General features: G+C 35.4%; 99 protein-coding genes and 6 long non-coding RNA genes across 157 annotated transcripts; 37 read left to right on the top strand and 68 right to left on the bottom strand.

Annotated features, from left to right (window-relative positions):
* Positions 1 to 784: 784 nt before the first annotated feature.
* On the top strand, positions 785 to 3,274 carry LOC149738732 (uncharacterized). Its single transcript, XM_089874426.1, has 5 exons — positions 785 to 976; positions 1,524 to 1,691; positions 2,096 to 2,118; positions 2,659 to 2,857; positions 3,122 to 3,274. Exons 1-5 carry the CDS (start codon positions 931 to 933, stop codon positions 3,199 to 3,201), a joined length of 516 nt encoding a protein of 171 aa, XP_089730552.1. The 5' UTR covers positions 785 to 930; the 3' UTR covers positions 3,202 to 3,274.
* A 132-nt stretch (positions 3,275 to 3,406) lies between these two features.
* On the top strand, positions 3,407 to 24,395 carry LOC149738730 (FACT complex subunit SSRP1). Its single transcript, XM_089874353.1, has 16 exons — positions 3,407 to 3,563; positions 3,975 to 4,160; positions 4,524 to 4,629; positions 5,059 to 5,249; positions 5,750 to 5,844; positions 6,375 to 6,510; positions 6,878 to 6,981; positions 7,355 to 7,483; positions 7,746 to 7,970; positions 8,074 to 8,140; positions 12,857 to 13,030; positions 13,273 to 13,431; positions 14,471 to 14,641; positions 15,137 to 15,237; positions 15,831 to 15,969; positions 24,005 to 24,395. Exons 1-16 carry the CDS (start codon positions 3,501 to 3,503, stop codon positions 24,074 to 24,076), a joined length of 2,118 nt encoding a protein of 705 aa, XP_089730479.1. The 5' UTR covers positions 3,407 to 3,500; the 3' UTR covers positions 24,077 to 24,395.
* Positions 11,453 to 12,198, bottom strand: LOC149738731 (uncharacterized). The gene has a single exon (XM_089874416.1). It carries the CDS (start codon positions 12,107 to 12,109, stop codon positions 11,468 to 11,470), a length of 642 nt encoding a protein of 213 aa, XP_089730542.1. The 5' UTR covers positions 12,110 to 12,198; the 3' UTR covers positions 11,453 to 11,467.
* Positions 24,396 to 24,820: 425 nt separating the features above from the next.
* On the bottom strand, positions 24,821 to 43,447 carry LOC149738728 (testis-expressed protein 11-like). Of its 2 annotated transcripts, XM_089874327.1 has the most exons (22): positions 43,054 to 43,447; positions 42,666 to 42,847; positions 42,233 to 42,415; positions 41,632 to 41,749; positions 40,585 to 40,658; positions 39,803 to 40,036; positions 39,334 to 39,461; positions 35,287 to 35,421; positions 34,464 to 34,615; positions 33,445 to 33,534; positions 32,902 to 33,065; positions 32,106 to 32,208; positions 31,445 to 31,622; positions 30,712 to 30,916; positions 30,074 to 30,218; positions 29,698 to 29,768; positions 29,186 to 29,302; positions 28,775 to 29,033; positions 27,733 to 27,868; positions 26,885 to 27,011; positions 25,255 to 25,413; positions 24,821 to 24,986 (listed from the first exon to the last, which is right to left on the bottom strand). In XM_089874327.1, the coding sequence occupies exons 1-22, from the start codon at positions 43,100 to 43,102 to the stop codon at positions 24,909 to 24,911; spliced, it is 3,087 nt and encodes a 1,028-aa protein (XP_089730453.1). In that variant the 5' UTR covers positions 43,103 to 43,447; the 3' UTR covers positions 24,821 to 24,908. The 2 variants fall into 2 exon arrangements, with proteins under 2 accessions (XP_089730453.1, XP_089730454.1); XM_089874328.1 differs by having other exon boundaries at positions 42,666 to 43,447.
* LOC149738729 (uncharacterized) lies at positions 35,899 to 39,303 on the bottom strand. The gene is made up of 2 exons (XM_089874409.1): positions 36,958 to 39,303; positions 35,899 to 36,836 (listed from the first exon to the last, which is right to left on the bottom strand). The coding sequence occupies exons 1-2, from the start codon at positions 37,045 to 37,047 to the stop codon at positions 36,117 to 36,119; spliced, it is 810 nt and encodes a 269-aa protein (XP_089730535.1). The 5' UTR covers positions 37,048 to 39,303; the 3' UTR covers positions 35,899 to 36,116.
* Positions 43,448 to 43,957: 510 nt separating the features above from the next.
* LOC149738727 (mitochondrial thiamine pyrophosphate carrier-like) lies at positions 43,958 to 47,343 on the bottom strand. The gene is made up of 7 exons (XM_089874397.1): positions 47,322 to 47,343; positions 46,501 to 46,635; positions 45,901 to 46,047; positions 45,415 to 45,597; positions 44,858 to 45,029; positions 44,550 to 44,641; positions 43,958 to 44,479 (listed from the first exon to the last, which is right to left on the bottom strand). Exons 2-7 carry the CDS (start codon positions 46,621 to 46,623, stop codon positions 44,285 to 44,287), a joined length of 912 nt encoding a protein of 303 aa, XP_089730523.1. The 5' UTR covers positions 46,624 to 46,635; positions 47,322 to 47,343; the 3' UTR covers positions 43,958 to 44,284.
* A 512-nt stretch (positions 47,344 to 47,855) lies between these two features.
* LOC149738726 (putative uncharacterized protein C7orf78) lies at positions 47,856 to 52,094 on the bottom strand. The gene is made up of 5 exons (XM_089874396.1): positions 50,420 to 52,094; positions 49,904 to 50,174; positions 49,396 to 49,492; positions 48,842 to 48,984; positions 47,856 to 48,373 (listed from the first exon to the last, which is right to left on the bottom strand). The coding sequence occupies exons 1-5, from the start codon at positions 50,656 to 50,658 to the stop codon at positions 48,200 to 48,202; spliced, it is 924 nt and encodes a 307-aa protein (XP_089730522.1). The 5' UTR covers positions 50,659 to 52,094; the 3' UTR covers positions 47,856 to 48,199.
* A 173-nt stretch (positions 52,095 to 52,267) lies between these two features.
* On the bottom strand, positions 52,268 to 65,847 carry LOC149738725 (protein VAC14 homolog). The gene is made up of 17 exons (XM_089874350.1): positions 65,706 to 65,847; positions 64,979 to 65,132; positions 64,267 to 64,434; positions 63,877 to 63,939; positions 63,151 to 63,368; positions 62,649 to 62,755; positions 60,981 to 61,118; positions 60,168 to 60,252; positions 59,205 to 59,334; positions 57,912 to 57,977; positions 56,914 to 57,010; positions 56,251 to 56,383; positions 55,762 to 55,954; positions 55,125 to 55,243; positions 53,859 to 53,938; positions 53,318 to 53,474; positions 52,268 to 52,656 (listed from the first exon to the last, which is right to left on the bottom strand). Exons 1-17 carry the CDS (start codon positions 65,795 to 65,797, stop codon positions 52,530 to 52,532), a joined length of 2,127 nt encoding a protein of 708 aa, XP_089730476.1. The 5' UTR covers positions 65,798 to 65,847; the 3' UTR covers positions 52,268 to 52,529.
* On the bottom strand, positions 65,848 to 70,592 carry LOC149738724 (katanin-interacting protein-like). The gene has a single exon (XM_089874332.1). The coding sequence runs from the start codon at positions 69,881 to 69,883 to the stop codon at positions 66,932 to 66,934; it is 2,952 nt and encodes a 983-aa protein (XP_089730458.1). The 5' UTR covers positions 69,884 to 70,592; the 3' UTR covers positions 65,848 to 66,931.
* Positions 70,593 to 70,738: 146 nt separating this feature from the next.
* On the bottom strand, positions 70,739 to 82,090 carry LOC149738723 (uncharacterized). 2 transcript variants are annotated; one of them, XM_089874374.1, is made up of 10 exons: positions 81,952 to 82,090; positions 78,080 to 78,307; positions 75,468 to 75,740; positions 74,140 to 74,356; positions 73,487 to 73,592; positions 72,800 to 72,956; positions 71,914 to 72,057; positions 71,761 to 71,861; positions 71,243 to 71,367; positions 70,739 to 71,130 (listed from the first exon to the last, which is right to left on the bottom strand). In XM_089874374.1, the coding sequence occupies exons 2-10, from the start codon at positions 78,216 to 78,218 to the stop codon at positions 71,052 to 71,054; spliced, it is 1,341 nt and encodes a 446-aa protein (XP_089730500.1). In that variant the 5' UTR covers positions 78,219 to 78,307; positions 81,952 to 82,090; the 3' UTR covers positions 70,739 to 71,051. The 2 variants fall into 2 exon arrangements, with proteins under 2 accessions (XP_089730500.1, XP_089730499.1); XM_089874373.1 differs by lacking the exon at positions 81,952 to 82,090 and adding an exon at positions 79,098 to 79,280.
* Positions 82,044 to 115,546, bottom strand: LOC149738722 (gonadotropin-releasing hormone receptor-like). 2 transcript variants are annotated; one of them, XM_089874379.1, is made up of 9 exons: positions 100,693 to 115,546; positions 98,489 to 98,681; positions 95,156 to 95,262; positions 88,902 to 89,024; positions 88,001 to 88,214; positions 87,222 to 87,385; positions 86,537 to 86,664; positions 84,246 to 84,420; positions 83,605 to 83,811 (listed from the first exon to the last, which is right to left on the bottom strand). In XM_089874379.1, the coding sequence occupies exons 1-9, from the start codon at positions 100,858 to 100,860 to the stop codon at positions 83,785 to 83,787; spliced, it is 1,299 nt and encodes a 432-aa protein (XP_089730505.1). In that variant the 5' UTR covers positions 100,861 to 115,546; the 3' UTR covers positions 83,605 to 83,784. The 2 variants fall into 2 exon arrangements, with proteins under 2 accessions (XP_089730504.1, XP_089730505.1); XM_089874378.1 differs by lacking the exon at positions 84,246 to 84,420 and having other exon boundaries at positions 82,044 to 83,811; positions 100,693 to 115,545.
* Positions 115,547 to 122,561: 7,015 nt separating this feature from the next.
* On the top strand, positions 122,562 to 133,638 carry LOC149738721 (gonadotropin-releasing hormone II receptor-like). 2 transcript variants are annotated; one of them, XM_089874388.1, is made up of 9 exons: positions 122,562 to 122,751; positions 122,838 to 123,021; positions 123,548 to 123,654; positions 126,652 to 126,774; positions 127,723 to 127,933; positions 128,341 to 128,513; positions 128,748 to 128,881; positions 129,439 to 131,752; positions 133,342 to 133,638. In XM_089874388.1, exons 1-8 carry the CDS (start codon positions 122,647 to 122,649, stop codon positions 129,458 to 129,460), a joined length of 1,059 nt encoding a protein of 352 aa, XP_089730514.1. In that variant the 5' UTR covers positions 122,562 to 122,646; the 3' UTR covers positions 129,461 to 131,752; positions 133,342 to 133,638. The 2 variants fall into 2 exon arrangements, with proteins under 2 accessions (XP_089730514.1, XP_089730513.1); XM_089874387.1 differs by having other exon boundaries at positions 122,563 to 122,751; positions 129,453 to 131,752.
* On the bottom strand, positions 133,545 to 145,119 carry LOC149738720 (uncharacterized). Its single transcript, XR_016384590.1, has 3 exons — positions 144,987 to 145,119; positions 134,647 to 138,708; positions 133,545 to 134,378 (listed from the first exon to the last, which is right to left on the bottom strand). It is a non-coding gene; the product is annotated as an uncharacterized LOC149738720 (long non-coding RNA).
* On the top strand, positions 138,739 to 148,104 carry LOC149738719 (gonadotropin-releasing hormone receptor-like). 2 transcript variants are annotated; one of them, XM_089874382.1, is made up of 8 exons: positions 138,739 to 139,952; positions 140,126 to 140,309; positions 140,444 to 140,550; positions 144,287 to 144,409; positions 145,004 to 145,214; positions 145,418 to 145,593; positions 146,979 to 147,115; positions 147,283 to 148,104. In XM_089874382.1, exons 1-8 carry the CDS (start codon positions 139,818 to 139,820, stop codon positions 147,494 to 147,496), a joined length of 1,287 nt encoding a protein of 428 aa, XP_089730508.1. In that variant the 5' UTR covers positions 138,739 to 139,817; the 3' UTR covers positions 147,497 to 148,104. The 2 variants fall into 2 exon arrangements, with proteins under 2 accessions (XP_089730508.1, XP_089730507.1); XM_089874381.1 differs by having other exon boundaries at positions 138,742 to 139,952; positions 147,217 to 148,104.
* A 770-nt stretch (positions 148,105 to 148,874) lies between these two features.
* LOC149738718 (serine/threonine-protein kinase Nek11-like) lies at positions 148,875 to 156,352 on the bottom strand. Its single transcript, XM_089874362.1, has 10 exons — positions 156,150 to 156,352; positions 155,582 to 155,747; positions 154,924 to 155,042; positions 154,054 to 154,245; positions 153,167 to 153,316; positions 152,715 to 152,804; positions 151,878 to 151,958; positions 151,215 to 151,308; positions 150,573 to 150,711; positions 148,875 to 150,382 (listed from the first exon to the last, which is right to left on the bottom strand). The coding sequence occupies exons 1-10, from the start codon at positions 156,320 to 156,322 to the stop codon at positions 149,661 to 149,663; spliced, it is 1,926 nt and encodes a 641-aa protein (XP_089730488.1). The 5' UTR covers positions 156,323 to 156,352; the 3' UTR covers positions 148,875 to 149,660.
* Positions 156,353 to 156,366: 14 nt separating this feature from the next.
* LOC149738717 (PMS1 protein homolog 1-like) lies at positions 156,367 to 159,758 on the bottom strand. Its single transcript, XM_089874333.1, has 2 exons — positions 158,750 to 159,758; positions 156,367 to 158,483 (listed from the first exon to the last, which is right to left on the bottom strand). The coding sequence occupies exons 1-2, from the start codon at positions 159,609 to 159,611 to the stop codon at positions 156,535 to 156,537; spliced, it is 2,811 nt and encodes a 936-aa protein (XP_089730459.1). The 5' UTR covers positions 159,612 to 159,758; the 3' UTR covers positions 156,367 to 156,534.
* A 129-nt stretch (positions 159,759 to 159,887) lies between these two features.
* Positions 159,888 to 168,702, bottom strand: LOC149738716 (calcitonin gene-related peptide type 1 receptor-like). Of its 7 annotated transcripts, none has more exons than XR_016384588.1 (12): positions 167,736 to 168,702; positions 167,277 to 167,411; positions 166,848 to 166,954; positions 165,933 to 166,024; positions 165,106 to 165,220; positions 164,529 to 164,682; positions 163,700 to 163,760; positions 162,849 to 162,915; positions 162,366 to 162,448; positions 161,264 to 161,472; positions 160,838 to 160,975; positions 159,888 to 160,385 (listed from the first exon to the last, which is right to left on the bottom strand). XR_016384588.1 is itself a non-coding variant. In XM_089874386.1 (12 exons), exons 1-11 carry the CDS (start codon positions 167,803 to 167,805, stop codon positions 160,849 to 160,851), a joined length of 1,206 nt encoding a protein of 401 aa, XP_089730512.1. In that variant the 5' UTR covers positions 167,806 to 168,702; the 3' UTR covers positions 159,888 to 160,385; positions 160,838 to 160,848. The 7 variants fall into 7 exon arrangements, 4 of the variants coding, with proteins under 4 accessions (XP_089730512.1, XP_089730509.1, XP_089730511.1 ...); XR_016384589.1 differs by having other exon boundaries at positions 161,278 to 161,472; XR_016384587.1 differs by having other exon boundaries at positions 160,764 to 160,975; positions 161,264 to 161,458.
* A 137-nt stretch (positions 168,703 to 168,839) lies between these two features.
* Positions 168,840 to 179,192, bottom strand: LOC149738715 (ATP-binding cassette sub-family F member 2-like). 2 transcript variants are annotated; one of them, XM_089874359.1, is made up of 17 exons: positions 178,948 to 179,191; positions 178,568 to 178,743; positions 177,942 to 178,014; positions 177,274 to 177,456; positions 176,738 to 176,909; positions 175,895 to 175,990; positions 175,408 to 175,510; positions 174,885 to 174,980; positions 174,320 to 174,410; positions 173,396 to 173,514; positions 172,617 to 172,727; positions 172,333 to 172,395; positions 171,552 to 171,680; positions 170,892 to 171,095; positions 170,217 to 170,335; positions 169,755 to 169,781; positions 168,840 to 169,452 (listed from the first exon to the last, which is right to left on the bottom strand). In XM_089874359.1, exons 1-17 carry the CDS (start codon positions 179,054 to 179,056, stop codon positions 169,329 to 169,331), a joined length of 1,995 nt encoding a protein of 664 aa, XP_089730485.1. In that variant the 5' UTR covers positions 179,057 to 179,191; the 3' UTR covers positions 168,840 to 169,328. The 2 variants fall into 2 exon arrangements, with proteins under 2 accessions (XP_089730485.1, XP_089730487.1); XM_089874361.1 differs by lacking the exons at positions 168,840 to 169,452; positions 169,755 to 169,781; positions 170,217 to 170,335 and having other exon boundaries at positions 170,787 to 171,095; positions 178,948 to 179,192.
* Positions 179,193 to 179,696: 504 nt separating this feature from the next.
* On the bottom strand, positions 179,697 to 188,864 carry LOC149738714 (eukaryotic translation initiation factor 3 subunit B-like). The gene is made up of 18 exons (XM_089874354.1): positions 188,611 to 188,864; positions 188,341 to 188,533; positions 187,684 to 187,803; positions 187,426 to 187,483; positions 186,903 to 187,031; positions 186,377 to 186,534; positions 185,883 to 186,029; positions 185,430 to 185,496; positions 185,299 to 185,345; positions 184,833 to 185,043; positions 184,432 to 184,509; positions 184,251 to 184,365; positions 183,873 to 183,951; positions 183,194 to 183,329; positions 182,374 to 182,499; positions 181,763 to 181,949; positions 180,723 to 180,836; positions 179,697 to 180,298 (listed from the first exon to the last, which is right to left on the bottom strand). The coding sequence occupies exons 1-17, from the start codon at positions 188,750 to 188,752 to the stop codon at positions 180,733 to 180,735; spliced, it is 2,097 nt and encodes a 698-aa protein (XP_089730480.1). The 5' UTR covers positions 188,753 to 188,864; the 3' UTR covers positions 179,697 to 180,298; positions 180,723 to 180,732.
* Positions 188,865 to 188,947: 83 nt separating this feature from the next.
* On the top strand, positions 188,948 to 190,902 carry LOC149738713 (uncharacterized). Its single transcript, XM_089874403.1, has one exon. The coding sequence runs from the start codon at positions 189,342 to 189,344 to the stop codon at positions 190,224 to 190,226; it is 885 nt and encodes a 294-aa protein (XP_089730529.1). The 5' UTR covers positions 188,948 to 189,341; the 3' UTR covers positions 190,227 to 190,902.
* LOC149738712 (uncharacterized) lies at positions 190,209 to 195,317 on the bottom strand. The gene is made up of 11 exons (XM_089874367.1): positions 194,811 to 195,317; positions 194,503 to 194,664; positions 194,109 to 194,268; positions 193,657 to 193,755; positions 193,363 to 193,490; positions 192,461 to 192,574; positions 191,926 to 192,110; positions 191,527 to 191,702; positions 191,287 to 191,439; positions 190,976 to 191,215; positions 190,209 to 190,790 (listed from the first exon to the last, which is right to left on the bottom strand). Exons 1-11 carry the CDS (start codon positions 194,920 to 194,922, stop codon positions 190,550 to 190,552), a joined length of 1,770 nt encoding a protein of 589 aa, XP_089730493.1. The 5' UTR covers positions 194,923 to 195,317; the 3' UTR covers positions 190,209 to 190,549.
* A 460-nt stretch (positions 195,318 to 195,777) lies between these two features.
* On the top strand, positions 195,778 to 212,577 carry LOC149738711 (uncharacterized). The gene is made up of 13 exons (XM_089874326.1): positions 195,778 to 195,913; positions 204,186 to 204,486; positions 204,751 to 204,956; positions 205,523 to 205,623; positions 205,795 to 205,950; positions 206,198 to 206,342; positions 206,896 to 207,011; positions 207,333 to 207,552; positions 208,130 to 209,581; positions 209,651 to 209,817; positions 210,995 to 211,169; positions 211,227 to 211,335; positions 211,729 to 212,577. The coding sequence occupies exons 1-13, from the start codon at positions 195,874 to 195,876 to the stop codon at positions 211,877 to 211,879; spliced, it is 3,339 nt and encodes a 1,112-aa protein (XP_089730452.1). The 5' UTR covers positions 195,778 to 195,873; the 3' UTR covers positions 211,880 to 212,577.
* On the bottom strand, positions 212,536 to 215,620 carry LOC149738710 (stAR-related lipid transfer protein 6-like). Its single transcript, XM_089874410.1, has 7 exons — positions 214,762 to 215,620; positions 214,639 to 214,688; positions 214,443 to 214,578; positions 214,034 to 214,148; positions 213,534 to 213,560; positions 213,376 to 213,469; positions 212,536 to 212,748 (listed from the first exon to the last, which is right to left on the bottom strand). Exons 1-7 carry the CDS (start codon positions 214,867 to 214,869, stop codon positions 212,601 to 212,603), a joined length of 678 nt encoding a protein of 225 aa, XP_089730536.1. The 5' UTR covers positions 214,870 to 215,620; the 3' UTR covers positions 212,536 to 212,600.
* Positions 215,621 to 215,774: 154 nt separating this feature from the next.
* On the bottom strand, positions 215,775 to 230,751 carry LOC149738709 (pre-mRNA-splicing factor ATP-dependent RNA helicase PRP16-like). The gene is made up of 25 exons (XM_089874324.1): positions 230,459 to 230,751; positions 229,903 to 229,982; positions 229,708 to 229,841; positions 229,044 to 229,160; positions 228,711 to 228,855; positions 228,278 to 228,369; positions 227,966 to 228,032; positions 227,195 to 227,333; positions 226,626 to 226,814; positions 225,920 to 226,081; positions 225,165 to 225,317; positions 224,744 to 224,824; positions 223,881 to 224,042; positions 223,255 to 223,500; positions 222,848 to 222,959; positions 222,313 to 222,375; positions 221,922 to 222,077; positions 221,515 to 221,662; positions 220,844 to 221,006; positions 218,755 to 218,919; positions 218,200 to 218,348; positions 217,501 to 217,690; positions 216,684 to 216,905; positions 216,321 to 216,442; positions 215,775 to 216,043 (listed from the first exon to the last, which is right to left on the bottom strand). Exons 1-25 carry the CDS (start codon positions 230,624 to 230,626, stop codon positions 215,962 to 215,964), a joined length of 3,507 nt encoding a protein of 1,168 aa, XP_089730450.1. The 5' UTR covers positions 230,627 to 230,751; the 3' UTR covers positions 215,775 to 215,961.
* Positions 230,752 to 230,841: 90 nt separating this feature from the next.
* Positions 230,842 to 237,324, bottom strand: LOC149738708 (uncharacterized). The gene is made up of 14 exons (XM_089874368.1): positions 237,158 to 237,324; positions 236,961 to 237,067; positions 236,327 to 236,472; positions 235,667 to 235,707; positions 235,310 to 235,453; positions 234,625 to 234,690; positions 234,084 to 234,190; positions 233,864 to 234,031; positions 233,368 to 233,455; positions 232,926 to 233,063; positions 232,497 to 232,646; positions 232,051 to 232,176; positions 231,755 to 231,861; positions 230,842 to 231,345 (listed from the first exon to the last, which is right to left on the bottom strand). The coding sequence occupies exons 1-14, from the start codon at positions 237,240 to 237,242 to the stop codon at positions 231,238 to 231,240; spliced, it is 1,581 nt and encodes a 526-aa protein (XP_089730494.1). The 5' UTR covers positions 237,243 to 237,324; the 3' UTR covers positions 230,842 to 231,237.
* A 369-nt stretch (positions 237,325 to 237,693) lies between these two features.
* On the top strand, positions 237,694 to 245,694 carry LOC149738707 (anoctamin-10-like). Of its 3 annotated transcripts, none has more exons than XM_089874357.1 (14): positions 237,694 to 238,000; positions 238,234 to 238,352; positions 238,845 to 238,973; positions 239,450 to 239,572; positions 240,155 to 240,411; positions 241,261 to 241,436; positions 241,851 to 241,999; positions 242,273 to 242,328; positions 242,711 to 242,785; positions 243,223 to 243,432; positions 244,010 to 244,201; positions 244,438 to 244,552; positions 244,794 to 244,910; positions 245,179 to 245,694. In XM_089874357.1, exons 1-13 carry the CDS (start codon positions 237,819 to 237,821, stop codon positions 244,862 to 244,864), a joined length of 1,854 nt encoding a protein of 617 aa, XP_089730483.1. In that variant the 5' UTR covers positions 237,694 to 237,818; the 3' UTR covers positions 244,865 to 244,910; positions 245,179 to 245,694. The 3 variants fall into 3 exon arrangements, with proteins under 3 accessions (XP_089730483.1, XP_089730482.1, XP_089730481.1); XM_089874355.1 differs by having other exon boundaries at positions 237,696 to 238,000; positions 244,438 to 244,581; XM_089874356.1 differs by lacking the exon at positions 244,794 to 244,910 and having other exon boundaries at positions 244,438 to 244,581.
* LOC149738706 (peroxisomal membrane protein 11C-like) lies at positions 245,615 to 247,561 on the bottom strand. Its single transcript, XM_089874413.1, has 4 exons — positions 247,266 to 247,561; positions 246,860 to 247,038; positions 246,229 to 246,276; positions 245,615 to 246,096 (listed from the first exon to the last, which is right to left on the bottom strand). Exons 1-4 carry the CDS (start codon positions 247,497 to 247,499, stop codon positions 245,895 to 245,897), a joined length of 663 nt encoding a protein of 220 aa, XP_089730539.1. The 5' UTR covers positions 247,500 to 247,561; the 3' UTR covers positions 245,615 to 245,894.
* A 1,025-nt stretch (positions 247,562 to 248,586) lies between these two features.
* LOC149738705 (NXPE family member 2-like) lies at positions 248,587 to 252,812 on the top strand. The gene is made up of 3 exons (XM_089874366.1): positions 248,587 to 250,665; positions 251,123 to 251,389; positions 251,688 to 252,812. The coding sequence occupies exons 1-3, from the start codon at positions 250,097 to 250,099 to the stop codon at positions 252,694 to 252,696; spliced, it is 1,845 nt and encodes a 614-aa protein (XP_089730492.1). The 5' UTR covers positions 248,587 to 250,096; the 3' UTR covers positions 252,697 to 252,812.
* Positions 252,813 to 252,875: 63 nt separating this feature from the next.
* Positions 252,876 to 264,629, top strand: LOC149738704 (putative leucine--tRNA ligase, mitochondrial). 3 transcript variants are annotated; one of them, XM_089874341.1, is made up of 23 exons: positions 252,876 to 253,031; positions 253,330 to 253,434; positions 253,796 to 253,921; positions 254,299 to 254,390; positions 254,727 to 254,787; positions 254,915 to 255,004; positions 255,448 to 255,498; positions 255,775 to 255,867; positions 256,227 to 256,334; positions 256,837 to 256,965; positions 257,338 to 257,383; positions 257,978 to 258,088; positions 258,207 to 258,277; positions 258,551 to 258,792; positions 260,139 to 260,237; positions 260,704 to 260,841; positions 261,189 to 261,292; positions 261,652 to 261,834; positions 262,192 to 262,361; positions 262,554 to 262,631; positions 262,970 to 263,081; positions 263,299 to 263,417; positions 263,735 to 264,629. In XM_089874341.1, exons 1-23 carry the CDS (start codon positions 252,936 to 252,938, stop codon positions 263,936 to 263,938), a joined length of 2,628 nt encoding a protein of 875 aa, XP_089730467.1. In that variant the 5' UTR covers positions 252,876 to 252,935; the 3' UTR covers positions 263,939 to 264,629. The 3 variants fall into 3 exon arrangements, with proteins under 3 accessions (XP_089730467.1, XP_089730469.1, XP_089730468.1); XM_089874343.1 differs by lacking the exon at positions 252,876 to 253,031 and having other exon boundaries at positions 253,780 to 253,921; XM_089874342.1 differs by lacking the exon at positions 252,876 to 253,031 and having other exon boundaries at positions 253,763 to 253,921.
* Positions 264,194 to 267,809, bottom strand: LOC149738703 (major facilitator superfamily domain-containing protein 6-like). Its single transcript, XM_089874369.1, has 5 exons — positions 267,291 to 267,809; positions 265,725 to 266,800; positions 265,159 to 265,339; positions 264,708 to 264,875; positions 264,194 to 264,336 (listed from the first exon to the last, which is right to left on the bottom strand). The coding sequence occupies exons 1-5, from the start codon at positions 267,355 to 267,357 to the stop codon at positions 264,260 to 264,262; spliced, it is 1,569 nt and encodes a 522-aa protein (XP_089730495.1). The 5' UTR covers positions 267,358 to 267,809; the 3' UTR covers positions 264,194 to 264,259.
* A 136-nt stretch (positions 267,810 to 267,945) lies between these two features.
* Positions 267,946 to 276,124, bottom strand: LOC149738702 (F-box only protein 41-like). Of its 2 annotated transcripts, none has more exons than XM_089874346.1 (17): positions 275,899 to 276,124; positions 275,652 to 275,746; positions 275,239 to 275,394; positions 274,698 to 274,901; positions 273,971 to 274,097; positions 273,642 to 273,712; positions 273,522 to 273,579; positions 273,104 to 273,216; positions 272,676 to 272,853; positions 272,264 to 272,443; positions 271,723 to 271,825; positions 271,252 to 271,378; positions 270,830 to 270,949; positions 270,319 to 270,437; positions 269,603 to 269,698; positions 269,154 to 269,335; positions 267,946 to 268,838 (listed from the first exon to the last, which is right to left on the bottom strand). In XM_089874346.1, exons 1-17 carry the CDS (start codon positions 276,121 to 276,123, stop codon positions 268,785 to 268,787), a joined length of 2,208 nt encoding a protein of 735 aa, XP_089730472.1. In that variant the 5' UTR covers position 276,124; the 3' UTR covers positions 267,946 to 268,784. The 2 variants fall into 2 exon arrangements, with proteins under 2 accessions (XP_089730472.1, XP_089730473.1); XM_089874347.1 differs by having other exon boundaries at positions 275,902 to 276,124.
* A 36-nt stretch (positions 276,125 to 276,160) lies between these two features.
* Positions 276,161 to 278,473, bottom strand: LOC149738701 (DNA-directed RNA polymerase III subunit RPC9-like). The gene has a single exon (XM_089874429.1). It carries the CDS (start codon positions 278,305 to 278,307, stop codon positions 277,894 to 277,896), a length of 414 nt encoding a protein of 137 aa, XP_089730555.1. The 5' UTR covers positions 278,308 to 278,473; the 3' UTR covers positions 276,161 to 277,893.
* A 241-nt stretch (positions 278,474 to 278,714) lies between these two features.
* LOC149738700 (receptor-interacting serine/threonine-protein kinase 2-like) lies at positions 278,715 to 283,299 on the bottom strand. The gene is made up of 10 exons (XM_089874376.1): positions 283,133 to 283,299; positions 282,737 to 282,902; positions 282,039 to 282,188; positions 281,392 to 281,546; positions 281,174 to 281,223; positions 280,647 to 280,799; positions 280,459 to 280,544; positions 280,029 to 280,205; positions 279,269 to 279,410; positions 278,715 to 279,173 (listed from the first exon to the last, which is right to left on the bottom strand). The coding sequence occupies exons 1-10, from the start codon at positions 283,282 to 283,284 to the stop codon at positions 279,004 to 279,006; spliced, it is 1,401 nt and encodes a 466-aa protein (XP_089730502.1). The 5' UTR covers positions 283,285 to 283,299; the 3' UTR covers positions 278,715 to 279,003.
* Positions 283,300 to 283,336: 37 nt separating this feature from the next.
* LOC149738699 (WD repeat-containing protein 54-like) lies at positions 283,337 to 284,559 on the bottom strand. Its single transcript, XM_089874394.1, has one exon. The coding sequence runs from the start codon at positions 284,557 to 284,559 to the stop codon at positions 283,558 to 283,560; it is 1,002 nt and encodes a 333-aa protein (XP_089730520.1). The 3' UTR covers positions 283,337 to 283,557.
* LOC149738698 (cytochrome c oxidase assembly factor 6 homolog) lies at positions 284,327 to 284,815 on the bottom strand. Its single transcript, XM_089874431.1, has one exon. It carries the CDS (start codon positions 284,813 to 284,815, stop codon positions 284,561 to 284,563), a length of 255 nt encoding a protein of 84 aa, XP_089730557.1. The 3' UTR covers positions 284,327 to 284,560.
* Positions 284,816 to 285,277: 462 nt separating this feature from the next.
* Positions 285,278 to 288,940, top strand: LOC149738697 (anamorsin homolog). The gene is made up of 7 exons (XM_089874408.1): positions 285,278 to 285,561; positions 285,982 to 286,122; positions 286,654 to 286,706; positions 287,381 to 287,560; positions 287,921 to 288,039; positions 288,453 to 288,528; positions 288,755 to 288,940. The coding sequence occupies exons 1-7, from the start codon at positions 285,411 to 285,413 to the stop codon at positions 288,866 to 288,868; spliced, it is 834 nt and encodes a 277-aa protein (XP_089730534.1). The 5' UTR covers positions 285,278 to 285,410; the 3' UTR covers positions 288,869 to 288,940.
* A 1,078-nt stretch (positions 288,941 to 290,018) lies between these two features.
* LOC149738696 (uncharacterized) lies at positions 290,019 to 305,898 on the top strand. Of its 2 annotated transcripts, XM_089874365.1 has the most exons (17): positions 290,019 to 291,371; positions 291,762 to 291,888; positions 292,380 to 292,464; positions 292,966 to 293,128; positions 293,673 to 293,818; positions 294,098 to 294,230; positions 294,460 to 294,522; positions 294,762 to 294,915; positions 295,914 to 296,059; positions 296,413 to 296,451; positions 297,172 to 297,324; positions 298,127 to 298,163; positions 298,383 to 298,434; positions 298,506 to 301,250; positions 301,687 to 301,811; positions 302,937 to 303,056; positions 303,221 to 305,898. In XM_089874365.1, exons 1-14 carry the CDS (start codon positions 291,320 to 291,322, stop codon positions 299,007 to 299,009), a joined length of 1,854 nt encoding a protein of 617 aa, XP_089730491.1. In that variant the 5' UTR covers positions 290,019 to 291,319; the 3' UTR covers positions 299,010 to 301,250; positions 301,687 to 301,811; positions 302,937 to 303,056; positions 303,221 to 305,898. The 2 variants fall into 2 exon arrangements, with proteins under 2 accessions (XP_089730491.1, XP_089730490.1); XM_089874364.1 differs by having other exon boundaries at positions 302,937 to 305,898.
* On the bottom strand, positions 300,908 to 326,284 carry LOC149738694 (uncharacterized). 2 transcript variants are annotated; one of them, XM_089874311.1, is made up of 46 exons: positions 326,128 to 326,284; positions 323,972 to 324,136; positions 323,192 to 323,371; positions 322,868 to 323,032; positions 321,787 to 321,966; positions 321,463 to 321,627; positions 320,383 to 320,562; positions 320,059 to 320,223; positions 319,729 to 319,908; positions 318,883 to 319,059; positions 318,307 to 318,426; positions 317,967 to 318,153; positions 317,593 to 317,714; positions 316,936 to 317,061; positions 316,553 to 316,774; positions 316,250 to 316,361; positions 315,727 to 315,816; positions 315,125 to 315,311; positions 314,483 to 314,644; positions 314,042 to 314,240; positions 313,585 to 313,782; positions 313,152 to 313,298; positions 312,716 to 312,847; positions 312,196 to 312,401; positions 311,970 to 312,045; positions 311,469 to 311,642; positions 311,144 to 311,263; positions 310,302 to 310,562; positions 309,911 to 310,087; positions 309,422 to 309,609; positions 308,956 to 309,109; positions 308,382 to 308,613; positions 307,882 to 308,034; positions 307,302 to 307,424; positions 306,657 to 306,820; positions 306,056 to 306,236; positions 305,774 to 305,898; positions 305,408 to 305,528; positions 304,683 to 304,866; positions 304,281 to 304,435; positions 303,768 to 303,951; positions 303,393 to 303,463; positions 302,852 to 303,023; positions 302,277 to 302,378; positions 301,696 to 301,801; positions 300,908 to 301,184 (listed from the first exon to the last, which is right to left on the bottom strand). In XM_089874311.1, exons 1-46 carry the CDS (start codon positions 326,198 to 326,200, stop codon positions 301,048 to 301,050), a joined length of 7,200 nt encoding a protein of 2,399 aa, XP_089730437.1. In that variant the 5' UTR covers positions 326,201 to 326,284; the 3' UTR covers positions 300,908 to 301,047. The 2 variants fall into 2 exon arrangements, with proteins under 2 accessions (XP_089730437.1, XP_089730438.1); XM_089874312.1 differs by lacking the exons at positions 323,192 to 323,371; positions 323,972 to 324,136 and having other exon boundaries at positions 326,128 to 326,280.
* Positions 310,518 to 313,764, top strand: LOC149738695 (uncharacterized). Its single transcript, XR_016384591.1, has 4 exons — positions 310,518 to 310,575; positions 311,726 to 311,813; positions 311,879 to 313,332; positions 313,588 to 313,764. It is a non-coding gene; the product is annotated as an uncharacterized LOC149738695 (long non-coding RNA).
* A 976-nt stretch (positions 326,285 to 327,260) lies between the features above and the next one.
* LOC149738693 (uncharacterized) lies at positions 327,261 to 353,377 on the top strand. 3 transcript variants are annotated; one of them, XM_089874309.1, is made up of 55 exons: positions 327,261 to 327,400; positions 329,685 to 329,866; positions 330,249 to 330,396; positions 330,479 to 330,672; positions 330,750 to 330,891; positions 331,248 to 331,432; positions 331,490 to 331,631; positions 331,723 to 331,922; positions 331,982 to 332,120; positions 332,408 to 332,592; positions 332,657 to 332,798; positions 332,902 to 333,098; positions 333,156 to 333,294; positions 333,437 to 333,547; positions 333,764 to 333,937; positions 334,874 to 335,053; positions 335,320 to 335,427; positions 335,865 to 336,035; positions 336,118 to 336,231; positions 336,487 to 336,615; positions 336,887 to 337,066; positions 337,489 to 337,617; positions 337,967 to 338,092; positions 338,289 to 338,510; positions 338,712 to 338,823; positions 339,276 to 339,374; positions 339,433 to 339,625; positions 340,541 to 340,702; positions 340,852 to 341,047; positions 341,619 to 341,822; positions 341,950 to 342,102; positions 342,611 to 342,742; positions 343,089 to 343,294; positions 343,644 to 343,716; positions 344,158 to 344,331; positions 344,494 to 344,613; positions 345,071 to 345,331; positions 345,478 to 345,654; positions 346,044 to 346,231; positions 346,438 to 346,591; positions 346,726 to 346,957; positions 347,068 to 347,220; positions 347,473 to 347,595; positions 347,771 to 347,934; positions 348,240 to 348,420; positions 348,919 to 349,049; positions 349,329 to 349,446; positions 349,659 to 349,842; positions 350,202 to 350,359; positions 350,695 to 350,878; positions 351,273 to 351,343; positions 351,720 to 351,891; positions 352,136 to 352,237; positions 352,459 to 352,564; positions 353,113 to 353,377. In XM_089874309.1, the coding sequence occupies exons 1-55, from the start codon at positions 327,328 to 327,330 to the stop codon at positions 353,238 to 353,240; spliced, it is 8,523 nt and encodes a 2,840-aa protein (XP_089730435.1). In that variant the 5' UTR covers positions 327,261 to 327,327; the 3' UTR covers positions 353,241 to 353,377. The 3 variants fall into 3 exon arrangements, with proteins under 3 accessions (XP_089730435.1, XP_089730434.1, XP_089730436.1); XM_089874308.1 differs by having other exon boundaries at positions 335,862 to 336,035; XM_089874310.1 differs by lacking the exon at positions 327,261 to 327,400 and adding an exon at positions 328,510 to 329,494 and having other exon boundaries at positions 335,862 to 336,035.
* A 996-nt stretch (positions 353,378 to 354,373) lies between these two features.
* On the bottom strand, positions 354,374 to 394,475 carry LOC149738692 (uncharacterized). Its single transcript, XM_089874307.1, has 82 exons — positions 391,900 to 394,475; positions 391,681 to 391,822; positions 391,178 to 391,362; positions 390,979 to 391,120; positions 390,688 to 390,887; positions 390,489 to 390,627; positions 390,021 to 390,205; positions 389,816 to 389,957; positions 389,385 to 389,581; positions 389,189 to 389,327; positions 388,946 to 389,056; positions 388,556 to 388,729; positions 387,206 to 387,385; positions 386,863 to 386,970; positions 386,255 to 386,428; positions 386,058 to 386,171; positions 385,680 to 385,808; positions 385,227 to 385,406; positions 384,841 to 384,939; positions 384,197 to 384,373; positions 383,967 to 384,086; positions 383,509 to 383,673; positions 383,026 to 383,082; positions 382,774 to 382,833; positions 382,221 to 382,391; positions 381,859 to 381,973; positions 381,468 to 381,579; positions 380,914 to 381,173; positions 380,334 to 380,518; positions 379,944 to 380,057; positions 379,604 to 379,774; positions 379,006 to 379,137; positions 378,555 to 378,746; positions 377,746 to 378,054; positions 377,304 to 377,417; positions 376,657 to 376,833; positions 376,113 to 376,230; positions 375,525 to 375,718; positions 375,169 to 375,315; positions 374,483 to 374,782; positions 374,236 to 374,427; positions 373,838 to 373,952; positions 373,457 to 373,568; positions 373,067 to 373,145; positions 372,503 to 372,707; positions 372,075 to 372,262; positions 371,631 to 371,747; positions 371,095 to 371,283; positions 370,724 to 370,852; positions 370,260 to 370,385; positions 369,874 to 370,095; positions 369,541 to 369,652; positions 369,055 to 369,153; positions 368,804 to 368,996; positions 367,505 to 367,666; positions 367,154 to 367,352; positions 366,375 to 366,578; positions 366,093 to 366,245; positions 365,324 to 365,455; positions 364,779 to 364,984; positions 364,309 to 364,381; positions 363,871 to 364,044; positions 363,599 to 363,718; positions 362,828 to 363,088; positions 362,463 to 362,639; positions 361,861 to 362,048; positions 361,372 to 361,525; positions 361,011 to 361,242; positions 360,748 to 360,900; positions 360,344 to 360,466; positions 360,002 to 360,165; positions 359,517 to 359,697; positions 358,887 to 359,017; positions 358,493 to 358,610; positions 357,892 to 358,075; positions 357,387 to 357,544; positions 356,891 to 357,074; positions 356,392 to 356,462; positions 355,842 to 356,013; positions 355,469 to 355,570; positions 355,148 to 355,253; positions 354,374 to 354,778 (listed from the first exon to the last, which is right to left on the bottom strand). The coding sequence occupies exons 1-82, from the start codon at positions 392,206 to 392,208 to the stop codon at positions 354,651 to 354,653; spliced, it is 12,927 nt and encodes a 4,308-aa protein (XP_089730433.1). The 5' UTR covers positions 392,209 to 394,475; the 3' UTR covers positions 354,374 to 354,650.
* Positions 394,476 to 394,658: 183 nt separating this feature from the next.
* On the bottom strand, positions 394,659 to 409,842 carry LOC149738691 (rho GTPase-activating protein 17-like). The gene is made up of 16 exons (XM_089874358.1): positions 409,679 to 409,842; positions 408,542 to 408,581; positions 408,370 to 408,474; positions 407,960 to 408,048; positions 407,386 to 407,497; positions 405,573 to 405,770; positions 404,906 to 404,974; positions 404,173 to 404,254; positions 403,387 to 403,514; positions 402,188 to 402,387; positions 401,585 to 401,665; positions 400,424 to 400,543; positions 398,938 to 399,017; positions 397,984 to 398,149; positions 396,724 to 396,801; positions 394,659 to 396,332 (listed from the first exon to the last, which is right to left on the bottom strand). The coding sequence occupies exons 1-16, from the start codon at positions 409,729 to 409,731 to the stop codon at positions 395,918 to 395,920; spliced, it is 2,016 nt and encodes a 671-aa protein (XP_089730484.1). The 5' UTR covers positions 409,732 to 409,842; the 3' UTR covers positions 394,659 to 395,917.
* Positions 409,843 to 409,851: 9 nt separating this feature from the next.
* LOC149738690 (lupus La protein homolog) lies at positions 409,852 to 411,520 on the bottom strand. The gene has a single exon (XM_089874389.1). The coding sequence runs from the start codon at positions 411,518 to 411,520 to the stop codon at positions 410,390 to 410,392; it is 1,131 nt and encodes a 376-aa protein (XP_089730515.1). The 3' UTR covers positions 409,852 to 410,389.
* A 38-nt stretch (positions 411,521 to 411,558) lies between these two features.
* LOC149738689 (biogenesis of lysosome-related organelles complex 1 subunit 6-like) lies at positions 411,559 to 412,847 on the bottom strand. The gene is made up of 2 exons (XM_089874423.1): positions 412,423 to 412,847; positions 411,559 to 412,222 (listed from the first exon to the last, which is right to left on the bottom strand). Exons 1-2 carry the CDS (start codon positions 412,845 to 412,847, stop codon positions 412,093 to 412,095), a joined length of 555 nt encoding a protein of 184 aa, XP_089730549.1. The 3' UTR covers positions 411,559 to 412,092.
* Positions 412,848 to 412,856: 9 nt separating this feature from the next.
* On the bottom strand, positions 412,857 to 415,350 carry LOC149738688 (solute carrier family 75 member 1-like). Its single transcript, XM_089874377.1, has one exon. It carries the CDS (start codon positions 415,282 to 415,284, stop codon positions 413,908 to 413,910), a length of 1,377 nt encoding a protein of 458 aa, XP_089730503.1. The 5' UTR covers positions 415,285 to 415,350; the 3' UTR covers positions 412,857 to 413,907.
* A 1,607-nt stretch (positions 415,351 to 416,957) lies between these two features.
* On the bottom strand, positions 416,958 to 417,941 carry LOC149738687 (uncharacterized; the record flags this gene model as incomplete). Its single annotated transcript, XM_089873696.1, has 3 exons — positions 416,958 to 417,099; positions 417,224 to 417,407; positions 417,779 to 417,941. Coding segments are annotated over 3 exons (489 nt in total), but the record flags the coding sequence as incomplete, so codon positions are not given.
* Positions 417,942 to 417,965: 24 nt separating this feature from the next.
* LOC149738686 (uncharacterized) lies at positions 417,966 to 420,125 on the bottom strand. Of its 2 annotated transcripts, XM_089874399.1 has the most exons (8): positions 419,358 to 420,123; positions 419,181 to 419,303; positions 418,952 to 419,074; positions 418,823 to 418,891; positions 418,632 to 418,711; positions 418,440 to 418,563; positions 418,129 to 418,243; positions 417,966 to 418,065 (listed from the first exon to the last, which is right to left on the bottom strand). In XM_089874399.1, the coding sequence occupies exons 1-8, from the start codon at positions 419,469 to 419,471 to the stop codon at positions 417,995 to 417,997; spliced, it is 819 nt and encodes a 272-aa protein (XP_089730525.1). In that variant the 5' UTR covers positions 419,472 to 420,123; the 3' UTR covers positions 417,966 to 417,994. The 2 variants fall into 2 exon arrangements, with proteins under 2 accessions (XP_089730525.1, XP_089730527.1); XM_089874401.1 differs by lacking the exon at positions 418,129 to 418,243 and having other exon boundaries at positions 418,004 to 418,065; positions 419,358 to 420,125.
* On the bottom strand, positions 419,471 to 426,830 carry LOC149738685 (uncharacterized). The gene is made up of 16 exons (XM_089873695.1): positions 426,088 to 426,830; positions 424,974 to 425,055; positions 424,769 to 424,903; positions 424,042 to 424,104; positions 423,015 to 423,738; positions 422,703 to 422,917; positions 422,456 to 422,595; positions 422,129 to 422,327; positions 421,924 to 422,025; positions 421,647 to 421,852; positions 421,437 to 421,581; positions 421,184 to 421,329; positions 420,803 to 421,086; positions 420,556 to 420,716; positions 420,105 to 420,487; positions 419,471 to 419,515 (listed from the first exon to the last, which is right to left on the bottom strand). The coding sequence occupies exons 1-16, from the start codon at positions 426,109 to 426,111 to the stop codon at positions 419,471 to 419,473; spliced, it is 3,054 nt and encodes a 1,017-aa protein (XP_089729821.1). The 5' UTR covers positions 426,112 to 426,830.
* A 2,387-nt stretch (positions 426,831 to 429,217) lies between these two features.
* LOC149738684 (uncharacterized) lies at positions 429,218 to 432,800 on the bottom strand. Its single transcript, XM_089875333.1, has 4 exons — positions 432,450 to 432,800; positions 432,166 to 432,212; positions 430,401 to 430,496; positions 429,218 to 430,263 (listed from the first exon to the last, which is right to left on the bottom strand). The coding sequence occupies exons 1-3, from the start codon at positions 432,699 to 432,701 to the stop codon at positions 430,481 to 430,483; spliced, it is 315 nt and encodes a 104-aa protein (XP_089731459.1). The 5' UTR covers positions 432,702 to 432,800; the 3' UTR covers positions 429,218 to 430,263; positions 430,401 to 430,480.
* A 40-nt stretch (positions 432,801 to 432,840) lies between these two features.
* On the top strand, positions 432,841 to 444,032 carry LOC149738683 (uncharacterized). Of its 3 annotated transcripts, XM_089875318.1 has the most exons (27): positions 432,841 to 433,007; positions 433,571 to 434,130; positions 434,208 to 434,299; positions 434,367 to 435,096; positions 435,515 to 435,678; positions 435,891 to 435,932; positions 436,227 to 436,271; positions 436,331 to 436,394; positions 436,802 to 436,903; positions 437,449 to 437,528; positions 437,919 to 438,005; positions 438,224 to 438,363; positions 438,603 to 438,735; positions 439,396 to 439,508; positions 439,798 to 439,974; positions 440,241 to 440,306; positions 440,360 to 440,436; positions 440,866 to 440,998; positions 441,275 to 441,331; positions 441,589 to 441,683; positions 442,282 to 442,430; positions 442,592 to 442,686; positions 442,775 to 442,893; positions 443,034 to 443,114; positions 443,279 to 443,379; positions 443,452 to 443,486; positions 443,791 to 444,032. In XM_089875318.1, the coding sequence occupies exons 3-27, from the start codon at positions 434,246 to 434,248 to the stop codon at positions 443,930 to 443,932; spliced, it is 3,081 nt and encodes a 1,026-aa protein (XP_089731444.1). In that variant the 5' UTR covers positions 432,841 to 433,007; positions 433,571 to 434,130; positions 434,208 to 434,245; the 3' UTR covers positions 443,933 to 444,032. The 3 variants fall into 3 exon arrangements, with proteins under 3 accessions (XP_089731444.1, XP_089731445.1, XP_089731443.1); XM_089875319.1 differs by lacking the exon at positions 433,571 to 434,130; XM_089875317.1 differs by having other exon boundaries at positions 433,571 to 434,299.
* Positions 444,033 to 444,333: 301 nt separating this feature from the next.
* LOC149738682 (cytochrome b-c1 complex subunit Rieske, mitochondrial-like) lies at positions 444,334 to 447,001 on the bottom strand. The gene is made up of 5 exons (XM_089875328.1): positions 446,833 to 447,001; positions 446,395 to 446,533; positions 445,798 to 445,953; positions 445,206 to 445,380; positions 444,334 to 444,758 (listed from the first exon to the last, which is right to left on the bottom strand). The coding sequence occupies exons 1-5, from the start codon at positions 446,884 to 446,886 to the stop codon at positions 444,464 to 444,466; spliced, it is 819 nt and encodes a 272-aa protein (XP_089731454.1). The 5' UTR covers positions 446,887 to 447,001; the 3' UTR covers positions 444,334 to 444,463.
* Positions 447,002 to 447,265: 264 nt separating this feature from the next.
* On the bottom strand, positions 447,266 to 451,769 carry LOC149738681 (uncharacterized). 2 transcript variants are annotated; one of them, XM_089875324.1, is made up of 9 exons: positions 451,596 to 451,767; positions 451,077 to 451,221; positions 450,624 to 450,796; positions 450,297 to 450,404; positions 449,653 to 449,770; positions 449,232 to 449,308; positions 448,776 to 448,880; positions 448,456 to 448,698; positions 447,266 to 448,094 (listed from the first exon to the last, which is right to left on the bottom strand). In XM_089875324.1, exons 1-9 carry the CDS (start codon positions 451,687 to 451,689, stop codon positions 447,505 to 447,507), a joined length of 1,653 nt encoding a protein of 550 aa, XP_089731450.1. In that variant the 5' UTR covers positions 451,690 to 451,767; the 3' UTR covers positions 447,266 to 447,504. The 2 variants fall into 2 exon arrangements, with proteins under 2 accessions (XP_089731450.1, XP_089731451.1); XM_089875325.1 differs by lacking the exon at positions 448,776 to 448,880 and having other exon boundaries at positions 451,596 to 451,769.
* Positions 451,125 to 452,043, top strand: LOC149738680 (uncharacterized). Its single transcript, XR_016384683.1, has 2 exons — positions 451,125 to 451,259; positions 451,577 to 452,043. It is a non-coding gene; the product is annotated as an uncharacterized LOC149738680 (long non-coding RNA).
* Positions 451,989 to 461,834, bottom strand: LOC149738679 (E3 ubiquitin-protein ligase TRIM36-like). Of its 2 annotated transcripts, none has more exons than XM_089875320.1 (15): positions 461,494 to 461,834; positions 459,964 to 460,234; positions 459,379 to 459,530; positions 458,789 to 459,067; positions 458,213 to 458,313; positions 457,360 to 457,483; positions 457,019 to 457,120; positions 456,619 to 456,758; positions 455,828 to 455,933; positions 454,876 to 455,011; positions 454,662 to 454,779; positions 454,220 to 454,341; positions 453,503 to 453,814; positions 453,038 to 453,305; positions 451,989 to 452,709 (listed from the first exon to the last, which is right to left on the bottom strand). In XM_089875320.1, exons 1-15 carry the CDS (start codon positions 461,641 to 461,643, stop codon positions 452,406 to 452,408), a joined length of 2,685 nt encoding a protein of 894 aa, XP_089731446.1. In that variant the 5' UTR covers positions 461,644 to 461,834; the 3' UTR covers positions 451,989 to 452,405. The 2 variants fall into 2 exon arrangements, with proteins under 2 accessions (XP_089731446.1, XP_089731447.1); XM_089875321.1 differs by lacking the exon at positions 461,494 to 461,834 and adding an exon at positions 461,082 to 461,470.
* Positions 461,835 to 462,401: 567 nt separating this feature from the next.
* On the bottom strand, positions 462,402 to 464,414 carry LOC149738678 (uncharacterized). The gene is made up of 4 exons (XM_089875332.1): positions 463,851 to 464,414; positions 463,498 to 463,645; positions 463,136 to 463,242; positions 462,402 to 462,892 (listed from the first exon to the last, which is right to left on the bottom strand). Exons 1-4 carry the CDS (start codon positions 464,100 to 464,102, stop codon positions 462,653 to 462,655), a joined length of 747 nt encoding a protein of 248 aa, XP_089731458.1. The 5' UTR covers positions 464,103 to 464,414; the 3' UTR covers positions 462,402 to 462,652.
* A 127-nt stretch (positions 464,415 to 464,541) lies between these two features.
* LOC149738677 (uncharacterized) lies at positions 464,542 to 467,178 on the bottom strand. The gene is made up of 4 exons (XM_089875331.1): positions 466,768 to 467,178; positions 466,495 to 466,642; positions 465,897 to 466,003; positions 464,542 to 465,332 (listed from the first exon to the last, which is right to left on the bottom strand). Exons 1-4 carry the CDS (start codon positions 467,017 to 467,019, stop codon positions 465,093 to 465,095), a joined length of 747 nt encoding a protein of 248 aa, XP_089731457.1. The 5' UTR covers positions 467,020 to 467,178; the 3' UTR covers positions 464,542 to 465,092.
* Positions 467,179 to 467,447: 269 nt separating this feature from the next.
* Positions 467,448 to 469,402, bottom strand: LOC149738676 (uncharacterized). Its single transcript, XM_089875334.1, has 4 exons — positions 469,022 to 469,402; positions 468,792 to 468,939; positions 468,464 to 468,567; positions 467,448 to 468,129 (listed from the first exon to the last, which is right to left on the bottom strand). The coding sequence occupies exons 1-4, from the start codon at positions 469,271 to 469,273 to the stop codon at positions 467,890 to 467,892; spliced, it is 744 nt and encodes a 247-aa protein (XP_089731460.1). The 5' UTR covers positions 469,274 to 469,402; the 3' UTR covers positions 467,448 to 467,889.
* Positions 469,403 to 469,732: 330 nt separating this feature from the next.
* LOC149738675 (uncharacterized) lies at positions 469,733 to 471,928 on the bottom strand. The gene is made up of 4 exons (XM_089875329.1): positions 471,526 to 471,928; positions 470,976 to 471,123; positions 470,716 to 470,822; positions 469,733 to 470,240 (listed from the first exon to the last, which is right to left on the bottom strand). The coding sequence occupies exons 1-4, from the start codon at positions 471,775 to 471,777 to the stop codon at positions 469,989 to 469,991; spliced, it is 759 nt and encodes a 252-aa protein (XP_089731455.1). The 5' UTR covers positions 471,778 to 471,928; the 3' UTR covers positions 469,733 to 469,988.
* A 92-nt stretch (positions 471,929 to 472,020) lies between these two features.
* On the bottom strand, positions 472,021 to 474,333 carry LOC149738674 (uncharacterized). The gene is made up of 4 exons (XM_089875330.1): positions 473,866 to 474,333; positions 473,269 to 473,416; positions 472,938 to 473,044; positions 472,021 to 472,636 (listed from the first exon to the last, which is right to left on the bottom strand). Exons 1-4 carry the CDS (start codon positions 474,115 to 474,117, stop codon positions 472,397 to 472,399), a joined length of 747 nt encoding a protein of 248 aa, XP_089731456.1. The 5' UTR covers positions 474,118 to 474,333; the 3' UTR covers positions 472,021 to 472,396.
* A 3,327-nt stretch (positions 474,334 to 477,660) lies between these two features.
* LOC149738673 (uncharacterized) lies at positions 477,661 to 482,189 on the top strand. 2 transcript variants are annotated; one of them, XM_089875322.1, is made up of 10 exons: positions 477,661 to 477,800; positions 478,281 to 478,394; positions 478,864 to 479,094; positions 479,368 to 479,490; positions 479,921 to 480,118; positions 480,399 to 480,539; positions 480,788 to 481,076; positions 481,313 to 481,434; positions 481,497 to 481,556; positions 481,674 to 482,189. In XM_089875322.1, exons 1-10 carry the CDS (start codon positions 477,782 to 477,784, stop codon positions 482,051 to 482,053), a joined length of 1,677 nt encoding a protein of 558 aa, XP_089731448.1. In that variant the 5' UTR covers positions 477,661 to 477,781; the 3' UTR covers positions 482,054 to 482,189. The 2 variants fall into 2 exon arrangements, with proteins under 2 accessions (XP_089731448.1, XP_089731449.1); XM_089875323.1 differs by lacking the exons at positions 477,661 to 477,800; positions 478,281 to 478,394 and having other exon boundaries at positions 478,953 to 479,094; positions 479,360 to 479,490.
* A 1,931-nt stretch (positions 482,190 to 484,120) lies between these two features.
* On the bottom strand, positions 484,121 to 489,530 carry LOC149738672 (uncharacterized). Its single transcript, XM_089875327.1, has 10 exons — positions 489,317 to 489,530; positions 488,713 to 488,825; positions 488,527 to 488,636; positions 487,942 to 488,060; positions 487,133 to 487,306; positions 486,578 to 486,691; positions 485,986 to 486,099; positions 485,775 to 485,888; positions 485,393 to 485,719; positions 484,121 to 484,994 (listed from the first exon to the last, which is right to left on the bottom strand). The coding sequence occupies exons 1-10, from the start codon at positions 489,390 to 489,392 to the stop codon at positions 484,798 to 484,800; spliced, it is 1,458 nt and encodes a 485-aa protein (XP_089731453.1). The 5' UTR covers positions 489,393 to 489,530; the 3' UTR covers positions 484,121 to 484,797.
* Positions 489,531 to 489,768: 238 nt separating this feature from the next.
* LOC149738671 (uncharacterized) lies at positions 489,769 to 492,875 on the top strand. Its single transcript, XM_089874718.1, has 5 exons — positions 489,769 to 489,883; positions 490,305 to 490,389; positions 490,651 to 491,337; positions 491,594 to 491,797; positions 492,377 to 492,875. Exons 1-5 carry the CDS (start codon positions 489,772 to 489,774, stop codon positions 492,873 to 492,875), a joined length of 1,587 nt encoding a protein of 528 aa, XP_089730844.1. The 5' UTR covers positions 489,769 to 489,771.
* LOC149738670 (dihydroorotate dehydrogenase (quinone), mitochondrial-like) lies at positions 492,849 to 497,658 on the bottom strand. Its single transcript, XM_089874717.1, has 8 exons — positions 497,491 to 497,658; positions 496,768 to 496,974; positions 496,182 to 496,381; positions 495,767 to 495,828; positions 495,382 to 495,569; positions 495,009 to 495,116; positions 494,401 to 494,554; positions 492,849 to 493,604 (listed from the first exon to the last, which is right to left on the bottom strand). Exons 1-8 carry the CDS (start codon positions 497,497 to 497,499, stop codon positions 493,393 to 493,395), a joined length of 1,140 nt encoding a protein of 379 aa, XP_089730843.1. The 5' UTR covers positions 497,500 to 497,658; the 3' UTR covers positions 492,849 to 493,392.
* A 4,313-nt stretch (positions 497,659 to 501,971) lies between these two features.
* Positions 501,972 to 508,492, bottom strand: LOC149738669 (sperm-associated antigen 1-like). The gene is made up of 8 exons (XM_089874685.1): positions 508,191 to 508,492; positions 507,796 to 507,938; positions 507,342 to 507,478; positions 506,686 to 506,834; positions 505,721 to 505,820; positions 505,162 to 505,295; positions 504,988 to 505,101; positions 501,972 to 504,686 (listed from the first exon to the last, which is right to left on the bottom strand). Exons 1-8 carry the CDS (start codon positions 508,287 to 508,289, stop codon positions 502,323 to 502,325), a joined length of 3,240 nt encoding a protein of 1,079 aa, XP_089730811.1. The 5' UTR covers positions 508,290 to 508,492; the 3' UTR covers positions 501,972 to 502,322.
* A 905-nt stretch (positions 508,493 to 509,397) lies between these two features.
* Positions 509,398 to 521,580, top strand: LOC149738668 (uncharacterized). Of its 6 annotated transcripts, none has more exons than XM_089874681.1 (21): positions 509,398 to 510,756; positions 510,933 to 511,018; positions 511,152 to 511,209; positions 511,387 to 511,541; positions 511,792 to 512,094; positions 512,611 to 512,668; positions 512,742 to 512,779; positions 512,952 to 513,051; positions 513,388 to 513,511; positions 514,158 to 514,228; positions 514,593 to 514,736; positions 515,567 to 515,657; positions 515,727 to 515,816; positions 516,209 to 516,342; positions 516,674 to 516,780; positions 517,117 to 517,314; positions 518,893 to 519,140; positions 519,621 to 519,744; positions 520,040 to 520,180; positions 520,354 to 520,563; positions 520,946 to 521,580. In XM_089874681.1, the coding sequence occupies exons 1-21, from the start codon at positions 510,492 to 510,494 to the stop codon at positions 521,453 to 521,455; spliced, it is 3,255 nt and encodes a 1,084-aa protein (XP_089730807.1). In that variant the 5' UTR covers positions 509,398 to 510,491; the 3' UTR covers positions 521,456 to 521,580. The 6 variants fall into 6 exon arrangements, with proteins under 6 accessions (XP_089730807.1, XP_089730806.1, XP_089730809.1 ...); XM_089874680.1 differs by having other exon boundaries at positions 509,415 to 510,756; positions 511,390 to 511,541; positions 520,943 to 521,580; XM_089874683.1 differs by having other exon boundaries at positions 509,420 to 510,756; positions 515,745 to 515,816; positions 520,943 to 521,580.
* A 477-nt stretch (positions 521,581 to 522,057) lies between these two features.
* Positions 522,058 to 528,977, top strand: LOC149738667 (uncharacterized). The gene is made up of 6 exons (XM_089874716.1): positions 522,058 to 523,785; positions 525,283 to 525,478; positions 525,873 to 525,973; positions 526,291 to 526,476; positions 526,861 to 527,335; positions 527,551 to 528,977. The coding sequence occupies exons 1-6, from the start codon at positions 523,468 to 523,470 to the stop codon at positions 528,204 to 528,206; spliced, it is 1,932 nt and encodes a 643-aa protein (XP_089730842.1). The 5' UTR covers positions 522,058 to 523,467; the 3' UTR covers positions 528,207 to 528,977.
* A 130-nt stretch (positions 528,978 to 529,107) lies between these two features.
* LOC149738666 (PITH domain-containing protein 1-like) lies at positions 529,108 to 531,942 on the top strand. Its single transcript, XM_089874714.1, has 6 exons — positions 529,108 to 529,431; positions 529,693 to 529,818; positions 530,085 to 530,267; positions 530,578 to 530,686; positions 531,013 to 531,142; positions 531,654 to 531,942. The coding sequence occupies exons 1-5, from the start codon at positions 529,322 to 529,324 to the stop codon at positions 531,112 to 531,114; spliced, it is 630 nt and encodes a 209-aa protein (XP_089730840.1). The 5' UTR covers positions 529,108 to 529,321; the 3' UTR covers positions 531,115 to 531,142; positions 531,654 to 531,942.
* On the bottom strand, positions 530,949 to 532,495 carry LOC149738665 (uncharacterized). 2 transcript variants are annotated; one of them, XM_089874713.1, is made up of 3 exons: positions 532,078 to 532,495; positions 531,837 to 531,943; positions 530,949 to 531,754 (listed from the first exon to the last, which is right to left on the bottom strand). In XM_089874713.1, exons 1-3 carry the CDS (start codon positions 532,493 to 532,495, stop codon positions 531,515 to 531,517), a joined length of 765 nt encoding a protein of 254 aa, XP_089730839.1. In that variant the 3' UTR covers positions 530,949 to 531,514. The 2 variants fall into 2 exon arrangements, with proteins under 2 accessions (XP_089730839.1, XP_089730838.1); XM_089874712.1 differs by having other exon boundaries at positions 531,507 to 531,754; positions 531,807 to 531,943.
* Positions 532,496 to 532,550: 55 nt separating this feature from the next.
* LOC149738664 (splicing factor 3B subunit 6-like) lies at positions 532,551 to 535,755 on the bottom strand. The gene is made up of 4 exons (XM_089874715.1): positions 535,597 to 535,755; positions 534,486 to 534,604; positions 533,964 to 534,102; positions 532,551 to 532,919 (listed from the first exon to the last, which is right to left on the bottom strand). The coding sequence occupies exons 1-4, from the start codon at positions 535,624 to 535,626 to the stop codon at positions 532,833 to 532,835; spliced, it is 375 nt and encodes a 124-aa protein (XP_089730841.1). The 5' UTR covers positions 535,627 to 535,755; the 3' UTR covers positions 532,551 to 532,832.
* Positions 535,756 to 539,101: 3,346 nt separating this feature from the next.
* Positions 539,102 to 542,573, top strand: LOC149738663 (UMP-CMP kinase 2, mitochondrial-like). Its single transcript, XM_089874710.1, has 8 exons — positions 539,102 to 539,806; positions 539,968 to 540,069; positions 540,132 to 540,249; positions 540,516 to 540,606; positions 540,749 to 540,859; positions 540,956 to 541,076; positions 541,308 to 541,423; positions 541,729 to 542,573. The coding sequence occupies exons 1-8, from the start codon at positions 539,330 to 539,332 to the stop codon at positions 541,853 to 541,855; spliced, it is 1,263 nt and encodes a 420-aa protein (XP_089730836.1). The 5' UTR covers positions 539,102 to 539,329; the 3' UTR covers positions 541,856 to 542,573.
* Positions 542,574 to 542,867: 294 nt separating this feature from the next.
* LOC149738662 (membrane-bound acylglycerophosphatidylinositol O-acyltransferase MBOAT7-like) lies at positions 542,868 to 548,551 on the bottom strand. The gene is made up of 8 exons (XM_089874706.1): positions 548,281 to 548,551; positions 547,687 to 547,816; positions 546,779 to 546,986; positions 545,966 to 546,155; positions 545,532 to 545,693; positions 544,674 to 544,853; positions 544,061 to 544,222; positions 542,868 to 543,322 (listed from the first exon to the last, which is right to left on the bottom strand). Exons 1-8 carry the CDS (start codon positions 548,496 to 548,498, stop codon positions 543,124 to 543,126), a joined length of 1,449 nt encoding a protein of 482 aa, XP_089730832.1. The 5' UTR covers positions 548,499 to 548,551; the 3' UTR covers positions 542,868 to 543,123.
* An 11,699-nt stretch (positions 548,552 to 560,250) lies between these two features.
* Positions 560,251 to 569,082, top strand: LOC149738661 (uncharacterized). The gene is made up of 2 exons (XM_089874689.1): positions 560,251 to 563,016; positions 568,646 to 569,082. Exons 1-2 carry the CDS (start codon positions 561,441 to 561,443, stop codon positions 568,795 to 568,797), a joined length of 1,728 nt encoding a protein of 575 aa, XP_089730815.1. The 5' UTR covers positions 560,251 to 561,440; the 3' UTR covers positions 568,798 to 569,082.
* Positions 569,083 to 574,902: 5,820 nt separating this feature from the next.
* On the bottom strand, positions 574,903 to 578,128 carry LOC149738660 (glutathione synthetase-like). Its single transcript, XM_089874707.1, has 9 exons — positions 577,850 to 578,128; positions 577,539 to 577,684; positions 577,374 to 577,449; positions 576,878 to 577,308; positions 576,688 to 576,757; positions 576,125 to 576,316; positions 575,979 to 576,060; positions 575,729 to 575,915; positions 574,903 to 575,531 (listed from the first exon to the last, which is right to left on the bottom strand). Exons 1-9 carry the CDS (start codon positions 577,970 to 577,972, stop codon positions 575,408 to 575,410), a joined length of 1,431 nt encoding a protein of 476 aa, XP_089730833.1. The 5' UTR covers positions 577,973 to 578,128; the 3' UTR covers positions 574,903 to 575,407.
* Positions 578,129 to 578,237: 109 nt separating this feature from the next.
* LOC149738659 (uncharacterized) lies at positions 578,238 to 578,743 on the top strand. Its single transcript, XR_016384610.1, has 2 exons — positions 578,238 to 578,363; positions 578,458 to 578,743. It is a non-coding gene; the product is annotated as an uncharacterized LOC149738659 (long non-coding RNA).
* Positions 578,744 to 579,937: 1,194 nt separating this feature from the next.
* Positions 579,938 to 588,663, bottom strand: LOC149738658 (glutathione synthetase-like). 12 transcript variants are annotated; one of them, XM_089874701.1, is made up of 12 exons: positions 587,998 to 588,663; positions 587,199 to 587,344; positions 586,476 to 586,551; positions 585,715 to 586,160; positions 585,296 to 585,365; positions 585,045 to 585,236; positions 584,563 to 584,644; positions 584,238 to 584,430; positions 582,407 to 583,297; positions 582,112 to 582,173; positions 580,237 to 580,279; positions 579,938 to 580,181 (listed from the first exon to the last, which is right to left on the bottom strand). In XM_089874701.1, the coding sequence occupies exons 1-9, from the start codon at positions 588,121 to 588,123 to the stop codon at positions 583,174 to 583,176; spliced, it is 1,455 nt and encodes a 484-aa protein (XP_089730827.1). In that variant the 5' UTR covers positions 588,124 to 588,663; the 3' UTR covers positions 579,938 to 580,181; positions 580,237 to 580,279; positions 582,112 to 582,173; positions 582,407 to 583,173. The 12 variants fall into 12 exon arrangements, with proteins under 12 accessions (XP_089730827.1, XP_089730826.1, XP_089730830.1 ...); XM_089874700.1 differs by having other exon boundaries at positions 582,116 to 582,173; XM_089874704.1 differs by having other exon boundaries at positions 582,112 to 582,165.
* On the bottom strand, positions 588,592 to 595,651 carry LOC149738657 (glutathione synthetase-like). The gene is made up of 9 exons (XM_089874705.1): positions 595,284 to 595,651; positions 594,480 to 594,625; positions 594,015 to 594,090; positions 593,255 to 593,700; positions 592,812 to 592,881; positions 592,563 to 592,754; positions 592,136 to 592,217; positions 591,835 to 592,027; positions 588,592 to 590,595 (listed from the first exon to the last, which is right to left on the bottom strand). The coding sequence occupies exons 1-9, from the start codon at positions 595,407 to 595,409 to the stop codon at positions 590,472 to 590,474; spliced, it is 1,455 nt and encodes a 484-aa protein (XP_089730831.1). The 5' UTR covers positions 595,410 to 595,651; the 3' UTR covers positions 588,592 to 590,471.
* A 452-nt stretch (positions 595,652 to 596,103) lies between these two features.
* Positions 596,104 to 600,455, bottom strand: LOC149738656 (uncharacterized). Of its 2 annotated transcripts, none has more exons than XM_089874709.1 (10): positions 600,300 to 600,455; positions 599,882 to 600,028; positions 599,383 to 599,504; positions 598,874 to 599,031; positions 598,291 to 598,496; positions 597,947 to 598,030; positions 597,813 to 597,868; positions 597,284 to 597,464; positions 596,585 to 596,763; positions 596,104 to 596,322 (listed from the first exon to the last, which is right to left on the bottom strand). In XM_089874709.1, the coding sequence occupies exons 1-10, from the start codon at positions 600,373 to 600,375 to the stop codon at positions 596,164 to 596,166; spliced, it is 1,368 nt and encodes a 455-aa protein (XP_089730835.1). In that variant the 5' UTR covers positions 600,376 to 600,455; the 3' UTR covers positions 596,104 to 596,163. The 2 variants fall into 2 exon arrangements, with proteins under 2 accessions (XP_089730835.1, XP_089730834.1); XM_089874708.1 differs by having other exon boundaries at positions 599,882 to 600,031; positions 600,300 to 600,454.
* Positions 600,456 to 600,501: 46 nt separating this feature from the next.
* Positions 600,502 to 608,543, top strand: LOC149738655 (BBSome complex member BBS4-like). The gene is made up of 14 exons (XM_089874690.1): positions 600,502 to 601,265; positions 601,461 to 601,540; positions 601,853 to 601,915; positions 602,297 to 602,409; positions 602,737 to 602,863; positions 603,346 to 603,466; positions 603,731 to 603,861; positions 604,388 to 604,540; positions 604,956 to 605,127; positions 605,676 to 605,745; positions 606,462 to 606,591; positions 607,034 to 607,136; positions 607,199 to 607,301; positions 607,755 to 608,543. The coding sequence occupies exons 1-14, from the start codon at positions 601,193 to 601,195 to the stop codon at positions 607,927 to 607,929; spliced, it is 1,614 nt and encodes a 537-aa protein (XP_089730816.1). The 5' UTR covers positions 600,502 to 601,192; the 3' UTR covers positions 607,930 to 608,543.
* A 62-nt stretch (positions 608,544 to 608,605) lies between these two features.
* On the bottom strand, positions 608,606 to 614,816 carry LOC149738654 (sodium-dependent neutral amino acid transporter B(0)AT1-like). Its single transcript, XM_089874688.1, has 11 exons — positions 614,665 to 614,816; positions 614,183 to 614,317; positions 613,463 to 613,560; positions 612,809 to 613,036; positions 612,638 to 612,748; positions 612,131 to 612,372; positions 611,393 to 611,549; positions 610,797 to 610,998; positions 610,194 to 610,353; positions 609,708 to 609,891; positions 608,606 to 609,097 (listed from the first exon to the last, which is right to left on the bottom strand). Exons 1-11 carry the CDS (start codon positions 614,792 to 614,794, stop codon positions 608,840 to 608,842), a joined length of 1,905 nt encoding a protein of 634 aa, XP_089730814.1. The 5' UTR covers positions 614,795 to 614,816; the 3' UTR covers positions 608,606 to 608,839.
* Positions 614,817 to 615,491: 675 nt separating this feature from the next.
* On the bottom strand, positions 615,492 to 625,178 carry LOC149738653 (sodium- and chloride-dependent transporter XTRP3-like). Its single transcript, XM_089874686.1, has 10 exons — positions 624,800 to 625,178; positions 624,157 to 624,389; positions 623,421 to 623,648; positions 622,550 to 622,660; positions 619,252 to 619,493; positions 618,663 to 618,834; positions 617,998 to 618,193; positions 617,202 to 617,361; positions 616,536 to 616,716; positions 615,492 to 616,094 (listed from the first exon to the last, which is right to left on the bottom strand). The coding sequence occupies exons 1-10, from the start codon at positions 625,080 to 625,082 to the stop codon at positions 615,867 to 615,869; spliced, it is 2,034 nt and encodes a 677-aa protein (XP_089730812.1). The 5' UTR covers positions 625,083 to 625,178; the 3' UTR covers positions 615,492 to 615,866.
* Positions 625,179 to 626,787: 1,609 nt separating this feature from the next.
* LOC149738652 (uncharacterized) lies at positions 626,788 to 627,961 on the top strand. The gene is made up of 2 exons (XM_089874733.1): positions 626,788 to 626,858; positions 627,308 to 627,961. Exons 1-2 carry the CDS (start codon positions 626,838 to 626,840, stop codon positions 627,878 to 627,880), a joined length of 594 nt encoding a protein of 197 aa, XP_089730859.1. The 5' UTR covers positions 626,788 to 626,837; the 3' UTR covers positions 627,881 to 627,961.
* A 495-nt stretch (positions 627,962 to 628,456) lies between these two features.
* Positions 628,457 to 631,553, top strand: LOC149738651 (uncharacterized). Its single transcript, XM_089874729.1, has 5 exons — positions 628,457 to 628,659; positions 628,910 to 628,995; positions 629,703 to 629,844; positions 630,344 to 630,527; positions 631,010 to 631,553. The coding sequence occupies exons 1-5, from the start codon at positions 628,543 to 628,545 to the stop codon at positions 631,123 to 631,125; spliced, it is 645 nt and encodes a 214-aa protein (XP_089730855.1). The 5' UTR covers positions 628,457 to 628,542; the 3' UTR covers positions 631,126 to 631,553.
* A 3,710-nt stretch (positions 631,554 to 635,263) lies between these two features.
* On the top strand, positions 635,264 to 644,152 carry LOC149738650 (sodium/hydrogen exchanger 9B2-like). Of its 2 annotated transcripts, none has more exons than XR_016384611.1 (14): positions 635,264 to 635,484; positions 635,714 to 635,891; positions 636,629 to 636,752; positions 638,353 to 638,499; positions 639,262 to 639,432; positions 639,930 to 640,072; positions 640,649 to 640,776; positions 641,234 to 641,409; positions 641,818 to 641,924; positions 642,421 to 642,554; positions 643,032 to 643,156; positions 643,347 to 643,497; positions 643,566 to 643,643; positions 643,789 to 644,152. XR_016384611.1 is itself a non-coding variant. In XM_089874725.1 (14 exons), the coding sequence occupies exons 2-14, from the start codon at positions 635,757 to 635,759 to the stop codon at positions 643,927 to 643,929; spliced, it is 1,746 nt and encodes a 581-aa protein (XP_089730851.1). In that variant the 5' UTR covers positions 635,269 to 635,484; positions 635,714 to 635,756; the 3' UTR covers positions 643,930 to 644,152. The 2 variants fall into 2 exon arrangements, 1 of the variants encoding a protein (XP_089730851.1); XM_089874725.1 differs by having other exon boundaries at positions 635,269 to 635,484; positions 643,347 to 643,483.
* Positions 644,153 to 644,390: 238 nt separating this feature from the next.
* Positions 644,391 to 661,960, top strand: LOC149738649 (kinesin-like protein KIF15-B). The gene is made up of 28 exons (XM_089874722.1): positions 644,391 to 644,690; positions 644,892 to 644,968; positions 645,546 to 645,687; positions 646,089 to 646,271; positions 646,790 to 646,901; positions 647,280 to 647,503; positions 648,214 to 648,381; positions 649,129 to 649,198; positions 649,492 to 649,642; positions 650,636 to 650,750; positions 651,065 to 651,169; positions 651,912 to 651,987; positions 652,529 to 652,640; positions 653,335 to 653,509; positions 653,932 to 654,040; positions 654,280 to 654,473; positions 654,926 to 655,031; positions 655,381 to 655,487; positions 656,065 to 656,283; positions 656,902 to 657,111; positions 657,594 to 657,722; positions 658,046 to 658,144; positions 658,708 to 658,917; positions 659,260 to 659,400; positions 659,600 to 659,718; positions 660,317 to 660,389; positions 661,406 to 661,537; positions 661,690 to 661,960. The coding sequence occupies exons 1-28, from the start codon at positions 644,493 to 644,495 to the stop codon at positions 661,810 to 661,812; spliced, it is 3,879 nt and encodes a 1,292-aa protein (XP_089730848.1). The 5' UTR covers positions 644,391 to 644,492; the 3' UTR covers positions 661,813 to 661,960.
* A 1,420-nt stretch (positions 661,961 to 663,380) lies between these two features.
* On the top strand, positions 663,381 to 669,697 carry LOC149738648 (cysteine dioxygenase type 1-like). The gene is made up of 5 exons (XM_089874728.1): positions 663,381 to 663,755; positions 665,490 to 665,567; positions 666,025 to 666,179; positions 666,566 to 666,732; positions 669,099 to 669,697. The coding sequence occupies exons 1-5, from the start codon at positions 663,535 to 663,537 to the stop codon at positions 669,123 to 669,125; spliced, it is 648 nt and encodes a 215-aa protein (XP_089730854.1). The 5' UTR covers positions 663,381 to 663,534; the 3' UTR covers positions 669,126 to 669,697.
* Positions 669,698 to 670,417: 720 nt separating this feature from the next.
* Positions 670,418 to 723,495, top strand: LOC149738647 (transformation/transcription domain-associated protein-like). The gene is made up of 76 exons (XM_089874719.1): positions 670,418 to 670,877; positions 671,008 to 671,057; positions 671,538 to 671,648; positions 672,283 to 672,387; positions 672,814 to 672,897; positions 673,296 to 673,352; positions 673,555 to 673,686; positions 674,168 to 674,242; positions 674,831 to 675,016; positions 675,303 to 675,441; positions 675,801 to 675,946; positions 676,496 to 676,633; positions 676,973 to 677,146; positions 677,417 to 677,540; positions 678,654 to 678,889; positions 679,399 to 679,593; positions 680,403 to 680,540; positions 680,807 to 681,026; positions 681,426 to 681,592; positions 682,373 to 682,438; positions 682,823 to 683,038; positions 683,746 to 683,844; positions 684,581 to 684,746; positions 685,234 to 685,374; positions 686,558 to 686,701; positions 687,051 to 687,193; positions 687,509 to 687,631; positions 688,089 to 688,235; positions 688,706 to 688,930; positions 689,272 to 689,415; positions 689,654 to 689,838; positions 690,270 to 690,528; positions 691,184 to 691,354; positions 691,780 to 691,935; positions 693,181 to 693,295; positions 694,244 to 694,449; positions 695,790 to 695,983; positions 696,480 to 696,771; positions 697,038 to 697,223; positions 697,780 to 697,874; positions 698,325 to 698,401; positions 698,991 to 699,127; positions 699,987 to 700,139; positions 700,689 to 700,826; positions 701,211 to 701,427; positions 701,881 to 702,042; positions 702,765 to 702,937; positions 703,438 to 703,586; positions 704,148 to 704,361; positions 704,666 to 704,842; positions 705,351 to 705,484; positions 706,398 to 706,554; positions 706,873 to 707,027; positions 707,320 to 707,455; positions 708,265 to 708,405; positions 708,920 to 709,048; positions 709,383 to 709,482; positions 709,914 to 710,065; positions 710,650 to 710,742; positions 711,050 to 711,205; positions 711,399 to 711,671; positions 712,186 to 712,392; positions 712,842 to 713,015; positions 713,578 to 713,682; positions 714,471 to 714,614; positions 714,847 to 714,892; positions 715,416 to 715,612; positions 716,323 to 716,532; positions 717,119 to 717,262; positions 717,619 to 717,846; positions 718,498 to 718,709; positions 720,017 to 720,101; positions 720,633 to 720,880; positions 721,249 to 721,411; positions 722,374 to 722,507; positions 722,963 to 723,495. The coding sequence occupies exons 1-76, from the start codon at positions 670,790 to 670,792 to the stop codon at positions 723,129 to 723,131; spliced, it is 11,727 nt and encodes a 3,908-aa protein (XP_089730845.1). The 5' UTR covers positions 670,418 to 670,789; the 3' UTR covers positions 723,132 to 723,495.
* A 393-nt stretch (positions 723,496 to 723,888) lies between these two features.
* On the bottom strand, positions 723,889 to 738,777 carry LOC149738646 (uncharacterized). Its single transcript, XM_089874720.1, has 11 exons — positions 738,071 to 738,777; positions 737,259 to 737,507; positions 735,822 to 735,971; positions 734,730 to 734,835; positions 733,488 to 733,516; positions 733,073 to 733,210; positions 731,759 to 731,877; positions 729,382 to 729,479; positions 728,627 to 728,814; positions 728,311 to 728,454; positions 723,889 to 727,745 (listed from the first exon to the last, which is right to left on the bottom strand). Exons 1-11 carry the CDS (start codon positions 738,152 to 738,154, stop codon positions 724,032 to 724,034), a joined length of 5,019 nt encoding a protein of 1,672 aa, XP_089730846.1. The 5' UTR covers positions 738,155 to 738,777; the 3' UTR covers positions 723,889 to 724,031.
* Positions 738,778 to 739,273: 496 nt separating this feature from the next.
* LOC149738645 (coiled-coil domain-containing protein 148-like) lies at positions 739,274 to 751,806 on the bottom strand. Its single transcript, XM_089874723.1, has 14 exons — positions 751,576 to 751,806; positions 750,926 to 750,994; positions 750,795 to 750,860; positions 749,819 to 749,949; positions 749,001 to 749,090; positions 748,536 to 748,710; positions 747,927 to 748,045; positions 747,331 to 747,588; positions 746,768 to 746,948; positions 746,229 to 746,351; positions 745,601 to 745,731; positions 744,719 to 744,836; positions 740,338 to 740,478; positions 739,274 to 739,864 (listed from the first exon to the last, which is right to left on the bottom strand). The coding sequence occupies exons 1-14, from the start codon at positions 751,696 to 751,698 to the stop codon at positions 739,694 to 739,696; spliced, it is 1,896 nt and encodes a 631-aa protein (XP_089730849.1). The 5' UTR covers positions 751,699 to 751,806; the 3' UTR covers positions 739,274 to 739,693.
* An 857-nt stretch (positions 751,807 to 752,663) lies between these two features.
* LOC149738644 (ras-related protein O-RAL-like) lies at positions 752,664 to 758,982 on the top strand. 2 transcript variants are annotated; one of them, XM_089874731.1, is made up of 5 exons: positions 752,664 to 752,929; positions 753,983 to 754,191; positions 755,248 to 755,347; positions 756,083 to 756,172; positions 758,372 to 758,982. In XM_089874731.1, the coding sequence occupies exons 1-5, from the start codon at positions 752,816 to 752,818 to the stop codon at positions 758,477 to 758,479; spliced, it is 621 nt and encodes a 206-aa protein (XP_089730857.1). In that variant the 5' UTR covers positions 752,664 to 752,815; the 3' UTR covers positions 758,480 to 758,982. The 2 variants fall into 2 exon arrangements, with proteins under 2 accessions (XP_089730857.1, XP_089730856.1); XM_089874730.1 differs by lacking the exon at positions 758,372 to 758,982 and adding an exon at positions 756,636 to 757,781.
* Positions 758,983 to 764,854: 5,872 nt separating this feature from the next.
* Positions 764,855 to 771,355, bottom strand: LOC149738643 (alpha-(1,6)-fucosyltransferase-like). The gene is made up of 9 exons (XM_089874726.1): positions 771,059 to 771,355; positions 770,182 to 770,264; positions 769,518 to 769,686; positions 768,712 to 768,820; positions 768,154 to 768,391; positions 767,508 to 767,751; positions 766,847 to 767,047; positions 766,501 to 766,654; positions 764,855 to 766,103 (listed from the first exon to the last, which is right to left on the bottom strand). The coding sequence occupies exons 1-9, from the start codon at positions 771,217 to 771,219 to the stop codon at positions 765,720 to 765,722; spliced, it is 1,743 nt and encodes a 580-aa protein (XP_089730852.1). The 5' UTR covers positions 771,220 to 771,355; the 3' UTR covers positions 764,855 to 765,719.
* A 51-nt stretch (positions 771,356 to 771,406) lies between these two features.
* On the top strand, positions 771,407 to 779,468 carry LOC149738642 (alpha-(1,6)-fucosyltransferase-like). Its single transcript, XM_089873693.1, has 7 exons — positions 771,407 to 772,076; positions 772,672 to 772,754; positions 773,214 to 773,386; positions 775,202 to 775,542; positions 776,205 to 776,405; positions 777,167 to 777,320; positions 777,520 to 779,468. Exons 1-7 carry the CDS (start codon positions 771,943 to 771,945, stop codon positions 777,901 to 777,903), a joined length of 1,470 nt encoding a protein of 489 aa, XP_089729819.1. The 5' UTR covers positions 771,407 to 771,942; the 3' UTR covers positions 777,904 to 779,468.
* A 49-nt stretch (positions 779,469 to 779,517) lies between these two features.
* Positions 779,518 to 785,606, bottom strand: LOC149738641 (alpha-(1,6)-fucosyltransferase-like). Its single transcript, XM_089874727.1, has 9 exons — positions 785,283 to 785,606; positions 784,078 to 784,172; positions 783,281 to 783,455; positions 782,912 to 783,020; positions 782,120 to 782,357; positions 781,429 to 781,672; positions 781,016 to 781,216; positions 780,261 to 780,414; positions 779,518 to 780,057 (listed from the first exon to the last, which is right to left on the bottom strand). Exons 1-9 carry the CDS (start codon positions 785,408 to 785,410, stop codon positions 779,683 to 779,685), a joined length of 1,719 nt encoding a protein of 572 aa, XP_089730853.1. The 5' UTR covers positions 785,411 to 785,606; the 3' UTR covers positions 779,518 to 779,682.
* A 646-nt stretch (positions 785,607 to 786,252) lies between these two features.
* Positions 786,253 to 793,554, bottom strand: LOC149738640 (glutathione hydrolase 1 proenzyme-like). The gene is made up of 12 exons (XM_089874724.1): positions 793,347 to 793,554; positions 792,871 to 793,130; positions 792,046 to 792,185; positions 791,418 to 791,613; positions 790,915 to 791,118; positions 790,632 to 790,741; positions 790,250 to 790,386; positions 789,875 to 790,062; positions 789,140 to 789,231; positions 788,479 to 788,630; positions 787,407 to 787,520; positions 786,253 to 786,904 (listed from the first exon to the last, which is right to left on the bottom strand). The coding sequence occupies exons 1-12, from the start codon at positions 793,419 to 793,421 to the stop codon at positions 786,758 to 786,760; spliced, it is 1,815 nt and encodes a 604-aa protein (XP_089730850.1). The 5' UTR covers positions 793,422 to 793,554; the 3' UTR covers positions 786,253 to 786,757.
* A 2,382-nt stretch (positions 793,555 to 795,936) lies between these two features.
* On the top strand, positions 795,937 to 804,850 carry LOC149738639 (glutathione hydrolase 1 proenzyme-like). Of its 3 annotated transcripts, none has more exons than XM_089875175.1 (12): positions 795,937 to 796,076; positions 798,234 to 798,538; positions 799,418 to 799,557; positions 799,931 to 800,126; positions 800,728 to 800,931; positions 801,294 to 801,403; positions 801,738 to 801,877; positions 802,137 to 802,324; positions 802,784 to 802,875; positions 803,476 to 803,633; positions 803,937 to 804,050; positions 804,257 to 804,850. In XM_089875175.1, exons 1-12 carry the CDS (start codon positions 796,029 to 796,031, stop codon positions 804,404 to 804,406), a joined length of 1,845 nt encoding a protein of 614 aa, XP_089731301.1. In that variant the 5' UTR covers positions 795,937 to 796,028; the 3' UTR covers positions 804,407 to 804,850. The 3 variants fall into 3 exon arrangements, with proteins under 3 accessions (XP_089731301.1, XP_089731302.1, XP_089731300.1); XM_089875176.1 differs by lacking the exon at positions 795,937 to 796,076 and adding an exon at positions 797,706 to 797,870 and having other exon boundaries at positions 803,937 to 804,063; positions 804,257 to 804,451; XM_089875174.1 differs by lacking the exon at positions 795,937 to 796,076 and adding an exon at positions 797,707 to 797,870.
* On the bottom strand, positions 804,800 to 808,595 carry LOC149738638 (ran-specific GTPase-activating protein-like). Of its 2 annotated transcripts, none has more exons than XM_089875184.1 (6): positions 808,439 to 808,595; positions 807,952 to 808,076; positions 806,721 to 806,878; positions 806,233 to 806,361; positions 805,835 to 805,891; positions 804,800 to 805,576 (listed from the first exon to the last, which is right to left on the bottom strand). In XM_089875184.1, exons 1-6 carry the CDS (start codon positions 808,445 to 808,447, stop codon positions 805,362 to 805,364), a joined length of 693 nt encoding a protein of 230 aa, XP_089731310.1. In that variant the 5' UTR covers positions 808,448 to 808,595; the 3' UTR covers positions 804,800 to 805,361. The 2 variants fall into 2 exon arrangements, with proteins under 2 accessions (XP_089731310.1, XP_089731309.1); XM_089875183.1 differs by having other exon boundaries at positions 804,800 to 805,618; positions 808,439 to 808,586.
* Positions 808,592 to 809,363, top strand: LOC149738637 (uncharacterized). The gene is made up of 2 exons (XR_016384660.1): positions 808,592 to 808,718; positions 809,259 to 809,363. It is a non-coding gene; the product is annotated as an uncharacterized LOC149738637 (long non-coding RNA).
* Positions 809,364 to 811,239: 1,876 nt separating this feature from the next.
* Positions 811,240 to 824,532, top strand: LOC149738636 (calcium-activated chloride channel regulator 3A-1-like). Its single transcript, XM_089875172.1, has 20 exons — positions 811,240 to 811,473; positions 812,163 to 812,297; positions 812,932 to 813,082; positions 813,484 to 813,598; positions 814,017 to 814,197; positions 814,470 to 814,721; positions 815,051 to 815,272; positions 815,816 to 815,926; positions 816,237 to 816,416; positions 817,179 to 817,302; positions 817,884 to 818,023; positions 819,022 to 819,171; positions 819,605 to 819,707; positions 820,058 to 820,140; positions 820,399 to 820,492; positions 820,782 to 820,899; positions 821,342 to 821,484; positions 822,279 to 822,465; positions 822,879 to 823,024; positions 824,091 to 824,532. The coding sequence occupies exons 1-20, from the start codon at positions 811,312 to 811,314 to the stop codon at positions 824,396 to 824,398; spliced, it is 3,105 nt and encodes a 1,034-aa protein (XP_089731298.1). The 5' UTR covers positions 811,240 to 811,311; the 3' UTR covers positions 824,399 to 824,532.
* Positions 824,533 to 824,983: 451 nt separating this feature from the next.
* Positions 824,984 to 831,892, bottom strand: LOC149738635 (uncharacterized). Of its 3 annotated transcripts, none has more exons than XM_089875179.1 (14): positions 831,757 to 831,892; positions 830,970 to 831,093; positions 830,312 to 830,431; positions 829,736 to 829,896; positions 829,520 to 829,678; positions 829,025 to 829,193; positions 828,664 to 828,747; positions 828,151 to 828,332; positions 827,279 to 827,402; positions 826,507 to 826,768; positions 826,250 to 826,316; positions 826,055 to 826,186; positions 825,489 to 825,576; positions 824,984 to 825,099 (listed from the first exon to the last, which is right to left on the bottom strand). In XM_089875179.1, exons 2-14 carry the CDS (start codon positions 831,082 to 831,084, stop codon positions 825,056 to 825,058), a joined length of 1,707 nt encoding a protein of 568 aa, XP_089731305.1. In that variant the 5' UTR covers positions 831,085 to 831,093; positions 831,757 to 831,892; the 3' UTR covers positions 824,984 to 825,055. The 3 variants fall into 3 exon arrangements, with proteins under 3 accessions (XP_089731305.1, XP_089731306.1, XP_089731307.1); XM_089875180.1 differs by having other exon boundaries at positions 830,312 to 830,413; XM_089875181.1 differs by lacking the exon at positions 825,489 to 825,576.
* A 2,232-nt stretch (positions 831,893 to 834,124) lies between these two features.
* On the bottom strand, positions 834,125 to 834,946 carry LOC149738634 (uncharacterized). The gene is made up of 4 exons (XR_016384659.1): positions 834,804 to 834,946; positions 834,614 to 834,732; positions 834,422 to 834,524; positions 834,125 to 834,349 (listed from the first exon to the last, which is right to left on the bottom strand). It is a non-coding gene; the product is annotated as an uncharacterized LOC149738634 (long non-coding RNA).
* A 91-nt stretch (positions 834,947 to 835,037) lies between these two features.
* On the bottom strand, positions 835,038 to 835,858 carry LOC149738633 (uncharacterized). Its single transcript, XM_089875186.1, has 2 exons — positions 835,409 to 835,858; positions 835,038 to 835,356 (listed from the first exon to the last, which is right to left on the bottom strand). Exons 1-2 carry the CDS (start codon positions 835,761 to 835,763, stop codon positions 835,181 to 835,183), a joined length of 531 nt encoding a protein of 176 aa, XP_089731312.1. The 5' UTR covers positions 835,764 to 835,858; the 3' UTR covers positions 835,038 to 835,180.
* Positions 835,859 to 836,594: 736 nt separating this feature from the next.
* Positions 836,595 to 853,131, top strand: LOC149738632 (serine/threonine-protein kinase/endoribonuclease IRE1-like). The gene is made up of 26 exons (XM_089875171.1): positions 836,595 to 836,925; positions 837,056 to 837,204; positions 837,828 to 837,897; positions 838,163 to 838,235; positions 838,549 to 838,677; positions 839,661 to 839,765; positions 840,187 to 840,246; positions 841,238 to 841,442; positions 841,783 to 841,861; positions 842,329 to 842,434; positions 842,798 to 842,916; positions 843,157 to 843,260; positions 845,166 to 845,310; positions 845,648 to 845,772; positions 846,149 to 846,278; positions 846,816 to 846,875; positions 846,927 to 847,029; positions 847,607 to 847,803; positions 848,188 to 848,329; positions 848,715 to 848,842; positions 848,966 to 849,162; positions 849,831 to 850,007; positions 850,503 to 850,604; positions 851,119 to 851,424; positions 851,757 to 852,040; positions 852,731 to 853,131. The coding sequence occupies exons 1-26, from the start codon at positions 836,806 to 836,808 to the stop codon at positions 852,985 to 852,987; spliced, it is 3,672 nt and encodes a 1,223-aa protein (XP_089731297.1). The 5' UTR covers positions 836,595 to 836,805; the 3' UTR covers positions 852,988 to 853,131.
* A 1,598-nt stretch (positions 853,132 to 854,729) lies between these two features.
* LOC149738631 (delta(14)-sterol reductase TM7SF2-like) lies at positions 854,730 to 861,904 on the top strand. Its single transcript, XM_089875177.1, has 12 exons — positions 854,730 to 854,940; positions 855,545 to 855,644; positions 856,118 to 856,263; positions 856,811 to 857,077; positions 857,749 to 857,920; positions 858,192 to 858,334; positions 858,669 to 858,818; positions 859,375 to 859,497; positions 859,689 to 859,857; positions 860,249 to 860,329; positions 860,671 to 860,799; positions 861,090 to 861,904. The coding sequence occupies exons 1-12, from the start codon at positions 854,785 to 854,787 to the stop codon at positions 861,248 to 861,250; spliced, it is 1,797 nt and encodes a 598-aa protein (XP_089731303.1). The 5' UTR covers positions 854,730 to 854,784; the 3' UTR covers positions 861,251 to 861,904.
* Positions 861,905 to 862,144: 240 nt separating this feature from the next.
* On the bottom strand, positions 862,145 to 868,545 carry LOC149738630 (golgin subfamily A member 5-like). The gene is made up of 13 exons (XM_089875173.1): positions 868,410 to 868,545; positions 867,442 to 867,997; positions 867,068 to 867,304; positions 866,745 to 866,913; positions 866,387 to 866,500; positions 866,066 to 866,172; positions 865,533 to 865,639; positions 864,664 to 864,831; positions 864,120 to 864,347; positions 863,576 to 863,725; positions 862,940 to 863,115; positions 862,440 to 862,503; positions 862,145 to 862,385 (listed from the first exon to the last, which is right to left on the bottom strand). Exons 2-13 carry the CDS (start codon positions 867,986 to 867,988, stop codon positions 862,293 to 862,295), a joined length of 2,160 nt encoding a protein of 719 aa, XP_089731299.1. The 5' UTR covers positions 867,989 to 867,997; positions 868,410 to 868,545; the 3' UTR covers positions 862,145 to 862,292.
* Positions 868,546 to 869,092: 547 nt separating this feature from the next.
* Positions 869,093 to 871,636, bottom strand: LOC149738629 (uncharacterized). Its single transcript, XM_089875182.1, has 4 exons — positions 871,535 to 871,636; positions 871,206 to 871,478; positions 870,892 to 871,112; positions 869,093 to 870,087 (listed from the first exon to the last, which is right to left on the bottom strand). The coding sequence occupies exons 1-4, from the start codon at positions 871,587 to 871,589 to the stop codon at positions 869,836 to 869,838; spliced, it is 801 nt and encodes a 266-aa protein (XP_089731308.1). The 5' UTR covers positions 871,590 to 871,636; the 3' UTR covers positions 869,093 to 869,835.
* A 1,361-nt stretch (positions 871,637 to 872,997) lies between these two features.
* LOC149738628 (glutathione peroxidase 3-like) lies at positions 872,998 to 875,062 on the bottom strand. Its single transcript, XM_089875185.1, has 5 exons — positions 874,920 to 875,062; positions 874,339 to 874,488; positions 873,825 to 874,028; positions 873,641 to 873,765; positions 872,998 to 873,239 (listed from the first exon to the last, which is right to left on the bottom strand). Exons 1-5 carry the CDS (start codon positions 874,995 to 874,997, stop codon positions 873,170 to 873,172), a joined length of 627 nt encoding a protein of 208 aa, XP_089731311.1. The 5' UTR covers positions 874,998 to 875,062; the 3' UTR covers positions 872,998 to 873,169.
* Positions 875,063 to 877,662: the final 2,600 nt, after the last annotated feature.

Here is an 877,662-nt window from a genome sequence, read left to right as displayed (position 1 = left end):
ACTCTGATGTGGTTTTCGATTGCTAGCTCATTTACCCTTTAAATACGAATAAATTTACCCTCAGGGGTAAATTTACCCCAGTTTAGGAAACGCTGATTTAACGTGATTCGTCCTGGACTTTTGATCTATTTTTAGCGACAATTGTGAATAAATATGAATTTTTCTGTTTATTCCCGCGTGGCGCGGCAACGACAGTCGTTAAAACACGGGCGTTCTGTGTCATATACCTTATGTATATTATACCAACTCGGTTTGTAACTTTGTCTTTTATGTTTTTTGTTTTAATTTCACAACAAGTTGTTCATTTTGCAATTTATTTCACAGAAATTGTTTCTATGTACGGTTATCTATTCAGCCGCCCAAGCTACAACGTCAAATAAACCACCGGAATGTTATTAAACCATTGTTTACCACCCGCAACGATACTCATACAGTCTGTCATGTAATATGAATGCTGTCCATGTATAGTGTATTTTGTATTGATAAACATAACTTTGTGCACACTGTACTTGGATAATGGTTTTACACTCGGCACTGCTTACGTTTCAGAAACGGTTTCCCTGCTTTAGGAGAAACTCCCTTTTTAAGACTTTCTTTTTGCACGGATTTGCTAGACATAAATTTGCCGACACCACTGGTGCGTCACGGTCTCGAATTCCTCTGTGACATCACAGCAGTTGTTTTGCACGTCACAGAACACTTGGCTGACTGCGTGTGCAATTTTTTCTTTTTCGTCTTAAAAACGGAATCGTTCCGCTACATCGCCACATGTTACGCAATAATGTAGGCGTAGGGCAAGTTTAAATGTCTAACCAAATTAAGACATAGTAACAAGGCAGTCGATAACCGTAGCGTAAACGCTAATTTTCTGGTATGAAAATCCCGAAAACTTTAATTATTTACTTTCAGAGATCGCGAGTATTTTAAACAATGCTGTGTAAAATCGTTTTCGCGTGTTTTATTGCAATTGTATCAGGTAGGTTATTTTAACAATCATTTGCATTAGTTTTTGGTTATTTTAAGTTACAGTTAAACGTAACATAAATTATCATTTAGTGGCCATTTATCTGGTATAAAACCAGGCAGTTCGATTTTAGACGCTTTTTTTAAAGCCTGTTTTGTTTTTTGAAACTTTGGTGGGACCCGAGATCTCAATTGAGCGTCTCTGTATCCATTTACAAATTTAAATTCTTCGTTGGTAAGCCTGTTTAAGAGACAAGTAAATCTATATGTTAGGGTAGGGAAAGACCTTTAACACACAATATCCAAATATCATGATCGTGTTTTAAACAACTGATAACAGTTTACTACCAAATGGGGGCGAACAAAAAATATGTCCCATTTTCTACCGCTTTACTCTATATTAAATTTGGGATAAATAATAAAACTGTAAAAAAAATCGCTTAAATGTTACGATTTTTCCAGTTTCAAATCACTTAACCAATTCCACTATAAGTCACTAAAAGCAATACCAAAAAATGACTTATTTTTTTCTTAAATTTATTCTTACGTTTGATTTTCAGGTTGCCCAAACCTAGAAGCCCCGAAGCATGCCTCAATAAATTGCACAACAACAAATGACGTCACGAAGTGCCGAGTTGCGTGCGAGGATTGGATGTACACGTTCGGTGAAGAGCTGCTAACATGTTTACCGAACGGTGAATGGGACAACAGGCTACCGTTTTGCCACCGTGAGTTCATTAAATTAATTTTTTTTTTAAATAATCGTACATAAAACGAATAGAATGGCACATTAGCACGTGGATGTTTGCAAATATGAATTGTTATTTTTTTTCTCTTGTCTTGTTTTGCTCTTACAGGGAAAATAATATTACAATTTTATTATTAACTTTTAATTTTAAGTATAGTACTGTGGAGTAAGATAAATATTTCCTAATCGTCTTTGTAACAATTACCAACGCTCTTTTAAAGTCCTGAGAATACGGCTATATATATAGTTTTGTAAATATTCTTTGTTTTGTTACCAAACGCGACAATAAAACAAATAAAATCGTAACCCATCCGACCCCAGCCTATTAAATACTGAACATAATATGCTAATATTTAATTTTAACAATATCTTTATTTATTTCAGCTGATTACACACAATGCGGGGCAGTAAGTAATATGACGCATGTGATTTGGGCTAATTCTAATTTACTACACGTTTAAATTGTAAAAAATGTCTGAAAACTTTAGTTTTAGCAGTATAGCAATATATAAACTACACAGTATAAATAACAACTTTTTATCCTCGCGTGGTGGGATAATAATGGTCGTCGTTATAACACGGGTGTTCTGTTTCATACACCTCGTGTCCGCCTACGAGTTTAACTTATGTAACTTTGTGAGTGATTGTTTCATTATCTTACGACTTGTGTACGGCTGTTGGAGCATTGAACGACGTTAAGTGTCCCGCCCCAAAACACACATATCCACAATGGTATAGATAGTAGCATCTTACCCTGTACCCTTTGGTTTACGATGCAAAAGCCCCCTATAAGCACCGAATGACTACTATTGTCCAATCTCTAAATCGCACAGAAAAACAGAAAAATGCATTAAAAACGTTTGGCATTCATTTATCCTTTCATTCATTAATTTACGCATTTCTTTATCCTTTCATATACCCATTTATTTATATTTCATGTCATGCAGAAAGGGCAGCGTCGATGTCCTCGCGTAACGAAGGAAGATAGAGTCATCATGGAAAGTTTTGTTCAAATGATGGACTTTGATATAAAAGCCGGCATCGACGATATAAGCATGAAAGTCACTGCTATAGTCGCTTCTAGAAACTCACATCGTAACAAGTGCTCGCCAGGATTTTGTACATACCCTTGCTTCGTGTTCAATCGTAAGTATACCGCACTCAGTAAACACTATAGTAGGGTGGGGGTAGAGGAGACACCATTAGCACATAATGTTTTAAACAATTAACAACGGTTTATGGAAATCGTGAGGATACAGTTTTACAAATTTTTTTTGCATTTTATTTGTTTACTACCAAATACGACAAGAAAATAGAACGAGAAGGTGTCCCATCTTCCCCCACCCTACCATATATCCATCTTATTTTACAGTACCAATATCTTAAATTTGCCGACCAAATTTAATGCAGGCGAAGTCGCCCGAATCTGCAAAAGGTGCAAGATAAAGAAAGTTATCAAATGCAAGAAGTCGGCTTCACTTTTCGGTTGAAATGGGAACCTGGATGAAATTTGTAAATTGCGTGCTGTAAATAAATGCAAAATAAATCATTAAATTGGTTCTGTTTGCTGTGCGTGTTATCTTACAAAAGTTTAAAAGCGTAGAAATTATTTCAAAAAATAAAACAGAAGTGTTCGAAGATTGTTTTTAAAAAGTCAAAGGGACGATTTTATTTTAATTTATTAGATGTTTATGACAGAGAGCGCCAAAAAATCCCCATTCCCGCGAAATATTTTGCACACCGTGTGTTTTTTTCCGAGCGAGCCATTTTCTCATTTATTGAGGGTAAAATGACTGAAAATGGACAGTTTCTTGATTATAAGAATGTATTCCAAGAAAATCGTGGAGCTATGGTATGTAATATTACTTGTTTATTTGTGTAGCACTTTTAACTGGCTGGTAAATGTAAAGTAAAATAATTATGAATTGTAAATGACGAATACCTTACATATAACGTTGTATATTTGGCGCAATGTTGTTATATACGTCCAATACGTTAAGTTTTGACCTCTGTGCCTAGCCGCAATCAAAATATTGAAATGCTTTTATTAAGTTTTATACAAAACATTACCAAGTATATATATATATAGCTACTACTTTTTACGCATTATTGAAGAAAAAATATGTTGATTACCAAGAGCATAAACCTACTTTTTTCATGTTATTTTTCAACTTAAGGACAATCAATGCATTATCCAGGGTATATTGATCTCTATATAACAGCTTAAAAAAATTAAACGCTAAATTCATGTTATCTCTTTCAGCACGATGGTCGCTTGCAACTTTTAAAGGAAAAAATAGTTTTCAAAAATAACAAGACCGGCAAAATTGACTCCATTCAACAAAATGATTTGCACTCGGCTTTGTGGCGAAGAGTGGCACGAGATTTTGAACTTAAGTTTCAAATGAATAGTGGACAAGTGTTCAGATTTGATGGCTTCAAAGAAATGGTTTGTACCAGTATGTAGACTATGTCATATATCTTATACTTGTAAGTCTAAATTCTTTAATATTTATTTATGCGCATTACTTGGGGTTTTCTCCAAAATTCACTCAACTTTGCCAATTCAGAATAAAATCTGTGCACAGATTGTTTGTAATAACGCATAAAAAATATTTCTGACAAAAGTACTTTTTGTTATCAAAAAAACAAACGTTTCAAATTCAGTATAGCAAATGGGTATACACAATATTTTTAACAAGCACAGCAATTTCAATTATTTAATATAAATAACTTTTTTGGAAGAAGTTTCAGAACAAATAAGTTAAATTTCTTTAATTAGATTTAAATCATCTGTTTTATTGTTTCAAAGGAATTTGAACGGCTTAAAGATTTTGTGAAGAATTATTACAAGATTGATTTGGAACACCAGGAGCTAAGTGGGAAGGGGTGGAATTGGGGTACTACTGATTTTGAAGGTGATTTAAATGAAATTGTTTTATAAAAAACACTGCCTAGGGCTATGTAATCGCTTTTTATTATTTGTCCTTGGGAAAAACACTTAATGTTCTAACCTAAAGGTGTATGACCTCAACCTTGTAGTTTAAAACACTTTGTAATTTAATGAACTGGTGCATACAAAAAAATACACAAAAAACCCCAGCAAATAGATATAATAAAACTTACAAAACAGTTATAATACCTCCATACTTTATGTTTAATCTCTTTTGCTTATCCAGGCAAAGAAAGGATATTTAAGTCCGCCAAAATCTTACTTTTGACTTTCTTTTTTTACCAAACATTGCAAAAAAACAATTTAAGTTACAGTACCCTTTTTTATTTTTTTAAATTAAAAATACATAGAACTTCATTTCATCAATATTTTTATTTCATTTTTTCTCACCCAGGCAATGAAATGATGTTTCAAGTCGGCCAAAAACTCTCTTTTGAAATCCCATTAAACAACGTTTCACAATGCACGCAAAATAAAGACGAGGTAACAATGGAGTTTCATCAAAATGATGATTCCGAGTTATCACTCATGGAAATGAGATTTTTCATTCCACCCTCACAAGATGAAATGATCGACAAAGTTAAGGTGTGTGCTTGTTTTCTTGTGCTTGTTGATTGTTTGTATTTTTTATTCTTGTGTTTTTCATAGATCTCTTTTTGTTAAATTTTTGTTTTTTTGTTTGTAGTTTTTATTGTCGTTGTTAATTTTTTTGTAGTTTTGTTCTTGTTTTTATTTTGACAATGTTAACCTGTGTGCTTGTTTTCTTGTGTTTGTTCTTTTTTTGTTCTCTTTTTTATAGATTACATTTTGATGTTTTTTTTTATTATATTCTCATTTTGATAATTTTTTTATAGTTGTTGTTAAATTTTTTGTAGTTTTGTTTTTGTTTTTTTTCGTGCTTGTTTTCTTGGTACAGGTTGATTTGTTAGTAGGTAATATTTATTGTAGATTTGTAGGTACTATTGTAACTTTTGTTTTGTGACTGTTTATACATTTTTTATAGATTTTCTTACAAGCAAGTTATGTGCTTGATTCTTCATTTTGCTACAATTTTTTTAAATTAAACATCTTCTTGTATTATTTAGGATTTCCATGATAATGTGATGGCAAAGGCTGACGTATTACAAGTCAAAGGAACAGCGATTTGTGTTTTCCAAGATCTACAATGTCTTACACCAAGGTGGGTTTAAGTATATGAAAGCTTCATACACCATAGCATTGTGTGTTGAAAAAGAGCCAGAGCCGTTAAAGTTTGGCACAAACGCCCAGCCGAGTACAGAATTACTAACAACGTTCAGCCCAATTTTCAGCCGAGTACCTAAAACATTCAAGTCTCAGTTATGGCACTTTTTTAGCTGTCCGAATATACTTTCCTGATAGCCCAATAAGAATCTATGGCCTACCTCTCAAAACAATTTTGAAGTTTCCCAACTCTAACCGATGCACTTCAAAATAAATGATTTGGCTTTCTTGGAATAGGTCTTTAAATTGAAAAAGCACGTTTTACTTTTGCAAGATTGAAGAAGGATATATAATTTCTCTACATATTCATTGGATTTTATTTGACAATATTTTTTTCTGTAACCTAACTTTTATGTTCGGGAAATAACCTAAGTTATATACTCGTGGGCTCTCGACTCTAAAAGAGCATTATTAAATAAGGTTTTTCTTAAAAGTCAGGTAGTTTTTCTAAACCAACAAAATCCACAGAGGACGATACGACATACGTATGTATCCCAAGTTCATTCAACTCCATGGAAAAACATTTGATTACAAAATTACTTACACTTCGATATTAAGATTGTTCCTTCTTCCCCATAAAGACCAACGGCAAATATTCTTTGTGGTGGGTGCTATGCTAGTATGTTTTAATGTTATGTGATTATGCAATAGGTCATTTATTTGTATATTTTTTACCCTGGTTGGAGGCCGATATTTTAAGAATATACGGATTTATTAAATACCTAGTTAAAACTTCAATAATTTTTTTAAATTTTAATAAATTTAAACACTTAACAGTCAGAATTTTTTTTTAAATTTTAACAAATGCAAATTTTTGTACAGTTACAGTATAAAAATTTGAACAAATTATGTCTAGACCAAAAAACGTATTTTTTTCTCTTAATCAAATACGCTTTTTTTTCTTAAAAAACGTTATTTTTTCTCAAATGGAACCGATTTTGAAGAAAACAGTTTTGTTATTTTGTTCCCAGGTTAGTTTAGACCCTCCATTAAAACAAGGAATGACGAGATATCATTTCCTTATATTGCTGTTTTACAAAGAAGATGATCTTGCTGTGGAACTATCATTGCCTGAGTTAGTGTCTTGTGGTCTGTCTTAGAATTTCATTAGTTAAGTGCTTGCGTTGTAACCAAAAGATACCGGTTTCAATGCCTGTCAATCAAACTAATTCTGATTTTACGTCGCTTTTAGAAGAAATTTCTTTGGGAAATTTAGTCACTAATGGGTTGTAGCACCCTAGGTGTTGGGGTAATGGGCCAACTCTGGTCTGAAATTTAGCTCCTATTGTGTGCTTTACCATGGTACCCCAGAAAATGTGTCTTATGCTTTTTTACAGAATTTTTTTAGGTAATTTTCACATAAAAATTACAAACTGTGTGTACAAAACTTGAAACTATTTATGAAATATAAAATTTCTCTATTTATATTTTTTACTATTTCTATTCAGTGATGAAATCGAGGAACGTTTTGGTGGAAAATTACAGAAAGACATGTCAGGTCCAATGTATGAAGTTGTTAGTCGTGTAATGAAACATCTTGTGCAAAGGAAAATCACTGTTCCTGGCTCATTTAAGGGGTAAAAATAAATATTGTTTTATATTTTTATTATTTTGAGCAGCATTTTTACTTTACCCTGCCCAGCTTATGTAACGGCCCTTTATTTAAAGTCTTCTCAACATTTTATTACATGGTGGAAATTATGTTTATAAAGGTATTTTTCACATTTTATATACTGTCCCTTGAAAATGTTCATCAGTTTAAACCTTTCCAGTATTTTCAACTTTACATACTCCCCAGTTTAAACCGTTCCAGTATTTTCAACTTTACATCCTCCCCAGTTTAAATGGTGTCCAGTCGATCACCTGCACTTACAAAGCATCATCTGGTTTCCTGTTCCCTCTGGAGCGAGGATTTATGTACGTCCACAAACCACCTGTCCACATCCGTTTTGACGAGATTGCTTACGTAAATTTTGCTCGTGGAACAACGAAAATCAACAAATCGTTTGATTTCGAAATCGAAACACGGAGCAAAAATAATTTTGTTTTCAGCAATATTGAAAGGTATGTTAGTGTAAAAAAATATGTTGTTTTTTTCAATTTTTGTGTCTATTTTAATTGAAATTTGTTATTTTTTTAAACATTTTTATTTTTTGTTTTTTTACAGAGACCAATATGCTTCTTTGTACGATTTCGTTCATAATAAACAACTGAAGATAAAGAATATTGGAAAGGTAATTATTATACTTAGTGTGCACTATGGTATCACTGTGCACAATGTACCTGTTGCACATTCTGTGGCTGTTGTGCACTTTGTGACTACCGTACATTTGTGTGCCCAAAGAATATTAGAAAAATAAATTTGTCTAGCTTGTAGCGACGATGCTTATTGCTCGTTGGATATATTGTAATGATTCGGTTTTGAACGCACGCGAAACACGAAAGAGAACGGAAGAAGAAGGCAAATAAAAAGGGGCGTTTCGCACACACACACACGCACACAGGAATGAGCGCTACACACCTCCCCCCAGAAACGACTTAATTTTTTCGAGGCCGACCACGCTTTTTAAGGTTTGGAATTGGTAAGGGTTGCGATAGGTCAACATTGGCTGGTTTAAGTCTGTCGATGGACACAGTTTGTGATTTGCCACCAATGTCCAAAACAAAATATTTTTCGTGGCGTTGTTCAACCTTAAATGGGCCTTCATATGGAGGATTAAGGGGGGGTTTATAGGAATCTTTTCTTACAAAAACAAAGGAACTGCGCAATAACATACGAGGAATAAAATGTTTACGGTAACAATGTTTTGTAGTAGGCATTGGCAACAGTTTAGCCAGTGCTTCGCGCAGTGTTCGAAGATACTCTGATGGTGCGGGTTCTTGGTGTACGGTGGCGACGAAATCTCCCGGAACTTGCAGGGTCGACCCGTATACCAGCTCTGCGCTTGAGGTGTTTAAATCCTCTTTCGGCATGGTGCGAATTCCCAGCAGTACCCATGGTAGCTCATCGCGCCAATTTGTGTTTGAAAGGCGTGAGGTCAGTGCCGACTTGAGGTGTCTGTGGAAACGTTCGACCAGGCCATTGGCCTGGGGATGAAATGCCGTGGTGCACTGGTGCTTGATGCCAAGCATATTACAAACTTCTTTCCACATACTTGATGTGAATTGTGGCCCTCTGTCAGACGTCATGTTGTTTGGAACACCGAACCGGGAGATCCAATGATAAGCAAAAGCTCTTGCACAACTAACGGTTGTGGTTTCTTCCAAAGGAATAGCTTCTGGCCATCGGGTGTATCGGTCTACGATAGTTAGCAGGTATTTATATCCCTTTGACTCTGGTAATGGCCCAACGATGTCGATGTGGATGTGGCTGAACCGCGCATCGGGCACAGCAATTTGTTCGAGTGGTGCTTGGACGTGGCGATGGATTTTGGATCTTTGGCATTGTATGCATTGTTGTGCCCAAAGACGAACTTCCTTTTTGATTCCATGCCATACGAATTTACTTGTTATGATTTTCTGAGTCGTCCGCACTGAAGGATGACACAACCCGTGAACAGCATCAAAGATTCGCCGTTTCCAACTTGTGGGAATTACTGGTCTCGGGGTTCCAGTAGATACGTCACACAATAATGTCGCTTGCGATTGATTGACGGCTATATCTTCGAACTGTAAAGATGTCATCGCTGTGCGGTATGCAGTGATTTCGTCACAACATTGCGCTTCAGCTAGTTTGCTGAAATCCAGATCGATTGGTTGGGTCTGTATTGCGGAAACATAAGAACGTGACAGAGCGTCTGCCACCACGTTGTTCTTTCCTTTAACATATCGAACATCAGTTGTATATTCAGATATGCTACTAAGATGTCGTTGTTGTCTAGCGGACCAAGGATCAGCTGCCTTTTGAAAGGCAAATGTTAATGGCTTATGGTCGGTATATGCTGTAAACTTTGTTCCTTCTACAAAGTAACGAAAATGGCGAACGGCCAGATGAAGGGCCAGCAGTTCTCTGTCGAAGGTGCTGTATTTCTTTTCCGCAGGTCGTAACTGTCGACTGAAGAATGCCAACGGTCTCCAGTGACCATCAACGTGTTGTTCCAAAACACCGCCTACAGCATGGTCTGAAGCGTCCGTTGTCAACGATATTGGCGCTTGTGGCTTTGGATGAACAAGCGTTACCGCTTCTTTTAACGCAGTTTTTGCGTTATTGAAGCTGGATTCTAATTCCTTCGTCCAAAGTAGTTGTTTAGGTTTGTTTGCTAACGCTTTGTATATTTCTTGCATGATACTTGCTGCAGAAGGTATGAACCGGTGGTAGAAATTTACCATTCCTGCGAATTGTTGCAGGGCTTTGATAGTATCAGGTCGTGGAAAGCGTTGTATTGCTGCTACTTTGCGGGGAAGTGGTTTGGCTCCATTTGCATCAACGTGATGACCTAAAAAGTCGATATGTGGTTTCCCAAAAGAACATTTCTTCAAATTAATCACTAAGCCATTGTCCGACAAACGTTGGAAAAGTTCATTGAGATGAGAAAGGTGTTGCTTCAATGATTTGCTTGCGATGAGTATGTCGTCCAAGTAAACGAAGGCGAACTTCATGGATTGGCAAATGCTGTCCATCAATCGTTGGAAAACTTGTGCAGAGTTCTTCATTCCGAAAGGCATTCGAATGAACTCGAACAAACCGAATGGAGTAACGACTGCTGTTTTTGGGATGTCTTGCTCTGCGACAGGGACTTGGTGGTAGCCACGAACCAAATCTATTTTTGAAAAGAACTTTGCACCTGATAAGCCGACTGAGAAATCCTGGATATGCGGCAATGCATACCTATCCGGTTCAGTGACAGCGTTTAACCTGCGATAATCACCGCATGGACGCCAACCAGTACCGTCCTTTGGAACCATGTGGAGTGGTGATGACCATGGGCTCGATGATCTTCGAATTACTCCCATCTCCAGCATTTTCCTAAATTCTTGTTTAGCTATCGAAAGTTTCTCGGGTGATAATCTTCGAGCTTTTGAGTGTATGGGCGGTCCTGTTGTAGCAATGTAATGTTCGACGTTGTGTTTGGGTAATGAAGCAGGAAGTGTTGGTGCTGTGCTGTCCGGATATTTAGAGAGAAGTCTTGCGAACACGTTATCACTAGAGGCCATTGTGTTCAGCTGCGGTGCGGCTTCATTGGTAGTTTGAAGAGGGACGCTTGAGAAAAACTTTGCATGCAGCAGACGATTACGCTTAAGGTCGATCATCAACGAATGTGCGCGCAAGAAGTCTGCGCCGAGAAGCGGTTGCGTAACTTTGGCAAGAGTAAATGTCCAAGAAAACGTGCCGATTGCGAAATCCAATTGGAGTTGTCTCGAACCATACGTTGGAATGTTCGTGCCGTTTGCTGCCAAAAGCTCTTTGCCACGTGTTGAACTCCTGCGTTGTAACGCAGACGCAGGATAGACACTTATTTCAGCGCCGGTGTCTACTAAGAATTTTTGACACGTATTTCTGTCCCGGATGTAAAATAAAGTGTTGCTGCGGCCGGTCGCTGATGATGTTAAAAGCGACCGGCTTATTCGTTTCCCTGCCAATTGCAAGGTTTCTGACACTTGGTAGCCCTTTGTCCAAAACGTTCGTGGTAATAGCACAGTTTTGGTGCGTTCCGGGTTCTTGTTTTGAAATTCTGCAGTTCTTCATCACGTTTCTTCACCTTCGAAATGTGATAATCGTGACTTTGCGAATTCCAGAGAACATCGGCTTGTAAAGCGGTGGCTCGGGGGTCTTCAAAGTCTTCTTTTGCTATGACTAAGCGTATTTCTTCAGGGAGGGCTTGTAGGAAAATGTAGCGGAACACAAAGCAATTGGTATGTCCGCACATAAGAGACAACATCTCATCCATGAGCTCAGAAGGCTTTTTGTCTCCTAGCTCTTTTATGTTTAGTAGCTTTGCCGCTCGTTCATATTCAGAGAGACTAAACACATCCAGAAGTCGCTGTTTAATCTTCCCATATTTATTGTCCCTTGGTGGTTCTTCTAACAGATCGACCAACCTGCTTGCAGTTTTTTGATCAAGCGACGAGACGACGTAGAAGTATTTAGTTTCATCGCAAGTTATTTTTCTCAAGGCAAATTGAGCTTCTGTTTGTTGAAACCAGACTCTTGCTTGTTCTGTCCAAAAGGTAGGAAGTTTCAAAGTCACTGCGCTTTCTGTCATTTTTAACCAGCAAGATAAAACGTATCTTGCGTCGAGGTCACCAAAATGTAGCGACGATGCTTATTGCTCGTTGGATATATTGTAATGATTCGGTTTTGAACGCACGCGAAACACGAAAGAGAACGGAAGAAGAAGGCAAATAAAAAGGGGCGTTTCGCACACACACACACGCACACAGGAATGAGCGCTACAAGCTATTGTTTAAAAGTAATTTTTAAATTTATATTTTCACCCTGAATATTGCACAATATATGGCTGTTGGCCACTGTGTGCCAATGGTGCACCTGTGCCAATTGCACCCTTTACACATTGTACACAAACATGCCCAAAGATGGATATCATATGCCTACCCTCCATTTTTGTGCATATCACATAAATAAGTCATATCCAGAGCCGTACACAGTTGGTTAGCTCGCCAGTCTCTAACCCAGATGTTATGGGTTCAAGGCTCCCCAATGCTACAGACTAAACGGCAATTGCTCTAACCCAGTGGTCACTAATGGGTTGTCCAAATTGTCATCCATAAGATAAAAAAAAACTGTATACCCACAAATTCACTTTGTAATTCGTAAGCTGACACGAGGTGAATGAAACAGAACACCCTTGTTATAATGACTTTAATTTTTCGGCCACGCAAGAATAAATTAAGTTGCATTCATCTATTTAACCATAGAAATTTTTTATTTAAAAAAAAAAAAAGATGAAAAAAAAAATTAAATTTTCCTCAAAATCCTCTAATCTCTTCAGGATGGTGCGGACTTTGATCTGATGGTGGACAGTGATGAGGATGCGGATGTCCACGATCCTTACATGGAGAGGATGAAACAGGAGGCAGCGGAACGAGAGAAACAAGTGGACGACGACGACGATGATGATGAATCAGAAGACGATGATTTTCAACCGGAGACAAACGTGGCTGAGGTGATTTCATTGTTTGGTTTTCCTTTATATATTTTTTATATGTGTTAAATAAAGAATTTTTTTTAATTAAAAACTGTTTTATAAATATCTTTGTTCTGTTTTATGTGTCTGCAATAAAAAAGAATATTTCATTTTCAATCTGGTCAAATTCTGATGCAGGTTAATTTTTGTCTGTTTTAATGCAATTCCTTTTTTTCTGCTTTGCAAAATTTTATTCTTAATAAATTTTGATGTTGATATAGGTTGAAGAGGAGTACAACTCTGATGTTGGGAGTGCTTCCTCAGGAGCAAGTGAGGAGGAGGAAGAGGACGGGGAGGAGGAGGTGGAAGAGAAACCAAAGAAGAGGAAAAAAGAGAAAGTGATGAAAGAAAGAAGACAAAAAGAAACACCTGGAAAAGTGGTAATTTTTTTTTCTCTAGTATTTTGGGTTTTGGGTAAAATGTCATTTTTTTGTTTAAAAATGCCAGGTGAACGGTTTGTGGATAATTTTTTTAGAATTTATAATTTCTGTTTGTTAAATTGTATTATTATTACTCAATTTAGGTTTATGTTATTTAATTATGGCTGCATCTTTTATGGTCACAAACATTATGGTTGCAAAGAACACCCTTTTTGGGAATTGCCAAAACTTTCTGTTTTTTTTCCAATATGTTTAACTAAGCAATTAAGCATGAATCAGTATCTAGGGATGGACATTACAGAATTTCGAATCCTTTTGTATTCGAATCTAATTACGGGATTCGGTATTCTGTTTAATGACGTCATTACACGTCATCTCATATACTATATTAACAATTTTTGAAACTTATTAATTTAAAAAAAAAATATTTTTGTGGTTGTGGGACTTTCAAGAGTAAACGTTTCGTAACGCCTTTTCATAGCCTGCTATTCGTTTCATGACGCAAAAACTATAGTACAATTTTTGATCATTTTACAGCTCATGATCCAACAAGACTGCTATGAAAGGGTCAACAAACTGACCTTTGTGGTTAACATTTTTTTTCCTATAAATATAAAAAGATTCGAAATTCTAGATTCGGAATTCTAGATTCGAATTAAAGTATTCTAGGATATCCTAGAATACCTAATTATTCTGTAATGTGCATCCCTACCAGTATCTAAAGATTTTAGACATAAAACATGTAGACTTAGGGTTTTGACCCTACACCTGCTTATACACAGTAGAGTATGGGTCATACACCCACAGTCGAGTTACAAAAGTGGAATACTAACAATATAGAAGAATTTTTGAATGCAAAATTAATCCGAGTTTAAATAGAACTATTTAACTGTATTACATTTCACCATTTAGTTAAAATGCTCGGACTGTACATTTTGAAATTCAATCATGTTTAGCATTTTTTGGAAAATATTTATTTAGTTATTCATCCAAAAAAAAAACACTTCGATTAATGGTTATCACAACTATTTTTTGCCAGAAACGGAAGAAAAAAGATCCAAATGCTCCGAAACGTCCACAATCGGCTTACTTTTTATGGTTGAACGAAAATCGTGGTCGATTTAAGGCTGAAAACAAAGGAATTTCTGTCACAGAACTTACCAAACTTGCTGGAAAGGAATGGAAAAAAATTGACCCTGATGAGAAACAGGTTTTGGGATTTTTTAACTGATTTTTTCACTTCTAATCATATTGTTTATTAGCTTTAGGTAAAATGTAAAGCGACATTGTTAAATAAAGTTACACTCATAGTTATCAAACAGAGACTTTATATTGTTAATTTAGGGAATATGATATTTTTTAAAAATAAGGTGTAAAAATAGGTTGCTAAAACATAATGTCACCTCTATTTAAAAAAAATTGGTGAAATGTACCCAAAGCACTTCTAACTTCTAATGTTCTGCCTATGCTTGGATTTGTGTAAAATTTTACTAAGGCACTATTCTTAATAATTTTTCTTTCTTCAAAAATTTTTTTGTGAAACTCAATATTGTATCCGACAGTTCACCCATCTTATTATTTACCAAGCTCAATGTAGCTTGACTTTAAACGGCAATCACAGCGTAAATAATTTCCGCACCCAAAACTGTGGAATTTTTCAAAGGTAATTAATAAGTAATTGAACTTAAGGTAGATTATTTTGTAGAAATTCGAACGAATGTACCAAAAATCGAAAGTTAAATTTGACGCAGCCATGAAAGAATATAAAAGTCAAGGTGGTGGGAGAACTTCATCTTCCCCAGCCAAGTATGTATGATTTGTATTGTAACCCAAAGCTAAAATTTAAATAGTAGGGTGGGGTAAGATGGGACACCTTTAGCACAATATCCAAGTATCCTGATGATGTTTTGAACAATTAACATCAGTCTACGTGAGTCGCAAGGGTACAGCTGTTTAATTCGGTCAATATTCTTTGTTTACTACCAAATGGGACGAGAAAATAGAATGAAAAGCTGTCCCATCTTCTCCCACCCTACTATATATAATGCTGTCGGTATCATAAACCACATCTCATCTAATTTAACCTGGCCTGCTAAATTTATATGTACATTACCTTTACTTAGAAAATGTATGGGTATTAAATGTATTGTGATTTTAATTTTTTTTTAAGATTGAAATATGAGGACCAGACTTAGTTTATTCATGTGTATACTACTACTGTTGGGTATAATACAATCTTTGTAGAAAATAATGATAATATCATGAAATTGCCAGAAAAGCTTTATTGGCCTGTGTTTCATTTTTCTCAAGTTTTTATGAATTTGATGATCACAGCATTTAAAAACATACCTTAGGATAATTTTTAAATTTGAAATAAAAAATATTTTTACAAACTTTAGAAAAATGAAGATGAAGTCACCAAAACCCTCCAAAGCATTGTCGAGCACGGTTTCACCATCCAAGTTTAAAAGCAAGGAGTTTATAACGGAAAGCGATTCTCTTTCATCATCCGACTCGGATGCAGAAGTAAAGAGCAAGGTCGGTTTGGTATTTTTATTTTTTTATTTATTTTGTTGAATTGTTGAAATTTGGTATTGTATTGTTGAAATGTGGTATTTTATTGTTGAAATGTGGTATTGCATTGTTGAAATGTGGTATTTTATTGTTAGAATGTGGTATTGCATTGTTGAAATGTGGTTTTGCATTGTTAAAATGTGGTATTTTATTGTTGAAATGTGATATTTTATTGTTGAAATGTGGTATTGCATTGTTGAAATGTGGTATTGCATTGTTGAAATAAGGTATTGCATTGTTGAAGTGTGATATTTTATTGTTGAAATGTGGTTTTGCATTGTTGAAATGTGGTATTTTATTGTTAAAATGTAATATTTTATTGTTGAAGTGTGGTATTTTATTGTTGAAATGTGGTTTTGCATTGTTAAAATGTGGTATTTTATTGTTGAAATGTGATATTTTATTGTTGAAATGTGATATTGCATTGTTGAAATGTGGTATTGCATTGTTGAAATGTGTTGTTGCATTGTTGAAGTGTGGTATTTTATTGTTGAAATGTGGTTTTGCATTGTTGAAATGTGGTATTTTATTGTTAAAATGTAATATTTTATTGTTGAAGTGTGGTATTTTATTGTTGAAATGTGGTTTTGCATTGTTAAAATGTGGTATTTTATTGTTGAAATGTGATATTTTATTGTTGAAATGTGATATTGCATTGTTGAAATGTGGTATTGCATTGTTGAAATGTGGTGTTGCATTGTTGAAATGTGATATTTTATTGTTGAAATGTGATATTTTATTGTTGAAATGTGATATTGCATTGTTGAAATGTGGTACTGCATTGTTGAAATGTTGTGTTGCATTGTTGAAATGTGATATTTTTTTGTTGAAATGTGATATTGTATTGTTAAAATGTAGTTTTGCATTGTTAAAATGTGGTATTTTATTGTTGAAATGTGATATTTTATTGTTGAAATGTGGTATTGCATTGTTGAAATGTGGTATTGCATTGTTGAAATAAGGTATTGCATTGTTGAAGTGTGATATTTTATTGTTGAAATGTGGTTTTGCATTGTTGAAATGTGGTATTTTATTGTTAAAATGTAATATTTTATTGTTGAAGTGTGGTATTTTATTGTTGAAATGTGGTTTTGCATTGTTAAAATGTGGTATTTTATTGTTGAAATGTGATATTTTATTGTTGAAATGTGATATTGCATTGTTGAAATGTGGTATTGCATTGTTGAAATGTGTTGTTGCATTGTTGAAGTGTGGTATTTTATTGTTGAAATGTGGTTTTGCATTGTTGAAATGTGGTATTTTATTGTTAAAATGTAATATTTTATTGTTGAAGTGTGGTATTTTATTGTTGAAATGTGGTTTTGCATTGTTAAAATGTGGTATTTTATTGTTGAAATGTGATATTTTATTGTTGAAATGTGATATTGCATTGTTGAAATGTGGTATTGCATTGTTAAAATGTGGTGTTGCATTGTTGAAATGTGATATTTTATTGTTGAAATGTGATATTTTATTGTTGAAATGTGATATTGCATTGTTGAAATGTGGTACTGCATTGTTGAAATGTTGTGTTGCATTGTTGAAATGTGATATTTTTTTGTTGAAATGTGATATTGTATTGGTAAAATGTGGTATTGTATTGTTGAAATGTGGTATTGCATTGTTAAAATGTGGTATTTTATTGTTGAAATGTGATATTTTATTCTTGAAATGTGGTATTTTATTGTTAAAATGTGGTATTTTATTCTTGAAATGTGGTATTTTATTGTTAAAATGTGGTATTTTATTGTTGAAATGGGATATTTTATTCTTGAAATGTGGTATTTTATTGTTGAAATGTGATATTTTATTGTTGAAATGGGATATTTTATTCATGAAATCTGGTATTTTATTGTTAAAATGTGGTATTTTGTTGTTGAAATGGGATATTTTATTCTTGAAATGTGGTATTTTATTGTTAAAATGTGGTATTTTATTGTTGAAATGTGATATTTTATTATTAAAATGTGGTATTGCATTGTTGAAGTGTGGTATTTTATTGTTGAAATGTGTTTTTGCATTGTTAAAATGTGGTATTTTATTGTTAAAATGTAATATTTTATTGTTGAAGTGTGGTATTGCATTGTTGAAATGTGGTGTTGCATTGTTGAAATGTGATATTTTATTGTTGAAATGTGATATTGCATTGTTGAAATGTGGTACTGCATTGTTGAAATGTTGTGTTGCATTGTTGAAATGTGATATTTTTTTGTTGAAATGTGATATTGTATTGTTGAAATGTGGTATTGCATTGTTAAAATTAGGTACTTTATTGTTGAAATGTGATATTTTATTGTTGAAATGGGATATTTTATTCTTGAAATGTGGTATTTTATTGTTAAAATGTGGTATTTTATTCTTGAAATGTGGTATTTTATTGTTAAAATGTGGTATTTTATTGTTGAAATGGGATATTTTATTCTTGAAATGTGATGTTTTATTGTTGAAATGTGGTATTTTATTGTTGAAATGGGATATTTTATTCTTGAAATGTGGTATTTTATTGTTAAAATGTGGTATTTTATTCTTGAAATGTGGTATTTTATTGTTAAAATGTGGTATTTTATTGTTGAAATGGGATATTTTATTCTTGAAATGTGATGTTTTATTGTTGAAATGTGGTATTTTATTGTTGAAATGGGATATTTTATTCTTGAAATGTGGTATTTTATTGTTAAAATGTGGTATTTTGTTGTTGAAATGGGATATTTTATTCTTGAAATGTGGTATTTTATTGTTAAAATGTGGTATTTTATTGTTGAAATGTGATATTTTATTGTTAAAATGTGGTATTGCATTGTTGAAGTGTGGTATTTTATTGTTGAAATGTGTTTTTGCATTGTTAAAATGTGGTTTTTTATTGTTAAAATGTAATATTTTATTGTTGAAGTGTGGTATTTTATTGTTGAAATGTGGTTTTGCATTGTTAAAATGTGGTATTTTATTGTTGAAATGTGATATTTTATTGTTGAAATGTGATATTGCATTGTTGAAATGTGGTATTGCATTGTTGAAATGTGATATTTTATTGTTGAAATGTGATATTTTATTGTTGAAATGTGATACTGCATTGTTGAAATGTGGTGTTGCATTGTTGAAATGTGATATTTTATTGTTGAAATGTGATATTGTATTGTTAAAATGTGGTATTATATTGTTGAAATGTGGTATTGCATTGTTAAAATTAGGTACTTTATTGTTGAAATGTGATATTTTATTGTTAAAATGTGATATTTTATTGTTAAAATGTGGTATTTTGTTGTTGAAATGGGATATTTTATTGTTGAAATGTGATATTTTATTGTTAAAATGTGATATTTTATTGTTGAAATGTGGTTTTGAATTGTTAAAATGTGGTATTTTATTGTTGAAATGTGATATTTTATTGTTAAAATGTGATATTTTATTGTTGAAATGTTATATTTTGTTGTTGAAATGTGGTATTTTATTGTTGAAAATGTGGTATTTTATTGTTGAAATGTGATATTTTATTGTTGAAATGTGATATTTTATTCTTGAAATGTGGTATTTTATTGTTAAAATGTGGTATTTTATTGTTGAAATGGGATATTTTATTCTTGAAATGTGGTATTTTATTGTTGAAATGTGATATTTTATTGTTGAAATGGGATATTTTATTCATGAAATCTGGTATTTTATTGTTAAAATGTGGTATTTTGTTGTTGAAATGGGATATTTTATTCTTGAAATGTGGTATTTTATTGTTAAAATGTGGTATTTTATTGTTGAAATGTGATATTTTATTATTAAAATGTGGTATTGCATTGTTGAAGTGTGGTATTTTATTGTTGAAATGTGTTTTTGCATTGTTAAAATGTGGTATTTTATTGTTAAAATGTAATATTTTATTGTTGAAGTGTGGTATTGCATTGTTGAAATGTGGTGTTGCATTGTTGAAATGTGATATTTTATTGTTGAAATGTGATATTGCATTGTTGAAATGTGGTACTGCATTGTTGAAATGTTGTGTTGCATTGTTGAAATGTGATATTTTTTTGTTGAAATGTGATATTGTATTGTTGAAATGTGGTATTGCATTGTTAAAATTAGGTACTTTATTGTTGAAATGTGATATTTTATTGTTGAAATGGGATATTTTATTCTTGAAATGTGGTATTTTATTGTTAAAATGTGGTATTTTATTCTTGAAATGTGGTATTTTATTGTTAAAATGTGGTATTTTATTGTTGAAATGGGATATTTTATTCTTGAAATGTGATGTTTTATTGTTGAAATGTGGTATTTTATTGTTGAAATGGGATATTTTATTCTTGAAATGTGGTATTTTATTGTTAAAATGTGGTATTTTATTCTTGAAATGTGGTATTTTATTGTTAAAATGTGGTATTTTATTGTTGAAATGGGATATTTTATTCTTGAAATGTGATGTTTTATTGTTGAAATGTGGTATTTTATTGTTGAAATGGGATATTTTATTCTTGAAATGTGGTATTTTATTGTTAAAATGTGGTATTTTGTTGTTGAAATGGGATATTTTATTCTTGAAATGTGGTATTTTATTGTTAAAATGTGGTATTTTATTGTTGAAATGTGATATTTTATTGTTAAAATGTGGTATTGCATTGTTGAAGTGTGGTATTTTATTGTTGAAATGTGTTTTTGCATTGTTAAAATGTGGTTTTTTATTGTTAAAATGTAATATTTTATTGTTGAAGTGTGGTATTTTATTGTTGAAATGTGGTTTTGCATTGTTAAAATGTGGTATTTTATTGTTGAAATGTGATATTTTATTGTTGAAATGTGATATTGCATTGTTGAAATGTGGTATTGCATTGTTGAAATGTGATATTTTATTGTTGAAATGTGATATTTTATTGTTGAAATGTGATACTGCATTGTTGAAATGTGGTGTTGCATTGTTGAAATGTGATATTTTATTGTTGAAATGTGATATTGTATTGTTAAAATGTGGTATTATATTGTTGAAATGTGGTATTGCATTGTTAAAATTAGGTACTTTATTGTTGAAATGTGATATTTTATTGTTAAAATGTGATATTTTATTGTTAAAATGTGGTATTTTGTTGTTGAAATGGGATATTTTATTGTTGAAATGTGATATTTTATTGTTAAAATGTGATATTTTATTGTTGAAATGTGGTTTTGAATTGTTAAAATGTGGTATTTTATTGTTGAAATGTGATATTTTATTGTTAAAATGTGATATTTTATTGTTGAAATGTTATATTTTGTTGTTGAAATGTGGTATTTTATTGTTGAAAATGTGGTATTTTATTGTTGAAATGTGATATTTTATTGTTGAAATGTGATATTTTATTGTTAAAATGTGATATTTTATTGTTGAAATGTGGTGTTTTATTGTTGAAGTGTGATATTTTATTGTTGAAATGGGATATTTTATTCTTGAAATGTGGTATTTTATTGTTAAAATGTGGTATTTTATTCTTGAAATGTGGTATTTTATTGTTAAAATGTGGTTTTTTATTGTTGAAATGGGATATTTTATTCTTGAAATGTGGTATTTTATTGTTGAAATGTGGTATTTTATTGTTGAAATGGGATATTTTATTCTTGAAATGTGGTATTTTATTGTTAAAATGTGGTATTTTGTTGTTGAAATGGGATATTTTATTCTTGAAATGTGGTATTTTATTGTTAAAATGTGGTATTTTATTGTTGAAATGTGATATTTTATTATTAAAATGTGGTATTGCATTGTTGAAGTGTGGTATTTTATTGTTGAAATGTGTTTTTGCATTGTTAAAATGTGGTATTTTATTGTTAAAATGTAATATTTTATTGTTTAAGTGTGGTATTGCATTGTTGAAATGTGGTGTTGCATTGTTGAAATGTGATATTTTATTGTTGAAATGTGATATTTTATTGTTGAAATGTGATATTGCATTGTTGAAATGTGGTACTGCATTGTTGAAATGTTGTGTTGCATTGTTGAAATGTGATATTTTTTTGTTGAAATGTGATATTGTATTGTTGAAATGTGGTATTGCATTGTTAAAATTAGGTACTTTATTGTTGAAATGTGATATTTTTTTGTTAAAATGTGGTATTTTATTGTTGAAATGGGATATTTTATTCTTGAAATGTGGTATTTTATTGTTAAAATGTGGTATTTTATTCTTGAAATGTGGTATTTTGTTGTTGAAATGTGATATTTTATTGTTGAAATGTGGTATTTTATTGTTAAAATGTGGTATTTTATTGTTGAAATGGGATATTTTATTCTTGAAATGTGGTATTTTATTGTTGAAATGTGGTATTTTATTGTTGAAATGGGATATTTTATTCTTGAAATGTGGTATTTTATTGTTAAAATGTGGTATTTTGTTGTTGAAATGGGATATTTTATTCTTGAAATGTGGTATTTTATTGTTAAAATGTGGTATTTTATTGTTGAAATGTGATATTTTATTGTTAAAATGTGGTATTGCATTGTTAAAGTGTGGTATTTTATTGTTGAAATGTGTTTTTGCATTGTTAAAATGTGGTATTTTATTGTTAAAATGTAATATTTTATTGTTGAAGTGTGGTATTTTATTGTTGAAATGTGGTTTTGCATTGTTAAAATGTGGTATTTTATTGTTGAAATGTGATATTTTATTGTTGAAATGTGGTTTTGAATTGTTAAAATGTGGTATTTTATTGTTGAAATGTGATATTTTATTGTTAAAATGTTATATTTTGTTGTTGAAATGTGATATTTTATTGTTGAAAATGTGGTATTTTATTGTTGAAATGTGATATTTTATTGTTGTAATGTGATGTTTTAGTGTTGAAGTGTGATATTTTATTGTTAAAATGTGATATTTTATTGTTGAAATGTGATATTTTATTGTTGAAGTGTGGTATTTTATTGTTAAAATGTGATATTTTATTGTTGAAATGTGATATTTTATTGTTGAAATGAGATATTTTATTGTTGAAATGTGATATTTTATTGTTGAAATGTGATATTTTATTGTTGAAATGTGATATTTTGTTGTTGAAATGGGATATTTTATTGTTGAAATGTGATATTTTGTTGTTGAAATGTAATATTTTATTGTTGAAATGTGATATTTTATTGTTAAAATGTGATATTTTATTGTTGAAATGTGATATTTTGTTGTTGAAATGGGATATTTTATTGATGAAATGTGGTATTTTATTGTTGAAATGTGATATTTTATTGTTGAAATGTGGTATTTTATTGTTAAAATGTGATATTGCATTGTTGAAATGTGGTATTTTATTGTTGAAATGTGGTATTGTATTGTTGAAATGTGGTTTTGCATTGTTGAAATGTGGTATTTTGTTGTTAAAATGTGATATTTGATTGTTAGAATGTAATATTTTATTGTTGAAATGTGGTATTTTATTGTTAAAATGTGATATTTTATTGTTAAAATGTGATATTTTATTGTTAAAATGTGATATTTTATTGATGAAATGTGATATTTTGTTGTTGAAATGTGGTGTTTTTTAGTTAAAATGTGATATTTTGTTGTTGAAATGTGGTGTTTTTTAGTTAAAATGTGATATTTTATTGTTGAAATGTGGTGTTTTTTAGTTAAAATGTGATATTTTATTGATGAAATGTGATATTTTATTGTTAAAATGTGGTGTTTTTTAGTTAAAATGTGATATTTTATTAATAAAATGTGGTGTTTTTTAGTTAAAATGTGATATTTTATTGTTAAAATGTGGTATTTTTTAGTTAAAATGTGGTATTGCATTGTTGAAATGTGGTATTTTATTGTTGAAATGTGATATTTTATTGTTAAAATGTGGTGTTTTTTAGTTAAAATGTGGTATTGCATTGTTGAAATGTAGTATTGTATTGTTGAAATGTAGTATTGTATTGTTGAAATGTGGTGTTTTTTAGTTAAAATGTGGTATTGCATTGTTGAAATGTAGTATTGTATTGTTGAAATGTGGTCGTTATAACAATTTTCGACATGTTGAAATTAAATAATTCTGACCTTTTTTTTTCTTCCAGAATTCTCCACCAGCAGATGAGGAATCAGCAAGTGAATCGGAAGCTGCAAGCGAAGAAGAAGAGAGCGACTAAATTCGATGAACCATTTCCATTTTTTACATAAAATAGAAAATTTCAAAAGTTTTTACAATAGGTGAAATTTCTCTGAAAAGTTTCAAAATCAACAGTCCAAAAACATTTTCCTTAAAGATTTAAATTTTGTGATAAAAACCATGAGAACTTATTCATTATGATGAATTGAAACTCGGTATTTTGTAATCTTCACTCAGTGCTCCTCTTTTCTGAAGATTTCAGCCAGTGTGTCATACTTTTGTATACTTTTTTGACCGCTGTAAGAAATTAAAAATGTTGTATAAATGTGAGTCGCACAATACATTATTTCAAAATTCAATTTTGCATTTTTTATGCTGTACACTTACAAATGAAAATAGTGGTAAATCTTGCATAGTTATCTACTTGCAGAATTTTTAAAAGGAAGTTATATAACGATTTGATGCGTTATTTGTAGCAGGGCAAAAATAAGAGAAAAAAAGGATGTTACACTATGTTTTGATGTACAATATATGAATGTAACTTACTTTATCCTCGAGTGGCCGGACGGTCGTTATAACATGGTCGTTTATACACCTCGTGCCAGCTTACAAGGTACTTAATGGGTAATAATTTTTTTGATTTTTTATGTTTGGCTGATAATTCGGACAACTCAGGAGTGACCACTGGGTTGAAATAATTACCATTAAATATACAATGTTTAAAAACGAAGGCAGTTTAGGCCAAAAATGTAGCTAATTCTTAGTGAATTTTTTTGAAAACATTTGTTCAATTTGTTTTATTCCGAAGTAAAACATTCAACAACAAATAACAAAAACATCTCATCAGTCAAAACTTCAGATGAATGAAACTTTCACACCACTGTTCTTTTCAATCTTCGAGATAAAACTAAATCCTTTTTCTCAATTATCTCCTGGTATATATTGTTCATCTGCAAAATTTTATTGTCATTAAAAATTTGGAATTTTAATTTTTAATTGAGTAATTTATTTCTTGGTGGCAAGCAATGATACATTTTAATATAGTTAGACATGCAATCTGAGATTTTATTTGTGATTTGAGATTTATACGGTGCAAAAGATACACTATATAAATATTTTACAAAAAAAAAATTAAATCTCAAAATTTACAGTTTGGAACTTTTTCCTGAAATGTTAAAATGTGATGCAAAAAAAACTGTCCCAAAAACTCTGTTTTACCCGTTTTTCGTAACTTTCTTTGTATACGTCTAGTTGGCCCACTATACGAAGTGCAAACGCACACCAATGTTCGGCCTCCACAACATGGTCGGCTACAAACAGGTTTACTCCAACATTCCAAGCCCTTGTAGTCAACCATACAACCTCTGTTTCAGGATACTGTCAAATAAAAATTACTTATATAACGTTACAAAGTTTTTATTTAGTTTTTTATCTTTTGATTTGCGATTGCAGATTAAAATAACATTACATAGTTTTTATTTCTCTTATCGAAAATGATTGTGAAATAAAAATAAGTGATAACATGTTATACTTTTTATGTAATTTTATATAACATTGCAGTTTTTTTATCTCTTCAAAAACTATAGCAAATTAAAAATAACTTGAATAACATTTTATAATTTTTATTTATCTTCTCGGAAATGAAATCAAAATAAAAATTACTTATATAAATTTACATAATTTTTATTTCTCTCTTCGGAAATGTTAGCAAAATAAAATTAACTTATATAATATATCATACATTTATATATTTTATTGAAAATAATTGCGAAATAAAAATAACTTCTATAACATTTTATATTTTTTATTTATTTCTTCGAAAACGATAGCGAATTAAAAATAAATTTATATAAATATAAAATTATTTTTATTTATCATGAAACTGATAGCGAAGATCATGTCATATAAAGAACAAAGAGAGGGAATCACATTAAAACAACATTTGTTAAAGCACGATATGGAAGGAAACTGTGGAAAAAAGTGACAGTTAAAAGTGGGGATGTTGCATATAACGTATAGAAATTTAACATTTAGTTATTAAAATTTAATTAAACAAGCTACCATGCAATTAGAAGAAAACTTTGTGTAAGTTGTCCGGCGCCGTGGCGTAGTGGTTAGCGCGCCTGCCTGTAACCATTAGGTAATGGGTTCAAGGCTCGTCGCTGCTACCATTGTGGGCGTATGTGTCCTTGGGCAAGACACTTAACGGCAATTGCTCCAACCCAGTGGTCACTAATGGGTTGTCCAAATTATCAGCCATACATAAAAAAAAATGAAAAAATCCAATAAAAAAATAATTACCCACAAAGTAACATACATGGTAACTCGTAAGCTGGCACGAGGTGTTAAACCCGTGTGATAACGACTGTCGTTTTCCGGCCACGCGAGGATAAAGTAAGTTACATTCATTCATTCATTCATTCAAGTACATGACAAATGGCTTCTTAATAAAATATCCTAAGACTTTATAGGCTGACTTTTACATTTTGATTGTATTTTTGCACACCAAAATCATGGGCTCGTATTTCACAAGTTTATACAACACATGCCGAAACATTTTTTTTTTAAATTGGTAATTAGTGAATAGTTTTGTGGCACAGAAAAGAAGATATGTTTTAATTAATAGCAGTCATTAATTTTTCTATTTATGTTTATCTCAACATAAGCCCTACGAAAAAAATTTTTTTTAGTAATAACTGCTTTCTATTTTACTAATAATTATGTTTTAAACATAAAATAAAAAAAACAATACAAAAATGTGATAAAAAACACATGACAAAAACAACATAAAAATGAAATACAAAATACCAAATTAGCATTTTTTTAATTATACCAAAAATAACTTTACCTTTTTCCCATGTTTTGTGACCAATAAATATGCTTCGTTCATAAGTTGCCAACTTTCTTCTTTGTTCGTTGGGTCAGATCCACTAAATTGCTTTAAACAAGTGTCAATCAACATTCTGTACAAACCACTGTGAAAATAACACTCGATTGGACATAACTGCAAAACAACGTTTTTTTTTTTTCTGTGTTAGGACAGCAAGAAAAAAATAGTAAAACACACAGAAAATTTTTATTGTATAAACAACAAATAAAAATTAATAAAATCTACTTTTTTTATAAAAAAAAACACAATATATTATTAGCAAAAAACATAAGCATGTCTTTGAACTCTTTTTTACTATTGTAATTCTCTTTGCAATAGTATAACATAATTTTTTATTTAGAAACGAAAGCGAATAGCATGTTACTTAAAGAAAGAAGAAAACCAACTACAAAACAACAGTTGTTAAAACACAATATGGATAAAAAGTGCGGGAAAAAGTGTCAATTAAAAATCGTATTTTTGCACCCAAAATAGTAATCCACTTGACCACTTATCAGTTTTTGTGTTTGTGAGATAATATTTTGCCCAAAACATGAAATCACAGTGTATTTTAGGACGTATGAAATTCTTTTTATCTTTTCCGTCACGATAACGAAGAGCGGGAAAGTTTACAAGAGCGAGAAAAAGGGTAGTAACAGTAAAACGACAGTTGTTAAAACACGATTTTAAATAATAATAAAAATATTTTCGATAAAATTGGTGACCGCTACACCCTACAAATAATACAAATTAAAATAAAAATATTAAAATTCTAATCAAAAGAAAATATATATTTCGTTTAATTGTGGAATATTGTTATGTCTTACCTTTGCTTCTTTAATGCTTCTTCTTTCTCAGCATCTGTGTCCATGGTAGAAATTGACTTCTCTATTTTACTGATAGCCACCTTCAGCCCACGCTTGCATAACTCAGTATGGTGTGCTGGGTGTTCAACTGCTAACCCTGTGTTACGGAAACGATAAATTACTGCCTTGTAGAATATGGGGGAGGTCACATAGTTAATTGAATTAATGTAACTTTCTTTATCCTCGCGTGGCCGGAAAACAACAGTCGTTATTACACGGGTTTAACACCTCGTGCCAGCTTACGAGTTACCATGTAGGCTATGTTACTTTGTGGGTGACTTTGTGTAGTTGAGTTTTGACTACATTACACAACTACACAAGTATGATTAGCTCGTCCAGCGCCGTGGCAAAGTGGTTAGCGCGCCTGTAACCCAGAGGTAATGGGTTCAGAGGTAAATGGCTCGAGGCTGCTACCATTGTGGGCGTATGTGTCCTTGGGCAAGACACTTTACTGCAATTGCTCCAACCCAGTGGTCACTAATGGGTTGTCAAAACTATCATTCATACATAAAAAATAAAAACCCCCCAAAAAATAATCATCTACAAAGTAACATACATGGTAACTTGTAAGCTGGCACGAGGTGTTAAACCCGTGTGATAACGACTATTGTTTTTTGGCCACGCGAGGATAAAGCAAGTTACATACATTCAGCTTATTATTATTCAGGTAGAGTTTAGAACAGGGGTTCCTATGACATTGTGCTCTAGTGGCCATAAGCCATTTTCAATAGGGCGATGAAAAAAATATCTTTTAGCCCACTAAAACACTATACAGCACTTTATCATTCTAACTAACGGTTACTGTATAATAAAGTTTTTAATCAAAATGGTGTTTCGTACTTTTTAAAAAAGTTTAAAAAATAAACCGGCTACTAACTTTTTTAAATTTTCAAAGAGGGCCACGGTGTAAAAAAGGTTGGGAACCTCTGGTTTAAAACAACGAATTCCTATAACTTCTGGGTTAGAAACATTTGCGCCAACTATTATGCCATTTGTTCATTACCTGCTATTGTTTCAAAAGTCTTTGCATCAGCCAGAGGTAGCGAATGCAACTCATCAAAAATTTGGTCCAAGTCTTTTGACCTCTCGTCTCCTCGTTTAACCGAAATAATTTTTGCCAGGGCTTCGAAATGATACAAAAGCAGTAATAAAGCACTTTTGTTATCACTTTGAGGAAATTGTGTGCCATGTATTACAGCTAGATGTTCGCAAACTGCACGACAGTCCATCAGAGTGCTTAGCACCTCTTCTAGCTCAGTAATCTAAAATACAAAAATAATTAATTTTTTGTAAAAAAAAAAAAATTAAAATAATTTTTTTTTTCCAAAAATGCCGAAAATTTTATTTATCCAAAAAATATTTTTTAAAGAAATTTTTTTTTTTTATAAATAAACAAAATTAACATTATTTTTACCATTGCTTCGATTGAGTCATTGACCCTTGCTATAGTTAGACCACATGCAGCGCACATGAGCAAACAGGTTATTTGTCGAAGCAATGCACATTCATCTGGCTCGGTAAGACAAAGTAACTGAATGTAAAACATGGAAGATTTATTAATATATTTTTTTAATTTTTGATGGGTGAGGTCTTAGTCAAGTGTACACATATTATTGGCAACATTTTTTTATCCTCGTGTGCTTACAAACTACCACACTTTTTAACTTTGTGTATGATTTTTATTTAATATGGCTTACAATTTAGACAACCCATTAGTGACCACTAGGCTGCAGAAATTGCTGTTAAGTGTCTTGTTTAGGAACACATCTAGTATGTACATCAAAAGTTAAACCAAATTTTTCTTTTGTAAATTTAGTAGCTCTCGTTTTATTCTACTATGATGCAATCAGAATCGTCAAAAAAAAGAAGTGCTAAAACTAAAACAGTACCAAGTTCAGAGAATAAATCACTACAAAGTCACCTTACATTTTTGCAAAGCAGATAAAGTCTTTTCATTCTGTGTGCATTGTCTCTTGCTTGTAACGCCATATTCCATGCTATAAAAAGTTTTTTAAATTACCTTCATATTACATGCTCATTCTTCTTAAAGTTATGTCATTAATACATAGTAGGGTGGACGAAGATGTGACCCCTTTTCATTCTATTTTTTTGTTTGGTAGTAAACAAAAAACATTAAAAAAATGGAAAACGACAGTAATTACAACACAGGTGTTCTGTTTCATACACCTCGTGCCAGCTTACGAGTTACCAAGTATATTACTTTGTTGGTGACTAATTTTTGTGTGGATTTTTTTTATGTGTGGCTGATAATTTGGACAACCCATTTTCCACAAATACATACCTATTTTCATGAACCACGTAACTTCTTTAGTGAATTGTTCCAACCCAATGGCTTTTCGAGGGTTTCCAGGCAACGGGATAACATCACTATCTGTTTTCATGGCATCATCAGAACTGTCCAATTTTTCGCGCAACTTTTCCAGCAGCTGAAATTTAAATATTAGATAGGATTTGTGGCGCTAACTTGAATGTGGTTAACAAATTAGTTTGCGTTAAAAATTTACAACTTTGGCCTAACGCTAATGTGATTAAAATTTAACAAAATTAATATTTTTAAATTTGTATTTTACATGAGAAATTGATACATAAAAAATAAGTTATTTTTACGAGGTGTTCCGAAACTTAAAAAGTTAAAAACAAAATTCATTCCCATAAAAGTGTAACGGTCACACCTTTTATGCAAACAACGCGTCTAACAACTTGTTTTACCAAAACTACTTTTTGTTTCTGTAAATCTCCAGATTTTCGCAATTGTGCTTCAAAACAATTTTTTTCATTTACAAACTAAAGATCACAAAAAAAAAAAAAAACGGTTGCATGAAAGTCTTAAAATGGGTTTTCTGGGTGTTGTGGCAATCTGGCCTAAATCCCAAGTCCTTGACAAGGACCTCACCTATAAAAATAAAAGTAGAAAATAACCTTAAAAGCTGAGTCCAAATTCTTGACTGCCCCTTCAATAAAATCTTTTCTTGTAGTGTCCGAGGATTTTTCGATTTCCATCTTTTCATCTCCTCCCTCAAGTACAGGGTTTGATTTTTCTGTCTCATCGGGGGAATTCAAATTTTCTTCTGGTTTTGTCGTTCTTGCTTCTTCAGCTGCAGCAAGGTGAAGCCGTATAAGACACCTGAAAAAGTAGAAACATAAAGCTTGCAGAATTTTGTTGGCAAAATGAGTCTTTAATGCAGGAATTTATAATTAAGCAAGAAATGATAATAATAACTTAATTTTTTTGGCTCTATGATTATGGTAGGGAAGATTTAGAAATATTTTATAAGAAAAGACAGGTTATAGCGACAAAACAACAGTTATAAAACACGCTTACAGTTAAAACATATTTACATTCAATTGGACGAAAAAAGCGTGATCGCTACACCTAGCATCTAGCTGCCATCATTGTGGGCATATGTGTCCTTGGGCAAGACACTTAACGGCAATTGCTCCAACCCAGTGGTCACTAATGGGTTGTCCAAATTATCAGGCATACACAAAAAAAAAAAATACTTCAAAAAATAAATCACCCACAAAGTAACATACATGGTAACTCGTAAGCTGGCCTGAGGTGTTAAACCCGCGTGATAACGACTGTCATTTTCCGGCCATGCGGGAATAAAGTAAGTTACATTCATTCATTCTTTCATAACATGCAACATACCTGTAAGCCGTAAGCCTCGCAACATCATCTGTGCCAGAAGTTGCGAGGTGACGCAGAGTCACCATGGCTACAGAACGATGATTTTTCTCGAATGCAAGTTGTGCTGCTAAACATATCAACTCATGAAGGTGTTCTTTACCACTCGATGTCGCTGTTAATCGCTCGATGACGTTAATGGCTGAATAAAAATAATATAAAAAAATTAAAATAATATAGGCCTATTTACTGTAATTATTTTTAAAAATATTACAAAAAATATTTTTTATACAGAGTAAAATTACTTGATATATCTAAATTATTGTTTAATCCAGTATTAAAAGACAATTGATTCAGATATAATATGTATGTTCTGTTGTTCAACTATACATATATGCACTTTGTGCTTTCTGTTGCATAACTATATTATACGTACCTTGTGCTTTTTGTTGCATAGCTATATATATATTATGTACCTTGTGCTTTTTGTTTCAAAACTATACATTTATGCACTTTGTGCTTTTTGTTGCGCAACAAAATATATATGTCCCCTCGTTTACTGTTAGGCAGTTTGTGTGTTATTAATTTTTTTCTATCTTTTGTGCATTACAAAAATTTGTAAACCTATTCGTTACCCTCAGTTTAGGCAATTTTCTTTGCTTGTTTAATGCAACACAAAAATTACCTTCTTTCTCTTGCCCTTGGTACAACTTCACTTTAAACAAGCAGAACATAGAAAATGGATTTTCTGAATCCATGTCTACAGCTATTTTTGCTGCTTCTTCTGCCTGTATATAAATGAACAAAACACCATTAGCTCAGTGGTTAAAATAAGCAGCTTGAAACGGCCAGTGTTTAAACTGCCTATATAGTTTGTGTTGTTGGGCCAATTAATTAATGATAAATGCTCCAACTCAATGGTCAAGGATAGGGGTTTCTGAACTGGTACCCACTAGCCATGTTAAAACAAACTTAAAAAATATTAATACAAATGTTACTTAAATGTATGAGTTGTTTAATAATACCCTTTTCCAAACTTACATCAACGGCAATTGCTTCAACCCAGTGGTCACTAATGGGTTGTCCAAATTATAAGCCATACATATAAAATCCCCTAAAAAAATCACCCACAAAGTAAAAAACATCACATAGTATGGTGAGGAAACTTGGGACACCTTTAGTACTTTATATCTAAATATCCAGATTGTGTTTTAATTAAACAAAGACTACGGTCTATAGGAGTCGTGAGGATACGATTTTATAATTCTTTGAATGTTCTTTGTTTACTACCTAATGGGATGGGAAAAAAGAATGAAAATGTGTCCCATCTTCCCCCACCCTACTATAACTCTTAAGCTCGCACGGGGGGTGTGGAACAAACACCAGTGTTATATCGACTCTCATTTTCCGGCTACTTGAGGATAAAGTAAGTTACATTCTTTAAAAGTGATAATTTTCTGATTAACTTAATCTTCTCTCACCTCAACTAATCTTCCCCTATTAAGAAGACAGGATGCTCTGTTCCTCTGCAACCTCCCGAGGTTCCCGGATCTCTCCCGATCCTTCCTCACCTCCTCTATGCTCCTCCCTCTCTTGAAGAGGAGGAGAGAATGATCGTACCAGGAGAGACACTGATCAAACTCACCTATGAGTAAACATACACATAAAAAAAGTGAAAAAATCCAGAAAAAAATAATCACCTACAGAAAAAGTAATCACCAACAAAGTAACATACGTGATAACTCGTAAGCTTGCACGAGGTGTACGAAATGGAATTGCTTTGGGTAGTAAACAAAGAACATTTAAAGAATTATAACATAGTGTCTTCATGACTGCCATAAACCATTGTTAAAACACAATCAAGATATTTGGACATTACATGCTCAAGTCCCTTCTTCCCCAACCCTAATATATATTTTTAAATGGAGTCTACAAACCCAATGCCTGCCACACCAAGTATGACACATGCCCTAAACACGCTACGAAAATCATTATCAACCCAGGAAAATAACCACTAATCTAACCTGCGTCATTAGATTTAGCTGCTTGTTCCCACAGCAGGAGTTGAATATTTTTCTCTGCATCGCTATCCAGTGAATCAGCAATTTTCGGATCTAAAAATAATCAGTCTTTTATATTTTTTGTTTACTGTATGTATTTTCATGGATGAACATCAATAAATTTTAAATTTAAAAAAAGTGCAATCATTTTATTTTTTAGTTTTTTATAACTGTCTCTTTGTACACAATATAAAGAACACCCTGTTAAAATAACAAAAAATTGGTATTTTTATGCGTAAATAAGCATTGTAATGTGTATTAAAAACAAAGTAAGTATGTACTGCCAACCTATTAAGTTTAGTCACTATACCAAGACTAGTTAACTCATTAGATAAATCTAAAATATGAACTACTTGTGCATAAATTACATTTTATCCTGACATGAAATAAGAATTCTTAACAAAAATCCATTATCCTATAACAAAATTTGTTGCTAGTGAAGAATCCCCCCTCAGGTTATCCACTAGCCCGTAACAATTAACTGATATACCCATTAATCCCTAATCACTAACCTATATAACCACTAACCCCTAATTACCAACTCATATAACCACTAACCCATATAACCACTAACCCATATAACCACTAACCCCTAATTACTAACTCATATAACCACTAACCCCTAATCACTAACCCATATAACCACTAACCCATATAACCACTAACCCATATAACCACTAACCCCTAATCACTAACCTATAAAACCACTAACCCATATAACCACTAACCCCTAATCACTAACCCATATAACCACTAACCCCTAATTACTAACTCATATAACCACTAACCCCCAAATAATAACCCATATAACCACTAACACCTAATCACTAACTCATATAACCACTAACCCCTAATTACTAACTCATATAACCACTAACCCCTAAATAATAACCCATATAACCATTTAACACCTAAGCACTTTCCACCAACTTAATCTGTACAGGAGAATCCTTCACCGAAAATTTCATTACTCCACTTCTCACCTGTCAAGAACGTCTGTGTATAATCCAATGCGTCTTGAGGTGGTAACCTTTGCACTGCAGCTTGCAGTTGCTGGACGTGAATTTTCCCAACTTGCCTTGAACCGTTAAACCGGGATAGAAGCTCCTTTAACCCTTGGTCACAAAGTTCGTACCTGAATAAATGAATGTAACTTGATTTATTGTCCCGTGGCCGAAAAAATACATTTGTTATAACACGGGTATTCATACACCTCGTGTCGGCCTACAAGTTACCATGTATTTTACTTTGTGAGTATTTTTTGGGGGGATTTTTATGCATTGCTAATAATTTGGACAACTCATTAGTGACCACTGGGTTGGAGCAATTGCCGTTAAGTGGCTTGCCCAAGGTCACATACGCTCATAATGATAGTAGCAACGAGCCTTGAACCTGTTACCATTATAACAAATACCATTATGTCAGCTAAAACTTTCTATATAGACATAAAGGGGAAAATACACATTTGAATTTAAGACGTTGTTTTGTGTCATTGATTTATGCGGTTTTTGAATCGGTGCTTTTTAACCAGGGGAACACCCGTGAGTAAAACTATTAGTCTTGAACGTAAGAACAGACTTTAATATTTAGCGTAAATAAAAACACAAATTAACCGAAATTAAGATTTGGTAAAATTCTTTAAAAAAATCTAAATTGCATTTAAGAGGAGAAAGAAGTGTTAATTTGGGGTAATGAGCCAACTCTGGACCAAACTACAGCTCCCATGGCGTGTCACACTATAGGACCTCACCCACGTAAAATGAGATTGTTATGCAAACGGTTAAGATTTTACGTGTATGACGTCACCTGCCGTTTGTATTGAGAATCGCACAAGCGTTGAGTCCCACCTCCATTTCAAGGTCACTGTGACGTAACAGTTCTTCCATAACCTTTCTGACGTCACAGTCGGGGAGGGCCCGATTTTTCGACATGATTTTGAGCCTGGTAATAATAAAACATAAAACTAACTTGTTTATATTTGCAGTCGTTATAACTCGGGTGTTCTGTTTCATACACCTCGTACAGCGGAAACGTGCCTGAAGTATTGAAATAAACACCAGTTTCTATAAACATTTATAATGCAACTATTTATATATTAGGCCAAAAACAGTATACATACACCGTTTTCTCGCCTAGAAATTATATATGTACACTGGAAATATATAGTAGGTTGGGGTAAGATGGGACAGCTTTTCGCTGTATTTTCTCGTTCTATTTGGTAGTAAATATAAAACATTCAAAAAATTATAAAACCGTATCTTAACGACTCCTATAGACCATTGTTAATTGTTTAAAACACAATCCGGATATTTAGATTTTATAAGCTAAAGGTGTTCTGCCTTCCCCCATAGTACTATATATAAAAAAATTATATACCCATTTACTAAGGTAGTCTTTCATCACAAACGTAATAAAAAAAAACCTTTTTTACATTGTTGTTTTATTTTCGAAGTTAAGACACAAACGCAATAACAAACAGAACGAATAAAATAAAAGAAACAACGGAAGAAATGAAAATATATAGATGTTGGTATAACTATAACGTAATGCACGTTTATATTGGTCGTTTGGAGTTCAAGATGCTCTCCAATCTAGTACATGTGATCCGCTCATACTAGTTAAGTGCTTTGGCTCATTTATTCTGGTGAGACGCCGAACCGACTATAAACCGCAGTGTCAAAAATCGATTTTGCCTCGTGAAAGCCATCCGCTAGATATCGCTCGCGTTCCTGCTCGCGCACCAAGTCGTCGTGGGAAACTGAGATCACTTCGTTCGGGAATCTGTACTTGGGAGATATGTGGGCTAGCTTTGGCGTGTTTGGTTGCGTTCTAGACCGCATGGCTTTTCTGTTAATTAAAGGGCTTGAACAAGGACTAGTGGGGTGACTGTCGCTGCGGGGTGGGGGCTTCAGCATTGCTTTTCGGCGCTCTGCAGCTAATTTGTTGCGTGCGTTCCATGACATGGACCTAGAACGGCCGCAAGACGCTGTGGTCGAAGCGCTGGTGATACGTTTTCTAGGAGCGCTTGGGGAAAGAAGGAATTTTGGGGAAGATGGCTCGTTTTTCGCGCCGTTCGAGCTTTCGCTGTTAAGAGCAAGCGGGGAAATTGGTGTTTTCGGTTCTTCTAGTTCAATGTCTGTAAGTCTTACATGCAGCTCGTGCATGACGCTCGTGAAAGTTGGCGAACCGTCCGGTAACCGGAATTGTTCTTCGTCGCTGGACGGTGTGTCTGGGGTGTGGCTACCATCTTTTTGTGACGTAACATTACCCTGGATTCGAGATTCTTCTTCCAGAAATTTCTGCATTTGTTTGTTGATTGGTTTTTGTGGCGGACTAACATTAACGTTCGAATCATTCTGCAAAAAAATAGAACTTTAAAAACACGTCAAAAATTATTGCTACATTTTTTTTAATACAAAAAAATCGGAAACACGCCGAATAATAATGCTAAAAAGCCACAAATGTTGGTTTTCTTACTTTGTTCGAGTCTGGAATTGCAACAGGATTGCTTTGTTTTTGCACCGGATTGACTGAAGTACTGTCCATGGCAATGACACCAACAACCATCTGCTTTGCTACGTAGGTTTTGACCGGCGATAATATAAAATATACTGAACTGAACCCTAAATAATCTTCAGCGACGACGAGAAATACTTCACAAAACTTGAGTCCCTTATCGACTTTTTTCAATTATCGAGAAGTTTCCTGTTTTTAGAATTTTCGAACGAAAAGTTTCCAGAAAAAATTTCAAAACGTTAATCGTTTATCGAAAGGCGAAAATTTTCGACTTTCTAAATGGATGTTCGTTCTTCGGTCAAAATAAACACGGAATGATTCGATTCCGACCTGGCACCCGCTATAATAACCAAGCCCACAGCACCTGTTGTGTGGCAACAATAGGGCGGCCAATCAGAGCATGTCACGTGATCCTTTGTTTTGACTGGAGTCCTTGGGCTGATTTTTCGTCAAAACAAGAAAGCGTGGACGTATTGCTGCCGTCATAGGGTATCATATGGATTGGTATTGATATATACTATTGATCTAAGTTACATATATGTATTGATACCTTGTGTTAAGGTTCATTTAACCACACAGTTTGACGTGTTTAAATGACGCGCGCGCGTGGCTTACGACGTCAATACTTTGTTTACATTTTCCGCTAGAGCATTGTTCTATTAACCGCGCCAAAACATAGGCGGGACAAAAGGGAGGAGACAACAAACATATAGTTGTTATAGTTGGGGTAAAATGGTACATGTTTACTTTCTTTTTTTATCGTCCTATTTGCTAGTTGTTAATACAGGATATTAACATACTAATATAATCGCATTCTCACAACCAAAACAGCGCCGTTTACTGTTAAAAACACGATGCTAATTGTTAAATTTCTATAACTTCGCAGTATATTGAATGAATGAATGTAAATAAAGTATTATGCATATAAGTAAGCGGTTACCCTTAGAAAATGGCAATAACGATGTTAAAGAGCCTCGTGTGAGATACTACAGCAGATTTGGATTAATAGGCGTTTCTAGACTTGCCCTTGCCCTGGAACTAATTTATCACAGTCATGTCCATTGTGGTATGTGAAGCAGGTGCAGGTGGTTCGCTAATAACATACTTGAAAACCTATTACAATAAGAAACAAAAAAAAACGCGGATATAGCCGGATACACAAATAAAATTTGGGCAACACTGAGCTGCGGCGTAATTTATATCAGTAATGCTTATGGCTCATCTTACCCCAACCTACTAAATCGCGTGTTTTATAGCAAGAACTATGTTTTATAGCAAGAACTAAAAAAATATTTTTCGTGTGTTGGGTAAAAATTGATTTAAAATTGTTTTTTTTTTTTATTGCCCTTTGAGGCAGTTTTGAGAGTCTGTCTCTGTCTGCATTTCTTAATTGATAAAAAGGTGGCCATATTGAAAATCTTTTGTCAAAACAAGCTGTTAAATAAACGAAATATATGGAGCAGCGTCACCCAAGCTTCTGATCAGAGTCAAATATTCTAAACCTCCTTATAACAATAAAGTGTGACGTAAATGTGACGTCACATAGGGTGTGGATTGTGACGAAACAATAGGCGGGAACAAAAAGAAGACGATGGTACAATTTGTGAGCGACACACCGAGCGTAAACAAGGTTCGAATTACATGACATGGGGTATCTTATACATACACACGCTGAATTGCTAAGTAGACATTATACATGATGGCGAAATTTACAGTAATGAACTAATGAGCAATCCATACGTGTACATAAACTGAACTACGCGGTACTGTAAAGCAATTTTTAATGGTATATAATACTGTGGGCCGTTGGGTAAGATGGGAAACCTTTAGCACATAATATTCAAACACTCTGATCGTGTTTTAAACAATTAACAACAGTCTATAGTAGTCGTGAGAGAATATAGTTTTACAATTCTTTAGTTTACTATCAAAGGGGACGAGAAAGAGTTTATGTCCGTAATTATTTTGGTTGTTTTAATTTTACAAAAATAATAAAGAACGGTAAAAATTTATTGTTTCATATTTTGTCGTTTATTTTAAATCGCTTTAGTCTTTCCCCTTTTAAAATTCCTATATATAACATTATAACATTGGTAGTAAACAAAGAACATACAAAGAATTATAAATCGTATCTTCATGACTCCCATTGAGCGTTGGTAATTGTTTAAACTTTAAAACACGATAAAGATACTTGGATATTATGCGCTAAAGGTGTCCCGTCTTGCCCCAACTTACTAAAACACGAGTATTCTGTCTTATACACCTCGTACTCGCTTATGAGTCACCACATATGTGAATAACGAATACCATAGCACATAGATGGTATTTCATGTTTACCTTAAATGTATCCCTGCTGGATGAGCATGATATGAATGGGCGAGATCAACTGCATTTAGAGATTTCTCCAAGTTTTCCTTTTCCCCCGTTTCGCTGTACACGTGCGCCAGCAAGCGGAGAGTCAAAGCCTAAGAGATTTACAGTTTTGAATTTTGTAGTTTTACATTTTAGTGATGGTAAAAAGCTAGAAATTTTTAAGACATTTCTTAAAAAAAGATATTATATAGTAGGGTGGGAGAAGATATGTCACTTTTTTGTTCTATTTTCTCGTCTCCTTTGATAGTAAATAAAAAACATTCAAACAATTATAAACCGTATCCCGTACTCCCTCACCCTATACTATATACGTATTCGGGCCTAGTAAAAAGATAAAGTTTGGAGTTGCTTATTTTACATTTTGGTGATATTAAAACTGCAAAAAAATCATTCCTTCTATAAAAACAGCAGGAGATTAAAATAAATTTCTCACCATATTTTTCTTTTCAATTTTCACTTTCCGTTTTCCCGCTTCGAAACTGAGTGTCAACCACTTGATAGCGGTATCGAGCTGCCTTTCATTGGTAGCGGCAAGACCGAGGTTATACGCTGTGGCCGATACACGGTCAAACTCTCTGTCGTACACGCCTTCCCCAGATGCTAGATCCATGTTGGCAGCCGAGGTTAGAACCTCAAACGCCCGCGTGTGGTCTTTTGCACCCGATGCCTGAGTTTAAATGGGATGAACTTAAATGTATATTGCGGTTATTGGTTGGGAATCTTAGGATAAAGGGTTTTTTGTTTTTAACTGTACATTTTGAGATTCTATAATTATATAATTTCCGCTTTTAGTATTTAAGAATGTTTGCAGAACTATATAATATAACCGTATAACCTTAGGATTAACGTATAATAAAGATACGGAAAACCAAATCAAAATGACAGCTGTCTAAATTTATAAGCCGTATTAATAAAGTGGGGAAGATGGGACACTTTTTTATTATAATTTCCCATCCCATTTGGTAGTAAATAAAGATCATTCAAAGAATTATAAAACCGTTACTCCACGAATCGCATAGGCCGTTGTTTTGTTAAAAACGCGATCAGGATATTTCGTTTTATGTGATAAAGATGTCCCATCTTACCCCACAGTACTACTACACAGCGTGTTGTTTAAAATATACCGGTAACGAAGAAAAAAAGAAAATAGAGAAAACAATGTCAATGTCAAAACGTAAGGTAAAAATAAGATGACCAATATATATTTACACTTACCGCAACAGCCATGTCACAATAAACCCGCATTAGCTGCTTGTTAAGAGACGTGATGTCCTGCTTCTTGTCATCAGCTGTCGATTTAAATTATATCGACACGTTATTAAGTGCATGATGTGTAGACGGATAGCGCCATATGAATTTCGATTACAACTGTTGTTTCGTCGCTATTGGCTTTTTGTCTAAAGTATTTCTAAATCTTGGGTACCGTAACCGATGAAACAAATAAAATTATTATATTTTTTTAATTGATTCGTTGGACTGCTACAATAGTTATAGTGGGTTGGGGTAAGATGGTGCATGAAATTTATTCCTTTTTTATCGTCCAATTTAGTAGTAAACAAGCAATATTTACGGAATAATATAACCGCAACCTTACGACTTCACGATTAGGAACTAAAATATGTCAAACATAGGATAATATTTTCCATTGCCAATGGCAACCATCTTACCCCACAGTACTTTATACATGACAGTAACCGCATACAGTATCAGTAAGCGATGTTTATGTGAAGTGATGACAAGTAATGTCATTTATATAATATAGGTCACTTCCAGAGTCCAATAAGTTTACAGTTACTATTTATAATTTACAGTACGGGAGGCGTCATCACTGTTAAATAAGACCCTCGTTAAATCACCCCCACCGACCCCCTCTACACCCAGGGAGCCTCCTACCCCACGTAATACCAAGGACAGACGGGATAAGAGTATATCAAGAAGGTCAACTAACATGAAACAGCTGGGTACGCAAGATACGCAGCTAACGCATCACACACGCTTTTTATGAATGAACATATTTATCCACATGCTTACTCATACGAATTACTATGTATGTAACGTTGCATGGGGTTTTGGGTAACGTTATTGGTGAGTAATTTCCTATTTTTAATCACTTTATCAAATTTTAATGTGCGGATGACAATTTAAACAACCGGTAACGTACCACTGGCACTGGGTTGGAAAAATTAACCTTAAGCCTTTAAGACCGTATCATTGGCACGCAAGCTTAATAATGTTTTGATTCAGAAACCTGTTCTCACTCACCGGATGCCTTGACACTTGTCATCAGTGTGTCGATGTCAGTTTTAGCGCAAGTCAACAAGTTGCTGGATTTAACAAACTCCTCAAGGTCGAGCCAAGTTTTACCCACTTTTGCCGCCATCTTGTAAGGTTACGGTATAGTAAGGTGGGAAAGATGGGACACCTTTTCATTCTATTTTCTCGTCCCATTTAGTAATAAACAAAGAAAATTCAACGAATTATCGAACCGTTTCCTTAATACTTCCAATTGTTTAAAACACGATCAGGATATTTGAAAATTATTTTCTAAAGGTGTCCCGTTTTCCCCACCCTACTTTATAGAAACAAGGCAAATATCGTATACGGATACGGGATGGTAAAATTTTGACTCACATATCAGAGCTTAATTGTTTGAACTGGACAGTCGGACTATGCAAAACATATTCTAATTTGTTTAGGCGAGGTTCTAACTTTTAGGGGTCGCACACCGGAAAATTTATAGTTCAGAACTGGTTCATTACCGAATAGCTAACTGTGTGCATTTACATGTAATTGTAAAGGTTATCAGAAATGGGTTTAACTATTAATAAATGCACTAACTTGTTCAACTGGTATTAACACTCACCATAATACGCCGATGCATATACGGGTTATTCGCAGGGTCATTTAAATCTCCAGGTAGACATAGCGGACAAACGATAAGGTCGTAGCATATTTGGCGCAATACAGCAGCGGTCGTATCTTTGATTGACCCAAGAGTTTGTTTACCAACAGTCACATTCCACAAAGAGATCGCCACCTCTTCAAGCTAAACTTACAATTTTGTATAGTGAATGAATGTAATTTGGGCAACGACTTATATCCAGTGATTTTTGGACCAGAGGCAGTGAAAACATTGTTCGGAGCCGGTTAAATAGTATACAGTGGTGCGGGATGCAATCCCATTACGGCTAATTAGTAACGTTTTACGAAAAACCAAGGTACGTACGGAAAACCCATTAAATTAGCCCACTGTCGTACCTCCACTTCAAATGCGAATTGACATTAACGTTACGCACCTGTTTAGCAAACATTTTAAGTTTAAATCGCTGCTCCATAGTGACACAGGAACCAGTAGGCGAGCCAGTCGTATCAGCAACTCGTGAAATCCAGTTCGAATTTAGAACTTCGGAAATTGATGTTACGCTACGTAATGTTTCTTCATCTGAAAGACGATCCACCTCAAGCGATTTCGTCACATCTGCAAGGAAAACGTGTTTGACAAATTGAAAACTGGTTAGCATTGCGCATGTACCTTATACATGCAGTCGCAATATTGACTATACAACACATTGAAATTCTGCAGGTTTAGCTGCAGTTACGGTTTTTGAGCAATTTACATTGTACACAGATTAATTTTGTATACTTGACGAAATGGCGATTTAAAAAGTAAAGTACAAACCGTACATTCAATGGAAGCACGAAACGCTGCTAAACGACCTTCCAAAGTTTCCATTATTAAACAGTACAGCAATCCCTATTAGTATGTGCTGAAAAAACGTACTGTCCATCTTTATATTTGGCAATTTTTACGTTACGTTGTGCATGCGTACGGTTATAATGCTTGTGTACTAAACTAAACGAGCCAAACCTAACTGTTACTTTGTATATTCAGTTATATACGCAGCTTTCTGAACACAGTAACTCGAACACATTTTACTATTTCCCTCTTAATTTTCGTAACTTTGTGACGTAATAACCTATAAAGTTAAGGTGCACCCTCGTGATAGCGACGTCATTAATCTTTAAACTACGTAAACTTAATATATCTGAATGCACAACATTAATCTCACGACTAAATTATACCGCATCGCCATCAAATTAACATGAAAAGTACGGCTTATGGCTCTTGATGTTGCATAACACTTTTTAGTTACCCCCTGACTGTTTTAAACTGATAGAATCTCATTTTACACCAGAATTACCAAAAATGCAGGAGATTTTGAGGTAGCATAGACTGCCATAAATATATTTGTTGCTAAAAAGAGCATGCAAAATAAATAAAACATTCAAACAAAGTTAAACTTCTAACAAAGAGGCTCTTAAACAGTAGATATGAATCAGGCTTTTTTAAACTGAGCGAAACATAAGATTCATGATAAAGGCTTAACCCATGACACACTGTGGTATTAGCCATAACTAAACATGTTTTCCACAAAGTGGGATCCAGTGCATTAGTAACCCTTGATCTTAAGAAGATTAAAACAATAATCTATATTTGTGTCTTATTTTTTGAAAGATTTAAAAGGTCAGAGCAGTTCGAACTTAGGTAAAGAATTAAGCTTATAAACTGACGTAACACACTTGAAAATTTAAAAAAGAGATTTTAATGATGGAACCAAACAAGGTGCACATTAAAATAACAGTCTCATGGTTGCAATCGTTACAAATACTAACAAGAAAGCAATGGAGAACATAAGGTAAACTGTAAATATGTACTATGATACTACCGGTGGCAATAACGCTATTCGTGTTAGGGTGTCAATGATTTCTGGACGCAAACAATGTATTAAGATATAGAACCAGCAATTAAAACACATGTTAGGTAATGTCACAGCTAAATAAATGACACGCAAAGGACACCCAAACCTGAGCGCTAACAACAGTGTAAGGCATACATTATTTGAAGAATTAGCATCTACCTTATGAAATCAGAAATGCATTCGTAAGTTAGGAAAATAAGCGCAGACGTGCATGTGGACTTAATCGCTGCAACATGTAAGCCTTTGTAAAAGCCACGCACGCCTTCTTGCTTTTTTATGGTCGAAATACAGTCCCTGAAACCATTGTAGGTTACTACTTCTGAGATAGTAGCTTCGCTAAAACCTTGTACCTATACAATATGTGCAATTGTTAGACAAGCTTTTTGGTGGTAAAACACAAACAAACGTGATTTTACAAACCTGCAGCCTTTTCTTTACCACATCCATTGGATAAACAATGCATTTGCTCATTAAACCAGCACCTCCACCACATATGGTATGACTTACTGGACCTGAAACAGCAGTTATAATAAATTCATTAAATTGAATATCCACATTGAGGAAACATCAGGCAGCAAACATTGTGCAATTAACACGCAGACAAACGTGTCACCAAAGTTGGTTGGTTTGTTCTGTGTTTTACTAGAACTGTTTTTCTTTTTAAATGATTAACCTATTCTGCTAATCTTGCCAAATTACCAGAAACTCTCTTATGTAGAGTCACGTACCTTCATTAAAAGAGCACTCTCGCCATAAACCTTGCAGCAGAGAGTTAAAACAAAATGTGAAGCCAGAATATGGGATTATTTGACTTAGTGCTGGAGTGAGTCCCTTAAAAAAACTCGATAAACCCTCTCCCACATACATTCCCTTTATTGCCGAGGTCACAGTACGGTATTGCTGTCAGATAGAAACATATTGTTCACCTTTTAGTTTTAACTATACAAATATTGAACATTTGATGCTTGCTTATCTTACTGAAAGTGAATAGATTGATTTAGTGTTAAAGCAGAAAACCTTGACTTTGATTACCTAAACATTTCACATGGACAAAATGGTCCGTGGTACAGAACTTCATATTACATTTCTGTTTACATATTACAATTATAAATACCGGTGCCTTGAAAAAACTATTTTACAAAAGTGAAACCGCAAAAATGATTTTAGAAAAATGACGGTAAAGGTTTTTACAAAAGGATAATGAAAATTAAAACAACTTGTTTACAGTAAACTGCTGTAGGCACTTGTGAATTACCATGCCTTGAGAGGTTGTTCATATATTTACTTTTGGTTCTTTCTGTGCAGCAAAGCGTGTTCGAACAACATCAAACGGTTGAGAAGTCAAAGTACAAATTGCACCACTTAGACACCCACACCCAAAATGAACAACACTGCGTACGGAGTGGTCATCTTTTGAATGTGGAATGATTTCATTGGCTGCTTTGGTTATGTATTCAAATGAAGCAAACTTGAAAATCAAAACGTACACTTTAACCATTAATTTGTAACGGACATTTTGACCAAAATTTAAAACAAAAAACGAGTGTCCCAAAAACTTTACATTTAAGAGTATTTTTAAAGAGCACAACATGTACTATTCTGCAACTAAATTTTGTAAACCTTTATTTTAAATATAAATATTAAATATTTTATATAATAATGTAAACATTTCCTTTCCTATATTAAAAGTAAATAGATTTTAAATAGAAACTATCTTACACATGACATCATTAATTTAAAATGGATTGTTTTCTACTGATGTGTAAAATACCTGTACTCCACCATAGACCATTGACAGCAGCTGGGCAGGTACATGGCCTTTATAAAACCCATAAATGCTTTCCTCCTTCCATATTGTTTTCACAGCCTGAATCAGGCCATTATACTTAAGCTCAGAGCGAACTGTTCCTGGCTGCAACTGGGAATATAGAATCTGGTTAGAATAGGTAGCTATTTTAGCAGCAAGCTTTAATAGCATAAAATACACATTTTGGTCATGTGAAGTGCAATGAAATTTCGCCTAATATTTGACCAACAAGGTAGTATGCTGGTGTGACTACATTTGTATTCTATTTCTTTAGTTTGTTTAGTCCTTGTTTGAGGATCTAGGATTAAGACCGGTTTTGGCCAATTACCCCAATACCCAGACTGCTTATGTACGCCCAAATGGAATGTGCTCAGGGACATTCATGCAACTAGTGTGACCTGTTCAATGTATATATTTCTTATTCTCATATGGCAGAGCAGCAAAGTGCCTGCTTACAAGATACCAAATGTGTAATTTTACCATACTATGCAGTCTGGTTTACTGCCGTATTAGTATCAAATTAACCGGACACCCCACACAATAAGTATAGATGCACAATCTTACCTGAAACCTTATCTTTACTACATCAATGGGGCACACCAAAGCCCTGGTTATCTGTCCACCAAAAACACCAGCTATGCCTGATTTTAATATGTTTGTTTCCTTTTCCTTATCATAGCCAACCATAATTGTAAACACCTGACAACATAAACAAACCTTGTTAAAGTGTTATAGCAATTATACACACAGGAACAAGTGTACAAAACGTATCTGTCAAAACTATAAAACTCTTTAATAGGGGTACCTATAATCTCTACCTAACTTAAACGCCAATTCACTTATAAACACAAGTGTTATGACTGCATACTTTTATCTAGCCGCTTCGCCTTTGCTCACGTTTTGAGCCAACGCGTGCCTTTTACCTCTGCATGATGTAAACGCAATGCAAAAGCATTTATATATCGCTGATGTCTATGTTCGTTGGAGAATCTTCACACACACGTTTCGTGCGCTACACCTCTGAGCAACATTACATATCAGTAAGTACTGCATGACGTACACGTCCTATTTAACGTGGATGACATCCTACAGCGTGACACGACATGGGGTTTGAGGTTTATAGGCCAGACACATTACCCCGTCACCCAAATGCTTTAACGTTAACCCATTAGTGACCAATGAACATAAGCAATATGTTCGTGGTTAGTTCAGTGTTTTGCTCAAGGTATGTTCTCTCTGCTGCACGGCGCTTATTTAAAACCCCGCAACTTCTCCAGTGCCTATTGAAAAAATCTGGGCCAACTTGTGCATTTAAAAGGATAATCCGTTCTGGTTGAAAACTGTTCTGGTTCACGGATTTACTGATTATACTGACATTTACTTACCAATACAATTTTTCACAGTAGCCTATCTATATCACAATGACCGTAATCCAGCAAAGGGTAAAATGAGACTTTCAGTCCACACATTTGTTAATACGCTAGGTCGCTATATATGATATTGATTTCAGTATGAATCGAAAGCTTTAATAACCATACTTTAATTGGAAAGCAATTGGCTACAAAGGATTTGTCCGATAAAAGGTATCGATCGATGGATTGCATAATCAAAGTTGGCACGTAAAAACATGCGAATGTGCTTACGTTATTCAGATAGTTTACGGGTAAAGACGTATAAACTATTAAGAAAGTGTACATCCCATACCTATGGCCCTAACCTGCAGACTGCTTTATTAACATGCTTCTAAACGTGTGGCCAACTGGCACTGTGCTGGCACTAGATTTTACCTATTGGTGTTATTTTGTCGTATAAAATTGAAACCACTTCGGCGAATTTGTAGGCTATGATTTTGTCATAAAATGTATCTGGAGGTTTTTCCTACTTAAAATGAAGAGAAAGCATTAAAAAAATCGTACCAGTTTCAAACGTTCTGCAAAACATGCTGGCGTATTAGCCGCAACTTGCCATTTTAATTGAAAAATAATAATAAGTGTGAATGCTGCACTTTATTTTAAATTGTAAAGATTAAATACTCAAAGAATAGTTGTAATTGTACCAAAGGGTTGCGTCTTTTAAGAAGACAAAGAAAACGTATTTTAACCACCCATACTCATACACATATAGGCATGGCGCCCTCTCTATAGTTATAGAGGGCGCCATGCGTATAGGCTATAGGTAGTTAGGACTTAACAAGAGTCCGGGTCTGGAGTATTTAAAATAGACAGAGAAACACATTCCATGGTGGGCGGTTTGGTTATCTAAGCTATTCGTCCAGCAGTTTCTGTAAAAACTGATGTGTTTTGGGCTCAGGTGATCTTTCAGCGGTAGTTGCATTTAACTCTCTAAAAGCTTTTATTTCCCGGGCTCGCTTTTCCATCATCGCTTCGGCTCGTTCCAGAAATGCGCTCCTAGCGGATCGGTCGATTCGACGATGACGCTTTTACGAAAAAGTTTGGTTTATTGCTATTACATAGTAGGGTTGGGAGAGACGGGATACCTTTAACACATTTAATATCCAAATACCCTGATCGTGTTTTAAACAATTAACACTGCTCTATGGAAGTCATGAGAATACGGTTACACGTATGAACTTTATGGGTGAATCTTTTTTATTTTATGCAAGGTATGGTTGGCAATTTACACAACCCATAAGAGACTCCTGGGTTGGAGCAATTACCTTTAAATGGCTTGCCTAGGCACAGACCCCTCAATTCATACAATAACAGCAGCCCGGCACCGTGGCATAGCGGTTAGCGCGCCTGCCCGTAACCCAGAGGTAATGAGTACGAGGGCAAGACACTTAACGGGAATTGCTCCAACCCAGTGGTCACTTATGAGTTTTACAAATTTTCAAACACATAAAAAAAATACAATAACAGCTAAACCACACTTAAACCCGACTCACTGTATAAGCAGCTATCTTGTTCGGGTAGGACGGACGGGGATGTAAAATCGTGACGTCATATTGTGGATATCTCGGTATTGCGTAATCTGCTTTGGTTCGGATTTCAACTTGCCTTAAAAATCCGGCCGATTCATTCCCGGTAACTTGAAATAAAAACATGACGCAAATTGTTCCAAATTGTTCGGTTATTAAAAGAAAAGTGTCGTTACACACATTTAAGCAAACGATTGGTTTTCTAGATATCTTACTACGGGGTAAGATTACTACGGGGTAAGATATGTCCATATGTCCATATCTTACACGGGGTAAGACTTACTACGGGGTAAGGTATCCATATCTTACTACGGGGTAAGATATGGATACCGTTACCGGCTACCGCATATTTCTTTTCTAATCGTGTTTTTAACAGTAAACGGTGCTATTTTAAAGTCGTGTGGACTTTAAATACACTTAAATGAACTTAAATGAAAAGTCAATGAAAACATGGACCATGGTGCCCCAATCTACTATATATACAAGATAAAATACATGAAAATATAAAAGTATGAACGTACGTGTACTAAGCCCTTTAATTCTTGCTTTATTTCCATCGAAATCTCGCTCGAAACTGGTTACGAATTCCGGGAGTCCGAGGGATTTTAACTTGGGGTACTGTATATTAAAACAACCTTGTTTATCTATAATAAGTTTTCATGCAAATCTTTGCTTACTATTCGTAAAGCTATAGGTATGGTTGGTTTCAATTAATTTGTTTAGGGTGTGCCAATGTGATTTCGAATGTAGCCTAACTTTATCCTCGCGTGGCTGGAAAACGACAGTAGTTAAACACGGATGTCTGTTTCATACACCACGTGCCAGCTTATACGAGTTACCAAGCATGTTACTTTGTGGGTGTTCATTTTTTTTATGTGCTGATAATTTGGACAACCCATTAGTGACCACCATGTTGTAGCAATTGCCGTTAAGTGTCTTGCCCAAGTACACATGTGCCAACATATAGGCAAGTTTGAGATTATCAAGAGTTTCTGCAGTTAACAAGATTCTTCAACAAGTAAAAGTAACCTGTCTAAAATCGTGTGGTTGAAGATCTTCATAAACCGCATCTTTATGTTTCCCTTTTTTCACGAAATCGATCTTTGCAGCGTAGGGATCTACAACACGAAATCTTAATTGAAGGTCCCTCCTACTGTTTTGCCCGATATTTCCACACGTTTGGGCTCTAGAACCAAACTTAGAACGCTCCAGTTCTTCAAAATATTCGTTCTTGCGTTTATCGTTTCGTCGCCTTTCTTTAGAAGTTGGCGCAGAGACACTTTTTGTCGCTTGTTCGTATCTGAAAAGTTACAGAAAGGGCGAAGAAGACGTGACACCTTTGGCACATAGTATATAAATATCCTGATCGTGTTTTAGACAATTAACAATGGTATATTGGGGTCGTATAAATTAGAGGTTACGTTTTTTTATAATTATGATAAGAATTATCTTTGTTTACTACCAAATGGGAGGGGAAATTAGAATGAAAAGGTATATCCCATCTTCCCCCACCCTACTCCACTACATGAAGTAAATACCACTAACCTCCACGGCTTAATAGCTTCCCTGCTATTTCTTGGCAGAGGTTCTGGTTCAAATGCTTGTGGGTTAAAATTAGGGGGCGGGAGTTTCCATACATCGAATCGAGGGGATTTCCCGGGGAGTGAGAAAAAGTTGCTCCTACGTCTAAGACTTGCTGACTCTGAATCAAACTTAAGTTTGCTAACGAAGCCAATGTTGTGTGACGTCACAGATGGATCAAGTGACGTAACGAGGGTCGTCATTACAACCTCTCAAAACTTAAATATCTCAATAAAAAATATTTTTTTCTGAAAAAAAGCTATGGACACAAATAATGAAAAACAGGCTTTATTATGTGTTAAAAATCGCCTAGCCTAGTATCTATAACATGCAAACTGACCTTTAAGAGGTAAGTAGGGTAGAGGAAGATGGGACATCTTTAGCACATAATATCCAATATATCCTGATTTTTTTTAAACAATTAACAACGGATAGACCGGGAGTCGTGAGAAGACGGTTTATAATTATTAGAATGTTTTTTGTTTGTTACCAAATTGGACGATAAAATAGATTAAAAATGTGTCAGATCTTCCCCCACCCTATATAGCTTATACACCGAAGGTACATACCCATCGTTTCTGTATTTTTGTTTCACACTATTCATTCGCAAGTCTCGATTAGTATACCTTTCCTGTAAACTAAGATTGAAATAAACTAAATTGCTTTGTTTTCTGAATTAAATCCTGCCCTGAATTGTCGTCAGAAACCTATATCCGCATATTATAATAACTACAAGCTATTAAACCACGTAACTGAAATCACAGAAGCTGCTTAAGGTTTTATTTCGACGTCGTTCAAGCTCGCTTTTATTCTAACTGCTATTGTGTGGTTTGCTTCCATTGAGGTAGCAGCCCAAGTGTTTGCTTTGCCATTTGAAAGCTACTTAAGGTCAAACCAATAATTAACTCACAATTGAAAAGCAAGCAATAATTCAACTGTACATTTATTTTGTACACAAACAAACACTCATTTTTAGAACAATTAAGCTGCCCGATTTTATAGTCCACTACACAATAACCTTTACAGAGCTTCTGTATGCTTCCTAAATTCAATGCTGACATAACAAAACCTATACGTCTCATTATTGTATCGCTTATACCTCTCATCTGGTATACACAATTGTAACAAAACATTTCTTTGTCCTCTAGCATGCATATGTTATAGCTTGAAAAAGATATAAGAACATTATGTATTCGGCTTTCTACAGAAACCTATTTAAAAACCGCTTTTTACAGAAGCTATTTAAAAACCGTGGTAGTCGCCTCTACTGTTATAGCAATTTCCTTTCATGTGATTCGGTGTGTGTTTTAACACCGTTCGCAACAAAAGCATTTGTACAGTGCGGATCGAGTGACAATAGGCGTACAGGAACAAACGCTACGTATGTAATACTGTCCCCAAATGGTTAAATCAAACCACAGGATTGATAATTATCGCAACGACACACTTCAAGTTTAGATGCCTTCGTATGCATAAGCATGAGGTGAAAACATGATATTTATTTGTCTTAAAAATAGAAAAAAAAAATCCCAAAATAAATCAAAAAGAAAACTAAAAAATTGTGAAAAAGGGTTAACTATTTAAGACAACATTATTTCGCTGGTTCGGTTACAGTATCGTATGCGTAGATATGCAGAAACACTAAAATAAGGAAAAACGACAGCTGTAATAACTGCTTTTGAGCAAACAACAAAAAACTCATATAACGACAGGCCGCCGCACCGAAAATGGTTTTCTTTCCCTTAATACGAAAATACAAGACTTTTTCCAAATATAATATACTTTATTGCACATGTCTCCATAACAGAACACGAGATATTCCATAACAGAACACGAGATATTTGAATAGTAAGCAGTATAAGCCTTCCTGGAACAGAACCTAATGATAGTATATCACAGTGCGCGACAAAGGCAATAGATTGCACCATATTTTCGATATTTGTTACTGCTTAAATTGGAACTAAACTAAATATTGAGGGTTTTTAAAATTTTAAATGTATTAAAATTTCGAAAAAAAAAATTTTTTGAAATATTTTTTATACGAAAATTTTTCTGACGTAAATTTGACGCACGATCACGTGATTGACGCCTGGAGACGACTATGACGTTTGAATTCGGCGTGACGTAGCTGGACGTCAACAAAATGCTTAAAAAGTTGGTTGAAATCAACATCGACCAGCCTGTTGCCTGGTTCTGAGTCACTGTGATAATGACATGCATAATTTCAATGATTTTCAAATTTGGCGCTTTTAGCATAGTCATTATTTACAGTTGGCATTTAAAGCAGCTGCTTTCTTTTCTTTTAGTTTTTTTTTTAACTTATCTTTCCGCTTTGCCTTTTAACATTTTTTTGGATTTTGACATATATTTTAATGTAGACTGATAACTTGTGCGCGGCCTATGTGTCCTTGAGCAGAACACTTAACGCCAACTACTCCAACCCAGTGGTCACTAATGCAACAGAACATCCATGTTATAACGACCGTCGATTACCGGAAGACACAGCAAGTTACATTTATTAAATAATTTGGACAACCCAAAAGAGTGCATCCCTATTTTAGAGCAATTGCTGTTAAGTATCTTGCCCAAGGACACCCCCCACAATGGTAACAGCGTCAAGTCTAAAACACATAACCTCTTGCGTTCTAACCACCCTGCCTTCTATTTTTTGTGGGTGAGATCCTTGTCAAGGACCTGGAATTTAGGCCAGATTTGGCCTATTACTCCAACACCTTAACAAAAACACCCAGAAATTTAGGTCATTCATGAGACGGTCATTCATGAGGTCATCCATTTAGGTCATTCATGAGACGGGTAACCAATGTGCTTTGTTCCCAAAAAATAGAAATCCGAAACACTTACTGTGATAATGCAGGTAGTAATGTAGAGTCCGGAACACAATTAAGCCGATGATGTAAGGTGTCAAACGATCGGCTCTGTGGCAACAACATAAGCAGAGAGTACAGGCATTTTGTAAGGTGTTGTCTACATGTGCCTTCTAATAACTGAAGCCTCAGATCTGGGAAAGTATAAGCATGAATGAAATTTTTATATAAACTGCCGCTGGCAAGTGGGGTAAGATGGATAACATAAGCATATTTTCCGTAACAGCTAGGCATATGTAAATTTGAACTACTTTTTTTTAGAAACTGTTGGTGTTTTGTAAAGTACTGTGGGGTAAGATGGATAGCATAATAAGCAGATAGTATCCCAGATTTTCTAATTGTGTATTTAACACAATTAAACACTGTTTTGGAGTAGTGGGGAAATGGATATATATATTACTGTAAATAGTCTTTGTTTACTACTAATTGGGTGGCATAAAACCTGCAAAGGGTGTCCAAACTTTAGCACAAAAAAAATTAGGTTTGCAAATTAAGGACAAAAAAAAAATTTTACTCACAAGCAAATATTGGAGACTCAAGAAGTTGAACCAACTTATCCAACTCCATCAATAAATCAACCGTTAATTCAAAGTCAGAACTTTAGTTGATGATTAAGGAAATTTAAACCTGAAATGTCCAAACACCTAAGTCTAGATAACATTTTCCCCCACTTTATTTAAATGGTTGTGTCCCTACTAGGGCTGTGGAAAAGTTAACGGTTAACCGAACCTATTCGGTTAACCGCTAACGAAAAGTTCAAGTCGTTAACCGAACTATGACGTCATAGGGCATAAACGTATATCAATAATATCTGTCTTATTTACACGAAAGGCACGTGTTCGCGTTCGTTGATTGTTGTTTTGCAATAAGACAGAGTGCGCAGGGACGCTGTTGCTTTGATCGTGCCCTACAACCGCGATTACGCCATCAATCTTGATTGTTAATACCGCAGGCTAACTAGTTTTGCAACATTATATTGGCAGCCAAGCAGCGTGTTTATTACGAAAAAGCAGGCATTCACACGTGGATTCATTGCATCATAATAGCGATTGTTTGACCTGGCAATTGATTACGACATAATAGCAATTCACACGTTAATAACTGCGTCATAATTGCAATTCACACGTTGATTATTTAGACGGCAGGTGCTTTAAAACAGGTTTGAATATGAATAAGAAAGCATTACTTTAACGTTAAGAACGTTTGCCCGTGTATTGCAAGCATAGTCCATACGTTCGTCGTAAAGTTAAATTCGCGAAAGAAAAGCGATAAACAAGACGCTTTTATTAGGATTACACTTGTATCGGTTAACCGGTTAAAACTGAATGGTTAACGGTTAAACAAAAAATAGGGAAAATTCATAGCCCTAGTCCCTACGCACACTTTTCTTCCAATTAGAACTTTAATATGTTTAATTAAATGTTATTTATTTAATTTACACATTGTATCGTCTGTAGGGTGTAAAGGTCACGCCTTTTATCCAAAACATTATTTCTTTCTTTTTTATCAACAAGCGTGTTTTAACAACTGTTGTTTTACCGTTACAACCCGTCTTTTCGCCTTTGTCAACTCTCTTGTTCTTCGCTACCGTGACCGAAGAGACGAAATAAATTTCATTCATTCATTTAAATAAGTTTACGCAAGGCAAACTGTTTTGTGGTTTTTAAATTAAAAAAATGACTCAAACTAATTACAATAAAAAATGAAATTTACAATATACGAAACATGCACTGCATGCCTACACACTTATTCTATGCTAGGCTGGGATTATAGGTAAAGGATACAATTTCTGCAGCAAAGTGCAGCAGTGTTGATAGTTCTGTGTTAGCAAACACAAGCAGATAGCTGCAACTGGATTGTGGCACCAACTTTTGTACAAACAGCAAAACAAATCACTGTTTTCCTACAAAAAACATTAGTGATTAATGCATGAAATAGCATTATTGGACCTTACTAATATGTACTTGGGAAAAAAATCTAAGGCATTAGGCAACAAATAAAAGCATATTTCTGTTTGGAGAATACACTTTCATAAGTTAGGTTTAAAACCAGTGTAATAATCTATATATATATTCGTTATATTGTTAAATCTGTTTTGTTCCTTTTTTAGCCTGTTTTGTTAGCCAGAGCCAGTTACAGTTTTATTTTCATTCAATGTCGAGTTACAGCGCGAGTGGTGAATACCATCGTCGCATTCTTTCCTTTATTTCATCTTAAATTCCTGTGTTTTTCATTAATTGATTTTTTTGCTTCCCATTCCTTTTTTTTGGGTCAGAATAAACCAGTTGTTGTTTGGATTGCTAAGTGAACGGACTTGTTTTGTTGGTAAAGAAGCTAAACGCAATACTATAAACAGTCTTAAAAAAATCTTTTAACACAAATGTTTAATATAAATCAAATACACTACACAGTCTATCCTACCTTTCCAGATTTATTTTTGAGTTTTTCCCTCAATTCTGAAAGTTCGCTGGAAGTCATGAGGATGGTGTTGAGTTTTTTAATGGCATGGGAGCAAAAGCGAGGATCCTCCAGTTCCTGTTGCTCCTTGGAGAAGGTGAGAGAGGAGGAAAGAGCACGGAAGACATTTTCAGCGTGGAGGAGAGCACACAACTGCCTGTGGGGGAATAGATTATAAATTTTGGGGATTATAAATTTAAAAAAATATTTTGAGTGGGAAGTAATAAAAATTAATAATGCCATACACTTGTTTAAAAATATAAAACATAAAGACATCTGCTGAAAAATAAAATAATATAATTTGTTTTATATATACTTAGAAATTATTTTATTAAAAAAAAATCAATTAAAAAAGGGGGTAACTTTAAGCCCTTTACCCCTTAATTTGGTGTCAAAAACTGGTAGAACACTAATTAAAAGTTATTGATAAACAAGTCAAGTTCTTTTTTTTACCTAATAATAAACGAACTTCTTTTCTCCAGCAAATCTTGATCGTTCTTAAAATATCTCAACAACCTCGATATAAACTTGGTGAAATAAACGTTTAGCACAAGTGGCGTGTTCGATGTATGGAGGGACGTGTTTACTAGAAATAAAAAACCTTCGCTTATTTCTTGTCTTGAAAAAATGGTGAATAAAAAATGATAAAAATTTGAAAAAATGGTAAAATAAAAAATATATAAAGGTTGAAAAAATGTTAATTTAACCACAATATAGGCTTTATAAATTTAAAACATGTATATTAGAAGATTAAAAACAAACAAATTAGATTTAAAGGTTTTTAAATAATAAGAATTCATTAGAGTGTAAACTTATAATATAGTAACAAATCTACCTCTATTTGTAAACATACGAAATGACAAGAAACCTCATATGTAACAACATATATATTTATATATATATATAGTATTGAGGGGTAAGACAGAACACCTTTGAGCACATAATATCCAAATATCCTGATCGTTTTAAACAATTAACAACATTCAAAAGGAGTGTCGGGAGGATATGGTTTTATAATTCTTTTAATGTTCTTGTTTACTACCAAATGAGATGAGAAAATGGAATGAAAAGGTGTCCCACCTTTCCCCACCCTACTATACTAAACAACAAACTTACACTTAAGCCTTGTGCCAACAAACACTTGGCTATCAATGGGAGTTCCTGCCACAGATGAAGCCATCTCTGCCATGCATTCTAATGTTAGCAGTACAACCTGGAATAATGGGGTTATAGGTTTTGATGCAACTAATAATAAATAAAAACTGTGTCAAGACCAACAGGGGTAATATGGGCCATACATTTCAAATTTCAGGGGAGGCAGGGACACTTGAATGCACATTTTTTATGAAACAATTTCTGACTTGGTATTAAAAAAAATATATATATATATTTACAAAAAAAAAACAACTGCAAAAATGATTGAATCTTAAAACGTTTAGTTCTGTGGGTTTTAACTAAATTATGAAATGTGTCAATGAGATACAGTTACATTCTTCTATTTAAACTCAGATTAATTTATTAAATTCATTTTTCCTAAAATTTACTAATTATTGTAGCCCAAAAATTCTAGGTAGGCCTGCCTGCCCTGCCACCCCAGGTTTAGCACCTATGAAGAGTAGGACAAGGAATTCATTTACCAGGCAAAGGCAACCAAATTGGGAAGTCGAAATATTGTTACGGAAATCATGAATTCTTAGAACAGCTTCATTGGACTTATAAGCCTGGCAGCAACACCTTATAAACACCTGTTTGTCTACGACATTGTTTTATTCAGTCTTGCTTTTTTTAACAAAGATATTTTGTAACATTTTTTATACTTTACTTGTATTTTTAAAACACAGCCTAATTTGTGACATTTTTTAATTAGTAACATTTTTTTAATTTGTATTTTTTTTTTAAATTGTAACATTTTTTTTATTTTATAATTTGTAACATTGTTTAAACTATACTTGCATGTAAAACACAACCTAATTCTGTGATAGGCATGGTTTTTAAGGTATTAGTAGCAAAGAGTCAGCAGTTACTCATATACTTTGATTTAAAAAGTATTACATACAGATTAAACCAGGGTTTAAACTTATGAATTGTTAGAAAACAATAAATGTAAATCTTACATCATCTGCTGGATCTGAAAGTCGTTTCATAACCTCAGTAAATATCTTTTCCACATGATCAAATATCTGTAGATTACACATAATGTTAATAACAATGCAGTTCAATGTGATTGGACAATTTAATATATAGTAGGGTGGGGAAAGATGGAACACCTTTGGCACATAATATTCAAACATTCTGATCGTGTTTTAAACAATTAACAAAGGTCCATGAAAGTTGTGAGGATATGGTTTTATATTTCCTTTTTTTTCTTTGTTCTTTGTTTCGTACCAAGTGGAATAAAGAAATAAAACGAAAGGGTGTCCCATCTTCCCCCACCATACTATAAGTATTATTGGCTTTGGGTATACAATACAATGCAATAATGAAGAAACAAATACAGATAATAATAATATAATAACTTTATTTGCCTATGCTATTACGGTAGCTAAGATTAAAAAATATTTTAAACGGAAAGACAGGATATAGAGACAAAATAACAGTTGTTAAAACACATTAACCTGTACCTTATAGGCCTACTATATATATGTCTATACTGGTACTGAAATAACTACACAATTAGGAAAACTAAAATTTTTTAGTCACAACAGTTTAAAAAGGTAATATACAGGTTTTATTAATTAAACTTACACTGTAACGTATTTTTAAAGGTATTTTGAAAACTCAAATTATTTAGCCATAACAGTATAAAAACAAGTACTATACAGTTTTCATTAATTTAACATACACGTACGGCAGTGGTTCCCAAACTTTTTTTTCACCCGGCGCCACTTGAGCTATTCAAAATGTTTGCGGCGCACTTAGCCAAAGGTCTTAGAAATAAAAACGCATTTTTACAGTTTTATCGTGTATTTTAAGATTAGGCTCGTTTAAGCATATGAAACTTAAGCATATGAAAAGTGTTGTACCACAGTCTGGACATGATTATTGCAAACTGAAAGAAATAATTGGCATTGTTACGTAATATACAAATCTACTGTACAGATAGAAATGCGAAAACAAACTTTTTAAATTTTATTATTGAACAAACACGTTGGATTTTTATATAAAACAACAATTTATATTGCAATAAAATATTAATACAAATCAATTATCTCGACCATGCTAAATTGGAAATGTTTCTGCAAATTTTCACGGCGCACTTGACGAGTTGCGTCGGCGCACTAGTGCGCCGCGGCGCCCACTTTGGGAACCGCGGACGTACGGTATTTTGAAAACTTAAATTAATTAGCCATAACGATACAAAATGCCTATAAACGGTTAAAATCATTTTTTTATTATTTTTAACTTACACTGTAAGGTATTTTAATAAGCAGGTGAGTAATCCACCTGATCACCGCACTTTTAGTGTAAGTTGAATCAAAATCGAGATGTTCCGTGAAAACATCAACTATTTCTGTCAGTGGAAGATTGGTGTTGGGTCTGGAACATCAACAATAATTATAAAAAAAAACACAACATAAACAAATCATTTAACAACACAAATAACCAAAACAAAAGCTAAATACTGTTTCATACACCTTGTGTCTGCTCACGAGTTACTACCTAAGCTTTGTCTGTAATTTTCTTTGGATTTTTTAATATATTTTTTAACCAAAATAACACAAAGAACATGAACTGCTAAGTAAATAAAACCAACATGTTTTTTGTCCATTTTGGTCAAAATGAAAAGAAAAGAATTTTAGTTAAAATTGAAATGGAATTTTACGACAAAATAAAAAGTGGGATTTGGCAACATTGGTGACATTATTTTGATAGTTATATTTCATAGCATAGCAGCACACTGGTGATCTGTGATTAGAGCAAAAACCACACAAACTAGTTTAATTAGAACACTCATCATACTAAGTATGCTGAAACAGCATTACTTATGAACCAAAACCATACAAGAGTATTCATATAGTGTTATCATTATACATGATATTAAACCATGCAAAGATGTATTATACATATGAATGTATGTGGCTTACTTTATCCTCGGGTGACCCGAAAGCAACAGTCGTTATAACATGGATGTTCATACACCTCATGCCAGCTTACATGTTACCAAGTATGTTACTTTATTATTTTTTGGGATTATTTTTTGAAGAGATTTTTTATTTTTTTATGTGTTGGTGATAATTTGAAAAATTCATTAGTGACCACCGGGTTGGAGCAATTGCCGTTTAGTGTCTTGCCCAAAGACACATACGTCCACAATGGTAGCATATAGCGGAAAAAAACATCAAACATGAATTTTCTATATATTGTCTTACGTTTGATCATTTTGTTCCTTATCCAAAGCAGGAGTGATCAGTTTCATTAAACTTACATTCGCGCGCTTAGCTGTTTCACGGATATGTGAAAATAATTGTTAAAGAAATGAACATTTTAAAAAGCTCAACATTAAAATTAGAGTAAAATTTCCAAACCCACCATATTTAATTTGTTTAAAAAACTTCTCTAATTTTTTTGGAAAACTTCACTTGCTAAGACACTAAATTAAAACGTAAAGATTTACATTAAATATTAATATTGGTTTTGCCCTACTAACAATTTAAAGATTTGTCTTCTACTGCCTAGTTACTCTAGCAGAACTACCCATATAACTTGTTAGAATAAATCTAGTCTTGCAAATATTTCCTAAATACAAACGCCAATATTAAATATTGAAGTTTAGTGGCAATATTAAATACTAAATAATACCAAAATTTAATACAAAAACCAATATTAAATACTAAATATTACTAAAAATTTAATACAAAAACCAATATTAACTAATAAATAATACTTAAATTTAATACAAAAACCAATATTAAATACTAAATAATACCAAAATTTAATACAAAAACCAATATTAAATACTAAATAATACCAAAATTTAATATAAAAACCATTATTAAATACCAAATAATACTAAACATTAATATAAAAAAACAATATTAAATACTAAATATTACTAAAAATTTAATACAAAAACCAATATTAACTACTAAATAATACTAAAATTTAATACAAAAAAACAATATTGAATACTAAATACCAATAATAAACACAAAATTTAGCGAGTCAAAACCACAAAAGGATATTTTTATGTTGAACATCCTCATGGGCAAGAGTTGGGAGTATGGCTCCCAATATTCCCGATAAATATTTGAGGACGACTGATCCAGCGAGTGAGATGAAGTGAACGAGCCAGTTTAATGATCTTTCCTGGATCAGAAGATCTGGGAAGAAGTTTGGAAGAAATGAAAATAATGTGTGGAAAAAATATTGTGTTGAAAATAAATATATATTGAATCTAGCGATAAATAGTACAGAAAATCGAATTTTTGAATCTGTGAGATGTTATTTTTTTTATATATATCTAATTACGGAATTAGGTATTTAGTTTGATGACGCTTTCGTATGTCACTGCTCAATATGTATTAACAATTTAAAAAAATATTAATTATAAACAAAAATAAAAAAAAAAATATTTTTGTGTTTGTGGGACTTTCGAGAGTAAACGTTTCGCAACGTCTTTTTATAGCCTGCTTTAGGTTTCATGACGCAAAAACTACCCAATAGTACAATTTTTGATCATTTTACATGATCCAACAAAGCTACTATAAAAGAGTCAATAAATGTGGGTAAAATTATTTTTTCTTATAAATATAAAAAAGATTCGAAATTCTAGATTCGGAATTCTAGATTCGAAATAAAGTATTCCAGGATATCCTAAAATACCTAATTATTCTGTAATGTGCATCCCTACCTGAAACGTTTCGCAATGTCCTGATTTTTTTTTGCTATATAATGCAATGGATTTTTTTTAAAAGGTACATTGATATTGCTATGAACAACACACAAGAATGTAAGACATAGGGCACAGTGTTTGTGGCTGCTACAATTAAAGGTAGATGTATCGGAATTTTTATATGTTAAAAATACTGCGTGTGAAAACAAACATACATGGAATCAGTGGATTACTTTTTACTTTCTTTGTGTAGCCTACTCAGTGCTTGTGTGTAATAGTGTAAGCATGTTTTAACTTTAAGCAGTGTATTTTCTGGAAAACGTAAGGTTTTTGAGACTTCAAATGTAAATGTATTAAGGTTAGACTAGTATCAAAAGGATTAAAACAGCTTGTCCATTGATTGGTTAAACTAAGGTTGCTGACTTAATTCATAAGGAAAATGTTCAAAGTAATAAGTTAAGTGTTCTATAAGCTGATAAAGAACAAACAGTTTAACATCATATTCTAATTGGTTCACTGCTGGTATGTAGCAACACACGTTTTAAAAAATTTATAGCCACCATTTAAACCTGTAATTTTTTAGATCATTATTTTGTAGGAATCACAAAGAGGAAAGTAAATTTTGCTCTGAATTTACACAATATGACAAAGCTTGTGTTTTGAAATATCAAATCATTATTATATAAATGTTCGGCACAGTAGCACAGTTGGTTGGCACATCTGCCTCTAACCCAGAGGTAATAGGTTCAAGGCTCTTCGCTGCTACCATTGTGGGTGTGTGTGTTCTTGGGTAAAACACGTAACGGCAATTGCTCCAATTCAGTAGTCACTAATGGGTTGTCCAAATTATCAGCCATACATAAAAAAATCTCCAAAAAATAACTACCCACAGAGTAACATACTTGGTAACCCGTAAGCTGGCACGAGGTGTATAAAACAGAACACCTGTGTTTATTGTCGTTTTTTCGGTCACGCAAGGATAAAATAAGTTACATTCTATCATTCAAAGAAATCTTACCTTCAGATTGGCTGTGAGTGATAATGATGTTTGCCATGTTGTTAAAATCCACTTTATCCGGAGATTTTTGAATCATTGTTTGAAATTCTCCAAGGGTGCTCTGACACCTGAGTGTAATTTGAACTTAATGGAATTACAGCATAGTTTGAAAACTATTAGTTGATTAGAATATTAACAATATAAAGATGAGGTTGGGTATACCTGCGGCCTACCTAAATAATAAGTAAGTAAAATCAATGTTAATAATATAATGAGGCATAATAGTGTGAATGAATAGTGTAAGTAAGATAAAAAACTGTTTTGTGGGGGTATAAATGAACACAAAAACATGAACATTTTATATTAAAAGGCAGCTGAAAAAATGTTTTATTAAAAAAAAGGTCAAACTTTCTATTTTTCTGGCTGTGTTACTTGGTGAGAGCATGTCATAATGAACCATGTTATTTTAACTTTTAAAATTTAAAAAAAGTTACAAAAAAAATAAATTGGAAAAAATTCTCACATATTCCTTATCTCTTTGCTTGGATCACCCAAGATGAGGAGGAGAGGATCAAGGAGCTCAGGGAGGAAGACAAGGATGTCAACCTCCGGGATCGACATGACACACTTGAGCCACTGCACAAGGAAACGACGAGTAAATTGTTTCTTCGTGTACATTCGCTCACGCAGAAGGGAAACAAAGGCTGTCACGTCAAATGTGGGGGTCTCAGTCACTATGTCCTAGATAGAAAAAATAAATTATTGAATTTAATGTCAGTTTTTAAAATGAAATAACATTTGATTGTCAGTATTTGATAGGATGTATTGAGAAGCCAGAAAATAAATGGCATTTCGGTTAATAATTGCATTGTGTCATCCTGTCGTTCTAATTTCTAAATACAATATTAAAATGTTTAGGCTATATTACAGATGATTATGAAAAAAAAAATATTTCATGTGTGATTCTATACGTTTGAGCTTAGAGAGTGGTAAAGACTATAGACAGTCGATGCATAATTAAATACTTTCTATAGAACACACTCATTAGGTCTTTTAAAAGAGCCATTGGTCACTGAAACTTTGATGCCTCTGAATTTTTCCATAGGAGGCTACTGATGTTATTGGCTACTAGTAGGCTACTGCATTACTAGTAGCTAGCTAATACCCAATGTGTCTTTTAAAAGTCTTAAATTTATTATTAGCTACAACATAAACAGCATTAACAGAATAAATCCAAACCATAAGTTACCTTTAACAATCGATCCAACAAATCTGAGCCGTTTCTTACATTGGGATCAGGATCTGCTGACAACTGAAACAAAAAATAAGATTAAAACTTAAGACCACATGTAATATAAACAGGGTATGCGTAACGTATTAATATTGTACAAAGTTTAACACTAAGTAAACATAACGAAACAAGGAAAGGCTAAGAGCCAATGGTCTTTACTTACTTAAAAGTTAAGTGGTCCAGAGTCAATCAATAGTTAACTAAATTTTAAACAATAAAAAATGTCAAAAACCTATTTTAAATTTTGAATTCTATGCACTATTTCCCTGATTCCTGAATAACTTGGTTTTGATTGCAATTTTTAGAAAATATAGGCTTTAATTATAACTAGAAGTTAAATTAACATGCCTTGCTCAGAGCATCGAATAATTCACTGAAATATGGTAAAGTGTCGGCTCTTGATACTTTAACAATATTGTAAAGTGATTCGCATGCAAAGTATCGCATTCTACTATCTGGGTCAGATGAGCAAATTAACACAGGTTTGATCAAACTCTCAAGGTGGGGTTGGATGTGCTGTAGAAACAGTAATGCAACAAATTTAGAAAAGGAATATCAATACACTGGTTTTATATAGGCTATATCATTGCAAGTTACAGAAAACTTGAATTATAAACATTTTGAAAATTAAAATTTATTGCTGTCCAATTTTAAAAATTAAAATGGATATGCTGCAGAAAACAGTTACATATTACAGCCTAATGTCCAATACAAAATATAAGTTAAATAATCCAATGTCCACTAGCCTACCAAGTATTAGTATACCATCTGGTTTAATTCAGACAAATATCATTGATTCTCAATATAGAGTCTTTGGCACACAGTTCAATAAAATTACCCACAAAGTTTCCCACGTGGTAACTTTTAAGCGGCCAAGAGATGTATAAAAAACACCCATGCTATAATGACTATCATTGCCCGCCATGCAACGACAAATGTGTTACATTCAAATATTATTCAATGCTACAACCATCAGTCTAAAAATCCAAAGTAAAGTATAAGCCTATTTATTCATTATATATTTATATATATATATTATATATGTATTATTATTTTATACCTGATTTCCTAATGCAATTGCACATGCTGCCAAGCCTATCAATCCACCTTTTCTACTATGTGAGTTTTGTGAGAGGGTAAACTCCGCAGCAAGCAGAGAAATTACCCGTTGAATATCCTGGGTGTTTTCATTACTTGTGTAGGTCTTTACCAGTCTGAATATTAATGAAAGAAATTCTTAAAACCATATGACATATAAATAGCCCAAAATTGATTTAACTAAATAGATATAATATGTATAAATAATACAGAGGTTTCTTTTTCCACAGAAAACAATTAGTAAGGAATATACCGTTGAGGTAAAACCATAGCAGCTTATGTCACATTTTTTCAAAAGTGTCTTTTTTACAATTTTGTATGCTGTTGGACATAAGAAACATTTTGGCAATGTTTGAGAAAAGCTCTTTGGTTTTTGCCTCAACGTATCTAATATTTATATACTCTAGTCTCTATAATATTTTTAAACTGCTCTTCTGGTACACAAAATAAACATGATTTTTGTAACGAACATTTTGGGGGGCATAAACTACATAAGGATGTCCAATGTGGAAGCCCATTCATTACAATAAGTCTTACATTAATATTTATGCCAAAAGGGCAACTACAAAATGAAAATAGGCCTGGTACGAATAGCTAAAGCTGAGATAATAGAACGAGAACTAGGAAAATTAAAAATAGAGAAGCTGTACACCTATGATAGCCCAAAACAGTTTAAGTTCTGAACTTACTTTTCAATTTCCAAAGCGGCAACTTTTCTCTTCTCGTACAACTTATCATGTAACATTCGTGTAACAGTAGGAGCTAAGCCAGGATGAGTCATATCTTTTTCTTAGTGTTTTTACCCTTTACCTAACACTCCATTACCAAATCCTAAAAATAATACAGTACAATAACTTAAAAAGTTGCCAAAAATATTTCGGTTTGCAACAAAAAAGGAGATTTTATATCTCGCGTGTTAAAGAGCTCATGTCACAGAATGTGAAGACAGTAGAAAAATAAACTTTTTGTTGCTGTACTAGTTTAATGGTAAATTTAATAAAATTTGCATTTTGCACAGTAGCACGTTGACCCCTTTATCGGTAGGTCCAGTATATATTAATTATGCATGGAAATAATAGACTTGAAAACAATAAGCCTGAATACCAAAAGAACAGTGTTCTGGCTGCACCGCTGAGTTTAAATTACAAAAAGTTACAATTATAAACCATACATACAGAGTTGAAAGTGCAATTAAAAAAACATATGAATTGGACAAAATTGAAAAAGTATAATGTAGTGGGGTGGGAGAAGATGGGACACCTTTATTTAGCACATAATATTCAAATATCTTGATTGTGTTTTAAACAATTAACAACGATCTTTGGAAGTTTTGAGGATATGGTTTTATAAATCTTTGAATTTTCTTTGTTTAGGACCAAATGGGATGAGAAAATAGAACCGGTATCCCATTTTCCCCAATCCTACTATATAACGTGTGCTTATTTAAATGCATGCACCTCAATTTCACAGAAGAGAAAATATATGAATTTAAATATCACAGTCATATTATGGAATCCATATGAAGTAGAGTATAAGTTAAGTTAAAGATTAACATACCAAATTGACATTGTTTGTTAAGTTATATATTATTGTTCAATTAACATTAACTTAATGCACCTAAACATTTACACCTGTGACACATTTTAATATTGTGGCATTGGTCAAATGCATTAGAGTTAGGTTGTTTCAGTACCATTACACATAGTAAGTTAGTAACAGTAAACAATAATTATTTCTTGCAAATTAACAATTACAATTTTGGGCCTTTAATCAGTAAGTTACAAAAAACAACGAAATAAATATAAAATTTGAGAAAAACAGCACCACTTGCACCAAAATATGGATACTCGGACAAAAACTTTAATTGCAAATTTATAAATAATTTTCTATCAAATTTAATTCCAAAAAACATCTGTTAAAATCTCGCTTTAAAGATTTTTTGACTTGGCCGCATGGCTGTCATTGGCCTCAAGTCCTGGTCGACGGCTTTACGATGCTTTGCTGAAATCACTCGGTTGTTGTTTGTGAACTGAATGTCTTGGTGAAGATCTGGAGCCTGGGTTGAAGTTTCTGTAGCTTCGTGGTCGTTAAACTGTACAGTGTGGGGTTGTATGTGTTTGGCATGTGGGTTGCAAGGTTGGAGGAATCCACTGTAGATTAAAAGGTCATCCACGAGGATAGCAATCGTCTTTACGCCTCTTGAAGCAGTTTTGGAGTAGTTCCAGATCTTGATTTTGGAAACAGTGACCGGGAAATCAAAAACAATGTAAATAAAGTTAACTTGGTTGGGAAGGACAGGGGATAGCCACATGTTTCTGCCGTCCATTGTATCATTGACTCCATTGATCAACTTATCAGGTGTCCGTACGTCGTCTAACGTTTGATCGAGGATATTTACACTAGAAGGGAAGGCAGCGATTTCATTTTCCGTCAGTTTTATTAGTTGACCATGTTCATCGTACAGCTTAATACCATTTAACCCAACGTAGTATAAATCGCCCCATGTGTCTAGAAGCTCAAATTTATAAACAAATCCAGTTGGTGCATTTGGTGTCTCGTATGAATCGCTGCGGGATCTGGTGGGACCAGTTTGTTTTTGATCTTGTTTCACAGAAGGTTTTGTGTTCGTTTTCGGTTTCTCTGTTTCGAATAGAACGTCCTGGGCAAAGTCATAATGTACATGACCGGGTGCTCTTCGTAAAACAAACGAGTTTCTAGTAAAAGCTTGCCCATCAAGCTCCACCATCACTTCTTTGATGCCTGAGTACGTATCTTCGAAACTAGCATTATAGTTCCACACCCTAAACCCAGTGATTTGAACAGCTTGAACGAAATTGATGGAAATAACACATGGTTGGCCATTAAATGGAATCCTCCACATATGCATTTCATCCATAGTGATATTGGTTCCATTTAAAACTCGATTAACACTACAGGTATCTCCAGACCCCAAATATTCACATGCTACTAGCTGTATCGAGTGCAGATCAAGAGGAATTAATTCATTCTCTTCCCCAAGGACCTGTATCCCAACCAGACCAACAAAGCCGCCACCCCAGTTGGACAATATACGAAGCTTCAAGCATTTTGCGCAGTACGTCCCAGTTCTATCCAACACCACAGAATTGACACTCTGCCTAACTGTAGAGGTAAATGGACGATCCCTTTTCACATCAACCACTTTGTCTCCAGTCGTTGGTCTTTTCGTAACTTGCCGCGAAAAGTCTCCAACTTGGAGCATATGAGCATCGTCCGGAAAAGATGAATCATTCTCTGCGATTTTTTCCAGAATATTATCGTCAACTGTAAAAAGGATGTTGTCTCCAAAACTATCCATTCCTCCAGTAGCCACTCCAGATGCTTTCTTGATTTCTCCACAGAAGATAACGCTATCATCCAAAGCAATGGTAATATCTCTTGCCCCTCTGTGGCTGTGTATACGAGATTTGTTATAATTCCAGATACGTATTGCAGCGATTTGGGTAAACTCGGGAAATGTGAGACGAACAAGATGAGACGCACCTGCAGTGTAGGGTGCTAACCACATATTAATATCATCGCAAGTTTGATTGACTCCATTTACAAGGTTAGTAAAAGTACGCGGGTCGTTGTGATAACCAGGCAAAATATTAATATCCGGTGGTTCTGCAGAGATTTTTGACACCTTTGCTAAATTACCATCCTTGGAAAAAACCTCAATGCCATTAAGCCCTACATAATGCTTGTCGCCCCATGTTGAGTGGATATTAATGACAAGTTCTTTACCACCTGGCAAGAGAGGGATTTCAAAACCATCATCATTGGAGTCAAAGTCTTCAGTGTTGGTATTTTCTACATCTTCCTCTTGCTCAATGGACATACTTTCCAAAATTTCTTCCAATTCTTTCCCCATGTTTTGTATCCTGCCGAGATGTGAATGATTGAACCTATCAAGACTATTCCAGCTTTCTTCAAGCCAATTTCTCTTTGCTTTTTCACCACGGCTTGAAATCTGTGACCGCTTTGGAGATGAATGCTTTGCATCTTCAGGTTTAGGTGTTTTCGTTCTAGTTTTATCTTCAACTTTTAAACACTTCTTTTCTAACTGAACAACAGGAGAACAATTTCTTTCAACACCCAATTTTTCAGGCTTGTTTTTATTTATTTTATCTTCCAAAGTTGGTTTTTCTACTAAAAACGTTTCATTTAACGGATTTTTATCAGGGTAAGCCTTTGCTTCCCCAAGAACAGAGATGTTATCATTCGCTCCATCGAAACTCATGTTTATAATCTCTTCTGCAATAACCTCAGCAGAAGAAATGCTATCATTAAACTTAGCAACCTCAAGATTTTGGTCAGTCGCATTTTGATCTCCGATCTCCTCTTTTATACTGTCATCTAAAGACCCCAGAGAGTTCAATTCAAATGCTACAGAAGCATCTACATCTTCAAAGTCCTCCGAATAATCCTGGTCATATCTTTCTAGCTCCAACTTGGTCCCGGTCTCATCTAAAATATGAACAGATCGTTGTCCCCAGAATTTCCTCCGCTTTTCTGGAGCAGTATTTGAGCGTGTATATTCTTTCCCTACAATATCCTCCATAGGTGGTGGAGATGCAAGGGCATCTGGTTCGGCAGTTTTGGCACGAAAAGTCCTTGGCGTCTTCATTGCTTGCTGTTTTGTCCCAGTAGAAACTGCATTTGCTCCATTAACATAAAGTGAAAAACCTGCTTCAAGTTTTTCGCGTTTTTCCTGCATTTTGTCTTTCATGTTAATCTTTCGTAAAAACTTGTTCTGCTTTTCCATGGCAATAAGGTATTTTTCATGTTTAACAACCGGATTCTCTGTACCTTTATAAACCCCATATTTATTGTTGTATCCAGCCATTTTAATATAACCTAATTTTCTGCAAGATAATACAGTGTCAGTGCCTATGTTATTTTAACACATAAGTATATTTGCGCGTTATGGCAGACTAGTAAACAAATAAAGCAAAATGTAGAACATCTGTTTACTAATTAACCAAATGTAAATATATTGATAGACATTGCTTAAAAGTGTTAACACTAAATCCTACATACCGGTTTTAATTACCTTTAATGCATTATACACGTATATACAGTTTGTGCATTGCATTTTCATACGCACGGAAATAGCTTAAAGAGGTTTGTTTTACTATTATTGACGAGTATATAACATTATAATCTGGTTATTTGGACTCAATGGCGGTTCTTTACAAATTAAACATTACAATGCAATAGACAATAAACAAACCTGTATCCCAACACCAGAGGTAAACAAACCAAAACAACATACCAACATCAAATTTGTACAGTCGGTTTGTCACTAAAAACAGATGACAGGTAGTATTCCAGTCCGTCACTAAAGTATTTATTTACCTTTTTAAAAAACGGGGCCTCAATATAGAATGATTGTATATCAGCATTACGTTTTTGACATTTGTATGACTGGCGTATAAATCAGTATGGCACCAATTGTTATTTTAATATTTCCATTTTGGTACCTCTCAAACCCAAATGTGAATGATTTAAGGGCATACATTCCCTTTTTATGGTAAAGATATATTTTATGCCTATTCTGGTTGCATATCCACATTCTACCCGAACAAAACGTCTGATCCTTTGTTTTACAACTGCAGAATTAAATGAATAAAAGTTGAAAACTCACCTATTTCACACAAAACACATTTTCTATACATACAATCAAAAGAGTGCACAAATATTGAAAAACTCTGACAAACAGCTTGTTTATAGACTGAAGCATGCAAGACAAGCGGGAATATTTTACAGTGCGTTCAAGAAGAATAAAAACAATAAAAGGGCAAGAAACCAAGTTTACAGATAAAAATAAGCAACAGAAAACGGGTAAGTTTGTTCAAACTCCTTAAAAGTAGTGCCACACACTTCCTACAGCCATGGCACATATATAGCCTACTATTTCCTTTTCGGCGTGATAAACACCCCCAAGCTTAATCCACATTTTGCATGGCGAATATGAAGCAGCAAAAAGCAAGACAATTTTAAAAACGTCTTTGTCAACGGTGTTTTGCACAAATTTTCCGAACTAGATTGTCATCTTCATACATAAACCTTTTTACAGACACAACCGAAACTCTGTTGTTAAAAAACAAGGTAAAAAAATTGCATTTAGAAAAAAGAAGACAAACGTATTTTTTTACATAACTTTTGTGTCGTACCCCTACCCCAAAAAGTTTAAATTACTTACCGAAACCAAACACATCCGTCAAACGGAGCTTTAAATCGTATTTTCTGTCTCAACATTTTCTTTGATTTGTTTTTGTGGAACAAAACCTTTCCACCACAATGTTGCGTGTGTGTGGACTTTGATTTCTACTTATCAAAACATGAATTAGATTAGCAAAAGAAATACAAATAAACATTTTTAGTTTGTATATGGTGTTATGGTGCCAGGTAAATCTGAAGAGAGACTTTCCGGCAATTTTTCTTGCCATCGGTCCTTTAAGATCACAAAACAAACAATTCTATCGGAAAAATGCGTGAAATAAATAAGTTCGTCGCAACACAGTTTACGGTAGTTGTAAGCCGTTTTAAACACAGAGGTTTTGTAGTTCTGCGGGGTAATATGGGACACCTTTAGCACATAGTCCAAATATCCTAAGACAAGAAAAATATAATGAAAACATCTCCTATCTTATCCCACCCTACTATAATAATTGTCTTGTTCCAGTAATCACGCCAACTACATTTTAAAAATGGTCCCACCCTGTCTGCAAGCATTGGCACTCCACACGAATCTCTTTCCGTTGTGATTTTAATTTGATACGCACTGAACCGTCTCCATTTCGAAGTCGTAGAAATTTGAACTGCAAACATCTGTTAAATTTTTAACACCAAGTATAAACAATTTTGTCATACGTGTGAATTTTCTTCGTGGTCTGTAGTTCCCTTTCTTCGTAACTCGTATGAATTTGAGAACATAAATTGGTTTTCTTGGATAACTTCGTTGCCAATTTGATTTCAAAGGTAAATTTAGGTTAAAATGATCTTCACATGCTGGTTCTAAGGAAGACAAATACGAAGATATGTGCTTTCTTGTTAAATTACTTTTAAGAGACGTGCTATTAGTTTTTGACTACCCTTGAGAAGGCTTTGACATAAGGTTCATACGCGGTATAACACTTTAGCTGGTGGGGCATGATTTGGTACAGGACTTGTTTGGAGCAACGGGAAAACTTTGTCATATACACTAGGTGCTGTGCGTCACAGCAGGACCTTCTATTAAATGAACATCATTCTTCTCTGAGCTCCTACAACGTTGCAACTATGGGCAATAAGATTTATTATATAGAGTTGGCCCGTTACACGGGCATCCAATATGTGCTACAACTTATTAGGAACCATTGGATTGGAGCAATGTCCGGAAAGTGTATTGTCCAATAAGGACGCTAAAGCTATCAATGGTGTCACTATTTCGAGCATTCAACCTTGTATCCTACGGTTACGAAACAAGCGCCTAATTTTTGACTTATATAATATGTCACTTAAGACATATAATACTGTCGGGTAAGGTGGGACACCTTGAGCACATAGTACCAAACATCCTGGTCGTTTTTTAAACAATCAAGAACGGTCAATAGGAGTCGCTAGGTACGGTTTAATAAATCTTTGAATGTTTACTACCAAATGGGGTGTAAAAAAGAGAATGAAAAGGTGTCCCATCTTCCCCCATACTACTACAACATAATACAAAAAAAAACATTATTTTACAAGACATCTCCTTTATCAGGCACCACACGTTTACCTGTCTCCTCATTTAATTTCTTGCATTCAACACTAATAGTGGGTTCTGCTCTCCATGATCGTTGCGACCCTTTTGTCGTTGACCTCCATTTGCCTGTCACGTCCTTTGGGTTCAAGGCTGGATCTGCAACACCCAGCCAGCCCTTCCGACTGCCAATCTGCTTAAGCGGAACATAAATCAGCACAAATGTTACACAAGCGTGTAGTCGAAAAATTATTTACATGATTGTGGAATGAAAAGAGAGTAATCACAACCACATATGGCTATATTGTTGAGAGTTTCTCGAATGAGATTTCTTTTACTGTAATATGGGTTTAGTATTATAGTAGGGTGGGGGAGAGGGGATACCTTAAGCAGATAATATCCAAAAATCTGATTGTGTTTTAAACAAAAAACAGCGGTCTACGGAAGTTTTATTTGATTTTATATTTGTTTTAATGACTGTTGTTTTGCTGGTATAATTCCCTTTTAGTCGCTGTTTCAATTTAAGTTTAAAAGTTTCACTTTATTGCGACTGCTGCGCATTTTAAAGGTTTAAACTTTACATGCATGCATACCTTTGCAAATACCACGCTAGGGAATAAAGTATATGTATCAAATTGGTCATTACGCTGAATGCATTAAACGTCTTTGCGTTTTAAAATACGCACCAAAATCTCCTGAAAACTATTCGTCAAAACACGTTACCTTTGACCCCACCAGCCATCCGCCTGGTTTCTGACGACTTGCTTTGAAGCGGGAGAGGAAAACTGGATAATCGAAGAGTTGACTCTCACTTGAGGGATTAACTGACCTGGTAATATTGAAAGAACAACGTAAATCAATTTGTGGCTATTATATTTCTTCCCACACATATCGAGGTCTACAGTCATATACGGTATGTACCCACGGTACAGTACTCAAAAGCACACAGACACAGTCTTATTGGTCAAGACGAATAATGTAACCTGTTTATGCTCGCGTGGTGGAGCAATATGGCAGTCGTTTTACATGGTGTTCTGATTCACACATTTCGTGCTGGTTTATGAGTAAACACATAGCATTTTGTGAGTTAAAAAAACTGGTTTGAAACGTATCTTGCCTAAAGTCACACTAGCCCACAACAATAGCACCAGCTTCGAGGCCCGGACTCATAACCTCTAGGTCAGAAGGAGTCGCGGAAGAAACAAAGTGGCGCCAAAAAGGTGGAGCAACGTTTAAGTAAAAAGCGGAGAACTTAGACTTTCTTGTTGCAAATAAAAAAAAAAGGAAATGCCTTAACCCTGGCGTTCTTAAAGGTGTGGTTGCAAATAACGAAAAAAGATGAAAAAATAGGAAATTATAAAAAAAAACGCACTCACCCTGGGGTTCTTAAAGCATAAACAGAAGCATTGAGATGCGTTTGTCCTGTGATCTCATATTCTCCCATATAGTAGAGCCTTGGGTGTCTTCGAGAAACGCAATGGTTAAACTTAATAATTGAACAGTTGACAAGTTGTATATTGGATCTTGATGACACGCGAGTGTCAAGCAGCTCAACATCGGTTAGAGCTCTGCCTGATGTAGCCACAGAGCGCCCTGTTAAATTTTCTACGTTAAAAGAAGCTTTTAAAATGTTGTAAAAAATCATATAAAAGGACTGATACACACCAATTCAAAAGCTACAAAGTTTAGGCCATTTTAGACCTGTTTTACATTTAGAAATAAAAAAATGGGGCAGAAAACTCACTCGGACGCCACATATATACATTGATAAAGGAACCTCGGTTTTCATAGAAATATTAGGCCGTAATACATTCTCATATAGCTTTTATATATATAGGTATTCTTTATGCATGCGACTCTCGCATGCTGTAATGCATGAATCTTTTTAATTTTATAAAATACGTTCCTTCAGCGACATGGCGTGCAATGAGTTGTGAAATATAGTGCCCTTTGTACAGCACAATTAAAATTCCCAATATTTATCAACCTTGAAAAATGTTGGCCCAGGTGTAAAAAACAGGTGATAGCAGATATACGACGGGGTAAAAATGTCTCCTAAATCATAAATGTGTAATCTAGGTGTAATTAGTTTCTGTTTTTGTCTTTACACAACACCTTGTTAATCAAACAATAACAGACGTTTGCTGTAGTTTGAAATCCAGCTATATAGTAGAATAGGGGAAGATGGGACACCTTTTTATTATATTATTTCGTCCCATTTGGTGGTAAACAAAGAACATTCAAAGAATTATAAAATCGTAGACCGTTGGTAATTGTTTAAAACACCATCGGGATATTTGGATATAATGTGCTAAAGGTGTCCCATCTTCCCCCAACCCACTATACCAACAAACGATTGAATAATTAATTGAAATCAGATTGGTTTGTCAGCTTTAGGATACAATCTTGTTACATGGGCGTGCTGCGGTTTAACTAGATCTGTTGTTTGTTCCATGTTAAGTTTTATAAACACGGCGCAAAAACCAGCGGAAAATTGTACCTTGCAAAAATGAGAAGTGCTGGATAGAACACTTAATATATTTAATAACCGGAACGCTGATTTTATCGCCATCCGGTATTCCATTTAGACCTCAACTATTTTGACACGCTGTAAATGGGGATTTTGTATTCTGAGCTTTAAGAATACAAAATCCGTCAAAATAATTGCAGTAAGATAAAGGTATAGGGTTTCATATTAACTCACTGTCGTGACGACAAACTCCTCTCCGTAAAATTTCGAGCGGGATTTCCTTCTTGCAGGCGACATATCTTAAGTGACAGGGTGACGCGTAAGTGACACCGTCGGTGCCACAAACAGAGCTCCTCTTAACCAAACGCGAAGTACGGCCATGGCCAGGTCTACCGTTGTAGTACACTCTTCTAGCCGAGACGTCGGGGCATTCGATGCAAATGCATTCCCCTCTTAAGCACTCAGCGTTTGGCATGCAGTCGTACTTTGTCGTACATGTTCCAACAGCTTAAAGAAAACAGCCATGTTAACTTTTTACACAAAACAGTTACGTATCCATTGTGGTAATGTGATATAGTACTTTGGGGTAAGGTGGGGTTCCGACAGCACATAAATCCTGTATTTCCTGATCGTGTTTTTCACAACATTTTTTGGAGTAAATATAATGCGGGTATTTGTTTTGTCAATCTTTTGTTTACTACCAACTGCGTGGAGAAAAAAGTATAAAAACACGTCCCATATTACCCCCCTACTCTGTTACGAAAGTACTCAACTGTAATATAAGAGGGAACTCTATACTCATGACTCCCATAGACCGTTGTAAATTGTTTAAAACACGCTAAAGATATTTGGTTATTGGGTGCTAAAGGTGTTCCGTCTTACCCCACCCTACTATTTGTTGATTTCAGAACTCAAATCCAAGCAGATGTACAAATGTGTGGGTTATTCAAGCTGTCTGGTGCATTATATTACAGACGACCGCTATCAGCAACCAAGCAGGCTGGCTAATACCCGTAATCTCGCGACAGAACCCCAGTTGGTAAATGACAAAACGGCGACAGGAGCTATCAATACGAGTCTAGCCGCGTATTAGTGCTTTATCACTATGGACGTAATAATGCTCAAAAACACATAGCGCTGACCTCAGCAACTAATATGAATCACGCGGTGCGTTCTATTTTCGCGATCATTATCGTAACCGCATTGTTAAACGATGCGGTGTGTTCTTCCGACGTATAACAACACGCCGTGACGTGAGTCTTAAAGCTGTCAAACAAGGGCGTCAAGTCGATGTTCTTCGCGTAGACCTTTATAGGAAACCAATTAGACGCACACTGAAATGTTGCGGTGCAAGTCTACTAAATGAAACGACTAAATACCTCAGTAAGGTCGTACGAAGTTAACCAGACCCAATCTTCGACATTTGAAACGAAACGGGCGTTGATTCATAAACTACTTGGGGAGTAAACGTGAGCGTTAAATGCCACCCGTATTGAGAAAACAAATGCTAGATTTACGTTGCGACAACCTACGAATTTAACCAACCATATGTTGCATAAAAAATCGAATTTTAAAACCCTATACTAATCTAAAGGTTTACGGGTTTTTAAGCATTTTATTCGCGAAGGTATCTTTCGTATTTTAAAGGTAAATTATGAATAAATGAGTGAATGTAACTTATTTATTCTTACGTGGTGGAGCAACGACAGTCGTTATAAAACAGGTGCCCTGTTTCTTACACCTCCTGCTGCTTACGAGTTACCGTTCACCTAAATTTGTGGGTAAATATTTCGGGAAAATATTTTACCTTTTGTGTAATATAGAACTAACGAATTAGATTTTTAAAAAGCCATAAGGAACCAGTGGGAGTAAACAAGTACCAAAAAAATCCTTAGAAATGAATGACTTCCAAGAAGTATTGCCACAAGCGGTAAAATTTGGGAGCAAACCACAAATATTCCCAAGGCGCAATAAACCGCAGTCAACAGTACTTAGAAACCTCTTGAAGAAACCAAAACAAGTATTGCTAATGAGCGAAATACCATAAGGTCAAACCAACCTAGCGCTTAAAAACTATATGAGTTTGGAATAAACAAGTGACACAATGTAAAAATTTAAAATTGGTTAGTGGTTTACAAAATTGATGTTTACTTTCTTTGCGTATACCTAAATATATATGGTGGGAGAAGACAGTACACCTTTAGCACATAATATCCAAATATCCTGATCGCGTTTTAAACAATTAATATTAACCTATGGGAGTCGTGAGGATACGGTTTTATAATTCTTTGAATGTTCTTTGTTTGCTACTAAATGATACGAGAAAGTAGAATGAAAAAGTGTTCCATCTTCCCCCTGCCCTACTATATATTAAAATAAACTGCATAATTCAGTCGGCCAGCAGAGTTCATATGGGTTGGATTAAATGTAAAGGGGATTACAATGGTCATTGAAACCTCTTACACTTATCGTTCTATTTTATGCGCAAAGTGCTTGTCGAAGACCTGGGATTTAGGCCAGATTTGGCTATTACTTCATAACACATGTCGTTACTTTGTTTACACATTAATATAAAACCCGTGTTATAACGAACGTTTTTTACGCGAGGCTAAATGGGTTATAGTACTGTGGGTTCAATTAGTATACCGTTAGCACCTAAATCCCCTTATGGCCTTTTTCATGTTTCTGTTTTGAAAAGTTAACAACGTTATTTAAAAGTCGTGAGGATACGGTTTTATAGTTTTGTATATATTCTTTGTTTAGTACAAAGTGGGACTTAATTATAGAAAAGTAGAAATATGTTCCATTTTACCCCACCCTACAATACCTTTATTTTATTTACGTACCTTCACAAGCCCCAACGCTTTGTATATAGATTGTCCTCTGTGTTAAACATCTTCGACGTTCCAGATCGCAATAATTAGCATATGTGACGTCATCATCGCCACAAACTTCCACGTCCGGCATCCCGCTGTTACACGTCATTTCCGGGCATGCGCAGTGGGAATCGGTTGGCGAAGTGAAATTGCACACACCTCCAAAGAAGCACGAGAAATCATCGCAAAGTAGTTCACCTAGAAATAGTTCCTTGGATAATCTGTTGATAATTTTATTTTTTTGCAAAAGAAACGGTAAAATATTGTTATTTCATTTACATTTTTATTTTTTAAACAAAAAAACGGTAAAAATATTACGGTTTGAAGGGACGGAATAATGGGCCAGCTATATAGTTTAAATCCTACGGCGTGTCACTGTGAAGATCATCGCCCTTACAGAATAGATAATAATAATAAGCGAAAATCAGTGGTCTTAAAGATACAAAATTCTATAAAAATATTTAAACGGGGGACCGTAACATTTTAACTATTTCTCAGTGAGATTATATTTTATTGTGTAGTAATCTACATGGATGAGACCCTGCAGCGAGACACGACAGGAACCATGGGATTTAGACCAGATTTGGCTCATTATCGCAACTATATGGCCTGCGACGTAACTGCTTAGAAAACGTATTTTTAGAACGTCGAAATATTGAAAGTTTTGTTGCATATATAGTTGGGTGGGGGAAGACGGGACACGTTTAGGACATATTATGCATACATCCTAATTGTGTTTCAAACAATTAACAACATTCTATATAAGTGCCGTAAGGATATACGGTTTTACAATTGTTTGAATGTTCTCCCAAATGGGACAACAAAATAGAATGAAAGGGTGTCCCATCTTCTCGATCCCACTTTAAAATATTTATTTGCAGTTTACTATGTTCAAAGGTAAAAAAAAGTACTTTGAATTTGGCGTTCGGATTTCTTTAACGATGTTTAAAACTAGGTCTACCATTCACCAGCACATTCCGTTACCTACCTTTGCACAGTCCTAGAAGCATGGTATATATCACGAAACGAAACATTGCAACACCTAAGACGTCTAACATTATACACAATTCTCTGTGAGTAACACCTTTATAATTTTTAAATCAAGTTGATTACGAAAAACACAGCAAGAGTAAGAAACAAACTTCCATCGTTTTTTCCTCTTGTCTCCGAACCTCGCTCAAGCTATAGCAGGGTGCGGGCACCGCAAATCACAAATTCAGCTGATAAGCTACCCTTCGGTGCCTGGACGTATCCTAATACGCAACAAAACCACTCTCGCACGGCAGACGTAGTCTGACCTTGCTATGAACCTGTCTAAACTGCACACACCATGCATCCGAGGTCTAAGTGCAAAACCACTTCGGACCTATAGCATGCGGATTTTTCGCTAGTAAAATGGCAAAAAAACTAAGAATCGGTTTGGGAGTTAAAAGTGCTGTATAAGTCACGTTGATAATACACTGCTAAAGTCACGCTATTTAAAGTACTGCTGTGCGGATTTCTCATAGCTACCAATGGTCAAATATAAAGTCGTGTCGGGAGTTATAAGTGGGCCATGGTACGCCATATAGAAAAGTCACGCTGACATAACTATTGGGTCATTTCTATACGCGGGTACAATTAAAGTTTACACTACTATTTTTGGAGTTTTTTTGTACATAAAGTGTTTTCGTACGATAAATTCATGAATTGATTATCTTTTCCCAAATTCTCATCTCCAGACATGAAGTTCTAAAGTGACTTCCGGGGTGAATTAGGCAACGATAAAAATCATAAAAAGTTTAAAACATAGGTTTCGTGACTTTATAACACATTTTATCGAAAGCTACTTCCGCAAATACGCAAATTAACTTTAGTCGGGGTGATGTAACGACAAATTTATGAATATCAACCGTATAATTTACTTCATTTTAGTTCGAATAATACACTCTGTTGACCGACCTTCGCCCACCGAAGTGCTGAATTATAATTTTTACTCCAATGCGGCCCTACCGCGATACACAGGGGAGATTTTACCAACAGTATGCGCATTGTCCTGCTAACCGTTTGAACATGAAGCGTTCATGTTTCTCCAGCCAATTGTAAGCGCTTGTTATAACAAGGGTGGGACCTCAATTTGACAGACTGTAAACTTCAATCTATTTGTTTTGACCGTGATCCTTTATAACGTACGCTCAAATACACAAGCTGCGTAGCAAGGGTTAAGATATTAGCGATGTTTTTCAAAGGCACCTGCAGCATTATGGCAATTAGCCAAGTCGAAGAAAAACCAAACACGCCCTCACCTAGCAAATTACTATAAGCATAGGTTTACGCTAAGCCGTAGTTTTTGCCAAACAGGACTGGTTCTATATCTGCAACCGCGTCTTCTTGCACACCATTACCGCTTGCAACCATATAACCACTGTAGTGCTAGCAGATGCTTATCAGAGCGTCTATAATCCAGTAAAACCTGGCATGCCTCGCGTCTGAATCACCAACCGAATTTGCAGCAGCAATCATTCTAATCTAGCGGTTTGGATAACTCACGGCCACTGAAGAAAAAATCTAAACCGAGCTGGTAAAATCAATTAGCATGCGGTAGGGTGGAAAGAGTTAGGACAACTTTTTAAGCTATTTTCTCGTCACACTTGGTAGTAAACAAAGAACAGTCAACGAATTATAAAAACAGATTCTCATCACGGCTCCTACAGACCGTTGTTAATTGTTTAAAACACGATCGAGATATTTAGATATTATATGCTAAAGGTGTCCCGCCCCCCACCCTACTATATATATTAGCCAGCTTAAGATAAATTATTTAAAAGGCGAGATTGCGACTGAAATTCCTTGACTGAATGGAACCGGCCACCAGCAGATTTTTAATGGCAGTGGTTTGATGGTGGCGAGTTTTACGACCATTCGCCGATGACAGGTCAATAAACTAAACTATGTTTTCTTAGCCATCTTCTGACACGGCAAATAGCAAGTTTAATGGGCGTCTTGGTTAATTCTATTGCTATTGCTACCACGTATAATTTGAAATACAGTAGGGTCGGGGAAGATGGACACCTGTTTATTCTTTAGTCTCGTCCCATTTGGTGGTAAAGCAAGAACATTCAAAGAATTATAAAACCCTATCCTCACGACTTTCGTTGACTTCCATTGTTAATTCTTTAAAACTCGATTAGAACATTTAAATATTATGTGCTAAAGGTGTCCCATATTCCCCTACTCTACTATATATATTTAGTCCAGTTATCCTTAGCGGCCACCTACGTCACAAACGACCATTTTGACCACCGTGACGTCACGACCTTACTATATCCGATGACCAAAACAAACAAACTCTTTAAATCTTAAACCGACATTTTTACGTCCTAAAAACGAGCCCGCCTTGCTGTAATGAATGTCCGTTACGTTCGAAGACCTTTTAACCCGATGGTTTTAAAATATTTCGACCTTTACTTCAATTTGGTCTTCGAAAACGTAAAACCTCACAGAATTGTCAAATGACATTGGAATTACTTTTCGTCACGTTGTCAGATGCGTACTTTAAATTTGAATTAAAATGTAAAAGTACTAGAATTAAGCTATACTTGCACTAAAGCAGCCAAAATTCAAGGTGTGCACTATTGCTGTAACACGTAAACCAATATCGATGGCGGTTTTCGGAATAAAAGTACCCCTATTTGTCTCCTAAATTGTCGCAATAAAAAAATCACCCACAAAGTTGGTATACATGGTAATTCACAGGCAGCAGGAAGTGTATGAAAAAGGACACCCGTGCTGCTGTTATAACGACGGTCGTTCCCGCCACACGAGGATAAAAAGTTACATTGATTCATTTAAACATAATTTACCTTTAAAACGAAGATGTTTACCATTTCCTTTTTTAATCGGGTCAACTTACACGTCGCGATTGCATTTCAGTTGAGGTATGGACAGCCCTGTGCACATTGAATGCGTATTTATTTGGCACGGCATTACACGACTGTATCGACGCAAAATACAAAGTTAATATTTTACTGAAAGCATTTCCCGGACGACAATATGGGAACATCGTATACACCTGTGACGCGAAAAGTTAATTTAAAACAATGCGGGATTATTCTAGTGTGGCAAGCGGTGCATACCAGCAGTAACTATAATGTGAGTGTTTGGGTAATGGGCCATGGATTAGGTATTTAAAAAATGGCCAATTCATAATGGGCAAATTCTGGCCTAAATTCCAGGACCCCTGGCGTGCCTTGCCGTAGAACCTCACCCATATAGAATGGAGTAGAATTATAATATACGGCTATCGGCCTATATAATGCTAAGACGAATTAGTAAGAAGTGAAACAGCTACATTTAAGGAAGTATTTATAAAGTTGCGGATTCGGCAACGTTATTAATAGTTAGCGGACTGTTGACGTTTAGATGTTAAAAATAAGGATTCAATATAAATGTTTAGTAGGTTGGGGTAAGATGGGACGCCATATAATATCCTAATATCATAAATGTGTTCTCAACAATTTACAACGGTCTATGGGTGTCGTGAGGATACGGTTTTACAATTCTTTGAATGTTCTTTGTTTACTACCAAATGAGACGAGAAAATAGGGTGAAAAGGTGTTCCATCTTCCCCCACCCTAATAAATAACAACAAGAAGTGAAACTATTGACGAATGCTGCAAATTGAACTCGTAAAACATAGAAGAGTAAATGTCGTTCAATTTTCCGTTGAAGCAAAAGTAAAGGAATGAAACAGAAACAGAAATGGGGACGAATAAATTCGAGTGCTGTTGGGATCACAAATGGGGATGTCCCGGTAACAATTTACAACGGGTGGAACTTCTGCATTTACTCGCTGGGACATTTTAGTATGGGATATAATTACAAGCAAGGTATTGCACAGAAAACGTATGGCTGGCGAACGTAGCGTATCTAGTACGTGTGCAGTGTATTCTTAAGGTTTGTCTTATGTGATTAAATAGTAGGGTGGGGGAAGACGGGACACCTTTGGAACATAATATCTAAATATCCTGTTTTAAACAATTTACAACGGTATATGGGAGTTGTAAGGTTACGGTTTTAAAATTCTTTAAATGTTCTTGTTTACTACCAAATAGATTAAGAAAACAGAATGAAAAGGTGTCCCATCTCCCCCCAACCTATAATTTTTAATGAACTTTGTCGGATTTTCTTTTAAAATTTGGAACGATAGTATTAAGCGCCAATTGGAAGAATATAAGGGATCGTTTTGCCTCTTCAAACACCTTAAAAATATCACTACGTATGCGTTGAAAACATATAATGAACATCACATCGCATGTTGTTTTCCAGGTACCATTATGGCGACACGCACGGAGGGAAGCCGGTGTGGTCGGACTGCCACGCCTTTGATAAAGGTATAAGCTTCCGCAGTATAGTTGAACCAGGATGATTACGTCATGGTGACGTCACGATGACGTCATACTCGTTCGTCACAACAGCGCTTAGTCGAAAGCTCTCCGTTTGTTGGTGGAACTTGAAGAAATATTTCCTGTCTGTTGTTGTTTTTGTTGCATTTCCCGGCATTTATAAAGGGGACGCTGGTGGCGCGCAACACAGTACGTTCCGTTACAGGACTGAGGAGAGGTGAGCTAGCTGCTCGCCCGGCACGAGGGTGAGGATTTCCTTCCGGCAGGTGGCGCTGGCAAGACCCGAACTTCTCAGAGGCTCGGCGGGATGCTGGTATTCTAAGAAGGGTAAATGAAGAACTTAAAATATGAGTGTACGTTTGTTTGGAAGTGAATTAGAATTACTGCGAAACTAAAAGGAATCGATTTGGTTATTTTTTCATGTAAACTTAAATTAAGCCAAGGATTATTTGAAAGAAACATGACAACCATGGTTATGCATGTTAGCATTATAACCCGCCATTCAAATCACATCAAAACAACGATCAAGCACAACAAGCGAGCGCAGCATGCCCGTTGATACGTTGGTGGTTACAACATGCAGCGACCGATTATTATGGAGTGCGCCGGTATTGCAGCGAAGAAATTTGCATCAGAAGAAATTTGAAGAGTGCGGTTCATTATCATGTTGCAGTGTGAGAACATAAGGATGGAGATTGCATATAGGCGTGCTGCCAGTGACGTCATCAGCTCATGACGTCACCGCCGCTCACCTTGACCGAGAATGACGTCGTTGCGGAATTTTCAAGCAGGGTGTTCGACTGATCCGATTTTTCCTCACTACTACGACTCGCCTCTATGTTGGTTAGGCAAGTTTGGTTTTGAATGTCGGTGCTGGGGCGCTGGCGACTTCTCTTTGGCGGCAGATCGGCGTCTGTGCCCCGCACACTATAGGAAGTAACTCGGGGTTCAATGACAGTTCAATCTACACGACACCGACCGCTTTAACGTCGGACTTACACCTTTTCCCGTCGCGAAATAAACCTGGATCATATCTTGGTATATCTTAACCGTATATCGGAAAAACTGACTGAGCCATCAGTGCTCGCGTGACGAATCAAGGAACAAACAAACAATTAAAACCTCGTTTGCTGCCGCCATCTAGCGACCGGTTCACCGCAAGTAAATTAGCGGATCGTCCAAAAATACAGTGTTTCCGCGATCCAGATTTAAGGAAGTGATAAGACGTTGTTTAAATCATAGAAACGTAAACATCCGGCAACACCGAAAGCCCATTTCCTGATTAAACGTTTTAGAGTCAGATTCATAGATTAAAACGAAAACGATTCGCGAAAATTAGTTTTCAATTTGACCGCAAATTCGAGGTTGTCAAAGCAAAGCGAAATTTTGGACAAGGAATATCCATTTGCGGAGTAAGTTAGAATAATGATATACATTTTCATACCTTTTGTCACCAAAATATTTAGCCCCACGGTAAGGTTGAATCGATTAGAATGACATATACAGTACACTGTGATGGCTTTAGATATGATGCCGTAACACGTATTTTTTATATTTCCTAATCGTGTTTTTAAAGATATAGCGTTGTTAAGACTCGCAGGATACGGATATACAAATCTGTAAACTTTGGTTGTTTGCTGCCAAAAGGGAAGACAAAATAGAGAAAACATGGACCGTCTTACCCTAACCTACAATATAGCGGGATTTTTTTATCGTCGCACATTCACATAATCTATATACTTTTTTGTTGCACGTAATTAAAAAAATAAATTTTATAATTTTAAACAAGTCATGCTGAAATAGTTTTGTTTATAGGTAATTTAGTGAACCCTTAGATAAGCCTGTTTTACAGCACATCGTTTAAATCCAGTTGTAATAGTTTTTATGCGAATTTTAAGCGCAGTGCATGCGGCACTTAATAGAAGCTAAATACGTTCAGTTTGTTAGCTACAATACGTTTAGTGTACTAAATTTATATATTGGCGATTCGGTAATGTTTTTACGTTTAGGGTATGCAGAAAAATGTTTAAGTAAAGAAATTTTAAATAGAAAAGTTTCAACTTACAAGTTGTTTTTAGATAATGAAACTACAGCTTTTGCTGGATTGTTTTCTAATTGCCGAAGCATGCTACTAATCTATTGCGTTTAAATGCCCTTTGAAATCAATAAATGGGATCAGAACGATTTGTGATATTTAAAGAGCAGGATACCATTAGTTTTAAATGCGGTTTCTCAATCCTGTTTGTGGTATATCTGTACCATGCCTATAAGCCATGCACGCGTAGGTGGACTAAAGGTCATTGGGAAATAGGGGTTTAGCAGAAAACCAATGTCGCTTGTGCTAAGGACAAATTTTACTCTTTACCACGCGTTTCAGTATGTCGAATATAATGCACAAAAGAAAAATGGGAATTTTCCTGTAACTTTACGTCTGCATAAAATGACTGGTGACGTTTAATGTATTGCTGACTACAGACAACCTAAAAGGGCCTACTGGCCCAAAGCAATTAGCGTTTAAGTGTCTTGCTCAAAGACACATGCGTTCACAATCAGTATATAGCAGCGACGAGCTGAAAAGCCTTGGATCCGTAACTTCTAGGTTAGAGGCATGCGTATTATATCCAATATGCTACGGCGCGGGACAGTTACAAATAACTGTGGGGTAAGATGAGACACCATTAGCACATAATATCCAAATATCTTGATCGGGATTTAAACAATTAAGAACGTTCCAAGCGAGTCGAGAGAATACGGTTTTATAATTCTTTGAATGATCTTTGTTTATTGAATATAAAATGAAAAGTTGTCTCATCTTCCCCTACCCTCCTATATATTATATTTCAATGGCCTAAACAACACCCAACGTAGCATTGCAGCTTTTAAATTTAACTTATACGATTTGCAAAAGCGTTGCAGACACCGCATACACATTTAGCGGCATTAAAAGCAAATGGGTTTCTTTCAACCGCAGAAGCCGACCCTTTTCAGGCGTTACCGCAATAAGCCACCCACCATAATGTAATGATGCAACACCAAAACACACCTGGAAAGTTTAAAGCACCGCATTAGAGTGACGAGGAAGTGCTTGCGTATGTCCTTCATGAAGAAGCCATAAAGTATCGGGTGTACAGCAGGGTGAAAATACATCAGGACAAAAAGACCAACCGAAATCTGAATGATTGAATGAATGTAACTTATCATATAATCTCATTTGGTGAGGTGACGTCAATCGTTATAACACAGGTATTCTGTTTCATACACCCCGTGCCGGCTTTTGGGTTACCACAAATGTAACTTTATGAGTGATTTTTTTAAATAAGTGATAGTTTCGCGGCATCTGAGCCGTTTCATGAACCCAATATGCCACAGCACAGTTTAAAAAAACCCTGCTCAAAAAGGGCTTAACTATTAACATATAGTTGGGAACAACTCGTTTTGCTGCTAATCCCCTTTTCTTTGTTTTATACAGTATTAATTCGTGTATTTAAAGATAATTAAATACATAGTATAGTGGGGTAAGACGGGACACCTTTAGAACATAATATCCAAATATCCCGATCATGTTTTAAACAATTAACAACGGGTGATTGGAGTCGTGAGGATACGATTTTATATTTCTTTAGTAGTTCTGTTCTTTACAACCAAATGGGACAAGAAAACAAACTGAAAAGGTGTCCCATCCTTTCCCATCCTGCTATATGTTATGTGTTTTGTTCTATTTAACATACTTCTTTTGGAAATGTGGCTCTCTCTCTTGGATTAAACCAATGATAGATACCCATGGCATAGTATGGACCCCACAGTACAATAAATGAGAGGGTAACCAACGAAGTCAACACCAGTGTCTTCATTCTTGCTCGTTCAATGTTGTTATCCCGGCGCCCGGTAATTCCTGCAAATATATGCATAAGGTATAATCAAAGCTGGTCATGAGGTATTAAATAGTAAAGTGGGGGAAAATGGGACACCTTTAGCCCATATTATCCGAACATCTTGATCGTGTTTTGAACAATTAACAACGTTCTACGGGGGTCGTGAGGATACGGTTTTATAATCCTTTGCATTTTCTTTGTTTACCACCAAATGGGACAAGAACATAGAATGAAAAGGTGTCCCATCTTCCCCCACCCTACTACAATGTATGCAGGGCGTTGCATACTGACTTTGCTGGAAAATGATATACCGCAACTTTTATATATTGTTAAAATATGTAAGTGTTTTGGTGCTTTACTATATAGTGCACTGTTGTATTGTGAGAACGATTGAAATTGAAAAAACGGTTATAATTCTGTAAGTATTCCTTGTTTTCTATTAAATGGGACGATAAAAGAGAATGAAGATACGAACCCTTTTACCCGAGCTTACTATATATGTTAATTACACCCGATAAATTCATCCAACGAAATATAAAAAGAAATTTTTGCGAAATGTTAAAAATAAAAAAATTATCAACTGTTTTAAAATTTACCCCCAAAAAATTATTCTAAAAACGTTATATTTCACTCACTTTCGTCTCTCCGCTGCATGGCGTTAATCTCGCACAAGATCAAGGAATATGAGATGACGGTGAAGAAAAGTGGAATAAGGAAGCTCACACACATAGTGAAGAAGTAATATGGCTTCAAGTCTTGTTTGTTTATGTTAGGACTGAAATCTACGCACTGGTGGAAGATTGGCTGGTCCGGACAGAACTGTTTTTTGATCAGTGAAAAGAGAAACAACTGAAATGCAAGAAAAATGATAAAAAATCAAAGCTAAAAATGTGAAGATATAGGGACGAAATTAAACTGTTTTTAGTTTTATTTATAATTACATCGTTTTTAGCCGAAATTACAGCATTTTTAGTTTTTGTTTAAAATTACATAAATTTTAGCTTTTATTTAAAATTACACCATTTTTATCCAAAATTAGATCGTTTTTAGTATTTATTTACACTCATAACGCTGAATACGTCGGTCGCAATAAAATGATACGATGTTCGACCTTTATGCTGTTACTAACTATGGGCTTATGTGTCTTTTTGATTGATAGTCAGCCATGCAGCACAGACGCGAAAATACAAAAAAAACAACACTCACGAAATTGCATACATAGGTGTAACTAGTGAATGGGCTATAACGACTGGCATTGCCCCACCACGACTGGCCCCCACCAAAAAAAGAAACGAAAATATATACATATGACAGGTAAAACCGTTTGCAAAATAAGGACAGTCATCTCTCTTACATCGTGTTTATACTCATGTTTTCAACTGGTAAACACTCACGTTATAAATATAACTAGTAGAACACCGTTCATAAATACACTTCTTTGTTTTAAAAATTAAAACATGCTATTGTACGTAAACATGCCGAACACGAAACTTATGTTAACTCAATTATGAAGGTTTTGCCTTGACTTTTACTTACCGCAGGTATTGCACATAAAAGACTAAGTGTCCATGCGCTAATGAGGAGAATCTTTGTTCGTTTCCGTTGCTGGTTTGCCGACATTGGAGACAGGATACTGAAAACTCTATCAAGTGCTATAACCTAAAAGATACACATACGGTTTAGCATAATAAATGTATATATAGTGTGGGGTAAGATGGGATACCGTGAGCGCCATATCCCATATTTTCTGAACGTATTTTAAACAATTATCAACGCTTTTTTAAGTCTGTGGGCTGCGGTTATATATATATTTCTGTAAATATTCTTCGTTTACTAAAAAAATGGGACGAAAAAAGAGAAAGAAAATTTGCCCATTTTGCCCCTACATATAACATTGTAATAAACAAAGAATATTTACAGAACTATATAACCGTATATCCTCACGACTCAAGAGCATTTTTATATATGATTATTAAAAGCACGGTTAGAAAATCTGGCATAAACTGTGCCAACGAATTTTTCAGTTTAATAGTATACCCATTTCAAACGTGAGAGTCCTCTACTATCTTTATACCATGTCCGGGTTAAATAACATTGCGTCATGACCTGGTCTTTTTATTTTTGTTTTGTTAACTTTTGTTGTATTATTTCTGTTTGTGACATACTTTCCGGTTAATTAATTTGCCACTGTAACCTTTTGCGTCATCACCTTTTTCATGGATCACTGACGAAACGTCAGTCAAGCTTAACGTAGGGTAGGGACTTCATGAAAACGTGATGGCATTGAAATATAAAAAGGAATATTTTTCTAACTACAAATAGTTCACCACTGACAAAACTACAAAGGGCTGTATCGGCAATGAAACAATAAAAATATAATATTTTTCTTTAAAAGTTTCTTTTATGGTACTTTTTGTTATATTTTTTTTATTAAAACGTCTTTTTTTTTTGAAAAAATGGTTAATTTATTATAAAAAATAATATTTTTCATACAAAAGGGTGAATTTTTAATTTTCTTTTTTTAAATTACTCGCCAAAACTGCCAGTAACAGACCAGGAGTTGAACAAAGTTTGAAAACACTGCTGTGTTGTTGAATGTGAAATATTCTACAAGCAGCAATAACATTGCATTGATCAATACAATCAGACTACCATGTATTGGTTGTAGTTTTTAGTCCATTATATCTTATACAGGGAAATGGTCCTATACCTTTTTAAGTGGTGGCTCTAACTAAAGGACAAAAAAACACAATGCGTTTTAAATGTCACACGGATCAAAATCTATACCTAACCTCTTTTACAGATATTGAAATATATAGAACTGTGTGGTAACAGATACCACATGATATCCATTAGTTCGTAATCATGCTTTTAACAATTAACAACGCTTATTTAGATTTGTATGGACACGGTTATACAATTATGTAATTGTTTTGCTTACTACCAAATGGGATGATAAAAGAGAGTGAAAACCTGGACCATCTTACCCCAACTTACTATATATGGCCACGAAACAGGTATTATTCATCTGATTTTTAATATTATTTTTGTTTTCACACTCGCTATAGTGTTTTCTCCATAAGTACTTTGGACGTCAAACGTTTTTTGTGACGTGGTAGAAGTAAATGTAAACTTCACATAAGGAACCATATATAGTGTTATAGAGACAGCTTGCGTGAGAGGCATGCACCAAAACATTGCTACGTTCTCATGTTTTCAAGCCGCTTACCGCCAATGACGATGTGAAATAAAGGCGATGTTTATGGTTGGCCGGCTCAGGGTTAATACGCGACCCATAACCACAACTAGAGTTACGAAAAAATACTCTAAAGTAATATAGAGATGTAGTATGGTGGGGTAAGATGGGACGCGTTGGGGTAAGATGGGATATTATAGGGTAAAATGGGATATGGTATGGTGGGGAAATGCGATATGTTTTCATTTTTCTTTTCCGTCCCATTTGGTAGTACACAAAAGACTATTTGCAGATTTATATAGCCGTAGCCCCACGACTACAAAATAGCGTTGTTAATGGGTAAAGACACAATCAGGAAATATGGGATATAGGGGCTAAAGGTATCCCTTCTTACCCCACCGTGCTATTATTTTGACATAAAACGTAATTTGTTAGCTGCATTTGCGATCGCTAACACATATGACTTACAACCACAAGAATTACGACTATATAACACCCATAGATAATCCAAAGATGTTATTTAGCTACAGTGTGATTTAGAAAAGCATTTTCGGAACTGCATTCGAGTATCATTAATCTAAAACCCATTTAAATACTCTGAAATAATCTAAACCAATATTCAGCCGGAGTGTGATTATAGGAACACCATTATTTAGCAGGGTTTGAGCATCGTAATTGAGTTAAAATGATGAAAATAGATAAATCGATTATAATGTGTTTAGATTGGATTTTCACAAGACTAAATGAGCTTGGTTCTGCTACTGAATACAGAATACAACATGTGTTAAAATGCAAACGGATTATACGCTTAATCTATCGTATCGTTTAGCGTTATACGCGCAAAGCTATTTAATGCTAAAACCACAACAAACAAAGGAAATTTCACCAAGACGTGCGTGGGAGCTGGTTAAACAGCTTTCTAAAACGCCTATGCTCTATATTTTGAATATTAGATTAAATTTTATGGAAAATATTGTTGGGCCTAAGCAATTTCGACATTGACGATTAAAAAATCTTAAAACCTATATTTCAATCGAGTCTTACATTAGGCAGAAAACTACATTTCAAAGATTCCGGCTTTTGTACATGCAAGTGCCACCAACTTTCCATTGAGATATTGTTAGGCCTTCTGACGTTGATAATTAAAAAATCTATAGCATAGTTAAAGTGTTACACTTCAGCGCATAAAGTACCATGGTATATAGAGTGGGATTGGGGAGATGGGACATATTTTCATTCTATATTCTCGTCCCATTTGGCAGTAAAAAGAACATTCAAATAATTATAAAACCGTTATTTTACGAAGCCCATGGAGTAGCATAGAGTAGACCATTGTTTACTGTTTAAAAGACGGTCAGGATGTTTAGATTTATGTGCTAAAGTAGAAGAATGTAACTGTATTACATTTCATCATTTAGTTAAAACGCTTCAGACTGTACATTTTGAGATTCAATCATGTTTTGCATTTTTTTTGTAAAATATATATTTAGTTACTTCGTCCCCCCACCCTGTAGTCCCGTCCCCCCACCCTATATACTATATACAGTATACCATGATATTTAAAGGTTGCTGCTTTGTATGCAAGTCCCACTAAATAGCGATACGGACACGGTTTACGCTCGGATGGTGTACTGAGTATATACATGCTACATTGCTAGCAACTCGGGCGCCCAGCGAAACCCCAACGTAATCAATGCGAGTTTTTGCCAAAACTCGTGTTACGGCGTTTAGTTTCAAGAGTATATTGTGCATTTTAACTTGTCAGGACGCTGTCACAATTCAAAACAGCCTTGTAAAAACACGATACAGCATGCCACGTTTAACTTCACGGTACTTGGTCATGTTTGCATAATATTTTGTCAAATATTAAATTCATTTGACAAGAACATTTACCACGGGATTGATGGTACTATAGCCCCCACTGAATATACAGGATCGCTGGTTGGGTTATATGACTCCGTGCTGATCCGACTTCATATACAGGCTTCAGCGGGGTGCTATATCTACTGTAGTACTAATTGCTTTTATAACCAGAAACCAAACAGTTCATGATATCTTGCTATGTTTTATTCCTTTTTCTGGTATACCAGTACACGATACGGTATCGGGTAAAAGCTTACTTGACGGCTGGGCAAAGGCTCGTAAGAGCCCGCCATGAACCTAGACTGACCTCGAGGTCTCAGTGCCGATAGTGGTTTCTCGTTATTAGTTATTGTGTTAGGGAAAAGGCGAATTATATAGCGGACAGAATCACGTGACAGCAGTGTGACGTCATGCGATAAAAGGGAATCGATTTGGGCCTGTCATCGGCTGAACGGGACATCATTAACCTCGTTCAACGGGGGGTTTGTTTTCATGAGAATAGTCTCCCATGAGATAAGTCGTATCCGCACTGTTGGCATTGATTAATTAAGTATTGGGATTGGGTTATGTGACGTCACTTTAGGCGTCGAGTTGCAACAATACCTCCCTTTCGGCAATGAGAAATTGATATGTGGGTCTCATGTAACCGAATAAATTGTTGAAACTCGACGCCTACAATATATATAGAAAACGATAACGATAAAATAACAAATGCGGGGCAATTAAAAAACTAAAAAAAGGAAAGTAAAAGACACATGGCGCAAGATATACAAAGAAAGAACATAAACAAAAATTAGGTTGGGTGGAACAGCGGTATTATGCTCCGTAGCTCGGAGCGATTAAAGTTGTGGACGGTCATGGGGTAAAATACAGGTGTGCGCATTGAAGTCGCTCGTGCGATAATGAAACGGACATGGGATCACTTATTGCTGTGAGCCCGGCAAAGCCGGCAGAATAAGTCGGCGCCTGTAGCTCAGGTCGCCCTGCGAGAGTTTATGTTAGACACCGGTTACGCACACCTGATATTTCTCCGTGTTGCACTTCCTTTACTTGTGAACGGCATTGACGCAGACTGGAAAATTGTGTAGACTGTTGAGGATGCTGCTTGTCCTCGGTCTTATATCCTTTCGTTGAGGTAAAAAATACCCACGGCGTAGTGATAGCAGTGGAAAACTGGTCGCTTCTGACATCGTGGTCGCAAGAAATAGATCCATTTCGAAGCGAATGCAAACGGGAGACGGGACCGTAAGTTGAACGGTCGTAAAATATAAAAACACACCTGGTTTGCGATGTTGCTTTGTCAGTCAGTATTGCAGATCGCGGACGCTTTTGCATCTGCTTGTATTGCCATATAGTCCATTGAATAGATGCGGACGGCTTCTGCAGCATAGTGGCTGCTAGTCGGTTCGTAACATCGATATAGTCCATTAAATAACTGCTGTGGACGGCTTCTGTGGAATAGTAGCTTGTCGGGTCGGAAGGTTTTGCGTGTTCAAATCTAACGTCGGGTGCACCATTTATAGCCCCCACTGAATATACAGGATCGCTGGTTGGGTTATATGACTCCGTGCTGATCCGACTTCATATACAGGCTTCAGCGGGGTGCTATATCTACTGTAGTACTAATTGCTTTTATAACCAGAAACCAAACAGTTCATGATATCTTGCTATGTTTTATTCCTTTTTCTGGTATACCAGTACACGATACGGTATCGGGTAAAAGCTTACTTGACGGCTGGGCAAAGGCTCGTAAGAGCCCGCCATGAATCTAGACTGACCTCGAGGTCTCAGTGCCGATAGTGGTTTCTCGTTATTAGTTATTGTGTTAGGGAAAAGGCGAATTATATAGCGGACAGAATCACGTGACAGCAGTGTGACGTCATGCGATAAAAGGGAATCGATTTGGGCCTGTCATCGGCTGAACGGGACATCATTAACCTCGTTCAACGGGGGGTTTGTTTTCATGAGAATAGTCTCCCATGAGATAAGTCGTATCCGCACTGTTGGCATTGATTAATTAAGTATTGGGATTGGGTTATGTGACGTCACTTTAGGCGTCGAGTTGCAACAGTACAATAACAATGGCTTAAGTATATATGACACATATCCTGTTAGGTTCTATACCCTATTTAAATATAAAGTGCTCTTGTATTATGTTCGAATCGAAACGCAACTGACACAGTTCGTACCCATAATAATGTTTTAATAATAAAAGTGACTTGTTTATGCTCGCGTGACGGAAACTCAGGGCACACTACAGGTGTTGCAACACACAGTCTATTATGCAGTGGTTTTATTACCCCTCGTGCGCTTACGAGTTGTTTATGCAAATTTATGTTTGATTTTTCTTGATGACTGCCAATATAAATTACTTATTACTTTTAACTTGGGTGAGGTCATAACGTATGACACGCCATGGGGATTTAGGCCAGAGTTGGCCCATTAGCCCAACACCAAGGGTGCTACCACATAGACCTCAACAGATGTTGAAACCGGTCGCTCCCCAAAGGTAGGCGACAAGAGCTTTAATAGTAATGAATATGAGGTCTTTTTGGCAGCTAGTTTAGTGTTTTACAACAGTGTCAAACTATTGGTCATGTAAATGTTAAATGGTCATGTACCCCCTTTTCGTCGAACAGTTGTTTACATTATTATTATGCTAATTAGTTAAATACGTGCTTACTCATTTGAACTTTGATCGTTTGTTTGTATTAGGGATGTAACAACTTACCACAACCATTAAGGAGCTGATGTACATTCCAAACTGCTTCAGAAACTGACATAACCGACACAGGAATTCGCTCCCAAGCCAGGCCATTGTTGTGTTCCATGTTGCGTCTGAACGAGGAAGTATTGTTACACGACCTATACGAGTTCTATGAAGTATAAGACAGATCTTAGCTCTGTCGAAATTTTTGGCAATTTGGCAAAAGTTTCAAATCGTTAAAATCGACAGCGTAGCAAAGCCGGGTCAAATTTCAAGGGCGATATTGAAATAAATGGGTGCGGTATATTTCGCATAATGTTACGCCGATCTGCACAAGTGTTTTCCAGGCACGTTATCTTGGCGAATCGGTAATGTCCTTATCTCATGTTGTATACAATTCAACAGTCACTACGGGATTTCCGAGAACGCGAAGTCCCGCAATTAATTAAACTTAAGCCTTTAATTTGATGGAATTCAAAGAGCTATAAGCATATGTACAGATAACTATAGCTTATGAGCAAAACAAGCGACCGAGTAGTTAAGTATCCAGCATCAACTAATATGTCATTCGCAACATAGTTCGCCTAACACTTCCCAACAGCATGTGTGTGTATATAAAATGTATAAATTAAAGAAATTTCTTTCCTCGTACTTTTTTTTGAGTTTTGTCCAAAACCACAACTGACATGATATTGAAGGAATATATAGTAGGATGGGGGAAGTTGGGACACATTTTAACTCTATTTTCTCGTCCTATATGGTAGTAAACATAGAACATTCAAAGAATTATAAAACTATATGCTCAAGACTCTCATAGACCGTTGTTAATTGTTTAAAATATGATCAGGATATTCGGATATTATGCGCCGAAGGTGTCCCATCTTCCCCCATCCTACTATATCAAAGTACGAGATTTCAGAAGTTATATTTTTGTTAAGACATAACCATTTTTAACACTATAATCATTCGACCGAATATACAAGGTATTTACTAACAGTCTGACATAACGTATAGCTTACGTATAGGGTGATGTTAGTATGTAATAGCCTAGTAAACAACAAATTGATCACAGAAATGACGACTATGACCAGCGTCACGTACTGTTTCGTGGTACCATATATATATTAGAATGGGGCAGCCAGAAAATATCATTTGCCCACAATATCCTGATCTTGTTTACAACGGTATATGGAAGTCGGGAGAATACAGTTTTATAAATTTTTAAATGTTCTTCGTTTATACCATATGAGAAGAGAAAATAGAATAAAAAGGTGTCCCATACCCCCCAACCCCACTATATGTACTAAAATACACCACTGGACCATATATAGTAGACGTTATGTTAGGCCTTTATTAATATAATAATTACAACCAATCCAAACTACCAAAAATGTTTTGAAATGGTAATGAATGTCGAAAAATCGGTGTTCATAAATAGTGACGTTCAAAAAACTGTATCAAGGCAAGGAACTAAAAACAGATGAAGTATCCCGTTTTATCAAAACAGATTTTGTATAAAAAACGTTTTTAATACAGTCATGTATTCGACCTTTTTAAGTGGACATGTGCTGTATACATATATATCCCATATATATCAAACCGGATAAATGTGTCCTTGCTTTCTTACAAAGTTTAGAAAAACATTTGATTCGTATATAAGTTAGAAGCGGAAAGTTTCGAGTAAATTTCCCTTGAGATCAATTAAAACGACATTCGCCAAATCTTTACTGTTTTTATCAAGCGTGGTGCCATTGTGTCGGCCAAGGGTGCTATGTGTTTAAAAACCCCTTCATCAATCTTAAATGAAAACCAGTCAAGTCCAAGCCGCCAATATCGACATAGTAAAAACAAAACAACAATACGGTTCCACGAATTCTCTTTCACACACAGGTTTGAATGAGACGGTTTAGATTTAAAAGGAAACAACAATTCAAGGTGTTGTGAATTCATAGCAATTTAAGGTATTTTTTAAAATAAGGTTGACAAACATACTTCAGACACCTGACCGCAATCTGTTCCATTAATTTGAACAACAGTTTAATTGAACCTGTCGAAACGAGAAAACGATGTACCGTTATAGGCTAAGGCAAGATTACAAGTCTTAAGGGCTATAATGGAATGTAAGGCCATTACCGCATTAACTAATACGTAACAATGGGCTTTCTGAGCAAAGAAGAAAATATCTTCGATTCTAAAAGTACAGTTTTGTGTTTGACTATCAGACTTGGACCTTGCGAATCACTATGACTTCACAAATACTGAAAGTGTACGTTATAACTCATTACTTTAAAATATTAAAACGATATGTTTAATTCATATATGCTATATAGTAAGATGGGATAAAATGGTACATGTTTTCACTATTTTATCGTCCCATTTCGTGGTAAAATAATAAAATTTACAGATTTAAAACCCTTTAAAACCCGTATCTTCACGAGATTCAAAAATTATATAGTAGCGTGGGAGAAGATGGGAAACCTTTAGCACCTAATATCTAAATGTCCTGATCGTGTTTTAAACAATTAACCACGGTCTATTGGAGTCGTGAGGAAACAGTTTAATAATCCTTTGAATGTTCTTTGTTTACTACAAAATGGGACGAGAAAATGGAATGAAAAGATGTCCCATCTTTCCTCACACTACTATATATGCTATATAGTAAGTTGGGATAAAATGGTACATGTTTTCACATTTTATCGTCCTATTTGCTAGTAAAAGATTAGTATTTACAGATTCGTATATCTTTACGAAAAGAACGTTGTAAATTAATAAAAACACGATTAGGAAATATGAAATGTTTTGACAGTTCCCATCTTACCCCACAGTACTATATTGTATTTTAACAACGTCCTTGCGGCAAAAATGTCAAAAAAGTAACTATCGTTTCAAATTACCTAGCAATCATCTGTCTATATCAAAACTCGTGTGTTTCGCACCGCGTTTTTAAAATAAGCTGCGTGTAAATATCACTGAGGTAACTTTTTACCGTACCTCCCTAAAGCTATGTATAGTTGGACATTCTTTTACATTATAACAGATATAATCACTTATAAGCTTGGCGGCGCCTGACACCTGTTCAAAGTAGCCTATATACCGCATGTATATATGAATATGACGTATGTGACACAAAGAGTGTTACATCTTCATATAGTACTGTGGGGTAAAATAGGATACCGTTTGCACATCATGTATTAATTTCCTGATTGTGCTTTAACAGCTAACAACTGTTTTAGCGGGGTAAATTCTATAAATACTCTTTGTTAACCACCAAAAAAGATGCGAAAACTGAATAAAAACATGTCCCATCTTACCCCACCCTGCCATGCGTCTCTACATAGGTTTTGCAATACGACTTACCCATTGGCATGCTGAAGAATGTGAACGCCAGGTCAGCTAATGTTAGATGCATGGTGATGACGTGGACATGAAGTCTCTGCTTCCGCATGCAAAGACAGTAGAGAACAAAGCTGTTTCCACACGTGCTGACCAAGAACAGGATCCATGTTATAATCACTCGCGTTAGTTGAATAGTGTTGAAAGTAAGCATTTTCTGTATAACATGTTAAACATAATTTTGTGTGTAAATACGTTGTTAATATGGTGGGAGTTATAGTTTGCGCATATTCTGCTGGTTAGTACGCGTTTTACAATCATTTTAACTATCGTTATATGTTTTGTGATATTTTATACGATTGTAAAACTAGAATAAAAACCTAATAAATGTATATGTGTACATATACATAATAGTAAAAACTATAATAAAAAGGTGATACAGTAGGGTGGGGAAAGATGGGACATCTCCTATCTCTAATTTCTCGTCCCATTAAATACTAAACAAAGAACATTCAAGTAATTATAAAACTATATCACAACGACTTTCAAAGACCGTTGTTAATTAATTAAAACACGATTAGAATATTTGGATAATATGTGCTAAAAGTGTCCCATCTTCCCCCGCCCTACTATATCTTATATATTATAGCTGTTGCCTTTATTTATCAGCGACACAAATCATAAAATCGTACATTTTAATCTAACCGTGGTTGGGAATTTGTCGTGCCGTATAAATTGCCTACGTATCGATAAGAAGTAACTGTTTTACCGATAAAACGTCGTGTGGAGGCAGAATTACTCCCACGTTTAAAATAGATAGTGATCTGATGTTACGACTATGCGCCCGCAAACACACGCGTGCTGTGCTGCCGGAATATATATACATACTCACTTATAACAATTCAAATGACTCAGAAGTGGTATGGGTTTTCTAAAACACCCAATGACGTATAGGAAAGTGGGAAACAACCATTGTTTAGCTAACCCACATACATATTGTGCGACAACATGTTTTGGCTCTAACCTGTAAACCATGGTTACTTAACACGTAATCCTAAGTTGTCTTTAAGGGCGAAAGAAATGATTAAGGAGTTTTAAACGATCGTTAAAACTAATTGAGGTTTTTCCATATGTGTTTTTGGAACTTTTTGCATCACTGTTTAAAATTAAAAGATTACTTCTTATTGACCAATTAGTCAGAAGTAACGTTTCGGATAAAGAATATTTTCAATGGCCACTAAACAGATTTTGAAGTATTATGCTGTTTTTGTCAATTTCGGACGAAAATATTTTCCCAAAATATGATGCTGTCATAAAATCGGAAATATGCGGTTTCCTGTTGTAGGTCGTTGTAGTTATGCCTATTTATATAAATTAGATTATCCATGTGAGGAGAAACGAAGTTATTCATCAAGTGTTATATCAAATTAAAATACTCTAGCCGGCTTTAATCGGTACATCAACGTAAGGATCGGTATTAGCAAATTGCCAGTTAGGCTAGCTTTAGTAGAGCTGTCACTGGCGTGCGTAAGCCCCCTGGGAGCCCTAATAGGAATCGCATTAGCGTTGACTTTTCGCGAGGGATGGTCCCATTGCCAATAACGCATTGCCGGGCTATAAGGGATCAGCTTTTTTGGTACAGCATGTTTGAACGTACTTCTACTTTTAGTTTCTCACTGTGCGGTGAAAATGGGAATAAACGCTGTTTTGATGTGGGTCTGAACGAGTGACTTTCAAAACACAGCGGTTTATGACCATTTAACCTTGAATGCTATAAAAAAAACTTTTTTTGTGACAGTTAACACATTTATTTACTATTTGTAACCATTTAACTTTGCTTATTGTAAAATATACATTTTTTTAAAACATTCAATGCAGTTATTTACTGGGTAAAATAGCTCTTTAATTATTAGTTTACACTTCCAAATAAAAAGAAAACTTTATATATAGGTACTGACTGTAGAGTAAGGTGGGGTATACCGTTAGCACCTAAATATAAATTATCTGATCGAGTTTTGAAAAATTAATAACACTCTTTAAAAAAGTGTTAGAATCTGGTTATTTAGTTCTGTAAATATCCTTTGTTTACTACCAAATCTGACAAGAAAATAGAATGAATGGTGTCCCTTCCCCTATACCCCACTACATTCCCGCAACCCCACTATAAAGGAGAATGAAAACATGTCCCATAGTACCGTACCCTCCTAAAAATGATTACTATTACGTACATGGTAATACGGACACCACTTTTCAAAGTAAGTTGAATTTGGGTCCAATGTTGAGTTCAGCGAATGATAAGATGCATTTATGTCAAAGGTAGAGGTGATATGAGTTGACATGGTGGTACCATCCATCACTGTGGCTGTTGTTGTTACTAACGAACTAACTGTCGCCATGAAGCAGCTATTTGTACACAGGTTTTGACTCACTAACAAGTCTTATGACAGGTTTCCTACATGAGTAAAGTGATGATTAAAATCAAAATGCATTAACAACGTTTTGTCTTGAGTTTTACACACTCTTAAAACGTTTGTTGATTAAACAGCATTCGTCGAACACCTAAATCTACTAAACTGTGATTCTAAGTATATATAAATATTTTTTGACAAACTGCGCCGAACCTTTAAGATAGCTTCGTCATATTCAAGTTAAAATCACAATACTAAACTGTACCATAACTTTAACGCATAGCGTCTGTAACAGATTTGACTGTATTGAAATGTTCAACCAATTCACAATAATTGTGTAAATTGCCATTTAGTAGTAACATCTATACAGTTCAATTCGTTTATATATAAAGCCTTGACACTAGACACTTTTCATCTTTCGTATACTGACTCCTGACTGTAGAAACACGATTGTACTTTGTAGTTAAACGCAATCCTCTGAAACCGATTTGAACCTATTATGTGTATTCCAGTTAACAAGCACTTCTAAAGTACAGGCCTATACCGCAATATTATTCTATTATGTGTTAATAAGGCGCGTAGACTGTACGGTTTAGCAGCTCGCCTGAAGGCTAGCTTGAATAATAACTGCGGCTTTAAAGGAAACTGTAACCTAAGACATAACTATGGGCTACTGAACTCTGCTTTGCTATGCATGCAAAAGAACCGTTTCTGCACCTAGCTGAAAAACACGACGCGAGTACGGCACCCTTTCATTAGTGCGCTCTGCTATGATTGTTTCTGTTTTCGACGCTGCTGTTGATACGCTAAAATGGCACGCGCAATCTGCTGCGACGGTATTGCTTCCTGAATGGCGGACTTCTTTCTATTAACTAGTTCTGATTCTGGCGCAGTACAGCAATGCGTACGCTGAACTTGCTGTATGAAAATCGCTATGCCATCATTTTTTTTGGCAATTATGCAAGCGCTAATGTTTATAACGATTATTAATTACAGTGTTTTTAAAAACACGCTTCCAAATTTTTTGAAAAATGATTGAAATAAATTTAACAGTAAGGTTAATCTGTATGACAAATCGCTTGATAAACGAGACAAAAATAGTAGGAAGAAAATATAACAGGAATTTTTGATTTTCAAACTAAAATAAAATGCACCGAAAACAACGAAATTTTGTTACTTGGAACGCAGCACCCGGCACTTGGGGTAATAATGCCTGCGTATTGTCTCATAATAATAATAATATGCCTGCGTATTGGTCGCATAACAGGACCAAAAAAAAAAAGCAAAACAGAGTCGTGAAGGGTGTAACCTGTGCCGCAATTTACAGTTGCTTCGCGCCTAATCAATTAGCGATAAATTACATTAATGATCCGAAGCGAAGAGGTTAGATCGGCAACTAACCACACATAACTTGTTTGTTTTGCGCATGCGCTGCGCTACCGGGCGAGTCAATAGATGTCGTTGCGTCTATCAAGGTTATAGTCCATGTATTTATAAATATAAGTAAGTGGGATACTTTTAGAACAGAATGTCTTATGTTCATTTTTTTACAATTAGCAAAACTATTTTAGAGTCATACGAACACAAAATTCTTTAAATGTTAAAACTTGTACCATCTTACCCCACCCTACTATAATATACTGTATAATAAATTTTCAAGTCATAAAGCTGGCAATTGTCGGTGTTGCAATATCGCATTACTCGCGCTGTCCAATCATTAAACCCTTGTTAAAAGGTTAATTGACAACAAGTGAATATATGTGATACGATAATCCAGAATCTTCCATTTGTTACGAGACAATGCGCTCAATAACAATAAGACAAGACAGTAGAGAAAGCGGGAAGAAGACCACAGCGAAACCAAACACTCATGAATTTTAGATGCCCGTCTACCGTTTCCCGACAAGACCAACCCAGCACCCCGATTTCGGCATTGGGAACACTCCAGCAGCACAACGCGCATGAAAATTTAAAATTGGACGTAAATCAAAAACTCGATTAACGTATAGACATGCTACATCGACCAGCTAGCACTTAGCATCTATTTACGACAACCGGACCGTGTCACAGGGTACGAGTCACACATTCTCTTGGACTAATCTATAGCTGTGACCTTACCTGTTTTAATAACTCGCTTATGCGGCAATGCATTAAGTATACCGAACAGAGGTGACCGTGCAAGGACATTTGAATTTATAGTTCAGAATAAATACAGCTTAATGGGCAATCATGAATCATGACTGCTGACTTGGACGTTTATTGCTTTCAATCTGCCCTGCATGCAGTTTTAAGTATGCTCTCGTTGCTTGCCTTTACCAACTCCAACTTGTACTGAGCTGTCCGCTTAATATAGACTACTGGGAAACCTATAGGGAAAAACGGCCAAAATCTAAATCTAATAAATTAACGTTGAAAGTTAGATAGGCATCGCCAAAAGTCCAAAACGAGCTGCGAGTTTGAACCGCGCGGTATCGGTAATTACGATCAAAGTAAGAAGGGGTTAAGGGGGGAGGTTTTCAACAAAGCTGCTAAACTACAACGCATAAAGGCTTGCATTAAGCAAGGTGTTGATTGCATTTAAAATCACCTGTTAATGTTTCTATACACTTGCTTCCTCTGCGGAGAATTTTTGACCCGCGCATGATGGATTATAATCACGTAACAATTACTATCGATAAGAGCGTCGTAGTTGGTCGTTAAGATTGCAAAATATCATCACATGATGTTCGTGAGAGATATGATGGCCCGCGGTTTTCATTGTTTATGAATCCCATTCATTTGTTGAACCGAGGTCGTTTTGTGACATTAATTAATAATTTCTCTAATCTCGCTATCGATTTGGGCGCACATAATAATCGACCGTAAGCTGCACATGTAAACACATTAGATAACTGAAATCGCTATCAAAACTTACAAGAGAGTTCCGTTGGTACGTACCACTTAAAATAATGTTGATGACGCACGTGGGCATACCTTTTAACCGATAAGTCATTTGTATATTTTTTCCATAACAGACCGGGTTTCGCCGTTATTTACCAGACCTGCGTTGTTTTGTGGTTACCGGTGTTTAATTGTCTAACATATAGCGAAGAAATCCATTTTATTAGCGGTAAAAATACAGGAATTAACGGGTAATTAAGCACGTTTTTTTGCATAACATGACGTTTGTCGTTTAGTTTGGTGGAGGAAAATGGGACACCTTTTCATTCTTTTTTCTCAGTTCATTTGGTAGTTAACAAAGAACATCCAAAAAGTTATAAAACCCTATTCTCACGACTCCTATAAACCGTTGTTGGTTGCTTAAAACATGGTCAGGAAATTTGAATATTATGTGCTAAAAGTGTCCCATCTTCCCCCACAGTACTGTATTATTTTATTTCATTTTATTAAGATTGTCGCGCTCAAAAAGAAAAATCGTATTTTTCGCCACATAGTCTTACGTTGGTCTGCTTTGTGACAAGGGATCCCTTACAATCAGATAATTCGTCCCTTGGGCATTTACGCAACAGGGGACCCTTGTAAATTGACACTTTAGGCAACTGACCAAAGCTGCCATGCGATAAGAACAACACCTCATCTGTGTCTTTCATAGTTATTTTCGTTCGTGATTCGCGAACAGCTTTTTTGTTTCGCCGTGGTGCTTCCCAATGCTGCGGGCATCGCTGTAATATTTGTATTCGGGTGCGAGTAGCGCGTTAAAAACAAGAGTTGTTTAAATAATTCATTCCAGATTACAAACTACTGATAACAACTTTGACTGAAACATTCTTGAAATAGTTTGTACAAGAAAAAGAAACAGACTGAGAAAACTACAGAATCGACACTAACGTAAAAGCATTTGACTAATTATGTCGATTACATTTTGAAAATATAAACATAATCTGATGGTTCATGCACTTTGTGTGGAGTTTGGACCCTTGTACATATACTTGCCCATATGTTTGCGCTCTGCATTGCGACATTTGTATTAACAGTCTAAGCCGATAGACTATGGATAAGCCGAATATACCTATATGGCATATTAAACAAAGTCTAGTGGCCAGACAATGGGAGCAGCAGAACTGCTAAAGCGCATGCACAAACACATTGTAAACTGTTTTATTACGATTTCATATCCATTTGTATACGACAAATACTGCAAACGCTAACTTAAGACAAAAATATTTTTGTTTTTTTCAATAAATTATGATGTAAATAACCGTGTTTGAACCCCTACTGTTACAGTTGTGTAATCAATCAGATTCACGTTCTAAGAAAAGGCGCTTCACTCATGATGGCTTACTTACTAAAAATCCGCATTGAACAGTCATTGAGTTAGCACTGCGGTTGGGACGACTTAACGCTTCGTTACGTTCCAATAGCGCTGTACTTAGCGCCAATAACATAGCGGTAAAAGTTGCACCATGACGAGTCATAGAACAGTGTATAAAAAGACATGTTACATCATAATCGCGGTGCGAGGTTTCGGAATTTTTTTCTAAACGCGGAGTATTGAATTTCTTAGCCGACAATTTCTCCATGATAAGTAACGTACTGCATACAGGCCGCGCGACGAATAATGAAATTTTGATTTGGCCGGTTTATAGGTCGCGATGACGTCACACACGATATTGAAAGAGTATCGTGACGTCAGCAACCAGCTTTAAATAAACACTGGATTGTGTGACGTCAGGGAGAAGCGTCGAATGAAAAATGTGAAAGAAAAATAATTTAACGGTTGAATTATTATTTTATCGCCAATCAAAACACAGGGAAGGGATTTTCTCCTTCTGACCAGTGGGCCTATGATTACCGTATGTTTAATAACAGCCAAAGGCAAAGTTTTAAGCTGCCATAACATGTCATAATACTGCACTTAGTGAAAACTCGGGGTTGGTGACATATGCAACGTGTTATCGTTAAAAGGCGACAGGGGTGTTTTCTTCAATCGACGATCAACTTTTAAAATCGGAACCGATCTCGAAGTTTAACTTTTAACGAACAATTAATGGGAATTAAGTCGACATCAAAACGCACTCCAAACGTCGGCTCTTAACACTGAACTCTCTCCTAAAAAATCAATGCGCGCTGTAGGGTAGATTAATCCATACATTATAGCATCAACTAACGATTTAGAAGGGAAAATACGAACACATATTCCACCGAGACTTTACTGTAACCTGGCGGCAAAACTACAGCAGGAAAACAATCTCTCTCATGTCTTAAAACTGCCCAGCTCTCCGGAATGACTAAGGAACTACCTCTACGCAGGGTATCAGCATAAGTAGGTCAGCTTATACAATAAAACTTTCAGGGTCGCCCAGCACCCGCGCAAACAACACGATGTTCTGGCACAAGTTAGGCAAAGACGCAGTCGCCTCTAATCTAATCCCACGAATTATAAGTCAACCAATTCCTGCAGTACCTGAGCACTTTCGTTGAGACATAATTGCCTGAAGGCTGCCAAAACAGAATTTTACGAAGAACTTGCGAAGCAAATTGACTTTTAGGTAAAAAGTACCTTCACAGTGAATTAACACTAACCAGCAATGTACGGTAATGTTCGCACGTGCTTGCGAACGTAAATCCGTTTGCCCTGAACAATTTCTATAACAACGGTTTATCTTTTCCCCTTAAGTTGAACTGAAAAGGTAAACACACAAAACTGTGTGCATTGTACATATAGTTTCGGAGAGAAACTTACGCCTTTCCCCACCTGATAAAATAACGATCTTTCACACGCTAACAGTTTGCTTAACCGCACTGCCGTATATCGTTGTGTTTGTCAAATTAACAACACTGACTTAGCGCTGATGCAGTCGTGCTGTCTGGCACACACAACAACGAAAAACGGTCGACTGCGGAAAAGCGGGGACGTTTCAAATTACTCAGCGCGATAGAGTGAGATTAAAATAAAAAGACAATAAAGAACTAACCATGGACGGAACACTATACGTCCACAATCTACCGAGAGCGGGTATAACAAATTGCTTCATTGAACCTAAATGCTGCACCTGCTTTTGATAATATATACTTCGGCAATAAATGCATTACGAAAAGTACATTTCCCGATCAATGCTCATTCCACTGGGAGTTGAAAGTGACAACCTTGTTTACTGCGCTTGATTAAACCATCGGCGCTACGCTTGTAAGTTGGTCCACGTAGCTTCATTACGGTTATGCAATTAGCTAAAACATGCACAACGCGACACTACACCCGCACAGTGTGGATCGTTGTAACACTTTCGAGACCCTGGACGTTATGTTTTTCGCCAAGAAACAAGATATATATCGCGCCTAAAGAAATGTAAATGATTATAGGATCGACAAGTGCACATTATGTTTTACACAACTGCTATACTTTTCTGCTATCGCAACTGTCTTAAACTGTAAACAAGAAAACATCACACTTTGCGTCGTAATATACAAAACTAACAGCATAGAGTTCAACATATAATCAATAAGAGCTATAAAACTAACGTACAAGTTTTGCCTACAACCTGAAACAAACACACACTACTGTAATGTCTTGACTGCGACAACACTTCAGAGCACGTTGTACACCCAAGACACAAGACACATATTTATACGACCGGTATCCTGGATTACACAGAAGAAAGCCGACAGTGGCATCCTATACCAACATTAACATAGACCTTTTTCCCGGTTTGTAAAAGCATTTGCTCCCCCCAAGTGTGCTTGAGGGACTTAAACGTTTTCCTCGATCTCATAGCCGGCGGGTCGTGCCAGCCAATCAGAGCAGGGGAATAGGTCACGGGTGATTGACTCTCACACAACTTGTACGCATTCCTATACGACGTATAGCGGTTGGCCACAACTGAGCTGTTTATTTTGCATCTATTATACAGAAGATGGCCACTAACTCATTTTGGCGCGGCTCTTTTTAAGCAGAATTTTGGGGACAATAAATACGCACTGAAAAACTCTCATCCCAGTAAGAAGCGATTCAAAGATACGACGTAATATGGGTTCTTTAAATGTCAGGGCGGTAATGCAGATTCTGCATATCGTGTAGTGCAATGTCCACTAAACAAACATTTCTAAACACCAAAGCAATATTCGATGCCGCTGTACGGTGATTAGGGTTTTAAGGAATTCGATTCTGTTTATAAAATATCACGGCAAGCTCATGGAAAACTACTGAACATCTATATGTTGCGTACGTTTGAAATATAGATAATTATCTCAAGCCCAAGGCAGCAGGGTGTCCTGAATATATGACACAACAACTAATTAAATTGACATCAAAATGCCTGAATGAGTCTTCGGTGATATACTTGGTCGTTTTAAACACTCGCCTGCGATAAAATCGTTCCGAGTTTTCATTAGCCTTATATGTTTTGGTGTCAAATATAAAATGATATATAATAGGTTGGGATAATATGGGACATTTTTTCATTCTCATTTCATATTTGGTAGTACACAAAAAATACGTACAGAATAATATGATAACTGTAGCCCTGCTGCTCGAAAAAAGTGTCTTAATTGCTCAAAACACGATCAGGAAACATTCCATCTTACCCCACACTACTTTATGGTAGTTTGGAGAAGATAGGACAACTTTTTTATTTTATTTTCTTGTCCCTTTTGGTGGTAAACAAAGAACATCAAAGAATTATAAGTCGTATCCTCACAACTCCCATAGACCGTTGTTAAATGTTTAAAACATCGGGATTTTTATATATTATGTGCGAAAGGTTTCCCGTCTCCCCCACCCTACTACATCCAATTTGTATTCGAATAAAACGGGGTCTTTACAATTATAAGCAATAGTGGTAAAAAAATACAAGTTGAAACGTTATTTTTCTCCCCGCAATCCAATATTTAGTTGTGTTGTTACAAGTGAATATGTTCGCTTGTTAATCCTGTCTGAGTGCACACTTAAAACCCTTGATCGATTCAAGCATATACACCCTATATAACGTCGCCAAATGAACTGCATGTAAAAATATTAAACCGTATAAAGTAGTATCGCTATATTGATAATAAAAAAAATAAATTTAACACTTGTTTTAATTAGAAGCAAGTAAAATATGTTTTTATAGGCTATTATCGGTGTTGTTTTATCTTTCAGAAATGTGGGGTAAGATGGAATACTGTTGGCATCAAAAACCCGCATTTTCTTATCGTGTTTAATTGATTAACAAGTTGTTTTAGAGTTGCAAGGCTGCAGTTATACAGCTTTGTAATTATTAACTATTTTCTTGTCCTATTTGGGAGTGAACAATGAACAAACAAGATAATATAAAACAGTATCCTCATGACTCCCATAGACCGTTGTTAATTGTTTAAACACGTTCAGGATATTTAGATATTATAAGTTATAAATATGTCCCGTCTTTCTCCACCCTATACTATCTATAATTTTCGAGTAAAACCTATATACAACATAAGCTAGCTAAACTTAAGTACACAGTACTCGTAATTTCTCTAATGGCTGTAAAAATAAAACCTAGTTTCCTATTTCTCATTACGCCTAATTTAATATCGTTGATTTTACAATTTGGCGCTTGCGTGCCGCTTAGTGACCATTTTCTTTTTCCATGAACGCCGCTATGAGGCGCGCGAGGAACGTGTTATATTTCATTCATAATTATCAGCATTCAGATTAACAACTCAATCGATTTAAGACGATAATGTTCTCAAATGGCCTTTATCCAGTTAAATACTCATTAATTAATAACGATGCCATAGCGCATGCCTACCTAACAGGATAACCAACACGAAAAATCGTTCAGTAAAAAAAATATTCCCAGATTTTTAACTACAGTTTATATATTAAAATAAATTAGATCTTAAAAACAAAAATAGTTTTTTTTTCATGTTATAATGTAAAAATTTTATTTTCCTTTACAACTCTATAGCCCCCACTGAATATACAGGATCGCTGGTTGGATTATATGACTCCGTGCTGATCCGACTTCATATACAGGCTTCAGCGGGGTGCTATATCTACTGTAGTACTAATTGCTTTTATAACCAGAAACCAAACAGTTCATGATATCTTGCTATGTTTTATTCCTTTTTCTGGTATACCAGTACACGATACGGTATCGGGTAAAAGCTTACTTGACGGCTGGGCAAAGGCTCGTAAGAGCCCGCCATGAACCTAGACTGACCTCGAGGTCTCAGTGCCGATAGTGGTTTCTCGTTATTAGTTATTGTGTTAGGGAAAAGGCGAATTATATAGCGGACAGACGTGACAGCAGTGTGACGTCATGTGATAAAAGGGAATCGATTTGGGCCTGTCATCGGCTGAACGGGACATCATTAACCTCGTTCAACGGGGGGTTTGTTTTCATGAGAATAGTCTCCCATGAGATAAGTCGTATCCGCACTGTTGGCATTGATTAATTAAGTATTGGGATTGGGTTATGTGACGTCACTTTAGGCGTCGAGTTGCAACAATACCTCCCTTTCGGCAATGAGAAATTGATATGTGGGTCTCATGTAACCGAATAAATTGTTGAAACTCGACGCCTACAATATATATAGAAAACGATAACGATAAAATAACAAATGCGGGGCAATTAAAAAACTAAAAAAAGGAAAGTAAAAGACACATGGCGCAAGATATACAAAGAAAGAACATAAACAAAAATTAGGTCGGGTGGAACAGCGGTATTATGCTCCGTAGCTCGGAGCGATTAAAGTTGTGGACGGTCATGGGGTAAAATACATGTGTGCGCATTGAAGTCGCTCGTGCGATAATGAAACGGACATGGGATCACTTATTGCTGTTAGCCCGGCAAAGCCGGCAGAATAAGTCGGCGCCTGTAGCCCAGGTCGCCCTGCGAGAGTTTATGTTAGACACCGGTTACGCACACCTGATATTTCTCCGTGTTGCACTTCCTTTACTTGTGAACGGCGTTGACGCAGACTGGATAATTGTGTAGACTGTTGAGGATGCTGCTTGTCCTCGGTCTTATATCCTTTCGTTGAGGCGAAAAATACCCACGGCGTAGTGATAGCAGTGGAAAACTGGTCGTTTCTGACATCGTGGTCGCGAGAAATAGATCCATTTCGAAGCGAATGCAAACGGGAGACGGGACCGTAAGTTGAACGGTCGTAAAATATAAAAACACACCTGGTTTGCGATGTTGCTTTGTCAGTCAGTATTGCAGATCGCGGACGCTTTTGCACCTGCTTGTATTGCCATATAGTCCATTAAATAGATGCGGACAGCTTCTGCAGCATAGTGGCTGCTAGTCGGTTTGTAACATCGGTATAGTCCAATAAATAACTGCTGTGGACGGCTTTTTGAAATTTGAATATTATGTGCTAAAAGTGTCCCATCTTCCCCCACAGTACTGTATTATTTTATTTCATTTTATTAAGATTGTCGCGCTCAAAAAGAAAAATCGTATTTTTCGGCACATAGTCTTACGTTGGTCTGCTTTGTGACAAGGGATCCCTTACAATCAGATAATTCGTCCCTTGGGCATTTACGCAACAGGGGACCCTTGTAAATTGACACTTTAGGCAACTGACCAAAGCTGCCATGCGATAAGAACAACACCTCATCTGTGTCTTTCATAGTTATTTTCGTTCGTGATTCGCGAACAGCTTTTTTGTTTCGCCGTGGTGCTTCCCAATGCTGCGGGCATCGCTGTAATATTTGTATTCGGGTGCGAGTAGCGCGTTAAAAACAAGAGTTGTTTAAATAATTCATTCCAGATTACAAACTACTGATAACAACTTTGACTGAAACATTCTTGAAATAGTTTGTACAAGAAAAAGAAACAGACTGAGAAAACTACAGAATCGACACTAACGTAAAAGCATTTGACTAATTATGTCGATTACATTTTGAAAATATAAACATAATCTGATGGTTCATGCACTTTGTGTGGAGTTTGGACCCTTGTACATATACTTGCCCATATGTTTGCGCTCTGCATTGCGACATTTGTATTAACAGTCTAAGCCGATAGACTATGGATAAGCCGAATATACCTATATGGCATATTAAACAAAGTCTAGTGGCCAGACAATGGGAGCAGCAGAACTGCTAAAGCGCATGCACAAACACATTGTAAACTGTTTTATTACGATTTCATATCCATTTGTATACGACAAATACTGCAAACGCTAACTTAAGACAAAAATATTTTTGTTTTTTTCAATAAATTATGATGTAAATAACCGTGTTTGAACCCCTACTGTTACAGTTGTGTAATCAATCAGATTCACGTTCTAAGAAAAGGCGCTTCACTCATGATGGCTTACTTACTAAAAATCCGCATTGAACAGTCATTGAGTTAGCACTGCGGTTGGGACGACTTAACGCTTCGTTACGTTCCAATAGCGCTGTACTTAGCGCCAATAACATAGCGGTAAAAGTTGCACCATGACGAGTCATAGAACAGTGTATAAAAAGACATGTTACATCATAATCGCGGTGCGAGGTTTCGGAATTTTTTTCTAAACGCGGAGTATTGAATTTCTTAGCCGACAATTTCTCCATGATAAGTAACGTACTGCATACAGGCCGCGCGACGAATAATGAAATTTTGATTTGGCCGGTTTATAGGTCGCGATGACGTCACACACGATATTGAAAGAGTATCGTGACGTCAGCAACCAGCTTTAAATAAACACTGGATTGTGTGACGTCAGGGAGAAGCGTCGAATGAAAAATGTGAAAGAAAAATAATTTAACGGTTGAATTATTATTTTATCGCCAATCAAAACACAGGGAAGGGATTTTCTCCTTCTGACCAGTGGGCCTATGATTACCGTATGTTTAATAACAGCCAAAGGCAAAGTTTTAAGCTGCCATAACATGTCATAATACTGCACTTAGTGAAAACTCGGGGTTGGTGACATATGCAACGTGTTATCGTTAAAAGGCGACAGGGGTGTTTTCTTCAATCGACGATCAACTTTTAAAATCGGAACCGATCTCGAAGTTTAACTTTTAACGAACAATTAATGGGAATTAAGTCGACATCAAAACGCACTCCAAACGTCGGCTCTTAACACTGAACTCTCTCCTAAAAAATCAATGCGCGCTGTAGGGTAGATTAATCCATACATTATAGCATCAACTAACGATTTAGAAGGGAAAATACGAACACATATTCCACCGAGACTTTACTGTAACCTGGCGGCAAAACTACAGCAGGAAAACAATCTCTCTCATGTCTTAAAACTGCCCAGCTCTCCGGAATGACTAAGGAACTACCTCTACGCAGGGTATCAGCATAAGTAGGTCAGCTTATACAATAAAACTTTCAGGGTCGCCCAGCACCCGCGCAAACAACACGATGTTCTGGCACAAGTTAGGCAAAGACGCAGTCGCCTCTAATCTAATCCCACGAATTATAAGTCAACCAATTCCTGCAGTACCTGAGCACTTTCGTTGAGACATAATTGCCTGAAGGCTGCCAAAACAGAATTTTACGAAGAACTTGCGAAGCAAATTGACTTTTAGGTAAAAAGTACCTTCACAGTGAATTAACACTAACCAGCAATGTACGGTAATGTTCGCACGTGCTTGCGAACGTAAATCCGTTTGCCCTGAACAATTTCTATAACAACGGTTTATCTTTTCCCCTTAAGTTGAACTGAAAAGGTAAACACACAAAACTGTGTGCATTGTACATATAGTTTCGGAGAGAAACTTACGCCTTTCCCCACCTGATAAAATAACGATCTTTCACACGCTAACAGTTTGCTTAACCGCACTGCCGTATATCGTTGTGTTTGTCAAATTAACAACACTGACTTAGCGCTGATGCAGTCGTGCTGTCTGGCACACACAACAACGAAAAACGGTCGACTGCGGAAAAGCGGGGACGTTTCAAATTACTCAGCGCGATAGAGTGAGATTAAAATAAAAAGACAATAAAGAACTAACCATGGACGGAACACTATACGTCCACAATCTACCGAGAGCGGGTATAACAAATTGCTTCATTGAACCTAAATGCTGCACCTGCTTTTGATAATATATACTTCGGCAATAAATGCATTACGAAAAGTACATTTCCCGATCAATGCTCATTCCACTGGGAGTTGAAAGTGACAACCTTGTTTACTGCGCTTGATTAAACCATCGGCGCTACGCTTGTAAGTTGGTCCACGTAGCTTCATTACGGTTATGCAATTAGCTAAAACATGCACAACGCGACACTACACCCGCACAGTGTGGATCGTTGTAACACTTTCGAGACCCTGGACGTTATGTTTTTCGCCAAGAAACAAGATATATATCGCGCCTAAAGAAATGTAAATGATTATAGGATCGACAAGTGCACATTATGTTTTACACAACTGCTATACTTTTCTGCTATCGCAACTGTCTTAAACTGTAAACAAGAAAACATCACACTTTGCGTCGTAATATACAAAACTAACAGCATAGAGTTCAACATATAATCAATAAGAGCTATAAAACTAACGTACAAGTTTTGCCTACAACCTGAAACAAACACACACTACTGTAATGTCTTGACTGCGACAACACTTCAGAGCACGTTGTACACCCAAGACACAAGACACATATTTATACGACCGGTATCCTGGATTACACAGAAGAAAGCCGACAGTGGCATCCTATACCAACATTAACATAGACCTTTTTCCCGGTTTGTAAAAGCATTTGCTCCCCCCAAGTGTGCTTGAGGGACTTAAACGTTTTCCTCGATCTCATAGCCGGCGGGTCGTGCCAGCCAATCAGAGCAGGGGAATAGGTCACGGGTGATTGACTCTCACACAACTTGTACGCATTCCTATACGACGTATAGCGGTTGGCCACAACTGAGCTGTTTATTTTGCATCTATTATACAGAAGATGGCCACTAACTCATTTTGGCGCGGCTCTTTTTAAGCAGAATTTTGGGGACAATAAATACGCACTGAAAAACTCTCATCCCAGTAAGAAGCGATTCAAAGATACGACGTAATATGGGTTCTTTAAATGTCAGGGCGGTAATGCAGATTCTGCATATCGTGTAGTGCAATGTCCACTAAACAAACATTTCTAAACACCAAAGCAATATTCGATGCCGCTGTACGGTGATTAGGGTTTTAAGGAATTCGATTCTGTTTATAAAATATCACGGCAAGCTCATGGAAAACTACTGAACATCTATATGTTGCGTACGTTTGAAATATAGATAATTATCTCAAGCCCAAGGCAGCAGGGTGTCCTGAATATATGACACAACAACTAATTAAATTGACATCAAAATGCCTGAATGAGTCTTCGGTGATATACTTGGTCGTTTTAAACACTCGCCTGCGATAAAATCGTTCCGAGTTTTCATTAGCCTTATATGTTTTGGTGTCAAATATAAAATGATATATAATAGGTTGGGATAATATGGGACATTTTTTCATTCTCATTTCATATTTGGTAGTACACAAAAAATACGTACAGAATAATATGATAACTGTAGCCCTGCTGCTCGAAAAAAGTGTCTTAATTGCTCAAAACACGATCAGGAAACATTCCATCTTACCCCACACTACTTTATGGTAGTTTGGAGAAGATAGGACAACTTTTTTATTTTATTTTCTTGTCCCTTTTGGTGGTAAACAAAGAACATCAAAGAATTATAAGTCGTATCCTCACAACTCCCATAGACCGTTGTTAAATGTTTAAAACATCGGGATTTTTATATATTATGTGCGAAAGGTTTCCCGTCTCCCCCACCCTACTACATCCAATTTGTATTCGAATAAAACGGGGTCTTTACAATTATAAGCAATAGTGGTAAAAAATACAAGTTGAAACGTTATTTTTCTCCCCGCAATCCAATATTTAGTTGTGTTGTTACAAGTGAATATGTTCGCTTGTTAATCCTGTCTGAGTGCACACTTAAAACCCTTGATCGATTCAAGCATATACACCCTATATAACGTCGCCAAATGAACTGCATGTAAAAATATTAAACCGTATAAAGTAGTATCGCTATATTGATAATAAAAAAAAAAATTTAACACTTGTTTTAATTAGAAGCAAGTAAAATATGTTTTTATAGGCTATTATCGGTGTTGTTTTATCTTTCAGAAATGTGGGGTAAGATGGAATACTGTTGGCATCAAAAACCCGCATTTTCTTATCGTGTTTAATTGATTAACAAGTTGTTTTAGAGTTGCAAGGCTGCAGTTATACAGCTTTGTAATTATTAACTATTTTCTTGTCCTATTTGGGAGTGAACAATGAACAAACAAGATAATATAAAACAGTATCCTCATGACTCCCATAGACCGTTGTTAATTGTTTAAACACGTTCAGGATATTTAGATATTATAAGTTATAAATATGTCCCGTCTTTCTCCACCCTATACTATCTATAATTTTCGAGTAAAACCTATATACAACATAAGCTAGCTAAACTTAAGTACACAGTACTCGTAATTTCTCTAATGGCTGTAAAAATAAAACCTAGTTTCCTATTTCTCATTACGCCTAATTTAATATCGTTGATTTTACAATTTGGCGCTTGCGTGCCGCTTAGTGACCATTTTCTTTTTCCATGAACGCCGCTATGAGGCGCGCGAGGAACGTGTTATATTTCATTCATAATTATCAGCATTCAGATTAACAACTCAATCGATTTAAGACGATAATGTTCTCAAATGGCCTTTATCCAGTTAAATACTCATTAATTAATAACGATGCCATAGCGCATGCCTACCTAACAGGATAACCAACACGAAAAATCGTTCAGTAAAAAAAATATTCCCAGATTTTTAACTACAGTTTATATATTAAAATAAATTAGATCTTAAAAACAAAAATAGTTTTTTTTTCATGTTATAATGTAAAAATTTTATTTTCCTTTACAACTCTATAGCCCCCACTGAATATACAGGATCGCTGGTTGGATTATATGACTCCGTGCTGATCCGACTTCATATACAGGCTTCAGCGGGGTGCTATATCTACTGTAGTACTAATTGCTTTTATAACCAGAAACCAAACAGTTCATGATATCTTGCTATGTTTTATTCCTTTTTCTGGTATACCAGTACACGATACGGTATCGGGTAAAAGCTTACTTGACGGCTGGGCAAAGGCTCGTAAGAGCCCGCCATGAACCTAGACTGACCTCGAGGTCTCAGTGCCGATAGTGGTTTCTCGTTATTAGTTATTGTGTTAGGGAAAAGGCGAATTATATAGCGGACAGAATCACGTGACAGCAGTGTGACGTCATGTGATAAAAGGGAATCGATTTGGGCCTGTCATCGGCTGAACGGGACATCATTAACCTCGTTCAACGGGGGTTTGTTTTCATGAGAATAGTCTCCCATGAGATAAGTCGTATCCGCACTGTTGGCATTGATTAATTAAGTATTGGGATTGGGTTATGTGACGTCACTTTAGGCGTCGAGTTGCAACAATACCTCCCTTTCGGCAATGAGAAATTGATATGTGGGTCTCATGTAACCGAATAAATTGTTGAAACTCGACGCCTACAATATATATAGAAAACGATAACGATAAAATAACAAATGCGGGGCAATTAAAAAACTAAAAAAAGGAAAGTAAAAGACACATGGCGCAAGATATACAAAGAAAGAACATAAACAAAAATTAGGTCGGGTGGAACAGCGGTATTATGCTCCGTAGCTCGGAGCGATTAAAGTTGTGGACGGTCATGGGGTAAAATACATGTGTGCGCATTGAAGTCGCTCGTGCGATAATGAAACGGACATGGGATCACTTATTGCTGTTAGCCCGGCAAAGCCGGCAGAATAAGTCGGCGCCTGTAGCCCAGGTCGCCCTGCGAGAGTTTATGTTAGACACCGGTTACGCACACCTGATATTTCTCCGTGTTGCACTTCCTTTACTTGTGAACGGCGTTGACGCAGACTGGATAATTGTGTAGACTGTTGAGGATGCTGCTTGTCCTCGGTCTTATATCCTTTCGTTGAGGCGAAAAATACCCACGGCGTAGTGATAGCAGTGGAAAACTGGTCGTTTCTGACATCGTGGTCGCGAGAAATAGATCCATTTCGAAGCGAATGCAAACGGGAGACGGGACCGTAAGTTGAACGGTCGTAAAATATAAAAACACACCTGGTTTGCGATGTTGCTTTGTCAGTCAGTATTGCAGATCGCGGACGCTTTTGCACCTGCTTGTATTGCCATATAGTCCATTAAATAGATGCGGACAGCTTCTGCAGCATAGTGGCTGCTAGTCGGTTTGTAACATCGGTATAGTCCAATAAATAACTGCTGTGGACGGCTTCTGCGGAATAGTAGCCTGTCGGGTCGGAAGGTTTTGCGTGTTCAAATCGAACGTCGGGTGCACCATTTATAGCCCCCACTGAATATACAGGATCGCTGGTTGGATTATATGACTCCGTGCTGATCCGACTTCATATACAGGCTTCAGCGGGGTGCTATATCTACTGTAGTACTAATTGCTTTTATAACCAGAAACCAAACAGTTCATGATATCTTGCTATGTTTTATTCCTTTTTCTGGTATACCAGTACACGATACGGTATCGGGTAAAAGCTTACTTGACGGCTGGGCAAAGGCTCGTAAGAGCCCGCCATGAACCTAGACTGACCTCGAGGTCTCAGTGCCGATAGTGGTTTCTCGTTATTAGTTATTGTGTTAGGGAAAAGGCGAATTATATAGCGGACAGAATCACGTGACAGCAGTGTGACGTCATGTGATAAAAGGGAATCGATTTGGGCCTGTCATCGGCTGAACGGGACATCATTAACCTCGTTCAACGGGGGGTTTGTTTTCATGAGAATAGTCTCCCATGAGATAAGTCGTATCCGCACTGTTGGCATTGATTAATTAAGTATTGGGATTGGGTTATGTGACGTCACTTTAGGCGTCGAGTTGCAACAACTCTATACATTTTAACATAAAACAACTTCTATTTTATCAATTCCGTTACGTAACGCAGTTACGTTAATAAGTCAGTTACTACTAATCGTGTATATCAGACAAGGTCAGAAACTAAAATAATTTGAAGTTTTTTGCAACATTTTTTGCGTACTACAGTTTGTTTAAGTATATCTATACCAAGGATGGTATAGTTTGTACAGTGCGCCGATGCGCCACTGCAGCAGAGTAATTGAATTGCTGGATACGAATAGTGTGCTCTGAGGCATATGTAAATTAAGTTTCAATAATTGATAAAACGGTCGCATGTAATTAAGCAGGCAGTTGATAAAAACAAATTTTCCCTTTAGATTAAATAGGAACTGAACGTAATTTTTTTATGAAGAATATATACATACACGGTATGCATGGATTAGAAATTTCCCAGGGTGATAGGTTATCGATTTTTATGCGAAAAGCAATGACGTACGTATGACGTGAATGATAAGGCAAATATAGGAGTGGCGTCGACATAAACTTAACCTTTGGCTTCCTAGCATGTACACTAACGCCTAATGCGTCTGCTTAACTGAACGTTTCATAAATATTGTATTCAGCTCTTTTGAAAGCACCGGTTCGAGGTCGTAAAACGGTGGGTTCCCGATGCGTTCACACGGTACCTCAATGCTCTTCCATGCAATTGATACGAGAGTATACGCCGACCAATTACCCTAAGGTCAACGCGATATGCAGTCGACGGTATATGCGCTACATGTACAGTTGATAAGGTTTATAATTAAGGGAGGCCTATTAGAGCACGCAGGCGAACCGAAAGCTCTTTATACCGCTGCAGGCATCATATTACAGGTGATATGTCGGTCATTTGAAGCAATATTGATATATGACCATAAATATGTGACAAGCTATAGGTTTAAAAGCGACTTGTCTTCGTATATAGTTAGTATGTACAGGTAAATCTTGGCAAATTGGATTATGCAGTATCACGGAAATTAAAAATTTATCGGATCGGACTTCGTAAAACTGAGTGTTGTATGTGGTAGTCGTCACTTTAGTGTAAGAAGCAATGCCGCTAATCACATTTTGAGGCAATGGATTAACCCGCACAAAAGAGATAGCGATTTTGAGGAAGCTATAGCGATACGTGGAGCACTTAATTTTAGGCTTGCTTGAAAAAAATCCGATTATGCAGTATAATCTTCATAATTGCTTTGCGAGTATTGATGGGTATAACGACCAACGGCGCTAAAACCTATTGACTTTCATACAAGCTTAAAATATTTGGGCGGCTTTGGAAATAACTTAATTATCTAATGCTTCCATTTATAGATAAACAGTGTTGTATTGTGCAATTAGAAACTAGAAAAAACGGGTAATACTATAGCCTTGTAAGACTGCAGCAAGGGGCTATATAAAAGGCCGATGTTATGCGTGGGCGTTATAAAATACGTAATGCTTCTCTGCACTTGGAACCGTTGTATATAGAGTTTCAAAGAGCCTATTTGAATGCGTTTCAATACGACCAACGGTAACATTATTGGCCAATCGAGTGAACGAGGAAATATTTCATGTTGAAATCGATTGCGGAATAAAGAGTTGACGTTTGTGGCGTCCTTAACATTTAGTTGATTGAAATGGCAGATCATTCAGCGCGTGAGTAATATGCCAATCTCAAACGACGGTATTACAAAGTCATAGAAGGTTCAGTTATGGTATCAGGGTGTTAACTTATATGCAGTTTACTATGATGGCAATCAAGGGCAGTGAGCGTTTTGTTGATTAGGTGAGTGGATATATAGTAGGGTGGGCGAAAATGGGACATCTTTTCGTTTATTTTATCGTCTCATTCGATATTAAACAAGGAACATTTAAATAGTTATAAAGCCGTAGCCCCACGACTTCCATAGACCGTTGTTAATTGTTTAAAATACGATCAGGACATTTGGATATATTGTTCCAAAAAAGTCCCATCTTCCCCCACAGTATTATATAGGTTGTTTAGATTCGTTTTAGATTAAAACCAGACGCCCTTCGTATATTTGGTGTCAATTATGTCTTGAATTTAAATTTAAACGAGTTGATATTTACTACCGCAGTACTTTATTGATTACCGCACGCCAAGGAAAAATGGAACAAAAAGGTAGAATGATTGCTGTGTAAGTAACCGCATCCGTCAATTAAGGTGTTATGAAACACCTATTCACGTTTTGGATATACCGGTAGTTCTTATTCTCTCTTTATGCATATCTATATACAGGGAGAAATTGCCTTTACCGGTAGTTTGAAGCATTTTAGGGTGTGAGTAATTTACTGACAGGTAGAAAATGTACACAGCTGGTGTATTTATGTAAAAGACAGATCACGTTCTGGCAGTAGCGGTTAATATAGCCGTATAAATCGTATATAGCACTGTGAAGATGGATATCGTTAGCACATTACTTCACATTTCCTATTCTTTTATCCTATTTTTTAAACAATTAATACGGTTATATAATTATCTTTGCTTACTACCAAACGGGACGAATTCAGAGAATGAAAATATGTACCATCTTACCCCAACAATCAAAAATGTACCATCTTACCCCAACATACAAAAATGTACCATCTTACCCCACACAGACCAAACTGTTTTAGATACTAATGTAGGAGTATATAGGTTTTTGCAGCACTTTAGACGCTGATAGGTTTTCGCCGCTTACTCAACCGTTCGACTCTATTCAATTTTAAAGCCACAACCAAACATGATTACGAAACAAGACACGGAATGTTGCAGTAGGGCGAATTCAACCTTGCATGAACTGTAAACGTAATTAATTCCACGCAACATCAGATCGTTCAAGCATAGCTGAAACGTTTCGAACGTAAAAATTGGAAAATGTATGTCTATATAGGCTAGTGCAGTTCTATGTGTAGTATGGGGTGGGGTAAGTTGGGACGTATGTTTTCTTTTTCTTTTTTGTCTTGTTTGGTTTTAAACAAAGTATATTTACAGAACTATATATCGATTTCCTCACGATTATAAAGAGTTGTTAATTGGACCAAACACCAGAGAAACCAGCACAGTCCGATTTGGTAGTCTAACTAAAAGTTACAGAATACTGGTAATAAAAATATTTCATTTTTTTATATCTGCTTAATTGTCTTGTCTCCCCCACGCTACTATATGAGTTTTCTAATCACGTATATGAGATTTTTAATCGCGAAAAGAAGGGCTAATCGCTTTCACAGGGCTGAGCTGTAATAACTTCGTAAGGGTATGTAATCTGTTTTACATGGTAGCGCGTACGTTTAGCCAGACTGCAGGGAACGAACCAGGAGTAATTAAGACCAATAACAACACGCATATTCTTAAAGATTAATCCAGCTGCTGGCCTAAATAGCCATAACACGGGTACAGGGCATGCAAAAGGCAACTGTTTGCGAACACATTCAATTTCAGGTTATAGTTTTTAGGCGCCAACTTTAATGAATTTCGTGAGGGGGGGGAGGGTTTAAAGTTGTTTTTACAAATCAACACTGTCTTTTTAATTAATGATTTTCAGTGAAAGGGAGAAACGGTAATGGACCTGTGTCTTGGATTAATGAGTTTTGTTGCAGTTAGAATCTTTGTTGTTAAACAGCTAATTTGGTGCTGGCGTTAAGTCGTATACCATAAGACGTGTCTAATACAGTCTTCAGCATCGTGTCTGTTCTTAGGGTTTATGTGGAGCTTTTTTTTCCAGTGTTTATTGTCATAATATATATTGTTATTCTTTGCCATGGTGTGTGTGTTTTATAAGTAGTTCGAAACGATTTCGAATAAAGAGGTGATACTCTTGCCTTATATATGACTGTGGAGCGAATCAATGTATGTGGAAGTATACACATTTTAACGACTCAAATTTTAAAACTAGGAAAAGGAGTAAGTATAATGGTTAAGTTTTATTAAGTTGAACGATCTGAGTCGTATAGAAATGACTACGGCAGCCTTCACTCAAACTTATGCGGACAGGATATACCCAAGCACGGCAACAAACACCTTTTTGCCACTTTGCCAATCACACGACACCATCTTACAGGTTGGTACAAAGCTGAACTTGCTAAAAGCATGTTGATTTTAAAACCAATGTTTTCCACTTGTTTACATTTCCGTTTCGTCCAACAGACATGGTTTCAGTTCGACACGCTTCACTTGGTGAGGGTTTTGGTCACGTGGTTACTCTTCTGTCTCAGCATGGCAGGAAACATGTTCGTCCTCTGGTCACTAAGGGGCAGCAAAAGCCGACATTTTATCATGTTCCATTTGGCACTAAGTGATTTGATCTACACAATATTCGTGATGCCTTCTGGTAAGTAGAACTCAAGATGGTATTTATTTATAAGTAACAGAAGCATCGTGCAGTCGGTTCAAGTTCGAATCCTGTCGGCGACTTCGTTCACAGATTCGAAGCTTGCATGTTGCTACCAATATGTACGTGTGCATCCTTGGACAACATTTTGGGGCAATTGCTTTAACCAAGTGGCCCCTATCGGCTGTCTAAGTTGTCAGCCGCATACTACTAATAATAAAGTGCCTGAAACTTACCCACAAAACTACCTATAAAAAAATGCCCATAAAATATACACGTAAAGAGTCGTAGCTGGGTACGAGGTTTGTAAAACAGATCATACACGACTGTCGCTGCCTCGTTACTTGAGGACAAAGCAAGTTATACGATCAATTTTTGTATCAATATTTTCGTTTACTCATAGAACTGAAACCCTAACGTAAAAGACGCCTTTTTAAATTCAAACATAAAATGAAACTTTTCTGCTCTTTTTAAATGATATTTTTCCGTCTGCTTGTTTATAAAGTAACGCCAGTTCTCATTATAGACGCGGTGTGGAACACCACCATGGAATGGCTCGCCGGTGACGTCATGTGCAGGTTGTGCCAAATGATGAAACAGTTCGGCATGTACGCGAGCTCCTTCATGGTTGTGGTAAGTCAAATGGGTCATGGAATTTGCACTAACCGTATACTTAAAGTGAACAAAGGGGAGGTCCTTTGGTTTGTTATTTAACCACGTTTATAAAGGTTTGGGATAATGGGCCATTTCTCGCTTAATCTCAAGTCCAATGGCGTGACAAGCTGCAGGGCATCACCCACGTAGAGTAGAATGGTTTAGAGCGTAGAATCGTGGCGAAACGCAGTGTTTAACTTGGCATAAACGGACGACGCGTAGGGGTCTTGCTGCGTTTTAAAACACAGTCGTCCAGGGTCCCTATGGGCGTAAGGCAAAGATTGTGCTAATCAATATGCTAGCCGAAGCAAATTAGACCGTCGATACTTTGGCCAAGCCGGCAAAGTATTCGATCGTCCGGAGTTTCGACAAATTAGGCACGAAAGGGAAATTAAAAATCCAAACACGAATGCAAGGGTCATAGGTTATCGTATTGATCCAACAAAATGGAACAAAGTCGCGAACGGGCCAGCGCGAACCTGTGTTACATCGCCTCGGTACCTCTGTCTGTTGGTTTCGTTCATATAAACCACCATGTTACTATTGAACCCTACGGTCTGTCGCAATAACGAGATTCCCAAGTTTTCCTGTCGTTTGAGTCACTTTAGTCGATAGACGAACCAAGACAAATGGATCGCGACGAAAGCAGCATAAATCAAGTTATAAATAGAGGAGCAAACTGACAGATGAACACTGGTTGTGGGTTGTCAGACACAGTACGCGCATATGACATGACTTGTATATTCTTCTTCTTGAATTTGATAATTAGGAAGATGTATGCGTTCAAAATAAGGGGTAATAAACGAAACGCAACAAATGTATTTTACTGTGGGGTAAGATGGGATACCGTTGCCACCTGAATCCTATATTTCCTGATCGTGTTTTAAACAATTTACAACATTCCATTAGAACCTTGCGTATACGGTTATAGATAATTACGTAAATGGTCATTGTTTACTACCGAATGTTCCGCTAAAAGAAAATAAAAAACTTTCACCATCTTTACCCTGGCCTATTATGCTGTAGAATAAAATATATATGAACAAGTTAACAGTAAATTGTAACAAAGTAACAAACACTGACGTTTACCCCACTTACTCGGACACCCTAATTAAAACAAATGGAAATTATGCATAAATACACGGTCATAAAACTGTGCGGTTTTTGAGACGACGTATACCAAGCAAGGTATATGGTAGGGTGGGGTAAGAGGAAACATCTTTTATTCCATTTCTCGTCCCAATTGGTGGTAAAATAGCATTTAAAAAATATATAAAACCGTATTCTCACACTTCCATGGACGGTTGTTAATTTTTTGAATCACGATCAGGATATTTGGATATTATGTGCTAAGGGTGTCCCATCTTACCCCACCCTACTACAATACAAACTACTCGTTGGTGATGTTGCCTAGCAATAAAAAACGTGACAATTAAATATTCTAAAATGGGTAAAAACATAATCGCCCACAATGTTATTATATGGTTCATTGTAAAATTCTAGTTTATTTAGCAATTAAATCGTATTAATGGAAAATGCGAAAACAAATTGATTTTCATTATGTGCGTAAATTGGGTCCTAAATTCACATAATAAAAGCCAATATTACAAGCAGACGGGATTACCCATATTTGAATATTCCGTCAATTTTAATATTTGTGGTTACAAGGACATTAAAAATATTGTTTTGTCGATAAGTCGATTTAAACGAGAACAAACAAAAATGTTGTTAAGAAAATTCCAGTAACACAATTTCCAGAAAACACGATTAGAACAAACAAAGCTGTCAACTAAACACCAAATGACATTTCACATCAATAGTGATGCCTAAATATAGTAGGTTGAGGTAAGATGGCCTCCTTTGTGATAAAATTTGGTGGTAAACAAGGAATATTTTCAGAATTATAAACGCATTTATTTTACAAATTGCTTTATTATTTGTTAAAAAAAACAAGATTAGGAAATGTGGAGTATAGTACTGTGGGGTAAGATAGCACACCTTTAACACATAATATCCAAATATCTTGATCGTGTTTTAAACAATTAACAACGGGAGTCGTGCGAATACGGTTTATAATTCGTTGAATGTTCTTTGTTTACTACCGAATGGAACAAGAAAATAGAATGAAAAGGTGTCCTATCTTCTCCCATCCTACTATATCATGTGATCGTGGTATCCATCTTATCCGACGGTATTATATTTTATATACTTATAATTTATACCACGGGTCTCTGTTCGATCAAATTCATGGCGGACTTTAATTGGTTTACCGTGTATTACTTTTCCCTGCGGTACGCATTTATAATGTACCGCTAATTTTGACATTTGGCACAGCACTTCGAATACCAGTAATAAACTAAACGCGTAAAGGTCTCTATAGATTTTTTTCTGTCCCTCCTGGTTTGTAAACCTTTGCAAAGGAATTAAACTTCATTGATGACCGCGCAAATATTGTGTTTAATGAGCGAAATATCTGTGTGTTTAGACTGCTGATGGAAATTACCTGTTTTATCGGCGCATTTATATTGATTCGTGTTTATGAATAAAACGCTGAAGATTTACGGTTAATATCTTCACTCATTTAAACGCTATACAGAACCAACTTGTTTGGCAACTTCAAATCCTTAGATTTAATGTCTAAAACACTGTTTCATACAGAAACTTACACTTTACTAATATATTAGGATGGGGGAAGATGGGACACCATTAGCGCATTATATCCAAATATTCTGATCGTGTTTTTAACTAATTAACAAATATGGGAGTCGTGAGGACACGGTTTTATAATCTTTGAATTTTTTTTGTGTACTACCAAATCGTAGGGGAAAATAAAATGATGAAGTGTCCTTTCCCTAATGCCACTATACTTGATGTAACAAGAATAAATTGTCTGTAACACAACACCAAAAATCGACAATTCAGATCCTGAGTAATCATTTCCCCACAAACGCCTAACTTTATCATTTAAAATTCCAGGTGATCGGTATGGACCGAGTAACTGCCATCTTATCCCCTTTAACCCATGAAGGACAACGAAAGCGTGGTTACTGCATGGTTCTTGCTGCATGGACGACAAGCCTTTTATGTTGCATACCTGCGGTGGGTAGCATCTAATGAAATATTACGTTGCCATTGTAACAATGGTTTACATATTTATGCTAACAGTAATAACCAAGATACTTTAAGTGTTGGTACAAACGTGCCTTTAAAATAAAATAGGCGCCAAGCCGCGTAAGCCTATTTATAAGAATTTAACCTAATGGAATTACGTATATAGTAGGGTGGGGGAAGATGGGACACTTTTGGCACCTAATATCAAGATATCCTGATCGTGATTTAAACAATTAACAGCGGTCTATGGGAGTCGTGAGCATACGGTTTAATAAGTTTTTAAATGTTCTTTGTTTACTATACTAAATGGAATGAGAAAATAAATGAAAAGGTGTCCCATCTACCCCCACTCTACTATATTGTTATTGTTTTGTTTTTTTATTAATCATAGTATGGGCAAAATATATTATAACAACAGCCCTTATTTTAGCGTTGTTATACTCTGTAACATACGTTACCCTACAATAAAACAATTTTACATGCAAACGTACAAAAGACATCAAATAACGAAGCGTGTTTGATATAAGGTTTATTAGCAGGTCGTACGATAGATATATCGATTGCCTTTCTTTCCCATTGTTAAAATTGCGTTGCCCTGTTATATATTGCATCAATTTTAAAGCTCTTACGGCGACCGCCGCTAAATTACGTATATTGGTTTTGCAATAAAATCGCAGTGGGTTCGAACCCTAACAATAGCTACACTTGTCTATCTTGCGTTCAAATCTAATAACCAAAACTTTTTGACCCAGATTTGGAAACTGATTCTAATATATTTGCACCGCATGATGCAATACACGTGTTTTACAACAAGAGAGCAGACTAATAATAAACGAGCACGTAAAAACAACCAAAAACACAACAAAAACATTACCCCACTAGAAAGAATAACCATAAACACATACGCGTTCAATTACTTGGTGTTTTCGTCTACAGGGCGCACTGTTTTCCCTTCTAACCGTGGAGACTTGTGAAGGAATCAACGTTTATCAATGCGTGGACTTTAACATTGTTAAAGACCGTTCTTTACTACGACCTTACTACTTCTTTACAATGTGCATGAGCTTCTTACTACCACTGATCTGTACCCTGGTTTCTTACTCACTTATAGTTTGCGAGATTTCCAACATGAAAGAGAGAGACAGAGGTGAAATACCTTTGGAGAACATATATCACAAGTTTTTTCTAACATTTACATTCACAAAAATATCTTAGAAATTTACAAAAAAATAACTTCAAAAATCAAAAACTGTCAAAAATAGATGAAATAGTTTAGAAAAGGATAAATATGACCGGATGTCAAATCTGTTGCAGTGTGGTTCACACGCATGTACAACACAAGCATACAGGAATATTAAACATAACCGCGTGGTAAACCATTGCAGCATTAGAGCGCCAGTAAATTTTTTATATTGTTATTTTATGGGGAGGGCGCATGGGTGTAGCTAGTTCTGGTTGCGAAAACGAAATAACTCCAAATCGTTGGCAAGTAAACCGTAATAATGCAATGCTTAATATGGGCTTTCGCATTGCGTTTCATTACTGTTTCTACAGTGTTAATGGGCCGCCGCAAAAGCGTCAACACAGCATCGATACAGCGAGCCAAGAATCGTACAATCCTCATGAGAACTTTAATAACTCTAACATTTCTCGTGTGCTGGGGACCGTACTACGGCAAAGGGATTTACGACTGGTTTCAAAAGCCTGCAATTGGACCGCCAGCACCAGTTAGTATAGACAGTTTTTTCACAAAATTGTAATTTTTACAAAATTGTAATTTTCACAAAGTTGTAATTTTGACAAAGTTGTAATTTTCACAAAATTGCAATTTTTTCACAAAATTGTTTTAACATTAAATATTAACATTATCTTTAGCCTTGACAGCCAAACAAGTCGCTATGTAATACCTCCTGTCCTCCCTTTAAACCCGAATTATAAGTAACAGTTTTACCACTCTACAGTTAGATACAGCGATGTACATTGTCATGTACCTCAACCCAGTTCTACACCCGATCGTGTTCGGTGTTTTTATGAAGGAAATAAGAAGTAAATTTAAGAAAACTTCTTGCATCGCTGGACTAAAGCAAAAACGAGTGTAAGCAAAATTATTATTATAGTAGGGTGGGGGAAGAGGTGACAATTTTCCCGTTTACTCCGCCCTACTACATTTAATTTAACAACTGGAAATGACGTGTTGCAAGTTTAAAGTAAGGGGCGTTCTAGATAAAATGTTATATGGCGTTTGCCAGACTTGCCACGGGTATTTATTAAAGATATACGTTGAGAAACTATATTCCGCTTAATAACAAAATACCCACAATCTGTTCTACTTTGAATAGGATAGGTGCAGCGTGACACGCCATGGAACTTAATTTTCAAGCCGCATTTTCATAAGCGTAATATTATCTTGCCATGTGTAATATAGGAAGATGGGACACCTTTAGTACATAACATTAAAAAATTCTGATAATGTTTTAAACGATTAACAACGGTCTATGGAATTCGTAAGGAAACGGTTTTATATTTCTTTGAATGTTCTTTGTTTACTACTAAATGGGACAAGAAATAGAAAGAATGTGTCCCATCCCCTCTACCCTATATATTATAAACTAGGTTATCCTAATACGTTCAGATTGTTTATTACGAGTTTAGTTTCATTCGTGCAGACAAGTGAGGTCGGGATCGGTGTCAAGGTTATCTCTCACAAGCTATGCGACTGGTCTTACCCAAGTTCAGGACCTGCCCAACGGTGCAGCAGAGACCACTGTTCTGACTGGCGCCACCCAACAAGTCCCATCTATCGACGAAAGCGTACACACGAAGGCGCCAGAGTAGCATGGAGTTTACCAGGATTACTCGTCTCTATAATTGCTCAATTATAACTCGAGAAAACTGATGTCATCGCCATTTTTACCGAAAGAGTGCTTCCAAGCCGAAATTAGAAAATCGGACAACTACTTGCGGCGTAAGACCAAATTATTTGCACCGGGCATAAGTGCGTAAGTTTACACACGCAGTTGTGTAAAAATAATCACAACAACAAACCGGCATCGGCTAGAATAGAAATTCCGGATTAAATCCGTCACGGCAGAGGTGCAATTATGTTCCTTGAAAAGAAATTACTCCGTCAGTGTCTAACCGCCCACCATATATGTATTAAGTGCACGACTTGAACTGTTTATATAAAGTTCCAATAACAGAAATAACCCACGTGCGGTTATGCTACCGGCAAATGAAATTGAGAACGCGAGGAAATGAGACGACAAAATACACCGTTATCGAACCATATACGATATTGGGGTTACAGGAGTCGTTGACCCGACAACTCATGTGAAATATAGTTGCATTCATAATGCATTATACGGTATACGTCATAGCGAGACATTTCACTGCGGTTTTCAAGCTTTCATTCGAAATTAAATAAACGCTCGTTTATTTGGAAATGATAACAATACACACTGAAACCCTAAGGATGGACTAAACTGTCAGCTAATTATTAATAAGAAACAAATTACCCTCAAAATCACATCCAAGTAACATACTTGGTAACTCGTCAGCAGGCATATAGGGTGTATGAAATAGAACACCAGTGTTATAACAATTGTTGTTCCCCGCCATGCAAAAGTGAATAATTGTTTTATTGAATCATCTATACGTGCTTCCCAAAAAAAACATTTAAATTAGGGTGGGGGAAGATAGGACACCTTTAGCACATAATATTCAAATATTCCGATCGCGTTTTAACAATTAACAACGGTCTATATATATATGAGTCATCTTGGGCGTGCGGTTTTATAATTTTTTGAATGTTCTTTGTTTACTACCAATTGGGACGAGAAAAAAGAATGAAACGGTTTTCCATCATTCCATCTTTCTCCACCCTATTATACATAACATGTAGTGTATCCAGCAGTGGAATTAAAAAAACACACATAGTCGACTAAAAGGAAAACCTTGTCTTTCATAACCGCGTCTACTCGTATTTGCGACTTGATGCCTGCTTTGTAAAGAACAATAAAACTAAACTACTAGCCAAATAAATTACTAAAGAAATTCGACACCACATGCCCGAAGACTGGGTAACTACAAAACAAAAAAAGTTGTTATAGTATTTTGAAAACTGCTAATTTAATGATTGTGTTTAGGCACTCAAATCCTACAATGATATATAGTAAGGTAAGGGGAATATGGGACACAGTTTCATTTAATTTTCTTTTCGCATTTAGAAGTAAACAAAGAACATTAAAGGAATTATAAAACTGTATCCTCACGACTTCCATAGGCCTTTGTTAATTGTTTAAAACACGTTTAGGATATTTGAATATCATGTGCTTAAGGTGTCCCATCTTCCCCCACAGTTCTCTATATGTATGTCTTTTAGGTCTTGTTTATCATGTATGTTTGCTTATTGAAAATCATTGCGACATCATGTTTATTTGTTTGTTGACAAGTCTGTGTTCTTAACGAGTGGTAATAATCAATCACCTATATTTGGGGTTCCCGAAAATGTTTGCAGAGTAAAGAATGTACAAATATAGGTTGTTTGACCATAACACAACATTCAGATATCGGGTATTTAAAAACACGCCCTCGTGTTTCATTGGCGGAATATATACGACAAAGGACCGCGCGAAGCCAGAACGAAAACAGTGATGTAACCATTCAAGCTATTGTAACATGATACTCAGAGTGACCGAGCTATTATGTACTTGTGGTAAACAGAAGTGATTCTCTTCCCTGTAGTGAGGTATATACGGATATGTGTGTCTCGGGCTCAATCGCGAGGAATAGGAATTTTAGAAAGTATTTTGTTCGTAATTAAATTAATTTGCGAGTGCAAATTTTGTGCGGAAAGGGGGAGAGAGATTTTTTGCAGTTACGTTGTAAATAAAGAGGCGAAAATGGATCTTGCGAGGGTGATTTAAATATCTACAGTAGTTTGAATTATTTCTGCGGTCATTTAAAGGTGAGTGAAATTTCGTGCGAATTTCCCATTTCTACTAATGCCTGCCTGGCACACCGGTATTTTGCGATCCCATCGGTTTATTTATACGAAGACTTGAGTCGGACTGCAACTCGGGCACCTCGCACGCTATATTTAGATAGGAAAACGCGCCGAATCTGACAGCCCACCGCAATGCCGAGAAAAGAGCTCTAACACTGCAACAGATTGCACCATTTTATGCGTTTTTTCGTGGAAGAGTGCAAAAGGTTGCTTAATCGTGGGTTTTGAAAACGTGAGTACACACCGCGATAACGTCAGGACGCAACAGCAGCGGGCTGACTGCGGACGCCATCTCGCGTTTATTGTTACAAGTCAATCTTTATTTGCATTAGAATTTTCCACCGCGGCTCTGATAGTATGAGGTTACCGGTATCTTAATACCAATGCCTGCTGCGTAAAGAGCGACGCTTGTTTAATGCAGATACCCCTGAACACGCCTACTCTGCGCAATTTGCCGTCGATTTACAGTTTCGCCGGGGTACAAAATCTGTGTTTGGTTTTGTAGCGATATTTAATGATGCCATTTCGGTCGCAGTCACGCGATTCGACTGCACAGCAGAAATGCACAGTCACCGTGAAATTGGCCCAGTTCCCAAAATTTCCTGGTTTTGCAAAAGAAACTGGAATATACAAAAGGGACGAGATATACGGTCAAATGCTCTCGGGAACAGAATATTCTCACGGGGTATCGGTTCAAAACCATCCTTGTATAATGTAGAATATGTGGTAGTCAGCAATTGCGCAAAGGTATTTGTAAAATAGGCCATAACTGTTTTCTAATATTAGCAAAGCTCTTCTAGTGCAATACGTTATGCTTGGTATGGCAGCGATACGTTTTATAAATCGGGCTCGATATACCGCGCTTAAAAACTATTTAAATATAAGATTGATGATGCTAGTAAGTGGTGTAATATATATGGTATGCATATCTGTGGTACACCATTAGTTGTACTCACTGAGCTATACATATAACTAGAGAGCGCGACTCAATCACACTCAATGGCAGCAGTGAGCGAAAATAGGACACGCTTGAGTGATTCAGTTTGAGCCCCAATTTAGACAGCGGGAAAGGCAGTTTGTGTAGATATAGTCGAAAGAAAGTAAGTATAAGCAGTTTTTCTTCGTTTTAAAGATTTAAATAGTAAAGTAAATGCGTTACTTTTTAATGGCTAAGCACATGGCCGGTTTACATTACCGCTTTTTCGCGCTAAGTGGTAAAATTAAAGTAGTTCATGTATGTTAGGAATTAATGTGTGTAAAGAGTTTTTAATTTAAAATTGCAGGATTGACTAAACAAATGTAACCAGTAACTATTAAACTATATAGGTAAAATTGATAAATATTTAATAGAAGATGTGGTTAAATTACGAACTGTTTTGAAGATACTGTTTAACAACTGCTATAAATTAATAATGTAATTACTTGATGTCTTAAGTGTAAAAATAAACCACAATTTGTATGCCATTTACCTTACTAGTAACTTAGTAAGTAGTTATATACACCAGATTAGCCATAGCTTGCAATCAATAAACTCTTGTTCTTCTTTACAGAACCCCAACCAATACAACAAAGCCAAGTTTTCCGACAAAAGAAACCGATTTTAAAAGCTTAAAAATAAACTTTTTGAGCTGCCAAAAGAGACTTCCAAAGCAATATATTAATACATTGTGATGTGTAATGACAACACAAAACTCTAGTTCTTCTATTTCTAATGCACAGTATTTTACACAATGGCATTGTTTCGCATTGCTAATTTTCTTATCTTTTCTGTCTTTATTCTCAAAATATCAGTGACTGACATTATCTTATAAATGTGAAAGAAATAAACATGAAAAACATGAAGTGAATTGTATGTGTGTTAAAAAAGGATTTTTTTTTGTTTCCGACTCTTCCTGTAATGGGTTGTTTAACCAGTATTGCTGGTTATTCAATGGGAAAATGTAATTTGGAACTTGGTAAAAACATACAAAAGAATATAAATCGGCTAAGTCTTAAATATAAATCGGCTAAGTCTTAAGTCTTGTTAAAATAAAACTAAAGAAAAATCACGAAGACTGGAAAATAAATTTTAACATTAAAAGAAGCAATTGGTGCAATAAAGAAAAATATTATGATTAGTGAGAATTGTGCTAATATGCTGCAGAAAAATTTTGGTGAAGTGCCAAAATAAATTTTTAAAAGGATAGTTTTAAATCCGGAATGGGAAATGTTTATCCGAAAGAATTGAAGGCATTTGCACTTATGCTTCAGTTTTATTCAACAAAAGCCTAGCTTCATGTTCGTTCGACGATGTTTCGGATTAGCTCTGCCTCATCCAGCACAAATTCGGAAGTGGTATACGAAGGTCTCAGCTGAACCAGGTTTTACTGAGATTGCATTTGTAGGTATAAAAGCCAAAGCTACATCCACACAACCACACAACAACCAGTCATGGGATGGTACAAAATACAGAGGGTTTGTTGATCTTGGTGGGATAATGAATTGGATGACTCATCTCCTGTAGCCAAAGAAGCTCTTGTATTAATGGCTTTGGGTGTCAATCAGTCTTGGAAAGTTCCGTTTGGATACTTTTTTGTTGTTGGTCTTTCTGAAGAGCGGCGTGCAAATATAGTTAAAGTTTACATGGTTTACTAAATGGAATAGCATATGCAGTACTACAAAATATAAATTTATTGAAATGGTTCAGATGCCTGGACTCACACATGTTCGACTGTACTGTTACAGATAACTATGTTTTTGGTTTAGTCAAATTAATTGCAAAAAAATACTGCAGTATTCGCCTTCACCATCTGGGAAAAAATTTACAGCAAAGACGTGTGGGCACAAAATAAGAAAACAACTTATGAAGAGCATACTTTTTCAAAACCAATTAGTTCCAACTCAAGTTCTTCTGTTTGACTTTTTTCTTTGATTTTTCTTCTTTTTTTATTGAAAATCTTTGTAAATACACCAAATTCCCATTTTCAAGACAGATTCGTGAATGATTTTAACAGCATCAAGCATACTATTACTCGTAAACACAAAAAATCAATCAGCGCACACCTCTCAACGTTGCTATGATGCTACGTATGGGGACAAAACGTGTGCAGTCAAGCGTGCCCAAATGGCGACATAAAATTTGCCAATGGCGCTATCTAGTTATATATATGATATCTATGGTTGTACTGCATTTTGGTTTCCTGTGTTTTTAGTAGCACTTGGGTGTAAAATAGGCTTTTGGTTATATATTAAAAAGTATCAGAAAACGTAGCAATATAACTAATGGTGTTCTGTTAAAACTCTGTCAAAAGATTAAATGTCGGAAATGCAACTAACGTTTGCGTAAGGCCGCAGCAACAAATATAGTAGGGTGGAGGAATACGGGACACCTTTAGCGCTAAAAATTCGGATCGTGTTTTAAACAAATAACAACGCTCTATATATGAGTCATCATGGGCATGATGTTTTATTATTCTTTAAATGTTCTTTGTTTACTACGTACTTGGACGCGAAAATAAAAGAAAGGGTGTCCTATAATCTTCCCCCACCCTACTATATATACCATATATAAAATATAGATCTGAAGGTGACAGCTCTAACTCGGGTAATATACCACAACACAAGGCCGTGTATTCCAATGCATTGTAGCATCTAATTCCGGTCGATAAGAGCAGTTTTGCACGGCAGTGGGCAACACACGTGCTCGATCTGCAATCTGATTATTTATTCGACAAATTTTAACTCCGTCTCGAAATAACATCGATTCTAAACTCGTTTATTTTGAGTCAAAACAAGCGACTGATGTTTTAGAGACAATTGACGGCTCGCGTCTTATTCAAGGGTAATGCGGTAGCTTCCTATACTGTAAATGCTACTCTCTTTCGGCGAGGGATGTAGGGGTGAAAAAGTTAGGAAAACAACCAATTTAACGCGGATTAAAACCACGCTGTCGCTGAGAGTTGCAGGAATCAAACCGAAGAGGAGACCGGCAGAATTTTTTAGCATAATGTCGCACCTGATTTTAAGAGGACCATAGAGTTAAGTTCTACTCTACGTTGGTGAGGTCCTATAGAGTGGCTGAGAGGTCCCATAGTAGCTGAGATTTATGCCAGAGTTGGCACAATATCTCGAATACAGTAAAGTTAGTTCAGCGAAGCCAGACGTGTTAGTGCGTCTAAGTATAACTTTACAAAGCGTGTGATTCATTCAGACGATCGAGTTACATTTAGCAAATACGGTATCTGTCGATTGAAAAAGGAAATATTGATCGTCTGATAACAAATCTTTACGTTACACGATCTCGTAAAACAGATTTTGGCAGCCTGACAAAACACGGTATGTTTAGTAAGGTCAGGATCCACTTGCAGAAGCGGATAAGCTATACCATATTAACGAATATAGATCGACAGCGAACTATTATCAGCACAAATGCATCAACGAATCTTGCTCACTGAATAGAGTTCGTTTGTAATAGCGCCTGACGGCTTGTTGTGTTTGATTCTTATATGAACCCAGCGTGTTGTTAATTTAAATCGCTTCGTTGGATTCTGCCAAAAGATAAACTGCTCGCCGTGTTCTGTTTGTGTGGGGTCATAACTCGGCGAGCGGAATCCGAAAATACCGATTTAAATATAGCCTAGGATACGCCCGGTTTGGTAAAGGCGAACTTGAGCAACGAATTCGTTTCTTTGGCCATAGGAAAGAGAAGCGACGCGGTGTATTTGGTATACTGTGTATCAAAACTTAACCTCGGTAAAGACCTTGTCGGCAAACGGGCTGTTAAAAACTTCGCGTGCGGAGATAGCGCGACAGAGATTGTATCTTAGATTATATTGCTCTCTCCTCGAGCATGCTAAATTGATTCGGAATCTAAACAAGCTTGCACCAATAGCAGGGGGTTCGCTGAAAACACAGGCGACTGTTTTTCGGCGGCCGACTCTATCATATGCACGTTGCAACACCGTTATCAGAAAAGCCGGGTTGTCAGATACGGGAGGCGATAATTTTATTGGAGAGATATGGAAAACCATCAGAGATCAGACGCAGTTGAAAGATTGACGGTAGGGAAGAGTATAAAGTTCAGTATTTCGTTGATTTATAGACTTGCATTGAGATAGATGAGCGACTATGATTGACAGAGACCCGGGACCGTTTATTTTGTATGCAAGCATCGGCCCAAATCTACTGAGCCGTTTTTCTGGGAAGTGATGGAGATATATATCATAATTCATGTGGACATTCAACGTGCATAGGAAGGTTATTAATAGAAAATAATCAGATCTAGCTGTCAAAAATAATGCTTCTTAAGATCTTTTAGAGCGAACGCATCGTATTTGCAATTAGTGCATCCGTGCCCGGGGCAAGTTGATGGGCATCTGCGGCATCCAGGGCTGCAATGACCCGCCTAGTGATGATTACGTAACCGATCCTCACCAAGCGCCGAGTTCTATTTTCATGCTGTAATACTGAAAATTGCTATACTTAAAAACGAAAGAATGTATAGTGAGTAGAGAAAGATGGGACACATTTTCATTTAATTTTCTCGTCCATTTGATAGAAAAAAAAAAGAATATTTAAAGAAATATTAAACCGTATGCTCACGTCTTCCATAGACCGTTGTTAATTGTTTAAAACACGATAAGAATATTTGGATACTGTGTGCTTAAAGTGTCCCGTTTTACCCTATAGTACTATATATCAGCTTTTCCAAGCCTAAAAAATACAGGACGTGTTAACATTTTTTCTACTGAAGACGCCACGCGGTTTGTTTATTTTAATCACGCTCTTGTCTGGACCGCATTGGTACATATGTCGCTGACGTTTGAGGTTACATAAGTCAACTTCGATCTAGGAATGCCATGTTTATAACAAATAGGGAATGTTCGTTGCCTACGGTGTTGCTTACGACCCATTGGTCGATCTTATTGCCGCACATCGTTTTGCGGCAGCTAATTAAGCGAGCCTGGGCCTTTGTGACGTCAGAACGTTCGATTATGACGGAGGTCGCTTAATCCGGTCATGAACCGACCGCAGCGAATAGGCGGCGACGAATATCTCGCACGAAACATAGAGATCGTAGATAACCGGCGTTGGCACCGAGGAAGCTGGGGTACCTCGCGTGAGAAGATATTATGCCTTAAACAGGATTTTGAATGCCATTGCTTAAGTCATTTCGAATCGATCGGATTAAAAGAGTGGCCGGCCGCCCCTCAGAATGAGGCCAGCAGAGCTAAAACGGCTAAATAAGGTAGCGATCGTTGTAAAATTAAATAAACATTGTAGTTTTTTATGAAAGGGTAACCTGCCCTAAGGCGAGACAGATTCGACTATCACCGGTCAGTTAGCAGATATTTTCTATATTTAGGAATGCGATGGCCACGTTGGTCTCGCGTGTTTTGGACCGCGGTCAAGTCGTTTTTCAGTTTTCGTAGAAGTGAGGGTGAATCAGGGTTGCGCAAAATTCTTGGGACATTAGTTGCGCAACTGTTCTGTTTGTAGTAAACTGCCTTATAGGGTTTATTATGTGTCTGCATATTTGTCTGGTGTTACGTAAAAGTGAATAGGGGTGTTGTTATACGCATATAGCCAATGGGGGAGGCCAAGCATAGTGTAGAATGAAGATGTTCTACTGCTACGACGTTATGAATGAACACGATTGAGATTGTTATTTATAGACGGTAACTTTCTCCTGGAGTATCTGTTTACAAGTTTGTGAGTCAGGTGTGGTCATCGGAGCGTAGCAAGAAAAATACAACAGGTACATTATAGGTCAAGGCTATTCTTATTGGCGATAGTCAAAATATGTGGACTCGTTACGCTTTTTTTCTCGCCTCGTGCGAAAGTTACATTTTGACGTATAAACAAGACAGTACAAGTCGTTCAATTTGTACTTTAGTAAGAAGAGAGAAAAGAGCTTTTATTTCATTGAGGTCACGAACCTGTACGAGAAAGATCGTTATCCACTTTGATGCGCCCGTGAAATTAGAGCGAGTGACACTTCAGAAAAAAACGCTGACAAATATGATCTGAGAACATGCTTCAGCAAGCTAGCCACATGCATGTCGCATGCAGAGCGGCGTATGGTTTATCCCATATAAGGCAGTGAGCGGCGTAAGTCGTACCCATTCGCGAAGATTTTGTGCCTGCTGGCAGTGCTCGTTTCTCGACTGATGTTATCTTTAAAGTTAAGTGCGATACAAAAGATCATATCTCAGGAAAGGTATACAGTAAAGGTGTCTCTGAGGCCACCCTCACATAAACGATAAACCTATTCCGGCATACCGGTCGCTATGTAGTAGTAGGGACTGCGCGAAGCTTTTGTGGAGCAGTTAGGTCTGACCGTTGTTCTTAGAACCAATATAACGACACGGCGCTGTACGATAAATAGGAAATAGTTTTGAACAAGGCACCGTTCAAGGTAGTTTTCTTTGTTACGATGTACGTGAACAATAGTTAGTTTTGTTGCTTTTTAAAATTTGATGACGACAGACATGTACGTTTAGTGTTGTTACAACGATGTACATGAACGTGAATCGTGATTGCCTATCATGCTTCTACATAACAGTATCCGACTGTATAGCAAACTCATATACAGTGTCATGCGCCAGTCATTTGTTGAGTGTTTTCACAGGAGTACTTGATGATATTCGCGGTGCGGGTGAAGATAAAGCTTATATGGTTGTCATCACTAAACACATAGTATGCATTGCAGCTGGTAAGGTAGAACATTCTGACTGAGGTGCATAAGTATATTGTAAGCCGAGAAAACAGTTGTTTTGCATTTACATGAACTCTGTTCTGTACAGTACCTGATAGCTGGGAAGATTTAATTGTACTTTGAACAGTTAAACGCAGCAGCAAAACAAAAAACAGTACAATGTCTGTAGTGTTGTTTATGTGTATCCTACATTCTAACCTCCTGCAAGTTAGTAGCTCATTAAATATTTAATTAACGTTCAATTACAGCGGTGATAAAGTCAGAGTTGCTTTTAAATTGATTTGAACCACATTTAGTATCTGATCCGATTATCATAAGCGAACAGTGCATATGATGACGTCAGACATCTCCCAAGGCGCGACTAATATCGACAACAATTGGACTTCTACCGCTTCAGTGTTGGGTTTGAACTCCACAGTTAATTCAACCGCACTTCCCTGCGAGGCCCACGACGTCCTAATTCAGGTTAGAGCTGGGAGTTATCTTGTAGTGCTGAGATATAGTATCTATTTTAGTGTGCACCGCCAAATTTGATTAAACTTAAAAGAAGAACAGGGATACATGGCTTGACCTCTTAGTTTGGCCGTTGAAGACAGAAACTCTTTGTTCTAATATTAAACTTGTTTCCATGCCAACAGACATGGTTTCAGTTCGACACGCTTCACTTGGTGAGGGTCTTGGTCACGTGGTTACTCTTCTGTCTCAGCATGGCAGGAAACATGTTCGTCCTCTGGTCACTAAGGGGCAGCAAAAGCCGACACTTTATCATGTTCCACTTGGCACTGAGTAATTTGGTCTACACAATATTCGTGATGCCTTCTGGTAAGTACAACTCCGGATGCTAAACGTCATATTTATATTCAACGTACCCAGACGACCATATGAAGCCTGTTTATGTATACCTATATTCCCGAGCGTGCTGCTTGTTTATAAAGTAACGCCAGTTCTCATTATAGACGCGGTGTGGAACACCACCATGGAATGGCTCGCCGGTGACGTCATGTGCAGGTTGTGCCAAATGATGAAACAGTTCGGCATGTACGCGAGCTCCTTCATGGTTGTGGTAAGTCATTTTTTGTTATTCAGACAAACAGTAGCGCGCAATTCATGCATTTTCTTAAGCGGGGTCAAACCATGGAAAATTACGAATCATAAATTCAATAACTTGGTTTTAAATAAACGTAAAACTTACACTTTGAACAAACAAAATGGCGGAAAACAGACGAGTATGTTACGTGTTCACAAAAATGTGTAAAAACTAGTTAACCGTGTCATAAATACTTCGTCTCTATTTCTACCGTAGCATCACTAAAAACATTCACTTAATATTCTGCCTGATGTTTTCATTTTTGAAGTTATTTATTTTATTTTTAAATACGGTATATCTTTTTACATACCTCGCCTGGAACCTTTTTATACCTCGCCTGGGAGCATTTTTAACCAATTTATCGGCCCTAAAAACAATATTTAAGTTATATAAACAGCTCCTGCTGTGGCTACACTCCAATCGTGTAAACTTCCCTCTCACGCACTTAGCACTGTTGTTCGTCGTGTAGGAACACTAACAAGTTTCTCTGCACCTTTAAACCACAGAATTTAGTTGAACGACATGCGCTTTAAAGGGGTTAGCGTCGGTTGCGCAAAATCCTTATACCCGAGTAATCATGTTGTTTATGGGCCCCGGTCGGAAATATGCGAGATATTTTCAACGGTGTTTCAATAACAAAATACCGACGCTACTCTCGCGTGAAGTTTGGACGACCTTTTCATCGCCGTGTAGCGGTTTTGTACAAAAGGAGACATCCTAAAAAGACCTAAAGGGTTTGGACCGCATCACGTTGTAGCGCATTGGCAGGATAATTTTTTTGGCATTCCGAAAATATACAAAGCTTTCGCTTGACCTTTGCTTTTGTTATGCATTTGTCACGGAATTTCCGAAAACTCGGCAATTAGACCGACGTTGTAAGGTTTTGCGATCGATGCCGGTTCCCATGAGGGCCATGTTATCGGAAATTGAAACCCTCTGTGCTGACATTCCATCGTTTGTTATTCCGATAGCGAGCATTGGAGTTGCGGTTACAATACAACATTTACAAATGCATTAAACATCAGCACTGCCTACTCAGCATGAAAGCGTATTCGCGTAATATAGTAGGGTGGGGAAGAATAGGACACATTCTTGTTTCCATTTGGTATAGTAAACGAAGAACATTCAATGAATTACGAAACTGCAACCTCCCAACTCCCATATACTCTTGTTAATTGTTTAAAACACGATCAGGATTTTTTGATATTACGTGCTAAAGGTGTCCCATTTTACCCCACAGTATTATATGTAAATTTACCCTTTTGAACACGGCACTTCAAATTTTAAACAGCCTCCTAACATTTTATAATTGTGTGTAAAGTATCACGGCCATCCACTTAATCAGGCGAGTCATTGATAAGTCAAGGACTTGATGGATCAAAGGGGTTTATTTCGATGAAGTGACGAAGTTGTATAAGTGCTTCAATAGCCGAATAATAAGTCATCGAAGCTGGGCGCTGTGGTCTGAGATGGATACCGTTAGCACACAGCACCCAATTTCCCAATCGCGTTTTTTAATAATTAACAACGATCCTAGAGTCGTGAGAATATATTTTTATTGTTTACTATAAAATAGGACGACAAAAGAGAGTGAAAACATGAACGGTCTTACCCCAACCTTATATACAGTGTAGTTGTGTGTGGAAAGATGGGACAGCTTTAACACATAATATCCAAATATCTTTATTGTGTTTTAAACAAATAACAACGGTCCATGGAAGTCGTGAGGATACGGTTTTATAATTCTTTGAATGTTCTTTGTTTACTACAAAATGGGACGAGAAAATAGAATTAAAAGGTGTCCCATCTTCTCCCATCCTGCTATATGTCTACAACTTTTTTTGTACCTGGGTCTTGGTTTTGCATTATCTATCCAACACAAATACGTTATGTAACTATTTGTTTCCGCGAAGTCCCCTACTGAAGAATCTAAATAATTGGTCACTATAATGCTGTCTGTGTGATATGAATTATGAATGAACAAGAGTAAATGAAATCCGGATTTGGTTCATTATGTCTTAATATCCCCGCCGCATTGGAAGCCAAATCCATAATAGCTGTTATATCACAGTTTACCATATATAATAATACGCGTTACGGAATAAAAATCGGCGTATGCAACACCGTTAACCATTCAAAATAGTTTTCGTCTCTGTTCTACTTGAATTAGGATAAATAGACGGATAAGAAAGCGATTTTATCGAAATGCGGTAAAGAGCAAGAGAAAATCAATACATTTAAATTTCGCACTGATTTTCTAGCAGTTTAGGAGAAGATAGCGCGAATACAGGACCCCAATGTCCACAGTGTGACGGTTAGAGCTTGCCAATATCGACCGAAATGTATTTCTTAAAGTTGTAATCTTTTTACTTTCAAAGTGAATTTAAAAGGTGAATGAGATGCAATTTCCGCCTGTCACTCTTTACCTTTTGGAACCAAAAGTTGAAACTAGTTTTCGTTACATTGTATTCCTTGTTTTATATACTGCGGGCGGACGTAAATAGATTCCGGTATCATTACGCCCCTAATCTACGAGCACGTACGGTCACGGTGAATTGTGTGCATGTAATAGGACCCGCTCGGCACAGAAATAACTGCTATATACAGAGCAACGTGGAATGTTATCGGTTATTAAGAACCACTTGGTCCCTTCAATGTAAACACTTTAACGAGTATATAATTTGGGCGCCATTGCCGGAATAACCATTTATTCCACCGTTGCAAGTTTACCGAGAATTTTCAAGCATATCTGATTTCTGGTAAACTCTTATAGTGGCCACTTCCGCGAATGCTCAAATAACCAAGTGAAGAATACAACATTATGCAATCACCGCAAGGATTGAGTAAAAAAAAATCTTTGTCAACGTGAAGGAACAAAACAAAATGTTTGAAATTCTAACGTTTTAAACTCTTTACGTCAACATACGTAAAATAGTTATAATCTAATCATTGCGCAAATTTGAGCCACCGTCAAGTTTAAAACTCGCCCAAGGGCTTGAATAACGTCGTATCAGGACAATCGAAAACAACAAGGAGTTGCGTATGTGCATCCCTCTTTTAATATTGTGATTTAAAAGCCCCATTAGCTTAAACTCAGGCAAATAAACTGTTTTCGCAGATAGGGCGTTTTTGGTAGATCGCCATGTAATCGTACAGTGCTGTAATGGGCGCTATAAAGAAAACTTATTTGTTTTTGTTAAAAACTTTTAAAACCTGTCTGATTACAGTGCATGTAATCTAATAACAAACACAGCGCGGGCAAAACAACCAGAACGCTAAACCTGTACGCGCTCAACGTATTTTAAAAACACTTCCCCGAAAAATCGTTAAAGCTGCTGGCGGTGTTCCCGTCAAAGCGCCCAAGCCAAAGGAAGCGCGGCCAACACATTACAACGTTGGACTCTTAAGTTTTCGATATGTCTGCCTCGTAATTTAAGTAAACTAAGTTCAAGTTCACGTGCATCAGCATAGTAAAGTACCAGATCGAATGTGCAAAGACAAGAAATCAATTTAAATTAGTTTGCACTGCAGTCCGACTTAATTCGGTGACATATTCAGCACGTAAGAACAATTAAAACGACGTCAAACCGACGTAAGCACTAAGCTTAAAAGCTTTTTGTACGTCTTGTTTACGTTTTTCGATCGTTTTTGGTGGAAATGATCAAAATCACACGTATCCAAGAGACTCCGTAACATAAACGTATTTTTACAGGTAATTGGTGCCGACAGGGTCACTGGAATACTGTCACCACTGCCTTGTCACAGCCAACGTAAGCGCGGATATTACATGGTGGCTACAGCATGGATTTCAAGCCTAATATGCTGCTTACCAGCGGTACGTATTATTGTATGCGGTCTCGTATATAAATTTGTTCTTACTTTATAACATAAGCACCGCTGCATGCTACATTGTTAGTTTGTATAGACTGCAAAGTTGTTCTAAGTTTATGATAACTAATGTGTAAGTGAATAGTGGGTGCATATACTATATATATAGTAGGTTGGGGAAAGATGGGACACCTTTTCATTCTACTTCTTGTCTCAATTGGTATAAAACAAGAAACATTCAATAAATTACAAAACCCTTTTCTTAGGACTTCCATAGACTGTTGTTGATTGTTTCAAATACAGTCAGAGTATTTGGATCGTATGTGCTAAAGGTGTCCCATCTTACCCCACAGCCACAGTACTAAATCATTATTTAAAGTGCATGGTGTATTCTAGTATATTACGTATGGTTGTACGTCATGATAAGCGGTATTTATTACGTCGTGTGTCCATATATATAAATAGTTCTTTTAACTTAATAACAGTGCAGTAAAAAGTCACTCGTGTATAATGGATTATATTTTATATTCGTGCTTATTTTAAAGTGCATGCCGGTGTATTATTGCACACGTGTGGTTGAAAACCTTATCATTTTTCTTAGGGTTTCATCTTTTCTGTGGCGAGTATTCCAACTTGTGAAGGTATCCCGATATACCAATGCATCGACTTTAACGTTCTACAAGACGTGTCTTTACTACGACCTTACTACTTCTTTACAATGTGCATGAGCTTCTTACTACCACTGATCTGTACCCTGGTTTCTTACTCGCTCATAGTTTGCGAGATTTCCAACATGAAAGAGAGAGACAGAGGTAAGAGCGTTGTTTAGCCACTTAATTGCCCAAAGGAAGCACCGCAAAGAAAACACGCAGTTCATTAGTGCTAACAGTTGAAAACCCGCCGGCATTTCGCGCCTTATTTAATCTGCATAAAGATCATATAAAATACACACGCACGGGGACAACTTTGAAATTCAATGCTAGCATAATAATGTATTATTCAATTTGTTTTACAGTACTAATGGGAAGACGGCACAGCGTCAACACAGCATCGATACAGCGAGCCAAGAATCGTACAATTCTCATGAGAACTTTAATAACTCTTACATTTCTCGTGTGCTGGGGACCGTACTACGGCAAAGGGATTTACGACTGGTTCATCCGTTACGAAGATCATACCCCGCCAGATGCTGTAGGTTGTTGTTAAATCATTTTCTTGTTTCCGCTTAATCTTTAAAGCATGCGAGTTTGCAAGCTTATATTTAAGTGAAAGCGGCTTACCCAAAACCGGTGGTCTTACGTAAGCCACTGTCAAAGTGACATCAATATGACGTCACAAGGTCACGCAACAAACTGCGCTTCAGTGGTTACAACGTGTATCGGATAAATATAAGCATTTCGGGGTGTTTTTAACCCCCCATGTATAGCCATGGCCGAACATACTAAAGGGTTAAGTATACTTTGGCCAAAGGTCGGGTATAGCGTATTCTACTCACGCTTTTTTTAACAGATAACCCTAAATAGCTTGGTCGACCTTTATTCCCACCCAAAAAAACATTTTACAGTTCTATGACTATCATGGCCGGTCACGAATACGAAAACAAAAAATGTGTTTTTATAAGCGAATAAAGCGGCACGGAGTCTTAAACTATCCTGATTTGACGCACAACAGTTTGGAGAATTTGCCTTTCAAAGTTGTTTATCCATCCTTTTTATATATGTCCGCATTTGGGTTCATTTACATTTGACGTTAAATTTTCAAACTATTTTTAACAGCTGCTGACAACTTACACCTTTCGTCAAACGCAAATTACGTTTTAATCAATAACCGGATATTGTGTTTCGATTAGCAGTTTGCGCTGGTCGATGAGTTAGATTGAATAATGTTTCCCATAGCAGTTAGAAACAAAAACGGCCTAAGTCATAGATAGGCCCTTGTTGATCCCCGTGTTTATTTTTTCGCCACTGACCCCTTACAATTACTGAAGAATGTTATCATCCTACCGTAATCCTTGTATCGCGGGCCAGCTCCGTATCAGCTTTGCTCACGGCATATTAAGGCAAGCTTTTTGCACGGAAGGCGACAACATGTGATTACATAAGGCTGCCAACACATAAGAATGTACCGCTTTGGATCTCAGTCTTTCCTACATACCACCCACAGTGAATTACTCACTCTAAAACGGCCTCTTGAGAATATATTTGTTAGTCATCGTCTTGTTAAACGTCGTTGGTCAGTGGGTCATATAAACGTCATGCCTCTATAAAGAAATATTCTTATTTCATATGTCTGGGGGGATACAGTAAGAAATCTTTTCTATGTTACCTCTATCTATGTTATAGTAGGGTGGGGTATGATGAGATGAGACATGTTTTCATTCCACATTTCTTTTGGTAGGAAACAAGAATATTTACAAAATTACACAACCTTAGCTCCGCGACTCTAAAAAAACGTTGTTATTTGATTAAAACACGAATAGGAAATATAGGATTTAGGTGCTAACGATATTTCATTTTACCCCACAGTACTACACTATAAAGAATCTTTTCTAAATTGCCATAAACTTTGTTTTACAGTGGGATACCGTAATGTACGTAGTCATGTACCTTAACCCGGTTCTTCACCCGATTGTGTTCGGCGTTTTCTTAAAAGAGATACGAGGAAAATTCAAGCAGAGATTGAACTGCGCAAGAAAAAGATTTTTTAAGCAAAGGTAATTTTTTAAGGCTGTAGAAATATAAATATAAAAGTAGGTGAATAGTACTAACTGATTTTAACAACGGTGACGGGTTTTAATATAGCGCTTGTTTTTAGGGATTTCAAAACTGTTCCAAACGCTCAATCCAGTATGAACTATTCAATTGCGTCTGTTTTAAATAGACCGAGGCGCATGAGCTCCACGTCTAGAGGTTCGTTCAGCAGTTACGCAACCGGTGCTACTCATTTGAACGGTTCAAGTCACGTTACAATCAACGGACAATGCAGTAACAACGGCTCCAACGGTTCGATAAAAACTCAGCCGCATTTTTTTGGCGCTAACCGCATGGCGGCGCCACAGCAGCAGCTACTTTTGAGCTCCGAGTCGGCCCTGTGAAAACAGCTGTACAGATGAGTTTTTAAATCCAAATTTGATGATGTACCACTTTGCAAGAGTCAAGGTAATCGGTCGCGGGATCTTAATATGACGGACTCCGTTATAAGGTCATGTTTGATGGTAACATGATATCTCGCATACCAGATATTATCTTCCTGTCAGGTACGAATTAAGTTCCGTATGAGTGATGCTATATGACAAAACTAATTTGTTTCCGGCACAAACTGGTACTATGAACGCGTTTACGGTGTCGCATAATATTTGTTCCTTCATGAAATTCGTTCCGGGTGCGACACCTGCATCATTACATATTTCCTGTCGACTTACATATGCTGGTACTATGAATTGCGCGGAACATCAAACCAGCAACGTACGTGCGCTTGAATATATCATATCCACCGTTATTTGCTCGGCTTCGAAAATATGTCGAAGATTTTTATATTTATTTAAGTAAAACCAAGGTGCAATTGTTCCGTTTTTTTCTCGATTTTTCCTGCGATAAACCGCCAACTAAGGTGCTTCGCTTGTTCGTACATTTTCATTGCACTAATATATCATTTGTCATAATATTCGTGCTTTCTTTGTAAAATACAAGCAGCACATCTCTACATTGCAGTGTTATTTTAGAGTTTGCAAAAGCGCGTACAGATTAAAAATTTGGAGAAGAAACAGATTAGTTGGAGATCACCATATATTACAGGACTTTTACCAGTAACCGATAAAATATGTTCGGCGAATTTCGAATTTTAGAATAAACGACAGCCTATAAACGCCTATTACATAATAGTGTCTGCAATAAAAAGTATAGACTAAACAATTCTCTTACCTCATTGGTTGGTTTTTCACCCAAAAATTAAATAAAATTTGTCAATAGTCCGCGGTTTCTAATACTAAATACCCTCAATAATATAACACCTAAAAAACAGAAGAAAAATGTATTTTTTTATGGTGAATATAAATTCATCGAATTACTTCAACGTCGTTTTTTTCATTTAAACTAGAATTTTCGAATTCTCCGAAGTATAATTGGGTCTATATTTAGTACACACAAAAAATCGATCACAGAGAACCCCTAAAATGACTTCGAAGCCCTACAGGGTTCTATTAGGATCTAGGTTTAAAAGCCGTTGCGCTACCAAGGTTGCCGAAAACCAATTTTCGCGTAAAATGGCGGACAAAATATAGCCGGACAGTATACGTCATTCGAGATTTTCCTAAACATAATGCCGCTAATTTTTCTATAATTGACCATAATTCATGAACATTTTTCCCAATGTGTTAAAATAATTAGAACAGTTCCGTTTAAAAAATAATCAGCCGCGAATAGAACAGAAAACATGTGCGTGAGCATAAAACACACTTTATAACCTCAGCAAAATACGAACACGGTACCGGTTTAATACTTTACCTTCAAGTGCAACCAAGACAACACAATTAATAGACTAAATGTCGCGCATACACGATAAACATATATGAGGGTGGGGTAAGATGGTCCGTGCTTTTATTCCTATTTATCGTCCCATTTGGTATAAAAAGAAATTTCATAAAGATTCATATAACTGTATCCTTACGACTCTAAGAGCTTTTTTAATTGTTAAATTGCGAAATATGGGGTATTATGCGCTAACGGTAATCATCTTACCCCACCCTACTATATAACTATATAAAATACTAAAGAATTTAAGAAAAATGAACAAGACGCTAAAAAATATGGCGGACGTTGGTGTTAAAAAGATGACTTAATGTGAATGTATTTGATGTAAAAAAACTCGTACAAATATAATATAACAGTGTACCTATAAATTTAACAGTACGGTTCGGAATACTTAATTATAACTACAAATGAAAATCAACTTTAAAACAGTGGTATTATTTAGTACTGTAGAAATATTGTTTAAGCACAAACGGTGTGTAAAGGCGTAATTGTCAATTTAAAACCGGGTAAAAAATGATATTGCGTAAAAATCAACACAAAAAATCATAAACATTATTATTTAAAAAGGTAATAGGCTTATTCTGGCCTAAATATTAAGTCCGATGGCGTGTCACGCCGCAAGAGCTCATACACGCAGAATAGAATAAAATATTACATGGAATAGTATTATTCGTATGAGGTAAAATCGTGGACGAAGTAAGGTTTGGCGCTGAGTTAGTTCCGTGTAAATTATAGGCCTTGATTTCTTTCTTGCTCGAGAAACACAAGCTGCTCAAGGTCCATGCATTTGCTGGAGTCGGGTACGAGCTCTGCCAGCTTTCTCCTGATACAGTTTTCTCCAGAAACGTTGAAGCGAATTTGCTTTGCGATTTCGTACGCCTTAGCGAAAACGTCCTCGCCTAGTTTCGAGACGCAGCGTTGGCGAAAATTAAAGATTCTCTGATCGGCGACCGAAGTGTTGAACGACGATAAAGGGCCCGTAGATGTATGAGGACGAACTGGTATTTCTTGGTGTACTTGTTTAGGCTTTGCGGTCATGCTACCTGGGAAATACTCCTTGTTATTTAAATGCGATGTGACAGGTTCGTCGTCGTGGTGGAATACGTGTTTTATTTCATCAGTTTTATATTTTTTATCAAAAGATGCTCTTGTTGTCATCCGGGAAGTGGAGTCTTCTAGGAAGAGTGCGTCCTCCATCCACCCTACCATGTCCCTGTACTCTGTATCACTGAGGATGTCCTCTGGGAGCTCTTCGGAGCAGGAAGAGGAGGAAGAAGCTTCCTCAAAGTCGTCATGGGAGGAGTAGAATGTGTCGGCAAGATCCCCATCCTCTGGGATGATTCCATCTCGGAGGAGAGTGGCAACCAACTCATCAGTGGAGGACATGTGAGGATCAGGAAGATTTTTTGATTGGATGGTATTTCCAGAATCAATTGGTGATATAAGATTGTCTGTAAAGAAAGATAGAATTAGGTTGAAGTAAATAATAGTAGGGTGGGAGAAGATAGGCTTTCTTTAGCATATAATATCCAAATATCCTGATCCTGATCCTGATCCTGTTTTAAACAATTAACAACAGTCTATGGTAGTCGTGAGGATACAGTTTTATAATTCTTTGAATTTTTTAAAAATGATTTTAACCTTGCAATGTATTGGAAGATTTTAGGGTTTGAAACACAACTGTCCCGTGAAGTTCATCTTCATGATTTTCACGCAATGTTTCATCATGATCATGAAGAATCATATGAGAAGACGACCTGAGCTCAGATCCGTTTAATTCCTGGAAAAAGTAACGTTACCACGCATCCATTACCACTAAAGCCCTTGTCGCCTACTTTTGGAAAAGCGGCAGTCTACAAAAACTGGTGGTGCCCATGCGGTAGCACCCTGGGTGTTGGGGTAATGGGGTAATCCTGGTTTAAATCATAGGACCCATGATGTGCCACGCCAAAGGACCTCACCCAAATAGAATAAAATGAAAGGATTATGCTGACCAAGTCTTGTTGTATGGCAGATAAAATATTGATATAACAAAGTTAACATTTTTAACACATTTTTTTATAAGAAGCCACCTAATAAAATACAACATGCTGGGTTGAAAGAGAAACAGAATAGTTTAACTTACTCAAACTTTCCAAATATTGAATGTTATTGACAAGTTTAGAAAACTATTGGTTTGACTGCCCAAAAATGACAATTTTTGTGTGATACATGATGTAATCTTCAAAAGTGTAGCAAAATCAAAAAATAAAGGTGAATAAAATAATGTAGAACTAACTGTACCATGCTGTTGTTAAAGAAGGAACGAGAAAAATTTCTTTCTTTTGATTCGCGACGAATTTTCCCTTTTTGTTCAAAATTTTGCCGAGTCATCTCTCTAAATAAAGTCAGGTCGTTGTTATAATTTTTTTTATGTTTTGTATTAAAACATGATTGGTGAGTGTATAGGTATTTAATATTTATAAATGTTCACAATGTCTGGTGTATTACTGTATAATTAAATGAGGTCTGTATTTCTAGTTTTTTTTATAAAAATTCACAATTGTAAAACATTTCCTTAAACTATGTTAGTTTTTTTTTTATAATAAACTAAATTTTGTGTTCGCAATTGGTTCAATGCAACATTATTACTAAATCTACTTATAAAGTAATATATGATATCACATTGGCAAATATGCTGTCTGGTTAGTATATGGCAATAACTCATCCTATTTAATTACTTTTAAACTGTGGGGCAACGAACGACCAAGTTCGTGCCAATTTCAACAGAATGTTGTTCAATACAACAAATACCTTGTGCTACATACACACAACATTAAACCAACACCAAGAACGTACAGAAACTACAAATGATTCTTTAGTCTTAAATATGTATGCATTGGACAATAGGTTTATTTTTGCAAATATTTTATTGTTATATCCAAATGAATGTAAGTGTGAGCTTACTTGAGTTGTTGCATTTTTTTATCAGCTTCTATTTGTTTCTTCAATTTTAATCGTTGTCTGGCTGTCAAGCGTTGCTCCGATCTAGAAAATAGATGAAACACTATTAATAGCAATGATATAAAATTTAGTATTACAGAATTTTATGATTAAATGGCAGCTTTTTATATCTCTTGACATTTTGAAAGTATTCAAGTAACTATTTACTTTAGGATGTATATGAACTTATATTGGTTTAGGTTTATGTATTTTACACCTTACATGCTACCTTTTTTGAGTGGCACAACCAAATTACAGATCTAAAATACTAAACATAAAATAAGATGACATTTTGCATTTATAGAAAACTTGACAGCATGTATTCCTTGTACACTTTGTATTACATACTCTATATTTCAGCATACAATATATGAGGTACAGAAAGCGAAGTCATTACATGGTTGATGTCTTTCTTAAGAAAGTGATGACAAAATAAACGTTACCTTCTTTGTTAGTATGGCCTTTGTTCATTACCATAGTGAAGAATACGCAAAACATTAACTTTATTTATCAACGTTTGTGGGTAAATTAATAAGAACTGCATGTAACATTATACTATTTCTAGCAGCTTACACTAAAAAATAGGCTATGCCGCTATGAACTAATGTTTCAACATGTTTTTCGTGTTATTTTTATATATGAGCGAGCAGAGAAAAAGTATATATAGTGAAATGCCCAGTTGCCCACTTTTATCAATGAGGTTCCCTATGTATTATTACAAGGCACAAATATTATGTCCTATGTCTTCAGGCTTACACCAAAAGCAATATGCAGCAATTAAAACCATAAAAATCCACTTACTTTATGACAGATGTCTTTTGCTTGACAAATAGAGGGTGTTCTAAGATTTCTTTTGCAGTCGGTCGTTTTTGTGGCTCACGATGCAAAAACCTGAAAAAAAACATTTTTGAACATTGTATGTCATAAGAAGGGAGATAAAATAAAAAAATGTATTTTGTAACATATTTACCCATTTTTTACCAATTTTTTTTTAAAAATTTAGCCTTTTTAAAACAGGTTTTAAATTAATAGGCATGTGTCATAAGGCATGAGATATGATAACTATGAACTGTGACTAAAGAGACTCACATGAACAAAAAGAGGGGTGCAGTAATTGAGGGTTTTGTCAAAAGTTGGGAGAATTTAAACAGTTTAAGAGCCCCTATTTTATTTGATTATATCCTACATCAGAGGACCTAAGATTATTGCCAAATCTGGTCCTAAATCCCGTATCACAAGCTTTACAAACTTACCTTTCTAAAATATTATTGAGTGCACGAGAATAGACGTCAGGTAGAGCTGGATTGTATTCGGAAACTATTTTGAACATTACTGCCATGAGTGAGGAACCATCAAACGCATGGTTGAAGCAGCATATCTCGTATAATACACAACCCAAAGACCTGAGTGTATAAATATTACATACAAGTATAGTGAATATAGGTTTAAACTAATACCATTAATTGCCAGCTTTAAAATTAATTACAAGCAAGTTTACCCTGGAATTGTATGTAATGCATTGAACATTAAACAATAAACTACAACCAATAAGTTTGATTGTCGCAAAAAAATAATGTGTGTCTAACTATCTCTACCTTTCCTACAAAATAAAAAACTTGGCGCCTATGCATTGATACAACCTATTGTAATTTCTATTGTGTTATGCTTTTAAGGGGGTAGTGTAGAGATTTTAGGGTTGAACAACTTGAAGCAGACTTTTCATAAGTTGGGAGAATTAACACTGCAAGGTATTACACATTTCAAAAATGATAGTTTTTATAATCTTGATTTTTAGAGATATAGTAGGGTGGGGGGAGATGGGACACCTTTAGCACATATAATCCAAATATCCTGATCGTGTTTTAAACAAATACCAACGGTCTATGGAAGTTGTAAGGATACAGTTTTATAATTCTTTGAATGTTCTTTGTTTACTACCAAATTGGACGAGAAAATAGAATAAAAAGGTGTTCCGTCTTCGCCCACCCTACTATATATATATAGATGTTTTTTAAGGCTAAAAATTATAAAACAAAATTTTTTTTTGAGATTAGAACGTTACTGCATAATTTGTTTATAAATTAATATATATTATATATTATACTTATACATTAGGTTACAAACAGTATAAAAGCCTCACCAAATGTCACATTTCTCATCATACTTCTCATGCTTCAGGACTTCAGGGCTCATATAGTATGGAGTTCCTACAAAGGTACTCGCTTTATCAGACTCCCCCATTAAAATTCGTGAAATCCCAAAATCTCCAATCTTGATCTGATTATTTTTGAGAAAAATGTTTCGACTTTTTAGGTCTCTGTGCAGCACACGACTGGAAAAAAGTTTGAATTTGGATGAATGAATGTAACTTATTTGTCTTTGGTGGAGGGGCAAGGACGGTCTTATAAACGGCTGTTCAAGTTTCAAACACTTCATGCCTGCATAGCCCGCTTAATACGTAGAGAACTTTGTAGTTTGTAGATGATAATTTTTTTATTTTTTTTGTTTTATGTATGGGGTACGATTTAGACAACCCATTAATGACCACTGGGTTAGAGCAATTCTTGTTTAAGTGTCTTGCCCAAGGACACATAAGGCCACAATGGTAGCAGCGACCAGCCTTGAACCTGTAACCCTTAGGTTAAAAGTAGGCGTACAAACAATTGCGTCATGGGGCCAGTTGTTATTGTTGTGTTAGTGATTAGTGTTATTTCCTAATTAACCTTAAGACAACTCACAACCCAGGCAACCTTTAGTTTATAACACAGAAAGCCAGAAAGACACCGATATTTAGAAGTTGGGTCATTGGTGAGGACCAAAACAGCTAGGCCTGTTATGTAAAAAATTAAATGCTTTTATAAAAAAAAAACAGAAATAAAGGATGGCATACAAAGTTATATTTTCAGGCCTAATTTGCATTTTCCAACATGCATAAAGGCTTGTAAATTGTAGCATGCAAAAATTATAACAATTAATTAAACAAAAACAAAGAAAGTAAGAACATAAGAACCTTTCATGCATATGACGAATAGCTTTTAGTATTTGTTTGAGCCATTTTATAACCTGCTGTTCATTTATGTGCTCATTTTTTTCCTTGTACTCCTTGATTTTACCTTCCATGTCCCCACCCTGGAAGTAATACATGGTATTTGCCTTCAGCACAAAAAATGGGCAAATAATCAATAATCATACTAATTAGTTATTTGGTAGAACAGTAGCAAGTTTTGAATTCTTTTCTATATTGGTGAGGTTTTACAGCAAGCCACACCAGGGGCTTTGTGACTAGGGCCAAAGTTAGGATCTGGTGCTACGAAAACGTAACAGACAAAAATGAAGTCCAGCGAATTGTATAATAAAAGATATATATATATACATTTGATATTTCGCCTATATAGCATCGTCAGTCTCTAAATGAGAATTCAACTTTATGAGCACCATATCAGGGTCAAATTTGCAGAATCTACTGCCAAGCCACATGGGCACATTACTTTAAAACCTTGGGATCGCCTACAGTCATGAGTGGTTCTTGACCTTTTTTCTTTGCAAGTACTTAGAAAAGTTTTGTACAAATAAGACCTAGCGTGTGACTGTGTGTATCTTTAAAAAATTAACAGTTTAAAAGCTATACATTAGAAAAATAAGATCAAGTAAAGTCAACCAGTCCTCACCTCACAGTATTCCAACACAATGCAGAAAAACTGTCCATCAAGAAAGCTCTCATGAAACTGAACGATGTTTTTGTGTTTCATACGTGCGAGTAGTCTTGCTTCACGCATTGCATCAACTGTTTCACCAGGATCCACAGGCCCAACACATACCTGCTTCAACACTTTCCTGCAAAACGACAATAATTCTTAAGATTTGAGCAAAAAAATAAAGAGGGGTTTGTTTTAGACTTGGATTTTCCTGTTTTGGTTGCTGAAGAACAAGTCCAAAAAAAGTCTTTTAAAAAAAGCACATCAGATTCAAAATTTAACTTATTGGGACCCAGATACTCTTATAAACCCTAGGTTTGGTAAAAATTGAAAAAACTAAATTAGGATTTTTAGAATAAAAAATGTGCTCCATCGCCTTTATGTCAGTATGTGTTTTTACCCTTTTTTTAAAAAAATAACTTTGATAAGAAGTTGCCAAATAGAAATAACTCCTAAAATAGTGTTTTACATTGACACCTTTATCTATACTCACTTTACTTAAGCATATATTTTTCAGTATTATACTAGTGACTACACTTACTGCTTTTCATCTATATGCCTTGCTTCTTTATCTTCAATTAAGAAAGCATTTCCAAAATTTCCTGAACCAATTTTTTTCAAGATAACATAGCGTTTTGCCCATACTAGGAGTTTAGAAGAAGTTTCAGCTGCAGTTACATTAAAATCGTCAGGCAGCTGGCTTGGCAAGGGCATTTTTTATAAGTGATATTACTTAATTATCTCTCACATTTCTACACCTGGAAAAATGTAGAAAATGCTTTGTGTTGAGAAAGAAGGTATTATTTGTTCTGTGAACAAACAAAAGGAAAGAAGTTTTTAAAGGGGGCATTGTTTAAAACATGTTACACTATGAGGTGAAATAGCGGAAACATAACAGATTTTTTAAGTATAAATTAACTTATCATTTACCTAACATCAGACAGTTTAATAAAAATAGGTTTGTTATGAAAACACTTTCCTTTAATAACTGAACCATTTGTTTTAGGCAGTAAATTAATAAGGTCTTGGATTTTATTTGGTTTAGTAAAAGGAGTAGATGATTTTGCCATTCTTGCGGCTTCTCCTTGAAAAAAGTTTATTGCATTAAGACATCTGCATGAGCTTAATTGTGAGTCTGGATTTTGGTGAACTATGTTTAAAATTTCCTTTAGATTTTGCATTGGTGTGTGGTTTAATAGTCCCTTAGCTACTCCAACTAATTGCCATGTTTCTGTTTTGTCATTAGGTACAAGTTTCACTACTTTAAAACCATTTGAGCAAATTCTTTCGTCAGTAACTTCTTGGCTGCAACCAAAATCCATAGAAACACAAGTAGATAAAGTATTTAGGGTAGAAAACTCAGTAGGGCTTAGATTGCATTTTGTTATATCAATTGGTTCACAAGGGACACTTGTAAAAACATGATTTTTTATCATTTCAGTGAAAAAACATTGTTCTTGTAACCGGTGCAAGTTCGTTAAGTACAAACTATCCCCAATGCTAATGACAGCACCTCTGTATTCCAGATCAGTAATTATTCCAATCACTTTAGCTTTAGATAGTTGAGATAATCCGGAAGTCCGTGTTTCCCTTAGAAACCACATTAGACTAAATGTTAATGGAAATTCTGTTGGGCCTTCTATCAAATCATCTTCTGTTGATGGCATTGCACTATTTCCACTACCCAAGACATTCTTAGACATTGTGTTTAGGTTTATAAAAGAGTTTCGGAATTTTCTCCTTTCTTTTGAAGATGGTTTGTTCATTTTTGTTGCTGAACGTTTGTGGTTATCGTATTCTGCACATGCAACGGAGACACAGTCTCTTCTCATGCTTGCTGATGCATTCTCCCAGTCCAAACCTTTAGCACTCTCATTCAAAACATCAAACACGGATCTAGGTTTCTTTACTGAAGTCTCATGGCTCAAGCTGCTTGAAGGGGACAGAGACACCGAAGGTCTCTTCACACCAGTACACATCCTCACAGGTTGAATATATGACCCATTTTCATCAGTAGCTATTCTCCCTCTACTCCAACCAGAAGCACTGACATTTTCTCCATGCTTTTTATTTGAAATATTAAGTTCATGGTGACTAGACTCCATAGCAGCAGTATGTTCATTTTCAAAATCTGAGTTATTTCCAATTTTAGAAATAGGGTTTACTGTATGGTCATTGGACATATCTGAATGATCTACATCAATTCTGCTTTGCATTGAAGCATCTGGTGTAAGTTTTTGAACGACATGATCATTTTGAGCAGGTACTTTATCATTTCTGTTACAGTTTTGTTGAAGTATATTTTGTTCTTTTTCACCCTCAGTACAGCTAATACCTAATGTATGGTTACTTACTGAATTACATACTGTAGGGTCTGAAATCGTTGCAACAGGTTCAGGTACTGCTGTACATTCATTGTCTGTATTTGTGCTCAAGCAAGATTGAGATATCAAATCAAAGTCAGGAAAAATGGGCGCGTTTGTGTTGTTTAGCGTACTTTGGAGTCTGTAGTCTTGTGATTTTGTGTCATCTGTCTCAAACAATGAGCAAGAATGTAAATGCATTTCTTTACTACCAGTGCAGGTTTCTAGGGTTTGATGCAAATTTTCTTCTGTTGTTGTAACTTCTGTTGTTGTTCTTCCTGCATGTGATGAGAATTTTCCGTCTGTTGTTGTAACTAATCTATTTTGACCTGAGTTACTGCTGCCATTTGTAGTGTTATCCGTCTGTAGGTTTAAATTAGGTTCAAGCAGATTCTCAACTAGTTTAAGAACTTCTTCCTTCAAAGTTAGCATGACTTGGGTTTTGTTGGGATTAACATTTACATCCACTGTATCAGTTGGAAGGGTGATGGAAAGAATTGCTGTCGGCCATCCTAAAATATAAAATAATTTTTAGGGTGGGACAAAAAAATTGTTAAAATATATCAGTATGTAATTTTTTAATATATATGTATAAAAACGATTAGTTAATCGGTGTAAATAGATGGTAAGGTTAGGAAATCATATGCTTTAAACCATGTAACCTGTAAGCTTACTAAAACTTTAAAACTAAGCATTTTTGAACAAGAGGAATTTTAAATTAGCGATAGGCTACTTTAATTTGATGACAATAATATAGGTGCATTTAAGAATTCTATACCTGATTGATTATTCTCTTTTTCACTGTCCCCTTTTCCGAGCATCTTTTTTATAGTTTTATCAATCTGTTTTTCTCGAATTGGTCGTTTGTTAATAAGCACATAACATCTGTCACATGTTCTTCTTAAGATGACTTTTTTCGGAACAAATGCATGAATAGCAACAGTTTTTTCGCAGTTCTGTACCTTTTTCTCCTCCAAATTCTGTGAAACTGCACTTCCCAAAACATTAACCACAGCCTCACTTAAGGTTTTGCATGCTGGCTTCTGCCAGATAACAGTTTTGTTGTGACTGAGGCTAAGATGAACTGAAGGATTAGCAAGTGCATATGCAATAAGCATGTCTTCTGTTAGTTTGAGTTGCTCCTTGCGTTTTTTAGAGTTGGCATAGTAACTTTTTCGGACAGGTAAATTTTTAAAAATGTTCGAAATCACAACAGTTGTTCCTTGACCTAAATGAGAAGGTCGTGAAAGGGATATACTTCCCTTTGAGTCCAGTGTGTAAGCAGTGCTATATGCATCGTCCCTTGTTTTTGTTGTAATGCAAACATCAGAAACTTCACATGCAGAGCTGAGGGCTTCTCCCCGAAAACCGTATGTCAATAATGATAGCAAGTCTTTGTCAGTGCGTAACTTCGACGTGTAATGCCTTTGCGCCGCATATTTCATTTCTTCTGCTTTAATTCCACAACCATTATCCCGAACTTCGATTTTTTCAAGCCCAAAATCGACCAATTTGACTTGAATCGACGTTGCACCGGCGTCCAGTGCATTCTCAGTTAGTTCTTTTACGACGTTACTGACACTGGTTGCTACTTGCGCACTTGATATAAGTTTAGATGTTTCTGAAGATAACTTATGCATTTCTCCAGTTCGACTACACAGTTGCTAAAACCGCCCCTCCATACCAAAAACTCACCAACTCTGCCATATTTCAAGCATTCTAAAATCGTAAGCACTCGAGTCAACGTTTCCAAACAAACACAAGTGACTTCTAATACCGAACAAAGCATAAGACACCACACAGCGTCAATACCTTTTGTTAGGGTAAAGTCCCTGCATTTTTTAAAAATGCTACCGGGGTACCTTTAAACTGGTAGCTGGGGTACTATGGCACAAGAAAAATCAAATGGCATTAAATTATTATATTTTAAAATGTTTATTAAACTTTTAAGTTTGTATTGTGTTGAAATAAATTTACACTGTCGTATTTTTATGAAACTGATTACGATAAAAAGTATCCACATTTTGTTAGTACAGATTCAAAGAAAAAGAAAACAATTATGTTGCGTTTAATATACACAAATAGAGCGCTATTTTAAATGTAAAAAAGTAAATCTTGGAAGACATGCTTATATGTAAGGTATGCTGCAATAAAAATGTTGTCGTATTGCTGTTTATCTTATGCAATTCACTTATCCAATTTTGGCAACAGCTTTCGTTTTTATGCACGTAACCTATGCATCAATTGTCTTTTAAAATCGCCTTGTACTTAACGGCGTAACATCGCAGGTAACGAAGCACAAAAGCAGTGGCAATATGATGCAGCAAATTAATAATGCGGCAAGGACAAGCATGTCAATGAGAATCCAAGTATCTGGTTTTCAACACTGTCTATGAAGTTTATCATTCTTGACACTAGAATAAAGAACGTAGTGTTGGTCACATCATACCTTATTACCATATTTAGGTACAACTTTATTCGTAATGAAGTAGCGTGGGGGAAGGTAGGACACCTTTTCATTCTATTTTCTCGTTCTATTTGGTAGTAAACAATGAAAATTCAAAAAGATTATAAAACAGTATCTTTACGACACCCGTTAGATTGGTGTTGGTTTTTAAAACACGGTCAGAATATTTGGTTATTATGTGCTAAAAGTGTCCCATCTGTCTCCACCCTACTAAATATATAAACAGTTAAACTAAAAAATCACCTATACTAGTTTGCTGCACAAATGTGCGGTAACCGGTAAGCGGCACGACGTGTATGAAATAGCATACACAGGTTGTACTCACGCTATACGGGAGAATAAACAAGTTTCCCCTTATTTATTTAATCTTCTGTCGTTTAACAATTTGTAGGTACTGACCGGACGTGGCATCAGTTCGATTTGGGTGGCATCCGTAATCTCGAGGCCAGCGTTGTTACGCTTGCTGCTCTGACTTTGTTGCTTAAACTTAAAAATGCCACATCGACGTGATACGAACTTTTTGACCTGCTGAGCGACCTGGGGAAAAAAGCGTGATTACACATTACATTGCAAAGTTTATACTTTGCAAAATATAGCCTCAAAGCTTACCGAAGCACATCGCTATAGCGGTCTAGGCAATACATTAAATGGGAACTGAATCCGTTCTAATGCTCGACCACTCACGAGTAAGCCATATTAATAAAGGTTTAACGTCCTTTAATAGCGGATTTAATATCGAAAATAGGCTACTTTCGTTGGGAAAATGGTGGAAACGCCTTTCTTAATATCCTTTCGACAGAATGAGGTTTAGACAAGATTGCTTACGTTATACGACCAACCTCCTCGTGGCAAAAACAGAAGATGATAGCAACAGCAAAACCTTGGAAGCTGCTTAAGACGTTGGTGATGTAAGACAACACTCTGAGCACAGACGCGTTTGGAATGTAGAGGGCAATAGTGAGCAGGATGTGTTGTGAGCCCAGCAAAGGAATAAGCACCAATGTCGCTTTAATCGCTCCTCTGTATATTCAAAACTGACATTACGTCATCTTGATTTAAATGGTTTTGCGTATACGCCCGAAGCGGGCTGTCAAAATTTATATTTATTAATCAAATTAGCGCATACGGGGATTCAAAAAGATGGCACGCAGTAAATCTTTAGTGCCAAGTATATAGCAATAAACGTTATGAAGTATATAGTAGGATGGAGGGACATATTTTACCTCTATTTTGTCGTTCCATGTGGTAGTAAACAAGGAACATTTAAAAAATTATAAAACTATATCCTCTTGACTCTCATAGACCGTTGTTAATTGTTTAAAACACGACCAGGATATTCGGATATTATGCGCCAAAAGTGTCCCATCTTCCCCCATCCTACTATATAGTAGATTGGGACGAGATGGGTATGTTTTCATTTTATCCTTTCTTTTGGTAGTAAACAAAGAATATTTATAGAATTAAAAAAAACCCTAGCCGCTACTCCAAAACAACGCGTTGTTATTAATTGTTAAAATCACACGATAAAGGAATATGGGATATTAGGTGCTAACACTACCCATCTTACTTACCTCACAGTACTATATGAAATGTGCGCATTGATTGTATACACTTTATGTTAAGACGCACTTGACGCGCGAAAGATATCTCATCGGATGAGGATGTGCTCCATATTTTAATTTTCGAATACACCAGGGGGTTGTTTTGGCAATGTGTCGATATTAACGCTACGCCCAGCAGGCGGGAAATTTCACAGATTTACATATTGCAATTTAAAATCAGTCCCACTAAAATCCATTAATCATTCCAACCTGGGCGAGAATTTTCCGACTAAACGTAGTTTTCTGTATACTGCTTGTGTCAGCAGTCAAGGCGTTAATAATTTATAGGCGCTGCATTAACGGGGCAGGCTTCTAATTAAGCTTACATGTATCTCTGGATGTTGTTTCTGTTTGCTCGAAGTTTCGACAGCAATACACGAAGCAGGTTCATCAGAATGATGAAGTTGATCTGCAGATGGGCAGTAAATCAAGCGGTTTATATGTATTAGGGGACGAACGAGATCAATTTTATAGCAATTGTTTGGTTTCTTTATTGTTAATTACTACGTTAGACCTTTGTGAGTTGGAGATATAATTGCAAGCTGTTACGGTATAGGTTTTTTTTCTGGACACTGTCCACACGCGCTAAGCCAATATTAACTCAGTTTCTCACGGGTCGTTATTTTCCTATCGGATTATAAATCAAGACCCACGGGATTAAAATGAAATGAATTTAAACTTTATTGACAGAAACGGGCCTTTAAATGCTATATTAAAATCGACGATCCATTATAATTTCCACGCGTGTACTGCGGTCACAGCTACCATGCACGGCCCAACCAGTAACATAAAAAATTGATCCCACTTACCACAAGAGCGATCGCGATAGGACCATGGATAATGTAGGCTGCATCTGTGGTTGGAGTCGCCCAGCAGCTGAAAGTTTGACGTCGTTACATGGCGAATAAAGATATAGTAGGATGGGGGGAGATGGGACATCATTCTATATTTTTTCGTCCCATTTGGTATTGAACAAAAAAGATTCGAAGAATTATAAAATCGTAACCTTACAATAACTTCTATAGGATGCCCCATCTTACTCCACAGTACTATATATCCTACATGGCTAGTTTTTAAAAACGTGACTATTTAAAAAACTTAAAACACCGCAGCGAAAAGACTATAAAACTAAGCGAGGTAATAAAATAAATGTAACCTATTTATTCCTGCGTGGTGGAACAATCGTTATAACACGGGTGTTCTGTTTTATGCCTCCTGTCCGCTTACGAGTTACTACATGTGTAATTGCGTTTTTTTAGTTTTTTTTATATTTCCTATGCATGACTGGCAGTTTAGATAGCTCATACGGGACCACAATTAATGGGTTAATACATCTGCCGACGTGTCTTTTCCAAGGACACATACGGTCAAAAGCAGCGGAAAGCTTTAAACCCGATGCACGAATATATAGTAGGGTGGGGGAAGTTCAAATAATTCAAATAAATACAATTCCGTATCCTTACGACTCCCATAGACCGTTGTTAATTGTATAAAACACGATCAGAATATTTAGATATTCTGCGCTAAATGTGTCCCATTTCCCCCACCCTACTATACCAAATAAAAGTAAATTACACAACAAAATATAAACATGTAAAACCAATGTTAACTGAGCATGTTAAATATCATGAGACAAGACATCACTCTAATTACGACTGACCTGCTGTCGTCCAACACAAAGCGAGTAACGACATAGAGTAGCAACGATAGTGCCGGGAATCCTTTGGAAAAACAATTTTCAACAATTGAAGATCGATATAACTTGTAATATTATTTCGGGCCGAGGCCGTTTCGGAAATAGAACGCAGCCAAAATGACAATAAAACCGGATAAAAGGAATTCGCTTAAATTGCATTTGATTTCTGATCAACATTTTGGAGCGGTGAAGTTTATTTTCGACTTAAACTCCCAACAGTAAAGACAACTTATCGACCAACATCATCGGATCAAAAACATTTTTCGGAAAGTCGAAAGAAGACGGTATATATAACTTAAACGTAAAATTGAATTTGAAATCCTAATGTTTTATTACTGAAACTTTTCGCCTATTTAAAAAGTTATAATTGAGTTAAAACGGTTTGTATTTTCATTCTCTTCCATACTTCCCCATTTGGTATACACTAGTAAGCAAATACTTTTACAGAAGTGTATAACCACATCGTTAACTCAAAAAGGACATCATCAACCACGATTAAGAAATATGGGATATTATTTACAATTTCACTCTTAGCATTTTAATTACTAATTTTGCAGATACTCTTTTGACTTTAACATTTGTATGTGTAAAATAAATAACATAGTCTGTGGTTGCGATAATGGTGCTGGTTATAACACGTATAACACGATAATGGTGCTGGCGTATATACTCGCAAAATTTGACCTAATGGCGGTCGTCACAAAGCGCACGCTTGCTTAAACCGAGGACCCAATTTGATTACTGTACAAAACAATACTAAACTAATTAGAAATGCATGTATAAAAGCACTTACCCCAGCCTAGGCCTGTGTAGATGAGCAGGTTCTGTTTCTCACGAAAAACCGACACAACTACGAGTGTATGAAGGTAGACCCCTTCACACAGCATCCAGAAATAGTTACTTGTTTCTGTGTATTGGTGGATCGCGTGCAGAAACTTGCAATAGACCTGCAAAGAAACGGGGAACTAAATATGTTGTAAATAAATAAATCATGAAAACTGAAAGAAGAAGTCCTTTAAGAGCGTATTAACCGAGCATTTATGAAGCGTGTGAATAAATTTAAAGAGACTGTATAATTATATAGAGTAGGGTGGGGAAGATGTGACACCTTTTAACTTTATTTTCTCGTCCCATTTAGTAGTAAACAAAGAAAATTTAAAGAATTACAAAATTATATCCCCACGACTACCATAGACCGTTGTTAATTGTCCAAAACACGATCAGGACATTTGTATGTTATGTGCTAAAGCTGTCCCATATTACCCCACGATATATACTCTCAAATCGTTCTTTAGCAGATATAGGTTGTCAAAATTTTTGTACCTCGAAATGTTTTCAAGTCTTTAAAGATCATATGCAAGACGTATTACCTGGCTTACTCCTGGTATTGTGTGGGAATGCAACCAAAGAACGCTTGCAAGGGCATTTAGGATGTAAGAAACGAAGAGATGCTTGTGCATTGTCACGCGCTGACACTGAAGGGACCTGAAACACGACGCAGAGCTCGGTTCAAATCCAATATCACGTCAATAGCATGCCAATAAACCGGCTCATTAATATCGAAGATGGGCGGCAAAAGTGATATTGGTGGGCTCGTTTAATAAGCTAAATCTTGTAGAAAATAATAATGTATTATTATTAAGGCGGGATTTACGTTCTCGCCATAATTTGTGGCTGTATCATTATACAAATCAAACTGGTATCTATCTATACAGAAATGAAGACATGTTTAATATACGGTAAGGTGGGAAGATAGGAAACCTGTTCATTTTATTTTCTCGTCTAGATTAATAGTAAACACAGACCATTAAAAAAAAATTAAAACCGTATTTTCACAACGCCCCATGGACATTGGTGTATGGAAGTCATATAGGAATACGGTTTTATAATTGTTTGAATGGTATTTTATTACTACCAAATGGAAAATAAAATGAAAAGGTGTCCTATCTTTTCCCACTCTACTATTAGGCCGAATATGCAATAAAATAATCTACTATTAGCATGTTATGATTAAAAAGTCACCAATCGAAAAAAAAATTAACTACCATTTTTTCTAAAACGCGGAATTTACGGTCGCTCCATAATTGTGGCTTCTATATTTTGTAATACCATAAATAGGACTCCGTATAAAAACACACCAATTGTATAATTTATAAAAACTAAAAAAATGTAAAAATAAAAATACAAAATGAATTACCTGAAATGGAAGAAAATAAACAAAGCCACAAGCAATGTTATCATCGAAACTGAGTAACCAGAAATCGCCAAGCGATATTTGGCCCAAACAGCCTGCAAATTAAATTCATTAAAGTCGTGATTGAAATAGATTTTGATATCAGTCATAAATGTCACTCAAAAACTTATTAGGGCAGTATAGGTATAATTGTATCGGTATTTTTGACTCTTTCGTAGAAAACTTATTGTAGAATTACTGTTTGTCGTATGCTAAAAGACAAGAACTGTGTTAGAAAGTAAAATAAATTAACATTGATTTTAACACTTTTAATATTGTAAAATAGTTTCGGGTGACCTTTACCACCATTATTTTATAATGCTGTTATATTTACATATGGGGAAGCATTCACAAGTACAATTAAGTGGAGTAAGAAGGCAGCAATTAACGCTCGTGTATTTAACAACGCTCTGTTGATTAGTCTTAAGGATACGGGCATGGTTTAATATTTTCTGTTTACTATTACACTAGACGTTAAAATTGAACAAAAACAGTGACCATCTTACAACAACTTACAAAAATATCCAAAAAATATTCACCCACAAAGTTACATATGCTGTGCTAATTCGTAAAGTGGGCAAAGAGATGTATATCTTTAACTATTTACCAAAATGGGATACCCTTTCATTCCATATTCTCGTCCAATTTGGTTGTAAACAAAAAACACATAAAGAATTATTAAACTGTATGCTCTCGGCCCCCACATGCCGTTGTTAATTGTTTGAAACACGATCAGGATACTTGGATATTACGTACTAAAGGTGTCCCATCTTTCCCCACCCTACTATATGAAACAGAACACCCGTGTATAGCGACTTCCCTGGCCCTTACATTCATTCAATCATTTTTTTTGGTAAATAGTTAATTCAAAAAGAGAACCTCTTGGCCCTTTTGCAGTTGGCAGCGTGAGTAGTTCGTCCACTGGTATTGTGTAGTAGGATAACGGAACCATTCGCCATTAGCTTGGCACGGACGTACAGCAAACTCTGCGAGAAACAATTGTCGGTTGGAATAAAAATCAAACTGTTATTAGACCGACATAGCTTATGGTAAATGAATGTACGAAAATATTACACATCTTAAACTGCTTATACCCGCTCGTATATGCGTTATTTATATAGTTTTGTAAAGAGTAAAATAGGATACCGTTTCCACCTACATTTGATGTTTTATCGTGTTTTGTTTGAAAAAATAACAACGCACTTTTATATAGTCATGGGACTATGGTCATATACAACAATTATATTAAATTCGTTGTTTACTATCAATTGTGAGAAGAAGAAAAAATGTAAGCGTGTCCCATCTTACCCCGCCCTACAAAATCCGAAATACCTTCTGTGTTAAATCTTGGTAGGTAAGATGGGCAGTTCTGCACAGCTTCTTTGGAACTCTGGGTTGGTGGCCAACACGCATAGCCGTCCCATATTGCCCCACAGAAGCTACCTGCAAATTATAATTGCGCTTTAAAAGTTGGAAAATTCGCAGCAACGGTTTTTGCTTGAATATGATGCGACCGTATAGACGGCGATTAATTTTTAATAGAAATTTTAATACGGATCGATCAAATGGGATTTAAATAGAAGGTTATTAGATTATTATATGAAGCAGTCAGTAGCGCCTAGCCCATATACCGCAAATAGGAAATAAACAAATAAGAAATAATTGCCATTACCACACCTGAAATTAGAAATGTTAAAAAAATCTCTCGCGGCGTAAATTGTTATAAAATCGGCGTCGGAAAAAAACAAACAAATTCGTTTGACTTACTATTTCGTGAAATATTTAGATTATCCACAAAGCAATTAAACTGTTGTCGCGTAAACTCGAAGTTGTACATTTTGTGTACTTTGTATTCCAAACACCTTATCTATTCGCCATTAGAAGAGTAAAACTAAAACCTCGTCTTTTCTTCGAAAAGCAGCAGTTATTTGAGGAAGCCAAATCAAGACTGATGTCTACCCTTGACGACCCACACGCTTCTTCAAACGATTTTTTTCTTTTTTTTATTTCTGCAATCGATTCTGTTGCAACCGCTTCTGGTTTGCTCTGGATTTGTAACCGTAGAAAGTAGATTACGTAAGGTGTTTTGAAGACGGCGAGCGTGTTTTTAGTTATTCTCTTGATTTTCTACGGTAAATCAATGACAAAAACGGCTAAAACATGATTTAAGTAATTGCTGAAAATGATAGGCCAATGTATATAGCAGGGTGGGGGAAGATGGGACACCTTTTCATTTTATTTTCTCGTCGGCTTTAATAGCAAACAAAGAACATTCAAAAAATTATAAATCCATATTTTTGCGACTTCCATAGTATTCAATTGTTTAACATTTTTTTTAATTGTTTAAAACACGAGCAGACAATTTTGATATGGTAGGATGGGGGAAGATGGGACACCTTTTTATTCTATTTTTTCGTACATTTTGGTAGCAAACAAAAAACATTCAAGGAATTATAAAACCTTGTCCTCGCGACTTTCATAGACCATTGTTAATTGTTTAAAATACGATCAGGATATTTATAAATTTCGTGCTAAAGGTGTGCCATCTTCCCCCACTATATTATGTGGTAAACCGGTCTTCCCCCGTCCACCTATATTCAATAACGGAAACCCACACATTTCCCTGTTTAAATCAATTTTCCCACACCGACTACGAAAAAAAGTGCGGCCATCACATGCATTCTTATCCTTGTGTGTCTCGTTACACGTCTTTGGTTTATTCGCACAGGTAAATCCAACGCGGACACGGCAATGCGATTTAAGCCTTTTTTAAGGCGCTTATACCCGAACAACTAACACTTGTACACCTGTTCCCTTGTACCTTAATCATAATACATGCATCCTACTTGTAATTCACAGAAGTCAATAAAATCCAATCTTTTCACATTTTATTTTCTTTACACACCACGACTACCAACGTGGTTTTCATTATAAATACAAATACTTGGGGGGGTTTGGTTTTCAACGAGGAAAATACGAAAATAAATGACGTCATACCACAGACGTCACCGCATCAACCAATGGGGCGTTTTTCGAACTTGGCATCGACCAGACGTTCAGCGCGTCCCCGTTTTTTTATTGGTTTTAATTGAAATTTATGGGAAATTTATACGCGCCCTCCAAAACGGCATAGGAAACTCCCTGTTTGCAATCAATAACAGACGCGCACGCAAGAGAGAGAAAAAGAGACATTGCCTATGATACAAACTTGAAATTGCCTAGTAATAAATATGCGATTCCGGGCAACACTGCGCATGCGCGTTACTAAAAAACACAAGATTCCAGGCAGCCAGTGACCACCAGAGATTTAATTTCCTATATGCAGTGTTTCCAGATGAATTCAACTTAGTGTTTCCAGATTTAATCCTCGCCATTCCAAAAATCGACAGTGGCTGGGGCTTTAGGTTTCACAATGCCAATAATACTTCCTTTGCTTGCAGGAGATGGAACTTTTTTAACAGGAACAGCTGCTGTCTTAACTTTCCTGTAGAAATAAAGGATGAAAATTTTAATGAAAAATTTGGTCCAATTTTTTAATGGCAAACTAATTAATAAAGAGTTATTTTGGCTGTTTCAATCCAGTGATCCTATGGGTTACACAAGTGGTAACTGGTAAGCATAAGTTACATCTACACATAGGAGACTTCTTTTTAAAATACATATTCAAACAATACAATATAAGTAAGCTAAGACTAGCTCTTCAGTTTAAATTTCAATTTAGGCAAAGTAGCGGCATTTAAATCAAGATTTATTAAAATTTAAGATAAATAAACAAACAATACATACCCAGCGTTATGATCAGCACTTTCACCTCTGTTAAAACAAATTCAATTAATATTTGTTTTTACTACATAATGACTAATGAGTAATGATGCTGTATATTGTAAACTGCCACAAGGTTACAATTTCTGAGTTTTTTTAAAACTTTTTTAGTTCAGTAGTCCAATGAGATAATTCTATATTATACATCAAAAAAGTGCCGCTTGAAAAAATGTAACAAAAATACATGAAATTTTGTTCATAGAAAAAAAAAAACGATTTATTTAAATTTAATTAGTCTGTATTAATTTCTTATTTAAGTAACAAAAATACATCATATTTAATTCATAGAAAAAATAGTTTTCAAAATTTAATCGAACTATCTTAATTTCTCGTTTACACTACCCATGTGTGCAGCTGTGGAAAGGGGTAAAATTTAAACCACATATATTTGTTAATTTTTGTTGTTAGCTAACGTTTTATTCTTACTTCAATATTTTCTTTTCTCTGTTTAAAACTTTTTTCCTGAGCAAATCTTTGTAAGCTCTGATGTTTTGTGTCCACGGAGTTACCGTGCAGTTCTCACACACCCAAATATCTTTAGCTACCTGGGGTGGGAGTTAATGTAGGGTCAGTAAATTGCATTCATTTATTCAAATCTTTCATTAATACTTTTTTAAATGGGGTTCAAATGCGGCAGTGAACCAATTAATTAAAGATGTTCAAAAAAAATACAATATATATATAGATATATAATATATATTTTTTAATTAAAATAAGTTATATGAAACTAAGTCACAGCAAAATCAGGTTTTAAAATCTTTACAAACCAAAACAGGCATTAAAAAATTGTCTGAAATTGTTACTAACAAGCTAATATTTCTTTAAAATATGAAATTATATTTTAATTAAAAAATAAAACTGCAAAAACTGAAGGCAAAAAATACTTGTAAAATATAATTTGAGGAAAATGTTAAAATATATATATACATTATTTTTATCACCTAATGATCATTAGGTCCTAATCAAACAAAAAAGCCATAAAATTTTATTAAAAAATAAAACTGCACTAAAAAACAAAAGGCAAAAAATACTTGCAAAATATAAATTGTAAAAAATACATTATTTTTATCACCTAATGACTATTAGGTTCTAATCTCATACCTGATCAATAAGTCTAAAGTCATGAGACACTAGGATTAAACCGCCACTAAATTCGTTGATTGCTTCGGCAAGTGAATCAATTGTTTCAATATCAAGATGGTTCGTAGGTTCGTCAAGTAATAGTAGGTTGGGGTTTTGGGACGACAGCCATGCAAATACCACACGGCACTTCTGCCCATCTGACAGTTTCTTTATTGGGCATAGCTGGAGAGAAAGTAATTTATAAGGATATGTATCGTACTGTAGGAAAGATGTTTTTTTTCGGCAAAGTTGGTGTTTTCTTTTCGGTAATGAATTTTTCTGGTAAAGTTAGTCCGGTAATAAATAGTATATGGATTTTAAATAACAAGAGACATATATCGTAGCAATGGTATAACGTTTTTTTTCTTTAAGTGCGTTAATGAAAGTACATTGATTCAAAATAAACAAAAGACTGAGTAGGCCTAAAGTGATTTATAAAGATATGTATTGTAGTGATAAGATAATGTTTTTTTTTCTTTTAAGCGTGGTAATAAAAAGTATATTAATTCAAAATAAATTGAGTAGGCCTATAGAAAATACGGTAAAACAATAGTTTAAAAATGTCTTATAAATCGAAACCTCACATAACAACAAATTTTATTGTATTTCAACAATTCCACAAATAATAGTTTCCCATACCTGTTGTTTTCCACTGATCCCATATCGTCCAATTATTTTCCTTAACTGTTCCACGTCTTTGACCTCTGGATAACACTTCCTTATATATTCCAATGGTGTGAGGTTTACATCAATGTGGTCTTGCAGATGCTGTGGACAAACAAATACTTTTAACAATGGTCATTGGCGTAGCCAGGGGGGAGGAGGTCGTGACACACCCTTTAAAAAAAATTTCTTGAAGGTTTAAAAAATAGCCTTCAGTTATTTTCTTAATTAAAACACTTCCTAATTTTTTTTCTGGCTGTGCCACTGTCAGTAGTTTAGGCACTTCGATTTGTGGTGGTTTGCTGCTTATCATGATTATAATATGTAATTTATCGGTTCAATGAGCGCTATGCAAATAGAAATGTATACAATGATGAGCTATAGTTTTGACAGCACTGCAACACACCAAATAGTACTGTACGGTAAGATGGGACACCTTTAACACATAAAAGCCAAATATCCCGATCATGTTTTTAACATTTAACAACAGTCTATACAAGGATACGGTTTAAAAATGTTCTTTGTTAACTACCAAATAAGTCGAGAAAATAGACTGAAAAGGTGTCCCATTTTCCCCACCCTACTATACATAGTTTCAATTGAAAAAAATGTTTTTTTTCCGCTGTATTTGCAGTACGTTTTGAACCAACAGTTTAAAAGACTTTTTGTTCTATATATTCACAATATCTGTATATCTATATTATTGCCACAGTGTCACACATATCTATATTAGATATATATGGTTATTAATTCACACCTGGTGATATCTTGCTATCTTTAAATGGCTGTGTCTTCTAATAATTCCATCTGTAGGACTGAGCTGTAACAGGAGATTTATTAACGAACAATGACCTTATCAAAATAAGATTTAAGATCAAAATAAGAGATAGATCTCCATTAAAAACCAACAATTTCTCTGTCAAAAGTCACACAAGGCTAAAAAAATGTCTACATACAATTACGTATAATTGTGCAAAAAATTGTTAATTTAAGAAAAAAATTGTTTAAATTTATATTTTTTTTTAAATATCGAAATTTTACCTCCCCACTTATTAATTTTAACAAAGTTGATTTTCCTGCCCCATTAGGTCCGACCAACGCCAACCTGGTGTCCATGTCGACTCCGAATTCGACATCTTTGTAAATTTGGGGCTGGGAATAAAATTGGGGATTAGTTGACATGATTTAAGTTGATTTAAATTAAAACAAATAAAATTCTATTTTTTATGGCAGCAGCTGCAAAGGTTAATCCAGTTCAAAACATGTTTTTTTTAGGTATGGACATGTCACTAATTTTTTAGAACTGGACTTAAGATACAGACTTTGTTCATTAACAAACAAGTACGTTATATGAATGAATGAAATTTATTTCGTCTCTTCGGTCACGATAACGTAGAAAAAGAGAGTTGACAAAAGGGAAAAGACGGGTAGTAACGGTAAAACAACAGTTGTTAAAACACGTTTATTGATAAAAAAGAATAAAATATTGTTTGGGATAAAAAGCATGACCGTTACACCCTACAGACGATGATATACACATTACTTCGCAGTGCATGTAATATCATCTAATAAAGAAATGAAAAAATAGATAAAAATAAACTACTAAACATCTGACATATTTTAACCACTATCTTATACAGTCATTCAGAAAATAAATTTAGTTATTAGGTTTGAGCCTCTTATAATAAAAATAATAAAAAAAATACCTTTTAAATATCCGATATCGGCTAACAACTATAAATTATACATTCATTTAGAAAATAAATTAGGTTATCAGGTTTAATCAGACATGGTATAAAAATTAGCTTAAAAAAACTCACAGTTTCATCTGAATATCGGAAACTAATATTTTGCACCATAAGCACGGGAGGGGCAAGTTTTGAACATTCAGGGAAGTAAAAGTTGAAGGTGCTTTCTTCTCGTACACGCTCTGTTAATCCTATCAAGTTGTGGAAAAATATTTGTGTTAATTGTCAGTAAATAACTTCAATGAATGTCCTCTACTAAAGCGGTATAGCAACATTTTTGTAAATTTGTTGTATTGTTTAGGCAAAATCATGAATGTAAAACAAATATACTTGAATACCTTTGTTTTCTTTCAATAAACAAAGTAAAAAAAAAAGATAATTAAAAAACGTTTTATACTATAAAGATAGGCTTTTTATAAAATACAGATTCAACAGCAATAATAACTCTGTATTCTATCAATAAACAAAGTAGCAAAAAAAGAAAAGAATAATTACAAAAACTTGTTTCAGACCAAAAAAACAGGCTTTTAGTGAAACAAAGTTTTAACAGCAATAATTTTCCATAAACTCTCACAAGTTCATATACAGTCACACACTCACGACTGTAGTTTAATTACAGAATGCATATTTTATATAATTGGTTTTACTTGTGGTTGCCCAAGCAACTATACTGGTAACTCTAAACAATGCTGCTGATAATTAGAAGTGATTGAACAAGGAACATCCGCTTATTACTTGTCTACACAGCGCTTTTAATAGAAATTGACAGATGCGGCAAAACAGGTTTATAGTTCACCGAGTAATTGATTAGCATACGAAAACTAATTTTAAAAAAATCAATTTTTAAACAACATACAATTCATTATTAAATAACAAGTAAAAAATCTGTTTGTTTTTTTTCCCTAAAAGTTTTTAACCTATATGGTAGTGTGGAAACACTGGCCAAGAGAGAATCCAATAAATGCAATCTTTTTAATTTAAAAAAACGTTTCTAACCTTTGTCCACCATTTTTGCAAGAGTTTTTTCTTTGCTCTGTGCTTGCCTGGCGAGCTTAGCACTTCCGTGACCAAATCTAGCGATGTAATCCTGCGTTCATTTGTAAATGGGTAAAACTCAATGGCAACACATGTCCAGCTTAATGTAATCCGTTGTTCAAATGAAATATTCCAATATATAGATGTTGTAACAACATGATTAACATAGGATATAAGTATGACTAAGATAAGCACTTAATGACTTTGTCAATAACAAAACCTGTTAAGCGTTTATGTTTATGTACATTAGGATGGGGAAATAATGGACACATTTTTATTATATTTCTCCTAGCATTTGGTAGTAAACAAAGGACATTCAATGAATTAAAAAAAGGATTCTTAAGACTTCCATAGATAGTTGTAAACTGTTTACAACATGTTCTTTAAAAAGTTTTATAAATTTTTAACTTTTCGTTCACTACCAAATGGGCCTCGAAAATAGAATAAAAGATGTCCCATCTTCCCCCACCCCACTATAATAACATATATATAATCTCATATAACAACAATTAACAGCAGTACAAACCTTCATGTGGTTAATTTGATCTTGTTCCTTCTGGTAACGTTTCATTTGATTTTCCACCAATTCACCTCGAGTTTTAATAAACGCATCGTAATTACCCTGGAAATTAAATACAATTTTAGTCCGACGCCGTGGCTCAGTGGTTTAGACGCTTGCATCGAGACCAAAGGGTACTTGGTTCGATGCTCAGCGGCGATATCAAAAGTCAAAACTGATCGGCATATGTGTTCTTGGGCAAGACACTTAACGGACATTGCTCCAACCAAGCAGTCCACATTATAAGCCATTTCAAAGCAAAAATCATACACAAAGTTAAAAAAATGGTACACTTCTACGCGGTGTTGCATAGTTAAGCACCCGTTGCATTAAAGACTTAAATGGGCATCCCGGGTGTTGGGGTAATGGGCCAAATGTGGCCTAAATCCCAGGTCCTTGACAAAGACCCCACCCACAAAGAATAGAAAATACAAATTTAAATACAACGTGTCAGCCCATTGACCCATATCAACCATAATTAACTACTTACTGAAAAATAATTAAGTTTCTTCAGATTCATGTGGATTATCTTTGTGCAAACACCATTCAAAAAATCTTGAGAATGCGACACGAGTACAAGGATGTGTTTGAACCTAGAAGCACAAGTTTTATATTTATATAAGTAAACACATAACGCTTGGGCAGAATTTTAAGGATTGCCTGAGGTCACCTATGATGTATTTTAAGTAATGTTCATAATTTTTTATACTGTAACATTTTTAAAACAATACAATTTTTTCTCTTTAAAGATATTGTAAGCAATCACTGCATTTGTGTTTGAAATTTAACATTACTTTCAATCTGGTCTCCATTTTTAGGCTTATTATATCCAAAAATTGTATCAGATTTATTGAAAACAAAAATCTGAAATATTTTTGAGAAACATCTGAAATATCATTAAAAGCAAAATATCTAAATATTCTTTGAAAAATATCGGAAATATTATAGAAAGCGAAATATATATTTAGAAAACCAACTTTTTCAATTCTTCCTCCAGCCATACACAAGCATCAAGATCAAGATGGTTGGTGGGTTCATCAAGTAACAACAGATATGGCTTTAAGAATAATGCCCTGAGGTAATATGAGCTTTAATGAGACAGGACAAGATATAATGTATGGATATTTATATAATAGCTACCATTTAGTATATGTGTAGTCACAGTGGTTATAAAACTTTTTGTATGTTTTACCCTTTTAAAAAGATGCTTATCAGATTTATCCCAATATGTTATATGGCGTTCATTTATTAAAATGCTTAAACAACTAATTACATCAGTTATATTTAATGCGACGGATGCGCTTGCTTTTTCTCACTGAGTTGTTCAATGTCTGGTAAAGTACTTCAATTGTCACATTTTTTCTGTCCCGTCAACTGATTTTGATTGGTGGCTCATTCACCTTCTTAATAAGAGGAATTCACCCCATTTCACCACCCAACCACATATAGTATCAAACTTCCCCATCTTATTCCACAACAACAAAAAAAGAAAAATAATTGGTGCTGTAAGCAATCCTTCCCTACGTTGTATGCTCCTAAAAACTACTGCTAAATGTAACAAATAACCCCTAACTACAATCCTTCAACACAGCACTTCCTAAAGTACTAGTAGGGTAAATTCCTTGTATTTAGATGGTAAATGAGCTAACAATCGAAATCCACATCAGTTGATGAGACAAAAAAAATATAACAGATGTAATTAGTTGTGTTTGTTAAAAGGGTAAAGCATACTAATAAGTTTAATAACCACTGCTTTAACACTTTCCACCCACCTAATCTTTAATCTACCAAAGGATTCTTCACTAATGCCTAACAAATACCTAGCAAGTGATACTCTCATCCTCCAACCTCCAGAGAAGTCCGACAACTTCTTCTTCTGCATCTCGGCCGTGAATCCGAGACCATGCAGGATACGAGATGCCGTGACTTCTGCCATGTCCGCTCCCAGTTCATCCAAACGTTCGTAGATCTTGAACAATTGATCGCTTTCAGCTGGAAACGAAGTCAGTGGTTAATTTTAGGAAAATGGACTTGAAAGAACTTTTTTTTTCAGAACAAGTAATTGTCTTAAATATAAGGTTGAGGTTATTTAACATGAACTGGACACGAATAAAAATTTTCTGATTAAAAAAGTCTTTTTTTCAAATATAAGTGTAAGGTTATTGTTATTGAAGAAGAATTGTTATTTTTGCCTGAATTTTTTACATATAAAGAATATTATTTAACCGTTTATAATATTCTTTTATTACAGCTGAAAATCATAAACCACACCACCTATTTGTTCGATTGAGGCAAATTATTAGCGTCGATAATTTTAGGCCAGCATATAATTCCTCAAAACATATGATCCACTTACGATCAACTGCCATTATTTTCTCAGCATCTGCTTCTAATCTGTGTCTTTCATCTGCAACATCAAGCACATATTTAATGGGGGTGATGTCTGAAGGTGGGGCTTCATTTTTTAAATGAAAGGAATCAATATGGTCGGGAATTGGAACTTCTCTGCCACCCAGCGTTGCCAACATGGTGGATTTACCTGCAGAAAAAGCACAAATTGAAAAAGATAGAGAATTATTAAGTTTAAAAACTGGTATTTTTAAATTCGGAAGGTATGAAAACACATAATCAGTAAACTTTAAGTACATGCAACAAAGCAGTATAAAGTTAAAAACATAGAAAACTATTAAAAAACTGTTATTTTTAAATCTATAAAGATGATATAAATTTATGTGGCATTTATATGTATATACACATATAAACCTTTTTAATGAGGAAACTTTAAATACCTAAATACCTGCAGAAAAGGCGTTGAAAACTCAACAACATAAAAAATTATCAAATGTAGAAACTGGTATTTTTAAATTAGGAAGATAGACATAAATCAAATTATGTAGTATTATATTTTTATATATATATACTTATATATATTTTTTGGTCAGTAAATTTTAAATACCTAAATAGCAACCACATAAATTTTACATTTAAACAGTTTTCTGCCTCTAAATAAAGTTAAACACTCACCACAACCATTGGCACCAATCAATCCGTATCGGTTCCCACAGTTCAACTCTAAGTTCGTATCTTGAAACAACACCTAAAAAACATGAAAAAATAACAGTAATAAAACCATAAAATCTTTCAAGGCATTTGTAATACAGTCACACACAGTAGATTCAGTTGACAGGTTATATTATGCCATGGTGTCTTGAGACAACTCTTAGTGTTTGGGTACCACATACTTCAAGGCTGAACTTAGTCAAGTACAAATTTTATAAATCAAACCAGTCCAACAAAAATAACAATTTGATCTGAAACGCTTAGGTTTAATAAAGCAAAACTAAAATCATTTTTAGTAGTGTCTCTTAAGTTAGATTTTAAAATTTCTAAATTTTTGAATTTTTGACATCACTTAAAATTTGAATATGGCATTATAAAGCTTTGACTATAATGTATTCAAGTATTCCTATTTTCTATATAGTTACACATCCTTTTAACCTGGCTATGGTAGGTGCACGAATAATTATAAAACTTTTGACATCATTAAAAACACTTTTAACATCTTTAAAAAATTTGAACATGGCATTAAAAAGCTATATAATATATGTATAATAAGAACATATTTCTATACAGAGACACATCTTTCAAACCTGGCCATGGTAAGTGCACGAATAATTATAAATATGAAGATCCGAAGATATTGGATGTGAAGCTAAAACTCCAGTACAAGATCTTGCTTCCTTGTCAGCTTCTCCATCCGTTATTACGAGACCTTTCTTGAATCCATTCGTTATTCCGTTGGTTGAGACACCGTTCGTGGTTCCATCTTATTTAAGAATACATGGTTAGCTTGCACAAGTGCTACTGTGAAGTAAACGATTAATGTGCTGCATAAAAATCAAGACCACATTTTAAAGATTAGTGTAAATGACAATCAGTTGGTCAGTTTACTCCTGTTATTACGACTGTCGTTTTCTGGCCATGTGAGGACAAAGTAAGTTACATTCATTCATTCATACATGGTACTTACTTGTTTCAGGAACTTCTTCTTCTTCTTCAGCCTTCTTAGCTGGTCTTTGTCGATTCTTTGCGGCTTCTTTCTTTTTGTTTGCCCGGCGTTTAGCAGCTTCAGATGGCATAGTGTATGAGAAAGTATTATCTGATTTTTTATTCAGATAATAAGATATTTAAGATTATCTAATGTTGTTTTCTAGCGTTATTATAAATACCAGAGTGTAATATACCCCACAATATCTATAAAAGAAGATATATAAAGCATTTTGTTATTTCAGGGTGTTTTACAAAGTACTTAGGGTATTTAAATAAATTAAGCACAAACAAGCTGTAATTATCGTACATCGTACAATCTGTATATAGCTTTCAACACAGATTCCAACACCTTAACACGAAAGCCTAGAATTCTTCCTTGAGATTAAAACGCCTTTAAGTAAAATCATTATTAACGTTTACTTTTCTAACTGAACATAAACTGACCGGTACAAGCCGGTTTCAAGCGGTCAACCCAATTAAAACGGAAACTTCCTTATCAGGAAATCAGCTGTTTCGTAACCGTTGTGCATGGTGACGCTGAGGGGATAATTTTCTCACATGGCGAAAAACGCCTGTGACGACACAATAGAGGTATTGCGAAATATCCCCTTGTTAAATGCTACCAGTTCTAGTGACAGATGACTCACGTTTTTTGTCGAAATTTTCGTTACTTACTTCAATTAATCTAACTGTAAAACAGTAACTGAAGCTTCAAAAACACAAATTAAATAAACGTGGGATATTTTTATTTTAAATAAACGAATACAATTTGTCTTTACGCGGTAGAACAAATTACTCCAATTTTGAAACAGTCTATAGTCTACATAGGTTGATTAGCAGCAAACCTGAACTTACAAACGAGTTTCCTGAAGGCACACAGAACGTTTACAAATGAGAAAACCCAATTCTCTGTTGCAGTATCTTCAAAGGATAACAGCGACAATAAAAATGTGCCATGATATGTCCAAAACAAACGAAAACTAGGTGCATCGTTTACGTGAATTACTCTGGTTTAAATTAGTTTTATTTCACTTTTCAATTTTGACCAAGTTGTATTTTTCTGCATTTTGTCTTCTATGAAAGTTAAAACACGCCCTAACATAAATATGTATGAAAACTTCTGCAATAAAACGCCGCAACTAGCACCTAATTGTCCTGTTCCAATTCAATATTTCAGAAAAACTGATCTGGCGGTTCTGGCGCTCCATCCAACTCCGCAGCAAAAATTATATACACAGATTATTCACCGGAAAAATATAAGCAGTTCTACAACACAGAGCACCAGCTGACGAGTATTGCTGGTGCGTTTTGTGCTGTTGTCCACGTTGAACCTTAAAATAAAAGGTATGGAATTATTATAACGTCATTTTTATTTATTTAAAACAACTGCGGTATGATATTTACGTTATAAGGTTAGTAATTATTAATGAGACATTTTTTACTAAAACTGTAGAACACTATTCAAAACCAAAAAGCATGGCTGGAGTTCAGGGAGAACCCCCTGCTCGATTTATTAGACTCATAATTTGCTTTTTTTGTGAATTAAGTAATAGTTTTCCTGGTCTTAACATTATTTTAAATTATCCATTGAAACATAAAAACAACATATCAGTATTTAAAATGAAGAAATAACAGGTCTTTGAGCAAAACAACAGCCATTAAAACTTCCTTGAAAATCCAGCCAATAATAGATGAACAGGAATAGACAAAGTTTCAGAAGTAGTGTACACAACTTGTATTTAATAGACATATCACCTTTTAAGGATTACTCCTTATCGTTCAAAATAGTTTCTTCTTCCTCAATTAAAATTTCAACAGTCACTTCATCTAGATCTTCAGCCTGGTAGTCAACTTCATCAGTCATAACACCTGTAGAATACAAATAAATTAAGTTATATTTCTGTTTTTGCCAGGCGTACTGTATTCTGCGTTGTCAACAGGTATATTACTAGTTTAAAAGAGATATTTTCGCTATTGTTTGTTTTGTGATCTTTACCCAACGTCCGCTATATGGCACAAAATCATCAGAGTATGCCGTTAACTTTTTGCCCAAGGTCACTTACACATCTTAAAGTGTAGCATACCTTGCTAGGAATCTGGGGTTCTGAGGTGAGTGATGACAGACTTAAGTTTAGGTGAAAATACCTTGTCCCTAATGTTACAAAAAAGGCCTATAAGACCCTAAGTTACAATTGATGGTATTTTTCTATTGTATATGGCAGTGCTCTTCAACCTTTTTTGGGTTGGTGAACCCTCAAAGTTGTTGTGACGAACTCATGCACCCCTGATTGCTTTAATAGAAAAATAATGACGTTTCTCGATTCCCAGTTATGCAAATATAGAATTCATATAAAAAAAAACTGTAGGAAAGTGGCTAAATTTGTTAAAAATGTCCAAAACTTAATATTATTGCTGAAAACTGTTGAAGTTTGTGATGCACCCTTATATACCCTTTTGTTCTGGTGCACCCCTGGCATGTTTTTGTGCACCCTAGGGTGCACCGTGCACACCGGTTGAAGAGCACTGGTATATGGTACAGCATGCCCTAAGACCTCAAACATAAGCCCAATTGAACTTTTAAACTCATTTGACAGGATTGCTGATCAAAATTCGTAAAGATTGTACCAATCATTTTTTAGTTCCCTAGCAGAATTGAAGTAAAAGTGCAATTAATGATATTTTTTGCCATGTAAATGGTACGTCATGTCCTGAGATATGAAACATAGGTCCTATTCTACCTTTTAAGTTTTAACTCATTTAATAGCAATGCTCAAAATTTGTTAGATTGTACAAACCATTTCTTAGTTCTCTTCTATATGGAGTTGTGTGCTGATAAACTTCATTGCAATGTTTTCTGTAGTTGGTAAACTCTTCCATCAACGATCTACGTTTGTCGATAATTTCTTTGGAAACACGGCTCTGAAGAAGTCTGTCCTTTGCTTCAAAGATCTTGCTAAAGGACTTGTGATTCTTACGGATTTTCTGCAAAATCGGAACATTATTTATTTTGGCAAATGGAAATAGCTCGTATTACAGTTACTAAAATTGATAGAACACTTGTAGTAACTAACTACTGTCACTGCCCCGCCACACGAGGATTAATTAGTTGGGCATTTATCCTGCAAAATCAAATTCATATTTTTTTGTTAATAAAAAAGAGATTTTGTTAATTTATATAACATTGATAATAATGTTCTGTGCAGTGGTTGAATTATGGTTTATTGCAAGCAGTAAACTAAGAAGGCAAATGAGCACAAAATGGGATATTTATACTATATGGCATATTATGATAGGAAAGGAACTCGTGTTTGCTTCGGCGCACACACTCGTGACTGGCCATCACAGTATAATATTATATTTGGTTTAAACACAACTTTCAGAATCAAATGATATGCACACTCATTACCTTAATATGATCAGCAGAGAGAATGGATTTTGGTTTTGGTCTCCACAGTAGTTGGCATAATTGTTCCATGGGATATTTCCTCATAAGCCTTCCTTGGAATGACCACACCCAGTAAGCATTGTCAATCTAACAAGGACAACAAATTTTGAATGTGCATAATATTAAGCTATTTGTTACCTCAGGACTGTACGAATAGGCATAACCTACAGATACATTCAATTAACAGTTAACATAATGCGAATTGCTACGTAATCGGCAAAATAAATAAATTACGGGCTAATAAGATGTTGCTCGCTGTTAGATAGTGATAAATGTCCCTGTTGCGTAGAAGGTTTAACTGTTGCGTTATGATACATCTGAACTAAATTCTGTTTGCATGTATGCAGCAGTCCCGCGTAGGTGCAGAACTCTACACCAATGCATAGTGCATATACATTACATAATAAACTATTTTGTATAGAATAAGTTGCACTTTCTGCAGATATTCTGCCCCTCAGTCTCATACATTAAAAAAATACAATCCTTGTTATACCAAGCAAGCATTACTACCTAGATGAGCATAAAAGGTAACATGTCATGTTTTGTATAACATGTTAGACTACAGCAGCTTTTACCATGCTATTACATGTATATAAAAATGTGTATACTGCATTTCCACATTCAATAATGACCTTTTCTTGAGAGTTACTTCAGTTTAGTTATGTTTTTTTGGTATTTCTAAACAATTTTTATACCAATTTCATTTAGCAATTTTTGGCACTTCAGATTATTTAAAAAATTAAAATATACCACATATTTATTATCGTATCACAGATCTTACCTTATGTTCCCACCAGCTAACAATGGAGACAAGATATCTTCCAGTAGGATCCCACTCTACATCCGATACCATATGATGTTCACCACTGTTCATTACTGTCATGTCGGCAGTGTCGATGAACTCTAGTTGACTTGAACTAAAATTTAAAAAAAAAATTTATAGAACAACTTGAATCAAAATTAAAATTTTGTCAAAAAAATAGAATTAGCTTGAACCAAAATTAAACTTTGTTTTGTCAGAAAATTTTTAATTTAAGGCGACTAGTTTTTTCTCAAAATAAATTTTATAAAACACAAAAAATCTTTTTTATTTAAAATTAGGCTTTCTCTGATAAAATTAATTTAAAGCAACTTCATTTTTATGCGAAATAAAATAAGTAAATTATAAAAAAAAAACTTTATTCTTTTGATTAGTTGGCTATTCGTCTAATTCAGTTTACTTGTTTTGATTGTGTCACATTTCATGCCTAACAATTAACCAATAATTATTTTAAGCGCAAATTACAAATTTTAAGATGAAATATTGATTTTTTTGTGTGTTTTTTTTTTGTTTACTGACAAAACAAAGCGAATAAAATACAGCTTGTGTACACAATTGTTGGAATTTGTGGCGCCAAAACTGTTTTCAGTAACAAAGTGGCAAAATATACAAAATTTAGGAACCCTCTGAAAATTATTACCTGTTCAATCCAACCAGAAGCACAAATTGTCCAGCAGGTGACCAAAATATATGTGTAGCTTGTTTCTTTTCCATAGTTCCTGAAGAAAAACACATTTTACATAAATTCAATCCTCTGATTTTTAACATCAAAATCTTAAAAAAAACGTCATAAACTTGAGTGTGGTTTCTTTAAACATTTCGGTTCTGTCAAAAAAAAACAAAAAAAACAACTCTTCTTAGATGATTATTTCTAATGAGAATTTTACATGTTTTTAGAAAATATAAAACTCACAAGAAAAAAAGTACCCTTTTCTTTTCTATTGTATTCTATATGGGTAAGGCCCCACAGCATGACACGCCATGGGTCCTAGGACTTAGGCCAAAACCATTTACTTACCGAGATGTTCTATTTTCCCTCCTTTAATTTCAAAGAACATTGCTGATATTCTAGGTGCTTCTCCGTGCAGACAGCAGAATTTGTTACCAGTAGGTTCCCATGCAAAAGCAATTACCTGTAATATAGGTGTATGAAGTTACTGCAAGCTATTAAACATGTAGCATTTTGTTTTTGAACTAACCTGTTCTTTGAGTTCAACTATGTCGACTGGCACTTGCTTCTCCATTATATGAAAGATTTCAAAATTGGAAATATTGGCCTGTGTGGAAATACAGTGTAATAGTTAATTGAAAACAGTTTTAAAAAAATGATATAGGAATAGATAATAGTACTTATAAAGATTACAAAATGCTTTATAACATTTAATTATACTTATAATTTTATCAGAGTTTTTCAGTCTTTTAGTTTGTGGCTGCCAATTTAAACCACTATGAGAATACCAGGGCATTTCCCGAGGTGTTTTGTCATATACAACCACAAAGATAACCACATTGGGCCTATAATCAATCTGGGACCATACCCCCTTGCTCTTGGCTGGGTGGAAGCACGCTAATTACTTTGTCACAGAAGCAAATAAATTACCTTTTTAGCTTTGTTGTATCTGTCCACCTTCACACAAAGGAACTTTCCTTGTTTATGCCAGTTGAGGCGAATATCAGAAACATTAAACAAGTTTTTCACGCGGACTTCTTTCTTGGAAGGAATTGCAAGAATGGTCACTCTGGCCGGTATCTGGTTGTTTTCAGGAATCCAAAACGCCAACATGTTGTCAGCAGGAGACCAGAAGAACTCGCTGATAAGGAAAATGGAAATTAACAAAACTATAATTCAATTAGGAATGACAAAAAAAAAAGAAGGACTAAACAACAGTCATCCCAACATCCTATGCTAAAATACATGTGTTTTTCTAATACATGATGACACACTGTCAAATAAGTAATAAAAGAAATTTGTAATATGAACATTGTGCCTAATTTAATAGCCTAAGCTAGATTTCCACTCTACTTTTATCCTAGACAAAATTTCTTTGAACATAACCAAAACTAACCTGATTCCATCAATAGCAATGCTCTTTTTATCAACTAAGCCCATTGACTGTAAATGAAAAAAAAGAGAAAGTTTTAACATTAGAAGTGGTGCAAATGATATGTCATGTAAATTAAGTTAACTAAAACCCACCGGTGTTTCATATACACTCAGAACTCCTTTTGCTTTCCTTGCAAAATACTTTCCATCATAGCTCCATCTAGCAAGACAATTAATCAGGACTTTTCATCGTTATAGAGGCAAAAATTATGATTTTTTTTTAAAGACAAAATTTATAGTAGGGTGGGGGAAGATGGGACACCTTTAGCACGTAATAACCAAATATTTAGATTGTGTTTTAAACAATTAACAATGGCATATGGGAGTCGGGAGGATACAGTTCTATGATTTATTAAATTTTCTTTGTTTGCTACCAAATGTGACCAGAAAATAGAATGAAAAGGTGTCCTATCTTCCTCCACCCTACTATACAACAATTTTGTTTTAAAATAAAAAACAGGATAATTTTTATCAAAAACTACAATAATTTAAAAACAAAAAGCAGAATTTTTTTAAAAACAAAAGTTCTGATGATTATTTTCTTACTTGAAAATTGGCCACTGTCTGTCCTCACCAGACATGTCAGCGTGGAAACTTCTCTTTTTCAACCCGGTAAATATTTCCCACACAGTAATGGCTTGGATATCATCCCCTCTGCTGGGGTCTTGCATTGGACTGAAGGTAACTAAATACCTGAATACAAAGACACATTGGTATGCAAGTGTTGGATGAAATCATATATATACATAGGTAACTTCAGCGTGAAGTTAGGGGTGTCTGGGGTAACAGATCACCCAAAACAGAGGGTGACAATGTTTTAAAAACCCTTTTTTAAGCCTGAACAGATTTTACCCTGCAGTATATTTACAAAAAAGCAGAACTATTGCATTAACGGCATTAAAAAATGAGATTCCCTATGTTTATCAACTGAGAATATACCTTTATTTTTAAACATCATCCTAGATTTCACCAAAATTCAAAACAAGATAAAGCATATGGGTCCATGGGTAAAATCATATGCATTGCAATTTCTACCCTACCTTTCACATGGAGAAAAATCAATGAGTTGAACCCCTGGATGGGTAAAACGTTGGATTTGGCGAAACTTTTCACCACCCCACAACGCGATACCTTTAGCATGGAAAGTAGCGAGATACGCCCCTTTTGGTGACCAACGCGTGTAAGTTTCTGTCCAACGCTGGTTAGAAAATAAATTATTAACCATAGCAGAGTATTTTTGACCTTAGCACTAGCCGTTGTGTAGGGAAAGCTGGCCTACCTAGGAACTTTACCCAATGTACTTTAATCTTTGCACACAACAAAGTGCTTTTTATTATGCCAATGCAACGATAAATCCGGACAAACGTCCATACTTGGTAAGAATCTAAATTTCAGTTTGCTGTTGTTACTAACAAACTATTACTTTTAAATAAGTACCAAGCATAATGTTTCTATAAAAAAAAAAGAAAAATTCAACTATAAACAAACGAAAATATAGGCTTTCTAGGGAAAAATAGCAAAAATGATACACCAATGTCAAAAAGAAGAATTAAACATAGATCTTACTTCTCGTTGTTCTAAAAGGCTTGGTTCAGCTGCTGTGTTCAGAAAGATACCTGTCTTCACACCCCCCTCATATATTACACTAAATTGATTGTTACAATCTTCATCTTCAAGAAAGTAGTAAAGATTTCCCTGGAAATTTAAATGACATTTTTTTCTAAAATTAAATATAAATATTTTACAAAAGGAACTGCAAAACATTAAATAGCAATAAACACTCGAAAACGAATTAACTAAATTATGATTTTTTCCCTTTAACTAAATTTAAAAATGACAAACCCCTACCAAAATACCACATGCCGTCCAAAAAACAAACCACAACAAAAATCACAACTGAAAAATACTAACTTCACAAAACCTATTACATTAAATCTTAATATATACACCTTTTCTCCAACATAAATTCTGTACTAGTTTCTCTGTTTTTTTAAATAAGAACAATTGTAAATACAGGAAACACAAATTAAAACATAATATTAAACATAAATTACTAGCATTTAGAAATAAAAATTAAACTTGTGATTACCACGTCCTTCAATGGTTGTTTTTCTGGCGGGGTCCAATTTTCAGTTACATTTTTGTACCTGAAAAAAATATGAATGATTTGATAAGAAAATTTTCACCAAATAAAACAAAATTACATTTTTTTATCTGAAAAACATTTATAATTAAATAAGGAAATTTTCACTAAATAAAACAAAATTGTATATACACATTTTTTGTATTTAAAAAAACATTTATAATTTAATAAGAAATTCTCCCCAAATAAAACAAAATTCCATACTTTTCAAAGTCACTGAACAAATTCACTCTAAAAGCGTGCGATTTATCAAGTTTGTATCCGTCTGCTCCTTTGACCGCATCCTTGGCTGATTTGTCTTGTTCATATTCAATGAAAATGTATCTAAAAAAAATTAATATTACCACTTGTTAATTTATTATGTCATGACAACCCATTGGTCATTGACAGTTTGTCTAAATTGTCAGCCCTACAAAATAAAAATCACCCACAAAGTTACAGACATAACTTGTAAGCTAGCAGTAGATGTATGAAACAGAACATCCATGTTATAACCACTAAACTGTCATTTTTTTCGGCGAGGATAAAGTAAATTACATTATTATGTGATAAGCCTACTCACAAAAATTGTGTTGTTTAGGAAAAATTAAAACAATAAAACAGGTACATTAATGAATTTAACTTAGTTTATCATGAGGTGGCCGGAAAACGACAGTTGTTATAACATGTGTGTTCTGTTTCATTCACCTCGTGCCAGCTTACAAGTTACCAGTGTATGTTACTTTGTGGGTGAATATAAATAAGCAACCATCAGCTGCCATTAGCAAACTATACAACAACCATTTACATTAACAATGTTGAGAATAAAATACACATATCTGTTAATGTAAACTTATAGGTGTTCATTAATATTTAATTTACCCTTTTGTTTTTCCTTCGAACTCTGGATAATAGTCACTGTGAATCTTTCCAAACTTTGAAAATATTTTTGTAATAACTATCTTCAACTTTCCAAGTCTTTCTTCTCCCACTACGGGAACATTGTCAACAACAATCACTGCGTCTATACCGTCAGCTTCTTTCGGCTTTTTTTCGAGCACATCGGCCAAAAACTCTGTTACCAACAACAAATGGACACCATATACTAAGGTTCAATGTAAAATGGGTAAGTATTTTGGAAGAAATAATTACCCGAATCCGAAACATCCTCTTCAAAATCTTCGGGATCGCTAAAGTCTGGCTCTTCCTCGCTGCCGTTTATTATATCATCCTGGCGCTTTTTACGCGGTTTTACGTCTTCCCAATCTTGCTCACCGTCCATGCTCGTTACCATGACACTTTAACGATTGACTAATATGAAAGCAAGGTAAAATAACAGGCAAAAGTGCAGCAATCTATAACGTTATGAGAATTGAAAGTTAGCCGTCCGGAAATGATTTCACAACGTGTGGATTAACACAAGGCACACTTGGAGCAGTGCTGAGTCAATTAGTTCGGGGTTCTTTAAAGCTTAATAGACACAACAAGAACTGCTAATCTGAATAAAATCAAAGTGTAGTTAACATAATAAAAAAAGTAATTTATTTTCTGTTTAAGGACCCCATGTTTGATGTTTATCTATTAAACGCAAAAAAATCATTTGCCGCACAAAGTTCATTCAACCGAGAAGTTCAAATTCGCGCCACTTGCGTAAAAAGAACCCAATACAAAACAAATGGTAAACAAACGTTTTTTTTATACAACCAACTACGGTCCATTCTTATATTAACGCTAGGAGCCTAGGCCCAACCATCTCGTAAACAAAACGCAGTACTTCTGTTATTTAGCGCTTTATAAGGTACAGTTTTTCATTATTATATGAAGTATAAAGTTAACTAATATTCATTCATTTTATATATTGCGGAATATTTGGTTACAATAAAATGAGAGTTCATCTCACTGCAAATGAACTGATTTCGAAATGTTCAACAAGTGACTATTTCAGTCAAATTACTACCAGAGAAAACTTGTACGCAGCTGTAAGCGGCATTCTTACATTCCCCGCTATGCTTGGTATATTTCACCGTACTGTGTGGAAAACTCTTGGTGTTGCATCTCATTTAAAGTTGTCACCTTTGTGTGGTCTCTTGAGTGTTTGTGCCAGTGGTTTTGTGTCCTGTGCTGTGACAACTTCAGTTCGAGATTTTTACATGGGTCTTCCAACCTTCACGTCTTATTCTCGATCTGACATAACAATATGCACAACTTTGTCTGTAGTACATTTTGCTATGTTCTCTCGGCGCTTCAAAACGGTTCTTCCTAGTCATGTTTTGCACCCTGGAGCCTATGCAAGAAAGACTGTTCCACTGGATGAGATTACAAGCAGAGTAACAGAATCTCAAAAACGGTCGGTCCAGAAACTGGGCTATAAATATGGTTGTCACACATGTGGTGTAAAATACTCTAGATTGAACAAAGTCAAGCGTTATATTGTTGGTAAATGGTTTCCTCTTCAGCGCAAGCCAAACTCACTTTATTATGCTGATCATTCACCTCCAGTTGCTTTAGCTCCAGTTTATTTAAAGCGAAACAAGAACGCCAAAGGTTCCTTGTTACCACAATGTCAATCATGTTCTTACTTTCAAGCTACCAGGGTTCGGTTATTGCTTCAAAATCCAGACAAATACAAAAACAAGGACAGTCTTGTAACACACTCATTGCGTTTTAAACTTTGCAAAATTTGGCTCCCGTGGCCAATTTTAATCAACTCTGACGTCTTGTTAAGTTATTTGCACACAGTTGTTGAAATGTTTTTAAAACTTTTTTGAAATCTTGAATAATTTGCACATAAGAATAATCACTGTAAATAGACATGCTCATTTTTTTACTTAGTAGTTTGTAGTTTTAAATATTTATTTAATTACCTAATTATTGTTTATCAACTTGTTTTATGTGATATACTTATAATATAGGTAAAGATTTAAATATGAAATCACCAAATAAAAATGTTTAAAAAAAGATTGTCATTTAAAAAACACAGTGGCATGTAAGTTACAATAGTACGTTTAAAAAAACAAAGATTTGAACACTTTATAGGATAGTACGTATTTAGTTTAAAATAGGATGAAAAAAATACACAACAGATTTTAACCTAAGGAGCACTTAAACAGGATGCTCTACTCGGACTATTTGGTAGTTGTTCACTTTTAATTCCATAGATCATTTCTGACACTTTTGGATCAACGTTGTTAATAAAATCGCTGTAACAGCTTGGAGAACAAGACCGAAAAATAAACGGAATCCTTTTGATGCCCCATATCTCACTACATGGTCGAATAATTCGCAAACCAGGACCATACATTGGTCCACGGCAGCAATCACAGTAATTGTGGCTGGGAAGAAAAAAATAGAAATTACTTGTGTTCTAAAAATCAAAATACATGATCCCAATATGTGAAAGAGAATATTTCAGATATGTATGAGGGTTTATTTTAGTGTTGGTACTTATTTGGATTCCATATGGCCATGAGTAAGTACTTGGGATTTAGACCCATTACCCCAGAACTCTTTTACTTACTTGGATAGATCATGGGCAACAGTTTGAGGAAGATTAAGATGGTTTTCTGTTTGTCCTTGAATAAAACTCTGCTGTAACTTCAAGCTTGTTAAATCAGTCAGTCTTTGTGGGCTGTTATTTGAATTTTCCTTCCAAAACAGTGCGCTCATGAAATTATTTTGCACACGAATCCGAAATAGATTGAGCTTCAGTAAACCACAAGGCAAGCCAGGCAGTTCATTGCCTTCCACATTTAAAAATCTGATATTTTTATAAAAATAAAAAGGATGTTGTTAAAATTTACAAGAGTTCTAAGTGTGATAAATCTTTACCTTAGATTTTCCAAGTTTTTGACTTCATTGGATAGGAATGTTAGTTTATTGTAGGAAACATCTAAAAACTCCAATGTTTTAATAGAGAAGACTGACACAGGAAGAGCAGAGATGCAACAGAATGATAGAATTAAGGTCCTCAGCTTATGCAATCTAAAAGTCAGTTTTATAGTAGGTTGTCACCCACATTTAGAGGTACACATTAAACGTCAGGCCTAAAAAAATGTAACCAGGTTTCACCTGCTAATATCAGATGGTATGTCCTTTAGTGGGTTATCTCTAAACTTCAAGACTTGTAGTTCTCTACAATACAATACTTCTCGAGGAAACTCAGCAAATTCGTTGAATGATAAATTCAAATAAATGAGACTTTGTGCAAGTGGAGATAGGTCAGGAACTTCAGCAATAAAATGGGCCTGTAGAAAAATACAACTTTAGTATATTAGTCGGTTTCATTATCATCAGTTGATGGTAAAACAACTAAACAGCTATAACATTAATAATACTTTGTACCTTGCTTTTAAATAAATCAATAACAAAGCACAAATGGCAATCAAACATTAATAAAAAGTTATTAGTTACAAAAAAACTAATTTTAAACTTGTAAGTAAAAAGTGCAGCGCAAAGTTAAAAAATTACCTTCAAGCTAAGGACAAATCCCCCCTCAATCAAACAGTTAAGAATAGCGAGTTCTGAAGGTGTGATGATAGATTCTGCTCCATCTTCTTCAAATGGAGAGCCTGACCTTTTTGTTCCTTGGAATATTTTTTCAGTTGCTTTGACAAAAATGCTCATTGCAGATTTTCTGCTCACACCTTCAGCTTCTAAAAACAGGTAAATTACATTAACACACCATAAATTGTTCTCATATTCTTTTTGAATACAGTATCAAGAATTAGACTTATTAGAACAACAAATAAAAGCGAATTAGCAACAAAGTGTAGGCCTTTGCTGGGAAAAGTGAATACTCTTAGAAATAAAAACTACTTGGCAAAAAAAAGTGTGGCTGCTAAATCCACAATACTGAATAAATAAACGCCTAGCCTATCAAGATGTTTATATTTAAAACAAAATTAAGATGTAATTGAAAAAAAGTGTGCATAAAGACACAACCTGTACAGTGGGCCTTAACTGTATTATTTTAATATACTTGGCAGGTGCAATAATAAAGTACCTCCCATCTCTTGTATTTCATCAACTACATCGCTAAGTTTGTCACTTGTTCCGAGTCTGCTTGGTGATGTGAGGCCGAGCTTATTCAGTCTTTCTTGTACTATCTTCTTCATCTCTAAAGATAACAACTTATATTACATAGCTCCTAACAATAAAAGGGGTGAGAGAATATGTGGAGAGAATTTATGGATAATTAATGCTGAAATATTTGGGTTTAAATAAGTACAAATAATTACAAAGCTTTCTAACATGGGAATTAAGTGTACAAGCAAGCTTGTATCAATGGTCCAATGGAATATTAATGGTAACAAATCCTGTGTCTTGATTGCAAAATGCATTATTATTGCCCAGTCATCCATGTTACATTGAAAGACATCTAACAGATGATAATGTAGCATAACACAAGTCACAAGCAGCATTTTCTATCAGGTAAAAGTAAAACACTAAGTTTAAACTGATGTGTAAGTGAAAGTAATGAAAACTGAGTAATCTTACATCTTGTTTAAAAAGACCATTACTAATAAACCAAGTCATCTATGTCAGTGCTCTTCAACCTTCTTTGGGTTGGTGAACCCCTAAAGTTGTTGCGACGAACTCATGCACCCCTGACTGCTTTAACGTAAAACCAATGACTTTTCGCAATTCCCAGTGATGCAAGATATAGAATTCATATAAAAAAAACTGTAGGAAAGTGGCTAAATTTGTAAAAATGTTTAGAACTTAATATTATTGCTGTAAATTGTTGTAGTTTCTGTATGTGATACACCCTTGTATACCCATTTGTACTGGCGCACCCCTGGCATATTTTTGTGCATCCTAGGGTGCACCGTGCACACCGGTTGAACAGCACTGATCTATGTAACTTTTAAAATATTTCCCATTCTGTAGCAACCAGCAACCCACCAAGTAAAACTTGACGTCGAGGCACTCTTTTCTGCTTTGGTTGAATATCAAATTGATCAGAGATGTTGATCTTGGTAATTTGTACAGGTTGTTCCACATCTTTGTTTTCCGCTACAGCTTTTAATAAACTAAAGAAAAAGGGAGATTTAATGATATGTATTTTACAGACATCTAGGTTTGGGTAATATATTCTTATCTAGCTAACAATATTAGCTAAAATATAGAATTACAACACTTCATAAAAAACATTGTACACAGAAGCATATGAAATCAAACAAATTACTTGTACTTTACCGCGTTAATTTTTGATAGTTAGCTCTTGAAAGAATAGTTTTTCTTATAGCAGGACGAGGTGGAATTCCATTTTTGTTATTCAGAAGAAAGTCGTCTAATCTGCAAATTTCCAATGGTTATAAACAAAAATTGGCAAAAACAATAGGAATTTTCGAAATAAAAATATGACATACACTTAAAAACTACAGCAAAAATTTTGTTATACAAATTAGAATGCTTAAGATTATAATGAATTATGGCTGGGCAACAACAAATGTTATAACCCGGTTATTCTGTTTCATACACTTTAGAGATTTTTGAATATTATTTGGTCATGTATGGCATATAATTTAATCAATCTATAACCAAGTTGGAGTAATTGCCAATACGCGTTATGTATAAACACACACAAACCACTTCGCATTGTCACTGAAAAGATAATAACATGTCAGCCAGCAAGTTAGCAACCCTACCTAAATTCAGCAGTTGGGTTATAATATGAGTCGTCTGGAAGCACATACTCTTGTCTGACCTCTAGAGGATGGCGTGGTTGACGAATTGGAAAAGGGTCGGGGCCACGAGGTTTGTAAGGTAATACCAATCCTTTCTTGCTCCATGTGCCTCCAGTATCACCTGTGGAAGTTAACTTATCCAATGGTCATAGGCCCCAAATGTTTGAAAGTGCAGAAGGTGCAGGGATAGTATAAGTTAGACAAACATGGTAAAACAAATCTTATTTGTTTTAATGATTAAAAATTTTTTTAGTGTGAAAAACGCCTACCACTCAAGGTTTAGTGAATATGACGTTATAAACTGTTATAATGCTTTAAATAAAAAACATGCAAAATAAACATAAATTGCCAATGCCTGCGGTGTCATCAGTGCTTGTGGCGTAAGATGCTGTTTTCCTGATTGCTTTTCGTTTTCCTTGACTTATTGTAGGCTCGTACTCAGACTGCATGGTCGGCACAGGAGAGTGAAGTCCATCAAACGTAGAACTTGGTACAGTAAGCATCTCTGGTGAGGCATCTATAATAAAATACTGCCATAAGCAATTATAATTTGGAATAAAGAATTAACAGAAAAAAAATACAACATGTGTGTTGGTGAAACTATGTCAACAAGTTATACCAGCATTTTGTTTATTGATATATTGGTATCTTGAGGTAACTTACTTTTTATGGAGTAATTCGTTTGTTGGCTTTGATCACTTCGAATTGGTGGTAAAAATTTTGGGGTGTTTTTAGGAGGCCTTGGCCGCCTCAGCAGAATTGCTTTCTCGCTCATTTATTCTCCACATAAATACTTATGCGTAATACAGGTTGTTATTGCAATTTTTCCATGCAAATTTGTATCTTCCTTTAGCTCCTACACAGTGTGTTTCAGCGCCAAAAAACTTCAAAAACATTAAGATATATAGCGTTCCTTCCTCTTGTTGCTACCGACTTTGTTTTGGCCGCTAGGTGAGGCGAAAAAGTATTAAGGGACTTCGCAAAATGATTCTGTTCATTTTACTTAACAAGGTTGCTATTTGTATTCTTATAAGCCGTGGTATGCGACGAAAACAAAAAGCACATACTATATACCAAACAATGCGATCAATGCAAAAGCAGCAGGTCAAAAATGGTAACCTAAAGAAACGCGCCTTATTAGAAGGAGATGACATGAATCCTGATGAATATACACAAAACGACCGTATTGGTAAAACATATGAATCATTACACAATCATGTGGTTATGCTTAACGTGGTCATGCCCATGTTCTGGCAATGCATATGCCAACGCAACGTTGCAGCGGTTGTTATCGCCACCACAACAGCAAATTTGGCGGATGCGCATCTCGTGTATTGCGACCGTTGAAGCAAAGAGATTAGGCTTGCTTTGGGAATGATCAGAGCCGGAAATTACGCGGGAAGGGGCGTAAAGATTTGATATAAGTCAGAAAGCAGAAAATTAAGAAGGACCGTTTCATATGGCAGGGGCTGTGGCACATGAAACTGTACCACACACGATTAGTAAGCATGTGTTGTCCCGATTGACAGCACAACATAGACAGAAACACTGTAGCGTTTTTAAGCAACCTGTTCACCTAAATTTACAGTAATAACATTGCAGTTTTAAACACCTTCATACTACACTTTTAAACACCCTTCATTTTGATCATTCATACAGAGATTAGATAATATGATGAAGCAGTAAGGAAACAAGAAATCTCTACCCAGCAAAGTGTTTATGGAAAATGACCAGAAAGAAACAAGGAGCTCCACAAAAACTTGACAGTAAGATTTGTGTAAATACAACTATAATATGTGTCATTACCATTTATTGTTATATTTAAGCCTTTTCTTGTTCAATTTTTTACTTTGTTTACATAATTGCATACTCTGACACAACAGATCATTAGTTCACAATAATTTCAATCACAAAAAGTATTACTCGTTGTATAACTGTATGGTTTGTTAGTATCCTTTGATTGTTTTCGAAGTGTCAATGGCAACTCTGAAAAGCTGCTATGCTGTATAAAGTTTTTAACAAACCTGGAGTGACATTCCTAAAATGCTGTTACGCCTATAGTCATCAAGTATGGGGAACCCATTGATTAATGTGGCAAATGAAATATATTTTTGCTCTGCTTGTTTATAAAGGCACCTAACCACATGGTAAGTTTTGTTCACAAAACTTTTCAAAAAGTTTTGTTCACTAACATGTCACCTCAGGCACCCCTAACTTTATGCTTATGCAACAATGTGTCACTGTCATATATATATATATATATGGTTTCTCTATTCAAACTGCTAATTTGCATATATAGTGTAGCCTATTCAAAGAAAACGGTTCATACCCATTTACATTTTGTGTCAATGGAGTTAAAAATGGTCCCAATACAAACAGAGTATATTACCTACAGCAACCAATTAGTTGTTTACTCTTCTGCCATGCTTGATATTTTAGTAAAAATGTTGGAGATTCAAAATTCCAAGATAAGAATATAGTAACATATTTGTTTTTGTTGTGAATTGTGATGTTCTATCTTTGTAATGTTGCTGGATGATAAAATCTGGAATAGAGTTTGGAGAATTTTCCCTTTCTTTATATTGCATGGAAATGTGTTAATAATTAAACTAATACTGTAGAAAAACACATTTCATTTGATGCCTATAGTTTTGCTAAAATCTTGTTTAGTTAATTCATTTTTAAATATGCAGACTTAGCATCGATTTGTAAATGTGTCAATACCAATTTAGTAACAGGTAGCATTTTGATTTTATCCCTTTGTATACTGTTTCAACCTGAAGGCTTAATGTCAGACTTGCCCTTGCATGCATAGTTGTTCATCCTTGCTAATTGTGCTTAGGCCTTCCCTTTTTTAGTACAAGCAGCCATTGTGTGTTTCTGGAAAGTTGCCATCAAGCTATGGTGGAGAGAGTGTATTGAAGCTTTATTTAGAAAGTTCTCGAAAATTTCGCAGCAAATGTTTACCTGGTAAGGTTGTAACCAGGTGTTAATAATGAAATATCTTATTGCTAGTTAGGTCTGTGTGTGCTCAGATATAGCAGATTAAATTTTATGTAGTTTTATTAATCTAAGTAATTTGGCTGCACATTTGTTTAATGAAAAAACATGCTTCTTATAGTATAATATGTAGTATAAGAAGCATGTTTTCATTTTACTACAGATGAAGTATGATACTTTTGTTGAGTCCTATTAATAGTATAGGCTACAACAGGATGTATTATAGACCATAGCTGTATGTATCCCATGCGAAATGAGGGCAAAGTTTGAGTACTTGCACTTAAACTTTAGTTATACCACAAACACAATGTTAAACTTCATAAACATGATAATGAATAGCATAAAATTGCTGAGAGTACTCAATGCACAGATATATGTATTTAAAATTTATTAGATAGAAGTTTAAAAGGGTCATGTATAAATTGTTTATTTGTACAATTGTATATGTCGGTTTATAAAAGTTTGCTATGTTGAACTATTGGCCTGCTAACCTGCTATGTAAGTTACCCATTTCATCATTATACATGAAACTCACCTTTACTGCTGTGACTAAATGGGCATAAACACTTGTGTAGTCTTCTGTTTCTATTCGAGTATAGATCAAGATGTTAAACAAGGACATTATGATTCAGTTTGTCATGTGTATCACCACAGTTCAAAAGGAAGTTGTTTTATTACTTTAATTAGCCTTATGTATGACTAGGTTTGTAACTGTATCAGCATATTTGTTAATAGAAGCCATAATGGTCTATAATTATAAACACTGACACTTTTTATTTATACATATGTTTAAAGCTTGTTTAGTATTTAATTATTGATGATGGGATAGAATAGAAATGTTTTGTAATAGGCTGGAATGCTGTTTGCTTTGTGTTTTACTTTATGGGGTTTTGACGTCACCATAAACCCTTTGCTGTTGGATGCAATGCCAGTTTCATTAAATATACATTGTCACTTTACAGGCATTACCATATCTTGCATTCATAACGTTTTATCCGAAACATCCTCTGCCAGTGTGGCAACCGACACCCAACACATAACTCTATGATTAGTGGTTACTGATCAATCATGTTCGCCTGTAGGATGCGAATACGATTAGTTTTGGTCGTTTGGCGCCTCCTAATGTAACTCTAGCTGCTTTACAGGCTTTCCATTAAAAGCTAAATGACCGTCTCAGGCGAATGTAATAACAGTGAATCACTCGCTGTAGATCGCCGTGATTAAAAGTTTGATTGACATACTCAACAGATAAATAGCTGTTACTTGGCAGGCATGTAATTGCCAAAGCGGCAAATATCATTCTGTGCAATAAATATTTTATTGGCTTTGCAAAGTTGGTTTGTTATGTTAAAGAATACGTTACGATAACTACCCTGTTATAGTGGCGTGATTAGTCTAAGTACTTCGTGCCTTAGCTAGCGCAGTACCCCGGTTCAGATTTGACGTTTAAGAATAATGTGGTGAACCGCTGAACTCGAACGAGTATGTTATAAATTGAAAGCTGTGTCACCGCGAACTCGATCGCGCTATTTTTTACAGTTTGACCCAAAAATGTTGGTTCATTCATCCCGAAGTTTGTGTACACAACGCATATTTCTGCTTTTCGTAAACATGGGGGTCCGTCAAGCGAGGGGAATAATGATAGATCGTCGCGTCGCTTTACATGTGTATTTTAATGCTTACATTGGCAGCTCCCGCGTAGCGAAGTGGTTCGGAAGGGCGCTGGAAAGAAGGCCATGAAAAGGTCAACATGATCATAAGAGACAGTGATAAATGTCGCGCTGTTGGCAGCTCTTTTAGAATCTCACTTAATGAGCTCTGCATTGTGTAAAGGCGCCATGTCATATCTACCGCCTTGTCAGATCTGTTTCGTGAGCCCTTTTTATGTTTCAATTTCAGCACTTCGGTTCTAACCACAAACCGCCAAGTTGATCAAAATACCTAATACGTGCATACGTCGCATTTTTTAATGTAAATTCATCGTCTCGTTTTATGTTTTAGACGTCGCTTAGTGAGTGTTTATCGCATATCTCAGTTGTAGGGCAAGCCTATTCTCCCGATAGCCTAAAATCATTCACCGCTTGTTTTTTCGGTGCTTTTCTCGTCTACCATCAATCAATTGCAGAAAGAAGACAGGCTGAGTGGAGCTTGTCACCCGATTACGATGGATGTTAAAGGTTTGTATGGATCGCGGCGCTTATTAGGGAAGGTCGGTGCGGGGTCGGCCGGATAAAGTGAATTCGATCCATCATAATTGAAGTTGTTATCAAGCGGACTCTCCCGTGAGTTTCTCGGCCTTGAGCTTTTCTGTCCTGACTCAAAACACTGTCTTCGTGTTACGGTGTGATGTTACGCACATGCTTATTTCCCAATAGAGCCCGGTTCGTTGCCACTCCTAGCTGGTTTTGACAGCATTCGCCTGACAGTACCTGAAGTTTAATGGATTTTCCCAACTAGTTTTACCGTCAAACGAAATCGTTTCATCAATTATAAATGCGCCGTGTCACGCTACCCCGTCTAATATCCGAATAACAATATGGATTGACAGCTTGAAAACGTATCAATATTTTCTCCGTGCTCTTATCTGTAACGCAAACGGGGCAAAGAATAATTCAAAATACAACGGCAACAGTACACCAGCAAAGAGCTTTGCCGTTATTATTGTTCGACACGATACCACTGTTTGTGTAAGCGATAAATCTAAAACAAAACTTATTCTGCGTTATTGATTTCTGGTGTAGTGCATCATGCAATCTTTGGTTTGAGACCTCCGTCGTGTTATTTCTTTGCCATCAAGTTGCCAGGAAATTAACCTTTCACCAGCCATAAGAAACATTCCGTTTTCAATCTTTAAATTGCCGCAATTGGTTGGGAACCGCTTCGGTTCGTTGTCCTTATTAAATTACCGTCGAAGCAGGGCAACGCGGTTAATCAGAAGCAAGATTAAACCAGTATAAAGCGGCTCTGCTTGTTGCGTAATCTTCGGATTACAGACGATCGGGTGTTGGCAATATTTTCGCCCCATGTGTAAAACGAGCTACTTTTTTGTTCGATATGCAACAGTATTCACCCGAAACAGCTAATACAGCGTTAACCTTGTATTGACATTTCGGTGGCAGCTGTCACATTTTTCCCCGGACGACTCCATAACACGATGCCCTGCTGTCTAACTGTTTATCAGATGACCTGCATAGCGTATAAAGTGAAGCTTCAAGGATCATGGTACGCTGCAGAGTCTTCATGTATACGATTACCATCTCCTAAAGACGGCTGTCACTCTGTATGCAGACGACGCTGTAAACCAAACATAACAACCGTATAATTACCTTTATCGCCGACATGCTGGGGTAATTTATTGCTTTTTCGTTCTAAACGACCAAGCGCAATTTCCGTCTCATTGTTAGGGAAATATCAGGTCGGCTGGTGGCAGTGCCGAGTCGATTCACGGAAAAACGCAACAGTAGATGCTTGGCGCAGTTTTCCAACGCTTTGGCTCCATTTTGTAGCTGTAAGAAAACGAACCCATATCCTAAAGTCGCGTTGTTATTTCATTTTATCGTTTTTACTGATCTTGTTGAGTAATGTGTGCGCTAATAAACAGGAATTTTTATAAAACAAAATGCGTATTGTAACATTCTGCCAAATTAGCGTCCATTCCTGCAATTTTCGTCTTGCAGTTTTTTGTCACCAAATTTCCCGAATATTCTTTCGAACTGTTGCCTCATCAAAGCGATCGAACTCGCTTTGATGCAAGGAGACGTCCCGACCAATTATATATTTTCCATTCGATTTTGTGACCGCCTCGTTGCCGCGAGTGGGATATTATTGAGTGGTCTGCCCGCTGTCAATCAAACCGACCCTCCCCGATCTATGTGCGGTCCGTGTCGCGTTACTCCTTGTCCCACTGCTATGGCTGAGCACTCAAAGCAGTGGCTGGCGCTTTGATGTCCGTTATGTTACACGTGCAGGACCCGCTTGTTTTAGGAGCGTACCGATTACGCACTTTGGCGAATCGCTTGTTTTGGTTTGTGCCCGTTGTTCTTGTGCGGTGCCGCGTCGCACTAGATTTTCGAGTACCTGTAGTTTAAGGCGCCCAGTCGATGCTTATGTTATGCAGTTGAGCACAGTACACGGTTTGTGCAGCCGCAAGCACACCGCATTTGTACAATAGAATTCGGCAAGCTTGGTAGTGGACAAGGTATCGATCTGAAACGCTGCTTGTCCTTGTCTAACTCTTAAAACAACACGACTTAAACATGCTATGTCAGTACTACTCAGTTCGTTTTAGTGGAAAAAGACAGTAGCAGATTTTCAAAAGGTAAAGGAAATTCGATGCAAAGGAGTATAGGCGGGTAAAATAAATCCGTGTTTTACAAAACTAGGCATAGTTTCAATTTTATAGTGTTCGATTATATGTTGAATAATTCGGAAATTCCCCACACAGACAGTACATTTATAGACACTCCCGCAAAGTTGCAAGCCCGGGTGTCTATTTAAGCAGGGAGTTGCTGTTTTACTCTATATTGAAAGATCCCGCAACCGCACTTTGTCGCGAACATTTCAACAGAAAGGGGTTGCCAAAATAAACGATTGTGTAATTGTGTTCCTCTCCTCTCGTGCCCAGTCGCGAGCAATATTCGAGACAGTGCGCTCTGGTGATGGATTATTCGGTTAACAAGAACGCAGGATGGAGAATGAGAATTTATCGCTTCTGTCACTTGCCTAATGTTACCGTCCCTCCGTCGCTTTATTGTTTCCTTCGCCAGGGCCCGATGAATTGCTTTAAAACAAATTCAGCCCCGTCGTTCCGACTCGACTGCTGTAGTTGATTTATAGCCATGGTGAGTGTGGGCGGAAGCACTGACGACCAGTGTTTCCATTCCAAAATATCACCTGTACAACTATAACATAGTATGAGCTTTATTTAAACATCTGCTATAGCAACACCGTTTTGTTCAAGGTTTTTGGACCAAAAAGTGTTTTGACACGCCTATAGTACTGTAGGATAGCGTTGCTCTGAACTTTTTATAAAATGTTATTTTGGGCGTGATGGTTGAATCCTGGTTAATCTAAATTATAATATACCTGGACGTTCTAACTTAAATGCATGCAGAGGTTTTCTTGTAATGTATGGGTTACAGCAAAGGTGTCATTTTGTCAGTTTTGTTGTGAGAGAACACGAGAGCAGTGCTCGCCTCGTGTAATAATAATCTAACAGCGGAAATTGGGTCTGCAAATGAGCAGATGAGACCGCATGTTATTTTGACGGATAATAAGACATCTAAACCGTCGTCGCCGCTGAAAAATGTTTCCATTTTTAAAACGGCCTAGCGGTGTCTTTAATTAGCGAAATTGGACGTTGTCATGTGAGCGGTTAAACATTAAAGTTCGTTCTGACGAGCCGCGACGGATCTCGCAATAAGCGAGGTGCCACTTTTATTGTCCATAAATTAGCGCCGCAATATCCTGGCGCTCCGACGCTACTGTTTAGTTTGGCTTAAAACAGCAGGGCAACACGCCCTTTGTCCGGGCACCAGAATACAATATATGAGAATTTATGGCGACTCGGGCGTTCTGGACAGCTTATCTATCATGGTGCTTGCCTGCTCTGCGTCATTAGCTCGAGCGTGCACTCTTGTGTGTGCGCGGCGCGCTTGTCAGTGTCAGCGCACGTCCATCAATCAGGGTTATTGTTTTCTGTGCGCGAGAAAACAGGAATCCAATTTACGACCGAGAGGGGTGAGGCGCCGGTCGAAGCTCTTAATCCGAGTAGCTCGCTACGGTGTTGTGTGAGGTAACAGGCGATTTTCGTCACCAGCATGAAACAGCAAGACGAAAGAGAGTGTCATAGCCTAGGTGGTGCATATACGGCATACGCAAACAGGGAAGTGCGCTTCCCTTTTAGTGGCAGCAGTTACATGACACATGCGCGGGCAAATTATAAATTACTGTATCTGAAACAGGCGTGAGGGGAAAAATTAAGTCAGAAATTGTACAGAACATTTATGCAACAGTGTACAATACAGTTACGACGAGAATGAAGCCATTAGTTATATGTAGCATGGCAGCAGTGCGACATGCAAGTTCCCAAGGGTTGAGCTCAGATGTCCTGTATTTCCCAGCACTGACGCCTCCACGGCCTTATTGCCGCGCTTCCAGAAACCGCTTGTCCACGAACAGGAAGCTCTGGCCCAATTGCCGCCCTTAAGAACCTTTTCGCTCGAGATACGTGATCATTAGCACCAGTTAAACCGCGATGGCCAAATTGCGCAGCAACGCAGACCGAACAGTGATGCCCGTTTTGTTTTCGTATTTTGAAAAATCCAACAAAACCAAGTGTTGTCTTGACATTTTTGTCGCTTCGTTGCAGAAACTGTGTTTTGTAAAGTTTCTGTTTTAAATTTTGTTCTGTTTATTCCTAATCTTATGTGAAACACAGCGTTGTAAATTTTGTGTTTTGTGGGCTTGGGAACTTTGATTATTGAGGCATGTCAGGTTCGGAATTGACAGCCCTGTGGTTTAACCTGTCATTTGTTTCCTTCTATGAATGGTAAACATGCTCCACATTAATACAGAGCCGACAAATTGAGACCGAATTGTTCCTTTTTATTTAGGGAGCATTCATACTTAAGCCATTTACATGTTGACAGGTTTTTCTGAGACTGCCATTTAGCCAATGAAGGGAAACCGGGAATTCTTGGTGTTGAATACACTGTTGTTGCATTGCTGTTCTGGCAGTCAATACTTTAATTGAATGGGTCTTGTCGGTGGTGCTAAACTATGCTTTACATTGTGGGATGTTATTTTGTGTAGTCAGCTTTTTCAACATATTCCTCCAGTCAGTTTGCCATATTTTTAAATATTAGGATATAATATTATACGAATAAACATGTTCTATAAAAAATATTCTATCTTACTTATAAATATACACGCTTTTGAAGGGTAATAATACAATTTAATAAAAATATTATATTTACCAATCACCATATCTAAGCAGTGTTTATCAGAATGTGTTGATTGTCATTTGTCCTCCTTTAGATTCTGGTGATGGTAATTGCAAGCTTGAGTTAGGACTTGACTTCAAGGAAAACTTATTGCAAACCGCTGCTCGTGAAATTGAAACATCCTGTACCCCCGAACAAAATGGTATGAATCGCACAGATACCAAGAAATATAACGCCTGCGAAGCCAAAACCATGGATGCCTCGTGTCAAAAACTCATGGACTTTACAAAGAACTTTTTGTCAGAGGGCAGAGGGAAAGATTCAAACGAAGCTAAGGATTACTTGGAAGACGCTCTTGTGTCGTGGAAACATCCAGCTAAGCGAAACCAAAACAGGTCAGCATTTTTATAATATACATAAATTTGTATTTAAATTTTTTTCTATTATATTCTATGTGATAAGGTCCATATCGAAGACTCAGGATTTAGACCAGATTTGGCCCACTCCCTTTAATATGCTTTGTTGAAATGTTAGTTGCATTTTAATTGCCTACATACTTTAGCCTCACTGTCAACAGTGTTAAGACTGTAATACTTTCATTTTAAATCAACTTTTTAGCCACAAAAGCTGGCTGTAAAACTGTTTTAAACCTTTTTCAGGCACCAAAGTTCCCCTTCCAGTATCCCTTCCCCATCTAAAGCAACATATGATAGCAAGTATAGCCAGTCTATTGACTCAGAAGTGGATTCTGACCACCGTTCGTATGTGGCTGCCACTCCAAACAAAGAAGGCTCCCCACACCCAAGCACAAATTCCACTTCTCCTGTGAACCTGTTCCCCAACTTGGATGAACATCAATTATCTGGTAAGTAACTTCATTCTTTTAAAGGTTTTAATTGGAGCATAGTGAGGAACGGATACACAGCTTTGGAAAAAGTAAAATTTGTATTTTTGTTTTTATTTTTGTAAAATATTTAGCAGAAATTTAGATTTAAAGCTTTTTGGTTCCGACCAGATTGTATTTATTTTGTATTTTCGTACTTTTTACATGGTTTTGTAACGGGGGCATCAATTTTTGTCGCCGCCATCAAACTGCAGAAACATCTGAATACATTGCTACAGGATGCAGCATACAGTTAGAACAGGCAGGTGATTCATTCATTCAAAGCATAAACAGCTTGATTCTTCAGTCTTACATAGGATGTTAACGTGATTAAGCCAAGATATATATATGACATAATGAATAGTATAGGTAGCTACAAACATATAGACAATTTATATTTATACCTAAGCAGTAATATTACAGTGCAAATCGTTACGCAAATATAAATTCTGAATGAATCAGTTTGAGAACAGAAATTGGTTCGGTTGCTTAGCTACGTTGTTGGTCTCTTAATGTCTTATATGTGTGGTAAAAATTGTTTATTTCAGACCTTGCGTCTCTTACTAGCGCCCAGAAACTACTAATGGACGCCATGTTACGACAGAAGCAATTTTACGACCAGTGTTCAAATAACTGGGTGAATGTCCAGGTACTTATATCATTTTTTATTTTTTTTATAACACATATAACTAGCAAACCTGTTAAATCAAATTTAAGATCGTTGTCAGGTCGTATTTTTTTACAACACCTTTAACTACTAAATCTGTCAAAATAGCGATTGGATTAGTTTTTATTTATGTTTTTTTTTCTCCTATTTCAGCGAAGTGACAACAACTGCCTAAGCAAAAGCAAAGCAGAGAGATACAGATGGTGCGTAAACGGCAACGAGAAGCAGCCCACTACGTCCTCCCATTCACACGTATCCAATCTCAAACGGTCAGCTACCATGGCTGGCATGGGTACTTCCCCCGTCCAGGTACTTTATTCTCCCCCCAACACTTCAGTTCGCAATTCTCATCAATTTCTTTGTGTAGTTATAACTCAAGAGCGATTTTCCGGTTTAATAGCTGGGTTTAGTGCAACGCTAACTTGCTTCGTATTGAATAAGCATAATGACTACTGTTGCACCGCCACGCGAGGATAAATAAGCAACATTCTTAAAGGCATATACAAAAACTATTTTTACGCTCCTTTATCGTTTTGTTTTATATTTCTTAATTCAGGAGAAGTTGTATAGCACTGTCTTCACTGGTGCGAGTAAATTTCATTGTCGTGATTGCGGTGATCCTTTCAACACCCTGGTCGATCTCACGGTGCATATGAATAAAACCGGACATTTTCGTGATACCAACACTGTGAATAAACTTGGTAAGTCCGTTGCTTATTTTTCACTGAATTTTTTTCTACAGTTTTATATAGTGAAATATTACGTTGCCCTAACAATGTATTTTTCGTGTAATATTGGCCTGGTCTATACCAGTACATCCGAAACTATAACATGACAGGTTGCAGAAGACACGCCAGCTGGCCATTTTAACACACACGCAAATACATCATGTATCCTTAATTGTTATTTGTTACGGCAACCGGAAACTAATTTACATTCGAACGCGAATTCTACACCCCATAAATAATCTACCAACACCTACATTCACTTGTGAACAATTGTGTGTCGTCTATTCTATAAAGCGGTTTAATTTTGGAATAAAAGTAAGTTTTTCATTACTTTGTAATCAGTTTTTTTTGTTTTGACTATTTTTAATTTGCAACTTTGTGTTATTTTCCTCTTATGTATATGTCTTTTTATTACGCGGCGTTTTTTTAGACACTTAATTTTTAAACAGTTAAAAAGGGTAATTTTAAAAAAAAATTAAAGAAATGAAAAAGGGTATGTATATAGTTTAAAAAATATAATTTTTAGAGGATAAACCGGCAGAAACGAAAGCAAAACGACGATCCACGGTCGAGCAAGAGGAAAATCAAGCAGAGAAAGTTCTCACTTGTATGGGGTGTGGAAATTTGTTTGAATCACTGCAAGTAAGATTTGGTTGCTCGTTGTTTTCCGCTATTTATATTTGAGTTTAAACCTGTTTTTTTATATAGGCATTTATACTAGCCATAGTACACGCATAAGTTTCAAAACTGTAAGAGAAAATGCATAAGTTTCAAAACTGTAAGAGAGGTCTTTTATAAACCTAATTTTTGAACTATTTCTGTGCGGTGTTGCACACGTTATGACATTACGTACTAAAAATAGTTCGCTTTCATCTCAAATCGCAAAAAAATCAAGTCCTAAAAAACACTGCTAGAAAATTCTTACCAAAAATCGTAATTCAAAAACTTCGACTTTAAACCCAGGATCTTAGCGTGCATATGATCAAGACGAAGCATTACGAGAACGTGCCTTCCTTGCGGCTGTGGAGCCAGAAAAACGAGCCTGTTTTAGAAGCTTCATCGCAGCAAAAGAAGAAGCACCCTAACCCACCAATACATAACGACTTTAATAACTACGCGAGTGCTTCACTAAGAGATGCCTCCCTGTTAGCTCAATCGCCTTTCTATTTCTCTCTTTTGGGAGGTAATCAGCTAATAAATTTAAATTAAAACATAATGTTTTATGTATTGAATAATAGACCCCTATAGTCCTATCTCTAAGAATACCCATATAAAATGAATGATACCTTATTAATACCATATGTTTTTATATAGTCTGTCGGGTAAAACGGTTACCGTTAGCATACAATATCTCATATTACCTATTAACAACGCTCTTTAAGAGTCGCGGGTTACGGTTATATAATTCTTTAAATATTCTTTGTTTACTACCAAATTTAACAATAAAATAGAATAATAACGCATGTGTACCATCTAACCCTAACCTATACCTTATTATTTATGTTATTATATTTATACTATATACTTTTATTTTATATAGTAGGATAGGGGAAGATGGGACATCTTTTCTTTCTATTTTCTCGTACATTTTCGTAGTAAGCAAAGAACATTCAAAGAATTATAAAACCTTGCCCTCGCGACTTTCATAGACCATTGTTAATTGTTTAAAACACGACCAGGATATTTATATATTTTGTGCTAAAGGTGTCCCATCTACCCCCACCCCACTATACCTAAATGTTCATGTATTATACTTTCAGCTATGTCAGCCAACCCAGCAGCAGCAGCATGCGCGAACCTTCTATGTTCCTATCCATGGCTGGCCTCCAGTCTGTCACCAAATTTCCTCCCATCCATTCTAAACCCCAGCATGTCCCTACCCTACCCAGGCAGCTACCCACCCCTCCTACCGCCCCACCTCCCCACTGTAAACGGGCTAAGCTCGCCCTCGGAGACGGACCTAGCACTGACATGCACCGAGTGCAATGCAAAATTCAGCTCCATAAAAAGTCTAACCGAGCATAGGTTTTCAGCTTCGCATTTTCCGACGCTTTCCGATTTAAAACTGCCGAGCGGCCACCATAACCCAGTTATACCAATGAGTCTTTCGCAGCCGTCTTGCTCCCCAAGTTTAAGCGATACGGGAAAGGCGCACCGACCGAACAACCGGTCTAGTACCCGTTCATCATCCAACGAAGCGAGCAGCCTCAGTCCGTCTCCGAACAGCAAATCAGACAGCTACGTCAAAACTCCGTCTGTCAGCGATACCACACACGAGCATACCGGGAGCTGCGATTTCATTAAGTCATTGGAGAGCACGATCCAAAGCGCTATCAGTAAAGTGGAACACCCCAGGAGCAAAGCCAGTACATTGGACTCCACACGTCGTTCGTTCAACCCTTTCTCGGCCATGAAGGACCAGGAAAAAATGAAACCAAAGCCGGCAAACTCAACACACGGTCGCCAATCGAAATCGCCAAATACTAAAACTATAACAGCGTCCGATAAAAGGCAGCCGGAGTCACCGCTCGATTTGACAGTTAAGAAAACAGACTACGCCAATTCCAGGCACCACCATCAGCAAAGAACTTCCGCGCATAGCCCGACGCATCCTATATCCGCTTACTCGGGCACACATCCTGGTAAAGACCCGCTGCAGAGTTTAAAAGACAATATGCAGAGTCTATTCTCGGGCATGAAGCCGGGCCAATCCGCTTCGACGGATGCCGCCGAAAAAACAAAGAAATCTGAATACGCTCCCCTGCATATTGATAGCACGCCAAGCGACACCAACCCGATCCAAGAAATGCTAAAAATCGTTAATCGACCTGAATTGGAACACCGATACCCTTTCGCCCAGCGTGACAGCCACGAACATCGGGTTGAAGAAGGCAAGAAGCGGTCTTCGTCTTCAGTAGTGGCTCCTATCAACCCAAAAAAGTCTTGCTTTTCGCTTTTTGAGGACTTGATCGTCCCCAAAGATTCGAGTCCAGACGTGAACCCTCTGCAAAAAATGCAAGACCTCGTTGATCGAAAGTTGTCCGGCGAAAAAGTTGGCGAAAAAACAAAACCGTTTCTACCGGAGGCCTCAAACGGTAAAAATATAAACTCTTCCCCTCCAAATAAACCTACAAACATTGACCCAAAGCGACAACACAATGGGGTTCGTGGTCATGGCCGAAGCAATGATGAACGTCGGCAAACTAAAGAAGGTGAGTGCCAGTTTGCCCAGCCTACGTATTTGTGTTTGCCTTTCATAAATTAACCATGTTGTTTTATAGCCGTGCGTAATTTCGAACCTTCAAAAGAACAATTACTGAAACTGAATGTTTGTTTTGCTCGCTTCGTGACGTCATTGTCACCTCACCAAATGACGTCATCAAAGCTGAAACTTCCCGACCCGGAAAACACTGCGGAATGCTGTAACGTGCCCCTGAATTATGCCAAGGTAATGATAGCTGTATGCTCGTGTGTGGTACAAGCCAACTTATCATACGTGAGTTATAACGCCGATATTAATCGGGCGACCGGGTACGGTCGCTTTAAGCCGCTGTAACAACAAAACGGTAAAGCGTCCGTCACCAGCTGTGCCCTCTCGAGATGTGGCGAACGGGTATCGAGATATGAATCATAGTCGTACCTACGTTTCGCGGTATTGTTAGCTGGTAGGTGTCATCACTTAAGGGGGGACGGGATGCAGCATGTGCGGAAACATCGTCGATTGACAAAAGGACAACGTTGGTAGTGTGTGATGTGATGTCTATGATGGCGAGCTGTCGCGTAGGTTATGTAACGCCAGCGCGGAAATTTTTCCTCACGATAATGCAGCTCGATAAGCGTGAACGTTGAATGCTAGTTTTCACCTCCGCTGTGGGGGACATGAGGTTTATGATCCGCGGGCAAACATGGCGATCAACGGCGATATCAATCTTCGGGTTTGTAATCAAATATTTGTAATGAAATACGGTGGGCCGTCAACGCGAATGGTTGATGAGCGCTTTTACTGCATTGATATACGATCCTACAATAACCCTGCGATGTGATCGATGGTTCGCCTGTCTCGATGCATTCATCAAATCAACCAAGTGTGCTTTGCCATGATCGGCGCAGTGTTGCACGTTCGTTAATCCGCCTCTGTTTAAGAGCCTATACTGTTCGTGGATTTCGTAAACACTGCGGGTGTGCGTCGCCAGTTGATTAGATGTTAACGTGTTAAAGTATACAGCGTGTTTTGAACAATTAAAGTGAAGAGAACACGCGATCGTCCTTTTAACCTCACGTACATAGTTATGTTCATTTATTTGCATTGCATTTTATCACGTTTGACTGTTATGTCCACAGGTTGAAATATGTTTTTTTTTTATAATTAAGTTGAATGAACACGTCTTCTGTTGCGAAATACTCCCAGATGTGAACACTCCGTTAGGAAAATGGTTCCCAAAGCGCAAAATTGCCTTTTAAAGTGGGGTTAAAAAGTTAAAAACTCTATCAATCATTATTCTTCTTTCTGTATATTCCGTTATATACTTATATTTCATATTCAAAGATGTGTTAGTTTTAATGCATTTTATCATGTATGAACATAGCAGTTCGAGGCCATTTTCTATTATGACTTATTCCCACAGAGTTGGATGGCCGGCTCCATTGATGCAGTGCGCATGCGCAAAGCCCTTCCTACCCTGAGTTACAACAACACCAATAATTCATCCAAACCCGAGTTCACATGCACCTGGTGTAAAACATACACAACCACAACAGTGGACGACTTCTGTAACCACTCCAATGCCCATATCACCGAAGGTAAGTTGCTTTGTTATTACCACAAGCCGAACACTCATTCGCATATTGTTTACACAGGATCTTGCCCAATCACCTCCCGCGGAAATCGCGCTTCCGTCGATCACGTCACTTCCGTTCCGTCGCCAGCTCATCGCGCTTGTGACGTCACAGAAGCGGAACGCGCCAGGTTGGTGTGTGTGTGTGAGGTAGATAGTCCTTGTCACGTGTCGTTGTGTTCGGTACGGTCGAGCTGCTGATTGATCTGTCTGTCACTTTGATTGACAGCCGCTGTGTCTTGCAACGATCCGCAGGGATTTCCTTGCTTGTCACATGATTCGATTAACTCGTCCGATTGGTCGCGACGGTTCTAGCATCCCTTAAGCGTGGCGGGGGGTGCGATCCACTCGTGTGGAAATTTAATTTGTGTTCTGCCTGGCACCGCGCATCGAATCGCTTTGTGACGTCAAAATGCCTCTTCGTCTCCGCCAATCGATGAATCGATGGCGGCGTAATTGACTCCGTAGCTCAGCCAACTGTCAATCAAACCCTTTCCCCACTTTAACTCCTACTTTTTCTGCAGCCCCGAAGCCGAACTACCTCAACGCACCCCTCCGTCCGGAAGAGAATCCCCCAGTGACGTAACAATCACCCATGACAACGCAGCCTTACGTCAGAGGAGGCGCGCCGACGAGATGACGTCACCTGATGACGCAATACGCGTCACCGGCTGACTTGGAACCGAAAATCGTGTTGTTCGCCGTCACTTGAACAGGAAACCCCCACGTTTCGGCGCAGTTTCCTTCGTTTATTCGCGCATCAATCAAGCCATTGTGAAATCGCAGTGAGGAAATTCGCCCACATTCGATTCCAGAGTGGTTTGGAATTTCCATCCAGGTTATCAATGTATTGACATCTCAATCGACTATTTTTAACACCACTCACATACGTCATACACCCATATAACCTCACGCACCTGACTAGACCAATCTTAAAGTATTTCGCTCACTTCTTCGGCTAAAAAAACTTCTTAAATTTTGCTCCAGAATTGGGTGCTCAGTTCAAAATGGTGCAACTGTGACGTCATAATATGAATTCAAAACGTCATAACCGCAGCATTATTTCTTCGCACTATACCTTCAAGTGCAAGTTCTACGATCGTACTATTATTTCCATTATATTGTTATTCCTATGTTACTACACAGTCGTTTATCGTCATTGGTGGATATCTCAGGTCAGTGCTGAGCATTCCCTGGTGCGCCATCTCGCGGCTGTCATTCCCAGCACATTCCCCCCAATGGTCACTGTTCGTTCTTTTCTTTCTTTTTCAAATTTCGTTTGTTTTCCTTACTCTGTTCTACGCGAAATATATCTACAACGATAACCCAGCTGCTGCGACGAGTAATAAACCTCTATTTTCGCTAAAACCAAAGTGAGAGTTACGACGAAACGGAATTACTTCTTTCGTCGCTTGACTTCTTTTACAAGATGGGTCACATACGATACTTGCTGTAACGGTAAAGCTGCTTCAACCAGAGAACGAGGTATCATCCCCCCAACATCAGTGTGCACGTACAATTCAATGAAGCATTTGTCCGGCGACCTATAGGCCAGGTGTTAGGGAAATATCGAATATAGAGTGGGGTGGGGTAAAATGGGACAGCTTTTTATTCGATTTTCTCGTCCCGTTTGGTAGTAAACAAAAAACATTCGAAAAATTTTAAAACCGTATCCCCACGCCTCCCGTATACCGTTATTAATTGTTTAAAACGTGATCAGGATATTTAGATAATATGTGATAAATGTGCCCCATCTTCCCCCACCCTACTATACGTTGTGTGCGCCTTTACGCGTACGGTGGTTTTAAATAGAAATTCCAGACTTTGTTATGAGAGCTATGTAAAGAAAGGTAATGGCCCAAAATTTTTGCGTGACACTTCTGAATATAAGAACAAACTCCATTTAGTAGGTTGGGGGAAGTGGGACTTGTTTTCATTCTATTTTCGCGACCCATTTGGTAGCAAACAAAAAAATTCGAAGAATTATATAACCGTATTCTCACGACTTCTATAGAACATTGTTAAATGTTTAAAACGCGATTAGGATATTTGGATATTATGTGCTGAAGGTATCCCATCTTACCCCAACGACTATAAATAATGTAAAACTCGTTTAAATTTTGAATTTAGTAAAAGCAAATGCGTGAAAGAGTCGCATATAGGCCTAATACCTTTTATTTTCTGCTACTCCGTAACCCCCGGGGTAGTTGAGGCCACGTACGCAACCCGGTGTAATTGCTCGACCTGGAATATCCACGCTATTACCTGCAGTTTATATGCGTTACTATATGCATAACATTGGCTGCATATAAATTAAAATTGGACTTACCGAAAATCCAACATGTTTTTCCGTAATCTAAAAAAAAGTTTTTTTTGTGACAGTAGTTAACTATCGTGACCATCATAAAGAAATAAAAGGAATGTAAAATATCCATGGGAAACTAAAATGTGATCGTCTTAAATATTTCTGAGAAAATGTTTAACAGGAAAAGTCCATATTGTTGTTGATTTGAGGCTAAGCAAAAGTCTATAACTTAAAAGAGTTTTTTTTCTCGTTTAATTGGCATATACAGAATGTAAGATTAGAATTTGATTGACTGCGGTAGGATTGATGGAACCCACATTTCTTCTAATAAACACTTAGAATTACACACAAAATGTAAGATTGGAATTTGATTGACTGCGGTAGGATTCGAACCCACATTCCTTCTAATAAACACTTAGACATAGATCTTCACTTTACCACAAACTTACATTTACACGATGCGTGGTTTTGCGGTTTTACCTCGATTGACGTTTTAATTAAGACCACCAAGATAGCTCATATACCTGGATTACTCCATTGGTAGTCGTATGTTTTGCAGCAATACAGGTCAATGAATTCTCTCTTCGATATAAGCCCCATAGCCGCAGTTGGGGTAATGATTAATCCGACCGATATATCCTTTAAGTAAACGCAAATAAATCATGGTTAAACATATAAAGCAACACAAAGAGAATTGCTTTGACGAAATATATACGGTTCTGCCTATAAAACATCTGTAGTCAACATATTTAGGCAACATGTTCAAACGAATAACCAAATTGTATAGGCTACGTTTCCGTCCGCCTTTATAGCCTATATATCAAACTATATGGGTTATTATTTAAAAATGCGGTTTTAGGCAGTATTTGTATTATTGTCTGAATTCAGCATACCGATATTGAGCGAGTATAGAACATAGGTATAGGCCTATACCTCTGAAACTTTACGCAATTGCTCATAATGTTTCAAGCTTTTATCCCATTTCAACTTTTCTTTGCTGCACGACGGTGGAATCATTACGTCAAAAACATCTGAATACAAAGCATCGACCTCCACCACGAACTTGTAGCTGTATTACACAACCAATAAACCTACTGTTACACTTATGCGGCTGATATACTATTCTTACATGTGTCCAGTAAAATAAGTCGACGATTTCCAGTAGACTTTTATGTTACTCTGCGTAAAAAAACATACGGTTTTTTATGCTTTTGAATGATATGTGTTAAACTTTAAGTACAAAGTCACATACCACAGTTTTTAAATACGTCCATCCATTTATATTGTTAATGACCTCAAGCGCTTCCTTTTCCAGTTTTTCTGCTTGCACCTTAAAGTTTTCTGCTTCGGCCTGCGTCATTTTCTAATGCACGCACTGTCGCAATTAGTGAGTAGATTGTTCAATACTGGGTTGCAACAATGAATGAGTAACTTGGCAAACAAACCGAAAGTTTTTGAGGTCAGCATACCTTAGTATATGGAATATAAATTATGTATTAATTATACTGTGGAGATACGATGATACCTTTATAGTAGGTTTGGGGAAGACGGGACATCACCTTTAACACTTAATATTCAAATACAATGGTCGTGTTTTAAACAATTAACAACGGTTTGTGGAAGTCGTGAGGAAATGGTTTTAAAATTATTTGAATCCTCTTGTTTACTATACCACACGAGAAAGTAGAATGGAAAGTTGTCCCATCTTCCCCACAACATTTCCTAAAACTATTTTTTACAATTAAAACGCTCTAACTTAGCGTCGTGAGAATACCGTTATATAATTCTGTAAATATTCTGGGTTTACTACCTAATGGGATGATAAATAATAAAAACAAGTCCCATCTTACCCCGCCCACTAAATACGAATATGATGTAACGTATTCACAATTTACTGATTGATGTTTTCTGTGAAATCATTCGCCTAAGCGAAACTCAAATAGAATAAAACTTTTGAGTTTCAAGATACTTTGACTTCACGCAAAAAAATCACCACCGAAAAACATTGTGTGGCGCAATTAACCTCTACAAAACACACACGCGCGTTTATAATAGCGGGCGGCATACCGCGGTACATTCATTCACTTCCATGGAGGTGGCCTGAAAAGTGCGCATTACTAAATGTCAATATGTCAAGCAAAGACGGGCGCGACGGAGCGAATCAAGACTTCTGGGTGGCGTATATTGATCGACGAATTGAACGAGATTCGACCGATCACGAAAATATCGGCTGTCGTTTCGCGTTACTACAATATACCACACGACTGACACGGGATTTTATTTCGATATGAAGATACACTGCTTCTTATCCTTCACCTACTCTTCTTGCTTTCGCGGTTCAGTGACGTCACTTTTGATGACGAAATTCCTCGTGACGTCGCGACTCGACTGATGGGGCAGTGACGACCTAACGATCGTAAGAAACGTGATGTTTAATGGTGATTTTTAAGTATCATAAACCGAATCTGCCGGGTGTACGTCTTGGAGTGGAAATGGTAGTTAGTTTGGATTGTCCAGGAGTGGCGATTCGAACCCTGTAAAATTATATTGAAGTTAATAGACTTGTTATGTGATTATGCAGATGTATGTTAACAACATAATCAACATTAATTGCAACCTAGCCACAAACTAATATTAATAAATTTTAGACGACTACATTTTGTAATAAAAAATTAAAAACCGTTTAAAAAAAACTGCAGAACGCAAAACTATGCAAAATTTTACAGTTTTTAATTTTTCTTCTATTACTTCTTATATTATGTGTGTGTTGCCGTAATAAACTTATATTTTTCATGTTTATTTAATACCCACATCTCGGATCCTGGTTTCTTCTCACTTTCTTGCTCCTTCTTTCTCTTCTTTATTTGTTCATGAGCAATTGAAAGCTCCTCCTCCATTTGTGACATTCGCTCTTTGGCGGCTGCTCTCTTCTCCTGGAAGACAAAAGACCAAAATATGAAAATAATATTTTTTCAAATTTACCCACAAATATTATTTCGAAATGAAAATTTAATTTAGAATTCCAATTTATCACAAAAAGTTATCCCCAATTTTGGTTTTTATAAATAATTCAATATTAATCTGGTAATTGGTAAAAACAGTAGAAACTTTAGATTTTGTTCCTTATAATGGAATAAAAACTAAAAAAGCCATTTAAAAAAAATAATAACACACATGTCTTGATTTAGCCGATTCCTTCACGCTGTAAAACATGGGACCAAGTTCAGCCAGCCATTCTCCTTCTACAGCTGTAACATTCTGCATGTATTCCTTAGACGTCATCACCAGCTCATGGTAGACAACATAATCTGGTGTAAATCCCATTCCAAACAGAGATGACGTTGGGTGCAGGTGGCAAGGCATGCCCGTACGGACGTTCACATATTCCCCAATGCCCTGGTTGGAATGAAAACATTTTTTGACTGTTACATATTTCGTAGCACTTTTTCCTGACTGCGTTTCTTAACACAAGAATCGTCCTGCCAAAGCACCAAATCAGAGTCAGATTTAAAAAATTTATTACAGGTATGTTGTACTGCAGTGGATTTATGCTATTTTTGGCTATATTTTATAGCACCAGCTCCTTAATACCACATACACACTTTTTGCATGGTACAAACTTTATGCGAATGGCGATTCGCATAAAAACTAGCTAATAGCATAATTTTGCATGGTTATTGATTCATGCGGGTATTATTGCTCAGTTGGCTTATTTTAGCGCTATATTGCTAAATCTTGTTCATAATATCATTTTCAACGGTTACTGTGCTATCACCAACCAAAAGCAACTCAAAAAGATTTGCTTAGTAGAAGTAAATCTGTCCTTAAACCATATTTTTATTTACTCGCATAATGCGAGTAACAACCAAACTCCTACAGCAAATGACGCGTTACAACGTTATGCGTCCTAACTTTTCTTCTTGGGAGTAAATATACACGAGTACTTAGCCTCATAAAAGCTACCATGCAAAAAGGGTAATAGTTGCCATACCTTCAGCCTTGCAGCGTGGTGGAAATAAGCTGCACAAATACATTTCCTTATTACATCCCAATCATTGCCTGCCGATACAATCTTCATCTTCTGTTGGTCAGCGATCTCTTTAAGTTGAGATCGAACTTCTCGAACTTTTCTCATTGCTTTTGCATGGATGAAGTGTTCGTTGCACCATGTGGATGAGTATCTATGGTAGGGTAGGGGAAAATGGGACGCCTTTTTATTCTATTTCTCGCCACATTTGGTAGAACATTAACAACATTCGAGGAATTATAAAAATGTATCCTCACGGCTCCCATAGACCATTGTTAATTGTTTAAAAAACGGTTCAGGATATTTGGATATTATGTGCTAAAGGTGTCCCATCTTTCTTTTTAAGAGTTGTTAGAATAGATATAACTTGGGTATCAGTGCGTGGTTGGGAAGTGACAGTCGTTATAACACAAATGTTTTGTTGCATACACCTTGTGCTCACTTACAAGTTACCACCTATGTAACTTTGTGGGTGACTATTTTATGGGAACTTTTTCATCTTTGTATGTCAAACTTTTAAACACACAAGAAGACAGTGATAGTTTGAAACGCAATTTTGTAAAACAATCAGAAAATGTCAGGATAGTCACCCCAGGTTTGGCTCCTATAGGCATAGATAACACCTATAACACCTATAACACCTCAGAACGAACCCCCACCCACCCATTAGTTTTCCATTGCTGATATACGTTAAGTAACGTCATATGATCACTCTCGGGCACGCTGAATTTCTCTCTTTTTGCGTCGCTCTCTTCTTCCCTACCAGTTGGTCGGTAGAATATTGCAGGTACCGACAGCATGGATACTATTATCTGTTGTTATAATAAAAGTATTTGTAAGATTTCGTGAGATGGTAAGAGTAAAGACCATTTTTTGGTATTATTTATAATTATAGATGTGCGAAACATAAATTTACAAACATAAAACAAACATACAATTTGATACAAACATATTACAAACATAAAATTTTTTTGAAAAAAAACACAAATTTACATCCTCTTTATAAAAATACACAAATTACAAGCAAATTTACAAACAAATTTACAAAGATTGCTATAATATTGTGTTAAAAAGGAGAAAACTACTAAGCATAATGAGACAAGTCTCTTTCCTTTTTTTTTGTTTGTTTTTTTTATTATTCATTATTTTTTATTCCATTGAAACTATTATTATTTATTTTCTTCTGTAGGAATTATTTTTCCCACAAAACAGACATACCAGTATCTCAGCACTACATTCCATCTCAGTTGCCACAATCATCATCTTAGACAGGGGTGGATCGAGTGGAAATTCCACCATGTTCCTCCCGCATGATGTAAGGGCACCCGTGTTATCAAGGGCACCGAGTATCCATAACTGGTACATGGAGTTCAATATGTTGTCCTGTGGTGGGGTTGGATATTAGAGGCTTGAATTTCACACCAAGTTCAAAAAAATTCCAAATAGTTTGACAAAAATTAAAAGAAATGTATAGTAGGATGGGGGTAGATGGGACAACTTTTCATTCTATTTTCTCATACATTTTGGTAGTTAACAAAGAACATTCAAAGAATTATAAAACTTTGCCCTCGCGACTTTCATAGACCATTGTTAATTGTTTAAAACACGATCAGGATATTTATATATTTTGTACTAAAGGTGTCCCATCTCCCCCCACCACACAATATAAAAGAAAATGCAAAAAAAAATTGAAATGCAAAAACAACACCATGTTTTATACATGTCGTGGCCACATTTTACCGTATATGTAACTATATTAGTGATTATTGTTTTCTGTATGGCTGATAAATTTGACAACTCAAATGGAACAGCTCTACTGATTTGAAGCAAATGTGTGATGTAGGGATGGGCCGAATCGAATCCGAATCCGAATATTCGGCGTTGTTCGACGCATTTTTAGGTATTCGATCGAATCCGAATATGCGTGGTCGAATCCGAATACTTTCTATTGCCCACGAAATGCCACACACACTACTGAATTCGCCAAAACAGTAATTTCGTGATCGTCTGAATATAAAAAATCTTGATTTTATAACCAACAATTACGCGGGTTTCACATTAGAGTTTATAACCTAACTCAGTTCACACAAATTTCGTTCGAATTTACTCTAGGAAATTAACGAATCGCAGCGCCTACGAACTACTTAATGGCCTATGTTTCCGCGTATGATTTGGTAATTAAAAGCGAAAAATCGTAAAACTGTTTTTATTTTAATATTGCAAAATCTTCTGTAACAGTTATAAATAAATGTTCTTTAAATTTTGTTAACTTGAATTAACCAGTAGCAGTAGTTAATTCTACATCTCGTAACAGTGCAATTCACGAAACTCGTAGTCTTGTGCGGTCTCTTTGATCGTGAACCACGTGTTCGTTTGATCGGAAACCACGTGTTTTGTGGAATTTTTAATAACGCGCCTTCAGACTAAAACCGAACGTGTTCGCGTGCGCCTTTTCTCCTTATGACGTCATTAGCTTTCGGACCTCGCCTATTCTTTATGGCGCACTCTCAGAAGCTTAGCTTTATACAATGTCCGATTCCAGATATTTAAAAATTAACGAAACCATTATAATTTATAAATTTTACATGCCTGGCTACAGGTAAAATACGATAAAACGAAATATGAATTAAATTCGACCGTATTCATAACGAAAAATCTACTCATCAATACAACGTTTTACCTTTGTACTTCTGGATCCTATAATGGTGTAGAAATCGAGTAAAACTTTGATGGCATGTGACCAATAGCCGGTGCGCCGCGTTTTATATGCACTCGGCCGGCGTTGATTGACAGGTTTTTAATTAATTTCTCGGCTCGCAGATAACGCTACGATAGAACGATACCAATAGAAACGACGCTGGATATGCACCGGTTATACAATTTCATTTATTTCACCACAGTAAATTAGTTGAATGACGTCATCGAATATTCGGATTCGATCGAATATTAGACCCTAGATATTCGGATTCGCCGAATCCGAATAGTTTGGATCTCAGCCCATCCCTAGTGTGATGAGTAATAAAAAACATATAGTAGGGTGGGAGAAAATGGGACACCTTTACCACATAATATCTAAATACCCTCATCATGTTTTAAACAATTAACAACGGTCTATGGGAGTCGTGAGGATACAGTTTTATAATTCTTTGAATATCCTTTGTTTCCCACCAAATGGGACGAGAAAATGGAATGAAAAAGTGTCCCATTTTCCCCCTACTCTACTGTATATGTCAGTATGTCACAGCTTCTACTTACCATGGTAAATAAATGTAAATCAGAAAAAAAGAAATATTAATATTATCCACACCTGGGGTGGGGGGTCCATGAAATGAAACTTGAGCAGGTCTTGCACACCAAGCGATTTCAACAATAGAACAACATTTGCGAGGTTTGTGCGTTGTATCTCGGGCACTGATGCTGTTAACATCTCGTGTTTGTATTGATTCAGTGTATATAGACGATAAGCAACCCTGGAAAAGATAGGGACAAATTAATGATGTGAAATTGTGGCCTAGGAAGCTATGTAATTGTAGTCACTACATTGTTTAATTTTAAAGTTCTGTGTTCTGTTTCATGCGTTTATAGTTGTTAATTTTGTATAGACAAGCAAAATTTTATTGGGATTAGTAGCCTATTTAAGTAAGCTAATGTATGGACTTCTCCTACGGACAAGCACCTAAAATAAATTAATGTAGAACCCTGTACTTAGTGTCTAACCAAAACTTTAAAAAAGAAATCTTACCTTTACATTTTGTATAAGTTATTACACAAAAAAAACAACAAATAAGTTAAAAATCTGACCGGATTTTTAAATATGTTTAAGATAATAGACAGTTTTTAATGTAGCAAAATATTTTAATAAGCAGTAATAAGAAAAACATTGAATAAATATCTTTTTTTCTAAATTTGTATCATAAACCTCTCACAATAGAACAGTATCATAAAAAATAGCATAGAATACAATCATAAACCCCTTACCCTGCTTCTGTTCTGCCAGCACGACCCGATCTTTGGTTTGCGTTGGCTTGTGACACAGGAAACACAGATAAAGCATCCATTCCGATGCGGGAGTTGAACACCTTCAATTTACAGAAGCCGGGATCCACCACGAAAGCTATTCCATCAACTGTAATGTAAATACACATACTTTATGAGTGAGGTCCTTGTCAGGGTCCTGGTGTTGGGCAATAATTGGCCAATTACCTCACAGGCCAGGGTGGTACTGCATGGACCTTACAATTTGTTTCTGCTTCCATTCTTTAAGGGTGAGGTCCTTGTCAAGGACTTGGGATTTAGGCCAGATTTGGCCAATTACCCCAACAGCCGAAAAAGTCGACCATATTTTGAGGGCCGCTACTTTTCCAAACTTAGGCAATAGACAATACCTGTAAGTGATGTTTCAGCAATGTTAGTTGCCACCACACATTTCCGAATCCCATCCGGAGCTTTCTGAAAGATCTTCGCTTGGAGGTCAGAGGGAAGTTGGGAGTAGATTGGGAGCACAGCAAGAGGAGCAACATCTTCTAACTCTTCAATCCTCTCTGTGGAAGATGGAGGATTTTTTAAATAGATGTTTTTAAAGCAGTTCTAATTTGCTAAAAACACATTTTGCATTTAATTGGAAAAAAGAAGCGTAGTCTGTACACCCATATTATTATAAGACACAGATTATTAAATATAAGATACGTCATTATTTTTAAAAGTTTTTGAGCCTAAAAATTAAGGCCAGTATCAGTCAAAAATGAATTGTAAACAAAATAAAATAAGGGTTATTACCTGTTAATGTATCGCATGTAACTTCAATGTCTTCTTGTCCAGGCATGAAGATTAGAATATCACCTAATGTTATATCATATGTTGATTATAAATATTTTGCTTATTCTTTATAAGAAAGGCCCTTTAGCGAGCTAGTCATGGGAACAGGGGGAATTTAAGCCGAGTTTGCCTATTACTTAGACAGGGTTCTACAACCCTTGTGATCACTGGGTTGGAGCAATTACCGTCAAGTTTTTTGCCAAAAAACACAAAGCTGTCAACGGTATTAGCAACAAGCATTTAACTCAATACCCTTTACTTTTTTATTACTTTTATTCTTTATGGGTGAGATCCTTGTCAAGGACCTAGGATTTAAGCCAGATTTGGTCCATTACCCTAACACCCATTAAAGTCTTTTATGGACCAGTGCCTCGACACCTCATAACAGTCAGACACTTTGGTACGACCTAGATCCACGAAGTACAAAATTCAATAAAAATTAGACAAGCAAATGCCTAAAACTGTTACTGCCATTGGAAGAAATGCACAAACCAACCTTTTCTTCCTTGTACATGGATTTGAAGGGCTTGTTTAACAGCAGCTTCCACATAATCTTCAACCACAGTTTTACTGAATAAAACGTCAACAGCAAAAGTACGACCTGGTATCTGTGACCAAGATTTTATTTAGAGCAAAAACTGTTATTTTTAAAAAAACAATATTTTTAATTTAAAAATAATTAACTATTTTTAACTACAAATTACTTTTTACGTTTTTAAATTTTTTTTTTCCTTTTTTTAGAAAATAACTTTTTTTGTTTTTTCATTATAGTAAAGGGTAAAAAATATTTATTCGTATTTAAATATTGTCATTTTTTATACTAGTATCAGGTTAGTAAACTTGAAAGTCTTCAACCCATTTTTTCGCAGATTTAGACTTTAGGCTAAGAAAACATTTACTCACAGTATAACTTGGAACGTTTCCAAAAAAATGGCAAAATTTTTCGGCATCCATGGTGGCAGATGTCACGATAAGTTTAAGGTCACGGCGCCGGGTCACAACCTCACGTAACAACCCGAACAGGACATCAGTGTTAAGCGAGCGCTCGTGAGCCTCGTCCATGATAATACAGCTATAGCAATCGAGGTCAGATTCACGAAGAGACTCACGGAGTAAAATACCATCAGTCATGTATTTAATGATCGTTTTCTAAAAATAAAAATTCAAAAAAATATTTTTTTTTCGCCTAAATATTATAATACCATCAGATATGTATTTTATGATCGTTTTCTGAAAAATAAAAATTCAAAAAATCCTGTATTTTGCAGCTAATTAATATATTATTTAGGTAATGTAAAAAACACAATACATTCTACAATTGTAATTATAATACAAAGTTACAACATTAATAGAAAAATACACATAGCCTTAAAAATCAAAAACTATGTAAATTTTAAAGTGAATTTTTTTTGAAAATTTAAAAAAAAAAAAAAACTCAAGACAAAAATCCTTTTAACAGTTGACATTATTACTTTAAAAAAATGTTAACAGTTTGTAAAAAGAAAATTTTTAAAAAATCTAAACTTTACCTCACTAGTAACGTCTTCAAACCTGATAGCGTACCCCACATCCTCACCCAGGGAAACCCCCATTTCCTCGCTCACCCGCTTTGCCACCGACATAGCAGCCACCCTTCGTGGTTGGGTGCACCCGATCATACCATATTTGGAATATCCGTCTTCGTGTAGATACTGTAGAAAAGGAATGTAATGTTTCATTATATGGAAATAATTTCCCATAACACTTCATGTACCACGAAAAATGAATACATCTTATGTCTAATACTTTTACCCCTCAAAAACACATTTGTTACAAATAATTCACCCTAAAAAACAAAATCCAAAAGTTTTTTGTTTGTTATAAATAATTCAACCTAAAAATTATAATTCTAAAATAACTTTTTTGTATTCATATGGTAGGCTATATAATTTATTGCAATTTTTGTTAATTTTATTCCAAACCTTATAAAATCTTGTTAAACAGAAGATGAAACATTAAAATAAAATAAATTATACAAATAATACATTAAAAAAATGAATAATAGAAAAATCGTCTTAAATTTAAATGTTATTCAATGTATTTCCCAAGAACCCCACTGTCACGTCAGGATATGCGATTGATTCCACCATTACGGATCCTACAGAGCGTGAATTGCCCATACAAATGTATAATCGGCATGTGTTTATTTGGTGTTTGTAAGCGATACAGAGCCAGAAAAAACATATAGCGGTTGTTTTAACATTTAAAATATAAGTTCTAATATAAATCTTGTTTTACAGTATAAAATCTAGAAATCTATGTGGAGTAAATTAGTACTTTGACTGGTTTTTCAGCAGCCATTATATTAGATTATTTTTGCGCAATTAGTATTACGATATGTAAACATAAGTACCTGAGCTAACTGTGTAGTTTTCCCTGAGCCTGTTTCACCGATGATCACAACTATGTTGTTGTCTCGAACTATATTCAAAAGCTGCAAGTAAAGTATTGAAGAATTGTGTATAAGAATGTTAGATACTGTAAAGTGATTTACAGAAGAATGACAATTTAAGATTTCTATTTCATATTAGATATATAAAGTTTTTTGCTCAAAGTAATATTAAGTTTTTCTTTTAAGAAACAAAAAATAATGGTCAGCCTAAAATTCAAAAAATCAGATTCCCACAAAGTTACATATGTGGTAACTCTTAAGCGGGCAGGGTATATAAAACAGAAAATAAGGTATATAAAACAGAACACCGGTGTTATAACGACTGTCGTTACCTGTCATGGTAAGATAAATAAGTCACATTTATAAATTAACAAAATCTTACTTCTTCTTTTACAGCATAGATAGGCAGGAATTGTCGCTGTTGGGTGAGAGTTTTACTTTTCGCAAAGTCACTGCTGGCTTCAGATTTCTTTCCCATGTGTTGACTGAAGCGTTGTGAGGATTTAAAGTCGCTATCTTCGCTCATGTCAGGATTCTAAGTGAATACAAGAATATACATAAGCCAATGAATGAAATTCTTTATTTTTTTTTTCACAGTAACGAAGATCACAGTAGTATAGCCTAATGTAACGCTCTGTGGTGTTGTGTTCTGTTTGCCATTTGAGTTCGCCCGAGGCAGATAAGGCGCCATATACTGTAATTATTATTATTGTGTGTAATGCGTGTTTGCTCCATGTGCTCGCCGAGTTTTCTTCTCTTTCTGGACGTGGCAAGAGTTTTTAATAAGGATGGAAGTTTAAATACCTTTTGGTCGCGATTGGTTTTGATACCAAGTATACCACTCGCTACACTACAAAAGAGAAAAGACCAGAAAGTGAATATAAATAACACAACAGCCTTCAACACAATAGTCAAAGTTTTTTTTTATGCTCCCAAAAAAAAGATTTGTTTTTCGCCCTCCAAACAATAAGCTTTTTTTTGCCCCACCAAAAAATAAATTTGTTTTTTTGCCCCACCAAAAAATAAATTCGTTTTTCGCCCCCAAAAATAAATTTGTTTTTCACCCCCAAAACACAAATTGATTTTTGGCTCTCCCTCTCCCAAATAAATAAAAAAATCCTTTGTTAATCATCTAACCTCTTTATCATCTTCCTTCTTGATCCCCATGATGTTGCCGAGTTTTGTTCCCGCCAACTCCCAATCCTTCCTCTGTGACTTCTTCCTCTCCTTCTGTTCACGATACTTTCGAACAAGAAGACTCCCGCTCCTTGCAACCACTGCCATGTCGCATGTGTTATCCTGTAATTTAAATATATGGAAATATAGACAGTTTTGTATTTTTTCAACATGTTGTCCTGTGTTGAATGCGATGTATTTTCAAATTTCAATGTGTTGTCCTGTAATTTAAACATATGGATATGACTGTAAGTCTGTGATGTATTTTTTCAATGTGTTGTCCTGTATTTAATGCGACGTATTTTCAAATTTCAATGTGTTGTTCTGTATAACCATATGAAAATTTAGACTGTGATCTATTTTCAATGCGTTGTCCTGAATTAAATAAATAGTTTTTTTAATTAAGATGACATTTCTTAATTTTTTTAAAAGGTTGAAAAAAATAGGGAGTCCATTGATTTTTTGAAATTTTTAAGGGGTCACGTTGTAAAAAAGGTTGGGAACTCCTGTGTTATCATGTATTAAATATATCATATGAGAATATTTTTCGAATATATATTGTTGAGAATTTGGTGCCACAAAATATTTGGTCTAATGTAAATACTTTTATGAAAAAAACATAAAATCATAATCTACACAAAAACAGAACAAATCAACAAAATCTCACTTTCAATGGAATAACTGGTTCAAACTGCTTCGTGAAAACGATTCTTCCATCCAGGAAAGGAGGAACGATATTATGCACGAAGAGATGGACTCTTGCTCCTCCAAACTCATTCAAGTCCTCATCATCGAACTTGGTCTGGAGGACGACACCACTCCGCATCATCCGGTTCGTCTCCCATTTCTCATTATCCTGAAAAAGAGGGGAATTTGAAATTATAAATGTTGAAGGTCTTTGTTTCTTTTACAGTAGTCTGTAACTGTTACTAAATAGAAGTCTTTATGTACTAGCTTTGCTTTACGATTGTTTTACATTTAAATTGGCAAATTTTCTTTCTTGACATTTTTGTTGATTTCTATAACCATAATGTAACAACCTGCTTGTAACAATAACAATTCACCAAAACAATCTATGTAAAAAATAAAAATTGTGCCCGGTTTTATTTTGGTCAATTTAACTGTTTACCAAAATATTTATTCTAATAGAGTTGCTTTAGGGATTCCATGTAAAACATAACGAATGTGTACTTGTCAAAATAAGCAAACAGTTTTTTGAAAGTTAAAAAACCTCACTTCATTTATTTGTTTTCTATGAGCCGAGATTCTCTCCTTGCGTTGTTGTTTGATTTGTTGTTCTCGTTTTTCAACATATTCCTCCGAGGAAGAATTGAAAGGATTATTTCGTTCGTCGAATCCTTCATCCATCATATACCTGGGGGGGGGGGTGGAAAAAGACTTGTGTAAAATTTAAAGCATGGAAAATACGATAAAGCCAAAATATTGCTAGTAAAAATTATATTGCTAATAAAAAAAGGCTTGTATACCATTTTAAATTATGGAAAATAAGTTAAAGCCCAAAATACTTTTAATAAAAATTATATTGTTTTGGAAAAAGGCTTGTATGACATTTTAAGATATGGAAAAAAGTTAAAGCTGAAATTATTGCTAATAAACATTATATTTCTTAATAAAAAAAGGCTTGTATAATATTTTTTAAAAAAAAGGAATATAAGGTAAGCCCAAAATATTGCCAATAAAAATTGAGTTGTAAAATCCAAAATCAAACATACATTAAGTACTTTAAATTTCAAGTTTATTAAAAAAGCTTGTTTTCTTTGTTATCATGAATTACATTCATAAAAAATATGGTAAAGCCCAAAATATTATTAATAAAAACTGAGTTAAAAAATCACAAAGTCAATCAAAAAAATGTGTTTTTTATCTTATCATGAATTACAATTATACTTGCATAGATTTATCATTATACATAATAAAAATGCTTCTTTTTACATAAAGTTAAAAAAACTGAATAAAATATGCGAACCAACAATATAATCAACTCACCAATCCCTATCAGCTCGTAGTTGTTCCTCTTCCCATTGTTGCTTCTGTTCATCATTCATGTCCGATGCTGCAAACGTTTCATATTTACAACTAGTGACGCAACCAGACAAAACTTTTTTTAATTACAACTATGCAAACTTTTAAAAAATTTTATTTGAATTTTTTTTTAAAATTTCTATGTTAAAATTCTTCTTTTCTGTAAGGGGTGAAGGGGTTACGACCCCCAAAACCACCCCCTGTCTGTGCTACAATTTAACAGCAACCACTGTATTATGATATACGATCTTATATCTGTAAGTCATTAAGTCTTACCTTTACCCCACTGTGGTGTCTTATTCTCCCGGTTCCACTTATTGTATTTATATGAAGGGGTTGGAAGGGGGGTTTCATTTGATCTTTTTGATCTAAACAAAAGAAACAATGAAGTTGTTAAACCTAGAAGTTAAAGGTGACATTTTGAAAAAAAAGAAAACTTAGAGTTGGGAAATGATAGAACTTTTCTGGGAAATAAAAGTTTGATAACTCTAATATATATATATATCTTTAAAAAATAAATGAGTTTACAGTTGTAAATTATGCTGATATGATACTGGTGACTGGTCCATGTATTATCTCAAGCCGTTTAGGGAATCTATACATGAGTTAAATGCATTCATAAAATGAAAAAAAAGCATATTTCTCTGCACTGTCAGATACAGCTAGCGACAAACACTTAAATTTTAGCTGCCCTAATTCAGTTTCCCACCTCCTGCTCGTCCCTTCCCTAAAATCTCTTCTTGATCCAGGAGTCTCCCTTCCTCTGTGTATGGATGGTGATGGTGACTCCCAGGATCGTGATGAGCGTCTTCCTGCATCATCATCTGCCTCCCATGAAGAGGTTTGTGGAGTTCCTAGAGACATGAGTGACTTATTTTATTTGTACGACACAGGTAAAAATTATCAAAAAAGTCTTGCTTAAAAAATATTCATTAAAAAATAATAAATTTAAACCAATTTAAAAAAAAATTAAAATAGCAAAAAATTTGTTTAAAATTACGAAAATTTTATCAATTTTTTGTTTTCGCATTTTTATTTCTACCTCTGCCATGTACTTTTGGTGTATCAGGATACATGCTTGACTTGGAGTGACTTGGCGTGTCTTCCCATTCACTTCGAGTGCTTCTTTCACTTCTTCTATCTTTCTTCTCTCGCACACCTGTTAGAATATGATGTTTTTTTGGGAATATGTAAATACTAAAATGGAAACATGACTTTCCTCTTGGCCTAGAGGATAAAAAAATGGTTCTCCTTTAAGGTTATCTAAATTGTAAACCTTACAGAAAAATTCAAAAATAAATTCACCCACAAATTACATAAGCAATAACTTGTAAGTGGGCAGGCTCAAGAGGTGTATGAAACAAAACACCCATGTTATAACAGTTGTGGCTACAGTGACAAATATGTTTCATTCATTCATTCAAGTCAACATGTCAAAATTCGTTTCACAGTATCAGGCAGTGTCTGTAAGAATCAAAACTAATTGAATGTAACTTGTTTTATCCTGCCAGATTACGAGTTACCACGTATGTAACTTTTTGGGTAATTGTTTTTTCTATATTGTATAGTTGACATTAGTGATTAGTTTATACTTTTCTGAGAGTTTTTAAGTGTTAAATCCCGTATAAGCCTTTTATGGAAGTTTTACTGCTTGGCAAAGTAGAAAAATAAAGTTTAGCTTCTATGCTTACAAAAGCCTAACCTACCATCTTTAGAAGAAGCATAAACCCCCTCCTTTCGTTTCACTCTGTCCTTATCTCTTTTATCTTTACGATCTCTATATGTTGAACTGACACCACCAGTGTAGGATGGTGTCTCAAATCTCGCAGGTCGGTAATGTCTGAGTCAAAAAGGTTATTTTCGTTAAATTTGAAAATCTTTTTTATTGTATCTGTTAGTACCTGTCATTGTGGCCATGTTTTGAACGCCATTTTGAGTCTTTTTCGTCACTTGCTTCTCTTTTACTCTTTTCTTCGTCTTTCTGGAAATTTATAGTATAATTTTATACATAGAATGTTTGAATGAATAAATAAATGATAATTTTTTATATAATGCATGTGTTAAGGGGCAACAACAGTCGTTATAACAAGAGTGTATTGTTTCATACATCTTGTGCCCGCTTACAAGTTACTACATAGTACATATGTAACTTTTTGGGTAATTTTTTATCTGTGTGATAATATGATTGATAGTTTCATCAAGATATTTGTCGAAACAATTTTTGAACTAATTTGTTTAACTGAATAACTTAATTCTGGTGTTTTTGAACCTTTGATTATGTGTGAAAGTCTCATAACTGATCCAAAAAAAAGAACATATAACGATAAAATTGAAACAAACACATATATATACTGGAAAAAGCCAGCCAAAACAAGAAAAAAAATAAACTAAAAAGTTGAAAAACATACAACTCATACTAACATGCCGCATACTAATACACGATTTGGTATACAATACCTTCAATGCTGCTAGCTTATCTAATCCAAGTAGCGACGGTTTGCTTTCTGGTTTCGTAAACACATGTGCTTCGCCTGTCGTTTTTTTCTTTTTAATAATAAGTCCGCCTACAGAGTCACCAGCCGAGCCTTCTAGGCGGTGAATGGAACCCTCGTCCGCAACGTTCATCCGAACGTTTTTGTTATAACGTACGTTAAATAACTAGTATTTTAAACAAAATATATCTATAATACTTGAAACAGTAAAAACGATTTGCGACGTTTGATCACCGCATGTTTGTGCAAGCAGACCCCGTGTTTTTTCTTTTTTCTCATTTTAGTTCTTTTTTCTTTGTCTTCTCTCTTCTCTCTCTCTTTCTCAAAACCATTCAAACAGAAATTAAATTAACATACAATTTACATTTTATTTTTGGGGTTAAACAGTAAATTAATTTCTACTCACACTCTATAGGGCACATAATCAAGGCATTAAAACAATAAAAATAGGTTTGATACTATATTTACAGAATAAACTCCCAAATATATCAACCAATAAGTGCACTACTTCATTCATATTAGAAAGAATTCAAGTTATTAGTAACTTTTGCCTATTCTGTCCAAAGAAGTAAGTTTTATATAGACATAAATTTCGAGTAGGAATCAAAAAGATGCACATTTCAGTAAAATCATGACACACTTGTAAAAATGATCATCAAACATCAAAAAGATGAAGAATTAATGCATACACACAAGATAATTTACACAATTAATGACGTTTTAAACGCATTTAAAGTTTCACATTTACTGGAAAAATACGACTTTCTTTCTCAGTGTAGTTTTAAACTCTGTCATCTGCACGGCAACTTCACCAGCTTCTTCTGCTTGCTTTACCATGACTGAGTTGTTCACCTGAAATGAAGGACAAAATATAAAAAACACAGCATTTTTATACTAGAATCAGACATCTGCGAAACCAATATAGGCAAAATGTAAACAGTGAAATACTTTTTGTTACTCATTCTCCGTCTTTCTGTTAACTTATACCATAATTTCATACATAAAATGTTTGAATGAGTAAATAAATGATACTCATTTTATCCATGCGTTAAAGGGCAACAACAATACAAAGTAAGCAAACAGTAAACAGCAAGATTCTTTCTATTAGAAACTAGGTACATATTTCCGAACAGTGTCAAGTATTCTGACAAAATCACACAAATTTAAAATGCAGTGCTAAATACCCTCCTATGTTTTTTACAGGTACCACATATAACATTAGTTTAGACATTTTAAACTGTATTTCAAAGTTTTTACGAACCTTTGTGAGTATGCTGCATATATCATCATGTGCGTTGTCTTTTATCACCTTAGAAAGAGTAGTAACATACCAGGAGCCTTCACATACATCTCGGTATGCCTTTGTTCCTGGAAAAAATAAACAAATAAACTAGGGCAATGCTGATATCAATAACTAACCTTTATCTTTGGTTAAAATATTTTATCAGAAATTGGTTTAAACCAGTACTCATAAAAAATCCACACATTTATATTTCACTATCTCTGATTTATTGATAATTTTGGGCACAAATATAGTGTTTAGGGTATTTAGTATACCTGCAGCTGTTGCATAGGAGATAAGCATATCTGCATAAGAATGTGCGACATGGTGGGCATCTGTTTCCATTGTTTCATCCACCCCCTCACCCATTGCATCACTTCTTACATCACCGTTCAAGTAGCCTGTATGATAAAAGATACCTTTATGATAAAAATAGCTTACCATAAGCATATAAGAGCGTTTTAACATTAACATACAAGATTTTTTTTCCAAGCTTATGTAGTTGTTTCACCATTAATTAGTTCTCTATCTATTAGTCGGTTAATCAATGTGCGGCAACCACTCAGATTAAAACAGTAGTCGACTTTATTTAAATTAATCGTAAGTTTGTAAGCTTTGCCTATAGTAGCTATGTATGAGAATTAGGCATAATTTCGTGTATTAACCTAACAACCACAGTTCTACCACTTACAACACAAGTTTTATGCACAAAAATATATACCTAAGTCCACTTTTATATCATCAAATTGTTCTGTTGCATCATTCTGCACTGCAGCGTTCTGTTGTTCTGAAACATTTTGTGATTCAGCTTCAGTCCTTCCAGGGGGAGAAGCTGGGTTAAATCCAATGGAATCTGCTGCAGTTGACTTAACTATAACAAAAAAAAAAAAAATATTGTTGTGTTCTTGGGTTTGTATTGAGACGCCAAATTGTAGAATGAAAACTAAGGCGAGCACACACGTATATAAAGGGCACTAAATTGCAACATAGCGACACTAATTACTACACAATTAATAATGAAACACGCTGACTGCGGCACATTGCGCAAGTCTCGTGGCTAAGGCATGCCAGTGCCTTTCTGTCAGGGTGTGCTCGGAGGCGTGTCCATAACAAATATAAAATAAAAAAATGGGTAAAACAGATCACCTACCAATTCTGCAGAACTGTAGAAAAAACAGTTTTGGTTTCTTGGCAAGACCAGGAGCTTCAGAGGTTGAGAAATATTTGGTGAGTTCTTCAACCGTTATGCGTTGCTGGTCAATCCCAACAAAGCAATCCTGATTATCACCTGCGTTCAAATGTGTGGATGTTAAACTGGGAATTAAGTTTACCTGAACAAGCCTCAAAAACTAAAGATTTGGTATATAAATTTGCTGGAAGCGCCATTTTAAGAAAACAAGTTTTTTTATCAATATTTACAATTTAAGATAATTAGAAATGGTTAAAAAACATTTTAAGGCCAACAAAATACCTTAAACATCAGTTAAGATACAAAAATAAATTTGTAAAAGATTTATTATAGTCTGTCACTCTTACGTTTTTAAGACTTAAATGCGCTAAGACTGGAAAAGATTCTAAAATTAGTTTCTTACTTCTTTCCCCATGGCTACCAACATATACCAACGTCATCGGTGCATTGACACATTCCCGAGAAAATTCTCTTAACAACTGGTGAATTTCCTGAAAAAAAGGGAGATCAAGAAATTTAGAAAACAACAAAGGGAGCAGTAACAAAGATATGAGAAATTAAAAATAAGATACTTGTTATGAATACCGTGTACAAAAAATGGAAAATTCATAAACAAGTTACAACATTGGATTGTTTCACTGTTTAAAACTTGAAATCAACAGCGCTTAGTAAATAACATCAAACTAGTCCCCAGATAGAGTTCTGTGGGTCAAGAATCGGGACAGAATCGGGATGCTTGAGTCAGAACATGAATAAAGGAATTCACTATCGAGAGCATGTCACTTTCAAACATACAAAGGTATTGGGGTAATGAGCCAAATCTGGGATAAATCCCAGGTCCTTAATGACCTCACCCATACAGAATAGAAATAGAAATCTAACTAATTAAATAAACTCACAGCGCCACGCTTGTCAGTTGCAACTGTGACTTTGAAGCCAAGTTGTTCCAGCAATGATTTCATGTTTTGTGTATCTTTTTCAGCCCCATCTCTGTTTACAGTTGATCCGAAACATATGTTGTTTATAATAAGAGCCTTGCTTGTCCCGAAGTTCTCAATTGGGTAACACTGAAAAAGTATTGCTTACTATACAGTAGGTTGAATGAGTTTACTTATTTACATCACTGCCTATATGTATATCAGTGGATGGTCGTTTTATCTTGACATCATCAAGCCAGAAAGATTGATTGTCCATGAAGTGCATGTCTGTTGTTGAGAACTTCATTCCTATAAAGGAGGGAAAATAAAAATGAACTAAAATTGTAGCAAATTTCAAGCTGACAAAAACGAGCATTCAAAATTACAAATACAGAAATAAAAAGTAAAAAAATGAAAATGAATCAAAAATTACAAATACAGAATTAAAAAGTATAATACTGACAAATAATGGGGTAATGATGAAATTCTGGTCTAAATCCAAAGTTTCATAGCTAGCCATGCCATAGGACCTCACCCAACAGGTATTAGTGAATAATGACTGACAATCAATACAGTAAACAACAACAGAAAGTGTTCCTATAGACTTTAGACTAAAAACTAAACTGGTCACAAATGAAAGCCAGTTTTCCTATAATATTACATTATAGTTGCACGATTTGCATCCATTCAATGCTTAAGCCATACTGGATTAAAATGTTGTACATTAACAAGCAAAAACAAACCATTTGATAGGTTGATGTATGAACCTCCCACTTTCTTTCTTTCCTTCCCATTTTCCCCTTCAGTGTCTGGTGTAAAGAATAATAATTACAACCCTTTTTTTTGTAACTTACTTACTTTTATCCTGCCTGGCCGGAAAACGACAGTCGTTACAAGTTTACAACACAGGTGTTCATACACCTCATGCCAGCTTATGGGTTATCATACAAAAGTACACATAGGCCTACAAGGGCAGCAGCGACAAGCCTTGAACGGAACCCATTACCTCTGGGTTACAGGCAGGCGCGCTAACCACTATGCCGCAGCACCAGACGCTGTGGCACAGTTTTTAAGTACAATAATAAAAGTTAAACAACTACTTTTGTATTAAGAATAATCAAATAATTTTTAAAATCCATTCATATTTTCTCAAGCACCGGTATGCAACACATAGTGTTATTGTGGAAGGGAAAAAAAATTATAATGCTTTATTAATTTAAGGAAAACTTTCACAAAATCTGTGAACCTTTGAAACCACTCAAACAGTGTTTATTGTTTAACAAGTGCTTTCAACCGTATTGTAAATTTAAAACAACAACCAATCTCATAGCCCATAGGTATTCTCCAAGATGTTGTGACATGCCACTACTAATAATATTCTATAATGTATACTGTAGATACAATATGATATATATAAGTCCTACTTACATTTGGACAAAAATGTGGCTCCTTGATTGTTGAAAACAACCTGCTCATTTGGCATGACAGCACACTGTGAAAACTGACCACCCGAGATTTTAACTGATGTGCTGACTTGATTTTGTCTTGGTCTTTGGTTAGAAATCCCATTAACTTCACAGGGAAAAAGCAAACTTAATATTTTAACCATTTTTAAGGTATAGAAACTTTTAACCACTTTTAGAGTATTTAATCATTTTTAAGGTTTATTTAAGGTAAAAGAGTGTTAAACAAAACACATAATTTATTAAAAATGCATATACTGTGTTGAATATACTAAAATAAGTTGCAAATTAGGATATTAGAGTATCAAATATATTTACTCACGAGTAAATGCTGGTATGTTGGTGGTAGTAGTTGTAGTTGACCTGAAATTTTTTGTATTATTTTAAAAGTCAAGTAAAGAAATTTATCATAGCGTCTGTTGTGATGACAGTCTTTAAAACATAGGTGTTCCGTTTCATACCATGAACCCACTTACAAGTTACCACACATGTAACTTTTTGGATGATTGTTGTTTTGGGGGGAACTTTAGACAACAGATAAGGGATTATTGTTTAGAAAAGGCTCGACGCTGCTACCATTGTTGGCGTATGTGTCCTTGGGCAAGACACTTAACGGCAGTTGCTCCGACCCAGTGGTCACTAATGGGTTGTCTAAATTATCAGCCATACATAAAAAAAATTAAAAAATCCTAAAAAAATAATCACCCACAAAGTAACATACATGGTAACTCGTAAGCTGGCACGAGGTGTTAAACCCGTGTAATAACGACTGTCGTTTTCCGGCCACGCGAGGATAAAGTAAGTTACATTCAATACATTCACATTCAGAAACAACTACAGTTACGTAAGACACACACGCTGGTTGCTGACCATAGAAATTGTGTTGAGCAACGAACTCATAACTTCTAAGCTGAACGCAGACACTCTAACCTAACTATTTTGTGTCATATATTTTTAAGGTCAAAAAAAAATTGATTATTACCTTGTTGCATCATTGCTTCCTGGACTGAAACCAGTAGCATCACTTTGAAGACCAGACCCTTGTTGTGGAGTGGTATTGTTGTGACTTTGAAGCAACTGCATTGCCTTTTCATTGGGATTTTCATCCACTGATATTTGGAAGGCATACTAAGAAATATTAACATTAACTAACAAAAGTAAAGCGATTAAAAAAGAAATTTTTATGAATAGAGTAAAAAGTAATACAGAACATTTCATCTTTACTGGAAACCACTTTGTTATAGTAATCTAGTCTGCAAAATATGGCAGTTTCTGACAAGATCTCTCTTATTTTTTTGTATGCCTGTGTGCTATTAATAAAAATCCTATGCAATGCACATACATTTCTAAGTCACAATAGGCAAAACTACTTTAATTTAATACGGTTTTAGTTTATTGCCTAATTAATTGGCATGCGTGGGGGAAAATATGGCATGCATAACCAAAAGTTTCTAAACATAATCACTTGGTACCTGCCATACTTTACAGACTGGATAGTAATTATCTTAAATGAAACAAGAGTACAAAATTTATAGGCCAGGCACTGGTATATAATTTTAAAGTAGGTCCATATTTTAGATATACCGCATAGTGTGAACAATTTTGTTGCAGTTTACCTGCTGTAGTACTGGTAGAAATGTCTTAATCAAGACAGGATCATTAACAATTGCTTTCACATCTGCAGTGTCATATGATGATAAATCAGCAGCAGATGTTATTCCACCTGTATTGAATGAATGAATGTAACTTACTTTATTCTCGAGTGGCCACGTTTCTATTAATCTAACTTATATAAACTAGTTTTAAATCTAACCTTTCCATAACTTTTCTGCTGTGCCAGGTTTCGCCTTTAAGTTTTTAAGTAGCTTCAAAAAGGACGGTTCAATTTCATTGCCCATGTTTTAACTGGACGATAATTTGTAACAGTTATACACCTTAATTTCAACTATTTATAATTCTCTAAAGGAATAAATAAAACCAGTTATAAAAAACAGCTACTTTTAAAAGTGAGATATTAACTGGATAGGGAACTACAAAATACATTGGAAACAACGGACGAGGCCAAAAATCAAGGGGATTTATTTCTGGTGGATCCCCGATTAGGTTGTTTTTTATCACGTGACCATAAAATATGATATAGTTATAAATTTTGCCAATTTCTCGCGGAAAAAAAGCAAAAAATTGGGACATCTTAAGCAAACACATATTAAATATGTCTTAAAGTTCATGAAATTTATTTAAAAAGGTAGTTTTTCAATACTATCACTGCATCTTTACTGCAAAGTTTACCGATGATCAAGAAAAAAAGGTAAAACCTTTTTCTTTTAAATGGTTTCTCTCCTATCCGAGAGAGCATTCCATCATACCGCTATATTATTCTCTTCATTTACATTGACGTGTGAATTCGCTTGGTGATGTTGTAGTGCCGTGAACTTTATAAACGCCTTGCTTGGAATGTTTACCCTTTACGAGCAATGGAACCTGAGACCACAGAATACACCAGACAACCTTGTGTTGTTGTAAGGCTAAGGCCTAAAATAGCAAATGAAGCTGTGTTATGGCTCGTCAAGAGAATTCAAGATAATAAAGTGGACAACGGGTGCCAGTTGGACGTTGACGTAACTGAATTAAATGGAGCCAAAGTTTTATACATAAGGTACTTGGTTTTTATTGCAATATAAAAAGTGTATATTTAACTTGCTTATTCTTATACATCCTAATATGTTCCGATTGCAACACCATGCGAGTTTTTATGGCCTGCGCGCTTTTTAATTAATTTTTTAATTCATAGCATTTTATATCGACAGTTGCTTTGCTGTTAATTTCATTCTCATCTGTCTTTTAACGAATTTATTCTTTATTATCATACATAAATGTTATTATTCACAGTGCATCTAAGTACCGACTATTACATGGTGCAGAAGCAATTGGATTGAAGAAAGAATATAAAGATGGAACCCTGAGGGAGTTTTGCTTCACTGACCGTGCTAATTTTAAGCATCAAAAAGGTGGGTATAAAAAATAGTAAATATATATATATAAATTAGTGTATAGGCCTGGGCTATAACTTTAGTTTGAATATTTTGTTTCAATAATAAAGAAAGCAAAAACAATGGTTGAACAACATAATATAAAAAACGCTGTAATAAAATACTGATATATATACACCTTATTTCATATTTGTAATCATAACCAAATAATAATTCAAAACCAAATACAAATTATGTTACAAAAATATAAAATACAAAAATAAGTGTCTTATGTAATTAAAAAAGTGGACAGATGGACACAAAAATCAAAAATATTAAAAAGGTATGCAATTGAAAAAGTACAATCATGAACATAAGACACCCATATAGGAGCTTAACACCACAACTAGTAGTCTAGTACACAAATACTAGAGAGTAATAATCCTAATTTCCTGTGTTATGCTGCGTAATAATGAGACTACACTCTGCTGTTGCGCATCCTTATAGGAAGTTTAAATTGTTTCTTTTTAGATGATGACTTCCTCTCCGAGAGTGAACAACATCAAATTGTTAAAGTTGAACTTGATGGACTAAGAGCTATAGACGAGAAATATATTCCTTCGTATGAAAATATTAAACTATATCCGGGAAAATCTATATGTAAGCCAAACCAAATTTAAGTTATCCTTTTCTTGTGTTTATTTAATTGGATTTTTTTTTAAATCTATAGCCTATGTAAGCAGAACCAACTTTATGTTATACTTTTCTTGTGTTTTTTTAATTGGAGTTTTTTTTTAATTAAAATTATCTATAATATATAATGTGTTTTTTTTTAATTATATCTGTAAACTAAAATAATAAGATCTCACTTAGCATACCTAATTCATTTAATTTTTTACAACAAACTGATTATGTATTTGAACAAAAGATTAGATACTAGTTCTTACCTTCTTCGTGAAATATTTTTATTTGTTGAATAAATTATATATATATATATACTTATATATTTACTAGCACTTTCTGTATTTGGTTATAATGCAACAAGAACAATCCAACAGTATAAGCACTGGAAAATGGCCAAATTTACATAATATATCACAGATTCACAGCCTAAACTTTTATTCTCATTGTTTTAGTTCGTCGTATGGTCAGCAACCATTTGGTAACGGATAACTTCCCATTACATGACAGACCTACTCTGCATAAGTTGCGATGGTTGTGGTATAAAACACTTGATTTAAATTTGCAGCAACCTCTGGGTAAGTATTTAGTTTAATATGCGATTCCTTTTATATAGTGTGGGGAAATATGGGACACCTTTTCATTCTATTTTCTTGTCCCATTTGGTAGTAAACAAAGAAAATTCAAAGAGTTATAAAACCGTATTCTCACGACTTCAATAGACTGTTGTTAATTGTTTAAAACACGATCAGGATATTTCAATATTATGTATTAAAGGTGTCTCATCTTCCCCCACCCTACTATACATGTAGTGAAATCCTGTTGTTTTAAAAAATTGATCTTCAGTGTTGGAACTGTGATAGCCTGTGGCTATTGTGTGAAACAGGACACTGCTTAATAGTCCGTAGTTAAATTAGATTGTGATATTAAATATAGGGTAGTTTTACTGTTATTCGTTTTGAGAAGTTCAGACTTGTCGCACAACAGGTTTAGTTTACATCTTGCAAAAAGTTTTGCGCTTCTTCTGTTTTAAATTATACTTTCGTATATTTTATCTTTTACATTGGAAAGTAATTTTTTAGCAATACCTAATTTTCATTTAAACTTTTAAACCAACAGTTTTTAAATGTAAATATATATATATATATATATTATTTCAGACCATGTTCGTAGCTACTTTGGTGACTCCATCAGCATCTACTTTGCCTTTCTTAATTTCTACACCCTTGCCCTTGTACCCTTAGTGGTGTTGGGGCTTTTACACTGGGGGTTGGGGCTCCGTAGTGACATCGGAGGCAGGGTGGATGACAACTGGGTTCTGTCAGTGATTCATGTCTTGTGGGCCGCAGCGTTTTTAGAGATGTGGAAAAGAAAGTCAACTGAGTATTCTTATAAATGGGGAACGCTAGGTGCAAAGGTAACTAAGATTTTTTCTTTGTGGTAATGGGCCTATTTTAGGCTATATCTAAAGTCCCCTGCAATTCCGCACTTTAGAATTTACCTCCAGGGCCATATAGAATCACTTTTGTGTATTAATTTTCCTAAAGTAAATACATGTTAATTATATAAATAATGATAATACTGTAAAAACAAAGTTAATATGGCAAATTAAAATATTGGTACAATTTTAACATTTTTTTAATATTAACTAAGTAATTAATATTGAATGCAAAATGGTAGGCACACTTTCTACTTTAAATATAAGTTTATTGTTTTTGCCAACATTTTTTATAATATACATTCATGAAAAATCGGTAACTAGTTTCGGGTGTTTAATGTTTACCAATATATTCTCTGTGCTTTATGAAGCTAATTTTGTTTACCAAAGCAGCGGCGTTGACTCATTTAATTATTAATAGCGTTAATCATCTCAAAACAAAATGCAGGAAGTCTGTTATTACTGATTTCTTAGTCATTTAGCTGTGGTCTTAGAAATCATCTGTAAATACAATAGCAATTACAAGCAGCAGCATATCCAAAACTCATATTAAATCAAAAAAATATCAAACATCATAAACCTTTTTATCCTATAGTAGCAATACTTTTTTATTTTTTTATACTTAAATTAAGTATATTCTTATATAGTATATACAATAGCAATTATAGTACAGCAGCATAACAAAAAATCAAAATAAATCCAAAAAAATATAAAATATCATAAACCTTTTTATCCTATAGTAGCAATACTACTGTATACGTGAATTGAGTATATCCTAAATTTCTAATGACTTGCCATAAATTACATAGAAATCTGATGTTACTTCAGGTTTGGGAGGAGCCCAGGACAGGGTACCGTGGTCCTCTGGGTTTAAATGAGGTAACGCAGAGGCAAGAACCGACCTACCCTTCATGGAAACGAAACATTCGTGTTTATCTCATTACATGTCCAGTAGTGTTGCTTTGTGTGGCACTTGCAGTTTGCTTGATGTTTTATTATTTCAGGTTTGTAGCTTATATATATTGGTAGCTTAATATATATATACCACACAAACAAAAACATTAGTAGCTTAATAATTTAATGTATACCCCACATTAAAAATGGTTAATCCAACTTGTTTTGGTTTTCATTACTGTACTTGCCTACATATGATAAATTCAAGTGTAAGCTCATACACACATATATATATAGGATGAAAAGTTTATAATATTTTATATTTTTTGGATTTATATATATGATTTTTATCAATATATACAATTATTTTCAATATATAACATATAAATACTGACTGAGTAACCGCTGTTTTTCGTGCTTGCATTTTCTGTTCGACACCATTTTTAAAAAAACACAACTAAAATGTTTAAATGAAAGGCTATACAATTTATTCTAACTTGTTAATAAATATTCACTTCTTTCAGTTGGGAGATATACTTAACGAGTATGTATCGTCATGAACCTGGCATCATCAGCTCACTTATAAAGAACGCACCAAGTATCGTTTATTCTATTCTTGTTTTGATGGGAAACTCACTGTATAGAAAATTAGCTGAATTTCTGACTGACCAAGGTGAGAGTAACACTTTAGTATCGTTTTGTGAGATATGATTAAGTTTTTCTGAGGTTTTTGAATAAATGAATGAATGTAATTAATTTATCCTTGTGGGACGGGGTAATGACGATGGTTATAACACAGTTGTACTGTACCACAGCACTGGTTAAGATATAACAAACAAAATACCTATTTCAAAAAACTCTGTGTTTATAATGAACTTAAAAAAAATTAAAATAAAAAAGTTTCACCAGCCAGATGATTTTTCAATTAACTCGATTATTTTAACAGAAAACCATCGACTTGAGTCAACTTATCAAAATCATCTGATCACCAAGATACTGGTGGTATGTAGAGTGTGTTAATAGCATAATATACTAACTAATAATACCTAGTATAATATGCTAACTGCTAATATTAGTAAATAGTTTGTATGTATTAAATTATACTTTTTCGGGCTCCTCTGGCATTTACTATTATATTAATACCAGAACGGCCGAAAAATATATTATTTATCAGAACAAAATTTGAGTAGTTAAACTTTAAACCCAAATTGCCACAAATAGATTTGTTTTGTTGTATCTATTAACTTGTATTCGGGAAACTCTGTTCTTAGAGCTTCAGCCAGGATTGTAATTGTAACCCAACTTTCAAAATTTGTTTTAAATAATTTGGTAACTTTAAAATAATGTTATAAATTTGTGCCATACATTTATGATTTATCCACAGTTTGATTTCTCCAACAACTTTCTCGCTTTGTTCTACATTGCGTTTATTTACGATGATATGCCAATGTTGAGACAGGTATAATATATCTAGCTATTCTATTTTAGGTGTATTGGATTAAATATATAGTTTGGCTGGCACAGTTAGTAATAGATAACATTAGCTATCTTTCTGTTAAGTAAAGCAGCAATTAGCCTGTTGTGTGAACATTTTTACTTGAATGAATGAATGAATGAAACTTACTTTATCCTCGCGTGGCCGGAAAATGACAGTCGTTATCATACGGGTATTCATACACCTTGTGCCAGCGTACGAGTTACCATGTATGTTACTTTGTGGGTGATTATTTACAATGATGTACTGACATTTGATCACTCCTATTAATGTTTTATGCGTTACGGCGACAACATGTAATTTTTGTTGCTGTCTTATCTCTTATGCTCTCACACACTTACACATAAAGTAAAACAGAGTTGTCATAACATGATTAAATATTTAGTAACCACTTTTACCAGACTCTTCGTAATTTATTCTTGGTTCATATGATCGTATCACAAGCAATAGAGTCACTACTTCCATATTGGCAATTCAAATATCGATCTTCTGTATATCGGTCAACACTGAATCGTGGCAACACTGGCCCAACCACCTCAGATGCAGTAGATAAAGCTGAATTGAACAGACATGACCAGACTTGCCTTGAACTACAAAGAGATACATATGAGGTTGGTATTGAGTGAATGTTGCCAGTGTAAATTTTGGTCTTTAAATTTTGTATCTTTTTGTTTCTATTTCTGTGTGTTTGTAAATATGGACGAGACATTAGTGGTTAGGGACAAGTGAATTTGCCCAAAAGAAATATGATAGCAACTTAAGACTTCTTGGAGATACTACATTTTTTATACCAGATGAGCCGCTAAACGATTATTACATTATGCCTAGTAGCAAAAGTAACCGAATTAAAGCGTGCCTTACTGTCATGGCACAGCTGGTTAGGGTGTCTGTCTCTAACCGAGAGGTAATGGGTTCAAGGCTCGACGTTGCTACCATGGTGGGCGCATGTGTCCTTGGGCAAGACGCTTAATGGCAATTGCTCCAACCCAGTGGTAACTAATAGGTCCAAATTGCCAGCCATACAATGTGTAAAAAAAATTATCCACACCGACACCGTTACATACATGGTAACTGGTAAGCTGGCAGAAGATGTATAAAAAAGAACATCTATGTTATAATCACTGTAGATTTCCTGCCACAGGAGGATAGAATTACATTCATTCATTTAATGTTTTCTCATTTGCATAGGGAACATTTGATGATTACCTTGAGTTATGGCTTCAGTTTGGTTATGTGGTGTTGTTCTCTTGTGTCTATCCTCCCGCTGCTATATTTGCTCTTATAAACAACATAATTGAAATGAAATCGGATGCTTTCAAAATCTGCAATGTTTACCGAAGACCCTTTGTTTACCAAACAACTGGAATTGGAACATGGAAGGTATTTGCACATTATGGCAGGGATTACCAACTTTTAATTTAAAATAACTTTTTTTTAATAACAATGGCTTGTACAAAAATTGAATTTTATGTCTCTTAAATGTGAATTTAGTTTAAACAAACAAATTTTAAATAATGCAGTTTTTGGGCAAGAAATCACTTCTGGTGTTTTGGGTAATATATGTGTTACTATATTTTATACATATTGTAGCACGATTGACATATACCCTTCTGTAGGTTGCCTTTCAAGCCTTATCATACTTAGCTGTGGTTTCAAACCTTGCACTTGTTTTCCACACACCAAGGTTTATTGAATGGATTTACAAGATTTTTCCTGATGCTACAACATTAAGTATATTCACTGCATTTGTTGTGCTTGAGGTATGGGCTATTGCCATCCATTTAAGCTTATTTTATGTTGATTTTAAAAACACAGTCTTGTTTCGTAAACACATAATTTCCTAAAAGTATTAGCCACAGCGTTCCTGAAAATGTATCCAGTTTTTTCAAAAAGTATCCAGTTCCTACTATGACTAAGATACCATTCTTGGATTAACCCAGAACCACATTTGCAGTCACTTTTTTATCTGCAGCATTCACTTCTTGGCATACGTTGGTTAATTTCATACACAGTACCAGCCATGCCTCTCTGGGTCAAAATTGAAACAAGAAAGATGCAACATTACTCACTGCAAGCTCTTAAGAGACAGGTACATGGGTGCAAGGATGGCTCAAACCGAGATTTATGATCAACTAAAACACAGACACCCAGTTTTGATTTACTTTATTTTAGTTTCTCATATTGTGTGGCAATTTCTATTTTACCTAGTTCCAGTTTTGAGCAAAGTTGACGTTTTGCAATTGTTCTTATTTTTTAGGGCAAATGGTTTGTTTGAATGGATTGTTTAGTTTTATTTAAGCATGTAACTGCACGGTGCATGTGTGTAGTCTTGGTGATGGTGACCTTATTTTTCACAGCGATCAAGAATGCTTCTTCCAGCACAAATTGTTCAAAAGAACCTGGAAGTTCTGGCGGCCATCAGTAAACCGTCTACTATCAAAGAAGAGCATGAACTTTTGGTTACGGATTAACTTGTTTTTCCTCTGTTCCTTTTCAAATGGAAGTTTTTGCTTCTTAAGTTTAAAGTTTCAGAATCCTTATGCATGCGTTTTGTTAAATACGGAGATTTTATTTTTTTGATAGTTTTGGTTTATGAGTATGTTTTAAGTTGCACTTTGTTCCATCAGTTAAAGCAAAATACTGCTACATTTTGTAGTATGTAGGATATTCTTGCCCGTTTGACGATGCAATGTTTAGTGAAAAAAGACGTTAATATTATTTTGTAATATGTCGGCCAGCTAGCAATATATAGTTGTATTAGTCATATTTATATATTTGCGCTTAAAACTGCAATTGTTGATTTAAAGTGTTTATTACAAAGCCAAAATGTACAATTACAATTAAAAGATTGAAACAGCTGCATAGATTACAAAGATTAATTATTGCAACGTACTAAGGTAACATGATAGGCAACTTGATTCTTATTTTACTTACACTATTAGTTATATGGACAAAACTTAAAAGTAATACAAGAAATCATAATCTCTATGCCTTGAACAAACAATTACATTAACTTTGTTCATTAATTACAAATTATGACAAGTGAGGCTGCCCTACAATATATTAGTAGCCACTAAACTGCCATTTTTGCAAGTCCAATCAATGAAGAAGTCATGCCCAGCAAACCAACAGTGGCTGGATTGAGTCTACCACACCATAATTGTTGCCCTGGCAACCAATGCACTGCCATTCCCAAATTAGAAACATTCTCAAAAAAATTGAGCGCTTCAGTTTTCAAATTTGTCTTGAATAACTTTGGATCCATTCTATTGGACCTGCAATCGAATTTCGAAATAACTCAAAAAAACATTTTTAGGCAGTTTTATCAATCATATTTTGATCAGTAACCTAATACATCATACATGCTATACAATAAATAAACCGTTTTAACTGTTTATTCTTATTACCCTTCTTGGGATCTTGCTTTAATCAACTTCAACACTCTCCACATAATACTGTAAAAATAAGTATTATTACTAACTGAAATGTATTAAAAATTTAAGTTATACTGTATTGAAGGCATCCTCCTGCTAAAAAAACTACAAATTCCTAAATCAAGCAGTGCTAAATGATTTGTAATCATCAAGCGTGATGTGGGTATTATTGCCACCAGGTATGGGCTTGATAAAGCTACTTCGATTAATAATTGCTACAACCAAGTGGTTAGTATCCGGTTGTCCATATTCAGTATAGAGACATTAAATAGAAAACATGAGACATATAAAGCCATTAGCAGAATGATTATTGGTCCTAGCTAAGGACACTGGTAAAGAATCCTCTGGTACGCTACAGATTAAGCTGGTGAAATGTGTTAGAGGTTGGTTGTTAGGAGCCATTAATAAGGGGGTCAGTTGCTAGTTGTTGTAGGGGTAGTGTTTATATGGCTTAGTGGAAAGGAGTTAGAATATAACGTAGGGAGAAGATTTTTCACTAGCAGCGTCCTTTAAATAACAGACACACTCGACTAGAGAAAAATCTAATTCCATATGACCCAGACAACAGCTCAAATTTGGTTTAATGTATCATAACAGATAATACCTGACAAGGTTAATAAGCAGAGATGAAACCCAGGCACACAGACTAGCTAACCACCACGGAGCAGCTGAGATGGAAATGAGACCTTTCTCTGCAGCCCACGCCACATGCTCAATAGGGAAGAACATTTGGTTCACAAAATTACTCATGATTTTAAACACACGTTGGACGGTATCTTTTTCCTGCAGTTTTGTGTTTTTACTAAATGCATGTATACTTGAGATTTTACTGTCCTTTTAATTAGTGCATGTCCGCTATGTCCACTATATTTGCTATGTTCACTATGTAGTGAATATAGTAGACATAGCGGACATACCGAACATAGTGAATATTGTAGACATAGCAGGCATGCACTGGTTAAAGGGACTAGATTTTATTATATAAAACAATATTGTAACATGCAACTTACATTCTTTCCCCAGCCATATCGCATTGATAAAGCTAACATTGAAAGATCGTCAAAAAGTCGAAGAATAGTTCTACAACCACTTAATTCCATGGTTATCTTTGCAAACCGCTGCGCCAGTTCAGGGTTACTTGTCATCCCACTTGCAAACAAAGCTGCAAAACTTGTAGTTCTCATAATTTTATCTCGGCCACGGTACGACTCTAGCAATTTCACAGCTGTCCCTAAACCCGCCATTGCTTTGTGGTATTGTATTGTCTAAAAAGGCATTGGTTAAATGGGTAATACTTAATCAGGTTATTTTTAACCTGAAGTCCTAAAATAAGTTAATTTTTTCTAAAACAGAGACAGCAGCACACTGGGGAATCCCCGTGACGTCACGCCTGACAACAAATACCATAAAGGTTCCTTTTCTGCTTGAATTAACTTTTCTACGCATTAATAAACTAATGTTACCAAAAGGAAATAGTGATCCGTGTATTGTTTCCCAAGCCGTAGCTGATACTCCAAAATTTCACATGTATCTACATATTTCTGCATCGCTAATATACGAGGCATGTATATAGGCCTAATTAATTATTAACTTTGCGATTTATCAAAATTTGCACATGCATCTCAATTGTGAGGGACCGATAATATTTTAACGTTTATTCGTTCTTACACCATTGCAATTCGATAAAAAAAACGTTGTCAAATGCCTACCATTTCTAGCAATAACAGCACGCCCCGCATGCGAACAGCATCAGCTGTGTATGACGTTACCGGTTACTCTTCATCAAAAGAGGATAAGCCTGCATATTTAGGAGTTTACTCAAAACAGCAATAAGGTCATTATAACATTTATGTTTCAAAATACTTGCAACTCGTGTTCCCGAAGTTATAACTTTGTGGAGTGCTTGTTGTTTTGTTTTTATAATTGGTCGCTTCTTATTATTGGCTGACCATTATGGCAACAAGTCCATCAGTGCCCTGACGGCTTACTATCTCTAGTAGGCCGCGGTGCCCTCAACGAGTATGGTTCGCTTAAGAAGACACACGGACACCGTCACATTGGTAGCAGCATCAAGGATCGAACACATAACCTCCAGTTTCGGTGCGAGTGCTCCTTAACCGCTATGCCACAACGAGGAAACTTATTACAAAGTAAATAATGTCTTAACTAACGAAATTAGACTACACATCTCAGGTCTAATAAAAGGGTAGTCTACCGTTAATTGCATGCAATAAATTCCAGTTTGCCATTTTAAATTTGCAAGAAACAAGATATAGAGTCGACAGGTGGGGGTAAAGAGCAGGTGACTTGATGTGTACGTACATTTTATTGTCTGTAAACACCAGAACTAGAGCAGTTAACTAGTGTTTGATTTGCCCTCATAAGTTTTCAGTTGTGTAAGGATTTCGTTGAAGTCGTTGATGACCATGTAGTGTAGGGTGCTGGTGTTAGAGGTTCAGTATTTTATGAGATTTGGGTGATATATACACAACATTTTGCCGGGTGAAGTATGTTATATAAAGTGATATAATTTCAAGTCAAAGTTGTTTTAGCGTTGGCGTTTTTTTTTATTTTTTTAGTATTATGCGACCATTTATGCAACCGATATGGAACTATCCGATTAGAGTAATTGGCGTTAAGTCATACATCAACAACGGTAACAGAGTTACGTTTTAAGCTGAGCCGCTATAATTGTTTAAAATAGCACGTCTTTATTGTTCCACCATTTTTAAGTCTCTTGGTGGGGACCAATAGTGTTTTGCTATATATGTAGTATATGGGGTGGGAGAAGACGGGCACTTTTGTATATATTATCCAAATATCCTGATCGTGTTTCAAACAATTACCAAATGTATATGGGAATCGAAAGGATACAATTTTGAATTTTCCTTATTTACCACCAAGTTGGAAGAAAGACTAGAATGAACAGGTGTCCCACCTTCCCACACCCTTATTATATCCAAATATCCTGATCGTATTTCAAACAATTGACAACGGTCTATGGGAATCGGGAGGATACGCTTTTACAATTTACTGAATGTTCTTTATTTACTACCAAGTTGGATGAGAAAATAGAATGTAAAAGTTTCCTATCTTTCGCATAACATGCTATACAAGGACACGCCCGCATAAACCGCTAAATATTCGCTGCTGTCATTTTGTTCCGTTTGCAAACCTGTGAACTATTGTTAACGGTTTTTATTTATAAATAGGTACTTTAATTGCAAACCGAACTTTATACTCCAGCGGCTCGTTGAGTCATTCGATATTACCGTTTCGGGACATTGACTTGGTGTTACGCTCTGTTTAATCCTTACCGTGAAATGCAGAGTATAACAGATGACTCTATACTACCACTATCTACCGTTGAAATTAACTGTTATTGCAGATAACTCTATGAATTAGCTTTACAGAAAACAACTGAGCTTGTAGAAAGTATTTAAATACTGATACAAGTATAGGTTTGTATAGTTATGCATTAGAGTTTAAGTATAGTACACTATGATTTAATAAACATGTGTTACATGTGCTGGTTATATTATTAATACCAGAACTATTTTGCTTATTATGCAGTTTTGAAAGCGACACAGTTGTACCGGCAATTTGTCTGCATATACTATCCCATTATCCTAAATCTATATGTCATGGTGTGACGTCATCAGGGTAGAAAATCAAAATAAATGCAAGGCGTCATACCAGACGGAAGCATGTATTTACCTATAACTAATTACATATACCTCAATTTTTTTATACGATACATTCGCTTATTATAAGCGAGCCATTTAACTTGTGTATGAGTGGAAGAGGTTTTTGAAACTATACAGCGCTTTTACTTTGCAGAATGGCTTTAAGAAGTGGACGTGACACGTTTTTGCTTCTTTTAGTTTTGGTATTATCTAGTATTATAATCCACGATCGGATATTCGAAGAGACCATAAGCAAAGCAGTGGTTACCAAGCCGTTTGGAAGAGATATTACCAAGTGCGAATGCGATTCGCAAAGAAGCGAAGTCAAAAGTAAGATTGTAACAACAACAACAACTACTTCGACTCGTGTACCTGAATCTACCAAGCAAATCTCTAATGAAGCAATTGCAAGAACCAAGGATAAGACACTTGGATTACCAAAGCTTTTATCTGTTCCCGGGTTAGTCAATTTGAACACAGCGTTTGGGAGTACAATATGGAGACAGTACCTCCCAGAGTTAGATGCCCATCTTACTAAAGTGGAAAGTGGGTTTGTGAAATGGCCGATTAATGTACGAAGAACGACAAGCCCTAATACAACCGAGTTAACTGTGGAAACGGGACAAGCACCCCTGTTTGTTGGTGATACTTTGAAAGCTACTATAATTGCTAGGGACTTTGACGGTAAAGATAAAACCTACGGTGGAGATTATTTTATTGCAAGGTAAATTGAGTCGTGTGTTAGCATGCATTTGAATGGTTATAATGCTTAGTTTATTTCCTGTGGTCCTATTAGGAACTTCTTGAAGCACAGTAATTGTTAGTGTTTTTCGAGTGGGCCTTTTCTTCGGGGAGGCTTGGTGATTGTAAAAGTTTTTAGTTGGTCTTGATATGGTAGTAGTAAATGTTCTATTGATAAAGTTGATTGAAGTAGGTATAATGGTCCATTTTTCAATATCTTTTTTCGCCCTATTTGGTAGTGAACAAAGAGTGTTTATAATTATATAACCGTATTCTCACGACTCTAAAAGGGCGCTGCTGTTTCTTAAATTTAAGATTTTGATTTGGATATTATGTACTACCGGCATCCATGTTACACCACAGTATTATATTTAATGTTGGTAAAGAATACCTTAATGTGAACACGAATAGACAACCTAACCAATGGTATGTTGATTTAGGTTGATAAGATTCCTCCCCGATGGAAAGACAAACAACGATGGTATAGCTTGCCATATAGAAGACGAAGGGACTGGGACGTACAAAGTATCCGTGCCTCTTATATGGAGTGGGAAGTCACATTTGATTGTTCATATGGTTCATTCAAGCGAAGGAATTACACAGCTTGTTCATAATACTTCCGCGTATATTGGACCTGGCGCCATCCACCAAGCTACGTTTCCACAGGGAGAGAAAACTCAATGTGATGTGGTGCTTGCTGGTCAAAAGTATATACGTATATTATATGATTTTTTTAGTTCATTTAAACAAAAATTTTGTTTTATAGCTGTCTTGTACCCGAAAACATTGTATATATATGATCTTTTTTCATATACGACATATAATAGGGTGGGGGGGGGGGAGATGGGACACCTTTATCACATAATATTTAAATATCCTGACCAAATGCGATAAGAAAATAGAATGAAAAGGTGTTCCAACTTTTCCCACCCCGCTACATCATTTTATTTAAATGAAGCAAAGAGAGATGATAGCTTATATTATTCTAAAAATTCCATATTTTAGGCAAGAAAATACGTGCGACTTTTCCGAGCCTGAAAAAGGTGTGTCTTGGTTCTGTGTAAAACCAAAAAACGAAAGTTGTCCGAAAGCTGTGACCTGGATGGAAACAACGTATACCTGGGCAGCCGAAACCCATCTGATCATGGGTGTCGTAGACCCACTGTATCAAAAAGATATAAACTGGAACGTTCCTATCAACGGTTCGGGGAGCGCTGTTGTTGTTTTCGATAATGGACAGAACGACAGAAAAGAACTAACAACCTGCAAAACGGAAAGTGGGATACAAACACCGGATCCTAATTTAGCGTCCGGGTTATTCATAGACGGCAGGTGGAAATCACTACACTGTGCAAATCAGGATAGCAACATGGCGCGTTTGAAGCGGTGCTTTCAAAATAAGGTTGTGTACCTGATTGGTGATTCTACAATGCGCCAGTGGTACTATGAAATTGCCGGAGAAGCCCAGCTTGTGACTAAAAGCGAAAACACAACTGTGGTCTGGCAGCAACCGCGGACCGGTACGAACAAAGCATACAACATTACGGTATATTACCGAGGCCATTCGAACCCAGTCCATAACCCAGGGCCACCGCGTAGCAGTCCGTTTCTGACCGATACGATCGATGAAATTACGGGAAGTGATGGCAAAGATATAATGATTTTCTTTAACATCGGTTTACATTTTAACCTTTACGACCCTTCTGTATTTCTACAAAGACTAACTGCTGTTAAGAATTCGTTCATTACCTTACTACGTCGGCTACCTAAAGCAAAGATTGTTATTCGTGGGACAAATGTACATGAAAATAGCAAAATTACTTGCCCGTCCCATTGGTTTAGTTACAGATTTCATAAAATCCTACAAACATTTTTCTCCGATATTCCCGGTGTTGGTTTTCTTGATACGTGGGACATGACAACTGTTCACCCACAAGAAGATGTGCACCCCGATAAAAATATGGTGCTTAGCCAAATTTCAATGATGCTTTCTTATGTATGTGGAACTATATAACACGCAATGTTGTTTATTTATATTAATTTTTTACTGTTTTTCCTATTTATATTTGCCACTAGACTCCTGTCATTTACGATAAATTAACTAAGAGATAAAAGCTCCCCGTTACTATACTCTTTTCGTGCATTTTTTACCGAAAGTGAGAAATATATCGATTAGGGGAAATTACCTGCTCCATGTGCGAGCAATTATTTTTTTGATTTGTTATTTGTAAGTATTTGTGCTGTGAAGGTTAAATGGAAGTCAAGTCAATTTTAAAGTTACTTAGGCAACGTCGACTGGTACATGGTCTTGCACCGTGCAGATTAATCTACAGTGAAACGGGAACTTGGGTGAGTAGTAGATCAATATAACTTTAGTGCCATGTAAATGAATGACCTCGGTTTCGTGATTTTTTTTATAAAAACATCACGTATTTTAAATTTGTTCTTGCATCGCATAAATAGCAATGCCTATCTCATTTTCAACAAGTTAGGATTATATGTATTATTAAGTGAAATAAAAGTAAAAGGTTTTAAAAAGACTGAATAACTTTAAATAGTTGCAAAGGGGTTGGAACTGAACAAATAATAAATAATTTTGTTACTATATTCCTATATTTGTGTATAATTTGTAGCATTACCTTTTTAGAGCAAAAAGTACAAAAAAGAAACTCGAATAAAGATTGAAAAAGTTTGGTCAAAAAGATTAGTTGAGAGATGGAAAAACAGAAAATTAGATTCAGACTCTGGAAATGTAAGTATAATGTGTATTAGGTAGTTAACAAATAGAGTTTTTTTAATAGATAAACGATTTGGTAGGTAACAAATCTGTGTTATTTTTTGAGTTTTTGGTAAATGTAATGAATTGTTAATGAAAAATGTGAATAATATGTAATTAGTTTGCTATTCGACTTTTAAATATTCTTAAAAACTTTTTATACTCCGTGAATTATGCAAAGCACTTTTTTTTACAACTGTATTAAACATGTAAACTTTCTGTGGAGGGTTTTCTTTTGCTGGTCCCCTTTTTTCTGTTAAATACTTAAACATTTTAATAACGTATTTTTTACTACACACTGCAGCTATTTATACTGTGTAGTAATTCATAAAAACAGGGGATGAAAAAGTTCTACTGCTTGTCCATGTTTCCCTACCCATCTGGAAAGCTTCACATGGGTCACGTGAGAGTTTACACCATCAGTGATGCTATGGCTCATTATCATAGGATGAATGGCAAGCAGGTGGAGAAATATTTGTAGTTTGGTCTTTTTAATTAAAAAACTATGTTTGGGATATTGTTTGTATTTTCAATTTATGCGATTTTCCCCTTTTTTTAACTTGTGAAATACTGACAGTGTAAAAGAATTTTTGATCGAAAAATTAATAAGTTTAAATAGAATAATTTAAATGTATCACATTTCACCATTTAGTTAAAACACTCCTAACTGATTTTGACATGCAATCATTTTGCAGTTTTTTTGTAAAATATATTTTAGTTGTTTGTAAATAACAGTAATGTTGGCAGTATTACCAGCGTAACATAAAAAATGTGCAAATAGTTGTCAATGCATTTTTCAGTGAGTTTCCAGAGGCACTGGTCTTACATCTTATATCCTAGGTGATCCATCCAATGGGTTGGGATTCGTTTGGACTTCCAGCTGAAAATGCAGCTCTTACCAGAAACCTTGACCCAACAGAGTGGACAGATAAGTAAGTGATAAAACTAATAAGGTGTTTAAATTGTTGCCAAAATACCAATCTGTTTTCGAGTGAAACACATATTCCATTTATCTAAATTTCAGGGTAGCTCAAACGCTTCAATTAACGCAGCTTTTCTGTAAAGTTTTTAAACCACATACTTTAGTACTTCTTTGTATAATTTTTGATAAGTTTTATGGTTTTGTCGCTTGTATATAGAGTTTTTAACAGGTGTTAAATGCAAGTAATTTCAGGGCAGTTGTTTATCTCATAGTTATGCCATCACAATATATCTGATATGTATAATATTTATCAACATATATACATCAATATGTTTATTTTCTGCAGAAACATTAAATATATGAAGCAACAGCTTATGGATCTTAATTTGTTCATGGACTGGGAACGTGTGAGTTTTTATCTTTAATTATATAAACAAACCAAGTTTACGAATAGCAACAATTCATATTGAATGATAGTGGAATAAATTATTGGTTTTAAAAGTGGAATAAATCACCTGTTTTCTTTGTTTCAAGGAATTCTCCACTTGTGAACCATCATATTACAAATGGACACAAGCGTTATTTGTTCGTATGTTTCACGCTGGCTTAGCTTACAAGCAAAAGGTGAGCTCTCTTAGTTTCATGTTGCATACCACACTAGTTTGAGCGAGGATAAGGTGTATCACATTCATTCAAATCCAACACTGAGCTAATTGTATTGAGACTGGCGCCGTGGCATAGCACGCCTGCCTGTAACCCATAGGTAATGGGTTCAAGGCTCGACGCTGCTACTATTGTGGACGTATGTGTCCTTGGGCAAGACACTTAACGGCAATTGCTCCAACCCAGTGGGCACTAATGGGTTGTCCAAATTATCAGCCATACATAAAAAATAAAAAAATCCCCCCCAAAAAATAATCACCTACAAAGTAACATACATGGTAACTCGTAAGCTGGCCAAGGTGTTAAACCCGTGTTATAACGACTGTCGTTTTCCGGCCACGCGAGGATAAAGTAAGTTACATTACATTCAATTATAACAATATATAAATTAATCCAACTTACAGGCGCTGGTTAACTGGGATCCTGTAGACAATACTGTGCTTGCTGATGAACAGGTAATTACCACTATTTTAAGTCCTATAGATATTACTGTGGGGTAAGATGGGACATCCTTGGCCCACAATATCCAAATATCCTGATCGTGTCTTGAACAATTAACAACCGTCTATGGGAATCATGAGAATATGGTTTTAAAATCCTGTAAACTTTCTTTGTTTACTACCAAATGGAAAGAGAAAATACAATGAAAATGTGCCACATCTCCTCCCGCCCTACTTTATATATTACAAACCAGTAACCAGACTGTTGTTATTTCCTCCCATACATTGCAGGTAGATGAAGAGGGAAGGTCATGGAGGTCGGGAGCTTTGGTTGAGAAACGATCCTTGGAACAATGGTTTCTAAGGACAACTCAATATGCACAAGTAATGTTGAAAATTGGCTATTTTTTGGTTTTATGTTTTTTTTGTTTTTTTAAACACTTTTTAAATTTTAATTTGAAAATAAAAAGTTTTCAATATTTTATGGGGGTTTTGTCCTTTTGTTGCATTTTTTAAAAACACTAAATTTTATTTAAAAAACGAAAGGTTTCAATCTTTTTTTAAAAGGTAAATGGGTAAAATTCTATACATACATAAAATGTTTTATCACACATTTATTTGGTTGTACTATGTATTTAATTATTATTGCATAAATAAGTGCAATGGGCTAGCGTGGTTGAAGTAGTGAAAATATGTTGAAATTTTGTTTTTTTTGTTGAATTTTTCTATTTTTCTGTTCTTAGTCATTACTCAATACACTGGATGAAATAGATGAGAGAGTTGGAATAAAAGCGATGCAGAAACATTGGATCGGAGAAATTAACGGATGTTTCATCAAGTTTCCAATATTGGTAACGGGCTATGATTATCTATGCTATTATATAAATGGCTTAATGGTTGGATAAACGAAACTGGTATATTGCACTTGAGACCCAATCAGCTCGCGACTATGTCTAAATATTGGCAGTGGTCATTACACAAAAAGTGCAAAATAAGAGTTGAATGTGTCCGGTTGTTCAAGTCATTGGATCCAATTATGATTTGCACAATTTTGTGGTTTGCGTCATGTTCATTCGGTGCAAATCATTTTCACACAATTGTCGTTTCATAGCAAAATGTTTAAAATTTTATTTTTTTGATAATTTAGCTTCAGAAAAAAAATATTTTTTTGTTTATTTAGCTTAGAAATAGAGTTTTTCCATGAAATGATTTTTAATTAGTGTAATAATTAGTAACATTTTCTCTGTACACTTAGGTTTGTTCGAGAAATCCTTGTATGTAGTGCTCAAATCTTACCTACTGTTGTATTCGTTTGCACTGACAATAATATACATTATAACCAAACACATAAAGGTAAATGGGGTCAAAACTGAGGAAGTTATATCAGTGTTCTGTACACACCCAGAGTTATTGTCTAATGCCTCACATGTTAACCTGGACCTCAACCATGCAGAAGAAATATTCAATCTGTTTTCTGATGCAGTAAGTTTTTCTATTTACTAAAAAATCTCCCAAAAAATAATCACCCACAAAGTAAAACAAATGGTAAATCGTAAGCTGGCAAGAGGTTTATGAAACAGAACACCCGTGTTATAACGACTGTCGTTTTCCGGTCACGCGAGGATGAAGTAAGTTACATTCATTCATTCAACTAGTTTGTTTGCATACCTTAATTGCTTGTACTTTTACCAGATTTAAATTGCCTTACTCAAACAAATACATTACACAGTAGGCTTATAAAGTACAAACAAAGTCCTAACTTAATACTTAAATTTTATTGCACCAGCATTTTTTTCTGCGAATGTTTTGTAAGTATTATATTTTTACTTCTGTTAAGTTTTATAATTATTTTAGGGTTTGAACTCTGAGATGTACAGCCATCTTGATGAAAAGTGCAATGGTAAAATTTCCTGCTTTTATTTGTCAGTGTATGATGTTATGGTAGTCCCAATTAAAACTATACAGCTCTGGAAATTTACAATATTATTTTAGCAAATGCCAGCCAAAAGTTAGTCTGTAAAATGTCACTTTTTTATAATATATATATATATAGTTAGTAAAATGCCCCGGACTGTACATTTTGAGATTCAATCATGTTTTGCAGTTTTTTTTTGTAAAATATTCATTTTGGTATATATATATATATATATAAATATAGTAGAGTTCTGTGGCACATATAGTTAAGAGTGTTAGACCTCTATTTGGCCACATACTCTTGACACTTTTAGAGCCCTATGGCACAGCCTACCTATGCACAACCCTGTATTTGTGCTTTTATTTGACACATTTACTCAAATAGGGTGTAACAGTAGCATATTTTTCATGACTGCCATATTTCTGCTAAATCTTTTCTTTGTTTAAATTTTTTTAATCTTCACAATTAGTCAATTATAACTACATTAAAAAAGGAACCTAAAATTATGTTCATGTAAAGTATATAACAGGAATAAGAACATATATAAACAAACTTAAGTTTACTGTATTAAACCTACAGGGCAAGTGGTATTGGGTGTTTCTGCATTAAACCCAATCACTCAAACAAATATCCAGTTTGTAATTTCCGATCACCATAGAGAGAGTCATGGAAAGACAGCTGCCGTATTAGGTGAGTGTAAACCATTACAAATATATACGAACTGTTTGGGCGGTTATTTTCTGTTTTTCATTTTTAGATTTACATTCTTGATTTAATGAATATGCAAAACTTTCTATTTTTTTGCCAGGTATTCCAAAAGTAAATGACACGGATGCTGATATTGCCAACTCTTGCAAATTTCCCTTTAATAAAACTTTGGTCAGTACTAGTAAAGATACAGTTTTTATTATTGTTATTAGGTGTTATTATGTATGAAATTGTTAAAAAACTAGTTCAAAAGAAACCATTAATATTTATCTACCTATTTCTCCAACTCAGTGGTTTCTTATGGGTTTAAATTGTCGCCCATACATTATTAAAAAAGAAAACATTTTCTCCAAATTAATAGACTTGTATGAAACCGAACACACGTGGTATAATGACTGTCATTGCCCTCCCAATGAATAAGTTACGTTCATTCTTCCATTTTAGTCCAAACTCACAAGAAAAGAAACTTTAAAGCAAATTCGCGACTCCAACTGTGGCAGTGGTCACATGACTTCCAGCTCTCTGCGTGATTGGTTGATATCGCGGCAGCGGAGATGGGGCACCCCAATTCCTGTTGTGTATTGCCCAGACGATGGCATAGTTGCTGTGCCGGAAAAAGATTTGCCTGTCAAATTACCAAAACATGGGGTGACATTGGATGAATGGAAAATTACAACTTGTCCCAAGTGAGTTTAGTCCTAAAAAGCTTCCGGCGCCGTAGCACAGTTGGTTAGCTCGTATTCCTCTAACTGAGAGGTAGTGGGTTCCAGGCTTGTTGTTGCTATCATTGTGGGCGCATGTGTCCTTCGGCAAGACACTTTACGACAATTGCTCTAAACAAGTCACTGATGGGTCGTCCAAATTATCAGCCACACATAAAAAATCACCCACAAAGTAACACACATGGTAACTCGTAAGCTGGCACGTGGTGTATACGGTCGTTTTCTGGATAGTGAGGATAGCGTAAAACTAATTTAATTAAAACTTATGGTTTAGTGCTTCTGTTGGGTATGATTAAATATGATTTTAAGTGTCTGCAGTTATTCAGGTTACATATATAGATAAAATGTTAATCAATCTAAAAGCAACCCCTTTTCAAAGGATCACAAATGTTTCTAAAGATAAGTTATCTTTTTAGTTTCACTAAGACATGATTAATGTAAAATCAAAGCCTATTGATTAATATACTGTTCTATTCGAATAAAAGTATGGCAAGACTTTATCAGGGTACCCTTATGAAAAGGATTTATACCAGAGTAGCTAGTTTATACATTATATTATGCTTGTTAGTAAAAGGAATTTTAAGTTCGCAATTATTGAATAGTTTTTAACCCTATCTGTAAGCCAAATTATAATTATAGCTTTTTTTTTTAATTATATACATGTGCACTATGGCGATGTCTCTGCGTCGTTGGCCATGTCTAAATATTGGCAGTGGTTATTACATATAGTGCAAAATAAAAGTTGAATCTGCCGCTCTTGTTCAAGTCATTGGATCCGATTATGATTTGCACAATTTTGTGGTTTGCGTCATGTTCATTCGGTGCAAATCATTTTCACACAATTGTCGATTAATAGCAAAACAGCCAAACAATTTTTTTATGTTTATTTAGCTTAGAAATAGAGTTCTTCATTTTTTTGGTTAAATCAAAATCTGATCTTCTGGATTTGGTTGCATTATACTAAAATAATATAAAATTTTATTTTAAAATTCTACAATTTTAGTCTTTTTAAATTTACATTTAATATTGTTTGTCTGCTATGTGTGGCAACAACGCCTCTTTCAAATTATATAATATAAAACCTAAAGCGTATTTTAACAACTCTTTAAATCACTGTTTGTCACTACATCCTAATTTCTTAATCTAGGCTACCGTATCTGAAAAACAAATAAAGTTAATACCATTTACTGTACTGTTGTAATGCTAATTTTTTTTTATAAATCTGTTGTAATTGGTAATAATTGTACTTCGCAAAAAAAGATAAGAAAAGTAAAAAAAAACATTTTAAATATTAATTCTAAATTCCTTAGATGTGGTGGAGAAGCAACACGAGAAACTGACACAATGGATACATTTGTTGATTCTTCGTGGTATTTCATGCGTTTCACTGACCCACACAATACACAAGAGTGAGTTTAACTTTCTCTAAGCTATGGATAACTGGTAAAATGAATACTGTCTTCTTGTTAATTTTGTCAATATCAAGCAAGCACGCATACACCTTGGTGCTAAAGTAAAAATTTATTTAAATCCGGGTATGCATATAAAACTTAAAAGGGTACAGAAAAATTGCGAACTTATTTTTTGAAGGGCATAGAAAAATTGCGAACTAATTTTTTAAACAGGCTAGAAAAATTGCGAACTTATTTTTTTGGCCTATTTTTAGTCCGTATTTGAATCACAAATAATACTAAACTAAATGCACATAAACTATTATTGTTTTTAAGCCATTTCTCCAAAATTGGGCAATATAAATTTAGGGTATAAAGTATTGCCACCAGCGTAATATAAATTTAAAAAACCTTCAGAACTTCTTTGATGTGAAAATTTAGTGTAATGATAATAAATAATTTTTTTACAAACTATATATTTCAGACCATTCTCAAAGGAAAAATGTGATCACTTGATGCCTGTTGATTTGTACATAGGTGGCAAGGAACATGCTATTCTACATCTATATTATGCAAGGTTTCTGTCACATTTTTGTGCGGACGTTGGCATGACTGTGCATAGGTAAATATCTTCTGTTATTGGTAAATTTTCGGTATTTATTTATTTGAGTGTCTTATTTCTTTTTTATACATCTTGTGTCCAATTACCAGAATCTTTATATAATTTTTATGTGGGAGATATTTAAAAATAAAGCATTTTGTGTAAGTATATATATATTTTTTTTGTAAGTATATATAAAAAGTAGCATATCTGTGTGTATGTTTATTTTTATGGGAAATATCAAAAAAAGTAATTGTTTAGATAAGTGATAATTTGATAACACTTTGGTTAAAGGATCTGTTCTTAAAAAAGAACCCTTGCTGATACGCTTAATTAAAACCCTTTTAAACTGCAATTTGCTTCTGCAGGGAGCCATTTAAAAAGTTGCTAGCACAAGGAATTATCAAAGGAAAGACTTACAAAGTGAAAAACACTGGAAAGTATCTGCATAAAGATGAGGTCACACAAACAGGTGAAATATTTGTTTTCTATAAAACCAAAAAGATTTAGAATATTGTGAAAGCATTTTTATAAAGTTTGGTATAACAGTCTTAAAACATAGTATATTTTAATACACTGACTGTTTTGGATCCATAGCAAATTTTAGATGTGGTTACTAAGAAATGGGATGTAGCATGTTTTAATAGTTTGGTGAAAGATTACTGGAAAGGGATCAGTTCTAAAATGAGAGAGATAGGCAACAACTGTTTTCAATGATAACTACACGTAGTATTGAATAGTAAAAATACCACCTGTACTGTAATGGTAATGATTGTAATGTTGTAAAAAAAAAATCAATTTTTTTTCCAAATTTCAATGTTCCAAACAAAGGTGACGTTGTTACTGAGACATCTAGTGGAGAAATAGTTGAAACGAGCTTCGAGAAGATGAGCAAGTCAAAGTTGAACGGGGTCGAACCCGCTGACTTTGTGGGGGAGTGGGGAATCACCCTTACACGGTTGTTCGTTCTTTATGCCGCCGCCCCGTATGAATCTATTCATTGGGATGTTAAAAGTGGGTGATTGTATATGAATGGGTAAAAACATACAGATTTAAAGGTTATAATGTGGATATTTAATACAGCTCTTTGAGTCACACATGTTTAACTTTGTGGGCAACTTCTTTTCTGTAGTTTTTGAGGTTTAATGCAGCTACCATTGTCGGCGTGTGTGTTTTTCGGAAGGACAAATTTAATTTATGAGAATCTAAACTGTCAGACATGGATAAAAAAGCATAACATTCGTAAAGAATCACCCACAAAGTTGCATATGGTAGTTGGCCACAAAAGGTGTATAAAACAAAACCTATGTTATTCTGACTGCTGTTGCCCCGCCACCAGAGGAAAAATAAGTTACATTCATTAATTCACAGCTGATATTATACCTGGTGTAATGAGATGGCAGATGAAACTGTGGAGAAGTGTCGGTCGATTACTTGAAGCAAGACAGCGCGTTCCTTACAATAACAACTCAACATTGAAAGACAGCGACTCCGATATTGAATTGAAAATTGCAGAAGACACGAATTTTGCAATAAATCAAGTAATGTAGTGATTTTTTAACATAAGCCAAGAAAAAGATATTTTTTTATATATATCTTAATTTTTTTACAAATTCTGTTATCTAGCATAACATTTTATAAAAACTACTCTTTTAGCTTGAATTACACTTACAAAAAAAAAAAAATTATGTTGATTTTTTTAGAAATAGTTTATTTTTTTTGTATTTAAATAGGTGACGTTATGTTTTGAAGAGACAACAGTTCTTAGTGCTGCTGTTACAAGTTTAATGACTGTGGCAAGATCATGCATGGTTAGTATGACACGAACTACGTTTAGTTTTAAAATACTGTAATATATACATTACAGTAACAGTCCTGCTGTTTTGATTTTATTTGCATGTGTATATGACATAGCTTTCTTGGTTTTAGCTTGGTTTTATTATTCTTCTCTAAACTGATCTATGACCACTGTAGTATATGTTGATATAGTGCTTTGTTTTTAATTAATTTTTTGTAGAAACATACGTAAAATAATTTTTTTTATATTTTTTACGATGCAACAAAACATCTTTAGAGGTCACTTTTTAAAATATTTATTTTATCTTTTAAAGCTTATAAATAATTCAATCATTGTATTTTTTCTCGGCAGAATGTTCCAGACAGAATAGTTGAACAATGCCCAGAGTATGAGAGGTCAATATGTGCACAGGTCGTCATGGCAACACCTATGATGCCTCATTTTACTTCTGAACTATGGGAAGGTATGTATGGCTGATAATTCAGAAATTTCCGAACCACTGGTCTAAAGCCATTTCGAATGGTCTTTCCCAAAAGACACCTACATCCACAAAGGTGGCAGAATAATACATATAATCTATATTCCCTGGCCTAGTGTCAAAAAGTCCAAACAATATGCCAACGACAGTTATACGATGTTTAGTTTTTTATGAATTTTTGCTCCTAATTTGATTGGTTTAGGTTTGCGTGGTATGAAATACAAACTGACCAATCAGCATTGGGATAAAGAAGTATTGGACCAATCATGGCCCACCATTGTTGATCTTGGTATGATGGAAAGAAAAAGAATAATTATCAAAGTAGGTAGTCGGTTTGTGATGTTAGCTAATTCAGTGTTTCCCAACTTTTCTCTCAAAATGGAGCAGTGTTTCCAAACTTTTTTAACCACAATTATAGGCTACAGTCAGTAGTGTTTTTTTATCTTAGAAAACATTTTTTAAGCACCATCTTAAACCTTTGAATATCTGAAAAAGTAAATGCAACTTTTTATCCTTGCATAGTGACAAAATGCCGACCACGGTAGGAGCGTTTAGCCTCGAATCCATATCTTCCTTACTAGAGGCGTATACTCGTTTAAGCCACACTAGCGTTTAATCCTTCTGAACCTGCAATCTAGGTCAACGGAAAACGATGCACGGTTTTGCGCACGTCACCTTCTGATGACGTCAGGGAACTTGTATTACGTAACGATGACGTCAGACGACGGCTGAACGGCGAACGTATCATGGACTTCGTAACCACAAAGCGAGGGAAACAAACGGAAATGAATATTATTTCCGAAAAGAAACTTTCTAAAGATGCAGCAGAGAATATATCTTAAAGTTGACGAATGGCTTTTTAGTGGTTAGGTCCAGATCGCTTGTGGAGAGTTCTATATTTTTGTATTTTTGCAAGCTATAATAGATCAGTTGTTAAGGAGTCAAAAGCAGAGAAATTTTAGCTGTTTGTGACACTGTTGTCACTGGAGAACGTAGTGTTGACGACACCTATCCAATACGCAATGTTAAAAATGGCATGGTCAGCAGTTCTACACTATATCGAGGTGTTAGTTTTTTGAGCAGATTAGCACAATTGCTTGTAATGCAGTTGTTATTTATTGGAAAAAGCCGTTATCAGTGTCGCTGTAAACCTGCAAAGGAATTTACAGAATATTTTTCTTGGTTGGTCTCGATTTCTGGTCTTCCTCGTCAATCGGAGAATCGTTCTCGGACGAGTGGTCTAAAAAATGGATGAAATCCGCAGCTTTTAATCCGAAGATTGTAAATTAATGTCTCCCACATTTTTTTAAAGTCTTTGGAGTTAAAGAAATTAGAATATGCAGCGAATACGATCCACAAAAATTCCAAATTGCTTGATACATGTCGATGCGATGTATTTTTGACTCGTACGAAAGGTACAAAAAGGCGTTACTGAAGCTTGTACAGCACCATTTTATACAAGTGTTCTTTATAACAAATGCAAGAGGGTAAATGCACTGTTTCACCCTGAAATAAAACATCAAGCACCAATAATCGATATAAGCCAACTCCATTCGTTGTTTTCATACTTTCTCTCCATTCAGTTAAAACGCGCCATTTGCTCTTGCTTACCTGGCACCGCGGTTGTTTCTGGTGGCTTGGCGAATCTTTCTTCCACTTTGACGGCCACGCCATACAATATAGACGTCACGAAAGCGATAACCATCATGCCACGAAATGTTACGATCGGACCTTTGGAATTGTAAACCACACCGCCCAGCAACGCGCCAGTGGTGAAACCTTCAAGGTTGGTTTGTAATATTACGATCTGTATTGCAGTCTGTTCAGCAAAAGTCTCTTCGCTGAATACAGCGCAATTTTTTATTGCAGAATGAAAAAATACGTGTCTGTCTTAAGCAGGTATTTATCGACAGCATTTTTTAGTGTGTAGCTTGGTTTGTGTTTAAAGCCACCAACAAGGTCGGACAAAAATAAATTCGACATGGTTAAGTATCCAAAATATTTTGAACCCCAAAAATTCCTTATTGTGTTCACTGCTAGACCGCATACAAAAGCTACCTACCTAAGCCCCAGTAAACAGCTTCCGCAACGCCGACAGTCGTTGCCACCATCCCTGAAGGTGATAACAGAGTTGCCTGGGCACACAATGCAGTAAGGGGTAAAGCGAACGCAGGGCCATGCAATGTCTCGATGATTATCACGTGCCACGCCTGGGTTATCAGCGAATAACCGAGGAACCGAAGCTGTAATTGCACGGTAATAGAATACAGAGCATTACAGAATAGCGGTTTACAAATACGACTGATTTTGCAAGAAAAGCATACCGTTTTAATTAACAGCATTTTTCGTCAATTAAACGAATTCGTGTAAATTATTTGGCGAGGTAACCGCCGCCGTTATAACACAGGTTTTCTGTTTTATACACCTCGTCCCAGCTTACGAGTTACCACTTGTCTTGCAATGACCTACTTGCCAATAACAGTAGCAGCGCCAAGTCTCAAACCCAGAACCGATGGGCTAAAGACAGGCATGATTTTGTCACATTTGTCTAACGATTTTTTATAAATCGTTAGCAAAAAATGAAACGTGTGCTTTAGGTCATAAACTTAAAAAATTGTTTATACTTACGCCGTAGCAGAACAGCCCGAAAGAGAGCAAAAAGTTGTAGCTAGTTTTTGAAGCCAACCACCCGGATATGATGTACAACGGAATCTCTACCACGCAGTTTGCCACGATTGCTAGCCCGAGAATGGTCTGCGTTGAACCTGGCAAACTGTCCACATACCAGAAGAGGAAGGTTTGTTGCAACCCGATGCTGCAGCCGAGAAAATACACGACGAGCAGGAAGAGAATGATCTTTGGTTGGCGCAGCAGAGCAGAAATGCCGCGGAACACATTATGAGCACCAGGACTTACTACGTCTAGCTTAGTACACACACCGGCTGTAATAAGTAGAAACACGCTCACGCTAATAAACGCGAAAAGATAATCAATCTGACCGTTACTGCTGATCGCGTCGGTGACAAGACCAACTGTGAGAGCGATAGAACCGTACCCAATCGCACCCCAAAGTCTCTGTAGTCCATAGTTATCGACTTTTTCTTTTCCAAGTGCTTGGAGGCCTGTTGCGTCGATAAGGGCCGGCGAAGGCGCCAGAAACAGTGAACTCATGATCGTTAGAAAGAACATGAGACTAAATGTTATCCCATACACCTCGCCTCTGTCTTCGCCGATCAAAGGACAAGTCACGTTGATATGGTGAACCGGGTCAGGCGTAGTGCAAGGCATATCAGGGAACGAGATGTTCGAATCCTTGTAGATTTGACACATCGTGGTCGTCGTTGCGTTTGTGTTCTCGCATTTTGACGATTCGTTGCTTTGCAGTATGCATTCCATTCGTTGTCCAGCTTCATCAGCGCAGCTTAATCGACCAGCAGACGCACTACAGCAAGTGTAAGCGGCCTGTGACTGAGGGAAATCCACAGGTGGTACGAAATACATGGGGAATATGAAAATAGCGGCCAGAATGAACCAAACAATTAGCACCCTTTTGATTGACTTTGTTTTGTCAGCAATGAAACCACTAATAGGTTGCGTGGCAATTCCAACTATCTTGTCAATTGCTTGAACCAGACCATTCTGGGTTGTTGTAAGACCCAGCTGTTTTTGGAAGATCGGTTTGTACGGCATATAACATGCCAATCCTGGAAAATATAGGTTTCTTTTTTAACGTGCGTATATAAACACCACATATCTGGTTTTCGCGAGACCCTTTGCTTAACACGTATTTAATCAAAAATCAGCGGGCGAACGAAACGCATGGTTATTGTAACATGCCAATCCATGCAATACTTAATATTTCACGTATAGTTTCAGCGATTCATACGCATCTCTTAAGGAATTTAATTAAGATATAGCAGTCGCGCTTTCAAGTCGCAAGAAAATCAAAAAAGTTCACAAAGGCAGTTCTTTTAGCGTATACTGTTCTTCCTATAAAATTGTAGGCCTATACACACAAACAATAACAATAGGCTACTAGGTTTGCATACAATGAATAGCCTACATGGTAACTTAAGGTCGATTATAGTTTTATTTACCAACAAAATAAAAAACTCCGCTTTCGACAAGGTCTAATAGCTAAATTTTACATTCATTCATAAACAAAATGACTTATGTTAATCAACACGCAGTTACCCGCATAGAACAGAAAGTTCAACGCCTTGACTGGTATCATCCGCACGTTAACTTGGCACTTAAACATTATCAACTTCTGCGTAAACTCTATTTAAACTGAAAGAAAACAGTAAACAAATATATATCTCATAACGCAAAGACATCACATCCTGATTTTAGCAGTTGCTGGTTACGTATTATTTTCTGGTAATTGCTTTTGCTTCCAAGTAATCTAACGAAAGAAGCAACTATTTCTCGGCGTTTTACCGAAGAGTTTGCAGAAATCTGCTTTTGCGACGTTTTGCAGCAGTGTGATTGCGTGCGTCTTCCTTCGATCAAATGTTTTGAAAACATCCTGACTATAGGAATGGCTTGAATTGCGATGCAGTTGGACACCCAGGTTCCCACGTGCTAGAAGTGCATTATCAAAGGATCTTGCTTTGAAGGCAACTTTTATTACTATGGTCTATAACACTCTATATAACAGTAGCTGCTAGATTCTTTAAACGTTCATTTAAAAAAAACTTTCTCGATAGAAGATGGCAATAGAATGCATGTGCTTTAAGGACTTCTCATCAGACATTGTATATTCGTTACGAACATTTCACTTTCTGAACAAAAAGTTCTCTTTTGAAACAAACTCTCTCGTTTAAGAAATAAGACAGTAATATGCCAATACCATTATTTTCACTTTTATTACCAAAATATGGACGACAAACTAACACCACAAATAACAGTACATAATAAAGGTCAGATTTACCTACTAAAACTCCCGACTCTAGGCATATACACCATTTACGTTTACATAGTAAAGACGTAACACCCTACATAATTGTACCGCCACCCAACAAACTACTGCCAATATATTGCACCAACCAGTTGAAATTGGCTGTAAACAGAACCACCAAAGTTATAAACCCGTACCGATGTTATAAAAATAGATATATGAATTCTACAGTGAAAAGTGCCTAGCGATAACTATTGCTATTTTCTGTAAAAATATGCTTTTTGGACAAAGCGTGTGCAAATGATTATAAAATACGCGTAGCTAAATATGAAGTACGTTAAAGGGCAAGTGTGAGACTAATACTTGATCGTGGAGAAATAAAATGGAATAAATATCATTAAAAAGCTACAATATGGAACTGATTACCACCGACACACACACATACATACAATATATATATATTTATATATAGTAGGGTGGGAGAAATAGGGACACTTTTTCATTCTATTTTCCTGTCCCATTTGGTAGTAAACAAAGAACATTCAAAGAATTATAAAACTGTATCCTTAACATTTCCATAGACCGTTGTTATTCGTTCAAAACACGATCAGAAAATTTAGGTATTATGTGCTAAGGTGTCCCGTTTTACCCCACCCCACTATATAGTTATTGCTACAAATACGATGATGGTTTGTGGGCAATGTGTAAATAATTCGGAATAATTAAAGAGATAGTTTTGCGATTTTCGAGTGTCGATAAATGAAACTACAATGCAATGACGTCATAAATTAATCGCATTCGACGTGGACCACGTGACCGTGTTTTGGATCTTGCTCCAAATCCTGCAGGATTTAAAATTAAATGAGTCTAACTAGAAACACATGGTTCGAAGATCTGCTACCGTTCTATGAATGACTAACTTATTTACCCTCACGTGGGGGCAAGGACAGTAATTATATAATACGGGTGTTTTGTTTCATACACATGGTGCCCTCTTAGGAGTTACCATGTTTGTAACTTTGTGCGTGAGCCAGACTTCTATTTGATATTTTTACTCAAGCAGTTTTCACTTTAAATATAATATCGAAATTCAAATAAGAAGGTAATGGACTTCAAAACGTCTGTCGTTAAAACACGCTATGATAAAAAAGTAATACCTTCAATGCCTTTACGATTTTGATGTACTCAGCTTGTACTTTGCTCATTTTCGATTTGCGAGGATAAAAATCCCTCTGTGCTACCACCACGTGGAGAAATTGCAAGTGAGCGCATGACGAGAGAAACACATTGAGTGTGACAGCTTGTACAGGGGTGTGGGTGAATAAGAGAGAATGTAAATCTAGAAAAAAAATTAATTTCATTTACCATGAAAAAAACAACACTTTTTTAGAATTTAAAAGATGATGTTCAAAGAAAAAATATAAAAAAACAATTTTGACAAATCAGTTACCAAAACAAGTTTTGTGTTTTTGACAAAAAAGTTTTGCAAAAAAAAAATATCTATCTTTAGCATCTTTGCAAATACAAACCCTTTTTAAGAATCCTTGATTAGTGCAGGGTAGTACATAGAGTTATTACATCAAAAAATATTTTAGGTTATAAAAACCTCTTAATCCATGTTTGCAAGCTGTGATTGCAGAATCTTGTGATATTCCTTTAGCATGGTCAAGTTCCAGTACTTTAATATGTGGGCAGTTTAGTGCTGTTAAAATACAAACACAGTTGTTGGCATAATAATAGTCAAATTTTTGTGTACATTTTAATTTTCCTGTGTCATTTTCAGTAAGTAATTTATAATTTATAGGGATAGCTAGATTAAAAACATTTAACAAATTAAAATTTTTTTCAGTCTCACTTTTAAGAGCAAAGAATGAATGGTTAGTTGTTTTTCATCCTCGCGTGCTGGGGACATTGTCAGACATTATGAAAAAATAGTCAGTAAGAAATGTTCAATAAAATAAACAGTAATAAACAAAAAAGTCAATTGAAACAAACGCAATCAAATTTGTTTAAAGTCTTAGCTTTAAAAGTAAAGAATGAATGGTAATTATCTATCCTCGCATGCTGGGACATTATCCGCCATATAACAAAAAATAGGCATTACGGAATCTCACAATAAAATAAACAGTAGTAAACCAACACAGTCAAATTAAACAAATCCAATCAAATTTGTAAAGTCTTGGCTTTAAAAGTAAAGGATGAATGATAATTATTTATCCTCGCATGGTGGGGCAATGTCATTCTATAATAAAAATTAAGCATTAAGGTATATTACAATAAAATAACAGTAATAAACCAACACAGTAATTTTAAAAAACCTACCAACAGATATAAGACCTGCCCCATCAATATTAATTCCCCCAAAACTTAATGCTTGTAACTGTGGCCAACACCAACTTAGCAAGCGAGCCACGTTGTTGTCAAACAGACCTGGAACTGGGCTGTAACAAGGAACAAAATTATTTTATACAATAGGGGTGAAGAGCTTTAGTCAGGCAAGCCATCAAGATTGTATTTGAAGTCATTGTACAAACAAGAGGAATTAGTGGCCATTTTATACAGACATTTTTTGCATTGGAGCGAAGGGTTTTTCCTGTATCTATGATTTTATAAAATTGTAAAGAGTTTTTATCTTTTTCTTGGAAAATATATTTAACAGTAACACTTATTAGGTAGGAACATATTTGTAATTTACTGTTTTTAACCCAAATAGCTTTCAAAAAAAACAAAAAAACTTATAAAACGAAAAGTAGCACTTTTATAGGTAAAACAAATTCACTTTTGTTGTTTATTTTTTATAAAAAAGGTAAAGAAAAATGTTAAAATTTCTCACCATGGTTGTACTGGGGCGACCTCAAGTGACACGATATCCCGACAAGCAGAACCGAGCGACCACCCCACCTGGTGGCAAAGAGGGTCGATCGAACTTCGATAAACAATATTTCGAATTTTGCTGAAAAACAATTGTTAAAATATTGATAATTTTCATGCATGATGCAAAACCAAGAATAATGTTTAAGTAATAAAGTTACTGTTTTTAATACAGGTGGAGTTAATTTATGTGTAAAACAATGGTCTTCCTTTCTACGTATTTGTTTTTTTGGAAAAGTTATATTTTTACAAAAAAATCATATTTTATTTGATTCATATATTTTTACATAAAAAAGTTAAAAAAAAATCTTTAAAATAATTGACCAAATAACATAAAATTTAAGTATATGTCCTACAAATTAAAAAAAAACAAAAAATATTCACCGATTGTAACAACTAACGAGCCACATCACTCGACTTGTGATCACCGGGTCGCATCTATCGATCGCCAGCACGAGGAGTTTGTCTCCGCATCTTTTAAGGATCATCTCTAACCCTTCCTCCAAACAACCTGTGGTGGGGTGGGTTGGAGAGAATTTCATTTTAAAGTTAGGCGGAAAATATATTTCATATTACCCACACAGGAACATACATGGTAACTCTTAAGCTGCCACGGGGTGTTTGAAACAGAACACCCATGTTATAAGGACTGTCGTTTTCCGGCCACGCATGGATAAACTTACTTACAATGATGTCTTAATGAGGTTGAATGAATAATTGAATGTAACTTACTTTATCCTCGCGTGGCTGGAAAACGACAGTCATTATAAAATAAGTGTTCTGTTTCATACACCTTGTGCCAGCTTACGAATTACCATGTATGTTACTTTGTGGGTGAAAATTTAAATAAAGAACCTGTTTCTGTATCTGGAGCATCCATGTTAGAAGGCAGAAGACTTATGTTGTGTAAGTGAAGGTAACAAGTTTCCGATGACCATTCTGATATTCTCTTCAGTAGCTATGAACAAATATTATTAGAATCTCAAACTTAACAATGTGCAGTTTGTGGAAAAAGATGGCTTTATTTATTATAATAAACATTTAAAAGTGTGTTTTATAATTGGGATTTTGTCTGAAAATTGCAATGAAATAATACTGAAAAAAAGTGTTTTTTTTACAATTAAAATCTTGTCTAAGAAATGCAGCAAATTATACTTAAAAAAGTGTTCTTAATTTGAATCAATTTTAAAGTTAATCTTAAAATAAAAAGCATGTCTCAATAGCAAAAAGGTTTGAGGTATGCATTATGCCCAAATGAATTTGGTAGTAAACAAAGAACACTAAGAAAAAACGTATTCTCATGACTTCCATAGGCCATTGGTAATTGTTTAAAACACGATCAGGATATTTGGATATTATGTGCTAAAGGTGTCCCGTTTTCCCCACCCTACTATACCTTCCCTTCCATACATAGATTGTCAAAACGAATTCGACTCCAAAGTTGAGAATGTCTCGCTACGTCTCGCCACTCCCGACACACGAGGGCCACAGAGAGCAAATCGACATTTCTCATTCGTGAAAAAATACAAAAAAGTACGACTCGACGATCAGAAGCAAAATTTGACGACTGGGCTTTCTAAAAATTTAATAAGAAATACTACCTTGTTAAAAATATTGAATTTCTATTCGATATCCAAATGTTTAAAATTACAACCATTTTAAAAATTAAACTGTTACAATAATTTAGAAGCTGACAGTTTATGATGAATATTTTAAATAAATAATAGTATAAAACAACTTTTTTTGTTTTCATACGGCAAATAATATGTAAAAACCAAAATACATTCTTTTTAAAGCAAAATGCTCACCTTGTTGTTAGTGATTCTGTTTGAAAATGGGAACAGTGACATCCCGTCAACTAAATGTGACGTGTCGACTCCGTATAACTGCTCTTTGTCCCCACCTCGTGGTGGCCACTTTCGTTTCAACTCCTGGCTGCTTGGGGGCTCGAGGACCGATAAAATAAACGGATCTACTGGAGATGTCCTAGAAAGAAAAAGAAAGTAAAGAAAAAAATATCCAATACTCCAACCCAGTGGTCTTTTATACAATATCTAAATTGTCTATCATATAAAAAAGTAATTTTCGCATGACTGGGCAATGGGTACAAGGTGTATGAAAAAGAACGGTCACGTGACCATAAAAAAAGCCTAAAATACAGTACAGGTCAAAAATTTTGCACTGTAATCTTTTTGCATTTAAAACAAGATAAGAGTAATGTACGTTTGTTACATACCAGTCACCGCTGTTGTTTAATGTTGATTGTGTGTTTGAGTTATTAGCATGGTGTGGAGATGCAATGCCAGAGTCAATAGATCGTGGTGTGTAGTTTATTGAACCTGCGCTTGTCTGTAGAAAAGGATAATAAACATGAGTGAATTTTAAGTCCGCAATAGTCATTTGAAGGATAATCAATTTTATATTCTTAGTAAAAACTCCTAAACCATATAGCTAAAAAAGTAAAAATGGTTGTTTTTTTTTACTTTTTTTTTTATAAAATCTTACATTTAAACTACAAATCTTACAGGATAATTAATAGAAATATGGGTAAATTTATAAATAGTCCTTTTTAATCAGTATATATTGGTTTTTACTGCAAATGTCATTAATAATGCAAACCTAACTATAAAAATATGATACACATCCTATATTACCTTAGACCTTTCCCTTTGTTTGTGTCTTCTGTTGTTTGAATGTTGAGACTTTGTGTTGCTAAATAATTAAGCAGGTAGATATATATGTGTGTGTGTTAAGTGTAACTAGATGCTACCAACCTTTTACCAGGTAAAGATGATCTTCTAGGTAGCTGGTGGTGGTTTCTTGTACTGGAAGGGCCCCTGTATGCCTGAAATTAAAGGTTACGAACTGTTTTTACATTTGACGGTTATTAGAGAGTTTTTTGGCAATTACTAAAATATACCAAAGAAAAAGCAAATTATGGATGATTTAGTTTTAGCGACTTTCTAATTTGGGGGAATATGTTCTTTACTAATTAAACAATGCAGAAGAGGCAACTAATTTTCCTCTGTAATGAGAAAAGTCCTATATCATAAATACAATCCAATTTTCCATCCCTAAAAAAATAAATCAATTTAGTATTTACCTCAAGTTGTTGTTCAGCTGTCTCAGCACGTTCCAAAATTTCTTCTAATAATTCAGAGAGTTTTTTCTTTGCATGACGTTCTTTGTTCGCTACGACTTGAATGAATTGTTTCATATGATGCTCCTCTCTGAAAACATAATTAAGAAGATATTTTAGCTTTGTGTGACAAAGCTAATGTTATTGCATGAAAAAATATTAAGTCTTGAATTCATACTAGCAAATTATAATTTTTTTTTTATCTTTTCAAATATAATGACTGAATAACATGTAACAAATTAATTACATTAGTATTGTAAAAGAAAATTAGTAACAAAACGGCAGTTGTTAAAAACGCTTGAATCTACCAAATGAAAAGTATCAAATAAATAACATGTTGGTTTTAAATATTGGTTTAAATGAGAAGCGAAACAGCAATGCTTTTATTTACACTTCACGGATAAAAGTATTTAGTAGTGTGGGGTAAGATGGGACACCTTTAGCACATAATATCTAAGTATCTTTATTGCATTTTAAACATTTATCAAGGGTCTATAGGAGTCGTGAGGATGTGGATTTATAATTCCTTGAATATTCTTTGTTTACTACTTAATAGAATGTCCCATCTTTCCTCAACCTAATACATAAGTACAGTTAAAGCTTAAAAGTCCTTGACAGTCGGAAATATGTCATGTTTTAGAATGTTGAAAACCAGGATTCTGTTAAACAACATTGTGTATGAAACACTCACTCTATTTTTTCTTGTAGTTTATGCTCGGCTTCAATTGCTAAAGTTTTGTATTTGGCTGCAAGAGCAACTCCTGCATCCACTTGCCTCCGGAGCAAATCCTCATCTTGAGGAGCATGGGAGGAAGTATGAGGTTGAGGAAGACTCGATTGAGGACTTGGATTGGATGTTGAATGCAGAGGAGGGTTAGGAGAGGACTTATCAGGTCTGGTGAAAAGATAAATAAAAAAATTTAAAAAAATGATTAATAAGAGAAAAAAATAAACAAAAAGAGAAAAAAATGGAAAAAATAAATAAAAAGAGAAAAAATGAATAAAAAGAGAAAAAATGAATACACAGAGGTAAATTGAATGAAAAAGAGAAAATAAATAAAAAGAGAAAAAAGAATGAAAGTATAATACTTTATTTGTTTTAAAATTAGTTTAAAAATTAAGGTCCTTCTATGGTAAACAACACAGCTTATATTTCTTCAGAAAACACACAATATGGTGTGTAAAAAAAAAAAAAAAAAAAACGAAAATAAAACAACTTAACAATTTACCACCTTGAGTTAATAAGCATGTCCGTATCTTCAACAAGTTGAGACAATCCATGAACAGTTTCCCAATTTGTTCTAATCATATTTAAATCTCTCTTCTGCTGCTTTATTTGTTCCAGTTGCTTTGCCATCTTTATTCTATTAGCAATCTGCTTTGTTTTGCTGGAAAATTTCAGTTGGTTTTAAAAATTTACTTTTGGTATATTAATATATATATATATATAGCTTATAAAGTATAACACTTTTTAGATTATTTTAATACCATTGAAATAAGTGTATTACGTAAATACTAAATACCTGTCAAATTTCCCAAGTTTGTTATCCATTCTGCCATAATAAAACTACTTTTGGTGTATATATATAAATTATATACTTTTTATATTTTAGAAGTATTACAATACAGTGTATTATGTAAATACCTGTCATATTTTCCGAGTATGTTGTCCATTCTGCCAGAATACTTGTTAAAGATGGCATCAACCGCATTGCTGGAAGGTACATCTTCTATTGTTCCCTACAAAAACATGAAAAACACAATAATATTGCTTGAAAATTTCTAACAGCTAATAAACTTCATTTTTTAAACATATACGGATCAAAAATCAAATGTAAAAAACAACAGTTCTTCAAAAATATAACAAAATGGGAAAAGGATGAAACAGTTACCACTTTTACTCTTTCTGGTCCTTCTGTCTCACTTTTTTCCAAGAGGTCAGTTGATTCATTTGTCAGGTTACCATTGTTGCCTGCAGATATGTCATGTATGATAGACATGTGCATACGAAGAGCAACGAGGCTTCGGAAGCGTTTCGAACTGCCACACGAGGGACATCGGTAAGGGAGCATGTCTTCTGAACTGTAGTACATGCTGCCACCAAGTGAGGAGTTCATTCCGAAACCTACAGCTACAAAATCAACCTAACCACCCCTGGAATTTTTCAGTGAATTATATAACAGGTTCACGGGTAATTGGAGTGGCAAAAAAAAATTGTAGTGGCAAGGAAAAAGGATTATTCCAAAATGGCAGTTTGAAATATATATTGCGGTGTATTTATCGTGTATCCTGACTTTTGTAACTGGATTACACAATGCATGCTATTATAGGGATGTGCTGGAGTTGAAAAAGCTCGGGTTCGCCGAGCGCCGAGCTTCAACGAAAAGCTCGGCACGAGCACGAGCCCGAGCACCTATGACGTCATCAAGGAGAAAGGCGTACGAGAATGCGTTCCTATTCAGCCGAAAAGCGTCGCTAATCAAAATAATACAGAACACGTGGTTTGCGGTTAAAGACGCGTCTCGTTTCGTAATTTCTACTGTTGCAAAATGTAAAATTCATACAAAAAGTATTTAATTAAAAAAATATATATAATTGTTACAGCCAGTGGCGCACCTGGCAAGTTTCTACGCATGTTCATCTTGGATACGGTAACGGTTATTTACGTCAGAATAAACCTTTACGATCGTTACATCACAAACGAGATTGTTGAAAACAATCGTGTTTCATTCGCTTCTATACGATCTGCAGTTTGTGTATAACTTTTGTTTCTGATGATTAGTTTAAGTGCAGGTAAATCGCGATTATGTGAGTTTTAATTGGTGGAAGTATAAGAGCGAGGAGCGACGCTATCAGTAAGTTGGAACCAACGCAAAATGTAATATGATATTACAAAGTATCTTCCCGGCCGAGCTTGGACAGAAGCCAAAAAACATCGTTTGTTGGCACCGCACGAGAAACAGAGTTTCATTACAACATTTTTCACGAGAATAAATTCACAACGATTGCTTCGTTTGTTACGTGTGGAATGTATGCTACCGCATGCGTCTTCCTTTATTTCATACGCCGGCGCAGAGTGTAAAAATGTGACGCTGATACACGATGGTTTGATCTCGTGGTTGGTTTGGCTGCCCAATTTAGGCAGTGGGCACATTCCTCCCGATTGTTATATTATGAAACGTCATAATTAATAGTTACCTTGCGATAGGACACCTGACGTAATAATTGAATGAAAAATTGTTCCAATTCCAAGCGAAGGAATGTTATATTGAATGCAACGCGTGTGTGTGTGCGTCTTAGCATTTTCTGGTTGCGTGCGTGTCTGCGGTCAAGGGGGCTGCCATGTGGTTGCAAAACCGTGGTTGCAGCAATTTATAACATTTCATTATAAAAAAGTTTAAGAGTTTTTGGCTTTTTATTTAAAATCTGATACGAAAACATTGGGCGCTCGTGTAATTCGACACCGGCTGTAATTCGATACGGGCAAATTGCTGACGTTGCGATTCGTTACTTGCGAGAGAGCAAATTTACAACGAACGAAAAACAACTAAAGAGAAAGCTACGATGACCAGTCTCGTTATCTCTTAGTAGCTTCACTTTTTTTTCATTTTTAATATTTTTCGCTCTCGCGTGCAACATTATAGCATAAGGCTCGGCGCTCGGCCCAGTTTTCAGCCGAGCGCCGAGCGTCAAAAAAGGAGACGCTCGGGCACGAGCTTTTGAGTTCGGGCTCGGCTCGGCACATCCCTACATGCTATAACATATGAGAAAATCATGATTGGACAGAAACATTTCAAAAATCTGATTTGCACTTTTGAATAATTCCCAATAAAAAAATACAAAGTAAACCCTTGGAAAAACCATCACATTTTCCCCCCAAATAAAAATCATGTTTCTTCCATATTTTCAGCAGTATGCTCTTCTTCCGGAGCCGGCAAACGTGACACAATCTCAATAATCTCATCAATTTGCTCTTCAGTGATTCTTTCTTCGCTTTCTTCCACAATAAGAGAGATCTCAACTGCGGTTGTTGGCCGAAGGTTTACCAACTGTAGTTTTTCAGCTTTGGTTAAACCAAACGGCAAAAGCGCTTTCAAAGTTGTTTCTATGCACGCCTGGTTCTGTAACCCTGCTGGTGTCTCAGAAAGATACCTAATTGTTTCATACGTTATTGTCGATAAGTTCTGGTTATTTCTTGAGTTCTTGTTCTTGCTCAGCTTTTGCTCGTTTGCGTATTCGTTTAAAATGTTCAGAACTTCCATATTACTTAACATAGCAGAACACTTATTGGTTACTTCCATTTCGTACAGTTTAGCTCAACACTCGTTTAAGTTTTTAAAGTTGACCTTATCAAAAACGTAATGAACATGTCTTGACCTGGTAAAAATATTTTCGTATGTAAACAAAAGAACTTTTTATTTTTGTTGCTTCGGAAATCGCGTCTATAGTTTCAAGAAAAATTCCAACTATGCGTGTAACAACACAGATATCTTATAAATAATATAAACATTCTTTAGGGGGGAGAATTTTGGTGTACATTTCTGTGTCACTACTTTTTAGTATAGCCATGTCACAAAAATCTAACCCAGCGAATAAAAACGTATTGAATGGACATTTAAGAAGCACTGTTTCAGGTTGCACTATCATGCCTTTTAGTTTGTGACTTTCAAATGTGTGAACTCTTATGTGTTTTTTATTTACAAAAAAAAACAGTTTTTTGAATAATTTATTCTATTCAATATCATTCGATAATCAGGAACATTTACACACGACATAAAATAAGACAATATTAAAACAGAATTTGGCCACAACTAGTAAAAAGTTCACTAATATTATAAAAAAACAACCATTAAAAAAATTGAACCTAAACCAATTAGAAAATGATTGTTTGCTTCAAACATTATAGACACAGGCCGGCATATTTAAAAATCATTTTAATAGATTGTAAAATTGTATACAAATACAGTGATTGGGCAAAAAAGTATATTTATCTAATTCTAAGCTCCTTCATTTCTTAGATCATCACGAATAACTCTGTCAGGATCCAGAAACGAATAACAGTCAATATCAACTTTGATTTGGCGCAGTTTTTGGATAAGGTTACGGACTGTTGGATTTGGGTCTATTTCTTTCCATTTTTGAAACACAGCTATTTTTCTTTCTTCATCTGAAACAAAAAAATGCAAATTAAGTTGAGCATCACACCACAGTTTCAATGGTACATTTCCAAAAATAGATCCACTGATTTTAATATTTTATTACTTCTCCTGTGATCTTGCTTGATATTATCTATTTGAGCAAATGAAATGCCAAGATCAGAAGCCAGTGTTTCCCAAGAGCGTGCATAGTTCTTTCCAAGCCGTCTACAATCTTCATCAGTTAAGTTGCGATCTCCAACAGATAGCTGAACATATATACAACATAGACGTGAATTACAACTTAAAACAAAGACCTCACATTACTCTCTTGGATTGTTATCAATAATTTATATCCTGCAGTAAAAGATAAATATACAAAAATATATTTCAGAAATAAAATATCTGTAAAAAATTAGAACACATTCAATACACAGTGATTACTGAATGTAAAGCATTTTAAAGTTAAGGCAAGCTATATAACTTATTAAAATTACCGCCATGGCTTTCATGCCATATTAATATCGTACTACAGGTACACGGTACACCACTGACTGTTTTACTGTAAGTTATTTCAATGTAAGCATTTTAAAAACTTAGCTGAACTAGAAAGGTGACTAAAAGATGAAACTCGCTTTACCCATTATGAATGAATGAATGTACCTTACTTTATCCTCTCGTGGCGGAAAAACGACACTGTTATAACACGGGTGTGCACCACTAGTGACCACTGGGTTGGAACAGTTGCCGCTAAGTGTTTTGCTCAAGGACACATACGCCCACAATGGTAGCAGCGACAAGCCTTGAATCCATTACCTCTGGGTTACAGGCAGGCCCGCTAACCACTTCGCCACGGCGCCGGACAAATTATACATATTTAGACTTACCTGATCATTTTCATTTTGCGCTATATGCTGGTTATTGTCGGGTTGTGCTGCCAAATTATCACCAATCTCCATTCTTTCACTTTGCTCTGCTGTTGGGTGATGTCCCGTGAAAACTTCCGTAAAATTATACCTATAGTTTTCTAAGCTTCGTTGGAATGACAGTCTGTTCAATTTTGTCTGTGGAAACAATAGATTAGTCACTGCCCACTGGTATATAGATTGTAAGACAACTTGATTTTATGTTGAGGGAAAAGCCAAAGGCATAATATTAGGTATGCCTGGTGTAACAGATCACTCCTATTTTTAAACCTGACAATGTATGTTTCATGCTTTCAGCACCCCAGTTTACACATTAAAATTGCTGTCTATATGTTTTAAAAATCAGTTTGCCAATATAGGGTGTACACCCCGGACTTGAATGCCGTTTTACCAGAAGTTCTTGTTTTGCTTGCATAACAGCATGTTGTAATACTTCTTCATCCGTATGTGTTAGAGGTTTCAATTCCGTTGCAATGTCTGTCAAGACAAAATCAAATTTGTTTATATGCCTAATACATTTAGAGTTTAATAAAACAGTTTACAAAAACATAATGAGCATATGCATAACATATAACTTACCAAGAAAGGTTGGCCTGTCATTTGAATTTTGAGCCCAACATCTTCTTAAAAAATGTTCAAAAGCTTCATAATTGTCTATTGTGCCTCTTAATAAGTTCAGGTCAGGTCTACAATTTGCTAAAACTCTAAGCTTAATGTCATTGTTTGATTGACCTAAGAGAGATGGCATATGGTGAAGTTGCAGTTGCCATTATTATCAAGTTTATAGAAAAACTGCTAGAAAAACATACAAACTGAGATTATTATCTTTAAAAAGAAATATTGGTGCCAAAAGTTTGTTATGTATCTAATTTGTGGGAGTATGTGTCTTTGGGCAAGACAATTAACAGCAATTGCTCCAACCCAGTGGTCACTAATGGGTTGCCCAGATTATCAGTCCTACTTAAAAATAAGAAAAAAAATTACCCACAAAGTAAAGTACATACATGGTAACTGGTAAACTGGCACGAGGTGTATAAACACCTGTATTATGACTGTGGTTTTTGGGCTACGCAAGGATAAAGTAAGTTACATTCATTCATACTTACCTCTGTAAGGTATCTCACGAGCAAGTAATTCCCAAGCAAGAATGGAGAAACTAGAAATAAAAAATCAAGATAAAATTAATAATAAATCATTAACAAAATATGCATTTAGTATTCTATTCTATGTGGGTGAGGTCCTGCCGTGTGCCACACCATAGGTGCTAGGATTCAGGCCAGGATTGGCCCATTACCTCAACACCGGGATCTAAATAGAGGATTACCTGTACACATCATATTTTGAAGTTCTTCTAAAGTTGTCACTAAAAAATTCTGGTGCACAGTATGGTATAGTTCTCATGCTGTTAGGATCCTGTTTTATTACTCGATCTCTATTCTCGGTCACTGTTGAGAATCGGGCAGCACCAAAATCAGTAATCTGGAATTAAACACGTTTACCTTTTCTTACTAATTTGGTAGTATGTGTGTGTAAAACAGAACACCTATGATATAACGACTGTGTTTCCCCACCATGCGAGCATAAAGTAAGGTATGTTGATTTAAGTGATTTATTTTATACAATGGTTAGCAACTTAGCATACTACATTAAATGAATGTAACTTACTTTATCCTCATGTGGCTATAACACAGGTTTTCATACACCTCGTGCCAGCTGTTACTGTCTATGTATGCTACTTTGGGCTTTGGGGTTGAATAATTTTTATGAATATTTGTTTATGTATGGCTGATAATTTGGACAACCTATCAGTGACCACTGTGTTGGAGCAATTGTGGTTAAGTGTCTTGCCAAAAAAAACATACACCCACTACCCACAGTGGTGTAGCTACGACGAATCTTGACCCCATTACCTCTGGGTTACAGGCAGACGTGCTAAACACTTTGCCACGGCACCGAAACTTTAACCCTTACATGTGCATGAAGATCTATATCAAGTAAAATATTGCAAGGCTTCAGGTCACAATGCAACAATCTTTGATCCGCATTTATCTCGTGCAACTTGTTCATCGCAACTGCTATTTCGTGCAGCATTCGAAAGGCAAGACAGTTGTCTGGATACACCTTGTATAGAAAATTAATGTTTTAAGCAATATATAGGTTGTGCCATATGTACAATGTAGTGAATGTATTATCATTTTACTTATGTACATAACTACTCACCTAATCGCATTATACAGCTGTAACTTACAATTCAGACTAACAGACTTATCTAACATTTAAGGAAAAATATGTTTTTACTTAATTTATTAATATATTATTATTCATTAGTTTATCGATGTCTGCATACTGTTTTAACTCTAAATCTAAAGCCACCAGAAATACACATGAAACAAATTTCGTTTAATGCATTTGTCACATATATATTATATATATATAGTACTGTGGTGTAAGAGTAAAATGGCACACAAAATTTCCTAATGGTATTTTTAACAATTAAAAAGCACTTTCGGAATTAAGAGGATTTAGTTAAAGTTAACTATGTAAATTTCTTTGTTTACTACTAAATGACAAAATACAGGGATAAAAAATACCTTAAAAACATGGATCATCTTACCCCAACCTACTATACAACAAAGAATAATGATTCCAGTTTTAAACGAATGTCTTACATTGTGCCTATGCAGAAGATCACCCAAGGAGCCGCACTCCATGAATTTGAACACAAGACCATTATATAACAAGCCACGGTAGTATTCCGAAATAAAACCAAAGTAAGGAACACATGCATTTTCATCGGTGGCCCTTTTATTTAACTCTTTTTCTTCTTGAAAATTCCTGAAAAAGTACTATTGCATATTATAATAATACATTTATATAGGTGTTCCCAACAATTTAAATAGCCAATAAACATTACAGGTTACACCACACCACATATCTATGATATGATTTTTATTTGAAATGTTTCGGTTTAAAAACTAAAACTTGAGTATCAATACAGCTATACAGGCATTCTTTGTATGAAAGTTAATGATATATATATTACAGCAACTTGTTCTTGTACATACTGTTCATCCATATGTATACGGCAAATCTTCACAGCAACTGAGTGATGGCGGTTATGCCAAGCTTCGTAAACTGTTCCATAGCTTCCTTGTCCAATTGGAGCAAGTGCAATAGGGTCAACTTTTAGTTCACTCAATTTTATGCAGTTGTCCATTGATTTTATTCTATCTTTGCAATTTTACCATGAATTGCCTAGTCTGTCAAAACTAGACACACATAAATTTAATTCATTACAGTCTAAAATTAAAATTGGGGACACTACAACACAAATCGCAAAACACATGTTCCATTTCAATTATTTATATATGTGAATCTTTTAGGTCAAATGTTGGTATAACGAAGAGGAACACTACAAACTACTGATAATCAACAAGCAAAACTAACATCGATCTTAAAATGTTCAGTTGTTTTTGCAGTTTTAAAGCATTCAATATATCCTTGAAAATTGCCAAATTTCCTTGCAATCGTAACCTGACGCTACAAAAGCTTGGCCAGATTCGTCACAAAATCGCACCCCACAAAGCTGTGTGTCTCTTATTGAAGAACACCATTCATGAGATACTTGTATAGTATCTTGGTTGGAAATTTTCCAAACTCTTAAGAAGCTGTCTTCACTTGCAGAAATGACATTGTAACTTGACTTCTCTTCTAAAGTGGTTGCATCAAGACTTGATACTGCACGGACATGGCCAGCTATGTCAGCAAGCAGGGTGAATGAAGACGAATCAAATATACGAATGTGCCCAGTAAGGTACCCTGCCACCACCATGCCATTTTGTACCAGTTTTACAGAAGTACAAGCTACACCAGTACCAGGAATTTTGCCGGATAACAAGAGATCTGAACCTGCTTTGTAGCAATGAATTGTCCCACCATCATCTGCACTTACCATATCGACCCCATTAGATTTTGAGGATTGCAAACCAGAGAGACACATAACAGGTAGAGTATGGTCATGTAGTGTAGTTTTAACCGTGTACACATTTTTGTTTAGACAAATAACAAGAACTTTACCACTGCTTGTTCCGACACAAATATATTTCGATTTAGCACATGCGATACTTAGACATGAGCTTGTTTCATCAATTTCACTGTTTGCCAATGAAAACATCATTAATTGGCCTTCAGAGTCAAAAATGACTAGTCCTTTATGGCTAAGCACGGCCAGAATATTTTCTTTTAATAATTGGAGCCACTTGGCAGCTACTACATTACTTTTATTTTTAGAGCCTGGGTTGTCAGGGGAAATAAGCGCGTGTACAGTTGTGCCACTTTGGAAGCTTAATAAATTAACATTAGTGTTATGAATTGACAGCAAAGTCATTGATTTATGTCCCGTATCCCTGTCGTTCTCATATTTCACGTCTAAATTACCATACAAACTTGAGGAACTTTCAGGAAGGATATGGGTTTTCACTTTTTCATACATTTTATTGCGGATTACTTTGTTGATTGGCACGCTGCTGAAGAACGTCTTGTTTATAATCTTTCCAAGATTGTTGCCGAACAAAATGCTTCACCCAAACTTTCGGACAAGCGTTTTCAAATGCCGTTTTCAAAGTAGCGCAATGTTTTTCTTGGTCCTCTTCGGATTTATAGTCTCTTGTGCACTGAACAAAATGGTCTCTAGCTTTCCAGCATTCCTTCCGTTTACTTGCACTTGGAGCGAAAGACTGTTTTTCCATTCCCACTTAAGTATTCCACTACAATAACACCTTTCTCTCTTTGTGGAGAAACAAATAACATTGAATTGTGTTCTGTGTTGCACAATTTTTTCGGCGAATCTGCGGCGAGTAGAAACCGCGATTCCGATTCAAAAGTCGCTTGTACTCCGCTTAAATATGGCACAGCGAGGACATATCGTCCATTAAAAAATATATATCTTTGTATTTTATTTAAAAACACTTTTGTTGCGAACCAAGATAATTTTGTAAGTGTAAAATGTCGGTTTGCTTTATTTATTTAGTTTATAGTTATTAAACCGTATAGCCTGGTAGCGTAATATAACTTGTGCGTTGTACTTTGTAATTCATGTTACATTATACAAGAGTGTTCGTGGCATAAAGCATTAGTTTATGTAGAAACAAAATTCATTATGTCGCAATGAAGCTCAAAAACGATGTTTATGTTCTTCATGCATGAACAAATTCAGATATGTCGAGTCATTCTAGTAAATTCTGTGTACGTGACGAAGCACCTTATATCAGCTGAGATCGCGAAATTTTGAATACTGTTGCGTTTTTACGTTGTACAACTTAAAATAGTTGAATCTTTGTTACAATGGAGAAGTTTATCAAGCAAGGAGATAACGTCTTGGTCGTGTGGAGCGTCCCACCAACAGGAGATAAAATGCAAACGATGGTAAATCTTATCAAAACAAAATCGTCAACTGGAGTCGTTCAACTAGAGAATGCTCAAAGATTGAAAATGGGTAACTTGAGTCTATATACAGCCAAAATTTTAATATTGTATATATTTAATAGTATAGTAGGGTGGGGGAAGATGGGACACCTGTTAAATCGTGTTTTCTAGTCCAAACATTCAAAGAATTATAAAACCATATCCTCACAACTCCAATAGACCGCTGTTAATTGTTTAAACCACGATCAAAACATTTGGATATTATGTGCTAAAGATGTCCCATCTTCCCCGCCCTACTATATAGTAGGAAACATGAAAAGAAAATTTGTGTATGGTTTTAATAGGTTGAAAAATTTTGATAATTTGGTATTTTTTACTAAAAGTTTAACATAAAGAAACAAATGCTGAAAATTTCCTAAATTTGTCTTTTAAGTGTATATAAATATACATTTGTAATGCACATACACAAAGTAATATCATTTGTGAACAGGTGGATATGAAAGTTCAAGTTATGACATTGCCATCTGTGGTTTATTTTCTGCTGAAGAAATTTATTCAAATGAGATTTTTGCTGAAATCGCTAGAGTTTTGAAACCACAGGGAAAGGTTTATGTGAAGAACAACAATGCTGGTAAATTTATTTTGGGAATGCAACATTGTATTAAAGCAGTATCTATTAAAATATTCACTATTTAAATTTTACCCTGTGCTGCAGCACAGTGGTTGGCGCGCCTGCTAATATATAAGTTATAGGTTGGTTGTTTCTACATTTGTGGTTGTGGGTGCATGTCTCCTTGGGCAAACACTTAATGGAAATTGCTCTAATCCAATAATCAAATAAAAGTTTTTTAGATTTTTACCCATGCAGAAAAAACATACACACAACTTTACATATGTTTATAATTATAAACTTAAATATAAACATTATAAAACAAAAAAAGTTATGTTTTTTGCTGTTCAGACTTCCATGCTTAACTTTAGGGCTTAGGATATCCATGCAACTGTTGGTATTAGGTACAATTTTATGTAAATCATATAAATTTGTATAAGATATAAATTTTTACAACAGTTATGTATGATTACTTCATAAACAAATATAGATAAACATTATATACTTCATAAAAATAAAGTAGATATAAATTCACATTATAATATTTTTTAGGAGCTTCTACAACATCAACTTTAAAGTTATCTGGTTTCATTAATATTATGGAGGTATGCTAAGTTTACTTGGAATGACTAATTTGTTATTCTTCAATTGCCTATTTTTTACTCCCTTACAACTTAGTGATTTTTATGGATTGTCTAAAACATAAGCAATTAAGCATACACTAAAAAAAACTTTTAAAATAACTGGTAACTTGCAAATTGTATTACCCTGTAGGTGAGTAAAAGGTGTATTAAACAGAACCACTGTTTTACATCTACCTATCTGTTTCAAATGTAAATTGTTCATTTAAAATAAGTAAGAATCTCAAAGTCAGGCCTGGTAAGTCAGAATTCCCACAAAACTGCATTATCGTGAAAACTGGGCTTAACATCATCATCATGAACATCTCCCATTCGTTACCATTAAACCCTTGTTGCCTACCTTTTGGGAAAGCGGCAGGCTACAAAAACTGGTGGGGTCCATGCGGTAGCACCCTGGGTGTTGGGGTATTGGGCCAATCCTGACCTAAATCCCAGTACCTATGGCGTGCCAGGCTCAGGACCACACTCACATAGAATAAAATAAAATCGTCTATCTTCCACACAGAGATAAATAAGTAACATTGTTCATCTTATATGTAAAAAAAGATCCATTTATTTAATATGTTAAAATAAGAACATTTATCCATTTTATACATTAAATAAGAAACTCTCATCCATTTGATATCAATGTGTCCCAGGCTGGCCTCACAGAATCGAGCACGGGTGATGCAGCATCTCAGATCCTCGTCGGCGAAAAACCTCACTTTGAAGTCGGGTCGTCTTCTAAATTATCATTTGCTAAAAAGAAACCAGCCCAGGATGAAAGTGCAAAAACAGTTTGGAATTTATCAGCCATGGATATGAATGATGATGATGTGGTATTTCACATGTTTGTTGTTCTTAGATATTTATATTTGTTTCCTAATTGTTTACATACCATTACGTATAGACTATATAGTGGGGGAAGGTGGGACAATTTTATATTCTATTTTCTTGTTTCATTTGGTAGTAAACAAAGAACATTCAAAGAAATATAAAGCTGTACCCTCACGACTTCCATGAACCATTGTTAATTGTTTAAAATACGATCAGGATGTTTGAATATTATGTGCAAAGGTTTTCCATCTTCCCCCACCCTACTATATAACATTTTTTATCCATTTGACCACAAAAAGGAAGATCATAAAATTAAAACATATTTTTTGGGGAAACTTATTTGATGATATTGTTACATTCAGGAATTGATAAATGATGATGATCTTTTAGAAGAAGAGGATCTTGTTGTTCCGGATGCAACAAGTTTAAAAGGAGGATGTGGGACTGGGGAGACAAAACCAAAGAAAGCTTGCAAAAACTGGTACATAATTTTTATTAGTTTGCTCTTACCGATTCTCTATCATGTTAATATAAACATTTAATGATAAATAACATACCAAGTTTGTTGCACAGTGGATCAGAATTCTGCCAATAACCCAGAGGTAACGGCTTCAAGGCTCTTTGCTGCTACCATTGTTGGCGTATATTTCTTAGGGAAAGACACTTAACGGCAATTGCTTAAACCCAATGTTTACTAATAGGTTGTTTAAAAATTACCAGACATACATAAAAATAACCATCCAAAAAGTTACCTACGTGGTAACTTGTAAGCGTGCATCAGGTGTATGAAAGAAGAAACAACAGTTTTTAAACTGTCGTTTTCCAGTGCATGCGATGATGTAGCAAGTTTTATTCATTCATTCATTTAAATGTATTTTTATCATTTATTTCCAGCACATGTGGACTTGCAGAAGAGTTAGAAACCGGGAAGACTCCTCAACCTAAAGCTGCTACATCTGCTTGTGGAAGTGTAAGTGCTTTGTTTGTGTGTAGAAGTAATTTTCATGAAGAAAAAGGCCGAAGTTTATTGATCCCAAATCATTTTTAAATGACATTTCCGTTTGTTTTATTTTTTTTAAGTTTTGGTTTTGAAATCCATCAGAATTTTAAAAATTCAAAATTTTGCTCATAGAATGTTAATTTTTTTTTATCAAAATCGTGATAAAATCTGATAATACATATTTACATTATTTTAGTGCTATCTGGGCGATGCGTTCCGTTGTGCAAGTTGTCCATATTTGGGAATGCCAGCGTTTAAACCTGGAGAGAAAATCAGTTTATCCAACCGACAACTGACGGCCGACTCTTGATCATTTTAATGCGCAATGTTTTCTTTTTGACCAACACATATCAACTCAATACAAAGCACCGTTTTGCAATAATTCGAGTCTGTTTTGTGAACTAAGAGACGGGATTATTACTGTATATAGTAGAGTGGGGGAAGATAGGACACTTTTCATTCTATTTTCTTGTCTTATTTGATAGTAAACAAAGAATATTTTAGGAATTATAAAACCGTATCCTTACGACTCGTATAGAGTCATAGACTGTTGTTAATTGTTTAAAACACGATTGGCATTTTTGGTTGTGAATGAATGAATGATATTATGTGCAAAAGGTGTCCCCGTCTTCTCTCATTCACTTTATTGTTTAATTAAATGCATGTTTGTATTAAACTTAACCATTTTTAGTCTAAATTCCATATCACATGGCGTTCCCGTCGTAGGACCTCACGCATACAGAACAGAATACACAATTAATGATGCGTATTATAATTGCCTTGTGTGGATTTTCCGATATGCTACAGACCATTTCGTTTGTTATTTTGCCCGAAACGGTTGTTAAAATGTAATCCCAGCGTAAAATTGTCCCAATACACGGTTTTGAAAATAATTGTTTTTAAAAATAAATCACGTTAAAATGTATTTTTTCGGTTTATTTTGGATTGCTTAAAACTTGAAATGCAGACGCGTTCGTAAAGGCTTTTGTGGTTGTTCAGGCAAGCATGTAAATCTGATTTTACGTTTGAGATCTAAACATTATGATGCGGTTTTAACACCATAATCTTACCAACGTCAGTTTGTCTGGATTTAGACAATTTTTACGCGGACCAGTAAACTCGTTTAGTGGTTAATTAGAAAAACAAAACACTTTTATCTAGATTTGTCCATACGATTCATTTGGAATGTACGTTCAGTGCAATCTACATTCAAGTTCTAGCTATCAGACATTCCAATCTGAGATAATCGACGCTGTCTTTTCACCTGCTAATCAAACTGCGTAGGAGTCGAAATCGTGGTTCGCGCTTTCGATGGAGCATATCTCTCTCCCCGTGACGTCACTTGAGTGTTTTAAAACGCCTGGAGGGCATACAACAATGAGTTTCTTCGTTTCTCTACGGCAACGGGCGCTTACACTCGCAAGTTATTGTTGAAACAAAGTTACAGTCTAACTAATTGCTGGGTTGTAGTATAAACACAGCAGACAGCCAACAAGATAACATAGTTCGCATTTTAGTGACTAGACGAGCACTTGGTATAAGATGCCTATTTCAGAGTACGTTTTTTTGCTACAGCGCATGTCATATATATCAAATTACACCAATACAGGTCAGGCGTAAATTACGGAACTGTTTAGACTAGCATGGATAGTTTAAACAGGTACGCAAGCAGCGGCAGGGCTCGGCCTTAGAAACATTACACACTTTAGACTGTAAGGTTTCGTAATATTTGTTATTTCAGAAATCCTATCTACAGATTCAAATTTGTATTAGGTTCCTGTTTCGCTTAAGTTACAGATTAGTGTCACAACTTTGCGCTGTGGAGAATGGAATTCGCCTTTATTCTCGTATAAAGGAAACACAATCTACATGTATTGTGGAAATTGTTAGACAGCGGAAACCTTGTTTGTTCAAGTGAGCCAGTTAAAAATCATTTAAGGTACAAGGTATACGCACTAGGACGACTTTTGTATGTAGATATGACAAGTTATAAGTTCTCTTGAGATTCAGCAATCCTGTGCTCCCTTTCCCAAAGGATAATCTCCATGTATCCGCTTAAAGTTATTGTTTTTGGCAAGTTCTGCTGATGGAGTATGAAAGGCCCACTGGACCACCGATGGAGCAGAGAACTGAAATCGGTCGCTCTGTTGTTTGAATACACTTTAAACTCGGAGAGAACCGACTGTTTACATAAGTTTTGGGTGGCGGCCTAGATTAGTTATTCATTGATGAATCCAGTATTTGCTATGTTAGCGTCTTTCGAACACGCCTTGAATTAACAGTACAGAGTATTGGTTATTCTGGTATCTTAAAGCACGTAGCAGAATAATACAAAGAAGAAGTTGTCAGTTGAAGAGTTATAGGAAACGTACAGAAAAGTTCTGGTTTTCGTCAGATCTTATACGTATGAGCAGTACATATTTACTTAGGGAACACATACTGGATATCGTTGACCAAATCAGCAGAAAGTCTCATCACAAGTATACCTATACAGTATGTTGGATTATTCATTAGTTTTGCCTATGGCGCTTCGCTAAATGGCAAGTTCATATTTAATATGAGGCAAATCGAGTCGAAACGAGCACAAGTTTAAAGTTAAGTGGGCTACAGGAATGTAGTCAGATTATTAAATGATCAGTTCTCACAGTCGAGGTGGTTAGGTCTGTACATTATCAGTCACGATTTCAACTTATTTATTTGTACTTTACAGTTTATTAAGGCATAAAATCTTCTGTCAATACAATTTGGATTATACGACAACATGACGACAGGGAAGACACTGTGGGCCTGTGTATTTATATGGTGCATAATGGGTGAGAACTTATTAAGTTTTAATAGCTTTGCATACATGGTAGTTTAAATACCCGTTGCCAAAAGAAGAATGCATAAATAAAACTTTGACAGCTTCTGGTATATAGTACTGTGAAGTAAAATGGGATATTAGTACCTATAAATCCAATATTTTTGTGTTTTTAGCAACTTCCAACGCTTTTTGCTATGGTTGAACATTTTTGTAAATATTTTGGTTACTACCAAATGAGCCGAGATAAGAGAATGAAAACATGTCTCATCTTACTCCACCCTTTAACTGTATCCGTATTATGGTTGTGTAACGGATTTGCATCACTTTAAAGCCATTTTCGTTTCTTTTTTAAACAAAACTTAACATTTTAGAGTTTACTTTTAACGCCAAGTTTCAACAGATTTCCAAGCTGACGGTTTTCTGAACATCGTTTACGATTACGACGTATCTGGAGTCTATGGTCACCCTGTAGAAATGACTTGCAAAGTCGAAACAGAAATTAACAAAGTTGTGAAGGAAGTAAAATGGTAAGAACTAAAACAAACATTAAACATAAACCTTCTTATATAGTAAGGTATGGGAAGACGGGACCTTTAGTTCATAATATCCAAATATCCTTATCATGTTTTAAACAATTAACAATAGTCCATAGGAGTCGTGAGGATACAGTTTTATAAATCTTTAAATGTTTACTACCAAATAGAGTGAGAAATTGAATGAAAGGGTATTTTATCTTCTTCCGGCCTACAATATCAAAACTAAATTCAGAATTTGTTTGACACTTTATTTTGCTCTGTCGGTTCCCACTAAAACACATGTGGTTTCAGCCGATAAATTTGCTCTTGAAAAGTAGTTATTATACTTTTAAATTTGCTTCGTAAATTTAATTTGATTTAATTAGGTTTTACTGGAATGTCTAAAAAACTCCGTATATGAAAATTAGTACCTTCAAGCAGAAGTCATAAATACCTCCTAAAAATATTAAAATCTGATTTTGTATTTTTTTGCTTTCTTAAAGGTACAAAGTGTTAAACGATGGAAAAGTATCGGTAGTCTACTATTACGAACCGCCGAAATGGGACACGCCTGGCCTCAGATATTTGGTAAGTCTGTTTAAACTCGTTTGACTACATCGGACACTGCGTATTTTGCGGTGTGCGATTCAAAAATATCTCTACAGGAAAAAAAACTTTAATATGTGATTTGTGTCCGTGTTTACATGTGGCCTTTCCACACCGCCAAAAACTAGTTTCCTTCCTTTTGTATTTTTTTCTGAATTCTTAAAAAACAATGTGTTTAAAAAAGTAAGAAAAGTAACACGTTTTATGGCAATGCGTATGGGAGCCGTGAAGTGTTATCCCTCCTCGTTGATAGGTTACTGAATTATTGATAATGTTATTCTATCCTCTATTCAGTATTGACTGTAAAATATGGACTACTTGTGCCTATATATAGAACTAGATTAAGTAATCGAAGAAAAAAAACAAATAACTCTTAAAAACTCGCGAATTAAAATATTAATTTGTTCCTTATAACGCACAATCTTTAATCCTAAAATCTGATAAAAGGGAGAAAAACAGGAAATTAATTTTTTGTGTTTTTAGGATCGTGTAAAACTGGCCAACGACGAAACGTCACTTGTAATATCTTCACTGGACCGAACCGACGAGTCGGATTATCGTTGTGACGTCACAGTGATGGTGAATGAAACTACGCCGTCGGAAATTCCACAAGAAATGAGCGTTACTATGCATCTAACAGTATTCGGTAAGTGGTACTTATGTAGTAGGGTGGGGAAAAATGGGACACCTTTTTATTTTAATATCTCTTTAAATTTAGTAATAAACAAAAACATTCAAACAATTATAAAGCCTTTCCGTGCGCCCCTCATGAACCGTTGGTTATTGTTTAAGACAAGATCAGGATATTTAGATATTATGTGCTAAAGGTGTTTCATCGTGCCCCACAATACTATATATAGAGAGACGTAGTCCTCCTTCTTTCGTTCGCAATATCTCGAATCCAAGTTTCTATAATTTACTCCTATTACAAAACTTACGACAAATGACAACATACTCCATCGGGTCGTAATAAAACTACCAACCGATTACGTGATTCGATACGACTGTCGTTTTTTTTACCACGTAAGGATAAACGTAATATAAATTTGACGAAAATGGTTAATGGTATTATTTTCTCTTATCGTCCTGTTTGGCAATAAACAAAGAACATTTAGAAATTAGTAAAACACCATTTACCCCATTATAATATACATGAAATCATTTATTTATTCAATGTGTGTTCTCTTTAGTTCCACCGAGCGGAATAAAGTTGACGACTCTCACTTCGGGCAACAACTTGACTTTGACTTGTCGGTCAACAAGGTCCAAGCCCTCTGCTGACATCACGTGGATAATTACTACTCCGGAAGCTTCGTGGGAAATTCAGTCTTCCAAGGTAAACAAGCAATACATATAGTTAGGTGGGGGTAAGATGGGTCACCTTTATCGCATAATATCGAAATATCCTGATCGTGTTTTAAACAATTAACAACGGTGTGTAGGGGTCGTGACGATCCGTTTTTATAATTCTCTGACTGTTCTTTGTTTACTACAAATGTTCGAGAAAATAAAATGGAAAAGTGTCTCATCTTTCCCCACCCTACTATTACTCACCAGTTTTATTTTCGTAGTATTTACAAATTTAACAAACTTATGTTTTTAAATTTTGTAACAGACGGTAAGCGAAGGACCAGACACGATAGGTTATTTGTATCAAACAATAACTCCAAAAGACAAAGGCACAACGTTCACGTGTGTGGTCAACCACCCAGAAACAAATACAACACTTAAAAAGAACGTATCATTAGGTGAGTACTTCATAGAGCTTCTCGTCTCCTAGTAATATTTTAATTGCAAAACCTCCTTTTAAAAACTTAGCAAAAGTCCCTGTTTTTCTCCTTATTTGAAAATTACAAATTGCCTGAGCTGTTAAAAAGATTTAAAACTGTATTACTGAGCGTAAAATGAGTATGCGATTAATAATTGGTTTCTCGCTCAACGAAATTAGGCCAAAACTTTTTTTTTATTTTGTTTCAGTTGAACCCAGCTTACAGAACCAAGTGCCCGTTTACTTTGACTGGCTGGGTGCAGAAGTTCCATGTAAGTATATCAACGCTACTTAAGTTATGTGGCGTGAAACTTTAATTAATTACCAATACATCACGGAAAAGGTTTATGAATTTATTTTGTGAAATTGTAAAATTCGATTTAATTTTAAAATTTGGTGCAAAGGCAAAATCCGAGTGATCTGCTAATACCCCCGAAAGTTTAAGAATCACTGAAATAAATCATTGTTGGAATACCTTACCATTCTAACGTTTATTCCCCATTTACTGCAGACACAACGTATGCAACCACCCAAAATACTACAGATTCAGTGTCTCAGAAAAGGGGTGGTCTTGTGGAAATGGTGATCAGTCCAGCTCAGACTGTCGAAATTAACACTACGGTTATAGCAATGGCAATCGCCGAAGGAGCCTTTCCATCACCCACGTAAGTAATGCATTACTTTGCCGCGCTCTTACATACTGGTAATCCCAATGCGGAATACGGGGATTAAATATATTTGCCTCGTGATGTGAACTTTAAACGGATAAGAAGGTTTGCGAGCGGAATACGCTAAAGTTAAACCTTATACGGCAGTTCATACCGTGTTCTGTTGCTATATAGATACATTGGAAAGTATTTCTGTTGTGTTCAAAACATCTTGTCAGTCAATGCTATTTTCTGTTGTCCGCTTTGGTCCGCGCGGTCATGCTATTTATGCATCAGTATGTTGCCAATTGATGTTAATCCCGTCTTACCGTCGATTTGACTGCGTTTCCCGCTCCTCGGAGACCATAGGATAAGGTTCTTGAACTGCAGACGCGATGACATCACTTGTTAAAGCTGTCATCAATCGGAACTGGACGCAAGGTCTATAAACGTCCTTGTCTTGACGCGTTCGATTGTGTTTTGTATTCCCAACAGAAGAATAGCATCCGACCGCAGTTCGCTGCTTTAAGAAGGGCATGCGGTCAACTTGACTTTACCAGCAAAGATTTATTGCGCTGTCTAGTTAAGAGTTGGGCGTGATTGCAATACAGATCGCTGATTGAGTTAAATTGACAAGTTGTTGTTCGCGTGTGATATTAATGTCGTGGTTTAGTATACGATTATTATAACAGTACATCGGTGCTATAGATGCAGGCCAGTTATAAATTGCAGTGTTGTAAAAACTCGGCGGAAAAAACTCTAATACAGCTTTCCCGCAAAAAGGCGTTTTTGTTCAAAATGATTAAAGCTAAAGATTATATCTAGCAAAAGTGCAAAACAATGTTGTGGAATATTGCTTTAACAGAATACTATAAAGGTCTACAACTATCAGTGGAAACAGTAGAACTTCACGATAACAGAAAATGCAAAGCAGTTACTACGTTGTTACCGTATAGCTTACATACAGTGCTAAAAGTTACGTATATTCCACTAACCAACATTTGATTTTTGTTTAGATTCACTTGGTGGGGTGAAGACTTAGAAACGTCCAACGAGCCAAGGCTTATAACTCACCTTGAAAAATCACAAGTTTTCTTTTGTTTGATCGAAAATCCAGTGGGACGAGTCGTAATGTCAGTTAAATTTACAGCAGTACCTGAAGGTATGTGTGTTGTTTTTTTAACACAAGCGAGAGTAAATAAGGTACACTCATTTATTCATTTACCAGTGTTTCATACTTGGTAACTTGTAAGCTGGCACAAGGTGTATGAAACAGAACATCATGTTATAACGACTATTGTTATCCGTTCACGCGAAAAATTAAGCAGGTTATATTCATTATGTTCGCTCAAACTATAACGAATTCAAAAATGTACTGGAGTTAAAACAACATGTGCAAATCGATGACTAAACACACCGTTAATAAAGGGTATATAGATGGCGAAAGTCAGGGTTAAAACACCCTTTATTTCAAACTGTAATAATTAAGGCATTTAAACTTGTTTGTTCTTTCAGGTGACCCTGCTATAATTGGAGATAATGATCAGTTTGTAGGTAAGAATTGTTGTGTTTTGTTTTACATGACATTTCTTTACCTGAAACTTTTGCGGATTAAATCGGAAGTTATATAACAAAACTAAAGCAAAGCACAACGTGTTAAAATTAAACGGAAATATATTATGCAGTAGGGGGAAGACGGGACACCTTTAGCACATAGTATCCAAATAACCTGATCGTGTTTTAAACAATTAACAACGGTCTATATGGGAGTCGTGAGGATACCGTTTTATAAATCTTTAAATGTTTTTTTTTTCTGTTTACTACCATTCTACCAAATACGACAAGAAAATAGACCCAAAATGTGTTCCATCTCCTTCGACCCTACTATATATAACTTCTACTTCAACATAACATGATAAAATCGTACTACTCACACTTTGACTACAGTAATATAGCAGAATTACAGAAAATATCGGTACATTTTGGCACAAAAATATATATAGTGGGGGAGTGGGGGAAGGGGGGACAGCTTTTCGTTCTACTTACTCGCTCCATCCTGTAACAAACAAAAATATTTAAAGAAATATACCATCGTACCCTCACGCTTCCATAGACCGTTGTTAATTGTTTAAAACACGTTCAGGCTACTTTGGACATTATGTACTAAAGATGTCCCATCTTTCCCCACAGTACTATATTAAAAAACTAAATATGCGTTTAAAGGTTAGTCCCTTTTCACACAACGGGCAATAATAATGTAACGTCTAAATGTAGGAGATGATGAAGATGAGACGGTCCTTGCAAGCGGGGCAGTGGTCGCTGCTATTGCATTCGGTGGATTGCTTATTCTATTCCTGCTTTCTTTCGTCATCTACTATTTTGGATGCAAAAGACCAACAGATCGACAGTTAGCGAGACGGAGTGTTCGTAAGTTCGATTTTTATTTTGTTATTTTGCTTTTTAAGTTTTCTAATATTTTCCACCTTTTGTGTGATGCGCAATTACACACTACAGAAAGCGAAAGAAAAGGAAATATTTGAATTTTTGCTTTATATTCAAACAAATACCGCAAACTTAAAAACAACGGTCAAATTTCAATAAAATACGGAGAAAAAAACGGTCAGCTGCCCAAATCCTTTTTTATATAATTTGCAACAGCTACAAACGTTCGACTTTGGTCTAAATAACCAGCCGATATAGTACCGTATGACATCATCATATTAGATCTTCATTTGTAGCGCAACTTCTGTAGTCTATACATTAGCCAAGTCGAATGATTCGCGTGGTATATATAATTAGATTTCCTAAATGGACCTTACGGTCCCTTGGGTCGAAAACAAACTTCTTGTTTACGATTGTCCAGTAATAAGCTACATAGCAATGTTAAAATACGAGACCACTGCACGACAATAATAAATGCCCCTAACTGGATAGAAACGAGTTAAGTCATTTTAAAAATTAAGTTTTACTATTACGTTCGATCCTTTTATGTTTGATATAGATTTTTTCAGTGCTTCTTGATAAGATTTTCATTTGAACTTGAATAAACTGCTAAATTTAAATAAAACTTGTACTACAAATTTCTTCGGAAAATATATTGTAAAAAAGAATTAACATTATGTTGTGTTTTAAACAATACTAAAGCAAATTCTAAACTTAAAATTTAGCGTTTTAATTCTGAACTGGTTAACAATTACAATCTAAATTTTATTTTTATTCCGTTCTACAGAGGAAGACGGAGACTTTGACTCCTACGTTGAAAAACAGTAAGTATCACAAACAATATTTAAAATTCTACCACAAATAGTAGGGTGGGGGAAAATGGGCACATTTTCATTCTATTTTATCTTCCCGTTTGGTAGTAAGCAAAGAAGATTTTTTTGTTCTGCATACTTTTCTGACCTTCGTTACTATAACTGGAGGGAAAAAAAAACAACTTTACCGTATGTTCTATTGGCATAAAATAATTTTGCTTTTTGTTATAGAAAACCTCTGTACGGTGTGAGCCCATCTGAAGAAACCAATCAAATAAAAAGCGTAAGTAGACCATACTAAAATTATTTTGTTGAAATTGGAATAAGTTAATCTTGACTTTGTGTTGCATTCAGTTATCCAATGATCATGTGAATGAAATTGGTCCGACACACGAAAAGGATGTTTTGCTGACTACCGGCCGCGTGTATGACTCTCCACCCTCAACTAAAAAGAACTTCTACGTTGACTCGACGTCCACGTCCACATCTGGCTTTAGCGACGACGGAAACGGCAAACATTTAAACGACGGTCGCTCTAGCTCACATGGATCTCATAAGGAGCGCGCAATTACTAAGCACTTAAACGATTTCGATGAAAACGCCTCTTTTTGTGACGAATACGGATCCCGGTTTGGCCTCGACGATAATAACATCTCGGTGCCGAACGTGGTCGAGGTTGAAGCCCGCGAAAGCCCGTTTGATGCCTCGATGAAATACCAAGTCACTGACGATTCCAGTGAGACTTCCAGCATTGTGAGTGGGGATACAGTTGAGGAAAACCGCTACGCTATTGCCCACCATCCAGACGAGAGCTGGGAGCGAATAGATCCAATGAAAAAGGTTCAGACTCCGGTCTAAAAAACGTTCTATAAAAAGCTACCATGTCCAAGACGCTCGGCTCAGTGAACTTATACACGCGAAAGGTCCGTAAATGCGATAGATTGCGATCGCAAAAGCTTTGTAAAAAGCTTGAAGAAAACTATATGGCATCGCTATTATTTAGATCGAAATAGGTATTATCAATTATAGCGTACGTTAATTTTTTCAGATGTCATATTTTATAATGAGCGGAAAGTATCAATTATACACCCATTTTAAATGTAAAATAATTGCAGAGTTGATTTTTTGCATTTTTGCTTGTTTTAAGCAAATAAAAAAAATAAAATAAAAACGTGCTCAATTTGCGTCTTAATCAACACTTTATGTCGTCAGAGAATCTGATAATCATCACGGCAACTTTGTGTATTTCAGCATTAATTTAAGTCAGTCTAAGACAGAACTTTTAACGAGCGACATCTCGTTCAGGTGAGACAGGACAAAATGAACAAAAAAAGTCTGCAAGCAACAGTTCCTTTAAGTTTCGTCAATGTCTGTTTGTTTCGTTAAATGTTTGTCCATGGTTTGTTCATGTTGTTTTTGTCCATGTTATTGCCATGTTGTCTACGTTTTGTCCACGTTCTTATAAATGTTTTTTTATTGTTTAGCCCTTGTTTTTTTCCCATATTCTGCATTGGTGCTAGTGAAGAGTCTTCTCCCTTACCTTATTTGGTAACCACTAACCCCTAACTCCTTTAACCACTAACTACTAACCCCTATAACCACTAACCCAGTAACCATCAACAGCTAGCCCCCTAACGGGTAACACTAAAAGAGGGAAAAGGGAAAAGAGGGAAATCGACACTAAAAGAGGGAAATAGGGGAAAAGGGTAAACTTTTTTCTAAAAAAGGGGAAAAGGAAAAGAGGGAAAACAGGGAAATGCTGCGTAGTAAAAAAACGAGATTTTTTAAATTTGATTTTATTTACTTAACTTTGATAATTAAAAAAAGGGAACAGCAGAAAATTAATACTAACAAGGGAAAAGATGAAAAATAAAGAAAAGAGGGAAACAGGGAAAAGGAGGGGCGAAAGAAAAACAGGAAAAAAAGGAAAAGAGGGGAAAACTGTCCCTCTTCTTCCTGTTTTCCCTCTTTACGACTATTTTCCCTCTTTTCAACTGTTTCCCTGTTTTCCTTTTCCCTCTTTCTTTTCCACCATTTTTCCTGTTTTCCCTCTTTTCTTGACTTTTTATCTTTTCCCTTGGGTTAGTATTGATTTTCTGCTGTTCCCTTTTTCTAATTATCGAAGTTAAGTAAATAAAATATAAAAAAATCTAATTTTTTTTACTAAGCAGCATTACCCTGTTTTCCCTCTTTTCCTTTTCCCCTCTCTTAGGAATGCAAGTTTTCCCTATTTCCCTCTTTTAGTGTTACCCCCCCTAACCACCAACTACTAACACTTTCCACCAGCCTATTCTGCTATGTACCAGAAGATTCTTCACTAGTGCCTCTGCATTTTTTGGAAACTTTTTTTGAGAAAACTTTTTTTGAAACATTTTGTACAGAAGTTTTAGGAAACATCACAAGCTTTTAGAAACTTATAGGCTAGGGGAAGTTTTTGAATGTTCCAATGTCTGTGCTGTTAAACTCTCCTGTCCCTTTAATTAGTGCATGTCCGCTATGTCCACAATATACACTATGTCCACAATATTCACTATGTCTGCTATGTCCACTATGTCTGCTATGTCCAGTGTCCACTATGTAGTGAATATTGTGGACATAGTAGACATACCGGAGATAGTGGACATAGCGGACATGTACTAATTAAAGGGACCTTGAGTCCGAGAGAGAAGCCAGAAGGCTGCGATAAATTAAAAAACTCTTGTACTCTTGCATACAAATGACATTCTTCTATTATTTTTGTAATGAAGCACAAGAGATCAAATTGCAATTCAATATTTATTTAATAATTTTCATGAAGTGTTGAACCTAAAAATTTAATTCTGAGTAAACAAGTTACATTGCTTTTTTTGATAACAGATATATGTGTTGTTGTGTTGTAACAGAAGATCACGGAAGTTTAATTCTTTCTCTCCCGTACCCGAGTGATAATTAAACAAACAACACACATGAAGAGAACGAAGATAAGGATTTGATTCATTGACACCAAGTTTTCGCTTTGAATTGGGACAGGATTTCTTAGACTGGCTCCATCAACTACAATAAAACAAAAAAACATCAACTACAATATTTTTCTTAAGTTTCATAGAATAGTAATGTGGGGTAAGTTGAAAACTGCTAGCACATATTATCATATATTTTTAATTAGGATTTTATTAATTAACAACACTTTTAGGAGCGGTGAGAATACAGTTGTTATTTTTTGCTTACTACTAAAACATAGACCAGCACAACTTATTACATAATTATGTATTCATACCACAATTTGAAAAAAACTTGCATTAATTTATACCCAGAACATTTTCAAGGTATATATATCAAAATTGCTTAGATCGTTAGATGTACAGTTAGCATCATGTCCTGAATGTGTTTTTAACAATTAACACTGCTTTTTTAAAGTCTGGAGCCTAGTGATATATAGCACTAATTCTGTAAATATTCGAAGCTTACTACTAAATGGAATGACAAAATAATTCCTATCTTATCTCATTCTACTATTTGTATACGTAAGTTTTTAATAAAATATATTTCTATATAGAACACTCACAAATGCACGTTCTGCCATCAGTAGATAAGTAGAAGCCGTCCATACAAGAACATCTTGGCTTCCCATTCATCACAACACACTTTTGTGAACAAGTTTGAGGTTCAAGCTGTAAACAAGTACAAATTGTTTGATATAATTTTTTTAGCTCCTAACAATACGGATACGGGTATTAATTTTTACAGATTTAGTAAATAATTTAAATCTGGGTCGCTAACTGTCGCTGTACCATTTATAAAAAAGATCAAAAATCAAAAAAAGTCATTTAATTAAAAGTTTGGTAACAAAGTTTATGGAGAATTCGTCATGAATTGCAACTAATTCCTGAAAACAAATTAATATGAGTGAAAGCTAAAAGTGGGTATTTTCTGATTTTATGTAATAATAATATAATAATAACTTTATTTGTCTGTACAATTATGGTAGCGAAGGTTTAGAAATATTTTAAACTAAAAAGCAGGATATTGCGACAAAACAACAGCTGTTAGAATATGTACAAATGCTTTTATGTTATTACACTACACATAAAATGATATCAGTTGTTTATATGAGCCTAGTGCCCTAGTTAGTACCAGTTGTAATACCTCATCGCAAGCAGACACAATTTTCAGTGGCCCAATTGAGTACAGCTTAGAATTTGGATGATTCACTTGTCCAACAAAACGCTTTCTGCGAGATGGGCAGGTCTGGCAAAAAGATAAAATTGATCAAGGTTAAATTTTGGTGATTTTATACAACTTGTGCGACTTGTGCCCATATACCAGTTACTAAGTATGTAGCCTTAGGAGATTTTTTGAATTTTTTTTGTATTACTGGTATTTTGAACCACACATTAATGAATACTGGGTTAGGGTGATTAACGCTTAGTATCTTGCACAACCCAGAGGTAATGGACTAATGGGTTCAAGGCTCATCGCTGCTACTGTTAGTGGGTGTATGTGTCCTTGGGCAAGACACTTAATGGCAATTGTTTCAAACCAGTGGTCACTAATGGGTTGTCTAAATTATCTGCCACATATGAATAAAAAATAATTACCTACAAAGTAACATACTTGGTAACTCGTAAGCTGGCACAAAGTGTATGAAACAGAACACCCGTGTCTAACAACTGTCATTTTAGGCCATGCAAGGATAAAATTACACAGTTTAAAAAACTTACTGGTCCAGAACAGCTTCCTGAGGTATTGTAGCAGACATCCACTTCACAGTGAATGTAAATTCTCTGATCTGTGATATTGGTCCAGATAAAGGAAGCCACACCAGCTGAGATGTAATACGTCTCATAGTTCTTTACCACCTTGATATTCGGTTTATCCATGGCAGAAGCACAACTGGAAAAAATATTGAGCATGACATACAACTAGGTAAGTAAATACAAGTAACCGATTTTAAAATGACATAAAATCATGTCTTTACACATAAGTCAAATGATTGATATTATATCTTAAATACAGATAAATATTAGAAAAAAAACATATTTTGATCTCGTAAAATAAACTGTCTTATTCAATTTTTTGTTCTACTTTAGGACAATTACAACTGGCTTAAAAATGGCTTTCATTAACTGGCTTAAGAACACACGTGCCCAATAGGATGACAAAATCGAGCCTCAAATCCTACATACTATATTTCAAAATTAAACAAATTACTGTCGCATCTGCCAACAAAATCCATTCCGAAGAAAAACAAAAAAAACTTACCCTTCTTGAATAATGTCATATTTTTGCATACTACGGGGGTCGGCTGTTGGTGTTGCCCAACATTTTGGAGCCTTTATAAAATACATAAAAATAAAATATTAAAATATCTTTAAATATTTGTTATCAGAAGTAAAAAGTTTTTTATTTTGCATACTTCCGCAACTTGATTTTAACAAGATAATTAAAAAAAACTTTTATGAGTAACAGTTTAAATTATCTACCATTGGCTCAACAGATTAAAAATATAAAAGTGTTTAAAATTTTAGAATCCCAAATAAAAATGCATTGCAAAACACACAATGTCAATTTAAACACATACGAAATTTTTCTGTTAAATTTGCATTTTTATGAACAAATATTTGATAATAAATTTACCTGCAGCACCATATGTGCATTATGCTTATTGATGGTAGCCTTGAAATAAATGTATTCTTCAACCAATACATTTGGAGGATTTGCACCAATACCTTGGAATGGCATGGTGCAGTTCTCATCACGGAACAAATTCATAGAAATATCAAATCTTCCGGCACCACTCTGTGCAGCAAGCGCAAGTTTTCTGGTGTATTAAAAGTTTATTTGTAAGAAATTTTTCATATTTTTTATTTATCTTTTATATTAGGACTAAAAAAGACCTTTTAAAAAATTTGGGCCGTCATACATATTCTACGTAATGTTGGTTTTAATAAAATTGTTTGGCAGCAATAGCAACAGAATCGCATTTGTACAGATTTCTTTCGTTTTATAAACTTTAGTTTCACACTACATAAATTTTTGCAAAGTCATTTTTTATTAAATTTTACATAAAAAAAGTCTTTTATCGGAAAATAGTTATATTTACAGAACAATATTTCCGTATAAAAAAATTGTATCACAAGATTTCCTTACTCAATTCGTGGGTCAATAGGGCTGAAATCAACCTGTGCAGTCCTGTTAAAGGTGCAGTTGAAAGTGATGCAAGCATCAAAGTAACGTTGGATGACACCTGTGGTGGGTGGCATGTTACGGACATCGTATGACAAGGTTATTGTTTCTTGGTCCATCTATTAAAATAGAAAATTTTTTTAGTTTTTTTTTTCTCTGAAAATAGTTTAAAAATATTTTTGATTTAATTTTTATGTTATTGAATAGGTATTCATTTTGTCTGGGTTATTTTTAAATGTTTATTTGCATGAGGAAATGAAGTTATTAATCTCAATTTTTGTGAGAGTTATAAAAAGTTAAAAATGGCATTTTTTGGAAAAAAATGGTTACAGTTTTTAATAGGAAAACGAGTGAAAATCAACTTACTGCCGTTCTCACACCGCAGGATAAAATGTCGAAAAGCAAAAAGGTAACAGTTAATTTGCCATCAGGTAAAGATAAGATACGTGGTTTGCAAGCAGCATCAACATTTGCAGGAAGGGGTCCAGGTCCAGCTATAACCAAGTCCGCAGGTGATATTCCAGCATTGGTTAGGTTGCAGTAGTCGATACTGTAGTTAAAGGATTGTAATAAAAATTTAGTGAAAAAAATATATAAGTGATTGTAATAAAAATTTAGTGAAAAAAATATAATAACCCACAAAGTAACATAGTTAGTAACTCGTAATCTGGTACGAGGTGTATGAAACAGAACACCGTGTTTAATGACTGTCGTTTCCCAGCCATGCAAGGATAAAGTAAATTACATTACATTTATAAATTCATTCTATTGAAAGAGTAGTGGACTTTAAATGCGACCCTTAAAAAAACTGCAAACTTAAAAATGCAAGGTGCCATATCACAGTCCCGAGAGTATTAATAATCTGTAAGAAAGCAACTCCACAAATTAAGCTAAAATTGACAAAATTTAATATTTTATTCGGAGATTTTATTTTACCCTATTTCAGTGGCTAGACAATGCTATCATAAGTGCCTTTGCGGACATTTAGAAAAACTTTAATTTTTTTTCCAGCCAGTGAACAATGGTTCAGTTTAAGTTGGTAGCCATACACATATCAGCAAAAACTTGTACATGGTATAAGATAAACTTACTTTATGCCGACCAGTGAAGGCTGGCATGTTAGACTTGTGGTAAAAGCTTGGTTCTGCAACGCCTGGAGGTTCAGTTGAGCTATATTCTTCTTAGGGCACATGTTGTCCAAATGTGTAGTCACTGTTTATATATGAACAACTTTAATAAAAACTAAAATGCTTGGGTATCGCGATCACACAGTTTGTATAGTAATAAGTGTGTATATTTTTTCCACAACATTTAATAACGACTTCTGCTTGGTGGTTATTTCCCTCTTTTTATTATTTGTTATTATTATGATTTAGATTGACATACTTGGAAGTTGTAAAATTGTTATTATCTAAACTACATAAATTAGGTCATTTTTTGTTTAACTCTCTACTTACAAGAAGCTGGAGCTCCATCGAAAAGTGAGGTGTTGAATTGACCGCTTGCAATTGCTTGAGAGATCACGACCAAAACTTGCTCTTGTGAGACCACTGGGGCAGTTTCATTCATTACCAGATCGTACCTGAATTTTGTAATAAAAATAAAATACATGAATATTCTGTACTTTATTCTGTGGTTAGCAAACTACAACTGTTATAACCCAGGTATTCTGTATCACACACCTCATGTATACAACTTTTTGGTGACGGTGTTTTTTTAAAAAAAGATGAAAAACTTACAAAACAATAACGGATCCATTTCTTAATTCTGTCACTATTAAGTCTGCATAGTTTATTGGAGCCAGTAGTTGTCTCATTAGGTTTTTGAAGTTAGCAATAAAGAGTTGAGATGCTGGACTGTTTAAGTTGTTGAAATCAAGTTGGAACAGATCTCTCAATCTTTGCTGGAACTTGTAGTGAGCTGGTGAAATATAAACACTATTTATGTATGTAGTGCAAAAAATGATTTTAAACTTCAATGGTTTCAAGTTTTCATTTGGATTTTACCGAGAACCAAATGGCCGGTCTGTTATGCATATCCTTCAATAGAGTTTTTATATTATGAATGAATGTAACTTAATTTATCCTTTTGTGGCAGGAAAACGACAGTCGTTATAACACGGGTGTTCATACAATTGCGCCAGCTTACGAGTTACCATTACGTTACTTTGTGAGTGATTATTTTTTTGTGGGTTTTGTATTTTTTTGTGTATATTAGAAAGAAATATATAGTCTGTACATTTTACTCAAATAGCCAGAAAACAATAAATGTATTCAGATGCAATAAAATTTAGTTAGCTTTGTAGCAACAGCAGCAGAAAAATAAATTGATTTTACTTACCCCGACATTTGTTTCCTTGTTTCACTTTGTTTGGTGGACAATCACATGTAACAGGGTTACTGCCATGTTCATTGCAAACAGAACCTTCTGTTGTGCAATTAATGTTTGCACAACTTGTTGTATTGACAGAACACAGTGTTGAACTGATCCTACTGTGGCCAGGTCTAAAAACATTTAAGATTAATAAAAAAAGTCAATAAAAACATACTTTTAGTTAAAATATGTACTTCTGCAACTAATGTAAGTAGACAAATCTGCATGCTTCCACTTTGAATGTATTTTATTTACTATTTTTTTTATTCGTTATGGGTGAGGGCCTTGTCAAGGACCTGGGATTTAGGCCAGATTTGGCCCATTACCCCAACACCCAGGAAGGCCATTTAAGTCCTTCTTGCGAGGGTGCCGCGACACTTCATCGCAGTCAGAAGCGTAATATTGGCATCATTTTTTATCCTCGTGTGCTTACGAGTTACCATACTTTCAACTTTGTGTATAATTAACTCTCTTTGAATGTAAAAGAATCACTTAATATAAAAGTAACCATATATTATATTCTATGTGTGTGAGATCCTGCAGCTTGGCATTTCATGAGTCCAAAGATAAGACCAGGATTGGCTCATTACCCCAAAATCATACACTACTTACAAGCAGTCACATTGGAAAGAGCCAACCAAATCTGAGCATTGAGAACCAACTGAGCACACAGGGGGAGAGATGGCGCATTCATTGGTGTTGGTGCATGGACTTTGCGGGGACTTGCCGGCTGGTCTAATGTGAAAAAATATAAATTGTAGATGCGAATTTGAGATATAGTGCGTTAAACATATTGATTATCCAATTATGCAGAATATATTTTTATGCAGAATATATTTAAGTAACGAATATAAAATATATTTTTAGGTATCAGAAGAGTGAATATTGATATATTGAAACTGAAATTAATGAAAATACACGGTGGCCTCGGGAAAATGAAACATAAATATAAAATTTGTGTTTTTTTATAGCAAAGAATGAGAATGCATAAATTAATAAAAATGTGTTTAAAGTATCATAAATAGTAGGCTATCAACAAATTAATAAGACTGCTGTGATAAAAAAATGATATAAAATTAAAAAAGAATAGGACAATACAAAAGAAAATTGTTTTTAACTCTAGCATTTAGCAAAGTAATTTTCAAATATTATTAAGGAACTTAAGCACAATTTGATTCCTAATTTCAATTACCTTGAGTATCCCATTTTGCAGGCGCATTCATAAGACCCTGGTGTTTCTTGGCAAACGGATGTTGCATTATCACATATGGTTCTGTTGTTGCAATCTGGGATATCAACACAAACTCCTGCACCGTCCATTTTATAACCCGGCTGGCAGGAACACCTGTAAAACCATTGAAGGTAATTCTACAGTTTTTAAATTTTGTTTTTTTGCCTTTTATCTGTAACGCAAAAGTTTAAAACATTTTTGAGCTTTAAAGTATTGTTTTTATCGGTGAAAACTTCAGATTTAACTGTGGGTGCCTAAAACATGTGCTAAATATTTTTAAAAATATGTGCAATCTCGCTTTCAGCACAAAAAAAGTTTATAAAATAAGCGGACAGATATTTCAACCCTGGTCAAGAACAAATATCACTGGATCACTATTATTTACTAAGAAAAAAAAATAGTAGGGCTAGAATCTAAGTGTTGCGCTTTGTAATTTAATTGATAATATAGCTTTTGCTTACATATATGATCCTTCAGTGTCCAAACAAACAGCTGCTGATCCACCAGCTGCACAGATGGTAGGATTCATCGTACATTCATTTACATTGACGCAGTTTGATGAGTTTGAACTGTCTACCATGAAACCAGCGTGACATGAGCAATTAAATGAGTTGACCACATTTGTGCAATTCTGAGCACAGTTGTCTGTTCCCTCTGCACACTCATCTCGGTCAATACATGTTGTTCCATTGCCTAAAAAAAAAGGTTTATTAGAATGGTCCAGAAAAGTTTAAATCTATCATTGAGTTATAATAAAGGTAAAAACAAACATTTTGTTACATTAATTATCATAACTATATTTAGCATATCAGCTGTGTTTTATATTTTCATCATGGTATGTTATTTCTACTGTCTTTTGACGAGACTGACCCAATCTCGTTTGGAAACTTTTGTTTTAAAACAATTAAATTATTTAAAACACCTATGTACAGTTTGGCAACATATTTAAAGACTAATGTATTTTATCTTATATCTATCTACCATTGCATACAGGTCTAATATATCAGCATTAATTATTAAGAAGTTATGTTTTACCAGTTAAATGAGCAGGGCATGGGGCACAGGTGAATCCAGATTGTGGAGCCGGGACATCCATGCAATTCCCGAAACATGGGTTACCTGCACAACCATTGGCATCCTCGTTACAATTCACCCCATCATATGCTGCTTTACAGTTGCATTGAACAAGCTGTAACATTATCAGCAAGAGTTTAACACACAATCTAAAAACTGCATCAGAAGTGCCAATTAACAAGTGAAAAGTATTAACTTCTTTAAAAAAAACTTAAAATGTTAATATGTTTAAAAAATAATCTGCACTTCTTAAACAGTTTCACTGGTGTGTTATTACAAACAACACAACAAATCAAATAATCTTTATATTTTAGTAGATACGGATTCTATACCTTTAAATGACAACAGATTTATTTGAACAAAGAACATAAAATACAGGAGGTGGGGTATCATAACTTCCTAATATTTCCATTTATTTTCCACTTACACCATATTTGTCAGTTCCATTTACAATGCTTTCTTCCCAAAGGCAAGTTCCACGCTTGTTGCAGTCACACACAAGCATTGGTACTTCTACAGTGACTTCCAGGAAGGTATCATTCACTGTTACTTGAAGGGCGATTGGACTGCTTACAAAATTGGCAGCAGAACCAACAAATGTTAGAAGCCCAGCAGCTGAAAGAAGTGTTTAGTTATGCAAATCTTTTTTTCATTTTCATAAGGTTTTTACTTGGTAAAATATGTTAATTTATTGTTTTTAAGTTTATAGAAAAGTATTTAAGCTAGTTTACAGTGACAGGAGTTTGTAAAATTACTATTTGAACATATTTAGTCTTTTTATTTATTACTGAATATATAGGTATTTTATTTATACAAAAGAAGATATAAAATAACTAAAGGGATTTGTGGATTTCAATAGCCAGTGCAATTGGTAAAATACAGACATACAAGGAAACATTTTTAAACAGAGACTTACAATTGATAGTAACTCCCGGGATCTCATCACTGTTGACTGAGAAAGACAAACTATTATTGTCTGTGTCATTTGCCTTGAACTGCATTGTAGTTAAAGCACCAACTTCCATTCTTAATGTACCGTTTACCACAAACGGAGATTGCTCAGTGTCATAGGTAAGTGTTGGGGCGGTGTTTGCTGTAATGCAAGACAATCATTATATTAAATAAAAATTAAAAATGTAAGGGAAATGCTGCAGCATTAAATTATTAAAGTTAAAATATCTTAAAAAATGTGTACTACCTAAATCTTGATAGATTGTAAACAACAAATTATTTGGAAGTGTAGTGTAGCTAAAAATGTTGAAAAATACTGTTTTATTCTTTATCAAAATAAATAGTTTTAAACTAACCTGCAAGTGCTTCTAAGCGTTCTGCTTCTTGTGCTATGTTTCCACTGGACACAGCAAGCTGCTGATTTCCAGTAAGGGCAAAATCATAAACACAGGCAAGATTCTTCATTCCACAAATGGTAATTATGTTGGACAGTGTAGTACCATTAAGACTGTCGACTAAGTTTCGTAAAAACTCTGGAACTTTATTTGGTCGATTGTAATATGCAAATGATTTGTTTGCAGAGTACATAAAAAGAGTTTCTGCATATTGAACAAGCCCTGCAGAGTAAAGGTAATCATCAGAATCACTTATACTGCCAATGTGAACACCTATGTTTGCTTTGACGATACATTTAACGGGTATTGTTTTAAATCTTGGACAATACACTAAGTAGTGTATGTGACAATACACTTAGTAGTATCTGTTACAAAGCGGGAATTCCTTGGTTGTGAAAACTGATACATGACAAAATAAAATATTATCACCTACAAAAATATGTGGTAACTGATAATCGATCCCAAGGAATATAATGTCTGTTTGAGAATAAAACTGGCAAAGTACCAAACTTGGTGGGTCATTTCATGGGACTTTGTTTGTATTAATTTGTAAGCTCAGTAGTTGCAGCTGGTGTGGAAATAAATCAAATTTAGGTTTGGTTTGAACCCAGTATAACAATATAAGTATAGACTCAAAGTCAAGAGTAACTTAATGGTGCCATAATTATCTTTGGAAAGCCTAAATTACAATACTAAATACATACAGATTACAGAATACTCAGAAAAGTTAAGTCTTGTATTAGATCTAATCTTAACACATAAATATAATGTTATTGGAATGTTATATCCATGTTTATACTTACATGACTGCCCAATAGGAAATATTTTCATCTGGTCAATGGTTCCATCCAAAAGTTGGCTGTGGTTCTTGATGCGCAGTGAAGTTACATTGACAGATGTACCGTTTCTGTATTCAATTGGACCTGAAACCAAAATAAGGATTTAAAACAAAAATGACTATTTTACCCTATAAATAAAAACTAATATTGGAAGAGTATCAATAAAAGTGGCTGTTAAAATGAACATAAACAAAACTCACAGTAAAAATCTTTTTTTATTAATTTAAACATATTTTTGTGGAAAACCAGGAAAAAGGTTACACAATATTTTATAACAAATATCTTTTACCCAACAATCCTCTCATTGAGCTTTCAAATTCAGGTGAAAATTTGTTTGCGAATCCCACAACGCCATTGGCAGTGAAAGCAGTAACAGTTACGTTTGGTGAAAAGACAACTTCGTAGTTTATATTACTAGTTTTGCGATACACTAAACCAGAAATAATTGCTGCATCTCCAATACCTAGAACGTACAGCTAAGTTAACCATCTAAAGTTTAACAAAAGGTTATGTACAATTGTAATGCATGATGAATATAATTTATAGGTAAAACAACATATGTAACTTGTAAGCTGGCAGGAGGTGCACCCCCGCGTTATAACGACTGTCGTTTTTTCGGCTATGCGAGGATAAAGTAAGTTACATTTATTTATTCAAAATACAGAATATTTGCTAAAGTTAACAACTTTTAATTTGCAGGTTTTGTGTCATATAGATTTCATGCAACAGTGTTCAAATAGTTTCTTATCAATTCTGTCATCCCATGTTATAAATTTAAAATAGTACTTACGTGAGGGAAACTGTGTGAAAACTCCATTGATGCGGACAATCGTATCATTCCCTGCAGCATTGGCGGAAAATGTAACCTGAAAATCAAAAAGTATAGCTACCAGTTTGTCTCCACAATATTTTGTGTTTATATGTTTTTATTGTAAGTGATAGTCAATATAGTACAAAAAACTTTATTTAATGATCTCTAATCCAAAATTGTTTTTTTGATCCAAAATTGAACTTACTGTATTTCCATTAGCCAAGTTACTTGCAGCAATAGCTGTGAAAAATGTGGCTTTGGTTTCAGTTCCGTTAATATTAAGTGCTGGTTCAGCTCTGCCTTGCATCATAAACTGTCCTGGTTGATCAACAAGGATGTATTCTCCATGTCCATTGAGTGTAAATTCAACTTGGTCCTTGTTGGTAAAATGAGGATCACCCCAACCCCAAACTGTAAAAATATGATATTTTTTTATTGTTTACAACAAATTACCGAAACATTAAATTTGATTTGTCTTGGCAGTCATCACCATCAGAAATCAGCAGAAAATAATAGGAAGTTAATGAGATTGTGCAAAAATTATAATTATTTACATAAGTTTTATTACAAAGATACCAATCAAAGTCTAATCAACATTGCAGAAAGTGCCGAGAAAGACTAACAAATGTATTATTTCAAACCGCCAAAGTTTAAGAAATGTGGGATACATTCAAAACTTGCCTGAAAAAACATAAAATATAAACCGCCGCAAAATATAACATTACCTGTTCGACGAAATCTAAAACTCCTAGATGTGGCCCGTGGTCTAAAGCGAAAGAAACCTCCACACATGAAAGATATAGCAGAACGTGACACTTGACGCCCACAGCAATTGTTAAAGGAATCTATTTCTTCCTCTGTATAATTAAATTAGCGTTTAGAATATTTATTCTTCTCTCTAGACTTAAACTATTTACTTAATGCTGATGGATAAACATTAGGCTTTAAAAATGGTTCAAAAGTAAAGCGAGTTCAAACTACTGTCTTTTTTATAAGATCAAACATCCAATGGTCCACAAAGAGGTTAAACATTTTTACCTAAACTATATTTAAATAAAAAAGATTTTCGCGTTTGTTTTAACCCCGGTGATGGGCTTAAAGTAAACATGAACACATACAAATAATATATTTAAAACTTTGTGAAAATAATATTAATCTAACCTCTGTATGTTGTAACAGCCTGCCTAGGTGGCATACTTGATCGTAGGATATTTCGGTAAATACGACTAACGAAGCTGAATCGACCTCTGGTATAGCAGCAGACCGGTGTATTTTGAGTTGCAAACGCGGATTGGAAGCAAGTTACGTCTAGACAAGCGTATGGCAGAGTTAGAAACATAAGGTATTAATGTTATTTAAGTTTTTTATAAATTTAGGTAATAAAGTTATATTGTAAAACAAAGTATCTTGCCTGATTGAAAGCAGCTTAACAACATTGACAAGCAAGGTTTTTAGCAAGGCATTTGCAATACTGCTGCATAACATTTAAACCAGTTATAATTTCGGTGTTTTAAAAAAAAAACTTTTTTTTATTTTATATGGAGCATCCTACACTTACTAATATTGCAGTCATATTATTTTTATTTCCACTTACCAGGTGTGGTTGGCAATCCCAGTGATCTATCACGACTTGTGATTTCTATCATATCAGATCGCAGGAACCTCATACTAGGTGCACATGGTCGAGTCTGCGGATTTACATCTGGTACTGTTTGGCGTTCCATCCATCTTAGACATTTGTGCTCTGAGCTGTTGGCGTAGGAATACTCATACAGGTACATGCCATTGATTCCTAATGAGTAAATATAAATTTTTAATTTTGAGAGTTGTAGTTTTTTAAAAATATGCAACCCATAAAACCTGCTTTTTTATCGCAGCTCTACTATATATTTTAAAATCTATAGCCCAGACCAAGGGCTTGTGCATGAAGAATTTCAATTTTTTTATATAGGGCTTTATTAACATGTTAAACTAGGATTTTTGGCACTATTTAGTTTAATAGAAACAAAAAAATACGAATATAGGTTTATGTAAGTAAACAAAACTATTACCAATGTTGCTGCTTCTATCTGGAGTGTACACTCCCCTTCTGACATGTTCCAAGCCATTTTGATTTCCCAAGCCAGTCAAAACATTGTTGACTATACGAATTGTTGGGTCCTTCACCCATTTCATTTCACCAGGTTGGTAAATGAAGAATACAAACGACCTCTTTATGTCAGAAATTATCACGCACTGGAATGTACTTGTCTGTGAAAATAAAAGGAAAATAAACACAATGTAAACAAATTTAGCAGCAATATTTGTAAGTACACAATATAAAAATACAAAAAAGGGAATCAAATTCACAAACACATATAAAACACAAAATACATATATATAGCTATAGCATTAACCTACACAAAATTGGTCGAATATGAATTACACACAAATTAAAGTAGTTACAACATTGAATTAAGTTTGGTAATTTATCTTAATGAATAAATTCTTACCAATCGTGGGTATCTTGCAGCAGGAAACATAAGCATTTTATTCCATTGAACTACTATTAATGTTGTTGCAGTCATATTGTAATTATGCTTTTGTTTGACCATTGTTTTTAATGTTGAAAGACCAGGCATGGTGTCAGGTAGTCCATTCCTATCTTCACGCACCTAATAGAGTATTTTATTGTATATTTGGTAAAATTACTTCGGTAAAATTAAAGATTCTTCAGCGGCTTTGAGTTAATAACATAAAATCGTTCAATTTTTTACTGTAATAAAAACACATGTAATACACACATTGTGATATACACGTCAGTGTAGGCCTACTTTTGGTTTTGCGCTCGCCTTTGTTTTCTTTATTGGAAATATCAGTAAAAAGCATAATCTGTACACCAATTAGAAAACATGAATTAAATTACCCTTAAAATGACAACTAGTATATATTGGTGGATATAAATAAATTTGTAATGTTACTGAAAAAGGTAAAGCATAATTTTTCATATGCACATAAAATTAAGTAAATCGAGAATTATATATTTTTGATTTAGTAAATGTAAATTGAATAAACAAATGAAACCAATATTTTAGTTAAATATTTCTTAGTGATAAAAAGGGTAAAAGAAGTCGTATTATTGAACACTTGTGTACCATGTATCTGACATCCCTGCTATCAAAATGATCCCAGAATGGAGCCAGGAAACTAAATCGTTCCAAATTAACCGTTGGAGTGTTCAAAGCCAAAGAAGCCGCAAACCAAGATTTTGGGAAGGTTATCACCCCATTTTTGTTTATTGTGAAAGATCGGGTGTAGCCACCAGCAAGGGGAACAGGAAGCCTGGTTTTGGATAAAGTAACTTAAGTTAGTCTTTTTTACTTCGGTACGCAAATGAATATAATTTTCAGGCACAAAGTTTAAAAGACAATAATACTAACGAAGTTACAAAACACAAGGCATGAAAAACATGTACAATATCATAGATAGACACTACAACAACGGATAATCGAAATATGTGCTATTTTAACAAGATTTTAATACTTATTTTGTAGAATTCATGTTTTAAACTATTTAAAAGTTCATACAGCTTCATCTCACAGTAAACAATAATAGGTTAAAAATTAGCTAACACGAAAAGTATATAAGTATAATAAATGAAATGAAATTCTTGATATATTTCTACTCTTTTTGAAACTTGTGAAATTCAAACTTTACTATTTCCCCCCAAAATAAACATCTTTATTTTTTTGAATACCTTAAAGTGATTGACTGGTAATTCAATCTCAAGGTTCTATAATTGGTCATTGGAAATAGAATGATCTTGTTGCACTTTTTGCCGTTACCACTGTTGAAACATGTACAAAATTTATGAGTAACTGTAAATGTGAATATGTGCATGAATAACTGTAAATGCAAATAAATGTATAAACAACTTTAAATGTGAATAAATGTATAAACAATTGTAAATGTAAATGAATTTATAAATAATTTTAAATGCAAATGAATGTATGAAAAATTGTAAATGTAAATAAACCCATGAATAATTGTAACTTAAATACATTCATTATAATATGAGCGTTTTATTTCGTACACCTGTACCATACAAGTTACAATGTATGTAACTTTGTTTTTTAAAATGTGAAGTTTATAAGTTGATAGAAATTATTGGCTGTGAGTTAACAAAACGTGTTTTTGAATTTAATTGTCTGTTTTAAATCTATGGCTATAAAATAATTCTCCTGTGAACAATAATAGAAAAATATAATAATGTAACTTACACGTAGCCAGATCTGCAGGTGCATCTATAAGATCCTGGCGTATCTTGGCAGGTAGCATTCGAGCCACATGGATTTGTTGGGCATTCATTGATGTTCATATCGCAAGTTGTGCCTGTAAAATGGTAAAGTCAAAAGTTTAAACATTCATACTGAAACACATTTTATAATTTAAACATTGCCAACTCATCCCTAAAGATTTAAACCCAACAATGTTGGCAGCATCAAGGGTTAAACACGGTTGTACCTTTCGGCTAAGAACCTAGCACTCTACCTCACAAAACAAAACTCTACAAAAACTTTTACCTGTCCACCCACGAGAACAATTGCATGAAAACGATCCAAGGGCTTCTACACAGATCCCATTGCGGCCACATTTAGGTGGAGACATTTGACATTCTAACACGTCAGCATCACACTTGCCAGTAGTTCCTCGTCTGTAGCCAGTGTTACACACGCATCTATGGCCAGTAGCAGTAACCTGGCACTCACCATTTCCACAGTCAACCCCAGAGCAGAAGTTTGAAGCTAGAACGAGATAATGTTAAATATCAATACATACCAAAACAAATACCAAAATAGAAAATCCAGAGGCATATTGTTGAAGTTCTAAAACACTAATCAAAGGTCGCATATAAGTTAATGCTATATGAAAATAACCATATGTTAGCACTAATGCATTTTGTTACCTGAGCACGATGTTACTCCATCTCCAAAGGTACCCGATGGACATTGGCATTCAAAACTTCCAATTGTGTTGATGCATGTTGCTTCTGTTCGACAATTATCTGTTTTCATTCTGCACTCATTTGCATCTGTGTATAAAGGGTAGGGATTACGGATGTAAGTAAAAGTCTGCACTCATCTTTATGGGAAAATGATTTAATAGGTTCGAAATATTGGAAAACTGTTTACTGGAGGGCTTTTTAACAATTAAAAAGCTAAATTTAACTATCTGCCCAAAAAACACTGACTGTAAGCTAAAGTTAACTTCTTGTGGTATGTTAAAATATAGTAATAGTGACCTAACTACATTTTATACACTGTACAAAATGTATGACCACATTTTATAAACTTTAAATGAATTAAAACCACTTATTATTAAACATATGTTTAATGAATACTTCTGGAATAATTATTTATCATAAATAAATGTCCCTTCTTTATAAGTTAAAGCATTACAGACTAGGGCCTTGTCCATAGACATATATACCAACAACCACGACAGCAACAAGTCTTGAATTAGCTACCTTTTGGTTTTTAAGGATCAGTAATTTGTGTGCCATGGTATGGGTATGCATGTTATGTACCAGTAAGAAAATGTTTTTATTTTTATTTGTACAGACCTGGCTCTGGAGAACCAAGTGAGGTCATGGGGAAGTTTCCAGAAGTTATTGCCTGTTCAATCTGGTCTGAAATTACTTTTTTTGAAATTACTTCGCCAGGGCGTTGAGGGACAACCAAAGAACTAAAAACAAAATTATGTTTGAGAATTAAACATTTTTGCACACATAGACCATGTCCTAAAGGTCTTTCCTTAATGAAAACATGGTAAACTATTTCTAGTTATTAAGGAATTTAAGTATAATATTACAAACAATTAGGACGATCTTTATCTTTGAAAGCCTTAAAAAAAATGCCTGTGAGGAGGACTTGTGTTGCTCAAGCCACCAAAATAAATTAAAATATCCAATAAACAAATCTATAAAACTCTTCTTACTTAAACACAACCGATCCTTGCATAATGGACTTGATTATGATATCCACATTAGTTCCAGAAGCTGAAAAGATAAGACGGAGTGCTGTCTTAAACTCCCTGATCAATTTTTTGGTAGCAGGTGAACTCAAATTACGGTATGTTGCCAGAAATGGTGCATCAAATTTAACTGAGGCGGGAACAGCATCACCTTAAATGGAAAAACAATTTAAAATGTGTATAATTTCCGCTCGCCTTTAATTTTTCTCAGTGGCTTATATTTGGAAAATGAGGCAAACTTTAAGATTAGAGTAAGTGTTGAAGTATATCACAAATATCGTCTCATTTTATATTTTTCCCTTACTTAGTGGGACTTGACAGTTCGTTCCAACCCATGTGCCAGTACATCTGCAGGTGTATGCCATATCTACCATAGAGCATGCACCACCATTTAAGCATGGGTTATCAGCGCAAGTAGTTGCTCCTGGATTATAAAAGTTATTAGGAATGTTTATTTGAAATTTGCTTTTTAGCAATACAGTAGGCATAAAACTACTTTAAAATATATAAAATATATTTTATCATATTCTCTAAATGTATTATTATGTGTTGATTTCTTTATTTTTATACTACATTGTATCTTTATTAACATATGCAAGAGCCTGTAGAAGTCAAAAAATTAACAAAAAAAAATTATTAGTATTCAGAAAGTTTTATATATTTTTTGAAATCTTGATTTAGATGAAGCTTTAGCTTTTCTATAGAGTTTCTTCTGCAAGCAACAATGTTATTTTACAGTAACTGAATTCAATTATTCTTGTCTAATCTTATAAACAGATGGTATTTTATGACAGTTGTTTTGTTGCCATGTGCTGTGTTTTGGTCATTATTTTATCTGTGCCACCGCAACCCAAAAAAACAAATAAAACTTTTTGTTAACCTGGTCGGCAAGTTGGAGGTGGTGCTGACCATACACCATTTGGAAGACATCTAGTTGTTGAAGCACCAGCTAAAGTGAATCCCGCGTTACAGGAGTAAAGCACCACCGCTCCTTTTTTGTTTACACTAAGGTTTGGGAAGCTCGTACCATCACTAAATGTTGGCGGAGCAGAACAAACTAAAAAAAATTATAAAAAGAAAGAAGTTTATAGGTGAAGGAGCGTCATAGAAAACATTTAAGAAAAACATTTGATAAGAGTAACATTTTATAAAATTTTAAATGAACAAAGTCATATAAATAAAAAGAATTTTTAAAAAGCCATATAGAAATCCTAAAAACAAAAGACTAGTTTTGAATACCTTTTAATTATAATGTTTTAAAAATCTTTAAAAATGAAGAGAGACCTAATATTACATAGTTTATACATACAGCACGAAAAAAGTGTTTGGTTTAATGTAATTTACTACATTACTACTTTAAAAAGTCCTGTGAATGTGGCCCTGACCTGGTGCTCATAGAGAATGATTCTTGTGTAAAGAAATGCAGTTAGGATCTTGGCTACAAAAACGCAACAGACAAAAATTAAGTCCAAACAATTATTTAATAAAAGATATATATTTAACCTAAATGGCACTGCAGTGTCTTATAAAAATAGAATCTTATTTGAATAAAAGACTGACAATGGACGTGATTAATGTCTGTTAGTTTCGTAGAACCAGATCCAAACTATGTACGACTGATGATGCATTAAGAAAAGGTGGTTCTACAAACGTTTGTAAATACAGTACTAGTTAGAATGGAACAATTCAATGGCATTCAACCCTAATGTAGTATATTTCAACTCACAGTTTCTGCACTCAGGAGGTTGTGAGCTCCAATGCCCATTTGCACAGACAGCAACACTGTTACCAACTAAAGTAAACCCACTATTACAAGTAAATGTAACCCTTGCAAATGCGTCATATGAAGCTAAGGCAGGTACGAGTGCTCCATTTGTAATATTTGGAGCAGGGCAGCCGAAGGGAACTAAGAGAAAGTGTTGAAAGGAGTTGTTTAATATTATGATAAATAAGAAAAATATATCAGGGAAATATTCTGTTATAACAATAACATAACCAACTAATGTCATATTCTTAAAGAAAGGCATACGTCATTAAAAGCATAAATGTATATTACCTTGACAATTGGTTATAGTTTTCCATTTGCCATCTGTTGGACAAGTCATGATTGCACTACCGTTTCTGAAAAAACCTTTGTTGCAATCGACTCTGGCTGTAGTACCAGCGGCATATGGACCAGCGGGGGTTATTGAACCGTTTGGAATGGTGAGAGCAGGGCATCCTGAAATATAAACATTATACAACTAACTAATATTAGAAATAGTTACCTTTAGTGCAGGCAGAGGTAAACAAACTACTGATTCTTAAACGTAAACAACAAGAATTAATATAAATCAGGAAAACTGAATGATTTCATATTAAACATTGTTTGATAACTCACCCCTTCTGCATTCAGGAGGTTGTGCGCTCCATTGCCCATTTGCACAGACAGCAACACTGTTACCAACTAAAGTTAACCCACTATTACAAGTAAATGTAACTCTTGCAAATGCGTCATATGAAGGTAAGGCAGGTACAAGTGCTCCATTTGTAATATTTGGAGCAGGGCAGCCGAAGGGAACTAAAAGAGTGTTAAAAGAAGTTGTTTAATAGTATGATAAATAAAAAAATATATCAGGGAAAACATGCTGTTATCCAACTAATGTCACGTTATAGGGGCATACCAACAAAAAATCTAAATTTGTGTATTGATAGATATGCTCCTATGTAATCTAAAGGTAGCATCAAAGTTTCAAAATACGAAACAGCTTATTCGACCCATGAGTAAAAAAACATTGGCCGTGACACAATCAATGCATAAGATTTTTCTTAAAAAATTATTTCACTCAAATTTGATCACAATCAAACTTTATTTCTGATTTGGCATAATGAAAGCTTCTTCTTCAAGAGTATAAAAAAATGTAAAACATAAACAGTATTATGTTTTCTGACTAAGCACTTTTTTTATTAATTAATTTTAAACACTTTTTTTATATTAAAAATTCATTATATCTTAGTGTTACATGCTGTACTATTTTTTTTGTGAAAAAGTAATTTTTTTGTGTTGAACATTAGGTTTGAAAAATTGCTGAGTCGGCATAATCTGGTATGTAGCTTGGTTTAATCAAAAAATTAAAACAGAATAAAGTTTACATTCTTATTTTATTACATATATTCATAAAGAAGAAGCATTTATTTTACCACATCCAAATAAAATTTGGTTTTTCTTCAATGGTTTTGAAACTAGAAACAGTCAAATGCAAAGTGACTTTTTTCATATGGGAAATTTCATGCAGTATCGAAACGACCAAATTTTTTTACTTCAGTAGATTTTTACGCGTTTTTTTTTTATAGCTGTATCATTTTGGCAGACTTTGATATTAGGTCACATTGGAGCATATCTATCTGTATACAAATTACCATTGGTATGTCCCTTTAATTAAGGAATACATACATCATTAGAAACATAGATATATATTACCTTGACAACTGGTTATAGTTTTCCATTTGCCATCTGTTGGACAAGTCATGATTGCACTACCGTTTCTGACAAAACCACTGTTGCAATCGACTCTGGCTGTAGTACCAGCAGCATATGGACCAGCAGGGGTTATTGAACCGTTTGGAATGGTGAGAGCAGGGCAATCTAAAACATAAATCTTATGAAACTAACTAATATTAGAAATAGTTACCTTTAGTGCAGACAGAGGTAGACAACCTACTGATTCTTAAACGTAAACAACAAGAATTAATATAAATCAGGAAAACTGAATGATTTCATATTAAACATTGTTTGACAACTCACCGCCTCTGCACTCTGGAGGTTGTGCGCTCCATTGCCCATTTGCACAGACAGCAACACTGTTACCAACTAAAGTAAACCCACTATTACAAGTAAATGTAACCCTTGCAAATGCGTCATATGAAGCTAAGGCAGGTACAAGTGCTCCATTTGTAATACTTGGAGCAGGGCAGCCGAAGGGAACTAAAAGAGTGTTAAAAGAAGTTGTTTAATAGTATGATAAATAAAAAAATATATCAGGGTAAACATGCTGTTATCCAACTAATGTCACGTTATAGGGGCATACCAACAAAAAATCTAAATTTGTGTATTAATAGATATGCTTCTATGTAATCTAAAGGTAGCATCAAAGTTTCAAAATACGAAACAGCTTATTCGACCCATGAGTAAAAAAACATTGGCCGTGACACAATCAATGCATAAGATTTTTCTTAAAAAATTATTTCACTCAAATTTGATCACAATCAAACTTTATTTCTGATTTGGCATAATGAAAGCTTCTTCTTCAAGAGTATAAAAAAATGTAAAACATAAACAGTATTATGTTTTCTGACTAAGCACTTTTTTTATTAATTAATTTTAAACACTTTTTTTATATTAAAAATTCATTATACCTTAGTGTTACATGCTGTACTATTTTTTTTTGTGAAAAAGTAATTTTTTTGTGTTGAACATTAGGTTTGAAAAATTGCTGAGTCGGCATAATCTGGTATGTAGCTTGGTTTAATCAAAAAATTAAAACAGAATAAAGTTTACATTCTTATTTTATTACATATATTCATAAAGAAGAAGCATTTATTTTACCACATCCAAATAAAATTTGGTTTTTCTTCAATGGTTTTGAAACTAGAAACAGTCAAATGCAAAGTGACTTTTTTCATATGGGAAATTTCATGCAGTATCGAAACGACCAAATTTTTTTACTTCAGTAGATTTTTACGCGTTTTTTTTTTATAGCTGTATCATTTTGGCAGACTTTGATATTAGGTCACATTGGAGCATATCTATCTGTATACAAATTACCATTGGTATGTCCCTTTAATTAAGGAATACATACATCATTAGAAACATAGATATATATTACCTTGACAACTGGTTATAGTTTTCCATTTGCCATCTGTTGGACAAGTCATGATTGCACTACCGTTTCTGACAAAACCACTGTTGCAATCAACTCTGGCTGTAGTACCAGCAGCATATGGACCAGCAGGGGTTATTGAACCGTTTGGAATGGTGAGAGCAGGGCAATCTAAAACATAAATCTTATGAAACTAACTAATATTAGAAATAGTTACCTTTAGTGCAGGCAGAGGTAGACAACCTACTGATTCTCAAACGTAAACAACAAGAATTAATATAAATCAGGAAAATTGAATGATTTCACATTAAACATTGTTTGACAACTCACCGCCTCTGCACTCAGGAGGTTGTGCGCTCCATTGCCCATTTGCACAGACAGCAACACTGTTACCAACTAAAGTAAACCCACTATTACAAGTAAATGTAACCCTTGCAAATGCGTCATATGAAGCTAAGGCAGGTACGAGTGCTCCATTTGTAATACTTGGAGCAGGGCAGCCGAATGGAACTAAAAGAGTGTTAAAAGAAGTTGTTTAATAGTATAATAAATAAAAATTTTTTACGGAAAACATGCTGTGATTAACAATAACATATCCAACTAATGTCATATTAAAAGGGCATACCAACAAAAAATCAAAATTTGTGTATTGATAGATAAAAGATATGCTTATACGTAATCTAAAGGTACCATCAAAGTTTCGAAATACGAAACAGCTTTTTTTAAAAATGTGTTTTAAAACCGCCAATTTGACCGCGAGGGTAACAATAATTTGACTCTGAGACAATGCATGGGATTTGACATAAAAACAATTTTTATTAACTTTAATCATGATCAATTTTTATTCCTGATTTGGCATTATAAATGCTTATTCTGACTTTTTCTTATGGGAAATCCCATGCATTAACTGTTGTCAAAACAGACAAATTTTTTTTTTAAACCAGCTGTTTTTTTTCACGAGATTATTTTGAAAAGCTATTTTGGCAAACTTTGATGGTACCTTTAGGTCATATTGGAGCATATCTATTCGTATACAAATTTTCATTTTTCATTGATATGCCTTTTTAATTAGGTAATGCACACGTCATTAAAAGCATAAATGTATATTACCTTGACAATTGGTTATAGTTGTCCATTGGCCATTTGCTGGACAAGTCATGATTGCACTACCGTTTCTGACAAAACCTCTGTTGCAATCGACTCTGGCTGTAGTACCAGCAGCATATGGACCAGCAGGGGTTATTGAACCATTTGGAATGGTAAGAGCAGGGCAACCTAAAATATTAACCCAAGTTTAAAAAATCAAAGTATTTCTAGATCCTGTACTAAAATTGTGTCAGTCAAGTTGAAATTTTGGGTGGTAGGGTCAGTTTAGAATCCTTGTTAGTTTTGATCAAAAAGTGAATTTATTACTAGTACTGCACGTAAATAACACCTAATACTATGGTTTGCTTTAAAAATCAGTTTTAAAAACTAGTCTTGGTCCAGTGCTATAGTTTTCAACATGAATGTAATGAAGCTTACGAGTTACTATGTTACTTTGTGAGTGATATTTTTTTAGATTTTTTTTGACTACAGTATGTTATTGTATAAATAATTGGTATTATTTTTTATTTTTATTTAGCACAAGCCACTTTTTATAATTTATTTCCCTGTGAAGTGCCTGTGTCTGAATTTCAAATATATTTATCATACAAAATCTTTTATTATTTTGTGTTATTATTATATTAGTGTATTTTATTTGAATAACTCCTGAGGTATAAAGTTTTTAAATAAAAACAAACCTTTCGAAATTTGACAATAAAAATCTACATAACTACAAAGTGGGGAAAGACGGGACGAAAACTAAGTGGGGAAAGACGGGACATTTTTTGTTTGTTTTTAAATAAATATTATTCCACAACTTGTAGTTAACCTAGAAAAATTAACTGCTGGTGCGATTATCTTTTCCACGTAAACTTAATCTATATAATGTTAAACGGTATTATTATGCTGGTTTCATCTATAATTTAAGACACATTGCCTGTTTTTTTTTATGTCCATGTCTCATTTTTTTCACAGAACTAAAATCAATTTTATGAGACAAAATTAAAGTGCGCGAAATATTCCACTCTACTTTATTTAACTAGGGTGCTGGATTTGTGATTCAAACTCGCAAACTATAAAATTATAGCAGTTTTAACATAATTCACTAGACGTTCAAAATGAGCATTATTGTTATTATGTGTTTTTTTGTTCGACAACGAATTTTAATACTTAGAGGCAGTTACTGCCTTTTCCGCGCATTTTATTGAACGGCGAGAATACTGTCGAATAATACTGTAATCCGTTTTTGTCTATCACCAAATTGGTGATCGTAAAAAGAGATTTAAAAAAGTCTCGTCTTTGTCCAATTCCGCGAATGAATGAATGTAACGTACTTTACCCTCGCGTGGTTACCAAGTATGTTACTTTATCGGGGATTTTTTTGGGAGATATTTTATATGCCACAGTTTGATGGCGCCGCTGCCTTTAAAGGTGGCTGTACACAGTATCCGGAATTCGTCTGTTTTGTCTGCTTTGTCGGGATTTCGCTTCCGCATGCGGATTCGCACGCCGGATACTGTGTACAGCCACCTTAACTCAGAGGCTACGGGTTTAAGGCTCGACGCTAAAATCCTTGTGGGCGTTGTCCTCGGAAAAGACACTTAACGGCAAGTGTCTTGGACACACACGGCCACAACGGTAGCAACATCGAGCCCGCAACTATAGTTACACAGTGTTAAGTGCGTCTGCTCAGATTTCACGATTTTGATACTCAATGCTACCATCAACCCTCTAACGGGATCAGCCTACATTACAATAAAATTCTCCCTAATGATCGACCACAAAGTTACACACATTCAAAACAGCTTGTTACATTCGAGTATTTTATCATATGGTACATAGGAAAAGTACGACACACCTTTAGCATAATACCCATGTTATAATGACTGTCATTTTCGGTCATGCGAGGATAAAGCAAATTATATTTATCCATTCTATAAATAATATTCAAATAAACTAATCGTGTTTTAAGCAATTAACAATCGTCTGTGGTAGTCGTAAGGATACGGTTTTAAAATTCTTTGAATGTTTTTAGTTTACTACCAAATGTAAAAAGAAAAAAAAGAGCGAAAAGGTGTTCCATCTTCCCCCAACCTACTGTTTTTCATTTATCGGTCCCTATTTCTTTTAAATCGAAGCCCTTTACGTTATTGTTATATAGGTCAAATTAGGTAACTTACTTTGTGAAGCTCCGCATTTCCAGAAGCTGACAAGATAGAAGACAAAGTAGATGAAACGAAGATACGAACGCATGTCTGCTTTCGTCTAATAAGTCAAAAATCAGACTGAAAATATCTTGAGGTGTTAGGGTATAATAGGACTTATTACGTTAGGGTATAATGGAACATAAAACGCAACAATAAACAATGGGAGGAAACGAACGATGTCTTCGAGCTCCGACGCGACGGCAGTTCTCAACGGTCGTGAATCATTCAGGAAATCTTTGGCTTTTTTAGATTGCAACGCGGCGCTCAATGCATCGCGTATGGGTTAGAACATATAAGTCTCTTTTGTTAGTACATGATATTACAGCTTCTCTATGTTTTATGATATTTTAAATTAACTTTAACGTGCATGTTATTCCTATCTAAAAAAATTCAAAAAATAAAGTATCTTTTTTCCACGTAACTTTTTTTCAGTCGGTACGTATTTATTAGAGCTCGTAAGGTATTTGTTCCGACTGATTGCGCATGCGGGTTAGCGTCTCGACGCATGCGCAATAGCGCCCGGTACAAAAATATCAATCGGAACGAATATATAGTAGGATGGGGGAAGATAGGACACTGTTCGTGTTTTAAACAGTTAACAGTGGTCTATGGGAGTCTTGAGCATATAGTTTTATAATTCTTTGAAAGTTCCTTGTTTGCCACCACATTAGACGAAAAAAATAGAGTTAAAATGTGTCTCAACTTCCCCACCCTACTATATTACAACACCGGCACGTTTGTTTGTAATAAAGATAATTTACCTGAAAGAAGGACATTATATTAAAGAATCAAAAGTAAAAGTTTATTTTTAAGAGTGCGCTTATAACTGGTATACGGTTGATCGTGTTACTAAATTATGAACGCCATTTCAAACACTTTAATATCTTAAAGTTAATTTAAAATATCATAAAACAGAGAGAAGCTGCAATATCACGTATTTGAAAAAAAAACTATATGTTCTAACCCATACGCGATGCATTGAGTGCCGCGTTGCAAGCTAAAGATTTCCTGAATGATTCACGACCGTTGCGAACTGCTGTGGCACCGTTTGTTTCCTCCCCATTGTTTATTGTTGCGTTTTATGTTCCATTATACCCTAACGTATTAAGTCCTATTATACCCTAACACCTCAAGATATTTTCAGTCTGATTCTCGACTTAGACGAAAGCAGACATGCGTTCGTATCTTCGTTTCATCTACTTTGTCTTCTATCTTGTCAGCTTCTGGAAATGCGGAGCTTCACAAAGTAAGTTGCACAACTTGGCCTATATTAAAATAAAGTAAAGAGTTTCGCTTTAAATGTGATAAGGACCGATAAATGAAAGATAGTAGGTTGGGGATAGATGAAACACTTTTTCATTCTCTTTTCTCGTTCCATTTGGTAGTAAACTAAAAATAAAGAATTTTCCTCACGTCCTCACGACTCACGCATACCATTATTAATTGTTTAAAACACGACCAGGATGTTTGAATATTATATGAATAAATAAATGTAACTTACTTTATTCTCGCATAACCGACTACCTATTAATGACCACACGGGTGTTATGCTTAAGGTGTCCCAGCTATTGTACTATATAATAAAGTTCCCGAATGTAACAGGCTGTTGTAGAAGCCTAAGTAATGGAAGCCGTTGCTACCATTGTGGGCGTATGTGTTCTTGGACAAGACACTAAATGGCTATGGCTCCAACCCTATGGTCATTAATAGGTAGTCCTAATAATTAGCACAAAAACGGGAAAAAGCCAAAAAATCCACCACAGAGTAACATACTTGGTAACTCGTAGACTGGCACAAAATGTATGAAACAGAACACCTGTGTTAACGACTGTCGTTTTCCGGTCACGTGAGGATAATTAAGTTACATACATTCATTACATTTAGTCATTTAATCGCATAAGCTCGTAAAATATATCATCATTTACAAAGACAAATAAAAATAAAAATCCTCTAAAATAATCCGCACACAGTTACATAGGTGGTAACTCGTAAGCTGGCCCGGTATGTGTGAAACGGTGTCGCGAAATGTTTGTTCCGACTGATATATATTTGTACGGGGCGGCCTTGCTTATTCTAGTCTGTAACATGATTAACTCAGTTCTACTGACTTTAACTCGAAAACTAAAGTTTCAACGTGTAAACGTCGTGTCTGGAACGTTTTCAACAGAGGGTCCTACTAAATTTGGACCGGGTAGCCATTATATTTGTTCTGACCTATTGCGCATGCGCCGTATGGTCCTGGCACATGCGCAATACGGTCGGGTACAAATATATATGTTGGAACAATTATATCACGCCACTGATTAGCAATGATTTATAAAGCGCTGGTCCCGTAATCGAAAACAACAGGTCGAAATTGAATGTTGCGTTTTTTGTAAAGGCGTTTCCTTCGGCAAGACAATTCAGTGTGTTTCCAGCCTGATAAAATCATGAATGGATAATCATAACTTACTTACCATCGCGTGGGAAGCAATGACAGTCGTTATAACACAGAACACGGGCAGTAGCGTAATATAGGCCAACCCCGCAGCCGCGAAGAGGGGTTCCAGACGAACTCACGTACAGTCTCAGTTTTTTTCACAAAAAAAGAAAATATAAGACAAAATCAGCTGTACACAAATTTTTGGTGTTCGGACTATTTGAATAACTACGTTACTGAATTGTAATTCAAACTCGTAAACTACGAAATTTCGGGAGTTTTAATATGATTCAGCCAGCATTAAAATTGAGATTCTTATAATTAACAAAAATATAATAAAAAAGTGTATTCGCTCAACACTGAATTTTAAAAGTTAGCAAGAGTAATCGGCTTTGCCGCACGCCCAATAGGACCGTAAGAATGCTGTTTTTCTTTTTATTGTCTATTATCAGATTAGTACCTGAAATACGAGAACAAATGTCCTATCTTACCCCATTTTTTTAAACTACACACCTATATTGTTTTGTGGGGTAAGATGGGACATCAACACTTTGTACTTTTTGATCGGGTTTTGAACAATTACCACATTAGACTTGTGACGATGTGGATATATAATTCTGTGAATACTGTTTACTAGCAAATAACAACGTTTTTAAAATCTAGAATCCTATTTATATTCATAACCATTATTGTATAATATTTCATAACAATTTATGTATTATACCAGAACTAGGTTTTATATTACAATGCATGGGTTATACCAGTAACTTGTAATAAATTTCTTGAATCTAACCCTGTGCTCATATAGTTGAATGATTTTTGTGTATGGTAGACTAGGGGTCTGGTTTAGGTCAAACATATAGCTCTAACACAACAATTGGTTGGACTTGGTTTCTGTCTGTCATGTACTCGTAGCACCAGGTCCTTGTTAAACCAGTATTTTTTAATACACATATTAACTCATACATTTTATATATAGCACATACATTAAAAATTATTGATAACAGCAGAATATTATAAATTATAATATATGTATTATACCAGTATTGTATAACTTAAAAGTTGTGTGGGTAGTACATGAACTAAACCTTTTTTTATCCTTTAATAACAGCACAAAGCTGTGGATTTAATGCCGTTGCAACAACAAATCCTCAAATAATTACCTCGCCTGGTTTCCCAAACAATTATGCGCCTGGAATAGAATGTACTTGGAGGTTAACCACTGATGTTGGAATGAACATTCTACTCACTTTTGTTTCATTTAACACAGAAAAATCAAGAGATTTTTTATTTGTAAGTGTCTGTGTTTAAATCATAGTACTACAACTTTGGGTTTCAAATTGTCCGTCGCCGTGGCATAGTGGTTAGCACGTCTGTCTGTAACCCAGAGGTAATGGGTTCGAAGCTTGGCGCTGCTACTATTGTGGGCGTATGTGCCTTTGAGCAAGAGACCCCGGCAATTGCTCCAACCCAGTGGTCACTAATGGGTTGTTCAAACTATCAGACATACATAAAAATACCCCCCAAAAAATATTCACCCACAAAGTAACATACTCAGTAACTCGTGAGGTGGTACGAGGTGTTAAACCCATGTTATAACGACTGTTCGTTTCCAGCTTTGCGAGGATAAAGTAAGTTACATTCATTCATTCATTCAACTTTTTTTTTCTTCAAGGTTGATCTACCGGATAGGTCATTCTTTAGTGGGAGTGGGGTTGGTTCAGTTGTAGGAAAACAACTTCGATCAAGCAATAGGGAAACCACTCTAAAATTCATAGCAGATTCCATTAACAATAGACCTGGATTTAATTTAACATATAGAGGTAAGTTGATCAAAATCGTCAAATGTTTATTTTGAGATTTAAGGTAAATATTTTATGCTTTTATTTTCAAAAAAATATTTAGCTATACCAGCTGAAGTGAACTGTGGACGTTCTGCTGTTGCCACAGCAACCCCTCAAATAATCACATCACCTGGTTATCCAAACAATTATCCGAATAATACAATTTGCAATTGGAATATATCTGCTCCTGAAGGAATGAAAATTAGATTCAATTTAAAGTATCTTTCTACAGAACAAAATTTTGATTTTTTAAAAGTAAGTGTCAATACCACAAACATAGCTATATATTCTATTATCAACTGGAAATTGTTTTCTTTTATTTCCTTTTTAAGATTTACAGTAAAGGTGACCCGTTGGCACGTTTTAGTGGCGTTGTTTCAAATCAAATATTTATATCAACGGATAATGAACTTAACGTAGTGTTCACTTCGGATAATTTGATTGGAGGTATTGGATTCAATGCAACATTTATGGGTAAGTTATTTTAATCATAAGATAATAACTTTTTTTTTATCATAAGATAGAGAGTGGGTAATGTCATATTGCGTTAGGCTTGGTCCATCACTCATTCAAAAACATATAAAACCTATTCATACAATTTGTAGGCCTAATGTTTGTTTTCTTGAATATTAATTTATAAAAGTAGTTTTTAACCATATTTATGTAACTATATAGGAAAATATTTTGAAGGGATTTAAAAAAAAAATTTTTGCTTTATGGCTGACAATTTAGACAACCCATAAGAAATTGCAACTGTGTCATAATTGCAATTGCACTAACTGTTTTGCCATACTACCTATACTCAGTAATTACAACATTTCCTACAACAGAAATACCTCCGTGTGGATTTGATGCTGTAGCCACTACAACCAGTCAAATAATCACATCACCCAATTACCCCAAACACTATTCAAATAATGAAAAATGTATTTGGAGAATAAATGCCACTACTGGAATGAGAGTTAAACTTCAAATAGAAAGTTTTTTTACACATGGGAATTATGATTATTTATCTGTAAGTGGTATATTTATCTACCAATATCACAATTTAATTATTTTAATTTTTGTTAAGGTTAAAAGTGGGAATGTTAATTTGGGAAGGTTATCTAGGTCTTATCCACTAAAAATATTTCGATCAAGTAGCAATAATATGACTCTAACATTTGTTTCGGATAAGTTTGGTACTTATCCCGGGTTCAGAGCCACATTTGTGGGTGAGTTTTTTAAATAAACAAATGAAATATTAAGTACTGTACCTGCTGTATGTTATTTAATGTTTTTTATATCTTCCCAAAAATTATCCAGCAATACCAGAACAAATAAACATAACACACTGTGGATATGACACAACAGCTACAACAACCAATCAAGTAATTACATCCCCGGGTTATCCCAACAGTTATCCAAATGATGCCATTTGCAATTGGACGATATCTGCTCCCGAAGGATGGAGGATAAAACTTCAAATTAAAAGCAGAACAGAGCTAGGTTTTGATTATTTCCAAGTATGTGTCTACATTGAAATACTGAAAAGTATATTTTCCTATATATATTTTCTTTTTAGATTTTAGCTTCTGGTATTTCGGGAATAAGAAGAAGTGGATTATATGATCATACATTTTATTCAACAGACAACCTAGTCAACCTCTTGTTCATTAGTGATGCTTCTATTACATCATCTGGATTAAATGCAACATATTCGAGTTAGTCTTTTGAAATCATATAGTAGGGAGAAAAAGTCAGGACATCTTTAGCACATAGTATCCAAATATCCTGATTGTTTTAAACAATTTAAACTGTCTATAGAAGCTTTGAGGATCTGATTTTATATTTTTTTCATGATCTATGTTTGCTATTAAATAGAACAAGAAAGTAGAATAATATATTGGACTCATCTATCTGTATGCTTTGTCATGTTTGGGTTATGAGTAGTTAAATTAAAAAAAAATTTCCAAAAAGTTTTCAGAAGTTACAGCAGTTGTTTTAACAGGTTTAGCACCATGTGGGTTTAATGCTGTTGCCACGACAGCCAGAAAAACAATTACATCGCGAAATTATCCTGAACCTTACATTCCTCTAGAAGATTGTATTTGGAAAATAAACACAACTGCTGGAATGGAAATTCAACTCAATTTTGAAAACTTTTTTATAGAAAATGGATATGAATTTTTAACTGTGGGTTTCTATATTGATATAAAAATTCTAATATTCTGATATTTTTCCTCTTATGTCCTTTAAGATTACCACTGGAGCTAATCAGGTGACAAGATTAACTGGACTTCACAATAATAAAGCTTTTAGATCAACTGGCAACCATATGACTCTAAGATTCACTTCGGATGGAAGTGTTCAAAAATCTGGATTCAATCTAACATATTTTGGTGAGGTTGTTTAAGTGAGCAGATATCTAGTTTATATTTTACTTTACCTAGCTGAATGAATCACAATATACTTATGCACTGACAATTACTTTTAAACACGCAGCAATACCTGGACCAAAGAGTACTTGTGAAAATCATTATGTTGCCACGACAACCATTCAATCAATCTCATCACCTGGGTACCCCAACAGATATCCAGATTTTTTATCTTGTATTTGGGTGATATCTGTACCAGCAGGACATAGGATTCAACTGTTTTTGGAAAGCTTAGATACAGAGGCAAACTTTGATGTCTTATCAGTGGGTAGAGCTGAAGTACTCAATGAAAGAACTTTTAAATTCTTATTTTTTCCCTAGATTTCAAGTCCGGATGGGACATTGGCAAGATTCAGTGGATCTGTTTCAAGGAGAAACTTTCAATCAGTTGGCAATTTCACTATGCAGTTCTCCACAGATAATGCAAATGCTAAAACTGGGTTCAATGTAACATTTTTTGGCAAGTTGTTTTAATTAATACAAAAACAGTTAATTACCCTTACAACCCTTAAAACTTAAAGTACATTTAAAAAAAAATGAATTCAAGTTTTTTTCTGCTGACATGCGAAAAGATTAAATAACCTATGGAAAACTTATTTCAGCCGAGCCAGCTGCTACGTGTTTTTCTGGTTTACACCCAGTGGAAGGCACCCCTCTTTTGTCAAAGAAATGTGACCTCAGTGAAACATGCGCCACTTTTCATGGTTCTTTAGGTGAGTAAAACTGTTTATCCTGGTAATTGTGTTGTGCTGATTGATTATTTTATTTTCTGACATAAAATATAAATATTTCAATCTTTACCTATAATGAGTTTGTCAAGACTGTTGTTTTGCTGCTAATTTTTTAACCTCTGTTGTTTTATTTGATCTGAACTCTTTTACTCTATACAAAGAAATAAATACAAACTAATATTTTGTTATATATGGCAGAAGGTGCAAACGGAACGTATCATGCCTGTTTTCCAAAGAGTAATTGTTTAAAGTTTGACTGCTCAACACAACATGGTCTGGACTATTTACGAAATATATCAGGCTACAACGTAAATTCTTGTGAGAAGTTTCAATGTTGTCACGAAGATAAATGCAACAAGCCACCACAATCAGGTAAACCAAAATTGCCAGAAATTTTATCATTAACTTATAGTCAACCGCGCTTAATCGGACCACATCGGAACCAAGCCAAACTGGTCCGATTAGGCGGGTGGTCCGATTATGCGTGGTCAACAAAGTTCGTCATAATCCGGCCCCTGCATCGCCCTTTCTCTCTAAATAGTGCACGCGTCTGCTCATGATCGTCGATAAAGAGACACTCGCTATTTCTCTTTAAATAGTGCTCGCGTCTGTTCCCGATCGTCGATAAAGAGACACTTGCTTTTTCTCTTTAAATAGTGGTCACATCTTCTCAGGAAAATGGTCTGTTTAAGCAGGGTATTGGTCCGTTTAACCGGGGAAGATTGTATGTAAAAATGTATTTAGATTCGGGACCAGCGAAAAGCGGTCTGATTAAGCCGGTGGTCCAATTAAATGTGGGCCGATTAAGCGGGGTTAACTGTATTAAGTATCTTAAACCATTTTGTAATAGGTTGCCCTGGAAATATGATTTCAGTTAAATGTGGCACCGGTTGCCCACTGCTTTCATGTGACCACCCAACACCCATACCAGAGTCCTTGATTTTACAGAAAGCATAAACAAATGAAAGCTTAAAGCATAAACACAAGCATAAAACACATTCCCCTAATTTTCTTGCAACTCTAATGTGCTTAACTGGTAAATGCCTGGTGTAGGCTTAAAACAAGCTTAAAACAAGTTTCCATAGGTTAAAACATATTCTCCCAAGTTCCAAGATTCCCGTAAATTAGTTTTTCTCGTCTTTTATATATTTCCAAATCCCTATCAATTAGATTGCGATTACCGTAGTTTCAGTACTCTCGTAAATTAGTATTACCTTCTTCTTCCAATAATGAAGAGTACATTAATGTACAGAAACAAGAGCACTTTAGATAAATTTAGCAGAAGTATTTAAAATTGTGTTTTTATAGCTTGCCTAGGAAACATGATTTCAGTAGACTGTGGCAGTGGTTGTTCCCTGCCTACATGTGGACAACCAACACCCTTACCTGGACCTTGCCCCCAAATTTGTAGAAAGTGTGTTTGTCCAGTAGGACAAGTATTATTTGAAAATAACACTTGCATCCCTTTTGTTCAGTGCCCAAGAAAAGGTATTTAATATTCCTTAAAATATCTTTAATTTCTCACTAATTTTTAACATAAAAAATATGTTAGTTTTCAATTAAAATTTATTATTTAATTGTAAAAATCAGTAAGGCATCCTAGGAAATAAATACACAAAAAGCTTAATGCTTATACCAATGACCATTAAAAGTTAACATTTTCAAAAACTGGTAAAATTTTTGTATTTTTTTTGTACTTTTAAAAAAAATGTTTTTATTAAGTGACCCATTAATAAAAACAATGTTTTGTTTAGGACCTACTTGCTATTCTGGTATACAAACAAGGACAACTACCAGTCTTGGATTTAAACAATGTGGTCTTAATGAAACATGTGTAACATATCAAGGCATGGTTAAAATAGGTAAAGTGACCTTTCTATACTTTGTGTTTTAATCTTTTTATTCTATATAGCCCACATTAGTTCATCTAAAATCTAGGCCAGGGTTAGACTTTCCCTTATTTTCCTTTCAATCTTAAAACTGGTTATAAATGTTTACCGCTTGTATCGAAACTCAAACCTACTACAGTGATGGTGTTATTGTTGTGGCCGTGTAGATTCTTGGGCTAGTTATTTACCAGACATTGCTATAACATAGGGCTTACCAATTGGTTGTTCAAGATTTCAATATTATAGCACAAATACTACCTACAAAGTAACATATGTGCTAACTCATAAGTTGGCATGAGTTGTCTCAAATAAGTGTTAGTTGTATATGGACTGTCTATACCTTTCCACACAAGAATAAAAAAGTGTAAATTATTTCTTAAGCAAATTCTACTAGTGTGATTTTTTAGAAGAATCCGCAATTACTGATGGAACATACTTCGGATGTATTTCAAAAATGAGCTGTTCGACATTTGACTGCAAATTACCAGCAGGAGTGCAATATTTGCGGAAGACATCAGGCTACAACTTTACATCATGCAATAATCTTCAGTGTTGCTCTGGAATTCTTTGTAACACGCCTGGTGAGTTTGAAAAGAGTTGACTCTGTAAAAAAATCTTTAGATCTTTAGATATTAGTTTGTTTACCGTTGTGTTTTTTTACAGAAACTGGCCCGTCATGTTATACTGGAGAGTATGGCATTTCATCTAACACTTTAGGGGGAGCATTGTGTGGTCTAACACAAGAGTGTGCCACGGAGCGTGTTATTGATAGAAACAGTAAGTTAACATAGATATAGATTGGTAGATAGTTTTGTTGCATAGAGCCCAAAGTGTTGAGAACTAAAATATAAAGCTGGTAATTTTTTAATTTTATGAATTTTTGCTTTCTGTTCTCTTCGACTAATTTCTGTGGTTTGTGGACTAAAAATGAGTAAAGGTAAAAACCCAAAATTATTCTTTTTAAAAATTTTAAACCATAAACTAAACTGTGCATTTAATTTCTCATTAATGTAATAAAACTTTGTAAACTAGGTAATCTCACAACAAGATTAAAGTTATATTGCGCTGATAAATCTCAATGCTCCTCGAATTGTACTGGCACAGAAGGATGCAAATCAATAGAATGCTGTAAAGGCAATTTATGCAACAATCCACTTTCAGGTAATATATAAAAGTAATAATATGAAACATACTGATTTCAAGGAAACATGAAGCATTTTTAAGATTTAGTTGAAAGGCAACTTTGGAGTGTTACTTTATATAGTTTCTTCTGTGCTTGTGCATTTTAACAGTAAGCTTGAAAAGTATAGCAGATTTTTAAAACGGTAAAAAGTTTATTTAGAGCCGTTTGTGTAAAACTGTGAAACAAAACCATAGCTTTTTTCAAAACATGCTAAAAACTTACAATTAAATTAAAAGCTCTTTTTTGCAGTTTGCCTTGGGAATCTGATATCAGTTAAGTGTGGTAGCGGCTGTCCATTACCAACATGTGATGTACCAATACCTGAACCATCAACCTGCTCACCATTTTGTAAAAAGTGTGTTTGCCCCGAAGGAACAGTTCTAAATGCAAATGATACCTGCATCCCAATTGGCCAGTGCCCATCCAACGGTATTACTTAACTTTTTTGTCTTCTTCCCAAAAAAAGAGACTATATTACAAGATCTAATTGCAAAGTTCCGTATGATTCGTGCATAGATAAATATATATACATGTTAAACTTTTAAGTGACTGGCAGTAATACCCAATATTTAGAAATGATGTTGCAGCACTTCTGCATTTTTTTAAATTTGTCAGATTTACATAATTTATCACAGTGACATAGGTTTTAAAAAGTAGTTTTGAAGATGCGAGCATAAGGGCTTAGAATATATTTATTGTTTTGCTGCTATTGTTTTTGGAAACTGATTATTTGGTACAACTGATTTTGTATAGATTTTATTAAAAGCTAATGATTTGTATGTATATAGTATGGAATGTATAGTATAGTTCTAAATTGTATGATGTTATTTCTAATAAAAGTTTCTTTTAAGGCATGATTAGTTGCAGTTCCAATCCGTGTCCGCCGAACAGTAATTGTACTGATTTGCTTACATCTGATGGATATGAGTGTGAATGTGACCAAGGATATCAATGGGACAACTTAACAGAGACCTGTATTGGTTAGTAATTTTGTTTATTTCCTGATTATTTAGTGTATATAAGACATTAAAGATAAAACGTAGCCTAAAAACAAAGATAAATTGTAGAGAACAAAACTGTGCAGTAGTTGTGTTCGTCTTGTAGTAGGTGTTTGTTGTGTTCGTCAGACAATATCGGATTTATAACAGAATGTTCCGACTATGTTAGATTTTGTGCCCCTAAAAAGAACACATAATGTTAATTGTTCTAAACCAATTCTATCCAATTAAAAGTTGAAAACTTTGTAGGGAAAACATTTCTTATGAAACATCTCCTAAATTATATTTGAAATCAGTCTATTTGAAATCAACTTGACCTATTGTGTTTCAGATATAAACGAATGTTTTCTTGGAGCCGACAACTGTTTAGTAACTGCAATTTGCACGAATAATGTTGGAAGTTATGAATGTTTTTGCCCGGAAGGTTTAGAAGGAGATGGTGTTTTGGCTTGTGCAGGTAAGGTGTATGAATAAGGCACATTATATATACTGGATAGGGATATATTTTTGCAAGTTGAACACACACTGAATCTTTATAGTGTTTTATCACATATGTTGCAAGACACTAGTGTAGTTATTTTAAATAGTTTGTTCTTTGCTTAAGTAAATAAAAAATTAACACCATGGCATTATTTTATTCTTTTACACAACAGCATCGGATTTTTGCCAAGATGTGGACTGTGTAAACGGAGTATGCCAAGTTCTCGCCACAGATTATGTTTGTGTATGTGATCCTGGATTCGCGCACGGCGATACAGGTTTATGTGATGAAGACATCCTTGAGTGCCAGATGTCGCCTCGCAAATGTAGGAACGGTGGAATCTGTGTGGAGGAGTTCGGATCATTTTCCTGCATTTGTTCAATTGAATGGGAAGGTACAGTGCTTATATGTGTCGTTTTCAACTTCCTTTACTTCGTTGTTTTAAATTAATCTGATATTCAACACCAAATTTAAAGAGATAAATTTATATTATGGTAATTCATTTTTCGATGTCCAGATGCCCAATAGGTTGTCGAAATAGTCAACCATACATATCACTTTATAAACTTGTTTAATCTTTTCTCTTACTTAACAGGTCCCACATGTGAAGATAACGTAAATGAATGTGAACATAATCCTTGCCAGGCAAATTCTACTTGTACCGACCTTGTTGGGGGCTACACATGTACTTGCAATCCGGGGTTCATGTAAGTAAGCTTTTTAAGTTCGCGAATACTTTGCTTATGTCTGCTTTACAACAAATACAATTGATTTAAAGAACTTTTAAAACTGGCTAGCCTGCCATCAGTGCACACTTGACTTTTAACAAAACACAAATATTTTATGACGTGGCAGCGGAAGAACTTACAACATGAGTGTTATATTTTATATCTTGTGCTAGCTTATGAGTTATGTTACATTCACTTCATAAAGATTTGTTTGTTGCTTTTATTATAAGTGGGACAATTCGTATAACTCATTATTGACCACTGCAACGGAGCAATTATCAATAAATCTCTTTTCAATGTTGTACCATGGTTCTTTTGGTTTGTCATATTCACAGTCAAATTTTTCATTTGTATATCTAGTTAGGTGTAATCAGTTAAAAATTATATTATATAAGTGAAATTTTGTTTTAACGGCCGTTTGTTTAACACAGATTATCTACCAATGAGAATGTAGAAATATGTCTTGAATTGATTTTGTTTCCTATGGACGGTTACAAAACAGCTCGAGGAAATAAAAAGATACGTTTTGGGTAGGTATTGAAATTCTGGTAAATTTTACTTTTACTCATTTTGTTGTTTTACATTAAGACTTCCTTTGCCTGTTCTTGGTGGTTGGACCAATTTACTTTATATCAATGATAATGGTATTTTGTTTACACCGTTGCGAGGAAGTGGATATAGATGGGCACTTAACAGACCCTTTTTAAGAAGAGGATATCTAATTGGAATGGCTCCATTTTGGGATAACTTCGATCCAAGATCGGGATCAGTCAGATACTTGGTATATAATGACATTAAGTATTATTATGATCATCACTTATTTAAACAATCAACCACAAAACGACATTACGTATTATTATGATTATCACTTATTTAAACAATCAACCACAAAAATCAATTAAACACAAAGTTACATACGTGGTAACTGGTCCCAGAGCCATGGCAAAATAGTTAATGCGTATACCTCTAACTCAGAGGTAAAAGATTCAAGGTTTGTCGCTGCTACCACTGTGTGTATGCGTTTTTGGGCACAGTTCCAACCTAGTGGTTGCTAATAGGTTGTCCAAATTATCCGCCATACATAAAAGAATGAAAAACATTTAACTAAGTAACATGCATGATATCGTAAGCTGACACGAGGTGTATATAACAGAACACATGTGTTATAAGAACTATCACTTTTCAGCCATTAAGGATAAGCCAAGTTAAATTCAATCATTTATTTAAGCGGCCACCAAGTGTATGAAATAGAACATGCCTTTTATAATGACTGTCATTTGCCACGAATTTATTCATTTGTTATATTTGAGGAACTGAAAAGAAACTAATATTCTTGAATTGTAAGATAACACCAGCTGTGAAAACAAAGCTGTCCTGTTACATATACACCTTGTGGCTTCTTACGACTATCTGCTACAATATATTGTTGTAGGTAATTTTTCAAAGTGGTTGATAACTTTTCTGTATGGTTGAATTTAAACAACTTCCTAGTGAACAGTAGATCAAAGCAATTACCGTTAAATGTCTTTCTCGTACATATTCCAACAATAGTGGAACGTTGAACCTGGTATCTTATCTCAGGTTATGAATTTTAAACATTTCGTGCATACCATCCGCTTTGCTTGTGGCATACTGCACATCAGGATTAATTACATAAAACTAATCAATAAATATTAAAAAGTTTTCTTATTTTTAGATTGATGAAGATTTTGAAGGATTGGACATGTCCATCCCTGGATTACAGAGAGCCAAAGACTTGGTGATGTCAAAATATGGATATAACATTGAACCAAGAATATTCCTTAGAGTGGAATGGAACCAAAAGCTTATGTTTCCGCGCGATAGATTTAGGGATAAGGTAACAACAAAAATAACATTTCAAATGAACATAGTTGTTTTGTTTGCATTTTCACTTTAGTAAGGTAAACTGCTTACCTGACCTGAAATAAAAAGTGTATGTTACTTTTAGGGGCTAAAGTCTTAGCTACATTTGCTTTTCAATTTCAGCCAAGCACATTCCAGTGTATTGTTGTTTCTGATGGAATAGATGGCTTTATTTTGTATGTTTACCAACCCGGAATGATGTTGTTTAAAAAAGACCCAACCATTAGAAGATTGAACCTTGGCTTCTCTGCTTTTATCAATTTTAGAACCATAGCAACAATTTCCAGTAATTATGACATGGATACAACAAGCAACGTTGGTTAGTTTTTTTTATTTTATGTGTATTTAATAAGGATGTTACATGCTGCTATGTGTCTATTACAATTAAGAATTATTCTTAAAATAATGTTTGTGTTCATTAAAATACTGAAGCCCTTTCAATCATGACATACAAAATTTCTAAAACTTACATGCGCCTGGCATCTTAACCCAGCAACACCTTGGCTTATAGTTTGTTTTATCATTTACAATGATTGTCAACTATCCCTTAGCACTTGTAGTATTTTTTACCACAGAATATTTTTTAAAAGACTCAGCAAGTTAGGAAAACCATAAAAAATGTTTGTTTTAAATATTTTGTCTCACATTGTGTTTTAAATGTTTGTTTTCCGGTTTAAAAGTTAATATGAGATCTTTTTATATTTTGTCTGTTTTATTGAACCACAAGTCGTGAAGAAAATGCACATCAACGAAAATGTGAATGACACTGACTTTCCATAGCTATGCATTAGAATAAAACACATTTGCAATGTGCAAAAACATTTACGAAAAGTGTAAAGCAAACGTTGAAACACCAGACTCATTCTATCACTATTTAATATTGAATGTAGGGATCAATGGAATTCACATACATAGATATAGCTATGGTGAAAGTAGGGGAACTAGATGTTTAAGATGGCTTCATAGGCAACCTGTACCCATGTGGCGTGCAGAAGATAGTCCTTGTCCACCAAACAGAAGGATGGCGCAACGAGACGATCGTTTTATTTTCGCAAGAAATATTCTGAGAAGATACGGTCTTAGGCCGCCTACTAGTAAGTGCTTGCTTATATTATGTAAACCACATACCTTTAATATTAATTCTATACACCACAGATTACATATCTTGTGTCACTTACATAGTAGGTGTTTTTAGTTTTGTTTTAATGTTATACATTCCAGGTTTACCATGCTACACAAGGGAAACAGACTCGGTCAATCCCCCATTATGTTGTTATGTTTGGGGGCGGTTTAGTAGATTCTCCAGTCACTATGAGCGATTTAAACTACTATTTTCTGGTACATCTTCTCAACAAGCACGAGAAAATTATAAAGGTAGTTTTTGCATTAAATTACATTAATATTACACATTGTCTTACTTTATCTGGTTTATTATTTAAAAAGAAACAAAATCCATTTTGATGTATCGTCCTTTGGTGTTAGATCTTCCGAAATTTCACTGACCATGTTAAAAATACCTCATGAATAGACTGTTGGGGTAAATTTCATAGTCGTTTTTATTTAATATGAAGAGTAAATTTAAGATCTGTAAGGATAACGTATAGTTTCTGTTGTACGTATAGTGTTTGTTGTAAACAACTATATATGTTTTTTTCTATCCGCAGCTTGTAAACTTTTAAAGAAAATACAAATTCTTGCTTTTTTACAGCTTGTTAAAAAATTGTAATAAACACTTTTAAATGTTGTTAACGTTTAAAATCTCTTTTTTTATTGAGACGAAATCTGTAATTTTTTGACAAACTTTACAAAGCAAAATTAAGCTTACTTACTGGTAATAAATGCCCTCTGTAAACTAAACTGTTCATGCATCTCCTGTATACAGAGGAAGAGATTGATGGTTTTGACAACTGCTGTGGTCGTGGTTTAAGTTTTGGACAAAGAAACTATTTCTGTCCTTGGTATAGGAGAAGAAGACCGACAGCTACGAGCAGAGGTTACAGAACCATAGATGGAAGTAAGTATTGCTTTTAAATATATATTGAAAATAGAAAATGTAAAATCACAGCACATTTTATTCTGTTCTGTATGTGTGAGGTCCTTAAGGACCTGGAATTTAGACCAGATTTGACCCCATACCCAAAACCCTGGTACGCCCGAAAGTGACCTGCTTGTGACAGTAAAGTCCTTTATACATGTACCGATTCAGGTGCCTAAACAAGTTCCAATTTTGTGACAACTTTTGATTCGTATGACTCTATCTGCGGGCCATATCTGCGAACTCGTTCTTACGCAATTCACAGCATATAAAATATTTCTATATTACTTTAAATTTTGTTTGAGCGTACTGTTTACACACACAGGCTTTGGATTCGGTGAGCCGCATTTCACAACTCTTAACAATGAAAAGTACACATTCAATGGACATGGAGAATACATCCTTGTTGATCAACCAGGACAGTTTATGATGCAAGGCAGAGCTGAGCCAGCACTTAATATTAATGGAACTGAAACCAAAGCCACATTTTTCACAGCTATTGCAGCAAAGAACTTAGCCACTGGAGATACAGTAAGTTTTTTATACTAAATAAATGACTGTACTTTTTTATACTCACTTGACAGAGCAATAACATTTGTTATAACTAAAGTGTTATGTTTCACACACTTCATACTTGCATACAAGTTACCATGTATATAACTTGGTAGGTACTTTTGTGTTTTGTATGGATGATAGTTTAGAAAACTCATAATGCACCACTACTTGAAACAATGCCCTTTTGTCACAGTATAAATGTATTGAGTGTAAGTATTCAGTATTGCAAATCATATATTGAATATGTCAGTTAAGTATGACCATAAAGAACTTATCAAAGTTTAAAGAAAAAAAAAAGAGAAAAATACCTAAATATTTGATTTAGGTTCGCTTTCACGCCAATGCAGCTGGAAATGATACTGTGATTAATATTAATGGAAACATCACAACTCTTCCAGGTAACACGAGTGGATTATCTGTCGTTTAATATTCTTGGCTTAGAGGTTAAAGTGTATATCTCGTAAGGTGTTAAGTTTAACTGGTGGTATGAACATGAGTTTTTATAAGATCTGCAGTAAAATAGTCACTAATAGGTTGTTCAAACCAATGATCACAGGCAAATAAATTTTTCCATATACTTTTGACTAAAATTAAATTTTTCCATATATAGTGGCAATGCCCTCTATACAGCCACTACATATGCTGTGCATTAAGTACCTGATCTATTACAGTCGTATTCTTACAAGGGAAATTTCTTTTATATAATGCTGGTGTGGCTACTTTTTTGCGCAAAATATAAAAAACTACAAAAGTATGCAATTAACCCATCATATGAAAAATATGTGAACATTGTATTTAATTCATCATACATATAACATGTATTGATTATTATTTTCTAGTCATTGATGAACTCGAGACGTCCTCACAGTTAAGGTATCGCCGCACAAGTGCCACTAAATATGAGTTTGTGTTTTCCCCGAACGTCACACTTATTGTCTTTACGATCCAAGGAGTTGTTGGTTTTGCTGTCAAACTAAGTGACAACCTTAAACAGACCAGTAGAGGATTGCTAAGTAAGTGTCAGTGTTTCACCTAGTATAAAATATAATTATATATTAGTCCAATTATTATAAATCATATAGCAAAGAATGTGTCTTTTTATTAATCTATAAATATGTAATGTTTACAAGTACTGCTAATTAAATGCTACAGTTTCTATTTTCATTTTATTTTAGATCCAGTTGAATACAGAAATGGTACAGCCATTAACATAACAACACTGCGCATTAAAAACCACAGCCAACTTTTGGATGGAACAGTAGACCAGGAGAAAATATTTCCATTTGGACAATCATGTAAGTGAAAAACTAAACTATAATTGTAGTTTAAAGTGGCGATCCATAAAGGTATGAAGGGTGGTTACAAGACACTTAACGGGAATTGCTCCAACCCAGTGCTCCAACTTGGGTAGTCTAAATTCTCAGCCATACAACAACAAAAAAACAACAATCACCCACAATCTTACATATGGATTAATTTGTAAGCATGTAGAAAGTTGATGAAATTAAACACTTATGTTATAACACTTGTTACTGTCACATGTGGATAAAAAAGGTTATGTTTATTGATAAACTCATTCCTACTAAATAAGGAGACTAATATTTATAGCAATTTTGTATATTTTGTAGGTTTTATTTTTACTGCTGTAAAGTCTTTTCTTTTTAGTGAGATTGTTGCCGTCACAATTAATGTATTTGAAGTAGTTTATGTATTTGAAGTATCTGCTATTGATACATTTAATCTGTTTTGCAGGGCATATTAAACGAAATGAAAGTCTGTTTGAGTACACTCTAAGCAGAAATTTCTCTTACTACAATCGTCCACAAAAAGTTCCTGACTTTCTAAGAAGTTTAGTTGATAGCCTTGATAATGCAAAAATGAGCAGTATAATTAACACATGTGGGATCAAGGCTCTTGCCTGTGTGTTTGATTTAGCTCTTACAGGAAATGAGGAACTTGCAAAGTCAAGTAAACTGATTGCTGAAGAGTCAGAAATGCTTCATAGACTAGCAGGTGTGTATAAAATGTCAGAATTTTCATTATCTAGAAAAGTACTTTTTAAATATTTTCTTTCAAATACTTTTCAAATATTTTTACAAACATTTGGTTGATATTAAAAACAATGTTTTTTTACAATCTATCTTTATTTTATTTTGCAGTAAATAATGCACCGGAAATATATTATGATAAAAACCAAGGAGCAAACTTTGTGAATGGTACAATAAGGGCCGTAGTGGGAACTAATTTCACTGTTCAGTTCAAAGCCAATGACAGTGATGGTAACCCTCTTGTATTCTCTGTAAACAATGATCAGATTCCAGGAGTTTCAATTGATTGTAAGTTCACTGTGTTAGTTGCTTGGTGTCATGTTAGTTTTTGACATGTCACACGTATGTACACTTTTTATCAAAGAGTTTTGGATTTTTCTCTGCTTTGTTAACTTTTAATTTAAAATCAAAGTATAACCAATACATAAATTGAACAAGCATCTAAAAATACTTAATAAGTGAGTAATTAACATTAACTAAATCTATAGAGAATGTTATTTGCAACAAGACAAATTTATGAAGTCCCAATTTTATTGGAGGTTGTAAGGCTGTTATATATTTATGTACATTTTCTTTATAAAAAGATGTAAAATATACCATACAGAATTTTTTGAAAGCAGTATGTTGACTTTATTGCTTACGTTTGTGTTTGTATCTCTGCTTATTTGTCATTTCAGCATCTGGACTTTTAACATTTGTGGTAACGTCTGCCAACAACATGGCTATCAACAACACATTGACCATTTCTGTCAATGACTCTTTGACCGATGACAATGAAGAAATAAACATCCTTGTCTGTAATTGTAATTCCCGAGGAAGCTGTCAATGGACTGACACCATTCGTGGTGGTAGCGAAAATTACGGGGTAAAAATTTACCCTTTACATCCAAAGTAACAATTATTCAAAAAGGAATTTATATTTCATACCTAAAGCAAGTAGCAATCACCATAAAAACGTGTGTGGTGCTATTTTGCACAATGAACAATAGAACAGTCTAGTGTTTATCAAATTGAATACTGCAATTAGAATCCTTTACCCATTACCTCCACAATAACATCTTATATTTACAGCTTGTTCCTTGTGATTGCATGGAAGCTTATGATGGAGCAGAATGCATGGATGATGCTGATGGTTGCGCAGATGACCCGTGTTTCACCAACTGCACAGATGTTCCAGCTCCTGGTCTGGGATATACTTGTGCTCCTTGCCCTGCACATTTAACAGGTACAACTTTTTTATAAAGAAATGCATTTTTAATTGATTTGCTGAAAGCTTTTGTTTAAATTTAATGAAATCTATTTAAAATGGTCATTGAGTAAACTTTTGTGTAACATCAATATATATTTTGCATTAAATAGGTAATGGAACAAGCTGCCTTGACCGAGATGAGTGTGAAGAAGGAACAGACAACTGTGCTCAGAATTGCACCAATGTGGTTAACTCATTTAATTGCTCATGCCACGCTGGTTTCATGGTAGACAGTTCAAACTCATCAAACTGCGTCAATGTAAATGAATGTACGATGAATCCTAACATCTGTGCAGCTGGTGGATCAGCAGCTATTTGTTTGGACACAAAAGGTTCATACATGTAAGCCAAACATGTCATTTCTTGGTTTATATTGTATTTGTAGAATCTAAATAAATGATTGTATTGAATTCCATGAATTTGAGGTTTCTTACTTGCCCTTATCTTTCCAGGTGCGCCTGCAAACCTGGTTATAAAATGGACGGAGCAGGAGTTTGTGTTGATATCCCAGACTGCAACAACAGAACCATATGTGATAATACAACATCCGTATGCCAAGAAACACCAGGGTCATACAGATGTGACTGCAAAACGGGATACTCAAGGTTTTCCTTTACGATTTTTTGCTTATATCCTATTATATTAATATGCTGCTTATATTATTGAACAAACGTTTGTTTTTTAAGGGGTTGGGGTCTATTCTCCTGTTAAATTGTATGTAAAATGTTGCCTTGTTTTAAAAAGAAGTACTACTATTTCCTTTTAATGAATTAAAGTTGATCCGACTAAAGCTACATTACATGTAATGGTAGTCAAACTGTTGCTATGTATTCATACGCCATCATTTTTTAACGCAGAAGACCTGGTTCCTCTTCTAACAGCTCATGTGTCAATACCAATGAATGTACTGGTGCTAAGCCTGTGTGTTCAAGTGGATCAAGATGTGTTGATTCAGAAGGTTCCTTCAGTTGCATCTGCTTGTAAGTGTGGAACGATATCCAGAGATATTCATTAAGTTATGCAAGTTGGCATATTCAGCTAATGTTTTGTTTCATTCCCATTCTTATTCTTTCAACTAAACACAAATTTACCAATTAAGGTGTTGAAAATAAATACCAAAAATGACAAAATAATGGGACATTTAAAACCTTACAGACCAGGATACATTCGGCGAAGTAAAGAAGTGTGTACTCCAAATGTAACATCATGTGCCAACATAAACTGCACTGCAGAGAGATCTGTTTGTCAAGAAAATGGAAGAAGTCCGGTTACTTGTGTCTGTCGTGGAAGCAGAGTACAACGCTCAAACAAATGTTTGCGTGAGTGGTGATCCTATTTTATATTTATATTTGCCTGATTGGACAAACAAACAATACTTATGTATCTTTGTGTAGCGGTTCTGTACATGAGTTATAACACACATTCTTACTTTGTTCATTCACTCTATGCTCGCTTATGAGTGTTCATAATTGACAAACTTGAATTGTTTTTATGAAGTAACTTTATTTCTTTTGTATGACAGGTAGGACATTTGAGTGGGTTTGCTTTGTACCAATCTATAACAAATTTAAAAGATATTATCTTTGTGCATACATTGACATTTGCTTTGTTGTTTTCTTTTTAGCAAAGTACAAATTTCAACAACGAATGAGAGACACATTTAAATCTGAGTATAATAATTTGAACAACGCTCTCACTCGTGCATACATCAGTCGATTTAAAGCAAAAATGCTTCTTATGCTCGCGGGAAAAAATATTTCAGAAATTTTAGTGACAAAGTTGATGAGTGGTTCTGTCATTGTTCTGTAAGTTTTGGACTTTTTTGCGAATGTAGCCGAAGGTATAATAGTTTCATAGGCTTTGAAATGTCATGTAGTAAAATATTTGTCGTTTTGCTGCCAATTACTTTTTAACTTACTTTATCCTCGCATGGCCAGAAAACTGCAGTCGTTAAATACTGGTGTTCTGTTTCGTACACCTCGTCCAAACTTACGAATTACCAAGTACATTACTTTGTGGGTGACTATTTTAGGGGGATTTTTATGTGTGGCTAATAATTTAGACAACCCATTGGTTACCACTGTTTTGAAGCAATTAAGTGTCTTGCCCAAGCATACATACGTCCACAATAGTAGCAGCGAAGAGCTTTAAACTTATTACCTCTAGGTTCTCTAGGAGGCAGGTGCTATCCAACTATGCCATGGCGCCGGGAATTGTTATTACTTAAATAAAATGAATTAGATAATACAGTACTAAAAAATTGAATCAAAACATCTTAAATAAACCACTGAACAAATACCCAGGTACGAATTAATTCTGAATGAAGCACAAGGTTCCCCAGTGTTGTCACAACAGGATTTATTGGTCACTATTTCCCAAGCTATTTCAAGTGGCCAGTTTAACACCTCTCTCTTTGATGGAACGCCAACTACATGTATGTGACATTTATTTACTTTAACATAAGCACCAAAACGCTTCTAAAATCATAGTTTATTTAACTAATGATACGCAGCTTTAAATATACACAAACACTCCTTTACTGGGTTAGCCAAACATTAAGAAATTTGAATAAATGTATCTTAACTTCTTGTGTAGTGTGTCTATAGCAGTGTTTATAACACAGGTGTTTTATTTTATTTACATACCCACGTTACCACGTACGTACCTTTGTTTTTGATGATCTTTTTGTAAAATATTTATAATGTTTTTACAGCATCTGATGTAAGTAGTGCGTGTCCTGTGCGCAATATCACAGATGTTAACATTGCTGGTTTGAACAGTGAGTCCTTCAAATCTACACTCACTTGTTCATCAGAACTTGTAGGAATCAGGTGATTAAATAAATATGTTTTTTACATTTTAATAATCATAACAAAAAATACTGATGTGAGTAAGCTTTGGATAGTTTATGTTAGAATGGCTGTAATAAAAAGCATAAACAAAAAATGTTTTTCTGTCTAATGAATTTATGTTTAATTACAAAACAGCACCACTTTCTGCACCATTAGCATATCAATTCATTAAATACAATCCATTAAATCAGCATTGACGTTTGCAACTTGACCAACGCTGGACTCTCACCGAGTGACCTTGTTCTTGCTGGTCCAGGGGACAGTCTCACAAATGTGAACCCTATGTGCAGGCCGAGAATTCTCAGTTTGCCAGATGGTTCATTAACTGCCACCTTCCTGCTGTTCAACATTCTATCATGTGGTTATAGAAGCACGGTAGGGCTTTGTTTTAATATCTTAGATTATTTTGCTATTATTGCTACCAGGCGAGATGTAAAATATAAATAATTAGATTTTCTGGTTGTCTTTACGTATGGTGGAGGAAACATTAATTTAAGTTTTATTACTAAAAGAGCTGTTTCCTTAAATTAACATAAATTATTGGTTCTCAATCGATGTTGCGGCACCTATAGCTGTTTGTCTAAAGCAATAATAACTAAAAATAGAGAAAATGGATTGTGTCTGGAAATGAAAAAAATGTTATTATTTTAAAAAACGCAAATTTAACCAAATATTGAAGTATCTTATTTTTTAATAAATCAGTATTTTGACATGTTTTTATTGTTTTACCGCAGATGACAGGTGATTCTATAACTCTGACATACGATGTACGGAATGTGAAGCAGGTTACAGCGAGCGTAATTGAACGTTACTATGAAGCTGTTATCTCATTTAATTGCACCTTCAATAGATCTGCTGAAATTGATTCAAGTTCTGTTTTGCCCAAAATCTCGTAAGCACATTTTTTGCAAATCGATGTTACAGTTTGCCGCCATCGCACAACATGTAGTGTGCCAATCTTTAATGTAGTACCGGATCCATGCAGTTACCATTGCCGACATTTGTTTCCTTCGGCAAACAACTTACTTGAAATTTCTTTAAACCAGTTGTCTCAATTTTCTGCCAAAGAAATAATTAGCAAAATGTTACAGGCGGTATTTCCTAAGCAGGCATGGGGTGTACAAATCAGAACATCCATGTTATACTGTCTGTTGTTGCCCGCAACAAAGATAAATACACTACATTTATTCATTTATCCCATTCTCTCAACCAAATATTGTTTCTCAGGAAAATTGATTTGTCCCCACAATCTGCAGAGGGTAGATTTGACATTTCTATGAATTTATTCCGAGACGAGAACTGCACAATGCCCTTTCAGGGCCAGGGCGGGAATCCTCCAGTTATCATGGTTGAGGACTATATTTATTTTAAGGCTGCACTATCAAAGCAACTACCTGCGATAGTTCTACAGGTGAATATGGTTTGTGTGGAATTGATAGTAACTTTAATAATGATATGCAACCACTAAAGGAATCTTAAAATGAGCTTATAGAGTGAGTTTATTGTGTAGATTTGTCATTTTATATTTTTGTGCATTTAGAAATATCTAACATAAAAAGGTAAATAATTATGTTCACAAATCAAAGTAGGAAAGATTATTTTACACACAATATTTTTTAAAGTATGGATGACATTCAGACAAGTACTAGTTGGATAAATGAATTTGTTAAATTGCTGTAAGGTGTCCTGCCAAAATACATATATGCAAACAATAGCAGCTTTAAGCCTTAACTTCTGAGCTAAAGCCATAAACATATAGTTCATCTTATGGCATCAAATTACAAAAATAATAATCTATTTCTTAGGCTCCAACATGTTGGGCAACTCCCACTTCAAATGCTCAAAGTGATCCCAAGTATTATATTATATCTGGAGGGTGAGTGAAACTTAATATTAATTAATTTTTTTTAACACAATAGTGTAGGCAGTAAATCACATAATACCCCATTCCTTTATTATATTTCTTACTTGCTTTCTCTAGTATTATCTGTGATTAGGGTTCCATTTATTGTTATGTATCTTAACTCATTAAATAAATAAAACAGCTAGATAAGTCTTTATGAATGTGTATAGCACGCATACTTTCCCTTAGTTTATGCAAAACTGCAACATTACACTTTCAATTTATAGTCATTTATACCAAAACCCAACCTTTTTGCTATTTTCCACTAACACACCTGTAAGACAATAAGTTCAAATACATACTGACTGTATCTTATCTTTTACTACAATGTTTATGTTATTTATTCTAGTTGTGCATCTGCCATGGATAGTTCTAAAATTAAAGTGATTAAGAACTATGAGACGTATTACATCTCAGCTGGTGTGGCTTCCTTTATCTGGACCAATATCACAGATCAGAGAATTTACATTCACTGTGAAGTGGATGTCTGTTCAAGCACTGCGTCCAATTGCACAGGGCCGGTAAATTTAACAGAACAATAATTAATGTGAATTGATTTGAGTGAGGTGTAGCAGTTTATACATAAAATTCTTGTCTATTTTTATGTGCTACTTTAGAACCTCTACTGTAGATATAGTTCTTACAATTTTTTTTTCATTCTGAAACTGAATAAATTGTAATTTTGTTTTATTTGATGATCACATTTAAGTCTACATTTTTAAATTTTTAAAGTCATTATACTTAAAACACTAAAATTTGTATCAGGTTTGTTCATCACGTAAGAAAAGAGCAACAAGCAAGATAATGGATGGTGGGAAAAAGATTTACTCGATTGGTCCAATAACTGTTGCTGCTACTTGTGATCAGGTATTCCACAATAAACAATATGATAGTTCAACTATGGGATGCTTACGAGTATGACCTTGCTGGTTTAAATATAATTTCATTGTTAATTTGTTAAAAGTTGCCATTCAAGTCATAAGTATGAATTGATTACAAATCATGCAGGAAATATGTATATGTTATAAATTCTGTATTCCTATAGCTTTTTATACCAAAGTAGATTGTCAACTTGTATTTTGTTACAGCTTGAACCAGGGATTTGCTCACAAAAGTGTGATGTTGTTCAAGGAAAACCAAAATGTTCCTGTGTGGACGGTTACTATTTGGCAGATGATGAAAGAACTTGTATTTGTAAGTGTTTTCACTCTGTCTGTTTTTGGTAATAAATTAATGGAAAAAAGGTTTATGCACATGTGGTGGAACAACAGCAGTCTTTTTAAACTAAGTTTTGTGATGCCTGTCTATGTAAAAATAACTTTGTTGGTGAATATTGTAGTAGGGTGGGAGAAGATGGGGCATCTTCTATTCTATATTTTGTAACATTTGGTAGTGAACAAAGAACATTTAAAGAATTATAAAACCATATCTTCATGACTTTCATAAACCGTTGTTAATTATTTAAAACACAATCAGGTTGTTTGGATAGTATGTGGTAAATGTCCCTGTCTTCCCCTCCCTATTATATATATTAATTCCCTTATTTATATGGCTGATAAATTATTTAAAAAAACTAAGGAGTTTGGTTAAAGAAATCGCTCTTAGGTGTCTTGTTCCAACCCTCAATGGTAGCAGGGTAGAATCTTAAACACATATCCACTGGTCAAACATCGGGAGCTCTACCCACTACCAATTCTTACACTATTTTTATTTTAGCATTACTTAACACATTCTCCCTTTAGATTACCAAAACGATGCAGTGTCAACAAGCCACAGTAACCTTACAACTCTCATTCAACTTGGCATGTTCCTGATTCTCATTGGTTGTATGTGTTGGTTGCTCGCCAAAAAGAAACAGACAAAGGAATAAGCACGACTTCATACGACCCCTGATATACTTTCTATGGGAAAACTATAAACAAGGAATTTCAGTACAATCGTTTTGTGTTCTTATTTACTCAAATCAATAAATGTTTTAAGTTGACCACAATAAAAATGCACACAAAATGCCAGTAGTGTCTTGGTGCATGCGCAATAGCGCCCGATACAAATATATCAATCAGAATAAATATATTATGACACCAGAACAGATGGTTAATATAAAACCTGGTAATTTGCCACAAATTTTTTTTATTCAGAAATTAAAATATGGGTAGAAAAAAAAGGTCAACTAACGGTAGTTATTAAAGAACAATTAAATACACATCACGCTGGACTCTGTGGTGACACAGCCACCTAAATAGGGTTGGTTGATATAGGTACTGTCAGTGGCGCAGCCAGGGGGGTTTAGGGGGTCGTGATCCCCCTCCTTATAAACTAAATAGTTTATTTATTTTTTTATTTTTTATTAAAACCCCCCCTTATTTTTTTATGGCTGCGCCACTGGGTACTGTAATATACTCCTAATTTATTATCTGCAGGAGCAAGACAATTGCTTGCAGGGTGTTAATATTATCACTGCAGGAGCAAGACAATTGCTTGCAGGGTGTTAATATTTGTTTGTAATATACACCTGTGCTGGTCAATAGTCCGCAAATTTCATGGCATAGTAATTGAACGATGACACTGAAACGAAGTTCAGTTTATATTTATGTTACTGTGTATAAATAATATTGGGAGGTAAGATGGGACATCGTTATCATCGAAATCTCATACTCCAAATCGTATTTTAAACAATTACGATTTTTTAATCCGCCGGGTAACGGCTATATATGGTAAAATAGTTCCTATAAGAATTTTCTTAAATAACTACCAAATAGGGTAATGCAACAGAAATTATAACTCTGCAAATGGCAACTGATAAGTGGCCACCATATTAAAGCAATTGCCCTAAGTAAGTGTTTTGCGCAAGGCCACTTACTTTTGCACGATAACAAAATATGCAAAAACAGAATCTTTTGATGACACACACTCCCAGCAGTGGCGCAACGGTTTGTACGCAGACTTGGTAATTACACAACGCTGGATTTTCAAATTCCGAAATGGAGTTGCATCTATAAGTCATTGTTTCTTGATTTAGTGCATTTATTTTTTAATTTAGTACTCTGTTTGACAGCAACTAACACATAGGGCTACACAGAATATGATCAGGAATACAACAAGTTGAATAAGAGATGTTTGGTTACTGTGACTTGGTGTCACTTAAAGTGCATTTTTGTAGTGATCAACTTGAAACATTTGTTGTCTCAAGTAAATAAGAAGAAACATAAAACGATTGAACTGAAATTCCTTGTTTATAGTTTTTTATAGAAAGTATATCAGGGGTCGTATGAAGTCGTGCTTATTCCTTTGTACGTTTCTTTTTGGCGAGCAACCAACACATACAACCAATGAGAATCAGGAACATACCGAGTTGAATGAGAGTTGTAAGGTTACTGTGGCTTGTTGACACTGCATCGTTTTGGTAATCTAAAGGGAGAATGTGTTAAGTAATGCTAAATTAAAAATGGTATAAGAATTGGTAGTGGGTAGAGCTCCTGCTCTTTGACCTGTGGATATGTGTTCAAAACTCTCCTATGCTACCATTGCGAGTTGGACAAGACACCTAAGAGCAATTTCTTCACCAAACCTTTATTGTTTTTGTTTTTTTATATAATTTATTAGCTATATTATAAGGAATCTGATATGATATTCACCAACAAAGTTATTCTTACATAAATCGGCATCACAAGTATTTAAGAAATCGTGTTTTATAAAGACTGCTGTTGTTCCACCACATGTGCATAAATCTTTTTTCATTTATTTATTACCAAAGACAGATAGAGTGAAAACACTTACAAATACAAGTTCTTTCATCATCTGCCAAATAGTAACCGTCCACACAGGAACATTTTGGTTTTCCTTGAACAACATCACACTTTTGTGAGCAAATCCCTGGTTCAAGCTGTAACAAAATACAAGTTGACAAATGACTTTGGCATAAAAAGCTATAGGAATACAGAATTTATAACATATACATATTTCCTGCATGATTTAGTTTAAATTCATACTTCAGACTTAAAATTTTTGACAAATTGACAATAAAATAAATTTAAACCAGCAAGGTTATAGCTGTAAGCATCCCATAGTTGAACTATCATATTGTTTATTGTAGAATACCTGATCACAAGTAGCAGCAACAGTTATTGGACCAATCGAGTAAATCTTCTTTCCATCATCCATTATCTTGCTTGTTGCTCTTTTCTTACGTGATGAACAAACCTGATACAAATTTTAGTGTTTTAAGTATAATCACTTTAAAAATTTAAAAATGTAGACTTAAATGTGATCATCAGATAAACAAAATTACAATTTTTTTAGTTTAAGAATAAAAAAATGTAAGGACTATATCTACAGTAAAGGTTCTATAAGAGACAGCATTTGTTATTTCTCAATATTTTAGTAGCACCTAAAAATAGACAAGAATTTTACGTATAAACTGCTACACCACACTCAAATCAATTTACATTAATTATTGTTCTGTTATACTTACCGGCCCTGTGCAGTTAGACGCAGTGCTTGAACAGACATCCACTTCACAGTGAATGTAAATTCTCTGATCTGTAATATTGGTCCAGACAAAGGAAGCCACACCAGCTGAGATGTAATAGGTCTCATAGTTCTTAATCACTTTAATTTTAGAACTATCCATAGCAGATGCACAACTAGAATAAATAACATAAACATTGTAGTAAAAGATAAGATAGAGTCAGTATGTATTTGAATTTATTGTCTTACAAGTATATTAGTTAGAAATAACAAAAAAATGGGTGCTGGTACTATAATTAGGTTCCTACAAGTAGAATGTTGCAGTTTTGCACAACTAACAATCAGGATGTGTGCGTGCTATACACAGTCAAAAAGACTAATCTCGCTGTTTTATTTAATAAGCTAAGATGCATAACAACAAAGGAACCCTAATCACAGATGATACTAGAGAAAACAAAATAAGACACAGTATAATTAAGGAATGGGGTATTATGTGATTTACTGCCTACACTATTGTGTTAAAAGTTTTTCAATTAATATTAAGTTTCACTCACCCTTCAGATATAATATAATACTTGGGGTCACTTTGAGCATCTGAAGTGGGAGTTGCCCAACATGTTGGAGCCTAAGAAATATATGATTATTTTTGTAATTTGATGCTAATTAAAGGTGAAGTATATGGTTATGGCTTTGGTACAGAGGTGATGGGTTCAAGGCTCGATGCTACCATTGTGTGCTTATGTATATTTTGGCATGATACCTTACAGAAGTTTAACAAACTCCAACTCGTGTATGTCCAAATCTCATCTACATTTGTGCAAACTCATTCACGCTTTAAAAAGCAATAAACAAATATAAAATATCCATTGCCACTTTGATTTGTAAACATAATTATTTACCTTTTTATGTTACTTCTAAATGCAGTGACAAAAAAACTAAATGAAAAATCTACACCGTAAACTTATTACATAAGCTACTCATTTCAGAACCTCTTTAGTGCTTCTATCTGATTATTATTAAAGCTACTATTGATTCCACACAAACCATATTCACCTGTAGAACTATCGCAGGTAGTTGCTTTGATAGTGCAGCCTTAAAATAAATATAGTCCTCAACCATGACAACTGGAGGTTTCCCGCCCTGGCCTTGGAAGGGCATTGTGCAATTCTCGTCTCGGAATAAATTCATGGAAATGTCAAATCTACCCTCTTCAGATAGTGAGGCTACATCAACTTTCCTGATAAACAGTAGTTGGCTTTAAAAATGTGAAAAATGAATGAATGTACGTATTTTTCTTTGTTGGGTAACAACAGACAGTATAGCATGGATGTTTTGTTTGTACACTCTGTGTTGGCTTAGGGATACTGTATGTAACATTTTGCTGATTATTTATATGGCAGACAATTTAATTTCCAACAAGTTTCTTGCCAAAGGAAACAAATGTCGGCAATGGTAACTGCATAGATCCGGTACTACATTAAAGATTGACACATTGCATGTTGTACCATGCCATCAAACTGTAACATCGATTTACAAAAAATGCGCTCACGAGATTTTGGGCAAAACAGAACTTGAATCAATCTTAGCAGATCTATTGAAGGTGCAATTAAATGAGATAACAGCTTCATAGTAACGTTCAATTACGCTCGCTGTAACCTGTTTCACATTCCGTACATCGTATGTTAGAGTTATAGAATCACTTGTCATCTGCGGTAAAACAATAAAAACCGGTAAAAATACTGATTCACTTAAAAATAAGATATTTCATATTTGTTTAAATTTGCGGTTTTTAAACATAATGACATTACAAATCTTTTCCATTTCCAGTCACCATCTTTTTTCTTCAATTGTCAGTTACTCTTAATGTTTAGGCAAACTGCTAGAGGTGCAGAGAAATATTTTACTAAGTAAGCAGCTCTTCTGGCAATAAAACTTAAATTAATGTTTCCTCCACCATACGTCAAGACAACCAGAAAATCTAATTATTTATATTTTGCATCACGCCTGGTAGCAACAATAGCAAAATAATCTAAGATATCAATGCAAAACCCTACCGTGCTTCTATAACCACATGATAGAATGTTGAACAGCAGGAAGGTGGCAGTTAATGAACCATCTGGCAAACTGAGAATTCTCGGCCTGCACATAGCGTTCACATTTGTGAGACTGTCCCCTGGACCAGCAAGAACAAGGTCACTTGGTGAGAGTCCAGCGTTGGTCAAGTTGCAAACGTCAATGCTGATTTAATGGATTGTATTTAATGAATTAATATGGTTTTAGTCCAGATAGTGGTGATGTATTGTAATTAAACATAAAGTCATTTGGCAGAAAAACATGATTTTAGTAATCTTTTTTAATACAGCCATTCTAACATAAACTATTCAAAGCTTACTCATATTAGTATTTTTTATTGTGAATATTAAATGCATAATACAGCGAGGGAAGATGGGACACTTTTAGCACATTATATCCAAATATCCTGATTGTGTATTAAACAATCAGCAACAGTCTATAAGAGCCCTAAGGTTACGTTTTTATATTTTTTTGTATATTCTTTATTTACTAACAAATGGGACGAGAAAATAGAATGAAAACCTCAAAACCTGTCCCATCTTTTTCCACCCCACCATATAACACAGTATTTATTTAATGCACCTGATTCCTACAAGTTCTGATGAACAAGTGAGTGTAGATTTGAAGGACTCACTGTTCAAACCAGCAATGTTAACATCCGTGATATTTCGCACAGGACACGCACTACTTACATCAGAAGCTGTAAAAACATTATAAATATTTTACAAAAAGATCATCAAAAACAAAGGAACATACGTGGTAATGTGGGCATATATAAAATAGAACACACGTGTTATAAACACTGCTATTGACAGACTACGCAAGAGTTGAGATACATGTATTCAAAATTTCTCAATGTTTGGCCAACCCACTAAAGGATATTTGTGTTTTTTTAAAGCTGCCTATCATTAGTTAAATAAACTATGATTTTAAAAGCGTTTTGGTGCTTATGTTAAAGTAAATAAATGTCACATACATGTAGTTGGCGTTCCATCAAAGAGAGAGGTGTTAAACTGGCCACTTGAAATAGCTTGGGAAATAGTGACCAATAAATCCTGTTGTGATAACACTGGGGAACCTTGTGCTTCATTTAGAATTAATTCGTACCTGGATATTTGTTCAATCGTTTATTTAAGATGTTTTGATTCAATTTTTTTAGTACTGTATTATCCAATTCATTTTAATTAAGTAATAACAATTCCCGGCGCCATGGCATAGTTGGATAGCTCCTGCCTCCTAGAGAACCTATAGGTAATAAGTTCAAGGCTCTTCGCTGCTACTATTGTGGGCATATGTATCCTTGGGCAAGACACTTAATTGCTTCAAAACAGTGGTAACTAATGGGTTGTCTAAATTGTTAGCCACACATAAAAATCTCCCCAAAATAGTCACCCACAAAGTAACATACTTGGTAATTCGTAAGTTGGCACGAGGTGTACGAAACAGAACACCCGTATTTAACGACTGCAGTTTTCTGGCCATGCGAGGATAAAGTAAGTTAAAAAGTAATTGGCAGCAAAACGACAAATATTTTACTACATGACATTTCAAAGCCTATGAAATTATTATACCTTCGGCTACATTCGCAAAAACGTCCAAAACTTACAGAACAATGACAGAACCACTCATCAACTTTGTCACTAAAATTTCTGAAATATTTTTTCCCGCAAGCATAAGAAGCATTTTTGCTTTAAATCGACTGATGTATGCACGAGTGAGAGCGTTGTTCAGATTATTGTACTCAGATTTAAATGTGTCTTTCATTCGTTGTTGAAATTTGTACTTTGCTAAAAAGAAAACAACAAGGCAAATGCCAATGTATGCAGAAAGATAATATCTATTAAATGTGTAATAGATTGTTACAAAGCAAACCCACTTCATTATTCTACCTGTCATACAAAAAAAATAAAGTTGCTTCATAAAAACAGTTTAAGTTTTTCAATTATGAACACTCATAAGCGAGCATAGAGTGAATAACAAAGTAAGAATGTGTGTTATAACTCATGTAGATAACCGCTACACAAAGATACATAAGTATTGTTTGTTTGTCCAATCAGGCAAATATAAATATAAAATAGGATCAGTACTCACGCAAACATTTGTTTGAGCGTTGTACCCTGCTTCCACGGCAGACACAAGTAACCGGATTTTTTCCATTTTCTTTGCAAACAGACCTCTCTGCAGTGCAGTTTATTTTGGCACATGATGTTACATTTGGAGTACACACTTCTTTACTTTTCCGAATGTATCCTGGTCTGTAAGGTTTTAAATGTCCCATTATTTTGTTGTCATTTTTGGTATTTATTTTCAACACCTTAATTGGTAAATTTGTGTTTAGTTGAAAGAATAAGAATGGGAATGAAACAAAACATTAGCTGAATATGCCAACTTGCATAACTTATTGAATATCTCTCGATATCGTTCCACACTTACAAGCAGATGCAACTGTAGGAACCTTCTGAATCAACACATCTTGATCCACTTGAACACACAGGCTTAGCACCAGTACATTCATTGGTATTGACACATGAGCTGTTAGAAGAGGAACCAGGTTTTCTGCATTAAAATATGGTGCCATTAGAAAACATAGCATCGGATTGACTACCATTATAAATGATGTAGGTTTAGTCGGATCAAATTTAACACATTAAACGGAAATAGTAGTACTTCTTTTCGAAACCAGGCAACAGTTTACAATTTAACAGAAGAATAGCCCCTCCCCCCCAAAAAAATTATTTGTTTAATAATACAAGCAGCATATTAGTATAAAATGATACAGAAAAATCGTAAACAATATGATACAAAAAATCATAAAGCAGAAAATCTTAAAGAAAAACCTTGAGTATCCCGTTTTGCAGTCACATCTGTATGACCCTGGTGTTTCTTGGCATACGGATGTTGTATTATCACATATGGTTCTGTTGTTGCAGTCTGGGATATCAACACAAACTCCTGCTCCGTCCATTTTATAACCAGGTTTGCAGGCGCACCTGGAAAGATAAGGGCAAGTAAGAAACCTCAGAGGCATGGAATTCTGTACAATCATCTATTTAGAATCTACAAATACAATATAAACCAAGAAATGACATGTTTGGCTTACATGTATGATCCTTCAGTGTCCAAACAAACAGCTGCTGATCCACCAGCTGCACAAATGGTAGGATTCATTGTACATTCATTTACATTGACGCAGTTTGATGAGTTTGAACTGTCTACCATGAAACCAGCATGGCATGAGCAATTAAATGAGTTGACCACATTTGTGCAATTCTGAGCACAGTTGTCTGTTCCTTCTTCGCACTCATCCCGGTCAAGGCAGCTTGTTCCATTACCTATTAACCCAAAATATATATTGATGTTACACAAAAACTTACTCAATGACCACTTCAAATAGATTTCATTAAATTTAAACAAAGCTTTCAGCAAACTAATAAAAAATGCATTTTATAAATAAGTTGTACCTGTTAAATGTGCAGGGCAAGGAGCACAAGTATATCCCAGACCAGGAGCTGGAACATCTGTGCAGTTGGTGAAACACGGGTCATCTGCGCAACCATCAGCATCATCCATGCATTCTGCTCCATCATAAGCTTCCATGCAATCACAAGGAACAAGCTGTAAATATAAGATGTTATTGTGGAGATAATGGGTAAACGATTCTAATTGCAGTATTCAACTAAATAAACTTCAAACTGTTTTGGTTGGATAATTATCATTTTATATCAATTTGCTTCTGTTAGATAGCAAAACATGTGTTCTATTGTTCATTGTACAAAATAGCACCACACACGTTTTTATGATGATTGCATTAATATAGGTAAAGAATATTAAATTCCTGTTTGAATAACTGTTACTTTGGATGTGTAACTTTTACTGAAAGTGCAGTTCCTTTTTCACATTCCATAACAATGAAAAAATTCTAAATTAAACAGATTGAAAGATTTTTTTACCCCGTAACTTTCACTACCACCACGAAGGGTGTCAGTCCATTGACAGCTTCCTCGGGAATTACAATTACAGACAAGGATGTTTATTTCTTCATTGTCATCGGTCAAAGAGTCATTGACAGAAATGGTCAATGTGTTGTTGATAGCCATGTTGTTGGCAGACGTTACCACAAATGTTAAAAGTCCAGATGCTGAAATGAGAAATAAGTAATACCATAAAGATACTAACACCAACATTAGCAATAAAGTCAACACACTGCTTTAAAAAATTCTGTGTGTTATATTTTATATCCTTTTATAAAGTAAATGTACATAAATATATAACAGCCTTACAAACTCTAATAAAATTGGGACTTTGTAAAAAAGTGGGACTTCATGAATTTGTCTTGTTGCAAATAACATTCTCTATAGATTTAGTTAATGTTAATTACTCACTTATTAAGCATTTTTAGATGCTTGTTCAATTTATGTATTAGTTGTACTTTGATTTTAAATTAAAAGTTAACAAAGCAGAGAAAACAAAATAAATGTTTGATAAAAAGTGTACATACGTGTGACATGTCAAAAACTAACATGACACCAAGCAACCAACACAGTGAACTTACAATCAATTGAAACTCCTGGAATCTGGTCATTGTTTACAGAGAATACAAGAGGGTTACCATCACTGTCATTGGCTTTGAACTGAACAGTGAAATTAGTTCCCACTACAGCCCTTATTGTACCGTTCACAAAGTTTGCTCCTTGGTCATTATCATAATATAATTCCGGTGCATTATTTACTGCAAAATAAAATACAGGTAGATCATAAAAAAGGTTGATAATTATACTGAACTTTATAAAATACAAGTGTTGGATAACTGTCGTTAATATCAAGAGAATGTTTTTAAAATGTTTGAAAAGTATTTAAAAGAAAATATTTAAAAAGTTCCTTTTCCAGATAATGAACATTCTGACATTTTATACACACCTGCTAGTCTATGAAGCATTTCTGACTCTTCAGCAATCTTTTCACTTGACTTTGCAAGTTCCTCATTTCCTGTAAGAGCTAAATCAAACACACAGGCAAGAGCCTTGATCCCACATGTGTTAATTATACTGCTCATTTTTGCATTATCAAGGCCATCAACTAAACTTCTTAGGAAGTCAGGAACTTTTTGTGGACGATTGTAGTAAGAGAAATTTCTGCTAAGGGTGTACTCAAACAGACTTTCATTCATTTTAATATGCCCTGCATTAAAAAAGAATAAGTGTATCAATAACAAGATACTTTAAATACAACTACTTCAATAGATGAATTGTGACGGCCACAATCTAGTCGTCACTAAAAAGTAAACAGATTAAAAAGTTTTTATTTTAGATTTTACATCAGTGAATATAAAAATTTAAGACATAAAATTGCTATAAATATTAGTCTCTTTATTAAAAAAAATCAGTTTATAAATAAACATAACTTATTTATCCTTATGTGAGAGTAACAGGTGTTATAACATAAGTGTTAAAATTCATTAACTTGGTATATGCTTACAAATAAAATTGTGGGTGATTGTATATTTTTTTGTGGTATGGCTCAAAATGTAGACTACCCAAAATAGAGCACTGGGTTGGAGCAATTATGGTTAGGTGCCTTCCCAAAGGTACATACACCCAAAATGGTAAAGGTACTTTGTGTTGTGACCACCCTTCATACCTTTATGGATCACCACTTTAAACTACAATTATAGTTTAGTTTTTCACTTACATGATTGTCCAAATGGGAATATTTTCTCCTGGTCTACTGTTCCATCCAAAAGTTGGCTGTGGTTTTTAATGCGCAGTGTTGTTATGTTAATGGCTGTACCATTTCTGTACTCAACTGGATCTAAAATAAAAGAAATAAAAAACTGTATCATTTAGATAGCAGTACTTGTAAATATTATATATTAATGAAAAGACACACTTTTGTTGTATGATGTATAATATTTGCACTAATATATAATTATATTTTATACTAGGTGAAACACTGACACTTACTTAGCAATCCTCTACTGGTCTGTTTAAGGTTGTCACTTAGTTTGACACCAAAACCAACAACTCCTTGGATCGTAAAGACAATAACTGTGACGTCCGGGGAAAACACAAACTCATAATTAGTGGCACTTGTGCGGCGATACCTTAACTGTGAGGATGTCTCGAGTTCATCAATGACTAGAAAATTATAATCAATACATGTTATATGTATGATGTATTAATTACAATGTTCACATATCTTTTATATGATGGGTTAATTATATACTTTGTAGTTTTTTTACATTTTCTGCAGAAAATAGCCACACTAACACTATTTGAAAAAAAATTGCAGATCTTACAAGAAAAATATCCATACCAGCAGTTAAACCTAACACCTTACGAGATATACATTTTAACCTCTAAGCCAAGAATATTAAACGACAGATAATCCACTCGTGTTACCTGGAAGAGTTGTGATGTTTCCATTAATATTAATCACAGTATCATTTCCAGCTGCATTGGCATGAAAGCGAACCTAAATCAAATATTTAAGTATTTTTCTCTTTTTTTTCTTTAAACTTTGATAAGTTCTTTATGGTCATACTTAACTGACATATTCAATATAGGATTTGCAATACTCAAAGGCCTATAATTGTCAATCCAACAAAATGACCAAATACATTTATACTGTGGCAAAATGTTTGTCATTTTGTTTAATTTACAGGTTATTGTTCCAACTAGTGGTGTGAGTTGTCTAAGCTGTCATCCATACAAAGCACACAAAGATTACCCACAAAGTTATATACATGGTATTGGTGACTTGTATGCAAGTATGAAATGTGTGAAACAAAATACTTTAGTTATAACAAGTGTCATTGCCCTGTCACTTAAGTATAAAAAAGTACATTCATTTATTCAGTGTAAAAACTTACTGTATCTCCAGTGGCCAAGTTCTTTGCTGCAATAGCTGTGAAAAATGTGGCCTTGGTTTCAGTTCCGTTAATATTAAGTGCTGGTTCAGCTCTGCCTTGCATCATAAACTGTCCTGGTTGATCAACAAGGATGTATTCCCCATGTCCATTGAATGTGTACTTTTCATTGTTAAGAGTTGTGAAATGCGGATCTCCGAATCCAAAGCCTGTGTGTGTAAACAGTACGCTCAAACAAAATTTAGAGTAATATAGAAATATTTTATATGCTGTCAATTGAGTAAGGACGAGTTCGCAGATATGGTCCGCAGATGGAGTTCTGCGGGTCAAGAATTGATGCAGAATTGGGACTAGGTCAGGCACTTAAAACAGTACATGTATAAAGGATTTCACTGTCGCGAGCACCTTACTTTTGGGCGTACCAGGGTTTTGGAGTAGTGGGTCAAATCTGGTCTAAATCCTAGGTCTTCACCCATACAGAACAGAATAAAATATGCTTTGATTTCACATTTTATATTTTCAATATATATTTTAAAAGCAATACTTACTTCCATCTCTGGTTCTGTAACCTCTGCTCGTAGCTGTCGGTCTTCTTCTCCTATACCAAGAACAGAAATAGTTTCTTTGTCCAAAACTTAAACCACGACCACAGCAGTTGTCATAACCATCAATCTCTTCCTCTGTATACAGGAGATGCATGAACAGTTTAGTTCACAGATGTGCATTTATCACCAGTGAGTAAGTTTGATTTTGCTTCAAAAATTACAAATTTCATCCCAATAAAACTCAAGTTTTTACATGTTAACAACATTAAATATGTTCATTACAATTTTTTAGCAATTTTTTATTAAATTCTAAAAACAGCCAGCTAACGCTTACTATGAAAGCATTGTAAATTTATTATATTTTATGAAGGATTTGTGTTTTCTTAAAAGCTTACAAGCGGCTGATTAAAAAAAAGTTAAAAACATATATAGTTGTTTATAACAAACACTATACGTACAACAGAAACTATACGTTATCCTTACGGAACTTATATTTACTCTTCATACTGAATAAAAACAAGTTTTAAATTTTCCCAAACAATTAATTCATGAGGTATTTTGCGAGGTTAACATGATTGTGAAATTGACATGGTCAGTGAAATTTTGAATGATCTAACACCAAAGGGCGCTAAATAAAAATGTATTTTTTTAATAACAAACCAGATAAAGTAAAAACAGCCCTTTATAACATCCATACTTTTATTCAATGTCTTTGGACTAGACAAATAAATCATAAATGTGTAATATTAATGTAATTTAAAGCAAAAACTACCTTTATAATTTTCTCGTGCTTGTTGAGAAGATCTACCAGAAAGTAGTAGTTTATATCGCTCATAGTGACTGTAGAATCTACTGAACCACCCCCAAACATAACAACATAATGGGGGATTGACCGAGTCTGTTTCTCTTGTGTAGCATGGTAAACCTGGAATGTATAACAGTAAAAACAAAACTAAAAACCACCAGATATGTAAGTGACACAGAATATCTAATCTGTGGTGTATAGAAGTAATATTAAAGGTATGTGGTTTACATAATATAAGCAAGCACTTACCAGTAGGCAGCCTAAGACCGTATCTTCTCAGAATATTTCTTGTCAAAATAAAACGATCGTCTCGTTGCGCCAGCCTTCTGTTTGGTGGACAAGGACTTTGTCGTGCACGCCACACGGGTACAGGTTGCCTATGAAGCCATCTTAAACATCTAGTTCCCCTACTTTCACCATAGCTATATCTATGTATGTGAATTCCATTGATCCCTGCGTTTAATATTAAATAGTGATAGAATGAGTCTGGTGTTTCAACGTTTGCTTTACACTTTTCGTAAATGTTTTTGCACATTGCAAATTTGTTTTATTCTAATGTATAGCTATGGATAGTCAGTGTCATTCACATTTTCGTTGATGTGCATTTTCTCTACGACTTGTGGTCCAATAAAACAGACAAAATATAAAAAGATCTCATATTAACTTTTAAACCGGAAAACAAACATTTAAAACGCAATGTGAGACAACATATTTAAAACAAACATTTTTTATGGTTTTCCCAACTCCCTGAATCTTTTAGAAAATATTCTGTGGTAAAAATACTACAAGTGCTAAGGGATAGTTGACAATCATTGTAAATGATAAAACAAACTATAAGCCAAGGTGTGACTGGGTTAAGATGCCAGGCGCCAGCAAGTTTTAGAAATTTTGTATGTTATGATTGAAAGGGCTTCAGTATTTTAATGAACACAAACATTATTTTAAGAATAATTCTTAATTGTAATAGACACATAGCAGCATGTGACAGCCCTTACTAAATACACATAAAATAAAAATAAAACACTTACCAACGTTGCTTGTTGTATCCATGTCATATTTTCTATGAGAAATTGTTTGTATGTTGTTGAAATTGATAAAACCAGAAAAGCCATTGTTTACTCTTCTAATGGTTGGGTCTTTTTTAAACAACATCATTCCAGGTTGGTAAACATACAAAACAAAGCCATCTATTCCATCAGAAACAACAACACACTGGAATGTGCTTGGCTGGAATATATAAACAAACGCAGTTGAGACCTTAGTCGGTAAAAGTAACATACGCTTTTTATTTCAGGTCAGGTAAACAGTTTACCTTCCTAAAGTGAAAATGCAAACAAAATAACTTTGTTCATTTCAAATGTTATTTTTCGAGTTGTTACCTTATCCTCATATCTTCTGCGCGGAAACATAAGCTTTTGGTTCCATTCAACTCTAAGAAATATTCTTGGTTCAATGTTATATCCATATTTTGACATCACCAAGTCTTTGGCTCTCTGTAAACCAGGGATGGACATGTCCAATCCTTCAAAATCTTCATCAATCTAAAAGTAACAAAGCTATTTAATATTGAATGAATAGTTTTATCTAATTAATCCTGATGTGCGTGCAGTATGCCAGAAGCAAAGCGCATGGTATGCTTGAAATGTTTAAAGTTCATAACTCAAAATACCAGGTTCAACGTTCCACTATTGTTGGAATGTGTACGAGAAAGACATTTAACGGTAATTGCTTTGATCTACTGTTCAATAGGAAGTTGTTTAAAATCAACCATACAGAAAAATTAACAACCACGTTGAAATATTACCTACAACAATATATTGTAGCAGATAGTCGTAAGAAGCCACAAAGTGTATATGTAACAGGACAGCTTTGTTTCAACAGCTGGTGTTATCTTACAATTCAAGAATAATTAAGTTTCGTTTGATTATTTAAATATAACAAATGAATTAATGCAACTTGTTTTATCTTCTGAGCAGAAAACGAAAGTTGCTATAACAGGGATGTTCTGTTCCATATACTTTCCGTTTGAATGTATAATTGAATTTAACTTGCCTTCCCTTTATAGTGAAAAGACGATAGTTCTTATAACACATGGGTTCTGTTATATACACCGTGTGTCAGCTTACGATATCATGCATGTTACTTTGTTGAATGTTATTTTCTATTTTTAGGAATGGCGGATAATTTGGACAACCCATTAGCAACCACTAGGTTGTAACTGTGCCCAAAGACACATACACACAGTGGTAGCAGCAACAAACCTTGAACCCTTTACCTCTGAGTTAGAGGCATACGCACTAACCACTTTGCCACGGCTCTGGACATACCGGTTACCACGTATGTAACTTTGTATTTGATTGTGTTTTTGTGGTTGATTGTTAAGATAAATGAATAAATGTAACTTACCTTATCCTCATGTGGCCGACAGTTATTATCACAAGGGTTTAACACCTCGTGCCAGCTTACGAGTTACAATGTATGTTACTTTGTGGGTGTTTATTTTTTTAGTTTTTTTTTAATTTTTTTATGTATGCGGTTGACAATTTGAACAACCCATTAGTGACCACTGGGTTGGAGCAATTGCCGTTAAGTGTCTTGCCCAAGGACAAATACGCCCACAATGGTAATAGCGTCTTGAATAAGTGATGATCATAATAATACTTAATGTCATTATATACCAAGTATCTGACTGATCCCGATCTTGGATCGAAGTCATCCCAAAATGGAGCCATTCCAATTAGATAACCTCTTCTTAAAAAGGGTCTGTTAAGTGCCCATCTATATCCACTTCCTCGGAACGGTGTAAACAAAATACCATTATCATTGATATAAAGTAAATTGGTCCAACCACCAAGAACAGGCAAAGGAAGTCTTAATGTAAAACAACAAAATGAGTAAAAGTAAAATTTACCAGAATTTCAATACCTACCCAAAACTTATCTTTTTATTTCCTCGAGCTGTTTTGTAACCGTCCATAGGAAACAAGATCAATTCTTGACATATTTCTACATTCCCCCTTTTAAATAACCTGTGTGATTTATAAAATATAAAATTTATCTGATTACATCTAACTAGATACACAAACGAAAAACTTCAGCATAAATGCAACAAAGAGTGTTAAATTGACGCTGCTACAACTTTGGGACATTTCATAATAGTTGCTCCAATGCAGTCTTATTAATGAGCCATAGAAATTGTTACCCTTATGATAAAACCAAAAAAAAAAAACGAAAATTCATAAAGTTAATGAAACATAACTCAAAAGCTAGCACAAGATATAAAATATAACACTCTTCTTAATAGTCCAGTAAGCAATGGTAACAGGCTAGTGAGTTTTACAAGTTCTTTAAATCAATTGTATTTGTTGAAAAGCAAACATAGGCAAATAATCCGCAAACTTAGAAAGTTAACTTACATGAACCCTGGATTGCAAGTACATTTGTAGCTCCCCAAAAGATTCATACAAGTAGAACTTGCATGGCAAGGATTATAGTTACATTCATTCACGTCCTGTTTACATGTGGGACCTGTTAAATAAAAGAAACATTAAAAGATTAATACAGAGATACGTATGGTTGACAATTTCGACAACCCATTATGCATATGCACAACGAAAAATGAACTGCCATAGATTTATACTTCTGTCTTCGAATTTGGTAATGAATATCAGACGAATTTAAAACAACGAAGTGAGAGAACTGGCAGCAAACCGATGGAAATCAAAGCGGCATTTGTTAAAGAATTTTACCTCTCCATCCCCTTGGACAAATGCAGGAAAATGATCCGAACTCTTCCACACAGATTCCACCGTTCCCACATTTGCGAGGCGACATCTGGCACTCAAGGATGTCTTCATCACATAAGCCTGTATCGCCGTGCGTGAATCCAGGATCACATACACAAACATAATCTGTGGCGCGAACTTGGCATACTCCGTTTACACAGTCCACATCTTGGCAAAAATCCGATGCTGTTGTGTAAAAGAATAAAATAATGCCATGGTGTTAATAACTTATTCCCTTATGCAAATAACTACACTAGTGTCTTGCAACATGTGTGATAAAATACTATAAGGATTGTGTGTGTGTTCATTCCTATCCAGTATATATAATGTGCCTTATTCATACACTTTACCTGCACAAGCCAAAATACCATCTCCTTCTAAACCTTCCGGGCAAGAACATTCATAACTTCCAGGATTATTCGTGCAAATTGCAGTTACTAAACAGTTGTCGATTCCAAGAATACATTCGTTTATATCTGAAACACAATAGGTCAAGTTAATAGACTGATTTTAAATATATATTTCATGTTTTGTAGGAAATGTTTCTGTACAAAATTTTTAACTTTTATTGGTGAGAATTGGTTTGAACAGTTAACATTATGTGTTCTTTTTAAGGGCACAAAATCCAACATAGTCGCGACATTCTGTTATAAATCTGTTATTTTATGACGAACACAACAAACACCTACTACAAGAAGAACACAACTACTGCACAGTTTTGTTCCCTACATTTTATCTTTGTTTTTAGGTTACATTTTGACATTTTAGCTTTTATACACTAAAAATTGATCACTAAATATTCAAAATTACTAACCATTACAAGTTTCTGTTATGCTGTCCCATAGATATCCTTGGTCACATTCACACTCATATCCATCAGATGTAAGCAATTCAGTACAATTACTGTTCGATGGGCATGGATTGGAACTGCATTCATTCATGCCTAAAAATAAAATTTTAATTAAAAAGAACACCAAAGAATTTAGAACTATACTATCCATTCTGACTTTAAAAAGCGTTTACACAAAAAGTATCTATACATACAAAACATTGGATTTAAAAAAACCTATACAAAAACAGATGTACCAAAAAATCAGTTTCCAAAAAAAGTTTTTTTTTATTATGCCTTACAGCAATAGCAGCAAAATAATAAATATTTTCTAAGCCAAAACCTCATGCTCCCACCTTTAAAAGGTAAATTGCATAATGTTGTGTTGCAGCACTCCAGCCTTGTGCAGGACGTAATGACTTGACCAGTTAAGTTGCTTAGTACTGGAATGGATGAGGGCAAAGAACAACCAAATGAATCGCATACTTGTTGTGAAGCACAATCTGAGAACCCTCCATGTTCAAAGCTTGTTGTTCCATTATCAGCTGGATAAAGAAAGAAATAAAAAGTAAAATCCTGTTTTTGTTTTTTATTGTGAATAGGTTTTAATGTTTTTTTTAAATGGATGTTATCATTTGTTGTTTAATTTTAAAATCATTATTCTATAAACACAGAGTGAATTTTCTGAACTATATTTTAAGCTTTATAAATCCTAAAATCTTGCTGACTTAGGAAAATTTAAAAAAACAATTAAACTTTCCATTTACAAAAACTTTAAAAATTTAAACAAATATTACAATAATCCAAAGTTCCCTTAACATTACATTCTCTAGTTTCTAAAAAGTATAAAACTTATTTACACATTTTTTTTTATTCATATAAGAAAACTTACTTATAAACCCAGACCCAGCATAGACAATGCATAAAGATGCTGGAGGACAAACTTTTCCAAGAAGATGTTCATGGTTCCCAGTTTGTGAGAATCCATGGTAACATGTAAGACCGCGCTCTGTATGTAAAGTAGTTCAAAACAGATTTGATAAATAATAAATTTTACATTTATATCCGAGAAGTAGTTATAACACAGGCGCCTTATTACACATCATATGCTTACTTTCAAGTTTTTCCTCTTATTTTCTGCTCACTTTCAAGTTTTTATGCTTACTTTTTATATGTAACGCGAAAATAGGCATGGAGGGGAAGACTGATCACCTGGTATAACTATATATTTATAACTAAACGAAAGCCTAAATATTCAACCCAATAGTTACCTTTCAGTTAGAGCAAATACTACTAATTTTTTTTATGTTATTTAAACTGCAGTGATACGTCATACCTGGACATTTAGGGAACTTGACACTTCCAAGCAGCTTTTTCATTACATTGAATCCCTTCATAATGGTGGGGATGATGTATTGATACCTGGGTGGAACAACTCCCATCAGCCATTCTCGCAACTTATCCACACAGCAGCGAGCTTCCCAAGCAAACAGGATCTTTGCGTGGATGAGATCATCAAGGGTTCTGGCAAGAATATAAAAGAGTTTTGCCAATATAAAGAGTACAACAGAATCCTATGTATGTAAATCACTTTATCCTTGCATGGCCGGAAACTGATAGTCTTTATAACACGTATGTTCATACACCTTGTGTGTAATTTTTTTCATGTATGGCTGGTAATTTGGACAACCCATTAGTGACCACTGGATTGGAGCAATTGCTTTTAAGTGTCTTGCCCAAAACAAATATAAACTTTCTACATACTTGCAAACTGTTGCATGATCTGTTGATTTAATCAAATCCTTGGCTGCGTTAATTGACCAATGTATCAAATCATCCAGAATATAATTGTCGCAAACTGGTTTTCCAAGTCCAAATGTAGGTATAGGAACATTGGAAAGAAAATGAGGCAAAGAATCAGGTGGAGCCATAGGACTTGGACCGGTACATAAATCATCGATAGCTTTTGCTAAAAAGAAGAAAATACAAGATTTTGAATAAATGAATGAATGTAACTTACTTTATCCTCGCGTGGCCGGAAAACGACAGTCGTTATCACACGGGTTTAACACCTCGTGCCAGCTTACGAGTTACCATGTATGTTACTTTGTGGGTGATTTTATTGTAACTATAGATATACTAATAAAGATGTAACAAATGAGAATTAAAATATGGGGAAGAAAGATCTTAAAAAAAAACAACAACCAGAAAACATGTTCTACGAAAAACAATCTGAAAGCCGCTTACAAGTTCAACAAAACTACTAAAAAAAAAGATAGAAAATTAAGATGAAACTAAAGGTATTGAGGCAATTAACAAACTAATTACCTGCATGCTGTCCACTTAATCCTGCTGCTCTAAGTGCATAAAACATTCTAGTGATCGTTTCTGCGTTGCGGATTATTTTCTGTGAAATTAACATGAAGAATAGTAAATTTTGCTTCAATACATTTAGTTTCATTACAAAAACTTTAAAAATTTAAGTGATGATCAGTAGGAATTGAAAACGTTTTTCTTGATTATATGTATAAAGGTCTAAATTGTAAGCAAAACAGAAACAAGTGCGAGTGAGCATAAGGTGTAAGCCAATTAAAATATAATAGGGTATGACTTCTAGAAGTTCTTGGCCGCACAAGATAATAAATCAGTTATTTAACCTATTGTTAATACTCCATACTATTATACATCATAATAACAAGCAAAGTTGGAAATACATACACGATACTCCATGCGAACCCCAGGGATAAAGTCCAATATCGAAGGACAATCTGAATCAAGGCAATCAATCAAAACATCAGCAAGGCAGGTTGCAAGGTTGTTAAGATACATTCTGGTAAAAAGTAGAAAAATGTACCTAGGTTAAATCGTAGGTGGTGTTAGATTTATGGCTGGTTGTATGTGCTGTAACTGGTTTGAAGCTTTCTGCCGCTTTAATAATCTGTGTCTTAATCATAATTAATTGGAATTGAAAAGTAGTGATTAAAATAGTTGACTTAATTTTAGTAAAAAGGCCAAAACGTTTTATCACTAAAACTTGGTGAAGTATATAATAGCAGTAGTTGATACAAAACTATCTAATGTAAAAGTGTTGCTGCTTACAGGCATATATGTTTGTTCCCGGTATAAGGATAGTCAGCTAACCAAGGCTTCACACATTCAAGTGCTGCTTCAAATCCTTTCTTTAATGTGCAGTTTGGTAAAAACTTGATGTCATCTGAAATACACAAAGGTTTTAGTAAAATGTATTATGTATAAATAAACTACAAAAATCGAAATCATTTATAAGCTTTTTGGGGTGTGTTAGGTGAAACTTTGGTTTTAAATGTATGGTGTGCCACAAAAATAAAATGCTTAACCCAATGCTTTAGATAACGTTAAGTATACACAGTTAGTATAATGTTGAAAATATACACTATCTTCAAATATATTTTTAAATAATTTAGGTTTAGATTAATGTTTGTGCTTGCGAATCAAGGAAACCTTGTTCTTATGCTAACCTGGTCCATCAGTTTTGGGGCAATCATCCCTGGGTATTGGTGTTGGAATAGAACGGTTGTTACATTTTGGTTCATCACAAATTTCATATGTGCAATTTCGTATTAATGTTGTTCGGTTTCCTTCACTTATTTCTGGTTTGCACATGTAATGTGTTTTATTCGATGGAATACATTCAGCTTTTTCCACATAATCTGAAAAAAAATAATAAATTAAATGTTTCATTTAAAAAGTTCAACAGCAATTTACATTTGTAGTCGCCCAAAACATTGTAACTCGAACTGAAGACGCAATTGTCATCTTCATTAGGGCAAATAACGACTTCAAACTTTCCATCAATTAAAGGCCCATTCTTGTATAAGTAGATTCTGTCACCAGATGCACAAGACTTATGGTTGGAATGATAAGGGGGTGGGTCAGATCCAAGGTTACAGCGATCTTCATAGCAAACTGTCATGTTGCAGTCCGATGCACCTCCTATGAATGAGATTCCCAAGGCGCAACTCAAACTTGTGTGCCGGAAGGCACATGATCCGAGCTCAACATGAACTGATGGAAATAAGAATAAGAAGAATTAATTCGTGTTAAATGTTTAAAGAATAAAAGTTGTATATTGAGGCCTGATAGGAAAAATTTAAAAGTTATAACATAGTTATTTTATTAGACCCCATGTGACCAGTAGGTATTACTGCAAAGCGGCTTGCTCATGCCCCCATGAAGCAAAATACCCAAAAATTCTTACAGTAAACATTGTGTGCATTGAACAGTCAAACATAATAAAGTCACCACAGTGATTTTTGCTTAAATGAAGAATGGTAGACAACAAAATAAAAGTTTTTTAAAATATCTATTTAAAAATGTTTTACAGGTCGCAAAATATGTTTGCATCATCTGGACCCACTAGTTTCAAATAAAATATTGTAGATATATTATACCTGTACTTCCGTTTTCAACTTTTGTTAAATCCCAAAGCACACATATGGAGTCATTTCGTTGACAGTCAAAAATCTGGGCTTGATCTCTTATGAGTTTCCCTCCCTTTCTTGTAAAGGTGCGCATTCCATTCATACAAGAGACAGAAGCTGAGTGTACAAGTTAGCATTACAAAACACCAAAACTAGCTAACCAAAATAAAAAATTTCAAAAATCTACCAATAGTTTAAAGTAGTTTGCAATACTTGAAACTGTATGATATTATAATTTCAAATAGAAATAAAAACACGTTTAATTCAAATGGCTTGTTGATACACTTGTACTTGTTCCTTTTGAGAAAGTAAAAAATAAATCTTACATGTATATGGCCTGTTACATTCGTTTCCATGGCAGCATTCGGACCTATGGCATTTGGTTACATTTATTCCTGATGTTCCAGTTAATGCGACTGCTTCCCTCAGTTGGTCAACAGACTGTGGTAGGGAACAGTCATAATTTTCAGTGCAATGAGAGACAGGAGCACAGTTGGAAAAGGCACCGGATACTTTTGAGCTGCCTGTAATCATATAATATTTATACAACAACAAGATGTAATTTATTACTAGACTATATTAAATATTAAACTAGAAGGTGTGAAATAGCTCTTTGAGTGGAAAATCATGATTGAATTAATGTAAGTTTATCCTCGTGTGGCGGGGTATTGACAGTCATTGTATGGGTGTTCCATTTCATAAATCTTGTATTTCCTTACTACAAGCTAAGTGATTGTCCTATTTGACTTGAATTCGTATTGACTTGGTAAGATGCACAATTTTAACTCAAAAGCTATTGTATTTATTATATTCAAATGCATATTAGTAATAAATTGTCAGAACAGCATTTTACGTTTATCATACTTCCAACAGCAACACTTTTTATTATAATTTTCACTGTTTAAATTTTGTACTTGCCTGTATCAACCTCTCCATAATATATTGCACACACTTGGCCATGTTCACATTCCATTGAACTGAGGCCACTATTGAAATCAAGTGTTGATAAACCGACTAAGCATGTAGTAGGTTCTGCAGATGTATTGAAATAATGAGATTTTGAAGAAGTCTGCTCACACAATAATTAGAATTCATTAGTTAAGTCATGTAAGCTTGATTGGTAAGAAAGCTTATAAATCATAAACAATGTTATACAATACAAGTGACATGCTTGTTAACATTGGTATTTTCTATCTCTGTGAAATAAAAATTGCGAATCCTAGTAATTTTTGATTTTGGTTTTAAAGTTTGTTTTAATCATATTTTGTCATTTTGTCATCTCTTCAAAAACAATAGCAACATCCACATCCTATTATTTAAATATTGAGGAATCAACAGCAACAGTTAAGGAGTGTGGAATAAAACAATTGTTAACATTTTTCTTTCATTTCAATTCTGTGCAATAAAACATGGGAGAATTCCAGTAGTTTAAATTTGTTTTAATCACTTTAACCTTACCTGGCTTGTAACCATCATTGCACATATCTTCCATACAACAGTCCACTTTTTCACACTCAACATAATCAATGTCGGTAAAGTTGCTCAATATCCTCCCAAAGTTTGGAGCTGAGCATCCTGGTGCACAGATAGAACGTGGTGCGCAACCCATATATACACCGGTCAAATTTCGTCTTGCTGTATTAACAAAAGTACAGTTTAAATTAGCATTTTATTATCATAAGTAACATTCAGAATATATGAGAAAATCATTTTTCATTGATTCGGGAGAGAGAGATGGTTTTAGAACATTAGTGCACTAGGTGCACGCAGGCATTGTTACTTTATTTGTGCAATGCATAATTTTTTATGTCAATTGGTTTTCTTCTGCGTATTGGGGACTGTAAATATCAACACTTGACAGGTTTATAAATACAAAACTGTTTAATTTAAGTATTAGCTGTTAATTAAAACAACTATTGACCCTAAGTAAGCAGTGTTATGCTTCTTAACATGGCCAAACCTAAAAGCTACATTAAATTTTAAATTAGGTGTCATTAATACAAATAACATTACATTATATAGTTTAAACTTCTGTTCAAGTAAACATTAAATAGTTTTTAAAATTTTTTATTTTAATGTACAATATGCATTCAAGAAAATGTTACCTGTTCCGATTTTTCCAAAAATTGAAAAACAAACTTCATCCTGTTTGCACTCTTTATATGCAGGTTGGCTTCCATTCCTTTCAGAAGGGCCAATATAACAGGTTACGAGAGGAGCTGAAATATTTAGGTTGAATTTAACTGTTGTACACGTTTAGTTAATATTTTTTTATATTTTAGTTGTTAATGTAAAAACTTAATTTGGGAAAAATATACAATAATGCCATAGTTGTATGATCCAGCTACTTTAAACAACAGTTTTTTTTAAACAGGCTAAGTATAGGAAAAAAACTGTCAATAATATTGATAAAGAATTATTGAATAATGGAATAGACTACAGCAGTGTAATACCTGCCATAGAAAATCACTTTTTATAAAAAGAATTTTTAATCTATTCTTTGTTACTATACTTACAGAGATACATAAAATTTATGTTATTTCTTACGTTTAAACGGCCGATTGCAATTAGTTCCATTACAGCATTCACTTCTATTGCATTCAGTCAAGTTGGACTGTGATTTATGTCGCAAGTACTGAATGGAACCAGGCAGGGAGCAATTATAATCTTTGCTGCAGTGAGATTTAGGGGCACATGCGGAGAAAGCAACTTTTTGCCTTTGACTGTCAAAGGAGTTTTCACCATCAGAAATTGACCCAAAATATGTAGCACACACTTCATCTTCTTCACATTCTTGGCTTGGAAGAATGTTTCGGTCTTCAGCAGTTGACAAACCGTTATGACAAACTGCAGGTTCTTGAAACAAAAACAAAATACTCATAATTAAATACCATTTGTTTTATGCATCCCGAAACAATCTATTATTTGCACACAAAATTATATATTTTCATACTATATGTAGATCACATACTTTTATGATTGGTTTGAAGATTTGATGCAAAAGCGAATTCTGATCACTTTTTAATTTTTGTTTTAAAGTTTGTTTTAATCGTATTTTGTTATTTTATTAGTTCTCCAAAAACAATAACAAACATTGTATCATTTAAACAGTGGTGATTCAACAGCAAAGCATCAGTTGTTAAAACAGGATTTAAAGAAAAAGTATGTGCAACTGCATTAGTAAATATGATTGGTTTAAAGATTTGATGAAAGAGCCTTTATAAAAATAAACAGCCTTTAGCCTTTATAAAATTAAACAGCTCTTTAACTACCTTTACCTTTATTAGAATATACAGTTGCATAAATCTAACACTAAGTTGTAACAACAGAATAAAAATAAAATATCTACAACTTACCTGGCCGGAAAGCATAATTGCACAAGTCATCAAAGCAACATTTCACAATGTCACATTGACCTGGGGGTACTCTGTTTCCACCTGGAACTGTACCATTTCTGGGTTTGGGTGGGGCAGTGACATTGGTACACAGACGAGAACAATTAGAATAAGAACCACAGCCGGAGAATGCAGAAAGATTTCTTTCACCGTCTGAAAGTCAAAAAAACAAAAGAATGATTCTGTATGTTCATAAACAATTTTTTTTTAACTTTATTGTTTGATCTTTTTTCACCATGCTTTACTTCCAATTAGACCACTTTGAAACACTTACCAGTATTAATTATCCGCTTTTTTTAATTGCCAATATAGTTAAATATTTTTCACAAGTTTAAAACCTACATTACAGCAAACAGGGGCCTTGGCTTCCTATATTAGGTTAGCATGTTTACAAAGCTTTCTAGCTTTTCACCTGTTCTGTTGTTAAGAGCATTATTGGATAATCTGTATTGAGTATAACAGACTTGATCTGGTTCACATTGCATCACAGATGGTTTCCCACTGCCTGGAGATGATGGCCCAGTATAGCATTGCAGCGGTGGTTCTATAAAAAATATTTATCAATTACAAACACATGAAGTTTTTGGGATAATAGGCCAAGTATTGATGGCCCAGTATAGCATTGCAGCGGTGGTTCTATAAAAAATATTTATCAATTACAAACAGATGAAGTTTTTGGGATAATAGGCCAAGTATTGCCTAAATCTAAGGTCTCGTGGCATTCTATGGGAACTCACCCATATAAATGTAACTTGCTTTATACTCTGGTGGCCGGAATACAACAGTCGTTATAGCATGGGTTTCATACACCTTGTGCCAGCTCACAAGTTATCATGTATGTTACTTTGTAGGTAATTAGTTTTTTTGAATTTTTATAGATGGCTGATAATTTAGACAAACCATTTGTGACCACTGGTTTGGAGCAATTGTTGTTCAATGTCTTATAGAATAAAACACGTCCAGTGAAGCCTGAAATTTTTTTTTAGAATAGAAGCAAAATGACAGCTTACTTGGTGGAATATTGCAAATATCTTCATAGCAACATTCATACGAACTACAGTGCGTTACACTGATTTTAGCTCGATTGGATATCTCCGACCTAGCTAGTGGGGTGTTGCAGGGTATTGAGCATGAACCTTTCACTACACAATCATGGTATGATCCATTCACACTTTTTCCATCTAAAACGTCGACCATGAATGTAGTAAGAAAGGAGAAATAAATTTTATTCTTATAATTTTTTTTACCATTAATGCACATACCTTGCAAAAGTAAAGTGTATCATTCGCTTAAGTGTTTATAAAAGTTATGTTTTTAAAATATATATAGAGAGAGATTTTTGTAACTTACCAATATTAAAAGTGAGTTTAAAAGCAGCACAAATTTTATTACGTGAACACCTAGTGGCCACAACCTTTCCTTCTTCACCTCGATGAACACCAAGAATACATGCCTGGCCAAGTGCTAAAGAAATGTAGGATTTTAAGAGGTAAATATGCAACATTATGTACTATGTAAGTGGTATCTATAAAAATGGTAAAAGACAAAAATGTCTAATAAAGAATGCAAGAGGTTTTTGAACAAATACAAATTTCACCTAAAATGACATTATCAAGTAGTCAAATAGAATAAAAGATATTTACTAGTTTAATTTATTATTTAAAACTCCAAGTTAATTTTTAAACCTCGACTATAATGCCATTAAAAATTATTCCGATGAAAAATAGTTTAAGAAGTCACCTGGACATTTTGGAATTCTCCAATCTTTTAAAAACTCATAAACTATATTGATTGCTTTTTCAATGTGGGGAACCAGATGCTGATACTGTGTTGGTAATGAGTTTTTAAGCCAATGCACAAATTTTCTAACATCGCAGCGAGTTTTCCAAGCAGCCATAATCTTTATACGTAGATCATCAAAAATTCTAAAATATCAAAGTTAAAGGTGGTGCAGTTGATATATTAGTTGAAATTTAGGTGCAAAATAGTGAAAATTAAGGATATAGGAACAAAACTACCAGTGTAAAACACAATAATTGTTAAAAAACCTATTAACCATTTCTTAAGATGTCTTATCTTGAGAAACATATTTATTTAAGGTTTCTAATAATTTAAAAAATAAACAAGCACCAAGGGCATTTTAAAAGGTCAGGCATGATCAATAAATAATGGAGATCATCTTAAGATCAACTTTAAAAAATTATATCAGTCAACTGAATTATAAATTTAAACAAAAAGATTTTTCAAGTTATTAAAAAAAACTAAATTCACGAAAAATGTAATTACTTAAAAACTTTAATAAAAACTTTGTATTACTAACCTGCAGATTTCAAAATGGGTAATATCCTTGTTAAACTGTCTTCCTGCCTCTAATGTCCAGTTGAGCAGATCATCTACAATCATTGAATCACAAAATGGTTCACCAAGATTGGAAGGTAAGAAGGTAAAGTTTCCGATGAGGGGACTTAAGTTGCCACAGCACATTAGGTCCAATATCTTGTCCATGTCGGTTGAATTTATTTTCAACAAATCACCAAGGCTTTGGATATTGGTGATTTGGGATGCTAACTGTACGATAGACTGAAAAAAAAGAATTGTGTTTTTGTATAATATAGTTTCTTAGTGAAAGTTTTGCAAAAAGACAATGAGTCAAATTAAACAGATTTTTAGGTGGTTTGCAATTTGGATCGCCCAAAGTACTAGCCTACTGTGTTAAAGTATCTTGCCCACGGCCACCTATGCCCACAATGGTGGCAGAGACTAGTATCAAACCTAAACCCCCACTTTAGAAGCTGGTGCCTTAACCCCTGTGCCTTGTAAACAGTTAAAATATAATCAAACAAACGTAGCTAAGAGTTTTTGAACCACCATTACCGGGTATTGCTTTATTAGCATTGGAACAAGGTCAAGTATAGTTGGACAGCTTGATCCTAAGCAATACTTTAGTGCATCAAGTCCACATTTAACTACTTTGTTTAAATTTGCCCTGAGAAACAAAGTTTAAACAAAATAAAATAGCAAAATAAATAAGTGGAAAAAACAACAAAATGAAACTAAAACTTCATACAGACTAAAGATCCCTACATGTATAGGATTTGACTACCTTTTTTAAAGTAATATATCTTATGTTACAAATCGTTACCTACTTCATTTAAAGAATACCTATAATGAGATTAAAACATTGCCTTTAAAATAATTTTTATAGGCTATTTTAGTAGTATGTTATATTTAAAAGCAACACAATATATTTCCATAGGGTTATTACCTGCACATGGTTATATTAGAGTAAGGTAAATCTGCAAGCCAAGGGTTGATACATTGCATAGATTTGTGGAGGACATCTTTCACAGTACAGTTGGGAAGCAAATAAATACCTGTTGCTAAAATAACATAATGCCACATATGAGAACAACATAAGTAAAAAAAAAAACAGTTTAAAATAAACAACATTAACTAAATTTTTATTTCGAATTCAAAACCATTTATCTTTAATTTTTACCCCAAAATATTCTATTTTTTAATAATAAAAAAAGATTTTCCCAGGATTAAAAGTGCAGCTGTAAACTTAAATTAACCACATTAAAAAGGTTTTAATTGGTTCTACTTGAAACACCCAAGTGAACACACCATTTTTGGGCCTTGTACATTGTGGGACAGATCGCTGATTGCATTTACTAGTTGAACAAAACCGGACTTCACATTGCTCAAGTTGTGCCCCCACTGTTGCCTTTCTTATATTTTCACAAGTCAGATGGGGCTTAAGATAGGAGTTAACACACAGGTCACTGGTTAATTGATCTGAATAAAAGAAGTTTTTCAATAATTAGCCTTGACATTTATTCTGCCATTTGTGAGTTTTAACTTCATGACATACTTAACATGGGTTTTATTTATAAATTTTAGTATGATAATAAATATCATAACTAATAACAACAAAAGAGGTAGAGGAGTTAAAAGAAAATTGTCTTAACATCTGAAAATAAAAAGCCTACAGGTTCAGTTTGTCTTTAAAAAGTAGACGGGCAACAACAGTCGATATACGTGGCAGGGCAACAACAGTCGTTCTGTTATATGCACATTGCGGCTGCTTACAAGCTATCACCTATGTAATTTTGTAAGTAATTCTAGTTATGTATATTGTATTATGTTTCCTGTATATTGTAATTAATAAAACACTTACAAACTGTGCCATTATCAGTTCTTGCTGTAGTTATAATGGTACCGCATTCAGGTGAAGGACCTAAAAATACAAAGAAAAGTAATTCTATTTTGTATCTTTGATGACAGTAGCAATTGTCAGGATGTCATTAAAAAAGGGACCATAAACCATTTACCACACACAAAATATATAAGTATTAACAGCACTTCTCGGATAAAAGGGAAACCATTACACATCCAAATAATGGAAGCCAAAAGTGTGCATTAAACATACCTGTGCAGAGTTCAGGATATCTAGCTTGTGTACCAGTAAAACAGTAGAAGTTAGGCACTGAAATGTGGTAAAAGAGGTGGCTTTACCATACTAGTAATTATAAAAACAAAAAAATCTGTTTGTCTTGTTTATAAATTTCATTCATTGTGAAGCTCAAAATTTTGATATCTGTTAATGAGCTTTTTATGATCATGTTTGTAGAAAGAAAGAAAAGGCAGGTGCTTATGAATATGATTTTTGGTAAGTAGGGACACTTAAAATACACTTCTGTAACTGGAGAGAACAGAATGGGAACCTATCTAAACAACTTACTAAATACAATGCCCTAAAATGCTTTCCACTATAACTGAGCGGTAAAATATATTAAAATAGTTTTAAAGTACTTAAAGGGAAAAAAATATTATTTAAAGAATGTCCTATATTTGATATACTTTACAGTAGTTGATTTAACATATATATCGCATACATAGCAACGTATGTTACCTGCAAAAGGGTGGTTGCAATAATTTTCATCACAGCATCTTATCGGGTCACAGGTTTGGTTACCAGTACAATTTAAGGAGCACTCGCTTCTGTCAGCACAACCGACCCTGGTTTTGCCCATTGTACTTCCATTGTGGTTTGAACCACCCCCAATCATTATCGTATCTGTACCAGAAAGTATCATTAGTACGATTTTTTATTTGCGGTACCGTACAGTTGTCTTATTTTTTACACCTTGTTCTTGCGCACAAGTTAACTTATTTAAGTGATCATTAGATTTTGAGAATCTATAGTGAAATATCATATACAAAGATAGACATGCCCACATTTGTAGCATAAAACCTTCAAGTATTGTCTGGTTTGGGTGTGTGTACTTTAAAAAATATAAGTATTTTAAGTAACAGTGCCGATGCAACAATAAAACAGGATATAAATGAAGCGATGTTAATATAATTTACCATTGTGGTTCATTGAGGGTTGGGTGGAACACACTTGGCCATCATCACAAAACTTTGTTTTCAAATTCTCAAATGAATGAGCATACTCTCCATAATAGCATGAACGATTTTTTTGTGGCACTAAAAATGAATCGTTTAAAGTTAGCCCTTTTATGGCAACAAATATAAACAGTTGTAAATTTAGTTCTAAAAAATTCAGGATTTTGAAACAAATTTTAATCTTTAATTACCTATGGGTGGCCTGTTACAATAGCTCTTATTGCAGCACACAGTAGCATAGCAAGAGGTAATGTTGTATCCAGATATCTGGCGCAAGTCTACTAATGCTGGTGGCATCGTGCAGTTAAAGGTAGAACAGCTACTTTTTGGAATACAGTCATGGTACGATCCACCACCAACCCCACCTCCTGGGCAAAATTTAAATTAAAAATGTAATAATAGGAAACTAGATTTTTAGTAACACTAAAATAATTACAACATGAATGGATAATAATTATCTAGTTGTAATGTATGTATGTATCTTACTTTATCCTCGCGTGGCCGGAAAACGACAGTCGTTATATCACGGGTTTAACACCTCGTGCCAGCTTACGAGTTGCCATATATGTTACTTTGTGGGTAATTATTTATTTTTTTTGGATTTTTTCATTTTTTATGTATGGCTAATAATTTGGACGACCCATTAGTGACCACTGGGTTGGAGCAATTGCCGTTAAGTGTCTTGCCCAAGGACACATACACCCACAATGGTAGCAGCGACGAGCCTTGAACCCATTACCTCTGGGTTAGAGGCAGGCGCGTTAACCACTAAGCCACGGCGCTAGTTTAACCAAATTTATTGAATTGAATAAAATTACTAGCCAGTATTACTTACCTACATTAGCAGTACCATAAAAAGTAGCGCATGTATCATTAACCCCACATTGCTTGGCTGTAATGTTGAGTGGGTGCAAACCAGAAAAGCAAGTGAGTGCTATTAAAATATAACTGAGATAATTCTGTAAATCTGACAAATTTAAAGGATTGGAAAAGTGCTGCAACATAATTTCTAAATATTGGTCATACCACATAGTTTTTAAATATTGGTCATATCATTTAAACTGCAGAAGTGCCACAATATAATTTATTGGTCATACCACCAGTTGTATAAAATTTAAACATGTATCTTTTAATCTATATACAGGTCATAATGCATTTTGCAATTGAATCTTGTAATATACTCTTGAATTCTTGTAATATACTCTTGAATTAAGTAAATACTTTTGGGTGGGCACTGGTCACTTGGAATGCAAGTATCATTCGCATTTAGAACTGTTCCTTCAGGGCAAACACACTTTTTACAAAATGGTGAGCAGGTTGATGGTGCAGGTATTGGTACATCACATGTTGGTAATGGACAGCCGCTACCACATTTAACTGATATCAGATTCCCAAGGCAAACTGCAAAAAAGAGCTTTTAAATTCAATTTAAGTTTGTAGCATTTTTTTGAAAAATAGCTATGGTTTTGTGACATAGTTTTACACAAACGGCTCTAAATAAACTTTTTACCGTTTTGAAAATCTGCTACACCCTTCAAGCTTACTGTTAAAATGCACAAGTACAGAAGAAACTATATAAAGTAACACTCCAAAGTTGCCGTTCAACTAAATCTTAAAAATGCTTCATGTTTACTTGAAATCAGTATGTTTCATATTATTACTTTTATATATTACCTGAAACTGGATTGTTGCATAAATTGTCTTTACAGCATTCTATTGATTTGCATCCTTCTGTGCCAGTACAATTCGAGGAGCATTGAGATTTATCAGCGCAATATAACTTTAGTTTTGTTGTGAGATTACCTAGTTTACAAAGTTTTATTACATTAATGAGAAATTAAATGCACAGTTTAGTTTATGGTTTAAAATTTTTAAAAAGAATAATTTTGGGTTTTTACCTTTACTCATTTTTAGTCCACAAACCACAGAAATTAGTCGAAGAGAACAGAAAGCAAAAAATTATAAAATTAAAAAATTACTAGCTTTATATTTTAGTTCTCAACACTTTGGGCTCTATGCAACAAAACTATCTACCAATCTATGTTAACTTACTGTTTCTATCAATAATACGCTCCATGGCACACTCTTGTGTTAGACCACACAATGCTCCCCCTAAAGTGTTAGATGAAATACCATACTCTCCAGTATAACATGATGGGCCAGTTTCTGTAACAAAAACACAACAGTAAACAAACTTATATCTAAAGATCTAAAGCTTCTTTTACAGAGCCAATTCTTTTCAAACTCACCAGGCTTGTTACAAAGAATTCCAGAGCAACACTGAAGATTATTGCATGATGTAAAGTTGTAGCCTGATGTCTTCCGCAAATATTGCACTCCTGCTGGTAATTTGCAGTCAAATGTCGAACAGCTCATTTTCGAAATACATCCAAAATATGTTCCATCAGTAATTGTGTATTCTCCTAAAAAATCACACTAGTAGAATTTGCTTAAGAAATAATTTACACTTTTCTATCCTTGTGTGGAGAGGTATAGACAGTCCATATACAATAAACACTTATTTGAGACAACTCATGCCAACTTATGAGTTACCACATATGTTACTTTGTAGGTAGTATTTGTGCTATAATATTGAAATCTTGAACAACCAATTGGTAACCCCTGTGTTATAGCAATGTCTGGTAAATAACTAGCCCAAGAATATACATGGCCACAACAATAACACCATCAATGTAGTAGGTTTGAGTTTCGATACAAGCGCTAACGATTTATAACCAGTTTTAAGATTGAAAGGAAAATAAGGGAAAGGCTAACCCTGGCTTAGATTTTAGGTGAACTAATGTGGCCTAAATAGAATAAAAAGATTAAAACACAAAGTATGGAAAGGTCACTTTACCTATTTTAACCATGCCTTGATATGTTACACATGTTTCATTAAAACCACATTGTCTAAATCCAAGACTGGTAATTGTCCTTGTTTGTATACCAAAATAGCAAGTAGGTCCTAAACAAAACATGTTTTTTTATTAATAGGTCACTTAATGAGAATATTTTTAAAAACAATACAACAAATCATAACAGTTATTTAAAATGTTAACTTTTAATGGTCATTGGTATTAGCATTTAGCTTTGTGTATATTTTATTTTCTAGAACGCCCTACCAATTTTTGCAAATAAATGTTAAATTTTAATTATAAACTTTGTCAGAAATTAAAGATATTTTAAAGAATATTAAATACCTTTTCTTGGGCACTGAACAAAAGGGATGCAAGTGTTATTTTCAAATAAGACTTGTCCTACTGGACAAACACACTTTCTACAAATTTGGGGGCAAGGTCCAGGTAAAGGTGTTGGTTGTCCACATGTAGGCAGAGGACAACCACTGGCACAGTTAACTGAAATCATGTTTCCTGGACACGCTATACAAAAACAATTTTAAATACTTCTGTTAAATTTATCTAAAGTGCTCTTGTCTGTACATTAATGTACTCTTCATTATTGGAAGAAGAGGGTAATACTAATTTACGAGAGTACTGAAACTACGGTAATCGCAATCTAATTGATAGGGATTTGGAAATATATAAAAGACGAGAAAAACTAATTCACGGGAATCTTGGAACTTGGGAGAGTATGTTTTAACCTATAGGAACTTGTTTTAAGCTTGTTTTAAGCCTACAACAGGCATTTACCAGTTACCTTAGGCATTTAACCAGTTATGGGAATTTGTTTTATGCTTGTTTTAAGCATCTATCAGTTAAGGGAAGGTTACGAGAATGTGTTTTATGCTTGTTTTAGGTATTTACCAGTTACGGAAAGGTACGGGGATGTTTTTTAAACCAATTTATGCATTTACCAGTCAAGGGAAGGTTACATGAATGTGTTTTATCCATATTTTACGCATTTACCAGTTATGGAATTAATGTGTTTTAAGCACATTAGAGTTGCAAGAAAATTAGGGGAATGTGTTTTATGCTTGTGTTTATGCTTTAAGCTTTCATTTGTTTATGCTTTCTGTAAAATCAAGGACTCTAGTATGGGTGTTAGGTGGTCACATGAAAGCAGTTGGCAACCGGTGCCACATTTAACTGAAATCATATTTCCAGGGCAACCTATTACAAAATGGTTTAAGATACTTAATACAGTCAACCCCGCTTAATCGGCCCACATTTAATTGGACCACCTGCTTGATCAGACCGCTTTTCGCTGGTCCCGAATCTAAATACATTTTTACATACAATCTTCCCCGGTTAAATGGACCAATACCCTGCTTAAACGGACCATTTTCCCGAGAAGATGCGTCTACTATATAAAAAGAAAAAGCAAGTGTCTCTTTATCGACGATCATGAGCAGACGCGTGCACTATTTAGAGAGAAAGGGCGAGTGTTTCTTTATCCACAATCGGGAGCAGACGCGGGCACTATTTAGAGAGAAAGGGCGATGCAGGGGCCGGATTATGACGAACTTTGTTGACCCCACATAATCAGACCACCCGCTTAATCGGACCAGTTTGGCTTGGTCCCGATGTGGTTCGATTAAGCGCATTTGACTATATAAGTTAATGATAAAATTTCTGGCAATTTTGGTTTACCTGATTGTGGTGGCTTGTTGCATTTATCTTCATGACAACATTGAAACTTCTCACAAGAATTTACGTTGTAGCCTGATATATTTCGTAAATAGTCCAGACCTTGTTGTGTTGAGCAGTCAAACTTTAAACAATTACTCTTTGGAAAACAGGCATGATACGTTCCGTCTGCACCTTCTGCCATATATAACAAAATATTAGTTTGTATTTATCTCTTTGGATAAAGGAACAGAGATTGGATCAATTAAAACAACAGAGGTTAAAAAATTAGCAGCAAAACCACAGTCTTGACAAACTCATTATAGGTAAAGATTGAAATATTTATATTTTATGTCAGAAAATAAAATAATCAATCAGCACAACACAATTACCAGGATAAACAGTTTTACTCACCTAAAGAACCATGGAAAGTGGCGCATGTTTCACTGAGGTCACATTTCTTTGACAAAAGAGGGGTGCCTTCCACTGGGTGTAAACCAGAAAAACACGTAGCAGCTGGCTCGGCTGAAATAAGTTTTCTATAAGTTATTTAATCTTTTCGCATGTCAGCAGAAAAATATTTAATTTTTTTTTTTCAAAAATGTGTTTAAAGTTTTAACGGTTTTTAACTGTTTTATATCAATTAAAACAACTTACCGAAAAATGTAAAATTGAACCCAGTTTTAGCAGTAGAACTATCTGTGAAGAACTGAATAGTGAAATTGCTAACTGATTGAAAGTTTCTCCCTGAAACAGATCCACTGAATCTTACCAATGTCCCATCCGGGCTTGAAATCTAGGGAAAAAATAAGAATTTAAAAGTTCTTTCATTGAGTACTTCAGCTCTACCCACTGATAAGACATCAAAGTTTGCCTCTGTATCTAAGCTTTCCAAAAACAGTTGAATCCTATGTCCTGCTGGTACAGATATCACCCAAATACAGTACAAAAAATCTGGATATTTGTTTGGGTACCCAGGTGATGAGAATGATTGAATGGTTGTCGTGGCAACATAATGATTTTCACAAGTTCTCTTTGGTCCAGGTATTGCTGTGTGTTTAAATGAATGAATGAATGTAACTTACTTTATCCTCGCGTCGCCGGAAAACGAGAGTCGTTATCACACGGTTTAACACCTCGTGTCAGCTTACGAGTTACCATGTATGTTACTTTGTGAGGGATTATTTTTTTAAAAGTAATTATAAGTGCATAAGTATATTGTAGTTCATTCAGCTGGGTAAAGTAAAATAAAAACTACATATCTGGTCACTTAAACAACCTCACCAAAATATGTTAGATTGAATCCAGGTTTTTGAACACTTCCATCCGAAGTGAATCTTAGAGTCATATGGTTGCCAGTTGATCTAAAAGCTTTATTATTGATGATTCCAGTTAATTTTGTCACATGATTAGCTCCAGTGGTAATCTTAAGGGACATAAAGGAAAAATATCAGAATAATAAAATTTTCTTATCAATATAGAAACCCACAGTTAAAGTATCATATTCAATTTCTATATAAAAGTTTTCAAAATTAAGTTGAATTTCCATTCCAGCGGTTGTGTTTATTTTCCAAATACAATCTTCAGAAAGAATGTAATCTTCAGGATAATTTCGTGATGTGATTGTTTTTCTGGCTGTCGTGGCAACAGCATTAAACCCACATGGTGCTAAACCTGTTAAAACAGCTGCTGTAACTTCTGAAAACTTTTTGGAAAAAGTTTTTTTTAATTTAAGTACTCATAACCCAAACATGACAAAGCATACAGATAGATAAGTCCAACTTATTATTCTATTTTTTCTTAATAACAAACATAGATCATAAAAGAATTATAAAATCCGATCTTTACAACTTTTATAGACCGTTGTTAATTGTTTAAAACAATAAGGATATTTGGATACTATGTGCTAAAGATGTCCTGACTTTTTCTCCCTACTATATGATTTCAAAAGACTAACTCGAATATGTTGCATTTAATCCAGATGATGTAATAGAAGCATCACTAGTGAACAAGATGTTGACTAGATTGGCTATTGAATATATTGTATGATCATATAATCCACTTCTTATTGTTTCCGAAATACCAGGACTTGAAACCTTAAACAGAAAATATAAGTTAAGAAATAAACTTTTTAGTATTTCAATGTAGACACATACTTGGAAATAATCAAAACCTAGCTCTGTTCTGCTTTTAATTTTGAGTTTTATCCTCCATCCTTCGGGAGCAGATATCGTCCAATTGCAAATGGCATCATTTGGATAATTGTTGGGATAACCCGGGGTTGTGATTACTTGATTGGTTGTTGTAGCTGTTGTGTCATATCCACAGTGTGTTATGTTTATTTGTTCTGGTATTGCTGGATAATTTTTGGGAAGATATAAAAAACATTAAATAACATACAGCAGGTACAGTACTTAATATTTCATTTGTTTATTTAAAAAACTCACCCACAAATGTGGCTCTGAACCCGGTATAAGTACCAAAATTATTCGAAACAAATGTTAGAGTCATAGTATTGCCATTTGATCGAAATATTTTTGGTGGATAAGACCTAGATAACCTTCCCCAATTAACATTCCCGCTTGCAACCTTAAGAAAAAGTTAAAATTTTAAATGGTAATATTGGGAATTAAATATACCACTTACAAGTAAATAATCATAGGAACCATGTGTGACAAAATTTTCTAATTGAAGTTGAACTCTCATTCCAGCAGTGGCATTTATTCTCCAAATACATTTTTCATTATTTGAATAATGTTTGGGGTAATTGGGTGATGTGATTATTTGACTGGTTGTCGTGGCTACAGCATCAAATCCACACGGAGGTATTTCTGTTGTAGGAAATGTTGTGATTACTGAGTATCGGTAAAATGGCAAAACAGTTAGTGCAATTGCAATTATGACACAGTTGCAATCTCTTATAAGTTGTCTAAATTGTCAGCCATAAAGCAAAAAAATTAAAATAAAATCCCTCCAAAATATTTTCCTATATAGTTACATAAATATGGTTAAAAAAGGCAACAAACATTAGGCCTACAAGTTATATGAATAGGTTTTATTTGTTCTTGAATGAGTGATGGACCAAGCCTAACGCAATGGGACATTACCCACTAAGGTTAGAGTTTATCTTATCAGTAAAAGTGACTTACCAATGAATGTTGCAGTGAATCCGACCCCTCCAATCAAATTATCCGAAGTGAACACTACGTTAAGTTCATTATCCGTTGATATAAATATTTGACTTGAAACAACGCCACTAAAACGTGCCAACTGGTCACCATTACTGTAAATCTTAAAAAGGAAATAAAAGATAACAATTTCCAGTTGATAATAGGCTGTATAGCTATGTTTGTGGTATTGACACTTACTTTTAGGAAATCAGAATTTGGTTTCGTAGAAAGATACGCTAAATTGAATCTAATTTTCATTCCTTCAGCAGCAGATATATTCCAATTGCAAAATGTATTATTCGGATAATTGTTTGGATAACCAGGTGATGTGATTATTTGAGGGGCGGCTGTGGCAACAGCAGAACGTCCACAGGTTGGTAAGTCCACTCCAGCTGGTATTGCGGGATATTTATTAAAAAGATAAAAAATTAAAATTATTGCAGAGTGGTGTAGTTTGGAACATGGGGGTAAGATGGGACACTTTTTTCTCCTTTTACAAGTACTCATTTGAAAATAGACAATAAAAAGAAGCAGTATTCTTACGGTCCAACTGGGCGTGCGGCATAGCCGATTATGGTTGTTAGGTTTTAAAATTCGGTGTTGAGCGAATACAAAATTGTTTTAATGATTGCGTAAGTATAAGAATCTCAGAATGCTGGCTGAATCACATTAAAACTCCCGAAATTTCGTGGTTTACGAGTTTGATTCAACAATCCAGTACCGTAGTTATTCAAATGGTCCAAACTTCAAAATTTTTTGTACAGCTGATTTTTTTTCTTGTAATTTCTTTTTTTGTGAGAAAAACTGAGATATGTACATGAGTTCGTCTAGAACCCCTCTCCGTGGTTGCGGGGTTGGCCCATATTACGCTACTGCCCGTGTTCCGTGTTATAACGACTTTCCGCGATGGTAAATAAGTTATTATTATTCATTCATGATTTTATTAGGCTGGAAACACCCTGAATTGTCTTTCCCAAGGCAACGCCCTTACAAAAAACTTAGCATTCAATTTCGACCTGGTATTTTTCGACTGCGGGACCAACGCTCTATAAATCATTGCTAATTCGTCTCTTAAATCATTTGTTCTAACTGATATATATGTACCCGGCCATATTTTGCATGCGCCAAGACGATACCACGCATGCGCAATAGGTCAGAACAAATATAATGGCTACCCCATCCAAATTTTTTGGGTTGAAACGTTCCAGACACGACTTTTACACGTTGAAACTTTAGTTTTCGAATTAAAGTCAGTGGAACTGAGTTAATCATGTTACCGACTAGAATAGGCAAGGGCGCATTATAGCGTCTCGGCGCATGCGCAATACCGCCCCGTACAAATATATATCAGTCGGAACAAATATTTCACGACACCGTTTCACATACACCGGGCCAGCTTACGAGTTACCTCGTATGTAACTGTGTGCGGATTATTTTAGTGAATTTTTATTTTTATTTGTCTTTGTAAATGATGATATATTTTACGAGCTTATGCGATTAAATGACTAAATGTAATGAATGAATGTAACTTAATTTATCCTCACGTGGCCGGAAAATGACAGCCGTTATAAAACGGGTGTGCATACACCTCGTGCCAGCCTACGAGTTACCATGCATGTTAGTTGGTGATTGATTTTTATATTTTTTAATTTTCATTTTTTTGATAATTTGGAAAACCCATTTGTGACCACTATGGGTTGGAGAAATTGCCTTTAAGTGTTTTGCCCAAGGTGATTTGGTAGAGTACTGTGGGGGAAGATGGGACACCTTTACCACATAATATTCAAATATGTTGATGGTGTTTTAAAAACATATCAATGGTTCATGGGAGTCGTGGGGATATGGTTTTATAATTTATTGAATATAGTTTCAACGAGAAATGGAGTTAGGAGATAGGAAATGTTCAACGAGAAAATGTAGTAAACAGGTGTCCCATTTCCCCCCACCCTAATATATGTTAGCTACCACGAGTGATTAAAATATAACGTACAAGGTTTAGGTCTCTTTGGATACAATAACAAGGTATATCAAAATAACATAGCGAATAATTGGCAACTAACACGAAAACGACCGTTTTATTTGTTCTAAAACGCTAAGAACAGTAGCCACACAGAAAGCCTATATAGCCTACATATAGTAGGGGAAGATGGGACATATTTCCACATCCCATTTGGTAGTTAATAAGGAACACTCAAAGAATGACAAAACTGTATCCTCTTAATTTTTATAGACAGTTGTTAATTGTTTAAAACACGATCATGATATTTGCTAAAGTTGTCCCGTCTGCCCCTACCCTACTATATAGGAGGGTGGGGAAAGACAGGACACCTTGAACACGTAATCGTTTACTATCACATGGGACGAGAGAGTAGAATGAAAAGGTGTCCCATCTTTCCCCAGCCTACTATACATCAAGTTGTATTAATAACACTTACCTTCGGAATATTTTGCCGATGCCAGTAGACAGGCCACAACGAACGCCACAAATTTGAACTCCATCCAGAGATTTCTTATTTTAAGAAATTTGAAGAACACGATCCGAAACGCACTTTGTCGATTCGACGAGTGGCAAGCCACCGTTATGTAGCAGCATATATTGAATTTTCAGCGCGGTAAGCGATGATATCATAGCCGTTGAATCGGAAATTATCATCAGGTGTTTTGTTGAATCGCATGTCAAGACAGATTCCGTTGCCTGTTATTGCACCGTTAATATCTACATCGTACGACGACGGTACACCTTAAACATAATGAAACACATGCGAGGCGCACGGAAAAAGCTCGCTTACCACTTAACAGCTGTTTTAGACTACTGGAAATTAGAAAATAGAAATTATATTATTTTTACTAATTTAAGCCAATCTTGCAGCGTTAAATGTTGAAACAATTTTACATTGTAATATTAACCCGTCAAATGGAGATAGAAAAACTTTGCAGTCATTTTAATTCATATAATATTGTTTGAAACACATGGCGTATCTTTTATTTTAACTCGAGAATTTTGAATACCTCAGCCACAGCGCATACTATGTTGACTTATTATTTGTGCATAAACAGACTTGTAGCTCAGATATTGGTTGGCACGAGTACGATTTTAAACCTTTTAAGCAAATGTGCGAATATTCTACATCAAAAATTGAACATGGGAATAAATAATAAACCGCTACAGAATAACACAAGTAAATTACGCATAATTGCATTATTCTAGTGATTTCTACTATAGGTTCTGAAAATCAGCTGAGAATGTGAAATACGCAAACAACTAGAGCTTTAAGGTTGATAAGCAGTGTGGAACATGCAAGTAAAATAATAGATATAGTACGGTGGGGGAAGATGGGACACCTATCACACATAATATTTAAATACCCTGAACGTGTTTTAAACAAATAACAACGGTCTATGGGAGTTGCGAGGATACGGTTTTATAATTGTTTAAATTTTTTTCGTTTACTACAAATTGCGCCAAGAAAATAGAATGAAAAGGTGTCCCATCTTCCCCCACCCTGCTATGTGTTAATAATGGACCTGCCAACCCAAAAGAGCTGCGTAATCTCTCGAAACACTTTACACGATTTCAAGATGGAATATATAGATAGCTGTAACATTTGATTCATTTAAAATTGATAAATAAGACAAGTGCAGATAGAAAGCAAAAATGAGAGACTGATTTCAGCACATTGGTAAGGCTGGTACAGTTAATTTTTCGCGTACCTTAAATGTTGACATAGAACAGATAACAGTGGTCCAGCCTTGAACTACTTTGTGGAGATTGAGAGTTAAGCTGAGACATTAGAGTAATATGTGTGCTGAATAATTTGGAAATAGAATGAGATAGGAACATTGAACATGTGAAGCACTCGTTGTAAAGCGTTTACACGCAGAAAAGTTAACTGGGTTTCAAGATTCAGTCCCTACCAGACAAAATTATGAAAGGATAATTTACAAAGCTAGCAGTGGACGTTTGAAACAGATTGCACAAATTTTTCTTATTATTAAAGAAATTTCCCGTGCTCCAAGTATGAGGTGGAGAGGTGCATGCAACGTGTGATTACCAAGCAACAAATGAGAAACATTGATCAAAAGTAACAGAATACATTGAGAATATAAAAATCTAATATTTTAATCTTGGATAACTAGATAAGGATCAAGATTTTAGGACGTTGGCGCTATTTCTCTCGGGAAATCCTCACAGATCAGTGATGCATGGATGCAAGGATCATAGCGGAGTCATTATCACGTCCTCTTCTTCCTCATCTGATAAATGGATGCTACTGGACTTCTGCAACTCTGATGCGAGGCCCTCTGTGGGATCAAAGTCTTCTGGTAACGGGGGTGGAGGAAGATTTGGCATCGGAGGCTCTTCCACTGGACTATCATCCGAGTTCCGACGAGGAGCAGAGTTTAATTGCTCGTTAGAAGAGTGATGACTCTGTCGCTTTCTCACTGGAGGTATGGGTCGAGACTTTGATGCCTCCTCTTCCAAGACTGGATCTTCTTTTGGAGGTTGGGGAGGAGGAAGCTGGGGTCGTCGCATGGATGTTCTTTTGGCAGCGATGGGAGGTTTTGTTGTGTTCCCTCCTCCAGATGAAGGAGGATGGGAGTTGGGGGGTGAAGATTTTTGATCCGTATTTCTAGGAAGAAAAGGGTTTTAGTTTTAGATATTGTGGGAGTTAAAGAAATTACTTTAACACAAATAAACAGTTAACTTTTCAAGTTAATACAAGTTTCAGAATGTTTTTCTATAATAAACGGTAAAAAGAATCAGGTTTTTAAAACAACAATAAAACGAACTGTTATTGTATGTATATCCCACCTTTAATATACAATTATCACATAAAGGATTGTGGGTGTATGTGTCAAACACCACACACAAAAAAACACAATAACAAACATTTAATACATGGTAACTTGTAAGCGAGCACAAGGTATATGAAAGCTCCTTATTTCATGTTTCAACACCAGACCTTGTCCGTTATGTTACAAAATGAAGAGACATCTATTGTGATACTACATATAACTCACTTTGTATTAGCTGTAGGGGGTGGTGGTGCTTTACTTTTCATTTTCCGTTGTTTACCAGCAGGAGACTGAACTGTGCCGCTAGAAAAAGTTACAGATTTATTTTACATACAGTAAGACAATTTGATTGGTTGATTGGCATATGTGTACATAATACAAAAGAATAAAATCTTTTACGTGCTACATTAAATTAGACCATCACAAACAGTGGTACAGCCAAAAAAAAATAAAGGGTTGGGGGAGAGGTTTAATCAAAAAATTGTCAATTTTTTCTTTTTTTAAGTTTTTTTTTAATTATTATTTTTTTTGGTTCAAAAGGGGGGGTCGCGACCCCCTAAATTCCCCCTGGCTGGGCCACTGGTCACAAATAAGTTCCAATACTTTAATCTATGGCGTAATCGTACGCCAATCGCTACAGATGTATCAGCGTGAAACTTTTTAAGTTTATTGTTGAACCTCTAAAATGGTGTCATTCATATTAACGCGACGCTTTGTGTGCTTGTCTGAAAAATACTTTGCAAAAGCTTATCTGAGAAGTTTCTGTTGTTCACAAAATTAATACGATCTGCGAACAGCACCACTATGGATGTATGTCATAATGGATTGCGGCGCTAAAGAAATTGAACTACAAAATGAAAACCTTAAAACCTTTGTAGCAGAGCACACAAGGAAGCTTCTTATTTTGAAGCACGAGAAGTGAAGCAGGAAGCTGCTAAGCAGCATAAACCTTAGCGATACCATTGTTGAACGTCTACAATGGTATGGTTCATTCGTTGCGTAAAATAACGTGGCCCACTGTCAGTCTTGTCTTGTACTCCGCAAGTACAAAGCTTAATCTAGAACCATTGTTTGTTACCAGCATATATGCGTCGAACTTCTTGACCTAACAGTATTGGTTATAACCGCATTTTCACCAATACAAGTCATGCCGCAAATATAGAAGGGAAAAACCTTGCCTGACGGCCCATTGCATAACTATGATTTCACATATTGGCCCACGGTTTTATAAGTATGGGAACCCCCGGTCTAAATTGTAATTACCACCCTTTTTATTGTGTTGTAATAAAGAACGTTACTCATCATTTGTAATCGCCTATAAACAATGTCATAATCGTGTAAGATCGGTATTCAGTAAACTGGGTGTTCCTGGTTGCATTTAATTTGCGCGGGTCGGCTAAGGTCGAAGATAGAACTCGCTCATATTAACGCGACATGACCTAAACATTAGTTTAACCTAAAAAAAAATTATTTTATAAAATTTACCTGGAAGAGTCCGACAGATTGTAGTCCGTAGAAGAATTGCGTGAATGGGTTTTGTGATTTGTAGAAGGGGACACAGGGGTTGGAACCTTGAAATCATTGAACTGTGAACTATCTCTGTGGCTGCCACTGTAGGTTGTTGCATTCGGAGTGACAACAAAATCAAAGTCTAAAAAAAATATTTTTTTAAAAAAGTTAAACTTATTTTTTTTAATTCAAATTTAAAATTAAGTCCTAAATTTAACAAAAGGGATCAAAATAAAAAAAAACATGTAGTCAACAAACTTAGTCACAACAATGTAATGTCAATCTAGATTCTAGTATGTGTACTAACCATTATAAACCACATAAGCTTCATTAATAAATAGTGTATGCTAGCTGTTAATACAGGCAAAATAACGAATTTAATAAAATCTATGACAAGTCACAAAAAGCAATATAAAAACAAGAACATTTTATTTTTATTATTAAAAATTAGTTTAGGCTTTAATAGCACTTTTTGTTGTTTTTTTAATTTAGTTTTATTCTATGTAAGTGCCACAACCGGACTTTGAGTATCTATTTTTTCTACTTAGTTCTGCTTAAAGTATGGAAAATGTTTAAAACTTTTTGTTGTTTAGATATATACAGTAGGGTGGGAGAATATGGGACACCTTAGCACAGAACAACCAATATCCTGATTGTGTTTTAAACAATTAACAGTGATGTATGGAAGTTAGGAGGGTACGGTTTTATAATTCCTTGAATGATCTTTGTTTACTACCAAATGGGACGTGAAAATAGAATGAAGAGATGTCCCGTCTTCCCCTACCTTACTATATATAGGCTACATATTTTCTTGACCGAACAAAAAAAAAAGTACTCCTATTAATTGCTTTGTGGGATTAAGTTTATGCTCCATTCAGATGGTGCAGGCTATTATACAATATAAAAATAACACGCCATTTAAACACATACCTCCTGGGAAGAACCAATCTGAATATGTGATAATACTTTCCACCACGTTCGCCATCAGGTTTGATTCCATCATTCGTTTACTGCAAGGTAAAATCAGTTTATAATTTAAATTTGTTTACCAAAATCATTTCGGCGCTGCAGTAAAGTGGTTAGCGCCTCTAACGTAGAGGTAATGGGTTCAAGACTCTTCGCTGCTATCTCTGTGGGCAAATGTCCTTGGATAAGACATTTAATGAAAGTTGCTCCAACCCAGTGGTTGAAATTATCAGCTATACATGAAAAATGAAAAAATTAATCACCCACAAGTAACATACATGGTAACTCGTAAGCTGGCCGAGGTGTATAAAATAAAACACCGGTGTTTAACGACTGTTGTTTTCCAGCCATGTGACAATAAAGCAAGTTACATACATTCACTACGAACAGATTGAATATGCAGAATTACAGATACATTAACTTGTAAAATGTGGCATTTTTTTAGTCAGTTTTAATACACACAGAGATATTTAATCGAAACGTTTTAAATCAAGACAGTCGTCTCGTATTTAGGCTGTAAGGGTTGTATTAAACCTGCCGGTTAAAATTTTTCCAATTAACTTATAAAATGATACACAGAATAAGCATAAAATGTAGTAGGTTGAGGAAAGATGGGACAACTTTTTATTCTTTTTTCCCGTCCCATTTGGTAGTAAACAAAGAACATTTAAAAAATTACGAAACAGAATCCTGACGAATCCCATAGGCCGCTGTTAATTGTTTAAAACACAAACTGGATATTCGGGGTTCATGCGCTACAGCCCATCCTACTATACACAATGGTGTATGGTGCAGTAGTGGTGTTATATTCAAGGAAACATTGGTGACTCATTATAACCAGAACGAAAACATGAAGCATAGACAAAGTGCATTGTTGTACAATCGCAACTGTGAGTTTCTGGAATCGAATGAGTCATTTAGTAAAGAAAGGGAAATTGCTGCAATGGAGTGGGAGCAAGGATAGATGCAATAAACGTGTTCCTTGTTTCTTTATTATTTTATATAACCACAACACTGTTAATGCGATAGGTGGAAAGAGTTACAATACAGTTTCATTGAAAATATTCATAAAATTCGAAATGCATCGATGTGATGCATTGATGAACCTTTAAAGGTTAAATGAAATTCAAATATTCACATGAATAAATGGTTGAATCTTGTTTTATTTTTCCAAGAGGATAACGGGAAGTCATTACAAGGGTGTTTTGTTTCACAAACCTCATTTTCGCTCATGAGTTACCACGTATGCAATTTTGTGAGTAATTAAAATTTGTTTTTTTTTGTAACCCATTATTTTATAATTTATAGAACCCGTAAGAAACCACTGGGTTGGAGAATGGTAAAGCATTAAGCCAATTAACTAAATATAAAAAATTTCCACTATATATAATTATATATTTATATATATATATATATAAATATATATATATATATTGATAACAGTACCCACCCAATGTCATCTATATGAGACCACAGTAGATTAGGAGCGAGAACTAATGCAATGTTTCCGGGACTCATCTTATTTACATCCTGGTGCTCTGCCACCACAGCACAGAACTTGATTAGGTATCTGAGAAAAAAGAGATTTATTGGCTGTGATGTTTTGTAAACATGTGTGTCATAGTGAATATGGGCTCATGAATGTGAATGTACTTACTTTATTCTCGCGTGGCCGAAAAACGACAGTTATTATCACTCGGGTTTAACACCTTGTGCAAGCTTACGAGTTACCATGTATGTGTTACTTTGTGAGTAATTATTTTTTTTTGATTTTTTTTATGTATTGCTGATAATTTGGACAACCCATTACTTAGTGACCACTGGGTTGGAGCAATTGCCGTTAAGTGTCATGCCCAACATACGTCCACAATGGTAGCAGCCTCGAGCCTTGAACTCATTACCTCTGGGTTACAGGCAGACAGGCTAACCACTATGCCATGGCGCCGCTCATATGTCAATAAATGGTGTGTACGAACTTATATCTGTCGTGAATAGGCAAAATAAGCTTGGTGCGTTTTTCTCAGTTGCGTGTAAAATAAATGAACTTAGCCCTTAAGCAGCCGGTAATAAACAAACTAAGTCTGTCCCAGAAGTAGCACTTCTTTATATTTATAAATTTTCATCAGCCAAGCAGAATGTTTATTACGAAATAGTAGGGATTCACCATGGATTCATTGCATCATATTAGCGTTTATCTGACCCGGCAATTGATTGCGACATAATAGCAATTCACACGTTAATTAATTGCGTCAGAATAGGGATTGACGTTCATTATTTAGCTAGGTGAATTGTTTTAGGTATATATGTGAAGTAGTTGTAGAATGAACAGGGTGTGGCTTTGAGCTGTTTAAGCTAAGCTATACACATGTATGTGTGTGTGTGTTTTTTCATTGTATATGGGTAAGAACAAAAGTTAATATACATAAGGGGACCTGAGATTTTGTCCAGAGTTGAAATTACCCTGTTGTTGCTAGCTTTTATTTTGGTTGATTTAAGTTTATTGAACCGGGTTACCAGATTCTCAATTGGTATTTTGCTATTCTTTTATTGCTTTATATGTATAATGTATATATAGATGTTAACTTATATACGTAATATAACATTCACTCACTTTAAGTTGGCTTTATTTTCAGCAGGCAACTTGTCAATCACTGTCCAAAGCTGTTGTAGCTTTGCGTCATTGTCCGAAATACTAGAAAAAGGCAAATTCAACCATATAGAACTGTGAAGCTACATTGTCCGAAATACTAGTAAAAGCAGCAAACGCAAATTCAACCATATTATAGAACTATGTATGTATGTGTCATATTTACAACATAATAGCCAGATAGCATAAACAGGCAGTTTTTTTTAGCTTTTAACAAAATCTGGACGAACACAGTTAAATCCAGTTAGACTGAGTCATCCAACATAGGGAAACTTAATGATTTATAAAAGGACATTATACTTTGAAGCTGCAAAATTGTGGAGGAAAAACCTTCATTGTCAGTCTGTCACCCCTGTTTTAGCTGGGTGACATGGGTTACCAACACAGAAAACATAGGTGACATGTGTCTCTAACATTATGCCTATGCCAGCTCGTCTCTTTTAAATTAGTGTAAAATACATGTAAAATGCACTCTCTTTTAAATTGGTGTAAAAAAATGTGAAATACACTTTCTTTTAAATTGTTGTAAAATACAGCCTCTTAAATTTTTGTAAAAAAGGGAAATACCTTGAAGCAGCAATCCATTCATCATGCAACTCATGCGTAAGCAACGGGTTTGGCAACTCCCTCAAATATTGCTTAAGAGCGCCAGCGACGGCGTGTATATCGTCCTGTGCGTCATAGTCATTAAAATCCAACACCCCACCATCAGCTAGGGCTCGGAACTTCTTCAATTTGGCAGCACCGCCGCCGATTCGAAACAGACCCTGAAGTTATAAGTCTGTGGTTACACTAAACAATAGTGTGGCATGCCCCACTACGACAGCCCACAATAAGGAAATAGGTTTGGAAATTGAATTGAGAGGCGCTGTTATACATAGTAACAACAGTATAGCAGTGCGTAATGCAGTTTCAAGTTACACTGATCATAAATCATTCAATACTTTGGTAGTACTGATTTGAATGTGTTGGTTTCGCATAGAAATTTGTTTATTAATTTTCACAATGTTTAAAAGCATAACTGTCATGTTTTATGATTTTAGCAAAATCTTGGGTTGACATTGTTAAAATGTATTTAATATGTTATTTATTGCGTACTTTATTACTTACTTAAAAAGCGCAATGCAATGCAACATACTTCAGAAAATGGCTAAACATGCTTTAAAAAAATACTTTTAACAAAATGCAATCTGTGGTTCAAAAACACAGATTTAGGTTCAGTTAATACCATAAAAAAATATTTTATTAAATAAATTCATATTTTCGTTAGATTTTCTTTTCTTTAAAAAATGTAATTTCCACACTTGTGTGTACACCCACCTGACAGCAGGATAAAGCTATTATAGGCTTAAAATGGATATGATGTCACCCCTGTTTCAAAAGCTAAGGTGGCATGTGATTATGTATCACAACAGGGTTCCTTAACATTACACCATGTGTATTTGTAAGAATATACTTTAGCAGGTAGCCTATAGACTGTGCATTCAATTTTAACTATACCTTTATCTAATCAGACACGTATGCACATGTGAAACAGTAATAAACAATAGATGTAGCAGGTAGCACTGTGTTTTAGCACCCCAGTTTTAAAGCTAAAATTAGTTTTTCCATGCAGAGCCAAAGTATACAGTATTCAACACATTATTCAATGAGGTTCCATATACTTAATACAACTATGGTATGAAACTACATTTTAACAATGTCATCCAAGATTTTGAGCAAAAATCAACCAAGTTATGCCTATATGGTATAAATTAGCAAACTACCTCTTCCTTTAATCCAAATTCCAACAGACAGAGAACACAAGCTTCGATGGGAGATGCAATTTCTCTTTGTGTTAACCGTAAATGATCAGATAAAGACAAACCGAAGGCTGATTTCATAACTGCGTTATCTAAAATTTAAAATAAATAAACTACATGAATATATATCATAGTGGCATTTTATATTCTGCAGGGGTGAGGTCCTACAGTGTGGCATGTCATGGGCCTTAGGATTTAGGCCAGGTTTCGCCCATTAGGACTATTACCCATACAGTTAGAATTCAGGAATAAAACCAAGTCCCATACGACCACAATGTGCCTTGCCATAAGGCCTCACCCACATAGAATAAAATTTAGGAAAGGCTATAAAACTACTATGGGCCTATTACATTCAGCAAAGAATGTCCACCATACAGATACAGCTTAGCAAAAGAGATATAAGTGCTGTACAACATTACACTTATTTTGTTACGACAGTCTTTTATAACACATTTTAAACTTAATAAATTTATAAAATTATTTAAAGAGTTATTACTAAACATTTAAACTTCTATTAATTACTTAAAACCTGATTAATAAATGTAAAACACACATATGTATATAGCTAAAACTGCTGTTGAAATAAGAATATACAAAGTCTTACCTTAAAATTTAAAGTATTCTTACTAAACATTAAACTACCATTTATTTAGAGTATTAACTACTCCAAACATATTTAATAACAATTAAAACACAAATATATATACATAGCTAAAACAGCTTTTGAAATTGGAATATACAAAATCATACCTTGAACTGAATCCATGTCTGGCTTCATTTTCTCTAGCAGATCCACACACCTTCTGTGATAATCCAACTGCTTTGCGTGGAACTGGAGGAAAATCAATAGGAATTATTTAGTGCTGCTTGCAGATGGGAATTACTTCATCTTTATTGCATTACTGCCCAGTGTTGCCAAGAAATTTTAATTTTATTTTTTGTTCGCTGCAAGCTATTATTTAGTATGGAAATTTAGTAATTTTTTTAGAAATTTTTTGTTTGGAAACATGTGGGAAAATATGAATTTATTTAATAAAATAAAAGCTTATGATATTAACTGAACTTAAATCTCTGCTTTTTAAACTAAGAATAGCATTTTGTTAAAGTACTTTTAAATACATGTATGATGTATATATAAAGTGTATTTTAGAAATTGGTAAATAGAAACATGTGATAAAAAAGTAATTTTTAATAGAAGAAACTTTTGTGGGAGCATAAAACACATATTTTATATTCAATAAAACATTAGGCTATAGTTTCATACACCTCCACCAGATTACAAGTTACCATGTATGTTAATTTGTGGGTGATTAATTATTATTCTTTCAGATTTTTGCCCCTTTTTTATATATGGCTGATGATTTGGACAACCCATTAGTGACCACTGGGTTGGAGCAATCGCCGTTAAGTGTATTGCCCAAGAACACATTTAAAAATAAAGTTATTTGAAAAAAGAAAAGTTTATAGCATCAACTAAACTTACATCCGACATTCGTTGTCCATGGCCGGCCTCTTTCGCAAGGAATTCAAATAAATCTGTAACCAGTTGATCCTAACATAATACGAAAAAGAAATTTAAAACATGATTTATACACAGTTAGATCTGACTGTGGTTTAGGAGAAATATTTTAATCTCAAGAAAAAAAGTAAAAATTTAAAGCCTAAAAATAATGACAGTATATGTAGAAAAGTTCTTGAATAAAAATTAAAACTAAATAAATATTTTACAAAAAACTGTAAAACATGATTAACTTTTCGTTCAAGAATTCTTCTACACCGTCAGTGTTCCACGAATATATAGTGTTTAACGTTTCATTCATTGTGTGATACTGTCGGACACATGAAGCACAAGAAGCGCATTAGTAGCATGTGATTGACTGATTGTGGTTCACATTTCATTCAACAATGCCAGTCTGGGTGTTGGGGTAATAGACCATTTCTGGCTCAAACCGTAGGTTCACAATAAGAACCTCACCCATGAAGAAGAGAAATGTGTTTTTTTGCAGAACCTACTTAGCAAAAAGTTTTTCTATAAATTGGAAGTGCATTAACACCTTTTTATGACTTACATATTTTAATCTGCATCCTGGCGATGTATATTTAATCCAAATGAAATAATAACACCAATTAAACTTATGCTACTTTCAAACCTTGCTCTGCTCCATCCTTATCACAGCCTGGTCATATTCATCTTTCAAAATTTCCGATTTTGCTGTAATTTGCTGAAGGTTTGCACCAGGTGTGAACTGAGATTTGTGGACTTTGTTCCAGTTCTGATACGCACCGTCTCGGTCTAGGACGAGTTTCTTTAAGCGCTCACGCTGTTTCATGATGCTGGGAATTTCACTCTAAATGAACAAGAAATGAATGTCAGTATGTTATATAAAATTATTAAATAAATATATATATTACAAAGTAAACAAAACAAAAATTTTTGACCAAACACATTTTTATATAAAAAAAATATAAAAAAAGTTTTTCAAATTTTGTATCGATAATGGTCAGCGAAAATTCCAATTATTCAATATATTTTTGTGAGGGCCATATATTATTCCGATTAATTATAAGAAACTGGCTCAAAAAACAACTCAATTCTTAGAAATATATTGGTAAACAAGTTCAAGCTACCATAGTGAAGTCTGCCATTTATTAGCTTAATTGTTATGAATGGATTGTTTTGGTTGAATTATTGATGGTTACATATGCGTTGTTACATTACGAAAAACTACAAAAAAAATTATTTGTAAAAAATGTGCTAAATGACAACTTGCGGGGCAAATGCCGTTATCATCGGGCTGGCTCATAAGCCATAGGCTCCCCACATTGTACATATAATGTCAGGAATACTTTAAAATGTTAGATGCTCATTTAATTTAATATCATCTTTTATGCGGAGGCAATATATGGTGTGGGGGTTGGGTAGGAAAAGGCGTAATGATAGCAGTGTTGTACTAATTGGTAACTTTGTTATGTTGTCCTATTTAATAATTTATGGGTTTTTATGTGTATGACCAAAGCGTGAATTTTTTTTAAAACTTGATGTAATACTGGGAAACTTTGCCAATACAGTATCACCAGTATATACAAATCTTATACAACAGAAATGTATACACTTCCGATCTACGGCTTAACATTAGGATCTGAGGTGACTGTTTACCCTGCTGTCAAGTTTCTACCGCGTTTGCCACATTAATCAAGGTCCAAGAAAACCCCTTTTGCTCTATGATTATGACTGTAACAATATTTTGGCAATGTCACCCCATATTTTGTCCAAAATAAAAAAAAAAACAATTTAAGATTTTAGCAATGTCAACCTACATTTTGTCTAAAATTTACCAAAAAATGCTAATGTACCCAATGTCTTACTATTTTTCCAATTTAAACTAGATAACACTTCCCATGAATTCAAGCCAGGCGTTCAGCTGTGGGCATTGGTTTGGTAGCCAATGATATCAAATGGCAGTTACATTGTTGTCTATTGTTGAGAGAGGAAGTATTCAATGAACTTGTGAAGGAATTGTTATAGCTGTTTACTTTGGTCTGAATCTCTTTTTTATGGTTTAACACTTGGTTAATGTGTATATTGTTGCTTAAAGTTGTTAATACAACCATACTTTGTAGAAAATGATAAAAAAAAACATAAAAATAATAAACATAAAGTGGGGTGGGAGAAACTGGAACACCTTTTCATTCCATTTTCTATTCCCATTTGGTAGTGAACAAAGAACATTCAAAGAATTATAAAACCGTATCAGCACAACTCCAATACACTGTTGTTATTTGTTTAAAACTCGATCAGGATATTTGAATAATATGAGCTAAATCCTAAATGTGTTCCATCTTTCAGAACAGTACTATATAACATTTTAGGAATCTAAAAAAAAATTCACATCCAGTTTGTTGGTCCAAGATAAAACATAATAGGTCAACAAGTTTACACATCGAGAACAATTGTTCCTATACCTCTACTAGTGTTTGGAGTGGTGCTATCACATGTTCATCTACAAACATCTCGTACATTGCTTTCTCTTTGGCTAATCCAATCTGTGCTTCCCCACATACACGTAGTGAGCTTCTGCGAACACGGACCAAAGCTTAAGCAAACAAAAGCTGGTATCGCAAATTACTCACACAGGTTAGAAGAGTTTTTATAATACGGAACCAAATTAAAAGTTGGATATTTGCCAGGTGTCATTTTCCATACAAAATATTTAAAGTAATTTGGTATACTATTATGCGCTTTAGAGAAGTTTGTATTAATTTTGTTTAGATATGGAACCATATTAAAGAAAAAAAGAGTTTGTATACATATATTGAAACCATATTGAGGGTTGGATATTTGCCAGAGTTGTCATACACAATATTGAAAGTAATTTGGTACACTATTATGAGCTTTTGTTTGTATCAATTTGGACATTATTAAAGTTTTCCCCTGGTGGCTTGAGCCAGAGTTGTCGTACACAATATTGACAGTAATGTGATACAACAATACCATTCGCTTAGGGAGGGAATTGTATTACAAATTACATGAACTTACCCTAAGGTTTGGTTGGAGTCAGATTCACTAAGTAAAGATTTACTGGCATCAAGCATTCCTTGGCCTAATACATGCTCTGACACTCGTTTCTGTAAATAAAGTAATTAAAATTAGAAAATTACCTTACTTTACAAAGACGACAGGTAACATAAAAATGTTGTTTTTTTTCCAATATAGCAGCTAAAATTAAAGTAACTAAAAAAATGAAGTGAGGGGAATCAGCAACAAAACAACAACATTTAAAAACATGTTAAAAGATAAAAAAAACTTCTTATGAATAAATGTTAAATAAAAGCATGTCTGTGAAATCATATTAAATATATTTAGATAATCCTACAGGAAGCATCATAAAAATCCTGCTATAAACACAACAGGAAACTAGCTAAACAAAGTAGGATATATTAACTTACTATACGTTTTTCGTACTCCCCAATGCTGTGTGTCTGCAAACACTGCGATAGTTTCTTATATGTAGATTGGCAAGCTACCCTGACATGCTCCATGTGTTTTTCCACCTGTAGTTTGTTTACATATTATATAAAACATTTAAATACTGATTGTGGTTGCAAATAAAACTATCACCTGTAGCATTTCATCGTTAAGGACTTCTGATTTGTTTGCTCTGCAAATTAAAACAAAAGTAAAATATAAATGATAGCAATTTATAGGGTTATATTTAGGGATGCACATTACAGAATTTCAAATCCGTGAGATTCGAATCTAATTACGGGATTCGGTATTCTGTTTAATGACGTCATTACACATCATCTCATATACTATATTAACAATTTTTGAATATTATTAATTTTGAAAAAAAATATTTTTGTGTTTGTGGGACTTTCGAGAGTAAACGTTTCGTAACGTCTTTTCATAGCCTGCTATACGTTTCATGTCGCAAAAACTACTCAATAGTACAATTTTTGATCATTTTACAGCTCATGTTCCAACAAGGCGGGTATGAAAGGGTCAATAAACTGACTTTTGTGGGTAAATTTTTTTTTTCCTATAAATATAAAAAGATTCGAAATTCTAGATTCGGAATTCTAGATTCGAATTAAAGTATTCTAGGATATCCTAGAATACCTAATTATTCTGTAATGTGCATCCCTAGTTATATTCAACAATAAATATTAACATAAATAACACCCTAAATCCTAAAACGTTAAACAATATTACTTAACCAGCAATAATTTAATCGTAAACTATAAATGAAAGCAATTTATTGGCGGATATTCGACAATAAATATTAAGCTAAATAACAACATATTACGCAATATTACTTAAATGGTAAAAACTTATTTTTTAAATTTAAATGGGAGCAATTTATAGGGATAAATTTGACAATTAATGTTAACCCAATTGCGACTCTAACTAAAACATTACACAATATTACTTAAGCAGTAATAACTTAATTTCCACGAGCAGAACTAGTGACTGTAAATTATAAGGTACTTAATAACAAGTTTGTTACAAATTAGCCATACATGTGATAGTGATGTAAGGTATATTTAAACATATACTCTTATTTTAATGAACAGTTTAATATAACATTATTTAATAACTTAATTACCATGAGCAGAATTTGTAACTGTAAAATATGAACTACTTAATAACAGGTTTATTACAAATCATCAAATACATGCAATATACAGTATAATTAAACATATATAGATACTGTTATTTTAATGCACAGTTTAATATAACATTATTTCCACTTACCTGCCAACCTTTTGGTCTGCAATGAGCTTGTAACGCATAAATTGCTTTTTCATGTTGCAGCTTGTCTTATTCCATGCACAGTGCACAATACAATTACCTAATATAAGGTGAGGTTCCTTAAGCAGAGGCCTGCCTTCAACTTAAGTCACCAGTCCAACTGTTCCTATTTAAACCTAAGCAAAATGGCACATGGTATTCAAAAAATGAACTTTTTCCCTTAATCCCCATAAGAAAGTACAGCGCACAAGATTGAAGCATCTGTTGACCACTTAAGGATAATTACGTTGTTGCTGGTGTGGCAGTGATTGATTAAATGACTCACTGCATTGTGTGTAAGGTATTAAGTACCAGTACTTAAGCAAAATGAGTTACATAGTTGGCAGTGCTGGTAGGATGCATCACTATTATTTATAATATGCACCACTTTTACCAGATGTATCATTACTACTTACTAACCAGTTGATTGTACAGTAATTCGAAAACTTAAGAAACGATTAAAGAAAAGTTCAGGTGTTTTTAAACTGATGCTGTACAATGCGACACCTACAGAACAAAATAGGAGACATTGTCAAAACCAAGGATATTTGGAACATTTAGTTTCTACCACAAAAATCAATTGAGAATTTTTGTCTTCAAATTCCATTCTAAACCATTCACAAGCATGAGGGTTGAAAAGTTGTGCTCAGTTGCAAAAGTTCCCACAATGTATCTTTATTCATCATTACCCTTGCTTTGTTTGGCTGATGGTTCGTCTCCATTATCATTGAATTTGCGACTTTGCCGAAACGGTCTCTTCTTTCTGTCCTGGAATCGACCACCACCTTTTTTCTTTCTGTTTCCAGATCTTAACCTGTTACGAAATTCCTCATAGCAGTCCTTAGCTATGCTCATTTGCTCCTCAGGCATCTCGGAGAAAGTGACATTTTCTGAGGTTTTTATAGACATTATAGGCCCTTCCTTTGTCTCATTCAATATCCTCATTAATTCAGATGCATGGTCAGATTCTGTGAACACCATGTAGCCTTCAGGTCCATTTTTCTCATATCGGCTAAAAAACTTGAAAGTGGGAGCTTCAAGTGCTTGTAATTTTTCTTTCATATCATTATGAGTGATGGTGTCATCAGTAAGAAACGTGACATGGATCCAGCTGAAGTTTGCTTCCTCATCCGGCTGTTCTTCCTTTTCTTCCTCATTCTTTTTATTATCTTTCTTATGTGATCTTCCGTTCTTCATTTCCTTTTCTTCTTCCTTTTCCTTGAAAAAGGCCTCCTGGGTCATCTTTTCCAGCAGCTTATCCTTATAATAAACCATCGGGGCATCAACAAACTTCACAGCATCTTCCAGTTTGGCAAAAGTCGTGAAAATTGAGCCTTTGAAAGCAGCACCCTGAAACTTGTTTTGTCTGCGCAGTTGTACCCCATCAACAGGCCCGTATTCCTCCATAAACTCTGTGATATCTTCAATAGATTCAGTTGGAGGAAACCCCTTTGCATAAACTGTTCTCATCTTTAAATCCCGCTTGTATTTGGCGTCGTTTTCTGGCACAGCTCGGCTTGGTTTTCTTCTGATGCTCTGGTTCTCTATATCAATCTCCATTAAACCAGACTTAGATTGCTTTAGAGCTGCCAAGATGGTGCCAGGCTCAGAGCACATACTTGATAACCTTTTAAACTTCAGCATTGTGTCCATAGTAAACCAGCCGTCATTTTTCTTCATTTCTTCTTGCATGAACTTGTCTCTGTGCAGATTAAAATCCCCGAAATAAAACTCGATCTGCCGTATCAATCGTTTTCCTAGCTGGTCTGCGCCATTTTCAGGTACTGTTTCAGTTTCAGTAGACATATTGGGGACAATTATTAAATAACAGTTTTATGAAAAAATTGTTCCTGAAAAATAAAGATCATGAAGAATTAAAATATGCATAGCAATATCAAATACAGTTCCCACATGCTGTAAATTGTCTATATATAGTACTGTGGGGAAAGATGGGACACCCTTAGCACATAATAACCAAATATCCTGATCGTGTTTTAAACAAATATTAACAATTTGCCGGGCGCTTGGATACAGTTTTATAAATCTTTCAAAGCTTTTTGTTTAATACCAAATGTGACGAGAAAATAGAACGAAATGGTGTCCCATCTTCCCCCATCGTACTGTAGTAAAATATATAGAACACATGCTGTCAATAAATAATTTGGAAGGTAATAAGAACAATACACATACAAATGTTTACTGCAACAACACATAAAAATTAATGAATGAAATATTACACATCATACGAATACAAAAAAAAAACATTAAAATTTACCAGTCTGTTATTAATCAATGTATGTATTGAAAAAAAAATTATAACTTGCACTTTAATGTATAATAAATATTTCAGGTTTTCGTTTATACAAAACTATAAATGACTATTTTGACTGTTTTGACAACTTAGCAGTCAAGTTGCTTTCAGCTTCCAACATTTTCTTGCTTCTTTCTTCTTCTTTTTTTATTTCTTTCCGTTTGAGTTGCTCCAAATGAAATGCTTCTTTTTGCAATCTTAAATAGAAAACATGAACATTACTAAATAATATATAAACAACCCATGTTATCAGCTTATATTATGACACAGATAAAAAATAAACGGCCAAAATTAGTTCCCCTAAATCCAGTAGCTTGTGATTTTAAAGATGCATCAGATTTGGGCCTACCACGTTAGATTTTTACAGTGTCAGCTTAAAAATAGGATTGTAACTTACCTCATAGTCGCTTCTTTAAGGTAAGACATATTTCTTTTAATCCTATTAAGTTTCACCCTGTAAGAATGGACTGTAGACATTGCAGATTCAATCTCAACAAAGTCTCCATTTTCCTTCAGTTTTTCACCCTCTCTTTCCAAACTTTCGATTAGAACCTTCTGGTTTTGCTCAATGTCGGTTAGTTTTGCTTTTGTCTCTTTCAACATCGGTTCAAATTCTTTGAAAAAATGATGTGACAAAACTTCAGATTCACTGGAAACTGGGTTAACTTCATAAAAATTGGGAATCTGTTTTAAAGGTAAATTAGTGTCTTCTCCTCCCTTATTTTCATTTTCTTGATTATCTACAGTTTGGGGTGGTCCATCGCCTTGTTGTGTTGAAGGTAATACATTTTCTGTACCATGCAAAGTATCACTATAATCCATACTACTTCCTACACATCCAAACACAAGGTTAGTTCACAATCTATGGCGTGTGTTTCATGATATATGCATAGATAAACAAAAATCCTACGTAGTACAGTAATTAAAATACATTGAAAATATTGGTCTTGCAACACAAAAGGTATTATTGCTTTGGAATAAAAGCACAAGAAGTAATAACTAGTGAAGGCAAATGTTTAGAATTCATAAAATTCAGTGCATCAAATTTCTACAGCTCTACTTAGCATTTATTATGTTAATAGTTTTAGGTACAAGTACGACTTAATACTTCATGTCTTCATTAACTAAACATAAACGACAACAAATATAATTCAGCTGTTTTGTACCGTTTAAATTCATACAAATCTTTAAAACCAGTTACCACTTTGAAAATGTTTTTATCTAAGTGTAAATATTTAATAAATAGTGACTGTAAGATACAGAGTTTTTGTCCAGGGCTGATTACTGCACGTTTGCTTGTAAAAAATATATGTTATATATAACTGCTAAACTTTAAAAATCACATGCACAATTCAGTCTGATTGTCTTTAAAAAACATCATTATAATAAAAATTCTTAAAAAAGTTTCTACACAAATGTTCAGTTTTCCCCAAAACACGCTTACAATGGCACAAATAATATCTGGATACAAAAAATGATCACAAATAAAATCTGGGATACAAAAAAACTATCTGATTACATCATTCCAACAAAATACAAAAAAAAAACTACCTGTATATATATTGTTTACTACACTACGTCTATGACTAGGTATGGTGGAAGTGTATTTGCATAAATATAGTTATATACGAGTATTTAACTGTAAAAGTACTAACAATTACTGAGAATCCAGCAAAAATGCTTTTGTACTAAAAATAGGGGTAGAAATGGGCATATAAACGACTGCAATAAGCATATAGTATGTTGGTGGTACGCTTCATTGTTTAAAGAAAAAAAAAACATTTTAAAAATGTTTTAACTCTATGTGCTACACGTGATATATATTATAGTGTGAATATTTAAACACAAAATTCAAATTTCATTACATAGAAAGTTAATTGAACTACTTTGTCTTGGCTTCACTGTCACTGCTTTCAAGTTCTGGTTTTATGGAAAGTAAAAGTTTCAGAGGGACTAGTAAGAGCACTCCTCCACCTATGTAAGTTATCTTAGCACCAAGTAGCCAATAGGACGCTGATGCGAGCATGGGGCCGATAGCTCTGGCAAGAGCGCCCAGTGACCGCAAAATACCCATCACTCTGCCTTTTTCCGATACAAGACCATGAGAAGCAGTTAAAGATGATAGACATGGGATCACTGTGGCAGCAGCAATGGCAAAAAGCAGAAGACCAGCATAGAGTACTGTAGGAGACCACGAAAACCCAACAATGATAAAACCGGCAATTAGAAATACAATTCCGCTTGCTGCGAGTTTTCTTTCTCTTCCCAGCATCTTCCGTCTTACATAACCACCCTGAACTACAGCCATTGTAAAGCCAAGTAGGGCGAACATCTTTCCTTGGTCCATTCTTGTAAATCCAAAGCGCTTGTGTGCAAGAAATGTTAAGGTAAACTCAAGGCCAGAAAATAAAAACAAGTACAAAAAGTAAACCATGCCTAAACTTTTCAAGGTAGAAGATTTTTTCGTGTTTGTGACGGATTTCACGGCGGAAAATTTAAAAAGTGCAAAGGGGTTAAGTAAATGCAAAAACTCTGGAAAACTTGAAATAATAGACTTTGCACGTTTCGAAGGGTGTAGCGTCTCTGGCAAGCATTTTAACACATAGAAAATATCAAAAACTGTAATGACCACACCAAAAGCAGCAGGTCCAACAAAAAACATGCCATGGTTTGAGAAGTATTTGCTAAAAATAACTCCTATCAAAGGACCAACAACAAAACCAATAGAAAATGCAATTCCAACGGCCGCCATTCCTCTTGATCTCAATTTTGCTGATGGTAGATCGGCAATGGCGGCAGTGCTGATGCTCACATTCGCCTCACTGATCCCTGCAATGATGCGTGCAACAAGGAAGAGCAGAAAGCTGTCAGACATCATCCAAATCAAGTAAGATATTACGGACCCTGTGAGGGAAATAATGATCATAGGTTTTCGACCATATACGTCTGAAATTGCTCCAAATACTGGCGAGTTTAAAAACTGAAGAAATGAAAATAAAGAGCCAATAAGGCCCCCAAATAATACAGAATTCACATCCTCAGTTTCTGGTACACCAATTGTTTTTCTGAAAGCAGAAACGGTTGCCTCCATTGTAGAATATAGTGAGCCTTTATCATTTGTTTTGTAGAACTCCAAAAGTGAAGGAAAAAGTGGAAGAATTACAGTAAAACCTAATAAATCGATTACAAGAGATACAAATAATGTTTTTAAAACTTTGTTGGCCTTTTTTTCATCTTTGGCATCTTCATGAGGTTCCATTTTTTTCTTATGAAAATTTATTAGTTTATTAAAAGTACCTGTCAACCTGTGTAAGGGTTATAAGTTTAAACATAAGTAAAGGTTTAAACGTTCGTAAAGGGTATAATATAATATAGTTAACTTGAACCATTGTGCGCTCAACAACGTCAACATACAATTATTTTAAGGGCCATAAAGGGCCTACGGCTTAAGCTAAGGCTTATGCCAATATAATACGTCTATTGTAAACGCCTGTTCCCTGTTTGATGATAAAAAAAAATAGAAAAATGAATTACTTTTCTATCAAAACCTTTACAGCCTATTGGTATCAAAGCATGGCTACTCACTAAAAAATGTGAGAAACTTTCTTTCCCTAAATGTAAAACCGTATGGCGTATACGTATGGTAATGGCGAAGAAACAACCACGGTGCGTGGCAACAGGGGTCGGAAGCTAAAGTGGCCATGTCCCCTGGCCACCCTCTACCAACATGGACATGGCCAGCTACCAACATGGACATGGCCAACTACCAACATGGACATGGCCAGCTACCAACATGGACATGGCCAGCTACCAACATGGACATGGCCATCTACCAACATGGACATGGCCAGCTACCAACATGGACATGGCCAACTACCAACATGGACATGGCCATCTACCAACCTCGTAAGGCTGGCCATCCACCAAAATGGCACGGGGGCCCGACTACCAAACTGGCGAGGAACCAAATTGCAAACTTGGGACCAAATAGTTCTCAGAGATAGGCTATACCAAAAAGAACAATGAGGTATTTTTTATATCAGTGTAGTTAAAGACGGGAATAGTTATATATTTTTATTTTTTTGTTGTTTTTTAGTTCGTTGGATCAGTGTACAAACCGAAATCATACCAAAACAAGATAAACACTTCAAACCCCCAATGGTTTGTGGTGTGTTTTAAAGTTAGCATACATTTAAGAATTTGGGTTAAACACTTTACATGTTGTACCAGGACCCTCTGACAAGGCTTTGATAGAATGTAGTATATTGTGATTTAGTCTTTTTTTTATAGAATGTAGTATAATGTGAGTTAGCCTTCAAGAATGCAGTATAATGTGAGTTAGTTTCAATTATGGGCACCATGGAGGGGCAGAGTAGACAAGTCTACCTTAAAGTTTTCTGCACTGCAATAATCTGTAAACATTGGCATTATTTTGTTTTAAAAGAATGGGTGCAAGTGAAGAATCTTCCCCCAACCTTATTTGCTAACCACTAACCGCTATAACCACTAACTACTAACCCCTATAACCACTAACTCCCTATCCATCAACACCTAACCCCCTAACTTAGGGGTTAGTGGTTAGCAAATAAGGTGGGGGAGATTTTTTACTAGCACCAAAGAATGCATGTCTAAATATCCCTGCCTTTCTACTTTCTAAAAAGTTTGGAGGGAATGATTTTTAATGTCATTTGTCAAAAATGTCAAAAAGCTGTTCTTTTAATTATAGGAACATTGTTTACAAAAAGTTGATTGGCAACTGATTTGTTTATTACAGTTTAAATAGGCTATAAGTTCTGAAGGATATATTTAAATTTTTAGATCTCACTTTATATTCTATTCGCTCCTAAGCATATTATGTTGCTATGATCAACTTAACTTACACGTTCTGGATATGTAACTACGCTGCAATAAAATAAAACAACACAATATTGTTTACATTTTTTTAAGTTCATTGTAAATAGCAGGCAGTGCATGAAATATATCATTAAAATCATATTCAATAAAATATTGCGGAAAGTCACAGATGAATTGTGACAACGTTCTGGAAATAATGGATTGTTTCTCATCATTTAAACTGCAAAAAAAATGTAGAATGTGAGCTAAACAAACCAGAATATCTACTGTGGTAAATTGGTCTATTTCATACTAATACTACAGAACGATTTACAAATTTGCCAATTGGGAAAAAGTTTTTATACCTCAATAGTGCACTTGTTTCAGGACTATGGTTGGCTGAATCGACTTGAAGTTTTGCAAACCAGGTATTAAAGTCTTTTTCCGTTCCACATTTAATGCCAGTTTGGCTTGTTTTCTCAAGAGCGTCTATGATTTTTCCCTTTTCTGAACTTAATTTTATTGCAGTTTGAAATTTGTCTTCAAACTCTGAAAGAAAATATTTATAAAAATCTTATATTAATAATAACTATATTTGTCCCTTCGATTGCAGCAGTGAAGATTAAAAAATATTTAAAACAAAAAGACAAGATATAAGGGCAAAACAACAGTTGTTAAAACACGCTTATTAAACATATTTACATTTAATTGGAAGAACAAAAAGGTTAAAAACATATTTACATTTAATTGGAAGAACAAAAGCATGGTTGTTACACCTGGATAAATTTCTAAATAGCCAATTTTTTTAGTTCTGGTTGAAACAGCTGTATATATACATTCGTTGTAAGATGTTTATGAATAGCATCAGTGTATAACTTGCATATATGCTTTCATTTGATTTTTATGTGCTCAACGATTACCTTTATTTGATAAATGATTCAGCTGTTGACTTTTTATTTCATATTCAGTATGACAAATGCAAACAGGACATTTCCATTCTTCTATTTTGACATGTTTGAAAGATTTTTTCGGAACATTAATGCACTTCCGGTGATACCACCGGAAACATATGTCACAACCAATCTAAAATATAATTTATTAACATTTAAATATAATGAAATCTGAAGAAAAATATGTTAACTCACCCAAGGTGATTGAGTTACTTCCTGTGAGCTACCGCACACACTGCACAGGGTTTTCAGGTCATCTAATCAAACATACACCCCAAAATAAATTTTTATTAGATTTATAACAATATTAACTCTTTTACCTGAGTTTTGTAAAATTTTTACAGCAATACTGTATCTTAAATTTATTATTTTTTTGTTGTCGAAATGTATCCTCTTTCTTATTTTCTTCTTATTGCTTAACAAAGCTTCGGCAATCTGTACAATCAAAACAAAGGAAAGCAGTAAATAATAAATTTTAATAGCCAACATAGTCAACATTGGTAAAACAAACAAAAAAGTACTCTGTAAGATGTCTGTAAAAAAACAAACAAATTAAAAATTCATATTATATTCTGCCAAAAGTTGTACTAAGCACAATTTAATAAACAAAAATATGGTTTAATTTATTTACCTTCAACACAAATATCCCACAGCTAGAAGAGTCTGTTTGTTTTGGATGGGTTAATTTGCCCTGTGTCCATTTTGTGCTTAAAAGCTGATCGTCAAATTTGTTGTTGCGAATTTTGAGGTAATTTCTGTTTAAGGCAAAAGAAATTTTATAAATGCTAAGGTTAATCAGCAGTAACCATATCTATTTATTAACCTGAATTTTGCGATTACATCAGTGATGCAGTTTTGAAAGGGTTCCACTAAAAACATTGTTTTTGTTGGCAAATGAATGTACTGCAAGGAATATAAAATCACATTTACAAACTGATATAATAATAACTGAAACATCATTGTTTTTATAAAAAAAAATTGTTACATATTTAACAAAGTTTCGAAACATATTACCAGCAAATTCCAATGATTTCTATTGAGGTTATATCCTCCAATCAAAGCTTTATACCGTGCAAAGTTTACCTGTAACACATACCCATGTTAAGAAAATGGCTCAAAAAACACAAATTATTTAAAACTTACATTTTTTAACATGTTTCTTTTTAGCACACTGTTGTTCTCCTCGAGAATACAACCCACTAAAAATGTATCCAAGACATATACATCCGTGTCCCTTGCCAGTAAATGAATAAAGAAGTCTATTACCTGCAAAGAATTGCAGAAATTCTTGTCTGTAAAATCAGTTATAAAAAACTGCATCATAAAAAAAATAAATAAGATTTTAAAATTGATACACACAATCCCAACTTACTGAACCATCCACCCATTCCTTTGCGCCAAGTGTGCAAAATGAGCTATGCCGAAGCAACAAGGCTCCACTTTGTAGTGATGATACAATCATATTATTTTGAGGGCAACTCCACAACTTTTTTACCTAAAAATAAAAATGTTAATAATTTCCTCAAAAAAGAATCAGTGTGTTAAATACTTCAGAAATCTCAGCCAGAGGTGGTGAAAAAAATATTGGTGGGTTTCTGGATTCGAAATGATATGGTGGTGAATGCGATACCAGAATGGGTAATGGCACTACTGGGGATGACATCACAGGAACAGATGATGACACCACTGGATCAGGCGATGACACCACTGGAACAGGGGATGACACCACCGGAACAGGGAATGACACCACAGGAACAGGGGGTGACACCACAGGAACAGGGGATGACACCACCGGAACAGGGAATGACACCACAGGAACAGGGGATGACACCACAGGAACAGGGGATGACACCACAGGAACAGGGGATGACACCACCGGAACAGGGAATGACACCACAGGAACAGGGGATGACACCACAGGAACAGGGGATGACACCACCGGAACAGGGGATGACACCACAGGAACAGGGGATGACACCACCGGAACAGGGGATGACACCACAGGAACAGGGGATGGCACCACCGGAACAGGGGATGACACCACCGTAACAGATGATGACACCACAGGAACAGGGGATGACACCACAGGAACAGGGGATGACACCACAGGAACAGGGGATGACACCACAGGAACAGGGGATGACACCACCGGAACAGGGGATGACACCACAGGAACAGGGGATGACACCACTGGAACAGGGGATGACACCACCAGAACAGGGGATGACACCACAGGAACAGGGGATGGCACCACCGGAACAGGGGATGGCACCACCGGAACAGGGGATGACACCACCGGAACAGGGGATGACACCACCGGAACAGGGGATGGCACCACCGAAACAGGGGATGACACCACCGGAACAGGGGATGACACCACCGGAACAGGGGATGGCACCACCGGAACAGGGGATGACACCACCGGAACAGGGGATGACACCACCGGAACAGGGGATGGCACCACCGAAACAGGGGATGACACCACCGGAACAGGGGATGACACCACCGGAACAGGGGATGACACCACCGGAACAGGGGATGACACCACCGGAACAGGGGATGGCACCACCGAAACAGGGGATGACACCACCGGAACAGGGGATGACACCACCGGAACAGGGGATGACACCACTGGATCAGGTGAGGGCACTATATTAGGCTTCGTTTGTAATCCTCTGGCTGTAATAAAAACAGATGGCAGTAGTTCATGGAGTATACTCGGTAAGTAAAATAAATGTAATACTCACACTTTGTTGGAACCACAATACCGTCATCCGTATACTCCAAGGTATCAAATTTTCTTTTTAAAATTGATCTGAATTTTTGGTTGATTGATTCATTTTCCAAATGAATACAAAAACGACTGATGAACAGAAAATTAACCATATCCATTCCACAAAATGAATACCTTCAGTTGGAAAATAAAAACAAAGCAATTACAAAACAGGAGAGAGGTTCTTATTTCACAAAACATTTAGAAAAAGTTAAATTCACCTGTCACGAGCCATGTCCGCATTTCTTTGTTCACAAACACTGGTGTTCACAGACAGGTTCGTATTACGAATATCTCTGAATGATTTAGTTGGTCCCTTTTTTTTACTCTTGTTGTGAAATGCATCACATAAACTATAATGTGCAGTTTCAATCGTTGTATCGATTTTAACCATTTCGAGAGTCCCAGCTTTTTCTCTTTCTAAATTTTCTTTATTCCAGGGGTAAAGCATTCCACGGTAAGGTGAAAACAAACCTGGGCTTCTGTTTTCACCATGCAATGCCACCTTTTAAAAAAAAGGAAAATACCACGTTTAGCTGTGAACAATATTTAATATCCCTTAATTTGATTTTGTAGCATATCAAATATATAAACAAGTTTACCTGGGATGGAATATCTGAGATAACAACACATGGTTGCTTTGAAAATGCTAAAATGGCATCAATATAGTCCCTGGCAGATTCTTGACGTAACAGGCATTTTTTGTAAATGCAGACACCATGAATGCACCGGAAATGTACAATTCCACCTTAAAACAGCAAATCTTCAAATTTCAATCTTTTTGGGTGTATAAGTATAGATAATTATTCTATCGCTCAAGATTTACACACATTTAATTTTAAAATGTTGTCTTACCACCACACTTCTTAATGCTTTTGTAAGCTTTAGGAAATATTTCTTTGAACAATATTAGCTCCTGTAGCTCGTTTACCATATCTTCAGTGCTTCCTGAAGGTATTCCAAATTTTTCGCAAATTTCTTTTAAATCTTTTGAAGATGACTGCCACATAAAACAGTTATGTTATTACATATTAACAAGAATAGCTTTATTTTGATTAATCTTACTGATTTTGGTGAATGAAGTGCAGTTAAGATCTCTTCGTGGCTAACTTCTATTTTTGATTGTGCTTTATTTGGTTTGGCCTTTTGCAATGCTGAGCCCTTTTTAAATTCTGTATTTGGAAGTTGACATGATTTTCTAACTTTTTTTCCCATCCACGGTGCAACTGATCCATATGTTACATCCACTTTCCATGGGTTTGTTGTTGAACCTAGATAATTAATTCGTATTAATCATAGAATAAAAAACTTTAACTACACAAGGTATTATAAAATCACCTACCAAAAAAACCTCTTCCAATCATCTCATAATGGTACCTCTGCCAAGTCTCATCGACATTTATATTTGCACTGACAGGCAGCACCGGTTTCTTTAAACTGCTTACTACATTACAAAATTGTCATTTAATACTGTTATAAAGAACTGACAATAAGGAGATAATATTAAATATTATTTGTTGAAAAATACATAAAAATGATAAACTAACCTGGCCGAAGACATGCATTTCCCCAATTTCCATCACCAACTACTATATCTGGTTTTGTGCCACAACGAATGCATGTAAAATCATAGTTTATGTCTTGTAAAGCTATAAAATGGTAAATCCCATTCCGAATTGATGAAATCGGTAATGATATATCATCATCAAAAATTGTTTTTAAATTTCTCTCCACAGCTACATGATTCTGTGCAAATAGAAAAATAATTTAACTATAAATAAAATATCAATTCATACTTTATTACAGTAGTCAAATAGTCATTCCTTGCAATAATCACATACCAACCAACAATTACTAAAAATTAAAAATTTTACCTTTAAACCTCGAATTAAGTGATGACAAAGTTTAATGGTTAAAAGAACATGGTTGTTAAAGTTGTGGATCCCACTTTTATAATCTTGAAACCGGAAAGTTAATCCACAATTAATGCAGTGTTTGCGGATTGTTTCCACACCTAAATAAAACATTTTTCTAATAATTCTATATTAATATAAAAACATTTTTTTACTGTGATGTGTATATTTCAGTATAGTACTGGTTCTTATTAGTAGAGCACCCTACCCCATTTAACGCCCATCCCATACACTGATGCTTTATTGGGTGCCAGTTCTTTTAATATGCCCTTGCATGAAGCACATAATTTCTCTGCTGCAATCAGTGGTTGTCCAGGACAATCCTCAACCAGCAAATCTTTGCTAAGTACAGCTGGAATTCTTTTTTCTTTTAACATGTATTCCATGATAAATACATCATTTTGCTGCAACTTGTTCAACAATCTAACAAAAAAATATAACAGTGAAAAGGAGTTTATCACCTAAGGTTACATTTACACTACGCTACAATTTATTTAAACATTCCAAATTTAGTATATACCTATCTTTGGTGTCAGAGAACAACTTCTTTTGGTGTTGGAACATGTACCATTTTGCAACGTATTCATGAACACACGATCTCATTTCACCAGAAACAGGACATTGGCAAGACCAACTACCAACCTGAGAGTCAAATGTCACTCTGACTCGCTGGAGTTTACTATAATATTTGATTTCTTTGGTGTATACGGAGTAATATTGGTTTCTATTACTATATCCAAACAGTCCAAAATCCGCATGTACAATCAATGTTTGGGAATGAAGTAGGCTGCTTTCCTGTAAATGTTCGCATCGAGCTTTCGAATCTGCTGATATTAAATTTATTTTGAGAAGTTCTTCAAGGGAACCTAGATCTAGTGAAAGCTTGGGAGCAATAGGCAAATTTCCATCACTAGCAGATTGAAGATGTTCACACTCAATTGCAGGATTGGACAATGCGGCAACCCTCATCATATCCATGCATTCCTGATTACAACAATGTATCAATTTTTTCACAATGCATTTTTGTACGTGAATTGGTGCCATTAACCCAGTATTGGAACGTGCTATGAAAAAAATGCCATCTTTCTGGTTAATGCAGAAACCGGCCAATTTATTGTGCAAATTATGCACTATTGCTTCATGTCGCTGAAGAGATGATGCATGTTGGTACTGTTTCTTGCAACTTGTGAAACAGCATTGATAAGTTTGGTTTTCCTTTTTGGACTTTTCTTTTTCGAAAATATCTAAAAAAGCAAATCTTAAATAAACAAATTCCCCAAAACAAAATCCTATTGTTTTTTTTAAATCTTTACATGTATGATAAGTACCATGTTAGGTATTAAGAAAAGAAACAAGTAGCCTACCATATTCTGTAAGTCCACCATGAGCTCAGTTCACTACAGCTGCTAAATTAAGTGGACTTAGACTCAAGGGACATAGTGGAACTAGGAGGCATAGTACACTTAAATCAATTAAAATTCAAGTTCAAAAAAGCCAAACAAATGGTTACAATTAATAAAACAATGCAAAAACGTGGCAAAAAATACCCAATAGACTTGATCCAGATTTTCCCAGTTCACTGCTTCTGTGTAGCTTTCCATAGCAGCGTTCTGGTTAAAACAAATATATCTTAAACAAATAGAAAAGTAATCTTAACAAAAATTAATTAAATCCTCAAAAACTTTAACTAAACAATTGCACTATAGAGTGCTTTTGTTCAAATAGTTAAGTAATTGATGATTAATTGATAATGGTGTGGTTTCAAATCTGAAAATTTAGTCTAAAATTTATAAACATATATTATTATTATTTGATTTTAATCAATAGACAATAAACGCTCGAATCAAGAATTAAGATATGTGCAATAAAGTCGCCTAAATAAAACAACAAATACAAGAACAACAGTACGACAAACGAGGTTCTATGTGACCACTTACATGCTGAATAGTGTGTTAGACAAATTTAGGCGAAGACAGCAGTCAGCAGGGGAAAATGTAGGCTGCAAACTTTACATTTAAGTTAAAACATACAGCTACAAATAAATGTATACTGATTAGCCTATAATATAGTATGGTGGGGTAAGATGGGACACCTTCAGCACATAATATCAAAATATCCTGATCGTGTTTCAATCAATTTACAACGATTCATTAAATTTTTGAAGATACGGTTTTATAATTCTTTAAATGTTCTTTGTTTACTACCAAATGGTACAGGAAAATGGAATGTCCCTCTTTCCCCACGCTACTATAATTTTGTTATCTATGTACTTACTGGCATGAAGTTCAAAATTGTATTTTCTTGTTACAAGCTTGCCACACTTTGGACAGTGAAAATGAGATCTGAACCTTTTACCCTTTACTCTTTGAACATTTGGTGCACACGATTTTGTACAAGGATAACACTTAACTAAAAGAAAAATATTTAATGGCACACATTGAACATGATTAAGATAATACAAATAAAGAGAAATACTTACTCTTTTTGTCTTGGTCGGTAATAGTAATGGGTGTAACATTACCACTATCAACTTTTGTATTCATATTTTGGTATTTGAAAATCTGTTAAAACCGAAACGTTTTACCCTTAGTTTTTAGTTTTAGTTTTGTAAAAACAATTGAGATATAAACATTAGTAAAATAAGCAGGAGTCAGTGTGGCTTTAATTGGGAATGGTGGAAACCTAAAAATATTGTTTTAACCTTATAAAGTTTACATAGAAAAGAAACTAGCTCAGCAGGTTAATTACTGTAGATTAACTACAAGTTGCAAAATATTATTAATACAAAAATGTTTCAATTTTGTCCCACCACCCCACATTGTAGTTTTGTGGGTTTTTTTATTAATAAAGGTATGATAGTACTAATTCGTGGTATCGCTGGAAAAACGGCATATAGTAGGACGGGGGAAGATGGGACATTTAAGCACATATGGCCCAATATTTCCAAAATCAAAACAGATGGTGGTTTTTTAGGTGATACCAGAAACTATTACTATAATTCCTTTAATAATTGACAACAATTCAAAAATGTATAAAACACAGAAGGAGTTTTAGAGTTTTAGTGAATTTCACAACAGGTGGAATTTTATGAATTCGAAAATACACAGGCTAAGACTGGACAGTTTAAAATCATTGTAAAATTTGATTAATAAGTGTATTTATTATTAGGAATACACTTAAATAACACGAAATAATAGTTTACACTTTAAAAATTAAGTTAATACATTCTTTTTTATTGGTATAGTTTTTAACATGTTACCTACAGTATATTCTTATATGCAAGTGACTAAATTTTGAATAGATGTTCCATATATTATGTTGTTATTCTATCAATGCATTAAATTTGAATCACCCATAAGGTATTAATTATTAAATAAAGTAAAGTTTTTAAAGTGTGACAATAAAAACCTACAAAGCTACAATGTTGGGGAAGGTGGGACACCAAATTAAAATATTTTTTGTATTAATACTATATTCTGCAACTTATAGTTAACCTACCGAATTTAACCAGCTGTACTAGTTATAAAATTCCATCTGCTTAACTGTGATTCAGCAAGCATTTAAATCAGCATCATACCAATTCGCGTTTTTACCTGTTTAAAATGTACTGTTTCCATTTAAAACATTTTTTAACATTTAACAATAGCCATAGGTTTTGAAGCGCGTTGTATAAAGTCGTTGTAATACTGTGGAATAATTCTGAAACTTTAGGTGGGTCTGTAAAAAAAATATTCCTTCTGAAAAAGTGTCCCATATTGCCCCACTTCACTATATGTACCGTACAGTTTGTTTGTTCGCTAACTCCCTTAAACATTCTCATATGCTCGATTATAAAACGTGCCAGTTTTCCAAAACTAGCGGTACGAAATCAAAACTGTTTATAACTTCGAAGATAAGAATTTATGTGAAACAATGGCGCTTCGATAAGCAAATTATTTTTTTAACTTTATTTTCGTTTTTACATTTTGCATAGGTACATTTCCACCATCTGCACTGTTGGCGTCGCTATGGCTGATTACGTTAGATATCAAGCTGTGTCGATAATTACCAGTAATAAAATAAACACCCAAATCACTTCATTATTAGATTTGCCTTTGCTATAGTATTGTTGTATTTTGTAAAGCAAATAATATAGTTTGCACTTGGTTTTCTAACATCGGCGGTACGAAATCAAAATAATAAAAGATAATAAATTATATAAAGCGAAAGCGCCTGATAAGCAAACTATTATTCTCAACTTTCTTTTCGGTCGCGAGCACCGAAGGAACCTGCTGCATTTAAAAAGTCTTAATTAATCAAAGCGTATCAAGCTGACACCACATTTAAACTGTCCACCATTTTGTTTTACACCGAGCAGAATAAAGGAAAAAGGTTCGAAGGCGCAAGGATAAACGTCAATCAAATGTCGTGTAACTAACATTGGCGGGCTTTTCTCCCCACTTTTAGCGGGCATTCACTCCCCAAGCCAGATGTTTTTCGCTACCGCCGGATGTGTTACTTTGTCAAAACAATTTATTCGCGAACAATTTATAAATAAGTTGGGATTGCGAGACAGAAGAAAACTTTCCTAGCGCTTCGGTTATGAAAATAATATAGTTTTTATAATATAATAGCTGTACATCCGTTATAATGCGCATACGCCCCCACACTACTGCGCAATATAAGAACAAACATAATGACAATTTGGTTCAAATTAAAAGCGACCCTTCGTTTGAAACGGTCTGGACCCGACGTTTAAATATCGAACTTAGTTTTCGATTTAAAACCAGCAGAAATTGATTGAAAAATATGCTGTGTATAGTACAAACTGAACATTATATTCGAGCAAAAGAAAATAATGCTAATTGCGAACTATATTCTTTGTCTTTTCTTTACAAGGTACAACAATACTATAGCAGAGGCAAATCTAACAATAAAGTGATTTGGGTGTTTATAAAAGGGATTTTATATTTTTTTCCGCACCGCCAATTAATTTATTACTAACGTTTTACTGATTCATTCCGGTAAATTTATGCCCAAAAAATGTTATTTTTCCCTGGCTTCCCAGTGCAACAATAAGTCAATTTGCGTTAAAGTTCACAGTGAGACACGACGATTAGAGAAGTTGCAATGGAATTTAATATTTACCTTCGCATGTAAAATATTTTTAAACATTACAGAAGCCGCGGATAAATTGTTTTGACAAATAATTAACACATCCGGTAGCGAAAAAACATCTGGCTTGGGGAGTGAATGCCCGCTAAAAGTGGGGAGAAAAGCCCGCCAATGTTAGTTACACGACATTTGATTGACGTTTATCCTTGCGTCTTCGAACCTTTTTCCTTTATTCTGCTCGGTGTAAAACAAAATGGTGGACAGTTTAAATGTGGTGTCAGCTTGATACGCTTATACATTAATGGAGACTTATTATACCTTGGATACTATCCTTGGTTGGTTGCTTTATTGGGGTATATCCTTATATGGTGTTGATCCGTAAAACAGTTGATTCCAAAATGTTTCTCACCAGAGATAGTTTGCTTATGTATTTCTCGTCTCACTAATACTCGTTATTTTGTCAGCGTCATTCGACTGCGTATTTTTACGTCGTATGCAATCTGGTAGCTTATGATAATGTAAATGTTGTTGCCGACACCTTGTTTGAAACAGTGTCGCAGCAGTTTTACCTGTATTTTCAAAATTAACTTCGACAAAACCGCCCAATATTAAACACAAAAACCGCCCAATAAAAAAATTGCAACGCGTATTCGTGGGACCAAAAGAACAGTTTTGGAGCAAAATCATAAGTGATACGATTGCTAAAATAAAATATCAGTTTTGTGGTTCCCTCATGTAGGTGATCTTGGAGTTCTCTATATGTGTATTTTATTACATATAGTTGGGTTGGGGAAGATAGGACACTTTGTAAAATCAGAATTTTTAATTTGCCATGTATTTTGAATACCATTTTATTTTGGTCTTATTAGGCTACGTCTAAGTTTAAGTTCTCTCTCTCCTGCTTATTCCTATAGTAGTGGTCGGAAAAACTAAAATTTTGGCGGCAATTAAAGCAGGCGCAAGTAATTGTGTTAACGAGGTGAATCCCGGTCATTGGCAGAATGCAGAGATGTGTTTTAGAAAATGTACCTCCTTAATTACGTAAATAAAACCATTTTCTTTGACTAAAACGGGTTACATGGAATAGTTTAAGTGTAATATCATGGAACGACAAAGCCGCTGCAGAACAAGTGTTGCTGTTTTTTAACTAAAAACGACTTGCGACATCAGAAACCGTTTTTTGCTAAACCTTGGATATTTTTTTTATAATTAGCATACACAACTAGCTTTATGAGACTAAATTAAACTGTGCAAAATATATCTAAGTTTCTTTATACCCCTGTGAAACTAGTTTTATCGTTCATGGTCTCAAACTAAAAAGTTTCATCGGCTTTATTATATATGATTTAGCAGTCATTTAAATTAGCACCTTGCAATTTTGCTTTTTTTACCTGTAAAAAAAGTTTTTTTTAATAAACAACAAATGAAAGTCCGTAAAAAAATTCCCACCCGACAAAGTGTCTTATATTCCCCTACCCTACAAAATCTCCTGTCATAACGCTAAATTTTCTGCTGTGTAATGCCCCATATAATATTATAGTACAATGGGGGAAGATCGGACACTTAAGCACATATTGCCAAACATTTTCAAAATCAAAATAGATGACGTTTTTTTGGTACTACCACGAATTAGTACTATCATTCCTTTATTAATTGACAACAATTTAATAAAACATAATAAAACACACGAGGAGTTATTCAGCGAGCCGCACAACAAGTTAAATTTTAAAAATTCGAAAACACACAGGATAAGATGGGACAGTTTAAAATCATTGTTAAATCTGATTATTAAGTGCATTTATAAATAGGAATATACGTAAATAACACGAAATAATACTGCATGTTTTGAAAATTAAGTCTAACTCTAAACATTCCTTTTCTTGCCCTACTGCTATAGTTTTTAACACGTTACCTGTACAATATATTATTGCATATAACAATTGATATTGTTTGAACGACAATGGGTAATGTTCGAATTTCAATGGATAAATATTGTATCCTACAAATGTATATGAACTTGTAATAACAGAAAATTTATTATAGTGGAATGGGGGAAATGGGACACCTTGAGCATATATTGTCCAAATATCTTAATGGTGTTTTATTAATTAACAACGGTCTATGGGAGTAGTAAGAATACGATTTTTATATTCTTTTAATGTTATTTGTTTCACCACTAAACAAAACAAGAGTGTCCCATCTTGCCCCACCCTGCTATATTCAAAATGATTATAAAATTTAGACTCTATAACGTTTACAATTGCAAATACCGTTTTGTTTTTTAACAGAAACAACAAATATTTTTAAAAGAAAAAATACAGCGGGTAAAGAGAAAACATTAGTATCAAATATATTTTTCAGCAGCTGTTTTGTTGTTTAAAACCTTGGTGGTGCCACTGGATGACATCAAGCATTTATATTAATGTACTATTTTCCTTTAAAATTTAATAACAGACAGTTATTAATAGCACCAGTGTATGAGATGTGACTCATAGAGGCAACCAAACATTTTTATTATAACTTTGACTCGACGTTGATTGATTATTTTCACACGCAGTACGAAAAAGACAAACAGGACATTTCCATTGTTCTATTGTGACAACATGTTTGAAGGAGTTTTCACGAACATTGATGCACTTGCTGAAATACCATTAGAAATCTGCCTCAGATCCAATCTAAAATATAATTTATTAGATTTTAGAAAATATATATAATAAAACTGTGGTGTAAGATGGAATAGTGTAAGCACCAAAAACCCATGTTTTTTGGTTGTATTTTTAAAGGTAACAGCACTCCAAACATAGTCTTTTACCTGGTTCCGTAAAATGTTCACACTATAATATGGTGTTTCAATTTGGTGAAAAGGTTTTTTTTTTGTTTACTTCTTGGTGTTTAGCAAAACTTCTTTCTGTAAAAAGCAAGGCGAAAGTAGAAAATGGCAATAAACAAATTTCAATAACTAAACACTAACAAATAATAAGTTTACTGTATAACATACCCAATAAAAAAAATTTTTTTTTAAACAAATGCGTTAATCCGGATTCCGGAGAAATTATAATATAGTTCTGCTTTCGGAAGCATAGTTTCACTATGCTTGTTTAAAATTTGGTAAACAATCTGATCCATTTATTTGGCATGTTAAACTGGAAGCCATAAGAAACGACTAGTCATAATTCTAGGTGCCACGGCTTCGAAATTTTAGCGCCACTACTTTTAAATTCAAGGTGCCACGACAGATATTTAGCCGCGGCTTTAGTGCCACGGCTTCTAAATTTTAGCGCCACAATTTTAAATCCCAGGTGCTATGACAGATATTTAGCCGCGGCTTTAGTGCCACGGCTTTTAAATTTTAGCGCCGCTATTTTTAAATTCCAGGTGCCACGACAGATATTTAGCCGCGGCTTTAGTGCCACGGCTTTTTAATTTTAGTGCCGCTATTTTTAAATCCCAGGTGCCACGACAGATCTTTAGCCGCGGCTTTAGTGCCACGGCTTCTAAATTTTAGCCCCGCAACTTTTAAATTCAAGGTGCCACGACAGATATTTAGCCGCGGCTTCTAAATTTTAGCGCCACAATTTTAAATCCCAGGTGCCATGACAGATATTTAGCCCCGGCTTTAGTGCCACGGCTTCTAAATTTTAGCGCCACAATTTTAAATCCCAGGTGCCATGACAGATATTTAGCCGCAGCTTTAGTGCCTGTTTCTAAATTTTAGCGCCGCTATTTTTAAATTCCAGGTGCCACGACAGATATTTAGCCGCGGCTTTAGTACTGAGGCGTATCTTATATTTATTATAGCACCTTACGCGACCAAACCATATACAAAACTGCGGTTCACCTCCACAAACTTGTCACACCCAAAAAGAGAAAAGGAAACGTGGCGAGCACATGACAAACACGTCACACACAGGAGTACACACGCGCGTTACAACAAAAATAATAATACGGCGGCTTCTCTGCCTCGAGCGAGCTCGAGTTGGCGTGCAGAACATACACTACAGCACGTTACATGTGGAACCACAACACCAAACAGCGCTACAGTACCATGGTTTTTAAGCTTTGCGCTGTGGCCTTTAAATTCCAGGTGCCACGACAGATATTTAGCTGCACCTTTAGTGCCACGGCTTCTAAATTTTAGCACCGCGGCATCTTGAAAAATAGAAGTCATAGCTTCCAAACATTCTTTGTGGCACCTGGAACTCAGTAGCTGTCGCCTCTATGGCTTCTAAAACATTCACCGTGTCACCCGAAGTTTTGGCCTCTTTGAGCTATGGCTCTATATTCAATGTGGCAACTGGAATTTATACTGCAGCTTCTATATATACCAATTTAATGTTATAAGGCGCAGAGATAAAAAGTTTAATCCCTTTTCCTGAATTGCGACATTTGGTTTACATTGCACAAGGCTAGCATTTAACCTAAAAACAAACAGGTAATTTACATACATCACGCAAAATACCTGAAGGTAATAGTAACTAACCCTTGACTGCCAACCCCTTAGTAAACTAAGTCCTATATAGCCATCACTAACTCCTAACCAAGAACTTTAAAAGTACCAGCTTCTAACACAGACTAACCTGTATCGTATTGGAGCATGCTTTACTTGTGTCCTTTTTGATATCCTCTAAACAAACAACCCATTAACTAAACAAACAACCCATACCAAAATATAAAATAAACATAAGTAGGGCAAACGCGGTAAATACTATGCAGAGACTTTTAGCGATTAAATACTTTTGGGGAGGATCGATTTTTTTGTAACTAATATTTCATAGTTTCATAAGCAGTTCTGCATATTCGCGTCAGTTAACTACACAGGTATAGAAACATAATAAACTTTTCATAAATCTTGATTTTCTACCTTTACTTTGAATATTTTTACCGGGCCAGGGGTTGCTCTTTGGTTCCGCGATAGTTTGGTAGATGGCCATGTCCAAGTTGGTAGATGGTCATGTCCATGTTGGTAGCTGGCCATGTCCATGTTGGTAGCTGGCCATGTCCATGTTGGTAGCTGGCCATGTCCATGTTGGTAGTTGGCCATGTCCATGTTGGTAGCTGGCCATGTCCATGTTGGTAGTTGGCCATGTCCATGTTGGTAGCTGGCCATGTCCATGTTGGTAGCTGGCCATGTCCATGTTGGTAGCTGGCCATGTCCATGTTGGTAGAGGGTGGCCAGGGGACATGGACACTTTAGCTTCCGACCCCGTCTCGTGCGTGGTCGTGCCTCGCCTGATCAACAGAGGATAGGAAAAAAGGCAAAAGTGCTGCCGAAGAAGAAAGTGCATAGTGGTGCCAGAACTACAATACGAAAAAATCGCGTTGTTTAATCCCATATTGCGAAGTGGTTGTCAGTGGATGTTCGTTTACAGTTACAAGAAGAAATTGCGAATCTTTCTTCATTAGAACAACGAAAAATACGGTAAATTTTATTCTATCAATTCGTGTATGGTGTGCGTTTTACCTGTGACTTCCTTTTCGTTGCTAAATTTTTGTTATTTTTTAATACTGCACATGTTCATGTAATAAGTTAATTTGCACTTGATAAGAACGTAGTTTAGTCGTAGAATACGAATCACATTTACGTTGCACGGTGCTTTACCCACAAAATGTAAAATAAAACCTTACAGTACATTCTTTAATTAGTTTAGAGAGAGTGTAACTATTTTGTAAAATATTTAACATTAGAAAAAGCAAACAAAATATATTATATTAAAAACATTTAAAAAGATGTAAGCTCAGTAGGTGCAAAATGGTAAGAGAGCAGTAATTAAAGCGAAATGGTCAGAAGAGATAATTATTACTAGTGTGGTCAAACAGTTTCGACATAGCAAAGGAAGATCAGCACATAACACACATTAAAGTCTCACTTATATTTTCATAGCACATCACAATAACCATTTTATAATCCTATGTTTCGTTTGACTGTTTTTTTGACAAATCTAGTTTTACCTGTTATTGAATATCAAATTTTTATTGTTTCAGCATCAGGTTCTGGAATTGGAGATGGAAATCATTTGCTTTCTGCAAATGTCGGGGCAAAAACGAACAGTTCACTTTACCAATTCAAATTAAATGCCACTCTTGATATAATATGCTAATTTTTACATCTCTATGTTGTTAATTGGAATTGGTTAGGTTTATGGTTCGTTTTTGCCTCAAGTGACTCTTGTATTCTGCTAATGGAGTCACTAAACCAAATTGTTACTGTTTCTGAAATCAAAGTTTTCTCATTTATCTGCTTAATGTAGCTGTTAGGCAGTGTAAAAGTGCAGATAATAAGGGTAAAAGTTGCTAGTCTTAACCTAGAAACAGATATTTAAGTTAGACTGACTGTTGGTTCATTTGTTACTGCCGAACCATTAAAAAACAAGCTTAAGTCTCATCATACCATTACAACCACTGTACAACAAATGAAATATCAGTTTGCAGTGCTGTACTGGTCTGATGAGACCAAAGCAAAAGTAAATTCTAGCATTGCAGTCAAAAATGCCCCTTCTGTTTAACAACAGATTGGCATTCAAGCAAATCCTGGGATCTTCATGGTTTGTGTTGTCGATACAATTTGTTTATTGCTTGTTTCTAACTAAGCTACTTGCTCATTTAACTCTACCATCAACAGGTATTGGATATAATTTTATCGGTGACAACTTGTACACCATGGACTCACCCATAAAAAAGGAAAATGAAAAAATCGATGAAACCATCTCTGAGGTAAATGTAGTAGAAATGTTACCAATTCAATAAAGTGCCCAGTTTCAGTTGGTAATATTTTTATCAGGTTCCAGTTTTATCTGATGCTCCAACTATTGATGAAAAGCAAGCCCTACTGGAAGAAGATAAATCGGATCCTTTGATAGAAGATGCAGAAAGTCCTGCTGAGAAAATGCAGGAAGAGCAAACTTTAGAGGAACAGAATAAAGAGGATGAAGATCGTGCACTGGATTCAGCAGAGGATGATGTTGCTCCTTTGGATCAAAATGATGCAATAGATAAATCTCCAGATCAAGAAAAAGAAATAGATGCCACTTCAGTTGAAGACGGAAAACCAGATACATCCCCGGATCAAAAAGATGAAGGAGTAGTAGGATCAGATCAAGAGAATTCAGGGATTCCTTCTCCTGATCCTGTGGATGCTGCAGATTCAGATAAAGAGGATGGGATGATTGTGTCTCCAAAAGAACAACTTTCAGATGACCATCAAGAGGAACAATTGGGAGCAAGTGACCATGAGAATGTTGTGGATAGATCAACTGAAGAAACAGTAGACCAAGAAGATAGTCCTAGTAAAAGCGATGAAGTTACAGTTAAAGAAGAATATGTTTCTGATAGAAAAAGTGACGATAACGATGAGAATAAATCTGATGAGGATGGTGCATGTAATGCAAACTCCAACCTTGAACAAGAGAAAGACGCTGAAAATGATGCTGGTATTATAAATGTTAAAAAAGAAGCTGATAAAGTTTTGGCTGATGGGAAAATTAAGGATGATGAATCAGATGGTGAAATAGGTGATCTATCCCAATACTATGTTAATGTTCCTATTAATATGTTAATGTTATCAATTGGCAGATATATTGTACTTTGTAACTAAAAAAAAGTGTCACAGAACTCAACAATATCATATCTTGGTCCACATGTTTTACACAGCTGTATAAAATCAACTGCTTCATGTAATTTATTATCGCAATCTTCTAGGTACACCAAGACCCCAAACCCATACAAGCTTTGTTCATAGTTAAAATCAACTACTTTATCAACTTGCATTACTGTACTCATGGAAAACACCAATAAGTCCAATAATAATATCTCAATCTTCTAGGAACATTAAGACCCCAAACTCATAAAAAAAGCTGTTCTCAGTAAAAATCAATTGCTTTATCTTCTTAGTTAAAATCCGGTTTATCTAAAATTTCATTCTTCGTGCAGTCGATTCTGATAAAGAGGAAGATGTTAAAGAAGAAGTAAGGAGCAACTCCCAGGTTGATTATGGACTCGATGATGTGAGGCCAGAGATGGAGCAGCTCGACTATGATGAAGATGTTGATGAATTGGGGGAGTTGGGAGATGCCCCTATACCACAATCTGCTGAAGTAAGGATTTTTGTTTGTGTTATGTTGAGGTAATATGGGAAAGCTATCTTTTACTAGGAGATGTATATTAAATATAGCGAGAAATTTTTACCAAAAAATCAGGCTGACAAGACAAAATGTTAATAACCAAAAAGTTTTTTTTTCTTTACAAAATATTAAGAAACAAATTGTTTTTTTTTCTTGACTATATTTTTTTGTTTTTTTTATTCCAGATTGAGAAGAAAAAAGTGAAGCAAGAAATGTCAGATGGAGAGGTAACTAAACTTTTGTGCTAATTTTATTTTCTACTTTAATAAGGTCCTACAGCAACAACTTTCATGGGTAATAGGAACATGAATTAAATGAGGGCATCTATGGTTTCCATATTGGTTCATACCCACTTTCAGAACCATTTTACGTTTACCCCTGTTAATAATTTATGTGTATGTTACAGAGTTTTCAGTACCATTTTACTTTATGAGAGCATCTCTGAGATCCATATTAGTTTATACCTACTTTCAGAACCATTTTACTTTTACCCCATGTCCTAATTTATGTTTATTTTCCAGATTGAGTCAAGTGATGGTGAAATTAAAAGTGACAACGAAGAGAAGGTAAGTCCTATTATTTAGCATTATGTTTGCTGCAAACTATTTAAACACCTTATTTTCAGCCAAAGAAACTACCAGGGTTTTGTCCGGATGATTATGAAGATGGGGAGATGATTGACCCCATGGGTGAGGGTGAATTCATTTTATTGACTGGGGGTGTTGTATTATGGGTGCAACTATAAGCAAAGTTTAGAGGAGAATCAATTATTAGCTGTCATGTGTGATCTTTTTAAAACATATATTATTTATATTTGTTTAAATAGAAATATTTGAGATAAAAACCAAAAAGTTAATGGTTCATGCATATATATATATATATATAGTAGGGTGGGGAGGTTCTCAACCTATTTGGTAATTAACAACGACTATTCAAAGAATTATAAAATCGTATTCTTACGATTCCCATAGACCGAATTGTTTAAAACACAATCAGGATATTTGGATATTATGTGCTAAAGATGCCCCATCTTCCCCCACCCTACTATATACTTGTTCGAAACAAGTTGTTATATTAATTTACCTTATACTCACAGAGGGTCCTGCGGTTCCAAGAGAGATTTGCAGGTTCTTTGAAAAAGGAAACTGTACATGGGCAGATAGGTGTCGATTCATACATCCTGGTATTAATGATAAAGGTAAGTACAACACCATACCATACAATAACCAAACTGTGTATTTTAAGATTCAATCATGTTTTGCAGTTTTTTATAAAATATTTATTCAGTTAAAACTAAAAAATATTTTCCAAAAAAACTGCAAAACATGATTGAATCTCAAAATTTACAATCAGGAGTGTTTTACCTAAATGATGAAATGTATTTCAATTACATATTTCTCTACCATGCAATAACCATGTGTTTGGTAAACTGAATAAATAATTTACAAAAAATTTAAAACATGATTGAATCTTAAAACAAACAGTCGGGAGCGTTTTAACTAAAAAGTGAAATGTAATGCAGTTAGTCAGTTACATTCCTCTTCCATACAATAACCATGTGTAGGTTCTGAAATTTACACCAGATGTGTACTGTCTAGTTAGTCAGTTACATTCCTCTTCCATACAATAACCATGTGTAGGTTCTGAAATTTACACCAGATGTGTACTGTCTACCTAGTGTTGACGTATGTGTCCTTGGCCAAGTAACTGGGTGTAACCCTTTTTCTTGATCCTTCATTACAGGCGGTTATAACTTGTTTTCCGATGAACCAAAACCGGGACCTCTCATGCACCGACATGAACCTCCACCATTTGACCCAAGGGTATGTGAAGTTGAGAACAAAGATACATTATTTAATTTATTTTAAGCCTATTCATATGAACCTCTAGTTATGGTTTTAACTGGAAGCATTACAAAAGTAATGAAGGTACTAAAACTGCAACAAATTACTGGTTTTATTTAAATTTCTATTTATTTTAATAGAAAACCTTACATTTTTATTATTATTTACTATACATTTGATTTGTTTAAATTTCCATTTATTTTAATGGCAAATCTTTTATTTTTTGAGGAAATTCTTACATTTTTTTAAAATTATTTACCATACATTTGTTTAAATTTCTATTTATTTTAATGGAAAATCTTATACTTTTTATAATTATTTAGCTTAATCAATACGGTAATCTTAAATCGTGAACTTTAATTATTACAGGCACCTGGACCAATGCATCCACCTGATATGATGCACCACCCAAAGATGGAAACAGCTTGGGAACGAGGTCTTAGACATGCTAAAGAAGTAGGTTTCTTTCACGTACATATTGCCGACATAATTCATGCTATTCTATACAAGTAAAATTTACACGCTGTTCTTAAAATTTTAACTTGTTCAGATTTTTGGGGAAAATATTTGATTTGTTTTTGCACATTAGTCACTAAATAGTTTGGCAACATTTTCCCCCTATTTCACATTATTATTGGTACAAAATATTTATTTCCAAACCCATTCCCCTACAGATGAGAAGGCGTGCCATGCAACGCAAAGTCCAGGAACCCGACTTTATGAGAAAACGTGAAATTATTTCACTTAACGCGGAACTTAATGTGGACCGAGATTTAGATTTCATCGCTCAGAAGCCACTTGTGGAAGACTCAAGGTATTTTTGATGAAATTTTTGGTCAATTGGTTTAAATTGACCAAAAAAATACAACAATTTTGGATTTTTTTTGCTGCTTTGGATTTTTTTAAGTGCCAAATTTTGCTTTTATTAAGACACGAGTTTCTAGTTGTTTTTGTTGCCTATTTTTAGTAATCCTCTTTGTCCTTGTAATGGTAGTAACCTATTTTTCATTTCATTTCAAAGTAAGGTAAAAATGTTATTTTTGAAATTTCCAGAGGATTTAATCCGTTCGATGCTTTCGATGATGATGATCTCTATGCTGTTCCACCACCGGAGGAGCTGAAGAGACTGAAAAGATTTGAAAAGTCGCATACGAGGGACACTGATGCAAGGTCTCCACCAAGAAGAGTAAGTAAATTATCACTGGTTTACAAAAATTTGTGGTTGTTAATATTGTTGACGTATGTGTCCTTGGCCAAGATACTTAACAGCAATTGCTCCAGCCTAGTGGTCACTGATGGGTTGTTTAATTTGTGAGCCATAAAAATACAACACAAAGTTACATTCATGGGAACTGGTAAGCTGACAAGTGGTGTATAAAACATAACATCCCTAATTCCAGATGTAACTACTCTTTTTTTCCAGTCACACGAGGCTAAAGCAAGTTTTCATAAATATATATATATATTCGTTTATTTATACTAACAAATTTTGACCAAAGCAACAGTTAATGACTTGACTTAATTTGAAATATACCGATCCAAATTTTGCTGGAAACCAGCTTTACATATGTTATTGTAAATGTAAGAATTTGAACCTCCTTGTTGTAATCACTGCATAGAAGTTAACCCTGTACTTTTATGTTACTGTAAGTAATTCTGTTTTTTTCTTTAGCATAAGCTGGATGTCAATCATTATCATGTAATATAAACGTTGCCACATATTTGGAAATTGAAAATATTGAATACATACACCATAATGTTCTCTTATGGACCATATATTGTTGGTTTACTGTTGTATAATCATATATCATATCTATATATTTTCTTATCATCAAAAACTCCACAGCCAGTGGAAGGACACAGGCGTCCTGAATCTCCATCACGAAGAGGAAGAGAGATGTTTCCTCCAGGTCATCCAATGCACCGAGAGATGCACGATCATAGAGGGATGGAACGAAGGTGATTTAATCTTTGATAAAAAGTGACAAAAATACAAATTTGATTTTTATCTTAGATAGATTTTTTAAATTTTTTTTCTTTTTTATAAATATTTTTTATTTTTTTTTAATAATTTACAGTAATAATGCTACAATTTTTAAACTATTTTTATAGATAATTTTTAGTTTTTTTTAATATTGCTAAAAATTGTTAACTTTTTATTATTTTTTATTTATGTATCGTACATTTTTGGTTAATTTCAATTTTAAGTTTTTTTTTTAAATTTCATGAAAATATTGATTTATTTCAGAAGCCCACCTCGACACATGGGTATGCACCCCCATGATCGACCCCCTATGTTCCCTCGGGACCGCCCCCCACCCCATGAACTTCCCCCACACATGAGGGGTGATCCTGGCTTCCGACCGGATCGAGGTCCAAGGATGGATCGCGACTTCAGGGATCGCAGGATGGAGGACATGATGAGGTTGAAATTGCTCTACCATGTTTTTACCCATTTTTTTTTTCTTTTTTTATCCAGTTTTTGGTTATTTATTGATCTAGTTTTTAATCATCGTTTTGTTCCCTTTTTCGATTATCTCTTTGATTCAGTTTTTTGATCATTTTTTATTCCAGTTTTTAATATTCATTTTTTCAGACTGTTTTAAATCATCCTTTTAATCCAGTCTATGATCATCTTTTTTATCTAAATTGTTAAAAAAAATGAATTTTAATGCTTCCATTCTTCCACAGAGAAAGAGAGCGAATAGACCAAAGAAGGCCAATGGATGAAAATAGACTTTCACCAAGCCAGCAAAGGTAATTCCCCTTAAAAACCATGTTTTATCAAATTTGAACCCATGTACCACCAGACGAGAGGTTGAGAGTCGTATTGTACCAGTTGGTCAACCAGGAATACCCGGCAGTCAGTTTCATAAACAACAACCAGGTAAGTAAAACAATTGTAGATCCAGCTGGCAACATTACATTTAGCAGTCCTCTTCTCTGCTGGATTTCGTCCAGCCCTGTAAACCTGTAGCACAGTTGGTTAGCCCGCCTGCTTTTAATCCAGAGGTAATGGGTCCAAGGCTCATTTTTGCTAGCATTGTGGGTGTATATGTATTTGGGCAAAACACTATACAGCAATTGCTCTCAGTGGTCACTAATGGTTTGTCCAAATAACCAGCCACACATACAAAAACTGAAAACAGCCTTCAAAAAATAATTACGCACAATGGGCCACAAAGTAACATATTAACTTGTAAGCTGGCACGAGATGTATGAAACAGAACACCAGTGGTAAAAAGACTTGTTTTCCGGCCACGCAAGGAGAAAAGTAAGTTACCTTCATTCATTTATTTATTTCTCTTCAAACAAGATGCTTCTTCTGCTGCACCCCCGCGAGGTGATAACTGGAGTGACCCCTGGGCAAGAGGTCGTCAGAAAAAGGTCAAGGAGGGTCGGGGTCGAAGTTCATCAGGCTCGTCTTCCTCCAGCTCAGGATCCTCCAGGTAAACATTTAACTTTTTGTGGGGATTATTTTCACTTATAATGCTCACTATCTTTCAGTTTAGCAACCGCAATTTTATTTGACCCTTTTGCTCAAATAATTTTACATAAATCATGTTCTAACAACTGTCATTTTGCTGCAAAGTTATTTTTCTTTGGCAATTTTTTAATTGATCTAATCTTTATTATCACTGTGTAGAAAAAAATCTTTTTCTCTGGCATTTTTAAAAATTAGTCTGATCTTAGTTACTGTTTTGTAGAAAATTATATTTTTTCAGATCTTCATCATTTTCATCTTTTTCAAGTCGGTCATCCTCCAGATCTTCGTTATCAAGGTTTGTAGTTCATTTGTGCTTATAAAATAATGGATTTTCTGCAACTTTTAATTCATTTTTGATTCAAGTTTTTTGTATACTTTCCATTGCTTGGCAAAATAAAAAGTTTGACTTTTTATTATACCACTGACATTATTATTTATGCAGAACAAAGCGGCAAATCAAATCGCAACCCTGGTTGTTCTATTGCATAGTCCATTAGTCCATTTTGAAAGTTAAATGACACTGATTTAATTTTACATTTCTTTCTCTTTCAGTTCCTTCAGTAGTTCTGGTTCAAGTAGATCTCCATCTCCAACCAAATCAACTAAGAAAGTTTTAAAGAAGAAAAAGGCAAACCCAGCAAAAGAAGGTACGTTGTTTCTTGCATTTATTGTGTACGTTTGTTTAACCACCTTGATATTATACATCAAAACACCTTCGTTAAACAGAGTAAAACAACAGTGACTTATAAATATTCAATGTTAAAGCTTTTAATCTCTTTATTATTATATTTTAAAATTAGGTTTAAAACATCACTTATTGGTAAATATTTCTCAATGATTTTTCTCTTTAACGCTCACTCAATAAGTCTTTAGTCTTGGAATACGTTGTATATTATTCATTATATTTTAAAACTTTTCAAAAATGTAAGGATAAAACAACACTTACTGGTAAATACTCCTCAATGTTTTGTGCACAAAATATTAAGAACTTGGAATATAGTATGGTGGGGTCACTGGGGTGGGGAAGATGGGACACATTTAGCACATAATATGCAAATACCCTGATTGTGTCTTAAACAATAAACAATAATCTATGGGATTCATGAAGTTACAATTTTATATTTCTTTGAATGTTCTGTTTTAATACCAAATTGGACGAAAAAATATAATGAAAAGGTACCCTGTCTCTCCCCACACTACTGTATACAAAACCTCAAAAATATATATAAAACCTTACTTCTACAGCATCCAATGGAAAATCTGCCAAAGTTCCTAAAGCAGTTGTGAAGGCAGCACCTAAGAAAGTAGTTGCAACTCAAGCAGCAACTAAAGCTAAAGTTGCCAAACCTTCGAAACCTGCAAAACCTCCAGCTGCTGTACCTTCAAAAGCAAAGGTTAAAAATAAAACTATCGATAAAATTATTCAAAAATTTGTGTATTTATATTAAAAAAATGATATATCGAAATATTCAAAAGCTCAAAATTTTTTATCTTGCGTTTCGCGTACCCAATAAAAAATATAGGGAAATTTGCATTTTGATATTTTGTGTTTTAGGCTGTACCTGTTGCACCAGTTGCACCTCCTGCACCAGCAGAACGTGGTAGACCTGCTAAGAAACAAGTTGCAAAGAAAGTAAAACCAAAGAAAAAGTAAGTTTGCTGTGATTTTTTTAAAGTGACGTTAGTTTTACTATTTAAACTTTAAACAAAAATTTTGAATTTGTTTTATTGTTCACAGAAAAACTGACAGTTCAAGCAGTAGTGAGTTTTCCCACTCTGATAGTTCTGCATCTCGTTCAAGGTCAAGATCTAAAAGCAAACACTCTTCCGGAAGTGAATCTGGAAGCAGCTCTTCAGGTATTCCTTGCCTTACATTTTCTATACAATTCTTCATGTTTAAAAAACTACTTGCATTCTTAAACTTTTTCTTGTCCTTCTCTTTTACGCAATTATAAGCAGTATTTAGAGTTTTCAAGAAATATTTATGGTTTTTTTAGATTCAGGAAGTTCATCATCTGGTTCTTCTTCCTCATCTGACGAGGATAAACCAAAGAAGAAAGTTTCAAAGACAGTGAAGGGTAGGATTTCTTTGTTATATCTAAGTCGTAAGTGTGTAATGGTCTATTAATAAAATAAACATCAAGTGAGTTTGAGATGTATGAAACAGAACACTTGTGTTATAACAACTGTCTATGCCCCGCCACACAAAAAGTCACATTTATTCATTGAAATATAAACACAGGAAAAGCAGCAACTAAAGGCCCTCCCAAGAATGCAGCACCAGCTAAAGTAGCTGTTCCATCAAAGGGGAAGAAAGATGTAAAGATGACAATTATAAACAAGGTTTGTTGTAAAGTCTTCAATACAAATATAGATTCTATCTGTTAATATTGATGTATTTTTTCAATTTTTCAGCCACAGCAATCCGCAACAAAAAGTGGAGAGAGCAGGTATGTACACTTTTGTTTCTATTAGAAGTTTTACTTAATTATAATAAATGGCTTTTTTGTCCGCTGGAGGAGCAACCACGCTTATTTTCTTCCAACAAATTGTAAATGTGTTTTTAATTGTAAGCGTGTTTTAACAACTGCTGTTTTGTCGCTATATCCTGTCTTTTCGTTTAAAACATTTTTAAATCTTCGCTACTGTAATTGAAGAGACAAAATAAAAAGTTATTATTATTATTGTTTTGCTGCATATATTAAGTATATAACAGTATATATTTGTTTATAACAAATTCATTGTTTTATTTAGAAAACGCCCTGCAGCTGCCATTTCGGGAGCAAAACCTGCTGCTAAGAAAGGTTCTGCTATTGCTAATAGAAGAGTTGAGTTGCTGGAACAACTAAAGGTTGTTGAGAATGCTATCTTAAAGAAGAGAGCAAAGCTAACTTGAAACTTCGTTGCAAGGCTCACCGTGACTGTTGAATATTAAAATGCTGCCGGTTGTATGTAATGTGTATCTGTTTGTACAGGAAAATAAATAGAAATGGTCATCTGTGACTTTATTATTAGTGGCAGGTTGTTATAACATGGTGGTCATAAACTTCATGCTGGTTTGGCTTAAGGGATTAGTTTGCATACAGCGGTTTTTATAGAATTGACATGCCAAGACAAACAAAGTGTTTCGACAGCCAACTTTTTGAAAACTTGGGCTCTCAGAAAAAATAGCTGTAGTTATGGTCCAGTCACTGTAAAAAAAGCCTGACCAGCCTTTTTTTCTTACTGTATATAGATTGAAACGAATATTTTTTCCTTACTGTAAGTTTGCACCCATGCTATTTCCAAATGTAGCAATAACTTGTAAATCTTAATTGTATTTGGAACACGTTCAATACAGAATAAATCAATAAAATTTTAACCGTTAGTTTGAACTTGTGAGCACGCCTAATTTCCAATAAATGAATTTTTTAAATAAACGAAAAACCTAACCGACTTTGACGATCCCTTCACTGGGAAAGGAATACTCTGGAACTTCAAGATTAAGGGGAGCAGGACCTTTTCTGATCCTTCCCGATGCATCATAGTGAGATCCATGACACGGACAGTAATATCCTCCAAAATCTCCGGAATCGGCGATAGGTACACACCCAAGGTGAGTACAGATGCCGACAACTATGAGGAATTCTGGTCGTTGCACACGAACATTGTCATGTTGTGGATCTCGTAGTTCAGCGAGATTCACAGCTTCCTCTGTGGCAATTTCCTCAGCAGTACGGTGTCTGTACGGGTTTATCACTTTTTGTTATAAAATAATTTTCACCAATTTTTTTAGTTTTTGGTGCTGCTTTTTTTGCTGGAATGCAAAAATGAATAGGCACCAAAAACTGTTGACATCAGTGTAAAAACCTGGGTGACATTTTTAAAATGCAGGTACACGGTTAGTCGGTTACACCATAGTTGTCAAAATTAGAACCTTTTTGAAAAATGTATCAATTTTTTGGCACTGCTTGTTTGTATAGACATCAAACAGTAAGGCAACACCTGTTTTAATCTGTGACATCGATACTAAAACATTTGTCAATGTCATCTCTGTTTTAAAAAATTATGGTAATACTAAAATTAACATTACAACTTTGTCTGATACTTTGCAATGAGGTTTAATAGGAATTGAGATTTATGCCAGATTTGTCCCATTACATTACCACAGAAGATGCGGACAAGCCTACCTAATGAATAGTGGTTTGCCTCTCCATTTAAACGTAACGCTCTTCCCCTCTGGCACGTCAGCAAGAGGAACTTCAATAGAAGCAAGAGCAAGCACATCAGCTGATGCACTCATGGATTTAATGAATAATTCAACCGTGTTCTTTGCCACATACACGCCACCAATCCAAGCACCAGCTAAAACAAATTAACAATTAGTGATAAAATACTACTGTAATTTACAACTCACTTACAGTATATATATATTTAGGTTAAAGTAATAAGTACTGTACTTTGGTTATGAAATACTACTGTGATTTACAAATTATCATTAACATTGGTATGGCACAGATTTCGGATTTGAGTGTGCCTTAATAAAGTTTGGTACATGTGTTCTATGGTGGTTTTTTAACTTTACCTCGGTAACAATTACAAATCACAATAACCACAATTTTTTAATATTTAAATCTACATATGTTTTGCTGTAAGTTAACTAGCATAAAAAAACTTTCAAACATTTCCAAATTAAAACTTAAACTGATTATAACATAAAAAAACACTTTTAAATTAAATTACTAAACCTGCTTTTGCAAGAAACTGAATTAACTAATTTACCTGTTATGGCATAGTTAAATGTTTTTGTATCCTTTTTTCTCTGTTCTTCTTTTTCTCTGAAGTTTGTGATAGCAGTGTTACTGACATTGTTTGGTCTGTAATCATTGAAGTCAGGTACAGTAACATCACTGTGGGCGTATCTTACACTTGATGGACCTATTAGGAAAAAAAGTCTGTTATGATATTTGTCAAATTTAAGTGTAAAACAATTTTTCTGGTGTTTTTTGTGCAATTGCAAAAGACCATCTGATATCATATCAAGACATCGTTGGGTTTGCCCGTAAGCGTCTTGTCCACGGACCAATACGCCCGCAATAACAGCAGTTTTAAGTTTTGAACCTATACCCACTGGGTGAGAGGCAGGCGTGCTGACCACTGTGCTACAAGACACAGAGATACATACAAGCAGTCTAATGCGCAAATATACAGTTATTATAGTATTCACTTTATAAAAGTTTTACTAATCTTCTTGATAATCATTATTCTCAAGAGTGAGGCCCTGCAGTCTTACAAGCCATAGGGACTAAAATTACTGCCAGGGTTGGCCCATTGGTAACCGTTAACAAACAAATGAAGTCAATTTGAATATTTTGTTACCTATTAAAGACACCGCTGTGGAAACCTTTCCAGTTAGGAACATGCCTCTATTTTGTAGCGTGGCATTAGTGCGAGGAACAGCAGGACCAGCTTGCTTCAAAGCAACAGGGGCTGGAGGCTTGAAACTGTTCCCAATGATCTGGTGAAACATTATATATAAACAGGTATTCAAACAACTTAACAGTTAATATAATGGATGATTTTTAGACTACCAAATTATAGAAATTAATTAATATTATATAGCAGTTTAGCTGATATATATAATATGCAAAAAGTAAAATTATTTAAAAGCTTATCTTAAATTAGATTCTTTATAAATTCACAATTCTTAATTAAAAAATAAAACATAACATAATTTACTTAATATGGTTTAAAAAACAAATGAATACTGAAGTTACTATTTGTATTTATAATTATTTATATTATGAAATAACTTACGTGCATTGTGTTGCTCATTTTAGAGGAGAATGCTGTTCGGGCAAACGTCGTCATTTCAACTTTGTATTTGTTTTTGAACCAGAAACACAAATTAAATTAACTTTCGTGAGGCAGACGATCTGTTAACAGTGATTCTGCTGAAATGGCGATAGAATTATAAAGCAAACTGTTTAGTAAACGTAGTACTGCCCTTTTTTTAATTTACCTTGTTTAAAATTCTGTATAATTTAACGTGGAATTACCAAACTAACGACCTCTAACTTGGACAACCTGTTCACACTTTTGCAGTGTTAACATTTTAACAAATTTGCTACGAAAATTATCGTCATTCTGTCAGAATACAGTGTTAACCGTTTACACTTATTTTTTTTAATATTCTACCTGGCATTTGGGGTGAAAATTTTATAAAAAAACACAAGGCTCAGCAACAATATAAGTGCACGTTTAGTTTCTTGTTGTTACGTTAATAAATAATGAAGTTCGACATACGAGATTACGATTGACGCTTTCAGAATTGAGTGAGAAATATAAACAACGATTTATAGTTTTACCAAATAAACTTAAAATTGCTTTTTAACACAGACATACACATCCGCTTATCAAAATTGTGAAACCAGTGTAAGTAAGTTATACCCTAGAATTAAATGATTTAGAAGAATTTCCGTTAAAAGGTCAACGCCGTTTCTTTTGTCTCCTCCGTTTTTGGCGAGTTCTTGCAGTTGCAGATGGTTCAGTTGGTTTCTGTTTAGTTGATCTTCGAGTACGTTCCTGGTTTAGAGTTGCTGATTTGCGAGTGCGCCGCATTTTTCTTGGACGACTGCGGTCTCTGGTTGACGGAATAGCACAGCTTCGTCCAGTTTCAGGTTGCTGGTTCGTCGTATCAGGGATCGGTTGCATATTAGCTGGAACTACTTGAAGCTGAGACGAGTTAAAAATTGCGCCACTTGCTGTATCGTACAGCATAACTGGAGGTGGTGTATGGACCGGTTGGTTAAGGGTCCCGTACATTCCAACTTGGCCGTAATTATTCGGGTATCCCTGCTGATATGCAAGGCTTGGGTCGACCATTGGTGGCATGCTGTTGTAAATTGGCGGATTCGGACTCGGGTACGGATATGCGGGTGGGTAGGAAGAGTATGGATTGTCAGGCACGTAAGCTTTATTCTCGCGTTGAGCATGTTTTGTGTGTGTGTCAGGCGAAGGTTGTGTAACACGATGGCCAGTATGTTGTGAGGGCAAGGGGGCCGACGAAGAACCTCGATCTGTTACGAAATCGTAGAACCGTTTAGAGCACAGTTACATATATAGGCATAAGAAAGAAATTGTGGATAATACGACAGGATGCTGAGATTGTGGAAGCTACTTCATCGTTAATTCTAGATAAACTACGTGAAATCAACCTTTTATCTATATAGGCGTTTTGAAACACCAGTGCGAACGATAACATAACGAGGAAGTAAGCGAATGTAACTTTTTTATCCGTTTTTTTTATCTTGCAGGGAAAGGCAATGATTGTTTTTGAAACTGAAAATAGTGCTTTGTTTCACAAACCTCGTGGTCGCTTACGAAATGCAAAACAGCCAAAGGTTTGAAATTGACAAAATATTAAATATGTTAGTATACCTGCAACGTATCCGGACGCCCTTTCTCCTTCACGTTCTGAAAGCTCAATGTTATTAGCTGGTGCAACAACATCGGGTTGTTTATTCTTGTTGTCTTTACACTTGCGGTTGATGCAGCAAATAAGAAAGATAATAAAGGCAATTCCCACAACCCCTCCAATGCCAATTCCAATCAAAACTTCAAGTTTTAACGGAAGTGTCGATTTCTCGGATTTTCGTTTGTTTTGTGGCCAGTTATACCTTGCTGTAATAAAGATTGTAGTTCAGAGCATTTTATTTGAACTCATGCTTAGGTTTCAAGCATATGTACGACATACTAACCGATACCCATGTTGGTCCTTCGGTTTTGGCCATAAACATTGCGACCGTTAGAAATCCCGCCGTTAGGCCGGGCGAAGTCTGGTGCTTCCGGGCGACGTGAAGGGGCTGTATTAAAATGTATATATACAGTAGGGTAAGGGAAGACGGGGCACCTTTGGCACATAATATTCAAATATCCTGACCTTTTAAACATTTAACAACGATCTATATGCGGTGTCGTAAGAATACGGTTTATATTTTTTGAAGGTTTTTTGTTTACTACCGAATAAGGAACGAGAAATAGAATGAAAATGTGTTCCATCTTTCCCACCTACTATAGTAAAGTGTGTATAGGGAAAATGAAAATTAAAAAATCTATGCAAATCCTAAAAAAAGTTAGATATGTTGATAGGGCTACAAGAGGTAACCAATCCTGCTGGTAGGGCTTATATAGGGTAATTAACATATAAAACATACTTGGTCTACGAGACGTTGGTCGTGGACGTAGCGGATTGTTTCTGGTTCGATTTCTCAAATTACCCGTTCTGCCAGGTCTAAATATAAACACACAGCAGGGTTATGCCAGAAAATATTTTTTCATTCATTTTTTTCTCATATCGTTTGCGCTTTGAAATATAAACATTATTCTGGATTATTCAGATATAAATACAATTATATGGTAGGGTGGGGAAAAATGAGACACCTTTCCAAACTGTTTTCCCCTCCCATTTGGTATAGTAAACAAAGAGCACTCAAAGAACTACAAAACCGTATCCTTACGACACTCATATACCGTTTTTAATACCTTAAATCACGATCAGAATATTTGGATATAACGTGCTAAAGGTGTCCCATATTTCCCCACCCTACTATATATAAAAGGTATAAAATAACAGACCTTGCAGATGGTAGTACCGTCACACCCGATGGATACGGTTGCAGTCTATTGACAGCTGCTACGAGTGCTGGTTCGTCTAACCGTATAGCATCGTTGCTGTGCCAGTTGGGGATTTGTACTAGAAATAAAGTAACAGAAATATGAGGGCGAAACAAATAACAGTATTGGGTAGGGTGAATGGTATTAACACATAATATAGTAGGGTGGTGGAAGATGGGAGACCTTTTCATTCTATTTGCTCGTCCTATTTGGCAGTAAACAAAATGCATTCAAAGAATTATAAAACCATATATCCTCACGACTCCGATAAATCATTGTTAATTGTTTAAAATACGATCAGGATATTTGGATATTCTGTGCTAAAGGTGTCCCATCTTCCCCCACCCTACTATATCTTATATTTCATAATCTTGATTTTATTAATTAACAACGCTCTCTCGGAGTCGTGAGGATGCAGTTATACAACTATGTATATATTCTCTGTTTACTACCAAATAGTACGACAAAAACACACTGTAGGCTACTACACCACAAGAAATATGTTACTTTATACCTACTTTACCTATTGTATATACTATTACATCTGTTTAGACAATACATTCATTTCTTTGCATGTGCGCGTAAGTAGAACCAACTCAACTTACATTCTATAGTCGGGTCTTCCGATGTCTCTTTGAAAGCCATTGTGAACCCGCGGTAGTCTTCACCGGACACTGGTATTTCAGATTTCAGTTTGACAACCAGAAGGTTTCCTGTATTTCATAAAAAAACGAGTATTTTAAATTGCTTTACAGCCAATATGGTAACATACATACATATAGGCTTAGTTAATATTTACTCACAAAGAAATATGTGTGGTAATTTGTAAATGGGCACGAAGTGTGGGAAACAAAACACCCGTGTGACAACGACTATACAGTTGCCCCTATTGCACGAAAAGTGGTTACATTGTTTAATAAGTTCCTCTGTACCTGCAGACACTATGGTAGGAAGGCCGCTGTTCCCACAGAACGGACCCATCTGTCTGTTAGTAAGAGGCGACCAGATAAGTACAGACTGATCAACGCATCCGCGTTCCGCTGGCATTATCAGGTAGAAGTCGCGAAACTCGATTCGGATCCGGTGTTCCTTGCGGCAACGAATTCTAAAATAATAGGAAGTAGATTGAGCGATTTTTTATAGCGGTTTGAGTTATTAATATTTGAATAAATATGATTGCCTGTGACATTATATAACCTATGAATCGATATGCTACAAAAATTTAACTTTTCGGGCATTTATCGGAGTAAGCATAAATTAACATAATTCAGTGCTATTATAACTCCGCCACGCTTTTGAGTGCTGGTGGGCGCACGAATCAAATGGCAACGTTTATAAGACGTTTTATCAATTGGGCCGCCTCGCATATATATCAAAGCACTTACGACCAGGAACACATTCTATCGATTGGAAATCTGTTTGGGTAACTCGGTGAGAACGCGATTTGAAGATCCAACCCAGCGACAAGGTTTGTCATCGCACATCCCGGTGAACTAGAAGAGTCGGATATGGCACAGCATGTTCTCGATGCTAGAAAAATCCCAAAATTAAAAAAAATCACCTGCAAGGTATTTATGTGGTAGGCTAAACGGGCACGAGATGTGTTAAAGATATACCATCTGTGCTATAATGATTGTCGTTGCTTTGCAACGCGAGGATAAATAATTTGCATTCATTTATACATTTATTTATTCAACTGTAAAATACACTTACGGACTGAGTTTAAACGATGTTTACCAAATGTATCCATATTTTAATTCATTCATTGTTTAGTTAAAACGTTACTAGACTAAAGTTAATTGTACCGTGTTGTGCAATTTAGAACGTTCGTTATTTTACCCCAAACCAACTAACCAAGCAATGACAAACACATTTTTGCCTGCAGAAAAAACTGAAACGTTTACCTTTTCGATACTCAACGGGTGCTGGCGTGGTGCTGGTGCCATGAACCGCTTTAGCAACGATGTACAAAGATACAAGAACACGTAGCGCTATCATCCTCAGTAATAATTGGAACTAATCTACTTTGACATTATTCTGAAAAAAAATAAATGAAAATATTTTTGTATAAAACCACAGCTGTACAAAACCTGATTCATTGAAATAAATGCACGAAAGTTTGTGGCCAAACAGCTCATGAACTCGTTTTATAAAACGCCGGAGGCTTTAGGAACGCGTTGTCTGTTTGCGGGAATATTAGTCTGTCAAGCGAAATCTGCTGCTTACCGATATAAAGTTATTGTGTAAGTTGCCAAAATATGGATATTTAGTGCTTCATTTTTGATCAGAAATGTATATATGATTGTTTTGGTTTTATTTTGAACAAAAATAAAGAAAACATAGTTTACCACACACCAGGCTTGAATACTACGGTGGCAACATACAGCAGACGTTTCACAATGATTGAAGTGATATATACTGTCACCACAGTTTGCAAGGTATATAAACTTGGCAAGCACAACGCAATAAACGCCAATCAATAAACAGGGGTGCAAATTGTTAGACCTAACGGGCATAGCAGTGAATCTAGCAGTTCTGCTAAACAATTTATCACGCGTACAGAACTAGATAATTTTCTGAGCGCGGGAGATAAACAATAGTAGGAATTTAACGCAAACGGGAACGAAATATGAACTACTGAATATAGATGTGCTTATATGTACAAGTGGCAGTGAAATATACACACTCATTGTTTCTTATATTTTAATTTACAGTCATTTTATTAATACTTTAGCGCTGCCCTCTACTGCTACCAGCGGCCATAATGGAGGGGTGAAACGAAAGTTTTTCCGAAACAAGAATTTTCGGTCGCCATTGTTTCCCATAGTGACGTCATAGAAGTGAACAGTCGCTTCGTTACCAGCGGAAACTCGAAGATGAATCCCAGCAGCGAAACGGTGCTCGCCAATCGATGACGAATTGGTGACGTCAGAATCCAAAAGGTTTGACCAGTTCCCGCCAAAACATGGCCGACTGACCAAGTTCGCTGTAGCGCAAACTACGTGCAACAGCGCTCCACTGTTCGAAATAAAAAATAAAATTTAAAATAATGAATACAGCTCTTTTGTATTTATTGCTTGTAACGAGTGGAATACAACGGGTGTTCTGTTTCACACACCCCGTGCCCGCCCAAAAGGTTCTACGTAAGTAACTTTTGATATTTTTTTGCATTGTTGCCAATTCGTACAATGGACATGTAAGCATTACTCGTTAAATGTCTTGCTGAAGGACACATACGCCAAAAAAGGTGGCAGCACCGAACTGCGCCACGACGCGGGATAAATGAAACTTGAAATTAAAACCATACGACAAAGCTAATTTTAACTTATATACTAACAGAACCTACTTTGCTCCTCCGTCGTCTTTGAAGTGTATGGTACCATGCAATAGGTGGCCTGAAGTAGTGGGGCAAAGTTCATTCACCCCAACGATGACGTGGCGGGCGTATGATGACGTCACAACGACTTCCCAATACTGCTCGCCGCTCCAAAACGGAGAATCTCCGTGTAGCACGCGAAACCGGTTGGAACCAGATGCGACTCGAATATTCGCTCGGCGACCGTCACTTTCGACTGTAACGTCATTATCATCCGATACCAGCTTGAATTGGGTAACTGAAACGATATTATTTGAACAACGCCTAATCAAAAATAATAGATTTCTGCTCATCTGCTATTCTATTCAAACGTTAATTTTATTCCAAACCTTGCCCATAGTTATAACATAAAAAAATCCAACTTTTTATTTATTTTAAAATTCAGTTTGATTTTAATTTTAAATTTGATTTTAATTTTGTTTTGCGTTTTCTCACCTTTCGTTGCTGATCTGTGCATCAACACTGGTTCGCTCCATTCACTGCACCCTGCTTTGTTCACAGAGCGTATTGTGACGTCATACAGAGTCGCGGGCGCTTCTTCTGGTATCTCAAAAATTGGTTTCACCGAATCCACACATATCGTGCTTGAGTTTTGCTTCCCTACGTCATCGGTTACGTCACAATGCGGGGTGTATCGAATTTCGAACTTTTCTATGACCTCGTTTAATGACCCGGGTCCCCATGATATGATTGGCTGAGAAGCGACATCTCCATCAAATTGTCCTTCGATCTTCGGCTGCTTAGGAGCTGGGTAGAACAGTATACGTTTACTAAACGGAGTGAAAAAGTATTAAGTGAAAGAGAGCTTAAGTCAAATTTTATAATCTGTGTTCAATTAATGCGTACTTAGCTGTATCTACAATTCATATTGTTTTATTCCATTCAAAACGATACCATTTTAGAGTTATCGTCGCTTATATTTGTACCGTTGACGTCACGGGTGCTTCTTTTTAATTCTCTTTTTAAAACCGTGTAAAAAGTCCTGTTGTTGCAGTTTTAAAGGTGTACAGGTAAAACCTGGGTGCTATTCAGGACAGATTTTCACGAATATACTTATAGCTCATGTCCTCCAATGCACATAGATCAGTTTTTGATCGGAAGAATAAAATTCCAATGAAAAACGCAGTGTTCATTCATTCTATTATACAGTACCTGCTACGAAATCTATTTCTTCCATTTTCTTCTTTGTCTCCGCCAACTCCAGATGTAGAGTCGCGGACTCTCCAAGTCCCTCTCTTCCTTCTTTTGATAAATGATCAATTGCTTCGTTTACCCTGCACAACAAAAACAAGAATATATATTGCATGCACTTGTAACATGTAACTTATTTATTTATCTCGACGTGCCGGGCAACGACCACAGTCGTTACAACACAGGTGTTCTGTTTTGTACACCTCGTGCCCAATAACGAGTTACCACGTATATGTAACTTATTTAACCGCACGTGACGGGCAGCGACAGCCGTTACAATACAGGTGTTCTGTTTTACACACCTCGTGCCCGATAATAAGTTACCATCTATATAACTTTGTTGGCGATTTACTAAGCATAAAAAAAAAACAGAAGTCAAGTTCGCTTTAAAGTATAACCTTACTTTATCTCAACCATCTGTACAGTTTGTAGGAAGTAAGCCGGGTCAGTTTCTTTAAGAGTTTCCTCTGCGAAGGAGACGACGCTAGCGTACATCATGTGTCTGTGGTGATCCAGTATTTCTATTAAAAAAATGTTTTGTTTATGTTAGCGGCGGTGCTGTCTTCAAGCCAATGCTTACCTACAAATATTAAAGCGAGTAACACGTACTCAATCACCTTGCCTTAGAAGTTGTTCTTTTTCGCGCAGTTTAGAGTCAGCTTTAGTGAGAAGGTCGTTTCTCTTCACCTCAAGCAAGCGATGCATCTCGTCTATAGATGTGTGGATTTCTTCGCGTGTAGCAGCTTCTTGTCTCTAAAAAACGCGTATTTTAAACATATCGATTCCTGATGTAATGATAACTAATTTACAAGCATTATATTACGTACAGTGGCTGAAACAATAGGGGGGTATACTCGTACCTGATGCTTACTCCAGTTTTAGTCTATTTTAAGATTAGACATGTATTGGAGATTAGATATGCAGTGGAGTGGGGGAGAAAGGACACCTTTTCATTCTATTTCCCCGTACCATTGGTAGTAAATAAAAAACATTCAAAGAATTATAAAACTCTTTTCCCACAGCTTCTATAGACGGCTGTTAATTTTTAAAACAATCACGATATTTGGGTATTACGTGCAAACGGTATTCGTTTTTCTTCAGCCCACTATAGTTGGCTGGTGTTAGATGGTCTAGGTTTATGGATTCTTATGTTTGAATATTTACAGAATTTCGGTATCGTTACCTCACTGCTCTTAAAACATAGTTAGTAATTGTTAAAAAAATCACGATTAGGGAACATGGGACATACATGTGCCATCCATCTTACGCCACAGTACTATACCAGTGCATTCGTTTTAAAAGGTTACGTAACGGGTAAACGAAGTCACTTAACAATCTATATCCAATCAATACAACGTAGGCTGAGCTTAGCCATGAACGCTTACGGAAATTAATATAAAATAATGGCTCAACATATGCATTAGGTCAATGAAAACGCCTAAACAGAACACTTATATGAAAAGGTAGCGACATGGTTTGATCGATACGCTAAAACAACAATAACTCAGCTACAAAACATGTAATGTATTGATCTCACCGCTTACTGAAAAGCAATTAGTATCCGCTTACCTCAAGTGCAGTGAAAGCTTCGCCCAGCGAATCGATCTTGGCTTGAACGGAAGCTTTCTTGCTTTTCAAAACGGCAAGTCCTTCGCATAGACGTTCCTTTCCCTCCCTATGATGGAAACAGCAGAGTTGAATGAACGATTTTAACTTATTTATCCTCGTATGACAGGAATGACACTAGTAATAACATCTTCTGTTTCGCTCTACTATAGTTACCACACACATGCGGGTGATTACTTATGCGCGGGTTTTTGTGTATGGCTGAACATTTAGACACAACCTTATAAGTGACCACTGAGCCAAAGTATGTTTCTTACCCAAAGAAATACGCCGAAAATGGTAGCTGCAGAAATACGCCGAAAATGGTAGCTGCGGCGAGCTTTGAACACCTAACCTCTGCGAGATATGCGCTAGCACTGAGAAAACCTTAGTCCGGTGCCGCGGCATAGTGGTTAGCGCGCCTGCCTGTAACCCAGAGGTGATGGGTTCAAGGCTTGACGCTGCTACCATTGTGGGCGTATGTGTCCTTCGGCAAGACACTTAACAGCAATTGCTCTAACCCAGTGGTCACTAATGGGTTGTCCAAGTTATCAGCCATACAAAAACAAAAAAAGAAAAAATCCCCCCCAAAAAATAATTACTCACGAAGTAACATGCATGGTAACTCCTAAGCTGACACGAGGCGTTAAACCCGTGTGATTGTCCTTTTCCGTCCACGAGGATAAAGTAAGTTACATTCATCCATCCTTACATACATTACATTCATCTTCAGGAATGCAATTTCCATTACTTACTTGTACGCTGATTTTGCGGATAACACAGGATGATTGACGTGTCCACCACCACCAAGCTTGCACATTCTGCACACAGACTTCTTGCATTTACTACAATACATGTTCACAGCTTCCTTATTGTGCTCAGGACACAGCAGAACCTGGGTAAAGTAGGGAAGGTTAGGGTGGGGTACAATGGGGCAACTTTTTTATTCTCTTTGCTCGTCATATTTTGTAGTAAACAAAGAATATTCGCGAAAATATAGAACCGATTACCACGCTCTTAAAAAGAAACGTTGTTAATTGTTAAAATAGATATAGAAATGTGAGTTTGATGGAGTGCTAAATATCAAATCTTACCCAATAGTACTGTAAGTATTGGGTTCAATTACACAGCAGGAATTTAGTGGTCGTACTTTACCTTAGGTCGGGAAAAATTGTTGGTTGGTCCCACGTAATCATGTTGCGCTTTCTTTGTCCCCCATATGTGAACTGCTTTGAAACATTCGTTGCAATAACTCAGCTGAAAAGGTCATTTAAAATTTGAACTTATAGTAACATTTTTGCAAAAATACGATTTAAGCACTGTAATAATATTGCAATACTGTTCGTTATTTTTTCGTTTTTTTTCGTTTTTTTTTCGTTCTTTTTTTGTTTTTTTTTACGTTTTTTTCGTTTTTGTGTTTTCTTTTCGTTTTTTTTTGTTCAATAATCTTTAACAAAAGGCCAGGATACAACGAAAAAACAACATTTGTTACCAACCTTGCAGTCTATGCATGATTTGGTAGCGTCAGCTGCAGGAGGTTTACAATAACCGCATCTTATGGCGACCGCTGCTTTTGCCGCTGATCGAAATCTTTCAACTATGGTTTCCAAAGCAAAATTTCTGGAATGCAAAGAAATTCAGATTAATTCCTACAATTAAAATGCAATATTGTAAATCAACGTTTCTTTTGAACTATTCGGTCAATCCGTTTGACACCAACATCATAAACCAATACGCCATACAATATATAGTAGAGTGGGGGAAGATGGGACACCTTTAGCGCATAATATCCAAATAGCCTGATCGTGTTTTAAACAATTAACAACGGTCTGTGGAAGTCGTGAAGATACGGTTTTCTAATTCATTGAATGTTCTTTGTTTACTACCAAATGAAAAGAGAAAACTAAGCGAAAAGATGTCCCATCTTCCTCCACCCTACTATATGCCTATTTTACAAGATGCAAAGAACTATATACGACAATGCGTGTTAGGTGACATAAGATTTAGGCCTATACCCCCAAAATCGTTAAGATTTTTAGGAGAAGCTAGAGATAAAAGGAGCAAAGCTAATTTAAAGAAAACATATCCGAAATTGTTACATTTTAACACTTTGAATGAATAAATAAAACTTGCTTTATTCTGGCGTGACCGGAAAACGTCGGTTATAGAACAGGTGTTTTGTTTTACACACCTCGTGCCAGTTTACGAGTCCCAAGATGGATTAAAGGCAGACGCGCTAACCACTTTGCCAACGGCGCCGGACTTTGCCACAAAAATTTAATGACTTAAATTTAAGAACGTAATTTTAAACATAAAACGTTATCCTTAATTCCAATGCTATTAACTTACCTGAACAAACCAGATATTCCAAGTTTCCCAAGTTGAACCTGTTGCTCACAACTTGGGCAAAATATACTTTTCACTCGGCTTTTTTTCAAAGTTGCGAGAGCCTGAGATGAAATATAAACAACATACATGATGATGTATATAGTGAAAAAAATGAAAGGATGTTCTATTATGGCAACGAAGGTTTTAAAAGTCGAAGTCAGTGTAAATGGAGGTAGAGATTTTATACAGTAAAGTGGGGGAAGTTTCAACACATAATATCCAAATGTCTTGATCGTGTTTTAACAGTTGACAACGGTCTGTGAAGGTCGTGCGGATACAGTTTAATATTTCTTTAAATGTTTTTGTTTACTATCAAATAGGACGTGAAAATTAAATGAAAAGGTGTTCCTTCTTCCATCATCCTACTACTATTATAAAGTTATTTGTCCTTAATTATTCGGGAGTCACGTTGGTCGCATAGGAACGAAGTATACACATGCAGTCTGTGTGTTGGGGTAATGGGCCAAGTCTGACTTAAATCCCAGATCTTCGACTATAGGATCTCATCCATTAAAAATTGTTATATATTATATTTACGTTATGATGTTGTGAGTGACTGCGCATAGATGCCGCTCTTGCGATAGATGAAGTTGAGCTACTTCGGCGAAGACTTGGTCTTTTCGACATGCTTCTCAGAGACGACGACGATGACGTAATTGATGACGTCATCAGACTATTTTTTCCGGATGAAGCTGGCGAGAAGAACTTTTTGAAACCGGGCCTCTGACCATCGCTCTCGATGAAGCTACCGCTTCTCGGTGTCGAGTGTCCGGACTTAAGGCTTCGAGTAGAGGAGGTTCGATCCCGGGCGGAGGACTAAGATGCAAGAATGAATAAAATAACTTGTACATTTTCAAGTCGCAGGGCAACGATGGTTGTTAAAATTGACTGTCTTTTTTTCGTACACCTCAAATCTGTCTTATTCAAGCACACACACACAGAATTTGTAGCCACATCGAGTCTCTAATGATTAAACGTTTGGGCTAGAAGCAAAAACATAACTATTTTTGCATAACATAAATACTTTTTTTGTCGCTTTGAAAATGATAGCGAAGATTAAATAATTAATTAAAGTTTGTTTTTCTTAATGTTTACGTTATTTTAGTCCAATGGAGTTGTTGTTTTACCTTAAAATGTAGAAGATCCTTTGTTGTTAGAACAATAGACTGTTTGTTGCCTCCATTGTTATTTCCGCTTTCCCTTTCCATTAATTGCGGATCTTCGTTCTCTAAATCCGGAAATCCAGATTGACGCGAATTCGACGATTGTGGAGATAAATCTGCATGAAATAGTCCAATGATTGGTATAAGAATTTGGCCTTCTCCTTTATTGACCAATTTCGTGGGAAACATAGCATATAGAGTAGGATGGGGGAATACGGGTCTCCTTTAGCACATAATATTTAAATATATCGACTGTGTTTTAACAATTAAAAACAGCCAATGCGAGTCGTTGGAATGTCGGTTTTATAATTCTTTAAATATTCTTTGTTTACTACCAAATAGGACGATAAAAAAATGAAAAGGTGTCCCACCTTCTCCCATCCTACTATACACAGAATTATAAAACCGTATATAGCCACGCGACTTTAAAAGGGAGTTGTTAATTAATAAAAAAAATATTGGGAAATGAGCATATAGTGTGCTAACGGCACGCTAATTGAAAATAGAATTACCAGCAGTGATAAAATAACGATTCAAATATAAGGGTACCGAATTCTGGATCCGAGTTTTTTCTTGTAACACTTCGAGGTGGCGATGACGTAAACGATGACGTGTAAGTTGGTGACGTCACAGCAGACATCTCAATGGCGCTGTCCTCGTCAGCAATCTCTTCGATCATTGACGTCATCATTGCGTCATCGCTGAGTATTTGAGCTCGTGCGCAACCGTAGCATAAACTATGCTGGCATGGTAGTAGCACGGGGTGTGTGAACAGCTCATCGCATAGTGGACACGTCAGCAGATGACCGTAGTTAACCATCTGAATAAGCACAGCGCTATTAATAGAAAATATTTGCATCACAGCATAAAATTTAACCATCTTATAATGTTTAACAGCGGTTAACTAGACAACACATCTAACAAAGTAGAAAAATGACCAGTTCATGAAGCATCGTAACAGTTGGAAATCTAACCTATTATGCGCATAATTTAACGAAAATAGCAAATGGACCCTTGCGACGGCACTTTAAAGCACTGGCAACTAATAACTCCTATTACCAACATGTACATCTCAAGCTTCTATCCCTCTTTCTATATAACATGTGCTATCTGCATATTCTCTGAAACGTCTATCGCTTATCTGAACGAAGAATTCATCAGGCAAGGAGTAACACATGAAGTAGTAACACATGTGTGTTGTTCACACGGTCAGAACCTCTTGAAATGCTTATACTGGTTAACAGGCGGCAACGCTATAATAACTCTCTCGTAATAACACAAATTACAGTGAAGCAGATTACGGGTTAATCCTTCTGTCGAACACAGTACACACATGTCTCATTCTGTTACTGAAAGGGCTAATATGCTGGAAGCCTTTTGTTCTACACGAATTGCTAATCTAGACCGATCCATACTGTTCAAACAAATTGTATCGACCAGGTAAAGGAACAGCGTATGATATCGAAACCTTGCCATAACCAATACAGCTTGACTTATGATTAAGCTGTATTTCAACCAAGCGTAGCCATCTTTCCTACAATCTATAATTTTCGCGCCTACACACTATAACGTAGGAGTTTGACGAACTGGCACATGGTAATCCGTATTCCGGATATTACATTCCGAAACCAATATTTTAAAGCTACATTACATCTAAGAAACTTAACCTTGTCCTTATACTCCGAGCAGCAAATTTCCAGTTTAAACTTCATTTTTTCCAGATTCAAATGCCAGGTTTGGAACCCAGAGTTCCGCTACACATTATCCAGATTATGACAGAACTCGCTTCAAGTGTTTTGTATCGATTGGCTCACTGGCATTATAGACCGACCGCACTCGATGCTGACGTAGCAGCGCCATTGAACGCAAGGCGCTATTTCAGAATTGCGGCTGCTTGGCAAATACGCCTTCACAATAAACATACTTAAACCGGTTTTGTATTCGTCATAAAGTTCGCGGCTTATACTAAGATTCTCAATCCAACAATAAGTTTTAAGTGCTCAAAAATTTATACAGCAGCATACTGCGCCAATATACGAGTTTAACTTGTAGTTATTAAGTTACACATAAGATATTCACCTCTGTGTTATCGACGTCACTTTCCTGAGGTTCACATGTTAAAGGAACAGGAGAACTTGGTCTGCTCCCAGGTCGACTCTTACGTTTGTTTCTCGGTGAATACTTGGTTGATTTTTGGCCACTGGCCCAAACTTTCAAAGCGCCCAACATTCTAACCTCCTAACACTGTACAAATGAAAAGCAAACCTCAATTCTAAATCTGCCTTTGACTGGATTAACCAAGCACCTCGAGCTCTCAGTGCACCTCGCTAATAATTAACTCACAGTCGTCGTTATACAAACAGTTCCCTAAAGCTCGTTCTTTTACCATTCAAGCCGTTTCCTCGCTAATTGCCCGACACCTTCACGCCAACTAATTGCGCGTTGAAACGATTGATAAAACTGAATCAGAACACACGAATAGGTGATTACACGCCTCGAGAATAAATACGGCGCCTGACACAGAAAAATGATTATAGACTCGTAATTTCTTTAGCAGCGGGTGTTCGAAAACTGTGCAGCTGTAAATACAAATCCGGTGCGAATGTAATTATTTGACAATATTGGACTTTCAACTTCCAGTCAAACCAGCATGTGTTTATTAAGTTTAACGCCTATATGTTAAGCTCAACAGCCACGCTGTTTAACTAAACACTTTTACCCACACGTTTTGCCCATAGCATGCTGTTTTAACGATTGTCGTTTTGATAATGATTTCCTTCTCTTTGTTGTTTTAATAATATGATCTTCGCCATCGCTTTTTAAAAAAAATAAACATATATATTTTATAGAGATCTTATATTTTAATGATTACGTTTTACTTTGCTGCATTTATATATTAGCATTTCATTGCAAAAACAAAGCTAAAATTGTTCTTTAAAAAGCGTATAGTAGGGTGGGGGAAGACGGGACACCTTTAGCACATAATATTCAAATATCCTGATCGTGTTTTAAACAATTAACAACGGTATACGGTAGTCGTAGGGATACGGATCTATAATTCTCTGAATGTTCTTTTTTTACTACCAAATGCGACGAGAAAATAGAATAAAAAGTTGTCCCATTTTCTCCCACCCAACTATATACATATTTTTATCTCAAAATACATTTAAAAAGCGTGCTTGTATATTAAAAATACCTGATAATTAAGAAAGTAACCATAACACGTGGTTGAATTACCCTAATACAGGAAATAAAACAAAGTCACTCCGATGAAGAGTATTGCAAACGTAAACAACCGTATCAGTTCTTTTCGTATTTGATTAAAGATAACCGACTCTCCTACGATCTCGCTCACAATTTCACCGCCTTTGTTTCTATGAGGGTAAGGTGCAGAGGGCACGGGAACACCCAGGAATTTACAAAGAGGTTCCCATCCATCGCTGTGTTTGAAGTAGATGATTTGACCTTTTGGTGCCGCCTGAAGTGTTGGAAGTATAGTGGAGTAAGATGGATACGGTTAACATATAATATCCCAAACTTTCTATATTAGTGACAAATAACGTAGAATATTCACCTTCAAAGTGGCATATATGATAACGAGTAAGATGGTACTAGATGTAAAACAAAACACTCATATATACTGTAAAGGCCGTACTAGTTGCCCACCGCGCTAGCATAAATAAGTTATACATTCATACATTTATTCAATATTAAAACTTACCATTCGGACGTGTGAGTTATGTTCTCTGTATCGTAATTTGCAGAAGGGTGAATTGTATGTTGGTTTCTTCCAAGGATAGAAGGGTTGCATGCTACACACTGCTCTTACTGCACCGAACAGTATGTTTTAATTTCGCTCGTTTTAAAAAAATACCACAAATACATTTTTCTTACGCACACGTAAAAATTACCGAAATAATAGCTTTGAAATTTTATGAAGCTTTGTCAACTAAGAAGCATTAAATGCAAAGGTTGAACTTCAGCCCAAATCAACAGTAAAGTTCCGTTCCAGGAAAGCAATACCTGTACTTACCCTACCGTACAATATAGTTGTACAAACGTAGTCCATAAGCACATATTTACCCATTGAGTTTAGAAGGTGCCGTAGTTTACGTCCAGTAGGTGTCAGTGGAGTTATAAAACGCAAAGCAAAATTGGCACGAGCCACTAGCATTTGTTTCTGGAAACTTCGATCCCAATCTTCGTCGGATGCTCTCTCCATGTGAATCAACTAATACGAAATAACAATTTTGTTTTAATATATCAGTAGTGCAAGGTAAGATGGATTCCGTTAGCATAAACCTATCATATTTTTCTAAGGGTGTTTTTAATAATAGCAATGTAATTTAGAGTCGTGAGAATGCGGTTATATATGGTATAAACTGTCGCAATAAATTTGTACAGAGAAATAGGTTTCCAATTAAGAAGAGTCGAACCTTGGCATCTGGAAAGGCTTTTAGTATTTCTTCCCACAAAACGCAAGCGGGCATGTCAGTGACAGCGTCCACGTCCTGCAGCATTTCACGAATTTCTTCGGTGGTACAACCTTCGTCTAAAGCTTTAGTAAACTGTGTGCCGAGATACCAAAACTGCTCTTCGAAATCGTAGACTTTGTAGCCTAAAATCCGCAAGGCAGAACACATGGTTGTGGTGCCAGTCTTTGGCATTCCAGTCATAATAACCTTCATAATTCCTTTTTTTACTGTAATGAACAATACAGGTGACTCGCCTTAACAAATCTCGCTATAAGTAAATACTGCATAAGTACAAACTGCAGTTACAACGTGGTCGTAATTTAGAAATAAATTCTAATCGAAATATTACCAGCAGCAAAATGCTTAAAAGTTATTTCTATATTTTTAATCCAGTTATTACTTTTTACGATCCAGAACTCCAATATAAAAACACACCTGACTAACTTTCTGGCATCAACTCAATGCGTTTAGTTAACTTTTCCAGAAATCGTTAACCCAGTAGTTGCATCACTGCGCGACTGAAGGGCTATGTTTGCTAACAGCTTGTTCGAAGTTCAAATTCATATTGAGTAAATGCTCATATATTAGGCTTTAACCACGTAGAATGGTTTGGTGGGTTTGGTGTGTACTTGAGTGTAATAAATGAGAATTACACAAGGCATTTGTAAACTTAGCTGTCGAAGTATATATATGACATATAGTAGGGTGGGGGAAAATGGCACACCTTTTCATACTATTTCCTCGTCCCGCATGGTAGTAAACAAAAAACATTCAAAGAAATATAAAACCGTACCCCCACGACTCTAATAGACCGGTATTATTTGTTTAAAACACGGCCAGAATGTTCAGATATTATGTGCTAAAGGTGTCCTATCTTCCCCCACACCACTATATTATATATAGTAGGGTGGGGGAGGACGGGACACGGTTTTATTCCATTTTCTCGTCTAATTTGATAGTAAACAAAGAACATTAAAAAAAATATAAAATCGTACCCTCACGACTTCCATAGACCGTTGTTAATTGTTTAAAAAACGATTAGAATATTTAGATATTATGTGCTAAAGGTGTCCCATCTTCTCCCATCCTACTGTTTACAAAATCAAACTGTACGTTTTAGCGAAAACGCAGCATGAATTTATTTGCTGAAAACTGAAATTAAAATGAATAATTTTCAAAGAACAACGAGGCGGTGACAAAAAATCAACGGAAGAAATAATATAAACCGACTCCAATCAGCAGGAATGCTATAGTAGCAAGGAAAGTAATTTCCTTTTTAATTTGTTTGAACATTTCTGACTCTTCAACGAACTCGTCGATAATTTCACCGCCTTTGTTTCTATGAGGGTAAGGTACAGAAGGTACGGGAACACCCAAGAATTTACAAAGAGGTTCCCATCCATCGCTGTGCTGGAAGTAGATGATTTGACCTTTTGGTGCCGCCTGGAACGTAGGACTCTTGTAGAATTACCACAGTATCCAAGTACAGTTAAATAAACCACAATTTGAATAAATTAGCGATTTACAGTTTTTCTTTAGGACAGCTTGTACTCAGACATAGTCATATACTTTCGCCTCATAAATGACAACAAAAATGGGAACATTATAGGCTTTTAAACCTAAACTTTAAAAATGATTGTATGTAACTTTCTTTTTCCTCGCATGGCCGGAAAACGACAGTCGTTATCACACGGATTTAACACCTCGTGCCAGCTTACGAGTTAACATGTATGTTACTTTATGGGTGATTATTTTGGGGGATTTTTTTGATTTTTTCATGTATGGCTGATAATTTGAACAACCAATTAGTGACCGCTGAGTTAATTGCCGTTTAGTGTTTTGTCCAAGGACACATACGCCCACAATGGTAGCAGCGTCGAGCCTTAAACCAATTACATCTGGGTTACAGGCAGCAGGCGCGCTAACCACTATGGCACGGCGCCGAAAATACAGTGGTACAGTAAAAGTTGTGTAGCATATTAAACAACCAACAGTGTAAACACGTACCAGTCTAACGTGTGAGTTATGTTCTCTGTATCGCAGTTTACAGAAAGGTAGATTTACACTTGGTTGCTTCCATGGGTAGAAAGTTTGCAAACTGAACCCAGCACGTCCTAAAAATGGATAATATGAAAATTAGGTGCTAAAGCATAAATAAACTATATAGAACATACTGCTTTTAGTCGTTCAATAGGTAACACGTTTTGTGTACAACGTTAAAATTTTCTAAAATAGGGTTGAAACGTAGCATGTGCAAACACATATATCCTTGAAATTTAAACAAAAAAAGTAGAAAAAGACGCCGTAGCGCCGTACGAGTAGTATGAAACGCTAATATACGGCAAAAATTGTAACACGTCTTGTGTTAAAATAGCCTAAAAGTTAAACCAATATTCTACAAGGAAATATAGTGTGTTTTGACAATTTCAAATACTTTAAAATAAAAGCTGCCGAAAATCCGTTTCGAAGTAAATTGCTTTGCAAAAATGTGATCACGCGTTTATCACGTGGCGATAATAAGATTCTCGCGTGACAAACATGTTTTTATTACTAAAACTTCAATCTCAAGGCACTGTACAGCTTTAAGCATAGTTTATAAACCGACCTAGAGCATTGGTGTAATTACGAAGGTATCGCCCAGTTGGTGTAAGTGGTACAATACAACGTGCTGTAAAATTGCTTCGTATTGCGTCAATTTGCTTATTCCAACTTTTTGCCCAGTCGTCTTCAGATTTTCTCTCCATGTGTATCAGCTAAAAATGTGTTTATTGAATAAAAATGTCAGTAAATGTTTATATTAGTAAAGGAAATAGGAATATAGCTTTTAAATCATTAAACTATGCAAGTTTTAGTTTCTTAAGTCATAAAAAAAACGAACCTTAGCATCTGGAAAAGCTCTCAGTATTTCTTCCCACAAAATGCAAGCGGGCATGTCAGTGACAGCGTCGACGTCCTGCAGCATTTCACGAATTTCCTCGGTCGTACAACCTTCGTTTACCGCTTTTAGGAACTCTGGACCGAGATACCAAAACTGCTCTTCGAAATCGTAGACTTTGTAGCCTAAAATCCGCAAGGCAGAACACATGGTTTTCGTCCCGGTCTTCGACATTCCAGTCATAATAACCTTCATGCTTGCTTTTAAAATGAAACTAGCAACAGATGCACCGGGACTTACTGTATAAACCTAATACACTGCCATGATATACACAGAAGTTACAACCACCAAGCTTTAATCGAAGCAGCAGCAAAATTTCGCTACATGCACTAAACAACAAACAGAATAAAGTTTATATTTTGCCTTTTTCTCGCACCTGGCTGTCACGCTCCGCCGATTTTGTAAATATTTACAATTTTTGAAAAACAGGGAATCTAAAATGCCTGGTGCGAAAGTTTCATTACGGTACAGATAGACTAGAGCAAAATATATAATTTCTTTGTAAGCAAAAAGCATAAAACAGCAACTTATACCTATAAAATCGCAGTTTACTACATGAGTAAACACACGTAGCGAATTTATGATTACAGTAACCCGGCGGTTGTACAAATAAATAGTCAAGGTCGGTGTGTCAGAACGTGTTTGCCTCGGATCATGTGGTTTAGATAACGCCATTCAAGGCATCCAAGTAGGTTTATAAATTGTATTTATGAATTAACTAACTGATATCTAACATTAAATTAAACAACACAAGAAGACAGTTTAATGATTATACTGTTGGGTTAGATTGGATACTGTTGGCACCTAAAACTCCCTTTTCCTTATAGTGTTTTAGAAAACAACGAGAAAAGAGAATGTAAACACGTTCAATGTTACCCCACCGAAGCAAATTATTAAGTTAAATATACAATAAGTATAATAAACTATAAAATTATAGCCTACATGTTTGTAATTAAAAGTAAACGAGATGAAGTGAAAATGTATATCCATTTTTTAAAACAAATACTATTTACACACGATCGAATTAATACCTATATACTTCTTTTAGAAAGAAATACAACTATGTCATATAAAAACACAATAAAAAGTAATTGCTAAAAGTGCCACTGCTATAGCAGCGATGTAACTAAATTCTTTCTTGATTTGTTCAAAGATGAACGATTCTGTAACGAATTCGTCGATAATTTCACCGCCTTTGTTTCTATGAGGGTAAGGCACAGAGGGTACGGGAACCCCCAGGAATTTACAAAGAGGTTCCCATCCATCGCTGTGTTCGAAGTAGATGATTTGACCTTTTGGTGCCGCCTGGAAGGTATAAATTATTTTTCTGTATTAAATAATAAACTAAACATCGGTTCATTTGCTACGAAATATAGTACTGTTAGATATAAAATGGGACACTTTTAGCTTATCTTATCCTATATTCCCTAATTGTATTTTCAACAATAAACAATTAAACGCCCTTTTAGAGACGTGAAGATACGTTTATATAATCCTGTATATGGCTTACTACTAAATACAGGAGAATAAACAAGAATGTTCAACAATGTTATAGGATATATATTTCGTCAACATGGCTTCATCAGTCGGTGCAATACAAAGATCATGTTAAATCCAACGAAACTGAGATTAAACAAACCATTTTTACGTGGGAGTTGTGTTCTCTGTACCGTATCTTGCAGATGGTTGTGTTGTGACGAGGTACATCCAACAACCTTGTTTGTAAACTAAAACATGCACGAACTGAAAATGATATAAAACGATTAATTCATTAAAATCAGCACGCATTAACAGGCACACTTTTTGAAACTTTCACTCGAGTCTTTTTTCTATGGCCTATGGCATATTTTTTAACAACTGTCGTTTTGTTGCTAATTTCTTTCTTTTCCAGTTCCCACTTTCATTACTGTATTCGAAGAGATGAATAAAATTGATGTTATATGTTGTTTAATTAATCCCGTACTTGCCTGCATCAGTAAAAAATGTTGCAAGTCTACGCCCTGTTGGTGTTAGAGGTAGTAAAATGCGGACTATAATACGAGATCCAATCTTATCTAGCTGTTTTTTCCAACTCTTATCCCATTCATCTTCTGTAGATCTTTCCATGTGAATTAGCTGCAAACATTTTAATTAAAACAAAGAAATGTTAGCCTACTTGTAACAGAAATGTTCATTTTGCACCAAACAAAAAACGAACCTTAGCACCTGGAAAAGCTCTGAGTATTTCTTCCCACAGAATGCAAGCGGGCATGTCAGTGACAGCGTCGACGTCCTGCAGCATTTCACGAATTACTTCGGTCGTACAACCTTCGTTTACCGCTTTTAGAAACTCTGGACCAAGATACCAGAACTGCTCTCTGTAATCGTAGACTTTGTAGCCTAAAATCCGCAAGGCAGAACACATGGTTTTGGTGCCAGTCTTCGGCATTCCAGTCATAATAACCTTCATATTACTACTCTGTACAGCCACTGCAATGAACGATGTAGGTGCTTTAAAATCGGTAATACTTTGTTTCAACCTAGAAATTCTACGACTATATACAATATATCGTTTAAAGTAGTTGGCATTAACACTGACTATTACTGATACTGTACTTCGGTTGCAGATCGCAAAGCACGGCCGTCATAAAAAGTAAATTGGCATTAACACTGACTATTACTGATACTGTACTTCGGTTGCAGATCGCAAAGCACGGCCGTCATAAAAATGACCAATGTCTTTGTGTAAAATTTACTACTTATGGCAAGCAGTTTTAGGCAATCGTTATATTTTAATGAACTATTTGCTTGACCTCATGTATGAACACGTTGAAGCATATAAAGGTATTTATATTGTAAGTTTACTGCCCTGTTCTATTTTAGAGTTTAAACCCATTTACCCAGTTACCAAGTAAGCCTCCAAGCGATCACAATACTTGTGTTTATTATTTTATGAATGAATAAATGAAGGAATGTAACTGATTTATTTGTATATGTATTGCCTTTTCCGCACAGAAACATAAAAATCTGTAATATAGTAGGGTGGGGAAAGGTTGGACACTTTTAGCACATATAATTATCCAAGTGTATTACTAATCGTATTTTAAACAATTAACAGCGCTGTTTTACAGTCCTGGGTGTTTTGTAATATAGGGTAGGCCGATATATGTATTTACATCACTCATTTAAATCAGCAAGTGTCTAAAATACACAAGAAAACCCAAAGCGACCACAATCAGCGACAAACTGAATATAACTTCTTTCTTGATTTGAACAAAAACGTAAGATCGATCCATTAATTGCTGTATGATCTCTCCCCCTTTATTTCGGTGTGGATAAGGTGTGTCGGGCACTGAAACGCCTAAGAAGGCGCAAAGCGGTTTCCAGCCCTCTGAATGCTTCAAGAAATGGATCCTGTCTTTTGGAACCGACGCGGACTGGTAATGGTAAAACATGCATTATTGTGAGTGTAAACATGCCTGTTGCCAGGACAGTTTACGGTAATAATATGTTCGCTACTGTAATGTATTTTCCGTGGTAGTAGCTGTTGAAACATTACATCACATAAAGGTAAATGATTTACACGACAGTTGTTTGACTGCTAGATCTGACCTGAATCTCAAGTCCTTGAAAAAAATTGTCTTCAAGAGGTGGCAGTGGCTATATTATGCTGTTTTTTAAGCTCAACATTTCTTATATTGTAGGCTATAGGAGAAGACGGGATACCTTATATATCCAAATATCTTGAATGTGTTTTAAACAATTAACGATTTATGGGAGTCGTGAGGATACAGTTTTATAAATGTTTTTCTTTGTTTTCTACCGAATGGGACGGAAAATAGAGTGAAATAGTCCCATTTCCTCCCACCCTACTATAGTATTCGTTTTATTAGTCACAGTAGTTGTGATTACCTGCCGAACGTTAACATTGTGCATCCTATATCTCATTCTTGCCAGCGGTATGTTAATCGGGATGTTTTTCCATGGCATTAGCGTTTGGCATGATGCTTGGACTCGGTCTGTCATGGCATAAATAAATGTTATTCTTCATTAATGATCATTCATTCTCGTAACTATTTTTTTTAAAATCATTTCATAACCAAAAATTTAAAAAATAGTTACTAAAAAATATGTCGTTTTGTTGTGAATTTTTCAATATATTATATGCTTACTGCATGCAGAGTAGTAACGACGCAGTTTGGTTCCAGTAGGCGATAAAAGTAGAAGTGTCCTCAAGATTCGATTGTAGTAAATCTTCTCCAGTTGGTTTTTAAAGCTACGTGCCCATTCGTCTTCGTTGTTTCGTTCCATATGAATGATCTAAATTGACTTTATTTATCACTTCGAAAAACATAGCAAAGGTCATATAGTAGGGTGGAGGAAAATAAGACACAATTTTATTCTACTCGTCTCATTTGGTAGTAAACAAAGAACATTTAAAGTACCATACAAGACCGCATAACCACGACTCCCATAGACCATTGTTCATTGTTTAAAACACTGTCAGAATATTTGGTTGTGTGCTAAAGGTGTCTCATCTCCAGCCGCCCTACTATGTTATTAAAACACGAAGATAAAGAATTAATAGAAAAACGACAGACGTTAGAACTTACTATGAAAACGTGTACGATAGATCGGTTAAAAAGCGTTGCTGTTGAAACTGCATACTAAATAATCATTACCTGTAGCTGACATACTGTCCAACTATTTAGGTAATGTTACCTTCGCGTCTGGAAAAACTCTTGATATATCTTCCCATAGAAGGCAAGATGGGATATCAGTGAACGCGTCGACGTCTTTAAACATTTCTCGAAGATCATCGTCTGTCCAACCCTCATCTAAACACTTGATTAACCTGTCTCCGAGGTACCAGAACTGCTCTTCGAAGTCGTACACTTCATACCCGAGGATTCTAAGAGCTTGACACACGGTTTTTGTCCCCGTTTTGGACATTCCACTACAAATAATCTTCATATTTTATCAAGAAGTCTGCTTGGCAGCTGGGACTCTTTTAAACTGGTAGAATACAATTCACGGCTATATAGTATGTGTGGAGTATTTTTACAACAGTATGTGTCGACTATTAAAACCGGTGTGGTAAATTTTACAACAGTACTGCTGTAAGCAAAACTTAACTTCGTGCTAAAAAACGTGCTCCTTTGAAAAACGTGTCGGAATCTTACTGTTGCGGAAATAGTCACAAAAGAAAATAATAACTCCACTAATATTCATGATTGATTACAAACATTTAAAAAAAATAACAAACTGAAACACGTGCCCGTAAACAGCTTTTGCGAAATAAAAGATTAATCGTTACATTTATTTTAAGATTTACGCCGAATATGCGTGGGATAACGATTTATTGCGAGACAGTATAAGTAATTGCATTGTATTAAACACTCATTTATTTTGAATAAATTTTGCAGAAAAGATGGAAAACGTGTAAATATAGTACATTGACGAAATTTCTTGGGACATATTTCGCTTTATTAGCTACATGCTCTAAGCCATAATAAAAATATTTGTATAACTTTTAAAATGAAACATATTTTTGCACCTTGAAATGCATGTCACTTTGCAGAATAACGAAATATTAGAAGAGAAAGAAATAAGAAAGAAGCGCAATTGCTAACACTAGGAGGGATAGCGCTATTCTAACTTCTTTTTTAATCTGAACGAACACGTAGGACTCGGAAACGATTTCTTCTACTATTTCACCCCCTTTATTGCGGTGGGGGTAAGGTTTGGACGGTACAGGGACACCGAGGAATTTACATAGAGGTTCCCAACCATCAGAATGCGAGAAATAAAGAATTTTATCTTCTGGAACAGCCTGGAAAAAAAAGCATTTTTAATTTCCAATAAATAAAGAAAAAAACGTATACTATATATACGACAGACCCTTGACACAATATCGGACCTATACGGGAATTATAGGGCAAAATTGGCTTATTACAGCGGATTAAAGGGAAATTATAAAGTATAGATTAAAGTTATTCTCTTTTCCCTGTACATTTTATAAAACAAGTTTCTTTTTTTACTCTTTCAAACTGGTAAATAAACTGCTGGGATAAAAATTAGTTTACTAAGGCCCAAGATGTTCACGTAAACAAAGTCAAAACATCCGTAGTTACCCTGCGAACGTTTGCGTTGTGTTCTCGGTATCTTAATCTTGCCAACGGGACGTTAACCGGAGGTTCAAAGTATGGGGAAAACTGAACGGTCGACGCTTGACACCGAACTGCAACAAAACGAAAGACATATATAGTAGGGTGGACTAGGAAAATATAAAATGGGAAATATTTGCATTCTCTTTTATCGTCTGATTTGGTGGTAAACAAAGAATATTTACAAAACTAATTAACCGCATCCTTACAACTCTAAACAAGACATGTTAGTTGTTTAAAACACGATATAACTTCTACATATACGCCCATGCAAACAGCACACATCAGTATAGCTTACGACACGCGTTGAAGAATTGACGAAGTTTTCTCCCAGTTGGTGATAAAGTCACAAGGAACCTCATCAACATGTTACCACGTATGGCACCAATCTGTTTTCGAAAACTTTTCCCCCAGTCTTCATCGGAAGCTCTTTCCATATGAAGAACCTACATGATGTGATGTAAATTTAAATTAGCATTATTCAAGCTACAGTACCCGCTAAGTTACACGCATGGTAGCTTGTAAGCGGATTAGATGTGTGTGAAACCATAAGATAAAATACCTGTGTTCGGCTGGCGTTGCGTCGCCACGCGAAGACAGAAATTACATTTATTCAAATATAGCCCCCAGTAACAAACTTGTAGTGTGCGTTTTCTAGTGTTGCGCAGCGGTGGTACATATCTCAAATACAGACTGGTACGCAGCCATCTTCCTTCATAATCAAACCTATCGCTTTGTTACACCTATAGGTTGGCGTTTAGGACGTTAGTTTTGGTGCCTCTCTTAGAAATATTGTGTCACTGAAGACTGACAGAGTAATTTGATTTTTCATAAATCGGGATGTCTGCGTACCTATTTACATTTTTGAAAAACTCTGACGGTGTTAGAACCATACCTTAGCATCGGGGTAGGCGTGGAGAATTTCTTCCCACAACGTGCACCCTGGTACGTCAGTTACAGCATCAACCCCGTTGTACATTTCTCTAATATCATCGTCCGTCCATCCTCCGTCTAAATGCTTGACCAATCGGTCACCAATGTACCAAAACTGCTCCTCAAAATCATAAACATTCAATCCGAGAATTCTTAGCGCTGTACAAATTGTTTTCGTCCCAGTTTTGGGCATTCCGCTGCAAATAACCTTCATTTTTGTATCTAACTGTGTATAGATTCCTTCTGCATAAAATGACTTAGTTTTACTTGTTTGTAAGTACGTGTGATACTACTTGCGCAGTGCCGCGGTTTAGATGCCCACAAACTAGCAAGCGCGGTTACATGACCATAAAACTAGCGACCTTCGGCCGCAGGTTAATAAGTTACCTATTATTTGACGAAACAAACCGAGTATTGTTTGCGGGTAAACAACTATACATATAAGTATGCGGGTCAGTATTATTTGACAAACCTTTAAACCAGTGGTTCCCAAAGTTTTTTTAGCGCGACCCAAATCAGAGTTTTATAAACATCTCACGACCCATAGGTAATCCTTTAGCTGGTGGCCACCTAAAATTTTGGGTTCAAAATGTTCAAATTAACTTTGAAAATGCGCGATAAACATGCTGCGGCAGCGTAATTCGCTTGACTTGCGTATAAGGTTAACGATTTATTACGTCACAATAGTATTATGTTCTGTCACAATAGTGATGTATTACGTAAGTTAAGGGACGTTATAGACTTGTTTTCGTACTGTTTTATGGCAGTAAAAACCTTAAACCCCTAATTCCCAGCCAATAAACCCTAACGAATTATGTAATCTGTAACGTAGATCAAACGTAACAATACGCATTCTATGACGTAATAATCTAACCTCTGTTTAACTCATAACGGCTCGTGTGGAAAATACGGTTACGCAGCACGATTTCGCACATTTTCAAAGTTATTTATCGACACAAACGCCCGAGTTTTTTAAATCTTCAACTGTTTGTGTGGATCTTTCAATGTATTATTGAAAAAAAGGCTAAAATACGATGCATGTGCCTCTTTAACATTCAAGCCTGCTTTAAACCTCCTACATGCCTAATGATTTACGTGTCAATCCCTATTATGACGCAAATATTCGACGTGTGAATTGCTATTATGTCGTAATTAATTGCCAGGTTAAACAATCGCTATTATGATGCAATGAATCCACGTGTGAATGCCTACTATTTCGTAACAAACAGCCCACCTGGCTAAGAAAAACATGGTAAATATAAGGCTGAACTACAGCGCAAACCTAACCCGAACGCTTAAAAAGAAAAAAACTCGTTTTAATAAATTTAAATCATCACTAATCGTGACAACCAATTTGATGGCCTTTTGGTGACACTGTTTAGAAAAAAGTTTTGTATAATTCCGACTTCTTTTGAATGAAATTACAGATTAAAATAAAATATATTACTTTTAAAGTTTTCGTTTGCGGTTAAAAATTACTAAATACTCGTTTACTTTTCAAATTAAAAAGCGCGAAAAAATCCTGCCTTGGCGTATATACGACTGTTTTGTTGACACAATCTTTTTGTTGTAGTGGGTAGGTTGTCACAACAAAGTTTGGATTGAAAATTTACAACCAAGTTGTGATTTTTAAAATTCATAATTTATGTAATACAAGCAGTATATCAGTCTGCGGAATGAAGTGACTTCTACATGTACATGTTCTCAGTGTACCAAAAATGCCAACTTTAGCTGCGGTACACTTGTGTTGGTTTTTCAATGAATAGGTGTGAATACGTGACGTCGGTTCGAATAATAAAGGGCGATTAAAATTCGGATTAAGTGCCCGCGGAGTGCTACAAAAGCAACATACCGTTCGATCGTCACACAACTCTCGAATATGACTTTTCAAGTGGCCAGTTCCCATTGTGCCGCAAAGTAATTTTTACCGCAAACTGTGTCGCCACAAATAACATTATATATTGCCATATAGGATCACTGCGCGCGAGCCGTGGACATCACTTAATTGGTGCGGGTTATCAAGACCTTGTGTTGAATCATAATTACGAGAGCTCTTGAAACCGTTGTTGTCTTGGTGATCGTATTTCCGTTACTGGGCCGAGGTCGCTGTTTTTTTTTCTGGTAAATAGCAAAGGAAGTCCAAATAATTTGTGTTTGTTTGTCGACAGTTTAGTTTGCGTAAGAATTTCTGATAAATATGCGATATTACGGGAAAGGAGTTTATTTATTTTTAATGTTGATTATAGGTAAGTAATGACTTTTTAGTTGTGAGATTGTTGAGCTTACAAATACCCAGTTTGCATATATCAACATTGAAAAATTTAAATGCCTGTGAGTCTGCCATTATGCTGAGAACGTTTAATATGCTTTGCCAACGATTGGTTTATAGCGTAATATGCAAAAGAAACGTTTTAACTCTGTAAAACACTGGCAACTCGGTAACACTATATCTACAAGCTACAACTGTAAACTACAACTGTAAACAATTCTGAAAAAATACAAAAAGACTTTAATCGAAAAAATGGAATCAATGACTTGAAATTGTCATCTTAAATTTAAAATTGTACTTTTTCTGTAATAATGTGTAATATACCACACTACTGTTCTGTCTAGTTCTTTAAATATATAAACTTAACATTGAAGCTGGATTTCGTCATAGTAAGTAATCTAACCTATTGACCTTTGCATATTCTAGATTCCGTGACGTCACAGTTTGACTCCTGCGGAGCAAACATAACCGAGGACGAAGGTCGTATTACTTCACCCAACTACCCGCAAGAATACCCGAACAACGCATTCTGTGTGTGGAAAATAAAAACTGACGTACCCAACATGCCGATCCAGGTAATGAAATGATATTCAAAGGCATATTTAAAACAAAACTAGTCTTGTGCTGTATAATGGAAATGGAATACTGTTAGGTGTTAGCACTTTACCTTTCTTTGCACCAAATAGCGTTTTTAACAAATAACAACGCTGTTTATATTATTCTGTGAACATTCTTTGTTTACTACGCACCGTGTATGGCAGCATAAAACAACTCGGTGCTTTCAAAACAGCTTAATTAAATATTCTAACTACTCACGATTCTCACGTCTGCAATATTGCATATACTCGCCATGCTTTCACGTTTGCACAACATAAACGCGCATGCATTCGCTGTACTGTTCTTAAATATACTTATCAGATTACTATCACTGCAATTGACATTGAAAACGCTAGAAGTTGTCAGTATGACTTTCTTTCTGTCCGCTTTACTGGTGAAGCGGAGCGCAAGTTTTGTGGGCGCCGTGTGGACGGTGGGCCCATGCAAGGCCCTATGCCTGCTGATGTTACATTAAGCTCAGACGGCAGTCTCGGTGGTTCTGGCTTTTCGTTGAATTTTCAAGGTTATTTGCGCATGACATTTTCATAGCATAGTCGCGGTTTGCGTATTTCGATATAGAACTGCATGGTACTGCAGTTGTTTGAAAATCAATTGGTTACCCGCTTTCTTCGGCGGCAGGTATAGGCAGCATGAAATTAATTGGTTTGTATACACATTAGAAACCAATTGGTTCTTTAAATACACAGTTAATCTGGTGTTCATGCATGATTCACATAGCTAATACCTAGATGCAGTAGCAACATGCAAGTCTAGAATTTCACCTTCTTAATCAGATCAATGTCATACATTTGGACGTTTCGCCTTCGCGAGGTTGTCAGCTCGACTACTTGAGTATTCGCTTCTTAGGGGAACCCCCACTCCCATACTGGGTGTGTGGCACCAATCCCGATGTTACTAGTAATACTACAAGCAATGGTCCAGTGGAAATAGTATTCAGCAGTAATAAGCATGGTACAGCAAGGGGTTTTGCCCTGGATTTCAAAGGTTTTTGATGGTGGTCGAAAACGGTGGTGGGTGTAGTATATTTTCCGGGGAAAATAGGGAAAGTTTGGTCAGCTTTAGTAGTTTGATTGCTAAATGTAGTTAACGTAGTCGCTAGTCGTAGTTAGGGTGTATGTATACCAAGTATACTTATGTAAGGTCCACATATTTATGAATGCGTAGTTGATACGTATGTAAATTTTAGCTTATATAAAAGAGTGGGGGAAGATGGGACATTTTTTTATTTTACTTTCGTGTCACATTTGGTGGTAAACAAAGAACATTCAAATCATTAATAAGCCGTAACCTCACGACCGTTGTTAATTGTTCAACACACGATCAGGATATTTGGATGTTATCTCCTAAAGGTGCCCCATATCCCCCCCCTCTACTGTATATCCTACTCCTAAATGATGGCTGTTTAGAAGTATTTAGACTTTAGATTTAGTTGATAGATAGAACAAGACATATAATTTTGAATACCTGAACTTAATGCGTCCTTCTAACAGTGCTATCCCCATGTCTATCCGATCCGTGTCTAAACGGTGGAACCTGCACGTACGGTGCGAGTTCGTACACTTGCGCATGCGCAGATGGGTGGGAAGGAGTGAACTGTGAACAAGGTAACAACTATAGAAGGTGTTTATGGGTTGCTGGTATAACAGAGGTCACTAGTAACTTCGTAACGCTATGTTCGCTTTTTTGCCATCTTACCAAAGGCCTTTTTAAAAAGAAAAATGACTATATAGTAGGGTGGGGGGAAATGGGACATTTTTTATTGTGTTTTCTCATGCAATTTGTTAGTTATCAAAAACATGCAAAGAAATATAAAATCGCATTATCACGACTCTCATAAACCTATATGGTTATTGAAAAACACGATCAGTATATTTGGATAATATGTACTAAACATGTCCCATCTTAAACTACAGTATAAACATAAGGAACTACGGTTTCCAAAAATAAATACTTTTGCCTGGTAAAGTGTTACGAAGTTACTTAGACGGTGAAGGACTAGTTTAGTGCTAAGCCGAAAACATTTTCCAATTTTTTTGCAAAATTCTTAAAGACAATTTGAGTTAATTTTGTCAGATGTGGACGAATGCGCGTCCTTACCGTGCAACAATAATGGAACTTGCACCGATAGAGTGAACGATTTCTTTTGCTCTTGCATGGCGGGGGTTTCAGGGGACACTTGTGACGTCATAGAGAACCACTGCGTGTTTTTGGTTCCGTGCAAAAATTCCGGGACATGCCAAAATACACGAACGTATTATAGATGTACGTGTATGGCTGGATACCATGGCCAGGATTGCGAAAACGGTAGGTACAATTTAACAGCACATCAAAAAATGGTACCAGAGCAGAATATATAGTGATATGTCATTACTCTTGCTGCAATTGCTAATTAAAAATTTTTATTTGGACAAAATGTATTTTCGGCTGTAGCGGTGATGCACTAACTGTAGATTCTAATGTGCGAATAACTTATTCCCGTTTTTCTTGAATACGCGATTTTCGCATTTTCCCTTTACACATACCGTTAACGTACCAACATCATAAATATTAGCCACTAATTAATACTCAGCTATGCAGAAATCGACGAATGCCTGTCCAACCCTTGCCAAAATGGAGGATCATGCACAGATCGGCTTGCTGGTTACGATTGTCAATGCGATGACGGAATTTCGGGAAAACACTGCGAGGTTAGGCCTACAAGTAAGTGCAGATGTAAAGCGTCATAACATTTGTAGTCAAAATCGTGAAAATCTGAGAACAAATGAAGTTAACTTATTTATCTTTGTGTGGTGGAGCAACGACCTTCGTAATAACACGGCTGTTTTGTACACACACCCCATGCCCTCTTTTGAGTTACCACGTATGTTATTTGGTGGGTAATTAAACTCTGTGCGGCAGGGGCGACACTTTTTATACGGCGCTAGAAAAACTGTACCTGCCTTTTCCCAAGAAATGCACTTAAAACACTTAAATATTTTAGTGTCTGTACTGCTCTATAACATAACTGTTGATTATACTTTTGAATAACTATCGAATATCAGATAACAACGAAGAAAAATGTTTCATTTCTTAGCCGTCTAGCCTGCACAATTTGTATCTCACTGATCTTATTCATTTTTTGGCTCCTAAGCTACCACTGCACCGAGCACTACTATAACTACTACAGCCAGCCCCGACGAAGTCACTACAACCACGATACCCGAGATACTTTGTGCTGTGGATTCCGCATTCCAATGTTTGAACGGTGGAAGTTGCGTTGTACTAAACCGAGTAACAGAGACTTGTTTATGTACTGAAGGATACGAAGGAAATAGATGCGAAAATGAAGGTATGTGACAATGTTGTTTAGTTCACTCACAGAGCAGTATATTTAGCGAATTAGAACGTGTCATGTTCATCTTGCATTTTCTTTTTCTTATGGAGGTTTACTGTATAACGTTGTTTTTTTTAAACTATCCAAAATTTACTGTAACGTTGGTTTTCAAAGGTTTACTGTAACGTTGGTTTTCAAACTATTCAAATATCCTGATTTTCAAACTATCCTGGTTTTCAAACTATTCAAATATCCGTGTTTTAAACAATTAACAGCGGTCTCTGTTTCCCATTAGAACTAACTTATTTCTACGCCATGGTTGGAACCACGGCAGGTTCTGTGATCTGCGTCATACTCTTGGTCGCCCTCGTGTGTTGGATGCTTTACAAGCGAAAGCAACCAAGTGGGACCGGAGTCACAGTTTTAAATCACCAAGGTAAGTATATACAAAAATACGGTCGTTATAACACGGGTGTTTTGTTTTAAACACCTAGTGCCAGCTCACAAGATACCAAGTATGTTACTTTGCAAGTGTAAGTGATTATTTTTGGGAAGATTTTTTCTTTTTTTCATGTGTGGCTAATAATTTGGACAACCCATTAGTGACTACTTTGAGCAATTGCCGTAAAGTGTCTTGCCCAAGGACACATACGATGTAATTTATAAACTTGATGTCGGTTCTAGACAACTCTTCTTCTCCGGACAAATCTATTCCTCCTGCCTCCGGAGGACCCAAAGAAGCTTGGCCGGAGAAAAATGGAGAACACATAGAAAAGAAAGAGAATTTTATCGGCCGCAACATGTCGCCCCAGAGCCCGATCTATGAGTCAATACCCATGGAAAACGTAACATCCCCAACTGTAAATGATAACGTAGCATATTACACGGAGTCTACCACTGTACCATTCCCGCAACAGTTGCCACAAACAGTACCACCGTACCCTAATAATGTACAAGCACATCCTGCAAACAGGTAACAATTAATAACAGTTATAGTAGGCTGGGGTAAGATGGTCCATTGCTTTTATTCTCTTTGATCGTCCCAGAATTCCGTAAAAAATAAACAATATTTAAAGAAATATATATAAAACTGTGTCACAACTTATAAAAAGTGTTGTAAGTTTAAAAAATCACGATTAGAAAATATGAAATGTTACGTGGAAAACTATATTCGCCTTACTTCACAGTTCATTTATTATATTATTTTAGGCGGTTTTCTCTTCCGGTTGCTGACCCTACTCATCATCAGGCTAACGGTGGAACTGGTTTGAGCGTCGGAGCAGTAATGTCAATTTATCAAGTTCTTAACGCTATACAGAATAGCAATGGAGGTATGTAATGGGTTGAAATTTTCTGCACCACCGTCTAATCAGGTTTATTAAATTTTCTTTAGGTGTTCCTTCACAGCAGAGGGTCCCAGACAAGAAATATAAGTGGAAATCACCAGATCCCAGTAAGTAGCTGCTTTATTTTTAGGAAATGTGGTCACGGGGATTCGGGTATAGTAAACCAGAATTGGTCATTACTCCGAAATAAGTTTATTTATACCATTTATTTCACATTTACGTAGATAAAAACCGAGAGATGTACGATGGAGATTTATCAAGTCCATTATCAAGCGCAGAAGCTAACTTCCCAAATAACCCAATAAAGGGATCGCCACCCTCCCCTGCAGGGGTTCGTAAGCGACCACCACACGCCCCACTCCGGAGTAACGAACCAGAAGTGAAGAAAAGAGCAAAACGGGTCGAGTTTTCGGAGAATATAAACCAGTGGCGGCAACCTGCGCCGATAAGGGAGCCACGCAGAGGTAGTTTGAGAATGAATCCTTTACAGATTAAAAGGTTCGACGACGTTCGAAGTTATAACTACTTTGACCAATTCACACGAGATATGAGCGGTCGAACTTCACTCAGACTGAACAGAGAGAACGCTTTTCTTTTCGACTGATTTAAAAGAAGTAGTTTTACTTTTTGTTACTTTGTACAACGTTTGTTTAATGTTTTGTATGTTTTGTAAGTCATACTCTGTGATAGAATACTACTGCTATTATATATATATATATGAATCTTCTGACGGTACAGGCTTTGATATATACTTACAATGAATCTTAATTGTGTAACAAGGCCATGTCTTAGCTGTTCTTTTTCGAGGAAAAATCAAATGTGTTTTTAATACGCGGCCCTGGAAGTGTGAATGGTTTCACTGGTGGTTTCACCGGGTGTTTTGTGGAGAGGGGGCTCAAAAATTGTGGCCTTGCTACAACCGTAGGTGTTTCGGGGAAATCCGCCATAGCTGGTGTATGCGGAATTTCGTGAAGCCTTGGGTGTCTGCTTTCAAACGCATCTTCTGATAGCGTTTGTGATGCAGTTTGACGTATTGGTAACGTAAGTTGAGTTGGGGATGACGGCTTTTGAAATAAGGGCCCAGAGGATGTTAAAGGTGGCTCAAAAGGGTGGTTATTATTTTGAAAAGAGAATGGTTTGTTGCTTGGAAATATCTTGTGTTTGGTGAAGTCAAATTTTAGTTGAGAGATTTTATTCGAGGATTGCTCTTTAGGTGGAGGCTGGAATGACCACGGAGGAATATCTTCGTGTGATTCGAATATTGGTACGCTGGTTGGTTTCGAGTCAAGGGGAGAAGTTGGTTCATGGTCATGTCTTTCAAACTTGATAACGGTAGGAGAGTCAGGGTCTTTTTTGGTAGGATTTGCTTCTGGTGTATGAGGTGTCGTAAAAAGACTGTCAGGTCGTTTTGGTGCAGAAAACACTTCCCGTGTTTCGGAATGAATCGGAAGATTACGGATCCGAAGTTCGTTCTCCGTCGTTGCAGTTTTCGGACGAGGTCCTTTGATTCTTCGAACTGGTTTGCGTTTTCTTCTGCCTTTAACGTTTGGAGGTGTTTCTGATTTAGCTAAATTATCTTTTATTGTTGGGTCCAAACATTCCGCATTAAAAGTTCCGGCACTCGGGCTGGGTCCATGCTTGTCTGATGGCAATTCTTCGATGTATTCGTATGGCTTGGGCATCTGAGGACCCGAAGCGTCTCCATATACTTCAACGACTGTTGGCTGAGGTTCTTCAGGTGGTGCGGTGCTTATTTCGCCGGGTACTATTAGCTTGTTAAGCCGGGTTGACTTCTTAGTCTTCTTCTTCTTTTTAAGCTTCTCCAAACGCCTAGGTCTTGATGTATTTGGATCCAATGCCGTTTCCCCAAGAGTTGCAGCACCTTTTGGTAACGGATCAAGAACATCACCATGCGATGGATGTTCATTTCTGTTCCTGAACAAACTATCCCTGTTTTCAAGTTCCGCAATTCGTTCTTCTACTGACGTTTTTATCTCTTCTTTTTTACCCGGCTGGGAATTGAGCGAAATAGTGAGAGGTGGCTTTGGTCTATGGGTCGACCTCCGCTCATCCATATTAGTTGACGTCGTGGCGCGAGATGTGATACCGCTGTCCGAAGAGTCGGAATCCTTCGAGATCCTTTGCGACCTTTTCTTTTTTGTTAATTTTCGTGTTTTCTTTTTTGTTGTCCGCTTTGACGGGTCTGCTTTCTTTAACGGTTCTGTTTCTTCAGTCTTTGGAGCGATGCGCTGCTTTTCCCGATCTTTACATGAAAACAAAGAAGATTCCGATTGGCTTTTCATCTTAAATGGTTAGATAATGGAAAACTAAGTGGACCGCGCGAGGTTCTATAACTGTGTGATGCCTATGTTAAACCCTGCTTAGCCGTAACCAAGGTGAAATACCTCGCTTTAAGGGCAAGTTTGAACTAAAACACCATGATATATGAACTAATCTCTTCTAAATTGAACCTTATATTGGTTTAACCCGCTGTGGTGAACGGTTAGTAAACAACACAAGAGTGATTTATAGAATGGCATGTACGATATGTTGACTGTTAACACAAGAACACGATAAGGGGTGTACTTAATCGTGGTCTGAGTGCATTTCTGTTGAACAGTCACACGGATTTCGAAACTGGATTATGACAAATCTGTTATTGTGAAGTGTTAGAAGCACGGTGTATTGAAAGCCAAGACTACCTTGTACAGTAAATGAAACGTGAATATGTGACAATGAAGATTTTAAAATTGGTAACTATATGAAATAAATGAAATTTCGCTTAACCGCGTGTTTGTATATCGAGTACTGTGGGGAAAGATAGGACACCTTTAGCACATGACATTTAAATATCCTGATTGTGTTTTAAACATTTAACAATGGTCTATGGAAGTCGTGAGGATACGGTAATTCTTTGAATGTTCTTTGTTTACCACTAAATGGGACAAGAAAATAGAACGAAAAGATGTCCCATCTTCCCCCACCTTACTATAAATTGTAGTTTTCGACGACAATGACATTCTAAAGATAATAACAACATGGGGCCATAGACATTTTACAAATATAAAATGCCGACCGAAATGAACATAATATGATTTATTTCAACTAATCTGATATATAAAGAAGTTAATGATATTCCAACGTGTCGTCTGCCATTAAGACGATTTCAAAAGGTCAGGCGAAAGGTTGCAATAAAGTTAACATTATATACCGGGTAAGTCGTGAAAATCTATTTTTATGCCTTGTAGCAGAAGTTACAGAACATAACATATGACGCTGCGATGAAACTCATGACGTAACTAAACCCAAACCACCAGCTGTGCCACCAATGACGTCATTATGGCTACGTCAGCATGGCGTACCTCTGGAGCTTTCGATCAGATCTGTTTCAGTCGCTGGTTTATCTGTCTGCGGCAGAATTTTCCCCGGTCGGTTTGCCTTGATATAATACAAGGCACCAGCTAACCCACCAAGCACCAACACTGCTGTTACAGCGCAACCAATGATCATATTCGTCTTGTTATCATGTTGGTGGTCGTGGTTTCCTGTGCAAATCAACGATAAAAATAATACTACTGTTAAATGTCTGCCGTTGCCTTTAACCTGTATCTCAATATCTGAACCTCGTACATATTAAATATGTTACGTCGTGTTTGCCCCGTGTATACCTTAAATGTCCCTTATATAAACACCTTGAACTGTCTATCACATGAGTGGGGTTCCGAAGCGTAGCACGCATTGGGACCTGAGACATGGAAGAATTATAGTTGTCCCAGCTGTGTACGCTCATTCTGAACTCTCCTCATTTTTTATTGTTTACTTTTTATCTGATCACTGGTGTTTTATCAATCTAAGAGTTATAGGTGTGTAACAAAACTTTTCGATGCATGACCTCTTGAAGCATTTACCATGTACGACGTTTTTGAGTTTAACTCCAACTTACCTGTGTTGTTATGATCCCCATGGTCGTCTTCATTGTTACCATTAGCAGGACCGGCTTGATTTTGTCCAGTGTTGTTTGGCCTTCTCTCAGGAGGCGGTTGGCCTGCTGCTGGTTCGCGCTGGGGACTTGTATCTCTTTGTGCGTCTCCTTGCCCTGCGTTTGGTTGCTCGTCCGGGGAAACTGGCGTGTTATTTGCTGGCTGCGTTTCTTCAGGAAGGGGTGCAGGAGCATTGTTAGAAGGTGGTCTACGTCTATTTGGTTCAATGGGAGCTTCTTCGTCCGCTGGTCGAGCCGCTGTAGGAGGTGCTGGAGTCGAAGACGAGATTGCTGAAGTAGGAATGCATTATACGGACTGTATTGCTAACTACATATAAAAGCTTACGTGTCTCGCATGTTGGGCCTGTATAACTTGGGTGACAAACACACGTAAACGAAGCCAAGTGGTCTTCGCACACTCCATAATTGCGGCAAGGGTTTGGATCGCACTCGTCAATGTCTATATTGATTCAAAATCGATTGGACGAAATTATCTCAATGATTTCAATTACAATAACGTCACGTAGGTACGCGTTATAACAAAATACCAAACTAACCCGTCGCGCAATCCCAGCCAGTCCAGCCTTCAACACAAACACATTGGAAGCGGTTAACGCCATCCACACAGGTCCCACCGTTAACACAAGGTGCAGATCTACATTCATCGTTGTCTATAAACAAAACACATTAGAAAAATCATGGATTAACAATTTCATGCCAGAATGAATGTAACTTGTTTTTATTCTTGCGTGGCGGGGCAACAACATTCGTTAAAATATGGGTGTTTTGTTTCACACACCTCGTTTCCTTTTACCAGTTACCACATGTGTAACTTTGAGAGTGATTATATAGTAGGGTGGGGAAAGATAGGACACCCTTTTATTTTTATCCTCTCATTTGGTTGAAAACAAAGAACAATTTAAGAATTATAAAACCATATCCTCACGACTCCCCTAATTGTGAGTTGTTTAAAACCGGATCCGTATTTTTGTATTATATGGTAAAGGTGTCTCATCTCACTCCATAGTACTGTATTTTTATTATAGCTGACTATGCAACTATGCAACCCATAATTGACCACTGGGTTGGCGCAATTTTTGTTAAGTGTCTTGCCCAAAGACAGAAACACAGAGTCCAAAGTTAATTTACTTATTGCGCATGTTTCTCCTAGAAAACCAGGCACGCAATTACAAGACCATCGGTTGACCCCATCTACGCAGGTTGCACCGTTTTCACACGGATTCGAGGCACAGTCGTCTACGTCTGTGGAAAAATAGCAATTGATAAACATATTTGGTGCCTTTGCACATGGGAGACATTTTTGGGGGTTACATTTGTTTTCTGGGCACTAGTGAAGAATCCTCCGGTACATAGCAGTAAGACTGGTGGAAAGCGTTAGAGGTTGGTGGTTAGGGGTTAGTAGTTATAGGGGTTAGTGGTTAGCAAATAAGATCGGGGAGAGTTCTTCACTAGCATCGTTTTCTGCACCGCTACATTTCATAGCGGGTTACATTTTTTAAATATGAAACTGTAAGCTGTGTTGAGTATTTTGTATAAACAATTTGGTGTAATGATTTAGAATAGGTTATATAAACCTCTATGGCTTTGTGTTTGTTTTTTGGTGTCATACCCTCTCCGCAATTGCAAGTAATACTTGTAATACAACAAGTTGAAGTTATGGTAATAACTTAATATAAAGCTCACTAATTTGGCAGTAGTCTCCTTCGAAACCATCTTCGCATAAACATATTACGTCGCCTTCCACCATTTCACAAAAGCCGTCATTCTGGCAAGGTTCGTCATCACACGTCACACCCGGTGGAGGAGTTGTAGCTGGGGCAACCGTGGTAGTTGTCACCGCACTCTCGTCTTCAGAAACTAAATATAACATGTAAGAGACCATTTAATGTGGAAAAGTGGGGAAAGCTGGGACATCTTTAGAACATTATATTCAAATATCCTGTTCGTGTTTTAAACAGTTACCAACGGTCGATGAGAGTCGTGAGGATACGTTTTTATATTTCTTTGAATGCGTTTATATAACCCTTTAAGTGCTAAAATGCTGTTTACTGCCAAATGGTACAAGAAAATAGAGTAAAAAGGTGTCTAATCTTTCCCGACGTTAAGTTTCAAAGCACCCCATTGTTATTATTACGCGCGTCTGTGTATTGGTTCTTTATGGGTAGTCTATCTAAATTGTCAGCCATACATTAAAAAAATCAGAAAATCCAAAAATAATTACCGAGAAATTTAAATAAATATAGTAACTCATAAGCGGGCACGAGGTGTTTGAAACGACAATTATATGATAATACATAGTATGGTGGGGAAGATGGAACACCTTTAGCACATAATATCTAAATATCCTGATCGTGTTTTAAACAACTATTAACGGTGTATGGTCGTGAGGATATACGGTTTCAAATGAGACAAAAAAAAAAATAAAAAGGTGTCCCATCTTCCTCCACTCTACTATATTCTTAAAGCAGCATATCCTTAATTTAATTACCAACCTTGAAATCGAAGTTTAAATCCTCTTTCTTGCACCGAATCATCAGAAGTAAGCCTGAGAATCGTTTTCCCTTGAACTGTTATTCTACCTCCAAGTTTTTCAACTCGGTCCCCGCATAATCTGTTAATATATAGATTGGGGTATGACGCTTGACGTTTAAGTTCATATCTTTTTGTTAAACAAAGAAAATTTACAAAACTGTTTAACTCATGTAAATAAACGTGAGCGATATATCTTACACCAAAGTACTATTTTGTGTACATAGTTACTGAACAGTATTTATACAGTGCGTAATGATATAAGCAGGCAGAAACACGGCCTCTGTTTTCCTAAAACATCAAAAATAATGCTCATATAATGGGGTGAGAAAAAGATGGGACACTTTTTAGCACATAATATATCCTGATCGTCTTTTAAACAATTAACAACGGTCTATGCTGGGACTCTTGAGGATACGGTTTTATAACTCTTTGGATGTTCTTTGTTTACTGAAAAATTGAAAGAGGAAATATAAAATAAGAACTGTCCCATACCCCCCACCCTACTATAAATATAGTTTGGGGTAAGATGGTCCATTTTTTATTACTTGCGACTGCCTGCAGCAGCTCGAACTTCAAGAGAATCAAATTCGCAAGTTTCCCCGGGTTCTACAGCGAAGTCTTCAAACACGATGGTAACTGTTTGTGCATCCGTTGCCTGTTATAAGAAACTACATTAATAAGAGCCATGAATAAGTTACAATATAGAGTTAATTTTAATATAGAATGCTTACATCAATTATCCATGTGCAATCATACAGGTTTGGGTACGCCTCGGGGTAACCTTCACTGACTATTATACCTCGGACCGACAGAACTGAGTCGCATGCTTGTCCACATACCTCATCTATGCGAATAAATATGATTAGCCTTTTATTTTATATACTGTTTCATGGGGAAATCGACAAAATAACCTTAAGTTTAGAAACTGCTAAATGAATTATGTAAAGTAAACACTCGGAATAATTTTAAAAACAAACTCCTTTCTATATACTTCTACGTCGTTACACTGATTAAAAAAATCGTTACAGCCATTAAAAAAAATTGTCGTTACACTGATTAAAAAAATCGTTACAGCCATTAAAAAAAAGTTTTAATTATTTAAACACGTACAAAAAACGAAAGTTTATATAGTAGTGTGGGGGAAGACAGGACACCTTTAGCACATAATATCAAAATATTCTGATGGTGTTTTAAACGATTAACAACGGTCTATGGGAGTTGTAAGGATAAAGTTTCATAAATTTTTAATGTTCTTTGTTTACTACTAAATGCGAAGAGAAAATAGAGTTAAAAGATGTCCCATCTGCCCCCAGCCTGCTCTGTAACTAGATTTACCTGTTATAAATATAATTAAAACTGAAAACGAAAGTAAGTTTTTAAACACACAAATCTTACGACGGCACAATCTCATTCTGTATATTTCTGTAGCAAAGGAAACCTGCTACGAAAAGCGCCTATATGGTTATGATTTAAAACTCGTACGTACATAAACCGATCAATACCCAGCCACTTATGAAACTACTTCTACGCATAAATGTGTGGTCGTCTTTTCAACAATGTTAGTGGCTGATATTTCTATCAAAAACGACCGCAATAAATTAACACAAATAAACCTCTTTTTATAATGCTTGCTTTTAGTGGGTGTTTTTTCGCACGAAATGCATACACACAAAAAGTGCGACTTTAAAGGCAACAATAGCTTTGTTTTATAACAAAGGAAGTATTGTTCAATTTTTAATTAAAAAATTGCATTTTTTATTTTTTCTGTTTTTTAAACGCTCATAAGTAAAATGGTTCAAGCATTGATATGCGTTGCATCTGGGTCTGATGACGTAGATGTTATTGACTCCTATGCTCGCTTACGAGAACTCGGGTTTCGAGTAACCATCGCGTCAGCTGAAGGTAACGATTTTTATTTTCTAATTTTTTTTAAGTAAAGAATTTTATTTTTTTTATTTTTTAATTCTACTTTGTGTAATTTTAACGACTCTTATTATACTGGTCTGTCGTTTTCGACCTCGAAAACAGGACCTGGGCGTGGTATACATTAGCCCATATACGAAAGTACGATATACATGTAATACAGAACTTTATTAACGAGTATATAGTACGAGTGTACGACTGTGAGGGAAGACGGGACACCTTTAGCACGTAATATCCAAATATCCTGATCGTGTTTTAAACATTTAAAAACAGTCTAAGTGAGTCGTGAGGATACAGTTTTATAATTTTGTTAATGTTCTTTGTTTACTACCAAAAGAGACAAGAAAATGAAACGAAAAGGTGTCCCATCTTCCCTCACCCTGCTATATTTTGTTTATAGGGTGGTCGGCAGTGACATTGCGATATGGTCTCGTTATAAAACCTTCGTGTAGCTTGGACGCAGCGTTCTATATTTATCGCGAAAGGTATGAAATATCTCTGTATACTTGCTCTTATTATAAGGTTATACCGTATGTATAAATGTATGGTACTGTGGCGTAAAATAGATACCGTTAAGGGTCATCAATTTAACAGCGCCTTTTTACAGTCGTGTGGTCACGGTTATTTATTTTGTATTCTTTGTTTACTATGAAATAGCCAACAAAAGATAATGAATGCATGTATCATCTTACCCCAACCTCTTATACATGAAAATTCAATTAGATATAAATGGTTAAATTTTACAGCGTGCCGTACGATTTGATTGTGATTCCAAACGGAGACAGTGGAAGTTTTACCAAGTTATCGCAGCATGAACAACTAGGGGATTTTATAAAGCGCATGTTGTACCACCCTGCTTACCGTGGACGGCCGTTAAAATTTCAAGAAATTTCCGCAAACCAGGTGTTCAGGCCTGATGTATTCGCTTATGTCGTCACAATTGGAAAATCAGTGGAACTGCTGACGTACTGGAATGTAGTTTCGTCTGTCAGCAAGCCAACAGCTGTAGAATGGATATGTAAAGAGTTGCCTAACGACGAAAAAATCGGAGTTGTGTTTAGCCCGCCTTCGCCCAGCAGCGACCTCTCACGGGCGGCAAGATTGTGCGAGCAAGTGGGAGAAGTGATACTGAATCAAAGAGAACGTTGTAACGTTAGTAGAATTGATAACGGACGCGAACCTAACTTACCAAGTTTTGGAATGCGAAATTTCATCTTTGGCTTTTGTAAAACTTTATTCCCGAAGTCCTGGATTAATTACAGCGAATTAGTACGGGGCCAAGTTGCGAAGGCGCAGATCGTCGAAAACTGTACAAGCCTCATGAAACTACCATTCGGGAAAGCGAGCGCCTTTTCAAACGTTGCTAGATCGCTTCTATGTGTAAGCCGCATCGTGGGAAGATACGCAAGCTCTGCCGTAAGATTAAACAAAAGGTCTGTACCTATATTAGTTTGGGGTAAGATGGGACGCGCTTTTTTTTCTCTTTTCTCGTTCATTTTGGTAAAGAAAGCCTTTTTCTGGAAACATATATAACAGCAGAACCGTTGGTAAAAAAAGTTTTTTTTTCTAAAAGTGTGTTGTTAATTAATGGTAACATCAAGCGAAATATGGGAACTAAGTGCTGTCCCATCTTACCCAACAGTAATATACTCTGGCGTTGGACCTTTGCGATATGATGGTAATATTTAGTTCAATACCAGGAATGCAGGTTGCTGTCTTAGTCAATGACGGAGTCGACGAAAGCTTATTAGCGGTGCTGGTGGCTGGCATTCGTCGCAGACCGGGCGTGAACGCTCATATTATCGTATGCGACAGGGCTGTGTTGAAATCGGGTTCGCCCTATATCACAACGAAAAGGTTTCTTTCCATTCGACCAGATGGATTTATTGAAACGTAAGTACACACAGGCTCGAAAACAATCAAATCTGCTACTACATTTTTAATGTTAATATCATATACAATAGGTTAGGGTGAGATAGATATTTCAGTCCCTTTTATCGTGTCATTTGGCGGTAAACCTAGAACATTTACACTATGATACAGGTAGGGTGGGAAAAGATGGGTCACTTTCTTATTCTATTTTCTCGTGCCATTTAATAGTAAACAAAGAAAATTGAAATAATTATGAAACCATATCCTGACGACTTCTATAGACAGTTATTTATTGTTTAAAACACTATCAGGATATTTGGATATTATGTGCTAAAGGTGTCCCATCTTTCCCCATTCTTCTATATAACCGTATTTCTACAACTCTTCTCATGCTTTGTTATTTGTATAAAACACGATGGGGAAGAAAATTCGAAGAATTATAAAACCGTGTTCTCACGACTCCCATAGACCGTTGTTAATTGTTTAAAACAAAGTCAGGATATTTAGACATTATGTGCTAAAGGTGCCCCGCCTTCCCCTACGATGCTATATATTGGTAAATGTATCTTTCCAATACCATATGAATTTCATAATATATAGGTGCAAGCTTCGATACGATGCTGTGGTCACTGTAGACACGGATATTAAAACGTACCCTTGGCTGGAGGACCCGAAAGCAAACTTGGTTCGATCTTGCGTCACTGCATTGTTTGATACCGGCAGTGAAGGTATAGCCCTCGCCTCGTTGCCTGTGGTTCATTCTCCCGTTGCTGGACAGCGGTGGATGGAAAAGCAGAGAGGTTCGATAGTTTCTGAGCAATTTGAAAAGGAATGCACAGAAGATGAAATAAACGACAGCGAAACTCAGTTTTTTCAACTCCTGTATTCTGACAAGAACCGACAGGATGAGACTCATACACTCGCAACACACGCATTTAAAAACTTTCACAACTGCAGATGCCTGATGCATGTTACGGCTGGCACGGCACAGCAAGGACAACAAATAGCCACGGCCATCGTTGACCGTCTAAGACACAACCTTCTGCAACATGGTTACACTTTTAACCGAGTGTATGACGAAAGATGTATTTTATTATAAACTGTGAAAGAAAAATGTTTGATTTATTCTATCTAGGTTTTGGCACTAAATGATTGTTGCGTTAAAAAAAACGAAATTCGAGCAGGGCGGTGCTTCTTACCCTTTTTCGTGCTACCCAAATATATTGCACATGCTAATACCAATCTTTAATAGAATTACATTGTTATTTAAGCCATTAAATCATTGGTAGCTACTGTAGAAGACTTAACCAAATCAAATGATCAAAATTTAACGCAGGGGTGGAGAAGCACTGTGCTATTTAGTAGGGTGGGGGAAGATGGGACACCTTTAGCACATAATGTCCAAATATACTGATCGTGTTTTAAACAATTAACAACGGTCTTTGAGAGTCGTGAGGATACGGTTTTAAATTGTTTGTAGGATCTTTGTTTACTACCGAATGGGACGAGAAAATAGAATCAAAAGGTGTCCCATCTTCCCCCGACCTACTATATATTCTTTTGGGGCGATGTACAATATACTACGATTGTATAGACATAGAGAATACACGGCAGTATCACTTATGGTCTGCCCCAACAGCTTCAGCTACATTAGTAAACCCATCTTTTTCTAAAAGTTGATTTAGTTCTCTTTTTATTTTTCCAACTAAGGGAGGCCCTTCATATATTAATGAGGTATATATTTGTATCAAGGATGCACCAGCTTTGATTTTATCATAAGCATCTTTACCATTCCATATACCACCAACACCGATGATGGGCAGTTTGCCTGGAAACAAAAAAGATAAGCTATTTATTATGATGTATTCACTGATCCAACCAAGTGGTACTCTATGGCTTTGTCTAAATTGTCAACCATTGATTACAAAATTTACAAAATTACCCACAAAATGACATGTGGTTACTCCTAAGCTGGCGCAAGGTGTGTGAAACAGAACACATGTGTTATAACAACGTTGTCCAAGCAAGCATTTAAAATAAGTTTACATTCAATCATACATATCAATATTATTACGCACAGAAAAAGCAAGGTGTAAAATTTGTACAACAAGTTACTTATTACCCATTAGTGACCCCCTGGTTAGAGCAATTGAATTGATTTGAATTAAATGTAACTTACTTTATCCTCGCGTAGCCGGAAAACGACAGTCGTTATTACACGGGTTTAACACCTTGTGCCAGCTTACGAGTTACCATGTATGTTACTTTGTAGGTAATTGTTGTTTTTGTTTTTTATGTATGGCTGATAATTTGGACAACCATTAGTGACCACTGGGTTGGAGCAATTGCCGTTAAGTTTCTTGCCTTAGGACACATACGCCCCCAACAATGGTAGCAGCATCGAGCCTTGAACCCATTACCTCTTGGTTACAGGGGCAGGTGCGCTAACCAATATGCCACGGCGCCGGACAATTACTGTTAAGTGTTATTAGGAATAAAAAAAAGGTCTTGACCAAGGACACATATGTTGACAACACTGATACTTTGAAAATGAAAACACAACCATTTTCAGTCAATTGAAATAAAAAAAATATTGTTTAAAAAATAAAAATTATGTCTCCTACCATCAGTAAGCTTGTACATATCAGCAACAAGTTTTGTGCTCACTTCACAAAGTGGTTTACCACTTAATCCACCACGTTCGGACTTATGTGAGTTCACCAGTGTACTGGGTCTTGCTACTGTTGTGTTGCTTACGATCAAACCGTCAACTTTACTCTGGTTTATTAAATAATATAATGGTGAAAGATAAAAACCACATCAAACACTGTGTTTCTGGTTAAATTATCCTTATGTTCATTCTTATATTTAGCATTGGCACTTTCTAAATGTTTTGTTTTCTTTTGGCAATTTTTGGTTAATATTCTGCAGTAACAACAATAGACATACAAATTCCCTATGCAATTTTGGTTAATATTACAGCCATACACTGTAGAGCACAGCTAAAGTCTATAAATATTAAATGCCTCATTCCATTTATGCTGTAATTCGTAAGGGGGCACAGGATGTGTGAAACAAAACACTGATATTATAACAACTATAGTTGCATTTGGGGATAAATAAGTTACATTTCTGAACTATCACTTTTGCAAACTATACACAATTGGTGAAAATTACAAGTCCTTGCAAATATATTGAGCAAATTTTTCGAGTTTTGAAAATAAACATTAACCTGTAGCAAAGCATAAGCAATATCTTGTTTATCATCTTCTGTTAAATCAGGAGCAATTTTAACCAATATGGATGGCTTGTTTGGTAATCCCTCCTTCACAGTCACAACCTGTTAATACATTCATTACATACAGCAGTTTACAATTATAGGAAAAACTTTTTTTATGATTTTTTTTGAACAGTTTATCAATGCTTTTTTTCGTCACACAAAAATGTTTTCATGGGCTACAAAAAATGTTGGCATTTTTTGAGCAAAGTTGTGAAATTTGAAAAAAAACTTGTGTGCTGTGGAACAGGTTGAAAAATATGAGTTTAGCAAGAATATAAGTAATTGCGAACTTTTGGTATATCCGCATATAATATCTTTAACTTACATTTGTGCACAAATCCTGTAGCTTTTGCCTGCCTTGCAAGGACCTTAAACCTGGGGTGTTTGGACTTGAAACGTTAATAACGATATAATCAGCATATTTTCCCAGCTTAGTAACACCATCTGTGTAATCTTTTGTAAAATCAGTGGATTCTTTATTTTTTCCCAGATTCACACCCAGCACAATTGTACCTATAACAAGAACTTTATTTGTCTTTTCGATTATGGTAGCAAAGATTTAGAAATATTTAAAAAACGACAGAATATAGCGACAAAACAACAGTTGTTTAAACACGCTTACAAGTAAAAATATATTTACATTAAGTTGAATAAAATAAGCGAGGTCGCTACACCTAGCAGACAAATGATACATCAACAAGCTATATTACCTTTTGTAAGCTTGTCTAATCTCGCAGCAGCAGCATCATGACCACAGCTATTAAAGCCGTACCTGCAATTAAAAAATTAATGTTAAAAGTTATGTAGCATTTTCAAAGTTAGTTTTTCAACATAATCCACTAATCGCCATCTATCAAAAAATTATACACTGGTTTACAGCGAGAAAAAAAATTGACATCTTAACTAAGACCTATTTTTCAGTGGTCACCAGCTAAATGAACAGCCCAACAAACATTGAGAGTTGAAAAATTTTAGACAACTTATGTTTTATTACCCTTGTTTTACACCTAAATATTTATAGTGTTGATAGTGGCATTACTGGCTTGAACATTATGTCAGATTTTATAAAAATTAAAAATATGATATTTTCCACAAAAAAAAAACATTTTATAATTTATACCTAACCTGTTAATAACCACTTTATCCTCTGGTAATCGGAACACCCTTGGTTTTGCATTGCCTTCTTGTGGCAGGGGAGTTATACTCCCGACTTCAACAAATCCGAAACCAAGCTTATTTAATCCATTAATTGCTTCAGCATGTTTATCAAACCCAGCTGCAATACCGAGTGGATTTGAGAAGGTTTGTCCAAACACTTTGCAGGACTAAAGAAAAAATAATATGTATTCGAGCATTGTGAATTAAATTGAAAGTTCAAATTTTAAACCAAAACTTTAAAATAACCAAAGAAAAAAATGGTGGAGCGTAGCATTGTGAAATATATGTTGGTTAATAAACGTCCTAAATTTCAAATCCAAACTCTAAAATAAACATGACGCATGTTTATTGAATCACAAACAGTAACTTAGGAATTTTAGTGAAACAGGTAATTTTTAGGCATTGTAACTTGTCAAAGCTACACAATTTGGTTTTGTAAAACTAAAGTAAACTAGCTTGACTTTTTCATAGCAGAAAAATAATTACACTCGAAGAAACAACTTATATAAGTCAACACTTTTGTAACAGTTTTATTAGGACATAATAAACGTACTAGTTTATCATACTGCTCATTTTTCCCTTTCGGCACCAAACCCAATGAAAGTAGTTTTATTGCTAGGTTGTGAGCAGTTTCAGGACTAAAACAGTTGTGGATCGCTGGCATCAATATATTAGAGTAGAATTTCTCATCTCCTTTCCACGTTTCATATCCCAAGAAAACTGGGATTGCTCCAAGAAACAGAGCAGCAGTTTCCCGTAACTGTTTTTAATGTAGTAAGTTTGTAAACATTCCAGAATGCACATATAAAAATTAGCACAGTAATTAAAAACTACACAATGCACAGCAAAATATAAAACTACATGTTCAGATATTGTAACACTGTCACACATTTTAAAAACGTATCATGTCCGGTGCCGTGGCGTAGTGGTTAGCGCGCCTGCCTGTAACCATTAGGTAATGGGTTCAAGGCCTGTCGCTGCTACCATTGTGGGCGTACGTGTCCTTGGGCAAGACACTTAACGGCAATTGCTCAAAGTAGTCACTAATGGGTTGTCCAAATTATTAGCCACACATGAAAAAAAAAAAAAATCGTCCCAAAAAATAATCACCCACAAGGTAACATACATGTAAGCTGGCACGAGGTGTTAAACCCGTGTGATAACGACTGTCGTTTTCCGGCCACGCGAGGATAAAATAAGTTACATTCATTCATTTAATAAAACTTTACACGATTTCAGTAACATTAGTTTTGGCCCAATATTTAATTAGCATTACCTTCGACATTTATTGCTCCAATAACCTCAGTTTTAGCAACAGATCTATTTGCGTTTTTCTTCCGCGTATTATACAAATACACAGATATTAGTTGTATACCGATTTACTTATTACACAACACAGTTAAAAACGTAAAACCCCGACAGGTGGTTTTTCCCGGTGGGTCATAGAAATCTATACAACACAAGGGGACAAAAACAAGTGTACTGCAACGATTGACTGTAAGGTCTACTATGAACGTTTAAAAACGGGTTTGTTCACCTGTATTTTAAGCATTAACTGCTCCGTGTTTAAATCTTTGTAAGACGGAAATGTTGCGTTAGAGTTTACCTTAACCGAAATGTTCGGGATTAAAATAATATAGTTCTGCGGGATAAGATGGGACACATTTAACACGCAATATCTAAATATCGTAATCCTGGTTTAAACAATTAACAAGGGTCTATGGGAGTCTTAAGGATGCGGTTGTGTTATTCTTTGTTTACTATCAAACTGGACAAGAAAATTAAATGAAAAGATGTCCCATCCTTCCCCCCTCCTACTACACAATACAACGGTAACAAAATACTTCCAACTCTTTTCAGTTTAACTTTTGATCAATGTATATTTAATTACTTCCAACTCTTTTCAGTTTAACTTTTGATCAATGTATATTTATTAACAGTGAAGCCTATACTTTATGTCCGGGCGTGTAAAAATGCAATGGTGCTATAAACCACACAGCATATGCCAGAGATCCGACCAAATACAACTGCGTTCTGAAAAATAAAAACAGGATTAAAATACCTTCATAGTTTGTGTGGCTGGCGTTGGTGGAAAGCCACTACGGCACGACAAGCCCCCAGCCAATGGTAATGGGTTTCTACTTAGGTGAGAAACCCTTGCGGGATATTACTGTCCACGCAGGTTAAAGAAACCCGGGGAAAAAAAATAATACAACGAAAAAAAATAATACAACGAATGCACCTGGAAATGTGCAACATAAATATATAATACATTAACAACGTGTGACAGACAACACAAAACGTGCAATAATTCTATACACACAACAGCTCATTCATACAAAAATGGGACAATATTACAAAATGGTAATTATAACACGAACATAATCATTGAAACACCTGCAATGAAAATATGGTTTAAATCTTGAAGGATAATCTGCAGTGTACATCATATTGAATGTCTAAACACAAGGAGTCGTCCCAATTACAAGGCAAGTCGTCATATTGGTACCGCGATACTCTCGTTATATCTTCACATAATATAATATCGTCCGGATGTTACGCACCACATCGGCCGTTACGAAAGACTGCATTGGTTGTTACGAACCGCACTATCACAGTGGTCTATATAACCGAGCGTAGCACCACTGTATAGCTTTGCGGCGACGTCCACGTAACAAACCCGCAGCTTTAAACGTAACTAAACCGGCCTCTACGTAACCGCACCGTAGGTGGGGTCAAAGAACCCTCGACGTAGCGTAATTGTAACGTGGCCAGCGTTACAATCATGCTTTATGGAAAAGTTTTTTTTACATGTTTACTTTTAAAGGATGAAGACATTTTTATTTTAAGATTTAGGTAAAATGTGTTTCATATTTCGCGAGTATTTGTGTACCAATACGGCGTTCTCGGCCCAAATCAGCGTTTCTCGTGTGTACGATAACTAATCTGATCCAACAAGATGTTCACCATAGTTTCATTGCTTATATTTCAACGACATGCAAAATGCACCATAGTAGTGACTGACTAAAACGCTGGCAACATTAGGTCCAGCGTAACAAATAACACAGAGTACACCAAATAATACAGGCACACAAAAACACACAACACTTATATATTTAAAACCTCAAACCGTTTTCCTATATTGGTGTCTTCGTCTTTGTTCTTCGCCTGCAAAACAAACGTAATAGTTCCATCACAAGGGCGAGGCATACGTCGTCATCACCACAGCCGATTACGTCACAATCTTATATTGGACATTACTTGCATTGTTGGAGCATTGTATTTTAACTTCTATTTTGTCTCGTGTATTTTTAAAAAATATTACGTTTAGATTAAGTAGTGCTTAATTTAAACATTACACTGACTCTTATTCGGAAACTTTTAATAAAATATAGAAGTTTTCTGTACAGTATTAGTAACATATATATTACACACTATACCTTAGAGTTTTTTTTTTTCTTTTTCTTTATCATATTTTCTTTCTGGAACAATAAAATTGTTAAACTTTATATCGTATAGTATAGGGTGGAAGAAAATGGGACACCTTTCATTCTATTTTGCCGTCCCAATTGGTAGTGAACAAAGAACATTCAAAGAATTATAAAACCGTATCCTCAAGACCCACATGGACCGTTGTTAATTGTTTAACTAAAGAACGATCAGAATATTTGATTATCATGTGCTAAAGGTGTCCCCGACATCTTTCCCCACAATACTCTATATTTTTTATTGTATACATGTTATTACGTATAACCACCTTCGACTTCGTGCTTTATGATCCGCTCAATCCTCTATGTGGCGTCACGTACCATGTTCTAAAAATATGAAACATTTTTAAAACATATTTAGAGTGTGACAAACGGTTTAACATAATAACAAAAAAAAAACTTACGAAGTGTGTTCTTCTGTCTCGTCATCACCACTTCGTGACGTCACATCTCCGTTGCTGCCTGGAAAAAACAGGTGTATACGTAACAATGCCAATTGTGATTAACTCACCATTTCTTTCGTCTTCTTTGCCTCTTCGTTCGCGCTCGTAGCGTAAATATAATTTAGGTTATTTTAAATTAGAATAGAATATATAAGCAATGCGCCCTACGTTGTCGAGAAACGCGCATGGGGCAGCATAAACAAAACGTCGCGGAAAAACGCGTGTAAAGAAAAGCGCGTTGTAACGTCATAGGCGCGTGGCGTCGACGGAACTATGACGTTATATTCGCGAGAAACACCAAATGCAACGCAGTATGAGAAGATGACATTCACAAAAACCGTGACGTAACGGTTAACGCAGCGGTTGTGACGCAACGAACGCAGAAAACGTATAAACCGAGGCCTCTTTGCGAGCGACGTAATAAAGAAACGTTCCGAAGACGAACTTTTCAAACTTTAAAATAAAATTTGTAATAATAAATTAATATTATTAGAAGAACAATAATTGTAATAACATTATACTCTACTAGTTAGTATATAGATACTTTTAGATAGTGCTTTGGTATCAAGTAATACAATATTAGTTATTGAAATAATACTTAACTTTTTGCATGCAGTAGAATCCTTTTCCTGTGCAGAATAAACTGCGTCTGAACTGCCACGTCTTGTGCACAGCGTGAGGTGTACTGAAAGAACGATGTTGCTCTGACCAATAGCAATGCAGGGAACAAGAGGCGGGGATGGGTAATCAACGTTGATTACAAAGTTATTTCAAGTGTTTCCAGTGCTTTTGTCAATTCTTGTAATTTTTCTCCCCGTAAAGTCTATTTCACCAAAAGTGTTGCATCAATTTTGGTACGGTCATATTCTTTCTTTCGTTGCGTATATGTGCAAGTATGTAGTTAATATGCATGCGCATGGCGCTCATTATAAAGTTTCCAGCTTACCAAATATTACGGCCAAAACAACTGTCATGTGTTCGGCACCCTCCCGAGACATCGCTTCCACGTAAATGCATTAGGAAAGAAAGAAGATGTATGCAACTCTTCTCCGCCGCGTGGTTCAGTTGTTAGCGAGCCTGGTTTGAGCCATGGGATTTCGGGTACGAGGCCTGACGCTGCTACCATCGTTTATACAAGACTAACATGTACAAAAATCTTCGTTAGCACAAATATTGGCTCTTGAAAATTAAAAATCACTTCTGAGCTTCAATCGTTTTGTGCCAACTGGTCACCGAACTTATTCGTAATCTATTTCACAAACCTGCTTTTATATAGCTGTTACACTGCAACGCATAAGTTTTGGCTCCTCTGGCTGAAAAGTCTGTATAACATTTTAGCTTGTGGCACAAGTAACATAATTATACTACAGTTAGTCAGGCGTGAGGATACGGTTTTATAATACTTTGATTGTTCTTTGCTCACTACCAAATGGAACGAGAAAATAGATTGTAAAGGTGACCCATCTCCCCCACCCCATTATACCTCTGTGGCCGCGTATGACAATATAATTCTAATGCCAAACAAATATTTTAACACTAACAGTCTAAACGTGTACAAATGTTGAACATGACCACTGAGTATAATTACTCCCAACTGTCTTGCCAAGAACACACGTGCCCTGCTATAAAGATCAAGACGGTACCTAATGGGTTAGATCTGAACCCTCGAACTAATGTTCCACGAACGTCAGGTCGGGCCTTACATGAAGCCCCGGTACCCAATGGTTTGATGCGAGCTCTCTAATCAATGGTGGACATTGGGGCCTAACTACTGTGACACGGCGTCAGGTTGGCCATTCATGAAGCCCAGATTAAAAATTGCTGTGTCATAGATAACAAAGCTGCAAACATTTATTTACAACTTAAATAAAGCAAGGAGTAGTTTCACACATATCATACCGAAACAGTTTAGAAGAATAATTGTTGCATACCAGCAAGGGAACCAATCAGATTGAAGTTAAATAAAAATATAGTAAAACATAAAAATAACATACTAAAAAGATACACAGCAACAAAAAGAAATAAATGGATACTTTTGTAATAAGATATTCCATACAAATTTATTATGTTAAATATGAAATGCTTTCAATTGACCATAGTCCAGAACAAGAGCGGATCTTCTGTATCGCTTATGACGGATCAATTTAGTGGTAATTCATTTTTGAAGAATTTAGTATCTAAAGCATGTATGTGACTCTTAAATTTTCGACATCTGCTTTTGTAAAGGAGCCAGTGTCCAACGCAGCTTCTAAGTCATCTATTGCAGCAGACACATGCTTCTTGTCAGGTTTAGAAAGAAACATGGCCGCCATATTGAAACGTTGAGCCAAAGATAAAGAACTGAGGATGCCATAAGCTCTGTCTACTTCCTCTTTCACCCCAGCAATGAGATGATAGCGTGCTATCTTTGCAAATGTGACAATCATATGATCTGTAGTCTTGTTGGTGACCAGCTCTGGAATATTTTTAACTGGCACTCGGTCAAGTATCATCTTATATGTGCTGACAGCATGTTTGGGTTGCACTGCGTTCCATGCATTTCCAAACTCATATGGAGAAACAAAAGGTGCTGTATTGTTCATGTAAATATGGTTGGTTGATGTATTAGTGGGTGTCAAGGGGTCCTGGGGCTGAATGGATGGTTTGGTATCTTCATTTGGCTGTACCGGTGACTTTATTTCTTGAGGTAATATAACACCATCTTTAGTGGATGTAACTATAGGATTATCCAAAGTTGGTTTTATTTCTTCGGGCTCTTTGAGCTTTAAGTTCGGTTCAGTTTGTTCTGTTTTTTTCTCAATAACTTCAGTTGTTTGGACTTGCTGTTTCATTATTTCCTCGAGTTCAACAGTAGGTTTGATATTCTCAAGTTTTGATTGAACTTCCTCCTTGCTTGCAACACCATTTGTGACGATATCAGGTTTTATTGGAGTTGTTTTAACTGTATCCTCTTTACCATTGTTTTCACTAATGTTCACAGCCTCCTCATCGCTATCTGCATCTTCTATGATGATCTTTCTCTTCTTTTCCTTCTTCGCAGCATCTTTACTCTTCATTGGACTTTTTGTTGTCGAAGATGGCTTGATGATAAAATCTTCATTATTTATGTTGTTCATTAATTTCCTGACCACCATCAGCTCAGCGTGGGCGGACTTATTCTCAGGCTCCAGTTTCAACACTTTATTTAGATCATCAAGAGCTTGCTTGTACTTCTTAAGGTTCTTATTTGCTTGTGCTCTGCGGAACATTGCTTTGATATTTTTAGGATCGCGTTTTATGGCTTCTGTACAATCTTCAATGGCAGAAACTGGCTTGTTTAGTTTCAAGTAACACAGTGCACGATTGGTATAACTGGCTATCTCATCAGGGCATATATTCATAGATTTAGTGTAGCATTCAACAGCTTTTTCAAAGTTTCCTTTCTTTACTTCTGTGTTTCCATTGTTCTTCAATGTATCAAAGAGATTTCGACGAATTTCTTCTTTCTTTTTTTCACGATCTGCTTCTGTTGGATTTGAACTATTCTCCTTGGCACCTGTGGCCTTACCAGCTGCCTTCTGTTTTGGAACAGTCTTAGATTTCTGCTGTCTTTTACTCTTGTTGGTTTTTTCTTTTTTAATTTCTTGTTTTGGAACATTATTTGGTTTAATGGTGGATTTAACATCATCAGGTTTCGATTGTTTTTGAGCGCTTGGTTTAGTTTCATCTTCTTGGTTTGAATTGGTAGTTTTCTGATGTTGTGTTACTATCATACGATCGCCTGTTAACACAGATTTCCACTTTGGGCCATGTATATCTCTCAGATGGCTTGCAACTCTGTTAGCACCATCTTGTGCCTGTTTGATGGACCAATCTACAGTTTGAGCTGACCTGAAATCCAAATATGCTTGCTGGTACTTCTCCATATGCTCAAATGCATAAGCACGACGAATTAAGGCCTTTGTGTCCATTCCTTTCAGTATAAGCACCTCATTGCAATCAGCAATACATGCCTTGTCATCACCTACTTTTAAATGACACGCAGCTCTGTTATTATAAAGAAGTGCAATATTGCAGCTATGATCCAAATCCGGAGACTTATCCGCACAAGCCTGAAGTGTATTAAGTGCTTTTGTATACAACTGTGCAGCATCAGCGTATTGACCACTCAAAAATAACTCTTTGCCAGAATTTTTAATTTTAAGCACAGATTGTGGCATTTCAGGTGGTGGCTGTTCCACATGTGGCTCCTCTGCAGCAAATGTAGTTTCAACATCACCTGGACCTACTTTGTCATCCTTGGAAACTTTTTCTGTATCGTCTCCATTGACAGTTGCAGATATAGGTGCAACTTCACTCTGTACAGTATCTGGTACGTCTTTTTCCTTTATCTCACAGTGATTTGCGGTTGAAGGATCAGTTTCTTCCTCATCAGATGAAACCTCAGCGATCATCATCTTTCTTCCAGTCCTCGAACTCTGGCTCGCATCACCAGAAGAACTCTTTGAAAGATTTTGCTCAACTTCTTCTAAGATTTTCGATGCCCTTGTATTGTGAGGCTCCTTTACAAAAAAATAAGTTTAGTTGCGATATGAATCAATATTACCAATTTAATAACAGTGTTTAGCCTTTTTACACAAAACAAAACTTGCGTTATAATTTTTTTACAACAGAAAATTACAAAAATCCATTATTATGATAACTGGACAAAGGTAAAGCCGCTTTGTCCACAATTTATTGATTTATTTATTAAATTACCACCTCTGGTGTTATGTAGTAATAGACCAACTCTGTAGTTTATATTCTAAGTGACACTAGAGCTCTACAAGGCTTTATGCGGAAAAACAAGTTATTACTACCAACCTTATCCAATACAAAGCTGAGATCGTTCTTTGCTTCAATATATTTTAACAGTTCCTTTCGAGCAGTGGCTCGCCTCAGTCTTGCTTTCAAGTTATCAGGCTCAAGCTGTAAAACCTATGGAAACAATAACCCATTAAATATCTGACCACGTCATCTAAACCAGTGCAAACTGACTTCATTACAGTCTGACTCAGCCTCCTTCCACCTTTGCAGTCTGATGTAAGCCAGAGCTCTGTTGTTGATGGACGCAGCTGTCCGTGACAGACTAATGCTCCGTGAATAATAAGTGAGAGCTTCCTCAAAATCAGCTGCAGGAAAAAAGGGATAAGTAGAGATGACCCCATTCACAAATTAAAGCGTTTTATGACACACTAACACATAATGTACAATGAGTTTGCGACCAGTCATTAAAGTTTTGATCATTGATATTAAAATAACAAAAGGTGAATAATACAGGAAATGTCAAAGTGACTCATTAGATAGATGTTGTAAATAAATAAACTGTGGTTTAAAAAGTCGTTCTTGTACATTAGATAATAACATAGCATAATACTATACTACCTTATTAATGCTGGTAACTGCTATTCTACACAATTAGAAAGGATACTTGCATATACTAAACTGTCAATTAGTAAAGATACAAGTCTATGAACAACAGACAACACTAATGGTTTATCATATTAATGGGTTCTAATTTTAAATTGGTAAACAAACAAATTAAATACATATATACCTGATTTAAAAGCTTCGTTGCCTTTGTCTTTTTCTGAAGTTGCTCGAACTAGCATTTCATATTCTGATAATCCAGTGGCATCAACTTTATCAGACATTTTCTGCAAAAAAAACATATTTTATTCCTATGTATTTTTCTATTCTATTCTATGTGGTCCCGCGGCTTGGCACGCCATGGGCCCTAGGATTTAGGCCATAATTGACCCATTACCCCAACACCCGGGGTGCTACTACATGGACCTTCCCAGTTTAAGGAGCCTGGCGCTTCCCCGAAGGTAGGCGACAAGGGCTTTAATGGTGATGGATGGGAGATCTTCCCTTGACAGCTCGGTCAAGTTTAGATGCTCCCGTCTTGCGTTCGCATATGCTGGACATATGCCAACATAATGAAAGGATGTCTCATCTTCCTCGCCACAGACAGGGCAGATGGGACTCTCACTTTTTTTTAAGTTTATGCAGATGACTGGCAAACATGCCATGCCCTGTTATCACTTGAAGAATGGAACGTAACGTTTGCCTTGGCAGCTTCAGGAGTTGTTCGGAAAAACACCTGCTAATGTTTCTCCTATACTCCTTCGTCTGCCTGCAGCCGTCATGTTTTGTCCATTCTTCTTGGTGTTTGGCTAGGATTTATTCCTATGTAAGAAGTACTATACACAATTACAATTATATATACAAGATACAACGTAACATTCTGTAATGTTAATTCTATAACTATATAGATAACGTGCTTCATTGAAAAAAACAGTTTGGGGAAAAAATAATAAAATCAGCTATACAAAAAGTAATTCCCCACAATTGAGAAAAACAGTTCAATTGTAGAAAATTTAATAAAATCACCCACACAAAAAGTAATTCCCAGTAAAGCTTATATATATTAATATAACACTTATATAAACAATGCCTAAGACATAGGTTCGCTTTCAAAGAGTTATTCTTTGTCATATACCATAAACTACCACATACTGAGGTTGGGGTTGTTCTTGGCTTCTCTTGTGGTTGCTTCTCTGCATTTTCACATTCCTTATCTGCATCAAACTTATCCCACGCCTTGTAATCGTAGCTCCTTATTCTTTGGCTTTTTGAACTTGGATTGGTAACTGTTGATTTAGTCCCTGCAATAATAAAAATACGCACTTTTAGTTTTTAATATAGGGAAATTAAACAAAGAAAAATTCTTAATGAAACAGGATGTAAAAATTATGTTGAAATTTTTTGAACACATCAATTTTTCAATTGCATATGTTCTAGGTTTTTTCACTGCATAGCCTAAACTCTAAACCCTGTAGGACAGAGTTGGCCGTCTTAATGCCAAAATTACACAAAGTTACTTAGGTCTTGTGAATATCAACTTTTCAGGGTGGTTGTTAATAGCATATTAAAAACATAAATAACTATATAAGATCTATATGAGTGAGATTCTATGGGGACACCTCCTAAGGAATCAGTAATTGCAATTTAGACAACCCATTAGGGTACACTACTCAGTACTCATCACCTCTGGGTTACAGACAGGCGCACTTTCGGGTAACTAACTGTGCCACTGTAAGGGTTAAATTTAGCCAAGGGTTGGCCCATTACTTTTAAAACTGAATTACGGTTTAAGTCTTGCGAATATTAACCTTTCAAAGTAGTTGTTTGTCTGACTGGTGGAATGTTGCAACCATTAACCTGATCATCAGATGCATTTGAATGAATTTCATTTTTCCATTCTCCAATTCCGTTTGTTATAACCTCAGCCTCATCAGCTGGCAAGTCCCTGTCAAAAAAACAGCAATAAACATTCATTTGTGTAGCTGGCGAAGTCGATTATTTAAAAAATCCAGGTCTTGTCATTTGCCAAAATAAATTGTGTTAACTATTGGTGGGTTTGTATTTTTGTTGACTATTTTATTTAATATGTTGCTTTTAATTAAAAAATCTAGGAGTTAGCTTGATGCGACCCCTGCAAAATTTCCAGTTAAGGCTTGCATACTGTGGGCTTGAAACATATAATTTATCACAACTGAGTGTCCTGTTTTGCAATACCTTATAAAAGAAAAGGTTAAAAAAAATAAAAACGACATGTTTGCTTACTTTGTTCTGGTGATCGGGTTTAGTTTTCGCAGAGCTTTGCTTGTAGGATTCATTCCTCTAACTTTATCTTCACAGTGTGATATGAGATGGGGGTAATAACCATCTTTACCAGATCTGAGAGCCCTTAGTATTTTTTCAAGCTCCTATTTAGGAAGAAAAACATATTATGTAACAATAATAATATTGTTCAATTATACAGAAAGAAAATGGGTAAGCTACATATAAATTGTCATATAAGATCATAAACAGTAAAATCCAATCATTGTATTATAACCTGTTTCAGAGGCACAATGGCCTTTGTACTTAATTTACCTAGAAGTTATATAAGAGGTCAGAGGATGCAGGCATGCAGCTATAAACTCTTACCTTAAATTTATACTAAAACATTCATTTACCTTAATGTTGGAGCAATTGTCAATGTACTGATAGTCCAACATGTCAATAGTTATATCGTTGGAGCTGTTTGAGGTTCCATTGAAAAGCGTTGCAGCCATCGCACCAGTATTTTACGTTCAACAATAATACAGAATACAGATCGTAAAAGCGGTCACACCAACCGAATTCTATTGCACTTAATACTTAACCTGACGTATTTACTGTCAGCAACAATGATCAACGCTTAAACTTTACTCTTATTAACCTTCTGTGGATTGGTAGGTAACCAGTAACCACAGCAAAATTAAAATTTCGCACTAATGCAAATACTGAATATTTCGTAGAACAGATAGGACCTAATACCAACGGCGGAATAAATCAAAGTCGTAGTAACACAGGTATTTCTATGGCTCTGGTATAAATGAATGTAATTTTGTTATCTCGTTTGGTAGACAACGACAGTCGTTAAATTCATTGATCCATTCATATATGTACAGATCAGTGGTAATAATACCAACGCTGATAATACACATTTCGTGCTCGCATATGAATTTCAAATCACAACGTTACATTCAGTTTATCCTAAAAAAATAAGTAGCCATGTATTTTTGCGCGTGCAGGCTACTAAAATCAAACGTCCCAGAAGTATAATAATGGAACTTGTTCCGATATTGTACAATTATGATGTCCCAGAAAGTCAGGTATACCGATAAAAGGGTGTTCATGAAATATTATATACTAATTTCTACAACCCACATTTTTACTGACTACAAGCAAACTAATGCAGCTGAACAACTCAAACCATGGAGTTATATCAAAACCTGTAGCGACCAGTTCCTTAATTATTCGTGCATCGGGGTTTTTGTTACTTTTTTATCGTTTAAAACCGCGCTTGAGATTTTTTATAGTCGAATGTATTGAGTAAAATTAGTCTCCGCCAGTGGGCGCGATGCAAAAACTGTTGAGAACTGTGAACTTCCCAAGGGCACTCAGTCGTTTGACTTTTTGCAAATGGTTCAATGGTTATGAGCACATACATAGTTTATGACCGCATGAAACATCGCGACCGGCATTTAACCATTGGGTGGAAGCTTTGTGTGTTGAAAGGTGGTTGTGACCTTTAGACTCCTTATAATGAGCGTGAACTGCCCCAGCTTCTTACAAGCACGCAGCTTTCGGCAGTGTTAACGTGACTGCAATGCAACAAGAAGTTTAATTATAATGATACACAGTGTTGTACGAAACCTGTTCAAATGTACCACGCCACAGGCCACAGAAATAATAGGGTGCCTGAGGTAGTGGTCAGAAGGTTGCTAGGCTTACAGGGAGATTTTGTTAGGAGATTTCTTATCTGCGCAATGGTTCTGTCTGTGAGACACAGTAGGCCTTTTTTCGCTCCACACCCAAGCACTGCGCAGGCGCGCACTTTCGTGAGGCCAGGCTATACATTCTTATTGGTTGCTCTCTGTATGACGTCATCGTTTTGTCGGAACTGGCCAATGAGAGCAATGTGTTCGGTCGCGTCACCAGTCACGTGAAAGGAAACAGACGCCATTATGTTGTGTTGGGGCATACAGCAAGTCAAAGGCTGCGCAAAGTGGGCAGGCATTTGGGTTCATAAAATTAATATATTGTATCTACGTTGAAAAATTATTGAAGCGAGACAGGTTGCGCACGTGCTTTCATTATTGTAAACAAACACGAAAGATGCAATTGTAGTGCAGTAGCCTACGACGACCCTACGTCAAGTACGATATCAATGCATTATTTGTAAAATGGTATTGTTGTACCTAGTACCAAGGCTTACTGCCTAAGTTTTAAAGGCACGACTACAAAGTCTATCTTAAGACATTGTCGATATTTGCGCGTTACGGTAAGGATATAGACAGCGCTAATTAGCATACGATATTTCGCGCGTTTATTATCTTACTTGGTATTGTCGTATACGTAATTTGATCTCTCTAATTTTGTAGTCCCCGTAATCGTTATTCAGACAAATTTACTAATTAATTGACGATTTAAAATACTGGAATATAAAATTAAAAATACAGAAATAACTATTAATGCCGCTAATGCAAAGTGTAGGTGTTATACATGGTGCAATTAAAAAGTTGGTCATACGTATTTTTCCATACGTTTTTCTTAACTCTATATCATATAGACGTTTTTACCATAGTTTACACACTTTTTGTTGGTTTTATTTAATATTTTTTACATATGCATATGATATTATGTACATATATTTATATAATTTGTTTCATTAAACTGTTGATTTGGTGTTACAGTGCCTATGCTATGTTGTATACATTTGTCATGTAGGCATGCCTTCCTGTTCTGTCCCATTTTGTGTAAAGTACGGTGAACTTAAGAAGGATACTGCGACATTACATCGCTTTCCACAAGATAAAGAGTTTGCTAAATTGTGGTTGAAAAACATAAACAATCCTACATTGACAGTGAACTCTTGGAACAGAGTTAAAACCCTGTACATTTGCAGCAAGCATTTTACACCAAAGGACTTCATGAAAGTAAAGGCTGATTTATCTGGTGATGCAAATAAAAAGGAAAAGATAGTATTGAAGCCAGGTATACTATCTTTGAAAAAGGAGCTCTGATAATAATCATTCATGAACATGCCTATATAATGCAGCCATATACTCCATAGTCGTGGTAGTGATCAGTGATCACTTTATGTATTGGCAAGTATTGCTGTATTTTATTTACTTTTGTATAGTGTACTTACCAATCATTCTGGTTTTCAGATGCCGTTCCCACTATATTTGAATACCCACCAAAGAGATATGAAATGAGAACAAGAAATAAAAACCCAGAGCAAAAGATTGAGCAGGTCAGCAGTTACATTGGATATTTTTTAGCATTTATATTGAAATTAGGTTGCCTAAGTTTATATATTAAACTCATATATATATATATATAAGCACTTGGTACTATAGATGTTAATACCACCATTTTAAATACAGGAAGAACAGACAAGCGATAAGAAGGAGAAAGAAAATTCAAAAAGTTTACGCTCTAAAGGTGTGTAATGCCGTGTTAGTATTTACTAAAGAAATATGTAAAATAAATTTGGTGTTTTGTTTAAGAGTGCGTAATACAATAGCTATAGACATATTGTATATATTGTTATGGTATATACCAAAAAGGATATCGTTGTATAAAACATGACATAATATATTTGTGTATTTCTTTTTACAGCAGCAAGTAAAGTTGTTCAAATTCAACCGAAACTTAATGTAGGCACGAGCAGTCCAAATGGAACTGTTCAATTGAAACCTAAAAGTGATCATTTCACTATCATACCAAGAAATCTACAGACTTCTAACATTCAGAATAAATTTTCCAACCTAAAGGTAAGTTAACTAAAAACCTTTGCTTTTTGGGTAATGTTTGCTTTAATGTTACATAGATTGGTTTTTGGTTTTTACCCACAGTTTTTTTTTAATTACAACTCAGTATGAACTACTTTGATCTTTGCTAATGCATTCAAATAGATAAGAAAACACGTTATGTATTAAAAAATTCTTTGTATTAAAATTCTGTATTAAAAAATTCTTCTTTTTTTATGAAAATGCTTGCTCTAATCTTTCACATTTTTGTCAGTCACTTCAGGTGAATTTAAAAAACAACAAAATGATCGGCCAAGTTAGTGGACCTGTGCTTGTCAAACTGCTAAACAACAACACTCCAACTGGAATAAAGGATTCAAAGTATATTCCAGTAATCCAACAGTCCTCAACAAGTACCACCTCTTCCAAGAATAGCATTCCTATACAGCTAAGCAACCCCATTCAAGTCACAAGGCAGAATGCAATCTCAATTAAACCAAGCTCTGCCAACTCTATGATGAAAATGCATTCACCCTCTCAGGTTGTTATCAACAGTGGTCCTGTTGTGTTTTCAAAGGTAGCTAGCAACAAGTCATGACTATTTTAAAGCAATAAAAAGTAATTATATTCTTTAATTATCAAAAAAATAAAGTAATGCGAAAATGGAGTCTTGTACATAAACACCTCTTAATATTTTTATTGCAATAAAAAGTAATTGTATTCTTTTATTATTTAAAAAGATATAAAAGTAATGAAAAATGTTGTTGGTACTCTGAACAACCTGTGTCTTGTACATAATTTTTTTTAATATGTTTACTGTCCCACCAGGCACTACCATGGAGTGCTTCAGATTTTTAACTTACTCTTAACCATAAGCATAAAATTAGGCACACCATTTTGATTTTTAAACTAGGGGTAAACATTATCAGGTGTTTTAGCATCCTGTTTTATAACCAAACCAACTTTTACACAAAGTTCACAACACTAGCTAAAAATGCCACAAAGAACTTTGAATTCTACAACATAAAAAAACTCCTAAATGCAAGTTTTTTCTACTTTGTTTGATTTTACAAAATATTTCTTTAATTGCCAGGAACTACACGCAGCACCCAAATCTATAAAACCCAGTTCAACCCCAGTTTACATCTCAGGTATAAACACTCACTTATATTTTGCTAAAACATTTAATCTAATTTTATTCTAAACTTCCTTTTTTATTTCCAGCTGCACAAAAACGTTCTCCAGACACATGCTCAAATGTGGTAAGCCAATTACACACTTGTCTTTTTTCTGTATACATTGTCTATTTACTTTTTCTACCGTCAAATATTTTTATTTCTAAAGTCCTACTTTTTATTTTTAAAGACCTGTTTTTTATTATTTTTTTAAAAGAATAGGTAATATTATTTATGCTGTTTCTGGTTATTTTTTTAGGTTACAAGCAACAGCTTAAATAATTGCAGCATTCAAATTGTTCCAATCAAGCCAGTGACCGTCACACACGCTCCGAGTAAAACAACACCAAGTATAACATGTACGAACAACCTAGTCTTTTTTAAACATCTTTTAAAATATATATATATATTTTTTTTTTAAGTTTTTAAATTTTATACAAATCTCAGAAGACATTGCAGTTTCACCTATAGTTGTAAAACATAAGAAACCTTATTGATCAATGTGGTTAATACAATACTTTAGCTATACTTGTTTGTTTGGACATATGACAGTATATTCAATGTTTAGGCTTAAAACTGGGTTGTGAAATATGAACCACCCTTGTTTTGAAAGTTCCCAGAACAATTGGTTATCTATTCTATACAATCACATAATGTTTAAATATCTTTATTTTTATTTCCAATCTTTACAATAGCATCACATAGACCAGCAAACTCTGTGAGTTTTGGTCGTGCTCCTCGTGTGGTCGCAAAGAAGTTCCATGATTCCTATGGCAAGCATGGTTCACTCACTGTGTGCATTAGAGCAGCACTTTCTGTGTAAGTTTCGTAAAATATTAGTTTAGCAGTCTGTCACATCATGTTATGTATCATAGAATGTGTGGCTATTATTTTTAAATGTTTGCCCATTGCAAAAAAGTGGTTGGTTATAGTATTGTAAAAAAAATGGCTGTTGCAAAAATCTAAAATTCAAAAATTTGGATTTTTTGATTCTATTCTATTCTATGTGGGTGAGGTCCCGCAGCGTGGCACGCTATGGGCCCTAGGATTTAGGCCATAATTGACCCATTACCCCAACACCCGGGGTGCTACTGCATGGACCTTCCCAGTTTAAGGAGCCTGGAGCTTCCCCGGAGGTAGGCGACTAGGGCTTTAATGGTAATGGATGTGAGATCTTTCCTTGAAAGCTCGGACAAGTTTAGATGCTCCCGTGGATTTTTTGATAATATTGACACCTAATATCTGTGACTTTCTGTGTTAAATTTACCTTTCAAATAGCTTTAAAAGTAACTTTTTCTTGCGCGAATGACCATATATATAAAAATGTTTATTTAAGCAGTTTTGTTCTATGATATATCTCACCATCTGTAACTCTTGTTATCGGTTTTCGGTATTTTGATTTTCTGTTTAGGTCGTTTTTATCAGGGTAAATTCTTCAGTGTTAGTTTTAACATCCTATTCACAGAGCACCGAAACTGCAGCGAAAATATAAATTTATCAAAATGAATCCTGCATCTGTGGAATGCATCCTAGTAGGTAATCACATTTTTTCATCATATTTACAAAATATGTGTTGCATACATAGGCATCTAACTATTTAAAAGTCAAGGTACCTGTCAGTTTTAAAACATAAAAAGCATTTTTTCTTTTTATTGAAACATTTTTCACATTATAAGCTTTTATTTGGGAAATAGACTAATCATTGCACAATCACCACTGTATAGCGTTATTGTAAAACACTTTTTCAAATTAGACTATTAAAGGAGTATTTGTACTGGGCACTCTGATTTATTTCCAGGGTATATACGCATATTTTGCATACCCATGTTAGGCGCCTATGATTGCAGGCTATTGCTATAATAGGTGTTAACAAAAAAATTTATTCATATTTTTACCGAAGGTGTGCCTTCAGAACGTGATTCTAAATCTGAGCTACAAAAGGAATTAGCGAATCTGGATAAATATGTGAGGGAAAATCATCTGAAAAGTCGTGCTTCCGCTATAGAGGAATTGTTGTTTTCCGACCCAACCCCTATTCCTAATGGTAAGCCCTTCTATGACAATTTAAAGTCAAAGTAGAACCAGGGATGCACATTACAGAATAATTAGGTATTCTAGGATATCCTAGAATACTTTATTTCGAATCTAGAATTCCGAATCTAGAATTTCGAATCTTTTTATATTTATAGGAAAAATGAATTTTACCAACATAAGTAAGTTTATAGACTCTTTTACAGAGCCTTGTTGGATCATGAGCTGTAAAATGATCAAAAATTGTACTATTGGGTAGTTTTTGCGTCATGAAACGTATAGCAGGCCATAAATAGACGTTGCGTAACGTATACTCTCGAAAGTCCCACAATAGCAAAAATATTTTTTTTCAAAATTATTAACACTCAAAAATTGTTAATATATTATATGAGATGACGTCATTAAACAGAATACCGAATCCCGTAATTAGATTCGAATCTCACAGATTCAAAATTCTGTAATGTGCATCCCTAAGTAGAACCGACATTTTCACTATTAACTTCAAATTAAAAAAAATTATCTAACCAAAATTTTAAACTTTAGCTTAGGCAAATTTTTTTATCATTTTTTTTGCCAAATTTAACTGTGTGGCTTTGACATTATTAGCTTTAAATTGTATGCTTAAAATATCATTTCTATTCTATATGGGTGAGTTACCTAAGATTTAGGCCAGATTTATCTCATTACCTCAACACACAGGACGCTTATATAACTAAAAGTATGAATGTCCTTCATGTGTGAAGGTGGTAAAATTTCTGGTAAAAATTTGCTTCTGGTAAAAATTTACATAAAATGTATTTTGATAAATTGATTCGTGGTTATCTTGTACTGTTATTCATTTAGCTGTGACATTGCCCCCCAAAAAAGAAAATGAAACTGTAGAAAAATCCCCAAAGAAGGATAAACCAGGTTTAAAACACAGCGCCATGCTTAGGTAAGATCTATTCACATGCAGTAATTCTATGTAAGTTTAAAATATATTAAATAACTATCTGATGTATAGAAATATGTTACGTAGCAGCAAAAAGAACGCAACTTCTGACAAGGAGCTGGATAACAAAGATGACACAGATGGTCAGAAATCGGTTACCGGGTAAGAAAATGCAAAAATTATATCTATATTTACAAGTATTCTACTTAATATGGGTGAGGTCCTTTTCAGAGGACCTAGGTTTTGTGATTTTAGCCCAAAAATTGTAAAAAAATCTGTTTTGGTTTTTGGACATTAACGAGTTTTTGTCATAATGTATATCTGATGCACCTCTTTTGATAACAGGGTACTATTTAAACAAATTGTATTTCATATGGGGTAAATGTGCATGAAGTTGACCTAAATAGGACGACAGAAGTTTACATTTCGGCTGCTTAAAAATATGTTTTATTTGATTTCTTATAAAATAATTTTAAGTTATGTTTCATTACGGCTATTTTAAGTCATGTTTTAGTTAAATACTTTACAAACATGAAATATTCTTAAAATTGCAGACACGTGTGTAAGACTTGTAAATGCAGACTTAATTCGAAAAGTTCATTTAATCGTCACTGTCAATCTGTACAACATCGCATGATGCTCGCAGCACAACGAGCGCTGCAGGGAAAAGCTCCAAGCCTTGTGCAACGTAAGTGGAAAGATTAAAACATGTTTGAAGCCATCTTTAAAATTTTAACAAACTCAGATGGGACATTTCTAAAATGCAGTTAATATGCATTGTTGTCAAACAGGGAACTATATTAAATAATGTGAAGTATGTAATATACTTTGGCTCTGCTGGTTTTTATAGCTATCAAACAGCAAAAAAAATGTTTTAAACATAAAACTGAGATCCTAAAATATATTATGGTACATTGTCACCCAAGTTTCATGAATTAGGTTGACATGTTACCCCAGGCACCATTTACTTTACAAATATGGAGGTTTAAGATTTGTTTAAAACTAAATCGATGTTTCAGATGCCAAGAATAAGGCGATTGGTTCCAAACAAAGCAAAGCTTCCACTTCTAATTTATTCAAAGCCGCATCTGATAGCTCAGCGTTGATTTATCGCTCCTTTAAATCTGTAAGTTCCTTTGTCACTTAAGTTTTTTTTGATTGTTTTTTTCTGTTTTTTTCACAATAAAAACAAGTTTGAATATAAGAAAAGTAGTGCTAATTAGTTTCGTTATATTAGTATGATCCATAAAAAATGAAAAAAAAATCATTTTTCGTTAATTGATTTATCATATCAATAAATGGAAAATTTGTGTGTACTACAGTATTTTTTTCACATGTTTAACATTTTGGAAACAAGAGCAAAACAATATTTTTTAAAAAGAACAAAGAAAGTTATTACATATATATATAGCTATAGGTTTTGTAAAAAATTTTTTTTTTTTTAAATCGGAAATTTTTTTAGGTAAAAGGTGGTGATGGGGTCAAGGTTTACAAATGTTTTTTCTGCCTTCAGTGCATCTCTGGTTCGGTGCCGTTTCTCCATCACATCTGGCAACACTGTATAACTCATAAGCGGTGCTGTAGTTGGTGCGGGACTAAATTTAGATCAGCCACTGCCATGAAAACTCATATTCTTACCATTGTGTGCTCGAAAGAAAAGGTAAATTCATGGGCGCCGTTTTATATGGTGCAGACGAGGCCGGCCTACTCTGGATATTATGCAGACGGTGCAGCACCTGCTGCGTATAGCTGCATTTTATTAATAAAACCCGTTTAAAATTAAAGAACTAGTCGTTTTAAGCCCGCAAATAGCTAAAGAACTATATATTCAAACGTACTCAGTTATTACGCCCTCGATTGGCGTAACAACCATCATTTTCCGTAATGTTTTTCTCAACCACGCGTCCACGCATAATGCTTTGTTACGACATAGTAGCGATTCACACGCTGATTATTTGCGTCATATTATTATTTGATGCGTCGATTATTGACGTCATAATACGGTTTGACGCGTTCATTATTAGCAATCCAAGAGAAAGCAAACTGAATAGTGTACGTTTACGGTGGAGACTGTTTATTAAAACTTTAACGAAAAGTGAACATACGTTAGTTTTATACTTAAAACAGCTTGCTATGAGTATATGGCTAGCGCCTTTGCAAATACGGTTATACAACGACTGTATTAAAATAAAACAAATAACACATACATTGGTCTGTATTAAACACATTAAAGCTTTAACTTAACGGTTTAATCTTTTGGCGTGGCGGATGTCCTTGGATTCAATTAAGTACTTTAACAGCCATCTGCAGACATAGGTGCTTGCTACTTATTTTGGAACAAACTTTAGCTGCTCGTAAAATTAATACGTCATCGAAAGTAACGATTGACAGGCAAAGCCTAAGTTGCGAATCGCTTAAAAACGATCTACAAACAGTTTTAATGCTTTAAAAACCCCTCAAACACTAGATCTGTACAAAATTAAGACCTATGTAATAATCAACACCATTGATGTTTCTTGAGGCGTCATTAATGTTCGTGTGTGTATCGTAGGAACAACGTCCTTCAAAGAACGACGAACGAGTTTGACCGTGTGATTTTGCCAGTTTCATACCCGCATGAACGATAGGCAGCAGTTTTGGCAAACTTTAATAGTCGCCGTTATTGTTACTGCTGCCATGGAAAGTATAGCTTAATCGTGTTTTGGCGCGAGTGAAAAAACACTCGCGTATACCGTATTTTCCTAATTTTCTCCCAAACGAATGACGTCATCATAAACGTGGCCTCTTCTGCAATTTAAAAAAATCGGCGCCTATGGGTAAATTGTTTATTGGATGAATACCACTTGTTTATCTGTGTAGTGGGCAATTTAAAGTTATAAAACCGGTGTCTAATTTCACAAGCAAGAGTCTGCTGGTACGTCACAATGTAGGAAATTTGTAAGTGATTTTGGGGGTAAAATACATATGCTGTTGCTTTGGACTTGTAGTGCATATGTGGATTCTTATCTGTGGAAAAGTTAAGTCGGGACATATTGTAATTAGCAAGTAAAATGCCAAATTGGACAAATAAGTTGGTAAAAAAAAGGGGGGGTTACAGTAGAAATAGGAAGAGGTTAGGCCCATTTTAATTTTTGCCTTCGTCGCAAATCAGGCCGCAACACCTTTAAACTTGTTTATTGCGCTAGCTTCTCTGTTTGTGGTTGTTTTCTTTATATGAACCAGTCAAAACTTTCTTAAGGTTGAGCTAATAAGGAACAAGAGGCATCTTAGATTGGTGCCCAAAAAGACTCATGAAAACACTTCTACATCTTCCTGGATATCGCGACGATACACTGGAGTGATCCCTGATTATTACAAACCATTTGAAACAAAGGTGCAAGGAGGAAAGTCGAAATGGTTCTCGTGCAACTTCTGTACGTTTATTGGACTTGAGTTATCTTCTATTGTACACCATGCGCGGCAACATATTGGTGATTATCCATTTCGGTAAGTTCGCTTCTTAATTTCCTTACAATTGAGACGAATTGACTCCATATTTTTAATAATATTTTCAATCCCGTTTATTTTAGCCAAATTTTTGAATAATTTTGGTAAGACAAATTTTAAACATTATTTAAGACACATTTAAATCAAAAGTTGTTTTGCACTTTTCCAACTCTTTTTAGTTGATTTTGAATTTTTGTGACATTTAGTTAACTTTGCCAGAAATTGGGAGCAGAATGGTTTCTAATTTTTTGCACCAGTTAACTTTCGCTATCTACTTAAATACTCGTTTCTTCTAGAATGGTTACTTTGTTATTACTGAGTGGATTTTAAAACTAAGTTAACGCCAATGCCATATATTCATACTGTGGTTTAAATGGTCATTTTTCATTTAAATAATGAAATATAAATTTTTCATTCCTAATATTATTTATGTGTTGTTTTTTTGGGGTCAGTGTTTATGTATTTAATTCTTTCGGACAGATGTTCAGAATGTGTTTTCGGTTCTGTGTGCAAAACCAGGTTGGTGAATCATCAGTCTATGTCAGGGCACCATGGCTTCTATTACGTGAGGAGGTCAACTGGTATCAGTGAAGAAGAAATTAAGGTAAATAGGCCAAACTTTGCACTATAGATGTCGGGGCTGTGGTAGAGTGGTTGGTGTGCCATCTCAAACTCAGAGGTAAGGGGTTCCAGGCTCGTCGTTGCTGTTACTGGCGGCGAATTTGTTTTTAGATGAGACACTAAACAACAATTGCTCCAACCCAGTGGTCACTAATAGGTTGTGCAAATTATCAGCCAAACATAAAAAAAAACTGAAAAATAATCACCCACAAACTAACATACATGGTAACTCGTAAGCTGGCATGAGGTATATGATTATAATGAATATTTTAACACAGGAATTGGAGAAGATGATTGCAAGTGGATTGTTGAAGTTCAATGCAAAGGGTTGGGTGGACAGTATGGTTCGTGATAAACCAACAGATATACCTGCTTCCATGTATAAAATAGATCCCTATCTATCTGAAACCAAACAAAAGGTACTGCAAAGCTGCTTTCTATTATATTCGGTGTAAAGAAATTTTTTTATTAAAAAAAATACAACCGGAAATTTTTTTAAATAGTCTTGGCAAATTTGAGTAAATTAGTTCTTTGGCTATGTTGTTTTAAATTTTTTTTAAATGTTTTTTTTTCAATTTCGTTTTTTTTTTAGAAACTGAGCCCATTGAAAGTCCCAAGTGACCCCAAACCTTCCAAAAACAAAACCATTGAATTAGAACGAACTGAAGAAGATCCGTGGATGTTTTGCAAGTCGTGTAACACTGGTTTCCTGGATCGTGAAACCTACGAGATGCATTCTCAAGGTTGTAATGGGAATGATATCAATACAGGGGATTGTTCATGGACAACTAATACAGAAGAGGTAATTGTCTTATTTGAAGTACTGTTATAAAATAAGTTGTCTCTAAATTTGGGTTTTTGAAAAGTAGAGTTGTATGTCTGCAATAATTTGAAGACAATTTTTTTCAATTTTTTGGGGTTAAATAAACTTTTTTTAAATTTTGTGTTTTGGGAGGACCTTTTTGGTGTTCTTGGGGAAACTTTTGAATGTATAAATGAAAGTTTGGAATCTACAAGATTCTACTGTTTAAGATCTTTTGCCTTTAACAAACATAGTTGGCTATAAAGACAGCAGTAATTAGGAAATATGATGTATACGTAGCTTTTAAATGCTACTCTCTTATTTTCGCTTGTTGCTAACTATACTGTGTTTCTTGTATGTAAATGTCTGTTCCCTACAGAAGCAAGATTGTGTGCTTATCGACAACGAGGAAGAAATGGATTCACCAGAAGTTTCTCCCGGACCTCTATCCGATGATGAGGAAGAGATCAAAGGTTTCAATGAAGTTCCATCCATCCAAGAAACTTTGAGTCAGCTTTCCTCGTCAGCTTCAAAGAGTAACTTTAATAAATTATCCAATAAGAAAACACTGGACAGCTTGTTTCACTTGACCCCTTCAAGCAGTAGCCCTATCAGCTCTAGCAGTAATATTGAAAAAACGGTGCAATCCCTAACACTAAAGAACCAACATAAGTTGCTTGTTATTTCAAGTGAAACTAAACCTTCTTCAAGCGTGGCTCCTGCCGTTGTAAGTGGCGTGGAGCCGTGCTCAGTTGGCAGAAGGTCACGCCAGAAACAGAAGCCGCAGAAATTGTTGCGGCCTGTTGAGAGAAGCGTTGATATTCCAAGCACTAGCAAAGCAATTATAGATCAATCTATGTATTGTCCCGAACCTATGGACACCTCAATGTGATTGTGCATATGGGAAGTTTTTGTTTTACTTGTTTTTCCTCTACCTTTGTTTTGCTTTTTCTTGCTATGTAAGGCATGTTGCCTCCGAATTCTATTTTCTAAATAAACTGCCGGGATTTCTCATCATTTCTCCAGCTTTCTCGTCTTGAGGTTTGTAACCAGTGAGCATGTAAGTAATAGTTCTAATAAACTCAGTGTGTTTCTATAATACTAGACATGAGGTAGGAGGTATAAACATGCTAAAATGTCGTTGAACGAATTTATTGGCAAAAGTGCTGTTTAAACATTGAATTGGCCGTTTTAGTTGCTGAAAAAAGGACTAATTTGAAACTGAAAATCAGCATTCAATATCAACCGTGCAAGCTCACAACTGCGTTTCTGGTAAGGATAAAGTAACAATTTACTTTATAAGATTCGTGTACGTCTCCTATACCTAACGACAGTTTCGTTTTTCGTTTGATTTCGGGACGAATTTGCAACCTTTACGATAGATTTACTACAGGGAAATCCCCAAGCGCAGAAGTCGTGTGACGTAGTTGCTAACCGACTTTCGCACAAAAAAAGCGCCAGTTATCAAGGGCGGTGGTTTCCCTCATGGAATAGTTCAAATATTGAAATATCGTAAAACGTTTACACTCGCTAATTGCATACAATTAACGTAACATACAATTGAAATATATAACCCAAAACGTTTAAAGCATTTTTTGGCGTTATGTATTTTCTATATTGCGTATGTTACGCTATATAAGTGACGGACGCAGATCGACAATCGACGCGGTTTTCGGGGTGGAGGCTTTTGTGTCAAAGCGCGTTTGAGTTTTTCTCGTCTCCATTTCTAAATTGTCTTTACGTAACGCGTTATTAAGGTCAGATACTTTGAAAATTTATAGTTCATGTCTAATATAAAGTATTAGTAAATCACGTACAATAATCTACGTGTTTCATATGTGATTTTCCGCCTTTACTGTAAGGAAATTAGACAGCTGTTGTTCGGTTAATTGGCGTTTAAACTCGGTAGAATATGCAAGCTGAATACAAATATTTATATATATATATATTTTTTTAATTGAATCTGTAAGGAAAAAATATATAAAAGTAAAGTTATGGAAAAATAACATGAATACACCCTTTTTAACAGATTCTGTTAAAGCCAGTGTGTTTAAAATAGCCTACATAGTTTATAACTATAATATTAAACTTTGTATTGTGAATTAACATGGTTTTCTATATATAGAGCAGTAAGGTAACATATACTAGTTAACTTTGTATACAAAGATTCTAGCAGAGAAAACATATGTAACAGTAAACTAATACCAAACTATGTATCATGTCTAACAAAGTAATTTGCCATATTTTAACTTTTCAGTTCAATTTGTGTCTTTAAAAACTTTATATGTATTATTATTTTTACTTACAATATTTTGTTTAAATAACTTTAAAATTTAATAAAGTGTTTGAACATTATTGTTTCATTTTAAGTTGTCAACATTATCGTTGTTTTTTTTACATATGCGCCACTTAACACAAAAAATGAAATGTAGTTTATTCATGGTGCACCTTATATATAAAACTTTTAAAGCTTTATTTATTTGTTGTTTAATACAAATTCATTAGTTTATATGATGGTTTATGGGAGATTTTCTATGATTGCCAAATAATTTGAAAAAATTAAAACAAACAAACAAAAATCAAAACGAACAATTGCACAAACACACATACCAGAAGAGAGTTTTATAACCAATGTACCACGATGCCAGACAAAATTATAAATATTGAATATTGTATCACAACCTATTACTTTGCTTTAAAAATACATTACAATCAGTACAAGATTAAACATTAGGTGTTGCGGCCTTGCTTATTTTCTTCCAACTAAATGTAAATATGTTTTTAACTGTAAGCATGTTTTAACAACTGTTATTTTTCCCTATATCCTGCTTTTTCATTTAAAGTTTTTAAATTTTCGCCACCGTAATCTAAGAGACAAATAAAAGTTATTATAATGTGTTTTAAATGCATCAAGTAACACATTCTTTTTTTAAGTCACTCTACCAAAATTACATTAAAGTTTATAGAAAACAAATATTCAAGTTATTTAAAGGCTTTAAAATGGCTGAAGCTTCTGCTTCCACTGAACCAGTGCGACCAATAAGGGTGGTGAGCATGGGTGACGTTCCACACACCCGGTTCACCACTTGGTTGGTCCAACAAATATCCAGTGGAAACTACCTTGGTTTGGAATGGGTTGAAGGCAGCAATAAAAGAATATTTAAAATACCGTGGACCAAACAAAACTTCCCAAACTGGGCAGAGCACCATAAGATTTTTGAGGTAATGATTTTGCTTGTGTAATCTTAATGGTGTACAATATAACTTTTTGGAGGGTAATTTCATGTATAGTTACATATTGTTAGTTGTAACCACAGTAGTTCTTCTATTGTTTGTACATGTTGAAGTTTAATGTAATGCAGTAAAATTAGAAAAAATCTATGCCTAGAAAAACTAATAGTTTTATTAAGTAACATTTAGTATGCTAGGTTGAAGAAAAACTTTAAAACAAAGGGGTTTCCGAGTATAAAATAATTTAATAACCACAAAAAGGGTGAGAGCAAATGAATTTATGAATGTTATAATAACTTCTAAAAAATGGTAGCAGACTGATTGGTTTAAAAATGTGTTTAAATATGATTTTAAAGCTTAATATGATACCAACTACTTGTAGTCAGTTGGGTAAATTGTTGCGTTTTCACCACACTAAATATGGTGGTATAATCAACTTATCTTTGCAAACAAAAGTTGTCCGGTATTCATAAAAACAGGAAGTTAAACACGAGTAGTGTAAACACAATGACAATAAAATGACTGCCAAGTGTATCATTTTCAGCCAGTTAACTGCATTTTACAGCCTTTAATCCAATCACCTAATGTCATTTCGGTGTAAAAACAAGGCTTATTTTCTTCCAATCAAATATAAATATGTTTTTAACTGTAGTCTGTAAGCAAGTTTAACAACTGTTGTTATGTGCTATACCCTGTCCTTACTTTTAAAATATTTCTAATCGGTACGGTAATCGAATAAACAAATAAAGTTATTTTTATTATTATTTTTTGCCATCATTTACTTAGCTTGTCTACAGAGAGTATTGGAAATTTGAATAAAATTAGTTTCTGTGTGCTTTTACATTTACGAAATGTTAGTCTCCTTGCACTTACGTTTATGAACTAATTTATGATGTATCACAGTCAGTTAGACAAAGTGAATGATATTTCCTGGAAAGATATCATTTCTTCCATGTATCACAGTTTGCTTGATAAGGAGTTTATATATACACCACACTTACAACACAAATTGTATATATTTGGGCGACAAAACAAGTTTCTATAAAAAAAGTACTTTAGTAGGGGTGGTTAGAAATATAGGGTAATGATAAAAAAGCTATCTTTACTTAAAAAGTGTGTTTTATTAAATTAGTTACAACATTTTAATATTTTATTCAATATACCCATTTTAACATTGTTTAACAACTAAAATACTCAAACATGAAATAAATTGCTCACTTGAATGTACTTAAGTATAGTGGTACACTCACTGACACTGCAGGCTTGCTGCTCAACTCCAAGAAAGAAAATATGTTATAAGAATCTTATCCACCATTTTTACATCAATACTCAGATATCGAGATATAGTTATACTTATATATGCGGCAACTCGTAAGCCGGCATAAGGTGTATGAAACAGAACATTCCAGTTATACTAACTGTAGTGACCCTGCTATTTGGGGATAAATAAGTTGCATTTGTTCTTTTAAAAATATTTAAATTTTATAGGATTGGGCATTACTTAGAGGCAGATGGAATACAGTTACTGGACAACCGAACCAGTCTTTCAGTCAAATGAAAAGCAATTTTCGAACTATCTTAAGGAAATGCGATTACATTAAGGAACTCCACCAGTCTCACCAACTTGGTCTTCAAGTTGGAAATTACAAGGTTTATAAATTGCTTACTGATGATGAAGCAAAAGGTGATGACTTATAGAAATCTTAGATTGTGCTTTGTAATCTTTAACAAGCATTAGATACAATGCACAGCATCTTGAACAATTTTTAGCATATTACAACTTTTTTATAGATTTTTATGTTTGGTATAAATTTTTATTTTAGTATTAACATATTTATTTGTAATTGGTGAGTATATATTTTAGCTTACCAGTTTTGAATCTAAAACAGCTTTTATCATAATGTTAGGTGTCAATTTAAATAAGCAGAGCTAAATGATGTTGCATTCGTTGCTGTCGTTTAATTGATACTTTTCGTTTTATATTGTCCTAATCTTGGCTACTGTACAGAAAGAGAAGTTATAATTTATTATTATTATTATGATACTGAATCAAATAACTAACAAAGCCGCTTTAATAGCAGAACTGAGAAAAACCAGACCACCCAAAAAGAGAAAACCATACACAAAGCGAGCTCCCAAAGTTACAAAAGCTAAAGAAGATATTACACCTGTTGTTCAAGGTGAGAATTGCTTATATTGAGCTGTCATGTGCAAGTATTATTTTAAATCCACGCTGTATTTTATGGATTTTTTTACTTGTGGTAAATATGCAGTGTATGGACAGGCAGACATGGTTTTATTTTATTTTTTTTCTGACATTATTACCAATGTGAATGAATCTTTTTTATCCTTGTGTGGCGGTCAACAACAGTTATTAGGATGTTGGCGGTCTGTTTTACACAGTGTGTATGACTTGAGTTTGAGTATACTGTTTGTATCCGATTTCATAATAATTTTGTAGATATGAAGTATATGATTCTATAACAATTTTTTTCTGGTACTTTTCCAAAAAGTACGTTAGACATGGATTGCACTTCCATTTTCACATCAACAGGACAGTTGCTTCTTCCACCCGCTCCATCAGCTCCCATATCGTCCGTACATGTTGTCATGTCAACCGCCACTTTACCTCACAACTCCAAACCCTTTAGAATCAAAGAAGAAATCCAGTTGAAGCCAGCGGTAAATTTTACCCGATTTTTCAATGAATGTATATACTTTTTTTGTCATTGCATGGCGGGTCAATCAAAGTTGTTCTAACACATTGTACACCTCATGCACAGTTTAAAATTATCATGTTTGTAACTTTGAGAGTGATTATTTTTGCATCAAAAATTTAAGTGTGAATTAAGTTGTTTTTTTTTCAAGGACGTATTTAAAATATATTGGTTAGGATAATAGTATTTAATGGTGGTGAACTTGGAACATACAGTGTTATATTCAATTTTTATTTGTCATAACATCTCCAGGCATATTACCCATTAGTTACAGTCTAATCTAGATAAGGTATTTAAGAGGTGTCCACACAACGGACAGAAGTGTAACAATTTGGTTTATTTATTTCAGAGCGGTTATTCTGGGACCTGCGTAAGACAGTTTAAACTGGAACGCATTGGAGACACAAGTACAGGCCCTTTTCCATTGGAAAGTAATCTCAAGACCAGTGAAGAGCAGAGCAGTTTGATGGAGAATGTTCAAATGAATGTGGAAATACATTCAACTGGTGCAGAAAATCAAAGCAGTTACTTTAATACAGTGGATATTGAAACAATGGATGATGAACTTGCTATCGATAATGAAGTGGAAACTGCATCTTACTGTGAAGGCATAGAAACGGGTGACGCAAATGATAAAACGAAACAGCCGCATAATAAAGAAATGGATGGATTTCAAATGTTGCTTGAAGCCGCACAAATGGCATCAACTGTGGGAGAAAAATCTGATAACAGTGAGGATGATGCAAACCAAGTTGGTCCAGAAGCTGGATTACGTCCACAACAAATTACAATTTCTGATATACTAATCGAATTACAAATACCACGTGAGTAGAATGTTTGCATAGGCGTAATGTAGTTGCTGGCTAATCATATTACCACCCCAGTTTCAGAGCTAAAAAAAACTTTTACCCTACTATCTAAGTGTCTTTACAAACCAGCAGAGTGAAATTTAGGGTTGTTACCCATTTATTTGTTTAAAATTCAAAAACAGCTCTGAATATTTGTATTGTGTATTTTATATATGTTTTGCTCATTGCAGCTGAAGAGTTGTTTACTTACACGATGAATGTGAGATACCAGACCAAGAATGTGGTGAAAGATATGCTGCTTACTGATATGAGTTATGGATATAGAGTTCACTATGGCAACCATAAAGAACAGGAGAAAATGCTTCAACAGCACAAGCCGAAAAAATCAGAATTGATTCACGACTTTGATCACACACCAGTGAGCCTGCCTGAATCTGATGTTCCACCTGGCAACTTGCTGTACACCGTGCTTAAACACATGGATGCTGGACTTATCTTAAAATCTGACAAATCGCATTCTCTTCATTTAAAACGACTCTGCCAGTGCAGGGTGTTTGCCTTCAGCAGTTACGGTGAAACAGATTCTGATACAATCCCTTTGTTATTAGCTAGGGAAAAAATGTATTCCTTGTTCTCATACAAGAAATTCATGACAGATTGGCACAGATACCTCATTGAGGGCTCAACATGCCCTAACATTGAAATCAACCTGGCATTCGGTAAGACGCCAAAACAACGACACAGTCGAGTTCACGTTGCAATATCATTGATCCCAAAAGCAGCAGAGACCATGATGCAGCGAATTACATCAGTGGATGAAAAATCGCTGAGTAATGAAACAAAGTTGGACAATATCCTTAGAATGTTTGAATCCTACAATTCATAAGCTCCCAGTACAAACCATAACGGTAGTTTTTCTAGGCGTTCATGATTGTTGTAGTGAAGTATAAATTCAATTTGAAGGCAAATTTTTATTTGTAAATATTGCTCTTATATGCTGTGAGGGTTGCATAATTCAGTTACACTTTTTGCATATAAATATCACTTTTCACCTCAAGTAAGAAATTTGGATACCTTTAGGGAAGGTACAACAGTCTAATGCTTTAAATAAGTTAAAATAAAGTTGTGTTTTTTAAAACTAAATGCCATTAACGTGCGGTTTTGTTTTTTGTGTGTAATGGATGTTAAACTTGTTTTGACAACATCATAACCATTTTCATAAAATATGTATATTGACAACTTACAAATATTGTTCACATGTATAATATGAAAATGAAGTGTTTAACCAATCTGTGTTACACTATATGTAATGTTATTTACTTCATGAATTTGAGATAAGTATCTCTGGCTTTAAAAAGAAGCTTAACATCCTGCTCTGTTCAACTAGCTTTTTTGACAATCGTTTAAGAATGAAAAAAGCACCACTTACTTATTTGTACCATCTCACCACAGTTACTTATTTGTACAATCTCACCACAGTAATTTTTGCATTGAAATGTTTGACCCGTTTGTTGTAGTGTTATCATTCTCCAATCCGACTCATTATATGGTTAAGCATGTGACTACTTGTTGTATTTATTATTTGTTCATTTTGACTAAACTTATCAATGTACAAACTGTTTTAGGAGTTCGTGTAATATAAAACCTTGTTGGTGTATCAGTCGTGTCACTAGAACGGGTAACATTTAACTGAAAACGAAAGTTTTTGCAGGGAAATCACCTGAGTTTTAAGAATTTATAAAAGGGCTGCGAATAAATTTAAAGCGTCAAATTACATAAACATAACACGCAAGTGTGCATTAAAACATGCCTCATTCCAATGATCCACATATACAAAAAGGGTTTTACGAATATGAAACATATTTGTAAATGTTTTATATAAACGTAGCTTTGGTATAATAAAATAAATTCTAGTCAGCTTATAGCCAGCAAAATACTCAGAAGTTACACACTAATATATCGCAGCTTATAAGTAAATAGGATCAGATCACTCTTGTACCAATGTGTGATCACGAAGACCACGATCATGGTGCTCATGGTCATGATCATTCACATGACCATGAAGATAAATCAGCACATTTTAGTTTGTACTTAAAAATTAACTTAACACAGTAAGTATTAACACTGCAATGTATTTTTAAAGTATTACTTGAACCAATTCCTATTTGTGTAGCAAATACTTTTTCTACCTTTCCCTCAAAAAATAATCGCCCACAAAGTAACATTACATGGTAACTCATAAGCTGGCACGAGATGTTTGAAACCGAACACCCAGGTCATTATGACTTTTGTTTTCCGGCCATGCAAAGATAAAGTAAGTTACATTTATTCAATTAAAATAAATTATTCAAAATTCTCTTTTTTGTTTTCAGATTGGAATGCTTAAATGAAAGTGAAGAAGGTTCTGGAAAAAAAGTTTTTAAGGCGTGGGATGAAAGACTTGATCGTGAGCGATATGTGGAGAGTGATGCAGATCCTGAACTACTGTTTAATATCCCGTAAGATAATTTCTAGAAGTTGTTTCATCCTTTTCTGCATGGCTGTGTCTGTGCTTTGTATTACAGATGGTTAAGCAGTCAGCACATCATGTGTGTGTTACACTCTTGGTTTTTAATAGCTTTGGTAGTTTGAGCTCAAAAAGATATATAAAGCAGTTTTCGTATAAACTGTATTTTAATCTACCAGTCCACAAACTTTAGATTTACTGTGAAAAATGTGTTTCACTGCTCTTAACTAGTAAACACAAATTTAAATTTCCCTTCAGTTTTACAGGTAATGTGAAACTTAAATCAATCGCATTGCTTGGCGGTGAGAATGACAGTCATCCAAGAGTCATGAAGCTTTTCAAAAATATTCCAAACATGAGTTTAGATCAAACATCAAAAGAAGCTGACCAGACGTTTGAACTTCCACAGTCGTACACAGATGTATTGCAACTACCAGCAAAGTAAGCGAACATAATGTTATTTTTACCATGGGATTCAAGACACACTGGTTAGAAGGCTTGAACCATTTCAGCTCTAAGTTAAGCACCATTGTGGGCACATTAGGTATCATGCACCAAACTCAGTGGTCCATAACGGCTTGTCCCAATTTTTCAACCATACTTAGAGTCTCAATAAACACCTTCAGGTGTTAGTACTTTATGTCAGATTTTGCAGCCAATTTACACACAAAACTATACCAACTTGGAGAGCCATTTTTAAATGAAAAACAACGTGGTGCGTGATCAAATGCTTAAATATCTTCAATTTTAGAATTGCAAGGTTCTCAAACATCAACTGTTTGTCAATTTTCTTTCCTGAATGCTATGGTGGTGAAATAACTAAAATTTATTACATTGGGCTTACAGGAGACTTTATGCAGGTAACATAAAGTCTTGTAACTGTAACTAATTAGACTTATATTCATACAATTCTTGATGAACCGAATAAAATAAAAAATGCACAATCATAAGTCATATATTATGTGCAAGATTTTTGTTGTAGGCACTGGTTTTAAAACATCACAAATGTAACTCTTGGTGTGAAACTAAGCTGTAGCTTACTACTCCCAAAAGTGCTTTCCATTTGATATTTTTCTACATACCTTATCCAATTGTAATTGCACCACAAAAAGTACACATTACTTTAAATAGCATTCTTGTACAGCAATGCTTATTTCATAAACTTTTCAATTTAATTTTACAATAGGCACAAAGACAAGAAGTTTTGATCACCAATTATGAGCTTGCTGCAAACCCAGCTGATCATAAACAAAAACTCAACAACATGTCTGGTCACATGATCAGCTGATTGTCCAATCAACATTCTCGCATTTGATGTATGTAACATAGCCAAAATTTAAATAATATATGTAATCCTTTTCTTTCTTCTTATAATAATATTAATGGTCATTCACTCCTTCTTTACATTAAATAACTCCATATGCTACGTTTAAAAATATTTGGGATCTTTGTAATTAAATTGCTAGATGACTTCTAAAACCTATGGAATCATGGGATATTAATTTTAACTATAAATTAGAAAACGCACCAAAGAGAATTTGAAACAATGGTTGATAACAATTAAAATATATCACACTTGGTACTTGAAAATTTTCTGTTTGTTCCTGCTTGATTGAAGAACTTCAAGTGCATAGACACTTTTAACCTGACATGATACTAATATACTGACTAGACTAAGTGTTCTCTTTTTAAGTAAAATTATCTCCCTTTATTTTCTCTTCTAGTTTATCTTTTACACTAACAAACATATTTCCGTATATATAAAATCTGAGTGGTTTTGTTGCCCAGTCACCAGAGGTAGTGTGTTTCAAGCCTATTCTTTTACAGGTAACGATGTCTTTTTCATCCACTGAAGTTCCTTTTTCCAGCCATATTTCATCACTATTCGACATATCAATCTTGTCCAACTGTTTAGTAATTTTGAGTGCCTGAAATACAAAACAGTTTTGATAAATAACTTCATGGTAGTTTAAAACTTACCTGGCATAACTTTGACGGCCCATTTGTTACATTTTTTATCTGGTTTTGCTTGCTGTTTATTTTGGCGCGATTTTTCTGCATCGTTTCTAAACCTTCAAAGGGTTCTACTCCTCGTATTAAAACTGCATCTCCATGACCTACGGATACACAAAACACGACAACTGAAAACTTACAGCTAAAAAAAAAGTTAAACTATATATATACTTTAAATTGTGAGTTCAAAAAATCCTTTAGGGACTCTATTAGGTAATAGGTTGTAGGCGGTAGTCACCTTTGCTTGATATATTCATGCAATAGTACATTCCATACGTCATATAGACATATAAAGTGCCTGGCTTCATGAACATTGCTTCATTTCTTTTTGTGCGTTTAAAGTTGTAGGAATGCGACGCTTTATCAGCATTTGACATGTAAGCTTCTACTTCAACAATCTTACACCTGAGAATTTCACTTTCAAGTTTTCTAGCAAGAGTCATTCCTAGCATTGACTTAGCAGTTTGAATGCAGTCATCATGAAAAAAAGATTCGTTGATTCGTTCAGTTTTGCTGTCTTGTGCAGCGTTCGACTTGAAATATTTGCTTGCGTAAACGGCAGATTTATCAGTTTTCTTTCGTTTTTGCGAATTTCCCAGTGCGTACGCTTGCTTGCCAATGGACATTCTCATAAAACTTGAATATACTATCACCATACAGATGCTCTCATGTCAGATTTCAGGTAAGACTTAATAACTACTACAGCTTACATCTGTGCATGTAGAATACAGCATATTTTAAAAAATACACAGAACAGTAAATTGATACAATTGTAGTTACCAAAATATCAAAACATACGTAGAGCAGTAAATGGATATAATTGTACTTTACCAAAATATTAAAACATGTTTTACAACCAAAAAAAAACAAAACAGCAAGGGCTGTCAATGTGTAAGTTTAACATGATTGAGGCTCTGCAGCACATTTACAGGGTACGTCGACAATGAATTCAGTAAGGAATAACAAAGTATTATTGTTTTGTAAATTGTTCCATCACTTGGGATCTGTGCTCACTCCAAACTTGGCTTTCATCTTGTCCAATTGTTCCTGTTTCTTTTCAGCATCTTTCTTCTTAAATTGCTGTGAAAGCAGGAAATATAAAATTAACTTGCCCAATAGTAATATATATAATTATGAAAAAAATATTTTTTGTCCCTTTGAAGCAGCAGATAGGCATGCATTGTAACCCAGAGATACTAGGTTTGATGCTCGATGTTTCTACTATTGTAGGTATGTGTCCTTTGGCAAGACACTTTTTATAGTCAGTGCTCCAACCCTGGGCCACTAATGGGTGGCTCATTAGTCATTAATAACGAGTCAAAAACGACAATTATTGCCCAAGGATAAATAAGTTACATTTATTCATTCTACAACCAATATTGCATTGGGAATGTAATTTGGGGTAAATAGACTATTTACCAGAAGAACAGGCATGTAAAAAATAAAAATCCGGCCGATACCGATTTGCATTTATATTTTTCCGGCAGTTTTCCCGGCGCGTGTGTTCTGACGTCAAATTTTGCCTCTCTATCTATAGCCCCGCGTTCGTGCGCCGCTTTCACCATGTACAAGGCTTTTGGATATAAGCCAACGATTTCTCCCGCGTGTTTCTACCTGCAACTACATGTTTCTACCTGCAACTAATTTCATGTTTCTACCTGCAACTAATTTTCTTTGTAATAATAATTACCGGGAATTTAATAGTGCTTTAAGATTGTCTGTGTTTTATATTCCGTAAAACGAGTTGAAATATTTGTTCGTATTGTTACGTATTACATTAGTCACAATCCCTATTATGGCGCAATCAAATACCGCAAGTGCATTACGACATAGCTAGTAATGTTACGTCACAATTGCCATTGTCTCCGCATATCTGCCGGATTATGATAATATAAAGCTGTTTGTTACGTCAGAACTGCACGAATAGGTAACTTACGCATACGTTAACACGAAACGAGATGTTACGCAGCCGGCTAAGTAAATAAATTCCGGATTCCCACGCCGGCCGTTTTTTTTTGCCGGCAGTTTTTAAAAAATCCGGCCGGAAAATAGGCACTTTTTACACCGCTGCAGAAGAATATTGAAAAAAATTAAATTCAAACACATTAAATCTGCTGTACTTACCCTGTTAGGATTATAATAAAGAACCACAAGATATCGATTACAGACGTTGAAACCAGATAAATGATCGCATGCATTCTTAGCATCAAAAATATCTTCATACACAACATATGCTGTTCCTTTAGTGTCGGTAGTGCTTCCACTGGAAACAAATAAGTTTTACATTATGTTTTAATTATGTCGACTAGTGGACCCAATCCCAGATTTGAAAGTTTGATTTTTGGGATGAAAAATTGGATCTCTGATGCAAATTATGCAATGATTGTTTTTTTTGCATGGGGAAAACACAGATTTTTGTTTAGATTTTTTATAACTGAATACCGGATATTAGATAACATTTGTTTACACACTGACAAAAATTTGGGCTAAAACTATACAATATTATGCATTTAAACTAGCCCCAAATAAATTACATAACAAACACCTGAAAACTAAATATTTAAATACTAAGAAAAGTATTTCTCTATATATAGAAAGTGATATTAAAATAGCATCTACCAGAAAAAGGAACTTTTTAATACTCACAGTCGAATTTGTCTTATTGCTCCATATTTTCCAAATATATCATACATTTCTTCTGCTGTAATCTTGTATGGGAGATTTCTTACATAAAGTATTCTGTGCACTTCAGGTGGTAATCGAACCTGAATAAAAACAGTGCCACTGAATGAGCCCGAATACCCCACAATAATATTTTATATTTTTGCAAGGTAAAAAGTTAATGCGAATAACGATCCGCATTAACTCGTCATATGATAACTCGCTAACAGCGTTATTTTGCATGGTCATTTGTTTATGCGCGTATCAACATTGAGTTAGCTCACTTAAGCGCAATATTGTTAAACCTTGTTTATAAAATAAGTTTTTATACTTTATGGGGTAATCCTCTAGCTGGTGGCCACCTGAAATTTTGGTTTCAAAATGTTCCTTAGGTCTCACTGATACTCATTGTATAATTTTTTTTGAAAAAACTCGGGCGTTCGTGTCCAAAATTAACTTTGAAAGTGCGCGAAATCGTGCTGCGTCACCGTATTTTCCACATCAGCCGTTATGAATTAAACCAAGGTTGGATTATTACGTCATAGAATGCGTATTGTTACGTTTGATTCCTACGTTAAAACAGTGGGGAAAAACAAGGCTATACCGTCTTATAACGTATGTAATATACCACTATTGTGACGTAACGGACCGCGATTGTGACGTAATAAATCGTTAACCTTACGCAAATCAGACGAATTACGGTGACACAGCATGTTTTTGCGCATTTTTAAAGTTAATTTTCGACACGAACGCCCGACTTTTTTGAAAAAAAAATTAGACAGCAGGTATCAGTGAGGGCTATAGAACATTTTGAAACCAAAATTTCAGGTGGCCACCAGCTAAAGGATTACCCTTTATGGTGCTATTACCAACTTAAAACTGTAAAAATAATACCAGAAAAAGATTAAGCTCTTAAAAGTTAAACTGTAATTCCACCAAACTTTTCATTACTCGCATAATGCAAGTAACAACTAACCTTCTACAGCAGATAACACGCTTATGACGTTATGCGTGTTAACTTTGCTTTTGCGAGTAAATATGCGAGTACTTACGCGCATATAATTGACCATGCAAAAAAGGTATAACTTGTACTTACATTTGCTCGTCGAGCAGCTTGCATCGCCATGATGGCAGTTGGTCTATTTCTTTAAACAACCAACAAAATTCTCTACACTTATCCCCTTTTCAAACCTAAAACCAAAACCGATGAAAAGTAACAAAACACAACGCAGGAGGTACAATTTCAATTCCCAAAGTTTATTTCGTGAAAGTTGCGCCAACCGGCGCCAACCAAAGACAACGTGGGCACATAATCGATGCTTGTATTGCAAGCAATGAACATATCAATCATTGTATGAATATAAACATTAATCCCAAATTTATTTTAATAAAATATTTATCAAGAGTTTAATTTAAATAATGTATTTATACTAAAGTGTTTTTGCGTCTTCCAAACTGTGCTATGTTAATGACTTGGGATAATTCGATTATAGAAATCCACATTACTTCTGTTAAACATGAAAAAACGACGCAAAAAGAATAAATGAATGAATGAAGAAGAACGTGAGAAAAGGAAAATGTATGAGTTGAAATATATGATATTCGAGATTGGAGTAAACTGAATACGTGCTGCCTAAATTACGTGTTGTTGGAAATACGAGAAACAGGCAGAACGTTTTAGCTACGGTGAATTAATGGGACCAGCTTTGAGACACCTTCGATAGGTAATTTGTAATAGGAATCCATCAGTCACGCGTAAAAACGTGAGAATATCTAGTCTATGACAATGACGATTATGACATCACCAACCTGTAACTGTTTCTGCGTTGCCCACAATTCGCCCCCTAGTGTTCGCTTGATTCTGAGCAAAGCTGAACTTTCGGTGTTTAAAAGATCGTCGATTCCGTTCGTGCTGTGTGGAAGTGGGATGGTTGTTATTAAACTTGCAGTAAGTGACAGATGTATAAGAGTATATAACGTACTATTAGGTTAGAGTACAGAAAGGAGTATAAAATGTAAAGTGACATATAAGTCAGAAGCAGTTCCATCAAACAAAAAATAATTTCGTTACAAAACAGTTTATGGTGTTTGTTATATAAAAATAACCTAAAATATACAATTCTGGGTGTTTTACTAGGTATGAATAATACAGAACAAGTTTAGAGTAATAACTTTTTTCAGTTTTTATCTACCGACAAAAAGTGTATGAATGCCCTTGCAGGTTTGACTCTTACAAGACCACTATCAAGTGACAATTAGCCACTTGTGATGGGATAACATGAATGACATTGTATTAAGACCAATTTTATTGTCTCTTTGTAACTTGATACGATACAGTGTTGTGATGTAAATATCAAAGTAGAAATGGAAGTCACGTCTCATTGAGTTTGATCGATCTTGTTCCATTTAATATTAACTTAATCTACTTTGTGTAATATTTGTAAATAGTGTTTGTTATTTTTACACTAAGACGAGTTATATTGTAGTGCAAACGCCGCTTAAAAAAACAAACAAGAAATATTAGTAAAGCATAGGCTAGGCTACAGACAGTCACTACACAATACTAATAAAGCAAGAGATCAAAGAACTAATGAGTAAGCACGTATTACACTAATTAGCAAAATATTAATTATTTAATGAACCCTTTTATAACAACGGTCGACCAAGCTTGATCAAAAACAAGCCAGAAGTAACCAGCAAAGCGATTTTAGTTGGCATTGCTGATTGTGAAGCAGTAGGTGGAATGCATTTGTAAATGTATTACAGTAATGAAACTTATGATGTATAAGGAATGAGTGATTTGTAAAGAATGTGTGTAAACACGTTGGGGACAACTCCTGTACCCTGTTTTGACTTGTAAACTTACACTAGTTAGTTTTGTCGTCGGTTTAAAACGTTTGTTTTCGTAGATTTGGACAAACCGCAATTACGCAGTAATTATAGGTAATGTTAATATAAAAGTTAATTATATTTATTTGTACGGCGCCGTGGCGTAGTGGTTAGCGCGCCTGCCTGTAACCATTAGGTAATGGGTCCAAGGCTCGTCGCTGCTACCATTGTGGGCGTATGTGTCCTTGAGCAAGACACTTAACGAAAATTGCTCCAACCCAGTAGTCACTAATGGGTTGTCCAAATTTTTAGCCATACATAAAAAAAAGAAAAAATCCTAACAAAAATAATTACCCACAAAGTAACAAACATTGTAAGTCGTAAGCTGGCACGAGGTGTTAAACCCGTGTGATAACGACTGTCGTTTTCCGGCCACGCGAGGATAAAGTAAGTTACATTTATTCATTCATTATACGATGTTTAATAAAAAATTAATGTTTCATTTACGATAAATGATAACAAGGTATAAAAGTAGTGCTTTTAATGCGGCTCTACTTAAATAACAAAAGCTTAATTCAATTAAGCATCAATCGTTGTGTGGAGTTCTTACTAACACGCACCCTCCCAAATTCCCTGACAGAATAGCCGCTGTTTCAACTGATCGTATGACTAAAACTTAAAACGCCCACCGGGAAGCCTTTATGTTCCAAGTGCGATCTTCGCCCGGTGTAACAATTAAATTAGATTAATTTTCATTAAGGGATATAGAAAACTATCACCATATACACTTTATATTTCTATTTTCACTTCAACGTAAACAAAACCAAAAGTAATCAATTACTGTTACTAACGGGTTCCTGATGTATGGCAGTTTACTTGACTTGCAAGCGTTACATGATCATTAATTACATATTAATTGGACGTTTTATATACTATGGTTTAAAATACTAAGCATAGTTTGAATTATTGTACCGAATACAATTAAATAATTAAAATTAAGGGTATATTTTAGAATTACCGCTTTTAAACAAACAAAAAAATGATCATTGACATTAACTACTTGCTAATTAGGCGAACGTATGCAGTATGGTTTATAAAACTATGCTTAGTTCAAAATACTTTATAGAGTGCAATCAATTTAATTAAAGTTCAAGCTTTTGATCTAGTAAAGTAATCGTTAATTAATCGCTAATTATGCGGTTTTAAATTTGAAAATTTAATCTACAAATTCTAAATATATATTATGAATTGATTTAAATCAAAAGATTAAAGAATCAATGCTAGAATTAAGAATTAAAATAAGTGCGGAAAAAAAACGCTAATAAATAATAACATGAACAACTGCGTTCGACGAAAAAGGACCTATATGACCACTTACGTGCTCAAAAATAAACAAATGAATGATAGAATGAATGAATGAATGTAACTTACTTTATCCTCGCGTGGCCGGAAAACGACAGTCGTTATCACACGGGTTTAACACCTCGTGCCAGCTTACGAGTTACCATGTATGTTACTTTGTGGGTGATTATTTTTTTTGGATTTTTTCATTTTTATTATGTATGGCTGGTAATTTGGACAGCCCATTAGTGACCACTGGGTTGGAGCAATTGTCGTTAAGTGTCTTGCCCAAGGACACATACGCCCACAATGGTAGCAGCGACGAGCCTTGAACCCATTACCTAATGGTTACAGGCAGGCGCGCTAACCACTACGCCACGGCGTCGGACAAAATAAAAATAAATTAAAAAGGAAAAAGGACGCATGAAATCATAAACTCTTGCATGTATTTTTACAATCATAAATATTATTGTTAATTTAAACAAATTTTTGAATAAATAGTGAACTTTTACGTCATTTTAATTTGAAAAATGACGTACGATAAGGTACTTCCCCATTGGCAAAACGATATTCTTTAATGGTTTCGCACACACCCATTTAGCTGGAACATTTTCGTTTTCTGAGATTAAGTTGTTTCTGTAGTAGATCTTACAAATACCATGAAAGTTTTGGCGCTTGAATACGACTTGGAACCATTGTACTTATGCCCTAAATCACTATGTGCAAAAGAAAACGGTTTGTGGGAAGAAAGACACGAGGAGAACGACAACAACTTATTCGAATCCGGATGTTATGCATTGATGGTGAACGGTTTCTCGTCCAATCTTTCCTTTGCTGAGAATGTCCAGGAAAATTCTCATTTACAAAGTGCGTTAAAATCGTTGCCAGGTTGCAATTTCAGCATAATTACAACAATGTCTTTTACTGTGGATCAATCTGGTAACCAGACGTCGTACACAGAAGGTTTTGCATTGCTGTTAAATAAAGATGATGATAATAAGAAGATCAAAGAAAATCTTATTGCTCACTTAGATACCAATAGGGTCAAGTTTAATATTTCAAGGATTTTCAACAAAGGAAACACAATGTGGTACAAAGAGTACTCTGATAACGATTCCCTACAGCAAGAAATTGAGGTACATTTGAGGTACCTTTATAGCTAATTGGTTTATCAGATTTAGACCCTTCACATGGCCAATAAAACTAAGACACACCAGTTTTTTTTCATAAAAAAATACATTAAATTGGGGCCCCAAAATGGTACTTTTGGCCACTAATAAAACAGGTCATTTTTCAGGTGGTTGCAGTGAAACAACCCAAGTGTCATCCTGCATACAACAAGCGTGAAACTAACTCTGTATACCATGATCAGGCTCGTGTCCAATCTGTTCTAGACACTGTAAGTTTTGGATAACAATATTTTAACTAATAGTAAATTTAACTTTTAGATTTTGTTTTTAGTTTAAAAGCATGAAAGAGGTGCAAGAGCTTAAAGAAATTTATGACGGAAAAATTTTGAACATAACGCCTTTGAAAAGAGATCATCCTATTATTGTTATTGAAGGATTGGATGCAACTGGTAACTTGAGTTTTTATTTAGTAATATAAACTTCAATCCTGCTAGTATGCGATATTTAACTGAACTGTGTCACGACTGCTTGCATATATCTATTATGTATATCTCCATATGTACATTTTTATATGCTTTATAAAAATATTAACATGTATAAAACTGTTCCTCTGGCAAAATTGTCTTCTGGCTGTTTATTATTTACCAAAAGAGCAGGTCCCATGTATGCCTGGTAGCAGAAGAGTTATTCCAATAATCAACTTGATTTTTTCCAGGTAAATCAACTTTAACTGAAAATTTGGCTAAACGTTTGAATGGTTGTGCACGCAAATCGCCACAAGACTGTGTCCTGCATTTACGAAAAACGTAGGTCACCTAAAATGTTCTATGCTACGTGGGTGAAGTCCTGCAGTGGGACACATTGGGGTTTAGGCCGAAGGCACCCATTAATTACCCCTGCACTTATTGTGGGCTATAGTAGTACTGACTTTCTTTTTATTTATTTCAGGTTTGACAGTCATTTTCAATTGCTCAGAAGGGCATACTATGCCATTGGAAATTATGCTTTTGCTGCACAAGTGCTACATGATGCACAAAGTGGGCCTGTTGTGTGTGATAGGTAGGTATAAAGATTCTTTTTTAAATTTGCATGTAAATTAAAACAGCTGCCTTTTTACCATATGTGTTACATAATGACTTTCCATGTGTTTCCCAGGTTCTGGCACAGTACAGCTGCATACGCGATTGCTACTGATGTGAAGGTGGGAGATGAAACTCACTTGCCACCAGCAAGACACTGGGTGTATTCGTGGCCTCCCGACTTGTTAAAACCAGATGTGAGTTGCAGTTTAAGTACTGTGCTACACCCCAAATTTGTTGTCTAAATTATGAGCCGTGCACTAAGAAATAAAAAATTATAATCCACAAACTTACTATGTGGTAACTGGTAAGTTGGCACAAGAATGAGATGTATAAAACAAAACACCTATGCTATAGGTAACAATAAATAAGGTGCACTTACATAATTGGGTGTAAGTTTCTCCAATTATAACCATGTCATTCCACAGATAGTAATACTCTTAACAATATCCGATGAATTACGACGATGTCGTTTAGAAGGTCGGAACACTGAGAAGACTGATGAAGAAATTCGGATGGAAAAATCTCGACTCTTCCGTCAAAGGTTAAAAATATAAAGACCTGAGTAGAAAGACATGTCATTTTTTTGAAAAAGAATTCAGTGTTATAACTCAAAAAAGTTGCCATGTTGTGTAAAGATAAATAACTGGCTATCCTTTTTTTAGTCCATTTAAAAAATTATTAGTATTATACTTACGCCTTGTTAAAATAGTATGCCTTGTTAAAGACACAGGTTGTGTTTTTTTTTATTCCATAGCCTGTTTTTTTTATATTACTGCTACAACTTACTATCTTCTCACTAGCGAAACAATCTACTTTATCTTTCTTAAACACAACAATGTTACGCAGGATAGCTGAGGTATACAAGCGAATGGATAACCCTGCACTAGTTGAGCTTGATGCAAGCGGCTCTGCTGAAGAACTATGCAACAAAGCAGTTGAACTGCTGTCTGATAAGCATATTATTACCATTTAATGCAGAACTTTTGTTCTTAAGAATATTGTTAAGTATCATAATTTATTACTGTACTTTAGAATATTGTAGTTTAAAAGTATATTTCATAAAGTATATTGAATAAATATCTCATGAATAATTTTCCAACTATTATTAATCGTTTTTGTTCCAGCATGAAACAGGCTTTTTACATTCTTTATCTTACCTAAGAGTAGGATTGAACTTTCACTACTGTACTTAAAAATATTATCGTTAAAGAGTATATTATATAAAGTATAATGAATAAATATGTCATGAGTATTATTTCAACTATTATTAATCGTTTGTTCCAGCATGTAGCAGGATTTTTAGATTCTTTATCTTACTTAAGAGTAGGATTGAACTTTCGCTACTGTACTTAAAAATATTATCGTTAAAGAGTATATTTCATAGAGTATAATGAATAAATATCTCATGAGTATTATTTCAACTATTATTAATCGTTTTTGTTTCAGCACGTAGCAGGCTTTTTAGATTCTTTATCTTACCAAGAAATTTATGCATATTACCGGTGTCTGCTTGATGATCACCCATGTTTGCTTAAAATCTTCTTATTTTCTACTATTTTAAGTTCCATCATTTGTAGCACTTGATTATAATTGGTCGTTTATTTTCCTAAATGCACAAAATCTATTTTCTACAACATGTGTTCATAAACCAATTTCTCAGCAGTGTGAGAAATAAAATGTGCAAAAACAAACTAAGACTTATTACATAATCACGTTTCATTTATTTTATATTAAAACCCTAACTATAAGCTAGACTACCAACCAGAAATTTGACTATTTAGCCTTATGGGAATAAAATTAATAAAGGAGCGAATATGAAAAATAAGCATTTAAAAATAAAGGCACAACATTCTGAGTAAAGTAAAAAGCAGACGGGGTGTTTAGGTGACAAAACTAAAAAAGGTATAACATTTCAGCAGATACTGCTCTAGTAGGTGGTTTTGGAAATCACAGGAAAAAGCACAGCTCTTAATCATGTAAACTAAAGGCACAACAAAATAAAATATTTCTATAAAACGCAGTGGGTTCTTGCCTATTTAGACTAGATAAATTAAGGTGGTTTTGTCTCATTGATTATAGTAAAGCGAGATATACATGCAAAAACGTAAATGTAAGAATTATGTGTAAAAGGTAAAGACTTTGATTAAAAAACTCTGGTTAAAACAGCTGTGTATGGAACTATAGATTTTGAAGATAGAATCAAATCAATACTGCACAGAAATACTTGAAACTATTGCACTTTTATGCAACTTTTAAAGTCTTTCCACTATGTGGGATAATTTTTGCAATAATAAAACTTAGCATGGCCATAACGACAGGGAAAATGTATCCACAAAAATATAAGGACTTGTACAGCCTCAGTATAGAATCCCATTGCAGTAACATAAAGGAAGAAAACAAAAACGAGAAACAGAACAGTTTGAAGGTAATCCAATGAAACCTGATAAGATATTGGAAGAGTTAGAACAAATGTTAAGGTAATGGGCCAATTCTAGCCTGAACCCAAGGTGGCAAGGCTTGCAGAAGATTCCCAGCCTTTCATAAAATAATTAAATTTCTGAGAAATATTTGCTGTGTCTTGCCAGAATTGAATAACATTTAACTAGTTTATGCAAGTAATAGATTAAATTAAATCCATGAAAATAAATTTTAGTTCAACGATAATATAATTGGTAATATAACTAAGAATAGTCTAGGACAGTCGTTCTTAAACTAAAGGACACCCTCCCCTAGAGGGACATGAAAAACTTGGAATGGGGGGTGAGGGTTCGTGAAAATTAATAATATGAACTGTTATGTCTGAAAGTAACTAAATATGCTTTCCGTAGGTTTTGCTTATTTTTAGCTTTAAAAATTTTTTTGGGATTATTTATAATTGAAAATATTACGTCATGTTTGTAAATTACTGTGTTTGGGTATAGTTTTAAGGCAGCATTCTGCAGCAGTAAAAATAAATCACTATTCCTGCTTTTCTAGTTTCTTGCACAATTGCATTGTAAGTAAGGTATTTTTATCTCTTTGGTTGCATTCTTCTGGTAATTTTAATGTATAATTTATTAAAATTTAACAAAAAGGGTATTTTTTGTTGGAATCTTTAAAGGACATGCTTCAATAAATTTAAGAACCCCTGGTCTAGGAATTACTTGTATAGATACACAGTTGTTGTTGAAATACTTACAATTCATAAAGATGTTTAAGCCAACCACTTTGAAGGCGATCTCTTATATTTCTATTGCATATTTCCTCACAAACTGCAATCACGGGCACAGCTGGAAAACTTACGTAGTACCCTGGTTTAACGCCGTGCCACAATGCGTTTATAAACATGGTGCTAAAACCCCTGAAATTAATTAAAAAATCTAACACAGTTAATATTAGATAACAGCTGGTTCACACAGGAAATTAAGAAATAAGATACTGAAACAATATATGAAGCAAAAGTAAATATGAAGGACTACGCGTGTTATAACTATCAAACATTACAAGCTGTTTACTACAAACACAATCTTTGTGTTATATTGGTACTTTCGATGCGTAAAAATACATTTATAAGATTTGGTCAGTAAATATTTATATGAGAACATATACCAGTTTAGTAATTCAAGTATTAAATAATCTCATTTAAATTAAACACTACAGAAATATACAGAGTACAGCTCAAGGCAATATTAACATATATGGTAGTTTTTTATTTATTCTACATGTCTACTTGATTTGCACAATACAAAACAAACATATTAGCATGATATAATATATATGTATATAACAGCTTAGTAACATAAACTTTATACCTTAACATTCTATATTGGCGTGGAAACAATGTACTTGAATACACAAAGTGAGCAAGCCACCACTGCACGCAACAGTTCCATGAGTAAAACGTTCCACGGAATGTTTTCTCCATTATCACATTCACTGGGTGCATATTGGTGATTGTATTAAAGTCAAACTTTGTATCTTCACTCATATTTCTGTTTAAACAATTATAAGTTTTTATAACCTTTTTATTTGTCTCTTCAATTAAAATAACCTTTTTATTTGTCTCTTTAATTAGGCTAGCGAATATTTAGAAATAGTTTAAATAAAAAGACCGGATAAAGTGACAAAATAACAGTTGTTAAAACACACTTACAGTTAAAACATATTTACGTTTACTTGGAAGAAAATAAGCGTGATCGCTACACCTAGCAAAGTTAGATCAAACAGACATGATAAGCTGGTATATATTTGCGTCAGAAAGCTTTGCATATATATTTTAATCATTGTTGTTATAACGTTTTCGTTTGCATAGTACGCTGCGTTGCCATTAACTACCACATCTTTCTAGATTGCCACAAAATGACATACAAAATAATTAAAGATGCTACATCACACATAGTGCAACATTAAGGCTTCGGGATAATAACAACAAATGATAAAAAACCATGAAAACCAGTATATAGTAGGGTGGGGAAGATGGGAAATTTTTTATTCTACTTTTTTGTTGCATTTGGTAGTGAACAAAGAAAAATCAAACAATTATAAAACCGTATCCTCTCAACTCCCATAGGCCGTTGTTATTTGTTTAAAACATGATCAGGATTTCTAAATATTATGCGCTAAAGGTGTCCCATCTTTCCCCATTCTACTATATTACATTAATGACTTACAGTTGACCAATTTCCAACTTGGTTGGTCCATGGCCTGGTAAAGGTTCACTGGTTTCAGGGTAAGCTCCAAGTCCAACCAATATATAAAACATTTCCATTACCACCCATATGACTGAATACTTGATTTGAAACACAACTATGATCGGAACAATCCACAATAACCTAAAATATGGAATTTCTGAACTGTGCAATTTTCATCTTTGATGAATGAATTAAACTTATTTAACCTCGCATTGAGGGGCAACAACTGTCATTGAAACGCGGTTGTTCTGTTACACACACCACAAGTTACTGTGTACCTCTGAAGCTTGAAAGTGGTACTAGATGTTTCTTTTATGTATGGCTGACAGCATAGACAACCCATAAAGGAACACCAAATTAATCTTGTTAAAGAAAAAAAAATATTAATATAATATTAATACAAAATACACCACCTGTGACCCAAACTGGCTTCATAAAATGCATCTTCTTTTAAATAATTTGGGTCAAGAACATAATTCCCAATCAAAAACGTTACAAATACTGCAATAAAGATTTTAAATTTCGCAAGCAGTTGTGTTTTGTATGACCTTGTGTTTGGGGTATCAAGCATGTCATGGTAGGTTCTGTATCTGAATAAAGGACCTGAAACATCAATTTTTGAGCATTTTGTACAATGGGATATGATATCTTTTAAAATGCATGTGATTTTAAAGGAATGTTATATTTTATTGTACAAATTGCTCGCATAAAATTAACACAAACATGGGTGAAATTTAATATCATAAACAATGAGACTTAACAGGAAGGAAACTGTACACTACACACAATGAAACAAATAGGAAAACTGTCTTTATGCTGGTCGACTCCACTAGCATTCTTAGAATACATAATGCAACAGTCGATAAAATACAACCAAAAACTTTGCTAAAATATAGTTTGTGAAATTTATGTCAAACCTTAAAATTTACCTGAAAATCACTGAAAGTTTATACATAAAAGCTGCACTAACTGCAATGAGAACAGTTTAAACCTGCTGTGAACTTTATTTACTGAAAAAAAGACAAGTGTGGGCGTGGCTAGAAAACCCAAACAAACTGATTTTTTTTAAAAGCTTTGTAGCAGCTACTACAGCTTTAGGCTTTTCTGAATTTCTGGACCTAAAACCTTAAAAACGCTTTCTCAAGCCCAATTTTTTACATATTATTAACCACAATCGCATAAGTGCAGTACTTAAAATCTCAATGCAAAATACAATAATTTATCACCTGTAAATAATCCAATAAAACTGGTCATGTAACACAAGATATCCAGGGTTGAAATGGGTTCCTCCATCATAAGCATTTCTCGTTTTCTGGCATGTTTTTCCCCATTCTCTCTGATATGTCCATTTGTCTTAGCCTTTATGGTTTCAACCTTACTTCGGTTTTTTATTGATTCTCTGGTTGCTACGGCTTCATATCCAACAGTGATCATCTAAAAAAGTTATACCTTATCACATAACATATTTTATTATTTTTGTGACATAACATATGTTATATATATATAGTTTTTTTCTTCAAGACAATAGCTAAGATTATATTATTTGAAAAACGAATAAAGGGAAATCAACAGCAAAACGACAGCCAGTAAAACACATAGCATGATATTTATTCTCGTGTGATGGGGCAACTACAGTCGTTACTATAGGGGTGTTCCTATTTCATACACCTGGTGCAGACCTACCTTGTCCGGCGCGGTGGCGTAGTGGTTAGCACGCCAACCTGTAACCCAGAGGTAATGGGTTCAAGGCTCACGCTGGTACCATTGTAGGCGTATGTATCTTTGGGCAAGACACCTAACAGCAATTGCTCCAACCCAGTGGTCACTAATGGGTTGTCCAAATTATCAGCCATACATAAAAAATAAAATAAAAAAACAACAAAATAATCACCCACAAAGTAACATACATGGTAACTCGTAAGCTGGCATGAAGGTGTTAAACCCGTGTGATAACGACTGTCGTTTTCCGGCCACGCGAGAATAAAGTAAGTTACATTCATTTATTCATACAACTATACAAGTAATCATCTGCATATCTTTGTGACATTAAAAGTTTTGACATTTTAAAATTTATTTTGGTTTCGACTTACATAGTGGTTTAATTACCAAAGATTCAAACTTACAAACTACATACCTTTACTGTTGTTACAAGCATTAACGCATTTGCTAAGTTATTTTCATCTCTCTTAAGGCCAAAAAAACCAGATGATGAGAAAAATACCCGATGGGCCAAGCAGTATACAAACAGTAGTCTGGGATTAGTCCTGTCAAAAAAAAACAAAGTAATTAGTATAATTAAATATGACCTGTTTTGCTGTTTAATAGAACCCTGTAATAGTTTACTAGAGTACTAGACAACCCATTAGTGACCACCAGGTTAGAATAATTACCCATAAATCCCTTGCCGAAAAACACACAATCTAAGCTAAAAAATTAGCAGGTGTTGCAAACTTTACCCCTATAAAAACAAAATGTTGGATCATATAAAACAGACTTTTTTATTGATTTATTTAAAGTAACTTATTTACTCTCGTGTGGGAAGAAATTTATTAACAGTCTTTATAACATGTGTTCTGTTACATACACCTTATGTCCGCTTACAAGTTACCACCTATGTAACTTTGAAAGGTAAAAATGTTATTAATAGATTATAACTTGTTATCTTGTATTAATGTCAGCAGTTTCTGTATCTGAATCAATATCAGTTATTAATACATGTTTCATGTACCTTGATTTTGCCATAGCAGTTCCAACACAAACCATAACAACAAAATGCAAAGTGTCAACCCCACAGAAAATCACCACTTGTGTAAAACCACATATTGAGAAAAAGTATTTTTTCGTCTTGTGTGATAACTTTAAACAGTGCACCAGAACACAAATACAAAACGTTGAAACGACCAACAATAAATAACAAGTATCTCTCCAGGTGTTTAAAACCCCCATATTGCTACGTACTAGTGACTGTCTATGTTACCTGTTTCACAAAACAATATATTGGTTTAGTTTGAATATCCATGTATTTTACAAATGCTGCGGAAAAGCAAAATCGTGTGAGCGTGTGACGTATCGGATGTTATGAAAATATGATATGTCGGTCGCACATATAATCGAGAGCCGAGCCGTTATTACTATTGCTACAAATAATTGGACAGAATAACTCTTAAAAATTACTCCAAACTAACTTTTTGCGATAGATATACAGCTATGATATTTTAATTCCTGTTAGTAATGCAAATTATGTGAAGGCCCATGTCTATATATCATTATTTTCGCTATGCTATATATCTATATCAGGAAAACCTTACAGCATGTTTTTGTTCATGGGATTCTCCCTTCAGCCGGTAATTCTGATTAATAACGATCGTGGGGTGGCGCTGTAGAGATAGGATGAATAAAATATGTCCGTTCGATATCAGGTGAATTATACTTGCAGGATAGCTGAATTAAACAAGTTAAAGCATGATTTACGTGTACCATTAGCATATTAACACTTTTGATTTACAACCAACATTTTGTAAATTTATTAATTAAAAAAATTAGCGGTCAAACCTTCAGACAATTAACATAATTAAGAGATTTTTATTAAATGTACATGGTGCAATAAATGCTAGTAACAGATTTTAGTGTGGGCAATATTTTGAGAGCTTGACACGTGGTATAGGCTGGACACCGCCGGGTGGATAGTCTACGTACCGTCATAGCTATTTCAATCGTTCATACTTGGTTCTGAAAAGAGATAATTGTTTCCGTTTTCAGTCACTGCCAGCGACTAAAAATGCATCAGGACGTACTATCATGTAAACAGTCCACGTTCGACTTTCGACGCGAAAATTCCGCGCCGAAAACGCACAAAATGTGACGTGGTTTTCTTGTATGATGCGGCGACGAAAGGATAAACAAGGTTGATCGTCGCGCGGCCGACTGACGCGTTCCGAATATTGCTGGATCTACGGAAATTGAATTGTCGGCGTGACACCGTGGCAATGATGAATCGTGGCGCCCGATTGGACGAGCGCTGGTCACGTGGGAGGCGACGTACGTAGCCAAAATGGGAGCGTCTCCACGCTGGATTGATTTATCAAAATATTGTTTCACTAATGTTTATCATTGGATTACATAGGTTGTATGACGAACTTGGCGGTAAAGCTTCCATCAGTTTATGGATATATATAGCTACGATATAGGAAATGAATGTCAAGGTTTTGTTTGCATGCTTTGTGTAAGATAACTTGTAATGCTTTAACAAAGCGGGGGCCTTCTTCTGACACAACCCGCAAGATTAGATCGTTTCAACGATGGTTAAGTTTGGCAACGGCGGCCATCATTTTGATTTTATCCCAGCAGCATACTGCATTTTCCTGTGTTTTCTCGGTAAATATTGACAGGAGACTATTTTGGAACATTCTGTCACAGCGTCGCCGCGCCATTGCGGGCAAGTGGCGTCGTAAAAAAGATAGATTACGCGCGACCATGGGCGGGTACGGAGCTCTACAACAGCAAGTTTAAATTTAATGGAAAATTCCAACCTTTATCTTCGTGTTGCTGATGTGTAATGAATGAGTTGCTAAATGTGGTTGCTGGCCCACAGCCTTGTCCTTAATAGGCCGAGACGGATTGTGGTCTGCGGCGCTTGGTGCATTTAATGCATAAGTAATAGGCCCCTGACCACAACAAGCCCTTTTCTGCCGCATATTTCTCATTAGCTTTAATTACTTTCGTGGCAAACTCGTTGCGAGCATTGCGACATTATACTGGCCAGAGTCACGGCCGGTTAAAAGAGTGTTGAAAACTCATCAAGGTCTATACAAGCATGCCTTGCTGCCATGCTTAAACTTGGGCCCACTTAACCCTACTCATAAAACTTTAATCAAGCAACGCCTCAATCTCCACCGTCGTGAAATGACATGTGTGACGTCACCAACACTTTTGATAACCGACAATGGATAGTAAATTACACCAAACAGCATAATAGCACTGAATTATAAGATAATCTTTGAATGAACTAGATAACGCCTATATATTCTATTATCTTGCAAAGAGCAAGCGTTGAGTGCGATTTTTTCCTCCTCACTGTAAGGGGCTTTGAATAACAATTAAAACTTTGGCACCTTTCCAACTAGATACCGCAATGTTTGAAGTAGTATCCTGCTTTTCATTCAATGCGCAGTCTCTATAATATCTGACGATCAAAAATATATTTTTGAAAAAAATATAAACAGTCGTTGTACTGGCGCTGCTGAAAACAGCAAAATACGTGGAGAAAATCTTATCTCCACAACCACGCCTATAATTGCAAGAAGTAGATACACCTAAACAGTTTAGGAATGCGGGCCAGCCCTGGCAAGGGGTGTGCGTTATCTTAGGTGGTTGCATTGTAAACAAACGAAGCTTGCAACAAGCAAATAAACACTGCGGCTGCAGCAAGTGGTACAGGCACCACGCGACGTGATACTTGAGAAAACATGTAATATTCTATTAATAAACCAATAAAGAATTCTTAGAAAAAAGAATTGCACACATTTTTTTAACCGTTTTTTACTCATATGATTAAAAACGACTACCGTTTTGAAGTTAATTTTTTCATCTACTTTAATTTCAATTATTTATATGTTAACGTGAAGGAAGATACAATAGAAAAATGTATGTGGTATTATTGCACTGTACAGCATCTAGTTTAGCAGACCAACAAATGAAGGTGTGTTATATTTAACACTGTAGATGACGGTAATTGAAATAAATTTTTAATTCATTTATCGAGAAAAGTGGTTGTCGTGCTAACACCTTGCATTATTCAGACGAAATTTATTTCTGCGACGACTGCAGAAATGTCACAAATCTTCGCGTGCTCTTAATAAAAATGATGCGCTATTTGAAATAGGAAGCATTGCCGGTACAGGAGCTCTTCTGTTTAAAACCAAACTTGTTTAGATTCATATCACGGCAACTATACGCCTTAATAAGTAAACAAACTAAAAAGAATTTTGTTCTAATACCGCAAACACCGCATGCAAGCCAAGGAAAAAAATAATAAAGTGTGAAATAAAACGCATTTAGTTTGTGAGGTGGGACTCATTCTACGGGTTTTGATTGGAGGCCAAGGCCAAATTTGCCTCCAGGCTTCGAACTTATTCTGATAGATGATGGATAAGGGAGAGAAAATTGTCGAATTGAACAGACGCAGAACTGAAGGCCAGTGCTGCAAAATGCGGCATTTGCTATACTCGAGTACAAAACCAACACAAAATCATATCTACAAAGTTTTGGATTAAAAATTGGGCAATTATCTGCAAATATTAACATCAAAAATAGCAGCAGACTAATGGCGGGTTCGCGATACTTTGAAAGCCCTTCCAAAAGTTTTTGCAAGTCCTGTTTTTTAACGAATGATTCTGCAACAACAGAAAATATTAATGTTCAGGTAAACACTGCGTTTTTTACCACGGGGAGCATGTTTCTATCTAAACATGAAACAGCTGGTTCGTGTTTACGGTGAGCATTCGCGTCGCTCGCTAATTATAGCAGTACGCTATTCTCTTCACTGCTAGAGATGCTCGGATCTAGTAAGGGGTCGCCCAGTTACGTGTCAGTACTGCGATGACAATCTTCTGCAAGACACGGCGGCGAAAAATGTGACCAAACTTTCTAAAAGCCGCGCTACCAGCACCGTGGCTGCCAATAACACGTCGCGTGATCGAGCAATTACTTCGGGAAAAAAAATCTTATTCGAAAAATAATCCTATGATGTGAAAAACATATATATATTACTTTGGTGTAAGATGGGATACTATTAGCACCTAATACCCCCATTAAGCTGAGGTAATATTTTCGTTGTCTTTTATAGTCCCAGTTGATAGAAAAAAATACCCAAACAGTTTAATTGCTGTTTTAACGACTCGAGAGTTTTTAATTATATCGGTTATATTAAATCTGCTAACGGTACGCATCGCAGAAATAACCACGAGTTCGTGCAATTACATATGGTAGGTTGGGGGAACACGGGACACTTTTAAAACATATGGTAGGGTGGGGAAGATGGGACACCTTTAGCACATAATATCCAAATATCCTAATCGTGTTTCAAACAATTAACAACGATCTATGGCAGTCATGAAGATGCGCTTCTAGAATTCTGTGTATGTTCTTTGTTTACTACTAAACAGGGCGAGAAAGTCGAATGATAAGGTGTACCATCTTCCCCCGACCTACTATAGTATCCAAATAACCTGATCGTACTTATGCAATAAAAACCGGTCAATATAAAATTCGTGGGGATACGGTTTTATAATTCTTTGAATGTTCTTTGTTTACTGCTGAATGTAACGAAAAATAGAATGAAACGGTGTCCCATCCTCCCCCATTCTACTATAAATAAAATCGGTTTCTTCAGGTATGAATAAAATCAACCGGTTCCCTACCAAGCCAAAAAAATGATTGTGAAACAGGCTTCGAAGAAAGTATTTATAGACTGAGATTTACGTAAGTAAACAAGAAGATAACCGAGCAAGTTTTTGCATTAACTTTTAAGTTTTAAACCCTAATAGTTTCTCCGATAGTAGTTCTCGGAAAATTCGCAAATCTGATAAAAAAAACTCATAAAATCTAAAGAGAGCGATGCAATTAAAAGCCCAGCGTTTGGCAGCGCCCATAAGCGCTCGCCGCATTTAAGTGAAACCCTGATAGCCGTTGTGAGAAAGTGGTCGATTCGATAAAGAGAGGAAAATTACGGCTGTCAGTGCCCTGCGTCGCGGCTAACGAGGTATACTTTGCAGATGCGTATCACTCAACATAACACAACCCAGTGGATGATTTTTAGAAGCAGAGGGATTTCCGGAGCTCGGTAATTGACTGCAACAATTTGAACTGGATCGGCTGCAGATTTTAACTTTGCCAATTTTTGCATTAGGCAATATCGTTTATTAATTACCCAAACCCCAGTGCCCGTTCGACGAGAATTCGACGGAGAATTCTTGATCGGATAAAACTTATAGTTTGAGAGTGCTGCGGTCACGGATTTGCAATCAATCACGATCAACATAATCGCTTGCAACTTTAGCATGTGCGTTAATACACCGATGCCTGGGCGTGCCTTTCATACACGTACTATCCGATCCATATCCGGCTCCGAGCAGTATTTGCAGGCGCCGGCGCGAACCTTTTGAGCGAGGTCACAAAATGGCGACGGCTCCGACGCTGTTGTGGCAACATCGCGCCGCGGTCTTCCGCTGTTTCTGGTACATGGTACGAACTTGCTTAATCTTCTATTGAGTCGAGAGCGGTCGGCGAGTTATTTAATAATCGTCAAAACGCTATTTCTCAACGACAGTGAAACAATTAAACCCAAGCAAGACACGACCGCAAAGTAAGACCCTCAAATCCTTCTAAGTCCTTCAAAATCACCCTAATAAAATCAACCGCCGTTTAAGCCGAAGTAACGCACTGCGGTATTTGTATTTGCTTTCCAAAATTTTCCGTTAGCGGGTATGTATCATACAATATAAATACTTGGCCTTCTGCAGTCGAAATGATTATGTAATAAAAATGGCAGCGAACATTTTAACAGCAACCGTTACATTTTCTTTATGAGCAACCCCGTCTGTATAAATATTGGAAAATAAACGAAACTAAAACAATTGAAAAACGTGTTTTTCTTTTTTCTGTTTAATTTGCGGGCACTTGAACGGTATTTTGGATTTCTGTACTTAGAATGGTAATGCAAAACCTGATCGTTGAGTGTTAAGCAGCACACATGAGCACCGGGCACTTAATTACCTTGAGGTGTAGGCTGTATTATCGAGTTCGTTGGGTTTAAGACTCGCTTAGCATCTGCCTCTGTAAGTCTTGGTGTTTTGGAAAGCAGCTCATAAATGCCAAAGTCGCTGTTGCGGAGACGGGGGATTAAGGCGAACAATCCTCCTTGCCGCGATCGCCGCTTAAACGAAGCAACATTCGAAGAATCCAAGGCACCGGGGAACAGCAACGGGATGGGATTAAGCTTAAGTGCTGTCCGATGCGAGTCTGTCTTGCTTGCCACGGGTATACGCCGCGCATGAAATAATAACACGGAATGTATACATAACATTATAGGGAGTAAATGTAAGCCCCGCAACCCTCCGCAACGAGCTACGCGTAAAAGAACAATAAAAACTCATTTAATCGCGCAAGAAGCTAGATGCATGCGCATTTTGTTCTTACCCATTAGTTGAGGTTTCATCAGCAATCGGGTAATCTTTAGTTCGGCTATTTTTGTGCAGTACATGTCGAGAAGTGAGGGTAGAAGATCGTGATGTGTTAACCTCCCCTATAGGTAGAGTAGTAAATAAGCAGTGACCGATATTAATATAGATGTATAATTATAGCAGAGGAAGCAGTATATCGCTCGTTATATAGCCTCAGCTCACGTGTAGTCTTTATTCAACTGTTTCTTATTCTTCCTAATACTGCAAGTTTGGATGTAGAACTATTGTAGCCGATTTGTAAAAATATAGCTACGCGTTTTTTTCTGAAGAAATTATTGCATTTTTGCATCAAGACAGGCCAATAAAATGTAGATTGTTTTATTGAGCTTACTATACCGGTTTAAACTAGTTTGTACAGCACAAAACTGGTCATTCGGAAATTTAATTCGACGAGAAGATCACGGAAATTGAGAAACGTGCTTTCGTTTCCGAATTGTTACGTCACAATCGTCGATTGTCCGCGAACAATTGTTGCAAACCGGTAATCAACTTCTTTAATTATGACTGGAATCGCGCGACGCAAAAGCATTAATTGTCCAGTAATTGAACTGAAGAACGAATCGTATTTAGAGAGTTTTAACACGTCGGTTTGTGCGCGGGTTTTGAGAAAACAAATAAAAGAAAACAAAAGCGCGTTTTACTGCCAGAAGCACATCTATACACCAGAAAATATGGGAACCAAATTAAGGCAAATAAGGAATTCGTAGAATATTAGTTCCGGTTGGCGCAGTAGAGAATTCATAACAAATAACGACTTTCGGTGGCTTGATTGTTTTTTTGGTTCGCTGCTCAACAAAATTAATACTTTCAGTTTGCTTCGGGTACAAATATTGTCTTAAAACTCGTTGCTAGTGTATTTCCTACGACAGCAATGTGTGTTTGTCGCAAAATAAACGGCATCGCCGAAATAGACTTTTGCCTATATGCCGCTTGTTTATGAAATGCTTTATGCAATCGCAAGAGTAACCTACCGCCTAATTTCTTGTGGGCAAGATATAGTGAGAGTCGATTTTAAATTAAATTCTGCCAGCACTGAACATGTTTACAGTCAAACAAACAGAAGCAAGCCGAGATAGGCTGGAGAAACGGAAAATGGCTTCGGAGACATGAGTGATAAAAATGTCAAAACCAACAATTTAAAACTCGTTGTGGTCAAATAAGTTATAAATAACAGGTTGCCTTAAATGGCATTTTTGGTAGCTGGAAACAAATCAAATGTTAAGCCGTTTAACAGAATTTATCCGAGTGTTTTAATCATCTTTTTCATCCGCCATTTCTTTTTGCGGTTCAGCCGTATATGGTATTTTACTGCGGGGGTAAGATGGGTGCCGTTAGAACATCATATTCTTACTTCCTAATCGTGTTTTTACCAATTAACAACGCCCTTGGGGGTATGGTTATAAAATTTTGCAAATATTTGTTATTTACAACCGAATAGAAGGATAAAAAATTCTGAACATGTACCTTGGTACCCCCGCATCCATATATTGTATAGGTAAAAAACGTTACGTCATATTGATTGTGGTATTTGAAATAATCGAGCAAAAACATTTAGTGTTCTTTAAAATATGAGGTTTAGTACTAAGGTGTAATCGGAAATCGATTTAGTTATTATTTTCGAAATCGCCGAAAAACAATTTCTTATGTGCGGTTGTAACATTTATTCGACCTTGTGTTCAATTGATTGAGTCACGTAATTACAACAAAGCCGATGATGTCAACCTAGAGGTTCCGGGTTCAAATACAGTTGGCGTGGGAAGAAAACAAGTTATTAAAATATGAATCAACGGCTATTTTTGAACCCCGGCTTTGATTCGTCGTTGTCGTTGTATCAACACTACATAGCTGTCAACAAACAACGATTTAGTTTTTGTTATTAGATTGTAATCGGGTGTAGTTTTGGTAGCGCAATAGAGCCACGCGTTATGAGTAACCTGCACTCGACGCCTAGCGCGTTTCGTGTGGATTGCCTTTACCCCCAGTATTTATTTTACGAGACCGATTTTCGCACAATCTGGGCTTCCTATCTTTACCGTGCGACGTAAATATTACGGCAATATGCCGCGTCTCATAGACTGAGCAATCGCCGTATACCTGGAAGGGCTAAATTTAGCCAGATGTCGTAATTCATCGGCGACATAATTTAGCCTGAAATCCTGTTCATTCAACAGTAGCCTCCGATTCAGAGGCGCTATAGTTACGTCATAGTATCACGTTACCAAATTATGGGGAGCGGTGGTAAGGTAAGAGCTGATTACGAAGAGAATTGACAACTTGTACTGACTTGTTGTAAATATGTCTGACCACCTGCACCGTTTCAGTATAGACTCTGTGATTTATTACTATATACTCGCTTTTTCAGTAAAATTGCTTTGAGTTAAATGAAAATGATTTTTCTTTTTCTGGATTATTAAAAGTACAGCTTTGTTGAAAAATATTAATACTGTGTCGTGCGTTAAACCGTTAATATCTGAGCAATGGTGATATATATTAGAGTTGAGAAAGATGGAACACTTTTCATTCTATTTTCTCGTCCCATTTGGTAGTAAACAAAGAACTTTCAAAGAATTATAAAGCCGCCTTTCCCGGCATTACTATATACGTTTTAGAATCCTCAACCCATTTTTAAAACAGCTTTATTCATATAACTTAACAACCTAATCAGCAATGGTTATATATGTGCATAGATTTTTTAAAAAGTTGTAGTTTCTCTGCATTTAAAAGACTTGTACAATAACTGTACGCAGCACAAAAGCAACAAATAACTAAAACAACAGATTACGTCTGTACAGTTCCCTTCGAGATAAAATTTCAGAAGAGCGGAAAGTGGTCAATTGTCAATTACTCGCATTGGCCGCACAAAAGGACAAGCGATTTTCCCGGCTTAGTCTTTATAGCTGACTGGCCACTTCAGTGTGGTCCAGGTAACATGATACTGTAACGAGTATAGAGTCATGGTGTTTTCCAAATCCTAACTTACATCCGGGATGTTGGGGAAGTTCGGAACGTTGGAACGAATTGGAAATTGTTTATAATTTATTGAACTATATATAATATACTGTGGTACATAGGTGGCTCGACGGTTGAACATAAAGGATACAAGGGTTTTAGCGATTCTTGTATACGTTTTGAAGTGAAGGCGTTACTGTTAAATACTACCATGGTGGAATACTGTGTAACCTAGGTTAAATGCGACGTTATAGGTTTTAGTATATTCCTAACGACATTTCTCCCCCAAAAAGTTGTGAATTACTGGCTTACATCGCATTTGAACTGCTAATTTTTGTGGTAATGTAATTTTCGGGTAATGTAAAATAGATTCGTGGTAGCATATTGCTAGATTGGACAGACAACAATAAACAACTGGGTGCCCCAAAATCGGCTTATGGGGCGCGGAATGCACGAAACCGGTACTACAGGTCTAAGATGTGGCCGCGAAAAGGCAGATCCCTCGCCGTGTATACACTTTGTGCATTCTCACATGCCGATGATGGAATAAGCAGCTTATAAGTTGAAGAACTAGGTACATAATGTGAAGCTTTGCACGACTGTCGTGGTGTGAATTATGGGATCTTAATACGTCCGCCACAAAGAGATAGCGAGTGTCGCTTTGATCGCACTACGTTTATCAACTGACTATGACGCAACAAACATGCCCAATGTCCACCGTTGTGGACGTAAAACACACCGCCTAATAATTATGTCGAAGTTAGGGGTAGGATTTTATGTAGAGGCGGAAGATCAATAGATAAAGATAGCGGATTTTACTGACTGGGCGATATTTTTAGGTTATAGGGTAAGATGGTTTATGGTTTTATTCTCTTTTTATATTTACTATAAAATAAAGATTATTTACATGTATATTTATGTACCGAATCCTCACGGCGTTGTTGGTTGGTAAAACTAGTTATCCTTACGACTCTAAAAGTTCGTTGTTAAATTTTAAAACTCGTGTAGGAAACGGGGTTATTATGTGCTAACGATATTCAATTTTACCCTAGAGCGGTATTATAAATTTGGTTAAAGACTTTATATAAAAGTCATTGGAGTAAAATGCAAGTAACTTTTTAGGTGTGTAGATTTTTCGCTTCAAATACGTTTAAAAATAAAACTGAAACGCTTTTCGTCGTAATAAAATAGCGTTACGCACATATATGGCCGATGCAAAATGGTGCCGACGGAAAATGTATTACTGGTGGTAGTTTGCAAAGTGTCGATGTATTTAACAATTTATAATTAAAATTGGCACATTATTTGGTACAATTCAAAAATTGTGAAGCCATTTTTACAAATTCAAAAATTGTAAAGTAACAGTTGCTGGTACAAGGTTATTATTGATGTTGTATTCTTGTATAGACTGGTGAAACTACAATGCTTTAATGTTAATGATTCTATCAGTTAACATTCTTACACGAATAACTGTGGCAATGGATTAAAATTCAGGCAAAACTTGGGTTATCGGTAAAATTTTGTCACGAAAATGGCGGCTTGATGCTAAACGTCGGCAAAATAAATTTAAAATCGCGTATTGGATATGGGTTTAAATTTAGGTCAAAAAACGTGAGTTTTATATTTTCGGCGAAAGTGCACGAAGATGGAGGTATTTAGAGAACGGGGCGTTACAGCTTTGGGCTCTCGGGCGTCCGCGCGAAAAAGCGACGAAAAAAATGGACTTTCGCGACTCGCACACTTGACGCGGCTACCGGAGTCGACCGGGTGCAAGTCTAACGTTCAGTCGGTGTCGTGAAAGGCTGCGCAGTCGCAGGGTTGCTGGATTAGCGGGGAGTGCCGGCTCCTAGAGGTTAATGCAAAGGCGGGGTGGCGTGTTGGTAAACAAATTCATGCAAAGTGTTTCCGCCGGGAATAAAAGGGTTGGGTCGTGAGTTAGATATAAAGGCCCAGTAAACCAGCTTCCGTTCGCCAAAGGCCCGGTACTTAGCAGGAGTATGTTTGGTAAATGTTTTTTGGGTGCAATATGTGTAATATATAACTGAAGTTTGCTGAAATGTGTACATTTTAACAGAGCCGCAGCAAAAATTTAATTACTTTTTAAAGCTCTAAAAATGTTGCGATAAAAATCCAGATAATTTGGCTGCTGTCGCTTACACTTCGTTGCACTGGGTTTTTACCTAAATTTGTAGGCATTTTGTAGCGCGGGTGGTCGGACGTACATAAGCTCAGTAAGGTTAGGCTTCTGTGAGCACCAAGCCTGCTTTCCATGCCCCCCTTGTGTAAGCGAGAAAGTCGGCGACATATAGTTCCGCAGGGGCTTATACAGGCTGTCTGGGCCTGCCTTTCGATGTACTGCCTAAAAACGTTGCTATTATGCCCGACCTACCAAAGCCATTGCAGCACAAAGCGTGAATAAACCTACAACTAATGGTTTTTACTTAGCGCGGTATTTCCCTACTCGAATGTGGTGTTATACTTGTCTGCAACTTTTTCGTTCGAAAATTGTTCCGGGTTGCTGGACTGGTCTACTTATTCAAGCGCGCGTATTAATGGAAAGTGTATGCGTTGTATCTTTCGTTAAGTGCTGGCGTCGAGCAGGGCTAACCTCATTTCGATTTGACGATTCGGGTAAAACCGAGCGATGGACAGGACCTGGAAATGGGAAAGGCTTACTAGAATCAGGGTCGAACGAGATAAGAAGATCAGGATTCGCAAATTAGCACTTGGCTTTTTTACGTAGAAACATAGGATGTCCGCTGAGCCCCTTATATATACGTAGTACGAATCACCGGCCTGGCGATATATAAGCGAGACCAGCGTGGACGAAAAGGTAATTGTTTCCGAATGGATCGCGTTCGAGAGAGCAGCGCTTTAATTAATTACCGAGGTGGTCGCCGCTCCGCCGCGGGCGAGGTAGCAATTATACTTAATAAAGAGCCGTTAAGAAGTAGCAACTTTCGCCATTCAGTCAGTCGTCGGCGCAGTAAATGTGTAGCTTCGTTTATGGGGATTATTCACGAATTAAGTCAACAAGTTTATAGCAAAATTACGAGTCGTAAAGGTTGCCGATTCTATTCGAGGTATTTCGGTTTACAAGCCATGCCCCTTTACGGCGTTTTGGTAAAACTTAAACTAAAATAAAAATATGCTTAAAGTTATCCTTAGACAAAAATCACGAGTTTGTACTAAATATAGCTTGAACATATAAAATATAAGGATATATATTTTTGTCGTGCCAGTTTCACACGATCAAGGCGTGTTAAAAATAAATACAGCGACTAGATTTAGAAATTGGAGCTATTCTTACTGAGCCATCTTGGATTGTTTATTTTAAAATACAGACAGAGTTTATTTTGAAAGTAAACTTGGAGAAACGTTTGTAGCATCAAGACGTGATAGACAGAACTGTTTACTACGCGCTGAAGTTGTTTAATGTTTGAGCGATTCGGTTTGTTTGCTGTTTATAAAACTCTGATGTAGCGGTTGGCCTAAGACTGTTTTGTTTGCCTGATGTAATCTGTCTGCTATTTAAATAAGAACAGAGAAAGCAAGCGTTCTTATTTTTGCTAAATACAAAATATTTTATTAAGTATTTAGGAGTATTTATAATTTTAACCTGTGTTCTTTTTTTAAAAGATTTCTTTTAAGTGCTTTTAAATTATTACAAGACCAGTTTTACAACATCAGTTATTGAAGTATGGAAGTGACAGGACACCACCCTGGTCGTGTCTTGAGTCCTGTTGATGTCTATCAAGGTCGTTTGAACCACACGCCACAACGGGTCGGTCACCCACAACTTAGCCAGCAAAGGTCTCTACCAGTTCTGCCGCACCAGTACAGTCTCGGCAACCACCATCAACCACAGCTACAGCATTCCCACAGCATTGAGCAACCGCCGCACCATCACCAGATGCCGCATCCTCAACCGTTTCAGATACAACCAAACTCCCACGTTCTTCAATGCCTCCAACAAGTCAACAAAGGTGAGATGCCGGCCAGGCCAAACAGCAGTGAGCCAGCGCTGAACGCGCCTCTTCAGCCACTCCACCATTCGCATATACAAAGATCGCCAAACGGGGAGGCGGTGCCAGCAATGGAAGAGTTAAGGAACGAGAACGCGAACAACAACAACAGCGCAGAGGGAGTAATGGATGGCAACACATCAGCAATGTCGGATGGGAGCAACGCTGACTTAGCTGTAGAGCACAACTTGAGCATCGGAGCAGTGTCCGGAGCACCCGAGACTCCTCCGAGCACAGAAGAGGAAGGAAGTGACAGCACGAATGGATCAGGTGGGAAGAAGCAAGATAACGGAGGAGCACTTGGACACAGGCGACCAGAGAAACCACCGTACTCTTACATTGCTCTCATAGTTATGGCGATACAGAGTTCCCCAGCGAAGAAGTTGACGCTGAGCGAAATTTACAACTTTCTCCAAACTCGTTTCGAATTTTTCCGCGGTGCATACCAGGGTTGGAAGAATTCCGTCCGCCACAATCTCTCGCTTAACGAGTGTTTTATTAAATTACCGAAAGGTCTCGGCAGGCCTGGTAAAGGTCACTACTGGACGATCGATCCTGCCAGCGAATTCATGTTCGAGGAAGGCTCGTTTCGCAGAAGACCTCGCGGGTTCAGAAGAAAGTGTCAAGCTTTAAAACCATATGGCATTTTCGGTGGCGGGCCCGGTTTAATCGGACATCAAGGTTACGGCCCCCCGCACGAGATGTTTGGGGCAGGAGGCATGCCCCACGGAGCCATGCCCCCGCCTTCACACCACCGACCCAACTTAATGGGGTTTGATACTGCAGGCATGAACGCTGCTGCTGCCGCTTCTGCACATTTCTTTAACGGTGCGGCGGCCGCAGCGGTCGCAGCGAATGGCATTACAAGCCCACAAACAACGTCTCCAACTCTGCCCATCCCGCCAAAGGAACCAGGTACCCCACATTCCCCCCACAACCACTCTAACCCCTACTCCTCAAACTGTGCTGAGGTTTCCACTGGAACAAACACTTCTGTCCAGGTCTCTCCATCCATGTCCGCTGTCGCCAACCACCCGCACTACTCGCCGGGAGCCATGTTCAGCTGGCCGGGCGCAACGCCCCAGTCCCACGGGACTTACATGCGTCCAAATCCGCCAACGCCCAACGGAATCCCCGATCCCCATACTCATGCGATGATGAACGGTAACGTAAACGGCTCAGTGGGTCAGCGCATAGAATACCACCATCCTTTCTACGCGACTCCAAGAGACAGCCACCTCGCTTATGAAGGTAAAATTTAATTATATTCCCCCCTACTTTTTGACGCCAAGAGCCGTCTCGTTTTCCGCCATATTGATTTTTCTCCAAACCTCAAATATCTTTGCCTGTAATCAAAGCTGACGCAATAAACCAACACCAACCACACACCCCGGGCATAGTTGGGAAAAAATATTAATATTTTAAAACATTTGATCAAACAGTGTGATATGCGGTAGCCATCTTTCTACGCAATGATGGTGTTTTCGAAAGCCAGGACTCGGATAAGCTTCGCATTCTTTACCCATGAACCAGTGTGATTCATTCGCGAGTGATTTTCGGCTGAAGGCTAAAAATTAATTTGATGTCGGAGCAGCTAGCGCATCGATTTGACACGGGGTTAAAGCAGACTATCCGCAACAAACACGCGTGCGCATAACTGCCAAGTGATAAGGCACCGGACGATGCAGTTCAAGCTGTAAGCGCTCCTTTCGCGCGCGTACATTCAGCAATTGATATTTGTATAGCAATTACGGAGGCCGACAATTTGTCGCGATTTTTCGAAAGATAATTGCTGCATTCCGAATCGCCCTTCGCCACATCAGCGGCCTGTGTGTCGCTGCATTAGGCTGACATTAAAGCCGCGGGATTTATACGCGATAAACTTACGATTGCGATTTCCTGTTTACGACTTGGGCTGAATTAGGGGCCTGTAAAGTATCACAGGTTTAAGCGACGTGAGTCGTTGAAAGAGTTTGTTAATCGCGATAACAAAACCACGAACACGGTCCAGCAATCGATTAACGTTTACCAGCGCTAGGGTTTCAATCCAGTGCTCAAGAAAATGAAATATTTTAACCGCAAAACGGTTACGCATTTTGTGAGTAAACTAGCGACTTTCAATAGCGTGTTTAGGCAACTTTGAACTAGATGAATTTTGCTTCCAAATTCTTCTGGGTCGCCGCTACGATGCAATAAGGGCCGGATTCGCCAATTAAAAGCCGGTCATACTTTAGAGTGAGAATTTTTAAACCGTAGCCCCGAGCAGCGTCCTATGATTAGTGCATAACCAGATAAGAATCGAAAATTCGCAGCACTGGCGTCGGTCTGTCTGTCGAATATTGTCTTCTGTGGGCAAAGGTGTTGGGGTGATGCTCTATTTAAGAGTCGATGCACCCAAAATCGAACATCACGCTGATGATACGCACCGCTTGTCAGATTTTCTGATTAGGAACTTGGCTTAGGACAAAAATACGACCTGACGAAGGCCACATACGATCAATTATCACTTTACGATCCAACATTTTTGCAATTACAGTTTAAACATACCATGAGACAGAGTCTTTTTATACGACCTGTTATATATTAAGGTGGGGAGGATAGAACACCTTTTGATTACATTTTCTCGTCTGATTTAGTAGTAAACAAAAAACATACAAAGAATTATAAACTCCTTATACGACCCCCATAGACCGTTGTTAATATTTTAAAACGTGATCAGGATATTTGGATATTATGTGCTAAATATGTCCCGTCTTACCCCATCCTATTGTATGTGTAATTAAGACTGTACTGAATAAGGCCGAGCAATAAACCGGCCATAACTTTAAAAAACAAGCGAATGTTTTCTGCCCAGTGACAGGTCGACAAATATTAATGATCCGCCACTCAGGCTTAAACGTTAATTATTAAAGGCCCAATAACATTAAGCGAATATTTGATGGCAACCAAAAATAAAAAAGGCGTTTATCGTTCAACTTGTGGGATCAGGGGCCTTGTAATCCAGAACGATAGACCCTTCAATACACAACTTATAGCCGGGGTAAAAGGCGTCTTTCACCTTTCGTTTAGCAGCTGAGCGATCATACGTTGAGATACGCGAACGTTATCACCATGTATTTGCCGTCCGTTTTTAATTGCTTATAGCCGGATGAAAACCCACGCTCGTCTTGCAGGTGTTGGACGCACTTTTGAAACCACGCGCTTGATTTATTAGCCTTGATTAGTCAACCGGTAGCAGCTCGACAGACGGAAATTTGACGGAAAACACGTCGCCGGAAAACGCGTATTAAACACGCGGTGCATTTTTCTCGTTGGAGCTCTCCCTAAAATTGAGCGTCAGTAAATATTTCGCGTGGAAAAGTTTGGTAGTACAGTTTGATTCGATCAGGATCTGGTCGATCTCGTAGCGTGATCTCACACCTGCTGTATGTCGTAAACAGCAATGAATTAATTAAATTCCCTGAAAACTTGGGTGGCTTGTACGCCGGGTGCTGACGCAGTGACCGCTGACGATACTCGACGCGTGGGGTATCTATAAGACCTCAACATCCCCCGCTATTGTTAAAGTTATTGGGTTGGCCAAATTTATAGAGGTATTACATGTATGGTCAATTAAATAGATGTTAAATTATGTTTGAATTTAAAAGGCGAATTTTTCACGCCTTTTGTTTTGTTTTCTTGATCAGTAAACACACTCAGCAGTACAGTACACGCCTAAATACTCCAGTGGTCAAATATCTTTATAAATTAGAATGTAAAACCTGCTAAAGTATAGGAAACGTACATGAGAGCCGTTGTATTGCGAAGTCCATTACTTGAATACGGCGAACAAATTGGCGATTACGCAATCTGATCGAAATTCAGCAAAATTACATCGGAGCCACTCGAACCTGCAGTTATGTCGTTAAGTTACAGCTTACGAATTGTCGTTATAATGAGGCCACGCGGTCACGTAATAAGATAGCCGACAATTGCTGTAATGTGCGCAAAACCGCGCCTATAGGAAAATCCACTTTTAGCTGTGATTCGGCCGCATAAAGAATAGGACTTTGCTCTAATCTGGTAATCCGAGCCGTAACGTGTAATCACGAAATTCGAAAACAGTTTTGCTGTGCGAAAGTAACAGAAACACAACTGTATGCTTGCGAATACTGTGGCAGCACGCCATTTTGTTTATTTCTCATTACCGGTTTACACACGAAATATTGGTGGAATAGCCAGTTTAAACAACATGTTTTCGACAACCAAGAAAAAGCCAGTTCTGCTTAATTACAATCAATTAGTTTGTCTTATTGTCCATTTCCATTACAGCGTAAATTTGATCAAAGGAAACGATATTACGAGGTAAAGTCATTACTACTAATGAAGTCCGTACGTGAATTGGGGTAATTACTGATTCGTACAACTCGACCGTGTCTAGCATTCGTGCTATGTGTAATGTCATATGCCCTGCGTAATCCCCACACGATCAGTTAATACGACTACATAGGCGACCCTGTTATTACGATTTGATTCTGTTTAATGACGATATGGAACGTTCTACCCACCCAGTGTAAATTCTCCTTTCAAATTACAAATACGTTAAGGTAGGAGCGACCTTAGGAAGCACGACATAGAGTTTACGCCAAATATGCGATATACATCATAAGTTTAAACGCGTGGTAAATAACGATTGTTTAATCTTTGCATACCGCTTACGACGTTCGAGTAAACAAAATATGTTTCCGACCAAAATCTTTCCGGTCTATGACGTAGGGGTGACGTAACCAGTTCTGCGCAAGCGTCAAAGGTGTGGGTGACTCGTAAACATTTTGCGCCGATACAGTCCTGAGGTGGGAGACCTACAGCGAACATGCGTCGATGTGACGTCATTTTTAATCCCAAACAAACGCGTAAGACGTAGTGCGTTTTCCGTGACACGTATAGCAATTGACTGCTATGTATAATGCGGGAATTAATAAATAAATGAATGAAAAAATGCATGAATGGATGTAACCTGCTTTATCCTTGCGTGGCCGGGCAATCGCAGTCGTTATAAAACGTTCTGCTGTTTCATACACCTTGAACCAGTTTACGAGTTACCATACATATACTTTGTTTAAAGCTGACAATTTATACAACCAATATATAAGAGACCAGGGTTCGTAGCCTAGAGTACAAGCTGACAAATTAAAATTGATTTAGGTAATATTGTATAATAAAGAAATAGGGAATCTGTGGCGGAATTGCGTTTCTCACTGCACCTGGTTGTACCAGCATCGACAGGTTTTGATACAATTAGCGTGACGACAACCCTTGCGGCCGCAATGCAGCTTTGTTTACGTCACAGTGCAAAAGCTCTGACGACGAAGCCTCGATTTTTGCGCTCGAAAATCGCGGAACAAACGCGATTGAAACGCCATCGATTATCGACGGTTTTAGAAGTTTCGCGAACAAATGTATAGAAGTCAGCTGCTGCCTCCGTTTGCTATCATGCTAAAAAAAACTGCCTCGTTCAATTAATGTTTGTTAGATTTTTACATAAATTTGTTGCGATGATATTTTTAAAAGTCCGTGGGAATTTATGGTTTAAGAAACGGGTCTCACACCGGCGTTAATAACTGTAGGAGACGAACTCTACGAGTAGGAAACCAACGTGAGAACGTAAGGACAGTCGACGATTCCGCGGCTGATTCGGCTTGTGAGAAATTAACTGCCACCCGGGCTAGCACAACTGTAGAGATGGCGTTTTTAACCTCGAACCCGCTTTGTAAACAAGGCTCATACCGACCGAAATGTCGCTTGGAGAGTATGAAAATACAACTTACCGCCGAGCTAAAATGTAAAGGTATTAATGTCGCATTCGTGGGAATAAGCGGGCTTAAAACGGATAACGAATGTGAGAAATACAATTGTGACCACCACCGTTAAGCGTTCTGTCTTGATTGGTATCGGTAAAATGAGACTGTATGCCATTGCTTTGCGTGGCCTTTTCTATTAATAGCGCGGGCCTCGCTCTTATAGCAAACAGTTTATGGCAATCAAATAAACATACGGGCCGTGATTATCACTATCCAGCATAGAATCTCGTTATGCCTTTCAAACTACCGGTAATCAGTAATTGTAGGTGCGAGATGGGCGTGGGGCGTTTGCTGTAAAACAAAATGGCGCATGGGAATGAGAAAAGAAAGCAGGTGACAATTTGACGCTCGGGTTTGGGGGGGAGTTTATAAAATATGTATCAACCAAATGTGGTAGAAAATTTGACTGAACGCAATGGCTTTTATGTCGCATGACTCCCTAATACCGCGCAAGTTTGCTTATTATACGCTGACGAGGCGATTTAAACTCAGCTGTAGAAATAACTTGATTTATGATGCAGTTCAACGAATGACCGTAAAGCTGCAAATACCAGTTATCAATCACTACTCCCCTCGCCCGTTTTGTGCAGCCAGAAATGCGGCTTTCCTGGCGCTATTAAACCCTACTTAGCTCGAACGAGATAGCAAGGCCTCGTTAATCAGCCGTAGTTGGATTAGGCGGACACATTTTATATATATATAGCTCGCCGTAGCCAGCTTAATTATTACACGAAGCTGAAACAGCTTTAACTTCTGTCCATCTACTCCCATATCCACTGAGCTCGGACCTCACATGGCTTTATATAGGAGGACCGTGTCATTAGAGAGATAAACGTTTCGGCTCAAATTCGAACATGCACCACCAACGAAGTTAACTTGATTTAAATCCTTAGCGCAGTGGACTGAGTCGGTTCCGTAACTTAAACACGAGCGTTACGGGTCCATGGCTCGGCACAATGAATAACTAAGCCTATACTATATTTACATGGCGTGGTATATACAGTTATGTAAACAAATTAAATATATTGTTTTGTCCGCAGCGCCCACCATGAAATTCAAGACCGAATGTGCAATGGATCCTTACTCCACTAACGGGATGGATAGAAAGCCTTACCCAGCCATGCCAACGCCTATTCCTGTAGCATCGGGATACTCGAACGGCTACTATGACACCAAGTCATGCGCGATGTGATCTGGAAGCACCCGGTAGTGGGGGCTATCTCCTAACTTCCCAGGCCAAGACTGTCCGGTGGCGCAAAGCTACATCACCATCTGGGTAATGAAGAATGATCTGAATATTGAATCGGGCTCGCAAAGCTGAACAGAGTGATACGGGACGGCCGCGTAAAGAAATAAAAGACCAAGAACGATCCCAGCGAGTGGCACATTGTATTGCACGAATGTTGGGTAATTGTTATATGATCCAATCGTTTATTTTATTTGAAAAATTGTACAATTAAACAAAAACTAGCTGCAACGAATCGAGTATTCCTTCCAGCGACTTAAATACAGTCTGTAGGCAGGATTTGATGTATTTTTAGCCACTGCGAGAAAGAATGGCGTAATCTGCTTATGGTGACGACTAGATAGCCAAAAAATATCAGATCCGGTCTCGAAAATATCGCCAGCAATCTATCTTCATTAAGAACACGGGCTTACGACCGCTTCTGCCCCGCCGATCGTTGCCGCCCGAGGTGCGAGCGACCGCCGTCTTGTTTTCGGTAAACAGGCTCCGATTCGCCGTAGGATTACGAGCGGCAGAACTGTCAACGTTTTCGTATATTAATTAAAACGAAGCGCTGGGATATCTAGCGGAGATTAACAGTGCGACTCTCGGATCAATTCTTGATGTGATTTTCCCTCCGCAAAAGCAGATGCGCCCAAGTCACCCCAACTGTACAGTGCGTTTCTCCTGAATCGTTGAACGTAACAATACTCCTTTGTTCGGTCACAAAAACCAGCGGAGGTTTTTCGAACCTCCCATCGCCAATAAGTAGAGGACGATATTTAAATCCCCTGTAGCATTAAATACTGGACAAGCGGGGACCGAATTAGCAGCAAGTGGACGTGACCGCTGATATTATCCGCAGTCGCTGCATTTCGGCGTCAACGCCTGTGAATGTGAAACGTCTTTCTAAATGTCACCAGTTAGTAGCAGACAGCAATTTGTATTTTCTACGCACAGTGTTTTCCCAGGAATCGCGCGAGTTCCGAACAAGCATCTTAGCTCGCCACAGGTACTTAGCATAAACAAACACGCCCTAAACTTCGCCGTTCCCACATACTAACTTCAGCGTGGCCAAGAGAGCCGTCAGTCGGTTTCTCTTATCATCAATAATGCATTTAATACTTCAATGCAGACTGGCAGCTTTTCGACATTTGCCGATATAGGAATGAAGACTACATGACGCGTGAGGCAATCTGCCAACCAGGGAAATACAAAGCAACTGTAATTAGATTTTTCGCGCTACTAAAAATACATATATAGCGCCTTGCTAAATCTCTATTGGTTTATGCAAAATTTTTAATTTGTTTGTTTTGGTGTCCGCCCTGTTGGCCCGGAAACCTTGAATCCCGTAAAGCTTCTGCGGGTCGACGCCCACGTGAAGTTAAATATAATTAAATCGGAGGCAGCCTCGTCCGCAAACGTCCGCTTCTCATAAAGGCGGACCTCGGGATTTGCTGCGTTTTTATGAGCTGACACGAGGCGCCGTTTTCATGAAATATTCATAAAACCGTGAAGCAAGATTAAGCTTGGGCAAATGCGGCGAACGCTGTGACGAAATTTGTTGCTATTCCAGTGAGACTTTCATTTTAGAAGGAATGTCTTTCAATGTACTCCGTTTCTTAAGGTTGTTAAAATGTTAGGACGATATTTACTACCAAAAAAAGACGGAAAATATATGGACCATCTTCCCCTACCAGTTTATATTATATATAGGCATACAATTTGGTCTCGTATATATAGCTGGCGCGGCACAAAATTTTAAAAGGGTAATGCAGGCAATTGCATTAACCTCAGAGCGATAACTAATTTCACAACAAAGATACCAATATTTAGACGTTCGGATGCTATGCAACGATCAAAATGTTGTTTTAACGAGTAAAGCTGTACTTGGCCGACCTTCGTAGTTCTGTGGTGCCAATACAAATAAAAGCCCTCGCTTGTACCTCCGTTCATATTATGTAAAAACGGCCTCAGATTTAAGCTGCGGCAAGTTTTCGGAACACAGTAATTATGATAGTCGACCGGTTCATCTCTACCAGCAAAGCACCCGAGCTCGTTTGTTTATTTGACTTGTCGCTAATTCAGGATCGCTAAAATTGGGAGAAAAAGAGCCAGTGTTTCCGAGTGGAATAATACGCGGTCCATCGCATGCCTTGAATAGAAATTATTCGATAATCTTGCAACACTATAATGTAATTTGAGACATGGTTATAGTTTAGTTTGTTCGGATGGACACAATATATGTCTATATTCGTACTCGCGACTTCTTTATTTCACATTTCGTAAAAGAGGATCTACGTTATACATCTACACCAGCAAGCATTTGTGTTGCTGATTTTTACCTAAACAAAACATGTTTTCCAATGTATTTTCAAGCCCCCTTATGCTTGCTGTGAACACTGATGTTCCCTACAACGATCAGCAGCGATATCTCTTACGCGGGATTGCTCGGTTCAGATCGACGCATACGAGATAAAGATCGAGCTCCGGTCCCCTCGAACCGAGGTGGCTGTCAAAAAGTGAGTTAGGTATTTTTTGCTGCGTAGTAATTATTCTGTTAGTTACCGCGGTAGGTCCGTGTTTGCCGAGTTAACCTCCGGTACAAACGCTTCCGAGAACTCGACCTCGTACCAACGCAGGTTAAGCCTGTTTACCGGCGATTTTTAAACTCTTCTGCTAATTTCAAGATCGCTTGGCCGCTGTCGCCGCTGCAAATGTGTTATGCTCGCTCGAAAAATCGGCGAGAGTCGGCCGGTTTTAATTGGCGAAGACTGATGTTAGTCATCATCAGTCTTTGTTCCTCGGTTGAAAACAACGGATTAGAAGTTGCCGACAGCGGCAAATTTTTCCTCGTGAAGTGGCCAGCATGGAGAATGAAGACAACTTTTGATAAACATGCCGGTTTAATCATGGACGAAGCGTCTGCGATCGGCCGTCACTCTAAATCTCGTCATTTCCTTTGCCACGGTGGCGAACAATTGACGGCGACCTAATTAGTATAAACAACGCCGGCGAAAAATCGGAAACAAAAAGAAATTTATGAGAAACTAATTAGCGCACCAACAGTGTTGTCACGTATACAGAACAATGAAGTATGTGACGAAATAAACACGAACACGCGCTGTATAGCGATCCCTATGTGACGTGGAAACAGCATCAAGGTGTGTTTCTTCACTTTGAATTGGTAGAAGGCTAAATATATTTACTGTATAGTATAATCTACAATAATCAAGCGATTTTTTATATAGATAGGGTGGGGGAAGTTGGGACACCTTTTCATTCTATTTTTTCGTCACATTTGGTAGTAAACAAAGAACATTTAAAGAATTATTAAACCGTATGCTCATGACTCCGAAAGACCGTTGTTAATTGTTTAAAACACGATCACGATATTCGGATATTATGTGTTAAAGGTGTCCCATCTTCCCCCACTCTAATATACTCGATATTTATATTGCTGTTAAATATGCGGAACATTTATATATACTAAAAATTTCCCAGTTTTAAGTTAGAATTTCACTACGTGTAACAGCATAGAAAGGATTTAACAAATTTTCGTAAAGATAAAACAGGGTAGGGGGAATGGGACACCTTTGACACATAATACCCAAATATCCTGATCGTGTTTTAAACAATTATTATTATAACAACGTTATAACAACGGTCAATGAAAGTCACTAAGATAAGTTTTTTTTTAGTTTTTTTTTGTTTACTACCAAATGGGACGAGAAAATAGAATAAAAAGGTGACCCATCTTTTCCCATTTACTATTATTCCCGTTTGTTACTTGATATTACCCCACTCTATAATACTATAAGTGCTCAACTTTAAAATACCGCAAAATATACATTTTTTTAAATATAGTTTTTGGTCATGATTGTTATATTCTGCCGTACCTATAGCGCCAATTGACATAAATGATGATAAGACATCGCGCTTTTAAATTAGAATGTGGCGAAGACTGCCAACCCAAACTAAAATAGTCCAATTCTAAAATGTCGTGAGCCGTAATGTGACTTTCGCGGTGTTAAAAATTCCCACACCGCTTGCGATGGGCAGCTTAAGACAATTTAATGTACCCTCGATAATTGGAAAAGCTTGTCGCGGTTTGGAATTTCAATGACTTTGCGAACAAATACCGAAAAAGTATTAAGGCCGAAGGAATTTACCGTTATTTTTTTTAAAAAAATCTGTTCTGTAAGGAATGGGTTTTAAAAACTTTTTTTTTCGTTTTTTAATTAAAAAATTAGGACTTTTTTTATCTTAACCGCTATATGTTAGACATTGTGTCTATACACTACATCAGTCAATCAAATAACGTGTTCTTGTCGTTTCGGACACCTTTAGATAAACAATTTCCGCAAGGACGCGTTATTTTTAGCCACGCGAATCACGGCACACCGTTCTCCACCAGTTTCAGTAGCAAATGCCGATTTCCTTATTATGTTAGCATTAGGAGTCGGCGAGATTACGATATAATTGCTGTTATTGTAAGCCTGCGCGTGGACCTAGAATTTACTTCTGTGAAATGTTTGTTTAACAAATTATGTTATGTTGTATAGTTACGGATGACAGCAAACGAAATAAAAACTAATTGAAGACTAAAACACACATACGTTAAAAATGTATAGTCGGGTTGGGGAAGATGGGACACCTTATCATTCCATTTTCTCGTCACATTTGTTAGTAAACAGAGCACATTCAAATAATTATAAAACCGTATCCTCACGACTCCTGTTGACCTTTGGTAATTGTTTAAAACACGATCAGAATGTTTGTATATTCTGTGGTAAAGCTGTCCAATCTTTTCCAACCCTACTATATATCTCAGTCCAAAATCGAAAGCGTGTTTTACACAGTCTAATTTCCAATAGGCCATTTCTCTGTGTGTGGAAAATGTTTAGAGATATTTTGCAGACGGGTTAATGGAAAGGATTTACAAACAAAATGTACGGATAGGGTAACCTGCCGTGAGTTTGACATGACTTAAATATCGGCGCCGAAAGTGGGGAACGAAACGGGTGCAAACCAGTGCAAATTTGACCACCTGTTATTTGGGTGTGGGATATTTCTGCTTTGTATGCATACAGAATGTTGTGTTTGCTATACGCAGCATCAATGTACCGTGGATTGGGTATACGAAAACTTGCAGTGGCTTTAATTAGGAGCTAAGCGTTCCGATGGTGACCAAAATCCTTACTAAGCTTGACAACGGGTTGAAGGCGAGTTCGTGATAGGATTATCTTTTAATCTGCTGTAGAAGGCCATTTCTGCACAAATGCGACAAGATTCAATTTTCAGTGCGGTTTTCAAAAACAGAGCAATGGCAGGTAAGGAACATAGGCTACTTGGGAATATATGCGAAATATACGCGTTTAATCGAAACGAGACCGATATATGAATACGTGTAGGCCTATAGATACACTCCAGAATAATGTAATGTATTAGCCTTCGAAATTGTTTCACCGTTATGTAAATGTCAAAGAAGTAGCAACATACAGGAATAATAGGTGATCATGCTTCGTATAATACGGTGGGGTAAGATGGGACACATTTAGCACCTCATATTCAGATATCCTAATCGTGTACGTACTGTACGATAAAATAGAATGAAAAGTGCCCCATCTTTCCGCACCTTGTTATATATATGCATTTAAACGTACGTTAAAAGCAATCTTCAGCGGAAACGTGTTACTTTTTGTATAGTACTGTGGGCTAAGATGCAATGCCGTTAGCACGAAAATGCTATATTTCCCGATCGTGTTTCTTTGTTTACTACCAAATATGACAAAAAAATAGAAAGAAAACTCAAATCGTGGTATTTCAAATACTGTCTTTAAAGTGAGTAACTTAACCAAGACCATTAATTTCTAAACTGAGAATCCAAGGACACGGCCCGAATGAGTAGACTCTTATTTACGACTACATTACGCCGTCTAGCGGACAAGTTAAACAACATTAGAGATTGTCAAATTGAGATTCTACTTTAAGTCAAACAAAACTGGGCAAAAAACCTAATGTCTGTATTGTTATCCCCATGAAAATAAAACAATAAAATTAACCCGCAAGTTACATACGCAGTAGTTTATTAGCTAAAATTTGTATAAATATCACAATACTGTTATTAAATATAAAGTTGCCAGTCAAAGTAAAACAAATAGAAGAAAAACAAAGATTTGTTACAAACCTAAATGTGAAAAGAGAAGAAGAAAGAAGATACACCAATTGTGGTATTTCTGGTCGGTGACAAATAATTAAGCTGAATTAAGGAAATTTACAAAACTTAGATATTGCAACAAAATTAATTTTTTTTACCCATTTGTGAATAAAATCATCACGACAAACATTAAGTTTGAAACTTGTAAACCATATATTTTAGTACAATAGACTATATAGGATATAAAACTATTTGGTACAATATAATTACATCAAAGCAAAATAAATTGATCTAAATAGTACATACCTTGGTTGCATAATTAAGTACTTGTAAGTCCAGCGGTTATTTCAGCTGAAAAACTGAGGTGGTTTATTTAAAACATTAACATCTATATTTGTTTTGGGAACATGATACAAATTAAATTAAAATAGGAGAATCCAGCACAGCTACACCTGCAGCAACGCCACCATCATTGTGTTTATCAGATTTGGAACGCAATAAATGACCAACAATGTGGCTATCAGTGACCTCATCTCCATTACTGCAATATGTACAGCTTTGGTTATGTGAAAAGCTGTTTAAATACAAGACCTTACCTGTTTAATAAATTAATGCAATATTTTATTAAATTTAGATTATACCGATTGTGCTCTTAAAAATCACTTTTTGTTTAAAAGAATTTTGATTTTTTACTCTTAAGCATTAAGTTTAGAAATGTAAACCAGTAGAAAAACTTACGTTAAAAAGGCGCCAAAAATGCCAAGTTCACTAACAGTATTTGCCATTGAACAAGCATGATCATAAATAATATAATTTTTTTGAACTGGTGGTATAATTTTCTCCATAAGAATGTAAGCGCATCTTCTTTCATCACCTCCTATCTCAGTAAGCTGTTCAACCATTTCGGAGTCATAGAGATTGTTTCCTACAATATATTGTATATTGATTAAAACCTGAATATTTAAAACATTAAATTCAATTGTCATACCCCCTCCTTCACGTTGTGGTTTTAAAACAAAACCCTCTGGCTTTTCAATTGCAAGTTTAACAGCAGCATCACCTGCAGCATTCTACAATTGACAAATTTTAAATTTTCACATAAAACACACTGCAAGCCCAGTCACTATTCAATACCATGTCAAGTGAATATAGATCTGCAAATGTGCCTCGCAGTCGTTTGACGGCATCCTCATCTTTTAAAAACTTTTCCAAGACACCAGGTTTTGCTAAGACTTGTTGGATTTTTTTAGAACCAACCAGTTGGTGGGCAATGCTTGGAGATTTAATTGCAGAACTCAATTCGATCAATTTCCTAACTTCCCAGTGCTAGAAATAAAGGAATTTTTAGGTAATATATAACTTTCTTTGGTAATAAATGTGTGTTATTTTTTCTAGAGAGCATCAGCAGATACAAAAAATTAAAACACTTTCAGTCGGCTATATGAAAACATATACTAGCTTCTCTATTAAAGAGGCTTTAGCATTTATTAAGAAACAATTTAAAAACGATTTGCTTTCTCGAAATATTTATGCCTAGTACAAAAACTGTTGTATATGCTTTTATTTAAATTAACATTAAATATGACCAGTTTACGGTATAGCACTTCACCAGAGTATTTTTATAACCAGAGGATAAGTCTTTATTGGTGTCACAAAACATAGGCAGAAGTCTGTAAATTTAATAAAATATATTTTACCTTGGTTGTTGGGAACTGATCAGGCATATAGCAGGTTCGGAAATATACCACTGCCACTTCTTCATCATCTCTGTAAAGCAAAACCACATTTTCTATAAGTTTACACTATTTTACTTTTTTTAAGAAAACTTGAGCTTCATATATCAATTAGTTTAAAACTTTCAAAAAGCGATGGTTTAACCTAACTTACATAAAAAGTTTTCCATCTTGATCAGTTCTTGTTGTTGATATACAATCATCAAATTCTTTTCTTCTAACTTTAACAGCAGGATCGTATTCATACATTGCATATTCTATTGCACGCTGGTCATATATATTTGTCTCACTTTTATTAATCATAAATACAAATAAAGCCTCAGGATTCCCATATTTTTTCCACCCTTCTACCATTACTCTTGCTATACCACCCAAGGCACCATTTTCAGGCATGTTTAAATTGTCAAATGATATGCCTGCATTTCTTAGGTTGTATTGTTGAAGTCTTTTAACTTTGTTTGTTCCAATCCCGAAAAAAGATGCTGCCATTGTGTTTATTTCAATTTGCTTGGGTAAAAATACTGCAGGTTCACCAGGAGATTTCTGCAGCATGTAATCAGAACGATAAATACCAATTTCAACTTTCTGCAGAGAAATCGATTGTTAATAATTGTTGCGCTTGTTAGAAAGACAACAAGACATATATGTACCTGTGCAAATTCATTACCCAGAGTTGCCTTGTAAATTTCAAAAAGATTTTTCACAAAACTGTCAACTGCAATTGTACTGAAAGTAAATGGGTTACCAAGTGTTTTGCACCATTACTAAACTGTATACACTTTACTGTTATTAAAACTAAAAAGAAAAATTCTCACCTACGAAGAACTTCTTCCAGAAAAACCACATCTCTACTGACTTTATGGAAAAGTGAATGGATATCATCTTGAACACTTTGTGTTTGACTAAAAGCACTTTTCGAAAATGAGGATGGATACATTGTGAACGGTGTATGACTGCTCTTCTGCAAAAAGACAACATTTGATTGTCTGTTGTACAGTTACAAGGTTAAATGTAAAAACCACAAGCACATTTTTCAAGTGTCAAGTACGAAACATCTACGAGAAAGCTAATAAAGAACGTAACATAATTATTTTAATACATAATACAATAGTACATGCTTACTTACTTGTCTATCCCGTGAGCTCTTATCCGGTTTATTTAACATTACAATACCAGTTGCATGAGAAAAATCAACAGCATCATTAACCATGCGCTTGGTAACACGTACATCATTTGCAATGTTCTGCATTATTTTAAATATTTCTAACGTTTGCCTTCTGCTCAGAACGGGCGTTTAATGACACGGTCATGTACTATACATTCAGCGTCTGTCTGGTTTAATAGATAAACGTAAACCTAATTTAAATCATTTATCTGAGGTCTACTATACTCAATAAGATCAACTTATTCAGAAACCATCTAAAAACCTGTTATTGACACCTGAGCATTCGCAATTCTGGCAATAGACGCACGCTGCCTTCACAGAAATGCAAAATCACGTTGTTTTTCTCCTGGTGCTAGTGAGGAACCTTTCTCCTTACTATCGCATAGTCATGCTGACATAGCTAACTGAAAACTCTAACAAGCCAACATGATTCATTTGAATTCGGATTCACAACAGAATACAACGTTGCACGTTGGTAAATAAAGCGAATTTACTTTTACGAATTTTAACCATTTCTAAATACCCGAAACCATCTTAATACCCATTTACTGCAGACTTTTATTTTACAGATCTGTAAACCCGTTTTGGTTATTACGTTTCTATTTGCACCTTCTTGAAAATTTCATCATTTAAGTGCACTATGGATTCATATTCTTTATCATTAGTGCACTATGGTTTCACATTCTTTGCATTATACATTTCACTGGCCATCAACTAAAACAACCAGTAAATCTGTTTAAAAGCCATATGTTTACTAACCACAATAATGGGAATGACATCGGAACCTTTTCAAATTGCGCAGTGTCTTTCAGGTATTATACTCTGCATTACATTGACTGATTACCTGTGTTAAAATTAATTATCACATCTGCATTTCAGGAAATTCTTGCCTTTAAGACAGTTTAACGCACCCAGTAAATTAAAAGCAATCAGCGATTATTTTACTTGTAATTTTTAAACTGTTTTTAAACTGAAGCAAGTGTAACTAAGTGTTGTTACCAAAATTTTATATTAACGAATGACGCCATACCATTTCTAAACAAAGAGCTCACAAACCAAACACATAAACAGTTAGGTCAATGAGGCATTTTTAAATGAAATAAGTTGAAAATCACAGAATGGCCATTAAGAAAACCAAGGAGACTGTCAGATAAATGTCCAATTAAAATTACACTGCGTATTCCGCCTTCTTTGATCAGTAATACTTGAATTGATAAAAAATGTGCACTATTACAGTTTGAAAATTTGTACATTGTTTCTACAGTTTTTCCAGTGAAGTATTCAAATCGCTAATAATAGCCACCTTGGTTACCTCCCCCATATCCACCTCCCTGATTCCCGTAACCATTACCCCCATTTCCATATCCCCCTCCACCACCATGGCCATAACCACCTCGCCCGCCACCATAACCACCACCCCCATAGCCACCACCTCCTCCATAACCACCACCACCACCATAGCCGCCACCCCCATAACCACCGCCACCATAACCATCTCCCCCATAACCACCACCACCATATCCCCCACCCCCATAACCACCACCACCATAAGGACCCGGTCCATCTTGGTATCCGCCACCACCCATGTGATAACCTCTTCCACCTCTTCTTCTACCACCACCGCCGCCACCTCCATAACCCCCATACCCTCCGTCGTAGCCCCCTTCATAATAATCATAACCCCCTCTCCCCTCATCATGGTAGCCACCCCCATGACGCGGGCCATCGTCTCTTGGTTTAAAGTTATCTTGATTATCCGCAATTTTTACAGTGAGCGGACGATTCAGTAGCTCAAAGCCGTTCATCTGCTCCACACCCTTCTTTGCAGCTTCTTCTGATGAAAACATTACAAACCCATAGCCTTTCGAACGTCCATATTCCTTTTCACAAACGACTGCCACATCTGTGACATCTTCACAAGAACTGAAGCATTCTCTTAAATCGTCAACCGTAGCTTTAAAATTAAGATTGCCAATAAACACTTTGCATTCTCCCATAGTTTCAAGGGGAAACAGACCAGAGTTACAGAAAGTTATTAACAAATGAGACCTACAATATAAGCAGATTACCAACACACAGCAAGTACATTCTATTACTCTTATTAGGTATATTATGATAACAAACGTCAAACAGTTTCATAAATTTAGGCTAGTCCACAGTTTTCGTATAGCCAAATCATGATTTTCTTTAGTCTGTATCAGCAGCATTTCTTTAGGCTCTGTACTCTGTATCACTTCTTAAGCAGGTCATCAGTCTAGTCTAGTCTAGACCAGACAAGTACCTGCAGTGAACTCTGCGAATGAATTCAGTATTAGTACGAGTTATGGTACAAATTGAAGTGTCCCCACTGTAGAAAATAAGATTCCCGGGACATGTTGATTTAGTCTAAAGCTGTAATTTTAAAAACAAATGGATGCCTTTTATCAGCTATTAAGGCAAACGTACAATTGTGTCACTTTTTCATAATGACATAATCCATATATTTTTTTTAGTTTTGAGTAACAAACAGAAAAAAACTGAAGTATTTTAAATATACCATATATTAGGGATGTGCTGAGCCGAGCCCGAACTCAAAAGCTCGTGCCCGAGCGTCTCCTTTTTTGACACTCGGCGCTCGGCTGAAATCTGGGCCGAGCGCCGAGCCTCATATGCTATTGCTATAATGAGCGAAAAATACTGAAAATGAAAAAAAGTGAAGCTACTAAGAGGAGATAACGAGAACAGTCAGCGTAGCTTTCTCTTTAATTATTTTTCGTTCTTTGTGAATTTGCTCTTTCGCAAGTAACGAATCGCAACGTTAGTGAAATTGCCCGTATGGAATTACAGCCGGTGTCAAATTACACGAGTGCGCAATGTTCCTGTATCTGATTTTAAATAAAAAGCTAATAACTCTTAAACTTTTTTATATTGAAATAAATAAACTGCTGCAGCCTTGGGGGCTGTTTTGTTGTAATGACAGACCCCATTTCCGCAAAGACGCACCCAGACAGAAAGTGCTAAAACAGGCGTTGCATTCAATATTACTTTCTTTCGCTGGGAATTGGAACATGTTTCATTTAATTGTTACGTCACTTGTCCTATAACAACATAACCATAAATTATGACGTTTCATAATATAACAATCGGGAAGAATGTTCCCACTTCCAACCAACCACAAGATCGAAACCTCGTGTATGAGCGTCACATTTTTACGCTCTGCGCCGGCGTAGGATATAAAGGAAGACGCATGCGGTAGCATACATTCTACACCTAACAAACGAAGCAATCGTTTGAACTTATTGAACTTATTCTCGTGAATAATGACGTAATGAAACTCCGGTTCTCGTGCGGTGCCTTTAAACGATGTTTTTTGGCCTCTGTCCAAGCTCGACCGGGACGATACTATGTAATATCATATTGCAATCTCTGATGGTTCAAATTTACTGATAGCTTCGCTCTTCACTCTTATATTTGCATCAATTAAAATTCACATAATCGCGATTTACCTGCATTTAAACTAATCATCAGAAACAAAAATTATACACAAACTACAGATCGTATGGAAGCGAATAAAACACGATTGTTTTATAACAATCTCGTTTGTAATGTAACAATCGTAATGGTTTATTAAAGTTATTCTGGCGTAAATAATCGTTAGATTATCCACGATGGACATGCGTAAAACTTACACCAATGTTTTATTTATTAAAAAGACGTTTCTAATTAAGTATAAATAATGTAATATTGGTCCTAATTTACCGCATAAAGTAGAATAAAAAGATTAGTGTGTAAAACCAATATCTAAAGCGTTTATTTCGCTTCAGAGATAACGTTGTTTTTTATCTGTATGACAGACCCCTTTTGAACGCGCTAGTTGCACCACTGGCTGCAAAAGTTATAAATACTTTTTAATTAAATAATTTTTATTGGAAATTACGAAACGAGACGTCTTTTTAACCGCAAACCACGTGCTCTGTAATATTTAAATTAGCGACGCTTTTCGACTGAATATGAACGCGTTCTCGTACGGCGTACGCCTTTCTCCTTAATGACGTCATAGGTGCTCGGGCTCATGCCGAACTTTTGGTTGAAGCTCGGCGCTCGGCGAACCCAAGCTTTTACAACTTCAGCACATCCCTACTATATATATATCAATAAAAACAATCGTTTAACAAAAAAAATAATATGTATATATATATAAAGTACTTTCATTTTAAAATAAATTGAGCGGAAGTTTTACTTACATACATGAGTAAACAGAGCCGACTTCATTTTCTAAAATCGAATCAAAACTTCACCTACAAAGCTGACGTGCCTTATTAATTTTATACAACGTTTAAAAGCTTAAACCAAACAGTACAAATTAAATAAACGGCAAAATAAGGTGATCGTTAATAATGCGATAAAAGCGATATTATGCAAAACCCAACAAATGCATTCGCACTAAAAGGCAGTCAATAGCGTAGAAACTTAAACCCCTACGCCCCAGAGATTTGTGATTATAAAGATATCAATTCATTAAACTTAGGAAATACTCACCGACAAGCGAAAAATATTTAACAGTTTTCCCAACCATACAATCATAGCAACACGACTACAAAAGTGCCACCAAGGTAATCCTAGAATACAGCAATTATTGCGGCCATTTTCGATACCTATACGTTACTATATTTTCGATACCTAACTAAACGTTGCCAATCTATACGTTATGAACGTTGTATTATATTAATTCTAAATACGATTTTCCTACCATTGTTCTTGTTTGTTACCAAGTGGCAAAAGTAGCATAAACCACTTCAATCCACTGTCTAATCATAGTATATTGAAGTGAGTATACTATAGTGCACTTCAGTATACTATGGTGTAATCGTATTCAAGACCATTGTGTAATTGTTCTTTAGTTCAACCATAGTACTTTAAGAGAGTTCTATGGTTCAACAATGATTTATTTCCAAGTTTATACAAAAATCCGATGTAAATATAATAAATTGTAAGTTTGTTCTGGATTAAATGAATCGAAGCATTTTTGTTGCTGGTTCTAAGCCCTAAAGAACACGTTAATCGAATTATATGATATAGGCTGGGGGAAGATAGGACACCGTTTCAATATATTTTCTCGAACCATTTGGTGGTAAAAAAAAGAACATTCAATGAATTGTAAAACCGTATCCTCGTGACATAAATGATTGCTAATTGTTTAAAATATGGCCACGATCTTTGGTGCTACAGATGTCCCATCTTACCCCAAACTATGTAACGATTTACTATATAAGATTTACTATATATACTATATACAATTTTCGGTGTTAGTTCAAACATGGCGAGTCAAGCGCGGCAATACCAGCGAAGATACTGCCATCGTTCTGTGTCACAGATTTGGAACGTAGTAAGTGACCAACAGCTCGGGTCTCAGTAATATTACTACCTTCCCTGTAAAACAATTGTTTGCGTGAGAACTGTTGTTTCCTTAAAATTACACCTTTAGCGAATCCACCTTTAGTCCAAAGGATACGGGTTATGTGTTGTAATCACAAGATATACGTAATTATGTTTCTATTCGATATTCTATTCGAACTTACTCAGTTGCCCGCATTTGCTTTACCGCAAATCGTAGTCTAAGTTCAATGGGGCGTGTATTGTTCATGCGTTTAAGTTTATGTGCCCTTTTAAACTAATCAGCGCCGTCTGCATCACTCGGCTTTGGCTTACTTACTTGATTTCTTACGTCCTTTTAGTTGCATTGACTTTAAGTTTAGTATGTACGTTTAGTTTGCAGCCAGTGTTGTATATTTGCTTTAGGTTTATCATTTTCATTAACTATTCTTAAATATCAGATGTGGATGTCAGTTATTATAATTCCAATAATGGTATCATGTTAATAGCCGCCAACAGTTTTGTCACATCAGATGATAATGACTTTATGAGCCAGATTCACGGAATTCAGCTCAGTTATACATATAGTAAGGTGGGGGAAGATTGGGGCACCTTTTCGTTTAGTTTTCTCTTTCCATTTGGTAGTAAACAAAGAACATTCAATGAATTATAAAACTGTATCCTCACGACTTCCACAGACCGTTGTTAATTGTTTAAAACAAGATCAGGCCATTTGGATATTATGTATTAAAGGTGTCCCATCTTCCCCCACCCTACTATAGTAGCGGAGAAAAATGGGTCAATTTTTCATTCTATTTTCTCGTCCCATTTGTTGGTAAACAAAAAACATTAAAAGAATGGTAAAACCGTATTCTTATGATTCCCACAGACCGTTGTAAATTGTTTAAAACACGATCAAGACATTTGAGTATTAAGTACTAAAGTATCCCAGCTTACGTCATAATACTATATGTAACAGTTGGAATGATTTACTTACGTTAAAAAGACGCCGTAGATACCGAATTCACTAACAGTGTTTGATACAGCCGAGCAAGTGTAGTTGTGAACAAAATAGTTTAATTCCTGAACAGGCGGTCGGATTTTCTCCATAAGAATGTAAGCGCATCTCCTTTCGTCCCCTCCTATCTCAGTAAGCCGATTAACCATTTCAGAATCATAGAGATTGTTTCCTATATAAGTTTGCAATAGAAAATGCTGATTATCGTATTCGTATACAAGTTTTTAACTAAATGATAGTTTATGAAAATGATGGTGAAACATTGTGATAAAAAATAATGAAAAAAAACATAATCGCGCGTCACCTCCGCCTTCTCGCTGTGGCTTGAGAACATAATCACGTGGTCTCTCCATAGCAAGCTTCACTGCCGCATCTCCAGCATCATTCTATTAAGCAAACCAGTATTCAATAATTATGTGTTAAAAAGATAAACAATTTTCAAATATAGAAATATGCGACGTCACTTTCAGGGTCGTGAGGATACGGTTACATAATTCTGAATTTTTTTGGTTATATATTAGCGTGGGAGAAGATGGGACACCTTTTCATTCTGTTTTCTCGTTTGATTTGGTAGAAAACAAAGAACAATCAAAGAATTATAAAACCGTATCCTCCCGACTCCCATAGACAGTTAATTGTTAATTGTTTAAAACACGATCAGGATATTTGGATAATATGTACTAAAGGTGTCCCATCTTCCCCCCACCCTACTATATACCACCAGATGAGATGATAAATGGAACAAAATTATAATCTACATTACCACAAAACTAACATAACATATACCATATCAAGAGAATGAATCTCTGCAAATGTGGAGCGAAGTTTTTCAATCGTTTCTTTGTCTTCAAGAAATCGTTCCAAAACTCCCGGCCTCGCTAAAACCTCTTGAAGTTTCTTACAACCAACTAACTGGTGAGCGGCGCTGGGCGATTTTATAGCTAAACTCATTTCGATGGTCTTTCTTGCTTCCCAATGCTAAGAGAAAACACCGTATATTAAAAACAATGGTTTAAATTTAAATTTACCTCCATTACCATTGGTGTTGGAAAGTGGCGAGGACTGTATCCAGTTCTGAAATACACCACCGCGACCTCTTCCTCGTCTCTGTAATATAAAATATGATAATCTGTACAATGCCAAAACAACATGGTTGTAGCGCTATGTGATTTCGCAATTATATAAACAGTAGGGTGGGGGAAGATGGGACACATTTTAACTCTATTTTCTCGTCCCATTTGGTAGTAATAAAGAACATTTAAAGAATTATAAAACCGTATCCTAACGACTTCCATAGACCGTTATTAATTATTTAAACACGATCAGGATATTTGGATATTATGTGTTAAAGGTGTCCCATCTTCCCCCACTCTACTATGTTAACCGTCTATAATAAGTAGTTAAGTATTTGATAAAACTGTTGCCCTGTTATCATGCGTATACAGGGTAAACTTACATGAAAAGTTTTCCATCTTGATCAGTTCTTGTTGTTGATATACAATCATCAAATACTTTCCTTTGTACTCTAACAGCAGGATCGTATTCATACATTGCATATTCTATTGCACGTTGGTCATATATATTCATTTCGTCTTGGAAAACCATAAACACAAACATTGCTTTTGGATTTCCGTATTTTTTCCATCCTTCCACCATAACCCTTGCTATACCATCCAAGGCACCATTTTCAGGCATGTTTAGTTTGTCACATGATATGCCTGCATTTCTTAGATTGTATTTGTGAAGGCTTGTCATCCTATGCGTAAAAAGCCCCCACAAAGCAGCTGACATTGTATTTATTTCAATTTGTTTTGGTAAAGTAGATAGCTTCGCGTTTGACGCATTTTTCGAATAGCTTTGTTGTATCATGTAATCGGAACGGTATGCACCAATTTCAACTTTCTGTAGAAGCAGTAAGCAAGAATTGGTATATGTGTGATACAGCAGGGCGCCCATGGTGTAACAACTTCTGTTGTCCCGTCACACAAAAATAACTTAGTTACATTTATGAATTCACTTAAACACAACATGTTTACATTTCATTTTACCTCTTCGAAAGCGATAGCGAGAATCGAATTATATTAAAAACGAAGAGAATAGCCTACTATGGATAAAAAGGTGTGGAAAAAGAGCGCCAGTTAAAAATCAAAGAAAGGGAGGAATTTAGTAACAAAACAACAGGCATAATTTTCGCGCTTATACCCATATGAAACGCACCTGTGTCGAATTACTCGCCTGAGCCAGCTTAGCAATTTCGAAAAGATTGCTCACAAAATCATCGGCAGCAATTGTACTGTGAATATACGAACAACTTTTTAACATTGGTTTCTAAACTTATCTGATATATATTCAATGTCAAAATAATTTAAAACGTCCCTTTATACAGCAGGGTAGGGGGTGAAACACCTTTAGCACATATAATGCTCAAATGTTCTGATTCTCTTTTAAACAATTAACAATGGGCCAATGGGAGTCGTAAAGATACGCTTTTATAATTCTTTGAATGTTCTTTGTTTACTACCAAAAAAAAGACAAAAAATGCGTCTCATCTTACCCCACCCTACTTATACATTTGGGTTTCTCAGGTTAATTTGCGTAGAACCACATGTTGAGAAAACGCACAGCAAGTTTTGAAATGTGTAGTATAACACAAATAGTTTCAAATCGTGTAAACATGTGTAGAAACTCCTATATTGTGTCCTAAAAATTTGGAAACCCCTAATTATATACAGTAAGGTAGGGGAAGACGGGACACCTTTAGCACATAATATCCAAATATCCTGATCGTGTTTTAAACAATTAACAACGGTCTATGGGAGTCATGAGGATACAGTTTTGTAATTCTTTGAATGTTCTTTGTTTACTACCAAATGGGACGGGAGAATAATATGAAAAGGTGCCCTATTTGTCCCACTCAACTGTATAACAGTAGTTAGTCACCTTTTTAGAACCTCGCCTAGAAATTCCATGTCCCGACTGACTTTGTGATACAATAAATGTATATCGTTCTGAATACTCCTGGTCAGATGATATGCACTTGCAGGGAACAACGATGGGAACAGAGTAAATGGGGCATGGGTGGAAGTCTGCATGTAATATAGCTCTATTCTAACAACACATAATTCAGAAATTAAAAACATGGAGGGCTATATTTTCCCTTTAAACGCGACCTGAATCGGTTGTCGAAACTTTGGTACGCAAAATAGCTTGCCTAAAGTTTTTAAATACAGTTGTGATATGCAACCGTATGTGTACATTAGTACTGCGGGTAACATGAGTACTGGTGGCACATATTATCCCAAATCGTGTTTAAACAGCCAACAACGCCCAAGTCGTGAGGATATCGTTATATATTACTGTAAATAATCATTGTTATAACTACTAAATTGAGCGATGGAGAGAAAGGAAACCAATAAACCATCTTACCCAAAACCACTATTTCACGTTTTCTTCAAAAAAAAAAAAAAAACCTTTTTTTCACATTCCAAAAAAAGGGGAGATTTTCGAAAAATACTCACATAACTGAGCTTAGCATATAGTACTGTGGGGTAAGATGGGACATCTTTAGCACATAATATCCAAATATCTTGATCCTGTTTTAAACAATTAACAACGGTCCACATGGAAGTCGTGTGGATACAGTTATTAGGTCTTTGAATGTTCTTTATTACTACCAAATGGGAAGAGAAAATAGAATGAAAAGGTGTCCCTTTTTCCCATTCTACTATATATGATTCACCTTCAATATTTCTCCGTTTCTCATTGTTCGTTGTACAACACCAGATGCTTGTGCAAAGTCAATAGCATCATCCGCTAAACCTTGAACTGAAGCGTTCTTGGCCAATTGGGTAGCAAAGGATTTCATATTTAAAAAGGCGATCTCTATACACCTTTCTACAGAGGAGATATATAGCAAGGTGAAGGAGATGGGACCTCTATAATAACCAACTTTCTTATAGCACGAAATAAAATTAATCTTTAGCCAGAGCGGAAAGGCAACGTGTTTTGGTAACTGATAACCTGGTTACATATCCGACATCGCACAGCTTTTGAGATAACACACTAAACGAGCTTGTTTCTAAACTTTACTGAATGAAGCCTATTTTAAATGCTGTACAACTTTTTAAATACTGTGTGTATACGATATTGGTAAATTAAAGGGTTGTGTAAGCAGTGCGTAGCTTCGTGATCCGTATGACGCTTGTAAGTTTCCGGTCCGTTTTTACACCAGAGTCCGTATATAAACATGCAGAGTCCGTATATAAACATGCAGAGTCCGTATATAAACATGTTTATACAAACATGTTTATATACGGGCTCGACTCCATAACGCTAGGTCGACAACTCAGTTTTTTAGACGAACAAACGAGCGGCATCAGGCTAGGGACAAACGTGAGGACAGCAAGAGAGCAAGAGAGCCCCTACTGCCCTCCCAACATAGAAAATAGGAGGGCTTTTATAGCATGAAACTTGTGCGCGAACACAAAACACGGAAGAGATAATTTACACCAAAGAATTGCAGGCTGTCATATTATTTCCTTATATTGATAGGAAACACGCAGGATGTGTCGCTCAATCATAAACACAGTTACGCCTGATGTAATATAGTTACGCAACACGGCTGTTTAATATTCGATCTTTATGCATTAAGTTAATTTGGAAAACTATATATATATCTGTGCTCGAAAAAAAACTATATATATATCTGTGCTCGAAACACACTTAATCGCTACACTGTTAACAAATTACTTTGAGTTTTTTGGAATATTTTGTTTTCATATTTACAGTGGTCGTTATGCAGTATATGCTTTAATTAGCGTACATTGGTTACATATTCGCGGTGCTTCAAATAGTATTGAATTGGAAAAATTAAAAACTTAAGATGGACATTTCTGCAGACATACCGTTGCCTTCTAAAAAAAATGGTATTTTTCACACTTTTTTCATTTGTATTTTTGGAGCACAAGTGAAGAATCTTCCGGTACAAGGTGGGGGGAAGATTCTTCACTAGCATCAGGTAGTATAATAATTGTGTACATATTTCTTTAACAGTCCATATAAAACGTGGTTTCGTTTGTTATTTTTGAATTTTCACTCATTTTTTCATAACGTTTTATACAAAAGTCGGAAAAAATCTTGGTATGTTACTTTATTAATCAACTTGCCACCAATGTTTTCATTTTTCAGCTCTTTCCTTGCCTGCTGTGGAACGCGGTAATTGGTTGATTCATACGCACTATATGTAAGGAAAGAGTGGCAAACATCCAAGGTATTAAAGTGTAGAACCTTACTATAAACTCAGCCATCTATATTAGAGTGCTTACTGACTATTTCGTGCATAAACTACTTAAATTCACTGTGTAATCGCATTCAGGACCATTGTGTAACTGTTCTTTAGTTCAACAATTATTTATATCGAAGTTTATACTAGATATGATGTAAATATAATAAATTGTAAGTTTGTAATGAAATAATTGTTGCTAGGGATGCACATTACAGAATTTCGAATCTATGAGATTCGAATCCTTTTGTATTCGAATCTAATTAAGGGATTCGGTATTCTGTTTAATGACGTCATTACACGTCATCTTATACACTAAATTAACAATTTTTGGAACTTAATAATTAAAAAAAAATATTTTTGTGTTTGTGGGACTTTCGAGAGTAAACGTTTTACAACGTCTTTTCATAGCCTGCTATACGTTTTATGACGCAAAAACTACCCAATAGTACAATTTTTGATAATTTTACAGCTCATGATCCAACAAGGCTGCTATGAAAGAAAAAAGTCAATAAACTGACTTATGTGGGTAAAATTATTTTTTCCTATAAATACAAGAAGATTCGAAATTCTAGATTCGGAATTCTAGATTCGAAATAAAGTATTCTAGGATATCCTAGAATACCTAATTATTCTGTAATGTGCATCCCTAATTGTTGCTGGTTCTAAGAAACACGTTAATCGAATGTTAAGATATCGCAGGCTGGGGGAAGATGGGACACCTTTTTATCCTATTTTTTCGTTCCAATTGGTAGTAAACAAAAAACATTCAAAGAACTATAAAACCGTGTATTCGAGACTCTCATAGACCATTGTTAATTATTTAAAAATACGATCAGGCTATTTGGATATTATGTGCTAAAGGTGTCCTATCTTAACCCCACTATACTACACTGTACTATATAAGATTCACTATATCACGAATATCAGTGTTAGTTCAAAAATGGCGAGTCAAGCGCGGCAATGCCAACAGAGATACCGCCTTCGTTCTGTGTCACAGATTTGGAACGTAGTAAGTGACCAACAGCTCGGCTCTCAGTAACATTACTACCGTCCCTGTAAAACAATTGTTTGCGTCAGAACTCTTGTTGCCCTAAAATTAATATATACACCTGGGCTCTATAGCGAATCCACCTTTAGTCCAAAGGATACGGGTTATGTGTTTGTAATCACAAGATATAGTAGGACAGGGAAAGATGGGTCGATGGGACACCTTTAGCACATAATGTCTAAATATCCTAATCGTCTTTTAAACAATTAACAACGATCTATGGGAGTCGTGAGGATATGGTTTTATAATTCATCGACTGTTCTTTGTTTACTATAAAATGAGACGAGAAAATGGAGTGAAAAGGTGTATAGCCTCTCTCCGCACCCTACTATACGTAATTATATTTCTGTTCTATATTCTATTCTAACCTACTTCGCCCGCATTTGCTTTACTGAAATCGTAGTCAAGTTCAATGGAGTGTATTGTACATGCGTTTAAGTTTATGTGCCGTTTAAACCAACCAGCGCCGCCCCCATAACTCGGGTTTGGCTTACTTCCTTGCTTTCCTACGACGTTTTAGTTGCAGTTGCATTGACTTTAAGTTTAGTATGTACGTTTCGTTTGCAATCAGCCTTACAGATCCGCTTTAAGTTTATCGTGTTCATCAATTAGTCCTAAATTTTAGATGTATAAATTTTAAAATTCCAATGATGGTATCATGTTAAATAGCCGCAAACAGTTTCGTCATATATGACATGGTAACACGACCTACTACAGATATCTCTAGTAGGCCGTGATGATAATAACTGTTATTTCGTTACTAGAATCGTTTATCTTTATGAGCACCAGATCAGAGCCAGATTCATGGAATTCAGCACTGTTATATAGGGTAAGGTAAGATGGGACAATTTTTCATTCTATTTTCTCGTCCCATTTTGTAGTAAACAAAAAACATTCAAAGAAATACAGTAGTATGGGGGAAGATGGGACACTTTTAAACTCTATTTTCTCGTCCCATTTAGTAGTAAACAAAGAACATTCAAAGAAATATGAAACTATGTTCTCATGACTCTCATAGACCGTTGTTTATTGTTCAAAACACGATCAGAATATCTGGGTATTATGTGCTAAAGGTGTCCCATCTTCCCCCACCCTACTATATAAAATCAAAAAAACATTATCTTCGCGACTCTCATAGACCGTTGTTAATTTTTTAAAACACGATCCGTATATTTGGATATCATGTACTAAAGGTGTCCCATCTTGCCAGACAGTATTAAGAACAGTTAGAATGATTTACTTACGTTAGAAAGACGCCGTAGATACCGAATTCACTAACAGTGTTTGATACAGCCGAGCAAGTGTAGTTGTGAACAAAATAGTTTAATTCCTGAACAGGCGGTCGGATTTTCTCCATAAGAATGTAAGCGCATCTCCTTTCGTCCCCTCCTATCTCAGTAAGCCGGTCAACCATTTCAGAATCATAAAGATTGTTTCCTATGTAAAATAGCAGTAGAAGATACTGATTATCGTATACGTATAAAAGTTTTCAACTAAAACATAATTTATGGACAAGTTGGTGATGAAAAATCATAGTTGCATTACCTCCACCTTCTCGTTGTGGCTTGAGGACAAAATCACGTGGTCTCTCCATAGCAAGCTTCACTGCCGCATCTCCAGCATTATTCTATTAAGCAAACCAGTATTCAATAATTATGTAAAAAACATAAACAATTTTCAAATATAGTAATATGCAGCGTCGTTTTTGGAGTCGTGAGGATATATGAATGCAACTTACTTTATCCTCGCGTGGCCGGAAAACGACAGTCGTTATAACACGGGTGTTCATGCACATTGTGCCAGCTTACGGGGTACCATGCGTGTGTTACTTTGTGGGTGATTATTTCTTTGGAGTTTTTCCTTTTTTTGTGTACGGTTATATAATTCTGTCTTTTTTGTATACCACTAAATAAGATGATAAATATTATAATAACATCTTGCCATAATCAACTTTACCACGTAACTAACATACCATATCAAGAGAATGCATCTCTGCAAATGTGGAGCGAAGTTTTTCAATCGTTCCCTTGTCTTCAAGAAACTTTTCCAAAACTCCCGGTCTTGCCAAAACCTCTTGCAGTTTCTTACAACCTACTAACTGGTGAGCGGCGCTGGGCGATTTTATAGCTAAACTCATTTCGATGGTCTTTCTTGCTTCCCAATGCTAAGAGAAAACACCTTATTAAAAACAATGGTTTAAATTTAAATTTACCTCCATTACCAATGGTGTTGGAAAGTGGCGAGGACTGTATCCAGTTCTGAAATACACCAACGCCACCTCTTCCTCGTCTCTGTAATATAGCACAGTGGGTTTATGGTGTAATTTAGTAGACGGATCACCTTTAGTGCATAATATCTAAATAGCCTGAACGTGTTTTAGTCAATTAACAACGTCTATATGCCATGGGATTCGTGAGGATACAGTTTTATAATTTTTTGAATGTCCGTCGTTTACTGTCGCAATTAAGACGAGAAAATAAAACAAAAAGGTGTCCCAACTTCCCCCCACCTACTATATAACATACGATAAACTATACAATGCCGAACAACGTATTGTTGCAGCGCTATGTGACTTAGCAACTGCATATATACCTGTTAACCATCTATAATAAGTAGTCAAGTACTTGATAACACTACTGCCCTTTTATTCAAGGGTAAACTTACATGAAAAGTTTTCCATCTCGATCAGTTCGAGTTGTTGATATACAATCATCAAATACTTTCCTTTTAACTTTAACAGCAGGATCGTATTCATACATGGCATATTCTATTGTACGTTGGTCATATATATTCCATTCGTGTTGAAAAACCATAAACACAAACATTGCTTTTGGATTTCCGTATTTTTTCCATCCTTCCACCATAACCCTTGCTATACCATCCAAGGCACCATTTTCAGGCATGTTTAGTTTGTCACATGATATGCCTGCATTTCTTAGATTGTATTTGTGAAGGCTTGTCATTCTATGCGTAGAAAGCCCCCACGAAGCAGCTGACATTGTATTTATTTCAATTTGTTTTGGTAAAGTAGATAGCTTCGCGTTTGACGCATTTTTCGAATAGCTTTGTTGTATCATGTAATCGGAACGGTATGCACCAATTTCAACTTTCTGTAGAAGCAGTAAGCAAGAATTGGTATATGTGTGATACAGCAGGGCGCCCATGGTATAACAACTTCTGTTGTCCCGTCACACAAGAATAACCTTTTACCATGAATTCACTTAACACAACATGTTTACATTTCATTTTACCTCTTCGAAAGCGATAGCGAGAATCGAATTATATTAAAAACGAAGAGAATAACCTACTATGGATAAAATGATGTGGAAAAAGAGCGCCATGCAGTTTAAAATCAAAGAAAGGGAGGAATTTAGTAACAAAACAACAGGCATAATTTTCGCGCTTATACCCATATGAAACGCACCTGTGTCGAATTACTCTCCTGAGCCAGCTTAGCAATTTCGAAAAGATTGCTCACAAAATCATCGGCAGCAATTGTACTGTGAATATACGAACAACTTTTTAACATTGGTTTCTAAACTTATCTGATATATATCTAATGTCAAAATAGTTTAAAACATCAACACACTATATAAACGACCCGTCATCCGTTCCTATTATAGCAGGTTAGGGGCATAGTATACTGAAGTGAATATACCCTATGGAGGAAGGATGGGACACCTTTAGCACATAATGCTTGTGATAATGTCCAAACGTCCTGATTGTCTTTTAATCAATTAACAATGGGCCAATTGAAGCCGTAAGGATACGTTTTTATAATTCTTTGAATGTTCTTTGTTAATACCAAATAGGACAAGAAAATATACTGAACCACAAGTTGACAAACGCACAGCAAGTTTTGAAAATTATATAGAACAGTAATAGTCACCTTTTTAGAACCTCGCCTAGAAATTCCATGTCCCGACTGACTTTGTGATACAATAAATGTATATCGTTCTGAATACTCCTGGTCAGATGATATGCACTTGCAGGGAACAACGATGGGAACAGAGTAAATGGGGCATGGGTGGAAGTCTGCAATGTAATATAGCTCTATATTAGCTGTCCACGTATAGTTCAGAGAATAAAAAGCACTGAGGGTTATTATTCCTTCAAATGCGACCAGAATCGGATGTCGGAACGTCGGTATTCGAAAAATAGCTTGCCTGAAATTTTTAAATACAGTTGTGATATGCAACCGTATGTGTACAGTACTGCAAGCGTGCGAGGTTATGATTGTTTTTGCACATAATATCCCATATTATTAAATCGGGTGTTAACTCGCTTTTAAAATCGTAAGGATATGGTTATATAATTCTTTAAATATTAATTGCAAACCATAAAAGTGGACGATCGAAAGAATGCAAACATTAACCATCTTACCCCAACACCCCTATATATATATGGTGGGGTGGGGCAAGATGGAACATTTTTCATTCCGTTTCCACGTTTCATTTTGTAGTAAACAAAAAAACCTTCAAAGAATTATAAAACCGTATCTTTACGACTCCCACAGACCGTTGTTAGTTGTTTAAAACACGATCAGAATATTTGGGTATTACGTGATAAAGATTCCGTCTCAACTCACCCTAATACTATATTTCACGTTTTCGAAAACCTTTTTTTGACATTCTTAAGAAGGGGGGGATTTCTAAAAATACTCGCCTAACTAAGCTTAGTATATATGATTCACCTTCAAAACTTCTCCGTTTCTCATTGTTCTTAGTACAACACCAGATGCTTGTGCAAAGTCAATAGCATCATCCGCTAAACCTTGAACTGAAGCGTTCTTGGCCAATTGGGTAGCAAAGGATTTCATAACAACTCAACAACTTTCTATAGAGTTATAACTCTATAATAATCAACCTTATCGACAGCACCTGGTTCGTATATATACACTTGTGCTCTAATGGATCTTGTATGTTCTTCTTAGAAGAAGCCATATATCATACGTTCGGAAAAAGCTAATTGGTTAGAGTGCATGTAATACACTCCTATTAAAACTGCATGCAAACCATATAGCTGTTTAGTGTTTACACTACATCGGTTATCTAAATGAATAGGTTTTATCTTTAAAGAGAAGTTTAAATGAGTAGATTACGATAGGCCTCTTTATAAACACATCAGTTCCCAATCATTCCTAATGATATTATACCCACACGTTCGCGACCATTTACCACGTAACATTTGATAGCACATTAGCCTACATATCATCACATCTCTATTATAGTAGGTAGTATATCACTATAATAAATAAGTGGCATGACGACGCCCCAAGAGATTTCGTCCATGTTTTACTTGAACTGCTTCAGGTAGGCGTCACAACACAGTTAACGTAAGGTAGGTAGGTCAACATGTGTATTTTAAACACTTCCGTTTCGGGTATTTGATAATATAAAATAAATGTTGTCTAATATAAGATAAATGTTGTCTAACCTGATAATGTCACGTATTTTGCACGAAGTTTCTAATTGAAAATTGTATGCGACTGCATAGGCCTATATATTAGCAAATTCATGATATCCGGATGTTTTTATTAATACACATATTACAGATAAAGCCTTAAACACGGTCTAAAAATATCGGTTTAAAACTGCTTCAAACATTTCTTGCTTTCCAGACAACTTGGCTGGCTCCCCATTTTCTTGAATAAAGCTGTCACATTCCTCCAGTGTTGCAGTTCCTGTTCTGATTTTCAATCCAAGTCCGCTGCCAAAGCTCGCGTACCTTTCCTAGAATTGTAAAAAGTTGACTCGCCTATTGTTTAATTCATATAGTAGGATGGGGAAGATAGGACACCTTTTCAATTTATTTTCTCGTCCCATTTGGTAGTAAACAAAGAACATTCAAAGGTGCAACCGTATTCTCACGACTCACATAGACCGTTGTCAATTGTTTAAAACACGATCAGGATAATTGGATATTATACGAATAACAAATGTAGCTTCTTTTTCTATAAAAAATACAAAAAAGTAACTTATTTTATCAGTTAACCTTTTTCATCTTCCCAAGCACCCCGTCTTCACGTATTTTGGCAGCTATCTTTAAAGCTTTGGCAAAGCAGTCCATTGCTCCAACATGGGCGATCATCATGTCGATAACATCGGTTGATTCGCGTCTCACTTTGCAATCAAAGTTTAAACCACCGGGAGCGAGACCACCTTGCTCTAACACTGTCTGTAGAAACAACAATAACGAGTCAAGCATAATGAGTTGTTGTTATAACACGATTTCTATTTTACACATTTCGTGTCCGTTTACGAGTTACCATGTTTTTTGTAACATTTGTGGTCGATTATTTTTGTGATATATTTATTATTTTTATTTTTTTATGTATTGTTTATTATTTCTTTATGTGTATGGCTGACAATTGAGACAATTCATAAGGTTTTCCAACTTGGTTGTCACACACGACCTCAATGGTAGCAGCGGCGAGCCAAACGTATGTTTTCGCTACCGTTGAAATACATGTTATATACTATATATAGGGTGGGGAAGATAGGACACTTTTTCATTTCATTTTCTTGTCTCATTTAGTCTTAAACAAAGAACATTCGAAGAATTATAAAACCGTATCCTCACCACCCGCATGGACCGTTGTTAATTGTTTAAAACACGATCAGGATACTTGGATATTATGTGCTGATGGTGTCACATCTATAACCCTATACCCAACTATATCATCCTATACACTTGCCTGCATAATCATGGTCGCATTCTTTACGTCCATTGGAAACTGGTCCGTGTCCCAGCCAAGGTCAGGGGATCCTGTGTTCGAATCCACAGACCCAAGCATGTTGTATGCAGACGCCATGACAACGTCGTGTTCATGGCAGTGGCCAGCAAGCGTGGTGTGGTTCGGCTCGATGTTTAACTAAAAAATATTAATTGTATTATGTATAGTTTAGTACTGTGCTGGGTGGAAATGGAACACCTTTAGCACATATTATCCAAATATCCCGATAAACAATTTAAAAAGATCCCTGAAAGTCGTGAGGTTACGGTTTTAAATTTTTAAAATATTCTTTGTTTACTACCAAATGATACGAGAAAATAGAGCAAAAAGGTGTCCCATCTTCCCCCACTACAGTATATGACTGGTTTTTCGTTATTGAAATATCGTTATTGGTATTATAAAAAAAAAGTTATACTATGGTTTAATAAAGTTACTACAAAAATATTATTAAACTCGCTTTGGCAAAAATTCACCAACTTATCTTACTTTAAAATCTTTGTCCAGATCGTAGGTTTTCAGAAACGCAATCACTGTCATTGCATCTGCATGAAGAGGTACAAAGTTTATGTTTATTAATCGGTTTACTGTAAGCTACAGTTGCAAGTCTTTTATTTGCTTACCGTAATCATATTGGTGTTTTGACGGCTCTTTTGGCTTTGGTTCAATTAGGAATTGGCCAGTAAATCCGATCTTTTTCTTATAAGCTGAAATTCGTTAGGTTAAAATTGGTGTCAGACATACAGAGATATAGTGTATAATGGATAACGTTAGAACATAACATTCCATATTTTCTAGCCGCGTGATTTTAACAATTAACAAAGCTCTTTTAGAGTCTGGAGGACACAGTCGAATAAATCTTTAAATGTTTTTTTTTTGTTTATTATACCACATGGGACAAAAGAACAAAAAAATGATTCATTTTATCTCAACCTAGTATGCTAAGTACAGCTTACTAGGGACTCACCGACGACCATTTTAAAGAAGTTCGCTAAGTTGTCAAGTTCCTCTCTAACATTCGTGTTTAGCAATGTATGATAACCTTCCCTGCCACCCCAAAACACAAAGTTTTCGGCACCCAACTTCTTGCCGATCTCAAGTGACTTTTTCACCTGAGCGGCGGCGTATGCAACCACGTGTGCGTCGGCATTGGTTGCTGCACCGTTGCTGTACCTGAACCGTACGTGAACACATAATACAGTATTAGAACGTTTAGAATACTGTATGGTCGCTAAGATCACACTTTTACAACCAAAAAAAACAAAAAAAACAAATGTAATTGTAACATATAATACAGTATTATAACGTTTAGTTACAAAATATGGTGGCTAATCACACTTTTATAACCAAAAACAATTCCCGAAAAAAACAATCACAGACAAATGTAACTTGTAAGCGGGCACGAGGTGTATGAAACAAAATGTGTGTTATAAACCGATTGTCGTTGCCCCGACACTCAACAGAAATAAGTTACTTTCAGTCAGTCTGAAATATAGTATTAGTAATGCCAATCAAAAAAATACAGTATAAATAGTCAACATAATCTATACCTATGATGTGCAAATAAATTGCACGTATTCCACAACAATTTAATACCAGTCTCGCCTTGTAACTGACTGGCTAATTCTGCTAGACGGTCGAGATTTGCATTTGTTTCAGAAAGAGTCGCCCCTTCTGGTGCTATATCTCGGTCGTGGAAGGTCCAGTACTGTAATTGAATAAATTAACAAGCAGAACTTTTTGGTTTGTTGAAATCAAAGAATCTCAAACCGTTTTTAACACTTCAAATTTTCTTATAAAATTTGCATTTGGAAAACTTCTGTGTATATTGCTTCTATACTCTATAATTTTGTTGGTTAATGTAATAAACCATGTATAAGTTGTGGGCTCTTATCCTTACAACTTATAGTGTAAAGCATGTGCTATTATAATATCATATAGCCTAGCAATTGCTGGCGTAAACAAAACTTAGCTTTACCGAATAAAGGCATATTTTACGATCGTTGCCCCGCCACGCGATATTAAATAAATTACTTTTAAACATACATCATTATCGTACCTTGACACCGAGTTTCGACATGAAATCAAACGCGACTCTCATACGTCGTTCTGCATTCTCAATGCTGTCTGTCCCATCATCCCATGGTCGTACCAATGTAGGGAATCCGAATGGATCTGCCCCTATATAAAGTTTCTCAATGTTAAGCAGGGAAAAATTACTATATAGAGCTATCTAGTTTTTAAGATGTCGAACGCGTAAAGCTGTGTTATTGTTTAAACATCTTTTGCTAACGTGTAACTTTTGTCTCATGTTCTAAAAGACCGGGTACTGAGCTGTTAGCAAGAAACCAATTAGTTTCCACTGCCTGGTAATAGGTGAACGTATACGCCTAAATCATAGGTCCTTCGGTCAGTCTTATAGATAGTATAAGATGGGACACCCTTTCTATTATTTTCTCGTCCCATTTGGTACTAAATATTTGGATACTATGCGCTAAATGTGTCGTCTTCCACCACACTACTATATAATAGAATTGTTTGAACAATACCAAACCTACCTGTTCCCCTAAACGTGTGCCAGTAGCAAACCGAGAAACGAAGCCAATCGCTCATCGGTTTCCCCATGACGACTTCTGATTCGTTGTAATGTCGGAAGCACAAAACATCGTCTACTTTGGCATCAGGCTTGTACGGGATTTTCTTGACTTCTTTAGAAGTAGAATGTTGGTGAAATAAATAGGTATTGGGGCAGACGTGTTGCTGGTAAATAATTAGGCCATAAAACAAATGCCGCTAACAGAAGCGGCGGCAAATACAAATTTAAAGTACTCGCTATTCCAGAGATTCTATACTTGCAATACAACACAGTTCAGTACACAGTATTATATTCATTTCCAGTATACTACAATACTCAATACATATTGCGTATATGAACATTATTGCATTCACTCCCCAATAATACGAAGGTATACTTACCGAGGGGATACTTCGTCAATAATCTTCCAGCTTCCGCCAAATCGCTCTTTCCAGATGCTGGAGCAAACGAGGACATATTGATAATTTCTTAACCAAAAGCTATCTATTGCACACTTCCCAATCTGCAAATACAGGTTACATTTCGTTAGAATCCAATCGTTTCGTTTTGCTTGTACTTCCCTTCTCTTCGTTGTTTTAATAAAATTGAACTTCTTTAACGTGTTTAAAATGATGAATAACCTTTATGCTATGTTAGGCTAATCTTAATGCAAAACTGACACACTATGCTGGCGCTGCAATTTATATAAGCAACCGTGCACAAGGCCTTGTGCTACTTATAGCACGAAGTAAATTAATCTTTAACCAGAGCGGAAAGGCAACGTGTTTTGGTAACTGATAACCTGGTTACATATCCGACATCTCACAGCTTGTTCTCAAACTTTACTGAATGAAACCCTTTTTTAATGCTGTACTATATTTTAAAAGCTGTGTGTACGGTATTGGTAAATTAAAGGGTTGTGTAAACAGTGCGTAGCTTCGTGATACTAATTACGTTTGTAGTTTCCGGTAGTTTTTACACAAGTGTAGTTTGTCATTCTGTGTGATATTTTTGTTGATTAAACAATTGCATCTAATAAACAAGCTTAACAATTAAAAACGCATATAAATTATTCCTGACAGTTTACCTTTTTTTGCTGTAGACATTTTTTTATTACGTTTAGATCAAAAATGGCCGCCGTGTTGCGAAACTGTCAGCCAATTACTTTGAGTTGTTTGGAATATTTTGTTTTATATTTACATTGGTCGTTATGAAGTATATGCTTTAGCGTACGTTGGTTACATACTCGTGGTGCTACAAACAGCTTTAAACTCGAACAAACAAAACACTTAAGATGGACAGTACTGCAGACATACCGTTGCCTTCTGCTTCAGCTGTAGTTAAACCTAAACCAAGAAGAAAGAAAGGTAATTTTGCACATTTTTTTATTTTTGCACAAACCTTTCCACCTATTGCATATTTAATTTTAAATTTGGTCTTTGTGCATAAATAATAAAGGTATTATAATAACTGTTTTCTATAACGTTTTATACAAAAGTCAGAATAAAGTCTTGGTATGTTATTTTTATTGTCAAATTGCCACCAATGTTTTCATTTTTTAGCTCCTTCCCTGCCTGCTGTGGAACGCCGTAACTGGTTGATTCATACACATTATGTGAGAAAGGAGTGGCAAACATGCAAGGTATTAAGTGTAGAACCCTACTGTAAACTCAATGGGATAGTGTTTACTTTATTTCTATTTCACACTGCCTTAAACTAAATTTTCTGGCATTTGGCAACAGTATTAATTATTGTGCTGCGTGTTCGCCTAAATGTGTCGTTAACATTGCTGTGCTTTTTCGTATAAAGTTTTACTGTTGTGTTAGTCTTATAATCGATTTTTTACTAAGACCTTCTTTTTAAGTTAAATATAGCCTATGACCAGTTTTGTTTGTCAAATAGTTTTTTTGACATTCAACAATGTATTAGTGTGCTTACTTATGTTTCTATACAGACACTCATACAGGAACAACTAAAAGAAACAAATGGTCAATGTGAATATGCTGTGTACATTCAGGTAGGGTAGTAACTATACAATAGTATAAGCATTTTCTTTCTTGTTTAAAACCAATAACCAGTTGTTAGAGTATAAATAATACATGTCTATTACCTGGGGTAAAATGCTGTTCTAACAGTAACTACTAACTATAAGTGTAATAGTTGCTAATGACAATAAACACCACAGAAGATTAATATCACCATTTACCACAGATGCATATCCACAATTCCCTTCACTTGACAATAACAAAAGCAGGGTTAAATTGGACAAACAGTGTATCCAAAGGAGCGTCCCCTTTCTCATGCTGTCAACTGTACATTACATATGATAATGATATTTGCACCATTTTGTTGTCAATACATATATAGTTATGGGTTATAACATACATCCACTTTCCAGGCCATGATAATGAGATCTGAGGGTTGGATTCAACAATCCATGGAATTATTTCAAGCGTGTCATCTGCTTAACCCAACCAACCCTGACAATCTGAAACAGATCGCTAGAAATTTGTGAGTGCTTGTTTTTCATATAGGTCTTAACTTTAGATCCCATTATAAGCCATTCTGTAGGGTGTAGGACCTCAACCTCACCCATGTAGAACTTTCATTAAACTATATCTATTGCAATTTCATATAAAGTCAATAGTCGTATTTATGCAACTTTAAACTATCACTTAAAATGCCATTAAAACATATAATATGGGATTTTCACTCATCACTGTTCACTGCTAAGTAATTACATTCTTGAATTGATGTGCCTTAAATTTTCAAACTACAATTGCTATTTTTTTGCGTTTTTTTTGTCATAGTTTTTTTTTATAAACCCTATTATTTCAGGATACTACTTGGCAAGCATAAGGGTGCAATAGAATGCTACAATCGTGCTTCTGAATTAAGTGAAAGGGATTGGGACATATGTCATTGCCTTGGATTGTGTTACCACTTCTTAAAAGATTATGACAAGGTTAGTAGGGTATTTATCTCATCAGTAAAACTGGCTGTTATAAGAAGTATACATATATAGGTCTTTATATATATACCATTTAATATTTATAACATATATATATATATATATATATATATATATATATATTTCAGAAATATTGTATTTAAATTCTGGGAATATAGTTATTCAGTTGTGCAAAAACAGCTATATAGTAGGGTGGGGTAATATGGGACACGTTTTTGTTCTTTTTTTTTGTCCCATTTAATAGTAAACGAAGAACATTCAAAGAATTATGAAACAGTATCCTCACGTCTTCCATAGACCTTTGTTAATTGTTTGTATATTTAGATATTGTGTGCTAAATGTGTCCCAACCCCACACTACACACACATATATTATATATATACATAACAGCTAGTTTTTATCAAAACTAAGTTATAAATTTAAAAGTTTTGTTTTGTTTTTCTCCTTGTTTTTAATAAAGAAACATCAATTTTCAGGCCGAGCAGTGCTTTATTGAATCATTGAAACTTAACAGACATACAGTTACATACAATATGCTGGCAAAGCTTTACCTTGAAACAGGGAACCATGATAAAGCTATGGATGTATTAAGCAAAGGCAAGTGTTTTTTTAGATAAGTTTTTAATGTCATATCTTGTGATTGGGCACAAGGTGTTAGAAACCGTTAAAGAACACGACTGCCATTGTCCTGAAGTTTTTGGTGTCAAAGCGGAAACGACGGGGTGTATGAAACAGAACAACCGTGTTATAATGACTGTTGTTTTCCGCCATGTGAGGGTAAAAAGTTACATTCGTTTATATGTGATTGAAAATTTGCGTTGAGCTCATATTTTGCATTTTTAATTTGTTTCACTTTTCTAGGGGTTGAATTCTCTCCGGAAAATACTGATCTGTTAACTTTGTTGGGGTTGTTACACTTGCGCAAATCAAGCTTCCACAAAGCATTTGAACTCCTTGGGCAAGCAATGACTTTTGACCAAGAAAATTATAAGGTAACAGAAAGAGTGAACTTACTTTTCTCTCTATTTATTTTTATTTGTTACGGATAACAGGTTTCCAAATCCTAATTTTTTTTAATAACTTATAAATCAACATTAAGTGTATGAAATTAGACATCTGTGTTATACGTTTGTGTAATTGTGTTGCTCTGCAATGGGAATAAATGAATGAAATGTGGTCTATTCTTGCATGGCGGGGCAATGACAATCCTTATAACACAGATGTTTTGTTTGACCACGTTCTCGCTTCGGCTACGAGTTATTTTCTTTTGTGTAACTTTGGTAATAAATAAATTAGTGCTATTCATTCATGTAATCTTGCATTACTGAATTAAGGTGGCTGTACTGTATAACCTGTACACAGTATCCGGCGTGCGAACCCATTACCAAGTTCCGCATGCAGCAGCGAAATCCGGACAAAACGGACGAATTCTGGATACTGTGTACAGCCACATTTACAGTTTCTGTTTATTATTTATCTAACTGTAAGATCTTAATAAATTAAATTGGATTGTTTCAGGCCATCCTTGCTGCAGGCTCCATGATGCAGAAACATGGAGATTTTGACGTTGCTTTGTCTAAATACAGGGTTGCTGCTCAAGCTGTGCCTGAAAGTTCCTCATTATGGAACAACATTGCGATGTGCTTCTTCGGCAAAAAGAAATATGTGGCTGTGAGTAATCTTACAAATTACGATAAATGAATTTTAATAAATTTTGAGGTTTTCAAACTTTTTACGCAGGCTCCTATTTATTGTTCAAATTACTTTAATTAAAAAGGAAAATTTTCGAAAGATTATTTTTGGAAAGAAAAATTAAAGTAAAAAAATAAAAAAATTAAGTAAAAAAATGAATTTTTTGAAAGATTTTTAGACCTAAAGAAGCACTTAAATATCAGAACCAATTATCATAAGCTTAAAGCATTTGTTTTTCTTAGGCTCATTAAAATTTTTTTTTATAATATGTATAAATATTTTTTATAAATATATTGTTGTTGGCCTATTAAAATAATATCTTTTGATATGTACTATGTAGTATAAATGCATGATTTGTTGAAGTAACACAATTTATATTATTGTATATCTTCAGGCTATCAGCTGTTTAAAGCGAGCGAACTATCTTTCACCATTTGATTGGAAGATCCTATACAACCTCTGTCTGCTACATCTAACAATGCAACAGTATGCGAGTGCTTTTCACTTTGGTAGTACTGCCATTAGTTTGAAACAGGATCATGGACCATTGTATATGCTCCTTGCTGGTATGTTATACTATAAGTATACTATACATGCTTTTTAATTTTGAAAAATTCCTTTGGAAATGGTACCAACACTTTATAATATGTGGAAATGAATTTAATGTTTTTATTAGTTGCATAGGATAATATAATGCCATTATTTTGAAACAGGGTACAAATTTTTAGCTGCAACTTTATGTAGTTTTCTTAAATACTTTTTTAAAGTCTGAATTTTTGGTGCCGTGGCAAATGGATTAGCAAGCCTGCCTATAACCAAGAGGTAATGGGTTCAAGGCTCGTTGCTGTTACCATTGTTGGCGTATGTGTTGGTCACTAATGGGTTGTCCAAACTGGTCACTAATGGGTTGTCAAAATTGTATAAAAATAAACACCTACAAAGTAACATACATGGTAACTTGTAAGCTGACACGAAGTGTGTGAAACAGAACATCTTCTTATAACAACTCTCGTTTTGAGGCCACGCGAAGATAAAGTGCATTTAATTTCAAAGTCTCTTTTTGTACGAGCATATTACCAGTGATTTTAGATTTTACATACTGCATTATTTATAGTTGCTTTGACTAACCTTGGACAAGAAGAGAATGCAGAGAAAGCTTATGAGGAAGCAATAAGGCTAAATGGGTAGGAGTAATTATATTTTCATATTGCTTATTTTAAAGAAGAGAACATGTATATATTTATATATTCTGCATGTTTTTCTCTATCCCAAAAAATAGGTATCTTACTATTAATAGAACAAATACCATTTTAAAGACTAATCTTAACAATTTTTTTGCATCAAGGAAATTTTTAACATGTTTTTAAATTTATAATAATATGTAATATAAATGATGCTTATAATAAAGATTTTAAAGCGTATATGAATCTTTTATGATTTACTGAAATATGAAATACTTTGCATAACTGGTAAGTGATTAAATGAGCTGTATGAAACAATGAAACATACATACATGCTTGATGTATTTTCTAAAAATTAAAATCAAATTGAGAAAAAAGAAAATCTACAGAAGCAAAGTCAATATATCAGCAATACAGTTAAGAATATCGTCATACAATTAAGAAATAACACAAAAATTAGAAAAAAACTGAAACAAATTACAGAAATACACGAAACAGGTGTTATTTTCAAAAAAGTTTCCTACCATGCTAAAATACACACTGTTACGTCAATGTTATACAAGGGTGAACTAAACTGAGTTACATGTTGTTGTGAGTAGGAGGAATAAGCAAGACGTTTAGCTACATTGATTTACAGTACCAGCTTCAAGACATTTTCAATTATTTCAACTAAAACTCATCCATCACTTTTAAAAACGTGACAAAAAACTTTTTAACAGATCTGACATCCACACAGTGCTTAACTACTGTGTTTTCCTTCATAATCGATCTAAGTCTAAACAAGCAGCAAAACTTCTTTCATCTTTGCAGAAAAACATGCCAACAGATAAAGCCGATATAAATAAAGAGGTTTGTATACAATATATATATATATATATATATATGTATACAGTGGCACAGCCAGAAAAAAAAAATAAGGGGGGTAATGAAAAAAAAAATATTTTTTTAAAATTATTTTTAAATTTTTTTGGGGGGGTTTAAAAGGGGGTTGCGACCCCTAAACCCCCCTGGCTGCGCCACTTTATGTATATATATTACATGAATGTAAGTTTTAGTTTGTCTCTTCGAATACAGTGGCAATGATTATAATAATTAAAACAACAAACAAAAGTTAAAAATATTTAGAAACTGACAATTGTAAAAATTAAAATTGAAAAAAGGGGTAAAAACTATTTCAATCGGAGAAAAGGGGGAAAACTACTTCAGTAAAACGTCAAATAAAAGCGTGGCTGCCATACCCATACATCGCTACCAGTTAAAGTTCAAACCTACAACTATTCCAATGTTTCAGGTAATTGAGCTGAACAAGAAATTGACAGCTGCGTTAAACGTTGGGGACAAAATAGTCGCAGAGAAAGAAAAAAGTGAAAAGAAGAAGAAACACAAAGACAAAGGTATATCTACATTAAAAAACATTGTAATTTTTTACCAACTTAATCATATTCCTCTAACCCAGCACCCAAGACCTTCACCCCTGCCCCCTTTTCCCCAACAAGCGCCCAACCCCCACCAAATGAAATTGATGGCATGCCATCTCCAGCTACAAGTTCACTACCCAGGTATAACATTCATAGCAAATAAAAAAATAAATTATGAAACTTATGCACTTTTTCAAGGTGTGCCAGTCTGTATAATCATTATAGTAAAGTACATAGAATAAAATCTATGCTAAATTAAAAAGTAATTTGTCATTATAACAGCATCAAGCCTCGAACTCGTAAACTTTCCGTTAGAGGCAAGCCTGCTAACCAATGTGGGACAACACTAGTTTGTTTTAACCTAAATTTTGTTTTCATAACTTTTATTCTATATGGGTGTGTCCCTGTCAAGAACTCTGGATTTGGGCCTAAATTAACCCATTACCCCAACACTCAGAAAGCATTGGCCCCTTACCCCAACACCCAGAAAGCTTTAAGTGGTTCATGCGACCAGTGCAACTCTGTCTTGGACTGAGACCCCATTCGCAACACAGCACCCGCCTTTTCATAACCTAATAAATTCAACCTTTCCAGCGTGGTTCAGTCCAAGTTACCCCCACTACGCTCACGGCCATCTGGTGAAATCAAACCACCGAAATATGACATCACCAAACCGGACACAGATGATGATGTATTGTCTCGCCTACCAACTGCCCCAACACGCGATCCATATGCTGGGAAGCCAACCAGAAAGGCTGTGGAAGAGTAAAGTAGGAGCTTGAAAGGCAATAACGGTTTCTGTTTTTTTGTTCTAGATGGTATGGTCTCCACTGTCATATTGTTACGTTATACTTTAGATATGTTGAATATAATCTATGTCCAAAAAAGATTTAAAGTATTGTGGGGAAAGATGGGACACCTTTTCATTCTATTTTCTCGTCCCATTTGGTAGTAAACAAAGAACATTCAAAGAATTATAAAACTGTATCCTCACAAGTCATAACTCCTATAGACTGTTGTTAATTGTTTAAAACAGGATCAGGATGTTTGGATATTATGTGCTAAAGGTGTCGCGTCTTCCCCCACCCTAAAAACAATTAACTCATAAATTGCCCCCCCCCCAAAAAAAAACACTGATGTTTTTTCTTCACTCTTTCATTCAATCTTTCAATTGAGTGAAGATTTGAACGCCAGCTTGGACACAAGCAGGAGCAGCACAACCACTATTTCTTTAAATCTCTTTGTAAATTTGTTTATGTACTCCCGGCATGTTAAATGTTGACATTTAAACAAACAAACGACAGAAAGCTTTAAAAAAAATGTTCTTAAAGATTTTGATTTACCATCTTTAAACTGTACTTAATACAGATATGGTGTCAGTCAGCTGAATGCTTGAATGTGTCAGTCAGCTGAATGCTTGAACAAGGCAATTGTCATTTATTCACTTCAGAGCTTCACTTATCTTTTATTATCATGCACAGCATAATGGAAAGAAAACAGACAGAAACAGAATGCAATATGAATTTCGTATGCTAAGGGACTTTTACACCTTCAATCAAGTTGACATAACAACAATTTTGAACCAAAATATGTCACATGAATTGAAATGAACAAGTGAAGTGATTTAAAAAAACTGTTGCAGACGAGGAATGATATGTTAGACGTCCAGCTGATGTTTCCTATTCATTGTGATCGAAGTTTTTATTCTCATTGCCCTTTCCAAAGTTATGTTCTTGTACTTCGACGACGGATTTAGATTTGATATGCATCTCGTCGCTAGATGGCGATATAACTTCATGCTTGTTGCTCGTTTTCCCTCGTAGGCGTCTGATTAACTGGTATAGAGCGCCCAGAGGTATCCATATCGTGCATACCAGTGTGATGAGCACGCTTATTCCAACAACGTAATCCGGATAAAAGACTTCAAGGTTCCCGCCCTGCGTGATGAATACGAAAATTAAACAAATGCAGGCATGTGCGGGAAACAGACTATATTCAATTTGATTCATAAGGAATTTTCATCACATATATGTTTGTTGGAAGGTAGATACATAATGTTTTAACAAAACTCAGAAGCTACAAAAGCGATAGCTTGATTTTTAGCAAGAAGAACGCCGTTCCCGAGGCTTGATAAATACGTTGCTGAAACGCGTTCGAGACTTGAGCATTTGAAATACACCAACAGTCCGGAAGCTATGATTACAGAAGTTTTGCTATGTACAAATACATGTACCAAACCTAAACCAACATCACAAGAGGTCAGAAAAAGTTTAGTGTCAAGTTGATAGCAAGACAACAACCACAAAGAAAGGTATAGTAGGGTGTGAGGAGATGGGACACTTTCCATCCTATTTTCTCGTCTAAATGGTAGTAAACAATGAACATTTAAACAATTATAAAATCGTTTCCTACCGATTCCCATGGATTGTTGGTAAAGTTCAAAACACGATCAAGATATTTGGATATTATATGCAAGGGTGTCCCGTCTTCCCCCACACTACTATGTGTGTACATTGTGTATTATGTGTCTATTTAAAAGAGAATTACCAATTCTGATTGCCATGCCATGTAGGTGAGTGGTTTGATCGCACTATCATAGAGATAGTATATGAATACAGCTAAAAGAAGAAGGGGGCTGATAATAGGGATTGTCACTCTCCAATACCAGTAGCTTGCCACACGGAAAAAGTTGGATCTCGGTGGCAAAATTTCTCGCATGTCAGTTTCGAACCTGAAAACACATGAACTGGTAAACCGGCGCCGTGGATAGGTTGCGACAACTTTGGGTTGTGGGATCGAGGCTCTACGCTGTTTGGTAACTCGTAAGCGCGCACGAGGTGTAGAAAACAGAACACTCGTGTTATAACGATTGTAGTTTCCCTGCCACGATGATAATACATTGCATTCATTCATTCATTGAACTCAAGTTTGGTTGAACATTAATCTACAGAGTTCATGTTTATCATCGCTTGAAGTGTTTGCCTATTACAGGTCAATAACACGTTAAACACGCTGAACAATAACCGCACTAACTTTATATAGCCGTATATCCAAGCCAGCGTTGTAAGCTCGAAAAAGGCAATGATCAGCAATGGCAGAGAGCCGGCGTATTTGTCGAAAACATCAAGCCAGTAGTTGCCCGAGCCTTGCACAAAAGTTAACGAGACCAAAAACGACACGAGAACAATTCCCGCTGTCGAGAAAACAAATTTACTGACGATAAATATAACTCCACACCTAAATATTGGTATGTATGTTTGCTCATGCCGTTTTTCACTGATCCATCAAAGAAATTCAATTGTGAATAAAAACGCAACTTGATCAAACGGCAAACTCTTTCACTTGTGCCGTGGTAATAAAACTAAATTTCGAGCTCTTGTTTGTACAAGATAGCAAGGCGCTGGAACAGCGAACAAAGTATGGTATAGTAGGAAAAGACGGGCTTTTTGCATGTTATATCTAAATGTCTTGATCGTGTTTAAACAATTACCAACGGTCTATGGGAGTCGTGAGGATATGGTTCTGTATTCCTTTGAATGTTCTTCGTTTACTACCAAATAAGACAAGAAAATGGAATGAAAAGATCTTCCATCTTTCCCCACCCTACTATATACCAAATAAGTGATCGTAACCCACCTACAACGTACTCGTTTCGAAATCTTTTCGTGATGCCCATATCGTTGAGCGGTGTGAGGACACCTTCAATGTTCCCAAACATAGAATCAAGTCCCAGCGTCAGGAGCATGAGGAAAAACAAAACTGACCAGAAAGGCGCTCCGGGCATGCGAAGAATTGCTTCAGCGAATACTATGAACGCTAACCCAGTTCCTGAGGCTCCCTGTGCAAAATATTATAATTAAATATCTCATTACATATACCACACGAAGTATACCGAAATTAATAGCTGTATTTTTGTCCTTTTGAATGCGGCAACCAAGAACAAAAAAGAAAGGAATTAAAAAGATGCTTAAGAAGGGCAACACATTAGAAAATTGCAACAGCTTGTACGTCGTCTTAGCACAGAGGTTAGCGCGTCTGTGTCAAACCGATAGTGTGTCCTTGGGCAAGACACGTAACGGCCAAAGTTCCAACCCAGTAGTCCCTTACGGGACATCTAAATTGTCGGTCCTACATTTAAAAATCACTTCCCCGCTATGCGAAAAACCGAGGATAAATGCGACCTATTCATTCAGCTCAAAACGTTTTGTCTATAATTTTCGTGCTCAAATTACCTCGTCCAAATTTCTTTCCACGCTACACTCGGTCAAGTTATGGAACGCAGTGCCATTAGCAACTGAACCGAATTTATCAATGAGAAAGTCGTTGTAACCTGCTAAGGCGATGCTACCTTCCGGTTGTTCGTAATAATCCAACAAAATTTGAATGTTGCTGCAAAGAAATATAGTAGGGTAGGGGAAGACAAAACATGTTTAGCACATAATATCCGAATATCCGCATCGTGTTTTAAACAATTAACAACGGTCCATTGAAGTCGTGAGGCTTTATAATTCTTTAAATGTTCTTTGTTTACTACCAAATAGGACAAGAAAGTAGAGTGAAAAGGTGTCCCATATTTCCTCATTCCACTATATATTAAAATTTATACGTGTCTGTTGCGTAAGACTGTACATTGCACAAAACTCCGGCGCCGTGGCGTAGTGGTTAGCGCGCCTGCCTGTAACCAATAGGTAATGGGTTCAAGGCTCGACGCTGCTACCATTGTGGGCGTATGTGTCCTTGGGCAAGACACTTAACGACAATTGCTCCAACCCAGTGGTCACAAATGGGTTGTCCAAATTATCAGCCATACATAAAAAAAAAATACCCCAAAAAATAATCACCCACAAAGTAACGTACATGGTAACTCGTAAGCTGGCACGAGGTGTTAAACCCGTGTGATAACGACTGTCGTTTTCCGGCCACGCGATGATAAAGTAAGTTACATTCAAAAGATACAAATTGTAACTCACTCTGCAATACATGTTTCAAAATCGACCGTGGCCTTGAACCCAAGCACCGAAAATATGACCACGGTTGCCAGTAAACTGGTTGCACTGTTCGTTACAGCCACGATGTATGTGTTAGCTTCTACATCGCTATCTCTTGGGTTGTAACTTGAAAATGCGATCATTCCACCAAAGGCAAGACTCAGGGAGAAAAATATTTGTGTGGCTGCTGTTAGCCAGATTTGAGGGTTGCTCAGAAGTTCAATCTGTATATGAATGGTGGTAGTTTTTAGCATAAGTAAAGTGACTTTATAATCTAAAGACAACTTTTTTTTGGTTATTTTCGAGCGCATAAAACCTTTAAAATATCAGTTACTGTGTAAAAGCGACATTCCTGCGTTTAGAAACAGCTGAATATACATTTAAACTTATAATGAGTCTTTTAAAATACTTAATTTCTGTTAATTTACCCATAATTCAAAGTGTCAATATAAAAATCCTGTGTCCAGTTTGGCACCTTACTTTGCCTACCTTTGGGGTAAATAAATAACTGAGACCTGTACTCGAACCCGGGAGTGTGAGACCGCGAACAAGGAAGCAGAAGAGAACAACGTACGGGAAGGTAGCAGTGAAATAAACCACCTTAATGTAAAAAGTAATTAAACGATCATCTATAGGTTTTAATGCAAGTCACTTATTTACCTTGCCTGATGATGCTATGCCTTTGATAACGCACGCAGCTACGATAAGCCATGCTAGTATCATACAAGCCAGTAAATGAACTTGAATGCCCCCTGATTCACTTATGCTAGGACTGATATTAAGAGCTGTACGATACCAGTAATACTCGGTGGTTGAGCTTAACGCGCATTCTTGCACTGGAGCTGTGAGGTTTGCGTTTGGTGGACAGTCATTCCACGGTAGCGGCTCCTGTACAAACAATATTGGTGAATTAAAGTATATAGTGCTGCGGGGTAAGTTAGGACACCTTTAGCACATATATCCCAATATACTGTTCGTGTTTTAAACAGTTATCGGTATAAATAGGAGTCGTGATGTTCATTTTTTTAAATAGCTTGATGTTCTTTGTTTACTACTAGATAGGACAAGAAAATAGAATAAAAATGTCTACCAAATTCCCCCACCCTACTATATATCAAGAAAAGCATTTTTAAATGCAGGGGAGGTAAGTCGTTAGACGCACATTTAATGAAACAAAACTAATGATTGGTTGTAATGTTTACGGATTGATGCGGTTTACAAAATTCATCAGACCTTGCCATCAAACCACCCCTGGTTTGGCGCCTATTGAAAGCAGCGCTTTAAATTAATTTAATAATTAACATTGATAATGACCTGGAATGAATTGCATAGATACCACAAACACCAAGCGATGATAGTGTTGTAGTACATCCCAACCAGGAAAGATACGAACAAACTGCATAAGCCGAGACCTGTTAAAACAGACATGTTAATTTTTCAAACGGTTTAAAGAATGGCTTCGGACCGTCATATGGTAGGGTGGGGAAGATGGGACACATTTAGAACATAATATCCTAATCATGTTTTAAACAATTAACAACCGTCTACGAAAGCTGCGCGAGGAAACGGTTTTATAATTTTTTGAATGTTCTCTGTTTACTACCAAATGGTACAAAAACGTGTCCCATTTTTTCCCACTCTATAATGTGTTGTTCTGCATGCAATAAATTGTTCAATACACCAGTAATTCATGTTATTCTCTTGTGGCTATATATAACTTAAAGGAGAATATGCATATTCTGCCATGGCACCCCTTTTTCCGGGTTCGGGCTACAGTTTAAACAAATCGGTCGCGAATTCATGTTTACCTCGCACAGTAAACTGTACTGCGTCGTAATTTCCCTGTTTACTTGAATGCAAATGCACACATAATGTAAAGATTCTCAAAATAAAGCGCAGTAAAAACACTCTTAAAGTCTATCTTTGCGAAAACCAAAAGGATAAATAGGCAAATTTAAACTTTCGCGACCAATTCGACGCCTACAAATTCCCAAGCATGTTCCATAGCGATCAGAACAGAACGCCCATACTAACCTCGCATATACGGACTAAGTTTTAACCAACAACCAACGCTTCCGTTCTGCAACCATTGGCCGACGGATAGTTCAAGATAAAGCAATGGAACTCCTTCGAACACCAGCATTATTAAGTACGGGATAAGAAACGCCCCTGCATGAACAATAACGCATCTTTTATTCTGCAAAGTTACTGTGGCGTATAGAAATGAACGAATGCATAAATATCATATTATATTTATCCTCGCGTGATGGGCTAATTCCATAAGTTATAGTACACAGTTTTATTTTTTCTTCAAGCCTGAAAATTTGCTAGACGACCCATTAGTGGTCACTTGGTCGGAAAAACCAACGGGCAAAACTACCGTTGGAATATCTTGCCGTAGACACATAACAACAGCGGCTGCATTGTCGGGCTTCGAACCAGTATCTTCTATTTACCAGGCGAGCGCCTTAACTCGTGTATTTCAATAATCCAATGCTGTTATCATAATATCCCACCTCCACCGTTACTTTGCAGTTGATATGGGAACCTCCATACGTTTCCTAATCCAACAGCAAATCCTATGCAAGTTAACAGAAACTGAGCCTTATTATCCCACTGTGGTCGTTCCTCCTTCGTCTCCGCCATATTGCTTTTAATTTTACAAACAATTAAATATATTTTCTATAAAGCTCTTTTTAAATGTTGCTTATGGCCTAAACAACTCGCTGTATAGTGAGGTTGGGAAAAATGGGACACCTTTTCATTCTTTTTTTTGTGCAATTTGGTAGTAGACATATGAAACCTTATCTTCTCGACCCTTATAGACCGTTGTTAATTGTTTAAAACACAATCAGGATATTTGAATAATATGTGCCAAAGGTGTCCCATCTTACCCCACAGTACTTTATTGGTATATTGCGTAACTGTGGTAGACTACATAAGCAGAATTAATTTACAACTTTGAATAACTCTGCCCTTTACTATCCCAGGTCCCGTGGCTTAAAAACGCTGCAGGCCCTCGCCCTTACGCAATAGAATAACGTTTTCTTTGCTGCAAAACTGAAAAATTGTTATTCAAAATTTACTGCGCGCTTTTATATGAACGAACGCATATAAAAATATTTCCCCCTTTTGTAAACATTTTAACAAAGAAGGTGCCATAAAATACTCCTGTGGGGTCGACGCTTACTCTGTTTATTTCTGATGGATAGTGTTGAACAAAAGAACGATCAAACTTTTATAAAAAGAGCAAAATGTTTGCTAAAACTTAACGAGCTCGCTATATGCTTCAAACGAGAAGGCGTTAGCATTCTATTAGCTTAAAAACAGACGTTACAAAACATTCATACCACGTACTTATGTTTATTTGTATTGAGAATGTTTGTAATTTACAACACATGTGCGTGGGGGATGTTATCAAGTACACGTATTTGATCTTGCTAAAACGATAAGAATGTTTAATTACAAGCTTTAACGTATAACTTTCAAATTAAGAAAAACTAGTTTACGAACACCTTCTACAAAAATAAACTTACTCATAACCACACAGCAAGATGAGGTAGCCAAATTTGCTACATGGTATATAGTCATTCATTTATAAAATGCCCATGTAGAAAAAAGTGCTATTGTCTCAGTATTTCTATTGTCATGTAAAGTTGGTCCGCTGTATAATTATGAGGACGAATAACATTTACACAGCAAGGCATATGGTTTGTCCCTACATTGACGAGCAACCAAATCTTTTCCACGGCAGTAACTCAGAGAAAAAGTTTTTGAAGCCTTTTTCTTTGTCCACGAGAATACCTTCTGGCTTTTCGCCGTCGAAGCAATTTACTTTGACGATTCTGTAGAACCAGACTGTAGGAATGCCAACGCACGGAAGCACGATAAGAAGAATAATCACCATCGTTCCAAACCAAGGATAATCCAGCATCTGTTGACTTCCCTGAAAAGCAAACGTAAAGCTGACTATTTGGAGAACTCTATGTAACTTCACCATCAAAGTAACACACATGGTGACTCGTAAGCTGGCACGGGATGTATGAAACAGAACACCCGTGTTATAGCGACTGTCGTTTTTCGGCCACGCGAAGATAAAGCAAATTACATTGATTTATTCATTTAACTTGTTCTTTCAGTGATTGCTATATTTCTTGTCAATTAAGGTGTTTACATAACATTGAAGCATCAAGCATCGAACTACAGTTTGCTTTGGTTACGATGTAACACATTAACTACTGCGAGCCACGGCGGAGGCAACAAAAAAAAATCAAAAATTGTTGATGAACAAAAATCTCATATGTGATCTAAAAGTAGAACCAAATTTTTACAAAACTAAACAAACTTATTGATACAATTCCAAAAGATTTTACAACTCTGTACTCACGTCTCCGACCCAGGCACTGTATTGTAGCTGCCCCGTCGCAGTTGTGTATAAGTAGGCACCGAATACGACAAGTAGTATAACTGGTGAAATAATGAACCAGCACAGTCGGAAGTAGTAATACAGAATCCAACCAATGATCGATTGTGGTTTATCAAACATCCATTCCAAGTCTTCGTCAAATCTAATGTAATTATAGTAAAAAAAAAACAAGTTATATTGTAAGTTGGAGTATATGGAACACCTTTTCATTCTATTTTCTCGTCGCATTTGGCAATAAACAAAGAATATAAAACCGTATCCTCACGACTCCTATAGACCGTTGTTCACTGTTTAAAATGGGATTGGAAATTTTGAGTATTATGTGCTAAAAGCGTCCCATTTCCCCCCACAGTACTATATATAATCACTATATTTTACTATAGTAAAAGAACAAGTTATAATATAGGTTGAGTGAAATGTTCGAATTTTTTTTCTTATTTATTATTCCATTTGGTATTAAACACAGTGTTAAAAAATTTATATAACTGTATACTCTAAACCAACGTTTTTAAACCAATCAAATTACGACCAAGAAATATGGGATATTGTGTGCTAACGGTATTCGTCTTACCCCGAAGTGCCAACTATATTTTACAGTCATAAAATTACAGATGCATATAAACTTACTTTTTGAGTCCATAACCCCACGAAACGACAGTAATTTCGAAGAACGCAATCACTAGCAATGGTATTGAACCGGCATAGTTATTAAAAATGTCCACCCAGTAGTTCCCAGCTCTTGTACAAAAGATTAGGCCGATGGCACACGAAATAAGACAAACACATCCTAATGTCAATGCAAAGATTACTTTATATTAGACCCACTTTCGAGTTACCCACTTACGGGTTAATTACTAGACGTGTAAGTATGTGTGATTTTTAAAGTATTTGATCGAATTAGTACTTGGAGAATTACTGTGAAAAATAAGTGTTATGTTTTTCCGCACACTATACTGCTTACGAGTTACTTACCACACGTGTCAATTGGTGTTATTTATAGATATTCCATTTATATATAGGCTATATATATACAGTAGGGGGAGGGGGGAGAGATGGGACACCTTTTAACTCTGTTTTCTCGTCCCATTTAGCAGTAAACAATGAACAATCCGACATTTATAAATCTATATCCTCACGACTCCCATAGACCGTTGTTAATTGTTTAAAACACAATCGGGATATATGGATATTATGTGCTAAAAATGTCCCGTCTTCCCCCATCCTAATATATAGGTGTATATATATATAACTGATAAAAAATCGGTCAGACCATAAATAAGGGATCACTGGATTAAAGCAATTGTGGTTAAGTGTATTGCCCAAAGATATACATACAGATACGATGGTAGTAGAATTTAGGCATGGAAACCCTGATCTATAGTGGCGAGTGCTCTAAATACTGTGACCACAAATGTTAACATACCGGTTAAAACTGGTTTTGGAACCTTTAGCCCAAGATCAAATAGCGGCGTTACCACTCCTTCCACTGTACCGAACATAGACCCGAGTCCCAGTGATAGAAGCATCATGAAGAACAAGACAGACCATACAGGACTTCCTGGCATGTTGATAATAGCTTCAGTGAAGACGATGAACGCTAAACCAGTTCCTTGGGATGCCTGTCATGGGGTTCTTGCATTATTGGGCGGTATAGGGTAATTTAAAGTTGTAAGGGAGAATGTGGATCTTAATTTATTGTAGGACCCGGAACCTATAGAGCACAGTGCTTAATCTGCATGCGCGTCTACCTAAGAGAATATGGGTTCAAGGCTCAATGCTGCCACCATTGTTGGCGTATATTTTTTTGGACAATGCATTTACCTGGAATTGCTTTAACTCAGACTCTTGTGTGATTTTAAATGGTCAGGCATATAATATACACTAAATAAATAAATTATCCCCAAAAAATCGCCTACGTAGTCACATACATGGTAACTCGTAAGCGGGCACAAGGCGTGGGAAACAGAACACCTGTGTTATAACGGCTGTCGATGCCAACTATATACATAAGAATAGATAAGTTACATTCATTATCATTAGCAACCCTTGATACGAAAAGCTACTTTTTCGTGTATTTCAAATTCTTACCTCAGAGAGATACGCTTGTAAATCGCATGTAGCCAAACCAAGGCTATTCGTGGTAACAACTTCCCCGGCCCAGTTTTGAGTACCGTTCAGTGTCGCAACACGTATGTCGTAGTTATCGTAAGTTATATAGCCATCTGGTACGTCATATGCGTCCGACATAATCGCAATGTTGCTGTAACGATATTTTGTTATTTGACGTAATTAAGTTATATAGTAGGGTGGGGGTAGTTGGGACACTTTTTCATTCTTCGTTTACGTCCCATTTGGTAGTGAAAAAAAAATTTGAAGAATTTTAAAATTATAAAACCGTGATCTCACAACTTCCATGAACCATTGTTATTTGCTTAAAACACGATCAGGGTATTTGTATATTATGTGCTAAAAGTGCCCCATCCTACCTCACCGTACTATACATAAGTAATTTTATTCTGTTACCGCTATCAGGCATAATGTAAAAGTTTTTTTCAGCATATCTGGTCAACACCGCTAAACTTGCCTAATAGTATTAAAATTAATGAAACAAAAAACGTTTTTGTATACCAGAAAAATCGAAAAAAATATTTAGAGTAGTTTTTGCGTGAATGCCTACCCGTCTAAACATCTTTCGAACTGTACAGTTGCCCTGTAGCCAAGTATAGCAAAAATGACGATAGATGCAAAAATAGAAGTTAGGGAATTGGTCAAAGCAATAATAAGCGCATCTCGCTGGCAGTCTTGCTTTTTCGGGTTGTAACTTGAAAATGCAATCACTCCACCAAAACCGAGACCCAGAGAGAAAAAGATTTGTGTAGCCGCGTCCAACCATACTTGCGGATTTGAAAGAACTTGAATCTGTTGGAAAATAAACACATAAAACGTAAAAATAGTGTAGCAATCCATGCTTTTAATTATTCTCTGTTACTGTCCCATTTAATAGTAAACAAAGAACATTTAAATAATTATAAAACTCTACCCCTATATATAACGCCTCAAAAGGATCATTGGAAACGGTTAAAAAGACGATAAAAAGTGTGGGACATTATGTGCTATCGGTATACATCTTAACCCAAAGTTTTTCATTGTATTAACATATATATATATATATATACAGTGGGGTGGGGAAAGATGGGGCACCTTTTACCTCTATTTTCTCGTCTCATTTAGTGGTAAACAAAGAACATTTAAGGAATTATAAAACCATATTCTCACGACTCCCATAGACCGTTGGTAATTGTTTAAAATGTGATCAGGATGTTTAGATATTATGTGCTAAAGGTGTCCCATCCACCCTACTATATAGAAATGGCATTACTTTTACAACATTGCACTTTAAAAAAGGTATTGCTAATTCTATCGATAAACGTGTTAATGATTTTGCAAAGTAAAAGCAAAGTTTAGTTTGCGTGACAACATCAAAGTATTTGGTTGCGTAACAAACAATTGTACAGCGGCCACAAATTCAGTTGGTCACAGCAAAATATGCCATTAAACAGGTATTTGTGGCTTGGGTGATTTCATATTTACTTAAGTGCTAGTTCAGTTCGTTGTATAAAGTCGATTGCCTCTTTGCTGGTATAAATAATGCGTATAGGTTCGTCTATTGCAACCATTAATATATATATTATATATATATATATATTTTTTTTAATGAATGAATGAATGAATGAAACAACCAACAAAGACTATGAATGCAATCAAAACAGTAAAGCGATATTTTCGAACCTAATTGATATTTTTGTGTATGAGCATAATTTTTTGGGACAATGTATTTTTCAAAGTTTTTTTGTAAACACGTTAATAAGTTTATGCCACCTTTTTCAATCGTTTAAGGCTTTAAGACTTGTGGTTTACTCTTATTCATTGATACAGCTATGTACACACGGCGAACATTAACACTTTACTTTGCAAGCAAACCGGTTTCACAAATGATTAACCATAGCAGGAGTAATATCCATTAAGTTATTTTTGTCCACGAAAAATATTTTGTTCCATGACAACGCGGATGCTATTCATGAAAAAATACACCTTTTGTTTAAATTATTTGATGGTTGTTTTCGTATAGGTAACAAATAGTAAACACCGTTCTGTACATCATATTATAGTATTAGAGTAGGGTGTGGGGAAGATGGGACACGTTTTTTTTCTCGTTCTATTTGGTATTAAACAAAGAACAATCAAAGAATTATAAACCCGCATCCTCACGGCTTCTATAGACCGTTGATATATTTATTTAAAACACGATCAGGATTTATATGTGGAATATATAGGTGGGACACCTTTAGCACATATTATCCAAATATCCTGATCGTGTTTTAAACAATTAACAACTTTCTTTAGGAGTCTTGAGCATACTGTTTAATAATTCTTTCAATGTTCTTTGTTTACTACCAAATCTGACGAGAAAATAGAATGAAAAGGTGTCCCATCTTCCCCCACCCTACTATATATATATTTTAAATACGAAAATTAAAAACGAATTCTATCCAAAATGGTAATTTTTCACATGACTGAAATTCATTGTGGAACATTTTTTGCATTGATACCTTACGTTTAAGTTGTACGATGATGATTAGACTTTACAGTTTAAATATTTGCCAGTCGCCGTAACTGTGCCCACACTATTAAAATAGCGTATACCCCACAACTTTACAAACAAAACCTATGGAAAAGTACTAGTAAAACTACGGTGATATTTAACGTTGCCTAATTCCTGAAATTGTGCAATGTGTCCCGAAATGCAAATATTACACAAATCGAACACATTTTATTCGCATGAGACTATAATCAATTAAATTTTTGACTAACTTTTTTATTTTTGGCTCAAAATACGCCTGTATTTTCCCAACGCATTGAAAATAGACACAAAATTGTATAAATGCTTAATGCATTCAACTTATTTTGCAAGTTCGTTTATCAAGGGGGTATATGAAACGGAGATGACCAATTCATATATACTCAGTGTTTATTGTAAACGCCATTAAACTCACATTACGCGCATTGCAACCACCGCCGAACGTTTTACGAGGCCAAAACAAACCGGTAAAAACGTCCATCAATTTTCCGATGACATAGCGTTTTTCAAATGCTTGTTTCACGTGTTAAAAAAATAATTCATTGGGTCTTTTCGAGCTGTTATATAGTAGGATGGGGGAAGACGGGACACCTTTAGCAAATAATATCCAAATATGCTGGTCGTGTTTCAAACAATTAGCAACGGTCTATGGGAGTCGTGAGGATACGGGTTGATAATTCTTTAAGTGTTCTTTGTTTACTATCAAATGTGACAAGAAAATAGAATGAAAACGTGTCCCATCTTACCCCACCCTCTTTTTTAACGATGAAAACGTCTTTTTTAACGATGAAAACTTTTTTGTACGTCTTTTTTAACGATGAAAACTTTTTTGTTATGACTTATCTAAATTCAAAACAAAATAATTATAAAAGTTATTTATCTGTTCAAAAAGTATAGGCAAGGTCAAACTTAATAAAAGAAAGAGATGTAGAATTAGAGACAAAACGAAGTCATAAAAATATTAGGAGCGCTACTGCTAAACCCATTCGTATAAATTATACAGTATAAAAAGACCCGTGGCCATAGAGGCTTATAGTGTAGTTTTTATAGTTTTAGTTCTTAAAAAATACTACTCATATACTAATATGAGGTAAGATGGGACACCTTCTGCACAAGGGATCCAAATGTCCTGATCGTGTTTTAAACAATTAACAGCAGCATATAGAAGTTGTGAGGATACGGTTTTATAATTCTTTGAATGTTTTTTGTTTACCGGCAAATGGAACGAGAAAATAGAATGAAAAGGTGTCCCATCGTACTCCACCCTATTAAATCTTGTAAAAAAGTTGTATAACATTTAGGTCTTGTAAAATACTCGAAAATGTAAAACACTCACATCTGGTGTGAAAAGAAACTTGACGCCTTCTCCCGATCCCTTTAACGTTAACCCTCGAACCAGGAAAATGAACAACACGAGATATGGAAACGTAGCAGTGACGTACATTGCCTGTGAATCAGTGTGTTAATTTATCTGAACAAACTATATACGACGTACTTAGTGGTTGAATATTGGGTTAATGCATCAGATATGTATTTGTGAGGCCTGAGCTCCAGGAATTATAAATTAGTTCGAATAACAAACAAATTAAATTAATTGCACTTTTGGTTCAAATGGTCTCGCAACCGATAGGACGCTTTTTCGGTAAACTTCTGTATACTGTTTATTGAGCCCTAACCGGGTTCTGGGATAAACTCTTCTGCTGTATATAGCAATAAATAGGTGATGATCATTTTACTCAAACCACGCGTGTTATCGTTTCGAACGAATTTCAACTTTTTGTCACGATATATAATTACATTGTAATTATCGCATTTTTATTGTGTTGTAATAAAGAACGTTACTCGTCGTTTAAATTTGCCTATAAGTATAAACAACTCAGTAATCGTAGTAAGATTAGTATTCGATAAGCTGGGCACTCCCGCTTGCCCTTAATTTGTGAGAGTATTAACGCGAAACTGGGTGTTCCGTCTGTATTAACGTCTTTTAGTAAGTTTTAAACTGTGATTATGGATAAAACAGAAATCTACAAAAACAATATTATAATAATAATAACTTTATTTGTCTCTTCGAATACGATTTAGCGAAGATTTGGAAATATTTTTAACTTAAAAACAGAATATAGCCACAAAACAACAATTGTTAATAAACCATTTAATCAAACAACATGGAAATTTTAATCTGAGAAAAGTTTTCGTGAATATCCTACCTTTCCTGAACTCTCAATTCCTTTGATCATCGTTACCCATATCAGCCCCCATGCGAGTATGAGGCATATGACCACCCACCACACAAGACCACCAGTATGGTCCATGTCTGCACTGACATTGAGAGTCGATCTGTACCAGAAGTAATCCGTGACACCACTGTTTTCGCATTCGGCCACATACGCTGTGTTGTTGTCGGTCAGCGGACATTTCGCGTACGGCAAAGGGTCCTGGTATAAAATTATTAAGCAAATTTGAATATCACGCACTTCCCAATCGTGTTTTAAAAGCTACAATACCGCTCTTTTTTCCAGTCGTGAGAATACGGGTAAATAGTTTTCCAAAAGTTCTTTATTTCTATCAAATAGGGCGATAAAAGGGGAATCCAGACGTAGATCATTTTACTCCAACCCACACATACACATAACGCCATAAAGCGGTATAACAACGTCGATCCTCGAACTCGTAACCCCGGCGTTAGACGCGCGATGGCCGCACGATGACGGATCCAACTAATACAGTAGGGTGGGGAAAGATGGGACACATTTTCGTTCTATTTTCCCGTCCCATTTGGTGGGACGCAAATAACATTTATAAAAACGCTTCCTTGCGACTTCCATAGACCGTTATTAACTGTTGAAATCATGACCAGGATATTTGTATATTATGTGCTAAGGTGTTCCATTTCCCCCACCTTAATATATACCTACTTATAAATCCACCATACTTCCAACTTACCGTAAAAGAGTTACAAATATACCAGAAGCACCAAGCTATGATGGTATTGTAGTAGAGGCCAACCATAAACGATACAACCATGCTTCCAATGCCGATACCGCCGAGGTATGGGTGGAATTTGACCCACGTTCCAATCGCACCTTGTCTTAACCGCTGTCCAACTGCCAACTCGAGTAGAAATAAAGGAATTCCCTCAAAGATTAACATGAGTATGTACGGAATGAGAAAAGCGCCTGTGAATTAGAATTTTGCAGAACTGAGAATTTAAATTTTACAGAACTGAGAATTTTTGTGTATGGCTGTAGGTTTAAATCGTATATAAGTTTGTCAGTTTTTCGCTTATTCTTATGATAAGAGGCTTGAATACAGAATATGTAAAAATGCAGTTAAGTTTTTTACTAGAAATCTCCACATATTGCCCAAAAGTCTTGCGACGTGGTAAAGCGATTCACTGCCTCTCATCATAGAAAATTTCAACTTTACCGCAAAACAATGAACTCTCCCCAAAGTAATCACCCACCAAGTTACATATATACATATAGTAACTCATAAAGTGTGCGTAAACAGAATACCCGTGTTATAACGACTGTCGTTGCCATGCTTCGTGTCGCTGCCATAAACAAGACATTCATTCCGTACATACCTCCTCCGTACGTTTGCGCCAGATAAGGAAACCTCCAAATATTGCCAAGTCCCACAGCATAGGCTATGCAAGCCAATAGAAATTGAACTTGGTTGTCCCATGCGGGCCTCCCCCCCTCGACGTCCGGTTCAACGTGACGTCCCATGCCGATATCGTAACCATCCGGAACCTCTGATGCTTTTTCAATATCATCTTTTTTGAAATCCTTCATTTCCGTTTCATCGTCATTTTTGAAAGCCGGGTTCTCATACTCGTTTTTGGTGCTGTAACCGTTTTCTGACATTTTTATCTCATCCAAGTGCGAACCACTTCAAAGATGGATAGATACCAGATTTTATTACAAACAATTAGCAATTCACGAAAGTTAAAAAAACGACATAAAACTATAAAATAAAATTATACTTATTAAATATGAAGAAAAATATGCATTTTTAATCATTCTATTGCAACAAATCGGTATTTTTCGTATTCTCTTATACGAAGATTGCATACAAGCTTAACGTTTCATCTGTTTCCATTGGAATAAAATAGAAAACGTCCCACCGCCTGCCCTAACTTTTTATAAGCTTCACAAATTATCAAAGTTTACCGTTGAACTCCTGATAAATGATTATTCAGCTATTTTAAACCCAACTTCGTTTATAAGTGATGCCGTCTCCTTCTTCGTATGACCCCGCTCTACTAAATACATGTTTGCACACTGATCCTAATGAAGACCGCACCTAAACCTTTACATAGCCGATGCATTCACATATAATGTTCTTTGTGCAACCGAAGTCGTATTTGAGCAAACCAAATATCCAACTTATATAAGTAGACCTTTAAAAATGGACGGTGAACAAAACTTTGCGAAGTCATCATAATTGAAGGTTTATTTAGCTCTCCTATTGTAGGGAAAGATCCTATGGATGCTCCAAAACGATAAACCCGACTTACCGAAAACGCGGCGGTCGTTAGACCATGCTTATTGATAAACCACATACATACAAACTTTAGCGCAAACTCGGCTATATCTTTACAACATTAGACAAATTCTCTTTCATGTATTTTCATGGGATTATAAAGTGTCTATTTTAGGTAACAAGACTTTAATAAAAATATCAGTGTCCCATATTGTTGGCGGCTTTGTTTGCGAGTGTCTCTGTATTGACAACGTTTATAATTAACTTGGAAGTAATGAGTATACAGCAGCAGACACAGAAGTTTGTCGGGGGTATCCTATGGTTGTACATCATGTGAGCAAATATACTTCAACTGCTAGTGAATAATATTTGATATACGCACAAGTCGTACAAATACACGACTACAAATAAGTCATACTTGTCGAAGTTTGTATTCCCCTGTTTTCGATCAATCTTATCAGCCACAAAAAATGGAAAAATTCCAAAAACGTAGACACCCACAAAGTAACATACATGGTAACTCGTAAGCTAATACAGAGCACCCGTGTGAAAACGACTGTCGTTTTCCGGCCACGCGAGAATAAAGTAAGTTACATTGATTCATTCACTGACAGTTTCCCACCAAAACTGAAGTATTAATCAATTATGAATCGGCAGTGCTTTCAGTGGGAAGATTTCGGAAAATGTGGGTCTAATGTCACAGTAAACTTTGTGTTTGTTTTAAAAACAATCATCGTTAAATCAACATCGCAATTCTGTCAATCACTCCACAATAAACTATATGGCTAATGGAAACAGGCTGTTTGTTTGTATATCATAAAATACTTGCGTCGTATTATCTGACCAAACAAAAGCGTTACAGGAACGGTCCAGCTTCAAAATTTGCTGATGCATCAGAGTTTACATTTGAAATGTGATTAATTACGAAAATCCAGCGAATAGAATTGTCACAACAAGTCATTAGCGACGGATATTTCGCCTTTGAAACTTAAAGGCGATAATGACTTTGCCCGTTTCATGCGGCGATAAACGAACTAATTAGACACCTCCTACAGATATAATGGTAATTCAGAATCGTGTGGTTATGTAATTCGCAAAAACATTTTAACAAAACAGGTTGATTTGAAACTTGTATTATGGAACTCAGTATGCATCAGGTAAGACGACGTGTACAATTTTTTCCAAAATAACGAATATAGTGAGTTGGGTATGATGGTTCATTTTTTAATATCCCTTATTGCCTCGTTTTGTAGACTAATAATGTTCAAAGAACTATATACCATATTTTCACGTCTGAAAAGCGGTGTTAATTGTAAAACTAAAATGCAGATATAGTAGGGTGGGGGAAGGTGGGACACATTTAACACATAACATCTAAATATCCTGATCGTGTTTTAAACAATTAATAACGGTCTATGGGTCGTGAGAATATTGTTTTGGGGAAAAATGGGGAAAAAAATAAGCTAAAAGGGTGTCCCATTTCCCCCACCCTACTATATGTACGGAATATTATGTCATAACGGTATCCACGTTCCAACAGTTCTACATAAACCATGACGAGCTTTTTGCACAGTCATTTTAAACCTTATGTAATTTGTTTGCTTAGGATCCTATAGATGATTGGTTGATGGAATTATTACGAGAAAATGAATGCGGTACCGACAGTAACGATTTCCAAGAACAGCAACTTGTAAAGAAAACTGATGTTTTTTCTACAACTGCACAACAACACGCACAACTTGAGAGTAGTGAAAACATTTATCCCTCTATAGCCTCACAGGTTCGACCGTTTACCAGAAACAACGCAAATATTTATCATAGCCAGGAGCAATGTCCAAAGTTTCCAAACACCCACCGTCATGCGTTTGGAAAGCAACGTAACGAAAGAAACCCGTTAACCAATGTGTGTCTCAACAAACAGCATACAAACCAAAAACCAGACTCTTGTGTTCCAAAAAATCGATATTATCGGACTTTAAAATTAAAATCAAAGCGACAAACCGCTAGTGAAAGAGAACGGTTAAGAATGCAGAAAATTACTGAACAGTTAATGACTCTGAAGCACCACCTACCAGATCACTATTTTCGGAATGATAATCCGTCAAAAGTCCAAATTCTAAGGAAATCTATTTCTTACATACACACTCTTTCGAAATTATTACAAGAAGGAAAAACGTAGTCGAACGTAAATACCGTCATTTTATGGTTAATTTGCTGACAAGTGTTTGCATTTAAAATAAATAAACAGTTTTATTCTAAACTTTCATTTCCTTTTTAAAAACAGAAGTGCAATAGTATTTCAGCGCCATCAAAAGATCACTATTTGTCGATGGAATACAAAATTGGTGTCTATAATTATCTTTCCAACCCAGTGAATGCAAGAAATTTAAAATATAGATGATATCTGTGTGAAACAAAATTATAATCCCTTATCACGGTGATTCAGCAATTTTGCGACAGCGCCATTTCTTTTGAATTCAATTATTGTTTTTGTATGTTAATGTAACGGCTATGTCGGTTAACGTATGCGTAGCAGTGTAGCACAGTGTTGGGTTGTGTAGTCTTGTTTCATTATTTTGTCGGCACTAGTGAAGAATCCGGTACATAGCAGCTTAGGCTGGTGGAAAGTGTTAGAGATTGGTGGTTAGGAGGGTAGTGGTTATACCTATAGGGGTTAGTAGTTAACTTATGGGTTAGTAGTTAGTGGTTAGTGGTTAGCAAATAAGGTGAGGAGCAGATTCTTCACTGGCACCATTTTTACAAACATTATTTATACAGAAACAGTAGAACACACGTTTATATAGTAATAGTATCACTGTTACATACTTACAACTGAAAACAATGTCCAAGTTTTTGCATATTCGTGTCGTCTCTGATATCATGTGACCATGGTGTTGGGTTGGGAAAAGGAACTTGGAAACTGCCATGAAAGCCAGTGAAAACGAATATAAGTTTAAGGTAATCTTACAGTGGTCAAATACAAAACAGCTAATGAGGTAAAATGGGAGCTAGGAGTCAATTGTAAAAAAGGAGTGAATAAAAATTGAAAAAGATAGTTGATGTTTTTATTTCATATTTTTTTTGTGCCGAGTGTTTGAATCAAGGATTTAATAATTTAGGTTTTTCCATGGTTTATAACAAAAGTGAAATTGCAGTTCTAAAATTGAAAAAAAAATTTGCAGTTCTAAAATTGTTATTATCTCTTCAGGTTACATGGGAGCCCTTTCTTTTACGACCTAACATGCCCTTAGAAGGCATTGCTAAGCAAGGGGATTTTGGACCTCATACACCAGGGTCAGTTCAACCACTCTCCCTTCTTTAATAATGAAAAATTTGGCTATATTTTCCTAATCTGGGTTTAATAGTAACTGTTATGATCAACCTATTCCCTGTCTCTGATTACAAATTTACAATTACGGTCTGGCGCTCTTCTTTTTAAGTTATCTCATTGTCGGCTTATATTTCTATTTGTATTATTGCAACAGTGTAGTGTCTTCTATTTCTGTATACATTAACGCAAATTGTGTGGTATTTTCCATTCTTATTTTGTATCAATATGTGTATTTTGATATCCACAATTGTTTTTTGCATAACCTAGTATTACCATATAGTGCAGTAACTTTCGGAAAATCACAAATTCACAACCACAATAACAACACCCTCCTCATAAATTAAAGGGAAATTATTACTTGTGGATTTCAAAAATTATTAAGCAAAAATGTGAGATGTTGTGGAAATAGAATCTTACAGTAACTGTAGTATATAATTTGGTGCAGGACTAAACACCTTATTATCAAGTTATAATTTAGCAAAATGTGTCATGAGAACTTTGTTCAGCAACATCTGTTCAGTACTTACTACTACTTTTATTTTTATGTAACTTAAAAAATAAAACATCTTTTTTTTATTTATTTAAAAACCATTTTACTCTTTTAAAAGCCATTTTAAAACAAGCACTGTTTTTTCCCTGTTCACAAAAAATTATTGTCACCTCAATACAGAGCACAAAGACTGATAAATGTTGGGAGAAAAGTTGGCGTTGAATTTGCTTTCAAACAACCACGATACCCTTATACATTGTTTGGACATTGTGCTTTGGAGTTTGCTATCAAGAAAGATCCATCTGGTTCAATACAAACTCAGGTGTGGATGGTTTAAGGTGGCTGTACACAGTACCCGGAATTCATCCGTTTTGTCCGTATTTCGCTGCCGCATGCGAAACTCGATAATGGGTTTGCATACGACTTCGCAAGCGAATTCGCATGCCGGATACTGTGTACAGCCTTCTTAAGTGTGTATTTTTTATGTGTGGATATATTAGTGTGTATTTTCATGCCTAACTACTTTCTTAGCCATCATATAATTAAACAATGTGTCCCTGTGTCATATTCTCCAAGTGTTATAGTTTTTAACACAATACATAATTTATATGATAGGCCTCCTGGACTACTTTAAACAATGTTTATCGCAAATAGAACACCTAACAATCCAAAAACGAGAGCTAGTGGCCATTTAGAAAAATATAAATTTTTTTTTTAATTTTTATCTGATATTAAGCAAGTTATTTTCAGGCAAAAAAACTCTGTATTTACAAAACATATAGTATTCTAAATTTGTAGATTTTTATTATTATAATTCACAGCTTCAAGAATCTCTGTTCAAAAGTTATTTTACTGATGGGGAATACCCTGATGTGGAAACAGTATCCACTGTAGCTGCAACATGCGGCTTGAACAGGGAGGAAGTGAAAAGTTTTATAAGTGATGAAAGCAACTTGGCTGCTGTTAAAAGAAAAGCCGCTCAGTGGTCAGCTAATGGGGTCTCTGGTAAGCAATGTATTGGAATTGAATGAATGTAGGAAGCTTATTTATTCCTGTGTGGCAATGCAACAAATGTCGTAATAACATGGATGATCTGTTTCATACACCTTTTGCTGGCCTATCATTTGATATTTGCCCATTGATTTAAATTTACAAAGGTAGCAGTGTTGAGCTTTGAACCCGTATCCTCCTGGGCTAGAGGCAAATATTTTATTTATCAGTGACTATTAGCCCGTTAAGTCAATAGCCATACAACAGTGTTACTGTGTCAGAACTTACATTTTAAGCAGAAGGTATCAGGTTAACAACACATGCCAGCTTACGAGTTACGATGTATGTTACTTTGAGGGTGATTACTTTTGGGAGGATTTTTTTTGAATGGCTGTCAATTTGGACAATCCATCAGTGATTACTGGGTTGGAGTAACAATGTATTTCTAAATACAACTCTATCATTGCTACTTTTACTTAACACTTACATACAAACAGGTGTTCCTTATTTTATCATCAATGACTGCCCTGTGTTCTCTGGTGCACAAGAACCTGCAGCTTTCCAAAATATCTTTGCAAAAGTGGCAGAAAAATACCCCATGCCTTCACAATAACATATCCCTTCAACACTACAGTTTCAAGCCTAAAACCCTCAGTTTTAAGATGTATTTACTTTTTATGCACTTTATATAGTAGGGTGGGGGAAAATGGGACATTTTTAGCACATAATATCCAAATATCCTGATCTTGTTTTAAACAATTTACTACGATTTCTGGGAGTCACGAGGATACGGTTCTATAATTATTAAAAATTTTGTTTACTACCAAATAGGGAAAAGGTGTCCCATTTTCCCCACCCAACTATATTACAAATCACCTATGTAAGTTATAATATTAATTATCAATCAATTGATAAAAGACATGCAACTAAATGAAGGTGGCAGAACGAAGCATTCCATGCATTCTGCTGTTGGATAAACTTGTTGTACGCTTTGTCAATTATTGGTATATAAAAATCAAATAAAATGTTTTTAATCGTAAATTGTGGTCGTTTGGATTATTGTCGGGTTATAACATTTTCAATGCAATTATTCTGCCTCAACACGTTATGGTTGTCCTTCACAGTTTGGAGCTTGGTAGGTTTTTGCTTTTGTAATGGCAATCACATTAGAGGCCACTGGGTTGAGGCATTACTGTGGCACAGTGGTTCGAGGGTTTGCATTGTAACTAAAAGCGCTTCGGCTTCGATGCCTGGAGCTGCCACCATTGATGGTTGTATGTGTTTTGGGCAAGACATGAATGAGAATTGCTATAAACCATGGTTACCTATGGATTGTCTGGATTGCTATATAAGAAATAAACAAGTCTCCCACAAACATTTCTTAATGGGAACTCTTGCGTCGTTGCCACGCGCGGATAAATAAGTTAGATTTATTCAATCAATATTCTGTCAAACATTTATATATATATCCCAGGTTACTCTAGAGATGTTCATTAAAACCAGTAAGAAATGAATAATAGTAAACTATTGCATAGTAGCGTAAACTATAACCCGAGTCAACTCTGTATTATATATTCCACCACCGAGGCGCTAACGTACCGTGTGATAAGAAATCGGTCGCCATAGCACACCGATTAGCACGTCTGTCTTTATATCGGAGAGGTTCCGTGTTCAAGGCTCGACGCTGTTACCATTTTAGGTGCATGTGTCCTTTTAAACACAATTTTCAAAAAGATGTCACTTTTAAAAGTCGAATAGCCTACATGGTAACTCGTAAACTATGACACGAGGCGTATATGAAACGTTACGACTGTCGTTGCCTACATATAGCCACGCGTGAGGGTAACGTACTTCATATGATCCATAACCTTTAGGATACGAGTGGCGACAAAAATAGATAAGTTATAGCATGTATATATCTACGACATATATACATACGCAGTAACTGTGTATATTATTTTGACACAAAACTTATGACGTACCATTTTCGCACACGTAGATACAAATGTTTGTCGTATTCTGTTTTGGATTAAGTTGGCTTGAACTTTTTAGCCGGTTGAAGATGTCTTATCGCTTCTAAAAAAACACGACAGTGATCGAAAAACTATGGTTTGAAGATTGCTAATTGAACCTGTGTAACCTACAATGTTAGCCACAGAGACCACATTTATATGTTTGGGCAATAATGTGTGTATTATATTCATATATATATATAGCAGACTACTTGCAGTGAGTTTTTAGTTATTGTTGTAGAAAGGGTGATTTTTAATTTAAGTCGTTTCGTATTAATCACCATCTCTCAAAGGCTACCGTATACGTTGGATTGGTCGGTAATATAGTTATAAAGTACTGTGTGGTATCGTTATACATAGTATTGCGGAATAAGATGACACCTTTAGCATATCCAATGCTTACTGGTCAAGTTTTATAATTTAGCTAGCTTTTATGGCCATAAGGATAGCCTACGGTTATATAATAGGGTGGGAGGGGGTAGATGGGACACCTTTAGCACATAATATTCTAATATCATGCTCGTGTTTTAAACAATTAACGACGGTATATAGAAGTCGTGGGGATAAAGTTTTATAATTCTTTGAATGTTCTTTGTTTACTACTAAATGGAACGAAAAAATAGAGCTAAAAGGTGCCCCATCTCCCCCCACCCTACTGTATGTTTATATAAATATTCTTGTTCACTACCAAATGTAACGAGAAAAAGAATGACACGGACCATCTTACCCCAACTAGCAATACTATATGCTCTATAAAGGAGATTTTAATTATGTGTGGTTTTTTGAAAAAATGTATGTAACATCTTTTTGGAAAAAATGTGTGTAACATCTGTCTTTTAAGATCGTATATTAAAATAATGAAATTGTTTTAGCAACAAAACCGTTACACAGAATATGTCAGTTAATAACTCAGGACTCGCCACATAACGATTACGCGCCGTTCGATTAACTATATGTCTGTTGATCGCAAACATTTTAGTACCACAATAAATCAGAAGCTATTGCTCGTATTTGCAGATACTTGCGAAAAAACACTTTGATCTGGCGGCAAAGGCCGGCCACTTTCAAATTCGCTATTTAATAAGTCATAAATCTAGTATCTTGATTGCAGTGCCACTGTGTGAAGCCATACTGTAAATTTTACAGCTTTATATATCACCCTGCTTTAATTAACCAGTTGTTTCAGGCTTTTGGTCAATATATTCACACCTCGATCAAATATCCAGACTGTATACAGAAGACAGTCGCCAGACGTCAAACCATAAGATAGTATGTCGTATCATTACGTCTCATTTTATTTGCGATAACGCATTTTCTGTTGTCACGAATTAAGCCGTTCATTCTTTGATCCGTGAAGAGTAAAAAATACTCCATAATCCGTGTATTTATTCAGTGAATCATCGTAACTGATTTAAATCCCTATCCTTTTAAATCAGACTAAGGATTCGTAATATAACCACCGATCATGTTTTAAAGAATTAACAACGGTCTATGGGAGTCGTAGGGATATGGTTTTATAATTCTTTGAACGTTCTTTGTATACTACTAAGTAGGATAAGAAAATAGAATAAAAATGTGTCCCATCTTTCCCCATCCTAATAGTTCAAATGCGAGCAATGTTATGCGAACAATGTTATGCGACCATGGGCTTCTCATAGCAAACTAAAAGGTTATAAACCATTAATTAATTACTCACCTTAACACAGCAACTATTTGCCAGTTATTGACGTCAGTAGCGGCTCCTCATACAAAAAATATTTGCCGATTGGGTTTGCAGAAAATTGTACGTTACACAAGTCACGAACGGGCAAATGTTAGTTTATTTGTTTCAAGAGATACCGCTGCAACACTACTACCGATAAGCGCACTTGAAATGCTGCGCAAAAAAATTGCACCGAAACCCACAAATATTAAGTATGTTACCCTGTATAGTAATTTCGCAATGAGGCGTGTGAATTTGCATTTTCGCATGCGTTAACCTGTATGTAATAGGGTGGGGGAAGACGGTACACCTTTAGCACATATTATCTAATTATCCTGATCGTTTTTTTCGGTTTATTGGAGTCGTGAGGATACGGTTTAATAATTCTTTAAATGTTCTTTGTTTACTACAAAATGGGACGAGAAATGGGATGAAAAGATGTCCCATCTTCCCCCACCCTACTATATCACAAATAGGCGGTGTCCTAGGCAAGACACGCCTGAGTACTGGAATATAAACCCGAGTTAACCCACTACCGTATAATGCGTTATTAGAATTATAAACGTATCTTTACCCCAAGACCTGGAAAATAATAGCACCCACCTAAAACTCAATAGTTTGATTGTCCAACTTCAAATATCCAAACATTCAAAACACTTGTAGGGCAAATACGATCCAAAATACGGAGTATTGCACGCGTTGCTAGGCGTGGTAATGTCAAATAATCGATGCAACCGCATTTAAATATTGGGCTATGGCCGAACCATTTCAATTGAGAAAAACCAATCAAACATGGCCGTGGAATCGTCCAAAACATTACTCACACAATATAGAACCTATACAGAACCCTTTGAACTTGGAACAAAATCCGTCATTTCAAAAGATTGGTGTATTATATGTAGTAAACTAAGCCAATACTGTTGACAATGAACTCTCGGTATAACATTGAAAGAATAGGTAAAAAATACGGAGGCATGAGTAAGAAAGAGGTTCACGACTGTCGAAAACAACTTGCGGTTTGTATCGCAACGCTATACGGCAGGTGGAATGATTAAACAAGACTGGGCACGAATTAAAAGGATTGTGCAAACGATACAGCGCAAATTTCTCTCCCGACCTTAAACGGAGAATTTATTAAAACAAATTATTCGGCTCGGCAAACATTCATTAATGTGCCAACTTAATAAAGCTTGGCTCGAGGTCGAAAGGTCGGCATTCGCTTAGACAGTTCACGCAACTAACACCTACTCGCGCCCAGGTAAAAAAGGTGGAATATTTACACCTATGTACATGTATTTATATGTATATATATTGGTGTGTAAATATATAGGCAATGACTATATTTGTATATGGGATTGTTTTTTATTTTTAAATTAACCGTAAATGCCGATTTATTGTTGTGGTTTAGAAAATAGTTGAAGCTATATTAAAAATTAAAAAAAAAAAACTTTTTTTTTAATTTTATCAAAATTGTTTTTTTTTGCTAGATAATTGATCGCACTGGCTGACCAGCAAGAACTCTGGACAAGGATGGGTTCAAATGAGATTAATCTTCCCATGGACCAGCGTGAAGATGTCTTCATGACGTCATCATTTAACCCCAGCGACAACATGACGTCATCAGGCATGGTGAAGGAAACCTCACTCTCGGATTCTTCACCACCGGTTAGTTTTGATATTTTTATAGGAATGAATGAATGAATGGCGATAAAAGTAAATTATTTTGCGCGGCGGTCATCGACAGCCGTTATAAACCGGGTCTTCTGTTTCGTATACACTTCGTGCCCGATTTCCAGGGAGATGCCCATTTTTATTCTACCTGGCTGAATAGAAAAATATAAGTAACTTTAGTATTATTTTATCGTTTTCTTTATGCGTGGCTGACTGTTTAGCTGTTATATATATATACACATTGTGAAGTATTTTTTATCCATCGGGCATGTCTACCTGTATTAAATGAATTCCATAAAGGGGTTAGATTTTATACTGGATTTAACAAACCGTTAGAGTGGAATAATTTACTAAGTTTATTGTTAGATAAAGGAAATAGTTTTGAAGCAAAGTTTGAATAATAGGTTTGTGGTATAAAATACTAAAAACGACCGCTATATAAGCAACTTTTGAAAATACACAAACGTATAGTAGGGTGGGGGAAGATGGGACACCTTTAGCAAACAATATCCAAATGTTCTGATCGTGTTTTGAACATTTAACAATGGACTTTGGGAGTTGTAAGGATAGAGTTTTATAATACTTTGAATGTTCTTTGTTTACTACTAAATGGGACGAGAAAAGAGATATAAAAGGTGTCCCATTTTCCCCACCCTACTGTATATATTAGGTAGGCACGCGCGCTTACACGCAGTATCACAGTTAATTTAAACGTTTATTTTTCGTTTTAGCTAACCAAAGGTAGTGATATTAACGAGAAGAAGCATTTAATTTCAATGAATTCGAATGATTCAAGCATTATTGGCGAAGACGATGGCAAGATTGTCGTGGTAGATGGGGACAAAAAGAATAATGGTAAGTTAAAAAATAACGTTTTTTTAAAAACATGTTTAAATAAAAAATGATAAATTTATTAGTAGTCGTGACGAATAGATCGCACATTTTAAAGTTTTAAAACAATTAATTGTGGTAATGATGTCTGTTTTCATTATCTTTTACCGTCCCATTTTGTAGTAAACAAGGAAAATTAAGGAAACTTATAACCGTATCCTGATGACTTTATTAAAAGCGAATTATTATTTGATATAAATACAACTAGGAAGTATGGGCTTTTTTTATGGTAGGGTGAGGCAAGACGGGACACTTTTAGCACAGAATATCCGAATACCCTGATCATGTTTTGGACAATTAACAACGATCTATGCGAGTCGTAGGGTTACGATTTTATAATTTTTTAATTATTTTTTGTTTACTACCAAATGGGACGAAAAAATAGAATAAAAAGTTTTCCCATAATTTTCCACCCTACTATACGCTAACGGTATCCGTATTAGCCCACAGTACTCTATTATGTGATATAGTAGGGTGGGGGAAGATGGGACACCTTTTCAATCTATTTTCTCCTCCAATTTGGTAGTAAACAAACATTGAACGATTTTTTATAACACTTTATCTTCACGGCTCCCATAGATCGTTGTTAATTGTTTAAAACACGATCAGGATATTTGGTTATTATGTGCTAAAGGTGTCCAATCTTCCCCCACCCTACTATATAGTATTCCTTCGCCTGCCCCCTTAGCAAACAAGAGCCACGAAACCAACGGCTTGCAAGGCTAACCCCAACTATTATCTTACAAAGTAGAACACGTACGTTATTTGGTGCTACAGAGACGTGACTTTACACTCGTTGGTATAGGTTTAATTTTTAACCATGATCTCCCTGATAACAATATTTTCCTAAGTTCATTGCCGTCCAATAAGAAAGCAGCACGTCAGCTTTTAGTCAAGGTCTCTTCTTTTATATCATAAGCAACCTCTTTGTTCGACGTCAAACGAAACTTACTGTATAGTTTGATCAGAGGAGACTTTACTTACTGTATAGTTTGATCAGAGGAGAAGAACCAAGCAAACATACCGCTGAACTTATCCTCATACGCGCTGTCTGTCTGAACGAACTGGCGCCAGTGTTTTCGTAAAACGCACATCTCAAAATTCAGTGTCATGTAGTATCCCATCCTGAACCTCTATTCATTATATAATAATAATAATAACTTTTATTTGTCTCTTTGTTTACAGTAGCGAAGAATGAAAAATATTTTAAACGAACAGACCGGATATAGCAACAAAACAACAGTTATTAAAACACGCTTACAGTTAAAAACGTATTTACATTTAATTGGAAAAAAATACCCATTTTTTATGTTATAAACTGCATTTTATTCACTTTAATTAAGTTTTAACAACTCCCTATTCTTCGTAGTTTATTTCCAGCCAAGTAATTGCCGCAACCAAATTGAATACTAATAACAGAAACGCTTTTACATGATACCTCCACTAAATATAGTGTGCCCTAAAACGATCTGCAAAAACCGAAAACCTAAAACAAGTTTTTACCTTACTAAATAAGATTGTTCAAACAACTTGACTTTTCTCATCTTACTTTATTATTTACCAGCCGGGAATTGCTGCGATAGAATGGAATACCTCTGTCAATGTTGTATGTGGAGGTACCATGATGTGGATGAGAGTTCGAAACGAAGTTCGTGTATGTGGATGTTCATGTGTCCTCCCCATGGAAAAGTGGCAAAGATCATTTCTTTAGGTATACAGTACATATGCATCTTAATTAGACGTACAGTAGGGTGGGGGAAGATGGGACACCTTTAACACATAATATCCAAATAGCCGGATCGTGTTTTAAAAACAATTAACAACGGTCTATGGAAGTCGTGAAGCTACGGTTTTATAATTCATTAAACGTTCCTTGTTTACTACCAAATGGAAAGAGAAAACTGAACGAAAAGGTGTCCCATCTTCCCCCACCCTACTATATGTTTTTTACGCAAAATTTATATAGTAGGGTGGGGGAGACGAGACACCTTTTGTTATCACATAATTGTTGGGGAAAATGGGATTCCATTTTTATTCTGTCTTCTCATCCCATTTGGTGGTAATCAAAGAATATTCAAATAATTATAAACCATATCCTCACGGCTTTTGTATAATGTTGTTAATTGTTTAAAACACCATTAGGATATTATGTGCTAAAGGTGTCCCGTATTCCCCACCCTACTATGATATACCTGTTTTATGTGTGTTCCAATCAAAAGCCAACTTGTTATTATTAACTTTTTGAACTTTTGCAGTTTTGATAACTTTTCTTACTGATTTGTGGGTTGAACAGCCACGCTCATATTTCACACCTTTATTCATGCTGTTTTAACCTCTAGCGTGCTTTAGGACTGTCGTTTTGCGGCTGGACTCTCTTATAGTTGTTTCAAATAATCTAATCTTTGTTTTTGTATTTGAAAAAAACGTCTGTTATGTGTTTACCACTAATTTTCTACTTTTGCAAATTTTCTAGTTTTTGTTGCCTTTCTCACATGGGCTGTGCCATGGTCGATCTCACCCGTGTCAGCGTCACCTGGCGGAAACTTATTCGGCATCATCATTTTATTCCTCGCTTGCACCATAGCTGGTATCCTCATCAATAAGATTCGAATTCCAGGAATTCCGCCACTGCCACCGTTGCTTGGTATGAACATATAGATAGCCTACTTTATATTGATTGCAGTTATTATTCTGGTTTGAAAAATGCCTACTAATTGTTGAACTATTGAGGCCAGAGTTGGTCTATTACGTCATATTGCTATTCCACTGTTGGAGATTGTTTGCAACAGATTCCGAATTACTATTTTTTCTGCTAGAGCTTTAGTAACTAGGTATTTGTTGCAAAGAATTTCCAAACATTGGTATAACAATATTAAATGTTGTTTTCGGCTACCGACTAAACTGGTCGATCGCGGTATAACTACTGGTACCGCGTTTTTTAGTCGGCAGTCTAAGATTTAGTCGTTTAGTCGACCGACCAAGTTTCTGTGCATTACTTATTACAGTAGTCAGTCGGTCAAAATCTACCGACTAAAAAAACAATCGAATTTAGGCGGCGACTAGTTTAGTCTTGAGCCGAAAATTTGGAATAATTAGTATTTGGAAAACTAATTAATTTGTTCATACGTTTTTTCATTGTAGGTATGTTGATTATGGGTTTCATATTACGTAATGTCCCCTACATCGACGTGGCAAAGGATATCGATCAAAAGTGGTCATCAGCGCTCAGAACAATTGCGCTCACTGTAATTCTAACTAGAGCAGGCTTGGGGCTTGATGGTCGGGTAAGTCATACGAACATACGATTATAAATGCCTTTCGATTGAGGCCTTAAATATGGCTTGAATATTTCAACAAGGTTTGGCAAATAGGCAAGTATAAGTTACACAACCAAATTCAATATTTCTTTCGCTCTCGCGTTGTGTGGAACCTAGCTACGTGGTGTAGGCGCTACGTTTATTCAAACATTAACGTTAAACATTTGGAGCCAGGATGAAGACAAACATATGAACAGGTTTCTTACTTCTCACAGTTCAAAGTTACGCAAACAGTTGTTGCTATTCTAAAAATTAACAAGAAAATTTGCTACAATATTTCGAAAGTTTAAATGATAGGAACGGTCATATAGTAGGGTGGGTTAAGATGGGACACCTTTAGCACATAATATTCAAATATCCTGATCGTGTTTTATACAATTAACAACGGTCTATGGGAGTCGTAAAAATACATAATTTTCTTTAATAATTTTCTAAATGCTCTTTGTTTACTACCAAATGGAAGGAGAAAATAGAATGAAAAGGTATCCCATCTTCTCCCACACTACTATATTAAATTTTCGTAACTTTTTTCTTTATCTTTAGGCACTTCTGAAACTGAAATGGGTCCTTCTTGCTTTCGCGTGTTTCACGTCTTTAGTTGAATGTGGAGTAGTTGCCGGATTCTCGATGATCTTACTTCAATTTCCATTGGACTGGGGATTCGTAATCGGGTAAACAGACTTGTTCAATCTAATTATAAACTATTTCCAACACAGCCTTTTTATCTCTTATACAGCATTTTTTCTATATATTCTTTGTGTAATTCTAATACGAGGTTTTTCTAACCTATCCCATAAACAACAGCGTATACTCACGACTCTAAAATATTGGTAATATTGGTATTTGTTAAAACAGTGGGAAGTACAGTATAGGGGTGGGAAAAGATGGGACACTTTTTGCACGTAATATTCAAATATCCTGGTAGTGTTTTAAACAAATAACAACGGTTTATAGGAGTCGTGAGAATACAGTTAAACAATCCTTTAAATGTACTTTGTTTACTTCCAAATGGGTTGGGAAAACAGAATAATAAGGTGTCCCATCTTCCCCACCCCACTGTATGCCGTATTATGTGCTAACAGTATTAGTCTCATTCTACACTACAATAAACACTTAACTCTATCCTAGATTCGTCCTGTGTGCTGTGTCTCCTGCTGTTGTCGTCCCCTCTCTTCTTTACCTCCAAGACAGGGGTTATGGGGTCGAAGGGGGAATACCCACGTTTTTGATCGCTGGGGCAGCACTCAATGACGTCATTGGTATCACGGGTTTCAACGTCGTTCTTGGCATGATCTTTTCCGACGGTAATTTCTTCTTTATCGAATTGCATGCCTTATTTAATTTTTCATTTACCATTTATTTACCATATGATTTAGCGTGATAGGCATTTTTGGCATAGAAATACCAATTTCCTGGCTTTAATTGCATATAGTACGGTGGGGGAAGATGGGACACCTTTGACACATAATATCCAAATATCCTGATCGTGTTTTAAACAATTAACGGTTTATGTGAGTCATGAGGATACGGTTTTATAATTCCTTGAATGTTGTGTTTGTTTACTACTAAATTGTCACGAGAAAATAAAATGAAAAGGTGTCTCATCTTCCTCCACCCTATACTATATAATTTTAGACAGGAGGTATCTCTGAAAGCCGTATAGGCATCTAGTTCTCGAGGGTTGTTTGTAATAACTTGATCTTTATTATCAGGCAATCTCGTGGAAAAGATAATTCACGGACCATTAGAGCTGGTTTTTGGTATCGGCGCCGGAGTTTTCCTCGGGGTGGTCCTTTGGTATTTTCCTTCTCCAGAAATGGTTTGTATATGGCTTAATAATTAGTTCCTATATTGGCAGTTAGATTCAATGTGAAATAGGTCTTCTGGAGTTTGTTATTGTAACTAAGGGCCAACGTTTTGTCTATTATACTGATGCGATCATATAAGGGTTTGCCGTAAAGTTTTTGGACAAAGACACTTAATGTCTTTTAATTGCCGCATTGCAGACGAATTTCGGTGTTTTGCTGGCACAAAACGTCAGAAGATCTATTAATTTCACACTTATAACACATCTGACCGCAGCCATGTATACGTATAGTAGGGTGTAGGGAAATGAAACATCTTTTTTTTTTATTTTTTCGTCCCATTTGGTAGTACAAAGAAAATTCAAGGAAATATAAAAACCATATCCTCACGACTACCATAGACCGCTGTTAATTGTTTGAACTTTAAAACACGATCCGAATATTTGAATATTATGTGCTAAAGATGTCCAGTCTCCCCCACCCTACTATATGTTGCCTTAATTTGCACAGAAAGGACGTTCGGGATACAGAACCGCGTTGCTTTTGGGTTTAGCAATCTTTTGCGGTTTCGGAAGCAAGATAGTTCATTATGCTGGGGCAGGAGCTCTCGCTACATTAGTCATGGCATTTGTAGCAGGAACTCGGTAAGTGTTTGCTTTTCTAACGTCACGGCAACCAATGTTACTTTACTGTAATCATGAGCTGTATCGTTTGCATAGTGTGTGTTGACGTAGCCGTTTCTCGAAGTTTCGGCGCTGCTGCGTTTTTTTTTCGAAAAATATGTTTGCTGTAAAATATTTGTCTTGAAATTTTATCATTAACCAGACAATACGAACGCCGGCAAAGCAAACCTTAGATTAGATAAGCTGAACATATACCAGCCAAACGTGGAAATAGGTTCGAATATTATGAAAAACGAACAACTGTTAGTTTTCCGCTACCGCCAATATTTTTTTATTTTTGCTGTACTGAACACCCGAGTTATAAGACCATCGTTGCCTCGCCATACAAAGGTAAATAAGATACATTCCGTATTCCGTCTATTTTTATCAAAACCCAGTTTATAATAAACTTAAGTTATACTGTTTGTATCGTAATTGGTATTGTGTTTCTCAATTAAGATGGGACAAAGAGAAGAAGGGTCCTGCAAAAACTTTCGCTCATTTGTGGGTAATATTTCAACCTCTCCTGTTCGGTCTGATCGGTGCTTCTGTCAGAATTGAGAGCTTGGAACCAGAAACCGTTGGTAAGATAGCAGTGTAAGGTGACACTGTGTGTGATATACTGAACTGGTTATGCTGTCCATATTCTTTATGCAAAAAATTCAATATATGCTATGTAAAAGACATAATGTTGCTTAGTGTCGTTAAAACATTATGATCACAACTTATAAGTGAGATATGAGTTGACCTAGTAAGTAAAATATGTATTTCCAGGTCTTGGTACGGGCCTTATTCTCATCGGCCTTGTCTTCCGAAGCGCAGTCGCCTTCTTATCAGTGTATTGGTCGGTTTTTAACATGAAAGAAAAAGTCTTCATGACCATTGCTTGGCTTCCAAAGGCGACCGTCCAGGTTTCACATTGATGGTTAATGTTTGCTTAAAACGCGAAGCGTCCAACGAGCAACCACTTATACACACATTAATTACATTTAGGCTGCCATTGGAGCTGTTGCCCTTGATATGGCCATCGAAAACAACGCTTCAGAAGAAGTCGTAGCCTACGGCACGAAGGTAAAACATTGGTTTTGTGTAAAGAGTAAATGCGTTGGTGTTGGCATGGCAAATATATTACACAACAAAACTATTTATGATGCAAAAGCGTTTATGTAAAAACTGTAATATGTTGCTATGCAATAAACCTGTCATATTTCCACAGGTTCTTACTTTAGCTGTTTTATCCATTCTACTCACTGCACCAACTGGTGCAGCCTTGATTGGCCTCACTGGTCCAAAGTTACTCAAGCTCTCGCCAGAGTTTTACGAAGAAGTGGAAGATGACGAAGAAAAGCAGGCATAGTGTTTTGGTTCACCTGCCATATAGTCAGCAAAGCGGTCATGTGTAGACGATGCTAAACCTCGAGAAACCAACATAACTCAAAAACAAAATCCGCACTTGTAAATATCACCAGTCAAACCGAGCAAGACAAGTAAATGCAACTTCTGTATTTTGCATTTTGTACATAACGTCCGATTTTTGATACCGTGTAATGTGCGTGCAAATAAATTTGGTTTGACCAATGTATGATACACTCTAAATTGAACAATGTTTCTAAAAAAGAAGTTGATCACATTTGTTTTCAAGCAATGGCCAAGAATTTGCGTCTGTGTTTATCATTTGGCATATCAGTTTGTAATACTACTGAAAAATGTTATAGGCTTTGCTCGATACACCTGGTTTAAAGTTTAGAAAAGCTGTCTCTCTCTCTGGCTCTCTTGTTATACTCGCTAGCGCCACCCAGAGACACATAAAAAGCGGGAATTTTAAGAAAATTATAATAACACAGCAATCGCTTAGAAAATGTTTTATTGTGGGCTTGTGGCGATCATTATTTATAGAAACGACAAGCGATAGTTTTTAAAATGGCAGACACAGAAGCACATGGTAATTCTAGTAGCGATTCCATTCGAGTTATTCTTCGCATTCGACCACCAGCAAACAACTCTGGCAGTCTAGTTTGCCTAAAAGTTTTACCAGATTCCGAAATCGTGTTAACGCACGGGAAATGCACTTCGAAAGATTTTAAATTTGATCATGTACTTGACCAAGACGCTTCTCAGGTGAGCTGGTTGTTAGTTATAACTTCGTGTAAAGAGATGCTGTCAGATGTATGATATAGTTAGTTAGTTTTTTTAACATATTTTGTAAGCTCTATATAGAAACACTATAGTTTTGATTTTACGCAAGATATGTTGTATATTTATATATATATATGTTATATAAATAAATGGCCAACATTTTACAAAGTTTTGTTTCAATAGGAATCAGTGTTCCATGCAGTTGGAAAGAGAATCGTGGAAGGCTGTGTTGAGGGTTATAATGGAACTATATTTGCTTAGTAAGTAAACTCATATTTTGGCATTTTGCTACACTGCTTGTTTGGTTTCTATTCATTTCGTCTGTAATTCTTTAGCTGGCAGCAAGTGAAAATGTTGGTTTCAAAATGTCCCTTATAGGCCTTTGTAGCGGTTGACTCTGCTTTGAGCACAGATATAAAAAAATATTATAGTTATCCAAATTTTACTTAACGCATGAAGAATATACCTTGTGTAAACACAAGCACAGTCAAGTTAGTCAACTGCTACACCTTAATGGCAACCCTTGTTTTATGTTTACAAACTAACAAGATACAGGCCTCGTTGTTTTGTATACATTAGTCTTTCTAAAATAGCAAGCCAAGAGCCAGACAGGATTGTAAACAACGGTCTGTATCAATATAGTTCCATGTTTGCTGCCGTCGACATAATAAAAAACACAAAAAATTCACACCCACAAAGTTGCATATGTGGTGACTGGATAGCAGGCACGAGATGCGTGAAACAGAACACCTGTGTTATATAACTGTTGTTGACCCTGTGCACAAGGATAAATAAGTTGCTTCAATACATTTAAAACTTTTGCGAATATTTTTGCAGTGGTCAAACAGGATCAGGCAAAACGTTTACCATGCTTGGACCAAGTGAAGATTTTGACTCGCATGGTGTTAACAAAATGAACGGAGTCATACCAAGATCCCTGGAATATTTATTTCAACTTATTAACCAGAAACAAGAAATGGTAAACCAATGAAACTTCATATTTTCTATGTGTTCTGTTTTAAAACTGAAAAAAAGAAACAATTTTGCATCATAAATAATTATTTTATTTATAGTGGTACTGGTATGCTATGCCTGTGGCCCCTTCCATTTGTTAGTCTTATTTTTTTATATTATATTTACAATTGTACTTCAAAATAGGACTTCTAACTAAATAATAAATTTGTTAAAACAAGCATTTCTATTTTATTTTCTTATTTCTTACGTATGAAATTTTAATAGATGTTATATAATAATTAAAATTTGACCTTTATTTTTAAAATGTTTAAAATTTTAATTTTGATCAATTTTTTTAAGTGTTTAAAATTTTAATTCTGACCTTATTTTTTAGGTGTTTAAAATTTTACATTCATACTTTTACAGCACGGAGAAAAAGTCGAGTTCCTATGCAAATGTTCTTTCTTTGAAATATACCAAGAACATATTTATGATTTGCTTGACACGGGTGCTGTGTCACCTTTACAACTCCGTGAATCTTTGAGCAGAGGAGTCTTTGTTGACCATATAATTGAAACAGTTGTTGCTTCTGTATCAGAAGCATTCATGGTAATTATACTTTATTACTTTCAATGTTAGTTAATCTACTTTCTGCGTAGTACTAAATTTAATGGATTCTATACGTTACGTACTTTCAGTGTTGTTTAGACTTCATATAATTGAAATTAAAGGATTCTAATATACAATATGGTTAAGGTTCACACAGTGTGTCAAACTATACAGTATGGCAAGCAAACCATGTAACCTGAGATTTAGGCCAGTTTCTTTACCCCAACACTAAGGGTGCTATCTACACAGCTTATACTCATACAATGCATTCACAAATGTTTAAGTAGCTTATGTGATGTGGGAATTGAGATACGTTGTGTCTTGTGTGGTCTGCGGTGCATGACTTTATTAGCTGTACTTTGGCCACATCATCAATCAAAATAACTTTTTTCACACCCTAGTTTGTTTCCTTTAGTGCTCATTTTAGGTAACAATCAATGAAAATTATTTTTAGAAAAATATAAAAGCCATCTTAGATTGTTAAGTATTAATACCAAAGCACTAAGTAAAACTTCCAGGTCCTCAAATCTGGTTGGAACAATCGTCATGTAGCTTCAACTTCCATGAACCGTGAAAGTTCACGAAGTCACGCAGTGTTTACATTGTCGATTGAAACCAAAGACAAAACAGGTAAAAATACTGTGTTGTAGTTGACTAGTTATATTTTGGTTCCTTCAGTAATAATTTTGCTGGCTGACATCGGATTTAGCTTTTTCAACATCCGATTCAGCTCATCTTTATCAGGGTAAAATGACGCTTGTTTATGATTGTTTTTATAATGCCATTCATACATTTATATTTTTTAATTTCAAAACATCGTTTACTTTAGTAAAACTCTTGCTGCAAAAGCCCCCCAAAAAAATTGCTTGCAATATTCCTGGTAGCAGAAGTAACAGAAAATACCTAATCAGTTGTTCTTTTTATTTAAATCTCTCTCAATTTTTTAACATTTAAATATTGTGCACTGTATAGTTGCATTCAGATGTAAATAAATCCTATTTTTACAAGGTGAAGTTACAAAAGTACGAAGAAGTTTACTTAATATGGTGGATCTTGCTGGTTCTGAACGGCAGAGAGATACTGGGACTACTGGGCAAAGGTTAAAAGAAGCAGGGAACATTAACAAGTCTCTTAGTGTGCTTGGAAACGTCATGATGTCACTTGTTGATATTGAGAACGGAAAACAACGTCATGTCCCATACAGAGATTCAAAACTCACATTCTTGTTAAAAGTAAGAAGAATGTTTTGGACTTTATATTTTGTACTTTCATTTTTTCGTTCTGTTCCGTGTAGGTTAGTTCCTTGTTTAGAATCTGGGATTTGGGGCAGATTTTGCCCATTACCTTTATTATTTTACTTTACATATTTCTTGTTGTATTTTTTAATTTATACGACACATTCATTATATCGTATACACATTGTCTAAACATTTACAATACACAGAATGGCCCAACCCCCCAGGTAGCTAATGTTTATAAAACTCGCCTAAGATATGAGTTAAGGCGTAACCCCCCAATTCCCCCCCTGGCTGCACCATTGCTTGTTGTTAACAGCAGAACATACAAGAGCATATTTTTCCTGATTATGCCAGCAAATATACAGTAATGTGATAACAATTTGTCTGGCGCTGTAGCAAAGTCATAACAGGTAATGGGTACAAGGCTCGTTGCCGCTACCATTGTGGGCGCATTTGTCCTTGGGCAAGACACTTAATGGCAATTGCTCCAACCCAGCGGTCACTAATGGGTTGTCTAAATTATCAGCCATACATAAAAAATAAATCCAAAAAGACAATCACCCACAAAGTAACAAACTCGTAAGCTGGCACTGAGGTGTTTGAACACCCATATCATAACGACTGTTGTTTTCCCGCCACGCGAGGATAAAGTAAGTTACATTCATTCATTCAATTAAAAAGTAATTCAAATTTTTTTTTCTAAGGATTCCGTTGGTGGAAATGCACGCACATGTCTTATCGCAAACATTCATCCAAATTCAAACTTCTACGGCGAAACGATCACCACTCTACAGTTTGCTCAGCGTGCAAAGATGATAAAGAACAAAGCACGTATAAATGAAGACATGCAGGGGGATATTGTGGCTCTGCAGGTGCATATGAACATATTAATGCTAAAATTTGCTAATTAAGTAAATTAAAAATAAAAAAGTGTTTGTAAATTAACTATAAGTATAGTATATTGATAAGAAGTCTATTTTTTTACACAGACCTGGCAATTAACTGTTATAAAGTGACAATGCCGCAAACTCTAAGTTTCTCAACCTATTTTTTAAATCTGGTATTTAAACACTATTTTTTTTAAATCAAAACAGAAATTACCTGCCAACTTGCCAAACATTTTACCTATAGCAACTAGGGATGCACATTACAGAATAATTAGGTATTCTAGGATATCCTAGAATACTTTATTTCGAATCTAGAATTTCGAATCTTTTTGTATTTATAGGAAAAAATAATTTTACCCACATAAGTCAGTTTATTGACTCTTTCATAGCAGCCTTGTTGGATCATGAGCTGTAAAATTATCAAAAATTGTACTATTGGGTAGTTTTTGCGTCATGAAACGTATAGCAGGCTATAAAAAGACGTTGTAAAACGTTTACTCTCGAAAGTCCCACAAAACACAAAAATATTTTTTTTTTAATTATTAAATTTAAAAAATTGTTAATATAGTGTATGAGATGACGTGTAATGATGTCATTAAACAGAATACCGAATCCCTTAATTAGATTCGAATCTCATAGATCCGAAATTCTGTAATGTGCATCCCTAATAGCAACCTAAATTTTAATCCTCTTATGAAAGAGGTTACTACTCTAAACTACTTTAATGTTTAGAGTGAAATAAAGAGGTTGAAGATAATGCTTTTAAGATCGGATCCCAAGGTCACCCCTACTTCACTACCAGGTTTATAGTTGTTATTTGCATGGGTATAACTGTATAATATTTTACTAATATCTGTTGTTACATCGTTTGCAGTTACACATATTGTTGTCAAATGTAGAAAACTTCATTGATTAATGTGGGAAATGAATTGTACTTTGTCTCTGCTATTATCAGTATAGACACCTGTTGCACAAGTCACAACAGAAAAAACAACAGTTTTATGTTAAACATATGATGTCACCCCTGTTTTAAAAGTAAAATTCCGCTTCTGACTAATTGTGTCCACCCAAAAGCTCTTACAATTTCATTTTTAGAAAAACTTCTGGAAAGAAAATACCAGGATTTATTCTTTGACGCGATGTTACTTTGGAAACAGGATATTGTTTCAATTGAAGCAATGAAGCTACAACTAGATGCAAAGGAAGCACTGGTTAAAAGAGGGAACAAAGCTTTACAGTCATCAAGGTATGTGTCACAAACACTTTAGTTGTAACGGATTGGTATCCTGCGAATTAATCACGCGTCTGCCTTGTTTTACTGTATAGCCTCTCGCCTTAATTCTTTTGTTTATCGGAGCAACTTAGCCCCAGATAATTTACGGAGGGAAACGTATATTGTATGCTTGATAACGAACGGTTGTGAAGTTTAACACTTCGTGAGCTAACCTTTGTATCTCGCATTTAAATAGTCGTCCCAGATTCAGAACTCAAAAGTATTGCAAGTGTTTGGAGTTTAGTAGTCATGATGCTATATAGCTTACAGTTTATTGTTATGTGTCGTACGTTTCTAGAAAGGTATTTGTGTTGATGTTAACGATTCTATCTGAATAAGGTTGTGTCTGTTAAGAATAAACTTCGTGTGTCATCTGATCAAGGTACTAGTGTGTTGTTTGTTAAGAGAACTTCCAAGTCAGAATCCCAAACTAAACCACGTCGTATCGTGACCTTCCGATAAACGTGACAGTATGGCTATGTTAATGAATGATTGAATGAATCGTTATAAATGTAATTTATTTACCCTCGTATGTTGGAGCAAGGACAGTCGTTATTACACCGATTTTCTGTTTCATACACTTTGTTCCCGCTTTTCAGTTTCCACAGATGTAACTTTGTGAGAGAATAAATCAATGTAACTTATTTACTCTCGCATGGTAGGGCAAGGACCGTCCCTATGTTATAATACGGATGTTCTGTCTTATATACCTTATGCTCGCTTACCAGTTACCACGTATGTAACTTAATAACTTTATGGGTGAATATCTGTTCTTTTTTGTCTTTATGTACATGGCTGACGATTTGTAGTGATCAAATTGTAAAACACAGGCTCGTTAACCATTGTGCCACCTAGCCACAACGCCAGACATTTCTTTGGCATTTTTATGTAAAAAGAAATTACAAAGACAAACCGATTGTCTATCTGTATCGCTTAAAAATTATCTTAAAGCCAATACATCTACAGAATGATCATAAAGTTTCGTGATTTAACCATAACTCGCATGAAAGGAGCGTCTACTTTATTGAAGGATGAATTGGTGCAGATGCTTAACAAAGAACTTGAAGCACTGCGTGAACAGGTGATACTTGTGTTATTATTTTTTTGTTTTCAAAAACTGCAGTTCGTTCTTTATGATAGGTTGTTGTTTTTTTCTGCAAGCAACCCCTCTATTTTTACCTTAAAACAAAATCAACCTATTTTTAAAATATGCTTAAATATTTTAAAGACACTTGGTTTACTTAAAATTGAGGTAAAATTATTTTATTTTCATTTTAAAAAAAAAATGATTTATTATTAAAAAAAAATTTTATTAAACATTATTCTAAAGTTTAAAATGCAATATTTGTATAATATCTCATCCCAAACATATTAAAACAATCCCATATTACCCAGGTTTTCAACCCAAGTGAGGATTCACTTCAATCATCCAAAGTGAAAGAAATGGAACTAACTATTCAACAAATGCAAGCACAGGAAGATTACAGGACCTATTTTAAGGTATTAAGGGTCATCTATTCTATGAAAAGTGAAAACTATATGTTTTGCCACTAACTTTTTGCACTGCATTACCACTACATCTGGACATAGAAGAGAAACAGTAGGAATAGTTTATTTGTATATTTTTGACACTGTTTACATTTTTCCAGTAGTGATTGGTTGTCGCAATTGGCACCAAGCCACATACAATGGGTTGGGGTAAGATGGGATATGTTTTTTTGTTTTTTTCTTGACCCATTTTGTCGTAAACAAAGAACATTCAAAGAATTTTTTTTAAACATGATTTGGACATTATAATATTATGTTCGAAAGGCGTTCTGTCTTTCCCCACTCTACTATTTATGTTCGAAAAGGCGTTCTGTCTTTCCCCACTACTATATAAAAATGTATTACATGTTTTCTTCCCCTTTGTGATATACTTCTGGTGTGAACAAAGTATGTTTTTTTTACTTTAGCTATTCGTATATAGTAAGATGGGGGAAGATGGGACACCTTTTCATTCTGTTTTCTCGTCCTATTTGGTAGCCTAGTTAATAAAGAACATTCAAGAATTATAAAACCATGGACCATTGTTAATTTTTGAAACACGGTCAGAATATTTGGTTATTATGTGCCCAACGGTCCCGTCTTCCCATACCCTTCTATATAATAGTATTATACCCATTTCATACTTCCAAAACAACACATTATATAAAGACAGACAAAATCCATAATTCAATGTCTAATCATGACACTTATTTAGATATCTGAGGACAAAAGAGAAAAATTATTGAAAGAATTTGATCTAGCCATGAAAGAGAGGTCATCAGAAATACAAGGTATTCAAACATAATAACATATTATCATTGTCACAATTATCATTGTTGTAACTTAACACAGTTTTTTCTTCTGTCATTACCATGTTTTACACAGGGGTGATAAAACTGATATCATATTTTTTACCAACCTAGTTTAGCACTGTTACACCTATAATGGGTTCTACTTTGTTACTAGGTCTCTATAAAAAGAAGCAGTGCTAAATTATGCTGCATTCGGCATTCACCACATTAATCAATTGACATCATATTTTTTACCAACTAGTTTAGCACATTTACACCTACAATGGGTTTTACTCTGCTGTTAGGCATCTATACTTAAAAGCAGTGATAAAGTATGCCGCATTTACCGCATTAATCAATTAAGTTTCCTAGGATTAATTCATACCTTTCCAATTTCCAACTATACTTTAACAATGTCACCTGAGATTTTCAAAAAACTCTTTTTAAATTTTTTTTTTCGAAAAGTTAAAAATTAAAAAAAATAATTTAAATCCTAACCTGTAACTCCTATACAATAGAACTCCCATAATATATCTTTCAGATTCTTCAGGCAACTTAAGATCTGCAGCTGAGTTCAGTAAAGAAGTCACAAGGTTAAATAACGAAATAAGAAAATTGAATGAAACTAACAACAATGGAAAACATGCCTTGCAGTAAGTTACCTACAAGTTACCCCTATGATAAATGTATTTTCAAAGAGTAAAGTAATTTGAAATTTATCTGTTCTTTTTTATCTGATAACTGTCTGTTTTTTTTCACCGTTGTGAACATTGGCATAAGTTTCTTATTATCTCATTGGGCTTTTAAAATATGCCCATATGTTTGTAAGTTGCGTACCTTCCCACTAAAAAAGATATTTTAGGCTTGTCTTGAGAAGCATTTGTAGTTATTTATAGATTGTAGTTATTGTATTGTAGCCATTGTAGGTAAATGCAAGTCATCTGAGCAAAAAGCATTAAATATCCTTCAAATGCTTCAAAAACTCAGCGAAAGTAGGGCATATACATATAATTAGTTTCACCATGCACCCCCTATTATATTTGGAATTGTCTGTGCCGATAATTTAAGCAATTTTGTGTAATTTGTGCTATGTTTTGAACAACTGACAGAACAGATAAATTTTCCTTTTCTATTTATCTTAAAATAATTAAGAAAAAACTAAAAGATTAAAATCCTTCCTATCCCACCTAAATTATTCCCTACCCCTTTAAGTTAATTTGCACATATCAGGAGTGGAAAATTTCTAAAAATAAATAAGTAAAACAAAAAAATAGCCTAATCTTTCAAATATTTTTTAAATTTTTTTTTTATTAAAAAAAAATAATTCAAAATTTTTTTTTTTTGAAGGAAAAAGATTGAAGAGTTAGAAGCTGAGCTTGCGGGATCGAGAAAAGCAAGGGAGGATCTTGAGAAGATGTTGATGGCTGTTCAAGAGGGATCAAGGATTAAAATTAAACGTCTTAACTCTGTCCATGACTCTACTATTAGGACCATCACAACTCCACTTAAAAATCGGGACCAGGTATTTTGCATGGAAAATGAATGTAACCTTTTTATTCTAGGTCCTAGCATAGCGGGGCAGAGATTGACAAAAAAATGCACATAGTAGTTCAGTTGTGCTCAGTGTTTCGCCAGAAAAATTTAGGGAGGGGTTTCAATCCAAAATTTTTCCTTCTTTTTTAATTATTATTTTTTGGTTAAAAAAAGGGGGTTGCGACTCCCGTAATCCCCCTGGCTGCGCCACTGGTTTTGATTCTAACTTTAAATGAATGATTTAATGTGAGTGATAATGAATATAAGTTATTTATCCTTGCATGCCAGGGCAACAACAGTCCTTATAACACAGGTGTTTTGTTTCATACACCTCGTGCCAGCTTACGAGTTACCATGTATGTTACTTAGCGGGTAAATCTTGCATGGTTTTATGATGAAAATTCTTCACAGAATCGTAAACGCTCAAGTTCCAGTGATAGGCCACCTAGTGCTCGTAAAATGTTGAAATCAAATGACGGCGATGCTGTGTTCAACTTGTTTAATGGAAGCTTTTCAAAAAGTAAGATATAAAAAAAAATTAACAGCTTGAAGAACTAATGATAAGTTTGCTATTTTGAACCAATGGAAAAATAAAGAAATATTTGCGTTGGTTTAATTTGTTTTACACCGACAGCCCATGAAATTTATCTCAAAACAGGGCATCTCAACCTACTAGGCAGTTCGCTACATGCCTGTTTTTGGCGAAGTAGTATCATGCTTAAGAATATTAAACGTGCATTTTGACTACATCTACCACAGAAGAGACAAATTTCCTGGACGAGACGCTCGACGACCGAGACGAGTTCGGTTCAACTGCGCTAAAAGTTGAGCTTGAATGGGAGAGGGAGGATAAAATAAAGGTGGAAAAGCAAGTCCAGGAGCTTGAGAGGGAGTGTGGAAGGCTGAGAGAACAGCTAACCGTGATTGAGAAGAAATTTTCCTATTCAGAAGAGGTATTATGATTGGTTTTAAGTGTTTGCAAAGATATGGGAGGTTATGATATTTTTTTTATAATAATTTTACATTTGTTGTAGAATTTAAAAAATTTTAAGTTAAGTTGTTAAAAAAAATAAGTTAAAACACTTTTTTGTTTCACATTTTTCTCATGGCAGATGGGTAAACTTAATACAGTGTATTGTGTTTTTACCAGATTACCTAATTTTTATAACTAGCTTTTGGTAAATATTACATATAGTAAGGTGGGGGAAGATGGGACATCTTTTTATTCTATTATCTCATTCCATTCAGCAGTGAACAAAGATCATTCAAAGAATTATAAAACCGTATCCTCACGACTCCCATAGACCGTTGTTAATTGTTCAAAACACGATCCGGATATTTGGGTATTATGTGCTAAACGTGTCCCGTCTTCCCTCACCCTACTATATTACATTTTTATTTTCAGACAGTGACAACTTTGAAATCTGACCTCACAATAAGAGACGAGAATCTTAAAACTAAAGTTAACGAACTTTCCAAGGAGTTTGATCAACTTTCCCAAGATAATAAATGTAAAATTTTATTTTTGTGTCAAATTAAATTAATACGTTCAGTAACTATAATCTATTTTTCTGTAACCAATTTTGTATAATTTTGCATTTTAAGTGAGGATACATTTAAAAACACCAGCTTTAAAGATAAATTGAACAGTCTCTTTTAAATTCTATAATTAAAAATATAATTAAAAAAGGGACAAAACACATTTAAAACAAAAAAAAGTATTATTCCATTATTTTTGTAAAACTACATTCCAGCGTTTAAGAATGCCAGAAACTGTTTTAAATGATCCAAACATAGAAACATTTAATAAAAATATTTTATATTTTATTTAACTCCAATTAAATTTCTGCATTGTTTCAGTGAAAGAAGAAGAAATATTTGATCTTCGTATTATGTTGAACTCTGCAGATAAACAACTTCGTGAGTATAAACAAAACCTTTCTGAAACAAAAGGTTTATCTAAAGAGGTAAATGATTTTCCACTTACTTTGGGGTATTAGCCAACCCTGGCCTATGGCGTGCCATGCCACGCGACCTCACCCACATATAATAGAATACTATTTGGTTCAGTTGTAAGATCTGTTCATTTCTGTTAATACACAATAAAATTGGCTAAAATTTCAAATAAAAAACTAGCACAAAATTTTTAAAAAAATTAGCAATTAATTGTAAGATGTGTTAGTTTTGTTAATGGTTAAAATATGCCAATATGACGGCCCGTCACTTGTGTGTGCGCCAAATCGTACACGAGTGCCTTTTTCCTACCAAACTGCCGTATAAATACCGCGTCCCGTGTTTATTTGCCCTCTTAGTTTACTGCTCGCAATACAACATTACGCAACCACTACACTATTTTATTTTTTTTTTTGTATTGCTAATTTTTTACCAATTTCGATTGCTAATTTTTGTTGCTAATTTAATGCTATTTTTCAATGTTATTATTTTGCCAATTTTTTGTGCGACTTTTCAAAATCCACTCCTATCCTGCATAGTTTTGATTATTTTGAACTTATCTTTTCTCATACTTAATGATAAAATTTATAGGAATTCACAAAACTAGTGACCACCAACAGCCAGCTAATGATAGAAATGGAAGAAAAAATCACTGAAGCTGAAAGTTTGCAGCATAATGTAGAGAAGCTGAATGAACAACTGACTACAACGACTGAGGAGCTCGACTATGCAAATGAGAGGCTCCGTGAAGCTTCTGCACTTGTTAGGTTGAAGCAGGAACTTTGCGACAAGTCAGATCTTCAGATAAAAGTAGGTTTTATGATATAGTAGGATGGGGGAAGATGGGACACCATTTTATTCTATTTTCTCATCCCATTTGATAGTAAACAAAGAAAATTCGAAGATTTATAAAATTGTATCTCAACAACTCCCACAGACGGTTGTTAATTGTTTAAAACACGATCAGGATATTTGAGTATTATGTGCTAAAGGTGTTCCGTCTTTCCCCACTCTACTACAATACCTTTATTTGTCTCTTCGATTACAGTAGCGAAGATTTAAAAAAACATAAACGAAAAGACAGTCATTGTAATACGGTGCTCTGTTTCATACACCTCATGCCAGCTTACAAGTTACCACGTATGTTACTTTGTGGGTGATTATTGTTGGGGATGTTTTATATATGGCTAATAACTTGGACAACCCATTAGTGACCACTGGGTTGCAGCAATTGCTGTTAAGTGTCTTGCTAAAGAACACATACGCCAACACAATGGTAGCAGCGACGAGCCTTGAACCCATTACCCCTGGGTTACAGGCAAACGCGCTAACCACTTTGCCATGGCGCCGAAAATAATAAATGCATAATAAAATGTAGATCACACACCAGTAACATTTGCAACATATAACTTTTCAAATCTGTTGCAGACCCTCAAAGAACAGATGCAACAGCTTAATGCTTTGCATGAGGGAAACAACCAAGAGAAAGAAGAAACATTTAAACAACTACAAGAGGAAAACTTTAGTCTTCACTCTAAACTTGCATCTGCTGTTGAACAGAATGCAGAGTGTCAAAAATCGATAACCGAATTCAAAAGTGATCTGGAACTGCTCGAAAAGGCGGCCCGTTATGATAAGGTAACTTATACATAGCCAGTGGCGCAGGCGGGGGGTTTCGGGGGTCGTGAGCCACCCCCCCCCACTTTTAAACCCCCCCAAAAAATTTTTTTAATTAAAACAAAAAAAATTGATTAAACCCCCCTTATTTTTTTCTGGCTGTGCCACTGAACATAGCACTGTGGGGGCAGTTGGGACACCTTTAGCACATATTGTTCGAATATTCTGATCTTTTTTTAACAAATAATAATGTTGTATGGGAGTCGTGAGGATCAGTTTTAAAATTCTTTCAATGTTCTTTGTTTTCACCAAGTGGGACGAGAAAATAGATTGAAAACGTGTCCCATCTTACCCCAACCTACTATATAGGTGCCTAAAATATGGATTTTTGGTCAGTTTACTTTTACAAGTAGTTTTACAGGGCAGTTATTTTTCTCTTGAAATAACATCAGAATATAAAATACAATATGAACGTTACAACTCATACCTTTATTTATGACTAGGATAACATCACCTCATTGCTGAAAGAAGTATCAAAACTTAAAGGCAACCTTGAACAAGAAACCACCACATGTGTTGGCCTACAAGACGAACTAACGAGTTGTAGAAATCAATTGAACGATTTTACTAATGTAAGGAATGTTTTTTAATTATATTTTTTTCAGTTAATATTTAAACTGTTTATGTGTTTAACTGTTTATAATAACTACAACTTTTTACATGTTTTACTCAACATTTTTATGCCTTTTTTTCGTTTTTACAAAAATGTAGAAATTCTAATTGATTTTCTATGTAGGAATTCCTAAATTTTTTTGACTTTAATTTTTAGGTTTTTATGCATACTAGATACAGATGGTGAAAATGGCATATTTTAGTTTTAATTTTTTTTTATCTAATCGCTTTTATAGATAGTATAAAGTTTACTTTTCTCAAATTATTTTACTTTTATTCGTAGGAAATGAATCAAAATTGTGAAAAGAATGAATTACTTGAAACAAATCTGAAACAAGTGTCAGCAGAACTGGAAAGCTCAACTTTGAAACATCAGTTTGAGGTTTATTTTGTTTAAAAGCTGAAAATCATTTACACTTTTTGTAATAAAGCAGGGTGGGGAAGATGGGACACCTTTTCAGAAAAACAACTCTTTAATGTATTTAAATTAAAATATAGTGGTTTGGGATACAGATACTCTTTATAGGGATGGGCCGAATCCGAATATTCGGCGTTGTTCGACACATTTTTAGGTATTCGATCGAATCCGAATACTTTCTATTTCGCTCAAATTATTAATTGCGTTAAAACAGTTCCTGGACGCCTAGATACAGTGTGTTGTACACCCCACTACTATGCGGTTTCACATTACCTTTTATATTGTAACCTAATCCAGTTCGTTCGTTAGGATTTAACTCTTTATATGTACTTTTTAATTAACACAAATATGTCAAGGTGTAACTTTGTCGCGGCACCGGTCGCATGAAAGAGTAAATTGTTTTTTTTGTGTGTTGGGGTAATGGGCCAAATCTGGCATTAATTTTAGGTGCTTGACATGACCTCACCCATAAAGAATAAAAAAAGATAGTTATGTTGAATTTCATGGTTTGCTTATCATCTTCTTAGTTGGAGAACCTCCAGGATGATCTTGGGAGCCTCACGGACATAAACACCGCTCTTGAAGAGGACCTCCGGAAGAAAGATGAAGAACTTACCTCAAACGTGATGTTGCATGAAGAGGAGCAAGGGAAGATAAGGAGGGAGGTGGAGGAGCTCCAGGAGCAAGTGAGAGATCTGAAGAAGAAACTGGAGGTTGCGATCCAGGATCAGGAGAATGTGAGTTAAATTTTTTTTTTAATTTTTGAAATTTGCACTTAAAAATTTTGTGGGAAATTGATTTATATAAAAAAAGATTTAAAATTCTTGTAAAAATAGCTACTATTTTTGTAGTATCAACCACTTTAGAAAATACACAGTTAAAACAGTGCTGTTCCTGTTTTGGCCAGAGATATATGATAAATAAGCAGCAGGCATGAGGTTAATGAAGCAGAACACCTGCATTTTAACAAATGTTGTTGCCCTGCCACACAAAAATAAATAACTGCATTCACATTTTCTCTTTTTTCAACCTATTCTAAATCGGGGTAATAACTCAATTTTTCTACTTTTTTACACCAGCGTGGGTTGGATGAAGCATTGAGACTTCGTCTTGAAGGAGAACTTGATGAAAGAAACAAACAGTTCAATGAAATGAGCGAAAACCAAGATGAAATAATGAAGTTGTATAACTCAACTAGAGAAAGGTGTTCTGCATTTGAGGTAAAATCTATTCTAAATGGGTAAGGTCTTATGGAGGTACAGATCAAGTTTATGCCAAATCTTAAAAAGTGACAGAGCACAAAATTTCATGCAATTTCTGTCCTCAAAATATCAACTATTTTAAAAATTCATGGCATAAAACACCAAAATCCGAGTTTTGAACTACATAGTGATCCTTAATTATCTATTGATTAAACAGGATCAAATTAGATCCGAAAAAGAACGACTCCAAGCTACAGAACACAGAGCTCTTTTACTTGAGACAGAATTATCAACCGTGCGTAATGTGAACTCTGCCTTTAATGAGGATATTTCAAGGTGGGAATGGTTACAATCATATTTTCTGAACATGAATGAATGAATGTAACTTACTTTATCCCGGAAAACGACAGTCGGTATCACACGCGTTTAACACCTTGTGCCAGCTTACGAGTTACCGTGTATGTTACTTTCAGGGTAATTATTTTTGGGGGGATTTTTTATTTTTATTTATGTATGGCTAACAATTTGGACAACCCATTAGTGACCTCTGGGTTGGGGCAATTGCTGTCAAGTGTCTTGCCCAAGGATACATACGCACACAATGGTACCAGCGTCAAGCCTTGCCAATTGCCATTCATTTATTCAATGTTTTGACTATATACATTTTGTAGCAGAAAACACTAATTAGTGGATGATGTGTTGTCCAGGGTCACTGGATAACAGTTTAAAAAGTCAAAATAAAGTGGTGTAAAATTATTATTTTTTATCAAGTTTATCGTGTTTTTCAACAATAAATTTTTTTTTAAATTGTTAAAACTTTGTTCAAATATCAATACTATACAATATTCCGTATTTTCCAATAACGAGCTTAAGAATTAACAACGTTTGGGTGTAGTGTGGATATAAAAAACTTTAACCATCTTACCCAATGCAGATTACACCAGGAAAATCAGACCTTAAACGAAGAGGTTGGAACATTAAAAGATTCTGAGATTTCTCTAACAGAGGTCAGTTATAATTACTACTATTTAATATTTTGGCAAAAATGGAAATTATTGTATTATATAGTTGGCTGGGGGAAGATGGGACACCTCATTCTATTTTCTTAACCCATTTAGTAGTAAACAAAGAACATTTAAAGAAATGTAAAACCGTATTCTCACGACTCAAATAGACTGTTAATACAAGTTTAAAACACGATCAGAATACTGGGATATTATGTGCTAATGGTGTCCCATCTTACCCCACAGTACACATGAGTGAGATCCCATGAACTTGTGATGTTGTGACACGCAGGGGAAGCTGGCTTAGCATGTTACCCAAATAGAATTCATGCTCACTGTAGAAAGAGCATTCGTCGCGTAAATAACGTTTTCATAATTGGTCTTCACTGTCCAGTAATTAACACAATCAAAACAATTAAATTGCTGATTTATGTAATTATTTAAATAACCTTTAATGTTAGTAGTAGTGGACAAATTTCGGGTCTCTATGCGTATTTAAGCCCTCTTGAAAAATAGAACCTTATAAAAACAACGACTGATTCGTAACTATTATAATATGTACTGAGGGTGTCAATTTCCATAAGTCCTCTTGTGTTAAAACAACTTGTTCTGTTTAATTATTTTTATAACTTTGAACGTCAATCTAGCAGTGTAGAAGCTAGTCGTTAGTGGGCATATTATGAACGTTATATGTTCGGATATGCTCGTTTAGTTTCCACACTGTATAATTAGTTATGTAACTAGTTTTGTTGGGGTTGTAAGTCAGTTTAATGTCCACCCTCGTTTCATGCTGCGGGGAGAGGCAGTTTTAGGTACCTGATAGCGTTACACAACACATCAAAAACACAATCACGTACAAAGTTACATACGTGGTAACTTGTCGGCACGAGGTGTTTAAAACAGAGCACCCGTGTTATAACGACTGTCGTTTTCCGACTACACGAAGATAAAGCAACACGAAGATAAAGCAAGTTACATTACATTCATTTAATTAATTATTTACATTGTGTTCATTGTAGAAGCTTGAGCGTCTTACAGCAGAAAACGCAAAGTTACACACCGAAGCTGCGGTGCTAGCAGGCCACTCGAACCACCAGCAAAAAATCCATTATTTGACCCGACTCAAGGACGATCTTTTAACGGTGACTAATGTAAGTGACGTGGTATGGCGCAACAATCAACGCGCCACGCCCCCTTTTTCCAACCATACAGCATGCATGAAATGAAATCAATATTTCGTATGGGTTATTCACGCATTTACTAAGCCAATATGGACTATTATTGTAACATCTCCTTAAAATAGGAAAAGAACAACTTACAAGAACAGTGTGCGAAACTCAACGAGGAACTCAGGAAATACAAACACAATAGCCTTTTACAAGTCAGGAGATCTCATTCCCCAAGCCAGAAGCTGTGTACTCCATAACATTACTCCTATTGCTGTTAATTTCCCGGTAGGACGAAATCGAGACGGGCTGCATCCGATCGCTTATCACTGCTGCTGCTGCTATTGTATCGTGTTTTGGAAAAGTTTATAACGCGTTGTGCTTGAAAATTGTTAGTCCGTTTTAAGACTTCTTTGTAGTTGGATCTGGCAGTACAGTTTAAGAGGACGTAGTAAGGAGAGGTTTTGAATCGCATAGTTTCCCTGTTACGTGTGTGTTAGTTCACTTAGTCACTCGCCTCAGAAGTCAAACACTAGGAATTGTTCAAGTAAGCATATACGTCCTAACGTTTTCTGGTAAAAATATCTGGATAAATTTGTTTTGTTCAGTCATATATTTATTGAGTTGAGGTCATAATAGGGAAAACCATCTTACGCCAAGAGTTGGGGGTTTCTCCTGACGTAGGAATAGCTGTTGACTGGAAGTGAAAGTGGAGCTTATACACTTGACATTTTCTCGGACTGCTCTCGAATTTTAAAAGCCCGCTTGTTCATAAAAACATTTTTTACAAATATTAAAACAATTTTGTTATTGGTAAGCATTTATGGTTAAATGATTGTAGTGATAATTCAAATGCTTTCGGATTGTAATCTGGTCAAAGGTATGTCATTTTACCTTTTTCTCTGATTACAATCTAGTAAAAATCTCGTTCGAGTTTTAAAAGTTTTCCATGACGTCATTTCCTGTTTCTGCGTGCAGACAGAACGTTTCAAACACGCCCACTTGTAATAACCCATCGCCGCGTCTGTGAGGCCTAGATTTGCTCATCTAAATAATTAATTTGCTGTAGATACAAGTGTACAACTGATAAAATGAAGTTCACAACAAATTAGATGCCCTTTAAAATAGTCTGTTGCTTTGGTCAGTTTAATTCAAACTCTGTACGTGTCTTAATAATTAATATTTCCGTTTGTACTCAAACAGTCACGCAAAACGTGACTTTTAAGCTATTTCAGTAATGTGTAAGAGCATTTATAAAAAAGTACCATGTATAACAACGTACAAACAAAGCTTCGTTGTGTGTTTTCCCTTTTTCTGTTATAGAAGTACCAGAGTCATATTACGTCACGGCTTAGTTTACGAGTAATAATTGGTACGCGGTTTTAGTTCAGCTCTGTAGGCTACTTCTATATAGGTTAAAGTATTGTACTACTATTTAGGCTTATGTAATTTACGCGACAGTCGAACCGGATACATTGTTTTGTCTGCTACTGGTTGTTAATTAGCCAGTGTGTTGAAAAGATTCTGTACTGCCTTTGGTTCAAAAGCCCTTCTTCGTCAGAGCCGAGGGCTTATAAACGATTGCTCGTCACAAAAAAAGTTATATAAGCGGCCCGGTGTATGCAGAGAGGTGCTGTATCGCATGTACTGTAGTAATGCTTCAGACTTCTACACTAGATGACTATCACGCGTTAGTCAGCGTGGCTTATTATGCCTGAAGTCAGAATAGGTTGCGCGTCATAGTAGGTAGACGTATGCAAATCAATACCTCATCAGGGCATCTAGCATTCTAGCACACCATTCTACGAAAGAAGCCGTCATTTGATTGAAACGACAGCGTGTTTGCAAATAAGTCAGCAACAGGCAGAAATTTATATAATTCTGGTGTGATTTTAAAGACTCACAAATCTTACGTATTGTTTCAGAAACATTTACCAGCAACATTTTAAAATAAGTAATAAAAGGACGGAACACGATTTAAAATGACTAGCAAAGTGGCGAGAACGCAGCCGTACCGTGTTGGCGAGACAATTTCAAAAGCAAAAATGTTGCCAAGACCAAGAACCCTTACAGAACTGGTCGCCGGGCTGCATCATATCTTCGAAGACAACGATATCGAAGTCGAGGACGTAAAAAATTATTTATCTTCGTATGTCGCGAAAGACGAGGAGTGGAAACATCTTGCAAAGTTTGATCCACACAGGTGAGGAGTTATATATAACATTACTGCGGGGTAAGTTGGAATAGTGTTATCACCCAAATCCCATATTGCCTAATCTTGTTTTGTTTATCATATATAGTAGAGTAAGGGACGATGAGACACCTTTTTCGCTCAATTCTTTTGTCCCAGTTGAGAGTAAACTAAAAACATTCTAAAAATTATAAAATCGTAACCTCATGACTCCCATAGACCGTTGTTAATTGTTTAAAACACGATCAGAATATTTGAGTAATATATGTGCTAACGGTGTCCCGTCTTGCCCCACCATACTATCCATAAAACATGCTTTCCTGAGAATATGGATACATTATTTTGTTAATCTTCGTTGTTTCTTACGAATTGGGACAAAAAAACGGTTGTTTATATGATCCCATCTTACCCCCTTCCATATTTGGTGCCTATATATGCGGTCCTTGGTTTTGTAAGTAGGCTAGATCGTGCCAGCGTTATCATGATTGAAGTTCGGTATTTATGCACAATGTGAACATTGTACTTTGCCATTGCGGTTATACCCCGAAATCTAGTCTGTTCTCTGGTTCAAAAATACCTTCTGGTTACTGTTCCATGTTGTGGTGTAGTAGTTGGCCTTAGTTCTACTGAATTGTGGATTCGGTAATTGGAACGTTATCTTTTAGTGACTAACTATGAGCATATTATCTTTTGAGGCCATGTATGTCTCACCGCCATACTGTTTGGTATAAAAACAATACTGTGCAAGTATAATTATATTTCTTAGGATTTGTATACTAAACAATCGGAAAGCGCACCCACTGCATTAAAACGTGTTAAAATTAACTACCTTTAACAGCTCTGGACACGTATTTTTTGTTGGTATAATAAAATATTTAATCACCAGCTTAAATGGTAGCCTATGCTAGTTTTGTTCAGTCACATAGTTTTCAATGTTAATGTTTTGACACAAGACTGTTGTTATATATAGGTATATATCGTCGATATATATCGATCAAGTGTATATTTATAACATCGTCGATTTCCGAAAACCGAAACCGTTACAGTACGTGCGCCCACTGTTTAAACACGATGTAGCCTTTTCCAATAACGATATTTATAAATACGCATGGTCGATTTATACACATGTAATACCAGTTTACTCCTCGTCGGATTGCGTAGCCCCCGTATAAAGGATTTCCAAAGATATTTGGCAATTGCTGCCACCGAATAAAGTAAAAACAGCATAACTTTTAAGCTGCTGGCGTTGTGGTTTAATATAACAACATAAGCATTGCGTGTCCCAAAAGTATATAGGCGCCTATTTAGCATACAAATAACAAGAAAGACAACTGTTTTTTAGATTTGATTGTTGTTTTAAACGTAAGTTTGTTTTGAAAATTTAAATCCGGGTTTGAGGAACATTGATATATCCTGTTTGTTCATTCGTTTTGCTGCGTATTCTCTTTTCTTTGTGTTTCAAACAATTTGATCTTCGTAAATTCGAGAAAAAATCACGTTATAATGCGGCGAGGTAAGGTGGGATACCGTTAACACCTAAATTCCATATAGATATTTCCTGATCGTGTTTTGAACAAGTAACAACGCATTGTTTCTTTGTTTACTACCAAATGCGGCGGTTATAGGGAACCAAAACAAGTCCCATCTTACCCCACCCTTATACCAAAACAAGTCCCATCTTACCCCACCCTTATACCAAAACAAGTCCCATCTTACCCCACCCTTATACCAAATGTTATTCTACAGATACACTAGGAATTTAATCGACGAAGGAAATGGAAAGTTTAACCTGATATTGATTTGTTGGGGTGGCGGCCAACGAAGGTATATAAGCCGTAAATGTAATTCAAAATATAAATAATCACACTATTAGTATAAACGTTTGGTATTACCCTACACCTACACTATAGTACCACACTATACGTAATTTCAAAATATCACGCTTGAGATTGTTGTTTTGGATTTTCCTTTCATTTCTGAGATTTTTATTATTTTAATTCTTGTCTTTTCTCTTTAAAACCGACCAAGCAAGGCCATAAAGTCTATATATAACAACTTATATATTCAGGCGTTCTTCGGAACGACTTACGTATACGGCCTTTTGTTGCGCAGACTGTGGTATAAATTAACAAAAGCATATGTGATATTTATTTCTTTTTTAACGTCATTTGGTTTTAAAGGGAGAATATCGGGCCTTTAGTTAACTTCATCAGTTATGCGTAAAATTATATTCACAGGGCATGTATTAGGTCCCATGGTTAGTTTAACCTTTATGTTTCAGTTGTATTCACGACCATTCCGATGCCCACTGTTTCATGAAGGTCTTGCAAGGCGATCTGATTGAGACGAAATTTGAATGGCCCGAAAATGACCAAGCGCCAATGGCACCGTGCGGTAATGAGTATGTTCACAGAGACGAAGTGGCCTACATTAATGGTACGTTGAAATGTTATGTTCTGATTATGCAAAACGCAGCAATGTCGCAAAACGTATGCATTTCTGTTTAACTATGTGTCATGTACGCGCTGCCACGTGATATTCTTTTACCTACGTCACTTGAATATATATTTAAACTAATGATGCAACATATGTCACACAGTATGTATAACCTCACATGATCTTTAGTTTTTGTCCTAACACGAATAATACCCCCTATTTCTGTAGCCGAACACGCAAACGGTAAAATACATGCAAAAAACTGTTATTCAAACACGAGTCTTTTCTCACATTAATCAAACATGAATGGCAGTTTCTTTCCGGCCAAGTGTTAAAAGATATACAAAACACGACTCCGCAAATCAATTTTACGTTTGCCTTCTTAGACTCCATTGGTCTTCACCGTGTTGGCAACTCTTCTGAGTCCCCAGCATGTAGTCTCCACCTCTATTCCCCACCATTTCAAGACTGCCAGACCTTCGATCAAAAAAGCGGTCACAAAGTGCGTTGTCACGTCACATTCCACACAAAATTTGGCGAAAAAGTTTGTTACGTGAGTACAGTTTTGAAAAATAATTAGCAAAATTTAACCATCGTCGTTGCACAGTAGTTTGTCGTTAGAATGCTTAACGACAATTGCTTTAACTATTGGGTCTTGTTGGGTTCTAAATTCAAAGCCATACAAAAAAATTATTCAATCACAAAGTTACATTAGTGCTAATTTCTAATTGAAACCCCGACGAGAAAAGCAGTTTCAAAGTAACCATATTTTTTAATCCGAACCACAATTTTACTCATGTTCTGAATTTAACCCAATGATTACAATCAGTGATAAGAATATGTTACACACGATACCAGAAGATGACGAAACAGCCTCTTCCACTCGAATGTCGAATGATTTCCTATGCATTTGCATATATGCTTATTAATGTTGTTAGCACTAGTTTATAGGTATAGCTGTATCTGCTACGGCCTAAAATGCTATATAGTAGGTTGGGGGAAGATGGGACACCGTTGGCACATAATATCCAAATATCCTGATAGTGTTTTAAACAATTAACAACGGTCTATGGTGGTTGTAAGGATACGGTTATATAATTCTAAAAATGTTCTTTGTTTACTACCAAATGGGACGAGCAAATAGAATGAACAGGTGTCCCATCTTCCCCCACCCTACTATTATATATGCATAATATTGAGACATAAAAGGGGGTATGCAATATGGGATATAAAATTGCTACCATTTCAAGTAAAGGTCTTTAATGGTGATTCGATTGCATATACATGCTACGCTATGTATATATATAGTAGGGTGGGGAAGATGGGACACCTTTTCGTTCTACTTTCTCGTCCCATTTGGTAGTAAACAAAGAATAACTAAAGAATTCCAATACCATATCTTCAAGACTTCCATAGACTGTTCTTAATTGTTTAAAACAAGATCAGGATATTTGGATATTAGGCGATAAAGGTGTCCCATCTTTCCCCACTGTACTATACAAACCAATTGCTGTGCCAGCATATGTAGCGCGGTTAAGGCTTTTGTCACAGCATGTAACCTAAAACCGCTGCAAAAGTTTATTTAAAATTTCTCCGAAAACGAACAGTTTAGTAAGTGCGATGCAGACACTGCAGATATAAATGCAACTTGTTTGCTGTCGTATGTTTCAAATTGTAACGAACCGAGTTTTATCTTTGCACGTGCATATGTTGTTTGTACATGCATATTATGTTTAAGTTCGTCCAAGGTCAACGCAATGTAAGCTCAAGATAAAACATTATTAATTCTGGTAACATTAGACAAACATCCAGAAGCAATCTTTAAATTAGCCTATTTACTGTGTAGGCGCCGTCTGTTTGTTTTCACACCAAGGTTACTTCGAGACGAGTTCTAACCAGGCCTCTCTCGCGCGATTTAAAACAGCCAATCAGAGGGCACCGTTGCGGTACCCGCCTACTGGGCGTGTTTTCCATATGCGGGGAAATAATGTATCGCAATCACGCTTAGTTGAACCCCGGTAAACAACACTTGTGTTGACGAGGGAACATTGTGCGACTTAAGTATAGTCGTGCTTTGATATACCCACGCCGGTGGCTAATTGCCTCTTGGCGTGCAACCTATACGGGTTCAAATGAATTATAGATCGCAACTTTATGGCTGACCACAATTTAAACAACAACAATCTAACATTGTTAACCATATTACAAGGATTAATGTAAACGTGAGTGTAAGTTGTTTATAAGGAAGTCCCCTTCAAAAAAACATAAACACCAGGAACTTTGAAATCGTGCGAAATGTCACGTCGCCACAGCACGCTTTATAATGTTGCGCAAAAAAGGTCACTCAAAAAGCGCAAAACAAAAACCCAGTAATAACCATATGGCACGGCAACTTTGCAAAATACTTTGATGACAGTTATAATATACACATCTTTAATATTTACGAGATTTTAAACAAGAAAGATGTACATCGTTCTAAATATAGGACGTCTTGTGTTTGCTTATCATCGTCTGGTCTAGAAAAATCAATTTAAAATGCTCAATAAAGCCGCTTTTGTCTTTTGCTATACTCTCTGCTGCTGCTTAGTGCCCAAAAATGATTCTAACTTTGAATCCATAAATTAATGGGAACGAATAAATTAATTTATTTATCTTCACGTGGCAGGGAAATGGTCATGTTATATACGACTTGTGCCTAGTATGAATGACAATTTTTGAAAACCCAATGGACCACTGGGTTCGTGGCAATTGCCGTTAAGTGACTTGCCTAAGGACCACAACGGTCGGGCCTCAAACTCGCATTTTTAGCCTTTCCATATTAGGTTTTAATAGACCGGGTAGCTTACGTTTGGTCTACAATATGCTATGTTTATTAAACATTATCTTTGCACTTCATTTATTCACCGATTTATTTTGCAGGGAAGAAACGAATGCGCTGAAAACTGAAAACTTTTTACCCTATTGAGCAAGTTTTTCCTTCAGTTTTTTTTTATACTATATATATGCGTGTGTTTTTTCCTGCTTTCTGCATAGGACTATAGTGCTGTCCAAACGTTCATTTTTGCCTCAGAGACATATTTGTGTTGTGTATATGTGCTTATTGTTTAAAGAAAAGTTTTTAGTATGCGCAAAATCTTGTATCCGAGTTTTAGATTTTTACTAAACCTATTAAAACGTAAACCATTTTTCATTTATGTAAAACGCTGAAGTAGTACTAAATAACGGCATTAAAAACGCAATGAAAAAATTAAGAAAACTAGTCGCATATATGCATTGTTGTTGCCAGGCATACTCTCAATAGACCTTTTCTGGCAATTTATTACTTTGCTTATCAAGGTTAAATTGTTTTGTGGTACATTGTTATTAATGATCCCGTAAACTATTTTTCATTTTTCTCTAGTAACGCAATAGAATTTTGCTACATAGTACACCCTTGTTGTATCTATATATTTCTAGTATCGCGCTTTTTGTAATTCACAGCATCGCGCTTTCCCCGACAATACACAGAAAAAGTGTGATATTGGTTAATGGTTTATACGACAACCTTGCTGCCGTATTTCTGTTGGAAAATATATGTTGGCATACACACGTACAGCAGTATAGCGGTTTGAGCACATGCCGCGTCATAAAAGGATGCCGAGTTCGAGGCGCAATGCTGCCACCATGAAAACTTGCGTTTTTAATTGGAACAGCAACCGAGCCAATCCAATAGTTGGTGATGTCAAAATTGTTAACCAGACTGACGTTAACCTATACTGTGGTTTGGATTCTAGATTAACGCATTAAACCATACATTCATTCATTCTTAGCCTAAGGGCAAGACACAGAGTTTTTAATATTATGGGTCGGGTAAACGCATAATAATACACCTGCAAGAGTATACTCTGTTAAACGGTGTTTCTAATTGTCGGGCGGGTAAAACCATACTGTTACATCTGCAAGAGTACCATCAAAAACTTACCGCCCAACCCGCTGATTGTTTAAACTCAAAATTGTATCATTTACATTGGAACTATATTTGTCAGTGAATCATATATGTTTGAACGACCGAAAAATACAGTTTATTAGGTTGTTTTTTTAGTATATATATAAAACTAAAAAAATACAAAATTTGACTTTAACCTTTAAGAGAGTTTTATATTATTTTTTTTATTTTGTTGTCTTCCGAAACAGAGTCATATAAACACCACAAAACCGTTTCCCAAAACGACCTACCTCTTATGCACTTTAATACTTCAGGGCGCTTAAGGTCCAAGTAAACCAAGATATAGGGCGCTTAAGAAGGACCACGCTTTTGCACAAAACTCACTTACGCTCGTGTTTGCAAGTGTTTATTTTATTAGGTTTTTAAAACTTATAAAACAGTAAAGTGTTGATATAGGCTTTAATTTGTTAACCTATAATGGATAGGTGTTTAGGGCTGTGAAGGTAATCGGCAAATTGCAATTTTTAAACCAGTTTTCCGTTACTCTAATTACGAATGATCTGTTACCAGGTTTTACAGGAAAAACGCAAAGTTAAAACTGCAGCATTGTACATGTATAGTGCCATGCAGTAGAATCTGTGTTTAGATATTTTAATGAAGAAGTGTTGGCGTTAACAATAGCATTATGTTGCAAACACCAGCCACTTCAGACTTGAATCAAGATATCGTAAAATATCAATCTTACCTGACAATACTGAACAGCCCGAGCACTCGTAAGTTAAAGATGTTCATTGTAGCATTATTTACATATTTTCTTGTCATTTGGTAATTTCATAATAAAATTTTTGTAAATTTTTTTTTTTTTTTTCGTAATATTAAAATAGTTGACATTTTACTTTATAGCGGATGAAAACAAATTGAAAGCAGCTCAAGAAATCAGTGAAAGATTTGAGGTAAATAAAGAGTTTATAAAGCAGAATTATTTTTGGGGGATTTTTTTATGTGTGGCTGATAATTTGAACAACCAATTACTCTCTATTAGTGACCACTGGGTTGCAGCAATTGCCCTTTAGTGTCTTACTCAAAGACACATACACCCAAAATGGTAGCAGTGAAAAGTCTTGAACCCTTTACCAATGTGTTACACATCTTTATAATAAGTAAGACAAACCAAACTCTTTTCTCTCTAAAAGTGCTTATCGCCAACTATTTATAATTGATGTAATGACTCAACTCACCTAAATCTCAGTTTCACCTTACATACCTTGCTGTATGGATCCCAAATAAATCAATATGGTGAAATATCATATGTTTGTTAATTACACCTTAGTAAATAAAGTCTATAGTTTTCATTTTATTTTCCTCTCAACATTAAATTGAAGTGCAATTTTCATAAAATCAATAAAATACCAATTTGTTTTTATATTCTATAGGATCTTGCTCAGTCTCCCAAATACTCTGAATTCCTTTCCAAATGTGTGATCAACTTCATCAAACTACTCCAAGATGGAGAACCGCAGTTTATTTCAGAAAACCCAAGTCAGGTAAGAGTTGTGCTATGGTTCTGCAGCAATGATATGTAGTCCAGTTCATGTATTCGAAAATAACGCGAGAAATATTTTAAACGAAAAAAAAACACGATATAGTGACAAAACAACAGTTGTTAAAACACGATTACAACTGTAGCAGTTTTTGTATTGACGTGCGTTCGCTACGATATTATAAGTAATCTGACTACAGTTTAACTTGCAAACCCACAGTCATGTGGTTAGAGGTCACAGTCACGGTTTACAACACACAACACAACCAAATGGCGTGACGATTACTGGGGCGTATACAATGGCGTAATAATGAAGGGCCACACAACTAAAAACATATTTATATTTAATTGGAAGAAAATAAGCGTGGTTGTTATAACTTTAAATGTTGTTAACCCAAATAAAGGTGACCTGATTAGAACATTACAATTTTCAGTTCGATTAAAAAACAAACAAAACAAAAAACGTTTTTTAGCTTTAATTTTAGCTCCAATGTTTTTTCTTTTAAAAATTTTCCCAGTGCTACAAAAAGCTACAAGCCTTGTCTTCTGTTCAATTAAACTTCTCATTTTGTTTTGCTTTTAAAAATTCCTAAATATATATAATATATATATATTAAATATTTTCTTTTCCTTTTCAGCAACTGCGCAAGTTAGTTCTTGATATTTTGCACCGAATACCAACAAATGATCATCTGCGTCCTCATGTTAAAAATATTCTCAATCTCTGCTTTCAACTGCTTGAGGTAAACTACAACATTTAGTTAAATTATTCATCTTTTGTGGCGGGCAATAACAGTGGTTATAACACGGGTGTTACCACATATATATATTACTTTGTGGGTGATTATTTTTTATTTTTTAAATGTAAATAATTTTTGTTAATGTAAATAAAAGTTGTGCATAACATTACTGTGTGTGTATAAGTCAATAATTAGTTCATTTCCACAGAAAGCAGGATAATATTTTTGTTGAAATAAAGTTTATAAATATATGTATAGTAGGCTATATATATATTTTATATTTATTATGTTATAAGATATGTTAACTTCAGTTAGTTTTTTCTATTATTATTTTGGTCATTAAACTGAAAGTAAAAAACGAATTATGTTTGTTGGATTTCTGAAATTTTATATTTTTTATAAAATGATATTTTACTCTTCATCTAAAAGGTGGACAATGAAGAAAATGTTCAAGTTTGCATCAAGATTATAATCGAGCTACATAAGCAGTTTCGACCACAAATTGCTCCAGAGGTTTCTAGTTAAATATTTCAATCAGCCAATTATCATCATTCAAAAAAAAAAAATCATTTAAAAAAATTCAATCATTATAACATGGGCGATGTGTTTTATCTTGCAAACCATGCCCACTGTTCTAGTTTCTATTCTATTTTTTCCATATGTGTAAGGTTATTAAGGAGCCTGGGATTTAAGCCAGATTTGGCCCATTATTTCAACGCCCTTGTGCGTCCGAAAGTGAGTGTTCTAGCTTAGTTCGAGACTCAACATGAAATTTCAACGCATTTAAAAAATTTTAACTGCGTATTTTATACTATCATTTAAAATAGTTTTCTAAGAAGTATATGTATGTATACCTATAATATAAAGATATATATACGTATTTAAACCATTATATAATATTGTTTCAACAGATTCAGAACTTTTTATCCTTGGTAAAAAGAATCTATGGAGACCTACCACAAAACATGGTGCGTAATTCAATTTATAATTATACATTTAAAAGTTCTGTTTTTTTCTTTGTAAATATAAAACTGGATACACATACCTGATCAAAATACAGACTTTCCCGCAGTCTTAAGCATATTAAATTGACATCTCATTACATCAACATGATTATGCCACAGAACACACAGACTTATAACATGCACTACCCATTTCCTCATAATATAGATCTGGTTATTTGAAAACCCGACCATACGAGAAGGAGGTCTACCTGATCCACAACGTATTGGAACAGTGACACAAGTTACTTTTCGAGCAGGAATACCCGGTAACCCGAGTCCTGGGGGGAAAACTGTTACTGTAAGTGTTGTCTCTATGTTTGAATTTTCTTAAATAAGTTTATACACTTGTATGTCTTTTGTTGCCTTTACTAAGTCTTTGATGGTTCCAATTTATTTCTGGATAGTGGTAGGCAGATATATACATGTATAAAATTAAATAAGTGTTTTACAAAAAAACTGCAAAAATTAATTGAATTTTAAATTTTAAAGTCCAGAGTGTTTACTAAATGATGAAATGTGATACAGCTACATTCTTCTATTTAAATGATTTATTTTTCGTTCAAGAATTCTTCTACACTGTCAGTACTTCACTTTATGCATATATTTCAATTCAAATATAAGTCACATTGCACGTTTTAAATATTATCAAGCTCCAATTTACACCATGAACGCATTAACTGTTCTTTCTTTGCAATACGCATTAATGTTTTATCTTTTGTGTATATTTTTGTGGCGGTCTGTTAGTTATTTATTCTCAACCTAATTTGTTTGATTTCCAGACGGTGATTCCAAAAGCATTGAACTCGATGAAAGTTTTGCAAGAAATTCCAATCACTGTCGTTTTAATGTACCAGGTGGGCACTTGAATATTTGCATGTAACAATGAGATACAATGTCATTAGCTGTCAATTGGGCTTAACAGGTTTTCTTTATTGAATTCTGCTTGGGTAAGGTCCTACATATTGGCCCCCATGAGACCTGAGTTTTAAGCCAGAGTTTGCTATTACCCTGACACCCTGAGTGCTATAACCCATTAATGCCTACTGGATAAGGCAATGTCTGTTAAGTGTCACATAGATACATCTTAAATGAGAAATTGACATTTTCAATGTAAAAATGTTATAGTGAATTCTAAGGTCTAATCTTACACCACTATTCTCTATCTACACATGTTGTTAACTTTGTGGGTGTATGTGTCCTTGGGCAAGACACTTAACAGCAATTGCTCCAACCCAGTGGTCACTAATGGGTTGTCCAAATTATCACAACACTTAAAATATATAAAAATGAAAAAGTCTCAAAAACTAATCACAAACAAAGTAACATACTTGGTAACTCGTAAGCTGGCACGAGGTGTATAAAACAGAACACTCATGTTTAACGACTGACGTTTTCCACCCTTGTGAGGATAAAGTAAGTTAAGCTCATTTATTTATAAACAGTTATACAAGCAAGCCACACAGAATGTAGTGGCAGAGTTCATACCTCTTATAATGAAGACCCTGCTACTACAACCTTCACAAGCAGCAAGAGTTTCCTCCACTTTCAATCATGAACTGTTTGTTGACTTTACAGCAGCTCAAGTTAAAACTCTCTCGTTTGTTGCTTTTTTTGTCAGACTTTATCAGGTGAGAAATTTCGTTTATATTTTCGCCTTAAAATATTTTTTCAACTTTAGTCTGATTTTGAGGGATAAATCTACTTCCTAATGTAATAAAACTTAAAAATATTTTTGCATGAGTTTTTAATGTTTTATTGTGGCCATGTGAAGTTTGTCTGTCTAATTTAGGCAACTTTTACAGAATATTTCGGAATTTTTTTGCCAAAAATGTGCGAGTCAATATCTTTTATTACATACATTGCAATTTTCTTCTTTTTTTGATATTTTTTGTCATTTAGGTTTGATTTTTACAGGAAAACATCAAACAATATTCAAATGAGATGGTGCAAGCAATGCTTCAGTTGCTAACCAACTGCACACCCGAGGTGGCTTCCTTGCGCAAGGAGTTGCTTATTGCTGTGCGACATATTCTTGCCACTGACCTCAAAACAAGTGAGTTTTTGTGAAAATTGCATATATATAGTAATGGGGGGAGATAGGACATCTTTTCAACATATTTTCTCAACCCATTTAAGAGTAAATAAAAAACATTTAAAGATTTATAATAAACCGTATCCTTACGACTTCCCGTGGTTGGGCAACGGCAGAAATTTTTTGAAATACAAACATCTGTTGATTGGTTTAAATTATGGCAGTTCACATCGCATGTGTTCGTAAAGAACTACACAGGAATTAATTATTTCTTAACAAAAACTAATAAAACTATTTTTTAACAAAAACTAATACAAAAAATTTTAACAGTAGAAAAATCTAACTTTGGTATTTTTAAAAAAATCTAAATTTGTTCCCAGGGTTCGTGCCTCATATGGATCGACTTCTTAATGAAGATATTTTGATTGGCACTGGTTGGTCAGCAAGGGAAACATTGCGAACACTTGCATACAGCACGTTAGCTGATCTCACTCATCATGTAAGAGGACAACTCTCACTTGCTCAGGTAAGATTGCTAAACCAGATATTAATTTTCTTTAGTGTTTAAAGACAGTAAGTAACATAGAAACTACTGAGTTGGAGCAGTTGTCATTAAGAGTTCTGCATAAAGGTCACATAGTATTGCTGTCCAGCGCCGTGGCAAAGTGGTTAGCGCGCCTGCCTGTAACCCAGAGGTAATGGTTTCAAGGCTCGTCGCTGCTAACATTGGTGGCTTATGTGTCTTTGGGCAAGACACTTAATGGCAATTGCTCCAACCCAGTGGTCACTAATGGGTTTTCCAAATTATCAGCTATGCATGCTTTAATAACCGTCGTTTTACTAGACACGCAAGGATAAAGCAAGTTACATTCACTCTCTATTGGTATCTTTGTCATGTATTGTCCTCCATAGTCTTCAGTTAAAATGTTAGCACGACTAAGCCATGGCCTTGAACCTATAGTCACAATGCAAAAGTGTATTTAGAAAGACTTTTGGAACAAAATGAACATTGTTTCCTTCATAAAAATGCATTAGAAAGATATACGATGATAAAACACACTTTATTTCCACCCAGCTTTCATCTGCTGTACACTTGTTTGCGAAGAACGTCCATGATGATTCTTTACCCAGCTCGTTTCAAACCATTTCGTGCAAACTTTTGTTGCATTTGGTGGAAGGTATAACCAAGAAAAGTGAAAGCGAAAAACTCCCGGTTTGTCTAGCTTTTTGAATTGTTGTTAGTTTTTTTTTGGTCATTTTATTTTTGTCCTTATTTTTTTTTGTCTGTATAAGCTTTGTATTTAATACCTATAGTAGAGTAGGGGAGACGCGACACCTTTAGCACATAACTCCAAATACCTTGATCTTGTTTAAAACAATTAACAACGGTCTATGGGAGAGGCGGGAATCAATTTTATAATTCTTTGAATGTTGTTTGTTTACTACCAAATGGGGTGAGAAATAGAATGGAAAGGTGTCCACTCTTCCCCCACCCTACTATATATAACTTTCTGTATAAGCTTCTGTTTAATATGCCCTCCTGTTTAACCAGCAACAAGGGCGGGAAAACTTGATGAGAATGCTGGAGGTGTTTGTGTTAAAGTTCCGCATGATTACCAAGCATGTTTTACCCACCCTGTTCTCCAAATGCAAACAAGTTGAATCTTCAACTGCAAGCAATGGATCTGCAGCATCAGCTAGTGGCCAGACTGATTCAACAAACACCGTGAGATATTTTTTATTGTTTTTTCTTAAAAATTTAAAGCAGGTTTTGAATTTAGTTGCTTTTTGGCTCTTTTTTTCGTCAGGTGCCAAATTATGATTCTGTTCTTTGTGGGTAAAGTTTTTTCAAAGATCTGGGATTTATGACCATTACCCCAGGCAAATTATTATACAGTTTTAGGAATTGTTCATTCTTTTACATCAGTTTAACATGGTAACACCGCATTTTCATATTCATAAAAATGATAATAACATTTTAATTTTTCCACACCAGAACGCAAGCGCTTCTGCCGCACCATTTTCCCTCAGTGCTCAGGCGTCAACCAGCGCAGCGGTCACATCAAGTTCACAACTCCCAAGCAGTAAATCTCCAGAACCTGACAAAGAACTTAAACCAGGTGAACAAGTGTTTGATTTTGTTTAGAACAAGGGTTTTTAAATTTTTTCGAAGCACACAAACACCCATTGAAGATCTGAACAAAGACCTCTTTTTTTAAATTAATATATCACAATTAAATAAAAAATGCGACCAAAAATATAAAACCATCTGATACAATTGTGCAAGAAACTTATTTTTACTGCCACAAAATGCTGTCTAACATCTTATAATAAAACACAGCAATTTAGTGAAAACTCACTAATTTAGAACTTAGTAGATTGTAAAATATATATGCCGCCTATATATAAAGTATTTATATAGTAGGGTGGGGGAAGATGGGACACCTTTAGCACTTAGTATCCAAATATCCTAATCGTGTTTTAAAAAATTTACAACGGTCTATGGAAGTCGTGGGGATATAGTTTTATAATTTTTTGGATGTTCTTTGTCCACTACTAAACGAGACGAGAAAATAGAGTTAAAAGGTGTCCCATCTTCCCCCAGCCTACTCTACCTTAAAATATTATTTGCATTCATGCTTTATATCACTTAATAAATTTTACAGATTACCATATATATATGAAGACAATATACATTTTTTTCCTGTTAATTTTTATGGCAATTTGAATAGGACGAACAACTAATTTTCCCAAAAGAAGCTTTTCCACATATTCAGTGTCTGGCAGTAATCTTGTATATGAATTAATGGTGCTAGTGGAGAATCCTACTCTAACACATAACAAATTGCCTAATCTGTTTTGGCCGAAATCTTGGGAACCATGACATACCAAGCTGCGTGACCTTAACCACATAGAATAAAATCTGTTTTGTCACATAGGATTTTTCCTGTCAATTTTATGGCGACCTGAATGGGATGAACAATTAATATTCCCAAAAAGCCATTTTACATATTCAGTGTCTGGCAGTAATCTTGTAATGAATATATATATATATAGATATATTATAAATATATAATGCTAGTGGAGATTCCTAACCCACCCCTAACACATAACAAATTGTGTTTTGGCCTAAATCTTAAGACCCATGGTATGCCACGCCGCGGGACTTTACTCACATAGAATAAAATCTGTTATGTGACATGGGTTTCTCAACCAAGTTTCTTTATTTTTAGATGACAGCAAAACTCCTGGGGTCGTATCAGTAGCAGACTGCCGCAGCCTCGTGAAAACTTTAGTTTGTGGGGTTAAGACCATCACTTGGGGTGCTGGGTCGTGCAAAGCTGGAAAAGATACGGCTAGCACATCTGGGTTAGGTATATCAGCGTCAAATAAACAGTTCTTGCCAGAAGAAACGGAGCTGTTTGTTAAACTGGTCAGATATGCTTTGAAAGCCCTTGATATTTACCAGGTATGGAAACTATTGTAATGTCTGTATATCGGATTTACATTTTTTTAAATTTACAGATAAATTCACATATTAGTTGTTCAACTTTTTTGGAATCAGTACCATTCAAGTTTATATCTGTTTCACATTTCAAAATTTACTTTTAATTTAACATAATTTTTTTTTGAATTAGCACTATTTAAGTTTATATCAATTTTTGTGCTTAAAAAGTGTTGTACTGGCATACTTAATGCGAAAATAATAGTATTTTACCTGCTTTTACCATAATAAGGAATATAATTTTAGTTGACCATTTATACCACTAGTCTTAATCTCAGGCCCTGTGGCGTGCCACACTGTAGGACACACTTTCATAAAAAAATTTTCATAAATCACCCGCAAAATAACAGATATGGTAACTCGTGAGTTGGCACAAAGTGCATTAAACAGAACACCTGTGTTATAACAACTGTCGTTTTCCGGCCAGAGGATAATGTAAGTTACATTTATTCATTTAAATTGAATTGTTTTAGATCAACGTTGCATCAAATGGTCAAATGAGTGTTCGTCCGTCAAACTGCCCGACGATGCGCATGAAGGAAGAAAAGGAAGTTTTGGAACATTTTGCCGGGGTCTTCACCATGATGAACCCTCTTACTTTCAGAGAAATATTTTCTGCCACTATCACATATGTGGTTGATAGGATTCACAACAACTATGCACTACAGGTTGGATAATTTTTGTAACTTTTTACTTTATTCTCACGTAACCGGACATGACAGTCTTTAAACATGGGTGTATTGTTTCATACACCTTGTCATTGAGAGGCAGGCGTGCTAACCCACTGTGCTATGGTGCTGGCAATAATATTTGTTTGGTGGAACATATGTTAACACTATCCATCTGAGTTATTGTATTGTATTGCAACACAGTGTTTAGATCTCCAGCCTTGTAGCCGGAGCATACCGAAGCTTAATGCTACTACTATTGTAGATGTGTGTCCTTGAGCAAGACATCTAACAGGGATTGCTCTAACAAACTTTTTTGTATGCTTTACCCTTTAAAAAGAATGCTTATCAAGTTTACCCCCAATATGTAATATGGCGCTCATTTATGAAAAATCGAAAACAATGAATTACATTGGTTATATTCAATGCGACGGATGCCCTTGCTTTTTGGCAACAAGTTGTTCAATATCTGGTAAAGTACTATAATTTTTCTGTCCTGTCAACAGATGTGGATTTTGATTGGTAGCTCATTTACCTTCTAAATACAATGATTAAGAAATGCTTGTCTAACATATTAGTTACTGATGGGTTGTCCAAGTTGGCACCCATACAATAAAAAATACAAGACTTATGTATTTTAAACAGATGTTGTGTTCTATGTGAGTGAGGTCCTGCAGCATGGCACACCGTGGGTTTTAGGATTTATTCCAGTATGACCAATTACCAAAAAGAAGGATGCCAATCACATATACACCACAAGCCTAATATATACAGTTGTAAATTCTTGTTATTATAATTGAATGTTGCAGATTGTGGCAAACTCCTTCCTTGCGAGTCCCCACACCTCGGCTACTTTTGCTACAATTCTTGTCGAGTTTTTACTGGAGCGTCTTGAAGACATGGGGAAACCTGGTGAACAATCTAATCTCTATCTCAAGTTATTTAAGGTAAAAAAATGGTTTGTTTATAAAACAGAAAGTAATCTTCAGTTTTATGGTTATTTTCTATGTTTTGTATAATACCAAAAATAAATTAAAATTTTAATTTTGGTTAAAAATTCAAACTAAGTGAAAAAATTTTATTTTATTAAATTATAATTCCAACTAAGAAATGAAAATTTTAATTTTGGTGAAAAATTTAAAATAGTTTTAAAAAATGGTATTTTAATGAATAAAAGTTTCAACATAAGTAATTTCTTGTATTTTAAACGTAGCTTGTCTTTGGATCTGTGTCTTTATTTGCGAACGAGAATGAACAGATGTTGAAACCTCATCTTCACACAATTGTAACAAAGTCAATGGCTCTCGCAAACACCGCGCATGATCCGTACAACTACTTCCTTCTGCTGCGTGCACTGTTCAGGTCCATAGGCGGTGGAAGCCATGATTCACTCTACAGAGAATTCCTACCTCTGCTGCCCAACTTACTACAAGGTTCTTATATTTGCTCTACAATACTGATTCTGTTCTATATGAAATACGATACTGTCCGGTGCCGTGGCAAAGTGGTTAGCTTGCATGCCTGTAACCCAGAGGTAATGGGTTCATGGCTTGTTGCTGCTACCATTGTGGGTGTATGTGTCCTTGGGCAATTAACAGCAATTGCTCAAACCTAGTGCTCATTAATGAGTTGTCCAAATTATCAGCTATACATGAAAAAATCCAAAAAAAGCAATCACCTACAAATTAACATACTTGGTAACTCGTAAGCTGGCATGAGGTGTATGAACACCCGTGTTATAACAACTGTCATTTTCCTTCCATGCGAGGATAAAGTAAGTTACATTCATTCATTCAAAAAATCCAGAGACTATAACATAAATTTATTTTCAGGTTTAAACAGCTTACAAAGTGGATTACATAAACAACACATGAAGGACTTGTTCGTTGAATTGTGCTTGACAGTGCCTGTGAGGTTAAGCTCCTTGCTTCCATACCTCCCTATGTTGATGGATCCTCTTGTTTCTGCCCTGAATGGTTCACAAACACTAATAACACAGGTACAAGCTATTTCTCAAATATTTTGTACAGTAATTTTATTATAATCTGATCTATTTCAAAAATCTAGCCCTGTACCAGGGGGAAAAAAACACAGTGACAAACACTAATAACCCGGGAAAAATCTATTTTTACAGTAATTTATTACATCTATTATAATCTAATCTATTTAAAAAAAAGGTAGTATTAAGCCTAATGCAACATAATACAGTGATAAACTAACTTTTTGCATTGCAATATTTTTATGTTTGATTCAGAGACTCCAGAGTCCATAAGAATAAACATAATAAGCAAGAAGACTTTTTTTGTCTTACTAAGATAACTTGCTGTTTATTTAAACATAAAAAGGATTTTTTTTATAAAATGTACAACTGAATACAGTGATGGATTTTTGTTCAGCAATCTAATACATTACTACTACTAGTATAATCTATTAGAATGGTCCTCTAAATATTCTATTGTTTGGTACAAATTCTCTTAAAACAATTATCTTACAATCTTAAACAATTTTTTTAGGTTTTTTTGAATAACTCACCTTGTATATAAACCCACTTTTTGTGTTACTGTACTTTACTATACAAGATTCATTCAACTATATGAACATCAGATCACAGTCAGATTCGTAAATTTATTACATGTCATTTGTATTATAAATTCATAACATACTGAAAATTTTTAAAAATATTAAAAATAAAGTTTATGTTGTTACTTGTTATAGGATTTTATTTTTGAAAGACATGGTTGTCTATTTCAAGTTATTACATTTGTTTAATATTTCACAGGGCTTGAGAACACTGGAGTTGTGTGTGGATAATCTTCAACCAGACTTTCTATATGATCACATTCAGGTGAAAAAGTTTCTTTATGTGAAATTTATTGCTTTTCTATTATATTGTATTGTTTTATTGCATTTTCATATAGAATCTTTACTAAACATCACAATTAAAGTTTTCTGTTTTGCAAATACTGGCAAATACACAAAAAATATAAATAAATAGAATAATAAATATTACTCTTCCATTTGTGTTTTTTGGCAAGACACTTAACGGCAATTGCTCCAACTCAGAAATAACCTTTTGGGACGTCCAAATTCCAACTCAATAGTAACTTATAAATTGTCAATATTTTATTCTATAAATTAAAAAAATGTTGCCTAACCATGCAGGGATCAACAGGTTACATTCATTCATTTATTTCATTATATTTCTTAATTCCTTCCTGTTTATCCTCAGCCTGTACGAGCCGAACTGATGCAAGCGCTGTGGAGGACCCTTCGTAATCCTTCGGATGACATCGCTCATGTTGCGTTCAGAGTCCTCGGGAAGTTCGGAGGATCGAACCGGAAGATGTTGAAAGAAGCTCAGAGACTCGCGTTTGATGATTCAGGATCTATAGGTCCGTGTGTGAAACTTAGATTCGTCGATTGTAAGGGAGAGGTTCCATTACCGGTAAGTTAACTCAAATTCATTTTGTTATTCATGTTATTTGCTAACAGCTGTGGCACAGTTGTTAGCACACAGCCTCTAACCTAGAGGTTCAGGTTCAAGGCTTGTCGCTGCTATCATTGTGGACATATGTGTGTCCTTGGGCAAAACACTTAATGACAATTGCTCTAACTCAGTGGTTAATAATGGAATTTCCAAATTGTTAGCCGTACATAAAAAATATATTTACTCACAAAGTTAACGAGTGGTAACTCATAAGCAGGCAAAAGGTGTTTGAAACAGAACACCTGTGTTATAACAATTGTCGCTGCTTTGACCAACAAGAATAAGGTTACATTCATTTATTCTTTCAATCATTTATTCATTTAACGTTGTTGCTAGGTGTCATTATTATTGTTGCTGTAATTGTTGTTGCCCCCACTTTAGGTCATTTAGTATTAAATAAGTTTAAAGGTTTAAGGGTCATTTAATTGGACATTTCAATACCGATCAGTAGATCCAGATCAATTCAACTTCTGGCAAAAATAACACAAAATCTTTAACATTCATCCTGCCTAACATAATAGTAGCAACAAATTAGAAATTACTATCTAGTAGTTGCTGTAACAACTGCCATTTTTCTGTTATTTCTTGTCTTTGATGTATTCTAGCTTACAATGTACTTTATAATCTTAAAGAAAAGTTTAAAATTATTTAAATTTTAATTTCAGGTGAAGGATATAATAGGAAGTGCATTGAAATGTCTTAAAAGTCCAAACACTGAACATTACTACAGAAGGCAGTCGTTTGAAGTTATCAAGTGTTTCTTGGTGAGTCAAAAATAACAAAAATACTTGCCTAAATTAATGATATTATTAGCTAAACAGTACCCTCTTTTATAAACTTTATGAGTTTTTACACAATAAAAACGTGTGTTGTCTTTCTGCTAAAAGACATTTCCTTTTTACAATGCTAACAATTTGTGCCCCACCTTTTTATACCCATAAGGCAGTTGATTTGTTATTACTGTCTTTGAGACTTAAAATGCCATGTTGCATAAAATCTCGGCTTTTTCACAAAGTTGCTAAGAGTTTACATAGAGTGTGTAAATTAACATTATTATAAAAAAACACAATTTTATGCACACTTTTGTTTCTATTAGAAGACTAACTTGATAATAATTTAACATGGATGGCTTGTTTGTGTGCTAAGTGTAGCGACCACACTTATTTTTTTTCAAATACATGTAAATTTGTTTTTAACTATAAGCTTGTTTTAAAAAACCGTTGTTTTGTCGCTATATCCTGTCTTTTTGTTTAAAATGTTTCTAAATCTTCGCTACCGTAATCGAAGAAACAAATAGTTATTATTATATTATTATCATTAATAATAATATTTTAGGGGCTCATCTGGGATTAAAAATCAGGCACGTTTCCAGATAAAGTCTCGCTGTATGGCAGACGATACATTGAAAATACACTATGTTTTATGCCAGATGAGGCACTAAAATTTTACTTTTACTATGCCTGGTAGCAGAAGAGTATTATCATTATTATTTTAACTAAGATTGGAATGATGAATAACGGCGACAGCAGTGACAACTTCTCCCACCTTATTCGCCACTCAAGTTTTACCAAAGATGAGTTCACACGAATGCCCGCTTCGGCTTTGTACAAATGTCAAGACTCGGTTACAAGAAACGCGTTCAAGCAAGCCCTCACCGGCGCATTCAGTGAGTTCAAATTTTCCACTCTTGGAAGTTAATGATTACCAAGGCTGTTGTTTTGTTGTAGTGCCGTACACCTCACGTAACCCTGTGTGAAACATTGTCACCCCATCAACGGAATGTGTCGTCACAGTGCATATCTGTGTACTTTTTCTGAATTTGAATTTCTTGAGAACTATGAATCTCCCTAATTACAATATAAAAGGACATTTTCTAAAAAAAATACATTTTTTTGAGTAAAATCAGTTTGCTTTTAGTTTGAATTTTAAGAACGCAGTGAACCATGAAATAGCCCATAGTAACCCGGAGTAATCATTGATCTAATGTGGGTGTGTTATTGACACTAGACCACAACATTTCTTTGAATTGGAAGATCATTTTTGTGAAACTGCTCCCTTTGCAGTGCTAAAATTCGACTAGCGTTTTGTCGGTGCGCTTGAATTTTTTTGGAATTTAAACTTTTGTTTTGAAAACTGTTTTTTTTTTATTTTAGTGTGTGCGGTGATTAAGGATCTACGGAAGTTAGCTCTGCCATTTGTTGCTCACATAGTAAGGCATTATACTTTGGTGGCGATCGCACAACAAGCTGGACCTTTCCCTATCACCACTCGACAGAATAAAAGACGTTTATTCGGTAAGTGCAAAATTTTCCTAATTTTTACCAGTTTAAGTATTATTAAAAGTTTACTGAAAAATTGTGGGTTGTTTTTTACATTATATAAAATTTGATTTTTTAAAATTGTATATTTACTAAAATTTAGGGTATTTTTTTTACATTTAATAGCTTAGGTTCACTGTTTTACAACAAAATAGAATTATTATAGATAAGATAAAACGGTATTACCATTTATTTAGCTTGACTACTGTAAATTTGCATGTAAATTTAGCTTATTTTATATTTATGTGCTGTATTAAATAAAATTGTGCCCTACAGTATGACTTGGGTATAAAACATTGTTTTTTTTCTGGTGCCACATGTGGGCTTGTGTGTCCTTCGGCAAAACACTTAATGCTCATGCTTTCTAACCATTAAGTCAGTAATGCAATGGACAATTTATCATTCATGCAAAGTCATATACAATGTAACTTGAAAGCGGGCATGAAGTGTAAAAATAGCTTATCTGTGTTATAATTTCTAATATACCGGATAATTGTCATACATGTAAAGTTTAAAGTTATATACAATTCTAAGCAAGGCATGAAGTTGTTATTCGTGTAAAGTTATATAGATTGTAACTTATAAGCGGGCATGAAGTGTAAAAATTGGAAACCTGTGTTATAATTTCTAAACTGCAGGGATAATTGTTATTCGTGGAAAGTTATATACATTGTAACTTATAAGCGGGCATGAAGTGTAAAAATGGATTATCTGTGTTATAATTTCTAAACTGCCGGGATAATTGTTATTCGCGGAAAGTTATATACATTGTAACTTATAATCGGGCATGAAGTGTAAAAATTGGAAAACTGTGTTATAATTTCTAAACTGCCGGGATAATTGTTATTCGTGGAAAGTTTCATACATTGTAACTTATAAGCGGGCATGAAGTGTAAAAATAGCTTTTCTGTGTTATAATTTCCAAACTGCCCAGATAAATATCCCAACTTCTAAGTGGACATGATGTGTAAAAATTGGAAACCTGTGTTATAATTTCTAAAGTACGGATAATTGCTATTTATGTAAAGTTATATACATTGTGACTTTTAAGCGGGCATGAAGTGTAAAAATGGCTTATCTGTGTCATAATTTCTAAAGTTGCTAGCCGGAATAATTAAAAGTGCTGTTTATTTATCCCTGTAAAAATGTTGTATTACAGGATACAATGGCGAAAGAGGAGGCATGCAAGCAGGTATGGATCCCCTTGTGTTGGTCGATGCAATTGCTGAGTGCATGGCTTATGAGGAGAAGGAATTATGTAAGATCGGGAACATTGCTATTCTTCTTATGGTCAAAGTTGGAAGTAAGTTTTGATATTAAACATAGGTGTAATGTTTTGGGTCCTGGGAGGACATGATATTCTAGATTTTGAAATTACATAAGATTTAGCACTCAAGTTTTATGATAAAACCAACTTTTACTAGTCTTTACTGGCCACTAAGTAGGGCCAAAGTATATTGGATTCCCTACATCAGTCAATAAGACTTCCTGTGTTTGACAACTATGGGTGGTCACTTCAGAAGATTTTGGTAAATTTCATTTTTTGTTTACTCCGTTTACCATGAATAGGTGAAGTACTTTGTTGAAAAAGTTTAAAAAATTAATTTTTTTGAAAAAAAGTTTAAAAAAAAATTGAATGAAAAATTATTCAGAAACTGTTCTTGGGTCTTGTGAGAGGTCTGCCAATCTTCCCATCTTTTCCTATGTGGTGGAACGTATGTGTGCTTGCTGTTACGATCGAGCGTGGTATGCTAAATATGGCGGTTGTTGCGCCATACAATATCTTATGCAGCAGGTCAGTGTTTCCAAACTATTTTTCTATTTAATGGACTTAAAATCTTCTGTTATAAAAGAACCTAATAATATTTCTTAATATTTTCTGTTAAAATATATGACTTTTTAAGTAATGCAGCAACATTAAAATAACTTTTCAAGTAATGCGACAACATTAAAATACCTTTTCAAGTAATGCGACAACATTAAAATAACTTTTCAAGTAATGCGGCAACATTAAAATAACTTTTCAAGTAATGCGGCAACATTAAAATAACTTTTCAAGTAATGCGGCAACATTAGTTAAGTTCTAGTCAAAACTTTACTGTTGTTTTAGATGCCAATAAAATGGATATTGGAACAACAATATGTCTTTTTACGAGCCCTTCTCTTTGTGATGATGGATCTTACGAATGAAGTCTCAAGTGGAGCTGTTGATTTAGCTAAAGATATTCTTAAGGTGGGGGTGTGTGTTTTTGCCAGATTCCAGCACTATTGTGTTTTGTGACTTTTTTTACAAATTTCATAATTACAGTGTACGTAAAAGCAATATTGTGTGAAATATTTTTTTTTTAAATTTAACAATTACGGTATGTGTGAAAGTGGTTTAGGTATTTTTGACTGAAAAATATGGTTTAGCTATTTTACGTAATATACAGTTTTTAAAAAAAATATAACCACAAAAAAGTTTTCCAGAAAAACAAACAAAAATAGTTTTAAAATAATGTAAATTGAATTAAAAGGCAAGAAGTAAAACTAAAATTTTTGGTATAGGTAATACAAAAATTCGGATTTTCGGAACATACTTTTTTAACTATTAAAAATAAATTTAGCTTAATGCTGGTTCCAGTATCCTATTACATACTAGTCAGTAGTCACCTGAACTAATCCTTAAATTACCCTATTTATGTCAACAGGAGTTGTTAATTAAATGTGCCACCCCACTAACTGGGGAGTTGGCGGAAGACCAAGATGCGTTACGACTCCAACAAACTTCATTCAATCGAGTCATGCATGAGTTGGTGAGAGAAGTAACCTCTCCGAACAAACTCGTCAGAGAACAAGTGAGTGCTTAACATTACCGTTGAGGGCGTACCCCGGAATAAAACAAAAATAAAAATTATTTTCAAAAAAGAAATTATTTTCTTCTTTTTTGTATCATAATAAAAAAGTTTACCGTTTCATTAGAATTAAAGTGTAGTTACAACGACTAGTTATTTTCCATATAAAGACACTCTTTGCGATTATAAAATGATCTATTTTTTTGCAAAGATCAGATTTAAAATAAAACCAGGGTAGCAGTTGAACAGGTTACATTAATTTGAACTAATTGTTAAAATACCTGTTTTAAATATGCGTCAAAGCAAAAATCGTTCAATTGCTATAGGTTAGTATACACACCAGACCTCACATACCATCTTTTTGTTTTAGCAACTAATTTTAAGGCTTGAGTAAAATGCATCTTGCATTGAAATAAGTCCATTTTAACAAGATGTATTTTACCAAATTTACTAAAGCACCTCCATTTCGACAGGCTGTCAGTTCTCTCCAAATATTAGCTGAAACCTCCGGCCATTCAAGTGTAACGGACATCATGTCACCTCACCGCGACGTACTTTCCGACATGATACCACCGCGCAAACATTTGCTACGACACCAGCCAGTCAACACACAGATTGGTTTGATGGACGGAAATACTTTCTGCAATTCTCTTCGACCACGTTTGTTCACATTAGACTTATCAGTCAAGGAGCACAAAGTGAGCATTTTTGTTGTTTGCTGTAATAAATACCTTGAGATCTTACAAAGTGAGCATTTTTTTGTTTTCACTATAAATAACTTGAGATCTTATAAAGTGAGCATTTTTTTGTTTCCCCAATGAATAAATCGTGATCTTACAGTATGGCATGCCTAAAGATTTTTGTGTAAGTGAGGTCCTGCAGCCGGGAATGCCGTGAGCACTTTTTGTTTTTCGCCATAAATAGCTTTGGATCTTTTAGTATGGCATGCCTAAAGTATGGCAGATAAAACGTTGGAAATACACTTCACTTTTATACCAGATGAGCCACTAGTATATTATTTAAAAAAAAGTTTTTTCAGGTTTTCTTTACCGAGCTGTTTCATATTTGCGAGGCAGATGACGCGGCACTAAAGAAGCTGGCTTGCTATAAAAACGTGGCAAGCCTTATCCCGTTGAGAATGAGTGCTATGAAAGCTTTGTCTGTTCTTTACTACATACCACAGGTGCCTAATTTCAAGATCTTCACTGTGTTTCAATTATTTCATTTACGTCATTGTAAATTTTAACAACATCGGTTGTTATTTTCTTAAAAAAAACAGACAAAGCAATTCTTTCAGTAAAATGAAACTGTAATTTCCTGAAATGAAATTTTGCTGCTGTCAACACATGATAAAATGCGTGCAATTTTTACAACCCAAAAAGCCTGACTACTTTTTTATTAAAAAACTGATGTTTTTGAAGGTGAAGGAAAAAATTATCAACGTTTTGTTTAAACAACTTGGATCTGAAAGTAAAGAATTGATGACGACTGCGGAAGAATGTATACGCCAGTTTCTCAAAGGGACAGAATCGGATGGAAAACTGATCGAGACTGATGTTATACACAATGCAATGCGTCCTACTTTGTTGAAGATGGGAGATTACAGGTGACTTGTGTGTTTGTAGGTTTTATTTTATGTGTTTGTAGTGGTTGTTGTTTGTGTGTTTTTTTATAGTTTTAAAAATGGTGGGGCAAGATAGAACTCTTTTTTTTGTACTTTCTCGTCCTATTTGGTAGTAAACAAAGAACATTCACAGAGTTATAAAACCGTTTCCTCAAGACTCCCATAGACCGTTGTTAATTGTTTAAAACACGATCTTGAAATATAGATATTATGTGCTCGAGGTACCCCATCTTCCCCCCTTTACTATTTAGTTGTTTTTTTTTATGTTAAAGGATATCCAGGTATTTAACTATATCTAACATTGGTAGCTGAGGTTATTCAGTGAATAAAACAAATTTCTGTTGACATTTTAAATATTTATTTTCTTAATTTTATTTTTTAATCAAAATTTAAACTTATTTTGTTTGTTCCAGAAATCTTACCCTTACTGTAGTCCACCACTTGGCGGCACTGTCAAGGCTCTTTCCGAACACATTCAACGAAAAGTTGTGTGAGCAATTATTCGCGCACCTTACTAAGTGGTTGGACACTGCGTTACTTAAACAAGCTTCTACACAAACTACAACTCCAGCTACAACTAATGGTCAGGACCCTAAAACGGATGTGACCAAGGAGTTAGAGCTCTGTGCTGCCATCTTGGAAATATTCCATCTTATTCCATTGGCCCCACAGGTAAATTACATGTCAAATAAAAAAAATATAGAAATTATGTAAATTTTGCGATAGTAACTTAAAAAGTTTTTTTTTTTGTTTGATGCCTAATTTTAAAGGATACCAAATGTGTTTCAATTTGTAATACATTTTAAATATTAGGTTTTCCCACACATGGAAAAAGTACTTTTTGTTGGGCAGAGTATTTTTCTTATATTGCCCAAATTTAAAAGATACCATATGAGTTGCAGTTTGTAATACCTTACAAACAGTGAAGAAGCCAGAAAAATATAAGAAGGGGTTTTAATCAAAAAATTTTCAAAGTTTTTTTTTAAATTTTTTAAAAAGGATTTTTTCAATTGTTTTTTAAGGAGGGGTTGCCGCGACCCCCTAAACCCTCCCCCTGGCTGTATGTATTCAAATAAAAAAGTTAAAAAAAAACATTGTTTGAAAAAAAGTATTGTATTGACAATTATTTAAAAAAAAAATGTTTTGACAATAGTTAAAAAAAAGGTGTTTTGCCAATTTTTAAAAAAAGTTTGTTTTTAAAAAAAAACGATGACAATAATTAAGAAAGATGAAAAAAAAAAGTAATGTTTTGGCAACAATTTAAAAAAATAGCGTTTTGGCAAATAATTAAAAAAAATGTTTTGACAATAATTCATATTATAACCAGGCATTGTTGGAACCTCTGATTGTGTTGGTCGTAAAAACCGAAGCGGGGTTAATGTTAGAAGTGGGAAGTCCCCTACGTACCCCACTTTTATGCTTCCTGACCCGGCACGCAGACGCAGCTCTCAATATTTTCCTGCTCGGAGCAGCTGATCGACACTGGAATAGATTATTGGTAAAATATTTTTCTATGTAGTTTAATGCAATCTGTTTTATGCATTTTTATGTAGTTTTAAAATGAAATTACTGCCGCACTTGCCAATACCTTAAATTGCTCTTTCCAGTTGTCTCAAGTTTCAATCTCCCATTTAATTTCTTTTTCATAAACGCCATTTTTGATTTTCAGATATACTTTTTTTTAGAAAAAGCAATAAAGAAAAAAATTAATTGTCTTCTCTGGTTCTTTGCTTTTCTTGGCTTTCACTTCCCACATTTTTATTATTTTACAAAAAAACTTAACTCAACAAAAATTGTCCAAAGTTCATAAAAAATAAAATTTACGTCAGATTTGCCAATACCTAAAAATGACCTTTTCAGTTGTTTTAAGTTACAAGCTTTCATTTTTTTCTTCTTTATGAAACGCCATTTTTTCCGTTTCAGATCTCCTTCCTCAAAAGAAGCGATAAAAACGGTGAAATTTTACGAGAACATCTTGAAAAAAAGGCACAGAAAATACTTAGTCTTTGTTTCGCTGCAAGTCCTGACACAGGTGCCATGACCAGCCAGATGGCAGACTTGCAATATTTTGGAATACTGGTAAGTGACTGAATATTACTATTCTATTTGACCATGTATGTACAGTGGCGCAGCCAGAAAAAAAAATAAGGGGAGGTTTTATTCAAAAAATTTAAGAAAAAAAAAATTATTATTTTTAATTTTTTTTTTTTTTTGGTTTAAAAGGGGGGGGGGAGTCGCGACCCCCTAAACACCCCCCTGGCTGCGCCACTGTGTATGTATAGTAGGAGGGGGGAAGATGGGACACATTTAGCACAGAATATCCAAATATCCTGATCGTTTTTTAAACAATTAACAATAGTCTATTGGAGTCGTGAGAATTCAGTTTGATAATTCTTTGAATGTTCTTTGTTTACTACCAAATTGGAATAGAAAATAGAATGAAAAGGTGTCCCATCTTCCCCCACCCTGCTATATGTTATTTTTGGTATTCTGTTTAACACTATATACTTGCAATACTTTGGAATACTGGTAAGTCACTGAATATTACTATTCTGTTTGACCATCTATACAGTGGCGCAGCCAGAAAAAAAATAAGGGGGGGTTTTAATAAAAAAATTAAAGAAGCATGATTTTTTAAATCTCTTTTTAAGCAATAATTTGTCTAATGTTTGTAACTATATTACATATAAATGATTTTTTAAATATTAATATGTCATAAAAGGATTTTTAAATAACATTATGTCGGAATGTCCAAAAAATGATTGATTTTTTAAATAATAAAATGTCAAAATTTGTATTTGTACCACCGTGTATGTATTTGATTGCAAATTTTTTAATAAAAACATTTGTCAATTTTTTAATATTAAAACAAAAGTATTACAAATATATTTTTTTAGTATTTTAAATGTTTCAAACTAATATGTTTTTCATTATCATGATTGAATACACAAATTAAATTAACTTTAAAATATTGTTCTGCTGTGGTTTTAAAAATCATGGCAACATTTTTCTATATATGTAGGCACATTAAAGTTAATTTTCTTGCAAACAATATTAAACAAGTTATAAAGAAATATGAGTTACTAGTAATATGAGGGTCATAAAAATTGTTTAAACTGTAAATTAAAAGTCAAGTTAGTTAAAAAGCATGGCTGTTAGACCCAAAATATTAGTCATAATTACATGAAATATTTTTTTTACAATTTTGTTAATTTTTTTACATTATATAGATCTTGAAAGTTAAATTAGTTGAAAATCATGGCTGTTACACTCAAAATATTATACCTAAATACAAAATAGTTGAAGTACATTTGATTTGTTTAGGTTATATGGATTTTATCAAAGCATAACCCACAATTTCTGAGTTTAAACATGCCCGTTGTGAACAAGCTGCATGAGATCTGGATTCGACCGGAATTTCACAAGAAACATGAAAAAGGTGAAGTTTAAAATAGTTTAAGCTGCATTTATTTTGTAATTGAATAATTGATATAAATATGTAATTAAAAAAAATATATATTTTTGATATATATGCAAAATGTGCATCAATTTAAAGATAAAATTTGACATATATATACAGTAGTGTGGGAGGAGATAGGAAACCTTTAACACCTAATATCTAAAAGTCTTAGGGAGTTTTAAATAGTTAACAACCGTCCATGGGAGTCGTGAGAATATGGTTTTATAATCCTTTGAATGTTCTTTGTTTACTACCAAATGAGAAAATACAGTGAGGCACTTAATAGTCATTGTTCCAACCCATTAGTCATTAAATTGTTGTCTCAATTTTAGCTGTATGGAAAAAATTACCCACACAAAGTTCTTAATAACTTACAAGCTGGTATGAAGTGTATGAAATATAATTTTTTTAAATTTTTTTTAACATGCAGAATTTTGAATTCGTTTTGAAATTTTGTTTAATTTTAATTTTTTTTTTGTATTTTAACTTTAAGTTCCATAATCTTAAATGATAGACAGAATTCTCTATCCCCATGAATATCCTAAAAGAAAACATTTAATCATATGAAACAGACTTACATCAACAATACACCATTTTCAAGCTGTTTTACAACTTTTAATGTCAAACGCAGCTTTGTGCCGAAATCTCTTTAAATTTATATACCTGTCGTAAAACGCAGATGGCTAAACAGTTTATTACTTTGTTAAATGTTATTTTATTGATAAAATTAAGAACTTGGAACTTTACCTTTTATATTAAATAAATGTTTTTGTGTGTATTTTTACTCTTTTTATTTAAGTTTAAAATTGTAAAAAAAAAATTATTTAAAAAAATTAAATAAAAATTGATAATTTTTTTTATTTCTTTTATAACAAGCATAACTTTTATTTCTTATCATTTGATAAGATTTGTTTTGTTTTCCAACAGAAACAAGCCTTAACTGCCATTTTGATGAAGCACGCCTGTTGTGTAAATGTCTGTTACGATATGCCTCGAAAAATCCGTCAGATGTCGGACTTCAGTTTCAACTACTACGAGCTTTTTCCACACGGACCCTCACTGACTTTCAATTCCTAAAATCCTGGTTTGAAGAACATGTGCCTAACAACTACAGCATGCTGCAGAAACGAATGGTGAGGAATACTTTAAAATATTTCTCTGCTACTTTTTAAAACTGTAAAAATCATCACATTTTTTTCTCCAGCTGTGTCATATGCACTAGGGATGGGCTGAGATCAAAACTATTCGGATTCGACGAATCCGAATATCTAGGGTCTAATATTCGATCGAATCCGAATATTCGATGACGTCATTCAACTAATTTACTGCGGTGAAACAAATGAAATTGTATAACCGGTGCATATCCAGCGTCGTTTCTATTGGTAGCGTTCTATCGTAGCGTTATCTGCGAGCCGGGAAATTAATTAAAAACCTGTCAATCAACGCCGGCCGAGTGCATATAAAGGCGACGCACCGGCTATTGGCCACATGCCATCAAAGGTTTACTCGATTTCTACACCATTATAGGATCCAGAAGTACAAAGTTAAAACGTTGTATTGACGAGTAGATTTTTCGTTATGAATACGGTCGAATTTAATTCATATTTTGTTTTATCGTATTTTACCTGTAGCCAGGCATGTAAAATTTATAAATTGTAATAGTTTCGTTAATTTTTAAATATGGAATCGGACATTGTATAAAGCTAAGCTTCTGAGAGTGCGCCATAAAGAATAGGCGGAGGCCGAAAGCTAATAACGTCATTAAGGAGAAAAAGCGCACGCGAACACGTTCGGTTTTAGTCTGAAGGCGCGTTAATAAAAATTCCACAAAACACGTGGTTTCCGATCAAACGAACACGTGGTTCACGATCAAAGAGACCGCACAAGACTACGAGTTTCGTGAATTGCACTGTTACGAGATGTAGAATTAACTACTGCTACTGGTTAATTCAAGTTAACAAAATTTAAAGAACATTTATTTATAACTGTTACAGAAGATTTTGCAATATTAAAATAAAAATAGTTTTACGATTTTTCGCTTTTAATTACCAAATCATACGCGGAAACATAGGCCATTAAGTAGTTCGTAGGCGCTGCGATTCGTTACTTTCTTAGAGTAAATTCGAACGAAATTTGTGTGAACTGAGTTACGTTATAAACTCTAATGTGAAACCCGCGTAATTGTTGGTTGTAAAATCAAGATTTTTTATATTCAGACGATCACGAAATTACTGTTTTGTACTGAAAACTTACAAACAAACATACAGAATCCATTCCCAGGACAAACTGTCATACAAGGTTTTAACTGGAACCCACTAGAATACTGTTTCGGCAGCTTAAATTTCCGTTATAAAAAAAATTAAAAAAAAACAAAAAAAAACACAACTTTAATATTACATTGTTAACTACATACATTGGCACAGCTAGAAAAATTAAGAATGTATTTTTACATTTTTTTATTTACTTTATCCAGATATTCTTCAAATTTGTTGAACTGTACCATGAACCATCGTTTCCTTCTGATTTAAAAGCTCTTGCCATCCAACACATTGTGATCCCTGTGTTCCGACATGCGTTTGATAACAACGAGAGCGAACAGTTAATTGGAGGGCCCCCCAACCCTGAAGTGGACAACCCAAATGATTGCATCAGTGTGTTCATAAACAGGTATTTTTTCTATTTTTACCCAGTTTAATAACTCCAGTGTTGTGCAATAAAAACACTGCTGCAGATTCGGTGTTTCCGTAGTAAATTGCAAATTTTTTTTTTAAATTGCCGGACTTTTACACTTATAGCAGCATAAATGAATCTGAATAAGCGGACTTATTTATTAGGCTATGTATTTTTTCCACGTATTTTAACAATTGCCCGCCATGTGAATAAAACAAGTTACATCTTTTCATTCACGCCTTTTACAAAATGCTTCTACCTGACGCTAAGCAACATATAGTAGGGTGGGGGAAGACGGGATACTTTTAGCACATATTACCCAAATATCCTAATCTTGTTTTAAGCAAATTACAACGGTCTATGGCAGTCGTAAGGATATAGTTTTATAATTCTTTAAATGTTCTTTGTTTCCTACATAATAAATGAAAAAATAGAGTTAAAATGTGTCCCATCTTCCCCCACCCTACTCTATATTAATTTTTTTCTATTGCAGAGTAATTGATCCTGACAAACCTTACGCTGCTCCGGATGCGGTTCAGATCCAACTTCTTCGATTCCTCTCCCTCCTCGTGGATCGCGCCTCTCCCTACATCCATGATCCTTCCAACAAGAGCCACGGGGACAAACTCCGTCGGATCATGACGTTCGCGTGGCCGTGTCTCCTCCCACGAAACTGTGTCGATCCTGCAAGCAAATATCACGGCCATCTTCTGCTCTCGCACATCATCGGGAGCTTTGGAATCAGGAAGAGGATCGTCCTCCAGACTTTTTACTCTCTTCTCAAGGTCAGTGGTTTTTTATTCTATGTGGGTGAGGTACTACAGCACAGCACGTTAGAGTAACTGAATTTCGGGCTAGAAAGATAATTTATATCATATAACGCATTTTTCAGTTCTTTTTTTAAAAACGTATCAAAATTTGCTGGAAAATCGATAAAACTTTCTTTCCCAAATTTTTTTCTTTGTTTTCTGTTCAATCTGACAAATTTTCTTACCCAAAACTTAAAAATTTGCCTTGCTAAACCCAACTTTCAATTTATATTCTCCCCCAGGCGCATGCAGTTGAAGCTCGAACAGTTGTCCGTCAAGCACTTGACGTTCTGACTCCAGCCATGCCAGCCCGGATGGAAGATGGCAACCAAATGTTGACTCACTGGACGCGGAAGATCATCGTGGAGGAGGGACACACTCTCGCACAACTGATGCACGTTTTGCTCCTCATCGTAAGGCATCACAGGGTGAGAACATTTTTTAAAATTTAATGCAGTTTTTTTTAAATACCACTTTTTTAAAATACCACTTTTTTTAAATATTATTTTTAATGTTACATTTTTTTAACATAATTTTATTCAATACAATTTTTTTATTAATTTTTTAATGTAACATTTTTTTAATATTAATTTTTTTAATATAACATTTTTTTAAATAACTTTTTAATATAACATTTTTTATAAATATAATTTTTTAATATACTTTTTTTAATACATTTTTTATATAAAGTTAGTTATATTAGACAAATTATTCTTGTTATCCTGAATGTATAAAATATATTCTGATTTTTTTTTAATTTTTTTTGTTCGTTTTATTGCTTAGTCTGTTTATCTGATAAACGTTGATTTTTTTCTATTATGTTTTTATAAAGTAATCAGTGTCATTTATGGAAGATTTTTGACAAATAAAATGCTTTCACTGTAAAGTAATTGCTTTTACAGCTTAGACTAAAATTAACAATTTACAAATTTACCATTTAACTTTAATTTGGTTCCATTTAAAATGTAAATCTGTTCATTTTAGGTCTATTACCCTGTCAATAGTGGTTTAGTACAGCAGATGATTGCTTCAATGCAAAGATTGGGTTTTGCTCCAAACACAAACATGGAACAAAGAAGGTATTTTTTCGCACATTTTTGTTTCAATTAGAAGTTTACCTTGAAAATTTTTAAACATAAATGGCTCGTTGTTTGTCTTTCTAGGTGTAGCAACCACGCCTTTTTTTCAGATGAGTAAACGTAAATATGTTTTTACTATGAGCGTGTTTTAACAACTGTTGTTTTGTCGTTTTTTTTCTCTTTTCTTTTAAAATATTTCTAAATCTTCACTACTGTAATGAAAGAGCAAATAAAGTTACTCTTACTACACATATTATTTATATATAATGTTGCTTCCAGGTATATTATACTTGTTTTTACATTATCTTTTCTGGCATATATCAAATCTAAACCAGAAGGAATATATACCAGAAGAGCTGATTTACAAAAAAAAGAAAAAATAATTACAAAAAAATTGCTCTAATTTAGCACTAAGCAATTTATGTTAAAATTTGTATTTTTTTACATCAGGTTGGCTGTAGACGTTGCAGAAGTTTTGATAAAATGGGAAATACGTCGAATATCTGAAGAACAAGAAGCCAATGAAGGTATTGTTGTATTTGTTCAATATATGTTAGACTATTCAATTTTTTTTTTTATACCAGATAAGTCGCTAAAAATTATTTACGTTATGCCTGGTAGCAAAAGTAACAGAATACAAGTAATTTATATCAACACCTGTATATTTATGTAATTTATATTTACATTTTTGTCTTTATGTAATTTACATTAACACCTGTATGTTATATATATTAATACCTGTATCTTTATGTAATTTATATTAATACCTGCATATTTATGTCATATATATTAATACCTGTATTTTTATGTAATTTATATTCACACTTGTCCATTTTTGTAACTTATATTCACACTAGTGTATTTATGTTATATATATTAATATTTGTATATTTATGGAATTTATATTCAAATTTTGTCTTTATGTAATTTATAATTATCCCTGCGTATTTACGTCATATATATTAATACCTGTATATTTATAGAATTTATATTCAAGTTTGTCCATTTTTGTAACTTATATTTACATTTGTGTATTTATTTAATTTATTTACACCACGCCTGGTAGCAGAAGTAACAGAATACTAAACTAAATTATATTCATATCTGTATCTTCAGCCAAAGGATTAATTCGACCTGTAGCAGCCCTCTCGATAAAGATGGATCCGGTTCCGTCATCAACTCATCGTGTGGTAGGATTGGATAAAAAACATTCCGACACAGTGGTCAACTTTCTACTCAGAATGACTTGCCAGGTAATTATGCTACACAGATATTTATGGCACAACTATTATTATTATTTTTTTATTTATTAAAAATAGATTGATTTTTATTTTTTAGTGATTTTTTTATTTAATTTTTTGTTTTTAATTTTACTTTAAAGAATTTGTTTAAATTTTTAGTGATTTTTTTATTCAATTTTTTGTTTTTAATTTTACTTTAAAGAATTTGTTTAAATTTTTAGTGATTTTTTTATTCAATTTTTTGTTTTTAATTTTACTTTAAAGAATTTGTTTAAATTTTTAGTGAATTTGTCTTTTTAAAATAGCGCATTTTTTGTTTTTAATTTCAACTAATTATTTACTGTAACTTGTCTTCAAGTTTTATTAATTTCTACAACAACAACCCTTAATGTAGAATATAAATTCCCAATTCTGACCCCAGATTTTCAACTGGTGTTTTTTAAATTTTTTGGACCTTTTTTAAAAAACGTTTTTGGACCAACTACATCAGAGGTTTTTGAACTTTTTAAACCCGCCCTCTAATGACGATACCAACAAAACTTGCATCCCCCTTTTTAATAAATTATAACCATAGATACCTTAAAATATCTTAAAGAGTCTTTGGTTATAACACAAGTACCAATATATTTTATTGTTTTTCGTGCCCTACTTATTAGTAATACAACCCCCTAGTTTAAGAACTACTGAACTACATTAGATTACACCCCTAAGTAACCCCAATATCTTATGGAGTCTTTGGTTATAACACAAATAACATTATTTTTTTATTGTTTTTCGCTCCCTATCCTGAGTCTTACACCCCCTAGTTTAAGAACTACTGGGCTACATCAAACTACACCCCTAAGAAAATTTAACCCCAATTTCCACCCAGGTGAATGAATCCTCTGGTGGCTCTGCTGAAATATTATCCCGGAGATGTGTGGTTCTATTAAGAAGTGCATTAAGGGCAGATGTTTGGCCGAAAAGTGACTTACACTTGCTATGGGTGGATAAACTACTTCTCAGTGTTGACCCTGCACAGCAAGTAAGTGGGAATTCAAACATAAAATATTTGGATATGGAAACACTGAAAAAATTTATACATAACAAGTAATAGCGAGTTTAAAACATAAATCTTAACAAAGATTTAAAAATATTTTAAACAAAAAGACAAGATATAGCGACAAAACGACAATTGTCATTACTTACAGTTAAAAACATATTTAAGTTTATTTGGAAGAAAATAGGTGTGGTCGCTACACCTAGCAGAAAAACAAGCCATTTATGTTTAAATATTTCAAGTTAAACTTCTAATAAAAAAAGTGTGCGTAAATACACTACCGGTACAAAAAAATGTTTTTTTGTAGTTACTGTCATAAGGCTGTAGTTTTACTCTTTTTCTGTCTACACTAGTATTTCTATTCTATTGTACTATTGTAATAAAAAACATTGTACTACCTGTGTATTTCTATTGTAATAAAAAAATTGATAGTACCTGTCTATTTCTATTGTAATAAAAAAAATGTAATAAAAAATTTGATTTAACCTGAATTATTCTTAATCCATAATTAAAAAGTGTTGTAACATTTTGCAGGGAAACACTGGTAGCATATGCACCGGTCTTGAACTGATAAACCTGATTCTATCATTGATTCCTAAAGATTCGGTCATCTCTACAGTCAAACCTCTGCAAAAGGGAATAGCTGCGTGTATGACCTGTTCAAATGTGAAGGTAAATTAGTTAATTTTAAATTCCTTACTTTTATATTTAACTTTAAACTTTATATTTGATTTTATATTCCTTAATGGGTTGTTCAGACTTTTCAAAATTTGCTTTGAAGAGTAGCTACCTAATAAAAAGATTAATTACCTGCCTGAAACTGCCTAAATACAGATTAACTGCCTAATATATAAACGACAATCGTTTGGAGTACCCGTTCTACTTTAATATTTTTAAATTTATTTGTAAAATTACACAGTTCTACCACTGCAATTTAGCTTCGACATTCTTATAATTTTTGTTTTTTTTTAATTTTAAATAACTTTTAAATTATTTTTTTTAATTTTTTTTTTTCTAATTTTTAATTTGTTTTAAAATTATTTTTTCACATTTCAGGTCATTCGGTCCGTGCAAAGCTTATTGGTTCGTTTGTTTTCACTTTTCCCGCCCACTGCTCCACCAGCCAATCACGATCCAATGTTGGGTCAGGTGATCGTTCCAAAAGTTGAGTTGAGTTTGGCTGAAAGAGATTTGGAGGTTTTGTTTTCAGCCATGGAAAACACTGTACTGGAGGGCCTTAATGAGTTTGAAAAAGCAGGAACAACATCAACTGGTAAGAAAAAAAGTTTTAGAGTCTGCCACCGTAGCACAGTTGGCTAGCTCGCCTGCCTGTAACCCAGAGGTAATGGGTTCAAGGCTCGTCGCTGCTACCATTGTGAGCTTATGTGTCTTTGTGCAAGACACTTAACAGCAATTGAATTGCTCTAACCCAGTGGTCACTAATGGGTTGTCCAAATAAATCAGCCATACATAAAAAATGAAAACATCCAAACAAAATAATCACCTACAAAGTAACACACATGGTATCTCGTAAGCTTGTACGAGGTGTATGAAACAGAACACTTATGTTATAACGGCTGTCTTTTACATTCACGCGAGGATAAAGCAAGTTCAGCTCATTCATTTAATCAGACTATATAACAGCAGTTAAGTATATAATTGTGTTTTGTATATCAGCTTTTCTGGCATATATTATATCTCTTATTATTATTTCCCAAAATTTCAGGTTTATTTTCTACGCTCATGATACTGAAGGCAGCTTGTACACACACACCTGCATATATTGACCACTTGCTTGCTACTTTTGTCAGAGTATTTCAAAAGCTTGTGAAGGAACATCTGCAATCTCCACCGCAATCTGGACAAACTGGTTCAGAAGTTAGCCCATGTATGTTATTTTATTTATCATGTCCTAATTTTTTTTATTAATTTAATGAATGTAGCTTACTTTATCCTCGTGTGGCCGGAAAACGACAGTCGATATAACACGGGTGTTTTGTTTCATACACCTCGTGCCAGCTTACGGGTTACAGAGTATGTTACTTTGTGAGTAATTATATTTTTTGGGATTTTTTCTTGTTTTTATAGTTTGTACAACCCATTAGTGACCACTGGATTTAAGAAAACAAAACTGCATATTCATGTTACATTTAAATTATCATGTTCTAAATTTTATTTGAAAAATATTTATAAAAGTTCTAAGAAATTCCTATTAATTATGATGTCCTATTTTTTATTTATGGAAATAATATTGTATTTGAATGTTATATTTTATTTATCAGGTCCTAATTTTTTTTTTAATCTTTAGAAGAAATATTCATTTTATTTATTATGTTCTATATTTTATTTAGGAAAAAAAATTTTTAAACACAGTTTTTTAGGCATGGAAAACACAATGAAGCGTTAAAGTATATTTAACATTTTATATACAGCCTAAAAAGACTTTATACCTAAAAATAATTTCTGTGAACGAATAAAGAACATATTAAAATTGATAATAAGAGAAACCCAAAAATATGTTTTTAGGCTCTCGAACATAAAATGCTTATTGTTTGTAAAATGCTGTAACAAGTTATTCCAACGCGAGCCTAAAAATGCTTTATATTTCAGTCATTAGCGAGTTGATAGTTGTGTGCCTGGACCTCGCAAAGTGCAGAGTGGTCAGTATGGCTGCCGATACCCGGCGCTCACTCATGCACGGCGTGTTTTCGCAAATCATTGAACGCTCCACTGACCCCAAACTCATCAAAGCGGTCATCCGTATCATGGACGAGTGGCTTAAGGTTTTGACTCATTTTTTTAAGATTTTTGAAATTTTTAAAATCATTTTTTAAATTTTGTTTATTTATCAGAAATCAACTGAATGAGCTGACTTTAATTTTCATCTAGTTTTAAATAATATACTTCTTTCTTTCGAAATTAACCAATTTTAAATTTTTCCTCTGTTTTAAAAATATGCAAATTTGTAAGACTTCACGTAAATGCATGTTTTGTCAATTGTTTTGGTTGGACTAATCATCCCAAAATTAAGAACAATTGATTTTTGTATGATGAAAGTTTACATTTTGGTCATAAAGTATTTGTATTACTTTACTCTTATTTGTAAACATTTTTTAAATTTTATTAATATTTTGAGTTTAAACTTTTTAATTTTTGGTAGTTTTAATTTTTATTAGTTTTAATTTTTAATGTTTTTTAATTTTTAATATTTTTTAATTTTTACTATTTTTTATTATATATATTTTTTTAAATTTAAATTATAATTATTTTTATATTTTTTTAGGCTCGTGCATCCGGAGATGCCAGCCAAGCTCCTACGTTGCGTGAAATCTCTCCTCTGCTTCTTAAATTGATGAATATTGACAAACGTTTCACATCCGAACATTTAGATATACACACTGGGTTCCTGGATCTTGTCAACTATGTATACAGGTCTGGCATATGAAATACATCATACATGGCATTGAAATTTGAAATATAGTACGGTGGGGGGAATAGGGGGCAACTTCAGCACATAATATCTAAATATCCAAATCGTGTTTTAAAAATTAACAGCAGTCTATGGGAGTCGTGAGGATATAGTTTTATAATACTTTGAGTTTTCATTGTTTACTACGAAATGAGAAGAGAAAATAGAATGAAAAGATGTCCCTTGAATATTGAATGCAGGCAGTTGTTTAAAACTTCTGTAAAACAAAAAATATGGCTCTGACTTGTAAACAGAGCATAAAAAATATAAAACAGCCGTGTTATAAATTATAATTCATGCTGTTGCCCAAGCATGATAAATAAGTAGTTACATGACAGAAAAATGATTTTTGTCTATTACCAGATCATGACAAAAAAATGATTTTTGTCCATTACCAGAAAAAATGATTTTTGTCTGTTTTGTAATTGTATTTCCTAGCACCATATCCTGATTACATTTATTTATTCACTAAACCATGGCCAGATTCACAGAACCAAGCACTTATTTGATGTACACCTTTTCAGAGATGAATCTTTAAGTGGTAGTGAACTTACCAGCAAACTGGAGCCAGCTTTTCTCTCTGGTCTACGCTGCACAAACCCCACAACAAGAAGATCTTATTTCGAAGTTTTTGACAACAGCATACCACAAAACCTGTATGATCGTCTGCTTTATATGATTTGTTCACAGAATTGGGAAGCTATGGGAACTCACTACTGGATCAAGCAATGCATTGAGGTGAGGGGGTTGTAAAAGTATTGTGGGCATGTCATGACACCTAAATGTTATAACCCTAGCATTGAAAAATGGTTAAAATTTCCCGCTTTATTTGTGCCTAAAAAAGAAAAATATTTTTAGATAAATTATTTTTTTTTATTAAATCCAACTATTTTATGTCAGATACCTTTTTTCCTCCTCAATTTTTATTTTTTCCATATTATTTTACAATCAAACAAATCTCCACAACTTTTTTGCACCCGATTCTGTCATTTCATCCTGTACCACCTACCTCAAACATTTAACATGGAAAAATTAAATCCAGATGATTTTTGCCGTGTGTGATCGTACCAGCACTGTCATGGCAAAAGGGAGTCCTTACCTTTTACCTTCCATCACACATGTCATCACACTGGCTGATCCTGCGGACCGAGATGCTTTTAACGCCCTCGCAAAAGTTAAAACGGAGCCAATGGACATTGACGTGTATGCAAAGGAAGAAGTAAGTGGATTGGTGTAGTTTTAATCATGTTTTACAGTTGTTTTTTAAAGATTTGTTTATATATAGAAGAATGTACTTGTATCACATTTCATCATTTAGTTCCGAAGGTACCTTTTTTTAACCCTCCGAAGGTACCTTTTGGGATCCAATATTGTTTTAATTCCTTTTTTTGATCGATTTAGTGAAATTTTTTATCTTTTACCCCAGTATTGTTTTTTAAATAAGCAGTAGAGACCCCCAATGTTTATAAAAGCCATAAAATTGAAAAATTTATACTTGTACTTTGCCACTTTCAGAAATAATTTTATAGCAGCGTCGAGAATCTGCAAACTTTTATTTAGAAGCAGGAGCGCTAACCACTGTCATAGCGGCGCAAAATTTTTTAAATCAGTAGTAAAAAGGTGTCAAAAAGTAAAAAAATAGTTAAAAAGCAACTTTCTCTATTCATACATATGATGCCTTTGAAACTCTTCTATTCTTCTTCTAAATCCTCGTCTCTTGCATCCAGGAGGTTGAGAGCATGATGGAGACAAGCGAGGATGACTCTCGAACAAAAACTTCGAATCTAACATCCTCAAAGACTCCATCTTCCGTCACAACAGTTGAAGATCGAAGCCAGCAGCTAAACACATTGATAACAAGGTAATAACACACCTTTATTTTAAAAAAAATTAAAAAATATTTGAAAAAATAAACTCTAATAATTTAAAAAAAAAAATTTATTTGTTGTGTAACATCTTGAACATTGGGATTACTCATACACTGTGGCGCAGCCAGAAAAAAATAAGGGGAGAGGAGTTTTAATCAAAAAATGTTAAATTTTATTTTATTTTTTTAAATTTTTGTTAAATTTTTTTTGGGGGGGAGGTTTAAAAGAGGGGGGGGGGGTCACGACCCCCCAAACCCCCCTTCCCCCCGGCTGCGCCACTGCTCATACAGATATTGTAGAAATTCTGTGGAGTGATTTTGCCTTATAAATTGAAACCTTAAATCTCATATACATGCTGGTATACTTTGATGTATTGTGATTATCTACCTATTTTCATATCACTTTTATTATTATGTCAAACGGGGTATGTAACCTTTGTGAACCTATTACCTTACTTTATTACCATAGACTTGTATTTACTAATAATAGTTTCTTTTTACCTTTGATCTTATGACATTAGAATGGGGTTATCTCCCTGCAGAAATTTAAGTTCGGAAGAAGCATGAATTTCTAAAGAAAAGTGCTTTACAAACTTATTGTCATAATAAATAAATTCAGTGAAAAATTTGCAGCTGGCTTCGCGGGCCGCACAACTTCTCTTTGCGGCATTTGGCCCGAGGGCTGGTTGCACAGAAATTTATGCGTCCAAACTTCATGTTTCTGGAGATAACCCCCTTTTAATGTCATAAGATCAAAGACAAAAAGAAACTATTGTTGGTCCATGCAAGCCTATGTTATATAAACATACGGCCCGAGGGTTTACCTAGTAATTTATACCTGGCCATCCTGTAATAAGGGTTGCACACCCATGGTGGAAAACATTAATAGCTTGTGCCATCCACACAGGCACTGTAAGTTTCTTGAGTCGCTGTCGGAAGCAAAATCGTCTTCCTTTCTTTTAGCTGCCGCTCAATTATGTCATAACGACACTCAACTCTCTCACGCCATCTGGTGCCGCTTATTTCCCAAGATTTGGTCGACTTTTACCAACAGACAACAATCGGTAAGAAAAAATTACATTTAAATTTTTTTTAAAAATTGAACACGGAGATTCAGAAAAACATTAGTAATAAAACAACTGTTTGGACAATGGTGATGCTTTAACAAAGAGCTCATGATAAACATAAAAATCTTATTGAATTAATAATAAATATCTTATATAAAAAAATATTAAATATTAAAAATATATATTAGGATAGGGAAAGATGGGACACCTTTTATTCTTTTTTTCCCGTCCAATTTAAAAAGTAAACAAAGAACATTGCTTCATAACTTATGTAACCTTTTTTCTATTTTATTAAATGTTTATATTTTCCTACAGAGACTCAGTGGAGAATTAAGTGCATTTGTGTGCAGTGGTGCGCATCTTATACAGAAAGACTGTCAACCATCAGCAGTTCACACCATTGTGGAAGCACTGACGAGCTGTGTGCCGGTTATTCCTTTAAAACCACCTGTTATCAAATATCTTGGAAAGTAAGAAAAATTAAAAAAAAAATTAAGAAAAATATGTTTAATACTTTTATATATAAGATTAAGAACCATAATAGTTATTAAACAAATTAAAAAATTTAAGAAAATAAACTATTATATTTAAGCACTTTTATATATAAGAAAAATTAAACAAATCAAAAATTGTAAGAAAATATAAACGAAATTAAAAACTATTATTTTTCACATCTTAATTTGTAGTTTTAAGTACAACTTTTGTGTTTCCCCTTAATTTGTGTTTTTAATTTGTAACTTAACTTAACTTGTATTTTTCAAGAACCCACAACCTATGGTTCCGATGTGCTTTGGTGCTTGAGCGTTTGTCGTCTGAATGTGGAGCTGACACGATTAAACCAAAAACAATCACTGCACCGGGGTTTGAACCTGAACCCATCAACACAAGACAGCAAGAGGTAAATATGAAATCTAAGTTGTTAAAAAAGTGAAGCGTTTTTTTTCTTTTTCATTTTTTTGTGGGAAGAAGTACCTTTTCAGTCTCTCAGTTTAGTTCTAAATTTAAAAAAAAATTGTAAAATCTTTTTTTGTAAATTTTTTTTTTTCGTTTGTAAAAATCCCTAGATGTAATACATTACTATTGCTTGCCCAATGTAACATGCAATGAATACCTTAATATTATATGCCTAATTTAATTCAGTCATTTTTTATAATTTTTAATCTTGATCTTTGGGTGAAGTATTTATTATTTTAAATATGTAGCATTGGGCTAATTTGGTCCAGTTTTTATTCTGTTTTATCTTCCCATTTGGTAGTAAATTGTTAAAATAAGCGTTTAAACAATAAAAGATATAATGTGCTAACGGCATCTATCTTACCCCACAGTACTACAATAACATTATATAGATTTAAAATATTTCACATAATTTTTAATGAATATAACTTGCTTTATCTTTACGTGGCTGGAAATACGACAGTAGTTAGTAACATGAGTGTTCTGTGTCATACACGTCATACACCTCGTGTCAGCTTACGAGTTACCATGTATGTTACTTCGTGAGTGAATATTTTTTAGAAATTTTTTTATTTTTTTTTATTGTGTGGCTGATAATTTGGACAACTCATTAGTGACCACTGGGTTGGAGCAATTGTCGTTACGCGCCCACAATGGTAGCAGCCACTAGCCTTCAACCCATTACCTTTGGGTTACAGGCAGGCGCACTAACCACTTTGCCATATAGAGTTAAAATGTTGATTTAAATCCCAGGTTTTAGATGCTTTGTGTGATCTGTACTCTCTGCTTAGAGAGGAAGATATGTGGACAGGATTGTGGCAGAAACGATGCAGTTTCCCTGACACAGCAAAAGCAATGGCATACGAACAACAGGGTTTTTTTGAGCAGGCTCAGGTAACTGTATTGCACTTTTTTTTAAATGGAATAGAAATTTATTGCAATAATTTCAATGAATTTAAAGAAATAGTACAAACTTTACAGTGAAGTGTTGGACTGCCTTTTTCATTGTTGTGCTAATAATATACTTAAATATGATTTTGGTTATCATATTTAATAAAAATTGCTATAATTTTTTATTTTCTGTGCATCAATAGTGTAGAATGTTATTTTCATTTTTTTTATATTAACTCAAAAAATAGCACTAGTTGTATGCAACACCCATTTGTTGTCCCAGTAGCTGATACAGTATAAATTTTGTGGGGAAATGACAGTCTTTATAACACGGATGTTCTATTTTACATACCTTATGCTTGAAATGTAACTTTGTTGGTGATTGTTTTTTTTTAGTATTGACATTCTTATAACACATGTGTTCTGTTTCACACACCTCATGCCCGTCTATGTAACTTTGTTGGTGATTGTTTTTCATGACATTTATGTAAAATTCACTCCTAACCCTTATAAACAGGCCACATACGAAAGCTTAATGTCACAAGCTCGTGAAGAACACAACAAGGCTCCCGCTCCATACAGCTCAGTTGCTGAGTACAAAGTATGGGAGGAGCACTGGATTCGATGTTGCCAGGAACTAAACCAGGTTTTTGCTATTTTTTTAGTTCCTAAAACATAAAAATAAAATTTTTTTATTAAATTTTGTAAAATTTTTTTTTTTTTTTATAAAATTTTAAAATTTATTACTGCAAAAAACTGACAAAACAAAATACGTTTTTTTATTTTTGTTTTTTTTTCCAAAAAAAATAACATTTTAATAAGCAGAGCCATGTTAGGGAAAAAGAAAAATTTGTATATTCATAGTGGTGCTTAATTGTGGTCTAAAGATACCATCAAAGTTTAACAAAAAAAAAAGTTTTGTTGATATGCCCCTTTAACAAATAAATCGCATTGTATTTAATGAATGTAAACTTATATAGTGGGAGGTATTGAATGAATATGGAAGCTGCAAAAGTGTCTGCAATCCTCACTTAGTTGTTGAATGCGCGTGGAGGTTACCTGATTGGAACAACATGAAAGGTGATTTGGGTTAAAAATTTAAACTGTTTTATTTTTTTTCAAATTAAAAAAAAAAATTTTGATTTATAAAATGGTAAATATGAACATTTTTTGATTTATAAAATGGTCAATTTGAAAAAAAAATAGACTTGGTTCAATAAAGTGACAACCTGTCAATCAAAAAGATAAAGACAAGCCATTGTAACATCATATAACAATTATTTTTGACATTTTTCGAGCTGTATGCTTAGAAAACTTTCCCTAGTTTAAATATCTTTGTTATAAAGTACTTTGGGCTCAGAGACAGAGTAAATAACAGTAATTTTCCTGTTGAAATGTAACTTACTTTATGGTTTGGAGCAATTGCCGTTAAGTGTCTTGCCAATACAATAAACTGCCTTATGCCCCACAACACATTAAAGTTATCCGCACCAACCTACCTTACAACACAGATGCCCTTGTACAAGTAGAGCTTTCTTACCCAAAAGAAATGGCTTGGAAAGTGAATATGTATCGCGGGTTCCTTGCTATTTGCCATCCCGAAGAACACCAACTGAATCTCATTGAAAGAATGGTTGACTTGGCCAGCTCTCAAGCTATCAAAGTAATTAATGTATTCTGTGTAACTTGCAGATGAAGTATAATTAAGACCAGGGCTTGATTTTAGCTAAAGCACAAAACTTATTACGAAAATCTAAAAAACATTTTTTTTGCTATTTCGTGTACATATATTACTTTTACCAAAGTTAAAATAATTTATTTGCTTTGATATCTAGATCAAGTATAACTATGACTAATTTCAGCCCAAAACATACATTTAGTTTGTTACAGAAGCTTGAAAAATATTTTTGCTATTTCGTGTACATATATTACTTTTAACCAAAGTTAAATTAAATTCAACGGCTTTGATATCTAGATCAAGTATAACTAAGACCAGTACTGGATTTTGGCCAAAACACACAGATTAAATTTGTTACCGAGCTTAAAAAATAGTTTTTGCTATCTTTGCTAGCTATTACTTTTAACCAAGATTGAAGTAAATTTAATTGCTTTGGTATCTGAATTGTTTATACTTCTAAAATCCATGGTTTAAAAAGTTCAGCTTTTAGTACAACAATATGACATTCAGTATATCCTGTTTTGAAATAAATTTTCATTTTTCAATTAAGTGTAATTTTTTATTTTCAGGAATGGAAAAGGATTCCACGTATTGTGTCTCACATCCACACACCTCTGCTACAAGCTGCACAACAAATTATTGAGTTACAAGAAGCCGCTCAGGTACAATCATCTTATTTGTAGTTCGAAGCTTGTTGCTGTTACCATTGTGGCGGTATTATCGACATACATGGTAACTCAAAAGCGGACATGTGGTGTATGAAACAGAACACCCATTCGATAACGACTGTCGCTGCCCTGCCACACAAGGATAAAAAGGTTACGTTCATTTATTTTTATCCAAAGTTACATACGTAGTAACTTGTAAGCGGCACGAGGTGTATGTAACATTGTAACAGAACACCCGTGTTATAAAGACTGTTTATGCTCTGCCACACAAGGGTAAATAAGTTACTTTCATACTTCCCAGGTCCATCAAAGTTTGCAACCAAACAACATTGGCCGAAGTAACTCCCTTCATGATATGAAGGCAATAGTTAAGACTTGGAGGAACAGACTTCCAATGACCTCTGATGACCTTTCGCACTGGAGTGATATCTTCACATGGAGACACCATCACTACCAGGTAATATATATACTCGTCCAAAAAAGCATTACATGTAAAAAAATTGGATAATTTTAGACAGTATCACACTTCATTAAAGTTTTAAATACAATCAGTTTTCATTTTAAACCAAAATTCACTTTTTTAATATATTTTGTGGTTTTGCATTGAATTTTTTCCAAAAATGGAACATTTAATGTGTTTATGTCCTTAGGCAATAGTCCAAGCATATGATACCGCATCTGCCAGCCAGCAAGATCCAAACTCCACCCATGCAATGTTGGGCGTGCATGCCTCTGCATCTGCTATTATTCATTATGGGAAGGTGGCACGAAAACATGGTCAGATAAATTCTGCCCTTGATTCTCTATCTCGTATTCATTCTATACCATCTGTTCCTATCGTGGATTGCTTCCAAAAGATACGTCAGCAAGTGAAATGTTATTTGCAAATGGCTGCAGTGATGGGAAAGAATGAATGTATGCAGGTAATTCACATGTTTATCAGTTTAACCACAAAAGTAGTTCAATTTAGCAGACTTTGTACCAAAACAGTAAAACCTGTTTTTTGATATAGCAAACTAAACGCTAATTTTATAATTAAAGAAAAATACTCGTATTTTTGTAATTTAAACCATTTTTTTAAATGAACATGAAGGTGGCTATAGATGAATCATTAAAATAATTAAAATTTGGTGTCATATTGCAAAAATTTACTTTATTTGTGCCAGAAAGCTCTTTTTATATAAAATATTGAGAAGCAGGATAGTTTTTTTTGTTTGGAACTTTTTTTGTCAAAAAAAGATCTTTTTATATAAAATAATAATAATCAGGGTAGTTTGTTTTTTATATATTCTAATTTATTTCAAGACGTTCATGGCAATATCTGTACAAAAATGTTTTTAATCCCAATTTCCTTTCATGTATTTAATAACCTTCCTTTTAATTCTAATTTTCCTTTGTACTTAATAACCTTTTTCCACTCTATCTTACCTTTCCTAGGGTTTGGAGGTAATTGAATCAACCAACTTGAAATATTTCACTCATGAAATGACTGCAGAGTTTTACGCCTTAAAAGGAATGTTCCTGGCTCAGATTGGGAAGTCTGATGAAGCCAACAAAGCTTTTTCTGCAGCTGTTCAAATGCATGACGTCCTAGTTAAAGCATGGGCATTATGGGGGGATTATCTGGAGTCTGTGTTTTTGAAGGTAAGGTGTAATACCTGTGGTATAGGCAGCATATGTAAAGAAAATTAATGAAAGTTGTTTAAATTAGTAATGAGTGTTTAAATTAAGTCAAAGTCAAAAATAAGACATTAATGCACAAAATTTAATACTGACATTAAAGGACAATCTTTCCAACCCAGTTGTCCCTTATAAGTTCTGATAAAAATGACTAATACAAAAAGTATCATCCACAAAGTTCCATACGTGGTAACTCGTAAGTGGGCACTATGTGTATAAAAAAGAAGCATCTGTGTTATAACGACTGTCCTTGCCCCACCATGTGAAGATAAATAAGTTGACTATGTGCTAAAGTGGACACGAGGTGTATGAAAAGAACATCTGTGTTATAACAACTGTTGTTGCCCAACCATGAAGGGATAAATAACGTATATTCATATATTGGCAATCATTTTACACACATGTATTCACAGCAAAATGGAAGCCCACCAAGTTCGGTAGAGCAAGCTGGTGTGTCAGCCATTACATGCTATCTACACGCATGTCGTCATCAAAATGAACACAAATCAAGGAAATATTTGGCCAAAGTTATTTGGTTGCTAAGTTATGACGACGAACAATGTACTTTGGCTGATGCAGTCGATAAGGTCATTATCTTCTGTTAAAGCTTTGATTTACCTGTTAAGGTTTAAATATATAGTAGGGTGGGGAAGACAGGACACATTTAGCACATAATATCTAAATATTCTGATCATGTTTTAAACAATTAACAACGGCCAAGGAAAGTCGCGACAATACGGTTTTATAATTTTTTGAATGTTTTTCGCTTACTACCAAATAGGACGAGAAAAAAGAATGAAAAGGTGACCTGTCTTCCCACTCCCCACTATATCATAATATCATATCATTGTAAAGTGTAAACAGCTTTTCAGATTTTGGCCTGTGTTGCTTAATAGTTTTATAGACATCCCAATGCAAGGTGTTACGATATATTAAAATTAAAAATAGTTTAATTAAAAATTAACACAAAACCTTTATTTATTTTACAATAAAAACTATAATCTGCACTTAAAAATTCAATCCAATATAAAAATATTTTCAGTATACTATAAAAATAGTATACTACCCATATCTTAATGTAATATACTTGGTGCATGAACCTATATTTCTTAATATGTGCATTAACGGATTTATTCCCACTTTATGCAGTACTCAGTTGGTGTGCCTTCTATCCAATGGTTAGCATGGGTGCCTCAGATACTCACTTGCTTAGTGTGTGGACATGGGGCCAAGATACTTAACTTACTGAGTCATGTAAGTATTTTATCTGTGGGGTGATGTGTAAAATCAAACTTAGTTTTTTGTTCAAAATAATTGACATAGTTTTTTGTTCAAAATAATTGACATAGTTTTTTGTTCAAAATAATTGACATAGTTTTTTGTTCAAAATAATTGACATAGATTTTTGTTCAAAATAATTGACATAGTTTTTTGTTCAAAATAATTGACATAGTTTTTTGTTCAAAATAATTGACATAGTTTTTTGTTCAAAATAATTGACATGCAAAAGACATAATTCGTATAAAATAACATCTAATTTTGCCAGCATTGTTTTCTGACGTAGTGACAAGTTGGTAAGTGCGCCTGTCTTTAACCTATAGGTTTTGGGTTCAAGGTTTGTCACTGCTACCGTTGTGATGGCGAATGTTTTTTAAGCAAGACACTTAACAGCAGTTGCTCTAACCCAGTGGTCAGTAATTGTTTGTCTAAATTGTCAGCAATACAGAATAAAACACACCCACAAAATTGAATGTGTGGTAACTCGTACACTGGCACGAGGTGTATGAAACAGAACACCTGTGTTAAACAACAGCATTTTCGCGCCACACGAGGATGAAGCAAGTTACATTAAAATATTTCTTTCACACTTAAAGGGGCATCCCAACACATAAATATTCTGTTTTAAAGTTGTTTTGTTTTTTAAAACTTTGGTGCTACCTATAGATCACATTTGAGCATATGTATCCATACACAAATTTTTATTTTTTGTTGGTATGTTCCTTTAAGTTTCCACAAATACCTAACCATTGGTTTATTCCTAGGTTGCAAGGGTGTATCCTCAAGCTGTATACTTCCCTATAAGGACACTTTATCTCACATTGAAGATTGAACAAAGGGAAAGATACAAAAGTGCAGAAGCATTGGGTGGGGGGGATAAAAAAGTCAAATTATCTACGGACTCTCAGGTAATTATAATTGATTTTTTTCTTTTGCTTCTTTATTCGCATTATGGGCATTTTTTGCATCTTTTTTGGCGTGTTCCTTTACAGCAGTGTTCATTGCACTTTTCTTGGGGTGTTTCTGTTATTTTAGTTTCCGACCTTACTGAAGATGGTTTCAGTTTTTAAACTATATTACCTATATTGAAATATAACCTAATTTATTTAACTTTTTTATATTTACACTCAATATTATTAGGTTTCTGAAGGCTCTGACAGCCAAACTGATCAGCCAGACCTAAATGGTAAGAACGCTTCATATTTTAATAATTCAGTAAATATTTACAAATTTTGTGCACTCGTTTCATTATAACTTTACCCAGTGGCGTGACACAGTGGTTGGAACGTTTGTCGTATAACCAGAAAATACCAGGTTCAAGGCTTGGTACTGCCACTATTGTGGCGTAGGTCCTTAGGCAAGTTACTTAACAAAAATTCTCCAACCCAGTTGCCACTTGTTTACATATAAGCTATTACATGTATTACCAAGCAATTCGCTGCTACCATTGTGGGCGTATGTTTCCTTGGGCAAGACACTTAACGACAATTGCTTCAACCCAGTGGTTACTAATTGTCCAAATTATCAGCCACACATAAAAAAATGAAAAAAATGCCAAAAAATAATCACCCACACAATAACAAAACATGGTAACTTGTAAGCTGGGTCAAGGTGTATGAAACAAAACACCTGTTCGGGCCGCGCAAGGATAAAGTAAGTTACATTCACCAAGCAGTTCTGTTTTCACCACTTAAAAAAAAAATTTCCAGACCCCAAATCCCAGTCCCTTGGTAGCAGTAGTGGCAGCCAAGCGTCAGGCGACAGCGGCCCAATACGTGCTACACCCTCTATGTGGAGATGTAGTAGGATCATGCACATGCAACGTGATTTGCATCCAACCCTCCTATCTTCACTAGAAGGAATAGTTGATCAGATGGTTTGGTTTAGAGAGAATTGGCATGAAGAGGTGAGAATAACATTTTTTTTAATAAGAGTCTGACAGTGCCATTTTTTCGAAATATAGTAGGGTGGGGAAAGATGGGACAGCTTTTTTTTTCATTTTCCCCTTCTATTTGGTAGTAAGCATTTAATGAATTATTAAACTGTATCCAGACAACTCGTTTTTTTTTTAGAAAACATAGTTGTTTTTTTTTAAAACACGTTCAGGGTATTTGGATATTATGTGTGCTAAAGGTGTCCCATCTTTCTCAACCCCACTATATATATTTTTTATTAAACAATTGGTTGGAATTAATTTTTGACTGTTACATTTTCATGGCACCAGATCCTGACTGTATTTTTTTACCCAAGGGTCATCAAACTCTATGAGCACCAGATCAAGGTCTACTTAGATTTGTTTTATTGTCATTTCTACATAAGTTCATACATAGCTGATTTTATATTTCTTATTGACACCAGCACTCGTAAATAAAAAGTAACATACATGGTAACTCGTAAGCTGGCACGAGGTGTTAAACCCGTGTGATAACGACTGTCGTTTTCCGGCCACGCGAGGATAAAGTAAGTTACATTCATTTATAACAACTTGTAAAAATAGGCATTTAGGCAAAATGTCCTATCTATTAAAATCTATACATTAAATAAAAGCTATGTATATCTTCACCATTTATTGGTAAATTTATTCAGTCCATTTTCTAATCTGCTTATGTATTTCAGGTCCTTCGACAATTGTGCCAGGGGTTGGCAAAATGTTACACAGTTGCTTTTGAGAATCGAGCTGCGGTTTCGCAAGCTCACATCACCCCGCACACACTTAACTTTGTGAAGAAACTTGTATCTACGTTTGGGGTGGGAATTGAAAATGTGGCCAACGTGACGCAAACGTTTTCAAGCGCTGCGTCAGAGTCCCTGGCTCGGCGTGTGCAGGTATGTGGTTTAAAACAACTACAAGTATCAAACGAATGAGTGAATGTATCTTGACGATGCTGTAGCACAGTTGGTTAGCCCGCCTGCCTCTAACTTAGAGGTAATTGGTTCAAAGCTCTTCGTGGCTACCATTGTGGGCGTGTGTTCTTTGGCAAGACACTTAGCAGCAATTGCTCCAACCCAGTGGTCAGTAATGGTTTGTCCAAATTATCAGCGAAAGCAAAAAAATAATTACCCACAAAGTAACATGCTCACTTAATGAGTTACCAAATATCAAATTTGTAAGTAATTAGTTTATGTTTTTTTTTTAATGTATGGCTGACAATTTAAACAACCTATAAAGGACTACCGGTTTAGAAAAATTGCTGTAAAGTGTTTTGTCAACATTGACTTGCACTTCCCTTTGTAGAAGTACAATTGTTGTTACATTTTCCATTTTTTTAAACATTAAAAAATGTTTATTTCAAGACAACAAAATCTTAGGCCACAACACTTTCTTCAAAAGTACAATTTTTGTTGTCTAAAATCTTCTTTTTTCCAACATTTTTAAACATCCAAAAATGTTACATTCCAACTTAAACTCTAGGCCACTGCACAAGATCCAGTGTTCCAGAAAATGAAGAATCAATTCACGACTGACTTCGATTTTGACATCCCTGGTTCAATGAAGCTGCATAACGTTATACAGAAACTTAAAAAATGGATTCGAATTCTTGAAGCTAAAACTAAGGTAGGGGTTTCTTTATATAAAAGAATTAAAAATTAAATACAAATGTTTTCTGTTCTAAAATATATTTTTAAATCAAATTGTTAAAATGCTTATACACATAAAACACAAATGGAAATCACAAGTATTTTTTTCTGCTTTACCTACAAAACTTCACAAAAAATGTATGTATATAATATAAACATAGTATATTTTTTCTGAAACTTTTAACTACTAAGAAAGACAACTTAGTTGTAAATACACTAAATTCACAAAAAGTTGCTAAAAAAATATTAATTTTTTATTTTAATTTCTTTTAAGTCAAAATTTACTAACTCAAAGGTAGTCCAGTTGTAAAAATGATTTATTTTATTTCATAGATGATGCCTAAGTCGTTCCTCATTGAAGAGAAATGTCGATTTTTGAGCAACTTTTCAGCTAGCACCGCTGAAGTAGAAATCCCTGGCGAGTTCTTGATGCCGAAACACACACATTATTATGTGAAGATCGCGCGTTTCATGCCACGCGTGCATGTCGTGCAGAAACACAACACTGCCGCTCGACGGTTGTATATAAGAGGCCATAATGGGAAGGTGTATCCTTATTTGGTGAGTGTGGCAACTTAGTTAAACTACATGTCAAAAATGGATGCACCTCCCATCCTATTTTTAACATGGTCTAGTGCGATTGTATGCAATATTTATATAATTTTCACTGGAACTTAAAGAAATTAAAATAAAAGAAAAAAAAGCGTCATGCTAAATCGACAAAAAAATAATTTTCTTTAGTAGTTTGAAACTAGAATTGTTTAAGTTGAATGCCAGTTTTTTTCTGATAAAAAATCCCCTCTATGTTCGCATAGCGATTTTTTTCTTACTACAACAGTTGAATTTTCAGGTTTGACAAACTTTGTTTAAGAAACTGTTTTGTTTTTTCTGAAACTTCAGTGGTACCAGATAACGTTTTAGCATTTCTATTAATACCCAAATTATGATTTATCTATTTCATCAGCTGTACAACAAAAAATAATAATCAACTACAAAATTACATATGCGCTACTCAAATGCAGGCACGCTATGTTTAAAACAGAACACCTGTGTTATAACTACTGCTGTTTCCCCACCCCACCATAATAAACAAATTACAATAATTTATTTGGATTTTTCGGGTTACAATAATTTATTTGGGGTTTTTTCTATGCCCTTTACCCAAATTATTTTTAAATATTAAACAACAACAATAAAAATCCCAACCTCCAGGTAATGAACGATGGATGCCTGATCGAATCACGAAGAGAAGAAAGAGTCCTCCAGCTGCTCCGACTCCTTAATCCTGGATTGGAGAAGAGGAAGGAGACGGCGAAGAGACAACTCCTCTTCACAGTGCCTCGTGTGGTAGCTGTGTCTCCCCAGATGAGGTTGGTTGAAGATAATCCGTCGTCGCTGTCGCTGCTGGATATTTATAAACTCAGGTGATCTTAATTTTCTACAATTTAAAAAAATAATTAAAAAAATTAAAAAATAAACCTATTTTATCTTACAATTTTTACAGTTTAAAAAAAAGATAAAAATTTCAAACAATTTTATAATTTTAAAAAAATAATAAAAAAAACTGAAAAATCTGGTACCTTACAATTGAAAAAATGATAAAAAAATTGGATAATCTTACAATTTTTACAATTTAATAAAACAAAACTGAGGTAATATTACAATTTTTACAATTTAAAAAACTTATCGTGACAAAGTGATTAGCGAGCCTGCTTCTAGTCCATTCTAGCCTCGATGCTGCTACCATTGTGTATGTGTACTTGGGCAAGGCACTTACCAGCAATTGCTCCTACCTAGTGGTCCCAATCGGGTTGTTTAAATTATCATATCAAGCTTAAACATATTGGCATGTTGTATTATTTTATGCCATGTTAAATAACAAGTTCAATGCATGTTGTATTACACTAATATCATAGTGGAATTTTGTTTGCCATAAAAACTGCACAAAATCATACTTTATTAGACTCAGTGTTTCATTTCAAATGAAAAGCTAAATTAGAATAGGGCAAAAATTATTTTCGAAAACAGAAATCAGTTTACTTTATTATTTCCTCATTGTGACATCACAATCGTCCATTTGTTGTTGTGTCAACGTATGTCGAGCAAACATTGCATGAGTCATCATGACATGGCAAGTTTGTCGCCATACTTCACCACAGCTGCAAACTCACTTCAATAAAACCAATATCATATTATAACAGCATTTTAGTATTATACTTCATGGTGTGTTTTAACTTAACATTAATCAGCCAAATGCTTATATATATATATTTTTTGTAGTTTTTTTTACACATTGTTTTTAGAAACTTTTTTAAAAACTTTGGTGGTATCTTTAGATCACACTTAAGCATCTCTATCCATAAACAAATTTTTATTTTCTGTTGGTAATTGGTATGCCCCTTTAAGTACCTTATTGTTATATTTATGGGTAGGGTTCATATAGAGAGTATACTATCACTATTTAGGTGTGCGACCACGCTTTTTCCCTTTCAATTAAATGTAAATATGTTTTAACAACTGTTGTTTTGACGCTATATCTTGTCTTTTTTTAGAATATTTTTAAATCTTCGCTGCCGTAATCGAAGAGACAAATAAACTTTTTCCTATCAAAAGTTATTTTAGTATATAATGTGAGGCTCAAAATACCCTTTCACGATCAAGTCTTTAGCAATTATTTACTATTCTATTTTAATTAAAATACCGATTTTACAATTTTCTTGCTTTGTTACAGATGTGTGAAGAAGTCAGTGGAACATGACTTGCCAATTGGAAAATATTATGAACGTCTTACCTCAGTTCAAGCAAGGGGGTTGCAGGTAGAATAGAATAATAATATAAAAAAATATTTGTCTTGTGTCTGTTACTGTAGCAAAATTAAAAATATTAAAAACGAAAATGTTGTTGTTAAAGAAACAACAGTTGTTAAAGCAAGAATACAGTTAAAAACATAGTTACATTTAATTGGAATGAAAATTCTTTGTGGGTAAGGTCCTTGTCAAAGACATAGGATTTAGGCTAGATTTAGCCTATTACCCCAACACCCCAGATGCTTATTTAAGTTTTTCATGTGGCCGGGACTCAACTTTGTGACACCGGATCACAGTCAAACACATATTTTTTGCACCATTTTTCATGTTCGTGTGCTACCACACTTTTCAACTTTGTGTATGTTTTTTGCTCTGATATGGCTTATAATTTGGCCAACCCAAATAAAAAAACACCCGCAAAGTAACATACATGGTAACTCGTAAGCTGGCACGAGGTTTATGAACACCCGTGTTATAACGACAGCCTTTTCCTGACACGCGAGGATATAGTAAGTTACATTCATACACTTACACACGCAGGTATCGCATCATGTATTACGTGACATTTTACGAGACGTACAAACTGACATGGTCCCACGAACCACACTGAAGGAATGGGCGGTCAATGCATTCCCCGATGCTACAGACTACTGGACCTTTAGGAAGAGTTTCTCATTGCATCTCGCTCTTCTCGGCTTTGCCGAGTTTGCTCTTCACCTCACAAGGTTGCGACCTGAAATGATGCAGATTGCTCAGGACTCTGGTCATCTTCATGCAGCCTATTTTAGGTACGTAAGATTTTTATTCAATATGTTTTAAAAAATTTTGTTTAAAAAAAAAGTTTGATAAAACTTTGTTTAAAATAATGTTTTATGAAATTTCGTTAAAAAAATTGAAACACTGTATATATTATATATGCTGTTAAGTTTTGCTGCCGGACATGCTATATCTAATAAAGCTCTTCTGATAAATTTACTTGTTTTTTACACAAGAGATCACTTATGATTTTATAAATTGTCATCCATTCATAAAAAAAATAATTACCTATAAAGTTACAAAGGTGTTACTCGAATGCTGGTACGAGGTGTTTAAATCAGAACACCTGTGTAATAAAAACTATTGTTGCCCCAATACTAAAAAAACAAGTTCAATCCAGGTTTGACATGATTGACAGCAGTGGTGAACTAAACACAAGCAGGGCAGTTCCGTTCCGTCTTACACCAAATATCGCCGAGTTTGTTTCCCCTGTAGGTGTCAACAGTGTTCTAACTGCTGCTATGATTGCTACAGCCAGGTGCTTCATGCAACCTAATTTTAAGGTAATATTAAACATCAAACTTTTTTATTTTCACTGTTGAACAATGTAGTTTATACTTGTTGCATGATAGGGCATTGGCAGGTTTTGTAAACTGGGTGTTCTGTTCCATATACTTTATGGTGTAGTTATTATATAGTAGGGTGGGGGAAGATGGGAGACCTTTTCGCTTAGTTTTTTTTTTCCTTATTTGGTAGTAAACAAAGAACATTCAATGAATTATAAAACCGTATCTTCACGACTTCCACAGACCGTTGTTAATTGTTTAAAACACGATCAGGCTATTTGGATATTAGGTGTTAAAGGTGTCCCATCTTCTCCCACTCTACTATACATCAAAAACTACAATGCCATAAAATTCAGCGAATTAAACTGCTGTACTTAACTTGAAAACACTACATGACCAAACCAAACATAATGTGCCAAATCTTGCCTAAATCGTAGGACCCTGACAAGGACCTTATCTTTAGAATAGACCAAACCAAACGTATAGGTAAACTGTAATACTTTGTTCTCGTTAAAGCACATCTGCCTCTCCTGCCCCTAAGACCACACAAGATCCAGACTGCATAAAAAGATGTGAAATAAAGAGGTTAAGCCAGTAATCGCAAGCATTATTTTAAACTTGGTCCAGTTTTTTGTATTTTATTAACCCATTTAATAGTAACCACAAAACCATTACAGAACTATAGAACCGTATCCTAATACACGATTTTGAAATTAGGGATATTCCATCTTACCCCACAATACGTTTTAATAATATATAGTATGGTGGGGTAAGACAGGACACTTTTAGCACATAATATCCAAATATCCTGATCGTGTTTTAAGCAATTAATAACTGTCTATGAGAGTCGTGAGTATATGGTTTTATAACTTTTGAAACGTTCTTGGTTTACTACCAAATGGGACGAGTAAATAGAATGAAAAGGTGTCCCATCTTACCCCGGGGTATTATATACTCAGGTAAAAGGTTTGTTCCGTGCTGTACTACGTGATGAAGTCATATCATGGCACAAGAAACGTCAGGACGAAAACGGGGGGAATTCCCAACCAACGACTACGTCATCGTCTACCGTACCTCCACCGGACATGGACAGGTGTTGTGTTAAAAAACATGCATTTCTATTTTGTTCTGTGTGGGTATGGTCCCAAAACATGGCTGGCCTATTAATGAACGAAGGAATAAATTTAACTTGCTTTATCCTCGCATAGATGGAAAATGACAGTCGTTATAACACGGGTGTTAATACACCTCGTGCCAGCTTACGAGTTACCATGTGTGTTACTTTGTGAGTGTTTTTTTTTCTGTATGGCTGGCAGTTTACAACCTGTTAGTGACTGGGTTGGAGCAGTTGTCGCCAAGTGTCTTGCCCAAGACGCGTATAAACAATTAACAACGGCCTATGGGAGTCACGAGGATAAGGTTTTTTATTCTTTGAATGTTCTTTTGTTTACAGCCAAATGTGACGAGAAATAGAATTAAAATGTGTCCCATCTCACCCCACCCTACTATACATTAAAGTTATCATTTTTGTACTTCATTCATTCACAGCGAGCAGCTGGTGACGTTGGTCAACCGGGCAGTGACGTCAATTATGACACGTCTGGAGAGGTTAGCGCAGATGGACAGAGGAGAATCTACAGTGGCTACACTGGTGGAAGAAGCTAGCTCAAGCCAGAACCTCTGCCGTATGGATCCAGCATGGCATCCGTGGTTATAAAAACAAAGTAAGCTGCGTGGACACTGCACTTTGAGCGTGAACTCACAACTGCCACTTGAACCTTATTTTACGCAGTAAAAATTCACTGCGGCATAAGATACGTAAATTTTCTAAATTTCAGCTGCGGCGTGATGTGTGGAATTTTCCAATGTATTATGTACGGAATTTGAAATATGCGTACGCTGTTTTAATATCGTTGTATGAGTTGTATTTTAAGCCAAGACACTTCAGTAACGTATCATTACTTGCATATACGTACGCCAAGAATTTGTAACATTTGTAACCGCTTTAAACGTGCCTGACAATATTGTGTCGTGCCACGACTGCGTACACTTGTGTTTTATAAAGTAATTCAAAATGTGAACATGTTCGTTAATTGGTTATTTTCTCGAAAAGGATGTCCGCGCAAGTCGTAGCGTGTGTGATGCTTTCCTAAGCGCTAAACGACGCGGTCCCATGCTAGTTTTGATGTGCACATTATATTTGGCATTAGATCAGATAAGCGGTAATGCAGCTTAATCCAATCGCCGGTATCTAACCAGCACTGCAGTGTCTCAAATGAATCAGAAAGCTAAATCAAGGCGTATTGCTTGATCAGATGGCCGCTAATGGGATATCATGCTTTAGCCAAGTCCTAACTACATAGGCGCCGTTATCTAGTACACCACTGCCCGCAGCGTGCTAAAATACACGACTTTGAAAACAGTAATGAGCTAAGCAAATATGGCAAATTCACCGTGTCGACTTTTGGCCTCTGTACAAGAAAATGAGTCAATTTATTGCGCAAAGAAAACTGTGCACTGCGGTATACAGGTATGCAAGCTGAAAACGGAGGAAAAGTAAAGGTAAAGAAAGGAAAGCGTTCCAACGTTCTAGTGCCAGAAGCTAAATACACAGTTGTTACCGCGTCCTTTTACCGCGCGGCCTTATGATATACGTGTAGTCCTCAGTCTCGTATATATCGCTACCCAGCGTTTTTGGCATCGGTGGGTTCGAATTCTCGGGGGTGAGTCTTTGAGTTTTTGCTGACGGATGTTTCAGTTGCTTGTCCGGGCTTTTCGTCGCGCCGCGGTCTGGTACGTTACTTCTCCCTGAGGACTGCTGGCTACCGGAATACTTCTTCGGCTTTTGGATACCGGAAATCTGCACGCCGGAATAAAATTTCCGCGTCGGTGTATTTGATCGCGGGTGAACGTCTTCGCCTTTGCGTCTCAAGTTCGAATCCGCAGCTTGTTTTGCTGTTTTTGAAGCTGTACCATTTTCGGAAGTTTGCCTGGTCGTAACTTTGCCGGGACTTCTTTTGTCAATAACACGAGGCGGTCTTGACGGTGTCTTTAATGGAGACATTGGTCTTGTTTGTCCGTTTTGAGGCAACAGGTTAGATTCTCTCTCTCTCCTCGAGACTCCTTTATCCAAAGTAACTTGCGCTCCCGCCACAAACCTTTTATTCAGCCCAGAAGTTTGTTTTTGAGCCTTTTTATCTGGCGAACTTTGCCTCAAATACGAACATTTTTTATCTGGCGAAACTCTACCAGTATTGATGGTCTTCTTTTCCGGCGAAATACGACCTGTAGTCACATTCTTATCAGGCGACGTCCTTCCTATATACCTTTTATCGGGAGATATTCGACCAATACCGCTTGGTTTAACTTTTCGTTGATTCTCCATTTTAGTTGGTGACGTAGAAGGCCGTTTAATTTCAGCAACCATAGATCGTGACGTCATCAATGCTGGGCGTCGATGCGCGTCCTTGGTGGTTTTATTATTCGGAAGCTGCGTCAATTTTGCTCCTGATAAAGAGGCGGATGATGAATGATCATCTGGATAAGGAACACAAGGTGCGATCCTCGCATCCGATCTTCCGTCTTCGTCTTCCGATATCCTCCCTACAAGCGGGGATCCGGTGAAGTGGTGAGTATCACTGAACGCGGGAGACTCTGATCCCGATCCCTGGATCTCCTCGTAGCATCCGGAATCCGTGGAGGGAGGAGGGGCAAAGTAAGAGTTCGAAGGACTCGCGCTGGTGCTTCTTCGAAGCTGACTAAAATCCTGTTGGTTCGGGGTTGCTCTATCACTCGGTCCAAAAGCATGCCTCTGTGATTTTGATCCCAGCTCTTCATTTTCGCTTCCAGTATCCCAATCTTCCTTCCAGAACTTTCCTCCGGGAAGGGACGTAGAGCGTCCCAGCCACGCGCGCTCTACTATCTCTATCCTCTCTTCCCTGGCTTGCGAGCGCTTGGGTGGCTGTGTAACGGTAGTGGGTATAGTTATACCATCACTACTGTCCTCGTATTTGCTGTGGGCTTCGAGGCCAGTATCGCTGAAGTATCTACGGTAGTAACTGGGTAGAATTGACCTTGGTTTACGTAAAAATCCTCCTTTATAATAGTTAGGCTCCTCCGACGACGCTACCTTTGTGTCTTGCTGGTTTATTTCTGCATCATCTTTGCCAGATTTCGGTTTGTCATCACCGCAGTATAAGTTGTAATAGTGATCTAAAATTGCTCGTTGTCGGCGAGGCCTTTCAAGTAGTTTGGTATCGTCTTCTGTCCGCGCCCGTTCCAGGCTGTTTAAGATGTCTTCCTCTGATCTGGAGATTTTAAGCAACCGATCCTGCTTTCTTGAGGGCGGTATTGGGGGTACAGCCGCGTCAGGACTAGCTCTGTAGTCTCGCCTTTTCAATCCAGGACTGGGAGTTCTGTTTGTGAATGAACGGGTTGGAGTAGACCTCGCTGTTAGGCCTTGGGAATCGGTGAAGAAGTGGCCGCAAACCGCACACAGAAAGTCTTCCGTTTGGTTGCAAGAGACATATGTCGCTGGCGGGGCGTCGGTTTGGCAACAGTTGTATCTCTGTGACGGGAGAGGATTAGTCTGGCTTGAATTTGAAATGTTTACCGGCGACGGGTTAGTTTGGCAAGAGTTTGAAATCAGCGGCCTGGGTTCGGTTTGACACGAACTTGAACTTAGTAAAGGGAGCGCGACGGTCGGTTCCTCAACTGTCTCCGGCTCTGTTTGCGAGCACGCATCCCTTTTGTTTACAGTGGTTTCAGTTTCAGCTTCCCTCGTTGCCTTCCTTTGCGCGAACTCAACCTTGTCAGTCTGACATCCTTCCTCGCGTTTCTGCTTGGCTGCCACTTTCTCGAACGGAAATTTCGGGATTGGTCGGTCCGGTATGTAACCGGTGGATATTCTTCTCCTCGAAGAAACGCTTGGTTTTATCTGTGGCCTGGATGGGTCTTCTGTGCTTGGAACCCAGTCTGTCCCTTCCCAGTTGTCCCCCTTTAGGCCTCGCAGCTGCTGCATGCTTACAGAGGAATCATGCGAGCGACTGCTTCTTCTGCTCTCAGATTTCTTTACCGAAGTTTTTTCGGAAGACTCGCACGATTCGCTGATGTCCGACATGCTTTCACCAACACCATTCAAACCTTCAACTACAGGCGATACACCTCCACTGCTGATAGAACTTCTATGCGACTTGCTGGACCGACGCTGCCGGTTTACCGTTGACGTCTGTTCGCTGTTGTTGCTGCTTACTTCGCTGTTGTTGCTGCTTACTTGAGTTTTTCCGAACGAAGATATTTTATCGCCCATAGTCGGCGATATGATGGTCTTACTTGTTATTACCGGCATTTCGGTAAACGATTGACTGGTTTTGCGTTCTGCGCGACGAGACGATGAGATGTCCTTGGACTCAGAGTGGCTGCTGGTGATCTCCGAAACTGGAGAGCTGATATCGGTGCTGTTGCTTGAATATTCGTCCTGGGATTCCCATGGCCGTCGCTTTAGAACCTGGTATTTCAATGACCCGGGGAGTTTGCTGCGGAATTCTGCGTCTTTTGAAGTGGCGTCGCTAAGGGTTTGTCCGTTATGTTTTAGCTTGTCGATACCGCTGGAACCGTTCATGTCTGGCCAGCCGTTTCTTCTGTCTTCGGGTGAAGCGTCTGGGAAACTGACTTTGCGTGTTGTTGGAGAAGTGGCGTGCTTTGAAAATCCTGTATCTGAATTCCCCTCAAAACCGAACTTCTCGTTAGACTTATTCACTTTCGCGTCTCCTTTCGCTGTTTCCCAAGTCTGCACCTCCGGTTCGCGCATGCGCACCCCGCCGCCCGCCAACCCTTCCCCGCTGGTCGTCGAACGCGATACCTTCGACCCTTCAAAATTATATTCTTCCGAAGACGACGAAACTTGCTTCTGAACTTGTGGTCCGTCAAAGTTGGAAGACTTCCCATTCCAACTTGAGAACTTGGGCAAATCATTCTCTGACTGCTCATCCCCGTGAAACTCGTCATATTCCCCAAAAGAACCTCCAGGTCTATGGTAAACATCCATCGACTTATTTGTCTCCGACTTATCGAAGTTTATGTCTGATTCAATATGCGGGAACTTCCTCTGCGTCTTCCCGGATGGAGGAGAGGCGGAGGACTTCCGGGAGAACCCAATCGGTGATGACCTCGTCAGAGGAGTAAACTTTGATCCCGATTTTCCGAAAGAAGAGTTGGAGCTTGCGGCACTGGATGCAGATCCCTGACGACTGAGAGGCCACTGTAGGATGTCTCGTTCGGAGGACTCGAATCCGGGTGAGGAGCAGTGGAAGTCGGAACCAAATCTAGATGTCTGTGGAGAAAGAAGTCATCATAACAACATCATCCGGAAAATTCTGTTTGCGATTCAGACGCAAAAAAATCAGCTACGAAACTAAGATATAGTAGGGTGGAGGGAGAAGGGACACCTTTTCATTCTACTATCTCGTCTTATTTGGTAATAAACGAGGAACATTTAAAGAATTATTAAATTGTATCGTCACGACTCCCATAGACCGTTTTTAATTGATATTATGTGCTAAAGGTGTCCCATCTTCCCCCATCCTACTACATATTTATATAAGGTTGAGGCAGCAAGATGGGCCACATTTTCATTCTTTTTTTTGTCTCATATACACAGAATTCTATAATCGTATTCTAACCACTCTAAAAGAGTGTTGTTAAACATTAAAAACACGATTAGGAAGCACTGGATAAAATGTGCTATTGTTATCCATCATACCCAAACTACTATATCATCCTTTCAGCGCGGATACATTTGGGCAAAATTCTGAAAGCGTACAATACCACACGAGCCGGCACTTGTGGCTTACTTTGTATTAGAAATGTCAAGTTACCACAAATACCGGGTTTCATACCTGGTTATCGGAGTGCATACCACTGTTAGACATGATATGACTGAGTACATCTTTTACTGAGTCTATTGCGCCTTCTCCAGTGCCCGATATTTTGCAGTTGAGGTTTTCAGATTTCTTGTTGTAGCGAGCGACACCAATAAGGGTCTGAAATTAAATTGGAAATTTGGTTATATACCTCTGCCTTAGGTGCAAAATTTAATTATGAAATTGGTCAAATTAGACGGGATTTCCAGCTCCTTGTGCGCGTGACATGTTTTAAGCACCACAGACCAGAATAAAACAGAACGTTTTTTGTGACAGGTATGAACTATTGCACCTGTTTCCGCATTTCTTGGCGCAATTTCTGCTCCCACTCATTTAGTTTTTCCTCTCGCTCTCTCATTTCTTTCTCCTTTACTCCGAGTTCTTTCTCTTTCTCTTGAAGCTCCTTCCTCTTCTCTTCGATGTCACTCTTCCACTCTTCCTTGCTTCCGAGGAAATGATTGGTAGTGGCCCCCAAGTCATCTAAAAAACGAACGAGTTAGTTAAAGTGCTAAACTATAGTAAAGAGAGACAAAACCGAAGACACAACTCCAATAAGCGGAAGCCCCATTTAAGAAAAGGTGGCACATTTGAAGAAAAATCTAAAAGACGAAGTGAAAAGAGCAAAAGTAAAAAATAGCCAAAAAAAGAGAAGCCCGCTTGGCAAAATGCGGAAATTCCCGTGACAAGATTTCAGAAGTTGGGTTTCGAAACGGTTTCATAACAACAACGTCACCAAGTAATATTAAGCGGCCACCCAATAAGACTTGTATATAGTTGTGCTTCATAGAATCGGTTGTACAGTCACAACAACGGCCAAACATAGCAACGATAAAATCAAACCGACTCTGTGTGTTTTGAAAACACAGAAAGCGGAGCAGAACAGCTTTAATTCGAAATTCGAAATACCGTGTACCGTTTATTAATTCATGGTGCTCGGTTCGTCACCATGTCGCAATGGGTCACGAGTTTTCTTTCATTGGTACCTTATTGGGACCAGGCGTGACATTGATCCAGGCGAAGTAAACAGTCCGTCTAAATTTAACTCACCGTCACTCATCATTGAGTTTAGCTCGCCGATAATATCGTAGAAAGATGGACGCTCGCTCACTGTCGAGCTCCAGCACCTGCGCATGAGGCTAGAGAACCTGAAACGTAGAACGCCAAGTTAAATGTTGATTTCGAGAAAAAAAAGTCATGAATCATTTTTGAAATGTTTTTTTTAGAACTAACATTTCTGGAATGCGACTAAAAGCTATACTTGGATGCTTGTCTTGTAAAAGCACGTTTAGTTCTTATTCAAGTAAAGGGGGCGTTTTGATTTTAGTCAAACATCGCAGTTTTCAACAGTTTCGCGAAAAAATGTCATAAATCATTTTCAAAACGTTTTTTATTTTGAACTAACATTTCTGGAATGCGACTAAAAGTTATACTTGGATGCTTGTCTTGTAAAAGCCCGTTTAGTTTTTATTCAAGTAAAGAAGGCGTTTTGATTTTATTCCAAGATTGCAGTTTGCAACTGAAGCCTGTTCAAACACGATTTGAGCAAATACTTGCTTTACAGTTTATTTTTGTACAAAAAATACGTTTATTTAAGTACAATGTCGATATTTTCCCATTGCACTGCAAAGAAACGAATTAACTTTGTACGTCTTCCCGGATACAAAAATGTATCTTGTTAACCACATCTTGGGTACAACGACCTGCAAATTTCAGGTCTGTAACAGCCAATTGTGTTCATGCCAAGTGAAAATGTAGCTATTACTCCAATTCCGATCTCGCGTGAACAAAATACCAGGACTCGAATTGTGGCCACCGATGTGAAGATTATATTAATCTGATGCCAGATGGTGCATTGCGGGTTCAAAACAACTTGCAACTTTCCGTGGTATAAACCAATAACACACTGAACGAAAATGACTAATTAACGCAGTTCGGACTTTATTTAAATTGTCGTTTTGTGGCATGAACAATTTTAGGAATGCTTTGTGGCATGGACGCTTTTGTGAATACAGTTGCAAAGATACACAGCCTATATAACAATCGTAATCACTCTGTTATATTTGGCAGTCGGAAATACCGGGCTTACCGTGTTGGCAAGGGACAATTCAAAGTATACAGAACCGTGCAATTTAGGTATTTTGGCGACGGTTACATGCTTTTTACAGTCTCGTTCAAAGCCGCGTACTTTGCCGTTAGTTAGACGTTCTGTTTCCGCTGCTTGTGACGTCACAGTAATGAATCACAGGCGCTTGGCCGACGCGGTGAGACAGCCTGTCAGTTGGTATCTCATGTTTGTGTATCGCTAATTTCATGCCCCATTTCCAATGGGAAATTGTCGTGTGGTTCGGAAGAGCACATTTTAAACTGACTCAATTTCTCGTCTACTTATCGGGGTCAAGAGCACGGGATATTGAAAGGCCTAAACGACACAAACGTTTGTTAGGAGGAAAGCATGACTAAGTAACTGCTGCAATGCTAGCAAATGCATCGGAATGCGAGCCCGCAACTGTCAATTAGTGCTTCGAAAATTAATCTATGCTTGTTTTCCTAACCGCGCTCACGCTGCGCCAAAATTAGATTTTGTTCAACGAGGCTTAAGAAATTTTCCGATTATTTTATGTTTTCGAGTTTTTCTGGAATCCCTGAATGGAAAATTTCTATAACTTGAGGCAAGACGAATGGCAAACCAACCGTAACACGGGCTTGTCTGGCCGCAGCGGTGTTGGGTGTTGGGGAAACAAATGCGATGCGACGGATAAAACAAGCTCGCTGGCCTGTAAGTGAACTAATGATCACAAGGTTACTCGGAACTCGTTTAAAACAGCATTTAGCGGGGCGGGAACTTCATTAGTGGGTTTATATTTAAATATGGCCTCGGACAACCTGGGTGGCCTCGGACCGAGGAATTTTCGATTATAAGCCGTTATTATCGGCTAAGATTTAAAACGCGCTCAAATTACGCCGCTGCAATTTTCGATCCGCATTAAAGCGAGATCAACGTTGATGATTTGAATATGCGCCGTATACATTTACGAAATATTAAATTGCGCATGATGAATCTGGAAAAGCGGAAAATTGTCGTCTAGAAAATGCGCGGAATTTGTATTTTGAAATCGAACGCTTGCTAGCTTGCTGCATCTACATAGACAAAATTGGCATTCGAACAATTGATAGACATCACTATCAGCAAATTCGGTGCGTCGGAGCTGCCTATACCCAGGAGAATTGACAGCAAACTCGAAGTACGTGCCGTTGATGCGAAGTTTATGATTTGATTCACTTTCCCTTGGCAGCGCGTGGTTTTCGAATATCTTGTTAGCCTACCCGATGATAATCATCAAACATATACCCGTGTGTCGTTTATACCCCACACCCTGTCTAAATAAACAGCGCAGCGTGAGTTATATTACAACAGACCACTAACCTGCCAGGGCAGCATTCTGGGATCGTTGGACGCTCCCCGTTCTCTACAACCACCCAGGCCACTTGGAAACCTTGCAGACCCTTGAACGGCACCTCGCGTGTTAGCATCTCCCATAGGACCTGCATGGACAATATTCATGTTATAACCGTCCACACTTACCTGAGCGATATTACAGCAGCGCTTTTTAAATTGCATCGGGTAATTTGGTTATAGACTAGCATGTTGCGATCAGTTAGAAATGCCGCGATTAGATATATTGCTGCGTTCGTTGCCCCGCAAGGCACTGAGGATGGTTAACCACAAGCTCCAAATAATCGAATTCCCCCCGACACCGACGTCAGCATCAATGCATATTTAGTCATCTGTATCCATAATCAAGTACGTGCGTCGACGAGATGCCTCTTACATTCTGGCACGCGTTTTAATCCGTTTAAGACGTAAACGAACAGGTTTTGTGGTAGATATATCTTAAGGTAAGAGCCCCCCCCTCAATGAGCCACTTGCAACAACTAAGCTACGCTGAAAAAAATTGGCCCCGCTGCGAATTATCTCTCTCGCTGGAACAAGACACCTGATTAATCTGTCACGTTTACTGCGACCTTGCGGCGAGTTTAGACATACAAGGCAGAATATTTTTAGCGTCTAGACGTGTTCTTGGTGTCGATTTTCCATGCCATACCTTGACGCAGAGAAGATAGGGTATTTTACACGGCGAGGAGACGGAATGTGGTGATAATGTAAACAAGCAACTAATAACGCTAGTGTTCGCACATGATCCGGAAACTATTTGCAAATCCCAACTTTTGCTTTTAGTAAGCGTCTCTAAACCAACACCACCCCAGCATTCCGTAAAGCCACTTTTAGTGAAGTGATGGTAGGAAAATATGCAGAGCGAAAGTAGCTTTCGTGGCCAATTTCACAACAAATCTTAATAAAACTTCGAAACTCTAAGACAAGAAATTGAAAATATGCATTCTGAAACAATTGCATATATACGTTCACTTATACTTGGTAAAAGCTTTCAAAGTTTCGGTTTAAAGAATAATGCACTATCTGCATAGTACTGTGGGGGAAGATGGGACACCTTTAGCGCATAATATCTAAATATCCTGATCATGTTTTAAACAACTACCAACGATCTATGGGAGTTGTGAGAATACGGGTTTACAATTCTTTGAATTTTCTTTGCTTTCTACCAAATGGGGCGAGAAAACAGGATGAAAAGGTGTCTCATCTTCCCCACCATACTATATACCAATGTAACGTTTGAAAGAGAGTTTATGTCAAATCAGCATTAACTGCAAAACAACGTACCACGCCGAAGGAATACACATCACACAGCTCTGAGGTGGGCAAGCCTTGTATAAGCTCGGGTGCCATCCAAGGATAAGTTCCCGTTATCGTCATCACAATCGTCTCGCCGAAGAAGCGACTTGCACCGAAATCGCAGATCTGCAGATGATTGCGTCAGAACTGGACAACTATGTGATGCTGTGATACAGCTTAACAGTATTTAGCAATTTTTAGCAGCGGCAATGACGTGCGAACGCCACCAAATCGATTCTCGATTCGTGGGGGTCGCCACTGACTTGGCGGCTATCAGCATCTTAAGTTGCGCTTGGTAAACAAGCCGGCAACGCACGAGATTGAGGTTTGGGCCAATTTTAGAGAACAGTTTCGTGCGAATACTGCGGAAAAGTGGCGACGACAGCCAACAAACAAAATTTACCTTGAGCGTGAAGTCGCTGCAAATCACAACTGCAAAACAAGAAAATATGATGTTAGTTTGTGCAGCATTTTGCTAAGAACCACAGACACACACAAAACTGTTGTAACAAAACAAGATCTGTTGTATTTGAATACACGATGATTTGCAATCCAGATTTGCACTTAAGGTGATTATTGAGAGAACTGTTATCTGGTTTACCAAAAAAAGAGGTATATAGTAGAGTGGGGAAGATGGGACACCCTTTCATTCTATTTTCTCGTGCCATTTAGTAATAAAAAGAGCATTAAAATAAATATAAAACCGTATCCTTACAACTCCCATAGGCCGTTGTTATTTTTTTATAACACGATCAGGGTATTTGGATATCCTGTGCTAAAGGTGTCCAGTCTCCCCCCACCCTACTATATATAATACGGTTGCTAAACGAGCTGTCATTTAGGCTGACTGGTGATGCTATTATATTATATACTGATCGTTTATCTTGTTGTTCGAACGCATTACCAACATTGTGCAATACAAATTAAGTTGGTGGTCGAACATAGCATATATTGTGGATTAAAATAGACTGTTCCGGATTCGTGAGGCCGCCTGCTGCCAACGCCTTGTCAGCGTAATGTTTAAAAGGTCACGATGGGTCAAAGTCAACATTTAACTGCGTCATTCGATCAGTTGTTTGTATGTAATCTCAATACTTCTTCTGTTCGTTAGCTTTGGCCAATTAACCACTTCAGCACTATGCTTTTCTCACGGCCAATTTAGCGCGTGTTATTCTTAAACACACCGCAAAAGTTTTTCCCAGTATTATGGAGCAGATGTCCCATGAACGATTACAACGTAATATGTCTAGGCTTTTCGTATAACCCGAGCGAGAAGTGAAGTACCGGAACTTATTTCGCCCTGGTAAACACATCTTCACATCAAAGCGTTCGAGTCTCAAGAAACCGCAGCCTACTCAATAAGAATCTCTCGCGACGAGCAGCTAAATATACCAGCAAACTAATTAGACGATGCCGAACAGTATTCGTCTGTCCGACCACGACCACAAGGCTGTGTTATTTGGACCTGCTTTCGCCATACAGGCGCACGCGTATGTATGAAGAGAGAGTGGATAAAGCTAGCTGTAATTAAATTACGAAGATCAATTGTTTCCGGAATAGAACTTCCGTGCTTTTAAAGAAAACATGAACTCTGGGGTTAATCAATGCAGTTTTGTTGACACACACTACAGCCTTTGTCACTTACCGTTTTTCGATTTAAGGTCCCTGTGTATAACTGCCACCGGTGCTTCTTCGTGTAGATAGTTCATACCAAGTCCTATGTCCCTCGACCAAGACAAGAGCTGAGAAAACTGAAAATACAAACATTCTTTAGTTGTTGGGAGTTTGACCCAAAATGCGTGTTTTGTTCACACTTGTACAGAAATACAAAGGATTCCTGTTCGTCCAGTGCGTAACTTGTGGTCAGCAACCGGCGTGCCATTCTAGGATTAACATTCCACGCAAGTCGGTTGCAGTCTGGCGAAAATGACTGTATTGTTCCGACAAATGCGGACTATATTTCGCTTTGACAAGGTAGGCTGTGTCAAGCTCCAGAACCGAAAGCCAGGACCAGTTACGTGAAAGCGCGTCTTGAGTAAGTGACCTATAAAACCCCGTCAGACAGTGCAGTTGTTTGTTGTTGCTTACTGTTGACATGACCCCCAGACTATATCTTAGATGTGTGACTAATAGGCTGCTGTAGTATGTTGTGCGTATGATGCATTGTGTTTGTTACTGGCTATACCGGAACGAACTCTGACAGTCGGACGTGCTGTGTGGGCTTACAGACACGGGTGTTTGCTTAATTCTCATCGCCGTCCGCTTTTAAGTGACTTTCGGGTATTTGCTAATTGCTAATGCAAGTGGTTCGGACTTGACGGTTGAGCTGTAGCGGTCAATGTCTGTTTTGCTTGAAATTTTTACTTTTTTCGTCGGCAGTTATTTGTCAACGTCAGAATTCCAAGCATGGATACGATAAGGCTCTCTAGCACGCAGCGCAGAGCTTTTTACAGCCGCCCACGCCACAATATTTAGCAAGGAAACTCTTAGGTTTCACCTTTTTGGGTCGCCGACTATGAAAATTGAGCGCTTTCGCCACATGAATTTCAAATAAAGTGAGGTGGATATTCTGTACCGTGTCGATACCTTTAGAAACCTCTTTGTTTGCATTTTAACTTTACTAAAATACACTTTGATTTTTACAGAAACGAAACTCCAGTTTAATTAAAATAAAATCCCGTTTTAAACCAAACACCCCCCTTAGTGTAATTAAAAATGTAGAAACCTGTTGACCTACCTCTAATTTCTCGCTCTCCTTGGTAGCGAGGAAATCGAAGAGACTCCCATAAGGGGCGTATTCGGTGACAATACAGAAGTTAGGCGCGTCAACACAAGCTCCGTAGAACTGGATGACGTTCCGGTGACTCAGGACGCTCAGCACATGGGCCTGCGTTCAGGAATGTAGGTTAAAATAGAAAGACATTTAAATAGTAACAAATTATACGAAGATTGATGATTGCTAGTGGCGAAATGTATATACGACTCATTGCCACGTCGTTAAGTTGGAATGGATTAGACATTTGTAATAAATTATCATAAGACTAGTGATGATTGTTGTTTGCGAAAAATATCTACTAAAGTCGTATATAACACGAATTTTCCGTTCAGTTTTATTACCAACGTGACAGTTGACATCTTTTATATACTAATGTGGGGGAAGATGGGACACTTTTTGCCAATAATATTCAAATATTTAAACAATTAACAACGGTTTATGGGAGTCGAGAGGATACGGTTTTATAATATTTTAAAAATTCTTTGTTTACTATTAAAGGGACGAAAAAATAGAATTACAAGGCGCCTCATCCTCCCCCAGCCTACTATATTCACGATACGATGTTCATCTGAAATGTTTCAGTTTAAAATATATATTTGGTAGTTACGCCATTGGTTGGAGCTTTGTTTTCTATGTGCTTAGCAGCACCTGGTGTGTTCTGTATCATGCGCTTGATGAATACAGCTGTTTTCTAAGCACTTTACAAGTCTTAGGTTGCAATCGTGGGTCGTTGTTTCAGCTGTTATGTAACAGCGAATATGTTTGTAACACGTTATGCCCCTGCAAAAATATGTCGGTCTATTTTACCTTCAATGCGTGAACAAGCTACAATGTGTGCAATGCGGGGCATTCTGCGATATTAAAAAATACATCCGCGCACCTGGCACACGCTATAGGGGCGTTATCTATTCTGTCAAATTACAACTTATGTTTGAAAACGCTTTATGGAGCATTGTCGTGGCCGGGAAGCTTGCCACACTCGGATTCGCATGGCGACCTGCTTGAAGTCGAGCCTCACTGACGAGTTGAAGCCAAGCATGGTATTGTTGTCACAATATCAGGGCAGGAAACTAGGTTTCGGGACAGCGATTTCCCCGCACCCTTGAAGTTGCGTATTAGAACTTGCCCGATTGCTGAAAGTGATTACAAGCGCTGGCACGGAGTCAAAATGTTGTCCTTTTGGTACCGCTTTTGTTTTCGTACAGGTGCGCAATTAGATTTTTGTTTAGACCAATTGGAAAATTACTTTATCGAAGAGTTTGGGAAGTGCTACCACGAAAAATGCGCTTTTTATTAACTACTACTAGGTTGATTCAGCCATCAACAGGTCATGTAACTAGACAGCAACTGGGAATTGAAACTTAACAGTATCGCTTAAGTTGAAGCACACGTCGTCACCTCTTTCTCCATTTGGTTTAGCTTTTTAACAGCCACCTCCTGTTTGCCCTGCGTAACCCATATAGCTCGATAGACGCTGCCAAATGTCCCTTCACCACAACATTCGTGGAATTGCAGATCTTCATATCGAACTCGGACGAAGGAATTTGGGACTTGGTATTTTTCGTCCAAGTCTTTTTCGTCTCCCTCTATTTCCGAAGCCACACATCCGTTTTTATGAAAGTCTGTACCGTTTCCGACTGGTGCCGCCTGTTGTGTAAGCGCATTGTATAAGCTACAATTTAAACAAATATTATGACCATACGTAACAATACAGTGTAACTTGATGCTATAACTAATTTGCGAGGCAAATGTGAACTCTTACTGTCACCTGTTTAATCAAAACCAATCTACAAGCGTGACACAGAAATGTCTAGAAAACCAGACATGACTGAAACCAACTAACTTAATTCCATTGGGAAACAGACTCAGTTTACAGTTCGAGGTCGTAGCGGGAATTGGATTTGTTGTTTTTTATAGATTGGTTAAAACGAAATTTCCTGTGACTTGAATGCAGCCGAGTCGTAAACACTTAAGTTTTCAGTAAAGCGCCGGAAGCATGGTTATAAGTAATATATAACACGGCAGAAGCACGTGTTATATAAGTGTACTATCGGATTTAACACCTGCGAAAACTTATGGTTTATTCAAACAATTGTTGTCTATATTTATCACAGAGCATTGTGATTTCAGACAGTACATTCTGCTGATCCGGAAATTTTTTTACTTAATAAATTCAAGTGTATTTATAGGCACAGGCTATGTAAACGTACTTGTATAGCTGCCTTTGTTGGGACGATTATTTCAGCAGTATCGTAAGGATAAGTTGCTTGGTCACAAAACTCTTGGCTATCCATGTTCGTATAATGATTGACGTTTTCAGATTTATTCAAAATTCATTTCTGCGAAATGAATACCTAGAAGCTGCAGTGATAATATGACGCTGCTGTATGTACGCTACAGTGGTTCCTAAAATTGACCTGCCAAGTTGAATACAACAATTACAAACACATTAAAACTCCATGGCAATATAGCTGATGCATCATACAACATAAGACCGACACAGCTGTTGCCCGTCAAAACAGATCACAACGGTTTTGCTTCATGAATTCATATCACCGTCCACAGTCGTGTCTGCACTGCATTCTAAGCGAAGTCATGCTGTCTGCCTGTACATAACTACGTGTGCAAACCATTGCTGTAAACCTGAAGCAATTTGCAGTCGGGTAAAAATATTAAAACCACAGTAAAACTGGATTGATATCAAAATTGCCACTTACATGTCGCCTACTGCCTGCGCAAACAACTTCTCGAGTGCTGACTGTCTCGCACGCGCAGCGTTATAGCTCAGCCAAGGTTAGAATGTGCTGGAGCCTTCTCTCTGTATCCACTCTCGGGCAAATCGGTCGGAGCGAAATACCAGACGTGTAGTTGCCTTGGGGACGACGTTGACGTCACAGCGTACGCTGTAGTTAGACCACGACGCAAAATGACGCGCAGGCTACGGTATTACGATTGCGGCCAATCATCTTTGCCACAAATCGCATTCGAAACGAGATCTCAGAATATTGTGATTTCGTGGGAGAAAAGCGTCATAGTGAAACCAGAATCTCCATTTAAGGCGAACGTGACAACCAGACAACTTGAGTGAGTGGTATCCGTAATGATTAGGAGAAAATTAAATTTTAACCACACTTATTGGCAAGTGTCGCGTCAGTTTAACGTTACTTAGATAAATGTGAATAAATTATCACTAATAAAGTTACGTACGTGGTAACTCCTAAGAGGTGTATAAAACAGAGCATCCGTGTTATAACGGCCGTCGATGACCTACCACGTGAGGATAAATTAGTTAAACCCATTTACTCAGTCGTAAAAATCGTGTTGATTAGTCTATACTCTATACTGACCTAGCCATATGTGTTACAGCACCGTGAATACACCTCGTGCTGTGGTAGACGTCCAGCGCGCACGACTTATTAGCCACGTACGTCATTTATTTGAAAATTATCGAAAAAAATCGAAGTTAGGAAATATAAACTGCAACAGTGGTGACGTTAAAACAGTTATTATTAAGATTCTCGCGACCCAAAAGTGTGTGGCCATAGGCTTTCATTGTTGACTGTTATTGTAGTCAAACTATTTGTATTATTATCCTTTTAAAAGTTGTATAAAATGTTTTAAACAAAAAGATGAAACAAACATATACACAAAAATGGAAAATATACTTCGAAATTGTGTGTTCATTTATAGCGCCAAGGCATATTATTGCCTGTATGCCCGGTTGTAACATTGAAAAACTGCTTTAATTGACTGGAAATCATCAAAATAGGAAAAATGTGAAAATACTGTGAAATTTTGCGATCATTTATTGCCCCTACTTGGCACATTGAGGCCTACGTCTGGTTAACGTTACCAAACGCCGATGCGAATGCACTGGAATCGTTGTCCCTTCTTGGCTGCGTGGGCGGTGCTAATGTTGCCATTACTTTCCGAGCATATTCGCTCTTGTGGATCCCAGCTTCGCGCATGGCTGCCTCCACGCGCATGCGCACATCGCGGCCCATCTGTAGACAAAATATATACGATTGATAAAAATGACATTTTTAGGCAGGCAATTCGTTATTTGGTGTTCTAATGTTTTTAAAAGGGGAACGCGTGTTGAAATCGAGTCGTATGAAAACACAGATAAAAATGTGTTGGAAAATTAATCGCTTTTAATAACATTCCGTCATCCTTGCAGTCGCCTCGCGAGTTTCTTTTAATTGAATACAACCTGTTTTTTAAAATTGGTTTACAAGTTTTATTTATTTTTTTAGATTGAAAACAAACGTTTTTTAAATTGAAAATTGGTTTACAGGTAATCTTTTTGAGGGGGGTCATTTTTTAATGTAGCAGACAATTCTGACAACCCATTGGAAACCGCTAGACTTAAGAAATTACCGCTTAATGCCTTGCGCAAGGACACAATAATTTGATATCTTTGATACGAATGTCCACACCGTATATAGCGTGCGCTATTTCAAAGTCTCGGTCCCACCTGCCGATCACTGTAACCGAACGTGTTGAATAGCGGTGCTTGTAAGTTGACATCCTGGTTCGTACCTACACCCGCTCTCGCCTTGCTAGCGGTCGTTTCGCCAACCATTCGGCTGGGGTCGGCCACTGCAGTAACTGCCACCTACATAAAAGAAGAGATAATGTGATGGTAATAATAATACTTAGCGCCATTGGGTCCTAAAAAAACAACAAAACATATAAGTTTTTTGACCGTTTTGCGCCATAATTGTTTTATAATTACTAAGGTCTATGTTTTAAAATCCGCGACGCTATACATAGAGTAATAAATATGACATCACGTTATTTGGGAGCAACAGCAGCCACCCTTTTTAACTGACATTCTTTCCCGTGATTTTGGTCCATAACGTGTTTTAACAACTGTCGTTTTGTCGTTGATTCCTTTGGTTGTCCTATTAATATAATTTTTATTTATTTCTACGAAAACGATAACGAATATTATAATATTTAAAGAACGAAGAGGAGGAAATCAACAGCAGAACAATAGTTGTTAAAACACGCTATGGGCCAAAAGTATGGAAAAGTGTCAGCAGTTAAAAAGCGTAGCTGTTACACGCAAATAACGTGTTATTGTCATATTTAATACTCCTTTAGTCTATAGTGTCGCGGTCGCGGATATTAAAACATAGGCGCTAGTAAATAAAATACAATTAATGCGCAAATCAGTCGAAAGTTATGTCGTTTTTTTGTTGATTTTTTTTGTATTTCCAATAATCTAATCTTGGCTATATTATTTTCGAAGACATATATATTTGTAAGGTGGGGGAAGATGGGACACCTTATCTTCTATTTTCTCGTCACATTTGGTAGTAAACAAAGAAAATTTAAATAATTGTAAAACCGTATCCTCATGACTCCCATAGACCGTTGTTAATTGTTCAAAACACGATCAGAATATTTAGATATTCTGTGCTAAAGGTGTCCCATCTTCCCCCACCCTACTATATACATCAGGGGTTCCCAAACTTATGAAATCGCGGGCCAATATGTGAAATCATAATTATGCGACGGGCCGCCAAGCGAAGAAGGTTTTCCTCGCTATATTTGCGACGCGACGCGTATTGGCGAAAATGCGGTTATAACGAATACTGTTAGGTCAGGAAGTTTGACGAATATGCTGTTAATAAACAACGATTCTGGAATAGATTAAACTTCGTACTTGCAGAATAAAAGACAAAGTTTCACAGTTTTTTGTTTTTATTGAATCATGTCGTGAAAGCATGTTACCGATAGTTAAGAAATGAACGAATGAATAAACGAAAAACGAAAAGTAGGCTATTTATAGATCAATCATGCTTTTTACTTTGACTTGTGCAGTTGGGATTTCTGTGAAATTATTTTTGTAAAACGAGGTTTCAATTTTGTACAATTAATTCTTAGCACAGCCCCCAGGTGACTATCTGTTAATCTGGTACGAAGTTTTGATTTGTTGATATTCATCACGGAAAACGTCTGCTCACAGAGGTACGTGGATCCAAACAAACAAGCCATTTCTTTGGCATGTGTCAATAGCACGGGATAAGTATCATTGTTCAAGTTTTGATAAAACGTCAACAGCTCTTCGCTTTTGAATTTATCTTTTGCTGTTGTATTTTCCTGCAACTCAATTAATTCAAACTGGAATTTGGTGGGCATTGTTTCTACCGCACATTGAAATGGGTTTCTAAATAATTGAAACTCTGTACTACGGCTTCGAAAGTCATCAAATCTTCTTGAAAATTCATCCAGTAGACGCGTGATTGTTTCGCTATACTTAGTGTTAAAAAATAAATGTCTTGCGGCAGGATTCTCATCTGCAAATTTCGTACACATTGAAAGATTCAAAATATTTTCGTCAAGCAACTGGGATCTAACCAGAACTAACTTTCGTTCTGTTGCTCGGACGTCATCGATCAAGCTTGAAGCCAATTTGCCTTTGCCCTGGAGTTTTAAGTTTAAAGAATTCATTATGGCAGTAATGTCGACCAAAAACGCCAAGTCGCAAAGCCATTCATTTTCTTGAAGTTCGGGGATATCGTAGTTTTTTTCCTTGCAAAATTCAAAGATTTCTTGGCGCAAATGAAAAAATCTGCTTAGTGTTGCTCCTGTACTCAGCCATCGGACCGCGGTGAAATAAACAACATCTTCATGCTCTGAGTTAAGGCTTTCCAAAAACGATTTAAACTGGCGATGATTAAGTCCTCTACTGCGAATAAAATTGACTGATTTAATTACGACATCCATGATATTTTTCATTTGGAGAACTTTCAAAACTAGAGCCTCCTGGTGAATGATGCAATGGTAAGTGATTAATTCTTTGTTTGTTATTTCATTAAACTTGGATTTTAGAAGTGCTACGCAACCTGATCTTTTCCCGACCATAGAAGGAGCACCATCAGTAGTGACTCCCACTAGTTTATTCCAGTCAACGTTATGATGACAAAAGGCACTGCAAATAGCATCAAAGATATCGACACCACGAGTTTGCCCTTTTAAGCTTTGCAAAGACAACAATTCTTCGTGAACTTCAAATTTGTCTGTAATTCCGCGAATGAATATAAGTAGCTGTGTCGTATCGCTCAAGTCGGTGCTCTCATCCAATGCAATAGAAAAATGAGTAAAATTTTCGAGTAATTCATTCATTTGTAAATCAATATCATTACCAATATCTTCAATGCGCCGAGTTACTGTGTTGTTGGAAAGACTAATGTTCGCAAATTTACTTCTCTGTTCCGGACAAAGCAGCTCTACAACTTGAAGCATGCAGTCCCGTACAAACTCACCCTCGATAAAAGGGCGACTTCTTCGAGCAATATTATATGAAACAACATAACTGGCCATAACTGTCGCTTCACTTTCACTTGACATTTTCTTAAACATGTTTTTTTTTACTTTTATAAGATGTTTCGAGTGATTTATATTTAGCAATCCTATCATCACCAACCAAATGTTTAAATTTTTCCAAATGCTTTGTTTCATAATGTCGTTTTAAGTTGTATTCTTTTAATACAGGAATAGCCTGCTTGCATACTAGGCATGTGCATGCCTGGTCTTTTTGTACAAAGAAGTACGAATGTTGCCACTTTTCTAAAACTGTCTGTTTTCACTCACTAGTTTTCGCTTCTTTTCGGCCATTTTTACAACGCGGTATAACCCATGTAAAACTCCTACCAGAGTAACGAGCGTGAAAGGTTGGTTGATGCTGTGACGGTCATAACTATTCTTGTGACGTAACAAAGGCAATGTAGATTATCAGATAAATTAATAAAACGATTTTAGAAGATTTTTTAAAGTAATACGTGCATTTGTGAACGTATCTACGTATGTAAATCGGTAATTTTTTAAAGTCCTCTGCGGGCCATTTATTTTGCTCCCGCGGGCCGCAGATGGCCCGCGGGCCGCGGTTTGGGAACCCCTGATATACATAAATAAATAAAAAAAACTTGTTATGTTGGTGTTCTTTTAAGTTTTTAGTATATGTTCAAAGTATGACGGTGGTATAGAAAAAATGCCAATACTAAACTATGGAAGAAAAGAAATTGTTTGGAACTCGTATTTCGACAGCTAGTATACAGTTACGTTCATTTTTCTTAGAAATGAATTGTATTCTGATCAGACCAGATTACGAGTTCCGCTAATACTAGTAGCGGTAACATTACATTGGAATTTTCAATTTCTCATTTAGCTTGTACATGATGATTCACGCAATGGGTTTGTCAACCAAAAATGTTTTTGAACAATTGTAACATCAGTATGTCATTCACATTAAACATATAGTACTGTGGAGAATATGGGACACCTTAAGCACAGAATAACTAATATTTTCATCGTATTTTAAACGATTAACAACGGTCTATGAGTCATGAGAGTCGTAACGACTCGTATAAGGAAATGGTTTTATAATTCTGATTGTTCTTTGTTTGCTGTCAAATGGGACGGGTAAAGTATAATGAAAATTTGTCCCATTTTACCCCAACCTACTATACCATAAGTTTTATTTAACTCTTCGAATGCGAAAGCGAAGATCTAATTAATTAAAACAACGAAGAGAGGAGAATTAACAGCAAAATGACAGTCGTTAAAATATATTTATGCACAGCGTGTCATAACGACTGTCGATTTTCCGTAACTTCCTAATTCTTTGTTGTTTCCATCAACGGCTATTTGTTATCGCACGGGAAGACACGGACGGTAAGGAATGTCAACGCAAACAAAATGTATCCTTTCCAGAACACTCTGGTTTTCTCGCTAAATTTAATAAAACACGAGATAACACCTAAACCACACGATAAGCAAGATATCGCATTCTTTAATTTCTTAATTTGACACGCATGGGGCAGAAAACTTAGCGCAGCAATACCTACCGTGTTCCTGAGGGCTTCCAGACGTCGCTCTTTCTCACTTTCCTCCCACTCTTTCCTCCTCGCCTCCTCCTTCGCCTCTTCTTGTTTCTCTTTGTAAATTTTCTCGCGGAATTCGACCCTGTATTTAACGCGAAAGTAGTTTTCAGCTTATCGGGCAAAACTGGTCCGGGGTCGGGATCGAGTAACCGAACACGAACGCGCACACCACCAGACTTAATCCACAGATAAGCGCCAGTAAAACCTTATAAACAAGCCGTAAACTCCCAAACAAACTTGTTTGTAATCGTGAATTAGACAGAACTAATGAGAGGGATACCAATTTACAATAACATTCGAAACTTAAATAGTTAACGTATAACGACTGTCGCTGATGATGATATTTTGACCATTCATTTATTTAACTACATAGATATCGAAATATGGATACCATTACCACATAATATATAGGAGTGTGGGGGGGAAGATGGGGCACCTTTTTATTCCATTTTCTCCTCCCATTTGGTAGTAAATAGAGAACATTCAAAGAATTATAAACCGTATCATTGCGACTCTCATATTTCTTAATTGTTTAAAACACAATCCGAATATTTGGATATTATGTCATAAATATGTCCCGTCTTTCCCCAACCTTATACTGTAATATTTAAAAAATCGCACTTTTAACAATGTTATCAAAACTTTTTTAAAGTCTTAAGGATACGGTTTTATAATTCTAGTAAAATTATTTGTTTACTACCAAATAGAACGATAAAAAAGAATGAAAACAGAACCATCGTACCATAAATGAAATGAAAATATGGACCACCTTACCCCAACCTACATTAATGAAAGAACGCATGTGTAAATATGACATGCATATAAGTATAAGTATAATATAAGAACCTTTCTTTATCGGATTTTCTTTGCTTAGCCATCTCAAGTTGAAGTTGTGAGAGTCGTTTTTCATTCTCTTTCCTCTTTAACTCAGCCATGTCAGCCTTTCTCTGGTTGAATTCATGGATTCGTTCTCGAGCCTTTTGTGTGGATAAAAGGAATTAAATATTTAAAAACTCTTTGATTAAAATGCAAATATATATAGCATTGTGAAAAATGTTGCTTATTCTTCATATAACTCTATGCTGTTACCATTGTGGGCATATGTGTCCTTGGACAAGAAACTTAACACTAATTGCTCCAACCCAGTGGTCACTAATGGGTTGTCCAAATTATCAGCCAAACATAAAAAAATAAAAAAATCACACAAAAAATAATCACCCACACACTAACATATATATAGTAACTTGTAAGCTGGCACAAGGTGTTTGAAACAGAACACCCGTGTTTTACGACTATCCTTTTCCAGCTATGCGAGGATAAAGTAAGTTACATACATACATACATAAATTTGTGTACTATGCGAAAACAAGTGTATGAAACAAAACATTTGTGTTGTAATGACTGTCATTGCACCGCAACGAGAAAATAAATAAGTTACATTCATTTATTTGTACTGTGTAAAAAGTATAACTACCTCTCGTCGTTTGCTCTCCATCCTATATCTTGATCTCATTCGTTCCTCCTCTTGTTTCATCCTCCGTTGCTCCGAGAGCATTTCCTCAATCCTCATCATCTCAGCTTGACGTTCGTACATTTCCTTTATAAAAAAAAAAACAGAATGAATAAATGCAATGACACTCTTTATACACGGGTGTTCTGTTTTATACACCTCATAGTAGCTTACGTGTTACCACGTATGTAACACATGTTAGGCAATTCATTAGTGACCACTGGGTTGGACCAATTACCATTAAATGCCTTGCCCAAGGACACATACTCAATCAAAAAATGAATGAGTAACCAATAACCGTAATAAAACAGAATCAAGGAATGAGTGGGCCTATTCATGCTCACAGGTGTTCTATTCCACCTCCTGTGCCTGCTTATGAGAAATATAAAACAACATCATTTTTCCAATTATCTGTTTATAAAACTAACCCACTAGCAATTAAAATATGCATTATAAAACCGGAGTATTAAAACATTCCTTTTAGGCATAAATTCAAGACTTACTGATAATTCTTGGTGAAGTCGTTCACATATTATCTTTTGCTCTTGTATCAATGCAGCTTTGCATTTTGCTTTACGTAATTTATCCGTCACATCATTATACAAAGCTAGACCTCGTGCATGAAGGTTGTCTTTGTCTCTCATATAACAAGATATAATTGACTTCATTCGATCTTTTGCAAACCTATACAGAAAAATGCACTGTTTCAGTTAAATTTGATTAAGAAATTTTCTACATTTTTCCCACACAAAGTTAAATGCTTAAAAGAGGGACAAGGTGTATGAAACAAGACACTTATGCAATACTTTCTGATGATTAATTGTGTCTTTTTATGTATGACAGACAATTTGACAACTCATTAGTGACCACTTGGTTGGAGCAATTGTCATTAGGCGTCCCCAAAACACATATGCACACAATGGTGGCAGTGACAAGCCTTGAATTCGTAACCTCTAGTTTAAGGCAGGCACGCTAACCATTGTGCCACGGCGCCAGACAGAGTGTATTTGGAAGAAATAGACAGAATACACCCAACAATGTATGTATTTCACCCATAATTATGCACCTCAGTTTCATATTACTTGACTCTGCATCAAAAATTGTCCATCTTGTTTTTCCCTTTAACAACCTTGACAGCATATCCGGCACCAGTGTAGGAATAAACTTTTTTAAATGCACAGGTGTGTGTTTGTGGTAGATCTCACCCACTAGAGTAAGAGTAAGGTGGTCCTGCCTGTTCCATTTTGTTTCATCTTTATATAGGTGCCTTTCAATGTCATTGACCATCTGGTTTTCTTTGTTGAATTTTTCTTGGTATTGTGTGCTGTGTGATATATAGATATTGTGGTAAAATAAATTTGTTTTAAAGAAATTAGAATGTTACACATTAAAAACCATATTAAAATGCAAAACAAAACTCTGAAAAAGGTAACATACATAGAATAATAAAAATTTGGTCCACACTATATTAAATTGCCATAAGAGTCTTCAAACTTGAAATATACACATAACATCAAAATTAAAAAAGACAATAAAACTAAAACCATATTTACCAAGACTTTAATTAAGTAAGTAATGGAAAAAAGTCAAATCAGAAAAACAAAGGCTAGATGTCTGGGGAGTGGCACCAACTTAACATTTAGTTATTTTAGTAAAACTTACTGCAGATCAACCAACTGTCGCATCACAGAATGACGAACATCATCAAGCGGACAATGAGAGAACACGATATCAACTGGAATCGCGGAATCTAAAGACGGCATTTGTGTATCTGACCCCTGCTGTAAAAGGTAAGAACAGATTACTTATTTGTATTGTTTTATAATTACTTTTATTTAGCAGCGGACAAACTTAATTTTATTGAGAGGGGAAATGAACTTTATACTCAAAACTGGGCTTAAAATAAATAAAAATAAATATTAAAAGGACAACATTTTAATATAATTGTCTAAAACTGTATTCAAAAGGTTATTATGCACCTACATACATATTAACAGAGATATTTCAGTATAGACTTCAAGAAGTGAAAATATGAATGACAAATAAAAATGGTGATAAATGTGACCCATGTTAGCATCAATACAGGCTTGAGCCTTTTTATTTTGTTCTAAACACCTTAATCAGCTGCTCTCTTAGAAAAGACTTGCTTTCTTGGAATAACGAAAAAATTATTACAACACTGCACAATTACTTTCCAAACACCTAGGAAGTCGTGTACAATAATAAAGATATGTCACACTCATATGCTGTTGTATTGAATAAATTGTTCACATTTAAAATATCTGATTTTTCCAGATCGTCTTCCAGAGCTTCTCTTTGCTGCTGCAACCATCGGAAGACAGCATCACTTTGATGCTTCACGTGATCAATTTGATCCATGATCCTCTCCTCTTCCTCCTGCCTCTCCTCCAGAGGAATAGAAGGATCGTTTGTGGGATGTTTCATTCTGTAAGAGTAAAGTTTTTAATTTAAAAATTTCTATATTTTTTTTTCAGTTTTAATTTTTGAATAGTTAGTGACAAAAAAACACATCTTTTTTTAGTGAAAAACAAAACACATCTTAATGAGCGATAAACAAAAGACTTTTCACTAAACATACACAAAACCAGTAAACACACTTTGATAAATCAAATATTTAGCAGTCAAAGGTATCTAAGTGATTCATAATTCAGAAACTTTTTCCACAACAGCAACAATACACATTAAATATTCAAACAAAGATAAATGAGTATCCACCTATGTTTTAAATCACCGGTGAGGTCATTAATCGGTTCAATAATTGCCTCTTTAAACTTTTCAACATCATTTTCTCTTCCCAACACTGACCTAAGTAAAAACACATTTAATATTTTATTCAAATAATACTTGTTACGGTTGAATTTAATTTATGATGCCAGTATTTGAATGAATGAATGAATGTAACTTACTTTATCCTCGCGTGGCCGGAAAACGACAGTCGTTATCACACGGGTTTAACACCTCGTGCCAGCTTACGAGTTACCATGTTTGTTACTTTGTGGGTAATTATTTTTTGGGGATTTTTTTTTTATGTATTTCTGATAATTTAGACAACCCATTAGTAACCACTGGGTTGGAGCAATTGCCGTTAAGTGTCTTGCCCAAGGGCACATACGCCAACAATGGTAGCAGCGTCGAGCCTTGAACCCATTACCTCTGGGTTACAGGCAGGCGCGCTAACCACTATACCACGGCGCCAGACACATTTAATTCCATATATTGTATTCTGTAATAAAATAGATATAAATTGCCAAAATATTTATATTTTATTAAAACCTCTCTTTATGGCTTTGAAAAAAATGTACATTATTAAAACACATTAACCCTTTTGGTGCATGTTGTTATTAAAGCAGGTATATTTACTTTTCATCTTTAATTCTATGTGGGTGAGCTCACACAGCATGGTATGCGATTAGTCCCAAGATTTAAACCAGGATTGGCCCAAGACTCATTAACCGAACACCTGTTGTGCTACTGCATGGACCTCACCAGCTTTTTAAGCCAGCCACTTCTTATTGGATAGGAAAAAATCTTACTGTTGTATATGGTTTGAAAACTCCTTATCAAATATCTTTGTATTTTCCACCAATTGCTTCACAGCAGCATCACATTCAGCTTCAACATTTAATGAATTTCTTGAATACCCTTTCCAAGAATTTTCCCAAACCTGTTTAAAAAAATGTCCTACACTACTACTGCTTAAGACAGTTTTTGCACCAACCAAGTAGTAAATATTGTATATACGGCAATCTGTATGTGGATAGGTACTAATGTGTGTGGTTATTTAAAAAGTATATATATCTGTATTTAACTACCACCCACATAAAGGCAGCTGTACACAGTACCCGGAATTCGTCCGCTTTGTCCGGACTTCGTAATAACGCACAAGATAATAGTAGTAAATGTATGTAAAATACAATGCAATAACACTTAAGGTGGCTGTACACAGTATCCGTAACTAATTTGGTTTGTTCGGATTTCGCTGCCGCATGCGGAACTTGGTAATGGGTTTTCATACGACTTCGCAAGCGAATTCGCATGTCGGATACTGTGTAGTGTGTACAGCCACCTTAAGTGTTATTGCACTGTATTTTACATATAGTAGGGTGGGGGAAGACGGGACACCTTTGAGCTTTGACACATAATAACTAAATATCCTGATCGTATTTTAAACAATTAACAACGGTCTATGGGAGCCGTGAGGATGTTACATTCCGAGCATTTTGTGGTAGTGTAATAATTAACTGCTTAACACTTGAGCAGTTTCAAAAATCGGAAAATCTTGATATTTTGAAATAATTTCCAATAGCCCATTTTAACAAATTTAATGCAAATTTTATTCTTGTATTTGTAGGCCTTTTTTAATACATGGTATTGAACAATCAGAAAAAGATAAGAGGTAAAATTATTATGGCAAAAAATAGAATACATAAAAGGGGAATACTAAGATACCTTATAAAACAGTAACAATACTAACTAAACAACAGTTGTTCACTATTACATGCATCTTACCACATTGTGTTGTTTCACAAGAGATTGCTCATGACCTTTGCTAACTCTGGATTGGAGTTTCTTTACCTAGTAGGAAGTTTCTTCAAGTCAAAAGAAGTTTTGCATTGGGAAAATCAGGTAGAACAAGTTACCTTCTGTTTAGAAAGTTCTCCCTTTTCTTTGTACTTGTTAGTGATTGATTTAAACTCTTCATAATCAATCTGAACAAAACACAAGGTTTAAAACTTTACCATACACCTGTTTGAGGCTATTGCTTTTTCATTTGTGGCTAGATTTTCGGTCAGAACCAGAAAAAAAAACGTTGAACACCAGAGAGTTTTAAGTTGTGTTCACATGAAAATCATATTTATAATTTAAATAGGAATGAATGAATGTAACTTACTTTATCCTTGTATGGCGAGAAAACGAACAGTCGTTATAACAGGGGTTTAACACCTCGTGCCAGCTTACGAGTTACCACGTATGTTACTTTGTGGGTGATTATTTTCTTTTTGGATTTTTTTCCTTTTTTATGTATGGCTAATAATTTGGACAACCCATTGTGATCACTACTCACTAGGTTGGAGCACTTGCCGTTAAGTGTCTTGCCCAAGGACACATACCCCCACAATGGTAGCAACGTCGAACCTTGAACCCATTACCTCTGGGTTACAGGCAGGCGCGCTAACCACTATGCTACGGCGCCGAACATAAACACCTTAAAAAGTGGAACACCGAACACTCATATATTTCGCACTTCCAAACACCCAAGATAAATTTAACACCTCAAATAAATATATACCTGTCTGTAGCGGTCGCTGGAATATCCTGCCATAGCTCTGGTTACCAAATGGTTTTGCTCTTGCATGTCTTGATAACGACTCCTGTGTTGTAAGACAAACGCCTTTAGGTCTCGTCCACTCATATTGACTAAATTCCATAAAACGCTAAAGAGATTTAAAATCGGTCAGAAGCACTGATATTAGAATATAAAGTGTAAAAAATCTTAACGAAATTATCTTTAAAAAACAAAAACAAACAAACATGTTAGGGGGCTTTCCCTACGCTCTTTTTGTCTTAGCAACATAGATATATTAGAACGAATTTCGGTAAAAATCTTTTAACGGCATGCGGGAACTGCAAAAAGTTTATTTTCAGCACAAGGCATGTTATATCATCGTTCGTTTAATGTAATAGTTTTAAAAGTAACGGTGTATGAAAAGCTTTAAAAACCACTGGACGACCTAAAAATAAATTCTTTTAATTTGACAGGAACACCTAACAAATCTAAAACTATGTTTACATCAATGTGTAATATATGGTTTTGCATTAACATTGGTTTATACATATTTAATAAATAAACTTTGTATTCAGCACCATAAAGTTACAAACAAAGTTATCGTTTATGTGGTGGATAAAATAGATGTACTACATATTCGTAAACACTGAAAGTATATGCTTGTGCATCACTGCGATCGGGGCACCATTTTCATTTCTTATTTTAGCGGCCCCACCCTGCGGTTTATTACTTTGTTCGCGTTGTAGGAGGATTTTAGAAGTGCTAAATACGACCTTAGTCATGTTTGTATTGTATGTTTGCTGTTTCATAATCAAAGCGAAGCAATATCAAGTAGTTGTAACCGCTTGCCGTTAACCAATAGCGACCACTATATAGTTCATTGTGTATTAGCGCCTCTGACAGTGGGTCGTATTCAAACGAGAAATTTAAGGTTTGGGAATACACGTTTAATGCGGTAACTAACAAAGGCCATAACGAGTGATATTAAATATATTTGTAAAATTGTACAGTGAACCCCAAACTACAACATATTGATAAGAATGATGTAATCAGCAATAGTTCGAGGTATTTTTAGTTATATAAACTGTTTTTACCATTTTTATTTTTGACTTGCAGGTTAAACGATTTTAGCACGTACAGTTTAAGGCTTTACTTTGATTTCTTGAGTTCGTTTTACATTTACATCGAAAACTCGCAGCAAGAAAAGATTTTTCACAGCTAAAAAGAATTGCCAATTGGAGTAATGGCAGCAAACAAAAAGCAAAACGCTGGTCAAACGAGTCTACATAAAGTAATTATGGTTGGAAGTGGGGGTGTCGGAAAATCTGCTCTTACGCTTCAATTTATGTATGATGAGGTAAAAATAAATATTGATAAATTAATGAATGTAACTTTATGATGTGTGGTCGGAAAACGACAGTCGTTAAAAATACAGGTGTTCATATATCTCGTGCCAGCTTACAAGTTACCATGTATGCTACTTTGTGGGTGATTATTTTGGGGGGAAATTTTTTATTTTTATATATATCGCTGATAATTTGGACAATCCATTAGTAACCACTGGCTTAAATCAATTGCCGTTAGTTTCTTTTCCAAGGGCAATATTGTAATTTACAACTCAAAAAAATAATTACCTAAGTAACATACATGGCAACTCGTAAGCTAGCACGAGGTTTATAAACACACCTGTTATAACCACTTTCGTTTTCCGGCCAAGCAAATTACATTACATCCGTATCTCAAACTTGGTTTTCAAAATTAGGAAAACTTGGTGAATGCGCCGAAAGCAATATCCTTTGGATATGCCTATATTATGTATATTAGTCATGTTAACATGTTGACGGAACAAAAAATGGTTTAGATTTAAAACTAGCGTGCTAATTGGTGTCTCTAAAATACGAGCGCGATCAGCCGGAACACGGCAGCTGGGTAATTCTTTTTTATCAACTAAAAGGGGCTAGGGGGCTATATATATATGGCATACGAGAAGGGGGCTCATGGGGTTGCGGGGTTGAGAGCCTTATTAGTACAAAACAATTTTCATGGTTAGTAACACCTGTCATGTTCCCATGTCGTTGTTCGTGTGTATTTTAGAGACGCTGTTCGAGTTTTTCAAGCTGTTGATCGAACAAGTTAGGTAGGTCAGGGGTTTCGGAGATTTAGCCGCGACTGGATTTTGTTTTTCCCCGCTTCACAGTGAGATAGTGAGAGCTACGTTTGATCCGCGTCTTTCAAGTAATCCGCGAGGTTTCATCCTTGTTCGATGCATATTTTAGAGACACCCATGCTAATCAACAACCATAATTATGATATCATTAATAAAACCCGTCACTTCACGTACTCATAACAGGCTGCTTATTTAAACAGAGTGTTGCTTAATCCCTAATTAAAAAAATTGATTCTTTTTCAGTTTGTTGAAGATTACGAACCAACCAAAGCTGATAGTTACCGTAAAAAAGTTGTTCTTGATGGGGAAGATGCACAGATTGATATTCTTGACACAGCGGGGCAAGAAGATTATGCTGCGATACGTGACAACTACTTTAGGAGTGGGGAAGGATTTCTTTGCGTGTTTTCCATAACTGACAGTTCTTCATTTGATGACACTCAGGATTTCAGGTAGTTTTATGTTTTTAAAGTGATATTGGTATGTTATACCACTTCAAAAAGTGTCTTTTTTACAATTTTGCATGTTGCTGGACGTAAGACACATTTTGGCATGTTTGAGCAAAACTCAAAAATGTGACATAAGATAAGCTACTTCGGTTTTACCTCGATGAATAATTGTATATTTTGTATAATTTGTATAATAAAGTCAAATGCGAAATTTGAGGTTCTTTTTATTACAATTAGAAGTCAGCCTTTTCTCTTTACATTGCTTTTATACTCACAGCTGTGCAGTTGTATCTATTTATTGAGAAAACAATAATCACGTAATTGCCAGATGTAGTAGTAACATGTTATTACTATACCAGTACACCATAAACCTAATTACCATATTGGTTTCACATACTGTACTTAAGCTGCTTGATTGTAATGCACTTTCAAGATGTTTGGTTATTGTAATCAAACAGAAAATTGCAGGCTTGTGTACTGTAATTTACCATTAACTTTTTGCTGATATTATCATATGATATTATTGTGTATTATTTTATATACTTTCCTATTTTGTTTTGGTTGTGTCGGGCTGTGTGATAATTGATTTGCATATTACGTATATTTTGATACCTTCCTGTATATTGGAGTAGGCTGCTCATCAGCGCTACTAGTTAGTGTTCAAACAATATTGTTGTTTAACTGGTATGACTTTCATTGGGTACTGTTTTTACAGGCACACACACGCATAGGGTTTTTTTTTATTTAGTATATCTAAATGCCTCTATGTACTCTTTTTGTTTTAAAACCACATTTTAGGCATATTTAAGCATATAGTGAAATGCAATTGCCTGATTCTTATTATGGCAGGTTGAAGTTTTAGTGATGGTTTAAAAACAAACGCTATTTTAAAAAACAAATATATACTGTATATATATGCTGTTGCTGCCCAGGGTATTCCATATCGTCTGTCTGCTATATGAGTAATAATAACTGACAAAATGTTGATTCTTTAAGTTTGAAAAACAAAAAATAACAGCTGATCTTTATTCTCACACTTATAATTAATTGTTTAACCAGGGAACAAATCTTACGAGTGAAAGGTGTAGACTCAACCACAGCTGGTAGCATTCCATTCCTGCTTGTTGGAAACAAATCTGATCTAGAAACCAATCGGCAGGTAATCAGTTAATCACATCTGTTTAAGTATGTTTGGTAATGGAATTACGAATGATTATTATATAGTAGGATAGGGGAAGATGGGACACCTTTAGCACATGATATCCGAATATCTTGATCGCGTTTTAAACACTTAACACCGATTTAGAAGAGTGGTGAGAATTTGGTTTTAAAATTCTTTAAATTTTCGTTGTTTTCTACCAAATGGGACGAGAAAATAAAATGAAAAGGTGTCCCATCTTCCCCTACCTTATTATATACATTTTCAACTGTGGTAACAATGGCAAAGACTTGGCAGTTTCTTATTGTTGTATCAACCGAGTTTTTAGCATAGAACAATGTTAGTAGGCTACTCTGTGGTTTAACCCAAAAATACAAAGCTTTCTTAGACGTTTTGTGTTCTTAATCTTGCTATTTCTAAAAGCACTGCTAATTTTGTAAGCCAGAATCAATGTTTTTGTATAAGCTATGTAAATTTTATGTGTTTACATTTGGCATTTATAATTATATATTAGGTTTATTCATTGCACCAGGTTTTACAAAGCTACTGTGGAAATACTAACAGTATTGGCTTTATATGTGCGGTGAAGCTAATAATGATATTGCATCAGTCAATGGTTAATCTGTGTATACAGTGAGTCATGTAGCTGTGATTTATCAATATGCTGAGTTAATATTGAACTTTTCATACCTTTAATGTTGAAACAGTCGTATTAACTTTGTGTGTCATCCTCAGGTAAGCCAGGCAGATGCCCAACAGTTTGCGGATAAAATGGGAGTTCAGTATGTGGAAACTTCCGCTAAGACGAGGAATAATGTAGACAAGGTACCTTATGCCTGTTGTTTGCCTTCCTATTATTTGTATGCATGTCCACCATGCTAGTAGCAATTCTGATCATGGTATATATCAAGAAATTGCTTAAAATCATCAACAAAGTTTGCTTTTAAGTGTGAATGAATCATGGACACCTTACCTTCTGCTTGCATTCACAAATGTAATTTGTGAAAATATCAATATTAGATCAATATGAGGATACACACACACATGCACATTCGGTTTTTTCAAGCCTTGAAATTCTTTGGTATTTTACTATTGAATTTTTTCATGGAAATTAAAATTCCGTGGCTCATATTTGCCACAAACTCTGTGCGGTATTTATTTTACCAAAACCTGTTGAATTTCAAGGTTTCCATATTTCATTTTAATTTTGAGTTTAATTTTTATTTTGCTTTCTTTTATTTTATCATTTCCTTTGCCTCTTGTGGTACGTGTTGGTGTTTTCTTTCAGGCCTTTTTTGACTTGCTCAAATTGATAAAAGTCGAAAAGAACAAAACGGTTGAACAAAGACCAGCGGACAATGCTGGAGAAAAACAAGGATGTTTTGCCCAGTGCAAAAAGCGCTGCAATATTTTATAGACAGCACTCAGATATTTGAGTGAGGACATTCATTGTTAAACACCCATCCGGGCCATTTAAAGAGTTTCTAAATCTCTATGCATCAAGGAAATGTAACTGATTCAAAAAAACACATCAAGGAGATATTTAAATGTGTAATACTCCTATTTAAAAACAAAAATCATACAGATTGTTTTATTGAATACCACCTTTTACGCTAGTGTAGTCGTGAAATTATGTAGAAAATAACTGAATGACTGATTGATGCCCGCATAGTTTTTGATTGATTTTTTGCAAATATATATCTACTCTATAGTTTTTTAAACTTTACTGACGAAATGTTGTGATGAAACTCCTGGTGAAGTTTATTGATTTGAGCTGAACGCAATATGCCTAGTATTTTAAAAGGCTTTCCTGCTAAAAATTAATTTTTCTGTTACTCAGCCACACTTATAAACAGTGGTACAGCTAAAAAAAATAAAAAAGGGAGTTTTTGAGGCCAAATTCACAATTTTTTCTCCAGTCAAACAGAATTTTTTTTGTTGTAAAATTTTAATTAAAAAATATCATTTGAAAGTATCACGACTCAGAAAACTACACCACTAGCTGCGCCACTTCTCATCATAGAATGAACATCATTTATTCAATTTTACTTTCTCTTCATTTGCTGCATGCAGCACCTTGTTTTAAAAGGGAATTCCTATTTTAAAACACTTAATTTTAAACCACCATCATCAAGTGACATGCATGGCCACAAAGTTACCATGCAGGTTTTTATTTCGTGCATGATATTTCTGTTGGATTCTGAAGCCTTTGTCCGCCGTTTTAATTTTAGATTTTTATTTCAATTGCTCTTCCGTTAACCTAAGTTGTTTATTTCGTTTATTTGTGTTTATCCTTGTTTTCATGTAACACCAATGCTACTATTTGTAATCGCTCGCTTTTAGTGGGCAAGCAATTGAGTTAAGACTAACCGTAATAAAACGCAGAGTTGCGCTTTTATCGCGCACCAAACAATTACAAAACTTTCTGATAAAATTGACCGAGTGCTTTTGACCTTTTACCGCGGAAATCGCATTTAACCGCATTACTCCCTGCCTTTTAAAGCTGTCTACGCTCTCATGGCGTCGGCAAGCTTCCTAGTTATTCCTGCGCTGATTTAACGACCCAACGTTCGTTGTTTTGACCTCTCGACCGTTGGCCGTGATGTAATTTCCGCTGCAGGTCCACTGTCGTGCAAATTGGACGTTTGGGCCATTAATTAACGTTCAATATTTGATTATCATTTGTTGCCTCATGGTCGCACACGTCAAGCCACGGCCTGTAATATCGATACGCGTTTTGTGCACGACATTATTCTGTATGTGTGAGCTCCTATGGCGAAACACGCCAGTGGGCTAATGGTTTGGGCACGATTTGGGCCATTACCCAAATGAATAATGTTTATATTAAATAATCATCATTTTCTATGTGGGTGAGGTCTAAAAGCCATCCTCGCATGCTGGCTTAGGATTTAGACCAGAGGTGGCTCCTACCCCACAAAATAAAAGTACTACTGCATGTACCATTAACAGGAAAACAAAGTTTGTTCGGGGTTTCTCGAGCTGGCTAACTCATTTCAAATGCAGGTGTTCTACGACCTTATGGGGATGATACAGCAAGAGAAGGCGAAAGTTGTCGCTGATTCCGATAAACCCGACAAAGCAAAGACCGGATGCTCTTGCGTCATCGTGTGACGTCATTTCGGATTCGCTTTTTTTCTTTTTCATCTTTTTCGCTTTGTACACACCACAGTGAAAGATAAGTCCGATGAGCGTCAACGCACTTTCGTAACTGAGCCGCTTGCTTGCTACTATATATCGCACTGTTAGTTGTCGTTTTTACTCGAAAAGCCAGGTGTGTGCTGAACTAAGTGTCTTAGCTTCGCCGCTTTTTTCCTTTGTTTTTAGTTCTGCGAAAACGCAACGCGTGCGAATGCAACTTATGCAAGAAGGCGTCTACTTGTACACGCACTTTTACGGCTAACACGCGTTCTCTAACCTTTCTACGCTGGTCGACCTCCTGTAATTCACGCCTGGTTGTAGAAATAACCAGGAATGTACTGCCCAACTTCCCGATCCTCCCGAGTAAGAAACCGCCGTGTCCGGTATTTTTAACTTCATATATATTGTAGTACGTGAGCTAACTGAGAAAGCTAACAAGTTGCTCGTCTTCGGAATAAACCTATATCCACATATTATACACGTCTTTTTTTAACTATACTTTTAAATGACTGTGTGGATATGTTAGCACAAGATAAAAGTTTGCTTTCCCTAGCACTTCATGGATGGTTAAAGTAGATCAGCATGTGACAGTCGTTATAACGCAGGTGTTCTGTTTTACACATCTCTTACAAGTTAGAACACATGTAAATTCCGAGGTAAATGTGTTTTTTTTTTATGTTTTGTCAGCCACTTAGAGATAGTGACCACTGGGTTGAGAACAAGTGTCTTGCCCAAAGACACCCGACCACAAACCCAGCAGCAACAAGACATAGGCGTAACAATTCTAGTAATTATTGTTGAGGCCGTGGGTGATTGTCCGCGCCTAATTAAGTACGGCGTCTCTTGCCGCATTCTTGGCATGCGACCACGTGGTGTTAGCCACGCAACACCAGGTGTTGGTTGGTTGGTTAACCAGATTAAACGACTTGCATTCTATTGATTTCGTTTAACTGGCCGGACGCATTTGTTGGTATACTGTGTGTACCTAATTTTATATGAACCAAATAAATAAGTAACATAACACGTCCGGCGCCGTGGCGTAGTGGTTAGCGCGCCTGCCTGTAACCATTAAGTAATAAGTTCAGCCATATCTGTTCTGGCTGTCGTGGTGGAAGGTTGTCTCCTACTATCCACGAAAATGGTTATACAGCAACAGGTTAGCTACTCACAGGCAGTGAAGAGAAACACCAATGTTAAATTAAAAAGGCCTTGCTGTTTGTGGTTCCGGACAGAGGAACCATGTAAGAGAGAGGATGTGTACGAGTTGCTGAAACGAATAAAGTTTTCAATTGACAAAGTAGTTGGTATTGTGGAAAGAAAAAATTCAAAAATCGATATTACCTGTACCTCCAGAGAAGCGGTGATGGAACTTCTTGATTTATTGAGAAAAGACAACAAAATCAAACATACATTTCTGTATGAGAGCGAAAATATTGAAGTTTTGATTGGTTGGGTCCCGGTACCACTCCAAAACAAAAGTATTGCAGAAGCTTTGCAGCACTATGTAGCCGTGCAAGAGGTAAGGTCCAAAAAGGATAAAAACGGAAAGCTGTTGGGCACCAGAATTGCGGTAATAAAGAAAAACGACATTGATAGATCCCCCCTGCCAAGCTACATAAGGGTTGAAGGGGAGGAACTCTACGTGACATACAGCGGCCAATTAAGGACCTGTAAACTTTGCGAGCAAACCGGGCACAAGCAAGCGGAATGCCCGAACAGAAAAAACGAGTTTCCCGCGCTGCCTCAAGCAAGAAGCGTATCCAACGCACCTCGAGCTCCTGACGCGCTCACGTCACCTGATAAGAACATGGCTAGCGAGCCCGCGGCCAAGGACGAAGATAAAGAAAACGCCCCTAAAGAAACCGAGGCGAAAACAACAAACATTATCACGACACCAAAACGAAAACGAAGATTGGTTCAGAGCCCTTCTGTGGATCAACCTTCACCAAAATCTTTAAGCCACGGTGGAGAAAATTACGGAGTAAAGTGTGGTAATTGTCACCGAGAAGGTTTTGTCCATGAATCCAACGATCGGTTCTACTGCTTCCACTGCAGAACTGACTTCTCGGTGGCAACACCTTGCTGTGCGACCAACGACCGCTTCCTTGTAGCAAAAAATGCAAAGTACACAAACTGTCTATACTGTAAACAAAAACTAATCAGAACGCCCTGCTGCCACGAATACACCCCTGAGAGAAACTGTATTGACAACAAGCTGGAATGCCTTTACTGTAAAACATGGTCAGTCATGTGTTCATGCCACGATCTAAACGTAATCCCTCCAAAAACAACAAGCATCACATGCAACAACACGAACTGCCAAAGGACAATTTTACACTGCGACTGTGATAAAATTGTTTCAAGCAAGTTAAAAGATGACAAATTTTTAAAATGCGTGTGCGGAAAAGAATTCGAAATAGACACTACGAACAGCGGAAGAGAAACCTGAACATTTACATCGACAATTTACACCTGTGGTAAGCATCTCCAAATGAAAATAGTATCGTTTAATGTCAATGGTTTACGTAACAATGCGAAACGTAAATGTATTTTCCGTTTTTTAAAAAACAAAAATTTCCACGTAATCCTATTGCAGGAAACACATAGTAGCTTGGATGTAGAGGTAATGTGGAAACGCGAGTGGGGAAACGCGCCAACCTTTTTTTCGCACGGTACCACCTCCGCCCGAGGCGTTTGCATTCTGTTGTCGCCACAACAGAATTGGACTGTACATCATACAGAGAGCGATACCGAAGGAAGATTCCTGATCGCCTCGATTTCGGCAGGACCAAAACGGCTTACACTGGCAAATGTATACGGACCAAACTCCGATAACCCAATTTTTTTTGATTCGTTTTTCGGGATAATAAACGATTATTTAGATAACGACGCTATAATAGGAGGAGATTTTAACGCAATTCTGTCAAATGATCTAGACAAGTCACCGGGCAACAAACACGCAAATGGTAAATCCAGTTCGGAAATTAAGAACTATATGAAAGAGTTTGATCTGGTTGATATATTCAGGGAATTAAACCCGAGGCAGCGGAGATTTTCCCGCGTCCAACAAAATCCTTTCACCGGAAGTCGCATCGATTTTTTTCTTGTTTCAGAAGGTCTAACACCACATATAAAAAACTGTGATATAGAACCCAGTATTAAATCGGATCACAGACTTGTTGTTTTAAACATAAACCCGCAGTTTAAAGAAAACGGCCCAGGGTATTGGAAACTAAACAACTGCCTTTTGGACGATCCCCAATTCGTAAATCACTTAAAATCCGAAATCGGCGCCTTCCTAACGATCAATGAAACTCCAGATGTATCACCGCATATAATCTGGGATAGTCTAAAATGCTGGTTGCGAGGGAAATTTATTAAACATGCCGCCGAGAAAAGAACATCGCAAACCAAAGAAATAGATCGAATAGAAAAATTACTTAAAGCAACCCAGCGGCGCATTGATTCGGGCGAAGTCAGCTTACAACATAAGATGCGAGACTTACAAAGCTCGCTGAATACAATATTGGAAGGCAAAACGAGGGCAGCTATCGTGCGTAGCCGAACAAACTGGGCCGAAAACGGGGAAAAAAATACAAAATATTTTTTAAGCCTGGAAAAGAGAAATAAAAAACGTAATACAATCGTTCGACTAAAACAAAGCGGGCTAGTCATTGCGGACCACAGGGAAATAATGACCACACTCAAAGAGTTCTATCAAAAGCTATATTCAAGCAGACCAACGGACACTAAGCAAATAGATTCCCATATCCGCGTGGCGCAGCTACCGCAAATTAGCGAGGAGGAAGAGTCCTTCTTGGGGAAGGATATATCCAAGACGGAGTGCTATGAAGCATTACGGAAAATGGGGAAAAATAAATCACCAGGCAACGATGGATTAAGTACGGCATTTTATACAACCTTTTGGGAAGAAATTGGAGGGGCATTTATAAAATCCACAAACCATGCGCTTAAAACGGGTTTGTTGAGCGGTTCGCAAAGAAACGGCATAATAACACTAATTCCCAAACCTGATAAAGACCCACTTATAGTGGAAAACTACCGTCCTATAACTCTTTTAAATACCGATTATAAAATTATATCGAAAGTAATTGCAGAACGGTTGAAACTAGTGATACCGCGCCTTATTCATGACGACCAGAAAGGTTTTTTAAAAGGCAGATATATAGGGGAGAATATCCGCTTGCTATTCGATGTTATGGACTTTGCAGAGACGGAAGATATACCCGGCGTAATTTTATCTCTTGATTTGTACAAGGCATTCGATTCAATTGAGTGGGTTTTTATAGAAAAAGTTTTACAAGGATACGGTTTGCAAAGCGTAGTGCAATGGGTTAAAGTATTATATGGAAAAGCAACGGGAACAATAAGTAATGCTGGCTTCTTGTCAGAGCCATTTCCGATCAAACGAGGTGTGCGACAAGGAGATCCGCTCTCGCCCTTGTTATTTATACTCGCAATAGAATGCTTTGCGCAACATATTCGTTTGAATCAATATATTGAAGGAATAAGCACAGCGGATAAAGAACTTAAAATATCGCTATTTGCGGACGATACATTATGTTTTATAAACGGATCGTCAGGTTCCTTCAACGCAATGAGCGAAGAAATACGGTGGTTTAAAGAGGTGTCTGGATGCAAAATTAACCTAGAAAAATCGGTGGCATGCGCTATAGGTTCTATGGTTAAAACACAGTCGCGATCTACAGCAATCCAGCTAAAATGGGCCAAAGAAAGTTTTAAATACCTCGGGGTAAAAATTGCGGTTCCTGGAAGTAACCTTGATTTATTTCAAATCAATTTCTCCGACTCATTATCACGCATTAAAAGAATCCTAAATATGTGGTCAAGACGAGGGTTAACCTTACTGGGAAAAGTGACGATAGTCAAGACGCTGATAATACCAACGCTTTTATTTAAATTGAGTGTACTTCCTGTTGATGTTCCGAACGCTTTTACTACATCGTTAAACAGATCGCTCTTTACCTTTCTATGGGGATCGAAATGGGAAAAAGTTAGTAGAAAGGTTCTGATCTCCCCCGTAGCTGAGGGAGGGATTAATATGATGGATATAACAAGCTATATAGCTGCGCAGAAGTTAAAATGGTTATACGAGCTTTTTAACCCAGCCTCACAATCAACATGGAAAGCTATTGAAACCTTAATACCAGAATCTTACTTATGGGAGGCAATCAAATCAAATTTACCGAACAACCACGCGCTAATCAAAACCGTTATTCCATACAGAACGCTTCGCTCCTCGCTCACAGCAGCACGACTTGTAATTGGGCCAACATCGCGTAAAGATAATGAGCAGCGAAACTACCTTTGGTTAAACAAAAATGTGAAATTTAAAAAAAGACCGTTGTTTGACAAAACGTTAGTTGAAGCGGGGGTAACTGAATATAACCAACTCCTCAAACCCACCGGGCAGTACCAAACCTACGAGGAAGTTTGTGAGATAAACAATATCGCGGCTTCTACCAATCACTCGCTGAAATTCTACGAATTACTAAATGCACTACCGCGGGAATGGGACCAGATTCAATACAAAGAAAATGCACGCACTAAAAAAGATATAACAATGCTTAAGGACCATTTGAAGGACTATGCAGTCTCTACGAAGGTAGCGTACCAGTATTTTATCCAACAGGTAAAAGAATATCCGGAAAAACGCAGGAAAAAATGGGAGGGTGAACTAAATTTAACAACAAACCTCGATTGGTCAAACATTTGCCAGAGTAATTATTATTCGACAATTGAAACTAAATTACGATCCTTTCAAATCAAACTAAACCTTCGCGCGGTGGTAACCAATGCTTGTCTGTTCAACTTTGGGATGATCGACTCTCCAAACTGTGTTTTCTGCAATACGGAAACAGACTCCCTTGTTCACATGTTTACGAAATGTAAAATGATTCAAAGTTTCTGGGAAAATATTAATGGATGGATTGTGGCAAAATTCAGAAAACCGTTAATAATCACTGATGATATTAAAGTATTTGGTATACAACATGAGAAATCGCCGAATCTGATTAATTGTATATTACTTGGTGTACGTTTTTATGTTTATCGCTGTAAAGTTCAGAAGCATCTACCAAACGTGGACTCTTGTATTGATTATATAAATGAAATTAGAAAAACCGAAAAAGCAATTGCTATGAAAAGTTCCACTTTAGCTAAGCACCTCGTTAAATGGTCGTCCATGTAAAATTAATGGCGTTTACTTTGGTAATGTTTAGTGTGTGTAAAGTATTTGTTTGAGTGTTTCACAGTGTTTCATTTTAGTCGCTCGCTGTGTGTGCATTTATTTTTAATAATAAAAAAAAAAAAAAAAAAAAAAAAAAAAAAAAAAAAAAAAGTAATAAGTTCAAGGCTCGTCGGTGCTACCATTGTGGGCGTATGTGTCCTTGAGAAAGACACTTAACGACAATTGCTCCAACCCAGTGGTCACTAATGGGTTGTCCAAATTATCAGCCATACATAAAAAAAAAGAAAAAAAACGAACAAAAATAATTACCCACAAAGTAACAAACTTGGTAACTCGTAAGCTGACACGATGTGTTAAACCCATGTGATAACGACTGTCGTTTTCCGGCTACGCGAGGATAAAGTAAGATTGGTTCATTCAACATAACTAGGCAAAATCAGTTTAAAACTCGTTTTATTTTCACCAGCTTTTTTTCATTTTTTAAATGCTTCCACACTTTAACGTGCTCTCTTATTATAACGTCTCTATATCCAACAACACTAACGTTGGGAACTCGTAGTAATATTAAAGTAGGGTGGGGGAAGACGGGATACATTTTCATCCTAATTTGTCTTCTAACGACTCCTGTGGTAATGAACAAAGAGCATTCAAAGAATTATAAAACCGCATTCTCACAACTCTCATGTACTGTTGTTAATTGTTTAAATATTTGGGTATCATTCCCTACCATACTATGGGGTAAGATATGACACCTTTAGTAGGCTACATAGTATTTAAATATTTAGATCATGTTTTAAACAATTAACAACGGTCCGTGGAAGTCGTGAACATACGGTGTAATAATTCTTTGAATTTTCTTTTGTCTACTACTAAATGCAACAAAAATATAATGTAAAGGTGTCCCATCTTACCGAACCCTACTATATTATAAAAGCCAACCGTTCAGCACTTCTATACACACCGCCAGATCTCTAGTTTTTTTTACAGCGAGATGATATCTTCAGTTAACCATGGAATGTTAACTCGTCCGTAGATCTGCACCAGCATCTCTGTAAGCGCAGCATTCGGCATATCCAATAATGCCGGCAAGTTTTGTACTAAGTGAGTTTTGTAAAACCCTTTTTTTCCGGTCGTTACATTTGTCCCATAGTAGTAACCGTTAAAGTAATTTCTATCCAAGATCATTAGATCACCACAGAGCAACTCAATTTCGTCGTGTCTTAGCGGTTTAGTGCTGTTGTATACGACAAGTTGTATTTTCTTTGGACCCTCAGTAAGTCCATATTCATATTCCAGAGACCTTACGTCGTAAAATACATCTTGCAGTTGTGTTGACTGCTTCATTTCAATTGCCAGTTGTCCGATCTGAAAAAAAAACAAAATCATCTCGAACCTGTTTCTAGCATGGAGGTAATGGGTTCGAGGCTCGATGCTGCTATTACGGATGCGTCCTAATATTGCTACAAGTCGGTGGTCTAAATTTATTCATTTTTGAGCAGCATTTATTCCCAACAATACCTATCCACTGCAGGAGAGAAAAAACTGTTTAAAGTAACCCATTTCAGCTTCACGCGCTTCTAAATCCTCTGGGATGTATAAACCAAAAGTAAGAATACGTTTAGTACGGCTTGACGGCCGAATAGTGCTGATTTACTAAAAGCCCATAAAACAAAGACAAACAGTGTGGTACTTGAGTAATACTGGGTTTTGCAGTGGCATGTAAGCCTAACATTTAACGAAAGCAACTTGTAATGGTGCCCACCTCCGAAGAGAGAGTTCCAACAAAGAAGTTACATTTGGAAAGCAGAGTTGCTTCAATGATAATATCCTCTAACCCAGATTTCGTGTCCCTTGTTTTAATTTCACTTGCTCGCTCCGTGAATTCCTTGTTGCCAAGGAAAGTGTATTTGTCGAAGCTGCAAGCAGAAAAAAGTATTTGAATTGTAGAAACTCATATAGCCGTATAGTACGTGACATAGTGGTCGTAAAAAGGGCAAGTTCAAAACTTGCTGCTGCCTTTAACATGCAGTACCAAAAGGCTTAAGTTAACTGTACTGTATGCCATTTGCATGTTCAACTGTAGTTTTGTGCACAAAAAATGGTCTTACACTTTCGCTTCATCCCACACAGCCAGGTCATCAGAAGCCAAATAAACTCTTCGTTCGACTTTAAGATTGTTGCCAAGTCCTGCTTGACGAAGATCATATTTGTCGTACCATTCCTCAACGTGTTTCATGAATTCGGACAATGGTCGGAACACAGCGAACTCTCCGGGTGAGGTTAGCTTATCGGAACGTCTCACATGCACACTGTATGTATATATTCCACGTTTATGATATAGAACAAGGCTAGATGTCAACAACAACAAAAAACAGAGTACTAAAATATCCATTTAAAAAGTAGGGTGGGGGAAGATGGGACACCTTTAGCACATAATATCTAAATATCCTGATCGTGTTTTAAACAATTACTAACGGTCAATAGGAGTCATGGGCATATAGTTTTATAGTTTCTTGAAAGTTCTTTGTTTACTACTAAACGGGGCGAGAAAATAGAGGTAAAAGGTGTCCCATCTTCCCCCACCCTACTGTATTATAAGTTCCCAAAATAGCATTCTACTAATATAGGTATGAGAGACTTAAAACCTATATATTGCAGAAAAATTACTCGCATTTTATCTAATTTAACCTCAATTTCCGCAATATCTGATTTCAAAAACAGCTCTGTTTAAAACTTTAAATATTCTACATTTACGGTTTAAAATGTTACCCCACGATTGGTGATGAGAAGTCAACATTTTCCGCGTAATAATCAATCCTTTCTTGTAACTTTGGTTTCGGTTTAAACAAGGATTTGAGCATTTGCGAAATCCACCAGCCCATTGGGTCTGAGTGAAACGCTTCAACGTTGCCCCACATCTCGTCAGTGAATACGGGATACCGGAACGCGTAGGCACGACCCGATATTTGACGTTTAATGATACACAGTTTGTTTTGTGTTAAATCCGCAAATTCTGGAACAACAAACATAACAATAACAATTATAAACAAATGAATGTAACTTGCCTATCGTTACGTGGCACTGCAGTTGTTACAGTATAAGGGGTGGGGGGAGACGGGACACCTGTAGAACATAATAACCAAATATCCTGATTATGTTTTAAACAATTAACAACTGTCTATATGAAAGTCGTGGTGATTCGGTTTAATGGTTTATCGAGTGTTCTTTGTTTACTGTCAAATGCGGGACGGGAAAATAGTATGAAAAGGTGTCCCATCTTTCCCTACCCAACTACATAACAATTCGTTCTTATACAGCTTATAAGAAGCAACCGCGATCGGTTTCATTTTTAAAAAAAAATACAAATCGAATTTAAAATGTATAAAACAAAACAACACTGTTCAATTATCCTTACTATATGGTTCAACCCATTTTCCTTTAATAGGAACTTGGCATTTTTCGCTGATCGGTTCCAAGATGTCGCTCATGATTTGTGATCTCATGTAGATAGACGTTGAGGTTTGCAAAATCATTGTTTTGTTATACGAAGTGGCAATATTCAACTTGTTGGTAAGATCGTGCATTGTGCATCCAAAACCACATTGTTCTACTTTAACATAAAGCTGACCAAACTCGTCACATCGTTTTGGATTCTGCAATGAGCACGTTAATTGAATTTGTGGTCATAACTCATTTTTGTGGCAGTACTGCATATAGTTCTGTGGGGGAAAGATGGGACATCTTTTGCAATCGCAACGTAATAAAAAGTTAAAGGTTTGAGGCCATGTTACTGTAGTAGTGTAGTGGCTATGGTTTAGGCACTGAACGTTAATGTTCCAGCCCAGTGTACACAAATGGTTTGTCAACATAACATTATATCCAGAGTTCTACAAATGGTAACTCTTTAACTTTAGAAATGAAATTTTTCGCTCTTTCCTGTATGTATTTGTGGAGGAAATAGACAGAACGTCACCTGCAATTTGTCAATTATTTTCTTTACTTTTTTTGCGGTTTTGTTTGAAAGTTGTTTTTGCCATTCCTCGTCAAAGTTTGTGACGTTTTCTATTTTGATTTCCAGGGCCCTAGATTTTAAACATTGGTTAATATAATATATGAGAGCGCAACAACCAGCAAAATGTTAATTGTTGTTGTAAACATTTTTGCCTATAATAAATAAATTTCTCTTCGCTTTGTTGCGGCAATGACATTATACCACGGATGCCTTGTTTCGTCTCACCCATCGTGCTACCCACTTACGAGTTACCACGTTTCTATACATTTGTGGGCAATTGTTTTATTAAATTTCGATGGAGCAATAAACGTTTAGTCTTAGAGCTTTGCCTAAGGACACGTACGCCTACATTTTGCTAGCATTGACGCGGTGTCAGTTGTTTATGCGAGTTGAGGGCTGTAACCACTGATATTTATTGTAACACCGACTGATTCCTGATTACAATGTAACGTCCAATAATTGCTTTATTACTTCAATCTTTTGGCCATGATAATTTCCCAGTGTTTTGTAAGTTAGCTTTTATATAGTTTTTTAAAAACTATTATAGAAGAACTTATAATGACGACGGTGGTTAGATAAAACGTCGGAAAATCGATCTTAAAATATCTGTCGTTTAAGCATAGATTAAGCCTGATCTGTTATACTTATGTTTATTGAAGAAAAAATGCAGGCAGATTATAGGGGGTTGAGTCTATCTATAGTTTATGTTCCCAATATTTGCCCCAAAGAAATTACACAGAATTTAATGTTATTATTTATAAACGTACATGTATTGTTCACGTAGCTTTGGCCGTTTAATTTTGTGTGTCTTTCCTTTGCGAGAGGATTTTTTAAACTCAAGTAACTCTGCTTTGATTGTTTTCCACCAAAGCTCAACATCCTTCTTGAGCTCCATAGTAAGCTTTGTTCTTTCCACGTCTAACTTGGTAACTGGTGCTGTTTTGCCAACAACATATTAGAGTCTGACATTATTAAGTATAGTAGGGTGGGGGAAATGGGACACGTTTAGCACATAATATCCAGATATCCTGATCGTATTTTAAACAATTAACAGCGGTCTATGAAAGTCATGAGTACATAGTTTCATATATCTTTGAATGTTCTTTGTTTACTACTAAATGGGACGATAAAATAGAGCTAAAATGTGTCCCATCTTCCCCCATCCTACTGTATATTGTCGTAATATAAAGTTAAATTGTACAATGGTCGCATGAAATATGCTTGAGTAGGCTACCTGGGTGTCGGGGTAATGGGCTAAATCTGACCCGAGTCCGAGGTTCTTAAGATAGAATAATTGAAGTAACGTGTGTAAAATGTTGAAGGAACACGTGTAAAAATAGCTTTGGCAAGCCTGTTATACCATTTTACACTAAAGTGACTTCAATATTTTATGGTTATACTGATATTTTACTAATCTTTTTTTACGCTTACCTCGTCGCTGCTTTCTATGTTTTAAAAGATCCCATTTCAGTTTTAAAGTATTTGTGCATTTGCAAGGTTTGTTTGTCTTGAACCTGTAAAATAAATACCATGAATCACATTATAATATGTTTCCTCTGAAAGTGGGGCAACGTTCTGTTCCATCAACCTTGCGCCGCTAATGACCTATCACGTATATAGTAGGGTGGGGGAAGATAGGCCACCTTTAGAGTATAATATTTAAATATCCTGCTCGTGTTTTAAACAATTACCAACTGTCTATGGGAATCGCGAAGATACGGTTTTATAATTCTTTAAATGTTTAGATTCAAAATAGGACGAAAAAAATAGAATAAAAGGATGTCCCATCGTTCCCCACCCCTATATACCTTTGTTGGTAATTCTTTTTTTGCTTTGTTTTTTGTTAGGTACATTTGTCGTTAAGTGTCTAGCGCAAGAACACATACGGTAACAATGCTGGCAGCATTATGCCTTTCCTTACTTAGGTTGCAAACGTTATAACCATCAGTGCTGTGCCACGTGTATATCGTAAACGGAATTAAAAATCAAATATGGCATATATGATTAAATCGCGCGAACCGCGATAGTACATAATCATATAAACTTGGATACGACATATGCTATAGGTTGGGGAAGATGGGACACTTTTCTATCTATTTTCTCGTCCCATTCGTTAGTAAACAAAGAACATTTAAGGAATCATGAAACCGTATGCTTACGACTCCCAAAGACCGTTCATAACTGTTTAAAACACGATATTTGGATATATAATAAGTGCTAAAGGTGTCCCATCTTCTCCCACAGTACTCCACTACTTTCAAACTTACATTCACCGAAAATGGCAATATTGCCATTAAACGAAACTTACCGTAAAATATAAACTGCGTAAAATAAGTTGCAAACCAGCCACACTAATACACTGAGTTGTACTGTACGCCAACAAAGTCCTGGATAATATATTTCGCTGCATTCCCGCATTCCTGCACCGTTTTTCTTTCTCATAATGCTGTTTACACCACTACATAACATAGTACCTTAATAATGGCTGAGAACGATGGACTTGCTATATATCCTTAGCGTGCAGAAGAAACCAGACATCTTTGCGGATATCCTGTATTTCCACGATCGGGTTGTACTTCTGATCCACGCCACGTTACAAACCACGCCACAACTAATTGAATATCAAACCGACGTATCGGCGTATACGCGACCTGGCGGAGGGTAAGATGGGACTTTTTAAAATCTCCTTTTATACGGGCACCCATTTGATGATGAACGAAACTTATGTTATAACAATATTTGGTAGTAGTATCGCGGTCCATGTTAAGTCTATAATTTGACTATGTTTTGTTTAATAATATTTTGTTCAGGCCTTTTCCTTGTTTCGTCCATGTCTTGACCATGTCTTAACCATATTTTGTTCATAATTTTTCTAGATGTTTTGTCAATAGATTTTCCATGCTTTGTGCATGTTTTGCTCAGGCCTTTTCCATGTTTTGTCCATATTTTATCTGCATGTCCGCCCAGGTCGCGTATATAACCGTCACGTCGGTTTGTTATTCATCATATATACAGCTCTTGCGTGGTTTCCAACACGCGCGTGGTAGGCTATATACAGGATATCCACAAAAAGTTATATGATTAAGTCAATGTCATTTATTTCTTCTTCTACATACCAAGCATAGCAAGTTTATCGTCCTCTGCCATTATTATGTTCCGTCAACTAATATATGTAGTGGTGTAAACAGCATTATGAGAAAGAAAAATAGTGCAAGAAAGCGAGAATGCAGCGAAATATATTATCCAGGACTTTGTTGGCGAACAGTACAGATGACTGTATTAGTGTGGCTGGTGTGCAACTTATTTTACGCAGTTTATATTTTACGGTAAGTTTCGTGTAATGGCAATATTGCCATTTTCGGTGAATGTCAGTTTGACGTAGTATATATAGTATAGGGTTGGGGGAGATGGGACAACTTTTCTTCATTTTTTCCCGTACTTTTTGGTAGCAAATAAAGAACATTCAAAGAATTATAAAACCGTAACCTTATGACTTCCATAGACCGTTATTAGTTGTTTAAAACACGATCGGGATATTTGGATATTATGTGCTAAATGTGTTCCATATTTTCCCACCCTTACTTGGCCTACTATTTCGTAACTTTGTTTGCATGCGGTTGTTGTCTCTTTAATGTTATTTTCGATATGCGTGGCACATCGGTAATTACAGCGCTTGCAACTAACAGGGATACAAACTTAATGCTGCTAGCACTGTTACCGTATATGTGTTCTTGCGCTAGACACTAAACGTCAAATGTACTAAACAAAAACAAGCAATAATTTTCAACATTGTTAAAACGTGACAATTAAGTCGTTGACGGGACAAGGTTGATGAAACAGAACACCGTGTTATAAAGACTTTCGTTGTCCCACTTCGCGAGGACACATATATTTGTGTGAATCATTCTTCTTTTTTTACAGATCCCAGAAAAACAAACTTTGCAAATGCACAAATACATTAAAACTAAAATGGAATCTTTTAAAACATAGAAAGCAGCGACAAGGTAAGCGTGACTTTAAGAAATTTAGTGAAATAGCAGTATAACCATAGAATATTGAAGTCACTTTAGTGTACTATGGTGACAGGCCTACCAAAGCTATTTTTACAGTACACGTTACTTTAACACTTTACACACGTTACCTTAACTATTCTATTCTATGAACCCGTGATTCGAGCCAGATTTAGGGGTTCCTTTAATTAGTGCATGTCCGCTATGACCAATGTGCCCGTTAAGTCCGCTGTGTCCACAATATTCACTACATAGTGGACATAGTGAATACTGTGGACATAGCGGACATAGTTTGCATAGCGGACATGCACTTATTTAAAGGGACCGAGATTAGCCCATTACCCCAACACCCAGGAAGCCTATGTATATCATGCGACCAGTATAACGATTTAACTTCATATCACGACAATATACCTAATAATGTCAGACTCTAATATGTTGTTGGCAAAACAGCACCAGTTACCAAGTTAGACGTAGAAAGAACAAAGCTTACTATGGAGCTGAAGAAGGATGTTGAGCTTTGGTGGAAAACAATCAAAGCAGAGTTACTTGAGTTTAAAAAATCCTCTCGCAAAGGAAAGACACACAAATTTAAAAGGCAAATGCTACCGGAACAATACATGTACGTATATAAATAATAACATTCTGTATGATATCTTTGGTGCAGATATTGGGAACATACACCAAGGTGATCCTAGAATACAGATATTCTAGCGGCCATTTTCGATACCTTCTACTGGTGCCACCAACCTAAAATTTGGACACTGTACTAACTAAACCCCAGCGGTACCGATTCTAAAATGAAAAATTAAAAATTCGAAAAAATATTAATTATGAATATTAATATTCGTCATAAAAACATATTTATAGAATTTTCTCCCGATCCAGCTTCGAATATATTATAGCGCTAAGTGATACCTAAAATATGAAACATTATTTTCTTTAAAAAAGTGCGGGGATAGATGTTAAATATAAAAAAGTATGATCATAACTTGAATCATATAAATATTATATTTTCGATTTTTTTTTTTGCGAAAATATAACTTACGCATGCATCTATGTAGGTCACTAGCATGTTATCCCCATCGAAAAAATAATTAATTTCAACTTTTTTTATAACTGAATATTAATATTCGTAATAAAAACATATTTATAGAATTTTCTCCCGATCCAGCTTCGAATATGTTATAGCGCTACGTAATACCTAAAAAATGAAACATCATTTTCTTCAAAAAAGTGCGGGGAAGGGTTCAGAATACAAACAAGTATGAGGGTCATAACACGAATCATACAAGTATTAAATTTTAAAATATTTCGGCGAAAATATAACTTACGCATACATTTATGTAGGTCACTCACATGTTATCCCCATCGAAAAAAAAATTAATTTCAACTTTTTTTTATAACTGAATATTAATATTCGTCATAAAAATATATTTATAGAATTTTCTCCTGATCCAGCTTTGAATATGTTATAGCGCTACGTAATACCTAAAAAAATGAAACATCATTTTCTTCAAAAAAGTGCGGGGAAGGGTTCAGAATACAAACAAGTATGGTCATAACTTGAATCATATAAATATTAAATTTTCGATTTTTATTTTCGCGAAAATATAACTTACGCATACATCTATGTAGGTCACTAGCATGTTATTCCCATTGAAAAAATAATTAATTTAATTTTTTTTTTAAATTGAATATTAATATTCGTCATAAAAATATATTTATTGAATTTTTTTCCGATCCAGCTTTGAATATGTTATAGCGCCACGAAATACCTAAAAAAAATGAAATATCGTTTTTTTCAAATAAGTGCGGGGATGGATACTTTGTGGGTGATTATTTTAAGGGGGATTTTTTTTATTATGTATGACTGATAATTTAAAATAAAACATTAATGACCACTCGGGAGCAATTGCCGTTAAGTGTTTTGCCCAAGGACACATACGCCCACAATGATAGTAGCGACGAGCCTTCAACCCACAACCCTTGGATTAGAATCCAATCTGAAACTTCGTATAACAAAACACTGATTTTGCAAACCTCAACGTCTATCTACACGAGATCACAAATCATGAGCAACATCTTGGAACCGATCAGCAAAAAATGCCAAGTTTCTATTAAAGGAAAATGGGTTGAACCATATAGTAAGGATATTTGAACAGTGTTGTTTTGTTTTATATAGTAGGGTGGGTGAAGATGGGACACCTTATCATTCTATTTTCCCGTCACTTTTAGTAGTAAACAAAGACAATTCTATTAAGTATAAAACCTTATCCTCGCGACTTCCATATAGATCGTTGTTAATTGTTAAAGACACGATCTGAATATTTAGATATTCTCTGCTAAAGATTTCCCATCTTCCCCTACCCTACTATACATTTTGAACTTGTTTTAGGTATTTTTTTGTAAATAAAACTAATTGCGGTTGCTTTTTATAGGCTGAACATGTTAGGACAACTGCAGTTAATGTGACACGCAAGGATAAACAAGTTACATTCATTTGTTTATTTATAATTTTTACGTTTGTTATTCCAGAGTTTTCGGATTTAACAAAACACAAATTGTGTTTTATTAAACGTCAAATATCGGGTCGTGCCTACGCGTTCCGGTATCCCGTATTCACTGACGAGATGTGGGGCAACGTTGAAGCGTTTCACTCAGACCCAATGGGCTGGTGGATTTCGCAAATGCTCAAATCCTTGTTTAAACCGAAACCAAAGTTACAAGAAAGGATTGATTATTACGCGGAAAATGTTGACTTCTCATCACCAATCGTGCGGTAAACCATAAGTGTAGAATGTTTATATAATAGGATGGGAAAAGACGGGACACCTTTAGCACATAATATTCAAATATCCTGATCGTGTTTTAAGAAATAGAAACGCCCTAAGTGAGTCGTGAGGATACGGTTTTATAATTGTTTGAATGGTTTTTGTTTGTCACCAAATGGGTCGAGAAAATAGGATGAAAGGTGTCCCATCTTTACCCAGTTTACTATACTACTATAATTTATAGTTTTTTAACTGCGCTGATTTTTGGAAATTAGATATTCTGGAATCAAATTAAATGCGAGTAATCTGACGATTGCAATACAGGTTGAAGTGTTTCGTAAATGGGCCAATAGATTGTCATATTAGTTCACTGATTCACCAAGCATTCGCTTAAGTGTTGTGGTGGTTTCTGTTTGAAATCTAGCCTGGTTTTACAATACATAAAACGAATTTAAAATGTATAGTAGGGTGGGGGAAGATGGGATATCTTTAGCACAGAATATCTAAATATTCAAATCGTGTTTTAAATAACTGACAACGGTATACGAGAGCCGTAGGCATACGGATTTATAATTATTTGACTGTTCTTTGTTTACTACCAAATAGTATGAGAAATGTAATGAAAAGGTGTCCCATCTTTCCCCACCCTACTATATATATATATATACAGTGTGCATGTAAGACGTTCCGATAAATTAACGGACGATCGAGAGTTCGCTGTGTTTCGACCATTGTCCGAATTCATGAAACACGTTGAGGAATGGTACGACAAATATGATCTTCGTCAAGCAGGACTTGGCAACAATCTTAAAGTCGAACGAAGAGTTTATTTGGCTTCTGATGACCTGGCTGTGTGGGATGAAGCGAAAATGTAAGAATTGAAAATATTTTTTTTAAATTAATGAATGAATAAATGTAACCATGGCCTACTGTATTGAGTAGGCCATGATGTAACTTACTTTATCCTCGCGTGGCCGGAAAACGACAGTCGTTATCACACGGGTTTAACACCTCGTGCCAGCTTACGAGTTACCATGTATGTTACTTCGTGTTTTTTTCTGACAAATATTTTTTTCTACTTTAACAGTTATAATAACCCGCTTGTTACTACGTCTGTAGTTTTGTGAATGATTGTGATTTTTCTCACGATCGTAATTTTTGTTATAGTGGGGTGGGGGAAGATGGGACACTTTTAGCACAAAATATATAAATATCCTGATCGTGTTTTAAACAATTAACAACGGTCTATGAAAGTCACGAGGACCAGGTTTTATAATTCTCTGAATGTTCTTTGTTTACTATTAAATGTACGAGAAAATAGAATGAAAAGGTGTCCCATCTTCCCCCATCCCACTATATCTATTTTATATATGGCTGACACGAACATTAGTGCAGCATCGAGTCTTGAACACGATGTTTTCTGATGGTGTGAGCCACCTGACCACTGTGCCTGAACAGCAGATAGAATCGAGTTATACAATATTGTAGTTGATAAAGTAATTAAAGTAAATAATTCTTTGAATATTCTTTGTTTACTACCAAATGGGACGATAAAATTTAATAAACGGGTGTCCCATCGCTCCCCACCCTATTATATTTCAATTTTAAACTCAATGAAAACTGTTTTTGCAGCTTCGACAAATACATCTTCCTTGGCAACAAGGAATTCACGGAGCGAGCAAGTGAAATTGAAACAAGGGACACGAAATCTGGGTTAGAGGATATTATCATTGAAGCATCTCTGCTTTCCAAATGTAACTTCTTTGTTGGAACTCTCTCTTCAGAGGTGGGTGATTGCTGCTTTCGTTAAATGCGCAAAACCTTGTATTATTTCAACTATACTACAATGTTCATCATAAGACTTGGTTAACCAGCATTAGTGGGCCGTCAAGCAGAACTAACTGTTTCTTTTTGGGGGCTTCAGACCAGAGGTACAGAATTTTAAAGATAGGTATTGTTCGGGCCTAAAGTGTGTATTTTTTCAGATTGGACAACTGGCAATTGAAATGAAACAGTCAACACAACTGCAAGATGTGTTTTACGACGTAAGGTCTCTGGAATATGAATATGGACTTACTGAGGGCCCAAAGAAAATACAACTTGTCGTATACAACAGCACTAAACCGTTAAGACTCGATGAAATCGAGTTGCTCTGTGGTGATCTAATGATCTTGGCTAGAAACTACTTTAACGGTTACTACTATGGGACAAATGTCATGACCGGAAAAAAAGGGTTTTACAAAACTCACTTAGTTCAAAACTTGCCGGCATTATTGGATATGCCGAATGCTGCGCTTATGGTGATGCTGGTGCAGATTTATGGAGAAAACATAGCGTGGTTAACTGATTTCATTATGAAAGAAAAATGATTCGAAACTGAGGTACGCAACTGATAATTTCAACGTTTACCAAAAGTCTGAAGTTGAATAGAGACTGAATACTATGATAGTTTATTGAAATGTGCCAGCATTTGAAAAAAGTCTTGTGTTTATATCACGAAGGTGGAAAAACTAAAATGAGTTGCAATTTGTGTCTCGTACATTTCTCGTTTATTGAAACAGTTATTGCAATGCACAAAAAATAAAAATATGTAAAAAAATAAACTTTGCAAAGATTGTCTCAACATAATGTAGAGTAAATATCAGTAAAGGAATCTTTTGCACAGTAAAGTAGAGTGGGGGAAGATGGGACACTTAAGCACACATTGTCATATATTTCCAAATTTAAACTACATGGCGCTTTTTGGGCGATACACCATGAGTTAATACTATCATTTCTTTATTAATTGACAATAATTCAAAAAATATATTAAATTACACGAGAAGTTATTTAGCGATTCGCTAACAGGTTTCATTTTACAAATTCAAAATCACACAGAGTAAGATGGGACAGTTCAAAATAATTGTTAAATTTGATTAAAAAGTGAATTTAATATTAGGAATAAATGTAACTAACACGAAATAATGCTGTACACTTTGAAAATCAAGTTTAAACAATCTTTTTGGGGGTAATGTTGCACTGTTTTTCGCAAAAGTACGATATAGTAGGGTGGGGGGAGATGGGACACCTATTTATACTATTTTCTTGCCCCATTTGGTAGTAAACAAAAAACATTTAAAGAATTATAGAACCGTGTCCTTACGACTCCCATGTACCGTTGTTAATTAACTAAAACACGATCAGGATATTTAGATATTATGTGCTAAAGGTGTCCCATCTCCCCCCACCCTACTATATATTTAAGCTTTTTTGTAAATCTATGAACCTAACGTAATCGTTCACACTCGCGAACTACAAAATTTCATCGGGTTTACTACTATTTAGCAAGCATTTAAAATTAGTACCTTACTATTTCGCATTTTTACCTGTTCAAAAAATGTTTTAATTTAACATTTTGTTTTAATATTAAACAACAGTAATCAGCAACCTTGCTTTATTAAGTCGTGATAATAGAGTCAAATAATTATGTAACAATATTTTTTTGATTATCATTAAATGGGGCTCCGTAAAAAAAAAATTTTAAAAAAAATCTGTTTGACTAATTGTCCCATCCTTCCCCACTCTACTATATATATATATATATATATATTAAAATACAGGACTTCGTTTTAAACAAACATTTCTGTTACAACGAAAACATAAGGAATTTTTATTTCACATTTTGAGAGATGTTTTTCTGACTTTCTTTCTTAGGTTGCAAGAAGTTTACATTTTCCTTGTTTTTTGGTGTGGGAAGATGGGACACCTTTAGTACACAATATCCAAATATCCTGATCGTGTTTAAACAAATATCAACGATCTATGGAAGTTGTGGAATATTTAATTGAATTAGTTGTTTTATATTTAATTGAATTTTCTTTGTTTACCACCAGATGAGACGAGAAAATAGATTTAAAAAATGTCCCATCCTCCCCACCCCACAATACCTTGTTTTTTTTTTCATTTGTGTATTGCACTAACTATTTTAATAAATGGGACATGGACACAATGTTTTAACTCATTTTATTTTTTCCACCTTCGGGATATAAACACAAGACTTTTTCAAATGCTTACACATTTCAATAAACTATCCGAAAAAGTCTTTTCCAACATTAGACTTGTGTACGTTGAAATTGTCAGTCGCGTAATACAGTTTCGAATCATGTCGCTTACATAATGAAATCAGTTAACCACGCCATGTTTTCTCCATACATCTGCACCAGCATCTCCATAAGCGCAGCATTCGGCATATCCAATAATGCAGGCAAGTTTTGAACTAAGTGAGTTTTGTAAAATCCAGTTTGCTGTGTCATTACATTTGTTCCATAGTAGTAACCGTTAAAGTAATTTCTATTCAAGATCATTAGATCACCACAGAGCAACTCAATTTCGTCGTGTCTTAACGGTTTAGTGCTGTTGTATACGACTAGTTGTATTTTCTTTGGGCCCTCAATAAGTCCATATTCGTACTCGATAGACTTTGCGTCGTAAAATACATCTTGCAGTTGTGTTGACTGCTTCATTTCAATTGCCAGTTGTCCAATCTGAAATAATACAAACTTTAGACCCGAACAATACCTATCTTTGAAAGTCTGTACCTCTGACCTGAGGCCCCCCAAAAAGAAACAGTTAGTTCTGCTTGACGGCCTATGCTGGTTAACCCAAGTCTTAAGATAAACAGTGTATAGCAGTATAAGATAATACAAGGTTTTGCGCGTGGCATTTAACGAAAACAGCAATCACCCACCTCTGAAGAGAGAGTTCCAACAAAGAAGTTACATTTGGAAAGCAGAGTTGCTTCAATGATAATATCCTCTAACCCAGATTTCGTGTCCCTTGTTTTAATTTCACTTGCTCGCTCCGTGAATTCCTTGTTGCCAAGGAAGGTGTATTTGTCGAAGCTGCAAAAACAGTTTTCATTGAGTTTTAGAATTAGCATATAGTGGAGAGGGTATATATCCTTATCGTATTTTCTATTCGATGAGACATCCTTTCGTTCTGTTTGGTCGTCCTATTTAGTACTAAACAAAGAATATTCAAAAAATTATACAACCGTATCGTCATGACTTCAACATAACGTTGTTAATCGTATAAAACACGATAATAATATTTTGATATTATGTATTAAAGGTGTCTCATTTTACCCTGCAATACTATAAAACTAGAATGTGTATGTTGCCCCAATACAGTGGTCAGATGGCTCACCCTATTAGAAAACATTGCGTATAAGACTCGATGTTGTTCTAACGTTCGTGTCAGCCATATAGAAAATTATCAGCCACAGATAAACAAAATGAAAAAAATCTTTTAAAAAAATAATTACCCACAAATTAAAAAACATGGTAACCCGTAAGTTGGCACGAGGTGATAAACTCATGTGATAACGACTGTCCTTCTCCGGCCACGCGAGGATAAAGCATATTACATTCATTCATACTACATTCAGGGTATACAAACGGGTTATTAGAACTTTTAAATTAAAAAAATATTTTCAATTCTTACACTTTCGCTTCATCCCACACAGCCAGGTCATCAGAAGCCAAATAAACTCTTCGTTCGACTTTAAGATTGTTGCCAAGTCCTGCTTGACGAAGATCATATTTGTCGTACCATTCCTCAACGTGTTTCATGAATTCGGGCAATGGTCGAAACACAGCGAACTCTTTGGGTACGGTGAGCTTATCGGTTCGTCTTACATGCACACTGTATATGCATAAAGCGGTTAGATTACAATGCTATATATTTACCTAAAAAAGAGAGAATTAATAAATAAATGAATGAATGTTAAAAAAAACGATCGACCCGTGGCGGGGCAATGAGAGTCATCAGAGTCTCCCATCTTCCACTCTACTATATAACTGTAAAGCTGCAGTATTAGCACATAGAGATAAACAAGTGACATTCATGTATTTTACCCCACGATTGGTGATGAGAAGTCAACATTTTCCGCGTAATAATCAATCCTTTCTTGTAACTTTGGTTTTGGTTTAAACAAGGATTTGAGCATTTGCGAAATCCACCAGCCCATTGGGTCTGAGTGAAACGCTTCAACGTTGCCCCACATCTCGTCAGTGAATACGGGATACCGAAACGCGTAGGCACGACCCGATATTACGTCTTTGATATATGACAACTTCTTTTTCTTTAAATTTGAGAATGCTGAATGATCGAATATTGAATGTTAAATATATAAAGTTTTGTGAGACTTTTGTATATAGTAAAGTGGGGGAAGATGAGAAACCTTTTTATTCTACTTTCTCGTCTCATTTGTTAGAAAACAAAAATATTTTTAATGAATTATAAAACCGCATCCTCACGACTCTCATGGACCGTTGTTAATTGTTTAAAACACAATCAGGATACTTCAATATTACGTGCTAAAGGTGTCTCATCTTCCCTACTCCATATAGTTAGGTTTGGGTAAGACGGTCCGAGTTTCATTCTCCTTTTAACATTCCCCCTTGGTAGTAAACACAAAATATTTAAAGGAATCTACAACCCATTCTTACGATGCTATGATAGGGTTGTCAATTGTTAAAAAAGGCATAGAAAATATTGGATAAAGCAATGCTATACCTTACTTTATAAGCCTATAATTAACCTTACTATCTGCCATGACCCATTCTCCTTTCATAGGAACTTGGCATTTTTCGCTGATCGGTTCCAAGATGTCGCTCATGTTTTTTTTTCTCATGTAGATAGACGTTGAGGTTTTTAAAATCATTGTTTTGTTATACGAAGTGGCAATATTCAACTTGTTGGTAAGATCGTGCATTATGCATCCAAAACCACATCGTTCCACTTTAACATAGAGCTGACCAAACTCGTCACATCGTTTTGGATTCTATACAATAAACAAGTTGACTATTTATTTAATATTATTGTTTCAATGTTGTGCAAAACATAAGAAGACAGAAAAAAGTCTACACTCACACACAAAGTTATATACGTGAGAACGTATAAAAGCGGCTCCGAAGTGTATATAGAACAGAACACGCGTATTATGAAGACTGTCGTTACCCGCCACGCGAGGATTAATACGTTACATCCATTCATAAAATATCTAGTACCAAAGTAATACGATGGTCATTGTGAGTGTGTGTGCATACGGCAACTTAGAGTGATTGATTCAACCAAATGATAAAACTGTCATCCATACAAAATAGAGTGACATTCATATATAGTATAGCGGGGAAAGATGGGACAACTTATCATTCTATTTTCTCGTCTCATTTAGTAGTAAACAAAAAAAATTAAAGAAATATAAAACCGTATCCTCACGACTCCCATGGACCGTTGTTAGTTGTAAAAAACGATCAGGATATTTGGCAATTATGTTTTAAACACGTCCCGTCTTTCCTCACCCTGCCCTCTCTCTTTATATATATATTTAATCACCTGAAATTTGTCGATTATTTTCTCTATTTTTTTGGCGAATTTTTTCGAAATTTCTTTTTGCCACCCCTCATCCAAGCTTGCAAGGTTTTCTATTTTGATATCCAGTGCTCTGAAAGTAAAACACTTAACTTTTAAAACTAGACAAAGGTGGACCATAATTGATGTAGCAAAGCAGAAGGTATGATATATTAGGGTGGGGGGAAGATGGAACACCTTTCTAATCTATTTTCTCGTCCCATTTGGTAGCGAACAAAGAAAATTTAAAAAGTTACAAAACCGTATCCTCATGACTACCATAAAGGTGTCCCATCTTTCCCCACAGAACTATATATACTGTATGAAATACAAACTATAATATTGTATACGTACATATATTGTTCACGTAGCATCGGTCGTTTCATATCTTCATGCGATTTTATTTGATCCGCGGTATTTTTATACTTAAGTAACTCTGCTTTGATTGTTTTCCACCAAAGCTCAACATCCTTCTTCAGCTCCATAGTAAGCTTTGTTCTTTCTACGTCTAATTTGGTAACTGGTCCACCTTGAATGAATAAAAACTTACTTTACCCTCGCATGGCGTAAAACGACAGTAGCTTTTAAACACGGGTGCGTATGTTTCAAACATTAATTAAGTTATGTTATGTCCGGCGCCGTGGCAAAGTGGGTATAGTGCCTGTAACCCAGAGGTAATGGGTTCAAGGCTCGTCGCTGCTACCATTGTGGGTGTATGTGCCGTTGGGCAAGACACCTAACGCAATTGCTTCAACCACATTCGTTCATTTATTTATTCAAAATTACATTTATTCATTTGTTTTTAAACATTACCAAGTATGTTATTTTATGGGTAATTATTTTTTGGTGGAAGTTTTCTCATTTTTATGTATGCCTAATAATTTGGACAATCCATTACTGACCACTGGGTTAATGCAATTACCGTAAGTCTCTAATGGCCAATGAATGACATATACACCAACAACGGTAGCAGTAACGAGCCTTATAATCCATTACCTCTGGGTTAGCAGGCGCGCTAACCAACTGTGCTACGCCGCCGGACAATGAATGTAACTGTTGCGCCTGCTTCACGACACTAGCCAAAGCTAATAGTTAAAGCAAGTCACATTCAGATTATTAATAAGTCCTAATTTCATAATGTTTTAGATTACCTTGTCGCTGCTTGACATTTTTCAGGAAATCCCATTTCAGTTTCAGTGCCGGTCGGTTTGTGCATGTTTCGCAACGTTTGTTTATGTTGGTACTGCTACAAAGAAAGTATAATGTAACATCTTAGGATGGGAAAAAAGGGACACCTTTAGCACATGATATTTAAATATCCTGGTCGTGTTTTGAACGATTGACAACGGTATATGAGAGTCGTGAAAATACGGTTTTATAATTTGTTGAATTTTCTATGTTTACTACCAAATTGGACTAAAAAATAGAATAAACAGGTGTCCCATCTTCCCCACCCTACTGTATCGTAAGTAATATTACCCCTTATAATTCATGGAGAGGCCCTATACGTAGTATAACAATAGTCACGCAAAACGGTGTTGTACAAATGCAAACATAATCTTACGAAAGGACTAAACTGCCTCATTCAAAATTCAGAACAATGTGTAAATTGTATAGTATAGGGTGGGGAGAGATGGGATACGTATTCATTCTATTTTCTCGTTCCATTTGGTAGTAGCCCAAGCTTGTTTAAAATACGATCGGGTTATTATATGCTAACAGTGTCCCATCTTACCCCACAGTGCTATATAGTAGGTTGGGGTAAGATGGTCTATAATTTCATTCTCTTTTTATCGTCGCATTGGGGGTGGGTTAAACAAGGATATTCACCGAATTTCGTAAGTCACGAGTCTAAACCAGCATTGTTAATTATTGAAAACACGATTAGGAAATACGGGATATTGTGTACCAACGGTATCTATCTTATACCCCACAGTAATATACCCGACATAGTATGCCTATAAACAAAAAGAAACCATAGTACTCTAAAACAGTGCTCTGCAACCTTTTTGGGGTTGGTGAACCTCAAAACTCGTTGCGACAAACTCACGCACCCCTGATTGCTTTAATGTAAAACTAATGACGTTTCGCAATTCCCAGTGATGCAAGATATATAATTTATATACAATGAACTCTAGGAAAGTGGATAAATTTGTTAAACATGTTCAAAACTAAATAATATTGCTGAAAATTGTTAAAATTTTTGATGCACTCTTGTATACCCTTTTGTACTGGTGCACCCCTGGAATATTTTAGTGCACCATGCACACTGGTTGAAGAGCACTGTTTTAAAACATAGTAATCTGGTTAGGTACGAAACTAAATGTATTAAAAAGTACAAAGAAACGAAACTTACCGTAAATATTGAAATAAAAAGTACAGGCTGCAAACCACAAACAAGCAACAGGTAACATCCACGACCAACTGCCAGAAATTCATGTAACATTTTCCCTTTCTAGTCCCTGTACAGGTTTTCTTTTTCATTCCGATGTTTATGCAAGGTGGAAAAAGTTGAAATATTGCAAGCAAATTACACTAACAGCAGTGTACTATGTTGCATGTCACGCTTTTGAAAGACATCTGTCGAATTATGTTTAGCGGACGCATCGGAATTTGACAGTATCCTGTATTCCACGAACAGGATAGAAGCAACACAACAGCAGTGCTTTATTGATTAGTTCACTTTACCGCAAAAATAGTTATGTCCGTGCCGAATAAAAATGCTCGCGCCGAACAAAATTGTTCCGACAAAAATAAAACATTTTACAAAAACGTATTATTGCTGTGAGCACAAGGGTACTGAAATATTTGTCAGCTAAAGTATTTCAATTCACCCCAGTGTAGTGATTGACGTGTGAAAGCGGTCGACATAAACGTATCTTTGTATTCCACGTTTACCGAGATTGTATGAACGCAAACTGACACATTTTCCTAATCAAATTCGGTTCCCTCATCAATGCGTTTGTGTGCGATTGTCATTGTTATATGTGGGAAAAGCAACGATTAAGTCCCGTCCGCGTCGCGCCAGCTGGCAACTTTACACGCCACGCAATCTTTATGTATCTAGTGAAATTTAGACAATTATATATAGTAGGGTGGGAAAAGATGGAACAACTTTAGCACATAATATCCAAATATCCTGATCGTGTTTTAAACAATTAACAACGGTCGATGGGAGTCGTGGGCATATAGTTTTATAATTCTTTGAATGTTCTTTGTTTACTACCAAATGGGGCAAGAAAATAGAGTTAAAAGGTGTCCCGTCTTTCCCCACCCTACAATATATTAAATATCTGTGCTCGAAGCACACCTAACCGCTACACCAGTTTTTTCAATGCAAAAAAATGCAACGTTTATTGAAATAGTTAATGCAACAAGAAAATAGATAGACGTAAAATAATATTTGCAAAGATTGTCTCAACATAATGCAGAGGTAAATATCAGTAAAGGAATCTCTTGCGCAGTACAAATATAAATATTAAAATACAAAAATTAATTTAAAACAAGAATTTCTGTTACAACAAAAAACATTTGGTAGAAAATATTCCACATTGAAGGATGTTATTTCCCACTTTCTCTCAAGGAACCCCTCCCTTTTGTTTCTTATGTTATAATTTTTTTGAGGTAAATATTTCATTTTTTAAGTTTGAAGACATACATTGCTTAAAATAGTTATTTAACTTTGGTTTGTACAAAATAAACAGTAAAAAATCTTGAAGTTTTAACAGAACTACTTTAATGCTCTATACAAATTATAACAGGGAGCGACAAAAATACTTCTTAAAATGTAGTGTATGGAGTATCGACTAAACTATTCATTGTGAAGAATTTTTAAAATCCATCAGGATATCCCCCTTTGCGAGAATCTGATGCAGCACTCACTCTGCCATCTTCTAAAGTCAATATGGCTTGAACAGCAGATATCTTTTTTCTTACTGTTACGTTGTGGCCTTTGTGTCTTAAACCAGTAATAATATCCTAAAAATTAATTAAAAATAAAAAAATTAAAAATTCAGGTCTCTTACAAATAAAACATGATGATCACAAAACACAATTCCAAAAAAAAACATTTTAATAATTTGGATTTCAAACCAACAATGTAACTTAACTTGATTATTCTGAATAACTTTTTAGGCAGTTTAAACCTGCAGGTTCCCTACCATTTTGTGTTGTACCACGACAACTTCCTCCTCAGTAAACTATGCCTTAATATGCTTGCCTCAGAACTAGAGTTTAAGGGGTTTATGCTACTACTACTGTGGTTAGGCCTGATCTTGCGAAAGTCACTTGACTAATCTGTCACTGATTTAACCAATTTGTTATTAATGGATTGCCATACATAATAAAAACAAAAAAAATTCCCGAAAAAATATTCACCCACCAAGTAACCTGTAAAACAGGCACAAGGTGTATAAAAAATAAAACAGCAATGCTAAAAAAGTTGCATTAATTTCAATTTAGAAATTGTAAGAGAAATTACCTGATGTAAACCTGCTTCACATTGCGTCACATTTGGCATAAGTTGGTCGTGAATTCTCTTCATTTCAACACTTTCCCCAACATTAAATCCAAACCATAACGAGTTCATTGTAACCTGAGGTGAACAATCACATTTAATTTTCTTTTAACACTGATTTTTTGAACAATGGGGACAAAGCATTAAACAATTAAATTTTAATCTGTTAAAATTTTAATGTTCGGAGAATAAGTCTGATAAAGCGTTTCTGGAAAATTATTTTGAAGGAACCAATGTATCAATGTTCTTTTCAAATGCCTGCATAAAAGTACAGAAAAAATCTCTGACATTAATTCTACAATACCTACAACATAGTCACTATGTGTTTTGGTATTTTAACAAAATCGGCAGTAACATTGCAAATGCAATACTCTGGCTCTGTTCGTTTGTATAGACACTTATCAACAAGATAAAGGCTGGTTCACATTTAACACTTGGTTGCTAAAATATATTATGTCACCAATGCTTTAAAAGTTGGGGTGAATATATGGTTATATCTAGCTTTATCCTCGTGTGGCTGGAAAACGACAGTCGTTATAACACGGGTTTAACACCTCGCGCCAGCTTACGAGTTACCAAGTATGTTACTTTGTGGGTGATTATTTTTTTTGGATACTTTTTTCATTTTTATGTATGGCTGATAATTTGGACAACCCATTAGTGACCACTGGGTTGGAGCAATTGCCGTTAAGTGTCTTGCTCAAGGACACATACGCCCACAATGGTAGCAGCAACGAGCCTTGAACCCATTACCTCTGGGTTAGAGGCAGGCGCGCTAACCACTACGCCACGGAGCCGGACAAGGCTGGAAACAACAGTTGTTAGACAGGGATGTTCTGTATTTTATATCGCTGATAATTTAGAAAATTCATTAATGACTGCTGAGTTCGAGCAATTGCAGTTAAATGTAAACTGGCACAGAGTGTATAAAACATAACACCCGTGTTTAACAACTGTCGTTTTCCGGCCACACCAGTATAAAGTAAGTTACATTCATATTATTGGCTATGCCACACCACATTATATCAATACTCACAAGTGTAGTGGCTGAAGTAATAAAAGTTCCACCTGATGCACCAACCACCATCAGAGGTTTCTTACGACCTTTTTTCATGATAATTGTTGGCGTCATGCTCGAAAATGGCCGTTTACCAGGCGAGATATAATTGGCAGGGGATGGTGGAACACCTGGAATAGAAGATGAATGAATGTGAATGTAACTTACTTTATCCTCGCGTGGCTGGAAAACAACAGTCGTTATAACACAGGTGTTCATAGTTACTTTGTGGCGGTTACCATGTATGTTACTTTGTGGCCTTGTAGGTAAATATTTTTTTGGAATTTTTTTCTTTGCAATATTAATAGGTGTTCGCTTTCTATTCGTTATGGGTGAAGTCCTAGGGCGGACAAACCAAGAAACCTGCGATTTGGGTCATAGTATTTAATTTACAAGCATAAAAATGTGTTTCATTTTTTAGATGACAATATGGACAATGAACAAAAGCCCACCCAGTGTGTTAGCATCTTTATGACAGGATTTAACTAAAGTTTACTGGACTGTAAACACATGGTATACAGCCAAAGGTTTTGCCAAAAACACATCGGTTGCTGTGTGGAGCTTTCATGCTTTTCTGTGACTGATAATGGATGTGTTAAAAGCACAAAGTAGACCAGTGTTACAAATAATATGAACTCACCGAATGTATTGGTGATATTAGGTGAGGAGAAATCATCCATCTCATTGTTGAAAATGATCCCTGTATATTTACCACGAACTTTGCTTCCGAAACTGTAACAAAAATCTATGTTTCACACAACTTTGGTGGAAATATTCTGTAAGGGTCTGAGGTCCTACAGCATGATATGACATAAGAGGGAACCAGGGATTAATTCCTGAGTTGGCGCATTACCCTAACACTTACACAGAAAAGTTACTGGGAACTGTTTTGAATAGTTAGTTAATTTTCATATTTAAATTAAAGCGGTTTTGCAGTTGTGTATGCCAGATAAATTTAATCAAATATACAGATGAATTGTTGCATTGAAATTGAATGTGAAATAATCAATGAATGCAATGAATGTAACTTACTTTATCTTTGCAGGCCAAAAAACGACAGTCGTTATAACACGGATGTTCATACACCTCGTGCCAGTTTACTAGTTGACATGTACGTTACTTCGTGGGTGATTTTTTTTTAAAGGAATTTTTTTAAATTTATAGCTGTTAATTTGGACAACCCATTAGTGACCACTGGATTGGAGCAATTGCTGTTAAGTGTCTTGCCCAAGGACACGTACGCCTACGATGGTAGCAGCGACGAGGCCTGAAACCATTACCTCTGGGTTACAGGCAGCGGCATTTGTCACGGTGCAGGTTAAAATTAAAGTTCTTTAGCACGCTTTGTTAATAACAGATAAGTTAAAAAACCTACTATAGATTGATTGTGCTTGTGATTGCCACAGCATCACCATTGGGAGCAAGAACACTGAGATGAGCCGTGCCACTGTCGTCAGGAACTGACCAGTCAGGACCGTAGTAATCAACCGGCCAAGTATGATCGTCGTTGATTTTTAAACGAAGATCATCAGCGTACCAGTCCGCTGTCATGTTCTTCACTAACTGTGGTTGAAAAAATGTTTGATAAACAGGTGTTTTGCTCCCAATGGCGCAGCCAGGAGAGGTGCGGTGGTCGCAACCCCCCCACTTAAAAAATCAAAAAATTAAAATTATTTTTTTTTTAACCTGCCCTTTATTTTCTGGCTAAAATGGCAATTAAAAACATCAGTAAAATTTGATTTTTACAAACCTCTGTCATATTTGGGTAATTTGGTTCCCCGCCAAGGTAGGATCTTTTAGCAAAAGCAAACCTAAATGCTTCCACTATCCTGTGTATTGTAAGTACACGGTTTTCCTTCGACAAACTTTTTGGCGAAAACTTGTAACCTGAGTTCAGCAGAAGTTTTATTTAAAGATAAATTAAAAGCTTAACACCAATTTAAATATCTGCAGTGATTCAAAATAATATTATGAAACTATCACAGTAGCAAGGTGGTTATAGGGCTTGCCCCTTTTGAGAAAAACCTGATCAAAACATGTTGCTGACACCCTTATCTGCAAGATACTTGATGATAATTGATTTTTACAGATTTCGGTGCCATTGATCTAACATCAGAAATAATCTAACTTACCTTTAAGGATATTTAATATGAGACTCATAACAGGCCCACTTGCTGGGGGTCCTGGTGAAAACACAGTAAGATCATCCAACGTAATGTTTATCGCTGGTTTTACTTCTGATCTGTAATATATCAAACATATAAAGCAAGTCAATTTACTGCAATTCAACCATTTATTAGCTTAGAAGAAGTAAAAAAAACTATTTTTTTACCTACTGTATTTTGCAAATTTTTAATGGTGCAAAACTAGATGTATATAAACGAACAGTAATAATTAGAAATATGAATTCGGAACCTGTAATTCCACAAATCTTCTGCAGTGATTCTGTTTTCACCAAACCCTTCATTCAAGTCTTTTATGATGTCATAAGTAAGACTTCCATTATAAAAAGCAGACGCTCCTTCCTTGGCAATAGTTTTCAATGTTTGTGCGAGCAAAGGACGTCTGATTGGATCTCCAAATTTCTTTAATGATCCATCATCATTCTCAAATACTGGCCTGGTATAATATATATATATAACAGTTGCGGCCTAGGGGGACTTTAAAAGTTGAAAAAATAGTGCTCTTATGAATGAGTTACCACATATGTAACTTAGTGGGTGATTGCCTTTTCTGTGTTTGACCATTTTGAAACCCATTATCACTGGCCTGGTAAAAATATATAAAACCTATGTATCCTGGCTAGGCAGGCAACAATCAATATAACACAGGTGTCTTATTTCATTAACCTCATTCTCACTTTCGAATTACCACAAATGCAACTTTTGTATAGGTAAAATATATTAGAAATTTCTTACCATAAATTAAAAGTCCTGTTATGCACAAAAGCCTCCTTGTCTTTTAATGCACCAGCCATCGATTTACTCACAAAATAACCATTCTCTGCCATATCTATGGATGGTTGAAATAACCTCGACCATGGTAGTTTACCATGAGATTGGTGTGCCTCCCATAAACCAGCTATTTCACCAGGCACAGCAACAGCAAGGGTACCTGAACAACATGACTTAATTTAAGTCAGTGTGACCAAAATGCAACCTATTTTGTCCGACGACATGGCACAGTTGGTTAGCGTGCCTGCCTCTAACCCTGAGTTAATGGCTTTAAGGCTATTCTTGCTACCATTGTGAGCGTATGTGTCCTTGCGCAAGACACTTAGCAGTAATTGCTCCAACCCAGTGGTGACTAATGGGTTGTCCAAATCATCACCCATACATAAAAAAAAATGAAAAAATCCCCAAAAAAATAATCACCTACAAAGTAACACACATGGTAACCTCGTAAGCTGGCACGAGGTGTTAAACCCGTGTGATAACGACTGTCGTTTTACGGCCACGCGAGGACAAAGTAAGTTACATTCATTCATTCTCATTCACTACCAAATGAAAAATTATATTTTTAAGCGCTTATACAAAAATGTATTACCTAACACTGCCAGGTCTGGATTTCCTTTAAACATGTTTTTATCAGCTGCCGCTGGAGCTACTTCCCTTGAATTAATAAACGTGGCTTCACCAGTTGTTGCATTGTATAAAGTCATGAAGAATCCACCACCAATACCACAACTGTAATGTAGGATAGATATAATTATAATTACATAGAATTTGGTTTAATATACACTATTCAGAATGTAAAATGCTCACAATAAATTTAAAGATATGCTAAAAGTAAAAGATATGCCAGTTTTCCTACACCGCAATGTAGGATAGATAATTTTATACTAGTGCCCAATTAATGTAACACCAGATGTCTTCATGTTGCATATAATATCATTTGCCGGAAGAAATAAGATATAATAATATCTTTGCTGGTTATTGTAAAATTTAAGTCACATTCAATTAGTTTCATAAATGGGGCTACCAAAAGTTTACTATAAATTGATTTTGACTATATGATTTTTACTATAAAAGTTTACAATAAAATGTCTAATACTTGTGTTGGTGTTAAAATGTTAAGACACATTGACTTCAACTATACAATAAATCTGTCGTAAACCATTCAGGAGACTATTCAAAGTAGGTCTCTGGTTTTATTCCAATTAACTTAGGTAAGCTGTAACACATTTAAGTAATAGTTAATATAACATAGTTCACGATATACAAAACACAACATACACCGACTATGAGATGCTTAGAATGAAAGGTCAGACGAGACGAATGAAATGCAGATGACCTAGGAAGAAGGCCCAGCGATATAGAAAAAATAGATTATAATAACACCACAAAATCACAACAAAGTCACATAAGGTACCTGTGTGAGTTGTGTAATCCAACACATAGAATGGCAGCGATGGCTGAATCAACAGCATTTCCTCCTTCCTTCAAAATATCAACTCCAACTTTTGAACAAGGTCCAGCATCAGATGCAACTGCTGCGTTGTCATATACGGCAGAATATGGGTGGGGGGTTGTCGTTGTAGTGGCCGTTTTTATGTACATGGAGAAGACAAAATTGAAGATTCCGAAAATTGTGAAAGCGACCACAGCAATTACAAATATATTTATTGGCCTCTGTAACAGAAAAATGTTTTATTGTTTTATATTTTAGTAAAGTATACTCAACTATATAGAGTAATAACAAAATATCATGGGTTTATTTCATTAGATAAGAAAACAGAGACTCAACCAATTATTGCAATTATTGATTAAAAGCACAAACTGATACACCAAAGCAGTATTTATAAAAGCAAAACAAAAAAACCATTAAACAAAGAACACATTACTTACAATTTGCTTTTTAACAGCTATCGTGGTAGATTTATCGACTTTCAATAAATGGTATTTGTATTTCATGCTAACCATTTTTTTCTAAATCCTGTTCAAAATTATAAAAGTACATGCAGGGCTTTTATGTTGCCATAACTAAACCATTAACATCAAATATATTTAATTTATAATCTTCTGCACACACACGGCAAAAATTTATTTATAATGATGATCGTGTCGTGTTGTTATTCTGCACAAAGAATTAAAATTTATGTCTGTCACTGCTAGTCTGTGCTTTTCTGCTGTATCATACCGGAATTAAACGCATGCACTTTAACATAACAGTTTTATCGCGCGATCATAATTTATGATTGTCTTACGATCGTATCAAAACGACTGGGTGCTTCATAACATTCAAACGTTCCCACCTGAAAATTCCACGAAGAGAAATTTAGGTGAATTCCCTTGGAATTGGGAAATACCCCTAAAATGCTAAAATACAAATAAATGCTGATTTTGATGTTTTGCGCTACCAAACGCAAACTTACACCAGCTAAAGCCTGTCTTTTTAGGCAGTTTAATATGATTCAACGAATATTAAACGTGAGCATTCTATGCTCAGCCATTAAAAAAATGTTGTTTGGTTCAATAACAAACTTTAATATATACTTAAAGAAGCATGTCAGAGAAAAACTAACGTTTGTGTATTGATTGGAATGGTCAAATGTGATCTAAAAATATGTGATAGAAAAATGGTTGAAAATGTTCCAAGTAAGGTAATATGTCGTTTGGTTCATCTGAAAAATTACACCATACTAAGTTTTATTTATTTTGATTTTGTTTATATATTCACCAAAAGGGAATTTTGACTGATCTTTAGAAGTTTAGAAACTGAAAACGGTCAAAGTTCAGTCACTTTTATGAGAAATCCCAAGTAGCTATTGTCCAACGGCGAATTTTTTTTCCTTTGGCGTTTTTTTTTTCACGCGTTTTTTATAGGCTGGTATTTTTTTTCTAAACTTTGATGGTACCTTAGAGAAGATTACAATTGAGCATATCTATCCATATATATACAACTTCCACTTTTCGATAGTATGCCACTTTAGGAACAGTAAACGCATTTGCGCCCCTTCTGTTGGCCGTGAGAATATTATAAAATAATGCTGTAACATTTATTTTTATTATAGGTACCCATAAAAAGCGATTTTACAAAAGTGTTCTAACTTTCTCCGCGTTCTAACTTACTCCACCTTACTATTTACTTTATATACCGGTTGGTTTGAGATCACCTACAGTTGACAAATCCTTGAGCAAGATACTTAACGGCGAATTCTCCGACCAAGTAATCCATTATGGATTGTGCAATTTGTCAGCCATACATTTTAAAAAACTAACAAATCATCCCAAAAACAATTATCCATGAATTTACAAACGTGGTAACTCGTATAAGCATACACGAGGTGCATGAAACGGAACACTGACTTAAAACTACTGTCGACGAAAAAAATAAAGTAACAAGGGTCTCTAAAAGTCAGCAACAGTAGCAAAAAAATGGTACAAATCAGTTACAGTCCACAATTACACTTTTACCATTTTAAATGAAGTGTTATTATCTTATAATACGGTTTAAACACACGCTCTAATTATCGGTGTAATTATTGTTTACCCGTGGTACCAGCGAACCCACACGCACAGGAATGCATACAGCTCGATAACATGTACAAATATTGGCTTTTCGTTCAAACTGCTCAGTTAACAAAGGGACCGGGAGTATAAGATTAGTATTCTATGTAGCTAGACAGCTTTCAATTCTATAGCAATCTTGGCAATAAAAGTAATGGGCAAAGGCAGTAAAGGACCGTTCTGTGCTCTTATCAGTATAACAGTAAATAATATAACAGTCGCTTTCTTTTGTGCGGTGTAAGTAAGAGCGAATAAAGAGTGATATAATGCAGACATGGTGATATAATACAGGCATCCATTCGTTCTTAAGATAGTAATATAAAGCAGCCATTTTTCTTTCTCAAGGGATAGATGAGATTTAAGAGCAGAAATATGGTAGGATGGGGGAAGATGGGACATCTTTTCACTCTGTCTTGTCCTCCCATTTCGTAGTACACAAAAACAATCAAAGAATTATAAAACTATTTCCTTACAACTGCTATAGACCGTTTTTAATTGTTTAAAACACGATCCAGATATTTGGATATATTTTGTTCTAAAAGTGTCCCTTCTTCTTCAACACTACTATATGTAAGAGTTAGATAGTAGCAGGAAAAAGAGTTATAATATTGTTTATCAATATGTTATGGTATGTTTTTGTTTATAGCAGGTTGGAGGAAGGAAATACACATTTTCATTCTCCTTTATCGCCCTATTCGGTAGTAAATAAGGAAAAATCAAATAATTTTACAATCATATTCTTCCGACTATAAAAGGGCGTTGCTAATTGTAAAGATTAGAAAATATGGGAAATTATCTGCAAAATGTATCCCATTTTACCACGCCCTATAGGCGTGTATAAAGTATACTATAATAATTGTTTCGTGTGGTACACAGTGCGAAAACTAAAAGCACGAAACCACATTTAATAAGACCTCAGCGAATTAACATGTCAATATACATAGGCTATAAAACAATTTATGTTTTCATTCAGGGTCGTAGGGCTTTTATTAGAGTTTATTTCTTCAGAAACTTGTTAGTATGACGTCAAACAAGTACGAACCTGGAGACAGCGGGGACAATAAATCGGTAATTTTTACTCATATATTTATTATTTATATAGTAGGGTGGGGGAGCATGGGACACCGTTTCGTTCTATTTTCTCGTCCCATTTGGTTGTAAACAAAGAACATTAAAATAATTATAAAATCGTACCCTCACGACTTCCATTGACCGTTGGTAATTCTTTTAAACACGATCAGGATATTAAATATTATGTGCTAAAGGCGTCCCGTCTTCCCCGACAGTACTATATGTAACCTAAAATTAACCATTGTCACCAAATAATATCTAAATTCAAGTAGGTTGGGGTAAGATGGTCTATGTTTATATTTTCGTTTTTCTCCGTTATATTATTAAAGTAAAAATGATTACAGCATTTTGTTGCCTTTTAGTATACTCTAGGTAAGAGCGCTGCGAAATGGTTTATAACACGATTACGAAACGTGGGATATTATGAGCTAACCGTAACAACCGCGTAGCCTACTATCTTTGCGGAAATGAGATATAAAGAGTTAAGTAACGACAAAGAGATAGTCAGTAAAATCGGAGTTATTAAAGAACAGCACATGGGAATAATTTATAAATACATTAGTTCTAGTATGCGGAATAGTGAAAATATTGGACGCTTTTTAGGTCTCACTGATACTGCGCAATGTTTTCTCTACGGTTTGGTACTATACACGCGCAAAGCATATTTACAAAATTCTATAACTTTATCCTCATGACTTCAACACAAAGTTGTTTAATTGTTTAAAAGCAACTATAGTTATCGTTTAGATATAGTAGCATGGAGCAAGACGGTACACTATTAGTATATACGCAATATTCAAATACTCTAGTCGTGTTTTAACAACAACAGTCTATGGGAGTCGCGAGGACACGGTTTTATAATAATTCATTGAATGTTCTTTGTATACTACCAAATGGGGCAAGAAAATATAGAATGAAAATGTGTCCCATCCTCCCCCAACCCAACGGCCTAATATATAGTAGGGTGGGGAAAGATGGGACATGTTTACCACATAATATTCAATTATCCTAATCGTGTTTTAAACAATAATTAACAGAATGAAAGGTGTCCCATTTTCTCCCACCCTACTAGGTATAAACCATAAATGGGTCGTATTCTGTCCAGATGGACGCGAGCTTTAACGAGTTTTAGCACACGTGGAGTGCAAGCACTTGCACCACACTCTCAACAACTGTTTTTTCAAATCCTGCGGCTTTCTGGGAGGCTAACCAAACCATATATGTTTTTGCTTTAGCATAACATATGTTCATGCGGTTTGAAATACTGTGGTTTGTAGCCTATACACCAAGATATCGTACGACGGACCGAGATTAGATATACCAACCGCTATTACATGTTCGCTTTGCAAATACGATGGGAACATTTCATATGTAACATATTTGTCTAAGTTAAAACGAGAGGGTTTAAAACCTGCCTCGTAATAATGACGCAGCGAATGTCTGTTATTTAAAAGGAACACGGGAATGACTCGACAGATTTGCTTTAATGTTTACATCGTTTTGTTGACCCATCTTATATTCGCGCTATTCTGTAAGGTAAAAGGCAGTATAATAAACGCCTATATAAATATATACGGTTTTATATAGGTCTATATATGAAAAAATAAACACTTTTCGTTTTGTGCATTAAATATGTAGGGCTTAACGCGTTAGATTGTAATTCCGTTACAAACGTACCCGTAGTTTTTTGTACGAGCGCTTTGACGCTTTCGTTTGGTTTAAAACAGCATGAATTATGGGGATGGAAGTGAAAGGGAACCATTATCAAAAACGTTTACAAAGCAAAGTCATGTACGTTTGTTATATAATGCTAAGCATTGTAGTGTAACATGTATATATATATATAACTATATATAATATATGTAAGATTTTTTATTCAAATAAATGCACCGGGCGAATTAAAATAACCGTGCACTTAAAAGTTACTGTGGGGTATATTTTTGGAAGTTTTTGCATAGCCATTTGCAGTACCTCATTCTACTGTTATTTCTGTTCTATTTGAGTGAGGTCCTGCACGACCTGCAAAGTGACACACCTTAGGACCTGAATTACCCTAACAACCATAGGGGTTAGGGCTAAAAACTGTCACCTTTTTTTTATACTTTCTCATTATATATATACAAAAATCGTATTTTTAATGCTTATATTTTTCAGTCCCGATTCAATCTTGGTTCATTTGGACTTGGAGCATGCGTTGGTGGAATAGTTGGCCTCGCACTATTTTTCGGTTTATACTTTGGTCTCCCACCAAGGTCTATTGAAGTCATTACAACCAGTACATTGTCTCCAACTACACCCCAACCCACGCCTACATATTCTGCCGTATATGACAACGCAGCAGTTGCATCTGATGCTGGACCTTGTTCGAAAGTTGGAGTTGATATTTTGAAGGAAGGAGGAAATGCTGTTGATTCAGCCATCGCTGCCATTCTATGTGTTGGATTACACAACTCACACAGGTACCTTATGTGACTTTGTTGTAATTTATTGTATAGTTCTTCTCAACCTTAAATATTAGGCATCAAAAAGCTTTGGGATCCCAATTTTCTTAACTGTATTTTACAATACTGTATGTAGGCAAACCATAAATATGGTTTAACTTTTAAAAATAACAATTAATAGGCCTATTCTTTTATGCAAACATAATATTAAATCTTATCTGTTCTGGTAAATGGTAATATATATTATATTAGTAACTTAAGTGACATGTGTTGTAGTTTAAAGTATACACAGTGTGGTCCTTCATTGTACAGTTCAAGTCAATGCTTCTTAACCTTCTTAGACACAACCAAAATTTTAGGTATCAAGCAAATTTATAGTCAACATTTGGCATCCTAATTTTCGAAACTATATTTCCTATTAAAGTTTGTCAATATACCATAACAAGTTTTACAAAACAGTTAAAACAAAAGCTGTCAGACCTATGCAGTGTAGAAAAGTAGACAACCCAAATTAATTAAATGGGGCTTATTTTTGGGTCTCTACTGTTGCATTGGCAGTTAACATTCGGTTTAAATAAACATGCCCACATAGGGCAGCATAGAAGTTTTATGACTTTTAAGAACTTTAATTTCATCGTGAGCTTTTGATGTGCAGTGTTTAGGGATGCACGTTACAGAAAAATTAGGTACTATAGGATATCCTAGAACACTTTATTTTGAATCTTTTTTAAGTTATAGGAGAACATCAATTTTACCCAAATAAATTAGTTTATTGACAATTCAAGGGTGGCCTTGTTAAATCATAGGCTATAAAATGGTCAAAAATAATTGTTCCATTAGGTATTTTTTCTTTATGTTGTAATCATAATTTATAGTTATATCCATCCTATGTTACAGTTGTGGTATTGGTGGTGGATTCTTCATGACGTTATACAATGCAACAACTGGTGAAGCCACGTTTATTAATTCAAGGGAAGTAGCTCCAGCGGCAGCTGATAAAAACATGTTTAAAGGAAATCCAGACCTGGCAGTGCTAGGTGAAAAAATTTATATATAAACGTATTTTTTACTAAAAGATTACCTTATTTCAAAATTTTAGTTTTTTATGGAATTAATGATTGTTTTATTTCTTTTTGTAAGTTTATATAAATCATCAGTAAGATCAGGTAGTTGTTATACGTTTGGTGCGTTTTAACGCGCCTGCCTCTAACCCAGAGGTAATGGGTTCAAGGCTCTTCGCTGCTACCATTATGAGCGTATGTGTCCTGGGCAAGACTGTCTTTTTAGGCCATGCGAGGATAATGTAAGTTGCATTACATTTAGAACTGTAAAGACCGAAAAGTTAAAAAAAAATTTTTTTATAAGTTTGCATTTGGTTGATATTGACCTAAATTAATCTTTGTTGTTCAGGTACCCTTGCTGTTGCTGTGCCTGGTGAAATAGCTGGTTTATGGGAGGCACACCAATCTCATGGTAAACTACCATGGTCGAGGTTATTTCAACCATCCATAGATATGGCAGAGAATGGTTATTTTGTGAGTGACGCAATGGCAAAAGCGATTCTGTCATCTGCTGCTTATATTCAAAACAGAACTTTCAACTTATGGTGAGACAATTTTGATTCGTCTAAACCGTCTAAACCAGTTAATTTTAGCCTGTTTGTCTTGGCCAACCTATTATTGCCACTGGTATATAACTACATAACTTAACTTTAGTTAAATAAAGGTGTGGCATATTGTCTGTTCCAGTTAATTGTATTCAGAATCTAATAATAAAGTGGGGTATTTGTTCCTTGAACAATGCAGAAAAGCTCATTGAAGCCTCATAAAAAGCACTTTCAGTAAAGTCATTTTGTTTAGTCATTTTTTTTTATTTAATAAAGTGTATTGAATTCACTATATATACAATGCATTATCATTTCGACTGGCGGGTTAAATTTAAGGACAAACTAAAGGCGACAATTCTTAAGGGCAAACTCTTAGATTTTAGGATGCTAACGCCAAATATTAGACCAACAGAACTGTCAACTTTATGTAAAAATAATATACCAGGCCAGGGATCACTATTGGGTTATCAAAATTGTCAGAAACATAGAAAAGACAATCACCCACTAAGTTACATAGGTGATAACTTATTTATAACAGAACTAATTTTCAACTTTTAAAGTCCCCCTAGGCCGCAACTGTTATATATATATATTATACCAGGCCAGTATTTGAGAATGATGATGGATCAATAAAGAAATTTGGAGATCCAATCAGACGTCCTTTGCTCGCACAAACATTGAAAACTATTGCCAAGGAAGGAGCGTCTGCTTTTTATAATGGAAGTCTTACTTATGACATCATAAAAGACTTGAATGAAGGGTTTGGTGAAAACAGAATCACTGCAGAAGATTTGTGGAATTACAGGTTAGGAATTCTTATTCCTAATTAATACTGTTCTTTTATATACATCTAGATTTGCACCATTAAAAATTTGCAAAATACAGTAGGTAAAATAAAATAGTATTTTTTGCTTCTTCTGTTGTGGGCTAGAAAATGGTTGGATAGCAGTAGCATTAAAATAGGCATGATTGTAGTATAAGTCTCATTTTGCCAAAAAACTGGGAATATTTTTTTGTCCAAATTTCGCCCTATTTTTAGATTATTGATTTTAAAGAATTGAATCACGCTGTAAAAAAGGCACATAAAACACTGTAAATTTAACGGCTGTATATTAAAATAGAGCGTTTTACGACCACATGGTGTTAAAATGCTATGTTTTATTACAGAACAGAAGTAAAACCAGCAATAAACATCACTTTGGATGATCTTACCGTGTTTTCACCAGGACCCCCAGCAAGTGGGCCTGTTATGAGTCTCATATTAAATATTCTTGATGGTATGTTTAATTAACTGTGCATGCTTTTTGCGCCGTGGCATAGTGGTTTGGGCACCTGCCTCCAACTCAGAGGTTATGGGTTCAAGGCTCACCCCTGCCACCATTTAAAATTCGGGATATTTGATCATGTATGTCAATGGCATCGAAATCTATGGGGAAAATGTCATGGCAGTTTCAAAATGTTTAGTGCCACACAATACAATTGGTTTCAGTTAACTAGTTTAAATCAAGACGGAAAAAAATCTAAATTTTAGCTGCACCTGTCTCTACCCTTTAGCAAGCCCTTTTACCATTTTCTAGTTAAACTCACAATAAAAGTTGCTATACAATACAGGTTACGATTTTTCCTCATCTGCTCTGAAAAATAAGGAGAACCAAGTCCTTACAATGCACAGGATAGTGGAAGCATTCAGGTTTGCTTATGCTAAAAGATCAAACTTGGGAGATGAGAGAAATAATCCAAACATAACAGAGGTTTGTGAAATGAATCTGTAATGTAAAAATTCACTTTTTCTGCTTTTGCTACAACGCACAATATTTTATTCAGAAATTGATTAAGTCTGTGTAAATTTTCTGCTAAAAAGTTTTTTCTCTAAAAGATATATCAGTTGTTTTTAAATATTACTTAGGATTATATTTTGCACTGTATTTACTGCTTATAAGCTACTTTTTTCTTCTCACAACCCCACTATACATCAATATATGTGTTTATCAAACATTTTCTCAACCACAGTTAGTGAAGAACATGACAGCGGACTGGTACGCTGATGATCTTCGTTTAAAAATCAACGACGATCATACTTGGCCGGTTGATTACTACGGTCCTGACTGGTCAGTTCCTGACGACAGTGGCACGGCTCATCTCAGTGTTCTTGCTCCCAATGGTGATGCTGTGGCAATCACAAGCACAATCAATCTATAGTAGGTTTTTTAACTTACTTTATCTTCGCGTGGCTGGAAAAAGACAGTCGTTATAACACGGGTGTTCTGTTTCATACACCTCATGCCAGCTTACGAGTTACCATATATGTTACTTTGTGAGTGATTATTTTTTTGGACAACCCATTAGTGACCACTGGGTTGGAGCAACTGCCATTAAGTCTTGCCCAAGGACACATACACTCACAATGGTAGCAGCGACGAGCCTTAAACCCATTTTCTCTAGGTTACAACTAGGCTGCGGCGCCGAACAATTCTCATTTTCCATTCTTACAAAAGTTATATCAAATATAGTTTCAAAAATTGAGCAATTGAAGTATTGCTGTTTTATATTTAGGCCACCATAAAGAAGCACTGTACTATAAAACCCCATAACACATTTTGTTAATATAAAATTTTCTTCACTGCATAAGCAACTAACTCTACTGATATTTGTTCTAGTTTTGGAAGCAAAGTTCGTGGTAAATATACAGGGATCATTTTCAACAATGAGATGGATGATTTCTCCTCACCTAATATCACCAATGCATTCGGTGAGTTCATGGTGTTCTGAATATACAACTTACTTAAGATTTAATCTATAAAAAATCTCTGTTAAAATAAATCAACATTAATATATACATAAACTTTATACAATAGTATGGGTAATGGCCTAAATCCTGGATCCTCGACAAAGATTAAACCCACATAGAACAGAATGTGTAAACTTTTATAGATTCTCATAGGTGTAGTTCCTTTACCTACCTATCTCCTAAATAAACATATATTTCTTTATGTAGTATTATTAACTAAGTGATATATATGTCTGGCGTCTTGGTAAAGTGGTTAACGCGCCTGCCTTTGTACCCAGAGGTAATGGGTTCAAGGCTCTTCGCTGCTACCACTGTAGACGCATGTGTGCTTGGGCAAGACACTTAACAGTAATTGCTCCAACCCAGTGGTCAATAATGGGTTATTCAAATTACCACACATAAAATAAAATTCAAAAAATATAATTACCCACAAAGTAACATACTTGATAACTCGTAAGCTGGCACGAGGTGTATGAACACCCGTGTTATAATGACTGTCACTTTCCGGCCACGCGAGGATAATGTAAGTTACATTCATTCATTCATATAAACCATCTACAGGTGTTCCACCATCGCCAGCTAACTTCATATACCCTGGTAATCGACCGTTGTCCAGTATGACGCCAACAGTGGTCACAGAAACAAAGAATGGTAGGATGAGAGCAAAAATGGTGGTTGGAGCATCTGGTGGAACTAAAATTACAACGGGGACAGCTTTGGTTTGTATTAATATATTACTTTATTATATGAAATCTTTTTATTATATATAATGATTTGGAATGGTAGCAGAATGGTTACTTTCCTTGTGTGTGTCCTTGGACCAGAAAGTGTGTCCTTGGACCAGACACATGATGGCAATTCCTCTGGCCCATTTTCTTTTTTTTCAATTTGTTGATGAATGAATGAAAATTTGAATAAGACATCAAGAGTTGGTTTCTAGGAATAAAATTTAAAATAGCTCAATCAGACTTATACTAAAATTTGTTTTACAAAATAGAAAAATATGTGATTGTTCACCTCAGGTTACAATGAACTCGTTATGGTTTGGATTCAATGTTGGGGAAAGTGTTGAAATGAAGAGAATTCACGACCAACTTATGCCAAATGTGACGCAATGTGAAGCAGGCCTGGACCCGGTAGGGGAAAAAAGTATTTAAAGAGTTTACAAAAAATAATGGAATTCATAAGTTAAACAAGTAAAATGATCGGCATTTGCTTATGTACATTTCTAAAGCCATTTAACTTTTAAGACTGTTTTAATTTTAAACAAAATGTGAAATTTAAATTTGAAACAGTGTAACCTTTTACACATACTCAGTAAAGTTGATATACTTTTTAACAGGAAATCATATCTGGTCTTGAGGCCAAGCAACACATAACAGAAATTGTGTCTTCTGCTGGGTCTGTGGTACAAGCCATTGTTGTGTTACCTGATGGTAAAGTGAGCGCTGCATCTGATTCTCGAAAAGGTGGATACCCTGATGGGTTCTAGGTGCTATAGAAATAACATTTTTATACAGAGATGGGTGCAGGAGATTTTAAAAGTTTAACACAGACTAAAATTTTAGTTATTTTACTGTATATATCAGGTTTTGTATTTTTTAGGTATCTGCTGTATTTTATAACTTTTGTCGATCATTTAAATTTTAAACCTAAAGTAATTATTGACAAATTGTACCTTGGTGGTATTTCTTTATGTATTTTTACCTTTTTTCAATTCGTTCATTCCAAAACTTTTTTTTTTATAAATCAATTGTTTTGTAATCAGTCTCATATGAACTCACCTTTGTCAACTCAACTTTTATCTTTTTTACTTCATTAATCTGACTATGCATACTCATTTAATTTCTAATCAATAATCACTGTACATATTCTTAACAGTCGATTTTTAAATGTGGAAGTTGTGCACTTTATAAACATTGTTGCTGATACCAAATTTAAGCAATTGTCAGATTTTTTTTCTACAAAAAAATAATTAATTAGACAAACACAGGCCTAGACAGTTAGCCATAGGTGGTGACAGGAGCTCAAGCAAATGAAATTCTTATGGCTTTTCAAAAAAAAAATTTCTGCGCTTTTGAATGTAAACTATGAGGTAATATGCATGTGCCAAGATGGGGTGACAGAGTGAGCATACCGCCCTGGAATTTCTGCAGTATTGTGTGATAATTAGTCCACATACCAACCAATTAGGCATGGTTAAGTGTATTTCTAAATATGCCTAACTTGACATTAAAAGGTATTTGGCATCTAAGGTAGAATGTAATGGTGGGACGTTTAAGTTTTCATGGTGTATGTGCCTTGTGTTGGATTTTGTTTAATTTCAACTTCATAAAGTAAAACATAAAAATACCGAAAAGGTTAATCAAAAACAAAAGACATAAGTGGAGAAATAAAATCACATGGCATTGGCAGCATCAAAGTATTTCCTGTTCTTGCTTTTAGATTTATTTTTCAGGTGAGTCTTCAACTGTTGAATCCTTTTGACTAATTTTTTCCACAAATTTTTCTCCTGCCTCTTTTGATTTGGTGACCTCTTTGTTCTTGTCATCTTTTACACTAAGATCATCCAACTTCTCAGTGAGCTCCTTGCTCTCTTTAGTCTCCTCTTCTTCCCCTGCTTCTTTTTCATCCTCAGAAACCTCTGTACTTGATACTTCATCTGGAGACATCATTTTTGCGAGATTTAACCAAACTTGCATGCCTTTACAATAATGAGTGGTTAAAATTTAAAACTTGTGTAGACCATGGGTTATTAAAAACCTCGACAGATGACAAATTGTTGCATGAGCTAGAACTAAACATGCTTTCCTGAGCAAAAATCCAGGTTTGGGTTATGGCAACCACCTAAACAGGCATACCTTGGAACCCTTAGTGTATATTCCAGTATTGAATGTGTTACATAAATTAGTGTACTTACCTGCCGCTTTAAGCATTTCTTGACATTCACAGAACTTGTCCTTAAACTTATTTGCATCTGGAAAATGAGAATAGGCAAGTATCAGAATTTTACTGTGGACATAGTGAAAAACTGTTTACCCGAAAAAAAAATTTTACCCGAAAACAATTACGAGATCACTTTTAATGTTCCTGGTACTTCGATAAACTGTAAACCGAAACTTTAACAGATTTATTTGGGTACTGTGTAAATTAAGTTATAGTACCATAAAGTTAAAGTACTATGTTTTGTAAAAAAATGTAATCAAAATATAAATTTAATTTAAACAACTGTAAAAAAAATATCTAAAAAATATGATTATTAAGAGTTAAAGTTAAATAAACTTCAGGCAGTTCAATGTTCCATGTTTTATCACATACTTTCAGCATTCAAAAATCTTATTGCAAATAATTCTTCTTTTGCTTCTTCATCGGCAAAATCTGCGGTAGCCATCCACATCCATGCTCGCTCACTCTCACAATGAGACACAAGCTTCATGCTTAAGGTTACTTGGAAAGAAATTGTAAACACAATTTTGTATATATATTAATACTGTATTTATATATAACAACAGTCAACAATAATTGTTTTCTTAGTTACTTAGGCCTATACATTTTTTTACTATACACATATTTTGTTTATAAAAAAAATTTGCAAAAAAATTAAAACAGTTGGGAAAATGATTTTAACAAAATAATGAAAAGTAATTTGCTGGTGATAATATTTTGAACAGTATTGTTAATATGTTACATCTGTACAAAAAAAGCAGAGCAATTATCAAGCATCTTATTGCATGTGCTGAATTGGGACAATTTCTCACCTCTATCAAGTAATAATAAAGGAACACTGGATTATAATTTCAACTCACTATAGTGATTAGCGCAGATTTTGAATGTCTTGTCTCGTCTCATTAGTAAACGAATTCTCGCTGTTTCTTTGTGCTTTAGAATCTTTATATCTCCAGTTCCTCTTTCTTTCCATTCAGGTGGATCCGCTTCTTTTGCCCACCGGAAAAGCTTGGCCCTCCTGAAATTTCATGAACATCATATTGTAAAGTGGACAAGCAATATTAATTAATAATAAGTTTTCGCAAAAGTTAGATTACCAAATTTTAAGCGGGAAAAATTGAGTATACAACTTAGCGCTTCGGTTCCCAGACTAAAGGTACATGTTTAATGACAAAAAGTAATATGTAGGCTATGTATATATTATATATATATATATGTAAAAGTTGACAGTATTACATTAAACATATACGAATTAAAGTTAACAAGTACTGTATACAAATAAGAGAAAAATGCCTTGAGTTTTGGATTTTAACTGTAAAACTCTTCAATTTTGGGAATTTGAAAGAAAATGTGTGCACAGGCCATGTGTAATTAATACACATACGACTTATTATCCGAATGTCACTCTCTTTTTTCACAAGTGGGCGCTCATTTTTTTTTATTTTGTGGGGACTTTGAAAAAACGTCGTTTTGTGACATATAAAACGTGTATTGGTATAGTATTTCAATATTTTATAAAAAATCGTTACTAACAGTAAGTTTTACAGTTTACAGACATAAAACTTAAACCCAAACCCCCTGACCCCCTAACCTCTAACCCCCTAACTTCTAACCCCTAACCCCCAACCCCTAACTCGTGCCAATCACACAAAAAAATAAATAAAAAAAAATAAAACGGGTTGCACTGTGCGGGACTCGAACCCGGTAAGAACGAAACAAAGAGATTAATCAACGGCACGCAAACCGTTACACCACAGAGCCGACGATAGTTAACAGAACGAAGGAGCGTATATAACCTACCTAATTTGGGAAAGATGTTTTTACTAGTGTTTTATATATTTATAAAGGTATTTTCATTATTTAAATAATTTGTTTTACACTTATTACCCATTTAAAGTGTTTCTTTGTTTATTTTTTTCAAAATTTTAAACTTAATAAGAGCGCCCACTTGTGAAAAAAGAGAGTGACATTCGGATAATAAGTCGTACGTAACTAATACTGCCGTAATAAACAATAATAAAGTGTATGAACAAATATAAAAGGAGTATAATTATATATTATATTTATAATTTAAAACTAAAACAAACTTACATTTTAAATAAAACGTCTTCGTCTTCTTCCAGTTTAGGCATTACTGATGCGGGTAACTGTACGACAGGCTCTGGTTGCTGTACAGCAACCTCTGGTTGTTCTACGGGCTCTTTTGCTTCAACATTCTGCAAAAACTTTGTCAATTACTTTTGACAATAGCAAAGGTAAATTCACGCAACAGCGAAAAACAGCCGTAAAAACATGTTATGGTTAAAAAGTATGGAAACAAAGTGCCAACCCAGTGGTCACTAATGGGTTGTCCAAATTATCAGCCATACATAAAAAAAATGAAAAAATTCCCAAAAAAAATAATCACCCACAAAGTAACATGCATGGTAACTCGTAAGCTGGCACGAGGTGTTAAACCCGTGTGATAACGACTGTCGTTTTCCGGCCACGCGAGGATAAAGTAAGTTACATTCATTTACATTCAGTTAAAGAGCGTGTGAACCAAAATAAATGATCAAATTAATAAAAGCTTTCCTACCTCTGCCATTGTAGGATCACGGGTCGATGTAATTTGATGAAATTCAGAATAAATCAAGTACAACGAAGATCAAAAAGAGTGCTTTAGTTTAAATGGTAGCCTATGTAATGTAGCAATATCATGTACTTTCGATAATGTATGAAAATGTGAACACCGCATGCGCAGGTAGTGTTTAAAATCTTTGTTTTTTAGAAATGAAAAATTACAAGAGAGCAGCACCAAAACACTCGCTGCAGCATATAGATGTTTCACAGTGTATGTATACGAATACTGCTTTTGGGTTTGTAGCGGTTGAGGGTGCTCCGAGCACAAATATTTAATATATATAATTATCTAAATTTAACTTAATGCATAAAGATTGAATTTTGCGTTGTGTAACTTTAACAGCTGGCCAGCTGGCATAATGTGTATGCGCCTGGATTGTTTCCTGTAACCCATGTATAACAATGCTTCTTTATATACAATGCTGAGAGACTTTGCCCTGTAACAATGCTGAGAGACTTTGCCTTGCTGTATAATGTGTATAATGTTTCCTCGTGTATAACGCTTCTTCTCGCCTTGGGAGTTCTCGCCTTTGAGTTATCTCCTTTATAAGCCCTGCCCTGTACTGTACAGCTAGGCAGTGTGAGCCTGGACCAGCCAGTTGGAGGCCGGAGAGTATCGTGACGTCGTTGTTGTTTTGTCGTTGTAACCCGAACTGTTTTGTTGAATAAACTGAGTTTTGAACCTGGACATGTTATGGAGTCGGACTGTGGGCTAACGTCTTATCACTTGACGCCCACCTATCACTTGACGCCCACCTATCACCTGACGCCCACAGGTTAAACACATGATATGCAAAATGTTGTAAGAAGATAAATTACTAGGCCTACACCAGTTAAGTATACGTAGCAGAATTTTTATATAAACGATTTTGGTTTCGTCACTTGTGTCCAAGGCCATACAGTTAACACCAAAGAGTTTGGTTTTGGTTTTAAGCTCTTTGGTTAACACCAGAGCCATAGAATCACCAGTCAACACCAGGTCAACACCACCCTGAAACGGCATAGTTATAACAGAGTCGTATAAACACCGAGTAGTCCAACTGCCGTCTTTGTGTGTTCAAAATAGAGCAAGAGCGGTGACTTTCGCAATAAATTTAAACGAACTTGTTATTATTATTAAGTTTGATTTGCGATTTCCTTTTGTGAGAAGGCGTAAAACAACTTCTATTTACCTTACTAAACATTTTTTTGAAAAAATATATAAATTTACCCCCATTAAATTACTAAAATGTCACAAATCAACCGCTTCCAAATCCATTTTTTGACTTGTTTTGATACAGAAAACAAATAACACATATGTTTTAGACTTTTTAACCTTTGAATTTATTTTTAAGTCCGAGTTTTCCTTCAAATTACCGAAAATATGCATTTTCCCAACGTCGGTTGGACCAACGTCGGTTGGACTACTCGGTATTTCTATGGCTCTGGGTTATAATTACGAATTACAAAACACAAACGACATATAGTAGGGTGGGGGAAGATGGGACATCTTTAGCACAGAATATCCAAATATCCTGATCGTATTTTAAACAACTAACAACGGTCTATGGGAGTCAAGAGGATACGGTTTTATAATTCTTTGAATTTTCTTTGTTTACTACCAAATGTTACGAGAAAACAGAAGAAAAAGGTGTCCCATCTTCCCCCACTCTACTATAATATATGTCGATGATCACACACATTACATATTTTGTTATTTATCTGTTCGAAAACAATCGCGAAGACCAAATTAATTAAACAAAAAGAAAAGAATCAACAGAAAAAAACGGCAGTCGTTAAAATTCACTATGAATAAAAGTATTTGAAAGAATGTCAGTTAAAAAGCGTGCCTGCTAAACCAAAACTATGAAAAACTCTTAGCTCAGTAGTGAAATACGACAGTTTCCTGGTATACGAAACCTAAATTTTGTTGTAAGTGCTGTTTTCGGTATGTATACGTGACACCGTTACAATTGATCGAAACCTGAGCACGCAGTTTTCGAAAATATTGACAGGTTTGCTTCGTGCACTGTCAGCAAAGCATTCAAGCATGCGGGTGTTGCTGATACAAATGTAGCGTACGGGAACCAATATCTGGGTCGCATTGTTAATAAACTAAGAGTAGCTTGATGTAGGATGGATTGGAGCGAAGTAATTTGACAAAGTTTTAAATAATAAAGTAGGGCAGGGAAAGATGGGACAAGTTTTAATCCTATTTCTCGTCCCATTTGGTAGGAAACAAAAAGCATTCAAAGATTTATTAAACCGTACCCTTACGACTTCCATAAATCGTTGGTATTTATTTAAAACACGATCAGGATATTTGGATATTATGTGTTAAACGTATTCCGTCTCCCCCACCCTACTATATAATGAGATATCTGTAGCATAGCTTTAGTTACATAAAACGATGCTGTAATATAAGCTATACGGTTCCCGTTTTAGGGTTGGTTTGAACTATAGTAGTTTGACGGGGTTGGTTTATTGAGTTATTATTATTGTTGTATAAGGTGGGGGGAAATGGGACACCTTAAGTACATAATATCCAAATATTTTTTTGATCGTGTTTTAAACAATTAACACCGGTCTATAGGAGTTGTGAGGACACGCTTTAATAATTCGTTAAATATTTTTGTTTGCTATAGCAAATGGGACGAGAAAATAGAATAAAAAGGTGCTCCATCTTCTCCCACCCTACTATGTAGTAGCGTTTAACAACTATTAGAGAAATGACTGAACCGGCATCATCGCTTAAATTAAAACCACTAACTAAGCTAATAAAGAGTGTTTTTGTTAATACAACGCAGTGACGGTTTAAGGAAATAAAAATTGTTCAGAAATCTGCTAAAAATGAAGACACCTCTGCGCGAGATATTCTTTGTTTGCTGCAGTTTTTATTTCGTTTCTGCAACATTCGACTCCGTTAGTCTGGTAGGAAATTCCTACCAAGGTGTTGTAATCGCCATCAACCCTGAGATAGCGGAAAGCACAACACTTCTTAATTCTATTAAGGTAACTTGTTTTACAACGGAGTAGCCTAGTATAGTACTTTGGGGGGAGATGGGACAGCTTTTCATTCTATGATCCCTTTTTGTAGTAAACAAAGAACATTTAAAGAGTTATAAAAGGTGGCCCATCTCACCCCACAGTACTACATACTATTTTTTTACTTATGTTTTTGTAAAAGTGCATACTTTTATTTATATTGACTACCCACGGAGTTTAAATTTCTCGTTCACCTATGCTTCCTCTGCTTCAAAATTTGCCATTATCGTGTTTAGTTAACGTACATAACGTACAACTATTTAGCCCAGTGCTGTATATGGCTAAATATTAGAGCATTCGCTTATAAACTGCAAAGGTTGGTTTTAAGGTTCGAAGCTCTCACAAATGTATGCGTATGTGTGCCTATACGGGCAAGACACTTAACGCCTACTTAAAAATGATTGACTGCTGAGTTGCCATGCAGCCAGCATACAAAAAATAACAGAAAAATAATCACGCATAAAGTTACATATGCGAAGTAACTTGTGTATTTTTCTGGGGTATAATGAACCAAAGTCCTTTACAAGGACCTCATCACCCATAAGGAATTTAACTCATGTGTAAAATAAGACCTTGTGTTAAAAATCTGTCTTGCCCGACACACGAGGATAAATTAATTCCTTTCATTCAATGGTGTTACTTCGTTTTTTTACTAGGCTGCCTGGACAGAAGCATCGGCGGCTTTGTATACAGCGACGAGAAAACGAGCATATTTTGGAAACATTACCATACTTGTACCTAAGTCATGGAATGGAACTTACAAAAGGGCCTTTGACGAAACCTACGATGCCGTAATAATTTTAATATAATATCCCACAAATATAACATGTAGTAGGGTGGGGAAAGATAGGACACCTTTTTCACATAACATCCAAGCATCCTTGTCATGTTTTAGTAAACAATTAACAATTGTATATGGAAGCTGTGTGGATACGGTTTAATCTTATAGTGACATTTTGTTTACTACTAAATAAAACGTGAAAATAGAATAGGTAGGTGTCCCATCTTCTTTCACCCTGCTATATCCCACAAAGTTATGGGTGCTGTGGTTAACTTGTAAGCGGTGATTGTAACGACTGTCGTTGCACCAACATTCGAAGATAAAAAAGTCCCCTTTATCATTTATTTAACATATCGGCTAAATCTGTGGCATTTAATGTTATAGTATGGTGAGGAAAGATGGGACACATTTTCATTCTGTTTTCTCGTTCCATTTCGTAGTATACAAAAAAACATTCAAAGAGTTATAAAACTGTTTCCTCACAACTCCCGCATAGAACGTTGTTAATTGTTTAAAACACGATCCGGATATTTGGATATTATGTTCTAAAAGTGTTCCATCTTCCCCCACACTACTATATAATATATTCAGCCTACATAAGCTACAACTGTATAACATTGTGTATAATGGATCTTGCTATACAGGCTGACGTAGTAGTTACAAACACCAACAGAGTACGTGGTAACATTCCGTATGTTCTACAACCTGGTGGGTGTGGTGAACCTGGTACAAGGATATTTACAACACGGGATTATTATACGAATGATACTTACGTTGAGAGTTTCGGGCAGAGAGGTGAATTTTGCGAGGAAATTATTTACATAACTTTGATTTGCTATCTATATTTGATTGCAATAATAAAGATCCGTATAATGAAAAACGGTTTTCCTTAGAAAAATACACTAAATTAAAAGGTCTACCAGCACAATATTGTACAGTGTACCGTTTGAGAGGTAAAAAGTGCCCGCTTCATAACCAGTATCATGGAAAGGTATTTAGCAGTCGAAGCTCGGCGCTGCTACCATTGTCGGCGTATGCGTTCTTTGGACAAAGCACTTGTTTCTTGTTTTTTTGCTCAAACCCCTACGAGTTGTCCAAATTGTTAATCATGAAAAAATAATCACTCACAAAATGCCTGTACAACAAATCCCAACAGATCAAGATTCATAACCAACGAAAGTAACATTCATACACAGGCAAGGTAATGGTGCATGAATGGTCTCACTATCGCTGGGGTGTTTTTGACGAGATTGCTTCCGGTGATTATGCGCCGTTCTATATATCCTCAACGGGAACCATTGAAGCTACAAGGTAGGACACATACACAAATACAAAGCTTTATGGCATAAGAAGAGCCATATTTTAATTTTCTTTTAACGTCTTATTTTGTAGTAAACAAGGATGTTTACACAATTATACACCGGTATCCCCAAGACGATAATAGAGTTGTTAATATAGTTCTGTGGTAGAATATGGGACACCTCTAGCACATAAATATCCTGATCGTGTTTTAACGATTAATAACGGCATATATGTGAGTCTAGAGGACACGGTTTTATATTTTTTTGAATGTTCTTAGTTGGCACGAGAAAATAGAATGAAAAGGTGTCCCATCTCACCCCACCCTTATACTCTATTTAAAGCTTATTAAATAAGAAATGTGAAGTCCTATCGGTATTCGTCTTACCCAACAATGATATGCCAACTTATATTCCAATACTGATACCAGATGTTCTTTGGGGATACAAGGAGAAAACATGATAGTTCAGAACAATGAGATTGTGCAAGACGTATGTAATTACGACCCACAAACGTTGCTACCCAATTCTACAGATTGCAAGTTTATTCTTGCATGGGACCAGGACCTTGACTTAAAGGCATCTATTATGTCTTACCAATATGTTAATGAGGTAAGCATATATGTTTATGCACAACTTTGTAACTAGATTTCTGTCGAATGTTAGAATGTAATAAGTGAATTTATAGGCCGTTTATGAAAAAGTAAAACAATTCCACACAAAATTACAAATATGCTGGGAACCCGCGTAATCGGGCACGAGGTGTATAAAAAAAACACCCGTGTTATAATTAACGAATGTCGTTTCCTCGCCAGGTGAAGATAAAAAAGTTACATCCATTTATTTATTTATTTATTTATTTATGCAATATTGTTCATATGTAGATTAATGGATTTTGTGACGACAACGATAACGATCCATTAAACCGGCATAACAGAGAAGCACCGAATGAGCACAACGACAAATGCAACAAACGAAGTGTTTGGGACGTTATTACATCATCAGTAGATTTCACCGGCGGCCGCAATTTGGCCAACCCGAATGTTGCAAGCACAATACCCACGTTCCGGGTTGTGAAACCGTTCCCGTATAGATCGTTCGTACTTGTGTTGGATGTGTCGGGCAGTATGTGGGGGGTAGGTAAAAATATTATTCATTTTTTTCTGCTCAATAGAACGGCATTACCTTGTATTATGTATTGTATTTTATAATGGATGTGTTTCTAGGAGACCTGGGATTTAGGACAGGGTTAACCTATTATCAAAATACTTTACGGTATAAGTACATCAACTGTAGAAACACAAATTAAGGTCTGTAACTCACGTTTTCCTCAGGTGTAAAATTACATAGGTAACCCCTGAACTACTCATAAACTTATTAAGTCAAAACCGATATGTAAAAACCAACAAAACGGGTAACATTTCTCTTTATTTACTTTATAATTGACCGTGTGTATGAATAACAGGGGCGACTTACTAAAATGAGGCAAATAATGAACACATTCGTTGACGACTTCGTACAACGTGGGGACTACGTTGGTATCACGATATTTTCAACCATTGCTCGAAAATTAAGTCCTTTGACCAGGATCAGGGATCAAAGTGATCGAGCATCACTCATCCGGCGTCTTCCCAGATCAGTGAGAGGAAGTACTTGTATCGGTTGTGGAATAAATTCAGCTGTTCAGGTAATAATGCATGGCATTTTTATGTACAGTAGGGTGGGAGGAGATGGGACACCTTTTCATTCTATTTTCCGGTCCTGCTTGGTAGTAAACAAAGAATATTTAAAGAATTATGAAACCGCAGCTTCACGGCTACCATAGGCTGTTGGTAATTGTTTAAAACACGATTAGAATATTTGTGTTAAAGTGGTCCCATCTTACCCCACAGTACTACGTTCTTAGTAATGCACATGTCACATGACAACGTGATACAGGAATACTTAAGTTCATAAATAGCTCGTACCAAGTTCTCCACGCCAGCAGTCCCAGTACTGGGTTGTCTGAGTTGTCAGCCATATATAAACAAAAATGATTAAAAAATAACCTTTAAAATAATCACCCACAAAGTTACACATCTGGTAACTCGTAAGCGGGAACGTCATGTGTGAAACAAAAAAATATGTTATATAGGAAAAAGAATAAATGACCGACCACAGTACGGAAATACATGTGTTTTACAGGGCATATGTAATAGGCAGCAGTACATACAATTTTAGTTGTGTTTAGATTATGGAGCAGCACTCCCCTGATCTATGTGGGGATATTATCGTCTTCACTGACGGGGAAGAGAATGTGGAACCTAGCGTTGCTGATGTGCATGATAAAGTTGTTAAGAAGGTTATACCTTGACCTGTTTTTATACCGTTTTATAAGATTTACAGTTTTGATATCTTTTTATTTCGATGACATAAAACTTATTGGTTACAGAGCTTGGGTAGGTTCTTCATTGTTACTGTACATATAGTATATATATTTGACCAAGGCAATTTCGTAGTCTGAAACGACAGCCATACAGATAATCACTCAAAAAGTTACACATTCTGTGATTTAAAAAAACGGAACACCATGTTATACCGACTGTAGTTGCCCCGCCATCCAGGACAAAAATTACATTCATTTTTTCTTTTATTCAAAATTTTCACCACAGAAATGTAGAGTAAGCGCAGTTTTTTTCACGACGACCGCCAACCAAGCTCTAGTCCGATTGGTCGACGCAACTTCTGGTACTTGGTTTTATGGAGATACAGATGATATAACACCATTGATTGGAGCGTACAACCAGCTTTCAAAAAGTAAAGATGGTGACGTCATCCAGCAAGCTAATATGGTACGTAGAACTGTTATCCACCATACGTTGCAGCTCTTGTCTACATTTGTGGCAGGCTTCAACATTCGTTGAGGTACAACAAAAAGACACTGGTAGTTAGATAATAAACCAATTCTTGCCTAAATCATGTTTGGTAAAATCGTTTTAGGCTGCAGGACCGCACCCACGTAGAACAGAACATGTATAGCAGGGTAGGGGAAAATAGGACATGACCTTTTTATCTTATTTTCTCATCCTATTTGGTAGTAAACAAAGAACAATCGAAAAAATATAAAACCGTGTTCTCACAACTTCCACGGACCGTTGTTAATTGTTTAAAACACTATCAGGATATTTAAATATTATTGCTAAGGGCGTCCACCTTTCCCCACCCTATATACATGTATACATACAGTAGGGTGGGGGAAGATGGGACACCTTTAGCACATAATATCTAAATGTCTTGATCGTGTTTTAAACAATTAACAACACTCTAGGGGAGTCGTGAGGATACGCTTTTATAATTCTTTGCATTTTCTTTGTTTACTACCAAATTGGGCGAGAAAATAGAATAAAAAGGTGTCCCATCTTCCCCCAACCTACTATATATATACAGTTTAATATGCTTTGTCACACCACATATCAAGGGGGTCCTAGGAAAGTAATATACAAAGTCGCTGTTATTTACAGGGGTAAGGCCCACATTGTGTTGCAAAAGCAGTTCACACTTTAAGTATTGCTATGTCCGTTTGTTGTGCCTAATCTTATTGCTGTGCCTACCAGATCCACAGTACATCAAAAGTCATGGAAGCAGGTCAAAGTTTTACTACTGACGTTGAAATGGACGCTACGATTGGGGTTCTGACTGTTTTTTCATTCACCTGGTCAGATGGGGACGTTTCTCCGGGTAAGGTCGAACATTCATCATTACGTTTTTGGTCGAACATTCATCATTAAGTTTTTGGCTTGGGCTTGAATGTGTTTTATATAGTAGGGCGGGGGAAGATGGGACACCTTTAGCACATAATATCCAAATATCCTGAACGTGTTTTAAACAATTAACAACGGTCTATGGGAGTCGTGAGGATATAGTTTTATAATTCTTTGAGTTTTTCTTGTTTACTACCAAATGGAACGAGAAAATATAGTTAAATGTGTCCCATCTTCCCCCACCCCACTGTATATAGTAGTGTGAGGAAGATTTCTATTCTCATTTTACTCTGCTATATTTACAATTTATTTACAATATAGTACTGTGGGAGAAGATGGGACACCTTTAGCACATAATATCCGAATTTCCTGATCGCGTTTAAAACTATTAGCAACGGTCTATGGAAGTCGTAAGCGTATACGGTTTTATAATTCTTTGTATGTTCTTTGTTTATTTTCCCCTCCCATTTGGAAGTAAACAAAGCACATTCAAAGAATTATAAAACCGTATCCTTACGACACTCATAGGCAAATGAAAAACTGCATTTCTTTACACAGGTATTTTAATCACTTCCCCAAGCGGTTGTTCGTATTCCACAAACGACGTTGATTCACCAAACCCATGTCCAGGCCATCCACTAGCTAACGTTAAACCTGCGTTCAAAACAGTCAAGTTTACAATACCAGGCACAGCTCAAGTAAGTAGGACTGAATTTCAGCTATAATGGAAGCTCGATGAAAATTTTAAAGCTTACCGGAACAGGGTCCTGGTAATCCGGCGGCATTTTAAAGTCCCATTGAAATAATTTGAATAACTCCTGTGCATAAAGGAAACATTACAGCCAAATATATATAGTATATGGGGGGGAAGATGGAACACCTTTTTACTCTTTTTACCGTTCTATTTAGTAGTAAACACAGAATTATAAAAATTTATCCTCACGACTCCCATAGGCCACTGTTAATTGGTAAATACGGTTAGAAAATTTAGATAATATGTATAATAGGATGGGGGAAGATGGGACACCTTTTCATTCTATTTTCTTGTCAGATTCGGTAGTAAACATAGAACATATCAAAGAATTATAAAACCGTATCCTCACGATTCCCACAAACTATTGTCATTTGTTTAAAACACGATCAGGATGTTTGTATATAATAAGCTAAATGTGTCCCATCTTCTCCCACAGTATTATACCAAAGATGTCCATATAACACCTTTGGTTTTATTATTTTTTTTCTGACATCCTGGAATCTACACGCATTTTGAAACATGAAAACAAAAATCAAAGGAAACAAATTTGCAAAAAAATGATCACCTGCATTTTAACATAAGCAGATATTTCTATGAATGAATGTAACTTACTGCATCCTCGCGTGGCAGGAAACGACAGGCGTTATAACACAGGTGTTTTGTTTCATACACCTCGCACCAGCTTACGAGTTACCTAGTATGTTACTTTGTAGGTGATTATGTTTTGTGGACTTTTTCATTTTTTTATGTGTGGCTTATAATTTGAACAAACCATCAGTGACCACTGGATTGGAGCAATCGTCTTTAAGTGTCTTGCCCAAAGACATATAACCCCACAATGGTAGCAACGATGAGTATTGAATCTATTACTTCTTGATTCGAGGCAGACTTACTAACCAGCTGTGCTCCGGCGCCGGATTTTAAAAACTGTTGTTGCCACAGGTTGGCAAATGGAGATATCGCGTGACAACAGCAAGCCTACAGACCGTATCCGTAACTGTGACTTCAAAATCCCGTGGTAAGAAACCAATTGTCGTTTCAGTGAATACGATACCGGGCAAGAAAGGAGTGCCAATGAAAATCTTTGCTAGGGTAAGAGTCTTGTGACTACGGAATACGTTTATAGTCTCATTACAGCCTATTATACCCACTAAATTGTCAGCAAAAAAAAACAACAAAAATTTTTTTTTTTAAATTAAAAAAATATATTTTCACCCAAAATGTTATATATATAGTAGTATAGAGGAAAGTTGGATCACCTAATCATTTCATTTTTTTCGTCCTATCGAGTTTAAAACACGATCCGGTTATTTAGATACTGTGTGCTGAAGGTGTCCCATCTTATACCCCACAGTACTATATATGGTAACTCGTAAGCGGGCACGAAGTGTATGAAACAGCCTTCACGCTAATTAACGTCTTTAATTGCCCCGCCTACGATAAGATACATTCATCTATTGTAATGAATTTTCTCATTCAAATATATTTAACTTATACTGTACTAAATGTACCGTTACACTTACAGGTGACTATAGATGACGTACCACTGATCGGTGCCAACGTTAGAGCAGTAATAAAATATCCGAACACCACGAAACAAACATTACCTTTGTATGATGAAGGAGCAAGTAAGTGGCTTGATATGCATTTGTGGGGAAAGTTTTACTGCTATGATGTTCAATCATATCTGCACATTTTTACAAAACGTTTTCGAACCTTATATAGTAGGGTGGGAAAAGATGGGACACCTTCAGTGCATATTACCCAAAATGTTCTTTTGAATGTTTTTTGTTTACTACTAAATGGAGAAAATAGAATAAAAAGGTGTTCCATCTTCCACCACCCTACCATATAATTATTCTTCTGTCCTAATACATTGTAAATGTAAAGTTTTAATAAAACGGTCGATATTTTTATTCTCTTTTATCAGCTTATCTAATGCAACAGCGACAATCATAAAAGAAACTGTTTTTTTCAGATCCGGATACGACGAGAAACGACGGTACTTACTCCAGGTTTTTCTTTTCCAGCGCAGTTGGAGGGGGTCGCTACAGTTTACAGGTAAAATGCATTTTTCTCAAAATTTAGGTAAAATCTTTGTTTATTACCAAATGGGACAATAAATAAAATGAAAATATGAACTAACTTAACCGAACTCAATCATAAAACACAGCTCTAAAGCTGTAAATGTTATAGCTTAAACTGAGTTTACTCTGCTGTTAGGTGCTTGGGTAGGGGAGTGTCCCGTGAACCATTATATATGCGGTTTTAATAAAAAGTATACCATCGACATAAAGTAAGTTTCCTTCAATAATACAGGTTCTAGCATCTGGAAAACCGGGCGAAAATAAATCGAAACATATCAACTTTGGAAAACCGGCCGCTTTTAAAATAGGATATGTGTACCAAAATGGTGAGCTTCATTTTGTACTTTTCCTTGAGTGCCTTGCCCAGCAAGGGCACCACGTGATCTACTTATATAGTAGGGTGGGGGAAGATTGGCCACCTTTCCCGTTAATTTTTCCCCCCTTAGTTGGTAGTCAACAAAAATATTCAATTAATTATAAAACCGTATCCTTAGCACGACCCACATATACCGTTGTTAACTGTATAAAACAAATAAAATCAGAATGCTTAGATATTATGTGCTAAAGGTGTCCCGTCTTCCCCCATCCTACTATACAGGAGTTTTGATTTTTCAGGAACCGTGGTATTGAATAAAAACAAAGAAGACGAGGGGGCTACTGATGAAACGATTGAAACAGAAACGATTGGAGACTTTTCAAGAGTGGTTGTCGGCCAAAGCTTCGAATACACTGGGTGTGTAAATAGTTTTAGAGTAGGGTGGGGGAAGATAGGACACCTTTTAACTCTATTTTCTCGTCCCATTTGGTAGTAAACAAAGAACATTCAAAGAATTATAAAACCGTATCCTCACTACTCCAATAGACTGGTGTTAAGTGTTTTAAACACGCTCAGGATATTTGGATATTATGTGCTAAAGGTGTCCCATCTTCCCCCACCCTACTATATAACATTGCTATCTTAAAACTCTGAGAAGGGCAATGGCTTATTACATCAAGTTTGTCTAACTTGCTGTTATACTAGGGTGGGGGCAGATACGACACCTTTAGAAGATAAATCTAAATATCCTGATCGTGTTTTAAACAATTAACAACAACAAAACAACAATGTTAAATCAAGTTTTAATGCCTAGCACGCAAGACTAAACAACTTTTAATTATTTTTTTTTCTACTTTAGGCCTAAAGTTGACCGAGACATTGACCAACAGCCGCCGAGTAAAGTGACGGACCTGAAACTAAAACAAACCATCGCCTCTGACGTCACTTCTCCTCTATCGCTTACTTTCACAGCTCCTGGGGACGACTTTGATTCGGGGACAAGTTAGTATAAAATCCAAATGTCCTAAACTTAATGCAGTAGGATATCATAGTATATACTGAAGTGTACTGATCGTAAAGTAACATACATGGTAACTCGTAAGCTGGCACGAGGTGTATGAACACCCGTGTTATAACGACTGTCGTTTTCCGGCCACGCGAGGATAAAGTAAGTTGCATACATTACATTGCACACATAGTAGGATGGGGAAAGATGGGACAGCTTTGGCGCATAGTAACCGAATATCCTTTCTTTTAATGTTCCTTGTTTACTACTAATGGAGAAAACAGAATAAAAAGGTGTCCCATCTTCCCCAACCTACTAAATAATATAATTATATGGCAATTCAAAATCAACAGTTCGCCCGTAGTTATAGGGTTGAACGTTATCGGCTATAGCGTTACGTGTTGTAGATCCGAAACTTAACACGTTTTAGCCTATTTGTGGTATAGTGGTTAGCGCGCCTGCCTAAATTATCAGCCATACATAAAAAAATGAAAAAATCCCCCCAAAAGATAATCACCCACAAAGTAACATACATGGTAACTCGTAAGCTGGCACGAGGTGTTAAACCCGTGTGATAACGACTGTCGTTTTCCGGCCACGTGAGAATAAAGTAAGTTACATTCATTGCTAAAAATGTATTCAGATATAGCTATAATGGCATGATGGTCGAATACTGGCGGCCTATTACAAATTACACACCCGCATACGCAGTATACGAGTATTAGCACTCTACGTTCGACTGTCACTCGCTTATATCCAAATCCATGTAACTTGACAATCTATGTTTCAGCATCGTCATACGAGCTTCGATATACTTTGTCAAGCCCACAAAACCTCTTGACTTCTTTCGAAAGTCAGCTTGAAGTGAATGAGACAGGTTTTGTAAGAAATCAAACGGCCTTACCAAAACCCGCTGGTTTCCAAGAATCGATTTTGGTAAAACCACCAGCCATTTCGAATACTGCCAACTTTACGAGGTATATGATAGTGCAAGGTGTAAGAATATAAGAGTAATGCAAACTGTTTGATAGTTTCGAGACGCTCGCGACGTATATATATACTATTGACCCTAACCGATTATCCAAAATTGCTAGTTATGTAAAAAAATGTAAACAATATGTAAAAAAGTTACATATGGGGCAACTTGTAGCGGACACGAGGTGTGCGAAACACAACACCCGTGTTATACCCAACGTTTACGTTGGTTATAACGACTGTCGTTGCCCAGCCACGCAAGGATAATAAAGCAAGATTGGTCCGTTCAATCAATTTAAACATTATGGGGTTTAAGTCCAAAAAAGAACGATGGTGCTTCTAGCATTACAATGCCTCATACAACCATCTAATTAACCAAACATTCATTCATCGTGCCATATGCATATATTTATAGCGTCTCGTACTCAATTCGAGGTATAGACGACGCTGGCAATCGTGGTCCTCCATCAAATGTTGCAACGGTCAACCTCCTAAAGATTAAACCAGTCGTTCCAACCCTGATACCCCGTACCACACCACCCCCCACTACACCCGCAACAGGTATCAACCATATGTAAACAGGCTCTTTTGCCAAACTCGTTTTTTGGTTATAACCCTAAAGGTGGCTGTACACAGTATCCGGAATTCGTCCGTTTTGTCTGTTTTGTCCACAGAAATAAAAAAGAATAGAAGGCACATCTCCAATGTCGGCAAAGGAGAGAGCACGATACACTGTCTCTCTTTCGCGGGTCGTTCCCGTTTACTATTGTAGTCAATGGAGTCGATGACGTTTTGTGTACCTTTTCTTCGTTTTTTGACTTAATTTAAAGTTATTGTGTAAAAAAACTATTTTCTAATATATATATATTTCTAAAAAAACGTTTGTTTGAAATTTTTAATTAATTTTTTATAATTAAATAAATTTCCTAAACAAGTGGTAAACTGTAAGCGTTAACGTACCAAATAACTAAACTAGCCTAACAAACTTGAATAGTTGGTGTAGTTTTTAAAATAAACAGCTAAAACCTTCCAAAAACATTATGCGCCTATCTTTTACAATGGAGACGAAGGGAAATGGGGACGGAGTTGGCGGTCACGTGAAAAGAAAAAAGAATATATCACGGTTTTGGAAAGTTGCGCGTTCTACTCTTTTTATTTCTGTGGTTTTGTCCGGATTTTGCTGCCGCATGCGGAATTAGACACGGGTTTGCATACGACTTCGCACGCCGTATACTGTGTACAGCCACCTTATCACAGCAACAGTCGTGTAGATATATACGGCTATACAACTCTGCGAATATTCGTTAGTTACTTCCAAATACGACGATGAAACATAATGAATATGTACCATCTGTCCCAGGCCTATTATATACTACTGTGGGGTAAGATGGTACACCTTTAGCACATAAAATCCAAATAACCTGATCGGGTTTTAAAAAATTAACAACGGTCTAATAAGTCGTGAGGGTACGGTTTTATGAATCATTGAATAATTTTTTAATTACTCCCAATTGGGACAGGAAAATAGGATGAAAAGGTGTCTTATCTCCCCCACCCTACTATATAGCTTATTATCTTTGTCATTTACGTGTATGCAAACGTTTACGATTTTCAAATCTGTTTTTAGTTCGAAACATGGCACTTTGTCGAGCGATGTATAACAGAGCGTACAGAGCAACTTTTCGATTGGTCTGTCCACGTCCCATGATGACAAAAAGTTGTGGCGTTGCCGTAGATGCGTTTTACTGGACGGAGGAGACTTACAACGTAGACTGCGGTTCGGTGAACGCATGGAAAGCGTGTCGATCTGCTTATACAAATGCGTGTCGTTCAAGATGGTGCAGAACATGTAGAAGAGAAGATCCTTGGAGATCTGGTCTTTACAGCGATGGTAGAAGATTACGACCACATTACTACAGAGCCAACCGTTATTAAAAATGTACCGTTTATAATTTCGCTGTACAATCAATTAAGGAAATACTAACCTTCAATTCACATGCTTTGATTTTAAAGTGCTGCTTATAAAATAGCGAACGAAATAATATAAAAGCTTGTCAACTTCGGAAATACACCGCGTAACATTTTCTTTCAAGTACAAAGTTACAGATATTTATTATTTGTAAACAAATAGTAATATATAGTACTAGTAGGGTGGGGACAAATGGGAAATCTTTTCAGTCTTTTTTTTCGTCTCATTTAGTAGTAAACAAAGAACATTCAAGAAATTATAAAACCGTATCTTTACGACTCTCATAGACCACTGTTACTTCTAAAACACGATTTTTAAATATATAGTAGGGTGGGGAAGATGGAAAACCTTTTCCTTCTATTTTCTCGCCCCATTTGGTAGTAAACAAAGAACATTCAAAGAATTATAAAACCTTATTCTCACGACTCCTATATAGACCATTGTTAAATGTTTAAAACAAGATCAGGATGTTTGGATATTATGTGCTAAAGGTGTCCCATCTTTCCCCACCCTACTATATGTATGTAGCTAAGACCAAGCGAATAACACACTAAGGGTTTTAAATATTTATTTATCAAAACAAACGGCATCAAATGCAACATCGAACTCAACATATGTTTCTACTATCCATCTTGACGCTGCAGAGTCTCAAGTAATGCTTTGCTGTCTGCAGAGAAATTAAGGAAAAGTTATATTTGTTTATTCATAAAAAAAAATATAAGCTCTTTTTTATGCTAGAAAAATATTTTACACATTAGGGTGGGGGGAGACGGGATCCCTTTAAACTGTGTTTTCTCAACCCATTTAGTAGTGAAAACAACGAACATTGAAAGAATAATCAAACTGTATTCTCACAATTCCCACATACCGCTGTTAATTGTTTAAAATACGATCAGAATATTTGGATATTATGTGCAAAAGGTGTCCCATCTGCCCCCACAGTACTCTATCATGAGACAAACCATATTCCTAATTCCCACACAAATCGACAAACCATATTCCTAATTCCCACACAAATCGTTTCAAAAGGATCTAACCTATAGCCTAACCACTTACATCTCTTGTTTATAACTTTTCCAATTGTTTCCAATGCTCTCCATGGTGAACCACCATTAGATTCCGTGGTTTCCAACTTTTTTATTGTCTTAAAATAATCAACTAGATGAGACTTACTATACAACATGAAACTGGACGCTACACAACCAAATAGATATTAAATGCCCGTCAGTGCTTTACATGAACACAAGATAAGGTTGCCTAATATATACTCACAAGTTATGCTGTATTGCACCTGAAAACTGTCTTAATACACTGACAAAGTGACAAGGTATGCTATATCTGAAAACTACAGTAAAAAGTTATGCTATATATACCTTAAAACTGTCTGATACATTGACAAGTTACACAATGTCTAGAACTGTCTAATACACTGACAACTTAAGAGCTTATGCTCTACCTGATAATTGTGTGATAGTGATGCAACATATTATGTTAAACCTGAACACTGTACAATATACTGACAAGTAATGTTATATAAACCTAAAAACTATCTGATACAATGACAGATTTTGCTATACCTCAAAAGAGTTAACTGTATAATACACCGACAACTTTTGCTATACCTTGGCCAATGTAGCAATGTTTCCTGAGATTGCAAAACCACCAGCAAAGCCAAGTTCTTCACCAACTCTGTGGAACTGAACAAAGTCAACAGTGATACCTTGAAACCCCATTTCTACTAACTTGGCCTTGACCTTAAAAAAAAAGCATGTTAGTGTAATAGATTAGTCTTGAATAGATAGTGATTTAAAGGATACCATTGGGTTAAGTTTGCGTCCAAAATCTTCTAAGATATGATGCTTCCTGGCACTGAATATGATCTTGCTGGAAAAATAAGTGAAACACTTAAAAAAAGTTTCTGTATTCAATAAAAATTATCATTGGGACAATGAATGTACGAACACATAACGCGTGAATTGCATTTTTGTCAATCATTTTTCACATTAAAATCTGATCTTTTTAATACAGAAGTAAAAAGTTTCTGTAATTAAAAAAGACGCGCCAATCAACATACTTGTATTGCATTTTCCGTTTATCGATTTCTTTTATATGCAAATGAAATACAATTGGTTCGTTGTTGTATTTCTTTAACAGCTTTGGTATCGATGCAAAATCATCATCATCATCATCAGCTTGCACAGCCAATGCTGCTTGTGACATCATTGATGTTGTTGTTTTAAGGAAAGGATTCTCAGTTGTGGTGATTGGTGCAAAACCACTGCCTTCATAGCTTAAAGGGGGAGGTGGTTCGGTGGGAATTATCAAACTGCCTAAAGCTGGAATATTAAACAAGATTTGTGAATATAACGTATGTTAAATAAGCATACCATTACCAATAAAATATTTGTGCATTAATAGAAATATTTAAATTTAACTGTTAATTGCTGAGTCAGCATAATCTTGTATGTTGCTTGGTTTAATCAAAAAAAAATTCAAACATTACAAAAGTTTTTTTATATATATTCACAAAAAAACACATTTACTAAACGAATTCTAAATAAAAATTGAACAGCCAAATTTTTTTTCCCAAGCAGGTTTTTTTACGATAATTTTTCCAAAACTTTGGTGGTACCTTTATCACTTTTGAGCATATCTATAGTCTTACTTTATCCATATACAGTCTATATTATTGGGACCTAAATTGACACCTTGACAACAGTAGAAACATCAAGCCCGTATTGTCAGGTAAACGATAATGATAACAGCTGTTCTATGAGTTTGTTCCTCACATTATCATTATCTCTCTATAAAATTTCTAAACCTTGGCTAAATCAACTTTGTCTAACCTTTTAAAGTTATAGTTTTGGGAATAAAGTCAACCTTGCTTGAAGTAAATCCTGCAACTGTTTTATTACCAGGCATGACTTCTTGCCTTCCAGTATATAGGACTTCCACTATACCACCAGTATCCTAGACACAAAGGTATATTTTAAAAACAGGACATTCTACTCGTGGTAATTTTGATATGAATGTGGATGTAATGAATGGATGAATGTATATGTATGTAACTTACTTTATTCTCGCATGGCTGGAAACGACAGTCGATAAACACAGGTGTTATGTTTCATACACCTCGTGCCAGCTTAGGAGTTTCTAGATATGTTACTTTGTAGGTAACTAATTTTTTGGGGATTTAAAGCCGTTAAGTGACTTGCCAAGGACACATACGCTCGCAATGGTAGCAGCAACGAGCCTTAACCCATTATTTCTGGCTTAGAGGCAGGCGCACTAACCACTTTGCCACGGTGCCAGACATATTCTTTGATCTATTTTGATGTAATAAAATATTAAAATATCCTAAAAATTTCCTTGCGGCTACTTCTAGTCCATGATTGGCCTAATAGAGACTGTAGACTGGTAATTTATAAGTTACTGATTATTGCTAAATATAATATATCATATCATATGATATGGTCCATGCATACAAACAAATTATTACTGAACTGTCACGATACTCATAAATGATTCTTCTAAGCTCTGATACTGTAAACTGAAACTATATAAAACATTTCTTCTACTATTGAATTGAATATAGATTAAAAATTTAAAACAGATTATAATTACTAATTAAAAGGCTTTTGCAATGTATAAACTAAAAAGCCTATACTGTAAATAAGATGGGCCAATAAACCTATGGAAAAAGTTTAACATTACTCACTGATATAATCCCAGCATAGTATGCAGATGCACACAGTGGCGTAAATATAGCAAATATATCATCCTTTCCACCATACACAGTGGTCTCATCTTCAATACATGCAGATTGACACTGACACACTTTAGATGGATTCATTGGGTTTAGTTCTTTGAAGAGATTTTCTTTACAGGTGCAAGGAACAGCTGAGTAAAGATATATGTTATGAATATAGAATACGAGAGGCATAAAATAAGTTACTTTTTGAATTTCTAACAAAATCTGGGGTGACACTGCTAAAATGTAGTTACACTCACAGTAATCAAACATAGGCAACCAAATTGAAGCAATACTTTGAGTTTGCTTGTTTGTAAAGACACCTAACAGCAGAATAAATTCAGGTTCACATTTAAAACAAGGATGCTAAAACATGTGATGCCATTGTCAACCTTATTACAAAAGTTGAAGCTATATGTCACCGGAGACAACTCTTTACATTCCTCCTATCAAGGAAAGTTCTAGAAAGCTTTTTATTACCTTCTTGTTTAGGAGGAGGAATGGTGGTGAATTTATAGTGTCGTCTCATTCCTCTCTTTATCGCCCAGCTAAAGGAAGGTGAGCCTAGAATTTAATTCACAAGTCAGTTTGTACTATTAGTGTAATAAGGTGGCAGGTGGGCATACAGTATACGGATAGTTAGGAAGAGATCTTCTTGCAACTGTTTGTTTTGTGATTTTACACACCCAAAAACCTAGAGATAATTACATTAGCCTATTATTTTTTTTAAATTGATAAAGACAACTAACTACATATAATATACAAAATTAATACAATTATACATTAATACATATATATGATGTGTTCCAGAAATTTGGATATTACAGAAAATTGAGCTTACGATCAAGTCGCTTTACTGTTGCACGAAGACCGTTATTAGCTAGTCTGGTACGCAACCTGCCCCTCATTTTCCACCAGGACTTATATTTCGCACTTTGAAACGTAGCTGCATTTTTGGAAGGTTTCCCAAACACCACGTACTTAACTTTCACAAAGGATATCCCATTGTACTGCAGCAAATAAAGATTTAAATTGTAGTGAAAATAAATTGCAGCCAAAGAGATTAAATATATTTATCCTTGCGTGTAGGGCGGCTTGGCAACAACAGTTGTTATAACAAATCTGTGCTGTTTCATACAGCTCGTAACCTGCTTATGAGTTACAATGTATGAAACTTTGAAGAATTATTTTTTGTAATGTATGGCTGACAATTTAAATAAACCATAAAGGTAAAGGGACCACTGAGTTGGAAGAATTATCGTTAAGTGTCTTGCCCAATGACCTAACGCTCAAAATGTCAGCATTATTGAGTCTCTAATCCATGTAAAACACTTACCTTTTTGTTTGCATACTTTGCATTAGCAGTACCAAACTTTTTATCCGTGACATTTTTAATTTCTTCATTTCGGTTTATCATGCGGGGAGCTGCCTTAGATAAAGATTTAATTTCCACTCTGTCTACCATAAAACCTTCTTCATCCAAAGCTGCTTTAATCTGAAGAAAAAAAAATATTTATAACTAATTTCTTTAAAAAAAAATTTAAATGTATACTTTTCTCGACAGCTTATGTTCCAATTTTCGAGATTTATCCGAATCAGGATCACTGTAGGCGTCGTCCCACTGGATGAAACCATCATCATCCTCCTCTAGCTGGATATCTCCATCGAAAGCCACACGACTCTCATCAAAGTCATCTGGGTCAATCGTGCAAGCTGAAAAAGTTAATAAAATGTTATGTAAACATTAGATATACATAGGCCTATGGCTATCACAAAACAGTAGTATGTAAGCCTTTGTAAGGAGTGCTCTGAATTGGTGATGGCCTAACTCGAGAATACAGTAGGAGTAGGACCCCACCTATAGGCATAATTCACATGGCAATCAGTGACATGACAAGTTTATATTAGAGGTCTCTGTTACAAAGTTTGACAACCGTTTTATATAAATAGAATTAAAATTGCTGGTCTGATTTTCAACAGTTAAAATTTCTGACTATATTACTAATTACAATGCAAATTTATTTCCTTGCAGAGAAAAAATTAGAAAATAATTAGGCATTGCCTATTTATTCAATAAATAAGAATAATCGATATCATATAAGTTTATAAAATCTAAAATACAACTCACCTACAATAACAAGAGCAATTCCTATCAACGTTATAAAGATAGAAATCAATGCAACAATCCTTTTAAAGGTTCTCTGATCCAGCATTCCTTTAGAAGGCTTAACTGTTGGAATATAAGAGTCTAACAGTTTTAAAACTTTGAGCGAAATCTGTGGGGACATTGCTAAATGCAGTTGTACTCATAGTCATAGTTGTAAAACAGGGAACCTTATTGATAATGATTAATGTGGTGAATGCAGCATACTTTGGCTATTCCTATTTGGGTAGGAACACCTAACAGCAGGGTAAAAATTGTTATAAGCCCAAGGGTGTTAAATGTTCACCATACCAGGGTGTTAAATATATGAATAATATCATATGTTATGTGTGTATGAACCTCTAACAGCGGGGTAAAAATTGTTATAAGCCCAAGGGTGTTAAATGTTCACCATACCAGGGTGTTAAACATATGAATAATATGTCACACTCGTTTTAAACTTTAGGTCCACACTAAGCATTCTAATGTAACATATAAGAGTAGTTTGCAGATAAGCATGGAAAAAGAACCTGGTTTGATTGACAATAGCGACATACTATGTGGCAACTTTCTAATCATGCTTTGGACCCTCATCGCTACGCCTGTTTATAAGCCTTTTAATTAAAATTACTTAAGCTCTTACTAGGGTCAGGTGAGGGCGACGCCGGTGGAGGTGACGTTGGTGGGGGTGACGTCGGTGGGGGTGGGGGTGGTGAAGTAGGAATTGGTGGAACATTTTCAAACGAACTCGCTATCATTTTGCCTTGCTGAAGTATTTCACATGTAATTGTGAAAATTTTACTTTAAACAATACCACATATGAAAAATATAGTTACGACTCATTAAGCGATCATCACTTTCTTTTTTCACAAGTGGGCGCTCATTTTTTTGTTGTGTGATTAGCACTTTTAGATTAGGGGTTAGGGGTTAAGGGTTAGGAGTTAAGGGTTAAAATCTTATGTGTGTAAACTGTAAAACTAACTGTTAGTAAACGATTTTTTATAAAATATTGAAATACTATACCAATACACGTTTTATATGTCACAAAAACGACGTTTTTTAAAAGTCCCCAGAAAATAATAATAAAAAAATGAGCGCTCACTTGTGAAAAAAGAGAGTGATGATCTGTTAATGAGTCGTATGTAAAATATATAAATTTATTGCATTATTTTAAACAAAAAAATGTTTAAAACTGTTTTAAAAGCGCTAGCTATAATGGCATGATACGCAAAGACAGTTTAAACACCCGTGTTATATCGACTGTCGTTTTCCGGCAACGCGAGGATAAAGGAAGTAACATTCATATTCATTCATTCATGCATTTTTAAACCTTTTTATCGCGCCAAAAATAACGTTTGCAGACGATATAACACCATTCACTACTGTGTACCAAAACCTGAACAAACTAACAGTTTGAGCTCACAACTTACCTCAAAACGTCTAAAGTTGTTGCGTCAAGCAACCAAGTAACGCAGTGTGTGAACTGCTTGCTGCATCTGATTGGACGTTGGGTAGGAATTTCGAATTAGACCATTGTGACGTAACAATTCACTGGACTAGACGTAAACGAATGTTCGAGATAAAAACTGAAACTATTATACCATAGTTTATGTTAAGGGATTAACATGGTTTTGAGTTATGCTTTGATTAAACTATGATTATACATACCACGGCTTACCAGAGATCGTTTCGTGGAAGGTTGTTCCTCGTTTCGTGGAAGGTTATCTCTGGTATGCCGTGTACATACATGTATCAATGTACCGGTGTTTAAAAGCTGCGATTAAACTATAGTGAATGAGAACGGCTGTGCTAAATTAGCCTGTGCTATAGTTTCTTTGTAAAGTAAACTTTCAAGTCTCTTATAAACCGTTGATAAATATTTAAACCATTATCAGGATATTTAGATATTATGTGCTTAAAGTGTCCCATCTTCCCTACCCTACTGTTTGCCAGATAAACACCTCGATGGTGTTTTGGCCCATACATGTCTTTATGCAATTATATTTGTGTCATATATATAATGTAATGAATACTGTTATAATGTAATATATAGGAGTGGTAAGATAAATGCCGTTAGCACACAATATTCCATATTTCCAATAAATCGTGTTTTTAACAATTAACAAGACTTTTTAGTATCGCGAGGCAACGGCCAATGTAATCATGTAGGCCTAAACATTCTTTGTTTACGACCAAATGTAACAAGAAAATAAATTGAAAACATTCATTCTACACCACCCTATAATATATAGTAGGATGGAGGAAGATGAGACAACTTTTTACTTTATTTTCTCGTCCCATTTGGTAGTAAACAAAGTACATTCAAAGAATTGTGAAACCGTATTCTCACGACTTCCATGGACAGTTGTTAATTATTTAAGACACGATCAGGATATTTGGACATTATTTGCTAAAGGTGTCCCGTTTTCCCCGCTCCACTATATATTGCAGGATTGTTTGTTGCACATTGCGGTATCATGTAACGTACAATGCGCTCTTCAGGAACTGCGTCGTTTCCCTCTTGTAAGAGCAGATTGTCTGAGCGTCTTTACACTGCCTACTCAATACACGGCCTAGGAATATACACCTAAACTGCCCAAAAAATAATGGCCAATATAATACATTGTTTCATGAATAAAATTTTGAAATTTAAAATAAAGTTTACAATGAGAGCAGTTGCGGGTCTCTTGCGTTAAAAAAGTACGCTTAAAGGTTTTGGTTTAAAAATTGTATTGCAACAGTGTGATATATTTAACTCCAAAATGTCTGCTGTTATTTTTAAATTTACAAAGTTGGCCTGCATTTATGCTGCGCAACCAATCGCATTTTATAGTACAGTAGGGTGGGGAAAGATATAGAACTCCTTTTAACTTTATTTTCTCGTCCCATTAAGTAGTAAACAAAGAACATTTAAAGAGTTATAAAACTATATCCCCGCGACTTCTTAAGGGACCGTTGTTAACTGATTAAAACATGATCAGGATATTTGGATAGTATATGCTAAATGTGTCCTATCTTCCCCCACCCTACTATATATAGGTACTTTTAGCAAACGTATGGAAAAAATCTCCTAACTTGTTTTCATCGTTTGCAAGAAACTGGTTTGCAATTTGGCTTCCATGACTTTGCTATGATAGAGCCCGCTGTACCTAACATTATAAGAACACCACCAATATACGAAGTGGCGTATGGTACAGTATTGAGAAGCATGATATCATAGAAGAAACCTGTCAGAACTTGGCCGGTAAGTATAACAGACACGATACTCGGAAGTTCAAAACGTAAAGACGAATACATTAACATTCGACATGTGTAATTAGCGCCGGCTGCGAGCATTGCAAAAACAAAATCGTAAAAACAAGGCAACGAAAATTTGCCGGCAGTTAATTGAATATAAATGCAGCATATAGCCGCGCCTTGTAACGCTGCGCAAGTCAATACACTACTAACGGAAACGCTTTTTATCTTTCGACACAGAACCAAACTAATAGAATAACATACACTGTAAAAAAAGTTCAATCAAATTTCAATCAAATCCGCTCAACACCAAATTTTGACGCAAAAATTTTGAATCAAGTGCTTGACGCAATTTTTTAAATCAAATTTACGTCAAAATTTCGCTCGGTTTCAGCGATTTTTTAGCATTAAAATGGGCCGATCTCAATCAAATTTTGATTTAAACTTGATTTGTATGAAAAATTCTACATATATATTTCTGGGGTAAAAAATGTTTGTTTTGTATTTTTTATTTAATTGGCACAGCATACACAAGTTATTATAAACACTGCAGATAAAGTGTTGACGTGGAAAATTATACGCAATGAAAGACAACAAATAGGAAGGAACATAAAACACAACAAAAGATAGAAAATGTGGTTTGTAAACGACTGTCAAAATGTCGTATTCCCAGGGGTATTGCTGAGGCATGAAGTAGTAAAGCTCGCAGATAAGAAATTCTCTCCTTTATTAAACGTTGAACGGACTTCTCCCTCATAAACGTTTCCACTTGACATCACATTAAGTCTGTAATGAAAGCAGCAAGTTAAATGAATAAGTCCACACACTCTTTCCGACAAAAGTTTACTTGATACTTACCAATTTGAATTAACGACGTTCTAATTTTCACATTCCCTGTTGACGGTAATTCATTCGTATAAACAATGGTAGTTCGGAAAATCAGTTGTCGTGACGCCTAAGTCTAAAAACATAAAATATGGTTTTGTATTTGGATGCTATTACATAATGCTATGTCCACTTTGTATATAAAAACACAAATGCATACTTAACTTTTATGGTAAGCAACGTGCGCTTGTCATCTTTCTTCAGTAGAGTTGTAATATATGACCCATTTTGAAATCTTATCGTCGATAGTTGAATTTATAATGGTGTTGCTTCACATTAGAGTGCTGTTAATTAAACAAAAGATATAGTAAGTGTGTAAGACCATACCGTTGTAAATGGTATTAAAATTGCTCACCTTTAGCTTCTGACGAGTTTTCTTTTCGTGTTTTACTGTGACTTTTATTTAAGACTTACTGACCAAAGTTGCGTCTGCATTGTTATTTTTCTCATCTTACTTAAGCGATATTACACCTGATTCCTCTTAGAATTAAGTAACACTTCCACAGTCTAAAGACTTTGTTCAAGACCGTTTAAAATTTGGCGCGCTCCCGCGTGACGTAATAAGGGCGAGAAGAAGTGAGTGACTCTCTCGCGTCGCTCCTCTGAATCAAATTTTGATGTAAGTCCGAGAGAGATTCTCTCGAATCTAGACGTTTGACGCGAATTTGATTCGGTCGAAGCGACTTGATTGAAAAAACGCGCTCAATCAAGCACTTGATTGAGCATTTTGCGTCAAGTTTTTTTAGAGTGTAGCGTCGAAATCAAAGCGAAAATCACTCCTAAAATTCTTTCTTGGCTCCTTGTATTGCTGGAAGTAGTTTCTCCAAACAGAAAGGTAGGTCTGGCAACCAAAAATACACCTCCTAGACTGGTGAGTCCGAGCAACACTTCCAAAGCACCACTCTTTTCTAAAAAAACTCATTATTTTTAAACATATAAGGTATTGGACGCTTCAACCACCTTTTAGAATGATATAGGACAGCAGCAGTGTAGGTACCGCGTGAGCGTTGCCAAGGGCTATAAGATCCGAAACGTATAAATAATCCATTGCAACGTAATATGTAATTACAGCTCCTGAGCTTGTCGTGCCGAGAAGTATCAAATACTTTAGATCGCCCCGTGACATCGACTTTTCGGTATACAGACTATAAGACTGGTGGGGTAAATTTAGCATGTAGTTCCCGATGAACACAACGAAACTAATTTCCATTCTTGACATTTCAACACATTTTGCAGCAAAGAATACAAACATTGGCGATAAACATGTGCATACAAATGCTAGTATCGTTCCTAAATTACAGCATGGCACAGCCATCACCTAAATGATTACAGAATAAAAACAACTAGTTTAACTACCAACACGGGTTGTGACGGTTATTCGCACAATTAATGGGCCTGATGAAATTTGCGACTAAGCGAAATGTACAGTCTTTCGCTACTCTTCCGGTGCAGCTGTACGTCTAGACCGTTGGTCTAGAGTCCAAACTATATTCAAATATCCGCGTGAGTGACTTATTCCTTCTATGGTAGGTTATGACACATTTCGTTCATAAGCTGCTGCTTATTCGACCAGAACGCAAAATCGCCAAGTTGAAATTGTATACAAATCGTTCAAACCAATATGTACAGTCAAAGTATATTGGGGTAAAACGGAACTATTTTAAAGTGTTTTTAAAATTTAGCATTTCCCCCTAGTGGCGAGAGAGAAAATCTTTTGTAAAATTGTGTTTTAAGATCGCTGTTTTCGATGAATGGAACCAATGTTAATATATATTTATAGATGTTTAAATTGGAGATACATAAACAGACGGCATAGATAGGATATAAAATGTTTGTTTATGTATATTTCTGCCTAAACAAATAACGCTCAAACATCAAAAAATATGATGTGTGTTTGGTCTTTGGTTTACACTAAACTTTTAAAACCTAAATAAAACGATTTATTTCTGGGGTAAGTTTTGGCCCCATGATATATTGTGTCTATGAAAACTGGTTTCGAACGCTTACGCTTCGCTGGTGTTTGTTTCGTCATATTCAATTGCGTTGTGTGGGCAATGTGGAAGTAAACAATAAGATTCGTGAGTATTTCTTCGCAGCGTTGATGACGCGTCAGAACACGGTTATTTACAGTTTACTTTTTCTACAGAAATGAATGCATGCTACCTTTATTGCATATGTCTTAAACCTATCGGAACGAGTGAGCTTATAGCTGCTGTATACAACACAAGCGACCGTGTCTCTTTTAAATGTGTATAATGTCGGATCTGTGAAAATATTATTCAATTCGTTCGGAAAAACACTGATTACGGTGGAGTTCTTTTACTTTTTGGATTACCTCAGTCACAAGTTGAAAGAAAATGCTCCTCCATGCTGTATTCAAGCGTGTGTTGCTGTCAGCTTTATTTTTTATCGGAGTAACTGCATCCATGGAGGAAAATGAAACTGTTGAGACGTCTCCGACCCCAACACCTTCTAAGGTCTAAAATTTATTTATAAATATAAAAAACAAAATATGTTTGTTAAAATAGGCTGTCTTGATATACCTAATAGAAATTCAAATACATAGTGTTTTAACAGTTTATTCAAACAAAACACCCATTTATTTAGGAGCTGTTACCAAGCGAACCCCTGCTGCTTATTTCAACCCTTGATGGGACTCTGCATGCAGTTAGTAAACGTACTGGGTTGGTGAAATGGAAAATAGATGAAAATCCTGTATTAAAAGTTCCAACTGAGTCCACAACCACCATTAAAGGGTAGGAATCTTTCATTGATTGCAGTGGAAGACAAGAGGGGTGGTTGTCACTCCCAATAAAAAGAGTTTTGTGCTAGTAAACAACCCACTTCGCTCTTCCGCAGGCTGCAGAATATGGTAGTTCCTGACCAGATCTCGCGCGTTATCACTGTTATTTTTCCCGTGCGCGCATGCTATTATTAAAAATCGGTGTGCATTTTCAAGCCATGTTAAGAAATTCCACTTAATTTGCTACAACTTTGGTTCCTTGTTTGATTAATTGGCGAACATGTGACAAATTATGGTGTGCATAACCAAAAGTTTGCAAATAAAATTGCCTGTGCACCTGCCATGGTGTGCATACTGGCCTCTTACCAAGTTTTCTGCTAAACACAACAACAACTACTAACCCACGTAACCCCTATAACCATTACCCCCATGCCCCTAACAAAAAATCCTAACTACCCTCTAACACTTTTCCTAGCCTAATCTGTAACATACTAAAGGATTCTTCACTAGTGCCAAGAAATCTTTCAGAAAAGATAATATTGCAAAGGCTTTACTTTTATAAAGCAAAAGTAGTGGTACACCCAAACATTCTTTGATTTGTCTGTCATAGATTTGTAATTCACTCTGTTTTTTTAGGCCAACATTTCTACCTGACCCTCATGATGGCTCGTTGTATGCATTTGACCCAGCCTCTCAAGGTTTAACTGTAAGCAACATGTGTATTAATTATTGTTTTAAATTTTCCAATTAATTTGTAAACATGCTTTTGTTTGAAGCAGTAAAAATATATAAAGTTTTAACTTTTAAGAATTTTGATATAAATTTTGAATTACTTAAGGTACTTTTGTATTTGTCCTAAACTTTGAAACTATTGTCTCTTCGCAGTGTTTTTAGTTTTTAATAATACCTTTTGACCTTTGCTTTGATGGTTAGAATTAGATTGAATTATGATTTGATTTTTGATTTTTTAGAAACTTCCATTCACGATACCAGAATTGGTACAAGCATCTCCATGTAGGTCTTCAGATGGGATATTGTACACTGGTAAAAAATCTCACATAATTGTAATAAATATTATGAGTATATATATATACTTTGACAGTTTGACATATGTGTTGTGAATTTTCTGGTCAAACTAAATGAATTTATTAGATTTTATATACATGTATATATATCTTTTGTTAATTAGACTTCAAATATTTTTGTACATTGTACTTTTATTTAACGACTTGGTACATATGTATATCCCATGACCCATAATCTATGATGTTTAAATTAATTTGAGCATTTTCTTAAATAAAATCGTATTACTATTTCCATAGTTTAGTGCATAAAATATTTATATATATTTTATCAGGTCGTAAGCAGGACGTATGGTATGCTATTAACCCCCTTAACGGTGAAAAACAGCAAGTAATTACCACTGAAAGTGCAACTGACAAATGTCCAGGTGGTAGTGCAAACCACATGTTCATAGGAAGATCGGGTAAGTTTAAAACTAAACTAATTCTTATCCAGACTAACGTTACATTCATTTCTTGTGTAACGTGATAATCATTTTCTTCTGAACTATTTCATCTGTAGAACAACGTGATAGCCTGAGGCAGATTTTTTTGCAATCGTTTTTAGGAAATGTTTTTATCCTTTTAGGACTTTCTGCTTAATATCCCTTTGGGCCTTTCATATACTGTAATAAAAAAAATGGTACAATTTAATGCATTTATATATATATATATATCTAGGGATGCACATTACAGAATAATTAGGTATTCTAGGATATCCTAGAATACTTTATTTCGAATCTAGAATTCCGAATCTAGAATTTCGAATCTTTTTATATTTATAGGAAAAAGAAATTTTACCCACAAAAGTCAGTTTATTGACCCTTTCATAGCAGCCTTGTTGGGTCATGAGCTATAAAATGATCAAAAATTGTACTATTGGGTAGTTTTTGCGTCATGAAACGTATAGCAGGCTATGAAAAGACGTTACGAAACGTTTACTCTCGAAAGTCCCACAAACACAAAAATATTTTTTTTCAAAATTAATAAGTTTCAAAAATTGTTACTATAGTATATGAGATGACGTGTAATGACGTCATTAAACAGAATACCGAATCCCATAATAAGATTCGAATACAAAAGGATTCGAATCTCATGGATTCGAAATTCTGTAATGTGCATCCCTATATATATCTATTCTTTATTTGTATTATTTTATTTGTATCTTTCTTTATTTGTAAAAAATAAAAATTGTGTTTTGCATGTCTGTTTGGGTAATAGTTTAATACATTGACCATATTTATACAGTTTTGCTTATTGTTACAAGTTGTTTGTAAACAAAAATATTATGGTTTCTACATTTCTCTACAACTGTAAATATTTCTAAGAAACTGTTTTACCAAGCGTTATGTCATATTAATATCCTTGAGTTTTCTTGAAAACCATTTACTTTATTATTGTTATGCAGAATACAAAGTTACCATGTTTGATACCAAACTAAACCTCATGAGATGGAATGTAACATTCACTGATTATTCTTCACACGCAAATGAAAAAGTCTCAGATAACTATGGTGAGGATTGTATGCAAATTAAAGGGGTGTATGTAAATTTGATCCAATTCATTGGAGTAACGGACGGCTTAAACACAAAAGTTGGAAATTTAAATTTAATCTTACAGTGGTTCAATTTCTTTCTGATTTGTTTAAATCCAAATTGTAAATCTTCTGGTTTATACACAATACACATTTAGTTTTGTCTAAGTTCTTTCTATTTTTTTAAACTAGTGTGTCATGTGTGTTCTGTATTCCCAACAAAATGTACCTAAATGGTTTTCAAATGTGCCTATATAGTGTTTTCAACAAAATGTACCGAGATAGTTTTCTGCCAGAAAATTTGTCCCCTTAAAAAATAACATCCAAAATTTAAATGTTGTGATGGCAGTTACACCTCGTGAGTAACTACCATGTGACAATAAAGTGTTTTCTTAACTAGAGTTGCTACATCTGGCTTCAAGTGCTGATGGGTTTGTTATTACAGTGGATAGAAGAACAGGTCAGTGAAAAACTTTTTTCTTAAAACTGAAGCACGTGCTTTGTCCATAGCAGTAGTTCTTAAACTTTTTGTATGCTTTACCCTTTTAACAAAGATGCTTATCCGGTTTACCCCAAATAAATCATTTATTAAAAAGCGAAACAACTAATTACATCAGTTATATTTAATGCAATGGATGCGCTTGCTTTTTGAAAACGAGTTGTTTAATATCTAGTAAAGTACTACTATTGGCATAATTTTTTTGTCTTGTCAACTGATGTAAATTTTGAAAGATAGCTCATTTACTTTAAATATGAGGAATTTACTCCAGTTTAAAAAACGCTGGTCCATAGGGTGTAGGGTATTTTAAACTAAAAACATAAATTACTGCATATCGGCTTGGTATGAATTAATTCATTTGTATGGTAGTATTTGTTTAAAGAATTCTTCTGTGTTTACAAATAATGAAAAATTGAAATTGCAAATTGCAACTACAAAAACCATAATAATTCTAACCTAATCCCTTCACCTATTTAAATCAATGGGGCTCCTGTCTTGTCTATGTTCCTGTATTTGCTATATGGGAACTTTCCATCTGTCATGTATGTGTACATAATGATAAGTCTGAATGGTGTAATCTGGTTTACTTGTTCTGCACTGACATTGACTGTTAGAGACACAATGTTTGATTTAAAATGTGTAGTTCTATCACACATATTTTTTTGTTTATTTATTGGTGTTTAATGAAAGTTATACTGGTGATTTAAATGTGAATATGTAGTACTGTGGGGTAAGATGGGATATCTTTAGCACATAATATCCAAATATCCTGACCGTATTTTAACAATTAACAACGGTCTATGGCAGTCTTAAAGATATGGTTTTATAATTCTTTAAATGTTTTTGGTTTACTACCAAATGGGACGAGAAAATAGGTGTCCCATCTTCCCCCACCCCGCTATATATCGAAGCAACTAGCAATGTGATACTGTTATTATTGAATTTATTACAGCAAGAATTCTGTGGGCACAAAATTATGGCTACCCTGTGGTGGCAATGTATGCTTGGGTGCCTGAGGGTCTACAGAAAGTAGAGATGACCAGTGTTGCCAAGGAAACCATGACTTACCTGATGCAGCAAGCTAATGGGAAGGTCATGTATTGGGATTCAATATTTCAGGGAAATCCAAGATTTTCCCCCAAAGAAGACACATTGGCGTAAGGAATTTAAAACCTTTTTAATTATTTTTCAGTTTTGATTAAATAATCTTAAGATTGCGTTTTTTTGTGAAATTGAAACATTAGGCACAGCCACTCAGCTTAGCTTTGTTTATTTCGTTGTAGTAACTAACCAACATAGAATATACGATGTTTTTGCTGTATTGTTGTATATATATATATATATATATATATATATATATATATATATATATATATATATTATGACTATTTCCATTTAGGTGCAGCATTTGGTTATGAAAATTATTATATCCATTAAAAACATATATTAACAATGTAATATCTTTATCAAATCAATCTTCCCATTATATTTCCATAGTCCTTCACTTTATGTTGGTCAATATCTACACAGTCTTTATGCGCTGCCTGCAATGACGCATGGTGGAGTGGAGTTTGATGTAAGTTTTAAATTTGCAAGAATAGAAAAGAAACACCTCGCGCATTAATTGTACAGTTGAAGACGAATCTAAAATTTGCGAGGCAATAAAAACAATTTAAATTAGTAATGTTGTATTTTTAATGTTTGCTTTGTTCAAATGGCCTGGCAATCATACAGATGCAGTCAAATCTGGGAAGTTTGGCGAAAAAAAAAAAATTTTTATCCTTAATATTGTATGTTGTATTTTAATATTTTCTCTTGCAAATTTCCCATCAATTAAAGAGCTACGAACAAATCTAAAAAAATTGTGGGGGAGAATTTTTTTTATTTCTAATACTGTGTTGTATTTTAATATTTGCTCTTGCAAATTTTCTAATTATTATACAGCTGCGGAGAAATACAAAAAAATTATGAGGGGATATAAACAATTTTTTACCCACATTGTATTTTAATTTTCTTCTTGCAAATCCGTGTTTTTTTATCTAGATACATAGAAACGTACAGTTACTACCTGGCCCTAATGATGATGACATTGAAACATCAACTGAACTTGATCTACCAAGCACCAATATTCCAATATGGAGACTTATTGGTTAGTTTCATTCACTTCCTAACCATCCATATTAAAAATGTTTCCTTGAAAAAATCACCCCATGCCATGCCATCCTAACATAACGTGTAACTGTATGGTGTTGCCAGTGGCGCAGTCAGGAAAGTTTTGGGCATTGCGACCCACCCCTAAAAAAATAAAAACAGAAAATAGAAAAAAAAATTAAAACAATTTTTTTACTCCCTTTTTTTTCTAGCTGCCCCACCGGGCACTCCCTTTTTTGTTTAGGGATTAGGACTCACCCTGTTTTTTAAAAACAACATTTTGTACTCCCTTTATGTTTTTCTAGTTGCGTGACTGAATTGTGTTACCATACATTCTATTAAATGCAAATCTTATACCCAGGTTACCATAAGATACCTCCATATTCCAAAGTTAATCTCCCACGTGCTTACAATCCAACCATAACTAAAACTTTGCAACTTGAGCATAAAAGTGACATGAAGCATATGGTCACAGAACAGGTATTCATGATTTCTATACTTTTAAGTATGTGTGTCATATTTTAAATGATACGAAACAAATATAGAATGGGGGAAATGGCGTGCTAAATTATCTCTTTAATCGTTCATTTTAAAACACACAAAAACCACAGCTTTGAATATGATTAAAGGAACAAATTTTAAATTATTGAAAGCAAGAAACTATTAATTTGTGATACGATGCTAAATTTTAAAGTATATAGTTACTATTTGTACTTGTAGGTGATTGAACCAACAGTACATCCTGTGGTACCACCAAATAAGAACAAGGATAAATCAGCTGCTGATGAAAATTATTATCGATATATTACACCAAGCAAAAGAGGGTAAGTTTTAATTGTATTTTATTAACAGCCTCCGCATAAATTAATGGGTGTAGTCATTTTTTGCAGTGACTTGTTTTTATACAAAAATTACGATCAGGGCTGTTATTGGAACAAACAAATATAAGGATGAATGAGTTGCTTTTTTGACATTATTTAGTTTTATTAACTCAACTTATTTTCTGGTTAACTGGGAAATGTAACACAGCTTACTGAAAAAGTCTTTGAAAGCCTTGTTTTTGCATGCCATCCATAAACATCATTATGTAGTTCTCTGTTTTTCCTATTTCTGTAAACTGCTTTTGTAACTCTATTATAAAACAGACAAACAAAATAAAACAATTTATATAAAACAGTTAAAAAAATAAAAGATTTTATATGAAACAGACTAAAAATAAAAGAATCTATATGAAACAGATCAAAAATAAAATATTTTATATGAAACAGTTAAAAAAAATAAAAGAATCTATATGAAACAGGCCAAAATAAAAAAGAATATGTATGAAACAGACCAAAATATAACAGAATCTATATGAAACCGATCAAAAAATAAAAGATTCTATACGAAACAGACTAAAAAATAGAAGAATCTATATGAAACAGAACAAAATGTAACAGAATCTATATAAAAACAGACCAAAAAATAAAAGAATCTATATGAAACAGACCAAAACATAACAGAATCTATATGAAACAAGTAAAAAAATAAAGATTTTATATAAAAAACAGACCAAATAATAAAAGATTCTGTATGAATCAGGCCAAAAAAAAAAGAATCAAAAAATAGGAGAATGTGTATAAAAAAGACCAAAATTAAAAAATCTATATGAATCAGATCAAAAAATAAAAGATTCTATATGAAACAGACTAAAAAATAGAAGAATCTATATGAAACAGAACAAAATGTAACAGTATCTAAATAAAAACAGACCAAAAAATAAAAGAATCTATATGAAACAGACCAAAATATAACAGAATCTATATGAAACAAGTCAAAAAATAAAGATTTTATATGAAACAGATCAAAATATTCAAGAATCTATATGAAACAGACCAACATATAACAGAATCTAAATAAAAACAGACCAAAAAATAAAAGAATCTATATGAAACAGACCAAAATATAACAGAATCTATATGAAACAAGTCAAAAAATAAAGATTTTATATGAAACAGATCAAAATATACAAGAATCTATATGAAACAGACCAACATATAACAGAATCTAAATAAAAACAGACCAAAAAATAAAAGAATCTAAATGAAACAGACCAAAATATAACAGAATCTATATGAAACAAGTCAAAAAATAAAGATTTTATATGAAACAGATCAAAAAATGAAGGAATCTATATGAAACAGATCAAAATATACAAGAATCTATATGAAAACAGACCAAACAATAAAAGATTCTGTATAAAAACAGACCAAACAATAAAAGAATCTAAATGAAACAGACCAAAATATAACAGAATCTATATGAAACAAGTCAAAAAATAAAGATTTTATATGAAACAGATCAAAAAATGAAGGAATCTATATGAAACAGACCAAAATATAACAGAATCTATATGAAACAAGTCAAAAAATAAAGATTTTATATGAAACAGATCAAAAAATGAAGGAATCTATATGAAACAGACCAAATATAACAGAATCTATATGAAACAAGTAAAAAAATAAAGATTTTATATAAAAACAGCCCAAATAATAAAAGATTCTGTATGAATCAGGCCAAAAAATAAAAGAATCAAAAAATAGGAGAATGTGTATAAAAAAGACCAAAATTAAAGAATCTATATGAATCAGTGTTATAACCACTGCCTTTACCCAGCTTATAAAAAGACCAAAAAGTTATATAATTTACATTTATTTATATTGATGGTAAAAATTAACCTTCTTATCCAGGGATCAGTTTGAGGTAAAACCTCCTCTAGGAAGAGATGGAGCAAGGAAGTTGGATCCTGATTCCAACATCCGATGGAATGAGATCACAATCGTAGCAACGTTAACATCTGTTATAACGGGAGCTCTCTTCCTATGTTTATTCAAGGTTATAAAATAAAAAAAAATGTATATATATATATATATATACACTGATTTTTATAGGAACTGCTTTGTTTCTAAACTTTGGTACCTTTATATCACAAAGAATTTCTATTCATACAAATTTTTTTATTTTTCGGGGAAAGATGGGACACTTTTAGCACATCGTGTTTTAAGTTACAACTGTCTATGGGAGTCCTGAGGATACGGCTTTAGAAATCTTTAATTTTTCTTTGTTTACTACCATATGGGGCGAGAAAATGGTATAAAAAGGTGTCCCATCTTTCCCCACCCTACTATATATACTTTCTACATTTCTCATTACTTTCTATATGTGTTTTCAGAAACCAAGTTTAAATTTCCCAAACATATCAAATGGTAAAAAGCATGGCTTGGTTCATGTTGGTAGAATCTCAATTGATCCAGTTGATATATTGGGCAGAGGAAGTGAGGGAACTATTGTTTACAAGTAAGTTAATAAAAAAAATTGACTTTTTTTTGTAAATTTAATAATTTTATTTATATTTAGGGTGCGTTAAGTGAATTTTTTTAGTTTTTTTTTTTTTAATTTGTAAATAAAAGTGACAAAACTGTACTATTACATTTTAATTTAATATTTTATTTGAGGTAGTTACAAAAAAGATTAAACCAATAATTTAATCAACTTATTCAGATGAATAGCTCTTATTCAAGTCTCATATTTTTGGAATGTTGTCTTTATAACATACACAATGCTATCAGTGTTGCACAGTCTAAATTTATGATCACTAGATGGTGTTAGTGACTAACACCAATATAAAAAGAATAAAATATTAAAAAAAAATTAATCCCATATTTTATTACAGGGGCTACTTTGATGGGCGTTCAGTTGCAGTAAAACGAGTGGTCCCCGAATGTTTCAGTTTCGCCGACCGAGAAGTTGCGTTGCTTCGTGAATCTGATGAACACGCTCATGTTATACGATACTTCTGCATGGTATGTTGTTTCTGTTTTGAAAATATTAAGGATAGGATTATTAATAACTACAGGAATCCTTTACTTGGTATGTTGAGTAATTTAGCACTGTGAATCAGTTAGTTTAGCTAACACTGCAAAGTTTTGTTTTATTTTGTATTGTTACATATTTATATATTTTTATATATTTATTGAGTTTTAGGGTGCTCTTTATGCTGTTATCCTTCCTATTACATTTTTTTTGCTAGTACATATTTATAACGCAAACTTCAAAATGGTACAATTAGCCACTTAGTCTTTGGCTAGCTAGCAGTATTATAGATTTGTGAGTGGCTATAATGTATTTATACACAGTTGAATTGTACAAGTCAATTTTTCAGTCTTTTAAACCAGATAAAAAACTTGCACAAACATATAGCTCTAGCTTAACATGGTAAGACGTCTGTTTAATTAACTGTTGAGTTAAATTTACAAATATAAACTTTGTATTGATACAAACACTCTACAATAATAATGCTATACAGCGATCAATCAGTGCTATTGTTTTACAAATTACAGGAAAGAGATGCACAGTTCCAATACATTGCATTGGAGCAATGTAGCAACACACTGCAGGAGGTGGGCAGTACTTTATAAGCATAAACCACACTTAACACATGTATTCTACAGTATGTTGAAAACCCACAATACAAATGTAGTACAGGACTAGATGCAACAACTGTTCTTTATCAAGCCATGCATGGTTTGGACCATTTACATCAATTGAAGATAGGTAAAACATTTTATCATAAATGTTCAACAAACCAAAAATTCCACTGTCAATTTTTGTATTGCATAATTGCTTAGTTAATTGCATCATAAGTTTGTGGTTCATTGGTATGGGACATTATTTAAACATTTTTTGCTGGTTATTTTAACTTCCTGCACAAATAGTGTTTAATAGTTTCAGCTTTAAACGATAAATCCATCATATTTTTTTTGTGTCCATGGTGAAATTAGTTCACAGCATTGGTTGTCAATGTTTTTATGGGAGCTAGTTCTGACCGAAATAATAACTACAAATAAGGGAAAAGAATTAATACAGCCTATGTTGCACTGTAACAAATTCTGATGAAGTATTCTGGTGTCACTTGTATATGCTAGCCAATCAGGATTCGTTGAAATTCTTTTTTTTTCTAAAAAATAAAGATTCTAGTTTAAAGTTAAACGTTGAATTCTAGTTTAAAGTTAAACTTTTTGGGGGGGGATTTTTTATGCATGGCTGATAATATGGACAACCCATTAGTGACCACTGGGTTGGAGCAATCATTTAAAGACTAAAATTTAACTTTAACATTGTCCTACCCCAGTTCACAGAGATGTAAAACCAAGCAACATTTTAATCTCGGTACCTGGAAAACTCGGCAAGCAACGAGTTGTCATCTCTGACTTTGGCCTCTGCAAGAAACTTGTTCCAGGCCGGGTGTCGTTCTCTCACAGGTCAGGAACCGCGGGCACCGATGGCTGGATTGCCCCGGAGATGATTTTAGACAAACGGTATCGAATGGTGGGTTAAGTTCTGTCTTGTAAATTGTTTAAGATTTAAAGGAGAAAAATATGTATACCAGTATTTTAGCTTCGGTCTGTTTTTTTTATTGATTTTATTCTAATTTTTAGATAAAATATGTATTTAGACCATGTAGAATTTAATATAGAGAGAAATGTATTTTATTACCCTTATATTACATTTTCATATAAAATATCTATGTATTTAGACCATATAAAATGTATACATATTTGAAAAATGTGTTTTAATGCTTTTAAATTTTATTTCCACTTAACAAACTTTGTTCCAGGAAAAAAAATTATAAAAAAAGTGTTATAATATATTTTCAAAAATGCAAATAAATATGCAAAAATTAGTTTTGTTAACAACACACCTTAATTTCAGACCCAAGCTGTTGACATTTTCTCAATGGGTTGTGTGTTTTACTACGTAATATGTGGCAAGCATCCATTTGGTGATTCCATCAGTAGGCAAGCAAGGATAGTGAATGGAGACTACTCTCTTAATGAGTTGTCCACATTTGAAAGTAAGCAAATTCATCATTAATTTATATGATGAACAAATTTTGTTATTACGTTTTATAATTGGGAGAATAATTACCGTTCACCACAACTGATAATAAAATACTGGGCCAACCATTAGTATCAAAGTTGTATGCACTAATATTGAGTAATGTATGCTGTTTGTTACTAGTAATGGGCTAAATCTGGTCTAAATCCCAAAATGTACCAAAATTTGCCGAAATCCCAAAATTTGCTTAAAACCTCACATCCTCACCTATATAAAAAGCTACTAGTTGCTAAATCTACTGTATGCTACCAGTTATTACATAGTTCATATGTTGTTCCTGCTAAATTTATACACCTAGCGCTACATTATATACCACTTTATTTTTGTTTAACACTAACCAGGTGCTGAAGAAGCAATAGACCTCATAAAGAGAATGCTTCAAACTGATCCTGTCATGCGACCCAAATCAGCCACCATACTAAAACACCCCCTGTTTTGGGATGCTGTGAAAACACTGCAGTTTTTTGAGGTGACAAACAGACTGGTTATGCTTTTGTATTATTAAAACAGAATGTATTTTAGTAATAATATGTCATACTTTAATGACATAATATTATTACACCTAAAACATTTCCCAAACATTATCGCACAGGATGTGAGTGACCGTATTGAAAAAGAGCCTCTCGATAGCGCCACCATGCAGCAGCTTGATCGTGACTCACTGAACGATATCCAGAATGGGATTCCCCGAGATTGGATTTACCATCTGTGTGAACCTCTACAGGACGACCTGCATAAGTTTCGGTCGTACAAAGCTGGCTCTGTGCGTGATCTGCTACGTGCTATAAGGTGTGTTGGGTGGTGTAAGACTGGGATTTATTAATACCAATAAACCTGTCTGTTGGGTTGGAAAATGTAAATGTTAAGCTCTATGATGTTTTTTGTTTTTTATTCTTAATGGGTGAGGTCATTGTCAAGGACCCGCGATTTAGGTCAGATTTGGCCCATTACCCCAACACCCAGAAAGCCCATTTTAGTCTTTCATGCGACTGGTGCCGCGACACTGCATCAGAGTCAGGCCATTATTGATTTTTGTTTGATATGGCTTACAATTTGGACAACCCATTAAAAACCGCTGGGTTGGAACAATGTCTTACCCAAGGACACATACCCCGATTAGTATTAGTATTACCGTCGAGCATCGAACCAGAGTCACTTTGGTTTCGATGCGGCCGCGGGTGCCTAAACCACTGAGCCACGGTGCCGGACTAGACTCAATGACGTGCTCAAGTGTTAATAAAGTAGGCTGTACTGTGTACCGAAGCTTTATTGGGGTTTTATTGCGTTCTGTAGTGCTCATAAGCGGCTGTAATATGTACTGAAGTTAAAAAAGCTACATGGTGTTTTATGTAAGCTATCAGTGTTGGACTACAGATTAGAAATAAAAATGTCAACCACTGCAGCAGATAGAATCTTGGTTTTAAAAGGTATACAAAATAATATTTTTTTTCTTTCAGAAACAAGAAGCATCATTACCGTGAGCTTCCAGATGAAGTGAAGAGATCACTAGGCAGCGTGCCTGATGAGTTCCTTTCATATTTTACTTCACGATTTCCACGTTTGCTTACCCACACGTACTTATCCATGGCTTGCTGTAGACTTGAAGCCACGTTCGAACCATATTACGGGAATAGGTAATAGTTTAATATGGGGGTTTAAAATATTTTGGGCAGTACCCTGTTTTAAGATAGAAGCACATTACCCATTTCATTTATTGAAAAACAAATAGTCATAAAACAATTTAAAAATAATGCATAAAAATAGCTCTTCTTGTATAAAAAGCATAAATTTTAGCAATACAAATAACAAAACTTTAAATATGAATGTCTATGCACGTATGCAGACTATTTAAGGTTTAATTACTTTTTGCCAGTTTTTAACCCTTAACAATTAAGTCCTGGCCCATAGCCTTTAACAAGGACAAATGTCTTCTTGGGTAGTTTTAAACGTTAAATGACTAAACAGCAGACAAAGATATTTTTAACATTAATTGACTAATTTAAAAATCTATACGCATTCCATAAAGCGGCCAAAACAGTTTCCCTATTTATTGTGTAGGCTAAAACTAAAGACCAATGCTTGTACCATTCTTGACATTATTTTAATATCTTGTGTTTAATTAAATGCAGCGTTGATTATTCATATGATGATAATAATGAAGAAATATCAAACGAGTCAATTTTCACAAGAGCTGGAAATGGAACAAAGTCAAACTGGAGGAATGGAGGAAGGTAGATGATAATTGTTGGGTTGAACCAAAAAATAGATACATAAAAGAATGGTGTTTAATGAGTGAAACACCAAGCTGTTGCACTGTCTTTTTTATTGCTAGCATTCTAACTTATTAGTAACATTCATGTAAGCAGAAATTACCACCAAGTAAAGCGATTAAGAATAGCGATTAAGAACTACACAGTCGGTAGCAAGAAGTTGGAGATGGAACATATCATTAACTTTTATTTATCATTTTAAATAGGGAATAAATACCAAATTAATTGGAGTTATCATGTTTTAACAACTGCCATTTTGGTGCTAAGTCTTTAGTTTGGTCTTTATTGCCATATTCAAGGATATCCAGTTTTTACTTTTTACCCTTAGCATGTTTTACTAATTCCCCTTTTGTTGCTAAAAGTAAAAGCCCCGGATACACAATTTTTTGCTCTGCCTTTGTCTGCACCTTCAGTTCACAGTAAAATCTCACTTGTTCCAAATCCTTAACTTATACATAAACATCCACCCCTCCAGCCCAAACTTCATGGATTACTCTCCTAACTCCAAGAGGATGCAAAAGACGATCTCCGCTGCTGACATGGATCTCGACTGGAGATCAAACTCCAACCGACCGGAGCACAACAACAACTCGAGATTCCCAACCTCTTCCTCTGCTCCCATGATCCCTAACAGCTCTTTCAAGAGCCTCTTGAAGTCCTCCAACCGGAGGTACAACAGCAATTCCTCAATGAATTGGAGGAACAGATATGTGGAAGAGGTTGAAGTCAATGGTGATGGAAATGATGTGGATGGAAGCAACTTACAAGCATTGGCTGCACGGTTCGTATTATGAAATTTTTTTGATTTTTTTTAGTAGTGTTATGTAATGTATTTTGTTTCTTTTGGATGTAAATTTTGCATTTAACAATTTTAACCCTTTGCATCTTGGTTATACTTTCTTAGGTATGCTTTTTTAAATTAGGACTTTCAATTTTTTAATGCTTTTTCATAAGTATTTTGTGCACTTTGTATAATAAATAATACAATAGCAGTTACTTTGACAATCACAATATTTTCTTAACTTTAAGTTGCTTTGGCAATGACAACATTTAACTAATTTTCCACATTTTCACAATGTTCCTATAGTTTGCTTATTATAACTTTTTTCACAGTAAGCGATTTTCACTGAAAAACCGCAGCCCACGTATCTCCGAGTCAAGCAGTTGTTCAGAAGCTGATAGCAAGGACAAGAAATCGAACAAAAAACTAAAACCAGTAGAAGTAACCCCACCAAGGTCCAGCCATTCCAGCATTTCCAGCACTATAAGTGGTAGTTATGCAGAAGTGGTGGCAAATACATTGAGAAATGGACAAGAACATGAACCACCTGCTGTAGCTGTTGTGCCAGATACAGAAAAAGATTCTGATGAACAAGAACAGCTATCTATGGATAATGGTATGTGTGATTATTTCTAGTTATTGTGGGTATTATATTAATTGTATTTTGTATTTTTAAAATTGTTATTATAGGCAAGTTGCTTACATTATAAATTTAAAAAGTGATTAAAGCAATATATTTTTTGTTTTATCAAGATGTTTTATGCTTTCGTTTTATTTGAAGCTTTTGTGTAAGCCACTAAACAAAGTATAACATTAGCAGTAATTTCTCATTACAATAGGTTTTTGTGTTTTATTTGTACATTACATTGTGTTTTAATAGTTGTACTTATGTATTACACAACACAATCCACTAAACATACTTGAGAATAGAATCAAAATTCATTTCTCATTACAATATTTAATGTTTCATTTACATTATATTTAAAGGTATTGTGCAAGCCACTAAACAAAATGGGTATTTAATTCTACAATAATTTCTCAATACAGAAAATTTTGTGCCATATTTGTATTGTGTGAGTCAGTGAGCAAGTGCCTACATGCATAACCCATTTAGAACATTGATTTTTTTATGTTTTATTTGTATTATATGTGTAAGTATTGAAAAAAACAGTGATTTCCTGCTTTTATTTAAAACCCGATTAGGCAATTACAGCAGTATATCTGTAAAGCAGTAATTGTATGCAAAAAATAATGTACATTCCATGCAAAACCTATTTAAAGAGGTACATTTATGTTTTGTTCTTAGGTATTGCTCAAGCCAGTGAACAATTACCTGATGATGATTCTATTAGCTTGAAAATTGATGAACCAAAGTCCGATGAAGTAAAACTTCCTGCTGCTGTGGAAGATGCAGAAAGTCCGGAGCAAGAGGTGGAGGAAAAAGAGGAAAAAGTAGGCGAAGAGGAAACTAAAACAAAAAGCAAACATAAGCGAAGACGGCGCTTGAAAAAGAACAAAAATAAATCGATTCCTATTATTGATGAGGTGAATGCTGTATCATAATTTCAACCTAACTAGAATGTTGGGTGTTCTGTATAAACAGTTTCTTTGTATTTATATTAGAAACCGTGTAAAGGTATATGACTGGTTAAGATGAATTATTGGCACCAAAAAAATTATGTATTTTTGAACTTTGTAATACCATGTAACGCAATTTATTATCATGATACTGTTCTTTATTGACATCAAGTGCAATTTACTGCATATTTGGCTTACCTGTTTCAGAGAACCCAAATCAAATTAAAATTCAAGATTGGATTACCTTTTTTATATTTTATTCAGTACATTGTAGTATGTAGGTATAGTCGTTTGGTTTTGCAATTCTTTCTGTACTATTTTTATTGGCACAAGACTTTATGGCATTTTTGAATTTTGTAATTTGGTTTACCTTGCACATTTATAGTGTGGGGTCAAAATAGGTTGTGTTATTTTGTGATAAATAATATTGAAATTCCTTTTTGTTCCATTTGACATTACCATGCTTACTGAGCCATTTAAATGTACGTTTATCCAGGGCTGGATTTTCAGAGCTTCGGAAACTATAATTTAATTTATATATTTAAGAAACTGAATTTAATGTAATTTTGGTTTAAAGTGTTTCAAAACTATATTTAAAAAAATATATATTTTTTAAAACTCAAAAGGTTAACCAAGCTTCTTGATTGGCGTTCTGATAGGTTCTTGCAGAAATCCAGCCCCAGCTTTATCCCAATTTTCACCATTTGTGCATTTTCTTTCTACAACATGGCCATTTTTTGCCTTCGCACTGTGTTTTACTCGGACATTTCGTATTATACCAAACTTTGTCTACGGTGTTTATTAAACTGCCAATTTAAAGTGTGTTGTGTGGTATGTTTTTAGTTTTGTTAAATTTTATAGGCAAAAATTGAAATTATTGTTAAGTAAGCCAAAATTTGAATATTATATAATTATAAAATATTTATATAAACCTACTTATTAGATAATGTTCAATCAAGAATTATTACCTATGTAATAGAACTTAGGCATGGAAACTTTTGCAGATTTAGCATTAGTGAAAAATATTCTGTGTACAGTTTAAAAATATTTGTTTTACATTTCCCTTTACCGGAATTTTACAAAGAATTCCCTTTTCTGAACCTAAACAAAAGAAGATTGTGACGTAATTACTACGCGGGCAGTGCTTGCTTCTGATTGGTCGAGCCGGTTTCGAAATATTCGGCGGAGTGTAGGAGTAATGGCTGCTGTGAGTTCCGATAGTCAGTTGCTGCTTTTAAAATAAGCGATTTTCGTTTAAATTCCAAAAGTGAATTGGAAATTATATATATAATATATGAGGACTAATAGGACTAATTATTTTTAGTAAAATTGTAATGTTATAAAAATAGAGGCACGTGTTTTAGAAGCAAAACAAAATGCCGCTAATCGTTTCGACGGTTTATTGGTGCTGCGCAATGTAAACTGAACGTCTACACGTGTTATTATTTCCACAAAACGTTCTATCGTGCATTTAATAGTATTTCATATGTTTTTGTGTTTATTTAGTCACTTTTAAACATGCCAACTTTTTGAACGACATTAAACGTGAATACTTTTAACGATACAGATTCATCAAATTAAAAATGCTGTACTGTTATTCTTATTACCGATGGTTTATTAGTCTTTTAGCATACAGTTTTGTAATATTGGAATATGCAGTATATATATATATATATATATATCAGCTCTTGATTTGGTCTATTACTAATCGTTAAATCATGAAACCTCTTTTTACATATATTTGTGTAGTATTGGAATAGGCAATATACACCAACATTCAAAATGAGATGGTCAACTGGTGACAAAGTGATGGCCAAATGGCCAGGTAGTGCTTTGTATTTTCCTGGCATCATCCAAGATATTGATGAAGATGATGATTCTGCTGAAGTTTTGTTTAACGATGGAACAACCATGGATGTTCCCATAAAACATATTAAAGTATGTGAATTTATATTTATGTGTTACGAATAGATGTAACTTGCTTTATCCCCGCCTAGCAGGAAAACAACAGACGTTATAACATGGGTGTTCTGTTTCATACACCTCGTGCCAGCTTATGAGTTACCACCAATGTAACTTTGTGGGTGATGTTTAAGGGGGATTTTTTTATGTTTTTATGTATGGCTGACAAATCAGATTTCCGTTAGGTGTCTTGCCCAGGGACACATAAGACCACAGTCACCACATTGGTAGCACTGTAGCAGCGAATAGCCTTGAATCCATTACCACTAGATTATAGGCATGCACGCTCACCAACTGTGCCACATATAATTTGTTTTCTCTATTATATGCTGTGCAGTTCTGTTCAATATTTTTTCTTACCTCTACTCTAGCATTTAAAAGTAGCATATGAAGCTACTATTTGTATCGGCATAAGATATAATATACAATGGCAGATACACACACAACTCAAGCTGTTTTCTAAATACTTTAGTTTACACTATAGGGTAATTATTTACTGAATCTATGAATAGCTGTTCCACTATTGGTTAAACATGATTAAATTTACATATTTTCATCTGTTTTATAAAATCTATTCCAGAAAGAAGAGGAGTTTAAAAGAAGAGCAAGATCAAAGTCTCCAGCTCGATCTCGCCGAAGATCCCAATCACCCGGTCGTAGACGTACAACACGTGCTACTGGTGTGTTTTTACGCTATAACCTATGTGTTTATATAAATATATATAGTTATATTAATATATGTATTAAATGTATATATATATCATATGTATTAATTTAAATAGATTTATAACTTTTGCTTGTTTGTATAAACAAAATGTTTAGAAAAGGGGTAAAGTTGTTTTAGGTGTCAAACTGGATTGCTAAAAATCTAAAAAATTATGTCACTCCTGTAGTCCTGTTCCAAATGGAGTGACATGTCACCTCATGCACGAATGTACGATGCACCCCAACATAGCGCTCATGAATGGACTGAATGACTGATTGTCAATTTTTATATTCAACAAAATTATATACATGTCTAGGGCATCATTAAAATAATTTATTATAGGGAAATATTAGCTTTATGTTAATCTGTAATTTATTTTGTATCCAAATCCCACAGCAAACATGTTTTTATGTAAGATTAACACAAGTACACAACACATGTTATTAGCTAAGAAGGATACCGAAGTTGGAAAAGCGAATCAAAGGAATAATACTTCTTCTTCATCTGGTGAAGAAAGAAAAGTAACTGCTATACTCAGGTCTGATGTGGAAGTATCTCAACAAGAACATATTAAGACTACTAAAACAACTAAGGTGACACTTAATTAATGGGTTGATTTTACAGATTTAATTTACTTAATATATCCTTAAGTATAACCCTATATAAACCTATTTTGTAGTAGTTATAGGCTAGATAGTATAAAATAAAAGTTATATATGTTGGTTTAAAAGTAGATTGTGGTATACTGGTGTCTGAATAGTTTGGTATTAATGTTTTTTGTTATAATAGTAACAAAATTACAAAACTAATAATTAATTCAATTTATTTTAATCTACTCTTTATTCTTGTGTATTACCCTAATCTGCTAATGATTTGCTGTAAGTTTCTTATCCAAACGTACATATACAGTACAGTTACAAGTAAGAAGTTACACCATATGAATTATGAAATTATAAATTATTTTACAAAATTGATATGTATTGACGTATGTAATGTAACTTTTTTATCCATCCTACAAAGCTACTGCACCTGCTGTGTATTTTCCCAGGGTTTTCCTTTATAAAGGATAGCCTAGCCTTAAACAGTAACTTATTGTATGAATACTTTTTGTGGTTTCTCCATTTTTGCCTTTCTCCACAGAGCCATAGCAAGGTAGAAACCAATAAAACCGTAATCCCAGACTCAGGCTACATGGTCACAAGACAGCAGGTAAAGGAGATGTACATGTCCAAGGCAGCAATTTTGAATGCAAAGCAGGCAGAGGAGACCCCCACCCCTGTGGTAAAGGATACTAAACAATATGAATATGGAGGTGTTCTTGGGGTGTTTCTCATGTACGTTACATTACCGTTGCTACCTCTTTCATTTCTTGTCTTCTGCAACAAAGAAGATTGCTCCATTTCCAAGGTAAGTGTCGTAATATAAACTTGTACAGTACAGAGTACAAAGTTTATTAAACCATTGTTTGTTGATCTATATTTACAGTGTATATTTCAGAGTAGCGCAGGCAGCAACCTATTGTGTGTATTTGCGTAAATTTCCAAGTAAAATTTGTTTAAAGTTTGTAGTGTTTGTGACGTAATTTCTGCATCCTGTTTAAACATATTGTAATTGTCGATTATATGGCAGTAAAATAGCACACACAACAATGTTGGCACATTACTTTTTCCTGCCTTTAGTAGTTTATTTATGATGTTAGCTTGAACGTCTGACTTGGGCTTTATTTTACTTCCAATGTAAAGTTATTGTAGTAAGGGTAATGGTAAATTCATATATATATATATTTTATTCAAAAATATTGTGGTAAATGGCAAATTTTTTTTTGTTATAAAACTTGATTTTTTTTTAAAGTTGGGTATTTTCATTTAGTATACTTGTATATATATATATGCAATTTTTGCTTAAATTTCATGCAAATCATAGTGTCTCTCTGTTTTTTACATTACTATTTTGTTTACTGCATAATTAAGCTAAAAGACATAATCACATACAGGCATACACCACTATACTGCCTCAGGCAGGGCAATGCTGATTGCAATAACAATCTCTTCCATTATAATTTACCATCCACGAAACAGGCTAAGCTGTCCATGATCCCTCAAACATTGGAAGCATATTTTGATCAAATGTCCATCTTCATTGTGTTGGAGTTTTTAGTATTCCACGCTATTATATATGCTCTACCACTGGGACACATTATCAAGGGTCCTGCCACACCAAGTGGCAAAAGATTGGATTACAGAATAAATGGTGAGAAATAGGATGTATTCACATTTCACATTTATTTATATAATATGACATCACCTCTGAATACTTAAATCGTGAAGTGACCGCTTTAACAACAGTAATATGAGCACAGCATGACAAAAAGTAGAATCACTGGTACTGGCGCTGGTTTGTGAATTTATTTACTATTCTATAAAGGTGAAGTTTCATGGCACGAAATATGGTTCTGGAATTTCAGCCAGTTGTTTTTTTTATCTTATAAATCAGAGTATGAGAATAATCTTTTCTATTCCAGCCATGTACACACTAGTGCTTACACTTGCTGCATATGCTGTTCTGTATCATTACAAGGTTCCAATCACAAGTATTAAGATGTTACCATTAGCTGCTACAGCCACAGTGGTCAGCTACATAGGTGTGCTACTTGTACACCTCAAGGTAGGATTAACACATGTACTTTAAAATATATCTTGTTCCTACCTTAGCTAAGATACCTTAAACTGATGTTTATAAACTTTATTGAAAATTATTCTGCGCTGCCAACGGCAGTATTTTTGTATGGGTTTTAACTGTTCTAGATTAGAACAAAAATATTGTCTTAACGGTGTTTAAATGATATTTTAAGCTGTAGTTCTGCAAAGATAGATCAGAAGTTGTGTTCTACAACTGTATTAAGCTACCTCCAGTTAGCCCTTAAATTAAGCGAATCTTCCGAAATCATTAAATTTATATTTTACTTTATTTGAAATTCTGATCTCCTATTAATATTTAGTCTAAAAATGTTCCTGAAAATGAATTAAATCCTCACGGGAACACTGGGTCAGATCTTTACGACAGTTTCCTGGGTCGTGAGTTGCATCCAAGGATCGGAAGTTTGTTTGATCTTAAGCTTTATCTCTATAGACCTGGCATGGCTGCTTGGGTGAGTAGATAGACAAGATATCTGTGTTTTTTTTCAATGTGGGAAAATGTCATGCTAACCAATACGCCATACCATATGGCAATGTTGCATTAATGTGCTACATACATACATACCTATCTTCATCTAAAAATAAATTCATTTTTATAAATTGTAAATTGGTGAGGTGGAACGCCATGGCCCATGAAACATGGTATTTTGGGCAAACTTGGCCGATTGCCCTAACACCCAGGGTGCTAAAACCCAATTAGTGATCATTAAAAGATAAATATGTAGTGTTTGTATCTGTGATAACTGACAATATAACAATAGTAAATATGCATGTAACTGCAGTACCTAAATAATAATGATAATAACCTTTCTTTTTTTTCGATTACGATTGACAAGATTAACAAATTCTTATAACAAAAAGACAGGATACTGCAATAAAACAACAGTTAAAACATGCTTACAGTTAAAAACATATTTACATTTAAGTGTAAAATGATGCGTGGTTGCTACACCCAGCAGACAAACAACAACAACAAGCCGTATTATAACTTTAAATATTAATCTACAGTTGGTGGTTGTGATGGTGGAAATGCAACGACATTATGAACAAAAAAACATGTTTGAACCCCAGGTTCTTGTTGTGGGGATTTCCCAGATTCTCTACATTATCTTAGAGTTCTTCTGGGATGAGGTTTGTACTTTTGGAAAATTATATGGGGAATCTTAAAAACCTAGTTATTTAATTTGAGTGACTTTTTCATTGATTTTTAAGTTTGAGAGTTAGGTGCTTAATTTTCTGCTGCTATAACAGAAAATTATGAAAATCGGGTATTTTCAATATTAAGGTGGCTAATACCACGCATTTACACATTTTTGTTACAGGAACAATGTCCGTTCATGTTTGATATAAAGAATGAAGGACTTGGTTTTGTTCAGTTCTTCGGTGAACTTGTTATAGTTCCCTTCATCTACTCACAACCTATTACTTATGTGGTTAACCATCCACTGAAGTTGCAAAATACTCAGATTGCTGGCATATGTCTTCTACTATGTGAGTTTATGTTAAACCTAAGTTGCCATGGCCCATGGTACCTGTTATGTAAAACCTATGATGTCATAGCACATGGTACCTGTTATATAAAACCTAGGTTGCCATGGCACATGGACATGGTACCCGTTATGTAAAAACGTGGGTTGCCATGACATAGTCACTGTACCTGTTGTGTAAAACCTGGGTTGCCATGGCCAATGGTACCTTAAAATTTTCCGCACTGCATTAATTTGTAAATTTTAAAACCACTACTAACCACTCATCCTAATAATAATAGTTTTATTTGTCTCTTTGATCACCGTAGTCAAGATTTCAACATATTTTAAACAAAAAGACATGATATAACGACAAAACTAATATTTGTTCACTCCTTTATTATTTTACTTTGCAGTTGTTGGTATTTGTTTGATCGTCTTATCTGGTCGACAGAAGAGCAAGTTCAGGAAAAATCCATTTGATCCAAAGCTAGCACGTGAGTTTAATGTTAATTTACTCCATTTACATCAAATTCTTCATATTTGATATTTTGTTTTACATTAAATTCAGCTTTAATAAGGTTCTACATTGATTTAAAATTTATAGTTCTTAAATCTAACCGCCAACACCAGTTCCCTTAACAACTAACATAAACTGTTTTTTTTTAACTGTTGGTTTGTTGCTCATTCCTTACTTTAAGGACAAATTTGTGTAATGTTTTGAAATATATAAATAAAATTTATGTTATATTATACTGTTCTTCTATTCCTTTTCTTTTTGTGGACGGGACAATATTTTTTCCATTGTTCGTTACCCTAAATTAATTTTTATTTTCAGACCTTGAAAGCCTTCCCCCCTCCAAAGCTGGGGGTGATCGATTACTTGTGTCAGGATTTTGGGGTTTGGTTCGTCATCCCAACTACCTGGGAGAGATTGTTGTTGGGCTTGCATGGAGTTTGGCTTGTGGTGAGTTTAAATCCTATGGACATGTGTGTGTCCTTAGGCAAGACACTTAACAGCATTTGCAAACCCAGTACTTACTTGTGGGTTGTCTAAATCAAGTCTTCCCATACTAGAGGTATAACAAAGTACAGAGATCGCACTGAAGGATAGTAAAATTTAAGGAGGCTAAAAGGGGTTCCTAGCAAAAAAGTTTGGGAAGCTCTGGTTGCTCAGAGAAATTTTGCTATGGCCCAACTAAAAACCCAATTTTATCCTGACTTGCTCATCCCAATCTATTATGTTGTCTTTCACAGGTTTCAACCACCTTTTGCCATGGTTCTACCCTATATTCGTGATCGGCCTCCTTTTGCACCGTGCAATCCGTGATGATGTTCGTTGTCGTGAAAAGCATGGTAAAATGTGGAAGGTCTATTGCGAGAGGGTCAAGTACAGGGTCATACCTTACGTTTTCTAAAAAAATCTCAATTCCATACGATGTTTCAACTGGGCCTATACAATGTGTTGATCTCAGCGCCAAGTTTTGATACATTTTCTTAACAACTTTGCGCCGACAGATTTCATTCCTGCTGCCTGGCTATTGTACGTTTTCAGCACCCTGACTGCCTTATGGTTTGAATGACCATAGTTAACTTTGTTGTACAATGCTCAGGATGGTTTGTTTCTTTGTATAGTGCAGGGGTGGGCAAATTTTAGTTCCAAGCCAAAATTGAGCGATTCAGCCTATTTATTAGGATCCAAATGGACAAGTAATGCATTTTTACCAAAATGATTTTTTCTGCCACTTAGCTGCATGAACTATTAACAATTTGCAAAAAAAGCACATGAGCAAATGTTTGCCCACCCCAGCAGTAGTGTGTATGTGTATCACAGATCTCTTGAGCTTTTTTTACAGGAATGAATTTCACTTTAAAGTATTCAAGAGCAAGTAGAAACTCGTTATGGATATTTTAAATGATGAATTTCATTTCTTGATGATTCTGTATATGTTCAGCATGCTTCTCTAGCAACTAGTAGTTTACTTACAAGTCTAATTAGATGGTTAAACAAGTGTAACAGTAGTGAATAGACTGAGGGAGAACTAATACAGTTTTAACTGCCATTTTGCAAAGTTTCTTCACTTAAGAACAACACATTGGTACATAACATGGTCAATGCACCTTTACAGAATCTCCAGTAACACATTATCTTTATATGAAACTTCAACGCTCTCGTACTGTTACAAAGTGCATACATCTTTATATTATATATATAGAATGTGTTGTGTTTGTTCCTAGTTCCAGTTCCTACTACTAATCCCAGCAAATAAAGTTGCGTTGTTCAAATGTAGAAGCAAAATAAAAGGAACCAATTTGTGTTTCACTGCGTTTAAACTTTAATGTATATTTATATGGTTATAAATTATCAAATGCTATTGCACAAAAAGCTGCTTCAGTCTGGATACAAGATTTGCTTCACATTGCTTGTACTACACCAAAGCATTTTCGAAAAGCAAGAAATCATCCTGGTTTGGCTTCCGACAGAAAATCGTGGCCGTGTATTTCAGGTGAGTATGTAAGCAGGACTATCATCACCCATACATGCAATAATCCCTGAAAATAATTAACTTGAAGTGTGATGTATATGGCTTGTGTCATCTTACTCACCATATATATAAGCACAAAGAGTCTTGCAGGAGGATACCGCTTAAGAAATATTCCAAGTCGAATACTGAAAATAAGATTTGTGGAAATTAGAAACCACATTAATAGTAGAAAAATACTGAACAGGATCCATAAAGAAGTAATCCTAAAACAGTTTTAATGTTAAGATATACAAAGTTCAGAATTGAATCCCTTTAAAAGTTGTTTTAATGCAGCAGCCAAGGTGCTTTTTTTAGTCTACAAAATTTTTGTGTGAAAACTGTCAACAAGAGACAAGAGTCACGTATGTATGAAAACGAAACAACTGTTGCACTGTAATAGACCATAAATATTTTTCTGTCATTGTTTTTATCACAGGTTTTCAAGACATACGTCACCAACAAAGTAACATACATGGTAACTCCTAAACAGGCACGAGGTGTATGAAACAGTACACCTGTGTTATAACGACCTTCGCTTTACGGCCATGCACCGATAAGGTAAGTTACATTCAACCAAAGTACCTGAACTTGTCCAACACTGAAGCTGCTTTCCTTACTTTACCAACCATTCCTTGGTCCAAACCACCACCACCAAACTCAGGTATATGAGACATGTTACCACGGTTACGAACTACATCATCTTCCATGTTCAACGACACTTGCCTTCCACCCTCTTGACTTAAACGTTTAATCTGGCCCTAAAAGAAATATCATGTTAACTAAACTGTAGCCTATTTTTGAGTTGGTTTTGAATGAATGTGTGTCCTCGCATGACCGGAAAACAACAGTCGTTATAACACAGGTGTTCTGTTTCATACACCTCGTGCTTACGAGTTACCAAGTATGTTACTTTGTAGGTGGACATTTTTTGGAGTAAAGTGTCTTTCTCAAGGACACATAGTCACATGTGCCCACAATGGTAGCAGTGAATAAAAACGTTTAAATATTATCACAATAAATATAACTTAAATCCATTTTAGTGATTAGTCTCATTTTTTTATTTTCAGGCACAGAGCAAAGGCAATTATATTGAGAAATAGCATTGAGTTTTTGTGTAATGGGCAAAATCTGACCTAAACCCAGGTCCTGGACAAAGATCTCACCCACACAAAAAAATCTTGAATTTCTTGACCTAACACCTCATGAAAATAAACGAACCTCCATTCTTTCCATCTGTACAATAAGTGACGACTTCTCCGATGAAAGAGATTCAACCTGTGTTTGCTTCTGTATGACGGCCTCAGTTAATTGACGTAATCTCGATTCTAATTCACTTTCTTGGGGGGAACTTTGGCTTCGTACCATCAGCTAAAAGTGTGGAAACATTTGTTATAGCAGAAATATGTCGCTTGTACTTTTAAATGGGCATACCCCCCAAAAAAATTGTATATGAAAAGGGATGCTTGAATGTGATCTAAAGGTACCACCACAGTTTCACAAAAAAAATAAAATGCTTGTAAAAAAATTGATTTACCGTTAGTATGCCTCTTTTAGGTTTAAATATGTGTAGAACAAATAGAGTTATAAAAGTTGCATTGTAGAATTCAGTTAAATATATTTTACTATTAAAAAAAAAAAAAATTTACACCAAACACTAATTCAAGAAATGGATTTCAAAGGCAAAATACTGTCCATGTAGATTGTAGATACTATGGCATTACAACTAATGCTTTATGAAAAGTTAAAAATTGCCTTCCTTTACCTGATTCCTTAATCTTTCAACTTCCACCTCTTTATCTCTCAACCTCGCTTGATTTGAAGATCTGCTTCGGATCAAATCTTCCTCATTTCGTCGTATTTCCTCCTGGAGACGAGAGACTTCCGCATCCGCTTCTCTTCTTCCGGAAGATTCGATTTGGAAGTTTTTCTTGTACTCCGATAGCTCCTGATGCATGGAAGACATATCTTCCTGATGTTGCTCTTCAACTTCCTAAATAAAAAATGTTTAGTTTTTGAAAACGTTTAAACCACTTTCAATAAAAAAATTAAAAAAAACAACACAAAATTTCTTACAAACAAAAAAATTTTTTTAATTTTTACAACCTTCAAATTTTTATTCATTTGTTAAAAATGCTATTAATATTAATTAAGAAACATTACAACAAAAATACAAACAAAAACACACAATTTTATTAGATAGAACACCATGTTGATCAAATCTAAATAAGCTGCACAAACACGGCCTGCCTTCCCCTAACCACCTAAAACAAGCGACATTTCATAAACAAACAAATCCTCACAATCACCTGCATCTCTGAACGGAGGTCACTGATCTCGATCCTCAAGGAGTTAATTTCATCCTTAGCTTGATCCCGCTCCTGCATCGCTTCCTCTGCCTCTAGGGAGTTGATCGTGGACGATGATAAATCATTTTCACCGCTTCCCTTCAAACTTGCAATAACTCGTTCCTTAGACTGCGTGTCAACAATTTGAATCGGTTAATTTGCAACTTGGTAAAAAATCTCTTTTTGCATAATTGATACTTATTATTGTTTTCATAATTGCATTTTTTATTATTTTAAATTTGTGGGAAAAAGGTAATCAATTAACCTTATCTTTTGTTATAACATGGGTTTTTTAACGACGGTTGTTATAACAGGTGCTCTGTTTCCACTTATGAGTGACCACGTATAATATAAGGTGGGGAAAGACGGGACACCTTTAGCATATAATATCAGAATATTCTAAACGTGATTTAAACAATTAACAACGATCTATGGAAGTCGAGAGGATGCGGTTTTATAATTGTTTGAGTGTTCTTTGTTTACTACCAAGTGGGATGAGAAAAAGCTTGAAAGATCGTTCCATCTTCCCCTACCCTACTATATAACTTTGTGGATACCTATTTATGCAGTAGTTTAAACCTCTCTTAATTTGGCCATTTTTTTGTTTTACATAATTTGCAGTTTTTTAATGTTTTAAAATTGCAATAAAGTTAAATCATTACCAAAATGTATTTCATATGTTAAAAAAAAAACTACACAAATTAATGAAATAAATGTGTTCAAATGTAATGTTGCGGTGAAGTACATGTGAAACAATTCATAAATTTCCTGTTATTGTATGAATCACTATACAGTACAATCATATATCTAACTTTATTACATTTATACACCTGTAATATTCGCGCAGCTTTTTGCTTGTAGTCGGCGAGTTCTTGTTTTGAAGAGGATAAATTGTTTTTCAAACTTCTTATCTCAGTAGATATGTCATCCAATTTACCTAACACATAAAATATTAAGTTTTTCAATGGTAGACCATTTTTGTGGCACTCATGTTAAATGAGTGTTTAATGGTGTGGTTATGTATGTGCTGGTAATACTGTTAAGTACATTGTATTGTCCTTAAGGTGTAACGGTCACGCCTTTTACCCAAAACATTATTTCTTACTTTTTAATCAATAAGCTATTTTAACGGTCAGTTACTAGCTGTCATTTTGATTTTGTAAACTCTCCCTTTCATTGTTTTCGTGACCGAAGAAACGAAATAAATTTCATTCATAAGTGGTTTGTATGTCTAGGTAATTAGACCACATTACTTAGCGATTCATGGTGGCAATACTTCTACATGACAACAGTTTTATATTTTGCTATTGACAGTTAATTTGGACAGTTAGTTAGACCTATTTTGCTTAAAGTTTCCACTTACGTTTTTCACTTTGTCTGTCATGTTCCGATTTTTGCAGTGTTTCCACAATCTTCTGCGTTTCTGATTCAATTCTACTTCTTTGGTTTAACGCTTCTTGTCGTTCATCACTAATGATATAATAAACAAAATGTTTAATACAATGTTCTATTTTACACAGGTGATAGGACTAAGGTTCTACAGCATAGCAAGCCATGGGACCTAAAGTTTGGGCAAGGGTTGGCCAATTGCATTTGCAAACAAGGCATATACAATAACAAACAAACAACCGCACCTAAAGGGTTCATTATACTGCATGTTTTATTCTTACTATTTAAAACTCACTTCCTAAAATTTCTCTCCTGAGCCAAAGTGTCTTCTGCTTCTTGCAGTCTTGATCTTAGCTCTTCCATAGCTCTTGCGTGCATCCCTGATCCTTCACTCTGATCCAGGAAGAGCCTTTAGGAAGAAGAATAACGTGAATATATAAAGAGCACTGGGATTTGAACTGGGTTTGATTTAACGCTAGGAATTCTGCCTTGGTTGCTTCATTACAAATATAATTGTACAATAGACAGTTCCATGTGGAAATAAAAAATAATGTGAAATTTTCAGAGTCTAAGCATTTACAAAAATGAAGACAGTATGCTGCATGTATTATATAATTAATTCTTTGATTATATAATTTAGTGCAGCTAATTACCTTTCATTTTCAACTTTTAGTTGTTTTGTGTTTTCCTTTTCAAGTTCATAAAGTTGTTGTACTTCACTTAATTTCATGCTTATTGCAGAAAGTTGAGAATGTTTCACTTTTATCTCTTCTTGTAAATCTTCACACTGATTTCTTAAGTCTCTGTTTGTTTGTTGGAGGTCTGAAATGATTATTTTTGTATTTATATTCATACATGGCACATGGGGGTGTTCTTAAAGTAAGACACACATCTAGGGTCTCTACTTTATGGTATTTAAACCAATACCTCAGATAGATACACAAAGCATATGAAATGTAACTATAATTGAAAATACCTTCTCGGATCTTTTTGCTCCGCTCACTGGTTTGTGTAAGTTCCTGATGCAATGATGCGAGCTCTGTTCTCAACATCCTGTTCTCCATTCCTATATCATTAGATGGTTGCTGCATCATTGATGCAGATTCAGCGATGGAGCTTGTAGAGGGTGAATCGCGATCCGAACGAGCTGCCGAGCTCCCAACCATCTCAAACTCACTCTCGGAGGCGGTGGAGTCAGGAAGAGTCATTGCATCTAAGGATCATATTGTTTAGCTCGGGTTGTAGAATTTCAGCCTAAATCTCTTGGCCTGTCTCGCTGTAGGAGATCAGCCATACAGGGAACTCTTAAACTTAAAACTTTAAGAATATGTATTTTAAAAACATAAATACCTCCTTCAGAAGGTGTTTCATGCTGTTCTGCAGCAGCAGATCCAATTTCTTCGTTTAACTTCGACATTACTTTGGAATTTATTGATTCAAAACTGGAACTTCTAGAAATTTCGAATGTCGAAGGCACATTTGGTGAACCTTTAGAGTCGACATCAGCAGTAGAAGAAGAACGACTTAAACTTGAAAGTTTTCCAGATTCAGATTTTGACTTTGTTATTCTGGGCGTCACAGGAACACTTCTTGATCTGGTTATCTTTTCATCGCTGTTTAAAAAGTCAAAAAGCGCGTCTTCTACTTTCTTTTTCTTCCCAATTTCTGCAGCTCGCCGCAAAGTGTGTGCCTTTGCTCTCGACAATTGGGCAGATTTCGCATTAGCTGCTGCGTGAGAGCTTTGTGGGAAAGATTTGTTAAGTTGGTCCTCAACAGGTGCAGTAACGCCCACTTCTTCTTCTTGTTCCACAGTCTTATGTATTACTTCTGCAGCAGACTGGTCAATATTGTTCAACAGTGACTCAGCCTTACCAGCAAGATTGTTTAACCAAGACATCTTATGAAACTATTGAAGAAAGATATATACATTATATGGATGTGATGAATAAATATGGAAAATTTCGAGAATTTATGAGCATATTTTGGTGCTAGTAAAGAATCTCCCCCCCCCCACACCTTATTTGCTAACCACTAACCCCTAACCCATAGGTTAGGGGGTTAGGTGTTGAAGGTTAGGGGGTTTGTGGTAATAGGGGTTAGTAGTTGGTGGTTATAGGGGTTAGGGGTTAGTGGTTGGCAAATAAGGTGAGGGGGGAGATTCTTCACTAGCACCCATATTTTAATCAAACAAAAATCATATTTTAAAGACAATGGATAGACCATAACCATGTCAACATGAATTTGTGTGAAAACAAAAACAACCAGTAAGCATACAGTACGTATTTGCCAAGTTAGATAATAATTTTAATATTACAAACCTGAATTCATTGCAAACAAAACGTCTTAAATTTTAATGACACCTCAACATATTTGTTGTTGTTGTTTATTACGTATTTCGACCATAGAAATAAAAAAGTGTAAACGCACAACTGCCCGAAATCATAGATATCATATAGGTTCTATAATCAGTATATCGGCTGTAAGTCTTCAGAAATCATTTCTATAGACTTTGTGTTGTAGCTGTAGTTCTAATTGCTTTATAGCCAGACACCAAATACTCGGCGATCACTTAAGTTCAATGTTTCTCTAACTTTGTTACAACAAAACTATATACTAACAAGAAAGAAAAACTCTAATGAGTAAGCACGTATTAAACTGATAAGCATAATATTAATTAACTTTTTTACTGCAACGGTCGACTAAGCTCCATCAAAAGAAAACCTAAAGTACCCACCGAAGCGGTTTCAGCTGCCATCGCTGACTGTGAAAACTTTCAATGCGGCCCACTTCAATGGTAATAGTTTGATATATTTTACATATTGGAGTCCAGCATGGCGGCAGGGTCGTTAAGGTGCAAAGCACAGTGTTGCTGTGCCATTATGGGCTCATGTTTCCTTGGGGAAGAAACTTAACAGCAAATGCTGAAATATTGCTGTTGGTCAATTGCTGTTGAACCGCCTTTCATAATGGACAATTTTCATAATGGTAAAAGAACGGAATGTTTGGATTAATCTCCGTTTAATATTAATATTGCGAACTATACAACCAATAATAAAATCACGGAAGGTGAACTTTCGGGCAAAAGCTTGTTTTACCCGTCGTGCCTAAAGATAAGCTTATAGAGGCCGTCGTGGAATTTGAATAATTACAAATTTCAGATAAAAATACTTAAAATTGGAAACAAACGAGTTAATTATATGCAGAGACGGATTACGTAAAACAGATATTACAATATTAAGCGATGTAGAATATACAACCACAATAAGCAAGACACAATCAATATATACGCAATAAACAATCAACGATGCTGCGCAGAAGACGTCAAAGTAAAGTCCATACCAGTATGATGAAGTCTCGGCGTATGGCAGACGAAACATTGCTGGTATATTTTAATTAAACTTTTAATGCCGGAGTATCGATTTTATATTAGCAATAGTTGCGTCAAATATTATTATAATAGTAATTAAATGCATTTAACCTGATAGGATTAAAAATGTGTTTCCTACAAAAATCGATTTTACTCGGAGGGATTTTAAATAGTTAACCGAATATTCCTCATAAATAACTTTCATAATCTTAATTTTTTTTTGAATTTTCCAATGAGCGAATGTAAAGCATAAATATGTGTGTTGGTGCGACTGGTGCGAGTGAATAAAACGCGCGGAAAAAATGCGTCCGATTGGAACATGGAGAAACTGCACGCTATATTAATTTGGCCCCTGTATATACGTTATATTCGCCCATTTAAGGTATTAATTCATTTACCGTCCAACTTATGCTAACTGAATTTAGGTTGGTAAAGCACAATTGTGTGACGGTACGACAGAGTAACGGGGGATAATTATACATTCCGTAGTAGGTGTCGTTTAAACTTGGTGGTTTGATATAAAGCAACAATCCGGTGTACGTCTGGTTTCCACTTCCCCTACCCGGAAATCCAGGATACCAATCTCCATGATAACCAAGTTTCCCGTTCCTCTGAGTCACTGTATCAGTCTGTGGATAAATAACAGAACTTCTCAACTTGGAAAACTTCAGGGAGGTAAAATTTTACTTTAAATTAGGAGTAAATTATCCAAGGTGTTATTGTAACACGTTTTGTGTTTTTCCAAGTTCCTATATTCAGGTAAATGCTGTTATACACATTCCGTTACAATATATGTCACAATTAATCAAAGTGTGAATTGCGTTTATGTCGCAACCATTGCTATTAAACAAAATTAATGATAGAGTGTTCTTTAATTAAAGTTTAAGGTACAGTTTTAAATATTGCGTTTTTGATCAAACAGTATACCACAATCGTTAATTAATCGCCAAATAAAATGTATTAATATACATTACGCTTTGATTTCAATCAAGATATAGTAGGGTGGGGGAAGATGGGACACCTTTGACACATAATAACCAAATATGCTGATCGTGTTTTAAACAATAAACAACGGTCTATGGGAGCCGTAAGGATAAAGTTTTATAAAAATCGTTAAATGTTTGTTTACTACCAAATTGGAAAAGAAAATAGATTGAAAAGGTGTCCCATCTTTCCCCACCCTACTATATTAAAGAATAAATGCTAGAATTAAGAATTTAGATAACCGGGGAAAGGAAAAAGTCGCCCTCAAAACAACAAGAAGAACTGTTCGACCAAACATGACCACTTACGTTCTCAACAAAGCAGCGCAACTTCTGGCACATATTTACGCTGTTTATTTCCGTTAAACGGAAAAAAGTACATTTACGGCAAGTGTACTAATGCAATGCATAAATAAATACGTTATATATATTTGTGAATTCCAGCCTTACCGTTTGGTTGTAACTTGAACCGAGCCAAATCCGAGCCCATCCGAATTCGATGGTTTGTTGACAGTAGTCATAAACCACGTCGTACATCGCTTTATCCACAATATCCACCAATTGGCCGCCATTATCATTGCAGTATTGCGATGCTGTGTATGCATTTAGAATTCTTCTATCTGCAGCATCAGGGAACCAAAGAATCAGGTTCTGATAAACCACCACGTTACCTGTAAGAAAAAGGAAATGTATATTTTATTTTATCAAATAATAGGGCAAATAAACTGATATTATTTTCGTGCATAGGTTTACATCATTCGTACCTATGTACGAGGACCAATCCACAGTTATCAGCATCGTATCCCACCCTGTAGCTTGATCAACTCTTTCTATTTCAACTAAAAAGCTTCCTCTCATAATTTCAAGAATGGTCACGTTGAACTTATAAGACAAAGATGGGTTGCTTGGTCTTGCTGTTGCGTGAACGAAATCAGGAACTTTTGGCAAGCACATTCTGTAGACTATCTCTGCCTGAGTTTTAGCTTTCGAAGAAAACAAAGCTAGTTCAAAACTCCCACCATTGGTCAGCGGTCGATCTGTTGATAAACTTGTTGAATATATATTTTTAATAACTTTAACGTAAACAACTTACGTGAATCAACTACGCTCATAACTTCTACAACTAACAGAAACCAAATGCACTTCATAGTAATATTAGTTTAAAAACTACTCCCTACATTAATCTGCGTTAAGTTTAAGTATAGTTAATTGATACAACTTAGCGATTAAGCGTATTATAGAATAACAGACTGAAGATTCTAAATATTGGCACACTATATAGTAGGGTGGGGGAAGATGGGACACCTTTTCAATGTATTTTCTCCTCCAAATTGGTAGTAAACAAACATTTAACGATTTTTTATAAAACTTTATCCTCACGGCTCCCATTGACTGTCGTTAATTGTTTAAAACACGATCAGGATATTTAGTTATTATGTGTCAAAGGTGTCGCCCATCTCCCCCCACCCTATAGCAGTAGAGAAAAGGAAACTAATGTTTAAACTTGATTTTCAAAACGTTTAATATTATTTCGTGATACAGTATTTACGTGTTTATATACGATCAAGCCAGACCGATTATCATACAGTAACTACTTATATTACAAATAAACCTCTGAAACTGCCCCAACCACAATACACAGCCAGCTAAAAAATAATACTGTATAATACTAAAATGCCATATTTCCTAGTCGAGTTTTTAACCATAAACGCGCTTTTATATAGAGTCTCGAGGCTAGGGTTGTATAGTACCATAAATATTCTTTGTTTAACACCAAATGGGACGATGAAAAAGTACACGAATGAGGAAGTATATTTTGCTGTATATAGTTCTGCTTAACACCGCAGTTTTCCATTGCACGAGTCATGCTTCCTTTCATTGTATGGAAAACTAAACCTGACGTAAACCATTGTTGCCGTCACTGCAAGTTATGTTTTACACCGTGTGGGCATTCAATGCATGCGTTTCGGTGCGTTTTTACTAAAGAAATGATGTTGTTGGTAAATTAATATTTAAATCCCCTATTTATCTCCGCGTGGCTGTTTCATGCAACTTGCTGTGTCCGCTTTTACGGGTTTTGCGTGTGTAACTTTTTTGGTGATTGTATTTAGTAGGGTGGTGGAAGATGGTACACCTTTAGCACATTATATTTAAATATCCTGATCGTGTTTTAAACAATTAACAACGATCTATGGGAGTCGTGAGGATACGGTTTTACAACTGAATGTTCTTTGTTTACTACCAAATGCGACGAGAAAATAGAACGAAAAGGTGTCCCATCTTTTCCAACTCCTATACATTTTCCTGCATGGTTGATAGTTTGAACGGCCCCTAAGAGAAGAAAGCATAAAGTCCAAAAACAGTAGCAGCGTCGAGCCTCGAACCCAAATATTTTGGTTTAGAGCCGAGCGCTCTACAAACATATACGCGCATACACTTATTAACATGTGTTAACCGAACTGAGCTATGCATATATTCTAGCTCAATAGTTATAAGAACAGTTGGAATCCGCTGTTAACGTTTTGACAAAATGAATATTGCAGAATAAAAATACGATAGGTTCATCCGCCACATTAAAGCGGTTTAACTTTATTCAACGAGAATCTAATTACAAGCAAACGCACTTATACTTATAATAGATAATGTTAAAAGTTAAACGGTGTCGGCCATCTTTGCTCTCAGAGTTTCCAAAGATGGCGTCATATAGCTTCAATGTTATGGGAACTATTTACTCAGATAGCATTGTAGTGATGTAAGGGATAAGTGACGTAGGTGAGGCATCACTACTGATACGATACCTGTGCAAAATATATTGGTATTTATATATAGTAGGGTGGGGGAAGACGGGACACTTTTAGCACATAATATCCAAATATTCTGATCGTATTTTAAACAATTACCAACGGCCTATGGGAGTCGTGAGGATACGGTTTTATAATTCATTGAATTTTCTTTGTTTACTACTAAATGGGACAAGAAACTCAAATGAAAAGGTGTACCATCTTGCCCCATTCTACTATAGCTCTTAGAATACGATAGCAAAGATCTAATTTAAAACAGCGAAGAGATAAGCAGTAAAACTACAGTCATTACAACACGCTTAGGGTTAAAACTTCTTAGGGGAAAGTGTCAAAAAATGCGTGGTCGCTAAAACCATAATATCTAACGCATGGATGATTATCACGCCACGTGATCTTACCTTGGCACTCCATTCTTGTCAAGAAGAAATTTATTAAAATTCCAAGTTATGTCGGTTGATTTAACTGGGTTCCAATACATGTTACGCGTAGAGCCCAGGTTTAAAGTGGTTGGGGGACAAGAAGCCTGGAGGGTCAGAAACGTTACATGACACCGACATAGCACTGTTAGGCTACAACATGTACCTTTACATTCTTGTAAATCGTGTGCTCGTGCCTCCCGTTCACTTTTATTTTACCAAATATATTGAGCTTGGGGTGAGGTACATACCCGTTACCAGGTCTCACGTACATCAAACCGTTTAAGATTTCACTGTCTTCACCCGGTTCCTCGAGGTGGAACTGGTCGCATGGAAAAGCGAGGACACTAAAGTTTCTACCGTTGAAGTGCTGGTGGAGATACGATTAATTTAGTGCCATTGATACGATTTAATACTTGTGGGCGTATGTGTCCTTGGGCAAGAAACTTGTATGCGGTTGCCTTAAGCGAGTGGTCATTAATGGGTTGTCCAAGTTATCAGCCACACAGGAAAACAATCACCCACCAAGTTACATACGTGGTATTACCACTGTCGCCCCGCCACGCAGGAAAAAATTAACATATAGTAACCCTTAAGGATGTATATATGAAACAGAACATCCGTGATATACTGACTGTCAATGCCCCACCAGCCCAGTTAAATAAGTGTCATACACTCACCGTTAAAAGTGCGTTAAGCCCAGTATATTGGGCGACAGTTAACCCTCAGTAAGTCGCCACGTTGATCAGTAATGTGACTTCATTATGAAACCTTGACAGATTCACGTTTTGTTTATGAAGGTTCAACACTTGGTTCGAATACACGGAGTACTGTAGGGTAAACATATTAATGATAACGGAAGATAAGACACCTTTAGCACTTAATATTTAAATATCCTGATGGTGTTTTAAACAATTACCAACGGTCAATGGGAGTCGCGAGGATACGGTTTTATAATTCTTCGAGTGTTCTTTGTTTACTACCAAATGAAACGAGAAAATAGATAAAAAGGTGTCCCATCTTTTCCCACCCTACTAGACATTATACAAACATAGCATTTTATTTATTTAAGTACAGTATAACAAAGCTCTTGTTTTAAAACAGTAAAGAGAAGGAAATGATTAGCAAAATGACCATTCATAAACACAAGGCGGGTAAAAACTGAAATAAGCGAAACCCACAATACAGTATAAGAAGGAACAGTGAGTTATAATTAACTAAAATAAATTAAGTCGTAATTAGAGTTAAAACAGGTACTTACATTTGTGGAGTTATAGCATGGAACCATAGAGTGTACCACACCAGCCACACCTAACCACAGTAACACAGCAGACCGCATGTTTCACTTTGGTGTTTGACTGAAGTCGAAGATTCGAAAGTTAAGATAAGGGAAGCTTCGGATTACTGGATATCCTGACAGGATATTAATGACATACGGCACGTAGCGGGTTTGTTTGTGTAATGTGTTATATCATTACTGTTCATTGTAGGTATATGTAATGTTTTTTGAATATGTACTTCTGAATCAAATGAAATGTAGTTGGGTGGGGGGAGATGGGGCGTCATCTAACGGTTGGTGTATTGCGGCAAACTCGACGCTGTTGTGACGTCACATATTGTGGTGCTCGTCTTTGCCATCGTTTCATGATGTCTCAATTTCCAATTTTCGTATTTATTGTTTAACTTTTGATTAAAATTAATTCATAATATGTTTATTTATGAATTTTATAATAATTCTTCATTTTTTTAAATCGCATAATTAGCAAGTAACGATTACTTTTCCGTTTAAGTAAAAGTAATAAGTTTAAAATATATACTAAATTCGCGCTTAAAACGAAAATCCAAAACTGCGAATCATTCTGAACTTTGTCTGTTACGTCACAGTTTCGAACTGATGTCACAGTCAGTCCGCTACCCAATCCTTGAAGCTGATTGGTCAGATTATCCATATGACGGACGCCTCGCATTAGCTGATTACCCCCGCCTTGCTTGCTCGGCGCATAAAACGCCTCTGATGCAAGAGTTGCAGTTTCCAGTTTACATAAACTTAGTTCCATGCCAGGTTACAAGTTAAAAGGTTTCAAGAAGATTTCTTGCAAGATATAAGGTGTATTATTCTGTTATATTGCATATTATATTACGACATATACTATATCTACTATAACATATATTATTACGTTATACTACATAATACAGTAATGTTAATGCCTTACATTATAAACAATAATTTAATGCTACAAGTTTTGTGCCTTGCGTTTATTATTTTATTATATTAGGTTTGAATATTCTTTATCATATTCTGTTTGAGGAATTACGACGGTTCTTTAGTACGTCACTCGCGACGTCACACGCAGTATCTTGGTTCAAAATCGCTGCGTTCTGTCACGTCACAATTCGACACAATCGTTTAGATTTCGCTTTCTACCGCTCGCGTTACTGTTAGGCCAAAGTTGAATAACACGCGACTGTTCTACGCCGACGTTTCGCTGCGTTTTTTCATGGGGCCCCATGCGCGTTTTTATTCGATATCAGGCACATTACTTGTATACTCTAATTATATTTGCGCTATGAGCGCGAAGCAAGAAGAGCAAAGAATTGGTAAAGTATAAATCACAATTGGCATTATTACGCACATGAGCTCTTTTACAGAAACATCGATGATATGACGTCACGAAGTGGTGATGACGCAACAGATGAGCCCATTTCGTAAGTTGATTGTTTCGTTACAGTCTTAATTGTTTACGAATACCAGCTTTAAAATGTTCAATATTTTTAGAACTGTATGTGACATCACAGAGAATCAAGCGGACTATGGGGCGATAGAAGAATGAAGGTATAAAAATAGGACGTTAAAATATATAGTAGGGTGTGGGAAGACGGGACAGCCTTAGCACATAATATCCCAATATCCTAATCGTGTATTAAACGGTCTAGGATATTCGTAAAGATACGGTTTTATTTTTTTTAATGTTCTGTTTTAATTATCAAATGAAAGTAGAAAATAAAGTGAAAAGATGTCCCATCTTCCCCCATCTGACTATACCAACAGACATTTAACGATAATATTGTTACAGCAATGTCAGCAAATAAAGCTGCCGAAGAAAAGCGCAAGGTATTGTATATTTTCATTGTTTGCTACATACAACTAAAAATAATTTGCAAAACTTGAAAATAGTTTCAAATATATTCAGGGTAAAGTAAAATCGGAAAAACTAAATCAAAATGTTGTTTATCGTTTTAAATGTTAGCTGACATGACGTATGCAATGTGACGTTTTTAACACCTTTGTTTTGCAGACGAAGAACAAAGACGAATACTCCGATAAAAGTATACACGGTTTGAGGTTTGAGTATTATAAGTATGAGTTGTGTTTTGTATGTGTGTCGTCTTGTCTGAGCTCCTTCTTATTCCGCTGGGCCTAATGTGGCCAGCTATTTTTAGTCAGTCACTACCTCTTTGGTCACTACTATAGTGCATTTTGCGTGTCTATATGAAATATATGCAATAAAACTATGGCGAATATCCTGCTGGATCAGATTTTGTTGCTGTACACTCTATTGTGTGTTACTTCTACCATAGTTTATGAGAATTTCTCATCAACTATATGCTTCTACAAAGATAGAATTCTTTAACGATTCTGTATTGTCCTGATCGCTTGGTGAGAACGCTATGTTGGTATACAAATACTCGAGTAATGTCAACACGCATTATAATATGCGCTTAACTATGAAGTCCAAAATTTTACATTTAATTCTAATAACTTCCCCACTCCACATAAAACATGTAACTGTAAATTTATATTTACGTCATGTAGGGTTATTGGGACGATGGCCACGTCACAATTACGCTACGCGACGTCGATACGATGGGTCAGAGCATTGACATGATCCTGCGTTCGGTGTGGTTTCGTCAGTTTTGACTGAGTTACGTTGCGGTCAGATTGTTGCGTGGACGTCGCCGCCAGTGATGCTACGCTTAATATTTAGGTCACTGTCAATGCGGTT

This window comes from Ciona robusta, chromosome 3 (genome assembly GCF_009617815.1).
Source record: "Ciona robusta chromosome 3, ASM961781v2".
Classification (NCBI taxonomy): Eukaryota; Metazoa; Chordata; class Ascidiacea; order Phlebobranchia; family Cionidae; genus Ciona; species Ciona robusta.
This window is presented reverse-complemented; position numbering and strand designations above follow the sequence as displayed.

Excerpts from the sequence above, each read along its gene's own strand:
- LOC149738732 (XM_089874426.1), top strand. The coding sequence starts at position 931 with ATGCTGTGTAAAATCGTTTTCGCGTGTTTTATTGCAATTGTATCAG. Across the intron at positions 977-1,523 it reads TTTTATTGCAATTGTATCAG|GTTGCCCAAACCTAGAAGCC; the intron begins GTAGGTTATTTT and ends TTTGATTTTCAG. Across the intron at positions 2,119-2,658 it reads ATTACACACAATGCGGGGCA|AAAGGGCAGCGTCGATGTCC; the intron begins GTAAGTAATATG and ends CATGTCATGCAG.
- LOC149738730 (XM_089874353.1), top strand. The coding sequence starts at position 3,501 with ATGACTGAAAATGGACAGTTTCTTGATTATAAGAATGTATTCCAAGAA. Across the intron at positions 4,630-5,058 it reads GGGTACTACTGATTTTGAAG|GCAATGAAATGATGTTTCAA; the intron begins GTGATTTAAATG and ends TTTCTCACCCAG. Across the intron at positions 5,845-6,374 it reads CTACAATGTCTTACACCAAG|AGGACGATACGACATACGTA; the intron begins GTGGGTTTAAGT and ends CAAAATCCACAG.
- LOC149738731 (XM_089874416.1), bottom strand. The coding sequence starts at position 12,109 with ATGACAGAAAGCGCAGTGACTTTGAAACTTCCTACCTTTTGGACAGAA.
- LOC149738729 (XM_089874409.1), bottom strand. The coding sequence starts at position 37,047 with ATGGTTGTTGGTGTCATTGCCATGGACAGTACTTCAGTCAATCCGGTG. Across the intron at positions 36,837-36,957 it reads CAATTCCAGACTCGAACAAA|AATGATTCGAACGTTAATGT; the intron begins GTAAGAAAACCA and ends ATTTTTTTGCAG.
- LOC149738728 (XM_089874327.1), bottom strand. The coding sequence starts at position 43,102 with ATGGAAACTTTGGAAGGTCGTTTAGCAGCGTTTCGTGCTTCCATTGAA. Across the intron at positions 41,750-42,232 it reads ATATGCATCGGCGTATTATG|ATGGCGGCAAAAGTGGGTAA; the intron begins GTGAGTGTTAAT and ends TAACCTTACAAG. Across the intron at positions 25,414-26,884 it reads TCACAAAACATGGGAAAAAG|TATCCTGAAACAGAGGTTGT; the intron begins GTAAAGTTATTT and ends TTTATTTGACAG.
- LOC149738727 (XM_089874397.1), bottom strand. The coding sequence starts at position 46,623 with ATGGTTGGCTATGATAAGGAAAAGGAAACAAACATATTAAAATCAGGC. Across the intron at positions 46,048-46,500 it reads TAGTAAAGATAAGGTTTCAG|TTGCAGCCAGGAACAGTTCG; the intron begins GTAAGATTGTGC and ends CTATATTCCCAG. Across the intron at positions 45,598-45,900 it reads TGGTCTATGGTGGAGTACAG|TTTGCTTCATTTGAATACAT; the intron begins GTATTTTACACA and ends TTGATTTTCAAG.
- LOC149738726 (XM_089874396.1), bottom strand. The coding sequence starts at position 50,658 with ATGACGACCCTCGTTACGTCACTTGATCCATCTGTGACGTCACACAAC. Across the intron at positions 50,175-50,419 it reads GAAGCTATTAAGCCGTGGAG|ATACGAACAAGCGACAAAAA; the intron begins GTTAGTGGTATT and ends GTAACTTTTCAG. Across the intron at positions 48,985-49,395 it reads AATTAAAGGGCTTAGTACAC|TTACCGGGAATGAATCGGCC; the intron begins GTACGTTCATAC and ends TTTTATTTCAAG.
- LOC149738725 (XM_089874350.1), bottom strand. The coding sequence starts at position 65,797 with ATGACTCATCCTGGCTTAGCTCCTACTGTTACACGAATGTTACATGAT. Across the intron at positions 63,940-64,266 it reads TATTCGATGCTCTGAGCAAG|TTGTCAGCAGATCCTGATCC; the intron begins GCATGTTAATTT and ends TTTTTGTTTCAG. Across the intron at positions 62,756-63,150 it reads AGCAAAGAGATAAGGAATAT|GTGTCAGAGCACCCTTGGAG; the intron begins GTGAGAATTTTT and ends AATTACACTCAG.
- LOC149738724 (XM_089874332.1), bottom strand. The coding sequence starts at position 69,883 with ATGGCTGGATACAACAATAAATATGGGGTTTATAAAGGTACAGAGAAT.
- LOC149738723 (XM_089874373.1), bottom strand. The coding sequence starts at position 79,167 with ATGTTAGACGTCTTAGGTGTTGCAATGTTTCGTTTCGTGATATATACC. Across the intron at positions 78,308-79,097 it reads GCTTCTAGGACTGTGCAAAG|GTGAACTACTTTGCGATGAT; the intron begins GTAGGTAACGGA and ends AACTATTTCTAG. Across the intron at positions 75,741-78,079 it reads AAGCGTTGGGGCTTGTGAAG|CTGTTGGAACATGTACGACA; the intron begins GTACGTAAATAA and ends GTTTTCTTTAAG.
- LOC149738722 (XM_089874378.1), bottom strand. The coding sequence starts at position 100,860 with ATGGCGACAGTTAGTTCGTTAGTAACAACAACAGCCACAGTGATGGAT. Across the intron at positions 88,215-88,901 it reads TTTTATGTGCAATACCTGCG|TTGTTTCTCTTTTCACTGAT; the intron begins GTAAGTAAAAGT and ends CTTGCATTTCAG. Across the intron at positions 86,665-87,221 it reads GAGCCACATTTCCAAAAGAA|ATTTCGGTTGGTCTTTTTGT; the intron begins GTATGTTAAATA and ends TCAATCATTCAG.
- LOC149738721 (XM_089874387.1), top strand. The coding sequence starts at position 122,647 with ATGACTACGGCAGCCTTCACTCAAACTTATGCGGACAGGATATACCCA. Across the intron at positions 122,752-122,837 it reads CACACGACACCATCTTACAG|ACATGGTTTCAGTTCGACAC; the intron begins GTTGGTACAAAG and ends TTCGTCCAACAG. Across the intron at positions 128,514-128,747 it reads CAATTGGACCGCCAGCACCA|TTAGATACAGCGATGTACAT; the intron begins GTTAGTATAGAC and ends ACCACTCTACAG.
- LOC149738719 (XM_089874381.1), top strand. The coding sequence starts at position 139,818 with ATGATGACGTCAGACATCTCCCAAGGCGCGACTAATATCGACAACAAT. Across the intron at positions 139,953-140,125 it reads CCCACGACGTCCTAATTCAG|ACATGGTTTCAGTTCGACAC; the intron begins GTTAGAGCTGGG and ends CCATGCCAACAG. Across the intron at positions 140,551-144,286 it reads CGAGCTCCTTCATGGTTGTG|GTAATTGGTGCCGACAGGGT; the intron begins GTAAGTCATTTT and ends GTATTTTTACAG.
- LOC149738718 (XM_089874362.1), bottom strand. The coding sequence starts at position 156,322 with ATGCCCTTGCCAAGCCAGCTGCCTGACGATTTTAATGTAACTGCAGCT. Across the intron at positions 154,246-154,923 it reads ATTCGTCATATGCATGAAAG|TCGTGTGCTGCACAGAGACC; the intron begins GTTCTTATGTTC and ends ACTTTTTTCCAG. Across the intron at positions 153,317-154,053 it reads GATGAGAAATGTGACATTTG|GTCTTTGGGTTGTGTATTAT; the intron begins GTGAGGCTTTTA and ends TTATACACTCAG.
- LOC149738717 (XM_089874333.1), bottom strand. The coding sequence starts at position 159,611 with ATGCATAAGTTATCTTCAGAAACATCTAAACTTATATCAAGTGCGCAA. Across the intron at positions 158,484-158,749 it reads AAAAGAGAATAATCAATCAG|GATGGCCGACAGCAATTCTT; the intron begins GTATAGAATTCT and ends TTTATATTTTAG.
- LOC149738716 (XM_089874383.1), bottom strand. The coding sequence starts at position 167,805 with ATGTACAACTTCGAGTTTACGCGACAACAGTTTAATTGCTTTGTGGAT. Across the intron at positions 166,955-167,276 it reads TTCGGATTTTGTAGGGCGGG|AGTTTGCTGTACGTCCGTGC; the intron begins GTAAGATGGGAC and ends TGTTTCTCGCAG. Across the intron at positions 160,976-161,277 it reads TCTGTTTTTGCCACGAGGAG|GTCGCTCAGCAGGTCAAAAA; the intron begins GTTGGTCGTATA and ends TTTTTTCCCCAG.
- LOC149738715 (XM_089874359.1), bottom strand. The coding sequence starts at position 179,056 with ATGCCATCTGAAGCTGCTAAACGCCGGGCAAACAAAAAGAAAGAAGCC. Across the intron at positions 171,096-171,551 it reads GGATCAGTGGAAAACAACAG|CTATGCCCAATAAAGAAACT; the intron begins GTATGGGAAACT and ends CTTTCTCTCCAG. Across the intron at positions 169,453-169,754 it reads AGTGCTGATCATAACGCTGG|GAAAGTTAAGACAGCAGCTG; the intron begins GTATGTATTGTT and ends TTATTTCTACAG.
- LOC149738714 (XM_089874354.1), bottom strand. The coding sequence starts at position 188,752 with ATGGTAACGAGCATGGACGGTGAGCAAGATTGGGAAGACGTAAAACCG. Across the intron at positions 186,030-186,376 it reads GATTTTTCTCCATGTGAAAG|GTATTTAGTTACCTTCAGTC; the intron begins GTAGGGTAGAAA and ends CTTTGTATTCAG. Across the intron at positions 184,510-184,832 it reads GATACAACAAAGCTAAAAAG|GCCAATATTTCCAATTTTGA; the intron begins GTAATTTATTTG and ends ATTTCCACACAG.
- LOC149738713 (XM_089874403.1), top strand. The coding sequence starts at position 189,342 with ATGAGAGTTCATCTCACTGCAAATGAACTGATTTCGAAATGTTCAACA.
- LOC149738712 (XM_089874367.1), bottom strand. The coding sequence starts at position 194,922 with ATGAGCGAGAAAGCAATTCTGCTGAGGCGGCCAAGGCCTCCTAAAAAC. Across the intron at positions 191,703-191,925 it reads GATTTGTCCTTAGCTTGAAG|GCCCATTTTATTGCTGAAGT; the intron begins GTAATTTTTTAA and ends ATTTTTCTACAG. Across the intron at positions 191,216-191,286 it reads AAAAACTTGGAAAATCTAAG|ATTTTTAAATGTGGAAGGCA; the intron begins GTAAAGATTTAT and ends TAAAAATATCAG.
- LOC149738711 (XM_089874326.1), top strand. The coding sequence starts at position 195,874 with ATGACCAGAAAGAAACAAGGAGCTCCACAAAAACTTGACA. Across the intron at positions 205,624-205,794 it reads ATAACTGGGTGAATGTCCAG|CGAAGTGACAACAACTGCCT; the intron begins GTACTTATATCA and ends CTCCTATTTCAG. Across the intron at positions 211,336-211,728 it reads ACAGAAGCGGAACGCGCCAG|CCCCGAAGCCGAACTACCTC; the intron begins GTTGGTGTGTGT and ends CTTTTTCTGCAG.
- LOC149738710 (XM_089874410.1), bottom strand. The coding sequence starts at position 214,869 with ATGACGCAGGCCGAAGCAGAAAACTTTAAGGTGCAAGCAGAAAAACTG. Across the intron at positions 214,149-214,442 it reads AATTGCGTAAAGTTTCAGAG|GATATATCGGTCGGATTAAT; the intron begins GTATAGGCCTAT and ends GTTTACTTAAAG. Across the intron at positions 212,749-213,375 it reads GGAGTAGCAGAAAATAAAAG|GTCGCCGGACAAATGCTTCA; the intron begins GTATTAGGCCTA and ends CCTGGCCTATAG.
- LOC149738709 (XM_089874324.1), bottom strand. The coding sequence starts at position 230,626 with ATGAACGTTGCGGACGAGGGTTCCATTCACCGCCTAGAAGGCTCGGCT. Across the intron at positions 217,691-218,199 it reads CAGCAATGGAAAACTAATGG|ATACTCATCCACATGGTGCA; the intron begins GTGGGTGGGGGT and ends ACCCTACCATAG. Across the intron at positions 216,443-216,683 it reads AATCGGCTAAATCAAGACAT|GAGAAGAGAGCAGCCGCCAA; the intron begins GTGTGTTATTAT and ends TTTGTCTTCCAG.
- LOC149738708 (XM_089874368.1), bottom strand. The coding sequence starts at position 237,242 with ATGGGCAATGAAATTGAACCGTCCTTTTTGAAGCTACTTAAAAACTTA. Across the intron at positions 237,068-237,157 it reads AGCAGAAAAGTTATGGAAAG|GTGGAATAACATCTGCTGCT; the intron begins GTTAGATTTAAA and ends CATTCAATACAG. Across the intron at positions 234,691-235,309 it reads AGCCACATTTTTGTCCAAAT|ACACTGAAGGGGAAAATGGG; the intron begins GTAAGTAGGACT and ends TCTTTACACCAG.
- LOC149738707 (XM_089874355.1), top strand. The coding sequence starts at position 237,819 with ATGGAACCTGAGACCACAGAATACACCAGACAACCTTGTGTTGTTGTA. Across the intron at positions 238,001-238,233 it reads GCCAAAGTTTTATACATAAG|TGCATCTAAGTACCGACTAT; the intron begins GTACTTGGTTTT and ends TATTATTCACAG. Across the intron at positions 244,911-245,178 it reads TGCAAGCTCTTAAGAGACAG|CGATCAAGAATGCTTCTTCC; the intron begins GTACATGGGTGC and ends TATTTTTCACAG.
- LOC149738706 (XM_089874413.1), bottom strand. The coding sequence starts at position 247,499 with ATGGCGGGTTTAGGGACAGCTGTGAAATTGCTAGAGTCGTACCGTGGC. Across the intron at positions 247,039-247,265 it reads GATATGGCTGGGGAAAGAAT|GAAAAAGATACCGTCCAACG; the intron begins GTAAGTTGCATG and ends ACAAAACTGCAG. Across the intron at positions 246,097-246,228 it reads AAAGCAAGATCCCAAGAAGG|GTCCAATAGAATGGATCCAA; the intron begins GTAATAAGAATA and ends ATTCGATTGCAG.
- LOC149738705 (XM_089874366.1), top strand. The coding sequence starts at position 250,097 with ATGGCTTTAAGAAGTGGACGTGACACGTTTTTGCTTCTTTTAGTTTTG. Across the intron at positions 250,666-251,122 it reads GGAGATTATTTTATTGCAAG|GTTGATAAGATTCCTCCCCG; the intron begins GTAAATTGAGTC and ends ATGTTGATTTAG. Across the intron at positions 251,390-251,687 it reads GTGGTGCTTGCTGGTCAAAA|GCAAGAAAATACGTGCGACT; the intron begins GTATATACGTAT and ends TCCATATTTTAG.
- LOC149738704 (XM_089874341.1), top strand. The coding sequence starts at position 252,936 with ATGGAAGTCAAGTCAATTTTAAAGTTACTTAGGCAACGTCGACTGGTA. Across the intron at positions 253,435-253,795 it reads TAGATTCAGACTCTGGAAAT|GGGATGAAAAAGTTCTACTG; the intron begins GTAAGTATAATG and ends TCATAAAAACAG. Across the intron at positions 256,966-257,337 it reads TCAATCTGTTTTCTGATGCA|GGTTTGAACTCTGAGATGTA; the intron begins GTAAGTTTTTCT and ends TAATTATTTTAG.
- LOC149738703 (XM_089874369.1), bottom strand. The coding sequence starts at position 267,357 with ATGTTTAAGTGCCAAGTTAACGTGCGGATGATACCAGTCAAGGCGTTG. Across the intron at positions 265,340-265,724 it reads TCGGGCTGTTCTGCTACGGC|CTTCGGTTCCTCGGTTATTC; the intron begins GTAAGTATAAAC and ends GTGCAATTACAG. Across the intron at positions 264,876-265,158 it reads AGCTGTTTACTGGGGCTTAG|GTTTCACCACTGGCGCGTTG; the intron begins GTAGGTAGCTTT and ends CCAACCTTGAAG.
- LOC149738702 (XM_089874346.1), bottom strand. The coding sequence starts at position 276,123 with ATGAACTCCTCACTTGGTGGCAGCATGTACTACAGTTCAGAAGACATG. Across the intron at positions 274,902-275,238 it reads GACATGCTTATTAACTCAAG|ACCTGATAAGTCCTCTCCTA; the intron begins GTGGTAAATTGT and ends TCTTTTCACCAG. Across the intron at positions 274,098-274,697 it reads AAACTACAAGAAAAAATAGA|AGAGGAGCATCATATGAAAC; the intron begins GTGAGTGTTTCA and ends TTATGTTTTCAG.
- LOC149738701 (XM_089874429.1), bottom strand. The coding sequence starts at position 278,307 with ATGGAAGTAACCAATAAGTGTTCTGCTATGTTAAGTAATATGGAAGTT.
- LOC149738700 (XM_089874376.1), bottom strand. The coding sequence starts at position 283,284 with ATGGACAACTGCATAAAATTGAGTGAACTAAAAGTTGACCCTATTGCA. Across the intron at positions 280,800-281,173 it reads TCGTGAGATACCTTACAGAG|GTCAATCAAACAATGACATT; the intron begins GTAAGTATGAAT and ends CATCTCTCTTAG. Across the intron at positions 280,545-280,646 it reads TGACAGGCCAACCTTTCTTG|ACATTGCAACGGAATTGAAA; the intron begins GTAAGTTATATG and ends TTGTCTTGACAG.
- LOC149738699 (XM_089874394.1), bottom strand. The coding sequence starts at position 284,559 with ATGTATGAAAAAGTGAAAACCCATATCCTTCCTGAAAGTTCCTCAAGT.
- LOC149738698 (XM_089874431.1), bottom strand. The coding sequence starts at position 284,815 with ATGGAAAAACAGTCTTTCGCTCCAAGTGCAAGTAAACGGAAGGAATGC.
- LOC149738697 (XM_089874408.1), top strand. The coding sequence starts at position 285,411 with ATGGAGAAGTTTATCAAGCAAGGAGATAACGTCTTGGTCGTGTGGAGC. Across the intron at positions 285,562-285,981 it reads TGCTCAAAGATTGAAAATGG|GTGGATATGAAAGTTCAAGT; the intron begins GTAACTTGAGTC and ends ATTTGTGAACAG. Across the intron at positions 288,040-288,452 it reads AAGAAAGCTTGCAAAAACTG|CACATGTGGACTTGCAGAAG; the intron begins GTACATAATTTT and ends ATTTATTTCCAG.
- LOC149738696 (XM_089874365.1), top strand. The coding sequence starts at position 291,320 with ATGACGACAGGGAAGACACTGTGGGCCTGTGTATTTATATGGTGCATA. Across the intron at positions 296,452-297,171 it reads AGATAATGATCAGTTTGTAG|GAGATGATGAAGATGAGACG; the intron begins GTAAGAATTGTT and ends GTCTAAATGTAG. Across the intron at positions 298,164-298,382 it reads GACTCCTACGTTGAAAAACA|AAAACCTCTGTACGGTGTGA; the intron begins GTAAGTATCACA and ends TTTTTGTTATAG.
- LOC149738694 (XM_089874311.1), bottom strand. The coding sequence starts at position 326,200 with ATGCGTTCGTATCTTCGTTTCATCTACTTTGTCTTCTATCTTGTCAGC. Across the intron at positions 312,046-312,195 it reads ACTTGGCTAATGGAAATACA|GTTACATTTTCCGCCAATGC; the intron begins GTAAGTTCAATT and ends TTTGATTTTCAG. Across the intron at positions 303,464-303,767 it reads ATGCACATATGGTGCTGCAG|GCTCCAAAATGTTGGGCAAC; the intron begins GTAAATTTATTA and ends TATTTTATAAAG.
- LOC149738693 (XM_089874308.1), top strand. The coding sequence starts at position 327,328 with ATGCGTTCGTATCTTCGTTTCATCTACTTTGTCTTCTATCTTGTCAGC. Across the intron at positions 330,397-330,478 it reads ATTTAATTTAACATATAGAG|CTATACCAGCTGAAGTGAAC; the intron begins GTAAGTTGATCA and ends AAAAATATTTAG. Across the intron at positions 349,447-349,658 it reads TCAGAACTTGTAGGAATCAG|CATTGACGTTTGCAACTTGA; the intron begins GTGATTAAATAA and ends CCATTAAATCAG.
- LOC149738692 (XM_089874307.1), bottom strand. The coding sequence starts at position 392,208 with ATGAGTACTTGTAAAAGGAGAAAAAAGTGTCCCATCTTACCCCCATGT. Across the intron at positions 364,985-365,323 it reads TTACAGAACCAGAGATGGAA|GCTTTGGATTCGGAGATCCG; the intron begins GTAAGTATTGCT and ends TTACACACACAG. Across the intron at positions 361,526-361,860 it reads GTGGTAGTGAAAGTTACGGG|CTTGTTCCTTGTGATTGCAT; the intron begins GTAAAAAAATCT and ends TTATATTTACAG.
- LOC149738691 (XM_089874358.1), bottom strand. The coding sequence starts at position 409,731 with ATGAAAAAGCAATTTATGCGTTACAAGCTCATTGCAGACCAAAAGGTT. Across the intron at positions 408,475-408,541 it reads TTAACGATGAAATGCTACAG|GTGGAAAAACACATGGAGCA; the intron begins GTGATAGTTTTA and ends AACAAACTACAG. Across the intron at positions 396,333-396,723 it reads CCCCCTACAGCTAATACAAA|AAATACGGATCAAAAATCTT; the intron begins GTGAGTTATATG and ends TTTTCTTCCTAG.
- LOC149738690 (XM_089874389.1), bottom strand. The coding sequence starts at position 411,520 with ATGTCTACTGAAACTGAAACAGTACCTGAAAATGGCGCAGACCAGCTA.
- LOC149738689 (XM_089874423.1), bottom strand. The coding sequence starts at position 412,847 with ATGGATTATAGTGATACTTTGCATGGTACAGAAAATGTATTACCTTCA. Across the intron at positions 412,223-412,422 it reads CTTAAAGAAGCGACTATGAG|ATTGCAAAAAGAAGCATTTC; the intron begins GTAAGTTACAAT and ends TTTCTATTTAAG.
- LOC149738688 (XM_089874377.1), bottom strand. The coding sequence starts at position 415,284 with ATGGAACCTCATGAAGATGCCAAAGATGAAAAAAAGGCCAACAAAGTT.
- LOC149738686 (XM_089874399.1), bottom strand. The coding sequence starts at position 419,471 with ATGTCATCCCCAGTAGTGCCATTACCCATTCTGGTATCGCATTCACCA. Across the intron at positions 418,892-418,951 it reads AAAGAAACATGTTAAAAAAT|GTAAACTTTGCACGGTATAA; the intron begins GTAAGTTTTAAA and ends TATGTGTTACAG. Across the intron at positions 418,066-418,128 it reads AAAAATTTTACAAAACTCAG|ATGACCTGAAAACCCTGTGC; the intron begins GTAAAAGAGTTA and ends ATGTTTGATTAG.
- LOC149738685 (XM_089873695.1), bottom strand. The coding sequence starts at position 426,111 with ATGGAAACAGTACATTTTAAACAG. Across the intron at positions 421,853-421,923 it reads GATTGGAAGAGGTTTTTTTG|GTTCAACAACAAACCCATGG; the intron begins GTAGGTGATTTT and ends TTAATTATCTAG. Across the intron at positions 420,717-420,802 it reads GCGGACATGGCTCGTGACAG|GTATTCATTTTGTGGAATGG; the intron begins GTGAATTTAACT and ends TTCCAACTGAAG.
- LOC149738684 (XM_089875333.1), bottom strand. The coding sequence starts at position 432,701 with ATGGACATGGCCAGCTACCAACATGGACATGGCCAACTACCAACATGG. Across the intron at positions 432,213-432,449 it reads TAAAAATATTCAAAGTAAAG|AGGATATCAAAAAGGACACA; the intron begins GTAGAAAATCAA and ends TTGTTTGTTTAG.
- LOC149738683 (XM_089875317.1), top strand. The coding sequence starts at position 434,075 with ATGCCCCTTCTGTTTAACAACAGATTGGCATTCAAGCAAATCCTGGGA. Across the intron at positions 436,904-437,448 it reads TCCTGGTATTAATGATAAAG|GCGGTTATAACTTGTTTTCC; the intron begins GTAAGTACAACA and ends CCTTCATTACAG. Across the intron at positions 439,509-439,797 it reads CATAGAGGGATGGAACGAAG|AAGCCCACCTCGACACATGG; the intron begins GTGATTTAATCT and ends GATTTATTTCAG.
- LOC149738682 (XM_089875328.1), bottom strand. The coding sequence starts at position 446,886 with ATGACGACGTTTGCCCGAACAGCATTCTCCTCTAAAATGAGCAACACA. Across the intron at positions 446,534-446,832 it reads AAATGAGCAACACAATGCAC|ATCATTGGGAACAGTTTCAA; the intron begins GTAAGTTATTTC and ends ATGTTTCACCAG. Across the intron at positions 445,381-445,797 it reads ATTTAACTATGCCATAACAG|CTGGTGCTTGGATTGGTGGC; the intron begins GTAAATTAGTTA and ends AATTTGTTTTAG.
- LOC149738681 (XM_089875324.1), bottom strand. The coding sequence starts at position 451,689 with ATGATAGCGCTACGTGTTCTTGTATCTTTGTACATCGTTGCTAAAGCG. Across the intron at positions 448,699-448,775 it reads AAGGACCAACATGGGTATCG|CAAGGTATAACTGGCCACAA; the intron begins GTTAGTATGTCG and ends TCTTTATTACAG. Across the intron at positions 448,095-448,455 it reads GGCGTCCGGATACGTTGCAG|ATCGAGGTTCTTCGTCGGCC; the intron begins GTATACTAACAT and ends ATTTCGTAACAG.
- LOC149738679 (XM_089875320.1), bottom strand. The coding sequence starts at position 461,643 with ATGTTGGGCGCTTTGAAAGTTTGGGCCAGTGGCCAAAAATCAACCAAG. Across the intron at positions 455,012-455,827 it reads AAGCTTTCACTGCACTTGAG|AGACAAGAAGCTGCTACACG; the intron begins GTAAGCGGATAC and ends CGCGTTTTTTAG. Across the intron at positions 452,710-453,037 it reads AAAGACGACGGAGGAGCAAA|TGGAGCGCTGTTGCACGTAG; the intron begins GTAGGTTCTGTT and ends TATTTCGAACAG.
- LOC149738678 (XM_089875332.1), bottom strand. The coding sequence starts at position 464,102 with ATGAAGGTTATTATGACTGGAATGCCAAAGACTGGCACCACAACCATG. Across the intron at positions 463,646-463,850 it reads AAGCCTTTCCAGATGCCAAG|TTGATTCACATGGAGAGAGC; the intron begins GTTCGACTCTTC and ends ATTTCGTATTAG. Across the intron at positions 463,243-463,497 it reads GCACCTTCTAAACTCAATGG|TAAGAGCAGTGTGTAGCATG; the intron begins GTAAATATGTGC and ends TGTTCGGTGCAG.
- LOC149738677 (XM_089875331.1), bottom strand. The coding sequence starts at position 467,019 with ATGAAGGTTATTATGACTGGAATGTCGAAGACCGGGACGAAAACCATG. Across the intron at positions 466,004-466,494 it reads TAATTACACCAATGCTCTAG|GACGTGCTGGGTTCAGTTTG; the intron begins GTCGGTTTATAA and ends ATCCATTTTTAG. Across the intron at positions 465,333-465,896 it reads ATAACTCACACGTTAGACTG|GCGGCACCAAAAGGTCAAAT; the intron begins GTACGTGTTTAC and ends CCTACGTTCCAG.
- LOC149738676 (XM_089875334.1), bottom strand. The coding sequence starts at position 469,273 with ATGAAGGTTATTATGACTGGAATGCCGAAGACTGGCACCAAAACCATG. Across the intron at positions 468,568-468,791 it reads AACATTTTTTACTGATGCAG|TTCGTGCATGTTTTAGTTTA; the intron begins GCAAGTACGGGA and ends TATCATTTTCAG. Across the intron at positions 468,130-468,463 it reads ACAACTCCCACGTAAAAATG|GCGGCACCAAAAGGTCAAAT; the intron begins GTTTGTTTAATC and ends TATACCTTCCAG.
- LOC149738675 (XM_089875329.1), bottom strand. The coding sequence starts at position 471,777 with ATGAAGATTATTTGTAGTGGAATGTCCAAAACGGGGACAAAAACCGTG. Across the intron at positions 470,823-470,975 it reads TCGTTACTACTCTGCATGCA|ACCGAGTCCAAGCATCATGC; the intron begins GTAAGCATATAA and ends ATGCCATGACAG. Across the intron at positions 470,241-470,715 it reads ACAATGTTAACGTTCGGCAG|TCCGCGTCGGTTCCAAAAGA; the intron begins GTAATCACAACT and ends TACCATTACCAG.
- LOC149738674 (XM_089875330.1), bottom strand. The coding sequence starts at position 474,117 with ATGAAGGTTATTTGCAGCGGAATGCCCAAAACTGGGACGAAAACAATT. Across the intron at positions 473,045-473,268 it reads TCAATTCTTCAACGCGTGTC|TTCGGTGTCAAGCGTCGACC; the intron begins GTAAGCTATACT and ends GTTTTGTTGCAG. Across the intron at positions 472,637-472,937 it reads ACAACGCAAACGTTCGCAGG|GCTGTTCCAGAAGATAAAAT; the intron begins GTAACTACGGAT and ends TTTTTTTTCCAG.
- LOC149738673 (XM_089875322.1), top strand. Across the intron at positions 478,395-478,863 it reads AGGAGTGAACTGTGAACAAG|ATGTGGACGAATGCGCGTCC; the intron begins GTAACAACTATA and ends TAATTTTGTCAG. Across the intron at positions 480,119-480,398 it reads AAATAGATGCGAAAATGAAG|AACTAACTTATTTCTACGCC; the intron begins GTATGTGACAAT and ends GTTTCCCATTAG.
- LOC149738672 (XM_089875327.1), bottom strand. The coding sequence starts at position 489,392 with ATGAGATTGTGCCGTCGTAAGATTTGTGTGTTTAAAAACTTACTTTCG. Across the intron at positions 488,826-489,316 it reads TTTAATTATATTTATAACAG|ATGAGGTATGTGGACAAGCA; the intron begins GTAAATCTAGTT and ends TTATTCGCATAG. Across the intron at positions 486,100-486,577 it reads AGGAGAAACATGCGCAATAA|ACAACGATGAATGTAGATCT; the intron begins GTAAATTAACTT and ends TTTTGTTTATAG.
- LOC149738671 (XM_089874718.1), top strand. The coding sequence starts at position 489,772 with ATGGTTCAAGCATTGATATGCGTTGCATCTGGGTCTGATGACGTAGAT. Across the intron at positions 489,884-490,304 it reads AACCATCGCGTCAGCTGAAG|GGTGGTCGGCAGTGACATTG; the intron begins GTAACGATTTTT and ends TTTTGTTTATAG. Across the intron at positions 491,798-492,376 it reads CCAGATGGATTTATTGAAAC|GTGCAAGCTTCGATACGATG; the intron begins GTAAGTACACAC and ends CATAATATATAG.
- LOC149738670 (XM_089874717.1), bottom strand. Across the intron at positions 495,570-495,766 it reads ATTAGACAAGCTTACAAAAG|GTACAATTGTGCTGGGTGTG; the intron begins GTAATATAGCTT and ends TTCTTGTTATAG. Across the intron at positions 494,555-495,008 it reads TTGCTTATGCTTTGCTACAG|AGTAAAGTTGACGGTTTGAT; the intron begins GTTAATGTTTAT and ends TTAATAAACCAG.
- LOC149738669 (XM_089874685.1), bottom strand. The coding sequence starts at position 508,289 with ATGGCTGCAACGCTTTTCAATGGAACCTCAAACAGCTCCAACGATATA. Across the intron at positions 505,821-506,685 it reads CAAGAACAACCCCAACCTCA|AAAATGTCTGATAAAGTTGA; the intron begins GTATGTGGTAGT and ends TTTTTTTTGCAG. Across the intron at positions 504,687-504,987 it reads TCAGCTTTGTATTGGATAAG|GAGCCTCACAATACAAGGGC; the intron begins GTTGGTAGTAAT and ends TTTTTTGTAAAG.
- LOC149738668 (XM_089874679.1), top strand. The coding sequence starts at position 510,492 with ATGCCTTCCTGTTCTGTCCCATTTTGTGTAAAGTACGGTGAACTTAAG. Across the intron at positions 512,669-512,741 it reads AACCCCAGTTTACATCTCAG|CTGCACAAAAACGTTCTCCA; the intron begins GTATAAACACTC and ends TTTTATTTCCAG. Across the intron at positions 513,512-514,157 it reads ATTAGAGCAGCACTTTCTGT|AGCACCGAAACTGCAGCGAA; the intron begins GTAAGTTTCGTA and ends TCCTATTCACAG.
- LOC149738667 (XM_089874716.1), top strand. The coding sequence starts at position 523,468 with ATGCATCAAGTAACACATTCTTTTTTTAAGTCACTCTACCAAAATTAC. Across the intron at positions 525,974-526,290 it reads ATATTACACCTGTTGTTCAA|GGTACTTTTCCAAAAAGTAC; the intron begins GGTGAGAATTGC and ends CAATTTTTTTCT. Across the intron at positions 527,336-527,550 it reads AATCGAATTACAAATACCAC|CTGAAGAGTTGTTTACTTAC; the intron begins GTGAGTAGAATG and ends TGCTCATTGCAG.
- LOC149738666 (XM_089874714.1), top strand. The coding sequence starts at position 529,322 with ATGTGTGATCACGAAGACCACGATCATGGTGCTCATGGTCATGATCAT. Across the intron at positions 529,819-530,084 it reads GAACTACTGTTTAATATCCC|TTTTACAGGTAATGTGAAAC; the intron begins GTAAGATAATTT and ends ATTTCCCTTCAG. Across the intron at positions 530,268-530,577 it reads GTATTGCAACTACCAGCAAA|AATTGCAAGGTTCTCAAACA; the intron begins GTAAGCGAACAT and ends CTTCAATTTTAG.
- LOC149738665 (XM_089874712.1), bottom strand. The coding sequence starts at position 532,495 with ATGGTGATAGTATATTCAAGTTTTATGAGAATGTCCATTGGCAAGCAA. Across the intron at positions 531,944-532,077 it reads CATGAATATATCAAGCAAAG|GTCATGGAGATGCAGTTTTA; the intron begins GTGACTACCGCC and ends GTGTATCCGTAG. Across the intron at positions 531,755-531,806 it reads GGCCGTCAAAGTTATGCCAG|GCACTCAAAATTACTAAACA; the intron begins GTAAGTTTTAAA and ends TTTGTATTTCAG.
- LOC149738664 (XM_089874715.1), bottom strand. The coding sequence starts at position 535,626 with ATGGCGATGCAAGCTGCTCGACGAGCAAAT. Across the intron at positions 534,605-535,596 it reads AAGCTGCTCGACGAGCAAAT|GTTCGATTACCACCTGAAGT; the intron begins GTAAGTACAAGT and ends GTTTTTATTCAG. Across the intron at positions 532,920-533,963 it reads TTTATTATAATCCTAACAGG|CAATTTAAGAAGAAAGATGC; the intron begins GTAAGTACAGCA and ends CTGCTTTCACAG.
- LOC149738663 (XM_089874710.1), top strand. The coding sequence starts at position 539,330 with ATGAAAGTTTTGGCGCTTGAATACGACTTGGAACCATTGTACTTATGC. Across the intron at positions 539,807-539,967 it reads CCCTACAGCAAGAAATTGAG|GTGGTTGCAGTGAAACAACC; the intron begins GTACATTTGAGG and ends GTCATTTTTCAG. Across the intron at positions 540,250-540,515 it reads TGAAGGATTGGATGCAACTG|GTAAATCAACTTTAACTGAA; the intron begins GTAACTTGAGTT and ends GATTTTTTCCAG.
- LOC149738662 (XM_089874706.1), bottom strand. The coding sequence starts at position 548,498 with ATGGGGGTTTTAAACACCTGGAGAGATACTTGTTATTTATTGTTGGTC. Across the intron at positions 545,694-545,965 it reads GAAGCCAGTTTGGGTCACAG|GTTATTGTGGATTGTTCCGA; the intron begins GTGGTGTATTTT and ends TCCATATTTTAG. Across the intron at positions 543,323-544,060 it reads CTTAAACATCTTTATGAATT|GTTTCATTGGATTACCTTCA; the intron begins GTAAGTATTTCA and ends ATATCTTATCAG.
- LOC149738661 (XM_089874689.1), top strand. The coding sequence starts at position 561,441 with ATGGAAGTGACAGGACACCACCCTGGTCGTGTCTTGAGTCCTGTTGAT. Across the intron at positions 563,017-568,645 it reads CAGCCACCTCGCTTATGAAG|CGCCCACCATGAAATTCAAG; the intron begins GTAAAATTTAAT and ends TTTTGTCCGCAG.
- LOC149738660 (XM_089874707.1), bottom strand. The coding sequence starts at position 577,972 with ATGCAGAACATTGCAAATGATGTACGTGTTACCAAGCGCATGGTTAAT. Across the intron at positions 576,758-576,877 it reads CAAGATGGAAAACTTTTTAT|AGATGATGAAGAAGTGGCAG; the intron begins GTAAGTTAGGTT and ends TTTGCTTTACAG. Across the intron at positions 575,532-575,728 it reads ATTTTTGGCGCCTTTTTAAC|TAATGGAGATGAGGTCACTG; the intron begins GTAAGTTTTTCT and ends TACATATTGCAG.
- LOC149738658 (XM_089874694.1), bottom strand. The coding sequence starts at position 588,123 with ATGAAATCCTTTGCTACCCAATTGGCCAAGAACGCTTCAGTTCAAGGT. Across the intron at positions 585,237-585,295 it reads GCCACTTTCCAACACCAATG|CATTGGGAAGCAAGAAAGAC; the intron begins GTAATGGAGGTA and ends GTTTTCTCTTAG. Across the intron at positions 584,431-584,562 it reads GCCACAGCGAGAAGGCGGAG|GAAACAATCTCTATGATTCT; the intron begins GTGACGCGCGAT and ends AAACTTATATAG.
- LOC149738657 (XM_089874705.1), bottom strand. The coding sequence starts at position 595,409 with ATGAAATCCTTTGCTACCCAATTGGCCAAGAACGCTTCAGTTCAAGGT. Across the intron at positions 593,701-594,014 it reads AGGAGAGTAATTCGACACAG|AAAGTTGAAATTGGTGCATA; the intron begins GTGCGTTTCATA and ends CTGCTTCTACAG. Across the intron at positions 592,882-593,254 it reads CGAGATGGAAAACTTTTCAT|AGACGAGGAAGAGGTGGCGT; the intron begins GTAAGTTTACCC and ends GCTATATTACAG.
- LOC149738656 (XM_089874708.1), bottom strand. The coding sequence starts at position 600,375 with ATGTCCTCGTTTGCTCCAGCATCTGGAAAGAGCGATTTGGCGGAAGCT. Across the intron at positions 599,505-599,881 it reads GCACACGTTTAGGGGAACAG|GGGCAGATCCATTCGGATTC; the intron begins GTAGGTTTGGTA and ends AACTTTATATAG. Across the intron at positions 598,031-598,290 it reads CTTCTTTAAAATGGTCGTCG|CTTATAAGAAAAAGATCGGA; the intron begins GTGAGTCCCTAG and ends AACGAATTTCAG.
- LOC149738655 (XM_089874690.1), top strand. The coding sequence starts at position 601,193 with ATGGACAGTACTGCAGACATACCGTTGCCTTCTGCTTCAGCTGTAGTT. Across the intron at positions 601,266-601,460 it reads TAAACCAAGAAGAAAGAAAG|CTCCTTCCCTGCCTGCTGTG; the intron begins GTAATTTTGCAC and ends TTCATTTTTTAG. Across the intron at positions 601,916-602,296 it reads AATATGCTGTGTACATTCAG|GCCATGATAATGAGATCTGA; the intron begins GTAGGGTAGTAA and ends TCCACTTTCCAG.
- LOC149738654 (XM_089874688.1), bottom strand. The coding sequence starts at position 614,794 with ATGGCGGAGACGAAGGAGGAACGACCACAGTGGGATAATAAGGCTCAG. Across the intron at positions 614,318-614,664 it reads ACTGCAAAGTAACGGTGGAG|GGGCGTTTCTTATCCCGTAC; the intron begins GTGGGATATTAT and ends TTGTTCATGCAG. Across the intron at positions 610,354-610,796 it reads TCGAAACGAGTACGTTGTAG|CGGGAATTGTTCTCGTGTCG; the intron begins GTGGGTTACGAT and ends TTTTCTCGACAG.
- LOC149738653 (XM_089874686.1), bottom strand. The coding sequence starts at position 625,082 with ATGTCAGAAAACGGTTACAGCACCAAAAACGAGTATGAGAACCCGGCT. Across the intron at positions 624,390-624,799 it reads GGCGCAAACGTACGGAGGAG|GCGCTTTTCTCATTCCGTAC; the intron begins GTATGTACGGAA and ends TCTAATTCACAG. Across the intron at positions 616,717-617,201 it reads TGGGGTTATGGACTCAAAAA|ATTTGACGAAGACTTGGAAT; the intron begins GTAAGTTTATAT and ends TAATTACATTAG.
- LOC149738652 (XM_089874733.1), top strand. The coding sequence starts at position 626,838 with ATGGAACTCAGTATGCATCAG. Across the intron at positions 626,859-627,307 it reads TGGAACTCAGTATGCATCAG|GATCCTATAGATGATTGGTT; the intron begins GTAAGACGACGT and ends TTGTTTGCTTAG.
- LOC149738650 (XM_089874725.1), top strand. The coding sequence starts at position 635,757 with ATGGGTTCAAATGAGATTAATCTTCCCATGGACCAGCGTGAAGATGTC. Across the intron at positions 638,500-639,261 it reads GGCAAAGATCATTTCTTTAG|TTTTTGTTGCCTTTCTCACA; the intron begins GTATACAGTACA and ends CAAATTTTCTAG. Across the intron at positions 643,644-643,788 it reads TCGTAGCCTACGGCACGAAG|GTTCTTACTTTAGCTGTTTT; the intron begins GTAAAACATTGG and ends ATATTTCCACAG.
- LOC149738649 (XM_089874722.1), top strand. The coding sequence starts at position 644,493 with ATGGCAGACACAGAAGCACATGGTAATTCTAGTAGCGATTCCATTCGA. Across the intron at positions 650,751-651,064 it reads TTGAAGCACTGCGTGAACAG|GTTTTCAACCCAAGTGAGGA; the intron begins GTGATACTTGTG and ends CATATTACCCAG. Across the intron at positions 654,041-654,279 it reads TAATGGAAGCTTTTCAAAAA|AAGAGACAAATTTCCTGGAC; the intron begins GTAAGATATAAA and ends CATCTACCACAG.
- LOC149738648 (XM_089874728.1), top strand. The coding sequence starts at position 663,535 with ATGACTAGCAAAGTGGCGAGAACGCAGCCGTACCGTGTTGGCGAGACA. Across the intron at positions 665,568-666,024 it reads TGGGGTGGCGGCCAACGAAG|TTGTATTCACGACCATTCCG; the intron begins GTATATAAGCCG and ends TTTATGTTTCAG. Across the intron at positions 666,180-666,565 it reads CGAAGTGGCCTACATTAATG|ACTCCATTGGTCTTCACCGT; the intron begins GTACGTTGAAAT and ends TTGCCTTCTTAG.
- LOC149738647 (XM_089874719.1), top strand. The coding sequence starts at position 670,790 with ATGTTGCAAACACCAGCCACTTCAGACTTGAATCAAGATATCGTAAAA. Across the intron at positions 712,393-712,841 it reads TGGAGTCTGTGTTTTTGAAG|CAAAATGGAAGCCCACCAAG; the intron begins GTAAGGTGTAAT and ends ATGTATTCACAG. Across the intron at positions 713,016-713,577 it reads TGGCTGATGCAGTCGATAAG|TACTCAGTTGGTGTGCCTTC; the intron begins GTCATTATCTTC and ends CACTTTATGCAG.
- LOC149738646 (XM_089874720.1), bottom strand. The coding sequence starts at position 738,154 with ATGGATAGCCAAGAGTTTTGTGACCAAGCAACTTATCCTTACGATACT. Across the intron at positions 735,972-737,258 it reads TAAACCAAATGGAGAAAGAG|GCCCATGTGCTGAGCGTCCT; the intron begins GTGACGACGTGT and ends TCCTGAACGCAG. Across the intron at positions 728,455-728,626 it reads GCCAAGAAATGCGGAAACAG|ACCCTTATTGGTGTCGCTCG; the intron begins GTGCAATAGTTC and ends ATTTAATTTCAG.
- LOC149738645 (XM_089874723.1), bottom strand. The coding sequence starts at position 751,698 with ATGAGTGGACGAGACCTAAAGGCGTTTGTCTTACAACACAGGAGTCGT. Across the intron at positions 750,995-751,575 it reads CCAGCGACCGCTACAGACAG|ATTGATTATGAAGAGTTTAA; the intron begins GTATATATTTAT and ends TGTTTTGTTCAG. Across the intron at positions 746,949-747,330 it reads TCAAGTAATATGAAACTGAG|GTTTGCAAAAGATCGAATGA; the intron begins GTGCATAATTAT and ends TTTTCTGTATAG.
- LOC149738644 (XM_089874730.1), top strand. The coding sequence starts at position 752,816 with ATGGCAGCAAACAAAAAGCAAAACGCTGGTCAAACGAGTCTACATAAA. Across the intron at positions 755,348-756,082 it reads ATCTAGAAACCAATCGGCAG|GTAAGCCAGGCAGATGCCCA; the intron begins GTAATCAGTTAA and ends TGTCATCCTCAG. Across the intron at positions 756,173-756,635 it reads CGAGGAATAATGTAGACAAG|GCCTTTTTTGACTTGCTCAA; the intron begins GTACCTTATGCC and ends GTTTTCTTTCAG.
- LOC149738643 (XM_089874726.1), bottom strand. The coding sequence starts at position 771,219 with ATGTTATGTAGTGGTGTAAACAGCATTATGAGAAAGAAAAACGGTGCA. Across the intron at positions 769,687-770,181 it reads ACATAGAAAGCAGCGACGAG|CACCAGTTACCAAGTTAGAC; the intron begins GTAAGCGTAAAA and ends TTGGCAAAACAG. Across the intron at positions 767,752-768,153 it reads AAAATGGGTTGAACCATATA|AATTTGCGGATTTAACACAA; the intron begins GTAAGGATAATT and ends TTGTTGTTCCAG.
- LOC149738642 (XM_089873693.1), top strand. The coding sequence starts at position 771,943 with ATGAGAAAGAAAAATAGTGCAAGAAAGCGAGAATGCAGCGAAATATAT. Across the intron at positions 776,406-777,166 it reads GTGTGGGATGAAGCGAAAAT|CTTCGACAAATACATCTTCC; the intron begins GTAAGAATTGAA and ends CTGTTTTTGCAG. Across the intron at positions 777,321-777,519 it reads TTGGAACTCTCTCTTCAGAG|ATTGGACAACTGGCAATTGA; the intron begins GTGGGTGATTGC and ends GTATTTTTTCAG.
- LOC149738641 (XM_089874727.1), bottom strand. The coding sequence starts at position 785,410 with ATGAAAAAGAAAACCTGTACAGGGACTAGAAAGGGAAAATGTTACATG. Across the intron at positions 783,456-784,077 it reads AAATGTCAAGCAGCGACAAG|GTGGACCAGTTACCAAATTA; the intron begins GTAATCTAAAAC and ends TATTCATTCAAG. Across the intron at positions 780,058-780,260 it reads TTGGAACTCTCTCTTCAGAG|ATTGGACAACTGGCAATTGA; the intron begins GTGGGTGATTGC and ends GTATTATTTCAG.
- LOC149738640 (XM_089874724.1), bottom strand. The coding sequence starts at position 793,421 with ATGGTTAGCATGAAATACAAATACCATTTATTGAAAGTCGATAAATCT. Across the intron at positions 792,186-792,870 it reads GGATTACACAACTCACACAG|TTGTGGTATTGGTGGTGGAT; the intron begins GTACCTTATGTG and ends CCTACATTACAG. Across the intron at positions 791,119-791,417 it reads AACAGGACTTTTAATTTATG|GCCAGTATTTGAGAATGATG; the intron begins GTAAGAAATTTC and ends ATATTATACCAG.
- LOC149738639 (XM_089875174.1), top strand. The coding sequence starts at position 797,808 with ATGAATTATGGGGATGGAAGTGAAAGGGAACCATTATCAAAAACGTTT. Across the intron at positions 798,539-799,417 it reads GGATTACACAACTCACACAG|TTGTGGTATTGGTGGTGGAT; the intron begins GTACCTTATGTG and ends CCTATGTTACAG. Across the intron at positions 800,932-801,293 it reads GAAGATTTGTGGAATTACAG|AACAGAAGTAAAACCAGCAA; the intron begins GTTAGGAATTCT and ends GTTTTATTACAG.
- LOC149738638 (XM_089875183.1), bottom strand. Across the intron at positions 806,362-806,720 it reads AATCTGCGCTAATCACTATA|TAACCTTAAGCATGAAGCTT; the intron begins GTGAGTTGAAAT and ends TTTCTTTCCAAG. Across the intron at positions 805,892-806,232 it reads AAGATTTTTGAATGCTGAAA|ATGCAAATAAGTTTAAGGAC; the intron begins GTATGTGATAAA and ends CTCATTTTCCAG.
- LOC149738636 (XM_089875172.1), top strand. The coding sequence starts at position 811,312 with ATGAAGACACCTCTGCGCGAGATATTCTTTGTTTGCTGCAGTTTTTAT. Across the intron at positions 819,172-819,604 it reads CAATGAAAATCTTTGCTAGG|GTGACTATAGATGACGTACC; the intron begins GTAAGAGTCTTG and ends TTACACTTACAG. Across the intron at positions 822,466-822,878 it reads AATACTGCCAACTTTACGAG|CGTCTCGTACTCAATTCGAG; the intron begins GTATATGATAGT and ends ATATATTTATAG.
- LOC149738635 (XM_089875179.1), bottom strand. The coding sequence starts at position 831,084 with ATGATAGCGAGTTCGTTTGAAAATGTTCCACCAATTCCTACTTCACCA. Across the intron at positions 828,748-829,024 it reads AACAGTAAAGCGACTTGATC|GCTCACCTTCCTTTAGCTGG; the intron begins GTAAGCTCAATT and ends ATTAAATTCTAG. Across the intron at positions 826,317-826,506 it reads AAACGGAAAATGCAATACAA|CAAGATCATATTCAGTGCCA; the intron begins GTATGTTGATTG and ends TTATTTTTCCAG.
- LOC149738633 (XM_089875186.1), bottom strand. The coding sequence starts at position 835,763 with ATGGCTGTGCCATGCTGTAATTTAGGAACGATACTAGCATTTGTATGC. Across the intron at positions 835,357-835,408 it reads GTCCTATATCATTCTAAAAG|AAAAGAGTGGTGCTTTGGAA; the intron begins GTGGTTGAAGCG and ends GAGTTTTTTTAG.
- LOC149738632 (XM_089875171.1), top strand. The coding sequence starts at position 836,806 with ATGCTCCTCCATGCTGTATTCAAGCGTGTGTTGCTGTCAGCTTTATTT. Across the intron at positions 838,678-839,660 it reads CATGTTCATAGGAAGATCGG|AATACAAAGTTACCATGTTT; the intron begins GTAAGTTTAAAA and ends ATTGTTATGCAG. Across the intron at positions 842,917-843,156 it reads AGCATATGGTCACAGAACAG|GTGATTGAACCAACAGTACA; the intron begins GTATTCATGATT and ends TTGTACTTGTAG.
- LOC149738631 (XM_089875177.1), top strand. The coding sequence starts at position 854,785 with ATGAGATGGTCAACTGGTGACAAAGTGATGGCCAAATGGCCAGGTAGT. Across the intron at positions 855,645-856,117 it reads ACGTACAACACGTGCTACTG|CTAAGAAGGATACCGAAGTT; the intron begins GTGTGTTTTTAC and ends ACATGTTATTAG. Across the intron at positions 860,800-861,089 it reads TGCATGGAGTTTGGCTTGTG|GTTTCAACCACCTTTTGCCA; the intron begins GTGAGTTTAAAT and ends TGTCTTTCACAG.
- LOC149738630 (XM_089875173.1), bottom strand. The coding sequence starts at position 867,988 with ATGTCTTGGTTAAACAATCTTGCTGGTAAGGCTGAGTCACTGTTGAAC. Across the intron at positions 866,173-866,386 it reads CAGGAGAGAAATTTTAGGAA|TGATGAACGACAAGAAGCGT; the intron begins GTGAGTTTTAAA and ends TTATATCATTAG. Across the intron at positions 864,832-865,532 it reads AAGCTGCGCGAATATTACAG|TCTAAGGAACGAGTTATTGC; the intron begins GTGTATAAATGT and ends GTTGACACGCAG.
- LOC149738629 (XM_089875182.1), bottom strand. The coding sequence starts at position 871,589 with ATGAAGTGCATTTGGTTTCTGTTAGTTGTAGAAGTTATGAGCGTAGTT. Across the intron at positions 871,479-871,534 it reads TATGAGCGTAGTTGATTCAC|ATCGACCGCTGACCAATGGT; the intron begins GTAAGTTGTTTA and ends GTTTATCAACAG. Across the intron at positions 870,088-870,891 it reads GTTCAAGTTACAACCAAACG|ACTGATACAGTGACTCAGAG; the intron begins GTAAGGCTGGAA and ends ATTTATCCACAG.